The sequence below is a fragment of the Pinus tabuliformis genome, chromosome 6, assembly GCF_031772625.1.
Source record: "Pinus tabuliformis cultivar Carrire ecotype Pingquan chromosome 6, CPIR1, whole genome shotgun sequence".
Classification (NCBI taxonomy): Eukaryota; Viridiplantae; Streptophyta; class Pinopsida; order Pinales; family Pinaceae; genus Pinus; species Pinus tabuliformis.
This window is the reverse complement of record NC_142292.1, coordinates 860,832,754-861,986,186: the sequence shown is the minus strand read 5'-3', so window position 1 is coordinate 861,986,186 and position 1,153,433 is coordinate 860,832,754. Positions and strand designations below refer to the sequence as shown.

Here is a 1,153,433-nt window from a genome sequence, read left to right as displayed (position 1 = left end):
TGGGGTTAGTACAGGGAGCTATAACAATAGACTGTGACGGCCAAAGTGCAATTTTCTTGGCAAAGAACCTGCTTACCATTCAAAGACAAAGCACATTGATTTTCAGTATCAGTTTGTGAGGGATATGATAGAAGACAAAAAGGTATTGCTGATAAAGGTGGACACTTTGAAGAATACTGCAGATGCATTGACAAAATCTGTGAGCTTTGAGAAGTTCTCTTGGTGTAGAGAAACAATGGGCTTTTCAGGGCTGGATAAATGACTAAGCTCTCCTGTGGCCCCCTATGGAAAGAAAACAACAAGTGGGAAAATGTTGGGTTGTGTGATATTCTTTCCATGACTAGCCTACGTAGTTTATGGGGGGGGTGGGGTTAGAGGGGGGGGAGGACAACTTTGCGACGATCGTGATGACACTTGTGCGACATTGCTTGAAACTTTGGAAATGAGTGTGATACATGTTTACATGGTAAGTATAACTCATTAGCACAAAGATAATCCCTTGAAACACACCAAAACTATACTTATGCGATGTGCGACACCTGCCTTAGCTAAATGACGAAATTTTCAATTTCTCACAAATGGGACCAAAAAACATAGAGAATACACATGTGATGACTCTTAATACTTGTGATGATAGCATGAAAAATTAAATTAGGCTCTGAAATTCGGATGTAGGCAAAAATTTGGGAGGGTATTGTAGGAGTGACAACAACTCATTTAATTGGTTATGCTATCATATCTCGTCCCACTGTCTAAATAGTCGTTTTGTTGTTATCTCCTTTGCTTTATCCTTTCAGTCTCTCTATTATGATTTTTTCAGAGCACTCCCGCTCTGATACCACTTAATGCCTTTCCAAATTAGGACTAATTAAAATCCCACAGTACCCAAGGCTATTCCAAAAAGGTTCTTCCTTCAACCTTGTTCACAGTCACCTTATGGGATATAAATCCCTTTATAAAATATACAGTGGGAGGATTTAAATAATAGTGGGTGGTTCCAAAAGGGTTTATAACCCAAAACAACACAATACAGGTGCTTTCGCAAACTTGATCCTTTGTATTATCGCATCAATCCAAGGAATTTCCTTTATGTAATAGCCACCGGAACCAAGTTCTTTCAATAACACTATGCAAGGAAATCTCTTTCATAAAACCTTCCTATATAACCTTAATCCCAACCTTTTCACATTTGTGCACAACCCTTCGAGTGATGAGAAAATTTATTGTTTGCTACCTCCTATGAAAACCTTTGTTAACTGTTGGATTTAACATGTTTGTGAAAGCTTGATGTAATAAGAAAATGATTTAACAAACCTCTAGGTGGGTCCACTTCACCACGTCCTCTTCACATGTAAGTCTGGTGCCAAATGTCACATTAGCTGGAGCCTGACCCTTTTATATGGGCATAATTAAAATCTTCAGGGATTTCGGGTTTTTGACCCTGTGTAGTTAAATGACAGTTCGTTTTGGGCTTTCGACCCAATGCTGTTAAATAATTGCACTCATCTCATAGAATTCAAGTTGTGTTTACCAGTGCTGTCAAATAATGGGCTTCCTTTGGAGCTCATAAAACCCTAAGTATTGTGGCACTCCTCTACACTCGACTCCTTTCTGGCTTTTTGTTCTGCGACTTCTAACTCTTATGTATATTCTTCTAGGCTTCTACTGCTTACTACAATCCTTATTCTGCTATGCCACTCTGATAGTTAGTTACAGCAGGATCATTAATCACTCCATTGATCAATGATCTCTGCTTCCAACCAAATCTAAGAGATTTTAGCCTTCTTGCTTCTCCAAAGCACCATCACTCCTTGGGTATATTCTATGGGTTCAAGCATCGTATCCTTTGTCGCTCTCTTTGACTATGCACTTTATCTTAACTTCAATAATTCCTCTCAACCTTCTCTTTCCTATGATCTTGAAACAATATTGCGTTGATTTCCTTTATTTGTATAATTTCACAGAACTCTGTGGCTCTTAGTTCCCCATTGTTTCCTTAATTCTACACTTCCATTGTACCTTTGAGCTCTATCTGGAATATACTCATATCTTGGCCTTCTCACTATATTTTGGCTTGGTTTACTTTTATACTGAGTTCTCTCAGTCCTTAGTCCTTGCACCTTCCTCTCAGCTTCTCCGTTGTGCACTCTAATTCTCTACAACAATATAATTATATATATATATATATATAGGATACTGAAACAAATTTAGGTTCAGGTTCATTAATTACTCCAACAATCTACTTATCTAGGATTCTAAATCCACTTTATCTTATAAGAAATATAGTTGATCCTAAGTCTCTCTAACTCTCTCAATATTCTCGAGATCCCTCATTTAAGAGTAGATATAGTTATAATATTCCTCATTTACAACACTTATATACATTTCTCATAAAAACATAGGAAAATACAAATAATTAAATAATTAAAATCAATTAGGGAACCAACTCCCTTGGTAAATTAAAACCCTAGGTCTAGTCATAATAGGTTTTGACTTGGGAATGGGATGATCCTACATCACACATGAAGAATTCTTATCCTCTATCAGTCCCTTCTCCCTAATTTGGGTCAATATACTTGACACAGGGAGAATGTTAGTCCACAATGCTATGTTATTAGAAATCCCTCTCACTGAGAGGGGCATTCTCAATAAGTCCAAGCTTGTCCCTAAACTATATATAGACTTCATCTTGAGATAGAGGCTTTGTCAACAAACTACTTAACTGTAGAATAATATTGGATCCATACTGCTTCCTTTTGTACCATATCTTGGTACTAATTATCATTATGCTTCAACCTGTCATCATGGTCATCGCCTACACCTAATCAAGACAATATTGCAAATAACCTTGGAAGCCATACTGCTTCTCAAATTTTCAATCTAGTTTCAATATACTCGGCCTCTACAATACTGAATGTGACAAATGTTTGCTTCATGCTCATCCAAGAAATTATAACGAAGCCCAAACTAAAGAAATATCTTGATGAACTCTTTGTTTCTTCAACACTCTCTATCCAGTCTGAATTTGTAGTTGTGCTTCATTGTTTTAGAAAAACATCAAATCAAAACTTACTTTTCGAGGACCAACTGTACCATTATGGTACTCCAACCCATCTCGAGCAACATGCCTTGGCTCATAAAATTGATCAGCTTCTTTTTACTAAGTGCATCACCATAGTTGCTTTCTTGTCACCTTGACTAGGTGCTCCCTTAGCATGATATACCATCATCTCGAATTCAACAGTCAACTCCCTTTGAAGCTAAAACAAGGGTTCCTGACTGCTACCTTTGTAAGTAATTTTTTTTCCACAATTTCTCCCTCTAACATGAGTCTTTACGCTTTTGTTAGAGACAAATCATATAATAATAAGATCAACCTAGGCTCGATAGATATTCATCAATCAAAGAATATGAAGTCCAAAGTGTCATCTTATGATCATACAAATCCTTCTTCAAGCATGAGACTTCTTCTCATGTACCTAAAATCCTTGAGTTAGCTCTATGTACACTTCTTTCTCTTCAATTATTTCAGAAAATGATACTTACATCGAACTAGTGCAATTTCAAAGCAATGCTAGTAGTTTTAACATAAGTGTACCTCACAGCTGGAGTAAAGGTCTTGGCATGATCCTCTCCCCCTTTCTGGGAGATCCTTCTATTCTCAACTCTATCTTTGTACTTTTTTATATTGTCAATTGTTACATGTTAAACCATTTGAATTCTCTTTGGTACAATAAAGGTATACTTCAAACTTGTTGATCTACTTGCTCCCTCTAAGCTCAGATCTCATCTAGTGCAACATAAATCATTATTTTGGGAAATTTGTTCTTCCACTTCTTCCATCTACTTGCAAGAGCCTTGACAACTTTTACTATGTACCTCCAATCCTCACTAGGAGGCCATGGAAAAACAATTACAACCAAGCAAAGGATACAAAGACAAGAGAAAATCTAACAACAACAATAGTAATAATCAAAGAAGAGAGGTATAAAAAACTTATCTTTTTAGTATTATAGGTAATTCCAACTCCCTATTTATCTTAGCTTTCTTGCATCCATTTTGAAACTTTATCAACCTCATCCACTTCGTCAACATGATATCATTCCTTCCTTGCATGAGCTATGGATTTTACTTTTTTTATATTGTCAACTATTACATGTTAAGACATTTGACTTCTCTTCAGGACAATCAAGGTATACTTCAAACTTGTTGATCTACTTGCTTCCTCTAAGCTCGGATCTCATCTAGTGCAACATAAATCATGATTTTGGGAAAGCTTTTCTTCCACTTCTTCCATCTGCTTGCAAGAGTCTTGGAAGCTTTAACTATGTACTTGCAATCCTCACTAGGAGGCCATGGAATAACAATTACAACCAAGCAGAGGATACAAAGGCAAGAGAAAAGCTAACAACAACAATAGTAATAATCAAAGAAGAGAGATATAAAATACTTATCTTTTTAGTATTATAGGTAATTATGGACCCCTCTTTATCTTAGCTTTCTTGCATCCATTTTGAAACTTTATCAACCTCTTCCATTTCGTCATCATGATATCATTCCTTCCTTGCATGAGCTATGGTTTTTACTTTCAATGGAAGCATTAATCTAGATCCAATCATAGGGTTTTGTCCATAAACCCTAGAGCTTTATTATTCAAGCCCTTTTTTCCTATTAGGGCTTACAAACCATATATATCCAAATGTATAAAACCCTATATTTTTTCATATCTAAGACTTCTAGTCTTACAAACCCTAGTTTTAAAAGATCCATTTTGCATCTCTTGTGTAACAGTCCCTGATTTATATTCCATGTAAATAAAATAAGACCAAGGTCATGCAACACATATTACAAGTTGAATGTTGGGAAAAACATCACAATGGGCATCACTTATGGTTTATTAATGGCTATGGAAATTGGAAAGGCATGGGGGAAGGCAAAGAGGCAATAAATGGAATTTAATTATGAAAATAAAGGAAAAGAGGAGAAAAGGAAGGTGAAGAGACACATATTTGCATGCAAGGGAAATTATAGGAAAAATGAAGGAACATCAAACATCAATGATAAAAAGGCATCAGAGAAACAACTTCTAGCTTTTTAAAGTTTTTGGTCATTACATCTTTTGTCAATTCAGTTTTGGCTCTATCCTTTCATTCTCTCATTCTCTCATACTCTTGCACACTTAGAGAATTCATGGAGCATGCTTGGATCATTCTAGAATTCACTTGGATTTGGAGAAATAAAGCAAAGGAAATCAAGGAATCACAAGGAGATAGTTCGATCAACGACTACAACTAGATTTCTTTGTAGGTAACAGGTTGCACGTATGATCTCCTTGTTGATTTTTGGATGCATGGTATATGCATGCGGTTCCTTGGTTATGCGTTGTCATTGGAATGGAGATTTGCTTGGATTGATAGTGGTTTCAGCCTTACCTTTCCATTTCATGGATAGCCATGGTGTTGTGGGTTTCCCACTTATTTTTCTGATTGGTGCTCAGGTTCCCTATGGCTGTGGGTTAGAACAAATGCTTTGGAAGCCCTGGACCAATTGAGTTGAGTTACTAGTTCCTGGAGCGATAGGTAGGGAAAAATGCTCTGAAGCCTTGTGGGTTGAGTTATGAGTCCCTGGAGCTGCAGTTGGCACAAACACTCTGGAGCCTTGAGTTAGCTGTGGGTTGAGTTACTAGTTCCTAGAGCCCCTTGACAGCTTGGGTAGAGACTGATTTGGTTTATGTTTGTGATTTTTGAACCATATAGGTAAGATAATTGTGGTTGAGGGTTAAGGTGGTTTGGCCTCTAGAAGCCCTAGTTAGTTTTGGTTTCTCTTAATCCTTATGATCCCACATTCATGCTTGAAATATGGTGTGAGGGTGATTAGTTGAAAGAGAGATTTGGTTAAGACCAATCTATGGTCGGGTGATAGGTGGAAATCCCTTACTTGGTTGACATTTTCATATGTTAATATGAGATGTTTTCTCATTGTTATCTATGAGCATTTGTAGTGACTGTGTTGGTGATTTTATGGTAGATTTTCCATGGTTTCTATGTTGGTTATATGATGTATTTTATCTATGGCTCTTGACATGTTTTGATAATTATTTGAATGGTTGATGGATGCATGAGCTAACAAGTGTTATTGCAACTAGTTAGAGAGGGCTTGGAGCCTTCCTGGTGATTCTTAGATGAAATTCATAAGTTTATGATTAGCTATGCATTCATGACCTATAGCTTACATGTTTAACATATGCTTGACAAAATTTATATCATGGATTAGGCATATCTAGGTCAAGTTATTGCTTGAGTTTTGATTGATTAGCATTGTCTTTACCTTTGATTTCATTCTATAAAGTTACAAGTAGTTTTGGGCAGTGCTCTGGAGGCTAGCTTGAAAAAGTGGCTTGGATCTCCTAATTGTTGGCACTGAACTCGAAAATAAAGGTCATAACTGGATGGAGAAAAGCCTAAGCATGTGGTTGGGACCTCATAATCACATTGATGTTGTCTTTTGCGTGTGGTTGGGGAGTTTCCCTAGTGAAACAAAGTTCCAGCTTAGGGATTGACCACCTGGGGTGGTTTGCAACCTCCTAAGTGGTCTTTGGTCTCTGAAGGATGTCAATTTGTGGTCAGATTATGTGCCCCACTTCTATAACTGATACTTGGAGGTTGGGTCATATCATAGTGACACTCATCTAATGTTTACCATGGCGAGCTTGTAAAAGCGGGTGCATGTGGGAGGAGGCATTTACAGGGAGGTATTAGAGCTTCCAAGTTCAAACACTTGGACTGGATGGGCTAAAATTCATAGGGTTAATCATGCATGTCAGCTGTTAATGTGCTCATCATGCATGCATGTTAGTTGTCAATGTGTTTTTTGATTGTTATGGTTATCATGTATAGTAGGTCAGGCATGCACCGTGGTGGTCATTATTGTAGTTGTGTCATCGTGATGATTTTGGTGTGTTATGAGGTTGATATGTTGATGTTATTATATATATATATGTATATATATATATATATATATATATATATATATATATATCTATATCATTCTAATCTAGATTTATTGTGTAGACGAGATAGCCTCCCCTAAAAGACATTGATTTTGATTATGTCTATATTTGGTTTATCTAACATGGCATGTTTGCAGGAGATACAAGATCAGAGATGACGAGCAAAATAGTGAATTACAATTCATGTGACTCTCCTTATAGATTAGTTGAACAACAAGAAGATGAGTATTCTCCTCATATAGCAGATACACTAAGAAGTTTGAAGGCAGAAATCAGAAGTTGTAAGGAAGATAATAGCAAGTAGGTTGAGGCACAGGAAAGACTTACCAGAGCTCAAGAAAAGGAAGAAGAATTTAATGCATTGATCCTTCAGAGCCTATCAGATTTGCAGAAGAATGGATAGTTGAGGGTCAATCATGGATAGGAGGAAATGACTGATGGGGCATATGGTAGCAGGACTCGATCAGGATATAGGTTGGACAGGGATGATATAGTCAAAGGTGGTAGATAGTTGGATACACTTGAGAGGAGAGGTGGTGTTCATGTATTATATTCTGGTTCTGGTAATGAGAGAGATCATTATCATTATCGCCAACATCCTTTTAGGAGAAGTGAGAAGCAGTCTTTTCTAGAAGAATTCAAGAAAGAGAAGCCTCCTACTTTTGATGGGGGTATGAAGAAACCAAAAGATGTAGAAGCATAGCTACTTGGGATGAAGAAATTCTTCGAATTACATGATTATTCAGAGAATATGAAAGTAGATATCCGGTGGGCAGATGTGAAGCATGTCAGAGGCATCAAGGTAGGAAAGTTGAGTTGACATGAGTTTAAAAGAATATTGAGGAAGAAACTCTTGTCTCATAGATATTATGACGGAAAGGGAAAGGAGTTATATGAGTTGAAGTTGGGTTCTATGATAGATAAATAGTACATGACTAAGTTTCTGGAGATGTTGAGGTATGTTCCCTACCTTAAGGATGAGAAGACAAAGGTTCAAAGGTTCATCAGTGAATTTCCTTTAGCATTTAAAGATCGAATTGAGTATGATGAGCCTTGGTCATTGGAGGAAGTCAGTGAGAAGTTGAAGCATTGTTATGAGCAATATCAGCATAAGTCTGGTCCTGAGTGGGATTGGAAAGGTAATGATAAGTATAAATGAAAGTTCATGAAGAAGTAAGGAAGTCCTCAGGTACAGGTGATAAGGAGAATGTGGCACCATATAAGAAGTTCAATGCAATTAACAGAGGGCATGGATTTCAGTCTAACGAGTAGAATAAGGGTGATGGAAGGAAGCCTTTGCAGTGTTGAACTTGTGGTGGAGAGCATTGCAAGAGAGATTGTTCGTCGCACCAAGGTGGCAGACCTCAGATTTATAGTATTGAGGAGGAACAAACAATTGGATATATTGGGCAGAGTATTCCTCAGATTTATGCCATAGTGGATAATAAGCAGGTTGATCATCAGGCATGCATTATCGAAATGGAAGGTAAGCTTCATGATCAAGTTGTTTCCATTTTTATTGACCTTGGTTATAATGATAGTTTATATCAATCCTGACCTGGTGGATAAGAGTTGCTTGAATAAAGAAGTGCATGCAAAATCTTGGTTGGTGTAGTTGGCTACAAGGACCAAGAAAAGAGTTCATCATTGAATGATATCTTGTGCATTTGAGCTTAATGGTATGCCTACATTAGCACATATAAATGTGCTTCCTTTGGGATCATATAGTTTTTTTTTGGACACGGTTTGGATAGACATTCACATGACTAAAGTGGAATGCAATGATAAGGGTATTGAGTGCCAGGATGATGATGGGAAAGGATAATCTTGTAGGGATAGATGAACACTATATCAGTAAGAATAGTTACAGCTATGTAGACAAAGTGAAGTTGTAGGAAAGGATGTGTATTGTTTACAGTTCATATTTCCTATGACAAATGGAAAGCTGTTGAGGATGATGAAGTCCTGAAGAGGTATCATGTTTTATTGTAGTTTCAGGATGTATTACCTGCAGGGATCTCAGAGTTACTGCCTCATAGGGAAGTTGAATTTTCTATTGAGTTGATGTTGGGAGCAACACCTGCATCTAAGGAACCGTATAGGATGAGTACTCCAGAGCTGGTGAAATTGAAGTTGCAACTTAAAGAAAATCATGATAAGGGATACATTAGGCCAAGTGTATCACCTTGGGGTGCACCATTATTGTTTGTAAAGAAGAATGATGATACTCTTAGGTCGTGCATTGATTACAAGTATTTGAACAAGGTGACTATCAAAAATAGGTATCCATTGTCGTAGATTGATGACTTATTTGATCAGTTGAAGGGAGTAGTAGTGTTCTCAAAGATTGATCTAAGATCAGGATATCATCAGGTGTGCATTAAAGAAAAAGATATCTACAAGACTACATTTCATATGAGGTATGTACATTATGAGTCTGTGGTGGTTCCTTTTGGTCTAACTAATGCTCCATATACTTTCATGTGTTTGATGAATAGTGTGTTGTGTCCTTACCTGGACAAGTTTGTCATAGTGTTTATTGATGATATATTGATATGTTATAAGAATGAGCAAGAGCATGCATAGCACCTTGCAACAATGTTGAGATTGTTGAGAGAGCATCAGTTGTATGTCAAGCTTAGCAAGTGCATTTTCTTTCAAACTGAAGTTCACTACTTGGGACATGTTGTTTCCAAGGAAGGGATAACAATGGACCTAAAAAATGTAAATCCATCACGAAGTGGCCAGCTCCTAGGATTGTGGATGAGGTGAGATCATTCATGGGACTAGCTTGTTATTACATGTGGTTTGTCAGGAACTTCTCACAGATTGGTTATCCTAGTACATATTTACATAGAAAAGGGAAGAAGTTTGAATGGATTGAGCAATGTGCAACTAGTTTTGAGCAATTGAAGCATTTGCTTCCAAATGCTCCAGTCTTGAATATTACAGATCTTGATAAAGAATTTTTGGTATGTACAGATGCTTGCAAGGAAGGACTTGGTGGATTCCTGATGCAGGAAGGACAGGGGGTATGCTATGATTCAAGGAAACTGAATGATCACAAACGAAACTATGTGACTCATGATCTTGAGTTGACAGTTATCATTCATGCATTGAAGATGTGGAGACATTAACTTCTTTGCTGGAGGTTCATCTTGATGAGTGATCATAGTGGGTTGAGGTACTTGTTTGACCAACCTAATATGAATGCCAGGAAAGCTAGATGGTAGGATACTCTCAGTGAGTTTGGCTTTGAGATTAGGTACATCAAGGTCAAGGAGAACAAAGTTGCAGATGCTCTCAGTAGGAGAGTGCATGCGAATCACATTTAAGCTATGAGTTCATATGGAATAGATTTACAAGAGCAAATATTGCATGCAAAGTAGAATGTTGAGAGGTATCAATAGCTGCAGCAGATATTGTAGCAGTAGGGTGAAGGTGATAGGGATGAGGAGTATCACCTCACGGCAGATGGCTTGGTTAGATTTAGGAACAAGATTTATATGTTGGATAGCAGTGAGCTCAAGAAGCTTATCTTGAGGGAGTTTCGTGTTAAGCCATATATAGTTCGCTTGAGATATTAGAAGACTTTGTTAGTAGTTAAGAAGTTGTACCATTGGCCAAACTTGGAGAAAGAGGTAGCTGACTTTGTTGCGAGATATTTGGACTGTTAACAGGTGAAAGCAAAGTGTAAGCATCCAGTTGGTTTGTTGCAGCCTATTCCAATTCCAGAATGGAAATGGGAGATCATTTCCATGGACTTTATTACAAGTTTTTCGAAGACATCGAAGCGACATGATTCCATCATGGTTGTGGTTGAAAAACTTAACAAGGTAGCTCACTTCAATGCAGTGAAGTCTACTAATTGAGTGTTAGGTCCCTATAATACTAGTGATTACCCCATTACTGTTGCAGTTGTATCCCTTATTAACATTGTTGCGCCTCTATTGTCCCCATATTTTTATTACTGTGCCCCATAGAATGCCTCTATTATTATTTTTGTGGCTTTATATTATTATTGTTAGGTCGGTTGGGTTATATTGTGACTCCTTAGACTCCTATATATAGAAAGGAGGTTTTGTCATTTGAATCATCCAAGAATTTTTCATTTGTGTAATGTAAAGGAGGTTTCCCCCTCGAAGAGGCTGAATTCTAAGGCGTTCAACTCTCTTTTCTATCTTTTTGTGAGTTGGTTTCATAACATTTGGTATCAAAGCTTTGGATTCTAGGGTTTCGCTGCTCCAAATAGGTGATCGTGGCATTTTCGCTATAAGTTTTTGTGACATTTCAGAAGTGAAAAAAAAACCCATTTGAGAAGAAATCACACTAAACCTCGGGTACGAATTTCAGAGCTTTTCGCGCTATATTTGCGGAGATATGATCTGAGGAAGTTGGTCTTTTTGCAGACTCCAGAATTACATTCCAAACAGGTGACCTAGGGAAAATCATCATAACTTTCTCTCTGAGCATCGGATTGAAATTTCGTAAGAAGCTACAGAAAGAGGACAGACTTTAGTTTCTTGTATATATTTTTCAGAGCCAAAGGTCGAAACAGGGACATGTGGCATGTCGTACAAGTTCGCTCTACTGAAGTAGTCTATAATCAGGTCACTGTGAGAGATTTGGCATAACTCTTCCTTGGAGAATCCAATTTGGATCAAACTGGTGGCATTGGAAAGAGGACACAGAGGGCTACTGCAGGTCACAATTTTAGAACTGGATGATTCGAAATTACAGAGATACATCAGAGGCAATATCAAGCTCCTTCAAAGTGAAAAAAGGTGTGTAGATTTTTTTTAATTTTTTCTTAAGCTTGGTTTGAAAAATTATTTTGAAGAATTCAAAAGACATAGTAGAGCATTATTATTGGTAACTGATGCCCTGAGGAAAGAAAATGCAAACACCTAGTAAGAAACCTGAAAGCGCTAGCATGACTCATGAAGAAGAGGAAGAAATGCTACATGATATATCAAAATTACAAGACCAAGTGCAACAAATGTCACTCTCACAAAAGCTAACAGAAGCTAAGATGGATGATTTGAAGACAGATTTGAAGACAGACATGGAAGAATTGAAGATAAATATGAATAAGTTGCTACAAGAAATGGTCACTAATGGTGAAAGGGTAGTAAAGGAAACTCAAGAATGTGATGCTTCAAGAAATGGAATTGGTGCTGTTTTAATGCAAGATGAAAGACCCATTGCTTTTGAAAGTTGTCCAATCAAGGGAAAGTTTTTACACAAAGCTATTTATGAGAAGAAAATGTTGGCAATACTACATGCACTTAAGAAATGGCGACCCTACCTAATGGGAAGATACTTCAAGGTAAAAACGGATCATGATAGCCTTAAATACCTTTTATAACAAAGATTATCCTTTGAAGAACAACAAAATTGGGTCACAAAGATGTTGGGTTATGACTTTGAAATCATCTACAAAAAAGGGAAGCAAAATGTGGTGGTAGATGCACTCTCAAGAAAGGATGAGGATGTGGAAGCATTGTTGTGCGCCATTTATATTATCCAACCAGATTGGATAAACGAAGAAGGGAGGAATGGAAGAATGATGAAGAAGTGTGGGCACTCATTCGAAAGTTACAACAAGATTCCAGTACATCTGATACATTTAGCTGGCAAAATGATTCGTTATGGTACAAAGATCGCTTATACCTTTGTAAGAATTCGCAACTCAAACAAAAGATTCTTATGGAATTGCACACTTCTCCCTTAGGAGGGCACTCAGGATTTTTAAAAACTTACCACAGGGTTAAGAAGGAATTTTTCTGGGAAGGCCTTAAATCGGATATTCAAAAGTTTGTGGTGGAATGTTTGGTTTGCCAACAAAATAAAGTTGAAACAATTAAGACCTCGGGTCTATTACAACCTTTATCCATTCCAAGCCAACGTTGGGAGGAGGTTTCAATGGATTTTATCATAGGTTTACCCAAGTTTGAGGGAAAGAGTGTCGTCATGGTGGTAGTTGATAGACTTACCAAGTATGCACACTTTTGTGCATTATCACATCCATTTAAAGCCAGTACAATTTCTACTGCATTTATGGAAACAATTCAAAAGCTACATGGAAACCCAAAGACTATTGTAAGTGACAGAGATCCCATTTTCATTGGAAATTTTTGGACATAATTATTTTCTTGTCTTGGTGCTCAGTTAGCTCATAGCTCATCTTATCATCCTTAGTCTGATGGGCAAACTGAGATAGTAAACAAATGCTTGGAAGGATATCTTCGTTGCTTTGTATATGATAAATAGACACAATGGGTCAAATGGTTGCCTCTGGCTGAATGGTGGTATAACACTTCCTTCCATACAGCAACAAAAATGACCCCATTTATGTCACTTTATGGATATCAGCCACCATCCATCACATCATATTTAAGAGAAAATTCTAAGGTTCAAGCAGTGGAACATCACATCGAACATCAACAACAAGTCCTCCAACTCTTAAAGGATAACCTCGTGTTGGCACAGAATAGAATGAAACAACATGCAGATCAACATCGTAGCGAAAGAAGTTTTGATGTAGGTGATTGGGTATTCCTACGACTACAACCATATAAACAAATGTCCCTCAAGCAAGTTAAGAAGGATAATAAATTATCACCAAAGTATTATGGTCCGTACAAGGTGTTGCAAAAGATTGGTACTATTGCATACAAATTGGAGCTTCCTGCAGTGTCTCGAGAGCACCTAGTTTTCCATGTTTCATGTTTAAAGAAGGTTATAGGCGACAAGCTCCTAGTTCAAACAAATATTGCCAGAACTTAACGAGGAAGGAAAATTTATATTGGAACCGGAAGCAGTCACAGAAACAAGAACTCGACAGCTACGAAATCGATCAATTTCGGAGTATCTCATCAAGTGGAAGAACTTATCCGCTGAAGATTCCACATGGGAGGATGAGAATTTTATACAGAAGCATCCAGAACTACTCAAGCATTGAGGACACCGCTTTTTTGAATGAGAGGGGCATGTTAGGCCCCTATAATACTAGTGATTACCCCATTACTGTTGTAGTTGTATCCCTTATTAATATTGTTGCACCCCTATTGTCCCCATATTTTTATTATTGTGCCCCTATTGTCATTGAACATTGAGGACACGGTTCCCCCAAGGGGAAGGGGTTTGTAACAGCCCCCGTTTGATTTTGCACGTAAATAAAATAAGACTAAGGTCATGGGACATGTATTCCAAGATGATTATTGGTAAAAACATCATAATGGGCATGACTTGCAGTATATTAATGGCCATGTAAACTGGAAAAGTCAAAGAGGCAATAAATGGCATTTAATTATAAAAATAAAGGAAAATAGGAGAAAAGGAAGGTGAAGAGACACAGATTTGCATGCAAGGAAAATAAGAGGAAAAATGAAGAAAAAGGGGGTATCAATAATAAAAAGGCATCAGAGAAACAGTTGCTAGCTTTTGACAGCTTTTGGTCATTACAACTTTTTTCAGTTCAGTTTTGGCTCTCTCCTTTCATTCCCTCATTCTTTCATACTCTTGCACACTTAGAGCATTCATGGAGAAATCTAGCATTCAATTGGATTGGAGAAAGAAAGAAAGGAAGTGCAAGGAGATAGTTGGATCAACAACTATAGATGGATTGATTTGCAGGTAATAGGTTGCATTTATGATCTCCTTTTTTGTTTTTGGATGCATGGTATATGCATGTGGTTCGTTGGTTATGTGTTGTCATTGGCATGGAGATTTTCCTGGATTGACAGTGGTTTCAGCCTTGCCTTTCCATTTCCTAGATAGCCATGGTGTTGTGGGTTTTCCACTTATTTTTTTGATTGGTGCTCAAGTTCCCAATGGTTATGGATTGGAAAAAACGCTTTGGAAGCCCTGTAATAGCTGGGTTGAGTTACTAGTTCTTAGAGTCGTAGGTTGGGACAAATGCTCTGGAGCCTTGTTGGTCGAGCTACTAGTCCCTGGAGCAGCATTTGGAACAAATTCTATGGAGCCCTGAGTTAACTGTAGGTTGAGATACTAGTTTCCGAAGCCCTGGAGAGCTTTGGTAGAGACCAATTTGGTTGATTTTAGTGGTTTTTGGACCGTATAGGTGAGATCACTATGGTTGAGGGTTGAAGTGGTTTGGCCTTTAGAACCCTTGGTTGGTTTTATATTTGGTGTAATCCTTACGATCCCACATTCATGATTGTAATATGACATGGGGGTGACTGGATGAAAAAGAGATTTGGTTTAGCCCTGTAGTACCCTCCTCCCACATCTACCCAAGTAACCGGCCAACCCGGGTAAACATGTGACGAGAAATTACTATGATATGATTCGACCCCCTATGTGTTAGTTAAGGAAGTGGAACCATCGGAACACATCACACATACCTTACACATCAGCAACAAACTCCCAGGATCCATCCCAACCACTCACGCAACCAACCCCTGAGACCAACTGAATTTTTAGTGCATTAAACACTTGTGTTGGCATTATGATGCATGTATTGTCCTTGATGGAAACTCACTTGTATATGGTAACTAGATGAATCTATAGGAAATATCAGAGGTGACAAAATGATGGAACATAGAGATATCAGAGGTGACAGAATGATGGAACACAGAGATATCAGAGGTGACATAATGATGGAGAAGAATAATGGTTAAAGGTTTGATATAGGAATATTGTGTTAGTGTTGTCCTTGATAGACAACCTATTTGATGAATGGACTACTTGATAAAGATATAAACATGATGTAACAGAATGCATGGCAGTGGTGTTTACAATTGTGACAAAATGCAGGGCAGTTCAAAGGAATCAGTTCAAAATGATGTATGATGGAAACTCACATTGTAACAGGTCTATTTAGAGGTAACAACGTAATGACACAAAAGAACAAAATGATGGAACAAAGGATTTCAGATCAGAATCAAGCAACTGAAGAGAAAGAATGATTTAAGTTGTATTAAGTTGTATACATTGTTTCACCTAGTCCAAGTAGTGTATACAAGCGGGTTCATAGAACAAAAGGAGCGTATACGTATGCATGCACTTTCACAGAAGGAAAAGCGTGCATGGGATGGAAAATTAAGGTTAAATAATACCAAGGGTCCATACCATGGTATTAGCACACAATATTGAGCAGAATAACGGTTACTTGATCTCATCTAAGAATACCACAAGTTCTAAGTGTTGTTTTGGTACGAGGTATTGAAAAGGCTCTAAGTATATAAGGAGGTGAAGATCAAAGTGTGAAGGAGTGCAAGTAATGAATATCTTATGAAGAGTTAGATCAAAAGAAAATATGCATGTTATGGGTTTCTGATGCTTTGCTTGATCTAAACTAAGTATGCACCTGAGTGTTTGATGATGGATGAGATCTAATGATGGATTAGGATCATAAGACCTGAAATGACTTATCATTATGTGATCTGATAATGGATAGGCTAGATCTGAGTGCTAACAAATTTTTTGTCCTTTAAATTCTATGATATGGGTATATCTGAAGTTTGGAATAGCTGCGAAGTTATAAGTTATTATTTGCAGATCTATACGCTGGTTCACCTTGGTGAAGGCACGTATACACGCTAGTTCAGCACTTCCAAGTAGCGTATGCAAAAGAAAAGCTTGTTGTTCAGAGATGACTGATCTATTTGATCAATGCTGTTGTTTTACTGTTTTTTTTCAATGATGTCTTCATTAGATCTGAAAGTAAAAATGATTGTATAAGGAGATTGAGTCTGGTTGATTGTTTGATTGAGTAAGATGGGTTTCTGTTCATAAATGACCGATCTATCTGATTAGTGCTGCTACTTCTCTGTTGTCTGTCAATGATGTCCTCTTGATTGATATGAGTTAAATGATCATGTCTGAGTAGATATGATTGAATGTTGAAGTTGAATGAAGTTATGAATAATGATTGTGATTAAATATTTGAAACAATTATGTGATTGGTTCATAATGTTGCCGTAGATCAAAGTATAGCTCAGGGTTCTCTTCAGAAATGTAGTAGTTAAGTTTTCAGTATTTTAAGTTCTATACACAGGTTTCTCTACTGAAAAGAGCGTATGCACTCGGGTTGACTTAAGTGAAGTAGCATATGCATTTTTTTAGTTGAATGATCAGGATTGCAGTTGATTCTGGTTGTTGATGCATTGTTCTGAGTTCAGATTTGTTTTCTGGTTACAGTGATCTGACTGTTCCAGTTAATTGGTTGAATTTTGATTAAGTGTAGGTTGATTGATTTTTGAGTAAATGGTTGATTCAAAGATTGATGATTGAGTTTCATATTTGATGAGTTTCAGTGATTGATTGATTCAGTTTTGGTTGATTCAGAAAGTGATGATTGGGTTTAAGTTATATCAGAGATTGATGATTGGGTTTCAGTGATTGGTTGATGCAGTTGTATTTGATGGTTGTATTGCAGTGGTAATTGATTTCGAGCTTCAATGTTACTGATGGGTCCAGTAGAAGCTGAAGAACAAGAGAAGGTTGTAGTTGTCTGTAGGTGGGTGCCTGCATACTGGTATGAGTCTGTGCTAGTACAAGATTGTAAACAACTTATTCTTTATATTAAAAGGAAGACAAAGACAACAACAACAGGTGGTTTTCTCCCACATTGGGTTTCCACCTTAAATCTTGGTGTTCATTTGTGTTGCTTATGTGTGATGGTTTATTTATTACAATGCATGGTTAATGTTTATCTAATGGTTAATAAAGTACTAATGCACTAGCTGAAGACAAACATATGATGGATTAATTGAATTGTAAGTTCATTGGATATACGTTAATTGTCTTAAGAATAGTCGCGTGCACACGCAGGTTCGATTCAATAAAGTCATGTATAGAAATCTGAATATGAAAAGTAAAAATTTATTGAATTATAAATACTAATTCAGCTCCCCCCCCCCTCAGTATTTTTCCCAACACCTTGGACACTCCCTTGATATGGACAAGGGTGCGTCTGGGAGGCTCTAGAAGCTCCCACAACAAGAGAAAGGGAGCTTATGGGGAATTTTTTCCACAGTTTTGTGCCGCGACTCTAGGATTTGTGCCACTTTTTCAAGCCCAGAGTCCAGGTCACTGCCCAAAACTCAATGACACCTTTAGAAATGAAATTTCACAGTAGAACAAAGATACATTTTCAAAAACATCAACAAGGACTAGACTGGAACCCCACTAGCCATGACAGACATTTCTTCAAACATGTCACAAACATGAAAGCTACAGGTCTTAACAACATAACTGAGCATAGGAGTCTCATACTTATCCAAGAATCGTTAAGAAGTAGTGATGCCTCAAAAAATTAGCTGCAATTTCATCTATTAGGCCATAGATACATTGTTCATTCATTTACAAGTAAAAACATGATGAGAGCCATACATAGCCACTATCATAATACATGTTCATAACCAACATAATAACAACTACAATACCAAGGAAACAACAACCACATAATCCACATATAAACATTATAATACTCATGAATTAACAAGGAGAAATAACCTCATATTAATGATGCAAAGGCCAATCAGGTTTGGGACTTCCACGAACCACCCGACCATAGACATGGCTAATCCAAATCTCTCTTAAACTAGTCGCCCCCATGCCATATTCCAAGCATGAATGTGGGATCTCATGGAAAAATCCATCAAAATCGGACCAGGGCTTCCATAGGCCAAACCACCTCAACCCATCAAATAGTGATTCCACCTCACAGCCGGACATCACAAACCATCACCATATTGGTCTCTACCCAAGCCTTCCATGGCTCTAGAGCATTTGTTCCAACTAAGGCTTCCAGGACTAGCAACTCAACCGACAATTGTCTCTGGTCTTTCAAAGCATTTGTCCAACCATGGCTTCCATAACTAGTAACTAAACCCACTAAGGGCTTCCATAGCATTTTTTCAACTAAGGCTTCGAGGACTAGTAACTCAACCCAAGTTTTTATAGGGCTTCGAGAGCGTTTTTTCAACCAAGGCTTCCAGGAACTAGTAACTCAACCCAAGTTAAAGGAAACATGAGAACTAACCAGAAAAACAAAGGAATGAACCCACAACACCATAGCTATCAAGGAAATGATAAGGCTAGGAAAATCCATTGTCAATCCAGGCATTCCTCCATGCCAATGACATATCATAACGAAGAAACCACATGCATATGCCATGCATGCCAAAACTAGTGAGGAAAACACACATGCAACTCGGTCCCCGTAAGAAAAACCTGTTGTAGTTGTTGATCCCAATGTCCTCTTGTGCTTTCCTACTCTTCCTTTGACTTCTTACTCCCAACAACCAATTATGCCACACCCTCCAAGAGTGCTCCAAGAAAACTCTTAGTGTCCAAGAGTATGAGAGAGAGAATAGAATGAGAGCTCCGAAACAAAACTGACAAAAAGTTCACACTAACCAAGCGTAAACAAAAATCTTACCAATTAATCCTCAGAAGACTTTTTATTAATGAGGCTTCTATTTTCTTCATTTTCCATTATTTTCCTTCAATTTCCTCCTCACATTCAACCTGTGACCTTTCACCTTCCTTTTCTCCTAATTTCCTTTATTTTCATAAATAAAATGCCAATAAATTCTTCATGCCTTTCCAAAGCCTTTTCCAATTTCCTTAGCCATAATAAACTGAAGTGACACCCCACTAGGATGTTTTTGCCCACCATTCAGCTTGGAATACATGTCCCATGATTGTGGTCTTATATTTTTATATTTACATGGATTTTTTTAACCAGGGTTGTTATAGAACCCTCCCCCTTGGGGGAACACCGTCCTCGGTGTTCAATGACACCTATAACCAACAAGACCACTGAAAATAACAACTACTACACATGGATCTTTATAACTTAGCTCGTTGCAGTATTTACAATGACCATATGCTAAAACATGACAAGCATTCCATTTACTGGAGCTTTATAACACAACTCATTACGGTATTTACCATAATAACCACATATACAAACATACATAATTTCTTCACCCAATAAATAATCATACTGTCTATGGAGCTTTATAAATCTAGCTCGAGACAATATTTAAAATAATACACACATATACACATATGCACATTTTCTCAACCAACAAATAAAAGGATATGATGCCTGCATCCACAACAAGGGAATCCAGAGGCTCACACCCCACTCTCTAAGTAATACCAGGATTCACCTCATTCCCAGGAAGTCTAGAATCCACTGCAAGGTCAAATCTGCATCCAATGTCCCGTGATATAATCTTGTGCCACTTGTCCTCTCAATGAACAATTATCATCTCATTGTTCCAGGGCACACTCCCAATGTGCATTTGATTCCATCTAGCAATGCTAATGACCAAAACCAATATATCCTCGACCTTCCCTTCTCTGCTACATAGTCCCTCGAGCAATCTGGTCACCCCGTTCTATGCAGTCACACACCTTCCCATTTCTGCTAGCACCCCCATCTTGGGCAGTCCATCCCTTGGCAAGGTTTCCTCACATCAGAAGGTCCAAAAACCAAGGCATATCCCTTCCTTAAAACCATCATACTGGTCATAGCATGCTCATGGAAATCAATGGACACTATTGGGTACCAGTGTCCCACAATGGCCTTGCTCCTAAATGCTTTACTAGCGTACTACTGCATGTTCTAATTTCTTTCACTGTTGTTGCTAATTCTTGCTGTTAGTTTCGATCACACAACCAGGAATTTCACGCTTTCCTGTACCAAGCACATAATTTCCATTAGATTCAAAATAAACTTCAAATCATACCTCATTGGTGGCCCGTCAATAAGGTATACTTGCAATTATGTCCGCTTCCTGTCACAACAAGTCAAACTAGTATCTTTGGCCAAATCATCATGTAAATCATATAACATCAGGTTAGCTCAAAAAACAACCACCATAGATCAAAATCATAAATCACATGTAACCATCATAAACCAGAATCATAGATCACATGTAATCATCATAGACTGGAATCATAAATCACATGCATAATAAAACTGAAATAAAATATTGATACTTATCCTTTAATCAATCCTTAGCTTCTACCTTTGTCCTTATTCCATACGCACACTGGATCAGTTGCCACACCTGATAAACACCCAGTGCCTTCTCCTCAACCATGTGCACATACACATAGTGTGCATCACACACATACAATCACACACAACATACAACACCATGCAATACATGCACCTACACATAGTGTGCATCACACACATACAATCACACACAACATACAACACCATGCAATACATGCACCTACACCCAATGTACAATACAAATACATACACAGAGTACAACACAATGAATACATATGTCACGATACCACGACTAAACAATGCACATAAATAGTACCGCATGCCCGCAACACAACACGTACAACATGTGCATAATACCACATGTACACCAGTACCATATGTGAAACATGTATATGGTACCACCTATACACAACACCACCTACATAACATCACATGTACACAACACCACTTGCATAATGCGTACACAACACCACATGTACACCGCACCACCTGTACAATGTGTACAAAATACCACATGTACACAACACCACATGCACAACATGTACACGACACCACATGTACACACCGCCACATGCACAACATGTACACAACACCACCTGCACACGACACCACATGTACAACATGTACATAACACCACATGCACACAACACCACATGTACAATCGTGCACACACACCATATGTACAACATGCACACGACACCATATGTACATAGCATTGCATATACAACATGTACATAGCATTGCATATACAACATGTACATAGCACCATATGTACACAACACCACATATCCAACATGTGCATTGTGCCATAGGCACACAACACTTAACATGTGCATGGTACGATATGTGCACCACACTGCATATCCAACATGTACATAATACCATCTATATCCAACATTGTATATGCAATATACACACAACGTCATATATACAACATGCACACAACATCATAGGTACAATCACCGAATATAAAATATGCACAACATATACACAACAATAGCACTGCACATTGAAGACCACACTACCTCTACCAAGCAACCTTGCTTCCAATGTCTCTCTTCCATCCATGCTTATCCTAGCATGTTGTGGATCACGTTGTTTTCATTTCGCTGATTTATCTCTCAGCATTAATTTTTCCATAGCATAAACATAATCATAGTATAATCACATAAAATAAATTAATATCGACATGATACTGACCTCAAATATCTGTCAGGCTACTCTTCCCACTTGATTCCTCATGAAACAGGAATCTATTCATGCCATTCACTTGTACAAGCAATCATTCCTCCACAAGAACGATTCCTGATGACCTTGTCAGATAGTGACATATACATACATACATGTATACATATATAGACATCAACACAATCATGATCACAACATAATTACCAGATACCATAAGGTCAAGGTTAAGAGAACTCCCTTTATTTATGCACAATATGCACAACATTGAGAACAATTGTTCCCAACATAGCCAAGGAATTAGATGCCTCACATCCATTCACTTTATCTTTCCTGTTAGCTTTCTCGTGATTGTCCTACCACCATCCATTTACACTAATGTACCCAACCAAATTAGCCAGTTGTCATACTCTTACCTTCAACTACCCTTACACATGCACCAGCTTCATCTGAGTCTTTCATTACCTGTTGGGTTCCACACATCTCTCCCAGAGTTCCATCAACTTTCTTCTTTCCCACCAATTCACAAGACCCTAAAATCATAAAAGACAAGAACAAGAAACAAACAAGAAAAAAATCATGAAAGCCAATAACAATACGACACCACAAACAAAATGGCATGATCATGCACTAGACATAAAAAAACTGTAAATCAATCACAAGAAAATGACAAGGTACCGAAAGCACAAGACTCTCAACAGACACCATGACTCAATCCCCATGGGTTCCCATTGCTTCTAAGGGAAAGATCAACCTGAGCCTTATTCAAGATTCCATGGAAATATCTTTTTACATGCAATCCCCTACATCATACTGCCATAAACACATAATTGTCAGTGCATAAATGAACATAACATTACACCAATTACCTTACCTTGTTGCGCCTAGCATGTTTCCCCGCAACTACTCACACATGTCGACCACATGTTCCAAGGATCAAGGAAACATGTCAATTAATTTGAAATCAACCTTTACCAAGACTAACAATCATGTCATAATCCATAGTCAACTCATAGTCATTAGACATAATGCTACAACTATCACCTACTTACACTCAAGTACATATCAACTATCTCAACACATATGTGTGAGTAAACCCATCTTAAAACAAGATCATTCCTTTGAGAAATCTTACATACACATAGTCATATTATGCAATTCATCAAACATTCAACCAACTTGCAAAGATACCATGTTAAATAAATCAACTAGATGACATAATCAAACACTCAAATATCAAATATATGACATAGTCAAACTCATACCTTAATGGCATAACCCTAACCATTTGCATAGGCCAATCCAATTTAGCATGATACATATAACATCAAAAACTTAATTCAATAACACTAACCATTAACTAACATATAACAACAAAAAGTTAACATATAACATGCTCGTCAATAACACATAACATAATCATCAAGTTAACTATCATAAAACAACAATAGAAATGCATGCAACAAAGGTTATTATCATTCATGACTATCCGACACATGTGCACATGACTACACTAATAAACTAGCATTTATCATACATGTAACCATAATAATAATAGAACGGCAAGCATATCAGTAACCATAATGCTTGTTACAAACATTAACCAACATACATGCATGCCCACCATACAAACATGTATGATGATATGCTCTTACCCCAAAGTCCATTGTTGCAAATTCACTTTAATGATTTGCATCTCATGCTCTATCTCAGCCAACACATTAGCATCACAATATACCAATATCATCATGATGACCTAATTGCACACAATGACCTCACAATGCATGTCTGACCTACCATACATGCATAACCATAACCATGTGAATGCCTGCATAACAACATATAGGCACTGACATGCATAACAAATGCATATACAACCGACATGCATTCATGACTAAAACATCCTAACAACAACATAATCAACTTCCACGTGGCGACACAACGGAAACAATGACCACCACCATGCATACACAACAAGCACATATACAACCTACATGCATGCATGACAAACACATTCCGCCCATCCATTCCAAGGGCCGAACCATGCTCTGATACCACTTTGTAGTATCATATAACACCCAAAGAGAACAAAAACCAAACATTCCCCAAAGAGAACGAAACTCGCTCTTATACCACTATGTGGTATCATATATGACCCAAAGAGAGAGAATCCCGCTATGATACCACTCTGTGGTATTAGATATGACCCAAAGAGAGCGCAACCCACTCTGATACCACTTTGTAACACCCTCCCCCCACATCTACCCAAGTAACCGACCAACTGGGGTAAACATGTGACGAGAAGTTACTATGATATGATTCGACTCCCTATGTTCCAGTTAAGGAAGTGGAACCGACATAACACATCACACATACCTTCCACATTAGCAGCATAACTCCCAGGAGCCATCCCAACCACTCAGGTAACCAACCACTGAGACCAACTGAAGTTTTAGTTCATCAAACCCCTATATGCTCCATTGATATGGACAAGGGTGCGTCTGGGAGGCTCCAAAATCTCCCATAGCAAGGGAAAGGGAGATTCCGGGGACTTTTTTTCCCAGTGCTATGCCTACGACTCTAGGATTTGTCACTTTTTTAGGCCCAAAGCCTAGGTCATCGCCCATAACTCAATGACACCTTCAGAAATGAAATTTCACAAGCATAACAAATATACATTTGCAAAAACATAAACACGAACTAGAATAGACCCCTACTAGCCATGACAAGCATTTTGTCAAACATGTCACAAACATGAAAGATACAGATCTTAACAACATAACTGAGCATAGGGGTCTCATACTTTTCTGAGAATCGCTAAGAAACATTGATGCCTCAACACATTAGTTACAATTTTATCTATTAGGCCATAGATACATTGTTCATTCATTTACAAGTAAAAACATTATGATATCCATACATAGCCACTGTCATAACACATGTTCATAACCAACATAACAACAACAACAATACTAAGGAAAAAACAACCATATAATCCACATATAAACTAGTATAATGCTCATGAATTAACAAGGAGAAATAACCTCATATTAGTGATGCAAAGTCCAACCAGGTTTGGGACTTCCACGAACCACCCAACCACAGACATGGTTGATCCAATCTGTCTTCATCCAGTCACTCCCATGCCATATTCCAAGTATGAATGTGGGATCTCATGGAACAATCCATCAAAATTGAAGCAGGGCTTCCAACGGCCAAACCACCTCAACCCATCAAACAGTGATTCCACCTCACAGTCAAACATCAAAAACCATCACTAGATTGGTCTCTACACAAGCCTTCTAGGGTTCCAAAGTGTTTGTTCCAACCAAGGCTTCTAGGACTAGTAACTCAACCTATAGTTTTCGTCGAGCTTCCAAAGCGTTTGTCCAACCAGGGCTTCCAGGACTAGTAACTAAACCCACCAAGGGTTTCCAAAGTGTTTGTTCCAACCAAGGCTTCCAAGACTAGTAACTCAACCCAAGCAGTTACAGGGCTTCCAGAGAATTTATCCAACCAAGGCTTCTGGGAACTAGTAAATCAACCCAAGCTAAAGGAAACATGAGAACCAACCAAAATAAAAATAAAAAGAAATGAACCCACAACACCATGGCTATCTAGGAAATGGAAAGGCTAGGCAAATCCACTGTCAATCTAGACAATCCTCCATGCCAATGACATATCATAACCAAGAAACCACATGCATATGCCATGCATGCTAAAACTAGTGAGTAAAACATACATGCAACTCGCACCTACAAGTAAAACCCATTGTAGTTGTTGATCTTGATGTCCTCTTGCGCTTTCCTGCTCTTTCTTTGCCTTGTTGCTCTCAACATCCAAGTATGCCACACTCTCCAATAGTGCTCCTAGAAAACCTTAAGTGTCCAAGAGTATGTCAAGAGAGAATAGAATGAGAGATCCAAAATTGAACTAACAAAAATCTCACACTCACCAAGCATGAGTAAAAATATTACTAAATGATCCTCAAAAGCCTTTTGATTAATGAGGTCTCTATTTTCTTCATTTTCCATTATTTTCCTTCAATTTCCTCCTCACATGCAACCTGTGACCTTTCACCTTCCTTTTCTCCTAATTTTCTTTATTTTCATAAATAAAATGACAATAAATGCCTCATGCCTTTCCAAAGTCTTTGCCATTGCCTTTGCTAATTTCCTTAGCCATAATAAACCGAAGTGACACCCCACTAGGATGTTTTTTCCCACCATTTAGCTTGGAATATGTGTCCCATGACTGTGGTCTTATATTTTTATATTTACATGGATTTTTTAACCAAGGCTGTTATAAGCCCAATCTATCATCGGTTGGTAGGTGGAAATCCCTAACTTGGTTGGCATTTTCATATGTTAATATGAGATATTTTCCTATAGTGATCTATGAGCATTTATAGTGATTATGTTGGTGATTTTATGGCTGATTTGCCATGGTTTCTATGTTGGTTATATGTTGTATTCTATTTATGGCTCTTGACATGTATTTGAATGGTTAATGAATACATGAGCTAACCGATGTTATTGCAGCTAGTTAGAGAAGGCTTGCAGCCTTCTTGGTGTTTCTTAGATGAAATTCGTAAGTTTATGATCATATATGCATTCATGACATGTAGCTTACATGTTTACCATATGTTATGACGAAATGTCTATCATGTATTAGGCATGTCTAGGTCAAGTTATTGCTTGAGTTTTGATTGATTAACATTGTCTTTACCTTTGATTGCATTCTGGAAGTTACATGAAATTCTGGGTAGTGGTCTAGAGGCTAGCCTAAAAAAGTGGCTCAAATATCGGAATCGTTGGCAATGAACTCAGGAATTTAGGTCATAAACGCATGGAGGCAAGCCTAAGCGTGTGGTTGGGACCTCATAACCACATTGATGTTGTGGTGTGCCTGCAGTTGAGGAGTTTCCCTAGTGAAACAAAGTTCCAACTCAAGGATTGACCACCTGGGGTGGTTTGCAGCCTCCTGAGTGGTCTGTGGTCTTTGAGGGATGTCAGTTTGTGGTCAAATCGCAGATCCCACTTCCATAACTAGAACTTGGAGGTCGAGTCATATCATAGTGACACTCATCTCATGTTTACCCTTGCGAGCTTGTAAAAACGGGTAAATGTGGGAGGACATGTTTACATCTTGCAAGTTCAACAAATTTTTTCATATTCCAAAATCCATACAATCCCCATGCTTTATAAGTAATCAAGAATATTCTAGACAAGATCAGGGATAATAAAATGCAATGAATTATTACAGATCCACAACATTTCTAGCTAAACATCAGTTTTGACTTTTCCAAATTGGGAGCTTATCAACATGAGGACACACCAATTTTTGTAGATCACTCATTTTTCCTCAAAATTTAACTTCGTCATGTAAAAAACAGACTTAATTCAACAAGGTGTGTTATACGACAAAGATCATTTTTCAAGTTTTGACTGCTTTGGAGTGTAAGGAATAGACTCTAGCACTGAGCATATGTGTTTTTTATTTCTGCAAGAATTCATGTATACTTACGAAATCAATACTGAAATTTTCCAAAGCCTCCTCACAAGAGTTCGATACCAGCAACATGTACTTCCTATATTCTTACATTGTTCATGGCCTCTTTTTCTAATATATGACATTAGCTTGTTTGTAATATAGCTGGAATTGAATCTTGAGTAAAGACCTTGAGTATTGTGCACATGATCATCCATATACTTTTGCATAAAATTATCTACCTCCAATCAAAAAAATATGGTATGTCATTATTCTTGAAAGATGATTCAAGATCTTTTAGAGCCTTGACTGATATCAATCTTGTAACTTCAAGACAACATCCTACTTCTGAACATATAATACATCAAATTCAATCACATGTTTGTTATGCCATACTTCAAACATGTATATAATTCACATATTTTCTTAACTATCACTATCTTGAATGGGGCCATAATTCAAACTGAGATGTTGCCATTACAAGATGAATTTCGTGCTACATATGTGAAAGGAACTCCTTCACTACCATAGCCATTATAACTATTTTTTTTTTAAGGATAACAATTGTAAGGCAATGGATCAAACCGTTGCCATAAACTTATGATCTTATTTATATTTCAGTCATCAAATAATATTCTTATAGTTTTGTTGGTCCCTTTTACAGAGGCTAATGTGATGATGTCATTTCTAGAAAAGTACTTGAACCTTGCCATATATACTAAAGCATCAACCCTTTTCTTATGAATAGTGTCCTCCACAAAATTATTTACTTGTGGCATAATCTCCTTGCTTGTATTTGAGGTTGATGGAGATACACTTTTAATTCCAACCTCAAAACAAATTTGATCACAAAAATTTGAGAGCAATAATACGTACCTTGCAATGTAATCAAACTTCAGTAGATTTCTTGAAGAACACCTTTGCTCCCTTCTGAGATTCTTTGGTCTTTATATCTTCTCTCTAAGGTCTTTTTGGCCTAGACAAAATAACCTCAGCTTATATAGACTGAGAGAGTATTAGTGGGTCTAAATATAAGAAGAAATATCTCTTTTGCAATGGTCATTCACAACTTATATTTGGACTTCTGAAGCATCTTGGAATTCTTTGAAAAAAAAAACATAGATCGAGCTTTCTATCTCTTGAGATGCTCTTCAAAACAATTGAGGTTTTGATCTTTTGATCTCAAACCATAACACAATGGATAATTTTCATCTTAGAAATTACTCTAATGGACAATGATACATCATTAACAACAAAATTTATCCAATGCCCATTACAGGTGACTTCCTTCAAAGTCAACTTCTATAAACAAGTCTTGTGTAGAATTTTCTCTACAAATCAGCTAGCTCACTAATATCATGTAGAAATTTCACCTGCAGATCAAACTGATATATGTAATGTACTAAAGCATAATACTATATCTACATCTACCATAAACTTTGCAGAAGCTAATCAACCATGAGCAACATCAAGCATGAACACATATAATTGATAAGAAGGAATCAATCACACATAACATAGAAGAATTTATCTGGGAAAAGCACCAGCCTAAAACCCCATCTCTGTATTATCAATCAAGTGGAAATCATCAACAACATACAAAAAGAATCAGCTCAAAAGCTATCTTTCTTTCTCTGTACTCTGATGATGTAGCTCATGGACTATCTAGGCCTGAATATATAGGCTCCACAAGTCCTCCAAGCCCCTATTTCCTTGCGCAATTTTGATTGGGGTCCAATTACATAACATGTATGAATTGGCCCAAATCACACCTGCTATCACCTCAGGTCCAACTACGCAGTACTAGAAGGAATAATATTCCTTCTTCGTGCAAGGAATATTCACTAGGAATATCCTAGCAACTGATAGTACACTGTCCCTCATCTGATCTCCACTGGGTCTCTGTTTGAACTGACATGCATTAGTTATCCATGAGTGAATACTCAGTTATCTGAAAATACCAGTTGTCACACGCATGCAAGCATCAACAAACTGAATCTCATTAATTTAACAACTTGTTAAATTAATCTAACTGGACTTGACTAAGTTTAACTAAGTCAACTGATCCTCTCAATATAGAACTCATCCTTAATTCCTCAATCAGTGGAGCAAATCAAGGACACATTTCCCAATCAGTGGAGAAATCATTGCATGTTCTCACAAAGACTTCAAGTTTGATTTTCCTTAACTAATTAACTCAAACTGAATTAATTAATTAATATTCAAACTGCTGGTAAGACCAAATTCGAATTTTACATCCTATTTCTAGTCCAGGGACTGACTAAAAATAGGAATCCACACTGCACTGCTAAAAATAGAACTTCTATTTTTATCACTTTCATTTTTCATTCCCTGTTGCCCAATCCAGCACTGATGCCCAAACCGCTATTTTAGTAGTGTTATTTTTAGCACTTCTATTTTTAGCAATTTCTTGTTGCCAATTTTCAACATCCTGGGGTTCGGTCACTCTTTTAGCATAATCTAGATCCTTGGCCCAAGATTACTCTTGAGGCCTTTCAACCTTCTGAGGCTTTCATTCCTCCTGAGTTTTTTTATGTGGCCTTTCAGCCTCCTACAATTTGAACTAAATCTTTTTAGTCTCCATAGATAGAACTTCGATTTTTTTTTTTGATCTAACCCACAGGGATTTAAACTTTGAATCTCATGCTTTACATATTACTTCATAACAATGCAATTTCCAATTGGGCTACACCCTGTGGGTGACAAAACTTTGAATTTGGATGCAGAGTTATCTAGGGTTTAAATAAAAGGGGTAGATCTTGGCCTTTTCTAAAATAGTGAGTCATTTTACAACCAAAATTGGACTAGGGATTCTTTAGCTCAAATCATGGACACAAGGCAGATCTAAGCTTCTTTTTTAGGTTGATCTTTCACCCGTGCTTTGATACCATGTTGATTTTTCATTGATATTTTAAACTAATAATTACTTAATATTATTTCTTAGTTTAATCTATATTTCATTCAAATTCATCATAAAGTAATTACAGAGATGATCTTCAACAACAAGACATTAAGATCATGACCATACAGCCAAAAATAAGGACACAAGCATTTACCTTGGGAAAACTCAACAACCTTTTCCATAGAGAAATTCATTAGTTCAATAAGAGACACACTTAGATCACCTAGTAATTAATAATGCTTGGTCAAACCTGGTCCAGTTCCCCCTAGTCAATTCATAATCTTTCCCCCTAAACCTGATTTGGTTAGGCCCGCTAGGGCAGAAATTCGGCCTACTCCTGTATCCAAGAAATTCGGTCCTGCACCTCTGACATGCCTTAGATAATTTGGTTTATCATATAGATAAAATTTTTGGTCTACCTTAGTTCAATGTACCTCAACATCACTTTAGTATGTTCCAAATATAGTTCGGCATACCTTTGGATAACTCAGTCTTCCTTAGATCGGTTTAGTATGTCCTAGAATAATTCATTCAACACTTTGACTTAGATTTGACTACCTCATATTCATTTTTTCTCTTTCCTTAGACTCGATTTTGTCTCTGCCTCAAAATGTCTTGAACAGAAGATCTAAATTGTGCACTTGGAGGGAGGTCAAATGCCTCATATATATAGTAGACTAGTTATCTGAATGGGTGCCTCTGCATTGGGGTTGACTTGGCTAGGAGGACAACCGACTTGGCTTCTTTGGAGCCAAAAAATCAATTTCAAAAATTCAAATTTTCTCTTTTCAAAAGGACATGAAGAACATGCCTTAATTTTTTTTTTTGACATTAAGATGAAGAACATGCTTTACATTTAACATTATAAATATATCAATGGTTAAAATATTAGTTATGAATACTGACCATAGCTACAAAATTCAACACATTCCTCTATTGGTTGTAATGGCCAAATGATACTCCAATCATGTACGCATGTGTACTTTCATGAGGGTTATATGTTGATGAACTAATTTACAATTACTCTATAGCACTTTATTATTCATTTACGTTTCAGATGGTTTTAGCTCACTGAATCCTCTCGAGACATACTTCTTCTTATTGTGATGTTGTTACATTCTTGTATTATGCTTTTCCACTTTGTCAATTGTGTACTAATTTTGTCCTCATTCTATGGGTATTTCATACTTGCCCTTATATTAACAACTCTTCACTTGAAATCCAAAAGGAAAAACAACATGGTGGCAGCCAGGCCTACATACGGGATGGGGATCCTATCCAAAAAGATGTGAGGTATAACTGGACTTCACACCAAAGATACCCCCTTACTGTTGGCGGTACATTTTTCTTGGTCAATAGATTTGGTGCTAGAAGGAGGGTCGATGACAAGTTGGCCCTGTGGAGCTTATGTCTTGAATTTTTACTTGAAATGGATCCTTCCCGAATCCTTATTCCATGTTTCTTTTTTGAAAGAGAAAATATTGAAATCCCCATCAAAATAATCAATCTCATGTCAAAGAATAAGTTTGATGGCGAGGGTGAAATCTATGCATCTGAACATGTCTTCCAATTTCTTTAAAGTTGTATCTCTAATTGTGTAGTTATGAAAGTGCCATATGCAGACTTTTCACTCTTAATTTTGAAGCTCGCATCGAATCATGGTGTAAAAACTTGCCAACTGCATCTATCCATTCACTTGAACAATTCATTGATGAGTTTCTATCTGCTTTTGAAGAGTATAGTCCTAAAAATTTATTTAAAGAGATTAGTAAGTTTAGAATGAAGCCTAATGAATCATTAAAAGATTTTTTCAATATCTTTTGCAATATTTGTTATATATTTCCAGAGAGATATATAGGTTGGAATCATTTGATCAGAAAGTTTCCATGATTTGTTTCCCTTTCCGAGGAACAATTTAAATATGAGCTGAATAGTGACAATCAATCATCAAACTATTCTAATGATACACATTTACAAATCAACCAAACTTTATTCCTCCTTTCATTATGCCGAGTTTTGTTTCTTTTTTAGATGTGTCAAGGAAATTCTCAATCCTCGGAGGAATAATTTTTCAGGTAATGAGGAAATTTCAAGTGAAGAGGAGCAAATTTGTTTTATCTCACAAGTTGTTATAAACTCCTCAAAAGTGGGGCAAGCTGGAATTGAAATCGGTAAGCCATCTCTCAATTATCATGTTGATGAATTTTAAGTCGATTCGTGTAATCTTCCATCTCCTCATGATATGATTTTGTCTTTACCTCCTTGTTATGACCAATACCATATCTTGGATCACATTAAATATTCAAATAGTTTCATATAGCATTGCATGGATGTTGATTTGTTCATTACTTAAGAAGATATGATTTTTGAATCATATTTAATTGATGTTCCTCCAATAGAGCCTTTTCATCTTATTTTAGCCTTTGCCCACTACTCATTGTATCATGACCTATTTGATGAGTCTGCAACACCATCGATTGCTTTAAATCCTTTAGATATTCATTTTGTTAAGTTAGATTGTAATCAAGTACAAGATGGTGATTTCTCACATTTGGAAGAAGAAAAGAATATAAATATTGCCCATCTCTCTTTTGATTTCCAATCCTCAGCATGTGGAGAGGAAGAGTCTACAACTCAAACCATTCATGAAATCCCTTTGGTTGATTCATCCCCATTCTTGATCGAGGAAGAATATTTCCAATTGAATGATCAATTTGATGATATCCAAGCATCTAATCAAACCCATGGCTTTGACAATTGTCATCTTGTTAACAGTGACCTTGTCGATACGTATAGTGATGGTTGTACATATGCATCTTTTTTTCTCACCAAGCCACTAAGATTTGATTCTCTAGCGTTTGAAGGTTTAGAGACTTGTCCGGAGAGTGAGGCACTTCATCCTTTGCTAATGGTTATGTAAGGCCCTCACAATCTTGATAAGATCCTTGAACCAGATGATAATAGGGTTTTCTCACAATATTCTTTGCACATCTCAATTGCATTGAATGAATGTTCATCTCTAAAAGTTTTTTAGGGTTTTCAAGCTTATCATTTTGTTTATCATGATAGAATTGTTGATTGGCTTGAAGAGCCTTTTATGTTAAACTCTTCTACAATTGAGTGGCTGCTTGTTTCTCCTTTTCTCAATATGAAGGAAAATGCGAATGAATGCACTTCTTTGAGAGGTTTCCAAAGTCCTAAAGTTTATCATTCTATATATCAAGATAGAATTGTGGCTTGGTTAGAGAAATCCTTTCTAACAAATTATTTTTCCACTAGGAATGACCTTCTCTCTTTTGTGCAAGTTACACAACTAAATATCTTTACATTTGCACATTATTTTGTATTGGTGTTAATCACCGATATCTATGTCTTTGCAGGTCGAGAGCAACTCTAGTGGCTACAATGGAAGTTTGACTTCACATGAATTTGATCTCCTTTTCAATTAGATTAGGGTTTAGGTTTAGGTTTAGTTTTAGTTTATTTGCTTATTAGAATAGTTATGAATGGTAGCTGATTTATTTCTTGTGTTTGTTTTCATTCGCATATTTTTTTTTTTGTCAAGTTGTTTGTGATCCTCCAGGCTTGACCTATGGCTTAAGGAGCCGCGACCTAGGGGCATATAAGCCATCAAAGTCACCTGGGGATTGCACCCGACCTGAGCCACACTAGCCCTTAGTTAACTGTATTTTTTAGCATGTCTCCTCCCCCTAGCATAGGGCACAACCACCCCCTGTGAGCTTTGATCCTGGATCGCCTTGCTGACAAGGCCTATCCTCAAATGGTTATGCTAGTGGGACTTGACTTTTCATCCGCATTTTGTTAGTTATGTTGTATTTCTCTTTTATTCTTCAATTAGTTGCATTGAATTGATATTTTATATTGCATTTAGTTTAGTTTTCTTGCATTGTTCTTTCTATTTCTTTGCATTGACATTTACCTTTCCATTCAAGCCTTGTTCTCTCCATTGTATTTTTCAAACTTGTGCATAAATAAAACCCTAGAAAATATTTCCTTACCCATCGTTCCTTAATGTTGAAATCTGATAAGTGGTTGTGTGTGGCTATGATGGTTGTTCCATGAGATAATCATTTGTAGGCCTTGGCATTGGACTATGTCCTCAATATGTTTTCCATGAGTCTAATATTTTAATGAGGAAAATACAAGTAGATACTCATGGGGAACTTTAATAATCAGTTCATAAGACCTACATCTATAACCTGAGTTTTGTTTTGAGTTTGGTCCTAAATATTTGATTTTCTTCTTTTATTGTCCACTTTCTAGTTGGATATGTGATGTGGAGACATAGCATGCGGGAAAAATCAAGTCAGGAAATCTTCTAGTCTCTATAAAACAAGAAACAACCTCTCTTTCCCTTAAAATAAGTTGGGATCCATCATCCACCCTTGATCCGGATCTTGGGGGCCTGAAAAATTACAACGCCAGAAAGAAAATGAGAGAACACAATAACAAAACCACAAAAAAACTTTTTATTAAAACGGATAATAACTATAAGAGCTACATTGTGGCGGACAAACTGTCATTTTACAAAATTCGACTTGTTACTTATAGCCTTTTTCAATTACAATACCACAGGTAAATTCCATGGGTGAATGTCACAATACCATGAGAAAATATCATGGGTTAATGAATATTATAGGTGGATGCCACTTACAATACCATCGGTGGATAAATACCATGGGTGGATGCCACTTTCAATAGCATGGGTAAATTCCATGGGTGGATGAATAACATGGGTGAATGAATACCATGGGTTGATGCCACTTTCTATTCGGATCATTCCTCCCTCTTTAAGAAGCAATGGTCTCCATTGTATGAAGTTCCCTCCTGCGAAGCCTTTGTTGAATATGAAGAGCCACTAAAGAAAAGGGTTTTAGGTGGTTAACCCGTAACCATGATGAATGAAGATCTGAGGATAGAGATACCTTATAATGCTTGTGACCAACTCTGATACTAACAGTGTGTAGCCTAGAAAATGGACTTCGATGAAATGTGGGTTTGTTGATGACCCATAACCATGATGAATGAAGATCCGAGGATAGAGATACCCTGTAATGTTTGTGACCAACTGTAATACTAACAGTGTACGGCCTAGAAAATGGACTTTGATGAAGTGTGGGTTTGTGGATGACCCATAACCATGAAAAATGAAGATCCAATGATAGATATACCCTGTAATGTTTGTGACCAACTATGATACTAACAGTGTGCGGCCTAGTAAATGGACTTCGATAACAACGATTTTGTGCGGTTGACCCATAATCGTGATGTTGATTGTTGATGAAGTAGCAGGTACCTACATAGCCTAGGGTGGGAGGGCACGTCTCCAAAGAACCCAAGTTGGATGCTGCTATGTTGAAACTGATGAATGTGAAGCAGGTGCCTACTAAAGTGGAGTGGGAGGGCATGTCTCCAAAGGGAACCCGCTTCGAATGTTGCTCCAGATTTAAAATGGACATAATTTGGTCAATATAACTCAGAATCTTTATTATAACCTGTTTTTGGAAACAAAATGACCATTATGCATCTTCCCATGTGTTGGAAATCCTTATCTGAACACTCTGGAATCTCAGATTCACGCTGCAACTGTTCTGTCATCACAAAAGTTCTGAAAAATAACTGATTTTAAATCAACGATATCTTCCACATATGAACTCCGATTCGACCCATTTTTTTTAAAATTGGATGAATTTTCAAGAGGAGCTCCGATCTGCAATCATTTTTCTGAAATTCTACACAAAAACTGCAACAAATGATAAGAGAGTCGTCATCTACCAGTTGCCGTAAAATAACTTCTGCAACATAGCTGATTTTAAATCAGCGATATCTCCCTCATTTGGACTTCGATTCGGCCGATTTTTTTTTTTGATTTGGATATTTTTTTGCAAGGAATCTAAATCTGTTATTTTTTTTTTTGTAAATTTTGCACCAAAAATTCAGATCTGATCTGTAGACTCACTGCCCAAAAACATTTCTGCAAAAAAATGAAAAATTCTTCCCGCTTGGCCCAAGAAAACGTTCTGTGGAGGACGTAGCACATGCCTGAAGTTTGTTGAATATTGCTGCAAAATTTGAAACTGAAATATGCATTAAACCCTCATTCCCATGGAATCATTACCTGCTCTGATACCACTGATCTGGATCTTGGGGGGGACCCCCAAGATTTAAAAAAAATGAAATGGATCTTGGGGGGGAGGTCCCCAATATATGAAAAATTGCAATGCGAGAAAGAAAATGAGAGAACATACAATAAAAAAACCACAAAGAAACTTTTTATTAAAACAGATAATCACTGTAAGAGCTACACTGTGGCGGACAAACTGTCATTTTACAAAATGAGACTTGTTACTTATAACATTTTTCGGTTACAATGCCACAAGTAAATTCCATGGGTTAATGAATACCATGGGTGGATGTCACAATACCATGGATGAATGAATAACATGGGTGGATGAATACCATGGGTTAATGCCACTTTCTATTCGGATCAACCCTAGTGCAAAGAACAACCTAATAAATAATGCCAAGTGCATGATAAAAGAAAAAAATCAATTAAAAATGGTAAAGGAATGAAAAAGACTTGTTTTGCAAAGAGGTGATGCAAGCAACTTCGATGGGGCTATGGACGTTTGTTGGTAGCAAAGCAATGCTTGTGATTTCTTGAGTGACTCCGGTGAGGCTATGGATACTCGCTAATAGCGAAGCAACAATCTTAAATTCTTAACACAATAAACCCTCTTTCATGTTATCCATGTCATCATCAAAAATCAATGTTCCACCGAGTTTCCGGGACGGGGAAACGCGGGAGCGAGGATACGCACAAGGGGGATGTATATAAGCAACCCCAAAATTTAGGTAATTTTCGGGGAAACAGGGGAACGTCAAAGTCATAAAAATTATAAAATTATAAATTATTAAAAATTTAATATATAAAAATAAAATCCCAAAAATATGTCAATAACTAAATAGAAAACCTTAATAATTATGAAATGTACATCTAAAGACTAAATATGATCATCATTACATATTACACTATTATCATTTATGAATTATCAATGATTATTTGACATTTTTTGCATTGAAAATCTAAAAGTAAATTATTAAATTGAATCTACCATTTGACATTATGCAATGTTCCATCTAAATTCATCATTTGGCATGATGCAAGATACATCTAAATTAAATTAATAAATTCATCATTTGACAATTGAAATTATGCAATGCACATCAAATTTTCAAAAGCGATGAAAAGTAAATTCATCATATGACAATGACAATGACATTATGTTGAAGTCTAAAATAATCATAGAATACTAAACTAAAAGTAAACATAGAAAGCACTGAGGAATGAAATACTAGTAAATTTCTCAAAAAGTACTAAATAATATTAATAAATATTAAGTTTTAAGTTTTAATATACTTTTTTTTTTTGTTTTTTTTTTTTAATTTTTTAAGTTTAAATTTTAATATAATATATATATATTTTAAATTAAGTTTGACAAATTCCCTTCGACGTTCCCCTTGCGTCCCCTCAGCATCCCCCCAGAGTTTCCCCGAGTTTCCCCAAAAAAGAGACATGGGGAAACGTTTCCCTAGGAGTTTCCCCATCCTCGAAGCATGGGGGAGCGCTGGGGCACGTCCCCCACCCTGGGAGACGCGTCCCCGTGGAATACTGTCAAAAACTTAACCTATAAACTTTTCATGTAATGTGTAAAGATTAACATGACCTAATTTTGCAATAGACCATCTTAAATTCTGAACACAATAAACTCTCTTTCATGGGGTATTGGCTTGAATGCGTGTCCCATAAACAACAAAGAGATAAAAACTTTTGTTATGGAAAAGTTCCACAAGCATACTTGGGATAAGGAGCTAGGAAGAAAGAAAAATTATTATATTGAAGTGTTTAATCCCACTCATAGTCATCAACCAAAAATATACATAGAGGCCAATATCTCTTGGAGAGCCAAAATTCTTATTGCTCAGTTAAGGACTAATTCTTATCAACTCCGTTGTGAAATAGGGTGCTGGAAAAGGCCAAAGGAAGTGTGGGAGGAAAGAGTATGCATCTTTTTGTTCTTCCGGAAAAGTGGAAACAAAAAACATTTCATTTTAGAATGTGAGGCCTTCAAAGACAATAGGAAAAGTTATGCAGATATGCGAGCTCTTGGGATAATCTATTTAGCAAGGGGTTTGTCGAGAAGCTGAGAGCATTTATTTTGAAGCTTCACAGAAAAATGACCGAATACACCAAGCAGATGAAGAAACAATCTGGTCCATAAACTATCTTTAGCCCAATGGACAGTAAAAATAATTTCTTTCTTTCTTTGTTATCCATGTCATCATAAAAACTTAACATATGAACTTTTCATATAGTGTGTAAAGATTAACATGACCTAACTTCGCAATAGACGAATCGCCGCTACACATCTTTGGCAGCTTGTTGTTGTACATGCATACTTGAATGGCCATTTAAAAGCACTTAAAAATTACTTTCTTTTGGCTAAAGAAGATTTCTTTCAGTGCTTCATGGAGGAGAGCCATTCTTTAATGCGTTTGCCACCATGACCATCAAACGTTGAGGCAGACCTTAAAGTCCCCTTCCAACAGGTTGGAATCAAGACTATCGGAGATGATGATAAATACTTTACCAGTTGAAAGGGAGACTCATTCTCTAACGTTCGATACTATGCCTAAGGATAAAACAACCACTGTGAGCCAGGAACAAACTGGAAGCCATGAACATGTACCTTCTTTTGTTTTTCCAGTAAGGTGTCTCTAGTTCAATTTTAGGTCTTACTGCCATTCAACGTGATGATTTTAGTTCATTCCTGAAAGTGCAAAAGAACTCCTTTGGGCCCCGAGCTTATAAGGGAAAGGAAACTAATTGATGCTCGACTTTAACAGATTGATCCTACTTTTATTTTTCATTAGAGGATACCTATCAGGTTCTGAGAAAGAAGATTTTAGAGTTAATTTTTCACCTTGTCATTATCCTCTCTCCTCTATCTTTGGATTTCAACGCACCTTCACTGGTGGTCGTCATCACGCTGCTTATTTCTGTCATTCGAGTAAGGAAATGTGGTCACAATATGCATTTTGTGGATTTTGATTATGCATGCTTTATATAATAGAAGATCCCTCGGCTCCTTATAAGTAGTGTGACTTTATTGTGCCAAGTAGTGGAAATAGATGCGGATTTGCAGTATTCCTTAGCATTCACATCCTGCCTCATTGCATCTGCAGAATTTAGGGTAACGCCATAACTCCTCATTTACCTAATTTTACCATCGTCGATGGATCATGGCCTCTACCATATCACATTCTAAATCTGTAAGTTGTGATTTCGGCAACTACCCCTTATCGCAGAGCACATTAGAACCCATCCTCTCTTGTCTTTTCCATTGGCGGCTGTGAACTGCGACTAAGCCAATCGCAAACTACCTCTTTGAGTGCGACTTGCCTCCCTGAATCACATGATGCCTCACCAATCACATCACCAGATTACGACCCTCCATTAATCGCATTCTCATTCTCCTAAATGTGATTGGTATTAATCACATTCTCCTTCCCTTAGTCGCATTTTCATTTGCGGCGCGTCTTAATCGCGTTTGCGATTCTTTTTATTGTATCGCAAACTTTTCACAAACTTTTCATCAGATTGTGATTGGAGTCGTCTACCGAGGCTGAGGGAGGAATTGTTTGTTTGGTGAAAAGTGATTGGAATTTGGACAAAAAAAAATCAATTTTTTTTGTAAATGTAATGTTTGAATGATGTTTTTGATGGCGGAAATGGATTCAGCACCATCAAAAACGTCTAAAATCACCTGAAATTAAAAAATTTTGACAACTTTTACTTGAATTTACAAAAATCACTGCCAAATTTTTTCAAAATATAACTAGAATTTCCATAGCTTTCAAGACAAAAACACATAATTTTTAAACTACCGCATTGTGATTTGCCTCATCATTCATGATTCACCTTCTTTGTCATGATTAAAGGGAGCATAAACATTTCTTTCTACATTGTGCAAAGAACATCCATTTCTGGAATGGTGATTTAGGGCTACTTTGCATTACTTTGTTTTGGCGATCAAGAAGAGCTACTGTGGAATAGGCGTCAGTAAAATCCAGGAATGACTTAATTCCAGCTGTATCTTTTGGTATTCTTGGCTATGTCTGGCACTGGAAAAATGGGCTTGAGCTAGGCTGATTTGGAAAAATGTGAGGATTTTTAGATCCTCCTGCCACAGTGGAGAATGCAAGCATAAGGACACTGACTAGTCATCCATCAAGGCCATTATTTCTTGTGGTTCGAGTAACACACATGTTTATATTTGGGAGTTGAAAAAAGGACAGCAATTGTAACTTATAGTGTTCTATCAATTGCAAATATTCCTTATGCACTTGCATCGACGTCGGAAATGCAATTTGAGCGTTTTGGATGTAATAGGAAGGAGAAGCAATATTCAGCCACGTAAGCTTCTCTTGGTTTTCATCAACATACATTGGATGTTTCCTTTTTTGGTGCAAGTGGATTCATACTTACTGCTACAAATTTCAATTCAAGTGGTGTTGATTTGGTTGTATGGGATACTCTTGCTTCGCCAATCACTCTTCGTGCTCCTATTATATGTTATAAAGGAGGTGTTTACTTTCTTACTGTATTTGATTATGACATATAGAGAAGATCTATATCTCCCTTAATTGTCACAAGGAGAAAAAAGGAGTGATATTGGAGTGAATAATGCTCGTTTCATTGCTACTGGTAAAAATGAGCATCAAAGGCAATTGAAAGAAAGAAATGAGGTTCCATCTTCACCTCTAAAGACACCTATAGAAAAAAGGCATATGGCTTGTCTAGACAACTTGGTGAACAAAGTACTAATGAAATGGTTTAGTACATAACGAAAGCATACCAAGGAAATATTCCAAGAACATTAGTCGTTCCTAGAACGAGTTTTACTTTGACAGGCAGAAAATTTGGAGATGTCATAATGACTAATACTCAGGGATATGAAGTTGAACGTGGTATCACCATCAAGTCAACTAGAATTTCATTATACTAGGGAGAAAAGATGAACATGAATATTGCACAAACCAGGTTGATTCTTCAGGGCAAGTTGACATCTCTTAAGAAGTTACAGCAGCCCTGTAAATCATAGATGGTGCATTGGTTGTGATAGGGTATATTGAAAAAGTTTGTATCCGGACTGATATTGTTTTCATCAAAGTCTTGAAGTTACAGCAGCCCTGTGAATCATAGATGGTGCATTGGTTATGATAAGGTATAGTGAAAAAGTTTGTATGCGGACTGATATTGTTTTCATCAAACTCTTGTAGAGAAGATGAGGCCTATTCTCATTATGAACGAGATGGACAAATGTTGTATTGAGTTGCAGGTCAATGGATAGGAATCCTACCAAACTTTCCCACATGTCATTGCAAACGTAGATGTAATTATAGCTCCTTATGAAGATCCTTTACAAATCTGCAGGGGTGGAAAAATACCTTCACAAATTTTTAGAATGGATGAAGGAAAGATGTTGGAGAGGCTTTGAGGTAAAAAAAAAGAGAAAAAGGAGTTGATGGTATAGCATACAAAGCAATAGTGCCTTCTGGGGATATTATTGTTGTTAAAAGGTGCCTTTTCATCATGTAGGATCCACTATGATTTGTGGCTTCAATACAAAGATATTGGCTCTTAAAGATATCAAAGTGGCATGGTTTTTGTTGTCATCATGAATCAAATTTTCTTCTATATGAATATATGTCAAATGAAAGCTTAGGTGAACTGCTTCATGGAAACTCATATATGTTGAATTGGAAGACACGCTATAAAATTTCTCTAGGGGCAGCTAAAGGTCTATCCTTATTATATACACAGTATCATCCACCGTGACGTAAAATCCAATAACATTCTTGTTGATGAGATGTTCGAAGCTCACGTAGGAGATTTTGGACTAGCCAAGATTATTCATAGACCACAATCAGAATCTAAGGTTGCTATTGCAGGCTCTTGTGGCTACATTGCTCCAGGGTTGAAGTTGTCAAGGACAGTTGTACGAGTTATATAATATTACAGAGTTATATAATATTACAAGTTGTGATATCAAAATCCATTATTTTACTTTTTCATATTGTAAATATTATGTTTTCATGAGAAGACAAAATGCTGAAAGTCAATAAAAATATCAAAAGGTCTTAGTATTCGAATAGGTCATGGGGATTTGAAGCATAATTACCAAATTCGAATTTGAATTCGAGTTTGGATTCGATTCGATAAGAAAAAAATTTCGTCTATCTAATATTCAATACTGAAAAAATTGGAGAATGTATATTTATGATTAATATATTGTTTATTTTTTTCTTAAAAAAATGAACTAAATGATTATTATATTTATATTCAAAAAAAAAAATTTCATTAATTCTCCCTTATATTCAAAAAAACATAAAAAAAAAAAAAATCATTATATCTTTCTCTTATAAAGATAAGCTTTGTTATTTTCTCTTATAAAGATCCAAAAATAATGAAAAACAAAATTATCAAATTTATTAAAATTGCAAAGTGAAAAACATAAGTAAAATCTTATAACATAAATAACAAAATTGCAAATCTGAATTTCAAGGTAAAGAATAAGACATAGGATATTAAAAGTAAATTTGAAGTGATCTCCACATACCACTGAATTTATGTTAGTAAATTTGAAGTGGTCTCCACACACTACTGAATTTATTGTTTAATCACTATTCCTATCATATCAAATTTATTTGACAATAAGTGTGCATAAAGATTATCCTTTATATAGACAGAAAAAAAACCCTTCTAATGGACTGATCCTCTTTTTTGCCGTGGACCTAATGCTATGATAATTGCTATCATCTAAAAAGTTAAAAAAACTGAAAATATAAGTTTTAAGTCTTTATATTTTTTTAAAATATAAATTTCATTCTTCTCTAGGATATTTAAAAAAACACTTATATTTTTTAATAAGAAACTTACCATAATTGAACTATAATTTTTTTAAGGAATTTAGACTTCTGTGATCCATAACATTGTTTAGAAAATCTTCGGCAAAATCACATAATCAATCTTTTGTCGACGCGTTTCGAACCAACTAGTGTGGTTCATCGTCAGGACAAGTTGAAAAACAGATCCAGCTTAGCCTGTTTAAATAGCTAGAGCAGAGACACCAACGGTTACCTGACTAAGGGAGCAAGGTCAAATTCAGTTAATTTAGGTATAAAATAGATAAATAAATAAATTATAATATAATAATAAATAAATAAATTTATATATAAATATATAAAATTAGTTATATTAAAAAAAAAAAATTACCTACTAATGATACCATTTATTTTTATTTTTTCAATAAATAATTTATACTATTATATTTAGTAATTTATATTTTTCATCTATTTATTTAATAGATAAATAAATAATTTATTATTATTTTATATTTCTTCATTTATATATTTATTTAATAAATAATTAATTTATTATTATTTTATAATTCTTCATATATTTATTTTTTATCTTACACCTAATATAACTAATTTTATATATTTATATATAAATTTATATATATAAATTTATTTATTATTATATTATAATTTATTTATTTATCTATTTTATACCTAAATTAACTGAATTTGACCTTGCTCCCTTAGTCAGGTAACCATTGGTGTCTCTGCTCTAGCTATTTAAACAGGCTAAGCTGGATCTATTTTTCAACTTGTCCTGACGATGAACCACACTAGTTGGTTCGAAACGCGTCGACAAAAGATTGATTATGTGATTTTGCCGAAGATTTTCTAAACAATATAATTTTTTTAATATAAAATTTTTATAATCTTTTTAAAATAAAAACAATAAATTTTTCTTTTTCTTTTTTAATTAAAAACTTAACATTTTTTAACGATAATTTTTAAATATAAAATTCTACCATGCTCTACCAAGGTTACAACCAAGTGTTGTTTTACGAACCGTGCTAGACATGGCTAGATGTGTGGATAGACACGAGAAATCCCGAGGCTGGCGCAACCATCACAATCACAGGTACCAATAAAGAAGAGTGAGTCTTAAATCCACAACTTGTTTGGAATAGCAACTATTCATTTTCATTCCTATTTTTTAATAAAACTTACCATTCTGTAGCTACAATATTTTAACATAAAATTTCAATAATCTTTTTAATACAGAAACATTGCCTTTCTGTTTTTTTTTAATATAAAACTTACCATGAACCAAACATGTCCGTATCATATTAAGTTTACCGTATTTTTCCACGAATTGAACCGTACCGGCGAATTTTCGAATTTTTTTGGCCTAAGACGGCCGAACTTGGTAACTATGATTTGAAGAGTCAGGGGAAGGCGAAAAGTCACCTCCCATTTGTATAAATATATCCCCATGCCTCCAAAGCAAGGGTGGGATGGGAGCTTTTAACACTTGATTCTAATTAGTATAGACATAGTTGTTAGTACTCAGAGTTCAAGGGTAGGATGGGGGCTTTTAACACTTGATCCTACTTAGTATAGACATAGTTGTTAGTACTCAGAGCTTTGAGTGTTAGGATTTTAGGTACTCAGAGTTCTTGCTCTTTGAAATTGTAGGTTGAGTTGTGTTGAGGTTAGGATTCTATCTTGGAGATGATATGAGTAGTCTTCATTTTATTATTGGATTTTGATGGTTTGTGGCGCATGTACTTGAATTTGTCACATTATTAATGAGAAGCTCTTTATTTTTGACACAGATTCCTATGCATTCCTCTTTTGGTTGTAATGGTTAATTGATACTCCAATCAAGTATGCACGTGTACTTTCATGTGGATTATACATTGACGAACTAATTTGTAGCTTATCACTCATGTGTTTGATTGAATCTTTGCTTTTCATTCCACGCTAATGCTAGTAATCTATTGTGAACTAATTTGCAATTAATCTCTAGCACTTTCTTATTCTTGTATGTTTTGGATGGTTTTAGTTCATTGACTCCTCTCAAGCATACTTCTTCTTATTGTGTTGTTGTTACATTCTTGTATTTTGTATTGCAAGTTTGTCAATTGTGGGTTGATTTTGTTAAAAATAAGAGAAAGATGAGAAAGTTACTGTGCACACAACAAATCACTGACTTCCACATATTTAGATCCTAAGAAAGTGGATCTACGATTGTGACATGGCACAACAACAACTCATACACATCGGAAACAATCGCATCTAGAATAATACCTCGAAATACTCACTACAACCTGTAATACACATGACGCACGAGACATGGAAGCATTAGTTCCAATACCCTCCCTTAATGCTTACATGTAGAAAATATAAAAACAACACATTACAACAATAAATAAATCTTTGTCAGATTTGTCTGATATCATCATCACTAACACTCATATCCACTCTGAAATCTCATAGTTTCTGCTGTTTTCTTCACCACACTTTCGAGCTTCCCACTTGATCGAGTTAAGACATAACTGCTTCAGACCATCGTTGACATGCTTTGCAAAATTGACGCTTCTCAACCTCCCGGAGCGCAATGGGTCAGTGTCAGTACTGAAGCATCCTATGGAATTGCCACCATCTATTGAATCCATAGCTCGCTGTAGCCTTCATCAGTTACCTAGAATAACATTTTGTATACAGAATGTCTTCAGCGAACAATTCTACAACTTGACCTTATAAAATAACATGTACTAACACTCACGGAAACGAATCACACCAACTTAACCTTATTAAAAACTCCTTGTGACTAATGCTCATGGAACACCAGATAAGTCACATTGATCTTTTGAATAATTGACCTATTTTTATGATTCTTCATCCTTTTATTTTGGCATACCAAATAATTTTATAAATAAAATAATAATAACTATGCAGAATACTAAATATCAAACTCACACAAATATATTAGTACCGAATAAAATATAGAAGCAAATCAACATCTAAACACCATGATCATCACCGCCACATATCTCCCTAGAAAAACAGGCCCATTGTCATTGGCCTAGTGTAGCAACTGACGCACTGGAATTGATATATAAATGGCCACTCGGATAATTCCGAGTCAAATAAATCTCAGGTAGCCATTATTTTGTTTCCATGAGCCCGTTCAATGACAGATCTGCGACATAGCACCGAAATCATCAATTCTTCCAACTTGATCAGTTCTTCAAACAATTCTTTTTCCAGTTTGTCATCGCTTATTCCAAACTCGGCCCTCAAGAAGTGTTTCCTGTGCAGCAGAAGGGTCATAGATAAATGCTTTATGGATCGACTCTGTTACTTCCTTTTTCCGTCGGCCCTCTTGTGCTTTGGGGAAATTAATCGGCATGACATAGCTGACTGCTGGAACCACACGCCCGTAAAATGGAGTATTATAGACAAAAGCATCGAAAGTTAGAGACATGGCTACCGTCGAATAGTTGGAGTGCAGCAACCTTGATCCTATCATATCCGAATGTGTAGTCAACCACGACTGTCACCGTCCATCACAACATGTTGAAATTGCGCACTGAGATTCCAGCGAATCACTGCGAGCGAAATCTCCTGCTTCGACGAATGGCGCAGAAATATCCCGAGCAGTGGTCACTTCCACGACTGTCACACCGTCCTTCAGCTCGACAGGACTGCTCAATACTCTACATGCAAGGTCCTTATCTTGCAAAATATCTGCGAATTCACAGATCTTCTATAGAGACACGTCCTGGCCAAATCTATAACAAGCAACCGAGAGTTCTGATTTTCATATATAGGGGAGGGTCGCCATTACATGTGTGGCCTCCCTGCCACGTCACAAAACCACGCGTAAAAGCACATGGAGTCGGTAGACACCTGTCCACTGTGGAGCTCCATGTGTTGGCTACCGTATCAACCCATAAAACTTTGTGTTCGTGCCATTTTACAGGTTTGTTTGGGGTCATTGTTGCGATGTTCCATTTTTCCTTTGTCTTTCTGCTCGGGCCCGGTTGTTGGGCGAAACCCCCCACCGAAGATGGCGCGGGACGGCTCCAGAACCTGCGCGCTTCGTCGTTTATTCCTGTGTTGTTTGAGGCGTTTGTTTGGTTGACAGGGTTTGTGGACCTGCGCGCTTCGCCTGGTATGCAGGTGCTGGTGCAAATGTTCGCTGGAGTTTCAGGATTTGTGGTTGGCACATCGCTTCTGCTTTTCTTGTGCTTTTCCGCCTGGATTTCTTGGTCGTTCTGGAATCCTGGTTGTTTAGCATTTCTCTGTTGCTGGTCTTATTCGGCGATTTTGTTGTTTGGGGAGGAGTCGGTCGTTGTTTTACTGAGCTCGAGGTAAAATGGTGTTTTGCTGTTAATTTGCTATTTTGTGGTGGTGTTTTTGTGGTTTTTTGTTCCCTAATATATATTTTTCTTCTCATTGCAGGTGTGGAAAAGGTCGTTGCAGGTGTGGAGAAGGTCTGGCGAGCTTCGGGGAAGGTGGGAAAGGTCGACGACCATGTATCCGGCAGGATTTTAATCCTACCAGCATTCTCTGTGTTTTTCAACACAAGCATTTCTATTTTTGGATATTTTGTAAACTTTCTATGACATTTTTTTGAGGATTTTTTTTGAGGGTTTAGGGTTTATGGGATATTTTGATGCTGTATGTTGTTGAAGGTTTAGGGTTTATCTGAAATTTTGTTGTTTTCGCTGTTATTTTTGCTATTTTCGTTGTTATCCTAGGTCGTCCCGTGCTATCCTCGGCTGTCCCGTGCCCTCGCTATTATTTTTGCTATTTTCGTTGTTATCCTAGGCTGTCCCGTGCTATCCTCGGCCGTCCCGTGCCATCCTCAGCGGAGGGCTTCGCCCCACAACCGGCCCCGAGCAGAAAGACAAAGGGAAAATGGAACATCGCAACAATGACCCCAAACAAACCCTCGAAACCCTCTGTCGCTGCTCTCAATTGACTTGCATAACTTGTCTTCACCTCGTCCGTGAAAGCTTCTGTCAGGAACTTCACTCTTTGTATTTGAAATGAAGCCTCGAAACCCTCTGTCGCTGCTCTCAATTGACTAATTTGAGTATATTTACAGTTTAAGCAAATTTGGGGTTTTTTTGGTTGCGCTGAAAATAACAAATTCTTTAATGGCCATATGTATGGGGCAGTATAAGTCTACCATTGCAGTTATTTAACTATGGAGGAAGAGAAGTCCTGTTCGTTTCTGGAATTTGTTACTCCTGGTTATTAATTTTGGTGCTTTTTGCTATTTTCCTGAACCTGATGTATATGTTTTGCAATATGGATATCCTGTATACACAGTCCTTTTTGTTTCCATGCTGACGCTGCTCTCAATTGACTAATTTGAGTATATTTACAATTTAAGCAAATTTGGGGTTTTTTTGGTTGCGCTGAAAATAACAAATTCTTTAATGGCCATATGTATGGGTCAGTATAAGTCTACCATTGCAGTTATTTAACTATGAAGGAAGAGAAGTCTTGTTCGTTTCTGTTACTCATGGTTATTAATTTTGGTGCTTTTTGCTATTTTCCTGAACTTGATGTATATGTTTTGCAATATGGATATCCTGTATACACAGTCCTTTTTGTTTCCATGCTGACGCTGCTCTCAATTGACTAATTTGAGTATATTTACAGTTTAAGCAAATTTGGGGTTTTTTTGGTTGCGCTGAAAATAACAAATTCTTTAATGGCCATATGTATGGGGCAGTATAAGTCTACCATTGCAGTTATTTAACTATGGAGGAAGAGAAGTCATGTTCGTTTCTGGAATTTGTTACTCCTAGTTATTAATTTTGGTGCTTTTTGCTATTTTCCTGAACCTGATGTATATGTTTTGCAATATGGATATCCTGTATACACAATCCTTTTTGTTTCCATGCTAATGTATTTGTCTCTCTGTACATGGTGCCTTTTCGGACCTCTGACATTTTCCTTTCCTCGAGATGTCTCGGACAGTGGCTGTCATATGCCACCCTTTTGTATCTTATGATGTTTTTTATATTGTAAATATAATCTGTGATGCTTTTTTCTCTGAAAAAAAAAAAAAGGAGTTCACACATTTTACAGTCGATTCCAAAACCGGTTACTGATGGTTACAGAGATAAGAGAATAAATATTTTTAGTAATGAATTACGTTCTCATACATAAAATGCATTTCAATAACTAACCCTTCTCGGGGTCCAACGATAAAACCTTACTGTATCAGTGACTTTTCATTTTATTTTAATTAAGGATGTGGATCATGTAAATGAGCAAATATGACTTATTCCTAGGTCTCGCTGATTCAGTTGTTCACTTCAAAGTTCTAATGTATATTAGTATATGATATAATAGTTTACTCATTGTGTGAATATCTGAAGTAGTCTCTGTTTCCAGCCAGTCTTGGGGTTCACTGACTAGCTATTACATAATACAATGGGTAGAAATTGCTTTGTAAGCATTATGGTTGAAGCATGAGCTATCAAGTTGAATGATGTTCCTTTAGATAACGGTCCACTTATTGGAGCCATAAGTGAGTTTAGAGCTTTGTACAGTGCTGCAAATTTGATGCCTTCAATGTTGAGATCGAAGGCATAAAAAATACAATGTATAAAATGCTCTTGGAGAAAAGATCATCCAAAGATTAATGGGTTGAGTGTCAAACCCATCTCTCCTAACATCTGATGTCAAAATTTATTGACCACATGAAAAGCCATTGAGCCATTGAGGTGCGAACTGTCCACTAAGTAGAAGAACCGAGACATATTAATATGGAACCACATATAGAAATCGAAAGAATGTTCAATACGGGATGATCAAGAGTATCTGTCTCAGGGTTTCCATCTGATTGTGAGGGAGTTGAGTGGACAAAGTTATACTTCTCCCTCCTTCACTTCTAGTGAACAATGTCATCCCTCCAATTGCTCCCAAGAATGGGGCTTGCACATTCAGTGGCCTTACTTCTCATTTTAATTTAATTAAGGATATGGATCATGTAAATGAGCAAATATGACTTATTCCTAGGTCCCGCTGATTCAGTTGTTCACTTCAAAGTTCTAATGTATATTAGTATATGATATAAAAGTTTACTCATTGTGTGAATATCTGAAGTAGTCTCTGTTTCTAGCCCGTCTTGGGGTTCACTGACTAGCTATTACAGAATACAATGGGTAGAAATTGCTTTGTAAGCATTATGGTTGAAGCATGAGCTATCAAGTTGAATGATGTTCCTTTAGATAACGGTCCACTTATTGGAGCCATAAGTGAGTTTAGAGCTTTGTACAGTGCTGCAAATTTGATGCCTTCAATGCTGAGATCGAAGGCATAAAAAATACAATGTATAAAATGCTCTTAGAGAAAAGATCATCCAAAGATTAATGGGTTGAGTGTCAAACCCATCTCTCCTAACATCTGATGTCAAAATTTATTGACCACATGAAAAGCCATTGAGCCATTGAGATGCGAACTGTCTAGCCATTGAGCCATTGAGGTGCGAACTGTCCACTAAGTAGAAAAACCGAGACATATTAATATGGAACCACATATAGAAATCGAAAGAATGTTCAATACGAGATGATCAAGAGTATCTGGCTCAGGGTTCCCATCTGATTGTGAGGGAGTTGAGTGGACAAAGCTATACTGCTCCCTCCTTCACTTCCAGCGCACAACGTCATCCCTCCAATTGCTCCCAAGAATGGGGCTTGCACATTCAGTGGCCTTACTTTTCATTTTAATTTAATTAAGGATGTGGATCATGTAAATGAGAAAATATGACTTATTCCTAGGTTCCGCTAATTCAGTTGTTCACTTCAAAGTTCTAATGTATATTAGTATATGATATAATAGTTTACTCATTGTGTGAATATCTGAAGTAGTCTCCGTTTCCAACCCGTCTTGGGGTTCACTGACTAGCTATTACAGAATACAATGGGTAGAAATTGCTTTGTAAGCATTATGGTTGAAGCATGAGCTATCAAGTTGAATGATGTTCCTTTAGATAACGGTCCACTTATTTAGCCTTTTTCATACTCAACTTGATAATGAGAGCAACTTGATAATGAGTGCTCTCAATTTCTCAAGTGTCCCCTCAATGAATAAAATTATTAGTGGCTTTTTCACATTTAATAAAACTTATTATGAGGTAGATTGCCTTCTCATTGATTTCTGTATTTAGCCTTTTTCATACTCAACTTGATAATGAGTGCTCTCAATCATAATAAGATTGTCTGGTCATTTGATTTCTGTATTTAGCCTTTTTCATATGCAATTTGATAATGAGTGCTCTCAATTTCTCAAGTGTCCCCTCAATGAATAAAATTATTAGTGGCTTTTTCACATTTAATAAAACTTATTATGAGGTAGATTGCCTCCTCATTGATTTCTGTATTTAGCCTTTTTCATACTCAACTTGATAATGAGTGCTCTCAATCATAATAAGACTCTCTGGTCATTTGATTTTTGTATTTATCCTTTTTCATATGCAACTTGAAATGTTATTATTGAATTCCCAAACATCGCAGCAATGACCCCAAACAAACCTGTGAAATGGCGCGAACACAAAGTTTTATGCGATGATATGATGACCAACATATGAGCTCCACAGTGGACAGGTGTCGTACCGGCTCCATGTGCTTTTACGCGTGGTTTTCTGACGTGGCGGGGAGGGCGCATAGAATAACTTATAGAAATAGTTTTATCATAATTAATATTTTACAGAAAGACATATTCCATTGAAAATTTCTTATCAACACACAGTTAGGTTGCCACAAGAAATCACTACTAGGTTGTTAGCCAAAATGTTTCTTGGGACAAGAAAAAGATACAATCTAGTGTTGTAAGCCAAAATATTTATGTGACAAGAAAAAGATACAATCTAGTGTTGTAAGCCAAAATGTTTCTGTGCCAAGAAAAATATACAATCCATCCAAAATCCACATCATAATGTGGTTAGAACCAAAAACATATGACACCCCTATTCTTTATGGCCCTGAGAATCTTGAGTGCCAAAACTCCACGAGTTACCTTCTTGAGCCAGGTAGGTTGGCCTACCAGTCAAGGGCTGATTAGGAAATGGTTGATTGATGCCATATGATTGATTCCAATTTGCAGCTTCCAACCATGGAGGTACTGAGTACCCATACCTCACATTTGCACTACTGACCCCTGCATTAAGTGGAGGTGTGTAATGAGCATACAGAGAATTGACACCAGCTCTGGTAGGAACAAGGCAAGTGGGTAAACCCTCAGTTTGATAGTGGGGCACTTGAATGTTTATGAGATCTTGGAATAATGGTGTATTATCTGCAATGGAGTCCAATGAGTTTGAAATAATCCTGGTTTCATCAGCTATTCTTGTATCGTTGATCATCCCTTGTTCCTTTTCAAGCATTTGTTGTGCCTTTCGTTTTTCCTTTTCCTGTCTTGCCATTTGCTTTTGTTGGTCCTTAACTTGCCTTGCTTTATCTCTTTCAATCCTTTCTTCTGCTCAACGTTGTGCTGCAACAATCCTTGCTGCCTTCTTCTCCTTGACTATATCCTTCTTTTTCTATTTTAATTCTTGCATTTCAAATTTCTTTTTTTTCTGACTCAACTAACAGGTTTATATAGTCCTCTGAGGTGAGTAACTGTGAGCTTTGGCCCAGACGAAGACTACCCGGTGCACCTTGCTTTTTTTTCATTGATACTCTCTCTACTGGTAGCTTTAGGAATCGTCCAAGTGTCTTCTCCAGCCCTCCCACCTGCATGTCATTGCTTGGTACTTCCATTTCAGTATCTGTTGGAACTGATTGAACCATATCATTATCTTCATTTGATGCCTCATTATGTACTTCATCTTCTTCCATTGATCTATTGTCCACAAAAAAATGAACAATTTCACTGTTCAATTCTGCTGGTCGTGAGGGCATGTTCATGCTTTCTTCATTGGTTGCTGAGACAGTATGTGCATTCATATTGATCATTGCTTCTGCTAGCCATGAAGGTGGGGTTACTTGGATTGGCAATGTCAATTGGTCATTGTCAACTGCATGTTCAACAATATCATTAGCAATATCAGCAACAGGAATTTCATGTTCTTGAGTTGGTGGAACAATCTCCATGTTACTAGGAATTTGTTCATTGTTATATTGTGTTTCACATACAGTTTCATCATCTTTAGCATATAAGTGTCCTTGAGACAGGGAAATCATATTACCAGCTGCAACAATATCATCTTGGTCATCTACTTCTTGCACTTCAACACCTGTTTGGACATTCCCTTCTTCCTGACCATCCACATGAAACGCTTGGCTACAACCAGTATCATGCATAAGAGCATCATAGTTCAGTGGCCAGATTCATGTCCTCCTAAAGCCAGCCTTGATATTTGATGGTGTCAAAGCCCTTTTAAAATCTTTACTTGCAAGCTCTGCTAGCTCAAACCTTTTCACCTCAACCCCTGGATTCTCTGCCATCCATGCAGCACGCTTCGACCTGAAATAGTTCTTGAAAGGGCCAAACACACTAACATCAAGGGTTTGCAGCCTATGAGTGGTATGAGTGGGCAATGTCAACAGGTCGATGCCTAAATTGTTTGCTTCCTCAATTGTTTGTATAGCCATGTGGCTCCCATGGCCATCTAATATCAAAAGGTGTCTGTTATTAGGCGAGATGCCACCTGGTACCGATGCAGCAAAGTGAAAAAGCCAACTTAGAAAAAGTTCTTTAGTCATCCATGCATGGGGATGTGCAGCCATGCATGCACCTGGTTCACAGTTCTGTATATAGTTTTTCAGTTGATTTTTACCTTTGAATAGATAAAATCCTGGGATTGAAGTACCAATTGCATTAACACAACATAAAATAGTTATCCACTCCCTGCTCTTGGGCAAAATCTTTGGCACATTTCAGCTCCCTCTCTTGGCAATTACCCGCATGCCACAATTCCTCCCTGCCTGTAAACCTGTTTCATCACAGTTCCATATATGGTCTGCTCCATAAGAATGTTTATCGTAAGCACTAGAAAGTGTGTCATAGAACTTTTGCACAACTGCAGGGCGCAAATTTAATGCTCTATCTCTATCAAGGCCCTCAGCAGTACGCAATACAAGTTCTGGATGCCTTTTTTAAAACCCAAACCACCATGATTTACCAAGAAACCCATCTTTGAATGGGTTTGGCCTCCCTTGACAGATTTGAGCAACTATTGATTTGAGTTGTATCAACTCTAGCCCATGTCCCAGTTGGGCCATCTCTTTACACCACTCAACCACCTCAGCCTCCTCCTCCACAGTCATAACTGTAAGAGGCCCTCCACATTTTGTATGAGTCAGTCCATTTATCCAATAATGTATTGATGAGGGAGGAATACCATGTTTTTTTGCAGATGCCCGAACTAAGTATTCATTAAACTCTATGTCATCAATTGCAACTAACATTTGTTCTTTTGTCCATCCTCTTATAGCACTGATATTTTTAGTTGAGCTTGCCCCTTGGACTGTTGTTGATGGTGGTTCTGTGGCTGATGGTGTGTTAACATCAACGGTTGTCACATGGTCATCTTCAACAATGTTCCCTGGTGCATTGCCAGCATTGACATTAGTTGGCCTGTCATCATCAGACGATGTGCATCGCAGCTACGCACCCCTTGTCACTCTCCTGCCACTTCTCCTTGTACGAGCAGAGTAACTTCCTTTTGCCATATATGCAACAACCTGTAAAATTATTACATGCATTTAGACATTAGAATATATGTCAAACTATGCTTTATTACTTCTACAAAAATACTTTTTCTCTATTACAGGAAATTATCAACATGTATGTTACTGTTTTCATAATGAGAGTAGATGTTTCACTTTCATAGGGCAGTGTCAAAATTTTGCAAATGTCATTCCAAGTAAATCCATAGTTCATCAATTTAGCAACTTTTATATGCATTCAAGTAGATTCTATGATAGTTATTTCAAATATCATTTTCCATTTACTTTCAAAAGCTTTTTTCCATTTACTTTCAACAACGTTATACAGCTAAACCAATGAGGTATGTAAACATGTATGGATTACGTCATTCTCCTTATATCTGTTAAAGATTAGGGAATACAGGTAATAAGCAGGTACTAACCATGCTTGTTTACCTAATCACTTGCTTGTCTCATTCTCATTACGCTCGACATAAGTAATAGCACAGATATTTTATAAGTAACATCATCTAAAGGTTGACCTATCAGTACTAACCTAAGAAATACATGTATAGATATGATAAAGTATGTGTATCATAGGTTGGTTATCTCCCTAATAGACTGGATTCAGCTTTAATATAGATATAACATATGTAATTATACAGAGCTTTGTTCTAGCTCACTCATAGATAAGGGTGAACTGAAACCATGCTCAGATACTAATACGAGCTTTTTAGTGTATAGAGCTTACTAGTGATAAGATGAATGAGATCCATTGAATATGATACATACCTTTGTTCAATGTATTATGTTATATAGCTTATACAACTTAGCTTCATACTAGATCACGTATTGAGTAAGATACACGAGTTTCATCAGTTCCAGTACTCTGACCGTAATCATACTAGTATACCTGTTCTAACTTATAAGTAATCTGTATAGGTATATCCCTAATTAACACTATCATAACATGTAAGAAACACAAACCCTTAGTAATACATGTTCCTTATCACTAGTCACAAGCTTCATTAGTATCACTAAACTGTTACTCAACTTGGGCTATGATCAGAGCTTGTATCGTTTCATCATAGTTCATAAGGTAAGCATATCCATATTCAACATACAAAAAACAACACATTTTAAGCATAAGATGTAATCAGAGCTATGACCAAGTTGGTTGATTAGATGGATATGACTGTATTCAATAGGTTCAATTCCTGTAAGCTAAACAAGCTGTGACATTGATTAGATGGATACGATTGTATTCAATAGGTTCAATTCCTGTAAGCTAAGGTTCAATTCCTGTAAGCTAAACAAGTTGTGACTACAGTACTAACACGACATACGTAACCTCTGTGATATGTAAGCTGTAATCACTATGAAGCTGATGATCGAATAATTCCTGTAAGCTAAGGTTCAATTCCCGTAAGCTAAACAAGCTGTGACGCTGATTAGATGGATACGACTGTATTCAATAGGTTCAATTCCTGTAAGCTAAACAAGCTATGAATACAGTACTAACACGATATACGTAACCTCTGTGATATGTAAGCTGTAATCACTATGAAGCTAATGATCGAATAAGTGTAGCCATAATAAGCTAGAACACATACATAAACTCTATATAAAAAAGGTTAATTGTAATTGTATAAAAAAGGGTAACTGTAACTATATAAAAAAGGTTAACTGTAACCCTATGGACAAAACTGTAAGAACAACGACTTTCAATGGCTGTTTGTGAAACCATCCAGGTATCCTTCTAGGAGTTATGGCCAGACAGACCATGTAAGAAATCTAATAAATGAAAACAATGAAAACAGAACTGTAAGAAGAATGAGTTGTAATTCATATAACTAACTTGGATATATTGGCCACTGTTTTGTGATGTTGTCTTCAAGTTTGCTGAATAGTTTGAAAGCATAAGATGCAACTTCAACAGTGGGTGGACTTCTTTTATAGTTTTGGGGACTTGAATTTAATTGGTGAACATGGATGCACATGGATTGCAATGGCTTCATTTTGAATGTGTGGTATGGATTTAATTTGATGTGATCTAATGGTTGGGAATTGGTTATTTATTGATCCAGGTGCTTTGATCTGTTTTAATGAGAAATAGAGTGAGTTGGGTGTCATTTATTGCAGTTATTGGGTCTGGGTGTCATTTATTGAACAAAGTGGGTTTAAATGTTATTGGGTTGGGTGTCATTTATTGAACATAGGGTGTTTAGTTGTTGAACAACACAGCAGTTATGGCTGACATACATTCCCTTTTGTTATGTGCAGGTAGGCATATTTATTTGGGATGCAAAGTTGCAGTCCTGATGAGTGGGTTCTGAAGTGACTGTTGTTTTGTACTTCTGGAATAGACCAGTTTGGAAGCCTTTATGGCTTTAGCTGTTTTCTACTTGGGTCAATATGTTTTGCAGTATTAAGTAGTAAAATACTATTTATGGACAGTTGTGGGCCCAGTCAATGTATGGGTGATTTTTGGACATAAATTAATACTTATTTATACATAATGTTATTTATTTCTGTTTAAATTTTGGTTTCAAAAGTCTCAATTACTGGTGGTTTGGTGGGACCAGTACTATATCAATTACTGGTCCTTGCACGAAACTAGGAATCTCTCCCCTAGCGGACGATTAATTGCAACGCCATTTACAAAAATAAATAAAATAAAACAAAACTATACATCTACGAAGGGAACACAAAACACAACTATTTTTTTCTACCGCATCATAAATTGGCACTCTATGTACAGAAGTCATAAATTGGCACACTCTATGTACATAAGTAAGGATGGTCAAGTTTCCTCATTTTTCTGGTTTTCCAGATGGAATTAATCCAGAATTAAGCCCGTGTTGGATCTGATACCATGTTAAAAATATGAGAGATGAGAAAGTTACTGATCACACAACAAATCACATTATATTTTTATTGATCATCACAGTTATATATAAAATGTAAATCACTAATTTTCACATATCTAGATCCTAAGAAAGTGGATTTACCATTAGGACATGACACAACAACAGCTCATACACATAGAAAACAATGACATCTAAAATAATATCTTGAAACACTCACTACAACCTATAATACACTGACTCACGTGACATAGAAGCATTACTTCCAACAATTTATCCCTATTAGTTAGAAACATTTAAAATCGAGTTCCCTCTAGCTAAAACTTGTTGCATATTCTTAATGTTACACTTGAGTTTTATAAGAGTTCAAATCTCAAGTGACCCGAGATAATTCTCTTGCTTATTCTCAATACTACAATATAGATCTTAGGAAACTTGAAATCCTGCATTACTTTATAGACCTTCAAAAACTTGAATTTCTATTGTGAATTTTGATTGTGAACAATGTTCTTAATAAGAGAGGTGAGGAAGGATCAATCTGAATCCCTAAGGATTTGGCTGCATCAAAATACTCACTCTCAGTCGAGAATGGTACCCAACATATGAGGACATTATATTTGTGAAAAACCTACATATTAAGATATTATAAAGTATAAAAAAATAATAATAAGATTCGAAGGTATAAAAAAATTATAATAGTAAGTTCTTGTATATCACCTGGATATGGTGCAGATAAAGTTGGATAAGCTTTTAATCATATCTTGCATCAAAACCATAGTTGGTTGCAGTTGGATGCTGCAACACAACAGGATGCCACTGGAGACTACAACAAAATAATGATCGTACTTGGACGCTGCAACACAATGGGATGCTACTGGAGACTACAACAAAATAATGATCGCAGTTGGACGCTGCAATAATGTGCCCATTTTTATTTCCCTCTATAGTATAGCTAGGATGGATTTTCATGGTACGTGATGGCCACGTCACGAGCAGGATTATGTCATCGGGAGTCTCAGAGGGGTTTTGAAGAGTTTTTATGGGATCCAACGACATTTTCTTGGCATATTCATCATCATGAGTAGTTCCGCACAACTTCTTTATGGTTTTGTAGTTTTTTTATAATTCCCTAAAATGGGGTTATTATTGGGCATAACTTAAATAATTATGCTTAAGACGACATTCCGAGAGGAATATTTGATGGAACACCTTATTGTAATAGCTTGTTGGAACTAGAACAAGAAGATCTATAAGATGGGATGTTAAGAAGTGACTTCCAGTGGCCAGAGAGAGTATGGTGGGTGATTTACCATTTTCCCAGCTTAAAAATGACTTTAATTAGTCATTTAGTTAAAAAGGTAAAATATTAATTAAGGGGGAAAGGCCAAATGTGACTTAAATAAATTAAAAATTCACTCAAGACAAAGTCAAGGAGGAGCTTCTAGAATAATAATAAAATAAAATACTTCTAGAATATTGTAGATCTATATATTGGGCCTTTAAAAGGAGGGGGAAGAGATCATTTAGAACATCTTGGAGTTGAGCTCCTTTCTTGTGAAGGGGTTTAGAGAACCGATAGTTCTCAGCTTGAGCAGTGGCCCCAAGATGGAAACCCTTAGGGGATTCACTGACAATGGGCGAGTACTTGTCTCTCCTCTTGGTGAATTCATCCAGAATTCACATGAGAGATTAGCAGTTGCATTTCAGATGAGTTTTGGAGGGTCAGTGTAACATTGGAGCAGAATATTGAGGCCAAATTTTCCATCTCATCCATGTTAGTTGTATCAACATGTAAACTACAATTTATCTATTATAATAAAAGTTGAGATTATTTATGAACTAGAATACTTTATTTGTTATATTTTACATGGCAATGCTTTGTTAAATGAATGGAAATTTTATGAGGAGAATTAACCCATTTTGAGATTTAACCAAATATTTTGTTTCAGCTGATGATGATGATGGTGGTGGTGGTTAACATCCGCTGAGACCACACTTTGGTCTATAGGAACTAAAGAAACGAATTATTTAGTTTGATTTAAGATTTTATTCCTATGCTCAAAAAGCTTGGAGAGAAGCCTCCCGAGCTCACTGTAATTTTGACAGTGTAAAAGGCTAGGACGGTCAGTATTGCAACAAAGATTTTGAAACTGAGATCTAATGTGGTTGTATGCAAGGCACTCTAAGAGGACGTGATTTTCATCCTCAATATTTGTATTCTCACATAGATGGCAGAACCTTTCCATCCATGGTGTTTTAGGAACTGCCCAACGACCTGTTTCACTATGGAGCTCATGAGAGTTTGATCTAATCTTGGCTATATTAATTTTCTTCTTTGAGCTAGTTAAAACAGAGAGATACTTTTGATCTTCTAGGGTGGGGTTGATGACCTCCTTATAATATCTTAATTTTCTTTCAGCTACTAAATCTTTCTCACACCACATTTTTTCTTTGAACTTAGAAGTAACAATATTTTTAATGTTATTAATGTTTTTCAATGCAACATTCTCGTCGATCTCCCAATGGTTTAACTAGGCCCCAATATCTTTATACCAACCTCGTTTGAGCCTTAGGTGGTTTTGGCTAGAATTTAAAGCTCGCTTAGGAATTCTATGGTCTCCTATGTTATTGAGTTTGTGATTATACAACAGAAGCCTAGTCATATCTAGGCTCTCAATAAGGGAAAGACCCACTTCTATAAGGAGAATAGGATATGTTGTTTTGCTTTTAATTTTGAGGTTATACGTTATAAAACGCTTCTGGATTTGCTCAATCTTTATCCAGGATTCTCTAGAGATGCTACAACCCCAAACCTCACATCCATATAAGATAACCGGAGTGACTAAAGTTTCAAAGAGGAACTTCTTTCTATCCCACATTACAAGGTTTGTCGTTTTACAATTATTTTCAAGACCAAAATAAGCTTTTCATCCCCCATTAATCCTTTTCTCAATGTTATAGTTCCAGTTGAGCTTGTGATGACAATCAATTCCTAGGTACTTGTAGGAAGACACTTCCTCCAGGTTACTATTGTCTACATAAACTTAGCGTAAGCGTCATTCTTGGATTTGATAATCATAACTTTTGTTTTGTCAGTGTTAACAATCATACCCATGGTAGAGCAGAAATCCTTAAGAAGTATAAGTTGCTTATCAAGATTAGATGGGCACCTTGCGAGAAGAACAATATCGTCACCGTAGAGAAGAAGGATGATGACTATCCCCGCTAAGATCGTGCTAGCACATCCTGCTTCCTCTAAATAACCTTCTAGCTTGTCGATGTAAATGCCAAATAGAGTAGGGGAGAGGGGGCACCCTTGTTTAACTCTGATATTACACTTAATATCTTTCGACCACCCCTCATTGCTCTTTAACTTGGTAATTACATTCTCGTATAACCTTACAACGGCAGCTCTCAACTCAAAAAGAACCTTTAGCTCTTCTAATCTGTTCTAAAGGTTGTTTCCAGGAACCGTATCGAAAGCCTTTCTAAAGTCCACAAAGCAACAAAATAGATTGGATATATCATTGCGGCATTCCTCCACAATGATCCTAGGCGTAACGAGGTGGTCTGTTGTTGAGTGTTGCTTTCTAAAACCCGCTTGGCCTTTAGCCCACTTACCTTCACTTTCAAGCCATATGCTCAACTTCCTTTTCAAAATAATACCATATAACTTAGCTAGGAGAGGTCTAATCATAATTGTCTAATAATTAAAGGGGTTATTTGTATTCCCACTTTTAAAAATAGGGATAATGAGGCTTTGAGTCCATGGTTTAGGGAACCCTTGCTTGACCGCTTGATTGAAAAGCTTGTGAATGTGGGGGATGAGGACAGGACCTCCAATTTTTAAGATTTCCACCTGGTAACCTTCAATGTCCTTAGCTTTCCCATTAGCCAATCGATTAACCCCAAAATCATTGTCTTCTAATGAGAAAACTTCTTTCGTTGTGAACAGGATTTCAAAGTTATCCATGACATTTGGAGATTCATAAAACTTTTTAAGATAGGAATTCCAATCATGTAAAGTGATTTTATTATTATCTGTAGTTTTCCTAGTTAGAATCTACCTCCAGAATTTCTTAGGAGCTACCTTAAAGAGGTGGAAGAGATTCTCTTGTCTTTTACGAATATACTGCGTTTTTTCCCTTTTAGTTAGGGCTTTGTATATTTTTATCCTGCCAATTTTAAGAGATTCATCAACAACTTCCTTAATTGCTCTCCTCGCACTTTTACAATCTTTGTCATACCATGGGTTGGTTTTGCTATTTCTTTTATTACTTGAAACTTCAATTGAGAACTTGTTAATAGAATATGAGAGGGTTGTAGTAAAATTATGATAGAGATCTTCTATGTTGTCTATACTAAATAAAGGAAGCAAATTAGTTTTAATTCATTTAGAAAGAGATCTTTTTTATTTCTATCAAATATTAACTTCTTTTGGCTATAAGGATAATCTTCTAAGGGATCTCTATGCATGACAAAATTAAGAGTTATAAGTAAAGGCCTATGATCAGAGTCAGGCTCATGGTCGTTTAAGATGTCAAAATTTGTTATTTCGTTGTATAGAGGGAGATCGGAGATAACATAGTCTACCACGCTGCTACCAAGCCCATGGATGCAGGTCATCTGGCTAGAATTGGGCCACTTCTTTAGACTATTGCAAATTATGAGATCCTGAACACTACAAAGCTTGACTAGCTCCGAGCCAAACAAATTCTCCCCGAGGTCTTCAAAGCTCCTTTTGTACCAGCTAGCCAGAGGAAGGTCTTCGTCTAACTAAAGAGGATTAGGGTTGGAATGATTACTTAGAAGAATAGCTTGGTTGCTTGAAGTTCGAGCATTAAAGTCACCCATTAAAAGGATATTGCCTTCATTCCTTAGGCTAGAAATATCATTCTCTAAACCATTGTAAGGACTATTTTTATCTAAATTCTTTTTCTTGTAGAAGTTAGAATTGATGGGGAGGAATAACAGATTGCTATGTAGGTCTTTTAATCATAAATGTCAGTGATTTCTATCCAACTATATTAGTTGTAAGGGTCATTTTTATAAATCCTAGCATGGGAGAGATGTTCTTCTTAATGTAACAAGCTATACCCCCAATGCCTCTACAGGAGGATCACTTATTCCAGGTAGACCATAATGTAAAGCCATCTATGTTAGGGACCTTAGATTCTTCGTGCTCCCAAGTTTCAACAAGCAAAATAATATCAACATCATTCGAGATCCAACTTAGCTTGGGGCCTTTGTTCCATGGAAATCCCCGATAGTTCTAAGAAAGAATCCGGAGCATGTTGAATTTCTATTTATTATTATCTTTTTACTTTCTATATCGAATAACGACTTTTCTGTTTTTGGTTATTGCCCATTTTCCTTCCTTCCTAGCTTCCTTTACCTTTTGAACCTCCTTTCTCAATTCTGCTTGATCTTCTGGAATGAGATCTTCATTTATAAATATTCCCGTTCCTTTTAGACTTGAGGTTTTACTAAATATGTCATACTTATGGTCAGTAGAGCTCACCTTTATTCGGATCAACCTTCCTTTATTCTCAGTTAGTTTCCCCAACCTTGTTGCTTCTATGAGACACGTTGTTTCAATTTGTAATATGTTATATAATTATGTTTGGGCTATGGCTAAAGTATCCTCATCTACCTCCTCTTTCAACCTGAATATTATAAGGTTCAAGGCCCTTTTGTTACACTCGTGGTCTAATTCTATCAATTTTTTTCATTTCATCTTTAATTGGTTTGATATCTAATTTACCTGCCACACTATTTAGGGTGAGGCAGCTATTAACTTTTTCTTCTAGCTCTTTAATCATGTCCTTCATTTTAAGACTCTCTAAAGTATCAACATCTACTTGCTGGGATGTTTGGTTCATATCTTGGTTTTGTTTTTCTATAACCTGCAACCTAGTCTCCATTGCCTCCATCTTATTCTCCAATAGTTCTATTTTATTTTCTATTTGTTTTTGGATCTTGTCTTCAAGAGATGTGAATTTATTTTCCAGCATGGCTGCTAACTCTGTTTGTAGCTTGACTTCTTTTTCTTCTCTACATTTCTCTAAAGACTCTATATACTCATAGAGGCTCTATAGAGTAACTGTGCTAGGTCTACCTTTGGTAATCTTTGGTAATTATGGAGAATTATTCATATTTGAAAATATATGAGCAGATATGTATTAGAAAAATATAAATAATTTGTGCACCTGATATCAGCAAGCCGAACGTGCCCCAGATTGTTTTTCTATTACCACAAAGAGATCATGAATTGTTACCGCAAAGAGATCGTAAATTATGACTGCAAAGATTGTAAATTATTACCACAGAGAGATTGTAGATTATTACGGAAAAGAGATCATAAATACATCACCCTAAATTATTACAACAGAGAGATCGTAAATACATCACCCTAAATTATTACTGCAGAGAGATCGTAAATACATCACCCTAAATTATTACCGCAGAGAGATCGTAAATAAATTTGGATTCCTTAAGGGTATAGCAATATAAAAAATTTCCACAATTCTCTAGCTACAAGAAAAATTTGAACACAATTTGGGAAATAAAGAATGTGGATGGGGTCTTTATCTCATCCTTTGAGGAGAAGATGAAATCAAGCAGGGCATATTATGGAAATTTATTTAAGGAACCTATGGGATGGAGCATTGAAGAAAATTTAAAGGTGAATAATCTCTTCCCCAAAGTTTGCATGGATGAGATGAATTGCTTTTTAATTAAAGAAGTGTCCAAGGAAGAGATCTAGTCCACCCTTTATTTAATGGAAAAAGGAAAAAATCATAGGCACGATGGACTTACTATTGAATTCTATTTAGGGTTATTTGATCTCCTTAACGATGATCTTCTAGAAGTTATTAAAGAATATAAACAATCCATTAAAATACTTGGCTCTCTCAATGCATCCCATTTGGCCCTTATCCCTAAGAAGTTAGTGGATTGCTCTTTTGATTACTTCAAGCCAATATCATGTTGTAATGTGATATATAAGCTCATATCCAAATTAAGTGTGAATAAACTTAAGCCTTTGCTTAGTAATTTAATATAATAAGAACAATTAGGGTTTATTTTCAATGTGTAAGTCCATGATATATTTGTGCTAGCTCATAAAGGCCTACATGCAATCAAGCTTAACAAATCCCCTCCATCGTCCTCAAACTAGACCATCCAAAGCCCTATCATAAGGGCACATGGGTTTACACTCATTTGGTTCTAATTCAACTAGGAATGCACAACTCTATGGTTAATTGGATTATGCATTACATTTGTATTGCGTCCTTTGTAGTTCTTATAAGTGTTTCTCCCTAAAAAAAATTATCCTTCCAAAGGTATGAGACAAGGTTTCCCCCTATCCCCCTTCTTGTTTCCCTTGGTGAAAGAGGGGCTAGGTAAGAATATGACTAGTACTATATCTAGGGGAGAATTGCAAGGCATAAAGGTTTCCCCATATACAATCATCTCTCATTTTTTATTTATTTTTATCGATGTTCTTCTATTCGGTGCACACTATATTCAATAATGTGTTGCTCTAAATAAAATTTTGGATTTTATTCCATAACTACAAGGATGGAAATAAATATGGTAAAATCAAGCTTACTCTACAACTTTTTGAGGTAAGATTTGCTTGATTAATTGGATTCATTGTTGTCTTTTCCTTGTAAGCTTCTAGATGAAGGAATGGAGTATCTTGGATTTATTTTGAATCCTAATTTGTACTCTTTTGAGGATTGTATTTAACTATATAAAAAATCCGAAGGCAAGATATATCTAAGGGTAAATACAAGGCTATCAAGGAGAGGGAATTTGGTTCCTCCAAAAGAGATGTTGGAAATCATTCTAAATTGTTGGAATTCCATTATGAAAGAACCAAAAGGAATCCTCAAAAAAATATATATATATAGCCTTCTCTTCCTTTGGATAGGATGTATGAAATCATATGGAATTCCTCTAGTAAGGTGGTCCTAGATAGTCCAGCTGTCTCAGTGACAGGGGCATCAAAAATATTTCTCTCTTCATCCAGGAACTAGCTAAAAAAATCTATGGAGGATCAACTATATTATATCACTTTGGGGCCATGCTAGACATCAAAATACTTGAGTGGTCTCCCTATTGAAGATCGGTTTCGTATTCCTCGGAAGTCAACCAAGAATTTCTCTAGAGTCTGGAAATCCTTTGTCAATGCTTTCCCATTCATTATATCATGGATTGTTTGTAATATTGTAAATATATTGTAAATAGATGAAGGGTTTGGCTACGTGATGATTCATGGTTAAGTATTGATGAATATTTCAAATTATCAAAGGATCTCATTAAACTACTTACACTATTAGGGTCTTTGCATGCTATGGGGTGCCAAATCCCATAGTGATGATCAAATAGATAGGAGGCCGTTGGATTTTTGCATCAGACTTGGGTTTAGGGTCAATATGCAAATGAATAGCATGTATATGTTGGTAATATTGCCTTGGTTTTTATCAATCAAGTGAAATATAGGGAGGAAATTCTCCGTTGGTTGAAAAATTACTCTACTAAAAATTTATTTGCAAATCTTAGATGCAAAGTGCAGGCAGAGGTGGTTTTTTACCCGCGGGGGGGGGGGGGGGGGGAATTTGGTGGTGGGATCATTTATGGAAAATAAATGCTCATGTAAAGGCTAAAAATATTCTATGGTTAGCTTTGAACAATAAATTTCTTATATGGGACAATGGGTTGAAGAGAGGTTGGATAGGCCCAAACATGTGTGCATTGAGGAGGTGTTGGTAAATTTAATTATGTCTTAAATTTTGTTACATTAGATTATCAATCCAAGTAATAAACTTGTGAAGTACATGACACATTATATGTTAGGAGTTTAGCTTACAATTCTAATGGAAATAAATTGCAATGAAAGAAAGTTCTACTCAATGAAAGTGAATAAAATAACATGAAATGAAATACTAATCTAGAAAAGCATACACATCTAATCTATGAAAGCATAAAAAAATTACTCTAAGAAAGCATATAATTTTAGATTATGAAAGCAAGAAACTTATTCTAAGAAAGCGTGGAAATATAATCTAATGAAAGCATGAAAGAAAAGAAAGAAAATGAAATCTAGCTATGAAAGCATTCAAAACTATTTTGTGAAAGAAAACATTCTTAGTCAATGAATGCAAGCAACTCTAATCTATTGAAAACATGAATTATAATCTAAGAAATACTATAAAATTAATCTATGGAAGCACGATAAAAGATTGATCTATGAAAGTATTGAAATCTAAAAGCATTGAGAAACTTTTCCAAACTATAAAAATACATTGAAACATGTCCAATTGAAAAGGCAATGAGCTCGAACTAGAAATGTTGTGCAAATCCTATTTTATAAGTATGAATGTGAAGAAAAAACAAATATGAATGCACAAATGAGAAACCTATTATTTTGGATGCACGAATGAGAATGCTTTAGAATGTAATTTTTTTTTGTATTTTTTTTTGTTTTTCAAGCACTTGATTGCACCATGGAAAAGAACGAAGTGACAATTAGAAACCTAAAAACATAGTATTTATAACAAGTAAATAAATCAAATCCTATACTAAGTGATCATTGTAATGTGATTTATTTCTTAATTAAAAAGATTAGAATCGTTAGAGAATTGTAATGTCTTCAGAAAATAGATTGATTTAGGTTTAGAATGAGTTGTCATTTTTTTAATTTGATGGGGAATCAAATTATTTCTTCTATTGTTACATTTGTTTGCTGCAACACAAAAACTGAACATTTCCATTTGAAATATCGACGCATATCTCCAAAACTATGCACTTTTTTGAAGAAATTATCATGAGTCACCTAAGATCATTATGCACAAAACCCCTATTTTAGTTTCTTAATATTTGTCTTAGTTTGCCTAGAAAATGAATCAGAAGTTGACTACTGAAACCTGCTACTAATCTAGATCACCATCTTTGATCTAGTTCTTAGGGTTCACACTTGCAACACTAAGCAAAGTGCTACTACTGATCTTCAAAAAAAACTAATTTAAAATATAAGAAAACTAATCTAAAATACATATATTATAAAACTACATGAATTATAAAACTAAATCTTATAACAATACAATAATATAAAACTATAAACTAAATAACCCAAGAACTTTTCAAATGTGTCTTACTCCATCATAGTTTGAAATTACACTCCAAGAGTTCCTCCCTTTGAATGGAGAAGACATTCCTATTTATACAAAAACTAAGATAACTAATTGATCCAAAAATGGATCCTGGATAAACCTCTAAGTCTAAAAGAATTCATGCAAGAGGTAAAAGGTGCCAAATGGCACAAATCCTTTGTAAATCAGAGGAAAATGAAAGTCACATGTTTCTCTCATAAATAATCTCATTGCAGAGATCTTCTCATTCTGAATCCAACGCAACTTGAATGGGCGAAAACTGACTTCAGATGAAGAAGTTATCATGAAAAGAAGCTCCCCTTGTTCCTCGAGAAAAGAGGCTAAAAACATGAGGAAACAACAAAAAACGGGCATATCAGAGGTCGAATAGGAGCTGTCGGATCTGGCTGATCAATTGTCTAGATCCAATAGGCAATCGCAATCGGCGATGGCAGTCGGAGGTATTAGAGTCAGTCTAGAAGCCCTCCATCAGCGATCAAAGCTCTTTGCATTTGCATAAGTAGGTGTCTCATCAGTGTCATCTCATTTGCATTCCATTAGGCATGCCATAACCCTGATGGAGGAGCTGGTGTCTTTATTCCCCTCTTGGCACTGTTGGATCAAGTTGTTTCAGTCAATAAACTCTTTTAAGGTTGATTGTCTTGTCTTGAGGTCAAAAGTCCTAGGTCTAGGGTTTGGGTCCAATTGGTCTTTAAGGTCAGGTCTTTAAAAGTCAATAAATGCCCAGCAGGTCAGAGGGATGACTATCGAAGTGTTTCTTCAAAAGATTTCATCTTGTACAGCTAATTTTTACCTTGGATTTAAAAACCCTGTTTTTAAATCCCAAGGTCATTTTCTCAAAGTTTTGTAAAAAGTTGTAAAAATTCAAAATTCTTTGAAAGTCAGCATGCAGCCCTGGTCCCCTTTGCCAAGATTCCTCAGAAGCTGTCCCTGCAAAATTTTTCAAGAAAAACATCAATTCAACCAATTTCAGGACAAAAGGAAACCATAAAGTCAGCAGCATTCAAAATTTGAAAAAGTGTCATGATAAACATTAGAAAGAGGGTTTGAAATGAAATTAATTTAAAACAAGACTATAAAGCCCCTTTCTCCCTCCATTTAGTCTTCATTGTGCCTCAAAGCAATAGAGAGAATCGTTTTGAAGAAAATTTGGGCGAGTTTGTCTAGTCTGCCTGCGCGCGACCCATTGAGACTGGCGCGCGACCCGTTGGGCGAGTGCGACCCGTCAGGCTGCCCATTCCAGTTCAGAAATTACACAGGCGCGACCCGTTGAGGGCGCGCGACCCGTTGGGCAGTGCGCGCGACCTGTTGGGAATTCCTCTGCCAAATTTCGCCAGTAAGCTGCTAAATAACCTCGGATTGCTTCAAGGTTGCAGGTAGGCCTCTCATCATTAAAATACATTGTTTGCCAAAGCTTGAAAAGCATGAGAATGTATTTTAAAGTCATCATTTTGAAATAATGAATCCAATGCATATTTGCTCAAGAAGGTCAAAGTGTTGGTTGAGCTAGGGTTTGTCTTGTTGTTTTCAAGGTTATCCTTTTCACCCCCACTTTTTCCCTACATCCTATTTCCACCTCCCTCATCATTTTTACTCAATCTCTCTACCAAAAATACCAAAAGCCCTAAAACCCTACCCCTATTCCTAAAAAATCAAGAATCTAATCCTAAACCCTGCTTCTCATAAAAACTTTGCAAATGATAATTGTGTGATGGGATATATCATCATTCCTTCCCTTAAACTCCCTATTTCATATATTTTTCCCAATTTCCCTTAAAAGTTTCCCTTCCCTAACATTTCCCTTGTGCTATTTGTCCCCTTGAAACAACATTTCAATAATTAAATAGCAGATTTTTGAGCAGAAGCAGCAGTACATTCCAGCCTCTTTGCTCTCAAAACCATGTCAGAAACCGAGACCGAATATGAGCAAAGTGATGACCGTGAGTCAACTCCGGAGGTTGAGGTACAAAGGAGGCCCCACAGGGGTGGTAAGAGTGGTCACCATAAGAGAGAGGAGACCACCTCTTTGACCGATTTGCAGGCTTGTCCAATTGCAGTCACATGTTTCCGCTATCTGTCATGTTATGAATTTTGTGAGAGGATCTCTCAAATCCAGCATCACAGGGAATTGGCCCGCTTGTTTGTTTTGCATTTGCATGATGGGCATGTGAACTTGGCAGGGGTGGATTTTACATTGACACCTGAGATGATTGCCCAAGCAACAGGGATACCTAATGCTGGAGAAGTGTAGAATAAGCGCAAACTGTTGGATAGATTTCAGTATGAGCCCTACATTAAACCTGCCTTTATGAGACACATGACTGGTGTAGTTCCTTTCAGATTTTTGAGGGATGAGTATGTTCCCTTGATGAGGCTTATCATGCGTTATTTCACCTATGAGGGCAGATTTTCATCTTTGTATTCGTACCATATTCGCTTGTTGATGCAATTCACACGGGTATGGATGATGAACATACCAGTTTTCATATGCCGGAATATTGAGAGGATGGTGCCCTTGGTGCAGAAAAGGAGTCCAGCACAGCAGCACAAGAGCATCTATCATTATGGTTTGATCCAGCTTGTGGTCATACATCAGTTGGCTCAGCAGGGTATCCCATGGGAGGATTTTATCTCTCGGGATTTTTTCAGAGCATCAGCATCATCACCCCCTGAAGTTGTTCATGAGGAGGGAGGGCCTTCACAGCAGCATGATATTCCTGAGACCAGACATGTCAACTCTCCTCCATTGGTCACATATCAGAGAGGCCACAGGGCCTTATTTGCAGCAGCTCGGCGAGTATTTTCTCCACATCAGGTGGAAGGGGTCTCGCCGTCTTCATCAGCTCAGCGAGTGTTATCTCCACATCAGGTGGAAGGGGCCTCACCTTCTTCAGCAGCAGAGATACCAGAGAGAGGCAAACAGCCCAAGATTGATGAGGGGTCATCAGGTGTTCCAGGCATAGAGGTGGTTGATATTGACATCATTTCTCCTAGCCTAGAGTCAAAGGAGATCATTCAGCACCTAAGAGCTGAAAATGATTCATTGCAGCAAAGATTGGAAAGGGAAAATTGGACAATCACCTACTTAGAGCAGCGCAACAAGCAACTTGAGGAGGAGCACACTCTTGATGAGTTGCGAAGGATCCATGAGGACCGCAACTTGGCTCGAAAAAGACCCGGCGATTTGGTACCCATTGAGCGAGAGGCTATGCTTCTCCGGGTCAATGCTCATTTGGAGAGGTTGCTGGCCAAGGCCAACCAAGATAAGGACTTGCTCAGGAACATGAAAAATCACTATTGGGCACGAATGCACGTATGCAAGGCAAAAATGAAGGTGCTCCAAAGACGGCTGGCCAAGGCACAAAAACGAAGGAAAACACTCGATCCCCTCCACATCTTGGTTGAGGCTTCCTTGAAGGAGCATGATACTAAATAACTCACTTCCAGCACAAAATTCTAAAAATTTTGAGCATTTTTGGTCATTTGTAATTTTTTTGGCAAAAAACAGGTTTTCTCCACCAACGGGTCGCGCACCGCGCGCGACCCTTTCATTGGGCAACTCCTTTTTGGGAAAACTCAGCATTTTTGGATTTGTCATGCAAAGATACACTTGCTCACCCATTGCCAAGAAATTTCACCAAGTTTTGGGCCTCCAGAAAGTCAAAAAACAAGCAAAAAATGACTTTCTGCCACCTTTTTGACACACAGGAAGCAGTCTTGGGAGATTGCAATTTTGGAGGGAAAAATGACCATCAAATTCAGAAATTCCACTTGGTTGGAAAGTAGACATCCAGACCTTTCCAACAAGCCCACTTTTGCCTCATTTGGACACCTGGGAGTACCTCAAAATCAGCTCCAAAGTAGTGCGACCCGTTCAGGAAGAGGGCGTGACCCGTTGGGCAGTTTGCACAGGAATTCATCTACAGCTTAGGAATTCGCCCAGCTTTGACCAATTTTGACTTGTGATGGGATTTTTCACCCTCTTTGATGTAATTTATGTATTTTCATGTTGACATGACACTTATTTACCTACTCTAGAAGATTCATTCGTGAAATAGCAAACATTTAATGAATGAATTGGTTTCCTAGCTTATAGAGGCAAGTTGTTTTGACTGCCTAGATTTTAGTGCTCAGTTTAGAATTGGTTGAAACAGCTCCTAGAAGAATGAGCTCGACCCCTAGAGGCAAGGAAAGGTGTTAGCTTGCCTATATTATGTATTTTCTTAGTCATTTTCAGAGGTTGGATAGGTTGGACTCTTGAGGGAGAAAGTTCTATTGTATTACTCATTGTATCTCTGCAATTTTGGCAAAGGAAGAAAGACCAGGGTTTTGCAGTCCTTTTTTGGATTCCTATGGTTACATGTATTTATGGTGTGTTTCTCTTTGTACTTGTAAGTTTTTTATGTGATTCATCTTCTCACTTTTCTTTCTGCAAATTAGGCAAATGAAGTGTTAAAGTAGAATTCATGATTGCCATGCTCTGCTTTTAAGTTTGCTTAATATTTATGTTTTCATCTGTCTAGAGAGAACTCTTGAAGGTTTCTTGCTCTCTTTAGCCCCTCACCGGTCATTCCTATCCATTCACTTAATTCAAAGGCATCAATACAGTCTCCTACCTTTCCCCAAAGAACCCCCTGCAAAAACTGTGTCCAATCCCCGCACCCAAAATTGCCTTTCCCCGATTCTCCACCAAAATCTTAAAACTTCCCAATTCAAACCTTTTATCAGTTTACTAGCCTAAAATTAGTATTTCCTTATTGGTTATCTCGCCCTTTGAAGATCTTTATCGAGATAGACCGGAGAGAGCCCTCTCCTGCCCCGTAGGGCTAGCTACGAGGCTAAGTGGTTTGATGTTGCCTTGGAGTTTACCTTTTTCAGCCTGAGGTGAAATTTCAAGCGCTAACAAGAGGCATAAAGTGCAATGGCCCGATGCGATACTGCGATCGTCGATATCGACGGATCGCAATCAAATCATTACAAAGGCGGGGCCGATATGTTATAAGTTATATGCCCAATGCGACTGGCCGGACCCGACGGCAATATAAACCGGATTTAATACATTTTGAAATCCGTCAACAATGATTTTCTTTGTATTTTTGTGTATTTCATTTATTATGTGAAATACAAAGGGGAGCACCGATGCGATGTAAACCAAACCCGAAAGGGTTCCGGAATGGAAATATATATAATTTCAAATCTGCCAAACACCATTTTTCAATGTATTTTTGCAGTTTCTCTTATAAAACGAAATGCGAAGGGTGAAGGCCAACTGCAATATGTGATAGTGATTCCCAAGCGGACATGATAGGGATATAAATCACGGTTGTGAATATTTCAAGTCCGAATGGATAGTGCTTTGCGGACTTTCCTGTGTATAGCAGTGTTTTTCTGTTTAAACACAGAGTGACCGTTTCAAGTGGATTCAAAGCGTCAGTGGCTTCCTTGCATTGTGGAATAGGCGGCATTCATCCCCGAGAGCGTTTAGCAATGATTTCTAACGCTCAAAGAAGGGATTTGAGCAGACTGTGGCGGGAAGACAGAAAGCCCGAGAGGGACAATGAACAGACAGCGCAATTTGGCTTTAAAAGCCATGAATGTCAAAGAAAGTGGGTCGCTGGGTTATTGATGGGTGTTGTTAATCCTTGAGGGTTTTGTTGCGGAAGCAGAAGAAAAAGTGGCAGCGCAGAAGCCAAAGAGGCAGCACAGAAGCCAAAGTGGCAGCGCAGAAGCCAAAGAGGCAGCACAGAAGCCAAAGTGGCAGCGCAGAAGCCAAAGAGGCAGTGCATAAGCAAAAGTGAATGCGCAGAATTTGAGACAGAGCAGAAGCAAAAGAGCAGCGTACGGGGTCACTTTGAAACCAAGTGAAAATCCAAGGGGGTTGTTTTTTTGATAAATAGCCAAAGGAGCTAGAGTTGAAGAGCCGAGAGCCAAAGTGTCAGAGCCAAGAGCCAGAACCAAGAGCCAGAGAGCCAAGAGCCAGAGCTTCAAGAGCTAAGGGATAAAAAGGTGTCTAAACCCACTATTTATGCATAGAACAGTAGGAGTTGAGCCAAAGAGCTTGTAAAAAGAATTACACCATAATCCTGGAGAACCAAGTCAAATTGACAAGAGCTCACGGAGACATAGCCCAAGAGTTGTGGGTGAACTCCAAATTAATATTGTTGTTTCTGTGTGTGTTTTATTGCTGCATTATCTCTGCTGCTTTATTTACTATTATATGCATTTATATATCAGTTTAAGCACATTCACATATCAGCACAAACAACATATTTTAAAGCAAATAATCAGCTTAAAACAAATACGAGCATACACCCATATCTTCAAGCATTTCTTAATTCCACATTGGTTAATCAAATAGACTTGGGAAAATTTAAGCTTTGGAAGTGGGAGAGGTTCTTGTAAGCTAGACAAGGAGCCTAAGAGCCCCATTTTTAGATCACTAATTAATAAATGTAGATCCAAAAATCTCTCCTATATCCACAAATATCTCATGTAGTTACAACCATGCATTAACATCTAGCAAGTAACATCTCTACATATACTCTCACAAATATCTAAAATATTTTATAAGAAATCTTATCAAAAATTCCATGATTCTTCTCCATCAAATATGCTTGAATGGTTATCTCAAATCTTCCTCGAATCTTCAAGAGCTGAAGATGAAATTTGAAATTGAGACTAAATGGTCAAATATCACATTGTTGGAGTCTTCAAAAATGTTAGGTCCCTATAATACTAGTGTATTCCCTTATTATTATTGTCATTGTAGCCCCTTATTGTTATTATTGTGCCCATGTTGTCCCCATATTGTTATTAGTGTGCCCCATAGAAGCCCACTATTATTATTGTTGTGCCCTTACATTATTGTTGTTATGTGGGCTCTAATTATATTGTGACCCCTTAGACTCCTATATATAGAAATAAGGTCTTGTCATATGTATCATCAAAGAATTTTTCATTTGTGTAATGTAAAATAGGTTGCCCCCTCTAATAGGCTGATTTTGAAATCGTTGATCTATATTTTATTCTATTTTGTGATCTGATTGCTTAAGATTTGGTGTGAAAGCTTTGGATTCTAGGGTTTCGCTACTTCAAACAAGTCATTGTGGAATTTTCACTATAACTTTTTTTCTACGATGTTTTAGACACTACAATTAAAATTCATTTTAGAGGAAATCTTGATGAACCTTGAGTACGAATTTTAGATCTTGTCTCACTATATTTTCAGAGATATGATCCAAGGAAGTTATGGTTTTTGGAGGCTCCCGAATTATATCTCATACAGGTGACCTGGGGAAAATCATCATAACTTTCTCTTTGAGCATCAGATTGGAATTTCATAAAGAGTTATAGAAAGAAAACAAACTGTAGTTTTCTTTGTATCGTTTCCAGATCCGAAGGTAGAAACAGTGACACGTGGCACTTCGTACAAGTTTGCTCTACTAAACTAGTATATAATCATATCATTGTGGAAGATTTGGAATAAATCTTTCTTGGAGAATCTAATCTTGATCAGACTTGCAAGGTTGGAAAGAGGACTCAAAGGTATACCGCAGGAGGAAATTTAAGGCCTTCGAGATCCAAAATTACAGAGATACAACAGATTTAATATCAAGCTCCTAAAAAGCAAAAAAAGGTGTGTAGTCTTTTTAAAATTTTGCATAAGTTTGGTTTGAAAAATTAGTTTGAAGGAATTCAAAGGGCATAGTGAAGCATAATTATCATTAATTGATGCCCCGAAGAGAGAAAATGGAAACACCTAGTAAGCAACCTAAAATCTATAGTAGGACTCATAAAGAAAAGGAAGAAATGCAACATGATATATCAAAATTACGAGACCAAGTGCAACAAATTTCACTCTCACAAAAAGTAACAGAAGCTAAGATGGATGGTTTAAAGAAAGGTGTGGAAGATAATATGAATGGCGTGGAAGCTAATATGGATGGCATGGAATATAAGATTGATGGTTTAGAAGTAAAAATTGAATATTTGAAGAAAGACATGGAAGGTTTGTCAAAATGAGGTTTGGCAAAGTTGCAACAAGAAATTCTTCCTAATGGTGAAAAGGTAGTAGAGGAAACTCATAACGAGAACAAAAGGAATATTAATCGTGATTTCATAGACTCCAACATTGGATTGAAGACCCACCATGTTCCAAAGATCGATATGAGGAAGTTTGATGGCAAGGATCCCGTAACATGGATACTACAGATGGAGCAATATTCCGATCTCCATAATGTGCAAAACACACAAAAGGTACGCATTGCGACTTTATATTTGGAACCCAATCAGTTTGTATGGTATCAATGGCTTTTCTTTCATAAACAAATTGTCACTTGGGCAATTTTTATGGAAGAAATGATAGCACATTATGAGGATACAAAAAGCAACACATTTTTTAGCCAATTGATAAATATCGAACAAAAGGGTTCAATGGTGGAGCACATTGAGGACTTCCAAAAATTGAATATAAGGGTAAAAGATATTCTAGAGAAGCATAGGATTTATGTGTTCATAGAGAATTTAAAGGATAATATCCAACATGAAGTTCCCCTTTGGGAACCTGATTCATTAGAGAAGGCATTCAAGTTGGAAAGGAAAATTGAAAGCAAAATTATGGCAATAAGGAAGCCTACCAATCACAACTATAAAGATGGAAGTGTTGTTGCCCCTCGCCTTCCACAAACTACAAGGTTGACACCACAACAATTCAAAGAAAAAAGAGCAAAAGGGCTTGGTTACATTTGTGATAAAAAATACACTAAAGGTCATAAGTGTGCTAAGAAGAAATTATTTTACATAGATTGTGAAGAGGAAGAAGAAAAGGAACAAGAAACATCAAAAGAAGAGGATACACACTAGGAACAAACCCTAGAGAAAGAAGAAATGAATCCGACCATATTCTATAATGCATTGGCTGAAATTACCACTCCTCAAACTATCAAGATAGAAGGACATATCAAGAAGAAAAAGGTAATAGTGTTTATTGATTCGGGCAGCACCCATAAGTTTACTCATTCTAAGATAGCAAAGGAATTGAATTTCTTCTTATATCCAGCATCAGAGTGTCAAGTGATGGTTGCAAATGGAGGAACCATAAATTTCTCTGGAAAGTGCCATAATATAAAGTTGTCCATGGGAGAATATGTGTTGAATAGTCCAATGCTTTCCATTCTGATGGGTGGTGTTGATGTAGTACTAGGAGTCCAATGGCTACAATATTTGGGTATGATAGCTTTTAATTTTCAAGAAATTTTCTTGAAAAAAAATCGGAAGGAAAGGAAGTTGAATTAAGGGGTATTGCAAGGAAATTAGGAAAGATAGTTAGCTCTAACGACATGATAAAGCTTCTAAAGAAAGAAAAATGCGGCGTAATTGCACAATTATGTTCGCTAGAGGTTCCCACATAGAAATCATCTATTTCTCCAGATCTCCAAAAAGTCTTGGACAATCATTCCAAGGTATTTGAGAGTCCCAAAGGCCTCCCACCTATTCTTGATCATGATCATGCTATTCATTTGATTCTAGGAAGTGTTCCTCCAAACATCAGGCCTTACAAATATCCCTATGCCCAAAAGAGTGAAATTGAACGTATGGTTGCAGAAATGTTAGAGGTTGGTATAATTCAACCTAGTCAAAGTTCTTTCTCTTCTCCAATAGTATTGGTGCACAAGAAGGATGGATCATGGCGCATGTGTCTGGATTATAGGGAGCTCAACAAGCTCACTATTAAAGATAAATTTCCCATTCCAGTCATTGATGAATTATTGGATGAATTGCATGGAGAAATTTACTTCACCAAGTTTGACCTTCGTTGAGGATATCATTAGATCAAAATGAAGACTAAGACATTTTGAAAACAACATTAGAACTCATGAGGGTCATTATGAATTTTTGGTCATGCCTTTTGGCCTTATCAATGCACCTTCTACATTTCAAGGTTTGATGAATTCCATTTTCAAATCCTTCCTTAGAAAATTTGTGTTAGTATTTTTTTATGATATACTAATCTACAACAAGTCTTGGAAGGATCATGTTCAACATTTTGATAGAGTGCTCAAACTGTTGGAGGAGAAACAATTATATGCAAAAACCTCTAAATGTTTCTTGGGAGTACAAGAGGTGGAATATTTTGGTCATATTGTATCTCATGAAGGTGTTAAGGTAGACCCTAGCAAAATTAAAGCCATTAAGAAATGGCAAATCCCCACATCCATAAAGCATCTGCGAGGATTTCTCGGGTTGAGAGGTATTATCGCAAGTTTGTTAATAATTATGGGAGAATAACAGCACCTTTAACAACATTTTTGAAGAAAGATGCATTTTCTTGGACTCTAGAAACAATGAAAGCGTTTGAACATCTTAAAGAGGCAATGTGCCAAGCACCGGCCTTAGCAATGCCAGACCTCACAAAAACCTTTATTGTGGAATGTGATGCCTCAAGAAATGGAATTGGTGTTGTTTTAATGCAAGAAGAAAGACCCATTTCTTTTGAAAATCGTCTAATCAAAAGAAAGTATTTACACAAAGCTATTTATGAGAAGGAAATGTTGGTAATACTACATGCACTTAAGAAATGACGACCTTACCTAGTGGGAAGATACTTCAAGGTAAAAATGGATCATGATAGTGTTAAATACTTTTTAGAACAAATATTATCTTTAGAAGGGTTATGACTTTGAAATCATCTACAAAAAATGGAAGCAAAATGTTGTTGTAGATGCACTCTCAAGAAAGGATGAGGATGTGGAAGAATTGCTTTGTGCCATTTCTATTATCCAACCAAATTGGATAAACAGAGCAAGGGATGAATGGGAGAATGATGAAGAAGTGTGGGAACTCATTTAAAAGTTGCAATAAGATCTCAGTACATCTGATACATTTAGATGGAAAAATGTTTCGTTATGGTGCAAAGATCGCTTATACCTATGCAAGAATTCCAAACTCAAACAAAAGATTCTTCTGGAATTGCACACCTATCCCTTAGGAGGGCATTCAAGATTTTTAAAAACTTACCACAAGGTTTAGAAGGAATTTTTTTGGGATGGCCTTAAATGTGATATTCAAAAGTTTGTGGCGGAATGTTTGGTTTGCCAATAAAATAAAGTTGAGACAATTAAGACCCCGGGTCTATTACAACCTTTATCCATTCCAAGTCAACGTTGGGAGGAGGTTTCAATGGATTTTATCACATGTTTACCCATGTCTGAAGGAAAGAGTGTCATCGTGGTGGTAGTTGATAGACTTACCAAGTATTCACACTTTTGTGCATTATCTCATCCATTCAAAGCCAATACGGTTTCTACGACATTTATGGAAACAATTCAAAACCTACATGGAAACCCAATGATTATTGTAAGCGACAGAGATCCTATTTTCACTAGAAACTTTTTTACATAATTACTTTCTTGTCTTGGTACTCAATTAGCTCATATCTCATCTTATCATCCTCAATCTGATGGGCAAACTAAGATAGTGAACAAATGTTTGGAAGGATATCTTCGTTGCTTTGTATATGATAAACAGACACAATGGGTCAAATGGTTGCCTCTGGCTGAATAGTGGTATATCACTTCCTTCCATACTACAGCAAAAAATGACCCCATTTGTGGCACTTTATGGATATCATCCACCGTCCATCACATCATATTTAAGGGAAAATTCTAAGGTTCAAGCAGTGGCAGATCACATCTAGCATCAACAAAAATTTCTCCAACTCTTGAAGGATAACCTAACTTTGGTGCAAAATAGAATGAAACAACAAGCAGATCAACATCGCAGCGAAAGAAGTTTTGATGTAGGTGATTAGGTATTTCTACGACTACAACCATACAAAAAAATATCCCTCAAGCAAGCTAAGAAGGATAATAAATTATCACCAAAGTGTTATGGTCCATACAAGGTGTTGCAAAAGATTGATGCTATGGCATACAAATTGGAACTTCCTGCATTTTCCCAAGTGCACCCAGTTTCCCATGTTTCATGCTTAAAGAAGGTTATAGGTGACAACTCCCAGTTCAAACAATATTGCCAAAACTTGACGAGGAAGGAAAAATCATATTGGAGCCTGAAGCAGTCACTGAAACAAGAACTCGACAACTATGAAACCGATCAATTTCAGAGTATCTCGTCAAGTGGAAGAACTTACCTGCTGAAGATTCCACATGGGAGGATGAGAATTTTATACAAAAGCATCCAGAACTACTCAAGCATTGAGGACAACACGTTTTTTAAGGAGAGGAGCATGTTAGGTCCCTATAATACTAATGTATTCCCTTATTATTATTGTCATTGTAGTCCCTTATTGTTATTGTTGTGCCCATGTTGCCCCCATATTGTTATTATTATGAATTTATGCCCCATAGAAGACCATTATTTTTAGTGTTGATCCCTTACATTATTATTGTTATGTGGGCTCTGATTATATTATGACCACTTAGACTCCTATATATATAAAGAAGGTCTTGTCATTTGTATCATCCAAGAATTGTTCATTTGTGTAATGTAAAGGAGGTTTCCCCCTCGAAGACGTTGATTTTGAGGTCATTGATCTATCTTTTCTTCTATTTTGTGAGCTGGTTGCATAACAAAAAATGCCTACAAACATCACAAAACTCATCCAACTTTTAGATATAAGGGAAAACATGTTATTTTTCTAATATTTAATCATAAATTCAATCAAAATACTAAAATAAATGCATTGGAAATAATAAGTCCAAACCCATATAACATTTCAGAGACTCAATATTTATCCCTAACTAAAAATGTTGCATGTCCTCCTTGCATTGATTCTTATGGACTGAAATCATCTCATTTTTTGTATCCTTTTTGAGTGAAATATTATTTTTTATCAACAAGCCGTTTTGTGACTTGAGACACTTTTCCATGATTTGCATCTTTTGCAAAAGTTTCTTCATTTGTTTCTTTTTCGTAAGAGCTTGCTATTATGGAGCCTTCTTTGAAATATATCTAAGTGGCAGCTCTTGTGGATGGTTCTTGTGTGGCAACCACAAGTATTGTGAGTGTTTGTTTTTTTGTGGCAACACTTTTCTTTTACTTTTATTCTTGCTGCAACAAGGAATACTTGGAAATGAATTCAAATGATGGCCCATATATATATATATATATATATATATCATTAGCATGGAGGATTGCCTAGATTGACAGTGGATTTTCCAAGCCTTACCTTTTCCTCGATAGCCATGGTGTTGTGGGTTTATTTATTTGTTTTTCTGATTGGTTATCATGTTTCTTTTAGCTTGGGTTGAGTTATTAGTTCTTGGAGCCTTGGTTAGACAAACACTCTATAGCCCAACAATAGCCATGGGTTGAGTTACTAGTCCTAGAAGTTAGGTTAGAAAAAACGCTCTGGAGCCCTGGATAGCTTGGGTAGACACCAATATGGTGATGGTTTTGCGATGTCTGACTATGAGGTGGAACCATTGTTTGATGGGTTGAGGTTGTTTGGCCTTTGGAAGCTTTGGATGGTTTTGATTGATGTTTTTTATGAGATCCCGCATTCATGCTTGGAATATGGCACGGGGGTGACTGGCTGAAGAGAGAGTTGGCTCAGCCATGTCCACGATCAGGTGGAACATGATAGTCCCATTTCGGGTTGGATTTTGCATCATTAATATGAGACTATTTATCCTTGTTATCTCATGAGTATTATATTGGTTTATATGTGGATTATATCGTTGTTGTTTCCTTGGTATTTCTATTGTTATTATGTTGGTTATGAATATGTATTATGATAGTGGCTATGTATGGATCTCATCATGTTTTCACTTGCAAATGAATGAACAATCTATGACCTAATGGATGAAATTGCAGCTAATGTGTTGAGGCATCAATGCTTCTTAGTGATTCTCAAATGAGTATGAGACCCCTATGCTTAGATCTATTGTTTACTCCTGTATATTACATATTTGTGATATGTTTGACAAAATGCTTGTCATGGATAGTAGGGTTGTTGTCAAGGGCTTGTTTAAGTAGTTTCGTTTGTATCATCATTCCCTTGTTATATTTCTATTCTAAATGTTCCATTTAATTCTGGGTAGTGACCTGGGCTCTAGGCCTAAAAAAGTGGCTCAAATCCCTAGGATACTGGCACAACACTGAGAAAAATAGTCCCTGGATGTTGGCATGCCATGCTGTGGGAGCATCCAAACCTCTTTGGATGCTAACATGCCCATATCATGGGAGAGTCCAAGGATTAATTGGTCTAAAAACTCAATGGGACTGAGGGGATGGTTGCCTAAGAGGTTGGGATGGTTCCTAAGAGTCTTATTGTTGTTGTGGAAGGTCTGTATGGTGTGTTTCCATTGTTTCCACTTCCTTAACATGACTTAGGAGGTTGAATAATATCATAGTAAATTCTTGTCACATGTTTACCCCAGTTGACTGGTTACTTGGGTAGATGTGTGAGGAGGGTATTATAGAGTGGTATCAGAGCATGGTTCACCCTTCGGACTGGATGGGTTGTGTTGGTCATGTATTCATGTCGGTTGCATAGGTGTTCCTTATGCTTGTAATCTATGTGCTTGTTGCATTTGCATGGTGTTGATCATGGTTGTAGTGATGTCGCAATGTGAAGGTTGATGGTGTTGTTGTGGATGTGTTGTCATGATTGTATGGTTATATATGCATTTGTTATGCATGTAGGGTTCTATATATTATTATGCATGAATTTTCATGGTGAAGGTTATTGTGCATTAGGTCATTGTATGAAATTAGGTCATCATGATGATATTGTTATGCTATGATGTTAATGTGTTGGCTGAGATAGAGCAAGAGATGTTGATCATTAAAGTGAAGTTGCAACATTGGACCTCAAGGCAAGATCACGTCATCATACAGGTTTGTATGTTGGGCATGCAAGTATGTTAGTTAATGGATTTTTATATACACTAGGTTTATGTACATGTCTATTGATGTTATGGTTACATACATGATAGATGTTAGTTGATTAGTATAGTCATATGCACATGTGTAGGATAGTCATGAATGATAGTAACTTGTGGTTGTATGCATTTATATTGTTGTTGCTATATGTTAGTTAACTTGCTGATTAGGGTCATAGCATTAATATCTTGATGTTATATGTATCATACTAAGTTGCATTGGTCTATGAAAAAGGTTAAGGTTATGACATTCAGGTATGAGTTAATATGTTGCGATATTGGGTCGTACTAATCTAGACTGACTGTGCATATGTGATTTCTATGCATGAATGACAATTATTTATGGGCTTATGATGTGAACATGTTAGCTAGTTATTGTTATGGATATCATGACCCTATTTATGTTTGAGTTGATATGTTGTGAAGTTATATCATGCTAATCTATCTTGATTGTGTAGACAAGATAGCCTCCCCTGATATACATTAATGTATGAATTTTCTTATGTCATCTATTTGGTGTTTGAATGTTTGACTATGTCATTTATTTGGTGTTTGAGTGTTTGGTGTCTATCATGTCGTCTATCTGTTGTCTGAATGCTTGATTACTTGAATGATAAGAGTATGTGTCTATAAGATTTCTCTCTGAAATGATCTTGTTTTAAGATGGTTGTACTAATACATATGTGTTGAGAGAGTTGATATGTACTTGAGTGTAAGTAGGTGATAATTGTAGCATTATGTCTAATGACTATGAGTTGACTATGGATTGTGACATGATTGCAGTCTTGTTAAAGGTTGATTTCAAATTAATAGATATGTTGCCTTATTATTTGAAACATGTGATCGACATGTGTGAGCAGTTGTAGGAAACATGCTTGGTATTAGTATGACAAGGTAATAATTGATGTGTATATATAACTAACAGTGGGGTGATGTGATTGTATATAGTAAGACCTAGTGCAACAAGGTAAAAAGGTAAAAGAAAGGAATTTGGAAAGAATTCCTTTGGCTATGTTTGGAAACCCTAATTCCAAACGAATGAGAGTTTTACATACATGAAGTATTCTTAACCATGATTTGTCTGAAATTATGTGGATATGTGCTATATTCATGGACATGTAATTGACATGTATAACATCCGGTGTCTAGTTATAGCTAGATCCTTCAAGGGAATTGGGGTCCCTTGAGACATGGCACATATGTGTTCAGCTACAAGGAAACGTGCTTGGCATAACAAGGTAAGCTAATTGGTATATTGTTTTATTTATTTATACACTGACAATTATGTGTTTATGGAAGTATGATGCAGGGGATTGCATGGTAAAAGAGATTGCCATGAAATCTTGAAGAAGGATCGGGTTGAGCTTTCCCACAGAACCATGGGGATTGAGTCATGGCATCTGTTGTAGTCTTGTTCTTATGGTTGATTGTGATTTTGTTTGCATCTTTTGCATGGCCATGCCACTTTTTTTGTGGTGTCGTATTGTTGTTGGTTTCCATGGTTTTTTTCGTGTTTGCTTCTTAGTCTTGCCTTTATTGTTTTGAGAGTCTTGGGAATCAGCTGGGAAAGAGGAAAGTCAATGGAGCTCAAGAGGAGCTGAATGAAACCTAGAAGGTAATGTAAGACCCAAATGAATCTCAATGCATGAGTAAGGGAAGTTGAAGGTAAGAATATGACAATCGGTTGGATTGGTTTGGTCCATTGGTGTAAATGGACAATGGTAGTACAGTCATGAGAAAGGTAATAGGAAAGGTAAAGTAAATAGAATTGAGGTTTCAGATGCCTTGGCTATGTTGGGAATCATTGTTCTCAATGTTGTGCAAGTTATGCACGGATAAAGGGAGTTATCTTAACCTTGACCTTATGACATTTGGTAATTGTGTGCATGTATGTATGTCGTTGTCTGACTAGATCATTAATGTTTTATGTCGATGTTTATATGTATATATTTGTATGCATGCATATCGCTTTCTGATGGGATCATGTTTTTTTATGCTAATGATTATATACATGTCTGTATTTATGTATCTATGTCACTATCTGACAGGGTCATCAGGGATCATTCTAGTGGAAGAATGATTGCTTACGTAGGTGAATGGCATGAAGAGGTTCCTGGTCCTATGAGGAATCAATCGGGAAGAGTAGCTATGAAAAATCTATGAGGTCAGTATCATGAGGATATGAATTAATGTTTATATTATGGATAGGCTAGACCGAGGGATACATGAACGAAATGAAAGCACTGTGGTTTGTGGCATGATGGGACAAACATGGATAAGACATTGGAAGCAAGGTTTCTTGGTAGAGATAGTGTGGTTTTGGATGTGTGGTACTAATATTGCATATATGTTGTATATGTTACATCTGCGATGTTGTGCGCATGTGGTGTTGTGTATATATAGTGCATGTACAGGTTGTTTATGAAATTTTATGTACAGGGTGGTACAAATAGTGTTGTGTGAATATTGCATATGTAGTGCTAGGTATAGATGGTGCTATGTACATGTTGGATATGCAACGTTGTGTACCTATTGTATTATGTGCATGATGGATATGCGTTGTTGTCAGCATATGGTGTTGTGCACATGTTGGATATGCGGTGATGTGTACACATGATGTTATGTAGATGTTGTACAGTGCTATGTACATATTGTGTTGCGTACAAGTTGTACATATGGTACTATGTACATATGGTGTCATGTGCATGACTGTACATGTCGTGTTGTGTGCACATGGTGTTTTGTACATGTGGTGTTGTGGTGCGGATGGTGTTGTTTGCATGTGGCATTGTGTACATGTGGTTTTGTGTACATGTCATGCATTTGGTGTTGTTTACATATGGTGTTGTATACACATTGTACAGGTGGTGTAGTGTATATATGGTGTTGTGTACACATTGTGCAGGTGGTGTCGTGTACATGTGATGAGGTGCCCATGTTGTGCAGGTGGTATTATGTACATATTGTACATATGGTACGGGTGTACATGTGGTATGTGTGCATGTCATACATGTTGTGTTGTCGGCATGCGGTACTATGTATGTGCATTGTGTAGTCATGGTATCTTGACATGTGTATTCATTGTGTTGTACTATGTGTACATATTTGTGTTGTGTTGTACACCGAGTGTAGGTGTATGTATTGTGTTTTAGTGTACACCAGATGTAGGAGTATGTATTGTGTTGTATTGTACACTGGGTGTAGGTGTATGTTTGGTATGTCACGTGTATGTGCATGTATTTCATGGTGTTGTATGTCATGTGGGGTTGTATGTGTGTGATGCACAACATGTGTATGTGCACATGGTTGAGGAGAAGGCACTGGGTGTTTGTCAAGCGTGGCAACTGATCCTGAGTGAGAACGGAATAAGGACAAAGGTAGAAGCTAAGGATTGATTAAAGGATAAGTATCAGTATTTTATTTCAGCTTTATTGTGAATTTGATTTATGATTCTAGTCTATGATGATTGCATGTGATCTATGATTCTGGTTTATGATGGTTACATGTGATTTATGATTTTGATCTATGATGGTTGTGTTTTGAGATACCCTGGTGTGATATGCTTATACATGATAATTTGGTCAAAGATGCTAGTTTGACTTGTTGTGACAGGAAGCGAACAGACTTGCAAGTGTGCCTTGTTGACGAGCTACCAATGAGGTATGATGTGAATTTATTTCAATTTATTTTGAATCTAATGGAAGTTATGTCCTTGGTATAGAAAGCACAAAAATGCCTGTTTGGGTGGTCGAAATTGATGGCAAGCATTAGCAACAACAACAAAAGGAATTGGAACAAGCAGAAGTATGTTGGTAAAGCATTCAGGAGCAGGGCCATTGTGGGACACTGATACCCAATAGTGTCCATTGACTTCCATGAGCATGCTATGACCGGTATGATGGTTTTGAGGCAGGTATGTGCCTTGGTTTTTTTTTTTACCTTCCGAGGCGAGGAATTCGTACCAAGGGATGGACTACCCAAGATGGGGATGCCAACAAAACTTGGAAGGTGTGTGACTACACGAAAGGGGGTAACCAGATTTCCCGAGGGACTATGTAGCAGAGAAGGGAAGGTTGGGGATGGATTGTTTTGGTCATTAGCATTGCTATATGGAACCAGATGCGCATTGGGAGTGTTCCCTGGAACAATGAGTCGGTAACTGTTCACTAAGAGTTCAAGTGGCGCAGGATTGTAGCGCTGAACATTGGGTGCAGATTTTAATTTGGCAGTGGATTCTGGACTTCCAGGGAAGGAGGTAAATCCTGGTACTACTTTTGAGGGTGGAGGTGTGAGCCTCTGGATTCCTTGTTGCAGATGCAGGCATTTTATTCTTTTTATTTGCTAGTTGAGAAAATGTGCATATGTGTATATGTGTATATTATTATAAATATTGTATCGAGCTGGTTTATAAAGCTCCACAAACAATATGGTTATTTATTAGTTGAAGAAAATGTGTGTGTATATGAAGTTATTATTATAAATATCGTAATGGGTTGTGTTATAAAGCTCCAATAAATGGTATGTTTGTCATGTTTTATCAGATGGTCATTATAAATACTACAACGAGTTATGTTATAGAGCTCCATGGGTAGTATGTTTTGTTTTTAGCGATCTTGCTAGTTATAGGTGTCATTGAACACCGAGGATGGTGTTCCCCCAAGAGGGAGGGTTCTGTAACAACCTTGGTTAAAAATCTATGTAAAACTAAATAAGACCACGATCATGGGATACGTATTCCAAGCTGAATGGTGGGAAAGACATCCTAGTGTGGGTGTCACTTCACTTTATTATGGCTAAGGAAATTGACAAAGACTTTGGAAAGGCATGAAGCAATTATTGGCATTTTATTTATGAAAACAATGGAAATTAGGAGAAAAGGAAGGTGAATGGTCATAGGTTGCATGCGAGGAGGAGATTAAAGGAAAATAATGGAAAATGAAGAAAATAGAGGCCTCATTGATAAAAAAGGCTTTTGAGGATCAGTTGGAAAGCTTTTGATAGGCTTTGGTGGAGCACTCTTCTTTTTTCTCTCTCTCTCTCTCGCATACTATTGGACACTTAGAGTTATCTTGGAGCACTCTTGGAGAGTGTGGCTTACTTGGATCTTTGGAGAAATAAGGCAAAGGAAGAGCCAAAAAGCGGAAGAGGACATCGAGATCAACATCTACAACTGGATTTCTTTGCAATTATCAAGATGCATGTCTGGTTTCCTTGCTAGTTTTGAGGTCAAAATATAGACAAAGCAACATTATCAGCTTTTTGTTTGTTTTACATTCTTAGCATATCAATCTATTCACTTAAATTACCAAGAATATTTGATTTAAAATTATCAAGAAAATTGTCAAGTTCAACTCGACATACTGATCCTGATGTTGACATACATACTCTAGCCATAACTACATCTTAAGGATATTTTCCATACTTTGCTTTTCCTCTTGATATGTGCTTACATAATTCACAAATCTCTTCAAATGATAATTGAGAAACATCTCCTTTACCCATGAGATTAAGGAGATCAATCCACTCATCTCTAATTTCTCTAAGTAAGAGGGTTTTTAATGTATCAAATCCTGAATTATGCAATTTTTCCCTCTTAACATTATACATAAATATCTCTACCAGATCCTCAAGGCTCTCATCTTCTTTTTGAGTCATTTTAAATATTTCCTCTTTAAGATCATGATGTATACAATAATATTTATATTTTTCTAGAAATATCATTTTCATATCATCCCATGATCTTATTGAATTAGTCCCTAAACTCATGAACCATTTAAGAACTCTATCCTTCAATGTTGTTGGAAATAATTTCAATTTTTGAGCATCTAATATAAGATCTCATACCATCAAAGTTGGGAAGTACAGATGGAGAGTTGTTATTCATTTTAGCATTTATATTAGTGTCCTGAATGGGAAATCCAAAAGGATCTCCTTTGTTGTCATCATTTCCATCCATTTCTTCTACCTCCTCTGCCACCTCTTCCACCTTGAGGATGCAGTCTTCTTCTACCTGCAAAAGTAGGAATTTATGATGCAAATGGCGATTTGGTTCTTACAACACCACGTAATTGTGGAATTGAAATTCTTAAGTTTATTCCACTAATGAATGTGTCTCTAGAATGCACTCTAAAATGAAAGAATTTAGATTTATGTAACTAACTATGGATGCAGTTAAAAACTGATATGAAATTCAATAACTAAGGTTAGGAGAAACCTCATAATGTGATGTGCAGGTTCTTACCTCTCATCTTACCATTTCTCCTTTCCAAAGTTGTGTAAATTAAAGAGCAATCTAAATGAAAGCTAAATCCTATGTATACTTCCCCAGCAACGGTGCCAAAAATGTCGATCAATTTAATTATGTATGAAATTTTGTTACATTAAATTATCAACCTAGGTAAGTACACTTGTGAAGTACATGGCATAGTATATGCTAGGAGTTTAACTTTCAGTTCTAATGGAAATAAATTGCAATGAAATAAATTTATACTCTATGAAATTGAATAAAACAATGCGAAATGAAATACTAATCTAGAAAAGAATACATGTCTAATATATGAAAACATAAAAATTTTACTCTAAGAAAGCACATAATTCTAGATTATGAAAGAAAGAAAATCATTCTAGGAAAGTGTGGAAATCTTATCTAAGAAAGGCATGAAAGAAAAGAAAGGAAAGGAAATCTAGTTATGAAAGAATTCAAAACTATTCTATGAAAGCAAACATCCTTAAGGCTATAAAAGAAAGCGACCATAATCTATTGAAAACATGAATTCTGATCTAAGAAAGATTGTAAATTTAATCTATGGAAGCATGATAAAAGACTGATATATGAAATTATTGCATTGGGAAACTACTGTAATTTATAAAAAAAACATTGAAATATGTCCATTTGAATTAAAGGTAATGAGTTCGAACTATAAATGTTGTGCAAATCCTATTCTGTAAGTATGAATGTGAAGCAAAAACAAATGAATGCACAAATGAGAATGATTTAGAATGTAAATCCTTTTGTATTTTTTGTATTTTTCAAGCGCTTAGTTGCAATCTAGAAAAGAACAAAGTGACAATTAGAAACCTAAAAATTGAGTATCTATGACTAGTAAATAAATCAAATCGTAAAGTAAGAGATCACTATAATGTAATTTATTTCTTAATTAAAAAGATTATAAATGTTAGAGAATTGTGATGACTTCATAAAATAGATTGATTTAGGTTTAGAGTGAGTGATCTCTTTCTTAATGTGATGGACAATTCAAATTATTTCTTCTATTATTACATTTGTTGGCCGCAACACAAAACCTAAAAAATTCCATTTGAAAGATCTATGAATATCTCCAAAATTGTGCACTTTTTTGAATAAATCCTTGCGAGCCACCTATGGATCATTCTGCACAAAACCCATGTTTTAGTTTCTTGAGATTTCTCTTAGTTTGCCTATAAAATGCGTCAAAAGTTGACTACTCAAAAACTGCTACTAATCTAGACCACCATATTTGATTAAGTGCTAAAGTCTTACACTTGCAACACTAAGTAAAGTGATATTGTTGATCTACAAAATAAATTAACTTAAAATGTAAGAAAACTAATCTAATCTACATAGATTATAAAACTACATGAATTATATTACTAAATCTTATAGCAAAAGAATATAAAACTATAAACTAAATAACACAAGAACTTATCAAATGCGTATTACTTCATCATAGTTTGGAGTTATGCTCCAAGATTTCCTCCCTTTAGATGGAGAATTCACTCCTATTTATACAAAAACTAAGATAACTAATTAATATCTGAAGATCCACAAATCTCTCCTAATTCCACAAATATTTGATGTGGTTACAACCATGTGTTAACATCTAGCAAGTAACATCTCTACATATCCTCTCACAAATCTCTAAAATATTTGATAAGAAATCTTATCAAAACTTCCATGATTCTTCTCCATCAGATGTTCTTGGATGATTATGTCAAATATTCTTCAAATCTTCAAGGGTTGAAGATCAAATTCGAAGTTGAGACTAAATTGTCAAATATGACATTGTTGGACTCTTCAAAAATGCCTACAGACATCACAAACCTCATATGACTTTCAGATATAAGTGAAAAATGTTATTTTTCTAATATTTCATTATTAATTCACTCAAATACTAAAATAAATGCTTTGGAGTCTAAACCCATATATAATCAAAAAAGGTCTTAACGTAAGGTTATAATATAGTGGAATATGGTTAAAAGTGAATGAAAAGAGGATGAAAAATATGACATTTTGGAGACTCAATAGTAGGAATGAGGAGGAATTTATATTCAATCTATTTGTTTCTTGTCTATTCATTGTTCAAGTTTGGAATTCTATAGTATTTGAATTTGGGCCTAAAGCAAACTAGAACATGCCTAGTCTTAAGGAATGCCCCAAAAATGTAGGTTTTAACTCTATACAATTAATTAATATAAACATATTCTTAATCAAATGGAAAATATGTAATCACATACACACATGTTAACGTAGATATTTTATCTCACAAACCCACACCAAGAAAACCAACGATATTTTTCAATATGTGTGTGTGTGTGTGTATTCTTCAGTTCAATGTTACAATACAACACATATATCCCATGGATTCCTTGAATTGTTAATCCATTTAACTTGGACTAGAATACAACCGTAGTTCCTTAACCGAAACTACAAAATCATGGGAAAAACCACTATGTACTACAAAACCACTTTTATCAAAATTGTGTGCTAAAAACCACTAAAAAATAAATGCAAAAAATAGATCAAAATAAATTTCCAATGGAATTGCCCCCGAACCCCTCAAACAAGGGAGGGTTTTGTCATCCCTATTGCACATTGCACGAGGATAGTTGTGAAAATAATGTATTGCATACCCAAAATTATCCCACTTGTTGTTTCTTTGCGCACAGGAGATCGTAGGAGTACATGATAAGAAATCTAGGGAAATAATGCCCACTATTTCTCTATGGCAATAAAACTTCTTAATACTCAAATATTTTGTTAATGAACCTATAACATTCTTTAAAGTGTCCAATTTTTCTAGCAGCACCTTCTTGTATTCAATCATATCTCTCATGATGTGATATTGAACATCAATATGACTTGTCTTTGAATGATAAGTTGGGTACTTTTCTAGGAATATTGCACTCTAACTGTCACAATCTCTCCTTATATCTTACTACATTTATCCAATACTTGAACATAATCTATGTAACCATACTCCTTTCTTTCATGAGTGGTTGCCATGTATTCAACTTATGTAGTCAAGAGTGCCACTATAGATTGTATTTTACTCATCCAATTGATTGTGTCTCCAAATAATTTAAACACATACCCACTTGTGGATATTCCACGATCAAAATCTCTAGCACAATCTGCATCAACATATCCATGCATGTCCAACACTTTATCCAATCTTGGTCTTCCTTGGTATAACAATCCATAGCTAGCAGTGCCACACAAATACTTAAAAACCCTCTTTATTATTGTCCAATGCTTCATCCTTCATTTTCCATATACCTACTCAATACCAGCCACAATAAAAAGTTTCAATTTTTTTGGAAGGAAATGCTACATTAAGGTAAATCAAGAAAATCTAGGGAGATTTGATTCTGGAGCTTATGAAGGAATTTTATAGGATATACCTATAGAAGCAAAGGATACAAATTTTATAACAAAGGGACTTGAAAAATTGTTGAATACATTGATGTAAAAGTAGATGAAGCACTACCCCTAGCCAAGCCACAACTAATTATGTACCAATAACCACAATCAGATGGAATAAAAATGAATATCAAAGAGAAGAAGATGAGCCATTGCACTGAAAAATTCCATCCAGATATGTTAAAAAGAATCATCCTAATAATCAAATTCTAGGAGACAATGAATCAATAGTTAAAATAAGAATAAAGATTGTTAGCACATCAAACCAAGAAAACCTATCTTTGTTATCCTTAATGGAGCCTCCAACTTTTCATAGGCCAATCAATATGAACATTGGGTGAAAATCATGCATGAATAACTAGATTAGACTGAGACAAATGAAAAATAGAAATATGTTCCAAGACCAAAAGGCAAAATGTGATTAGAACCAAATGGGTCTATAAAAATAAACTCAATGAGGATGGAAAAGTAGTGACAAGCAAGGAAATATTGGTATGCAAAGGATATACCCAATTTGAAGTTGTGAACTTTGAAGAAACATTTGCTTCGGTTCCCATACTGTAAGAAATAGGGATGTTTTTGGCTTTTGTGTGTTTGAAAGGGTTCAAGGTTTATCAAATGGATGTAAAATCAACATTTCTGAATGGGGAACTCCAAGAATAATTTTATGTTGAGCAAATGAAAGGATCTCAACTATTAGAAGAACCTAGGGCCTAACTCAAGAAATCCTTGTATGGTTTGAAACAAGAATCTAGGGCCTAGTATTCAAAATTGGATGAATATCTTCAGTAGCAAGGTTTCAAAATAGTTACAACGGTCAACAATCATTACATGCGACTGAAAAAGATAGTATTTTGATTATTATTATCTATGTGGATGATATAATATTAAAAAGTGATGGTGATTCTATGAGAAAAATTTGTGCAGCCAATATGCAGAAGGAATTCGAGATGTAAAGTTAATCAATCAGAAAAAGGTATTTTTGTCTCTCGGACCAAGTACCTTAAGGAAATTTTAAATAAGTGTGGTATGGAAAACTATGCATGTGTGAACACTCCAATGGGGACAAGTTGTAAACTTAGCAAGGATGGTGAGTCTATTGAAGAGAAACATACCACATAGAAGTATAAGATTGATAACTTGCTTTACTTAACATTGCTAAGACCAAATATCAGGCAAGCAGTAGGTTTAGTGGGCAAATTTCAATCAAGCCCAAAGGAATCTCATGTGAATGAAATTAAAAGAATATTTAGATATTTATAGGGAACTATGGATTATGGTTTGTGGTGTCCAAGGGGAACATATATTACACTTAAAGCTTATATAGATGCAAATTGGGCTAGAAGTATTGATGACAAAGAGAAAACTAGTGGAGGAGCTATCTTTCTAGGAAAATATATAGTTGTTCCCTGGCTCAGCAAGAAAAAAAATTCAGATTCTTTATCCACCACTAAAGCAGAATACATGTGGCAGTAGCCTCTTGTTGTAATTAGGTTCTATTGATGAAGTGGATCTCAAGGATCTTGAAGAGAATTATGATCACCCTGTTCCCATTATGTGTGACAATACCATTGCTATCAACATATAAATTTTTTATGTTATACACTCTAAAAAGAAGCACATTCCTATCAAGTACCATTTTCTTCGAGAGCAAGTTTCTAATCAAGATATCAAGTTGGAATATGTTCCAAGAAAAGAAAAAATTGCAAATATATTTACAAATTCTTTACCAAGAGAAAGCTTTAAACATCTTAGACAAAAAATGGGAGTGATTTTTTAATGCAGGGTTACCCCTGCTTACCCATAGTATGCATGTCAAACATGCATAAACTAATTTGCCCCAGGAATTTGACCCACTAACAAGTCAAGTCTTCAACCAACAATGGTTAGGGCCCCCCTTCCTTAATCTCTTCGCGAAATAATTTATAGTAACATAGTATACCTCTTCATTTTTCCATTCTATCAGGACTCATTCTCCTCATAAACCTTAGTTTATAACCTTAAGCCCGCATATATAACCAAAACCCCACTCTTTATAACTATAGTTATACCGGACTTTAAACCAGATCAATCCTTCATATTGGGGTTATTTCATTATAACCCATTCATAATATAAATGTCCATAAAGCATGCATAATCATACATTTTTCACTTTTAATAAGTCTCTGCATAGTTATCGAGGCTCCCTTTATCGCTAATCACAATTGGGTCTCCACGGGTCTCATTAACATGCGTTCCTCCATCTCCTCCGATATGCGATTAAACTATCCTTCTGGACTTCAAGTATAACAAACGCGCCCATATAACCCTATCGGGTCTACTCTTATCGCCTGTCACATTACTCCTACGTCGATAAAGCTCTAGTGAGTGTTTGTTATGCGATCACTTCATTGATCGCATCGACATCATTGTAATCACATATCGCATTAGTTCATGGATGATGCTTACTCTTTGACTTATTCCGATGCAAATTAATCTCCACCATTGATCCTATTCTGATCCAACAGCCGATGTCTTTTCCCGCTCAATCAAACTTTCACGACACTTTGTGACCATTGATCTGGATCCACTTGATTTAACTATCCAAAATGATTTCGGGTGGACAACAAGCACGAGGATTAACCGCCCGAAAAGTGGTTTCCTTTCTCCTCCTCGCTGCTATGTGTCCTCCACTAAGTGGAATCGGGTGCCAACCCATATTACCACTTACCACTTGTGACCTCACCTGAAATACCACCTTCTGTTGCGAAACCACTTCTCTCGTGAATTAACTTCTGCACTCTTCCACCAGCAATGACCGTCGATCTTGTCTTCTACGTCGTTGATCTTCCAAATCCAACGGATCCAATGCACTGACACCATACTTCTTTGTTTGTCCCTTTTTCTTGACTTCTCTATTTCTTCAATGTTTTCCTGTGGTTTTGGTTTTCTTTAATGGTTTCATTCTTCCACTCTTCCACTGCTCAACTCTCTCTGAGCTTAACTCCGCATTCTCCTTTGATCATTGTCCTCTTGGACTTTACTTGATCCTTCGAATGGATTCAAAGATCCATTACGAACCTCTGTCTCGTTCTTTACCTCTACGTATTCTGCATAACTCTACCTGCACACATATATCATACAGAATTCTGATTCACTCATAAAACATCATTCCATACTCGAAACACACATCATACAGTTTCAGAATAAACCTCTGTATTATATAAATATAAACAACGATCACAAAATGAGATTCTTTGTCTCTCTCTGGATTGATTCTTCTGATTTGTGGCCTCTTTTCACACTCTGCCCATAGGCTTACAACCACACTTTAGCTATCTATCTAGCCTATCTAAAACATCCAACTTTCTAACCCTTATCTTTGCCTTTTGGGCTTACATTTATACAAAGGGATTCTAAAACCAATTCCTGGTTTAGATTCATAGATTCATCAACAAAATCCTAAAATCTCTTCCTCATCCCTAAGGATCCTCTCTTATCCATAAAATAATGAAATAACTCCTAATCTGAGTTTTACAATTAATTCTCAAATCCTCTCATCTCTCAATTAATTCCTATTCTCATTAAAATCACTCAAAACATTAATAATTACATTTAATTCAAAACATAGGAAACCAACTTCCTTGAAACACAAGACCCCCTATGTCTACTAAAATACAATGATACTATTTGGTTGAATGCTCCTGCATCAGACTCCCAAAGTAGAAAATTTTCATGATCTCCTAATCATGTGGGTTCATAAGTTGATAGAAAAATCTCCAGGGTCCCACACTTAAGTTTGTAGCCGCCCAAATGCCTTGCACCTTTGTTGTTGTTGTACTTCTATTGTCTTCTGTTTCATCTTCCTCTCCTTGTCAATTAGGTTCATACTCTGATTGATCATGTTTCATGTTGCTATCATTCTTCTCCATATGGATTGTTTCATCATCAACTGCCATAATTCTTCAATCTTTGTTTCCAATTCATCCTTGGACTGGTCCATATTCTGCCACTTATTGCTATTTCTTTCTCTTTGTTTTAGGTTGTTGTTGTTGTCCACTATCTCTTCAAACTTTTGTTGGTTACTTTCACTTTGGAGTTGTTGGTTTACTTTTTCTTCACTTATTATGATTGCCTCCCTTTCATCCTTACCCTCTGTCAAGATTATCTCTTTCTGCACTGAATCCTAAATTTCCAGCATTCTCTCCAACAATTGAACATCTCTGTTCCATGGATTAAATTATTCCATAGAATCTTCTTCTTTCATTTTTATTTGGCTACTCATCTATGCCAAATTTCCTCCAGCATCTGCAAATAAACCTGCACTCATAATACAATATTAAAATAAAAAACATAAGACTTATGCACCTTTTCCTCCTTTGGCAAAAATTCAGCTTGCTACTCTGTTTTCTCCTCCTCTATCAGCACATCAGTATGCTGATTTGAATTCTCAAAAGAATTCATGAGACTGTCAACTAGTCTCTCCTCCACACCATCTATTCTAATGATGTCTTTCTGTCTTTGTCCACTGTAGTGAACTTCTTCATTCTCGTTCAATTCTGATTTTACAACCTGGACACTTACTTTTTGGTCTTCTAGCCTTTTCTCCAAAAGACTTAACTCCTGCCACAAATTTTCCATCTCACTTGGAATTTCTCCCAAACGTTCTGTACAATCCTCACTATCTTCTTCTTTTTCACAAGCATAACTTATTGACACTATTTCTTCATTCTCGATTAGAATAAAATTATGATCCTCCATCTCTTTGATAGTTTTAGATGTTTTTCCATCACTCTCCCTTTGATCATTTAAGAAAATCAATTCCTCGTTATTCTCTTCAATAGCAAATTTCTTATCATAGGACATAATTGTCTCATCCCCACTAAAGATATTTCCTCCATTAAGCATGGAATTTATGAACTCTTTTTGCTGCAATAACTCAACTTGATCTTCATTTGAAAGGCAATCATAATCATACTTTACCTAGCAATTTTCAGCTTCATTCAAGACATTTCCATAAAATGGTTTGTCTTCTGCAATACCTGCATTCATACACAACTTGTCAGTTGTAAAACCACGAGACCTCATCATCTCATTTGATGATTTAATCACCAATTCCTCCTGTTGTTCCAAGTCCTTTACATGACTTAGAAATATTTCGATGGTCTTCTCCTCAATCTCATCAAGTCCTTTACTTGATTGCTTGATATCCTTCTCTACTTCCTCTTTTAAAACATAATTTAGATTATGCCTGTCTTCTTCCCTCTTTATGACAATATCAGCAAATTGTCCTTCTTTACATGTTTCACCTGTAAACATACACAAATTATCAGATTTAAAATCATCAGACCTTTTGCCCTCACTTGAAGTTTCAGTCTTCAAGTCTTCATCTTCACCCAGAACTTCACCCTGCTCTGGTTCACAAATGGACACTTCCATTTCCAAATCAGCTTCTCTGAGTTTTTCCATCATCCACCTTACTTGCCTCTGTTCTAGCCTTCTCTGCAACTTATTCCACTTCACTGGCTTCTTCTTTAATACCCAACCTTGTATTTGACTTTCCTCTAGTAGTATTATCAATACATTGAGTTGTTCTTTCATCTCAGCAATCTCTCTATCAATTTCCTCTTGACTCATCCTCTTTCCATTTGCCTTGGCATTTTCTTTCTTCATATTTCTTTTGTTGTGGTCTTCCTCAGAACCTCTTCCATGACTATCAGTAGCCATCTTCTTCTCCATATTCGTGAGTTCCTCACTCATTGACTATGAGTTGCACTAAAGCCTCCACAACAACAACTCCTCCCTGCTGCCTCTTACCTCACCAAGCTTTCCTCTATACTTGGTCTTTTGGTAAGAAATTGGTTCTCTATCTTTGGAACCTCCTTTGAGCACTTTTCTCTGCTCCTTCTAGGCTTCAACTCATTTTCACCTTCTCAAGAACACAATTGTCCTCTTGTATTTCAATCACCATGAAATACTTGGTTCTTACCACTTCTTCTTTCACTTAGAAAGTCTTACCAGCTTCCTTCATTACCATGGCAATTCTACCCACATCCTTTGTGGAATTACCTTTGTGATATGCAACACTACCTCTGCAATAACAAGTCTCCTCCTTGCTACGTATGCCTCACTAAGCTTCTCTCCTTTGAGCTCAGTCTTTTAGCATCTCTATGGTTCTTTCCTTTGGAACCAATTGAGCAATCCTTGCTCTAGGCTTGCTGCAATATTCTCACCTCCTTATGTTGTCACCTGTGCAACCATATAAAAACCACATATTCTTAAGTATTCAAATCAAAACAAAACATGTCATCTCACCTTCAAGATCTCTGCATGATATTGTTCCACCATTCCACTTGTACTTTTAATGGATTGTCCTATGTTTCTTGCATCTACTACACATCACCTCTGTGTACCTTCTATTTTTCAGATTAGAATCTAATCCCCTCTTGCCTGCATATACATTTTAAAGCACATAACTCTGTTCTAAGTCCTTTTCTACAGAATTCCCTTATTATGTTCTATTATCAATTGTTTCAATAACAATTATGCTCTGATACCAAATGACGTAGGGTTACCCCTGCTTACCCACAGTATGCATGTCAAACATGCATAAACTAATTTGCCCCAGGAATTTGACCCACTAACGAGTCAAGTCTTCAACCAACAATGGTTAGGGCCCCCCTTCCTTAATCTCTCTGCGGAATAATTTATAGACTAACATAGTCTACCTCTTCATTTGTCCATTCTATCAGGACTCATTCTCCTCATAAACCTTAGTTTATAACCTTAAGCCCACATATATAACCAAAACCCCACTCTTTATAACTATAGTTATACCGGACTTTAAACCACATCAATCCTTCATATTGGTGCTATTTCATTATAACCCATTCATAATAGCAATACCCATAAAGCATACATAATCATACCTTTTCCGATTTTAACACGTCTTTGCATAGTTATCAAGGCTCCCTTTATCGCTAATCGGAATCGGGTCTCCGCGGGTCTCATTAACATGCATTCACATCTCCTCCGATATGCGATTAAACTATCCTTCCTGACTTCAAATATAACAAACGTGCCCATATAACCCTATTGGGTCCACTCTTATTGTCTGTCGCATTACTCCTCCACCGATAAAGCTCTATTGAGTGTTTGCGATGCGATCACTTCATTGATCGCATCGACATCATCGCAATCACATATCGCTTGGCTCACCGCTGATGCTTACTCTTTGACTTATTCTGATGCGAATTAATCTCCACCGTTGATCCTATTCCGATCCAACGGCCGATGTATTTTCCCGCTCAATCTTGATCTAACGATCCAAAATGATTTCAGGTGGACAACAAGCACGAGGATTAACCGCCTGAAAAGTGGTTTCCTCTCTCCTCCTCACTGCTACGTGTCCTTTGCTAAGTGGAATCGGGTGCCAACCCGAATTACCACTTACCACTTGTGACCTCGCCTGAAATTCCACCTTCTGTTGTGAAACCACTTCTCTCGCGAATTAACTTCTGCACTCTTCCGCCAGCGATGACCGTCGATCTTTTCTTCTACGTCATTGATCTTCCATATCCAACGGATCCTATCCACTGACACCACACTTCCTCGTTCATCCCTTTTTCTTGACTTTGCTATTTATTGAATGTTTTCCTATTGTTTTGGTTTTCTTTAATGGTTTCATTCTTCCACTCTTCCGCTACTCAACTCTCTCTGAGCTTAACTCCGCATGCTCCTTTGATCACTGTCCTCTTGGACTTTACTTGATCCTTCAAATGGATTCAAAGATCCATTGCGAACCTTTGTCTCGTTCTTTACCTCTATGTATTCTACAGAACTCTGCCTGCACACATATATTATACAAAATTCTAATTCACTCATAAAACGTCATTCCATACTCGAAACACACATCATACAGTTTCAGAATAAACCTTTGTATTATATAAATATAAACAACGATCACATAATGAGATTCTTTGTCTCTCTATGGCCTGATTCTTCTGATTTGTGGCCTCTTTTCACACTCTACCCATAGGCTAACAACCACACTTTAGCTATCTATCTAGCCTATCTAAAACATCTAACTTTCTAACCCCTGTCTTTGCCTTTTAGGCTTACATTTATACAAAGGGATCCTAAAACCAATTCTTGGTTTAGATCCATAGATTCCTCAACAAAATCCTAAAATCTCTTCCTCATCCCTGAGGATCCTCTCTCATCCATAAAATCATGAACTAACTCCTAATCTGAGTTTTACAATTAATTCTCAAATCCTCTCATCTCTCAATTATCCTAAATCCCTCATGTTATCCTACATTCAAGAACATTTACACATATACTCACAATACTCAATTAATTCCTATTCTCATTAAAATCACTCAAAACATTAATAATTACATTTAATTCAAAACATAGGAAACCAACTTCCTTGAAACACAAAACCCCCTATGTTTACTAAAATACAATGATACTATTGGGCTGAATGCTCCTGCATCATTTTTCCCCACAGGAAGGAATGGCTCATTAATTTTATCAAAGTATACTACTGAGTTACAAGGGGAGTATGACTATAACCACATGACATGAAGCATTTACAAGAGGAAAGATTGTCCACAAAGGGAGAGCTCATATACAGGGGGAGAAAGTCCAGAGGCAGATACATGAGCATTTGTGCAACATTAGCTTGATAGTAAGAAGTCACTAGATGATCAGCCATTTTCAGTGGGTCCCTTTTCCCTTGATGTCAAAGAGTGAGAGAAATTAGACAATAACTAATGAGAGAGAAAGCATATTCTAGACCAACAGCTTGATAGTGGGAGTTCATTTCATTTCTATTAATGACCATCAATTTATGGTGGTGTTGACATCAATGACAAAGGGGGAGATTGTTTCTCATAGTGTTGTCCTTCATGAGAGACTTTTGGGCATAGTGTTGTCATTGATGACAACCAATGGCATGTCATTGATGTAAAAGGAGGTATGAAGTCTTGGATGTAATAGGAGGTATGATGCCTTGGAATACCATTGAGCATTTGTTGACACATCAATGATGTTAAGAAGGTATGATGGACTGAATATTATTGAACATTTGTTGTAGTTATGGCAATCAAATGGGTATGTAGATGGTCTGGTTGGATAGTCCTCTCTAAGAGCTTTCCAATGGCATATAACACTTAGTCAAACTCCTTCGGAATCAGAAGATAAGTCAATTTAAAAGTGACATTAGTGAAAAGGGATCATAACACCAAATTTGTTAAAGCTTGTGCTTCTTATGGGCGGAATTTTTCACTCATGAGAAATAAACAATTATTGGTGTGTCAACATGTACATTTTTACTGACATTAATGTCGCACCATTCCACATGGATCGAGTGGTTATGGAAAGTTTGTTGTTGTGACATAATGGATTAAACACAAACTTGCACAATAGTTAACAAAGGTCAAGCGCCCCTCACCCCCCCCCCCCAATGCCTTTCAACCTCCTCCATGTGGAACCTCTCCACCAATGAAAACAATACATGTCATTGTCAGGTGGATGATGTAGACCCTTCAGTGGCAGGTTAACATGTCATGTGGACCAATGACAAACTGACACATCAACATGATAACATGCGTGATGTGAATGATGCAGCAATCTCACCCAATGGCAGGCTGACAGATGGTCTCATGAGATGACGTGAATGATGAAATAGAAATACAACAGTAATAACATGGTAGTACAATGAATAATGTGACAACACAGCAAGGTGCCATGTGGCATGTTCAGTCATCATTTTTGGGTGACCAATCTAGCCAAACTAAGTGAAACCTGGCATTAGAGAAATTTTGATGTGAAAAAAGGGCCTCAAAACAAAAGTGTACAACAAAAATAAACTTTATATGAACTAATAGGATTCAATATGATTATGTCGACCATCAGGGATGATTCACAATTTTTGGAGTAAAAAGTTAAAAAGATAATAAATAAATAAAATACTACTTTTTCAAATCGTATTTTCAACTTATCTCCCTATGATTTTACTCAAATTTCAAGTGGGAGCACTCATTGTATGCAAAATTTAATTTTTCATCCAAGGAGTACCCTCTTGCATACTTTCGATGGACCCTACGACATGAAAAATGTGAAATACATGAAAAAAACATGATTGCAATCACATTTTTCCATGTATTTCATATGTTTCATGTAGTAGGTCCATCAAAAGAATTCAACATGGGTACTCCTTGGATGAAAAATCAAATTATCCATCCAACAAGTGCTCCCACTTAAAATTTGAGTAAAATTGTAGGGAGATAAGTTGAAAGTATGAGTTTAAAAATTAGTCTTTTCCTTTTTTCCCTCCAAAACTTGATGAGGTAATATAATATTATTTTATTATTTCCATTATTATTTTATAATATTTCTTAGGAGGCCCGTTTTAGACCTCAAAATTTATCTAATGTACCAATCAGAGAGTGCCACATGGCATGATGATGTCATGCTAATATGAGTATATGAGTGACTATGGGCGCCTAAGGACTAATTCACATGGCACAATCATACATAGAAAAAGGGTGAGCCCAAAGGGATACATTGGTCATAGCCTAAGCGCTAAAATAGGTCATGTGTAAGTTTAAATATCGACCCTATTTGAATCAATGTTATCTCTATTAGCACCTACACATGTATATATAGGTACATTGTGATGGCATGGAGACATGTTTTTGGTATCATTATGAAACAAACAAAGGTGAGGACTCATTGTTAGAGTGATGTGTTATAGTTATGGCCAACAAGAGGTTGCGAGGTAAATTTTTGGCTTATCATTAGCATGGTTTTTGGTCTGAGACAACACGTGTAGTGAGGCACTTTTCTACAAGGTTGAGTCTTGGCTTTGGAACTTAGTTTCAATTTATTCACGTTAAAATGATTTTGCATGTATGGCATAAAGAAGGAACATGGAAGTAGAATTAGTATGAAGTCAAATTTCATCACAAGTGATCATGGGTTCGATTCCTGTCGAGCTTGACTAATTTTTTTCTTAATTTAGAAGTGTGTTCTCTCAAACCTTTTGCTAGAGCAGTAGGGTGCATTCTGTTGAGTAGCACTAAAAGTTGCCTTTCATAGACTGTAGATTGAAAATGTGAATTTTGTTGCATTCTAAATCTTTATAATGTTCTATGGGTCATTTTGAGGCCCAAATTGATTTTTGAAAAGGGGCAAATGGAAAGAATTTTTTTGTAATATGAAAGGGAGAAATGAAAAGTGAGGAAGACAAATTTTTTAGGGCAAGAGGCTATATTCTTTTTTTATTGTCAAAATGTTCTAGGGCTTATAAACAGTTTTAGTCTTAGCACAAGAAATGGAAAATATGATATTATTGATGATTGAAGAACATGTTGAGATTGCCTTGATATGATTAGATTTTTAAGGACCATTTATTATGTTTGAGCATGTGGAGCCAGTTTGAAAGTTTTTAAAAAGTGTTCCACTATGTTTTGGTGAAGGGGGTGGGTCTATCAATCAATTTGGAACCTACAACAATTTTGTGCTTGCATATTCATAGGTTGGTGCCTCAATCAGGTTGGATCATACAACAAGTTATTGCTTGCAAATTTCAAATATTGGTGCCCCAATTGGGTTGAAGCCTACAAGAAGTTGGTGCTTTCATATCTTGCGGGTTAGTGCCTCTAGCGACTTGGTGCCTGAAAATTGATTTTGGGGGTTGGTGTTTGTAGATTGATGTAATTAAGGATTGAAGAAGATAAGAATCTTTTTTATTTCTCTCGTAAGGGTTTCCATGTATATTTGGTTTTCATGTGTAATGATGTGATGATTGATTGCACTGTTATGTTTTTTGTTATGATGAGTTGTGAAATTGTTTAAATTATTTAAATTGGACATTACACTGATTCACCCCCCCCCCCAGTGTAATCTTAATTTGAACATCGGTATTAGATCAAGTTCCATTTAGGAATAGAATTGGAAGTTCGATCACAAGGAACATGGCCAATCTCAAGGGATCATCAGGAAAGGCTCCTCATTTTGTTGGAATGGGACAATTCAAAGGTAAGTTTCCATTTAAATGTTTTGCATGTGGAAGAGTATGCTTCTAAATGTCCTTATGAAAAAGTAAATGATACTAATGATGCAAGAGGAGAGATCTTATTCATATCCATGAGTGATACTGAAGAAAAAATTAAATAATAAATAGAGGTTGAATGAGAACTCACAAGTGCTCTAGAATAACTAAGACCTCGAAGAGAAAAGGTAGATCAACTAGAACAACAACTGCAAGAATATAAGGATAAAAATAGTGATGCAAATTATGTCATTCTTCTAAAAATTAAACTAAGGTCGACCTTCATAATTTGTCTTATCCCTCCAAATAAAAGGAAATGGAAAATATGAACTATATTTCAAAAGAAAGAAATTTTTGAATTGTTGAATTTTGAATTTTGCCTCCAAATGTAAAGTTGACCCTAATTTGTTCAGGTCGGCTCATCCCAACTGTCACAACACTTGGGAACATTCAACCATTATAAATGGGTCATTCATCCTCCTCATTTGGGAAATAATTTGGATCACATCTAAGACTAAATTCGGAATTTGAATCTAAACAAGGACAAATTCTAAGGCTAATCAAGACAAAATCTAAGGCAAAAAGGATGAAATCCAAGGCAAAGTTAATTCTCTTAAGGATGATTAAATTATTTGAGGCAGATTGAAAATTTATGAGGCTATTCATGGGTTGTTTGACTATGTTTGACATGGGTTTGGTTACTGGTTAGTTTTACTTGATTTCATTAGACAATTCAGATTATATTCCTTGTTGAAATGGATGAATTTCTCTAAGAAAAGGTTGTTGGGTTTTTCATCTAGTTTCGGGTTTTCCTAGGATAAATTTTGTGTCTCTTTTGTTTCATTGTATCTTCATTATTCCATTGGAATTATTATTTTACTATTGAGATTTTTTGTATAATTACTTAATGATGAATGTACTAGAAGATTAATTGTTTTAAACAACATTTGAGAGTAATTATCATTTAAGGAAATCATGAAAAATAAACATGGTATTAGAGCTTTAGTTAAAGAACAGCCAAAGAGGCTTGAAGTATGTTGTTTGGTTTGTCTTTTTTGGTTTGACTAGAAACCATAGAAGAATATAAGACTTGTTCTATAGAGAGTTGAAGCACATAAGTCATTTTTTGAAGTTCATAGATGAAACTTTGTTAATAGTTGCGGGAGGGTTACATCTTAAGTTCTAGACCTCAATATGAAATTCTAAAGGGCCGAAAGGCCTCAATATGGTAGTACAGAGGCTGAAGTTACCTCAGGGCTTTGTTACAGGGGGTTGAAAGACATCAGGATGACCAAGAGGTCTCATAATATGGTCACAAAGCTGAGACATTCAAACAACTAGATCATAGGCCGTTTTTTTTATGATTGAAGGCCGAAAATACTTGTCTTTTCAAACTTGTGCTCAAGACAAAATTGTTGAGGAAGGTCAAGAATATTTATTTAGAGATTATGTTCTGGAAGTTAATCCTCTTGGAAATAACAATTCCTATTGCTACTGATAATTTATATGCCTCAAAGGATTAAACGGAAGTTATTGATGATTTTTTTGCAAAGGGAAAAGTGAGCTTCCGAGATATAGATTCACTGATTGGTAAACAAATGTTAAGCCCATTCATCGTAGATTTATATAAGTAATACTTCAAAGGTGAATATTATTACATTTACTACTTATGTGATGATTCTAAAGGAATTTGTAGCAGATCATGTTATCACATCAAGAAAGTCAAAATGAAATGAAGAATTGGGACTTTATGGCTCATTTTTATGATACATGTAGGAAGATGTTATAAGGCCTTTGTAGCATGTAAGCCACCTTGGTATTGACGCCTTGAGTTTGGATTGTGCTAAGATAAGGATGACTAAAGGATATGAAATAAGTGTGCCGAGAATATTTGGCTTCCTGAAGTATGATGTGGGTTGAAATTAGTAATAGTGTAAGACATTTCCTTCGATATGTGATTGTTGCCTTGAACTTGCAGATATCTAAACCTCTAATGCCATATACCTTACACTACAGTGAAAATATCTTGTACGACTGAATAAGGGTTCTTGTCTTGCATTGCACCATTGTGATTATAATTGTATTGGTTATGATATGGTTCCATTACTTATATTGTAGAGCCTTAAAAATATGGTGATTTTGATTTAATCAAAGGATATATTTCTGAATGATCCACCAAGGAAGTTCATATCTAACCAAACGGAGTTATGAAGGACATTGGAAGGAATGGGTGCAAGTAGTCTTGTCATTTTGAAAATTATATGGTTTCCTAATCCAAGAGGAAAATTTGTTCTTTAAAGTAGTTACTCAACATTTATTTGAAAAAGAAAAAGCTTGGCCATAAACATTGCTAATTCTGAAGCAAACCTTTCGAGGTCTCTTGTTAAGGTAGAATGCACCTTTGATACACTTGTTTCAAGTGCCATGAATTGTTTGGTCATTTTGATGATTTGAAGGAAAAAATGTTTTAATGTGCCATGATGATTATATACAAGGGTTGAGTTCAGTTTTCATGACATGGAAATTGAAAGGAAGTTTAGAACTTTTCCTCATCAGTTTTTGAAGATCGAGATTTTTCTTGCAAAGACTGGGTCACCTTCAGGACTGGAGTTATGATACCAAGGAAAATTTTAAGAACCCCACTAAATTTATATGTATAATAAATTGGTGAATCCCCATGATACATAGGAAAAATGGAAGGCGATTTTATCAATAATATAATATGTATATATAGTTTTTTTGGTGAATCTCTCACCATATTACATTATCTTGTAAAATCATGGTGAATCGCTAGTACAAAATGGTTGATTAATTACTAAAAAATCGACTAAAATTTGCATATAAACAACCATTTTTTAGTTGGTGACTAATAGTGGCTAATTCACAGTATCTTATAACGCGGCCAAATTTTAGTTGTATTTAGCTTAATCATTAATTGGTTATCTATTTTATCGTCTAGTAGTATATTTAGTCATTAATTTAGTCATTGATTTAGTCATTAATTGCCACAATTAATGACCAAATACACAACAAAATATACTACTACATGATCACCTGAGACAAAATATACTACTACATGATAATTCGAACTCTGAGGCTGAGACAAAGGACGAGTTTTGGCCCTCTTGAAGACCTATGACAGAGCTTGTTACAGACCTTTTTGTGAACAAAATTGAAGGATACTTTGTCTTGGATTTTTGAGGGTTGACTTGGCTATTGGTGGATGTTCATGTTACTAGTTAGTTGACTTTGATGTATCTCTTGTTGCAATGATTCTCTAAGGAAAAGGTTGGTTGGGTTTTTCCTCATTTTTGGTTTTTCCCAGGGTAAAATATTCTTGCCTCTTTATGCATTGTGATATTTGTTACTCTAGTGTTTCTATGGCTGAATTTCTAAATGTATAATTACTTAATGATCATATTGTGTTGCTAAACAACATAAATATAATTGGAAGTAATTATCAAGTATCATAAATAAGTAATTATATATATTGTATTGGATAGCTGATCATAGCTTTGTAGGTAAAGGTCATCATGTTGTAAATCTTGGAGGGCACACCACCATGTGGTTGGAAAAAAACTAGGGTGAAACTTCTCATTCTTGTATAGTAGAGAGGTGACAGTTCCATATAGGGTTGCCTTATTGACTTAGTTTAGGATTACTTGTGTGGACCTAGTCCATGCTTTATGGTGGAAAGTCTCGCATATTCTATATAAAAGGACAAGAAAGTTTTTGACATTATTTACTACTGCTATATTCATTCTTCAATCTGTGTAGATGTTTCAAGAAGACATGTAAGGATCAAGACCTAAGGTTTGTGATGTAAAACCTAGAGGAGGCATGAAGATGTTCTTAGATTCCTTACTTGTGTGATGTAAGAAGAACCATATATCTCTTTGCAAAGAATATTAAAATTAATTAACCAGAACGATCTTGTCATCCATTAAAATATTTTATAGCTTTAAAAAAAGGAATTTCCATTCCCTTCAAGCGCCTCTAAATTTGCACAACTTAAACAAATATAAAATTACACATGAACATGCATTTCTTTGTCAAAAAATGAAAAATAAAGGAATGAAACCAAAAGAACACAAGGATTAAAAAAACTTCAAATATCCTAATCCAAGGGTGTCTATATTATCTCCAATTCACAAAAAAAAAGACAAAATGAAAAAGGATAACTTACAAATTTTTAAATCAAGCATTATAGAAAGATAATAATCTAAAGTGCTCTAGCTTATTATACTATAGAAAACATTAGATGATGATACAAATTTAACAATCCAATTTGTTGCAACCAAATTATAACAATACATATTTAGAAAATTCAAAGAATGAGAAGTGAAAGCTAAATATATTGTTAGAGATGCTCCAACAGTGTTGTTTGTCAAATCTCATTGATTTCCTCTACATTTGGAAGTTTTGGTGCTTCATTACTTTCTGTGAACATGCATTTCTTCCACATTGTTCACACATAATCTTTGGGATTAGGTAAATCCATGTAAATATTGTAAATATAAAAATAAAGAGAATTGGAAGCGAAGAGGCATTGGGAGATGAAACCCAATATTCCCCCTCTCCATGTATATATCCATGTTCTATCTTAATGCAAAACATCAATTTATTCAAAGTTACTCCAGGTCTAACACACATATACAAAATTGCACATGAACATGCACTTCTTATGAACAACAAACTTATTATTTTGCTTGAAGAGGGCTAAGGCATCCTAAGAATCGAGTTCTTCTCCATATATTGGTACCCTTACACATGTTGATGAATATTGAAAGATGGAAACATAGATTCTACTCATGTGATTCCATATCTACAAAGATTAGTCTTCTTACCCATGAAATCTGAAAGGCATATGATAGTAGTCATAGAAAATTATGCAAGAAACAAAAAAAAACCGCCTTCAAAGGAAACAAACATATTTTCCTTTAGCCTTGGGATCAAAAGTGTAATTGCATAAAAGGAATGTCAGTCTCATGCCAACAGGTATCCTACGATGAATGCACAAGAACCTAGTACATAGACCATTTTTCTCTTCGCTTAGCTACCCAGGGATTATTTCCCTTTCCAAATATCAATAATTCTTTTCCAAGAAAATGTAAAATAATAATAATAGTTTACTATATTCTAAAAGGTCAAGATGTTGAAATCATGCCACAAAGTGAAAGAAAATAAAACATCTTTCCTCAAACCACCAAATATATAAAGAAAACAATAATAATTATAATAATAAAACTATATCTATGGATCTATGCATGAAATGAGAATTATAAGCACTCAAGGGACTAACAAAATATTCAACCAAAACAAACTGAAAATTTCAAACTCGACAAAATTCTCTAAACACAAGAAGCAAAAAAAACCACAATTTTTTTTTTTATATTAGAGCTAGACATCAACACAATTTCATGTACTTGAATAATCCCATTGGATCTTAGTGTTAGTCTTCTTAAATTAGTTATTTATCATTTAATACTAGGACACTATCTATGTGAAAAGAAATACGTCCCAACTTCCTCAAATCCGACTTCATTTCTAGTCAAGGATCAAATCCAACTTCAATTCCAGTACCATTATAAAATCACACCCTTTATAAATGATTTATAACTTTTCAAAAATATAACATGATCATGTAAGACACTAAATACTAAATATGAACACTATTAGATAGGCAGAAATTCAATTCCAGTTTAATCAACCTTCATGCAACGAAGAAAAATCAATAACCCTTTTTCCATATTGAATGCCACATTCTTGTAATCAATAATTATGTTGGCACTTGAGTTGCTAGTGTTGTGTCAAAGTAACCATTGCTCACTACCTACAAATGTTGAAATACAGGATGGTGCTAAAGTTAAAGACACAATATAACAAAAGATAAAGATATGACAAAAAAATAGACCTACAAGACTATATTGGTTGAGTGTGACATAGACACCAATAACTGACACTAGAGATATTTATAGAATGTGGAAGCTACTAGTGTGTGTCTATTGTGCGATTAGTGGTATGGTGGAGAGACATAGCAAGAAGGGACGTTTATCCTGGGAAAGTATATTACCGAGATCCATAGAGAATATATGTAAAAGGAAGATGAGAAGTGTTGTCTTCAAGTTGGGATATGTTATGATAGAAATTTTTTGGTGATAAAAAGTGGTAACAAAAGACTTACATCAATAGGTAAAAAGTAGATTCAGGGCATGATTTGGACTGACTCATGTTATCTCATCCCTTAATGATCCTAAAGATGTGTGGGGACCTGAACAACTTAGTACCTAAAATACCTGAAGCATGGCCGACAGATGACCGACAAGACTCTATACAAAAGAATGGCGGTCTCATGCCAATAGGTCTCCTACGATGAATGTACAGGAACCTAGTACATAAACCATTTTTCTCTTCGCTTAGCTAACCATGGCCCAGTTCCCTTTCCAAATATCAATAATTATTTTCCAAGAAAGTATAAAATAAGCATAATAGTCTACTAGATTCTGAAAGTTAAGATGTTAAATTCATGCCACAAAGTGAAAGGAAATAAAAAATACTTTCTTAAAACCACCAAATATATAAATAAAACAATAAGAATATAAAACTATATCTATGAATCTAAGCATGAAATAAAAACTAAAAGCATCAAAGGGACTAACATAATCATTGACCAAAACAAATCCAATACTCAATACTCAACAAAATGCCCCAAACACAAGAAACATGTAAACCATTAAAATTTTCCAAGATACGGAGCTATAGTTTCATGTACTTGAATGAGCCCATTTTTGCTTTGCATTAGTCTTGTTAAATTAGTTATTTATCATTTAATACTAGTCAGAAACTATCTATATGAAAAGAAATATGTCCCAGCTTCATTTCCTGACACAAATAAGAAACAAACAATGTAATGATTAAATATGAAACATTAATCTTAAAATAACACGCATAAATAAATGTAGTTGCAATGTTACAATGAAAAATACAAAATATAGAACCTATTTTTACCTGAAATTGACATATAGTAATATTGCATGATCAATGGAACATGTATACCAAAATAAGAGTCCCCTCACATATATCAAATTAGATTATGTCTTAGGGTATATCAATTTCCCAGTTCTCATCTTGGTCCTCATTTTCTACATTGTGAACATGATCTTCTCCAAATGAACTGTCATTATGAGCCTTCAAAACATTATGTTTTGTATCAAGTTCATTAGAGAAATTTGTTATATTGTTTTCTCCCCTTCTATCATAATCTGATCGCCAAAGAGCTAGTGCTCTTTCATATGGAAAATTGTTAATGTCATACTTTGTTACATATAATCTTAAACATGTATTCATATGTTTATCAAGCTTGTCCTGAACTTTGAATTCAAGAATGAAAGTGCACTAAACATTCTCTCATCCTTGACGATTCCCAAAAGCATGGTTTGACACAAATCTGCTAATTTGAAATATTCTTATATGTTTTCTATTGGCTAGCACTTAAAGTAGTCCATAATCTTGTTATAGCACCATTTTCATTAGGATTCTCAAAAAAATGATATTGCTTCCACATTGTTTCAGTAAAGCGTCCACCTTGTTGATACAATTTTGATGAATCTAAAATACCTTCAATCTGTTCTCCATGTAGCGAGACATTCTTACAAAAGTGGTTTACTAAAAAATTTAATCTCTTTTGAAAATCAGCTTTTAAAGTTCTTGGACATTGACAGTTGTTCCAATATTGAGGGTATACCACACATATGGCCTCCAACAATTCATCTCGAGGAAATTTTTCTCTTATCTCTAATGATAATGATCTTGCAATTTCTATCAAATTTGGTCCCACTGAAATTACAATATTATCAAATTGGTCTCTTAACACAGGGCACTCTTTGGTGATTTGTCTTGCCTTATTAATATAATGAAAGGGAACCATATACCCATGCACTGCAATACATAGTATCCCTTTTTCATCAAAAAATAAATAAATAATAAATTAATTAATTTAAAAATTTAAAAATTTAAAAAAAATAAAATAATAAAATTAAAAAATTCAATATTTTCTATATTGAAGATTTTAGTCCAATTTTTAACCTTTGGACCAATAAAAGACTCTGGCATCATAACATGCTGACTTTCTTGGATTTGTGTATTCTGCAATATACATTGTGTGATTCTGAGACACTTTCACAAGGACATTCATTTCATATAGCATAGAAAGAATTCCAACCAATGTTAATAATGTCTCTATATCAGTTAGTCAAAAAAGAAAATCTTGAGCTTTGTCTACATTGTAGTGATTTTCATACATCAACCCTACCAAAGATTTGAACTCACAAAATAGTGTTTAAACTAGTCCATTCAATGAGATCCATCTTGTATCAACATATTTCAGTAGTTTTTTTCCATCTGTAACACCATCTATAAATTGTTGAAACTCTAAAAATAATTTGGGACTATGAGAAAAGTATGCATGAGTCTCATGTACAAGATCTTCAACTTTTGAAACTGATGGAAACTTGCTTACTATTTTAAATGCAAGATTCATCATATGAGACATATAATGAATATTAAGCATATATGGTGAAGTTGATAGTTGTATTCTAATACAAAGGCCACTCCTTTGTCCTTGCATTATTGATGCTCCATCTGCTCCAACACATGTCAACTTTTTTGCAATCTTTAAATTATCCAACCACTTTCCTTCAAACTATTAAGAACATGTTCATAAATATTTTCAGTTGTAGTAGTCTCTCTCATCTTTTTAATCCCATGTAGATATGAATGCTTAACATGGTCTTTAACCATATAGATGCTCATGCAAATCCATGAAGTATTATATATAGATGTAACCTATCCAAAGACAATTCCAAAAACTTAGCATTTGCACTCTTCTCTTTCAAACCATCCTTTTCTACTTGAGCTAAATATCTTGCCCATTACCGACCACTAGTTACAGGCCAATGACAAGATGGAAAGTTTGACACTTCCAGAAAAGATAGATATTTCATGTGATCTGGATAATCTATCATAGGACGACCTCTAGATAAGATGTGAAATACAGTGCTTAATTGTATCGTCTTGGATAACAAACTTCTTTCCATTGTCTTTTCAAATAGAGATATGATGGTTCCTCCACTTTCCTCAAGTTTTCTCTTACTTATTAGATATTTCTTGTATTCTTTTGCATATTGGATATGTCTAAATTCCTAAGAATGTTTCCATCTAAGAATAGATTTCTCCTCACCACTTACAATTTTCTTTTCATACACCTTTCATGCATGTTTCTGTATTATATCTAGCTTCATCTGAAATTTCACTACCTTGCGAGTTTTCCAACTACATGAATTACATATAACTTCTTGGGAAACCTCCTTCTCAGGTATTGCCTCAATAATTGGAAAACTTGAGACCCAATCTTCTTGGAATTGTCTCCCTATTGTCCACTGGCCTTTTTTCCTTTTCCGTGAATCGATTGTGTCACCTTCCAAGGAAAAAATTTCTACATTTTCATCACCAATTTCTGTTGAAATTGCATTTATCTCTCATCCCTAATCATGTGAGGAACTTATTCTTTCATCCATGATATGGATATCATATTCATTTTCACAAGAGTTAACATCTCTCTCAGTAACAAGTTGTTCAAAGGAGATTGAAGTATGAAGAGAATGTGTATTCTTAGATGGAGGCTTTTGAAAGTATAATAATACATCCATTTTCCTTGATGGTTTCTTTCCTTGATGGTTTCTTCCCATGATTAGCTTTTGACATCTCACTAAATATTCCACAAGTAAAATTTCAAATCAATCTAGAAACATGCATCAATAGTTTCCAAGAGTTGAGAATTAGTAGATTTGTGGGTAGTATTCAACGTAAAATACATGCAATGTTCACAAAAACCAAAGATCAACTCAATCATGCACGATCCGGTTTACAGCGACAAGTAATAGGCTTTTCTTTAAATAACATAGATTGTCGAGTGATCAGTTCTCTATCTTTTGGATAATAAAAATTCTCACAGACAGGAACATAAAACCATATATGATGAAAGCATAGTTATGATTATGTTTTAAGAATGACGAAAGCATGCCCTTTAGAGAATATTATGGGCAGAATTCCACTCACGTATTGTTTTTACCAACTTGGATTTTAAGGCTTAAATAACTTTCTCTCACAGACACAAACATATAACCTTTAATGATGAAAGCATAATTCTAATTCTCATCAAGATCAGAAAGAATTATCACAATGCCACACATTACATTGTTTTCCCCACTTGGATACTTAAGCTTCAAAGAATCTCTCTCACAAACACAACTATAGAACCATCTATGATGAAAGCATAGTTTTAGTTATGTTTAATAATGATGAAATAATTCTCTTTAGAAAACACTATGGGTACAAAACCATTCGCTATATTACTTTTTCCCTCTTGGATCGTTAATTTTTTAGGCTTCAAGAATTCTCTCTCACAGACACAGCATATAACCATCTATGATGAAAGCATAATTATCATTCTCTTTAAGTATGATGAAGTATGTTCTTTAAAAAACATTATGGCTAAAATTCCACTCGCTATATCTTCTTTTTTACCACTTGAATTCTTAGGCTTCAAGGATTCTTCCTCATAGCCATGAACATAGAACCATCTATGATGAAAGCATGGTTCCAAAACTATACAGAGAGTATTCTCTCTAAGATGTTCACAAACTACAGAGAATTTTTATCAAGTGCAACATGAACGATTTCCCATGAGATTTATACAAAGCTATGTTGTGTAATGCCTTGCCTTATTGTATTCATTGTATCGAATTTTGCAGTGTTGTCATTTAAAATTGTAGAAGAGATCACAAATGGCATGCATGGCTTCCATTGTTAGCTCCCCTGTTTTTGGTTCATGCAGATTCCCTTCACTAAAGGCATACAGTGAAGTGCAATTATAAAAAGAGATGCATCCAGGATCACCATTGATGATATCTCCATTGAATAATGTTATAATTTCTCTGAGCCTGTCTCTCAAGAAGAAAGTTTAGGAGAATCTGGACTTGAGCAGTGTCAACCATGGTATTTTACCTTCAAGGAGCTCTGTATATACATCTCAGCTTCGTTCTAATCATGAAGAGAATCAACCACCAATTCTTCAGTGGAATGATAATAGTCCAGTGAAGCATGGGGGAGATCATCATCATGTGGGTGTTTGGGTGCAGAGTTTAATGTTTTGTTAGCAAAGTAAATAGAGGTTTCAAGGTAGAATCAAGGTGAAGGAAGAGCAAGTTGAGAGAAGTATGACAAAGATCAATGGAATTTTCGGTGCAATTTCTCCTTCACTCGAGAGAACCCCCCCCCCCCCCCCCAAAGCTCAATATCCCAACATCCCCTAGAGAATCCTTAATTGAAGGAAATTCTTTCGCCATTGCCTTCTAAACAATTAAAATTCCTTAGAATATATCTACATCTATATTAATCCAATATTCTATTGACCTTGGGGCTATTGGTGAGCGTTATTTTTCCCCATATATCTTCATTGTGTAGCATTGTCCATATGCTCTATGCTGCTATGCCCATTCTGAACAAGTGAAGGCTCTTTTTCTCTTTTTCCTATTTAAAGGAAATTTCCTTATCTTCTCCAAGATTCCTTTGTTGAAAATGCAACAAGAAAATATCAGTTTGACTTTTCCTTGGTCAAACTAGAGAAAATTCGAATTTCCATTTCAGCAGAAACTTTGGAGGTAGTTAATTGAGGTGACATCGCACTTGTCACTCAGTTAAATTAGTTAATTTGAGGTGGGGAAGCTTGATTTTATTTCAGCATGATTGATTGCTAATTTGTAGCAATCTATTTTGGTTAAATTGAGTTATGGTGAGTTAAACTGGTTCTAATTGTTGGAGGAACTAGTGGAAGACCAAGTTGTGGAAGTGTAACTTCAATCACACTCAGTGATCAACTAATTAACTAATAAATTAGCCTAAAATAACTAACGCATGCAGAGAATTTGAGTTACCCAGTTGAGATGGAGATTCCAAGGTAGTGTACTATGAGTTGTAGATTATTCTGAAGTGTACAGGTGGTGCATGTAGTCAGAGGATGAGCCTAAAGGAATTACACAATCCAATTGAAGGAAATTCCTAATTACTAGTGGCCTAATTCCGCAAGTAATAGAGGAAGGAAATAGGAGCTTGGAAGGCTTGAAAATTGGCTAATTGTTGGCCAGAGTCGATCAGTCGGGCAGAGGGATATACTATACACTTGCAGGTTGTGCTCAGCCTTGAGCAGCATATGTATTTCATCTCTATTCTTCAATTAATGCAATACAAATAAGAATTGGTTTTGAGCAGTTTCTTTCCCCAAGATAAATATTTGTGTATGTGTGATAAATCTTTTTGCATGTTTATGATTTGTGTTCTCGATCGTGAATAAAATTCCGTATAGCAATAGAGTATATTTGAGTCTTGTGTTTTAGTAAATTTCATGAGTAGTTTCAGATCTACACAATAATTTCTACATGATATCAGAGTAGGATTCATGGTAGAGCAAAAATTTTGAAGTTGTTATTACAGGAGGATCGAATTTGCAATATCTATTCTTTAGAGTTAGAAAGATGGATTTCTATGGACTAAGACTCAAGTATGCCCTTGAGGGAAGCTTGAATTGTGTTTCTTGGAAGGATCATATGGAGGAAGTGTTGGAAGATAATGGATTGAAGGAATTTGTCGATAATGACATCCTTAAACCAACAATAGTTGATACTCAAAATCTAGCAGAATGGAAGAAGTGTGTAGCTAGGGAAAGGAGAATCATATTGGAGGGAGTACAAGATCATATTTTTTCAAATATCCATGGTAAAGAGACTTTGTATGGAATGTGGAAAGTGTTGACATATTTTTTCTAGAAAAATAGTGACCACAGGAAGTTGAGGCTCAAGGATAAACTTTGAAATATCAAGATGCAAAAGAACGACACCATTCCGCAATACCTGAGAAGGTTCACACAATGTCGTGATGAACTTGGTATATTTGGTGTTAATATTGTATAAAATGATCTGATGATCCTATCCCTTCTAGGCCTTCCCAAGAGTTGGCATAGCTACCAAGATTAGGTGAATGGGAGGGACAAAATACCAAATTGGGAATGCTTATGGTCTGATTTTGTACATAAGGAAATAAGGCAGACTACTAGAGATGGGACTTCATCCAAGTGTGAGGATGAAGAAAAATTTTCCTTGGCTAGAAAGGAAAAGAAGGGAAAAGGGAAGAAATCCCAATCTAAAGCAGAATCTAGTCAAGGGGGCAAGAAGAAAGACTTGTCCAAAATCAAGTGCTTTCACTATCACGAACTCAGCCACTATGCCACGAAGTGTCCACACAAGTAGGAAAGCAATAAGACCTTAGGAGGAGTGGCAAGTGAAACTTTGGCTTCATAGTTTGAGCTTGAATTCACTCTCATCGCATGCATGGCGAGTACAGTGATGGGGAGTGTGTGGTACTTGGATTCAGGTTCCTCGTTCCACAGGAAAAACTGTGCATAGAAATAGGAGGCTTGGAGGACAGAGGAGAAGGTTTGTGAGAAGCCTTTGATTGTCTATGAGTAACAGAGAGATTGTATTGAGAGTTGGATAGCTTCCGAGCTAAGGCTTTGTGTAATCCGAACTATATTTCCACTTGTATGATAATACAAAGATGGGGTTTTATGCAGGTGCTTTCCCCGGGTAAATTCTCCTATGTTATGTGTGATTGGTTCCTTCTTATCAATTATATGTGTTCTTATTGATGATGCTCATGGTTGATTAAGCTTCCGCTAAATTGTTTGTAGAAGTAGATCAAGTGTTTTACTTTAGTACATTGCATTACCATGTGATCTATAAGTGAGAAATTTCTACATGGTATCAGAGCTAGCTGATTTGTAGAAAAAGTTCTACATGGTATCAAAGCTAGCTGATTTGTAGAAAAAACCTACAAAATTCTACATGGTATTAGAGCACAGGTGATCAAGGAGAGAACAGTATACTGAGAGGAGATTTCAAAGTTTTGAGTTTTGGGCCGAGAGTTTGCAGAGAAGATATGAAAAATTTTGTACAAAATTTTCAGAAATAAATAGCAGATTTGGATTCCTTGTGGAAAAATACCCAAAATCAAAAAAAAAAATCCCCTGAATCAGAGTTTGGATGAGGGAGAAATCACTGATTTAAAATCAACTCTTTTTCTAGAAAATTTCATGACGGCGGGAAAGTGGAAATAGATTGGTGTGCTAGCCAAGAACCTGTATGCACTTGAGGTACAAGATGCATGCAAAGCCTTTAGGAGCAAGGCAAAGGTTAGAGACTTGGTGGTTGAGAGGGAGGGTATATTATCTCTCAACATGCAGAGCCAGAAGAAGTCTCAGACAATTGTGGAGGAGCCACGATTGGTGCACCAGCTTCAGGAGGTTGTGGAGGAGCCACGATTAGTGCAGCAGCTTCAGGAGGTTGTGGAGCAGTGACAATAGGGGAAGCTGAGAGGAGATCAAGTAGAGACATTTAGTCATGCAGAGACCTCCAGTAGGGGGAAACTTTGAGCCAAGTGGAAAGAGGGATCACATGCAGCCATACCTCCAAGTAGGAGGTGGGGCGATATAGAGTGATCGTCCCAAGGAGGAGGGGCAGGATCATTGAGGTACCCAACCTCTTGGATGATACCTTGCTACGGGAGACCCGATGTGGAGTAGAAGGAACTGACTGATTGGGTAGAGACAGATGCAGATGGAGCGCCAGAGAGAGCGACAGTGCAAGGAATCCCAGGACAACGTATAGCTAGCAGGCTGCAGCAATGCGAGAAGCACAAGTGTTTTGCATAGTGCTAGGTGGCACAGAGAGGTGTGCAATGGTGCGAGATGCATGTAGATGTTGCAGTAGCACAGATGTCAGAGAGGGAGCACTTGTCAGCAACAGGTAGAGCTTCAGCATCAGAGTATGTTCCTAGCCCAATAGAGTGGTCAATTGGGAGTGTTTTTGTTCCAAGTGTTGTTAGAGCAAGTGGACGGGGTAGATGTGTTGCATGCTGAATATTCCAGAGTTACAGGATTGGGTTCGAGAGGAAGCCTTTCTTGTTGAGAGAGAGTTTTGAAAAATGTGCAACATGAAATGTTAAATTTAGAATGTGCTAAAAATAAGACTCCTAAAAATAACATGTCTAAAAATAGTAGTTTGGCCAGTGAGATCATTGGCCACATTGGGTGAGAGGTGAAACTACTAAAAATAGAAAGCTCTAAAAATAGCATTTCTGGGTCCCTTCCTATTTATAGCAGTCCCTGGTCTATCTATAGGAAGTAAATTTGAATTTTATCTTACCAGCAGTTTGGAATATTAATTAATTAATCTCCATGAGTTAATTAGTTATGGAAAATTAAACTTGAAGTCTTTGTGAGAACATGCAATAATTTCTCCACTAATTGGGGAATGTGTCCTTGATTTGCTCCATTGATTGAGGAATTAAGGATGAGTTCTATAATGAGAGAATCAGTTGACTTAGTTCTAACTAGTCAAGTCCAGTTAGATTATTTTAACAGTTGTTAAAATAACAAAATACAGTTTGTTGATGCTTTTATGCATGTGACAACTATTATTTTCAGATAACTGTGTATTCACTCATGGATAACTGATGCATGTCAGTTCTATCAGAGACCCAGTTGAGATCAGATGTGGGACAGTGTACTATCAATTGGATGAATATTTTTCCTATAAAGTAAGCTCATCCATGATGAGGATTTATCTCCTTCAGGTTTGTGCAGTTATTCTAGAGGTCAGTGTTGTGTGTGAGGTGAGAATCACACAGGTTGCAGCTAGAGGACCCAGGAAAAACTGTGCATAGAAATAGGAGGCTTGGAAGGCAGAGGAGAAGGTTTGTGAGAAGCCCTTGACTGTCTACGAGTAGCAGAGGGATCGTACTGAGAGCTAGATAGCTTCCGAGCTAAGGCTTTGTGTAATCTGGACTATATTTCCACTTGTATGATAATACAGAGATGGGGTTTTAGGCAAGTGCTTTCCCCAGGTAAATTATTTTGTGTTATGTGTGATTGATTCCTTCTTATCAGTTATACGTGTTCTTATTGATGATGCTCATGGTTGATTAAGCTTCCGCTAAATTGTTTGTAGAAGTAGATCAAGTGTTTTGCTTTAGTACATTGCATTACCAGGTGATCTACAAGTGGGAAATTTCTACATGGTATCAGAGCTAGCTGATTTGTAGAAAAATTTCTACTTGGTATCAGAGCTAGTTGATTTGTAGAAAAATTCTACAAAATTCTACAAAGTTTGATGAGGAGAATGCAATGAGATGTTCTCTTGAGAGGGAGCTTCAGTTGCAACTAGATCGGGATCTTTTAGCTCCAAAGGAAGAGCCTTGGTAAGTTGTGGAGCAGCCACAAGTTGAGGAGCAGAGAGTGGAGACAACCACTCAAGTAGAAACATTTAGAGAAGGAAGGAAAAGAACTAGAGAAGCTAAGATATTATTGCATGATGGTAGAGAGAATGTGATGACACTCACTTCACAGTGCAAGCAGAGAACGTCACTTGATTGGTACACTGGCTACATGGCTCTAATGACCCAGCCCGTAGAGATTGAGCCATCCTCTTCCGAGGAAGCAGTATAGAAACATGTATGGGATGATGCAAAGGTAAGGGAATATGATTCTGTTTTCAAGAAAAATGTTTAGGAAGTGGTCCCAATACCAGAAGATAAATCAATGGTGGGTTTGAGATGGATCTTCGAGGTAAAGCATGTACCAGACATAAGCATAGAGAAGTACTACAAGGCCAGATTTGTGGCCAAGGGATTCTCTCAAGTTTAGGGGATTGAATATGAGGATAACTTTGCTCCATTAGCAAGGTAATCATCCATTAGATCAATTCTAGCACTAGTTGCACAGATGGGGTGGAAGATCCACCAGATGGATGTAAAGAAAACATTCCTCAATGGATTTATTGAGGAGGAGGTGTACATCGAGCAACCAGAAGGTTTTGAGACCTTTGACTGAGAGTCACATGTGTGTAGACTCAAGTGAGCGTTGTATGGACTCAAGCAAGCACATTGTGCTTGGTACACCATGATCGACAACTATCTCATCGGGTTTGGATTCACCAAAAGTGAAGCAAATGAAAACATTTACCATAATGTGGTATAAGGTAGATTATTGATTATTTTCTTATATGTTGATGATTTGATTTTAACTGGTGATGAGAAGTTGATCAGATCTTGCAAGGAGGACCTTGTAAGAGAATTTGAAATGAAGGACATGGGACTCATGCACTACTTCCTCGGTTTGGAAGTATGGAAAGGATATGGGGAATTGTTTGTCTCTCAAGGAAAGTATGCAAATGAGATACTACAGAAGTTCTGCATGGAGAGTAGAAAACCCATGGAGACTCCTCTAGCAACCAGCTGGAGGAAAGAGGATGCCACTTCAGGTGAGGAAGTGGAAGCTACCATTTATCAGTAGCTTGTGCATTCTCTAATGTGTCTTGTGAACACATGACCATATATGTGCTATGCATACAACTAGCTAAGTCAATCTATGGTTAAGCCAACCAAATTATATTGGAAAGAAATTAAGCATGTTCTTCGGTACCTTAGAGGTACTATCCAGTTTGGAGTATGGTACAAACAAACACAGGGAGTGAAGTTATGTGGCTTCACAGATGTAGATTGGGTAGGGAATCCATCATACCATAAGAGTACATCAAGCGAATTTTTCAGTGTTGGGTTCGTAGTTGTTTCTTGGTAAAATAGGAAGTAAATATTTGTGGCACTTAGCTCAGCAGAAGCAGAGTAGATGGCTTCCAGTCAAGCAACATGTGAGGCAATCTGGATTAGAATGATTCTTGTGGGACTTTTTGATAAAGTGATGGATCCAAGTGTGATCTATTGTAATAATCATATTTATATCAGTCTCTCTAAAAATCATGTATTTCATTATTGATCCAAGCATATAGATATCCAGTATCACCCTCTACGTGATTATATGCAGAGGCGGATTATGTTACTGGAATACATTCCAACAGAGGAACAAGATGAAAACATTTTGACAAAGGCTTTGTCAAGAGGAAAATTCGAGTTACATAGAGGCAGGATCATCGTAACTAATAATCCCTTTCTTACTAAAAGGGAATGTTGAAAATGCAACAAGAAAATCTTAGTTTGACTTTGCCTTGGTCAAACTAGAGAAGATTCGAATTTCCATTTCAGCAAAAATTTTGGAGGTAGTTAACTGACGTGACATGGCACTTGTCACTCAGTTAATTCAAGTTGGGTAAGATTGAGTTAAGTTTGGTATGATTGATTTCTAATTTGTAGCAATATATTTCAGCTAAATTGAGTTATGGTCGGTTAAACTAGTTCTAACTGTTGGAGGAACTAGTGGAAGGTCAAGTTGTGGAAGGGTAATTTCAACCACACTCAGTGATCAACTAGTTAACTAATCAATCAGCCCAAATTAACTGATGCATGTAGATAATTTGAGTTGCCCAGTTGAGATGGATATTCCAAAGAAATGTACTATCAGTTGTAGACGATTACAAAGTGTACAAGTGCTGAATGCAGTCAGATGGTGAACCGAAAGGAATTATGCAATCCAATTGCGGGAATTTCCTAATTAATAGAGACCTAATTCCTCAAGGGACAGTGTAAGGAAATAGGAGGTTGGAGGGCTTTAAAATTGGCTAAGTGTTGTCCAAAGTTAGATAGCCAGGCAGAGGGATAGGCTATACACTTATAGGTTGTGCTCAGGCTTGAGAAGCATATGTATTTCATCTCTATTCTTTGGTTAATGCAATACAGATAGGAAGGGGTTTTGAGTAGTTTCTTTCCCCTAGATAAATTTATGTGTATATGTGATAATTCTTCTTGCATGTTTATGATTTGTGTTCTTGATCGTGAATTAAATTCCGTAGAGCAGTAGAGTAGATTTCAATCTTGTGTTTTAATCAATTTCATGAGCATTTTCATATCTGCAAAATAATTTCTACATGCTTTAATGAGATATGGATAACCAATATACGAATATTCCCTTTAATTGGTTTTACTTATCGATGAGCCTCCCTTCACTAGACAACTGCCTATAGCACCAGATGTAATCTATTTTTTCATAGAGCCAAAACCAATGTCTATGATTAAAATCATTAGGTTTTTAATGAAAACCTAAATATTTAATTCCATTGTCAAAAGGAACAAGGGTAGAGGGAAGTAATTACATTGCAATCCTTCTTCCACTCCAGAATAACTAAAATATTCACTAAATTCCTGTAATTTTGTTTCACACATCTAGCATTTCCTTGTACATTTCGTCTTCTCTCTTAGTCCCTAATCTGAACGGCATAATGTCATCTACAAATAACATGTGAGGAAAAGATATGGAACTTCTCTTTTTTATCCCTTTGATGGAACCTTCTCTCTTGTTGGTTGTTATCATTTTACTTAGTCCTGCATCCAAACGAAATAATATAGAAGCTAATTGATTAGTTAGAATAGAAAAGGAAGCCAAGGATAAAAACCCCTTGATCGATTTCACCACTGGAATTCCCATTCCTATACTGGTATAAGTGAGGATACAATCCACAATTTAGGTAGAAGAGACTAGTAAAATACCTGTAAAGGGATCCCGTAAAACCTCTCTGTCCTATGAGTTTGGGGATTATACCTCTAAAGATGATGGAAGATCTGGACCTAGATAAAACCTAAGACCTAAAAGAGGTGGTTCCCAAAGGGCGAAAGAAGGGGTAGAAGCAAGTCTGGAAAAGGAAAATGATTAGGGATCATCAATGGGTTGGAAATCTTATCTTATCCTAGCAAAGAAGAAAGTCATTAAAGAATAAAGACGAATGATAATAAATGGGTCCCCATAGTAGAGGAGATATCATAGAAGGTCGAAGCATGATAATTCTATCATTAAATTAGCCCTGAAAAAGTGTTTTGCGAAATACAATCCAAATGTCATTTTTTCTTTTAGGAAATGTTTGGGAAGGAAAGAACGCGGAGGCTTTACTATCAACAGTTCTAAATGATGATACCTTACCCTAGCAAAGAAGAAATCCATTAATGAGGTTAAGGAAGGAAAGCATATGATGATGAAAGGACCCTTAGAGCAGGGAAATCCTTATAGAAGTTGAAACCATGATAAGTTTGTCATTTAGTCTGAGAAGGGTGGGGGTACCCAAAACAATTAGCCCTCAAAATATGTTTTTCCAAATACAATCCAGATGTCATTTTGCTTCATGAAACTATGTGTGAAGGGGAAGAACATGGAGGGTTTACTATCAACAATTATAAAATATTGGTCTTTTAATTCAGTAGATTGTGAGGAAAGATCAAACTACAATATTACTTATTGGAAAGATAGAGTTAATCTCATTAATGCATATTTGTTGCTTGCGGGTGTTAGAACAGATCTAAAATCTAAAGAAGGTGAGGAGGATTTCTTTATCTTTCCTTTGTATGGGCCATATGATGATAGAAAAACATTTTTAAAAATTGACACGATCATAGAGCACAATATAATATTTGGAGTTGAATTTAAATTGAAAAATGAAAGGTGGGGGAACTTGGGTAGAAGGAGCTAGGAAAGAATCAAGATCCCCTCACTGGTTATGCTGTGAATTTGTTGTAAGACCTCATTCTGTGTGATACTGAAACTAATGAGATAGTTCCAACTTTGAGAAATTTCAGAAGTGGAATAGATGGAGTGTCAAAATGACTAGCCAGATTCATGGCTTCAAAAATATTTCTAGAAGATTTGGATAGGTTGAATCATGGGTTGGGGATGGAGGTGGCTTTGACCATATTATCTATACTGCAAATAAATCTAGGTCGATACAAATTTAATCATGGTTGGTTAGAAGAAGATGGGTACAGAAGCTTAGTAACCCTGAATTGGAACAAAATTGACACAATTGGAAGAAAATTTGAAGGGATTTAAGAGTAGTCACAAAATGGGAAAAAAGTAAAGCTCAGGCAACTCAAAATTATTTAGGTAGGACTAATGAAAAATTTTAACTAATGCATGACGTAGCTAAAGAAGGCATCTTCTCAGAAGTTGAGAAAACTGATCTAAAAAAGGTGAAAGAAATAAAAATGGAGTTGTTGGAGAATGAATAAGCAACACGGAGTTTAAAGACTTGGAGGAGGGTTACATGGAAAGTTGAGGGAGATGAGAATAAAACTTTTTCATGCATAAAAATAAATCAACACCATATGGGAGATTAGAAGGAATGATGGTTCTAAGGTAGCTACACTATGGGAAATTGTATGAGGAGGAATAAATCACTTCATATCCTTATTTCAGGAGACTACAAATTGTAACGTAGTGGTCTAGCTAAGATTTTCAACTTTTCCTCTTACTTCCATAATATGATAGATGAACAATAAAATGGGAATTTGGAGTCTTAGATGACAAAGGAAGAGTTAAAATATGTTATTTGATCATTCAATAAAGAGAAAAGAGTTCAAGCCTTAACATGTCGACGGTAGAAAACTACTTGGGATTTTATGATCTACTAGAGGATGATTTGTTAAAGGCAATCGAATGATCAAGATTTTCTAGGAAAGCTATAGGAGCTTCAAATACTAAATTCATAGCTCTGATCTTGAAGAAAAATGATGCAAAAACACTTGGTGATTACAATTTTGTGTCACTTTATAGCTCTGCATATAAAATTATTACAAAAATATTGGCAAACAGGCCCCAAGGAATTCTATCTAAAGCCATCTTGGAAGAAAGGTTTGGGTTCTTACATACAGAATGTTATAAAATTTAAGAATATTTTAGCAATTAGATTATATGTTCATAATATACTTTGCATTCTCTTTCTTACGATGCTCCACAGGTTCGTGTTTTCCTTCCTTTTTATGTGGGGCCTAATTTTAACATATTTTTTAGTTTCTTTGCATTCACTGTCAAATCATTGATTTGTTAACCCCTAAACTTGCCCCTTGAAAATTTGGAGGGTTAAAGACCAACACATTTAATCGGGATGGAGGTTCAAAGATGAAATTATGGTCAAGCTGGGGCTTTCTTCTAAGGGAGATTGGTTACAAGATGGATTCTATGATGATTCAGGCAGTTTTTTTTTATGGATTGGAAAGAATATTTTTGGTAAGTGCCCTACTTTGTAGGAGACAAAGTTTCATGTTGAAAATGTAGCGAACAAGGTCTTCTGGCTTGTGCCATAGCCAATGAAGACCTTGATTTCTCTTTCTCTCAGTGTGAGTGCAAGCTCATAAGTTAGACTTTAGTTAGGATGAGTTATTTCCAGTTTACTAGAATAGTCATCAAGTTAGCATGTGTAGATTTGAAGCTTTAGTTAAGTGGATTCTTCATCAGTTTGAATACAAAATGAGGTGGTAGTTATATGTTCAGCTAGAAGTGAATTAGACCTCAGTCTTGATTGAAGGGAGAACAATATCCCAAAGTCTCCAAGTGATTTTCTATCATTGAAGCCTTGATTAGTCTTGAAGGTGACCATTATGGTTTTTATTGCAAAAAGGGTTCGAATGAAGTAATGGAAGACACCTACAATGTGACTACAAATATACTTGGTGATGATAAGCAGGTAAGAAAGGGCCTGCTCCATAGGCCAATGGTGAAAGATTTTGAATGCTCCACAGTTTCTCTTCTATGCTAACATTTGAATAAGTTTGCCATGTGCCATGGTTGGGATTTAAACTTTGCATCCACATTCTCACCTTATTTCAAAGATCAAACATTAACTTTTCTTATTGGGAAACCATCTTCTCACCTTATCTTGAAATCTCCATCCCGAATCTTATTACAAATTTTAATTTGTTAGGTCCTTCTGACTTGAAGCACCCTGCAAATAACTGCAAATGCTACCATGATCCATGACATAAAATGGATTATATTAGCATAGACCTATCTAGATCGGTGAATAATAAGCACCGAGAAGTACAACATTAGATATTCTTGGATGTGGAATACCTCTTATTTGTCGGTGTATATACAGGACATATGTCAATTAAAGTTGACTTGCTTGGTAGTTATTGTTTTCCATATAGACTTAGGTCTAATTGAGGTTGCATGCCTTAAATTCCATTATTTGTCTAATATTTATCATTGGCCTTTGTAACCTCCAAATGCATATCAGACACACAACTTTACATGGGTATGTTATGGTGTCTAAATTTTGTGCCCAATACATTTTCTAGATTCAGTGCACTGTTACATACACATGTTACAAATAGAAAGTGTTGATGGCTTCCCCATCCCACCTACACTCTTATGCACCTCTTTGTTTTCAATGTGATAAAATACAATAGGTAAGTCTGTCAAGTTTGTTTCAATTTTATGTAATGTGAATCTCTATATGAGCATATTTCCTCTGTAACTCTTTTTAAAAAAATTCCATTTGCATGCTTTCTAGACAGGTTTCTCTTCAAACTTTGTTCACAAGGAAAGAATCCTTGCATGATTATATATACGGATTTGTGCCCTAGCTTGGTGTTTTTGAAAAATGTTATTTCATTTTTTATTGTGAGTTGGTCAGACTTAGGGTTCACATGTGCATCCCGGACGACTTAGTTTCTCACACTCTGTATTTGTTTTATTTTGATTGAGTTGGTGATATGCGGAGACTAGATACAATAGCTGCTACCCCCAGGGATTTTTTCGTGGGTCGTGTTGTGTAACAAGGATATCGTCCTACTGACCACATTACATAATGGATTGGAGGATTCATGCAAGTTGTTAAAAGTTAATTTATCCCCATTGATCCTAACAAACTATTTTCTTTTAACCTTTCAATATGTATCTGGAGGATGTGTGCCTGGTAAAAGTTATGATCCCAATGCACACCCTGAACTAATTAGGCCCCCAAATTTTGGATTGGATTCAATGTGATTTTGAGTTGGTGAGACTTAGGGCTCGAATGTAATAAGTAGCCCCTTGGGAGGTATGTATAGGTGTTTCTGTATAACAAGGTCACCATCCTGGTGACAACATTCTAGAAATGGAGGATGCATAGCAGCTGTTGAAAGGTCTTCTATTTAACTCCACTGTGTAATCAACAGAAAATTATATAAATTGAAAATATACCTTTTAACATGTATTTGATGGATGCATGCCGAGTGTTAGGTTTCAAATATACATCCTGACTTTATTATCTCTATTTGATTTTTATTTTGAGTGGGTGAGATTTAAGGCACAAGAGCACCTTCCTGGTAGATTCTATGCCACCTACTAAAAGTCCTATATTTAGCCCTTGTTGATCCTAATGACCCAAAAAATCTTCAAATCACACATAAAAACCTTGTCTTATGTTTTAAATCAGGTACAAAATTTTCCTTTTCTGTATTAACCCACATCAACTATATCAATCATGTTCATATGATTTCCTTAATGACAGGGGAACGCTCAAAAACATGATATCATTTATTATATTTTGATTAAATTATGCCTTTGTTTCTAGGAGAATAGGTTCTATAGACTAATTTAGGTAACAATTTCCCTTAAAAGATAAGAACTAGACAGAAGCATACCAAGGGAGATCCAAACCTCTGATTATATTTTGATTAAATTTAGCTTTTTATTCTAGGAGAATAGATTCTATGACCAAGTTATGCCACAAAGGGCCTTAAAGGATGAGCATAAACATAAAAATACCAGAGTTTATAATGGTACAGATTTATAGTGCCACCATACCTAGAATTTTCTTCAGAGGTAAGAGGTCATTTCTACATCTAGTAGAACATAAACTTTGTCAAGATTGAAGGCACCCTTAATTCCATGGAAAAATGAGATCACTATAATAGGATATTTTAGTTCAAGACAACTATTACTGCCTATATAGGGTTTCTCCATCCATTGGTTTAAAAATAGATTTATCTAAGTGGTAAGTCATGTTAGAAGGTTGAGAGAATCAAGCAAGCCCATTTCTTATCCCAACCTGCCTGTAACTAAAAGCAAGTAAAATTCAACAAGCATCAATCATAGCAATTCTTGCTTTTCCATCGCTCCTAGCACTATGGATGTGAACGTTATGAAATGGAATTCTTCTTAAATAAGAAAATGTGCTTTCAAATGTAAGTTAGGCGTTGCATGTTGGTTTCCAAGGAAGGGCTATCTCTCACCCCTGGGGCTTCCTTTCCTCCATCAATCCCTGAATCCAGGCATGTGTGGAAGTTCATAGATTCTGTAAGCACTCACTTCTCTTCTCAAAGTTGGAATTGTGTAAGCAAGTGTTGTTTGTCTTAATTAATGAATTATATATGATCGGGGTTTTCTTTTCCCCTCGCCAAAATCAATAGTGCTGCTATGACTAAGCATCGTTCTTGGTTGAAGCAAGAGGTTTGGGCCTCCTTAGTAAGGTGGATATGTGAGTAACTAGAGGTTAATTAAGAACGTGGGTTGGTGATAACACTTAAGTAATGTAAATAAGGTAAAGGTGAAATTGTAACTTAAATACCAATTCTAATGGTCACCTAGGATATGGGTTTCACGCTCATTAATGCATCCAAGAATCCATTTTTCTGCAGTTTCAATTCTGAGACAAAATGGATCTTCATTTCACAAAACCCAATCACACAGACCCATATAAATCAAAGCAAAAAATTTGCAATGCATACCATTAGCATAGAACCAGAGTGAAGTGGTCGCAAAATCAAAGACGTGTATGCCTTGATATCCACCCAACAAATGACTATCATTATTATTCTGTCAATGACCATTATGAGTATAGTTAAATTGAAAGGTACAATGAAATTCACAGATGACCAGTAAAGTTTTTTATTATTTTTGTGGCTCGCCAATCCTATGCCTACTTCACATTGTTTACTTGGGTTCGCATCATAGATAACAAACTCAGATTGATCTCCTGGAAACAAAAGCATCCACCTTCTTTTACACTGAGCACTATCCTTTGAAGTATGATGGGTTAGAGTTCTTGAGGACACCACTGTGATAAACTGTTCTTCCTCGATCAAAGATTGGGGCATTGCACTGCGAATGAAAAAACCCTACATAATAAGGGGATCACAACTCCAAGTGAGATTAGACCATATCATTAATATAAACCAAAGTATACCCCTGTAAATGTCAGAGTTGAGGTGCCAAATCCTCAAAGTCACAAGACATAGAACTTACAGTTGTAAAAGTGAAGCTAACAAGCAACAACCATGATGTGTGTAGCCCCCTTATAGATACAAAGCAACAACTGCCAAACCCACGAAGCCTAAATGAAACACAAACATGTCGAAGCCATCAAGGAGTAATAGGGAAAAAGAGAATTTCAGGAAAATGTTGCCACCATCCGACTACGTCACTCCGCCTGATGTGAAGACTCAATCGATCACGAAGTTGCTTCTTATACAGGTGAATCAAACTGTAAATGCAAGCAAACCCTCAAAATTTGGGGTGAATTCAACCCTACCCTCAATTTCCAAGAATGGTAGAGGGTAAAATAGCCCCTACATATGCCATTACTAGGGCGATTGAAAGCAAACCCTGCCTACAAACAAGGTGAATTGAGGCTTGGAATGTTTAACAGGCTTATTTTTTATGGCTAAATACAATAATTATTTATTTTTCAAATAATTTTTGGGTGAACTATAGAAAACAGGTAAAAAAATAAATAAAAATAAAAATAAATAATTAAAAAATAAAATAATAAAATAATAATTTAAAAAAAAATAATAATAAAAAATCCCCTCCAAAATATAAAACCCCTTAAATTTCGCCCATTGGTTAAGATTCTACCCTAAAATTTTATATGTCATTTTGGCATTTGAGCGACCGATTTTCAGGCCATAGCCATATTGGGAGGTATATTGATGATTTTGGCCACTTTGATTATTTTTAGTTTGGTGAAAGGATGGATGTATGTTGCAGGTGTGGGTGATCTTTGTATGCTACAGTTGGACAGTGAGATCTGAAACTTTGCAGGAATTTCATCATTTTATCCGTTGCACAAAAGTCGAGATGGTGCAAAGCTGAAAGAGGGCCATGTTGACACTTTGACATAAAGTGATTGTGTTTACAACCATTAGTCTTAGAATTTCAAGGTGATCGAGATGATGATAAGTATGACTTGAATCGGGTCAACGGATTCAAAAGGACCATTCTAAGCCACTCATGTGTGTGATTCCATTTATGCCACTTTTGTGAGAGATCATTCATTTGTCATGTTGAAGGAGAATGTTTTATGGGTGAGATTTCTTTGTAGGAGAATGACTCTTGGGAGATACATGACACTCTAGATAAGGGTTTCATCCTTGTATCGACAGAGCTTGCATTATGTACTCATCTTCTCACATAGACTAATGAAGTGGCCTCCCCACTCTTTACCCAGGGCCCAGAGACGTAGTCCACACTGGACGAACTCCATTATAATGTGTTTTTTTATGTGTGTTACATGGTTATTTGCTTCTTTTTTGTGATTGTTGAAGTATTGTTTAGATAATTTTCTTGCTTATGTTTCACATGCAAATATAAGTCTCAATAAAAGGTCTTGTAAAATGGAGATTTTTGTTTGAAGGTATTCACAAAAAAAAAATCCAAATCAAGTGGTATCAAAGTGGTCTAACCATTTTTCCAGGGATTGTGAATGTCATCATGAGAAAAGGATTGAATCGAGCAAGACTTCAAGAGTTGGAAGAAATTAATCATTGCATTCATGCAAAGAATGCATGTTGAGGCAAATTAATTACCTATCATTTAATTGTCAACCCGGGGGTTTTGTAAAACTTGTGAAGTGTGTGTGCACCGTATATGCTAGAAATTAACTTTCAATTTAGATCAATCTAACTACGAAACCAAATAATGACAAACCAAATTCACCTATTCTAATTCAACAATCAACTCAAAAGAAATTATAGTACAACGCGCAGAATTGAAATCTTAATCTTTAAATCTTGCAGGAATTGAAAAGCACACCACTCTTTCAGAAATGAAATCAAAAACAATCATTCTTAACCTCTCACATAGGAAAAGATATGAAAGCAAATAAAAACAAATGCTCTTAACTTCTATATAGAAATCAAATTAAAACAATCACTCTTAACCCCTCACACAAGAAAAGATATGAAAGCAAATAAAAACAAATGCTCTTAACTTCTCGGTAGAAAGCAAATAAATACAATCACTCTTAACCTCTCACACAGGAAAAATATGAAAGAAAAAATCTTAATCTATGAAAGTAATAAATCTTAATCTATGAAAAAAAAAAAATCTCACACATTGTAGGTGGCCAATCCAAAAGCATGAGAGATGGCAAGTTGAGAGGCTCCAAATGCAAGCATAACCAAATCAAGGTGAACATCACTCATGAGCATGGTGCCAAATCCAAATTCTATATTCAAAACACCAGCATTTCCCCAACTTTACACATGCCTTTGAAAGGAGAAGGCTCTCCTATTTATACAAAAACATAAGAAGCTACCTCATTAATGGAGGTCCATTATTCTCTCCCTAGATCCCTAGAAAATCTCATAGAGTTACAATCAAAATAGGTAATGATGAGACACATATCCTCTTTGACCTTTATCCAAATCTCCTTCCATATCTTGAAGGGAATTCGAATTTGAGCATTGGAGGCCACATAAGGGTGCCTTGGAAGCTTCCAAATGCCCTACACATGTCATGAAACTCAAGCCACTTTTAGTATTAGCAAGTATATGTCATTTTTCTAATTTTTAGCCATTTAATTCACTTATAATACTAGAAATCATTATCTTTTGGAAAACACAAAGGTAACCCATATAATTATGAAAATGGAGGCTAATGAAAGATTATATGGCTATGGAGTTGCGACATGTGAGTGAAATGGTGGCGATAAAGGTGAAAGTGGATGATATTTTGAATACATTTTGGATACCCTACAATGCAGTTCTTAGAAGGCTTCCACAAGATGCAGAGGAAGAAAAGTCAAAATTGAGGCTCATGTAGAGCAAGCTATGGAGGAACAAATTGGAGAATGTTGCACTACAAAAGGAGAGTTGGCCAAGGAAGATGATCACGTATCACCGACGGAATCAGAGGTAAAGGAACTTCTTCTTCTCATGATTTTATTTATGTTGGAATCATTGAGATACCTATTTCAAGAACTAACATGAGACTCCTCACCAAGATGGGGTATAAAGGAGGAGGACTTGGTATTAATGGCCAAGGAATTACGCAACCATTGGAGGTTGTACGAAGGCCTCAATTTGCACGATTGGGGTACATTGGAGGATTATCAAACCAAAAGAAAGCCAAACCCACGTGCAGATTATGGCAAATGTGGAATTAGTAAACCTTAACATCGGGAGTTAAAGAATTAATATAAGCTGGTGGCTAAAAACTTAATACATCAAATTTATGTAACAATTTTTTTGTATTATATGTAAAATGGGGTGATGACATTGGAACCCATAACCTAGCCAACCCAAAACTTATATTTTAATGCACCAACCAAGTTGTTGGCCAGTAAACAAAATTTAAAAGTTATGCCACCCAAATTATATAAAAAATCATTTTTCATTCCAACACCCAACGGATTGGAGAAGGCCAAGATCCTTGGAACTCCGTGGAATTGGAACTTCGAGTCGAACCATGTTGGAGGTGGAACCATGATCTGGAGGAATTTTAGAGGAATCTTTTAGATTCCCCGAGGGCCAAATTTTGAGAGTGTCAAAAATATTTCAACTTTATACTGAGATTGTTTAGAATTTCGCCAGGAATCTGATGGTGCAAATGGTTTTCTGATCTGAGAAGCTGATTTTGTAGAGGTAGGATGTTGAGCAGTGGAACCTTGATGTAGGAATCTGAAATGAATCTTTTAGATTCCTTGGAGGCCCAGATTTGATAGTTTTATAATGGGATCAACTTTATAATCAGATTTTGCGATTTTTTACAAGGATCATGATGGTGTATACCATTTTGGCATTTGAGTAGCCAATTTTTAGGCCATCACCAGATTGGGAGGTATATTGATTATTTTGGCCACTTTGCTTATTTTTATTCTGGCGAAAGGATGGATGTATGTTTCAAGTGTCGGTGATATTTATATGTTGTAGTTGGAAACAAGATATGAAACTTTGCAGGAATGTCATCATTTTATCCATTGCACAAAAGTCGACCTGATGTAGAGATGAAAGAGGGCCATGTTGACACTTTGACAGAAAGTGGTCGTGTTTATAGCCATTGGTCTCAAAATTTCAAGATGGTCGTGATGATGATGAGTATGACTTGAATCTGATCAAAAAAATCAAAAGGATCATTATATGCCACTCATGTGTGTGAGTCCATTTATGCCACTTTTGTGAGAGATCATTCCTTTGTCATGTTGAAGGAGAACATATTGTGAGTGAGATTCCTTTGTAGGAGAATGTATCTTGGGAGAGACATGTCACTCTAGAGAACATTTTCATCATTGTATTGGCAAAGATTGCCTTATGTACTTATATTCTTGTAGAGACTAATGAAGCAACCTCCCCACTCTTGACCCGGGGCCTAGAGACGTAGTCCACAATGGATGAACTTCATTATCACGTGTTTTGTTATGTTGCTTCATGGTTATTTTCTTCGTGTTTACGATTGTTGAAGTATTGTTTAGAGAATGTGCTTGCTCATGTTTAACATGCAAATATAAGTGTCAATAAAAGGTCTTGTATAATGGATATGTTTGTTTGAAAGTATTCACAAAACTTTTTCTGAATCACCAAATACCTAAACTAACACAAAGGGGAAGCCCCTTTATGTGATCCAAAAGTTAATGAGAGAGCCAAATATGAAAGCATAGCGAGATGTTATCAGCTTTCCAAGGGCGAACTTGACGAAAATAAAGCTTTATATTTGTACAAACCTTGCTAGTAAAAGGGCATTTGATGAAAGATGGAATATGGATTCTGCATCTTTTCTATAGAGAGGAAAAAAACTAGGGCATGGAAAGTTTAATTTTTGTATATTTCCCCAGGTGGGGACCTTACCTTTTAACATGAGCCACATTAATAATTCCATTTTTGTAGGACAACTAATTTTCCATAGAGAATTCCCCCACCAAGGAGGATTTCCTAACTCTTCAAGCAAGGAGTTGTAACCATATTTTGGGGCATAAGACTGAAAGGGGCTAAGGATCTAGATGAGGATATCTTTAAAATCAGAAATGGAAATCTTTGTAAATTTTAGGATCGTGATATAATCATCCCATGCATTGACATTCTATCATCCGAGTTGAAGATCATATAAAGATAACTAGGTCTAAGGTCCATGAGGAAGATGGACTAAAGAGATATGAGCCAAAGTAAACCTCTCAATGTTTGCAAGGTGACCAATCAGTGAATTCCAAATATGATGCCCATGTAGGCTTCCAATCCAAGTATCTCTCCCCAGTAGTATTTTTGAGCCATTATCAATCTTCTAGCATAGGTTATCACTTATGATGGGGAAATATTTTACGATTCCCTTCCAGTATATGGGTGCTTTCAATAAGGATTTTTTAGGAGAGTGGATCCAATCTAGGATAGAGAGGGACTTTACATATTTTTTATGAGTAACATGTGACCAAATACCATCCCCCTATAGGAGCTACAAGACTCCCTTGGCTACAAGGGATTTTTCAAAATGGGGTAGATGTTTTAGGACCCACCATCCATGAGATTTTATCTTGGTGATGGAGCTCCAAGCACTTATGAAAAGTTTTTTCCAAGTACTTATGAAATTTTTTTTCTTTCTTCTTTCCTATGCCAAATAAACCAGATAGATAATTGTTTTATCTTATATAGTATACCTAGAGGGATCCATGCAAGGGATACCTAGTATACAATAATGGCTTCAATGACTAATTTCAAAAGAACAAGATGGACCACTCTAGAGAGCCACCTGTTACTTCATAGCCTAATCCTTTTCTCCACTTTTTCCAAAATCTAGGACCAGCCTTGTTTATGATAGTTGCGCAGCTTAAGGATGAAGCATGGGTATTTTAGGCCTTGACCAATACTTAAGATATATGATGATAGAAGATGTTAAATAATAAAACTATTAGCATTTGGAATGTGCCATCAAACAATGGAGGAGTTATCATTGTCAATGAGCATACCAGATGAGTGACTAAACATATCAAGGATATCCTTTGGTGCACGAAGATGGGGCATGCCTCAATCCAAGAAAATAAGGACATCATCCACAAAAAGAAGGTGAGAGAGAGAGAGAGAGAAAATAGGAGAGGTGTATACACCTTTGAAACTTCCCATGTGAATTGTATCTAAAATCAACATACTCAGTTCCTCAACCACCAATAGAAAAATAAGCGGGGAGAGAGGACATACTTGCGTTAGACCCCTTTCAGCATGGGAGAAAGGTGAAGCAACTTTGTTAATGACAAGGAAAAATAAGGAGTATTGATACAGTTCATAGCCCAACAAACAAAACAGTGTGAAAAACCTAGATGAATCATAAAAATGTGAAGATACAACCAATTGACTCTGTCATAGGTTTTGGAGGGATCAACTTCGAAGACCAAATATTTTTGGAGAAAGGGGTGAATTGAATGAAGAGATTCTTGGGCCAAGTTGATTTCCTCATGAATATATATATTAGATAAGAAACCAAATTGTTCAAGGGAGATGTGGTTTGACAGAGTGTCTCTTAATCTGAGGGAAATAGTCTTCAAGAGAATATTGTAGATGGTGTTACAAAGAGATTTAGGCCTTAATTGATCAAACGATTCAATATTGTCAAATTTCATAATAAGGTTAATGAAGGTGGAGTTAAAAGGGTCTAGGATGAGACCATAGGACCTTGAGTATTCTACTATAGAAAGGGGATCCTTGCCTAGGAAGTCCATGTAGTGGATGAAGAATTTAACAGGGAAACCATTTGGCCTAGGGCTATTATCCTTTTGGAAAATATGGAGAAATATGTCTAGTTCAAGGCTTGTGATCTCAACCATGCAAGCTTCATTTTCCTCTCCATTTATAAATCTTGGAAAATTTTAGCCTCTACCAAGAATTGTTCAACAAAAACTCCCTCCTCCTGATGAAAAATATTTTGAAATAGGAACGTCCTTCTTCAACAATATCAGAGAAAAAGTTGTTCATGTTATCATTTCCCCGTTTATTTCCCCAAATGTTATTTATGGTTTTCCTATGGTTGACCACCTGATGGAATAATTTTGAGTTATCATCTCCATCTTGGAGCCACATAGCTCATCTTTTGAGCTTCCATTCCTTTTCTTTGTCAAGTATGAAATTCCTTTCATATTTTTTCAGCTCTAGTATATAGGAATTTATATCCTCTAGTGGATCACTAATTATGCTATGATTCCAAAGGGAGAGGAATTGGGATCCAATGTCGATTAGGGCTCTGGATATCTCTTCTTTTTCCTTTTTTACCTAGTCCCTTATGATGGAATTGGATTTTTTTGAGATTCTCTTGAAATTGGATAAGGGGAGATTCAAGGGAGTTTGGTGAGAAACGAATCCAATTGGTTTTAAGAAGAGAAATCAGGGAAGAGTCATCAAGCCACAAGTGATTGAGCTTGAAAGGATTGGGTGGCTTTGGGGGAAAAGGCATCATTTCCATAAGAATGGGGACATGAACATAATCTCCCCCAATATAATTCCATTGTCTAATCTTAAGATTTGTGTTAAGAAGAGCATACAAAACTAGGAATCAATCCAGGCACTTTGTATAGACCCAACTTGATTATTTTTCCACGTAGGAAGAATCTTGGGATCAAGAATATCATAACGATTGACATCATCCAGCAGGGTTAGTAGAAAAATTGAGAGAGGATCAAGTTTAGCTAATGGACCTTAGAATTATAAATTGCTAAGAATAAAATTAATAAAGACTCTGCATGAACCAAAAAATAGTGAGCTTTGCGAGATTTTCCCAAAAGGATCTTCGGTCTACGTAGGGGCCATAGAGATTAAGAAGAAAGACATATCCAAACTAGAGGAGTTTAGATACAGGACCAACCTAGATCAAACGAAATAAGTGTTTTGTAGTCACAAGGAGCGTGAGAGCCATCCGTTGATCAAGTCCTATGATCTGCCTATAGTGTCTAAAACTATGAAATCCTAATCTAGGAGAGCTTTCCTTAAGTAATTGATAGATATATCACCTTCGAGCATCAACTCTTCTAGGAAAGGAATTTGGGGGGAGTTCAGAGCAATGAATCTCTTGAGAGCCATTTTTTCCTGGGACTAGCTAGACCTCAAAAATTTAGAGAAAGTACTTTCATTGGGTAGCTGGGAGAGGGCCTGATTCTCTTAGTGCCCTTAAAATTGAAGAGTTTTTCCTAGATTGTATTTTAAAACTATCTTGTTGTTGTGTTTTTGAGAGGAGGTTTTTTCTACTCCTAGTGGAGGCGGGGTAAAGCAGGTCCTCAAAAGTACTCAGACCCTCGTATATACCCGGAGCAAAGGGCGGAGGGCGGGATGAGGGACCAAAGGAATGAAGGTTATCACGGGAGGAAGGGAGTGGGGTAGGGGAGGAGAAAAGGGAGATATTGGTGATAGGGGAGGAAGGGGGAAATGTAGGATATGTATAAAGGAGGGATGGTAAGGGGGGGAATAAACCTACTAGCAATTTTAACTACAAATGAGGGGGTATCACCCAAAGAGGAACACAGGATGGAGTTGTTAAGAGAGAAGAGTGATTTCCACCACCAAAGAGAACATGAGAGGAAATGGGAGATGGGCCCATACCTAGGGGAGAGGGATCATCCTGTGATTTTGTTATTCCTTCTAAGATTTCCTTTGTGCCCACCTCAAAAGGAGTCAAATCCATGTCCTTTAGAAGATTAAGAGGTGGAGAATCCAAGCCATGTTTTGCAGGTGGAACCTTTGCATATGTCTGAGGATCAGAAAGAGGGACAGAGGTTTAACCCATAACCCTCATCTGAGAGTCTGTTAGAGAGCATATTGGAGTGACAAAGTAAAGAACACTTTTCCTATCCCATTTTTTTCTATTTTGATTTCTGGATTGCACAATCTCAACTTAGATGAACATATGCATGATGTCGAGAGAATTTTAATGGGATTCCTTCATAGTCGATGCTCTGGCGATGGGTGATATCACTAAAATTGATGGAAATTGATTAAAGGTAACCCTACTGATATATGTATCCCTACTAGTCTTCAAGCAATACCATATTAAAAACTGAGGGTGTTATCCACCTCCTTAAACATGATTTCGGACCAAAGGATAGACAAAATATTAGGAAGTTGAAACCATATAGGAGTCAGGTCTAATTTCTCGCACTGAGTATCTAAATTGAGAAAACGTTTTTTCATAAAGATAGCTTGTGAACCCCAGGACCACCTTCCAAAAATGATCTTTGAAGTGTCTTTCTTCGATGTGAATTGACACCCCATCCAACCTTTGGAAAAATTCATGCAGTGTGGGAGATAACTAGGAAGAGGCTTGAAATGTTGTTCTAGCCGCCTTATCAAAACAACCATATGAAACACTTATTGGTGAAGATTCCTACAACCACTAAGGTTTCCATATTTTTTATGTCGCTGAGTTGGACGTCCTTCCTAAGGATAGTTCTTGTGACTGCCTTTTGATGCATTTATGGTTGTTAATTTGTGGGATGTTGATAAGAGGTCCCTATGGATTTAGCTATTGTTTCTCTATACCAACATCATTGTGCATGTCTAGAGTGAGAAAATCACTAAGGAAACTCGTTGAGTGAAAGGAGTTGCGAGGAGTATGTAAAGTCCCACGGTGGATACCCAACAAATTTAGGAGAACCTAAGACAAGAATGTCCAACAACGATTTTGACAAGGATGGGGTGTCGGAGGAAGGGGACTGCCTGTTGAAATGTGACAGTGAGGATGAAGAGGGTGGGGATGAACATGTGAAAGATTAGTAAAAAAACAAAAGAGATGGGACATAGGGTCCCTGCACTAGCACTTACATGGAGTTGTCGGTCATAGGAGAGCATAGAAGCTTGTCGTACTTCTATTGAGGTGGCCTAAGGAGGATCAGACACAGAGGATGAGGAGAGGATCGAGGCAACTTACAGATCTGACCAAATGTTCATACCTTGCCATGGGTATGGGGATAAATCCAACAAATCGTCATATAGATAATGACAACCAAGAATCATATCTAGTGAGGAGGTTCATGCTGCGCACTAGCTATGGGAGCTCAAAATTTTGCATTGCAAAAAATCTAAGAGAGACGTAGCCTTAAACGAGCCATCATCCCCCAAAAAATATAAATATAAATTTACTTTTAAGTATATTTATATTTTTCCCTTTTCTTAAATTTAAAATTTGCTTTAAATTTTAAAATAAATATACATTTTTAAATTATTTTTAAATTTTAACATTATCTAACGTTATGTGACTACCTCTCCCCCATAATGGGTTGTAGATCTTGGAGCAATTAACAAAAAAAAAAAAAACTTTTTCTAATTTCATTAGTAATTTATAAGCATAAATAAGTCTTCAATACTTTTCTTTTTGTGACTAACTAAGCAGACATTTTTCTTTTCGATTTCCATGATCAACTCATAATCATAGCTAAATCTATCTTGTTATATTATTATCATGTCACAAAATCAAAAATAATTTATTTCTTTTTGTAAATTGAACTTTTCTATTTATGCAAAACTATTACAACGTTGTCCATAGATTTCCAAAATCCTATCATCCTCACTCTTCCCAGATTTTTTGGCGAGTAGGTATTTGTCCAAAAAGATTATACATTGGCAAAAGGATTTATTCAACCATAAATGAAAAGGGACAAAGGACCAAAAAACTACCAAAATCATAATAAATCCAAGAGTCATTATGAATCCGATGAAGTTACATGGACTAGGTGGATTATTCAATCATGAACCAGGTGATGACGGAGGCATGAACTCACAGTGAACATGTTTCTCAATATGGGTCATATGACCCTCCATATGGTCCAACTTTTCCTATAGACGCCATTTTCCTCTTTATAGGCTTGTCGATTTGTCTTGCATGTACCATTGATTTCTTTAAAAGGTCATTTAAAAAGGAGATAATCACATTCCTATAATCATGTCTATCCCTGGTGAGTTTAACCACAACCAATCGGATTGTCTGATTGGGTATTGAATTTCATCCTAGCTAGGACCATTCTTGGGAGAATTATGTGGGTTTGATGGATTGGGAGCCACTTCCTCACCCTGAACAAAACCCTCCCTTTAAAACCAGCTAGATTGCCCTCTTTCTCTTACCCCCCTCCTCACTCAACCTCTCCAGTGAGGCATCCTCAACTTAACAACACCATAGTGATTAATGAACACCGAGTAGTTGAAATCACAACAAAAAGAAACAACCTTCCATGTAGAGCATGACAAGCAGACCCGACTCCCAAAGAAAGCTACACCCTTCCGAACACCCAATTTCCACAAGTCTAGGTCCCTAAAGAAGGTAGATAATTTAAGATTCCCAACCCACCAAACAATGAGCTCTTTAACCAATAGAATTTCAACCCAAAAAAAGATAGTTTGTGCATGAAAATGAGAGGGAGCTAGCTAGACAACCTAAATGTTGACCCTTCCCTTTCAATGTAATGTATTCAGATAAAAAATAACACAGAAACGTAAGAAAATATAGATCAACGACTAGATAATAAGCCACTTCGAGGGGGTAACCTCCCTTTGCATCACATAAATGAACAATTATTGGATTATTCAAATGAAAAAACCTCCTTGGTATATATAGGATTCTAAAGGGTCAAAATATAATTAGGGCCTACATAACAATAATAATGTAAGGGCACAAAATCACAATAGTTGGCTTCTATGGGGCACAACAATAACAATATAGGGGATCAAATAATATTATAGGGACCTAACATGCCTCTCTCCTTCAAAAAGGTGTTGTCCTCAATGCTTGAGTAGTTTTGGATGCTTCTATATAAAATACTCATCCTTCCATGTGGAATATTCAACAAGTTCTTCCATTTGATGAGATATTCTTAAATTGATTAAGTTTGTAGTCATCATATTCTTGTTTCTATGATTGCTTCTGGCTCCAATATGATTTTTCCTTCCTCATCAAGTTTTGGAAATATAGTTTGAACTGGTATCTTATCACCGATAACCTTGTTTAAGTGTGAAACATGGAAAATTGGGTGTACATGCGAAGATGCAGGCAAATCCAAATTGTATGCCATAGTACCAATCTTTTTCAACACCTTGTAAGGGCCATATTACTTGGGTGATAATTTATTATCCTTCTTAGGTTGCTTGAGGGACATTTGTTTGTATGGTTATAGCTGTAAAAATACTCAATCGCCCACATCAAAACTTATTTCACTATGATGTTGATTTGCTTGATGCTTCATTTGATTATGTGTCAGAGTCAGATTATTCTTTAAGAGTCAAAGAACTTTTTATTGATGCTTGATGTGATATTCCACTGCTCTAACCTTATAATCATTTCTACAAGACAATGTGATGGATGGTGGATGATATCCATAAAGCACCATAAATGGGGTCATTTTTGTTGTGGTATGGAAGGAAGTTTTGTACCATAATTCTGCCAAAGGTAACCATTTGACCCATTGTTTTTGTTTATTATATACAAAGAAACGAAGATATCCTTCCAAAAAAAAAAATCACTGTCTCAGTTTATTCATTATATTGAGGATGATAAGATGCGCTATGAACTAATTGAATACCAAGACCAGAAAATAATTCTATCCAAAAATTTCCAGTGAAAATGGGATCTCTATCACTTACAATAATATTTGGATTTCCATGTAGCTTTCGAATTATTTCCACAAATGTAGTAGCAACTATACTAGATTTGAAAGGATGAGATAGTGCACAAAAGTGTGCATACTTGATAAGCCTATCAACTATCACCATAATGACACTCTTTCCTTCGGACTTAGGTAAACCTGTGATAAAATCTATCGATACCTCCTTTCAATGTTGACTTGGAATGGCTAATGGTTATAAAAAACCTGGGGTCTTAATTGTCTCGACTTTATTTTGTTGGAAAACCAAACATTCTGCCACAAACTTTTGAATATCTTATTTAAGTCCATCCAAAAAAAAATCCTTCTTGACCTTGTTGTAATTTTTTAAGAAGCACGAGTGTCATCCTATAGGAGAGGTGTGTAATTTCAAAATAACCTTTTGTTTGAATTGGGAGTTCTTACATAGATATAAGCGACCTTTGCACCATAGTGAATCATTCTTCCAGATAAATGTATCAGATGCACTTGGATTTTTCTGCAAATTTTGAATGAGTATCCAAACTTATTTGTCATTATTACTTTCCTCCCTTGCTTCAGTTATCTAATCAGGTTGGATAATATAAATGTCACACAACAATGCCTCCACATGCTTATCCCTTGTTGAGAGTGCATCTACAACAACATTTTTCTTCCCTTTTTTGTAGATGATTTCAAAGTCATAACCCAACATTTTTGTGACCCATTTTTCGTGCTCTTTTGAAGATAATCCTTTCTCCATTAAGTATTTAAGACTATCATGATTTGTTTTTACTTTTAAATGTCTTCCCATTAGGTAAGGGCACCATTACTTTAGGGCGTGTAGTCTTGCCAACATTTCCTTATCATAAATAGGTTTTTTTAAATACTTTCCCTTGATTGGATGAATTTCAAAAGCAATGGGTCTTCCTTCTTGCATTAAAAAAACACTAATTCCATTTCCTAAGGCATCACATTCCACAATAAAGGTTTTTGTGAAGTTTGGTGTAGCTAAGACTGAAGCTCGACACATTGCCTCTTTAAGATGTTCAAATGCCTTAGTTGTTTCTAGAGTCCGAAAAAATGCATCTTTCTTCAGTAATATTGTTATAGGTGCTACTATTTCCCATAATTCATAACAAACTTGCGATAATAGCCTATCAACCCAAGAAATCCTCGAATATTCCTTAAGGTTATTAGGATTTTCCATTCCTTTATGGCTTTAATTTTATTATGATCTACCTTAACACCTTCATTGGATGTATTATGACCCAAATATTCCACTTCATGTACCCCAAATAAACATTTGGAGGTTTTGCATACAATTATTTCTCCTCCAATAGTTTGAGCACCCTGTCAACATGTTGAACATGATATTTCCAAGACTTGTTGTAGATTAGTATATCATCAAAAAATACTATAATAAATTTTCTAAGGAAGAGTTTGAAAGTAGAATTCATCAAACCTTAAAATGTGGACGGTTCATTAGTAATTCCAAAATGCATGACCAAAAATTCATAATCGCCTTTATGAGTTCTTAATGTTGTTTTCAGAATGTCTTTTGTCTTCATTCAAATTTGATGATATCCTAAATGAAGATCCAACTTGGTGAAGTAAAATTTTCCATGTAGTTTGTCAATAATTCATCATCAACAACAAAGCGGAATTTATCTTTAACAATGATCTTATTGAGCTCTCTATAATCTAGACACATATGCCATGACCCATCCTTCTTGTGCACCAATAATACTAAAGAAGAGAAATAACATTGGCTAGGTTGAATTATACCTTCCTTTAGCATTTATGCAACCATACGTTCAATTTCACTATTTTGGGCATAAGGATATCTACAAGGTTAGATGTTTAGAGGAACACTTCCTAGAATCAAGTGAATAGCATGATCATGTTCGTGAAAAGGTGGGAGACCTTTGGGAGTCTCAAATACCTTGGAATGATTGTCAAGGACTCTTTGGAGATCTTGAGAAATGGAGGGCTTAGATGTTTGAACATCTAGTGAGCATAATTGTGCAATTACTGCTCATTGTTATTTCTTTGAAAGCTTTGTCATGCCATTATATTTGATTACCTTGCGAGGTTTCCCTATGATACACATTAATTCAACTTCCTTTCCTTCCTAGAAAATTTTCAAGGAAAGTTCTTGAAAATTAAGAACTATCATCCCTAAATATTATAACCATTGGACTCCTAATACAATATCAACACCACCCGTTGGAATGGCACGCATTGGACTGTTCAATACACATCTTCCCATGGTTAGATTGATATTATGGAACTTCCCTAAGAAATTTATAGTTCCTCCATTTGCAATCGTCACTTGACACTCTAGTGCTACAAATAGAAAGTGATTTAAATCCTTGGCTATCTTACAATGCATAAAATTATTGGTACTAGCTAAATCAATCGACACTATATGTAGTGCCCACTCTAGTTGACTAATCCTAATATGACATTAGCCTTGATACATCCTTAGGGTTCATACATTATTTTTAGGGACCTAAAATCGAGGATCTTGATATTTGAATTGTATTATTTGTGGATGTGATAATAATTATTTTCAAGGTTGATGTTATGATCATATAGTTGTAATGGATGTTTTTATGACTGTTAAGCATGTGACGCGTTCATGTTGTTGTTTCTTTACATTAGTTCTTTTTCATTGTTAACAAGATAGTGATGATCATGACGTGGTCATGATTTAGCATATGCGAGTATATTGGTGACTATTATTATGATAAAATACTATTGATGATTATTGAGTGTTGCAGGAAACTACCTAGATGCACTCGCATGTGATGAGTCAACAACCTTTGGTTTGGTTTGAATTGCATAGTATTGTCTCAAAAAAAATTGAAATTCAATTTAAAATTCCGTTGTGAATTCTAATGACATGTTAGTAGCTACAGGCACAACCTAGTTGCTTGGCCAAACAACTCACACATGGGTGAGGGGGTAATAAATATAGATGGAATTACATGGGAGGGGTGGGACAGTGTTCCTCATTCCACCCACTAGCACTCCCGCCATGACTCAAGTTCGAAGGATTGGGATACCTTCACCTTTAAGATCATTATGTTGTAGGGGCATATCCTTCATTAGGTCACTCATAAGGAATTTACTGGGAGGCACACATCGAAGCGAATTCCTTGATCCCCAACACCATTAGTCTCACTATAGAGGGAAACATAGGAGAGGATAACAATCTCCATCGTTAGACCTATTTTTTCCCCTCGTAGCCATTGGATGTTTGGAGGGAAAGCGATGTGGCACCCTTGAAAATTCAAGGGAAATTCTTGAAGAGCATGACTGACTTGGCACCCTTGGCATCTAGAATAAACTAATTGGCATGGCACCCTTAGAACTTCGAATGGAATTTCTTGAAGGGCACGACCGAATTGGCACACTTGGCATCATGAAAATACTACTAAAATATAATTAATATATGATAATCATACTAATTCACATAATGTGGTAACTGAAGTTTTAAAACCAAGTTATCTAATCAAGAATAAAACTTGGCGTAAAAGAAGAATAGGAATAAATATAAATATTGGACCACTTGATAACTCTACCCTTCTCACATTTGGAAAATATTAGGTAGACAATGTGAATAAGTGTTTTAATAGGCAAATGGTGGGGAGAGGGACATAGAGTTAACTAGAAATATTAATACTAAAATAGTTTAACCTCATTAAGAAAAGAGGGTGGTAAACGAAAATAAATATTTATAAATTAAATTAGTGAAAATTTAGATAACCTTCATTTGGCAAGAGCTAACACAAGAATATCCATGTAAGAGACAATTTGAGTTAAACTAGGAGGTAGTTGGGTGACAAATCTGAGACTTGTCAGGTTAATTCAGTAATGAACACAAATTAAGGAGAAGAAAAGGGGGACTAAGAGACAACTAGAAGAAGAAATAGGAAGTCATGTTGGGGTGAGGAAAAATATTATCTTTGAATTAATATTTAAGTAAATAATTTTGGAGAACCTTCGTGAAAGGGTGACACATTGGTCGGTGAATAATCAAACTTTTGGATTCATAGAAATAATTAATTATGCATGAAGTTCCAAGTGTCACCTATGAAGACTCCTATAAAATAAGGAGCAAGTTATGGGATAATACACGTTTTTTTTCCCTATTGTTGGATGAATGAAATAATGCTAATTTAACAGTGAATATGACTATATTGAGTTTGGTATAGTGGAGGTTTTATTTTGAGAGGGTGACTCTTGAGCAAAGAGTGCTCTCCTCCATTGGATAGCACTTCCCATTATCTTATGGCCCCATTGTAGCTTGGGGGTCCGTGGGGAAGAAGAGTACCCAAGGAGTAGGCTGGGAGGTCAACCAGTGATTTGGCGACATTAGGCCAAGGATGCTACATCCTTCACACCTTTTCATGGGTAGCTACAAGGGAGCACACGAATCAACAAAGTCGAGTCGAGTCTCCATCTCTTCGGCGAATGGTACTTCAAGTTACATAAATTTCCACTACATGTTTATTGTATTGCATTAAATTGTATAATTAAATTATGGATTAATTGACCTTAAAGTGTTATGTGTATTGCATATTGATGTGTGGTTTGTTATGTGATTCACTTAGAATTATTGTTCATAGATAAATGAAAGTCAAACGGAAATTATTAATTTGTCTCATTTCTGGTAATATTGTATCTTAGGATTGTTTATCTATTTCGTTAAAAGAATATATATAGTGCCTTGCATTCCTTAAATTGTGATTTACCCTTGTTGCATGCAGTTAATAAAATAAAATAAAATAAAAATTATGAGTAATTATCATTATATGTACAATCCCTACACTAATTAGCTTGTTCTTCTTGATATATTCTTTTATATTGAGAGTTTGAGGAGTGGTAATTCATGTTAATGGTTTACAAGATATGTCGGGCTCATTTCTTTTTAGGGATTGGTTCTTGGTGTATATCTTCATCTTTTGATGTTTCTTGTTCCTTTTATTTCTCCTCTTCGCAATCAATGTAAAATAATTTCTCCCCGGAACATTTTTTACCTTTAGTGTATTTGTTGTCACAGCTGTAACAAAGCCCTTTTTCTCTTTTTTCCTCCAGTTGTTGCGGTGTCAACCTTGTAGGTTGTGGGAGGCTAGGAGCGACAACACTTCCATCTTTATAGTTGTGAGTGGTAGACCTCCTTGTTGCCATAATTTTGGTTTCAACATTTATTGTCACCCTGAATGCATTCTTTAATGACTTAGGTTCCCAAAGGTGAACCTCATGTTGGATGTTATATTTTAAAGTCCCCATGAAGACATCAACTATATGCTCCTTTGGAATATCAGTTACATTTATATTAAACCTTTGGAAGTCCTTAATGTGCTCTCCAACTGAACCCTTTTGTTTGAAATTTATCAATTAGCTAAAGAAGGTATTGCTCTTTGTATCCTCATAATGTGTTCTCAATTCCTCTGTAAAAATTGTCCAAGTGACAAGTGATTTACTAGAACAAATTCATAAATACCACATAAGTTGGTGGGGTTATAAATATGCATTGTGTATCTTTTGTGTGTGTTGCACATCGTGTACATCAAAGAATTGCTCCATCTGTAGTATCCATGTTACCATATCCTTGCCATCCAACTTCATTATATCAATCTTTGGAATATGGTGGGTCTTCCACCCAAAGTTAGAGTCTCGAAAACATTATTCAAATTCCTTTTTTCTCATCATAGTTTTAGGAATACCTTGTCGCCATTAGGGAACATTTCTTGTAGTAACTTTTTCAAACCTTCGATTTATGCTTTTAAACCATCCTTCAAACCTTCTTGTTGGAAATAATACTGAGAGGGGAGGTGAATCAGTATTATCAAATCAATAACTTTTTCATTTCATACTCAGATTTATATACGCCACTTCAATAAAGATATCTGGCATGTACATGCAACTGTCTTTAAAGCAACCAACATATATCCAACAAACTTATGATTCATTTAATTCATCATATGTTGATCTTTAATCAGTGCATCAGTTCTTCATTAACCATATAAACAATAACCATGTGCAGTAAGAACAGAATAAACCATCACACATAAGCAACACACATGAACACCAAGATTTAAGGTGGAAACCCAATGCGGGACAAAAACCACTTGCTGTTGTCTTCTTTTAATATAATAAAAAATTGTTTACAATCCTGTACTACTACAGACTCATACCAGTACGCAGGCACCCACCTGTAGAAGGCTACAACCTTCTCTCGTTCTCCAGCTTCTACTGGAAGGGAGCTACAACCCCTAGCTCTTGTACTAGATGATCCATTTACTAGTACATAGGCGCCAGCCTACAGAAGGCTCCAACCTTCACTAATTTTCCAACTACTACTGAAAGGGAGCTCCAACCCCTTGGATCTTGTACTAGCCGATATGTTTAGCAGTATGTAGGTGCTGGCCTATAGAAGGCTACAACCTTCTCTCTTCTTCCAGGGACCATGTTTCATAAATTTTCAGACTGGATACTCCTAGAATACAACACTACACTCTAAAGGCCATGTTTCATCAAATTTTCATATTGGACCCATCAACAACATTGAAGCTCATAATCAATCACCACTGTAATACAACCAATCACTGAAAACCCATCATCATTGAAGCAAATCACAATCAATCAATTTGAACATTTAGAACACAGACCAGAACCCATAACTCTGCAACAAAAACTAGAACCAATTGCAACTTCAAATATCATATTTCTTAATGTATATGCTACTTTGATGTGCTGAACCAGTGTGTATACGTGCTTTTAACAAAGCGAACCAGCTTATAGATCTGCAAATACTAACTTAAAACTTCACAACTATTTTAGACTTCAGTCATACCTAGATCATAACATTTACATAATAAAACATGTGTTAGTATTCAAATCTAGCCCAATCAACATCAGATGATGCAATGATAAGTCATTTCAGTTCTTATGATCCTGACCTAACATTGTATCCAAGGTGCACAAAATATTTCAAATCATCTCGTAATCATAGCCCTGCAACATAACATATACTTCAGATAGAAGTATTCCTCAGAAAACCATTCACTTGCACATAATGGCCTAATGATCTTCTTCTCCTTATATAGTTTTAGGCCTTTCTCAATACCTCGGGCTAAAACCACTTAGGACCAATACCTCACACCAAATACCTTGAACCAATACCTCATACCAATACCTTGGACTAAATACCTCGGACCAAATACCTTGATTTTCCATCCCATATGTGCTTTTCCTTCTATGAAAGTGCATGCATACATATATGCTCCTTTTGTTCTGTTAACCCGCGTGTGTACGTTACTTGGACAAAATGAACCAGCGTATACTTTTTAAACCATTTCCGAAGTCTGATCTGTAATCCATTATTGTTAGCCCGTTGTACTGTGAACTGTCATCTATGTGAGTTGCCATCAAAGACAACACTTGTATCATAATGCCAACACTTCCATGTCTATTTTTATTTTTTCTTCTAAACCATCCATTTTAACATTCATCGCTTCCAATTCATTTTTGGTTTCTCTTTATGAGAGCGAAAATTGTTGCACTTGGTCCCGTAATTTTGATATATCATGTTGCATTTCTTCTTCTTCATGCGTCATAGTAGATCTTTTTGAGGGCTTAATGGGTGTAGAATTTTTTTTGTTTGGGAGGAATTTTGGAATCAATTAATGATATCTATGCTTCACTATGCCCTTTGAATCACTTCAAACTGATTTTTCGAATAAAATTTATACAGATATTAAAATACACACCTTTTAAGAGCTTGATTTTGAGCTTGTTGATCAGGTTGATCTTAAAACTACAGTATCTTTGTTATTTCAACCTCCCAATTTCTGAAATTGTGCGTTCTGGTAGCCCTCTGTGTCTTCTTTCCAACTCCACCAATTAGAATGAGATTGGATTCTTCAAGGTGAAGTTGTGCCAAATCTTCCATGATGGCTTGATTATTGACTAGTTCAGTAGAAAAAACTTGTACGGTACGTCATGTGTCATTGTTTTAACCTTAAACCCTGAAACTCTTACACGAAAAATACATTACATTCACTTTTAGTCACTTTTTAGTAAATTCAAATCATATGTTCAAAGAGAAAGTTATGACAGTCTTCCCTAGGACACTTGCTTGAGACAAAATTATGGAGCATGCAGAAACCCTAACTTGGACGATATCTCTGAAAATATAGTGAACCAAGGTTTGAAACCGTAACCATATTTTCATCAAGATTTCTCCTTCACGTGATATTAATTTCGCAGTATGAAACTTCACAACAACAACAAAAAAGTTATAGTGAAAATGGCAAGATGACCCGTTTGAAGTAGAAAAACCCTAATATCAAGAGCTTTGATACCAAATATTATGTATTCAAGTCAAAAATAGCACAGAAACATAAGAAAATATAGATCAATGACATGATAATAAGCCACTTCGAGGGGGGAACCTCCCATTACATCACATAAATGAACAATTCTTGGATGATTCAAATGAAAAAACCTCCTTGGTATATATAAGAGTCTAAAGGGTTAAAATATAACTAGGGCCTACATAACAATAATAATGTCAGGGAACAAAAATAACAATATGGGCATTAAACTAGTATTATAGAGACCTAACACTCAATCTAAATCCATACAGCAAGAACAAGAACCTCTAAAAGAAGATCCATACCACCACTAATTCAGACAACATCACATGTAATAACACTAGGGAAAAGCTAAATATAAAAATACAACCAACAAAATACAACAACCATGAAATAAAACCAGACCAAGGTGAGAGTTTGTTCTACGTTGTGCTCAGGCCCTGTGTTGTCTAGTCAAGAGCTGCTACTAAGGACCCAATAATTGCCCACAACAAAGAGGCATATAATTTGTAAATCCCTTGTCACTACTCCACTAATGTGAGTTCATTTTTCTCCCCTAACATAATGACAAACTAACAATAACCACATAAACTCTTCCTCCAAATCTCAACATCCGGAGTGCTTTTCAACCCCAGACTTCAGCACTAAACCCTTTGACACTCTCTAGGCCTTAAAGGAGGAGCCTCCATTACATGACTACCCAAAAAGCATTATATAATGCCTCAAAATGGTTCTAGAAGGTTTTAGACCCCAATTATCTAAACTTTGGCCCATCATTGAAATGATCCTATGAGATGATTCCTCTAATTTTTTCCACTTTGAAAGCATCGCAATAGATGATAAGTAATATTATGATCGAATCTGGATCAAAGAATGTGTCAATATGACAAATATAGAGTAACACTCCTAAATGAGTGATCCACCGTGTGTCAATATGACAAATATAGAGGAACAATCCTAAATGAGTTGCCCACCATCAATTGAAACCAACTATCTATATGCCAAACATAAAAAAGGAAGGTATGAAACTCACTCTGATGATTAATTGCCTCCATCAAACATGGATCTCATGAGTAGGTGTGCCAACAAGGTTAAGGGGTTGTTACAACAACTTCCCTAAGGGTAAATGACTAAAACCATTTGTAATGTAAAGAGGATAGATCCACATGACAAGCAATAAAATGAGCTCCAAAAATGCCCTCAAAATAAAGTGCTCTAGGAAAATGTGCCATAAAGATGGCGTAGTATCCTCAAAGAGTATGAAATCCCCCATGTACATGGTTAAATCAATGCATCAACACAATAAATAAAGTGTTTCTTTCCAAAATAATCATATAAGAATCAAAACCACGAGCCGTAAAGTGAAATCATGTGCCAAAACCATCTAGCATATCAAAAACATGGGTCAAGAAAGAGGCCACTTTACAACTATGCACAATGATAATTGTGAATGTAACTAAAGGTTAAATCATCCCTCGATGAGGCCTTAAATGATGGAAATATCCCACCAAGAAGTGAGCTAGAGCACTTGTGAACATAATCATGGTGCTAAGTAACCTTACAACTATCAAGCACCACTCATGTGAATGCATGAATGATGGTTAAAGAGAGTCAACTTCTTAGGTGCTCCATCAATCTACTATCACAAGGCAAGTGAGATGCCTCTAAATATGTGAGTGAAACACCCAAAAGTGCATATATACTATGATGCTTCAACAATAATAGCTCATGCCAAAATAGAAATCATAGGAAGACGACGAAATGCGATGGTCAATGAACAAATATGCATTCAAAAAAACAACATAATGACCCAATAGCCAACATCCTTTGGATGTAGCTTGCTTGGGTAGGATATTCAAACTTGACAATCCTCGTGCAACATGAGAAGGTAATAAACATGAATACAACACTTTATATATAGATACAAATAAATTCATCCCTTCTTAGTTAGAGGTGATTTGAAGAATACCCTAGGTCATTAACAGTAGTGAAACAAATTGCAAGTTGTTGAAATACGATGGTTGAATAGTCACATGGAACAATTATGCTATTCTCAAGCCTAGTGAGAACATGGGTGCTTGATAAGCACAGAGTTGGGCTCAACCCTTGACCTTCACCCACTCCAAAACAAAATTAAAATACATTAATGTTCAGTAACATTCAAACCTATGAATACCATTCGTAGTCACCTGAAATCCATTAAAGATCCCCTTGACCCTAAATGTCAGAAAGGTGTTTATCTGATCCTGTGCTCCTGTGGCAAGCCACATATTGGTGAAATTGGCCGTTCCATCAAAACTAGGATCCACGAACATTCTACTTACATTAAACACAATCATTCCAAATCATCAGATCTAGTTGAACATTCCAATAACACTAAACATCAGATCCGCATCGAGAATTCCTCCATCATTGCTAAATTGACCACTATTCTCATAGAAAATTTAGGGAGGCTATAGAAATTAACAAACATCCTAATAACCTCAACAGGGACAAAGGATGGAGCATTAGTGAAAATTGGGTTCCTACATTATCCTCCAAAATAAACCCACCCCCCTGAAATTTCTATTTTAAAACATCAAAATTAAATTAATTTTTCCCTAATAATTATTCCCTCAATTAAAAGATTAACTCTAACTCTCCATATACAATATAATATAAATAAATTTATTTATTAACCATTAATTGTAATATAACATATATAATATATGATAATAGCATTATTCATTAATATAACATATCAAAATAATACAATTAAAATGAGAATAATTGTATCATTTTGAAAAAGGTTATGATTATAACAATATTGTCAATTTAAAATTTAAAATTGTTTCATCACTTACTAATAATGTTAATTTATTTTATTATTATTAAATCATATTATAATAATATTATTAACACTAACCTAAATATCATCATAATCAAAACATTACCTTAAGCAAAATATGTATATATCTTTTTTTCACTTGGAAAAAAATCGTAATTCCCATTAATTTTGAAAATTACATTTTGTAGATGCCAAAGCATTGCAGAGACAAGGCTATGTAGCCTGACAAAAAGAATGGTTGACATGTATGTCAATTTAACAGAAGAAGAGATAAACTGATATAAAATAAAACCATGCCTGGTGCACTAAGATGCCTATTGGGGGGATATTCAAGTTTTCCGCCCCTTTTTCTTCTCTACCTTGCGCCACTCGCCTTGGGCCTGATGCACAGGTATGAGTTGTAATGGGTTTTCCTCCTCGGGTCGAGGGGTTTCTTTGTCAGAGTCTGAGGTGTCCGATTTATGCTGCCTTTTGGTTCCAACGGGTTCCATTCTATCTGATGCCTGTTCCGGTTGCGTTTCCATGGACTCTTGTGGGGGCTGTTCTTGCGTTTCTGTTGGGCTGTTCTCATTTGGGATGGGCATTTCCTCCTCACCTTCTTCCTCTTCCTCAGGGTCCGGTGGAGGAAATGTCCATCCTTTTTTCTTCCCAGATTTCCTCTTTTTTTGGCCCTCCTTTTTGAATTCTGGACAGGCATTTTGTAGGTGTCCTGTCTGCTGGCATATTCTGCATCGGAAGGCTGTATTTTCATAATCTATTGTTTGCATCCAGCTGTGTTCTTTATGCTTCAGTACTATACCGTCCGGTAAACCTTTGCTGAGGTCAACTTCCACACAGATTCGTGCGAAAGTGAAAATTCCTTCATCCACTCGCTGAGTATCCATTTTAATATATCTGCCCAAAGAGTTTCCGATGCATGCAATTGTCTTTTGGTCCCAAAAGTGTATCGGGAGGTTATGTAATCGCACCCACACTGGTACCCTGGAGACAATGTAGGTGTTTGCATCAAAATCTGGGGTCCAAGGTGTAATGAATAGTCTAGAAGATCCCCAAAACCACGGTCCCCCCTGTATTACGAGGGCCCTGACCTCTTCTGATGGAAGTTTGACTATGAAAAAACCTTTGGAGCAGAGCTTGATCTCACTATTGAGAGACCATCTTGTAAAGATCCAGTGAAAGAGATCCATGGCTTTTGGCCAAAAACCGTTGAATCGACATATGAGGGCTTGTCTTTCGTAAATGTTACGTACCTCCTCTGCTTCAGCTGTATCTATTGTTAGTTCGGGTGTGTAGTTCAGTTGATCCACGATATATGCACTAGGTTCTATGCCTGCCTGTGGTGGGGTTGTAGGTGTAGATTTTCCCCCTTGTAGAATATTCTTGTAAGATGTTCCTTCGCTTTTGTTCTGCTGTAGTGGATCTGAGCTGTGAGTGGCTTTTGTTCCGCTGCCCCCTTCTGTTTGTTTTCGTGAGCCGCTGGCTACTGCACCTCCTCGAAGCCTCATGTTAACAGTAATATTTGATCCTGGCTTGATGCTGTAGTAGCCTATTGCTCTGTGATCCTGTAACGATCTGCCTTCAGAGAGCAGATGTTGATATCCTTCCGGGAGGCCAATGTGATTTGCGATGTTTTCCTTCAGATTTGAGACACTCTCTGAGGCGTGAACCCAGATTAGGGTTGATTTCCCAGAGGGGGGCTTTATGATGATTTGAAATCGTGGATCCGGTGTGGTTGCCGCCTTTGGTGCGTAGTGCCGCGGGTGGCTGTAGTTTCCCCCGTCCCAGAACGGATGGGTTTTCGCTGTGCTATGTTCCTGGGCATTTAGATCTGAGCGTTTTCTTTGTTTATTGAGTAGATCTGGACCAGATCCGGTGTATATGTGTCGATTCCCTTCAGGGGGGTTCAGATCCGCTGCATGCAACCAGTCACTGTTGTTTTCTGTGTTGGATCCGGTGGGAAAACCAGCCCCTTTTTCCCGGTTTGTATTGTTTACAGGCTTTGTAACAGAAAACCTTGTGCTATTACCTTCCCGTTTGTCCCCAGCTTGGAACTTCCTCGTGCCCATCGTAGTGTCGGCTCCACGGCAGCCCATGTCCACGGCTTGAGCGTTCCTCTGGATTTGGCCGAAAAAACAGGGTCTGTTGCCCTTTGTGGGCTCGGGATCCTGGCGCTGCGATCCATCCGACTCTGTGCGAATCGACAATGATGCCTTTGAGCCTAGTACTGTCCTCCTGGACACGATGTAGCCTGTCACAGCGCTGTTGTGGATTTCCATGGCCGCCATCGAAGCTCTCAAAAATATGTATATATCTATATTAATAACATAATTATTAATTTAACCTCTCTAAATTTTAGTTTTTACCTGTCGACCATTTCCTATTCTACTATATCCATTACCTATTTATTAGACATTCCCTTAAGATCAGTCTTTCACATCCGTGTACTTCCTGATGATGAACCACAGTAGCTGGTTCGAAACGTCAGGTAATAAAAAAATGCAATGGATCTGGAAACCATGCTACAACAAGTATATTTTCATTTCGTCATCAAAGGTTGCCTTGAATTTGCTTTTGGAATTTTATAAGGCAATATTGGAACATGTTTATCTTACATCTTTACATGTATATATTTTAGTCTTTCATTCAAAACTTTACCACAATATTCATTATTTGACATCAATATTGTTTACACATATTACTTTAGGGTTAGTTGTGCACAACTTTTTCATATTTGATGTTTTGAACTACATTCAAGTTCATTAATATTATTTCCACAATTAGTACCTTCCAATATTTCCTTTCACACTATTTTGGGGCATGCCAGCAATTTGCTTTTTTGCGTGAAATATTTCCTCTACGAAATCATCCAGTGCATCCTCACATTCCATAATGTTAGCACATGACGTGCATGGTGTAATGGTAGGGGCGGAGGTTGTCACTCCCCCCACCCAGGTTCGAGTCCTGCAGAGGCAGGTGATTGATGTAATAAAGTTCAGAAAAATGTAAAGGTCCCGCACTCGCTTACCAAAAAAAAAAAAATACACATGATAAATGTCAATGACAAACAATATGTATAGTTTTATTGTATTGGTTGAGGGTTAGTTGTGCATAAATTTTCATATTAAATGTTTTTTAACACACTCAAGTGTTAGAAAATGTAACTAGGTTTAGTCTTCATAATGATATTAGTACTTATATCATTGTATGTTTTATGTAAAAGAAAAAGAAGAAGAAAAATTCATTATTATTATTTTATTGGATAAGCTTGTCCTTTATGCTTCTAGGTTTTCTTGAGTCAAAGAGTCAAAGTCCTATTTGGACCTATTGTAAAGAAAAAAAGGAAAAATAATTTTTAAATATGTAATTTGGGTCAAAAACCCCTCTAGATTCCAATTCATCCTACGTGTCAAGTCAGCCCAACCATAAAGGACATGCCTATTTGAATCCCCTATAGAAAGTATAGATAGAGGATGATTTGAGCTCATTTGGACACACACAATTCGCTCAATTAGTTCTGAAATTTCGTAGAAGAAAGAGGGTCAAAGTTTGAATTTGAAGAAGAGTTTGTGGAAGTTTTGCCTCATCTAATCTCTTGATGAAGATTCGTTGTTGGCCTCTTGTTGTTGATGGATTTACTATGCAGAAGGAAGGTTTGACTTGGCATCTAGAACATTGGTATTTTTATGTAGCCATGGGTCTTAAAATCCTCACTTTGATCTAATTCTATAAGAAGACAATTTTCTAGGTTTTACCCTTAGAGGGGTTTTGCCTTGGCTTGGAGCCTATATCTTATGTTTCTTGTGTATTGTGATCATCATGTTTCTACGTTTGGTATTTGCTTGATGAAAGGAGAAAAAAATAATAAGAAAATTATAACAACTTCAAAAGTAATTATAAAAGAAAAGAGAAATCTAACTTGTGTTATATTTCTCAACATGGTACTTGTTATCCATGATAACTCCTAGAAATAATTTTTAGTTTGATTAGTCATGTTAGATAAGGTTTTTCATCACTGCTCTTTGCATCTATCTATTGTTTTTCCAAAAGAGGTTGTTGTGCTTTGCATTTGGAAATTAAAGGAGGAAGAACAAGTCCAGTTTAAATTGTTTTTGAGAAATTCCCATATTCTATAAAACCCATCCCATTTCATCCTTTGCTTTTAAAACTCTAGCCATTTCCATTCATTATTAGTATTCCAACTTTAGCCGCATTAAACCATTTCCCACTCTATCCGCATTAACCCATTTCACAACTCTAGCCGCATTAACCGATTTAACACTAAGATATCATGTTGCAGTCCTTTTAAAGGGATGGGACCCGTAAAACCATATCGTTATCAACCCCTTCCCTTTTGCAATACAATATCCGCCTATCTCCCTTTTCCTTTTTTGATTGCGATATCGAAAATCACAAAGTCTCTGCTCCACTGATATCGCAAGCCCTCCATGTCGACTATGATATCGCATAAGTCCCATCACCACTCCTCCACTGATTGCGATATCGTAAGTCCCTCCTCCGCTTCTTGATTGCTTTAAATCCTTCCTCCACCTATTGTGATATCGCGTTCAGCGATCGCACAAGTCATAACCCCTCCTCTGCCAAATTCCCTTCCGACTTGCGATTGCGATGGACCCAAAAAGTTATGTAATGTGGTTTTTAAAAGTTTCAGGTCTGGCCTATCGAGTGATATGTGAAGTTCCCTTCCGGATGTGATAGTTTATGTGACATTTCGTATTAAAGTTTCACATCTAGACAGTAGAAAAACATCATGAAAAATGGTAAAAAGGCCTCCTCCTGTATTGTGATTGTGATAACAACAAGCCCGGATCAACAATCCAAATTGAATCATCCCAGAACAATGACCCAAATCAACAAACATTAAAATATCCATTTCGCTTCCACTCAGTGGCACAATGAGGGTGTTTTTCGGCATATATCCAGCAGCATGGTCATCAAACAAAATGCAGAGAAAAGAGGGCAGCAAGACACAGAGGACAGTGAGACACTTTCAACATGTTTTAATCAGGAAACAGTACAGCAGGATTCGAAGGGATAGATGTTCTGAATTTCCATAAATACAGTGCCAACACTTCAAGCAGTTTTCCTAAATTATTGTAACAATTAGATAAATTTTGTTTAGATGTGACTCCTATTTGTATTCAAACTCTGTTAAAACAGAAAAACCCTATGAAAACTCTGTTAGTTAGAAGAAAAGCAGGAACATGTCTCTATAACAGTGAATCAAATTCGGCCCAGGGTGCAAGATATGTAAAGAGATCGTTTCTCTAAAAATAAGTAGATTTTCGACTCTAAGAAGGGATATGGATGGTGTGAGAACACCACTTTTGTATACTTTTCAGTTAATAAAAATACAGTGTGCAGCAATACTCTATTTTAACCTGAGATCCATTTTTGGTTTCAGTTCCATCCTATCATGCTTCTATGTTGTTATCAGTTTCCATAACCTATTTGATTACTTGGAATTCAATGTTATATTGATCCAACTTCCTTCAATTTGTTGTGATTACTGTAAATGTCCATATTCACATTAGTAAACCAAATAATGCCTCAGCTTCCACAAAACAATGTTGTTTATAATTGATTTTCTTTAATTGACTCCATGCCCAATGGTGGTTGTCCTCACACTCTTTCATCTGCAAAATCACATAGAAAAACAAAGTTAGCCATCTGATTTTTTTGAGCTTATCATAGCCAATTTTTTAAGTATATTGAGAGAGCCCTCTTAGATTGGCAGGGCTAACTTCCTCTCAAAATTTGGTTTGAAATAGTTACATTGGGTTGAGGGTTGACACAGCCCAGCCTGTTCCAGCCCAGTGATAACATTTTGGTGTGTCTGTCGGGAGTCAAAAAGCTCCATTTCCCGGATTTTATTTGAGTCTCTTCATTTGGATTCCTAGGGGTAACAGGAAATCAGAGTTTTCTGAAGGTTGTGATATTACCTTGGCGACTCCAATCTCCAAAAAGATACCGAAGATCAAAGCTTCACGGTGACTCCAATGCTTGAAGATTAGTAGCTTGAAGAAGTTCCAAGATGAGTTCTACTATAAGAAGAAATGCCAGGTATGCTCCTATGGATCGGTCTCACATCTATGGTTTTCCAAATCATATGCCTTGTGTTGATTGGTCAACCCATCTTCCCATGTTCAAAGATGAAAAGAAAGATGATGTTGGTATGCATTTGGTTAAATTGCATATACATGTATGTAGATTGAGCGTTGAGTTTCCTGAGGATTGTCTCATGAATATGTTTATGGATAACCTTGAAGATAAAGCTAGAGTATAGTATGAAGGGTTGTCGTCAGGAATCTTGTGTTCTCTTAAAGATTTTCATAGAATAATTTTTCGACATTATGGGAATTCTCGCCCTTCATCACCATTGTTTCAAGACTATTGTAATTTTTGGAAATGTTTTATTCAATATCTTGAAAGTATTAATGATGATGTAAAATGTATGGATGATGATGAGATATTAGAGGCACTTTAAGAATTTTGTTCACAAGTTAGTTGTCATGATGATCAAGAAGTTTTCCAACAAGCATATAGCTCTTCTTTAGTTGAAGACGAAATGGATCAACAATTTGGCAGTCAAGTTATATTGAATGAAATCCATGAAGATTTATAGCCTTTTCAATCTATATGCAATCAAAGGTATGAGCCAAATCATTCAAATTGTTTTTCAGCCTATTCCATTTCTGAGATTTTATGTCAAGAAGAAACTCCTCAATATTAGGTTGTTGAAAATAGATGCATGAAAATTCTGACCAGTGAGGTAACATGTGATGAAAGTTGTCTACCTAGACAAGAATTTTTTTCCGTTAATGATGTTGTCTCGGTTGAAGTGCATGAAAGTTCACTTTTAGGTAAGCCTGAGTTACATGAAGAGCTAAGTATACAAGTTTTACCTATTCTATTTCAGGATCATCAAAATGACATGGATGATATGCATAAAGTTATTTGTATAAGAGTTGTTAGTGTTCAGACTCAAGATGAAATTCCTCAAGCAAAATTACCAAAGGTCGTATCTGATTTTTTTGCTAAGAAAAAGAGTAGTTTTGATGCACACAATATAGATTTCATGTTTGAATATGTTCAAGAATGTATGGATGTTTTTTTTTATTTATATGGCAGGGAAGACAAATTTGTTGTTGCCTTTTTTATTTGATAATATTCTTGGAATTGAAGACATTGGACAATAGAGACCATCAGTTATGAATGAATTCAACCCTCATGGTTTTACTCATCAAGAAAAGGTGATTTTTCATGATTATCAAGATCGTTTGGCAAGTCTATTCCAGTCATCAATGAAGGTGAATTTTCTTTCATTTATAACCTCAATTGATGGATTCAAATTTGTTGTGAGTTGCCAATATATGATATATTACTGATTTTGTTCAAACATAGTCAAGGAGCCCAGGTGTTGGATCGACTCTTTGATTGGTTATACCTAAGATTTAAAATCTCTTGAATTAAGCAGGTGGATTTTTAGATGTTAGAGTAGGGTTATTAGTACATAAATAAGCCTGTTGGATAAGCATTTCCTTCAGATTTAGGTTACATTTTTCAGTTGTTAGTTTCAGTTTGTAAAACAGTTTGACATCATGTTGCAACAGCAGTAGTTGGTTTCCAGTTGGGTTGCAGTGTACTTTTCAGTTTTCAAATTGGGATACCTAATGGTTAGGCAACTGGTCTGTTGGTTCTTTCCTACACCATAGGGGCGCAACATCCCCATTGGAGCCATTGTTATCCATGATAACCCTTAGAAATAATTTTTAGTATGATTATTCATTCTAGATAAGGTTTTTCATCACTGCTCTTTGCATCTATCTATTGTTTTTCTGAAAGAGGCTGTTATGCTTTGCGTTTGGAGATTAAAGGAGGAAGAGCAGGTCCAGTCTAAATATTTTTGGAGAAATTCCCATATTCTCTAAAACCCATCCCATTTCACCCTTTATTTTTAAACCTCTTGCCATTTCCATTCATTATTAATATTCCCACTCTAGCTGCATTAACCCATTTCCAATTCTAGCCACATTAACCCATTTCACAACTCTAGCTGCATTAACCCATTTAACACTAAGAAATCATGTCAGAGTCCTTTTAAAGGTTTGGGACCTGCAAAACCATATCGCTATCGGCCCCTTCCCTTTTTTGATACAATATCCGTATGTCTCACTTTTCCTTTTTTTGTTGCGATATCACAAATCGCAAAGTCTCCCCTCCGCCAATATCGCAAGTCCTCCCCGCCAATTGCAATATAGCATAATTCCCTTCACCACTCCTCTGTCGATATCGCAAGTCCTTCCCGCCGATTGTGATATCGTAAATCCCTCCTCCGCTTCCTGATTGCAATAACTCCTTCCTCCGCCTATTGCGATATCGCAATTGGTGATTGCACAAGTCATAACACCTCCTCCGCCAAATTCCCTTCCAATTTGCGATTATGATGGACCGGAAAGGTTATGTGATGTGGTTTTCAAAAGTTTTAGGTCCAGAATATTGTGAAATCACCATAAATCAGTGTTAAAGGCCCCTCCTCTGCTTTGCGATGGTGATATGTGAAGTTCCCTTCCGGATGCGATAATTTACGTGACATGTTGTATTAAAATTTCGCATCTGGACAAGCAGCAAACACCATGAAACATGGTAAAAAGGTCGCCTCATGTATTTCGGTTGCAATAACAACAGGACCATATCAACAACCCAGATTGAATCAGCCCAGAAAAATGGCCCAAATCAACGAACATTAAAACGTCCATTTCACTTCCGCTCAATGGGACAACGAGGGTGTTTTTCGGCGTATATCCAACAACATGGTCATTAAAAAGAATGCAGAGAAAAGAGGGCAATAAGACACGGATGAAATCGAGACACTTTCATCACGTTTTAATCAGCAAACAACACAACAGGATTCGAAGGGCCAGATGTTCTGAATTTCCATAAATATAGTGCCAACACTTCAAGTAGTTTTCCTAATACTGGAACAGTTAGATAAATTATGTTTAGATGTGACTCCTATTTGTATTCAAACTCTATTAAAACAGAAAATCCCTATGAAAAATCTATTAGTTAGAATAAAAGCAGGAACATGTCTCTATAACAGTGAATCTAATTTGGCCCAAGTGGCAAGATATGTAAAGAGATATTTTCTCTATAAATAAGTAGATTTTCGACTCTAAGAAGGGAGATGGATGATGTGGGAACACCACTTTTGTATATTTTTTAGTTAATAAAAATACAGTTTGCAGCAATACTCTGTTTTAATGTGAGATCATTTTTTGTTTCAGTTCCATCCTATCATGCTTCTATGTTGTTTTCAGTTTTCATAGCCTATTTGATTACTTGGAATTCAATGTTATATTGCTCCAACTTCCTTCAATTTGTTGCGATTACTATAAATGTCCATATTCACATTAGTAAACCAAATAATGCCTCAGCTTCCACAAAACAATGTTGTTTATAATTGATTTTCTTTAATTGACTCCATGCCCAATGGTGGTTGTCCTCACACTCTTTCATCTGCAAAATCACATAGAACATCAAAGTTAGCCATTTTAATTTTTGAGCTTATCATAGACAAATTTTTAAGTATATTGAGAGAGCCTTCTCTGGATTGCTTTATGCACTTGTAGACATATCACAATAATCACAATTTGGTCTGACCTGTATCATTAACATCAAATAACCTATGACTCACTTGTCTACATGTGACAATGATTCGTTCCCAATAAATCGCATCATACATTGGTTTGGCAATCACATCATTGGCACACAATGGCTCATACAATTTATGCTCAAGGGCTCGCTGAGTAATTTATGGCTCAAAATCCCATAATAATTTGCATATGACAATAAAAAGACTCGTTTACATGATGATATCACTTTGAATAATCTCTCACTAGCTTTTGTCGCTCATGTAGCCTCACCCTATACACCTCCAAAGTGGTTTTGTTATTTGTTATATCATAGATCTCGCAATACTCTATGTTAGAGTCGGTCTAGTAGCCCTCCATCAGCGATCAAAGCTCTTTGCATTTGCATAAGTAGGTGTCTCATCAGTGTCATCTTATTGCATTCCATTAGGCATGCCATAACCTTGATGGAGGGGTTTGTGTCATTTATTCCCCTCTTGGCATTGCTGGATCAAGTTTGTTTCAGTCAACAAATTCCTTACAGGGTCATTGGTCTTGTCTTGAAATCAAGGTCCTAGGTCTAGGGTTTAGTCCAATTTTGTCTTTTGAGGTCATGTCTTTAAGGTCAATAAATGCCCAGCAGTCCAGAGGGATGTCCATCAAAGCATCACTTCAAATGATTTCATATTGTACAGCTAATTTTTACCTTGAGTTCAAAAACCCTGTTTTTGAAGGCAAGGTCATTTTCTCATTTTTTGTAAAAATGTGTAAAAAATTCAAACTCTCCAGAAGTTGGCATGCAGCCTTGGTCTCCTTTGCCAAGACTCCTCAGAAGCTATCCCTGTAAAAATTTTCAAGAAAAAGCATCATTTCAACCAATTTCATGTCAAAAAGGAAACCACAAGTCAGCAGCAATTAGTTTTAAAAAATGTCATTGCATAAACATTATAAAGTGGGTTTGAGGGGAAAAAAATTAAATCAAGCTTATAAAAGACCCTCTCTCTTCATTTTGTCATTCAATTGCCTCCAAGACTCCAAGAGCAAGTGTGAAAGGTGATTTAGTGTGAAACTGGGCGAATTGAGCGACAGCACCTGTGCGCTACGCATCAGGGCCCGCGCGCTACGCATTGGGCGCGTGCTACGTGTCAGGGCACACTCTGAAGTGGAAGAATTGGTCAAGCGCTACGCGTTGGGCGTGCGCTACGCGTCGGGTTATCACCTACAGAAACCGCCAGTGAAGCTTCAAAACGACCTCAAATCTCCTAAGTTTTACAGGTAGGCCTCCAATCATCAATATTTTTTGCTTGCTAAAGAAAAATGAGCATGGAAAATGTGTCAAATACCAGCAAGTATGAAGCATGAAGAAAATCATATTTATCATGTTAAAAATTTCAAATTGCAAGTGAAGCTAGGGTTTTGAGTTTGCTGCCCAAGGTCATTCTTTTTCAATCCCTCATTTCCCCACATTCCCATTATCACCTCCCTTGTCATCTTCACCTAATCTCCCTAACAAAAAATCGAAAGCCCTCAAACCCTACCTATCCCTAAAATTCAATAAAATCTCCCTAAACCCTACCTCCTATCAAACCCCTGCAAACTATGATTATGTGATGGTGTATGTGTCATAATTCCTTCCCTAAATTCCCTTTTATATATATTTTCCCTAAATCCCCTCAAAAGTCCCCCTCCCTAACATCTCCCTTGTGTTTTTTTGTCCCCTTGGAGCAGCATTCAAACAGTCAAAACAGCAGGTCATTTGTGCAAAAGCAGCAGTACATTTCAGCCATTTTGCTCTTGAAACCATGTCAGAAACCGAAACAGACTATGAGCAAAGTGATGACCGTGAGTCAACACCGGAGTTTGAGGTGCCAAGGAGGCCTCACAGGGGTGGTAAGGGTGGTCAACATGTGAGAGAGGAGCCCACCTCTTTGGCCTATTTGCAAGCTTGTCCACTTGCAGTCACATGTTTCCGTCATCAATCATGCTATGAATATTGTGAGAGAATTTCCCAAATTCAGCACCACAGGGAATTGGTTCGCTTGTTTGTTTTGCATTTGCACAACGGGCATGTGAATCTTGCAGGGGTGGACTTTACATTGTCACCTGAGGTTGTTGCTCAAGCAACAGGGATACCCAATGTTGGAGAAGAGTGGAACAAGCGCCAGCTGTTGGACAGATTCCAGTTTGAGCCCTACATTAAACCTGTATATATGAGGCACATGACTGGTGTATTTCCTTTCAGATTCTTGAGGGATGAGTATGCGCCCTTGATGAGGCTCATCATTCGCTATTTCACCTGTGAAGGCAGATTTTCACGTTTGTATTCGTACCATATTCGCTTGTTGATGCATTTCACACGGGTACGGATGATGAACATTCCTTTCTTCATGTGCCGGAATATTGAGAGGATGGTGCCCTTGGTGCAGAGAAAGAGCCCAGCACAGCAACAAAGGAGCATCTACCATTATTTTTTGATCAAGATTGTGGTCATGTATCAGTTGGCTCAGCAAGATATTCCATGGGAGGATTTCATCTCTCAAGATTTCTTCATCAGCACCGCGAGTGTTATCTCCACACCAGGTGGAAGGGGCCTCGTTTCCGACAGCAGCACAGGTACAAGAGAGAGGCAAGCAGCCCAAGATTGATGAGGGGCCATCAGGTGATCCAGGCATAGATGTTGTTGACCTCGATATCAGTTCTCCTAGCCTAGAGCCAAAGGAGATCATCCAGCAACTGAGGGCTGAAAATGACTCGTTGCAGCAAAGGTTGGAAATGGAAAATTGGAGAATCACCTATTTAGAGCAGCGCAACAGGCAACTAGAAGATGAACACACTCTTGATGAGTTGCGGAGGATCCATGAAGACCGCAACTTGGCTCGTAAGAGACCCGGTGATTTGGTACCCATTGAGCGAGAGGCTATGCTTCTCCAGGTCAATGCTCATTTGGAGAGGTTGCTGGCCAAGGCTAACAAAGATAAGGACATGCTCCGGAACATGAAAAACCATTATTGGGCTCGAATGCACGTATGTAAAGCAAGAATGAAGGTGCTCAAAGGACGGTTGGCCAAGGCACTAAAACAAAGAAAAAGGCCTGATCCCCTCCACATCTTGGCTGAGGCTTCCTTGAAGGAGCATGGTGCTAAATGACTTACCTTCTGCACAAATTTCAAAAAAAATTGAGCATTTTTGGTCATTCATGAATTTTTTGGGCAAAAAACAGGTTTTCTTCCCCAACGCGTAGCGCGCCGCGCGCTACCCTGAAGATGGGCAACTCCTTTTCATGAAAACTCAGCATTTTTGGATTTGTCATGCAAAAATACACTTGCTCAGCAATTGCCAAGAAATTTCACCAAGTTTTGAGCCTCCAGAAGGTCAAAAAACAAGCAAAAAATGACTTTCTGCCACCTTTTTGACACACAGGAAGCAGTCTTGGGAGATTGCAATTTTGGAGGGGCAAATGGTCACCAAATTCAGAAATTCGACTTGGGTTGGAAAGTAGACATCTATATCTTTCCAACAAGCCCATTTTTGCCTCATTTTGACACCGGGAAGTGCCTCAAAAGCAGGCCCAAAGGCGCGCTACGCGTTGAGATTCAGGGCGCTACGCATCAGGCTATTTTCACAGAAATGCACCTACAGCTCAGCAAAACGTAGTTTTGACTAGGTTTGACTTTTTGGAGTGGATTTTGATCCTCCTTGATGTAAATGATGTAATTTTATGATACTTTGACACTTATTTATCTCTTCTAGAAGATTCATTCATGAAATAGGCAAAAATTTAATGAATGAATTGGTTTCCTAGCTTATAGAGGCAAGTTGTTTTGACTGCCTAGATTTTAGTGCTCAGTTTGGAATTGGTTGAAACAGATCCTCAGATAGTGAGCTCGACCCCTAGAGGCAAGGAAAGATTTTAGATTGCCTATATTATGTACTTTCTTGGTCATTTTAATGGTTGGACTCTTGAGGGAGAAAGATTCTAATGTATTACTCATTGTATCTCTGCAATTTTGGCAAAGGAAGAAAGACCAGGGTTTTGCAGTCCCTTTTGGGATTCCTGTGGTTACATGTATTGATGGTGTGTTTCTCTTTGTACTTGTAAGTTTGTTATGTGAATCATCTTCTTACTTTTTCTTCTGCAAATTAGGCAAATGAAGTGTTAAGGTAGAATTCATGGTTGCTATGCTCTGCCTTTAAGTTTGCTTAATATCAATGTTTTCAGCTGTTTAAGGAGAATTCAAGGTGATTGCTTGCTCTCCTTAGCTCCTCACCAGTCATTCTCATCCATCCAAATCTTTCAAAGGCATCAATACAGTCTCCTACCTTGCCCCAAAGAACCCCCTGCGAAAACTGTGTCCAATCCCCGCACCCAAAATTGCCTTTCCCCAACTTTCCACCGAAACCCTAAAAATCGCAAATCAAACCTTTTTATCAGTTTACTAGCCTAAAATCATTGTTCTTTATTGGTTATCCCTGCCCGTTGAAGATCTTTGCTAAGATAGACCGGAGAGAGCCCTCTCCTGCCCCATAGGGCTAGCTACGAGGCTAAGTGGTTTGATGTTGCCTTGGAGTTTGCCTTTCTCAGCCTGAGGTGAAATTTCAAGCGCTAACATATTGGCGACCATACTGGGGAGAACATTCGACTTGTTGATTGTCTTGTCCCAGTACATGAAATCAAATTACAGATCTGATGCTGATGGTGGACAGCAGTTAGACACATATGCACGCTGAACCATTCACCTGGCGACTCCAATTCGATCCAGACATTCCAGTGCTTATTGATCCATTCATGCAATGGTGGGGTATGTGGCAAACCCTGCACTTTGTGAAGCTCTAAACGAAGTTAGAGAGTGGTTGGTGGATATTGAAATTAATGAAGAATTTTTCAGTACCTTCTTTCAATGTTTGAAATCTCCGAAGTTTCATCTTGAAACTAAAACTGGTGCCTGTGAGTTAATTGTTGAAAAACTTGAGAAGGAGATTCAGTATTTAGATGAGCAGATCCAGTCATATGATTTCCAAGACCCTAAAAAGTTCTTGGAAATCCTTCCTCCATTGAAACAAGAAATCATAGAATTGCCTATAGATGTTTACATTGACAGTATGCAGCTGGAAGTATGTATTGCAGAGTTGGGGCAGCCAATAGAGTCTGGCTTCCGCGATCCAATGGCAACTTACATGGAAATGTTTTTCAGTTTGATTGATAGATCAGGCTGTCTTGTACGTGACCAGGCTCATTACGTGCATGAAGGACTGCCAGCAATCACATCTGTGTCCTGGTGGAAGCATTCTCGAGCGGCATCATTTTCAGGTTTACTTGAATGGTTAATTTGGCATTTTAGTATTACCTGATCTATTGTTTGTACAACAAAGTAGGGTAGATTTTGTAAATAAATAAGCAGCCAAAGGGCAGCATCTTGTTCCAGTTTCATTACAGTTTAGTTTGAAGTTTGTCGAATTAGTCTTTCAATCAATTCAGTCAAGTTTCCAGTTAATAAGTTGAGTCAAGAGTTGTGTCGATTTGTTGGAATGATGACTCCATTGCCCAATGATTAAAAGGCACTGGTCTGCTCTCCCAGAGGTCTAAGGTTCTTGGCACCTCCAAGGAGCTACCATCCCCATTGGAGCCAGTGTTAGAGTCGGTCTAGTAGCCCTCCATCAGCGATCAAAGCTCTTTGCATTTGCATAAGTAGGTGTCTCATCAGTGTCATCTTATTGCATTCCATTAGGCATGCCATAACCCTGATGGAGGGGCTTATGTCATTTATTCCCCTCTTGGCATTGCTGGATCAAGTTTGTTTCAGTCAACAAATTCCTTACATGGTCATTGGTCTTGTCTTGAAATCAAGGTCCTAGGTCTAGGGTTTAGTCCAATTTTGTCTTTTGAGGTCATGTCTTTAAGGTCAATAATGCCCAGCAGGCCAGAGGGATGTCCATCAAAGCATCACTTCAAATGATTTCATATTGTACAGCTAATTTTTACCATGAGTTCAAAAACCATGTTTTTGAAGGCAAGGTCATTTTCTCATTTTTTGTAAAAATGTGTAAAAAATTCAAACTCTCCAGAAGTTGGCATGCAGCCTTGGTCTCCTTTGCCAAGACTCCTCAGAAGCTATCCCTGCAAAAATTTTCAAGAAAAAGCATCATTTCAACCAATTTCATGTCAAAAAGGAAACCACAAGTCAGCAGCAATTAGTTTTAAAAAATGTCATTGCATAAACATTATAAAGTGGGTTTGAGGGGAAAAAAATTTAAATCAAGCTTATAAAAGCCCCTCTCTCTTCATTTTGTCATTCATTTGCCTCCAAGACTCCAAGAGCAAGTGTGAAAGGTGATTTAGTGTGAAACTGGGCGAATTGAGCGACAGCACCTGCGCGTTATGCATCAGGGCCCACGCGCTACGCGTTGCGCACGCGCTACGTGTCAGGGCACACTCTGCAGTGGAAGAATTGGTCGGGCGCTACGCGTTGGGCGCGCGCTACGCGTCAGGACCCGCGCGCTACGCGTTGGGTTATCACCTACAGAAACCGCCAGTGAAGCTTCAAAACGACCTCAAATCTCCTAAGTTTTATAGGTAGGCCTCCAATCATCAATATTTTTTGCTTGCTAAAGAAAAATGAGCATGGAAAATGTGTCAAATACCAGCAAGTATGAAGCATGAAGAAAATCATATGTATCATGTTAAAAATTTCAAATTGCAAGTGAAGCTAGGGTTTTGAGTTTGCTGCCCAAGGTCATTCTTTTTCAATCCCTCATTTCCCCACATTCCCATTATCACCTCCCTTGTCATCTTCACCTAATCTCCCTAACAAAAAATCAAAAGCCCTAAAACCCTACCTATCCCTAAAATTCAATAAAATCTCCCTAAACCCTACCTCCTATCAAACCCCTGCAAACTATGATTATGTGATGGTGTATGTGTCATAATTCCTTCCCTAAATTCCCTTTTATATATATTTTCCCTAAATCCCCTCAAAAGTCCCCCTCCCTAACATCTCCCTTGTGTTTTTTTGTCCCCTTGGAGCAGCATTCAAACAGTCAAAACAGCAGGTCATTTGTGCAGAAGCAGCAGTACATTTCAGCCATTTTTCTCTTGAAACCATGTCAGAAACTGAAACAGACTATGAGCAAAGTGATGACCTTGAGTCAACACCAGAGGTTGAGGTGCCAAGGAGGCCTCACAGGGGTGGTAAGGGTGGTCAGCATGTGAGATAGGAGCCCACCTCTTTGGCCTATTTGCAAGCTTGTCCACTTGCAGTCACATGTTTTCGTCATCAATCATGCTATGAATATTGTGAGAGAATTTCCCAAATTCAGCACCACAGGGAATTGGTCTGCTTGTTTGTTTTGCATTTTCACAACGGGCATGTGAATCTTGCAGGGGTGGATTTTACATTGTCACCTGAGGTTGTTGCTCAAGCAACAGGGATACCCAATGTTGGAGAAGAGTGGAACAAGCGCCAGTTGTTGGACAGATTCCAGTTTGAGCCCTACATTAAACCTGTATATATGAGGCACATGACTGGTGTATTTCCTTTCAGATTCTTGAGGGATGAGTATGCGCCCTTGATGAGGCTCATCATTCGCTATTTCACCTATGAAGGCAGATTTTCACGTTTGTATTCGTACCATATCCGCTTGTTGATGCATTTCACACGGGTACGGATGATGAACATTCCTTTCTTCATGTGCCAGAATATTGAGAGGATGGTGCCCTTGGTGCAGAGAAAGAGTCCAGCACAGCAACACAGGAGCATCTACCATTATGCTTTGATCAAGATTGTGGTCATGTATCAGTTGGCTCAGCAAGGTATTCCATGGGAGGATTTCATCTCTCGAGATTTCTTCATCAGCACCGCTAGTGTTATCTCCACACCAGGTGGAAGGGGCCTCGTTTCCGACAACAGCACAGGTACAAGAGAGAGGCAAGCAGCCCAAGATTGATGAGGGGCCATCAGGTGATCCAGGCATAGATGTTGTTGACCTCGATATCAGTTCTCCTAGCCTAGAGCCAAAGGAGATCATCCAGCAACTGAGGGCTGAAAATGACTCGTTGCAACAAAGGTTGGAAATGGAAAATTGGACAATCACCTATTTAGAGCAGCGCAACAAGCAACTAGAAGATGAACACACTCTTGATGAGTTGCGGAGGATCCATGAAGACCGCAACTTGGCTCGTAAGAGACCCGGTGATTTGGTACCCATTGAGCGAGAGGCTATACTTCTCCGGGTCAATGCTCATTTGGAGAGGTTGCTGGCCAAGGCTAACAAAGATAAGGACATGCTCTGGAACATGAAAAACCATTATTGGGCTCGAATGCACGTATGTAAGGCAAGAATGAAGGTGCTCAAAGGACGGTTGGCCAAGGCACTAAAACGAAGAAAAAGGCCTGATCCCCTCCACATCTTGGTTGAGGCTTCCTTGAAGGAGAATGGTGCTAAATGACTTACCTTCTGCACAAATTTCAAAAAAAATTGAGCATTTTTGTTCATTTATGAATTTTTTGGGCAAAAAACAGGTTTTCTTCCCCAACGTGTAGCGCGCCGCGCGCTACCCTGAAGATGGGCAACTCCTTTTCATGAAAACTCAGCATTTTTGTATTTTTCATGCAAAAATACACTTGCTCAGCAATTTCCAAGAAATTTCACCAAGTTTTGAGCCTCCAGAAGGTCAAAAAACAAGCAAAAAATGACTTTCTGCCACCTTTTTGACACACAGGAAGCAGTCTTGGGAGATTGCAATTTTGGAGGGGAAAATGGTCACCAAATTCAGAAATTCCACTTGAGTTGGAAAGTAGACATATAGACCTTTCCAACAAGCCCACTTTTGCCTCATTTGGACACCGGGAAGGGCCTCAAAAGTAGGCCCAAAGGCGCGCTACGCTTTGAGATTCAGGGCGCTACGCATCAGGCTATTTTCACAGAAATGCACCTACAGCTCAGCAAAACGCAATTTTGACTAGGTTTGACTCTTTGGAGTGGATTTTGATCCTCCTTGATGTAAATGATGTAATTTTATGATACTTTGACACTTATTTATATCTTCTAGAAGATTCATTCATGAAATAGGCAAAAATTTAATGAATGAATTGGTTTCCTAGCTTATAGAGGCAAGTTGTTTTGACTGCCTAGATTTTAGTGCTCAGTTTGGAATTGGTTGAAACAGCTCCTAGGATAGTGAGCTCGACCCCTAGAGGCAAGGAAAGATGTTAGATTGCCTATATTATGTACTTTCTTGGTCATTTTCATGGTTGGACTCTTGAGGGAGAAAGCTTCTATTGTATTACTCATTGTATCTCTGAAATTTTGGCAAAGGAAGAAAGACCAGGGTTTTGCAGTCCTTTTTGGGATTCATGTGGTTACATGTATTGATGGTGTGTTTCTCTTTGTACTTGTAAGTTTGTTATGTGAATCATCTTCTTACTTTTTCTTCTGCAAATTAGGCAAATGAAGTGTTAAGGTAGAATTCATGGTTGCTATGCTTTGCCTTTAAGTTTGCTTAATATCAATGTTTTCAGCTGTTTAAGGAGAATTCAAGGTGATTGCTTGCTCTCCTTAGCTCCTCACCAGTCATTCTCATCCATCCAAATCTTTCAAAGGCATCAATACAGTCTCCTACCTTGCCCCAAAGAACCCCCTGCGAAAACTGTGTCCAATCCCCGCACCCAAAATTGCCTTTCCCCAACTTTCCACCGAAACCCTAAAAATCGCAAATGAAACCTTTTTATCAGTTTACTAGCCTAAAATCAGTGTTCTTTATTGGTTATCTCTGCCCGTTGAAGATCTTTGCTGAGATAGACCGGAGAGAGCCCTCTCCTGCCCCGTAGGGCTAGCTACGAGGCTAAGTGGTTTGATGTTCCCTTGGAGTTTGCCTTTCTCTGCCTGAGGTGAAATTTCAAGCGCTAACACTCTACACAATGAATGTTCCCTTATGACAGTGACAAAGATAAGTCTAACTATATCCATTGGACAATGATCTTGAAGAAAATACTAGCAGTAATAAATTTACTCTTGAAAGTGATTTGTGGACAGACATTGGCTCGAAGACATGGCAGTGGCACATTCTTGGCTCACATACACTCTATATCTTAAGATTAGCAAACATTAATAGCTCACATTTATAGAATTTCTCTTACACAATTGATATTGAAGGAGTGGAATGTATGACATAAGCATTGATTGAGCAGTTGAAGGCACAACTTGTGTCGTGATAATGATCTAGTTGTCGTTCAAGTTTCATAAGCCTAATAGTTGATCGTATGCATGCAAAGTTTGAGAGTGGAAGTGGTATCTACATCATGGAAGTAACAATAATGTAGAAGTACAACTACAATATTGTGGAATCAAGACTTTGAGAAGCATATCCCTCAAAAGCATGCATATTGTAGGATAAATCCTTGACAAGGAACGAAGGACAGAATGTTTGGAGAATGAAATGAAGCTCGAATGTCTCTTTGAAGCAACTTCCTGTAACCATGGAAGTCAGGTAAAGTCAAGAAGAGGAACACATAAATCTTGGTTATTTACAATCTATGATGCTATGATAAACAATCCTTGCATATAATATATGTCAATAGTATAATTAGGGTTTTGCAGTATTCTTGTAGGGTTTTGAAGGTCTTGATGACTATGAAATTGCTAGGCTTTCAAGCTGACCTTTTGCATACCTTAAGAAATTAGGGTTTCTATGATTTGAAAAAATTATGAAGTTTTGAAGACTCTCTATATTTAGGGTTTATAAACCCTAAATTGAATTAACGCTAAGAGCAAAAAACCCTAACACTAACTAATTTTTCCCTCTAAAGGAAACCTTAACTTGTGGGAAATGGTATCTAAAGTTTGCAAGATGATCTTTAATATTAAAACCCTAAGAGAATCTAGGCCATGTATTAAAACTCTGGCAAGGATTGAATTGGATAAAACCCTTAATCCAGGTTATTATTGGTGGACACCCACCTATTCCACTTGGACCCCCACCATTGTACCATTATTTCTTTCATTTTTCGTAATTGTAGCATACTTTACTATTTTTGGCAGTTTTTCCAGTTTTTCCAATCCGACACGTTATATGAAATGTTGCCCGATGTTCCAAGACCATCTTCGGATTCGGCATCTTCAAAGTCTCCCGATGTACCACTTGTTGATGGTATAATTCGATCAGTGTCTCAAACTTCCACCAAAGCTTTTTAGAAGAAAAAAACTGTTTCAAATACATGTTCTAGTCATCCCTTGAAAAATCCATAAAATCCTAGTAAAACCTCTAAGGTCAATGTCGTTCAGTCTACCATGGCAGATAAAGCCTCGAAAGGTAAGAATAAGGATAACAGTAAAGCGAAATCTGATACCCTGAAAAAGGATCCTCCCAAGTCATTTGATGATGATGCCTCCAAACGAAAGTTGAAATATCCTTGCCTCGTTTGTGAGGAAGACCATTATACCAAGGATTGTGTTGACAAGGTTAATCCTCTCTACGGACAGAGACGATCCCTCTAGCCCAATGAGTGGGTCTAGCAACTGAAGTGACAATCAAATAAACATCTTTAATTGAAAAGTAGAACAATAGAGATGGCCTACCTTGCTTTGATGCTATTCCAATTTCCTTTGTTGAGATCCTTGAATCGCTTATGTCACAGACTTGTTCCAGCTTCTTTCAATGCTTATGTACCTGCACAAGTGATCAAGAGACAACAAATCATGCCAAAACCAATAGCAAATCCAATAATAACCTACTTAGCTGATCCACCAATACATACATGAACATATATATTTTGGGAAGATGAACCAACAGTTGCATTATTATTTAAAGAATAAAGGGAAGCTTACAACCATAGCCTTGATGTTGAAAGGCTCTCCTTGAGTGGTAATCCAAGTCCAAGCCAAGAAACTCTCCAAACACTCCTTTTCCAAGTCTAATGAATAACATCTAAGCACAAGCTCAGCATAGGGGTGAATGGACATAGATCAACCATTTGGGAATGGGAGAGGAGGAATTTATAGGCTGGGAGAGGGAGTTAGGACTCCTCCAAAGATAGGATTAGGCCCACATATCAAGGAGGTAGCTCATAGGGATAAGACAAAGAGGTCAAGTTAGGAGGATTCGACCTCATCTATGTGAAACCACCTCCAGTTCGTCGTGTTGGAAGCTTCTAGATCACGAAGCTTCTCATCCTCTTTGAGAAATTCACATTTTTGGGATCATCACGGGTATGATAGGGAACACGAAGATGATCTCACAGGTCAAACACGATGCAATAGGCGACCATCGCGGTTTTGAGCTTCATAAGAGCGATGACCCTCATTTTAGGGTTTTAAGAGCTATTTCTTCAGGGAAAGCTCAAGACATTTTCCAAGAAAAGTTAAAGGAGGGATATGAGTTGTATACATGGATGAGTATAATGTATAATGATCATGTTTTGGGCAATTCAGGGTATGTCACAGGTAAATGCAGGAGGTGTGACAAAATATTGTGTAACAGATGCCCCTAAAGCATGAAGGCAGAACGAGAAGTGATGGTTGAGATGCTTTACGAGATATTGCAAGGACGAGGACACGCATTGTCAGGAGACCTGACAATAAAGGATGCATATACATATACATGTCTAGTGTCAAAACATGAATCCACAGTATGGACACATCCATCTGGATAATAAGGACTTATGAAAAGGTCCATGGCATGGGCACAACCATCTAATACATAAGGATCATCTGTAATATAAGATCCAAGGCATGGACGTAGCCATCTGATATATAAGGATCATCATCATAAATATAAAGTCCCACGGTATGGTCACAGCCATATAACTCCATGCAGCCTGAGTCATATCAGACAAGACCCAGGGTCTTGCTCTCCATCCCGACCCGATCAAAGTACGAATTCTAACATGTGAATGAACATGTTGTAGTCGAACATGCTAGAAAACCACCTGATTACCGGCCATTTATGTGGACCGTTAACATGCACGAGAGGAACCACCCATAATGACAATGGTTCTCAAGGTACGACAATAGAATCCGTGAATGTGATAATGAAGCTGAGGTCGAACACTCGTGGAATCACCCAAATGAAGCCAATAATGAAGACCTGTCGTCGAATGCGAAGAACTGGCCATTAGGTCATGCCGGCTCTATGTTACTAAAAAGGAGTTCCTAAGTCATCTTCCTGGATAATGAGCCGAATTCGACAGGAAGTGACTTATCAAAGGAGGGCAATGATGAATCCCCCATCATCGACACGAAACAAGGAATAAAGTGGAATAATATTTAGGATTGTAGAAATGACTCAAAAAATGTATAGGTACTAATTTAGAACTGTAGCAATGACTAAAACAATGTATAGGGAAGTTGATGTACTAATTTACCCCAACAGGGCCCACAATTTTGGTGCCTCATCTCCAAGGTTAGGTTTTTGGATGTTTAGGGTTTTCCATTATCTCTCAATTGTCAATAGGCCTTAGAGCCTCATTGTAACACAGTTCAAAGGCATGTATCCGCCACATATCTTCTCAGAGATAAGCTACCATTGCCTAAACCAGTCTATTTCCATTCTATATGTAAGCATCTTTCAGTTCTTTGAAATTAATGAAATGAAGATTTATTTTTGTTGCATCTTTGTTTTTGTGTTTATATCTATATTCTGTTTCATTCCTTCATAAGTATGGATCAACCCTCAGGTTGAATATTTCCGCTAAAAGTAAAAACCCTAATAAGGGTAAGGTCAAGGAGTATCTAGGATTTGTAACTAGAACCTTAGAAAAACCTTTTGAAATCATAGAAACCCTAGATTAACAAAATTGACAGCATGCTCTTGTCTTTGTATATTTTGCTTGGTTTAACTGTTGATGATTGTAGACACATAATGAAGGCTATCAAAATAGTAGAAGAAAAGGATGAAAGAATAAAGTGAAGCAAAATTCGTGTTGATGATGTCTCCTTAATAATGTGAGCATGGTGGAAAGAGGGATCTGTAAGGACCCTAATGGATATGATATTGTAGCTTCCATCTAATGAGTTCATTCAAGAAACACATTAATATTTGAAAGCATGAAGTAGAACCTTGTGGAAATATGAAAATAGAGCATGCAGAGGAATAATTGAAATTAGAGGGAGCAAGTAACAGAATTTGATTTAAGTCCATTAATATTTTACAAGACTGATATTGATGATTTGTTTGAGATATGATCGACTCCCTGGAAAAGCACATTACAATAGTATATGCAAAGGCTGGAAAGATAAAAGTTAAGATATTAATGTACCTACAACTACGTGATTTGATCATGGAACACTTGGTGTAAACACCCCTCCCACATTTACCCTATTTCATATGTCTGTCAGGGTAAAAATGAAAGGAAGAGTTACTATGAAATGACCTGACCTCCAAGCTTCAGTTATGGAAGTGGGACCGACAATTGGAACTTATTGATCACAAACAGACATCCTACAGGGCCTATAGGACACTCATGGGCCAAAGGACCACCCCAGATGACCTAAACCTGAGGTTGATAATTTTTTTCAGTGACTTAACACCCCAACCACATGCACACGCCTTCAAGGGTGCAGTTGGATGGTGTTCAATTCCTGGGGTCTCGATATCTGAGCCACGATTCCAGCTAGCCTCCAAACCACTGCCAAAAAGTTCTTGAAACTTTCCAGAAATATAAAACAGTTGAAGACAATGCCAATCATACCAAACTTGATTGAAGACTTGACCTAACCAGGCCTAACCATGAAAATTATTTCGTCAAACATATGATGAACATGTAATCTATCGGTCATGAATGCATATATGAACATAGGAGTCTGAAACTTATTTGGGAATCATCAAGAAGGTCTAATGCCCTGTCATTATAGCTACAATAACATTTGTTAGCACATGCATTCATTAACCATCGGATACTTATCAAATCCTAAACAAGACACAACTAGAGTACCTTGCAACTCCATGCTTATAACTAGCACATAACCATATTATTAACCATGACATAACAATGATCAAATCACCATGATAACATGTACAAGTTCTCATACATTATAATAGGAAAACAACTCTTATTAATTAATGCAAAAACTAACCAAGTCAACGACTTCCACATACAACCCGACCATAGATTGAGTTGAACCAAATATTTCTTTCAACCAATCATCCCCGTCCCATATTCCAAGCATGAATGTGGAAACTTAAGACGTAAACAACCAGTGCTTCTTGGAGATTAAACCACCTCAACCCTCAGGCTACTACAATCCTGCCAAAATTGATCAAGGGGTCACAATTCCCAAAACAAGCTTGGATGTCTTAGGATTTCTTCACCATTACCTTTGAGGAATTTGTTTATCTCCACCCACTTGTTGAGGGCTTCCTAGAGATTAAACCACCTCCACCCCTAACCCTTAGGAATTTTCTTGAGACCACCTCACTCGGTTCCAAAACCTTCCAGCAATCCAAACCTCAACCAAACAAAAGAATCCCATCACACCATGGCTATCCGGAAATGGCAAGGAAAATCTGACACCACTGTCACACACAGAAAAACCAATGCCAATGACAACAAGAGAACCAAATACACAAATTCATGTACCATGCATTCACAAACCAACTAGGGAATCATACATGCAACTTGTTACCTGCAAGTCTTCCTGCTAAAGTTGCTTGATCCAACCTTCCTTTCTTATCCTATGCTTTCCTTGCCCTTCCTTTGCCTTCCTTTCTCCAATGCTAGAGTGGTCCGAGAATGCTCTAAGTGCAAAATAACACGAGAGAATAGTGTGAGCTCCAAAATTGAACTGACAAAGGTAAACCAACAAAATCTGTGAATTGATCCTCATAAGCCTTTTTATCATTGAGGCCTCTATTTTCTTCATTTTCCTTCAATTTTCCTCTCATGTAAATTTGTGACCTTTCATCTCCCTTTTCTCCTATTTTCCTTTATTTTCAGAAATAAAATTCCATTTAATGCCTATTTGCCTTTGCTAATTTCCTTAGCCATAATGAACCGAAAATGACACTCCTTAGGATGTTTTTACCCAACATTCAGCTTGGAATACATGACCCATGACCTTGGTCTTATTTTGCCTTTATTAACTTTTATTACATGAACTTTGACCCACGGTTGTTACAAATCCATCCTCCTTAGGGAAACGTCGTCCTCGATGTTCTATGACACATATGACCAACAAAACCACTGAAACCAAAAAATATTGCTCATGGAGCTTTATAACTTAGCTCAATGTAGTATTTACAATGAATAACATGTTGAAAAGCAAAACCAACATGACAATCATACTTCTTCCTGAAGCTTTATAACACAAATCACCGCGGTATTTACAATAACAACCATACATAGACATGTACATATACCAAAAATTCATTTTCCTTCACCGACAAACAATGAAGGATACAAAGGCCGCATTTGATTAGTCATCTCACATGTAGAGTCATTGGGCCTAAAGTGCTTCCATTGCACTTTAACTTGCTCGATTTCTCTATTTCGGAGCATGGGTTGTTTCCGCTACAACAAGCACTAAGGTTTCGGCTGAAATTCTCCTTTTGGCTCCACCTGTAATACAAACTAGTCAATCACATCACCAACATCCTTCACATATTTTTAAGTAATTAAACATGGAAAGCATCATGGAATTTCACTATTGGCGACAATGCAATTATGTAGGCCATTGATCCAATCCTCTCAAGGATCTCAAAAGGCTTGCAATACTGAGGTATCCATTGAGCACAAGACCCAATCCTCAAGGAGCTCTTCTTGGACTTGAGCAAGTACACATGCTCCCCAACCTGAAACTCCTTAAACACCATGTGTTGATCTGCATAACTCTTCTGCCTATCCTGTGTTGCCTTTAAATTCTTCTTGATAACCTGCATTTCTTGTTCCATCTATGCCAACATGTCCAGTCCAATCAATACCCTGCTCACTAGATCACTCCATTTGATGGGAATATTACAACTCTACCCATAAAGTGCCTCAAACAGACTCATCCTTAGTGACTTCTGATATCCATTACTGTAGGCAAACTCTACCATTGGAAAATACTCCTCCCACATCCTTTGTTGGTGCATAACATACATCCTCAACATGTCCTCCAAGATCTTGTTAACCATTTTTTTCTATCTATTTTTCTGTGGATGATAAGTTGTACTGAAGGCCAAATCTGTACCTAAACCTGTAAAAACTCCTTCCAAAACCTGGAAGTGAACTTGGCATCTTTGTCGGATACAATCTTCTTAGGAATATCATGCAATCTCACTATCTCCCCAATGAAGACTTGTGCTACCTCACTAACTGAATTAGTATACTTCACTGGAATGAAGTGAGCTACCTTGGTCAACCTATCAACCACAACCATGATGGAATCATTCTGCTAAGATATCCTCAACAAACCTGTAATGAAATCCATAGAAATTACCTCCCATTTCCATTCTGGAATCGGAATTAGATGCAATAAACCACGTAGATGCTTACACTTTGCTTTTACTTATTGACAATCCAAACATCTATCCACAAACTTAGCCACTTTATTCTTCAGATTCGGCCAATAGTAAAACTTCTACATCGTTGTCAATGTCTTATGATATCTCGGATGACCTGAATACGACTTAACATGAAATTCCCTCAAGATAAGCTTCTTCAGCTCACTGTCGTCTGGTACATAAATCTTGTTCCTGAATCTCACCAAACCATCTGTCATGAGATGATAATCCACATCATGATCACTTGTACCCTGCTATTGTAACATGTGCTTAAGTTGTTGGTACCTATCATCCTATTGTCCTACCTACAAGATCCTATCCTACAAATCTATCCCATATGAACTCATAGTTTCTATGTGTTTCACTTGCACTCTTATGCTAAGAGCATCTACAACCTCTTTCTCCTCACCCTAGACGTACCTAATCTCAAAGTCAAACTCACTGAGTGTGGCCAACCATCTAGCTTACATGGCATTCAGATTAGGTTGGTCAAATAAGTATCTCATCCGATTGTAATCACTCATCAAAACAAACCTCTTGCCAAGAAGATAATGCCTCCACATCTTCAATGCATGAATGATCATCACCAACTCAATATCATGAGTCACATAGTTATGCCCGTGCTCGTTCAGTTTCCTTGACTCATAGCATACCACCTGTCCCTCCTGCATTAGGACCCCAGCAAGTCCTCTCTTGCAATCATTTGTGCACACCATGAACTCTTTATCTGGATCTACAATCTTTAGAACTGGAGCATTTGTAATTAACTGCTCAAAACTAGCTACATGTTCTTCTGTCCATTCAAACTTCTTCCCTTTTCGTTGCAAATATGTAATAGGATAGGAAATCTGTGAAAATTTCTTGACGAACCTCCTATAATAAACTGCTAACCCCATGAATGATCTGACCTCATCCACGTGCTTATGAGCTTCCCATTCCATGATAGCTCTGATCTTTTCTAGATCCACTGCTATGCCTTCCTTGGAAATAACATGCCCCAAGTAATGAACTAATGTCTAAAAGAAACTACATTTATTAAGCTTGGCCTACAACTAACACTCTCTTAGCAATCTCATTAATGCAGCTAAGTGTTATGCATGCTCTTCCTCGTTCTTAGAATATATCGATATATCATCAATGAATACTATCACAAACTTGTCCAGATAAGGATGTAACACACTATCCAACAAACACATGAAAGTAGCTAGAGCATTAGTCAAACCAAAAGGAACCACCACAAACTCATAATGGCCATACCTGGTCCAGGAAGCAGTCTTGCAAATATCCTCTTCTTTAATGCACACTTCATGATATTGTGATCTCAAATCGATCTCCGAGAACACTATTTCTCTCTTCAGGTAATCAAACAAGTCATCGACCCTCAACAACGAATACATGTTCTTGATGGTTACCGTGTTCAATTGTCTGTAATCAATGCACAACCTAAGAGTACCATTCTTCTTCTTCACAAACAACATTGGTGCACACCAAGGCGATACACTTGGACTAGTTTATCCCTTGTCAAGAATTTCCTTCAACTGCAGCTTCAGTTCCACCAACTATGGAGTATTCATCCTGTAAGGTGCATTTGATGTTGGTGTTGCCCCTGGTACCAACTCAATAGAAAAGTCCACTTCCATGGAGGAGGGAACTCTAAAATCTTTCTTAGAAACATACCCTGAAACTGCTGCAAAACCAAATACCTCTTTAAGACTTCTGCATCCTCAAAACCCTTACCTTTATCAGTAGAAACATGCACTTCAAACAATACACACCCTTTCCTACAACTGTGCTTTGCATGCATAGTTGTAACCATTGTCACCGATGTAGGTTGCTTCTTACCCTGCAAGATTCTCTTATCTCCATCATCATCCAAGCACTCAATATCATTCTCATAACAATCCAACTTAGTCCTGTGAAGGTATAACAAATCCATACCAAGAATCATATTGTATGATCCCAATGGAAGCACATTTAGATGCGTTGATGTATGCACACCATTCATCTCAAATGCACAAGCTCTTACCCAATGGTGAACTCTTTTCTTAGTACCTGTAGAGAACAACACCAACCAATACGCTACATACACTTATTTTTTCAAACCACACTTATCCACCAGGTCAGGATTAACATAACTATAACTAGATTGAGGATCAATCAAAATAGAAACAACTCGATCAGAAAGCTCACCTTCCATCTCAATGATGGATGCCTGGTGATCTACCTACTTGTTACCAAATGCTGCATAGATTCAAAGAATACTCTTTCCAACATCCCCAAGTGTTTGTGCCTCCTGAGCATTGTAGATCTGAGGTATGCCACCCTGATACAACATATAATCATTCTTGCGATGATCCTTGCCACATATCCAACACTGCAACGATTCTCTGCCACTACCCTTATTATGTTGCTCTCTAGGCTGAGCTCCATGTCCCTTCTCAACTACATTAAACTTCTTGTAAGGAACAACATTTTCCTTATCACATGCATCCTGAGGTCTTCCCTACTTTGGTGGCCACTTCCCTTTAGTCTTGTCATTTAATTTCCAACCTTGCTTGGACTCGGTCTTACACTTTGATTTCTCATAACAATGCTTCAACTTTCCAATGACTTCCTCTAGTGACCATGGTTCATCACAATCAATATGATCCTTGAATGTTAATGGAAATCCACTGATGAATCTATGAATCTTTGTCTTCTCATCCTTAAGATAAGTCACATACCTCAACAACTCTAGAAACTTAGTCGTGTATTCCTCGTTTGTCATGGATCCCATCTTCAACTCATGGAACTCCTTGGCCTTTCCATCATAGTACTTCTCTGAAAAGTAATTCTTCTTGAAAAGTCTCTTGAATTCATGCCAAATTAACTCCTCTATCCTTATGCCTTTGACACGCTTCACATCTTCCCACCAGATGTCTACTTTCCTTTTGAGACTGAAAATAACTATCTTGACCTTCATGTTCTCTATATAATCATGCAGCTCAAAGAACTTATTCATCCCAAGCAACCATGCCTCTGCATCTTCTGGCTTCTTCAACTCTCCATGAAATGTAGGTGGACTGGCTTTCTTGAATTCATCCGACAAGTATCCCCTCTCACTCCTCCTGTAAGGATGATAGCGATGATGACCATGATACTTGTATGAACCAGAACCAGAGTAGAACCCATATCCCTTGCCTCTCCTATAAGGTATATCCAAGAACCTGTGATCTCCAACTGTATCATCCATGTTCGACCTGTGCCCACCATGAGAACTACTACCATATGCCCCATTAGTCTTGTCCTCTTGTCCATAATTGATCTATGGCTGCCCTTGGCACTGTAAATATGACAAACTCTGAAGGATAACTGCATTGAACTATGATTGCTTTTCCTGTGCCCTGGAAATCCTTTCATGTGACTGATAGATCCTGTCATTATTTGCCTTGTAGCTTGTGATTTCTGCCTTTAGACTTCTCAAGGTGTCTACTATGTCTAGAGAGTACTCACCTGTGTTTCTCATTTGATCTATAAGGAGAGTCTCGTGAACTCTAATTCACCATTTTTCTAGCCATATTTGATCCTCTTCTTCCTGTAAACATACCATGTCAGATAAACCAAATACAAACATAATCAAACATACCTCAATGAATTTTAGGGGAGGTTATCTCATCTGCAAGATCAATCCAAATTAACATGATACATGTATATACATAATCATATCAATATATCGACATCATGCATGATAACATTAACTGCATATAATGACCTCATGCACGACAACCATAACCATGACAATGCATGCATAACTACCACATAGACACTGACATGCATGTATGACAAACACATTTCACCCATCCAGTCTAAGTGTTGAACCTGGGAACTTTGATACTAATATGTAACCACCCCTCCCACATTTACCCTATTTCACCGGTCTACAAGGTAAACATGAGAGTAAGAGTTACTATGACATGACCCAGCCTCCAAGCTTTAGTTATGGAAGTGGGGCCAAAAACTGGAACTTACTGACCATAAAATGACATCCTACAGGGCTCACATGACACTAAGGGGGCAAAGGACCACCCCATGTGACCCAACCCTTAGTTGAATAACTTTTTTAGTGACTTAACACCCCAACCACATGCATAAACTTGCAAGGGTGCAGTTGTTACCCTCCAACCACATGCACAAGTTTGGATGGGTGTGGTTGTGACCTAAACTGCTATGTTCAGTGCTTGTGGTCCCAAGATCTGAGCCAGAATTCTAGGCCAGCCTCAACCACTGCCCATAACTTCCTGAAACTTTGCAGAATGATAAAATACTTGAATACAATGCTAATGATACCAAACTTGATCAAAGACTTGACCTATCCAAGCCTAACCTTAACACACCCATGACAGTCATTTTTTCAAACATATGATGAACATGTAATGTACAGGTCATGAATATATATTTGAACATAGGATTCTAAAAATTATCTGGGGATCATTAAGAAGGTCTAATTCGCTCTCATAATATCTATAATAACATTTGTTAGCCCATGCATTCATTAACGATAAGATACTTATCAAATCCTTAATAAGATACAACTAGAGTACCTTGCAAATCCATGCTTATAACTAGCACATAACCAAATTATTAACCATGACATAAAAAACATCAATTCACCATGATAACATGTACAAGGTCTCATAGAATACAATAGGAAAATAACTCTTATTAACTTATGAAAAATCCAACCAAGTCAGGGACTTCCACGTACCACCCAACCATAGATTGAGTTGAACCAAATCTTTCTTTTAGCGAATCACAATTGTGCCAATTTCCAAGCATGAATGTGGGAACTCAATAAATAAACAACCAAGGCTTCCTGAAGATTGAACCACCTCCATCCTTAGGCTACTGCGATCCCGCCAAAACCAATCAAGGAATCACAATGCCCAAAACAAGATTGGATGTCTTAGGATTTCTTCACCTTTACCTTGAGGATTTTTCTTGTCTCAACCCACCTATTGAGGGCTTCCTAGAGATTAAACCACCTCCACCCCCAACCCTTGGGAATTTTCCTGAGACTACCTCACCCAATTCCAAAACCTTGCAACAATCCAAAGCTCAAGCAAACAAAATAATCCCTTCACACCATGGATATCCGAAAATGACAAGGCAAAGTTGAAACCACTATCACACCCGACAAAACCCATGCCAATGACAATAAGACAACCAAATACATAAATGCATGTACCATGCATTCACAAACCAACTAAGAAATCATACATGCAACCTGTTATGTGCAAGTCTTCCTGTTGAAGCTGCGTGATCCAACCTTCATTGCTTATCCTTTGCTTTCCTTATCCTTCCTTTGCCTTCCTTTCTCCAATGCTAGAGTGCTCTAAGAATGCTTTAAGTGTGCAATAGTATGCGAGAATAGAGAAAGATCCAAAGCCGATTTGAGAAAATATAAACTAGAAAATGCTCTGAACTGATCCTCAGAACCCTTTGTATCATTAAGGCTTCTATTTTCTTCATTTTCCTCTTTTTTTCCTTCAATTTTCCTCTCATGCAAATTTTGACCTTTTATCTCCCTTTTCTCTTGTTTTCCTTTATTTTCATAAATAAAATATCAATTAATGCCTCTTTTCCTTTGCCAATTTCCTTAGCCATAATAAACAGAAAGTGACACCCACTAGGATGTTTTTTCCCAACGTTCAGCTTGGAATACGTGTCTCGTGACCTTGGTCTTATTTTGCCTTTATTAACTTTTATTGCATAAAATTTCACCCGAGGTTTTTACACTTGGATTATGTGGATAACATTATTTATGGCTTAGATAAGCATTGATATTGGAAAGTTGATATGACTTATGAGGCAGAACTTTGTTAGGGAGGAAGAAGACATGTGCCAGTAGCTGTGAGGAAGCCCGACTCCTCGAAGAAGATAGATGAACCAGTTGATGATAAAGTTGCATGATGATTGACGAAATCCAGAAAGATTGAAATTTGATATGATGTGATGATATTAGGAGGATCAAAGCTCATACATGATGTATTGCAAGATAAGAGTCCTTGCAGCTATCACTAAGATCTCCATGGAAGAACAAGTAGCTGATGTATTGATGATGTATAAGACCAACTAAGGATTTTGATGATGTCTCCCTGATTGAGAGGGAGTAATAAATATCCTCCATGTTTGAGGAGTAGGAACCTCCTCCCTGGATGAGAGGGAGTGATGGTGGACACCATATTCTCCATGCGTCATGCACTAAGCTTGGATTAACTGTCGTATGTCTAGTGCATCACACTGGGAGGGAGAATGGGGGATTGATAAGCATCGAGGACCGATACTCTCTAATGATTAGGAATCGAAGATAGGAAGTAGTCTTGTCAACCGACACTCGTTTAGGATCTGAATTGGTATCCAAGGTAAGAGTGGTTGAAGAGGAATGATATTATTTAAGGATTGGGAATCCAAGATAAGAATACTCTTGGAAGGACATACATTGTGAACATCTGGATGGGGTATGTGCTTTTAGAGGCTGAGGTGTCCATATGTATGCCTCCCAACATTGTGCTCTGGCCTTGTGTATAGATAAAGCTTGTTAAGTTAAGGTCTTGCTATGTTGTAATTTGACAAGGTTGGTTACGATGTTGATGCTTAAATATGGCTTATCGATATGATTCTTCTTATGAGAATATTTCAATTTCAGAAGTATCCTTGTACCGATTGTGGAATTATGAATACCTCCTTCGTTAAGAGGGAGTGCTAGAAAATGTAACCAGGTTCAACCTCGATAATGATATTTGTGCTTATATAATTATATATTTTATGTAAAAGAAAAAGAAGAAAAAATAAATAAATTATTATTATTATTATTATTTTATTAGATAAGCATGTTCTTCATGCTTCTAGCTTTTCATGAGTCAAAGAGTCAAAGTCTTATTTGGATGTATTCTAAAGAAAAAAGGAAAAAAAAAAATTTAAATATGTATTTTGGGTCAAAAACTCCTCTACATGCCAAGTTAGCTAACGTGTCAAGTCGACCTAACTTCAAAGGACGTGTCAAGTCGACCCAACTTCAAAGGACGCGTCTATTCACACTCCTCTAGACAATATAAATAGAGGATGTTTTGAGCTCATTTGGACACACACAATTCGCTCAATTAGTTCTAAATTTTCGCACAAGGAGGGTTGAAGTCTGAAGTTGAAGAAGAGTTTGTGGAAGTTATGCCTCATCTTATTTCTTGATAAAGATTTGTTGCTAGTCTCTTGCTATTGATGGATTTATTGTGCAGAAGGAAAGTTTTTCTTGGAATTTAGAAGGTTGATATTTTTTTGTAGTCGTTGATCTTGGATATCTCATGTTGATCTAATTCTATAAGAAGAGAATTTTCTAGGTTTTCCCCTTAGAGGGGTTTCGCCTAGCTTGGAGCCTATATCTTATGTTTCTTGTGTATTGTGATCTTCATGTTTTTACCTTTAGTAATTGCTTGATGAAAGAAGAAAAACATAATAAGAAAAATCCAACAAATTCATAAGTAGTTATCAAAGAAAAGAGAAATCTAACTTAAGTTTGTTAGATTTCTCAACATCAAGTTCATTAATATTGTTTTCACAATTAGTACCTTCCAATGTTTCCTTTCACGTCATTTTGAGGGATGCTAATTTTTTTCTCTTTTTTGCTTGGAAGGTTTCCTCAAGGAAATGTTCTAAGTGTATCCTCACATCTCATGAATGATATCGATGGTAAATTCCATTAGTAGACAACATGTATGCCTAACTAAGGAACCCATGTGCATTCAACATGTATGCCTAACTAAGGAACCCATGTGCATTCAACATGTATGCTTAACTAAGGAACCCATGTGCATTCAACCTCTTAACCCCTCTAGTCATTATGTTTATGGCACGACAAGTCAAACTACTTGAGCTAACCCTTTACGCTATTAGGTATGCAAGTAGACACACACTTTCAATGAATTTGGAGTTAAATTTTACAGTTCACAAAAATTGGATTTTGAGAACAAAGGGTACAAAGGCCATCGAAAGGAGAGTGGAAAGAAGTCAAATAGATAGATAGTGGACCCTAAGTCGATCACACGGCTTCTTAAATACAAAAATACTTACAATGAAAGAGGGTCATGGTAATAGTTTTTCATGTTTTTTATTGGTTTTTTACGTTTTTTATTTCTGACACGAGAGGCGCTCTCCAAACTGTATGGTAGAGATGTTGTAATATAATGTAATGTAATGTTCATAAATATTTTGACTCAGTGAAAAAAAAAAAAAAATAACCCTATGTTAAAATAAAAATAACTTCGAACTTAAATAATAAAAATAAAAATTATATGTTATTATTAATATTATTTGTATTAATTTTTGTTTGATAGCTAAGGTAAACTTGACTTGGTCCCTGTATGGTAGAGATGTTGTAATATAATCTAATGCAATGTTCATAAATATTTTGACTCGGTGAAAATAAAACAAAATAAAAAATAACCCTATATTAAAATAAAAATAACTTCAAACTTAAATAATAAAAATAAAAATTATATGTTATTATTATTATTATTTGTATTAATTTTTGTTGGGTAGTTAAGGTAAAGTCAATAAAAATAAAAATTATATGTTATTATTATTATTATTTGTATTAATTTTTGTTGTGTAGTTAAGGTAAACTTGACTTGGTCAAGTTATGGATAGTTTTTGAGCTCTAGGTTTATGAGAAACCATGGTATTGACTCATGGTATTCATGTTGAATATTACCTATTTAAAGAGGGAGATTAAACCAACCTAGATTCATCTTAACTTTGGATCTATAAAACACCATAAATAATCAAATCTCTTGAGATGCAAACTTCTTTTAGATTGAAAAGAAAGTTAATCCCTTTAAAACGATTAATAGATATGAAATTAATATGAATCTAGATTAGTATTAATGCATTATTAAAATTGCTCTCAAATAAACAAAGTAACATATAAGATATAATATAACTTAAAAGAATGATTTTCAATATTTACCTCTGTAAGAAAGAAAGAAAGAAATTTTTTTAACGTCCACGAGGCTAAAGATAGCCTATGGGACAGATTGCTTCTTCATCTGCTTGATGTATTCGGCCCTTTTTCTGTGAAGCTTCACAATAAATGCTTCCAGCTTCTCGATAAACCCCTCGCTAAATAGATTATCCCAAGAGCTAGCAGCGAGCATTTCTGCATAACTTTCCCTGTTGTCTTTGAAGGCCTCACATTCTAAAATGAAATGTTTTTCTATTTCTACTTTTACTGAAGAACAAAAAATTCATACCCTTTCCTCCCACACTTCCTTTTCCCTTTTCCAGCGCCCTGTTTCACAACGAAGTTGATGAGAATTAGTCCTTAACTGAGAAATAAGAATTTTGGCTCTCCAAGAGATATTGGCCTCTATGTATGCTTTTGGTTGATGATTATGAGTGCGATTAAACACTTCAATATAGTAATTTTTCTTTCTTCCTAGCTCCTTATTCCAAGTACGTTTGTGGAGATTTTCCATAACAAAAGCTTTTATCTCTTTGTTGTTTATGGGACACGCGTTCAAGCAAATACCCCATTTACTAAACCATTTGTTATGTTGCTGATCCGGATTTAAACAGGAACGCAACAAATTACAGAGATAACCATAAACACTGAAATATGCTTACAAACAATAATGGAAATAATCCAGCTAGGGTGATGGTAGCTTATCTCTGAGAAGAGATGTGGTGGCTACATGCCTCTGAACTGTCTTACAATGAGGCTCAAAGGCCTATTTATTATTGAGAAACAATGGAAAACCCTTCACATCCCAAAACCTAACCCTAGAAGATGAAACGCCAAATTGTGGGCCCCATTTTGGGGTGAGTTGGACAGCCAACCTCTCGGGGTCGCGAATTGGTCGTATTATCTCCGTTTGACGTGCATGATAGCCCGTTGGAAAGAGCTCTCCGAGGACTATGACGGAAAAGACGATTTTTTGACAAAAAAATCATTGGGGTAGATTTCCCAAAAAAAACGTTGTTTAGGGCCTCAAAACGGCTTCGGAAGTTTAGGACCCGAAAAAACTGCTAAAAATAGTAAACTGCGCTATAATTAAGGAAACTGAAAATGCTGAGAGGGACAATGGTGGGGGTCCAGGTGGACTTGGCAGGTGGCCACCAATATCCACCTGGATCATTCCTCCCCCCTTAGGAAGCAACGGTCCCCATTGCGTTGAGTTCCTCCATGAGATGAGGAAACTTTTGCTGAACTTGGTCCCTGGTGAGCCACTTGCCATTGTGAAGGAGTTGGCCTGCTTTGACAACTCGATACAGTTGAATATTCTGTTGGCGAGTATTCTTGATTTGTGTGTCCATGATTTGATCAGTTGCAGCTTTTTCCATGCAATCTGGATTTAATTCTGTGGGTGTGAGCTGTTCTGCAATGTCGGATGTGTCTAGCAATGGTGGAAAGTATGGCCGAAGGTGGTCCACATTCAACACTGGGTGCAGGCCAAGGAATGGGGGAATGCTGAGTTCAAATACATTGTCTCCCACAGCCTTAGTAATGGTGTAGGGACCATATCGGAGTGGTCTCAGTTTCCGATAGGTTCCAGTAAGGCGTTCCTTTTGCGAATGCAACCAGACTTTGTCACCCACCTGAAACTTGTGTGGCACTCGATGTTGATCATGTCGCTGCTTGAACTTGGCATTTGATTTCTCCAGAATGTCATGGACCTGTTGGCGAATATGTTGGATGTGCTCAATGAAGTTGGTTGCCTTGTTTGTTTCGGACTGGACCTGAGCCGAATCTGTGTGAGTAGCTGCAAATGGCATGGCCACATCAATGGGGCATAGTGGCTGGAATCCCAAGCCCACCTGAAAATGGATGTGGCCAGTGGAGCTTTGAAGAGCTCAGTTGTAGCTGTGCTAAACATAGGTGAGGCTCTTGTCCCATGTGCGTGGATGCTTTGAGTTGTACATGCACAGAATGTGTACAATCATCCTATTGACAACCTCTGTCTGGCCATCAGTTTGAGGATGGAAGGCTGTGGACTTAGTGAGTTTGGTGTCCAGCATTGACCAGAGACTGGACCAAAATGTACTGAGGAACTGACTGTCCCGATCTGAGATGATAGACTGTGGGATCCCAAAGTGCACCCACACTCGTTCAAAGAAGAGTTTAGCAGTGGCTTCTGTTGTGATGTTCTTCTTGCAGGCCGCCATAATGGCCATCTTCGAGAACCTGTCGACGACCACAAAAACACAGTCATTTCCATGCTTAGTGGAAGGAAGGCCTGACATGTAATCCATGGAGATGGATTCCCAAGGTTGACTAGGGGTAGGCAGCGGGGTATAGAGGCCTTGCTTCTTGATGGTCGGTTTGGCAATGGCACAGGCAGTACATGATCTGATGTACTTCCCAACATCCTGTCGAAGATTCGGCCAATAGAAATACTTTTGTAGTACTGCCATCGTTTTCTCGACCCCGAAATGCCCAGCAGCTTGACTGTAGTGTGCTTCCCAAATCATCTTGGCACGCTCGCTTGAAGGAACACAAAGGTGACCCAGATGGCATAACAGGGCATCCTGGAGGTGAAAATCTGGAACATGCCGACCCTCCAAGAGTGTCTGGTATGTGTGGCCGAATTCTGGGTCGCTTTTGTAGAGATGTGACCAATTAGAAGTCTCGTGCCCACAAGAGTTGAGCACAGTGGTTAATGCCATGATCGGTGGCCGACTGAGGCAATCTGCAACATTATTGGTGCTGCCCTTCTTATACTTGATATTCAAATGGAACTGTTGCAGGTATGTAGACCACTTCTGATGGCGATCATTCTGCAATTTCCCTTAGGTCTGTATGAACTGCAGGGGTCGGTGGTCTATGTGGATGACCGTTTCCTTCCCCAAAATGTAATGCTTCCATTGTCGACAGGCCTGCACAATGGAATACATCTCTTTATCATAAGTGGGATACTTCCAGACTGTGTCTGAAAGTGTTTCACTGTGATATGCCATTGGATGCCCATGTTGAGTAAGGACTGCCCCAATAGCATAGTCAGAGGCGTCTGTCTCGACCTCAAATGGTTGTTGTAAATCTGGTAATGCAAGCACTGGTGCCGTACAGAGGTGATCTTTCAGCTCTATGAATGCCTTCTGTTGAGATTCAGACCAAAAAAAAATTCTTTCGCTCCTCCCTTGGTGACTTGACTCAAGGGCCAAGTGATATGAGAAAACCCCAACACGAACCTACGGTAGAAGTTGGCAAGACCTAGAAAGCTGCGGAGCTCTGTCAGAGTGGTTGGAGATGGCCAATCCCGAATGACTTGGATCTTGGCTGGATCCACATGCACCCCCTGTTCATCAATAATGTATCCCAGATATTGAACCTGGGTCATGCCAAAAGTGCATTTCTCCAAATTGGCACATAGCTTGTGTTGCCGCAGTGTTTGGAGTACCTGTCGTATGTGGTGGAGGTGCTCTTCCCAACTCTGGCTGAAGATTAGAATGTCATCCAAGTATACCACTACAAATGAGTTGGTGAATGGCCGCAAGATGTCATCCATTAGCCTCATGAAGGTTGCAGGAGCATTCGTCAATCCAAAAGGCATCACCAACCATTCGAAAAGGCCCTCCTTGGCTTTGAAGGCAGTCTTCCACACATCAGAGGGTTCGATTGGTACTTGGTGATATCCTGACTTCAGATCGATCTTGCTGAAATATTTTGCCCCCTTTAGTTGGTCCAGGAGGTCATTAATCCGCGGGATCGGGTACCTATTACGGACAGCGATCTTGTTCAGCGCCCGATAGTTAATACAGAGTCTCCAAGTCCCATCCTTCTTCTGTACCAACACGATCGGGCTCCCACAAGGAGATGAACTCGGACGGATCTGACCTTTCTGCAGAAGCTTCTAAATCTGCCTCTTGATTTCATCATTCTCCATAACAGAGCGCCGATAAATTGGTCCATTGGGTAGCGGCGCACCTGGGGTCAGATCGATGGAGTGCTTGACCTGACAGTGCAGAGGAACCCCTGCAGGGGAGGTGAAGATGTCCTCGTACTCCTCCACGACTTTGTCCATCTGTAGCTGTCGTGCAGAGGGGCCCTGTCTGGAGGTCGTGGCCACCGTCTTCTTATTTCCTTGAGGGCGTATCATCAGGAAGACAAATTTCCCAGTTTTGGAAATGAGCTTACTGCATTGTTTTGCAGTAATCAAAGAGATGGCGGTAGGCGGTGCTACCTATGGTATCATGTACAACTTATTTCCCAATATAGCGATAACGGCACGGGGCCTTGATTCATACATAGCATGTCGCTTCCACAAGTATGGTTGTCCTAATAATACATCACAAACTTCAAGGGGAGCAATGTCACACAATACCTCATCCGTGAAGGGCTTGATGTTGTATGGAAGGTGACACTGTTGGCTCACGCGAAGATCCCGTCCTTGGTGAAGCCACCCAATGATGTAGGGTTGTGGATGTGCTGTGGTCGATAAGCCCAACCGCTTCACGACCTCTGCTGAAATGAGGTTCTTTTGGCTCCTGCTATCGACAATGAACTGTAGCGGGGAGCCTTTTATCCACATCTGGGAGTGGAAGAGACGCTCCTCCTCCTTTGGATCTTCAGGTTCATTTTTATGAATCTTGGCGATAGCAACAATGGCGTTGGGATCCACATCAATGATCTGCTTCCCTTTGTCGGGTTCTGACTCAGAGTTAGAACATGCATCTGATTATGAAACCTTTAGCTCAGCCACCAGTGACTGCTTGGCCCGACACTCACTTGTGTTGTGAGTGGAGCTCTTATGGAACTCACACCATTTTCCCGTGTCCTTTTTCGGCTTTGCAGTGTTGTTCTTTGCTTGCAGCTTTGGCAGGTTGTCTTGGGCTGTTCCGCCTTGGCTTTGTCCTTTGTTTTGTGGTTTAGGGGCACCTTTCCCTTGCTTCGGATTCGCAGATCCAAAGTCTCGCCTCTTTTGTTTAAACTTCTGCTCGACCTTGACAGCATATCGGTATGCTGTGCCGAGCGAGGAGATGTTCAGGAATTCTATTTCTTCCTGGATGTACTTGTGCAGGTAGCCGCGGTATTTGAGTATCAAATGTTGCTCCGTATCCTTAATACCCAACTTTGTGCGAAGGGTATGGAAAAGATTGGTGAACTCCGACACATCTTGGTCCCTTCCCTGTCGCAGCGTGGTCCACTTTATGTATTCATCCTCATAGCTTCCGACAGGGTAGTACTGCTCCTTGATGGCATCCCGGAATGAATTCCAGGTGGGTGCAGCCGAGAATAGTGAGCCGGTATTTTCATCCTTCTGCTCGTAGTAGGTTTTCCACAAGTCCTTGACGTGGGGGGCTGCTTTGAGAAGAGCGAAAACAATCTTTTCCCGACTCGAAAATTCATGAATAGAAAAATAACCCTCTTGCAGATTTAACCATTTATCTACGGCACCTGCGTCTATCTGACCCTCGAATATGGGGATTTCAAAATTAACTTGTACCTTAAAGGGCGTGGCGTTTCCAGAGTAGCTACTAGAAGCCGATGCGTCGCTTCTGGGTAGCCGCTGAAGGATCTGGGCAAAGTTGTCTATCATCGCGTTCCGTTGTCGCTCGAGGGCTTCTTCGAACAAGATTTTGATAGGATCTCCTGCCCCCTCGTCTTTCTTCTCATCCGCCATGGGAGGCCGTCGGGATTTGCGACGCTGGTCTTGCAAAGGTTTGACCAGTTGAAGCCCTAACTCCTTATATCCCGACCTCGTTGGGGACATGCAAAGAAAAACAAAGAAAAAGCAGACCGCTCTGATACCACTGATCTGGATTTAAACAGGAACTCAACAAATTACGGAGATAACCATAAACACTGAAATATGCTTACAAACAGTAATGGAAATAATCCAGCTAGGGCGATGGTAGCTTATCTCTGAGAAGAGATGTGGTGGCTACATGCCTCTGAACTGTTCTAAACTGTCTTACAATGAGGCTCGAAGGCCTATTTATTATTGAGAAACAATGGAAAACCCTTCACATCCCAAAACCTAACCCTAGAAGATGAAACGCCAAATTGTGGGCCCCGTTTTGGGGTGAGTTGGACAGCCAACTTCCCAGGGTCACGAATTGGTCGTATTATCTCCGTTTGATGTGCATGATAGCCCGTTGAAAAGATCTCTCCAAGGACTACGACGGAAAAGATGAATTTTTGGTAGAAAAATCGCTGGCGGTATATTTCCCAAAAAACGTCGTTTAGGGCCTCAAAATGGCTCCGGAAGTTTAGGACCCAAAAAAACTGCTAAAAATAGTAAACTGCGCTATAATTAAGGAAACTGAAAATGCTGAGAGGGACAATGGTGGGGGTCCAGGTGGACTTGGCAGGTAGCCACCAATATCCACCTGGATCAGTTGCTGCATCCAAGTTTTTTTTGCTCTTGCACAATCTATCATTAAAGACAACCTTAGGCCATCTACCCTCTTCCATTTGCTCAATTTTTTTTAAATACCGTATGACTCGCACCATAGCAATTGCTTCAATAGGAGCAGTTCCTATTTCACTTAACAAGATATCATAAGGAACTGCATTTTTAATCTTAAATTTGTTTGTAATCAAATGCTTTTGAATTTTCTCAATTTGTCTCCACTGCATGTCGGAGGTACTGCTAGCCCACAGTTCACAACCATAGAGAATCACCGAAATCACTAGAAGCAAAAAGGGTTTGATTGGTCTTCCGATCCCAAAACTCTACCTCTCTACACCTATTTTGAAAAGCATAAAATGCTTTCCAACCCCCCAAAGTTCTTTTCTTTCTACAACCATTCCAGCTTAGATTTTTGTTGAAGTCAATCCCGAGGTATTTGTAATCCGCAACTTCTTCCAGAATGTTGCCTTCAAAGTAGAACTTATGCTGGTTATGTTTTATTTTCTTAGAGAAGACCACTACTTTCATTTTGCTGATATTGACTTGCATCCCCACACTTCTACAAAAATGCTCAAGGGATAGTAAGTTTGCAAGAGCCGATTTAGCAATCAGAATAAGGTCATCTACATACAAAAGAATCCTTATAACAAACTTGCACAAATAGATACCATCACTGATCCAAAATTGATTTTGGATATAATCCTAACTCTAGTATTCCTTATCGAGAAAAAATGAAAGTCCAAGGAAGTTCTTGGAACTATCCCCATTGCAGCGATCGTCTCATTCTGAATTTGCTACAACTTGAATGGCCAAAAATGGACTTAGGATGCAAAAGTTATCGCAGAAAGAAGATTCCTTGTTCTTTGGGAAAAGAGGCAAAAATCCTTTGAAAATGGGCAAAAAACCCTTACAAAGGGAAATCGCATCGGAGGAGGGCCAAAGGCAGACTTAATCAAAGAGCGAGGGCACCCCCGATTGCCGATCCCCGACATATCAGGTCGGAGGCAAGCCTGCGCACATAACATGAGGTAAGGACCCTGGGCCGATGCAATATGCTGATTGCCAAAATCGGTTGATCGACATTGGCGGTGGCCATGACATGAGGCAAAGGCGGGACCCCCACACCAAGCGATATTGCAATCGCCGATATCAATGGATCATGATCAACGATTCCATATGGGAAAGACCCCAAGTCCACGCGATACGCGATTGCGACCAATCGCATTGCAATATCACGTCGAAGTCATGCGACGGAGCTGGCCACATATATATATATGCGCCGAAGCGATGAAAACAGACTTGAAAGGGTTTTGTAAATGGCAATACATAATATTTCAAGTCTGTCTAAAATCCATTTTACAGGATTTTTAATGTTTTAATCTATTTTTATAAATACAAAAGAAAACCATGAAACGTGGGCATGGCGACTTGCGATAGCGATTTTAGGCGGACACGATAGAAATATAAGGCGAAATTCAAGATATTTGAAGTCTGATAAACGGCAAAGTGATGAGTTTTCCTGTGTTTTAGCGTATTTCTATGTGTAAACAGAGAACACTATTCTTTGGGATTTCAAGGGCACCGATGGTCCATTCCATTACGGAATAGGTGGCCACCTCCCCTGAAGACGTTATGCCATGATTGCTAACGCTCAGAAGGGGGGTTCGAACGGACAGAGGCCGGAAGCCAGAGAGCCCGTGGAGGGGAAACAAACAGACAATGCTGATTGGCTAAAAGCCACAGAATGACAGAAAAAGAAAATAATAAGCAGCGCTGAGATAGGAGCGAGAAAAAGCTAAGCCAAAGCAGGAAGCTAGGGCAATTGAGAGCAGAGAGAGCCAAAGGGGATGAAAAAAAGCAGTGCAGAAAGCAAAAACTGAAGCGCATAGCAGCCAAGGGAGTCACTTGGAGTTCAAGTGAAAAGCCAGAGAGCTGTAAATTGCAAAGAGCCAAAGAAGCCAGAGCCAGAGAGCCAGAGTCAGAGCTAAGAGCCAGAGCCAGAGCCGAGAGCTTCAAGAGCCAGGGAAACATGGTGTTTTGAGCCCATTGTTCCTATGTAAAATAATGGAGTTGAGCCAAGATCTTGTATAAGGACATACCATAATCCCAGAGAGCCTAGTCAAGTTGACTAGAGTTTAAGGAGACGTAGCCCAAGAGTTTTGGGTGAACTCCAAATTAAATTGATGTCTTATGTGCTTATTTTACTGCTGCATTATTTATTGGTATATGTATTTATATATCAGTTTCAGCACATCAATTTACAACACCTGAACAGTAAAAAAACAAATACCAGCATACACCTATATTTTCAAGCATTTTTAATTCCGCACTGGTTAATCAATAAGACTTGGGAATATTTAAAGCTTTGGAAGTGGGAGAGGTTCTTGTAACTTAGACAAAAAGACTAATAGCCGCATTTTCAGATAAAGTGGTATCAAAGCTTAAGTTTGGTTAACCCCACCTTAAAAGAAGGTTATATCATAATGCTTGATTGACAAAGCAAAGACTGCTTATCTGAAAGGTGTTTGAACAACAAGAGGCTGATTGTATGCTTTCTTTACAAACTGACTATTGTTTGAGTTTGCAGAGGTAAAGGGAAAGCTACTAATAGCTCAGTCCAGGAAGGACAAATAGGAAGAAGGGCTGAAGGCATTCCTCTATCCCAAAGGACCTTAAGGCAATCCTTGGAGCACAAGAGGTTTGTTGCAAAAGGCCGCTTAAATAAGCTCTTTATTAATATTGTTGAAGTTCTTTGTTCATTGGCATAACGACAACTTCCTCAAGTGTATCCTCAAATTCATTCTCCATCACAAGACTCTTTGATGGAGACTTGAAGCAAGACTTGTTCATCATGATGGAAAAGGTGAGAGAAATGTATGAGGATGGAAGAAAGAGCAACATACCTAGAGAACAGTTGAATTCCGTGGAGGAAGAGAAGCAGATGCTTTCTGACAAATTGCAGGAAACGGAGAGGCAAATTCATATTGCAAATATGAACTTGAAGAGGGTGCATGAGTTGGAGTCACAACTCTTTGCTTCCCAAGAAGCCTTGGTCAAGTATCAGCTTGAAGAAGAGGTAAACCATTCCAGTTTGTCTTCAAATTCTTCTACGAATGCTTATATTGGTTCTTTTGACAAACATACTAGAGGCATAGGTTCCAAGCTAATGTACAAGATGGTCTATGAAGGAAAGGGCTTGGCAAAGCATGCAAAAGTTATTGTTGAACCAATAATAATTGAGGAGAGGCCTAAGTATTTGGGTCTTGGCTATGGACAATCTTATGGAGAGAGTTCCAAAGCTACCATGAAGGCCATTGAAACAGCTCCAAGAAGGGGTTGCATTGCAGAGTGTGAAGGTTGTATTCAAGAGGAATGCAATAGCTTGAAACATCACTTGTAGGATGCAGGTGTTCAGAAGCACACACTTGAACCAGAGAGTTGTGGAAACTCTAACAGCCTTGAAGATATTGATGGTGTTCCAAAGGGAGCCACTTCTTCACCTCCTCATGAAGGCAATAAAGGTGAAATATGCACGTATAAATTTGGTTCTAATTATATTCCTTTTGATTTTGCAAAGCATGGTAAATTTCCACATAAGCATGGGAAAAGAATTGCATGTTCCTTTTGTGGTTTGGATAACCATCATGTTTCTAGATGTTGGAAGAGAATGGCCACATACAAGAAACTTTTGAAGGAAAAGAAGCAAAAAACCAAAGGTCCATTGAACAAAGCAAATCATGTTGTCAAGAGGATGAACATGTGTTGCACTTACTGCCATAAGAAAGGGAATCTTGTTGAAAGGTGTTGGACCCTGAATCTAGCAATGCTTCCACCAAAGCTGAAGAAAGTGGAAAAAGAAGATGGCAGAAATGGAAATGAAGTTTCCATGGATGATGTGCTTCAGAATGATTCACATGTTGATGCCGATGTGCAAACAAAGGAAATACCTTTGAACTGGATTGGTAAGAAATGGTTAGAGTTCTTTTCCAATTAAGGTTGCATTTCTATTGATGCATCCATTTTCATTTCTTGTTGATGAGATGCAAGTTACAGGTTTCTACCAAGATGGTGAATGGAAAAGATTGAGTGGGAGACTCACTTTGTTGTTGCAACATTATATTTCATTTCAGCTTCGAAAGTACAGTGTGCTTAATCGAAAGTCGAAGGATGGAATGCATGCATAAGCATGAGATGCATGAACACATGGATGTTGATGTTTTCCTTGTATTTGAACATCTTGTCAAACAGGTACAAAGGAAAGTTTTTGTGAAGCAGGTGTACTTCACATTTGTTTGAGCCACCTTGGATCAATGATCAAGGCAGAGAGTTCAAACTACCTTCTGTGACCATCTAAGCAGGAGTTCTGCAGAAAGGCAAAGAAGAAGGCAGCTCTTCCTAGGAAGACCAGCCCATCCAGAAGGGAAGTGGTCAGAAACTTTGGTTCAGAGGCACTATGCAAGGCAAGTGTAGGGAGGCTGAAAGAAGAGGGTGAGTCACTCTCATTTACTATTCAGATTATTATATCAGTCTTTTGGAGACCAAAAGTTCTTTTAGTGGGAAAGCATGATCCAAAATTGATTTTGGATAGACTCCTAAGTCTGGTATTCCTCACTGAGGAAAAATGAAAGTCCAAGGAAGTTCCTAGAACTAATCCCATTGTAGTGATCGTCTCATTCTGAATCTGCTGCAACTTGAATGGGCAAAAATGGACTTAGGATGCAAAAGTTATCACAGAAAGAAGATGCCTTGTTCTTTGGGAAAAGAGGCAAAAATTCTTTGAAAATGGGAAAAAAACCCTTATAAAGGGAAATCGCATCAGAGGAGGGCCAAAGGCAGACTTAATCAGAGAGTGAGGGCACCCTCGATTGCCGATCCCCGACATATCGGGTCGGAGGTAGGCCTGCGCACATAACATGAGGTAAGGACCCTGGGTCAATGCAATATGTCAGTCGCCGAAATTAGCCAATCGGCATCAGCGGTGGCCATGACATGAGGCAAAGGTGGGACCCCTACGCCGAGCGATATCGCGATCAACGATGCCATATGGTAAAGACCCCGACTCCACGCGATATGCGATTGCGACCAATCGCATCGCAATATCGTGCCAGAGTTGTGTGACGGAGCGGGCCACATATATATGCGCTGATGCGATGAAAACGGACCCTAAAGGGTTTTGTAAATGCCAATACATAATATTTCAAATCCGTCTAAAAGCCATTTTACAGGATTTTTAATGTTTTAATCTATTTTTATAAATACAAAAGAAAACCATGAAACATGGACATGGCGACTTGCGATAGCGATTTCAGGCGGACCCGATAGAAATATAAGGCGGAATTTAGGATATTTGAAGTTTGATAAACGACAAAGTGACAAGTTTTCCTGTGTTTTAGCATATTTCTCTATGTAAATATAGAATGTTATTCTTTGGGATTTCAAGGGCACCGATGGTCCATTCTATTACGGAACAAGTGGCCACCTCCCCTAAAGATGTTATGCCATGATTACTAACGCTCAGAAGGGGGATTCGAGCGGACAGAGGCAGGAAGCTAGAGAGCCCGAGGAGGGGAAACGAACGGACAACGTTGATTGGCTAAAAGCCATAGAATGACAGAAAAAGAAAATAATAAGCAGCGCTGAGACAGGAGCGCAAAAAAGCTAAGCCAAAGCAGGAAGCTAGGACAATTGAGAGCAGAGAGAGCTCAATTGAGTAGAGGGAATGAAAACAAGCAGCGCAGAAGGAAAAAGCTAAAGCGTAGAGCAGCCAAGGGAGTAACTTGGAGTTCAAGTGAAAAGCCAGAGAGCTATAAATTGCAGAGAGACAAAGAAGCCAGAGCTAGAGAGCGAGAGCTAAGAGCTAGAGCCAAGAGCCAAAGTGAGAGCCGAGAGCCAGAAAGCTGAAAGCTTCAAGAGCCAGGGAGAGATGGTGTTCTGAGCCCATTGTTCCTATGTAAAACAGTGGAGTTGAGCCAAGAGCTTATAAAAAGACTTGCCATAATACCAGAGAGCCTAATCAAGTTGACTAGAGCTCAAGGAGACGTAGCCGAAGAGTTTTGGGTGAACTCCAAATTAAATTGTTGTCTTATGTGCTTGATTTACTACGACATTATTTACTGTTATATGTATTTATATATCAGTTTCAACACATCAATTTACAACACTTGAATATTAAAAAACAAATACCAGCATACACCTATATTTTCAAGCATTTTTAATTCTGCATTGGTTAATCAATAAGACTTGGGAATATTTAAAGCTTTGGAAGTGGGAGAGGTTCTTGTAACTTAGACAGGAAGCCTAAGAGGCCCATTTTCAGATCAATCACCCCTTTGCGAATTTAACCACTCCTCAAGCTTGTCGATATATAAACCAAAAAGGGTAGGAGACAGTGGGCAACCTTGCTTGACCCTGATATCGCTTCTAAAACTTTCAGAAATGCCTGCTAAAGTTCTAATTTTGACTTTCACATATTCATACAGCCTATGCACAGCTGCTCTCAAATGTTTAGGAACCCCAAGTTCCTCCATTCTCTACCAAAGTTTATCCCTAGGAATCGAGTCAAACGCTTTTCTGAAATCAACAAAGCAACAAAATACTTCTTCCTTTTTCTCCCAAACTTTTTCAATGATGTGCCTTAAAGTTATGTAATGATCAACTACGAAATGTTTAGGTCTAAAACTTGCTTGCCCTTGAGCACGCTTATCTCTTTCTTCTACCCACTTGCTAATTTTGTTTTCTAGCATGCTTCCAAATAGCTTTGCAAACAAAGGGTTTATCATGATGGTCCTATAATTGGAAGGATTATTGACGTCATCGTTCTTGAAAAGAGGTATTGCCAAACTAGTTGACCAATTTGTGGGGAGCCCTTGTTGTATGATGTTGTTGAAGATTTTTGTAATGTGAGGTGAAAGAATCTTTGAGCCCCACTTTAGATATTCTACTTGGAGTTCAACTAAGTCTTTTGCTTTTCCAACACCCAACTTCTTGATACCCATCTCTACCTCTTGTACCGTGAAGAGTTCAGTATCAATGTTGACCAAGGGGGGAGGGTCAACCTTGGGAACCTGCTCATAGAGTTGTCTTGCATAGTCAAGCCATTTAGAAGCTGTAATATTATTTCCAATTTGTATCTTTTTCAGTTGGAGCTCCTTCATATTTTTACGATTGAAATTAATATATAGATGCTAAAGCTAAGAATCTAGATAAACTCATCACATAAATTGAAATTGAGTGGATGAGCCAACTACATTTGCATCACACTTTTTTTATGCTACTCTCCAAATTATAACTTATCTCAATTAAATGAATAAAAGAAATTGAAACTATCCATAACAATAATGTCACTTATACATAACTCAAAGTTCGGAGCGCATTGCTTACTAACTCAACTTGAAATTAATATATAGATGCTAAAGCTAAGAATCTAGATAAACTCATCACATAAATTGAAATTGAGCAGATGAGCCAACTGCATTTGCATCACACTTTTTTTATGCTACTCTCCAAAATTATAACTTATCTCAATTAAATGAATAAAAAAAATTTGAAACTATCCATAACAATAATGTCACCTATACATAACTCAAAGTTTCGAGTGCATTGCTTATTAACTCAACTTGTTCTAAGGACATACCATATTAATGAGAATTTTTCCAATATAAACGTTAAGATTCTTATAAAGATATCAAATAAAATAGAAACCCTATCACAATTCACACATAATTTGAAATATGGCAACAAGAATATTCCAATTTAATTTTTCTTTGAATTAAATTGTGAATTAAAATCAAATTTAGTCTTAACAACTACTTGGAATTAATTAATTAGTTAATTAATTTTAAATTAATTAGTTGGAGAAATTCAAGTTAGAAGTCTTTTTGAAGTCATGCAAGAGTTATCCCTTAAATTAAGGAGATAAGATTGAATTATATTTGAGTTGTAATTAGTTAACTCAGTTTACTGAGTTAAGTCCAGTTAAATTAGTTCCAAACTGTTTGAGGAACTACTAGTGAGTTAACAGTCAGTTGATGCATTAATGCACTCAACTAGTGCTACTCCAGTTAACTGAAGATTCCCTCATCAGAAACTTATGCATGTCTATTCTGAGAAAGACCCAGTTGAGATAAATGTTCAAGGATAGTGTACTATCAGTTGCATGTGTTTTCTCATGGAGAAAACTCATGCATGCATTCAAGGATTCATCCTTGAGGATTGCGCAGTTTTTAAGGATTGGTTTTCCATTTGGTAAAAGGAAAATCATCCACAAGGAACAACGCAAGGAAATAGGAGCTTGGAGGGCAGAGAGGAAGGCTGGAGAGAAGCCAAGATTGCTTGTGAGCATCTATGAGGATTGTACTGAGAGTTGGCTAGCTGTGAGAGCTAAGGCTTTGTATAATTCCTATGTATTTACACCATGTATGATAATACAATAGTGTGGGGTTTTATTTGAGTATTTCCCCAAAGTATTTTCATGTGTATTGTGCCATTGATTCCTCTTCTTCTAGTTATATTGTTCAGCTCGATCTTTAAGCTTCCACAAATTGATAGTAGAAGTAGGTTATAGTATTCTGCTTTGATTTATATCGCATTATCGGGTTAACCTACACAGATTTTCTACATGGTATTGGAGTTGTGAAAAATCTATTGAGAAGAGAATTCGAAGTTTGAAGTTCGGGGTTGCAGGTGCAAATCGAATTCATATCATACTTCAAGGTTTGCCAATGGCGTTCTATGGCTTGAGACTCGAGTATGCCTTAGAAGGTAGCTCAAATTACATAGCATGGAAAGATAGAATGGAGGTTGTATTAGAAGACAATGGCTTGAAGGAATTCATTGATCAAGAAATCGCAAAGCCAGCTTCAACTAATGCACAAGAGTTGGCTGAGTGGAAAAAGTGTGTGGCGAAGGTGAGATGGATCATCCTTGAGGAAGTTCGAGGCCATATTGTCTCGAGTCTCCATGGGAAGGATACTCCATTTTCAATGTGGAAGACATTGAAGGACCTCTACCAAAATAGTAGCAACCAGAGGAAATTGGCGCTCAAGGATAAACTTCGAAGAATCAAGATGGAGAAGGGCGATACTATTTCCACATATCTGAACAAGCTCACCACCTGCAGAGATGAGCTTGGCAGTGTGGGAATAACTACTGCCGATGATGATATGGTGAGCCTCGCTTTCCTTGGCCTTCCAAAGAGTTGGAATAGCTACCAGGACTCTGTGAATGGAAGGGAGAAATTGTCGGATTGGGAATGACTGTGGTTGGATCTTATGCAGGAGGAGATCAGGAGGAGCACATGAGATGGTTCTTCATCCAAGAATGATGATGAAGAAAATCTGGCCTTAGCAAGTAAGGCAAGGAAAGGGAAGGGGAAGGCTTCCCATTTCAAATCAAATTCTTCTCATGGAGGGAAGAAGGGTGACATGTCTAAAGTAAGATGCTTTAATTGTCACAAGATGGGACATTATGCGACAAGTTACCCATCGAAGAAGTCCAAGAAGGGATCGTCGGAAGGATCGGAAGATGAGGCATTAGCCTCTCAGTTCAAAATAGACTTTACCCTCATCGCATGCATGGTGTCATCGATGATGGGTTGTGTCTGGTATCTTGACAATGGAGCCTCATTCCACATGATCGGTGATAAAAATTTATTCAGTGCCTTGGAGGAGAAAGACCTTAAGATGCGCATAGAGATGGGTGACAACGGAAGGTATAGTGTTTTAGGAATGGGCACAATTTCTTTTCATAGGGAACATGGAGCTCCTCTCACCTTGACAGATGTGATGTATGTGCCTAGACTAAAGAAGAACTTGGTATTGGTCATGATGTTGGAGGACAAAGGCTATGATGTTGTCTTCAGTAAAGGAAAGGCGTTCCTAAGACACATAGCCACGGGTCAGACCAAGAGGATAGGGATTCGGGTGAAGAATCTCTATAAACTAGAGGTAGATGATTGTGCATCATTGAGTACGAAAGCAGAATTGGTGCAAAGCCAAGACATTGGCGAGTTGTGGCATAAACGGTTGGGCCATTTGCATCATGGGGCTTTGAAGATAATGCAACAGATATCTACAGGACTTCCCAAAGGTAAACTTGAGCAAGTTGACACATGCAAAGGTTGTACATTGGGAAAGTACACCAAGTCTTCCTTTCATGATCGAGACAGTCGAGCAAAGGCTATCTTAGAGCGATTTCATGCTGATTTGTGTGGACCATTCTTGACGACATCCACAGCGAAGCAAAGTTATTATGTGATTTTCATTGATGACTATTCTCGTAAATGCTGGATTTATTTCATGTAGAAGAAGGACCAAAATTTCACAAAGTTTTGTGAGTTCAAAGCTTTGGTCGAGAAAGAGTCAGGGAAGAAGATCAAGGCCTTGAGAAGCGACAACGGTGGAGAATATGTCTCTCAAGAGTTTAAGGAATTATGTGCAGCGGAATGAATTAAACGAGAGTTGGCGGCACCTCATAACCCACAACAAAATGGGGTGGCTGAGAGGAAGAACATAACTATTGTAGGCGCAGCACGGGCAATGCTGTGTGACTAAGGCCTACCACTTCACTTGTGGGCTGAGACATGCAACACAACAGTCTATTTGCAGAATAGAAGCTTGCATCGCATACTTGGGATGAAGACACTAGAGGAAGCTTTCTCCGGTAAGAGACCATATGTGGGTCACTTTAGGATCTTTAACTCATCGGTATGTTGTCATGTGACAAAGGATGCATGGAAGAAGCTTGAGCTGACAACAGAGTTGGGGATATTTGTGGGGTACACTCATACACCTCACAACTATCAGGTGTACTTGCCTACTAGTCGGAGGACAGTGGTTCGTAGAGATCTCAAGTTTGATGAGCAGAAGGCCATGCGAGTTTCCCCTGAGAGGGAGCTCCAACTACAGGATGTGGAGGAACTGTTGGTTCCTAAGGAGGAGGAGCCTTAGACTGATGCAGAGCGGCCGCATGCAGAGGTTCCAGGAGTGGAGACATTCACTCAAGCAGAGTCTTCCAGAGATGGATGGAAGCGCACAAGAGAAGCTGACATATTGTTGGAGGATGAGAGAGAGAACGTGGGAGCACCATCTTCTCAGCGCAGACAGAGGAGGTCACTTGAGAGGTACACTGGATACATGGCCCTTGTTGGGGAATGTGTTGAGACCGAGCCATCTTCCTTTGAGGAAGCAGTGCAACAACCGATTTGCATTGATGGTATGGTGGAGGAGTATGACTCCATAGTTCGTAACACTGTTTGGGACGTGGTTCCAAGGCTGGAGAACAAGTCAGTTGTGGGTTCTCGTTGGCTTTACCAAGTAAAGCAAGCTGCTGATGGTAGTGTGGATAAGAATAAGGCAAGATTTGTTGCCTGTGGCTTTTCACAGGTTGAGGGGATTGACTATGATGAGACTTTTTCTCCTGTCACAAGGTACTCATCTATGAGATCTATGTTGGCACTATCAGCACAGATGGGTTGGAAGATCCATCAGATGGATGTGAAGACTGCATTCCTCAATGGCCAGATTGAGGAAGAGGTGTACATAAAGCAGCCAGAAGGTTTTGAGACCTTCGATCGTGAGTCGCATGTGTGCCGACTCAAGAGAGCGTTGTACGGGCTGAAGCAAGCACCTTGTGCTTGGTACACTAGGATATACAACTACTTCACCGGGTTGGGCTTCACAAAGAGTGAAGCGGATGCGAACTTGTACTACATCGTGGTGAAAGGTAAGTTGTTGATCATCATACTTTATGTTGATGATCTCATATTGACTGGTGATGATTAGTTGATCGTGTCTTGCAAGGAGGACCTTACAAGAGAATTCGAGATGAAAGACATGGGTCTCATGCATTACTTCCTTGGCATGGAAGTGTGGCAGAAGGATGGGGAGTTGTTGTGTCTCAGGGCAAGTATGCCAACGAGATACTCAGGAGATTCCACATGGAGAAGTAAAAGCCCATGCAGACTCCTCTAGCAGGTAACTGGAGGAAGGAGGTTGCTACTTCAAGAGAAGTGGTAGAGGCTACTATGTACAGGCAACTTGTAAGTTCACTGATGTACTTAGTGAACACACGACCAGATTTGTGCTATGTAGTGAACCAACTGAGTCAAGCGATGGTTCAGCCTACCAAGATGTTTTGGAAGGTGACAAAGCATGTATTGAGATACCTTAGAGGCACATATCAGTATGGATTATGGTACAGACGGACAGAGGGAGTGAAGCTACAAGGCTTCACTGATGCAAATTGGGCAGGGAGTTCATCAGATCAGAAGAGCACATCAGGAGGGATTTTCAACCTTGGGTCAACAACAGTTTCTTGGTACAACAAGAAATAGAGGTTGGTTTCACTCAGCTCGGCAGAGGTAGAATACATGGTTGCAAGTCAGGCAGCATGTGAGGCCATCTGGATGCAGAAAATCCTAGTTGGTTTGTTTGATCAGAGGATGGATCCAACTGTGATCTATTGTGATAATCAGAGTTGCATCAAACTCTCTGAGAATCCAGTATTTCATGATAGTCTAAGCACATCGACATCCGATATCATCATCTCAGAGACTCTGTAGCGAGGAGGATCATGTTGCTGCAGTATATTTCGACAAAGGAGCAAGATGCTGACATTTTGACAAAGGCATTGTCAAAGTGTAAATTCGAGTTCCATAGAGACAGGATCAGGGTGGCAGATAATCCCTTTCTTGTTGAGAGGGAGTGTTGAAATATGGCAACAAGAATATTTCAATTTAATTTGTCCATAAATTAAATTGTGAATTAAAATCGAATTTAATCTTAACAGCTACTTCGAAATAATTAATTAATTAATTTTAAATTAATTAGTTGGAGAAATTCAAGTTAGAAGTTTTTCTGAAGTCATGCAAGAGTTATCCCTTAAATTAAGGAGATAAGATTGAGTTATATTTGAGTTGTAATTAATTAACTCAGTTTACTGAGTTAAGTCCAGTTAAATTAGTTCCAAATTGTTTAAGGAACTAATAGTGAGTTAACAGTCAGTTGATGCATTAATGCACTCAACTAGTGCTACTCTAGTTAACTGAAGATTCCCTCATTAGAAACGCATGCATGTCTATTATGAGAAAGACCCAGTTGAGATAAATGTTCAAGGACAATGTACTATTAATTGCATGTGTTTTTTCATGGAGAAAACTCATGCATGCAATCAAGGATTCATCCTTGAGGATTGCGCAGTTTTGAAGGATTGGTTTTCCACTTGGTAAAAGGAAAATCATCCACAAGGAACAGTGCAAGGAAATAGGAGCTTGGAGGGCAAATAGGAAGGCTGGAGAGAAGCCAAGATTGCTTGTGAGGATTGTAGCTAGCTGTGAAAGCTAAGGCTTTGTATAATTCCTATGTATTTCCACCATGTATGATAATACAATAGTGCGGGGTTTTATCTGAGGATTTCCCCAAAGTATTTTCATGTGTATTGTGTAGTTGATTCTTCTTTTTGTGGTTATATAGTTCAGCTCGATCTTTAAGCTTCCACAAATTGATAGTAAAAGTAGGTTATAGTATTATGCTTTGATTTATATTGCATTATCGAGTTAACCTACACAGATTTTCTACATTCTCATTTATCATAAATTGAAAATATATTTAATAATTAAGTTATCTTTAGTTGAGAGGTGTTCTACAACCTAGTATAGAGTAGATGTGTAGATGTGATGTAAGTATATAAACAATTTTAAATATCAGCTTAATAAAAAAATAGAAAATAATTAAAAGTGATATCGGTAATGAGTGCAAACATTTAAATGTTGGTTCAATTAATAATAAAAAGTTAAAGTAATAAAAATAATAAAAATCAATTTGTTATATTTTTATTTTGTGAATAGGCTTTGTTACAATACCATGGCTTATCAATACAGCATGCCCAAAAACCATAACTTATTTCAAAACCAAAATATTTTATAACAATATGACAAGATTCTAAGTTGTGGATATTTACCCTATTTTACCGTCAATATTATTAACTTGTAATTTAATTAGGCTTTATTATAATACGATGACTTACCAATACCACATGCCCAAAAAAGCATAACTTATTTCACAATCAAAATATTTTAGAACAATATGAAAATATTCTTAGCCATGGATATTTACCCCCACTTTACCATAGTTATTATTAATTTGTAAATATTTATTACAATACTAGGCCAATACCACGGCTTATCAATACCACATGCCCAAAAACCATAACTTTCCTATTTATTAAAATACCACGTGCCAATACCATGGCTTATCAATACCAAATGCCCAAAAACCATAGCTTATCTAATTTTATAACATTTTTTAGTTGAAGTTAAAAGGAAAACTGTTATAATTAATTTTGAGATATATCTAAATACTCTATCCTCATGACTACTAAAAATATTCCTATAGTCATTAAATCAAGGTTTTAATAAAATTGAAAATGAGAATACTTGCATACTTAAAGATGTGAATTTATATAATATAAATAATATTAGTAAGAACCAACATAGATGCATGTTGACTAAGGATCCAAGTGATGACAACAAGAAAAGTGAAGTAGAGAGAGGGGCAGGTGAGAGGGACACGTGACATGCATATAGTGACAACGATGGAGGGTAGAGAGAGAGAGAGGAGAGGAGGGAATAGAGAGAGAGAGAGAGAGAGAGAGAGAGAGAGAGACACACACACACATAGAGATTCAGAAGAGAGGGAGGGATATAGTGATAGAGTTGGAGAGAGAGAGAGAGACGAGGAGAGAGACAAAGGGAGGTGGGAGAGAAAGGGAGAGATAGGACACAAGAGAGAGAAGGAGATAGAGATGGAGTTGCAAGGGGGATAGAGGGAAGGAAGAAGAAAGACACAAAGGGAGAAAGGTGGGGGAGAGAGGGTGTGACAAGAGATAAATGGAGAGAGAGTGAGGGAGAGAGGAGAGTGGGAGGGAATAGAGAGAGAGAGAAGGAGAGAAAGGGAAGAGAGAGAGGCAAAGAGGAAAAGGGGGGGGGGAGAGAGATAGATATGGAAAGAGAGTGTGTGTGTTTGGGGGTGAGATAGAGAGAGTGAATAAGAAAGAGACATAGATACAAAAATAGATATTATATAGTTCTATATAACCAACCTAGATCTATCAAAAGCTGAGAGGGATCTAATCTCTCTAGGTGCAAACCTTTCGTCATGTTTTACACTCAAAAAAGAGGTTTGCACCTCGAGAGATTGGATCCCTCTTAGCTCTTGATAGATCTAGGGTTAAGATGGATCTAGGCTGGTTATGTAATTTGACCAAATTAAAACCTTTAATAGGACATTACAACATCTCTTCTATATTAGGCTGGAGAGCGCCTCTCCACCCAACCAACCTAGATCCATCTTAACTCCGGATATACCAAGTGCCTAGAGGGATGAAAGACATTCGGTGAAGAAGCAATCTATCACATAAGATATCTTTAGCCTCGTGGCCGTTAAAATAATTTCTTTCTTTCTTTCTTTGCATTTATGTTTTTGATCCCTCTTAAGATTAATCTAGGATGGTTTAATTCCCCCCTTTAAATAGACTCTATTCCACATGAATACCATGAGTAAATACCATGAATTTATTTTTATATTAATATTATTTTTTATTATTTTCACTAAGCAAAAATGTTTTCATTAAATTATTTTATTTTTATTTTCATGTAACTTGACATAACAAGACATTACAACATCTCTTTTATAAGCCCTATAATAAAATGATAAAAATGAAATGAAATATATCAAAAGTGAAAAAATATGATTTCCCTAATATTTTAGTTAAACACATAAATATATTTAATATATTATTTCTACCTTGTTATTGATTATTTTTTCTTAAAAATTATTACCTTTTATTTATTTTAATAATTTGTTTAATTCAACTAAAATTGTTTTAATAATGCTATTTATAAAATAATTTTCCTACTTCCAATTTAATTAAATTACAGTACCTTTTCCAATTCAATTTTATTTTTAATTGGGTGTTAATATTTTGATAAATTCGCGCGGGGATTTTTGTAAATCTAAATTTTGGCTCTCCCAAATTTTTTTTTGATGATACTGAGTTCATTTACCCCTTCAAAAATATTATTTAAACATTGCTTTAGCAAAATTTATTAATTTTTTTACAAGATTCCCACCCTTTTTCCCATACACTTGCACATCAATTTAATTACTTTTACTATTCAATTCAAGATGCATTTATTAATTTTTTTACAAGATTCCCACCCTTTTTCCCATACACTTGCACATCAATTTAATTACTTTTACTATTCAATTCAAGATGCGACGACAGAGATAAAAACATATATATAATATCAAAAAGCATAGATATCATATCTTGATGCGACGTATGATTCGTTCAAATTATCAGCGTAGTTGCTCAGGCATTTCCGGAGCACGAAAAGTAACGGGAAAAATAAAAGGAATTGGAGCATGGATCCAGGCCATTATACCAGTGATACCAGTGAAGCGATGTCACTAATTTATTCACTGATGGTACTAATTTTATGGGTATCGATGGAGCCATTTAATTGAGGTTGAACGCTCTCTGGTAGCATACATTGCATAAATTGCATTTCGGTATGAGGAATTCAGAGTTTGAAATGCAGTTACCAGATTCTGTAGAACGCCTTTTAGCAGAATTATCACAGAAGAACAATATAAAGCCAGCTCAAAATGCAGCTAGACAGAGATTAGCAGGGCTCGGAGAACAAGAGGCATTGAGTCTTCTGAGAAATATTTGGTATTGCTCTATTGGAGATCTCACTGCCCTCATTATTTCCAAAGCGAAATTCGTAACACCAAGCTTTCCTTTGCCGACGTGTCCGGCCAATACTTGCAACTTGGGATCTCAGCATACAGTGCAAGACTACGACAAAGGGTCGCCTATTAGCTTTAGCCTCAGTGGAGGTTCGGTCACTTGTTCAACTCCCTGCTCTAGCAGGGCTGCTACAGAGCGTGATTGGGAGAGTGTTGATTCTCACCTTTCTGTTACGGAGTCTGAATGGGAGACTGTTCCTTCTGACTCCAACTTTGATGAACCGTTGTGTGATGGATGTTCGACGGATGAATTTTCTGATGCCAAGGCAACATTAAGCCATTCAGGTATTTTTCTTAGCCCCTCTTGTACTTCTTTCACGTTAAGAATGTACCAATTGACATTATCCTGCGGATGCTGTTTTGCTATTTAAAAATGATTTTACTGTTTTAGAAACCCAGGTTGTTGAAACACGATCACACATTCACATTCTTCGTTGAGAACAATGGTTATAGCCGATAGGGTGGCCGAGATTCGAATGACCTTGATAAGCCGATTTGATACACACAGAATTAACAGAGAACAATAAATTCAACCATACGCACAATAATACATAAGAAATAGGGACGGATTTCTCGCATCAAATACACCTTTACTAAATGCATCCACTCTTTCTCCACGAAGGAATTCATATCAATGCTTTAGACGGGGATCTTTGCTAGCTTTCTCCTACTGACCCTTGAAATAGCTCCCCCAAAAGCTAAAAGCTAAAAAATATATCTCACATGTGTCATGGTCATCCAATTGTTTCCTAAGTTAACGGCCTCAAACTCTAAATCAATGTGATTCTCAAAGATACAGGTTACACATCAATTCCGAGTGACGTTCCTTACTGTCACTTCTCTCCATAGGTGAAAGAAAAACATTAATTTTTTTGAGTACTCCTGGGTCCAACCTGGTTTGGTCATGTTGCTGAACCGAGTTAACTCATTGCCTCCCTTTATTCTCTGCCAATTCGTCGAACTCACCAGCAGCGGGTCATATACTACGCAGCCAGTGAAACTCGTGGGGTGTATCGAGTCATGGACAATCTCGGGGCACCATCAAATATAAACCCCAGAAATGAAACTGAAAATCGTGATATCAAATAATTCTGCCGCTGAATTTCTGCCAAGGCCATGTCGAACTCTTACAATCCGGTCACGCTATTGAGATTCACAAGAAATAGTGTGAGACTTGATTGGAACCAACACAAACCCAAATTCTTCCCCATGGCCGGTGTCAAATCAGGGGATCCAAGCCCCTATCTCGGGATGTGGGCAATTGAATTTATGAAGGGGCTCGGCCCTCCCCACAAGTGGCGCTTGACATGCGTTCAAAGCATAGTGTGGGGTGTTTGTGTTATGATGCAGCTCGGGAACTGGTTTGTCCTTGCAGGAAAGCTCGAGGTACTGCTCCATGCCCAGTTAGTATGGAAGGTGGTGAGAAGGAAGGTGATTATAATGTCGCAGGGTGGTGGAAATTGATGTTCGCTCACACTGCAAGTTTAAAGCGTGGTTCTGCTGGCTGGTTTCCCTATTATGCTTTAGTGGATGGAGTTTTCTTGCCACTTTTGCTCCTAATTGAAGTATTTTTGATCTGGTTTGGTTTTGTTGTTCAGTGTTTTTTTATGAGTTAGGCAACGGTGGGGGCTATAAGGCCATGTCTATGGGTATAGGTGGTTCAATGTCTATGAGTGGGAGGGAATTGAACCGATGACTTTAGAACATCTAAAGAGTGACTTAATAATGCACCCAATCACAATCTATCTAAAACCAAACCCATAATATTTCTATTTCAAAAAGCTTTTTCTGCAATTTGGCAATCTAGTATGGCCTTCTCTTTATCAATTATATTGCAAATTAGCTCTTGTATTTGGTTTAGTCTCTGGTTCTGGGCTGAGGGAAGAGTTTGATTGGTTTTTTGTGCTCCTGGGTATTGGTTTGTTTGCTTGTCAGTCTGGTTCAGAGCTTACGGGGTTCTTTTCACCACCTCTGGGTATCAGTCCTTAAACGGGTTTATTTTGCTTTTGTGTACTGGCAATTGGCTGGGTGTCTCCTTGCTGAGCTACTGGGTGCTTGGCTAGGTACTCCTGCTGAATTCCGATCCTCAGTTCCTATACGGGGGCAATACTCTTTCACAACAAAGTCTCAGGGTTGTCCAGTGGATAACTTTTTATGTAGTGTCTGGATCTCCTTGTTGTGGTTTTCTCCATGACGAGCTCTCTTGTTTCTCTTCCAGGGTTGGATAAGTATTGGGTTTTCTCGGTTCAGTTGGGATTTGGTGACATTTCTTTATTTTCTTTGTGCGTTCTTTGTGGGGTGTGGCTTGTGTTTTTCCTGCAGGTGGGATAGGCCGTTCTTTGTGTGTTTTCTCTCTCAAGATGGCTCGGTGAAGAGTCTCATTTCGAAGCAGGGACCAAGGAGGTTGGCCCACCTCGCAGCCTCGAGCCCAGGTGGAGGCTCGATGATCCACAGCGAGATTTAATAAGACCACCTTGGTGGAAATTCTTAGTATTATTTCAGACTTGGAAGAGGAAGCGTGTTTTAGTCAACATTTTATCTCGGATCAGCAGGTGGAGATGGAAACTTGTAGCTGGATTCCTGAAACTGACAATACCAGGTCTCGCTAGACCCACCGTACGCAAACAGTTGACCTATATTGGCATATCAAAACTCTCTTGGGACAGGTTCTAGTGGAACACTCAGAGACTACTGCTGTGCATTGATGAAGTTCTCCAAAAGATGCAGAAATTAGAAGACAGACTCAACTCTGGTTAAAAGGCCAGCTGATCTTCCTGTCGCTTCACTAGAAATAGACGTTGATCCGTCTCCTTTTATATAGGAGGATTCACTTTCTAGTTGATATGGTCTATAGATACATCTTTTGTTATGTTGCTTTTAGCCATGAGGCTGTTTTTTTCAGATATGGCAGGATTTTGAAAATCATAAGTTTACTAATTTATTATAGCAATGTTGCATTAATCGTTATCGGGATAATATCGGCGCAAGGAAAAAATCGTAATTATCGGGAAAAAATCGGAAATAATCAGGAAAAAATCGTTTGGTACAAAAATTATCATTTTTTTTAATATTTAAACCATCTACAACATAAAATAAATACATTGACACATAAATATGATAAAAGAACTAATATATAAGATGTTTAATATCATTTCTAGTGCTAAAATCACACATAACAGTGAATCATGTCCTGAATAGTAAGTCCTGACTCCTGAGTCCCAACTCAGCCTCAAAATATCAACAAAAAATATAATAATGTATCTCATGAGTCATAATGTCATATACAATAAAATGAACAAAATAACTAAAGTCTAATACTATTGATTTCCTCTGCCCCTCTTGCGAGAAAATGCCACAGCTTTCCCTTTCCCTCTAGATGTAGATGCTGGTGCTGGTGGAGTTGGCAGTGGAGTTTGCTGTGCTCTAGAAGTTGAAGAACTAGAAGTAGGAGCTATAGGAGGTAGACCACGTCCTCTATTGGTGGCAGGGGTAGCCCGGGCAGGTGGTGTCACCTCCTCCTCCTCCTGCTCCTGCTCCTGCTTCTCCTCCCCCTCCACTACATCCTGCACTAACCAATCATCAGCAGACTCCATGAGAGGTCACTCGGCCTCAACCCTCCATGCAGCAGTGGTGTCAATCCCATCCAATGAGATGGCCTCCATATCAGGTGTCCTCTCAAGTTCCCTCACCCACAATCGAAGATTGTAGTAGACGTAGACCATGTTATTAAGTTGCTGGGACTCCAACTTGTGCAAAGATCATGAAATAATAATTAATAATTATAAAAAAAATATTGTTTAATGAATTCAAAAATTTGTTTGGAAATTTGCAATATTTTAAATGTTTAAGTGTTAACCTGTTGCGCTTCTTGTTGTGTATTTTTTCAAATACACTCCAGTTGCGCTCACATCCTGAGGAGCTACATGTTTGGCTGAGGATGCGAATGGCAAGCTTTTGCAAAAGGGGTACCCTGCCACCTACATTCTCCACCATGCATCTACAACAAAATTACAAATAAAATTTTGAATAAACACAAGAAAAAAATGGAATTTGAAGAGGCAATGAAATTTGAAACAAAGTTACAAACTAAAACATACTTAGCATTTTAATCGTCCTATCAGTGACAGCCATGTCAAAGCCAAATGTGCCACTTGCCATCCTATATGTCTCAATTTCTTTAGAGATCTCTATACGTTCTGCTGGAGATCACACCATCTTTTGGGCACAAGATAAGAATCCATCTATGATCTCAACATCAAATACAAACCCACATGCGTAAGAAAATGTGGGGTTCAAGAAAAACCCAACAGCATGAATGGGACAATGGAGTATGTTGTTCCATCGCTCATCAATCACTCCCCATAGGAGGAGTTGTCTCTGAAATCCATCATCTCCCTTATCATCATAGTAGGCCCGAATGGCTTCTTTGGCCCTGTCCATGGCCTCATACAAATAGCCCATTGCGGGCTTCTCACCATCAACTAACTGAAGAACCTTTTACCAAAGGTTCAGTAACAACGCTCACCTCCTACGCTCCCGCCCAGAAGTCTTCTTGGTATGAAACTAGTCTGCATATGGCCTCTCCCTCTGGTTTGTGGCTCATTGGCAAAGCACGCCACTCCTCTGGAAGAAACATTCTCTTCACATCCCACATAGACTTCAAGAGGGATTGAAGAGATATGACACTGGTGGCAAACCGTGTAATGGCGGGGCGCACTAACTCTTTGTTGTTGGTGAATCTTCTCATCAAGCTAAGCACAGATGTATGGTTATATATAAATTTTGTAATGCTTTTGGATGACTCAACAATATCTTTGACAAAGGGAATTTTCCCTATGTCCTCCAATAGCAAATCAATATAGTGTGCAGCACAAGGTGTCCAAAATAAAGTAGGATGCCTGTCCATAAGCATCCTGCTAGCAGCAACATAATTTGCAGCATTGTCCATTATGACTTTGACAACATTTTCTGCACCCACTTCCGAAATAAACACATCTAGCAAATCACATAAAGTTCTTGCATCTTTGATTTGTGCAGATGCATCAACAGATTTGATAAACATAGTCCCCTTGGGACAACTAACCAAGAAGTTTATAAGGGTTCTCCCCTTTTGGTTAGTCCAACCATATGACATAACAGTGCATCCTGTTTGTGCCCTTGATGCCCTAAAATCATCCAATCTTTGGGTGTAGTTAAGCTTTTCATTTTGAAGAATCCGGCCTCTGAAATCATGATAAGAAGGGATTTTGTACCCTGGGCCAACAGTTGCAATAGCATCAATAGCAGGTTGGAAAAATGGGTTATTCCTTACAATGCTGAAATGAATATCACTCCAAAGGAGAAATTTTGTCAGCAACTTGTCAGCTTGTTCTTTCTCAGTTCTTTTTAGCATTGAACTGATAGATGGTTGTGAACCAGGTGTGGTTCGAGGAACAAAAAATGATGTGGCAGCTACCGGATTGGTTGATGCTACAGTAGAACTAGTGACACTTGCTTCAACTGACATTTTTAGTTGCCTCTTCACTTCTTCTTTGGCCTCTCTATTCTGGTCTAAAACTTCCAATGCTTTCATGGCTCTTCAGATGAGTTCAGGATTTGTTTTTGTGCAAGGCCCTACATCAAATCCAGGTATTTTTGCAAGGTGATACTTCAATCTGTACACCCCCCGGACATATGGAACCCACACAACTTGCAAGTCAAGTTTAGTCTATCATTCGGAGCATCAGGTTCACCAAATTCCCAGAAAGGGTCCAATTTCCTTGGCATGTTTGTTTTTGAACTTTGAAGTTGAAAACTTGAATGGTGTTTCGGTGAAGTTGTGAACCTATGGGAAAATAAGGATTACAATTTAGTATTTACAAGTTACAAACTTACAATTTAGTATTTTAATTTTTACATTGTACAAAAACTAAAAAAAATTACATACATTTTAAGAAACCCCATTCCAAACCCAACCAAAAAAACTAAAAAAACAATACATCAAAAACCCCATTCCAAACCCAACCAAAAAAACTAAAAAAAATTACATTGGACAAATGTTAGAAACCCCATTCCAAACCCAGCCAAAAACAATGAAAAAAACAAAAACAAAGTTTCAAAACAATGAAAACAAAAAAAAATTGGTGCCCATACCGTTTTTATGGAGATAATCGGTCTCCTCCTCAACACACTCTTTGATTTTCTCCTCCACGCAGTTGATTTAGCTCCAAGCCTCTCCAAGAAAAATCTCCAAGCCCTCTCCAACACTCCACTGCCCTCTGCGCGCTCAGCTGTGCAAATGAAATGAAAAAAATCGTTTTTTGGCTTATAAAAATGCGCTGCCCCGACCTCCGGTGACAATTTGGGAAAAAATCGCGTATAAAAAAAAATTGCGAGTACTACTCGCGATATTATTGTTTTAATGAAATAATTGCGAGTATATGATAAAATCGCGATATTATTGCGATTTTAACAACACTGTATTATAGCTTAAATTGTGTCAAGAGAAGTTGATTAACACTCTTTTTGATATACAATCTCAAGACATTAAATCTCTACTATTGGTCTGGTTTCATTGTGGCAGACCAATTGTAGCTGATGGGATGCTATGTGCTTCTTTTTGCTGATAATATAAACTGTCTGGTCTCACCAAAAAAAGTACAAATCCAAATTCTCAACAATAAAAAAGAAGAACAAACCAGCATCAGGGCATCACAACACTTGAACAAAAAACAGCCAAGAGGAGTGCAACGGAAGAGAGAGAGATTGAACTCAAGAACATGTTGAGATTTATAAGAGTCAACAAGAGAATTGATGGAACCGAATCTCACTGAAATTATGAAATAACCTCTTCACAAGTGCGCTAGAGAGGGGTAGGTCTAGTGTGCTCATGGACATTGTCTAAAACATCATAGAGCATGTAATCAACATGAGAACACTTGCACAAATAAGATAGAACGCAAGAGAGAAATGCCAGAAATGTAGACATGTTGTACACTTTATATATCATTATATTCTAAGGGTACATAGAGTACATAAATGTAATGTAATCAATCAATGGAGTGATTAGTGGGATGGTAGAGTTGGATTTTTAGTACCTCACAGCAGCGAGCAGAGAAGACTTGGGTGCACACATAGAAGGCATGTGTGATAGGTGTAGGGGTCTGGACTCTGTACTACAGCATGGCAACCCTCCCCCAGCAGAGTTCTGTACAGGAGTACTGCAGTTCTGTACTGCACCCCCTTCAGCAATTCCATACAACAGTAATGAGGGCGCAGGAGCATTTGTGAATGAGAGAGAGATAAATGTCTCATGCATACCAAAAGCATGCATGCACCGTCCTCAGTGTAGTTCCAGTTTAGATGCCTCTCATATTTAACAATTCGGTTCTGTTTCAAGTTTTGCTTTAGTTAGAATTTGCATGTGTTAAGTTTCTAATTTTGAATTTATGATTTTGCATACATCAGTTAGATAAGGCATATGTAGCCTAGCTCAGTTTAGTGATGTGCATGTGTTAAAATTGGCAACTAGGGCCAAACTCCATGTGGGTCATCTTATTTATGGCCGCTGATATTTTTTCTTGGATCCCTCTCATTGAGAGGTATAGGATTGATTTAAAGATCATCCGATTCCGATAAGTATTCATGGAGTTATGAATTTACTTGTGTTATAAGACAATTTGTCAAGGTCGGCCAGCAACCAAATAAACCCCAATGTGCTCAACGTTTTAGTATAAAAGGAGATGAATTGAGAGTCATTTCGCACACACTTCTCTCTTTATTTCTCTCCACTTGTCTTGGGTTTTAGTGTGAGAGAAATCTAGGAGGAAGTAGCCCTAAGACGTTGGAGGAAAGGAGGCTGCCCTAGCTGTAGCAAAGAAGACAGGCCAGCGAAGCCATGGAAGGAACCTCTACGCTGCCCTAATGCTGACCTAATGAAGCCCTAACCACAGTCCCAAGGAAGCCCTAGCCGCAGTCCTAAGGATGCCCTAGACACAATCCAATCAAGTGCAACACATACCTTGGAGAGCAGCTCGTTGGAAAGGAGAAGAAGTTTGTTTTGGGCCATAGCAAGAGAGGCAAGATCAACGAAGAATTCAAGGACTGTCTGGCCGCAGCAAAAGGAGGAAGGCTGAAGTTGTTGGTGAGGGCTAGACTGCCCAGAAATTGCAGTTTAGGGTCTCCTCCCCTCCTACAAAGGAGGGCACTTCTGGGCAGATTGAAGGGTTGTTAGGGACTACGTTTGAGTACCCTAATCGGTCCCGAATTGCAGCAGTCAAAGGAGCCTAGAACAGTGAGCTGTAGCATGCATTTTGGGTGCTTGGTGTGTTTGCAGCAAAGGTCTATGGTAGGCCATAACAGGCCAGCATGGAAGTGTTAGGGGCTGCCATATGCCCAGAATAGTAGCATGAGGAGGCAGCTATGTTCAAGGTATGTTTTGGGCATGATTGTTGGGTTGCTGTAGGTTAATGGGACAACAAGAAATCATAGGTACAACAGTGCTGAACATTGGGACAGCATGTGCTGAACATTGGGACAACATGTGTGACAGCAAGGTACAACAGTGATAAACATTGGGACAGCATGTGTAAACATTGGGACATCGTGTGTTGAACATTGGGACAGCATGTGTGACAACAATAGATAGCATGTGTAAACATTGGGACAACATGTGCTAAACATTGGGACAACATGTGTGACAACAAGGTACAACAATGCTAAACATTGGGACATCATGTGTGAACATTGGGACAACATGTGTGACAATAAAGTACAACAGTGCTAAACATTCAGACAACATGTGTGACAGGAAGGTACAATAGTCCTAAACATTGGGACAAGCAGTGTGACAAGAAGGTACAACAGTGCTAAACATTCGAACAACATGTGTGACAGCAAGGTACAACAGTGCTAAACATTGGGACAAGTAGTGTGACAGCATGGTGCAGCAATGGCACATGGGACAACAAGTACATGATGCAGTAGAGTGATGGGTACAATCATGATTAGTGAAGCATGATGAGATGTAGCATAGTGATGGGTGCAACATGGTGCAGCACAATGAGGTGCAACATGATGATGAGGAGCAGCACAATGATTGGTGCAGCATGGTGATGGAGTCACCTGGGAGAATCAGTGGAAGCAGCATGTTTTCAACTGAGCTCAGCTACCTCATGTATCATCTACTTAGAGAAGATCTATGCTCTTATTTAGATAAGTCAAAGTGTTGGCTTCTGTTGTATATGTACTATCTCTCTCTCTCTCTCTGTGTTGAACTATTGAAGAACATATAAGAAGAATTGATCAAGGGTTTCCCCACATTGGGGTTTGTTCCTGGTTAGTGCTACATCTTGTGTCCTCTTGCCTTAGCGTGTCTTCTGCGATTTATGTTTATGTTCTAGCTGCAATTTACTATTATGCTAATGTGATTGCTAATCTGGAAAAGATATTGAGCTAACCGTGAAAATTGAAATAAATTGCTCTAAGCATAGAACATACCTAAAATTAACATGGTATCAGAGCTGAGGCAAAGACAAAACCCAAGCAGTGAAAGAGCAATCACCAAAGACAGTTGGGAAAGGACAAAAGGATAAATGGATCCTTCATCCCTCTTCAAATTCACCAAGGGCGAAGTCGAAGCAGAGAATATTATCAGAATGGCGCAGCGGAAGCTTCTGATGGCCTACCTAAAGATCACTTCTATGGGAAGTCCTGATCTAAGGTGGAAGGAAAGGTAGATGCCTTGTTTGTAATAAGTTCAACCATTATGCGAAGGAGTGTCCGAGGTAGGGACACATCACTTGATGATGATAACAATCATTCCAGGGACATCTTCAATGGTTGGAGGAATGACAAGTAGTGTAGATCATTAAGGAAATGACCGACTCTTCAAAGAAAGCAAGGAACCCCAGGTATGAAAAATCAAATGTTGTTTCTGATAAGATAAAGAAGTGTTATTTTGTATTGGCCCTCTCCTTTAGACTCTTAGGGAATCTGGCTTATTGATTGTAGTGTTTCAAGGCACTTCATCGGATAGAAGGGTACTCTCTCTAATTTGGTAGAGATGGAAACAATCGTGGGATTATACTTGGAGTCAATGCCACCTGTCCCAGAAAGGGTGTAGGGAATGTTACCCCTCAAGTGAATGGGGGTAACTCGATTCATTTACAGGAATCTCTTTTATGTACCTGATCGCAAGAAGAACTTGGTGTCCATTTCGGCAACAGAAGTCAAAGGTTATAGGGTGGCATTCATCGATGGAAAGGTACGTGTTTGAAAATAGAATTTTCAAAGATGCTTTTACTCATGGATTTAGGGTTGGCAATTTGTATCAAGTTGTAGGATGGTCCATTGGGGATCATGTCAATTGACATATCTCATCTATAGCACCGAAGGTCTACTTATTATAAGAGCCTACCCGATGTGAGTCAGATGGCGAGTGGGATGCTTGAATTCAAAAAGAGCATGAAGGTACATGTCTGAGATGTACCAAAGGAAAATCTTACAAGGGGACCATTCCCCTCATGTAGCAGGTCCACAGGTTTGGAACAACCCGAGGGGTTTGAGATTCATGATCAGGGATCTCATGTATGCAAGTGGAAGAAAGCCCTCTATGGCTTGAAGAAAAACACCTCAGGCTTAATATGAGAGGATTGATAGCAGTTTGATGAAGCTGAGATTCACTAGGAGTGAAGCCGATCCAAACCATTGCTTGAAGGTTGCGGATGATAGACCTCTCATACTAGCACCTCATGAGGACGACCTCTTTCTGACATGTGTAGACCCTCTCATTTCAAAAGTAAGAGGGAGTTGGATTCCGGATTTGGAATGGTGAACTGCAAGCCCGTGACTACCTCGATGGAGCTTAACTTTCAGAAGTTATGTGGCAGTAATGCCGGACCAGATTTGGGAAATGCCTCTGAGTTTCATAAAACTCATTCGCGTTGATGTTCTTGGTGAACTTCCGTCCGGACATATGTTTTGCAATTAGCATGATGAGCTCCTAAGTCACTTGACACGGGGATTCGGGACACGTAGGATTCGAGATTCGTGGTGTCGGATTCGGACACGCTGACCCCCCGGAACAGGACACGTTATATATTATTTTATTAATATATATATATATATATATTAAAAATTAGATATTATCATATTTCTTACACAAATTTTAATTAATGATACAAATTTATTGATTTCAAACATAGATCTTCATCTATAGCTATTAGCATGCATAGTACATACAAAATTTAAATAAATGTCAGTGGTACTGGTCACATAAATGATAAATCTATTAAAAATTTAAATCATGATTCATAATTCATAACTGAAAGACAACTTACAACTACAAGATAGTAAGATAAACACACTGACAATTGTAGTTTTCTCATTAAGTCATCAAATCAAAATGTGTTACATAGGTAGTGTTGGTGCAATGCCAATGGCAAATAGAAATAGAAAATATAAAACAACTACAGGTATACAAGCCTCAAGGCATCAATCAGCATCAGAATCAACATCACTGTCCCCATCATCATGGTCCCCACTGCTCTCCTCTGCATCCTCCTCCTCCCCTGTATCCATAGTCGCCTCTGCATCTGCTGGTATGGAGGTTGACCCCTCTAAGTCATCAAATCTAACAGGCTCTAGCACTGGATCATTGAGATCCATGTTGGCCAATGCCAACTCAATAGTGGTGTCCAGACCCATATCATCAGGAACAGTGTTACTTGGGAGTGGGAGCGAAAGCGGGGAGCGGGAGCTACATATTCAGAAGCTCTTGGTTTGGTGCTCTTGATTAAATACGAGTTCCATACCCTAATACATGACAAAATTCAATGGAAACATTGCAATCCCCCAATCCTAAAATCCTGAAAAACTGATAAGTCTGCTGGATTTTGAATGAAATCTAAAATTCTACTTTCTCCATATGAAATCCAATGAGGCCGGAACCACTCTCAAACATCCTGAGTCATTTCATGGTAATGTTAAAAATTTAAGTAAAAGGATGAAAATGAAGATTAAGGAGAATGTCACTTTTACTTTAAGAATTTAACATTACCATGAATAGCATATCAATACTAGGGCCTAGACTTGATCATGAAGCTGCCAAAATGCTCTACTCCTTGCTGCAACAGCACAAATCACTTGCCAAATGAAAATATTAATGAGCAAACACGCCCTTTTCTTTCCCGCACTGAGCTTAGCGAGTCTTGGAAACAGGACACGTGTCCCAAAATCACGACACGCTTTTGAAAATTGTGACACGACCTCGGATTCGACGTGTCGGAAACGGACACGACGTGTCATATGATTTGGACACGAATCCAGACCGAATCGTGTCGGATTCGCTGGATTCGAGATTCATAGGGGGTTTAGGATGAATCCGGTGACTTAGATGAGCTCATATATGATTGAGCCTCTTTGGATTAGTGCCAAGAATATTCTCAGATATCTTCGGGGCACAATCTCTCATGGATTAAGATACACTGCCGGAAATATGAAGCTGCATGATTATTCGAATGCTGAATGGGCAGGCAGTGTGGAGTATCTCAAGAGCACTTCTGAGTGTTGATTCTCTTTGGGTTTTGCTCGATATCCTGGATGAGCAGGATGCAGAAGACGGTTGCTTTGAGAACCACTGAGACCGAATACATAGATACGAGTATGATCTTGTGTGAAGCTTGCTGGTTGTGGAAGCTCTTCAGTGAGCTGTTTATACACATGATGGATACCACCGTGATCTTTTGTGTCAACCAGGGGGGGATTCGATTGTTGAGGAATCCTGTATTCTATGATTGCTCCAGCATATAGACATCAGATACTACCTTATCTGGGATATGGTACGTCGATGAGTGAGGAGGCTCCATCGCATTGAGATTGATGTACAGGTCGCAGACATTTTGTCAAAGCCCTGGGGAAAGGTCAAATTTGTGACTTTCTCAAACGACTTGGAGTCGTTGAGAGACCCTCTTATGAGGGTCTTGCATGATGCATGCATTGAGCTCTAGGAGCTTCGGGGGGCTTGGGGTACTTCTTGGAGCAACAAGCGACCATAGGGCGACTCACCCTCCCCTAATGGTGCGCTGTGTACAGGGTGAATGGCTCAGCCTTCCCTTGTGATACCCCGTGGCGACTTAGGGACAGGATGAGTGGTTCTCCTATCGAGGCATCCTACCCATGCAGCCTGGGACTCATGGGAAGTACCTCTCATCTCACCAACGAGCAGGGAAATGGGGTTAGGTACCATAGTAATACTATCGATGGACGCATCGTTGTATCTACTGTACTCCCTATGCTAGGATGACCTCCATTTATCTGGGATCAATGAAACTGATCTGGGATCAATATGAGTGGTTTGAGACACTCTCTTTTGATATTGATCTGGGATTAATTGGAACTGACTTCGGGTCAGTAAGAGTGATTACACACTCTCTTGGAATTGATCTGGGATCAGTAAGAGGGGTATGACACACTCTCTTCATATAGAACTGACTTTGGGTTAGTAGAGAATGGTATGAGACATTCTCGATCAATTCTTCTTCTTCATGGTTCAACAGAGCAGAGCAGAGCTCAACAGAGCAAAGCAGTGCACTGATGGCAGAGATAGTACAGTCAGACAGATGGATCAGCGGATGGAGTTCTCCCTAGTTGAGAGGGAGTGTTAAAATTGGCAATTGGGGCCAAACTCCATGTGGGTCATCTTATTTATGGCCATTGATATTTTTCTTGGATCCCTCTCATCGAGAGATGTAGGATTGATCTAAAGATCATCCGATTTCGATAAGTATTCATGGAGTTATGAATTTATTTGTGTTATAAGACAATTTGTCAAGGTCGGCCAACAACCAAATAAACCCCACATGTGCTCAACGTTTTAGTATAAAAGGAGATGAATTGAGAGTCATTTCACACACGCTTCTCTCTTGATTTCTCTCCACTTGTCTTGGGTTTTAGTATGAGAGAAATATAGGAGGAAGTAGCCCTAAGACGTTGGAGGAAAGGAGGCTACCTAGCCGCAGCAAAGAAGACAGGTCAGCGAAGCCATGGAAGGAACCTCTACGCTGCCCTAACGCTGACCTAAGGAAGCCCTAGACGCAGCCCTAAGGAAGCCCTAGCCGCAATCCTAAGGAAGGCCTAGCCGTAGTCACAAGGAAGCCCTAGCCGCAGTCCTAAGGATGCCCTAGACGCAATCCAATCATGTGCAACACATACCTTGGAGAGCAGCTCGTTGTAAAGGAGAAGAAGTTTGTTTTGGGCCATAGCAAGAGAGGCAAGACCAACGAAGAATTCAGGGACTGTTTGGCCGCAGCAAAAGGAGGAAGGCCGAAGTTGTTGGTGAGGGCTAGACTGCCCAGAAATTGCAGCGTAGGGTCTCCTCCCCTCCTATAAAGGAGGGCACTTCTGGGCAGATTGAAGGGTTGTTAGGGACTATGTTTGAGTACCCTAATCAGTCCCGAATTGCAACAGTCAAAGGACCCTAGAACAGTGAGTTGTAGCATGCATTTTAGGTGCTTGGTGTGTGTGCAACAAAGGTCTGTGGTAGGCCACAGGCCTAGCCACTCCTAAACAGGCCAGCATGGAAGTGTTAGGGGCTGCCATATGCCCAGAACAACAGCATGAGGAGGCAGCCATGTTCAAGGTATGTTTTGGGCATGATTGTTGGGTTGCTGTAGGTTAATGGGACAACAAGAAATCATAGGTACAACAGTGCTAAACATTGGGACAGCATGTGTTGAACATTGGGACAACATGTGTGACAACAAGGTACAACAGTGATAAACATTGGGACAGCAAGGGATAGCATGTGTACACAATGGGACAGCATGTGCTGAACATTGGGACAACATGTGTGACAACAAGGTACAGCAGTGCTAAACATCGAGACAGCATGTGTGACAGCGAGGTACAGCAGTGCTAAACATTGGGACAACATGTGTGACAGCAAGGTACAACAGTGCTAAGCATTGGGACAAACAGTGATAGCTTGGTGCAGCAATGGCACATGTGACAACAAGTACAGCGAGGTACAGCAGTGCTAAACATTGGGACAACATGTGTGACAGCAAGGTACAACAGTGCTAAGCATTGGGACAAACAGTGATAGCTTGGTGCAGCAATGGCACATGTGACAACAAGTACCTGATGCAGTACAGTGATGGGTACAATCATGATTACTGAAAGCATGATGAGATGCAGCATAGTGATGGGTGCAACATGGTGCAGCATGATGATGAGGAGCAACACAATGATTGGTGCAGCATGGTGATGGAGTCACCTGAGAGAATCAGTTAAACCAGCGTGTCTTCAACTGAGTTCAGTTACCTCATGTATCATCTACATAGAGATGATCGATGCTCTTGTTTAGATAAGTCAAAGTGTTGACTTCTGTGGTATATGTACTCTCTCTCTCTCTCTGCTGAACTATTGAAGAACATATAAGAAAAATTGATCAAGGGTTTCCCCACATTGGGATTTGTCCCTGGCTAGCGCCACATCTTGTGTCCTCTTGCCTTGGCTTGTCTTCTGCGATTGATGTTTATGTTCTATCTGCAATTTACTATTATGCTAATGTGATTGCTAATCTGGAAAAGATATTGAGCTAACTGTGAAAATTGAAATAAATTGCTCTAAGCATAGAACATACCTAAAATTAACGGCATGCAACTTAGTAGTCAAGGCACAGATCTGGAGGAGGATGCATGCTTGCATGCCTCAGATTATCTCCAATTGAGGCACCATTGTGCACATGTCGAGATTCATTGTAGCTACTCTTCTTCTCCATCTACTAAAGAGAAGTCAGAGGTATAAGTTTATTCATTCAGTTTTCAGTTCAGTAGTTAGCAGTTCACTGTTTTCCTGTAACAGATTTTCATTTTCAGAAGTAATGAGAAGCAGTAGCAAGTTTTGACAGTCAATTCACTGTGTTTCTGTTATATATTATTATATTTTCTATAGCGTGTGTTTATAGATTCTAGCATTAATCACAGTGCAGTTTTTATTAGCTTTAAGTTTTCTGCGGGGATCCTTTGAGAGTGGGGAATCTGTTGACCATGGTTTAGAAAATCTAGCAGGTAGGTGTAGTGCTGGAGTGGTTTGTGTAAGAATGATGTATACAATTTGTTTACTTAAGTCAAGGACTTAGAAACAGTAATGTACATTTAGATATAATGCTATTTGTCATCTACTAAATCTCACCAGATGCTATATTAGTGCGATAGTAATTGTAAATTTGCCTCAAACTTTTATTGGGTTTCTAATGTATGTCTTAAACTAAATGGTACTAATCTATTGGATCTAGCTGTGAGTTGACAATTTTCAACAATGTCAAGTTCCTTTTCCAGTTTGACTCCTCTATCTCAGTTCGTTATTTACTTTTCATTTTCTTGTAGGTTATTGCTTTCTCTTTCTTGTTACTAATATGTTAGCTGCTTCAATTTACTTATATAATTCATGAGAACTTATATACTTTTGTCACAGTTTGCAAAGATATATATATTGACGGTATTGACTTGTTTGCTTCATTTTCTAGTTAATGAGCTCTATTCCATCAGAGGTGAAAGCCGGCAGACTTGCATGCATGACAATTGGAATAGCTCAAAGAGAACAAAAGACTCTATCACTACAAAACCTTCCGAACTACCAGTTTTCACAGAACACCAGAAAGCATTGGGGAAGCTTGACTTTCCCAAAGCATTTTTTGTGTTAAGCTCTGTTACACCGTATGTTTGATATTGATTATGGAATACTTTTTTTTGGGCTCATGCTGCATAATAAAGCTGGGTTTGCTTAATAGGATTTGCACTATCTAAATTTGATTAATTTGGTGGCTTTGAAGGTATGCACTGGAAAAGGTTTTATCAGTTGATTTTATAAATGGCCTGCAAGACTTGCCAATGGTTGCTGTAGAGTCAAATCTTAGGCAAGAATTGGCCATGAAGCTTGACTCAGTTTCTCATTTTGAAAGAAAGGTGCATCTTTATATCATACCATGAACTGCTTATTTGTCCCTGTTATATGCCTCTGTTTTTTGTGACCATTTAACTAGCAACTTTTTGTTGATCATCTAAATTGTCTGCACAAGAAGCTTATTTCTTTAGTTATTGTGAAGGCAAAACTTATTGATGTTCTTTCAATCATGTTTTGTTCTCATAGTTTAGCACTTTTCATTTTAAGGTGATTGTAATATTTGCTACTTAGTGTTGCTCTTAGAGTTGGAGTCTTTCTCATGTCTTGCAGAAGTATGATTGGGACCCGAATAAAATGTACAAGTATCATTGCCATGTTGATCGTGAAGGAAATTGTGTATTCAAGGTAGATGTCTATCGAAGTTTTATATGTATTTATGGATGACATTACAGTCAAATGTTAGTATGAAGATTTGCCTGGCTTCCATTGTTTGTTTCAGGACTCTTGTCTACCAAAAAGTTGCATGGGGCTGTAAAACACATCAAATGGTGTAGTACAAGCATTCAAAGAAAGGCCAAATTCTAAGATTCATTTGATTTTGTTTGTAGACATAATAAAAAGCTGTTACCAACGAATAAAAAAAATTGAGTAAAGTAGCAAATCCTGAATATGTGGTAAGAGTTTAAGCAGTACTGTTGGATGTGATCAAAATTCTAGAATTTCTTAGGAATAAATAGTTAAAAACCACCATAATATGGCAGAAACCAGCAGAAAAGCGCTAAAACTACCATAAAAACATACAAAATCACACTTGAAACTGAATAAATCAGATTGGGATTACATCATAACTGCAGCAGACAGGGCTGGTTGATCTCCACAGAAAGTGCTAATCAAGATCCATAACTTTGCAGATTAATTCTTACACGAACTTTGATGTATTAAAAAAAAGGTGGTTCCAAATTCAATTATAATGGACTTTTCTAGAATTGTTGATGTCATTGTGACATCATCCTCCAAGAGAATGTGCTGTTTTGTCAGGGAGGCTCAATTTGATAATAGTCCAACCAAAACAAGTAGATTTTATAAAAGGAGGATTTATTCTTTGCAATATCATCATGTCTTGGGAGAGCATTGATTGGGCTTAAGAGTCCTGGTTGAAAATCCCCGTTTTATAGATAGATTTTGTTAAGGCATACAACGAGATTGAATAGGATTTCGTTTAAGATGTGATAGATTGGCTAGACTTTGGGTCTTTCTTCACTAGGGTTATGGCTACTCTTCAGGCAAGCTTCAACTAGAGTTTGTGTAAATGGAACCCTCTCTGAGGGATCCATCTTTGGAGAGCTATCCATTAGGATTGTCTCTTAGCTTGTTACTTCTACTTGATTGTTGCAAAGGATCTTGGGTATTTATTAGAAGCACCATCAGAGAAACATGTTGGTTCCAGATTCTTTTACGATAGACTTTTCTAGACTTGTTGATGTCATTATGACATTTTCCTCAAAGGAATGATCTGTTTTGGCAGGGAGGTTCATTTTGATGATAGTCCAGCCAAAACAAATAGGTTTTATTAAAAGAGGATTTATTTGTAGCAATCTCATCACAGCCTTGGATAGTATTGACTAGGCTCAAGAATTTGGGTCAAAAATACCCTTGTTAGAGAGAGATATTGACAAGGTATACGGCGAGATTGAATGGGATTTCATTCAAGATGTGATGGATTGGCTAGGCTTCGAGCCTTTCTTCACTAGGGTCATGGCTAATTTTTTCATGAAAACTTCAACTAGAGTTTGTCTAAATGGAACCCTCTTTGAGGGACCCATCTCTGGAGAGCTATCCATTAGGATTGTCGCTTATCCTATTACTTCTGCTTTATTGTTGTAGAGGCTCTTGGATATTTGTTAGAAGCATTAAACAATTAGAATGCAAGGGAAAATTAAAGGAATTTGCCTTGTAGGAAGTGGGAAATTAGTAAGCGTGCATTTTGAATGCTATCACTAGAAACCAAAAGGAATTGAATGAACACTTTGAGAAAGTGCCAATACTGACTCACCGAATCCCTCTTACTTTGAGTTAGTGCTTTTAAACTTTTAATTCTTGATTTGGAATTAGAAGTTTAACTTGGTTACAAAGCAATATACTCTAAAGAGGAAATCAAAATTCTCTTAAGTTTTACAAAAGATCTAAAATTCCAGTAGTAGTTTTTTCTTTAGTAAAACTTCTGATTTGGAGATGGTAGCAATTGGTTTGAGGTTTGAGAGCAAGTTGGAGGGTGCACCTAACTTCATCCCTTGAAAGGTGAGGGTTACATTAGTTCTGATGGAAAATGGGTTTTGGGATTTTCCAAATACCACAATAACCATGCCCACAGATGCAACAAAGTTGGTCATCCATAATCAAATGGATGTGAAGGCTAAGAGGATCATCTTAGATGTGGTGAATGATCACTTGAATCCTCACCTATTCGAGAAAAAGTCAACAAGGCAAATGTTTGACGCTTTGACGAATCTTTTCCAAAGCAATAATGCAAACAAGACGATGACGTTGAGGGAAAAATTCAGAATCCCAAGATGACTAGATTAGATATAGTGACTAGTTATCTCACCAAGATACTTAAGTTTGTGATCAATTGGTGGCAGTTGGGGAGGTTGTGATAGATGAAGAGATGGTGAGGACGAATGGTTTCACCAAGCCTTGGGCCCCATTCAATAAGGACATCATTGCACGATAGGCAGTTCCCAAGCTTCACAGGCTATGGGATGACTTCATCAAGGATGAGCTTTGAGAGGAATCTTTAGTATCCCAACAGAAAGGTGATAATGAGAATCTGGATCTTGCCAATCATGCAAGGAAAGGAAGAGGAAAGGGTTCAATCAAGAACAATACAAGTGGAGAAATGACTTCACAAGCTAGAAAGAAGGATTTGAGCAAGGTAAAATGTTTCGTGCGCCACAAGAGTTGACACTATGCTTCACAGTGTCTGGAATGGAAGAAGGGGAAGGGAAAGTCATAGCAAATGACATTTGTAGATACTTAGGTTAAGGAGTTTGTTGCAAAGTCAAAGAAGGAATTCTCATTAGTCTCTTGTTTCTCTGGCACAATTTCCAATGGTGCATAGTCTGTGGATAGTGGAGCTTCTTGTCCCATGATAGGAACACAAGAGTTGTTCACTAGTCTATTAGAGAGAGACTTAGATTTGCATGTGGAGCTTGGCAACAATGCCAAGTATGGTGTAGAGGGAGTTGGGATTGTCTTGTTCTAGCTAGAGTGAAGAGGTTCTCTAGAAGTGAAGGATCTGTTATTTGTTCTAGGCCTAAAGAAGTTATTCTTAGTCTCCGACTCTCAACCATGGAGGACAGGGGATATGCCATTACTTTCTAGGTTGGATAGGTTCTCATTCGGTCGAGTGATTCTAGTCTTGGCTCAGGACGAGTTATTGGAGGCAAAGAGGGTATTCTATACATGCTGAATGCTTAGCCAACACAAGCCCTATTTCATGATAGTGAGAATCTATGTGAGATTTGGCACGAGAGGATGGGTCACTTTTGGCATGAGAGGATGGGTCACTTGCATCACAAAGCATTGCCCATAATGATGGGGATTGTCGCTGGTCTTTTGGAGTTCAACGTGGAGCAACAAGATATTTGCAAGGGGTGTGATCTTGGCAAGTATGCCAAGGTTGCTTTTCCAAGCAGCAAGAGCAGATCTAAGGGCATCTTAGATCTAGTGCATATAGACGTGTGTGGTCCAATGTTAGTAGCATCAATGGGGGGTTCCAGGTTTCCAACTATTATGTTACCTTCATTGAAGATTTCTCTAGGAGGACGTAGATCTTCTTCATGAGAACTAAGGATGAGGTCTTTAGTTGTTTCTGGGAGTAAGGCTCCAAAATTAAATAGGAAGAAAGATTAGAGTCTCGAGGTTGGATAATGGGGGTGAGTACACCCAAATGACTTTAAATATTTTTGCAAGGAGGCAGGGATCAAGAGAGAGTTGACAGTGCCTTACAACTCACAATAGAATGGGGTTCCTAAAAGGGAGAACCAGTCCAAGGTGATGAGGAGCTATCATGGTGATGATTCATGACCAAGAGCTACCTATATTCCTTTGGGCAGAGGCATGTAATACAACAATCGATGTGTAAAACAATAGTCCTCATAAAGTCTCGGGGGACAATACTTTGGAGGATGCTTTCTTTGGAGTGACGCTGGATATTGGCCACTTTCGCATCTCCAATTGTCTAGTGTATATCCATTCACTAATAGAGAAGAGGACGAAGGTGGAGCCACTAGGAGAAGGGCATATTTGTGGGCTATAGTGAAACCCTTAAAGGCATATAGGGTCTTCCAATGTCACATGGTTTAGGTTCGAGTTCGGGTTCGGCAATGATTAGGTTGGATTTGGGTTCGAATTTTTTGATGAGGTTCAGATGAGGTTTGCCATTAGGTTAGTTTTTATATATATATATATATATATAAATCTCTCTCTCTCTATATATAATAATAATAATAATAATAATAATTATAGGATAAAATAATAAGAAATCAACATCTGTAAACATAAAAAATGTTATCATGGACATGGAAACTACAAGGATAAATTACAAGCTTGAGTTGTGACATGAGGTTATGAGTTTTGATCTATGAACTTGGTCAATGGCTATGAGGTTTGACGAACCCCAAATTTTTTTTAAGGTTCGCCAAAATTCGAACCTCAAGGTTAAAGTTCGACGAACCTTGTGACATAGGGGTCTTCATTCCAGTGTAGAGGAAGACCATCGTGAGTTGAGATATCAAGTTTGAGGAGGGCTTGGCATTCATGAAGTCTCATGAGTCCATCCCAATGTCAAAAGACAAGGAGTAATAGGGTTCAAGGATTGAGGAGAGTTCATCGCCGCCCACAACAAGGATTTAGTCTACAGGTTAGGAGGAGTTAGGTTAGGAGGAGGAGTTGGAGGCTCCCTCCAATTTTGTTAGGAGGAGGTTTTTATGGCTAAAACAAACTTTGAAGGATTCTTAGGAGCATGTGGAGGATCCTAAGAGCACATTGAGGGAGAGTAGATTGCTGAGGAACTTTCCTAGTTATATGGTTGTCATTAGTAACATCATTGATTTTGAGCCTACTAGTTTTGAGGAGGCAACAAACTAGCAGGTTTGGAGGGATGCCATGATGGAGTATTTGAAGAAATTTCAACCCCCACTCCGGTTATCAGTTTTCCTTATCACTCCATGCATTTAGTTTTAAATCCAAGCATGATAAAAATTCTAAAATTTGGAAATGATAATATTTCCCTGAAAACACAAATTTAGAGATTTCACAACCGCTGAAATTGTAGAGATAAAACACAGCAAAATTATGACAGCCACACAGAAAATAACACAGTGATTTTTGATCAATGTGACCCTGGGAAAACCCCCTACAACTCTTGGGGAAAACCAGTTTGAGAGCTCTTCTTTATTTCTAAAAATGCTTTTACAGAAAAACTAAAATATATAGTAAAAATTCCAGCAACCACAAATTACAACTTATCTCGATTTCCGTGCTTGAACTCCACCTCGAAAATCGTGCCAATTAGCAAACATCCAAAATATAATTTTTTACAGCAATAAGACAACATTAAATGCTGTACGACCAACCTCGAAAAATGTGCCCAGAACTTGCTGTCCCTCTTTGTTAAATTATGGTATGTTCTATGCTTAGAGCAATTTACTTATTTTTCTTCTTATTAGCCACAGATTAGCAATCACATATACATTAAGTAAAGTACAGATAGAACATTAAATGATCAACATAAAACAAGCCAAGACAAGAGACACAAGATGTGGCGGCTAGCCAGGGACAAACCCCAATGCGGGGAAACCCTTTGATCAAATCTTCTTTTATCTTCAATAGTTCAGTAGAGAGAAATAGTACAAAATCTGAATTCTGTAATTTTATATCAGCAACAACAAACCCTAGATCAGCAAAGTCAAACTTGGTCAAACTAGCTGAAATTGACCTTTAAAATACTTGGTCAATTTCCGGTCAACTTGTCCTCGAACAACTTGAATAAACAACCCTTGAACAGCCCCAAAAGTTCAGTCAATTTGCAGATTTCTGAAGTCAACTGCAGCCCTAAACTAGGGCAGTCAATCTCGGTCAAACCCGAGGTCAGATCACCTTGATTTTCGTGCCAAAAATTGCGGCCTGCCTAGGAGAGGCAACCACACCCAATCCACACTTTTGGAAGGTCAACGCTGGTCAAAGAGATGACTTGCTGCCCTAGCGTCCTTCTTTCTGCGTCTTCTTTGCCCTAGGACGTCTTCCTTTCAGCGACACGTGTGAGAGGTAGAGAGGCTCCTTTTATGCATAGGAGAGAGAGAGAGAAGATGAGTGAATTGAATTATCCAAATGAGGAGAATGCTCCTTGTATTTATATGCAAACGTTGAGGTTGAATAGACATGACTGTTGGGCTTCTGAGCCTACATAAGTTTGCTGGCCGACCTTGACAATTTGTCCATAATCAAAATAAATTCATATCTCCATAAATACTTATCGGAATCGGGTGTTCTTTAGATCAATCCTACACCTCTCGATGAGAGGAATCTACGAAAAATATCAGAAGCCATAAATAAGGTGATCCACATGGAGTTTGGCCTTAGTTGCCAATTTTAACACTCTTCCTCGATTTTTGTGCCTTTCTCCTGCTATATGGTTTTTCCTTGGGATGCGTGCCAATAAATGTTGCTGCCCAGATTTGCTGAAATGTCTTCTTGCTTCTCTCTTTCACTTCCTCACTACTCAGAAATTTTCTCCTTGCTCTCTCTTCTCTTTCTCTCAAATGCTCATGAAAGAATGAATTGATCTTTTCCTTTTCTCTTCTCCTTTTATTCTCTAAATGACCTTTTGGGTTAGAGATGAGAATAAATGTGCATTTAATTCTCACTTTCTATTTTTTAACTCACCCACTTAAATAAAGACCCACTTAGCCTTTTATTTCCATAGTCACTTTTTCACTTTCTAATTCTTCATTCACTTTAATAAAGTCACCTTTAAATTAGAATGTAACTTTACCACTTATAAAGTCACTTTTAAATTAGAATGTAACTTTACCACTTATAAAGTCACTTTTAAATTAAATTGACTTTACCACTTATAAAGTCACTTTAGGAGAAAAGTAAAAAATAAATTTGGACACTTTTCCCTAGGCCAAAGATCAAAGCCTTAGGGAACCACTTGTCCTCTGGTACCCAAATTTTAACACTCCCTCTTACCGAGGAAAGTGTTCCTCACCACTCCCATCTTGTCTCTGAAGTAGACATGCTTGCCCCATGGTAAGGCTTTGGTGAAAATGTCTGCTACCTGCTCATTTGTGGAAATGTACTCAAGCTTGACAGCTCCCTTTTGGACATAGTCTCTAATGAAGTGATACTTGATCTCAATATGCTTTGACTTGTCATGAAAAACTGGATTCTCCGTGAGTTTTATGCAACTCTGATTATCACAGTAAATTACTGAAGGTCTCAATGCCTGACCAAATAGACCAAACAACATCTTGCGAACCCATATGGCCTCACAACTAGCCAAACTAGTAGCCATATACTCTGGCTCAACTGAACTCAATGCAACTGATTATTGTTTCCGGCTGATCCACGACACAACTGCCAAACCCAACCCAAAACAACACCCAGAAGTACTCTTCCTATCTGAAGCACGACCTGCCCAATTTGAATCCTTGTACCCTGCCAATCTCACTCCATCACCCTATTTATAATCCAGACCAATATCCATAGCCCCCTGCAAGTAACGAAGAATGTGTTTTGCAGCTACCCAGTGCACTCTCCTGGGCTCACACATGAACTGACTCATAGTGTTAACTGCAAAACATATATCTGGTCGAGTGTTGACCAAATACATCAAACAACCAATCAACTGTCTGTATAGAGTAGGATCCACCAACTCGGAATCAGAAGCGTGAAGCTTCTTCCAGTTAGTGATCATAGGTGTAGACATGGGTTTGTATCCTCCATGTGAAATTTGCTAAGAATATCCATAATGTACTTCCCTTGTCCCAGGAAGAAATGCCCCTCCCCCTGCCACACCTCCAATCCCAGAAAATAATGCATCAAGCCGATATCCTTCATCTCAAACACTGAAGCAAGATCTCTCTTGCAGCCCTCAATGAGTCTCTCTGCACTAGTGATGATCAGGTCATCAACATACAACACCAGAATGAGAGGCTCCTCACCCACCACAATGAAGTATAGGTCTGATCAGCCTCACTTTTTGTGAAACCCAATTGCTGCAAGTATGTATCAATCCTAGAGTACTAAGCTCTAGGAGCTTGCTGCAGGTCATAGAGTGCCTTTTTCAATATGCATACATGGGACTCCTTCCCATGCACCTCAAAGCCCTACGGTTGCTCAATATAAACCTCCTCCTGAATGAAGCCATTGAGAAATGTGGTCTTCACATCCATCTGGTGGATCTTCCAACCCATCTTTGCTGCAATCGATATAATGGAGCGAATAGATGTATACCGAACTACGGGAGCGAAGGTCTGCTCATAGTCAACCCCCTCTGCCTGTGAGAACCCTCTCGCCACAAATCGAGCCTTGAACTTCTCGATGCTGCCATCTGCAACATGCTTTATCTTGTAGAGCCATCTGAAAGTAACAACTGGGTTACCTTCAGGCCTCGACACTACCTCCCAAACATCGTTCTTCATAATAGAAGAATACTCCTCCATCATGGCCTCTCTCCAAACCTGCTGGCTGGTTGCCTCCTCATAACTAGAAGGCTCGGAGTCAACAATGCTTGTTACCAATGCCATGTAACTACAGAACCGCTCAGGTGGTTTACTCTCTCTAACCTGTCTCTTTGGCCCAGCAACTGATGTGGCCTCGCGCAAGGTATCTTGAAGCCACTTGGGCTTCCTCTTCCCTGAGCATACTTCTCCCACTGGAGTGAAAGAATCCTCATCATCATCAAAAGCCTGAACTCCTGAAGGCTTGTCAACTGACCTCATGCCTGAACCTATGCCTATAGATGCTGAAGTACCGTGCGAACTGTCCATTAGTGGACTACCCTGTGAACTGCTCTACGGATTGCCCTACATGCTGCCCGAAGAACCACCCACCTGACTTTGAGAGCCACTGTTCACTGATGGACCTGTAATTGATGTACCTCCTGATCCCTGACCACTGGATCCCTGTGACTGACTCAGCTGCTCTTGAGGGTCTAGTGACTCTGGATACTCTAACTCCCGTGACTTCCTGAAATCCCTCTCCTCCTCGAACTTCACATCCCGGCTGACAACCACTTTCCTTTACACAGGAATATAAATTCGATAAGCTTTCTAGGTCTCGCTATAACCCACAAAGATGCCCTTGTCTGCAGTGGGCTCTAGCTTGGTCCTGTTCTCCTTGGGGACATAGGAATATGTAAGGCACCCAAAGATACGAAAGTGCCCAACATCAGGCTTCTTCCCAGAAAAAGCCTACTCTGGAGTCACATTCCCGAAGGCACGATGTGGACTCCTGTTTTGCAAGTACACAACAGTGTTGCAGGCTTCTGCCCACAAAAATAAAGGTAACCCCTGAGCAATGGATCTGTTCTTCCTCTCTGCAACTCCATTTTGCTGGGGGTAGTAAGGAACTGTGAACTCCCTCCCAATGCCTGCCTCAGCACAAAAATCAACAAACTCACCAAGGGTATACTCCCCTCCATTGTTTGACGTGAGGACCTTGACCTTCCTACCTGTTTTGGTCTCCACAAGAGCTTTGAACTCTTGAAACTGCTTGAAGACTTTACTTTTGGTCTTCAAGAAATCAATCCAGGTCTTCCTGGAGTGGTCATCAATGAATAAAACATAATATTCATAGCCACTCAAGGATGCATGAGACATCCGACCACTCACATTGGTATGAATCAAGTCAAGGATCCCGGTCGCTCTGCTGTCACTGCTAGGAAAAGGGGATCTGGCAAACTTCCCCATGGCACATCCTCTGCATACATCAAGGTGATCAGAACTGAAATCTGGCACACCAGTGGTGATCTCTCGCAATGTACTCAAGGCCCCATTATACATGTGCCCCATCCTGCGGTGTCAAATCTCACACAACTTTGAACTGCTAGATCTCTTGTCGGTCCTATCTCGGGTGCTGCTACTCAATGCCATCAGAGGCTGGAATGAGAACTTGTACACCTTGGCATGGCGCACACCTATCTCTCTTGCTGAAGAAGATGGAGTTTCCCTAGGATATATAAGCACCCGCCCTCTCCTGAACAACACATCATACCCTCTATCCTCAAGTGCTGAGATGGATATAAGGTTCTTCTTCATTCCAGGCACATATAGAACATCTGACACTTTCAAGGGAGGTTTGGGTCCCCTATCAAATGTCAATGTCCCCACACCGACTACTCTAACAATGCTGTCATCACCAAGTACTACCTCCATATTAGTATCACCCTCTGAAATCTCTGAGAAGTACTCTCTGACTCCTGTCATGTGGCGGGAAGCACCACTGTCAACATACCAAATGCTAGAAGATGCTCTGCTAGTAGCAGGGAATGCACACTCCCTCTGAACCTGTATGGTAGGTGATCTTGCATTAGTGGCCTCACAAGCTATGAACCCAAACTCCCGATCAAATCTCTCTGAGAAGCTCTCTATCTCTGCAGAAGTTGCCATGGGTTTGTCTTTCCCTTTCTTGTTCTTCTTCTTCGGACACACAACAGCATAGTGTCCCAACTTTTGACAATTCCAACATTTGACTTTGGAATAGTCCTTCTCCTTTTTCTGCTGCTTGCCTTTACCTTTGCCTTTGCCTCCACTGTTGGAAGCTTGCTTCTTTGCTTTGCCCTTCTTGCCTCTTGCTAACAATGCCACATTGTCATCCTCCTCCACCTGTTTGGCTGTCCCAAGATGGTTATTTCTGATCTCATTCTGAATGCAATCATCCCACAACCTCTCCCAATCGGCAAGGTTTTCTCGTGCAACAATGCCATCCACAAAATTCTCCCAAGTCTTGGGAAGACCATTCAAAGCAATCCTCACCAACCCAGTGGGTGCAATGGTCTTACCTACGGCTGGCAACTCATCTCTCACTGAAGTGATCTTTGTGAGGTATGCTGTAACACTATCAGTCTTAGCCATTTTAATGGCCTTCAGTTTCTCCTTTAGGACCATTTTTTCTGTTTTCATTTGAGCTCTGGTAAAGAAAGGTCAGGGTTGTCCACATATCATGTGCATAAGTATTTCCTCTCACATGAGGAATGACATGGTCTTTGATTCCTTCCAGAATCAATCTTTTTGCCTTAGCATTCTTTTTGTTAAACTCTGCCAACTGTACAGGGTCAGCAAGTACTACTACTGGGTTCTGTGTGGTATTTACCATAATGCCCCAGATTTCTGCTTCCTCAAAGATGCTCTGGATTCTCTCCTTCCATGCACTGTAGTTGTTCTGCCCATCCAACTTGTCTTCAACTCTCAAACCCAAAGACATGTTTCATTGTCCTACCAAACTGAAATTTTCAAATCTGTGGTAAAGGTTTCTGTTTTCTGTGTAAAAATCAGTGTGCTGTAATTTTCACTTTGCTGTCCCAAACTGCACTTTTCAGCGAACCAAGCTCTGATATCATGAAGAAATTTCAACCCGACTTCGGTTATCAATTTTCCTTATCACTCCATGCATTTAATTTTAAATCCAAGCATGATAAAAATTCTAAAATCTGGAAATGATAATATTTTTCTGAAAACACAAATTTAGAGATTTCACAACTGCTGAAATCGCAGAAATAAAACACAACAAAATTATGACAGCTACACAGAAAATAACACAGTGATTTTTGATCAATGTGACCCTGGAAAAACCCCTTACAACTCTTGGATAAACCAGTTTGAGAGCTCTTCTTTATTTCTGAAAATGCTTTTACAAGGAAATTGAAATATACAGTAAAAATTCCAGCAACCACAAATTACAACTTATCTCGATTTCTGTGTTTGAACTCCACCTCGAAAATCGTGCCAATTAGCAAACAACCAAAACAAATTTTTTTACAGCAATAAAACAACATTAAATGTTGTACGGCTAGCCTCGAAAAATGTGCCCAGAACTTGCTGTCCCTCTTCCTCGATTCCTATGCCTTTCTCTTGTTGCATGGTTTTTCCTTGGGATGCATGCCAATAAATGCTGCTGCCCCGGATTTGCTGAAATGTCTTCTTGCTGCTCTCCTTCACTTTCTCACTGCTCAGAAATTTTCTCCTTGCTCTCTCTTCTCTTTCTCTCAAATGTTCATGAAAGAATGAATTGATCTTTTCCTCTTCTCTTGTCCTTTTATTCTCTAAATGACCTTTCGGGTTACCTTAAGATCTAATGGCTGAGATTCATTTAGATCTAGGGATGAGAATAAATGTGCATTTAATTCTCACTTCTCATTTTTTAACTCACCCACTTAAATAAAGATCCACTTAGCCTTTTATTTCCATAGTCACTTTTTCACTTTCTAATTCTTCATTCACTTTAATAAAGTCACCTTTAAATTAGAATGAAACTTTACCACTTATAAAGTCACTTTTAAATTAGAATGAAACTTTACCACTTATAAAGTCACTTTTAAATTAGAATGTAACTTTACCACTTATAAAGTCACTTTTAAATTAAATTGACTTTACCACTTATAAAGTCACTTTTAAATTAAATTGACTTTACCACTTACTTTAGGAAAAAAGTAAAAATTAAATTTGGACACTTTTCCCTAGGCCAAAGATCAAAGCCTTAGGGAACCACTTGTCCTTTGGTACCCAAATTTTAACAGTATTATGAAGAATGATGTGTGGGACATAGTTTTGAGATCAGAGGGAAAATTGATTGTGAGCTCCAGGGGGATCTTCAAGATCAAGCATGCTGTGGATGACATAATACAAAAATACAAAGTGAGGTTGTGGTGAGAGGATTCCCACAGGAGGGAGTGGGTTTTGATGAGACTCTTGGTCTAGTTTCCAGGTATACTTCCATTTGCACTGTCATATTTGTTGCCTCAGTAATAGGGTGGCAGATACATCAGATGGATGTGAAGGTGACATTCCTCAATGGAGTTATTAGGGAGCTGTACATTGAGCAGTCTCGGGGCTTTGGGATTCATGGGAGGGATTCTCATGTATGCAGGTTTAGGAAGGCCTTGTATAGGCTCAAGCAAGCACTAAGGTTGTGGTACTCTAGAATTGATGGATACTTGTTGAGCATGTCCTTCATCTAGTGTGAGGCAGATCCCAACTTGTTCTTTATAATTATTAGAGATGATCCACTATCTTGGTGTTGTATGTTGATGACTACTTTCTCACAAGTGCAGAGAATCTCAATGTGATGATCAAATAGGATTTCGCTTTGGAGTTCAAGATGAACATCTACTTGATGCATTACTTCTTGGGGTTGGAGATGTGATAGCAACAGGTGAGATCTTTCTTGGATAAGGAATGTACTTAGTTGATATTCTTAAGAGATTCGAGATGGTGGATTGTACACCTATGACTACATATATGATCACCAATCTGAAAAAGCTTAGTGCTTCGGATTCAGAGTTGGTGGATCCTATGTTGCATAGGTAGGTGATTTGTTTCTTGATGTATTTGGACAACACTAGGTTGATTATCTGCTTTGCTGTAAACATCTTGAGCCAATTCATGGTGGAACCAAAGCAAGTGCATTGGATTGAAGCAAACCATGTGCTCAAGTACTTGCGTGATACAATGGAGTATGGACTGAGATATGTCAAAAGTGATGAAGAGAAGCTATAGGGGTATATGAAGTTAGATTGGGTTGGGAGTGTAGTGGATAGGAAAAACACCTCACGGTGCTTTTTCAGCTTAGGATAAACACCTCAGGGTGCTTTTTCAGCTTAGGATAAACAATGATTTCATGGTTAAGCAGGAAGGTAGGTTTTCATGGTACTTACTTTAGTAGAGGCAGAGTATATGGCAACAAGTTTGGCAAGTTGTGAGGCTATTCGGCTTCACAAGTTTCTTATAGGATTATTTGGTTAGGAGTTGGAGCTTGTTACCTACCAACATGGGTAACCCATAAGAGAACTTTTCTCCTTCGTTTGACAACTAGCTCGATATTCAGCTAGCTAGCAGCCTCTGACAACCACTATTTGATGATGATATGCAATGTGCCTTCGCCATCTGCATCAACCACATACCTCTCACCATCTGACATTTCCACTTGGATGAAGATGGGTTACTATTCAGAAGGTACTTTGATAATTTTGCTATTGGGTTCTTATACTTGTTTGTTTTGGCCATTTAGTATGGATAAAGGGGTGATTTGGAGGATTGATGGATCTTCAGTGTAAGTTTGTTCTCTCACCTTATCAGGGGGTTAATCTTTAGCCCTAGTCCAGTGGGACCTCCCTTGAGGCCTTAAGGTTATAGGAGGGGTGCTAATTGGGAAACCTGGATTGAGATAGTGTGTTCATTATCCCTTACACCATACTTGCCACTTTCCATCACACATTATAAGCCTCATTTACCGCATCCATTCTTCGGGCCTAACTTGTCATTGGCTCTTTGGGATTTGGCACCCTCATGTCCACACTCCTTTTGGCCAGAAAAAATTGTTGTGGAGGTTGATGTTGTTGAGAAATCTAGGGCATCAAACAAATTAGATTCTTCAAGTGGATTTCTCTTATTCCTTGACATTTTCTTGTGATTATTCTTTCCCTTTTCTTAGTTATTCTTTTCAATTATGTTCATCAAGACAAATGCCAAACAAACAAGATCAACAAGGACACAAGATGTAGGGGCCAAGGCAAAACCCCTATGAAGGGGAAAACCCAGTCAACTCTTTCTCTAGTAGATTAGATCATGATGAGATACACTTGACCTCTTGACCAATAGACTATATCCAACCACCAAATCAACTCCTTTCCATTGTTCAATTTCATCTTTATGATCCCTGCAATTGGTCTTTGCAACAATGTATTGGCTTGTGCAACAAGGGTTCTTGTCCTTCTGTAATAGTCTCTGTCTCAAGGATTCTTGGCCCCTTGTAATTACCTCTGTAATGATAGCAGAACTTTGGCCTCCTGTAATGATTGCAGAATTTCGACCTCCTATAATGATAACAAAACTTCGGTCTCCTGTAATGATAGAATAACTTCAGCCTCTTGTAATGAATCATGATAACAAAACTCCGAATTCCTGTAATGATAGAGGAACTTTGGCCTCCTGTAATTATATCAAAATTTCAGATTAATTCTCTTTTCTTCTTACCCGAGCCTCAGAAATTGCAGATCACAATATTGTCTTCAAATGGTCAAATGATAGGCTATAAATAGTTGTTTGCCACTGTACATTTTGGTCGACATGAATAATCCTTGAAGCCAACTTTTTCACTTGAGACCAATTTGTAGGCTTGTTTATAGGCCAACTTGTAGATCTTCTAGTTTGGCATTTGACTTGAGGAATATATAACAACCTTTTGTAGATAAAGGAGCTAACTTGGTGGAGGATAGACAAGACACAAATATTTTTCTTTCTTGACTTTAAGGAGCCTAAGAAGGGTCTTGACCTATTGACCATTGACCTAAGCATGAAACCCATGCTTTAATAAGTCAATAAAAATTTATTTTACAAATAATTTTCTTTCTTTTGACAAATACATAATTCAAATACAATTATGAAGACCGACGCTAGTTACATTCTTCAACAACCCCCCTTAACTAGGAAGGCATTCATAATTTTTACATATGGGAACAAGGATGATCTCAAAATGAAATTATCTATAAAGACAAAGAGTCATACAACACCACAGTGCTCTGAAGTTAGATACTTGACCAAGGTATTTAATTGGGTGGGACTAAGGTGTATGCCAAGCGTTAGCCACTATAGGTACCATTAGGCTTCCACTCTAACACAAACCTAGTGATTTAGGTGCGTATCCAAGGTCAGAGATCTATGACCAACGCCACCCTCCCTAATTTGGGATTTGGACATCAACACATGGGCTGGCTAAATGTCCTCCCAAGCATCAGACACTCAACCCCAGATGCTTACATCTCTCCTTTAAAAACTAGATATATATCCATCAATCAACCATGCTTCCAAAATTTGTACTTTTTTTTGGAGAGATCTTGCACAAGGACAACGCCAATTAGCAATAACCTTTCAATACATATACATGTTAATACGAACCTTAGGGGTCTTCAACTACTCTGATGTTGGTCATATATCTTTCAAAAACATCCAAAACTTCTTCAACTTTGTTATCAACATATTATGAACTCATGGAGTGTATCCAAGCTCCCCCTCAACTCAATAATAGACTTTATTAGGTGCTTCTCCTCATCATGCTCATCATTAAGTCATTTTCAAGATAGGTGAATATCTTCAACATTTTGAAGATTATGTACCTACAAATCTTGTAACAAGTATAACCAAATACAAGTATACAAAAGCATGAGACAACTAGCACATCATCATATTAAACTTCCATAGCTCAAACTTGAATATTCAATTTCATCAACCATATCTTAAACTTTCACATCGATTAGAACTAACGTTTTTGACATAAAACCCTAGTTAAACCTTAGATATCAACAACTCAAAAGCAATTTGTCTAGGGTTTTATTGAAACCAACACTTACTAGGGTTTTGCTACAAGTCTTAGGTTTAATCACTAAGACACAAAATGAAGTTAGTAATCCAGACATATCATACATCTAGGGTTATTTCCCCACGGAAAAAAGTGTAATTTTATTAATATAACAAAATCACATTCTGTAGATGTATGTGTATACATTTGGTGTATAGATCGTATTGATCTAGCCAAGATTGGCAATATAGCCTTAGATCATCATATGCATATTCAGTGTTGATTTGATATTCTGTCATAAGCATATAAAATATATTCTAAGATAATCTGTGCATAGCATAGTCAAAATTTGCTGCTATTTATCAAAAAATAAATATAACAGTCTATGATGGCACAATATATGTATCAAAAATAAAGTATGCATAAAAAAAGTAAATAGAGTAGAGGTTGGCCTCTCTCTATACTATCATCTGTGCCTCCATAAAAGGCTGATGATAAAAGCCAAAAAGGTCCCGTGTTGATACTCTTGAATTAGTAATCCGCCCCTATCTAGTCAGAGCCCCTCCTTGGAGAGTAAGTTCTCCATAAGATTGTGTTCCCTGTGACCATATGTAAAAGATATATGAGCAATAGTAGATGTCAACCTGTGTATCTCATTGATAAGGGGTTGTAACCGGGGGCTGTGGCATCGCTGTGTTGCATTCATCCAATGTATGGTAAGGAGTGAATCCCCAAAAATGTTGATGGAGGCCAGTCCAAGGTCGATAATGAGAATGTAAGTATTTTAAGGGCCAACAGTTCTGAAAAATTATTTGATCCTTGACCCAGATTCATCGTAATCTTGTAGTAGAGGAGATCATTTAGATATAGAGCCACCCCTCCACCACAGTTCCGTGCTTCCCCTTGTGATGCACCGTTGAAGAAAGCCCAGAGTACACTTTTATCTATATTTAGCTCTCTTATAATCCTGTGCCTAGGGATGATAAATTGTTTGGGAAGAGATGCCAAGAGAGCGAGTGATCTTGTAGCAGTGATCTCTAGTGGAAGATATTTGTCCTTAAAAGTAGCTTGATTGGCCAACTATATACCCCAACATTCAAGTACATGGAGACATAATTTATCTCGAGTGTTCGAGTTCTGTGACCAAAGTAGCTAGGTCTCCTTGATGGTATCACCAGATGACCAGTCGTATTGGGACCCAAGAGAACTGGTAAAAATCGACCACACAACTTTGCTATAGTTGCAATGTTTAAAAAGATGAAGGATATTCTCACCCTGTTCTTTGCATAATATACACAAACTAGGCCCGATCCTAGATATGTGCTGTAGGATGTCCTAAGTAGGAGCTTTGTTCATAAGAACACACCACATAAAGAGTTTTGTCTTTGATGGACAACAAATTTTCCAGATAATGCTCCACCATGATTCACGCTGTTTAGGGACCTTGTTTGCGATTAGTTGAAGATAGCCCTGAAGAGGCGTGTGTTTACCATCCGAGGAGTATTGCCAGATCAATTTGTCGTGGCTTCATCTAGTCGAATGTGAGCATTTGTTAAAGAGATGATGTAGTTCTCCCAAATCTGTAAATGATCCCCAACTAACTGTAACTGAGCTCCAGAAAGCCAAGTCTGTGGTAGAAGTGGGTCCTGATTGGGGGCCTCGATCTGGCCGAGGAAATACAACCCTTGGTGCCTGAGGTAAACAGTGAGGGCCTTTGGTAGTCTGTGGTGGTCTTCATTGCCCACCCATGGGTCCAGTGTGAGACGAAGGCAATTACCCCTATCAACCTCCCAGGCCAGTCCATCAGATAAAAGGGTAAAAGAGTTGATAACCGCCTTCCAAACAATAGAAAATTGATGGTGGGCTTGTCAGGTGATCAAATCTAGTCTTCAAGGGACAAAGGGTAAATGTATTTCTTGTAGACAACCATTGACCAAAGTTGGCTGCTTGTGATGGTTCTCCAACCCACTTTAGTTGACAGAGCTTAAGTAAAAAGAGTAAAGTTTTTTATGCCCCAGCCTCCCCAGGTCTTTGGTAGGGCAATATGGTCCCATGCAACCCAAGGAAAAGCGTGTGCTCCAGAGCAACCAACCCATAGGAAGTTGTAGCAGAGTTGTTTAAGATAGCCAAAAGTGCCCTAAGGAACCCACGAGAGAGAAAGCCAGTAAACCAGAATAGCTTCCAGGACAAATTTTACAAGGAAAAGTCGACCAACATGAGAGAGCCACCTAAAACTCCAACGTTTTCTTTTTTCTTTGTCCACTCTCGAAAGTAGCCATTCCCAATTAGAAATGAGGTAGTCATTTGGTTTCAGTAGGAAGCCCAGATACTTGAGACTCTAGTCCATGGGAGAAAATGTGAGAGGAAAACTATTATGATAGAAATTGAGATCATTAGGACTTAAAAAGTATGTGATCAATGTGGATTTAAGATGTTTGATAATCATACCTGTGGCATCGCCAAAGAGTTTCAGGGTCTCCAGAACAGAAGATCCCTCCCTTTGTGACCCATTGCAGAATATAAGGATATCGTCCACGAAAAAGAGGTGAGTAATGGTGCAACCTCTAGCCACCTCAATGCCAACAAGAAGCCCTCTACGTTTCAAATCAGCAAGTGATCTACTCAAACCTTTGGCCACGAGAAGGAAAAGTAAAGGAGAAAGTGGGCAACCCTATCAAAGACCTCTTTTCGCTTTGAAGAAAGGGGAGGCAGATCTGTTGATTAGTACATCAAAGGAAACTGTAGATATACAACTCATAATCCATCGAGTGATGTCCAAAGAGAAACCCAACTGTGTAAGAAGAAGTTTGATGTATGTCCAGCTGACATGGTCAAATGCCTTGGATAGATCAATCTTTAATAAAGCCCCTTTTAGTTTCTTCAGTTTGATGCTATGGAGTCCTTCTTGAGCAACCCTAATAACTTCGTGGATTTGTCTACCTTCCAAAAAGGCAAATTGTTTTGGAGAGATGTTCCTGGAGAGAATAGGCTTTAATCTGTCGGTGATAATCATAGAAATGACCTCGTAAATGCAGTTACAGAGTGAAATAGGTCGGAACTCCTCGAAAGTGGAAGGGTCATCATTCTTAGGTGTTAGAGCTATAAATTTGGAGTTGAAAGCCTGATGTATGTTGCCCTGTGTTCGAGAGTCCTCCACAACTCTAAAGAGGTCATCACCAAGTATTTCGAAAAGCCCAAGAAAAAACTCCACTGACCAACCATCCGGTCTCGGGCTTGTCTTTCTGAGTCTTCTTGAGGACCGATAGAAGTTCATCCTTCGTGATTGGTGCCATCATCTTCTCATTGTCATCATCGAGGGTAAAACGGGGGAAAAGTAGAGCAGTGCAAACCACCTCAGCAATAGGGATTCCTGGAGGCTCCTTGAAGAGGTGTTTGAAATGATCCCTACCCATGCTCGCAAGAGTTGCAAAAGAGGTTTGTAGTTGTCCATCTTGATGTTGCTGTTCTTACGTCCTCTGTAGTAGATGTAGAAAAACTTTGTGTTATCGTCACCTGCTTCCAGCGAAATGGCTCTGCTCTTCAGTCTCCAAGTAGCCTCCTGTTCAGCTAGAATGGATGTTTTTCCTGTCTCAAGGTGAAGAAAGTTTTCCTTAGAGGCCGAAGATTCATAGCCTTCAGAGTAGGTGCTCGAAATAGTATGTAGTTCTTCTTCAATTAGTAGGAGTTCCCTCTGTTCCTCCATCCTTTTTTAATCGACCAAATGATGGATTCTTGTTTGATTTGTTTCAGATTATGTGCAAATTGGCCCGCAATAGTGAAACCCTGATTAGGATCATAATTACACCAGGTGTTCCGAACCAGATTAATATAGTCTGGATCCTTAAGCCATCCAACATTCATTTTGAAAGGACCAGGTGGTTTGGGACTCAGGAATTTAATTTCCAGGTAGATAGGGGGTTGGTCAGAACCACCACCCTCTCCAATCCAATGATGCGATAGTGGGAGTTCTTGCAACAATTGCTCCGCCAATAGGAATCTGTCCAATCTTTTCCCAATCCTTTCAGATCTAGGTCTTTTGTTTCTCCAAGTAGGTTTGATCTTGAGGGGAGCCAGGTTCTGAAGATGATGATGATCCTTAATAAACTGTGAAAAATACTGTGAATTCGGGTCAGCTTGTGCGGTTTCACCCTAGCTTTTTGAGCAACCTATAAAAAAATTGGGATCACCACCAATTATGAGATTGTGTGCAGACAGAGATAAATGACCTTGAAGAGAGTCCAAAATGGTAATTTGTCGTGAACAGGACCATAAATATTCAAAATTAAGAAATGCTTATCCAAATATTGAGTAAAACAAGAGAGGCCGATGATTGACTAAGAATCCCACACTGAGAAAGGTTTAATGGATTGAGTAAGCCAGCCAGTCACCAACCGACCTGAACGACCGATAGCGTCGAGAGACAAAAAATCCTATTAAGTCTGTTGGATTTTGAGTGATTTAAAATTATACTTTGTCCATATGAAATCCAATGAGGTTGGAACCAATCTCAAACATCCAGAGTCATTTCATCGTAATGTTGAAAATTTAAGAAAAATGATGAAAATGAAAGATAAAGGAGAATGCCACTTTTACTTTAAGAATTTAACATTACCATGAATTGCATAGCAATAATAGAGCCATAGGCTTGAATATTAGGCTTCCTCACACAAAATTTCTTGAAACTCACAAGGAATGCTTTTGGAAGCCCCCCTTAAAAGGGGTGCTTCTGAGTGTCCCCCTTTTGAGGGGTGTGCCCAGAAGCACCCCTTTTGGGGAGATGCGTGCCCTACACTGGAGAATCGTTTCCCCCTGCGTCTCCCCAAAAGGGGGACGTCGGGAAACGTTTCCCTAGACGTCCCCCTGTCCTGGGTTGACGGAAGCATGGGGTGCATGCACCCCACCGTGGGGGACGTGTCTCCTTGGAACATTGCTTAGAATATCCTCTAGGTGAGAAACTGGGAAGTCTCCCATGTGGGGAAATTCCACTAAAGAGTAGGAGGTGGACTGCTAAGTTGATAGTGGCAACCCCTTGATTGTTGCATCTTGATTTGGATCTTGCCTTGTGAGGACTTTCCCAAGGCCTGCTAGATTTTGCGGTAGCAAGCCTTATGGCTTGTTGGTAATTACAGGAGTTGAAGGAGCCATAGGAGTGGGTTATAAAAGGCCCTGCAGGGTATTGGGTATCTGTGGGGAATGGGTGAGGAGTTAAGGGAGTGGAGGGGATGATGTTGGAGGGAGAAGGGAGGGGGAAGAATAGACACCGAAGGTGTAAGTGATAGTGGGGAGGAGAGAGGGAATAAGGGCAAGGGAGAAAACAAAGGGGTCAATAGGGAGAGGGAAAGAGGGTAGGTCCTTGAGGGAAGTGGAATGGGAGTTTGAGGGGGTTTGTGGTCATGTTGCATGTTGGGTGACGATGTCATAGACGGTCACAGGGCCACATGATTACAAGAGAGAAGGTGTGGGGGGATTGTGCAGGTTTTGTGGGGTGCATGTAGGGCCATAGGCCCATGGGAGGGGGGTTGTAGGTGTTGCGAGAGGGCTATGAGATAACATGGGGAGATCATAGGTGCCTTAGGGAGGTCATAGGTGTCACGGGGACATGTTGAGTGAACATTATCTTGGGAAATTGTTAAAGAGAATAGAACCCTTGTGAGAGGTAGGATTTTTATCTTATCCTTTGGAACAGCACTCCAAGCCATGCTTCTCCATGAGAGTATCTTGGAGATTTGAGGTTTTCTCGAATGGGAATATCCAGTAAATGATCTATTTTCAGCTTTACAACTGTTTCCAAAATCCATTCACAGGGCAAAGAGATGTTATTTCACTTTCACAAACCTGAATACACCTTTTATCTTTATTTTGCCAAAATCTTCCTCGTTGGCAAGATCCTTGCTATGAAGAGATTTGCTTTCTCCTTGTGCGGCTGCAACACCCCTCCCGCAAAAGTTGATATCGTCCTCATGGTGAAACATTCACACACACATGCGGATCCTTGTGTTTGTGGGGTGTGTGCATTATATTGCAGATTTGTAAAACATGGCGTATGAAATTGGTTATTCTGATAGGCATTAATGTTGCTATTTTTTGTAACATTTTCATGCTTGTAAAAAACAATAATACTCATGGTTGATTATCTAATCAGGTAGACATGTTGCAGTTGAAATTGATTTCATAATCCCAGTTTAGTTGGGATCTATCTCCAAACACTATTTTCCAATTCATATTGAAGTAATAAATGTTTTAAAGTTCTGCTTCTAATAAAGTCTGGTCGATCTGTTAATTAGTTTTACTCTATAATGAACTGCCCCATTTATAATATAGAAACCAATAAGATTGGTAATTTATGAATCCTGTTTTATATCAACTGTACTTATATGCAGGGTTGTTCCATCAAGTCGTTGATTGGACTAAATGCACACATTCTGTAGACTTATTGGATAATAGGTTTACTAATTTTAAATGCTTCTGTAGAAAGTAGTTTTCATACAAAGTAATGTTGTTTTACAACATTTGGATATTACAACGAGAGTTCTTAGAACAATATATTTTACGTATGTTAAAAAAGAATTGAATTGAAATTAGCTTGCTATCTAATATTTGTTTTTGCATTTGTCACTCAGGGCCCATCTTTGGCAAATACGGGAAATCATTTGCAAAGAGTTTTAGGCGATTCAAATATCCTGCAAGTCCACTTTGCTGAGGAGTTGCTTCGAGAGGGAGTAGATCAAAATAAAAAGAATGGAAGTGCATATTACAAATATAAACCAAGCATAGATGAAAGAAACACATATCATAGGCTGGCAAAAGAAGGGATTTTTGTAGGTTTACGTCTATACCAATTTTTCGGTAGGCAGCTTACTATATATATATATATATTTTTAAACTTTTTAATAGACCCCTGTCACATTACTTTTGATCGGTGTCTTGTATTAATATCATATACAATCTTCTGAGTTGTTTCTTTCGCCTATTTACTAGGATTAATGTTCATTTAGGAAGAGTTCATGTCGCTGTATTTGCAAACTAACTATAAATAGTTAGTTCTGGTAACATTGCGTGAACACAAACAAAATATAATTTTTTGAGACCATAATCATTTTTCAGTAGTTTTGAAAAGGGTTTGCATGTTATATGGTTATTTTTGTTCTTATACATGGTGTGGAAAATCCACGAAATTCTGCAACTGCTGATATGAACAATCTGAAAACTAGTTTCTTTTCATATAGACAGAATTTCTCTACTTATTTTGCGGCGGAATACGAACGGAAATAAATATACAATCACACAATTTTTCTAGGGAACCCAACTGGGAAAACCCCTTGCTTGCTTGAGAATATTATTGAAGAGGAACGAGCAATAGATATTTTACAATACAACTTTGTTTCAATAGAGAATACAATGATCCTCCTGCTTGAACTAATCTTGAAACAATCTGCAAGACCCCTGATACTTATGCCTTCTTGCCTTGCCTAGATGAGCTCTGAAATCCTTGTGCAAATCTTGGGAAATAAGCCCCTATTTCCTAGCGCATGAGCTGCTCCTATTTCTTAGGAATTAGCCCCTATTTCCTAGCGCATTGCGAAAGCAATTTTTCCTCAATCAAATCTCGCTCACAAGCTCCTTCTTGTTTTTGTCACTCTTACAAGCTCACACTCAATACTTGTGCTCAAGAAGAATGATAACAATTGTGCCTTTGCTCTTCCTTATAAGCAATTCTAATGGCTAAATCTGGCAAGTCAATATTTTAGGAATCAAACTAGTGATTGAGTTGTTCACTGAGTTGGCTCATGCAACTTGTCCTAAGTCTTGATCTAGAATTAGAGACTTGTCACTCATCCTTTTCCAAGTTAACTTGCACTAGAAGACAATGAAAACGGCCTTCCACTTTTGCACATTAGTTAATTGCTTCATAACTCGTCCTAATTTTTAGGGACTCATCCCAAATCATAGGAACTCATCCTAACTTACAGAAATGAACTCCTAACTTATAGGAACTTGAGCATGCTAAGGAAGAACTCGTTGAGGTCCCTTTGATTAAGGCACAAATCAAGGAACCCTTTCTTGCTATCATTTTCAACACTCCCTCTTAGCGAGGAAGGTGCCTTTGGAAGAACCTTGTCCACCTGGATCTGTCTCCAATACTACCATGTTCTCCGTTGCTGTAGTTGCTCTCTTTGAACTAGAAGACTTCCCTGCTTTCTTCTGCGAAATCTGATCTGAAGACCTGTTCTTTCCCACCATGCTCTACAAGTCTATCACTCTAGTCATAAGTGCCATGTACCTCGTGTACCTTTGCGACTACTTCCTTTGGTTGGAAGTGATACTAGAAGATTCAACTCTCTTTTTATCTCCCTTAACCAGGTCCTTTGCCCACTTGGCTCGAACTCTTCGTAGTCTGACTGAGTGGCTGCCTCCACTTGCCCTGGGCTATACTTCTCATCATCCTGTTGGTCAACCCAACTGCCAACTAGCTTAGACTCAAATTGAGATATTGGCTGAGGCTCCATCTTGAGAGATCTATCCCGCACTTGCTCCACCACTACTTCTCTACTTTGAGCCCTTCTTGCCTTGCCGCTCAAGGCAGCACCTGTCTCTACTTGCAACTTGTAGATATTCTTCACGCTCACACCTATTTGCCTCTCACACCTAGAAGCTAATTGCCGGAGGTAAGCCTTACTTATGCTGAAGATGATATCTTATCATTTGTCCTCAAGGGTAGCTACCGAAACGAGATTCTTCCTCAATCCTGGAACATAGAGAAGATGGAAGCGCTTGATCTTGCTTAAATCCTTCTTCTTGTTGAAATATGTAATTAGCTTCAGCCTTCATAAATGTATTTGAGTCAATGAAATGTACTTATCAAAATAATGAAGAAAATATTTTATTATTATGACTTATTAAAGCATGGATTTCATGCTTGGGTCATCATATTTTAGGTCAAAGTCCTCGTTGAGGACTTCTAGGATTTATTTTGAGTCATTAGAGTCATTGTACATTAAAAGAGACCCTTCTTGGGCTTTCGAATCATGTAAAAAGAACTATTTTTAAGTCAAAAATGAATTTAGTCTCCTCCACACCAAGTCGGCCTCAAGAAGATCAAGTCGACCTCAAGAAGGGTAATTCGACCTCATTGGAAGGCTATATATACAAGGCAGTTCGAATTCATTTGGAGCAATCCACTCTCTCACACATAGTTCGATATTTGAAGCTGGAAGCTGGGAAGTGTGAAGTTGGAGTGCGAGTTTCTGGAGGAAGGTAGAAGACACTAAGATCGAAATTTTGGGCCAACTCTCTCTCACTTCTGAGGTGTATCAAGGAGGATTGAAGTTTTCCTAGTCTAGTCGAAGTTGTTGCTGTTGCTGCTACTAGGTCGAAGCTGCTACTGCATGTTGATGCTGCTAGGTCGAAGTTTCTTTTGAAGGGTTATCATCTACAAGAAGGATTGAGGGCTGACTTGGTGTGGAGGAAGTCTTTGTTTAGGTCAAAGAGTCTTGGATTATCTCGAGAAACTATTGAAGGAAGAATTGTTGACTGGGTTTTCCCCTAGATAGAGTTTTTTCTCTGGCTATCTGCCTACATCTGTTGTCCTTGTGTTATGTGAAAATTCTTGAATTTGACACATCAAAAACCCCTACTGCAATTACTGGTTTACAATCTCCTACTTTTTTTTACATTAACAAGTTATTTAATTGCATAAACATCGAAGTAAACACTATTGCAACCTTCACAAATATACAGATCATGCACTGAAATAAACGAAGACAATAACACAAGGGACACCGTTATTTTTCGCCAATTGTCCCTGGAAAAACCCAATTCGGGAAAACCGATGCAACATATAGAGGGTTTGTATTATTAAGCAGATTTCGTGAATACAACTAGGGTGCCAGAAATGGTTCACCCAACAGAGAATGTCCTCGGCAGTAGTACCTCTATCCGGAGACAGATATTTCGACAAATCAACAACCGGATGATCAAACCCCACAGTGACTCCCACTGTTCCCTATGTTGGACAACGAAAGCTGCTCCAAGCACTGCGCTGGAACTACGTCATTCCTCTTGAGGTTGTGTCACCATCTCTCGGCTCAGAGTCTGCTGATCTCCTCCCAGTCTGCCTAACATAATCTCCCCAGCGCTGCCTCTGAGGCCCAACATCAGCTTCTATGGCTTCTGTATTAGCGCTTCGGCCTCTACGTCAGCCCTTCTAGGGTCTGCACTATCTCTCTTGGCACTGTGCCGCCTCTCTGTTATGTATTCTTTAGCCTCGGATGAAAATCCCTTACTGAATTGCCCCTCACTACAACTCTGATCACTAACTTGATTTCCTCAGCAAACCTCGCCTCAAAAAATCGAATTCTATGATCTCTTGGTGTGTCTCCAACTGACCCTCAAGCCTCCTCTTATACTTTTCCTGTTGAGTCTTCAATGACCGAGATTAAGTTCCTAATCAACGACTAAGATTAGCACTGGCTTGATCCTCGTCACTTAGAACTTTCTCACCCATTATTTATTAGTACACATTAATATTTTTATTTTCCTAAGTTTAGACTTAGGAACTCATTAAAAATATTAATTATTTTAATAACTCTTCATCCGGGTGGAATTTATCCAAACGATTTCTAGGTCTTGGAGATCTCATTTGCCTTAGCCTCTCCACTAATTTTCAAGGCTAGAGCACAACTGATGCTACCCAAAATCAACATGTTATTGTTTTGGTAATTGCTCAATGAACTAAAAGATAAAATAAGAATATAAAGATAAAAGAATCACAAGTAATTATCTATATAAGAAAATCTTTTTGCCTTTTTGATTTTCTAACACTTCTTGCCCTTTTGACTGGACTCGACCTCTCCTTGGCCCTTCTTGCCCTTGGCTTTACATGCAAGAGCAAAATTCTCCTCTTCAGTCTCAATCTTCGACCCTTTGCCACTGCTACTGGTAGAAGCCTTGACAAAATTGAGCCTGAGCTCCTCCTGAGTGAAATCACTCCACATGCGTTCCCAATCTGGTAGCTTGTCTCGTCTAGTTATTGCTTAAACGAAAGTTCGCCATTCCTTCGTAAACCCATTTAGTGCTGTCAACACCAGCTCACTATCATCTGGTTTCTATCCTACAGCTGTTAGCTTGTCACGAACATTTTGAACTTTGGTGAGATAAGAAGTTATGTTCCCGCCCTTCTACATCTTGGTTGGCCTCAACTTTTCCTTGAGAATCATTTTACGATTCTTAGATGGATCTTGGTATAGCTTCACAACGACATTCCACATTTCCTTTGTGGTATCCTTAATAGAAACATGCAGAACTATATGATCCCAGACTCCATCTAGGATCATCCTTTTGGATTTGGCCATCTCCCTTTGGAATTGCAGTAAGTGGTTTGGATTTGAGGGTTCTACAACACCTTTCTCTGAATAATCCTTCAGCGCAAACTCGTCCAACAAGAATGACATCCGAACTTTACAAATACCAAAGTTCGAGGCTCCATCAAGTCTATCCTGATCTCTCACCCCTACTGTGGCCATCTCTCAAATCTGAAATTTGTGCTGGTCGATTCTGTTCACAATTTTGATACCATGTAGAAAAACCATGAAATTCTGCAACTGCTCATATGAACAATCTGAAAACTAGTTTCTTTTCATATAGAAACAAAATTTCTCTACTTATTTTGAATCGGAATAAGAACATAAATAAATATGCAAATACACAATTTCAACAACACAATTTTTCTAGGGAACCCAACTGGGAAAACCCTGAGCTTGCTTGAGAATATTATTGTAGAGGAATGATCAATAAATCTCTTAAAATACAACTTTGTTTCAATAGAGAATACAATGATCTTCCTTCTTGAACTAAGAGTGAAACAATTTGCAAGACCCCTGATCCTTGTGCCTTCTTGCCTTGCCTAGATGAGCTCTGAAATCCTTGTGCAAATCCTGGGAAATAAGCCCCTATTTCCTAGCGCATGAGCTATTCCTATTCCTTAGGAATTAGCCCCTATTTCTTAGCGCATTCCCAAGGCAATTCTTCCTCTATCAAACCTCACACACAAACTTTTTCTTTTTCTTGTCACTCTTACAAGCTCACACACAATACTTGTGCTCAAGAAGAATGATTACAATTGTGCCTTCGCTCTTCCTTATAAGCAATTCGAATGGCTAAATCTGGCAAGTCAATATTTTAGGAATCGAACTGGTGATTGAGTTGTTAACTGAGTTGAAGTGGCTCATGCAACTCGTCCTAAGTCTTGATCTAGAATTAGAGACTTGTCACTCGTCCTTTTCCAAGTTAACTTACACTAGAAGACAATGAACTCGACCTTCCACTTTTGCACATTAGTTAAATGCTTCATAACTCGTCCTAATTTGTAGGGACTCATCCTAAATCATAGGAATTTGTCCTAACTTATAGGAATTAGCTCCTAATTATAGGAATTGATTCCTAACTTATAGGAACTCGAGCATGCTAAGGAAGAACTCATTGAGGTCCCTTTGATTAAGGCACAAATCAAGGAACCCTTTCTCGCTATCATTTTCAACACATGGAGCTTAGTGGTCAAGGGGTCCAAGGAAGTTTTGTGTATTCTATGATCTTAGAGTAAAGTTTAGTATCCAGATAATATGGCTACTCTAATCACAAATGGAGGGTATGAGATGAATGAGAACCTTTTTCATATATCCAATAAAGATATTTATCTTTGATGTATTTTGACATATGGCTACTCTAATCACAAATGGAGAATGCAGGATGAATGAGAACCTTTTTCATATATCTAGTAAAGATATTTACTTTGATGTATTGTAATTTGTGACATACAGTGGGCATGATTTAACCACTTTTGAGTATTGTACTTGCTCTTCATTCTTTAACTATAAGGAAATGAAATGGAATTTGTTTTCAATAGGATTTGATATGGATGCAACATTTTAAGCTGCACTATATTTTCATTTTTTATGCATCAGTAGAACACAAATTGTAGTGTTTGTCTTTGACCATTGAGCTAGTTTCCTACTACAAGTGTCAAATCTAAAATTTTCAACTTTCTTAAAAAATCATCCTTTTGTTTTGGTTGGGATTGCAAATATGTTTGAACATAATTTTGAAGGATTATGTAGATACAAATTCAAAAGGCGTGTTGTTCCTTGGGCCTTATACTTATTAAAATGGTATGTGGGATGGTGTTGTCATTGATGTCAACCCTGGGATTTCACTTTGATTAAACACTGGTCACCAATGTCAAATTGTAAATGAACGCTCTTTATATTTGTCTGAATTACACTAAGTTGGAAGCTCCATTGTTGGATGGTTGAAATCCCTAGTTTTAGGGTTTGGGTTCCCTGGACTAAGGACGTACCCCGAACTTGTCGAAGGTTTTTGAAAGAGAAAATCATTGAGTGTGCCTTGGAAATTCTTATCAATGGATTATCCTTGTCAATATGTTTCTGGTGCTATGTGGCACACCCCAAGAGGTCTCCTGGATTGAGAGATATTCAAGTTTGAAGTTAAGACCCCAGTTAGTGGGCTAAAACCCCAAGCGATGATGACATGACACTTTTTCATTGGTTTTTGATCATTAGACATCAAGCGTGAGAGTTCTTTATTATGTTTTGTGGAGCAATCTTCTTGAGGAAGGCATCGCAAGTATTATGCACCAATGAGAAGCATCCTACATTCATTCAAGAATAAGATTCCTCAACAATATGGCAAAAAACCTCCTTTACTTAAGGCTTAAGGTAGCAAATTAAGTGGTATTCTCGCTACAAAAGAGGAACCGTCACATCTATTTGAAGCCCCTCTCAACTCAAATCATGGCTAATTAAAGAGACCTACATATCTCTCCAATGAATGCACTTCTCATGAAATATATTTAGAGAACTAGCTCTGAAATTTGTACGACCCCTGTGTAGGAAGAGATGGATCTGGAGTGAGGGTTCAATGTCTAAGTTCTGAGCATCTTTAGCTACATAAAGGAATAGGGAAGGTTTGAAAGAGAGGATTATCTCTTTCGGTCTTGTGTAAGTGGTTCAGATCAAAGGCCACTAGGTTTCGACCCTCATTAGGCCACTAATTGGAGATTGGATCAAGATGTCATTTATTGCTTTTCTTTTGGTTTTCTTGGGATTCACTTTAGTATACTTTCAATGCAAGAAGACCTTCATTTTATAGACCTAAGCAAAAATATCTCTCTTCGGCCCTCATTAAGGATCTAATCTATGGCACTATTTTGAGGTGTTCCTTACAACACTTTGGCCTCATTCCACGGTAAATAAATAACTTATTTCAGGACCTGAACATCCATTAAAATAGAAGTACAAGACTTTGGCCTTAATTAACTGTGGATAGTCATTTTCACTGAAGACTTAAGGACTGAGTTTTAGGGCTCAGACATGTGTATAGGGCTTGAAGACTGCGGGCTTGAGGCTTTATAATCTAGCAACAAAGAATATATATATATCAGTGTCTTGTCTTGGAGCTCGGTAAAAATAACACCTCAAATTTGTTGAAATATGTAACTAGCTTCGGTCTTCATAATGACATAGGTAATCATGATTTTATATATTTGAGGTGAAGAAAACTAAATTTATTATTGTTATTCTTGAGGCATGGGTTTCATGCTCAAGGTTATTTGATTTATAGGTCAAGCACGCATTGAGTGCTTCTAGGGCTTGTCTTTGAGTCCATAAGTCATAAGAGTCATTGCCATGTATGAAAGACCCTTTTGGGCATGTTACATATTATAAAGAAAAAATTATTTGAGTCAAATTAGAGTCAAAGACCCTCCAAGACCTCATCATAGTGCTACAACAAGTCGACCTTCAAAAGATGACAAGTTGGCCTACAAGTTGTGACAGGAAGCCTATATATAAAGAGCTCAATCTCGTTTGTAAAGGGCATCAATCAAGTTTGGTGGAAGCACAAGAAGCACGAATATATCCGGCAAAGAAGAGAGAATCAAAAGAGGAAGAAAAATCGAATCTTTGAGGATTGTTTTAGGGCTAATTCCTTTCACAAGTGCGAAGAAACTAGGGTAGAATTTGTTGTAGCAGAGATGAAGTAGAGTCACCATATAGAAGCCAAATTCAAGATCCAAGGAAGACTAATTTAAGAACCTGAATTATCAAAGAAGGAAGTACTTCCAAAGCAAAGGAAAGGAGAGATCATAATTGCTTCAAATCTGTCACACGTGTGAAGTGCAATAATTGAAGGAGGTTGAGAGTTCCAGGTAAGAGAGGCCGAAATTGCAGTCAAAGTTGCAGATTGAAATTCTTGGTCAACAAAGAATTGGAGGCTGCTATAAGGCAAGTTTGAATTGGTTTGACTTGGTAAGAAGGAAGTGCTTCAAGGAAAAGGATTGACTTGGTCTTGGAGGGGACTTTGACAAGGATCATAGGTCTTGGAATTCGTCATTTGAAATTCTATAAGAAGAGAAGAATTTTTGTGGGTTTTTCTCTCAAGAGGAGAGGTTTTGGCCCTGTCTGATGGCCTATATCTTGTGTCCTATTGTCTCATTGATTTTCATTATTTGGTAATTGTTTGATGCTAGAGAACATTGATAATAATCATGTGAAAGAAGAAGCTAATCAAGTTAAATAAAAATACATCACAAGTAGTTAACAAAGTAAGAGAAATCACCTAATCTAGCTGCCCCTAAATTTATGAACATGGAATCAGAGTTAAGGTGACAAGACAAGGAAAGGCAGCTTGAAGAAGATCATCCAATTGAAAAAGGATACATAAGGGCCAAGCAAACTAAGGAGCATCAAGGAGGATCATTCATCACATCACAAGGATCACATCATCACAAGTCAAGGAGAAGAAGACCTCAAGGACCCTACCTCCACTCAAAGAAAGAAGGACTCTACATTTGAAGTACCTTGGGAAGCCTCCACATTCTACAATATCATCCAAGGAAGTAAGGAGAAGCGTTGCAATCATCATCTAAGACATCAAGGTGATCTCCCTCGTATTGAAGCAAGGATCACATCTCTAACATATTTGAAGAAAGATATCGCTAGAGGAATAAGTATTGTCATCTTCAAGGAAGCAAAACATCATCATCAAAATCAAGAAGGCATCAAGTTGAAGATATCATTATCTAGGAGCATCTTCACTTGACAAGTAATTATCTTTATATCTATGGCTGAATCTACTATCAAAATGACTTCATTTTGCAAGGAGAGCAACAAATTTGTTGGGTCGTCAAACTTCCTTGCATGGAAAAAGAGGTCAGACTTGATCCTCATACAGAATGAAGTTATTGAATATGTCAAGGGTAAAGTCTCTAAACCATCTCAAGAGCAAGCTTGAGAATTATCAAAGTCTATGAAAGGGGAAATAAGGTCTCAAAGAATCCTTACAGAATCAATCAAGGATCCTCTCATCCCTTATGTAGCAAAGTTGGAGACATCAGAAGAAATCTATGAAAAGTTGGCAGGATTGTTTTCCGTAAGCACTACAGGAGATGTGATATCTTTGAGAACCGAACTATGCAAGATGAAGGTATCAAAGGAAGAAGGGATAGCTTCATACCCTATTAGGGTATCACAAATAAGAGACCAACTGCAAGAGTTATGGGAAATAATGTCCGACAAAGAAATGACCGCCATTGTGCTCAATGCACTACATAATGAATGGGGCAACTTTGTATCAAGCATCTATGGAAAGAAGGAAGCCACCCCATTTGGTGAACTTTGGTCATTATGTAAGATTGAAGAAGCTAGGTTGAAGGCAAAAAGCGATGTGGGAACAAATGAACAAGTTCAAGCATTTGCTGCCATGGCTAGGAGAAAAGGAAAGTTTGGTCCTTAGAAAAAGCAAAAGATCGATATGTCAAAGATCCAATGCAATGGATGTCAGGATTATGGGCATTTCAAGAGAGATTCTCCTAAACTCAAGAAGGACAACAAGAAAAGGAAAGAAAAGAATGAAGCCCATGTCACTGAAGAAGTAGAAGGACCTGATAAGAAGAAACCCAGAAAGGAAGGAGGAATAGATCTTCACTATTAAGGTCTCTCACAGGAACATAGAAAGAAGTAGTAGGTGAAAAGACCTCTACTATGGTTAAAGATTATTGTCAGGATGAGAAACATTGTAAGTATAACAGGATGCATCCTATTAAAAGATGGCATCATATTAGAAGCATACGCTTGAAGCATAAAAGAGCTCATGACATCATTGTAGAAAGCTTGAAAGGATAGCTGAAGTAGAAGTCTATATGGTTGTAGTAGTCATTATGATGGAAAGGAAGTAGCTCATGATATTCTCATTGAAAGCATGAAAAGACAACCAAAATAGTAGTATATATGGTTGGACGAAAGTCATCTAGCATGACAAAAGATAGAGAAAGATCATCATACATCATGATAATTAGAAAGGAGCATTTGCAGGATGAGGATAATCAAGATCCTCCATTGGAATCTTCATTAGAAGGTTCACCTCTACTTGGAAAAAAGCAAGTGTCTCACTGATGGTCTACATTCCACCTTGTGTGGGATCCATTGTTTAGGAGGATAATGGTATGGTGAAAAAGGAGTGCAACATGTCAAGATGGTTGAAGTACCTTCAAGCAAACAAAGGAAGCTGCCGAAGGAAGTCTAGATGACCATGTGAAGGAAGAGGTATGTATATATTTGAAAATAGATAGATAAAGTCATGTCATCATATGGTTGCAGACTTGCAGTTAGAATGATTGAATGCTCTATCTCATGAGCATGATCAAAGAAGGATCTCTTTAAAGATACATGAAGGCATATGCCTTGAACCAGTTCACATATTGATAAGATGAAATCAACATAATATGACCTCATATGGAATATGAGGTGGTTGACAATGATGAAGGAACTATAGAAATTCCTGGGGAAGCAATATGTGAAGAAAAGAAGAAGAGTTCGTGGAAGATGCAACTATAGTCCTGTAAGATAAGATATGTGATCAACATCCGATAATTAGAAGAATTAGCTATGACATCTCCATGGAAGAAGAAGGTATGAAGACCTTGATAAGTATGTTGGATAAAGGAAAAACCTTGGTAATATATGTCTTGGAGATGGAGTCATACATGTGTAGGATGTTGATGTTGTGAAAATCAGATGTCATGACGAAAGGCCATCATAAAAAGGTAACTTTGATTTGATGTTCATTTTGATTTCTGAAAACATCTGGTTGGGTTGAAATAGGGCTACCGAGAGAGAGTTGTAGATGTCACCTACAACTAGCACTCATGAGATTGGATAAGAAGATCTTGAAAGAGGCATGACTTGGAAAAGGTAGTTGTACAAAGGAAAAGCTAGATGTGGACTAGAAGATCACTTTTTGATGAGAATGGATGACATGACTATTGGTTCAAACCTATTGTTTGTTGAAGGAAAGTGATGGATGGCCGATGCGCTACAAATAAGATCTAGGATGATGAAGGCTTCATGATGAATAAGTTGAAGTTCATGACACTGAAAGGAGGAGCCCTAATAGCCACTAATAGTACCATGATATCCACCAAAGAGTAGATAACTGCTGTTGGAATGAAGTCCCTAGTTGAGAGGGAGCTTGGGCATGTCCCTGGTTAAGAGGGAGCTTGAGTATTTTCCTTTTATAGGAATGAGTATATCCTCCCTCATTGAGAGTGTTGAAATATGTAACTAGGTTCAGTCTTTATAATGACATATGTAATCATGATTTTATGTATTTGATGTAATGAGAAAAATAAATTTCTTATTGTTGATCTTGAGGCATGGGTTTCATGCTCAAGGAAATTTATTTTTATGTCAAGTTCCCATTATGATGTAATGAGAAAAATAATTTTATTATTGTTGATCTTGAGGCATGGGTTTCATGCTCAAGGAAATTATTTTTAGGTCAAGCTCCCATTGTGAGCTCCTAGGGCTTGTCATTGAGTCTACAAGTCATTAAAGTCATTGTCATGTATGAAAGACCCATTTGGGGCATATTACATATTGTAAAGAAATTTATTCGAGTCAATGTTAGAGTCAAAAGACCCTCCAAGACCTCGTCACAAGTGCTACAACAAGTCGGCCTTCAAAAGGAGCAATCAGCCTATCTAGAAGAACAAGTTGGCCTAGGTGCTATGTCAAGTTGGCCTACAAGCATGGGTAAGGAAGCCTATATATAGAAGCATTCAACCTCATTCCAAAGGGCATCAATCAAGCATCGATATCAAGAAAAGAAGTGTGAAGGAAGGGATAAAGGAAGCCTCTTGAGCAACGAGTAAAAGAAGGAGAAGATCAAAGTCTTCTAGCATTGTTTTTGGGTCCCTCATCTCACATGTGTGACTGCAATTAGGGTTTTTGTAGTAAGGTTGAAAGAAGCCGAAATATAATTCAAGTATAGATCATTTTGCTAGCCGAATTCACAAGGAGAAGAATCTAAGTCAAGCAAAGGAGAGAAGCCATTGATTTTTCCCTCATCATCTCTCACGTGTGGCCTAGGGTTTTTGAAGCAAGGGCCGAAAAGTGCAGAAGTTGCAGTCAAGCCGAAATTGCAGAAAGATAGGTTTAAGTTGCAGTCAAGGTGTTGGAAGGTCAAAGTCAAAGACAAGCAAAGAGCAACTAAATTGATTTGACAAAAGAGGCAAGGTTGACTTGGTCTTGGAGGAGTCTTGGTCAAGGGTCTAAGTCTTGGAATTCGTCAATTGAAGATTCTATAAGAAGAAGAATTCTTGTGGGTTTTTCTCTCAGAGTTGGAGAGGTTTTGGCCCTGGCTGATTGCCTATATCTTGTGTCCTTTGTCTTATTATTCTTTGTGATTTGGTAGTTGTTTGATGAAGAAAACACTAATAATAAACTAAAGCAAAAGAAGCTAATTAAGTGAAGTAAAAATACATCACAAACAATTATCAAGCAAGAGAAATCATCCTATGTTTTTGCCCCTAGATTTCTCAATAGAGAGGGAGAGATAGACACATCATTCTTGTCTTCATGTTATGAAGAAAGAATGGAGGATTGGGTAAGCATATTACATTGATTCCAATACTCTTTGAGGATGTGGTAGGACATCCAATAGGCAAGAGTAGTCAAAGAGGAAATTCCCTGAGGTAGTGTTATTCCAAGATAGGAATTGTCCTAAAAGGACATACCCTGTGAACACCCAGGTGGGGTATGTGCCTTAAGAGACAATGATGATGGTGTGTCTCAGTCATTAGTCTCGCCAACATTGTGCTTTGATCTTATGGAGAGATAGAGCTTTTAGTCAAGGCCTTGCTATGTGGTAATGCTGGTTTGTATGATGAGATGCATTGGCACAAGCTGAGAAAATAGCTTATGAGATGGCTTACCAATCCGGCTCTTCTTATGAGAATTCTTTAGTTTGAGAATGTCCAAGTACCTTGTATGGATTATGAATACATCCCTAGTTAATAGGGAGTGTTGAAATATGTAACTAGGTTCGGTCTTCATAATGATGTATGGAATCACGATTTTATGTATTTGATGTGAAGAAAAATAAATTTATTATTGTTATTCTTGAGGCATGGGTTTCATGCTCAAGGTTATTTGATTTACAGGTCAAGCACCCATTTAGTGCTTGTAGGGCTTGTCTTTGAGTCAACAAGTCATAAGAGTCATTGTCATGTATGAAAGACCCTTTAGGGCATGTTACATATTGTAAAGAAAAAATTATTTGAGTCAAATTAGAGTCAAAGATGCTCTAAGACCTTGTCATAGTGCTACAACAAATTAGCCTATAAGTTGTGACAGGAAACCTATATATAAAGAGCTCGACCTCGTTTGTAAAGGGCATCAATCAAGTAAGGTGGCAGCACAAGAAGCACGAGTATATACGACAAAGAAGAGAGAATCAAAAGATGAAGAAAAACCGAATCTTTGAGCACTGTTTTAGGGTTAATTCCTTTCACACGTGCGAAGAAACTAGGGCAGAATTTGTTGCAGCTGAGCTGAAGTACAACCATTGTATAGAAGCCGAATTTAGGATCCAAGGAAGACTAATTTAAGAACCCGAATTATCAAGGAAGGAAGTACTTCCCAGGAAAAGGAAAGGAGAGATCATAATTACTTCAAATCTATCACATGTGCAAAGTGCAGTAATTGCAGGAGGCTGAGAACTATAGGTAAGATAGGTCGAAATTGCAGTCAAAGTTATAGGTTGAAATTCTTGGTCAAAGGAGTATTGGAGGCTGCTATTAGGCAAGTTTGACTTGGTAAGAAGGAAGTGCTTCAAGGAAAAGGATTGACTTTGTCTTGGAGGGGACTTTGACAAGGTTCATAGGTCTTGGAATTTGTCATTTGAAGTTCTATAAGAAGAGAAGAATTCTTGTGGGATTTCCTCTCAAGAGGAGAGGTTTTGGCCCTTGCTGATAGCCTATATCTTGTGTCCTATTGTCTCACTGATCTTCATTGTTTGGTAGCTGTTTGATGATAGAGAGCACTGATAATAATCAACTAAAAGAAGAAGCTAATCAAGTTAAATAAAAATACATCACAAACAATTATCAGAGTAAGAGAAATCACCTATTCTCGCTGCCCTTAAATTTCTCAACAAAATCGATCATCAATTTACCATTCAATCTGTCTCTGTGGCAGCGAAGGATGAGACCTATGCAAATTAAAGGTGGAAATCCATGTTTGTGTTGATTTGGGGTAGCATCGGATGTGCTCAGAGCCTCAAATTTTGAAGGAGGCTTGGGCATATGTATTCCAAAGAACCCAGAAAGTGTTTTGGGAAATTCCACCCAGAAGTGATTTTATTAAAATAATTAATATTTTTAATGGGGTTCTTAAGTCTAAACTTAGGAAAATTAAAATATTAATGGGTATTAATCTAATCAGGGGTGAAACTTCTAGAAAAAGACACGGATCAAGCCAAAATGATCTGAGCCTTTGATTATGATTTAATCTAGGCCGTTGGTCGTCCGTCAGGAAGATATAAGAAGGGGCTTGAGGGTCATTTGGAAAAAACACTGAGAGATCTAGAAAATCAATTTTCTGAAGTGAGAAGTTTTCAGGAGGAAAAATTGATTAAGGAGATTTCTTACATCATAGGGGCAGTGAGAATCTAGAAGAAGGAAACTCAGAGAGTACGAGGCAGAGGGAGGACATAAAGACGTCCAGAGGAAGGCTGACGCCGACCCACACAATGTTGACGCAGAGGTAGCGCAGTCTTTGAGGGGAAGTCGAGTTTCCTGTTAAGGGGTGTGAGTCCGGGAGGTAGAAGATCGATTGTCTCAGCTAGCAGAGGATCCAGAAGAGGGGCAGTGTAATACCCAGCAGGGGTGATGCAAAAATTGCCGGGAGTGACACAGTTCTGCGTAGAGGCCACGTAGAGGGTGATGTAGAGCCTCTAGTTCAACAGGATTAGTTACCGATTCTCCCAGTAACAGGGTGAGATCATTTCACCATTCTTTTGTCCAGTATTCTCTCTATATCAGATTGCTAGTTGCGCATCCTAGAATTTTACTCAGATTTTCTCCAACATAATAATAAAACCCTTAGAGTTGTTGCACCAATTTTCTTGCATTGAGTTTTTCCAGGGACTTTTGTCCAAAAATAACGGTGTCCTATGTGTTTGTATTTCCTTTCTCAATTTTTATGTTCCAGAATAATATTTAGTTTGGTGTAGACTGCTTCAGTAATTTACTTCAATATTTCAAGAAGAAATATGAAATAACTTTGTAATGTAATTTATGATCTAGGTGAAGTAGATTCAGCTGGTTGCAATAGGATTCCAGAGATTGTTAGATCGAGGAATTTTCACAGTTTGTAGTGGTGCAGACTTGTTCATATATGTTCGAACTCTCCTAAACTTGTTGAAACACCATAGCAATTTTATGGTCGTGAGTGTCACAACTGTGAGACAAAATTGGAAATTAAAGTTTGTTCTTCATTATAAAACAAAGTCTCATCGAGATAAGGAATGTTTAAAACAAGTTTCTAATCCTAAAGCGGTTAGGGCTTCATTATTAGAACAAAAGCAGTCATTCTACTTGCAATAGAATACATTTCCTAGAATAGTTATCATCATCAACATTGTCTTCATGACCCAGTGTGACTAAGTGCAACAGTTTGGATACAAGGAGTTTATTCTTGAGACAAGAACAAGTTAGGGTATCCTCTATAAGAGCAGTAAGGGCAGAACATCTTTATTATCTTCATATAGCTTTCATTCAAGGATCAAATGCACTAATCCAATGATTGATTTCTAATTTTGTTGAAATACTCAGTGTGAGCTTGCATACATATATTAATAAGCCTATCAAGAAGAGTAAAAGCAACCTATAGTAGATTCTTTGAGGTACTTTATATATCTTCATATACCTACAATTTAGTGCTTTTAAGACAGAATTATAAAGATCAATAAGAAAAAGGACTCAACTCAGTGAGTAGCAACATTAAAGTACCGCATACACTTGCAGGACATATCATTATCATCACCTTGGAACATATAGTTTGCACATTGATTGTTAGCTTGCAGTTAAGAACAATTTGTTCTTCAGAAGTTATCATTGTATGCTTTCCTCTCCTATTGATGAAAGTATGAATATGTGATGACAAGAATAAGTGAAGTTTTATGGATGTATGTTGAGCATTGAGAGCAACCTTGGTTTGACTATGAAATAACTTGGCAGTACCACTGTATGATTGATATAGCAATGAATATATATAGACAGGTTGTGATGGTGATAGTATGACGAAGACAGATTGTTATGACCTTTGATGGTGCATAACTATAGTGACTTTGTATGACATTGATCTATATGGAAGTATACTTGGCATTTGGTAGTATATTTTGGTACTTGACTGTGGTTCTTGTACGTGATGGTTACCTAAGGACATTGTGTGAATGTTGGGTTGATGACATGACAATACTTGAATGACACAACACAGTGATAGTTGGCAGAGTTGGGTTTGGTATATCAGCGGTTGTGACAGTGTGAATGCGGCAGTGTTGTGCAGTAGTCAGTTGATGCAGCAAATCGACTTTGATGTGTAGATTGTGTAGTGGTTTGATTTGGCTTTATGATTGAGCAGAGGCGGGATTGTGTTTGAGGTATGATTGTATTGTGGATAGTTTGAGTAGTGAGGCTGCCAGGACTTGACAATGATATACATATCGAGTAGAGCAACAAATTCTTCATTACAATTTCTTTATATTGATTTTGAGCACAGGGGGATCTAGTTTGAAAATTGTAAAACGTGGTCCACTTGTAGATCATGGTGGCAAGGTGGTGCAAGGTAGGTGATTGGTGTCACTTTCAGGTTGGAGCCTTAGAACACTTCAGGGTGCCAGGGTGGTGCTAGGGCAAGTTGTAGCGTGCGCAATGCCTTGGAGCGTCTGTCCAGTTGCAACTGGTACACAGGGTGTTGGAGCCTCCTTCAATTGGTGCTAAAAACTTGATGTAATTATTTTTGAAAGACAAATATGAAGATGCGTTCAACGGTTTTTGACCCGGAGGGGGTTTTCCACCTAAAAAATATGTGTCTATTGTCTTGATTATTGTGCATTGTTGAATGGTGTTGTATACTGTGTTTTCTATATGATAATGATTAATGTCAAATGTTTACTGTGTTTGCTATCTGAAGATTAACTAATGCTTTGAAACGAATAATAAGTTTCTAATTGCTAAGAAGTACCGATTCACTCCCCTCATAGTATTTCAAACATTGTATATTTTGCTTGCTATGGGGCAAAAACTCTTCCATTTTGTTCAAACATTTTATGGGCAATGTGAGGACATATATCTCATATCCATAAGGGAGGTTGATTTCTAACAAGTAAAGAGGGAATTCAATTTATAACGAGGTTACGACATTTAAGTAAATTTCGCAATAAGAAGTTGCGATTAGATGAAAAATTGTTTTTCAATTTTGTATGATTGTAGGCTGTGACACTAGCTAATGCTTGCTTGACAATAGAAGGAATAACTTTCATACGGCTCCAAATAGGTTTCATGTGTGGCATTGATTTGCGATTTTCCTTGCTCACTTGGGAGGATTAGTATCTATTGTTGATTTCCTTGAATAGAAATTTGGTGCTTTTACCTCTTATTCAAGTGCAAGAACATTCCTCTTGATTGGAATTCATATGTAACATCTTCCGTGATGAAAGTTGCATAACTCACTTCAATACATTTTAGTTACTCATTATTGATTTGTACTTGGTCTTGGAAAATAAGTTTAATGATAAGATCTTGATGTATCAACTTTAGACATCAAGATATTGTTGATATCATGATTGAATATATCTGCATGGTATTTGATTTGTTAGCTTCTAACCCCAAACTACCCAACTGATCAAACCCTCAAAACTTGTCCTTTGATCTTGCTAGATGATATGGATCTTTCTCCCTTTGTTGCCCATTTTATTCTTCCTTTGAGCTTACACACTTGGATGAATGTCCTTCTCCACCAAATCATTGAGATCTCACTATCTCACTTTCTTGTGTTCACTATATGTGTCTTGTCCCTTAGCCTTGCCTTTCTTTTATAAGTTTGAGTTATTGACCAAACTTGCAACCTTAGTCTCTAAAGTGATTGACACTTGAGATTAGATCCAATTCACTTGAGATTCATTCAAATTTCCAATGCAAATAACCTTTGCTTTTCATTAGATTAACTGATTAGATTAAGTGTTATCATTCCAGATGTAACACTTCCCTCATGTCTACTGTCTCTTAAGAACAATACCATCCATTGGTCGTGTAGATTGTTTAGCCTATGGAGGTACATTTAGTCTATGAGGTGGTCATGGAATCTAGGTGTACATGAGTTGAAGACTACAGATTCATGCCTAACGATCAAAACTGTTTAAGGTTGCAATTTCAGACGTAGTGGCTTAGCATACAACATTATCCACATCATGTAATTTAGGCAGTACTTGCCATTTTGTATCCCTGATTTGTAGGGAATTGTCTTGAACGATTTCTGGGCATCATAGTTATTAAGACATGTTAGAATGGGCATAGGGACAGGTTTCATTATTTTCCTCCCAACCATTGACAATTTCCAATTGTACAGGTGTCACCCCCTAGCTTGTGAAACCTGTCCCATTGTTTAGGCCAGGGATTCCAGAGGTTTGTTCCACCTCCACCCTACTTATCGCTGTTTGGTTGCAGACTGATACAGGGGTTATAGAGGTAGTTTTTCCTCCACCCATCAGTCTAAGAGGGACTCTAGAGATACACATCTCTACCCACTGGTCAACAAGTGAATCCAAAGATAAACATATCCACCCATTTGCCAACAAGGGACTCCAAAGATAAAATCTCCGCTCATTAGCCAACAAGGGTCTCCATAGATAAAATCTCCACCCTCACTTTAATTAGGGTTTTCAAAGACTTTTCTCCACCCTGAAGTTGCTTCAAGAACTTCACCCAATGCTAGGCATACAAAGCATTCTAACACTGAGCTTTCGGCAAGGAACTAAGTTAAGACAACCAGAAGCTTCAACCTGCTTTTTTTCCAATGCGAGCCTCCAAAAATGGAGGACCTCCACCCTTGAATTTGGCCAATATTGTTATTTACAGTTGCAAAGTATTTACCTTCCTGTGAGAAGTGAGTATTAACATTACATAGTTGAATCTACGCTAGTATGACACAGTCTACATGGTCTATCAAGGAGGGGTTCCAAATATGAAGGATCTCCACCCTCAAATTTGGCAAATATTCTCATTTACAGTAGTAGTGAATTCACATTCTTGTAGGGATATCTCTTTTCTGGGTATTGGTGAGTAATAGCATCGGTGCATCTACATTGGTATGCTACAAACTATAGGGTCTTTTCCCTTTGAAAGACGAGGTTAATCAGATAGTCGTTTTAGCCAAATGTGGGTTTAGGTTTAAGTAGCCCATCAGGCAACAAGACAACAATGAGGTTGGTCTCAGTCTACTAAGTACCTCTTAGTTCATTCAGTGTCAATCGAACAATCTGTTAGTATGACCCCATCATCTAGGCACAAAACCATTCACAATATGCTTGCAATCTGATACATAACTCTAGCATCTAGGCATTGAGTAGATATGAAGATTGTAAGAGCCTAATCTATAAGCCTCCATAGGTTACCATTACTAACCTTTGGTGCCACATGTCCTTCTGCAATTCTAGACTCTTGATTCTCCTACCCTTGCAACCAACTCTCAAAATTTCGCTCCTTAGGTATTGATTTACATGCTAACCTCCTCTCTATATCTGAGATTTCCTTCCTGACTGCACTCTCGCTATTGCATCTTCTCCTTCACTGTGCCCTCCTCCTGGTCCTAACCTCTTCTATTTCTACTATTCGCCAACCACTCCCGGTCTGTTACGGCCTGGCCTTGCTGGATCAATCCTCAATGTCTCTCTGTCCTCCTAACCTCGTCACTGCTAATTTGTTTCCTTTGGCTAAATGGATCCCTTCCATTTGGCCCTATTTTGCTATTGGTCTGCGATTTTCCATCTTCTCAGGTTCCCTTGTAGAATTGGCAGGGCGTGCAGAAAATGTCTCCTCTTCCATGTGCTCAAATACCTGCAAAAAAAAATTGTTTGTGACCTTCCTTCCTTCTGTCGAAGTGTCTGAGCGCAATCCTTCCATAAAAATAGTCCCCTCTTCATACCCTGTATATGGTTGATGTTTTTATTTTAAAGTCACTATGATCTAGGGTTCAATTAATTTGGGAAGTATTAATTTGGTCCATGGCATATGCTCATACGAGTCCATCAATATTAGAGTCGTACCATATTTCATAGGTTTACCCATTAAGCCTTACAAACCTTATAAACACAACAATTATAATTAAAACAACTTTAAAACACATCACTTGTTACCCTCATATCTTTAACTACATAACTAAACCGAGCTACCAACGCTGTCGAATATAGGAATTTGGTTTATCTCGGTACAATATCTAACATGTATTGATTTATAACAAATCATAATGACTGATAAAAAGAATTGGATTGGGACACTTAAGTACATATATCAAATGTACATAAAGATTATTAAGGGAAACATTAACCATACAAGTGTAAGGTGATCAATAACATCATTTGCATTATATACATGACCGCACCCTAAATGAGACAATATCTACATACTTTGCAAAATCACTGAGGTCATTACACAATATCTACATATTTTGTAAGGTAATTGGGATTATTACAAGCCTTGAGAGAGAAATTGATCCTCCTCCAACACATTTAAATTGACCATCGTTGACTTCACTTGGAGGCATCACATCACATCACTTCTTCATCATTTGGTTCATACGCTTCTGAAATTGCGGGGCTAAGTTCAAACATGCGAGGAAGAGAGAAGAAATTTTGTTTGACTGCGTTGACTTTTTATTTTTTAGGCATACTTTGACTGGTGTTGACATGGTTTGACCAAATTTTGGATATGTTCTGGAAAGCCGAAGTTGGGGAGACTTTGACCAAATTGTTTTGGGCACTTTGACTGGTTTGACCGTAGGTCTTGTTGAAGAATCTAGGGCAATTAGAATTAATGTGATTCTTCTTAGCTTGATAACTATTTGTGAGGTGTTTTAACTTTTCTTCTTAGCATAGTCTTCACTTATTATTAGTAGAATGTGTCTTCTTAGTTCATCAAATATATACCAAAACAAAGAGACAAGAACACACGATGTTGTCTTTCTGCCAGGGCCAAAACCTCTCCCCTTTGGAGAGGAAAACCCACACAAAATTCTTCTTATAGAGATTCCAATTGACGAATACCAAGATCATGACCCTTGACCTAATTAAGCCACTCCAAGACCAAGACACCAATCCTTTGCACTTCTGAGATCATCACCTTCACTGATGCTTCATCGAGGTCATCTTTGAGATCATCATAGCTACGCCATCATCGAGATCATGATTGTGCATTCACTGAGTTTATCACTGTACATTTACTGAGATCATCACTGCATATTTACTGAGATTATTATTGTGCAATTACGAAGATCATCATTGCACCTACGAAGTCTATATACTGAAGCTGCATCGAGATCTTCTATTATGATTATGCCTTTGTAAGTATATCTTCATCACGGTCATGAAATCACTGTGCCATGATTATGACTGCATCCAAAATATGAGACAAAGTGTGTTTTTGTGAGATCACCAAGATCCTTATCATCATACTTACGCCTTGACTGTGACTGTTCCTAAAGAGTATTCTGAGTGTGTATCCCTTCATCGTTAAATATACTGAGACCATGACTTCATCTTAGAAGTATCCTGAGACAGAGATACTGTGATTATAGTTATGCCGAGAGTGTAATATAACAAATGTGCCGAGATTGTAGTGGAATCATTGTGATCCTCTCCATCATAAATGATTGTGCTGAGACTACAACTGTGCCACTGTAAATATCCACGAAATTTCAGAGACCTCGAAATAGTGTCCTCCTGTAATGCGAACTACAGACTCTTGTACCCATCAAATTAATCTAGAAAGTCTGAGTTTTCCTTCTGTACTGTACCCACAAAAATCACAAAGGAATCTGATTTCCATGTCTTTGTTTTGCGCAGGCCCTCACTGGGTATATATAATGGTTTTGTGTCTATAATAAGCTGACCTGTACAAATGAACTGTTGTGTCTTCATTCTGAGCCGACATCACTGTATTTTATCTTGTTTGGAGGCCGATTTCATCAAGAGTGAATGTGCTTGTCTTTGGAGGGCTGTTCTAGACATTCGCTTGACCCATATACATTACACATAGGCTCAAGAAGAGCTCCTTATACATGACTTTGACTCTTTGACTTTCCTAGACTTGTGAAATGAGCAAGAAACTCATTCTTATAATTTACAAAAACAATATTTCTTTTTCTTGACAAGTACAAAGATCAAAAATTACATTTGTAAATACCGAACCTAGTTACACTTTCTTCAACACTCCCTCTTAACTAGGGAGGTATTTATAATGCTACTTGGTCATTCTCAATCTGAAGAATTTCTCATAAGAAGAATCGAAGTGGTAACCCATCTATATAGTTGTTGGAAATACTAGGAGGGGGTGAATCACTATTTCTTTTCAATTGTTATTATTACCTGTTTAGATTCTTTACAATTTTAATCAAAGAAATGATTTTATTAAATACAAAAAAAGATTGAATACAATATTTGATGAATTTTGCCAAACACCAACTTGGACTTTGATGAGGCTCCAACCTCTAGGGTTCCGACCTTATCTTACCAAGGCACCAACCTTGAATTTGGGAGCACCAACTCCAAGGACATCAATCCTTCCAATTCTGAGGCACCAACCCCAAGGGCTCCAACCCTATAGATTTACTTTGTCAAGAAATGTTTGTTTGTATTATACTACTTTCAAGGATTTCTTTACCAAATCATGTCCTTGTAGTCTTTGCAACAAGTCGCTGTCTGCGCTATGGCTTCACTTCGGGTCTGAACGTTTCAAGATGAATCAGGTCAAAAGATTGTTCCCCCGCTTTGTCTTCTGCTTCCTTCTTTGCTCGGCCTTCGGCTTCTACTGCACCTTCGTCTTCTGCTAGACCTTCGGCTTCCTCTGTCTCTTCAAGTTCATGAGTTGTGAACTTTTTAATTCTTCTCTGTGCTCGATGCTTAAGGTGAGGTATTATAACTTGTATTTATACAGGTTCCCCAATACCCAAAAGACACGTTCATTTGGAAGGAGAGGCCAACTTATGGATATTCATCCAATGACTCATAAACTTGTTTCATTTACAGAAAATTTCATAGGAGAGATCGTACCCACATGAGGTCCCACATCCACGTCATCAATCAAAATCGCAACTTTTGGAGGTCCCGCAATCGCAACCTTTAACATTACCGATGTAACATAGCCGATACTCATATTTCCGATGAAGCGAACGTGATATAACATTAAACAGTTGTCAATAGATCCATCGGATCCACAACTTCTATCGCAATCGGCGGTTCGGGGGTTTATCGCAATCGGCGGTTCGGGGTGACAACCCTTTATGATTTGTAACTTCCGATACCCGAACGCGATACTACATAAAGGTGTATTCTAATGGAGTTGTCGGGTTCGCATATTATATCACAATCAACGTTTTGAATGGAACATGATTATGTGAACATAAAGGTTTGCGATTATGCGATGGATGCGATATTATATTGAGTTGTATTGCAATGGTGCAGCGGGTCCACATTATTATCACAATCGCAGTTTTAGTGTGACATTCCTTTAAGACTTGCGATGCGAAGGTTCCGATACAACAGATGCGATATTACAACAGAGCGTGCTATAATGGGACCATCGGGTCCGTAACTCATATCGTAATCAGGGATTTCACTGTAACAAGGCTTCAATACTTGCGACACAGCGGATGCAATGTTGTATTGAGGTGTGTTGTATTTGAGCGATCGGGTCTGCAATGCATATCGCAATCGGGGTTTTGAGCAGTGTTACATAACTCAATATAATAGAATCGCCGATAAAGTTCCTCCGATGACAGTGTGAACTCCTCTTGGCTCTTCCTCTTGGGTATATGCATTTTAAAGGGTTTCCAATGACTTCTTCCTCTTACTCTTGGGTTCTCGCTTTTGTGACTTCTCTGTGATTTCTTTTTACTCTTCCGATAGCTCTTCTTCGAATGATGTGTTCTTCTTTGCTCCTTCGATATTGCTGTTGCTCCTGTGGCTTATCTTATTGTGACCTCCGATAACTCTTCTTTGACTGCTCCTGTTCTTGACTTCAATGGCTTCCTTGATGGCTTTCCTCCTTGGCTTCTTGCTCCTGTTGCTTCACGGATCTGCTTCTCCTTGGCTTCACATCATCATTTGGTATCCCAAAATATTTCCATATTGAAATCAATGACAATCTAGATCAACAATAGCATCATAGTAACCAACATTGTTTCCACAACAAGGCCTTGACTGACAACTCTCTCTCCCATTAGATCGGAGCACAATGTTGGTGAGACCAATGACTATATACACCTTTATCATTGTCTTTCAAGGTACATACCCACCCGGGTGTTCACTGAGTATGACCTTCTAGGACTATTCTTATCTTGGGTTCCTAGCCCTAAAAGAATATTGGTCCTCTTGCCTACTCTTATCTTGGATGCCCTACACATCCTCAAAGAGCATCGAATGCCAGATGATTACCCAATCCTCCATTCTTTCTTCCCAGGTGAAGACAAGAATGTTGTGTCTATCATGTGTCTACATTTCGATTCATGTTCTTCACTAAGACTTACGGCTGTTAGTCCTGGTCTAGTGCATGACACATGAAATGGAAAAACACATCTATCACTCCCTTTTAATCAGGGGTGACTTAATCGAGGCTTCGTCTTAATTAGGGATTCTCCTTTCATCAACAAATTCTTCTTCGTGGGTCCTTCAACGACTTCATCAACTTCTTTTCTTGATGTCATGAAATTCAGTCGAGCTTCTTCCTTGTAGGGCTTTGGCCATCGATCACTTTCATTCTTGGTTTGTCATGTCATTTCTTTCTTCATGAAAAGTGACCTTCTTGGTACACATCTGGAACATTCTTTATTTGGCTACTTCATTCTCATCATGCTTCTTTTCAGAGTATCCACCGCATGAATGCTAGTTGTACTTGCACTTATAATTCTTGTTTTAGTAGCCCTGCATGAACTCATCAAGATATTATTCAAGAAATCAAAACATATCATTAAATCAAATTGTGCCTTATGGGATGGCTCTTCATCATGGCACCTTTTCAGTAGGTATCAACATCCAGCATACTTGTTGACACATTTCCCAAAGATATCTATTGTCAAGGGTCTCCAATTTTTAGACTTTCATCAAAGTCTTCATATCTTTTAGGGAGATTTCCTAGTCAACTCTTCTTGGACTTTGGATGTTGATTGCCTTCATCACATTTGCATAGCTCACGATCTCTTTCTCAGGGGTTTCTAATCAGAGTTCTGTAATCGTAGTCAACCACCTCATAGTTTATACGAGGACATATTATGTTGATTTCATGTAGTGTGACTTATGCCTTTATGCATCTTTTCAGAGGAGGTTTCTCTTGATCATGCTTCTTAAGATAGAAGTGATGATCTATATTACCTGCAACCATACAACATGACATTATACAATTAAATACACACATACATACCTCATTTCACTTTTAGGTCTAGGCTTCTTCCAACAACTTTCTTGATTAAGTGTCTCCAACCCCTTGAATTGCTTCTATTATTATGTCACCATAACATTATCCATGAATTCCATGAGTTGGAGTTTTTGATGAAGCACTTGCTTCCTCTCTAGATTAGTGAACCCTATGATGAGGATTTTATTAGAGAATTTAGAGGATCTTGTATATCCCCAATTGGCAGATGTTTCCTTTTTGACTTGATGTATGATGAGCCTTGTCCTAGATGACTCCTTCCTTTCCTTCAATGTCCACTGAGGTTCCCAAGAGCTATATCCTACATGTTTGTATGCCATGGATTTTGTCCTTCATGATTCCCATGGTGATGTCACGAGCTCTTGTTTCTAATGCTTTCATGATGCCATGTTGCATCTTAATATCATGGTCATCTCTTTAACGAAATATTGAGGATCTTATGATAATTTCCTTTTGTGAGGGAGGCCATCTTAATCGTAGTGGAGATCTTGTTGCTCTCTCTTTCCTTGGCCCTTTTCTTCAGCTTCCTTCATCTTTTCGGCGATATGAGCCTCTTTCTTGAATCTTATACTATTATGTCTTTTCCTCTCTGCACATAATTGTGTCTTTCAACATTTTGCCTTCTGTCATAGATACCACATGTTGTTGAATGAGGTAACCTTCTTTGTTCATGGATATTTGTTACCTTGGTGATTATCTTCTTATCATCATTCCTAGATCTCTCAATTGAGATCTCATGAAGATATTCTTTCTTTCTTTGATACATTCATTTTGTGCCGATCAGGTCGAAGTGATGTGACCTTCTATATTGCATTTTCAGAGAATGTATCCTCCAATATTTCATATATCTCTTTGATGTCTTCTTTCTTGGTACATGGGGATGAGAGAACCTTAAGAGTTCCTTCCCATGAATTCAAAGAAGACCTTTTTCCTTGATATGTTCACTGACTTCTTTTATCTATGAGGATTATGACAATCCTCCTCATTTCATGCAAGGACCTTTGATGACCCATTCAATCCATAGATCTCCTTGCAGTCATGAAGTCATTTAACCAAACTTGATTATAAAAATGAAAGATACTTACTTGACAAGTGAAGATGAACTCTTCTACTTGATCACTTTGATGCTGGTTGGAGAAGATGTATTGGAGTTTCCTCTTGGATGATCTTCTCTTCGATGGAAAGCCTTTCTTCAATGGAAAAGGTTGCTCCCTTTTGATGAGGATGATCTGCTGCTTCCCTTGGATGATCTTCTTCTAGGGCAAGGAAATGATCCTTGCTTTTATAACCTTGAAGGTGATGACAATGCTTTTTCTTCTTCAATATGCTTTGCCTTCTTTAGTAGTGTAGATTAGGATTGCTGCTAGGGTTTCAACTTGTTTCAATATGAGGTGATCTTTGATTTTGAGATCCTTTGAGTTACCTTGCTTTGTAAACATCTTGATGAGGGTCTTGGTGGCCTTTTGATGATGGCTGTGGAGACACAAGTTCTTGCTGTTGTAGACTTGATCCTTCAATCTTGACAAAACCCTTCAACTTGCTTTGATTCCTTGAAGACTGATCCTTGTATGTCTCTTTGTTGCCTTTCCTTTGACTTTTGAACCTTAGCTCTGATACCATGTTGAAGAATCTAGTGCAATTAGAATTAATGTGATTCTTCTTAGCTTGATAACTATTTGTGAAGTGTTTTCACTTTTCTTCTTAGCATTGTCTTCACTTGTTATTATTAGAGCATGTCTCCTTAGTTCATCAAATAGCTACCAAAACAAGGAGACAAGGACACACGATGTTGGCTTTCTGCCAGGGCCAAAACCTCCCTCATGGAGAGGAAAACCCTCACAAAATTCTTCTTATAGAGATTCCAATTGACGAATACCAAGATCATGATCCTTGACCTAATTAAGCCACTCTAAGACCAACACACCAATCCTCTTCATTGCTGAGATCATCACCTTTAGTGTTGCTTCACCGAGTTCATCTTTGAGATCATCATAGCTACACCATCATTGAGATCATTATTGTGTATTCTTAGAGTTTATCACTGTACATTTACTGAGATCATCACTGCATATTTACTGAGATTATTATTGTGCAATTACGAAGATCATCACTGCACCTATGAATTCTATAGATTGAAGCTACATCGAGATCTCCTATTATGATTATGCCTTTGTAATTATATCTTCATCATGGTCATGACATCACTGTGCCATGATTATCACTGTGTCCAGAATATGAGACAAAGTGAGTTTCTATGAGATCACCAAGATCCTTATCATCATACTTACGCCTTGACTGTGACTGTTCCTAAAGAGTATTCTGAGTGTGTATCCCTTCATTGTTAAATATACCGAGACCATGACTTCATCTTAGAAGTATGCTGAGACAGAGATACTGTGATTATAGTTATGCCGAGAGTGTAATATAACAAATGTGCCGAGACTGTAGTAGGATCGTCGTGATCCTCTCCATCATAAGTGATTGTGCTGAGACTGCCACTGTGCCACTATAAATATCCATGAAATTTTAGAGACCTCGAAATAGTGTCCTCCTATAATGCGAATTGCAGTCTCTTGTACCCATCGAATTAATTGAGAAAGTCCGAGTTTTCCTTCTATACTGTACCCCCGAAAATCATGGAGGAATCCGATTTTCATGTCTTTGTTTTGCGTAGACCCTCACTGGGTATATATAGTGGTTTCGTCTCTATAATAAGCCGACCTATAGAAATGAATTGTTGTGTCTTCATTCTGAGCCGACATGACTGTATTTTATCTTGTTTGGAGGCCGACTTCATCAAGATTGGTCATGCTTGTCTTTGGAGGGCTGTTCTAGACATTCAGTTGACCCATATACATTACGCATAGGCTCAAGAAGAGCTCCTTATACATGGCTTTGACTCTTTGACTTTCCTATACTTATGAAATGAGCAAGAAACTCATTCTTATAATTTAAAAAAATAATATTTCTTTTTCTTGACAAGTACAAAGATCAAAATTACATTTGTAAATACCGAACCTAGTTACACTTTCTTCAACAGGTCTGAAGCTTGGGTTTGATTGCATGTTGACTTTGTGAGTTGACCGAATTTTATGGTAGATTTGTGCACTGCCTTGACTGGGTTTGATTGAACAAGAGAGGCCGTATTTATTGTTGCCTTGGCCGAACTTTTTTGAGCACTGTTGACCATTGATCTTGACTGGTTAGGGCTGCTGTTGATTGTTGTAGACTATACCTGACAGGGCCGAAAATTGCAGGATTGGTACTTTGACCAAATTTGACTTTTATGCTCATCATTGTTGGCTATTGGATTGTTGACTTCGATAGTCTAGGCTTTGAACTTTGACTTGTTGATGGATGTACTTGGATTATGTATCTATGATGAACATTGTGAAAAATTAACAGTTCAATGTACATCTCTTCCTCTAGTTCACCATTAAGGAGCCGTCTTGACATTCATCTGATGGATCTACCATCCCATCTATGTTGCTATTGAGATCACGACTCATATTGTTATATACCTAGGGGGGATAATATGGGGTACTAAGGAAGGTACCCAAGGTAATAATGTAATAATGGGATGGGCCATAGTAATAAATAAGGTGGTTAACCCATGTCATGTAAGGGACCACAAGTAGTTAATAATAATGTAATGGGCCCATGGTATTAGTTGATGGTATGAGGAAACCATGGTAATGATGCATGGTATTGTATGTATGAAGCCTATATAAGGGCTAGAGACTCCACATGAAGATGAAGAGAAGGATTCTTGTATGAACAGGCATATGGCTTGTGGAGTGTTCTCCTTCCTTAAGGAGTGAATGTATGGTGTTGCCCTACCTTAAGGGTTTGATAATAAAGTATCATTTCATATTATTCTTGGGTTTAATTGCATTATCTTATATTTTCGTATCTGATTTATAATATTATTGGATCAGATCCACAACAAGTGGTATCAGAGCTACAACAATTGGTATCAGAGCACTTTCTTGGGCACAAAAGTGGAGATTTTTTTTTTGAAATCAGGTGTTTTGTCACAAGGATTCCAGATCTATAGTTAGATCTTACAGATCTGGCACCAGCGAGATCGAGGGTTCACCTTTCTCTTGGATGGCTAGATGCACGTGCATGGTACCAGTGGACTACTCTTTTGAGTAGATCTTATTATTTGTGTTCTTCCCATGTTTCGGGGACGAAACATGCTTAGGGGGGTGGAATGTTATATACCTAGAGGGATAATATGGGGTACTAAGGGAGGTACCCAAGGTAATAATGTAATAATGGGATGGGCCATAGTAATAAATAAGGTGGTTAACCCATGTCATGTAAGGGACCACAAGTAGTTAATAATAATGTAATGGGCCCATGGTATTAGTTGATGGTATGAGGAAACCATGGTAATGATGCATGGTATTGTATGTATGAAGCCTATATAAGGGCTAGAGACTCCACATGAAGATGAAGAGAAGGATTCTTGTATGAACAGGCATATGGTTTGTGGAGTGTTCTCCTTCCTTAAGGAGTGAATGTATGGTGTTGCCCTACCTAAAGGGTTTGATAATAAAGTATCATTTCATATTATTCTTGGGTTTAATTGCATTATCTTATATTTTCGTATCTGATCTATAATATTCTTGGATCAGATCCACAACAAGTGGTAGGTGGATCGTCGCTCCTCGCTATCCGTCATACGAGGGTTGTTGTCCTTGTGGCTAATTGGTTGCCATCTTGTTGGTTGTTGTCTGGCGGGGTGGAATGTTATATACCTAGGGGGGATAATATGGGGTACTAAGGGAGGTACCCAAGGTAATAATGTAATAATGGGATGGGCCATAGTAATAAATAAGGTGGTTAACCCATGTCATGTAAGGGACCACAAGTAGTTAATAATAATGTAATGGGCCCATGGTATTAGTTGATGGTATGAGGAAACCATGGTAATGATGCATGGTATTGTATGTATGAAGCCTATATAAGGGCTAGAGACTCCACATGAAGATGAAGAGAAGGATTCTTGTATGAACAGGCATATGGCTTGTGGAGTGTTCTCCTTCCTTAAGGAGTGAATGTATGGTGTTGCCCTACCTTAAGGGTTTTGATCAATAAAGTATCATTTCATATTATTTCTGAGTTTATTTGCATTATCTTATACTTTTATATCAGATCTATAATATTTTGGGTTAGATCTACAACAAGTGGTATCAGAGCACTTTTTGGGCACAAAAGTGGAGATTTTTTTTTTTATTTTTTGCAGGGTTTCGGGGGCGGCGACTTTGCAGGTCAGATATGTACATTTTGGTGAAAGATCTGTAAAATATAATTACAGATCTGGATTCTTTGTGCAAAAATAGTCGAATTCAAAAAAAAAATCAGTTGAATCGGAGTCCGGATGAAGGAGATATCATTGATCTAAAAATCAGTGGGGTTGCAGACAATTTTCAGGGCAGCGATTTTGCGGCGCAGATCTAGACGTCCTGGTACAAGATCTGCAAAATCTAATTGCAGATCTGGATTCTTTGGGAAAAAATACCCAACTTCAAAAAAAAAATCAGTCGAATCGGAGTCCGGATGAGGGAGATATCGCTGATTTAAAATCAGCTCTTTTTGCAGAAATTTTGGGTGACGCCGGGAGAGTAGCAACGCAGATCTGAAATTCCAGTGTCTAAATCAGGATTTCTATCACATGGGCAGATGCAGAATGGTTGTTCCATTTCTAAAAACAGGTTATAATAGAGATTCTGAGCAATATTGACGGATCTGTGACCATTTCAATTTTTCGCCAATATTTTTGTGATGGCGGGCCTAGATCGCTTTGAACATGAAGACTCTTTTTTGGGTCGTCTCACTAAGCTCCGACAGACTGGTATAGTGGAGGAATATATTACCGCTTTTGAAGCCTTAGCCTTCCGCACTAAGGGTCTCCCAGATTCATTCTTCAAGGAATGTATTATCAACGGTCTTAAAGAAACCATCAAAGCTCAAGTTCTACTTCACCACCCTCCCACGTGGAAGGCGGCTTGCCAGTTAGCTCGTCAGGTCACATTGCCTAGCAAAGATTTTATTTTTACAGAAAAGAAGGAAACTAGGGAACCTAAAGGGTTACTTCCTACGGGTATATCCTTATTGCAGATTCATGGATTGATTCAGAAAGAGAAGATCATTGTTTCTATCAATCCTAGTTGTAAACATAATTTTATTAGTGTTAATTTGGCAAAAAAATTGCAAGTCCCAGCAAAACAAATTGAACATACACAGGTTGATGATAAGGATGTTCAAATCTATAAGGATTTGAAGCTTTCTATGGACAAGTATGTGTTTCATGGTGATTTTTATGCTTCAGATACGCATAATATGGATGTTGTTTTGGGATACCCTTGGATGGAATTAGTGGGTACTACCAATATTAATGTGTAGAAGAAATTCCTCAAGCTCTGGTATAAAAAGAAGAGAATTACATTACAGGATATTTCCATTAATAAGCTGGTAGAGTCCAAGGAGGCTGAAGCAGAAGATGTTCAAGGGACTGACATATCAGATGATGAGCCTTTGATGATCGACAATCAAACACAAACAGAGGCTGTAGAAGAAAAGGTTACAGGTGATGATACATCAGAGGAGGGCTTAGTGGTTGAAGTCATAATGAAAAAGAAGACACCACAACAGGCACCACAGCAGGGTGAAGTCAAGCAAAAGCCATCGTGGGTTAAAACTTCAACATATCATCACCCACATCACCCCGCAAGACAATCAAGATGGAAACCAAGTAGTCACATGACGGATAGCGAGGAGAGAAGATCCACCCACTACACATCAACACAGAAGAGCTGCCACGGTCAACTTCCATCTCAAGCGAGCGAGGCACCAACGAGATCGAGGGTTCACCTTTCTCTTGGATGGCTAGATGCACGTGCATGGTATCAGTGGACTACTCTTTTGAGTAGATCTTATCATTTGTGTTCTTCTCATGTTTCGGGGACGAAACATGCTTAGGGGGGTGGAATGTTATATACCTAGGGGGGATAATATGGAGTACCAAGGGAGGTACCCAAGGTAATAATGTAATAATGGGATGGGCCATAGTAATAAATAAGGTGGTTAACCCATGTCATGTAAGGGACCACAAGTAGTTAATAATAATGTAATGGGCCCATGGTATTAGTTGATGGTATGAGGAAACCATGGTAATGATGCATGGTATTATATGTATGAGGCCTATATAGAGGCTAGAGACTCCATATGAAGATGAAGAGAAGTATTCTTGTATGAACAGGCATATGGCTTGTGGAGTGTTCTCCTTCCTTAAGGAGTGAATGTATGGTGTTGCCCTACCTTAAGGGTTTTGATCAATAAAGTATCATTTCATATTATTTCTGAGTTTATTTGCATTATCTTATACTTTTATATCAGATCTATAATATTCTGCGTTAGATCTACAACACATATAGTAGTGTAACTTGCCACAAGAGCAAATGTCTTGTCATAATCTATACACTCTTTTTCAGAGAACCCCGTGGCCACAAATCTAGCTTTGTATTTCTCGATGTTTCCATCTGCATGGTGCTTGATCTTATAGATCTAGCATGATCCAACCCAAGGTTACTTGGGAGCGGGAGCGGGGAGCGACATTTTCAAAAGCTCTCAGCTTGGGAGTGAATTTTTATATAATATATATTTGATGCATATATGTCAACAAAAGCATGTAGAATGATGAATTAGATATAAAAAACATAAAAACATGGATTGAACCATATAACATCAATCATCTAGAAGTTATAATCTTCATCAACCACATCCACAAGTTAGAAGTTATAATCTTCGTCAACCACATCCACAAGTTAGTAACATACAACATATTGAGTCTCATGATTCATCAATCTTAGAGTTTCAAGCTTTCAAAATTCAATATATAACATTTATCATCTTTGATCACTAAAGTTGTTACTTGTACTTGTAACCATCATCATTACCAAGTAACCAAACAATAACAAAGAATATCTAACATGAAATGAAATGTTTCGACTTTCAACTTTCACGAAGCATCATATTCATAATTCATTACCAATGAGTTATAAATGCCAACGTCAATCTTAAAACTTAAATTGTCATATATTGTTTACAAAAAATACCATAATAAATATGAAAGAGTCAATAGTTATAAAAAGTACTAGAAACTAGAAAAGAAAAGTAAGTCTATTAACTATTGCTTGACCCTCTTTCCATGAGAAATTTTGTAATTTCTTGTCTCGTGATTTATTGGGAGTCTCCTCTTGTATAGTCAAATGACCTTGGTGCTCTTGATTAAATACAAGTTCCATACCCTAGTACCCTAGGTGCTCTTGATTATTGGGAGTCTCCCTCACAAAGAGGGCTTGGTGCTGTTGATTAAATACAAGTTCCATACCCTAGTACATGACAAAATCCAATGGAAACATTGTAATCCCCCACAATCCCAAAATCCTGAAAAAATGATAAGTTTGCTGGATTTTGGGTGAGATCTAAAATTATATTTTCTCCATATGAAATCTAATGAGGTCTAAACCGCTCTCAAACATCCTGAGTCATTTTATGGTAATGTTAAAAATTTAAGTAAAAGGATAAAAATTAAAGATAAAGGAGAATGTCACTTTTACCATGAACTGCATATCAACACTAGGGCCATAGGCTTGAACATTAGGCTTCCCCACTCAAAAAAATTTGTTTCCAATCTTCAATTGCTCCCTTGATCGGGGTACAACCTCCCATACATTGTTTTGTATGATCGAGGAATACTCCTCAACCACAACATCTCACCACACCTGCTCCTGTGCAACCTCCTGATAGCTGGAAGGCTCGCTATCTACCAAATGACTAACCAATGCTGTGTAACCAGTGTACTTCTATGGTTGTCTCTACTCTCTCTTGCAGGTCCTAGGAGTCCCCACAAACTCCTGAACATCCTTGAGTGTCTCTTGAACCTCCCGGTTCCTCCTGCCAATAATGGAGTTAGAAATATCAACCTCCATATCCTCTTGATGCATCTCTTGAATCTGCTGCATCTATTGCTCCATGCTCTGCGAAGCCTTAGGAGCACTCACACTTGAACTTGTGCTCATTGTAGTCACTGTACTCGTGCTCTACTGCTGCCCCTAATTTTGTTGCTCCACTCTACAAGCTTTTGCTGGTTGCTCACTCTAATCTTCAGATGCTGGCAACTTTCTGGACCTTCTATACGCCTTGTACTCCATGAATTTGACATCCCACCTCACTATAATCCTCCTATCCCCTTTGATGAAGATCCTGTATGCCTTCAAGGTTTCGCTGTAGCCAATGAAGTAACCTCGCTTTGTAGTTTGATCTATCTTTGAATGTGTTTCTCCTCGAATATGATAGTATGCTAGGCAACCAAATATCCTAAAGTGATTGACATCTTGCTTTTTCCTTGCGAATGGCTCCTCTGTTGTTATCTTGCCAAGTGCTCTATGTGGGACACTGTATTGAATATAAATGGTTGTACTGCATGCGTCAGCCCGTAAACAACATGGGAGATCTTGGTCATACAACATTGCTCTCGCTGCCTCCGAAATAGACTGGTTCTTTCTCTTAGTAACCCCATTCTACTATGGATTGTAAGGAACTGTCCACTCTCTCCTGATTCCTACCCTAGTGCAGAACTCTTGGAACTCCTTGTTGGTGTATTCACCTCCATTGTCTGACGAAGAGTGTGGATCTTTTTGCCTACTGGTTCTTTCTCTCAGTAACCCCATTCTACTATGGATTGTAAGGAATTGTCCACTCTCCCCTGATTCCTACCCTAGTGTAGAACTCTTGGAACTCCTTGTTGGTGTATTCACCTCCATTGTCTGACCGAAGAGTGTGGATCTTTCTGCTTGTTGCATTCTCCACTAGAGGCTTAAACTCTTGAAAGCGATTGAACACCTCATCCTTGGTCTTCAAGAAATAGATTCATGTCTTCTTGGAGAAATCATCAATAAAAGTAGTGAAGTACACATACCCCTTGAAAGATTTCTCCGACATTGGCCGACATATGTTTGAATGCACAAGGTCTAGTATCCCCTGTTATCTATTGTCACTCCTTGGAAAAGCGTCTTTCGTAAACTTCCCCAACACACATCCTCTGCAGTCATCATTGTGCTTTTTGCTCACTTCTGGAACACCTGTCACTATGTCACGAAGCAGTCTAGGTGCTCCAAGAAGAATATGGCCCATACTCCTATGCAGTCTCTTGGATTGTTGTTGCTAACTAGTGCCTTCCAAAGTGTCCATTTACAATTTGTATAACCTGCCACTCCTCACTCAAACTGCTATAGGTGACTTCCAATCGTTGTGCTTCAACAACGCCTTCGCCCCTCTAAAGATAGCATCGTATCCTTTGTCCTGAATGATTCATACAAAGATCAAGTTCATTCCCAAGCCTGACACATGCAACACGTCATGGATAGGTATATGCTTGCCATTCTCCCTCTGAAATAGAACAGTCCCTCTAGAAACTGGGTTGCACTTGGACTTGCTCCTGATCTGAATTTGGAAACTGATGCCCTCCTTGTAGCTAGAGAAGTACTCTCTAACTCTTGTCATATGAAATCAGGATCCAATGTCTATTTACCAGACACCCTGTGAAGTCGAGCTAGTCATGTTGAGAAATTTTGGGTAGTATATAGTTTGATTTTCTCAACTTGACTACTCTTATACTTTGACAAATTCTTGTGATTATATCAGTTTTTCATCATTATTATTATGTTCTTTTTATCATCAATACAAATGCCAAACAAGAAGATCACAAAGACACCATAGATAAGCTCCACGCTAGGGCAAAACCCCTATGAAGGGGAAATCCCACTCAAACTCTTCCACTAGTAGATTCAAATCAAATCGAGACAATCCAAGACCTTAGAGCAAAAGCATAGACTTTTCCATCCACCAAGTCAGCTCCTCAATGAAATTCAAAATTATCTCTTGTTGGTCTACTCTGATTTTTGGTCGCCAATTACAGGTCTGCAACTTTTTTCGGTCCTTCAACAGATTAGAATTTTTGTCCTTCTTCACATGTGAGAGATGGAATAAGGTTTCCTTTTGCTTTGCTGTAGTTTCTCTTCCTCTTCTAGGGATTTTGTACTCTTTTATGCCTTCTACAACTTTAGAGCGAAAGATTCTTGATCATGCTACAATAGGTCAAGTTACACAATAATTTATAGTGGTTGTTACATTCTTTATGAGGCTGACTTGATGAAAGGTAGGCCGACTTGAAGGAGATGTTGCCGACTTGGTGGAGGAGCCTATTCTGACAAAAAACAAATTTTCTTCTTGGACATAAGGATCCCATGAAGGGTCTTTTACACGATGACAATGACTATGATGATTGACACAATCCTAGAAGCCTTCAATGGAGGCTTTGACTTAGAAATGAAATAAACAAAGCATGAAATGCATGCCTATAAATAAATTTTATTTTTTCTTTCTTTTTGACAAATACATTACATCATGACTCAAATACAATTATGTAGACTGACACTATTTACATTCTTTAACACTCCCTCTCAACTAGGAAGGTATATATATATATAAACAAGAATGAACTAAAAATGATATGTTCTATGAAGAGTCATAGCATACACAATGCTAAAGATTAGATACTTGACCAAGGTATCTAACTGGTTGGGACTAAGGTGTATTCCAAGCTTTTGCCACTATAGGTACAATCAGGGTTTAGCTCTAACACCAACCCATAAGGATCTAGGTATCATATCCAAGGTCGAAGCTCCACAAGACCAATGATACCCTCCCTACTTCGGGATCTAGACATCATCACAAGTGGCCAGATGTCCTCCCAAGCATCTTGTTTCCCCAAGATGCTTCATCTCTCCCTATCAACTAAATCAGATATATCTACCAGTCCAAGCATGCTTCAAAATGTTCAACCTTCTTATGGAGAGATCTGGCTGTACAATTACAACCTCAATTAGTAACAAGCCTTCAAATATATACAAGTTAGCACAAACCTTTGGGGTCTTCAAATATTCTGATGCTGCTTATGTCATCATCATATCTCGTTGGAAGCTTCCTACTTCAAATTTTCCAGCAGCAAAAAACTCAGCCTCAACACTTCTTCTAGAAAATTTAAATTTTGTTCATAACTTCATCAATCATGAACAATCATCTATAGTTCTTTAGTTATTCTCCAATATTATTCTTTCTTCAAAGTCTTTTACTATAGTTGTCACAATATGCCATCCCTCTCAACTAGGGAGATATATCCTTTCTTTCTCCAAGCTTCTTCTTTATAACAAAAACCTCTTTCTTGCAACCATACATGCTCTTTTATTTTTATCATCATATCATCAGAGAAACTTCAATCTTTCAGGAATATCATTCTTTTTATGGCAACAGGTCATCTATCCATTTTAATGTCATCCGTTCTTACAACTTTCTCTTTCCATTATGCTCTTCGTTATTATCAAGCCATCTTCAATTATGAGGTAGATGAACATTTTCAACATCTTGAAGATTATATACCTGCAAATCTTTAACGAATACAACCAAGTACAAATATACAAAAGCATGAAGTTAACAAAATAGGGTTAGCATGTTATTACAATGGGAGCATTAAGGTAATCAAACATTAGATATCCAAAACCTGAACCTAGTTAGGTCGACAATCAACAACGATTACATCATTCATACCCTAGACTTCCACATCCATCTATGCTAGTGTTTTTGTCACAAACCCTAGAGTCCACCAACAAAACTAAACTTTAAACATTACCATCTAAATTCAATTACAGTGGAAGCATTTTATATCTGGGGTTTCATTAATCATGTCCTAGAACCTTATATCAATCTCTACTACGGTTTTTATCGTAAACCCTAGATACAAACATCATATACTCAATGTTAGATATTCAACAATTTTACCAAGCTAGGGTTTCAATTATATAGAAGCACATACACCTAGGGTTTCATTTCTAGGATCTTTCATTAAGGGTTTTATCATAAACCCTAATTCAACAAACCCTAAAAATCAAGGGTTTCATTATAAAGCCTAGACATCAACAACAAACCCTAAAAATCAGGGGTTTCATTATAAAAACTAGACATAAACAACAAACCCTAAAAAGGCTACGATTTTACCATAACGTTAACAAAACCTTAAACATTAAAAGAGTAGGATTTTATGATGTGATCTAAACTTTATCAACAAACCTTAAGTAGACTAGGGTTTCATCGTTAACATACCTTAAGCATCAAAAGGCCAGAGTTTTAAAACTTAAAGATTAGGGTTTTATCAAAGTAAACAATAATAGTAAAGAGAGGGTTGATTTAATCTAGAGATTAACCACCCTAACAATATTAGTAGAGGGCTGATTAGCAAATCCTAGACATGAAAGAATTAGAATACAAAGCAAATTTCAAAATGAATCTACTTTTTAATGAAGAAGACTTACTACAAAACTTTTACATACCTTGGGTTGCTTCTTTTACAAACCTTGTAGGGTTTCCTTGTTGAAGGGACCCTCTGAATTATGACAACATCTTCCTGGTCATATGAGTCAACTTTTATTCAAGGATCCAACTTGATTTACCAAGTCATCATTCTTGATATATACCTGCGATATTCATTTGACAAGCACAAGCAAAATATACAAGAACAATACGCTAGTGATTATCTAGGGTTTCCATTACTCTTTTAGAGAATGAATTCCAAATGATTTTGAGTACAAACCTTAGCTAGTTCTAGGGGCATTATGTCAAAGTCTAGACATCATTCAATTTCATTCTTGCCAAGGATTGCCATCCTACTTACTAACCCTAGGCATTATGAGATTGGGTTTCTAAGAGGGAATAAGCGAATGGGGTTTACATATGTACTATCTAGGGTTTACAACTCCTAGATATAAAGAGATCTTGCAGATCCTAGGATCATACAATCAATAAAATCCTAAGACATTAGATTTAAATGAACATGTTATACATACCTCAAAAATTACATACCTTCGTCTTCTATTGAATTTATTGCTCTCCTTGGAATCTGAAGACATATTGTTAGATTTGAGACATAAAGAACAAAACAATACTTACTTGATAACTTCAAGATGGTTCTTTTTCTCTTGACTACCACTGTAGCTTTTCTTTTGTAACTAGGCTCATTCCAACAAGCTTCAATGATTGGTATATGAATCTAAAGTTGATCCTCCAAATTGGGCTATTGATCATATACTTCTTGAATAGTCCTTTATTTTATTAATGTGCTCAAAATGACTTAATGTGTGATGCAAAGAGCTGCTACAAGTTCAAACTTCATATATGTGTATACCCTTTCTTTAGACTGGTAAACTTTGTAGAAGAAAATACTTCCAAAAACAATGTATATGTGTGTGCTCTTGTCAATCACGTGGAGGCTTCATAGGTCGACTTCTTATCTTATTGTTCAAGCTCGAATTATGTATATATAAAAGTCTCAGGGCTGTGTATAGGACTGTTAATTTACTCTTAATATGGTGACTCTATAGAGGTGATAGACCAATCAAAGTGACTCGGCCTTGAAACTAACAAGTCTTTGACTCCTTTTGTGGGTGATGGAGGCTGCAATTCAGGCCTTCAAAATACACTTTTGCTCAGAACTTTGAGGGAGTCTAGGCTCCTTCTTGTAGCATCAGGAGAGGCCTACCTATTAGGCCTAAAACACACTTTGTCTAAGTTTATCAGCAAATAACCCTCTCCAAGGCTTCTACTAGACTCCAAAATATATGGTGTGACTAAACACAACTAAGCACAAATTTATGGAAATTCAGATCACTGAGGTATCAAAAATTTCAGACTTTTTGAAGATGATTTCAGACCTTGTCTTATAGCCACTAGACCTTGTCTCATTGATGTCAATATGCACTAGCCGAGATGGAAAATATTGTTGAGATGCCTGGTTCCAAATGATGATGTCATAACTCGTTACGTAAGAATATCATCAATTAATATGTCAAGTCACTAATGAAGAAGTCTTAAGAAGTGCCAAGTGCCAAGTATTTAGAAGCCCTTGATGACATATGGAGGACTACATTTGATGATGTCATATTCTTGATGAATGACCACAATTGATGATGGCACTTGATGAGGTCTTGATAACATGGTTGGAGATCATTTGATGGTTGGAAGATTATTTTGGAGTTATCCTAATGATGCTGCACTATGATTGCACTAGTATATCATGACATTGTTCATGCGTCATGCTACATGGATGTTGCACTCCTACACAATGACTCTATGATCATATGATGACATTGATAACAATGGAGAAGCCAAAGAATGAAGAAGCCATGCTGTCCCAAACTTTTTATGCATACAATTTAAGGACAGTCACAAAGAAAAATTATTTTGGACACCTTGGAGGCATCCTTTTTAAATGGATCCTAGATCATCTTAAAGAGGATTTTTTTCTCTTTCTAACGAGCCTTTATTTGCCCTGAAACTCCCAATAGTTTGTGAGATATTGAATTTTTAAGTTAAGGAAATTATTCCTAGTAGTGAGCCGACCTACATTTAGTCATACAAGTCGGCCTCACTTCAAATAGATGTGTCCCTTTAGTTATAAACGAAATCTCTATAAATAGACGTCTACACACTTCATCTTGATCAACAATTCAGGCAAGAATTTAGAGATACGAATTACAAGAGATGACAGAAGGGCGAGGAGAACAAGGAGACTATTGTTTAAGACAAAAAAGAGGATAATTTTGTTTGGGCATAAAATCGTGGTCGAAACTGCCGTAGTTGCTGTGGTCGAAGTTGCCATAGTTGCCGTGGTCGAAGTGTTGATTTATTGGGATTGGACAAATGGAGCTTGTTGAAGTCTTCTCTTGAGAACAAAATAGGGCAGGGTTGGAGAACTTTGTGAAGCAACATATTGAAGATTTGTGGAGATCATTGAAGAACATGATGCATTGAAGCCATTAAGAGGTGACCTTGAAGAAGTTTTGTTTGGGTAACATGAAGAGTAGTGGTGACACCTCCATGTGAAGAACAAGGTTGTCATTGATGATGTGATGTGGAGACTAAGTGAAGGCGTAGATGAAGATTGATAGGGTTTGTTGAAGAAAACTTTGGGAGCCGTGGAGTATAACCAAACATACCTTGACAAAGTGAAGCTATAGGGTTGGAGCCCTTGGGATTGATGCCTCAAAATTGACAAGGTTAGTGCCTTGGAAAGTCCAAGTTGGTGCTTGGAAAATATAGGATTGGTGTCCAGGGAGTTGGTGCTCCTAAACTCAAGGTTGGTGCCTTGGATAAGATAGGGTTGGAGCCCTAGAGGATCGAAGTCCTTAAGAAACTAGGTCGGAGCCTGAACCAGATATAGGGTTGGAACCCTTGAGGTTGGTGCCTCAAAATTGACAAGGTTGGAGCTTTGGAAGTTCAAGTCGATGCTTGGCAAATACATATTGGAGCCTGGGAGATTGAAGATTGGTGTTTTTACCTAGGGTTGGAGCCCTACATATATTGTACTTGATTTATTGAAGAAATTAATAAAAACATTTCTTCTTATTGTTCATTTTGTGTTCTAAATATAAGTGATCCAACTGGTAAAAGTAACAATTGAAAAGAAATACCAATTCACCCCCCTTTTAGTATTTCCAATAATCAAGACAAATGCCAAAAAAGAAAATCACAAAGACACCAGAGATAGCCTCCAAGCTAGGGCAAAACCCCTATAAAGGGGAAGACCCAATCAAACTCTTCCACTAGTAGATTCAAATCAAATTGAGACGATCCAAGACCTTAGACTTTTTCCATCCACCAAGTCAGTTCCTCAATGAAAGTCAAACTTATATCTTGTTGGTCTACTCTGATTTTCGACCCTCAAATACAGGTTTGCAACTTTTTTGGCCCTTCAACAGAGTAGAATTTTCGTCCTTCTTCACACGTGAGAGATGGAATAAGGTCTCCTTTTTCTTCACTATAGTTTCTCTTCTTCTTCTAGGGATTTCATACTCCTTTCCGCCTTCTACAACTTTAGATCAAAAACTTCTTGATCATGCTACAATAGGTCGAGTTACACTCTGATTTATAATGGTTGTGACATTCTTTATGAGGCCGACTTGATGAAAGGGAGGCCGACATGAAGATGGAGCTAACTTGGTGGACGAGACTATTTTGACACAAAACAAATTTTCTTCTTTGACATAAGGATCCTGTTGACCACTAGAGTGGCACCTGATGATTATATGAAGACTCCATGCCCAAGGGTGATCCAGAGGACATTTGTACCATCAAATATAATCAGTCAACAATTTTTTATTATTATTTAACTCTATTCTATTTTCTCATAATCTTTCTTGTACCTAGATTTAACACCTTGTGGGTAATTGTAATAAGTGATACTAGTAATGATGAGTTTTGAGTCTGTAAGAGGCCTAGGATGTTGGGATTTGAATCTCGATCAACAAAAGAGTACACCTTGGAATTTTTTTTTATTTGGTTAATTATCTTTTCTTTTTCAGAGACCAATAATTTTCTGGGGTTTTTCACTCATTTTTTACCCCAAAGCCGGCGTGATGGTTTGAAGGTTGAGCCCCTAACACATATTAGTGTCTAGAATCGATGTATATTACCAAACTAGATCACACAAAAAAATTCGTGGAATTTGGTTAGGTTTAGGTAGTTATTTTTTAATTTTTTAGATTTTCCGCACTACGGAAATTGCAATAAAAATTGTATTTGTAATGTAATAAGTGATGTATATAGAAGATGTATGGGGCATGAGTAATAAAATTTGCACATCTCACCCTCAAATTTCTACTATGACGCACTTTGAGGGGTTAAAAATGTGTTTTGAACCTTTAAAACCCACTTTTCCTAAGTTTAGTGGGAAATCTGACAATTAATTAAGCCAAAAATTAAATAAATGGAGAAAAATAAATATCCACACATGCTAAATGTTGTGGAAACTAGGTGGAAGATTATGGAGGAGTTAAAGTGAAGTCCCAAGGTTATGTGGACTCCTAAAATCAAGGAAATGACGTGCTCGAATACAATCGAATTTCTGGCATTAAATGAGAAAGTTGCTTACTTGGAAATTTGAATTTGTGAAGTTAATGCATATTTGGGAAATTTTGCGAGAATATTTGGTGGATATTTTTGTGGGAAATTGTCCCCACATGGGTTACTACCCATCTACATTTGTTATTCCATCATAAAATTCGAATTTGACACATAAGGGAAGAAGAAAATGATGTCCACTTGCCAGAATTTGATTTTTACACTTGGCATTAGAGCTCCATTCAACAAATTCGAATTTCTCTTTGGGATTGTGACCTCATGCCACTTGTTTACTCACTCTACATTGAGATTTGCTCCCAATTCTTTATATAATGGAGCCATGGGCTCCCATATTGTATCATATTGTTATTAGCTATTGTGCTTGCGGAAGCGCTGCTGCCTTGTACATTTTCAGAAATATCAATAAAGACTTTGGGGTTTCATTCATGAGGTGTTCCTCCTTTTCGAGTATAATGAATTGTTGATCATTGGTATAATTCTTTTTACTAATGCTTTGATCTAATTTGATTTCATATGCTCTTGTAGATTTGTTAATGTAGAGCTATCTTGCATTGACATTTGATTTAGAAGTATGCCCTAGGTATAGAATGCTCTAGTTGGTTTCAAATAAATCTATAGAGTTTCTTATCATTGTTTATTGCTAAATATATATGGAACTAATTATTGATTAAAGTTTTGTAGAGGGAACATTTTGTTTGGATAAAAAAAGCAAGCATTGGGGGAAGTCTTTGGAGAGACCAACCCACTCTTGATACATTCTCAAAGGAGCTCTCATTTGTTCTTTGAGCCTTCATAGTCTTATCTTACAAAGTGGTTTTACAGTGGTTTTTGAACATAGATTGTACACAAGCCAATTACTTCTAAATTTAAATCTCTTTTAAAAAACATTGTACTTCATTGCTTTCATTTGCTATCTAAGAGCTTGAAGATGACTAAGCAAAGACGAGTGTTTACTCAAACTCTTTAGTTTAGCCCTTTGTAAATTATAATTATACATATACATTTTATCTTGTTGATTTTTTCACTAATACTTAACTTATTTTGCAGCCATTGTTTGGATTGTTTGCTAACTCTTGTGTGGCATATTTTGAAGAGTAAGCTCTTGCAACATCTAACAAGTGTTTGTAGGACCTTTGGCAAGTGTTGGGGGTTTGATTTCCAAGGATGCTGTGAGCCCTTTTGAGGCTTATTTTGGCCAAGTCGAGTTCACTAAAGGGCTGCCCATTTTCCTCTCTAAGCCGTGGGCCTTAGGAGAGACTTCTTTTTGCTTTTTCACGCTAATTTAGTAATTCCTCCCCTTCTAAGTTGCTGAAATTTACATGTAAAATTCAGATTTTAAATCTGAGTTTTTTGGGTTTTTAAAAAACGGTTTTCTTAGGCCTGATTACTTGTGAGTTTTGATCAAGGTTCATAGTTGAAGCATCATATTGTAAAGATTTCCTAGAGGCTTTTTGAGCCCTAGAGAGAGGTTCCCATCTCCTATTTGTAACACCTAATAAAATTCCAATTTCTTGCAGGAGCTTCGGGTTCTACCCATGGCATCCCTCCTCCTCATTTAGAGGGAGGACCTTTGTTGGGTGGATTGATTCTTTTTTGCTAGTTTTCTTTTAACTTACATGCATGTTTTAATTGAGAATTAACACAACCTCACTATCACATGTCATTTTTTAAGTTAAAGTTTGTTTCAATTTCATTTGAGCTTTGCATTTTCTATTTCATTGTTGCTTGGAGCTACAAGATTACACTTTACTTTGGACAATTCATCCTCTACACGCAATCATTTTATATTCTTAAGAAACTTTGATTCGTTTGCATTTACCTTGGTAAATTTTTTCACGAGCACTTGAATACATGCTTCATTTTTATGCTACATTGTTATCTTTAATATTGGAGCAATTTATTGTCATTGTCTATTTGAAACAAATTTTACTTTCAAGCAAATTACTTGTATCATTTTAATTCATTTCCAATCAATTGATGAGACACATGCAACACTTGTAAGCTAATTTTATTCCTCCAATTGAAGTTATAATTGCAACTTATGTTGAACACTATTTCATTTTCATTACTTTGAAGCATTGCAAATCAATCTCTCTTTTGGGGAAAAAACTTACATGCATTTCATCTAGGCATTTTAGTATAGGAAGACCCTAAGCTTCATTAAAATTTTACCTCCAACATAAGTTGGTTGAAATAGACATTTTAGGGACCCTCTACTCCTCTATTGACTCCTCACTGTGAGATCCATATCTTTGGGCGAGGGTGAGGTCTGAGGATTGAAGAGTTAAATTGTAATCTTGTTGTAGAGATAATTAATAAAAATAACCAAGAGCATTTTCCATTACATTTACTTTACTTGTCTTTTAATGGTTTGATTTTTCATATGCAAAGTATATTCCAAAAGCAAGTATTGTAATCCTTTCAAATAAGTGCTTTGTTTTCATGCTTCAAGTCTAATTGCATATTGTTGTCTTGGTTTAGCACTTCCTTTCTTTTACGTTTCCAAGTTAGTTACTAATTTTTGGGTTTTGTAAAGATATGTTTCACATGTTTTGATTTATAAAGTTGATTATCTCAAAAGCATTTTGTATCTTACATATCTTGTGCTAACAATTTTTTTTTACATTTCAAGGTTACTTTGCTTTCTCTTTTGAGAGCATTTTATTTTATTTTGAGCAAATATATTTTTTGAGCAAATTCATTATAAGACACTGGTTTTATAGTTTTTCTCATGTTAATGATTGACATTATTATTTCAAGTTGCTAACATCATATTTGCTCATAAATCTTTAAAAATAATCTATTTTCACTAAAACACTGTCCTAGAAACTCACATCTTTTAACTTAACTTTTCATTAGGGACCACCCCCCTTAGTTAACCTAGGAGATAGCTCAAATAGAGAGAGTCAGGATTAGTGTGACAAACCCTTTTCTGAGTTCCCTGCCACCAACCACACCTTGTGGGGTTGAAGGCTTTTCTCGCTAACTTGTAGGTAGATGTAGGCGGCAGGTGATAACATCTTTGGCACCATTGTCGGGGACAAGCTTTTTTATACCTAGGAAATTGACTAACCTTTTGGTTTTAGCATATTTTAAACTTTAGATTTAGATTCTTGCTCAAATGGCGACTACACTCAATCCAAATTTTGCAAGAGTCTCTACTAGGAGAAATTCAAGTTGTCTAGTTAGTGCCTCTTTTGATCGTGAAAGGGTTTTTAGAGAGAGGTTGAATAGACTTTCTCATAGCAGATATCTTGTTAGTCTTGGGCAACAGGCTATTTCTAATATTCATTTACTTTTTTATGAACAAGTAGAGCCTAGCATCATGAATGATCTTTTTGTTCCTTGTGACTTCACTAACATAAATGGCTATCCGCACAATATCCATGACAAGGCTATTGAAAAGTTGTCTTTCTTTCAAGGTAACAATGCCATTAGTGCTACATCACATGTGAAAAACTTTAATGTTTGTATCTTTAAATGGTGTAACACTAGTAACTATGAGGATGTGAAGATGGAACTTTTTGTTTTATCTTTAGAAGATGATGCTCTTGATTGGCTCACTGAGCAACCTGCTAACTCATATAACTCTTTACAAGCCATTCTAACTGCATTTTTAGATAAGTTTGGAGAGAAGAAGGAAAATATGCATTTGATCAATGGCAATAGCAACATGAAGAAAAATGAAAATGAAACCATGGAGGAGTTTAACAAGAGATTCAATGAACTAGTAAAAAGCATGCCCACTACTGTTAAACCTCATGATGAATTTCTTTTATGCTCATATCTAGATGCTTTTGGGGTTGACATCGCCTATGAGTTGAGGAGGAAGGAGCCTACGAATCTAAGCGTAGCTGAATCTGAAGCCTAGAAGATAGAAAGGGCTAGAAAGCAATCAGGAAAATCTGAAATTCTTGGTTTCAATAGAGGGCCATCAAAAACTAATGATTCCAAAGGCAAGGCCAAAGAAGAGACTACACATGATCCTATTAAAGAATTAACTCAACTCATCAAGAGCATGGAACCAAATCACACTAAAGAAATGAAAACCATGCAAAATATGTTGGTGGCCATGGAAAGATCACAAGTGCAAAGATTCCAACCTAGGGCAAATGATAGATGGCAAAAGAATAAAGGCCCTCCACAATATTATAGGCCTCCTAATCCATTGGAATCCACCAACATGGTAGATCAAATTCCCCCTTTTTGTAGGCCATGTAATGAGTTCCATGAAGAGGCCACATGCCCATATGTGAAGAGAATCATGGAAAGTGGCATGTTAGGAGATGAACATGTAGGGACAAGTGGTCAAATCAATATGTTCTCCATGGAAGATCAGATATACACCATTGAGAGAAATCAAGAGATTGACCATAGGCCTAATAATCTTGGGGTTGACAATATGATTGCAAATTTTGACAAAGTCACTGAGATTTTTGGGGAAAAGCCTACATCTGGATACATTCTTGCTATGGCAAAACACAAAGGGATGACTTATCAGAGAAGGGATATCCAAGGCTAGAATAATCACAAATTTTTTTCTCCTCCTACTTTAGAATTAAATATTGACTTGGGCAGTTGGGTGAATAACGCAAAGGTTTCTATTCCAGTGACAAAACTTTTAAAGATACCATCTCAAAGGGCCAAATTACTAAGTGCCATTCAAGTTACTCAAAGGAAAAAAAGGCTTAATGATGAACCAGAAGATGAGCAAATTGTATTGAAAAGTATGAACTGTTATGTGGGGAATGAAGATCACCTACCATTTTATGTTTCTTTGATAGTGAATGATCGTCTTTTACACAACTGCCTGTTTGATTCAGGGGCTTCATCAAATTTCATGATCGAGAAAGTCATGAAGCAACTGAATTTAAGGGTATGTAGGCCCTATCACAACATATGTTCAATGGATTCTAAAAGAATTGAAGTGTGTGGGATAATTAAAGATTTACAGGTTTTCTTAGCTGCATACCCAGACATAATAATGACTATGGATATTGTTGTGATAGATATTCCTGATTCATGGGGAATGCTCCTATCAAGAAAATGGGCATCAGATCTAGGTGGTAGCTTTCAAATGGACTTATCATATGCCAACATCCCCATGCCTGATAATAACTTTGTTAGACTTGATCAAGAGTTAAAGAAAATATATCATGTTGAGGATCCAAAGAAACCCAACAATGAGATTATCTATAGATCATGCCAGACAGGAAGTGATACAGTGTTAACAAATCCCCCCCCCAAAAGAACAGATTCAAAACAAAGAGATTAGACATAGCTCAAAAGGATGGGGTGCTTCAAATCATCCATCAAATCATTTTCAAGACAAGGCAGTAGGATTGACAGTAATTGCATCATCATCATCATCACAACTAACCAAAAAGAAAAGAAAAAACGAAAAAAGAAAAAAAGATATAAAAAAATGAATCACTAGTTTTGAGCAGGATCAAGCCTCAACTCATCAATAGTCGAAAAAGGAAAAGGAAGAGGGTTGGTATATCTGATGGCCAGAAACAGGTTAACATTGGGGCAAGTCATAGTCCCAAGATAGTTAGAATTGGACAAGGCACATCAAAGAAAGAACCTATTGACTTGCCTGTGAGTAGGCAGGTTCTCAAGATGGATTTCACCGAAGACATCTGATGCCATGGGGCATATTTTTGTATCATATTTCCAACCTTATCTCTTGTCATTTTTGTTTAATTAGTTTTATTTCATGAATAAATTATCATTTATGCTCTTAGAATAAATTTCCATTTCCTCATTTCTGTACTTTATTTCATTTGATGATATTTTGAATGGATACCGCTGATATATGTCTTTTCTTGATGGATGCAGATTCCAAGTTCTTGTAGACTATCACTTCATATCTAACATGCATTCCCATATAAAGTTTTTTAACTCTACTTTTATTTTCTTATCATCTTTCTTGTACCCAGATTCCACACCCTACGGGGAATTGTAATAAGTGAAACTAGTAATACAACTTGGAGGTATTTTTTTTTTTTTGGTGTTTTCACTCATTTTTTACCCCAAAGCCGGAGTGATGGTTTGAAAGTTGAGTCCCTAACACATTTTAGTGTCTAGAGTCAATGTATATTACCATACTAGATCACACAAAGAAATTCGTGGAATTTGGTTAGGTCTAGGTATTCATTTTTTAATTTTTTAGATTTTCCGTACTACGGAAATTGCAATAAAAATTATATTTGTAATGTGATAAGTGATGTCTAGAAAAGCTATATGGGGTATGAGTAATAAAATTTTCACCACTCACACAACTTTTTGAAGGGTTAAAAATGTGTTTTGAACCCTCAAAACCCACTTTTCCTAAGTTTAATGAGAAATTTGACAATTAATTAAGCCAGAAATTAAATAAATAGAGAAAAATAAATATCCACACATTAAATATTGTGGAAATGAGGTGCAAAATTATGGAGGAGCAAAAGTGAAGTCCCAAGGCGATGTGGATTCCTAAAATCAAGGAAATGACGTGCTCAAATAAAATTGAATTTCTGGCATTAAATGAGAAAGCTGCTTACTTGGAAATTCGAATTTGTGAAGTTAATGCACATTTGGGAGAATATGTGGTGGAGATTTTTGTGGGAAATTGTCCCCACGTGGGTTACCACCCATCTACACTTGTCATTCCATCATAAAATTTGAATTTGACACATAAGGGAAGAAGAAAATGATGTCCACTTGCCAGAATTCGATTTTTACACTTGGCATTGGAGCTCCATTCAACAAATTCAAATTTCTCTTTGGGATTGTCACCTCATGCCACTTGTTTAATCACTCTACATTGGGATTTGCTCCCAACTCTCTATATAATGGAGCCATGGGCTTTCATATTGTATCATATTTTTACTAGCTATTGTGCTTGCGGAAGTGCTGCTGCCTTGTACACTTTCAGAAATATCAATAAAGACTTTGGGGTTTCATTCATGAGGTGTTCCTCCTTTTCGAGTATGATGAAGTGTTGATGATTGGTATAATTCTTTTTACTAATGCTTTGATCTAATTTGTTTTCATATGCTCTTGTAGATTTTTTAGTGTAGAGCTATCTTGCATTGACATTTGATTTAGAAGTATGCCCTAGGTATAGAATGCTCTAGCTGGTTTCAAATAAATCTCTAAAGTTTTTTATCATTGTTTATTGCTAAATCTATATGGAACTAATTATTGATTGAAGTTTTCCCCCGATCGAGGTGATAAAGAGGGAAAGTACGAGAAGGTGGACAACGCTTGGGAGAGGATGGCCAGGATGACCACCTATTGCCCTCACCGTAGATCAAAAGGCCATGGTGGCATCCTGCATTCCTGCGGGAATTTCGAGGTAGCGTAGTGGAAGGAGTGTGGGGGGAGAGGAGGTAAGAAACGATGGCGGTAGTGGGATGGGACATGGGCCAGATGGGCTGCGGTACATGAGGGTGGTAAGGTTGGGAGAAAAACTTAGTATGCAGCGAAGGGAGGAGGAGAACTGTGTAGCACAGGCGTTGGGATCTTCGGTGGGTGAGCGTGAATACGGGTATGTCTCCTTTGGCTCTCCTCCTGCATTTCACTCTGACTTGCTTAGTATGGTGGAAGAGGGGGGTTCGACGGGAATTGCTGGGGAGGGGTGGCGTATGAGCGGGTTTGCTTTTTACTCTGCCATGCATAATAAGGCGGAAGAGGGGGGTAAGCAGGGATCTGCAGAAGAAGGGTTGTGGCTGAGCGGGTCAAAGGTTTGCTTGGTGAGGAAGAGTGAGGATCAGAGCACAGATATGTCGGGGAATTGTAGTAGTGGGGCAGAGGGTCAGCCCGAGAAAACCGAGAACCCTTCCCAGGCGGAGGGCAGCATGACAGAGGGCTTGCCCACCTTCCTTTGTCCAAGGGGGGAGAGACCATTGACTCTTCAGAACAACGGGGGTGGTCGGAGTGGGGCAGGAAGGCTTAGTGTCAAGGAAATGTTGACTGATGGGAAGATTGTAGCTCCTCGAAAGCTAACTTTTGCTGTTGATAATTGCAAACAGGAGACAATAAAGGAGAAAATGGCTTGCCTGGGTAGAGGCAGGGGTCGTGGAGGCAGAGGGTGATAGAGCCAGCCGGGCAGAAGTGATCCGTCAACCTTGGCGCCAGCAAGCCAGAGGCGAGGAAGGAAATCCATGAGGATAGCAGTCCAGGAAGCTGCTTGAGCCTATAGAGAAGGGACAGATGCGGACATTCGGCAACTAATTCAAGAGATGGAAGACAATGTAATGGAAGAGGAATTGGAACCAGAGATGGAGGAATGGGGAGATATCATCCCCGACCCAGGGCACACCAGAGGCCGAATGATGCTTTATCGGCAAGCTCTGCATGTGTACTGGGTTTTAAAGCGGTTACTAGCTAAGGCTCTGGAGCAGGTGGCAGGAGAAGTGGCAGCAATAGCCCAAGGCATGCCGAATATTAAAAAGGAAATGAAAAACTTGCAGATCATCATGATAATGCAAGACAACAAGCTGGATGAGATCCAGCAACGACTGATGAAGCTGTCTCCAGCACCAAATGACTCGATGGCAGCACCTGCTAATGCAGATTTTGACACAGATGACCGGAAGGATTAGTCCTTTACAATTTCTTGTCTGATTATTTTGCGGCTAGCTTTTCTTTTCAGAAGTTTGTATGTTAGTGTGTAGCATGTTTAGTGTTTTTAGATGTGCAGTTCACGTAGCATGGATGGAAAGACTGATTAAATTTTGTTATTGGATGGCATATAACAAACTCAGGTGGCCAACAGACTTGGCTTCCCATATGGGCAAGTTAAGGCCACCAAAACGCTGTATCTGGATTAACTTGTTTTTAGAAATAGAAAAGAAAGGTACTATCCTAGCTTACAAAAAAATTTATTGATTGAAGTTTTGCAGAGGGAACATCTTGTTGGGATCAAAGAAGAAAGTGTTGGGATAAGTCTTTGGAGAGACCAACCCACTCTTGATACATTCGCAAAGGAGCTCTCATTTGTTCTTTGAGCCTTCATAGTCTTAATTTACAAAGTGGTTTTACAGTGGTTTTGGAACATAGCTTGTACACAAGCCAAGTACTTCTAAATTTAAATCTCTTTTAAAAAACATTGTACTTCATTGCTTTCATTTGCTATCTAAGAGCTTGAAGATGGCTAAGCAAAGATGAGAGTTTACTCAAACTCTTTAGCATAGCCCTTTGTAAATTATAATTGTACATATACATTTTATCTTGTTGATTTTTTCACTAATACTTAACTTATTTTGCAGCCATTGTTTGGATTGTTTGCTAACTTTTGTGCGGTAGATTTTGAAGAGCAACCTCCAGCAACATCTAACAAGTGTTTGCAGGACCTTTGGCAAGTGTTGGGGGTTCGATTTCCAAGGATGGCGTGAGCAATTTTGAGGCTTATTTTGGCCAAGTCGAGTTCACTAGAGGGCTGCCCATTTTCCTCTCTAAGTCGTGGGCCTTAAGAGAGACTTCTTTTCTCTTTCTCATGCTAATTCCTCTCCTTCTAAGTTGCTGAAACTTACATGTAAAATTCAGATTTTAAATCTGAGATTTGTTGGTTTTCAAAAAAAGGTTTTCTTAGGCCTCATTACTTGTGAGTTTTGATCAAGGTTCATAGTTGAAGCATCATATTGTAAAGTTTTCCTTGAGGCTTTTTGAGGCCTAGAGAGAGGTTCCCATCTCTTATTTGTAACACCTACTAAAATTCCAATTTTCTTGTGGGAGCTTGGGGTTCTACCCATGGCATCCCTCCTCCTCATTTAGAGGGAGGACCTTTGTTGGGTGGATATATCTTTTGAGCAAATTCCTTATAAGACATTGGTTTTATGGTTTTTCTCATGCTAATGATTGACATTATTATTTCCAGTTGCTCACATCATATTTGCTCATAAATCCTTAAAAGTAATCCATTTTCACTATAACACTCTCCTAGAAACTCACATCTTTTAACTTAACTTTTCATTAGGGACCACTCCCCTTAGCTAACCAAGGAGATAACTCAAACAGAGAGAGTTGGGATTAGTGTGACAACCCCTTCTCTGAGTTCCCTGCCACCAACCATACCTTGTGGGGTTGAATGCTTTTCTCACTAACTTGTAGGTAGGTGTAGGCAGTAGGTGATAACAGATCCCATGAAGGGTCTTTTAAATAATGACTATGACTATGATAATTGACACAATCATAGGAGCCTTCAATGGAGGCTTTGAGCTAGAAATGAAATAAACAAAACATGAAACCCATGCTTATACGTCATTTTTCCTTTTTCTTTCTTTTTGACAAATACATGACATCATGACTCAAATACAATTATGAAGATCGACACTAGTTACATTTTTCAACAAGTTAGACAAGCAATAATGCGAACTCTTGCTCCATTTCGCTGGAGAACTCATTTGTGTCTGTTGAGGCTCTTAATTGCTTCTTGATCCAGATCTTTTAAATTCAAGGATGCATTCATAATTGCATATAAAAGAGCAACATATTAACAAAGTAACCTAACACATGAAAATGAAATGAAAATCATAAAGCAACCATGAGATCATAGGCTGTTAAGTTATGGTATGTTCTATGCTTATAACAATTTACTTCTTTTTTTTATTATATTCCACAGATTAGCAATCACATATACATAAAGTAAAGTGCATATAGAACTTTAAACGATCGATAGAAAACAAGCCAAGACAAGAGACACAAGATGTGGCGGCTAGCGAGGGACAAACGCCACAATGTGTGGGGAAACCCTTTGATCAAATCTTCTTTTATCTTCAATAATTCAGCAGAGAGAAATAGTACAATAAATCTGATTCATATCAGTGGTAGCAAACCCTAGATCAACAGCATCAGCGTTAGCGGCTTCATTATCAAACTAGGGCAGACGATATCTCACAAACTGACCGTCGGATTGACTTCATTCCACCACCAAAAGTTTCGGCTTGCAGAGGAGGTTCATATGAACATACAACGCAGTTCAGATGAGGAGATCTTCTAGGCCACGCAGTTCATTCTTTACTTCTGCAGTTGCAGCTTCAGTTTCAGCAGTTTCCGGCTTCAAATTAGGGCAGTCGATATCTTGCAAACTGTTCGTCGGATTGACTTCATTCCACCACCAAAAGTTGCGGCTTTCAAAGGAGGTTCAGATGAACCTACAACGCAGTTCCAAAGAGGAGATATTCTAGGCCACGCAAGTCAATCTTTACTTCTGCAGTTGCAACTACAAATTCAACAGCTTCTGGCTTCAAATGTGTGAGAGAGAGACCCATTTCAGCGTAGTAGAGAAGAGACTCATTTCTGCGCAGTATAGAGAGAGAGATATGTGATGAGATGAGTGAGTGCAAATGAGGAAAAGTCCTCTTATATTTATACACAACGTTGGTGGGTGAATAGATGTGACTGTTGGGCTTCTGAGCCTACATGAGTTGTAGGTCGGCTTGATAATAATTCCATAATCAAAATAAATTCATATCTCCATGAATACTTATCGGAATCGGATGATCTTTATATCAATCCTACACCTCTCGACGAGAGGAATCTAATAAAAATATTATCAGCCATGAATAAGATGACCCACATGAAGTTTTGCCCTGGTTTGCCAATTTTAACACTCCCTCTCAACCATGGAGAACTTCATCTGCAATCTGTCTATCGGTCGTTACTATTCATCCATCAAATGCACTGCCCTGTACAGCCTGACCCTTGCCCTGCTCTGCTCTATTCTACCTGTTCTACTTTCTCTTGTTCTGCCCTGTACTGATCGATACTGTTTTGCTCTATTTTGCTCTGCTCTTGCATTGTTCTGTTCTGCTCTGCTTTTGTCCGAATTATGAAGAAGAAGAAATGATCGAGGATGTATCATACTGACTCAAATTCAGTCTCAGAGTATGTACCACTGGTCCCAGACCAGTCTCAACCAACCCGAAGTCAGCGTCATAGTGAGTACAACTCCACTGGTCCTAAACCAGTATCATCCTCCACTGACTCAAAGTCAGTCTCAGAGTGCGTACCACTGGTCCCAGACCAGTCTCAGCCGACCCGAAGTCAGCTTCATAGTAAGTACCACTCCTACCACTGGTCCCAGACCAGTATCGCAGTCTCAGAGAGTGTACCACTGGTCCCAGACCAGTCTCAACCGACCCGAAGTCAGCGTCATACTATGTACCACTCTCACTGGTCCCAGACCAGTACTGCACTGACACGAAATCAGTCTCGGAGTATGTACCACTGGTCCCAGACTAGTCTCAACCGACCCGAAGTCAGCGTCATAGTATGGTACAACTCCTACCACTGGTCCCAGATCAGTATCGCAGTCTTAGAGAGTGTACCACTAGTCCCACACCAGTCTCAACCGACCCAAAGTCAGCGTCATAGTATGTACCACTCTCACTGGTCCCAGACCAGTACTGCACTGACACGAAGTCAGTCTCGGAGTATGTACCATTGGTCCCAGACCAGTCTCAACCGACCCGAAGTTAGCGTCATAGTATGGTACAACTCCTACCACTGGTCCCAGACCAGTGTCATTGATCCCAGATCAATGGAGGTCATCCTAGCGTAGGGAGTACAATAGATACAACGATGCGTCCATCGGTACTACTATGGTCCCTCACTTCATTTCCCTGCTCATTGATAAGATGAGAGGTACTTCCCATGAGTCCCGGACTGCATGGGTAGGATGCCTCGACAGGAGAACTAATCAATCCTGTCCTCACAGGAGAACACATCAATCCTGCTACAATCGCCGTGGAAAACACATCAATCCAGGCTGCCGTGGAGAACACATCAATCTAGGCCTCACAGGAGAACACATCAATCCTGCTACAATCGCCATGGAGAACACATCAATCCAGGCCTCACAGGAGAACTAATCATCCCGCTACACAGGAGAGCGAATCATCCTGTTCCACAAGAGAGCGAATCATCTTGTTCCAGTGCGCACCACCAGGGATGGGTGAGTCACCCTGTGGTCGTATGTTGCTCCAGTAATAACCGCAAGCCCTTAGAGCTCCCAGAGCTCAATGTATGCAACATGCAACCCCTTGTACAAGGGTTTCTTGCTGACTCTAAGTCATTTGGGAAAATCACAAATTAGATCTTTTCTCGGGGCTTTGACAAGGTGTATCAACCTGTACATCATCTTAATGCGATGGAGCCTCCTTGCTCATCAACTTACCATATCCCAAATGATGTCTATCTGTTGGAGCAATCGATGAATACGGGATTCCTCAATAATCGAATCCCACCTCTGGTTGTATAGAGAATCACAGTGGTATCCAATGTGAATCCAAACAGCTCACTGAAGAGCTTTCACAACCAGACTACCTCACACGAGGTCATGCTAGCAACAATATATCCTGCTTCGGTGATGCTCAAAGCCACCGACTTCTGCTTCCTGCTTATCCAAGATATCGAAGCAGATCCCAAGGTGAAACAACCCCCGGATGTGCTCTTACGGTCCACCACACTGCCTGCCCAATCAACATCAGTATATCCAAGTAGTCTCACATCTCCGGTAGTGTATCTTAATCCATGAGAGATTGTGTCCTGAAGACATCTCAGAAGATTCTTGGCATCAATGCAGTGAGGCTCAACCAAATATGAGCTCACAGTGCTAACTGCAAAACATATGTTCGGATGGAGGTTCACCAAGAACATCAATGCGAATGAGTTTTTGAAACTCAGAGGCATTTCCCAAGTCTGGTCCGACATCACTACCATATAACTTCTAAAAGTTAAGATCCTCGAGGTAGTCACAGGCTTGCAGTCCATCATACCAAATCTTTCCAATATCTTTACCACATATTTTCCTTGAGATAGGAAAATTTCCCTTGGCTTCTGCCATACTTCAAGTCCTTGGTCCTTCATTTCAAATTTAGAAGCTAGCTCCCTCTTACATTTGTGAATGAGAGGGTCTGCACCTGTTAGAAAGAGGTCATCCACATACAACACTAGTATGAGAGGCTTGTCATCTTCAACCTTAAAGTAAAGGTTAGGATCGGCTTCACTCCTAGTGAATCCCAGCTTCATCAAGTAGCTATCGATCCTCTCATACCATGCTCGGGGTGCTTGCTTCAGCCCATAGAGAGCCTTCTTCAACCTGCATACATGAGATTTTCAATCATAAATCTCAAATCCTTCAGGTTGCTCCACATAGACCTCTTCTTTGATAGAACCATGCAAGAACGCGGTCTTGACATCCATCTGATGTAGGTTCCATCCTTGTGAAGCCACAAGGGCTATGATCAAGTGGATGGTCGTATATCTGGCAACATGTGCAAATATCATAGTCTATACCTTCCTTCTGGGATAAACCACGAGCAACAAAATGAACCTTATACTTTTCCATACTTCCATTTGCTGCATGCTTTATCTTGTAAAGCCATTTTGAAGTAACAATTGTCTTGTCCAGGGTCTGGGAACTACTTCCCAGATATCATTCTCCATAAGAGACTCATATTCTATGGTCATAGCATCCTTCCATAGTTAATGCTTGACGACATCTGAGAATCATGAAGGCTCATTTTGTATGACCGTGCTCATGATGGTCAGGTATCCCTGATACCTGTTAAGTTTCTTACTTAGATGGAAGGTTCTTCAAGGTACAGCATGTCCTTCAGCATCATCAAGTATCCCCCTAAGCCATGAAGGCCTCTTCTTAGAAGAGGAAGGCTCATGTGGATGAGGATCAATCGGATCCATGGGTTCTTCTACATCAGGCATTGATTCATCATCCTTTTCTTTCAGTTCCCTCGTGTTGGCTTCTTAAGAGCTACTCAAAGTCAGCAGATTGTCCACCTTGCTGAGAGCCATATCTTTGTCAAAGGTGACATCATGACTAATCACGACTTCCCTTTGACCGTGGTGAACATTTCTTCAGGAGTTTAGGAACCCAATGCTTGATGAGGGCATCGATTTTGTACATATACGGCGGTGATTGTAGTTTCAGCCCATAGAAACTTCAGAAGTCTTTGATCATGTAGCATGGCCCGGACAACTTCCATAATCGTATGGTTCTTCCTTCCTGCCACACCATTCTGCTCAGGAGTATGTGGTGTGGTAGTCTCCCTCTTAATGCCAGCCTCAGATATTCCTGAGTGAACCAACTGTAATACATCGGAGGTCTTGCTTTGGCTTGAGGGGAATGGTACCCTTTTGAGCTTTCCTTCGGCACATCCTGGACATACACCTTCCTTCTCTACTAAGAATTCAGGCATTCCTGTCACCATTTGTCTTCACTGAGTATAGCTTTATAATGAAGGGGGGCAAACCTCTAATGCCAAAGTTCGGACTGAAAAGATGTGTCATAAGACATGACACCTAGCAGACTTCCATCGACCTGATATAATGAATCAACACTAAACCCAAGAGTAAAGGCATCTTTAACATTATTTTTCCATATACATACCTTGCCATTGCTGAAGGTTACCTTGTAGCCTTTGTCTTCCATTGCCGAGATGGACACTAGGTTCTTTTTGAGGTCAGGTGCATTTAATACATCTTGGAATTTCTAGCCCTCTTGAATGCTTGTCCTCTTCCTTGCTTCCCAACTCTCCTCTTACCTTTGCTGTTGAATTTGTCATTCCTTTGATTGCCATTAGAGGGATTTTGATCATCGTTCCAGTGTGAGTCCTTTCTATCAGGGCACTCCCTTGCATAGTGACTTGCTTTATCGCAAATGTAACATTGTCATTTTCTTCTAGCTTTAGGTCTAGCCTTTCCTTTTGATTTAGTCCCGGAATTATTTCTTTTCTTTGCATGAGAAGAAAAGGCAGCAGGAGGACCTTTAGGCATGGGCATTTCTTCCACTTCTTCCCTTGTTTCTTCTTGAATGCATCTAGCCATTAATTCCTCGAAACTAGGAATTACATTATAGTTCAGAAGAGTAGTCCTGAACACATACCATTCAGATGGTAATCATCGAAGAGTTGTGAGTGCCATTTCTCTGTTAGTAATAGTTTCCCCAATAGATAGGAGATCGTTCTTGATCTCGGTGATTCTTAAGAAGTATGCTTGCATACTTTCATCTTTACCCTTCTTGATTTCCCTCAGCTTATTTCTAAGAAACAAAACTTGATTTGCATCATTAACTTTTAAATAAACTCACCAGTCTATCGTAGATTTCCTTGGAGGTGTCCAGTTCAGAGATGTAGGCCACCAATTGCTTGTTGATAGAGTCCCGGATGATCTTCTATTGTTTTGACTTCTCCATTTTTCCATTTGTTCCAGGCAACAGCGGATGCATTTGATGGAGGCTCAACAATATTGCCTCTCACATGATCCAACACTCCTTGATTCTCAAGGGTTAAATCAATAGACATCTTCCATCCGTGATAGTCAGCTTTCTCACGGAGCTTGTCTTCGGCAGGAAAGAGTGTTGAGGACCCCATAGTTCTTTTAGGATAGCCTTGCCAATCTTCTCTTCGATGATTGCTCTTGCTCTTGCTTGGGCTTTGTCTTCACCTCAGCTCTGATACCATGTTAAGCTAAGTCACCGGATTCATTCTAAACCCCCTGCGAATCCCGAATCCGGCGAATCCAACACGATTCGGTCCGGATTCGTGTCCAAATCACAGGACACGTCGTGTCCGTTTCGGACACGTCGTGTCTGAGGGCGTGTCTCGATTTTCAGGGGCATGTCGCGATTTTAGGACACGTGTCCGGTTTCTAGGACTCGCTAAGCTCAGCGCAGGTATGAAAAGGGCGTGTTTGCTCATTAATATTTTCATTTGGTAATTGATTTGTGCTGTTGGTAAGTGATTTGTGCTGTTGCAGCAAGGAGTAGAGCATTTTGGCAGCTTCATGATCAAGTCTAGGCCCTAGTATTGATATGCTATTCATGGTAATGTTAAATTCTTAAAGTAAAAGTGACATTCTCTTTAATCTTCATTTTCATCCTTTTACTTAAATTTTTAACATTACCATGAAATGACTCAGGATGTTTGAGAGTGGTTCCGGCCTCATTGGATTTCATATGGAGAAAGTAGAATTTTAGATTTCATTCAAAATCTAGCAAACTTATCAGTTTTTCAGGATTTTAGGATTGGGGGATTGCAATGTTTCCATTGAATTTTGTCATGTATTAGGTTATGGAACTCGTATTTAATCAAGAGCACCAAACCAAGAGCTTCTGAATATGTTGCTCCCGCTCCCGTTTTCGCTCCTGCTCCCCGCTTTCGCTCCCGCTCCCAAGTAACACTGTTCCTGATGATATGGGTCTGGACACCACTGTTGAGTTGGCATTGGCCAACATGGATCTCAATGATCCAGTGCTAGAGCCTATTAGATTTGATGACTTAGAGGGGTCAGCTTCCATACCAGCAGATGCAGAGGCGACTATGGATACAGGGGAGGAGGATGCAGAGGAGAGCAGTGGGGACCATGATGATGGGGACAGTGATGCTGATTCTGATGTTGATTGATGCCTTGAGGCTTGTATACCTGTAGTTGTTTTATATTTTCTATTTCTATTTGCCATTGGCATTGCACCAACACTACCTATGTAACACATTTTGATTTGATGACTTAATGAGAAAACTACAGTTGTTAGTGTGTTTATCTTACTATCTTGTAGTTGTAAGTTGTCTTTCAGTTATGAATTATGAATCATGATTTAAATTTTTAATAGATTTATCATTTATGTGACCAGTACCACTGACATCTATTTGAATTTTGTATGTACTATGCATGCTAATAGCTATAGATGAAGATCTATGTTTGAAATCAATAAATTTGTATCATTAATTAAAATTTGTGTAAGAAATATGATAATATCTAATTTTTAATATATATATTTTCCCGAAGAAAAAAAACAAAACTTTTCATTAGCATAATAAAAAGTTTTTACATTCTGTATGGATCACTGTTCAGAGTAGATGGCTCGGCTGGAGCTGTTCCGGACTGACTAAAAGCCTTTAAAACATCAAACAAAAATGAAAACCAGTCTTGTGATGACTGACTGTCACTACTTCCCCTCTTCCGGAGGTTTATATACATTCCATTCAGGTGAACGACTTGGGGTCTCCTTCTGTGAAGGAAAACAACCCCGTACATCAAGCTGTCCATAGTAATTTTAAACATCTGAGAAAAAAATATATAAAGAGTTTTTTATATACTGTTTTTTGTTGCCCGAAACAAAAATTTACAAAAAAAAGTGTGAAAGACTGTAAAAGATATAAAAACTTTTGACCATGAGAAAGAAGATCTGTATGCAAAAAAGAAAGGAGAGGGATCCTCGCTCATTGAGGAGGAGCAAAAGGGGGCTGATGTGATATGTTTTGCTGCCCCTGGAAGTGTTCCTCTATTGACCAGCCGCCCAAATCCTGTTGTAAACCAGCTTTAGAAAGCTGATCTGCTTCTTCATTTTTTTCCCTGTAGATGTGACAGATATGAAAACTGTTAAAAGAGGACTTTAATAACAAAATTTCTTCTAACAGTGGCTTTAAAATCTGATTTTGACAAGATGCATTTCCATTGACCCATTTAATGACATTTAGTGAATCGCCGAAGATTTGAATAGTGAATATGTTCCTCTGAAGTAGCCAGCAAAGCAAAAGATGTAAAGCAGACAACTCGGCAAAATTGTTTGACCCAGAACCTAATCCGACAGAAGCTTTTAGGCAATGATCAGAGGTTAAATGAATGCTTATTCCAGCGCCGGCCCTGTTATTCTGGGAAGCTCCATCGAAAAAGGCCCAAGGAATGCCTTCCTTGATAATAAGAGGCTTGTCACGGATTGGGGGATTTTTCGCTTCAGGGGCCGGAATAGCAGAGTATATGGCTGCGCAATTAGAAGCAATGACAGATGAGGGGATGATATTATCTTGAAATAAACACTTGTTTCTCGCAAGCCATACACCCCAGAAGAAAATGAGAGGTAGGTTTCTCATATTTCCATCCGGGTAGTTCTGCCACCATTTTCTCCATGCAACTTCCAAAGGTTCTGACCCCCACTGAGCTTTAACATTAAGCAGAACTGTAAGCTCTTCCCAAATCTTTAAAGATACTGTGCAAGATGTAAAAAGATGTCTAATAGTTTCCTCATCAGATTTACATAAAGGGCATCTTCCTGGACCAACAAGGTATCTAGCTTGTAAAATGTCCCAAGTTGGGATTTTTCCTTTTAGCAGACACCAAAGGAATATCCTGGCCTTTGCTGGGCTATTAAGCTTCCAAATGCTTTTAGACCACCACTCGGGATTATCCCACCCTTTCTGTTTCATTAAGAAGGAGTATCCATCTTTGGGATAGTATTCTCCAGTTTTCCCCTGGGCCCACATCAGCTTATCAGGTTCGTTTTTGAGTCTGACATGTGAACGATGGAGTTCTTGGATGAAGGAGGCCCATTCGTTCTTCCATCTGATATTTAAACCTAAATCTTCATCATTTTTCCATGCCTGACCCCATAAAGTGGAGTGGCCTACTTTCTCCACCTGGTTTAGAGTGACTATTCCTTTACTGTCAAGGTGTCTGAGGAGACCTGGTGACAGAGCAAAAGCTTCATTGCAACCCACCCAAGGGTCCCTGCCAATTCTGATGTGACTACCATCTCCCACTTTCCAGGCCAGGCCTTGTTCTATCACAGAGAAGGCCTCCAGCGTAGCCTTCCAAATGACTGATATATTCTTCTTTTTCTTTTCCTGACTCCGGATCCAATCTTCTAGAGGGACTGGGTCTATATACTTCCTTTTAACCACCTTTGTCCAGAGATTCTCCATCGATATTATCCTCCACCCGGACTTTGCTGCCAGAGATAAACTGAACTCGGGGAGTCTTTTGATTCCCCATCCACCCCATTCTTTTGGTCTGGCAATCTTATCCCATGCCACCCAAGGAAGAACCGAAGATTCCTTTGCTGAGCCGGCCCATAAAAATCTGCTGCATATCTTCCTGATTTTCTCCATCACTCCTTTGGGGACCCAAGTTAGAGCAGCCCAGTAAACTGGGATGGCTAACAAGACTGATTTGAGGAGTGTCAATCTGCCTGCTCTGGAAAGCCACCTGAAACTCCAATGATTTATTCTGGCTTCTATTTTTGCTATGAGCCAATTCCAATCCTCTTTCTTGTATGCTACTGGCTTTAACCAGAACCCCAAGTATTTAAAAGGAGTGTCCAGAGGCTGAAGAGGAAAAGTAAAAAGATTGGTCATTCTAGCTCTTTCTCTTCTGTCAAGATCTGCTACACAAATTTGTGACTTTCTAGTGTTTATCTGCATTCCAGTGGCTTTCAGAAAGAGATCAAAAATGCTTTTAAACTCCTTAATTTCGTTAGATGAACCATTTGTAAAAATCAAAATGTCATCAACAAAAAGCAAATGTGAGATAAAGAGGTTAATTGCTACCTCGATACCTTTTACCTTCCCCTCTCTTCTGGCTTTGTGGATCAATCTGCTCAGACCTTCTGCCACTAACAAGAACAGGAGCGGTGATAAAGGGCAGCCCTGCCTGAGACCTCTTTGGCTGTTGAAAAAAGGGGAAGCTGAGCCATTGATCAGAACTGCAAAACTGACATTTGTAATGCATCCCATAATCCAGCTGGTGAAAGAATAGTTGAAACCCAGATGAGTCAGCAGCATCCGAAGATAAAGCCAGTTGATGCGATCATAGGCTTTGGATAAATCTATTTTTAAGACCGCACCCTTCATTTTCTTTTGTCTGACACTGTGGATAACCTCCTGTGCTACCCCAATGGCTTCATGAATTTGTCTTCCATCTAGAAACCCAAATTGTTCCATTGAGATGTTCCTAGACAATATAGGAAAGATTCGGATAGCAATCACCTTTGCTATGATTTTATATATACAGTTGCACAGGGAGATCGGCCTAAAATCTTCAAAATTCTCCGGATCATCTTTCTTTGGAATGAGGGCTATGAAGGTAGAATTAAAAGGCCTGAAGACTTCTCCCTTCTGTATATATATATATATATTTTTTTTTTTAATAAAATAATATATAACGTGTCCTGTTCCGGGGGGTCAGCGTGTCCGAATCCGACACCACGAATCCCGAATCCTACGTGTCCCGAGTCCCCGTGTCAGGTGACTTAGATGTTAAGTTATGGTATGTTCTATGCTTATAACAGTTTACTTCTTTTTCTTATTATATTCCACAGATTAGCAATCACATATACATAAAGTAAAGTGCAGATAGAACATTAAACGATCGATAGAAAACAAGCCAAGACAAGAGACACAAGATGTGACGGCTAGCCAGGGACAAACCCCACAATGTGTGGGGAAACCCTTTGATCAAATCTTCTTTTATCTTCAATAATTCATCAGAGAGAAATAGTACAATAAATTTGATTCATATAAGTAGTAGCAAACCCTAGATCAGCAGCATCAGCATTAGCGGCTTCATTATCAAACTAGGGCAAACGATATCTCACAAACCGACCGTCGGATTGACTTCATTCCACTACCAAAAGTTTCGGCTTGCAGAGGAGGTTCATATGAACCTACATCGCAGTTCAGATGAGGAGATCTTCTAGGCCACGCAGGTTATTCTTTACTTCTGCAGTTGCAGCTTCAGTTTCAGCAGTTTCCGGCTTCAAACTAGGGCAGTCGATATCTTGCAAACCGTTCGTCGGATTGACTTAATTCCACCAACAAAAGTTGCAGCTTTCAGAGGAGGTTCAAATGAACCTACAACGCAGTTCCAAAGAGGAGATCTTCTAGGCCACGCAAGTCAATCTTTACTTCTGCAGTTGCAGCTACAAATTCAACAGCTTCCGGCTTCAAATGTGTGAGAGAGAGACCCATTTCAGCGCAGTAGAGAAGAGACTCATTTCTACGCAGTAAAGAGAGAGAGAGATATGTGATGAGATGAGTGAGTGCAAATGAGGAAAAGTCCTCTTATATTTATACACAACGTTGGTGGGTGAATAGATGTGACTGTTGGGCTTCTAAGCCTACATGAGTTGTAGGTCGGCTTGATAATAATTCCATAATCAAAATAAATTCATATCTCCATGAATACTTATTGGAATCGGATGATCTTTATATCAATCCTACACCTCTCGACGAGAGGAATCTAATAAAAATATTATCAGCCATGAATAAGATGACCCACATGAAGTTTTGCCCTGGTTGCCAATTTTAACATAGGCACACAAACAATTTGATTACGGAGTTCACCCAATGTGGGTTATGTCTTCGGGCTCTGCTCAAAGTGAGGAGGCCTTCTTTTATTAAGTGGCATCAATGGAATCAGTTACAAGAAACTTTACAAAAATGACCATTACATCTCCAATTCGGATGATGGCTTGAAAATGGAGAATTCGACTGGGGAAACGGACTGCACAAATGGATTTTTGGCACGAAAACATGGAAAATCGACTATAAACTCGTCCAATTCTGACACTGGAACCTTTGGCCCTCTAAGGGAGTCCTTTCAGCATCTCTAAGATATCCTCGCTGAGGGTTCCATGCCTCTGGGCCACAACGAGGGTTTAAACAGTAGAGAGGGGCAAAGCCACCATGGCCCGCCACCACCCCTGTCACCCCATATTTTTTATTAATTTTTTTTGATATTTTAAACTATATGGTTCAAATTTTCCTGGCGGAAAATAAGGGTGACTGGAAAAATTAAGTAGGAGACAAATTTGCTCATTCTGGTGGGCGGATTCTGTGCGCTGGGATGTTGCCAAATTGTTGTCTTGTTTACACTGCCACTTGGACAAGTTTGACCAGAACTTTGACTAGCTATAACTTGAGTATACGAACTTGGATTTGAGTGCTATTTGCACCGTTGGAATCAGGATTACGAACACTACGATCTGGTCTTGGTTTCACCTCCATATGATGACTTTGATTTTAAAGCTATTTTCAAGGCCACTTCTATTTATGGATCCTCCCGAATCATTCCTGCCCACTAAGGAGCATTTGGTTCTCCAAGAGCATGAACACATCCTGCACACTACTTGTGTCTTCGTCAAGCCACACTTTCAACATCTGCATTGCATGCAAATCTGGTACATTCTTTGCAATCACATACAAAACCACACATGACTCAAACAACCCCATACTTGCTAAGATTTTATAACACACACTTTTTGGTCAAGTTTACATTATAATAGAAACACATACCCCAACTATCAACAAAAGGCCAAAAACATCATTGTTGCTTTAATAAGCGATGGAAAACATATCATCACTTTTATTATTATTTGCAACACATGATTTACAAACTGTGGGCATGAGAAGCTACTATATCTAGTAAAACCATCTCTTAATAAAGTGGACCACCATGAATGTGGCGGGTTCATTGGTTGAACATCTTCGTCAGCCGGCTTCTTTAACAATGCCTTTTGGCCATGGAGTACATGACACGTGGCTCTCTGGTGTCCAACCTCATTGTAGTGACTACAATAATTCTTTCTCCTCCAAACTTTCCGGATTGTCTTGGAACACTTATTCTTGGTGCGCCTCTGATGAGTGTCTGTAGTACCCTCACTATCACTGGAATGTGATAAAGTGCTCTCATCATCTGTCGTTGGTTGGTCACTGGCTGTCTTGGAGCATTCCCCAACCTCTTTTCTGACATATCCAAGTCCTGCATAACGAGGCAATTCCTCCACTTTGATGGGATTCACAATGTCTTGGCCATTAATGCCGAGGCCCTTTCCTTGATACCCCATTTTCTTCAACAATTTTGATCCAATTCCTGTAGTATGTTTCTCAAAAGAAGTGAAATCATCATCATAAAAAGTACATGAAATTGAAGAATCACTTTTTACCTCAAGCTTGTTATGCTACAACTTTTCCAAGGCCTCCTCCTTTGCTTGTAATTGATGTTGCAACCTTTGTTTCTCCTTCTCTGCTTCTTGTAGGAGGCTCCTTAGTTCAACATTCTTCGCCTAAATGCTTTGGTTGATTTCTTTGAGTTCTTGGAGCCATGCCGCATTTGGTGCCCTTTTTGTTTTTGGCACAACATTTGCTGAAATCTTTGTCTCATCGCCTGAATCGGAACCCAAGTTGATGGGTCCATCTGCTGCAATCCCAAGAGCTACAATCTTCATTTCGTCACCTGAGTCTGATCCCAGGTCAATTGGTCCACTGCCTGCAAATCCTGCAACTGTGATCTTTTCATCATCCTCTGATTCAGATTCTTGGTCTTGTTGCACAGTTGCAACTGTCTTTTGCTTCTCTTTTCTGTCATTCCTCTTAGGTCTTAATTCTCAATGCATTTCCAACAGTTCTCCTCATCATGCCCTTCTTTCTCACAATGAGTACAAGAGGGCCTTGCTTTTCTTCTCTTAGCTATTGCTGCCTTCTTTGGGCAATCATCTTGCTCATGCTTCTCCCTGCTTTCAAGATGTACAACCTTCACACTAGCTTCATCAAGAGACTTAGGTTCAAATAATAACAATTAATGACGCAAATAACTATGCAAAGAGCCAATATATTTCATCAATGTCTCAAAAGTGTCTAGTAGAACATTCAGTGCTAATGCTTGTTTTCTAAACTCCTCTGTAATATTCTGAATAGTTTGACCTTTGCTTTGTTTCAAATGTTGCCATTCTATCGTGGCCTTTTGTCTATAACCCAATGGGTAAAATTGTCTTCTTAAAGCACAAATGAACTCAGACCAAGATGAAAGAAGTTTACGACTACTCTTACCACCTTGTTGTAGCTTGCCTTCCCACCAGATGAGAGCGGTGCCACTGAATTGAAGGGATGCTAGCTGGATCTTGGGTTCATCCTCTTTGATTTGTTGTATGCGGCAATACACTTCAACTTGTCTTATCTTATTATTTAGATTTTTTGCATTAGATTGTCCATTAAATACAGGTAATTCAAATTTGACATCCAACTCGAAAAAGGGCTTTTTAGATGCATTCCTATGATACCTGTTAGAATGACGAGAAGAGGAAGAAGAAGAACTCTCTTGATGATGAACCAAACTGGTTGGTTCGAAATGCATCGACAAATGAAATTTCTTGTGATTTATGCCGAAAAATCTCTTATAAACTTGATATGGATCACAGAAGCCTCAATTCAACAAGAAGAACTCTCACTGGAGGACGAAGAGGGAGGAGGCTCTTCTCCTCCAAATTCATGATTTACCGAGGCATGATCATCTGGCCCAGATCATCTGGGTCTTTCTTCTCAGGCTTGATTGTCTTCTCATACTCTGCAAACAACTTGTCAACTTTCTTTGCCATGGTGAAGAAGATCTTGCGATAATTTTGCTCTTTCTCCATTCGAGCTTCCTCATCTGCCATGTTTCGCCTTCATGGTGCATGTCCTACTTCGAGATCAAAGGATTTAAGTTTTCCTTCACCTCTTTGGAGCTTGTTCCTGGTTAGCATTCACTCATGCAACTTGCATCATGAAGACCTGCTTTGATACCAAAATTGATCCAGATATTTTAACTTCAAGGATGCATATAGAATTGCATATAAAAGAGCATATTAACCAAGTAACTTAACACATGAAAAAGAAGTGGAAATCATAAAGCAACCATGAGATCAAAGGCACACAAACGATTTGATTATGGAGTTCACCCAATGTGGGCTACGTCTCTGGGCCCTGCTCAAAGTGGGGAAGCCTTCTTTTATTAAGTGGCACAAAGATATTAGTTATAAGCACCTCTGGCCCTCTAAGGGAATCTTTTCAGCATCTCCAAGATACCCTTGCTCAGGGTTCCACTTGTTTGGTTTTCTCAAGGTTCTGCGCCCGTACCTTCGTCGCTCTGACTCTCGTCGAATGGTGCAATAAGGGTTTTAGGAGTAGAGAGGGGCAGAGCCACCAAAGGCTGAGCTCGTGGCTCGTTGGTGGCAGATTCATTTAGGTCGGCGAAGGTTTTGGTTTCGAATCCCTCGCCTCCCATGTAAATTCCGATGGTTTGTTTCAAAGCGGCAACGATTTTGTTTTATATGTGATCGGTCGGGGTTGGCAGTAACCGTAACCCCAACAGGCTGTCAGTTAGTACATATGCGAAATGTTATGGTTTCGGGGTTGGGCAGGTCCATCGAGGGTGGCTTGCCCATCCACTATATATAATATCACCATTGAGGGGTGGCATTTGTTTATTATTTTTATTTTATTTTTAAAACTATATGGTTCAAATTTTCTTGCTGAATAATAAGGGTCACTGGACAAATTAAGTAGGTGACAAATTTGCCCGTTCCTGTGGCTGGATTTTGTGCGTCAAGATGCTGCCAAATTGTTTCCTCTTTAAGTCTGCCACCAAGTTTGACTAGAACTTTGACCAGCTATAACTTGAGCATACGAACTCAGATTTGAGTGTCATTTGCACCGTTGGAATCAGGATGATGAGAACTACGATCTAGTCTTGGTTTCACTTCCATTTGATGACTTTGATTTTTGAGCTATTTTCAAGGTTGCTTCTATTTCTAGATCCTCCTGGATCACTTCTTGCCCTTCTTCTTCCTCTGTGGGCAATCAATGACATAGTGGAAAAATCGGTGACATCCATAACACTTAACCTTTAATAGTTCCTTCTTCTTCTCTCCTTCTGAGCTTAGTCCCTTGCTGGAACCCTTCTTCCCCTTATCTTTTCCTACTAAGGCGACGTTCTCATGCTCCCTCTCAACCTTTGGTGCCTTGCCGCTGCTACTGGTACCATTGACCAAGTTGAGCCTCAACTCCTCCTGAGTGAAGTCACTCCATAGGCGATCCCAATCTGGAAGTTTGTCTCGCCCATAAATCACTTGCACGAACATACTCCATTCCTTGGAAAACCCATTGAGTGCTATACGCACTAGCTCATCATCAATAGGTTTGTCTTCCACTGCATCTAACTCATTTTTGATAAGTCAAACTCTAGTGAGGTAGGAAGTCACGTCTTCTCCCTTATTCTGCTTGATGGTCCTCAACTTCTCCTTGAGAATCATCTTCCTATTTTCTAAAGGATCTTGGTACAATTTTACTATGGTGTCCCACATCTCCTTCGTTGTGCCTTTCTCTGCGATATGTGGAACAATATGGTCCTTGACTCCATTAAGGATCATCCTCTTTGTTTTGGCATTCTCCTTTTTATAGGTAGCCAACTGTTGTGGATCTGTTGGTATGACAATTACATTTTCTGCATACTCCTTCAGTCCATACTCATCCAAAAGGAATGACATTCTGGCCTTCCACACACCAAAATTTGAGGCTCCATCCAACCTGTCCTGATCTCTCAAACTTGTTGCGACCATCTCTGGAAAATCTGGATATTCAACGAACTGAAATAAACAAGAGAAATAACTAAAGCATTTCAAATTGGGTTAAAGACCCTTGGTTTTCTCTTCTTGTGCTCTGCGCAAATCTTCCTTTTACCCTAATATTTGCTTTGATACCATGTGAAAATTTTAAATTATTGTTGTAGTTACTAGTCATTACTTCCTATTTGTTTAGATTACTTGTCTTCTGCAAAATACTTGCGACAAATACTGAATAAAACACAACTGCAACTTCATAGAAAAATAATAAACCACGGGAATTGAGAAAAGTATGCATACACACACACAAATAATGGACACCAATATTTTCGGACAAATTTCCCTGAAAAACCCCGATGGAAATACCAGTTTTGTAGAGATGAGGGTTTTAATTATTAAATTTTTAGCAAAAATATTACCACTGGTTGCTATAAAATGGCAAACCTTTGAGAAATTATTTTGATCACTTCTACAAATCTCCTTGACCTCTTGGAAGCAATTTGTCCCACTAGAACAAATTTGGCCTCCCTCTGAAGCTCGATCTGGCTCACACGTGCGGCTTGACAGATAAAATTTCCCCTCCTTGCAACTCGCACTAGCTAAGGAAATCAATTTGGCCTCCACTAGAAAATCTCGACTTCTACTGGCAAATCGATCCTCTTGTGCAAATCGATCTCTCTTGCAAATTCTCCTTGCTCCGGAATTTCTCCCTCTCTAAGCAATTCACCTTGTCTGCTAGGCTAATTCGCACCCCTGCTTTGAGCAACTTGCACTGCTGGAAAATCAACTTTCCTCATTAAAAAAATTGTCTCCATTTCTCCCTGCAAATCACTGTGAAGAGTCTCTCTGATAATCTCTACTGAAAACCCCTGCTGTTGATGCCCTTGTGTTGCCTATGCACCCTTGCTATCATTGCAACTTTGTGTCTTGATGCATTCTCCAAATGCCCATCAACTTTGTAAGGACCATACAGAATTTAACAGCCATCGTAAAGACAGTAAATGATTTCTTAAAATCATCATGAACCTGTGATAAAATTTCATAGAAATTTTACAAATCTAATTGACAGAATTGATGAGAGTAACTACCTGTTTTCTTGCGGATGAAGAGGCTTCAGAATTTCTTAGCTCGCTCATGTTACCTAAAGACCATAACCTCCTAGCCAAACCAAGTACTACTTGGGTACTTTGTCCAGATTGCTTTTCAATTTCTGCAATTTGTTCCTCCGTGCCCAAAAACTTCAGAACAGGCAAGGCTCCTTCCCACTGTGCTTCTTCCCATCGTTCTCAGATTCTTCGTTCTTCCTCCTTTCTCCACTGTTTTGTTTTTCCCCCGGTTCAGATCCCCTCAAAAGCTCCTTCTACCTCTATATGTATCCTTCCTTGGCGGTGACCGCTCTCTCCACCAGCGAACCCACCGCTTCCATTCGTAGTAACGCCTTTTCCCTCTGTGTAACGTTAGACATATTCCTTTAAAGGTGTGGTTATGTTATATTTAGGATTTTGTTTGTTTAATATATATCCCCTAGGTTCATACTAGGTACTTTATTTTGATTTACTTTATCATTTTAATAATTTATTAATATTCTGGGATATATAATTATATAACCATATTTAAAAATTAACTTAATTTTTACATCTATTTTGTAGTTATCATAAACTTGAAAGCAGGAACCATAAAAATAATTTGATTTGCACTTACCTGAACTGCTACCTGATCCCGTGAAGTTGATGATGCAACTGCTGTTTTTCTCCAATTACCCAGGGAAACCAATTCCACCCAGCCTGATTGAGCAGAGACTGGCTGCTCAATCCAGCAAGCTTCTCACTGAAGCCCACTGTCCCCCGTGCCCAGAACCTCAGACGGATTAAAGCTTTTCCAATGGCAGACCTCTCTCACTGCTACATTTCCTCCTCCTGGTTTCTAACTCCCTTGTTACAGCCCCCTCTCTCGGTTCAGACCTCCGGTTTTTATCTGTGGGCCTGGCGGTGGCCGCCCTCCTACCTGCAGCCACTGCCTTCCCTCGTCCCGACACGCCTTCCGCGCATTTACGGCTCTCAGATATTTTCCCTGCTGTCATATGCGCTCTGTTATAAATATCCAGCTGGTTTTAAGCGTCCCCTTTGTATAAGGGGCCTTCTTTTGATTTTCTTTATTTTTATTATATAGTTTAGTTTTATAAAGTTTAATTTATATTTTATAAGGTTTACTTTATATATTTTATAAAGTTTAATTTATATATTTTATAAAGTTTAAATTTATATTTATAAAACTTAAACATATTTATTATTTAAAATTCATCATATTTGTTTTATTATAAAGTTTAAAACTTTATATAGTGGATTAGTTTAGATGGGCCGTTACATACACTCCCCCTTCTGAAAACTTCGTCCCGAAGTTAGAGTTTTAGGTTTAAGGTTTTAATGGACATGACTTTTTTTTTCTATCCAGGACCCCAAGCTATCCTAAAATCATCCTATCTTTCCTAATCTCTTCTGCTCCCATCCTATCCGTCCTTTACCGGAGTATGCCATGGCGTCAGTTTTACTGACCTGACCATTCATAAACTCTAAGGTGACAGCGTCGGCTATACCGACCTGATTCCCAGTAGGCATTCGACAGTCATCATCACACATCTAGGGGAGCGTGATCCGCACAGTCCTCCCATGACTCCAGGGTTCGAAGGATAAACGGTGGGCAACACCTCCACCCCTCCTAGTAGAATTTAGGGTTAATACCCTATCATAGAATCACTTGGAGCTTTAATTGTTCTGAGGTTCTGTCATCACGTGGTCATCCCGGTAACTGTCTATTACCTGCAATCAGACGCTTATCCATGCATTCGTAAAATGTGCATCAGCATATTCAAAATAACTCACATATTATTCCCTTATGAATTCATCTATGATACTATAGTACAACATATTTTGCCATATTCCACGCATGTCTTTTGACGTTCATCTAGAATGTATTCACTTCCTGATTTCTATCCCATTGATCATATTGACATAAATAAATAAATCAGATCTATAATATCTTAATTTCTATCAGAAGAAAATTTATTCAACTGTCTTAACTTTACTTCAACAACTATAATTTAGTAAAATGAACCACATATATTGTTTTGGTATCCATGTACCAGCAGGAATTAAACATATATTATGCCACAAAATTTCATGTTTATCCATAATCATTCAAAATGTTTCTGAGTCTCTGATTGTAGTGAAGTAAATATATACTAAACATAGTGTAAAGTTCTTCAAAATGGACATAAATTAGGGTATCTCTGACATATGTCCTCTGTATTTTCCCAAGTTGCTGATCCAGGGCTATACTTGTCCCATTGGACCTTAACTTGGTCCACCAGGCGGTTCCTCAGCTGTCGAACTCTACGCTCCAGTATACGTAACGGTTCGACCGTTATGACTCCCTCGTCCGATACCTGCAATTCCTTCCATTGAAGGTTATGAGATAGATCAGCTATATAATGCCTTAATACAGAAACATGAAATACATTATGAATTCTATGCAGGTGAGGTGGCAGGGCAAGACGATAGGCAACAGGTCCAACTCTTTCCACGACTTTAAACGGTCCAATAAATCGGGGTGACAACTTTGTCCCTTTTCCGAATCGAATAGTACTTTTATTTGGTTTGATGCGGATGAAGACCTGATCCCCTACTTCATACCTCCTATCAATTCGGTGAGCATCAGCATAACTCTTTTGTCTATCCTGTGCTTCCTTTAATCGTTGTCTAATTTGTCTGACCTGCACTTCCATTTCATGGATTAATTCTGGTCCTATTATCACTCGATCTTCTAACCTGTCCCAACTTAACGGTGTTCTGCAAGGTCTGCCATATAAAGCTTCAAATGGAGGCATCCCAATCGAACTGTGGTAACTGTTGTTGTATGCGAATTCGACTAAGAGTAAATGCTTTTCCCAGTGTGATTGCTGATCCATCACATACATTCGCAACATGTCTTCAAGTACTTGATTTACTCTTTCAGTTTGCCCATCAGTCTCAGGATGGTAAGCAGTGCTTAAATTTAGCTGAGTACCTAAGGCTGTTTGCATGCAAGTCTAGAATCTGGAAGTGAATTGCGAATCTCTATCAGATATAATCTTCTTAAGTACTCCATGAAATCTGATAATTTCATTTATGAATACTCGAGCTACGTCAGCAACATCGTAAGTATCTCTTACCGGAATAAAATGGGCGCTTTTAGTTAATTTATCCACCACTACCAGAATGGCGTTGTGTCTTTGAGAAGTAAGAGGTAGTCCAGTGATAAAATCCATAGAAATGGTCTCCCATTTAGACATAGGAATGTCGTGGGGTTGTAAGAGTCCCGCTGGGTGACAATGATCTGCCTTTACTTGCTGACATTCCAAATATTTTGCAACAAATTGAGTGATATCACGCTTCATGCCTGCCCAAAAGAAGAGTTTCTTGGTATCCGCATACATTTTCCCTACTCCAGGATGAGCACAATATACTGCTTTGTGGGCTTCCCCAAGGATGGTATCTCGAAGATCTTTATCATCAGGAATGTACATCCTTCCATGGAATCGTAAGATCCCATCGTTTTCTAATTCATAACCCTCAAATTTAGATTCTTTTGCCCTAATACCCTCAAGACTTGCTCTCACCTTTAAATACTAGCTGTCTCTTATAAGATGATCCAGTACTCGCTGTCTTAAGTCTACTTTAATGGGTATGAGAGAGAATATCCGAGGTCTCTTGCTTAAAGCATCTGCTACTACGTTTTCTTTTCTCTTGATGTATGATATTCCGAAGTCATACTCACTTAGGAATTCGCTCCATTGTCTTTGCTTGGCATTTAAGTCTCTTTGGGTGAACAAATATTGTAGACTTTGATGGTTGCTTTTAAGTGTAAAACTTCGTCCCACTAGATAGTGTCTCCAAATCTTTAAAGCTAGCACTGCAGCGACTAATTCTAAATCGTGAGTAGCATAGAGCTCTTCATGAGGTTTTAACTTTCTGGAAGCATATGCTATCACTCCCCTATCCTGCATCAACACTGCACCCAGCCCTTGCTTGGATGCATTAGTACATACCGTAAAGTCTTTGCCCATATCAGGGACTCTTAGGATTGGTGCACTGGTGAGTAGTCTTTTGAGTTCAGAGAATGCTTTATTACATTCCTCGGTCCATTCATACTTAACACCTTTACGCTGAAGGGGTGTAATTGGCTTTGCGATTTTGGAGAATCCCTCCACAAATCTTCGGTAATAACCGGTTAAACCCATAAAGCTTCGTATCTCATGTGCATTTTTCGGTATTGGCCAATCCATGATCGCTTTTACCTTCTCAGGATCTACGGAAATCCCTTCACCTGATATGATGTGACCCAGATAATGAATCCTTTCCTGAAAGAATGAACATTTGGATAGTTTTCCATACAACTGACGTTCTCTAAGGCAGGACAATACTATCCGCAAATGATCTTCATGCTCTTTCTCATTCTTGGAATAGATGAGAATATCATCTAAAAAGACTTGCACGAATTGATCAAGGTATTCACGGAAGACACTGTTCATAAGATTCATGAATACGGCTGGCGCATTTGTTAACCCAAATGGCACCACCGTAAATTCATAATGTCCAAAACATGTTCAGAATGCAGTCTTAGAAATATCATTTTCGGAAATCCTTAGCTGGTGATATCCTGATCGAAGATCAATTTTTGAAAAGACAACAGCTCTTTTCATTTGATCGAAAAGATCATCGATTCGCGGCATAGGGTATTGATTCTTTACTGTAGCTCGATTCAAGTCTCGATAATCTATGCATAATCTTAAGGATCCATCTTTCTTCTTCACAAAAATTATAGGAGCGCCCCAAGGTGATGTACTGGGCCGAATATGCCCTATATCGAGTAGTTCCTTCAATTGGATTTGCAATTCCTGAAGTTCTGGAGCTGTCATTCTATAAGGCGTTTTAGAGATCGGTTGGGTACCTGGTTTTAATTCAATAGTGAGATCCAATTCTCTTACCGGGGGTAATCCAGGTAGTTCCTTTGGAAATACATCCGGGAATTCGGCTAACACCGGATATTGTTCTAAGGATGGCCCTTTTTCTTGGCTTACTTCATGAATTGCATAAGCCTGACAACCTTTTCTTAAACAACGCTTCACCTGCATTGCTGAAATGTAGCGTAAAGAAACTTCCCTCCTGATTCCTTGAATTTGGATTACTTCTCCCTCATCATTTATGCCCAGAATCCTTTTCCCATAACAGTCCACCCAAGCTTGGTGAGCTTCTAGCCAATCCATACCTATGATAAGATCATACGTTCCTAAGGCTGTGACATAAACTTTCAGTTTAGTCGAACAGACCCCTAGGTCAATTTTGCATTGATCCACACTTAAGCCCATGGTTTGGAGTTCTCCTGAGGCCATTTCCACTTGGTGGAAATCATTTTGTCTACGAACTGCCAACCCACATTTGTTTAATGAATATGACGAAATGAAACTATCTGTGGCACCTGTATCAAATAAAATTTTGAGTTTTATACTGTTGATAATACCTGAAGATTCCACTACAGTGGATTGATGGGCTGCCTGGTCATGGTTGACCACTGCATGAATTCTATGATTACCTCGATTGGTTGATATCGGCTCCTTTCCAGTCCTATGCAATATATTTGATGAAGCTTCTGGGCAATCACGCTGAAAATGCGGTCCCCCACATCCCCAACAATTGAGCTGCGTTGATCCTCTTGAATCAAGGTGTGAATTTCTAGAGAACGAGCTTCGTCCTCTCATGTTGATTCCTCTCGCACTTCTTCCTCTACCGGCAGTCCCTCGCGATGCCCATGGTCTGGTGTTTGATGATTCCGCGGCTATAGTGTTTAATGCCATGGGAGCTCTTGTCCCCACATTCGGGGTAAACCTGTTACCATAAGGTGGCCTCGAGCTACCTCCTCTGAAGAAGTTCCGGGGAGCCTTCCGGGAAGTAATCATAAACTTGAAAGCAGGAACCATAAAAAAATTTGATTTGCACTTACCTGAACTGCTATCTGATCCCGTGAAGTTGATGATGCTGCTGCTGTTTTGCTCCAATTACCCAGGGAGACCAATTCCACCCAGCCTGATTGAGCAGAGACTGGCTGCTCAATCCAGCAAGCTTCTCACAGAAGCCCACTGTCCCCCGTGCCCAGAACCTCAGACGGATTAAAGCTCTTCCAATGGCAGACCTCTCTCACTGCTGAATTTCCTCCTCCTGGTTTCTAACTCCGTTGTTACAGCCCCCTCTCTCGGTTCAGACCTCCGGTTTTTATCTGCGGGCCTGGCGGTGGCCGCCCTCCTACCTGCAGCCACCGCCTTCCCTCGTCCCGACACGCCTTCCACGCATTTACGGCTCTCAGATATTTTCCCTGCTATCATATGCGCTCTGTTATAAATATCCAGCTGGTTTTAAGCGTCCCCTTTGTATAAGGGTCCTTCTTTTGATTTTCTTTATTTTTATTATATAGTTTAGTTTTATAAAGTTTAATTTATATTTTATAAGGTTTAATTTATATATTTTATAAAGTTTAATTTATATATTTTATAAAGTTTAAATTTATATTTATAAAACTTAAACAAATTTATTATTTAAAATTCATCATATTTGTTTTATTATAAAGTTTAAAACTTTATATAGTGGATTAGTTTAGATGGGCCGTTACATATTTCTTTATAACCCTTTTTACTTTATACTTTTAAAATTTATATCATTGGTATTTGCTCATTAATTATGATGCATTAAGCAATATGCGTGTTGATGGGTGAAGGTAACTTCTATTTGAAGGAGTGTCATGATATTCAACATTTATAGTTAATTTTAGAATATAAATACTAGTGCAGTGCATGCGATACATGCATATGTAGCTATCATATGCATTCATCGTATCCATGCTAATATTCTTGCGCTCTCTATATTAATGATGGGTCATTACATACACCCCTCCTTCAGAAAACTTCGTCCGAAGTTAGGGTTTTATTGTATACCAATACTTATTTTAATGATTAGTACATTCTCGTCAGGGTTGGTTATCGAGGTTAAATTCTTATTTAATGTGAGGACACTATAAAATTGGTGTTTTGAATACTTCTAGGTTTATAACTTTAATGGTCATGCCTTACTCCAACCAGGTTCCAAAGCTATTACAAAATCATCTTATCTGTTGGGTCCCTATAATACTAGTGATTACCCCATTATTATTGTAGTTATACCCCTTATTAATATTGTTGTGCCCCATTGCCCCCATATTGTTATTACTGTGCCCCATAGAATCCCTCTATTGTTATTTTTGTAGCTTTATATTATTATTGTTAAGTCGGCTGGATTATATTGTGACTTCTTAGACTCCTATATATAGAAAGGAGGTTTTGTCATTTGAATCATCCAAGAATTGTTCATTTATGTAATGTAAAGGAGGTTGCCCCCTCGAAGAGGCTGAATTCTAAGGCGTTGATCTATCTTTTCTTGAGCTGGTTTCATAACATTTGGTATCAGAGCTTTGGATTGTAGGGTTTCGCTGCTTCAAACATGTCATCGTGGCATTTTCGCTGTAACTTTTTTTTCTGTGACGTTTCAGAAGTCGCAAAAAAAACCCATTTGAGAAGAAATCGCGCTGAACCTTGGGTCCAAATTTCAGAGCTTTTTGCGCTATATTTGCGGAGATATGATCTGAGGAAGTTGGTCTTTTTGCAGACTCCTGAATTACATTCCAAACAGGTGACCTGGGGAAAATCGTCATAACTTTCTCTCTGGGGATCGAATTGAAATTTTGTAAGAAGGTACAGAAAGAGGACGGACTGTAGTTTTTGTATGCATTTTTCAGATCCAAAGGTCGAAACAGTGACTCGTGGCACGTCGTACAAGTTCGCTCTACTGAACTAGTCTATAATCAAGTCACTATGGGAGATTTCGCATAACTCTTCCTTGGAGAATCCAATTTGGGTCAGACTTGTGGCATTGGAAAGAGGACACAGAGGGCTACTACAGGTCACAAATTCAGAACTAGATGATCAGAAAGTACAGATATACATCAGAGGCAATATTGAGCTCCTACAAAGTGAAAAAAGGTGTGTAGATTTTCTTAAATTTTTGCTTAAGCTTGGTTTGAAAATTTATTTTGAAGGAATTCAAATGGCATAATTGAGCATTATTATCGGTAACTGATGCCCCGAGGGAAAAAAATGCAAACACCTAGTAAGGAACCTGAAAGGTCTAGCATGACTCATGAAGAAGAGGAAGAAATGCAACATGATATATCAAAATTACAGGACCAAGTGCAACAACTGCCCCTTACACAAAAAGGAACAAAATCTAAGATGTATGGTTTAAAGAAAGATGTAGAAGCTATGATGGATGGTTTAAAGAAAGGTGTAGAAGCTAAGATGGACTGTTTAAAGAAAGGCGTAGAAGCTAAGATGATTGACGTGGAAGCTAAGATGGATGATTTGAAGATAGATTTGAAGACATACATGGACGAATTGAAGATAAATATGAACAAGTTGCTACAAGAAATGGGCACTAATGGTGAAAGGGTACTAAAGGAAACTCATAATGAGAATAAAAGAAATGTTAATCATGATTCCATATACGCTAATGTTGGATCGAAGACTCACCATATTCCAAAAATCGATATGAGGAAGTTTGATGGGAAGGATCCTGCCACATGGATATTACAGATGGAGCAATTCTTCGATCTCAATAATGTGCAAAACACACAAAAGGTACGTATGACAACTTTATATTTGGAACCAAATCAGTTTGTATGGTATCAATGGCTTTGCTCTCGTAAACAATTTATCACTTGGACAATTTTTACGGAAGAATTGATAGCACATTATGAGGATACAAAAAGCAACACTTTTTTTAGCCAATTGATAAGTCTCAAACAAAAGGGTTCAATAATGGAGCACATTGGGAGTTCCAAAAATTGAACATAAGGGTAAAAAATATTCCAGAGGAGCATAGGATTGATGTGTTCATAGGGTCTTTAAAGGATAATATCCAACATGATGTTTGCCTTTGGGAACCTGATTCATTAGAGAAGGCATTCAGGTTAGCAAGAAAAATGGAAAGCAAAATTATGGCAACCAGGAAGCATACCACTCACAACTATAAAGACGGAAGTGTTGTTGCCCCTAGTCTTCCACAACCTATAAGGTTGACACCACAACAATTGGAAGAAAAAAGAGCAAAAGGGCTTTGTTACAGTTGTGATAGCAAATACACTAAAGGTCATAAGTGTGCTGAGAAGAAATTATTCTACATAGATTGTGAAGAGGAAGAAGAAAAGGAGCAAGAAAGGTCAAAAGAAGAAGATATACTCTAGGAACAAAGCCTAGATGAAGAACAAATAAATCCGACCATATCTTGTAATGCATTGGCGGGAATTACCACTCCTCAAACCATCAAGATAGAAGGACAAATCAAGAAGAAAAAGGTAATAGTGTTGATTGATTCAGGAAGCACCCACAATTTTATTCATTGTAAGGTAGCAAAAGAATTGAATTGCTTCCTATATCCAGCACCAGAGTGTCAAGTGATGATTGCAAATGGAGGAACAATAAATTGCTCTGGAAAGTGCCATAATATCAAGCTATCCATGGGAGAATATGTATTGACTAGCCCAATGCTTTCCATTCCAATGGGAGGTGCTGATGTTGTACTAGGAGTCCAATGGCTACAATCCTGGGTACAATAGCTTTTAATTTTCAAGAACTTTTCATGAAATTTTCTACGGAAGGAAAGGAAGTTGAATTAAGGGGTATTGCAGGGAAACCAGGAAAGATAATCAGCTCTAATGGTATGACAAAGCTTCTAAAAAAGGAGCAAAGAGGTGTAATTGCACAATTATGTTCGCTAGATGTTTCCACATCGGAATCATCTATTTCTCCAGATCTCCAAAAAGTCCTGGACAATCATTCCAAGGTATTTGAGACTCCCAAAGGTCTCCCACCTATGCGTGATCATGATCATGCTATTCATCTGATTCCAGGAAGTGTTCCTCCAAACATCAGGCCGTACAGATATCCCTATGTCCAAAAGAGTGAAATTGAACGTATGGTTGCAGAAATGCTAGAGGCTGGTATAATTCAACCGAGTCAAAGTTCTTTCTCTGCTCCAGTAGTATTGGTGCACAAGAAGGATGGATCATGGCGCATGTGTCCGGATTATAGGGAGCTCAACAAGCTCACTATTAAAGATAAGTTCCCCATTCCTGTCATTGATGAATTACTGGATGAATTGCATGGATCAATTTACTTCACCAAGTTGGATCTTCGTTCAGGATATCATCAAATCAGAATGAAGATTGAAGACATTCCGAAAACCATTTAGAACTCATGAGGGTCATTATGAATTTTTGGTCATGCCTTTTGGCCTTACCAATGCACCTTCAACATTTCAAGGTTTGATGAATTCAATTTTCAAACCATTCCTTAGAAAATTTGTGTTAGTATTTTTTGATGATATACTAATCTACAACAAGTCTTGGAAGGATCATGTTGAACATGTTGACAGGGTGCTACAACTATTGAAGGAGAAACAATTATATGCAAAAAGATCCAAATGTTTCTTTGGAGTCCAGGAGGTGGAATATTTGGGTCATATTGTATCTCATGAAGGAGTTAAGGTAGACCCTAGCAAAATTAAAGCCATTAAGGAATGGAAAATCCCCACATCCATAAAGCATCTGCGAGGATTTCTTGGGTTGACAGGGTATTATCGCAAGTTTGTTAAGAATTATGGGAGAATAGCAGCACCTCTAACAACATTATTGAAGAAAGATGCATTTTCATGGACTCCGGAAGCAACAAAGGCCTTTGAACATCTTAAAGAGGCAATGTGCCAAGCACCGGTCTTAGCTACACCGGACTTCACAAAAACCTTTATTGTGGAATGTGATGCTTCAGGAAATGGAATTGGTGCTGTTCTAATGCAAGATGAAAGACCCATTGCTTTTGAAAGTCGTCCAATCAAGGGAAAGTTTTAAGCAAAGCTATTTATGAGAAGGAAATGTTGGCAATACTCCATGCACTTAAGAAATGGCGACCCTACCTAATGGGAAGACACTTCAAGGTAAAAACGGATCATGATAGCCTTAAATACTTTTTAGAACAAAGATTATCCTCTGAAGAGCAACAAAAGTGGGTCACAAAGATGTTGGGTTATGACTTTGAAATCATCTACAAAAAAGGGAAGCAAAATGTGGTGGCAGATGCACTCTCAAGAAAGGATGAGGATGTGGAAGCATTGTTGTGCGCCATTTCTATTATCCAACCAGATTGGATAAACGAAGCAAGGGAGGAATGGAAGAATGACGAAGAAGTGTGGGCACTTATTCGAAACTACAACAAGATTCCAGTACGTCTGATACATTTAGCTGGCAAAATGATTCGTTATGGTACAAAGATCGCTTATACCTCTGTAAGAATTCCCAGCTAAAACAAAATTTTTTTATGGAATTGCACACTTCTCCCTTAGGAGGGCACTCAGGATTTTTAAAAACTTACCACAGGGTTAAGAAGGAATTTTTTTGGGATGGCCTTAAATCAGATATTCAAAAGTTTGTGGCGGAATGTTTGGTTTGCCAACAAAATAAAGTTGAAACAATTAAGACACCGGGTCTATTACAACCTTTATCCATTCCAAGCCAACGTTGGGAGGAGGTTTCAATGGATTTTATCACAGGTTTACCCAAGTCTGAGAGAAAGAGTGTCATCATGGTGGTAGTTGACAGACTTACCAAGTATGCACACTTTTGTGCATTATCACATCCATTTAAAGCCAGTACAGTTTCTACTGCATTTATGGAAACAATTCAAAAGCTACATGGAAACCCAAAGATTATTGTAAGTGACAGAGATCCCATTTTCACTGGAAATTTTTGGACAGAATTATTTTCTTGTCTTGGTACTCAGTTAGCTCATAGCTCATCTTATCATCCTCAATCTGATGGGCAAACTGAGATAGTAAACAAATGTTTGGAAGGATATCTTCGTTGCTTTGTATCTGATAAACAGACACAATGGGTCAAATGGTTGCCTCTGGCTGAATGGTGGTATAACACTTCCTTCCATACAACAACAAAAATGACCCCATTTATGGCACTTTATGGGTATCAACCACCATCCATCACATCATATTTAAGAGAAAATTCTAAGGTTCAGGCAGTGGAACATCACATCGAACATCAACAACAAGTCCTCCAACTCTTAAAGGATAACCTCGTGTTGGCACAGAATAGAATGAAACAACAGGCAAATCAACATCGCAGTGAAAGAAGTTTTGATGTAGGTGATTGGGTATTCCTACGGCTACAACCATATAAGCAAATGTCCCTCAAGCAAGCTAAGAAGGATAATAAATTATCACCAAAGTATTATGGTCCGTACAAGGTGTTGCAAAAGATTGGTACTATGGCATACAAATTGGAGCTTCCTGCAGCTTCTCGATTGCACCCAGTTTTCCATGTTTCATGTTTAAAGAAGGTTATAGGCGACAAGCTCCCAGTTCAAACAATATTGCCAGAACTTGACGAGGAAGGAAAAATTATATTGGAACCGGAAGCAGTCACAAAAACAAGAACTCGACAGCTACGAAATCGATCAATTTCAGAGTATCTTATCAAGTGGAAGAACTTATCCGCTGAAGATTCCACATGGGAGGATGAGAATTTTATGCAGAAGTATCCAGAACTACTCAAGCGTTGAGGACAACACTTTTTTGAAGGAGAGGGGCATGTTGGGTCCCTATAATACTAGTGATTACCCCATTACTATTGTAGTTATACCCCTTATTAATATTGTTGTGCCCCTATTGCCCCCATATTGTTATTACTGTGCCCCATAGAATCCCTCTATTGTTATTTTTGTGGCTTTATATTATTATTGTTAGGTCGACTGGATTATATTGTGACTCCTTAGACTCCTATATATAGAAAGGAGGTTTTGTCATTTGAATCATCCAAGAATTGTTCATTTATGTAATGTAAAGGAGGTTGCCCCCTCGAAGAGGCTGAATTCTAAGGCGTTGATCTATTTTTTCTATCTTTTCTTGAGCTGGTTTCATAACATTATCTTTCCTAATCTCTTCCGCTCCCATTTTATCCGTCCTCTACTGGAGTATGCCATGGCGTCAGTTATAATGACCTAACCATTCATAGACTCTAAGGATGGCAGCGTCGATTATGTCGACGTGATTCTTAGTAGGCATCCGGCAGTCATCATCACACGTCTAGGGGAGCGTGACTCACACAGTGCTCCTATGACTCCAGGTTTCGAAGGATAAATGGTGGGTAACACCTCCACCCCTCCCAGTAGAATCAGGGTTAATACCTTATCATGGAATCTCATTGAGTCTTAATTGTTCTGAAGTTTTTGTCATCACGTGGTCATCTTGGTAACGATATTATCTGCAATCATAAACACTTGTCCATGCATTTATAAAATGTGCATCAACATATTCAAAACAAATAGTTTATGTATAATTCATACATGTTAATTACAGTATAACATACTTGGCCATGTCCTACTCATATCATTAGCTTTCATATTAAAATGCAATCATTCTTTGATTTCTATCTCATCAATCATATTGATATGCATAAATGAAACAAAATTATAATATCTTAATTCTCATCAGAAGCAAAATTACTCAAATATTTAAGCTTTACTCTGATAACTATAATTCAGTAAGATCAATAACATATTCTGTCTTAGTATCCATGTACTAGTGGAATAAAACAGATAATAAAAATTCACGTTTATATATGATCATTCTAAAATGGTACTGAGTTTATGATTTATAGTAAAGTAAATATATACAAAACATGGTTTAAGGTTCTTCAAAATTGACACAAGTTGGGGTAATTTTGACATATGATTTCCGTGTCTTCCCAAGTAGTCAATCCAGGACTATACTTGTCTCGCTGGACCTTAACTTGGTTTACTAGACGATTCCTGAGCTGTCGTATCCTACGTTCTAGTATACGTAATGGTTCAACCGATATGATTCCTTCGTCCGATACCTGCAGTTCCTTCCATTGAAGGTTATGAGATTGTTCAACTATGTAATGCCTTAATACAGATACATGAAATACATTATGAACTTTATTCAAGTGAGGTGGCAGTGCAAGACGATAGGCGACAGGTCCAACTCTTTCCATGACTTTAAATGGTCCAATAAATCGGGGTGACAACTTTGTCCATTTTCCTAATTGAATAGTACTTTTATTCGGTTTGATGTGGATGAAAACTTGATCCCCTACTTCATACTTCTTATCAGTTCTGTGAGCATCAACATAACTCTTTTGTTTATCCTGTGCTTCTTTTAACTGTTGTCTAATTTGTTTTACCTGCTCTTCCATTTCTTGGATTAATTCTTGCCCTACTATCACTCGATCTTCTAACTTGTCCCAACTTAACGATGTTCTGCAAGGTCTGCCGTATAATGCTTCAAATGGAGGCATTCCGATTGAACTGTGGTAACTGTTATTACAGGCAAATTCGACTAAGGCTAAGTATTTTTCCCAGTGCGATTGCTGATCCATAACATACATCCTCAACATATCTTCAAATACTTGATTTACCCTTTCTGTTTGCCCATCAGTTTCAGGATGATAAGCTGTACTCAAATTTAGTTGAGTTCCTAAAGCTGATTGCATGCAAATCCAAAATCTTGAAGTGAATCGTGAATCTCTATCTGATATGATCTTTTTAGGTACTCCATGAAATCTGATAATCTCATTTATGAATACTTGAGCTATGTTAGCATCTTCGTAAGTATCTCTTACGGGAATGAAATGGGCGTTTTTCGTTAATTTATCCACTACCACCAGAATAGCATTGTGTCTTTGAGAAGTAAGAGGTAGCCTAGTGATAAAATCCATAGAAATGATCTCCCATTTGGTCATACGAATATCGTGAGGTTGTAAGAGACCTGCTGGATGACAATGATCAACTTTTACTTGTTGACATTCCAAACATCTTGCAACGAATTGAACGATATCACGTTTCATACCTGACCAGAAGAAGAGTTTCTTGGTATCAATATACATTTTCTTTACTCCAGGATGTGCACAATATACTGCTCTATGGGCTTCCTCAAGGATGTTGTCTTGAAGATCCCTATTATTAGGAATATACATCCTTCCATGAAATCGTAAGATTCCATCATCTTCTAGTTCATATCCTTCAAACTTAGATTCTTTTGGCTTTTTACTATCAAGACTAAATCTTACCTTTAAATACCAATTATTTTTTATGAGATGTTCTAATACTCGTTGCCTTAAGTCTACTTTGATAGGTATGAGGGAGAATATCCGTGGTCTTCTTCTTAAAACATCTGCTACTACATTTTCTTTTCGTTTAATATATGATATTCCAAAGTCATATTTACTTAGGAATTCACTCCATCGTCTTTGTCTAGCATTCAAGTATTTTTGGGTGAACAAATATTGTAGACTTTGATGGTCGCTTTTAAGCGTAAAACTTCGCCCCACTAGATAGTGTCTCCAAATTTTTAAAGCTAGTACTACAACGGCTAACTCTAAATCGTGAGTAGCATAGAGTTCTTCATGAAGCTTTAACTTTCTTGAGACACACGCTATTACTCCTTTATCCTGTATTAATACTGCACCTAACCCATGTTTGGATGCATTAGTACATACCGTAAAATCTTTGTCTATATCAGGGACTCTTAAGATTGGTGCACTGGTCAGTAGTCTTTTGAGTTCAGAGAATGCTTTATTACATTCCTTAGTCCATTCATACTTAACACCTTTACGTTGAAGAGTTGTAATCGGCTTTGCAATTTTGGAGAATCCTTCCACAAATCTTCGGTAGTAATCAGCTAAACCCATCAAGCTTCGTATTTCATGTGCATTTTTGGGTATTGGCCATTCCATGATTTTTTTTACTTTCTCAGGGTCTACTGAGATCCCTTCACCTGATATGATATGACCTAGGTAATGAATCTTTTCCTGAAAGAACGAACACTTGGATAACTTTCCATATAACTGGTGTTCTCTGAGGCAGGATAATACTATCCGTAAATGGTCTTCATGCTCTTTCTCATTCTTGGAGTAGATGAGAATATCATATAAAAAGACTTTTACAAATTGATCAAGATATTTGAGGAAAACACTATTCATAAGGTTCATGAATACTGCTGGTGCATTAGTTAATCCAAATGGTACCACAATAAATACATAATGCTCAAAGCGTGTTCGGAATGCAGTCTTAGAAATATTGCCTTCTGAAATCCTTAGTTGATGATAGCCTGATCGAAGATCAATTTTTGAAAAGACAACAGCTCTTTTCATTTGATTGAAAAGGTCATCAATTTGAGGCATAGGATATTGATTCTTTATTGTAGCTCGATTCAAGTCTCGATAATCTATGCATAATCTTAAGGAATCATTTTTCTTCTTGACAAAAATTACGGGAGCACCCCAAGGTGATATACTGGGTCGAATGTGTCCTATATCCAATAGTTCCTTCAATTGAATTTGTAATTCTTGAAGTTCTGGAGCTGTCATGGACACCTTGATTCGCCCCACAGTGCTTTACGAATCAGACATTTGGGGTCCCTCTCTCCTAGAGTCAGATTGGGCTTCTGTTATGAAACCAACTCACAAAAGATAGAAAAGATAGATCAACGCCTTAGAATTCAGTCTCTTCGAGGGGGCAACCTCCTTTACATTACATAAATGAACAATTATTGGATGATTCAAATGACAAGACCTCCTTTCTATATATAGGAGTCTAAGGGGTCATAATATAATAAGAGCCAACATAACAATAATAATGTAAGGGCACAATAATAACAATAGTGGGCTTCTATGGGGCACAATAGTAACAATATGGGGACTACATGGGTACAACAATATAATAAGGGGGTTGTACTAATAACAATAAGGGGTTACACTAGTAGTATAGGGACCTAACATGCCTCTCTCCTTCAAAAAGTGTTGTCCTCAACGCTTGAGTAGTTCTTGATGCTTCTGTATAAAATTCTTGTCCTCCCATGTGGAATCTTCAGTGGGTAAGTTCTTCCATTTGATGAGATACTCTGAAATTGATCGATTTCGTAGCTGTCAGGTTCTCTCTGTAAATGCTTCAGGTTCCAATATGCTTTTTCCTTCCTTGTCAAGTTCTAGCAATATTGTTGGAACTGGGATATTCAACAACTTTTGAATGAGTTCCCACCCTGCTTTGCCATTCTTCCATTCATACCTTCCTTTGTTTATCAAATTTGGTTGGATAATTGTACCAACCTCTACCATTTTTGCAACCATATGTTCAATTTCACTCCTTTGGGCATATGGATATCTATAAGGCATGACGTTTGGAGGAACACATCCTGGAATAAAATGAATAGCATGATACGAATACGTGTGAGACCTTTGGGAGTCTCAAATACCTTGGAATGATTGTCCAATACTTTTTGGAGATTTGGAGAAATACATGATTTCGATGTGCGAACAGTTAACGAACATAATTGTGCAATTACGCCTAGTTGTTCTTTCTTTACAAGCTTTGTCATTCCGTCAGAGTTGCTTATCTTTCCTGGTTTCCCTATGATACCCCTTAATTCAACTTTTCTTTCAAAAAAAATTTCATAAAAAGTTCTTGAAAATTAAAAGCTATTGTACTCAAGGATTGTAGCCATTGGACTCCTAGTACAACATCAGCACCACCCATTGGAACGGAAACATTGGGATATTCAATATATATTCTCCCATGGATAGCTTGATATTATGGCACTTTCCAGAGAAATTTATGGTTCCTCCACTTACAACCGTCACTTGACACTTTGGTGCTAGATCTAGGAAGCAATTCAAGTCGTTGGCTATCTTACAATTAATAAAATTATGGGTACTACCCGAATCAATTAACACTATTACCTTTTTGTTCTTGATATGTCCTTCTATCTTTACAGTTTGAGGAGTGGTGATTCCGACGATTGCATTACAAGATATGGTTGGATTCATTTCTTCTTTCTCTGGGGTTGGTTCCTGGTCAGTATCCTTTTGTTTTAATGTTTCTTGATACTTTTCTTCCTGATATTTCACTGTTTGAACCTTCTTCTTCTTGATATGTCCTTCTATCTTGAGAGTTTGAGGAGTGGTAATTCTTGCCAATGCTTTACAAGATATGGTTGGATTCATTTCTTCTTTTTTTGGGGTTGGGTCTTGGCGCATATCCTCTTATTTTGATGTTTCTTGATTCTTTTCTTCCTCCTCTTCATACTCTATGTAAAACAATTTCTTCTCAGCACACTTGTGACCTTTAGTGCATTTGCTATCACAATTGTAACAAAGCCCTTTTTTTCTTTTTTCTTCCAATTGTTGTGATGTAACCCTTGTAGGTTGTGGAAGGCTAGGAGAAACAACACTTCCATTATTATAGTTGTGAGGGATAGACTTCCTTGTTGCCATAATTTTACTTTCCAGTTTGTAACAAAGGCCTTTTTTTCTTTCCAATTGTTGTGGTGTTGCTTTAAATAAGGTGTTTCTCTTTGTATCCTCATAATGTGCTATCATTTCCTCCGTGAAAATTGACCAGGTAACAAGTTGTTTACGAGAACAAAGCTCTTTATACCTTAAAAATTGATCCGGTTCTAAATATGAAGATGCAATACATACCTTTTGTAACAGTGGTACATCATATAGATCAAAATATTGCTCCATCTGAAGTATCCAATTTACCGGATCATTGCCATCAAACTTCCTCATATCACCTTTTCTTGATTTTAGGAGCTCGATCTTGAAGCAACTATAACTTTGTAATTTCAGTTCTTCCAGTTCTAAAATTGCAACCTGCAGTGGTTCTCTGTGTCCTCTTTCCAATGCCACCAGTCTGATCGAATTTAGATTCTCTAAGAAAGAGTTATGCACAATTTCCCAAGATGACCTGATTATATACCTTTTCAGAAGGGCGAACTTGTATGAAGTGCCATGTGTCACTATGTTAACCTTTGTATGTAAAAAATATACACAGGAAACTACAGTTCGTGCTCTTTCTGTAACTTCTTACAAAATTGCAATCTGATGCTCAAAACAAAAGTTATGACGATTTTCCCCAGGTCACCTGTTTGGAATGTAATTCGGGAGTTTGCAAAAAGGCCAAATTCCTCAGATCATATCTCCGCAAATATAGCACGAAAAGCTTTGAAATTTAGACTCGAGCTTCAGAACGATTTCAACCCAAATGGGTTTTTGTTTTAGCATCTGAAACATTGCAGAAAAAAAGTTATAGCGCAAATGCCACGATGGCCTGTTTGGAGCAGCGAAACCCTAGAATCCAAAGCTCTGATACCAAATGTTATGAAACCAGCTCACAAAAGATAGAAAAGATAGATCAACGCCTTAGAATTCAGCCTCTTCGAGGGGGCAACCTCCTTTACATTACATAAATGAACAATTATTGGATGATTCAAATGACAAGACCTCCTTTCTATATATAGGAGTCCAAGGGGTCATAATATAATCAAAGCCGACATAACAATAATAATAATGTAAGGGCACAATAATAACAATAGTGGGCTTCTATGGGGCACAATAGTAACAATATGGGGACTACATGGATAACACAATATAATAAGGGGGTTGTACTAATAACAATAAAGGGCTACACTAGTAGTTTAGGGACCTAACAACTTCAGTGGAGCGAGTCCAGACACTCCTTTTGCCCCGTTTCATTACGTGCAAGCAGACAGTTCCCCAGCACATCATTCTAGCTGAGTTCGGGGCTCAACCTTTCCGCCTAGAGGTGATATTCAGGTTAGTGTCACCCCTGCAAAGACTCCGTGGCTTGGCAGATGCAAGGAAGGGTCATGACAGATACCCATATTTAGCATATTGCACCTCGGAGAACATAGCCCGTATACAGACAGGCTGATCCAAATGTTGGTACACCAGTGTGACAAATATTCTGTAGGCTTCAGGAATCCAGATTGACCATCTCCCTCCTTTTCAGTACTCTCTGAATGCTCCAGGCCACCTCCATCCCAATCAACAAGAGCTGAATAAAATCATTAAGGAAGATATTTACAGACGATACATTTAGACTACATGGACCAATCCTCCCAATGGGCTGCGCCCTAAAATGGCCTTCTACGCGGAGCATTGCCTGGAGATCAGGGATGGGCTCATCATCAGACCCCAGTACACGTTCCAGCATTGGATGCATGCCCTTAGAATCCCCCTCGGGCAGCTCAGAGTTGGGTCTCACAGACTCCGGGTGGAGACAGATCACCACATCGATAGGGTAGATAGGATTTGCCAGCTCTGTCACTTACAAGAGATAGAGACAGAGACACATTTCATCTTCGGATGCCCTGCGTACTACGAGATCTAAGGCCGTTTCCATTGTCTCTTCAGGTCCTCTCAGACCCTGTCCAGCTTCCTCAGATATGTTGACCAGAGATGCCTAGCACTTTATCTCCAGGAGGCCTTCAGATTTCGGGCCCGTTTTCTTCAGCCCCCCGCCAGATCGGACACCACGCAGAAGATCACGGACTTCTTTAGAGCGCTACCCTCAGTGCGGGGCACCAAAAGAACCATAGATCGACCCACAGACACTGAGACCAGATCAGTGCGGTCCCGGGGGGGGCGACCCACCAGACTGCACCAGTGCTCCAGGATTGGTTCCACCCCTGGGAGGCGCCATAGAACTTCCAGGCGACATCAACGACAACCCAGTATGCCCACAAGACAGCAGACTTTGACGAGCTTCCCTCAGTTTTCTTCTCTCGACCTCGGATGTTAGGAGTAGGGGCTAGACAGGAGATCCTTCCCCCCTTCTTCTTCTTCTTCTCCTCCTTTGCTTCATTGTAGCGCTTTGTTCCGAAGCTGCGAGTTTCTTGCTTCTTCATTTACAACTTAGATGTATTTCCTGCTTTTTAAAAGAAATGTTAAAGGGGACTGTTTGGTCCACTGACTTGCATGATGTAATCATTGTAACCGACAGTCCCATTGACCTACTATGGTCATTTGTTAGACATTAATAAAATTATCTTATCTATCTATCTATAAGGTGTTTTAGAGATTGGTTGAGTATCAGGTTTCAATTCTATTGTGAGATCTAGCTCTCTTTCAGGGGGTAATCTTGGTAGTTCCTTTGGAAATACATCCGGAAATTCGGCTAACACTGGATATTGTTTTAAGGATGGTCCTTTTTCTTTACTTACTTCTTGAATTACATATGCCTGACAAACTTTTCTTAAGCAACATTTCATTTTCATTACTGATATGTAGTGTAAAGATACTTTTCTCTTGATACCTTGAATTTGGATTGCCTCTCCTTCATCATTTATATCAAAAATTCTTTTCCCATACTAGTCTACCCAAGCTTGATGAGCTTCTAACCAATCCATACCTATGACAAGATCATAAGTTCTTAGGGTTGTGACATAAACTTTCAATTTAGTCGAACAGACCCTTAGATCAATTTTGCATTGATCCACACTTAAGTCTACGGATTGGAGTTCTCCTGAGGCCATTTCTATCTGTCTGAAATCATTTTGTTTGCACGCTGCCAACCCGCATTTATTTAATGCATATGACAAAATAAAACTATCTGTTGCACCAATATCAAATAAGATTTTGAATTTTATACCATTAATAATACTTGAAGATTCCACTACAGTGGATTGATGTGCTGCTTGATTGTTGTTGACTAATGCATGAATTCTATGATTGCCTTGGGTATTTGGTATTGGTTCATTTCCAGTCCTATGCAATATACTTGATGAAGTTTCTGGACAATCACGTTGAAAATGCGGTCCTACACATCCCCAACAATTAACTTGGCTCTGATACTAGATGTAAGGACTATACAGAATTTAACAGTCATCATAAATGCAGTAAAGGACTTCTTAAAATCATCATGAACCTGTGATAAAATTTCATAGAATTTTTACAAATCTAATTGACAGAATTGATGAGTACCTACCTGTTTTCCTGTGGATGAAGAGGCTTCAGAATTTCCCATCTCGCTATATCATTGGTATTTGCTCATTAATTATGATGCATTAAGCAATATGCATGTTGATGGGTGAAGGTAACTTCTATTTGAAGGATTGTCATGATATTCAACATTTATAGTTAATTTTAGAATATAAATACTAGTGCATTGCATGCGATACATGCATATGTAGCTATCATATGCATGCTAATATTCTTGTGCTCTCTATATTAAAGATGGGTCATTACAAATTTCCTCTTATAATCTCTCCTTGACGAATCAATGGCCATGATCTAATCTCAATCAATGGCTAAGATCATTTTGACCCCATCAAGTGAATTTTCTAGAAGTTTCTAGAGGAAAATCGATTTACCCTAATTAATACTGAAAAATAAGCTATTTCCCTAAGTTAGACTTAAGGAAAATAATTAACTGCTTAATTAAATCTAATCAAGGTCTTTTCTCGTGAAACCTTTATCGGGTATTGGAGAAAAGTGTTCTATAGCCTCATAGATGCAATCTGAGTCTAGAACACATGTTGGAGCTACACTTTTGGATGAATTTAGAAGACCAAACTTGTCGCTGATGGCAATGTTAGTTCTCCCAACAGCAGTGAGTGGATTACAAAGAGGCATTCACACCAGTCGCCAGATTTTCATCCATTAGGCTAGTTATATCCATTGCTTTAGAGATGATGTGGAGGATACATCAGAGGGATGTGAAGACTGCATTCATCAATGGGGTGATTGAGGAGGTATATATTAAGCAACCTCAATGCTTTGGGACACATGGGAGAGACTGTAGGTTGAAGAAGGATCTTTATGGGTTGAGTACGCTCTGCGTGCATGGTATGCCAGGATTGATGGATATCTTCTTGGTTTGGGCTTCACCAAGAGTGAGGTGGACTCTAACTTGTACTATGTACTTGTTGAGGTTGAGCCGCTCATCTTGGTACTTATGTGTACGATCTCTTCTTGACAGGATCGAAGAAGCTCATAGGGATGTGCAAGGAGGATCTTAATTTAGAGTTCGAAATGAAGGAGATTGGCTTGATGCACTACTTTTTGGGATTGGAGGTGTGGTAGTAGCCAGGATTGATTTTCCTTGGGCAAGGCAAGTATCCAGTTGTGACCTCGAGGAGGTTCAAGATGGAGGATTGCAGGTGCATGTCTACCTCGATGATCACTAACCTAAAGAAGTTGAGTGCTTCTGAAGGCGAGTTGGAGGATCCCACACTGTTTAGGTTACTGATATGTTCCTTGATGTATTTTGTCAACACGAGGTCAGATATCTATTTTGCTATGAACACACTTAGCCAGCTTATGGTGGAGCTGAGACAAGTTCATTTGGTGGCAGTGATGCATGTGTCGAGGTACCTATGAGGTACGATGGATTATGCACTGAGATATGTCATAGTTGGTGGAGTGGAGTTGTAGGGGTACACATATTTTGATTGGGATGGGAGTACTGTGGACATAAAATTGACATCTAGATGTTGTTTCAACTTGGGATCAACCATGATCTCATGGTATAATGGGAAGCAACAGTCAGTGGCACTTAGTTCAGTAGAGACAAAGTACATGGCAACGAGTATGGTTCATTATGTGGCAATGTGGCTTCGCAAGTACCTTGTAAGATTATTTTTTCTGAAGATGGGGCCAACAATGATTCAATGTGATAATCAGAGTTGCATTGAGCTCTTTGAAAATCTCGTGTTTCATGATAGGTCCAAACATATTGAGATCAAATACCACTTCATAAAAGACAAGGTCCAGAGAGGTGTTGTGAGATTGCAATACATTTCCATAGAGGAGTAGGTGGCAGATATTCTCACTAAGCCTCTAGTGAAGGGGAAGTTTGCAAAGTACAAAGACAAGCTAGGGGTAGTGGAGAATACATTGCTTGCTAGGAGGGAGCGTTGAAGCTTATAGTAGGCTTGGAAAGTCTTCTTCATAGGCTTGGTATCTTAACATGTGGAAGATGATTTATCGCCTCTTTAGTTACTTGCTTCGTGGATTGAGTGGTTGATGTCTTCTGTCCTAAGTCCAACTTAGGAAAAGTACAACAGTTAAAGTAAACTAATTATTGTGGACCATTAAGACATTTGATAAGGATAAATAATTTAATTATTTAAGTGACTTAGAAATGATCTCAATTGATGATATCCTAGATCTTCCAGAAGAGAGATTAGGGTTTGGGATTCAGGGCTAATAAAAATTATAAAAAGAAGCCTAAGGGTAAGGTGAAGACACAAGAGACCCAAAGAAGAGAAAGTGATTTTCTCTAGTGCGAGTCACTCAATAGACTGAAGCACAATGGAGGAAGAGTGTGGGAGGATTCAAGGACATATCTAGGAGGTTGAATTGTTGGCGATTGTACGACCAAGTTGCTGAAGAGATGTAGGAATTTACAGGGTAAGTTCCTCAGAAAGAACACCAAAAGGACACCGCTCACAACCAGATCACAGATCAATACACCAGTATTTTTGACGTGGTTAAAACCCTCAAAGAGGGAAACAGTCCACGGCCTGAGCCAACGCGGCCACTTCAGGCAATTTATTAATCAAAGAATGAAAATTTACATAAGTTTCTCTCATGCACGGATTACCCGAACAATGACCCTCCATGCGCTTTAAATATAACTCATGGACCAATCGGGTGTCAAGCCACGGATCAAGTGTCGGTAATACCGAGGAGAGAGTGAACCGTCGGATCACTACATATCGTGACCGTCGGATTGTAAGTTACAAAATGTACAACGGTAAAGAAACACACTTTACCTAACTCTATACCTAACTCTATACTAGACCAAGTTGAACTTAACTATTTCCTATGTGTCGGAATATCCTAACATCCCCCCTTAAGAACAACTTGGGATAGGATTGAAGGATTTACAAATATGACACAATAGGAGAAGGAAGGAGGCACTAGAGCCTATCCCCCCTTAGTGACAACTTCCTGAACTCCAAGCATATATCGAAGTTTAGTGAACTTCGCCTCTGTGAGAGCCTTTGTGAAGATGTCTGCAACCTGATCATCTGTTGAACAATATTGCACTTCAAGAACATGGTCATGAATGAGCTTTCCGATGAAGTGCATGTGTAGTTCAATGTGTTTGCTGCGCTGATGCTGGACTGGATATTTGCATAGCTGAATGGCACTTTGATTATCACACCAAAGTGTGGTTGGATGTTGCTGCTCAAAGCCAAACTCTGATAGGATCTGACGAAGCCACAAGGCTTCCTTACTAGCTTCCACGGCACCACGATACTCTGCTTCTGCTGACGAAAGAGAAATGGCAGCCTGTCTCTTACAAGCCCATGTAATAGGTCCTGAACCAAGAGTGAAGACATAACCGATAGTAGACTTCCGATCATCAGGGTCACCAGCCCAATCAGAATCAGTGAAACCAACTAATAGAGGAGCTGCTTTGGCACAGTAATGAATCCCAAACTGTACTGTACCTCGAACATAACGAAGTATTCTTTTAGCTGCTTTCCAATGACTTTCACGGGGGTTTTGCATAAAACGAGCAACAAGGCCAACAACAAAGGAAAGGTCAGGACGAGTATGGGTTAAATACAAGAGTTTTCCTACAAGTTGACGGTATAAGGTAGCATCAACTTCAGGAGAAGTACAAGAGACTGAAAGTTTGACTCCAGACTGAAAGGGAGAAGGGGCTGGCTTACAGTCTTCCATGTGAAAATGACGAAGAATATGACAAGCATACTTGGACTGGGAAAGGGAAATACCCTCCTTGGATTGCAAGACTTGAAGACCGAGAAAATAGTGTAAGTGTCCTAAGTCTGTCATTTCAAATTTCTTTTTAAGGCTGGACTTCACATGGTTTATAAGGTTGGGATCACTACCAGTAAGAATAAGATTATCAACATAAAGAACAAGGATGATAAGAGAGTTGCCCACTTTCTTGGTGTAGACAGTATTGTCAGAATAACACCTAGAAAAGCCAGATTCTAAAAGAAAGCTATCCATTTTGGCATACCAAGACCGTGGAGCTTGCTTGAGACCATAAAGGGATTTCTTAAGTCGACATACAAGGCTGGAGTCTGTTTGGATGAAGCCAATGGGTTGTTCCATATAGATTTCTTCATGCAAGTCCCCATGCAAGAAGGCAGATTTAACATCCATCTGTTGGACGTCCCATTTTAAAGAGGCAGCAAGGGAAAGAACAAGGCGGATAGAGTTCATTTTGGCAACATGGGAGAAGGTTTCAGTGTAGTCAATGCCTTCAACCTGTGAAAAGCCCTTAGCAACAAGACGTGCTTTATGTTTATCTACTTTCCCATCTGGTCCATACTTGGTTCTGTAAACCCATTTACATCTAACAAGTTTGCGTCCCTTTGGTAGAGGAACAAGATCCCATGTATCATTTGCCAACAATGAATGATATTCTTCATTCATAGCTGCTTCCCAATGTGGATGGCCTGAAGCTTCTGCAAAAGTGTCAGGATCATGATTTACTGGAGCTTGAGCCAGTAAAGAAGAGGCTCTTTCAAACTGATAATGTGTACGTCGCTGATCTGTAGGATCACCGGCAAGATCACCTGCTGCATCCCGAGTAGCACGGACCCATCTTGGAAGTTGAGGATCCTGAGAAGGTGGGGGAGGATTGTCATCCTCACTTTCATCATCTGAAGAAGAAATGTTTTCAAAAGTAGAAGAGATAGGAAGAGGTGGCACATCTGCCGGACTAGGCTCGCAGGCTGATTTATTTTCATCAAATTTTACATCTCTTCTAATGATAACATTTTTGGACTTAAATGGAATAAGTCTATAACCTTTTACATCTTCAGAATATCCAACAAAAGTACATTTCTCACTCTTAGGTTCTAAAGCTTTATGCTTTTCATCTGGAATATGGGCCCATGCTTCACTTCCAAAAACACGAAAGTGACTTACATCTGGTTTAATGGAACTCCAAGCTTCTTCTGGAGTGATATTCTTTAGAACCTTAGTAGGAGTGCGATTGATTATATAATTTGCACAATTAATTGCTTCGGCCCAAAAACTAAGACTGAGTCCTTTAGGAATACCATGTAGGAATTTACAGGGTAAGTTCCTCAGAAAGAACACCAAAAGGACACCGCTCACAACCAGATCACAGATCAATACACCAGTATTTTTGACGTGGTTAAAACCCTCAAAGAGGGAAACAGTCCACGGCCTGAGCCAACGCGGCCACTTCAGGCAATTTATTAATCAAAGAATGAAAATTTACATAAGCTTGTCTCATGCACGGATTACCCAAACAATGACCCTCCATGCGCTTTAAATAGAACTCATGGACCAATCGGGTGTCAAGCCACGGATCAAGTGTCGGTAATACCGAGGAGAGAGTGAACCGTCGGATCACTACATATCGTGACCGTCGGATTGTAAGTTACAAAATGTACAACGGTAAAGAAACACACTTTACCTAACTCTATACTAGACCAAGTTGAACTTAACTATTTCCTATGTGTCGGAATATCCTAACAAGAGAGAGGGAGGTCGTTTTGATTGGAGTGGCTGATTTTCTAGGGCTGAATTATCCGAGGCACAGAGGCAACTTGAAGGCAAAGCACAGGGTCAATTTGCTGGGCCGAAATTCTCTAGGCCAAGTTTTTACAGAGGCTGATTTCCAGTAGGCCGAATTCTTTGGGTGAATTCATCCAGTGGGGTGCTGAGTTACATGTTCCAGTAATTGTATTTTTCCTTGTAATTGTGGGTTGAAAACCCTGATTTTTCAGATTAATGAATGATGGAGAATTGTTGTGTGTATTTATCTGTTGCAATATGTGATTCATCTCTCCGAATTTTTGCTTCTATTGCATATAATTTCTAGAGCCTAAAATACCAGTGATTTTATTTTTTGGCAATTCAGAATTTGTTTTGGTCAATTAAATAAAATGCTGGGAATAAATAACTGCTGTGAGAAAATAAATCTTCGGTTGTATTAAGAGATTTCTCATGTATGTTGCATCTTACAATCTATTGTCAAGAAATTTGGGCCAGACTGTGGTGCCAAAAAAAATATTCTTCACTCTTCTCCTTTTGGGAAACAATGAGAATTTAATCTAACTTATTACCTGTTGGATCTGCACATGGGATAAATTGAGCTGTCCAAATTCAAACCCTGGAAGAAATATTGAAGGTTCTACCCACTGTCACCTCTGTAAAACCTTCCTTCACTTCAGTCTGGCTCACATCTGGCAGAAGGGAGATTCACTAGATAAGATTGTTACATCAGTTTTTATTAACCTTTGAGACGTAAATCAGAGTTACGAATCAAAGATCTTCTGGTATCCAATAGATTTTTGTGCTGATTCCAGTAGATCAGTACCTGGTACTTGGTCAACTAAGTCAAATTACTTTAAGACTTGGACAATTGATCAATAGATAATATTCAGCAAGTGAAGATGAATGAACAACAGCCCTTAGAAGTTATGACGGTGCTGCAAATTCAATTTGCAGCAAATGTAGTAAGCTCGTGAAGATGCAATAGTACCCCTGTTAGATTCTTGTTTCATCACAAATGTTAAATTCCAAAATTTGAAGTAAATTACAGGCTTTTATTAACAAGAACAGCCCAGGTATATAACACAATCGGATCTGAAATTAAGGGACTTTAAGAGGACAATAATATCACTTTTCAGATCTCTTATGCTGGAAATTAAGCCCTATAACAGCAGCAGAATTTCCAGCAAAGAACAGAGGAAAGGAAGATACAATATTGGCCTTACGAGAGATAATCGCTGCCCTTCCTTAATGATGCTGCAGACCTGCACAAGATATCTTATTTTGGGCTCAATGGGCTAGGCTTCTCTCCACAATGAAAACACAAGGTACAAATGGAGAGAACACATTCTTTTACAGTCTTTGATTGCACTTTTACATGAAATAAAAGATTATTAGAGTCTAGACATCCCTAGAAGGAGGGCACTCCACTAATCAAGCAGTAAACACGATTTTAAAATGATTTAACATAGCATGTGTGGGCCTCAAAGGATAGGCACTCCAAAACATTATTTGATCTTGCTTTGCTGGCCACATGTGAGCTTCTTTGGCTCAGCATTCCACTAAATTGTGACTTGTTCTTGATAAAGGTGCTAGTTGTGGGCCGAAATATCTGAGCACTTGCTTAGAAATTATGCTTCAAGAGAAGTCTTAACACTGTTCTAGAGGATTCTATGCTGAGTGCTTCATCAAATACTAACCTTAAGCATGTTTTGTGCCTTTGTGGGCCAAGATGTCAGCTTGCTTCAGAACGTACTCTCTTGCCTTCGTGAAGTCTTCCTTGGATGAAGATCGTTCAGGGAAAATAGGGTAGTTTGACCATGTAGATGGGTGTTGTATGGCATGTGTCCTTATCATGAAGAGAGAAATCCAATGTAAAGCCTTTTAACAAGTGCCAATATTCCACCTCCAAATATGTAGAACACGCTTTGTGTGATTTGAACCACAAAGATGAATATGCCTCCCAATGTGCAAAGTTGCAAACTTGCCTTGGGGAATGTGATAAATCATAATACCTCGAAGGAGTCCTTAATGAAAAATTATCCATAAAATATGTAGAGGATGTCCCCAGGGTGAATCAATACCAAGTGGAAAAACTGTTTCTAAATGTCTGACGTCAACACTCAAAACAGCTCAAAAGATGAGTATTTGTCAATCACGAGAAAGAAAAAAACAAATCCAAGCTGCCAACATACATGACCTGCACAATGCTCACTGGAAAACTGTATATGAAAATGCAGATTGGATTTTGCATTTTCTGGTGGTAACATTATGCCTATGAAATTGCAAATTGGATTTCGTGTTTTCTGGTTGTAACATTACCTTCCCATTGATTGAGGTCTGTCCTTGACTGCCAGGATTTAATAGAGAGCCAGCCAGACCAAGACACAGTATTTAAATTCCACTTTAGTGTGCTTGAAGCCCTATCTCCTATTTAATTTTCCTATAGTTGATAGGTTTGTTCAGGGGGACTGATATTATTCTTTTCTATTGTATTGCTTGATTGATTCATGATATTTCCCTTCTGATTTTGTTTAAGTTAAAGCATAGAACCTAATTTTTAGCATATCAATATTGCAATGAAGAAATGCTTGGATGCTTGGAAAGTGCTTCTTGTTATTTTGAGTGGAATAAAAGGCATAAAGGGAATCAAGTCTAACAGTTAGGAAAGCAATTGCAAGTTGCATTCTATATGTGAATTTACTCTTATATTATAGAGATTTTCCAGTAAAGTTATTTAAATTACTTTTTGTGGATGGCAGTATTTAAGGATGGTGGCAAGGAAAGAAGGAAAAACCCCATGTCATCATCAGTCAAATGTTACTTTGTTTGCACCAAATCATTTGCAGAAGTAGATGAAAAAAGTCCATACATTTTGTTTAACAAATCTATCCATGAGGCGCGATGCCTGTTTATGCATGTGCATACTGTTGCCAGTTTGGAGAAGTACATATCTCGGTGAGTTTGAACATCTGGATAGTTTATCATCCATATGAGCCATTTTATGAATGGAGTGCTTGATATCTAATCCTGTAGTCTGGTAGAATTGGTTTTTTAATGTAATTTTGAAGTTGATGTAGTTTGCAGGTTGTAATTTTGAAGTTCATTGAATTCGCAGGTTTACATTGATTCTTTCAAAAACCATTCCCTTTGGAGGTTGTATCTCAGATGTAAATTTTATCCGTGTGGAAGATATACCATGTTTGGTATGCACTAGCTTGATGTAACTAATTTCTTTTACCTGCAGATTGTAGTTGTTAGGCTGGTTGATTTGATGTAAACTTCTACTGGAACCAATGCTTCTCTGTGTGTCTGTCTCTCGGTTTTCGTGTATGTCTCTTCCTAAAATTAGTCAACAGTATCAATGTAAATATTTTCTGCAATCGAACAGGATGAGAATAAAATGGAGGTTTATGACTTGAATGGAGAGCTTCTAATACATACTAATGGCACTGGATTTATATCTGAAGATTTGGCTTCACAATGCCCAAAAAATTTATATGAAGGAAAACATTTAAGCAATCAGATTTCAGAGGTACTTATAGAATCATTTCTATATTATGAATTCTTTGTCACGAAGTTCTTAATATATGTTGGAAATATGTACTTTCAAATTGAAATAGTTGTTTAAATGAAATTAGAGGGTTAACCTGTTAATTTTAGATAACAATGGTATGTTCTATGCTGAACGCAATTTACTTCAATGTTCCTTTATCAACCCAATGACAATTACAATTATATCCAGTAGAAATCACATAAATTTAATCGCATTGACAGTGAATGCAGATAGAACATAAAAACATATGCAGAAAACAAGCCAAAACAAGACAAGAGGACACTAGATTTGGTGGATGCCAGGGAAAAACCCCAATGTGGGGTAAACCCTTTGATCAAATCCTCTTATTATTATTCAATAGTTCAGCAAAGACAGAGAGAGTACAAAAATCAAATTCACTAGCCCAATACACAGTCAAATCAGCCCTGTCAGCTCTAACCAAAAAGTCAACGCTGGTGAAAACAATAACAACACTTCACCAATGCAGCTCGGTCCTCCTTGGTCAAACTCGGCTTGAATAGGAGGTCAAATGCAACCCAAAACAGCTTGGTCAAACCTGGTCAAAGGAGAGAGAAAATCTTCTGTGATTTTATGCGGTCAAAACAGAAGTCAACCTGAAGTCAACGCTGGTCAAACTGTCCCAAACACCTCGATTTATGTGCCAATAAATGCGGCCTCAAGAGATCGAAATTCTGCCCCTGAAAACACAGTCAAACTTGGTCAATAAAGCCTTGGTCAACACTGTCCTGAAACTCTGAAATTCGGCCTGCAATCTGACCCAGAAATTCGTCCTTCCATCCACATGTGTGAGAGAGAGAGAGTTGATCTTCAAGCTGTATGAACCAATCAGATTTGGAGAGAGAAGAAATGATGAGTGAGTGATGTCCAAATGAGGAGAGAGGTCACTCCTATTTATACAATTCGATGAGGGTGAAAGTACACATATTGGGCTTATTGAGCCTACATTACGTTGAGGCTGACCTTAACAATTTGTGCATGAGAAAGAACAAATTCCAAATTCCACTTCTGCTTGACCAAATGAGACGATCTTTATATCAAATTTGGACTTCTCGAAAAGAGGAATCCAATGCAATAATCATCTCCATCATATGAGCTATCCCAAGGTGGAATTTGGCCCTAGTTGCAAATTATCTCTATTATGCTAGTTAAGATTTTTTTTTTTTAGTGTAATTAAATTTCGTATATTATATAGAAAACATAGAGATACACAAATTAATGAGTACAATACTTTATTGTAGTCAAGGCTCAAGATCATCAAAATAAGCTGAAGTAGACATATTTTTTACTTGTTTAGTGGATGGAAACCCTCCCAAGATGTGGTTCATGTTGAAAGTGTATCAATTGCCATTTTTTGAAAGGACTAATAGAACCTATTGGCCTTATTGCAACAAGGTCTAGTGCAAAGCCTCGCTAGGTGGGACCAAACCTTATTGCAACAAGAGAGAGGGTTGCCACTGTCATTTAAGCAACCCTTGTTTGCTCTTTAGTGGTTGTTTGACCACAAGGAGGCTTCCCTAGCTCAACTAGATGGCTCAAGGTGATGGATAAAACGTCTATTATGTGAAAATTTCAAGTTTGAAATTCTATTCTAGCAATTGAATTAATTCTTCTATTTGTTAATTATTTAACAATTTATTTGCTACGACAAATATCGATTAAATCACACAACAACCTTCACAAATAAAACTGTAGAAAATAATAGCGCTGGAAATTGAGAAATATTCTAGCACACACAAAAAATTAACACAATTATTTTTGGACAAATGTCCCTTGAAAAATCCAACTTGGGAACACTGGTGAAAACCTTGCGTATTAATGAAAATATGGGTGAGAAGCTTCTAAGAGACGAGGATCAAGTCTAATTTTATCTTAGCCGTTGATTAGAGACTTAATCTCGGTTGTTGATGTCTCAACAGGAAAAGTATAAAGGAAGGCTTGGGGTCAGTTGGAGAGGACAAAGAGAAAGATTGAGGAAATCGATTTTTTGAGGTGAGAAGTTCTTAGGAGGGAAATCGATTGGGGAGATCTTGCAGCTGAGGGGCAGTGATAGTTCGGGAATAAAAACATAGAGGCAAAGAGAAGTTTGTGGAGGCAGTGCAGTAGTCAGGAGAGCTGACGCTGGGCCAGTCTGGGCCCACACAGTCTTGATGCAGAGCCAGGAGGGCCAGCGCAGAGGAACCACTACCTTCCACGCAGAAAGTTGGGGAGCTGCACGAACAACCGGGAAAGTTGATGCAGTGGGCAGAAGTGTTGATGCAGAGCCTCAAAGAGCTCCACACGGGTCCATGCAGTTACTGCGAAGGGGCAGCGAAGTTGTAGCTGGGGCCAGCGAGTTTTGCTACCAAATTCTACTGGGTGAAGTGAGGTAAAACTCACTCAGGTTCTCTGCCATTGTATTTCTCTATCACTGGTTTGTCGGGAGGGTAACGAGCATTTGTATTAAGAACTTCTGCTTAATAATAGAAAACCCTCGGAGCTGCTGCACCGGTTTTTCCGCATTGGGTTTTTCTGGGGATGTTTAGTCCTAAAATAAGTGTGTCCTTTGCATGGGTGTCTCATTTATTTTTCAGTACTTGATCTGTATATGTTGATTTTGGGTAGCATCGGATGCGCTCTAGCTCTGAAATTTTGTGGAGGGGCTAGAATACATGAAATCTCCAAGACCCAAAAATCGTTTGGAGAAATTCCACATGGATTGTGAGTTATTAAAATAATTAATATTTTTAATTGGGTTCCTAAGTCTAAACTTAGGAAAATAAAAATATTAATGTGTATTAATAAAAATATTGGTGAGAAGCTTCTAAGAGACGAGGATCAAGTTTGTTTTAATCTTGTAAAAATTTCTGTTTTCCCACCCCGGTTTTCAGTTTCTTCTTATTTCTCCCATGTAGTTAAATGCCCATTCCCATAACCATACATTTAACAGACTGAAAAAAATAAATATTGCTGAAAACACAAATTCTGGAAATTTTCAGAATGCTGGAAATTGCAAAATTAAAAATCAGCAATCAAAAACAGCGATTAAAACACATTAAAACACTGATATTTTTGGTCAACTTGACCCTGGAAAAACCCCCTACAACTCTTGGGGAAAACCAGTTTGAGAGCTCTTCTTTATTTCTGAAAATTGCCTTTTTACAGTGAGAATTATTCAGCAAAAAATCAGCAAGCAAATTTACAACTTATCTCCTTTCCCGTGCCTCACAGCAATCTGGAAATTACAGCAAACAGGACAGCAATAAATGCTGTACGGCCTCCGTTTTGTGTGCAGAAAAATCAGCAAACTGCTCCTCGATTTTTGTGCAAAAATCTGCCTTTCACTATGTGCTGAATCAGCTATACAAATCTGCTCAACTGCTGCCTTGGAATGTGTGCCAAGCTGCTGTCTCCTTCTCCTCCCTGCTCAGAAATCTCTCTTGCTCTCCTTCTCCCAATCTGCTCATGAAAGAATGAATGACCTTTTCCTCTAATATAACTCCAAGTGACTTTTGGGTGATCCAAGTGACTTTTGGGTGATCTCTAAATCCAATGGCTGAAATAGATTTAGATCAATGGCTGAGATTAAATGCTCATTTAAATCTCACTTTCTATTTTTTAATTCACCCCACTTTAATAAAGACCCACTTAGTCATTTATTTCCAAAGTCACTTTTCCTTTCTATTTTTTCATTTACTTTATAAAAGTTACTTTAAAATTAGACTTAGTAATTTTATCACTTAAAGTCACTTTTAAATTAGATTTAACTTTATAAAATTATAAAGTCACTTTAGGAGAAAAATTAAATTCTTTTGGACACTTTTCCCTAGGCCAAAGATCAAAGCCCAAGGGAACCACCTGTCCTCCCTAGGATAACGAATTCTTTTGTCTCCCTGTCTAATCAATCACGCTCCAATACCATGTGAAAATTTCAAGTCTGAAATCCAATTGCAACAACTGGTATTAATTCTTCTAATTCTTGATTAATTAACAATTTATTTGCTATGACAAATATCGAATAAATCACACTGCGACTTTCACAAATAAAACTATGGAAAATAATAACGCTGGAAACTGAGAAATATTCTAGCACACACAAACACAAAAAATTGACAATTATTTTTGGACAAATGTCCCCGGAAAAACCCAACTTGGGAAAACAGGTGCAACAACTGAGGGTTTTTATTATTAAGTAGTAGTAAAATTCTGAGTACAATCTGTGGATGCCCAACTGACAACCCAAACAACAAAATAATCTGGCCAAAATATCTGTGAGGAAAATACCTTAGCGCTATGCATGATCTTGCTCTGACAACTGACAAATCTAGCTAGTCGTATGACCTCTGCGTGAGCCTCTCTGGAGTGCTTGCGCAAACCCTAACTTGCTAAGTCTGAAACTGCAAGAAAAAATGACGACCTGGCTGACTCTGCCTTTGGGAGAAATTCGCTTGGCCTCCAGGGCAATTTCCGAACCAACAACCACTGAATTTCTCTCTCCTTCAACAAAATTGATCTCCCTCTGAAGCCTTCTATGCTGCCTTTGCGCAACTCCACTCGGAAATACGACCCTTCTGCTGCTGACTCTTCGGATCTGGAAAAACATTCCTCCAAACTCACTGTCCCTGCCCTTCTTTGTCTCTGCTTCTTTCTCTGGCTCAAACTCTTCCTGCTGCTTCCTCTAGAAAATCGAACTCTCCAAGGAAATCGATCTTAGGTGTGTGTTCTCCATCTACCCATCGACTTCTTTTTATAATCTTTGGTTGGGACTCCAACGACTAAGATTAACCCTGAATCGATGGCTAAGATTATTTCCCTGTCGATCTGTGTGAGTTTCTAGATAATTCACAACTTATCTCAATTAATTCTTATTAATTAACCAGTTTTCCTAAGTTTAGACTTAGGAAACATTTAAAAATAGGCTAATAATCTAATTGAGACACTTCTAGGTGGAATTTCCAGAAACGGTTTCTGGCTTATGGAGAACTCCTTTGTTTTAGCCTCTCCACAAAGTTTCGAGACTAGAACACCTCCAATGCTACAAAAACTAACATATTAAACGGGATAAAGTATCATTAAAGCCATGAAAGGCTTAGATGTTCTATGCTAGGGTTCAAGTACTCTACACCTAGACTAAAGATACATCTGTTATAAGTTAGGGTTTGATTGATTTGTAGCGATAGGGTGCAAAATGTCATATAACAACTAAACGAAAAGCCTTTCAAGGATAATCAACAAAAAGAAACAACTGCCTTCCAATCGACACTGGGATTAGGGTTGGGAAATAGATTTTTATGGCTGAAAAGTATCCATAGACAACAAATTGGGATGACGCGAGTCCTAATAAGGAAGGATTTAACCATGCACAATGCTAAATTTTATTTTAATGTAAGTTATTGATGCAATTTGTAATTTATGAGCCACAAACATACAACACATATTCTCTTTCTATGCATAAATCTGCCTTAAAACCCTATTGGCTAACCCTAGATGCCTAGGAAAAAGCAAACGAAGAGGAAATTTAATAAATTTTGTGGATGATCAACACCATAAGGATTAGTACCTTATCCTAAATGGCCTTAATGGAGTCTTTTAAGGTTGAAATTCCTTGGAAAGGTCTTGATGGAGTAGGGGCGATGACTAGGGCATCCAATTTTAAAACCCTACCTATTTTCCTTTTGAGGGGAGAAATTAAATATAAAGAATGCACAAATTAGAGTTTCCTTATAAGCTTTAAGGGGAACAATTTCGTATGCAATAATGGAGCAATATTTCAATATAGATTTAGCATTTAGTCATGGCATAAATAGAAACCCTACTTCACACATACAATATGCAAAATATGGAAGACGAAGCATGAAACTTACAAATTCTCTAAAGAAACACTTCTTTCAATCCCAACAAAACTTCTCCATGCAAAATACCATCTACACAAGAAATTCGCACAATTGAAAAGTATCTTCATGTCCAAGTAGTGAAAAAGGACTAATTCACACTTTTTTGTAGAGAAGAGTGATAAAATGCGGGATGACGAAATGAAATAAAGGGAGCCTCTATTGACATGAGGCATTGAACCCTTATTTTTTTTATAAAAATACAAGTAAAGGCCCTAATTAGAAGTTTAGTTTGAGTGTTCAACAAATGTGAGGTTACAAGCAAACCTCTTGGCTCAAAAATATAAAAATAATGCCCAAAGAGCCCACACGTGTGGGAGAAAAGCCTCCTCCACTATGACATCATCCTCCAAAGGAGCTCAAAATGGCAAAAGTGTTAAATAGGCTAATTAGTGCTCCATATTTGAAAAAGTAGCTCTATGTTCTTGGGAATGCCTCTAAAGCACCTCCAAACCAAGACATCATCACCATGGTGCCCTATGTTGTTGAAGAATCTAGGGCAATCAAGGTTAATAAGATTCTTCTAGTCATGATAACTATTTGTGAGGCATCTTTAACTTTTCCTTATTAGCACAATCTTCTCTTGATGTTATTAGAGTGTGTCTTCTTAGTTCATCAAATAGCTACCAAAACAAAAGAGACAAGAACACAAGATGTTGGCTTTCTGCCAGGGCCAAAACCTCTCACTCTTTGAGAGGAAAACCCACACAAAATTCTTCTTATAGAGATTCCAATTGACGAATACCAAGACCATGACCCTTGACCTATTATGCCACTCCAAGACCAAGACACCAATTCTCTTCTTTGTCACTGTTGAGTTCATCATCATCACTACCACATTAAAGCCATCACTACTGCACCTTCATTAAGATCATTGCTGCTCCTTCACTGAGACCATTGCTGCTCTTTCTTTGTAACAACGAGATCTCTATACTGAGATATGTATGCATACATATGAGAGCTGCACTGAGATCTTCATCAAGATCATGACCTTGAAACTACATCTTCATCAAGATCATGACTGAGATTACTATGCCGAGATCATGAATGTGTCTAGGAAGCATGCTAAGACAAAATGTGTCACTGTTGGATCATCGAGATCATCATCATCACAATAAAGACTATGACTGCATTTTGTCCCTACACCGAGATCTTTATCATCACACCTATGCCGAGACTGTAACCATCGAGGAGGTTGAGACTGTAATCTGTGAAGAGGCCGAAGAACTTCATCTCTGTGTTACCTATTCAAAGAGAAAAGATCTCCGAGATTGCGAGGTCATGAGACTGTTCTTACTCACTGTGATTACCCACGAAGGTGTCGAGGTATCCGAAATTCTGTCCTCATCCAAAGTTGCAGAGATGCTTGTCCGAAATTCTGTGATGAGCATAGCCGCATATAAATAGTGGTTGGTCCTCCATAAATTAGCCGACTAGATCCAATGAAGGGTTGTGTCTTTTAATTGTAAGCCGACATGAAGATCTTATCTTTACTTGAAGCTGACATGACGAAGAGGATTGTGCTTGTCATCTAGAGGACTTTTACATGTTTTTATAGACTTGAAGACATTAAACATAGGCTCAAGAAGAGCTTCTTCATACATGACATTGACTCTTTGACTTATTAATAAATCCTAAAGCTCTCAATGGGAGCCACTAACAAATAAACCTCTTGCTCTTGAAACCCATGTAGCAAGGCATACAAAAATAATTTTATTTCTTCTATTTCATCATTTACAAAGATCATGTCATTATGAAGACCGAACCTAGTTACACTTTCTTCAACACTCCCTCTTAACTAGGGAGGTATTCATAATGGTACTTGGTCATTCTCAATCTAAATAATTTCTCATAAGAAGAATCAGAGTGGTAACCCATCTATATAACATCATAGTAACCAACATTGTTTCCACATCAAGGCCTTGGCTGTCAGCTCTATTTCTTATCAGATAAGAGCACAATGTTGGCGAGACCAATGACTAGACAGCTTCATGATTGTATCTCAAGGTACATACCCACCCGAGTGTTCACTGAGTATGACTTTCTAGGACTATTCTTATCCGGGTTCCCAACCCTCAAAGAATATCAGTCCTCTTGCCTACTCTTATCTTGGATGCCCTACACAACTTCAAAGAGCATCGAATGCCAGATGATTACCCAATCCTCCATTCTTTCTTCCCAAGTGAAGACAAGAATATTGTGTCTATCTCTCCCTCTTAACTAGGGAAGATATGCCCATTCTTGTAAAGGAATGTACCCAAGTTTCCTCTAACTAGGAACTTGCCCAAGCTTCCTCTCAATTAGGGACTTGTCATAGCTCCCTCTTAACTAGGGAGCCTCCTTTTCATCAACAGCTTCTTCTTCGTGGGTCCTTCAGCTGCTTGATCAATTTCTTTCCTTGATGTCATGAAATTCAGTTGAGCTTCTTCCTCGTAGGGCATTAGCCATCCATCACATTCCTTCTTGGTTCGTCATGTCATTCCTTTCTTCATGGAAAGTGGCCTTCTTGATACATATATGCAACCTTCGTCATATGGATGCTTCTTCCTCATCATGTTGCTTTCAGAAATTTCCATCCACCACATGAATGCTAGTTGTACTTGTACTTACAACTCTTGTTCCAGTAGCCTTGCATGAACTCATCCAGATATTATTCAAGAAATCAAAACATAACATTAAGTCAAATAGTACCTTATGAGATGGCTCTTCATCATGACATCTTCCTGTAGGTATCAACATCTTGCATACATGTTGACACATCTCCCAAAGATATCCATTGTCAAGGGTCTTCATCTTTTTCAGACTTTCATCAGAGCCTTCATATCTTTCTGGGAGATTTCCTCGTCAAATATTCTTGGTCTTTTGGATGTTGATTGCATTTATCATGGTTGCATATCTGTTAATTTTAGGTATGTTCTATGCTTACAGCAATTTATTTCAATTTTCACAGTTAGCTCCATATCTTTTCCAGATTAGCAATCACATCAGCATTAAAGTAAACTACAAATAGAACATAAACATAAATCGCAGAAGACAAGCCAAGACAAGAGGACACAAGTTGTGGTGCTAGCTAGGGACAAAACCCAATGTGGGGAAACCCTTGATCAATTCTTCTTATATGTTCTTCAATAGTTCAGCAGAGAGAGATAGTACGTTTACAACAGAAGTCAACACTTTGACTTATCTAGATAAGAGCATAGATCATCTCTAAGAAGATGATACATGAGATCAATTGAAGACACGCTGCTTCAACTAATTCTCCAAGGTGACACCTTCACCTATCGTTGTGCTACATTTCGTCATCACACTGCACCTCACCGCGCTGCACCATGGTGCACCCATCATCACTATGCTGCATCTCATCACACTTCATTAATCATGACTGTACCCATCACTGTACTGCATTATGTGCCATTGTTGCACCATGTTGCCATCCTGACCTATGTGTTGGCTGCACCTTGCTTGCTTGTTGTTGCATGCTAGCTGTAACGTTGCATGCTTGGTGTATTTACTGCTAAGTACCATACAACTGTCCCAATGTTATTTAGTTGTCCCTTGCATGCTGCTCTCCTTCGGAGGCAGATGCTCTGGCTGTTTCGGAAGTTCCTGGCAGTTCTAGCAGTTCCAGCTGTTCTCGACAGTTCCGACAGTTCTGGTTGTTCCCGGTAGTTCCGACAGTCCCGACAGTTCCAGCTTTTCCAACAGTTCCGGCTTTTCCGGCAGTTCCGACTTTCTACCCTCTGGATCAGGGCAACGTTATTCGTAGGATCTCTCCTCCTACTAAAACCCAAAGACAAGTAGAGAGAGGAAGAGATCCCAAGTCTGTTGAAACGACTTGAAGGCCACCTCTATTTATACTAAAACGTTGAGCACATGTGAGGTTTATTTGGTTGCTGGCCGACCTTGACGAATTGTCTTATAACGCAAATAAATTCATAACTCCATGAATACTTATCGAAATCAGATGACCTTTAGATCAATCCTACACCTCTCGATGAGAGAGATCCAAGAAAAATATCAGTTGCCATAGAGAAGATGACCCACATGGAGTTTGGCCCTAGTTGCCAATTTTAACAATATCTCACAATCTCTTCCTTCCTCACACATTCCATTCCCAGGAGCTTCCAATCAGAGCTTCTTAATTATAGTCAACCACCTCATACTCCATATTAGGACATATTATGTTGATTTCATCTAGTGTGACATATGCCTTTCTACATTCTTTCAGAGGAGGAGATCCTTTTTTTCTTGATCATGCTTCTCAAGATAGAAGTAGTGATCCATGTTACCTGCAACCATACGACACGACTTTATAATATTAAATACAAACATACATACCTCATTTTACCTATAGGTCATCTAGGCTTCTTCCAACAACTTCTTTGATTGAAAAGATCTTCAATCCCTTGATCTGCTTTATCTCTCATGTCATCAGACCATCATCTATGAATTCCACAAGTTGGAGTTTCGGATGAAACACTTGCTTCCTTTCTAGATTAGTGAACCCTCCGATGAGGATTCCATCAGAGAATCTTGAGGATCTTGTATATCCCCATCTGGCAGATGTTTCCTTTTTGTATGATGAGCCTTGTCCTGGATGACTTCTTCCTTTCCTTCAATGTCCAATGAGGTTCCCAAGAGCTATATCGCACATGTTTTACTACCATGGATTTTGATCGTTATGTCCTTCATGATTCCCCATGGCGATATCACGAGCTCTTGCTTCCAATTCTTCCGTTATGCATCTTATTATCATGGTCATATCTATAACAAAAGATTTAGGAGTTTATGATAAGACCCTTTTGTGAGGGATACCATCTCAATCATAGTAGAGATCTATTACTCCCTCTTTCCTTGGCCCTCTTCTTCAACTTTCTCCATCTTTCCGGTGATATTGGCTTTTTTTCCATAACATTGAATCTTAGCTATACTATTCTGTCTTGTTTGAGGACGAAACTTTCCTTTCCTTTTTGCAAATTTTTGAGTTCTTTAACCTTCAACACTTTTTCCCTCAACTTGTATTTTTCTATCTATCATAGAGACCACAAGTTGTCGAATGAGGTAACCTTCTTGTCTATGGACATTTGTTACGTTGCTTATCAGTGAATGCATTTAAGAACAATGATCATTATCCTCTTATCATCTTTCCCAGATCTCCCAATTGAGATCTAATGAGATATTCCTTCACCCTTTGATACCTTCAATCAGGTCTAAGTGATATTACCTTCTTCACTGCATTATCATTTCATATATCTCTTCTATGTCTCCTCTCCAGCTACATAGGGATGAGACGACCTTTCGCTGATTTCATAAGAATCCTATGAGTCCCTTGATCCTTTTCTATGCATTCAAACAATGCTTGACCTTCAGAGACTTTTCCATAGATATCAATGACTTCTCTTCTGAGGACTCTATCTATCCTCCTTTCTTATGCAAGGAATTTTAATGACCTATCCGACTTATAGGTCTCCTTGCAACCATGAAGTCATTTTACCAAATAAATTAATGAATGAAAAATACTTACTTGACGAGTGGTGATGAACTCTTCTACTTGATCACTGGTTGAAGAAGATGTATGAGAGCTTCTTTTTGGATGTTCTTTCAAATTAAAAAACCTTTCTCCAATGGAAAATATTACTTCTTTCGATGAGGATGATTTGTCGCTTTCTTGGAAGATCTTCTTTTAGGGCAAGGAGTTGACCCTTGCTTGATTTATAACCTTGAAGATGATGAAAATGCCTTCTCGCCATCAATATGCTTCACCTTCTTTTGTAGTGTAGATTAGAACTGCTTCTAGGGTTTCGACTTTCTCCAAGATGACGCGGTCTTCTTTTTTGAGATCCTTTGAGCTACCTAGCTTTGTAGACAACTTGATGAGGAGCTTGGTGGTCTTTTGATGATGACTTCGGAAACAAAAGCTCTTGCTGTTGTAGACTACTTCTTGAAACTTGATCCTTGAGTGTCTCTTCTTGAAACTTGATCCTTGAATGTCTCTTTTCTGTTCTTCCTTTGACTTCAGCTCCTTAGCTCTGATACCATGTTGAAGAATCTAGGACAATCAAGGTTAATAAGATTCTTCTAGTCATGATAACTATTTGTGAGGCATTTTAAACTTTTCCTTATTAAACAATCTTCTCTTGATGTTATTAGAGTGTGTTTTCTTAGTTCATCAAATAGCTACTGAAACAAAAGACACAAGAACACAAGATGTTGGCTTTCTGCCAAGGCCAAAACCTCTCACTCTTTGAGAGGAAAACTTGCACAAAATTCTTCTTATAGAGATTCCAATTGATGAATACCAAAATCATGACCCTTGACCTAATTAAGCCACTCCAAGACCAAGACACCAATCCTCTTCTTTGTCACTGCGGAGTTCATCATCATCGTTGCCACATTGAAGCCATCACTACTGCACCTTCATTAAGATCATTGTTGCTCCTTTACTGAGACCATTCCTGCTTCCTCTTTGTAACAAGATCTCTATACAGAGATATGTATACATACATATGAGAGCTACACTAAGATCTTCATCAAGATCATGACCTTGAAACTACATCTTCATCAAGATCATGACTGAGATTACTATGTTGAGATCATGATTGTGTCTAGAAAGCATGCCGAGACAAAATGTGTCAGTGTTGGATCATCAAGATCATCATCATCACAACTGAGACTGTGATTGCGTTTTCTCCCTGCACAGAGATCTTTGTCATCATATCTATGTCGAGATTGTAACCACTGAGGAGGTTGAGACTATAATCTGTGAAGAGGTTGAAGAACTTCATCTTTGTGTTACCTATTCGAAGAACAAAGATCTCCAAGATTGCGAGGTCATGGGACTATTCTTACTCACTGTGATTACCCACGAAGGTGTAGAGGTATCCGAAATTCTATCCTCATCTGAAGTTGTAGAGATGCTTGTCCGAAATTCTGTGATGACCCTAGTAGCATATAAATAGTTGTTGGTCCTCCATAAATTAGCTGACTTGATCCAATGAACAAATGTGTCTTTTAATTGTAAGCCAACATGAAGATCTTACCTTTACTTGAAGCCGACATGACAAAGAGGATTGTGCTTGTCATTTGGAGGACTTCTACATGTTTTTATAGACTTGAATACATTAAACATAGGCTCAAGAAGAGCTTCTTCATACATGACATTGACTATTTGAATAATTAATAAATCCCAAAGCTCTCAATGGAAGCCACTAAGAAACCCATTTAGCAAGACACACAAATAATTTTATTTCTTTTATTTCATCATTTACAAAGATCATGTCATTATGAAGATTGAACCTAGTTACACTTTCTTCAACATATGTCATCCTCTAAAGGGAAATAATGGTGACATGGCACCAATCTACTCAAGCATTGGTGTCAAATGGTGATGTGCAAGTGTGGCCTTATCATCTCAAGGATAACCGTCATGATTTGGGATTTAGAACAAGAAACACCCATGAAATAGTGTGAAAGCTAGTTTGGGGGTGTCCTGGGTCCATTTGGGGGCATCATTAATATATTCAACGCCAAAATTCACGGGCTCAACATTTTAGCATCTGGGAGCATTTCAGAGTGTCATGTATGATTTGGAACCGTTAGATAGCCCAACGCTTTTCTCCGGGTGCAACGCTGCATCAACAAGGTGATATTTGGTCTTTGGAATGTGTAAAATGACCTCTGGAATGTGATTGAGAAGAAGTATAATCATCTCTTAAAAGGCCTCTACTGCTGTAACAATACGACTTAATGAAGCCTTACTCAAAATTGATTGAAATCATCAATCATTTGGAAACAATAACCATAAATGGGTCATAGTGGACCATACCTAATGCTCTAGGGCATGGTAATACCTCACACAAAGCTCACCTTCAAATTTCTATCTAGATCAGGGCTAATAAATAGGTTACCTCCTTATATTAAGGATGGCTAGCTCAATAACCCTTTTAGGTGTTTCTAGCCCACGAGAGGAAGTGACATGTCCCAAGTTAGCCCATCAATTGGTAGGTGCATTTGAGAATTGTGGCTGTGGAGTGGGAGAAATTTTAATGCAAGGTGCCACAAAAATTTGACCAGCTAATGCAAGCCCAACATCTAGAGTGTATAGATGTAAGAAGGGAGAAATTGTGTAGGCATGAATTACCCCTTTCTTTGGCTTTCTTTTTCCACCTCTCTAGTGCACCTTTTACTTTATGATTTGCTTTGATTTGGGTTCACAACTCAGGAGCCCAAGCTTTTCTGTGAAATTTTCTATTTGTTAAGAAATCTATAGGGCAATAGTCAGGATGATTTCCCTTGATAAACTTGATAACTTCTTGTGATGTCCTTTTACTTTGTCAAAGGCTTCCAAAGTGGATGAAATGCTCTTATTGAGGCAGACTTCTTAGCTGCCAGGCCGACTTGGACTTGGAGGGTATTTTGACACTTTTAAATGCAAAAATAATTCTTTTTACAAGTTACAATATGTCCGATGGGGTCTTCTTCATATGACAATGACTCTTTTGACTTCTTGACCCTAGGACAAACCCTAGAAGCACTCAATGGGTGCTTGACCTTAAAATAAAAGACCTTGTACATGAAACCCATGCTACAAAAATAACAATAATAATTTTTTATTCATTTTACAATATAGAAGAATCAAAAGTACATTTCATATTTTATGAAAACTGAACCTAGTTACACATTTTTCAACACTCCCTCTTAACTAGGGAGGTATTCATAAATGGTACATGGACCATTCTCAAAATGAAGAGATCTCATAAGAAGAGTCAGATTGGCTCATAAGTTATTTTATCAGCTTACACCAGATCATCCTATCATACCAACCAACATTGTCACATAGCAAGGCCTTGACTAACAACTCTATCTCTCCACAAGATCAGAGCACAATGCTAGTGAGACCAATGACTGACAAACACCATCATCATTGTCTCTTAAGGCACATACCCCACCCGGGTGTTCATATGGTATGTCCTTTTAGGACAATTCCTATGTTGGAATAACACATCCTCAAGGAATTTCCTCTTCGACTACTCTTACATCTTGGACTCCCTACCTCATCCTCAAAGAGTGTCGGAAGCCAGAGGCTTACCCAATCCTCCATTCTTTTATCACAAAGTGAAGACAAGAATGATGTGTCTATCTCTCCCTCTTAACTAGGGAGGATATATCAACTAGTCCAAGCTTGTCTCTTAAATACAAAAGATTCGTATTAGGAAGAGATTTTGTCAAGATGTCAACTACTTGCTCATTAGTGGAGATACACTGTAGCTGCAACACTTCATCTTACACCAGCTTTCGAATGTAGTGATATTTTTTATTTATATGCTTTGTCTTTCCATGAAACGTTGGGCCTTCAGACAACCTTATACAACTGGTGTTGTCACAATGTATCACTGTAGGGTCCATCGGTCATTCAAACAAGTCAAACATCAACTTCTTCAACCAAACAACTTCTCTACTTACTTCCTAGGCTGCAATATATTCAGCCTCAACACCCCTCAAAACAACTGATTCTTTCTTTCTACTCATCCAGGATATCATGGAGGATCCCAAACTAAAACATCCTCCAGTAGTGCTTCTCCCATCCATCTTATTTCCTCCCCAGTTAGAATTTGTATATCCAATCAAGTGGACATCATTCCTCTTATCATATTGCAGACAATAGTGGATTGTTCCTTGCAAATATCTCAGTAAATGCTTTCCCGCTATCTAATGATCATGCTTGAGCTCTACCTAGAACTGACTGAGAACATTCACTGCAAAACAAATGTCTGGTCAAGTATTTACCAAATACATCAGTAAGCCAATCAATTGTCTATATCTTGCCGGATCCACCGAGCTTGATTCAAAAGTTCTTAGCCTTTTCAAGTTTGTGATCCATAGGGGTTGTCATAGGTTTGCAATCAATCATGTCAAACCTTTTCAATATCTCGATCACATACTTCGCTTGACCTAGATAAATCTTATTAGGTCCTTACCAAACTTCCAACCCCAAGTAATAGTGCATCAACCCTAGATCCTTCATATCGAATTCTGCTGCCAGTTGCTTCTTGCACTCTTGAATATGACCTTTTAAACCTGTCATGAGAAGATCATCCACATATAGAAGAATGATTACGGGATCATCCTTCACAACCTTGATATAGAGATTCAGATCAACAGAAATCTTCGAGAAGCCTAATCTTTGTAGGTATTCATCCATCCTTTCATACCATGTCCTTGGTGCTTGCTTAAGGCCATACAATGCATTCTTAAACTTGCAAACATAAGTCTCTCTATTTTTTACTTCAAATCCGAAGGGTTGTTCTATATACACTTCTTCATTGATATTGCCATTCAGGAATGCTGCCTTGACATCCATTTGATGGATGTTCCATCCCATCGATGCTGCCAAAGAGACCAACAAACGTATAGTTGTATACGTTGCTATAGGTGCAAATGTCTCTTCATAATCGATGCCTTCCTATTGATAGAAGCCCCTAGCCACAAATCTTGGCTTATATTTGTCAATACTTCCATCTGCTGCATGTTTAATCTTGTAGAGCCGCTTGGAAGTTACAACAAATTTGTCTTTAGGCCTAGGTATGATCTCCCAAACTCCATTTTTCATTATTGATTGATACTCTTCATTGATGGCATCTTTGCATTCTTGATGTTTGACAACCTCTTCAAAGGTAGATGATTATGCTCCAAGTAATTTCTTCATATAGGTTACATATCCTGAATATCTTTTGTGCTTCTTACTTTTGTTGAATGTGCCTTTGGCTTGCTCCATGCCCTTCTGCATCTAGAAGAATAGACTTCAACCAATTAGGTCTCTTTATGATTTGAGGGATGATCATAGGTTACACAGGTTCACTGCGACCTTCATCTTCATGATTTGAGTTTTCTTCCTCCTTGGTGCATTCTTCTTCAAATATTGGAAATTTTCCATCATTAGAGTCCATCGGGGGGTCCTTTGATTTCTTGAATGCAATACTTTCATCAAAAATCATATCTCAACTTACTTCTATTCAATGTCCTTCCTTTATGTAGATCCTATATGCCTTTGAAGTATTACTATAGCCAACAAATATTCCCTTCATGCTTGTAGGATCCAACTTCTTTCTCTTATCCTTCAGAATATGTATATAGACAGGACAACCAAATTTTCGGAGATGGTCCATGCTTGGTTTCTTCCCAGTGAATGCTTCTTTAGGAATCATGTTGTTTACTGATCTGTGAGGACTTCGATTTTGAACATATGCAGCTGTCTTTGTTGCTTCACCCCACATAAATTTTTGCAAGTCTTGATCATGCAACATGGCTCTTACACTTTCTTCAATAGATCGATTATTTTGTTGAGTAACTCCATTTTGTTCGGGATTATATGGGACTATCAATTCCCTCTTAGTCCCATCCTCCTTACGGAAAGCTATGAGTTCCTTTGAAGTGTATTCTCCTCCATTTTCGGACCTTAGTATCTTTATTCTCCTTTCTGTAAGGTTCTCTAATTTAGCTTTGAATTCTTGAAATTTGTCAAATACTTCATCCTTGGACTTCAACAAATAGATCCAAATTTTCCTTGAGTGGTTATCAATGAATGTTACATAATATAGATGACCTCCAAGAGACTTTGTAGACATAGGACCACAAACATCAAAATGAATGAGATCCAGGATTTCTTTTGACCTTGAAGCACTGCTTCCAAATGGTCTCTTAACATTTTTACCTAATGCACATCCCTTGCATACTCTTTCATGATGCTCCTTGAGTTCAGGGATGCCTTTCACCATTGAATTTAGAGTTGGTAAGATTTTATAGTGAAGGTGACCAAAGCTTCTATGCCAAAGTTCACATGGACTTACTTCAATGTGAACCAAAGCTTGAGAGAGAGGAGTTAGCAACATGTAGAGTCTTCCTTCACGAATCCCAATGATCTTGGCATTTTCGACCCTAGAGTTTTTATCCCATACTACAACCTTTCCATTTATAAAGGCGACTCCATCTCCCTTATCTTCTAAACATGAAATAGAAAGCAAATTCTTTTGAAAACCTGGAACAAATAGGATGTTGTTGAGATGAATATTTCTTCCTTTCTCTAGCTCCAATGAGGTTTATCCAATTCCTCTTACAGGATAGCTCATTTTGTCACCAAGCTCAACATAGTAGGAAGATTTTCCTCTTGATAAGGTCTTTAGTTGCTTGTGGTCACTAGTCATATGTCTTGATGCTCGACTATTGATTACCCAAATATTCCCATTTTCAAATGTGCTAGTAAGTGCTGAGAATAATTCTTCGTCCTTTGTAGAAGTCTTGGTCATACTATTCTTGATGGATAATAGGAGGTTCATAATTCCGTGATTCCTCGCTTGAGATGACTTGTCACCATGGAACATTGCTTCAAAGACTTCTTCAAGGATGTAGTGATCTTCATCATGCCCTTAGCCAACCTTAACTCTGATACCATGTTGAGAAATCTATAAGGCTATAGTTAGGATGATTTCTCTTGAACTTGATAACTGCTTGTGATGTCTTTTTACTTTTTCTTACACATTAGCTTCTTCTCTTATTATTATGTTATTCTAATAGATTCTCTTCTCTTCTTATAAATTCTTCAAATGACGAATTCCAAAACTTCTAGACCACAACCAATACCCTTCCAAGACTAAGTCCGACTTTCTTCTAATGTGCTTCCTTTGTCCAAGTCAAACCCAGTCAAATCTCTTCGAGCTACACAACTTTGACCCCCAACTACAGAATTCAGCCTCTACTGAAGGTCTGAAATTCTCGGTCCCTGCAACAGCTGCTGCCTGCACGTGTGAGCAAATCTAGGGCTTCCAAGTCTTACTTTGACCTTCGCTTAAATTTCATTTTCTTCTAGGGCTGGAGGATGACCTAATAGACCTTCCTTAGATCTTTATGCAATTTCTCCAAATTCGACCTTACAACAGCAACACTCTAGCCTCCTTTTATCGCATGTGTGAGAAGAGAGAGAGAAATAACACAAACACTTGTCCTTCGTCCGTATTCCTTCTTCGCTAGCCTTCTTCTTCTCCTTCGCTTGAATGATGAGAGAATGAATGATGTCCATAGCAGGTCGAGTTCCCTCCTACATATAGGCTTCTAAGGTGGACGAAATGCTCTAATGGAGGCCGACTTCTTAATAGCCAGGCCGACTTGGTCTTGGAGGGTATTTTGCCACTTTTAAATACAAAAATAATTCTTTTTACAAGCTACAATTGGCCTGATGGGGTCTTCTTCATATCAGAATGACTCTTTTGACTTTTTGACCCTCGGACCAGTGTTGCACGAAGCGCCCCCCCCGGTTCCAAGCCCCGAAGTGCCTCCCGTACGGAAGCGCCTAGGAAGCTTCGTCGGAAGCGCCGCTTCGGCTTTTTTAGCCGCTTCCTGGAATTTCTGAAGCGCTGGACGGAAGCGCCGCTTCCATGCCTCCGAAGCGCGCTTCGTACAACGCTTTGGGCCTCAGAAGCGCGGTGCTTCGGAGGAGGAAGCGCACGCTTCCGTATGCTTCGGGCAAGCAGGCCGTCCGCAAGGGAAAAAGACACTTTTTAATTTTTTTTTTTTTTAAGTTATGTTAATTTAGCATTAAGGGGGTGGGTTAGGGTGAGGTTAGAGTGAGGTTAAGGTGAGGAATGAAAAGAATAAAGCCCCCATTCATTCCTCATTTTCTCACTTTGAGTTTATGAGAGTTGGAGAAGAGAAGAGAGGAGAGGAAGAGAAGAGAGGAAAGGAGAGGAGAGCTTGGAGGAGTGAAGAAGGAGGAGCTAGGAGAAGGAGGAGGAGCTTGGAGCAAGAGCTTGGAGGACTTCATCTACAAGAGCTAAAGAGGTAAGTTCAAACCCCAAACTCCCTTATTTTTTTGACAATTTTTTTGTATTTTTCTCCTCCCTCTCCTACTCTTTCCCATTGTTTCTACTTGCTCCTTTATTTACAGGTTGTCCACCACCTATATCCATATTCCAAGATGGTGTTCTTTTGGCTTCTATGTATCATTCCACTCTTGGTTTTAATGATGGCAAAAGTGAATAGGAATAGAAGGGAAAAAACAGAAGAGGACAGTGGTGATGGTCCCAATATGAGTGACCCAATGTATGATGAGGAGGAAGGGTTTGAAGAGGGAGGGGATGAACCTGAAGGGGACACTGAAACACAAGATGGGAAAGCTACATCAACACCCTTGTGGAACTATGTGACAAAACTTGATGGGGGAAAGGGTGGTGGATCCTACAAATTTGTGTGCCCTCATGGTTGTCATGGAGGAAAACCATATTGTGGTTCATATACCCGTCTGAGGAGGCATCTTTGTGGGGTGTTGGACAGTGATGAAAAAAAGGGTCCTGTGGGGGTGCAAATTTGCCCAAACATTTCAACTGAAGAAAGAAGAAAATACATCCAAATAGAGATCGCTGCACAACAAAAAAACAAGAAACAAAAAACTCATTCTGAATCAAGTGCAACCTCTAAATTTGGTAGTTGCTCATCTCCTCATGGTACTTCTGCAAGCTCTTGAGGTAGAAGAACAATAGGGGATTCCTTAATGTTGCTGGGAGGGATGATGTGGATGGAAAGATAGTCCGTTTTCTTTGTGCTTGCGATGTACCATTCAATGTGCTTCGCTCTCCCTATTGGCATGAAATGGTAAAGGCCATCGATGAAGCCCCAAAAGGATACAAGGCCCCCAACTATGAGAAAGCTAGAACAGTGTTATTAGAAAGAGAAAAAGCTAAGGTTCAAAGAGCTTTGACACGTTTTACAAATGAGTGGGTAGATTCTGGGGTATCCATTTTATCAGATGGGTGGACAAATATTAGAAACCAACATTTGATAAATGTTCTTGGTGTTTCTTCTAGTGGTGCAGTATTTATTGCAAGTCATGACTCCTCCTCCATCACTGCATCTGCACAAAACATTGCAGATGTCCTATTGAAATCAATCAAAGATGTTGGTCCGAATAATGTGGTTCAAGTGATCACAGATAATGCAGCAAATTGTAAGGCAGCAGGAAAAATTATTGAGCATACTCATCCACACATCTTTTGGTCTGGGTGCCTGGTTCACACATTGAACCTTTTGATGCATGATATTGTGAAACACAAAGAATGTGGGTGGATTGCTAAGGTTTACAGGAGAGGGAAGTAGCTCATTAAATTCATCACAGGGCATACAAGGGTAAACTACTTCTATGGCACTTACTCCAAGTTGCAGTTGCTTAAAATTGCAAAGATAAGATTTGCTAGTTATTACCTCACCTTTAGGCGGCTAGTGAAGGTGAGACAAGCTTTAACTAATCTGGTGTGTGCTGATTCATGGGATGAAATTAACACTGACATAGATGGTGCTAATGTAGTCAAGGACACTGTTCTTGACAGTTGCTTTTGGGGACAGGTTAAATATGTTTTGCAATTCACCAAACCAATTTATTACATGATCAAGTTTGCAGATTCAGATCGACCAGTAATCTGGGAGGTGTATGAGCAAATGGATAGCATGTTGGGGCAGATTAAAGACATTGTTGAGCCTAGAGATACCACCTTGTACAATTATATTCGTGTAGAGGTGGAAAACCGATGGGAAATGCTAAATGTTCCATTGCATGCATTAGCATATGTTTTGACACCTAAATACTATCATCCATCATGGCTTTCAACACCAACACCTGGGGGGGGAAGCAGGAGAAAACCACACCAAGATCAAGAGGTTCACAAAAAATATATGGCTGCATTGAGTAAATTAATCCCTGATGAGGAGGAGGCTGCATTGGTACAGAGACAGGTGAGCAACTATACACTCAACACTGGTCCATTTGGGAGCATGCATGCAATTAAAGATCGAGAGACTTTTTCTGCTCTTGAGTGGTGGAACATGCATGGAGGGGGTACTCCACTTCTACAGAGTTTGGCATTGCGGGTGCTATCACATGTGGTAAACACTTCTTCTGCAGAGAGGTGTTGGAGCTCTTATTCTTTCATCCACAATGTTAAAAGGAACAGGTTGAATTTAGACCGGGCAGAGAGCTTGGTTTATGTTCATTACAACTTGCGATTGTTGTCCCATTACTGTGAAGATGCAAAGTCTAATAAAGACTTGTTGATTTGGGACAAGAATCCAAAGGAGCCCAATTTGGAGGATGGAGTGTTGCGATTAGAGCAATTGGAGGATGCTCTTGTCCAGGTATGTCCATTGTGGTATGAATTTTCCAATTTTCCCTTATAAAGCATTTCTCTAATTCATGTTTTTAATTTTTTTGTTAACTAGTGTTTTTTTTTTTTTTGCATAAATTTTTTGAGCGATTCCAGGATGATGATGACCGTGTTGATATGCCACCCCCACCCCGATCTGGTCCCATGGTTCCTAAGTTCCATGGTTCAACACCAACAGCAGGGGGTTCTTCATCAGTTTCAGTGCCACGACTTCCACAGGCACCATCTTCTTCATTACCACCACGTGGAGGCCCGCCACCACGTTCTATTCGTGGTGGAAGGAGGAGAGATTAGTAGATATATTCACAATCTACTACTTTTTGTCATAGATTACTCATTAGACTTGTCGACTTGTGAATTTGAATTTTGAACCTTTTTGGCTTGGCAGTGACCAAGTGACATATTTTGTAAACATTATTATTTGAATTTTGGACATGACAAATGTTGACAGTTGCTCACTTGCTAGATAAATCATAATATGCTCTATGTTTTATGTTTTATAATATGCTTAAAAATTTGATGTATGTTTGTAATAGCTAGAATATAGATGATTGTTGTACATACTAGTAACTACAATGGAATCATGGATGCCATATCTATCTTGATTTATGCAAAAATATGCATGTTTTCATGTCTTCTACAATTAATTTGGTATTTGGGATGTTTGTTTTGAGTATAAATGCAAATATATATATATATATATATATATATATATATATATATATATATATATATATATATATATATATATATATATAGCAGACCCTTCCGCGGACGCTTCGCTTCCTAGATTTTTGGAAAATAACGCTTCGGCGTCCCCGCTTCCAAAAAATGCTTCTGCTTCGCTCCCGCTTCGTGCAACATTGCCTCGGACAAACCCTAGAAACACTCAATGGGTGCTCGACCTCTAGATAAAAGGCCTTGAGCATGAAACCCATGCTACAAAAATAACAATAATAATTTTTCTTTCATTTTACAATATACAAGAATCAAAAGTACATTTATTTCGTATGGGTAACCCACTTTTTGTTATATACGAAGCCAAAGTTTTCATATATTTTGCCACAATCATAAACTTCCTTTGTGACATCTTTTTACAAACAGTTGTCATGCAATTTCTAGAAAAGCATCTTCAACAAATAACTAAGACTTTTGTCAAACATTTCATGAACAAAATTAAACAAACAACATCAGTCGGTGTCTGAGGCAAATCTGAACTTCATTTGAGATTAATCTTCAATAAATACAATTCAAACTTGGTGCAGAAACTGAGTCTCGCTCTAGTTGGTAAGGAGGCAAATGATTTTACACATTCACTGATAATATAAACCTAGGAGGTCACCTTCAATTTTTCAATACACCCTAGAATGATTTGGCCTCTTGTGAAATGAATTCGGCCTCAACAATGAGTCTGGTACAGCAATTTGCTGGACCAATATATCTAGAGAATGCCGGACAGCCTTCAGAAAATTAACCTTTGCAAAATCTGCTCTAGAATTTGGTGAATTCAACCCTCCAGAATGGACTGAATTTGATGGAGAATAGGAATAATTTGCAGCCCAAAGATAGAGGTCAATCTCAGGGGAATCTACCTACTTATAAAGATGAAATTTTCCCACTGGTGGAGATGCTTTTGGCCTTCCAAGAGAACCTTAGTTGTAAGAAGAACTCAACCAGTGAAATAAATACCCAAACTCCTGAAATTATAAAATTCACACTTCCCTTTTGCTGATGATGTATGCTTCAAAACTTTAATGATTTGCCTCCAGGCAAATAGCTTGAATGGCTGGAAAATTTCTGTGACTAGGACCACAAAATTCGTCCCTCATATATATGTCTCAATAACCTCAGCTTCAATAAGACAATGAGTGTGGCACCGACCTCTGTAACTGAATGTGCTTGACCCTCTCTTCTGGATATGGTATCTGGAATGGTTCTGTGCGTGTGGCTGAATGATATATTCCTGGAACAACCAATTTGACCCCTGCACAATTCGTTCTTTTGGCACTAGGACAACTCGGTGTTGCCAACCCTTCTGGCAGTTGGAATTTGGCCCCTTGGAGAAGATTAAATCGACCCTATGAAGAATAATGTATCCCTGGAAGAATTTGACCTTTTTAGCAATGAGAACTTCGCCCTTCTGCAATGAAAATTTAATCCACAATACCGAAGTTTCTCTGCAAATAAACTCAGTTAGATCTTCAGAAATAAACACTAGAAATAATACATCTAAGGTGGCAATAATGTCAACCGAAGAAGGAGAGATACTATTTAGGGTGGGAAGAGATCCACTGAAACTAGTGTGAGGATTTCGCTTGAAACCCTCAAGAATGAAACTCGCTTGAGCTTCTATTCAATGGCAATGAGAAATGATAGGATAGAATGATTAGCAAATGAGCTCCACCCTCCTATAATTTTTCATTGAGTCTTCTCCAAGCTTCTAGATCTTCTTTTAATATTATTTTAATGAAGAAATCATTTTTTCCTCCTAAGTGATTTTTTTCCCCCTTCTAATAAGTAATATTTTTTTCCCTTTCTTTATTAACTATAATTTACCCCTTTTATTTAATAGTATTAAAATTGGGTAAATTTATTTGGGTCTTCTAGATAATTATCCTTCTTGGTAGCCTAAAGGAGACAGTTAGGCAACCGGAAACCATGGCTCCAACTCAAGAGATAGGGGACATTACAGTGCTCCCACCCAAAATTTCTTGTCCTCAAGCAATTTGAGTTCTGGATGTTACAATATATGTTCTCCCTCCCATGTAGCATCTTCTGAAGGCAAATTCCACTGTATAAGATATTTTGTGATTATTATGCTCCTTAGCCTTCTCTCTCTCATCCCCAGAATCCCCTCAGGAATTAATACCAAATGTCCCTCCTCATCCAAGAGAGGTAGCTCGGATGAAGTAATAATTTGCTGTCCAACTGCCTTCTTCAAGCAAGACACATGGAATACATTATGTATCTTGCTTCCTTCTGGAAGCTCCAACTCATAGGCCACTTCTCCTTTTCTCCTGCTAATTCGGTAAGGCCCATAAAATCGTGGCTTAAGCTTCTCTGCGCCCTTTTGCTTGAGGGAAGACTGCCTATATGGCTGCAAATGCAAGTAAATTGTGTCTCCTACCTCGAAGCTCCTCTCTATCCGGTGTTGATCTGCCTATAAATTCTACCAGTTCTGAGCTGTGCGAAGGTTATCCTTGAGTGCCTTAGGATGTCTTGGCACTCTTGGACCCAATCTTTGGCCATTGGGCCTCTACTATCACCAAACACCATGTCAGTAAAGGATAATGCATCATAGCCATACAATGCTCTAAATGGTGACGTCTCGATCAACGCACGGTATGAAGTGTTATAGCAATACTTGCCCAAATGTAGCCACTTCACTTTTTGTTAGAAAATCAAAAGGCAGAAAAATATTTTCTTACTTTGATAGTAGCTTGTGATAATTTTAAATTATGTTGTCTTCCTTTATCTTCTCTTCATCAAGCAACTATCAAATCAAAAGGAACTTGAAGATCACAAGAACAATAGAACACCGTATATAGGTTCTCAACCAGGGCAAAACCCCTCTTCTAGGGGAAAACCCAATCAAACTCTTCTTCTATTATAGAACCAAATAAAAAATGAGATAACCATTACTTGACCAAGACTTCCACCACACACCAAGTCAGCCCTCAAAAATATCTTCTTTCGAAGTTCTTTCTTCTAGGTGTCTTTTTCAAGGAATCAAAGTCTTCTTTCAAAGATATTTCTTTCAAGAGTCAAAGTCTTGCTTCAAAGAGTCAAAGTCTTCCTTTTTGAAGTGTCAAAGTCTTCCCTTTTGGTGGTTCCTTCAACGAGTCAAAGTCTTCCTTCAGAGAATCAAATTTAGCGTGAGTCAAAGAGTCTTTCCGCAACTTGAAAAAGATTTCGGCTTCCTACTTTAGCTCTGCGACTCGGCCTGCAGTTTTAGGCCTTGCAATTTGCATGGATCCCAAGAAAATTTCTCATGTGAGCACTGATATAGTTCATATTTGGGTTTCTTCTCTTTCGCTTGGATTCTTCTCTCGTATTCTAGGCTTGACTCTTGATTTTCTTTTTTTCTTAGGTGCAGATCGAACTTGGATGGATAGGTCTCCCGATAGGTCAAATACTTCTTCAATAGATAGTCATCTTTTGTGGTCGAATGGGCTTCTCTTGGGGCAACTTCACTGACAGGGCTGACTTGGTGTTGGGTGTCCATAAATGACATTTTAAAATCAAAATTAATGTTTGTTTCTTGATACAATGTGCCCATAAGGGTCTTATACACAATTCTTGGTGCCCAAGGTTCTTGGCATGTGAAGCACATTCTCCTCCTGAGATCTCTTCTAGTCTCCTCATCAAGTTGGTTTCTCTTGGTCCACTCCTTTGATGTTTTGAGGAGGTCTAGTATCTTTCCCCTTAGGTGGGAAGGTAGGTTTAGTGGGCACTCTAGTCTTTGGAATTGCATCCTGCAAAGCCCTTGTCTTGCTGATTGTGTCCTGCAAAGAAGTAGGTTTGTAAGACCTCACTAACCCCAGTAGAGGTTCAACCAATCACTCAACAAACAACATAATTCTCTTGGCCTTCGACAGATATGGTACCATTACGGAAAACCTCAAAAATTCTGATATGTAATGTTCTACGCTACCAGTCTGCTTGAGTTGTGTGAGCTCCCTTAAATACAACTCTGGTTCCTTCTGATCAAATCTATCTATTACCCTTTGAGCAAAGTCTTCATAGGTGGTTATGTTTGCATGCCCCAAGGTGGTCAAGCCATAGTACCACCAATCATGCGCTGCTCCCTCTAAATATAAGGTGGCCAACTTAATGGGATCTGCTTCAGTTACTTGGTTCAGCTGAAAATAAGTATCAACTTTTTGGAACCATGTCCTTGTTGTAAATCTGGTAGAACCGTAAAAATTTGGAAGGGTCAACTCCCCCACAGTTCGCTGCAATTTTGAGTTTTGAGTGGTTGATCCTTAACGCCTTTGTTATTGTTATCACTTTTCAAGGGACAAAAATCGTTGAAAGTGATTGCATCTTGGATGCCATCTCCCATGGGCTAAAATTCTTGAAAATAATCTCCCAATAGCATGTCCTCTTGATCCGCTGGTTCTGCTGGATTGGTAGGTAAAAATTCAGGGTTAGTGGGTCGAGATGCTCCACTATAAATTTGAGGGTGGCTTTTGCAGTTGGTTAATGCAATATTATGATATGTCCCTACTTCTCCAACATGAGTCCCCATTGTTTCCTTTGTTCTGTTTTATTGCCTCATTTCTTTAACCATTTCCTTCTGCCCTTTTGCCAAGTCATTTAGAGCTTTCAAAAGGCTCTGGAATGTTGCTTCCTCATTTAATAATGGGGCACTTGAATCTCCCATCTTGTTAATTTTAGGCAACAATGGTATGTTCTATGCTTATAGCAATTTTACTTCAATATCCAGTTTAACAAATCACATTAACATGTAAGTAAAACGCTGATAGAACATAAACCCAAACAGTAGAAGATAAGCCAAGACAAGAGGACACAAGATGTGGCACCAGCTAGGGACAAACCCTAATGTGGGGAAACCCTTGATCAAATCTTCTTTTAGTCTTCAATAGTTCAATAGAGAGAGAGATAGTACAATTTACAAATTTCTTAATCTATGACAGCAACAAAAGAGCCCTAACTAGAAAAGTCAACGTTGGTCAACAGGGCAGATTTGACCCTCAAAGATTCGGTCAACTTCAGTCAACTTTGGCCTCCAAACAACAAGATGAAACAACCCTCAAAACAGCTGAATTTTGCCCAGTCAAAGTCTTCAAACAGTCAACCTGCACTGAACCCTAACCATAGTCAATGCTGGTCCAACAATATGAAATGCCTCGATTTCTGTGCCTAGAAATGCGGCCTGCCCAAACAGAAATAACCCTCACAAAAACCCAATCAAACAGGTCAACGCTGGTTGCTCAAACCTTCCTGAAATTCGGTCAACGCTCAAAACATGGGAGCGCCCTTCCAGTTGCAACTGGTAAACTAGTGTGTTGGAGCGTCCTCCAGGTTGTAGCCTGTAAACTAGGGGGTCGAAGCCTTGCTAGTTGGAGCTGAAAATATTAATGTATATTTTATTGAAGGCAAATATAAAAAAGCATTCAGTGGTTTTTGTCCCAAAAGGGGTTCCACCTAAAAATCTGTTTTCTACTATCTTAATGTTTGTGCATTGTTGAATGGTGTTGTTTGTTGTTGATGCGATGTTGAATTATGTTGATCTAATGTTAATTATAATTATGCTCTGTGAAGTTAAAAATACTAGTTGAAGAGAAATTTTGATTCACCCCCCCCAGTATTTTCAACAGATTCAACATGTGGAGGTGAGGTATTTTCCTCAAAATCAAGTTAATCCTGTGGCTAATTTCTCTATCTTAGGGGAAGTGTACCTTGCCCTAGGTAATTTTTACCTTAGAAAAGCCCTAATTTTCCCTAGGCTTAAACTTGGAGCTTTTTGGAGGCTTCTTGTTTCATAAATTGAAGGTATATATCAATTGGAAGCCTTTCCCTGGTCTTATGATCCTAGGTAGTTCCATTTACCTTGCTGATTCTCAAGCCTTAGGTCATATTGTGCCCTAATTAGGCCTTTTTTGTTGCATGTGAATTGCCTTTTTGTCCTAGCTAAGCCTTGTTCTTAAGTAGAGATGCCCTCCTTAAGCCTATCTTGTCGCATTATCCCTTGTATTTGATAGATCATTTAGGTGACCTAATATAGGGTAGCTTCCCTAGTGGTGAAAGTTGACAAAAGAGTAGGACATAGTGGCTGTGGTAATGGTGGGCCACACCTCATATTATTGTCGTTGGTCTAGCTCTTGTCTTGTGAGCTACCCTCACACGAACTGCTAGATTTTGAGGCAATAAGTTCAATTTTTGTTTCCAATTGTCCCCCACCAATGTTTGATATGTATTTTAGAGGAGTAGAAACAAGACTTCCTTTTAGTATTTCCAATGGAGGCTAGTGATATAGGTCTACAAAAATACGAAGGAAAATTAGGAAGCTAGACCCACATTGGAGATGAAGCTAACATGTTTGAGGAGGGTTTGAAGAAAGGAGACCAAGGTTCATTTAGACACATGCATGTCCCATAAACCAAAGTTTGCAATAAAGGATGCTTTCCTTCTCCTTAGTAGAGTCAATCTCCACTATAAAGGACCTACAAGCACAAGGATATATATAGTTTTGTTGATGAATAAGTTGTTTCCAAACTTGAGATATCGTTTTATGTGATTATGTGAGTCGAGGCTAGAGTCTGTGAAAATTTAATATTAGAAAACTTGGCTTGGAAAAACTCTTGCTTAGGCCAGAGAGTAAGTGTTTGATTCAAACTTGTCAAATTTTTTGAAAACTCGGTTAATACACAAAGATAAATGGGGGAGTTTTTTTTGTTTGGTTTATATAAATGTTTCCGTTGAGTTTTTCATCATGCTCATGTGTCAAGTTGTCGACCAGTAAGAACCATGCAGCTACTTGTGCATTAGAGTTTTCCCTATGAGTAACCGCAAAGTAGACTCATTGTTGGTGAGAGAAACTTGCCAATAGGGAGTTTGAACTGCTAGAGAGGTAGTTTGGTTCATTTCTATGTTGAGTGGAGTTTGCCTTGTGAGTTTGAGACGAACAAGGGGAGTTTTGTAGACTAGTTAAAATGATAGATCAAGCTATGGTCTAAGTAGCTTCTTTGGTTGGTGATTTCATATTTCGGGGGGTGTCTATAGACTTGCATGCAATGCATTTCTTGTGATTTCCAAAAAAATACAAATAATGCGTAAAAAGCTTCTTTGGCACGTGGCCAATCTGCCAAAGGGGTTTTAAAATAATGTCTTATAAAAAATGGTGGATTTTCCATCAACACTAGCTTTATTTGGTCAAAGAAAATTAAGAAGAAAGTGCTTTAGGCATCATATTGGTTACCAAGATAAAATCCTAACAACTTCTAAAACATTGCACAAAAAAGCAACAAAACACCAACAAGTTTTGAAACCCCGATAAAAGCATGACAAAGCTTTATTCCGCATATACCAATAGGTTGATTCTTCTAGAGAGACAAATATATAACTAGTATAATGATGTTTCATGCACAAGAATCTAGAAGCTAGAAGAGAGAAGGAGAGAAAAGGAAAGAGAGTATGTTGTTGCTAAAGAAGATTCAACCCTTTGACCATAGCAAACCCCTCCTTGTGATGATTTCCTCCTTCTATGCACATTAGAGGGTGAGAGAGGTCGAACTAGGCATGCAAATGCTCATGTGCATCTTTAATGAGCTCATCATCGAGCTCCTATCAAGTGAGTGTATGTTCTAGTCGAAGTGAATGTTAACCTTGTTATTCCAGAGAAAGAGTATAGTGAAGTAGCTAAGTGCTTGAGTTTCAATATATAATTTCTATGCTGTCATGAGACAAGTGTTAGAAAATCAGAAAGGCATAAAGATTCTCTTATTCTTGATAATTACTTGTGATATTTCTTGTTATTATGATTCTTTATATCTTCTTTCTTTTAGTTCATTAAGCAATTACCAAAGCAACAACACATAAAAACAATAGACACCAGATGTAGGCACAGTGCCAGGACCAAACCCCCCTGGAGGGAAAAACCCGGTCAAGAAATTCTTCCTTTCAATAGTATTCTTTGAGATTCTTCACCCTAGACCAAGACAAGATCTTTCCTCCAAACCAAGTCAGCCTCCGAGAATTTCAACCCCTTTTCAACAACTTCGACTAGGCAACAACTTTCGGCAATTGACAGCTTCCGACAACTTACAATCTTAGAAGACTTTGATCTCCCAATCAAGAGCACGGAATAGAGAAAGAGAACCACCAAAATTTCAATTTTCCTTTTCTCCTTAGACCTCCCCTGTCACGCCCCTACACCTGCGGTAATCTTCCAACCGCTTATAGCGAGGTGCGGCACCACCGAACGCTTTCTTTTCACCAATACTAACCTTCGTGGACTACGCCTAATTCACTTGTCCTTACTTAGTTTGTGTTTCGCAACCAAGTAAAATTAATTATCCTTTATACTAATGAAGCCCATACTCATTCATTATCCACAGCAATTATAAAGCACATCAACAATTGCAACAGTATAAAGGGGAGGGGCAACTCCCGAACAAGTCTGCCCAACAATATATTATAATCAGTCTTTTCTTCAATAATACAATGCAAGTAATGCTTGGCAAACTCCAAGCCAATACTTAGAATATTTTACAAAGCAGGCAACCAGCCTTTACAAAGTGTATGTGCACGTCTTGCATGAGAGTGGGTACTCACACGAGTCACCGAGACACTCTACCAAAACCCGGCACAATCTGCACTTTAGAATGGCCCCTTGGGCGCACCTCGTCCACCCTACAACCGGCCTTTACCACAACCCAACCTGCGCACTAGAACTGCGCATGAGTTATGCGCATCCACAAGAGGAATGCACACTTTACCCCTGCTCCTCCTTAGAAGTGTGAGCTCTTGAGTGCGAGTTGATTGGTGTCCAAATGAACCTGCGCTATGGCAAATATATACGCATGCTACTATGGGTGGTGGCCCTCCAGCCGACCCCCAAACATGTTGTAATACACCCCCAAGTGCGCGCATATGTGGTCGGCCTTGCCATCGTGCAAGGCTCTTCAAGCCAAGGTATAAACTCCCTTGCCTTCCATGCATTTTTCACTAAGTGTTACAACGCTCCTCATGTATCGTCGCACTTAGTTCGTTTGTTCGTCGCTTTCCTCCGCACGTTTGTTGTGTCGTGCCCGCCCGTCGCACATCGCACGCCCGTCGCACATCGCACGCCCGTCGCACACCCATCGCACACCCACCGGGCGCGTGTGCGCGGTCACCTGGCGCCCAACCACACCGCGGATACGAAGGCCCGTACATCCTCCTCCACCTGAAATCGTTGTCGTCCTCGACAACATATCATCCTAGTAGCCATACACCAAGATCATCATCACCCATGATGTAAACTCCTCCACATAAGGCAAACATCCCTGCAACATATGTAGAGCCTCATCTCCATCATGCCTCGACTTAGTGACCAACTGCCACCAAGTTCACCATACCAAGTATGTACTTCTATCCGATGTCATCTCGATCCATGATCATCGACCCATGTCACAATCTTCACATGCTACTTCACCATGGAAGGTTGGTCCCTCCATCCAAGCTTCATGCCCACTGCAACATCCGTGTCGACCTCATCATGTGTCATCATGTGAACCTCTGTCATGATACTCCAGCACAATAACAACATTCTTCTGCACACTTCGCGACCCCATGTCTGAACTAGTTGGGTAGCTAATCCAACCATCACGCTCAATCCATGAGAGTGAACATCCTCATGTCATCATCAGCTGTTCCTCAAACATCTGCCACATCCTTGACTCCTCAAGAATCTATCTCTATAATCCATGCTCAGGTCCATGGAAACTCCATCCATCTGCCACATGTCATGATGCTTGATGCCAAGCCATCCCTGCACCATTATACCTGCTCCATATGTTTTGAGGGCTCACTGCCATGAGCAGCTAACAATGAGCCCATCTTCTTATCCATCTAAGAAGATGTAGAGGGAGTAGAGCCCGGAGGCTCCCCCTCACTAATCAACTCAATCCATCTATTAGGATCCTCAATCTCCATCCTTTGTAGATAAGCAACCCGGGCTTCCTTCTGGACATCCGGCCTCACATATACCTCATCATCATCATCATCATCATCCTCCACCAACTCTAGCCTTCTTGTCAAATCCAAGATGCTATCTGAAAGTGATCTAATGACCAATGACTGCTCCACAAGCTTTGTCTCAACATTAGACACCCACTTGTTCACCTTCTCCTTATCCTCCATTTGCGTCACTCCCAATTTACAATCAGGTCTTGTCACACCAATGGGTACATCTTCCCTTCCATCATAAATGTAGAGCTTCTTCAAATGTGGAACAACCATAGCATCAAATTGTTTCATGAACTCCATCCCCAATACAGCTTCATAGTCATCAATCCGCACTATAGTGAAGTCCACCTTCCCGGTCCATTCACCAAGTGTAGTGTCCACCCTTTCAGCTATACCAAGAATCTCAATAGGAGGAGAATTCACTGTCTTCATTTGTGCCTTTATCGGTACAAACTTCAGCCCAATCCTTCTCGCAGTATCTTCTCCCATGAAGTTGTGAGAAGCCCCACTATCCACCATAGTGAGCACATCAGCACCTCCAACCTTCATTCGAACATACTCCAACTTGTTCCTTTCCGGGTCCCTTTTAGAGACCTCTTCCGTAGTAGCAGAAGCACCAAGTATCTGCATCATCCCTACAGAAGCATCATCGTTCTTTCCATCAGATTGTGCAATAGCAACCACCTTTGGTTTAGAAGGGCAATTCTTCATCGTGTGTGGTCCAGCACAAATCCAACACTTCAAGGCTTTCTTCATCTTCGAACTATCATCCGATTTTGAAGCATCATCCTTCTTCTTCTCCTTCGGTTTATCGGACTTCTTCTTCTTGTCATTAGAAGTCTCATCATAGTGATCCACCAACCTATCAACCGCAGCAAAAGCCTCCTCAAGTGTCCTAATCTTCTGCCTCTTCACCTCATTGCGTGCCCAAGGCTTCAACCCAATAATGAAGTTGAACACCTTGTCCCTCTCCGCCATGTCGGGAAGTTCCAGAGCTGCACTCGAGAACTCTCGCTGGTATGCTTGTAGGCTTCCAGTTTGCTTTATGTACTTGATCTTCGTCCTTGCTTCCCACGTCTCATCCTGAGGACTAAAATGGGTCTGCAAAGCTTTCTTCATTTCATTCCACGAAGTGATGTCATTAGCACTGCCATTGGCAATCTGGTCCACTCTCCTTCGCCACCACATCTTAGCATCCTTTGTTAGGAATTGAGCAACCACCTTGACTTGTGTCTCACCATCGGATAGACCCAACTATTCCAAGTATTGCTCCATGTCCCACAAAAAGTTGCCAAGAATTTTCGCATTCCTTGTACCATCATAAGACTCCGGCTCCTTGACTTTCACATGAGGCACTCCTCCACCTGGGTTATGCCTCACGGCCTTCTTCAATACCGCAAGCTCATCTTTGGTTTCCTCAAGAGATTTCTTCAAGTTCACGATCTCTGCAAGACCCTGATCCCTTGATTCTTCAACCTCTTTGACCCTTATCTCAAGTTGTGTACACATAAGATCAGTGTACTCATGCTGTGTTCGGAGCTCATCAAATTCTTCCCTTAGCTTCGAGTTGGCCTCTTGCTCCTTAGTGAGCAACTCCACCTTTGTATCCCAGGAAGACTCCATGGCTTCCATTCTTAACAGCATCTTCTCCATGAGTGATAGAGTCTCGGTTTCATGGCTAGACCCAACATGAGACCCAACTGCCATCTCTAACAGCTTCTTCTTCCTTTGCGATCTAGTCTCGACCATCCAACAGCTTCACCGAGTCTCCTGCAACCTGAACCAACCCTTGTTCCACTTGTGTGAAACGGTTTCCTTCACCTGCAAGTACCCTTGTCACTGTCACGAGCAACCCTGCTCACCGAATTCTTCAGCTTCCTGCAAGACTCCTTCAAGTCTTCAGACCTGCTCTGATACCACCTGTCACGCCCCTACACCTGCGGTAATCTTCCAACCGCTTATAGCGAGGTGCGACACCACCGAACGCTTTCTTTTCACCAATACTAACATTCGTGGACTACGCCTAATTCACTTGTCCTTAGTTTGTGTTTCGCAAAATAAGTAAAATTAATTATCCTTTATACTAATGAAGCCCATACTCATTCATTATCCATGCAATTATAAAGCACATCAACAATTGCAACAGTATAAAGGGGAGGGGCAATTCCCAAACAAGTCTACCCAACAATATATTATAATCAGTCTTTTCTTCAATAATACAATACAAGTAATGCTTGGCAAGCTCCAAGCCAATACTTAGAATATTTTACAACATAGGCAACCAGCCTTTACAAAGTGTATGTGCACGTCTTGCACGAGAGTGGGTGCTCACACGAGTCACCGAGACACTCTACCAAAACCCGGCACAATCTGCACTTTAGAACGGCCCTTGGGCGCACCTCGTCCACCCTACAACCGGCCTTACCACAACCCAACCTGCACACTAGAAACTGCGCATGAGTTATGCGCATCCACAAGAGGAATGCGCACTTTACCCCTGCTCCTCCTTAGAAGTGCGAGCTCTTGAGTGTGAGTTGATTGATGTCCAAATGAACCTGCGCTATGGCAAATATATACGCATGATACTATGGGTGGTGGCCCTCTAGCCGACCCCCAAACATGTTGTAATACACCCCCAAGTGTGCACATATGTGGTCGGCCTTGCCATCGTGCAAGGCTCTTCAAGCCAAGGTATGAACTCCCTTGCCTTCCACGCATTTTTCACTAAGTGTTGCAACGCTCCTCATGTATCGTCGCACTTAGTTCGTTTGTTCGTCGCTTTTCCTCCGCACGTTTGTTGTGTCGCGCCCACTCGTCGCACATCGCACGCCCGTCGCACACCCATCGCACGCCCACCGGGCGCGTGCGCGCGGTCACCCGACGCCCAACCGCACCGCGGATATGAAGGCCTTACATCCCCAAACTCGCATTCTCTTTGGCTTCTTGGCAACAGACTTCGCACCTTTTCCCAGCTACAAGAGAACTTCGCACTTCTTCCTAGCTACAAGAGAATTTCACACTTTTTCCCAGCTACAATAGTAATTGAACTTGTGTGTGAGAATGATACTCCAAATGAATTCGATGAGCTTGTGTTGATAGGCTCCATGGGAGCTCGAATAGGTCCTTAGGTTGATTTGATCTTCTTCTAGGTCAACATGGTGTGGAGGTTGCATAACTCATATTTGACACAATACTTAACCTTTTTACATGATTCAAAAGCCCAAGAAGGGTCTCTTTAAAAGTACAATGACTCTATTGACTCAGAATAAATCCTAGAAGTCCTCAATGGGGACCTTGACCTAAAACATGGTGACCCAAGCATGAAACCCATGCTTTAATAAGTGAAAATAATAATAATAAAAATTCTTTTGGCAAGTACATTACATGATGACTCACATACATTACTGAAGACCGAACATAGTTACATTTTCCAACAACAAGGTGTCCATAGTGTAGATCAAGAGGAGCAAAGCTAGAGGAGAAGTGTTAATGCACACTAGTCAAATAAGGAGTCTCTCTTGGTTAAGTAGCAATGAAATACACAAGAAGCCGCACACTTTAGGATGTGGAGGTTTGCTTGAGTGTGACTAACAATAGAAGTGGAGTTAAGGAGGGAGTGGAGAGAGACAGGTTTATATGATAGAGTTAAACTGGTGATGAACTAGGATAAGGCGGGGAGAGAGATTAGCCATGCACACTTATGGAGTGAGAGAACATTCACGTTAAATGACCATGAACTAGTAAGAGACTTGGCAGATGACATGCATACTTACTCTTGCTTATTTCTCTTGGTATTCAACATTCTTTGCACCTGCCTGATGACTCCAAACCTAGCATTGTGTACATTGAGGTTCTCTATATAGATGATATTTTCCAAAATTTCAACTGGATCGAGTATCTAATGAATGGTTGAATATTTGTGCAGGCTTGCCCTTTGCTCATTCAGTGTCGTCTTTTCTATAATGGCTATGCAGTCAAAGGAACATTTCTTGTTAACAGAAGAGTGAGTCTCTTTCATGCAATAATCTTTCTCATGTCTTTAGGGTCATTGTTTTATCCCTTCCAGAGAAGAAATTGTGTTGTATACTCTTTTTGGTAGATAAATTGTTTGTTAAGTGCTTTTTTTTGAAATAAAGTTATGTTTATTTTTTTGTCTGAAGCCAAAGTAATTGTTTGAAGTGAATATGCACACAAGTGAAGGTCCCATAGAAGAAGATTGCATATATAAGAAGCTGTTTTCCAACTGATTCAAATGGTTCTTTCAGCTGGAAGTGACTATGAGTATGGGCATAATTTTTGTTACTATGTAGTATGTACTACTCAATAGTCACTATTCCAACCTCCATATTTCTCAAGTTACACTCTTTTTAAATAAAGTTCCTGACATTGGTGCTTGAATGTTTCGCTTGCTGCTATGCTGACGTTGCTTCTTCATTCTGATTTGAGATTAACACATCACAACTGACTTAATTAGATAAACACATTGTTTTTATTCTGGCAACATGAAAGGCATATCCCAAAATCTGAATGTCTTTATCGAATGGTTGTGGTTGTGAATGCCACTGGACTGTAAAAGTTGTGTGTATTTAGCAGAGTTTAGAGGAGCACATTCAGGGACTGGTTCAGTTGTATCATCTGTGGAGGTTATGTTCACTGGGTGTTCATGACACTAAATTGTCTGAAGAAAAATACAAGTAGAATCTCAATTAAGAAGATTTAAGGAAAAAAGTTGTGAAAGTCACACATTGTGTGAGATGAATTAACAATAAATAAAGACCTTAGTTGTTATCATTTTACTCTTTGCATTGTACATTTCTTATGATTGTTTATAAGATTTGTGATGTGCATAGTGCTACTGTAGGCTAGGTACGGAATGCACTTCAGTCACCTGCCTGACGTTTTGGTATGGTGGTTTTTATGTGTAAGAGTCCTTCGTAGACTATATTGAAAACTCCAGGAATATGTATTCAAGTTGTCCTTGTTTGGATCTGTATTACTTGTGAAGCTTGGTGCAGATATTGAATTTGGATAATTGAAGATTCAAGAAACACAACATTGCCAAGCCAAGTATAATATATATCTCTATTTTGCATGCTGAAGATGTATTTATAAATGACAGTCCATTTGTGTCTTCAAATTTGGATATCTCGTGTTTTGATAAATAGCAGTTTGTTTGGGACTGGGAGACAGCTGTTTTTACTTCTCAGTAATACTATAGTTGATGTTAGTTTGGGTCTGTTAAACTCATGTAACTGGAACACAGGGTAAGATAAGATGTGAGATACATATTATTAACATGATATAAATATAAATACAACATTTTTCTGATATGTTTCCATATAAATACAACATATTTGGAATATGTTGTAATTCAATATGTCATATTTAATGTAATTTGCAGCCACTTTCTAGGGCTGATGTCTAGGGTTGCTGTTATATGCCCTTTTACCTCACAAAATTTGTTGTAATCAAGTCTCTGTTTCAGTCTGGTCTATTGCTGCAATTTATCTTTTTACAGGTGTGTAATTTATTGATTGTTTGTGTTTACTAAGGTGATAGTGGTGGCTGTTCCATGTTACTCATTGTCTTATTAACTTAGATAGGCTTTGCACTAAGGTGCAAGATATTGCTGTAACAGGAACAAAAAATGAAGTTGACCTCAATGGAAGGGAATGAATTTGAGGATGCAAGGAAATAAAAATAGGTTGCAAGGAGTCTCATCTACGTTATTGGTACCCTACCAGATATTTGATTTGTAGCTGGGATTCTTTCCAAGTTCATGCAAAAACCTTGTGAAGGACATGGGTGTGTTGCAAACAGAGTTATAAAGTACTTGAGAGGAGCATAAGGTTTTGGGCTCAATTAATTTGAGGTGGATGACTCAAAACTAGTTGGGCATTCATATTTAGACTTTGATGGGGATAAGGAGAATAGAGTGTCCACTCTAGGCTATCTCATGACTCTTAGATTAACAACTATCTCTTGGAGATATCAAAAACTATTTATTCTAGCAAATTACACTACAGAGGCAATGTATGTGATTGCTATAGAGGTAACAAAGGAGATTGTGTGGCTCAGGAAGGTACTAGAAAATTTGCAAGAGAAACATGTGAATGGTATTGAGAGTACTTCTACAATCACGGTGGCCATGAATCCTAGATTCCATGATCGAAGAAAGCACATCAACATGAAGTACCATTTGATTCAACATTATGTAGAGGCCAAGACCATTTAGCTGATACATTGTTACACAATTGAGCAAATTGCAGACATATTAACAAAAGTGCTTGGAAGAGAAAGTTCGAAAAGTTCAAGAAGATGCTTGGATATGTTACCCACCATTTTGTGGGTGATATCCCTAGGAGAATTTTTTTCTTCTCCAAGATGGTCCTCAGCTGGTAGCCAATAGCCCCTTGCAGCCACCAGCGAGCTCACTGTGCCATTTCTCTGCTACCTGAGCAAACCATGTGGTCCCTCGCCCATCTGCCATGATCGTATGTTTGAAGGTGGGCCTCCCGAACCTAAAGGTATGCCTTATCATTCGGTAATTGATTATTGTAGTTTTCTTATCATGGACACTTCTGGGCATGGATTAATGGGGGGATTCGGCGGAAAGAATGGGCTAGGTTTGTGCTCTTGTCCCCTAGACCCCTTTTGGATATTAACCTTGAATTCCAGTCCCGTGGGATCTCTTTTACTAACCATTTGGCTTTAGTGATGGTATTTCACGGGAAACCCTGATTTTGGTTGCGTGGTCCCGCTCCCTTATCCACATACATTACCCCTTTCCCCTCATTATTACCCTATTCATCATTTCTCCCACCTGGGTCCACATTCCTCCACTGGGTCCATGTAGGGCTAGTTGACTCGTCCCCGTTGCCCACACCTTGGGTTAGGCCTGGAATGATGCCTGGAGGTTGATGCAGCTAAAAAGAAAGATAAGGAAAATGTACCATAAAATGCAAAAGATGGCCGGGACAAACTCATTTAGGACGTGGGCAAAAGCCAATACATGAGCTCCACCCCATCATCGTGGCCATCACCTTGGTTCCTACAAGTCCTATGAGCCTCCTTCATCAAATAGGAACCCATGATTGTCCCAACCCTTGGTGGGAAATGAACTGCCCCACCTTAAAAGGTGGTATCCACTACTACATCTCAAACATCATGCTCTTACTCCTTGAGCCTCGAGCAGTTAATCAAAGAAAAATCATAAAAGGGCAAAATACATATAAAGAAGGGTGGAAAAATCAAGGTTGGGGCACCTCATGTACCACGTTGCTCCCTCCTATGCATTATAAACCCAAATGTGGGCTTCCCTTTTATTAGCTACCCTTGCACCCCGGCATGTGGCTTAGGGTTGCCCCTTCTCATCCCCTACTCCATTCACCTCTCTATCACATACCACCCCCTTTTAAAGGATGTACCTTGAACATGTTATCTACTTTAGAAGTAGAAACCACCTAAGAGGATACTTGGTTAACTTCATTTGGAGTTTGGGAGACAATGGCACATCCTGAAGCCCATTATGGAAGGGCACGCCATTATGAAGTCCCCACTTGTGCTCAATGGTTAGTAAGCTCATTTACTTGATTTCTCTAATGACTTGTTGTACTGGAAGGCTAGGGGATGCATTGGATATTATGCAGTGTTGTAGATGGTCTCCATCTTGGGGTTGGTCTCCCTATACATTGTCCTAACCCTCCAAACGGCTACATTGGCACATGTAGGGTGTGCGTTGAGAGCCATGAGCCTCCATAGTAGTAGACAATACTCCATGGATCCCCTAGGATGTTCAAAGATTGCTCGAGATTCGCCTATTGGATGAGGAAGATGCACCTAGTTCACCTTTGCCCAATTAGCCCCACAGATGTACCATGCACTTGGCAGCTGACCTAGGACTTGTAGGATGATGTGGCATCACCTACACCATCATCAGAGCCCTTACAGATGGTCTACAGGCATCTTCGACTCATTTGGAGACCCATGAGGTTATTATTGTGCCCCCACACCCACTGGGAGCACCACAGGTTTATTGTTTGGAGAACAAGGGGCCACCCCCTTGTCCATCACTTTTGAGGGTCCTATTCTTCATTATGGCACCTATGGACCTCATCAGGCCTCTTGGAGGGCCCTACAACATGTATTATTTATCATTTGACCTCTTAAGAGGCTAATTATTTCATTTGTGAGCTAGTTTGGTGGGCTTGTCACCAAAAGTTAGGTCATGAGCACATTAGTTTATTTTTGGGGCTTATATAGGCCTAGGAGACTAATTTGAACTCCTCATTAGTGTATAAATACAAGTGAGATGATTTCATTTGATCATCATTACCTTGGATTGGTTCTCTTCTCTCTCTTGAGAGTTTCACACTTTTTCTTGGAGGATGAATTGGAGCTTTATGGGTGAATTTTGATGTTTGGATTTGATTTATCTTGTCTTGGAGCTTCTCTATTGTCAAATTGTGGATGGTTGGATATGTTCTATTACATGTAAGTACATGCTTTTAATGCTATTCTTGTTTTACTTTGTCATATACATTAGATTGGGATTTTCGCTATTTGTAGTGGTAATTGCTGCATGCATTTATTGCGTAAATTGTGTTATTTTGTCTCTATATAACATCTCTCAATGTATGGGCCATGTAATTTGAATGAAATTTCCTAGGGATAATTCTATCAATGAATTCATCTTGATAAGCCATCACCTTTTGCAAGTCGAAGTATAAAAGATGTAAGGTTGCTTCCCTTTGCCCTAGAAGGCTAGCGAGGTAATCTAAAGGCCTCCTTGACTAAGAAACAAAGTCCTCAGTCATATTTATCATAGACTCCATTCTCCCAAGGCTAAGGCACTGATCTATCAAGAGGTGGTCACCCAAAATCAATTCTTTTTCACCTTTTCCAAGGTCTAGCCAAGTTGGGTCACCTGGGGCATCATTTTCTCGACAAAATAGCCCTCCAAAAAGTTAGATCTCTTGGCCTCTCTTGCGCTGGTGTCTCCTTAAGTCCTCCTCCACTTTTGAAGCCATTCAAATGGTGGAGTTGTGAGAAAAGCCAAGCCCTATCTCTGAGATCGAACTTTGCCCTAGTATCCCCAAGGCTAGTGCCTCATATGATCAATTCAACACCTTTAAGTGCAAATCCTTTCTTTGATCCTTCCCCCTCCTTGTCTGGGTTAAGAATATCATTGGCTACTAAATTCTTGCCCCTTGAATTAGGTTGGGTCCACTTGGTCTCGTGTGGTCATGCACCTTTGAGAAGTAAAATCTCCTAGAACCATTCGGGAAGTCGAGTTCAATAAGGATTTTGGGATTGGGAAACTCCTTCATAAGGCATATTCCTCTAAACCTAACCCTCGAGTCCTCATTTCCTTCTCCCAGAAATTTTGTACCTTGATTGATAAGCAAGAAAGCCCTATTCTTAAAACCCCTTCTGGGAAAAGGATTATAAGTGTCACTTCATATCCATTGATTGATTCATCCTTCACAAGTGACCTTTGACATACTGGGTCTCCTCCTATCGGTGAAAGTCCGTAAAGAGTAGGGAGTCTTAGCTGAGGTGACAGTGGGCTAAGCCTCCATGCGTTGCCCTTTGACCTAGAAGTTGCCCTCTAGGAATCCCTCTTATGCCCCCTTCTAGTTTGAGCGGTAATAGGACATACAAACACTCATTCAAATTCATGGGGGGGGGTGTCGGATACCTAATCCTTGGCATTATGTTATTGTAAATATTATTGCAAATAGTTAATTATAAGAAATGAGGAGACATCTAGCTGAAGAGGAGTAATTCTTAGACATGTGGGAAGATGAAACAAAAGGTCATTTATGTATGTATGTATGTGACTGCCTTTGATAAAGTGCATGGAGTTATTCAATCCAAAGCTTGTTACCTTGGTCATTTTTGGGACTTAGTAAGCTTGTCTTAACTAATCTTTTCTATGATTGCTTTAAACACTTATAAATCCATTTTCTCATCTTGCTCATATAAGATACTCAACCTCCTATTTTTACAAAGTTTTCATTTAGGTGTTTCAGCATAAATTTGGTTTTCTTCTACATTGGATAATACTTGATCTAAATGATTAAGGTTCTCATTTCGTGGCTCTTTGTGGATGGGTATTGTTACCCACCAAAAGTGGGTAACGCATAGGAGAAAATTGTTCTCCATAATTGACAGCCAACCGGCCAACAACCCTACGATGGTTAGCACATAACATTATAGTAGAGTTCTCCAACCATTTCTCTAGTTATCTCTCTCTCCCATCTAGGATTGTTCTTGAAGGAAGTTAGTTCATCTCTCGACAAGTACTTTAACCAGTCCAACTATCATGTGCTTTCATTTAATGTTTTGGGCATACTGATATGAATCATGGGGCAAATGACATAATCGACTAATCTCGATTGTGTCGTTGTTGCCACACTTCACTTGGGAGGTTATTCTTTGACTCTAATCTAGTGGGGCCTGTTGTCGCCTAAGTTGTACACCTCAGCACGGGAAAAGTTTCCAACCCCACAAGGTGTAGTCTTTATGGCCCTACACTCAGAGTAGGGGTTGTCACCTATTCCCTACTGACTCCATTTATGCTCTCTCGTAGGCAAGCTAGTGGGGGTAATCCCTAAAAATGGAAATGCTAGGGATAAACTTGTTGAAACAACAAGTCTAGGAGATCAAAAGGCAAGGTGATCATTGGCATTAACAGTGTTATTACCTTGAAAGGAAGGCAACTTCTCAATAGCTTTCTCTAGAATGTCATGGGGATAACCCTACATGTTAGTAAAATTACAGAGGGCAAACAAGTTGTTCATGATGTCTTCTTGTGTTGGATCCTGAAAAAGCAGATGGATTTCGAAGAGAGCTTCCTGTCCAAGATAAACGAGAAGTTTACTAAAAGTGATCTTGTTTAATCGAACTCTGAAAGCCTTTTCAGGGTCCTGATTAGGCTTAACCAAGCTACCTAGATGCCTTCTAGTATACACTCTTGTAAGAGGAGAAATAAATGGAGTCACAACTCAAACAAAAATCTAACTTCAAAGATCCACTATGCTCAAAACCAAAAGGTAAAGAAAACCCAAGAACTAAAGATAGTTTAGGAGGAAAATGTCAAACGCCGAGAACAAGAAACTTATCCCCGACCACGGCGCCATAAAATATTGTCGCCTAAGGTGTACACCTCAACATGGGAAAAGTTTCCATCGCCATAAGGCGTAGTCTTTATGGCGCAACGCTCAGAGTAGGGGTTGTCACCAATTCCCTACCCACTCAGTTTAAGCTCTCTCCTAGGCAAGCTAAGGCCGGTAGTCCCTAAAGATGAAAATGCTAGGGGGGGACTTGTTGTTTCAACAAGTCTAGGAGATCAGGAGGCAAGGCAGTCACTTCTCTTAGTAACTTGAAATTAGGTTAGATGGCAAGTTAAATTATTAAATTGAGCAATGTATGGTAAGATAAACTTAATTAGATCAATATGACACTTAAAATGAGACAGAAGAAATCAGTGCCTTGATAACAATGCCCAAGTAAACCAAAGAACTTGAATAATGATATATAATGCCTCTAGCTACACAATAAGCAATGTTGCAAGGAGATGTTAGTACAAGAAAGCAATAGATCAAAGTAATCAAATATGTGAGCAGTAATTCTTAAAGGACAAATGGAAGGAAAAGAAACTTGTGCTTCCAAGTAAAGATTATACCCAAAATACAATAAGCTTTAAGAGACAAGTATAACAATGTAAAGCTTGTAATTATAGATTGAGCTCAGAATTCAAATTATCAATGATCAAGTGATGAATGAATGCAAGATCTATCTAATGTGAGATGCAAGAACTTGGTTAATTTTAATTCTAGATGAAATACTTCTCCTCAAATGTTTTGAAGTAAGTCTCACACAATGTTGTAGAAAGAAGTCTTGGGGAAGGAGGCTAAGGCCTCATAAACGATACCTACCGAGGAGTTCTATCAACCCAAGTGCCTTCGTTCCTACAAGGGATTGTCCACAAGAGAACTGCAAGGTCATATGTTTTAACCCATTTAGCAAGGGTCAAGCTTTGCGAATTAGATGAAGAAGGTGGTCATAACTTTCTATCAACCAAGCTTATGCTTGGAGGTAAATTTTAGGAATGCAAAACTAGATCTAAGTGATAATGCAAGTAACAATGATGATGAGATTAGATAGTTTCAAAGAGCTACAATGGTGGCAAGATGCTTCAATGTAAGAGATGTTAATTCACTTATAACCAAGCTTATTCAAATATCACTTTAAAACATAAGATCACAAGATTTCAGCAATGAGCCAATGAAGCACTTCTAGGATTACTCAATGAAACAATGACAATTTCAAATGCCTTTAGTTATAATTCTTATTAGGATGTTCTTCACTTATATGATATAACAATGAGAACATGTGAGAATTAAAATGGCGCTAGCACCAATAACCAATGACAGATGAGATTGCTAACAATGATTAAACTAAAAGAAACAACTCAAAGACTAGGTCTAAATGATAGCAATGAAGACCTATCTAATCAATGAGAGCAAGAGAAAAGGGTTAGTATCGAAAACCAAAACAAGAGAAACTAACTAAGAAGATAGAGGCTCCTCCCTTTTAAATAAGGAGGGGGATACCATGGGATTGAATCCCAAGCTCCCTTCAAGCAAGAAGATCAATTTTATTATCAAGATTACAATGAAGAAGAAACCCTTAGGACATTGAGAAGTCTCTTCCAATACCTTGAGGAGATCACAAGAAGATGAGCACTTTAAAAACAACAATCAGTCCTCAAGCTATCAGACATCAAAGAAGAAGGCACAAGGCAATGTATAGTGTACTTCAATGATGAATGACTTGCACCAGACCTTAGAAAACCGTCACGACCTTGATGAATTAGTCCTCAAAACCCGTCGCCAAGCAAGGCAACAAGGCTACAAAAAATTGTTGAAATTTATGTGACAATTATATGGTTATTTCTAGCCTTAAATATTCAAATTTTAATGTGAAAACCCTTGAAATATACACACTTTAGATCAAAGGTGTGTGACCCTCTTGGAGGCTTGCTGCTAGGATGAATGAGGCCTTTAGGCCTTGTTGCTAGCCCTCAGAATAATTTTCCAAGTGATCAAATTCAAAAATGGTTAGTCCCAAGCCAAAACAAGCGATGAAACCCCTTCAAATGATGGATATAAGCTTGCAAAACCACAAGAGTTCATGTAATAAATCAAAGGCAACAATTATGGATTTGAAGAGGCCCGCGGCTAGGGTAATCAAGCCCCAATAGGCCTGTAGCTAGGCCTAAAATGGTCAATAAGGCTAGCAGCTAGCCAAAGCAAGGAGAATAATCGAAACTTGAGCTAGAAATGAGTCTACAAGCCTGGGAAATCAAACCTAAGTTAGATCTATGATGAGAAGGTAATCAATCCCCTATAGGCTTGCAGCTAGGCCTAAAATGGTCAATAAGGCTAGCGGCTTGCCAAAGCAAGGAGAATAATCGAAACTTGAGCTAGAAATGAGTCTGTAAGCTTGGAAAATCAAACCTAAGTTAGATCTATGATGAGAAAATAGAGAAAATAATTTACAAAATTTTCAAGATCAAAACCTTGCAAAAAACTTAATTTTGAAGTGAGAACAAGGGCTTAAACCCTAGCAGCTTCCTTGAGTAAATTTTATTTCATGAAATGAAGCCACAAAATGGTAGATCGAACCCTCTAGAGGCCTAAATAGGCCTTGTTGACCACTGGAGTGGCACCTAATGATTATATGAAGACTCCATGGCAAAGGATGATCTAGAGGACACCTGTACCATCAGATATCGTCAGTCAACAGAGTTTTTTAACTCTACTTCTATCTTCTCATCATCTTTCTTGTACCCAGATTCCACACCCTACGGGGAATTGTAATAAGTGATACTAGTAATGATGAGTTTTGAGTCTGTAACAGGCCTAGGATGTTGGGATTCAATCAACAAACGAGTACACCTTGGAGTGTTTTTTTTATCTGGTTAATTATCCCTTCTTTTTCAGAGGCGGATAATTTTCTAGGTTTTTTCACTCACGTTTTACCCCAAAGCCGGAGTGACGGTTTGAAGATTGAGCCCCTAACACATATTAGTGTCTAGAGTCGATGTTTATTACCATACTATATTACACAAAATTTTTTGTGGAATTTGGTTAGGTTTAGGTAGTCATTTTTTAATTTTTTAGATTTCTCGCAGGTCAAAAATTGCGAATAAAATTGTATTTAAATTGTAATAAGTGTATTCTAGAGAAGTTGTATGGGGTATGAGTAATCAAAATTACACCTCTCACCCACAAATTTCTACTATGACACACTTTGAAGGGTTAATAATGTGTTTTGGATCCTCAAAACCCACTGTTTCTAAGTTTAGTGGGAAATCTGGCAATTAATTAAGCCAGAAATTAAATAAATGGAGAAAAATAAATATCCACACATGCTAAAGGTTGTGGAAATGAGGTGGAAAATTATGGGGAAGTTAATGTGAAGTCCCAAGGTGATGTGGACTCCTAAAATCAAGGAAATGACATGTTCAAATAAAATTGAATTTCTGGCATTAAATGAAAAAGTTGTTTGGAAATTTGAATTTGTGAAGTTAATGCACATTTGAGAGGATTTGGGAGAATATTTGGTGGAGATTTTTGTGGGAAATTGTCCCCACATCGGTTACCACCCATATACACTTGTCATTCCACCATAAAATTCGAATTTGGTACATAAGGGAAGAAGAAAATGATGTCCACTTGCTAGAAATCAATTTTTACACTTGGCATTGAAGCTCTATTCAAAAATTTCGAATTTCTCTTTGGGATTGTCACCCAATGCCATTTGTCATTGTCATTCTTCATTGGGATTTGCTCCCAACTCTCTATATAATAGAGCCATGGGCTCTCACATAGTAGAATATTGTTACTAGCCATTGTGCTTGCGGAAGCGTTGCTGCCTTGTACACTTTCAAAAATATCAATAAAGACTTTGGGGTTTCATTCATGAGGTGTTCCTCCTTTACGAGTGTGATGAATTGTTGAGTGTTGGTATAATTCCTTTTACTCATGCTTTGATCTAATTTGCTTCCATATGCTCTTGTAGATTTGTTAATGTAGAGCTATCTTTCATTGACATTTGATTTAGAAGTATGCTCTAGTTGGATTTAAATAAATCTCTAGAGTTTCTTATAATTGTTTATTGCTAAATCTATATGGAACTAATTCTTGATTGAAGTTTTGTAGAGGGAACATCTTGTTGGGATTATAGAATCAAGCGTGAAGGGAAGTCTTTAGAGAGACCAGCCCACTCTTGATACATTCTTAAAGGAGCTCTCATTTGTTCTTTGAACCTTCATAGTCTTATCTTACAAAGTGGTTTTGCAGGGATTTCGACACATAACTTGTACACAAGCCGAGAATTTCTAAATTTAAATCTCTTTAAAAAAAAGAAACATTGTACTTCATTTCTTTCATTTGCTATCTAAAAGCTTGAAGATGGCTAAGTAAAGACGAGAGTTTACTCTCACTCTTTAGCTTAGCCTTTTGTAAATTATAATTGTACATATACATTTTATCTTGCTGATTTTTCCATTAATACTTAACTTATTTTGCAACCATTGTTTGGATTGTTTGCTAACTCTTGTGTGGCAGATTTTGAAGAGCAACCTCTCGCAACATCTAACAAGTGTTTGCAGGACCTTTGGCAAGTGTTGGGGGTTCAATTTCCAAGAATGTCGTGAGCCCTTTTGAGACTTATTTTGGCCAAGTCGAGTTCACTAGAGGGCTGCCCATTTTCCTCTTTAAGCCTGGGCATTTGGAGGAAACTCACACCTTGTTTCCCTTGCATAAGTTTTGTGAGATCTTGTCACTACTTTCTCAAGAAAGGAGGTCTAGTGTCCAAGTTTCAAGCAATTATTGTGAGGACTCTCCTTGAAGTATAGTTGAGAACTTTGAAGGGCCCTCTTCTCATTGTAATATTAATAAAATATCTAACTTGCTTGTGGGAGCTTGGGATTTCTCCCATGGTATCCTATCTCCCCATTTATAGGGAGGCTTCTCTTGGGTGGATTGACATTTGCATGGTTTAAGCCTTCATACTTCATTCACTTGCATGCTTTAATTGGGAATTAACACAACCTCACTATCACATTTCATTAAGTTAAAATTTGTTACAATTTCATTTGAGCTTTGCATTTTCTTTCTCATTGTTGCTTCGAGCTACAAGCTTACACTTTACTTTGGGCAATTCATCCTTTACATGTAAGCATTTTATATTCTTAACAAACATTGATTCGTTTCCATTTACCTTGGTAAATTGTTTCATGAGCACTTGAATACATGCTTCAATTTTATGCTACATTGTTATCTTGAATATTGGAGCAATTTATTGTCATTGTCTATTTGAAACAAATTTTACTTTCAAGCAAATTACTTGTATCATTTTAATTCATTGATGAAACACATGCAACACTTGTAAGCTAATTTTATTCCTCCAATTGAAGTTCTAATTGCAACTTATGTTGAACACAATTTCATTTTCAAGCATCGCAAATCAATTTCTTTGAAGCATTTGCATGTATCATTATTTTAATTTGGGGAATTAACACAATTTGCATCTCATCTAGGCATTTTCGTGTAGGAAGGCCCCAAGCCTCATTAAAATTTTATCTCCAACATAAGTTGGTTGAAGTAGACATCTTAGGGATCCTCTACTCCTCTATTGACTCCTCACTGTGAGATCCATATCATTGGGCGAGGGTGAGGTCCGAGGATTGAAGAGTTAAATTGTAATCTTGTTGTAAAGCTAATTAATAAAATTAACCAAGAATACTTTCCATTACATTTACTTTACTTGTCTCTTGATGGTTTGAGTTTTCATATGCAAAGTCTATTCCAAAAGCAAGTATTGTAATCATTTCAAAGAAGTGTTTTCTTTTCAAGTTTCAAGTCCAATTGCATATTGATGTCTTGGTTTAGCACTTCCTTTCTTTTACATTTCCAAGTTAATTACTAATTTCTGGGTTTTGACAAGATATGTTTCACATGTTTTGATTTATAAAGTTGATTATCTCAAAAGCATTTTGTATCTTACATATCTTGTGCTAATAATTCTTATTTACATTTCAGGGTTACTTTATTTTCTCTTTTGAGAGCATTGCATTTTACTTTGAGCAAATATATCTTTAAATTGTTGAGCAAATTCCTTATAAGCAACTGGTTTTATGGTTTTTAATCATATTAATGATTGGCATTGTTATTTCAAGTTGCTCACTTCATATTTGCTCATAAATCCTTAAAAGTAATCCATTTTCACTATAACACTTTCCTAGAAATTCACATCTTTTAACTTAACTTTTCATTAGGAATCACCCCCCTTAGCTAACCTAGGAGATAGCTCAAACGGAGAGAGTTGGGATTAGTGTGATGACCCCTTCTCTGAGTTACCTGCCACCAACCACACCTTGTGGGGTTGAAGGCTTTTCTAACTGACTTGTAGGTAGGTGTAGGCAGCAGGGTCAACAGGCCTAAAACCCTTGCGGCCCTGAGGAGAAGCTAGATGACCTTGAAAAATATAAGACATTGAGTCTAGACTCTAAACCCTAGCCATCTAGGCTAGGTGAGGCTAAAACCCTCACAAGATCGATCTCTCTTTGATCTTGAAGTATATCCACGTGCAAAACAAGTCCACGGAGAAACCCTTGACGTCCTCTTCAGATCTGCAAGAAAACCAACTAGAAATTGCAATGACTATATACAAAAATGGAGAAATATGTACAAGGGTTATGAAAATTATTTACAAAATTTACAATGATTTATGGCTCTTATAAGCAGATCTATTCAGTTGATGCACAAATAAATTAAAATGTACAAGAGAAGTAATTTTATAAGTGAGCAATGACCAAGATCTACATAAAACAAATTGTTAGATAAGCTTTGAAATTTAACATAGTGGGCTATTGAGCTTTCTTGTCCGCAGAGTTGGCTAGTCCAACTAAAGACTTCTCGTGATGCCTAAGATCTGAATACCATAAAGTCTTTACACACTTAAGATCAAGTTATTAGATCAATAGAGGCTAGATACACATAATAACCCTCAAAACCTAAAGATACCTGCTAGATCAATCAAGTTAGAATGCTTCTCTAAACCTAGTAACTAATGCAAGATACATGTGCAAATAGTTAATCCGACCATTGGATAATTAAATAATAATTTATAAAAGTATTATTCACTAGAACATCAAGAACATGATCTAGGAAAAACATTACCACAAGAAGCAGAGGAGGAATACCACCATGAATAAACCCTAAAGACTTATTTATTATTCTAGAAAAATACTATAGCCAATAGAGCTTGAGTCAGAGCTCAATACCAATGTTTCATTCCTTATATGAGGAGCACATGACTTCCTTATATAGAAAAAATCAGAGCATGAGACCCCTCCAAGTGCAAAAACGACTAGCTCCCTTGATCCATGGCTTGTTCTTTGTCAAAATATTTCAATTCCTTGATAACTGCTGCACAAATCTCCAAATAAAATCAAATTCCTTGATTACTGAGCTAGCTGGACCAAACATTGACTTTTGGTTGGTTTTGGACCACTGGAGAATCTTCAAAAAATAAAATTCTTGAAATTCCCTCATTCAACATAATCACTTGGACCAAAAATTTGATTTTCTAGAGAAAATAATTCTTTCTGGCCCAACGAATTTTTTGAGTGGGATTTTCTGCCTTGAAAATGTGACCTTTTTCATATTTTCGACTTGTTTCATTTTTGGAAAGGTCCTCGATACTTTTTTTTGATAATTTTTCCACTTCGAGAGAATTTAATTTTCTCTCATTTTACTTTTTGAGAAATTTCCAACTTAATTATTTTGACATTTTTCACTGGAAAATAAAATAAATGACTCAAGAGGTGATTTACGCAAATGTTCATCTTCAAAGTGGGTCTAAATAATATATATATATATATATATATATATATATATTTTGTAAGCTTGGTAGGACTCTCCAATTTTCATGTCTATTACACACCCCGCTACGGGGGAAGGGTAGCCCAAGATTTGAACCCAAGACTTCCGGTTCGGTGAGACTTCATTTCCACGGCCACTGCCACTTGAGCTACCCAATGCAGACGGGTCTAAATAATATTTAGGTGATGATGTCTAATTGTGATTAATCATCCACCTAAAATATTCCTAGACATCACCTTTTATATCAAATATTACATAGAAATCCCACACACAGGGGAAATTTAAAATCAAAACATGACATCTAGACTCAACCAAATTCTGTGACTCTTGACAAATGATCCAGTATGATGATATACATAGAATCGACATCACTAGGACTCACCTAAGACCTTACCATTGAGCCCCACTGTACCTTTGGGGCATGTGTGGGAGAAAAACTCTGCCAATTATAAGGATTTGGAAACGTGACTAATTGGCGGAGGTTAGAAAACTTCCTAGGGTGAAACTCTATGCTAAAAATCAAAGGTTTACCTAGATGTTTTTTACATCGTTTAATAGACATACTAGAATCATTTTTACAATAAAGGTGCACATGGCAGCAAAATTTGGGATTACAATGACATTTGGAAGTTGCATGATGACGATGAATTTGAAAAAATTCGGAATGTTCTGCCCTGTACTTTGCATCTTGGGAAGTTGACAATGTGTGGTGAACATGACGTATTGACCACTCGTGTCAACTACCCCTTGAGAAGAGAACAATGCAGAGCAGTGAAATATTCTTTTCAGATTTCATCATCATCTTACAGTTTCTGGTCATTAAGATGGAATCCAAATTTTGACGCTCTTTGGGGCTTGATGTAAAAATGATTCTAGTATGTTTAATAAAGCCATGTAAAACATCTAGGTAAGCCTATGATTTTCACCAAAGAGTTTTACTCTAAGGAGTTTTTCCCCCAAGCTATGCCTCAAAGCTAGAGCAGGCCTCGATGGTCAGGTCTTAGGTGAGTCCTAGTGTTTCCAATCTATGTAATTTGTCATACTGGATCATTTCTAAAATGTCACAAAATTTGATTGAGTCTAGAGTTCATATTTTATTGTCAAAATTCCCCTTCCGTATGGGATTTTCATGTAAAAATTGATGTAAAGATGCAAAAAATGTCGTCTATATGAGGTTCTAGGGGGTATGCGTACTTAATTTTACACCTCAACTCCTGAACTTTCTATTTAGACACACTTTGAGGGTTGAAAAATATATTTAATCCCCTCTAGAGTCATTTTATTTGTTTTTTGGCGAAAAATGGCAAAATAATTAGCTGGAAATTAGTCAGAAAATAAAAATGAAAGAAAATAATATTTTCTCGAAGTGGAAAAATAATTAAAAGAGGAATGTGCACTTTCCAAAAATGGGTTTAATTCAAAATGGAGAAGAGTCTCGTTTCCAACGCAGAAAAGACCCACAAAAATTCATTTGACTAGGAGGAAAACATTTTCTCAAGGAAATTGAATTTTTTTGGTGTAGGTGGTTATTTTGAATAAGGGATTTCCAAGAAAATTATTTTTGAATATTTTCCAGTGGTCCAAAATCATCCAAAAGTCGACTGGTCCATCCAACACATCAATCAAGGAAGTTAAATTTTTCTGGAGATCTATGCACTAGTAATTAAGGGTTCAAACTTTTTTAACGAGGATCAAGCCGTGGATCAGTTCAACTAGTCGTTTTTCTACTTGGAGGGAAGAACGAGCCAGGAACTCTAATAGATTCTGCGGGATGCAGAAGATTTCATCGGTGCAACCAGGAGCAATAAAAGGGAGCGAAGACAGCTAGATAGATATCAAGCCTTAGTAGCTCAGGATGGGGAACCTTTCAGTTTTCAGGAAGCAACTCAACATCAAGTTTGGATGGATGCGATGGTAGAGGAATACAACTCTATAATGGTGAATGATGTCTGGGAAGTAGTGCTTAGGCCTCAGGACAGATTAGTGGTAGGTTTGAGATGGATCTACAAGATTAAATACGTTGCAGACGATAGTGTGGAAAAATACAAAGCCAGGTTTGTGGCTAAGGGGTATGCTCAAAAGGAAGGAATAGACTATGAAGAGACCTTCGCCCCAGTAGCCAGGTATACATCTATTAGAACTATGATATCTCTTGCAGCACAGATGGGATGGGAGATTCATTAGATGGATGTCAAAACGACATTCTTGAATGGGGTGATAGAAGAGGAAGTATACATTGAATAATCAGAAGGCTTTGAGACACATGAGAAGAAGTCTCATGTATGCAGATTGAAGAAAGCCTTGTATGGGCTCAAACAGGCACCTAGAGCATGGTATGGTCGAATTGATGGCTACTTGCAGAAGATGGGGTTCGTCAAGAGTGATGCAGATCCCAATCTCTACTATCTGGTTGTAGAGAATGAGCCTCTAGTCCTAGTATTATATGTGGATGATCTCTTTCTGACAGGATCATCTAGGCTCATCGAAGTTTGCAAGAAGAATCTAGCCACAGAGTTTGACATGAAGGATTTGGGACAGATGCATTATTTCCTGGGGTTGGAAGTTTGGCAACAGAAGGGTAAAATCTTCCTTGGACAAGGGAGATATGCTATAGAGATCCTGAAGAGATTCAGGATGCAGGACTGTAGGCCGATGGCTACTCCAATGATCACCAACTGGAAGAAAATTGATGCATTGAAGACAAGGATGTTGATCCCACCTTATACAGGCAGCTCATAGGGTCCCTGATGTATCTGGTCAATACCAGACCAGACATTTGTTATGATGTCAACACCATCAGTGAGTTCATGGTGAAACTAAAGAGGGCTCATTGGGCAGCAGCCAAACATGTTCTCAAATATATACAAGGAATAGTCGAGTATGGACTATTGTACACCAGAAGTAATGCTATTAGATTGAGTGGGTTTACTGATGTAGATTGGGCTGGAAGTTCTGTGGATCAGAAAAGTACCTCTGGGAACTGTTTCAACATTGGATCATGGATGGCCTCCTTGTGCAGTAGGAAACATAAATCTGTAGCTCTAAGCTCAGCCGAAGTAGAATACATGGCCGCTAGCACAGCTTCGTGTGAGGCCATATGGCTTAGAAAATTGCTTGTAAACCTATTCAGAAGAAGGATGGAGGCGACCCGAATCATGTGTGATAATCAGAGTTGCATTAAGCTCTTTGAGAATCCAGTATTTCATGATTGGTCAAAGCACATTGGTATTTGGTGTCACTTTGTCAGAGATTGTGTCCAACGAGGAGTTGTACAATTGAGCTACACTCCTACACGAGAACAGGTGGTGGACATCTTTACCAAGGTCCTTGGAAGAACAAAGTTTAGCTATTTTAGGGAAAAAATGGGGATGGTAAAGAATCCATTTCAGTAGCAAAGATGGATCAAGTGTTGCAATGCAGCAGTTAGCAGTGCTGTGGGCAGCATGATGCAATATTTGAGAGAAAGTTGCAGTGCAGATGCAGTGTTGGGAGGAAGGACCAGCAGCAACACGGATGCAAAGGGAGCTGTAATACAGATGTGGCAGTGGTAGTGGCAGAGCCATGGGCAACAGTACAAGAGGCAGCAATGCAGAGGATGTTGGATAACAGGCTAAGCATCAACACAGGTACCAGTGCTGGATGATCAAGGTGATGTTCAGTGATGGAGCATTACTAGAGCACATTCCTTGCTAAGAGGGAGTGTTGATTTGGGGTAGCATTGAATGTGCTCTAGCCATGAATATTGGTGGAGAGGCTAAAGCACATGAGATCTCCAAGACCCAAAAATCGTTCCGGAAAATTCCATCCAGATAAGGAGTTATTAAAACAATTAATATTTTTAATGAGTTCCTAAGTTTAAACTTAGGAAAATAAAAATATTAATGGGTACTAATAAAGATAAGGATGAGAAGCTTTTAAAAGATAAAGATCAAGTCTATTTTAATCTTAGTCATTGATTAGGGACTTAATCTCAGCCGTTGATTCATCAACATGAAAAGTATAAAAGGGGGCTTGAGGGTCAGTTGGAGAGACACAAAGGGGAGACCAGTCAGTTCGATTTCTGGAGTGGGGTTTATTGAGAAATTCGAACTAGTGGTCTGGATTGCAGTGAGAGGCAGCGAGTACATAACAGAGAGGCAGAGATAGTGCTAGAGGATCAGCGTAGAGATCAAAGATGCAGTCGCAGAGGCCGCTGGATTGTGCAGTGACTGGAGGGCCTGTGTGTGTGACGCAGAGAGGCCAAGTGCTGACGCAGTGAGGTAGAGTGCTAACGCAAAGGGTTTGGGAGCTGCGCAGAGGCAAGCTAGACTGACGCTGATCCTAAGGGAATTGCCCGAGGATTTTTGTGGTATTACTGCCGTGTGGTTATCTCTATTGGGTAAGCCAGATTAGCACCCTAGTTGTACTCAAGAAAGCTGATTAATAAAATCCTCCTTTGTTGCACCGGTTTTCCGTCATTGGGTTTTTTCGGGGACAATTGTCCAAAAATAATTGTGTTGATATGTTTGATTCTTGTACATGTATTTGTTTCAGTGTAATGGTGTGAAATCTATAGTAGAATTTATTTTAATAATTACTGAAGGGATTTCGTAAATGACTTATTAGAAAATAAGTAGGTAAAATAAATCAGTAGTTGCAGTAATAGAATTCACAGACCTCCCAAACGATCAAGAAACTCCAGGTATGATGAATCTAATGTTGTAGGTAACAAGCAAAAATATTTTTATCGTATATCTGCCCTCTCTATTGCCTCCCCTCCGGATACCTTGGAAATTGGGTGATTAGTAGTGGTGCCTCAAGGCACTTCATTGGGTGTAAGGAAGCTCTATCAAATCTGATAGAAAATGATACAAATTTGGAAATCATTCTAGGAGACAATGCCACCTATCCCGTGAAAGGAGTTGGGAATGTTACTCTTCAATTGAATCAAGGCAACACCATTCATCTACAAGAAGTACTATATGTACCTGCTCTAAAGAATAACCTGATATCTGTCTTGGGGATGGAGTACAAAGGATTCAAGGTAGCATTCATTGATGGAAACGTACATGTGTGGAAAAGAAATTTGAAAGAAGCATTTACTCTTGGATTTAGGGTTGACAACCTATATCAAGTTGGAGGAAGTCCATTGGGAGTTATGTTTTGCGACACATCTCTTCAATCTGAATTATGGCACAGAAGGTTTGCTCATCTTCATTTTTATGCCCTACCTGATGCAAGGAAGATGGTGACAGGTATGCCCGAATTTAAAGTAGAACATGAAGTTATGCGGAAGTGCTGTTGGGCCCGATTTGGGAAATCCTTCTGAGTATTGCCAACTGGTGGGGGCCCTAATGTTCTTGGTGAACTCTTGTTCAGACATATGCTTTGTAGTGAATACATTGAGTCAATTTATGGTCGAGCCTCATCACATACATTGGATTGCTACCAAGAATCTCTTGAGATATCTCCGGGGCACAATCACCCATGGACTGAGATATACTGCTACGAATATGAGGCTCCATGGTTATTTTGATGCTGACTGGGCTGGCTGTGTGGTGGATCATAAGAGCACATCAGGTTGTTGTTTCTCACTAGCTTCTGCTTCGATATCCTGGATGAGCAGGAAGCAGAAATCAGTTTCTTTGAGTACCACTGAGGTCGAATTTATTGCTGCTAGTGTGGTCTCCTGTGAAGCTGTTTGGTTGAGGAAGCTCTTTAGTGAGTTGTTTGGGCATGTGCTGGATACCACCGTGATCTACTGCGACAACCAAAGTGTGATTCGTCTTTATGAGAATCCCGTGTTTCATGACCGCTCCAAGCATATTGATATCAGGTACCACTTTATCCAGGATATGGTACAAGGGGAGAAATTAGGCTCCATTACATTAGCACTGATGAATATTCTTACGAAGCCCCTCGGGAAGGTCAAATTCTTAACCTTCCATGAAAGACTTGGAGTCGTGGATAGACCCTCTTATGAGGGTCCCGTTTGAGTTGGATATTGAGCTCGGGGAGCTCCGGGGGGCTTGGGGTACTTCTTAGAGCTATGAGCGACCATAGGTTGAGTGGTTCACCTTCCCCTAGTGGTGTGCTATGTACACGGTGAGTGGCTTGCCTTCCCTTGTGATACCCCATGATGGTTGATATATTCATAGGATGACTGGCTCACCTTCTCCTATGGCATATGAGCAGGATGAGTGGTTCACCTTCTCTTGCCGAAACATCCTACCCATGCAGTGTAGGACTCATGGGAAGTACCTCTCATCTAGCCAATGAGTTGGGAATTGAGGATAGGGACCATAGTACTACTGATGGATGCATTGTGTACTATCGTACTCCCTATGCTAGTATGTTTGATATTGATTTGCTATCAATGGAGACATACTTCGAGTCAGTGGAGAGTGGTATGATACACTCTCGATCATTTTTTCTTCATTATTTCTTCATGGTTCAGCATAGCAAAGCAGAGTAGAGTTGAGTAGGGATGACTGGGATGGTACAGATTGACAGATGGTTTGACAGGTGATTTTCTCCCTAGTTGAGAGGGAGTGTTAAATTTGGAAACTTGGGCCAAACTCCACCTTGGACAACTCATATGATGGAGATGATATTTTTATTGGATTGCTATTTCCTAGAGGTGCAAGATTGATTTAAAGATCATCTCATTCTGACAAGTAGAAATGGGATTATGAATTTATTTCTTCTATGGACAAATTATTAAGGTTGGCTACAACCAAATGCTGGCTCATAAAGCCTAACCATTGTGTCTCTTCACCCTCAATGTTGTGTATAAATAGAAGAGGCCTTTTCCTCATTTGGACACACTTAACACGCAACTCTCTCTCTCCTTCTCATTGGTTTGTACAAGAAATAAGAGTATCTCTTCTTCATGCGTTGACTTGGGTAGACCAAAATTTTCAGGCTGGTATTTTAGGACTGTTTTTGGGCCCTTTGCAGCAGCGTTGACTAGCGTTGACTGAGGGTCAATTTCATTCCTTTGACTGCATTTTTAGGCAGAAAATATGAGTTCCGTAGGTCACATCTCTTGGCACAAAAATCGAGAAATTTGTTGTTGTTTGACCTGTGTTGACTGTAGACTTCATTGTGCGTTGACCGAGTTTCACTGAATTTTTTAGGATATTTTGGGCTGATTCAGACTGTCTTTGGGGGTCAAGTTGACTGGGTTTGACCGAGCTAATTTGGAGGAGACTTTCTGCTAGTTTGACCAATGTTGACTTTCTGGTTAGGGCATCTTGTTGACTGCAGTTTGACTGCACTGTTTTACAGTGATTGGGCAAGTAAATTTTGTATGATGTACTCTCTCTGCTGAACTTTTGAAGAATAATAAGAAGATTTGATCAAAATGGTTTTCCCCACATTGGGGTTTTTCCCTGGCATCTGCCAAATATTGTGTCTTCTCTTTTGCTTATTTTTATGTTCTATTTGAATTTACTATCAATGTTAATGTGATTCCTAATTTGGAATTTGATATTTGGCTTATAAGAAAAATTGAAGTAAATTGCTCTAAAGCATAGAACATACCATTGTTATCTAAAATTAACATGGTATCAGAGCTGAGGTGAAGACAAAGCCCAAGCAAGAGTGAGAAAAGAAATCATTGAGATTTGTTGGTCAAGGACAAGATTCAATGGCCTCCTCATCTTACTTCAAATCCGATGACAAGCTCAATGATAAGTTTGATTATCATGCATGGAAGATGTCTCTTGATTTTACTTTTGAAGAGCATGATGCTATGGACTATGTGCAGGGAAAGATTGTTGAACCTCCTTCAAATGCATCAGTTGCCATTAAGACAAAGTACAAGAAAGGTGAAGTCAAATTTAAGAAGATCATCAAGGATTCTATTCATAAGCATTTAGTTGCTTACATTTTCGATTTCGGCACATCTAAGGAGATGTATGACAAGTTGGTAAACATGTTTAAAGCTAGCAACGCAAACCAAATCCTCTTTATCTAGAACACGTTGAAGGACATAAAGAAGGGAAGAGGAGAAGATATCCAATCCTACTTCATGAGGATCACCGAAATAAAAAAATGATCTTTTATCAATTGGAGAAGTTATTGCTTACAGGGAGCTCACTCTCATTGCCCTTAGAGGTCTCCCTTATGAATGGGATGTGTTCAACACTACTATCCTCAACAATGACCGTATGCCAGGTTTTGATGAATTGTTGACTAGATGTACTCAAGGAGAAACAAGTATGATAGAGAGAGACATGCCTTCAAATAGGAATGATCCTACTGCATTCTCCGCTCATTCTAAAAAGAAGAACAATGCAGGTTCAAAGAAGCAATGTCAAGGAAGGTTGGGATTCAATGATGGAAGAAAGGGTAGATGCTTCATTTGTAACAGGTTTGGCCACTATGCTTGTGAGTGTCCTAATAAAAGGGATACACCTTGGGATGGTGACAAGAACAACCGCAACAATTTCAGGGGCAACAACTATCAAAGGAATGGCAGGTTCAACAACAAAGGAAAAAGGAATGCTCCTGCTACTCAACATGGAAATGGTTGACCTCCCAAAAGAGCAAGAAACTCCAGGTATGATGAATCTAATGTTGTATATAACAAGAAAAAAGAATTTTTTCTTATATTTTCCCTCTACAGCCTCCCCTCCAGATACCTTGGGAAATTGGTTGATTGATAGTGGTGCCTCAAGGCACTTCACTGGGTAATAGGAAGCTCTTTCAAATCTAAAAAAAGGATACAAATTTGGAAATCATTCTTGGAGACGTTGCCACCTATCCTATGAAGGGAGTTGGGAATGTTACTCTTCAATTGAATCAAGGCAACACCATTTATCTACAAGAAGTACTATATGTACCTGATCTAAAGAAGAACTTGGTATCTATCTCGGTAATGGAGGACAAAGGATTCAAGGTAGCATTCATTGATGGAAAGGAACCTATTTGGAAAAGAAATTTCAAAGAAGCATTTAATCTTGGATTCAGGGTTGACAACCTATATCAAGTTGGAGGAAGTCCATTGGGAGCTATGTCTTGCGACAGATGTCTTCAATCCAAATTATGCCACCAAAGGTTTGCTCATCTTCATTATAAAGCCCTACTTGATGCAAGGAAGATGGTGATAGGAATGGCCGAATTTAAAGTAGAACATGAAAGTGTTTGTCAGGGATGTGTTGAAGGAAAACATACAAAGGGACCATTCCCCTCAAGTGATAGCAAGACTACCGATATTTTGCAATCGGTTCATTCTTATCTATCTGGGATGTTGCCCGTAACATCTTTGGGAGGATATTTATATGACGCTATCTTTGTGGATGACTTTTCTCGCAAAATTTGGATTTATTTCTTGAAGAAGAAGGACGAAGTGATCACATGGTTCCGTTCTTTCAAAGCCTTGGTCGAAAATCAAACAGGGAAGAAGATCAAAATATTGAGGACCGATAATGGAAGCGAATATTGATCAAATGAGTTCAATGATTATTGTAGAGACGCTGACATTAAGAGGGAGACTACTACAACATATACTCTTGAGCAAAATGGAGTCGCTGAAAGAAAGAATCATTCCATTATAGAAGCCAACCGTGCCATGCTTCATGATCAAAGCCTTCCGAAGTTCCTATGGGGAGAAGCTGCCAACACTGTTTTGTATGTTCAAAATAGATGCCCTCATCAAGCATTGGAATCTAAAACTCCTGAAGAAGTTTTCACTGGTAAGAAACCTGATGTTTCTCATTTTAGAATTTTTGGTAGCCTCGTGTATTTTCATGTGCCTGGTCAAAGAGAAGTGGAAATAAGTCATGATTTCACCTTTGATGAAGATGCTGCCCTTGGGAAGATTCAAAACCTTCCTATTCCAAGGAAGGACAAAGAAGAAGATACAGGAAAGCAGGGAGAACCGCAAGATGAGCTGATGCCCGATGTTGAAGGACCAATGGATCCCATTGATCCACCTCCCCATGAGCCCTCCTCCTCAAAAAGGAGACCCTCATGGCTTAGGGACACTCTCGAAGATGCTGAGAGACATATTGCACCAAGGGGGACATTTCGTGAAAGTAAGAAGCCGAATAGGTACCAAGGGTACTTAGCTGCCATGAGCACCATTGTTCAAACTGAGCCTTGCACATTCGAAGAAGCTGTGAAGCACCAAGTTTGGAAGGATGCTATGAACGAAGAGTATGAGTCGATTATGAAGAATGATGTTTGGGATGTGGTCCCTAAACCCAAGGATAAATCTTTGTCCCCTCGAAATGGCTCTACAAGATCAAGCATGGAGCTGATGGAAGTGCTAAAAAGTTCAAGGCCAGGTTTGTTGCTCGAGGCTTCTCTCAAAAGGAAGGTGTGGACTATGATGAGATATTTGCACTAGTTGCCCGATATACCACCATTCATTCAATCATTGTCCTTGTTGCCTGTCAAGGATGGAATTTACATCAAATGGATGTCAAGACCATCTTTTTGCATGGTTCACTTAAAGAGGAAGCCTATGGAGAACAACCCTAGGGGTTCGACGTTCTAGATTGAAAGACACATATATGCAGGTTGAAGAAAGCCCTTTATGGGTTGAAGAAAGCTCACCGGGCTTGGTATGAGAGGATCGACAACTATTTGATGAAGTTGGGTTTTACAAGAAGTGAAGCTAATCCGAACCTTTACTTCAAGGTTGAAAATGATAGATCTCTCATCCTGGTACTTTATGTGGACTATCTCTTTCTGACAGGTGCAAACCTTGTTATTTATCAATGCAAAAGGGAGTTGGCTTCCGAATTTGAGATGAAGGACCTACGATTGATGCACTACTTCCTAGGCTTGGAGGTCTGGCAAAAGCCAGGTGAGATTTTCCTTTCCCAATGAAAATACATTGTGAAGCTACTTGAAAGATTTGGGATGGTAGATTGTAAGTCCGTGACTACTCCGATGGAACTTAACTTCAAGAAGTTATGTGGAAGTATGTTGGGCCCGATTTGGGAAATCCTTCTAAGTATCGTCAACTCGTGGGGGCCCTGATGTTCTTGGTGAACTTCCATTCGGCCATATGCTTTGCAATGAATACATTGAGTCAATTTATGGTCCAACCAAGAAGACAAGGGGACCATTCCCCTCTAGCAAGAACAAGACCAATGATATTCTTCAACTCATTCATTCTGACCTATGTGGACCCATGCTAATGCACTCTCTTGGTGGCCATCTATACTACATAATATTTATTGGTGATTTCTCTAGGAAGACGTGGATATACTACTTGAAGCATAAGGATGAGACTTTTGACATGTTCAAAGACTTCAAGGCCCTGATAAAAAATCAAACAGGAAATAAAATCAAAGTCTTCGAGTACGACAATGATACAGAATATACATCAAATGTGTTCATTGACTTTTGCAAGCAGGCTAGAATCAAGAAGGAAACTATTGTATCTTATAATCTCGGGCATAATAGAGTGGTTAAAAGAAAGAACAGGTCCATCGTAGAAGCTGCCCGAGCTATGTTGCTTGATCAAAAGCTGTCGAAGCTCCTCTGGGGAGAAGCTACAAACACAACAGTCTATGTTCAAAACAATGTTCCTCATCAAGTGGTGGATAACAAGATACTCGAAGAAGTGTTCTCAGGTGTGAAGCCCATTATTGGTCATCTTAGGATATTTGGTTGTCCCGTATATTTTCATGTTCCGAAGGATAAGAGGAACAAGCTGGAAGCCACTGGAAAAAAAGTTATGTTTGTTGGATATTGTGAAAATTGTAAAGCATTTAGAATATATATATCTGGTCAAAGGAAGATCGAGTTTAATAGGGATGTGACCTTTGATGAAGATGTTTCCCTTGGAAAAGCAAGGGACCTTCCTCCGCCTCCTCCTGAGAAGAAACATGACGATATGGACCTACTAGAAGGTCCTTCTGTGCCCGAGTCAGAGGAAGATGCTGATGATGATTCCATGGAGCCTATGGACCCCTTGGATCCTCCTCCAAGTGATCCACCGCCCAGAAAGAGACTATTATGGCTTTGAGATACATTACAGGATGCTGAGAGACATGTTCCTACCAAAGGAACCTTTAGAGAAAGCAACAAGCCATGCCAATACTAGGGATACGTTGTAGCCATGAGCTCCATCATACAGGATGAACCTCCCACTTTTGAAGAAGTAGTAAAAGAATAGGTTTGGAAAGATGCCATGGCCAAAGAGTATGAATCCATTATGAAAAATGATGTATGGGATGTCGTTCCGAGACCAAAAGGAATGTCTTTTGTAACTTCAAAGTTGCTATACAAGATCAATCATGGAGCTGATGGAAGCATTGAGAAGTATAAAGCAAGGCTTGTGGCTCGAGGTTTGTCCCAAAAAGAGGGAGAAGATTATGATACATCTTTTCACCTCATGCCCACTACACCACCATTAAATTGATTGTTGCCCTTGCTACTAGTCAAGGATGGACTCTCCAACAAATGGATGTAAAGATGACATTTCTTCATGGCATACTACATGAATAATTATATGGTTAGCAAGAGTCATGTTTGCAGGTTGAAGAAAGAACTATATGGTTTGAAGGGAGCCCCTAAAGCTTGGTATGCTCGCATTGATAGTTACTTGGTGAAGCCTGGATTCACAAGAAGCAGTGCTGACCCAAACCTCTACTTGAAGTTGGTCCAATGTATGCCTTCGTTTTTTATTTTATACGTTGACAATCTATTCTTGACAAATAGTGAGCCTTTGATGCTTGAGTGTAAGAGGGAGTCAGCCTTCGAGTTGAAGATGAAAGATCTTGTTTTGATGCATTACTTCCTGGGATTAGAAGTGTGGCAAAGACCCAATGAGATTTTCCTTTCTCAAGGAAAGTATGGCGTGAAGTTGTTGGAAAAATTTGGAATGATAGAATGCAAATCCTTGGCCCCCGCAATGGAGATGAACTTCAAGAAGTTATGTAGAGACGTTGCTGTACCTAACTTGGCGAACCCCATTAAGTATCGATAGATGATTGGGGCATTGATGTTCCTTATGAATACTTGTCCAAACATATGCTTTGCAGTCAACACTTCGATTCAATTCATGACTGAGCCCCTTATTGCAGATTGGGTTGCTGCCAAACACATATTGAGATACTTGCATGGGATGATCAATCTTGGTTTGAGATATACTGCCGTAGATGTGAGATTACATGGATATACTGAGGATGAGTGGGCTGGAAACACTATTGGCAGGAAAAGTACATTAGGCTGTTGCTTTAACTTGGGGTCTGCTATGATATCGTGGATGAGTAGGAAACAAAAGTCCATAGCTTTAAGCACTGTCGAGGCAGAGTACATTGTTGTTAGCATGGCTAGATGTGAGGCAATTTGGTTGAGAAAGCTCTTTGGAGAGCTATTTGAGCAAGTCTTGGATGCGACAGTAATATATTGTGACAACAAGAGTGGGATATGATTGGCAAAGAATCTCGTATTTCCTGACCAATCCAAGCATATGGAGATCAGGTACCACTATATTTGAGACATATTTGCAGAGAGGAGCTGTAAGACTCCATCATATTTCGACAAATGAGCTGATAGGATACATATTGACCAAGGCTTTTTCGAAAGGGATGTTCTTGGTCTTCAGAGAGTAACTTGGATTGATGGATGTGACCCTCTCGAGTAAGGGTCTTGGCTGATTGAGGACACTGAGCTATGCTCTTCCCCTCTATTTCAGCTCATAAGGAGAGGAATTGAGCCTGAGAGCTCCTGGGGTTAAGGGATGTATGGACAATCGGATGGTTGTGATCCTTATCCTTTGTGGTAAGTAGTATCTTTCTTATTGTTTCCATAGGGTGTGTGTGATCCTTGTCATTTGAGACAAGTTGGGTATCTCCCCCTGTCATGATTGACAAAGTATACCCTTGTATGCATCCTACCCACAAGCTGGGCTTGTTGGGATTGCTCCTCCCCATGTGGCCAATGGGTTGAGATGACTTGAGATGGTTGTGATCCTTGCATAGCAAGTGGTGTCTCACTCAATTGATTAGGATGCAGGTGTTCTAACACTTCACTCTTGAGGGTCAACGTGAGAAGACCAACATATAATGGGATGGTTGTGATCACTACATTCTATGGCAAGCTGTATCTCGCCTGTTGATTGGGCCTGTTGATTAGACAACAGGATGGATGTGATCCTTGCTTGGTAGATGGATCTCGCTTGGACGATAAGATGGATCTGATCGTTACCTTCTATGGCAAGTTGTATCTCGCTTTTTGATAGACAACAAGATGGAAGTGATCCTTGCTTGGTAAGTTGTATCTCACCTATTGCCACTAGAGAAAGGGTAGTAGCTTGAGCTCCCCTATGATGTCAGATTCTTCTTCTTTTAGATCCAAGAGTGTTCAACAGATGAGTAGAGAAGACATTTGACTTGATGATGGCGAGATATTTGAGATGGGACATATGTTGTAGCCAGGAATTTCTCCCTAGTTGAGAGGGAGTTTTAATTTGGCAGCTTGGGGATAAATTCCCTCCATTGCATAACTTTCTCATTCAGAGAATCCCCAAATTTACCTTGGAAGAATTTAATTTGGTTAAGGAAAAATGTATTTTTAAAGTGAAAACCTACAATGACACAAAAGTCCAAGTTGGCCTAGAAGTCAAATTAGCCCTCCTCCATCACATATAAATACAAGTCAAGGCACATCACTTTCGATCATCACTTCAAGCATCTCTCTCTTATCTCTATTGGTTCGTCCATCTGAAATATTGTAGGTTCTCTTCACACATGTGAAGGAGGAAGCCTCTCTTTTTTGTTGAACGAGTTTTACTTTTGTTTGGGAGACTTTGACTAGCATTGACCAACATTGTCTTGGCACCTTTTGACTTTGGTTGACTAGATTTGGATTTGTTTGAGGAGGTCACATATACTGGCACAAAAACTGAGGATTTCTGGGCACTATGACTTGCATTGACCGCGAGACTTCGACCTATGTTGACCGCAGACTAGCTAAAGGTCTGATTGTAGATTTTCTCTCTTTTGTCCCAGTGTTTTGGGGTTGTTTTGGGCTAACTTTGACTTATATTGGAGGTCGAATACTTTGTCTGTTGACTGAGCTCTTGGAGGGCAGTTTGACCATTGATTGGTGGACTGGTTAGGGCATAGTTTGTTGCTGTTGATTGTTGTTGACTTTGACCAACAAAATTTGACTTGGGACAAAATTGACTATTGACTCTTGGTTGATGAATTTGGAACATTGTATAGTCTGCTGAACATTTTATGGCAATCTAATAAGAACAAGAATTTGAAAGGGTTTTCCCCCTTGTGGGATTTTTCCTTGGTCTTTGACCAATTCTGGTGTCTCGTGTTATTGCTCTTGATTGTCTCTTACTGTTCTTTGCATTTATTGTTCTATCTACAATTGCTATTGATCATTGAAAGACTAAATTGTTTTGGAAATATTGCTAATTGAAGAAAAATTTGGGCTAAAGTAATTGTAACAACATAGAAAAGTGGAAAATTAACAATTACATTCCTTCCAAGACTCCTCCCATTGGTTAAAGTCCATAAAAAGTAGGGGACCTTGGTGTTGTGGTGACAATGGGCTGTTGTACTATTGTTGCCGCTTAGTCTAGCTCCTTTCCTATAGGCTTTCCATCCTTGGGGCTTGTTATATTGTCATGCTAGGATGAGCCCTCCTAGGGCTTTCTTTGAGGGCAAATGGTGTCAAGACATGTGTAGAGGCCCTCTAAATCACCATCTACGGGTTGGCCCCTAGATCTTTTGCAAAATCCTCTGTGGGCCCCAGTTTTGGTTTTAGGGCACATAAATGGGTCTTATGGGTCTCCAAGTCGTCAATATGCTTGTCTCTGCTCCAACATTTAGGGTACTGAAGATGGTGCTAACGCTCCCATGTCTCAAGGCATGAGACTATTGAAAAATCAATGCATGTAAGTAATTAGGGTTTTGATTCCTCTTGCTTGATAACTACTTGTGATTTATGTTGACTTCTTTTACTTCTTTATTATGTTATCTTTCATCAAGCAATTACCAAATAAAAAGTACATGAAGATCATAAGAACAAAGGACACAAGATGTAGGCACTCGGCTAGGAAAAACCTTATATAGGGGAAAACCCAGCGTAACTCTTACGCTAGTAGTTTCAAATCAAGATGAGATAATCTAAGACCCTTTTGACCTAGATAAAGACCTCCTCTAATCACCAAGTCAACCCTTCCTTCAAGTAGATGATCCCCGCGAAAGTTTCCAAGTTTCAACTTACTCAGATGCAGCGTCAAACCGGAATTTCGGCCCCCCAGCTTTAGAATTTTGGACTTGCAGTGATTTCAGAATTTTAGCCCCATCTTCTTGTTCGGAAACCCTAGAAAACTTCGCACTTGTGAGAGAGAGATGCCCAAGAACTTCGATTTTGTGTTCCCCAACTTCTTTCTTCCTTCTCCTTGTCCTTCGCTCTTCTTTTCTTGCTCTAGAGTTGCAGATCGAACTTGTGATTAATGTGATACCAAATAGGTCGAGTTTCACTTCTATTTATACTGCTTTTGTTGCGTCGAATAGCCCTAAATCAGGACGACTTCATCAGGAAAAGGCCGACCTAGTGTGGAGTTGATAAATTACATTTCTGACTCAAAAATAATTATTTTTACATGATACAAAAGCCTAAGAAGGGTCTAATAATTGTGACAATGATTCTTTTGACTCTTGACAAAACCTAGAAGCCTTGAATGGAGGCTTTGACCTAGAAAATAAATGAAAGAGCATGAAACCCATGCTTCAAAAATAATTTTCTTTTACAATAAAATTTCTTTTTCGTTCTTTTGACAAATACATTACATCTTGACTCAAATATAATTATGAAGACTGACACTAGTTACATTCTTCAACAAAGACAAACCTCATCTAGGCCTTGGCTCAATTACTTGACCCTCTATTACGACTAAGCCGACTAGAGTCATGCTGGTCTAGGTGCATCATCCCATAAATGGTATAGGGCAAAGTGTAGGAATTTTTTGGGCATTGAAGGTGCCCATGGATACAAATGATGCTCTACAACTGTCCGGAGTCCCATGGATCTCAGCGCGTCAATGTGGGCATCAATATGCAACTATGGGGGACTTGGACTCCAGTTAAGTTGCCGTTACCTATAGATGGAACCACTTGCCAATCACACACAATATCTAGTGCTACAACTTTAATCATTAGGTTCATTTAATCATTATTGCATCTAAGTGTACCAAGTTTGAAAGAAATGGGCAAATTAACATGTCATATAAGGCTTCTCTTTCAAAATTGGGGCTTTATTCACGTAATGATGTTACCTCCCAAGGTAGGAGCGGTTAATAGACTATCCTATTAGGTGTTTTCAACCCCTAAGTAGAAGTGACATGTCCTTGGTACACTCTTCAATCGATAGGTGCCATGTGTATAATGATTGAAAGGAGAGAAAAAGACTTCATGGCCAGATGCCATGATCAAAGGGACTGACTATGATGGAGTACCTCATCTTGGGTGTATAGGTGCGAGGAGGGAGCAATCATGGATGCATGAGTTACCTCGACCTTTGGTTTTTCACGCCTTTAAATGCCTTTTTTTACTTTTTATTGGCTCTTCATTGTATTACTACTTGTAGCTCAAGGAATGAGAGCTTGCTTTGTATGATGTATCGTAGTTATTACCTACTTTAGGATGGGGTAGTTCATCGCCTATCAAGGGTTGGGACCTGGAGGACGTGTGGATTTGTGAGTTACAGTGTGTGGCTTGTTTTCCTTAGCAATAAATCCCTTCCATTACAAGTTATTGTGGTTGCACTTAAGGCAATCACTTTATACTCCTTAATCGTGTCAAAGTATTCTTGGTGAATTTGTTGGAAATACTAAGAAGTGGGGGGGGGGGGGTGAATCAATATTTCGTGAGTTTCAACAATTTATCAAAACAGTTAAGCAATAACATCACATCAAATGAACACAAGATATATATGTACAAAATTTTTATATTACAAGGGAAGCTACAACTTCCGGTTTACTAACCACATTTGGAAGGGCTACAACTCTAAGATTTACTAGCTTCGAATAGGAGGTGCGAACCTCCTAAAGGAAGCTACAACTTCCATGCCTAGCACCGCCCTGCCACCCTTATAGTTTAAAAGATAAACATACTTCTTCGGCTCCCAAACCAGGGACAATGACCCAATTACAACATCATCCAATTCTACAAGGACAAATTCGTACATAGAACATCAAAATCCTTACTTTTCCTCAACAACTTGCTCCAAGACTTCAAGGGTCTATTATCATGAGGTATGCTTCAGCTTCAAGTTTAAGATCTGCTCCAAAAGATACAAATCAAAATGTCCAAGATCTGTGAAATAAAAGTAAAACTTCTCCTTCAATATTTCTACAAGTTTTAAAGTCTGCTACCAAAACTTCATCAAATTAAAGTCTTCTCTCAATGATTAAGGTCTGCTTTCAAGATTAAGATCTGCTCCCATAGATTAAAGTTTACGTTGAAAATTGGCAGCTCAGGGATGAATTTCTAAAAATAGATAGTCTAAAAATAGAATTTCTAAAAATAGAAAGTCTAAAAATAGAAAGACTAAATGTAACAACCCATCTCAAATCACGAACAACATTGCAATATTAGCATGCATGTGAGGCATGCATATGATAGCTACATATGCATGCATCATATACATTGCACTAGTATATATATATTAGTGCAATGTATATGATGCATGCATATGTAGCTATCATATGCATGCCTCACATGCATTCTAATATTGCAATGTTGTTCGTGATTTGAGATGGGTTGTTACACTAAAATTAGAAAGTCTAAAAATGTAAGGTCTAAAATTAGAAATTTTCAAGATAGTAAATCACCTTACATCAATTGGTAATCAAGTATTGTTGATGAATTGCTTATCATTAATCAATCCTAATAGTTCAATCTCGACTTGATATTTTATCATTAATATTATTTTTATTTTTATTTTATTATTATTATTTATTTTTATTTTTATTTTTATTTTATATTTTTTTGAGGAAAAATCTTAGCTTTCTATTAATAAAAATAAAAAGTTACATAAGCAGATGCACAAGTGCATTCATATATTTTCCATAAAGACCATATGTATTTGGTACAAGTGTTCATTGTAACCAAGCTACCTAAATTTACAATTACCCAGATAAATTGGTTCTCTTTTTTACCTTTTTTCTTATGAACTTTTTGCCAAACACCCGAAGATGGAGTAGTCATAACAATTGTCAACTCACCACTTTCTGATAAAGTTGGCACTTCCTTGTCTGAGTCCGAACTCTCAGAAATGTGGGATCACTTTATTCCACCTGGTCCTTGGCTATTTCTCTTTTTCTCGTGTTGATTTCCAGGGGTCTGGATTACCGCTAACTCATTTGGTTTCTCTGTATGTTTATCCAAATCCTTTGGCTTCTCTTTATCATTAATATTAATATTAATATTATTATTTTTATTATTCTTATGATACTATTATACTATTATTAAAAAGAAATTCAAAGTCACTCAATCATGGCTCTCAATAATGTTCCCTTACAATCTCATGATTGGCATGGCATATTCCTCTTACACTCTCATTAATGCTCTTACACCCTCTTACACCCAATAAAAGCTTGTCATAAAATATTTCTCTTCACTCTCTTACGCTCTAATTAAAGCATGTGATAAAAGATTCCTCTTACACACTCTTTAATGCATCTGTTACACTCTCTCTTAAAAGCATAAATTACAAAGAAATGCGTACCTCCTTAATGGCATGAGTTACATTTCCTGAATGGGCATATGTTACTCTCCCTCTTGGCATGCAAGTTACTCCTTTATGGCATGTATTCATTGCTCCTCCTATATATATGTGCCTCAATTTTTCTCCCCTCACTACTTCTGTATTGTTAAAGAAGAATTCAAACTTGAGAGAGAGTTGGAGAGAGTTGAAGAAGATTGTGAGAGAGAGACTTGGAGAGTAAGAGCAGAACTTGGCGAGCCAAGGTTGATTCAGTGCTTCAATGTTGATTCAATTGAAGGGGAGGTTGATTCAATGTGTGCATCTGGTACTGCTACCAGTGATCTTCATGCTACATCTTGTTCAAATTTGGGTGACCTTACTCATTCTCTTGATCTCTCATTGTACTTTGTATCTCTGCCGAACATTTGATTTCTAATAGAAGAAGAATCTGGTTGGGTTTTCACCTTGTGGGTTTTGCCTTGGTCATTTGTTGAAGAATCTTGGGCAATTAGGTGTAGTGTGATTCTTCTTGATTTGATAACAATTTGTGGAGTCTTTTTACTTTTCCTTATTAGCTTAATCTTCTTCTTCTTATTATTAATGCATGTGTGTGTACTTCATCAAATTGCTATCAAAAACATAAAAACAAGAACACAAGATGTTGGCTCTCTGCCAGGGCCATAACCTCTCTTCTTTTGAGAGGAAAACCCTTTGGTAAGTTTTCTCTTATTGAAGCGTCTTTCTTGATCAATGCCAAACCCTAGACCCTGGAATAAAAGATCCTCCAAGCACAAGTCAAGTCCTTCCTTTTCTTTGCACTATGTTTTCTCGGTACTTTGGTCACTTCCTTCCGACACTTCTTTCCTTCGCAATTCGTCCTTCATCCGACAATTCGTTCTTTCTTAGTGTGATAACACTGCAACCCTAATTCTCGCACATGTGAGAGGTACCCTAGAGAATTAGGGACCTTTTCCTTCGCTAGAGAGATAGGCTTCTTTGCTTGACTTGGGAGGCCTTGTAGGCCTAGTTTCAAACCCAGTCAACACTAGTTTATGGATTGTTTGTCCCTGCTATCATACCCGCAAACTTGACCACCCTTTCTTTGCACGTGTGACTATTTCTAGCCCTAGAAAAAGTCCTTTTCACTTTAGCTTTTCTCCTCCTTCCTTTATTGCCCTAGGAGACATCTTCTTCATCCTCCGTTACCCGTTCTCTAGCCTCTTCTCTTCGCAGATTTCAGATCTGCTTGGTTGATGTTGTAATGGAGTGGACAACCTCTATTTATAGAGGACTGTCCCTCCTTTTAGGCTGACTTGTAGACTGTTTGCAGGCCGACTTGTTATGCTTACTTCAGATGGTTTCTTTGGTGGTGTCACATGCTTGAAGGAGACTCTTTGATGGTGCCTTTGCATAGGAGGGGACTTGACTTTGCTTGGAGGTGACTTCTTTGACTCTTATACACAATGTAACATACCCTTAAGGTATTTAACATAATTCTTTTGACCTTTTGATTTACCTATAACACTTTAACATGTGCTAGACCTACTTCAATGAGCAAGAAACTCATTGACATATATTATAAAAATAATATTTCTTTTCTTGAATAAATACAAATATCAAAAGTACATTTATGAAGACTGAACCTAGTTACATTTCCTTCAACACTCCCTCTTAACTAGGGAGGTATTCATACAACATTACAAGGTGTTTGGCTATGTTTCAATCTTGAAGAATTTACATAAGAGAAACCGAATTTGCAATCCATCTATTATAGCATCATAATAACCAACATTGTTTCCACAACAAGGCCTTGACTAGCAGCTCTATCTCTCAATAGATCAGAGCACATTGTTGGCGAGGCCAATGACTTATAGACACCTTAGTCACTGTCTTTCAAGGTACATACCCACCTGGGTGTTCAGTGAGTATGACCTTCTAGGACTATTCTTGTCTTGGGTTCCCAACCCTAAAAAAATATCGGTCCTCTTGCCTACTCTTGTCTTGGATGCCCTACCCATCCTTAAAGAGTATCGGATGCCAGATGATAACCCAATCCTCCCATTCTTTCTTCTTTTCTTCCCAAGTGAACACAAGAATGTTGTGTCTATCTTGTGTCTATATTTCCGTTCATGGCCTTCATCTAGACTTACGGCTGTTAGTCCTGGTCTAGTGCATGATACATGAAATGGAAAAGCACAATTGTCACTCCTTTGTAATCAGGGGTGATCCAAAACTCCCTCTTAATCAGGAACCTGTTAGAGCTCCCTCTTAACTAGGGACTCTTTCATTCATTAGCAACTTCTAATTCGCGAGCCCTTCAACTGCTTGATCTCCTTCCTTTCTTTGATTTCCTGAAGTCTTTGTTCGAACTTCTTCTAGGTAGGGCACCATCCATTGATGACTTTCCTCCCTGGTTTGTCATGTCATTACTTCCTTCGTGGAAAGTGGATTTCTTGTGATACATCAAGTTTTCTTGTCATCTGGCTACTCCTTTGTCATCTGTCCATGCTTCGGAATACTCTTCTCATGGATGCTTTGTCGTACTTGCTTGTTTACATGCTTTGACCTAGTAGCCCATCATGACTTCATCCTAATATTGCTTCAACATTGCTTTGCTTTCACTTGATGGCTTCTTCATCACGACATCTTTTGTAGAGTAGAATCAATTATCTGTACCTTTCATATCTCCAAGGCCTTCATAGGTGTCAAGGGTCCTTCCTTCCTTTGTCAGAGTTGTCTTGCCTTCTTTTGGGAGATATGTTCAATGGTTCTTTGTCAGATAGTGATTCTTTGTGATCATGGTGTTCTTCACATGCTTGATCTTTTTCTTCATTTGCTTCTCTTTGGATAAATTGGTCAACCACCTTATGCTCCTTGTAGAGCACTTCTTCATTGCTTGCTTCTTGGACTAGCCAACATTTCTTCTTGCTTCTTAGTCAACAATTTTATACTCCTTATGTGAGCATATCCTTTTGTTGACCTTTATTGCATTGTAGTACATGCCTTCGAGCATGTCATAGGTGAAAGAGATTCTTACCTACTTGATCATGTTATAGAACTATTCCCATGACTCAATAATATACAAATGATAACATGACTAAACTTTGATGCATACATACCTCATCTTGATTCTCCCTTGATCATCTTAGCTTCATTTGGTTGTCCTTGGTGTGGCCCTTCTTGCTTCATCGTAGCTTGCCTGCATATCATCTTTTTCTTGAATCCCATGAATAGGATTCCCAATGAGACATCTCCTTTGGTTCATGAACCTTCTTTTGAAGATTCCATCATAGGATCTTAAAGACCCTTGCCTTGCAAATGTTTCTTTTCTTTTGATGATGGAGGTCTTCTAAGATTCTTAATCATGATAAATATTCTTTCATCGTGGATGAGGTCCTATACTAGGTATGCTCCTTCTACATGAATATCTTGAGCTATATCTACCATGCTCCTATATTCTAGAAGATATTTCTAACCATGCATTTTGTTCTCATTATAAATGCTACTTCTTCATGAGTATCTAGAACTCTATGTAATTCATGCTTCTAGATTCTAGAAGATGTTTTTAGCCATGCAATTTTTTATTTTATTCCTACATGCTCCTATCCTACTCAAGACCTTGAAAGAAGACTTAAAGTAAAGAGTTTGAGTTAGTCATAGTAGAGATCAGGAGGATCTTCCTTCTTTTGCTTTTTTTCTTCTTCTTTCACCTCTTGAGTCATGTGAGCTTCTTCCCTCTTTCTTTTGTTGTTGTTTTCCTTCTTAAGCTTAAGACAATTCCTTTTGTAGTGTCCATATTCTTGGCATGCATAGCATTGGATTTTGGACATGTCTTTGTTGTTTGTTGTTCGTGGACCAAATTTGCCAAATTTGCCCTTTCTCTTGGCCATGGTAGCAAATGCTTGCTCCTTTGATCCCACATCTTCCTTTGCTTTAAGTCTGGTTTCCTCTGTCTTGCATAGAGACCACATTTCACTGAGTCTGGTTGCTTTCTTCTTGGCATATATGCTTGATGTCAAGTTGCCCCAATCCTCAGGTAGAGCATTGAGTACTACAGTTGTCATTTCTTTGTCAGACATGCCTTCCGCAAGCTCTTGAAGTTGATCCCTCATCTTAGAGATCTTCATGAAGCAGCGAGCTATTCCTTCCTTCGATATCTCCATCTTGTACAATTCATTTCTTAGAGATATCACTTCTCCGACTGTGGATACCGAGAATAACTCTACTAGCTTATCATAAATTTCTTTTGATGTTTCAGATTTGGAGACATAAGGAATGAGAGAGCCCTTGATGGATTCTGTTAGAATCCTTTGAGCTCTTGTCTCATCCTTATTGTACTTGGCTAAGGCTTGGGTTTGTTCCTTAGCAGGGATAGTGATATTCCCTTTGACATGTTCTAGAAGTTCATTATGCTTGAGAAGTAGATCAATCCTCTTTTTCCATGCAAGAAATTTATTGGTACCTACCAATTTGTTGCTTTCCTTGCAAAAAGACATTGATGTATATTCAGAAGGGGACATATACTTACTTGATATATTTTGAAATGTAGTTGACTTCTTTTCTCCTTGAAGTCTTGATGGCTTGCTTTCCTTGAATCTTGATGTTCCTCAAGATGTCTTCTCCAAGTGGGCTTGCTTGATGATGAGACTTGCTTGATGATTTGTGGCTTGATGTAGGTCCCTCTTTGATCTGCTCTTCTTTGTAGGTGCCTTTATGTAAGGCTCTTCTTCTAGCTTTGTAGTCTCCCTTGATGAATGATAGATGATAGACCTTCTTGTCCTTGATGTGATAAACTTCTTGGATTAATGCTTCAACTTTTGTAGATGGCCTTCCTTGATGAGTGTTCTTGAGATGCCCTTTCCTTGATGTGTCACCTTAGGTTTGATACCATGTTGAAGAATCTTGGGCAATTAGGTGTGGTGTGATTTTTCTTGACTTGATAACTATTTGTGGAGTCTTTTTACTTTTCCTTGTTAGCTTAATCTTCTTTCTTCTTATTAATGCATGTGTGTGTACTTCATCAAATTGCAATCAAAAACATAAAAACAAGAACACAAGATGTTGGCTCTTTGCCAGGGCCAAAACTTCTCTTCTCTTGAGAGGCAAACCCTTTGGTAAGTTTTCTCTTATTGAAACTTCTTTCTTGATCAATGCCAAACCCTAAACACTTGACTAGAAGATCCTCCAAGCACAAGTCAAGTCCTTCGATTTCTCTGCACTATGTTTTCCTGGTACTTTGTTCACCTCCTTCTGGTGCTTTGATACCATGTTGAGGAATCTTGGGCAATTAGGTGTGGTGTGATTTTTCTTGACTTGATAACTATTTGTGGAGTCTTTTTACTTTTCCTTGTTAGCTTAATCTTCTTTCTTCTTATTAATGCATGTGTGTGTACTTCATCAAATTGCAATCAAAAACATAAAAACAAGAACACAAGATGTTGGCTCTTTGCCAGGGCCAAAACTTCTCTTCTCTTGAGAGGCAAACCCTAAACACTTGACTAGAAGATCCTCCAAGCACAAGTCAAGTCCTTAGATTTCTCTTCACTATGTTTTCTTGGTACTTTGTTCACCTCCTTCTGGTGCTTTGATACCATGTTGAGGAATCTTGGGCAATTAGGTGTGGTGTGATTTTTCTTGACTTGATAACTATTTGTGGAGTCTTTTTACTTTTCCTTGTTAGCTTAATCTTCTTTCTTCTTATTAATGCATGTGTGTGTACTTCATCAAATTGCAATCAAAAACATAAAAACAAGAACACAAGATGTTGGCTCTTTGCCAGGGCCAAAACTTCTCTTCTCTTGAGAGGCAAACCCTTTGTTAAGTTTTCTCTTATTGAAACTTCTTTCTTGATCAATGCCAAACCCTAAACACTTGACTAGAAGATCCTCCAAGCACAAGTCAAGTCCTTCGATTTCTCTGCACTATGTTTTCCTGGTACTTTGTTCACCTCCTTCTGGCACTTCGTTCCCCAGCGCTTCGTCCTTCGTCCGGCACTTCGTTCTTCTTTCGACACTTCATTCTTTCTTAGTGTGACAACATTGCAACCCTAATTCTCGCACGTGTGAGACGTACCCTAGAGAATTAGGGTCCTTTTCCTTCGCTAGAGAGATAGGCTTCTTCGCTTGACTTGGGAGGCCTTGTAGGCCTAGTTTCAAACCCAATCAACACTAGTTTATGGACTATTTGTCCTTGCTGACGTACCTACAAACTTGACCACCCTTTCTTCGCATGTGTGACTGTTTCTAGCCCTAGAAACATTCCTTTTCACTTTGGCTTTTCTCCTCCTTCCTTCGCTTCCATAGGAGACCTCTTCTTCATCCTTCGTTACACTTTCTCTAGCCTCTTCTCTTCGCACATTTCAGAGCTGCTTGGTTGATGTTGTAATGGAGTGGATAACCTCTATTTATAGAGGATTTCCCCTCCTTTTAGGCCGACTAGAAGGCCAACTTTTAGACTGTTTGCAGGCCGACTTGTTGTGCTTACTTCGGATGGTTTCTTTGGTGGTGTCACATGCTTGAAGGAGACTCTTTGATGACGCCTTTGCATAGGAGGAGACTTGACTTTGCTTGGAGGTGACTTCTTTGACTCTTATACACAATGTAGCATACCCTTAAGGTCTTTAACATAATTCTTTTGACCTTTTGATTTACCTATAGCACTTTAACATGTGCTAGACCTACTTCAATGAGAAAGAAACTCATTGACATGTATTATAAAAATAATATTTCTTTTCTTGAATAAATACAAATATCAAAATTATATTTATGAAGACCGAACCTAGTTACATTTCCTTCAACATCATTGAACTTAAATTCTCTATGTCTACTTGTGTTATTGGCTGACTTCTATTTTGAATATGGTTTATATGGTGTATGTTTTATCTACAATTGCTTAATTAACATTGCAGAAGAAAGAAGTTTTGGAATAAGTAACTGTTGCAGCATAAAACATCAGAATTTCAACTGTTTGCTCCCTGATGATCCTCAACCACAATCTTTAACTCAGCCTTAGGAACTCTTAGAAATCGTCCTCAAATCTTGGCACAAATGAAATTTCATATCAGGTTACAAAGAGGTCTCAAACAGTCTGCCTCAAGGGCCAAATTGGAAACTCAGTGTGGGCTGAAAATCTCCTCAAACACGGGGTTGAATGTCCACAGGAGGGCCCGAAATTTCAGGCTCGGTTCTGTTCACAGAGGGGCCAAAGTTGCAAGCTCGGGTCTGTTCAAAAAGGGGCCGACTTTGTCCTTACTTCAGGCTTGCCTTAGGCTTAGAAAAGTCGAGTTCAGCTACTTTTTAAGGGCCAAGGTTTGCACAAATGAACTGATCAAAATTTGCTAATAACCAAAACCCCAAAACTAAGAAATAAAAACCCAAAGTGCATCTTTAATTTGCCTTCCTTCTAATATTCGCTTAAGCACAAGGCATCAGAAATCTGAGTCAAACTTCTCCTTTGGTTTGTTGCGTTAGATCACAAAATTGCTTGCTTCAAATTGCCCACAACTGAGATAATTTATATTGGATGGGAGAGCCTCGTTTGGGGCCGATCTGCCCAATGAGCCATTGTGTCTTTTGCTGGAGTCGACATGATATTTTATGAATAGACATGACTATATTGAAGCCGACCTGTGTCATGTCCCTTCTCAAACACATCAGTAACAGGGTGCTGCTACACACTTTTGCACATTTTTTACTAAGGAAGGGGGCCCCACACTTTTGACTTAGGGACTTAGGGGCCAAATCGACTTTATTTAGATGCTAGTGGAATGTGGGGGCCACCCACATAGGAGTTCGAATTATCCATTCGATATGCTTGGAGGGAAAATCGAATGGGTGGATGGAGGGGCCCACATGAGGCTAAGGGGGCCCAAGGAGTTATAAAGAGAGATCAACTCTCATTTTGTTTTCATCTTTGACATTTGCAAACAAACACACATTTGTTCACTTTGCTGTTTAGTGAGTCTACCGGCTATTTAGCCATGAGTCTCTCACGCAGGAGATTCAACCTCTACTTCAGGGGACCATCTGTGCTTGCCCTAGGGAGGCTGTTCTACAGGAGTTTTCAGGAGTTCCGGGGCAGTGACACACATCAACAACAACGCAGAGGAAGGGAGTGCGTATTTCTGGGTAGCCAGGAATCACACAGAGGGAGTTTGAGACCAGCAGGGATCACACAGCTTGCCGAGAGGTGAGGGAGCTAAGGTAGCAGCGTTGGATAGGAATTTTCGCTAGAGCTTTCAGCCAGCTGAGCCAACATTCCAACAATTCGCATTTTTGGGCTGAGAGACAGCGCAGAGGCCACACAGCAGAATTTCGTGGTGCTTGGAGAGCAGCTAGGTCGGGCCAAGAGTTCATTCGGGGAGTTAGGAGTTGGATAGCAAGGGTAAACCCAACATTTTGGAGGAGTTTGCAGGTGGATTTGCAGCCAGTTTCCAGCAGGTCGAATTTGGCAGCGATAGTTGGGGTGAGGCTCCAAGGGGTTGAAAAACCAATGTCAAAACCAGCTAAAATCCATTCTGGGTTTTGACCAAGGAGTCCGGGATTAAAAGGATATAATATTCTGGGAAGTTTTAGTACCCATTCCAGCCATTTGAATTTCTGCAGAGCAATAGTTTTCTGGGCAGTGCAGCGCAGAGTGATGCAGCATCTGGGCAGGCTTCAGCTCAGCCCTTTCCCTACCTGCGTTTGGTCCTGCTTGTCCATTGAGACAAGCCCAGGTGCACCATTCCATCATCTATTTTATTTGGCTTGCAGAAAATTAATAAAATGGCTCAGAAGTTCTCCATTTACAGTTTTTATATGGGTGTCTGCTGAACATTTCGTTTTTGTATTTTGCTGCGTAGAATATTTGCTGTTATCACTTGTATTTCCTATTTAGGATCATTACAAACTGATAGAGCTGAACCAACCTGATTTAGAGGAGGCTTCAGACACCTAGAAAAAACAATTTTGCCTTCCACATCATCTTCTTTCAAGCTGATTAGAACACAACGATGTTGGTCAATGGTTTTAACTTTCTTTAAGGGGTTGCAATGAGAGTTAAGGCCAAAAATCCTTGGAGGAAATATGCTGGTATGAAACCCATTGATTGGGGCATCAATCTTTAAAAATTAATATTTCTCCAACCGTGAGGATCCACGAAATGTGCCACCTATCAAATGAAATGGTATGAGAAGTACTATCACTCTAAGAGGTCCTTATAACCAAATTCAATGAAATGTGCACACAAATCATCAAACAAGTACTGCCCATTACTTTTGACATCAATGTGAGAATTCTTTCAACAGAATTGGTGTTTCTGATTTATTTGTGTTGGGTTCGATAATTTGTGAGTGGGGGTTGTGAATAACGGTATTATACATTATATCATGATTATTTGTACTATGATACTGAATAGGTTTCATGTTTGACTAGGTGTTGCTTTTATGAAATACTATAGAATGATTTTTTGTTGTAAGAAGTTTTCCAAATTTCAATTTATAATGAGTTAATTTAGGTGGGAAAAAACAGCTCTGTTTTCACAATTGTTTATAAGGTGATTTGAAAAGTACAGGATCTCTCAATTTTGTATGTATAGTGGATTATTCTATGGAAAGTGGTTTACAGTAAATTGCAGAAAGTAAATTAGTTATATTTGGCCTATTAAATATGCTTTCTTGGTCATTTAGTATAATGCTTCTATTTATGTTCTTTTTGTTTGTAGTTGCCATATAAAACGATCCATTTTCGAGAGTCGATGATCAAAGTTGAAAGAGATGAAAATTATGTTCGTCACCCAAGTATCAATGCCTTGGAAATCTGTCGAACCAGGTTAGATATCGTTATATAATTTTTTTGCTGTTGTTTGGTAAAGTATAAAGTTGTCAACTATTTGGAAATCAGTGGAAGGAGGTTGGATATCATTATATAATATGTTTGATGTGTTTTGTCTGTTTGCGTATGGTTGTAAATAAAAGGGTAATTGAATGGGTACGAATGAATCTATTGTATCATAATGCAGAATAAAAATTACAGAATAAAGTTGGAGCATAAGTATGTAGACAAGATAGGTAAGAATACCATATAAGAAAAAATATAACCAATAAGAAAGCTTCAGTAGTAAGATAAGCATGATAGATAACAATTTAATTGCTCTGTATGCATTTGGGAACGTTTGCAACATGTTTGATCCAATGATCAGAGATCAATATGTGAAAACATAGAAGGGAATTTAATTTAGCAATTTATATTTTCTATGACAAGCTTTTGGTTTGCAAAATATTGCCAAAAATTGTGGAATATGGAATTGATGTAAAATGTTTAAAATCACTTGGAATTGTTTCTCTTGCAAATATTAAGTATATTTGTTTATTTTGAAGTGATTTGATGTGCTTGCAAGTCATATATATTGTAATGAAAGATGATACTAAAGCATGATAACCCTCGTTTCAAATAATGTATACTCAATAATGGCTTGTGGTATAACTCCAAAAAATAGAATAATGATGAGTTAGGCAATAACCTCTTAGATATTAGGAGAACAACTCCAAATAACACAATTGCGTAGTAACTATCAAATCATAAGTCAATCTATGTAATAATCACTGTATTGGCCTCTTATACATACAAATTCTCACTCATTGCCCATGTAGGCTGACTACTAGGCTGACATACTATTATAGATATATTTGACCCCTACACATTCCATTAGTGTCATTACATGGATTACATAGTATACTATTTTGAAGATTTTTTCCTCAAACCTATGTAGTTAATTGTCCTACACTAGATTAAACCAGGGATTAGAATTTTTGCAAAATTTTGCTCTTTTGTTGCCATCAATGTTTTAGAACTCCCACTCCAGTTCAGAAATGGCTAGGGTCAGCGCCGACTCCGACTCCGACTTGGTATCGACTCGACCGGTTTGATTTCAATGACTTGGTCGTTGTAAAAAATACATTAAATATTTTTTTTATAAAAAACATAATTTTAAAGATTTTCATTTATGTTTCCAAACACAAAGCTTTAGAATATAGAGAGAAGACAACATATGATCAAAGTAGGCTCATGAATATATCCATTATATCAAAATGGCACCCAATGCACTGTCCAATACAAAGTTCATACTTAGCCACCAATGCCAGGATTCTTTTTTGCCTCAGCCTAAGGACAATCATTAGACTATAACAACAATAATACCAATTCTCTGCCCCTAATGATGTCTCAAAACTCTTGATTTAATTCTGGTCAAGCTACAGAACAATCAAAGGTAAATATGTATTTATTAGTCCATTGCCAAAACGTTTGCCTTTTTAAAAACATTGTATGGCTCAATGCATTGTTTCAATTTTCTAATTCATGCCACTAGGCCTTGTAATTTTCAAATCTTTCTCACAGTGATAGATTACTTTAGGGCAATAAATATGCAATAAACAACAACCCAACTATTGATATGTAGGAGGCGGAACAACTTTTGACAAATGTGCTTCAGGATTTTTGTCAAAGAGCCGAGTTGACCGAGTCAATGAATGGCTTGGTAACTACCTGGCCATTCATTCCGTTTCGACCACCGAGCCGACCTGGCTAGGCATTGGCTCGGTCTGACTTGGCTGAGTCGCAATTAACTCATCCATTTTTTAAAACAATGGTTGCCATTGTTGATTATCCATCAATCAAAAATATATTATTTTTGGCCTTGATAATTTGATTTTTCATAGTTTCTCTTCATTTGATCCCGTGCATTGTTGTTCTTGGAAAAATTTAGATGCGTAATGTTTCTTTGATGCCAGTTTCTGCGAGTGTCATTGATTATTGCATTTATTTTCTTGGTAATGTTGATGTGTATTTTTTTCTTTCTTTCCAACTTTCATGGTAAAGAGGGTGTCGATATGGTTCCACATCTAATGGTTTGCCTTTATCTTGTACACCCTTATTATTAACCTTTTAGAGAATAATGACATGGCCTATTTTTTGTGGTTGATCATTGTTATTGCCCAAATTGTATAGGCAAGATGTGACAACGCTCAGGGCAGCGGCTGTCACTCTGACCCATGCCCTCTCCTTTGTAGCTCTCCTTACAATTGTTTATGGGGGGTAGTCCCTATGAAATGTGTGGATAAGAGATCTTTTGGGAACCGACTAGTCTGGAAGACACAACTGAACGACCTAGCAACCTGTTTAATGATGATTCACAAGTTTAATTATTAGCTTGATTTAATTAGATTATTTGAAAGACTAGTGCCTTATGGAGTCAAATTACTTGCAAAATATAAATTATTTACCAAGTCACCATGTTTGTCGCCTTCCACACACACCTAAGTTAGTCAGAAAAGCCCTTATCCCCACAAGGCGTGGTTGTTGGAAAATTTCAAAGATGGGGCTATCACCTACTCCCAACTCTCTCTTCGTTTAAGCTCTCTCGTAGGTAGGGTAAGGTGGGTGGTTTCTAATGAAAATCTAAGTTAAAAGATGATGTGAGGTGTCTAGGAGGTGTCAAATTTGAATTACTTGAGATTGTGAGCAAATATAATGAGCACTATGAAATAAAATATACTTCAATAACCATCAACACATGAATAAAAAATTAACATATATAAAACTAGTGCCTTCAATATTATTGAAAAATAGATAATACTTGCTCTAAAAATGAAGTGTTTCAAATTGAAACACAAGTAACCTTGTCAATCAAACAAAAAGATGTTAGCAAGATATGATATCACTTGCAAGATATAAAATTTGCTTTCAAAATATAATCTTTCACAATGCTAGAGCATGTAAGGAAGCAATATAGAATGACTTGCAAATGAAACAAGCTAAAACTTTACTTGCAAAAATGAACAAGATGATACTTGCCTAAATAAGATAATCAAATTCAAACATTTTCATCATGGCAAATACATAAATAATTTGCAAACAGAATAGTCTGAAAGTAAAATGTGTTAATATTATATGCACTTAAACTAAAATTTATTGCATTTATCTTGGTTAATTTTAAGTTAAATGCCTAGTCTAGGTGATAGAACTTCGTCATGAACTCTTACCAAAGGGTAAAAAATGGGGTGACTCTAAGAAAGAGGGGCTGAGGACACGGTGGTGTCGTTAACGATACCCTTCCCCTGAGCCTTACTAGGCAGTGTGTGCCTTCGTTCCTACGAGGGGACAAGTGTTGAAGGAAATGTAACTAGGTTCAGCCTTCATAAATGTACTTTTGATATTTGTACTTACTCAAGAAAATAGATATTATTTTTATAATATATGTCAATGAGTTGTTTTCTCATTGAAATAGGTCTAGCACATGTTAAGTGCTATAGGTGAGTCAAATAGTCAAAAAGAAATATTGAAGGCCTTAAGGGCATGTTACACCATGTATTAAGGGTCAAGGGAATACCTCCAAGCAAAGTCAAGTCCCCTCCTATGCAAAGGCACCATCAAAGAGGCTCCTTCAAGCATGTGACACCACCAAAGAAGCCATCCAAAGTAAGACAGCAAGTCGACCTCCAAACAGTGCTCAAGTCGGCCTTCTAGTCGGCCTAAAGGGAGGGACAATCCTCTATATATAGAGGCTGTCCACTCCACTATAACGCACTCACTTCTCTCTGAAACCAGCGAAGTAAATGAGCAAGTAAAGGGTGAAAAAGAGACGAGAAAGGGAGCCTCTAGTGCAACAAGGAAGGAAGAACACTGAAACTTAAAGGATTGTTTCTAGGGAAACCTACAGTCCCAAGTGCGAGGAAAAGAAAGGTTGCCTCTGGTCATAACAGCAGAAACCCACAGTTGGCATATCTCTCTAATTGGGCTAGTAACCTAGGCCTATAAGGCCTCCCAATCAAGCGAAAGAGAAGGACACTCAGGTGAAGGAGGAAAAGAGTTTACCATATCAAGTAAATCAACACGTGCAAGAATTTAGGGCTGCAAGACAGTGATATCAAGTCTGCACCTAGACCTTGAAGAAGGGGCTCATTTGGTTAAGAAGAAGGAAGGTATCATCGCAAGAAAAGGGACTCATCGAAAGGTGTCTCTTCTAGAGCAAGTGCAACAAGGTCTATCAATAGTTGAAAGAAGAATGAAGTGCCGGAAGGAGAAGGAGGAAGAGTCGAGGAAACAAAGTGCCAGAAGGACTTGAATTGTGCTTGGAGGATATTCAAATCATGGGTCTAGGGTTTGGCATTGATCAATAAGAAGCTTCAATAAGAGAAAATTACTAAAGGGTTTTCCTCTCAAGAGAAGACATGTTTTCGACCTGGTAGAGAGCCAACATCTTGTGTTCTTGTTATTATGTTTTGGTAGCAGTTTGATGAAGTACGCACACATGCATTAATAATAAGGATAGGAAGATTAAGATAACAAGAAAAAGTAAAACAACTCCACAAATTGTTATCAAGTCAAAGAAGAATTCTACTATACCTAATTGCCCTAGATTCTTCAACAACAAGCCACCTCCATAACTGCAGGATCACACGCTTTTACTTTACTTTGTCCCAATTGGAAGAATTTTCCCATAAAGACTTTTCCCTATGATTTCTATCAACCAAGTTTATGCTTGGAGGTAAATTGAATTAAATTGCAACTATGCCAAAATACCTAATATGCTATGCAAGTAAGATTACTAATGCTTCTGAAAAAAAGGAAATGCTTCAAGTAAATGGAAATATGCTCAATGAGATAACTTGAATAATTGCTCTCAAAATTGTACAAGATACAAGAACATAAGCTTCAAAGTATGATATGCTTGCAAAGTGAGCATATAACTTTAAAACAAATGAACAAATAACCAATGAGCCTATGGTAAGGCAAACATGAAGCAAATTGCCTATTTAACTTAATAAAATTTTGTCACATGAATTGAGATGCTTGCAAATAATATAATAAGTTGCTCTAAAGTGAAATCCCAAGTTATACTTAGAAGCAAAACTTAAAATGCAAGGCATAAAATGGAAACTAGCAGCAAAATCTAATCTAGAAAGTTAGATTGTGATGATGAGATTGTGTCAATTCTTAAGGCATGCCAAATGAAAACTAAGAAAATAATGCAAGATCAATCCGCCCACATGTTTCTGCTTCTAAATAAGGAGAACAAGATGCCTTGGGTGAAACCCAAGCTCCCACAAGAAAAACTATCTTTTTAATAAATTGTTACAAAGATGAGTAACTTTCTAAAGGATCTCTACTAAAACTTCAAGATGAATCTTTTACAACATATGAGGCTTTTCAAACACTAGATTTCCTTCTTGAAAGTCAAAATTAGAAACTAAGGCAAGGACAACAAGAATGATCTCGATTTTGAAGATGGTAGGTGTCTTTTGGTATCCCAAAGATTAGCCTCCAATGAAAGATGAACTCTTGCAAGAGAAAATGAGCTAGTTTATCTTGTCCACGACATAGCTAGATGGAAACCTTCCTGTAATGTCCACGACCTCCTTGAAGATGAACCTTGAATGCTTGAGAGGTCTTGCAAGAACAATTTTCCTCAAGCCTCTTGTTATCCACACTCCAATTATGGGTTGCAAAACAAAGACACAATTAGTGTAGAGAGAATATCTAAAACAAATAAATAATGTACATGAAGCCAAATCAAGTGATGGGAGTAAACCCCATTACTTTCTTTAGTTTAGAAAATATTCTCTAGTATATAATATAAAATCAATGAAACACTATTTTAAGAAATTTAAAATATGAAATGTTTGCTTGTATACAAGCTATGTCCAAATTGTTGGAAATACTGAGAGGGGGGTGAATCAATATTTATTTTCAATTGTTACTTTTACTAGTTAGATCACTTATATTTAGAACACAAAAATGAATAATAGAAGTAAACAATTTTATTACTTTAATCTTTATAATGAATCAAGTACAATATGGGTAGGGCCCCGACCTTTGATGAAGACACCCAGGTTCCAACCTGGGATGCGCTAAGCACCTACTTGGACTTTAGTGAGGCTCCGACCTTTAGGGCTTCGACCCTATCTTATCCAAGGCACCAACCTTGAGTTTAGGGGCACTAACTCCAAGGACACCATTCCTTTAGCTTTGCTTTGTCAAGATATGTTAGGTTGTTCTTCATGACTCCCAAAGTCTTCTTCAATGAACCCTGTCAATCTTCAGCGTCACTGTAATTTCCACGCTACATCATCAATGACAACCTTGTTAATTAGAAGGTATCACCACCACACTTCATTGTACCCAAACAAAGTCTCCAAATCACCTCATGATGTCTTCAATGCATCATGGTCTTCAATAAGGTCTCCAATCAAATCTTCGAAAGGTTGCTTCAACAAAGAGGCTTATACAAGCTCAACAAGAACTTCAATAATGCTCCAAGATGTTTTCAATGAACAACCTCAAAGGGTATTCAACATCCTCTCCAAGTCTGCATCAAAGGGTTGCTTAGCAAGGTCTTCAAGATACTCTTTAGACAAGTCTTCAAACTCTTCAAATTAACTTTAGAGAGCGCCTCAACTTGGCCCTATTCTGTTTACAAGAGGAGACTCCAACAAGTTCTGTCTATCCAAGCCTAACAAGGCTACCCAACTTGTGCAATAAATCTGCCCAATCAAGTTCAACAAATCTGCCCAATCAAGAATGTCTTTAGACAATTCAACACTGCCTATAATGGTTCTTCAATAGCTTTCTTAAAGATTCATTTACAAAACCAACAGTTAATGAGATGCAATATTGTATAGGCCTTGACGGATTCCAGATCTGGCTTCAACTTAGTTTTCAGTGTCGAATTTCAGACATAGGCATATCCAGGTTTGGTCTCTATTTTCTTTTGCGAGTTCGCTCTTAGAACCTTCAAGGCTGGTCAAATTTAACCAATCCACATTCGAACGTAGTTCTATACCAACCGAACTTCAATGCCATCGATCAACATATATTATGATATGTTATAAACAATTCACAGTCTTGTATCTATGCATAACTACCGAGTCCTATAGCCACACAGAAATGCGAGTTATAGAGTCATAATGCCATCCAACTAGAGAATAATTGTGCCATCGAGACATAGAATGATTTGGATTCGTGATATGTTGGAATCAATTTCCCTATGCGAAAATGAGATCATTCATCCAAAACAAAGATCAAGAAATGTTACTATAAGAAATGTGATGCCATTATCGGGTATAGTGAAGCCACTGTAGGGTAAAACAATTTCGCTCAGAATACTGTCATCGAAATTCAAAAAAAAGTTTTCTTCAAATGCTCAGAAGAAACCATCCCCGCTAAATATTTCTTGATGTAGTAGGCAAATGCATGCACTCAGGTTCCTCTAAAAAATTCTCCCCGGTCTCCTTGCTCTCCCTTTGCTCCTCTGTTTATCTTCACCGAAGTTTCATAGTTATGACTGTTCTCACAGTTTATTTGTGGTTCGAGCTTCAAAATTCTGCGATGTAGTCCGAGCTTAACACCAAAATTCTTCCGAACATAATTCTTGTTCTCCTCAGCCTCCTTCAGCTAGTTCACGAGATGTGAACTTCTACGCTATATTTTTATCTCTGATTTTATTTTCCGTGAAGAATAATCTAATGAATGATATTCACGTGTATATATATATCTACTTGAAATGGTTTGAATGGTGATGTATGGAGCCGACTTATGAATGGTGGAGCCGACTTGGGATTGTGGGGACCATCGAAGAAGTATGACTGCTGAGATGCATGGTTAAGTTCTGGAGGCTTGAATAATACGATCATTTAAAATACACAATGTTCAACGTGTATTACAATGTTATAAAGTTTTCATCCAACATAAAAGGCTTTTGGATATATATGATCGGTTGGTCATTTAATTAGATTGTGTAGAGGAAAAACTTCCCCTTTTTTTTAATTCTTTTTGCTAATTGGTAAAGTGTCATGGGTTATGATTTTATTATAAGATTTAAGTCAAGTGAATTTAGGATTTTATACTAGGGATTTCTTTCGTAAGGAAACTAGGATAGGATTTTGTTATTTTATAAAGGTATGTATTTAGGATTAATGGTTTCATGAAGAATTAGGGTTTGAGGTTGGACTTAGGGTTAGGGTTTAGCCTTGTGGTTCTTTAACAAGCAAAGAAGGAATTCAACATTAGATTAAAATAGACCTAGGGTTTTTTACTTAGGGTTATAATTTCACACATTAGGGTTTTCACGAGGTTCATCAATCACAAGAATATTTGCCATCTCCAAAATGCCATATTGACATCAATGACAACCTTGATTAACAATCTCCTCCTTTGTCATTGATGGCAATATTCTTACCCTTCAACATTCTCTCCCCCTTTGACATGAATGGCAAACAGGGTGCCGCAATACTCCCCCTGTCAAGTTGCTTCTTTTCTTCATCATTAGTAGGTCTTCATAGGTATGGTACTCCCCTTGTCATGGTGCTCTTTCTTTTGGCAATGTGGTCCATGATATATGTGTTTGAATTTCTTCATATGATGAACCAACTCCCCCTGTCTTTATAAAATTCTTTAGCTCTAGAAAGATTGCTTGCTTTGTGATCAAAATGGAAGAGATCGTCAACAATAGTCCATTGGATAAATAAAAGATCATGTTTTTCAATGGAGTGTTCTTGAGAAATGATCTATCAAAGAAGGATTGTCAATCATGAATTTCATAAGGTCCATTCACGGATGGCTTTTGCAAGAATGCTTAATCATCATAAGCTCCCCCTAACTGTACGCATCATCTTCCTTTTGGCAGAGTCTCCCCATCAAATACTTAGATTTTCGAAGATCAGGTCAACAACATGTGTTGTTGGCTGGAGAGTTCAAGGGACTTTCAGATTGTATTTGCTTCCTTCTCCATACTTGTGTAACTTTCTTATCTGGCATAGTTCTAGCTTGAGTAGGTGCCCAAATCAAGTTACAATTACGTGCCATATGACCAACGTTATGACACTTGAAGCATTCTATGTTGTTCATGAATAAGAATTCATGACTTCTTCTTGTGAAATTGTTTCTCGAAGATTGACGGGGATCATTATAAGCCCTACACTCTTTTGCCATGTGCCCAAAGTTTGTATAAGAATAGCAATAACCAAGAAATATACTTTGGTACCTAGGAGAAGAAGGTTTCCTTGATGTACTTCTGAATTCATTTTGCCTTGGGATCCTTTGATGATAACCATTGCTTTTTGCATCCTTGACACCATTTGCATTTCTTCTTGGAGTAGGATTTCTTCCAATGTCAACTTGACTCTTGCCTTTGCTGGAACTGGGAGCATCAACATTTCTTTCAGGCTTCCTCACATCCTTGTTGTTTGAAGCATTAGGGTTTGCATCATTCTTTCTTGAGGATTCACCTGCATAGCCAAGACCTGATTTATCGAGGGGAGACCTTTGATGACTTAGGATGTCATCTAGGGTTTGAGAACTTTTCAAGTTCTTATTCAGCAAGTCAACTTCCTTTTTAAGAAAGACAATTTCTTCCTTCATTTTCTTGCATTCTTCATCCTTCTTTGATAGAATGATCTCCATTTTTTCCTTCGTCTTGGTTTCTTCACATGATTGGGCCTTAAGAGAAGTGACTTTTGATTTTAACTTGGTGATGTCATTATCCTTTTCTTCTAGTTGGCATATCATGGTGTTTCTCTCCTTTTCTGCTTCATCAACTTGTCCTTCTATGAATGTCAAAGCTTCCATCACCTTCTCAGCTCCTTGTGCTTGTTTCCTTGCTTCTTCTAGTTGAGATCTAAGGGAGGATACCTCTTCCTTGTATTGACCAATCTCTGCATCACGTTTGTTCAAGCTCTTGTGCCTTTGTTCAAGGTGGCTTGACAATATATCTTCTTGTTTTTTGCCTTATCCAATTGATTTGTCATGGATATGACTTTGTCATGATGCTTTCTTTTGTTTTGATGAAATTCTTCCTTAATCTTGGCGAGCTCCTCATCTCTTTCTTGCACTTGAAGCTTGGCAAGGTCAACTTCCTTCCTTGTCTTGTCCTGGTCACCAACTTACACTTTCTTCTTAAGTTCCTCATTTTCCCTTTTCAAATTGTTACTCTCTTCCATGGCAGCCATAAGTTTAGTGAGAAGATCTTCTTCAAAGTCTTTTTCATTCTCTTCATCTTCTAGGTCTTCTTTAGCCTTGGTGTCATCACCCTTATCTTCAACTTCCTTGATGGGCTTTGGATATCCTTCTTGTTTTCCGTCATTTTCTTGTCTAGAGATCATTGTCAATGCTCCTTTTGAGTGAAGATCGTGAAGTCTATCCCATATGCTTTTGCTAACGAACAGTTTTCAAAATTAGCCATCATAGAATCAGGTAACCCATTCAAGATTGCTTTCATTGCTCTTGCATTATGTTCCTTGGATTCTCCATCCATCATGCTATCAACAATCATCGGTTTCCAGACTTCAATGCCTTGAGTCTTTTAGAAATTACTCATTCTTGCTTCCCATATATCAAAGTTTGCATTGAACAATTGAGCCTTCTCAAATTGATTGACTTCAATTTCAGTGGTTGAGGGAGACACATCTTTAGGAGGATTGGAGACTTTCTTCCTTGGCTTCGCCAGTTGTGTTCTAATGATCAACCTTCAAGATGTTAGGTTTTGTGTGAAGGTACTGGCTCTGATACCAATTGTTGGAAATAATGAGAGGGGGTTGAATTAGTATTTCTTTTCAATTGTTACTTTTACCAGTTAGATCACTTATATTTAGAACACAAAAATGAATAATAGAAGTAAACGCTTTTATTACTATAATCTTTATAATGAATCAAGTACAATATGGGTAGGGCTCCAACCCTTGATGAAGACACCCAGGCTCCAACCTGGGATGTGCCAAGCACCTACTTGGACTTTAGTGAAGTTCCGACCTCTAGGTCTTCGACCCTATCTTATCCAAGGCACCAACCTTCAGTTTAGGAGCAACAACTCCAAGGACACCAATCCTTTAGCTTTGCTTTGTCAAGATATGTTAGGTTGGTATTCACGACTCCCAAAGTCTTCTTCAATGAGCCCCATCAATCTTCAGCTTCACTGAAATCTCCACGCTACATCATCAATGACAACCTTGTCAATTAGAAGGTATCGCCACTGCACTTCATTGTACTGAAGCAAAGTCTCCAAATCACCTCATGATGTCTTTAATGCATCATGGTCTTCAATCAAATCTTTGAAAGGTTGCTTCAACAAAGAGGCTTATACAAGCTCAACAAGAACTTCAATAATGCTCCAAGATGTTTTCAATGAACAACCTCAAAGGGTATTCAACATCGTCTATAAGTCTGCATCAAAGGGTTGCTTAGCAAGGTCTTCAAGATACTCTTCAGACAAGTCTTCAAACTCTTCAAAGTAACTTTAGAGAGCGCCTCAACTTGGCCCTATTCTGTTTACAAGAGGAGACTCCAGCAAGTTCTGTCTATCCAAGCCTAACAAGGCTACCCAACTTGTGCAATAAATCTGCCCAATCAAGTTCAACAAATCTGCCCAATCAAGAATGTCTTTAGACAATTCAAAACTGCCTACAATGGTTCTTCAATAGCTTTCTTCAAGATTCATTTACAAAACCAACAGTTAATGAGATGCAACATTGTATAGGCCTTGACGGATTTCAGATCTGGCTTCAGATTTGTTTTCAGTGTCGAATTTCAGTCACATGCATATCCAAGTTTGGTCTCTATTTCTTCTGCGAGTTCGCTCTCAGAACCTTCAAGGCTGGTTAAATTTAACCAATCCACACTTGAATGTAGTTCTATACCAACCGAACTTCAGTGCCATCGATCAACATATATTACGATATGTTATACACAATTCACAGTCTTGTATCTATGCATAACTACCGAGTCCTATAGCCACACAGAAATGCGAGTTATAGAGTCATAATACCATCCAAATAGAGAATAATTGTGCCATCGAGACATAGAATGATCTGGATTCGTGATATGTTGAAATCAATTTCCCTATGCGAAAATGAGATCATTCATCCAAAACAAAGATCAAGAAATGTTACTATAAGAAATGTGATGCCATTTTCGGGTATAGTGAAGCCACTGTAGGGTAAAACAATTTCACTTAGAATACTGTCATCGAAATTCAAAAAAAAGTTTCCTTCAAATGCTCAGAAGAAACCATCCCCGCTAAATATTTCTTGAGGTAATAGGCGAATGCATGCCCTCGGGTTCCTCTAAAAAATCCTCCTTGGTCTCCTTGCTCTCCCTATGCTCCCCTCTTTATCTTCATCGAAGTTTCATAGCTGTGACTGTTCTCACGGTTTATCTGTGGTCCGAGCTTCAAAATTCTGTGATGTAGTCCAAGCTTAACACCGAAATTCTTCCGAATAAAATTCTTGTTCTCCTCGGCCTCCTTCAGCTAGTTCACGAGATGTGAACTTCTACATTATATTTTTATCTCTGATTTTATTTTCCGTGAAGAATAATCTAATGAATGATATTCATGTCTATACATATATTTGCTTGAAATGGTTTGAATGGTGATGTATGGAGCCGACTTATGAATGGTGGAGCCGACTTGGGATTGTGGGGACCATCGAAGAAGTATGACTGCTGAGATGCATGGTTAAGTTCTGGAGGCTTGAATAATACGATCATTTAAAATACACAATGTTCAACGTGTATTACAATGTTGTAAAGTTTTCATCCAACATAAAAGGCTTTTGGATATATGATCGGTTGGTCATTTAATTAGATTGTGTATAGGAAGGACTTCCCCCTTTTTTTAATTCTTTTTGCTAATTGGTAAAGTTTCATGGGTTATGATTTTATTATAAGATTTAAGTAAAGTGAATTTAGAATTTAGGATTTTATACTAGGGATTTCTTTTGTAAGGAAACTATGATAGGATTTTGTTATTTTATAAAGGTATGCATTTAGGATTAATGGTTTCATGAAGAATTAGGGTTTGAGGTTGGACGGTTAGGGTTTCAGCTTATGGTTCTTTTACAAGCAAAGGAGGAATTCAACATTAGATTAACATAGACCTGGGGTTTTTTACTTAGGGTTATAATTTCACACCTTAGGGTTTTCATGAGGTTCATCAATCACAAGAATATTTTCCATCTCCAATAATGCCATATTGACATCAATGACAACGTTGATTAACACAAACGAATCCCTACAAGAACACTTCTTCATAAGATAATCTATGAAAGATCCAAATAACAAATGAGAGTTCCTTTGAAGATGCTTCAAGAGTGGGTTGGTTTCTCCAAAGACTTCCCCTCATGCTTGATCCAACAAAAAATGCTTCTTTTACAAGACTCCAATCACACATTAGTCCATATAGATTTAGAGAATCAAACAATAAATTGGAACTTCTTGAAATTTATTTGAAAATAAACTAGAGCTTTCAATATCTAGAGCCTACTTCCAAATCAATGTTAATGCAAGATAACTTTGCGCTAACAAGTCTAGAAGAGTATATGTAAAATGAAATAAATCAAAGCATAAATAGAAGAGATTATACCAATAGTTCAGAATGCACCATGCTCCAACAGATGAACACCCATGAATGGACCCCCAAAGTCTTTTTATTGAAATTTCTAAAAAGTGTACAATGTAGCAACGCTTCCCTAAGCACAATAGCTAGTAGCAATTGATACAAAGTGAAAGAACAAAGCTCTATTATATAGAGAAAAATGGGAGCAAATCCCAATGTAGCAACCATGTGACAAATGGCCATGGAGAAGATCCCAAGAAAGGAAATCGAATTCCAAGTGTGGAGATGATGTGACATGCGTGTAGCCTCCAACCAAATCAAATTCCATGTGGCACCAAGATATCCTCAAGCAAAGTCGAATTCTCCAAGTGTGAAGATAATTAAATCCAAGTGTGAACCAATCAAGGAGCTAACTCCAGTCAAACTGCATGAATAAATCATGTGATGACACCTCATGTAAATGCTTCCAATTAGCTCAGCATAAATCTCCATGGGAATTGCGTAGGCCCTCAAGCCAACTCGTAGTAGATGATGATGCGAAGTGTGAAGAGGAGGGAACACAAGTGGAGACAAACTCCCAAGAAAATCTTCATCAATATCCTCCAAATATCTCAAATGTGAATTAACTCCTCAAAAAATTTGATTTTCCAAGTCACCAGCTGCTTCATTAATGCCAAAAAATTCGATTTCCTTGAGTGGGCCATGTATTTATGATGCAAGGTGCCAAATCATCCTCCTGTTGCCCTTTGACTCATTCCTTTCACTTGTGATAATTTCCAAGTCATTTTCCATGTCATTTTGTCACATGGAGCTATTTATTTCTCTCCATTTAATTTATTTCTGATTAATTTATTGCCAGATTTCCCACTAAACTTAGGAAAAATGGGTTTTGAGGGTTTAGAACGCATTTGTAACCCCTCAAAATGTGTCATAGTAGAAAGTTGAGGGTGAGAGGTGTAACTTTGATTATTCATACCCCATACAACTTCTCTAGACATCATCACTTGTTACATTTCATATACAAAATTTATTCCAATTTCCACTCTGCGGGAAATTTTAAAAATTAAAAAATGATCCCCTAGACCTAATCAAATTCCACAAAATGTTTTGTGTGATCTAGTATGGTGATATTCAATAACCCTAGACACTAGGATGTTGAAGAATCTAGGGCAAATGTGTGTAGTGTGATTCTTCGTTACTTGATAACAATTTGTGGAGTATTTTTACTTTTCTTTATTAGCTTATTCTTCTTCTTCTTCTTATTAGTGCATATGTGTGTACTTCATCAAATTGCTACCAAAACATAAAAACAAGAACACAAGATGTTGGCTCTCTGCCAGGGCCAAAACCTCTCTTCTCTTGAGAGGAAAACCCTTTAGTGAATTTCTCTTATTGAAGCTTCTATTGATCAATGCCAAACCCTAGACCATTGGCAAGAAGATCCTCCAAGCACAAGTCAAGTTGTTTCAAGATCACTTCCTCTTGTAGCACTGTGTCTTCCTCCCTGCGGCACGTTTTCCAACAACTGTTGTAGACTTAGGGCAGCAACAATGCAACCCTAATTCTTTGCATGTGTGAGTGATTCTCCTCACAAAACTATGTTAGACTTGTCTTCCCTTCTTCGCTTGCATACCCTTCTTCCACGCTTGAGAGAGAGGTCTTGTAGGCCTAGTTTGAACCCTAAACAATGAGATATATGTCATTGTGATAGTGCTGTTGTGACGGCTGCAGTCAACCCTCATTCACTCGCACGTGTGACTGTAATAAGCCCTAGAACAGACTTCCAAGGCTCGGTATTTATTCCTTCTTCCTTCACTAGGGTGAGAGGTCCTTTCGCTTGTCTTGGGAGACCTTGTGACCCTAATGTCAAGTCTAAACAACACAAAATAATGGACTGCTTGTTCCTGCTATCATATCCGCAGATTTCTCCTCCTGTTCCTCACACGTGTGATTGTTTCTAGCCTAAGAAACAATCCTCTACCTTCACTGTTCTTCCTTCTTACTTCGCTGCACCTTGGAGACCCTTTTAGACTTACTTCCCGTCACTTTATCTCGGCTACTTCCTGCACAAATTTCAGAGATGATTGAGTGCATTATAGAGGAGTGGACAATCTCTATATATAGAGGGTTGTCCCTCCATTTAGGCCAACTAGAAGGCCAACTTGGAGAGTAGACTTTGGATGGTTCCTTTAGTGGTATTGCATGCTTGAAGGAGCTTCTTGATGGTGCCTTAGCATAGGAGGAGACTTGACTTTGCTTGGAGGTTTTCCCTTTGACTTTAATATATATTTATACATGGTGTAACATGCCCTTAAGGTGTTCAACATAATTCTTTTGACTCACCTATAACACTTTAAATAGTGCTAGACGTATTTCAATGAGAAAGAAAATTATTGACATATATTATAAAATTAATATTTCTTTTCTTGAATAAATACAAATATCAAAAGTACATTTATGAACACTGAACCTAGTTACCTTTCCTTCAACACTCCCTCTTAACTAGGAGGTATTCATATAATATTCCAAGGTGTTTGGCCATTATCAATCTTGAAGAATTCACATAAGAGAAACCGGATTTGCAATCCATTTGTTATAGCATCATATCCATCAACATTGTCATAGTGCAAGGCCTTGACTAACAACTCCATCTCATTACGAGACCATGAGCTACGATGCTGGCGAGACCAATGATTTATAGACACCTTCATCATTGTCTCTCAAGGTACATATCCACCCAAGTGTTCACTGAGTATGACCTTCTAGGACTATTCTTATCTTGGGTTCCCAACCCTCAAAGAATATCGGTCCTCTTGCCTACTCTTGTCTTGGATGCCCTACACATCCTCAAAGAGTGTCGGATGCCAGATGATTACCCAATCCTCCCATTCTTTCTTCCCAAGTGAAGACAAGAATGTAGTGTCTATCTTGTATCTACGTTTCCATTCATGGTCTTCATCTAGACTTACGGCTATTAGTCCTGGTCTAGTGCATGACCCATGAGATGGAAAAACACAAGTGTCACTCCTTTGTAATCAGGGGTGATTCAAAAACTCCCTCTTGATCAGGGACTTGTCAGAGCTCCCTCTTAACTAGGGACTCCTTCATTCATCAACAACTTCTTCTGCGCGGGTCCTTTAGTTGCTTGATCTCCTTCCTTTCTTGATGTCATGAAGTCTTTGTTCGAACTTCTTCTAGGTAGGGAACCATCCATCGATCTCTTTCCTTCCTAGTTTGTCTTGTCATTGTTTCCTTCGTGAAAAGTGGCTTTCTTGTCATTCATCAGGTTTTCTTGTAATCTTGGCTACTCCTTTGTCAGCTTGTCCATGCTTTGGAATACTCTTCTCGTGGATGCTTCATTGTACTTGCTTGTTTACATGCTTTGACCTACTATCCCATGATGACTTCATCCTAATATTGCTTCAACATTGCTTTTTCTTTTTTTGGATGGCTTCTTCATCATAACATCTTCGTAGAGTAGAATCAATTATTTGCATCTTTCATATCTCCAAGGCATTCATAGGTGTCAAGGGTCCTTCCTTCCTTTGTCAGAGTTGTGCTGCCTTCTTTCGAGAGATATTTTCAAAGGATTTTATTAGATAGTGATTCTCGGTGATCATGGTGTTCCTCACATGCTTGATCTCTTTCTTCATTTTCTCCTTCTTAGGTAGATAGGTCAACCATCTTATGTCTCTTGTGAGAGCATTTCTTCATTACTTGTTTCCCGGACTAGTCAACATTTCTTCTTGCTTCGTAGTCAACAATCTTATACTCCTTATGTGAGCATATTCTTTTGTTGACCTTCATTGCATTGTAGTACATGCCTTCGAGAATGTTCTTGGTGAAAGAGATTCTTTCATACTTGATCATGTTATATAACTATTACCATGACTCAATAATATACAAATGATAACATGACTAAACTTTGATGCATACATACCTCATCTTGATTCTCCTTTGATCATCTTAGCTTCATTTGGTTGTCCTTGGTGTGGCCCTTCTTGCTTCATCTTAGCTTGCCTGCATATCATCCTTTTCTTGAATCCCATGAATTGGATTCCCAATGAGACATCTGCTTTGTTTCATGAATCTTCTTTTGCAGATTCCATCATAGGATCTTAGAGACCCTTGCCTTGCAAATGTTCCTTTCCTTTTGATGATGGAGGTCTTCTAAGATTCTTAATCATGATCAATTTTCTTTCATCGTGGATGAGGTCCTATACTAGGTATGCTTCTTCTACATGAATATCTTGAGCTATATCTTCCATGCTCCTATATTCTAGAAGATATTTCTACTCATGAATTTTTGTTCTTATTATAAATGCTACATCTTCATGAGTATTTAGAACTCTATGTACATCATGCTTCTAGATTCTAGAGGATGGTTCTAGCCATGCAATATTCCTATATGCTCCTATACTACTCAAAAACTTGAAAGAAGACTAGAAGTAAATAGTTTGACTTAGTCATAGTAGAGATCCAGAGGATCTTCCTTCTTTTGCTTCTTTTCTTCTTCTTTCAACTCTTGAGTCATGTGAGCTTCTTCCCTCTTTCTTTTGTTGTTGTTGTCCTTCTTAATATTAGGACAATTCCTTTTGTAGTATCCATATTCTTGACATCCAAAACATTGGATTTCAGACATGTCTTTGTTGTTTGTTCTTCGTGGACCAAACTTGCCAAATTTACCCTTTCTCTTGGCCATGGTAGCAAATGCTTGCTCCTTTGATCCTGTATCTTCTTTCAACTTGAGTCTGGTTTCCTCTGTCCTACATAGAGACCACATTTCACTGAGTGTGGTTGCTTCATTCTTGCAATATGCTTGATGTGAAGTTGCCCCAATCCTCAGGTAGAGCATTCAGTACCACAATTTTCATTTCTCTGTCAGACATGACTTCCCAAGCTCTTGAAGTTGATCTCTCATTTCAAAGATTTTCATGAAGTAGGGAGCTATTTCTTTCTTTGTTATCTTCATCTTGTACAATTCATTTCTAAGAGATATTACTTCTCTGGTTGTGGATACCGAGAATAACTTTACTAGCTTATCATAATTTTCTTTTGATGTCTCAAATTTGGAGACATAAGAAATGAGAGAGTCTTTGATTGATTCTATCAGAATTCTTTGAGCTTCTGTCTCGTCCTTATAGTACTTGGCTAAGTCTTGAGTTTTTTCCTTAGCAGGGATGGTGATATTGCCTTTCACATGTTCTAGGAGTTCATTCTCCTTGAGAAGTAGATCAGTCTTCTTCTTCCATGCAAGAAAGTTATTGGTACCTACCAATTTATTGCTTTCCTTGCAAAAAGACATTTATGTATATTCATAAGAGGAGATGTACTTGATAGATTTTGAGTTGTAGTGGATTTGCTTCCACTTTGGAGACTTGATGGCTTGCCTTCCTTGGATCTTGATGTTCTTCAAGTTGCCTTCTCCAAGTGGACTTTCTTGATGATGAGATTTGCTTGAGGACTTGTAGTTTGATGTAGGTCCCACTTCAATTTTCTCTTCTTTGTAGGTCCCTTTATGTAAGGCTCTTTCTTCTAGCTTTGTAGACCTCCTTGATGAATGATAGATTGTAGACCCTTCTTGTCCTTGAAGTGATTCAGACTTCTAGGCTTGATGCTTCAACTTTGTAAATGCTTCTCCTTGATGAGTGTTCTTCAGTTGCCCTTTCCTTGACGTGTCACCTTAGCTTTGATACGATGTTGAAGAATCTAGGGCAAATGTGTGTAGTGATTCTTTGTTACTTGATAACAATTTGTGGAGCATTTTTACTTTTCCTTATTAGCTTATTATTATTATTCTTCTTATTAGTGCATATGTGTGTACTTCATCAAACTGTTACCAAAACATAAAAACAAGAACACAAGATGTTGGCTCTATGCTAGGGCCAAAACCTCTATTCTCTTGAGAGGAAAACCCTTTAGTGAATTTCTCTTATTGATGCTTCTATTAATCAATGCTAAACCTTGGACCCTTGACTAGAATATCCTCCAAGCACAAGTCAAGTCCTTTCAAGATCACTTCTTCTTGCAACACTTTGTCTTCCTCCCTTCAGCACTTCTTCTGACAACTGTTGCAGACTTAGGGCAGCAACAATGCAGCCCTAATTCTCTGCACGTGTGAGTGATTCTCCTCACAAAACTATGTTAGATTTGTCTTCCTTTCTTCGCTTGCATACCTTTCTTCCACACTTGAGAGAGAGGCCTTGTAGGCCTAGTTTGAACCCTAAACAATGAGATATATGTGGTTGTGATAGTGTTGCTGTGATGACCACAGTCAGCCCTCCTTCACTCGCACGTGTGACTGTAATACGCCCTAGAACAAATTTCTAAGGCTTGGTATTTCTTCCTTCTTCCTTCGCTAGGGTGAGAGGTCCTTTCGCTTGTCTTGGGAGACCTTGTGAGCCTAGTGTCAATCCGAAACAACACAAAATAATGGACTACTTGTTCTTGCTATCATATCCGCATATTTCTCCTCCTCTTCCTTGGTGTATCTCTGAGATAATAATGGTCAGCGATTATGCCAGAGCATCTAAGATAATTGTTTTGGGGGTTTTGTTTTAATTTGGGAGACCAATGGATGAAACAGATATAGAACTGATATGCTTAACCTCTTGAATAATATCAATATCTCAGCAAAGGGATGCTATAAATATTTACACAGTGAAATAACTTTTATGATGATAAGCAGGAACAAAAAAGTAATATGATTGCCTCAGTTTTCAAATTAAAAGCTAAACAATAATAAGTATGAAAACCTTTAAACTATGTTTAAAGGTTTGAGAAAATACACGAGCTTACAAAAGATGCTGATGATTTATTGATTTTGAGGGAATTAATTAAACAGACAATCCATTAATTCATTCTCTTTATAGATTATCACTTCAGAAAGCTTATAGGAAATTGAAATACAATTATTCCTACCTAGTTATCTTTGAAGACACAAGTATATGAAGAAAAAACATAATGAATGACACTGGAAAAACTTACATGAATCACAAACTGTGTAAAACAGAATTCAGAATCCTTTGCTTTGTATTAGTGATCCAGAAAGATTAATTACATAAGATGTCTAGAAATGCTTCTTCAAGGGTGCAACCCTTAACAACTCGTGAAGAGAGTTATTTATACAATAGAAAAAATATCCTGAACTGCTTTTACAAAAATAGATTATTTACACAATCAAAAATAAAACTGTCTAATGATCTGGCACTATTTTGGTGCTGCGTTGTTTGATGACTATTACTGAAAAAGTTGAAAAGTGGTTGAAGTTGGCTGATTGTTTCCTTAAAAACTGATTACTGTTCAATAATTCTTAATCAAGTAAATTTGTTAATTCTTCCCAACGTTTCTTATCTGGGATAGAAATCTTTGTTACCTTCTTGTAGATTTCATCCATCTCGGTGTATTTAGTAAAAGTGGGTTTTACAAAAAATATATGCTTGATTTCATCCAGGATGAAGAAAGAATCCCTGAGTGTTTTTACTATGAGAGCTGGTGTAACTGATCCTTTGCTATTGGCGACTGAAGCTGCATGGGTGCCCACCTCTGTTAACTTCTTGACATAATCCTCAGTTGGCATTAATTTATCATTAATAACCATGATAGAAGGTAAACCCTTGCTAACCAAAGGTTCAATTTTGTTGAAAAATCTTTGAACTATGTTGTTAACATTGCTGCACTTTTCCTGTAGCTGAAGGGTGAGATTTTTCTTAGTGATAATCTTCTTTACCTCTAATATCGTTGAAGTTCTGTCGCTTATTCTTAACTCCTCAAGCTCATAATCATCCTTGGAATTCAGAAATTCGATTATATGAGAGGCAGTCTCTGGCATATCCTCCAGCTGCTTAGTTATGGATTCCACTGCTTCCTGAGCTTTTTCCAAGAGATCTTTCTGATTGAATATTATTTTAATGGAGGGCCAAATCTCCTTGATTGCTTCTGTGATTTCTTCCCACATAATTTCTTTTGCTAAACCCAACTTGTTTCCTATGAAGGAGTCTGTGAGTTCTCTCTTCAACATTTCCACTTGGCCTTTGAGTCTATTTGTTTAGTTGTTTGTGAACTGTCTGATATAGACTTCATAAGTTGTAATTCTTTGAGTTCATCTTTTAGTTTATTGATTTTTCCTGTCTGGATAGACAGGGTCTGAACAGCTTCAGTAAGCCGTTCAACTCCTTCTACTATACTTGCTGCTGATGTAGTGGCTGAAGTAGAAACTCTGGTGATGGGAACTGTTGCAAGAGAGACTACATCCGTTGAAGTTTGAATGTTCTTGATAGCTTCCTCCTTCTCCTTAACCAATTTCTCCATTTGCTCCTCCATTTGTTTTATTTGCAAATTTTGTTCTATGATGAGCTTCATCATATCTGACTTTTGAGTCTCTATCTCCTCGATTTCTTTGACCATTGGATCCTTAGATGCTGGTAGTTTCAGTTGTTTCTTTAATGCTGCAACCTCAGTGTTCTTTTTCTTAATGAGCTCCTCTACAACATTTATGTTTGAGGGATCATATCCCATCCTTAGCACTAGGTTTTCCAAGTATTGAATCTTGGTATCCTTTGCTAATGAGGAGACCTTTCCCAACTTTAATTGTGAATGAATGTTGGCCAATGTAACCTGCATTTTTGACAAACTCAAAGCAATGTTTGTCAAGATTGAGGCAATCATCTGTTCAGTTTGTTTGTGCATCTCAATTTGATCAATTGGATGCACATCCTGGACATTAAACTCAAAAGAAGTGTGTTTCTAATATTGTGCTGCAGTCCTGGGCTGAGGAACTTGGGCCTGCAAGAAATCCATTTGCATCTTCCCCTTCTCAGAGTTGAAGACTGAAAGAAGCCTGGCTTGAGAACTGGAAGAATGCTTCCAGAACTGGGTGTAAGTATTTAACTTCAATTCTTCATTCTTTCTTTTGATTTCACTAAAGACATGGAAGGTGTCTTCCTCTTTATTCTCTGGAATGCCTCAAACAATTTGGACTATCTGCTGTTCATGAGAAGTGGTAGATTGAGTTGGAGATTGTATAAACTGTTCACCAGACTGTGAATCAATATTCATAGGGACCCTTTGTTTCTTTTTCCTGTGAAAGACCTTGAGGCCTTGGCTTGTTGCCTTTGTTGTGGGTGAAGATTGTTCTTCCCTCCCTCTCTTGGTTGTCTTTTCCTGTGCAATTGGGGTTGCATATTTGATGTAGAGACTTCCTGCTCCTTAGCCTCCTGGAGGGTATTCTCTATCCATTCCAACCGATTCTTGAACTGTCCTATCTTAGGCCTAGCTGTATGATGATATGGTGTGAACTTATTTTCCACCCTGAGTTTGAAGATGACTCCCAATGGGTCATATGACCAAGAGAAACTGAGAGCAAATTTCATTTCTTTTAACAACGTATCATCTTCGTCCCCTGCTGCCCTGGTATTACAAGTGAAGGGACCAACTTGAGCTTTAAGCTTAAATTGTGATTTCCTTTTGGCAGCTACAAAATGTACTTCATCTGCATTCAATCTTTGCCTCAAGTACTCCAGTGCAAAGATTCTAACAGGGAGGTACTTTGGCAGTTTGTAGGGTGGAAGCTCACAGCCAAAAAGCCTGATTTATGTGTAGTTTTGGTAGCAATACCAATCTCTTGTTGCAGCTTGATCTATGAACTGAAGTTCTTTGACAATCTCCTCACTAATCCTTGGTAATGGAGTGCTACTCATAAGGATGAGGGCTGGATGAATAAATAGTTCTATGAACTTCTTGTATGCGAATTCTTCTTTCTCCTTCATGCCCATTGAAGTCTAGAAAATCACTGACTGTTGTTGTCCTTGTTCATCAAGTTTCTGCAAAGGAAATGGGAATTTGTCTCCCTGAAAATATATAAAAGGATACACAAGTACTAAAGCATACTTGAATACTTCTTCAATGTTAAATTTGACAAACTGCTCATGTATGGTTTTAGCTATGAAATGACTGAAATCATAAATAACAGTAGGCTTAGAATCAAAAGAAAACATGGATAAGAAACATAGGATGGCTTCATTGATAGACTGATCAGAGTGATAACCAAGCAAATAGAACAAGATAGTAGTAATATGCTTGGTTCTATTAGGAAACATAGATGAATCATAAGGGGGATTTCTCTTTGGTAGAGGACTACCAATTGCTAAAAACAGTTCCAGGGTTTGGGATCTCTTGGTAAAGTCCAGTTTGTTATAAGCTTTTATCAGGTTTTCATGAGAAAAATGATGAGTTGGTGTAGTCGCAGGGGCTTGCAACATTTTCTCAATTGAATCAACGTTAATGGGACAGAGGATTTCTCCAGTAGGTGAGATAATTGCTCTCTAGCTGGGATCATAGGATTCATGGCATTTTCTCACAAACTCTAGAGCTCTGTGTATTTGTGGAAAAATATAGTGGGGTAATTGGGATTCCCAGAGCCCAATTTCATCACTCTGGTCAATTAGCTACTCTTCCCACCAGCAATAAATTTCAAATAAATCAAATTGAGAAGAAGTCTCAATGATTTTTCAATCCTTGTCAACTAATGGAGTATGGTGGAAATCAACTTGTGGGTGAATTAGAGGATTTGAAACTTCTGCAATTGTTTTTCCCTTAGGAGGCATTTTGTCAAATGAAACTGTGGACTGTAAATGAAAAAATGGTAAAAGGAGTTACCAGAGTGGAGATAGGCAACTGACAAGTGGACCTAGAAGATGTGCTTGCGAACAGGACAAGTGGCTGAACTGTATGAGCAGGAGGGCTTGAAAAATAATCTTGGACGCAGAAGTTAATTGTGTAACCTTTGAAATGCATGACACAGTGTTTATAAAGAGAAAAATGGAGTGGGAGGGTGGCGCCGAACGTTTGAAAGTTCATTAATTATCCAACGGGTTAATTAACAGACATTTGGTTATAAATGCGTGGGAGCGGAAATGAATGGGCAACAGATAGGCGGTAGATGATTGGATGGGAGATATGAAGTGAAACGTGACGTGGGGCGGTGGTAAACGGCTATGAAGGATATCGCATTCGAGGGTAAGATAGAGAGGTTTGTGGTTTTGGGATTTCTAGTCTCGAAAGACTAAAAGGTACTTTTTGTGGTTTATGTAGGCGGTATTAAACACTGCCCATTCCCACCCCCCCCTACCGGTAAACTTCAGACGGCGAATGAGGGCTGAAAGGGAGTGTTGGCCGTATGATTTCGGAGGAATGTGCAGGATGAGAGGTGAGGTGGAGGAAGTTTAACGTGTGAGCAGGGAATGAATGGTGGGGTCACGATATGATAGGCGGACGCGGTGACTGTGGGTCCTGGTGTTTTAATGAATGGAGTGATAGCATATGAATAAAATAACATAAAGTCAAAACTTTGGTTATTCGAACTCCCGTCATCAATATGTTTCCTAATGTTTCGATTTTTAGGAAATAACCATTTCAACATCTCAAACTTTCACATTTCTACCTACCCTTCTATTCCCAACATTTTTACTTATCCTTTTAGAGTGCATTTGAACTAGCAACCCAATATTTTCTTTTTATGGACAATCTATCTCTATATCTTATTCCCTCCATTGGCTCAGATTAAACAGTTGAGCCAATTTATTTTCTACCTATGAGAATTAATTTAAAACAAATCCAATTATGATGCAACTGTATAATTGGATAAAATAACCTAGTGTGGCAGCTAAACAAATTGCACACAACTTATTATTTTTCAAATTGAATTTAGAACAAAGTAGTGGCATTTAGATTTGCAACACTTTCAAAGTTGATTTCTTTTTCTTTTCTGTCTAACCTAAAATTTTATTTTGCCTTCATTTTTTAGGGCATCTACCCTAACATTTTCTTTGATATGGACATATTTATCAAAATATTTTCCTAACTTTTTTTATTCAATATTCTTTTTGTCTACATCCTATCTTAACATTTTGTAAATATATTTTCGTTTTTTGTCTAATTTATTCTAACTTGTCAAAACCAAAAAATGCTACAACACACGTGTGACTGTTTCTAGCCCTAGAAATAGTCCTCTACCTTCGTTGTTCTTCCTTCTTACTTCGTTGCACCTTGGAGACCCTTTTAGACTTATTTCCCTTCACTTTATCTCGGCTACTTCCTTCGCAAATTTCAGAGATGATTGAGAGCGTTATAAAGGAGTGGACAACATCTATATATAGAGGAATGTCCCTCGATTTAGACCAACTAGAAGGCTAACTTGTCAATTGTTCGCAGGCCGACTTGTAGAGTAGACTTCGGATGGTTCCTTTGGTGGTATTGCATGCTTGAAGGAGCTTCTTGGTGGTGCCTTAGCATAGGAGCTTCTCACCTATAGCACTTTAAATAGTGCTAGACCTATTTCAATGAGAAAGAAACTCATTGACATATATTATATAAATTTATTTCTTTTTTGGAATAAATACAAATATGAAAAGTACGTTTATGAAGACCAAACCTAGTTACATTTCCTTCAACATAGGACTCACCCAAGGCCTCACCATCAAGCTGTACTTTGGCTTTGGGGTTATGCTTGGAGGAAGAAAATCAATTAATTATTAAATTCTTGGAGGAAAATGATAATTAACCAAGTGAAAAAAACCTCCCAGAGTGAACTGACTCGATGACAAGGTCCCAGGCCACCCAACCCTGTTACATGACTCGACTCCTCATACTAGTAACAATTTTACTTTGTCCCTGCAGGGCTTGTGGAATTTGAGTACAACAAAAAAAGATGAGAGGAAGAAGTAGAGTTGAAAAAATATGGTGATATGATGATCTCTGATGGTACAAACAAGTGCCACTCCAGTGGTAAACACACTGGATGAACAATCGTTGCTTAGGATGCACACTATCCTATATGAAATGCGGCACCTAGGTCTAAGTGAAATGCAAACTCTTGGTTAATTTTAAATTAGATGCCTATCTGAATGAATCCTTTCTCTCAGTTGTTTAGAAGCTAGTCTCAAGTGTAGGTTGTGGAGAGAAGCCCAGGAGAAGACAACAAAGACTATATTAATGATACCTTCCCTAGAGTTCTATCAACCTGATGCCTCTGGTGCTGCAGAGATTGTGGCTTTGACGACTGCAAGGTCATCGTGTTAACCACAAGTGAGTGTCTAGGCTTTGCAAGCGGGGTGAGAGAGGTGGTCCAATTGTTTTTCAACCAAGCTTATGCTTGGAGGTAAGTTAATTAATGCATCACTATTCCTAGAATGCGAGTGCAAGATGAGTGATTAATCTCAGGTGAAATTATTAAATGTTTTAAGTACTTAGAGACAAATTATAATGATATTCAATTTAGAACAATGAATGAAAGTACTTAACAATTTGCAAAGAGAATCCTCACCAAAGTAGTGCTCAATGAACAAATTCAATTATCCGATGACAAGAAGGGAGCACAACAATTCAAGATTAACAATATCACAATGGACAATTGCTCATGAAATGACGATAAACTGCACAAGTCCAATTCCTCTCTTAACAATGCTGATGTGACAATTTAGACAATAGCATTATTTCAACAAGATATCACAATTAGCAATTTTTTAGATCACTTAGATTTTTCAAGATCACCCTTATCACAATGTGGTGAAAGTGCTTTAAGAGTGAGTTGGTTTGCAAGGTTATGAACTTAGATGTGATGCTCATTTGCAAAACACAATGTTAGTACACTTGTTATGAAAGTAAACTCACAAGAAACGTTTATTCCACTTATGACGATGAAAAGCAATGTAATTACTTATCGGAATACCAATCTCTTTAGGAAATGAGAACAGTGACAAACACAATATATTCCAATGCTTTTTATGTAAAGAATGCTTGCAATTAGAACCATTTGGCAACTTAGAGAATGATGATATGCTTCTAGCTTGATGTTAAGAGAACAATAGCGATTAATGAGGGAAACAAGCTCGTTTTATGCAACAATTGCCAATTCAATCAAAATACCAATTATCCTTTAGAGCACTTTTCTTTTTAAGAGAATTGACTTACACTTACATTGCCAATTAGATGAGATTGCAAACAGTGAGACACTTATGCATGCAAGAGTGCAACGAGTGAGATGCAACAGTGATATGAGGCAGGAAAGAAGAACCAGAGAGGGCAGCCTAATCAAACAACTTTTCCAACAACAAGATCATAAACAAAGATGCAAGGGATGTCAAGAATGAATGCCCAATGAGCTTAGGATCTTTTTCAAGTGTCTTTTTACCACTGCTATATTAATGATCAGCCTTTAGAACATTCAGATCAGACCTCAATATTGAAATATCAGACTGAACATAACAGTCCTCCATAATTTGCAAGAGATTCCTAGTATTAACCAAACACAACAATGCAAGTGCTCTACCAACGAGATAAGATGACTGTTGATTAGTCTTCTAGGCCACTGTCATGTACTTTATACGACTGCAAACAAGTGTTTCAGTGCTGCAAATGAAACAGTAATGAGAAGAGGAGGTTAGGAGGCAAACCACTAGGCCTAATGGCCTTGATTGATGTCAAAATTGACCTCCAAGTTGAGCTAGACTTTTCCAATGATTGATTTATCCTTCAAGACAAAGGTTAGATCAAAAATGTTATGCAGGACTTACCAACCTTGTGTCATGTCCCCATTTTTATTCTTCTTCATAGTACAGTTAGGGTGGATTTCCAGCTTAGGAGATGGCTAGGTCAGTGGAGTAGGTTTATGTCATAGGGGTCCTGATGGAGTTTTTATGGGATTTGCTGGCATTCGCTTGGCATATTCCATAATCCGCACATTTTGCTTTTTGTTCTATCGCATTCCGACAACTTTTAGAAATCAGCATTATTATTGGGCGTAACTTAATTAATTATGCTTGAGGTGGCATTCTGGGGAGATTAATTGATGGAACACCTTAGTGTAATAGCTCATTGGAACCGGAACGAGAATATCTACAGGATGGGATGCTGAGAAGAGACTTCCAGTGGCCAAAGAGAGTATGGTGGCGATTTGCCATTTTCCTTAGTTAAAAATGACTTTAATTAGTCATTTAATTAAGGAAAAATAATTAATTGGAGAAAAAGGGCCAAAAGTGACTTAAGTGAAATAAAATAAAATTAAAGGTCACTTAAGATAAAGTCAATGGAGGAGCTTCTAGAATAATAATAAAATAAGATGCTTCTAGAGGCTTGGAGATCTATCCATTGAATCTATTAAAGGGGAGGAGGAGATCATTTGGAGACATCTTGGAGTTGATATTGTTTCTTGTATGAGAAGTTGAGAACGTGGTTCTCTACACCATTGGTAGCCCCAGGACGGAAACCCTTAGGTGATTTAGAGAGATTGGGCGAGCACCCATCTCCCCTTGATGGATTCATTCAGAATCCAGAGGTGTAGTGATTGTTTTTCTGTTTCCGTTTGGAGACCAGAGAGTCATTCTCGGCTATTGTATTGACATCTATCTATATATAATAAAGCTGGATTCTGGTTGCTGCATTTCTCATTGTTCCTCATGTTGTGATTTTTAATGAGATTTTATGCAATTTGTGAGTTTATGGTTTCAGTCAAATTTCTGGTGTTTGGGTTTCCATGGCAATTTCTTGTTAAGTGCTAGGTAATTTGATTTGAAGGGTTTGTTCCAAATTTCCTTGGTTTGGGACATTAAACCTTGACCAATCCCCTTGAGCAAGCCTACAACCACAAAAAGCTAGCACAAAAATTCACCTTATGCCTGCAAAACCATCAAGTTAGTGCAAACATTGAAACAAATCTTGCAACAAGAACAAAACAAGGAGTAAGAGGGTAGCAAAAGGCAATAAGAAGGGCTAGGATGCTAGGGCTAGGGTCAACCAGGCCTATAAGGCCGACGGTAAGGTAAAGAGGGGCTGCTAGGGCCTGTGATACACTAAGAGGAGCCTCCTAGAGGTTGCCACAAGGGGCATAGGCCCAATTGGGCTCACGGTAGGGGAAAACAAGGTCCAAAAGGCCTGTGATAGGTTGGAATGAGGAATGAAGAGACCTGCGGATGGGAAGGCAGAGCCACTAAGGCATGACAAGTCAACATAGTCATTGTCATGTATGAAAGACCCTCCTTGGGCAGGTTACATATTGTAAAAGGAATTTATTTGAGTCAAAGTCAAATCAAAAGATCCTCCAAGACCTTATCATGACGCAAAGATCAAGTCGGCCTACTCACGTGGACAAGTTGGCCTAAAGAGTCCAATTCGACCTAGCAAAAGGCCTATATATAAGAGAGACTTCGACCTCACTTTGGACACACAACTTACTCAAGTTCGATCCCAAGAGAGAGAAAGGTGTGAAGAAAAGGAGGAGGAAGAAAGAAGAAAAGGATGAAATTTCTAGATTGGTTTTGGGCTAACCCTTAAGAGCGTTATTTAATATTTGAAATCAATGATTGACTTAGTGCATATAGTCCAACTCGAGTGTAAAGCCAATGATTGGTTTACTACCTTTGGATATTGAAGTTATTCAACTTATATGTGGTGAGATTACGGTGAGAATCCATGTCATATATTGACAACTGTTGGTGAATAAGGTGTCATGTCTCTACCCCCTGGGGTTTTAGCCCACAAAACTGGGTCTTCAAATTCTTCCTCAATTTTCTCTCAAACCATGATGAACCACGAGGCGTACCATATGTCAATGAAAACATCTCGTCAAGGAAAATCTATCTAGAAGGATCTTGACACAAGATTCCATGAATTTCCATGTCAAATTTGCCATGGAAGATCGGGGTAGCTCTTGCTGCTGCTTGGGTTGACATCAATGACAACCACCTATCAACAATAGTGAGAAAGGCCTTCCTTGACCTGTAGTGATCACTTGGATGGTCTTCGACCTGTCATTTGAAAGAGGATGCAATCCTGTCTCTGTCATCACCATGATCCTCCCAAAACAAGGTAGTTCTCTAACCCAATGGATCCTTGGATCCCACAGCCGGATTGGAGGCCCATCGCTCCCAATTTCTGCTGCCTGCCACTGATTAGTGCTAATGACCACCAAGAACCACATGTGCCAATCATCCTGCTATACTAGCACAGTGCTCGAAGTAATCAACAAATCTCTAGGGGGCGAACTATGCTCCCTGCAACTGAAACCCAATGGAAGATCAGTATGATCTTACCCTGCAGAAACTAGTGCATCCTTGAATATGGCTGAACTGCTAAGCCTTGAGATGTTGAGATCCTGTGCTAATTGCAAATAGAAACTGCCATGCTGATACTGCGGCTCTCTAGTCATAATCGACTGTCTAACATGCTCATACTGGGTCCTTCTCTCGTGGAATTCTTGATCACCATACAGGTAATGATCTAAGCTATGCCAAACCTGTGAGGACATCTCGACAATGCCTGAATCTCCCATCCCATGGCTAGCCCTGATCCTAGGCAACAACAGTGAATACCTGCCCACCACATGGTGAAAGTCTTAGCGATCTGTTAGGGTCCCACCCTAACCCCCTTATTTATGTCATGGGATCACGTCATAGTCAAGAGTCAATAAAGCCCATATTAATATGTGTAAGTGGTTAACCCGCAATTAATGACGGGACCACAGTTAGTTGCAAATGGGCGGTAGTATTAGATAGATGGTAAATGGGCGGTAGTATTAGATAGATGGTATTAATAAAACCCACGATATTGGCCCGTGGTATTGCATGTATGAGTCATATATAAAGGATAGAGACTCCCTGCGAGGAGCATCGTGTCTTGTTTTGTAATCGAGCTCTGCTCTATTGGAGGTTGCCCCCTCAAAGAGGCCTGTGAACATTTCTCTCTGAATAATAAATTCATTGCTATTCTGTGTTCTGGGTATATTTACTTCGCATATCCTGTGTTCTCGGTATCTTTTCTTCGCAAATTCTATGTTTGGGTATTGCTTTGCAGGTTAAGAGCATAACAAGTGGTATCAGAGCACTTTCCAGGGCTCGGTGGGATCTCCAAATTTTAGCAAATTTTTTTTTTGGCTAGAGACGTGTTCCGGCGTCTTTAAACCACGTGATCTGTCGTTAAGCGCATAAACCTGCGGATTTGGGGAGGCATGCACGCAGGAAATACAAGAGGTGGTCACGTCTGTTGGACTCCCTTGTAACCCCTGTGGGTACCCCTTCGAGTAGTAGCGCATTAGACAGAACCGCGCATGGACTGTCTTCCACGTACCCTCTGGGTATATAGGAAGCCCCCTAGCTCCCTTGAAACCTCGCCATAGATAAACCTTCGGCCGTCTTGTGGCTACAGTACACCGAGAACAACACTCGGAGAGATTACTCGCCCGTACGATAGGGTAGTCGGGTTGTACGGCTAAGGGTACGGTCGATCCTCCTTAGTTAGAGCCCTGAAACATTAGGCCGAGTACTACTGTCAGACCCTTATGTATATTGCGATCTGTAGCACCTGACACTCCCCAAGACCATAGTTCCCTTTCTATCGGGGGATCACACATCATCTATTCCAGATCAGCAGCAGCAGTTGTTCCACCATTCAGATCTCTCAGATCCACTAGATCGGATATTCCAGATCAACAGCAGCAGTTGTTCCACCATTCAGATCTCTCAGATCCACCAGATTGGAGTAGTTGTGAAGGGTTCCTGTACCTGGATATAATTTTCGCAGGACTTTTGGGGGCATTGACATCTTGAGGATTTGGCGACTGCAGTATTGATCAGGAAGGAGTCCAAAAAAAAAAAAAAAAAAAAACTGAGATCTTTCGGGGCGCTTATTGGTGACCTAGCCCATCAGTATCAGGACGACGAGCTGAGCAAGGTGGTACCATTCAATTTCTTAGTAAAAATTTTTAGGCGGTCCCAATTTTTCATCAGGTTGGTGTATGCTAGAAACTTGCGCTCAAGCGATGGCCAATGAAAGGATCGACAAAATTGAAAACCATGTGCACTCCCTCCAAACTGCGGTGAACAATATCGAACTTGAGCTTAAAGGAATGAGTAACCAGATACAACTTGAGCTTAAAGGAATAAGTAACCAGATACAGGATGCACTCCCAAAGGGCAAGGAGCCAGCCCACAAGGAGGCGTATATTGGCCATGAATACCATGAGGGTGAGTCTAGCCACTCTCATCACGTCTGGCACTCCCATCCACCACCCAGTCAGCGACCTCCCAAGTTGGATATGCATAAATTTGACGGTTCTCACACGTCCGCATGGCTAGCACAAATGGAGTAGTATTTCCAATTGAATCATATCACAGATGAGGGGACTAAGCTTAAGGTGGGCACCATGTACTTGGACAATGAACGATGGCAATGGAAGGAATGGCATCAGCGTTGCAATGGACATTTTAAGAATTGGGCCGAATTTGCCAAAACTCTTCGCAGTCGCTTTGAACAGGAAGACTCTTTTTTGGGGCGTCTCACTAAGCTCTGACAGACGGGTACAGTGGAGGAATATATTACTGCTTTTGAAGCCTTAGCCTTCCGCACTAAGGGTCTCACCGATGAGTTCTACATGGAATGCTTTATCAGCGGTCTTAAAGAAGCCATCAAAGCTCAGGTTCTACTCCACCACCCTCCCACATGGACAGAGGCTTGCCAGGTAGCCCGTAAGGTGGAACGTGCATTAACAGCCCAATCTAGCCGCCCCAACTTCCCCGCTAAAGGTCGTCCCTCACAGGCTCCCAATATGACTTAGACACTTAAGATTCAAAAGGTGTCACCTGCGGAAATGGCCGAAAGAAGGAAGCAAGGACTATGTTACTACTGTGATGAAAAATATTCCCCGGGTCATAAATGCAAAGAGCACAAGTTTTTTCAAATAGATGCCACTGACTACAGCTCCACCGAGGAAGATCCACCACTTGAGGAACCAGAGGCGATCGAAGAAGATAACCAAAAGGAGATTGTATCTGATGAACCAATTATTTCGCTAAATGCATTGGCAGGAATTTCTTCCCCTCAAACTCTCAAAATCAGGGGTTTTCTTAAACATCGCCCAGTAGTAGTCTTGATTGATAGTGGAAGTACCCATAATTTCATCCACCAAAAGATCGCTGAAGCAGCACATTGTTTCGTCCGGGCAGTTTCTAACTTCCAAGTCCAGATTGCAGATGGGGGCACAATGAAATGTGAAGGTCGCTGTGAAAATGTCAAAATTCAAATGGGGGATTATCAATTGAAAACCCACATGTTTGCAATACACATGGGGGGTTGCGACATTGTCCTAGGCGCGGAATGGCTCCGCACTCTTGGGCCAATCACAATGGATTTCCAGGAGTTATATATGAGTTTTAAGCAGAACAACTCCACACATACCCTCCGTGGACTACAGGCGGGAGCCCCCTCTATCATCAGCTCGCATAGGATGGAAAAATTGTTAAAAAAGGGCCATCATGGAGTGGTAGCTCAATTTAATGCCATCCAGGTAGTAGACACCATGTCTCCGCCAATTCATCCTGAGATGCAACAGATTTTAAATAAACATCGGACGGTCTTTGACAAGCCTCATGAGCTTCCACCCTCGCGAGGGGAACATGATCATAGCATCACATTGGTTCCAGGGGCCCAACCCCCAAATGTGAGGCCATACAGATATCCGTTCACCCAAAAGAATGAAATAGAAAAAATCATCAAGGAATTGTTGGAAGCAGGTGTCATTCGTCCCAGCATTAGTCCTTATTCATCTCCAATGGTCATGGTCCTCAAGAAAGATGGGGAGTGGCAGATGTGTCCCGACTTCAGGGCCCTCAATAAGTTAACAGTCAAAGATAAATTTCCCATCCCCGTGGTTGACGATTTGCTGGACGAACTCAATGGGGCTCAATTCTTCACTAAGTTGGATCTTCGCTCAGGCTACCACCAAATTCGCATGAAGGAAGTCGACATTCCCAAGACAGCTTTCAGAACTCATGAAGGCCATTATGAGTTCCTGGTCATGCCATTTGGTCTCTGTAATGCCCCCTCTACTTTTCAGAGCCTTATGAATCACCTCCTCAAACCATATCTCAGAAAATTTGTCCTTGTCTTCTTCGATGACATCCTCATCTATAGTGGCACTTGGGCGGCACATCTTCAGCATGTAGATCTACTCTTGCAACTGCTCCGCACGCATAAATTATTTGTCAAGATGTCTAAGTGTTCGTTTGGCATGGAAGAAGTTGAGTATTTGGGCCACATTGTGGGGCGTGAAGGTGTCAAGGTGGACCCAAAAAAGATCCAGGCAATGCAAGAATGGCCTCAACCTAAGACCTTGAAAATCTTGAGAGGATTTTTGGGTCTCACAGGCTATTATCGTAAATTTGTCCGCAACTATGGCCGCATAGCGAAGCCGCTAACGCAACTCCTAAAGAAAAATTCCTTCTTCTGGAACGAAGAAGCACAACAGGCATTTACCGCTCTCAAAACCGCCATGTGTTCCACTCCTGTCTTAGCACTACCGGACTTCACCAAATCATTTGTCATTGAATGTGATGCTTCGGGAACAGGTATTGGAGCGGTCTACATGCAGGAAGGGCGACCATTGGCCTTCACCAGCCAACAACTAAGTGGGAGGAATCTGGGCCAATCTACCTACGAGAAGGAAATGATGGCCATCTTACATGCAGTCGAGACCTGGTGACCTTACTTGTTGGGGCGACGTTTCCAAATTCGCACAGATCATCACAGTCTTAAATATTTTTTGGAGCAACGCCTATCTTCCCCACAACAAAATAAATGTTTAGCCAAAATGCTGGGATATGATTATGAGATCATTTACAAGAAAGGGAAAGACAACAGGGTAGCAGATGCATTGTCGCGCCAATTTGAGGAGGAAAGTACTCTGCTCGCAATTTCCCTCCCCATTCTAGACTGGATTGAAGAGGCTCGCAGGGAATGGTTTTCACATCCCGGGCTCTCCCAACTCATTTCTCAATTGCAGGTAGATCCTAATTCCAGCAAGGGCTACTCGTGGCAGAATGATATTCTTCGCTACAAGGACAGAGTCGTAATATCACCAACATCCACCCTCAAAAGTCGCATTTTGGCAGAATTGCACTCATCTCCCATTGCAGGACATTCGGGCTTTCAGAAGACATATGCTCGCACCAGAAGATCATTTTTTTGGGCCGGCATGAAACAAGACATCCTTACTTTCATAGCAGAATGTGACGTCTGTCAACGCCACAAAGGGGAAACCGTCAACACACCAGGCACATTACAACCATTGCCCATTCCGGCGTCAATTTGGACGGAGGTCTCCATGGATTTCATTACAGGTCTTCCAAAGTCTGGGAACAAGTCAGTCATCATGGTGGTTGTGGACCAACTGTCGAAGTATGCTCATTTCTGCGCCCTACGCCAACCATTCACACCCACTTTGGTTGCTCAAACTTTCATGGATCAGATCTTCAAATTGCATGGCATGCCCACTTCTATTGTGTCCGACCGCGACCCAATCTTCACCAGTAATTTTTGGCAGGAGCTCTTCAGAATACAAGGCACTCAACTCAAACTCAGTACTTCATATCATCCGCAAACAGATGGTCAAACCGAAGCCGTCAACAAATGTCTAGAAACCTACCTTAGGTGTTTCACTTCAGAAAAACAACACCTTTGGGTACAGTGGTTACCTCTGGCGGAATGGTGGTATAACACCAACTATCATGCCACCACCAAAATGACTCCCTATGAAGCAGTCTATGGACAACTTCCGCCTTCCCCTACTTCTTATCTCACGGGGTGCTCCAAAGTACAAGCCGTGGATCAACTCCTACAACACCGTGCAACCATGCTTGCCCATCTGCGCGAGAATCTTCATCAAGCTCAGAACCGTATGAAGCAACAGGCTGACCAACGTCGCTCAGAGTGCCAATTTCAAGAAGGGGATCAAGTCTTTTTGAGGCTGCAACCATATAAGCAAACATCACTCAAAGACAAGGGTTGTCAAAAGCTCTCTCCAAAATTCTACGGACCATACCAAGTACTTCAGCGCATTGGAGAAGTGGCTTACAAGTTGGCTTTGCCACCTACAGCAAAAATCCACCCAGTTTTCCATGTATCGTGCCTCAAGAAAGTGATTGGGAACAATTGCCGAGTTCAAACCAGTCTACCTGAATTGGACGAAGAAGGGTCAATCTGGCTTCAACCTGAACAGGTTCTAGACACACGAGACAAGCACCTGCGCGGCCGCATGCTTAAGGAGGTCATCGTCAAATGGAAAGAGACCTCTCCGGAAGATGCAACTTGGGAACCAGCCACTATTCTTCAGCAGTTTCCGCAGCTTCAGCCTTGAGGACAAGGCTAGTCTTAAGGGGGAGGGCATGTTAGGGTCCCACCCTAACCCCCTTATTTATGTCATGGGATCACGTCATAGTCAAGAGTCAATAAAGCCCATATTAATATGTGTAAGTGGTTAACCCGCAATTAATGACGGGACCACAGTTAGTTGCAAATGGGCAGTAGTATTAGATAGATGGTAAATGGGCGGTAGTATTAGATAGATGGTATTAATAAAACCCACGATATTGGCCCATGGTATTGCATGTATGAGTCATATATAAAGGATAGAGACTCCCTGCGAGGAGCATCGTATCTTGTTTTGTAATCGAGATCTGCTCTATTGGAGGTTGCCCCCTCGAAGAGGCCTGTGAACATTTCTCTCTGAATAATAAATTCATTGCTATTCTGTGTTCTGGGTATATTTACTTCGCATATCCTGTGTTCTCGGTATCTTTTCTTCGCAAATTCTATGTTTGGGTATTGCTTTGCAGGTTAAGAGCATAACACGATCCCCCATGTGTTAAACCAGGAATGAGCTAGATCACTCTCTGTCAGGAGCCTGCTCATCTCAAAGTAGAGTGATCCACTCATCAACCGAACCCCTGCTCCCATGTCTGTGGTGACATAATTCTGACAATTGTTGGGATCCATCCACCCCTCACCTCTAATCACGACGGGTATAGGCTCCATATATCAAGGGACAATCTGGTGTATATCCCACAACCCTGCTCCTGCCTGGTCACACAACGAACTCTTCCATCCTATCTTCGGATGGTGTACCCAAAAATTGGCAGAAGCCTAGGTGCCCTCCTGTAGAAAGGGTCTATCATCCATTGTGCTGTATGCCTCTACAATGCTTCATAATGCCCTACCGAAGGTGTGTCATACAAATCCCCCATAAGCATATCCTCAATTGGTGACTCGAGGGCAAAGCATATGCTACCTCTGCAACATACCATGTCATCCCTGTGCCTCCATGTGCCAACATGCGCATAGTCTGTCTGCCCCCACGGGAAAGCTCCTCTCCTATTCATGATGCTCGGGGTCACATCCAACTGCCTAAGGCGAGTCTCTTGTGCCCTACTGCACATGATGAGGAAATAGAGGGACAACAATCCGTGCCTCTGTGACTGTGTGCAAGTCCCTATGGATATACTCAAGAGGCGCTCATCGCGACATATCTCTATCATGTTCTTCCATTGTTGTAGGTCGACTTGAAGAGGATAAGTGACAAGGTCTTGGAGGATACTTTACATAGACAATATAGACTTCATTACATGACAATGACTCTAACATTTTATAACTAGATGATGAATAAATCCTAAAGACTCTCAATGGGAGTCTTGACTCAAAAATAAAATCTCTTGCTCATGAAACCCATGAAGCAAGTCAATATAATAATTTTTTTTCTTCTTTACATCTCATTACATAAAATCATAATTACATGTCATTATGAAGACTGAATCTAGTTACACTTTTCAACAAGAATAGCCCTAATCTAGATCGACTTCATGAGGACATGGTTGACTTGGTGTGGAGGTCACAAATGACCTTTTTTGACTAAAAAATAATTCTTTTTACATGATAGAAAAGCCCAACAAGGGTCTAATAAAAATCACAATGACTCTATTGACTCGTGACAAAACCTAGAAGCCTTCAATAGAATTTTTGACCTATAAATCATTGACCCAAGCATGAAACCCATGCTTTAATAAGTCAATTTCTTTAACAATAAAATTTCTTTTGACAAATACAATTATGAAGATTGATATAAAGATTTTCACAAGACAAGGCCAAGAATCCCCCACAACAAAAAATAATCTGGAATGATAAGCCTTTAGAAACTATAATGTGGTTTCTTCCACTACTATGCTCAAGAGTTGGTTAGTTTAATCGAAAATATACCCTCACGATTGAGATCTCTACACACTTTGGATACAATTGTTAGATCACAAGGAGTTGGATAACACAATGAATCAAAAGATCTAGAGATACTTGATACATCGATTAAATTTCAAAATGTTTCTTTAAACACAAGAACTAATGCAAGATACTTGTGCAAATAGTAAATCCACAACTGGCTAGTGAAATAACAATAGTTTAAATTTAAATCCAGTAAACCATTTGATTCAAAATAATTTCTACACAACATCAAGATATATTGTTAGATCCATAGGCATTAGATAGTATAATGAAGAGGAAGTCTGGGGGATTTAATCGAAAATCCACTAAACCCGTTTAGATCTAGGATACTTCTCTAACCCAAATACTAGTGTAAGATAACTATACGCCAATAAATCTATGAAAGAAAATGGAAATAACAATTAGATTATTACCAGTAGAATATTAAGCACATAATCAAAAAATCATACCATATCCGTGGAAGAAGAAGGCCACAAAATTAACCCCAAAGACTTCATTATATTACTAAAAAAATGTGGAGCTTCCTTAGCCAAGAGTTCGTTTATAGTGATTAGAGATTGACCAATGATGACTTACAGTGTGGAGCATGAGCTCAATTTATAGAAAAAATGAGAGATTTGGATCCCTCTCCAAGTGAAAACGACTAGGTCCCATGACTTGCACAAATTTGACTTGATCCCAGAATAAAATGGCTAGTTCCAAGCTTGATCCACGTCCAAAGAAAAGAATTTGATCTCCTTAATTGATGAGCTGGATGGACCTCAAAAATATTTTTCTAATTTTCTTTCTCGAAAAATTCCCATTCAACTTTAACTAACTTGGCCCAAAATTTCGTTTTTCCTTGAAAATAATTCGTTTTGTGGACCAACAAAATTTTGTGGGATTTTTCCTTGCTTGAATCATGGAGATTTCTCAACCTTTTCCTTGATTCCTTCCTCGAGAAAGTCCATAACCTTTTTTAATTATTTTCACTTGGAGAGAATTTTTTTCTCTCATTTTAATTTTCTGACCTATTGCACCTATTTTTTCACAAGTACAAGGAAGTAGTTGTACACAAATTTTCAAAGTTTAGAATCATCAGCTAACCAGTTATCATGTCATTGTAAATCCAATTTGTGCAAGTTGTAATGTAAATGATGCTAGTATGACCATTTTATTATGTAACAACCTAGGTAAGCCTATGATTTTGACAACTAATTTCATCCTAAGAGGTTTTCTAACCTTACCGATTACCTGTGTTTCTAAACATGGCTAATCGGAAGAGTTTTTTTCCTCCAACTTAAACCCCAAAGCTAGCGTGGAATTTATTGACAAAGTCTTAGGTGAGCCCTAGTGTTCTTAGTTGAGTCTATTGTAAAAGTGATTTGCGAACAATTTAAGCTATTTGGCTAAATTATTTTATTACAAGTCACTTTGTCTACTAGATCATATTTTGTCGTAGAATTGGGTAAATATTACGAAGGTGTATAACGAATGGGTATTCCCCCTTTGAGTGTTGAATTTGTAATTATCTGATGTAAAAATATTTTAGTGCATGGTCGCTCGCTATCAGACACCATGGCTAAAGTATATAAGGGTGGAAATATAATTAATCCCCTTGTGTGTCAAATATTTTTTTTTTTGGCAAAATAAATTAAATCCTAAGCCAAAAAATTAATAAATTTAGAGTAAAAATAATAAATTCTCGAGAAATTAATTTCTCGAAATGGAAAATGACGAAAAAATTCGTGGGTAAAAAAAAATTTAATTTTTGGAGGTACCCCACTAAGGCAAAAATAGATATTTTAAGAAAATTAAGCCCTTGGAGCTTTGTGGGTAAGTCGAAGTCAAAATTTTGAGGAAATTAGTTCAAAATAATTATTTTTGGACTAATAAAATTGAGATTTATGAGAAATTCGAAAATTCCTCAAAAATAAATATTTATGATGGTAGAGATTAAAAGTTGATAAAATATTTATCAACGGTCGAGATATTTTGACGGGGATCAAGCCAACTAGCCGTTATTTTCCACTTGGAGGGATCTCTCTATAAATAGAAGGTATTTTTCTTCTATTCCTCATCTTTGGTTAGATGTAAATTTTAAATGTTGGTGTGATGTCACTGTTCTGCTGGGAACACTTGAAATTCAGGGTGTACAATTCAAGGTGTCTTTCTCTCATTGATTTGTGATATGTGTTGTGTATGTGCTTTTCTATATTATGCTTAAACTTTTGTCAACTTGTTTATTCATTGGATGGTGATAAGAACATTCTATTGGTAGATTGCGAGTCTATTTTAGGTGATTTGATTCGCCATATGTCTAACAAGTTTTCTTGAAGAAAATATATAGAGTTTGCAAGTTCCCTAGCCCTTGGGTTCCAAGTTCATAGACTGTGGGCACATTTAGACCTTGTTTGGACTTCAAGAAATTTATGTGATCTCTCACTTCATTAAGACTATGGTTAATATTTATCTTTCGAAATACATCAAGCTATTGTCATTGTTATAAGAAATTATTCTTCAAAAAATGTTTCAAGCATTGTATATTTGTATATATTTTGTAAATTAATTTTATAGAATAATTTATAACCCTTGTTTTGGAACTACTTGGGGTTTGAGCTAGATCTAGGCCCTTCAAGGTAAGATCTAGTCTCCAACGTTTTTTGCAGGGCCAACATTAAGGTTTTGCAATGAAATTGAGCAATATTGCAGATCTAAAGCAAATTCACACTTTTGGCAAGAGTTTGTATTTTTTAGGGCTTCCCTAGCACCAACGTGGCCATCAAGTTTAGCTGTTCACCCTTCAGCCCTAGCCATAGGCCAATTTTGGCCTCTCTCAAGCCATAAGGGATTTTCTCCTTGGCCGCAAGCCTTCTAAGCCTTGTGGCAACCCTTCCTTGGCCCTTTTGGCCTAGTCGTAGGCCCTAAAGGTCCTCGGCCTCCCCTTGAAACCTTGTCGCAGACTATTTGGGCCTTCCTCTCCCCTCTGCTCAACCCTTTTCCTCTTCTCCGCTCCCCTTTTCCTCTTCTCAATGTGCCTTCTCCCTCTCTGTCTGCCCTCGGCCTTCATTTTTCTCCTCCTCGTTGCGTTCTTCTCTCTCTATCTCCAAGCCACAAGCGGGCTTGTGGTAGGCCTTTAAGGCCTCCTCATCCAAGGCCACAATCCCGGTGGGGCCTACAACAACCCTTTTTCAGCTCATTCCTTAGGCCGCAACCCTCTAGGGCTTGCGGCAGGCCTATCTAGGCCTTGTTTCTTTGCATTTTGCCCTCTCCTCCCATCATTTGTCTCTGTGGGTGCTTTTTTTTTGAGCTAACAATAGGTGTTGTTCTTGAGATTTTGGGTTGAAAGATTGTGTTTTCAGGTGGCATAGATATTGGAAAAAATTGGGAGAAGTTGGGAAAGTTCATAGTTGCTGGAACTGTCCCCCCCACAAGGATCTGGAGGCAGAACCGCGTCCCGTACGGATCTGCCACCGATCCTTTAGCGGAACTACAGATTTGAAAATTGGATTTGTGGGGGCCCGATCCACGGTTCATGCTGCTTGATCTACGGGACTGGAAAGGATAGGGTGCAGATCTGTGGAGGTTCGGTTGTGTATCCACCCCAGATCGCGAGTGGATCTGAGAGAAGGTGGACGGTTCACACAGTTCCATGGGGCTTTTTTTATTTTTTTTTTTGAAATTTCAAACTGTTATGTGAGGAACTTCACTTTCTGAATACTCCTAAAGTGCCCCGTGATGCTCCCTAGACGCTTCCTAGATGCACCCTAATGGCAATGTTAAATTATTAAAGTAAAAGTGACATTCTCCTTTATCATTCATTTCCATCCTTTTACTTAAATTTTTAACATTACCGTGAAATGACTCAGGATGTTTGAGAGTGGTTCCAAACTCATCAGAGTTCATATGGACAAAATAGAATTTCATATCCCATTCAAAATTTAGCAGACCTAACCGTTTTCCTGATCAATGGGATTGTGGCGTTTCATTGGATTATATCATGTATGAGGGCATGTGATTGGCATTTAATCAAGAGCACCAAGCCCTATATGTACCTCAGTGTTGGTGTTGTTGATTGTTGAACTACTTTATCATGGCCTTAGCAATTGTGTACCTTTCACTCAAGTCAAAATCATTGATCAGACATGTTAAGCTTTTTATATCATATTATAAGGCTTGGATTACGCTGTTTGATCAAAATTAGGCAATGTTGACTAATATCCCTATAGAATTGAAGTAGAGGCAAAGGCTATACAAGAGAAGAAGAATCTAGATTCTAGATGGTTGATGCTGGAATAATTAATCATTGATGTACAATGGATGCCATATCTATCTTGATTTATGTAAAAATATGCATGTTTTCATGTCTTCTACATCTGATTTGGTATTTGGATGTTTTTTTTAGTGTATATATATATATATATATATATATATATATATATATGTATATATATATATATATATAGTAGATGCTTCCGAGATGCTTCGCTTCCTAGACTTTTGGGAAATGATGCACATGCCCGTTTCCACAAACGTCCCCGCTTCGTCTCCACTTCGTGCAACATTGGGAAAGTTCCTCCGAGGCCTCAAGGCCTAAGGGTTTGATCTCTAAACCCCTTTACTGTTTTGCTACAACACTCTAATATTTTCCTAACAGTGACAACACCCTCATCAAAGAATCATAAAATTAATTGGCAACTTTCCTAGTACATTGCTAAGTCATTGGTTTCAATTGGGCATTCATCATTTGACATAAATCTATAAGTTTTGAGGACTGTTATCTCTACTATAAATGCATGATAAGTTCTGATATAACAGTGGTATTTGCATCATAAAAAGGCTAACTCTTTTCAAGATCTTATGTTGGCAAAGTTGGTTTGACATTTGGGTTTCTATTGCTCGCATTTGGCATGCATAGGCTTCTCATACTTCGCATCTAAAGAGATCTCAATTAAATTCACTCATTGCTGTCATAAGGCGTCAATTGTGGCTCATTAAAATTCCTTAAATTAATGGTATATTGAGCATAACTAGCACTGAATCTTGAGGTAAAATTGCCATTGGTTTCTAATTGTTTCAAGTGCACTAAAACATTTGTTGTTTTGAGTTGAGTAAAGTTTTCAAGTTTACACTAATAAGATCACCCTCTCCAAAGAACTTGATAAGTAAGTCTCTTAATCCAAGTATTTTGTTCAATGATTGCTTAAAGTGAATAAGTCTAAGAATTCATTGATATTGGTGTCTATTGTTTCCATCATTCTAATTGACATAAGAGCCTTATTGTCATTCTTGTTTCATTGCTAATATCTATTTGTGAATGATAACTTTACATTGGCATTTAAGATCTAAGAGTTCTTAATTTGAAGACTCCCTAGTTTAATTGAACATCGCTTGAATAATTGGCATTGAGGAATATTGACATATCTTGGAAGGATTCCAATTGTATAAGAGCATTGATAATCTTGTTGTCTCTCTTGAGTAATGATCATTGGCATTTTGAGTCATTGGTGAATTGTTCTAAGTGGATGAGTTCTCTAGTTTCTTTACTTGTTATCATTGTCATCATTCCTTGATTATATCTTTGTGGACAATAACTTTATCCTGAGCAATTGTATCGTGGGTATCTCTTGTATCTTGTTGGCACTTGTCTTGTGGATGAGATTACCTTTTCTAAGCATTGTTAAGTACTTGATATCTTAACTTGAAGTAAATCATAACTAAAGTACCCAAATGAACATTTAAATAATCTCACCTCAAGAATCACTCAACGCATATTGCATCTCATCCCAGAGTTAGCATTGGCTTTAATTAACGTACCTCCAAGCATAAACTTGGTCGCTAGAAAATAGGATCACCTTTCTCATCTAACTTGAGAAGCCTAGCACCTCTTTAGTGGTTAACACAGTGACCTTGCAGTCGTCAGAGCCACAATGTGGCTAGTACCCAAGGAGAGGTGTCGTTAATCAAGCCTCTGCTTGCTTCCCCTTGGCCTCTTTCTCACAACCTACTCTAGAGAGTAGCTTCAAAATAGTTAAGGGGAATGATATATCTAGAATAGACATATAATTAAAAGCAACCAAGATTCTTGCATCACACCTAAGTCATAGGATTTGCATAGCATTTAGGATAGTTAAGAATTTAGGCAATGGTTGTTCATTCGGTTATTTGGTCCCCAATTGATATACAACAAGTAAATTGACTCCATAAGGCACTGGTTTCATCATTAATTTAATCTAATCCCTAAAATATTGCTAAATCAACCAAGTGGATATGCCATTCAATCGTGTCTCCCAGACTCGTTGTTTGCCAACTTGTTTTTCATCTCCATCATCCATATGAACTACCCCCATAGTCTGCTGTTGTTGATTTGGGGTAGCATCGGATGTGCTCTAGCCATGAAAATTGGTGGAGAGGCTAAAGCACATGAGATCTCCAAGACCTAGAAATGGTTTGGACAGATTGTACCTAGTTTGGGAGATATTAAAATAATTAATATTTTTAATGGAGTTCCTAAGTTTAAACTTAGGAAAAATAAAATATTAATGGGTATTAATATAAAACTAGGTTAGAAGGTTCCAAAAGTCATGGATCAAGCCAAATCTAATCTTAGCCGTTGATTAGAGATTTAATCTCGACCATTGAAGGACCAACAGGAAAAGTATAAGAGGAGGCTTGAGGGTCAGTTGGAGAACACACTAGAGTGATCAGTCATTCATTTTGCTAGAGCGGGGTTGCTAAGCGAAGTTTAATCAGTGATCAACAGCTAGGGGCAGTGAGTACTGGGAAGAGTGGCAGAGATAGTATTGAGGGACCAACGTAGAAGCCGGGAGAGTGAGAGCAACAGCCAGTTCGGGCCACGTAGAGTCGAGCAGAGACAACGTAGAGGCCAGAGGGACTGTGTCATCCACGCAGAGACTGCTGGAGTGATGCAGAGGGTCCCAGAGGCTGCGCAATGCCTCAAAGGGTTGACGCAGAGGCTCTTGGGGCTGATGCAGAAGCCAAAAGGGCGAGCACTGAGCTTTAGTTGTGCCGAAGAGGGTTTCGTGGGACAGGTTTTCTGAATACCTATTTCTGAATATAGAGGTATTGTTGTCGTGTATTTTTCTCTATCGGGTGAGCTAGTTAGGCACCCAATTGTACTTAAGGAAATACTGCATAATAATAAACCTTCAGAATAGCTGCAATGGTTTTCTCGCATTGGGTTTTTCCGGGGACATTTGTCCAAAAATAACGATGTCACTTGTGTGCTTGTTTTCTTTCAGTTAATGATCTGTAGATGTTGTGACTGTATTGTGTTTATTTCGGTATTTAAATGTTTTAAATGACTTGTTTAGAATTTACAAGTAGAAGAAATAAACTAGCAGAATACAGATTAATTTTCTAATGGATAGACTTAGAAAATTCAACATAATATCAGAGCGTGGTCGCAGATCACAGGAGAGCTGAAGGCATCAGTTGAGCAAAGCATTTGCAATAGAATCAGCTGTCCTGAGTGACAGTAGCTGATCCTTGCAGAAGTGACAGAGGAAGGGTTGACGCAGAGGGATTGTGTCATTAGTCTGGGCCAGAGAGAGGCCAGCACAGAGGCTGAGGAGGGCAGAGAGAGGCTCACGCAGAGGCCAGGAGGGCTGACGTAGTTGGCTGAGGGCGCTGTTTTGCCGGTGCCGGGATTGCGCAGAGCCAAGAGGCTCAATCCTTCAGTTGCTGGGGTGAAGAAAGATATGAGCAGTTTGCGGGAGCGAAGCTGGTGGGGTACTATGGTTAGAAGAATACCTAACAGGGCAAGACCAAGGTAGAGGAAGTTGTTGCCGAGGTGGATTTATAGCCAAGGAATCCGGATCAGTGTTGCAGTTGCACAGACGATTGGAGAGGAGCAACTTGATGGTTGGAAGAAGGATTTCCAGAAGGAAAATCGAGACTTAGAGGGAGTCCAGAAGAGAACTTCCAGACGGGAAGTAGAGAGACTCAGCAGGAGTCGAACCGAGAACTTCTAGGCGGGAAGGAGAGAGACTCGAAGGAGTCAACGAAAGAGCAGCGAGATGGTCGTGAATGGGCTGAGAGATCAGGACAGGCTGGACGGAGCAGGATCTTGTCCATTCTAAACAAAAATCGTATCAAGGGCTTCGCCTTGAGAGTGATGGCTATCCCAATTGACTTGGTAGCTAATGAAAGGTACGAGGAGGCAATGGCTAAGGCAAAGTGTATCATCCTTGATGGGGTCAAGGATCATGTGGTCCCACATATTGCTGAGAAGGAAATGACAAAGGAGATGTGGGACACTTTGAAGACATTTTACCAGCATACTTTCATGGAGAGGAAGATGCCCCTGGAAAATCAGCGAAGGTCATACTAGATGCAAAAGGGAGAGTAGATAGATGTCTTCCTCGGTCTGTTGAAGGAGATCCGTGACCAACTAACTTCCATAGGAGCCACACCAGATCAGGAGTTGATGGTAAGGACCACACTTAACACAGTCTCCAAGGATTGGGAGACATTTGTCCAGAGCATACTGGGCAGGGCGAATCTTCTGAATTGGGAAGACCTGTGGATGTCTCTTCGTCAAGAAGAGATCAGATGGCTGACCAAGACGGGGAGTAGGCAGTAGCAGTAAAGGAGTCAGGATCAAGAAGGAAGAGGAAGAGTATGCGGCTCTGGCATCTGCGGGAAAGCAAGAGAAGAGGAAGAAGAAGGACCTCTTCAAGGTCAAGTGCTTCCATTGTGGGGGACTACATCACTATGCGAACCAGTGTTCGAGGAAGAAGAGTAAGGGAGAGGCTTCTGACTCGAAGGTAGCGCCAACAAGGGCGGAGAAAGAAGTCAAGGTTGATGACGATTGTTCCATGAGTGCTCATGTACCTCTAGAGAAGAGGTGGGGTGACATCAAGCTGTAGACAGGAAGACTACAGGCGATGAGGGGCAGGATCCTTGAGGTATCCAACGTCTTGGATTATACCTTGCTACGAGAGCCCTGAAGAGAGAGTAGTAGGACTGGCGGATGTAGGTAGAGACGGATGCATATGAAATGACGAAGAGTGCTAGAGTGCAGGGGTCCCCGGGCAGCACAAGGCTAGCAAGTTGCAACAATGCGAGAGGCACAAAGAGTGTTGCAACAGTGCAAGATGGCTCATAGAGGATTGCAATAGTGCGAGATGCAGGGAGTTGTTGCAACAACACAAAGGTCAGTAGAGGGAGCACTTGTTAGCGATAGAGAGAGCTTCAACATCGAGAGTGCTTCTAGCCTGACAGGGATGTCAGTAGTTGGGTGGATCAGTTACTTACTTCAGTAACTGAGTTGCAATGTAGTAGCGGTTAGCAGTAGCACAATGCAACATGATGAGAGGGGGTTGCAGTGCAGATGCAGTAGGACCAACAACAACATGGATGCAGAGGGAGCTATCATACAGATGTAGCAATGGCAGTGGCAGAGCCATGGGCAACAATACAAGATGCATTAGTGCAGAGGATGTTAGGCGGGGGGTCCTAGCATCAGCACAGGTACCGGTGCTGTATAATCAAAGTAATGCTCAGTGAGGAGCATTACTAGAGCATAGTCCTCACTATGAGGGAGTGTTGATTTGGGGTAGCATCAAATGTGCTCTAGCCATGAAAATTGGTGGAGAGGCTAAAGCACATGAGATCTCCAAGATCCAGAAATGGTTTGGACAGATTGTACCCGGTTTGGGAGATATTAAAATAATTAATATTTTTAATGGAGTTCCTATGTCTAACTTCAGAAAAATAAAATATTAATGGGTATTAATATAAAATTGGGTTAGAAGGTTCCAAAAGTCATGGATCAAGCCAAATCTAATCTTAGCCATTGATTAGAGATTTAATCTCGGCCGTTGATAGGAAAAGTATAAGAGGAGGCTTGAGGGTCAGATGGAGAACACACTAGAGTGATCAGTCATTCATTTTGCTAGAGCGGGGTTGTTAAGCAAAGTTGAATTAGTGATTAGTAGCTAGGGGCAGTGAGTACTAGGCAAAGAGGCAGAGATATTATTGAGAGACCAACGTAGAAGTAGGGAGAGTGAGAGCAACAGCTAGTTCAGGCCACGTAGAGCCGAGCAGAGACAACGCAAAGGCTAGAGGGACTGCGCCATCCACGCAGAGGCTGTTGGAGTGACGCAGAGGGTCCTAGAGGCTGCGTAGTGCCTCAGAGGGCTGACACAGAGGGTCCTGGGGCTGATGTAGAGGCCAGAAGGGCCAGCGCTGAGCTTTAGTTGTGTTGGAGAGGGTTTCGTGGGACAAGTTTTCTGAATACCTTTTTCTGAATATAGAGGTATTGCTACTGTGTATATTTCTTTGTCAAGTGAGCCGGTTAGGTACCCAATTGTACTCAAGGAAATACTGCAAAATAATAAACCCTTAGAATAGCTGCACCGGTTTTCTCGCATTGGATTTTTCTGGGGACATTTGTCCAAAAATAACGGTGTCACTTGTGTGCTTGCTTTCTTTCAGTTGATAATCTGTAGATGTTGTCACTGTATTGTGTTTATTTCGGTATTTAAATGTTTTAAATAACTTGTTTAGAATTTACAAGTAGAAGAAATAAACTAGCATAATACAAATTAATTTTCTAACAGATAGACTTAGAAAACTCAACAGCTGTTGGGAGACAACTAGAACGATGTGGGCGGGGATCAAAGTGACAAACCCCGCCCTTAGTCGTTGCCGCATCGTGCCTGTAGAATCTGCGCGACAACATGACGAATTTCCAACTAATTATTTGTCATTTTTGCTGGAAAATGAAAATAATAAAAAATTGAGGGGATAGCCATATTTTTCAACCCTCAAAATGTGTCTAAATAGAAAGTTGAGGTATTGAGGTTTAATTTTGATTACTCATACCCCCATGAACTTCTATAGACATTACATTTTACATTTACATCAAAATAATTATTAAAATCTCGGCCAATGGGAAATTTTAATAATTAAAATTAGACACTTAGACACAACCAATTTCTGCAAGACTTTAGACATGATCTAGTATGGTAATTTACATCGATTCTATATACCAAGAATCACCTAAGACCTTACCATCAAGCCTCACTCTAGCTTTGGGGTATGTTTGGGAGAAAAACTTAACCGATTATAAGTTTTGGATAACACAAATAATGATCTAAGGGAAAAAAACTCCCTAGAGTGAAACTCTCTAGCGAAAACCTTAATCTACCTAGATGTGTTACATGGCTTTATAAACATACTAGAATCATTTTTATATTATGACCTAGAGGGCTGCAGAATTTGGATTACATAACTCTGACAATTTGCTGAAAGATGATGATGATCTTCTGGATTTCTGACTGCACTGACCATGAAAAAATTTGTACTTTGCATATAGGGTCTTAGACAATCTTCTAGTTGACAGTTAAGTGGTCAACACCTTGGATCCTAGATTGTGGGGCTGTCTCATGTATTGTTGGTAAACTTTGCTCTTATATTGGTCATCTTCTCATTTTGGTTGGTTCCTAGAAGGTGGTTCTGCATATAAATTGTTGTAATTCTGGGCTTAATGTTGCTAGTGTGCAGATGAGATCTTCTCTGTAGTAGATATTGCTGCAATAAATGTGGTATCCATGTAGAACATAGAGGTATTTTGTTACCCCAACATGGTCGGTGAGATCACATGGATGATCTGGAAATTTCCTGCATGAAATGTTGGAATGTGGATAGATTTCCTTTTCCTAGGAAAATTATTTATCTTAGATTGTGATGTCTTGTATTAAGTGGTTGGTTTTGTTTTCTGTTGTTATTGTAGATGTTACTTCTAATAATCAGGAAAGGTTTTTCTCAGCCTTTTGTCCATATATGCTTATGAGGGTTGTCGCATCATGCTTTCTGAGATTTTAACTATTCTTCTTTGTGTTTTCTTTGTGCTGTAGAAATCGTTGAATGGTGCACAATAAGAGTCAATTGAGTGAAAAGCATGAATTTTTATGAACTAAAAATTCAACTTGAAAAGGTGATATCATAGCAATAAATTATCTGTCAGAGTGAAACACAAGCATTTAAACAATTTATCAAATTACTTGGGACTAGTTATTGTGAAGGTGATGACATATATATTACAAGTAAATCATTTAGTCAAAGAACAAGGTTTCGTGATTAGTGGTCCACAATTCATGTATATGAGAAAACTATCTTTTTGAGTTTTCTCTGTTTATCAGTTCTAATGCCTGGTCTTGTGACAAATAGAACTTAACCTCAAATGTCAGACATTACAATTTGATATTTTGGTGCTTCAGACCTAAGCTTTAAACAAGATTCTGTTCTTGTATTGGTTGCTGGTTGTCAAATGGACCCTTAGGGTTTGAATCTTGGACTTTATGAAAAGTATCAGTTCTACATATATTTTGATATATATATATATGTAAATGTGAAATGTACTTGCATCTACTAGTTATTGTAGTAATTACGTGCAAACACAGTGATACTAATTGGTACCATATTGTTTCTTTGTTATTGTTTTTAAACAGCTATAAACCAAGCACAGCATGCCTTTCAAGACGTTTGATTGCATTGCTTGCTTATGGAGGGGTTCCAAGAGATTTCTTCATTGAGCTTGTAATCAATGCTATAGAAAAAATTCAGAATGAACTTAAAGATCAAACAAAAGCTTGGAAAGGTATTTTGAATTGTAAGATATGTTTATGTAGATTTCAATGGTAAATTTTGAGAAATTATTGAAATGTTACGAGTACTTGTCGCCTCTACTTCATGATATTTTATGATGGTGTTTTTTCCTTTATATGCAAAACCTATTTTTATTCTTCCCTTGGTAGATCTATTGAGAAGAAATCACGCTTTACTTGAGTGTTGTGTTTGAAAACAATTTGGATGGGTAATAACTATTGATTATATGTTTTGTAATCTTTGCAAGAGAGCTCAACTTTGAGAAGCTTCTTTTTGGTAGGTTTTGCTTTAACATTTTTGTCTTATTGACTTAGTGGGTAGGTTAGAATTTAGGAACGGATGCATATTACATGGTTGTAGGTTTTGTTATTAAATATCTAATTTTCTTTAAGCTCCTGTTTTTGCAGTTGTAAAGCAATATAGAAATTTGGATGGTGACCACGTATGTCTTAGAATGTTATCATGTGGAATTCCTTTGCATGAACCATTGTTAAAACATCGGTTGAAATATTTTATGCAAATGGAAATAAAGAAGTTCAAGGAAGGGAAGGTTGCTCTAGAGGACTCTTATTATTTAATGGGAACTGCCGATCCTACTGGAAAACTAGGGCCAAACCAAGTTTGTATCATTTTGTAAGTTGTTTATATACAATTTAGATCATGAATGGTATGAGAATATGATTATACTTGCATCTTCCATTTTTGTTAGATTTCATTTCATTGTTAAAACAATTGTGGTTTCCTTTGTTTTATGTCCCTAACCTTCCAATCATTCCTTTTGATTGCAGGGATCACGGGCAAGTATCTGGTAAGGTATTGGTGTATAAAAATCCTGGATTACACTTTGGAGACTTACATCTCTGTAAAGCAACATATGTTGAGGAAATTGAGAAAGTGGTTGGTGATTCAAAGTTTGGAATTTTTTTCTCAACTCAAGGGCCACGCTCGATGGCAGATGAGATTGCTAAAAGTGATTTTGATGGTGACATGTATTGGGTATGCATGAATGCCAAGGTTAGTTTGTTATAGTGTTCATTTCTTTAAAATGTCTTTATGTGGCCAACTTATCACTATGAATGCAATGTATACATTTCTAGCATGTTTATTTCTGAAATTTGAGTTTGGGAATGGCTTCTGATAACTTATATGAATTATTTGGAATATGTTTTCCAACTATTTTATATTTAACTATAACTATAATTTATTTTTAACTATTTTATATTTAATTACTATTTAACTATTTTATATCTAACAATAACTGTCTATATTTATATTTTATATTTAACTAATTTTTTGGTGTTTTTTTGGGGCATGATTATTAATGTCAAATGGACCCCCATTTTTAATTTATATTTTTTCACTGATATCAAGATTTACATTGCATTAAAAACCTTTTCGATATTCTAATTCATATGGGTAAGGTAGGTAAATGACATTAATAAATTTTTTCACGAATACCCAAATTAATAATAAAATATTTCACTGATACCCAAATTAATAAAAAAATATTTAATAGATACCTAGATTAACCAATTAAAAATTATTTAGGACATGTACCTCTTTTTAAATTTAAAGGATTTTGATTGGTTAACATATTATGACATGGAAATTACGTGAAAATTTCATGGGCACTTTTAGGCTGAAATTTCCTCTAATGATATATTTTGTAAACAATAGATGACAATTTAAGTTTAAAGTTTGAAGTTGGCAATTATAACTCATTGGTAATGAATTATGAATATGATGCTCCGTGAAAGTTGAAAGTTGCTTCATTTCATTTCATGTTAGAATCTTTATATAATTTTGGTGATCAATGATGATAAATGTTATGTATTGAATTTTGAAAGCTTGAAACTTTAAGATTGATGAATCATGAGAGTTGATATGTTGTATGTTACTAACTTGTGGACGTGGTTGATGATTATTACAACTTCTAGATGATTGATGTTATATGGTTCAATCTATGTTATTATGCCTTTTATATCTAATTCATCATTCTACATGCTTTTGTTGACATATATGCATGAAAATATATAAAAATTCACTCCAAATTTGCTCCCGAAATAGGAGATTTTGAAAATGTCGCTCCCCGCTTTCGTTCCCGCTCCCAAGTAACCTTGATGTAGATTTAGAGCCAATGACATATAACAGCTTGAGAAATAGCTTATAAATGCTAAGATCATTAAAATGACAAAGGATATCAAAGAGAGAAGCAAGGGTTAGGTAAACAATGAGGTTTTATGGCTGAAAATGCATATGACAGCAAGAATTATCGAGACATCAGCCCTAATTTTGGGGTGGAAATATGCAATTAATGCTGTAATTTTCCCTTTTATATTTATTAGTTGCAATCCCTATCAACAGGGAAACTACAAATAAACATAAAATTGCTATGAAATGCAAATCAAAGCTAACCCTAACCCTAGTACCATGAATTAGGAAAAGAGATAGGAAATTAAGGGGATCACCACCAACTAGCGTAGTGCCTTCTCTCAATGGGACAATGGAGTCAATAATGATGAGTTCAAGGATAGAGGGACTAGTATGAAGAGGGTGGAGGACATAGAATCCTCTCTTAGAAACTATGACAACTTCTTTAAAGTGGATATTTAAGATCAAAGAATGCATATACTAGGGTCCATTAATGGATTCTTGAAAGTCAAATTTTTGCATAGCATATAAAAACAAGATTTTATGAAAGATTTTGTACTTTTTACTATGGCACAATAGAAAGCCTGATTTCAAAAAATTGAATGCAAAATGGAAGAAAATTAACAGTAAACTTACACCATTCAATCAAGAACCACTTCATCAATCCAAGATAGTTTTCTCGTTCAAAAGTATCCCTCTCAAGACAATTCACTCCAGCATTCATCCATAGCAACCAAGAGAAAAAGAAAGATTTTTCACTTTTTAAAATGGTACAATAGAAACCCTGATTTCAGAAAATTGCATGCAAAATTGAAGAAATTTGATAGTAAACTTACACCATTTAATCAAGTACCACTTCATTAATCCAATATAGTCTTTTCATGCAAAAATATCCGTCCCAAGACAATTTACTCCATCATTTATCCATAATGACTAAGAGAAAAATAGGAGTTCTTGTGCACACTTCTTAAGTGAGAGAGAAGTGTGAAAATTTTGTGATGATACAAATGAAAGTGACTTCCCTCTATTTATATGAGGTCAACAAAGTCACTTTTCATAATTTTACTAGTAAAAGACCTAAAAATTTGCTTGACTGTTCAACTAGTCCTAATGGTTACAAGGCGAACTTAAGATAGTTTTAATACATAATAAATACATCAAAATCTACCGCACGTGTTGGAATAAATGCTTTGCATGAGGACATCATCCCCTCAAAATGGAAAATAGCCATCAAGCAAGTGATAAAATAATATCGAGTGCTCCTCACTCCAAGAAAATAATCAAAATGCATGGGTACATCTCCAAATAAATCCTTTGCCATGACGTGATTTGTAAGAAGCCTCATGTTATCCTTTGCATGTGGCGATGACATGGCATGCTTTGAGGCAAGGTTGCATGTAGGTATAATGTGCTAGTCTTGCTAAGTGATGTTAGTGATCAACATCCTCATCTAGGTTATGGAATAAGGCAACATCCATCAAACGGGATCAAGGCTAACTTGGGGTGTCCTTGGTCCACTTGGGCATATTATTAAATAACCGAATGCCTTGGCATTCTAGTACAATATTTTAGCGTCTAAAGGTGTAGCAAGGGGCATACAACCATGTGGTGTCTCTTTAAAGCCCAACGCCCGTCTCATGAGGGCAATGCTGGGGCCACAAGGTCATATCTGCTCTCAAGAATGGGAAAAATGATGTTTTCATGATGTTGGATAAGTTTCAATTCTTTTTTCATAGGATCTATGCTACATGAGTAATGGATCATTATTGCGTGAGTAATGAATCACCTAAAACATATTCTCAAGGTCAAGTGAGATTAACATCATTAGGGGCAAACATCATTAAAGTATCATGGTGGACCATATTCAATGTGAGGGGCACAAAAATAATTTACACAAACCTTGCCTTCCAATGTCTTTCTAGCTCAGTACTTGTAAGTGAGTTAATGCACTTGTGTTAAGGATGATTTATCTTCAACCCTATTAGGTGAACATCTCATCGGTAGACCCATCAATCCATACCTGCATGTGATAATGATGGTGATGGAGTGGGAAAGACTTCAAGGAAGATGGCCATAACTGTTGTAACTTTTTCTTGTCCAAGAAATGTTACAAAAAATTTCAAATATGTCAACTAGTTTCCTGGTCGGACTATCAGATATATGTGAATTTTGGTGACAAAATGACCCTTATACTAGCTGCTGGGTAATTTTTAATAATAATTTTATATAGATGTTGGGTAATTTTTAGTAATAATTTTATATTATTTAAATAGTTTTAATTTTATAGAAATATAACAATATGTTTTTATAAAATTATTTATTTATAATATAAAATTATTATTAAAAATTAAAAATTAATATTGGGCCAAACCCAATCTCCAAGTCCGAGTTATGTCGTATATGCTATCGAAGTCAAGCTCACCAACTCAAGTCATAGCCAAAGACTAAACTCAACATACATGATGCCAAGCCACGGGAGGAGTCCATAAGTATACTTTGCAGTACGCGTCAGAATTCATTGTATGTAAGGATACATATAAACGCTTAGAATTCTTTTCATTTGGCAAATGTGGGATATATATATCCCATGCAAATAAAAACACCGAAGTTTATACAATCCATGTGTTTAAAAAATGCTTGATGCAGTTGCTCATTGCAAATGTGTTAAAAACTTAAAGCATTCAAGGATGCCTGCAACTATTCATGCGCGCTAATGAGAAGGTTGAAAAATAATATGGTGTCCTCTGCATGTTGTAACAACCCATAACATGGATAAATAAAAGGGGCGCGCAAATGTCAAATGAAAAATTCTGAAGTACATAGATGGTGACAGGGTTAATCATGAACACCGCGTATATTGTTTACTGCTAGGTATAAAAGTGTTGAAACTTTGTTGAACGTGAGCTTATGTTTGAAATCACTTGTCAATCTAACCTTTGAGGGTTAATACAAAATTTGCACAATGATCCTTCCTTAGCACTTATCAAGTTTCTTTTCAAGTTGAGTTGAGGTAAGTCATATTCATTTTTAGGTGAAATAGTCGCTGATGGCGCTATTCCGTTCCCTATCCATAGTACGCAGAGATAAAATACTTGCAACTTTCAATGGTGGGTATTGGCACACACAAAGCAATTGCTCTAGTTGAATTATGGACCCCCTAGCCCATATAGTGTTTAATAAGGGGGGGGGGGGGGGGCGCACAATTAATGGTTTTGGAAAAACTGTCTTTGGCAATGTGGCAACTTCTGGTGGATTGCACAACCCCTTGCATCAAAGCCACTTACCAGTCAAGACCCCCCCTCGGAAACCACTTTTGGTTTCAACTCTCCCTTTGCCATATTTAGCCTTCGCCACATTTAACTTGTTCGACACCAATCTCCCACAACCTACAACTTTCAATACAATTGCAATGGAAGCAGAACTAAAAAATGAGATTAAGATGGGGAAATTCTGAACTGGTTATGTGATGGGTTGGATTCCAAGCCTGACTGTTTAATTAGTTTTCTCGAGTTGCTAATAGTTTTTCCACAAGAGGATTCAAGCTATAAAGAAACAACCCATCCAGAGAAACGTTGTCAATCTTGAAAGGAGCTTATGGAACCTTTCGACAGAGATGCCCATAAACACAATGGACTAGCACCCATTATTATAATGTTTTGTCCATAGAATCATCCAATGATTTGGCATGTTCCAGCTTCGCGAGCTATTCGGGTAAGGAAATAAAAGATCTCAGAGGGATTTTCCAGTGATAACTAGTGATGTGGACGAAATGTTGGATGCATAATAACACCTTGTACATTTTAGCTATTCTACAGGGCCGTTTAATTTGGGAGAATTTCCTCAAGCCTTCTCATGACCCAATGTTGTTAATGCCGAAATCTACATGCCCCATAGTTATTTAGCATTGAGAATTTGCCATAATCTTACTATTACTTTTATCCTCTCTCACCCATTACTGGTCAAACTTCAAATCTTTAACCTGTCAGATTCGTTTTGTTTGTATTCCCCTGAATTTTCTATGAGGTCTTTATCTTTTTTGGAAGCCAAGGCTGTTGTCATGGTCTTTTGGTATGACAAAATACAATGCAAAGGGACATATATCGTTAGCAAAGGCAATGGCTTTTCCCTTGGATTGGAAAGCTTGAAGCTCATAAGAGCGATGATTTTGGATGGAAGATAGTCAGTCATCAAGAGAAAGCATGACATGGTATTTCTGTAAAGGAAATTGGCAGTGCATTTTAAAATTTATTTACACCAAGCTTTTATATTGATGGATACTCTAAAATGCCCAGGTTTTCCCTGGAATATGAGATAGAGGTGAACAACATTAAAAAGCCTCATAACACTTGAGGGAGCCCCCTCTGGTTCGAGGTCCAGCTTGAACCTAAAGATTGGTTGAGTTGGTTTTTCGGTGCAATTTCACGGCCAAGAACTTCCTTCGAGAAACATTACAACATTTGGTGCCATTGTCGGGGAGCGAAGTAACAAAGATATCTAGCCTTGGAGAACAATAGTTGATTAGATCTATTCTTTGTTGTTGAACAAAGACTAGGGATTTGTTATTGGTTGTGTTGCTTTCACCTGGCGGCTCCACATTGTTTATTTGGCGATTCCACTGGTTAATAATCAGACATGCATACATTGCTATGATAATGGCATGCAATGTATTTTTTCCTCTTGGAAATGATCATAAATCTCAGATGTCTACAAAGGATGCAACTTTCCAAGTTCACATGTAAGTATCAGTTTCCTATGGAGTTTGTATTTCATATTGTAAATATTTTTCAAGTTATCTGCTGCATGCAAGGTGATCTGTCAATAAATCCAGTTTTCACTTGGTTGCACTGGAAGTATGACTACACCTAACAGTGCAGAATTTCAGCTCAGTTTAGTAGGAGTGTGTAGATCAGTTAGTTATGCTGTGCAGTTTATGAATGGATTTTATTTTCAGCAATATTTCAGTTTGTAACAATCATATTTTTCAGAATTCAGTTTGTAGATGTGGTTTTCAGAATAAATCAGTTTTGATTTGTAGATTCTTTTAATTTGAAGTGTCAGTTTAAAATGATCGTGTTATTAAGGAAGTGATAAATTCTGAAATTCTGGGAAAATAAATTGGTATCCCTGTCAATTTGAATGAAGAACTAAACATACGAAATATGGCTGTTCCATTTGAAGTTTTTAAGAGCATTCAAAGTTTTTATGGATGAGAATAATGATAAGTGGATCGTTGTTGTCTCATTTGTACACAATTATGAATTTTATAATGAACATCTAGATCAGCCAAATCTAGATAGTATGGAAAACCAAATCATTCATTCGTTTCATAATCCTTTCATGATTTCCTGGTAACATCACGTGGAGTAAGTTTCAATCAAATTGGTGATGAACAAGAATGATTACAGGTATCAGGTTGATTATGGCAGGTCACATGTTGCTCTATTATTGTGCATTAATCACTTCATAGCCCAATATAAAAACATTGGAGCAAATTTGTAAACAATTTGAGTTTGCAGTTTGCAGTGGTTACAATTTTCAGGGTATGTGTCAGATGGCAGATTACAAGTTGAAGTTACAGTGATTGATTGTTTTGTGGCATGGCTCCATTATCCCAACATATTCAAGGCACGTGTCTACTAGTTTTCTGCATCCTGCAGGGGGAAGCAACCTCCAGTTGGAGCCGATGTAACTTTTTTTTGTTCAAGAAATGTAACAAAAATAACCATGGTACCAACTATAGGGATTCCAACATCTTTGAGTATTATAATGAGAAGAGGGAGCAATCATGGAGGCATGAGTTAACCCTTTCCTCGACCTGCCTTTTCCATCCCTATGGTGCGCCTTTTACTTTAATGATTTATCTTTCTTTCATGCATAGCTTTGGAGATTGTTATCGCTCAAGGTGGCAGGGTTTGGTGAGTTCTCCAAACGGGCTATACAGTAAGCACTTGAGGAACACACCCAATGTCACCACGGAGTATTCCTCTCACTTTAGGCCAACTCCTACGAAACACCAAGGGTGGTATCTCTACCAGTGTTTTTAAAACCGGAACCGGTGACCGGACCGGTCCACCTAATGAACCGGTTTACCGACCGGAACCGGTCTAACCGGGACTGGTTTGGTCTAAACGAACCGGTTTTAGAAAAATACATTAAATAATTATTTTTTAATGAAAAAAACTATTTTTAAGATTTAAAACCATGATTCCAAGCCAATAGAGACAAAATATGGAAAGATTGCTCATTGATATACCATGTAAAGCCTTAAAGGTGAATATATCAAAATGGCACCGAGTGCAATACATATCATCGACAAAATACATAAGCAATGAGGCTCTAAATGGCCACTAGAGTGCAAAAATAAAGCCTACAAACTATGGGGCCAGTGGCCTACTTCAAGACTTCAGTCTAGACTCTAGACTCTACATATATGATAATAGCAATACTATAATAGTGATCAACATTATCACTTGAAGTTGAAACTTCTCATGAGTCTCAGTCATCATGATCAAACTCAGTTGGTTGAGTCTCGACTCCCAAACTGTGTAGCCACAAACTTCTCTATTGGTTCAGTGACTTGAGTCTCAAACTTCTGAAGGTATTCTGCCCTAATATGCCCTATTATTTCATTTGGTGCTCCACATGGCTTTACATGGCCTCCTATCCCAGCCAAGTGTTGCTTGAACCTGTTAATACCCCCTCCTTGAATGGATTTTTGGCAATATTTGCAGATCATTTTGCCATCAATCATATCACAATGAGCCCATGCAGTATCTTCGGCTTTTGGAGGCATGATGACTCCCTGGATGGTAGATCATAGAAGTGAGAAGTTTATAACACAAAAAAAAATTCATGGACAGCAGACTCAAATGAGGAATTATCAAGTGCAAATCCTTACCTGGAAATGCAAACTAGCTCCCTTAGCCTCCTCTTGAAGATGGCAACTCCACTGACAGCTACACACTATCTCCAAAATAGCTCCAACTCCAACTCCAAGATGACTACTTCAGCAAAAACTCCACACTCTCCAAGCTCACAAACAAACTCACAAACACTCACAAACACTCCAAATCAGTTGTGTGAGACAAATGAGAGTGAGAGGGGTGTCTTATAGCAAGTGTGAGGGTGTTTTTGGAGGGAAAACACCTTTCCCTGCCCCCCAAAACCCCTAAACCACCACTAACAGCCAAAACCGCAGCGCTTTTTCCTTTTACCGGCGGCCTGTCCATAAACCGGCCGGTTAGCTATAAACCGGCCGGTTCCGCCCTAAACCGGCCGGTTTTTACCGGTTAGGGCTGTATTTTGGGCGAGTGAGGGAGGAAACCGGGTTAGAAGGGCCGGTTCGGACCGACCAGGCCTCCAACCGGCCGGTTAGGCCGGTTACCGGTTTTTTCCGCCAGTTTTTAAAACTATGATCTCTACAGACAAACGATTAACCATTATATAAATAGATTAGTGCCCAAATATATTGAATTGCAAGAGGTAAGAGTTAATTTGATAATAACTTATGATTTGGGAAGATGTTATGACAATAGACAATTAGCACAGTTGAGCAATGAAAGTACTCAATGGATCATTGAAATAAGCTTTGAAATGCCAAGAATTGAGTATGAAGTCTTCTTACAACAATAGGAAATTATTTGAAAGTGTTTTACCCTAGATAACCGGATTTGTCCTATAGGCCCCACGAATCCCGAATCGATCGTGTCCGACACGATTCTCTTGAGATTCGTGTCCAAAAACCATGACACGTCGTGTCCTATTTTGACACGTCGAATCCCACTACATGTCACGATTTTGGCAGCGTGTCCTGTTTTCCAGGACTCGTTAGGCAGCAAAAGTGACCTGCACGGGTATGAAAAGGCTGCATTTGGTCACTACAGCCACGCATATTTTCATTTGGCAAGCGTTTTGGCAGCGTAATGATCAAGTCTAGGCCCTAGTAAAAGTGACATTCTCCTTAATCTTCATTTTCATCATTTTACTTAAATTTTTAACATTACCATGAAATGACTCAGGATGTTTGAGAGTGGTTCTGGCCTCACTGGATTTCATATGGAGAAAGTAGAATTTTAGATTTCATTCAAAATCCAGCAGACTTATCAGATTTTCAGGATTTTAGGATTGGGGGATTGCAATGTTTCCATTGAATTTTGTCATGTATTAGGGTATGGAACTCGTATTTAATCAAGAGCACCAATTCCTCTATGTACCTTGATGTTAGTGACATTGGTTGTCGAACTCCTGTATCATGACCCTCCTAAAAATGTACGCATCACTCAAACAAAATCTTGACTTGACATGTTATGCTTGTTCTATCTTATGTTAATGCTTAAAGGGTGATATTAATGACAAAGAACCCTATACAGATACAGAGGTAATGACAAAGATACCTCTGGATATTAATGCTTAGAGGGTGATATTACTGACAAAGATCCTGATTTTCCAACAAGACTAAAAATTAGACATTTCTCGTGGTGGCAAGAGGGCCAAGCATAAGAAATAGATAATAGATTGACATGTATTTGAATTTTGTATGTACTATGCATGCTAATAGCTATAGATGAAGATCTATATTTGAAATCAATAAATTTGTATCATTAATTAAAATTTGTGTAAGAAATATCTAATTTTTAATATATATATATATTTTAATAAAATAATATATAACGAATCCTACGTGTCCTGTTCCGGGGGGTCAACGTGTCCGAATCCAACACCACGAATCCCGAATCCTACGAACCCCGAATCCCCGTGTCAGGTGACTTAGGTTTTACCTGATTTATGTGGCTGTGTTCAAGAGATGAGCTTTTTGTTCAAACCTGTAATTTCTGCAATTTCTGAACATTGTGCCAGGACAGCAGGAACGATGCCACTTCAAGGGTCCAAAACAATCCTCTAGTTTACCTAAAACTCACGAAACACGTTTTTATAGGTTAGTACGATGAAATTCCTTTCCAATGAGCATAAGATCACTGAAATTGGATAAGTATTCTAAGTGATTTTAAATCTGCAAAATGACTACTTAGAAAATGGCCCTGAACTGAGACTTAAAATTTGGCCAAGTCTAATTGAATTATCAGACCTGCAAAAAAGATTTGGACAACCTATTATCGACCAGGTTGCACCAAGTAGAACCTGAAGACTCCATGGCCCAATGCACAGGGCACTCACAAACTTTTTCAGAAGTCCAAAAGTCAATAGGCATATGTTGACTTTTACTCTCTCCCCTCTCTACTTTTCTTCTCTCTCAAATTTCACAATCCTGGGGGGCATTGTATTAAATGTCGCTAGTATGATGACCTTTTGTAAAAGGTTCATGTGACTTGAGACTCAATCGTCAGGTGAGGACACTCTAGAGTGTTTTTTTCACTTGGCTAATTATTATTGCTTTTCAGCGATGAATAATTAGCAGAGTTCTTTTTATTCACCTACCTCCAACGCTGGAGTAGCAACGTGATGACTGAGCCCTATTGAGAATTCAATAGGGCAATGTATATGTTAATTCTTTTAACTTGATAATCTTTTGTGTTACCTTTTTACTTATTAGCTTTCATCTTTATTGTTCCAATGTGCAATACATCAAACAACTACCAAAACAGTAAGAACAATGACACACAATATAGGTTGCAAGCCAGGACCAAAACCCCTCTTGTTGAGGGGAAAACCCAAAAATCTCTTCTTATCTTTCAGATATTTCAATTGACGAATACCGTGACCTAGACTCAAACAAATACCCTCCAAGATCAAGTCTTCCTCGGCCTCCAGTGGAATATCTTTGACCTCCTAGTAAATTTGAAATTCTGCTGCCCAACAACTTTGCTTCCTCTTTATGAGTCTTCAATCTCCCTCTAACGGTTCTTCCCTTTACTTTGCTTGCCTTGATATGGATTCTAGGGCTAGTAGGATTCCCTAAGAGACCTTCGCTTGCCTTCTTGATCTTCCTTCTTCCAAAATCGAACTTCAGATTTCCCTAGTGCAGAAACCCTAACTTCACATTCCTAGAAGAATGTAGAGAGACCCAAACACTTCGACTTTCTTCGTCCTTCTCTTCTTCGCACTTCCTTCTTCGTCCTTCTGTTGCTTCCTTCTTCACATGAGAGATGAGTGAGTGAATGATCCAAATGGAGGACGAGTTCCTCTTATATATAGGCTTCTTCAAGGGTGGACGTTGCTCTTCATGTAGGCTGACTTGACAACTCTTAGGCTGACTTGATCTTGGAGGTATTTTTGACATTTTCAAGACAAAATAAATTTTCTTTTACAATTTACAATGTGCCCATAGGGTCTTTCATATATGACAATGACTCCTATACCTAGGACAAACCCTAGAAGCACTTTAATGAGTGCTTGATCTATAAAATAAATTCCTTGGGCAAGAAACCCAAGCTTGATAATAATAAAAATAATTTCTTTTTCATTTTATATATACAAGAGTACATTTCATAATAATGAAGACCGAACCTAGTTACACTTTCTTCAACAAGCCCTGGGTCCGTCTTGGTGCTTAGAGTTGATGTATATGTCATGTCCCTTCTCAAAAACATTAGTAACAGGGTGTTGTTACACAATTTTGCACATTTTTGACTTAGGAAGATGGTCCCACACTTGACTTAGGGACTTAGGGGCCAAATCGACTTTATTTGGCAACTAGTGGAATGTGGGGGCCACCCACATGGGGAATTCGATCTAGCCATTCGAAATGCTTGGAGGGAAATCGAATGGATGGATGGAGGGGCCCACATGAGGCTAAGGAGGCCCAAGGAGATATAAGGAGAGATCAAATCTCATTTGTTCACTTTGTTGTTTAGCGAGTCTATTGACTATTTAGCCATGAGTCTCTCACGCAGGAGATTCAACCTCTAATTCAGGGGACCATCCGTGCCCGCCCTAGGGAGGTTGTTCTACAGGAGTTTTCAGGAGTTCCGGGGTAGTAACACACATCAGCAACCAGCGCAGAGAAGGGAGTGCGTATTTCTGGGCAGCTAAGAATCACGTAGAGGGAGTTTTGGACCAGCAGGGATCACATAGCTTGTCGGGAGGTCAGGGAGCTGAGGTAGCAGCATTGGACAGGCATTTTCGTTGAAGCTTTCAGCCAGCTGAACCAGCATTCCAGCAAGTCGAACTGCTGGGCTGAGGGATAGCGCAGAGGCCACACAACAGATTTTCGTGGTACTTGGGAGTAGCTGAATTGGGCCAAGAGATCATCAGGGGAGTCAGGGATTGGATAGCACGAGTGAACTCAGCATTTTGGAGGAGTTTTCAGGTGGATTTACAGGTAGTTTCCAGCAAGTCGAAATTGTCAGCTAGAGCTGAGGTGAGGCTTCAAGGGGGTTGAAAATCAGAAGTCATTTGAACTTCAGTAGAGAAGCAATTTTCTGAGTAGCAGCTGGGCAACCTTCAGCTTAGCGATTTTCCTACTTGGGTTTGGTCTTGCTTGTCCTTTAAGACAAGCCCAGGTGAACCATTCCATCATCTATTGTATTTGACTTGCAGAAATATAATAAAATGGCTCAGAAGTTCTCGATTTATAGCTTTTATATGGGTATTTTCTGAATATTTCAATTTTGTAATTTGTTGCATGTATTATTTGCTTGTTATCACTTGTATTCCTATTTAGGATCATTACAGTGGTATTAGAGCCTAGTTCTTGGCTCAGCTATGGGGATTGTTTCCTATGAGAGAAGGGGACCAGCAAAACATCACCTACCGAAGATAAAGGTACAGGAGCAGAGAAAGGGAGTTAGAGGTTACTCCAAAAATGGAGGACAGGGGGAAAGCAGTAGCAGAAGAGGAGGAAATGGCAGAACCCAAGAGAAGGGAAGAGATGGCTTTTGACAACCTTTTGAGGGCCCTGAGTGACTTGGCCAAGAGATAGAAAGACATGTTGGAAGAGATCAAGTCACAAAATAGAGAGAGGACCACGCATAGAGGGTTTCTATGTGGGGAAACTTCTGGAGCCGCTCAGCCATTCGATCACCTCTCACCAGTAGCGTAACGCCCTTTAGTTAGTATGCCAACTTGTGCCACACTGCCTTCCTTTGTGCTAGTGGCACAAATCGAGCCTACAAGGGAGGAAGAACCCCCTTAGATGGGAGATTACTTCAAAGAGTGGCAGTCTATGGATGAAGACTTTAAAAAGCCCTCTCCTTCAGCGATTACTGCAAGCTCAAGTAGAGTGAGAAGAACAAGGGGTATGGAGGAAAAGGGACCCAGAACTACGAGTTGTAGAGAACCATAGGGAGGATGTATTTCCCTACTTTCGATGGCACTGCCAAGTGCACGGCCAAGGCTTGGGTTGAGAAGATGGACAACTACTTCCAACTCAACCGAATGACAGAAAAGGAAGCCATTAAGATGGCCATGCTGCACATGGAGAGGGAAGCCCATGATTGGTGGTTTCATGGCTTGACCACCCTAGGGCATGCCCACATAGTTTCTTATGAGGACTTCACCTGGAGGGTGGTGGAGCGATTTGATCAGAGGGATCCGGAGGCTTATTTTAGAGAGCTGACCCAACTGCGCCAAACAAGCAACCCAGAGTAGTACTTTTCAGATTTTCTGTGGGTGTCAGTGATGGTTCCGGATCTATCCGAGGCAAGGAGGGTGTATACCTTCATTGAGGGATTACTTGAGCCCCTGCGTGGATTAGTGAAGTCACGCAGACCCTCCACGCTGCAAGAAGCAATCTTGTGTGCCAAAAATCTACAGGGGGGCATCCCCAAGACTAGAGCACCATTTCCTTCACGGACCCCTTTCCCACAGAAGGGGCATGAGACTAGACCCCCACTGTAGAGGACCACATAGGGGAGGGGGCAGTTAGATGAGGAGACATGGAAGGACCTCCGTAGGAGGAAGCTATGCTTCAGATGCAGAGAGCCCTGGGCACCTCGCCATCGGTGCACTGCAAGTAGAGCACACTACATTGATGTCTTTCCTGACAGTTACCAAGAGGATGAGGTGGAGCAGGATTGCGGTGGGACCTATGGAGAGAGTCCGGCAAACAAAGGGCCACCACCACCACCTCCATAGGGAGGGGCATCTCTTGCCCCAGCAGGAGGAGTTCTTGCTTCTTTATGCGGGATTCCTAAATTTTTAACACTGAGGATTAGAGGCACCGTACAGGGGCATAGGGTGTCAGTTCTAGTTGACAGTGGGGCCACCCACAATTTCATAGATGCCCAATTGGTCCAGAGGAGGGGCCTCACCACAACAAAGTTGGAGGGTTTGTCTGTCCTAGTGCCGGGTGACCGTACGATCCAGTGCACTAGATATGTGCCCTCCTTGACAATAGTTATGGGGAACTACTCGACGAAGAACCATTTCTTTGTGTTTGATGTGCCAGACACCAACGTGGTGATGGGTGTCCAATGGCTATATTCCCTTGTGCGAGTCACGACAGATTGGAGGAAACCAGAGATGGACTTCATTGGGCCAGATGCCAAACTTGTAGTCTTGAGAGGTATGCAGTCTTATCCACCTCAGACAGTTTTGGCCCACAGGATGGAGGCAAACTTACAACATGGGGACATTGCATGGGCAATTGAGCTGAGGATCTCAGGGGCTGGGGGACAAGCACAACCACCACCACTAGACATACAGGGGCTTTGTTAGACAGGTATGCAGTAGTGTTTGGGGACCAGGATAGCCACCAAACAGGGGATTTGTGTACACCATTGAGCTGGAGCCAGGTGTGCAGGTAATGATCACTACTCCTTAAAGGCATCCCAAAGCCTATAAGGACAAGATAGAGAAGGCCATCCAGGAGCTGCTTGCATTGGGTCATATTAGGCCAAGTTTTTGTCCTTTCGTTTCATCAGTGGTGCTGGTGAAGAAGTAGGATGGAACCCTTTGGATGTGCATTGATTACCGTGCTCTCAACTGGAAGACAATGAAGAACCGATACCCTATTCCCCGCATAAATGAGCTGATGGATGAGCTTAGAGGAGAGAAGTACTTCTCTAAGATTGATCTGCGTTCACGGTACCACTAGATCAGGGTGAGGGATCAAGATATCCCTAAGACTCCTTTTTGGTGCCACGATGGGCACTTTGAGTTTCTGGTCATGCCATTTGGACTGACCAACGCTTCAGCCACCTTCTAGTCATGCATGAACCATGTCTTCCGGGGACAGTTGAGGAGGTTTGTGCTAGTGTTCTTCGACAACATTCTGATTTACAGCTGGACATGGAAGGAGCACCTCCAACACTTGGGGGAGGTATTGCGGATTTTGGAGGAGCAACAATTTTATGCCAAGCTCTCCAAGTGCGAGTTTGGGTTGACATAGATGCTCTACCTAGGGCATATCATTGGAGCTGATGGGGTGAAGGTCCACGAGGAGAAGATTCAGGCCATCTGGGATTGGCTAGTACCCCGAGATGTGACTATGCTGAGGGGATTCTTAGGTATTTGCACCTACTACAGGAAGTTTGTTAAGGGGTTCTCACAGCTGGCAGCACCCTTGACCGACTTGACCAAGGAGGAATTCGCAAAGACTGATGGAGCACAAATTGTCTTCGATTGCCTCAAGGAGGTGATGAGTAGGTGCCTTGTTTTGGCACTTCTGGATTTTTCCTAGCCATTGACGATGGAGTGTGATGCATCCGAGGTAGGCATTGGAGTGGTATTGTCACAGGAGGGGCATCCCATTGCTTTCGAGAGTCGAAAGCTGCTACCGCATGAGCTGTCATATTCCATATATGACAAGGAGATGCTGGCCATTATGCATGCATTGGCCAAGTTCCGCAAGTACTTGGTGGGCAACTGGTTCAGAGTGAAGACTGATCACAACAGTCTTCGACATTTCATGGGTTGGCAGGGCCTCATTGACAGGCAACAGAGATGGGCCAGCAAGGTGCAAGCCTATGACTTCGACATAGAGTATGTGCAGGGGAGGCACAATGTGGTGGCTGATGTTCTATCTCAAAGACCAACTGGGTTATCTCTCATGAGCATCTGCCATGATTGGAAGGCTCAGTTGTTGGTGGAGTACTCCAAGGATAGGAGGGAATGCGAGGTATTGGAGGGTACCCATGAACATGAGCATTATTGTGTGATGGATGAGGTCATCTATTAGAAGGGGCGCATTTACATAGTGCCGAAATCGCAGTTGAGGGAGAGGGTACTCTAGGCAGCACATGATTCACCACTGTCCGGGCACCAAGGGTTCCGTAAGACTTATATGGCTGTCTGAGAGAGATTTACGTGGAAGGGCCTCAAGGAGGATGTGCTGCAACACGTACGTGAGTGTGAGGCTTCTCAGCAAAATAAGGGGGAGTTGACCCACCTTGTAGGATTGCTACAACCACTTCGCATCTCAAAGGGGAAATGGGAAAGTATTTCGATGGATTTCATCACAGGGCTCCTCACAACGTAGGGGAACGATTGCATATACATAGTGGTCGACAGATTGACCAAATTTGCCCACTTCTTCGCCATTCTCACTAGGTACACGGTTGCATAGGTAGCTGAGTTGTTCTTCCGGAAGATTTCAGATTGCATGGGCTCCCCAAGAACATAGTGAGCGACAAGGATAGCAGATTCATGGGAGGCTTTTGGCAGGAACTCTTCAGCTTGGTTGGTACAAGGCTCACTCCTAGCACCAACTATCACCCTCAGACAGATGGCCAGACAGAGAGAGTTAATCAATGGTTGGAGGGTTACCTGAGTAACTACGTGACCGGTTAGTAGAGGACGTGGATTCAGTGGTTGTATCTGGGTGAGTACCGCTACAACACCACTCACCACATGTCCATCGGTATGACTCCTTTCCGTGCCCTTTATGGATATGATGCATTATCATTTGTTGATATTGTTTTTGGAGACAATCAAGCCCCAAAGGCCAAAGAATGGGTCCAAGAGAGCCAAGATATCCTCAACCCTCTCAAGGATAATTTGGTGACAACCCAAAATCAACAGAAACTCTACGCAAATCAACACAGGATAGAGAGACACTTTGAGGAGGGGGACTTGGTATACCTCCGGCTGCAGCCTTACAGGTAGTCCACGCTGAAACAAAAGGGGGCCGAGAAGCTACAACCACACTTCTATGGGCCCTATCGGGTGACTAGACGAATTGGGGAGGTGGCTTATGCGCTGGAGTTGCCTCAAGGGAGTAGGATCCATGACGTTTTTCATGTCTCATGCCTTAAGAAGGTGCTGGGACAACAAGTGACTGCAACATTTGATCTACCTCCACTAGATGATGAGGGCCACTTTGTGTTGGAACCAGAGGCCATTTTGTAGAGCAGGGAGAGGAGATTGAGGAGCAGGACTATCAGGGATTTCTTGGTGCGCTGGAAGAACTTGCCAGACGAGGATGCCACGTGTGAAGGTGACCACATATTGGAGCACCCAGCTTTGAGGTTGCTTGAGGGAAAGCAACATTTGGGAGGGCAGAATTGGGTGTCCCTTCTCAAAAACATTAGTAACAGGGTGCTGTTACACAATTTTGGACATTTTTGACCTAGGAAGATGGTCCCACACTTCGACTTAGGGACTTATGGGCCAAATCGACTTTATTTGGTAGCTAGTGGAATGTGGGGGCCACGCACATGGGGAATTCGAACTAGCAATTCGATATGCTTGGAGGGAAATCAAATGGAAGGATGGAGGGGCCCACATGACGCTAAGGAGGCCCAAGGAGATACAAGGATAGATCAACTCTCATTTTTGGGTCATATTTGATATTTGCAAATGAATACACATTTGTTCACTTTGCTGTTTAGCGGAGAGTCTCTCACGTGGGAGATTCAACCTCTACTTCGGGGGATTATCTGTGCTCGCCCTAGGGAGGTTGTTCTAAAGGAGTTTTCAGGAGTTCCGGGGCAGTAACACACATCAACAACCAGCGTAGAGAAGGGAGTGCGTATTTCTGGGTAGCCATAAATCACGCAGAGGGAGTTTTGGACCAACGGGGATCACATAGCTTGTCAGGAGGTTAGGGAGCTTAGGTAGCAACATTGCACAGGCATTTTCACTGAAGCTTTTAGTTAGCTGAACCAACATTCTAGCAAGTCGAACTGCTGGGCTGAGGGACAACGCAGAGGCCACCTAGCAGATTTTTATGGTACTTGGGAGCAGCTGAGTTGGGCCAAGGGATCATCACGGGAGTTAGGGATTGGATAGCATGGGTGAACTCAACATTTTGGAGGAGTTTTCAGGTGGATTTATAGGTAATTTCCGGCAAGTTGAAATTGGCAGTGAGAGCTGAGGTGAGGTTCCAAGGGGGTCGAAAATCAGAAGTCAAAACCAGCTAAAATCCCTTTTGGGTTTTTCTGGGTTTTGGCCAAGGAGTCCGGGGTTAAAATCATATAAATTTCTGGGCAGTTTTAGTGCACCTTCTAGTAATTCGAACTTCAGTCGAGCAATAGTTTTTTGGGCAGCGCAGTGCACATTGGTGCAGCAGCTGGACAACCTTCAGCTCAACCATTTTCCTACCTGGGTTTGGTCCTGCTTGTCCTTTGAGACAAGCTTAGGTGCACCATTCCATCATCTATTATATTTAACTTGCAGAAATATAATAAAATGGCTCAAAAATTCTCCATTTATAGCTTTTATATGGGTATTTGTTGAATATTTCGTTTTTGTAATTTGTTGCATGTATTATTTTCTTTTTATCACTTGTATTCCTATTTAGGATCATTACAGTATATTATCATAATGGATATATCAAAGTGTTGCGGAATTTGATTAAGTCTAGGTATGGTTTTTTAATAATTAAAAAATTCCTGTAAGATGAGATTTTTTAATAAGCTTGAATGTAAAATGTAAATAAGTGATGCCAGAAGATGTAAGGGGTTGTATGAGTACTCAAAATTCATCCTCTCCACCTCAGGATACACTTTGGGGGTCAAAAAATCAATATTTCCTCCGCAAAACTCACTTTTCCTAAGTTTAGTGGATAAAGTGGAAATAAATTGCTCATAAATTAAATAATGAGAGAAAATAATAAATTCTCTCCAAGTCAAAGAAGAGAAAAAATGAAATGGAAAATCATCATGAATTAAGTGATGTCAAAGACCAAGTTAGTGATGACTTGGAAAGCCACATAAGGGGCCAAATATCAGTGCGATATGGAAACATGAATTGGTGATTGCTACAACTAGTTTGAGGGACCAAATTCCACGAATGTGGTCTCTATTCAGTTAGAAAGGTGGTTGATTCCATCACTTGAGAGGTGGCAGCTTTGTTTGAGTCAAAAGTGTAGTCAAATGGGAGTTAACTTCCTTATCTTCTTCACTTATTACATCTGTCCATATAATACTCTCCTACAACAGTCCACACATGCTAGCAAGGATAATATGCAGCAATCTTCACAAGTGTCATTTGATGGGAGAAGGATCACAACAGTCGAGCACAAACTTCGCTGGATTTGTCTCCCCTACACTCCTACTCATCCACACTTGGAAATACACAGGGAACATGCATTGGTTATCATAGTGATATGCTAGCCAGCAAGGGAGTATGCACTGCCTATTTTGTGCCACCTACAACAATTTGATACACTTGGAGATTGCAGTCATCCACATGGAGAATTCCACCTCATTGGTATTCTCAATTTTTGTGACACTCGTTTGATGATTTATTCATTGGGATTTGCTCACAAATGCTTATATATGTAACCCTTTGGGCTCCCATTTCTCATGGTTGGAAGCTTGTTGTAACGTTGTTAAACTTTTGATTCAAGTAATAAAGAAGTTAAAGTCTTTGGAGGTCACCAAGCTAGGTTTTATGTTGCTTCTCCTTGTAGCATCAGGTAAAATTTGTATTTTTTTCATTGGGTTCTTCTTTGTATTGCAACAATTGTTGTGTTATAGCCTGAGGGCATTCTTGTCTAGGGAGGGAAAGCTACAATTACTAGTTGTTTTCCTTGAGTTGATTCTTGAAGGAAGGAATGTGATTCAAATTGTTGACCTCATACATCCCAACCAGCATGTCATTAATGTACTTGGACTTCTTCAACTTAGCAATGTAAGTAAGCAATTGATCTTTCAATGAATCAATACATATTTTCTTAGCTTTGAGCTCACCTTTCTTATTCTTGGCCTTGACAACAACAATAACCTTCTCTGGAGGCTCAAGTACCTTTCTTTCCACATATTCCAAAACATCATTTTCATCCAATGTCACTTCCAACCTGATCTTCCAAGCAACAAAATTTGATTAGTCACCCAACTTCTCTATATCCTTGAGGTAACAGGTGGACATCTTGACCAAGTCAAATAAGCTCCTTCAACTTCTTTCAAAGGTGATTGCTTCTGTAGCTTGTCTCTTTGGGCATGTCTTCACCTCAGCTCTGATACCATGTTAATTTTCCACTGTTCTATGCTAGCACAATCAATTAGCCCGATTATTTCATCAATTAGCAATCAATTTTAAATAAATTTAATCTTCTAATGGCAATGAGCAATTGTAGATAGAACAATAAATCCAATACACAATAGAAGACTACCAAGAGGAATAACAAGAGACACAAGATTTGGTCAGAGACTAGGGAAAAAATCCACAAAGGGGGAAAACCCTTTCATTCTTCTTCTTCGCTTTTCCCTTCCTTCCAAGGGCAACGTTTTCCTCCTCCTTCACCTTCGGTGTCTTCCCATTGTTGCTAGTAGTGCCCTCGACTAAGCTGAGCCTCAACTCCTCTTGAGTGAAATCACTCCATAGGTGTTCCCAATCTAGAAACTTGTCATGCCCAGAAACTACCTAGACGAACGTGTACCATTCCTTGGTAAACCCATTGAGTGCTATACGCACTAGCTCATCATCCGTTGGTCTCTCTCCTACTGCAATGAGCTCATCTATGACACCTTGAATTCTGGTGAGATAGGTGGTCACATCTTTGCCCTTATTCATCTTAACTGTCCTTAGCTTCTCCTTGAGGATCATCTTTCAGTTCTCTGACGGATCTTGGTATTTCTTGATAATGGAATCCCACATCTCCCTCGTTGTAGTCTTTTATGTGATATGCGGAACGATATGATCTCATACACCATCGAGGATCATCCTCTTCGCCGTAGCGTTATCCCTCCTATATTCATGATACTGGATGGAATCTGTTGATACAACTATTACTGCTGAAGCAAAGTCCTTTAGACCGTACTCCTCCAATGGAAATGACATCCTGGTCTTCCAAATACCAAAGGTGGAGGCTCCATCCAATCTGTCCTGATCTCTCATTTCTGCTACAACCATCTCTGGAAAACTTTGCGAAAGTCAAATACATAGGAGAAATAATATGGGTTGAAACCTTCGTGTACTTTCTCTTCCAGGCCTTGTGCTGAATGTTACTTCAAAACCCTTATGTTGCAAACCATTCTGTGCTAAATCTTCTCTGTGAAATCTGATCTACACCCGAAAACCCTTTCTGACAACCTCACGAGTCACAATCCATTGCTACTCACTGAGACAAGTCACACTTCCTCTGGGTCTTGTCCTTGGACTGGAAATCAAACTGTGGCCTCTAAAATTCACACTGCTTGGATGCCCTGTGCAAATCTGGCTTTTATTGCTTCAAATTTCCATCTAAACTACACCAACCTCGTTCTAGAGCTTCTTTGATCTGATCTTCTTTGATAGCATGCAAAATTTCCATGAACTGCAACAATTGGAAATTTATCTCCCAACTTATGCAGTTTATGTCTTTTGTTAATTTTATTAATGACAAATATCAAAAAATTAGCATTGCAATTTTTTGCAAACAAAATACTTTGTTGAATATAAAATACTGGAATTGAAAAAATGATGCACACACAAACAATAATTGACACCGTTATTTTTGGACAAATGTCCCTAGAAAAACTTCAAAGGGAAAACCAATGTTGTAGATGAAGGTTTATATTATTTTCTTCAACAATTTGAGAAATATTACAATTGCTTGCCTTTCACTGGAAAAGCTCTAACAAATACTGATTTTTATTGACAAAATATATTGGAGACTCACTATTTGCCTCTGCAAGTGGATCCTACCTCTCCTAGCAAAATCACACTCCCTGGATATTTGGATTGCTTGACTGGAAATGGAATGAACAGAGTTCGTATACACAAAAAAATACTCAGAAGATCTGGTATATGTAAATATCCATTATAGGACAAATATATTATATAAGAAATGTATAGAAGATATGAGAATGTTACAAATGAGGCCCGCTTATATATCTAGGCAGGTGCCTCTTCATGGATGGCCATGTCCGTTTAGACATGCTTCTTCAATACTAATTACTAATTAGTCATTACTATATTTACATTATTTTTTATATAAATTATATTCATAACATTTCCTTCCTCTTTAGAAAGCTTTGTCCTCAAATTTTATTGCTGACAAGGTGTGTCCTCTTGCTTCTTCGTCTTGTAATATATTCACAACTTTTAGAAATCTTCAATTTTTCATCTTTGTTAATACAAGTTGATAAGATCCTTTGAGTGATAAACAAAATTGTCACACTGAGAAGAGATCTGACCATCATAAATCAATCTTTTGTGGAATCTTTTGATTACTGAAAACTTGTAATGAATTATTATCGTTCGACTGAATCATTCAAACTTCAATTTTCTTCGGAACATAAGTTTTTTGTTTATGTTCTGATTGATACAAATACATGGATTGATTAAGATGTCTGCTCTTATGATTCAAATGTTGATAAAGAGTTCTTGTGATTTGATCTTCCCTTAACCTGTTTGAGTCAATTTCTTGGTTTATTGGAGGTATATGATTCCTTTTAGGTACAAAAGTTGTTTGTTTAATTATTGGATCTTCACTTGAAATCTTCATCGTTTGAACTGCAACTTTTGACTACATCTTGAATTCAACTGGTTTATCTGCTTCTTGAGTTATAATATTGACTAGATTGGTATTCATTCCTTTTTCTTCAAACTCGACTGATATCTCAGAAGATTTCGATGCTTCTTTTTGAATAAGATGTTCTAACTTGTCTTCTAGCGACTTTTTATCATTCTTAAGCTTCTTTATTTGTGTAAGAAGGTTTTGATTAGGATTCTTTAGACATGAAATTTCTTCATTTTTTAAATTGTTGGCTTTACTTTTAGTGTCCTTATATTTTACACTTTTGATTTGTTCTAATAACTTTTGATTCAAGTCTTTTAAGTGCAAATTTTCTTCTTCTCTCTCTCTGATAGATTCTCATTGAATTTTTTTCAAGACACTCCTTTTCTTGTTCTAATTTTTTCTTTGTAGCCTTGACCTTCTTGATCTTTGTAAGTAACTTTTGATTATGGTCCCCATTATCAACCAATTGTGGGTATTATCCATAGGAGAAAATATTTCTCCTAGATGGTTCTCAGCCAATAGCTAGCAACTCCTTGCAGCCCCTAGATAGCTTGATGTGCCACTACCTATGCCACCTGAGCTAGCCATATGCTCCCTTGCCCATCTTTTATGATCGTATGTTTGAAGGAGGGCCTTCCAACCTCGAAGGTATGGCTTCTCATTGTGTAATTGGGTACTTTTGTTTACTTATCATGAACATTTGTGGGCATGGATTAGTGGGGGGATTCAACGAAAAGGGTGGGCTTGGTTTGTACTCTTGTCTCCTTTATCGAATATGATAGTTAACTTTGTATCCTTGTCCCATGGGATCTCCTTTATTGACTATACACTTTAGGGGTGGCACTGCATGGGAAACCTCGATTTTGGTTGCGTGGTCCCGCTTCCTGACACCATATACATCACTCCCCTCCGTTCATTATAACCCCATTCACCATATTTCCCATCTGGGTCCATATTTGTCCATAGGGTCCATAAGGAGTTAGCCTCCCCCTCCCCTTGTCCACACCTTGGGTCGGGCTTGGAACGATGCCCTGGATGTTGATGCAGCTACAAAAAGAAGGAAAAAGCATAATTTGGCCACTCTCAACAGGAAATTAACCATAAAATGCAAAAGATGGCGGGGAAAACAAATTTAGCACGTGGGAAAAATCCAAACATGAGCTCTACCCCTATTATTATGGCCATCACCCTGGTTCTTAGGGACCCTCATCTTGGCCCCTTACAACATTAAGGAACCCATGATTGTCCCAACCCCTGGTGAGTGATGAACTGCCCCACCGTAAAGGGGTACACTACTATATCTTACATATCATGCTCTCATCCCCTGGAGCCCTGAGTAGTTACAAAAGAAAAATCAATAAAAGGCAAAAGACATATGAAGAAGCGTGGAAAAACAAACGCCGGGTTAGCTCATGTACCACAATTGCTCCCTCCTACATTCATATACCTAAGTGCGGGCTTCCCTTATTATAACTACCCTTGTACTATGGCATGTGTCTTGAAGCTTTCCCATGATGCCCCTCCATTCCATCATTGTATCACTTGCTACTTGCCATTTGATGGATGTACCATGGACATGTCACCCCCTTAAAGGCTGAAACCACCTAATAAGGTCCTTGGTTAACGTTCTTCTTGAACTTGGAGACACCTGTATGTTATGAAGCCCACTATGGAGGGGCATGCCACTCTGAAGTGTCCTCTTGGATCCATGATTTGTAAGCTTATTTACTCTATTGCACTAATGTTTGGTTGTATTGGAAGGTGAGGGGATGCATTGGATCTTATACAGGATTGCAGGTGGGTCTTCATTTGGGGTTTGGACTCCCTATACGGGGTCCAAGCCCTCCATAGGGTCATATTGGCACTTATAGGGTGAGCATTTAGAGCCATGGGCCTCCACCATAAAAGAGAGCAGATTTCCATTTGATGGGATCCTTCAGCACATTCCATTTCTTGCTCATGTTCCATTTATTCGATGATGATAATGCACCTGGACCACCTTGCCTAGCCGGCTACACTCTTGCAACACACACTTGGCAAATGATCTAGGGCCCAGATGAGGATGTGTCTCATCGTGGGAGACAATGGGAGGGATTGCATCATTCTTACAACCCTTACAGATGGGATACAAACTTGATCGATTCATTTGGAGACCCACGAGGATGTTCTTGTGCCCCCCACAACCACTTGGGGGAAAGATAGGTCATTTGGTTGGATATTTAAGAGGCCACCCCCTTGATCATTATGCTTGGAGCCTATTCTTTCACTTTGGCATACATTGGACTCCACTAGGCCTCTTCAATGGCACTTCGACCTATTGCACTTATCATTTTTCTTTCTTGAGAGGCTTATCTTTGTATTATGGAGCTATTTTTGTGCGCTTGTCACCAAGTTATGTTATTTATGCACATTATTTATTAGTTGGGGTATTATTAGGCCTAATTAGGCCAATCGAACCCCCTAGGGAGGATATATATTGATGTGATGATCAGTTCATTTGATCATCACTTGGATTTGGACTTGTATCTCTTCTTGAGAACTTGCACTTGTGTAATGTATGGAAAATTTTCGCTCATGAAGCTGGTGTATCTGCTTTAAATGAAATGCGAATTTGTTTACCTTTTCTTTCTAAGGGCTTTCTTTTTCATATGTTCATAAGAAGAATAGCGGATGATTGTCTTAGGGATATATGATTGCTCATAATTGCCTTGATAAGTCACTAATTGCAGTATCATAGAAAATTTTACTTTCCTAGTGACCTAGTTATTGCCTCTAGGGCCATGCGAAGTTGCTAGGAGACTCTTTGATTGGGTATAAGACATCTCTAAACATTGGATTGCATTGATTCCATTCTCCCAATAGGTTAGGCACTGGTTTAGTCCTAGGTGATCACCAAGCGAAGATTTAGTTCATCTTCTTGTCCTCTTTTCTAAGCCTTAACATAGAAGACCATCCAGGGCATCACACAAATTCTATTGTAGCCATCAAAATTTGATGAAAATTAATTTCGAGTTGCGCTGGTGAGTCCTTTAGAGGTCCTCCAAATTTGAGGCTATTCCGACGGTGGAATTTCGAGATATCCCAAGCTCTAGCTCAGAAACCATTTCCCTAGTTTTCCTTGTTGAAGAATGTAATTAGGTTCGGTCTTCATATTTATATTTGAGTCAAAGAATGAAAAAGAAATTATTATTATTATTATGACTTATTAAAGCATAGGTTTCATGCTTGGCTCATCATGTTTTAGGTCAAAGTCCCCATTGAGGACTTCTAGGATTTATTCTGAGTCATTAGAGTCATTGTCCATTTAAAGAGACCATTCTTGAGCTTCTGAATCATGTAAATTTTTTTATTTTTGAGTCAAATAAGGTATTTGTCACCTCCACACCAAGTCGGCCTCAAGCAGATCAAGTCAGCCTCAAACTGGGTAATTCGACTTCACCTAAAGCCTATATACAAGTAGTTCAAATTCATTTGGAGAAATCAACTCAAGAAGTTCGATCTAGACCAAGGAAGTGCAGAAAAGTGCGAAGTTCAAGGTGAAGAAGGAAGAAATACAAGTCGAAGGTTTTGGGCTATCTCTTTCTCTCTCTTATGAGAAGTTATTGGGCTAGGTGTTGGATTGAAATTCTACTGTTGGGAGGGTCGTGTTGAAGTTTCTAACTTTACTTAGTTTAGAAACCCTTGATGCACTTTTTCTGATTTATTCCTACCTACTTGTTATTATTCTTTAACAAGCTATTTACAAAGTAAATACTGAAAATAAACACCAGTGCATGCTCAACATATTACAGATCAACAACTAAAAGAAACAAGAACAAACACACCACATGACACCATTATTTTTGGACCAATGTCCCCAGAAAAACCTAATGCGGGAAAACCGGTGCAGCTATCTGAGGGTTTTCTTATTAAGCAATATCAGAGTACAATCTTGGTGCCGAAACTAGCCTACCCAATAGAGAATTTCCTTAGTAGCTATACCTCACAGTTTGAGAGAAATCTCCTGGCTGAAACCCTAGAAAATCCTTCCGGCAGCTCTTCAGCACAAAACTACTCTTGCAACCCCAGTGTCTACCCAATCCGGACTGCGTCAACACCTCTCTGTCTCATGCTAGCCCTACGTCAGCCTTTCTTGGCTTGCGTCAGCCCCAAGAGGCCCTGCGTCAACTCTAGGAGCCTCTGCGTCAGTTGTGCTGGTCTCTCTGGTGCTCTGTGCAACACTTGGCTGCCTCTGCATGGCCCTGAGTGAGCCCTTGCTGGCTCTGCGTCACTCTCCCTGGCTGCTGCGCTGCTTTCCCGACACAATCTCTGCCTTCTCTGTACTCAATTTCCCTCAGTTGCTCTCCCGATCATTGATTCTATGTCACTTAGCAAACCCCGCTCTAGAGAATAGAATGACTGATCATCTGGTGTATTCTCCAAGTGACCCTCAAGCCTCCTCTTATACCTTTCCCGTGACATCTCAACGGTCGAGATTAAGTCCCTAATCAACAACTAAGATTAGATCTGGTTTGATCCATGTCTTTTGGACCATTCTAACACAGGTTCATATTAATACACATTAATATTTTATTTTCACTAAGTTTAGACTTAGGGACTCCATTAAAAATATTAATTATTTTAATATCTTCTGATTTGTTTAGAATCTACCCAAACCCTTTTTGGGTATTGGAGATCTCATGTGCTCCAACTTCTCCACCAAATTTCGTGGCTAGAGCACATCCGATGCTACCCCAAATCAACACTCTCTCTTAGCGAGGACTGTGCTCTAGCAATACTCCTCACTGAGTATTACTCTAATCATTCGGCATCGGTACTTGTGCTGATGATAGGCCTTCTTGCCCAACATCCTCTGCATTTTTGCCCATGGTTTTGCCATTGCCACTGCTGCATCCATACGACAACTCCCTCTGCGTCCGTGCTGCTGCTGGTCCTTTCTCCCAACACTGCATCTGCACTGCACCTCCTCTCATCATGCTGCATCGTGCTGTCCACTGCTACACTGCAACTCAGTTACTGAGAAGTAAGTAATTGATCTCCCAACTGACCTCCCTGTTGGGCTAAAAACAACCACTGATGCTGAAGCTCCTTCTGCCACTGACAAGTGCTCCCTCTCTGACCTCTGTGCTGTTGCAACAACTCCTTGCATCTCGCACTGTTGCACACCTCTCTGTGCCATCCTACACTGGTGCAACACTCCCGTGCCTCTCGCACTGCTGTAACCTGCTAGCCTCGCGCTATCTCGGGACTCTTGCATTGTAGCTCTCTCTGCCACTCCATCCGCATCTGCCTCTACCCACCCAACCAGTCCTGCTACTCCTCATTGGGGCTCCCGTAGCAAGGTCTAATCTAAGAGGCTAGGTACGTTGAGGATCTTGCCCCTCATCGCCTGTAGTCCCCCTGAGTATAGCTCGATGTCTCCCCACTTCCGCTGAAGTGGTGCATGTGCACTCATGGCACAGTCATCATCTGTCAAAACTTCCTTTTCTGCCTGTGCTGGCGCTGCCTTAGTCTCGGAAGACTCTCCCTTCCTCTTCTTCCTTGGGCTATGGGTTGCATAATGACCCATCTCCCCATAGTGGAAGCACTTAATCTTGGAGAGATCTTTTTTCTTTCGCTTCTCTTGCTTTCCCTTAGATGCTAGGGCCACATCCTCCTACTTGACCTTGATCCCTTTGCTGCTGCTACTTGTCTTCGACTGCCGTTTGATCTCTTCTTGGCGAAGAGCTGCTCACATCTCGTCCCAAGGTGGGAGAGTCCCTCTACCCAGGATACTCTGGACAAACACTTCCCAATCTTTTGAGACAACATTCAGGACTGTCCTCGCCATAAGCTCCTGATCCGGTGGCGCTCCTATAGCAGTCAACTAGTCTCGGATCTCATTCAGTCCTCCGAGGAAGGTGTCAATCGATTGACCCTTCTTCATCTGATATGACCTCATCTGGTTCTCGAGCAGCGTTCTTCTCTACACAGAAGTATGCTGGTACAAGTTCTTGAGAGCCTCCCACATCTCAACTGCCATTTCCTTTTCGGTTATATGTGGTAAGACATGATCCTTGACCCCGTCAAGGATTATGCACTTGGACCTCGCCATCGACTTTTCGTACTTGTCGTTATCATTGGGGTCGATTGGGATAGCTATAACCTTCAAGGCGATGTTCTTGACATGATTCCTGTCAAGCACTGATAAGATTTTGGATTTCCAGACTGCGAAGTTCGATGCTCCGTCCAGTCTATCCTGGTCTCTTATCCCGTGTAGTGCCATGACACTCCTCTAATTCCTTCCTAGAAGTTGTCTGTTCGACTCCTCTAAGTCTCTACTTCCCGTCTGGAAGTTCTCTTTTGGATTTCCTCTAAGTCCTGATTTCCCTCCTGGAAATCTTACTTCCGCTTGTCGATATGCCCCCTAGTCTGATTGTCTTGTGCAGCTGCTTTGCTGATCTAGGTTCCTTGGCTAGAAACCCTCAGTAATAATTCCTTCGGCCCTGCTCTATCAGGTACTGTTCTGACTACAATACCTCACCAGCTCCACTTTGCAATATTTCTGCAGCCTTCTAGACTCCAGCAACTGCCTCTCTATGAACTGCATCAACCCCTCTCTGCCTCACGTTGGCTCTGCGTCACCCCAGATGGGTCTGTGTCAGCCCTGGGATGCCTTGCGTCAGCCCTCTAGCCCTCTACGTCAACAATGTTGCCCTCTCTGAGGCTCTGTGCAGCTCCCGGCTTCTTTTGTGTGGCTCTGGTTGACTCTGTGTCACACTTCTTGGCCTATGCACTGCTAGAAACACCTTCTATCACCTCGGGACAGTTGTTTTTTGTTGTTATTGCTCTGCTCGACTAATGTCTCTTAGTCCTCCTATGATCTGTAATCACCCTCTGATACCATGTTGAAGTTTCTAACTTTACTTAGTTTAGAAACCCTTCATGGACTTTTTTTGATTTATTCCTACCTAGTTGTTATTATTCTTTAACAATTTATTTACAAAGTAAATACTGAAAATAAACACCAGTGCATGCTCAACATATTACAAATCAACAACTAAAAGAAACAAGAACAAACACACCACATGACACCATTATTTTTGGACCAATGTCCCCGGAAAAAACCCAATGCAGGGAAACCGGTGCAACTATTTGAGGGTTTTCTTATTAAGCAATATCATAGTACAATTTGGGTGCCGAAACTGGCCTATCCAATAGAGAATTTCCTTAGCAGCTATACCTCACAGTTTGAGAGAAATCTCTTGGCTGAAACCCTAGAAAATCCTTTCGGTAGCTCTTCAGCACAAAACTACTCCTGCAACCCCAACGTCTACCCAATTTGGACTGCGTAAGCCCTTCTCTGTCTCACGCTAGCCCTGCGTCAGCCTTTCTTGGCCTGCGTTAGCCCTCAGGAGGCCCTGCGTCAGCTCTGGGAGCCTCTGCGTCAGCTGTGCTGGCCCCTCTGGTGCTCTGTGTAGCACTTGGCTGCCTTTGCGTGGCCTTGCGTCACTCTCCCTGGCTGCTGCGTTGCTCTCTTGGCACAATCTCTACCTTCTCTGTTTCTCTGTACTTAATGCCCCTCAGCTGCTCTCCCAATCACTGATTATATCTCTCTTAGCAAACCCCGCTCTAGAGAATAGAATGACTGATCATTTTGTGTATTCTCCAAGTGACCCTCAAGCCTCCTCTTATACTTTTCTTGTTGACATTTCAACGGCCGAGATTAAGTCCCAAATCAACAACTAAGATTAGATCTGGCTTAGTCCATGTCTTTTGGACGATTCTAACACAGATTCATATTAATACACATTAATATTTTATTTTCCCTAAGTTTAGACTTAGGGACTCCATTAAAAATATTAATTATTTTAATATCTTTTCATCTGTTTAGAATCTGCCCAAACCCTTTTTGGGTATTAAAGATCTCATGTGCCCCAACTTCTCCACCAAATTTCGTGGCTAGAGCACATTTGATGCTACCCCAAATCAACAAGTCGAAGTTCTGAAAGTAATGGGTCGAAGATTCTGCCACTAGAAGGTCGAAATTCTGGATTTGTTGGGTCGAAGTTGTTGAAAAATGTAACTAAGTTTGGTCTTCATAATTGTATTCTAGTCATAACAAAATGTACTTATGAAAAAGAATAAAAATAAATTTTCTTATTATTATTATGACTTATTAAAGCATGGGTTTCATGCTCGGGTCATCATGTTTTAGGTCAAAGTCCCCATTGAGGACTTCTAGGATTTATTCGAAGTCAATAGTGTCATTTTACATTTAAAGAGACCCTTCTTGGGCTTTTGAATCATGTAAAAAGAATTATTTTTGAGTCAAAAATGAATTGTCACCTCCACACCAAGTCGGCCTCAAGAAAGGTAATTTGACCTCACTGGAAGCCTATATATTGAAGCAATTTGATTCATTTGGAGGACAATCACACAACAAGTTCGATCTCCTAGAAGAAGCCGTGAAAAAGTGCGAAGTTGCAGTGGAAAAAGGAGAATTTAAGGATCAAAGGTTTTGGGTTATCTCTTTCTCTCAAACATGTGATTTTCTGGCCTACGACATCAAGGTCGAAGTTCTGTTATGGCATCAAGGTCAAAGTTCTGTTAGGACATCAAGGTCGAAGTACGACATCAAGGTTGAAGTACAACATCAAGGTCAAAATACCAGTGTTGTGAAAAGCGCGATTAAATCGCGATTTTTTCAGCTTGCCGATCAAATCGCGATTTTTATACGAAAAAATCGCCTACTTTTTTTTGCCGATTTTTACTGAAAAAATCGCGCTTTTTTCAAAAAATCGCGATTTTTTCGAAAAAAGCGCGATTTTTAACGAAAAAATCGTGGGGGCTCAGGACAACATAGTTTTATAACTTTTTTTGGGTTTTTTCATGCAATGTTTTTTGAAAGAAACAAATAATTTTTGAGTGGGGTAGCTTAATGATCAAGTCTAGGCCCTAGTATGGATATGCTATTCATGGTAATGTTAAATTCTTAAAGTAAAAGTGACATTCTCCTTAATCTTCATTTTCATCCTTTTACTTAAATTTTTAACATTACCATGAAATGACTCAGGATGTTTGAGAGTGGTTCCAGCCTCATTGGATTTCATATGGAGAAAGTAGAATTTTAGATTTCATTTAAAATCCAACAGACTTATCAGTTTTTCAGGATTTCAGGATTGGGAGATTGTAATGTTTCCAGGTGACACCACCTGCCCGGGCTACCCCTGCCACCAATAGAGGACGTGGTCTACCTCCTATAGCTCCTACTTCTAGTTCTTCAACGTCTAGAGCACATCAGACTCCACTGCTATTTCCACCTGCACGGGCACCAGCATCTACATCTAGAGGGAAAGGGAAAGTTGTGGCATTTTCTCGCAAGAGGGGCAGAGGAAATCAATAGGATTAGACTTTCATTTTATTGTATATGACATTATGACATGATGAGATACATTATCATATTTTTTGTTGATATTTTGAGGCTGAGTTGGGTCTCAAGAGTCAAGACTTACTATTCAGGACATGATTCAATGTTATGTGTGATTTTAGCACTAGAAATGATATTAAACATCTTATATATTAGTTTTTTTATCATATTTATGTGTCAATGTATTTATTTTATGTTGTAGATGGTTTAGATATTAAAAAAATTGAAAAAAAATGAAAAAAAATGAATATTTTTGTGCCAAACGCTTTTTTCCCGCCTTTTTCCGCTTTTTTCCCGCTTTTGCCGATTTTTTCCGCTTTATTCCTGGCGCCGATTTAATCCCGCTCACGCTTTTAACAACATTGCGAAATACGACATCAAGCTCAATGTGTTGCTCCAAGGTAGAAGTGCTACTGCAAGGTCGAAGAGCTATGTGCTTCAAGGTCGAATATGTTGCATTAAGAACGAAGTTGCTAGGTCGAAGATAATACTGCATCGAAATGTTGCTGATGGTACTGCTGCATCTAGGTCAAAGATAGTACTGGAAAATGATCATCTGTTGAAAAAGGAAAGCGCTAACTTGGTTTGGAGGAAGTCTGTGTCTATGTCAAGAGTCTTGGATTATCTTAGGAAAATTATTGAAGGAAGAGTTGTTGACTGGGTTTTCCCCAAGATTGGGGTTTTGCCCTGGTTGTTCACCTACATCTAGTGTCCTTGATCTTCATGCTATTGTTTTGGTAATTGCTTGATGAACTAAGATAAAATAAGAACATAAGAAAGTTAATAAAAACACAAGAATCTCACAACTAATTATCAAGTATAAAAAAATCTTTTTGCTTTTCCGATTTTCTAACATGGTATCAGAGCTAAGGTGAAGAAGAAAGAAAAAGGTAGGTTGAAGATCTATTGAAAGAAGACTAAGGAATCTCAAGAAGTTAAGCAAGGGATCATATAAGGAGACCTTACAAGGAAAGGAGTTTACTACCTTCAAGGACAATGTCTAACTCCATAAAGGGAGATAACAAATTAGAAGGAGCATCAAATTACAGGTCATGGAAAAAGAGGATAGATCTAATCCTCGAAAAGAATAAGGATCTAGTCTACAGATGAATCAAGTGAAGCAAAAAAAACAAAGTTTAGAGAAACAAAGATTTTGGCCATGAGCCTAATAGTGGATGGAATGCATGCAGTCAAGGAGTCAAAATATCTTTAGTAATCAACAAGGAGAGTGAAGAAGAGAAAATCTTGAATGACTGTTCTGCTCATCATGAGAAGAAAGGAACCTTCAAGAAGTCCAAAAGGCCAATGCTACAGTTGTCACAAGATGGGTCACTATAAAAGGGATTGTCCTGAGAATCCAGGGAATAAAAGAAGGAACAGGGATCAAGCAAACTTTGCCGAAGAAGTTTCACCAAAGAAGAACAAGATGGAAGGATATGAAGTCAAAGACCTATTTGTTAGGGACTCTATCCCTTATGTTTGGACTAAGAAGGAGTCCTCACCACTTTACCAAGATAAGTATCTTACTCCTTGTATTATATTTTATATTTGGTTTCCCTTACTTATATAAGTTTGTTTATATTAAATACTAATCACATTTCTATTCTTATTTTCCTTGTTTAGGAAAGGCTTACAGAATACTCAAGAATTATGAAAGAAGGCCTCATAAGAAAAAGCATTGGGATTACAAGGTTTGTTAAGAAACAAAGGTATGCCTTAGACCATAAGCTTTGTTCTCTTCATCATAAGGGTATATTTATTCTTTTTGGTAATCTATTCTACATTACTAACATTGTTGTGTCTAGCACTCTTGAATCGTAAAGATTCTTGATTGGGTGATTCATCATTAGATAAATCTACCCTCCTCACATATTTGATTATTCTTGTGGAACCCTAAAGAGGTTCTCTGTAAAACCCTAACTTAAGGTTATGTCGATGATAATGTGTGAAACCCGAGCCTACTTAGGGTTATTGATGAAGTCTAAAGAAAATGTTTGATGCTCTGATGATGTCATGTTTTGGGTTTTGGTATGGTTATGAAAACCCTAACTTGTTAAGGTTGAAAGGTGATATATGAAATCCCAAACCTTTGAAGTTTTGGTAATTTAGGGTTTTCTGTGTTATGTATTGAAACCCTAGATCTTTAGGGTTTATGAACAAGACCCTTATGACCTAGGAATGAATCCTCAAGTATATGTTTGTTCGTCTTATCAAGTTTGGTATATGTCTGACTTTAATGTGTTTGTCTCACTGGGTTTGCCTGACATATGTTGTTATGATATGCTTATACATGATGATGAAATCCTGGATATGCATTATTGATAGTCATAAGTCCTAGGGTTTGGAACTAAGCCTTAGTCAAAGTTTGATATTCTAGGATGATATTGTTTGTGAATTCTAAGGTTTTTTAGCTAAACCTTAGTAGAAGTTAAATTCTCTAGTATATCATTTGACAAATCTACGAAAGGTTGATAAAATCCTGAAATTGTATTGTCATCAGTTTGATTGTTGAGAATTAGTAAATGAAATCTAAGGTTTACATCAAACCCTAGTAGATGCTAGTCATGTTGTTGATTGAGCTGTGATTGGTTTTGATTGTTGAATCTCATGTATGAAATCTAGGGTTTGTATGAAATCCTAGTAGGAAGTCTTACATTTGGGTTGTGATTCCTTATCTATTTTGTTGTTCCTTGTACATTGTTTTGGTATTACTGTTAATTTTTCCATTAGGAATATTACAGTTGACCACAGGTCAACTGGGGATTTTTGACTGAATTGACAGAGGAAGTTGCAGGGCCGAAATTCAGCCTATTGAGCAGACTTGTCTAGCTGAACAAATGTATGATATTCTCTCCCTCCTTTGACTAGGTTTGTTTGGTATTTAAGCTTGAAAATTGGCAAAGGTTTCTAGACATTTATATTGTAAACTTTGCTGGAGATTGAATTCTCCTTAGAGGAAAAGTTGGTTGGGTTTTCCCAAGGTAATCTTGGATTTGATTGTCTCTTTATGATCCTATGGTTAGTATTATAGTTGATATTTTCTATGTATAATTGCTTAATGATATAAGTGACATAAGACAACTTGAGTACATAAATCATTGGAAGTAATTATTAAGATTAGAAAATTTGTTTCTATTATAAGAAAACTCAACAAAACTCAATAAATGGTAAAGACTACAATGGCTTGAATATACATGTGACAGGAAGAATTAACATTACTAAAAATAAAGTACAAGAATATTAGGAGGGCATTAAGAGCGCCACATTAAAACTATGCCACATCACAACTAAGACTTCAACTAGGTCACAATGTGGTCAAACTTGGCATTGGAAATGCTAGAGTTCTTTCCACGTGTGTGCAAGGTGAGTACTCTAAGATAATTGATATCCATGATACCAAGATGCTATATAAGTGCTTAGTATCTCCATACAGGGAAGGGTGTTCTTACTAAAAGTCTTGAACAATGCTAGGCCATGTCAAATCATCCTAAAATATGTGAAAATAAGTGAAAGAAAGAGGGAAGCATCAATGCCTCTATGGAATCATGACTTTATTCAGATGAAGATGTGAGCACCATGTGAACTTACCCCAAAAGTTCTATAGCATTCCATCAAGGGTATATTATACCATCATATCCAATCATCTGTAAAAATTGAAGGCTAGAACATCACATTACCAGGTGTAATGCTTTCATTTTGATAAACAAGTATACCAAGCAATGTACGATCAAGACACACATGACTACATCATCCCATGAACTATCAATGAAGGTATGAATATCATCAAGTGGACTCACAACCCCTAGGTCATCCAAAGCTCCATCAACTCGTAAAGCTACCTTTGTGTGAAAAATGACAAGCAGGGTGAAAAAATTCACTAGCATAAGGATTATGAAAAATGATGGTTTATCAACTGGCTCCAACTCAAGGAATATTCTTGTCCAAGCTGTCAGAAGACCTCAAAATCTGTAGTGAAGAATACCAAGCAAGCTCTAAATTGAGGTCAAATCCATCATGAAACACTGGGTAAGCTATCTCTAATGTGCAAATCCATCATGAAATACCTAGGGGATGAATGGATACTTTTTACCAAAATCTCATGAAGCATCCCAAAGCATGGTGTAAACAATTTTGGAGTAGTCATGAAAACTAAGAATAGTGTGCATGCATTTAGCTAAAAATAGTAATTGAAAAGAATTTTCTATGAAGGTACACTAGATTTCAATGTCCCATTGTTGAATGCATTATTGAACCTTAAATAAAAATTTGGTCACTGCCAAATGATAAGGATTAAATCTCAAAGTTGGTACCATGGTTACACAAGGTGTAATCGCAGTTCCTAAGACCATCCTAGTATCTTCACTTTGTTTTGGAGGCTATCTGATTTATTGGGACCAGTTGATGATATCAGTTCGTATATCAGAAAAAATGTTCTTAGAGCGTTAGAGAGTTCAACTCGAAATAGATTCAGGGTAGAGCACCCTCTGCCTGTCAGACCAACTCATAGAGCCAGAGAGCAAACAAAGATCCATTTGAAGTTTTCCTTTTTTAACTCTGAATGCTAGGAGTATCCCTTGGTTTTACATACCCCCAAGGCCTACACAACTGAACCCCCAGATGGTTCCAGGGGACTCTGACAGCGAGTGTTGTTTTCTCCGCCCTCACCGTCAACTATCAGACTCAGGAAACCTTCACACCTTCAGCCTGATCATCCAATCTCACTCCCTTTCACCATCTCTCTCTTGACAAGTTCTTGAGTTTTCCAAACTCACTTAGTGTTTTCTATTACCATACCTTTGTCATGGTTTTATACATATATTATGATCTTATACTTATCTAGGTATCTGTCTTTATATTATTTTCGACATTTGTAGGCGTTATGCTTTGCGCTCCTATAGTGTATTCATACTTGTTCTACTCTTCAGTTCCATTGACTTACTCTTGTGGTAGTTGATCAAATATTAATAAAATTATCTTATCTTATCAGGCATCGTAAGTCCAGTATAATAGAAAAGCAAGGTTAAGATTAATTGAAAGTTATTTTGTTATTTAAGGGTGGAGCTAGTAAATTTGATCTTTCTTGATGAAACTATTTAAACATTGGTTTCTAACTTTTGATTTCATTTCACTGCTAATGGATATATTTCCATCACAAAGAAATGCTCTGACTTTGTATTTGTCAAGATAAAAGTATTTTCAGTGACAATTCAACTATATTGGTCATGGTTGTATGTAGGTTTTGAAGCACTTTAAGCCTGAGAGTCCATGGATGAGGCCTGTACAAGATCGGGGAGCTCCCCAGCCAAAGCCAACAGATTTTTCACCTGAGAAATTAGAAAAGGAGCTTTTTGAGGAGTTTCTAAATACTCGGTTTGCACCATGGTATTTGTTTGTGTAAATTTATTGAAATACTATTTTCTTTTGTATTTGAATTTTCTTTGTGGATTCCAATGCATCTTGCAGTAGTTTTGACAGTAGTCTATGAATATTATGGTCTTCATGTTTCTTGCTGAACTGTACTAGCATATTACTCATTTTAAATAAGGATCTTATTGCCCTAAAACAGGGAAATGTTGAAGAGAAATGAGGTTGATGGTGAAACATCTGTACGACACACCAATTTTTTGTGTTGTATGAATTTCCTTATTAGGAAAAAATCTTAGGCATGATTAGAGATGAGACAGATTTTAAATATACACCAACAATTTAGAAAGACTGTGTATGTCCTAAAATCATGACATATGACAGCCAACCGTTTGGAAACATACGCCATGAATCTGTTCAATATTTATAAAAAATAATTATTTCAAAAGATAGAAAGACATATGCCAAATATGAAGAGGGTAAAAGCTGATTTTATTGATCAAATAAAAGTGTACAGTCAACTATCTTTACAAATTTCTGTGAAATTTTGGACTAAAAATAACTTTGGAAGCCAAAGATGTTAAATGTTCATACAAAGGTCATTGGGTGCCATGAAAGAAGCAAAAGAATGAAAGTTTCTGATTTGGAGCCTTCTGATAAGATTGTCACAGTCGAAGCTCTGCAAAAAATACATTAATTAACACTGAAAATAAATCAGACCTTCTAAAAAGAACATGAAGTTGTAGAAAAACTAAAAAAAGTTAAAACCTTATAGGAACTGTTACCCACCAAAGTGGGTGACCCTAGAGGAGAAAATATTTCTCCCATTGCTCACATCCGACCAGCCGACGATGCAGCCCCTGACAATCACCACTCGTTGATGATGTGCCATTTTATCTCTGCAACCTGCATTAGTAATATACATTTTCATCCATCTGGCAAGAGCAAATGAACAAAGTTGGTCTTCTGATCAAAAGGTAGTTTATTCGGGTGCTTATGTTTGTTTTTATTTAGGCTTTTGATATGGATTATGTGTTGACTTGGGGGGAAGAGGGATTTTGACCATGATGTTGTTCCCTCAGCTTAAATGGGGGGTTAATTCTCAATTCTAGTCTAGCGGGATATCCCCTCATAGCCCAATGGCTAGAGGAGAGGCACTACTCGGGAAGCCTTGATTGAGATAGTGTGTTCCATCTATTCCTACTCCATACTTACCACTTTCCAGCCCCTCCTATGCCTAAAATGTGTAGAAACCCACGCATGGTTACAAACCAACCATGGTAGCTCAATAAACAAGTCGAAGGGCCATGCTAGGCTGACATTGAGGCTTAGAAGGGCAGCTTTGAGGCCTCGTGCTAAAAATGAGAGTGAGGGCCTTAAACATAGTGAACAAGAGGGAGCTGCCTTCTAACTGCTGCAAAACATCTCCAAACCTCAATTTCGGCTCTATGGGCTCTAAATGTGTCTCCAAAGGGCTGAAGATCAGGTCAATGCTCCATCAATGAGGACTAGAAGCTAAGTTGCATTGAAACGGATATGGGAACTGATACAAATATGGGGTTTGAAATGGATACGACAAATTTTCAAAGAACCTGTATACGATATGACAAGGAAATATCACACACACACACACACACACACACACACACACACATATATTGTTGGGAATCACAATTTCCGTTAGACCAAAACCCGCAGGTATTAGTCAATGATTGCATCGCTAGAGATAAGGATCCACGACAGGTGGTTAGTCCATGTCGTGAAACACACCGGGAGTGTTGGTTTATCCAATGTCCAACAATCTCCCCCCCCAACGCGACCCGGCTGTGTATCGAACTCGTGACCTACGCTTTGATACCACATGTTGGGAATCACGATTGTCGTTACACCAAAACCTGCAGGTATTAGTCAACAATTACATCGCTAGAGATAAGGATCCACGAGAGGCGGTTAGTCCATGTTGCGAAACACACGGGGAGCGTTGGTTTATCCAATGTCCAACATATATATATATATATATATATATATATATAAATGAGAAAATAAAAATTTCATGTTATCGTTCATTTTTTAGTCTTTAGAATCTAGATTCTATATTTAAAAATACATAATCATCATCATGAATTCAACATAAACAAAGCATGACCATCAATTTAGTATAAACATTGTCATCATCATCAATCATTATTATAACATTCAATTTGGCACCTTTGTTTAAAATGTCAATACCCACTTATAGTTTAAAGGAATATGAGATTATTTTCAAACTCGCATCATACATTATGAAACTATATATTTTTCTAATGAATTTGGCAACGCTAACACAGAAGCGGCATAGTGAATTTGACTTTGTAAATAGTATGTTGCACATTATCTTGGTCTAGAGTGTAAGGAGTCATGACATAGAAATATAGTTTAGTATCACCGAATATGATGTAAATTTAATCATTGTAAATAGCAACATCTACGCATTATAAATTGGACTATGTTATGGTAGCTACAACAAGAGATGCTCTGAAATTCACAGAAAGAAGTAAGCTCGATTTATTTATTCACAACATAAGATCATATGACCAAGAATCAAGTTGCCACAATTTAAGCAATTAAGTACTGTGAAGTATGATACTAGTAAAGAAATGTTGAAAAATTTAACCTAATGCAAAATGAGAAAATATATTTTAGAAAAAGATGACTTAGATAGTTATTCAACTTGCATACATGCACACTTCAATAATAGCCAAAATTGTTTCACCCAGCCAACTTTGCAGGTAACAATTTTCCTTCTTGATTTCATAAATACCTTATCAGTTTCCATTCCAAATTCCAAGTTTCCATCCTTTAGATGTGGCATTGTTGAAAATTTATTGGCAAATACCTCTATCATGTCATTTTTCAAGATAAATGTTCACTTTCAGATGAGTTGTAATCATTGGATATAAGGTATGCAAATAATTCAGTTGGATTTACATGCTCTGGAAAAACAAACGTGGAATATATTCTTGCAATAAAGTGCCTGGAACATTGGAAACTTGGAAAACTTGAAAACTAGAAACCTAGAAATGTATCCATATTTTTTTGGAAACGTATGCATATTTTCTGGAAACAGATCCAATTTTCTTGAAACTCCTTTGAACGTTTCTGATCTCAAGCTGACCATTTCTGAAAAAGTGAAACGTGGCGGAAACATTTCCATGTCATTTTGAAGCTGTTTCGTGCGTGTTTCAGTATCCTAAATGCTGAATGACGTTTCTGGGAGGTGGGCACAATGTTTCCGGTATCCTAGGCTAGAAGATGACACATGCCCTCCCATGTCTCTATGGGTGTGATAAAACCTCCTCTGGGTCCAGCCTCTAGGATCAACTGCCAAGTGTCGGGTGCAATGTGTGGCTAGCTAAGCAACGTGGTCCAAGTGTGTCATCATCTCTATATAATTGGGGCACGAACAAGCAAACAAACAAACAATGTGGTGGTTCTGAAGAAGCCCATGGTATGGCAATCCATGCCTTGCAATGTGGAGAGCTCTGATGCAGAGGGAGAGCTCTGACGCAGTGTGGCAGTGACATAGTGACAAAGCTCCTAGAGGAGGTGATGCAGTTCCAACACAGAGCTTGGGGCAGCTATCGCTGCCCAGCACTGGGAACAACATTGTCACCTGTGGGGTTTGTTCATCTGTCTCTGGATAGAGGTAATTCTGTCGGGTTTATTCTCTGTTAGGTGCGCCGGATTTGGCACCCTAGTTGTATTCAGAAATCTGCTTAATAATACAAACCCTCTATATGTTGCACTGATTTTCTCGAATTGGGTTTTTCCGAGGACGATTGTCTAAAAATAACCGTGTCCCTTGTGTATTTGTATCATTTCATTTTAGTTCATGATCTGTATGTATGTGTAGTCTGCAATAGTGTTTTTCATCGCTATTTAAATAATTAAATAACTTGTTGAATGTAATAACAAGTAGGAGATGGTAAACCTGTGATTACAATAGGATTTCTGATGTGTAGATTCAGAATTTTTCACATGGTATTAGAGGATTGCAGATCATAGGAGACTGGAGACATCAGCCGGGAGATCCAGGGAGTTTGCTGTAGAGAAGCAGTTGTCCCGAGTGACAACATCGTTTTAGAGGCAGAGCAGCTGAAGGAGTGACATAGAGCTAGAGAAGTGACGCAGAGGCTCACACAATGTTTGCGTCAGCATTTCAAGCCTGTAGAGGGTGACACAGAACCTGAGAGGAGCCTACGCAATGACTGCATCAGCTCTTTGGCCCAGCGCAGAGCCTGAGAGGTTTAAATCAGTGAATTTTTGGGGGTGGAGGAGCAAATTCGATCTCAAGAGCTGGTGCGACACTGTTGTTGCTGGTGCAGAATAGTGTCTGTGGAGATAGGACAAGGTAGGGGAAGTCATTGCCTTGACAGATTTCTAGCCAAAGAAATCTAGATCCGGGTTGCAACAGCAAAGGAATATTGAAGAGGAGTGATTCGATGTTTGGCCAAAGGATTTCCGTAAAGGAAATCGGGACTCAGAGGGAGTGAAGAGGAGCTTGTTCCTTAGAGGGTTTCTTGCGCCAAAGAAATCCAGATCCAAGTCTTGCTGGATTAGCAGCAGGAGAGGGAGAAGAGAACCTATCCTATATTTGTTGAGCAGAGATGGCAGTTAATGGACTGAGGGATCAGGACAGATTGGATGGAGCTTCCAATTTTGTCATCTGGAAGGCCAGGATCCTAGCAGTCCTGGACAAAAATCGCATCAAGGACTATGCCTTGAAAGTAGTTGTTGTTCCAGTTGATGCTGATTTGTTAAAGAAGTACGAGGAGGCCCAAGCGAAGGCCATGTGCATGATCCTAGATGAGGTCAAAGATCATGTAGTACCACACATTGCTAAGAAAGAAACAATAAGGGAGATATGGGAGATGCTGACCACCTTGTACCAGGGCACTTCCATCCAGTGGAAGATGCTAGTAGAAAATCAACTGAGATAATGCTAGATGTAGAAGGGAGAAGAGATCGATCCCTTCCTCCTTAGGTTGCAAGGGATTAGAGACCAGTTGACTTCTGTGGGGTCTATAACAGATCTTGAGTTCATGGTTAGGACTGCCTTGAATGTAGTCATCGAGGACTGGGAGACATTTGTCCAAAGTATCTTGGGCAGAGCAACTCTCCACAGTTGGGAGGAGATGTGGGCAGCTCTTCGACAAGAAGAGATTAGGAGGTTGACCAAGGTGGAGGGTAGTGGCAAAGGAGCCCGGGTCAAGAAGGAGGAGGAGGAGGATGCAACTCTCCCATCATCGGGACAATAAGGGCAAAAATACAGAAGAAGAAGGATATTTCCAAGGTCAGATGCTTCAAGTGTGGGGACCTTGGACATTATGCCACTGATTGCCCTCAGAAGAAGGGCAAGGAGGAAGCTTCTGAATCAAAGGCTGCTCCAGCGAAAGGTGACAAGGAAGGCGAAAATGACGATTGTGCCATGAGTGCTCATGCGCCTCTGGAGAAGAGGTGGGGCGACATGGAGTTGTAGTCGAGAGGGCTGCATGAGGGCAGGAGCCTTGAGATGCCCAAACTCTTAGATCACATATGGCTACGGGAGCCCTTAACGACAATAGCAAAATGATGGGTGTTGGTTGGAGCAAGGTGTGATGGAGTGACAATGGCAAAGCTAGAGTGCCAAATTCTGAGGCAGTGCAACGGATGTTGTAGCAGTGCGAGAGGCATAGAGCGGTTTGCAGCAACTCAGTAGCAGCAGAGGTAGCTTCAGCATCACGAGGCATCCAGATTGACCAACATGTCAGTTTTTGGGTGAAGTTTAGTGGCTTACTTCTCAACAACTGAGTTCCAGTGAAGCAATTAATAGTGGTAGTGCTATGGGCAGCATGATGCAACATTTTGGGAGGGAGTTGTAGTACAGATGTAGCAGTGGCAGTGGTAGAGTCATGGGTAGTAGTACAAGAAGCAACAATGCAGTGGATGAAGGGCATCAGGCCAAGCATCAGTAGCACAGAGGACCGATGTAGTGAATCAGTGTAGTACTTCTGTTGAGAAGTGTTACTAGAGCACATTCCTCGCTAATAGGGAGTGCTGATTTTTGGTAGCATCAGATGTGCTCTGGCTCCTAATTTTTGTGGAGGGGATAGAATACATGAGATCTCCAAAACCCAGAAATCGTTTGGAGAAATTCCACCCGGATGATGAGTTATTAAAATAATTAATATTTTTAATGGGTTCCTAGGTCTAAACTTAGGAAAATAAAAATATTAATGGGTTTTAATAAGAATATGGGTGAGAAACTTTTAAGTGACGAGGATCAAGTCTGTTTTAATCTTAGCCATTGATTAGGGACTTAATGTCGGCCGTTGATTCATCAACACGAAAAGTATAAGAGGAGGCTTGAAGGTCAGTTGGAGATACACTTGAGGGATTGGTCAGTTTGATTTTTCTGGGGCGAGGTTTGCTGAGAAAATCGAACAAGTGATCTGTTGCAGTGAGAGGGGCAGTTCGACATAGGAACTTTAGTCGAAGGCCGAGAATACATAGTAGAGAGGCAGATAAGCACCAAGAGAGCTCTGACGTAGTGATGCAGGGAGAGAGCTCTGCTACAGTGACGCAGTGTTGCAGCGACGCAGAGGGAGAGCTCTGACACAGTGATGCAATGTCGCTCTGACACAGTGACGCAGAAGGAGAGCTCTGACACATTGATGCAGAGGGAGAGATCTGATGCAGTGTCACAATGACGTAACTCCTGGAGGAGGTTACGAAGTTCGAGCGTAGAGCTTGGAGCAGCCATTGTTGCCTAGCACTAGGAACAACATAGTCATATGTGGGGTTTGTTCATCTGTCTCTGGATAGAGGTACTTTTGCCGGGTTTATTCTTTGTTGGGTGAGCCAGATTTGGCACCCTAGTTGTATTCAAAAATTTGCTTAATAATACAAACCCTCTATATGCTACACTGGTTTTCCCGAATTGGGTTTCGTTGGGGACGATTGTCCAAAAATAACGTGTCCCTTGTGTATTTGTCTCGTTTCATTTCAGTTCATGATCTGTATGTATGTGTAGTCTGCAATATTGTTTTTCAATTCTATTTAAATAATTAAATAACTTGTTGAATGTAATAACAAGTAGGAGATGGTAAACCAGTGATTGCAGTAGGATTTATGATGTGTAGATTCAGAAATTTTCACATTCTAAAGTTGTTGGGCAAGTCGACACTGCAGAAGAAATTGCTGGGGAAGTCAAAATTGCAAAGTTGTTGGGCAAGTTGAAATTGGAAAAAGGAGTTGCTAGGAAAGTTGAAATTGCAGAAGTTGTTGGAGGTCGAAGTTGCTGGAAAAGTTGTTGGGTCGAAGTTGCTGCTGGAAGGTCAAATGTTGTTGTTGTATGTTGTGTAACGAAATCTCATCAAGAGGGAAGCTTGACTTTGTCTTGGAGGGGTCTTTTTCAAGGGTCTTAGGCCTTGTAATTCGTCATTTGAAGATTCTTTAAGAAGAGAAGAATTCTTGCGGATTTTCCTCTCAAGAGGAGAGGTTTTGGCCCTGGCTAGCAACCTACATTTTGTGTCATTTTGTCTCTTTGATCTTCATTGTTTGGTAGCTGTTTGATGATAGAGAGTACAATAACAAGCAAGTGAAAGAAGTTAATAACATGTGCCTCAAGCTAAGTAAAAGAACATCACAAACAGTGATCAAAGTAAGAAAAATCACCTAATCTAGATGCCCCTAGATTTCTCAACATGGTATCAAAGCTAAGTTGACTAGAGAAAGAAGAAGAGGTAGCTAGAAGATCACATCATTGAAGAAGGATACATAAGGGTCGAGCACATGGAAATTATTAAGGAGGACTAAGAAGCACCAAGGAGGAGTACTCATCTCAAGGATTACATCATCACTTGAAGAAGAAGACCTCAAGGATCCTACCTCTGTTGAAAAAGTGTAACTAGGTTCGGTTTTCATAATGACATGTAATTGTGATTTTATGTAAAGAGATGCAAAGAAGAAAATAAAATATTGTAATGCTTGCATCATGGGTTTCATGAGCAAGAAATTTTATTTTTGTGTCAAAGCTCCCATTGAGATTCTTTAGGAATTTTGTCATCTAGTCATAAAAGAATTAAAGAGTCATTGCTATGTAATGAAGTCATGTTACGCTTCGTAAAAGGTCACACTTGTAAAGTATTCCTCCAAGACCTTGTCACTAGCCCTCTCCAAGTCAGCCTACAAGGAATGAGTAACCTAGAAGATGATGTCGACTCTCCTCCTTATGATCATGTTGACCTAAAGGACACGAGACAACATGTATATATAGCCACACTCGACCTCACTTAGAGGAAATCAATTCAGTGAAGAGTGCAAGCAGCAGTGCGAAGCAGAGCTAGAGAAAAGAGCGAAGATCAAGATAACGAAGGAAGGGATACTTCTGGAAGATTTGATTTGGGCATATATACTCTCCCACGTGTGAAGAAAGGAGGTTCGAAGGCATAGAGAGAAGGTTGAAATTACTAATGCATTAAGGTGACTTTGTTTGGGTATAGGATCTCGTAGAAGGAAGCTGAGGAGAAGTACTAGAGGTCTCGCCCTTGAAGAGACTAATCAAGGAGCATAAACTATTCTAGGGTTTTTGAATTAAGGCTAACCTAAGAGACCGATATTCTTTGGGGAAGCCAAGAAGAGCAGTGTAGAAGAATAGAGACAAAGATTCTCTAGAAGAAGGCAAGGAAAGAGTAGAGACTGAGATTCTCTAGAAGACGTTGAGGAGAGCAGTGCGAGATCTAGAAACAGCGAAGAAAGGGAAGAGGCAGAGCGTCAAGGCTAATGACAAGGGTCTTGGGAGGACATTAGAATCAAGTGTCTTTGTCATGGTCTTGGTATTCGTCAATTGAAGATCTATAAGAAGATTTTTCTGATTGGGTTTTCCTCCCAAGGAGTGAGAGGTTTTGGCCTTGGATGACAAGCCTACATATTGTGTCTCTTGTCTTCTATTGTTTATTTGGTAATTGTCTTGATGGAAAGAACACACTGATAATATATCGAAGAGAAGATCATAATACAAGAAGTAAATGCATATCACAAGCAATTATCTAGAAGGGAAATCTCCTAATCATCGTTGCCCTAGATTTCTCAACATGGAATCAGAGCTTAGGTGCTAAAGTCAAGAAGGGGCATTCAAGCAAGAAGACACATGAGAATCGAACTTCAAAAGGATCAAAGCAAGTCAAGGAACACCAAGCAAGAGATCAAGATCTTCATCATACCAAAACCCTAGAAGCATTTCCAAAATCATCAACGAAAGAAGGCTAGAACATTCAAGAAGGATTGTGAAGCAAGCCCTCTCGCATCAATTCTTCAAGGAGAATATTCAATCAACATCAAAAGAAAGCAAGCATCAATCACTCAAGTAGTTTATGACTTCATCTGATACTATCAAAATGTCTTTTTGCAAGGAAAGCAACAAATTGGTTGGGGCTTCAAACTTCCTTGCATGGAAGAAAAGAACTAACCTAAATCTCATTGAGAATGAGGTCATGGATCACATCAAGGGGTCAATAACCCAACCTACCAAAGAAGATACTCAAGTATATGCGAGATTCATGTAGAGGGAAGTAAGGGCCCAGAGGATTCGCATAGAATCCATCAAAGACTCTCTTAACCTATATGTATCTAAACTTGAAAGTTGAAACTTCAAAAGAAATATATGACAAATCGGTAGAGTTTCTTTCTGTAAGTACTATAGGAGAAGTAATCTCACTAAGTTAGGAACTCTACGAGCTAAAGATGATGAAGGAAGATGGAATAGCCTCATACTTTATGAGGATTTCAGAAATAAGAGATCAACTGCAAGATTTGGGAGAAGTCATGTCTGATAGAGAAATGACAACAGTGGTATTAAATGCACTACCAGAAGAATGGGGTAACTTTACTTTAAGTATTTATGGGAAGAAAGAAGCTACTCCATTTCAAGATCTATGGTCACTATGTAAGATGGAAGAAACTAGACTGAAAGCAATGACTGATGTAGTATCAAATGAGCATAATCAAGCCTATGCTGCTATGACAAGAAGAAAAGGAAAGTTTGGAAAATTTGGTCCTCAGAAGAAGAAGAAGAACATGGATAAGGTACAATGCTATTGATGTCTAGAATATGGGCACTATTGAAGAAATTTTCCTAAGCTTAAAATAGACAATAACAAGAGAAATAAGCAAGAAGCCCATATCACCGCAGAAGTAGAAGAGCCTGAGACAAAGAAGCCTAAGAAGGAGGAAGTGAAAGATCTCTACTATGACTAAGAGAATCTCCTTCACTAAAAAGGTACTCTTCTGTTGTAGATAGGAAGCATTGTAAATAAGATAGGATGCATTATAGTAGAAAATGACATCATGGTAGAAGCATTAGAAGTAAGAGCTCGTGACATATGTAATATGATGAATGTCTAGAACAAAACCTATGGAAGTCAACTATGTAGGGTATAGCTCTTGGAAACCTCATTGAAAGCTCAAGTGATAATTATATAAGTCATCTGGAAAAAGGGTTATCATACAAAAGATAGCATCGGGAGGATAAGGATATGCAAGATCCTCAAAGATTCTCTGATGAGCTCTTCAATGTAAAGATTCACCAATCCTGAGGAAAAGTAAGTGTTTCTTCAAGAATTCATAAAATGATGGTATGATAACATGACAATGAAGTAGATTAAGGGAATGAAATTCCTTCATTGAAAGGAAGCTGTTGCATGAAGTATGGATGGCCCAAAGAAATATGAGGTATGTATGCTCAAATTTAATTGTAGAAGTCATGTCATATGGTTACAGATAACATGGATCATTACTCTTAAGAGCCATGATCAAATAAGGAATCTTCTCCCTCAAAAGGAATGCTTGAATGCATGAGTCACACATCTATTAGATGAAATCAACATAATATGTCCTCATATGGAAGTATGAGATGTTTTGATTACAACTGAGGAACTCTGAAGCTCCTGGGAATGAAATATGTAAAGAAAGGAAGGAAGAGATCATGAAGCTATGCAACTATGGTAAAGGAAATCAACATCCGAAGGACCAAGAAGATTTGACTATGAAATCTCCCAGAAAGATATGAAGACTAATGAAAGTCTGGAAAAAGATGGAGACCCTTGACAATACATATATTTAAGGAGGCGTGTCAACATATATGCAGGATGTTGATTCCTACAAGAAGATGTCATGATGAAAGACCATCACAAGGTAATTATGATTTAAGTATTCATTATTTATAAACTAGTATCTGGATGGGCTTGTGCATGACTACCAAAGGGAAGAACTATGAATGTCTTCCATAACGAACCTTGTAGAAGGATGTAAGAACCTTTCGGAAAAGAAATTCTAATGAAGGTAGTAGAACATGAAGCAATGCCAGATGAAGACTGATGGATCACTTTCCGATGAAATGAATGATGACATGACTGATGGATGAAAGTGATGGATGGTTTGTGCCCTATGAAGAAGTCCCAAAAGATGAAGAATCCACAACAAATAAGAAACTCATGACATCTAAGTAAAGGAGTTCTTCAAGCAACTGGTTGCCCCACCATATGCACCTGAGAAATTGCTTAAAGTCCCTATTTTGAGAGGGAGCCTGGAACGTTTCTTACTTGGAAGAAACTTGAAAATTCTCAAGCCAAGAGGGAGCTTAGGTACATTCCTTGTGTAGTGATGAGTAAATTCCTTTAATGGAATAGATATGTCCTCCATAATTGAGAGGGAAAGATAGACACATCATTTTGGTCTTCCCCTGGGAAGACAAAATGAGAGGATTGGGCATTCATTTGGCATTTGATACTCTTTGAGGATGAAATAGGGCATCCAATGAAAAAGTAGTCATGGAGGACCGATATTCTTTGAGGGCTAGGGAGTCCAAGGTAAGAATAGTCCTCATGGGACATAGCCTTAGTACACAGGTAGGGTATGTTCCAAGAGAGACAATGATGAGAGTGTCTATAAATCATTGGTATCACCAGCATTGAGCTCAGATCTTGTGGAGAGATAGAGTTGTTAGTCAAGGCCTTGCAATGTAACAATGTTGGTTGATATGATGCTAAACAAATGGGTTACCAATCTGATTCTTCTTATGAGAAATTCTTTAGATTGAGAATGATCAAGTACCATCATGAATACATCCATAGTTAAGAGGGAGTGTTGAAAAAGTGTAAGTAGGTTCGGTTTTCATAATGACATGTAATTGTGATTTTATGTAAAGAGATGTAAAGAAGAAAAATAAAATATTGTAATGCTTGCATCATGGGTTTCATGAGCAAGAGATTTTATTTTTGAGTCAAGGCTCCCGTTGAGAACCTTTAGGAATTCTGTCATCTAGTCATAAAAGAATAAAAGAGTGATTGTCATGTAATGAAGTCATGTTACACTTTGTAAAGAGTCACACTTGTAAAGTATTCCTCCAAGACCTTGTCACTAGTCCTCTCTAAGTCGACCTACAACAAATGAGTAACCTAGAAGATGATGTCGACTCTCCTCCTTATGATCATGTCGGCCTAAAGGACATGAGGCAGCATGTATATAGCCACACTCGACTTCACATAGAGGCAAGCAATTCAGTGAAGAGAATAATCAGAAGTGTGAAGAAGAGCTAGAGAAAAGAGTGAAGATCAAGCGAAGGATAGCGAAGGAAGGGATACTTTTGGAAGATCTGATTTGGGCATATATACTCTCCCACGTGCAAAGAAAGGAGGTCCAAAGGCATAGAGAGAAGGTCGAAATTACTGCTGCATTAAGGTGACTTTGTTTGGGTATAGGATCTCGTAGAAGGAAGCCCAGGAGAAGTACTAGAGGTCTCTCCCTTGAAGAGACTAATCAAGGAGCAGAAACTATTCTAGGGTCTCTGAATTGGGAATAACTTAAGAGACCGAGATTCTCTGGGGAAGCCAAGAAGAGAAGTGTAGAAGAATAGAGACCGAGATTCTCTAGAAGAAGTCGAGGAAAGAGTAGAGACCAAGATTCTCTAGAAGAAGCCGAGGAGAGCAGTGCGAGATCTAGAAGAAGCCAAGAAAGGGAAGAGGCAGAGCATTAAGGCTAGTGACAAGGGTCTTGGGAGGACACTAGAGTCAAGGGTCTTTGTCATGGTCTTGGTATTCGTCAATTGAAGATCTATGAGAAGAATTTTTTTGATTGGGTTGTCCTCTCAAAGAGTGAGGGGTTTTGGCCTTGGCTAACAAGACTACATACTATGTCTCTTGTCTTCTATTGTTTATTTGGTAATTGTCTTGATGAAAATAACACATTGATAATATAGTGAAGAGAAGATCATAATACGAGAAATAAAAGCATATCACAAGCAATTATCTAGAAGAAAAAAGGACTACATATTTGAAGCATCTTGAAGTTTCCATATTCTACATCCAAAGGAAGCAAGAAGAAGCATTGCTATCATCATCAAAGAAATCAAAGTGATCTCCTCACATTGAAGCAAATATCACATCTCAACCATGCTTGAAGAAGATCATCATCAAGAAAGCATCAAGTTGAAAATATCAACATCTATGAGCATCTTCACTTGATAAGTAATATTTCATAGTTATGTTTGAATCTACTATCAAAATGACTTCATTCTGCAAGGAAAGCAACAAACCAGATGGGTCATCAAACTTCCTTGCATGGAAGAAGAGGATAGATTTGATCCTCATAGAGAATGAAGTTATTAGACATGTTAAGGGTTCAATCTCCAAACCATCACAAGAGGAAGCTCAAGCACTATCGAAGTATATGAAAGGGGAAATATGGGCTCAAAGAAACTTCATAGAATCAATCAAGGATACCCTCATCCCTTATGCAGCAAAGTTGGAAAAGTTGAGAGGCCAAATTATGCTTTTTATCCTTTTTTAGCTACATCAACCTTTCGGGCATCATTCTAGGCTCGATCCAAAGTGTGGACAAGGGGAGGCGGAGGCTAACTCCTTGTGGACCCAATGTAAAAATGTGGGCCCGGATGGGAAATATGTGGAAAGGGGCTATAATGAGTGGAGGGGAGTGATGTATGTGGTGTTGGGAAGTGCGACCATGCAACCAGAATCGAGGTTTTCTATGTAGTGCCACTCCTAAAACTAATAGCTCGTAAAGGAGATCCCATTGGAGTAGGATACAAGACTAACTATCAAATTGGACAAGAGAACATGAGTACATACCAAGCACATTCTTTCCGTCGAATCCCCCCACCAATCCATGTCCAAATGTGTCCATAATAAGTAAGCAAAATACCCAATTATATAATGAAAAGCCATACCTTCAGATTTGGAAGGCCCACCTTCAAACATACGATCATGACAAAATGGGGGAGGGCACATATTGGTTGGCTCAGGTGGCAGAGATGGTGGCACAACGAGCTATCTGGGTGTAGCAAGGGGTTGCTAGTTGTCAACTGAAGACAATCTAGGAGATTTTTTTCTCCTTTGGGTGTCACCCACTAGTGGTGGGTAACATTGGCTCCAACTGGGACATGATCTCTCAGGAGAGTGCATGCATGTACTCAAAAAGGGAGGTCATGAGAACACCAAAAATCTCATGGGACAGTAGACCTTTTACTTGTTAATTTGGTGTAGCATCGGATGTGCTCTAGCCACGAAAATTGGTGGAGAGGCTAAAGCACAGGAGATCTTCGAGACCTAGAAATGGTTTGGGCAGAATCTAACTGGTTTGGGAGATATTAAAATAATTAATATTTTTAATGGAGTTCCCAAGTCTAAACTTAGGAAAAATAAAATATTAATGTGAATTAATATAAAACTGGGTTAGAATGGTCCAAAAGTCATGCATCGAGCCAAATCTAATCTAGCCGTTGATTACAGATTTAATCTCGGCCGTTGATGGACCAACGAGAAAAGTATAAGAGGAGGCTTGAGGGTCAGTTGGAGAATACACCGAGAGAGATCAAGAACTCGATTTTCTTGGCAAGGTTTGCTAAAGAAATTGAGTGAAGTGATCTGAGTTGCAGCTGAGGGGCAGTGAATACATAGCAGAGAGGCAGAGTTAGTATGAGGAGCATCAGCACAAAAGCCGGGAGTGGTTGACACAGAGCCAATCAGAGGCCACGCAGAGGCTGCCAGAGGCCACGTAGAGGCAACCAGGAGTTGCGCAGAGCCAATGAGGGCCAGCATGTGAGACGCAGAGGCTCCAGAAGCTGACGCAGAGCTCCGAGAGGCTGACGCTGGGCCAGATAGGCTGACGCTGGGCCAAAGAGGCTGACCGAGACCTTAAAGGCAGCGCTGGGAGATTTTCGTGGGATAGATTGGAGCTGGAGAGCTGGATAGGGTGACACAATCCTTATCAGGGCGACGCAGAGCAGCAGAAGTTGTGTTATCTCTGTGGGATCATTCATCCGGTGATTTAGCTGGAATATCTGTCTCTGGCTGAGAGGTACTACTGCGAAGGGCATTCTTTGTTGGGTGAGCCATTTTTGGCACCTTGGTTGTATTCTGAAACTGCATAATAATAAAACCCTCTGAATAGCTGCACTGGTTTTCCTGCATTGGGTTTTTCCGGGGACATTAGTCCAAAAACAATGGTGTCACTTGTGTGCTTGTTTCTTTTAGTTGATGATCTGTATGTGTTGATATTGTACTTGTATTTATTTTCAGTATTTACATGGTAAATAACTTGTTAAGTAACTGAACAAGTAGGAAGAAATAAATCAGATAGTACAGGAAGAATTTTTAACGGTTAGACTTAGAAATTCCAACATGGTATCAGAGCGTGGTTGTAGATCACAGGATAATTGAAGACATCAACTGAACAGAGTAGTTGCAATAGAAACAACTATCCCAAGTGACAGAGGTTGTTCCTAGCAGAAAGCAACAAGGAAGGGGTAACGCAAAGAGCCTGCGTCATCAGTGCAAGCCAAGAGGAGGATTAGCGTTGAGGCAGAGAGGAGCAGACTTGACCTACGTAGCGCTCGATCATATTTCTCAGTCAGGAAGGATTGACGTTGTTTCCAGGAGGTGCAGATTGTGTCGGTGCTAGGATTGCGCAGAGCCTAGAGGCTCTAACCTTCAGATTGCTGGGGCATAGTAGGCTGTGGGTAAGTTGCGGAGTGAAGTTGGTGGGGTACTGTGGTCAAAACAATACCTAATAGGGCAAGACCAAGGAGGAGGGAGTTGCTGCCGAGGATTTCTAGCCAAGAAATTTAGATTAGTGGTGCAGTTGCACAAACAATCGGAGTGGGGCATCTCGACATTGGTAGAGGGGTTTTCAGAAGGGAAATCGAGACTCAGAGGGAGTCAAATCGAGAACTTCCAGACGAGAAGTTGAGAGACTCAGCAGGAGTCGATCAGAGGACTTCTAGGAGGGAAGTAGAGAGACTTGAAAGAGTTGAAAGAGGAGTAGTGAAATGGCAGTGAATGGGCTAATAGATCAGGATAGACTAGATGGAGCTTCAAACTTCGTAGTCTAGAAGGCCAAGATCTTGTCAATTCTAGACAAGTATCACATCAAACACTTCGCCTTGAAAACGGTAGCAATCCCAGTTGACTGGGCTGAAAATGAGAAGTACGAAGAGGTAATGGCTAGGGCTAAGTGCATCATTCTTGACGAGGTTAAGGATCATGTGGTACCACAAATTGCCGAGAAGGGCACGAAAAATGAAATGTGGGATGCCCTGAAGAAGTTGTATCAGCATACTTCCGTGCAGAGGAAGATGCTTCTAGAAAATCAATTGCGGTCATACCAGATGTAGAGGGGCTAGCAGATAGATATCTTCCTCAGGAGATTGACGGAGATCCGGGATCAGCTGACTTTTGTAGGGGCCATGCCGGATGAGGAGATGTTGGTGAGGATTGCACTGAATGCAGTCTCAGAGGATTGGGAGGTATTTGTCCAGAGCTTACTGGGTAGGGCGAGCCTTCCAGATTGGGAGGAACTATGGGCGACTCTTCAGCAAGAAGAGATCAGAAGGCTGACCAAGGCGGGAAGTAGCGGCAAGGGGTCAAAATCAAAAAGGAGGAAGAGGAGGATGCTGCCCTAGCATCTGCAGGAAAGTAGGAGAAACATAAGAAGAAGGACCTCTTTAAGGTCAAGTGCTTCCACTATGGGGAACTAGGTCACTATGCGAGCCAATGTCCAAGGAAGAAGAGCAAGGGAGAGGCTTCTGAGACCAAGGCAACGCTAGCGAGGGCGGAGAAAGAAGTGGAGACAAATGATGACTGTGCCATGAGTGCTCATGCGCCACTTGAGAGGAAGTGGGGAGACATTGAGCTGTAGTTAGACCGACTACAGACAATGAAGTGCAGGATCCTTGAGGTACCCAACCTCTTGGATTATACCTTGCTATGGGAGCTCCGAAGAGAAGTAGCAGGACTGGTGGATGTCGGTAGAGACAGATGCAAATGGAGTGAAAGAAGGTGCTACAATACAGGAGTCCTGGGACAACATTAGGCAATAGTGCGAGATGCATGGAGTTGTTGCAGGCTTGCAGCAATGTAGAGGTCAGTAGAGGGAGCACTTCGCAACGACAAAGGGAGCTTCAACATTGGGGGTGCTTCTAGCCTGAGAGAGATGTCAGAGTTGGGAGGATCAATTACTTAGTTCTCAGTAACTGAGTTGCAGTGTAGCGGTTAGCAGTGGCAGTGCTATGAGCAGCACGATGCAACATGATGAGAGGGGATGCAGTGAAGATGCAACAGTGGCAGTGGCAGGGTCATGGGCAGCAACACAGATTTAGAGGGAACTGCCGTACAGATGCAACAATGGCAGTGGTGGGGCCATGGGTAGCAGTACAGGCTGCATCAGTGCATAGGATGTTGGGTGGGGAGGCCTAGCATCAGCACAGGGACCGATGCTGGATGATTAGGGTGATACTCAATGAGGAGTATTACTAGAGCACAGTCCTCGCTAAGAGGGAGTGTTAATTTGGGGTAGCATCGGATGTGCTCTAGCCACGAAAATTGGTGGAGAGGCTAAAGCACATGAGATCTACAAGACCCAGAAATGGTTTGGGCAGAATCTAACTGGTTTGGGAGATACAAAAATAATTAATATTTTTAATGGAGTTCCTAAGTCTAAACTAAAGAAAAATAAAATATTAATGTGAATTAATATAAAACTGGGTTAGAATGGTAAAGTCATGGATCAAGCCAAATCTAATCTTAGCCGTTGATTAGTGATTTAATCTCGGCTGTTGATGGACCAACGAGAAAAGTATAAGAGGATGCTTGAGGGTCAATTGGAGAATACACCGAGAGAGATCAAGAACTTGATTTTCTGGGGCAGGGTTTGTTGCGGAAATTGAGTGAAGTGATCTGAGTTGCAGCTGAAGGGCAGTGAATACATAATAGAGAGGTAGAGTTAGTACTAAGAGCATCAACACAAAAGCTGGGAGAGGTTGATGCAGAGCTAGCTAGAGGCCACACAGAGGTAGCCAGAGGCTATGCAGAGGTAGCCAGAGGCCATGCAGAGGCAGCCAGGAGCTGTGCAGAGCCAGTGAGGGCCAGCGTGTGAGACGTAGAGTCTCCAGAGGCTGACGTTGGGCCAGAGAGGCTAACACAGACCTTAGAGGCAGCGCTGGGAGATTTCCGCGTGACATATTGGAGCTGGAGAGCTAGATAGGGTGGCGCAGTCCCTATCAGGGTGACGCAAAGTAGCAGAAGCTGTATTGTCGTTGTGGGATCGTTCATCTGATGATTTAGTCGGAATATCTGTCTCCCACTGATAAGTACTACTACTGAGGGCATTCTCTGTTGGGTGAGCTATTTCTGGCACCCTGGTTGTATTTTGAAATTGCATAATAATAAAACCCTCTGAATAGCTGCAACGGTTTTCCTGCATTGGGTTTTTCCGAGGACACTAGCCCAAAAACAATGGTGTCACTTGTGTGCTTGTTTCTTTTAGTTGATGATTTGTATGTGTTGAGATTGTACTTGTATTTATTTTCAGTATTTACATGGTAAATAACTTGTTAAGTAACTGAACAAGTAGGAAGAAATAAATTAGGTAGTATAGGAAGAATTTCTAATGGTTAGACTTAGAAATTCCAACATTACTTGCACATCAAAGACCAAGCATAAGGGGCAACATGTTTTATGGCGTCTTATGATCGCTGTGTTGTCGCACAAATTGTCTAAACAGCACGACAACGCTCAGAGCGAGGGCTGTCACCCTGATCCTCGATCTCTCCATTTAAGCCGTCTTCCGAGGCTAAGGGGGGTAGACCCTATGGGATAAAGGAAGACCAACTGTGGACCAGTTGGGTTGGGAGACACAGCTAGGCAATACCAATACTTGATTGCTTTTAGGAATTAATGTATCGGTGCCTTACGGAGTTGATGATTAAATGATTATTTATTAAATGTTGTAGAAATATGAACCTTGTAAAACAGTCATTTATCATCGAATATCCCAAGTGATACAAGCTATTCAATAAATTCAACGCTTTAATAATGATCCAACAATTAAATTTCTAAAGATTGAATGCTTTAAACAACCATACAATTTAAATGCTAACCAATTACCACTTTCATATAGCTAACTTTAGATAAACATTTAAGCACATTTAACTTTAGAGAAGTGGAACATAAATACAACAAAAGACACCAAAAATGAATTTTTAATTTTTAGTTAAGCTTTTCAAAATTTGTAATTTTTATACTTTTATAAAATTTTAAGTCTAAAAATAAAACAAAACTAAAATCTAATCTAAACTTAAATCTAAATTAAGAATAACCTAAAGACTAACCCTTTTTAACTTTTTTATTTTTAAAATTTTAAAAATTAAAAAAATCAGAACAGAAGAACTGAAATCTAAATAAAGCTAAAATCTATTCTAAACTAAAAAAATGAGAAGGAACCTTTTTATTTTTTTAAACCATTTATGAATTTTTATATTTTTTATGACTTTTGATTTATTAAAAAATAAAACAAAGCTAAACTTGAACTAACAGTTAAACTAAAAAAATGAAAATCGATTTTTTATTTTCAAATTTTTTGATATTAAAATTTAAACAAAAGTAAATCTAAATTAAAACTAAAACTTAAGACTAAAAAGTTAAGCTAAAATAAAAAATAAAAGAACTAATCCCTGATCTATAAAAAAAAATGAAAACCGAATTTCTTTTTATTTTCAAATATTTTTATTTTTATATGATTTTTGATTTACTTTAAAATTAAAATAAAACTAAACTTAAAAAAAAAAAAAAAACTGATTATCAAAACTAAAGCCTAACCAAAAAAAAAAAAACAAATAGATACATTCAACGCATATAATAGATACAACCCTAAGCTAAACTAAAAAAAGAAAATCGAACTAGTGTAAATGAAAGTCAAAATATCATATTTGTCTTTGTAGGACAACGGCTGCGTGAAGAGCATGAATAGCAGCAGATTGAAGGTTAGGGCATCACGCAGGAGGACGAGACGACATGGATGGAAGAGGAAGGTAGCTCGATGGCTTTTTGGCAGAACGCTGGGTATAGATGCTGACAAGAAGATTTCGATGGGAGCTGTGGGGAAAGGCTGCGGGTGAAGGAGAGTTTGATGTGCAAGCTGGACAGCGAAATGGAGTAGCGATGAAAGGAAATGGAGTAGCGTGGAGATGGCTAAGGGTAGAGGGTGGAAATTCGACGACAGCAGAAGGGAAAATCGAGCAAAGGCAGAGGGAAGAAATGCGATGAGGGTTTAGGCAGTGATTTTGCAGGTTTGCTGAAGCCGCAGAGGGGTGGTGGTTTTCACGCAGGTGAGGAGAAAGGAATGCGTGCAGTGGATAAGAGACTGTGTGGATCTGAGCAGGAAAATATGTGGTTTGGATTTGATGACTGCGTAAGGGCTGGCAGTACGCAGATGAGAGCCACGGTTTAGTGTTGAAAAAGGTAGCATCGTGAGGAGTTTTACCCAGCCTGCTTAAAAAATTTTTGAAATTTTTCTTGCAATAAAAATGAAGCCCCAAGCAGCAGAGAAACTTAAACCGGAGGTAACAGACCCGTAATCCAGAAACTTAGTCAAAATTTTAAACTTTTCCTGCTCCAGATTTCCTGATGGAAACCCTGAAAAATTTTCAAAATCTGTACCTGCAACCTGCAATGGGAAAAACAGAACACCCAAAAATAATATATGGAAGGATTAAACCTAAAAAGAAACCCAATAACCAACTAAAGAATTACAATATTTACAGATTAACAACTCTGAGCAGCCAGATTTATCAATAATCCACAGAAATATTTTCAAAATTTTAAATTTAATGTGAGGTGCTTTAGAAAATCCTTCATGCATTCATAAAAAAAATTCAAATGATATGCTCGAGATCAAAAATTGGCTGGGCTCTTTCAGAAAACGCAATCCGAGAGTTGGCTGGTTTAGCCGAAAACTTCCCCTAACGCTCTGTAAACTCAAAATTAAGGATATCCTGCACAACTTAGATCTACCATTAACATAAAGGGAGAAAACAAAAGTGAAATTCAGATCAAATGGAGATACCTGCCATTATATTTTAGAAATTAAACTATCATTCAAACCCCAGAAATCAGACAAGATACCTGTGCCTAAATCAATCTTCATCAAGCTATCATCAATGGCTGAAAATAAAATTATGCAGAAAAATAAAACATCTTACAACATTTTCAGAAGAGTAACACCAGCAAGATTTTCAACTCCAAAGTCTTTCTTTATTGCACCAAAAATGACTACAAGAGAGCTTTCTTAGCACATGACTCTAAGATCCAATCTGATCTCAAATGACCCCTGACACTCTATTTAAAGGAAAATTTCCCAACGGCTAGTTCGAGTGATCCATGTCAAAATGATCTCGACCGTCGACGAGGATCAAAATCCCTTTTAATATCATTCGTCGAAATTTTAAATGCATTTTAATATATTAAAAAATTAAAACTTTGCATTTATTTTATCAAAACTTTGACTTATTATTATTTTATTTTATTTTTCAATTTTTTATTTATTTTTTAATTTATTTTTTAAGATTTTATTTTATTTTATATTTTTTGTTATTTATATATATATATTTATATTTTTTATTTTTGGATCCTCGAACATAGCCTTTTGAAAAATCACCTAGGACATAGGAATTAGGATTTATGAGCAGATAAAACATTTTCTAACCCTCAAGTCATTTTATATCATGACTTTTACAACTTTACATCTCAAGGGGGAAAACCCATTTGACATAGACCCTCATGGACCACCCAGTTCTGCGACACAAATATAATCTAGCAGATCAAGCAATTTGTGGTAACCTAACCAAATAGTTAGAATTATTTCCAAATTACTTTTACATTGACTCAAAGCACACTAGGATTCCCTTAAGATTCTAATGACAAAATCCATTCCGACTTTGGGGTTTGGCTGAAGGAAAACTATGCCGATCATGGATCGGTGAGACAAAAAACCTTCCAGAACGTAGATTATCACTAGAAAATTAGGTTTGCCTAGGCAATTTACATACATGACTCAGATCTGCTAAGATCATTTACAATTTACACATGCAGATTGGGTTTACAACATAACATGATCGAGCTAATGATGACAATTGAATGGCATGAACACGTCGATCAAGCGCTATCCCTTTTGCGAAAAAGGGGGTGTACTGCTATGGGTAGTTGACACGTAGTGGTCAACACGTTGATGCTTATGTTAGGCCATAAAAATCAATAAGAAATAAAATTTCAAAATTCTGATGCAATTCTAATTTAAATGCAACTACTCTAGTATGATAAAAGAATATGATATTAGTTCTAATGCGAAAATCAACATGCATTGCGTCCTACTCTAACAGGCATATAATACAATGCCAAGTATCAAGGAAAGGGGTGATACGACTTAATTGGGCCGGTTGTGGCTAAAGTTCGTCGTTAAGTGTAGAAATGTAATGGTAATCTTCACCGACCTTCCCATGAATCTTGATGGGAATAGGGTTTTTGTCAACCAACACAATATCGCAAATTTTGAATTCCTTTTTAGGCCTCCATTTCTTGCATTGTTTTTGATTTGGCCTTATTAGGATGTGGACCTCCCGAGAGGGAAGGATTGGGGATGGTTTCTCAGCCTCAAGGATCTTATAATACGAAATCGAGTCCAGTTTTACGACATGAGTCAGATGTAAAGGTTCTCTATAGAGAATGAAGGGGGTTCCATCGGATTGCGGAATGGTAACATAAGATAGTCCATTTGAAGTTGATCACCCACGGTAGCCCCCCATTTTTGAGACAACAACGTGCCCATACATCAACTGTGTCTATGACCACAATATCCATGAGCAATGATATGTTCAGATTCATAGCTAATGACAGCTTGAGATCTTTTATAAGGCTTTCTAATTGAACAAGCTTGGAGTTGAAACCATATACACTCTTATACCTCCGGGTGATGCTAAGATTTAGTTTCTTCATGACTTTTAATGGCATGATATTTGCGGAAACCCCTGAATCCAACATATAATTATGTAAGAGGAGGTCATTAATAGCTAAGGTGAGTAGAAATGGCTCATGGCGCGGGTTAGTATTAAAGAGGTGTATGTTTTGCAATGTGATTGCAATGTCCTCTTCTTCAAACCTAAAGCTTTCTTGGCTTGCCATTGTTGGCGTGGGAGTTTTGCTAGTTCTTTTAAGGGAACTTGCATGGTCGTCTTTCCTATAGTAGTGCCTACATTGACTTCAAGCTCAACCTCCTTACCTTTAGCTTTAAGCTTGGGTTCTTCTTTTGGAGGATCCTTTCGGGATTTGTTCTTCTTGGGAGGATCCTTCTTTAAAGGTTCCTTAGGAGGTGGTTCTTTTAGAGGAGACTACTTAGGAGGAGATTCTTTCTTGTTATGTTCCTCAGAGTTTGTCAGGGTGTCTTTATTGTTCTTTCGTGAATATTGGACCCCTTTAAACCTCCCACTATCGTCAGCATTGAGGATTGGCTCATCGTTTTCTTCTTTGAGGGTTACTTAACTAATCTAAGGATGATTGTATGTGCCACCCATCATGATGTTGAAGGCCCAAGATTCCACAATGTTTGCTTGCTCATCACCTTCCTCATCTTCACTTTCTTCTTCATCACTTTGTTCATTCTCAAAAGATGATTTTGGTTCCACAACATTAGTTGGGGCTAAAGTGTTAGGAACTTGGGATGAGCTTTGGTTTCCTTCATCATTATTTTTTCTAGGAAAAGGTTTGTTCATGGGAATAATGTTTGACTTTTGATCCTTTTCAAGGGCAGTGAAGTTATTCATGTAACGCCTACCCCTCGGGTTCATTTCCTTTGATAGCTTGTCAATCTTCTTAAGGACCACAACAAGGGTTTCCTCAGTTTGGTCCTTAGAATTACTCTTCTTAGCTTCCACCTTAGCTTTAGGATGCTCAAACATCTCCATTTTGGAAATGTTCAAGTTTTGTTCAACTTCTATAACAATTTCTTTGGCCTCAACAAGACTCTTAGGTTTCTTATCTTTTAATGCATATGCTAGATGACCACACACATCCTTAGTGAATTTGTCAATGATGATTGCATCAGGAGATCTAAGGTTATCAGGGATGTCTCTAACTACTTTGTTAAAATTTTGGATGAATTATTTGATGTCTTCTCATCCCTTACTTATGTGGTAAAACTTTTCTATGTTGAAGGACCCTTGGGCATTAGATGCCCATCTCCTCATAAAGGCATCCTCAAATTGGTCAAGGTCACCTATACTACCCGGAGGGAGGCTAAGATACCATTCCTTAACTTGTCCCTCAAAAGATAAGGCAAATAACATCATGATTATGTCATCATCTTCAATTCCCCGAGGGGAAATCATCCAATAGAAATCATCGACATGAGCACTTTTGGTGGCGTCCCCTTTGAAGTTGGGCAACCATTCATGATACTTCTTAGGCAAAGGTTTAGGGTTGTCACTCAATTGCAAAGGTCCAAAGACACTAGCAAGGTGCCTCTTGCTTCCTGGGAGCTTGGGTTGGTTTTGATTTTGGCTGGTGTTGGAAGTAGTTGCCATCTCGAGAGTTGAATTACCAACATCTTTAAATTCAGGGAGAGGGTTTATTCTAATAGGTGATGGAGTTCTTTCTCCACTTCTTGCAACAACCCTAGTTATAGGAGGAATTTTGTCTTCTTCAAGTAAACTAGGGGATTGGACAATGAATGGAGTCGTTAGAGGAATGTTTGTAATGCGAGAGGAATGTTTGTAATGTCATCAATGAATCAATTCCTCAATGATTCACAAGGGAGGTAGACCTACTTCCTCCCTGACAACAATGCCACAAAAGTTACTGCTCAATTTAGCAGGAGTCCTAGGAGGGGATCCAAAGGGACTACTACTAGATCAAGTGGCAACAATGGAACAAGGACCCACTATCACCTCAGTCGATGCCCCCTGCTCTTACGAATATTCAACGATGGGAGGAGTGTCGGTATAAGGAGATCACAAGAAAGGATAAGTTAATGATAGGGTGTATAGTGATCTCTAAAGCCCATTCACAAGGGAGACTCAAATGATAGGGCTTGCATGCTTTAGAAGCAAGATGAGGGGCTCTCTAGGAAAGGCTTAAAGGAGTCTTAGACCTAGGGATTAGAGATATTTCCTAAATGAAAGATGCCCTAGACTTGAGATTATTTTAGAAACAGGGTTTCAAAGTGGCCATGTAAGATAAGGAATGATAGAGATATGGGACCACAAAGAAGACCAAGGGTACCCAAACAAGACCTAGGGTTTAGTGCGTAATCTTCAATCAAGAATCTAGGTCAAGAAAGGGTAAAGAAGGGATCAATAATAGATGAAATTCCTTCGAATTTTTAAGCACAATAGATCCCTTAGAAGGACCTAAATGCAAACAATTTTGGAGCTAGGGTTGGTGTTATTCACAAACCGACTGTGGGATTTGCTTCAAACTTGGAGGACCAATGGAGGACACCCCAATGCAGTTCCTTGCCAACTCGCTCTACAAACTAATGGCTCAAATGGAATTCGGTTGACGCCCTGGCTAGGCCGTCTAGGGTTAGGGCACAAATTTTAGGAAAGGAGGAAAATTTTAAGGTGATCACGAAGGACTTGAGACCAGTGCCTAGCCAATTGTGGAGAATGGAGTCAAAGTGAATTTGATTTTGATATTTTTGCTCTAGCAAGGAGTCCTTTTGTAACTTCTCTAGCCCTAGAGAGTCAACAACTAGGTCACAAAGGAGTTTATATTTTGATATGCAAATTTAATGGTGTTTCAAGGTCAAAGTTTCAGAACCCACCCCTAGGAACATTCACTTCTTATTGCCATGTTGAGAAACATATGCAACGAGCAAAGATCACAAGTGTTTCATAAATTCACATCAATATTAGGTCACAAGTAAAATCAAGACATAGTGTTCGATACATTAATGATTAGACATCAAGCATCAAAAATTTCGCATGAAATAGCACTTACATGACAAAAGAAGTATATCCATCCATTAGACTTGCAAAAACGAATCTCTATGACAAGATAACAATTTTCTAAACATCAAAATGCATCAAATAATCTCCAATTCGTCCAACAATAGCAGTTCTGAGTTCTAGTCTCCAAAGAGATACAAATCCAAGTGATGATGAGAGATCAAATGATCCTCTCTTACATTTATATGATCCTCAAAGAGATTCAAATGGCTAAATTAGGCTCAATGATTCCCTTAACAATAAAATAATGTGTAAATAACAATACTTTGGTGACAAGCACACCAAATAACTCCACAATAAGAATAATTAGCCTCTCAAGAGGGCTGAAGTGATAGATAAGCAGCTAGAAGGGCCGTTGGAAGGCCAATTGAAGTCTCTTATGTGCCAAATCAAAGAGGAGGGCTCCAACAATAGTGACAAAGAGGGCTTCTTCTGAGGCAGCAAAAATAGGTCTGTTCACTTCTAGTTGCCAGAAGTTTTACAGGTTAGGAGGGTCGATAAAAAAACTGTTTATCCATGCTTCAATTAGCTATCTCTCCATATTGGATATTGTTCTGCACAGGGAATCCCACTGCATCCTGTTCCTGCTGCCTACTAGAGTCATGACCAAAACTGTCTTCATAACACAGCTCATAAACATCCAAATGTGTGTCAAAAATGCTGCCATGATTGGGCTTTTAAATCTCCCTGTAGGGTACCTGTGAAAAGATCAGGCTTAAACTCCCACTCCCCATGATGATCATCATCAAAATCTCGTGCTCCAGCGTGACATAGTATGTATGCTCTGCCTCTATTCTGTTCGAAACATAAATCCAGATCCATGTGTATATCAGGGCTGCCATTGCATGGTTTTTTTGGCTTCTGTTGGGCAGTAAATAACTTACTGCAGAGGTTGAATATTATACACAGTAGCTCTTATTAAGGTCTGGTTTTTACAAGCAAGCTGTTAAAAGGTCAGGTTTATGTTTTGTAATGCCTGTCAGGCTGTTATGAAGGTCAGACTTCCATTGTAATGCTAACATTTATGCTGTAGACCAACAAACTTATATTTGGTGCCATGTTTTTTTGGCATATGCCTCTTGAATCAATTGAGTAGGGCCATATGGGTTTACAGTGGTATAGTTGGGTGTTCAGTATCATATTCAGTTGTAGAGTTCAATTCGCAAAAGCAGAGTTTATAGTTTTAAAGGTCAGTACAAAGGTAGTCTTCATTACCCAAGCAATGTGTTGAAGTGGAATTTATGGTTGGGCTTTCATGACCTTTTGTCTGGTTGGTCCCGCAGAGCCTCTTGCCTGTTTGGTGCTAGGGAGTGATTGCAAGTCTGCTTGATCCTGTTTTGGGTCCAGACATCTGTGTGGTGCTGGTGTGGGTGTAATTATTTTCTTCTGTTTGGTTCTTGGAAGCAGACAGACAATTTGTTGTTGCCAGCAGGTGCTAAAGTGTCTAATCCAGAAATTGAGCCAAATCATTGCTTTGGTTCTTTTCACAAGGGAATCATTGGTCTGGCTGATACCATAAGCAATATGTATCGATTTTGAATAGCTGTTTGAGCAGCACTGTGGTTCTCTGTGGCCACTGCAAGCTACGTCAGTTATGTGCTCCACTTGTTACTTGTTATTTAGTTTGGGTAGACAGATCAAACAGGGGTGTCATTGGTTGGATGGAAAGTGTCCCCAGGTGGAGTTGTGTCTGACTCAATGCCCTATTGTCACTTCTATTTCTAGACTATGTATTTATACCCATTTTAATACTATGTCAGTTTTTACATGCTGATATAAATACATGTTTAATATTTGGTCTTGAGACATTTATTTCTTTCACATATTTTAAATTTTAAATATTTAGTGTGTTTGGGGTAGACTTTAATATGGGGTAACAAGACTGCTTCAAGGTTCCAATTAAACTGGTCATCATCACTCTGGTAAAACTATCTACCTGGACAACTCCCGAAGATTATCCCTTTTGTATTCTTATGCAAATTGGCAAGGTCATGATTATGATATTATTTTTGTCTATTTTTTACGGTTTCAGTAAAAAACTGTGTGATATACTGCAGTGTGTGTAATCAAATGGAAAAACTATGCATTAAAGCTATTAACTTGTATGTTTACTTACACATTCATCGGAAACTTCATGTTATTTATAGCTAGATGTTTTTATGGCATATATATAAATTTCAAAATTACTTTTTCAATCATAACTAGTGTTAGAAAATCAGAAAGGCAGAAAGTAATTGTTTATCTTGATAATTACTTGTGATATTCTCATGTTCTTGTTAACTTTATTGTATTCTTCTTTTATCTTAGTTCATCAAGCAATTACCAAAACCATAACACGAAGATCAAAGACACTAGATATAGGCGGACAGCGAGGGAAAAACCCCTTTCTAGGGGAAAACCCATTCAACAACTCTTCCTTCAATAGTTTCACAAAATAATCAAAGACTCTTTGACCTAGACATAGACTTCCTCCAATCACCAAGTCAGACCTTCCAGCAACAACTTCGACCTTGTAACAACAACGTCGACCTGACAACAACAACAGCAGCGGCAACTGAACTTCGACCTAGATGGAGCACTTCGATCTTGAAGCAACACTTCCACCTTGGAGCACTTCGACCTAGAAGAAACACTTCGATCTAGAAGCAACACTTCGACCTTGGAGCAACACTTTGGCTTAGAAGCGACAATAAAACATCGACCTCTCCAGCAGCAGAACTTCGACCTACTTGCAACAACACTTCAACCTTAGTAGTAGCCCAGTAACTTCGTATGAGTGAGAGAGAGATAGCCCAAAACTTTGATCTTGTCCTTCACTTGCAATTCTTCTTCTTTCTTGGAATTTTGCACTTTTCTGCTGCCTCTTCTTGGATATCGAACTTGTGTGAGAGATGTTCCAAATGAATCGAACTGCACTTCTATATATACACTTTTTTGGAGTTCGAATTACCCCTTTGTAGGTCGACTTGATCAGGTTAGGGCCGACTTGGTGTGGAGGTGACAAATGACTTCTTTGACTCAATAATAAATCTTTTTACATGATTCAAAAGCCCAAGAAGGGCCTCTTTAAATGGACAATGACTCTAATGACTTAGTATAAATCCTAGAAGTCCTTCAATGGGGACTTTGACCTAAAACATAAGGACCTAAGCATGAAACCCATGCTTTAATAAGTAATAATAATAAAAATAAAAAAATGTTTTTCTTTTTTTTGATAAATACATTTCATGAAGACTGAACCTAGTTACATTTTTCAACACTCCCTCTAACTAAGGAGGTATTCATACATACATATACAAGTACATGGAAGATCTCGAAACACATGAACCATGAAGAGTTTAGGCACTCTCGGTGCCACAAACTAGATTCCTGGCCAGGTTAATCTATCTGGGTGGGACTAAGAGGGACTAAAGCTTTCAGCTAGTTTAGGTACCATCAGGCTTACTTGCCAACCATCAACCCAGGGATTTAGGTTCATAACCAAGGTCAGATCTTCAAGACCAACACCACCCTCCCTCTTCAGGATCAGGACATCAAACATACATAGGCCGACCAGATGTCCTCCTAGGCAATGTGTATTACACACAAAGCCTCAACATTTCCGATTATTCAAATTGGTAACAAATCTCTCCTAATCAAACAGATCGGTAACCTCAAGCATGCTTCCAAAACTTTGAGAGATTTACCTGAACTATCACACCCCAATCAGTAACAAACTTTCAAATACACATAAGTAAACACAAACCTTCGCGGTCTTCAAACATCTTGATGCTGCTTCACAATTTATTACGGTAGGACTTAGAGGTTTCAACCATACAACTTCCTTTCCTACTACACATGCATCAACATATTCTACAATCGGATCTTGCTTTCCTTCTCTCAGCAACACCTCAAAATGCATTCTCCAATTTCTTCTTTAAGGTATTTATCATAACTATAATATGCCCCACTTCTCGACTTGGGAGATTTCTTTTATCCAGGCTCCCTCTTAACTTAGGGAGATCTCCTTCTTTTCCATGGCATCAGAGAATCTTTCATGGCTTCATCCCTTCTTATCAAAGTCATCTTTCTTCATCATGCTTACCAATCAAATCAATGTTACTTACGAATAGCTTCAACAGATTGAATATTATGTGCTTGCACAACTCAAATAGCAAGTACAACCAAATACATATATAGGAGCATGAAGTTAACTATATTAAAATCATACAATAATGGAAGCATTAGACTTTAGACATCAAATGCCTAAACTTATTTAGGTTCATAATCAACAAGAGACTATACTTCTATACTTCAACTTCTTGCTCGGATTTTTGGTTACAAGCCCTAGATCACATCAGTAACTCAATCAAGATACCAGTTTTATTATATCTAGGGCCTCAATATTTCCTTGAGACTCTTATGACATATTGCAAACCCTTGAAGCAATAAGTGCAATCTATCTAACAACTTCAGAATTCTATTAGGATTTAATGCAAACCCTACATTCCATCAATGAGACACTAAGCCTTAGATATCAAGAACCAATCACAACACAATCTAAGGTTTCAATAATATGACCAACCTTTTGTAAACTCTAGATTTTATAATCACATTTTAATACCATCATATCTGAGAATATCAAACTTCAACTAGGGCTTAGTTATAGACGGACAAACGCACACCTAGGGCTTCACTCCTAGGACATCATCTTAGCTAAAATAAGGGTCTTGCTTATAAACCCTACCAAACCCTAAATACATGACACAACAAACCCTAAATTTTCAAAAGCTCTAAAGGTCTAGGATTTCAACACATGGTCATGATCATCAACCCTAATGGACTAGGGTTTCTATAGCAATACTAAAACTCCAGATATGACATTACCATAAAAAACCCAAAACATCAAAAGAATATTATATTCTAGATTTCATTAGTAACCCTAAGTAGACTAAGGTTTTCACATTAGCATCGACATACCCTTAGTTTAGGGTTCATAGAGAACCTTTTAGGGTTCCACAAAATGATAAATGATTTTAATGAGGGTAGATTTAATCTAATGATTAATCACCCAAATAAGAATCTTTATGTTTCAAAGGTCCTAGACACAACGATGTTAGTAATGTAAAACAAATTTATTAAAAGGAATGAATATACCTTTATCATGAAGAGAATAAAGCTTATGGTCTAAGACACAACTTTGAGTTGTTTTATTGACAAACTTTGTAGGACATCGATTCCAATAGAACTTATATCATGCTTTGTCTTGTGAGGTCTTCTCCATAACCCTTGAGCATTCAACAAGCCTTTCCTAAGGAAATATGAAAAGAAATGTCATTAGCATCTAATACAAAGGCACCTAGATAAGAGAGGGAAACCAAATATAAAAGGATAATGCAAGGAGTAAGATACTTACCTTTGGTAAAACGTTGAGGGCTCCCTCTTAATCCAATCTTGAGAGATACCTATAACTTTGTCGAAACAATTCAAAAAATGTTCTACCAAAGGAAGTTAGACCTATGAGTACTAGAAATTAAAGCATAAAAGAAAACAATTCAAAACTTAGAGTAGAAGGATATGTAAGGGATAAAGTACTTAAGAGTCCCTAGTAAATAGGTTTGTGACTTCGGATCCTTCCATCTTGTTCTTCTTTAGTGAGCCTTCTTTGGCAACATTTGATTGATCCCTGCTTCTCCTTTTATTTGTAGGATTGTCAGGACAATTATTTTTGTAGTGACCCATCTTGTGGCAATGGTAACATTATATCTTGGATAGGTCTATTTTCCTTCTTTGCCCTTTAGACTTCTTAAAGGGTCCTTTGTTCTTGTGATGAGCGGAATAGGCATTTGAAATCTTTTCTTCTTCTTTGTTGCTTACTTATAAAATTCTGACTTCTTCTTGGCTACATGCATTCCATAATTGTTCGAATGTTGGAGTTACTAGCCAACTGTTTATCCCTGCTGCAAAGGAACTCCAAGAAGATGGTAACCCTAGAAGAGCAGTAATTACAAGCTCCTTTTCAGGTACAATCTCATCTATAGCTTGGAGATCATCTCTAATTCTAGCTATCCTTGCAAAGAAGGAAGCCACAGTGTCATCCTTTGTCATTTTCATAGTCTTTAGTTCATTCTTAAGACTTGCAATTTTACGAAGGTTCTTGATTGTGAACAATTTTGATAAGGACTCATACATCTCTTGCGCTGAATCTATGTTGGATATATATGAGATGAAATTATCCTTTATTCCGTCCACCATTAGGGTCATGGCCAATATTTCTATTTCTCTAAACTTAGCCTTTTCTGCATCACTTGCTTCATATGTAGGCTTCTTCACTTTTCCTTTGACTAGATCCAAGACTTTGTTCTTCTCGAGGATGAGATCTATCCTTTTCTTCCTTGCCCCATAATTTGATGCCTCTTCTAATTTATTTTCACCCTTCAATGAATTAGACATGGTTCTTGAAGATAGTAGGCTTGACTCCTTATATGTTCCTTTCTCTTGATGACCCTTATTCAAACTTCTTAAAACTCCTTATTCTCCTTTCAATAAATCTTCAGGTGCCTTTTTCCTTCTTCTTCACCTTAGCTCTGATACCATGTTAGAAAATCAGAAAGGTAGAAAGATTTACTTTATCTTGATAATTACTTGTGATATTCTTATGTTCTTGTTAACTTTCTTGTTTTCTTCTTTTATCTTAGTCCATCAAGCAATTACCAAAACCATAACACGAAGATCAAAGACACTAGATGTAGGCAGATAGCCAAGGAAAAACCCCTATCTATGGGTAAACCCACTCAACAACTCTTCCTTCAATAGTTTCACAAGATAATCCAAGACTCTTTGACCTAGACACAAACTTCCTCCAGTCACCAAGTTAGCCCTTCCCTTCTTCTGCAGACGATAACCTTCCAACAACAACTTCAACCTAGAACTTTGACCTTGCAGCAACAACTTCGACCTGGCAGTAGCAACTGAACTTTGACCTAGATGCAACACTTCGATCTTGAAGCAACACTTTGACCTTGGAGCACTTCGACCTAGAAGCAACACTTCGACCTTGGAGCATCGCTTCGACCTTGGAGCAGCGCTTCGACCTAGAAGCAACAACAAAAATTCGACCTCCCTAGTAGCAAAACTTCAACCTAGTTGCAGCAACAATGGCCCAGTAATTTCATGTGAGTGAGAGAGAGATAGCCCAAAAATTCGATCTTGTCCTTCTCTTGCAATTCTTCTTCTTTCTTAGAATTTCACACTTTTCTGCTGCCTCTTCTTCGATATCGAACTTGTGTGAGAGATGTTCCAAATGAATCAAACTGCACTTCTATATATACCCTTTTCTGGAGTTTGAATTACCCATTTGCAAACTGACTTGATCAGGTTAGGGCCGACTTGGTGTGGAGGTGACAAATGACTTAAGTGACTCAATAATAAATCTTTTTACATGATTCAAAAGCCCAAGAAGGGTCTCTTTAAATGGACAATGACTCTAATTTGAACGACCCATCTTTAATTTCACATATTATGTGCCTTGTATATAAACAAAAAAAAAAAAAAAATAATAATAATACTAAAATATAATAATAAAGGAATAAAAATGATAATTATAAAATAGAATAAAGATTTAGTATGGTATCAATAATTAATTAATTAATCTAAAGTTTTAAAGTTATATTAAAGCAAACATAAATAAACTTTATATATTAGAAAAGAATATATATATAAATAAAACAAAGTATATATATATAAAGTACATATCAATATAATCAAGTAGTATAAAGTATGTCATATAACCTAATAGTGTTAATATGTATACGATGATCAAATGTTATAATACCTTCAACCTTATAAATATAAACCATCGCATAAAAGAACAAAACATTAAGCAAGGCAGAAACGACTGTACGGGAGGATGACTCACAGCTGGAGGGAGCTGTCACCGCGAGAGTAAGCGGTGGAGTCGGTGTACAGGGCAGCCACCGCTTAGCCCTGACTATAAAATCACCGAGAAATGGCTGAGAAGGGGGGGAAAAATTGAGCAGTGAAACCAGAGGAGGAGGAATTGAGCAGTGAGAGAGATTTGCTACTGGAAGAGCTTTAGTCCGTCTGAGGTCCTGGGCACGGGGGACAGTGGGCTTCTGTGAGAAGCTTGCTGGATTGAGTAGCCAGCTTCTACTCAATCAGGCGGGGCGGAATTGGTCCCCCTGCGTAATTGGAGCTCAACATCAACAACATCGTCAACTGCACCGGATCAGCTAGCAGTTCAGGTAAGTGCAAAAATTGAGTTTTTAAGCTTCCTGTTTTCCAGTTATGAGCATTTACATGTTTCCTGTTTTCCAATTTATGGGCATTACACTAATGACTTAGTATAAATCGTAGAAGTCCTCAATGGGGACTTTGACCTGAAACATGATGACCCAAGCATGAAACCCATGCTTTAATAAGTCATAATAATAAAAATAAAAAATAGTTTTCTTTCTTTTGATAAATACATTTCATGAAGACCAAACCTAGTTACATTTTTCAACAACTAGCAGGCAACTCACTATGCATTATGGCTATTAAACATATATGTTAACTCACGCAGGCATCAGATACTTCATCTTATTTATAGCCAGATGTTTTTATGGCCCATATATAAAGTTCAAAATTGCTTTTTTCTATCATAACTATTTGCAACTCCTCCTCCTTACCACATACACCATAAAATGCATTAGATAGAACTTGTAAATCATACTGGGAGACCCCCATTTTTTATAAATGTGCTTCTTTGGCATTTTGTAGCAATTGATTCGTAGAATGTCATTGCTAATGTGAATATAGCCATTCTGAAAATTAAAAATGATACATCACACTCTAGATTGAATATATCATTTGATGATTCTAATATTATTTATACTGTATTTTTACATGTATAATGCTTATATTGCTACAAATACTAAGATTTTTGTTTCTAGAGCTAGCATACTGATATATTTAAACTTCAATTTTAGATAAACGGAAATCCTTGTGTCACTAAAAATACCAACTTTTTGACTTCTAGAGCTAGCGTAATTCAGCCAGTACATTTTTTAAGTGGGAATAATAGTGAATGCTAGATGTATCAATCTTGGTGACTACCGTGTTATTTTTCCTTCTTACAGTAACGCAATAAGTGTAGCAGCTGAGAGTTGGTTGGTATTTATGGACCGGCTTTTAACACCCAAAGTTACAAATGTGGAAGAATGTGAAGGGTTGAAGCAAAAGATGCAGAAGCTGACAAATATCCACTATGAAGCTTTGGATGCCCCAAAGACAGGAAGAAAGGTTAGTCGATACAATACTTTGAACCTTTTTTCATAAAGAGAGCACCATAGTTATGAGAACCAGTTGGTTTGTTTTGCACCAGTCTGTTTGGAGTGTTTTGATCTAAAATCCTTCTTAACTGGTTTTGGATGGATTAGATCTCAAACTGGCACCTTAACCTGTGTGTCAATAACCCATAAAGACACAAAAAAATCCACCTTTGTTTTGGGAATTGGTTTAACTTTTAATCATTGTAATGTTGATATTTACGTTTAGTTATATGTTACTTTCATTAACTTTTAACATTTTAAGTTAAAGTGAGATCCTAATTTTAGGATGTTTTCTGATAGAACCATACCCATCAGACCCCACATGGATAAGATAGTGGTTGGGGTGCTTTTCATCTTTCAGAACGCTTAACAAAATTTTCAGTATTTTAGAATGTATTCAAAATTGACCATATACCCCTTCCTCTTGCACTCCTTGAGCTGGTAATTATGGGATTCTAAGATTACAATCTAGAAGGAGAATAGGCTGTTCAATGGTGCTGAGAAATGTTATTTGGTAAAAAGCTGGTCACAAAACTGACTGATAAAAAAATGCATAAAATACTCAAATTTTGATTAAGATATCTATGTTTTCATGTACATCCATAGACATCAAAACCGTTAGACACCAAATTTGGACATTTTTCTCATGTATATAACATTGGAAGTCTGAATATAACAAAATGGCACTGAGTTCAATACTTATCTGAACAAAAATATATTATTGAGGCTATAAATGGCCTGCAGAGTCCAGCAATAATCATACTATAATCTAGATCCTCGACATTATCATTGTGGGTGTGCTCAACATCCTGATTTGATATTGTTGTTGTGAAAATTTCATCTATCACAACAACTGAAAATTATTTTTCTAATTGTTAATTTATTTGTTGTTTGCTGTGACAAATATCAAATAACTCACATTGTGATTTTCACAATTAAAAATACGGAAGAAAAATAGTGCTGGAAACTGAGAAAATAGTAGAACACACATACACAATAAGATTGACATTGTTATTTTTGGACAATTGTCCCCTGAAAAAGCCAATGTGGAAAAACCGGTGCAATCATTGACGGTTTTATTATTATGAAGTAGTGAAATTTGAGTACAATAATTTGGATGCAGAATTTGGCAATCCTACAGAGAAAAATACTGCCAAAAATCTAGTGAGGAATTTTCCTAACCCCACAAACAAATCCGACACTGAAGATTGGCCTTTGAAACCCCTCCATGAATTGCCCTGTGTCGCCCTTCGCGTGGGCTTTGCATAGGCTCTAATTCGTATGACCTGGATCTCAATCTGATCTGCTTCTTCTGCTTGCCACTGACTCATAAAGTGCTTCTCCCGACCTCTGCAACATTCTTCCACCACCGGAACATTGAAATGACTTCCTGAATCTACAAATCAAACTACCTCTAGAGGCTATTGCACAGTCCCTGTGTTACCCTCATTGCGGCCCTGCCTCTCTGCAAACACACTCACTGGATCTGGAAATCTTTCTCTAGCCTCATTGTTTCTGCCCCTCACTGTCTTTGCTTCGATTTCTGGCTCTTCGGAAACTATTGCTGCTCTCTGGAAATCGATTGACTTTCTCCTATAATCCATTGTTGGAGCACCAATGACCAAGATTAAACCTTAATCAATGTCTAGGATCATCTTGGAGTCGATCCATGTGAGTTTCTGGATGATTCGCACTCTGACTTAATTAATTTTGATTAATTAACCGTATACCCTAAGTTCAAACTTAGGAAATATTTAAAAATCGGCTAATAATCTAATTAAGCCATCTCTAGGTGGAATTTCCAGAAACAATTTCTGGGTTTTGGAGATCTCATGCACTCTAGCCTCTCCACCAAATTTCATGGCTAGAAAACATCAGATGCTACAAAAAATAATACTCCCTCTTAGCGAGGACTATGGTCTATCTAGTGCTGCACATCCTCTCACAACACTTTGTCTTTGTATCTCCTCTTGTCACACTGCTGATGTCTAACTATACTGCCTACTAACCACTACGCAACTCTGATGTTGCATTTGTGTTGCTGCTGACACTATTGTACTGTTGCCAACTTTGCATTTGCACTGCAATTCCCTCTCATTTGTTGCTGCTGCAACTGTAACAACTGCAACTGAGAAGCATCCGAAACACTGAATCAATTGTGTTCAGTATGATGCCTCTGTCTCCTGAGTCTTTGACTGCTACTAGTATCTACACTGTCACTGAAGAATCTACGTTGCTGCCAACTCTGCACTGAGCCACTTGCTCTGCTGTCAACACTACTCTGCCGTCCTCAACATTTGACTGCTACTAGTCTGGAACTATCACTTTGGTACTGACTACATCAACTTCCATTGATCCATCCTGCTACTAAATTCTATGGGACGCTGTAGCCAGGTAATGATCCATGAGGTGGACTCCTCAATGGACCCTACCCGAATCTGCAACTCTGACATCTGATCTACTCATATTGCAGTTTCTATTGCATTGTTGCTACAACTACTACAATAATGAGTCTGGTTTCCCGATCTTGAAGCGTTAGCTTCCATAGGGTTTCTCCCTCCGAAGCTACATTTGGAAGGTACAATACCAATACCTGTATCCTATGTCAATGGAACAAGTCATGAACTATCCAGGCACAATAGAAGGAGTGTCATCATTAAACATATCAGAATTAGGTATAAGGGTAGTTGTAGGGTTCTAGTTTTTAATTTTATTTTTGGTCTTGTTATGGTGAAATCTTGTGTCTTCTCAAGATAAATCCCAAAAGCTCAACTGCAAAACCCACTATACTGAGGAGGGGGCCACTGTCAACTCACCAACCCTCCTATTGCTTTTAGCTAGCTCTCCTCTAGCTAAAGTGGGTTCTCTCTATTACATCTTAGGGATCTAATGGCCTGGTCAAACCAATTCAAGAGCCCCATAAGGCTTCTACTTCAAATACCCCCACTCAATGGATTGTACCATATATGGCTTAAGTTGGATAAAACTGCTAGAGTTCTTTGGATAATTTGAAGGTTTAAGTTCAAAGGTAAAGGCCCCCAAAAACACACAACCAAGGAATCATTAAGAGAGTAAAACCCTAACAAAACAATTTCAATGATTTAGAAGGAAAAGGGGTAATTGAGGATAGAAGATTAGTTCCTTAGCTTGTCAATTTCCATTTTTTGGTTCGTGGGGTTTGGGGAGCAGTTGTTGTGGGGCATAGAGAGTCAAGGAGCAACTTTTTTGGGGAATTTGGAGTAGATACAAGGCTCAAAGGGACTAGGGTGAGTCCACTCAGTTATCCTAGGGTTTCGAATCAAGTCTCTCAATTTCCAAAGATGAGTTAAGGGAAGGTTATGATTTTATTTTTGGTCTTATCACAATTAAATCTTATGTCTTCTCGAGATAAATTCCAAAAGGTCAACTACAAAACCCACTATATTGAGGGGACCACTGTTTGGTTGAAATATAGTAGCCATGGTTAGTATTTTCATCATGTGAAGAAATAGAAAATTTGAATTTTAAATTTTGCCTCCTAAATTGATCAAGTTGAACTCATATTATTAAAGTCGGTTGGGCCCCTTGGAGGCACCCATTTGACCCCTTTTGAAAGGATATAAATAAAAGTTCACTTCTCATTTGGACATCGATTTGTGTTTTGGTTATCTTTAATCTAGCAAAGGAAGAAGGAGAAAAGGAGGGTTGAATTTTAGGAGGGCTTGAGATTTCATCTTGTCCTTGGTTACTGGTTTGGCTATTATCTTGATATTGGTGTTTCTGATGTATTGATGAATCTTGAACTCTCTCTCATAAGGAAAGATTTCTGGGTTTTCCCCTTGTGGAATGATGAGGTCTATAGTGATTTCCAAGGCCCATTCAAAGGAGAGGCTCACTTGCTTCGATAAAGCTTAAATGGCTCTCCAAGAAAGACCAAAAGGAGTGAGGATCAAGATCTAGGTATTTAAGATGTTGCACGAAGATTAAGTGTACTTAGAATCAAGATCCCCAAAGTGGAATAGGAAGTCTCAATAAGCTCTTTTAAATGAGCAAATGCCTCCAAGAAATGTGTTGCTAAATTGAGAGACATAGGTTGGGTCCACATGACACCTAGGGTTTTAGTATTTATCATGAAAGGGAAACCTCCAATGAGAACCCTAGGTCAAGCTAGGACAAAGAAAGGGTTGAAAATGATCAAGCTTTATTAAGAGACAACCCTCAAGAAACCTTTCACTATGACATCCAAGATTGGCTTCCAATGTCTGAGCTAGGGTTTGGTTTTTCTCACAAAAGAACTGTTGAAATTTCATGAAACCTTGAAGATCTCTAGGAGGGACACCAACACAAAAGGTTATCCAATTAGAAGGTTATAGCTAGGCTGTGTAAGTGAAAGGCTAAAATTTTTGGGAGGAGGAAAAGATAAAGGAAGAAGGGTGATCACTAAAATTTTCTTAGACTAGTGCCTTCCCCTTGGGCAATGGAGTCTTTATGATTCGAAATATGGACTAATTTGTTCCTCAAGGAGATTGAAAAATGATGCCCTAGCACCTATCTCTCAACAATTACCCACCCAAGACCAATGGATTTTCATGGAAGAAAAATAAATTTCAATCCATTAGGAACATTCTTCTACTTGTTATCAATAAGTAAGATGCACAAATTTGCAATCAAACAATCTTCAACAATGATTTTCAACAATTACAACAAAGAAAGAAAGAGCTAGTTGCATAATTTCCACACTTTAGACATTATTCATGAAAAATTATTCCATAAAATTCACTTACAACATAACAAGAGATATATTCAATCCAAGATCAAGACAATGGCTCCAAAATTGAAAATTGAACTAGCCTCCAAAGATATTGAAATGCATGAAAGAGTCTCCAATAGTCATCCAAGAAGAAATGTGAATTACTCAAGAAGAGCTAATCCAAGAATGTGATGATGATCCAATACAAATGACGCTCTCCTTTATTTATATGAGCCTTTTACAAGTTCAATTTAGCCTAATTGGTCTAATTAAGCCCCTAATAATATTTTAATGTGCAAATAACATCTCCTTTGGTGACAAGCTCATCAAATAGCTACTAAAGTGAATAATAAGCTATCCCAAGAGGGTCAAAATAGTGCAAAATGGAGTAAGGAGTGTTGTTAGAAGGCAAAAATGAGTCCTCTAAGTGCCATGGTGAAGAGGAGGGCTCCATAAATGATGATCAAGGGGGTGGACCCTTGTTTTACAAGCAAAGCATCATGTGGTGCACCCAACTGGTTGTGGGGCACGATAAATGGTCTCATGGGTGTGCAACGACTCAATAACAAGTCGATGCTCCATTAATGAGTGCTCAAAGATGATACATTCCCTCCCATGTCTCTCTAGTGAGACAAAACCTCATCCGGGCCATGCATCTTCTTCTTCCTCCTCCTTGATTTTGACCCCTTTTATGCTACTCCCCGCCTTAGACACCTGTCTGATCTCTTCTTGACGAAGAGCTGCCCACAGTTCCTCCCAATCTGGAAGGCTCGTCCTGCCCCGTATGCTCTAGACAAATACCTCACCATCCTCTGAGACTGCGTTGAATGCGGTCCTCACCATCAGTTCCTGATCCGGTGTGGCCCCTATGGAAGTTAGTTGATCACTGATCTCCTTCAATCCACTGAGGAAGACATCTATCTGCTCTCCCTTCTGCATCTGATATGACGCAGCTGGTCTTCAAGTAACATCCTCTTCTGCGCAGAAGTATGCTGGTACAATTTTTTCAGGGCCTCCCACATCTCATTTTCCGTCTCCTTCTCAGCAATGTGTGGCACCACATGATCCTTGACACCATCAAGGATGATGCACTTTAGCCTGGCCATTGCCTCCTCATACTTGTCATTTTCAGCTGGGTCAACCAGGACCGCTATCGTTTTCAAGGCGAAGTGTTTGATGCGATACCTGTCTAGAATGGACAAGATCCTAGCCTTCCAGACTACGAAGTTTGAAGTTCCATCCAGTCTATCCTGATCTCTTAGCCCATTCATTGCCATTTCGCTGCTCCTCTTTCGACTCTTTCAAGTCTCTCTATTTCCCGTCTAGAAGTTCTTGGTTTGACTCCCTCTGAGCCTCAATTTCCCTTTTGGAAATCCCTCTGCCAATCCTCGGCAGCAGCTCCCTCCTCCTTGGTCTTGCCCTGTTAAGTACTGTTTTGACCATAGTACCCCACTAGCTTCGCTCTGCAACTTACCCACAGCCTCCTATGCCCTAGTAGTCTAAAGGTTAGAGCCTTTAGGCTCTGCGCAATTCCGACATCAACACAATTTGCACCTCTTGGCCACAACGTTGATCCTTCCTGGATGAGAAAGATGACTGGGCACTGCGTAGGTCAGGTCCAATGTTGCAGGAAGCGTCCCCCCCGTTCTAAGGCTCAAAGCGTGTCCCGTGCAGATGTGTCCAGGAAGCGTCCTCGGAAGCGCGCTTCCAAAATTTGGAAGCGTGCTTCCGCCTATTTTGGACGCTTCCTGGAAATTTCCGAAGCTTTCCTCCGAAGTGCGCTTCCGAATCTCCAAAGCGCACTTTGTATGACGCTTCGGCCATACGAAGCATGGCGCTTCAGAGGGCGAAGCGTACGCTTCCGTATGATTCTAGAAAGCCGCTGCGCTATTTAGAAAATCGCTATTTAGAAAGTCATTTTTTTTTTTTTTTTCTAATTTTAGGTGAGTTTGCTTGTTGGGGGTGGGTCCACCTTGGGTTAGGGTGAGGAACGAAGGCAAAAAGTATATAAAAAAATATAAATATAGCAGATGCTCCCTCATGGTAATGTTAAATTCTTACCGTAAAAGTGACATTCTCCTTTATTTTTCATTTTCATCCTTTTACTTAAATTTTTAACATTACCATGAAATGACTCAGGATGTTTGAGAATGGTTCCAGCCTAATTGGACTTCATATGGAGAAAATAGAATTTCATATCCTATTCAAAATTCAGCAGACTTAATAGTTTTTAGGAATTCAGGATCAATGGGATTGTGGCATTTCATTAGATTATATCAAGTATGAAGGTATGCGATTAGCATTTAATCAAGAGCACCAAGCCCTATATGTGCCCTAGTGTTGGTGGTGTTAATTGTTGAACTCCTTTGTCACGCGGCACGCCCTTAGCGAAAAATTACCTTTCAATCAAGTCAAAATCATCGATCAAGCATGTTAAGCTTTTTCTACCATATTTTAAGTCTTGAATTAGGTAGTTTGATCAAAATTGGGCAATGTTGACTAATATCCCTAGACAATCAAGGTAGAGGCAAAGGCTAGACAAAAGGAGAAGAATCTAGATTCTAGATGGTTGATGCTCGAATAATTAATCATTAATGTACAATGGATGCTATATCTATCTTGATTTATGCAAAAATATGCATGTTTTCATGTCTTCTACAACTAATTTGATATTTGGGATGTTTGTTTTGAGTATAAATGCAATATATATATATATATATATATATATATATATAGCAGACGCTTCGCTTCCTAGATTTTTGGAAAATGACACTTCCGCTTCCCCGCTTCCAAAAAACGTCCCCGCTTCATGCAACATTGGTCAGGTTTGCTCCTCTCTGCGTTAGCGCTGATCTTCCTCCTGGCTCGAATTTATGACGCAGGCTCTCTGCGATACCCCTTTCTTGTTGCTTTTTGCTAGGAACAACTTCTATCACTTGGGATAGTTGTTTTCGCTGCTGCTGCTCTGCTTGTCTGATGCCTTCAGTTATCCTGTGATCTGCGACCACACTCTGATACCATGTTGGAATTTCTAAGTCTATCCGTCAGAAATTCTTCCTGTACTATCTGATTTATTTCTTCTTACTTGTTCAATTACTTAGAAGTTATTTACCATGTAAATACTGAAAATAAATACAAATACAGTATCAACACATACAAATCATCAACTGAAAGAAACAAGCACACAAGTGACACCGTTATTTTTGGACTAATGTCCCCTGAAAAACCCAATGCGGGAAAACCAATGCAGTTATCAGAGGGTTTAGTTATTATGCAATTTCAGAATATAATTTGGGTGCCAGAAATGGCTCACCCAACAAAGAATGCCCTCGGCAGTAGTACCTCTCAGTTGGAGATAGATATTCCGGCTAAATCACCAGAGGAACGATCCCACAACAACAATACAACACTTCTACTGCTCTCAGTCACCCTGATAGGGACTGCGTCACCCTATCCAACTCTCCAGCTCGAATATTCCCCACGAAATCTCCCAACGTTAGCCTCTATGGTCTGCGTCAGCCTATCTAGCCCAACGTCAGCCCAACGTCAGCCTATTTGGCCTAGTGTCAGCCTCTTGGTGCTCTGTGTCAACCTCTAGGGCCTTTACATCTCTAATGCTGGCCCTCCTTAGGTTCTGCGCATCTCTTGGCTGCCTCTGTGTGGCCTCTGGATGGCTTTGTGTCAACCCTCTCCCGACTTCTATGCTAATGTTGCCAGTACTATCTCTGCCTCTCTGCTACTATGTTCATTTCCCCTCAACTGCAACTCTGATCACTCCTTCGATTTCCTCGGCAAGCCCTACCCTAGAAAATCTAATTCTTGATCAACTTGGTGTGTTCTCCAACTGACCCTCAAGCTTCTTCTTATACTTTTCTCTTTGACAATTCAATGGCTGAGATTAAGTCCCTAATCAACAGCTAAGATTAGATTTGGCTTGATCCATGACTTTTGGACCATTCTAACTTAGCTTTATATTAATTCAGATTAATATTTTATTTTCCCTAAGTTTAGACTTAGGGACTCCATTAAAAATATTAATTATTTTAATATCTCCCAAACTGGTTAGATTCTGCCCAAACCATTTATGGGTCTTAGAGATCTCATGTGCTTTAGCCTCTCCACCAATTTTGAAGGCTAGAGTGCATCCGATGCTACCCCAAATCAACATCACATCCCCTGCACTACTGCTTCCTGTACTATTGCCCATGACACTGCCACTGCCACTGCCACATTTGTATTGCGGCTCCCTCTCAACATGCTACCCATGCCGCCCCTAGCACTGCCACTACTAACTGATGCACTGCAACTCAGTTACCGAGAAGTAGGTAACTGACTTCCCCCAAATACTGACATCCTAGTCAGTCTAGAAGCCTCATGATGCTGACGCCGCCTCTGCTGCTAACCCGTGCTTCCTCTGCTGCCACTGCGTCACTTGCAAACACCTTTGTGCCTCTCGCACTGTTGCAACCTCTGTTGCATTACTACAAACTTCTGCACTCTAGCCTTGCCTTGCTGCTCCACCACACTTTGCTCCACCCGACACTTGTCATCATGCTACTGTAGTTAAGGGCTCTTGTAGCGGGATGTGATCCAAGAGTTTGCGCACCTCAAGGATCATGCCCGTAGTATGTAGTCCTCCTGACTACAACTCGATGTCTCCTCACCTCTTCTCTAGAGGCGCATGAACACTCATGGCACAATCGTCATCAGTCTCGACCTCTTTCTCTGCCTTAGTTGGAGCTACCTTTGAATTGGAAGCCTCTCCCTTGTTTTTCTTCTTGGGACACTGGGATGCATAATGTCCTAGCTCCCTACAATCGAAGCACTTAACCTTGGAGATGTCCTTCTTCCTCTTCCCTTGCTGTCCCACAGATGCTAGAGCCGCATCCTCCTCCTTCTCTTTCTTGATTCGACCTACCTTGCCACTACTCCTCGCCTTGGTCATCCTCTTGATCTCTTCTTGGCGAGGAGCTGCCCACATCTCCTCCCAACTAGGAAGAGTAGCCCTGCCGAAAATACTTTGGACAAATGTCTCCCACTCCTCGGAGACTGCATTCAAGGTAGTCTTGACCATAAACTCTCGATCCGGTGCAGACCCCACGGAAGTGAGTTGGTCGCGAATCTCCTACAACTTGAGAAGGAATGGATCTATCTACTCTGCCTTCTGCATCTGATATGACCGCATCTGATTCTCCAATAACATCTTCCTTTGCACGGAAGAGCCCTGGTATAAGGTGGTCAGCGCCTCCCACATCTCCCTTGCTGTGTTCTTCTCAACAATATGTGGTATGCCATGATCTTTGACCCTGTCTAGGATCAAGCATTTTGCCTCTACGTCGGCCTACTCATAGTTCTCATTAGCAGCTAGGTCAACTGGGATAGCTACGATTTTCAAGGCAAAGTCCTTGATGCGATGTCTGTCTAGGATTGCCAAGATCCTGGCCTTCCAGATGACAAAATTGGAAGCTCCATCCAATCTGTCTTGATCCCTCAATCCATTGACTGCCATTTCAGCTCCTCTTTTGGACTCCCTCTGAGTCTCAACTTCCCTCCTGGAAATCTCCCTTTAAGTCTTGATTTCCCTCCTAGAAATCCTCTGGCCAGCTGTCAAACTACTCCTCTCCAATCCTCCTTGCAACTGCAACTTGGATCTGGATTTCTTGTCTAGAAATCCGTTGAGGTAGTGACTCCCTCTACCTTGGTTCCGTCTCCTTAGACATTGTTTTGTATCGACAGAAACAACGTTGCACCAGCTTCTCAAATCACAATCTACCCACAACTCCTCAGGCCCTGACAACTGAAGAAACTGAGCCTTTCAGGCTCTGAGCAATCCCGGCAAGGGCTGAATCCACTCCTCCTAGCCACAGCGTCAATCCGTCTTGGTTGAGAAAGATGACCAGGCACTGCGTAGGTCTGATCTGCCCCTCTGCCTCTGCGCTGACCCTCCTCTTGGCTCGAATGCTGATGTAGGCTTTGCATCACTTCTTCTCTTGCTACTTTTGCTCTAGAACAATGTTGTCTCTCGGGACAACTACTACTGCTGCAAATTTCAGATTTCTGTTGGTGCCTTTAGTCCTCCTGTGATCTGCAATGCTCTGATACCATGTGGAAATTTCTAATTTTGACACATTAGAAATCCCTACTGCATTATCTAGTTTATTATCTCCTACTTGTTCATTCCATTAACAAGTTATTTATTAATATAAATACTGAAATAAACACCAATGTAGCCTTCAAACAGATACAGATTAACAACTGAAATAATTGAGACAATCACACAAGGGACACCGTTATTTTTGGACAATTGTCCCCGGAAAAACTCAATGCAGGAAAACTGGTGCAACAAATATGAGGGTTTTATTATTAGGCAGTTTCTGATTACAACTTGGGTGCCAGAAATGGCTCACCCTTCAGAGATTATCCTTGGCAGAAGTACTTCTCCTCGGAGACTGATATTTCGACTGGTCAGCAATCGGAAGATGAAACCCACAGTGTCCTCAATTGTTCCTCAGCTGGACAATGAAAGCTGCTCCAAGCTTTCTTCCGGAATTGCGTCACCCTCTACGACTCTGCGTCTGCCTCTCAGCTCCTAGTCTGCCGCAAGAAAATTCCTCAACGCTGCCTCTTCTGCCCAGCGTCGGCTTTGCAACTCTTTGCGTTGCCTGCGTTAGCCTCTACCGCCTCTGCATCAACCTCTTGGCCCTCTGTGTCTTCTACATTGGCCTTCTCAGCCTCTGCGTCAACCTCTTGGCCCTCTGTGTCTTCTACATTGGCCTCCTTAGCCTCTGCGTTAGCCTTTCGAGGCTCGGTGCTATCTCTCTGACACTTTCTTTGCCTCTCTCCTATGTATTCTCGGCCTTCTGCTAAACTGCCTCTCATTGCAACAGATCACTAATTCAATTTCTTAGCAAACCCTGCTCCAAAAAATCGAATTCTTGATCAACTCGGTGTATCTCGACTAACCCTCAAGCCTCCTCTTATACTTTTCCTGTTGACGATTCAACGACTGAGATTAAGTCCCTAATCAACGAATAAGATTAGATTTGGCTTGATCCTTGTTATTTAAAACTTTATCACCCATATTATATTAATACACATTAATATTTTAATTTTCCTAAGTTTATATTTAGGAACCTCATTAAAAATATTAATTATTTTAATATCTCTCCATCTGGGTGGAATTTACCCAAACGATTTCTGGGTCTTGGAGATGTCATGCGCTTTAGCATCACCAATTTTCATGGCTAGAGCACATCCGATTCTACCAAAAATCAACAGTATCCCATACAGGGAAGCCAAGTCCAAGATGGTGACCCACCTGCAATCCTATATAAGATCCAATGTGTCTCCTCACCTTCCAGTACAACAATCCATTAATGCAATTTTGTAAATAAGCCTGCTAACCGAGGGCCGAAGTGGACACTTCATAGTGGCATACCCTTCCAAGTGGGCTTTATAATTCACGAGCATTACTTTGCCCGAAAAGAGAGCTTAATAAAAGACCCTACGAGGTGGTTTCAACCTCGAAGGGAGTGACAAGTCCATGGCACATCCATCAAATGGAAGGGGTCATGTGAAGTAATGATGGTGTTGGAAATACTAAGAGGGGGGTTGAATCAATATTTATTTTACAATTGTTACTTTTATGCCAATTAAGACCACTTAATAAATCAAAACACAAAAATGTACAACAAAACGATAATTTTATTAACAAGCATGGCGAGGAATCCAATCCTCTTTTTACAATATTTCAAGTACAATAACACTTCAGGGCTCCACCCCTAGATGAAGACTCTAATCTTCAATCAAACTAGGCTCCAACCTGTACTATACTAGCAAGCTCCAACTTGGTCCACTTGAGAACTCCAATCCTCTAGGGCTCCAACCCTCTTATCAGGCTTAAGCTCGAACCTAGTCTTCATGAGGACTCTTGTTCTCTAGGGCTCCAACCCTCTGCTTTTGTTCTTCAAGGTGATTTCTATAGTTCTTCAAGGCTTCCAATGTAATCTTCAACAAGCCCTGATAATATTTTCAAGGTCGCCTTCAACAATGTCCTCAATTAACCTTCAAAAGACTTTGTTCATCAATGACAGCTTAAGTAACCATTGTAGGTGTCTCCAAGACTCTTCATGATACCCAAACAGTCTTCTCCAATGCTACTCCATGAGGGATTTAATCATGCATCACCAATGTATCCAAGAATGCCTCCAAAAATGCCCAACAAGATGTCTTCAATAGGTTTCTCCAGGATACTCTCAATACAATCTTCAGGATGACTTTTCATGATATGCTTCAATATTTCCTCAATCCTGCTTCAATAGTATCTGAAGGTAACCTCAAATAATCCCAAAACATGCCAAGGATTTGTTCAATTTGTTCCAGACAACATCCAAAGCCTTGTTCCCAAATGAAGTCAACATTTCAAACAAGTGTCACAAGCATAACCCTGATCTTCAACGGATCTCCAAGATATCTTCACTGTAAACAAACTCAATGGTATTCCTCCAAGAAAGATTTCTTTGTAAACTTATTCTAAAACCTGTGCCTCCAATCAAGAGTCTAGAACCATCTCAACTTCTGCTTTCAATAGAAGACTTCACTATAAAATGATCCCAATATCATGCCTTCAATAGGGATCTTGCAATAAATCAATACTGTGATTTCAACAAAGTCTCACCACAAATTAAAAATGTCATAGGTTCAAAGAACTTATGCACAAGTGTATTGCATAGAAATGTGTCTTCTTCAAAGATCCCCAAGGTCTTTAAGTTCAAAAGATGCTTTAATACTGCTTCAAGAATGCACAATACACGGTGTTCAAGATCTCCTCAACCTCTAAGATATTCTTCAATTGATGCACAAATGATACTTCAACACTTCTTGACTTTAGGACTTCAAATCTGCTCCAAATGGTGCCAAATATTCTTAATCCAAACTTCCAGAAGTCAAGCACATGTCTGATCATTGGTCCTTAACAGATCTGAGATCCTTCTAGATACTACAGGTCCGAACTCAAGAGATATTACAGGTCTGCATCGTTACTTTTGATGTCGCAGGTCTGAAATGGATGGCATAGGACCGAATTATAGTTACAGGTCTGAGTTGCAGTGCTGCATGGCTGAGTTGCAAACCTATAGGTCCAAATTTTACTTCTCATGGCTGAGATACAGGATCTGTCTGGAGGGTGTAAATGTTACAATTTAGAGGTATTAAATTGACCACAAAATTTTCTTCAAAGTAAAGGTTACAGGAAAAAATGAAACCAGGGCCGAAATCCCCAAAATATAGACCACAAATATTCTTTTCCTTCAACTCCTAAAGTTCACATGAGGTGCACCTACTTATGCACCTTAGATCCAGATTTTCATTTTCTCTTGTCTGATTATTCTGCGATGAGATGATGACCAAATGGAGTTGTTGACCACTAGAGTGGCACCTGATGATTGTATGAAGACTCCACGCCCAAGGATGATCCATATGACAGTTGTACCACCATATATCATCAGTCAACAGAGTTTTTTTAACTCTATTTTTATCTTCTCATCATTTTTCTTGTACCCAAATTCCACACCCTACGGGGAATTGTAATAAGTGATACTAGTAATGATGAGTTTTTGAGTTTGTAATAGGCCTAGGATGTTGGGACTCAGTTAACAAACGAGTAAACCTTGGAGTGTTTTTTCTATCTAGTTAATTATTCCTTCTTTTTTAGAGGCAGATAATTTTCTGGGTTTTTTCACTCACATTTTTCCCAAAGCCGGGGTGACGGTTTGAAGGTTGAGCCCTAACACAACTTAGTGTCTAGAGTTGATGTATATTACCTTACTAGATCACATAAAAAAAGTTGTGGAATTTGGTTAGTTCTAGGTAGTCATTTTTTAATTTTTTAGATTTTTTGCACTGGGGAAATTGCTAATAAAATTGTATTTGTAATGTAATAAGTGATGTCTAAAGAAGTTGTATGGGGTATGAGTAATGAAATTTACACATCTCACCCTCAACTTTCTACAATTACACATTTTGAGATGTTAAAAATGTGTTTTTAACCTTCAAAAACCACTTTTCCTAAGTTTAATGGGAAATTTGGCAATTAATTAAGCCAGAAATTAAATAAATGGAGAAAAATAAATATCCGCACATGCTAAATGTTGTGTAAATGAGGTGGAAAATTATGGGGGAGTTAAAGTGAAGTCCCAAGGTGATGTGGACTCCTAAAATCAAGGAAAAGACATGTGCTCAAATAAAATCAAATTTCTGCCATTAAAGGAGAAGGTCGCTTACTTGGAAATTTGAATTTGTGAAGTTAATGCACATTTGGGAGAATATTTGGTGGAGATTTTTGTGGGAAATTGTCCCTACATGGGTTACCGCCCATATACACTTGTCATTTCATCATAAAATTCGAATTTGACACATAAGGGAAGAAGAAAATGATGTCCACTTGCCAGAATTCGATTTTTACACTTGGCATTAGAGCTTAATTCAACAAATTCAAATTTCTCTTTTGGATTGTCACCTCATGCCACTTGTTTAATCACTTCTACATTGGGATTGGCTCCCATAATTCTATATAATAGAGCCTTGAGTTCTCATTTGTATCATATTGTTACTAGCTATTGTGCTTACGGAAGTGCTAGTGCCTTGTATACTTTCAAAAATATCAATAAAGACTTGGGGTTTCATTCATGAGGTGTTCCTCCTTTGAGAGTGTGATGAATTGTTGATCATTGGTATAATTCTTTTTACTCATGCTTTGATCTAATTTGTTTCCATATGCTCTTGTAGATTTGTTAATGTAGAGCTCTCTTGCATTGACATTTGATTTAGAAGTATGCTCTAGGTATAGAATGCCCTAGTTGGTTTTAAATAAATTTCTAGAGTTTCTTATCATTGTTTATTGCTAAATCTATATGGAACTAATTCTTGATTGAAGTTTTGTAGAGAGAACATCTTGTTGGGATCACAGAATCAAACGTGAGGGGAAGTCTTTGGAGAGACCAACCTACTCTTGATATATTCTTAAAGAAGCTCTCATTTGTTCTTTGAGCCTTCATAATCTTATCTTACAAAGTGGTTTTGTAGGGATTTTTGGAACATAGCTTGCACACAAGCCAAGTACTTCTAAATTTAAATCTCTTCTAAAAAACATTGTACTTCATTTATTTCATTTGATATTTAAGAGCTTGAAGATGGCTAAGCAAAGACAAGAGTTTACTCTCACTCTTTAGCTTAGCCTTTTGTAAATTATAATTGTACATATAAATTTTATCTTGTTGATTTTTTCACTAGTACTTAACTTATTTTGTAGTCATTATTTGGATTGTTTGCTAACTCTTGTGTGGCAGATTTTGAAGAGCAACCTCTCATAACATCTAACAAGTATTTGCAGGGCCTTTGGCAAATGTTATTTCCAAGGATGTCATGTGCTCTTTTGAGGCTTATTTTGGCCAAGTCGAGTTCACTAGAGGGCTACCCATTTCCCTCTCTAAGCCATGGGCATTTGGAGGAAACTCACACCTTGTTTCCCTTGCATAAGTTTTGTGAGATCTTGTCAATACTTCTCAAGAAATGAGGTCTAGTGTCCATGTTTCAAGCAATTATTGTGAGGACTCTCCTCGAAGTTTAGTTGAGGACTTTGAAAGACCCTCTTCTCATTGTAATATTAATAAAAGATCTAATTTGTTTGTGGGAGCTTGGGATTTCTCCCATGATATCCTATCTCCTCATTTAGAGGGAGGCTTTTCTTGGGTGGATTGACATTTGCATGGTTTAAGCTTTACTTCATTCACTTAATGCATGCTCTAGTTGGGAATTAACACAACCTCATTATCACATTTCATTAAGTTAAAGTTTGTTACAGTTTCATTTGAACATTGCATTCTCTATCTCATTGTTGCTTGAACCTACAAGCTTACACTTTACTTTGGGCAATTCATCCTTTACATGCAAGCATTTTATATTTTTAACAAACTTTGATTCGTTTCCATTTACCTTGGTAAATTGTTTCATGAGCACTTGAATACATGCTTCAATTTTATGCTACATTGTTATCTTGAATATTGGAGCAATTTATTGTCATTGTCTATTTGAAACAAATTTTACTTTCAAGCAAATTACTCGTATCATTTTAATTCATCGATGAAACACATGCAACACTTGTAAGCTAATTTTATTCTTCCAATTGAAGTTTTAATTGCAACTTATGTTGAACACTATTTCATTATAAAGCATTGCAAATCAATCTCTTTGAAGCATTTGCATGTATCATTATTTTAATTTGGGGAATTAACACAATTTGCATTGCATCTAGGCATTTTAGTGTAGGAAGGCCCAAAGCCTCATTAAAATTTTACCTCCAACATAAGTTGGTTGAAGTAGACATCTTAGAGATCCTTTACTCCTCTATTGACTCCTCACTGTGAGATCCATATCTTTGGGAGAGGGTGAGGTCTGAGGATTAAAGAGTTAAATTGTATTCTTGTTGTAGACATAATTGATAAAATTAACCAAGAGTAGTTTCCATTACATTTACTTTACTTGTCTCTTGATGGTTTGAGTTTTCATATGCAAAGTCTATTCCAAAAGCAAGTATTGTAATCCTTTCAAACATGTTTTTTCTTTTCATGCTTCAAGTCTAATTGCATATTGATGTCTTGGTTTAACACTTCCTCTCTTTTACATTTCCAAGTTAATTACTAATTTTTGGGTTTTGGCAAGATATGTTTCACATGTTTTGATTTATAAAGTTGATTATCTCAAAAGCATTTTTGTATATTTCATATCTTGTGCTAACAATTCTTATTTACATTCCAGGGTTACTTTGCTTTCTCTTTTGAGAGCATTGCATTTTACTTTAAGCAAATATATCTTTAAATTGTTGAAAAAATTCCTTATAAGGCACTGGCTTTATGGTTTTTATCACGTTAATGATTAACATTGTTATTTCAAGTTGCTCACTTCATATTTGCTCATAAATCGTTAAAAGTAATCCATTTTCTGTTAATTTTAGATATGTTCTATGCTAGAGCAATTTATTTCAATTTTCACAATCAACTCAAAATCTTTTCCAGATTAGCAATCACATCAGCATTAAAGTAAACTGTAGATGAAACATAAATATAAATCGCAGAAGACAAGCTAAGACAAGAGGACACAAGATGTGGCGCTAGCCAAGGACAAACCCCAATGTGGGGAAACCCTTGATCAATTCTTCTTATATGTTCTTCAATAGTTCAATAGAGAGAGAGAGATAGTACGTTTAGAACTAAAGTCAACACTTTGACTTGTCTACATGAGAGCATAGATCATCTCTAAGAAGATGATACATGAGATCAGTTGAAGACATGTTGCTTCAACTGATTCTCCAAGGTGACTCCTTCACCTATCATCGTGTTGAATCTCGTCATCATGCTGCACCTCAACATGTTGCACCATGCTGCACCCATCATCACAATGCTGGACCTCATGACTGCTGCACCTAAGCTGTACTGCTTTCCCATGTGTCATGGTTGAACCATGTTGTCCATGTTTAATGTCCCATTGCTTGCTTTTTGTCCCTTGCATGCTTGTTGTACCATTGCATGCTTGGTGTACTTGCTGCTAAGTACCATACAACTATCCCAATGTTAGTTTGTTGTCCCTTGCATGCTGTTGTACCATACAACTGTCCCAATGTTAGTTTGTTGTCCCTTGCATGCTGTTGTACCATACAACTGTCCCAATGTTAGTTTGTTGTCCCTTCTATTGATGACGAAGTTCCACCAATGTCACTGAACATAGGCCTATATTAATCTGCCCTCTAACAGTCCTCTTTGCTGCTCCAAAGGTTTCCAACCAAGGTCTTCAACATAGTGATTTCTCTCATAGAATTTACTGTTCATAACCTTCATCAAGTTCACACCCTTTTCTCCATCCAAGTGATTGTACTATTATCAACACAGTCCTAACATATGCTGCCTTGCTGGACAGACTTCAACGTATACCCTTCAGCACTCTTCTCCATGTCATACAAGCCGCTTTCAGACCTTCCTCATCTGCCTGAAGCTTGACGTTGTTGCTGTCCAAATTTGAGGTCAGATTAGGCATCTTTTAGCTGTGGTAAGATTCCTCCATGGTTGTGACTGGGGCATGCTTGAGGATCCTCTTTCCACCGAATAGGAATCCTCCTCTTGCTGCATAGAACCCTCATTGACTGTGGATTATATCACCTTGAGGACTGCGGTTAGGGCAACATAGAGGCCTCTTGAGATTGTGTATTAGAGGACTGCGTCTAGGGAGATGAGGCCTCCTATTTCCACCATATGGGAGTCTTCTCAAATTGTGGATGAAGGGCAACATCTAGTGCGGAATAAGGCCAACAGTTAGGGCGTATATGGACTGTGACAAGGGCACGAACAAAACTGTGGCTAGGGCTCTTTTGAACAGTGTATAGGTGTTTCTCCTTAGGGTTGCGTATAGGTGCCTTTTAGGACAATGGATAGGGTCTCTTCTTAGACCCTCCATGGCTGTGTATTACTGCTTCTTCATGGGGCAACGTTAGGGCTTCATTCACCGTGCTAGATCTCCCTTTCCTCCTTCGTCTAGGGCTTTCTCATTAGGGCAGCGTAGAGCCTAGGGCACTCCCTCTAGATTAGGGCAACGTTATCCCTTAGGATCTCTCCTCCTACTGAAACCCAAGGACAAGTAGAGAGGAAAACATCCTAAGTGTATTGAAATGACTTGAAGGTCACATCTATTTATACTAAAACGTTGAGCACAAGTGGGGTTTATTTGGTTGTTGGCCGACCTTGACGAATTGTCCCATAACACTAATAAATTCATATCTCTATGAATACTTATTGGAATCGGATGATCTTTAGATCAATCCTACACCTCTTGATGAGAGGGATCTAAGAAAAATATCAGTTGCCATTAATAAGATGACCCACATGGAGTTTGGACCTAGTTGCCAATTTTAACACTCCCTCTCAACTAGGGAGAACTCCATCCGCTGATCCATATGTCCAACTGTACTATCTCTTCCATCAATGCCTTGCATTGCTTTGCTCTGCTCTGTTGAACCATGAAGAAGAAGAATTGATCGAGAATGTGTCATACCATTCTCCGAAGTCAGTGTCATCTGAAGAGAGTGTGTCATATCATTCTTACTGACCCGAAGTTAGTTTTATTGATCGCAGATCAATATCACAAGAGAGTGTCTCAAACCACTCATACTGATCCCAGATCAGTTGGAGGTCATCCTAGCATAGGGAGTACAGTAGATACAACGATGCGTCCATCGATAGTACTACTATGGTCCCTAACCCCATTTCCCTGCTCATTGATCAGATGAGAGGTACTTCCCATGAGTCCCAGACTGCATGGGTAGGATGCCTCAATAGGAGAACTAATCATCTTGTCCCACAGGAGAACTAATCATCCTGGCTCATAGGAGAACGAATCATCCTGTCCCAAAGTCGCCTCGGGGTATCACAGGGGAAGGCTGAGCTATTCACCCTATACACAACGCACCATTAGGGGAGGGTGAGTCACCTTATGGTTGTGTGTTGCTCGAGTAAGTACCCCAACCCCCCAGAGCTCCCAGAGCTCAATGCATGCAGCATGCAGGACCCTTATACAAAGGTCTCTCAACAACTCCAAGTCGTTCGGGAAAGTCACAAATTTGACCTTTCCCCGGGGCTTTGAAAAAATGTTTGCGACCTATACATCATTCTCAATGCGATGGAGCCTCCTCGGTCATTGACTTACCATATCCCAGATAAGGTTGTATCTAATGTCTATCTGCTGGAGAAATCATCGAATACGACATTCCTCAACAATCGAATCCCCCCTGGTTTTCACAAAGGATCACAGTGGTATTCATTATGTGTACAAACAACTCACTGAAGAGCTTCCACAGCCAGACAGCTGCACACGAGATCATACTCGTAGCTATGTATTTGGGCTCGGCGGTGCTTATAGCAACCAACTTCTGCTTTCTGCTCATCCATGATATCGAAGCAGAATCCAAAGAGAACCAGCACTGAGAAGTGCTCTAGTGATCCTCCACACTGCCTGCCCAGTTAGCATTCGAATAATCATGTAGTTTCATAATTCTAGCAGTGTATCTCAATTCATGAGAGATTTTGCCCCGAAGATATCTCAGAAGATCCTTGGCATCGATCGAGTGAGGCTCAACTGAATATGAGCTCACCATGCTAACTGCAAAACATATATATGGACGGAAGTTCACCAAGAACATCAATGCAAGTGAGTTTATGAAACTTAGAGGCATTTCCCAAATCTGGTCTGGCATCATCAACATATAACTTCTGAAAGTTAAGATCCTCAAGGTAGTCACTAGCTTGCAGTTTACCATTCCACATCCGGAATCAACTCCCTCTTACTTCTATAACTGAGAGGGTCAGCACCTATCAGAAATAGGTCGTTCTTAGAAGGTGCCGGTATGAGAGGTCTATCATCCACAACCTTCAAACAATGGTTTGGATCGGCTTCACTCTTAGTGAATCTCAGCTTCATTTGACAGCTATCAATCCTCTCATATCAAACCCGGGGTGATTTGCTTCAAGCCATAGAGGGCTTTCTTCCACCTGCATACATGAGATTCCCGATGAATCTCAAACCCCTCGGGTTGTTCCAAGCCTGTGAACTTGCTACATGAGGGGAATGGTCCCTTTGTAAGATTTTCCTTCGGTACATCTCAGACATGTACCTTCATGCTCCTTTTGAATTCAAGCATCCCAGTCACCATTTGACTCACATCGGATAGGGCCCCATAATAGACCTTTAGCGCTATAAATGAAATGTGTCAATTGACATGATTCCCAATGGACCATCCTTTCCATCGATGAATGCCACCCTGAAACCTTTGACTTCTATTGCCGATCTGGACACCAGGTTCTTCTTGCGATCAGATACATAAAAGAGATTTTGTAAATGAATCGAGTTACCCTCATTCAATTGAGGGGTAACACCCTTTCCGAGATAGGTAGCATCGACTCCAAGTATAATCCCACGAATGTTTCCATCTCTTCCAAATTAGAGAGAGAGCACCCTTCTATTGGAGTGCCTTGAAGCACTGGGGTTCCTTGCTGTAATACTCCTAATTAGCCATGGCTAATTGGAATATTCGATTTTGCTCAATTTTGCCTTCTATAGTTATTTATATATAAAAAGGTGAGGAAAAGCGGGACATAACTCACCTTTAGAATAAAGTCACTCCCTAGTAGCACAACGTTGTGACTTAAAGGGGAGCCAAGGGGGCCAAAGGACCACGCAGAGATGGTACCCACACAGAGACTTGGAGGGACTGCGCAAATGGAAAGGAACACGCGGCAAGAGAGGGACTACGTTGGAGGAGGTGGGCCTTGGGATTGAGAGAGGCCAATGCTATAAAGGAGAGAGGAGCCTCCTCATTTTGTCATTCGATTATGTGCATTTGAGCTAGTCACTTCGACTTGGAGCACGCTGGTTGTTTAGCCTGTCTGCAGCACTGTTCAGTGCATTGAGTGTCTCCGTTCGAAGATTTCACCCTTAGCCCCTGGGGACTTTGAGTGCCTACTCGAGCAAGGTAGTTTCCAACAGTCTTTGGCAGTAGGATTGATCTTTGGCATTGTGGAGAAGCTGAGCATTTGAGGACGGCGTAGTCTTGAGAGAGAGGGACGCAGTTCTTTTGGTGGAAGTTTCGGATTGGGGGTTTGTGAAGGATTAGAGCTAGGAGATTGAGCAAGGGATCAACCCTTGCATATTGGAGGATTTTGGCAGAGTTTCGGGCTGAGTCTTGGTGGGTTCTATTTAGTGGCAGCGTAGAGCCTTGAGGGACAACGTAGATCCCTAAGGGGGTGATTTTCGGGGGTCGGCGATTTCAGAAAATCTTTCTGGGTTTTTCTGGGTTTCTTGAGTAGAGTCTGATTTCAGAGTTTTAGGATTTTCTGAGGAGAGGAACAGCCCCAAATCGTCATTTGATTTCCAGCAGCAGCACGACAGTCCTCCAAAAGCTTGGACGCAGTTCAAAGAGAGGCCATTCCTTTGCTATTCTGAGTATATTTCTTCACTTGCCTTGTGCAAGTCAAGGTGCCATCTTTCTGATCACCTCCTATACTCATTCCATTACTCAATATAATAAAATGGCTTAGCATTTCTCTCTGCACTTCTTGAGTATCTGCTTATATTTCATGTTCACATTATTATATGTTGTACCACTGTTATTTTTATCACTTTGAGTTTTCGCGGTCACTATATCATTTGGACGTGTTTGGTTGAAGTTTGCTTGAGTTTGAGGGATATCCCGGAAACGGGATATTACAGTGGTATCAGAGCATAGATCTGGCTCAACCTGTGGAGCTAGCAATCTATGACACCGGGGGAAAAGCCCTACATCTATTACAGAGGTAGGAGATACAGAGGCACTGGACGTAGGTTGGAGAACACCTACAGAGAGGGAGACTGTGTTCCAGTAGTGGACTCAAAACAGGAGGAGCCTGTGGTGGACGCAGGACAGTAGGAGCCTGTGGTGGACAAAGAGCAGGAGGATCCGATGGCAGATGAGGACGGGAAGAGATTTGCGGACATGCTCCTCAAATCAGTGCAGGATCTGTCGAGGCAGATCGAGGTGATGGGGCAGAGATTCACAGCAGTGGAGGCTAGACAGCGTGAGAACCCGCGGGTTTTTCAGGTTGGTGAGGATCGAGTACATCCCACCATTTTCTAGAGTAGAGTGCCACTCAGCGTGATATTACTCAGCAAAGGGCCTCACATGCCCCTACACGCTCTACCATGCCCACTTTTCTAGGAGCAGACATGGGGGTTGGAGCCTAGCAAGAGGCAGAGCCCGGTCACATGGGCGATTATTTTGTAGAGTACTAGGCCTATGGGCAGGAGTTCAGGACACTCTCTCATTTAGAGACTTTGTTCAGCTCCAGCGGGATAGTAGACCCCGCGACCATCACAGAGGACATTGACATTATCACGATGGAGACACCCACCGCACAGCTAGTAGATTTCACTTGCCTGCGTTTGATGGTTCATCAAACAGTTTGGCAAGGTCTTGGGTGGAGAAGTTGGACATCTATTTCTAGCTTAACCAAATGTCGGAGGTAGAGGCCATCAAGGTGGCGACATTACATTTGGATGGTGAGGCCCAAGATTGATGGTTCCATGGGATGGTTACACTCGGACATTCCACAGTGACGACATAGGCCAAGTTTACCAGGAGATTCATGGAGAGGTTTGACCGGAGGAATTTGGAACAACACTTCGTTGAGTTGACGAGGCTCAAGCAGACAGAGAGCCCAGAGACCTACATTGCAGACTTCTTGAGGATTTCAGTGATGGTGCCAGATCTATCCACAGCATGGAGGATCTACATGTTTGTTGAGGGGTTAGCAGAGCCACTTCGAGGTCTAGTCAGGTCCACTAAACCAATCACACTCCAAGATGCTATCAGCAAGACTCGGGACTTACAGGATGCCTTACCCAAGACCCGGACACGATACCTCCAGAGACAGGCTTTCCAGCCTAAGGGGAAAGACGCGAGGATTCTGCCCCTGAAAGGGAATCCAGGACGAGCACAGATTGATGATGACGCCAGGAGGGAGTTGAAGAAGAAGCGGTTGTGCTTTACCTGTCAGGAGCCGTGGGCACCAGGACATAGATGTGTTGCTGACAAAGCACACTTTATGGAGGTCTTCTCCGAGAGCAGTAGGGAAGAGGATGAGGAGGATGATGTGGAGGCAGGAGATAGTCATGCCGTGCAGGGTCCCTTGCCGCCTCCACCACCAGTAGTAGGTGGTGCAGCTTTTGCACCTACTGAAGGAACCATTGCAGCATTGTGAGGAGTTCCCAAGTATTTGACATTGCTCATACGGGGGATAGTACGTGGCTAGCGAGTATCAGTTTTGGTTGACAGTGGGGCAACCCACAACTTCATCGATGCACAAATGGTTGAGCGAAGAGGTATATAGACAGAGAGTTTCAATGGATTTTCAGTTTTGGTCCCAAGAGATCAGACTATGGTGTGTGCTCGTTATGTCCCAAAGTTATCAGTGACGATGGGCACCTACACACTGACTAACCACTTTTCCGTGGTCAATATTCCGGACACCAACATAGTACTGGGTGTTCAGTGGCTTATCACTCTAGGGAAGGTCACGACAGATTAGAAGGCCCTAGAGATGGGGTGGGATGATGAGAAGACAGGGAGGCATGAGAAGATACGGGGATAGCACACATATCTGCCTCAGACTGTTTCGGCTCATCGGATGGAGGCAATCTTCTGAAAGGGAGACATAGAGTGGGCAGTAGAGCTACGTGCATCAGAGACAGGGACTACAACGAAGACAGTGCACCTGGAGATACAGTGCATCCTTGACCGGTATGCCATATTATTTGGGGAGATTCCGTCGAGACAGCCACCGGACTAGGGGTTTGAGCACACCATTGAGCTTGAGCAGGGCATACAGGCAGTGATTACTACCCCCTATAGGCATCCCAAGGCCTATCGGGATGAGATTGAGTGGGCCATTCAGGAGTTGCTGGCTCTTGGGCACATTCGGCCGAGCATGAGTCCTTTTGCTTCTTCTGTGGTGTTGGTGAAGAAGAAGGACGATACATTGAGGATGTGCGTTGACTACAGGGCCCTGAACAAGAAGACACTGAAGAACAGGTACCCCATACTCAAGATCGATGAGTTGATGGATGAGTTGAGAGGAGCATGGTTCTTCTCAAAGATTGATTTGAGATGTGGGTACCATCAGATTCGCGTGAGGGAGTAGGACATTCCCAAGACCGCCTTCAGGTGTCACTATGGGCACTTTGATTTCTTGGTGATGCCCTTCGGGCTAACCAATGACCCAACTACATTCCAGTCTTGCATGAATCACATGTTCCGCAGTCACTTAAGGAAGTTTGTGTTGGTGTTCTTTGATGATATCCTCATTTACAACAAGACTTGGGAGGAGCATCTCCAGCACATTGAGACAATATTGCGCATCTTGGAGGAGCAGTAGTTCTATGCCAAACTCTCCAAATGTGAGTTTGGATTGACGGAGATGTTATACTTGGGACACATCATAGGGGTGGACAAAGTGAGGGTCCACGAGGAGAAGATCAGGGCCATCAGAAATTGGCCAGAGCCGAGAAACGTGGCAAAACTTCGAGGATTCATTGGCATTTGTACTTACTACTGGAAGTTTGTCAAGAGTTTCTCACAGCTTGCTGCACCCCTGACAGATCTGACGAGGAAGGGGGCATTCAGTTGGTTGGATACAGTGCAGCGAGCCTTTGACAGGCTCAAGGAGGTTATGAGCAGCTGCCCAGTGCTTGCATTGCTGGATTTTACGCAGCCATTTGTTTTGGAGTGTGATGCGTTGGGAGAGGGGATCAACGCAGTGTTGATGCAGGGAGGTCACCCTATAGCATTTGAGAGCCGGAAGATCCTTCCGCACGAGAGGTTGTATTCTATATACGACAAGGAAATGTTGGCCATCATGCATGCATTGGCCAAGTACCGGCAGTATTTAGTGGGTAACAGGTTCAGGGTGAGGACTGATCACAACAGCCTCAGGTTCTTTTTGGAGCAGAAGCAACTACAGGAGAGGCAGCAGAAGTGGATCAGTAAGATCCAAGCGTATGACTTTGACATTGAGTATGTCAAGGGTAAGAACAACGTGGTAGCAGATGCCCTTTCACGTAGACCAGCCACGTTGTCTCTTATGAGCTTGGACGCAGACTGGAGGGCTCGACTCTTAGTAGAGTACTCCAAGGACAGATTTGCATGTGAGGTTCTGGATGGGCAGGTGGCGGATGACAGGTACAGGGTGGTTGATGAGATCATATACTACGGGGACTGGATCTTCTTGACTGAGAGATCTCAGCTCAAGAAGAAGATACTTTAGGCGTCACATGATTCACCATTGGTAGGCCATCAGGGGTTTACCAAAACCTACAGGTCCATTAGAGAGATGTTCTCATGGAAGGGCCTCAAGGAGGACGTACTCCAGCATGTTCGGGAGTGCGACGTTTTCCAGAGGAACAAGGGGGAGATGAGCCATCCCGCAAGATTATTGCAGCATCTTCCCATTTCGGAGGGGAAATGGGAGTGTATTTCGATGGACTTCATCACAGGGTTGCCCATGGTACAGGGCAAGGATTGCATCTTTGTCGTCGTTGATCGACTCACAAAGTACTCACACTTTTTTGCCATATCTGCACACTACACAGCAGCACAGGTGGTCGAGCTGTTCTTCAGAGAGATATTTAGGTTACATGGTCTTCCCAAGACCATCACGAGTGATAGGGACAACCGTTTCATGGGCGAATTTTGGCAGGAGCTTTTCCGGTTGGTGGGGACGGAGTTGACACCGAGTACCAATTATCACCCACAGACGGATGGGCAGACAGAGATAGTTAACAAGTGGCTGGAGGGCTACTTGCATAACTATGTCAGTGGGTAGCAGCGAGCATGGCTGAAGTGGCTTCATCTGGGGGAGTACTGCTACAACACTACACATCACATGTCCATTGGTATGTCACCATTCTATGCTTTGTATGGATATCATCCTTTATCTTTTGCTGACGTGATGTTTGGTGCTAGCAAGGCTCCGGGAGCCAAGATTTGGATCCAAGAGAGTCAGGATATTCTTCGAGCTCTCAAGGATAATATGGTTACAACACAGAACCAGTAGAAGCTGTATGCCAATAGGGGTCGGGTGGAGAGATAGTTTGAGGTAGGGGACTTGGTCTACCTACGGTTACAACCATACTGACAGTCATCACTGAAGTAGAAGGGGGCTGAGAAGCTCAAGCCCCACTTTTATGGGCTATACAGGGTGATACGCAGGATTGGACAAGCTGCGTATGAGTTAGAGCTGCCCCAAGGCAACAAGATTCATAACGTCTTTCATGTATCATGCCTGAAAAAGGCATTGGGGCAGCATGTGACAGTGACAGATGAGCTACCACCCACGGATGATGAGGGGCATTTGGTGTTGCAGCCAGAGGCTATTATTGATACCAGGGAGAGGCAGCTACGGAGCAGGATGGTCCGAGAATTCTTGGTGAGGTGGAAGAATTTACCAGACAAGGATGCCACTTGGGAGAGTGAGAAAATTTTGCAACATCCATCACTTTAGTTGTTTGAGGACAAGCAACATTTTGCCAAGGGACACTGTAATATTCCTAATTAGCCATGGCTAATTGGAATATTCAATTTTACTCAATTTTGCCTTCTATAGTTATTTATAAATAAAAAGGTGAGGAAAAGGGGGACATAACTCACCTTTAGAATAAAGTCACTCCCTAGTAGCATAACGTTGTGACTTAAAGGGGAGCCACGGGGGCCAAAGGACCACACAAAGATGGGATCCACGCAGACACTTGGAGGGACTGCGCAGATGGAAAGGAACACGTGGCAAGAGAGGGACTACGTTGGAGGAGGTGGGCCTTGGGATTGAGAGAGGCCAACACTATAAAGGAGAGAGGAGCCTCCTCATTTTGTCATTCGATTATGTGCATTTGAGCTAGTCACTTCAACTTGGAGCACGCTGGCTGTTTAGCTTGTCTGCGGCACTGTTCAGTGCATTGAGTGTCTCCATTTGGAGATCTCACCCTTAGCCTCGGGAGACTTCGAGTGCCTAGTCGAGCAAGGTAGTTTCCAGCAGTCTTTGGTAGTAGTATTGATCTTTGGCATTGTGAAGGAGCTGAGCATTTGAGGACTACACAGTCTTGAGAGAGAGGGACGCAGTTCTTTTGGTGGAAGTTCTGGATTGGGGGTTTGTGAAGGATTAGAGCTGGGAGATTGAGCAAGGGATCAGCCCTTGCATATTGGAGGATTTTGGCAGAGTTTCAGGCTGAGTTTTGGTGGGTTCTATTCAGTGGCAGCGCAGAGCCTTGAGGGATAGCGTAGATCCCCAAGGGGGTTGGCTATTTTAGAAAAGCTTTCTGAGTTTTTCTGGGTTTCTTGTGTAGAGTCTGATTCCAGAGTTTCAACATTTTCTGAGGAGGGGAACAACCCCAAATCCTCATTTGATTTCCAGCAGTAGTAGCAGCATGGTAGTCCTCCAGCAGCTTGGACACAGTTCAGAGAGAGGCCATTCCTTTGATATTCTGAGTATATTTCTTCACTTGCCTTGTGCAAGTCGAGGTGCCATCTTTCTGATCACCTCCTGTACTCATTCCATTACTCAGTATAATAAAATGGGTTAGCATTTCTCTCTGCATTTCTTGAGTATCTGCATATATTTCATGTTCACATTATTATATGTTGTACCACTGTTATTTTTATCACTTTGAGTTTTCGCGGTCACTATATCATTTGGACGTGTTTGGTTGAAGTTTGCTTGGGTTTGAGGGATATCCCGGAAACGAGATATTACACTTGCTTTCTTGAAGAGTCAACCATTTCCTTGATGATCTGCACTGTCATTCCTCTGATCATTGAAGATTTCCCTAGAATAATTGTTATCATCATCAAGTGATGTGTCCATGCCATTCGGACACTCCTATGCTTAATGGCCGAACTTATTTCAACCAAGGCATCTGCCTTTCCTTCTTCCCTTAGATCCGGACTTCCCATAGAAGTGATCTTTAGGTAGGCCATTAGAAACTTCCGCTGTGTCATTTTGATAATATTCTCTGCTTCAACTTCACCCTTGATGAATTAGAAGAGGGATGAGGAATCCATTGATCCTTTTGTCCTTTCCCAACTGTTTTCAGTGATTGCTCTTTCAATCTTGCTTGGGCTTTGTCTTCACCTCACCTTTGATACCATGTTAATTTTAGGTATGTTCTATGCTAGAGCAATTTATTTTCAATTTTCACAGTTAGCTCAATACCTTTTCCAGATTAGCAATCACATTAGCATTAAAGTAAACTGTAGATAGAACATAAATATAAATCGCAGAAGACAAGCGAAGACAAGAGGACACAAGATGTGGCTCTAGCTAGGGACAAACCCCAATGTGGGGAAACCCTTGATCAATTCTTCTTATATGTTCTTCAATAGTTCAGCAGAGAGAGAGAGAGAGAGTACATTTCCAACTAAAGTCAACACTTTGACTTATCTAGATGAGAGCATAGATCATCTCTAAGAAGATGGTACATGAGATCAGTTGAAGACATGTTGCTTCAACTGATTCTCCAAGGTGACTCCTTCACCTATCATCGTGCTGCATCTCGTCATCATGCTGCACCTCAACGTGCTGCACCATGCTGCACCCATCATCACAATGCTGGACCTCATGACTGCTACACCTAATGTTGTACTGCTGTCCCATGTGTCATGGTTGAACCATGTTGTCCATGTTTACTGTCCCATTGCTTGCTTGCTGTCCCTTGCATGCTTGTTGTACCATTGCATGCTTGGTGTACTTGATGCTAAGTACCATACAACTGTCCCAATGTTAGTTTGTTGTCCCTTGCATGCTACTGTACCATACAGTTGTGTTAGTTTGTGGTCCCTTGTACGCTGTTGTACCATACAACTGTCCCAATGTTAGTTTGTTGTCCCTTGCATGCTATTGTACCATACAACTGTCCCAATGTTAGTTTTCTGTCCCTTCTATTGATGACGAAGTTCCACCAATGTCACTAAAAATAGGCCTATATTAATCTGCCCTCTAACTATCCTCTTTGTTGCTCCAAAGGTTTCCAACCAAAGTCTTCAACACAATGATTTCTCTCATAGAATTTACTGTTCATAACCTTCATCAAGTTCACACCCTTTTCTCCATCCAAGTCACTGTACTATTATCAACACAGTCCTAACATATGCTGCGTTTGCTGGATAGACTTCAACGTATACCCTTTAGCACTCTTCTCCATGTCATACAAGCTGCTTTCAAACCTTCCTCATCTGCCTTAAGCTTGACGTTGTTGCTGTCCAAATCTGAGGTCATATTAGGCGTCTTTTAGCTGTGGTAAGATTCCTCCATGACTGCGACTAGGGCATGCTTGAAGCTCCTCTTTCCAGCGAATAGGAATCCTCCTCTTGCTACATAGAACCCTCATTGACTGCGGATTATATCACCTTGAGGACTGCGGTTAGGGCAGCATAGAGGCCTCTTGAGATTGCGTATTAGAGGACTGTGTCTAGGGAGATGAGGCCTCCTATTTCCAGCATATAGGAGTCTTCTTAAATTGCGGATGAAGGGCAACATCTAGTGCGGAATAAGGCCAGCAGTTAGGGCGTATATGGACTGTGACTAGGGCATGAACAAAACTGTGGCTAGGGCTCTTTTGAACAACATATAGGTCTTTCTCCTTAGGGCTGCGTATAGGTTCCTTTTAGGACAGCGGGTAGGGTCTCTTCTTAGTCCCTCCATGGTTGCGTATTACTACTTCTTCATCGGGCAACATTAGGGCTTCCTTCATCGTGCTAGATCTCTATTTCCTCCTGCATCTAGGGCTTCTTCATTAGGGTAGCGTAGAGCCTAGGGCACTCCCTCTAGATTAGGGTAGCGTTATCCCTTAGGATCTCTCCTCCTACTAAAACCCAAAGACAAGTATAGAGGAAGAGATCCCAAGTGTGTTGAAATGACTTAAAGGTCACCTCTATTTATACTAAAACGTTGGGCACAAGTGGGGTTTATTTAGTTGCTGGCTGACCTTGACGATTTGTCCCATAACACTAATAAATTCATATCTCCATGAATACTTATCGGAATCGGATGATCTTTAGATCAATCTTACACCTCTCGATGAGAGGGATCTAAGAAAAATATCAGCTGCCATTAATAACATGACCCACATGGAGTTTGGACCTAGTTGCCAATTTTAACACAATTTGCATTTCATCTATGCATTTTAGTGTAGGAAGGCCCCAAGTCTCATTAAAATTTTACTTTCAATATAAGTTAGTTGATGTAGACATCTTACAGATCCTCTACTCCTCTATTGACTCCTCACTGTGAGATCCATATCTTTGGGCAAGGGTGAGGTCTGAGGATTAAAGAGTTAAATTGTAATCTTGTTGTAGAGATAATTAATAAAATTAACCAAGAACACTTTCCATTACATTTACTTTACTTGTTTCTTGATGGTTTGAGTTTTCATATGCAAAGTCTATTCCAAAAGCAAGTATTGTAATTCTTTCAAACAAGTGTTTTCTTTTCATGCTTCAAGTCTAATTGCATATTGATGTCTTGGTCTAGCACTTCCTTTGTTTTACATTTCCAAGTTAATTACTAATTTTTGGGTTTTGGCAAGATATGTTTCACATGTTTTGATTTATAAAGTTGATTATCTCAAAAGCATTTTTGTATCTTACATATCTTGTGCTAACAATTCTTATTTACATTCTAGGGTTACTTTGCTTTCTCTTTCGAGAGCATTGCATTTTACTTTAAGCAAATATATCTTTAAATTGTTGAGAAAATTCCTTTTAATGAACTGGTTTTATGGTTTTTATCATGTTAATTATTGGCATTGTGATTTCAAGTTGCTCACTTCATATTTGCTCATAGATCTTTAAAAGTAATCCATTTTCACTATAACACTCTCCTAGAAACTCACATCTTTTAACTTAACTTTTCATTAGGGACCACTCCCCTTAGCTAACTTAGGAGATAGCTCAAACACATAGAGTCGGGATTAGTGTGATAACCCCTTCTCTGAGTTCCTTGCCACCAACCACACCTTGTGGGCTTGAAGGATTTTCTCACTAACTTGTAGGTAGGTGTAGGCGATAGGGTCAATAGGAGTAAAACACACTTATATTTATACATAATTTCCAACCTTGCTAAGGGATATGTCTGTTGGAGATCCGACTTGTTGACTTAGGTTGGCTGGCATGAAATATGCAAAATAACACCCTAATTGGTGACAAGCTTGCCAGATAGCTCCAAATGATGAAGAATAAGTGTCTGCAGAGGGCTGAAATGATAGAAAAGTAGCTAAAAGGGTCATTGGAAGGCCAAATGAAGTCCCTCATGTTCCATAATGAATAGGGTGGCTCCAATAACAGTGATAAAGGTGGTGGCCCCTTGATCTCTAAGCAAATGACCTTTGGTGCTCCCAAGTGGTTATGGGGGGCACAATTAATATCCTCATGGGTCTCCAGCTAAATTGAAAAAGTATGTGTTACATCTGTAAGGGTTGGGACAATGATGCAAGCCTTTTCGTTGACTTCTTAGGTGAGACAAACGCCATCTGGGCCCTGGATCAACTGTCTAGTGTGTGGTGCAGGTGTGTAACCAGGTGGAAAATGTGGTCCAGGTGCATCATCATCATCGAATAAATGGGACATGAGCAAGCAATGAATGGTGCTGAAGGATCCCATGTCGCGATTATTAGCTCTTTGCTATAGTGGAGGCGCATGGTTGTCAATGCTCACCCTACAAGTGCCATTAAGACCCTCTGGAGGGCTTAGACTCGATATAGGGAGACCAAACTCCAAGATGAAGAATCACCTGCAATCTCGTATAAGATCCAATGCATCTCCTCACCTTCCAGCACAACGGTTCATTAATGCAAGTGAGTAAATGAGCTTACAAAGTATGGAACCAAGTGGACACTTCATAGGGGCATGCCCTTCCATAATGGGCTCTAGAATGTACAAGTTTCCCCAAGTGCAAGGAAGAGGTTAAGCAAGGACCCTTGTAGATGGTTTTAGCCTCCAAGGGATTGATAGGTCCATGGTACATCCCTCAAATGGGAGGTGTCATGTCCCATAATGATGGAATGGATTGGGGGCATTAAGGGGGGCTCCAAGCCACTTGCCATGTTACAAGGGTAGCAAAAATGTGATGAAAACTTGACTAAATTGAGAGGTGGGCTGAATCAATTTAGCATACTCATGGACATTAATATTATACTCATTAATCTCCTTGAATGAACCATTACATGAGAAACTTAACAAATAATGACCAACAAATTGAATATGTGAACAAGAAGTAATAAGCAAACCAAACCATCACATGAACACATAATAACAACATATATTGACACCAGATATATGTGGAAACCCATAAAGGCAGGAAACCACAATTTTATTATTGTTGTGATGCAAAGGCAAGCTCCTACTCCTTATTACATCTGATTTTTTGTAGGCTCCAACATATAGGAGACTGCTACCTCAATTTTCTGCAAGTTGCAACGTGCAAGGAAGCTCCAACTCCCATATGTTTTTTTGTAGGCTACAACCCACATGAGGCTCCTACCTCAACTATCTCCAATTGGATATTTATCAAGCCACAACTTGAAAGGAAACTACCATCCCCTGATGCAAACAAGAAACAACAATGTGTTGGCTTACCTAGTCATAAATTCTGTATGTCTCCCTCTTCATTTCTGCTTGTTCTTCCCTTCAAATTTGCATCACATTAGCTCCATATGCGCTAGGTAACTAATGCATAATAGTTCTATCAACTCCCTCACATTCTCCCATTCTCTATCTTCTATTTCTTCCAAAATCACATCTTTTATAGAAATAGTTTGTTGGTTGTTTGTATCCCACATAGGAATATGAAGTGAATAGGCTTGACTCTTTTCCTTCCACTCATTTGTTTCCAAACTCTTCAGATCTTGAATATTGGAACACAAAAATGGATAATCCATCCAATATTAATTGCAGCCATATGTAATGATTAAATGCATCAATCTAATGTCAACAACAAATAACAATATTTATCTTTAATGCAACAGAGTAATCTTTGCAACATATTTGGCTTTGCCTTGGAGTCTTGCCTTTGCATCACAACGATTAAGTTTAATTAACAATTTCACATCACAAATTCTTCATTAAACAATTCCTGCAACATTATTCAAGCATATCACAATTCCTTTGTCTTGCTCCCCTAGTTGCTTCTCTTGTGTTGCTCCTTTGCTTGTTGCTCCCTTTGCTTTCTTTTTCTTGTTTCTGCTCCTGCCTTTGCCTTGCTGCTCTTTTCCTCTTTTGCCTTGTTGTTGCTCCTTGACTTGTTGGTCTTGTGCTGCTCCTTGTTGAAGAAAGTGTAACTAGGTTCAGTCTTCATAATGACATGATCTTTGTAAATGATGTAATAAAAGGAAATAAATTGCTTTTGTATGCCTTGCTACATGGGTTTCATGAGCAAGAAGTGTCACTAGGTGAAAGACTTCTTCTTCGTGTCTTTAGGATTTATTTATATGTCAGAGAGTCATGTCATGTGTATAGAAACTCTTCATGAGTTTATGTAAATGTAAACAAGTCCACAAGGTCGTGAATAAGCCCTCCAAAGACCAAGCATAATCTTCCTAGAAGTTTGCAAGCGAAAAAGAGAAAGAATTCTTCATGTTGGCTTCAATATGAATTAAAATGCATAATTAAAAGTCATGTCAGCTTGGGCAATAGTCACATCCGTTCACCGACTCAAGTCGGCTGAAATGTAGTAGGCTCGCTACTATAAATACCCATGAAGGGTCAGCGTAAATGACAGAAGATATCTTGCAATTTGTCTCTGAATTTTCGGTTGATTAAGGGGCAGAAGATCCACATTTCGGTAAGATAGATCTAGGGTTGAACTGCGTCCTCAGATGGGTATAAGGAGCAACAGAACCCGAGCTAGTCTACTCTTGGCATAGCTATGATCTGAAGGTGATGTCCTCGGATGGACAGAGCAGAAAAAGGTTGCGTGTGATCTGAGCATTTAAATGATGAAGTGATGTCTTTGTCTCATTCTCGGCATACCTATCTCGGATGGATGAAGCAACAGAAACTTCAGATGAGGACGTGGTCACTATGGATGGACTATCCTCGGCATACACATAAATTACTGTCTTGGCTTCATGAGATCATGCTTGATCCTAAAGATGTTGTCTCAATCTCAGCACACATATTACAGTCTCGGCATCATAAAAGTTAGTGACAAGGGTTACATTGAAATTCTACAGGGATCAATGAAGAGGATCACGATGATGCCACAGTTACATATATCCCTCTCATTGTGAATGATATCAGATCACTGTCCTTGTTGACATTTCAGTCAAACATAGGATATATCACAGTAGTCTACTCGGTGATCACTACATTGTTGAATCATAACCTTAACATATTAATAAGGAAGGATCTTTGTAATATGTACAGTTCTGTTCCAAGCATGGATAATCATGGAATCATGATATTGATATCTCTGTGACCTCATTGTTTTGATGGTACTACATCAATAATGATCCCATACGAAAGGAACAGAAAATGAAGATGCAGTAGTAGTGGGATGACAATGTTATGACAACAGTAAAGATGATGATCACAATGAAGTCAAGAGACCTTAGTGACTGAAGATCTCAGTGATGCAGCAATGATGGGTTCAATGGTGCACCAATCATGATGATCTCAACAATGTTAGAGGAAGAGGATTGATGTCTTGGTCTTGGAGGGGCAGATTGTGTCAAGGGTCATGGTCTTGGTATTCGTCAATGGAATCTCTATAAGAAGAATTTTGCGTGGGTTTTCCTCTCCAAGAGGGAGAGGTTTTGGCACTGGCAGAAAGCCAAATATTTGTGTTCTTGTCTCTTTAGTTTTGATGGAAGTTTGATGAAGTAAACACACACACTCATAATGCAAAGAAGATCAAGCTAAGATAAAATGTAAAAACACTTCACAAATTGTTATCATGCTTAAGAAAAATCACTATAATTATGCATGCCCTAGATTCTTCAACATGGTATGAGAGGGTTGGTTCAGAAGTCAAAGAGAGGGCAGAAAAGAGACATGCAAACTTTAAGTTTCAAGCATAGAAAGCTAAAGGATATCTTGATCAAACCCTAGATCAAAGGATCAGTCTACAACAACAGTATATAATCTCAAGGATGGATGTTTGTATGACCATGGAGACAATCTACAACAACAAGATCTTGTATATCAAAGACTACACCAGAAGGATCGAAGTTCAGGAAGCAGCCCACACCAACAAGTCTACAACAACAAGGGATTTGTAAGACAACGATCAAGAGGATGAAGTAGTCAGATCTTAGAGGCATAGCAATGGCTCGGGTGACTCCTAAAGTTTTGATCCATAGTAATCCCAATCATCTCACAATGGCATAACAATGATTGGACAACGTAATGTTCAAAATGGGCCTCACTACACTTCAGTCATAATTGGCACAGGAGGCAATCTGCATATCAAAGATTTCAGACGAAGGAAGTACCTATATGACTGCCAACTTAATCAAGGTTAAGATGTCACAATCAAGTAAGTACTTTTTCATTTTATAATCAAGATTGGTTTTATGACTTCATGATTGCAAGAAGAACTATATATTGGATGGGTCATCAAGGGTCTTGCATGGAATGAAAAGGATTGTCATTATCCTTAGAGAATTCAGTACATTAAGGCCTCCTTTGAAGTCATGAGAACTCCTAAGGTTCTGTTGACCTCTATTGGTCAACTTCCCATGCAGTACACCCCCTTTTTCTTTACAAAAAGGGGTAGCACCTGATCAGCGTTTCCGTGCCCTCCTGCAGTCATTAGCAGCTTGATCATTTCAATTGTAAACCCAGTCTGCATGTATGAATTGTAAATAATCTTAGCAGACATGAGTCGTGTATGTGTATTGCCTAGGTGGACCTAACTTTCTAGTGGTAATCTACGTCCCGGAAGGTTTTTTGTCTCACCGATCCATGGATCGGCAGAGTTTTCCTTCAAACCTGACCCCAAAGCCGGGATGGAATTTGTCATTAGAACTTTAGGAGAATCCTAGTGTGTTGATCTGCTAGATTATAGTTGTGTCGCAGAACTGGGTGTTTTGTGAGGGTCTGTATTAAGTGGGTTTGTCCCCTTGAGATGTAAATTGTAAAAAGTCATCATGAAATATGTCTTGAGGGTTGAAAATGTTTTAAATCCCCTCGTGAGTCCTAAGTCCTAGGTCCTGGGTGATGTTTCCAAAGGTTTAGTTCGATGATCCATTTAAAAAATGAAATAAAATAATAAAATAAATAAAAAATTTAAAAATTTAAAAAAAATGAAATAAATAAAAAATAATAAAAAAAAAATTTAAAAATTTAAAAATTTAAAAATTTAAAAATTTAAAAAATAATAATAAAATAATAAATAATAAGAAATTTAAAAAATTTAAAAAATAATAATAAAAAATTAATTGAATAAATCGACGGATGAGATCAAGAGATGTCTTGATCTTCATCAACGGTCGAGATCATTTCTACATGGATCATTCGAACTAGCCGTTGGGATCATTTCCTTTATATAGGGTCTTAGCTGGTCATTTCAGATTCATTCGATCTGTGAGTCTAAGACTGAAGAAGCTCTCTTGTAAATCTGTTTCTGGTTAATAAAGGAAGACTTTGGGGTCCATATCTTGCTGGTGTTACTCTCTTGGAATGCTGTGAGATCATTTCATTTTCTGCATATGTTATTTTCAGCCATTAATAATAGCTTTTCGTAGAGTATTGTGAGCACAGGTATCTTGTTCACTTGCTGGGGTTTGGGTGCTGTTAGGGTTTCTGAAGTAATGGCAGGTATCTCCATTACTGTTTGAGATCTAGCAGCATTTTTGCCCTCTTTGTTGACGGTTGTTTTGAGCTGTGCAGAAAACATTTTCTGAAGGAATTTTGTGGGCGTTCGGGGAAGTTCTCGGCTGAACCAGCCAACTCCCGCAAGCATTTTTTGTTGAGCCCAGTTGGATTTGATCCTGGGTCTATCATTCGGTTTATTTATTTGATTTGCATGAGAAATTTTCTGAAGTTCTTCACAGTGACAAATCTGAAATTTTCGTTTCGTTAAAATATTTCCGTTCTTATTGCTGAATCTGGCTGTTAAGGGGCCAAATCTGTAAATTAATCAGTTGTCTTAGGGTTTCAATTTTCTGTGATCTAGGGTTTCAAATTTTTTTCTTTATGCAGTTTTTATCAGGGTTTAGGGTTTTTAGGTTTCATTTTATCACATAAAAAATTTGGAAAATCATTTTTGCCAGTTTCAGTTGTTTTTCATGTTATATCTTAAGATCTGAATTTTTCAAGTCGAGATGCGAATATTGATATCTGGTTAATGATTTGGATTCTCGTGGTGGTTTAAAGCATTTATCTTTTTTCAAAATTCTCAGTCGCTGGATATCGTTTGGTTATGTGATTTCGCTGATACCTTTTGATGACAAATGATTGCTGTTCACGGTTTATTTTTCTATATCTAACAAGTAATCATTTTAACAATAATCTCTTAAGGCACTGGTCTGCTCAATTAATCAAATCATTTTAGTGCTTTTTATATCGTATCTCGTGTCTCCCAACCAATTGGTCGACAGTTGGTCTCATCATCTCACAGGGACTACCCCCCTTAGCCGCGGGAGACAGGCTTAAACGGAGGGATCGGGGATCAGAGTGACAGCCCCCGGTCTGAGCGTTGTCGTGTCAATCCGCGCGACAACATTTTTTGGCGCCGTTGCCGGGGACTGCTTTTTCTCGGTGTTTCAAACCAGTGTTGCACACATCGCGATCGGGATTTAATCGGCGCCGGGAAAAAAGCGGAAAAAATCGTTAAAATCGGGAAAAAATCGGAAAAAAGCGGGAAAAAATCGTTTGGCACAAATTGAAAAAAAATTGAAAAAAAATGAATATTTTTGTGCCAAACGATTTTTTCCCGCTTTTTTCCGATTTTTTCCCGATTTTTCCGATTTTTTCCCGATTTTTCCGATTTTTTCCCGATTTTTTCGATAAAAATCGCTATAAAAAAAAGGGGCGATTTTTTCGATAAAAATCGCGCTTTGAATCGGCAAAATTAAAAAATCGCGATTTTACGATTTTATTGCGATTTTATCGCGATGTGTGCAACACTGTTTCAAACGACAAATCATTTTTCTCATTTCTTATCTCTTCATCTGGCCCGGCAACGCCAACATTTTTTGGCGCCGTTGCCGGGGATAGAGTTTTTCTGTCCTTGGTGTTTCAACATCTTTTCATCATTCATCGTTCATCTTTTTATCATTCATTTGAGCCGGCAACGCCAACATTTTTTGGCGCCGTTGGCGGGGACAGAGTTTTTCTGTTCCTGGAGTTTCATCGACATTCACCTTATCATCTTTCTCATCTCTCATTTTGAGCTGGCAAATTCAACCTTTTGGGTTATCATTTGGATCTTTTATTGCTTTATTTTTCGCCATATCAGTAGCATCTCTTCGGTCTGTTTTTTGTTTGGGTGGCGACTCAACTTTCTCATTTTTCCCAGACAAGAAGCTTTCCTCATATCTGCTTGTGGTTACTTTTTGGATCCTAGAATCAGATTCATTGTTCAAGTGGCGACTCCACTTCTCTCATCTCTTAATTTTCTTGAGCAGAAATCTCTTTCTATCATCCATTTGATCCTTCATTGTTTATCATGGATTATTCATTTAAACCATGTCATTTTACTGATAATCTCCATGATCTTCCGAAAGAGGCCATTGGTAAATTATTTAAGTTCTCGGGTGGTGATTCGGTCACTGTTGAACAGCATTTAAACAGGTTTACTTGTGTAATGATCTTATATTGTAGATTTCCTCAATATAATCATGAAGATTTCAAGATGCGTCTATTTGTCCATTCTTTAGAGGGTGATGCCTTAAATTGGTTTAATAATTTTCCTAATGATTTTTTCACTTCTTTACAAGACATTCTCAATGCTTTTAAAGATAGATATGATAGTCCAAACAGCTTGCCTTCTGCCTCTAAAATTGTGCAACAGAATGAAAGTAATTTGATAAGCGGTCCAGCTGAAAGATCCCAAGACGATTCATCATGTCAGAATGTGTCATCCATCGGAAATATTGCAGATCAAGTTCATGATAGTGAAAAATCAGGGACAAATGACAATGAAAGGGAAGAGCAAAAGCAAATTTTACGAAATCTAATGATGCTGGTAAGGAATATGGAAATCAACCAAACTAATTATGTCAATGATGTGAAAACTTTATGCGCCCACCTGGAAAAACGTAATAGGGAGATTGAGGTCACACAAAGTCAGCATGCTAAAGAAATTGAGGCCATGAAAACTAAATATGAAACAGAAATTGGAAACATGCATAGCAAGATGTCAGTCTTAGAAGAGAATATGGTGACCATTAAAGCTGATCATGATAGGGAAATTGACTCTATGCAAAACAATTTATTAACTATGGATGAGGAAATGACTATCATAACGTTCAATCATAACAATCAGTTGGCTGACATGCAAGCGAATCATGAAGAAGAAATAAATTTCATGCAACATTGCTTGATGGACATAAAAGAAAAGAATGATAAAGTAATAAAACACATGCAAGAGCACCATGCCATACAAATCAGTGCTATAAGGGATGAATGCTCTAGACAGATGAATGCCATTAGAATACAGGTTCAAAGGTTTCAACAATTGGAAGATAAGAGAAACCGGCAAACATCAACAGATCAGGAGTCTTCTCATTTGCTACAACAAGATTCATCTTATTATTGGGAGGTTGTTGATTCGATTGAAAGATGGTTGATTGAGGGTGATCTAGACAGACTTAAGAATGATAAAGATCAGATGCAAGATGAAGAAAGACATAGCACGCATATCTTACATACTTCATCTGATAGCTTTGAAACAGAAAGTACCAGGTCATCAGTAATTCAACCAGCCAGAAAGAAAAAGCGCAAGAGAAAGAAAATGAGAAGAAGATTTGACGCATCAGACGGCCGCAAGCAGCTTGATTTTCGGATAGGAAAGAGTCCTACCATATGCAAAATGGGACATGGCACATCCGACAAGCAGCCGACAGATTTGCCTGAAAGCAGGCAAATGCTCAGTATGCACTATATTGAACACATCTGATGTCGTAGGGCATCCTTTGTATCGTATTTCTAACCCTACTCCTTGTTTTTTCCGCATTTTCGTTTCTGCTTTAGATAGTTAATAAATGAAGAGCTTGTATCTTTATTGTGCTTAATGTATATGATGATTTTGGATGGACGCTACTTATTTTTGTGTTGTATGGATGCAGATTCTGGATTCTCACATTCCTGCAAGCAGCAACGTGTCCCCAAGTAGAGCCAGATGTTGACCTCTACTGGTCAACTTCCCATGCAGTACACCCCCTTTTTATTTACAAAAAGGGGCAGCACCTGATCAGCGTTTCCGTGCCCTCCTGCAGTCATCAGCAGCTTGATCATTTCAATTGTAAACCCAGTCTGCATGTATGAATTGTAAATAATCTTAGCAGACATGAGTCGTGTATGTGTATTGCCTAGGTGGACCTAACTTTCTAGTGGTAATCTACGTCCCGGAAGGTTTTTTGTCTCACCGATCCATGGATCGGCAGAGTTTTCCTTCAAACCTGACCCCAAAGCCGGGATGGATTTTGTCATTAGAACTTTAGGAGAATCCTAGTGTGTTGATCTGCTAGATTATAGTTGTGTCGCAGAACTGGGTGTTTTGTGAGGGTCTGTATTAAGTGGGTTTGTCCCCTTGAAATGTAAATTGTAAAAAGTCATCATGAAATGTGTCTTGAGGGTTGAAAATGTTTTAAATCCCCTCGTGAGTCCTAAGTCCTAGGTCCTGGGTGATGTTTCCAAAGGTTTAGTTCGATGATCCATTTAAAAAATGAAATAAAATAATAAAATAAATAAAAAATTTAAAAATTTAAAAATTTAAAAATTTAAAAATTTTAAAAAATGAAATAAATAAAAAAAAATTTAAAAATTTAAAAAATAATAATAAAATAATAAATAATAAAAAAAAAATTAAAAAATTAAAAAATAAATAAAAATGAAATTAATAAAAAAAATTTAAAAATTTAAAAATTTTAAAAATTTAAAAAATAATAATAAAATAATAAATAATAAAAAAATTTAAAAATTTAAAAAAATGAAATAAATAAAAAATAATAAAAAAAATTTAAAAATTTAAAAAATAATAATAAAATAATAAATAATAAGAAATTTAAAAAATTTAAAAAATAATAATAAAAAATTAATTGAATAAATCGACGGATGAGATCAAGAGATGTCTTGATCTTCATCAACGGTCGAGATCATTTCTACATGGATCATTCGAACTAGCCGTTGGGATCATTTCCTTTATATAGGGTCTTAGCTGGTCATTTCAGATTCATTCGATCTGTGAGTCTAAGACTGAAGAAGCTCTCTTGTAAATCTGTTTCTGGTTAATAAAGGAAGACTTTGGGGTCCATATCTTGCTGGTGTTACTCTCTTGGAATGCTGTGAGATCATTTCATTTTCTGCATATGTTATTTTCAGCCATTAATAATAGCTTTTCGTAGAGTATTGTGAGCACAGGTATCTTGTTCACTTGCTGGGGTTTGGGTGCTGTTAGGGTTTCTGAAGTAATGGCAGGTATCTCCATTACTGTTTGAGATCTAGCAGCATTTTTGCCCTCTTTGTTGACGGTTGTTTTGAGCTGTGCAGAAAACATTTTCTGAAGGAATTTTGTGGGCGTTCGGGGAAGTTCTCGGCTGAACCAGCCAACTCCCGCAAGCATTTTTTGCTGAGCCCAGTTGGATTTGATCCTGGGTCTATCATTCGGTTTATTTATTTGATTTGCATGAGAAATTTTCTGAAGTTCTTCACAGTGACAAATCTGAAATTTTCGTTTCGTTAAAATATTTCCGTTCTTATTGCTGAATCTGGCTATTAAGGGGCCAAATCTGTAAATTAATCAGTTGTCTTAGGGTTTCAATTTTCTGTGATCTAGGGTTTCAAATTTTTTTCTTTATGCAGTTTTTATCAGGGTTTAGGGTTTTTAGGTTTCATTTTATCACATAAAAAATTTGGAAAATCATTTTTGCCAGTTTCAGTTGTTTTTCATGTTATATCTTAAGATCTGAATTTTTCAAGTCGAGATGCGAATATTGATATCTGGTTAATGATTTGGATTCTCGTGGTGGTTTAAAGCATTTATCTTTTTTCAAAATTCTCAGTCGCTGGATATCGTTTGGTTATGTGATTTCGCTGGTACCTTTTGATGACAAATGATTGCTGTTCATGGTTTATTTTTCTATATCTAACAAGTAATCATTTTAACAATAATCTCTTAAGGCACTGGTCTGCTCAATTAATCGAATCATTTTAGTGCTTTTTATATCGTATCTCGTGTCTCCCAACCAATTGGTCGACAGTTGGTCTCATCATCTCACAGGGACTACCCCCCTTAGCCGCGGGAGACAGGCTTAAACGGAGGGATCGGGGATCAGAGTGACAGCCCCCGGTATGAGCGTTGTCGTGCCAATCCGCGCGACAACAGGTTCTATAAAGTGAGGAAGGAGACATAAGAAGGATACATGAAATGCTAAAGGATATACTCTCTGAAATGCAATGCAGAAGGTGCCAAAGAATGAAGAAATATCTTCATGAGATCTCAATTGAGAGATCTGGGAAAATGATGAATAGATAATCATCATTGATAAGCAAGGTGACAATTGTCTATGAACAAGAAGGCCACCTCAATCAACAGTTTGTGGTCTCTATGCCAGATAGAGAAAGGTAAGTTGAAAGGACTCAACTATGTGCAAAGGAAAGGTTAACAAGACAGAACAAAACTATGAAAAGATTATGGAAAAAGGTTCATATCATTTGAAGGATAGAGGAAGCTAAAGGGAAGAGGGAGTAATAGATCTCTAGTATGAGTAAGATGGCATCCCTCTCAAAAAGGGTCCTATCAGAAGTCCTTGCAGATATGATCATAGTAAAAAGATGCATCGTGGCATCATGAAAAACAAGAGCTCGTATGAATCATAAAGGATATAGCTCTTGGGAATCTCATTGTACATTGAAGAAGTCATCTAGGACAAAGGAAACATTTTCCAGATGGGGACATACTAGATCATGAAGGATCTCTGATAGAAATCTCAGCGGAGGATCTTCTAGTCCAGGAAGGTAGTAAATGTTTCATTAGGATTTCCAACATATGGAAATCATGAGATGAAGGACTGATGACATGATGAAGCAAATCAAGGGATTGAAGATCCATTCAATCAAGAAAGCTGCTGAAAGTAGCTTGAAGGGAAAATGAGGTATGAATGCTTGTATTTGTATTTGATGTTGTAATGTCATGATATATGGTTGCAGGTAAAATGAATCAAGCATGATCAAAAGGGAAAGGATCTCCTCCTCTGAAAGGATGCAGAAAGACATAAGTCTAACTAGATGAAATCAACATAATATGTCCTCATATGCAGTATGAGGTAGTTGACTACAATTGAAGAACTCTGAGAGCTCCTGGGAATGAAAGATGTGAGGATGGAAGAGATCGTGAAGTATGCAACCTTGATGAAGGCAATCAACATCCAGAAGATCAGGAAGACTTGACCAGAAAATCTCCCGGAAAGATGTGAAGACTCTGATTGGAGTCTGAAAAGATGAAGACCCTTGACAACAAATATCGTTGGGAGATGAGTCAACATGTATGCAAGATGTTGATACCTATAAGAATATGTCACTTGAAAAAAAAGGCCATCACCAAAAGGTAATATGTGATTTGTTTTTGGTGTCTGCCCTCTTGGGAAAGACTGGGTATGTGTGTAGGGCCAAGGTAAGGAGAATTGTGAAGCATGTCACAACTATGTACCTTGTGAATCACCGTTGAAGAAAAGGTGAGGATAGATGGCCTTATGAAGGAAGCCCCAGAGGTAAAGCTAAGGAGGATACTTTCTGGGAATGAATGAAAGACATGATGGAGGAAAGTAATGGATGGTTGAACCCTACACGTGAAGAAAATGATGACATCGAAGTCTTGGATCGTCAGTCAACTAGAAGACCCTATAAAGCACTGATGATAGAGTCCCTGGGTAAGAGGGAGCTCTAGGAGGTTCCTATGAGTAAAGGAACTCGAGCAAGTTTTTGAGTGAAGAGAAACTTGGAGCTCGTCCCTAGTTAAGAGGGAGAGTTAGACACAACATTCTTGTCTTCAGTATGGAAGAAAGAATGGAGGATTGTGGAATCATCTGGCATCTGACACTCTTTGAGGATGTGGTAGGGCATCCAAGACAAGAGTGGGAAAGACGATCGATATTCTTGAGGGTTGGGAACCCAAGATGAGAATAGTCCTAGTAGGGCATACTCGGAGAACACCCGGGTGGGTATGACCCTAAGAGAGACAATGATGATATGTGTCTATCAGTCATTGGTCTCGCCAACATTGTGCTCTGATCTAAGTAAGAGATAGAGTTGTTAGTCAAGGCCTTGCTAAATGGAAACAATGTTGGTTGAAATGATGCTATAACAGATGGATTGCAAATCTGATTCTTCTTATGAGAAATTCTTCAGATTGAGAATGACCAAGTACCATTATGAATACCTCCCTAGTTAAGAGGGAGTGTTGAAGAAAGTGTAACTAGGTTCAGTCTTCATAATGACATGATCTTTGTAAACGATGTAATAAAAGGAAATAAATTATTTTTGTATGCCTTGCTACATGGGTTTCATGAGCAAGAAGTGTCACTAGGTGAAAGACTTCTTCTTGATGTCTTTAGGATTTATTTATATGTCAAAGAGTCATGTCATGTGTATAGAAACTCTTTATGAGATTATGTAAATGTAAACAAGTCCACAAAGTCGTGAAGAAGCCCTCCAAAGACCAAGCATAATCCTCCTAGAAGTCTGCAAGCGAAAAAGAGAAAGAATTCTTCATGTCGGCTTCAATATGAATTAAAATGCATAATTAAAAGTCATGTCGGCTTGGGCAATAGTCACATCCGTTCACCCACTCAAGTCGGCTCAAATATAGTAGGCTCACTACTATAAATACCCACGAAGGGTCAGCGCAAATGATAGAAGATATCTCGCAATTTGTCTTTGAATTTTCGGTTGATTAAGGGGTAGAAGATCCACATTTCAGTGAGATAGATCTAGGGTTCAGCTGCCTCCTCGGATGGGTATAAGGAGCAGCAGAACCCGGGCTAGTCTACTCTCAACATAGCTATGATCTTAAGGTGATGTCCTCAGATGGACAGAGGAGAAAAAGGCTCCATGTGATCTGAGCATTTAAATGATGAAGTGATGTCTCTGTCTCATTCTCGGCATACCTATCTCGGATGGATGAAGCAACAAAAACTTCGGATGAGGACGCAGTCACTATGGATGGACTATCCTCGGCATACACTTATATTATTGTCTTGGCTTCATGGAGATCATGCTTGATCCTAAAGATGCTGTCTCAATCTCGGCATACATATTACAGTCTTGGCATCATAAAAGGTAGTGACAAGGGTTACATTGAAATTCTACAGGGATCAATGAAGAGGATCACGATGATCCCACAGTTGCGTATATCCCTCTCATTGTGAATGATATCAGATCACTCTCCTTGTTGTCATTCCAGTCAAACGTAGGATATATCACAGTAGTCTACTCAGTGATCACTACATTGTTGAATCACAACCTTAACATATTAATAAGGAAGGATCTTTATAATATGTACAGTTCTGTTCCAAGCATGGATAATCATGGAATCATGATATTGATATCTCTGTGACCTCATTATTTCGATGGTACTACATCAATGATGATCCCATATGAAAGGAACAGAAAATGAAGATGCAGCAGTAGTGGGATGACAGTAGTATGACAATAGTAAGAATGATGATCGCAATGAAGTCAAGAGATCTCAGTGATGCAGCAGTGACGGGTTCAATGGTGCACCAATCATGATGATCTCAATAGTGTTAGAGGAAGAGGATTGGCGTCTTGGTCTTTGAGGGGCAGATTGTGTCAAGGGTCATGGCCTCGATATTCATCAATGGAATCTCTATAAGAAGAATTTTGGTGGGTTTTCCTCTCCAAGAGGGAGAGGTTTTGGCCCTGGCAGAAAGCCAAATATTTGTGGTCTTGTCTCTTTAGTTTTGATAGCAGTTTGATGAAGTAAACACACACACTAATAATGCAAAGAAGATCAAGCTAAGATAAAATGTAAAACCACTTCACAAATTGTTATCATGCTTAAGAAAAATCACTATAATTATGCATGCCCTAGATTCTTCAACACTCCTATGCCTTTGTTGGTATTGTGCTTCTCTTTTGCTTGCTTCTCCTTGTGCTGCTTCTTTGCTTTGCTCCTGCATACCTTGCTACTCCTGCCTTGTTGCTGCATACCTTGCCTTTGCTCTTTGCTTGTTGCTCCTTTTCTTGCTGCTCTTGTGTTGTTCCTTTGCCATTAATGGCAACAATTCCAACAATCTCACCCTTTGGCATTGATGGCAACACACTCCTTACCTTATCTTACCTCCTCCTTTGACATCAATGGCAATGGTACAAGAAGAGATGAAAAAGACCATATGCTTTACCAAGTTTACCACTAATCATCCTCAATAATTATAAAATCTACTGTGATACCTACTGCCTCATACTATGATACCGGCTGTTACAATTTTTTTCATATTTCTGCTAGGTTGTAAGGTCAATCTGAACGTCTGCAAAATGAAGGTTTGGATGTCTTGAAAGCTTGAGTGCTAAGTAGAAAGATAACTTCTCAAAGTTGTAGTTCACATCACATCTTATGTATAAAAAAAATATTCCTATATGTGTGTTCCCCAGAAAAAATTTCAATATGATGCACTCGAACAAGAGTGCATGGCCACACTCAAATTGCACATTTTCAGCTTCACTAGCAAATACAATCAGCTATAATTAATGAATGGGAGTGTAAAGCTTTCATAGGCATACACTTGAAATGAAAAACAAATATTGATCACGGATCTGTGAGAATGAACCCATTTTCTGATATGAATTGATTGAAATGGAAAATATGCGATGAATTGGCAGATGCGCAGCTTGAAAAGTCATGATTCACTATGCTTCTTGGGATTCATACCACTTTTCTAGGTTTGACTAGTTTGCAATGGAGGAATCCTTAGGATCCAGTAAAAAACCAATCTCCATCTTCATGGACATGCTTATCGTATTTCAATATCCATCTTGTATTATTAAATTTTGGAGAATCTTTCACCTTCACAGAACCAAACCAAGGTTTGATTCACTCATGTTCTCATCGCAATGGTTTGACTTTACGATGATGGCTTGGAATTTAAGATTTTCTACGTTCTCTTGCCTCCACGCCGTGTTCTACAATTGTGTGAAAAGAATCTGGAGCAGCAATCATACCTAAAGCAAGCGACAAATTCTGTAGAGAAGTCCGCCTTGAGAAGACTAAAAAAGGGATAAAAGACGTCCCCATCCTACATTGACTGTGACCACGCTGACAATTAAGATATGGGATGAGACATAAAATGTCCGTCATTGTTCACTGTATGTGCAAAAATCCTCTACAATCTTGTCTGCTTATAATAAAATGACTGCATGTATTGTAATAAGCCCGTTGCATTGTATTTTTTTGGAAAGCCAAGGCATAGGCACTTAAAACACTTTCTATTAGATTTCTGAGATGCTTAACATTATTCTTATATGGTATTGTTCATCAACCATAAAATATGATTCGTTCTAGTTGCCATGTTCACAACTTCAGCGAGAATACGTTCTTAAAATCCGAGAGGCTCATTCTGTTGGGCTGTGTGACAACGTATAATCGAGATCCAACTAACAAGTATCTTCATATCAGAAAAGTTCTACTACCTTCCATCGTCTTTCTCACGTACAAAATCAGGACCATAGATCAAGAATGCCTCATATATTATTACATTCCCTCCATAAATCCTTCCATCATCCATTACACAATTAAGGGAAGCGAACCGTCAATTCGCTGCTTTATGACCGCCATAATAATCAGCTTCGCAACCATTGCACTTCATACTTATTAGTATATATCAAGATGGACCAAAATTCTATTTCACCCTATCCTGGAAATACTAGTAAAGTACTTGGCAGAGTGTTGTCGTTGGGAACCGTGATTCTAATAATCGTCATGTTTGCATTTTCATATTTCCTTTTACGCTATCGCTCCAGCCTTTCATTACTCAATCCACTATGCTGGGTTAACCATTGTGCCATCGCCCTTCATACCACCCACTTGAACCATGACGACGTTGTAATTGGGATCGATGAGGAGAACTTGGATTCACTCCCCAAGATGTTATATTCTAAGAAAGTTTGCCAATCGTTCAAATCTGCAGAAGGAAATGAATTAGACGAAGCAGATGATAAAAGGTGTTGCTCGAATTGTCTGAGTGAGTACAGGGAGTTGGAGGTTATGAGGGTTATCCCTGATTGCAGTCAAATGTTCCACATGGATTGCATCAACCAATGGATTCACATGCATGCAATTTGCCCCATCTGCCAAACTTCTCTCTTTCCTTCACTATACTCCACTCCTCTTGCACAGGAAGCCTCTCCAACTACTATTCTCACTGTATTTGATCATGATTCCATTTCAGATTTAAGCAAAATATATTATCGCTGGACTTCTTGAACAGATGATCTTATGATTGTTAGGGAGGTTCCAAATGAATTTTTTTAGAATTCACGGAAATGCATATATAGTGCAGTGCCAATGAATGTAACTCAGAACCAATAAACATATCGTTGTCCAATATATGCAAAGAAGGACAATATTAGCATCTGCCATAATATTTTAAGACTGATCCATAGAATGTATATATCAACGAACCAACCGTTTCAAGACTCTGATTGCTATAATCCTGTTCTGGCATACACTGGTGTAATTATAACTATGGTTGCTATAATCTTGTTCTGGCATACAGTGGTGTGATTATAACATACTCAGTGCACATATCTAGCAACTGTCATGTAACGTCCTTTTGCAATACATCTCCTGTCAATTAAACGTAATGCACATCTCATCTAGTCTTCTTTATCCATTCTATCCATAACGTATCCTGCTACTGTAATAATGGCTTCGTAATGTCCCACGGGCCTTTGAATTCAATAATTCAATTCGCTGTGCCAACGCATATTATCCGCACATTCTATTTCTGCCTCAAATCCACATATTCTATCGTTTCTTTACCCATCTTGCGTTTTAGATTCAGGAAATGATGTTCACAGTGCCATTGAGGTCTCTTCCAATTCATCTGTTGAAATTCTTGTTAATATCATTGTTCCTCCTCGGTATGCCACACATTGTTCTTGTCATCTTTTAAAATGTCATGAACACTGCCCTGTGCGACATCCCTACTTGCCAATCTTTGTTCAAAACATATGTTTTGATTTGGGGTAGCATTGGATGTGCTCTAGCCACGAAAATTGGTGGAGGCTAAAGCACATGAGATCACCAATACCCAGAAAGGGTTTGAGCAGATTCTAAACAGTTTGGGAGATATTAAAATAATTAATATTTTTAATGGAGTCCCCAAGTCTAAACTTAGGGAAAATTAAAATATTAATGTGAATTACTATAAAATAGTGTTAGAATGGTCCAAAAGTCATGGATCAAGCCAGATCTAATCTTAGCTGTTGATTAGGGACTTAATATCGGTCGTTAATTTGTCAACGAGAAAAGTATAAGAGGAGGCTTGAGGATCACTTAGACAACACACTGAGGGAGACCAGTCAGTTCAATTTCTCGAGCAGGGTTCGCTGAGAAATTGAACCAGTGGTCTGGTGAGCAGTCAGGAGGCTGCAAGTATGGAACAGAGAGACGAGATCAACCACTAGAGATCGGCGTTGAGGCAGGAGAGGCAGACGCAGGGCATTTTAGGCAGATGCAGAGACAGGAGGAGACTGTGCAGTCATTAATTGGGTCTGCGTGGGTGACGCAGAGAGGCCCAGGGCTCATGCAGTCAAGCATGGGCTGATGCAGAGGGTCTGAGAGCCATGTAGAGGTTAGTTGGGCTGACACTGGGATTGGGAGAAGTGCTGGAGGATTTTTCTCTCTGTGGGTAAGCCAATTTGGCACCTTGTTGTACTGAAGAATCGCTGAACAATAAAAACCTCCCTTGCTGCACCAGTTTTTCCAGATTGGGTTTTTCCGGGGACTGTTGGCCAAAATAACTATGTCAATGTGTTGATTCTTGTGCATATGTTTGTTTCTGTATTACGGTGTGATATCTGTAGCAGTATTTATTTTAATGTTTATTGAAGTAATTTCATAAATAACTTATTGGGGAATAAGTAGAAAAAGTAAATCAGTTGCTGTAGTGATATAATTTTCACATGGTATCAGAGCGAGTAATCAGAGACAGAAAGGGAAAATCAGTTATGGGTCAAGACCATGATGCAAAGGCATCCACGTCAGGGGACTCACACAGATTTTCAGAAGATTGCACAAAAGAAAGAGATTTCGATTTATCTATGTTAGCTTCTAGGCTGGAAGAAGAAGTGGCATGTATGACTAGTGCTGCATCATTAGACGTATGGTATATAAACAGTGGAGCCTCGTGGCATATGAAGGGAATTAGGGAGTGTTTCTCAGAATATCGAGAAGAGAAGATGAATTTTCAGATCACCATGGGGAACAAGGCAAAGTGTACTCCAGTAGGGAAGGGTACCATAGTCTTTCAGACAAAATCGAGAGAATAGTTTCGTGCTATAAATGTGCTACATGTGCTAGGACTGGGGATGAACTTACTTTCTGTGTCACAACTACAAGGCAAGGGCTATGACGTCTACTTCATCAAGGAGAAGGTATACGTCAAACACTCAAGCTAGAAAAAGAAAGTGCAGATCAGGATCAAAAGTAATCGGTTGTATAGATTACAACTAGAATCACCAATGGCACTAATAGGTAGTCATGGAAACAAGGACTTGAACGAACTATGGGACAGAAGAATGGGTCACTTGCACCATGGAGCTCTGAGAATTCTCAGGAACACTGTAACAGGAGTTCCAGATCTGAGTACGTAACGAGATGATGTATGCAGGGGATGTGCCCTAGGAAAGTATGCCAAGGCAGCATTTCCTAGGAGCAAACACAGGGCCAAGAGTGCACTAGGATCGATACACTTAGATATCTATGGAACTGTGTTCGTCAAAGCTCTCAATGGTGCCGAGTATTTCCTTACCTTTATTGATGACCGCTCAAGGAAAACTTGGATTTATTTTCTGAAAACCAAGGATGAGGTTTTTTGTCGATTCAAGTAGTTCAAGGCTCTGGTGGAGAATCTGATTGGGAAGAAAATAAAAGTTTTGTGATCAGATAATGGTGGAGAATATGTCGATAAGGACTTCAATGATTTTTGCGCTAAGGAGGGCATCAAAAGAGAGTGGACAACTCCCTACAATCTGCAGCAGAATGGGGTAGCAAAAAGAAAGAACAGGACTATTGTAGAAGCCGCTAGGGCCATGATGTATGATCAGGATATGCCAAAATTCCTGTGGGCGAAAGCATGCAACACAACAATCTATGTTCAGAACAGGACTCCTCATCGGGCATTGGGCAGGATTACTCCAAAGAAAGTCTTCACATGGAAGACACCTGAAGTCAGACATTTCAGGATATTTGGGAGTTTAGCATATTGCTGCATACTTGAAAAAAAGAGGAAGAAGCTGGATCAGACTGCGGAAAAGGGATATTTGGTGGGATATAGCAAGAATGCTAAGGCATACAGAATATATCTTCTAGGGAGCAGGAAGGTAGTAGTATGACGAGATGTACAGATCATGGAGGACAGGGTTTTTAGAAGATCTCGTGAGATGCTTCCCAAGGAGCAGTCAAAAGAGGAGCCATTGGTTAAGCCTATTCAACCACCAGAAGTAAAGAATTCTTCCTCAGAATAGGAAGATTCTTAGGATGGGGAGGAGGAGCAGACATAAGCACCTGCTGGTAGAGGTAGAACTAGCAGGGAACTTTGTTAGATTTTGTGAGATGCAGAGGACAAGTGCGCCAAGAAACAATAAGAGGGAGCGAAAATAGCCAGATAGATATCAGGCATTAGTAGCTCAGGATGGAGAGCCTGCTAGTTTCAAGGAGGCAGCTCAACATCAGGTTTGGATAGATGCGATGGTAGAAGAATACAACTCCATAATGGTAAACGATGTCTAGGAGGTGATGCCAAGGCCTCGAGACAGATCGGTGGTAGGTTCAAGATGGATCTACAAGATCAAATATGCTGCAGACAACAGTGTTGAGAAATACAAGGCTAGGTTTGTGGCTAAGGGGTATGCTCAAAAAGAAGGGATTGACTATGAGGAGACTTTCACCTTGGTAGCCAGGTATACAAGTATTAGGATTGTGATATCTCTTGCAACCCAGATGGGATGGGAGATCCATCAGATGGATGTCAAAATGACATTTCTGAACGGGGTAATAGAAGAGGAGGTATACATTGAACAACCAGAGGGCTTTGGAACTCATGAGAAGAAGTCTCATGTATGCAGATTGAAGAAAGCCTTGTATGGGCTGAAATAGGCATCAAAAGCATGGTATGGTCGAATAGATGGCTACTTGTAGAAGATGGGATTTGTCAAGAGTGACGCAGATCCAAATCTCTACTATCTGGTTGTAGAGAACGAGCTGCTAACCTTAGTATTGTATGTGGATGATCTCTTTTTGACAGGATCATCCAGACTCATTAGGGACTACAAGAAAAATCTAGCCATAGAATTCGATATGAAGGATTTGGGACGAATGCACTACTTCCTAGGGCTGGAAGTTTGGCAGCAGAAGGGAGAAATATTCCTTAGGCAAGGGAGGTATGCTACAGAAATCCTGAAAATATTCGAGATGGAGGACTGTAAACCTATGGCTACGACAATGATCACCAATTGGAAGAAGATTGTTGCATCAGAAGACAAGGATGTCGATCCCACCCTATACAGGCAGCTCATAGGGTCTCTGATGTATTTGGTCAATACCAGGTCAGATATTCGATAAGTTGTCAACACCCTTAGTCAGTTCATGGTGGAATCGAAGATGTCACACTGGGCAGCAGCCAAACACGTACTTAGGTATTTACAGGGAACAGTCGACTATGGACTTTTGTACACCAATGGTAAGGATATCAGTTTGAGTGGATTTACTGATGCAGATTAGTCAGGAAGTTCAGTGGATCAGAAAAGTACTTCTGGGTACTGTTTCAACATTGGATCAGGAATGATCTCCTGGTGCAGTAGGAAACAGAAGTCCGTGGCTCTGAGCTCACAGAGGCAGAATATATGGCGGCAAGCATAGCTTCATGTGAGGCCATATGGCTTAGAAAACTGGTTGTGAACCTATTCAGAAGGAGTATGGAGGCGACCAGGATCATGTGCGATAATCAGAGTTGCATCAAGCTCTCTGAGAATCCAGTGTTTCATGATAGGTCGAAGCATATTGATATCCGATGTCACTTTATTAGGGACTGTGTTCAACGAGGAGCTGTACAGTTGAGCTACACTCCCACAGGAGAACAGGGGGCAAACATCCTCACCAAGGCCCTTGGAAGGACAAAGTTTGACTACTTCAGGGAAAAGATGGGGATGGTAAAGAACCCGTTTCAGTAGTAGGAATGGGAGTGATAACAACACAGATGTAGAGGTAGTTGCAGTGCAGATGCAGTGTTGGGAGAAAGGACCGGCAACAACACGGATGTAGAGGAAGTTGCCATACAGATGTAGCAGTGGCAGTGGTAGACCAATGGGAAGCAGTACAAGATGCAGCAGTGCAAAGGATGTTGAGCAAGGAGGCTTAGCATCAACACAGGGATTGATGCTGGATGATCAGGGTGATACTCAATGAGGAGTATTGCTAGAGCATAGTCCTCACTAAGAGGGAGTGTTGATTTGGGGTAGCATCGGATGTGCTCTAGCCATGAAAATTGGTGGAGAGGCTAAGGCACATGAGATCTCCAATACCCAGAAAGGGTTTGGGCATATTCTAAACAGTTTGGGAGATATTAAAATAATTAATATTGTTAATGGAGTCCCTAAGTCTAAAATTTGCGAAAATTAAAATATTAATGTGAATTAATATAAAACAGTGTGTTGTTGCACAGATTGTCACGACAACGCTCAGACCGGGGGCTGGCACCCTAATCCCCGATCTCTCTGTTTAAGCCTGTCTTCCGCGGCTAAGGGGGGTAGACCCTATGGGATAATGAATGACCAACTGGGAACCAGTTGGGCTGGGAGACACGAAGGGAAACAAGCACTAAATTGATTTTATTAAGCTAATAGACCAGTGCCTTATGAAATGAATGATTAAACGATCATTTATCAAATGCTGTAGGAATATAGGCTCATTAACAATCATTAACCATCAAACAACTCAAACAAAGCCTAACTTTTACCAAATGCGAGCTAATCAATAAATGCTCAATGACTTAATGATACTCCAGCAATTAAAATTTCGAAAGATAAAGTGCTTCAACCACGTAAAATGCTAACCAGAGATCACATTTATGTAGTTAATCTTCAAATGAACATTTAAGCATGTTTAACCATATCAAAATTTTAGCCTTACCAGAAAAGATGAAATATACCAAATTCCTGAGCCAACACTGAAACTGGCAAAAATTTTCCAAATTTTTTTTATATTTTCAAATAAAACAAGACTAAAGACTAAGTAAATGAAACTTTAAATCAAAATTTAAACTTAAAATAAAAGGAAACCTTTTAATTTTTATTTTTTATTTTTATTTCTTAAAGTAAAATGAAACTTAACTAAACTATAACAAAAATAAAAATTAAATCTAAATCCAAAAACTCTAATCTGACACCTAATCTATATAATTTAAATGAAACTAAAACTTTAACAAAAAAAATGTTAAGTGCTAAACCGTAAAACTAAACTAAAACAGCATACATAGGAACTTAGAAGGAAAATCGATTTATATATATATTATTTTTTTATTTTTATTTTTATTTTTTTTAGAATTAAAATCTAAACAAAAGCTAAATCTAAAATGAAAACAGAAATTTAGAATGTAGATATCTAAAATCAAACCAAATCCTAAACTTTAAAATTTATATATGAAACATTTATCTAACCCTAGAATTAAATTATAATCTAAATGTAACAAAATCAAAATCTAAAGTAAAACCTGCAGTTGTATTTACGTTGAACCAAAAAAAACGATTTCTCCCTACGCATATGGATAAAAGACCTGCGCATAAAAAAAAGAAATTAACCTATCCACGCCCATACCAAAACGCAGAAGCTCGTGTATAGAAACTTGATTTTTGGTTTTTGACTAATTTGTATGCAACACAAGTGCAATCGATGGCAATGAAGCTGGAGGGAAGGGCGAGGGGAAGAAACGCAATTTTTTGAGCGGATTCGATGGCAGACAGTGCAGGAAGAGACGAACTTGCCGCAGGCTGGAGGTTAGACGGACGGGCAGCGAGGTAATGGGCAGCGAAATGACTGCGTGCGGAGGCAGTGAGCCTGGCTGCGATGGGAAGAATGGCGTGAGTGTATTGTTTTGTATGTGTTAGTGAGCCCGGCGGTAGCAGAAAGGAGGCTGAAGCGGAGTGTGACTGCGTGAGGGCACTGCCGCTTGGACGTTGCAGACTTTGACGTGGTGAATGCAGCGTGGCTCTGAAAGGCGAGTTGTAGTTTTGATTTTATTTTTATGTCTTTTGCAGGCTAGTAGATATATATATATATATATATATATATATATATATATATATATTGATGCTGCCAACATGTTTAAAAATTGTAGGAAGAGAAAGAGATGAATTTGTTTTGCAGGTTTTGGAGCAGCAGAGAAACTTGTGTGTGGGAGAAATGCTTGCTCTGCTGTAAGAATGATGGTGAGGATGGCTGTATGTAAGTGCGGAGAAACCCACTTCACAATAAAATTCTTTTCCTGCAACGCAAATGAAACTCCAAACAACAGAACTATGTCCCTGCAGAAAACTGATTCTGAGGCCAGATCTTACCCTCCAGGGCCTAGATCTGGCTTCAAGATTTAAGCTCACCTTCAGATCTGCAACCTGCAATGGCAAAACAAACACCCAGAGATAATATGCAAAAAATAATACCCTAAAAACCAGCTACAAAATTTACAGATTATTGGCTCTACAACAACCAGATTTGTCAGTAACCCTCAATAACATTTTCAGAATTTCAGATTTACTATGAGATACTTTGGAAAAACTCTCATGCATTCATAAAATAAACTTAAATGATAAAACCAGGATTGAAACTGGCTGGGCTCTGCAAGAAAATGCTTTGTGGGAGTTGGCTGGTTCAGCCGAGAACTTCCCCAAACGCCCACTGATTTCTTCAATAAGGGTTTCCTGCACAGCTCATTTCAACCATCAATAAAGAGGGAAAAAACAGTACTAGATTCCAGATGCAATGGAGATACCTGCCATGATTTCAGAAATACTACTACCATTCAAACCCTAGTAAGTGAACAAGATACATGTGTTCAACAATACTCTAAATCAAGCTATTACTAATGGCTGAAAAATAAAAATATGCAGAAAATAAAACAACTCACAGCACTTCAGGAGAGTAACACCAGCAAGATTTCAACCCCAAAGTCTTTCTTTATTAGCACCAGAAAAAGTTTACAAGAGAGCTTTCTTCAGCACAAGACTCACAGATTGAATGATCTCAAATGACCCCTAGCACCCTATTTAAAGGAAAAATTCCCAACGGCTAGTTCGAGTGATCCATGTCAAAATGATCTCGACCGTCGATGAGGATCAAGATATCTCTTAATCTCATCCGTCGAATTTTTAATGCATTAAAAAATTGAAATTCTGCATTTATTTACTCAAAAATATTATTATTTTATTATTTTATTATTTTATTTTATTATTATTTATTTGTTTATTTATTTTTATTATTATTTTTTATTTTTATTTTTTTATATCTTTTATATATATATTCTTTTTTTATTGTTTTTTATCTTTTCAATTTTTTAATTTTTAATTTATTTTTAAATGGATCCTCGAACTTAGCCTTTGGAAAAAATTCCCTAGGACCTAGGACTTATGAGGGGATTAAAACATTTCCTAACCCTCAAGACACTTTACATCATGACTTTTACAATTTTACATCTGAAAGGGGAAAACCCATTTGACATAGACCCTCATAAACCACCCAGTTCTGTGACACAACTATAATCTAGCAGATTAACACACTAGGATTCCTCTAAGATTCTAATGACAATTCATTCCGGCTTTGGGGTTAGGCTGAAGGAAAACTCTGCCGATCATGGATCGGTGAGACAAAAAACCTTACGGAACGTAGATTATCACTAGAAAATTAGGTCCATCTAGGCAATTTACATACATGACTCAACTCTGCTAAGATTATTTACAATTCACATAGGCAGATTGGGTTTACAACATCATATGATCAAGTCGACGATGACTGTCGAATGGCATGGATATGTCAATCAAGCGCTATCCCTTTTGCGAAGAAAAGGGGGTGTACTTGCTATGGGAAGTTGACATGTAGTGGTCAACATCTGGCTCTACTTAGGGACACGTTGCTGCATTGTAGGAATGTGAGAATCCAGAATCTGCATCCACGCAACACACAACAGAAATAAGTAGCGTCCATTCAAAAATCATCATATAACATTTAAGCACATGAAAGATAGAAGCTCTTCATTTATTAACAAGGAAAGTAAATCTAATCCTAAAATAGAAATAAAATGCTGAAATAACAAGGAGTAGGGTTAGAAATACAATACAAAGGATGCCCTATGGCATTAGATATCATCTTTGAAGAACAATTTGAGCATTTGGCCATTCGCAGGTAGATCAAGTGGTTCGCCATCCAATCTGCTCAAGTGGAATGAGTTTGGTCCAGCTATATCTCGAATGATGTACGGTCCCAGCCACAAACTATCAAACTTCTTATGTTTTCCTGGTTTTTCATTCTTGCGATCCCAAAGAAGTACCATATCTCCCACCTGCAAAGATCTAGATCGAGAGAATTTATCAAAGCTTTTCTTAATGTTAGATTGATTTTTACATATAGCATCAAAAGTTGTCCTACGAGCTTCATCTAACTCCACAATTTGATCTATTCTATTCTGAACAACACCTTTATTAGTAGAAAAATCCTGAAGGAGCTAATAAGCTGGCAATTTCAAGTGCACAGGTAAGGTTACATCCAAGCCATAAACTAATTCAAAGGGAGATTTACCAGTAGCTTTCTTCTTAGCGATTCTATTTGCCCATAAAGCATACTTGATTTTTCTATCCCATGATCTCTTATTATCTCCTACTATCTTCTTGATAATGGTTATGAGATTCTTGTTACTTGATTAAGCCAGACCATTACCCTAAGAGTAGTAATTTGACGAATGAGATAAGACAATGCCATACTTGAAACAAAAAGATGAAAACTCTGAGGAACTAAAAGCTTTGGCATTGTCAATAGTGATCTTAGCAGGGACACCAAATCTAGTAATAATATTATTTTCAAGGAAATGCATAATAACCTTTTCAGTGGCATTCTTAGCAGGAATGGCTTCAACCCATTTAGTGAAATAATCCGTAGCAGTCAAAATCCATGAGTAGCCATTGCTAGAATTTTCATGGAACTTCCCTATGAAGTCCAGACCCCAATGCTGAAAAGGTGCCTCTACAATGACAGGTTGTAGGGGCAGGGCAACAAGCTTCTGTTTCCCAGTGAATAGTTGATAGGCTTGACAAGCTCTAACAAACTTGTGCACATCAGAAAAAATTGAAGGCCAATAATAACCAGCTCTCAGAATCTTGTGGGCGGTAGTTCTAGCAGCATAATGACCACCACAAAATCCTGAATGAAACTCAGAGATTAATTTCTTGGACTCAACGTCATCAACACACCTAAGCACTATGCCCTCAGGATTTCTCCACCCAAGGCCATCCTTCATAAGGCAATACTTAGTGGCTTTTAGTCTAAGAGCCCTTCTCTTATGAGCAACTAAATGGTTAGGACATGCAAGATTCATCAAGTAATAAACTATGTCCTTGTACCACTCATGCTCTCCTAATCTTTGCAACTCCGATGAAGATAGATCGCTAAGACAAAACAAACCAAGAGTCTTTTCGTTACCTTCAGTCAACATCTGAGCCAACCCTTGGCCTTTGACTAGCTTGGTGGATCTGATCTCTAAATCATATTCTTGTATTTTAGTAACCCACCTAGTGCGAGTCCCTAAGCAATCGGTCTGAGTTAATATATCTTTAACAGCGGAATGTGGAACGAAAGCAATGATTTTAGAATAACCCACATAAGTTTTGAAGTGCTTAAGAGACTTGACCAAGGCATAAGCCTGCTTTTCCATGGTATTGTACTTCAATTCGGAATTTTGAAGTGCTCTACTCATGAAAGCAATAGGCTGCTCATGACCATCTTTATTCTTTTGCATCAGGACACTAGGAATGGTATCTTCGGAAGCGAAAGAAAAAATCATGAAATCCTTGGAGTAATCGGGACTAACTAAGACAGGAGCTCTTGCAATAGCACATTTGATTTCTTGAAAAGCCTTTTTGCCGTCTTCTTGCCAAACAAATTTTGCATCTTTCTTTAGAAGACTTTGAATAGGCTTAGCTATTTTTGCGTAATTTGGAATAAACCTTCTAATAAAATTTGTCTTTCCAAGGAAAGATTGAAGGGATTTAAGATTATGAGGAAGATGAATCTTTTGGATTGCTTCAATTCTTTCAGGATCAATCTTGATTCCATCCTTAGAAATGATATGGCCAAGTAATTTCCCTTCTGTTACTCCAAAAATAGACTTAGCTGGATTCAAAGAAATCCCGTATTCTCTACATCTATCGAAAACCTGCCTAAGATGATTTACATGACTAACACCATCTTTAGAAAAAACAGTAAGATTGTCTTGGTAAATCTCAATAAATTCTCCGATTAACCCCTTGAAGGCATAATCCATAGCCCTTTGGAATGTAGCCCCAATGTTTGTTAATCCAAACGGCATTCTGATGTATTCAAAGGTATCCCATGGTGTGGTGAATGTGGTTTTATGACGATCTTCCTTTTTAACCCATACTTGATTGTATCCAGAAAAACCATCTAGCAGCGACATCATTCCAGAACCGGTTACTCTTTGCAACAAAGTCTCCATGTTTGGCAAAGGGTAATTATCTTTCTTGCATGCTAGATTAAGGTTTCGAAAATCGACACAAAGCCTTATCATACCATTCTTTTTCCTAACAATCACCAGATTTGAACACCATGTCGAATGCCTGGTTTGAGCGATAATTCCTGCTGCAAGCATTTTTGCAAGCTCTTTCTGAACCAAAGGGGCTAATTTAGGATTAATTTGCCTAAGTTTCTGGCGAAAGGGTTTAGCATTTTCATCTTTTAAGGGGATAGTATGTTCCATGACATCTTCCCTATAACCCTTTAATTCATCATAAGAAAAAGCTAAAACATCTCGATATTCGCGAAGTAAATTAGTTAACTTTTTTCTTTCCTCCACACTAGTACCTCTACCAATTTTAACAATCTTTGGGTTTTCAGAAGTACCAATGTTTATCTCGAGATATTCGCCTGGGTCCATCTTATTTTCTTCTCTCAACTTCGTGGCATCATGCCGATCAAAATGTTTCTCTAAGGCAACCACATTCCTAGGAGTAGGATTTATGATATGCTCATAATTTAAAGATCCATCTCCTGAGAATCTATCTGGAAATCTTCAAACTCATCCAGACTATTAAGAAAATAAATGACCTATTTTTCATCATTAAAGACCTGCCAATGCACTGAGTTATCTGGAACAGATGGTCTAAATATTACTTCCATTTTGATCTTATCATTAATTAGCTCATCAAATAACTGGAAAGTAGTAGCAGTTATGGCAAGTTCATCTGCCAAACTGTTTTGCTCTCTTGGGACAGCTTTGAGGTCAAGGGCATCAAAGTGCTCCATAGTATCCCGCACAACATTTCGATAATTTCTTAATCTTTGATTTTTGCATGTGAATTTATTTTTAAGATGCATGATAATTAAATCAGAATCCCCCTTAATGCTAAGCAACTTAATCTTCAAAGATTTTGCCAATTCAAGACCCAACAATATAGCCTCATATTCAGTGACATTGTTGGTTGCTTCAAATTCTAATCGATAGGCAAACTTGAAAATGTGATCAAGGGGAGATTTAAGCACTATTCCAGCACCTTTACCATGCCTAGACGATGCACCATCGAAGTACATGTACCAAACTCTATCATTGAGATCCTTAATCTTATCATCGGGAGGAATTATGAAATTAGACATGATGGCATAGTTCCCAATGTCAGATTGCTCTTTGATTATCTCGTTGTGAGGTCTCTTAGGATCTTCGACATGAAATTTTCTTTCGGGCTCTCTATTTAGTCTTACAAAACCATCACCCCTAGGAGAAGGAATCATAGCATATGACCAATTCATTTGAATCCTTCCTCCTAAATCAGAGGCCCACTTTCTGGATAAAAGCATACCCCAAGCATCAGGCACATCCACAACAACAATATCCATGACAATCATGATGTCTGGGTAGACTGATAGATGAACTTGCAAATCTTTGATCAAACCATGCACTTCAATTTTCTTAGAATCCATGGCATATATGTTATAGTAGGGTCTAGCAACTCTTAAGTTAAGCTGTTCCATGACCCTTTTAGTCATTACACAAGCTGACGCCCTAGAATCCAACATGCAATTATTCAATTTATATCCATTAACTAACAAGGTGATAAAGAAAGGCTTGTGATCTTTGTTATCTGCATCTAAGCTCTGCAAATATATGGGAGCATCGTGATAGTCAACTTCCCGAATCTTCTGTTGAGAAGTATTTATTTGAGGACCTTGGATAGCTTTTAGTAACTTATCTCTTTGGGAAGGGATTTTAGCAATCTCGGAGACAGGAACCCAGATTTTTGCATTGTTAAACCAACTTCCCAAATCGACATCTAATCCAGAGTTTAAACCAGGGTTAAAAGTTCGAGGGGGAATTTGATTCCCACTTTGATCTTTATCCCTTCTCTGGTAGGTCAAACCTTTATCTCTAGCAATTTCCAAGATTTGCTTGGGAGAGGGTTTTTCACCATATAACCTAGCCAAAATGTCATCTTCATTTTCAAGGTTATTTATACTAAAAGCTGATGAGGGATTCATAACATCATGACTATTTTCCTTGACCTCTATCCAATTATCCATAGACAAAGGAAACTTGCTACCTACCACATTTATTTGATCACCTGTCCCAAACATTCCATTATCCAAGATTCTTCTAACGATAGGGCAAGTGGCCTCTTCATGAAGAGCATCACAAACCCAACAATAAGGAGGAGCGTTATCAACCAAATTAGTTATCGGATTAGGAGGTCTCTGCTCACTAGACTGACCCTTCTTTTGCCAATTGTTATTTCTGTTATTATTATTTCGAGGTTGGAAGTTTTGCGTTCATGTTCTTTCCATTTGAATCAACCTATTCTGCAAAGTGGCTATCTCCTTGTTATGATTAATTTCCATGGTTTCAATCTTTTGGAGCAATTTGAGAACAAGTTCGCTTTCAGGCTCTTCAACTGCTTTTCCTTTAGGTTCTTTTAGTTTTGTAGCAGCCCTATCAAAACCTGGGATCTCAAACTTCCCAGATGCTGCCTTGTCCTTTTCAAGCTCTATAGCTAAATTCTGGCAATCTCTATAATCATTAAGTCTAGCACGCCTTAATTCATAAGATGGCTCAGGACTAAAGGCATCAATGTAAAAATCTCGAAGAGATTTTTCGGTAGGTTTATAGTCTTGAGGTAATTCTCTAACAATACCATTAAACCTTTTATTAAATTCTTCAACAGTTTCATTCTCTCTCTTTTTTATTATGCTGATAGCTTTTACAAGGTGTCTTCCCTCTTTCTTATCTCCATACTTTTCTTTAAAGGAATCAATGATTGACTCTAAGGAATCAAATGAATTCTGAGGCTTTTCAGTAAACCATTCATGAGCATCGCCCCCCAAGGTTAAAATAAAAAGAGTCATTCTAACATCCTCATGATCGAAATCAGGAGACCTTGCATACTTGGCCATCCATATACTAAAATCTCTCAGATGCGAATTTGCACTAATCGCATTATCTCCTTGAAAGCTAGGCAACTTATCTATCCCAAGTGATGGAAGAGCATTGGGGTACCCTGGAATATTAGAAAAATTGCAAGGGGCATACATATCCATGATGTCGTGCCCAACTGGACTAGTAAAAAGCAAATGGATATCAAAGAGAGCTTCTTGTCCGAGGTTAACAAGAAGTGTACGAGAAGAGAGTTTGTGTAATCGTACCCTGAGAGCCCTTTCGGGATTAGGAGCAGGATTGCACAGACTGCTTGGATGTCTTCTAGTATACACTCTTGTAGATAATTTGTGAAGTGGAGTTGCCACTCGGACAGGAAGTGAAACACGGAAAAGCTTGAAAGGAAAGGACCAAGGACAGAAAAACTCTGTCCCCGGCAATGGCGCCAAAAAATGTTGTCGCACAGATTGTCACGAAAATGCTCAGACCGGGGGCTGTCACTCTGATCCCCGATCTCTCTGTTTAAGCCTGTCTCCCGCGGCTAAGGGGGGTAGACCCTATGGGATAATGAATGACCAACTGGGAACTAGTTGAGCTGGGAGACACGAAGGGAAACAAGCACTAAATTGATTTTATTAAGCTAATAGACCAGTGCCTTATGAAATGAATGATTAAACAATTATTTATCAAATGCTGCAGGAATATAGGCTCATTAACAATCGTTAACCATCAAACAACTCAAACAAAGCTTAACTTTTACCAAATGCGAGCTAATCAATAAATGCTCAATGACTTAATGATACTCCAGCAATTAAAATTTCGAAAGGTATAGTGCTTCAACCACGTAAAATGCTAACCAGAGATCACATTTATGTAGTTAATCTTCAAATGAACATTTAAGCATGTTTAACCATATCAAAATTTTAGCCTTAGCAGAAAAGATGAAATATACCAAATTCCTGAGCCAAGACTGAAACTGGCAAAAATTTTCCAAAATATTTTTATATTTTCAAATAAAACAAGACTAAAGACTAAGTAAATGAAACTTTAAATCCAAAATTTAAACTTAAAATAAAAGGAAACCTTTTAATTTTTAATTTTTATTTTTTAAAGTAAATTGAAACTTAACTAAACTATAACAAAAATAAAAATTAAATCTAAATCCTAAAACTCTAATCTGACACCTAATCTATATAAGAAAATGAAAATTATTTTCTATATATATATATATATATTTTTATTTTTTATTTATTTTTTAATTTAAATGAAACTAAAACTTTAACAAAAAAAATGTTAAGTGCTAAATCATAAAACTAAACTAAAACAGCATACATAGGAACTTAGAAGGAAAATCGATATATATCTATATATATATATATATATATATATATATATATATATATATATATATATATATTTGAATTAAAATCTAAACAAAAGCTAAATCTAAAATGAAAACAGAAATTTAGAATGTAAATATCTAAAATCAAAGAAAAACAAAATCCTAAACTTTAAAATTTATATATGAAACATTTATCTAACCCTAGAACTAAATTATAATCTAAATGTAACAAAATCAAAATCTAAAGTAAAACCTGCAGTTGTATTTACGTTGCACCAAAAAAAACGATTTCTCCCTACGCATATGGAGAAAAGACCTGCGCATAAAAAAAAGAAATTAACCTGTCCACGCCCGTACCAAAACGCAGAGACCTAGCCCGTGTATAGAAACTCGATTTTTGGTTTTTGACTGATTTGTATGCAGCGGAGGTGCAATCGACGGCAATGAAGCTGGAGCGAAGGGCGAGGGGAAGAAACACAATTTTCTGAGCAGATTCGATGGCAGATAATGCAAGAAGAGACGAACTTGCTACAAGCTGGAGGTTAAACAGACGGGCAGCGAGGTAATGGGCAGCGAAATGACTGGCAGTGAGCCTGGCTGCGATGGGAAGAATGGCGTGAGTGTATTGCTTTGTATGTGTTAGTGAGCCTGGCAGTAGCAAAAAGGAGGCTGAAGCGGAGTGTCACTGCGTGAGGGCACTGCCGCTTGGACGCTGTAGACTTTGACGTGGTGAATGCAGCGTGGAGCTGAAAGGCGAGTTGCAGTTTTGATTTTATTTTTGTCTTTTGCAGGCTGGTATATATATATATTGATGCTGCCAGTAGGTTTGAAAGCCGCAGGAAGAGAAGGAGATGAATTTGTTTTGCAGGTTCTGGAGCAGCAGAGAAACTTGCGTGTGGGAGAAATGCTTGCTCTGCTGTAAGAATGATGGTGAGGATGGCTGTACGTAAGTGCGGAGAAACCCACTTCACAATAAAATTCTTTTCCTGCAACGCAAATGAAACTCCAAACAATAGAGCTATGTCCCTGCAGAAAACTGATTCTGAGGTCAGATCTTACCCTCCAAGGCCTAGATCTGGCTTCAAGATTTAAGCTCACCTTCAGATCTGCAACCTGCAATGGCAAAACAAACACCCAGAGATAATATGCAAAAAATAAAACCCTAAAAACCAGCAACAAAATTTACAGATTATTGGCTCTACAACAGCGAGATTTGTCAGTAACCTTCAATAACATTTTCAGAATTTCAGATTTACTATGAGATACTTTGGAAAAACTCTCATGCATTCATAAAATAAACTTAAATGATAAAACCAGGATTGAAACTGGCTAGGCTTTGCAAGAAAATGCTTTGTGGGAGTTGGCTGATTCACCTGAGAACTTCCCCAAACGCCCACTAATTTCTTCAATAAGGGTTTCCTGCACAGCTCATTTCAACCATCAATAAAGAGGGAAAAAACAATACTAATTCCAGATGCAATGGAGATACCTGCCATGATTTCAGAAATACTACTACCATTCAAACCCTAGTAAGTGAACAAGATACCTGTGTTCAACAATACTCTAAATCAAGCTATTACTAATGGCTGAAAAATAAAAATATGCAGAAAATAAAACAACTCACAGCACTTCAAGAGAGTAACACCAGCAAGATTTCAACCCCAAAGTCTTTCTTTATTAGCACCAGAAAAAGTTTACAAGAGAGCTTTCTTCAGCACAAGACTCACATATCGAATGATCTCAAATGACCCCTAGCACCCTGTTTAAAGGAAAATTTCCCAACGGCTAGTTCGAGTGATCCATGTCAAAATGATCTCGACTGTCGATGAGGATCAAGATATCTCTTAATCTCATCCGTCGAATTTTTAATGCATTAAAAAATTGAAATTCTGCATTTATTTACTCAAAAATATTATTATTTTTGAGTTTTTATTTTATTTAATTAATTAATTAATTTATTTTATTTATTTTTATTATTATTTTTTATTTTTATTTTTTTATATCTTTTATATATATATTCTTTTTTTATTGTTTTTTATCTTTTCAATTTTTTAATTTTTAATTTTTAATTTATTTTTAAATGGATCCTCGAACTTAGCCTTTGGAAAAAATTCCCTAGGACCTAGGACTTATGAGGGGATTAAAACATTTCCTAACCCTCAAGACACTTTACATCATGACTTTTACAATTTTACATCTCAAGGGGGAAAACCCATTTGACATAGACCCTCATAAACCACCCAGTTCTGCGACACAATTATAATCTAGTAGATTAACACAATAGGATTCCTCTAAGATTCTAATGACAAAATTCATTCCGGCTTTGGGGTTAGGCTGAAGGAAAACTCTACCGATCATGGATCGGTGAGACAAAAAACCTTCCGGAACGTAGATTATCACTAGAAAATTAGGTCCACCTAGGCAATTTACATACATGACTCAACTCTGCTAAGATTATTTACAATTCACATAGGCAGACTGGGTTTACAACATCATATGATCAAGTCGACGATGATTGTCGAATGGCACGGATATGTCAATCAAGCGCTATCCCTTTTGCGAAGAAAAGGGGGTGTACTTGCTATGGGAAGTTGACACGTAGTGGTCAACACAGTGTTAGAATGGTCCAAAAGTCATGGATCAAGCCAGATCTAATCTTAGCTGTTGATTAGGGACTTAATATTGGCTGTTGATTTGTTAATGAGAAAAGTATAAGTGGAGGCTTGAGGGTCACTTGGAGAATAGACTGAGGGAGACCAGTCAGTTCAATTTCTGGAGCGAGGTTAGCTGAGAAATTGAACCAGTAGTTTGGTGAGCAATCATGAGGCAACAAGTGCGGAACAGAGACGAGATCAGCCACTAGAGATCGGCACTGAGGCAGGAGAGGCAAACGCAGTCAAGCAGGCGCTGATGCAGAGGGTTTGAGAGCCATGCAGAAGTTAGCTGGGCTGATGCTAGGATTGGGAGAAGTGCTGGAGGATTTTTATTTCTGTGGGTAAGCCAGTTTGGCACCTTGTTGTACTGAAGAATTGCTGAATAATAAAAACCTCCCTTGCTACACCAGTTTTCCCACATTGGGTTTTCCAGGGACTGTTGTCCAAAATAACTATGTCAATGTGTTGATTCTTGTGCATATGTTTGTTTCTATATTACGGTGTGATATCTGCAACAATATTTATTTTAATGTTTATTGAAGTAATTTCATAAATAACTTATTGGAGAATAAGTAGGAAAAGTAAATCAATTGCTGCAGTGATAGAATTTTCACAATATGCTCGTGTATATATTTGATGTTTGTTCATCCCAAGAGCATGCACCTATGGTCTAGGTGATTCTACGATAAGAGAGATGCTCTCACCATTTCGAGATTCATACTGGATATGTGTTTCAAGATATTTTCATATTGGGAGAAGCGATCGATTACCAGACCTTTTCTGCCCTAACACTCTTGATTGATCACTAATGTTGATGATTGTTGTTGTGAATTTGTAATGAAAGATATAGTAGTGGCCACAAGAAGAGCAACACTAGATTAAAGTTTATAGATAGGCAACTTAATGAATTCTCGGGTGGATGATTAATAGGCTTTGCATCTCGTTGCAACTCAATTTTCCTCTCCGTCAAGTATCTTGTGGTGGATACGCAGATAGTGGTTATAGATAAGTTGGTCTTGTTCCTGGGTTTGGAACTACTCCTGTAGGACAATATACTCTACTGTAGGCTATGAGCATTTATATAAATCCCACACGATCTTATATATAGCACTTATATATGGCGTTAAACCTAGCCCTTAGTTCGGTAGGCTATCCAAGTATCCCATCCGGCTCAAGCCACCCATCTTTATCAATTAGAGTCCCCATCATTCCCCAGATTCCCAAGATCACCCATTTAAGTGCTAGGTTTTCAGGACTCCACTACAGGACCTTTCAGTTTCATTCATGACTTGTCTCTCGCTTTAAATGAGCTCATGTTTCTCCAACAACAACGCACTCCTTCTCCCAAGACATATCAGCTTTATAGACAAACCCTTATAAAAAGGAATGATTTAGTTGGAGAAGGCGACAAGGAGGCGCACAAAGTATCAGGGTATAGATAAGTCGCATCTCATACCTCCCTACCCATCTGATCTTCCGTCCGCTTATGGCTATGGCACCTTCACGAGCAAGCAAGCATCTCCTCCGCCGTGGAACCTCGCAACACGGTCAGTGAAATTTGCTCCAACGACAGCTCCTCTTGACCGATATTGAATATCAATATCATCAACGAAAGCCACTAGAAGCTACTATCAGACCATTTATCATCTCTGTTCAATGTAATTAATATATATATATATATATATATATCTTTTGGATAGTCTAAGTGAGACTTTGGCAAAAATGTTGACTATTTCAATTCTTTTCTTTGGAAGTCTTACTCTTGATCCATAAGGATTGCTTCATAAATTTAATGCATAAATCTCAACCTGCTCTATGAATGTCTTTTTCTTCTTCAGTATCATTCTAACTTTCTTGTTGAATATATTGTGCAAATAGTGATCATTGTTCTTTGATTCTAGATTTATGAAACCAGATATTTCAAGACATTCTAGGGGTTGCTCTCCCCCTGAGATGCTCCATCCTTAACACCGATTGAATTCATCTGTCCCCCTTTTTTTCAAGATTTTATTGCAGAGACACTTCTTATATTGATTATCTCCTTCACGATATTTTTGGTGCTGTTGTCTTATGTCCTTTGAGGTTACAAGAGAATCTGCAAATAACACTTGCTCTCTATTTTCAGCTTCTCAATCAAGGCTATTATTAAATGGATAATGCCACATGTCTATCCTCATGATATTGCTACTCCCCCTGTGATGATGCTACTCTTCTAACATTGACCAGATGATTTCCATGCTGCTTAGAGAAGCTCTCCCTGAAATTATGATGACTTCATTATGTAATTGAAGTGGCACAGTCCTCCTTTTTCTTCCTCTTCCATATTTTGGTAGATTGATTTCTATTGTCTACTCTACATTTCCTTTTAATTCAGAGTTTGGTCTGCTTTGATTTGCTTCCATCCTCTGTTTAGGATTCTCTAGGGTATATGGCAGCTTGCATTCATTGGCTTTGTGTCCAAGGTTGTGACATAGATAACATCTTATTTGACTAAGGTACGATTGAGCTAGTGTGCGGCTTTTTGTGCCTCTTTTTACATATAGTTTACATTCAACAAGTTTATGTCCAAATTCTTTGCACATGTAACAGTAACCGTGGAAATGTTTTGTGTACTAAATGATTGTCTTCTTTGCTTGCTTGCTTGAGAGAGTCATCCCATTTGCTACATCTTTACTTGATTAAACTCTTTGTCTTACATTCTGTTGCAATGTGTCCAGGTTCATGACAAGAAAAACACTTCATATATTTAAAAGGAGCAAAGAATCTCCTTTGAGATCTTCCAAAATTGCTCAACTTATCTCTAGGGGGAAATGACCATTTCTTCATCTTATTCTTTGGCTCTTGATTTTGCTTCTTGTTTTTGTTTGCTTCTTTACAAATCATGTTGCTGGCTTTTTCTTCCGTAGGCCTTTTTAACGCCGCTTCATTATTATTTGTGGTTGCCTTTGTTGAGTTCTTCATGGAGGAAAAGTCCTCTTCTAGCTGCTTACACAACCTATTCTTTTCTTCTAACTTAATTCTAGCTAAATCAACCTCAACTTGTAATCTTTTACATTGTAGGTCTCTCTCCTTGAATTCACTGCTCATCACCTCTTCTAGTTTCCTTTCTTCTTCAAGTTGTGCGATAACACTGACAATTTCCTCCTTGTACTCATGCTCTCTCTCATCACTTATCTGCACGAGTTTCTTCAGATCTTTGTTTTCATTCTTCAATCTTTCTATACTAGCCAATGATAAGTCAAGCCTAGCTTGATTTTCATTTGCCTTTTCTTCAAGAGAGTCAGGTACATTCACACAGGTAGAGGTTTCATTTAACTGAACACTTTCCCTTTGACAAGTTTTTTTCTCCTTCCTCTTTCTCTTTACTTTCTCTACATTGGTGTTGCTAGCCGCTTCATACACGAGCTGCAATCTATCCCAGATTTCTTTTGCAGAAGTTAAATCTGTTATTGTATCTAGATCCTTATTATGAAGATTGTTATATATAACACATTTTTCCTTAGCATTCCATTGTTTTGCTTGCACAAAGGGAGAGTTTTTATAGTAACTTTCGCATACAAGCTTCCATACACCAGGTCCATAAGCTATCATTTCGAGTTTAACCTTATCTCTCCACACATGAAAGTTTGTTGCACTCAGTATAGGTACACTTTGATAGTCCATGACTCAACCAAATCTACCTTCAAGCTGTTAGGCTTATACAAAAAGAACCTGTCCTGATACCAATTGATGAAAACTTGACTAAACTGAGAGGGGGGGTAAATTATTTTCGCATACTCATGGACATTAATATTATATTCATTAATATCCTTAACTGAACCATTACATGAGCAACTTAACAAATAATGACCAGCACATTGGATATGTGAACAACAAGTAATAATCAAATCAAACCATCGCATGAACACATAATAACAAGACCTATTGATACCAGATATTTGTGGACGCCCGTAAAGGGAGAAAACCATGATTTTATTATTGTTGTGATGCAAAGGCAAGCTCCTACTCCATATTACATCTGATTTTCTGTAGGCTCCAACCTACAGGAGGTTACTACCTCAATTTTTTGCAAGCTGCAACGTGAAAGGAAGCTCCAACTCCCTTAGTACATCTAATTTTCTGTAGGCTCCAACCTATAGGAGGCTACTACCTCAATTTTCTGCAAGCTGCAACATGCAAGGAAGCTCCAACTCCCATATGTTTTCTGTAGGCTACAACCCACAGGAGGCTACAATCCAGAGGAGGCTCCTACCTCAACCATCTCCAATGGAATATTTATCAAGCCACAACTTGAAAGGAAACTACCATCCCCTGATGCAAACAAGAAACAACAATGTGCTGGTTTACCTAGTCATAAATTCTGTATGTCTCCCTCTTCATTTCTCCCTGTTCTTCCCTTCAAATCTGCATCACATCAACTCCATATGTGCCAGGTAACTAATGAATAATAGTTCTATCATCTCCCTCCCATTCTCCCATTCTCTAACTTCTATTTCTTCCAAAATCACATCTTTTATAGAAATAATTTGTTGGTTGTTTGTATTCCACATAGGAATATGAAGTGAATAGGCTTGACTCTTTGCCTTCCACTCATTTGTTTCCAAACTCTTTAGATCTTGAATATTGGAACACAAAAATGGATAACCCATCCAATATTAATTGCAGCCATATGTAATGATTAAATGCATCAATCTAATGTCAACAACAAATAACAATATTTATCCTTAATGCATCACAACAATCTTTGCAACATATTTGCCTTTGCCTTGGAGTCTTGTCTTTGCATCACGACAATTAAGTTTAATTAACAATTTCACATCACAAATTCTTCATTAAACAATCCCTGCAACATTATCCAAGCATATCACAATTCCAGGAGGAGCAAGACAATATGAGCAAAACACATGGGTGTATAGATGAAGGAGGGAGAAATCATGGTACATGAGTTACCCCGTCCATCTTTTGCATTTTATGGTACATTTCCTATTGAGAGTGGCCAAATTATGCTTTTAATTTTCTTTTTCGCTGCATCAACGTCCGGGGCATCGTTCTAGGGCCGACCCAAAGTGTGGACAAGGGGAGGGGGAGGCTAACTCCTTATGGACCCAATGGACAAATGTGGATCCGAATGGGAAATATATTGAAAGGGGCTATAATGAGCGGAGGGGAGTGATGTATGTGGTGTTGGGAAGCAGAATCATGCAGTGAAAATCAAGGTTTCCCATGTAGTGCCACTCCTAAAGCTAGTAGCAAATAGAGGAGATCCCACGGGACTAGGATACAAAACTAATCAGAAAATTGGACAAGGGGACAAGAGTATAGACCAATCCCATTCTTTTTGTTGAATCCCCCCACTAATCCATGTGAAAATGTGTCCATAATACATGATCATGACAGAATGAGCAAGGGCACATAATGGTTGGCTCAAGTGGCAGAGATGGTGTCACATCGAGCTATTTGAGGACTGCAATGGGCTATTGGCTACCGGCTAAAGACAATATAGGATAAGAATTTCTCCTATGGGTGTCACCCACTAGTGGTGGGTAACAAAACCAATGTATCAACGAAGATAAGTGGGCCCTATTGTTAATAAAGGATGCGACCATAATAGGCAAACCGTCTTATGAGTATGTTACTTATAGGACATGACATGTATGTTACTTATAGGACATGACATATACAATATATTTTTCACTTAATTACTAAGTTACAAGAAACATTGGGCAGGAGGTTGTTTCACCCAAAAAATGAAATGGAAACGCCAAAACGCGTGTGGTACAACCTTGAAACACTTTTCAAGCTATAATGGTGCATTTCACGAGGAGGAAACACGGCTCAGTACGACCTGAAATGCATTTCAAGGCCTTTTGACCGCTTTTCTAGCAAATTAACTTGTTTTTCTTTTTTCATTTTAATTTTTTTTATTTGGCAAAATAATGTGTGGATATTTCAGTATGTCCCTCGCAAGTTATAAAAAGACTCTTGCCTCATTCCCTTACCACACTAATTGAGCAAGTCATTTCACTCGGAAACCGGCGATTTTAGAAAGGAGAAAAGAGGAAGAGAGCAGTGGTTTCAGCTAGGGCGTTTCAACGGTGAGCAAAGGAGATTTCAACAGCAAAAAAAAGAGATATCTCAAGCAAGTTCAAAATGTGGAGTTTCCAGTTACGAAATTCTTGGTTTTTGTCATAGCTACAACCATCTTTCTCTTGTGTTTTGTGGCATTTTGGGGTAGCTTAAGCTAGAAAAAAATAATTTCACTAAGAAGCTTTCATTTTCTTAGTTTTTTCCCACTATTTCTTGTATTTTTTGAGGTTTTATGCTTCCAAAAGTGTGGAAAACATTTTTTGTTTATAGATTTGTTGTTTTAACTTCTTTTGCAGCAATGGCTTCCAACCAAGGTGCAAGTTCAATCCCTAAGTCCAACTAGAGGGCTGACTATTATCCTCTTTGGAGGCATGTTCAAAAGCTTGAAAGGTGTGCAGGGGGTGGCTCATGGGAATGACGATGTAATCTTTGCATTAATTCGTATGAGGGCTCCTACCCAAGAGTGAAGATGCATCTTTTGCATGGAGGAGGACAGGGGATTGCGGGTTTCCCAAAAACAATAGAACCAATGATGAGAAGGGATATCAAAGAGAGAAAGATGAGGCTGATGGACTTAAAAGAAGGCATGAAGAGCTTGCTAATGATACTCCTCAAGCTCCACCAAACACTGAGCCAAGGATTGTTATTGGAGCAAGGAAGAGTAAAGAAGCTCAACAATAATAACTACCACCATCCAAAAATACTAGAGTGGCATCTGCTTCAGTTCAAGAGAGAAAAATCGCTAAATGTGTGGATGTGCAAGCAAGAGAAGAAGTCGATTCCAGAGTGGCTAGGTGCATCTATTCCTGTGGGATCCCATTCAATGTTTTTCGGTCTCCTTACTGGAAAGATATGATAAGGGTAGTTAACAAAGTTCCCACTAGGTACAAGGGGCCCAACTATGAAAAAGTCAGAACTCAGCTTCTCAAAAATGAGAAAAAGCTTGTGGAGGGTATCTTATCAACGATTCATTCTTCCTAGAGTAGCTTTGGGTTTAGCATAGTCTCAGATGGATGGATAGATACAAGGCATAGGCCATTGATAAATATCATTGCTGCTTCACCAAAAGGAATAATGTTTTTAAAGGCAGAAGACTACTCAAGAGAGGTAAAAGATGCATAGTTCATTGTTGATGTTTTAATAAAATCTATTGAACAAATAGGACCTAACATGGTGGTGCAAGTTATCATGGATAATGCACCAGTTTGCAAAGCTACAGGTTTAATTATTGAGGGGAGGTATGACCACATCTTCTAGACACCTTGCATTGCCCATAATCTAAATCTAATCTTAGTGGAGATTGACACTGTCGATAAAGGAAATCACAGGGGAAGCAAGGGAGATCGTTAAATTCATCACCAACCACCACCAATCTCAACCAATATTTTGAGAGTACTCCAAATTGAAGTTGTCAAAGGTTGTTGAGACAAGACATGTGTCAAACTTCCTAATGTTGTGCTACCTTGTTGAAGTTAAGCAACCATTGCTTTCTATGGTGGTGAGTCAACTTTGGGTTGAGTGGAGAGGCAAATTTGGAGTGGGAATATATGGTGCGTAGATTGTGCCTTGACGAGGAGTGGTGGAGCAAGATAAATTTCTTGGTAAAGTTCACTACCCCTGCATTTGAGCTTCTTCGGAACGTTGATCTACAAACTAACCTTTCCTAGGAGAGGTATATGATGACATAGATACCATGGTTGAGAATGTGAAAATTTTAACTCTATTGCAGCAGTTGGAAATTATTCTCCTAACTGATCATTTATAATGCAATTTATATGCTACGACAAACAATGAATAAAAACACAACTGCAATTTTCACCATAAAAATATTGTGGAAAATAAAATGCTGGAAACTGAGAAATATAGAGCACATGACACCATTATTTTTGGACAATTGTCCCCGGAAAAACTCAATGTGGGAAAATCAGTGTATCATATGAGGGTTTTATTATTAATATGCAACAACAAAATTTTTGAGTACAAATTTGGATGCCAACCTGGCTATTTTCCAGAAAATACACTGCCAAAATTATTTGGAGGAATTTCCTCCCTCTACAAAATAAATTAGTCTCCTTCGGACCTGCTCGCACTGCCTGACTGGCTACTCGCATTGCTGGCTCTAGTCAAGTCATACAACCTATGGAACTCCTCCAACTAGGTCATCTAGCCTCCCTCTATCACTGAAAATAAGTTGCTTTGCCTTCCAGGTAATCTCCCCACCTCTGACTACTAAAGCAACCCCCTTTTGACACTTTCATTGGGGTTTCTGGCTCACTCACTCTACCTAGATGACTTTCTTGCAAAATAATTCAGCGTCCCAATTACAACTGCTCTGCTGTTGAGATTCTCTGCTGGAAATGACTTTGTTGCTTCCTCAGTCACCACCACTCGATCATTGGCTCAAATTCTTCTCTAATTGAACTCTGCTCTCTAGGAAATTTGATCTGCCTTGATCACTCGTGTACTCCCCATCTATCCCATCGACCTCCTCTTATAATCTCAAGTTTCATCACCAATGACCACGATTAAGTCCTTATCGATAGCTGAGATCATTTCTGAGTTCATCTGTGTCAACTTCTAAGGAAATCTCAACCTTCTCAATTATTGTTGTTAATTAATCATTTTCCTTAAGTTAGACTTGGGAAAAATTTAATTATTGATGAATTAACTTAATTGAGCTATTTCTATGTGGATTTTCCAGAAATGATTACTGGGTTTTGGAGACCTAGTGTTTCTTAGCCTCTCTGACCAAAGTCGAGATTAGAACACCCATCCAATGCTGCAAAAACTGACACTCCGTCTTAGCGAGGAAGGTGTTCTCCAACAGTGTCATAACATCCTCCATACACGTTGTTGATGACCGACTGCCACTGCCCACTAACCATTGCACAACTCTGATAATATTGCATCTGTGATGCTACTGAAAGGGCACTGTACAACTATATTGCTGCCAACTTTGCTACTGCACTGCAATTGATCTCATGTTGTTGTTGCTGCTACAACTACTGCAACTGAAATCCAAAAAGACTGTGTCCCCTCTACTGAAGCGAGTTCTCCAATATACCCATAAGTTATCTGAAATAGACAAACTTAGCTCTCCTTAGAGGTTTTGTGAGTATATCTGCAACTCACTGTTCTGTGGGAACACTCTGTAGTTTGACTTCTCTGTGCTGTACACAATCTCTGATGAAATAACATTGAATATCCGTGTTTCGACCTGTCATGGAACAATGGATTCTCAGAGAGCTTGATGCAACTCGGATTATCACAGTAAACATCGGTCGCCTCCAACTTCTGCTTGAGCAAGCTTACCAACAACTTCCGAAGCCATATAGCTTCGCACGTGACTGTGCTTGCTACCATATACTCTACTTTTGCAGAGCTCAATGTTACTGACTTTTGTTTCCTGCTGCACCAAGAAACCATCCCAATGTTGAAGTAGTACTCGAATGTATTTTTCCTGTCCACTGAACCACCTGCCCATTCTGCGTCTGTGAATCGACATAGCCTGAAATCATCGCCTCGAGTATACCTCAACCCATACTCGACTGTTTCGTGCGAATACCTCAGAACATGCGTCACTACTGTCCAATGCACTCTCTTTGGCTCCACCATATACTGACTGAGAGTGTTGACTGCGAAGCAAATATTTGGCCTAGTGTTGACCAGATACATGAGCGAACCAATAAGTTGTCTATACAATGTGGGGTCTACATCCTTGTCCTTTGATGCGTCTATATTTCTCCAGTTTGTGATCATGGGCGTAGAGATGTGTCTACAATCCTGCATTCTGAACCTCTTCAAAATATCTGTAGTATATTTCGCTTGACCAAGGAAGATCTCCCCATTCTTTTGCTACACTTCCAAGCCTAAGAAGTAATGCATCAACCCCAAGTCCTTCATGTAAAACTCTGCTACCAGGTTTATCTTGTAGTCTTCTATGAGCCTTAGTGATCCTGTTAGGAAGAGATCATCTACATACAAAACTAGGAGGAGTGGCCCATCCTTTACCATCAAATAGTAAAGGTTGGGATCAACGTCACTCTTGACGATTCCCATCTACTATAAGTAGTTGTCAATCAAACCATACCATGCCCTGGGAGCTTGCTTGTGCCCATAGAGAGATTTCTTTAGTCTACACACGTGTGCCAATCTCATGTGTGACGAAGTCCTTTGGCTGTTCTATATATACTTCCTCCTTTATCAGCCCGTTCAAGAAAGTTGTCTTGACATCCATCTGGTGAATCTTTTGTCCCATCTGCGCTGATAGGGGTATAACTAACTGGATAGAAGTATATCTAGAAACTAGGGCAAAGGTCTCCTCATAGTCTATCCCTTCTTTCTATGCATACCTCTTTGCCACAAATCTATCCTTGTACTTCTCCACGCTGCCATCTCCAACATACTTGATCTTGTAGATCCATTGAGAGCCCACAACTGACTTGTCCTCAGACCTCGACACCACCTCCCAAACATTGTTCATCATGATAGAACTATACTCCTCTACCATGGCATCTACCCACACCTGATGTTGTGCAACCTCCTGATAGCTGGAAGGCTCTTCAACCTGTGCCAACAATGCTTGGTACTAGTCTGGCTATCTGTGTTCTCTCTTGTTCGTCCTTGGAGCTCCAATGAACTCCTCTGCATCTCTCAATGTTTGATGAACTTCCTTGCTAGTTTGACCACTAATGGTGGGAGGCTCGACCAACTCCTCATCCTGCCCCTGTTGCTCCATTTGTTGGGGACTCACTAGATCTCTCGCACCTTGAGGATATGCTAGTACTGGTAACTGTACTGGATACTTGTTCTACTAGCAGTCCCACCGGCTATCCCTGCTGTTGGACCAATGGAGCTTCTGCTGGCTCATCCTGATCACTTGTTGGCCTCTCGCGAGACTTCTTGAAGGCTTTATCCTCCATAAAATTCACGTCTCGCCTCACATTGATCTTCCTACTACTAGGAACATAGATCTTGTATGCCTTAGAGGTTTCACTATACCAAACGAAGTAACCTTTCTCTGTAGTTTGATCTGGCTTGGTGTGCTTCTCATCTGGTACATAGAAATATGCTATGCTGCTAAGGATCCTGAAGTGACTGACTCCTGGCTTCTTCCCTGAGAAAACTTCTTTTGTTGTTATCTTCCCCAACTCCCTATGAGGAATCTTGTTCTAAAGATACACTGTCGTATTACATGACTCTGCCCATAGGAACCTAGGTAGATCCTGGTCATATAACGTCGCTTTTGCAACCCCAACTATAGACTCGTTCTTCCGCTTCGCTACCCCATTCTGTTGTGGATTGTATGAAGCTGCCCACTCCCTCCTGATGCCTTCCTTTGCACAAAACCCTGTGAAGTCACTTTTTTTGTACTCACCTCCGTTATCTGAGCAAAGCACCTTGACATTTTTCCTTGTTGCATTCTCTACAAGACCTTTAAATTCCTTGAAGCGATCGAAGACCTTATCCTTGGCCTTCAGAAAATAGATCCATGTTTTCATTGAATGATCATCAATGAAGGTAACCAAATACTTGTACTCTCCTAGAAATCTGGTGGACATAGGACCACATATGTCTGAGTGTATAAGTTGTAACACACCATCTGATTTTTGTCACTTCTTGGGAACATTGCCTTAGCATACTTCCCAAGCACGCAACCCTTGCACACACCATCGTGTTCCGTTCCTAATTTTGGAACACCTGTCATAGTCTCCCTAAGCATCCTAAGTGCTCCATGGTGTAAATGCCTCATCCTCCAATGCCATAACTCATTTGGGTCTCCACTATTACCTCTACCGTTGACTACTTCCATTGGAGAGTCGAGCTGCAACTTATAGAGTTTGTTGCTTCGCACCTCGATATGTTTCACCTTCTTCCTGTTTTGGTGTTTGATGAACACCTTTTTCCCTACAAAGTGGACATCACATTCCTTATCTTGTTATTGGGATACTGAAATTAGGTTCATATCGGATCCCGTCACATGCAATACATCTGTAACACTGGTGCTTGCTCTTAACTCGATCTTTATATCAATGGTACCTCTCCCAACTAGAGTGCATTTTGTCCTGTTTCCCATTGTTACCTGGAAGTCCCTTTTCTCCTCATTATAGCTGGAGAAATATTCTCTAGCTCCTGTCATATGAGATGACGCTCTGCTATCTATATACCAGACTCCCTGTGAAGTTGAACTAGTTAAGCAAGAAAATTTGTCTGCCAATCTGGAGGACAATTCTGAAATCCCCTGAATATCAAATTTGTCCATGGTCATGTTGGAAATACTTGGGGGGGGGGATGAATTATATTCCTTAACAATTAGCACATTTAAATCTTTTCAGAGCATTAGTTAATCTTCAATTATTATTAATGTTTATGCAGTAATAACAGTAAATAAAAGAACACAGTAGGCACAAGAATTTTAGGTGGAAAACCCTTTCTGGGTCAAAAACCACCGAACGCATTCCTAATAAATTCTTTAATCTTCAGCCCCAACTGAAATGAAAGCAACAACTTCCTAAAATTCTAGAAAAGCATTCTTCTCTAGCTCCCACTGGAAGAATTCCCCAATGCCCTGGTTTGTTCGGTAATCAACTGAATGGATGCCCCAACACCCTAGCGATCCACAACTTGCCCTAGCACCACCCTACCACCCTAAAGTGTTCACAGGCCCCAACCTGTAGGCGACTTCATACACCTACCTAGCACCTCCTTGCCACCCTATAATAACTGAAATAAGACGAGTGTGGATTCCCGTACCAGGGACAACGATCCACGATACAATATGATTTACATTGATTTTGACCGAGCATCCAATCACACTATGACTTGCAACCCAACCATGACATCATCCCAACAGAGACTCCTATACCTCCCAATAATTCCTTTTCGACTCTAGGCAGATTGACTCTTTTACAATGATGACTCTTCCAATGATGACACTTTTACAAATGACTCTTTTACAACCTTACAATGATGACTCTTGGCCTTGACACTTCTTCACAATATACGGATGGCTGTCATGTCTTCAAAGGATGTCCCGTTGCAATGCTTCCTTTGATTGGATACTTCTGCTCTTGAATTATTGCTTGAAGTTGTACCTGCATGCAAGATTTGCCCCGCAAAACCAATACCAAAACAAAATACCCTTCAACTTACCTTTGCCTACAAAACACATGTAAGTGCATAATAATGAATAAATATAGATTAAAATTACAATGTGTACCTAAAGTGTGCTAGTCACTTTTGTTGTTGACTTGTTGCAACAGTAGACAAAGACTCCCACTCTTGGTATAGGCCTGGAATCTATGCAAGACTATATCCAAAACTGACCTAAAGATATATACAATAAAAGATGATGACAGACCCTAGACTTGTGATGGACCAAGTTCTAAGTACAACAACAGAGACCATTCTATCAACTATGAAAAGAAAAGTAACATGAACTTACAACATCATATAGATTTAGCAAACTTGGTGTAGCATCAAGAATATGTAGCATAAAATGTGTAGTACCAAGAATAGGACATCCAAAGAACTAATTGTGACATATAGAGACATAGAGATATAACTAAGACATTGTATATACTTACATTGTCCTGCAAAAACTATGTCAGAGATGATACTCAAAATTCAAATGTAAACACTAATCATACATACCTTGTTGTAGGAGACTTACCCTTGACTGTTGATGTGTGGGTTTTACTGCAATGATCCTTGAATACATGCTCTTTCTTGTCTTCTAGGAGCTCGATATTGAATTTGTTGTAACTATGTAATTTTAGATCCCCAGGATCTGAAATTTCGTCCTATGGTAGCCCTCTGGGTCATCTTTCCAACCCCACAGGTCTAATCAAGATTGGATTCTTCAAGAAAGAGTTATTCCCAATCTTCCACGATGACCTAATTATAGACTGGTTCAGTAGAGTGACCTTGTACGAAGTGCCACATGTCATTGTTGCAACCTACGGCCATGAAAACGCTACTCAACAAACTACAATCTGTCCTCTTTCTATGACTATTTACAAAATTTGAATCCAATGCTCAGAGAGAGAGTTATGATGATTTTCCCAACGTCACTTGTTTGACATGGGAGCTTGCAAAAACCCTAACTTCCTCAAATCATATCTCCGAAAATATAGTCAACCAAGATCTAAAATTCGGTCACGAGGTTCATCAAGATTTCGGCTCAAATGGGTTTTAATTTCAGCTTCTGAAGCTTTGCAGAAAAAAGTTATAGCGAAAATTCCACGATGACTTGTTTGAAGCCACAAAATCCCTACTAGGGGAGGATATAAGGGTCACTATTTATATGAATGTCTTGAATTGAGAGGGTCCTCAACGAGTGAATGTTGGAGGGATTTTAGGAAAAAAGCATTATTAATTATTTACTATTCAATGACCACAACCAATTATGAGTGCCCAGCCACAACCCCATATGGTTTTAGCCCACTAACTGGGGTTACTAACTTCAAACACGAATATCTCTCAAACCATGAAGAATTATGTGGTGTGTCATATATCAACGGAAACATAACGACGAGTAGAATCTATCTAGAAGATCCTTGACTTAGAATAGAGTAAGATGTCCAGTCAAAATGCCCATGCAAGATTAGGGTAGCCCCTGGTGCTGCTTGGGTTGACATCAATGACAATCACTGATCAACAATCTCCCCCTTTGGCATTGATGGAAACACAAGTACTCCCCTTGCAATCATGACACCTCTTCCTACTGCCTTCTCTCCCCCTTTGTCATCAATGGCAAAGGGTAACTCCCCTTGAAAAACAACCATCCTGTGGACTTGTACACACCTCCACTCCCCCTTTCTACTCGAGTATATAAGTGAAAGAGTAATGAAAACTTGGGAGAATCCCAAGCTTTTGGCGAAGATACTCAAATGCTTCACGAGGTAATGGTTTGGTATAGATGTCAGTAATTTGTTCCTTTGTGCCAACATATTGAAGCTTGATATTCTTTTTAGCACCCTGCTCTCTAATGAAATGATATTTAATCAGAATGTGCTTCATTTTGGAATGCATCATAGGATTCTTGGAGATAATGATGGTGCTGGTGTTATCACAAAAGATGGGAATAGGCTTATTGAACTTGACTTGAAGATCTTGCAAAGTTTGCTTCATCCAAAGAACTTAAGTACAACAAGCTGTTGCTGCGACATATTATGCTTCTGCTATGGATAATGAGATTGATGACTGCTTTTTACTTAACCATGAAATAAGAGAACCACCTAGATAGAATGCAGCTCCACTGGTATTCTTACGATCATCAACACTTCCTGCCCAAAATGCATCTGTATAAGCTTGGATAGCCATATCATTTCCTTTGGGATACCATAGACCATATTCCGCTGTGCCCTTAAGATATTGAAGAATTCTTTTGACGACAATAATATGAGATTCTTTCGGTGTTGCTTGGAATCTTGCTACTTGTCCAACAACCTGCATCACATCCGGCCGAGAGGCTGTCACATATAGGAGACTACCAATCATGGATCTATACAACCTTTGGTCCACATCCTTTGACGAATCTTCTAAGCTTAACTTGCAACCTGTTATCATGGGGGTAAGGACTTTTTTCGATCTTCCATCTGGAATTTTTTGAGCATTTCTTGATGTACTTGGTTTGATATATGAATATTCCTTTATCCTAGTGAGAAATCTAGAGCCCTAAAAAGTATTTTAATTCGCCAATCATAGACATTTCAAACTCACTTTGCATTTTTGTGGTGAAGTCTTTATTTAATCTGTCATCACTGCTTCCAAAGATTATATCATCCACATATACTTGGATAATTCATAAAGATTATTGTCAACGCTTCCTTTCTTGAATCCCTGTTGGTGTATATATTCGTCAAGATGAGCATACCAAGCTCTAGGAGCTTGCTTGAGATCATATAGAGCCTTCATTAATCTGCAGATGTAGTCTTCTTTGTTAGAGAGCAGAAAACCTTCGGGTTGTTCAATATAAACTTCTTCCTCCAATTCACCATTTAGAAAAGCTAACTTAACATCCATTTGGTAGACCTTGATTTTTCTCAAGCAATCATAAGCGAGAAACATCCTGATAGCTTCCATTCTGGCAACGGGAGAAAATGTTTCTTCAAAATCGATTCCTTCAACTTCTGCATATCCTTTGCAGACAAATTTTACCTTGTTCCTGGTAACCTGTAATCCTTCCATTGTTTTTCTCCTCTTGAACCAGTAATGAAACTACCATCTTGTTCAAACTACCTTCCTGTCAATCATAGACTTGTGCCATATACTGCTGCATAGACTCCTCCTCTACAAACATTAAGGAGTCAACAAGCCAGATTGTTCAAAATAGTGAGTCACCTAACGGGCCATCTTGACTTGAGTCATTATCTAAAGCAACTGCTAATTCCTCATGACCTTTTGCTTTTACAAATCCTGAAAGCATAATTGCTGAAACCTTGTTATCTGCTTTGTCTTCCTATACCTGTTTCCTTTTCCAGACCTTCTTATTCCTACAATCTCGAGCCATGTGCCCATAGTTATGACACTTGAAGCATTCAATGTTGTCCATAGGTGATTCCATCTGATATCTACAATCACGAGCGCTATGGCCATAGTTATGGCATTTGAAACATTTAATGTTTGGCCCATGTAGCACGTATTCTCTTCTGACAAAATCATCGTGGAACCTGTCTCGTGATCCTGCAAACTTGCTTCTAGGGTTTTGTAGATAATTATTGTACCTGTCAAAAACTTCACAATCCCTAGCCATATGTCCATAGTTAGCACATAGAAAACAATAACCATTAAATAAATGTGCATACCTGAATGGTTCATTCGGATGCGATGGTCTTTGATAGTTGTATCTGTCAATAACTTTACAATCCTTGGCCATCTAAGTCACCGGATTCGTCCTAAACCCCCTACGAATCCCGAATCCAGCGAATCCGACACGATTCGGTCCGGATTCGTGTCCAAATCATATGACACGTCGTGTCCGTTTCCGACACGTCGTGTCCGAGGTCGTGTCACGATTTCCGAAAGCGTGTCGTGATTTTGGGACACGTGTCCTGTTTCCAAAACTCGCTAAGCTTAGTGCGGGAAAGAAAAGGGCGTGTTTGCTCATTAATATTTTCATTTGGCAAGTGATTTGTGCTATTGGCAAGTGATTTGTGCTGTTGCAGCAAGGAGTAGAGCATTTTGGCAGCTTCATGATCAAGTCTAGGCCCTAGTATTGATATTCTATTCATGGTAATGTTAAATTCTTAAAGTAAAAGTGACATTCTCCTTAATCTTCATTTTCATCCTTTTACTTAAATTTTTAACATTACCATGAAATGACTCAGGATGTTTGAGAGTGGTTCCGGCCTCATTGGATTTCATATGGAGAAAGTAGAATTTTAGATTTCATTCAAAATCCAGCAGACTTATCAGTTTTTCAGGATTTTAGGATTGGGGGATTGCAATGTTTCCATTGAATTTTGTCATGTATTAGGGTATAGAACTCGTATTTAATCAAGAGAACCAAACCAAGAGCTTTTGAATATGTCGCTCCCGCTCCCGCTCCCAAGTAACACTATTCCTGATGATATTGGCCAACATGGATCTCAATGATCCAGTCCTAGAGCCTGTTAGATTTGATGACTTGGAGGGGTCAACCTCCATACCAGCAAGATGCAGAGGCGACTATGGATACAGGGGAGGAGGAGGATGCAAAGGAGAGCAGTGGGGACCATGATGATGGGGACAATGATGCTGATTGATGCCTTGAGGCTTGTATACCTGTAGTTGTTTTATATTTTCTATTTCTATTTTCCATTGGCATTGCACCAACACTACCTATGTAACACATTTTGATTTGATGACTTAATGAGAAAACTACAATTGTCAGTGTGTTTATCTTACTATCTTGTAGTTGTAAGTTGTCTTTCAGTTATGAATTATGAATCATGATTTAAATTTTTAATAGATTTATCATTTATGTGACCAGTACCACTGACATTTATTTGAATTTTGTATGTACTATGCATGCTAATAGCTATAGATGAAGATCTATGTTTGAAATCAATAAATTTGTATCATTAATTAAGATTTGTGTAAGAAATATGATAATATCTAATTTTTAATATATATATATATATATATATATATTATTTTTTTAATAAAATAATATATAACGTGTCCTGTTCCGGGGGGTCAGCGTGTCCGAATCCGACACCACGAATCTCGAATCCTACGTGTCCCGAATCCCCGTGTCAGGTGACTTAGTTGGCCATATGTCCATAGTTAGCGCATGAAAAACAATAACCATTAAATAAATGAACATACCTGGAAGATTTTTCATTCTTCTTTGGAGGCGGTGTTGTAGTTTATTGTGGTCCTTTGTTCTTGATTGCTTTGGTCTTGTTCTTTGGAGTTGCAACATTCTTCTTTGGCTTTTCACTTTGATCAACTTCCTTCTTAGAATCATCCTGCAAAGATGTGGAGCTTGTACCTTCATCAACTAGAGCTTTACCATCTTTAATTGCCTTCCTTTTTGCTTCTTCATATGTCTTATCTTGTAAGTGTTCTTTTTGCGATCCCTTGAGTTTGTTGATCTCATCACAGGTTGCATCAAGTTCTTCTTGCTTTTGAGCAAGATCTTCTTGAAACCATCTTTTCAAGATCTTCCTTCTTTTTTTTTGCCTCCTCAACTTGTAGCTTGAGAAGAGTGGTCTTCTCTACTTCTTTGTTGAGAACCTGTATCTGTTCCTTCTGCTTCTGTAATGCCCATAATTCGAATACAGGAAACATGTAAATACTCATAAACTGGAAAACAAGAATGCATAAAAATGTAATTTGCACATACCTGAACTGCTAGCTGATTGCTGATTCTGCTATTGAACTGGCGATTCCGCTGCTGGTGATGCCGTGGCTGTTTTGACCCAATTTTCGAGAGGCCAATACCACCCAACCAGACTGAGCAAACCTAGCTGCTCAATCCAGAAAGCTCTCCACAGAGGCTCTCTGTCCCTCCGTGCCCAGTACCTCAGACCACTTAAAGCTCATCAATGGATAAATCCCTTCTCCCGGTTTCCTCCTGGTGAATTTCTGCTTCTCATCCTCTGCTGCCTCTCTCTCGTTCTCCTTTTTTTTCCCCCCTCGGGTATCGGTTCAGAGTAGCGATTTATAATGGTAGGTATGGCGGTGGCCACCCTCCTGCTTCCGGCCACCGCTCTTTCTCCTCATGACACGCCTCCGCATGCAATTTAACTCTCAGCCCTTGTCCTGGCAAAGCCGCTCTGCCATAAATCCTCAACTGGTTGGACGCGCTTCCGTAAATGGTTTCAGTCAAGGGTGATAGGTAGGTTATCGTATGGTATTTTTATGAGCCCAATTACTTATATTATAGCATAAATTCCAACACATAATCCGTAAAGTTCCTTTTTATACACTTTATAACATTTATTTTTATAAAGTTCTATTTATATATACTTTATAACATTTATATTATAAAATTTAATTATATATTTTGTAATTTTAATATATATATATATTATAAAGTGTAATTATATATTTTATAAAATTTGAACTTATATATGTTTTTAAATTTAAATTGTATTTATAAACTTAACATACTTATAGCTTAAATTTCCTCACAATTGGTTTTATTATAAAGTTTTAAAACTTTTATAAAATGGATTAATTTAGCTGGGTTGTTACAGCTTCTCATTTTCAATCCTGAGCCTGCTTATTTCTACTGAAGATGTTTCTAATTCCTTTTTATTTTGGTCAAAAGCGGATATGTATCTTTGATCATATTCCTTCCTTTCAATTTCTGCTTCCTACATCTGTTGTGTGATCTTGCTAATCTCTGCAAACGTTGTGTCGAGTTCTTGTTGCTTCTATTGGACTTCTCTCTTGTGGTATGTAATATTCTTAATTAGCTATCGCTGATTGGAATATTCAATTTTATTCAATTTTGCCTTCTATACTTATTTGTAAATAAAAAGTGAGGAAGGGGGAACATAACTCACTTTAGAATAAAAAGTCACTTCCTAGGTAGCACAACGTTGTGACTTAAAGGGGAGCCAAGGGGGACACAAAAATGGAGCCCACGCAGACACATGGAGGAACTGCACAGGAGGAAAAGAACATGTGGCAAGAAGGGAATCACGCAGGAGGAGGTGAGCCTAGGGATTGTGAGAGGCAGAGGCTATAAAATAGATAGGAGCCCCCTCATTTTGGATCATTCAATTATGTGCATTTTGAGCTAGTCGTTTTGACTTCTGAGCACGCTCGCTGTTTAGCTAGTTTGTAGAATTGTTTAGTGCATTGAGTGTCTCCGTTCGGAGATCTCACCGTTAGCCCCGGGGGACTTCGAGTGCCTGCTCGGGCAAGGTATTTCTATCGGCACTTCAGCAGTGGATTTATCAGCATTTTAGTAGCAGTTTCATCAGCATTTTGGAGGTCTGCACAACACTTGGAGAGGCACGCAGTTCTTTTTGGTTGTAGTGTTGGATTGGGGTTTTGCAGGTGGAGTTATATTGGGAGATTGAGCAAGGGTCCAGCTCTTGTCTCATTGGAGGATTTTTGGCAAAGTTTCAGGCAGAGTTTAGAGGGGTTTTCTTTAGTTGTAGCGCAGGGCATTGAGGCACTGTGCAGAACCCCAAGAGGGTGTTTTTTCGGGGGTCGGCCATTCCAGTAAAGCTTTATGGGTCTTTCTGGGTTTCTTGAGTAGAGCCCGAATCCAGAGTTTCAGCTTTTTCTGAGGAGGGGAGCAGCCCCAAATCATCATTTGTTTTCTAGCACCAGCAACAACATCTACGCAGGGAGGCCATTCTTGTAATTTTGAGAGTATTTCTTCACTTGCCTTGTGCAAGTTGAGGTGCCATCTGTCTAATCACCTCTTGTACTCATTTTATTGCTCAGTATAATAAAATGGCTTAGCATTTCTCACTGCATTTCTTGTGTATTTGCTTATATTTCCGGTTTACAATATTATATGTTGTTCCACTGTTATTTTATCACTTCTGGGTTATTATATCATTTGCACATATTTGGTTGGAGTTTTTGCTGGGGTTTGAGGAATATTCTGGGTTAGGAATATTACAGTGGTATCAGAGCATAGATTTGGCTTAGCGTGTGGAGCTAGCAATCTATGACACCAGGGGAAAAACCCTACATTTGTTACAGAGGTAGGAGGTACAGAGACACTGGACGTAGGTTGGAGAATACTTATGAGGAGGGAGACTGTGTTCCTGTGGTGGACGCAGAACAGGTAGAGCCTGTGGTAGATGCAGAACAAAGAGAGCCAGTAGTGGACGCAGAACAGATGGCCGACGAGGACGGGAAGAGATTTGTGGACATGCTCCTCAAATCAGTGCAGGATCTGTCGAGGCAGATTGAGGTGATGGGGTAGAGATTCACGGCAGTAGAGGCCAGACAGTGTGAGAGCCTACGAGTTTTTCAGATTGGTGAGGGATCAGCTGCATCCCATCACTTGCTAGAGCAGCGTGATACTGCGCAACAGGTGGCCTCACATGCCCCTACACGCTTTACCATGCCCACTTTCTTAGGAGTAGACACGGGGGCCGTAACCCAGTAAGAGGCAGAGCCCGGACATATGGGCGATTATTTTGCAGAGTACCAGGCCTATGGGCAAGAGTTCAGGGAAGCCCTCTCATTTAGAGATTTTGTTCAGCTCCAGCGTGATAGCAGACCCCGCGACCATCACAGAGGATATCGACATTACCATGATGGCAACACCCACCGTGCAACGAGTAGATTCCACTTGCCTACGTTTGATGGCTCATCAAACAGTTCGGCAAAGCCTTGGGTGGAGAAGCTGGACATTTATTTCTAGCTTAACCAGATGTCGGAGGCAGAAGCCATCAAGGTGGCAACATTGCATTTGGATGGCGAGGCCTAGGATTGGTGGTTTCATGGGATGGTTACACTGGGGCACTCCACAGTGACGACATATGCCAAGTTTACTAGGAGATTGATGGATCGATTTGATCGGAGGGATCCAGAACAGCTTTTCGTTGAGCTGACGAGGATCAAACAGACAGGGAGCCCAGAGACCTACATTGTAGATTTCTTGAGGGTCTCCGTGATGGTGCCAGACCTATCCACGGCGCGGAGGGTCTATATGTATGTTGAGGGGCTAGCAGAGCCACTTTGGGGTCTAGTCCGATCCACTAGACCAGCCACACTCCGGGACGCTATCAGCAGGACCCGGGACTTACAGGATGTCTTACCCGGGACCCGGACACCTTACCCCCAGAGACAGACTTTCCAGTCTAAGGGGAAGGACGTGAGGATTCCACCTCCAAAGGGGAATCCAGGACGAGTACAGCTTGATGATGATGCCAGGAGGGAGCTGAAGAAGAAGCGGTTGTGCTTCACATGTTAGGAGACATGAGCTCCAGGACATAGATGTGCTGTTGGCAAAGCACATTTTATTGAGGTCTTCTCCGAGAGCAGTGGAGAAGAGGATGACGAGGAGGATGTGGAGGCAGGAGATAGCCATGCCATATAGGGACCTTTGCCACCTCCACCACCAGCAGCAGGCGGTGCATCTTTTGCACCCACCGGAGGGGCCCTTGCAGCGTTGCGGGGAGTTCCCAAGTATCTGATGTTGCGCATATGAGGGACAGTACATGGCCAGCGCATATCAGTTTTAGTTGACAGTGGGGCAACCCACAACTTCATCAATGCACAGATGGTTAAGCGGAGAGGTATTCAGACAGAGAGCTTCGATGGGTTTTCAGTATTGGTCCCAGGAGATCAGACCATGATGTGTGCTCGTTATGTTCCAGAGCTTTCAGTGACGATGGGCACCTACACATTGACTGACCACTTTTTTGTGGTCGATATTCCGAACACCAACATGATACTAGGTGTTCAGTGGCTTATTACTCTAGGGAAGGTCACGACAGATTGGAAGACCCTAGAGATGGAGTGGGATGATGAGAAGACAGGGAGGCATGAGAAGATACAGGGACAGCACACATATCCGCCTCAGACTATGTCAGCTCATTGGATGGAGGCAGTCTTCCAGAAGGGAGACATAGAGTGGGCAGTGGAGCTGCGTGCATCAGAGGCAGGGACTACAGGGCAGACGGTACATCTAGAGATACAGTCTATCCTTGATCGATATGCCATAGTGTTTGGGGATATTCCACCAGGACAGCCACCAGATCGAGGGTTTGAGCACACCATCGAGCTTGAGCAGGGCATACAGGTCGTGATTACCACCCCCTATGGGCACCCCAAGGCCTATCGGGATGAGATTGAGCGGGCTATCCAGGAGTTACTAGCTCTTGGGCATATCCGACCGAGCACGAGTCCTTTTGCTTCTTCTGTGGTGTTGGTGAAGAAGAAGGACGGTACATTGAGGATGTGCATTGACTACAGGGCCTTGAACAAGAAGACCCTGAAGAACAAGTACCCCATACCCAGGATCGATGAGTTGATGGACGAGTTGAGAGGGACATGTTTCTTCTCAAAGATTGATTTGAGATTTGGGTACCATCAGATTCTCGTGAGGAAGCAGGACATTCCCAAGACTGCCTTCAGGTGTCACTATGGGCACTTTGAGTTCTTGGTGATGCCCTTTGGGCTAACCAACGCCCCCACCACATTTCAGTCTTGCATGAATCACATCTTCTGTAGTCACTTAAGGAAGTTTGTGTTGGTATTCTTTGATGACATTCTCATTTACAGCAGGACTTGGGAGGAGCATCTCCAGCACGTTGAGACAGTGTTGCGTATCTTGCAGGAGCAGCAGTTCCATGCCAAACTCTCCAAATGTGAGTTTGGGTTGACAGAGATGTATTTGGGGCACATCATAGGGGTGGACGGATTGAGAGTCCATGAGGAGAAGATCAAGGCCATTAGAGAATGGTCAGAGCCGAGGAATGTGACAGAACTCCGGGAATTCATTGGCATTTGTACTTACTACCGGAAGTTCGTCAAGAGTTTCTCACAGCTTGCTGCATCCCTGACAGATTTGACGAGGAAGGGGGCTTTCAGTTGGTCGGATACAGTGCAGTGAGCCTTTGATAGGCTCAAGGAGGTTATAAGCAGCTGCCCAGTGCTTGCATTGCTAGATTTCACGTAGCCGTTTGTTTTGGAGTGTGACGCGTCGGGAGATGGGATCGGCGTAGTATTGATGTAGGGAGGTCACCCTATAGTCTATGAGAGCCGGAAGCTCTTTCCGCACGAGAGGTTGTATTCCATATACGACAAGGAGATGTTGGCCATCATGCATGCCTTGGCCAAATTCCGGTAGTATCTAGTGGGTAATAGGTTCAGGGTGAGGACTGATCACAATAGCCTCAGATTCTTTTTGGAGCAAAAGCAGCTACAGGAGAGGCAGCGGAAGTGGATCAGCAAGATCCAAACATATGATTTTGACATTGAGTATGTCAAGGGTAAGAACAACGTGGTAGCAGATGCTCTTTCACATAGACCAGCCACGTTGTCTCTTATGAGCTTGGACACAGACTGGAGGGCTCGACTCTTGGTAGAGTACTCCAAGGACAGGTTTGCATGTGATTTTGGATGGGCAAGTGGCAGATGACAGGTACAGGGTGATCGATGAGATCATCTACTACAGGGATCAGATCTTCTTGACTGAGGGGTCTCAGCTCAAGAAGAAGATACTCCAGGCATCACATGATTCACCATTGTTCGGCCATCAGGGGTTTACCAAAACTTACAGGGCCATTAGGGAGAGGTTCTCATGGAAGGGCCTCAAGGAGGACATACTCCAACATATCTGGGAGTGTGACGTTTGCCAGAGGAACAAGGGGGAGATGAGCCATCCCGCAGGTTTATTGCAGCCTCTTCCCATTCCGGAGGGGAAATGGGAGAGCATTTCGATGGACTTCATCATAGGGTTGCCCATGGTACAGGGAAAGGATTGTATCTTTGTCGTCGTTGATCGACTGACGAAGTACACACATTTCTTTGCCATATCTGCACACTATACAGCAGCATAGGTGGCCGAGCTATTCTTCAGGGAGATCTTCAGGCTACATGGTCTTCCTAAGACCATCGTCAGTGACAGGGATAGCCGTTTCATGGGCGGTTTTTCGCAGGAGCTTTTCCGATTGGTGGGGACGGAGTTGACACTGAGTACCAGCTATCACCCCCAGATGGATGGGCAGACGGAGATAATTAACAAGTGGCTGGAGGGATACTTGCGTAACTATGTCAGTGGGCAGCAGCGAGCATCGCTGAAGTGGTTGCATCTGGGGGAGTACTGCTACAATACTTCACATCACATGACCATTGGTATGTCACCATTCTATGCCTTATATGGGTATCATCCTTTATCTTTTTTCAACGTGATGTTTGGTGATAGCAGGGCTCCTAGAGCCAAGATTTGGATCCAAGAGAGTCAGAATATTCTCCGACCTCTCAAGGATGACATGGCTACAACGCAAAACCAGTAGAAGCTGTATGCCGACAGGGGTCAGGTGAAGAGGCAGTTCGAGGTAGGGAACATGGTCTACCTACGATTACAGCCATACTGATAGTCATCACTAAAGCAAAAGGGGGTTGAGAAGCTCAAGCCCCGCTTTTATGGGCCATACAGGGTGATACGCAGGATTGGACAGGTTGCATATGAATTGGAGCTGCCCCAAGGCAGCAAGATTCATAACATTTTTCATGTATCATGCCTGAAGAAGGCATTGGGGCAGTAAGTGACCGTGATAGATGAGCTATCATCCATGGATGATGAGGGGCATTTGGTATTGCAGCTGGAGGCTATCATTGACACTAGGGAGAGGCAGTTGCGGAGCAGGACGGTCCGGGAATTCTTGGTGAGGTGGAAGAATTTGCTGGATGAGGATGCCACTTGGGAGAGTGAGAAGATCTTACAGCATCCATCACTTCAGTTGCTTGAGGAAAAGCAACATTTTGCCGGGGGAGACTGTAATATTCCTAATTAGCTATGGCTAATTGGAATATTTGATTTTATTCAATTTTTCCTTATATAGTTATTTGTAAATAAAAAGTGAGGAAGGGTGAACATAACTCACTTTAGAATAAAAATTCACTTCCTAGGTAGCACAACGTTGTGACTTAAAGGGGAGCCAAGGGGGACGCAGAAATGGAGCCCACGCAGACACATGGAGGAACTGTGCAGGAGGAAAAGAACACGTGGCAAGAAGGGAATCACGCAGGAGGAGCTGAGCCTAGGGATTGTGAGAGGCAGAGGCTATAAAATAGATAGGAGCCCCCTCATTTTGGATCATTCAGTTATGTGCATTTTGAGCTAGTCATTTTGACTTCTGAGCGCACTGGCTATTTAGCTAGTCTGCAGCACTGTTTAGTGCATTGAGTGTCTTCGTTCGGAGATCTCACCCTTAGCCCCGGGGGACTTCGAGTGCCTGCTCAGGCAAGGTATTTCTATCGGCATTTCAGCAATAGATTTATCAACATTTCAATAGCAGTTTCATTAGCATTTTCGAGGTTTTTGCAGCACTTAGAGAGGGATGCAATTCTTTTTGGTTGTAGTGTTGGATTGGGGTTCTGCAGGTGGAGTTATGCTGGGAGATTGAGCAGGGGTCTAGCTCTTGTCTCATTGGAGGATTTTTGGCAGGGTTTCAGGCAGTGTTTTAGGCAGAGTTTAGAGGGGTTTTCTTTGGTAGCAGCGCAGGGCATTGAGGAACTGCGCAGAACCCCAAGAGGGTGTTTTTCAGGGGTCGGCCATTCCAGGAAAGCTTTCTGGGTCTTTTTGGGTTTCTTGAGTAGAGCTCGAATCCAGAGTTTCAGCTTTTTCTGAGGAGGAGAGCAGCCCCAAATCATCATTTGTTTTCTAGCAGCAGCAACAGCATCCACGCAGAGAGGACATTCTTGTCATTCTGAGAGTATTTCTTCACTTTCCTTGTGCAAGTCGAGGTTCCATCTGTCTAATCACCTATTGTACTCATTTTGTTGCTCAGTATAATAAAATGGCTTAGCATTTCTCGCTGCATTTCTTGTGTATTTGCTTATATTTCTGGTTTACAATATTATATGATGTTCCACTGTTATTTTATCAATTCTGGGTTATTATATCATTTGCACATATTTGGTTGGAGTTTTTGCTGGGGTTTGAGGAATATTCTCGTTTAGGAATATTACATGGTCTCGTGTCGCTGTATTCTTGATTTCTTCCAATTGAGTTCTAAGACTGCTAATCATCTTCTCAGACTCTTCATTTTCTTTGATGAGTTCTTTTGTTGTCTTCAATTCTGCTTCCAAAAGTCTTGTCTTTTCCATTTGACTTTTGAGTTCCTTTATCACCTTGATCACTTGCTTTTGAAACTTTGTTTTACTCATTTCTCCCATTTCTTCATCATAATCAGAAGGATGTGAATTTTCAATAACATCTTGACCTGATTGCTTTGTTGAATAGAGATTATGAAGCTTTTCCCAAAGAGATTTAGCTGTCGAACATTAACCAACTTTTGTTTTCACAAAATTTGGCAAAACATTCAAAATTACATTCATGGCCTTTGAATTGTATCTTTTAGCTTCGTCGATAGATGTGCCTCTAGAAACAATTGATTCCCATACTCCATGTGCCTGCAAATGTACTTCCATCCTAGATTCCCATATCCAGTAATTATTCGCATAAAAATCGGGGCATGGTACACAATACTCACTTTCTTCAGATTTTGTTGTACCTGTACCTTCCTTTGAAATCCTTGGAACCTGCTTCTTTGACTTTCCCCTCTCTATGCTCTGAAAACTGACTACCAGCGGTTAAGTTGTTATTGAAGGAACCAATCTCTGATACCAATTGTTGGAAATACTGAGAGGGGGGGTAAATCAATGTTCCTTAGCAATTAGAACTTTTAAATCTTTTCAGAGCATTAGTTAATCTTCAATTATTATTAATGTTTATGCAATAATAATAGTAAATAAAAGAACACAGTAGGCACAAGAATTTTAGGTGGAAAACCCCCTTCGGGTCAAAAACCACCGAACACTTTTCTAATAAATTCTTTAATTTTCAACCCCAATTGAAATGAAAGCAACAACTTCCTAGAATTCTAGAAAAGCATTCTTCTCCATCTCCCACTGGAAGGATGCCCCAACACCCTGGTTTGTTCAGTAATCAATTGAATGGATGCTGCAACACCCTAGTGAGCCACAACTCGCCCTGGCACCACCCTACCACCCTGAAGTGTTCACAAGCCCCAAACTGTAGGCGACTTCATACACCTACCTAGCACCTCCTTGCCACCCTATAATGACTGAAATAAGACAAGAGTGTGGATTCCCGTACCAAGGACAACGATCCATGATACAATATGATTTACAGTGATTTTGACCGAACACCCAATCACACTATGACCTGCAACCCAACCATGACATCATCCCAATAGAGACTCCTATACCTCCCAATAATTCCTTTTCGACTCTAGGCAGATTGACTCTTTTACAATAATGATTTCCAATGATGACACTTTTACAAAGGACTCTTTTACAACTTTACAATGATAACTCTTGGCTTTGACACTTCTTCACAATATACGGATGCTTGTCATGTCTTCAAAGGATGCCCCGATGCAATGCTTCCTTTGATTTGATACTTTTACTCTTGAATTCTTGCTTGAAGTTGTACTTGAATCTTCTTCTACCTACATGCAAAATTTGCCCCGCGAAACCAATTCCAAAACAAAACAAAGTACCCTTCAACTTACCTCTGCCTGCAAAACACATGTAAGTGCATAATAATGAATAAATATAGATTAAAATTACAATGCGTACTTGAAGTGTGCTTGTCACTTTTGTTGTTGACTTGTTGTAGTAGTAGACAAAGACTCCCACTCTTGATATAGGCCTGGACTCTATGCAAGACTATATCCAAAACTGACCTAAAGATATATATAATAAAAACTGATGACAGGCCCTAGACTTGTGGACCAAGTTCTAAGTACAACAATAGAGACCATTCTATCAACTATGACAAGAAAAGTAACATGAACTTACAACATCATATAGATTTAGCAAACTTGGTGTAGCATCAAGAATATGTAGCATAAAATGTGTAGTATCAAGAATAGGACATCCAAAAAACTAATTGTGACATATAGAGACATAGAGATATAACTGAGACATTGTATATACTTACGTTGTCCTACAAAAACATATGTCAAATATGATACTCAAAATTCAAATGTAAACACTAATCATACATACCTTGTTGTAGGAGACTTACCCTTGACTGTTGATGTGTGATCCTCACAGCAGTGATCCTTGAATGCATGCTTTTTCTTGCCTTGTAGCAGCTCAATATTGAATCTGTTGTATCTATGTAATTTCGGAGGGTCTGAAATTTCGTCCTCTAGTAGCCCTCTGAGTCCTCTTTCCAACCTCACAGGTCTGATCAAGATTGGATTCTTCAAGAAAGAGTTATGCCCGTTCTCCCACAATGACCTGATTATAGACTGGTTCATTAGAACGAATGTGTACGAAGTGCCACATGTCACTGTTGCCACCTTTGGCCCTGAAAACGCTACTCAACAAACTACAGTTTGTCCTCTTTCTGTGACTATTTACGAAATTTGAATCCAATGCTTAGAGAGAGTTATGATGATTTTCTCAACGTCACCTGTTTGACATGGAATTCGGGAGCTTGCAAAAACCCTAACTTCCTTAGATCATATCTCTGAAAATATAGCGAACCAAGATCTGAAATTCAGTCTCGAGGTTCATCAAGATTTCGGCTCAAATGGGTTTTAATTTTGGCTTCTGAAGCTTCGCAAAAAAAAGGTTATAGCGAAAATGCCATGATGACTTGTTTGAGGCCACAAAATCCCTACTAGAGGAGGATATGAGGGTCACTATTTATATGAATGTCTTGAGCTGAGATGGTCCTCAACAAGTGAACGTTGGAGGGATTTTAGGGAAAAAAACATTATTAATTATTTACTATTTAATGACCACAACCAATTATGAGTGCTAGGCCACTACCCCATAGGGTTTTATCCCAGTAATTGGGGTTACTAACTTCAAACACGAATATCTCTCAAACCGTGAAGAATTACGTGGCGTGCCATATATCAACGAAAACATATCGACGAGTAGAATCCATATAGAAGATCCTTGACTCAGAATAGAGCAAGTTGTCAATTCAAAATGCCCATGCAAGATCGAGGTAGCCCCTGGTGCTGCTTGGGTTGATATCAATGACAACCACTGATAAACAGGTCATACTCGAGAGTTCTAGAGAATCTATTGAACACATCCTGTGTATAATTTCATGTTATTCCTCTTTTACCCGATGCCAATTTTGCTACTGCAAAACTACTGCAAAAACATTTGCATCTAGATGAAGAATTTTCTCTACAAAAGGAAATATTGAACTACTCACCTCAACTTAATGGAATCACCTCCCGAAAAATTCAACCTGTTGACCACTACCGGTCAATTACCCATGCAGTACACCCCCTTTATCTTGGCAGAAAGGGGTAGCACCTGATCGACATGTCCGTGCCATCCTGCAGTCATCAGCAGCTTGATCATTTTAATTGTAAACCCAGTCTGCATGTATGAATTGTGAATAACCTTAGCAGATATGAGTCGTGTATGTAAATTGCCCAGGTGGACCTGACTTTCTAGTGGTAATCTACGTCCCGGAAGGTTTTTCGTCTCACCGATCCATGATCGGCAGAGTTTTCCTTCAAACCTGACCCCAAAGCCGGGATGGATTTTGTCATTAGAATTTTAGGAGAATCCTAGTGTGTTGATCTGCTAGATTATAAGCGTGTCGCAAAAACTGGGTGATTTGTGAGGGTCTATATTAAGTGGGTTTGTCCCCTTGAGATGTAAATTGTAAAAAGTCATCACGTAATGTGTCTTGAGGGTTGAAAATGTTTTAAATCCCCTCATGTGTCCTAAGTCCTAGGTCCTAGGTGATGTTTCCGAAGGCTTAGTTCGATGATCCATTTTAAAATGAATTAAAAAATTAAAAAATAAATAATAAAATAATAATAATAAAATAATAAAACAAATAAAAATTAAAAAATTAAAAAAAATAATAAAAAAATTAAAAATAGAGCAAAAACACTAACTAATAAAATAATAATATTTTAAGTGAATGAATGCAAAATATTATTTTTAATAAATCGACGGATGAGATCAAGAGATGTCTTGATCCTCATCAACGGTCGAGATCATTTCGACATGGATCACTCGAACTAGCCGTTGGGATCATTTCCTTTAAGTAGGGTGCTAGGGGTCATTTTCAGATCAATTGGAAGAAGATCTGTGAGTCTGGTACTGAAGAAGCTCTCTTGTAAATCTGTTTCTGGTTAATAAAAGAAGACTTTGGGGTCCATATCTTGCTGGTGTTACTCTCTTGAAATGCTGTGAGATTGTTTAATTTTTTGCATATCTTATTTTCAGCCGTTAATAATAGCTTATTGTAGAGTATTGTGAGCACAGGTATCTTGTTCACTTGCTAGGGTTTGAGTGTTGTTAGGGTTTCTGAAGTAATGGCAGGTATCTCCATTACTTTTCGAGATCTAGCAGCATTTTTGCCCTCTTTACTGATGGTTGTTCTGAGCTGTGCAGAAAACCCTTTCTGAAGGAAATTTGTGGGCGTTCGGGGAAGTTCTCGGCTGAACCAGCCAACTCCCACAAGCATTTTTTGCTGAGCCCAGTTGGATTTGATCCTAGGTCTACCATTCGGTTTATTTTTCTAATTTGCAAGAGAGATCTTCTGAAGTTCTTCACAGTGAAAAAACTTGAAATCTTTATTTATTTAAAATATTCCTGTGCTCATCGCTGAATCTCGCTGTTAAGGGGCCAAAATTTGTAAATTAAATTAGCTGTTCTAGGGTTTCAAATTCTTGTTTTGTACAGTTTTTATTAGGGCTTAGGGTTTTTAGATTAGCTTCTGGCATACTCCATCTTAAGTTCTCTTTCTCTTGCAGGTTACAGGCTTGATCCAAAGCCTCAAAATACATGTTGGAGTTTTTTCTGGCAGTTTTGTTCGTGTATCTGAGCGTTGCAGATAGCCATCAGAATTCACAAAAAAACACTGAAAGGACACAAATCGTGGCTAAATTTTCTTGTCCATGTGTTGGTGTACTCGTGCAAACGGTGAAAACATCAGTTTTCCTTTATGCAAGATAACCACGACAGCTCACGCAGGGGAAATTTTAACCACCCACGTTAAAAATCTCAGTGCATCGTATCCATCATTGGCAAACAAAGCTCAACGCTTGCAGTCTCAGTATCCTCGCGCGTCCATTGTCTTCTTCCTAACTGCAATCCATTTAAAACGAAAACAAAGAAAACAGTGGCCCTTTGCTGCTGTCAGAACCCTGCAAACAGCAAGAAAAGCGTGAATTTTTGCCCGTGTGCTGTTCTATCCGCGTCCCAGACTTCCGCTGACCTGCACGCACCCAGAAACATCACAAAAGAGAAGTGAAACGCAGAAACGATGTGACACAGTTCGATTTTTATTGACGGGCCAGGTAATATTACTATATGCGTTGAAGAGTTAAGCCCCAGTTGCGTATATCTTCCATCGACATTTCATCTGCAAAAAACCGTCAAAATTCTTTCAGCACGCGTACCAGGTAATGCGTATTGGTTTTGTGCATGGACGAAATCGTATAGTGGTAACACGTTTTGTTTCTTTTGACGGCTAGGGTTTCTCTATTCTCATTTCCGATTTGATGCGCTTTGGTTTCTTTCATGTTAACAGCGTAGGTTAGTATAGTTTTTGGTTCACGTTTCGATTAATTGTGAAGGCGTATTTGGTTTGAGTATTTTGGATAGGCTAGAGTGATGTTTTAGATGTTAATTTGTTTTATATAGTTACGATTTTAGATTTTGATTTAGTTCTTTAGATTATAGTTTAGGTTTATATATTTGCATAATTTATTTTTTTAGATTTTAATTAGATTTTAATAGATTCTTTATTTTTAGTTTGAGTTTTAATTTTTTAGGATTTTAAAATTTGCTTTTAAATATGAAATATAAAAAAATTATTTATTTATAAAATTTTAGCCTAGGTTTTATTTTCATAGTTAGATTTTAGATTTATGTTTTAGGATTTATTTTATTTAGAGTTTAATTTTATAAAAAATATAAAAAAAAATAGTAAAAAAGATTTATTTATTTATTTATTTTTTTTATTTTTTTTTTTCTTCTTAAATTTAGAGCTTTAGATTTAGATTTTAGTTTATTTTAAATAGTTTCATTTTATTTTGCTTTAAAAAAAAAAAAAAAAAAATCGAAAAAGTATAAAAATTTGTGGAAAATTTTCTTCGTCAGATCCAGTTGCTTTCACGTTATATCTTTTATGCTGAGATCTAAAATTTTCAAGTCGAGATACGAATACGATGGCTGGTTAATAATTCATGATTCTCGTGGTGGTTTAAGGCATTTATCTCTTCAAAATTTTCAGTTACCGGATATCGTTTTGGTCATGTGCTTTAGCTGATGACAAATGATTGATGTTCACGGTTTATGTTTCTATATCATTTAACAAGTAATCATTGTAATAACAATCTTTTAAGGCACTGGTCTGCTAAATTAATCAAATCATTTTTCGTGTCTCGTGTCTCGTGTCTCCCAACCAACTGGTCGACAGTTGGTCTCATCATCTCACAGGGTCTACCCCCCTTAGCCGCGGGAGACAGGCTTAAACGGAGGGATCGTAGATCAGAGTGACAGCCCCCGGTCTGAGCGTTGTCGTGTCAATCTGCGCGACAACATTTTTTGGCGCCGTTGCCGGGGACACTTTTCTCGGTATTTCAACGACTTTTCATCATTCATCTTCTCATCTTTCTCATCTCTCATTTGAGCTGGCAGATTCGACCTTTTGGGTTATCTTTTGGGTCTATCATTGCCTTATTTTTCGTCATATCAGCAGTATCTCTTTGGTTTGTTTCTTGTTTGGGTGGCGACTCCATTTTCTTATTTTTTCCCAGACAAGAAGCCTCCCGCATATCTGTTTGTTGATTACTTCTTGGATCTTGGAATCAGATTTATTGTTCAAGTGGCAACTCCACTTCTTTCATCTTTTGATTTTCTTGAGCAGAGATCTAGTTCTATTATCCATTTCATCCCTTATTGTTCATCATGGATTATTCATGTAAACCATGTCGTTTTACTCACCGTCTCCATGATTTTCCGGAGGAGGCCATTCCTGAATTACCTATTTTTTCAGATGGTGATCCAATCGTTGCTAAAAGGCATCTAGACTTGTTTATTCGCATCATGATCATATATTGCAGACCCCCTCAGTTTAATCATGAAGATATCAAAATGCGTCTATTTGTCCTTTCTTTAGAAGATGATGCTTTGAATTGGTTTAACAATTTTCCTAAAGATTTTTTCACTTCTTTGGAAGACATTATCAATGCTTTTGAAGATAGATATGGTTATCCAAACAGCTTGCCTTCTTCCTCTAAAATTGTGCAACAGAATGTAAGTAATTTGATAAAAGGTCCAGCTGATGGTGAAAGATCCCAAGACGATTCATCAGATCAGAATGTGTCATCCACCGGAAATATTGAAGATCAAGTTCATGATAGTGAAAAATCAGGGATAAATGACAATGAAAAGGAAGAACAAAAACAAACTATACAAATCTAATGATGCTGGTGAAAAATATGGAAAGCAATCAAACTAATTATGTCAATGATGTCAAAACTTTATGCACCCATCTGGAAAAACGTAATAGGGAGATGGAGGTCACGCAAAATCAGCATGCTAGAGAAATTGAGGATATGAAAACTAAATATGAAGCAGAAATTAGAATCATGCATAACAAGATGTCAGGATTAGAGGAAAATATGGTGACCATGAAAGCTGATCATGATAGGGAAATTGACTCTATGCAAAACAAGTTATTAACTATGGATGAGGAAATGACTATCATGACGTTCAATCATAATAATCAGTTGGCTGACATGCAAGCAAATCATAAAGAAGAAATAAATTTCATGCAGCATTTCTTGATGGACGTAAAGGAAAAGAACGATAAAGTAATAAAAGATATGCAAGAACACCATGCCAGACAAATCAATGCTATAAAGGTTGAACACTCTAGTCAGATGGATGCCATTAGAATACAGGTTCAAAGGTTTCAGCAATTGGAAGATGAAAGAAACCAGGTGACATCAATAGATCAGGAGCCTTCTCATTTGCCACAACAAGTTCCATCTTATTATGAGGAGGTTATTGATTCGATTGAAAGATGGTTAATTGAAGGTGATCCGGATAGATTTAAGAATGATAAAGATCAGATGCGGGCTAAAGAAAGACATATCACGCATACTTCATCTGATAGTTTTGAAACAGAAAGTTCCAGGTCATCAGTAATTCAACCTGCCAGAAAGAAAAAACGTAAGAGAAAGAAAATGAGACGAAGATTTGATATATCAGATGGCCGTGAGCAGCTTGATTTTCGGATAGGAAAAAGTCCTACCATATGCAAAATTGGACATGGCACATCCGACAAGCAGCCGACAGATTTGCCTGAAAGCAGGCAAATGCTCAGTATACACTTTATTGAACACATCTGATGCCGTGGGGCATCCTTTGTATCGTATTTCTAACCCTACTCCTTGTTTTTTCCGCATTTTTATTTCTGTTTTAGGATTAGATTTGCTTTTCTAGAATAGTTAATAAATGAAGAGCTTTTATTTATCCTATGCTTAATGTATATGATGATTTTTGGACGGAAGCTACTTATTTTTGTGTTGTATGGATGCAGATTCTGGATTCTCACATTCCTGCAAGCAACAACGTGTCCCCAAGTAGAGCCAGATGTTGACCACTACCGGTCAATTACCCATGCAGTACACCCCCTTTATCTTGGCAGAAAGGGGTAGCACCTGATCGACATGTCTGTGCCATCCTGCAGTCATCAGCAGCTTGATCATTTTAATTGTAAACCCAGTCTGCATGTATGAATTGTAAATAACCTTAGCAGATATGAGTCGTGTATGTAAATTGCCTAGGTGGACCTGACTTTCTAGTGGTAATCTACGTCCCGGAAGGTTTTTCGTCTCAGCGATCCATGATCGGCAGAGTTTTCCTTCAAACCTGACCCCAAAGCCGGGATGGATTTTGTCATTAGAATTTTAGGAGAATCCTAGTGTGTTGATCTGCTAGATTATAAGCGTGTCGCAAAAACTGGGTGATTTGTGAGGGTCTGTATTAAGTGGGTTTGTCCCCTTGAGATGTAAATTGTAAAAAGTCATCATGTAATGTGTCTTGAGGGTTGAAAATGTTTTAAATCCCCTCATGTGTCCTAAGTCCTAGGTCCTAGGTGATGTTTCCGAAGGCTTAGTTCGATGATCCATTTTAAAATGAATTAAAAAATTAAAAAATAAATAAAAAAATAATAATAATAAAATAATAAAACAAATAAAAATTAAAAAAAATAATAAAAAAATTAAAAAATAGAGCAAAAAAACTAACTAATAAAATAATAATATTTTAAGTGAATGAATGCAAAATATTATTTTTAATAAATCGACGGATGAGATCAAGAGATGTCTTGATCCTCATCAACGGTCGAGATCATTTCGACATGGATCACTCGAACTAGCCGTTGGGATCATTTCCTTTAAGTAGGGTGCTAGGGGTCATTTTCAGATCAATTGGAAGAAGATCTGTGAGTCTGGTACTGAAGAAGCTCTCTTGTAAATCTGTTTCTGGTTAATAAAAGAAGACTTTGGGGTCCATATCTTGCTGGTGTTACTCTCTTGAAATGCTGTGAGATTGTTTAATTTTTTGCATATCTTATTTTCAGCCGTTAATAATAGCTTATTGTAGAGTATTGTGAGCACAGGTATCTTGTTCACTTGCTAGGGTTTGAGTGTTGTTAGGGTTTCTGAAGTAATGGCAGGTATCTCCATTACTTTTTGAAATCTAGCAGCATTTTTGCCCTCTTTACTAATGGTTGTTCTGAGCTGTGCAGAAAACCCTTTCTGAAGGAAATTTGTGGGCGTTCGGGTAAGTTCTCGGCTGAACCAGCCAACTCCCACAAGCATTTTTTGCTGAGCCCAGTTGGATTTGATCCTAGGTCTACCATTCGGTTTATTTTTCTAATTTGCAAGAGAGATCTTCTGAAGTTCTTCACAGTGAAAAAACTTGAAATCTTTATTTATTTAAAATATTCATGTGCTCATTGCTGAATCTAGCTGTTAAGGGGCCAAAATTTGTAAATTAAATTAACTGTTCTAGGGTTTCAAATTCTTGTTTTGTACAGTTTTTATTAGGGCTTAGGGTTTTTAGGTTAGCTTCTGGCATACTTCATCTTAAGTTCTCTTTCTCTTGCAGGTTACAGGCTTGATCCAAAGCCTCAAAATACATGTTGGAGTTTTTTCTGGCAGTTTTGTTCATGTATCTGAGCGTTGTAGATAGCCATCAGAATTCACAAAAGAATACTGAAAGGACACAAATCGTGGCTAAATTTTCTTGTCCATGTGTTGGTGTACTCGTGCAAACGGTGAAAACATCAGTTTTCCTTTATGCAAGATAACCATGGCAGCTCACGCGGGTGAAATTTTAACCACTCACGTTAAAAATCTCAGTGCATCGTATCCATCACTGGCAAACAAAGCTCAACGCTTGCAGTCTCAGTATCCTCGCGCGTCCATTGTCTTCTTCCTAACCTGCAATCCATTAAAACGAAAACAAAGAAAACAGTGGCCCTTTGCTGCTGTCAGAACCCTGCAAACAGCAAGAAAAGCGTGAATTTTTGCCCGTGTGCTGTTCTATCCGCGTCCCAGACTTCCGCTGACCTGCACGCACCCAGAAACATCACAAAAGAGAAGTGAAACGCAGAAACGATGTGACACAGTTCGATTTTTATTGACGGGCCAGGTAATATTACTATATGCGTTGAAGAGTTAAGCCCCAGTTGCGTATATCTTCCATCGACATTTCATCTGCAAAAAACCGTCAAAATTCTTTCAGCACGCGTACCAGGTAATGCATGGACGAAATCGTATAGTGGTAATGCATTTTTGTTTCTTTCGACGGCTAGGGTTTCTCTGTTCTCATTTCCGATTTTATGCGCTTTGGTTTCTTTCAGGTTAACAGCGTAGGTTAATGTAGTTTTTGGTTCAGGTTTCGATTAAATGTGAAAGCGTATTTGGTTTGAATATTTTGGATAGGCTAGAGTAGATGTTTTAGATGTTAATTTGTTTTATATAGTTACGATTTTAGATTTTTAGATTTTGATTTAGTTCTTTAGATTATAGTTTAGGTTTATATATTTGCATAATTTATTTTTTTAGATTTTAATTAGATTTTAATAGATTCTTTATTTTTAGTTTGAGTTTTAATTTTTTAGGATTTTAAAATTTGCTTTTAAATATGAAAAATAAAAAAAATATTTATTTATAAAATTTTAGCCTAGGTTTTATTTTTATAGTTAGATTTTAGATTTATGTTTTAGGATTTATTTTATTTAGAGTTTAATTTTATAAAAAAATATAAAAATAGTAAAAAAGATTTTTTTTTTTTTTTTTTTTTTTTTTTTTTTAGAGCTTTAGATTTAGATTTTAGTTTATTTTAAATAGTTTCATTTTATTTTGCTTTAAAAAAAAAAAAAAAATCGAAAAAAGTATAAAAATTTGTGGAAAATTTTCTTCGTCAGATCCAGTTGCTTTCACGTTATATCTTTTATGCTGGGATCTAAAATTTTCAAGTCGAGATACGAATACGATGGTTGATTAATAATTCATGATTCTCGTGGTGGTTTAAGGCATTTATCTCTTCAAAATTTTCAGTTACCGAATATCGTTTTGGTCATGTGCTTTAGCTGATGACAAATGATTGTTGTTCACGGTTTATGTTTCTATATCATTTAACAAGTAATCATTGTAATAACAATCTTTTAAGGCACTGGTCTGCTAAATTAATCAAATCATTTTTCGTGTCTCGTGTCTCCCAACCAACTGGTCGACAGTTGGTCTCATCATCTCACAGGGTCTACCCCCCTTAGCCGCGGGAGACAGGCTTAAACGGAGGGATCGGGGATCAGAGTGACAGCCCCCGGTCTGAGCGTTGTCGTGTCAATCTGCACGACAACACAACCCTTTTTGCACTCTGCAACTGTAAATTTGATCCTCCAACAATTCACACTGCCTTGCTAGGCACTGTGCAGTCCCTGAAGAAATTGTGTTGCTACTCCCTCTTGTTGAATTTTTGAGCAACTAGGGAGAAATTTCCCTAGAAATCACTTTATGTGGTTAACCCCTTTCACCCTTGAAGCAAATTATTTCTCAAGAGCAAATTATTTTTCATAAGAGCAAAAGTTATTTCAAAAATATTTTATAAAGCAATTAGACATGTGCAAAATAAAATCACTTAAGTTATCTAATTCGAATGGATCACTCTAGGAGCTTCCAAAACACTTAATTCGAGGAAGGGATTTTTCCTCAAAGATTTCTATATATTGAAGAGAAGCCTTCATTTTCAACACATTGAGTTCCCTCTCTCTTTCTTTGGTGATCTGGCTCTCGCATTAGTGATCAAGCCTTCACATCAATAATTTATCTCTCTTATTGTTAGCAGATCTATTGTAGATTTGCAGATCTGATTATTAGTGGCAGATCTCTTATCATTAGTGACAGATCCGATCATCAGGGGCAGATCTCTTATCATCATTGGTAGATCTGATTATCAGTGGCAGATCTCTTATCATCATTAGTAGATCTCTGATTATCAATGGAAGATCTAATTATCAGTGGAAGATCTCTTATCATCACTGGCGATCTCTTTCGCATTAGTGATAAAGCCCTTGCATTAGTATTTTATCTCTCTCACTGTTAGTAGGTTTATTGGAAGCCTATTTTTTCGTTTCATCATTGGTAAATCTAGTGGAGATTTCTCTCTCACATTTCTTTAGATTTCTTTCTTGCATTATTGTTTGACAAATTTCGTATTATTGGCTAGATCTTTATCTTGTATTATCATTGGTGGCAGATCTCCATTGTATCAGTTTTTGCAGATCTCATATTACAAGTGTCACCCTCTTGTATCAGAGGATATTTACTTATTATTTGTGGCTAGATCTTCTTATTGTGAAGGCTTATTGTCTTGGATTTCTAGCACACATGTGGAGACTTGTCTATCTCATTCGTGAAAGCTAATCTCCTCCTCGCACTTGTAATATTTGTTGAAGGATTGAAGGATTTGTTATTCTACATTTGTGATCAAATCTCACACTTCAGAAGATTTGTCCTAAAGGGGTAATGTTGATGTCATTGAGAAAAGGGTTTTGTACTATGCTTATGTATCTCCGCTGAACATTTGATGAAGATCTAATAGAAGAATATTCTTAAAGGGGTTTACCCCACAGTGGGGTCTTTCCCTAGTCTTGGACCAAATTTGTTTCTTAATGTTCATTGGTTGTCTTCTATATGGTTATTGGTTACTATTTTCACTTAAAGGTTGAAGATCTAAGTTAATTAATTGCAAAATTTAAGATGGTATCAAAGTTGTGGTGAAGATAAGCTCAAGAGTAGTAAGCTAAAGGCAATTATCCGCTGAAAGACCTTATTTGCTGCTCAAAATACAACAGTAGATTAGTTCAAATGGCTACATCCCTCTTCAAGGACAACGAGAAATTGATAGGGGCTTCGAATTATGTTGTTTGGAAACATAGGTTGGACACCAATTTGGATGGAGAAGATGTTCTCGAGTATGTCCAAGGAGGTTTACCCCAGACTCCTGAAAATGCCCCTAGTGCTACCAAAGCAAGATACAAGAAAGACGAGATCAAAGCGTGCAAAATTATTATTGATTCTTTGAAAGATCATCTTCTTACCTATATCTCCAAAATGAAGGCATCTAAGGAAATGTAGGACAAGATTGTTGGCATGTTTGAAATCCAAAATATGAATCTCGTCCTTGACCTGAAGAAACAACGCAAAGATATCAAATTGAATAAGGGAGAATCTATTCAGTCTTATTTTATAAGGATCACTGAACTCAAAAACCAAATTTTGTCTGCTGACAAGCCCCTGTCTGATAGGGAATTGGTACACACAACTCGTGATGGACTTCCTTTAACTTGGGAAGTATTCATTACTACTATCAGAAATAATAATGTTTTGCCAACTTTTGATGAATTGATTGGAAGATGCAAGCAAACAGAATCAAGGATTATTTCAAGGGGCAGAATTTAGAGACATGAAGAAGGAGAGCCATTTGCCTTTGTTGCACAAGCAAAGAAGAAGAAAGGAAAGAGAAAATATTCTAAGCCAAAGTCCAAACCCAAGTTTTTCAAGAAGAGCGTGAGGAATGTTGAATGCTTTAACTATCACAAGCATGGGCACTATGCTCGATATTGTCCAAAAAGAAGATCCTCTTATAATCAAAGGAGTAACAACAACTATAATAATCAGTCTCCTGATCAGAAAAGGAGGAATTATGGAGGAAGAAGATATGAAGGAAGAAGCAATGCTTGCAGTGATCGTGATCAAGAGCCTCGTCCTCAAAAGAGACACAAAAATACAAGGTATGAAAATAATGCTGCCACTTCTCAATCTGAGTACTTTCTGATTTCAACTTTGTCTAGTGCTTCTCCTCTAGATTCTTTAGACAACTGGTTAGTGGATAGTGGTGCCTCTAGGCACTTCTCTGGTTATAAAGAACCTTCTCTAATTTGGTTGAGAGAGAGACTGGTTTAAACATTATCCTTGGAGATAACACTACATACCCTGTAAAAGGGTTTGGTTTAGTTTCTTTTCATTTGGATCTTGGGGAAACTATTCGCCTTCAAGATGTTTTATATGTACGTGGTCTAAAGAAAAATATTATATCTATATTTGCTCTAGAAGATAAAGGAATGAAGGTGGATTTTATAAAATGAAAGGTGTTAACCTTGCCAGAGAAATAAACATGAAAAATGCTTTTACTCTTGGATCGAGAGTCGAAGGGCTTTACAAGGTTAATGGGAGAGCTATTAAAGTTATGGCTCAAGAATGCAACTTCAATTAGATCAAGTTATGGCACTGTGGATTTGCTCATCTTCATTATAAGGCACCACCCAAAGTAAAGAAGATGGTTTCTGGAATGCCAGAAATCCAATCACAACATGATGGTTTTTGCCCTAGTTGTGAAAGTGGAAAGAAAACGAGAGGGCATTTCCCCTCTAGCAGTACCAAAACTCATGACATCCTGCAGCCAATTCATTCATATTTGTGTGGACCTATCCCAATGATATTTATAGGTGGATATTTGTATTATATCACCTTGGTGGATGATTTCTCTAGAAAAACATGGATATACTTTCTAAAGCACAAAGATAAAGCCTTTGATATGTTTGAAAATTTCAAAGCATTGATTGAAAGCCAAACTAGGAAGAAAATCAAAGTCTTCGGATCAGATAATGGAGGAGAATTCATTTCAAATGAGTTCATTTATTTTTGCGGAGAAGTCGGTATCAAGAAAGAGATCATTGTACCATATAATCCTGAACAAAATGGTGTAGCAAAAGAAGAATAGAACTATCATGGAGGCTGCTTGTGCGATGCTACATGATCAGAATGTGCCAAAGTTCCTACGGGGAGAATCTGCCAACATTGTCATATATGTACAAAACAAGACTCCTCATCATGCATTATATGACAAGACTCTTGAAGAAGTATTCACAGGCAAGAAATTTGATGTCAGTCATTTAAGGATCTTTGGTTGTCCTGTTTATTTTCATGTACCAAAAGAAAAGAGGAACAAGCTTGAGGCTTCAGGTAAGAAAGGTATGTTTGTGGGCTATTGTGAAGATTCAAAAGCATTTAGAATTTATATACCTGGTCAAAGAACAATAGAATTCAACAGAGATGTAACATTTGATGAAGATGCAACTCCTGAAAAAGTAAGAATTAGTCCTCCTTCCATCTCTTCTAAAGAAACAAATGATGATGTGGATCCCTCTACTCATGAACCTGATTATGAGGACCTAGATGAGCCCGTTGAGCCTATGGATCCATTAGATGCTCCTCCATATAAGGAAAGGCCTCTATGGCTTCGTGATACTCTACAGGATGCTGAAAAACATACTGCTCCCAGGGGCATTTTTAGAGAAAGCAAGAAACCCAGTCGATAACAAAACTATGTTGTTGCTATGAGTTCTATTGTACAAAGTGAACCTCAATCATTTGAAGAAGCAATTTAGCACCAAGTATGGAAAAATGCCATGACAAAAGAATATGAATCCATTATGTAAAATGATGTATGGTAAGTTGTTCTTAGACCTCAGAGCAAAGCAATTGTGACTTCAAAGTGGTTGTTCAAAATAAAACATGGCATGGATGACAGTATTGAAAAATATAAAGCAAGATTTGTGGCTTGAGGATTCTCTCGGAAAGAGGGAATTGATTATGAAGACATCTTTTCTCTTGTTACTCGCTATACCACCATTCGCTCTATTATTGCTTTCGCTGCTAGTCAAGGGTGGACTCTCCATCAGATCGATGTCAAGACAACTTTTCTTCATGTTGCTCTTCAGGAGGAACTATATGTTGAACAACCTCAATGCTTTGAGGTACATGACAAAAGAACCCATGTACACAGATTGAAGAAAGCACTTTATGGCTTAAAGCAAGCCCGCAAGGCTTGGTATTCTCGCATTGACAACTACTCAGTAAAATTGGGATTCACGAGGAGCAACGTTGATTCAAATCTCTACAAAGTTGTACAAGGTATGCCTTTGATTTTGGTATTATATATTGACAATCTATTTTTGATAGGTAATGAACCTCTGATGATTCAATGTAAGAGGGAGCTTTCCTCTGAATTTAAAATGAAAGACCTTGGGATGATGCACTTCTTTTTGGGCTTGGAGGTCTGGTAGAGACCTGGCGAAATTATCCTTTCCCAAGGGAAGTATGTTGTAAAGCTATTGGAAAGGTTTGGAATGGTGGAGTGCAAATCCATGACCACTCCCATAGAGATGAACTTCAAGAAACTCTGTGGTGATGAAGCTGGACCTAATTTATTTGATCCCTATGAGTATCATCAGTTGATTGGAACATTGATGTTCCTAGTGAAAACTCGTTCTGATATTTGCTATGTTGTAAACACCTTGAGTCAATTCATGACCAAGCCTTACATAATCACTAGGTTGCTACTAAGCATGTGCTTAGATATTTGCACGGGGCAATTAATTTCTGTCTTTGATATACTGTTGGCAACATAAAGTTGCATTTGAGCAAGTCCTGGATACTACAGTGATATTTTGTGATAATATGAGTGGGATCCGATTGTCTGAGAATCTTGTATTTCATGACAGATCTAAGCACATTGAAATCATATATCATTTCATTCGAGACATGATACAAAGAGGAGCAATGAAACTCCACCATATTTAGACTGATGAGCAGTTTGCTGATACACTTAACAAAGCACTGCCGAAGAAGAAATTTCTAGTCTTCAGAGATATGCTTGGATTAAGGGATGTACCCCCTTTCGAGTCCGGGACCCGGTTGATCAAGAACACTGAGATGTGTACCCTTCCCCCTTAGTTGAGCTCCCAGGGATGAGGAATTAAGGTAGTGAACTTCTGGGGATGAGGGACCTCCAATCAGGAGTATGCCCCATTCATGCATCTTGTTTCCCACCCATCTAGCCAATGGGTGCTGGCTACTTGAGATCGGATGGTGATCCTTACCAGTCATGCTGAGTTGTATCCCGCTCAAGTTCAAAGATGTTGGTGTTCGTGAACAACATGGATTCTTAGCCTTTGAGCTGAGCTATTGTGGATTCTTAGCCTTTGAGTTGAGCAATTGCGGATTTTTAGCCTTTGAGCTGAGCTATTGTGGATTCTTAGCCTATGCACTTAGCTATTATGGTTTCTTAGTCTTATTGACTAAGCGATATTCATTCCGGGGGGTAGCATGAGTCTCCCCAATAGTATTTGTTCCAGGTTGTAGCATGTGACTCCTTGATGTCGGGTGGAAGCATTTGGTTCCCCAATGATTATTTGGCCCAGGTTGAAGCTTGAGACTCCCTGGTGAAGGTTTCTTAGCCTTTATTTGGCTGAGCTTGGATTCAGGGTGGTAGTTGTAGCTCCCTTGCCATGAGTATTCTTTAGATTCAAGAATGTTCAACATGAGTCATGATGATTTGACAGGTCCAACAGTTTTGGCTTTAATGATGGAAATTCCTCCCTAGTTGAGAGGGAGTATTGAATTTTTGAGCAACTAGGGAGAAAGTTCCTTAGAAATCACTTTATGTCATTAACCCCTTTCACCCTTGAAGCAAATTATTTCTCAAGAGAAAATTATTTTTCATATGAGAAAAATTTATTTCAAAAGTATTTTATAACACAATTAGACATGTGCAAAATAAAATCACTTAAGTTATCTAATTCAAATGGATCACTCTAGGAGCTTCCAAAACACTTAATTTGAGGAGGGGATTTTGCCTCAAAGATTTCTATATATTGAAGAGAAGTCTTCATTTGCAACACGTCAAGTTCTCTCTCTCTTGCTTTGGTGATCTAGCTCTCGTGTTGGTGATCAAGCCTTCACATCAATAATTTATCTCTCTTATTGTTAGTAGATCTATTGTGGGTTTGGATATTTGATTATCAATGGAAGATCTCTTATCATCAGCGACATATCTGATTATCAGTGACATATCTGATTATCAGTGGAAAATCTCTTATCATCATTCTCAGATCTTTGATTATCATTGGCAGATCTCTTATCATCACTGGTGATCTCTTACGCATCGGTGATATAGTCCTTGCATCAGTATTTTATCTCTCTCACTATTAGTAGATTTATTGGAAGCTTGTTATTTCATTTCATCATTGGAAGATCTAGTGGACATTTCTCTCTCACATTTCTAGAGATTTCTTTCTTGCATTATTGTTTGACAAATTTCGTATTATTGGCTAGATCTCTATCTTATATTATCATTGGTGGCAGATATTCCTTGTATCAGTTTTTGCAGATCTCATATTACAAGTGTCATCTTCTCGCACCTAGAGGATATTTACTTATTATTTGTGGCCAGATCATCTTATTGTGAAGGTGTATTGTCGTGGATTTCTAGCACGCATCTAGAGACTTGTCTATCTCATTCGTGAAAGCTAATCTCCTTGTTGTAGTTGTAATCTTTGCTGATGGATTGAAGGATCTGGTATTTTACATTTGTGATAAGATCTCACACTTCAGAAGATCTGTCCGAAAGGGGTAATGTTATTGTCATTGAGAAAAGGATTTTGTACTTTGCCTATGTATCTCCATTGAACATTTGATGAAGATCTAATAGAAGAATATTCTTAAAGGGCTTTCCCCCATAGTGTGGTTTTTCCTTGGTCTTGGACCAAATTTGTTGTCTTACTGTTCATTGATTGTCTTCTATATGGTTATTGGTTATTGTTTGCACTTAAAGGTTGAAGTTCAAAGTTAATTAATTGCAAAATTTAACACCTTTGAGCTGCGAATTTCTCCATCTTTTCCTTTGAGCCTTTGATCTATCAAACTTGCTCTAATACCATGTGAAAATTATAACTCTATTGTAGCGACTAGAAATTATTCTCCTAACTGATCATTTATTAAGTAGTTTATTTTCTACAACAAACAATGAATAAAATCACAACTACAATTTTCACCATAAAAATGCTACGAAAAATAAAATGCTGGAAACTGAGAAATATAGAGCACACACACAAAATATGACATTGTTATTTTTGGACAATTGTCCCTAGAAAAACCTAATGTGGGAAAATTGGTGCAACCGATGAGGATTTTATTATTAATATGCAGCAACAAAAATTTTGAATACAAATTTGGATGCCAATTTGGCTATCCTCCAATTAATACACTTCCAAAATTATTTGGAGGAATTTCCTCCCTCTACAAAACAAATCAGCCTCCTTCTGACTTGCTCGCACTGCTTGACTGGCTAGTCGCATTGTTGGCTCTGGGCAAGTCGTATAACCTTTGGAACTCCTCCAACTGGGCCGTCTAGCCTCCCTTTGTCACTGAAAATAAGTCACTCTGCCTTTCGAGTAATCTTTCGACCTACGAGTACTGAAATGACAGTGTTCTGACACTTATGCTAGGGTTTTTGGTTCATTCGCTTTGCCTGGATGACTTTCCTGGAAAATAATTCAACTTCCCAGCTACAGTTGCTCTGCTGCTGAGAATGTCTGTTGGAAATGACTATGCTACTTCCTCAATCACTGTGTTGCTTCCTCAGTCATTGCCACTTGATCACTGATTCGAATTCTTCTCTAGCTGAACTCTACTTTTTGAGAAATTCAATCTGCCTTGATCACTCATGTATTCTCCATCTACCCCATCGACCCCTCTTATAATATCTAGTTGGATCACCAACGACCACAATTAAGTCCTTATCAATCGCTGAGATCAATTTTGAGTTGATCCGTGTGAGTTTCTAGAGAAATCTCACCTTTCTCAATTAAATGTTGTTAATTAATCATTTTTCATAAGTTAGACTTAGGAAAATTTTAATTACTGATTAATTAACTTAATTGAGTTTTTTCTAGGTGGATTTTCCAGAAACTATTTTTGGGTTTTGGAGATCTAATGTTTCTTAGCCTCTCTAACCAAAGTCGAGACTAGAACAACTGTTTGATGCTACAAAAATCAACATAGAAAACTATGAAAATTAATTCACAAGGGTCTCCACAGCGTTTATTTGTTGATGCTCATTTTGCTAATTTAGTTAAGAAAATCATTGTTGATAGGTGGAACAATTTCAACACTCCATTACACACTGTAGCAGGTTCCCTGAACCCGAGATTCTATGATGAAGAGCTTATTGCTCAAAGAAATGGTAAGAGGAAGGCACGCCATAAGGATAGAGAGGTGGCTAATGGGGTGAAAGAATCCCTTATGCAAATGTTTTCAACTCATCTACACAGGGAGGTGATAGAAGAATATGTTGGGTTTGCTACAAGATTAGATGATTATTCAAATGTATTTTCTTTGGAGGAGAGAAGCACCATGAATCTAGTTAGGTGGTGGATTTTTCATAGAGAAAATGGTGTACATTTGCAAAACCTTGACATTTGTGTTCTATCACAAGTGGCGAGCTCTTCATCAGCAGAAAGGAATTGGAGCAGCTATGGTTTTTTTCATTCTGTGAAGCACAATAGGTTGGGCTCACAAAAGGCAGAGGATCTTGTTTATGTGTTGTCCAACCTTCGCCTTACATCTCGTAGGGATCCAAAATATAGATGTGGGCCTTCTAAAGAATGGGATGTGGATCCAAAAACCCCTGATTTGGAGCTCTCTCTTGCTGCCTTGAATGTTGACTATGGGAGCCCAAAACTAGAATTGGCCAATCATCTTCTTCAGCTCCACCATCCACTGTTGAGCATGCTTCTTCTTCTATTTTTGACGAAGATTATGATGATGAGGATGAAGATTGAAGACTAATAGTCTTTAGTCTTTATAGTCTATATGTGTTCATTGTCCACAATTTCATATTTGTTGATGTAGCATTGTACTTGCAGCCTCATATATATAATAAAGACTGATTTTGGATAATATTTATAATAATTATCAAAGTTGTTTTTGGATATTACTTCTTTCATTATGTGATCATTCATGAGTAAATGTGATTTCAGTATGTTTCATCATCATGGATAATTGATAGACTTATAGTTTATGCATTGACATTGGACAATTTTATCATAATGTAATAATGTATCATGTATGCTTTATGGTTGCACATAACATTTCTTAAATGTCCTAACATACACACACACATATATATACACCATTTACAAAATTTGGGGGGACCACATTTCGTACCCATACCCATTTCGGAAATTCACACCTGTTTCCCCGTATCATGCAGCTTATCTTGATTATGGGATAAGAATAAAAAGTAAAAGATGTTAAACTTACAAATATTGAACAATAAAAACAAAACAAAAAATTATGTATGAAATATACAAGGACAAAATTACCAGTTCTACTAGCAACGTGTACAAAAATACCATTATTTTTATGGTAACATGTTAGTATTTTTATTACAAAAAAATTAGTGAGATTAGAGGATTACAAAGAGGAACAAGTTGGAAGCTACTAGAAAGAAAGGTACCTTTGTTGGTTACTGTGAAAATTTTAAAGCATATAGAATATACGTGCCTAGTCAGAGGAATATAATGTTTAGTAGTGATGTGACATTTGACAAAGATGTTGCCCTTGGGAAACTCCTCCCCCTACCAATGTTGAGAAGAAGGATGATGACATGGATCTACTAGAAGGTCCTTCTATGCCTAGGCCATAGATTGATGTTGGTGATGGTTCGTTGGAACCCATGGACCCCTTAGACCCTCCTCCTTGTGATCCTCTTGCTAGGAAGAGACCTCTTTGGTTTCGTGACACTTTACAAGACACTAAGAGACATCCTGCTGCCAAAGGAACCTTTAGGGAAAGCAAGAAGCCATGACGGTATCAAGGATATGTTGTGGCTGTGAGCAACATCATACAGACTGAACCACACACCTTTGAAGAGGTTGTTAAAGAGCAAGTATGGAAGAATGTTATGGCTGAAGAGTATGAATCTGTCATGAAAAATGATGTATGGGCATTGGGAAGTGGTTTCGAGACCTGAAGGAAAGTCTACGTGACTTCAAAATGGTTGTACAAGATTAGGCATGGTGAGGATGGAAGTATTTAGAAATATAAGGTGAGGTTCATGGCTAGAGGTTTCTCCCAGAAAGAGGGAGAAGACTATGATGGCATATTTGCACCAGTTGCCTGCTATACTACTATTCGATCTATTGTTGCTCTTGTTGCTAGCCAAGGTGGACTCTTCATCAGATTGATGTGAAGATCGCGTTTCTACATGGCATTCTCCATGATGAAGTATATGTTGAACAACCTTAGGGTTTTGAGGAGCGGGACAAAAAAAAGTCATGTGTGCATGTTGAAGAAGGAACTTTATGGATTGAAGCAAAATCTCCCAGTGCTTGGTATGCCCAAATCTCTATTTCAAAGTTGTTCAAGGTATGCCCCTAATTTTGGTTTTATATGTTGAGAGAATCTGATTCTTGAGTGTAAGAGGGAGCTAATCTCTGAATTTGAGATGAAATATCTTGGATTGATGCACTAGTTCCTAGGCTTAGAGGTGTGGCGGAGGCCTGGCGATATTTTCCTTTCACAAGGGAAATATGTTGTGAAATTGCTGGAAAGTTTTGGTATGGTGGAATGTAAGCCCATGGCCACATTGATGGAAACGAACTTATAGAAGTTATGTGGAGAAGTTGCGGACCCGATTTAACGAATCCCTTTGAGTTTCGACAATTGATTGGGGCTTTGATGTTCCTTGTGAACACTCTACTAGTCATATGTTATGCTTTGATGTTCCTTGTGAACATGAATCTATCTTTTGCATTTTGTGGTATATTTCCTTTTGTATGTGGCCATGATATGCTTTTATCTCTTTTCTTTTACATGCATCAACCTCTAGAGCATCATTCTAGGCCTGACCTAGTCATGTTGACAAGGGGAGGGGGGAATACCAGAGCCTTGTGGACCTAGTGGTCACTGGACCCAGAGAGGGAAGATGATGAAACAGGGCATGTAATGTGCAGGAGGGGGGGTTGGGGGGAGGGGAGTGAAAAATGTGGAATGGGAAAATAGGACCATGCTACCAAAATCGAGGTTTCCCAAGTAGTGTTGATCTGTTAATTTTAGTTAACAACGGTATGTTCTATGCTTAGCACAATTAATTCAATGTTCCTTTAGTAGCCCAAAGACAATTTCCAATTTATTTTTCCAATAACAATCACATTGACCATAAATCACATTGACAATAATTGTATATAAAACATAAAATAAAATGAAGAAGACAAGCCAAGATAAGAGGACACCAGATTTGTCGGATGTTAGGGAAAAACCCCAATGTGGGGAAACCCTTTGATCAATTCTTCTTATTATTATATCAAAAAATGTTCAGCAAAGAGTGTACAAAAGTCAAAGTTGACTTGCCAAATTCAAAGTCAAAACAACCCTATCAAATCTGCAGTCAACTATAGCCGAACTCAGCCCTAACCAAAAAGTCAAATATGCTCAACACAACAACAAATCTTCATCTTTGGAGCTTGGTCATACCTAGTCAAATTTGGCTTGATAAGGTGGTCAAAGTCAACCCAAAACAATCTTGAAAATTGTGGTCAAACTTGGTCAATTATGTGGCCAGGAATGTGGTCAACCCTGTAGTTAGCCCTGCGATCAAAGTGCCCAAAGATTCTCGGTTACTGTGCCAAATAGTATAGCTTAACAAAACCAAAATTTTCCCACAAAAATCATAGTCAAAGGATGAGTCAAAGTGTTTCATCAACGCTGGTCAAACCCTGCAACAGTTCTGAAATTTTGGCCCTGTAATTTGTCTGAAATTCATCCTCCTTTGCCACACGTGTGAGAGAAAGAGAATGCCCAATAGTTGTACGAACCAATGAGAGAAGGAGAGAGAAGAATGTGTGAGTGATGATGATGCCAAATGAGGTGAGAGGTCACTTGTATTTATACAAGTCATTGAGGGTGAAGAAACACGTCCATTGGGCTTCATGAGCCTACATGATGATGTGGCCAACCTAAACAATTTGCACATGTGTGGGCATAAATTCAAAAACACACTTTTGCTTGTCTAAATTGGATGATCTTTATATCAATTTTGGTCCTCTCAAAAGGAGAAATTTAATGCAATCATCATCTCCATCAAATGAGCTGTCCTAAGGTGGAATTTGGCGCTAGTTGCCAATTTTAACATGATCCTAAATCTATAAGCCAGTAAGGGAGATCCCACGGGACTAGGGTTGACGAGTAACCCCCCTATTAAGGTACGAGAACAAGAGTACATTCAAAGCCCTTCCTCCTTCCAAGTCACCAGTAATCCATACCCAAGTGTGCCTATGAAAAACAAGCATAAACACCTAGTTACATAATGAAAAATCATGCCTTTGGGATTGCATGGCCTACCTTCAAACATGCAATCATGACAGATGAGTGAGGGTACATAATGGTTGCCTCGTGTGGTGGAGATAAAGTAGCACATCAAAGGTATCTCGACATATCTCGATAGATGGGAGAGGGTACACAATGGTTAGCTCAGGTGGCAGAGATAAAGCAGCACATCAAGGCTATCAGGTGGCTGTCAGGGGCTGCTGCTAACAATTGAAGGAGGATACATCTGAAAGAAAAGCTCTCCAAAGGGGTTCCCCACTTTTGGTGGGCTACAGGTCACATCTCTCCAAAGGTACAAAAGGGTCGAAATTCTACAAGAGAGGCCGAATTGTCACAATGATGATGATAAAATGAAAAGTCCTCTACTTTATTTATACGAGGATAAGGTCTACTTTTAGCCTAAAGCCCCTAATAACAAGTGAAATCACAATGAAACCCTTGGGTTACGAGCCAACCCACTATTTCTCAACATAAATGCCAAGAAAATCCCACACACGTGAGCCATTAGGTCTCTAGTCTTGACGTCATCCATGAAGGAAGCTCCAAATGTTAAGCAGCATTGGTGCCACAAGGTGCCAAGTGTGATGTTGTAGCATCTAAAAATCATCATTTGAGGGTTGTCCCTCAAATTTCCTTCAATGTCTCTCTATGATCCAGAAAATCTAGTTGGAGCACCACAAAGGGGTCTCCTGGGTCTCAAACTGTGAAAATTGTCCTTCTTTGCTTGAACATTGAGGGCCTTTTAGGTGGTACTAGCCCTCCCAAGTATTTTGAGGTGAGACCATCCTTATCTGGGTCCTAAGTCATCCCTCATATGGTGCTAAGGTTGGCTTGGGTGTGTTGAAAAATGTAACTAGTGTCAGTCTTCATAATTTCTATGTGCAAATTGTCGAGGTCGACTTCAATGACATGTAGGCTCAAGAAGCCCAAAGGATGTGTCTTTTCACCCACATGGATTCGTATAAATACAAGAGTCGTATCACCTCATTTGGCATCACATCATCACACAACATATCTTCTCTCCTTCTCCTATTCGTTCGTACAACTCAAAAGAAGAAGACTTCTCTCTCTCTCATGCGAAGTACAGGTGGCCGAATTATAGGGCTGACTACAGGGCCGAATTACAGAGTTGAATTATAGGGTTGACTAGTGTTGACTTGGGTATAAGTGACATGATTTAATTGCATTTTTGGGTGATTCTTTTCTATTTTAGCAAGCTGCAGATTTTGGGATCAAATTCAAGGCAATATGTGCTCCTTGACCGAAGCCCTAATTTCAGAAGTTGACCGCATGCTACTCTTCCACATTGACTAGAGTTGACTGCTCCAGATTGGATTGTTTTCGGCTCCCTTTGTTCTGCTAAAAAGGCCGCATTAATTGTTCCAGCACCGAGCTCGTTGAAGATTATTTTGACCATTGTCTCATTTTTGGTTAGGGCACACTTTTGACTTCAGTTGGCTGTTGTTGACTTGAGCAGACTTTATGTAGATCGGTTTTGGCTACAATTGACTCTATCTCTCTCTTGAATTGTTGCTTGCCATTTTGACATTATTTGAATATTGAATTGACATTGGATGATGTACTCTCTCTGCTGAGCATTTGAAGACAATATAATAAGAAGAAGATTTTCAATGGTTTTCCCCCTAGTGGGGGTTTTCCTTGGTCATTGAACAAATTTGTGTCTCTTCTCTCTTGGCTGTCTTTCATTGTCATTTGTCTAATTGTTCTATCTACTATTTTTTTTTCTCTGTAAATACTATTCTATTAAAAAGTGAAAAAATATGTACAATGAGGTCAGAGCCTCAGAGGAGGCCGAGGCCGTTCCTCAACCATAAACTCAAGGACAATACAGTTTAATATGACAACCGGATTTACAATGCAGACCTCAAGAATTCGATTTCGGTCCCTGACATACTGACAAAAAATACCCGGACTACAGTTATCATACCCTTCAGTGATCTCAAAAACACAGTAGCGCCTATCATAACTGACTTTAAAACAAAAATTGAAGTCTGAATTGACTGAAATTACTATCTGAGGCATGAGACTAAAACAGACAAGAGAGTTTAGCTGTAGAACCGAAGACACAGAATCAAAAAGCATAACATGTGCACCCAGTGGAAATTCAGTCCGCCTGACTTGGAGAAGCTTGCATATCCTCCTTCGCCTGGCTTGGAGAGGCGACCCAAGTAACGAACCCATCGTCGTCCAGAAGCGGTGCTCCACCAGAATCAGTGACCAAATGCAAACAGCCAGTTGGGCGTTGAGATGGCTCGCAGACATTTTCATCATCCTTGGCTGGAGCTGGTTGCTGAGGCACTTCCTGGGCAGGGGCGCCCTCATTCATGCGGTCGACATGAAACACCAGCCCGGTCATATCCCCAAGTAAAATGCTGTCCTCCTGAGAATTTGAGGAAGCCGGAGGAGTCGAGCTGAGCTGGTTGCTCTCCACTTCAGAAACAAAAACTGTGAAATTCACAGTCACCGTCGGCCTGTTGAGCCGACTATGGAAAACAAATTTGGATGTCTGGTAAGAGTTGTTTGGGATGAATCTCTCTTGGTCTGACAGCGGAGATGAGGGAGGGACCAAGGCAATTGGAGCAATTTGTTGGGGCTCAGATTGAGAGGGGCTAGCTCTGATACCAGACCGACCCCCCCGACGCGGAATACCTCGACTGCGAGGCATTGCAACAGAGCCAGAGAACCTGAGAAATCGACTGAGACAGAGGAAACCTAAAATGGCTGGAATGCTACTAATGTCCAGACAATTCCGGAGCCGAACCACTAAAACGACAGGAAAAACCAGATAAGGGAACTGAGGCGGCATAGTTTCATATAGAGCAAAGGCATTTACTGCAGCAGAGGAATTTAGGCGTTCCATGTTGATGAGCCGAATCAAGGACAGAGGAGCCATGCGCGCATTGAAGTTCAGCTTACTTCGAGACTGAACAGGCTTTAATTCGCCTGCCTTAAACCTTAAACAAGCTTCGATGACGCGTACCCGGTTAATCTCCCGCCTGCCATCCGTCAGGCCAGGTGTCTGCGTGGTAGGCACGATCATTGATTGCGAATGTAAACACCCGCATCTGGGTGCATATCCTTTATCTGAGATTTGTCCTGAGTGACAATTTCCTGTATTTTGGCAATTTGGTCCCTGGAGGCTAAGCTGGCTATAGTGCCTTCATAGTAACCATCCTTAGCGTCCACTCCAATGTTGGCAAGAAGATCAGCGAGCTTATTTCCTTCCCTTCTGGTATGTTTGAATGTGATTGCTTGGTGCTGAGAAAGCCAGTGATTTATTAGCTCAAGCCGCTGGGCCATTCTCCAACTATTGCTTACCTTGTGAATGGATGAACCGTGTTGAAGCTTTGTGATCATTCTGATTATGATCTGCGAATCTCCTTCTATAATGAGAGGAAAAAAATCCCTTTCATGTGCTAATTTGAGACCCCGCCATAATCCCTCCAATTCTGCTGAGTTGTTGGTGTCCCATCCTATCGTGCCCATGAAGATGCATTGAGGATTACCCTTATGATCTCTGAAAGCCCCTCCGTATCCTGCTTTCCCTGGATTTCCTTTAGAGGCTCCATCAAAGTTAAGCTTGAGCATATCTAAGGGCGGCGGAATCCAAGTGCTTGCTTCCTGACTGTGCATATTGGGATTCTTTTTATTGATTGAATTTTGGTTTATCTGAAGCCCCCAATTGTCCCATATTGTTTTTTCCAAAGGTGTTGTGGGAAGATCTTCTGAGTGCCATTCTCTGATTGAAAGAGTCTCCATAATGTTCTGATGGAATTTGTTCCAGATTTTTTCTAGAGGCATAGTTTGATCTTTGAATATTCTTCTGTTACGCTCTTTCCATATATTCCACATCAGAAGGCCAGGTATAAGTTGCCACAAGGTGTTGAGGAGATTGCTTTGAAATGGCTTTTGACTCCAGTTGCGTAAGGTGGCTTTGAGGTCTCCTTGCACTCTTCCCTCTTTTTGACAGCGGAAGGCAACCTTCTCCCATAGTTTCCTCCCTATTTGACAAGTTTGCATAAGATGAAGGGTTGTTTCCTCCTCTTGCCTGCACATGTGACATATAGAAGGGCCCGAGAAGCTTCTCTTCCTGAGATTATCCCACGTTAGAATTCTGTTGTGACAAAGAAGCCATAGAAATGTAGAAACTTTCGGCCAGTTGGAAGTGTGCCAAATTTTTTCCCATAAGTTGTCTTTGTTTATCTGCTCTTGTATGATGATGTTGTATGCTTCCTTTGTAGTGAAAATTCCTTTCTCTTCATAACCCCATCTTAAAATGTCCATTTCTTCTGAAACCATGATTTGCCTCTTTTGTAATTCTGTATTGAGAAGATGCTGAGTTTGTGCCGAGCTATTTGGTAAAAATTGATTTGCATTTTTCCATTGCCTATATCCTTGAGCTGTAGCTGTGTTCCAAAATTGTTTGACTTTGGTTAATTCATTTATCTCCCGCTCAGCGATTGGAAGGTCCTGGAGAATGTCACTTATTTTTGGAAGTTGCTGCCAGGAGTCCTCCCAAAAATGAGCGGTAGAGCCATTTTTGATTTCCCAAAAGCTATGATCTTGAATGAGATTTCTGTGTTGTATTGCTGAATTCCAGATAGCCGATCCCGTGCTTATCTCTGTCATGCGTATTCTTTCTTCCATGGGGCAGTTGCTTGCATACTTGGCTGTCCAAAGGGAGGCCCATGGAGTATTAGGATGGGCAAGCCATCTCCACCAGATTTTTGCACCCATTGCCTTGTTGCTGTTCTCAGGATCTCTTAGACCAATACCTCCTGCTTTTTTAGGAAGACAAGCTTTATCCCATTTGATTAAAGCCCATTTACGATTTTGGCCAGAGCCTCCCCACAGAAAGTTGCGCTGGAGATTCTTGATTTCTTTGAGAACCCATTTGGGGGCAGCCAGGATGGAGAAAAGATAGAGGGGCATGGAGTGAAGGACTGCCTTGATAAGAACGATTCTGCTTGCCATATTCAGAGCCCGATTAGTCCAGAGGAATAATCTAGACTCTAGCTTTTCCAGCAATTGCTTCCAGGAAGAATGTTTAAGGGCTGAGGCCATTAGAGGGGCACCAAGATACTTGGAGGGAAGGGAAGCACTGGTGAACCCCAGAATTCGACCTATAGCTCTCTGGGTGGGAACAGGAGTATTGAAGAAAAAGATTTGGGATTTGACTCGATTGATGAGGGCTCCAGAAGCATCAGAGAAAGTGGACAGAATGGATTTGAGGAGACTAGCTTCCTGCACCGAAGGATGGCCAAAAAGCATATTGTCGTCTACAAATTGCTGGTGGGAGTAGGCAGGAGAGTTGTTGAAAGAAAGACCTCTTAATCGTTTTTCGAGCCTAGCTGCAGTTATGCTTCTACCCAAACCCTCAGCCATAATTACAAAGAGAAAAGGAGACAAAGGGTCTCCTTGCCTGATCCCTCTGGAGGGACGGAAAGTAGCTGAAGGAATGCCATTAATTAAAACAGAGAAGAAAGCTGAAGATAAAAGGTTATAAATCCATCTGACCCAAGAGTGTGCAAAGCCAAAGGCAAGAAGAATTTTTTGAATATATACCCAACTGAGACTATCAAAAGCTTTAGATAGATCTAGCTTAAGCAACATACCTGGCTTCTTGGTTTGCTTTAAGGAGTGGATTATCTCATGAGTTAAGATTATCCCGTCCGTTATTTGTCGACCTTCTACATAGCCTGATTGCTCAGGCGAGATAATGAGAGGGAGAAGCGGCTTTAATCTCGTTGCTATTACTTTTGAAGTAATTTTGTAGATGATATTACACAGAGCAATAGGTCGGTATTTGTCGGGGGTATTGGAGTCTTCCCCCTTTGGAATTAAGGCTATGAAGGTGGCATTTAAGCCTGGATACATCCATCTGAGTGCTCTGGATTCCTCCACGACTTGCCAGACCTCATTTTTTATCAAATCCCAGAATTTATGAAAAAAATTCGATGTAAAGCCGTCCGGACCTGGCGCTTTCCCTTCCTTCATTTGTTGAACTGCCTCTTCAACTTCCTGTAAGCTAATAGGCTTTATGAGAAGACTATTATGTTCCTCTGTTATTATTTTGGGTATATTCTTTAGAAGTTTGTTGATAGCCGGCATTCTGTTGATGTTGGGTTCCTGATGAGCTTTCTTGAAATAGTTGAGAAATTCCCCTTCAATGCCATCATGGGTTTCAATTTTCTCCCCCTGTTCATTTTTAATGTGAGTGATGCAATTTATCATTCGGCGCTGCACAGTAGTTTTATGAAAAAAATTTGTGTTCTTTTCACCACTTTTTAGCCATCTGATTCTTGATTTCTGCCTCCATAATGTTTCCTCCTGTTTGTCCCTTTCTAGAATTTTTGATTCTACGGCTTGCTCCTGTTTGGTAAGTTCCTCCGTACGCCCATCAGTGATAATGGTTTGCTGAATTTTCTTCATCTCTGCGTTGAGCATGGCTTGGGCTTTGAAGATGTTTCCAAACGTATTGTGATTCCATTTTTTGATAGCCCCTTTTAGATACTTGAGTTTTTGTTGGAATCTAGACATACTAGTCCCTTCAGACGGAATGAAATTAATCCAGGTTGATCTGACTAGCTCTTCAAATTCCGGGTGAGAAAACCAAAATTCTTCAAACCGAAAGGGGCGTTTGAGATTGTTGCCCGGCCTATTCCATTGAAGCTCGATAGGCCAGTGATCTGATCCAGAGAAAGGGAGAATAGAGGCTGTGAATTCCCCTCCTAAGTGAGTTGCATTATCTGAGATGAGGAATCTGTCAAGACGTGAGGCGATCTGCTGTAGACCTTCCCTTCTGTTAGTCCAAGTGAAGAGGCCGTTGCTTGTGGGAATATCTATCAACCAGTTGTTATTAATGAAGTTTTTTAGAAGATTGCCATCACTATTTGCTTTACTTCTACCTCCTTGTTTTTCTTCCATGCTGGCTGTCATGTTGTAGTCGCCTCCAGAGATCCATAGTGGGAATGGCCTATCTTTATTGAGTTCTGACAATGAATTCAGGATTTGAGCTTTTTGGGCTGTATCCTGAGGAAAATATACATTAGTTAACAGTCCATGAGTATTAGTACCTGAGAGGTGGAAAGTTGCCTGGATGAAACTTTTATTAGCTTGCATATTGTTGAGTTGGATGGCCCGGGCATCCCAAAGGATTGCCAGACCTCCCGAAGCTCCCTGAGCATCAACAGCTGCCACTTGCCCACCTGGCCAAGCTTTCGCTGCTATTTTTTCCAAAATTGTTGAGCTGCATTTCGTCTCCTGCAAAAAGAGAATACTTGGTTTTTCTTGCATCAGCATATTTTTTAATAATCTACCTTTCCGCGGGCCATTGAGCCCTCTGATATTCCATGATATCAACTTCATTGAGAGGGGTGGGGGTTTGCATTAAAATACTTGGTCAGTTTGGCATACCTCCCTGACTCCACTAGTATCTCTCCGATCTTGATAGTTCTTTCCAGTGTAGTTTTTCTTCCTCTCTTCTTATTGTCCTTGGTGATAAATTTACCATCCCATGGACTTCCTATTTGGACTCCTAGAGAGTATTTCTTCTGTGCTCTGTTCAGAACTTCTACTAGGTTATCCACTTGCCGTTCTGGTATTTTTTCGAAGTTCCCTGTCTTGCATGCTAGTTCCAAACCCAGTATGTCCAGCTCCCCTATGTCTAATGGTTCCGTATCTTCTTCCATGTTTTGTGGTGCTTGAGAGGTATCCTCTCGTTCCTGAGAGGATTTTTTATTTGGCTGTGAGTATTCAACGTCCATTCCTTGAGATTGCCCTGGCAGGGGTTTGGCTGGAGAAATCAAGTTTACTTGCTCTTGGGTTTTCTTTCCTGCTTGCCTTGATGTCTCGGCTGGTTGTTCTTGATAGGCCTCTTTGTCTTTCGCCCTTTCCTTCTCCGGATCTTGCTCATCATCCTTGTCCAGGGCTTCGAACCTATTGCTCGTTGTGGGCATTGCCTTATTAACTGGATTTGTCTTGGGATTACCTGTTGCTTTCTTGTTTCCCCTCCTTCGATTTGTTACTTTGGTGAATCCATCTGTTGTTTGATTGTCAGGACTATCTTGGGAAGAGGGTTTCTTATTTTGAGGACAGTCTCTATAGAGATGCCCTATTTCATGGCATTTTCTGCATCTAAAAGGCACATGTTCATAGTCTATAACTTGAATCCATTCAGAGTCTTCATGGAAGAAACTTACCGTGTCTGGCAACGCTTGCTTGAGATCCATGTAAACACAGATCCGAGCATAGGATGTATATCTGCATAGTTTTGTTTCTTCTGCAATCTTTACGAACTCGCCAATAGCATTCCCAATTTCTTGTAGAGACTTTTCTTCCCAGTATTCCCACGGCAGTGAATAAAGCCTTATCCACACTGGCGCATAGCTCAGATCCTCCTTGTCTGGGTTGAATCTTTCGACCCAGCCTTTGAGATATAATCCTGCGGAGTTGAAAAAATAAGGACCCCCATCCAGTATCCTATTGCGGTCTTCCAGGCAGTTAAATACTGCGGTGAAGAAGCCCTTGGCTCCTAAATGCAGAGAGATGTGCCCCTTTGGGTGCCATTTGGTGTTGATCCAGCTTCTCAGCGCTCTCTCCGTCGGCCATATTCCGATGAATTTACCGATCAGCGCGTGATCTCTCATGTATTGTATTCTAGCGTTGATGCGTTCACTCGGGAAGTCCACTCTTGGTCTATGAGCCGCTACAGGCTTGCAAGTTGAAGAACTTGCCTTATTCCTTTCCTCTGCCTCAATGTCCTTTCCTTTCTGCTGTCTGTTGTCCAAGTCTTCGCCGCTCATTTCATCTTCATTCTCTTTGTCAACCGTATGCCGAGATCGGTTTTCCGTATTGGGGGGAGGCCCCTGGCCCTCCCCCTGAGGGGGTTGCATGTTGCCCTGTTCCTTATGGGCGATTCTTTCTGATCACTGGTTCACCAGAACCTGCCTGTTGTACCGCTATTGACAATCCTGCCGATTGCAGGGTTCGCAGAAGCCCTATTGCTCTACTGTCATTAGATAATTGAAGAAGTGAAATTGTTAGATTGGATGCTATTGGATATTATTGAAGTAATAGTTGCAACATAGAACAAATTGATGAAAAAATAACAAAAGCAACTAGTCATCAAGGACAATAATTATTATTACATCTAAATGAACATATATTGAATGTGATGGGCTATTTAATACTTCAAATAGTGATTCCCTTCCAAAATCAGGATCTTGAGCTCGCAATGTTGTTTCCTCCCTAGGTATGAGTGGTTAAAGGAAAACCCTATTAGGCGTTTCCAGCCCCTAAGGGGGAGTAACATTTCCTTACTCCACCCTTCAATTGATAGTTGTTAGTGAATAATAATGATGGTATAGAGGGGAGAAGACTTCATTACCAAATGCCATCATCAAAGGGACCAACATGATGGGGATCCACATCCTTAGCTGTCCCATCCATCTTTTGCATTTTGGTATTCTTTTTATTCTATTTTGTGGCCATGATATGCTCTTTTCTTTTCATTTAGTTGCATCAACCTCCGAGGAAAAGGTTTTGAGTGCTACCCAAGTATGAGGATATATGGGTTCCAAATCCCAAAGACGCAATGGTTAATTGAGCTTGAAGAATGGATGTGAGATAAGGGCTTGTAATGTATGATGGAAAGTGGTAAGTATGGAATATGGATAGACGGAACTAGACTATCTCAAGCAAGGCTTCTAGAAGAGCTTTGTGGTGGTTTTCAAGGAGGGATTGAGGATCAAACAACGATTATCATCACCAACCAATTTTTTTTGTGGATCAAAGATTCAAGAACAATGAGACAAACTTGATTTCTTCCATTACTCTGTCATGGAATTGTGATAAAATGCATATCCTTTGTTTCATAAACTGAGTATTTTTTTGAGCATCTGTTGACTTTGATATCGAATTACAAAGTTGTTTTTGTTCTCTTTGAGCTAAATTGTATCAAGAAGATTCGAAATAAGCTAGTGTTTTAACTATAGTATCTTCAAGAGTTTATTTTCTAAGTCTTCATCTAAAAAAAGGCAAGCATTTCATTTGGGTAATTGAGGACTTTTGCGGCATAAGTGTTTTCCCATTCTCGAGTCTAACTTCATCTCATCTTCTGGTGCATTTGCATATAAGTTAACTTTGCATAGATAAAATTTAGTCCCAAGCATAAGCTTGGTCGATAGACAGATAGATCTCCATTCGTCTTTTCTTGAGAAGCTTGTTTTAATAGTACTTAAAATGGTGACCTTGTAGTCGTCAAAGCCACAGTTCTCTGCAGCGCCAAAGGCACCGGATATGTTAGAATTTTAGGAGAGGTATCGTTAATCACACCTTAGTGTGATTTTCCTGATCTTCTCTCTACCAATTACTACGAAATCAGGCTCAACATAGAAAGGATTGAAGGTTGACATTTAAATACGCATTTAACTAAAATTAACCAAGATTCTTGCATCTCACATTAGTTTTAGGGTCTACATTTCATATAAAATAGTCATTCATCTAAGCAGCAGTTGCTAATTGATTACTTGATCTTAATTTCCCTAGCAAGATTGTTGACTCCATAAGGCACTGGTATCAATCGTTTAAAATCTAATCGAATCCTATAAGTTTTTCTAAATCTTAATCAAGTACTTGATTGCTTCACTATGTCTCCCGAACTAGCTGGTTCCCAACTAGTTTTTCTTCATTCCACTTTTCCATAGGGTCTACCCCCCTTAGCCTACTATAGGGAGACAACTTAAATGGAGAGATTGGGGGGCAGGGTGACAGCCCCTGATCTGAGTGTTGTCGCAGTGCCTAGACATTTTGTGCGACAATAGGGAGTATGGGGAACTTGATGATGGGACAAATTGGGCATATATAACATGCAAATTATGTGGGGACAAGATGACAGGAGGGATTACATGATTAAAATGCCATCTAGCGAGACTCCTTGGGCATGATATTGGGCTTTGTACAGTTTCTAGTGTGGAGATTATACAAAAATCTCCTAAAGCAATTGATGAAAAAGACAGAAAGAAAGAAGAGGCAAAAAGAAACAAGGTTGAACGTGCAGGTAGATCTTTCGGGATATCTTTTTTCGAGTTTGAGGTTGAGGTTAGTGGGAGGGGCTCCACAACGTCACCTATTGATGTTACTAGGAGTGGGAGGTCATCCTTTTTTGTTCCACGAACTGGACATGGAGCACAACCTTCCATAAAATCAGTTGCTAAAAAAAAAGAGAAGCAAGAAGCAAATAGAGTCATAGGGAGGTGTCTTTTCTGTAGTGACTCACCTCTCAACATCACTAAAACTAGTCCATTTTGGCAGCCAATGTGTGATGCTATTGCTATTGTGGGTCTAGGGTACAAAAGTGCTACATATGAGGAGTTGCGAGAGCCAATCCATCAAGCAGAAAAGTAGGACATCAACTCTAGATTGGTGGAGTTGAAGCAGACATGGGAGGTGTCTAGGTGCACATTGATGTCTGATGGTTGGACAGATGGGAAGGGTAGGACCCTTCTAAATTTATCGCTACATTGTCCTAAAGGTGCCATGTTTATTAAATCAGTGGATGCATCGACACATGTAAAGATGCAGCATTGATATGTGAGTTGTTAGATGTGTTTGTCCAGGAGATTGGTGTGCAAAATGTGGTGCAAGTCATAACAGATAATGCAGCTAATTATGTGTCTACTGGCAAGATGCTAATGGAGAGGCACCGCACATTGTTCTGGACTCCATGTGCAACACATTGTATCGATTTGCTGCTTGAAGATATGGGGAAACTCTCCTTCATCAAGGAGGTGATTGATATGGCTAGGAACATCCCCAAGTTATATATAACCATGCTTTTGTTCTTAGCCTTATGAGGAGATACAGTAGAAACAAGGAGTTGTGGTGTCTTGCAGGCTGCAATCACATATTTTACCACCAACTTTATTACTCTTTAGTCTTTTCTTCGATGCCAATTTGAGTTGAAGCAAATGTTTGTTTCTGATGAGTGGTGTGATTGTAGATACAACAGGAGATAGGATGAGAGAGCCATTGCAAAAATGTACATTGACACGTTTTGGCAAGGAGTAGAAGTGTGCTCAATTAGTGAACCTATAGTAAAGGTTCTGAGATTGGTAGATGGGGAGAAGCATGCAATGGCTTATTTGTAAGAGGCCATGGATAGGGCCAAGGAGACCATTCATGTTTATTATGTAGAGAAGGCTTCTGTTGGGCTTAAAAGGCAGATGGTGTTATGGGTTGCGATTGATGGTCGGTGGACAGGGATTCTTCATCAACCCATTCATGCCACAACACTCTTCCTCAACCTTGCATTTTCATACAAATGCAGCTTCAATTTTGATGGTGAGCTGATGGAAGGGATACATTCTTGTATTCATAGGATTGTACTTGATCCCGAGCTTCATAGCAAAATCAATTGCAAGATATAGTTTTATCGGAATTGTGTTGGCCTATTTGCCTTTGATGATGCTATTTAGGAAATGACCCTCTTCATGCCACATAAGTGACAAGTCATGACTCATTAGAATTTTCAATTTAGAATTTAGTGATTTATAATTCTAGATTTTTTAAATTCAAGAATCAATTATGTTTTATTTGAAAGTTTAATTATGTTTTAAGTTTTTAACTTTTTTTCTTTATTTTTGTTGTAGATATTTGGTGGCAAAGTTAGGTGCAAGGGAACCAAATTTGTAGAAATTGACCATAAGAATCCTGAGTCAAACCTGTAGCTCTTTAGGGTGCGAGCGCAATTGGAGTGCCTTTGGGAAAATACGCTCAAAGAAGCGCAACCAGTATAACTTTGAGCTTCAGCCTTCAATTGAGCAATTACATTATTGTAATCTAAATTAATGACCGTGAAGTGTCAAGACCCATTTTTTTTTTGACACTCCTACAAGTTGGAGTTCTCATGCCTCAATGATTTAGTGTTTGTGGATTACAATCTCGGACTTCGAGTGAAGCAAATAGAGAAACCAATGGATTTAGGTGCCATTTCCTTAAACGATATTGATGTGTTGTCTCAGTGGAGGGTGGAGTCTATGTGAAAATCCTATCACTGCAGCAACTGATTTACTTTTCCTACTTATTCCATCATAAGTTATTCATGAAATCACTTCAGTAAACATTAAAATAAATACTGTTGTAGATATCACACCGTAATACAGAAACAAACATATGCTCAAGAATCAACACATTGACACAGATATTTTGGACTAATGTCCCCGGAAAAACTGGTGCAGCAAGGGAGGATTTTATTATTCAACAATTTTCTAGTACAATAGGGTGCCAAACTAGCTTACCCACAGATAGACAAATTCTCCAGCACTTCTTCTGATCCCAACGTCAGCCCTGCCGACCTCTGCGTGGCCTAAAACCCTTTGCGTTAGCCTGTTGAGACTCTGCGCAGCCTCTCTAGCCTTTTGCATCACTCCTGCAGCCTCTGCGTGGATGATGCATGCCCTACTGGCTTTGCGCAGTCTTTGTTGCCTCTACGTGGCTCCCTCTGGCCCTGTGTCTATCTCTTCTGCCTCTGCGCTGATCTCCCGTCTCTCTGTTCCGTACTTGCTGCCTCCTGACTGCTCACCAAACCACTAGTTCAATTTCTCAGCTAACCCCACTCCAAAAATTGAACTGACTAGTCTCCCTCAGTGTGTTCTCCAAGTGACCCTCAATCCTCCTCTTATACTTTTCTCGTTGATAGATCAATGGCCGAGATTAAGTCCCTAATCAATGGCTAAGATTAGATCTGGCTTGATCCATGACTTTTGGACCATTCTAACACAGTTTCATATTAATTCACATTAATATATTTTCCCTAAGTTTAGACTTAGGGATTACATTAAAAATATTAATTATTTTAATTTCTCCCAAACTGTTTAGAATCTGCCCAAACCCTTTCTAGGTATTGGAGATCTCATGTGCCTTAGCCTCTCTCCACCAAGTTTCATGGCTAGAGCACATCCGATGCTACTCCAAATCAACAGTCTGAGGTCGTCATCATGGAGTTGTCACCTACATGGTTAGAGGATGAACCATTAGTACAGGAGCAGCAAGAGGAGTAGGACTCAAAGGAGCAGCAACAACAATAGCAGGAGGAGATTGTGGGAGTGTCAGCACCATCTGCTATAAATATAGGAGAGCACAACTCCATACCCAGCAGTCATTATTTGACATTAGGTGCAAGGTCCGGGCCTTCTACTGCTAGGGGTAGGTCTGGCAAACAACCCATCATGTTTTCCTGTAAAAGGGGGAGAAAGCACTGATCTTAGATAGCTAGCTGCTAGTTTTATTTGTTTTGCTACTTATAACTCATGATGATGAGATACTTTTATATATGTGATGTTATTTTGTGTTGGTTCTCTACATTTGAGTCCTTGATTGGACAATTATCACGGATCAGCAGGATTTGGTGTTGCCTTTGATGTATCATTTTTATTGTACATCCACTACATCATATATATCAGTGCTTTCTTGATATTTATGTGTCAGTGTGTTTATTTCATGCTGTTATTGCTTTATATGTTTAAAATTTTGAAAAACATGAATATATTATGCATTTTTTATGTTTGCTGTCATTTTCTGATATTTTGCCGATGTTTTCGCCGATATTGCCGAAAAGTTGTTTTCAGGACCCTTGCCGATATTTTTCCGATACCGATATTTTCAACATTGATAAATTGTAATATGAAAGATTTTCTCCGTATGTAGATCTAGCATCAATTCAAACAATCACAGTTTTTTTCATCTCTGACAATTTCTTGTGAAAAGTAATTCAATGCTTTTTACAATATTTGAACAGGCATTTGGTACCAATCACCATGATGTGAAATAGCTGACAACTGGTTGACTTTCTCCCCTTCATCTCTGCATTTTGTTTGCATTATTTTTACTTTAGTGTACAGTTTCCTTCTCGGGCATTGAGATGAGGATAATGATTGCACACTTTCTTCTATTCTATTGCACCCTTCTGTGTCTGCTTCTGCTTCAGTTCTGAGGCTCAAGCCTAGGATCATAAATTGATTGTGGAGCTGGACGTGTTTGCAGAGTGGTCATCCATTGTAGCTCCATATTCATTTGCACCTTTTTATTTTATATGTTACTTCTTGAGAAAATAAGAAATATTATGTTTACATTTATCACTAATACAAAGTATAAGATTTTATTTATGTTGCTGCTATATGTGAAAGATAAAAACATACATATTTGGCTATACTGTCACTTTCGAAAATAAGGTTTGGATGTCCTATGTCTACATAGAATGTGGTAGCTACATTAAATATGGATGCTAAGTGTTCTGATATCAATTATTATATTGGTTGCGACAACCTCCATATAGTTTAGTGGTCCTGACAGCTGATAGGTACAGCGCAACTGGTCACAAATGTAGCTTGACATTTGGCTAGTTCCATGCTGGCAATTTTCCTGGTTGGAATCCCCTTTGGTTAGGCACACTAGTGTAAGCTGATGGGTTAGGGATGTCATCCACAAATGTGGAGCAACATCCCTTGGGTTTCCCTACAATGTTTTCCTTAGGAAAAAATTTAGTAGTCGTAGTTTATCCTTTCCTTCACAAGAATGTGTACACATTAGTGTTTCTGTCAACATTTTATCCCCCTCTGTAATTATGTATACATTTTTTAGCCTGAAGTTTTACCAGCTTGTGTCAAAGACTCAAAACAAAAGGGAAAACCATCGAATTTACCGAGCAGGAATTTGAGGTTGTGTTTGATCCCTTGCTCTCATTAGTGCTGTTCTTGTATCAATTGGATGAATTGTTTGTATTATCTAGATATTCATTTCTGTCAAGTACATTGATAAGTCCTTGTATCAAAGCCCCTGACAGACTAATGTTTTGATTCTTTTATTTGTTTGATTAGGTTGAAGTTCCCAAAGATTTGCAACCCGAAAAGAAGCCACATTTCTTGTGTAAAAATCCTGAAGATATATGTCTAGACAAGTTTTACATGTCAGCTTCTGTTTTAGGAGAAATATATGACAAAGCAAGTTCATATGATGCGGTTGAGTCATACGGTACTGTTGTCCCTACATTTTGAACGTTGACCCATTTGTGACAAGTTTAAACTTTTTCTCTTTATTATTTTTTCCAAATGACAGGAAATCTTACTCTTATTATATTTGTAGAAATATGGACCATTCCATGCTTCCAAGATGAAAATGTTGGAGAGCTTAGGACTGTGTGGCATGAACATTATGTTCAATATAAATTGGACATGGCCAAAGCATTGAGTGGAGCTGATTCTTTAAATTCAGCTTTAGATGCTCAGAGTGTAATTCTAAAATATAGGCAGGTAGACAAACTCAAACTTTCTCATTGACAAATTTTTATCTTCCTTTACTTTTTTGTAGATGTTTGGGACGACGCTTACTACTACTGTTATTGCATATTTCATTTATATGATTGGGATTCCTGTTTCTGAGTAAACTTTGCTTGTTTACCAGCTTCTATATGGAGCAGCCAGCTTAGATGAGAGCAAAAAGGAAAGACAACAAATCCATAAAGAAGCTTGTGCAATTTATCAAGTTGTCTATGAATATGCAACATCGATCAAAGATACATCCAAATGTTTATTTGCCTGGCGTGTTGCAGGAGAGGCTCTTTGCGAGATATATTTCCTTAATCATCAAAAGCAACCTATTCTTATTTCAACTGCATCATTGTATGATATTCTTCCTTGATTTTGCTTGGAGATAGAGAAAAATACTTTTAAGTGGATGGAAACCACGTCATAGATGGAAATTCCCAAATATTGTCACAATCAGTGTTGGCTTACATGTAAGACAGGGAGATAACCATACTCCGATGAACATTTGATACAAAGACTCTCCCTTGTAAGCTGTTACTTGTAATGGTAAAGCAGGTATGATCCCCAGTAAATATTATCTTGAGCATGCCTCAAGAATGTATTTTTAAAATTAATGTAAATTATTTTCGTTCAATCCCCATATCTCTGTGTCTGATTCCATTTCATTCTTTAAGATAAATAGTGTCATGAGACTTAAATGTGGGTGATGTAAGTGGCCAAGGCTCAATTGTGAATATTTTGTTCTAAGTAATAAAGATGTTAAAACTGAGCAAGCATCTATATAAATAATGTGTAACACTCAAAGATAACGTTTTGGGCTTATATATGATCTGTACATTGTTAGATAACAATCTCTTGTAAAGCTTGTTACAGAGAACATGGTACATTAAATAAGCAAAGCATTTGCCAAGATTAGTTAGCAATATTTGTGGAAAATCACTAGATGTTATTCATTATAATTGGAATTGCTTCAATATTATTGATATAGATTAACCTTTTTTGCTTGAAGGATTATTTATGCCAGTGGAGTGCTATTGTTAGAGACAATAATTTTAGGTGGAGTTGGTTTGCCTGCATCATCAAAGGGACTTGCCACACAACAGTTGACAGATAAATAGCAATGAGTCCTTCACCTACTAATATGATAGGAGAAAAAGAGAAAAGCAAAGGAGACCAATCTGGTAAGAGCACTAGAGCACTTTTAGTCCAAAGTTCACGGAGAATTGTTAATGGAAAGAGCACTAGCTCCATGCTCAAGATTACCATAAAATGCAGAGCGTCATCTTACATTGTAAGCAGAAGGGCTTCTTGCATTTTGCATGGTGTGGGTCTGAAGTATTTCATGGGCTGATATTCTATGTAGCAATTTGATTATGCAGCCTTTTGACTGCAACAATTTGATTTTGCAGTGTTTCATGTGCAGGTCTGATCTATGTTTCTTATACCCAAAAAATTTTGTTGTGTTAAATTCTTAATTGTGATTGTGTGATCAATTTTGAATTCCAACCAAGATAATTCATTTCAAACAATCTCATTTGCAGGCCTGATGTGCATTTAACTTTTAAATTTTCACATGCCCAGAAATCTGATTTGCAGGTCCTTTTCCATGATTTTTGTCTTATTTATGTTGATATAGAAATCTGTTTTACAATTTTTCATGTAAGCAATTGGTTTTATAGGACCAATTTTTGGCCAGCAATCCAATTTACAGGTCTAAGGTCTGATTTTATGCCTAGCAGGTGTTTCTGGGGTTTGTGTTTATGCTTAGAAGATGTTTTAATGGAATTATTTCTGTCCAGCAATTGTAACAGGGGTTTGATCGTGCCCAGTAATCATTACAAACATCTGATTTTGTGAACCAGCAGTTTGTGCAGATGTTTGGTTTTTTTGAAATAATATTTTATATAGAAAAGCATACAACTATAACAAACTTGTTAATCTTATTGCTGATAAAATTGCAATGAGATGAAAAAAAGACCTAGCAGAGATATTCTTAGCACTGGTCAGGCTGTCTGTTAGTGGTTGGGAGGAGGTGCTGCCTTTAAAATGGCCCAGGATCAGACCCTGGTGGGTGTAGAACCTTTATGCATGTGATTGAAGGTGTTTGACCTCTTAGAGTTACTTAGAGTTAGTTTCCCTCCATCATCAAAGGGGCTTAACACTAGTCCAACAAGCCAAAATGGTTTAAGTGGATAGCATGAGGGTAACCCTTGTGATTTCCATCACAGAATATAAATTGTAACATGGTACTCATGGAATTTTTTAGGATTGGGAGTACATAACTTACTTTGATTGCAAATGGTGCTTTTCTTGGTATTTTCAGCTGCAAGTGATTAACTTCTCCTAGTTAGATGATCATGCTACTTGGCTACGGTTTTGTAGTTTCTCTCATATTTGCATGCTTTTTAGTGATGGGTCATCCTCTTGGTATAGTTTTGATGACCCTGGAGCATGCTACCTCTTCATGGTGATTGGACATGGTTTATATGTTGTGATTATCCTAGCACTTTGAAGGTCTATTCTACATGGGGATTGCACACTTGCTTGGAGAGTGCCTACACATTGACCCTCCTTTCACATTGTTCTAGCATGTTTATTGGTCTAACTGATATTGGTATTAAAATAGTAGGAGGTTTCTTATATGAGTGCTCAAGGGGTTTTAACACTTTACACTTTATTATGACACGTGCTATGTGGAGTGCTCACCCTAGGCATGCATTTGGAGGATGATTGCAGCAATTTAGCAGTGGTTTTGGCTATTGCTTGACTAAAGGAATGCCTATCTTTCAAGTTCCGGAATGCCTATCTTTCAAGTTCCCTAGTTTATCTTGGCATTATTCACTCTAGAAGTGTTTTGTTGTGATGTAATATATAGTTCTATGTAGAGCATTTTCCTTCTTGTAACATGTTGGAAACGTAATTTTTAGGGTTTATGTAAAATTGTATTATTCACTTGAGAGGATGACGAAAAGCCACAAGTGAAGATGAACAGTCATAAGGAGTCCAAAAGGCCTCTAGAAAGATGGAACCAAGGATCATAAAATGTTATATTTGTGTATCATTTCAATGAATGATGCATTGCACACTTATCTATCTAGTTCCCCACTTTCACGCGTTCTAACAGTGGTATGAAAGTGAGGTTAACTCCCAGATTCTCTGTTTCATCTAGTCTTGTTATCCCTATCACTTCATTCTGCAACGAAGTTTACCATCCCTGACTTGCCTTTGCTCTATAGAAATGCGCCTAATCTGCTTGTCATAACACTCTACTTGTTTTGTCAGCTTCAAGAGTAGGGATGAACACTTGGCCTATAATGCCCCTAATTTGCTTGTCATAATGCTCAACCTCTTCTACGTGCACTGAAAAATCTGCCATTGTGAGGAAATGTGCAACACAGGGAGCTAGGGAGCAAGGCGAATGGTAGCAACCCATATTCCCAGGGTGGAGAGAAGATTTTGCAATTGTTTCTATGTCATGGTCTTGTTTGGCCTACACAGAATTGCTCCTGTTACTCCTGACGCCTACACCTACCTGCAGGTTAGTGAGAAAAGACCTCAGCCCCAAAAGGTGTGGTTGGTGGTAGGGAACTCAGAGAAGGGGGTTGTCACACTATTCTGGACTCTCTTCGTATAAGCTATCTCCTAGGTTAGCTAAAGGGGGTGGTCCCTATGAAAATTATACTGCAGTGATTCATTTATTTCTCCTACTTATTTACAATAATAATTTATTTACCAATGCTTCCATAAATATCAAAATAAATTCAGCTGCAGACATCACAAATTGTGAACTAAGAAAAGCAAGAGAAGCACTAGCACATGAACAATCACATTGACACACTTTTGGACAATAGTCCTTGGAAAAACCCAACGCGGGAAAACTAGTGCAGCAGACCCTAGGGTTTCTATTATTGGCAGTAAATTTCTGAATACAATCTGGATGCCCCAGAGAAATGGTAATCCACTTAGAGAAGATCATTGGTAGAAGAAACAGTGAGAATTTACTCACACTGCATCTGGAGATTTTCCATTGACCCCAACTCCTGGATGACCCACTACGTAGTCTCTGCATGAGCCTATGTAGTCACTGCATGGTCTCTGTGTGGAAATTCCCTCTGACTACGTCACCCTTACTGTTGCTGCGTCTGTTGTTGAGAAATCGAGATTTCATCTATCAATCACTCACATTTATTCCTGAAACTGATCTCTGCTATCCCTCAGTGGTTATGCGTCAACCTCCTCCAGTTGCTGTGTTGTCCCTCCTTGTCACTTCATTGCCTCTTTTGCCTCTTCATTGTCTTCTCTGAAGTATATTCACTGGAATAGGAAATCGCTTCCTTTTGTTCCTTCCTCTGATTCTCACTTCTTGATCACTTGTTTGAATTCCTTAGCCAACTGATGAGCCTCATCATTGGGTAATTATATGGGTCTATTCACCTCCTAACTTAGTCAAACCAACTCTTCTCACAACTTATTACATATTTTGATTATATTTTGTTTAATGAGATGAGTTAAAGTGAGATATTATGCCTAGTGGACTAATATGCATTGAATGTAGGTTTGGAAGAGAAAATCAAGGAATTTCGGCAAAAATAAGGTTTGAAACTCGAATGGGACAAGTGAAAAAGATTGTAGGAGGTAAATCCTCATCATTTACTCCTCCCCCATTTGAATATTCCTCCATTAATCACGCCAGCTCAGAGTGCAAGTAGCCAAGTCATGAAGATCAAAAGGCAGCTGAGCAAGTGATAGATAAAGAGTTAGTTCATCTCGAGTTTGGGAGTCGAGCCTCTCTAGCTTTTTGGAAGTCGTTGGAGAGTTCAGATGTATAAGTAGAGAGGCCTAGAGCCTCATTAAGATTCGAATTTTTGTTGTAAAAACTCTAGTTATTTTTGAGCTCCAGACTTGTGGAAGACTTTGATATAATTTTTTGTTTTGGTAATAAGAATGAGCTTTTTCTTGATCCAGTACTGAGTTAACTCAGATGGTTGAAGCTCTTGGGTTAGGGCCCAACCTTAGCAGCAGAGGCTCCTCTTCTTGTATCTGTATGCTTAGCTTAGTTTCATAGATTCATGGTTAAATTCTCTTTAGAAGTATTTCATTGCAAGTAGTGTAGATTTGATTAATTGTTTAGTGTAGATTTGATTAATTGTTTATTAGTTTGCTTCCATTTGTGCCTTACTTCAGTAGCAAGTTAGAAGGGATAAAAAAAGCACCACAATGCTGTCAGTGGGTGTACTGGCCTCACTTCTTCCTTCTGCGATCATGATTTGAGGAAAAGACACTTTTGCAGCCCCAAAAAGATAGATTTCCATTTCTTACATAATATTTAGAGTTCACTGTACTTGAACTAGTATTTGATCAGTTTTGCAAAGTAGGATTTTATTGTCATCTCTTCTATCTTTACTCTTGCAGTAGATATCACCCATGATTCCATTTTATTCAGCAATTTCCTCATGCATAAGGTAGACAGTTAGTTCATTAAATTCTATTTTTTTAGCTCATGAAAATTCTTCTTGTTTAGATGACTTTTTGGAAATTACACATGTTTGATGTAGAGCAGGTGCTTCAAAAGTAGAAAGAGATCTCATAGCAAGCAACCACCTTCCAACTTCATCCACCCATAGGCATTGTTTGTTTTCATCAAGACTTTCACCAATTTCATCATTTTACATAGAAATTCTCCCAAGCATGTTGAGCGAATCCACCCATCTCCTAAACTTGGTTTTGGGTTTTGAGTGATCCTAGGCCTTTTCTCACTCCATTCCACCTATCAACCACTTTCCCTAAGCCTTCCATCACCTCCAACACCCTTCATTTTGCTCTCGGCTATATCCTGTAGAGATACAAAAAATCCTTTAGATTTTTCTATAGTGGCCTGTTTTGAGGCCAAATTGAGGGAAAACCTCTAAGAAGCTGCCCAAGGGTCTCCCAAACCTTCCAACCATCTCCTTAACCTTCCAACCATCCACCAGCATCCCTAGGCCATCTGCCACATCACCACAAGAGATTAGTTTGCACACTTGATTTTTCATGAAAAGCATAAAAAGACAAAACAGATTTATTACATTCCTTTACATGCATAACAATGATGTTTGATGTTTTTTTACTTCCATGCTTAGGACAATAGCGTTTTGTTCATGTTAATTTAACATTATTGCAAAGAATAGCTCTTAGTAGTTAATTAGGAAATTGTGTGCCTTAACATTGAATTTCAGTCTTTTTCATTATTATAGTAGACCAGTTCTCTCTTAGAGTAGATTTCAATTTTTTTCATTAAGAAACCAAGCTTCTTCTGAATCCATGGAAGTCTGGCTTGAAAAACCTAGTGGTCTCTCGCCAGCTGAACAGTGACAAAAGGCAGAACCGTCACTTTTACTTGTGTATATGACACTATCACCTCCAAGTTTGTACAAACCTCGGGTTGATAAAGTAAAGCTAGTAGCCCAATAGATGCAACATTCTTACTGCAATATTGGTGCTTATCTCTTTTTGGCGTCGTTGTCGGGGAGGTGTCTGAGTAATATGTGATTATTGTTTTCTTTCTTCTATTTCTTGCTTCTAATATTCTGCCATTAGTTTCATTTATGCAAAAGTAATTTATTTGCTTCCTTTTTCATTCTACATTCTCTGCTTTCCTTTCCACTTTGCAAGCAAGATTTCAATTCAGCAATTAGTTTTTCATTCAGTCAGTAGTTTTCATTCAATCTGCAATTTCAGTTATGCAAAGTACTTCCTAAAGTTTGAAAAAAAAACACAAAACTAAACCAAAAGCATTTCCTTTCATGCCTCGTAGGAATAGGGATAACTTAAGGAAATGTTTTCCAAATACCCCTACTACATCAAACAACCAACCTTCCCTCTTCTTCAATGGCTGTGAACGGGGGGAACCCTTAGGTGAGCAATCAGACATATTTGAAGAACCTGCAGGGGAAGAAGGAAAAGAAGAAGAACCCATTCCTACCGAGCCAATCGCTGAAAATAGAAATGACAAAGGGAATAGAGAGAGAGTTGAGGGTGCCTTCCCCATCAAGGAAACCAATGGGGATACTAAGATAAAAAATATAAGCCCCTCTACCCTTCCTCATTTCCATGGCCTGACCATAGAAGATCCCGACACTTTCCTATTTGAGTTTGTTGTTATATGTTGAACCTATGACTACACAAATGATGAGTAGAAGTTGAAACTATTTCCATCTACCCTCAAGGATGCAACTTTGCGCTAGTTCATGGGTTTACCTGGGGATAGCATCACAACTTGGGCTCAGATGCAACAAGCCTTCAACAACAAGTATTGAGACTACTATAGGTCTAAAGATACTAAAGAGGAAATTTTTAGGATGACCTTAGGTAATGATGAATCCCTAGAGGATTATGAAGAAAGATTCCAGCTTAGTTACAAAAGGGCCAAGTGCACACTTGACCCTGAGTCACTGAAGCTAGTCTTGTTTATAGGAGTAAGGGAAGACCTTTTAGATACCATACACTTGTTAGCAGGAGGAGATATATACCAGTTACCCTATGAGGATATCAAGACTGTCTTTAGAAACCATTCTAGGGAAGCTAGGAAAAAGGGTAGGGGAAGTCAACCTATGGTCAGTACATCCTCTTTCAATTTATCCATCAAGGGTGAAATTGGAAACATGCTGGAAGATTTCAAGAGAGATGCCGCAAACCCTTGCTTTACAAATGGACAATATGCACATTAGGAGAAAGTAGGAGGAAATAAAGAGAACCTTGGCCATTTTGTGTCCTAGATGCATGAGGAGTCACCCTAGGAATGCATGTCCATTGAATTGTATTGAAATTTGCTCAGTCTGTGAAGAGAACCACTCCACAAACAAGTGCCCTTCTTTGCCTAGACTCAAAGTTGTATATCAAGGAGCTAAAAGGGTCACTAAGAAGCTCTACTACATAAACCAAAGTAGACCTCATGGGCCTAGGCCATACCAGTAGGGCATGCAAGGGTCACCCCATGCATATTACAACCCCAACCAGACCACATCCATACCTTCTTGGGGACCCCCTGCTCATCCTTCCTGGTCTACACCTTCTCCTTGGTCCTTTGCATCTCAGTATCATTCCCAACCAGCCAGCCAGTCATTTCAACCATATGCTCCACCACAACCTCAATGGAATACACTGCCCCACGGGTGGAGGCCCCAATACAACAATGTCCCATCTTTATTGCCTTCACCACCTACCTAACCACAATTGTTACACTCTGCTCCGCCTAAACAACCCCAAATGCCTACCCAACCAAATCTGAACTTGAACAATAGATAGACACAACAAGTATACAATGGAGAGACATCATATCCAGCTTATGCTGTGGAGATCCAAGAAATTAACTTGAGATTTGGGAGAGTTGTCCCGAAAAACCAACCTCCACCTCCACCTAGGGATGTTGAAGAAGAAAGAGAGGAAAGCATTCTTAAAGTAAATCCACTCTTTCTTGATAGATTAACTCAATCACTCTAGCCTACCCGAAAAGAGACTGAACTTCTGGGAGAATTGAAAAACCTATGTGTCAAGATTCCACTTCTCCAAACCATTAAGGATGTACCTCTTTACAACAAATTGATTAAGGAGAAGTGTTTCAAGCATCCAGGGAGACAAAAAAGAGATGCCCCTACCATTAATATCATTGGACAACTGTTCGACTTAATGTTGGGGCAAGTAATTTGTCCAAAGTATTTGGACTCTAGAAGACTTGTAGTAGATGTGCACATCAATGGCACCATTATCCCACACACTTTGATCGATCTTGGGGTTGCCATTGATGTAGTGACCAAGGACACCATGCTCAAGATCAACCTCCAAGGTTCATTGAGAAAGACTACAACAGTCCTGTAACTTGTAGACTGCTCCACTGTGACCCTTGAGGGGATTGTGGAGGATGTGATGGTCTCCATTTACTCTTGGGAGTACCCTGTAGATTTTCTAGTTCTCCAGCCTAAGGCTAAGCTTACTAATTACACTCTCATCATTGGGAGGCCCTAGTTGGCCACTGCTGATGCTTACATCAGCTGCAGAGCTGGGAATATGACCATCAAGAATGGGCATATGTCCAAGCAGTTAGTCCTATATCCTCCTGCTCAGACATCTCTTGGACATGATTTACCTTTATGGTTGAAAGAGGAGGAAGAAGATGAAGTTTATTCTACCCAACTGTATACCTTAGAAACAACCATGGGAAGAGGACAACAGGATGAAGATGATTTGATTGAACACCTACTCCAAATCCCACTTCCCAGTACATTGTCCCTAGAAGTAGTGACGGAAACCCAGAACAACCATCCAATTGATCTATACTTAGCCAATTCCAACCCTCTCCGAGTCAAAACCATAGAATTCGGTCTTGAGAGAACTTTGAAATTCAATCCATCTCTTTCTGTTCTCCAAGAGGAGAAGTTGTGCAACACGGTAAAGGAACATCTAGATGACTTCGCTTGGAGTTACAAAGAAATGAAGGGAGTACACCCCTCAGTGTGTTCTCACCACATTTACATCAAAGAAGGTTGCAAGCTAGTCTGACAACCCCAAAGGAGGATGACTCCAGCTCTTAAAGATATAGTCAAAGAAAAACTACAAAAATTGCTAGATGCAGGATTCATTTATCCTATCTCCGACAATGAGTGGGTCTCTCCTTTGGTGTTAGTTCCCAAGAAAAATGGTAAGTGGATGATTTGTGTCAACTATAGGGAATTGAACAAAGCCACAAAGAAGGACCATTTCCCTCTACCTTTCATCGACCAAGTGCTAGATAGCCTGGCAAGGAAAAAGTTTGTCTTTCCTAGATGGATTCAACGAGTACAATCAAATATAGATTAGCCCGGAAGACCAGGATAAAACCACCTTCACTTGTCCTTGGGGTACTTTCGCCTATAGGGTCCTTCCTTTTGGCCTATGCAATGCTCCTACCACTTTTTAGAGCGCAGTCCTAAGTATCTTTGCTAAATTAGTCCATGATGCGGTAGAAATCTATATGGATGATTTCACACCTTATGGGGGTGATTTCAAGGAGGCTTTATCCAACTTAGGTAAGGTATTGCACAAATACATTGAAATGAATTTGTCTCTCAGTCCCGAAAAATGTGAATTCTTGATGACTATAGGGACCGTGCTGGGTCATTCAATATCTCAAAAAGGATTGTAGGTGGACCCAAACAAAATAGCTATCATCCAAAGGGTCCCACCTCCTCAAAATCAGAGAGATATTAGAAGTTTCCTAGGGTTAGCTGGATACCACCGAAGGTTTATAAAGGACTTCAGTGAGTTGGCCTCTCCTTTATTTGGGTTGTTGGCCAAGGAATCTAAGTTTATATGGTCAAAAGCTATCAAGAGGCCTCGGACATCCTGAAGAACAAGTTAACCACTACACCGATTCTTTGAGGCCCAAATTGGGCCCTTCCTTTTCACATTCATGTTGATGCCTCACATAAAGCCATAGGAGCAGCTCTAGGTAAGATAGATGAGAAATTTCCTTATGCCATTTACTTTATCAGCAAGAATCTGTTAAAGGCCGAACTGAACTACACAGTGACCGTAAAGGAGCCCCTAGATGTTGTGCATTTATTGAACAAATTTAGGAATTATATTACAAGTTATCAAACATTTGTCCATACTGACCATGCTGCAATCAAATATTTAGTGAATAAACCTGATGTGAATGCTTGTATTATAAGATGGTTACTTTTATTACAACAATTTGATCTAACTATTGTTGATAAGCATGGCAAGAAAAATGTTGTTGCAGATTTTTTGTCCAGATTAACTCTGCTTGCAGGTGAGGAGGGAATGGTTGATGACTAGTGACCAGATGAGCACTTGTTCGCCATTTTAGTTCTCTCCATGGTTTGCTAACATAACAAACTATTTGGTATCTGCACAGTTCCCACCGAACTTGTCCTCCAAAGAGAAAAGCAAGATTATAAGGAAGAACACCCCCTTCACTTGGATTGGGGGCAATCTCTTCAAACTTGGCTCAGATCAAATCTTGAAAAGGTGTGTCAGGGAGGAGGAATTCTTTGACATCCTTCTTACCTGTCATGATGGGCCTTGTGGAGGTCACTTTGCAGCAAAGAGGACATCATTCAAAGTGTTACAAATAGGCTATTATTGGCCCACTCTTCATGAGGATGTGAAAATATATACTAGTCAGTGTGATCAATGCCAAAGGATGGGAAAGCCTACTCCAAGGGATGAAATGCCTCTGCAGCCTCAAGTGACTTTCGAGCCATTTGACAAGTGGGGCATGGACTTAATTGGACCTATTGACCCTCCTTCCAAGTAAAAACAGTGCATCATTGTGTGTGCTGACTATCTGACTAAGTGTGCTGAAACCAAGGAAATTAAGGTAGCAACAGAGGAGAAGGTAGTTGAGTTCTTAAGGGAGAATGTATTTTACAAATTTGGGTACCCTAGAGAGCTGGTCACTGATCAAGGCAACCAATTTACCTCCAACATGATTGAAGACTTGCTCAGCCAGCACAAGATCAAGCATAGAACCTCCACTCCCTATCACCCACAAGCTAATGGGCAAGTGGAGGTGACCAACAAAGCATTGGAGGGCATCTTGACCAAAGTGGTTAACAACAACAGGAAATATTGGGTAGATAGACTAGTTGAGGCCACTTAGGCCTATAATACCACCTGGAAGACCACCACTGGATTCACACCCTATGAGCTGGTCTATGGGAAAAAGGCCTTGCTGTCCATTGAGTTTGAGTATAACACATTAAGGATGGCAACCCAACTAGATCTAGATCTCAACAGTGCACAAAAAGAGAGATTGCTGTAGTTGAATGGTTTAGATGAGTTCAGAATGCATACCCTCCTACACATAGAGGTAACTCAACTTTAGAGGAAGATCTGGCACGGTAAGAACATCAAGGATAAGAAATTTCAAGAAGGTGATTGAGCTTTGTTATATGATTCCAGATATAAAAACTTTAAGAGAAAGTTAACGACAAGATCGCTAGGACCTTATGTTATAGAAAGATGTCATGATAATGGTTCAGTGCAGATCAGAACCATAGATGCAAAGGCCATTACTTTACTTGTTAATGGACAGATTGAAAGTTTACATAAGACCATTGTCAAAGAAAGAGTTCATTGATGGTATCAATAAAACAGTGATGGTAATGGAGCAAGTTTCAGCTCTTGCCCCATCAAATCACTGAGAGAAAAAAATAAATAAATAAGGACTCAGGTGAAAACCTCCATGAGGCGTCTGAGTCCCACTAGTGGGCTGAAAACCTCTTGGGGAAGCCCAATGGTGTCAAAAGAAAAAAGAAATAAAAAGATCCCTTCGTGAAAACCTCTCTTGAGGCACCCAAGGCAAACAACTAGGATGAAAACCTCTTAGAGGCAAACTAGTTGTTTTCAAAAAAATAAATAAAGAGAAAAAATCATGAAAATCTCTATTTGCAGATCAACAAGGAGGACGATCAAAGAACAAAGGAGGATAAAAAAGGGACCTATTTCACTCACATTTTTATTTTTCCACCCATCATCATTCATCACTCCACCATTTCTTTCATTTTTTCACTCCTTTGCTTCAGTTTACAAGGGGACTGTGTTTTCTACAGGATCCCCTGAAAACCTATAGGATGATCCTGTAGGAATTACAGTGGCTCGAGAATCCTACAGAAAGTGACCCTAGGACGAGCAATTGACCTGCCATGTCAAAATAATAACATCCCTACATCACAACTTCATTACCATACATGTCTCCACTTTCATCACCCCTGCATTCACCATAATATATATATATATATATATATATATATATATATATATTTCACAGTCTTCAAGAGAAAACACAGAGAGAAAAAAATGAAACAAAGAGCAGAAGGGAGCAACACCTGAGTATTTCTCATTCTCCACACTCCTAGTCTTCCTCTCAATCCATGTCATCATCCTCAAAATCCCAGCAGAAGAAATGATTAGAAATTTTGAGGGAGAAGCAGCTACAGGACATCTTGTAGGAAATCCTGTAGCAGCCTATCCCACAGAATACAAATCATGATTGCAGCAAGCTTCCAGCATGAAGATCCAAGAGCAGAAAAAGCTCCAGAGCAGCAGCAACACCATCATCTTCAACACCAGGTACCTACACATCAAAGGAATCATCAGAGAGCAATAAAAAAAAGGAAGGAAAAATAGCATGCAGCCAATACACAGCAAGCACCTTAGGTCTTCAACAACTGCATCAAGGTATTAGCACCACATGTAAGTATTTCGCTTCACTCTCTCATTTACATTATGTAGTCAAAAAAATGTAAAGGTTGTGAGCGAGTGGGTTTATAAGCGAAAGGTGGCTAGTTAACTTGGTCACCTTTGTTCATTCGACGAAGACAAAACAATTGGTCCTCCCACACGTGGCAGCGATCAAGTCAAAAAAGAGAGGAGAAAGACAAAAGAAGTTAAGTCTATGGAGGCATGAACTAGGAGTTGATTACGAGGAGAGGGGAATGATAATGTGGTAGTGGGGACCAACGGTCCAAAAATAAAAAAACGTACCTCCACTGCCAGCACACCACCTCACATAACTCACCCATAAGAGGAAATAATCGTTGATCCCCATGCACTCATGCATTCATCTCCTCGAGGCTCACTCTAGCAAAGTCTCTCTCGTACCAAGGCAACCTACAGAAGAGAGAATTCCACCTTTCTCCTGCACGGGACTTCCTACAGGATTACACTAGAAATCCTACAGGATCGCACAGGAATCCTATAGGATAAAAACAGAGAGTCTACAAGATTGGTCGAGAGGAGTTTCAGAGGGGGAAACATGAGGGTTGGCTACAACAAACACTATGAGGAGGTAGGCTCTATAATTACTTCCATTTTTCAAAGTGAATTGAACAAAAAATCACCTAGTATTGAGTGAATTTGGCAGCTGTGTAAGGGAATTGTCTCCACAGTTCTTTCAGTTATTTACTTCTGCATTCAAAATTTGCATCAACCATCTCAATTCCTCAAAATTCACCAACCAAAATGATTGGGGGGTTTAATAGAAGGGAGCCCATTAACACCATGAGAATCCACTAACACCTTCAGGTGTTATAAATCTTCACAAGGCATAATTGGATGGGGTATTTTGAAGAAAATAAGAGGGTATGATAATGAAGTAGCCTGATATTTTTCTCTTTCCCTCATTCCATTGACCAAAGTCCATGCCACTATTGTGGTGAGAGGCCTCTCCATAGAGCTCACCCCTAAACTCATAAGCAGAATTACCACACTTCCCCTAGGAGTGCCTTGGAGAAAGGAAGACAAGGGAGATAGCTAGATTGCCAAGAAGAAGTTCTTTTTAGAGGGAGAAGAGCCCATTGAGGACAAAAATGGAGTAAGGAGAACAAGCCTACCATACCCCTGGAATGAGGTGAGCTACCACCTTATCAAATACATATCATGTGAGGGTAGGTATAGTGTGCTTTATGGATATCACTTTAAGCTTCTTGAAGAATTGAGGTTTGGAGCAGAAACACCTCCTCACCACAGGCTCAACATACCATACTTCCTTTTGCAATCACTGATAGATACAAGCATAAAGGTGCAGGAGGGAAACCACCAACAGTTAGCCCACCATGGGTTAATTAGAATCATCATAGAAGATGCCCTCCACAACCTCATAATTCCTATCTAATGGGCAATTTTCAAAGACATGCAGACAGAGGAGGATATCAAAGCCCTCACATATGACATTAGTTCTACTGTCAGTGAAAAAGATGAGGAAGAAACTAAAACCGATGGAGAAGAAGCAAAGAGGGATGAAGATGAGATAGATGAGGAGGAGGAAGAGAAGGAAGAGAAGGAAGGTGATGAGGAAATAGAGGAAGATGTCAAGGAGGAGACTAATAAACAAGATGAGGATCTAGAAGGAGGAGAAGACGGGAAAAGCATAGAGGAAAAGGGAAATGGAAAAGAGGATGCAGAAAACAAGGAGGAGTCACCTAGGGTGTCTCCAGAACCCACTGAGAGAGAAGCAGCAGCTGCCTTCATTTCTCTTAGCACCATTATCAAACAAAAAGACAAAAGACAGAGGCAAACCCCCTTATATTTCAGAACAAGGATAAGATAGGGGAAACCCCAAACTCCAACCAAAATTCCCATTGTAATTGAAGACTCACCTAAACAGCAAGAGAAAATTCCTCCCCCTAAGTCTCCTATCACCTATGTGAGAAGGCCTATAACTAGATCCACCTCATCCAAAGGAAAATAAATCCTACAGGATACACAACAGGACCTATAGGAGACTCTGCTGAACCTATAGGAGACTCAAAAATTGGATAGGGAGGGAAGTCTACAACAAGAAACTAAAGAAGAGGATCCAGAGCTAAGGGAACCTAGCCCCCAACCTAACCTTGAATCCTACTCCAAATTTATTGAAGGGGGCAGAGTCATTCCACAAAAATTTTCTATTCCATTATTCTTTGAGCTTGAGAAGGAGAGAGCCATAACTCATAGATGGATGCATGTTGCCAAGTCCAAGGGGGTGGAGGACATTGGTCACATGGAGGAGACGTTGAAGGAGATGGGCAAAGAACTAAGTAGCTTGATAGACAGAAAGGCCATAATGAGAAATCAGTTCGAGATAGAAAATGCATGGTTGAAAGGACAACTGCAAGAAAGAGGGAATCAATTGGAATCCATGGCCAGTCTCTCTTTAGAAGCAATCTAGTGCAGGATGCCAACTAAATCCTATGCCCTATAACTTAAGGAACATTGGTTGCAATTCCAAATCAAGACCCTAGCACAAAGAGGCACTATGCCATTTCAGGATTATAAACAGTTCATTGATCTTTGTGATCAAAGTACATTAGAAGATAGGGCCAAGATGTCTGAGTTTTATTTGCATAACATGGCCTTAACAGACATGAATGTATGGGACCCTAATGCCAAGCTAGGAGATTTACAGTTGATGGCTTTGGCATCATGGATGAACCATGAGGAAGCAAGGGCTGTAGAAATGAAGAAGATATTAGTAAGAGAACAAATAGAGCCTCTTATGATCAAAGTTGAGTAGTCCAACCCAATGGCCCTCATCAGTACACATAATTTAATTGCAAATGATCCTCAGGTTGCACCCAAGTATCTTGCTGCCCAAGAGCAAGCAATTACACATTTTGAGGACATGTTCAAGTTGTTAGGGGATGACAGCATACAAGCTTGCCTGAGGAGATGGAACACATTGCCATACAGTTTGAAGGTAAGAGAATACCACTCTCCTCAAAGAATGAGAGAAGCATTGAACATGACACCCATGTACAAGAAATATATTCAAAGGCTCAAAGTCAATTGGATTGGCTTGAGACTCAGTCCACCACTAAGAAGAAGAAAGGAGGCAGTGGGAGGAGGTAGAAAAGAAGGCAGGTTTCTATGCACAAGAAGAGGAAACCACAACAGAGGCATGGGATGTCAGGGAGGCCACTAGAGCTATGAAATACATGGATATTGATTGAGTTGCTCAGAGGATGAACAACACTTTCAGTAGGGGGTGATGATGAACCTCATCATTGGGTAATGATATGGGCCTTAATTCACCTCCTAGCTTAGTCAAACCAACTCTTCTCACAACTTATTACATGTTTTGATTATATTTTGTTTAATGAGATGAGTTAAGTGAGATATTGTCTAGTGGACTAATATGCACTCAATGTAGGTTTGGAAGAGAAAATCAAGGAATTTGGCAAGACTAAGGTTTGAAACTTGAATGGGACAAGGGAGAGGGATTGTAGGAGGTAAATCCTCCTCATTTACTCCTCCCCCATTCAAATATTCCTCCATTAATCACACCAGCTTGGAGTGCAAGCAGCCAAATCATGAAGATCAAAAGGCAGTCGAGCAAATGATAGATAAAGAGTTATTTCATCTCGAGTTTGGGAGCCAAGCCTCCCTAGATTTAAGGAAGTCGTTGGAGACTTCAGTTTTATAAGTAGAGAGGCCTAGAGCCTCATTAGGATTCAAATTTTTGTTGTAAAAACTCTAGTTATTTTCGAGCTCCAGACTTGTGGAAGACTTTGATGTAATTTTCTGTTTTGGTAATAAGAATGAGCTTTTTCTTGATCCAGTACTGAGTTAACTCAGAGGGCTGAAGCTCTTGGGTTAGGGCCCAACCCTAGCAGCAAAGGCTCCTCTTCTTGTATCTGTATGCTTAGCTTAGTTTCATAGATTCATGGTTAAATTGTCTTTAGAAGTATTTCATTGAAAGTAGTGTAGATTTGATTAATTGTTTATTAGTTTGCTTCCATTTGTGCCTTACTTCAATAGCAGGTTAGAAGGGATAAAATAAGCATCACAAAGCTGTCAGTAGGTTTCTTGGCCTCACTTCTTCCTTCTAGGATCATGATTTGAGGAAAAGACCCTTATGTAGCCCCAAAAAGACAGATTTCAATTTCTTTCATAATATTTAGAGTTTACTGTACTCGAACCAACATTTGATTAGTTTTGAAAAGTAGGATTTTATTTCCATCTCTTCTATCTTCACTCTTGCAGTAGATCTCATCAATGATTCCATTTTATTCAACAATTTCCTCATGCATAAGGTAGACAGTTAGTTCATTAAATTTTGTTTTTCTAGCTCATGAGAATTCTTCTTGTTTGCATGACTTTTTAGAAATTACACATGTTTGATGCAAAGAAGGTGTTTCAAAAGTAGAAAGAGATCTCATAGCAAGCAACCACCTTTTAACTTCATCCACCCATAGGTATTCTTTGTTTTCATCAAGACCTTCACCAATTTTATCATTTTACATAGAAATTCCCCCAAGCATGTTAAGCGAATCAAACCATCTCCTAAACTTGGTTTTGGGTTCTGAGTGATCCTAGGCCTTTTCTCACTCCATTTCACCCATCAGCCACCTTCTCTAAGCCTTCCATCATCTCCAACACCCTTCGTTTTTCTCTCGGCTGTATCTTGTAGAAATACAGGGAATCATGTAGGTTTCTAGTATATCCTGTAGTGACCTGTTTTGAGGCAAAATTGAAGGAAAACCTCTAGTAAGCCACCTAAGGTCACCCAAGGGTCTCCCAAACCTTCCAATCATCTCCTAAACCTTCCAGCAATCCACCAACATCCCCAAGCCACCTACCACATCACCACAAGAGCTTAGTTTTCCCACTTGATTTTCCATGAAAAGCATAAAAAGACAAAACCGATTTATTACAGTCCTTTACATGCATAACAACGATGTTTGATATTTTTTGACTTCCATGCTTAGGACAATAGCATTTTGTTCATGTTAATTTAACGTTATTGCAAAACATAGCTCTTAGCAGTTAATTAGGAAATGGTGTGCCTTAACATTGAATTTCAATCTTTTCATTATTACAGTAGATCAGCTCTCTCTTAGAGTAGATTTCAATTTCTTTCATCAAGGAACCAATCTTCTTCTGAATCCATAGAAGTTTGGCTTGAAAGCCCTAGTGGTCTCTCGCCAGCTGAACAATGACAAAAGGCAGAACCATCACTTTTACTTCTGTATACAACACTGTCACCTCCAAGTTTGTACAAACCTCGGGTTGATAGAGTAAAGTTGGTAGCCCAAGAGTTGCAACATTCTTGCTACCATATTGGTGCTCATCAGCAACCCTGCCTTAGGAATATCGAACTAACTGATCAACCCTATGTGTATTTTGGAATGAACCCCAAAGCTTCTTCTTATGCTTTTCTCGTTGAGACTTCAATGGCCGAGATTAAGTCTCTAATAAACGACTAAAATTAAAACTTGACTTGATCCGCTTTCTAGAACGTTCTCACCCATATTTTGATTAATACCCATTAATACTTTAATTTTACTATGTTTAGACTTAGGAACCCCATTAAAAATATTAATTATTTTAACAAAATACAATCTGAGTGGAATTTCACCAAACGGTTTCTAAATTCTTTAGAACTCATGTGCCTTAGCCTCTCCACCAATTTTCATGGCTAGAGCACATCCGATGCTACCAAAAACTAACACTCCTACTTAGCGAGAAAAGTGCTCTAGCAACAATGTCCAACTGCATGTTGCTCTATCTTTGAAGCATCTCCTTTCCGCAGTGTTGTTGCCACCAACACTGTGTTGTTGTTGCTATTGTATTGCTGCCCATGAAATTTCCACTGCCATTGCTGCATCTGTACCACAAACTCCCTCTCAAATGTTGCATCACACTATTGAAAGGGATTTTCCAACATATCCATGTGTTCTCAGAATTGAACAAACTTTGTTCTTCCTAAAGCCTTGGTGAGTACATCTGCTACCTGGTTTCCTGTGGGAGTATACTCCAATTGTACTGCCCCATGCTGAACACAATCCTTGATAAAGTGACATCGAATATCGATGTGTTTAGAGCGATCATGAAACACTAGATTTTCAGAGAACTTGATACAACTCTGATTATCACATAATATTTTTTTCACTTCCATCCTCTTCCTGAATAGATTTACAAGTAGTTTATTGAGCCATATAGCTTTCACATGTAGTTGTGCTAGTTGCCATATTCTTAGCTTTAGCCGAGCTTAGTGCTACAGTCTTCTGCTTCTTACTGCACCCTGAGGTCGTCCCAGATCCAATACCGAAGCAATACACAGTGGTAGTTTTCCTATCTACTAAACTTCTTGCCCAATCTGCATCAATGAATCCACTCAATTTGATATCATCGCCCTTGGTGTATCTTAATCCAAAATTAATTGTTCCCCACACATACTTGAGAATGTGTTTTGTTGCTACCCAATGCACCCTTTTGGTTCCACCATGAATTGAATAAGGGTGTCGACTGCATAACCTATGTCTGGCCTAGTGTTGACCAGATACATAAGCGACCCAATGAGTTGTCTGTGTAAGGTGGTGTCCACTTCCTTGTCTCCGGATGCATCTATTTTCTTTCAATTGGTAATCATATGCGTAGCCATAGGTCGACAATCTTGCACTCTGAATCTTTTCAGAATTTCTGACGCATATCTACTTGGCCAAGGAAGATCTTACCATTCTACTGCCAAATTTCCAATCCCATAAAATAGTGCATTAGCCCCAAATCATTCATGTCGAATTCTGTTTCTAGGTTCTTCTTTCAATCCTCTACGAGTCTAGATGATCCCATCAAAAATAGATCATCGACATATAATACCAGAATTAACCACTCATCTTCTACTAACAGGTAATAAAGATTGGGATCAACATCGCTCTTGATGAATCCCAACTGCTGTACGTAGCTGTCAATTCGACCATACCAAACTTTGGGTTCTTGTTTCAGCCCATACAAGGCTTTCTTCAATCTACACACATGAGTTCTCTTTTCATGTGTTTCAAAACCTTTCGGCAATTCGATATATACCTTTTCTTTTATCAACCCATTCAAGAACGATGTCTTGACATCCATTTGGTGAATCTCCCATCCCATCTGTGCCACAAGGGATATAAGGGATCTGATAGAGGTGTACTGAGCTACTGGGGAAAAGGTCTCTTCATAGTCTATTCCTTCCTTTTCCGCATATCTTTTCGCGATGAACCTAGCCTTATACTTGTCTACGTTGCCATCGGCACCATACTTGATCGTGTAGATCCATATTGAACCCACAACTGATCTGTTCTATGGTCTTGGTACAATTTCCCAGACATCATTTGTCATAATGGAACTATACTCTTCTACCATGGCATCCACCCACACCTGGTGTTGTACAGCTTCACGAAAATTAGGGTTCTTCAACTTGAGCTACCAATGCTTAATACTTGTCAGGTTGTCTACACTGCCTTTTCTCGGCTCTAGGAGCTCCAAAAAATTCTTCTATGTCCCTCACAGTCTGTCATACTTCTCGGCTAGTCCTTACACTGGTGGTGGGAGGTTCCATCTATTCTTCTTCCAATTCTCATACCTGTTGTGACACTCCTAGCTCCTCTTCTCTTGAGGAGATGCTAGTGTTGGTTATAGTGCTCGAACTAGATCCTTGTCTTCTGGCTAGATCTGTTCCTTGTTGCTAGACAAGAGGAACATCCTCAACCTGTTCTTCAAGAGGCATCTCTTGAGATTTCTTGAAAGCTTTATCTTCCATGAACTTTACATCCCACATTACTACAATCTTCCTACTGCTTGGAATGTAGATTAGGAATGCCTTTGAAGTCTCACTACAACCGACGAGATATCCAACTTAGTTGTCTTGTCTAACTTGCTTCGCTTTTCATCTAGAATATGGCAATAAGCCACACTTCAAAATATCCTAAGGTGACTCACTTTTGGCTTCTTTTCCGTGAAAACACCCTCTAGTGTCTTCTTTCCTAAAGCCCTGTGAGGGGTCATGTTCTGAATGTATACAACCGTGTTGCATGCTTCTGCCATAAAAAATTGGGTAGATTCTGATCATATAACATCGCCTTTGTTGTTCCAATAATAGTTATGTTCTTCCTTTTTGCGACTCCATTCTACTCTGGATTATAAGGTGTTGTCCATTCTCTTCTGATCCCTTCTCTTGTGAAAAAATCTGTGAAGTTTTTATCCGTGTATTCCCCACCATTATCTGAGCGCAATATTTTGATCTTCCTTCCTGTCGGGTTTTCCAATAGAGCCTTAAACTCCTTAAACCGGTCAAAGACCTCATCCTTGGTTTTTAGGAAATAAATCCAATTTTTCTTGGAATGGTCATCTATGAAGGTGACAAAGTACTCAACACCACTGATAACCCTTGTAGACATTGGAATGCAAATATCTGAGCGTATTAACCCCAATACACTTTGAGCTCTATTGTTTTTTCTGGAATAAGTCGCTTTGGCATACTTGCTTAGTACACAACCTCTGCATGTGTCATCATGCTTGGTAGTAAGTATCAGAACCCATGTAACAGTTTCCTTGAGCATCCTCAATGCCCCACCCATCCTTCTATGTCACAGTTCATTCAAGTCTTTCTCTCCACTGACATTATTGCTTGTTAGTGCCATAGGAGACTCAAGCTGCAACTTATATAATCTATTGCTTCGAGTTCCAAATTGGGCCCTCTTTTTCCAGTTAGGATGCTTGACATATACTCTGTTACCAATGAAGTATACATCATATCCTTTATCTTGTAATTGGGATACTAAAATCAAATTCATTCCCATACCCAGCACATGCAATATGTTAGTGGCCTGAAGACTATCTCCTGCCACTGTCTAGAATGTAATGGTTCCCTTTACTACTGGGGTGTATTTCATCCTATTACCCATTGTGATTTGGAAGTTCATTTGTTCCTCCTGATAGCTTGAGACATAGTTTTGTTCTCCAGTCATATGAGCCGAAGCCCCTCTATCAATGTATCAATCCTCGGCTAATGCAGAACTTGATAAGCAAGCAAATTCCTCTTCCAGCCTAGAAGCTAATTCAGAAATTTTATGATCCCTACTGTTCTCCATGTTATTTTTCTATGCTGGTAATTTTTGCAAGGGACTGCGTGAATCTTTTGAAGATCGATTTGCTACCAATGTGGCACCACCACCCTATATTGCAAAAATTACTTCCATCTTGCCTGATCTTTGCTCTGATACCATGTGAAAATTATACTGCAGTGATTGAATTATTTCTCCTACTTATTTACAATAATAAGTTATTTACCAATGCTTCAGTAAATATCAAAATAAATTCAGCTACAGACATCATAAATTATGAACTGAAAAAAGCAAGAGAAACACCAGCACATGAACAATCACATTGACACACTTTATTTTTGGACAATAGTCCCCGGAAAAACCCAATGAAGGAAAACCAGTGCAGCAGAACTGAGGTTTATATTATTGGCAGTAAATTTCTGAATATAATCTAGAGGCCCTAGAGAAATGACAATCCACTCAGAGAAGATCATTGATAGAAGAAATAGTGAGAATTTTCTCATACTTAATCTAGATATTTTCTACTGACCCCAGCTCTTGGATGACCCACTACGCAGTCTCTGCATGAGCCTACGTAGTCACTGCATGGCCTCTGCGTGGTAATTCCCTCTAACTGTGTCACCCTTACTGCTGCTGCATCTATTGTTCAGAAATCGAGATTTCATCTGTCAATCACTCACAGTGATTCCTGACACCAATCTTTGCTATCCCTCAGTGGTTTTGCGTCAACCTCCTCCAGTCGTTGCACTGTCCCTCCTTGTCACTGCGCTGCCTCTTCACTGTATTCTCTGAAGTATATTCACTGGAACAAGAAATCACTTCCTTCTAATAATACCTTTGATCCTAACTGCTTGATCACTTGTTCGAATTCCTTAGCCAACCCTTCCCTAGGAATATCGAACTTACTCATCAACCCTCAGTGTATTTTGGAATGAACCCCAAGCCGCCTTCTTATACTTTTCTCATTGAAACTTCAATGGTTGAGATTAAGTCTCTAATCGACGACTAAGATTAAAACTTGACTTGATTGACTTTCTAGAACATTCTCACCCACACTTTGATTAATATCCATTAATACTTTAATTTTCCTAAGTTTAGACTTAGGAATCTCATTAAACCTATTAATTATTTTAATAAAATACAATCCGCATGGAATTTCACCGAATGGTCTCTGGGTTATTTAGAACTCATGTGCCTTAGCCTCTCCACCAATTTTCATGGCTATAGCACATCTGATGCTACCAAAAACTAACAGTCCCTAATGAAAAATTAAGTTAAAAGTGATATGAGGTTCTAAGAGAGTGTTGTAGTGAGAATGGATTACTTGTAATGATATATGAACAAAATATGATATGAGAAATAACAATGAAAATCATTAACATGAGAAAACCATAAAATAGTCTTATAAAGAATTTTCTCAACAAAATAAAAGATACATTTGCTCAAAGTAAAGATGAAATGCTTCCAATAATGAAAACAAAGTAATCCTAAAATGAAAACAAAAGATGTTAGCGTAAGATATTTGTAAGATATAAAATCAATTCATGAATCAAAACATATCTTGTCAAAAATCGACAATTAGAAAATTTACTTTGAAAAAAATGAAATAGGAGATACTAAATGCTAAATCAGGATGTCAATATGGAATTAGACTTGAGCATGAAATGAAAACACTTATTATCAATTTGAAGAATCACAATACTTGCTTTGAAATGTTTCTTGAAAATAAACTTTGCAATATAACAACTCAAAACGTCAAGAGACAAGTAGAGTAAATGTGATAGAAAATGTTCTTGGTTAATTTTTATTAACTACCTCTACAACAAGATTGCAATTGAACTCTTAAATCCTCAAACCTCACCCTCACCCAAAGATTTGAGTTTCACAGTGAGGAGTCCATAGAGAAGTAGAGGGTTCCTAAAATATCTACTTCAATCAATTTATGTTGGAGGTAAAATTTTAGTGAGGCTTGGGATATTTTTATACTAAAATACCTAGTTGAAGTGCAAATTGTGTTAATTCCCCAATTAAAATAATGTTACATGCAAATGCTTCAAAAAGAAATAAGATAATTGCAAAACTTGATAGACTGTAATATAAATGAGCTCAGATGTGTTTGCACCATTAAATGGAAAATAAGCAAGTAAAACGAAATAGATTGTTTTAAGCTCCAAAATAAATGATAATGCTTCAATAGTTTCTATGACATATAACATAAATTGATTAAGTAGTGAAGCATATACTTGAAGAAATTATGAAACAGTTAAACTTGCCAAAGTATGAAGTGTTTACACATGAGATACGATTTGCTCAAGTTTACAAGTTTGATGCTTATGCATGTGAGAATTTAAATACAAGATTATGAAAAATTGCATGTGGATTGAAATGTGTTAATTTTAAGCATGCAAAATAAAATTAAGTGCTAGAAAGCTAATAACAACTAGAAGCAAAATTAGTCCACCCACAACAATCCCTCCTCTAAGTGAGAAAGGGGGATGCCACGGGAAAAATCTCAAACTCCCTCAAATATTTTTTTTAATATTTTATTAACGCTTGAAATTGGTAAAAATGCCCCTAAGAGGGCTTCCCACAATATGAGAGAGATCCTTACAAAGATATGAATTTAACAAAGATAGACTCTCTCCCAAAAAATATAGAACAAGCCTGAGGATGGAAAAACTCTCCAAAAGAAATTTACAAAGCTCAAAGAGCCCATGACCTTGAGGAGTTTGCAGTTGTCTCTCAAATGCTTACGGTCTCCCTAGAAATCAGTCCTTCAATAGCATGAAGGGGTTCTGCATACAAGCGAGTGAGCAGTTTCTCAATGCTTCTCCTCAAGCTCCTTGTTGCCCAATGCTCAAGCCTATGGACTGCAAAACAAAAACAATTGTCAGTGTGAAATTAGGAAATTAAACCAAGACTAAATCGTAATTTAATATACAAAATACTAGCTTAAGTAATGAGAGTGAACCCCCATACTTGCCTATGTTTGGAAATGACTCTTGAATAGTAAATATAACTAGAATCAAAGAAGTATTTTAATATTAAATGGATGATCAAGTAGCTATAGAGTAAGAAAATTCCCTCTTTCTCTTCGTTGGATGGAAGACTTAGAGTGAAAAAATGGTTTAAGTCTTGGATTGCTTTGACTTTAGGAGTGAGTTGTTCAAATTGAGATTTCTCTCACTTTCAAATGAATTCCTACGCACAATAAAAAAAATCTTTCCTACACACTTGAACAAATATTAGTTTGCAAAAGGATTATAACAATATAATAAATAAGATAAACCAAACATTCTTCCTAAAAAAAATTTGCTCAAACTTATTCGTAGAATATTACTTTAAATCAATGATATGTGCAAGATAGCTTGCACACATCAATCCAACTAGGATGACAAGTATACACTAATATCAATTCAATATGCAAAAGAAATTAAACATAATAGCAATAGCATGAAAGGACATCACCTTATAATGCTAAGAAAACACTAGCCAAATAGCCCCAAAGTCTTGACTATATTAAGAAATATATGCAAGTACAAAATGACAGAGTTTCCTCAAGCCCAATAGCTCATAACATGATATAATATGGCAGCCCATAACTCTATTATATCGAAAGTTCGCAGCTAATCGCAAGGAAGAATGCATGCGAGAACTAAACTTGGAGAAAATCCTAAGGAAAGATAAGTCAAGTTCGATGTAAAGAAGATAGAGACACCAAAGAAAAATCGAATTCCATATGTGCACGTCAAGGGGAATCGAATTCCATATATGGCATAGTAAAATCATCCATGAGTGAATCCAAGTACTATGATAACTCCAGTGGTCCAATGCAAACTCGAACTAAGTGATGTCACATTTGTAGATGATCCCAAGGTAGCTCTGTGTAGGTCCCCAAGAACTGCGTGATTCCTCCATTTGAAACTCGTACTCTGGCCAAGAGAAACTCATAATCATCAAGAGTGGAGTGTTAAGAGTAGAAGCACTCGAGATAACTGTGAGATGAGGCCCCACATAATCTTCAGCCCAAATATTCCATATAACATTCCCTCAATGCACGAGCTCCTCTAATTAATTCAATTTTCCACATGTGCAACTGTTTCTTTATCTCTGGGAAATTCGATTTTATAAAATAATGGTGTATTTATGATGAAGTGTGCTCAGTCATCCTCCACGTGTCCCTTGACTCAAATCTTTGACTTAGGATAATTTCCATGTCCTTCTATCACACGGAATAATTTATTTATCTTTATTTTATTTAATTCTAGCCTAATTAAATGCCACAATTTCCACTAAACTTAGAAAATGTGGGTTTTTAGGGTCCATAACACATTACTAACCCATTAAAGTGTATCATAGTAGAAATTTGAGGGTGAGAGGTGTAATTTATATTACTCATACCCCATACAACTTCTCTAGACAACACTTATTACATTACATATATAATTTTTATTGCGATTTTTGGCTTGCGGGAAATCTAAAAAAGTAAAAAATGACTACTTAAGCCTAACCAAATTCCGCAAATTTTTTTCTGTGATCTGGTATGGTAATATACATCGACTCTATACATTAGGACTCACCCAGGGCCTAACCATCAAGCCGTACTCCAGCTTTGGGGTAAATTTGGAGGAAAAAACTCAATTAATTATTAACTCCTAGTAGGGAGATGATAATTAACCGAGTGAAAAAAATCTCTCAGAATAATACTCACTTGTTGGCAAGGTCCCAAGCTACCTAAGCCTGTTACAAACTCAAAAATCATCATTATTAGCATCACTTATTACAATTCCCCGTAGGGCATGGAATCTGGGTATAAGATAAAATGATGAGAAGTAGAAGTAAAGTTTAAAAACTATGGTGATTTGATGATATCTAATGGTACAAGTGTCATTTGGTATATCCTTGGGAATGGAGTCTTCATATAATCATCAAGTTTCACTTCAATGGACAACAACACCCAAGAACATGGCTAGGTATGTTGTTAGGTTTGAAGACTTCCATCACAACCGAGTTATCTCACCACTGCGACCACCTTTCTATCTCACCGGAATATTTTCTTTGATCTCTACTACTACTTTTAAAGCTTAACACACCAACACATTCCTAAATGCACTAAATTATCACCATCCTGGCCATTATACTGATAATTTTGGGAAGAGGTTTGCAAGGTCACAAGAATCAATTTGTGACCATTAACAAGTAGTTACTCTCCTTGTCGCACAATACATAGTGAGGCCACAGGTGGAAGAATAAAGGATGTTGGATCGTGTAGAAGTCCAGGATTGATGCATTTGATCTAAACTAGATTTGAGATATGAGATGTTTGTGTTCCTATGCTTTTTTTGAATTTTCTTCTATTTATGTTGTCTATCTTAATCTTGGGCTCTAACGTGTGGCTGGTGACGAGGCACAGGACAGAGAGCAAGGAGTTTCTAACTGGGTTGGTTTTAATTCTCAAGATATTCGTAATGATGGTTTCTCTTGTCAGATTCATAGGCGCGTGCTTCAAGATTTCATGCCTATTTTGGATCTATTTGTTTGTGACATTCTTTCTCATAACCTTGTTTTTATTTGGGATCATTTTCCTGTGGTATTTTCCATTTATGTTTCCACCACCCATCTTCTGTGGAAAAGAAACATATGCAACTTGAAAATTAGTGTTCAAAAAGTATGTGTTGGAGCAATTTATTGGGTGTTGAGTACGGGTCTGCGAGGTACAAGGCCTAAACTGCTTCCATTTTCCCTTGGATCATTTTATTTAGCCTCATCGGAATACACAACTATTGATGCCATCATATCACTATGATACATATTTTGCTCAAGGCTAACCTTTTCTGGAGTATCTCCATCTGGAGAATCAACTATAGAACTTGTCAAATTCCCAGAGTTTCTAATATATATTTTTTTGGTAAAACTACATTTGCATTAGGTGGACACATTTGAACTCCGGGGATATTCTTCACCATTGATGAGGCTTGGGAATCATTTATCCTCAACGAGAAGTCATCCAAAATTGAAGCACAATGGGTGTGATCACCTAAATGATTGGGCATATGTCACACTTGTAGCATTACTGGTAGATAATTTTATACATTTACTTATACTTTTTGAAGCTTAACATGTGCTGATACTACCACTTGGATCTGGAACTTACATGCTGATGCTCACGATTTTGATAGCCATACTAATAATTTGGAAGATATTTCTCGCAAAGTCTTTAGCGCTCATTTTGGTCAACTAGCCATCATCTTTATTTGGCTAAGTGGGATGTACTATCACGGCGCTCGTTTCTCCAATTATGAAGCATGGCTGGCTGATCCCACTCACATCAAACCCAGTGCCCAAATAGTTTGGCCAATAGTAGGCCAAGAAATATTGAATATTTTCATTAGAAACTAATAGTTTGTACTTGTTGAACTTAAGTTTTTGAGAAAATGGGTAGAATTAATCAAGTATTAAAATTATTGATTACTTTAATGTTCTTTATTTTTTATGGTATAGTTGAAACTAGCAAAGCCACTCTCATTGATGTTTGAATATGTTTACAAGATCCACATGACAAAATCGAGTTTCTCCAATTGAAATCATAGCTCTTACGTGAATAACTACAAAGGAATCAATATTTTGAAGTAGTCTTTTTTCAATGCAAATTTCTATTTGAATTTGAGAAACATTCTTCACAACAACTAACACATTAGAAAATCAATGATGCCACTTCAAAAGTAGATTGAAATGAAGGTAAAGAAATTGATTTTTCATTTTCCAAGCCCATCACTAGACCTTGGGAAGAAATCATCAACATCGAGCACAAAATTAGTCTTGGATGTGAAAAGGAAGTGACATTTCACATTCTAGAATGCTCCAAACCAATCTAGTTTCAAAGCACGAGGTTTATTCAAAATAGCTCATCTCCACTTGCTCTAATTTTACATCATATTTTCACATTCCAACACTATCATCAAGTTGGCCACAGGAAAGATCAATGTTTTGATATGAACCCTTGTGAACATTGTGTAAAACGTAATCATTATTCAAATAATGTTCCAATCACAATAATCCTGCAAGAGTAAACATTCATATTGGATGGATCATTCTTGGAAATGGTATTCAAAAGCTAAGAAGATATATTGGTAATTGATACCCACCACCTGTGGGTGATATCCATAGGAGAAAATTTCTCTCCTAGATGTTCCTCAACTGAAATCCAGCAACCCCTTGTAGCCACTAGATATCCACCACATGAACTAGCCATATGCTCCCTCGCCCATCTGTTATGATTGTATGTTTGAAGATGGGTCTTCCAATTCTGAAGGTATGGATTTTCATTATGTATTTGGGTATTTTTGTTTACTTATCATGGACACTATTGGGCATGGATTAGTGGGGCGATTCGGCGGAAAGAGTGGGCTTGGTTTGTACTCTTGTCTCCTCTATCCAATTTGATGGTTAACCTTGTAACCTAATCCTGTGGGATCTCCTTTATTGGCTACTAGCTTTATGGGTGGCACTACATGGGAAACCCTGACTTTGGGTGTGGGGTCTCTCTTCCAAACACCATACACATCACTCCCATCTACTCATTATAACCCCATTCACCATACTTCTCATCTGTTTTGGTCCACATTTGTACATTGGGTCCACAAGGAGTTATCCTACCCCTCCCCATGACCACACTTTGGGTCGAGCTAGGAATGATGCCTCGAAGGTTGATGCAGCTAGAAAGAAAGGAAAAAACATAATTTGGCCAATCTCAATAGGAAATGTACCATGAAATGAAAAATATGGCCGGGACATACAAATGTAGCAAGTGGGAAAAAGCCAAACATGAGCTATACCCCTATCATTATGGCCATCACCCTAGTTCTTAGGGCCCCTTATATTGACCTCCTTCATCATTAAGGAACCCATGATTGTCCTGACCCCTTGTGGGTGATGCACCACCCCACCTCAAGGGGGTATTCACTGTTATATATTACACATCATGCTCTCATCCCCTGAAGCCTCGAGAAATTATGAAAAGAAAATTAAATAAAAATAAAATACATATGAAGAAGGGTGGAAAAACAAAGGTCGAGGTAACTCATGTACCACAATTTCTTCCTCCTTCATTCATACACCCAAGTGTGGGATTCCCCTATCATAGCTACCCTTGTGCTATGCATGTGGCTTGTAGCCTTCCCCTGATGCCCCACTCCATTCCATCATTATATCACATGCCATCTTCCATTTGATGGATGTACCATGTACATGTCACTCCTCTTAAAGGTTGAAACCACCTAATAGGGTCCTTCGTTAACCTCCTTCTTAAACTTGGAGACACTTGTGCGTTCTAAATCCCACTATGGAAGAGCATGCCACTATGAAGTATCCACTTAGATCCATGATTTGTAAGCTCATTTATTCAATTGCAATAATGTTCGATTGTACTAGAAGGTGAGGGGATGCATTGGATCTCATACAAGATTGCAGGTGTGTCTTCATCTTGGGTTTGGTCTCCCCCTACGGGGTACAAGCCCTCCACAGGGCCATATTGGCATTTGTAGGATGATCGTTGAGAGCCATGGGCCTCCACCATTGTAGAGAGAAGGTTTTCACTTCATGGTATCATTCAATTTCACTCATTTCTTGCTTGTGTTCCATTTATTTGATGATGATGATGCACCTAGACCACTTACCCATCCAACTACACTCTTGCACCACTCACTTGGCAGCTAATCCAGGGCCCATATGAGGGTGTGTCTCACTATGGGATACAATGGGAGGGCTTGCATCATTCTTCCAGCCCTTACAAATTGGATACAAGCTTGTTCGATCCATTTAAATGCCCATGAGGATGTTTTGTGCCCCCATTGACACTTGGGAGCACCATAGGTCATTTACTTGGATGTCAAGCGAACACCCCCTTCATCACTATGTTTGGAGCTCATTCATTCATCTTGGCACACATTGGACTCCACCAGGGCTCTTCAATAGGCCTTTTACCTATTGTATCTATCATTTTTCCCTCTTGAGAGGCTTATTTTTGTATTATGGAGTTATCTTGGTGGGCCCTTCGACCTATTGTATTTATCATTTTTCCCTCTTGAGAGGCTTATTTTTGTATTATGGAGCTATCTTGGTGGGCTTGTCACCAAGTAATGTTATTTTTGCACATTATTTTATTAGTTGGGGAATTATTAGGCCTAATTAGGCAAATCAAACCCCTTAGCGAGGATATATATTGATGTGATGATCATTTCATTTCATCATCACTTGGACTTGGGATATATCTTTCTAAATATTTCGGACTTGCAATTTGTGGAATGATTTGGATGATTAAATGCATTTCGATGTGTGGAATATTTTCGCTATCTCTCTTGGAGCTTCTAATTTGCAACTATGATGGATGGATATACTCTCTTGTCATGTAAGTGCTCTTTTCATGCAAATTTCTTGATAATTTGTATCTAATATATGGAATGTTATTCTTTGATTTAGCTTGTGCCCTAAAATCTAATGCAAATTTATAAAACATTTGTAATCTTGGCTCGTTGCATATGTTATTCATCTTGGCAAGAAGAACGAATTTTCTTAGGGGTAGGTTGTGCACCTTTTACCTTGAAACTCCATCAAATCTTGCATATCAAAGCATAAAAATCTGAAATTGTCATGTAGCTTCCTCCATTAATAGTGAAGCTACTTCTTTAGGCCTCCTTGAAGAGAAAAGTTCCCAAGTCTTGATCATTTTGACTCCAATCTTCCCAATATTCAAGCACTAGTCCTAGATCCTTGATGATCCACCCTAAAACTATTTTTCTTTCCTTTTTTCTTATTTTTCTACCCTGACCCTAGAATACCAACTAGGGCCTCGCATGAATTGCATTTGTGACATCTCCTTGGGGTGAAAATTGGTACACTATTGAATTGTCTCTTTCTCTAAGTTCCCTCAAAGTTTCAAAAATTTTCCCGTGGCTATTTGAGAGAAATCTCAATCCCTGGCTCCAAAACCGTTTCTATTCTTCACCTTCCTTATTTAGAGGCATTTCTATGGTCATTTTCTCTAAAAAACTCATCAAAATTTCACCTTTCTTTGACCCTTTTCTTCTAATCCTTGCTTGACCTAGGCATATTGTTGATGATCGCCCCAAACCCTAGTCCTTGCTTGGATCCCCTAGGTATCTCTTGTGGTCCCAGCCTTTGTATGTCTATATTTCACAAAACCTTAAGAGAGGTCCTCCTCCCTTTCTAGGAAACCTTGATCTAGGCATAACTCTTTTGTTGAAAATACTTTCACTTATTTTTAGGCATCCTTCGCTCAAGTCTTTCTTGGAGAGCCTTCTTTTGCTTCTAAAACACGCAACCTATTATATGAGCCTTTCCTTTGAATGGTCTTTGGAAATCATGTTTTAAAATGTTATTTACCTCGTCATTCCTAGTGATTTAGTTATATCAGGAATCCTCCCATCAGTGAAAGTCCGTAATGAGTAGGGGACATTGACTGAGGTGACAGTGGGTTCTTGTCCCATTGTTTCCACTTGACATAGTAGTAGTCCCTTTGGAACCCCTCCTAGGACCCCTACTAAATTGAGTGGTAAAATTTTTGGCGTCATTGTCGAGGACACAACATGTGTGTCTTGTTCCTTTACAACATTATCGACATATTATTCTAGGCGACTCCATTGGAAGAACGAAGCCCTAGTTCTTCATTGAGATTTAAAAGTTAATGCTTGTAGGGTGAAGCAAGCATCTATCAAGGCATTTAGATTCACCTTGGCGACTTTGTTTTGGTTTTATATGCAAAGTCATGAAAAATGGCTTATTGTTAGAAGGAAAGTATCCTTGACATTAGCCCTGAATATTTCCAAAACTTATGGGAAAGATTGGATTTGTGGGCTGAGCTTTGTGACCATTTGGTAGAGCATGAAATCGAAGACTTCATATTCAATTTCTATAACAAGAGAAAGTTTAAACCTCCACAACGTACAACAAGATTATGAAGAAAGCCCCACCAATGATCTCTTCTCTGAGCTTTCCTATTATATTGGTGCATTCAATTCCTTGTGTCACAAAATTAAAGAAAAATATGGCTTGTTACCACTGAAACTAGCAGGAGTCCGAGGAGGGGATCCTAAAGGGAAGATGTCAGGTTAACGGCAATAATGGAATGATAGCCTACTTTCACCTCAAATAAGGCTCCCTGCTCTTTACAGGCTTTCCTTGATGGGAGGAGACTCAGTATAAAGGGAATCACTAGATGAATGAGTGAATGAAAGGATGAGGAGTGATTCCTAAGGCATATTTGCAAGAGAGACTCAATTGTATGGTTTGCTTGCATGGGAAGCAATGTGTAAGGCTCCTTAGCAAGAGCCAAGGGGATTTCAAGGGCTAGGGTTTGAGGATAAAACTTTTAAGGGATATAGCTAGTCCTAGAAATCCTTGGGAAAACTTAGTTTCCAAATGGTCTTTGTGAAATTAGCTTCAATAGGTTATGGGACCACACAGGACAAAGTGGATCCAAAATTAGGTCAAGGGGATGGAATTGATTATTCAGGGGTGTGCTTGACCTAATTGAGGGGGAGAAGGGGGTCAAAGGGGAAATTTTTCGGTAATTTTGATGCAATGATCCCAATGAGATCACTAGTTAAGGGAAACTAAGGGAAAGAATCAACCTCGAAGTTAGGGCTTGAAATATATCAAGATCCCAACATTAGAATTTCTTTATATTTGGAGGGCGTCTATAAGACACAATAACATAGTAGTGAGCTAGAGATTGAACTTTTTGGATGGGTGAATTGTGAGAAAATCAATGCCCTAGTGGCCTATGGAGGCTAGGCCTAGAAAGAAAGAGAGTGAGGTGATAAAAATATGCTTTTGAGTGATCACCTATGGAGGATTAGTGCCTTGTCCTTTGGGAGAGATGGAGTCAAGGAGATTTTAACATTTGGAATTGATTCACCTAGTCAAGGAGGCCTTAAAAACAACTTCGCATGGCATTAGGGCATGGTAACAACTGCTTCAAGGTCTTTATACCTCTATTTGCAATATTTTTTGACTTATTAGGATAAAATTTTGACACGAAATATCTTTAGGAATATTCACTCATTCATACATGGCCCATGACAAGATGCAACATTATAAAAGATCAAATTTCTAGAATTTCGCATTAGAAAAGTAGTAAATTTCAGCCTAGTATAGCAAAAATCCCACCAACATGCATGTGACAAAAGAAAATAAAAATTATAACATTTAAAGAGTACTTACATGTAAGAAAGAGTATATCCAACCATCAACATATGCCAATAGTGAATATCCAAAACAAAATGAAAGAGATCCAAAAATCAATATTCATCCATTCATCCAAACTTGTCCTCCAAGAAGGATAGCGAAAATATCACAAGAGAAGATAACCCGACCAAAGTGATGATGATCAAAATGAATCATCTCACTTCTATTTATACACTCTATAATGAATTTGATTTAGCTAAATTAGCCTAATTGAGCCCTTGAAGTAAAATAATGTGCATAATAATAATACTTTTGGTGACAAACCCATCAAATAGTTCAATAATGTAAAAAAAAGCCTCTCAAGAGGGTTGAATGATAAAAAAAGTGAGTTGTTGGGCCTTTGAGGAGGCCTAATGAAGTCCAAGTGGTGCCATGATGTAGAAATGGACTCCAAACATAGTGGAAAAGGGGTTAACCCCTTGTTTTCCAAGCAAGAACACATGGTGCTCCCAAGTGGTATGGGGGCATAAGGACTGTCCAAGTGGGTCGAAAATTCCTATAAACCATCCATAAGGTCTAGGATGGTGATGTAAGCCCTCCCTCTGTAGCGGGAGACATCCTCTAGACTCTGAAACATCTACCAAGTGTATGGTGCAACTGTGGAGACGATTGAGCATGGTGAACCTGCTGCATCATCTTCATCCAAAAAGGTGGAACACGAGAAATCAATGATCAGTGATGGGGATCCATAAAGTAATATCTTCTATGGTGGAGGCCCGTGGCTCTCAACACTCACCCTACAAGTGCCAATGTGGCCCTCTAGAGGGTTAAGACCCCGTATAGGGAGACCAAGCCCCAAATGAAGACCCACTTGCAATCCTACATAAGATCCAATGTGTCCCCTTGCCCTCTAATACAACAAGTCATTAGAATAATCAAGTAATAAATCTTACAAGTCATGGGATCAATGGGACACTTCATGGCGGCATGCCCTTCCATAGTGGGCTTTGGCATGAATGAGTGTCTCCAAGCTCAATAGGGAGTTAAGCATGGACCATATTAGGTGGTTTCAACCTGTACAGGGGGAGACATGTCCGTGGTACATCCCTTAAGTGGTAGGTGGAAAATTATATAATAATGGAATGGTGTGGGTATTAGGGGAATCATCCAGACCACATGTCAAGGTACAAGGGTAGCTACAATAAGGGAATCCCACACTTGGGATATGATAGTAGGAGGGAGTAAATCGTGGTACATGAGATACCCCGACTTTTATTTTTCCAACATTTTTCATATGTCGTTTGCCTTTGATTGATTTTTCTTCATAACTGCTCGACGCTCCACGGGATGGAGAGAATGATGTGTAATATGTAGTAGTGGATACCCCCTTGAGGTGGGGTGGTTCATCGCCCACCAAAGATTGGGACAATCATAGGTTCCTTAATGATGGAGAGAACTCATGAGGGCTCATAGGAACTAGGGTGATGGCCATGGATAAGGGGTAGAGCTCATGTTTGGCTTTTGCCCACTTGTTAAATTTGTGTGTCCTAGCCATGTTTTTCATTTTGTGTTACATTTACTATTGAGAGTGGCCAAATTATTATTTTTATTTTCTTTTTAGCTACGTCAACCTCTAGGGCATTGTTCCAGGTTCGACCCAAGCTGTGGACAAGGGGAGGGGGAGGCTAACCCTATGTGGACCCAATATACACATGTGGACCCAAATGGTAAAAGAGATGAATGGGGCTAAAATGAGTGGAAGGGGAGTAATGTAGGTGACATCGAGAAGCAAGACCATGCAACCAAAATCAGGATATCCCATGTAGTGCAAGCCCTAAATCTAATGGCCAGTAAAGGAGATCCCACAAGACTAGGGTGCAAGGGTAACCATGAAATCAGACAATGGAGACAAGAATACAGAACTAACCCACTCTTTTCACTGAATCCCCCCACAAATTCATGCCCAAGAGTGCCCATTCATAACAGATGGGTGAGGGAACACATGGATGGATCAGGTGGCGGAGAAAATGGCACATCGAGCTATCTCGGGGCTGTAAGTGGCAGCTGGCTACTGTCTGAGGACCATCTACGAGAAAACAATTCTCCTATGCATACTACCCACAGGTGGTAGGTAACATCTGGCTCCAACTAGTACATGAGCTCTCGGAAAATTATGCGAAGCCACTTGAACGAGAGGTCATGAGGACAACTACAATCTCGTTGTACCATAGACCTATTACTTGTAGATATCAAAGAACAAACACACGGGGAAACATATTTTTTCGGTGTCTTATGATCGCCCATGATTAGTATTACTCTGTAAAATCAACAGGAAAGTAAAAATATGCAAATTTAATCTAAATGCAACTAATCTAGCATGAGAAATATCATATGGTATTAGTTCTAATGAGAAAATCAACATGCATTGCATCCAACTCTAACATGCATATAATACAATGTCAAGTATCAAGGAAAGTGTTGATATGACTTGACTAGTTATGACCAAAGTTCGTCATTGAGTTTAGGCATGTAGTAATAATCCTCTCCAACTTTCCCATGAATCTTGAACAATATTGGATTTTTATCTACCAACACCACATCCCAAACCTTGTATTCCCTTTTAAGCTTCCACTTTTTGTTTGCTTTGTGATTTGTTCACTTGATAATACAAACTTCTTATGAAGGGAGAATGGGAGAAGGCTTCTCATTCTCATGTGTCTTGTAGTATGGGATCGGTCCTAGATTGACTAGATAAGAAGGGTAAGTAGGCTCTGTATAAAGGATGAAGGGGTTTCCATCAGATTATGGGATAGTGGCATATGACAAGTCCAATTGGAGATGACCCCCAATAGTGGCTCCCCACTTCCTTGATAGCAACATCCCCTATACCTTAAGGTCCTTTATGAGGCCTTCTACTTCTACAAATTTGGAGTTAAAACCACACACATTTTTATATGGCAGAGTGATATTAAGACCCAATTGATTCATGAATTTTAGTGGCATGATGTTTGTGGAAGCCCCTGAGTCCAACATAAATTATGTAATAGAAGGTCATTGATGGCCAAGGTAAGGATAAATGACTCATGTCCCGGATTTAAATTGGGAAGGTGAATTTTTTGCAAGTCTTTGGGTAATTCTTCCTCTTTAAAACCTAGGGATTTCTTGATTATCCATTATTGTTAGGGAAGTTTTGTAATCCCCTTTAATGGAACTGGCATAGTCATTTTCCCTATAGTTGTCTCTAGATCAATTTGAAGCCCAACCTCTTTTCCCTTTTCCTTTTTCTTGATGGTCTCTTTCTTTTGAGGATCTTTTTGGCATCAACCTTCTTCGAAGGACTCTTTTTAGGAGGATATTTAGGGAGAGATTCCTTAGAAGGGACCTGCTTGGGAATTGATTCGCCTTTTTTGGGTTCCTTGGAGGTTGTTGGGTCTTTATTGTTGTCCTTTCGTGAATATTGGACCCCTTTGAATCTTCCACTATCATCGGCGTTAAGGATTGGCTCTTCCTTTTCTTCTTTGAAGGTGACCTCACTAATGGGAGGATGATAATATGAAACTCCTATTAGAATGTTGAAGACGTCAGATTCTACAAGGTTACCCTGCTCATCTACTTTTCCATCATCGCTCTCATCCTCATCACTTTTCTCATCTTTGAAAGATGAATCTTGTTCAATTTCATTGGTTGGGGCAAAAGTGTTTGGAACTTGAGATGAGCTTGGCTTGTCTTCTTCATTTTTCTTTTTAGAAAAGGGATTCCCTTGTGGGATATAGCTAGACTTTTGGGCCCTTTCCAAGGAAGTGAGTTTGTTCATGTAGAGCCTATCTCATGAGTTCATTTCTTTGTTGATCTTTTCTATTTTCTTGAGGAGAACCAAAAGGGTTTCTTTGTGTTGATCTTCGTATTTTTCCTTCTCAACCTCTGCTTTAGCCGTGGGGTGGTCATTAATGTCCACTCTGGAGATTTTTAAGTTTTCCTCAACTTCCATTGCTATCTCTTTAGCCTCAGCCAAGGTTGAATCTTTCTTGTCCCTTAATGCATAAGTTAGGTGGCCACTCACAAATTTGATGAATTTTTTGAGAATGTTAGCATCAAGGGGCTTCAAATGGTCAGGGATATCCCTAAATACCTTATCAAATTTTTGGATGAATTCTTGGATGTATTCCCTTCCCCTAGTTATTTGATAAAACATTTCAATGTTGAAGGTTCATTGTGCACTGCATTACCATATTCTCATGAACATGTCCTCAAATTGGTCAAAGTCTTCTATGCATGATGGGGGAAGACTAATGTACCATTCTCTTGCTTGTCCTTCAAGGGACAAAGCGAAAACCATCATAAAGCTATCCTCATCAAAAATAAACCAAGGAGACATGTTCCAATAGAACTCTTCAACAAAGTCACGGGCACTTATGGTAGCATCGCCTTTGAAATTGGGCAACCAGTTATTGTATTTCCCAAGTAACGGTTTGGGGTCATCACTAAACTTAAAAGGGGCAAAGACACTAACTAAATTCATTTCACTTTTGGTAATCTTGGGTTGGTCTTGTTTTGGGTCAATGATGGAACCAATTGCCATATTTGGGGTAGGATCACTAACTTTTTCAAATTCGGGGAGAAGGACGTTTCTAAACGGTGATGGAGTTCATTCTCCCCTTCTTACAGCGGCCCTAGTTAAATGAGGAATGTTGTCACCTTAAATTAAACTAGGGGTGCATACAATTAATGGAGTCACTAGAGGAATATTAGAAGTGACATTAATGAATCAATTCCCCAATTATTCACTAGGGAGGTAGATATGCTTCCTCCCAAACAACGGTGCCAAAAATGTTAACGCTTAAACTAGCAACGGTCCTAGGAGGGGATCCTAAAGGGAAGCTGCTAGGTCAAGGGAAAAAATGGAGTGATATCCCATTGTCACCTTAGCTAAGTCTCCCTTCTCTTTAAAGACTTTCGCCGATGGGAGGAGACCCGATATAAAGGGAATCACTAGATGAATGAGTCATTGAAAGGATGACGAGTGATTCCTAATGCCTATTCAAAAGAGACTCAATTGTATGGTTTTCTTGCTTGAGAATCAAGACCTAAGGCTCCCTAAGAAGGGTCAAGGGGATTTTAAGGGCTAAGGTTTGAGGATAAGACTTGTAAGAGATATACCTAGCCCTAGAAATCCATGGGAAAACTTGGTTTCAAAATGGTCATGTGAAATTATCTTCAATGGGTTGTGAGACTGCACAGGACCAATTGGACCTAGAATTAGGTCAAGTGGATGGAATTGATTAGATAGGGGTGTGCTTGACCTAAATGAGGTCACTAATTAAGGGAAACCAAGGGAAAGAATCGATCTTAGAGATAGGGCTTGAAATATTTCAAGATCCCACCATCGGAATTGCTTCAGATTTGGAGGGTCTCTAGAAGACACAAAAACACATTAGTGGGCAAGATATCAAACTTTTTGGATGGGTGAATCATGAGAAAATCGATGCCCTAGGTCACTTATGGAGGTGTTAACGGCATTGGACCCGCCAACATGTCAAGGGGATCTCCTCGGTAAGAATTCCCAATTAGACCTCAGATCATTTGGTGTAGGAGTCCCAATAGTGGGTCGTAAGGTAATGCCTTGACCGCAACGTCACACAGAGGCAAGTAAGATAACTCTGTCAGTAGCAAGGGTGTGACTGATGTAGTAATCCAAGGAAGGTGTATGAGAGGTTCCAACACTTCGAAGGGAGAGGAAGATGAAGGTGAGTTCCAAGTTGAAAGGGATCAGTCCCAACTCAGCTAAGAATGCACCACACAAAGGACATGCATAGCTTCCAGCGGAGCAGTCCACTCGGATACGATAATCACATCATACAAGGTAAGATAACACGAACAACAATCACGGATCAGTCCGAGACGAGTGTGACGATTGTTATTGCAAGGTTCAATTGAAAGGTCTGTCTAATGTCGGGCAGAGCAGTCGACATCGATAGTGACAACATTAACAACATATGCAACACATTAACAACAAGATTCGTATAATTGCATGTGAATCAGTTCATACACAAGTACGTAAGTTAAACAACACATATCATTAAAGCAACCAGAGCCATCCAACTATAATAACAACATATGCATGAAAATGTGCTAGCTCTTATTATATAAAGAAGTGTAAGTCACAATCATACAATACATTCATGTAAACCTGCTAGCCCAACAGTGGAACGTTACAGCCACATCCGCTCGCTCCTCCAAAGAGATGTACTAGCTCCGTGTAGTGGAGAATCCAAGGCGCGTTACAATACTGTCCAAGTCTTCTTCACAATAGTCTTAATAGAAGCTTGGATAACAAAAATCCTATACAATGAGTTATGAGGGACTATCTATAGCAAAGGGTGGGGTGACCCTTGACATTCCCCTTTGTGACCATTCAACTACCCTCATGACTCTTCACCTACTCTATGATTGTTACATCCACTCTTAACACTTGACTTACACTTGACATGACTCAACATTACAATGCACATGTACCCATGTGAACAATGGCTTCGACCAACCAAACTAGACATCATCTAGACTTAGACAACCATCTAAGTCCAACTGCTCAACATCCTCATGCTGATCAACAGTGACATAATTATGCCAAGATTGGTAGTCATTGAGAGTGTCTGTTTGTTCTGCTGTGACATACGTCTGAAACCTAAACCTTGCCTCCATAGCATCTGGGTACACTGCTCGGGCTCCTCTGTCCAACTTGTCTATGAGCATGCTCATCATTATCTTCAGTATGGTCTGACCAACAATGTACTTGCGCATGATTTCTGCTCTGATAGGCAAGTCTAGGCTAGTGGCAGTGCGCATCACCTCGTCGAAGTATGAGTCAAGCTCTTGTTGGACCTGCTTCTTGGTCTTCGCTTGAGTGAGGGTCCCAAGTGATGGGATTGCATGAGTGTGCACTATAACCTCCATGCTTTTGAATATTCGTGCATGGGAAGCCTATATGCTAGTGATGAGTTGCGGCAGGTCTTCATAGTTCCAAACCTAAATCCAGATACGTGCTTGTAGCTCAACCACATTAGCCTTCATCATATTTAGCAACTGAAACCGGGCTCCCTTGTACTTCATTTTCCATGCTCGCATGTTATCAACAATAGTATGTATGTTCTTCAAGATGCATAGTCTTCCCTGCTTGGCCACCTGTAGTTCCTTCCCCATTCGCTCATTCTCAGCTATGAGAAAACGAACACTAGAGCTAGTGGCTTTGGCATACACTCTAGTTGCATTGGCCAACACAGCTAGATTCTTGTGCACATCAGTCACAATCTCTTGCTCTTCAAATTGCGCAGGGATGTTTGGTCTTCCGGAGTTGGTACTCTCTGAGACTGCACAACTCTCTGATGAGATTCGTCAAAGGATATATTGTGAATCTTTTCTTTTGGTTGACTTCCAAGGATCTCAGTGCCTCCTTAGTCATCCATGACTTTCTCATAATCTGGATGCATTGAAGTGAGTGATTCGACCTCTCTTTGGTGAGGCATGAGTTCAGTGTCATGTTCCAGCTCCTGCTTCTCCATGTCTTCATCCAACTATTCAAGAGCTCGTTCTATCTCCTGAGCAAAGTCTTGCCCCTACGAGGGTTCACCCTATTCGCCTGATGCCAACTATTTAGAAGAATCAAGTACCAGTATAGGTGTTGCTTCATCTGTCTTCACGTGATGCAACCCCTACTGAATATGTTGTTGTTGCACTTCCTTCTCCAATTGGCGCAGCTCTTGTTCCTTCTAGAGTTGCTCCCTCAACTCATGAAACTCCTTCTCTGCTTCTTCCATTCTTTTCTTATCCCTCTGCCTTCACGTGATTCACTTGTCACGCTGTTGCCTCTTTTGTTGAATAGCCATAGCTGCTTGTTCTACAAGTGGATTTGCTTGAAACTTGCAGCTTTGTTCCTCCTCCATGTGGTCGACAATATTTATCTTCCCTTTATCGTGCATAGGTATGCTTGACTCTGATGTTTCTGTTGTTGCTACTACTACTAGTGTTTTTCATGATGCTGCTTCATGTTGTCGTGTGAACCATTCTACAGTGAAACCGACCTGTTCATTGGATCTAGAGGAATTGAAGTAATACTTCCACGAGTCCTCCTCAGCCCAATGACATGCCCCATGATTCCAATTGAACTGAAATCTCATTCATTGATCCTTCACAATGCAATGTGGGTCATACTTCAAACAGGTACTTCTTCATCTGTTCAGCTTCAACATTCGCTTGCTTGATGCTTTTGATCGCATATAACCCAATCTGCAATGGAAGAGTGGGCCAAGGTTCCTTCTTCTTCCATTGTAGCCTAGCTATTAATCCTACTCAAATATGATACACTACTTCCTGCATGACAAGCACGTCCAACGCAAACTTTGGCAGAACATGCAGAGGCTTCTCCGGACTGAACACTAAGATGAACGTGCCATCTAGTGAGGCATACCAATCTGCAATGCCTAACAATGCCTTCATTGCTTCTTCTAACATGCAGGGTGGATCTTGCTCGAATATCAACCTGTACACTGGGGTGAAAACATGGTCAAGCAACGGTATGATCACTCCTCTGAAGCTGCACTCGGACAATAACTTGAAATATGTGCTCATAATAGTCTCCGCCGATGACCATGCTTGCTCTAAGCTCAGGAACTCATGTCAGGAACAAACTGCATTTAGAATGTAGGGTAGACATATAAACATCTACATGCATGCCTTCGGGTGACTATTAAGCCTTCGTGACTTACTCCTTCAGCTGATGAGCCAGTATGCCAGACCAGTTGCACGGTCTTCCTTCTCTAGCCAGTTGGTCTAGTGTGACCACCCAACTATGAGGGAAGGTTTCAGTGCTCGCTTGGCCACTCAGTCGAAATGCGAATATGACCAAGTATTGGTATGCGTTCCTCAATACCTTCATCTTATAGATCTCATTGGGGGTCATCCTAAAACGAGCTGGCTCCTTTACCCAATCCTTCAAAATGTCTCTAGAGTGGCCTCTACTATTGGGCAAGATGAATGGGGGAGTCATGATAGTCATGGGCTCGGTCATTTGATACATATCATCATAATCTCGTGCCCAGAAGGTTGCAAGCTTCATCCCACTGACACTGCTCAAGGTCATCGTCTTAGGGTCAGTGTGAGAGACGATCTAGTGAATCATGTCTGTGCATGGGAACGCGGGGTATCTACATGCAATCCATACAAGCCGTACTTATGAATTTTCACGTACACTTAATGGTCTTCAAGGTCTTCCCCAAAAGTACCTGCGAATGTTTCATTCACCTCTTGCCACTTCATTTTGATGTCCTTGTCTAGATACAACTTCATATCTTCGTAGATCTATAGACCAGAAGACACCTACTCAGCTGCTACCCTAGCTACCATACCATCAGTGTCCTAAGACCTTGTTCTCTTGGAAGCCATTGAGACAAGATGAACACCTGAAAGATCTAGAAACAAGCAGCATGCATGGCAAGAACTATGTCAGTGAAATCAAAGCAAATTCAGGGAAGGACACAACACATACCTGGGAAACTGATGAGAAATATTACATAAATTTCACTGGGAGGTTGAGTAATTGGCTACCAGAACTGTGCAAAAGGAAGTTTTAGTTGTCTGGGAGGCTAGACTAGCTGATGGATCTGCGAATTGTGCACTCTAGTTGGGCAGTTGGCTGTTGGGATTGTGCAATGCGCAATTGTAGTTGGGAAGGACTATTGGCCCAGGGACAGATTTTCGCAATTTCCTGGGCCAAGTAGCCACTGTCCTCTAGAAATGCGCAAAACAATCCAGGATACTAGTGGTGGGCTAGAATGTGCAAATTTGGAGAGAAAGGTGAGCCTTCCTTCCCCAGATTGCATAATGCAGCCTTGGTGAAGATAGAGATCGGGCCAAGGTTGGCCCGACTCTTCGACGAGAAATTGAAAGCAAGTAAGTTGATGAAATGCATGGAGACACTAAGTGATAGCAGAAGTGATAAATAGTGCATGAAAAACATGAATGGAAGATTCAACAAACAAATCAACATGCATGTGGGTGAGGTTGTTTGCGAGTTGGGCGAACGTCCATGCAAAACAGTTTCATGCATGCGACAGCAGTGAGATAGCAACCAAAACTGAAACAAAGCTAAGAAAACCTAGAATACATGTAAACGACAGTAGGCGTTCAAAGAAATCAAGCAAACAACACTCACACAAGCGAATACACAAAAAGCGACAGAAATGTTGAAACAGACAAGTTGAGGCCACTTACCCATGAATAGTTTAGACGGATGTGTTGTGTGATGTCAGATCTCCAAGATTGATGTGAATGAATGAGCTCTGATGCGTCAAATAAATAAGTTTGGCCTTATGATGCGCATGCCACAAATCTAGGAAAAAGCGACACTTGGAGGGAAACTTCTAAAACAACTTTGCATGTAACCCTTGGTTGTAAAAATAGTTCCATAAATCATGGGATGCCTTTTGCATGTTGTCTCTTGCTATTCTGGGAAGATCAAGTCATACATGCATGTAAGTTAAGTTTCCTCGGTCCCGGGTGGAATTGGTTAACTAGGCTGTTCATGCATGCAGTTGCTCAACTTCTTGGGAAAAATGTTCATTCTTGACTGTGAGCTGGGTTGATTGCCCAAGGGGATTGTGCAATTTCTGGGCCCAGCAAATGATTGTTGCCTAGATTTTTGCAAATCTTGGGCTGAACAATCTACTACCAGGAAAATTTGCGCAAATCCTGCAGGGAGGGTTGGTTGGTAGGATTGCGCAATCCTGGAGCCCAGTAGGCTGTCAAAGAGGATTGCATAATTCCTGGAGGGAAGGTTGGTTGCCCTCTAGGAATGTGAAAATTTCACTAGGAAGTTGCTCAGCCTGCAACTGGACCAAGTCTGGGTGAGAAACCTGTGAGGGGAATGGATCAACTGTGATCAACAGACTGCCTGTGTGCGAGGAAAGCACTGAAGCTTGAGTACTTGATGAAGCAAGACAAAGTGTTGTGTAAGTTTGGTAGGGAGGCTCCAAAATAGGCTAAGGAAAAATTTTGGAGGGTGGTTGTAGCCTTTATAACACTTGGCGACACACTAGTAGAACTCTAGCTCTTTGAATGGACCTTGTTCGTGAAAAAAAAGTCTAACACCTTCGGAAGCATTGTTCAACTGCCAGCTCATCTTGATTTCACACTAACTTGATTGTAAGATGTAGCATTTGCTAGACTCTTGGTTGATTGACACACATTCCAAGTCAAGGAAACATGGTTGTTTTGATTGGGGTTGAGGGGTATACAGGTGCACAAACAGTATAGTCATCAAAGTCTATGTTTCATCTCTGGTGTTGCTCCACTGCCAGTAGGCCTGGATAGTACCCCGATGTAGTCACATAGGAACACAAGCATGGATCCACTACCAGTGATCCTGGTTAGTACCCTGATGGAGTTACTTGCATCACCTCCCTGCGTAGGAAGCCTTTCTCTTCTTTCACCTTATTCATTTTTTTATTTTGAATTTTTTGACTTTTCATTTTTCATTTTCACTATGCATAGAACATATTCATTTTAGAGGCGGAAGAGGGATCTCGACTTATTGAGAGCAGAGGAGGTTGCTCTAGTAGAGAAGTAGTTTATTATATCTCTGACGTGCTTGTTAAATTTTCTTGACTCACCTTACTCTACTTGACTGAGCTGCCAAGGGTTAACCTAAAAACAACCAACTAGAGCAGGTGACACTAGTTAGCGCGTAAGCGTTGTGTTTTCACCAAGGTTCACTTCGAATAGTATGTATTTTCCTTCAAAGTATCATAGACCAAGAGTAACAAGCTCATCATATAGAGGCAGGATGACAGATAACCAAGTAATCATAGTTGTACAAGCCCTCTTGTACTTTACCCAGCTTGTTTCATGAGTCATACATGGTTTCATGTGAACTAACCTATGAACAAAACAAGTGAACGAACTAACAACAAAGCAAAGCAAGAGAAGAAGAAAAAGTGAAGGCAAAGCAAGTAAACAAACAAGCAAGAAAACATGTAAGCAAATAAGCATGCAAACAAACAACTAAAAGCAAACCCTACTCCTACTCCTACACTAACAGTGCATGGGCCTGACCACATGAAGTGATACTTCCAATGCAACCACTAACGCATTGATAGACCCAGGTGGGTGAAGGCTTGGTCCACAAGTAACCCAATTGTGCAGACTGACATACAAGAAATATATAACAATGAATACAGCCACACTTCGTGTTTCAATGTGCCCACAGGACATAAGTGAGTGCATGTGCATGACGGACAGTTCGTGGACTTATCATGGTGCTATGTGACACTATGTGAAACTTTGAATCAAAAGCACACTCTTGATTGAGACATGCAAGAAAATGAAAGAAATGAAGATAAATTGTGTCGCGCATGAGTGCTTGCAATGTAAGACTCCTCAAATGCATGAGCAATGGGATCGTGCAGTCCGAGTGGAGGAAGTGTGATCTATGTGTGAGATGGACCTTCAATGCATACAGATGAGTGATGAGGAGCCTTGGGTGATTGAACAGTTTCATGATCGAAAGTGAGACTAACCCTAAGAGAACAAGGACCTGACATAACCATCAGCTCAGGTTGAAGTGCCTCGACGGTTTTGGGTGTCTCAACTTCATCATCAGGTAGATCATCATAAATTGGTGGCTTCAAAAGATCAGTTGTGATAGATTCATGATCATGATAAAAAATGGAAGCAAATGGATCGCGACTACGACGATCAGAAAAATCAATGAATTCTTCGACATCCTCATGATCAGATGAATCAAATAGAGGGGTGGATGAAAAGCAAACGAACTCATCCTTTGTGTTTTTGGAACAGATAGATGAAGGATGAAGTGGATTTTGAATGAGTAACTTATCCTCTCCATTCTCGAATGATGGACTAACATCCAATGAGTCTTGTGAGTGACAAAAAATGGGTGCATCCGTGGATGAAGACACACATGAAAAATCATGGATGGTAGGTTCACCAAAGAGGCTAGGAAAGAATAGAGGAGGCTCGGACGGAAGGGAGTCATCCTTCAGTGAGTGTTGATGTTCAAGTTCCCACTCATACTCTTCATGAATGACAACGCATGTTGGTTGTGCAACACCAACTTCGTCAATGGGTTGTTCCTCATTCACAACAAGTGAGGAGACTGAAATGGATGAACATAAGATAAAAGCATCCGAAGGAACACCTTAGTGCGAAGATGGAGGTCGAAGAAAAGAATGCATATGAGAACTCGAAGGACTTGTCTAGTCAATTTAATGTCTTAAATTGCTCTACATAAATTATCAATCCGGGTATCGTAAACTGATGAAGTGTGGTGCACTATATGTGCTTAGTTAACCTTTCTCTTACTTCGTTGTTTTATAGTTTATTTTGTTTTTGGGGTTTTGTTCTTGTTGGTTTTCTAAGGTCTTAAGAATACTTTTAAAGGACAAGTATGGATAAAGATTTCAAGACAAGGCCTATGTCCTTAATGGTAACTTCCAAAACTTAGCACTTTAAAAGAACTTAAAACATGTTATTGATGGAGTTAGTATTTAAACAAAAGTGTAAATATACAACTAGTTCAAGCAAAATAAAATGCAATAATCAAATAATGAGAGAATGACTATGAGACCCAGTATCCTTGTTGCTTCAGCAAAAGGACAAGATGATTCTATCACGTCATTAGTTCATTAAAAGGCTATGTGCATCACTAATCTACAATCAATTTAAAAGCAATTTATGTACAATAATATACATGTTAAAAAGAAAATAAAATGCAGTAATTCAAACTGTACATTAATATACATGAAAATCAGAAAAAGAAATACAAGAAATTAAAGTGACAACTATACAAGGCAGGGGCCCCCTACTACCTATGAAATCAAATGCTTAAAGGAAAATAAAGACATCAAATAAAGAACTAATGACATTGGCCCAGTATCTATGCTGCTGATGAAATGTGAAATCTAAGTGACACTACATAAAGGAGACAAATCACACTACTTTAACCTTTTCTTAACCTTTTTGCCTTTCAGCTAGATTTATCATGTGATAACAGTTATGAACAAGTCAGCAATTTGAGTCTTAAAGCAAACTAAACCAAACTGTACTAAGTGATATTTTGGCTCCAATAAAGTTATTTGATTATGGAAAAAGAACCATCAATAGATGAACAACTTGATATCTAAGAGCAGAAAGTAAAGTGCAAGTTAAAGAAATGATACTAATGAAAATCAAACTAGAAAAATAAAGGTCAGCAACATAGACAAGATGATCACATATGCCATTAGTCATGAAATCAAAGCAAAATTAAACACACTTGCATGAATTAAAATTGCATGAATGAAAAATCTAATCTACCTTACATTCTACAAAGCAATATTTACAAAATGAAATCTTCTCTACTTACATCCTAATATGCTCCATGACATCTACTTCACATCTTCTTCCATGTTGAGAACATCAAAGCTTTATTCAATTTCTTCAAAAGTACAAAGTACAAAATCTTTCAAAAGCCATGGGACTAACAAGCTAAAAGGACTAAGAAAAGACTAAAAGGGAATACTAACAAATGAAGGAGAGAGATCTCCTATTTATACAAAAAGATGAGAGCCATCTCATTAATGAGAATCCATGAATCTCTCCTTCTACCTCTAGAGTCTTAATCAAAATAGGAACTGATAAGACACATGTCTTTTTAGAGTTACAATACAATTAGGAGATGTGACACATATCCTCATGATCCCATGATTCTTTCCAACCAAATTCGAATTTGGCCTTAGAGTGCCACATAAGGGTCTTCTAGAAGTCTCTTTTCAACCTACACATGTCAACAATCTCAACCCATTTGTTAGGTATAAGCATATGCACATTATTTTCTAATGTTTAACCACAAATTCACTTAAAAGGCTTAGAAATAATAAATATTGGAAAAACATAAAGGTGGCCCAATGATAATGAAAGTGGGATGAATGTGGTGACATAGTAGTGAAATGGAGGTGAAATGGAGGTGATATAATGGACATAATAGTGAAAGTATAATGCAAATGAATGACATTTTCAAGACTCAACATACCCCCCAACTGAAGCTATTGCATGTCCTCATGCAATATATATTACATTAACTCTTTTGATCCTTGAGCTTTGGCTTAACTTTGCATGATATCATTTGATAACTTCATATTTCTGCAAAGTGTTTCACTTGAATTGCAACATGGTTGGTTCTTGTGTTACAACCATTTTTTTTTTGTTGCCTTCTATTTTGATCTTTGAACTTTGCATAATGATATTTTGATTATTGTTGCAAAGTATATATTTATTGGATTGCATGATGGTTGGTTCTTATGTGACAACCATGATTTTGTTTGTATCCAATTTATCCTTTAAGCACTTTTTCAAAAGCCATTGTATGCTCATAATAGCAATGTAATAATTAATATATGTTGGAAGTATGTGAGCTCCTGAATATGATATGGACATGGAAAGATATGAATATGAATGTATTCCCCCCCCCCCCAACTGATGGTATTGGCAATTTTATGAAATGAGGAAGAGAAATGTTTTTCCAACAATTATCATTCTAGCTTTTTATGGAATTCTATGGTTAAAAGTTAGAAAATTCTGTACCTTCACTTACCCTTTGGAATGGATGAGTTGTATGTGTGGTGGCTGAAAACTTCTGATCATTTTCTTCTTTAAGTGGCTGATCAAGAGGAGTCATGGATAGAGAGATAAGATGACTTTTTATTGCTTCTACTAAAACTTGCTGAATCTGCTCCAAAATGCTGAAAATAATAGTCTTCATGTCTTCAAAACTCATTGGCACAATTCCTACTATGTGAAAAGATGTTCTGATGTCGAACATAGTAGGAAATTGTTGGCTTAGTGGCCATTAATGGATGTCACTAGTCAACACGAAAACTCTCACCATTGATGACAATGAGAGTCAAGATGCCCAAACACATCTTGCTAGGTACGAATGAATTTGCTGAAGTCGAGTCACCTAGAAGATCCGACGAACAAGGGACATTAATGTATTTCCATTGTTTGTCAGCATGAGGACTTGCCATTAAGGCATGCAAGCCTCAAGGTGTTTTTACAAAGAACTTAGACTCAAAGTACTATGGACTCAATAATTTGCATTGAAGCAGGGATTATTTGCGGAATGAAAATGACAAGGAATGGAAAATGGCAATGGAGAACAGAAATGGCAATGGCAATAAGCATGTGAATGAGCCTCTTGCTTTTATTTGTGGGTTATGAATGGACAAAAAGAGATGGAAAGTGTATGTGAATGTAAATGGAAAATATGGAGTGGAATGAGGTGAATGGTTTATTATGAAGTATGGATGTGATGGATGGATGTGATGGAGACAATAGTATCTGAAAATTTTTCAAGTGTTTGGATCTGATTTTGCATCAGCATATTTCCTCTTTGTTGCTGATCATCCTCTTATGAAACAAATTGGTCTCTTAGAGAGACACCATTCTCTTTAGTCATTTGTCCTTCCTCCTGGAACTTGCAAAAAAACTAATACTTCTTTTGCAATGGAATGTAAGATTATCAAAGGAGAGAGGTGATCAATCTCTCTAGTTATGATATTTACACACAAAACTAAGAATTTGTATTAATGAAACAAGTTCTCAAAGGAAAAATCAAAAGAATTTATACCTGCTTTGGAATTAGTGCCTCAAGTTGATGTTGCTTCTTTTCAGCAATTTATTTCATTATTTGCCATTTCAAACTCTAATGATATATTTCTCATTGTATATATCTTGTTTAGATCTTTCCAATGGTACTTAAATCATCAAAATCTGATTTTGTATGAGAAAGATAGGCTGATTTGAACAATGAGGTTTTCCTGGCTGCGGAATTGGGGAACAGCTCTGTAGCTAAAAATCTTGAATAAAAAGTTAGCCATTCATCTTTCATTATCAGTCCAAAATTAATCAATACCTTCAGAAAAGTGAGAAAATAACTTGTTCATTTCATTGATTCAAAATTATTATTTTTTTTTGACATGCAGCGACTCAGTGTGGCGACTTAGTGTGGCGACTTTGTGATAACACACAATTTGACTTCCCTTTGACCGGGGTCTTTTTCATCAAATTTGGTCGAATGAATAGGACACCATCCATGTACCAACATTCCCCCAGCTACCCATGTGACTTGTTTTGCCTGATGACACCTGCAACCTAGAGTTTAACAAAACAGCTGCGGAATTCTGGGATTGGCTGCGGAAACGCTGTGTGAGCTGCGGAAACGCTGTATTGGCTGCGGAAAGTGCAGAGTGTAGAAAGTACTGTGAAATGGAGTGGCTGTGTGCGTGGAAGAGGAAAAAAATGTGGAGGAGTGAAGAAATCCCTTTATTTCTAAATGGTTATGAATAAATGCGAGCCCCTGATCCAAAAGACTCTCTCTCATCCACGAAAGATTAACCGCAACAAAATCCATACCATAATGTCATATCCATAAAAAAATAAATGATAAAAGAATGGCCGCCTCTCTCTGATCATTAAAAAAAAAGGACCAAACAACATACGCCCTAAATCTCAGTAAAATCAAGAGGTAATTGGCTCACCGACAACAACCCATGACTACCACATTCAGCAGGGAAGACACACTATTTTATTCTTCTCTCTTTCGTAACTGGAAACGTCTATGGCATGTGTCTGGACTGGCCCTCAAGTAAATAAATCCATCGGGAACAAGCCCAGGTAAAACAGAAACAACTGGATCAAACCATGAATCATAGATGCTAAGCTCCATCCCATTTATCCACTTTGCCTCATGAACAGCTCGCACAAACACCATCCGATCACTGAAAACACTTCTTTCCATGAGTCGTAATGGCTTTAAGCTACCTGCAGACTCTCGCTCTTGCATTAACATAATTTTACATAATCTACAACTCCCGTGCATTTAAATTCTTGAAATCATTTACAGTGCCGTGTTCAATTCAAATTGTTTGTTAAACAGGTGTTAGATGAATGTTTTAAAACAAGAGATGTGTAATTTGATTGATGTCCAACACATATTTGAATCCTAATTTGATTTATCTTCTTCAGGCACGCTGCATTAAATTACTGTTGTTCATTTAATTAAAACTGTTTTTTTCTCACACTGCACTCAAAAATACACTCCGAAGAACTGCAGATTTCTCCCAGACCGCTACAAATTTCCTCAAACGGTTTCTGGGTTATCTAATTGACCCACCTGGCAAAAAAAAACATGTTTTATTTTCTTCAAATTCGCTACCATTTGGGCAAATCGAGCGTGTAAAGTTTGACGTTTTTCTGTTGTTTACGTTTTTTCTCTGAGTTAATTTTTTTTCTGTTCTGCACTTTATGAATTTGTTGCATTTGGCTGTAAAAAATTTTGAATCAGAGGTAGGATGATTTGCCAGCGGTAGTATGCACCATGTTAAAACACATAATTTGGTTTTAGCCTCAGGTATTCAAATGAAATCCGTGAAGTGAAATACTCTGTAAAATAGATTTCAAAGAAAGATTGTTTTCAAGTACAGTCAACAACAAATATGGGGAATGAGCGAATCAAGAATCCAAAGAAGTTTGTGAAGCTTACAATGGATATCATGAGCTCAGCATTTTCTCTAAGTGTTGGTGACTGCAGCATGCCTTAAGCTTCTATTTTCAATCTATTTGCACAGTTTATGTAGGCCTCCATAGGTTTCAGATTTTGCTATGATTGAGAAATTTCCTATGTTGACTTTCCAAAAACGTTCCAAAACCAAAGGCTTCCTATATAAATAAGATGCACAGTTCAAATGAATGCAAATCAATTTCTTACAAAGGGATGAGAATGCACTGAAACGAAATCATGAAGAGGCCAAAACATCAAATCAATATGCAGATTTTTCTTGTTGAAGCCACAATGAAAAGCTAGGAATGGAGATAGCCATAGATTGTTTTTTCCTCTGAAATTGTGAATTTTTGTATTGCTTAGTCATTCCTGCATTTTCATTTTATTGCACTAACATCTTGACTGTAAGTTTGAAAAACAGAGTGGTATCAGCTGCGGAAACTGGTATCACAGCAACCACTTAGCTAAATAGAGATAGTTAGGCAATCTTAATGGAAATGATCATGGGGAAATAACTTTTATTGATGAAATGGATGGCATGGAGTGAAAATGGAAATGGAATGAAGTTTTTTTCCTCTTCTCTTTTTTTTTTCTTGAATCAATTGAAGTGATGAAGTTTATTTTGTCTCATATTTTTTTTTTAACAATTCTTTTTCTGATCCTCCAGATCACACAAAGTGCAGGAGGAGAGCATACTCAAGAATTATTATTTTTTTCTTTTTTACTTAACAATCCTTTTTCTGATCCTCTAGATCACACAAAGTGCAGGAGGAGAGCATACTCAAGAATTATTAAAAAAAAAATTCAGATGTAAGAAATAAGGTCTCCTAATTACACTTCCCCGGCAACGACGCCAAAATGTCTAGTCAATTTAATGTCTTAAATTGCTCTACATAAATTATCAATCCGGGTATCGTAAACTGATGAAGTGTGGTGCACTATATGTGCTTAGTTAACCTTTCTCTTACTTCGTTGTTTTATAGTTTATTTTGTTTTTGGGGTTTTGTTCTTGTTGGTTTTCTAAGGTCTTAAGAATACTTTTAAAGGACAAGTATGGATAAAGATTTCAAGACAAGGCCTATGTCCTTAATGGTAACTTCCAAAACTTAGCACTTTAAAAGAACTTAAAACATGTTATTGATGGAGTTAGTATTTAAACAAAAGTGTAAATATACAACTAGTTCAAGCAAAATAAAATGCAATAATCAAATAATGAGAGAATGACTATGAGACCCAGTATCCTTGTTGCTTCAGCAAAAGAACAAGATGATTCTATCACGTCATTAGTTCATTAAAAGGCTATGTGCATCACTAATCTACAATCAATTTAAAAGCAATTTATGTACAATAATATACATGTTAAAAAAAAAAAATGCAGTAATTCAAACTGTACATTAATATACATGAAAATCAGAAAAAGAAATACAAGAAATTAAAGTGACAACTATACAAGGCAGGGGCCCCCTACTACCTATGAAATCAAATGCTTAAAGGAAAATAAAGACATCAAATAAAGAACTAATGACATTGGCCCAGTATCTATGCTGCTGATGAAATGTGAAATCTAAGTGACACTACATAAAGGAGACAAATCACACTACTTTAACCTTTTCTTAACCTTTTTGCCTTTCAGCTAGATTTATCATGTGATAATAGTTATGAACAAGTCAACAATGTGAGTCTTAAAGCAAACTAAACCAAGCTGTACTAAGTGATATTTTGGCTCCAATAAAGTTATTTGATTATGGAAAAAGAACCATCAATAGATGAACAACTTGATATCTAAGAGCAGAAAGTAAAGTGCAAGTTAAAGAAATGATACTAATGAAAATCAAACTAGAAAAATAAAGGTCAGCAACATAGACAAGATGATCACATATGCCATTAGTCATGAAATGAAAGCAAAATTAAACACACTTGCATGAATTAAAATTGCATGAATGAAAAATCTAATCTACCTTACATTCTACAAAACAATATTTACAAAATGAAATCTACTCTACTTACATCCTAATATGCTCCATGACATCTACTTCACATCTCCTTCCATGTTGAGAACATCAAAGCTTTATTCAATTTCTTCAAAAGTACAAAGTACAAAAGCTTTCAAAAGCCATGGGACTAACAAGCTAAAAGGACTAAGAAAAGACTAAAAGGGAAGACTAACAAATGAAGGAGAGAGATCTCCTATTTATACAAAAAGATGAGAGCCATCTCATTAATGAGAATCCATGAATCTCTCCCTCTACCTCTAGAGTCCTAATCAAAATAGGAACTGATAAGACACATGTCTTTTTAGAGTTACAATACAATTAGGAGATGTGAAACATATCCTCATGATCCCATGATTCTTTCCAACCAAATTCGAATTTGGCCTTAGAGTGCCACATAAGGGTCTTCTAGAAGTCTCCTTTCAACCTACACATGTCAACAATCTCAACCCATTTGTTAGGTATAAGCATATGCACATTATTTTCTAATGTTTAACCACAAATTCACTTAAAAGGCTTAGAAATAATAAATATTGGAAAAAACATAAAGGTGGCCCAATGATAATGAAAGTGGGATGAATGTGGTGACATAGTAGTGAAATGGAGGTGAAATGGAGGTGATATAATGGACATAATAGTGAAAGTATAATGCAAATGAATGACATTTTCAAGACTCAACAGGACTCACAACCAAATCTGCATGAAAATTGAGTGGAGTGATGTTGGCAGGACGTGAAGGTTGAACAAGTGTACAAAGATGATCCTCAGCATCACTAGGCAATGGTGGAACTGTTGAATGAGAGGGAGGTGGACAGTCCGTTGGGACAATGTGTACTCCCACATGGGATTCCATAGTTCCATCAATGAAGAAGGTTGAGCAAGGCTTGACATCAAGATTTCTCTTGGGTGGGCAGATTTCTTAAGACAATACTCGAGTCAGTCCCAGAGATAAACAAACTTCATCTAGCTCCTAGGAGCTTGAAATTGTAAGTCACAGAAGCGCTGCCAAAAATCAATAATAGATTCATGCAGAGCCCTATGTTGTTGTAACAGTTTCTAGTTAATATGGTCTGGATCAAAATGATAGAATGTGTATTCGATAAGATCACAGAAGTGCTCAAATGAGTGCACAATGTCAGTCGATAGGCTGAGCACCCAATGGAATGGAGATTCACGAAGTGTGAATGCAAGCATAAAACTGGCTTGCTCGTAAGTAAACTCATCTTCCTCATGAATCATGGAAAGAAAGTTATGTCAGTGCTCAGGCCAGGCCACTTCGCCTTCACCATCATATGTGTGAGTGGACAAGAGATCAAAAAGCTTCCCCGTGATGGAGACATCTTCACGATTTGAAAAACACCTCGAGGGAAGAAGAATGCAAGACTCCATGGAAGATATGCAAAGGTTCAAAACTGGATGAGAGGATACTACTTGTCATCAGGCCCTCCTTCTAGTGCCAAAAATGTTGACGGTGCTGGACCTGCCAACATCTCAAGGGGATCTCTCCGGTACGAATTCCCAATTAATCCTCAGACTGTTTGGTGTAGGAGTCCTAGCAGTGGGTCATAAGCTAATGCCTTGACCGCAAGTCACACAGAGGCAAGTAAGATAACTATGTCAATAGCAAGGGTGTGACTGATGCAATGAGTCAAGGAAGGTGTATGAGAGGTTCTGTTATCACTTAGAACTAAAAATTTGATGCATATAATTGTCTGTCCTAGTCCGATGACAAAGGTCTGTGTTAAGTTGATTTCATTTTATTTTTCCTCACTTAGGATTTGGAGTTTTAAAAGTTTTTAACTCAAACCATACTCGACTCCCATTGGTTCTCCTCCACCTATCATTGTTCCATAGTCATATTTTGTCTTATCCGAGTCACCGTGTCTTTTAGTGATTTCGCAGCGTAATCCCGTTTGCTAGTTTCGCAGCGCATTATGGTTAAGCAATTTCGCAGCGCGTCATGATTAGGCCGTTTCGCAGCGCATCATTAGAATTTAAAACTAACAGCGCTGCGAAATCATGGATTCGTGCATTCCGCAACGAATCTTTCCCGAAATGTCAAGTCCGTTAGGTGAGTCACCAGTTGTGTCCACTCATGTCAGTTTATGTACCTCTCGTATCACGTTTGAACGCTCATTTGCCACTACCCCACCACTAGATCTGTTGATATGCACAGAAATATCATCCCCAAGGGATTTTACCGTGCATAGACCTTAATGATAGTCATAAGTACTGCATGAGTGACAAATCTGCCTGATTATGTATTGAAGAGTTTTAAATGAAAGAATTTGAATTTCAAGCGAGGCTGATTTCAAGCGAGGATGAATTAAAAAGGAGCTAAATCACCATTTCAACCAGAGCTGTTAGACTTTGTGTGTGAAGATCTCGAAGAAAAAATGGATAAAAAATAGCACAGATCCGGTAAATTCCAGAGGACTGAACCTGAGGGCTTGGACATAACACTGAGGGATGAAGGTGTGAAGAAAGCGTTCAAAGATGCCGGGTGCTGGAACTTTTGTAAAAAGCTACAAGGAGGACATGCGCAGGTAACTAAAGAATTTGCGCTAAACTTCACTGGTTTAAATTCAAAGGTAGCCATGTTAGAAGTACAGGTTTCTCCAGAAGCAATATCTGCTGTGACGGAGATCCCAAGAGGACGAGAATAATGGTTTAAAAATTTTAAGTTTGACATGAATCCTTGTAAGGAGTTTTTAAAGGAGGCATATGTAAACGAAGATTTAACAAAAGCAGTGCCCAGGAATTATGTCAAGGAACATTATGCTCTTCTTCTCACCTGCATACATAAATATTTGACCTGTGAAGGAAGGTACAATAAGATTTATTCTTACCATTTCAAACTGCTTTTGCATTTCACGGGGAAAGTCTCCATAGACATTCCTTTTTATTTGTTTCGCAGTTTGAGTAAGATGTGTGATAAGGTGCAGCTGAGGAAAGAGGACTGTGAAACCTCTTTGTTTCATCATGGTTTGATCAAGTTGCTAGTTTTAGATGGCCTCCAAAAGATAGGCAGAGACTGGAATTCGTTTATTTTCATGGCTGGATTCCAAAGCAAGACTGGCCTTACTCCACAACCAGCCAGAGAATTCACAATAGCTAAGCTCCAAAAAGAAGCAAGAGCTAAAAAGCAAACCAAGTCACAGCTAAGAAAACCAGTGAAGCCACTAATCATTCAAGATCAACCTCAGCAATCAACAAAGGAAAAAACTCATGATAAGAAGACTATACCTGAAACAAGCAGATCTGAAGCAGTCTCAAGGGTAAGGACAAGAAGCCAGATAAATAAGGAAAAAGGTAAAGCCATAGCAGTTGAAGAGAGCCCAGTGTCTAAGGCAAGTTTGAATGATTTATTACAGGCCATTGAATTCGAGCAGTCTGAACCAATCCATATTGATTTGACACAGTCACCGCAAGAAGGTACCAAGAAGTCTAAGGCCTCAAAAAGGCTTAAATTCGATGAGCCAGGTGAAGAATTTATATTTAAACCCAGAAGACCTATTACAAGGAAGCAAGCAAAGGAAGCGTTGCCAAGAACAGAGGAAACCGGGAAAGTTAGGCAAAAAGATACAAGCAGAACAGTGATCACATCTCAAGGAGATAATATAGCAGCCATAAAGAGCCAATTAGAAGCAGCTAAATATGAGATTGTCAAATTGAAGAAAGCCGCTAGAGAACATGCAGTCGTGTATGCAAATTATCGTAAAGCTCTGTGGAAAGGGAGTGAAACCCTAGAAAACCAGTTGAATTCAGTAGTTGATGGCCATGCACAATTTCACACATGGACAGTACCAGCAATCAGAGAAGCCAGGTACATTAGAAGGATAAATATGCAACTAAGAGCTGGGAATAAAGCTATGAAGAAGAAAATTGAAGACCTGAAGGCACAGCTAGGCCAGTTACCTGCTAAATAAATTTTCTTTTCAAGAAAGGTTTTGCTCCAAATTTTGTCAAATTTGCTTAGTCTTATTGTTCTGAAGAAATGTACATCCCTGTTATACATATGAAAAGTTGAAGGGAGTTTTTGGCAATCAAATGTTTGGGTGATAAAGATCTCGGGTCAAAGGCAAGCTATTTCAAATAATTCAGCAATTTCGTAGTGCGCTACGAAACTGCTGTAGGTGATGATTTTAACACAGACAGGAAGTTTTGTATTATGAGCAGGAATTTTGAAAGGGAAACGCCAAAAGGGTATGCAAGACATCAGCTGGAACAACAATAGTCAATCAGATCAAGACAGGTGGATGCTTTAAAAAGGTGGAATATTTCGACCCAATTTTAAATTTCTGTTGTAAAGTCCCTTTATCACCGTTCAAGAGGTATCAAACGATTTGCATACAAGGAACTTTTGCCTGCACACATGTCCATCGATGCAGCTTACAACACATCAAGAACGTGGCAGTGTTCCATATTTTGGGTTATTAAAGGCTAGAAAACATGCTTCTGTACATTCGAGCATTTTGAGGAAAACTGGAGCCGAGAAGCAAGGGAAATCTCCTAATACTTCTGAGCAGTTAAAAGATTCAGTGTTCAAGGTCAATATAGAGTATTAAACATCCAGCTCAGCCAAATCGAAAGAGGACCAGGTGTCAAAGAACAAGGAGAAGCCATTATGCATGGAAAATGGAGTTAGAGTCATAGTTAATTTAGAACTCTTTAAAAACTCCAGTCAGCACTTTATTGTATTTATTAGTTAGTTAAATAGCTGATAGGTGTCATTAGAGGTAGTTGTCGAATTCCCCTCATGCTGGAGGAGGAAGCTCGAATTAGTTAGAATAAGGATTCTATATATAGCTGAAACAACAATGTAATGAGGGTTGGAAATTTTATAACAGAGTACTGTTTTGGCTTATGTAAAGACAGAGTTTCAGTAATATAATTTGGCTGCTTTTCTTCTCAGGATTCATGAAGGATTTCCATGTTCAGAATGTGTGATTTTATTATTTCCTTAATGTCTTTTACAGTTGCATAGATATGTAATCACTCAGAATTCACTGATTGTGCTCTGATTTCCTGTATGCATTTATGAACTGTGGTTTTGTATGAGTTGTGTTCTGAACATCCAAATGCTAAATGCCCTGACTTCTATGTAAAGGCAGTATCATTGTTTACTGAGATGTTATTGACTCCATAGGCCCAATGGAAACTTGTTTAATGTATTTCCAGCATTCATTTTTATCACTGTTATTTCACAAGAGTTAGCCATCTTATTCTTAATCAAAATCAATAACCCTATGAGAGAGCCCTCTTAGGCTAAGGAGGCTAAGCCTTAGTCAAAAGATTGGTTTGAAACAGTTACTTGAAGTCTTCCTGGTCTGCATCCTTCCAGGGTCTGATTTTGAGATAACAGGTTCCAACACTTCAAAGGGAGAGGAAGCTGAAGGTGAGTTCCAGGTTGAAAGGGATCAGCCCCAACTCGTCTAGGAACACACCACATAAAGGACATGCACAGCTTTCGGTGGAGCAGTCCACTTGGATGTGGTAGTCACATCATGCAAGGTAAGATAACACGAACAACACTCACAAATCAGTCTGAGACAAATGTGACAGTTTTTATAGCAAGGTTCAAGTGAAAGGTTTGTCTGATGTCCGACAAAGCAGTCGACACAAATGGTGACAACATTAACAACATATGCAACACATTAACAACAATATTCATATAATTTCATGTGAATCAGTTCATACACAAGTACGTAAGTTAAACAACACATATCATTAAAGCAACCGGAGCAGTCCAACTACAATAACAACATATGCATGAAAATGTGCTGGCTCTTATTATATAAATAAGTATAAGTCACAGTGGAACATTACAGCCACATCCGCCTGCTCTTCCAAAGAGATGTACTAGCTCCACGTAGTGGAGAAGCCAAGGTGTGTTACAATACTGTCCAAGCCTTCTTCAAAATAGTCTTAGTAGAAGCTTAGCTAACCAAAAGCCTATACATTGAGATATGAGGGACTATTTTATAGCAAAGGGTGGGGTGACCCTTGAAATTCCCTTTTGTGACTATTCAACTACCCTCATGACTCTTCACCTACTCTATGATTGTTACATCCACTCTTGACACTTGACTTACACTTGACATGACTCAACATTACAAAGCACGTGTACCCATGTGAACAATGGATTGGACCAACCAAACTAGACATCATTTGGACTTAGACAACCATATAAGTCCAACTGCTCGACATCCTCATGGTGATCAACAGTGACATATTGATGCCAAGATTGGTAGTCATTGAGAGTGTCCATGTGTTCTGCTATGACATATGTCTGAAACTTGAACCTTGCCTCCATAGCATCTAGGTACACTACTCGGGCTCCTCTATCCAACTTGTCTGTAAGCATGCTCATCATTATCTTCATTGTGGCTAGACTAGCAACGTACTTATGCATGATGTCTGCACTGATAGGCAAGTCTGAGCTAGTGGCGGTGCGCATCAACTCATCGAAGTACGAGTCAAGCTCCTGTTGGACTTGCTTCTTGGTCTTCGCTTGAGTGAGGGTCCCAAGTGATGGGATCACATGAGTGTTCACTATAACCTCGATGCTTTTGAATACTCATGCATGGGAAGCGTGTATGCTAGTGATGAATTGCGGCAGGTCTTCATAGTTCTGGACCTAACTCCAGATACGTGCTTGCAACTCGACTGCATTAGCCTTCATCATATTTGGCAAGTGAAGCAGGGCTCCCTTATACTCATCGTCCACACTCGCATGTTATCAACAATGTTATGTATGTTCTTCAAGATGCGTACTCTTCTTACACGACACTACTGCCATCCATGGAGATGAATGACTGCTTGATGCACGTACCAAACTTGGAGTACAATGCTCGCATAACTGTGTCCAAGGACAATACTTCATCCAGTATTGCCTTCTTCAGCTCAGCTCGGGTGGACATTGTCACCAAGTCTTCTCCTTGCTTGGCCACCTATAGTTCCTTCGCCATTTGCTCATTCTTAGCTATGAGAAAACGAACACTGGAGTTAGTGGCTTGGGTATACACTCTAGTTGCATCAGCCAATGCAACTGGATGCTTGTTCACATCAGTCACAATCGCTTACTCTTCAAATTGCGCAGAGTATGTTTAGTCTTTTGGAGTCAGTACTCTCTGAGACTTCACAACTCTATGATGATATTCGTTAAAGGATATATTGTGCATCTCTGCTTCCAGTTGACCACCAAGGATCTAAGTACCTCCTTGGTCATCCGAGACTTGCTCATCATCTAGATGCATTGAAGTAGGTGAGTCGACCTCTCTTTGGTGAGGCATGAGGTCCGTTTCCTATTAAAAATCCTGTTGCTCCATGTCTGCATCCAACTATTCGAGAGCTCATTCTATCTCCTAAGAAAAATCTTGCCCCTGCAAGGGTTCACCCTGTTCGGCTGATGCCAGCTATTCAAAAGAATCAACTACTTGTACAGGTGCTGATTCATCTATCTTCATGTGATGCACCCCCTATTGAATATGTTGTTACTGCACTTCCTTCTCCAGTTGGTGCAACTCTTGTTCCTTTCGGAGTTTCTCCCTCAACTCATGCAACTCCTTCTCTGCTTCTTCCATTCTCTTCTTATCCCTCTGTCGTCGCATGATTCTCTTGTCGTGTTCCTACCTTTTTCGTTGAACAACCATAGATTCTTGTTCTACAAGTTGATCTTCTTGAAACTTGTGGCTTTGTTCCTCCTCCATGTGGTCAACAATATTTCTCTTCCCTTTATCACGCATAGGTTTGTTTGTCTCTGTTGTTTCTGCTATTGCTGCTACTACTGGTGTTCTTCATGATGCTGCTTCATGCTGCTATGCTAACCATTCTATGGTGAAACCAACCTATTCATTGGGTCTGGAGGAATTGAAGCAATACCTCCATGAGTCCTCCTAGGTCCAATGACATGCCCCATTGATCCAATTGAACTAAAATCTCATGCAGTGATCCTTAACAATGCAATGTGGGTCATACGGGTTGAAGCTTCCGAGGTTGAACAGGTACTTCTTCATCTGTTTAGATTCGACATCTGCTTGCTTGATGCTTCAGATCTCGTATAACCCAATCCACAACAGAAGAGTGGGCCAAGGTGCCTTCTTCTTCTACTGCAGCCTAATTGTTAATGGTGCTGAGATACGATACGCTACTTCCTACATGACAAGCACATCCAAAGCAAACTTTATCAGAACATGCGGAGGCTTCTCCACACTGAACACTCAGATGAATGTGTTTTCTGGTGAGGCATACCAATATGCAATGCCTAACAATGCCTTCATCACTTCTTCTAACATGCAGGGTGGATCCTGTTAGAATATCAACCTATACACTAGGGTGACAAGATGGTCGGACAGTCGTATGATCACTCCTCTGAAGCTGCACTTGGACAATAACTTGAAATATGTGCTCACAATAGTCTCTGCTAGTGACCATGCCCACTTTAAGCTTGAGAACTCATGTTAGACACAGACTACATCTAGAATGCAGGCAGACATATAAATCCCTGCATGCATGCCTTCGGGTGACTGTCGATCCTTCATGACTTACTCCTTCAGCTGATGAGCCAGTATGCTAGACCAGTTTCAATGTCTTCCTTCTCTAGCCAGTTGGTCCAGCACGACCACCCAACTCTGAGAGAAGGTTTCAATGCTCGCTTGGCCACTCAGTTGACATGTGAATATGACCAAGTATTGGTATGCCTTCCTCAATATCTTCGTCTTATAGATCTGATTGGGGGTAATCCTGAAACGACTTGGCTCCTTTACCAATCCTTCAGAATGTCTCTGGAGTGGCCTCTGTTGTTGGGCAAGCTGAATGGGGGAGTTATGACAGTCATGGGCTTGGTCATCTAATACATCTCATCGTAATCTCATGCCCAGAAGGTTGTAATCTTTGTCCCATTGACACTGCTTAAGGTCATTGTCTCGGGGTTAGTGTGAGAGACGATCCAGTGAATCATGTCCACGCATGGGAATGTGGGGTATCTGCATGCAATCCGGTACAAGCCAGACTTATGAATGTTCACGTACACCTGATGGTCTTCAAGGTCTTCCCCAAAATTACTTGTGAATGTTTCATTCACCTCTTGCCACTTCAGTTTGATGTCCTTGTCTAGATAGAGCTTCGTATCTTCATAGATCAATAGACCAGAGGACACCTGCTCAGCTACTGCTCCAACTGTCATACCATCAGTGTCCTGAGACTTTGTTCTCTTGGAAGCCATTAAGACAGATGAACACCTTAAAGATCTAGAAACAAATAGCATGCATGGAAAGAAATATGTCAATGAAAACAAAGCAAATCCGAGGAAGGACACAACACATACCTGGGAAATTGATGACCAAGATTGCACAAATTTCATTGGGAGGTTGAGTGACTGGCATATAGAACCATGCAAAAGGAAATCTAGGCTGTCTGGGAGGCTGGACTGGCTACTAGATCTGTGAAATCGGAATCCAGTTGGGTAGCTGGCTGCTAAGATTGCGCAATGCACAATTTCCATTGGGAAGGACTGCTGGCCCAGGGACAGATTTGCGCAATTTCCTGGGCCAAGTAGCCACTGTCCTCTAGGAATGCGCAAAATAGTCCAGGAGGCCAATGGTGGGCTATAATGCACAAAGCCGAAGAGGAAGGTGAGCCTTCCTTCCCTAGATTGCGCAATGCAGCCTTGGTGAAGGCGAAGAACGGGCCAAGGTTGGCCCGACTTGCTAATGGGCAATTGAAAGCAAGTTGATGAAATGCATGGTGACACTAAGTTATAGAATAAGTGATAAAAAATGCATGCAAACCATGAATGGAAGATTCAACAAACAGATCAACAATCATGTGGGTGAAGCCATTCGCTAGTTGGGGGAACATCTGTGCAAAAATGTTTCATGCATGCGACAGCAATGAGATAGCAACCAAATAGAGCTAGGACAATTTATAATACATGTAAATGACAAGAGATGTTCAAATAAATCAAGCTAGCAACACTCACACAAGCGAATACACAAAAAGTGACAAAAATGTTGAAACAGACAAGTTGAGGCCACCTACTCGTGAATAGCTAAGCCGAATGTGTCAAAGAATCATGGATGTGTTGTGAGATATTAGAGCTCCAAGATCAATGTGAAGGAATGAGATCTGATGCGTCGAATAAATAAGTTTTGCCTTATGATGCACATGCCACAAATCTAGGAAAAAGTGGCACTTGGAGGGAAAATTCTAAAACAACTTTGCATATAACCCCCAACTGCTAAAAATAGTTCCCTAAATCATTGGATTCCTTTTGCATGTTGTCTCTTACTATTCTGGGAAGATCAAGTCATACGTGCATGCAAGTCAAGTTTCCTCGGCCCCGGGTGGAACTGGTCAACTGGACTGTTCATGCATGCAGTTGCTCAACTGCTTGGGAAAAGTGTGCATTACTGACTATGAGTTGGGCTAACTGCCCAAGGGGATTGTGCAATTTCTGGGCCTAGTAGCTAACTGCTACCCAGATTTGCGCAAATCCTGTGTTGAATAGCCTGCTGCTGGGAAAATTTGTGCAAATCTTGCTAGGAGGGTTGGTTGGTAGGATTGTGAAATCCTGGAGCCCAATAGGTTGTCAGAGAGGATTGCGCAATTCCTGGAGGGAAGGCTAGTTTCCCTCTAGTTATGTGCAAATTTCACTGAGAAGCTGCTCAGCCTTCCGCTGGACCAAGTCCGGGTGAGCAACCTGTGAGGGGAATGGATCAACTATGATCGACAGGCTGCCTTTGTGAAAGGAAAGCATTGAAGCTTGAGTACTTGACGAAGCAAGACAAAGTGCTATGTAAGGTTGGTAGGGAGGCTCCAAAACAGGCTAAAGCAAAATTTTGGAGGGTGGTTGTAGCCGCCACAACAAGAGGCTAGGCCTCAAAAGAAAGAAAGAGAGGTGAGGAAAATATACTTTTGAGTGATCACCTATGGAGGATTAGTGCCTTGCCCTTTGGGAGAGATGGAATTAAGGAGATTTTAGTATTTGGAATGGATTCACCTAGTCAAGGAGGCCTTAAAAACAACATCACATGGAATTAGGCCATGAGAGCAACTGCTTCAAGGTATTTATACTTTTATTTGCAATATTTGATGATTTATCAAATATTATGGCATGACTTATCTCTAGTAATATTCACTAATTCATACATGGCCCATGACATGGTGCAATGTTATAAAAGATCAAATTTCCACAATTTTGCATTAGAAAAGCAGTAAATTTAAGCCTAGTATAGTGAAAATCCCAACAACATGGATGTGACAAAAGAAAATAAAAAGTATAGCATTAAAAGAGTACTTATATGTAAGAAAGAGTATATATAATCATTAACATATGTCAATAGTGAAGCTCCAAGACAAAATGAAAGAGCTCCAAACATCAAAATTCATCCAAACTCGTCCTCCAAGAAGGATAGCGAAAATCTCACAAGAGAAGGCAACCCAATCTAGGTGATGATGATCAAAATTAATCATCTCTCTTCTATTTATACACTCTCTAATGAATTCAATTTAGCTAAATTGGCCTAAATGATCCCCTAAAATAAAATAATGTGCATAATAACAATACTTTTGGTGATAAGCTCACCAAATAACTCAATAATGTAAAGATAAGCCTCTCAAGAGGGTCAAATAATCAACAAAGTGATTCGTTGGGCCTTTGAGGAGGCCTAATGAATTCCAAGGGGTGCCATGATGTAGAAATGGACTCCAAACATAGTGGAGAAGGGGTTGGCCCCTTGTTTTCCAAGCAAGAACACATGGTGCTCCCAAGTGGGTCTGGGGGCACAAGGACATCCTTATGGGTTTCCAGGTGGATTGAAAATGTCTGTAGACCATTCGTAAGAGTTAGGATGGTGATGTAAGCCCCCCCTTGCAACGAGAGACATCCTCTAGACACCCTGGAACATTTTCCAAGTGTATGGTGCAAGTGTTGATACGATTGGGCATGGTGAACTAGGTGCATCATCCTCGTCCAAAAAGGTGGAACATGAGCAATCAATGATCAATGTTGGGGATCCATGAAGTAATATATGATATGGTGGATGCCCGTGGCTCTCAACGCTCACCATATAAGTGCCAATGTGGCCCTCTTGAGGGCTAGGGCCCCGTATAGGGAGACCAATTCCCAAATGAAGACCCACTTGTAATCCTGCATAAGATCCAATGCGTCCCCTTGCCCTCCAATACAACAAGTCATTATAATAATCAAGTAATAAATATTACAAGTCATGGGATCAATGGGGCACTTCATGGTGGTGTTAGCGCTTGAAATTTCACCTCAGGCTGAGAAAGGCAAACCTCAAGGCAACATCAAACCACTTCGCCTCGTAGCTAGCCCTACGGGGCGGGAGAGGGCTCTCTCCGGTCTATCTCGGTAAAGATTTTCAATGGGTGAGATGACCAATAGGGTAACACTGATTTTAGGCTAGTAAACTGATCAAAAGGTTGATTTAGGGTTTTTAGGGTTTTTGGTGGCAAATTGAGGGGATGGCAATTTTGGGTGCGGGGATTGGACACAGTTTCTGCAGGGGGTTCTTTGGGGCGAGGTAGGAGACAGTATTGATGCTTTTGATTGAGGTGGATGGTCTGGAATGACAGGTGAGGAGCTAAGGAGAGCAAACAATAACTTTGAATTCTCCTTAAACAGTAGAAAACATTGAAATTAAACAAACTTAAAAGCAGAGCATGACAGTCATGAATTCTTACTTTAACACTTCGTTTGTTTAATGTGCAGAAGGAAAAGAAAGGAAATGATTCACATAACACACTTACAGGTACATAGAGAAACACACCATCAATACATGTAACCACAAGAATCCCAAAAAGGACTGCAAAACCCTGGTCTTCCTTAGCCAAACATTGCAGAGATACAGTGAATAATACAATGATAGCTTCTCCCTCAAGAGTCCAACCATGAAAATGAGCAAGAAAGTACATAATATAGATCATCTAACCTCTTTCCCTGCCCCCATGGGTCGATCTCACTATCCTAGGAGTTGTTTCAACCACTTCTAAACTAAGTACTGAAAACTAGGCAGTCAAAACAACTTGCCTCTATAAGCTAGGAAACCAATTCATTCATTTAATTTTCACCCTTTTCATGAATGAGTCTTCTAGAAGAGGTACATAAGTGTAAAAGTGTCATAAAAGTACATTAATTACATCAAAGAGCATAATAATCCACCCCAAAAAGTCAAACTGCGTTTTTCTGAGCTGTACAGTGAAATTTGGAGAAATTTGCTTGACAGGTCGCGCGCCTTTGAGACCACATTTGGGGCACTTCCAGGTGTCCACATTGAGCAATAGTAGGCTTGTTGGAAAGGTCTATGAGTCTACTTTCCAACCCAACTGGAATTTCTGAATTTGGTGGTCATTTTCCCCTCCAAAATTGCAATCTCCCAAGACTACTTTCTGCAACTCAAAAATGTGGCAGAAAGTCAATTTTTGCTTGTTTTTTGACTTTCTGGAGGCCCAAAACTTCATAAAATCTCAAGTCCATTGATGAGAATATGTAACTTTCATTTTCCCCTCCAAAATTGCAATCTCCCAAGACTGCTTTCTGCAACTCAAAAATGTGGCAGAAAGTCAATTTTTGCTTGTTTTTTGACTTTCTGGAGGCCCAAAACTTCATAAAATCTCAAGTCCATTGATGAGCATATGTAACTTCTCATGAAAAATCTGGAAATGCTGAGTTTTTGAAAAATGGAGTTGCCATGATGTAGGGTCGCGCGGGGGGTGAGACCCGTTAATGGGGAAAAAACTGTAAATTGCCTGAAAAAACCAAAATTTACCCAAAATGCTCAAAATTTCTTGGGATTTGTGCTGTGGCTAGGCTATTTAGTGCCTTGGTCCTTCAGTGAAGCCTCGGCCAAGATATGGAGGGGATCGGGCCTCTTTCTCCTTTTTTGTGCCTTGGCCAACCGCCTTTGGAACATCTTCATCTTTGCCTTGCACACGTGCATTCTCGCCCAATAATGGTTCTTCATGTTTCTCAACAATTTTTTATCTTGGTTGGCCTTAGCCAACAACCTCTCCAAGTGAGCATTGAGCTGGATAAGCATGGACTCTCGCTCAGCGGGCAATGGATCACCGGGTCTTCTTCGATTCAAGTTGCGGTCACTACGGATCCTCCACAACTCATCAAGAGCTTGCTCATCCTCCAACTGTTTGTTGCGCTTCTCTAGATATGAGATTGTCCATTGTGCCCCCTCTAATAGTAATCTCCTCTGCAATGCATCATTTTCAGCTCTAAGGTGATGAATGATCTCCTTATACTCTAGGCTAGGAGAATTGACATCAAGATCAATAAGCTCTATATCTGGAACACCTGATGGCCCCTCATCAATCTTGGGCTGCTTGCCCCTCTGTGCTGCTTGTGCTGCTGAAGAAAGCGAGGCCCCTTCCACCTGCTGTGGAGATAACACTCGCTGAGCTGATGAAGAAGGCGAGACCCCTTCCACCTGATGTGGAGTAAATACTCGCCGAGCTGCTGCAAATAAGGCCCTTTGGCCTCTCTGATAAGTGACAAGCAGAGGAGAGCTGACATGGCTAGTCCCGGGGATATCATGCTGCTGTGATGGTCCTCCCTCCTCATGAACAATCTCAGGATGTGAAAGGGATAACCTTGAGAGCAGCAAAACAAAACCCTATCTCTACTTGCATTTTGACCTTCTTAAGCAAATATACATTGGACTCATTATTTCAAAATGATGACTTTAAAATACATTCTCATGCTTTTCAAGCTTTGGCAAACAATGTATTTGAATGATGGGAGGCCTACCTGCAACCTTGAAGCAATCCGGAGTGATTTAGCAGCTTATTGGCAAATTTCTGTGGAGAAATCCCCAACGGGTCGCGTGCACTGCCCAACGGGTCGCGCGCCCTCAACGGGTCGCGCCCGTGTAATTTTTGCACTGGAATGGGCAGCCTGACGGGTCGCGCGCCCTCAACGGGTCGCGCGCCAGGCTCAACGGGTCGCGCTTTTGCAGGAGGCTTTTGGAGGCCTTCCCGGTGTCAAAATCAGGTGCAGGATAGCTCGTTGGAAAGCTCTTTGTGTCTAGTTATCATTTTACCCATCAAGAAAATCATTTGGCCAACCAAGCTGGGAGAAAACTTGATTTTCCCAAGGTCACTTTCAGAGGTGTCTTTGATTCTCCTGAGGCAACGGTATTCTTGACATTTCTCTCAAACCATGACACCTGTGCAAAAAGTGAAGGACGTTTTTCTTCTTTGGCATGTTGTGGACAAAAACCTCTCTCAGTTTCCCAAAATTCATCTTTGATTTCTCTAAAACATCTTTTGAGTGAAACTTGTCCTGATGTGTGAAACAAGGAATTTTGTCGAAATGAAGCGAAATGAAGGGGATAAGGGGCTTCTAAATTCTTGGGGAAATTTTTGGAAGTAGGGAGGGATGTTAGGAAGTAGGGGAAAGTGGAATCTCAGAGATTGAGCGAGGGGAAGGGGTCCAAAAGAGCAAAACACAGGCCAAACCTAGAAAATTTCCAAGTTGTAGCTAGAAACTAGGGTTTGTGCAAAAATGAGGAATTTGGGGGATCTAAGGGATGGGAAGCATTTGATAAAGTACATGAAGGATAGGGGAAGGTGTATGAACATCTGGATACAAGTTTTTCCGATGACTTGACCGTGCAAGAGAAATTGGCTTTCAAAACCTAGGAGAGGGAAATGACCTTGCCAAGGCACAACTGAAGCATGAACAAGATTTAAAATGACTCATTAGACACTGACATGATAATGACAACCCTATGAATGATGATAAACTCAGCTGAATGGTGACATGGACCAACATTTGGACAACTTTAGAAGGAGTGAAAGCAAACCCTAGACCTAATGCCTAGTGACCAAATTTTGCTTGAAAACTCTTTGAAATGACAAAATTTGACCTTGACACTCTGAGATCACTTTGTAAGAGCATATTTGATCACTGGAGGAAGGCTGGAAAGACTGACACTAACAGGTGGCATGCCCTTCCATAGTGGGATTTGGCATGTACAAGTGTCTCCAAGCTCAATAGGGGATTAACCAAGGACCCTATTAGGTGGTGTCAACCTCTACAAGGGGTGACATGTCCATGTTACATCCCTTAAGTGGTAGGTGGAAAATGATATAATAATGGAATGAAGTTGGGATCAGGGGAACATCCAGACCACATTTCAAGGTGCAAGGTAGCTACAATAAAGGAATCCCACACTTGGGTATATGAGTGTATGAGGGAAGAAATTGTGTTACATGAGCTACCCCACCTTTTTTTTCCACCCTTCTTCATATGCCTTTTTCCTTTTATTGTTTTTTCTTCATAACTGCTACGGGCTCCAGTGGATAGAGAATGTGATGTGTAATATGTAGTAGTGGATACCCCTTAAGGTGGGGTAGTTCATTGCCCACCAGGGGTTGGAACAATCATGGGTTCCTTAATGATGGAGAGATGATCCGGATTTAAACAGGAACACAACAAATTACAGAGATAACCATATACACAAAGATGCAGCGGAAATAATACTTCATTTCATTAATGGAAAATACTGAAATATGCTTACAACCAGAAATGGAAATAAACCAGCTAGGGCGTGGTAGCTTATCTCTGAGAAGAGATGTGATGGCTACATGCCTCTGAACTCTGTTACAATGAGGCTCGAAGGCCTATTTATTGTTGAGAAACAATGGAAAACCCCTAACATTCCAAAACCTAACCCTAGGAGATGAAACGCAAAACTGTGGGCCCCGTTTGGGGTAAATTGGTACATCAACTTCCCGGGGTCGTAACTTTGGCATATGATCTCCGTTTGACGCGTACAATAGCTCATTAGAAAGATCTATCCGAGCACTATCATTGTTGGAATGGGCAACATCGGTCCATTCCATGGACCCATGTTGCCCCCGAATTCCCCAAAAAACGTTGTTTAGGGCCTCAAAACGGCTCCGGAAGTTCAGGACCCGAAAAACTGCTAAAAATAGTAAGTTTTGCTACAATTAAGGAAACTAAAAATGCTCAGAAAGACAATGGTGGGGGTCCAGGTGGACCTGGCAGGTGGCCACCAATATCCACCTGGATCATTCCTCCCCCCTTAGGAAGCAATGGTCCCCATTGCGTTGAGCTCCTCCATGAGATGAGGAAACTTCTGCTGAACTTGTTCCCTGGTGAGCCACTTGCCCTGCTGAAGGAGTTGGCCTGCTTTGACAACTCGATACAGTTGTATATTCTGTTGGCGAGTGTTCTTGATCTGTGTGTCCATGATCCGATCAGTTGCAGCTTGTTCCATGCAATCTGGATTTAATTCTGTGGGTTTGAGTTGTTCTGCAATGTCGGATGTGTCTAGCAATGGTGGAAAGTATGGCTGAAGGCGGTCCACATTGAACACTGGGTGCAGGCCAAGGAATGGGGGAATGCTGAGCTCAAATGCATTGTCTCCCATGGCCTTAGTAATGGTGTAAGGACCATATCGGAGTGGTCTCAATTTCCGATAGGCTCCAGTAAGGCGTTCCTTCTGCAAATGCAACCAGACTTTGTCGCCCACCTGAAACTTGTGTGGCACCCGATGTTGATCATGTCGCTGCTTGTACTTGGCATTTGATTTCTCAAGAATGTCATGGACCTGCTGGGGAATATGTTGGATGCGCTCAATGAAGTTGGTGGCCTTATCTGTTTCGGATTGGACATGAGCTGAATTCATGTGAGTAGCTGCAAGTGGCATGGCCACATCAATGGGGCATAGTGGCTGGAATCCCAAACCCACCTGAAAAGGGCTATGGCCAGTGGAGCTGTGAAGAGCTCGGTTGTAGCTGTGCTGAACATAGGGGAGGCTCTCGTCCCATGTGCGTGGATGCTTTGAGTTATACATGCGCAGAATGTGCACAATCATCCTATTGACAACCTCTGTCTGGCCATCAGTTTGAGGATGGAAGGCTGTGGACTTCGTGAGTTTGGTGTCCAACATTGACCAGAGACTGGACCAAAATGTGCTGAGAAACCGACTGTCCCGATCTGAGATGATAGACTGTGGGATCCCAAAGTGCACCCACACTCATTCAAAGAAGAGTTTAGCAGTGGCTTCTGCTGTGATATTCTTCTTGCAGGCCATCATAATGGCCATCTTCGAGAACCTGTCGACGACCACAAAAACACAGTCATTTCCATGCTTAGTGGAAGGAAGGCCTGACATGTAATCCATGGAGATGGATTCCCAAGGTCGACTAGGGGTAGGCAACGGGGTATAGAGGTCGTGCTTCTTAATGGTCGGTTTGGCAATGGCACAGGCAGTACATGATCAGATGTACTTCCCAACATCCTGTCGAAGATTCGACCAATAGAAATAATTTTGCAGTACTGCCACTGTTTTCTCGACCCCGAAATGCCCAGCAGCCCAACTGTAGTGTGCTTCCCAAATCATCTTGGCACGCTCGCTTGAAGGAACACAAAGGTGACCGAGGTGGCATAATAGGGCATCCTGGAGGTGAAAATCTGCAACATGCCGACCCTCCAAGAGTGTCTGGTATGTGTGGCCGAAATCTGGGTCGCTTTTGTAGAGAAGTGGCCAATCAGAAGTCTCGTGCCCACAAGAGTTGAGCACGGTGGTTAGCGCCATGATCGGTGGTCGACTGAGGCAATCTGCAACATTATTGGTGCTGCCCTTTTTATACTTGATATTCAAGTGAAACTGTTGCAGGTATGTAGACCACTTCTGATGGCGATCATTCTGCAATTTCCCTTGGGTCTGTATGAACTGCAGAGGTCGGTGGTCTGTGTGGATGACCGTTTCCTTCCCCAAAATGTAATGCTTCCATTGTCGGCAGGCCTGTACAATGGAATACATCTCTTTATCATAAGTGGGGTACTTCCGGACTGTGTCTGAAAGTGTTTCACTGTGATATGCCACTGGATGTCCATGTTGAGTAAGGACTGCCCCAATAGCATAGTCAGAGGCATCTGTCTCGACCTCAAATGGTTGTTGTAAATCTGGTAACGCGAGCACTGGTGCCGTGCAGAGGCGATCCTTCAACTCCCTGAATGCCTTCTGTTGAGATTCAGACCAAAAGAATTTTGCTTTCGCCCCGCCCTTGGTGACTTGACTCAAGGGCCAAGAAATATGAGAAAACCCCAACACAAACCTGCGGTAGAAGTTGGCAAGACCTAGAAAGCTGCGGAGCTCTGTTAGAGTGGTTGGAGAGGGCCAATCCCGAATGACTTGGATCTTGGCTGGATCGACATGCACCCCATGTTCATCAATGATGTATCCCAGATACTGAACCTGGGTCATGCCAAAAGTGCATTTCTCCAAATTGGCACATAGCTTGTGTTGCCGCAGTGTTTGGAGAACCTGTCGGATGTGGTGGAGGTGCTCTTCCCAACTCTGGCTGAAGATCAGAATGTCATCCAAGTATACTACTACAAAGGAGTTGGTGAATGGCCGCAAGATGTCATCCATTAGCCTCATAAAGGTTGCAGGAGCATTCGTCAATCCGAAAGGCATGACCAACCATTCGAAGAGGCCCTCCTTGGATTTGAAGGCAGTCTTCCACACATCGGAGGGTTCGATTGGTACCTGGTGATATCCTGACTTCAGATCGATCTTGCTGAAATATTTCGCCCCCTTTAGTTGGTCTAGGAGGTCATCAATCCGCGGGATCGGGTACCTATTACGGACAGTGATCTTGTTCAGCGCCCGATAGTCAATACAGAGTCTCCACGTCCCATCCTTCTTCTGTACCAACACGATCGGGCTCCCACAGGGCGATGAACTCGGACGGATGTGACCTTTCTGCAGGAGCTCCTGAATCTGCCTCTTGATTTCATCGTTCTCCAGAACGGAGCGCCGATAAATTGGTCCATTGGGTAGCGGCGCACCTGGGGTCAGATCAATGGAGTGCTTGACTTGACAGTGCAGAGGAACCCCTGCCGGGGAGGTGAAGATGTCCTCGTACTCCTCCACAATCTTGTCCATCTGTAGTTGTCGTGCAGAGGGACCCCGTTTGGAGGCCGCCGCCACTGTCTTCTTCTTTCCTTGAGGGCGTATCATCAGGAAAACAAATTTCCTGGTTTTGGAAATGATCTTACTGCATTGTTTTGCAGTAATCAAAGAGATGGCGGCAGGTGGTGCTACCTCTGGTATCCTGAACAACTTATTTCCCAATGTAATAATAACAGCACGGGGCCTTGATTCATACACAGCATGTCGCTTCCACAAGTATGGTTGTCCTAGTAATACATCACAAACTTCAAGGGGAGCAATGTCACACAATACCTCATCCGTGAAGGGCTTGATGTTGTATGGAAGGCGACACTGCTGGCTCACGCGAAGATCTCGTCCTTGGTGAAGCCACCCAATGGTGTATGGTTGTGGATGTGTTGTGGTCGGTAAGCCCAACCGCTTCATGACCTCTGCCAAAATGAGGTTCTTTTGACTCCCGCTATCAACAATGAACTGTATCGGGGAGCCCTTTACCCACATCTGGGAGTGGAAGAGACGCTCCTCCTCCTCTGGATCTTCGGGTTCATTTTTCTGGATCTTTGCGGTAGCAACAGTGGCGCTGGGATCCGCATCAATGATCTGCTTTTCTTTTTCATACCCCTTATTGGGTTCTGACTCGGAGTCGGAACATGCATCTGATTCTGAAACCTTTAGCTCAGCCACCAGTGACTGCTTGGCCCGACACTCACTTGTGTTGTGAGTGGAGCTATTATGGAACTCGCACCATTTTCCAGTGTCCTTTCTCGGCTTCGCGGCGCTGTTCTTTGCTTGCAGCTTTGGCTGGTTGTCTTGGGCTGTCCCGCCTTGGATTTGTCCTTTGTTCTGTGGTTTAGGGGCACCTTTCCCCTTTGGATTCGCAGATCCAAAGTCTTGCTTCTTTTGTTTAAACTTCTGCTCGACCTTGACGGCATATCGGTATGCTGCGCCGAGCGAGGGGATGTTTAGGAATTGTATTTCTTCCTGGATGTACTTGTGCAGGCAGCCACGGTATTTGAGTATCAAATGTTGCTCCAAATCCTTGATACCCAACTTTGTGCGAAGGGTATGGAAAAGATTGGTGAACTCCGGCACGTCTTGGTCCCTTCCCTGCCGCAGCGTGGTCCACTTTATGTATTCATCCTCATAGCTTCCGACAGGGTAGTACTGCTCCTTGATGGCATCCCGGAATGAATCCCAGGTGGGTGCAGCTGAAAATAGTGAGCCAGTACTTTCATCCTTCTGCTTGCAGTAGGTTTCCCACTAGTCCTTGACGTGGGGGGCTGCTTTGAGAAGAGAAAAAACAATCTTTTCCCGACTCGAAAATTCATGAACAGAAAAATAACCCTCTAGTAGATTTAACCATTTATCTACGGCATCTGCGTCTATCTGACCCTCGAATATGGGGATCTCAAAATTAACTTGTACCTTAAAGTGTGTGGCGTTTCCAGAGTAGCTGCTGGAAGCCGATGCGTTGCTTCTGGGTAGCCACTGAAGGATCTGGGCAAAGCTGTCCATCATCGCGTTCCGTTGTCGCTCGAGGGCTTCTTCGAGCAAGATATTGATGGGATCTCCTGCCCCCTCGTCTTTCTTCTCGTCCGCCATGGGAGGCCGTCGGGATTTGCGAGGCTGGTCTTGCAAAGTTTCAACCAGTTCAAGCCCTAACTCCTTATATCCCGACCTTGTTGGGGACATGCAAAGAAAAACAGAGAAAAAGCAGACCGCTCTGATACCACTGATCCGGATTTAAACAGGAACGCAACAAATTACAGAGATAACCATATACACAAAGATGCAGCGGAAATAATACTTCATTTCATTAATGGAAAATACTGAAATATGCTTACAACCAGAAATGGAAATAAACCAGCTAGGGCGATGGTAGCTTATCTCTGAGAAGAGATGTGATGGCTACATGCCTCTGAACTCTGTTACAATGAGGCTCGAAGGCCTATTTATTGTTGAGAAACAATGGAAAACCCTTAACATTCCAAAACCTAACCCTAGGAGATGAAACGCCAAACTGTGGGCCCCGTTTGGGGTAAATTGGTACATCAACTTCCCGGGGTCGTAACTTTGGCATATGATCTTCGTTTGATGCGTACAATAGCTCATTAGAAAGATCTATCCGAGCACTATCATTGTTGGAACAGGCAATATCGGTCCATTCCATGGACCCATGTTGCCCCCGGATTCCCCAAAAAACGTCGTTTAGGGCCTCAAAACGGCTCCGGAAGTTCAGGACCCGAAAAACTACTAAAAATAGTAAGTTGTGCTACAATTAAGGAAACTGAAAATGCTGAGAAAGACAATGATGGGGGTCCAGGTGGACCTGGCAGGTGGCCACCAATATCCACCTGGATCAAGAGAGCTCATGAGGGCTCACAGGAACTAGGGTGATGGCGATGGGTAAGGGGTAGAGATCATGTTTGGCTTTTTTCCACGTGCTAAATTTGTGTGTCCCGACCATATTTTGCATTTTGTGGTACATTTCTTGTTTAGAGTGGCCAAATTATGATTTTTATTTTCTTTTTAGCTGCATCAACCTCTGGGGCATCGTTTCAAGCCTGACCAAGGTGTGGACAAAGGGAGGGGGAGGTTAACGCTATGTGGACCCAATAGAAACATGTGGACATGGATGGGAAAAGAGATGAATGGGGCTAAAATGAGTGGAAGAGGAGTAATGTAAGTGGTATCGGGAAGTGGTACCACGCAACAAAAATGAGGATTTCCCATGTAGTTCCATCCCTAAAGTCAATGGCTAGTAAAGGAGATCCCATAGGACTAGGGTACAAGGGTAACCAAAAAATGAGGCAATGAAGACAAGAATACAAACCTAACCCACTATTTCTGTCGAATCCCCCCATCCATTCATGCCAAAGGGTTCCCATGACAAGTAACAAGAATTACTCAACTATACCAATGAAAATCCATACCTTTGGGGTCGGGAGGCCCACCTTCAAACATACATTCATAACAAATGGGCGAGGGACCACATGGATGGCTCAAGTGGTGGAAAAAATGGCACATCAAGTTATCTGGGGGCTTCAAGGGGTTGTTGGTTACCGACTAAGGACTATCTAGGAGAAAAAAATCTCCTATGCATACTACCCACAAAGAAGAGAATGAATTTTAGCTTAGCAAACATCAAATACGTAGTGAAGGATGGGATGATTTCGAAGGAGATCATGATCATCAAATGGATGAAGAATATATGAGTGATTTTTCAGTTGCTTATTGGGGAATTGGATATGATTATAAAGATGAAGGCCCCATAGTACCTCAAATCCATAAAAATGAGCCCAAGGAATAAGAAAATGCTACACCACTTTTGATTAACAATATTGGTCCTTGTGAAACCTTTCATAGTGTTTGGAAAGGTCTCTTCTTTATGTTCCAAGATGATGATAATTCGGCCAAAGAAGATATTTTCATATTTGAGGATAATTCTAGTAGCCCTTGCGAAAAATGTATTGAGGAAGATGCTTCATTTAGCCATGCCACCGGTAAAGGATTTTTCTTCGTTCTTGAGTAGCCCTCCCCTTGTTGTGTCCCTATCCTAGAAATAGATGTTTGTGATGAGGATCATTCCCCTAGTTTTGATGAAGAGATAGCTTCCCCCATGAAAAATGGAGAATCATGGTTTTACCCAGGTAAAATGATGGTTCCACCTCAAGAATTAAGATAATATCATCCTAAATGTGTCTAAGTTATTTGCTCCTTCTTACCTTAAGGATGATAAGCCTTAGATAGTTCTTCATTAAAGGTTCTTAGGGCTCTATTGTTCTTTGCTTTGATAGAATTTCTTCATTAGCACATTACATTCACCCCATAACATCATAACATTATTCATATTTACATCATTATTTAGTAGCATATGCAACTATATAGAAAGAAAAATATCACCATCATCAATGCAGTGAAACATAACAAAACAATATAAGAAAAACATTCACACATAGAGACATCGGGATTGGTTGGAGACCAAGGAAAAACCAACCATGGGGAAAACCCTTTCAAATTATTATTCTTATTATATTGTCATCGAATGATTCAACAAAAGAGAGTACAATGATCCATATCTTCATCCACACAACTATCCAATAAAACAACTACAACACCCATGAAATGAACCCAACAATGCTTATACTCAAAACCCTGATTTTGAAGTCTGTAACGAACTATCACTGTTCACGGTCAAATTTCGAACATTGTAGTCACTGAGAGAAATCCGAACAATTGAAATTTCATCATTTAGGCCCTAGTCGCACAGAGGAGGAGTCATGTGTGTGATTGGTAATGTTTCAATTGCTCCCTGTAGCCTATAAGCCAACGATTATAGTCTGCAACTATGATTCTGAAACCCTAGATGTCCGTTGCACAAAGGATGAATTTTATGCACGACTAGGATGCTTCAATCACACGGATGAGCCTGGTAGCGAGTGACTGCAGTTGTGATCTTTCTATCCTGTGCTTGCGACTAAGGCCCAAAACCCTAAAATAGAAATGTGAGCTTTAGACCTTGAAATTTCATCTTTGAGTGAACCTATTCCTCTGTGGAGGTGCCTCAGATATGTGTGAGCCAAAACTAAGAAGGAGAATAGAAGGATGTCTCATGATGATATCCAAATGAGGTAGAGGTCACTTGTATTTATAGCCTTCCAAGGGTTTCCACTTTGCTTTAGGGCCAACCTTACCAAATATGCACATGTGGGTTTTTCTTCATAAGTACACTTTCCATTATCTGTTTTGAGTGATATTTAGGTCAATTTTGGTCCTCTCGAAAAGAGGAATTAAATGCAATCATAATATCCATAAAATTAGTTGTCCAAAGTGGAATTTTATTGCAGTTTCATATTTTAACACTCCCTCTCAACTAGGGATAATTCCACCTGCATCATGTCATGAGTATCCTGTCAACAAATCATATCCAGTATCAAGTATCTCATCATCATGTATCATCATTAATAATCTCAATTCATCTCTTGCTTATTTTGGCTTATCTCTTGATTTTCCTTGCTCATAAATTGAACATTCTCGAATCTAAAAGAAGAATAATTTGTCATCGGAGGGGAGCCTAAGCCACCACGCTCTATCCATCGGGGAGCCACTACTACCAACCGGAATCATTGTCAGTGGTGATTCCAATGCTACCACCCTGGAACATCGACGGAGAGTTAGAACTATGACCCACATCAACATCGGAGATGTTATCTCAATCCGGAACAACATCAGAGATCATATCATCGGGGAGCACATCTCAATTTGGAACCATATCAGGGAGCATATCTCAACCTGTAATCTCATGGGGGAGGTAAACATCTATGACTCTATATCGAGCAATAGGTGATATAGGGGAGCTACTACTCAACCCATCCTCTTTCCTATTGATCTTCCCAATAATGACTCTCAAGAATCATATGGTAGAACACCTGCATCATAATTTGAGCTTGGGTGAGATGCCAAACTTGCCAAAGGTAAGGATCACACACCCCCAAGCCTTCTCAACCTGTTGGCTAGATAAGGAGGGACAATCCAAACAAGCCTAGCTTGTGGGTGTGATGTCAACTGGGTTATACTCTATAAAGACCAGGATAGGGGAGTTACTACTTTATGCTATGGGTAACAAATAGGAGTGATACCTTATTTTCTATAGATCCCTCAACCCCATGAGCCCTCTATCTCGATTCCACACGCTGGGAGCTCGAACGAGGTGGGGGGGGGGGGGGGGGAAGAGTTAGCTCATTGTCCTTGATCAACAACATATCATCATGTGCATATCTAGTAATAATCATGTCTTAATATTTTTTGTATCATTTTCATTAAATCAAATATCATATTGGAACAAAATATATATATCAAAAAAATGATATCATAGTCATCCTCCCTCTCAAGGAGGTGCCAATCACAATCCTAAGCTTGTCTCATACAAAAGAACTATCTCAATGAAGGTGTCTCAGTCCCAGATATATACGGTATTCTTTGTCAATTAGATCCACTTAATATTTCCACAATGTATCCCTGTCATAGTCATAACTTTCTCAAACAACGTTCCAAAGAGCTTCTTCATCCTTCCTCACAGCTAGTTATCCTAGAAACTTCGTACTCAACCTTGATCATACTTGAAGCTATGGATTTCTCATCAAAATATCATGACAAGTCTCATACTGGGGTAGCATCCAAATGTGCTCACCATAACAATCCCGATCATCATCAGTTTATCCATGCAATCACATATAACAGGAAGAATGCGAATATCTCGAAGGGTGCTTGGCGAAAACTTAATGTGTATGAAGCAGCTCAAAACACATAGACACACACACATATATGGATGGGAACATCAATGCTTCAATCAGCTGTTGGTTTCCAGGTCAGGTTCAACAATGTCTCTTCATAACTTCTTGAAATTCAATCATAGTGTCCAAGGATTTTCATTTCCACTTTCCAAAAATTATTTAATAGCTTCACAATATAGATTTTCTTTTCCCAACTTCAGAAATTTATTTATCATGCCATGATTCATTATTTTGAGCTTCATAAGCCAATTCCCTCTTACTTTGATCATCAAAGGCTCATTACTTGTCAAGAGTAGTCCATTAGTATGTAAAACCAAAATCAAATTTGTACCTATGGCCACTTTTGAAGTAGAGGTTTGGATTGACACATCATCTTGGCTTCACCAAATAAATGTCAATATGAACATACCAGGATTGGGAAGCTTGCTTCATACAGTTATTTTTGCAATCATAACACTTGACCAAAGCAACATGTTCAGCCTTACACAAATCAATACTTGTGTAATCAAATCAAATAAGTTATCTTATCAAAGTTTAGATGTCAGATCAGAAGTATTATCAAAATCATTAATATCATAGTATCAATTATTTAAACTAGGTGATGGGTAGAGGTCTCATCCAATTATCAAGTTATGACTTTATTATCATGCCAACATGTTGTTATTTGCTAAGCAATATCAACAAAAAATTCATAAAGTCATCCTTATGATCATAATATAAGTTACTAGATGTGGATGTACGCACCAAGAATAGGTTCCATTCATTTATTGTGAGATTACTTCATATTGAGTCACATTTGTCAATACTTCAACCATTTTTTCAAAGCTAATGATGTCAATAAGTCACTATGCCTGATTTTTATAAAGGAAAATCATCATTTTTTAGATCCAATCATTAGTCATCAAGTTAAATCCCAAATTTTCTATCACAGTGAGATTTATAGCCCAAAACATATCTCAATTAGTTCTAAATCATTATCAAGCATCATGTCAAAAATTCAAATACTGACCATCTATATCAATTAGCCAAATCATGTCAAACTCTTGCAATTGTTATCAAATATTGTCATACACTAGCCTCAATGGATAAATCACAATATGCATATCCCAGTCACCTGCAAACACAAGTTTAGTCAACATATTCACATTACAGTAACTCATTCAAACTTTCCTGCACATAAAACTTTATGTTGTCTACTTCATGTCTATAGGACTAACATCCTTTAGGTAAACTTCTGATTTCATGCACAAAAATTCATTGTTGTGTCATGCAGGCATAACTGCATCCATAAGCCTTCTTTTGTGCAGTGGGAGATTACAATCGCACCCTTGAGATTACTTCAGTGCGAGTGAGTCATATAGTAAGTGAAATTTCTCTTTTCTCATATCAGAACTTTGCTGCAGACCAACAATATCATATATTTTACTATTCATGTCCATAAATCTTACTTCAACAACAAATAATATACATATAATGCAAATGATAATAGGAGTAGGGATATTATGGAGAGATTCTCCCTTTGAATGGGAGACCGCTTCAGTCATCTTCATTTAAGTCATCAACATGTCTATAATACTATCATGCATCAACATATTTGTTAGATCATAAAGTCAGACTATATCACATAGTCATCATGGTTATATCGTGTTATCATCAACTACTTCATCATAACATAAATTTGTCATCAAGGGTTAGTGTCAAATAGCTAATAGGGGTAGAATTCAAGAATCATGATCACAACATTAAGTCAGGGCATTCAATTTTACCATATGCCATAATTACTAAGCACATCAAAATATAACCATGGACGAAAAAAGATCCTGAATATAAATATCATTGTTACACTTTTATCATCATGCTTTTCACAAACATTATTAATAGTATCAAGTTACCATCTATTAGAATCACGGTGCTAGCCTTCTTTATTGGATCAAGATATCCAAAAGATAGATGTTAGCCAAACATCAAGTATACCAATATATCATAGATCAATATTAAGTATCTTCATAGAATCAATAAGTTCAAGATACTTGCACAATTTCATCATAAGAACCATGAATCCAAATCACTCTCATATGCATGAGCCATTTCTGAAAGAGACATTCTCATCATACTTCCTAAGGGCTTACCTGAAACATAACAGCATACATACCTTGTAGTGTTTAGATACAAGTACACCTTCTTATTTTACATAGGTAGCAAGTAACACTTTGTCACCTTTGCAATAGGTGCCTTTTTACTTTTTCCAACGCTAGTTCTTCTCTTGCTGCACTAGCCATGATCCTTAAGAGGGATCCACTTATCACAATTCATCAGGAGGTTAGAAGCATCAAATTACTCAAGTATACATGTAGGAATCATAAGTAATAATCAAAACAATAATTAGATCCATAAGTCTAAACAAAACTAAAGACATAAATGAGCATAAAAAATAAAAAAGGTACTTATCTTCAATGATAGTTGATCATCTCCCTCTTGAACTAACCTTCAAGAGCCATCATTTTATTGTCCATATGATAATATTTATTTCATTATTTAAACTTTATCAAAAATAAAAAAATAATAGAGACTACCCCATCTAGGGCTTCATCAATTCTAACACAAGTGCTTGAGCATCTTCACATTGAACTTGCTAGGGTTTCTAGATTTCATATCTCAAATGTTTTCCATAAACCAGGGATTCTCTCAAACCCTTCTAATATCCATCAAAACCTATTACAAAGATTTCATAGGGTTTCCTTCAAACCCTAGAATTAATTTAGGTCTTCTTCATCCTCTCTTGCTTCCATCAATGGTGTCATCGTAGTGTTGATCTCCATGACTTTTCTTCAACCCAACTCTGATACCATGTTAATTTTTCTTAGGGCCCTATTGTTATTTTCTTTGATAATTGCATTTCTTCATTAGTGCATTACATTCATCCCATAAAATCATAAAATTATTCAAATTTACATCATTATTTAATAGCATATGCACCTATATAGAAAGAACAATATCATCATCATCACTGCAGTGGAACATAATGAAACAATATAAGAAAATCATTCACATATAGAGACACCAGGATTGGTTGGAGACCAAGGAAAAACCCACTTGGGGAAAACCCTTTCAAATTTTTCTTCTTATTATATTGTCATCGAATGGTTCAGAAAAAGAGAATACGATGATTCATATCTTCATCCACACAACTATCTAGTAAAACAACTACAACATCCATGAAATGAACCCAACAATGCTTATACTAAAAACCCTGATTCTTGAGTCTTTAATGAACTGTCAATGTATGCAGTCAATTGATGAACATTGTAGTCACTAAGATAAATCTTCGAATAACTGAAATTTCATCATTTAGGTCCTGGTCACATGAAGGAGGAGTCATGTGTGCGACTGGGAATCTTTCAGTCACTCCCTAAATCTTATAAGCCAACGACTGCAGTTTGTGACTGTGATTTTGAAACCCTAGATGTAGGTCACACAATGGAAGATTTGTGTGTGAGATTGGGATGCTTTAGTCACATGGATGAGCCTGGTAGTGAGAGATTGGAGTCATGATATCTCTGTTCTGTGCCTGCGACTGAGGACCGAAACCATAAAATAGAAATGCGAGCTTCAGACCCTACAATTTCATCTTTGAGTGAACATGTTCCTCTGCAGAGGTGCCTTAGACTTGTGCGAGCCAAAACTAGGAAGGAGAATAGAAGAATGTCTCATGATAATGTCCAAATAAAGTAGTTTTCACTTGTGTTTATAGCCTTCCATTGTGGTATTCAACAACTCCCCATTTGTTAATAATAGTAGTTAATGTTACATTAACTAAATGGGGACCCTTCAAAATTTTTCATTCAAAAAACAAAACTTAGTGTTTAGTCATTTCTTTTATTTTTTTAATAAAGAAAATATAACAATCAAAAACCTTTTTGGGAACTACTAAAGACTTATCTTTTTTATATATAGCATGTCTAAAACCCACTAAAGGACCTTTCTAAAAAAACCTCCAAAATCAAGCAAAGTGTTTAAAATAAGGGCTCCATGGTATAAATAATCATAAAATCCGACGAAAACAGAAGTCCTTAAGCTTTTTAAGATTAAGTCTCACATCGCATAACATGACCCACAAAGAGTTCTCTCTTAAATATGATATAGCAAGATTTTCGAGTTGCGAAACCGTAATGGCGCTTTGACTTTTATCGCATCGCATTTTGGGAATTCAATCAAACACTTTGCACTTACCACAAGACGATATTGCAAAATGTGATTCACGCCCAGACCCACACCTTAGAGTAATAAAAGAAAATATTTCAAGTCCGTCAAGTCTATTGCATAGGACAAACCTAGCGATTAACCATACGTGAAACAACAAATGGACGGCTCACATCTCGCAGACACACATCAGGAGGTAAGAATGATGAAAGGTACATCTTGCGATATTATGGTCTACGATATTGCTTCGAAAATTGTACAATTGTTATCATTGCAGTATAATGGCTCGCCACCCTAGAAGCTTTCATCCCATTTTTTGGCGCAAACATTTATGAGCAATAAAGTTAAGGGATAACAAATCATTAATGAGCATTGTGGGAAATAACTGCATTTATGTGTGAAAGGCCATTTATCTTGATATGATATCTTGTTACGTGCGTTCAAATAATGCTTCTTTTACCACCTTTACAAGCTATCTGCATTATTTCATTTTTACGTTCATCTTTGAGTGTCCAATAGTTGTTGTTCTTCATTTCAGGAAAAACGAGCAGAGCAGAACGCTGAGAAAAATGGGGAAGAAAGGAAAGGTTGTAGCCTCTAAGAAGACAGAGATGACTCCCCTGTTCACAGATACCACATGCAGCAGAGAGGGAGGAACCTCTACATGGGAGACTATGTACAACATACTAGAGGAGGAACAACCGAGGATTATGGAAACAAATGTTACAGTTGACGGACAAGATTCCTCAGACGCTTCCATGTTAGAGACAACTTGCTCGTTTTTGCACTGCATAGCCGCTTGGCCGAAGATAATCCCTTATATCGACATGGTAAAATGGGTTATCAATGAAGCAGATATTTCAGATAGAGAATTTAAGACGAGAAGCCAAGGGGTCATCAGATATTTTACCCCAGACAATTTACGGCTTATGTACCACCTACCAGAGCCACAGGTCATCTACAACAGGCAATTCATAGAAATGATTGCTAAAGAGAACAACGACCCAACAGATTGCACCCACGCCTGGTCGAATAATGAAGAGAAAATAAAGAAAGACAAAAATGATATGTACACTACTGCATCTATTTGTCCCCCTTATAGTTTTGTTGCGACTATGTTATGTCCTCGGAGTGATTGTCATTAATAGAAGCAGTCATTAATGGAACTATCATGAATTGGGCCCAGATCTTGTTAAATAATTTAGCAAAGAAAATTATCGAGTATAAAAGGAGAAGAAGTATTGCTTCAAGGGTTTACCCTCCATTTCTATGAGAGCCTATGTTATGGATGCTATTTGTTTTAGTTCAAAGTTCCCCATTATGGGATGGAAATGGAGTATTCGAAATCCACTTCCCATTCACGTGTACCAAAAGGTCATGTGGGAATCCAATTTTCAACCACATTTTTTCAAGATTTGCCATGGAGTTATGCTCCCTATTTACAAGCGGCTTTATAATCAAGATGCCCCCAGGTTTTCCCAAGAAGCTGAAGTTGACATCTTCCTAGTGGCCAGATGGTTCAAGGAGGAAATACTTACATATATCAGAGTTTTTTCCAGCATCAACTCCCCCCACATCCTCCCATACTATGTTCCAGATAAATTTATGGCTAGGGAGATAGCCTACCAAACATCTAGTGAAGGCGGAATGAGCCATACTTTGAAAGAGTCAAAGAAGGCCATTTGGCTCACATTCCCTGTATAGTGCGAAGCATTTTTACTACCGTCCTAGGACACGCATTCAAAGAATCAAAGAACATGATATCTCTGCAATTACCCAAATTCCCTGGATGACAGTATGACCTGTTTGGCACAGTCAAGAATTTCACCACTATGGTGAAAATAAAACTATTCACTAATGAGGAGGATGCTTTTGATGATATATTTTTGTAGAAAACACCTTTGCAAAGGTGAAACATATGGCACAACTACTTTTTGACCAAGAATATCTAGAAAAGTTTTACAGTTATAGAGAAAGAAGGCTGGCAATGGTCCCATTAGACCAATTATTAATTGAACCAATAAGGGAGCCTACTCCCAGCGTGACTATAGAAGGCGACTCCAAAGAAAACTCCAAATCCGATTCTAGAGTATAGTCTCAAGAAAAATCTGTCGAGGAATCACGACATTCATCACAAAATGGAAAAAGTAGGAGCATCAAGGATACGGCCCAATCTACACAAAAGATAGCTGAAGAAGCTTCAGCTAGCAAGCAGGTCGAAATCCCTACTACCTTTGCACAACCAATAAAACCCATGGTAATTAACTTAGAGGAAGAGTGGGATAATTTTAATAAAATTCTCAATATAGTGGAACAGGTGCCAGAGTTACAAATGCTACAACAGAAGACAACTTTGGAAATTACAGTGGAAGAAACTGCAAATGAACCAGAAGTAGAGCATATCCATGTTACCCCACCTTCGAGATAATTCTAAATATTGAAGAAATACCCCCTCTGGAAGTATTCTATAGCCCACAGCATAAGGCCATGGTGAAAAGGAAAAGAAAGAAATGAAAATTGGACTCTATAGCTACTACTACCCCTGAAAATGAATTAATGGATGTTCTATGGAAGGAATCGCTTGTCGATCCATCTGCCAACTTAACTAGACTCTCGCAGTTTGCAAGAACCTATGCTACAATGGCCATAGACAAATAAAAAAAAGTTCAAATGTTGCTTAGAGGAAAGGAAAATAAAATAATGTTGCTCGAGCAACAATTACAGCAAGTCAAATCCGACCAGAAGGCAGAGATACAGTTGGCCAAGCTTCAACAGGAATTTGAACAGATGCAAATAGAACATCGAATCAGCTTAGCCAAGAAGGAAGAATAGGTGCAGGAAATAATTGATCTTCATAAAGACGATCCAAAGATTGATCAATTTATTACTGAAGCACTTAGACTTAATTCCCAGTTGACACATCAGAAAGAATTATTGTGCCAGAAGATTTCACATTGGAAATCTTATTGCGAAACAAGTGATAAACTAACAAGTCAAGTAGTAGAAATGCGACTTGAATATGATGAGATCTTTAAAAAGGTCTCTGATCACATCGCCTGGTAAAATACAAGGGAGGGGAGAAAAGATGACTTGCCTAAGCTAGAAGAATCACATAAGGAAATTATGTTTTCAAGTTGGGATTCTCGGCTTAAAGAAGCAAAAAAGGAAACAATGGACGTGGAGACAGTAGCAAACATTATCATAGAAAATATCAATGAAAATTTTCATGGTGCTAATCTAGTTGAAGAGTCCATTCCAGGGTTCCTTCTAGATGTGAAACAGCTCGAACAACAATGGAAACATGCAACAGAGGAAAAAGCAGAAGTGATAAGACAAATGACTAGGCTAGGTTGGGGGGCATATTGGCAACATTTGGTCAACGCCTCACAGCCAATGGATGACCCTGCGATGCCTAACCACTTCTGCTAAGAAAATGGCGCGAACACTGACTGATGTCGTATTCGATGGACAGTTGAAAGTTGAAGTCGGTCGGCCTACACATCTGAAGCCTATGGTGGATATCTGTGATCTAAAGGATTGAATGTAACATAGTTAGTCACCCTGTTTACTTTAATTTTGATTTTATTTTTGCATAAATTGAGGCAGGTCGTTTAAACCTCCTCAACTATTTTTGTAATAATCTATTTTTAGTTACAGTTTTAGTATTTAAACCCCTCTCATGCATTTAGAGAGGAGTCCAAAATTTTATTAGAAACTCTCTTCAAAACATGCACTTATGTCCCTTTGAGGAAGTTCTGGTGGAATATATGGAACATAATTTATTTTTATCTAACGTAGCATCTTCTACTGAAATTGCACTTTTGTACTCTTAAATGATGTTGAATGGATTGAAGATAAATCAATATTGCTGAAACACATGAGTAAGACGTATTATAAATGGTACTTTTATCTCGTAATCCTTTTTACTTGTGTATTAAGCAATGATTTATTTTTCGAATTATTTATGTATGAAAGTCAGAATTTCGATTATCGTTATTGCACTTATGTATGATGATGATATTTATTTTATGTTGAATATATGATTAATTCTTTATGCGATATATTTCTCACAATCGTTTTGGCTAACTTTTTATATGAAACGGTTATTGTTAAAAGGGATTCACTTCTAATCGTAATTGAATGATCTTTATTACCCATTGCTTTTAGAAATTATTGTAGATCGCATACATCAAGTTTATCCCGGGTACATTATGATTAGATAGCTTTTAGAAATTAAAAGTTAAATGCATTTGTGATTGATTAATTTAGACTAGATTATCGTTAGCTTAAACATTACTCTAAAATATCACACATCATCCCATTTAGCACAAGTATTAAACAGATTGGGAAACTAGTCTCATTATCCCTAGTCGTAGCCACTACTCCAAACGGAAAAGGAGCTACCAATCAAGGTCCGGACCGGGTGGTTTTCCCCCATGTTGAGGCAACGATTTTCGAGGCTTCGACATTTTTGCGCTAGAAGGAGGGCCAGAACTATGAATGGCAAGTAAGTCCAAATTAACAGGCCATTCCAAAAGTAAAAGTCCCACACCCTCTCCTCCAACTTCTCAAAAGTATTCTAAATCCCCTGACCCTAAGCAAGAAGTTGTACAGGATATTATACAACCCGTTGCTGAAAACCCAATCGATCCAAAGCTTTCTTCTCTTACCGAAGCCCCTGAAGTTCAATGTTTGATTCACAAATTACATTGGATTTCGATATCACAAGAAGGATTTGAGATATCTCAGGATAGTGTTACTTCTTAGTTCACTCCATCTCGGCCGTTAACTAGAGCACAGAGAGAAAAGTTCGGAATACCTTTGTTTAAATTTCCTCCTCCAAGATGGAAGAAATCTAAGAAGACACCATCTGAATCTCACAACGAGGTTTTATCATAATCTTCATCCATCCCATCTATACCCTCACAAGATCAATCATCCATCTCACCACTCCAGATTGTAATTCACATAGGTACAGGAGCTATATCCTCCTCTACCCAATCACCTTCAAACCCTATTGCAACACTTTCCCCTACCCACATACCAGAAATGGCACAAAATCCCCCACAAAATCCTCCAAGGCCATGGAGACACCCAAGGGATCTTAGGATAGCTTCTACTTTACATCAATTACCAGCACATCCGAAAAAATGGCTGCCCAAATTCAATCTTGATAATGGCCTATTGGTTGAGGAACATATAAATAATTTTATGTTGTCCATTAACTTGAATCAAGTAAGGGAGGAAGATGCAGTTTTAAGAATATTCCCATATAATTTGCAAGGAGTAGCAGGATTATGGTACTTTTCATTACCATCGGGTTCTATTAATAGTTGGAATGCTTTTCAAGGGTAATTTTTAACAAAGTTTGGAGATGATAGATCTACAACTACCTTAATTAATGATCTCTCCAATTTGAAAGCTGAGCCAAGAGAACCTATCAAAGACTTCAACTCTCGCTTCAATAAATTATTGAATAAAATATTAGTGGCATCTAAGCCTAGCGATGAAGTCCAAAATGAGTGGTACATCTCTGCTCTACCGTCAAACACAGCTATCTTTGTTGATAGAGCTACCAAACCAACCTTGGCAGAAAATATGAAAGAGGCAATAGCTGTAGAAAAACACATCCTAGCTGTCGAAAAAAGAAATGCATTAGAAGAATAGAAATATAAGAAAGTAACCTTTAGAGATGACTCTAAGAAGAAACCACCGAAAGATCCTTTTGATCTTGAAGGATTACATAAAGTCTTCAAAACCATGTCTAATGAAATGGTTGATATTAAGAAACAGGTAGCAGAGACTTCCTCTAAAAAACCTTTCAGACCATTCAAAAATAATTCTCCTACTGATCCTAAGCCTCCAAATGCCATATCAAATGTCAAGTCAGATGAGGATGAAGTTTCACCTAGCGAAGAACAAACGGATGAGGAGGAAGTAGTAGAGTTACAAGGGATGTGGGATTTTATACTTCCCGATGAAGAAAATCAAGAAGCCTTACCTGTCGCTACCCGAAATAAAAATCCTGTCAAGTTGTCACATTGAAAAAATCCTAAACAGAAGGGTTCAATGACACCCCATAGGGATAAAGCAATAGTTAAGAAATATGTACCAAAATCCACTTAGCCAACACCTACTAAATTGGATCCTTCTCCTTCATCTACAACCTTAATAGTTTCTGATGAAATGGAATATAATATTATCGCTGGTATGAAGAAAACTAGGGCAAACATTACATTTCATGAGCTTAGCAAATTGAAACATCAGCAGAAGTTACTTCTGAAAGAACTTAAAGTAGTACCTACTACACCACTTCCTGCTGCCATAATCTTGCAAGCTACCCAAGAAATGGGAAGACCCCCTAGTGCTTCTTTGAATAAAATAAATCCAACTGATATAGCTTTAATTGGAGGAAAATCAAAATCACACACTCCGCCTTTTCTTATTACTTTTGAAGTCTTTAAAAAAATCTTACACAACTGTCTGGTTGATTCCAGAGCTTCATCTAAAATATTTCCTAGAACATTTTGTGAGAATTTGAATGTTCAGCCTCAGAAATTTGTTGTACGAATAGTTCAGTTAGATCGCTCTCAAGTCGAATTCGTTAGGGAACTTAATCAAGTAACCATCAAACTTTCATCAAACCCCAAAGTTTTCCAAGTCATCAACATACTTGTAGTTGACATTCCTGAGTTCTATGGTTTAATCCTTAGTAGAGACTGGTCAGAAAAACTTCATGGTTATTTTGCAACTGACTAGTCTCACCTGTGGTTTCTCTATAACGATAAACCAAATCAAATAAGGGTTGAAAGCGACAAACATCAGAAGTTCATAGTGACAGAATTAGAAGGAGAAGATGAACCAGTTACATATAGCAACAATATCATTGGAAATTATTCTATAGAGTCATTTCTAGGGAATTTTAATGCTCATACTTCACCTTTCTTAGAAAACTCTATTGTCTCTCAAATTGAAATTTTTTCCGAAATAGACACTTCTAAATGTGTAAATTTTGTAGGTAAACCTGTAGTTAAATCTTTATTTTGGAAATTATTTTTTCATGGATCTAAATCCAGTGATGGAGCAGGAGCAAGTTGCATCTTATTTAGCCTAGAGGGGGAGAAAACTATGCTAGCATGCAGACTTGAATTTGATAGCACCAACAATACTGCTGAATATGAGGCACTAGTTTAAGCTCTGTATAAGGCAATTGGCCTTAATGTAAAATACCTCCAAGTGTTCGGGGATTCAGAAATTGTCATAAAATAGGTAAGAAACACTATACATTGTTTATCAAGACACTTGAAACATTATCAGTCGTTAGTTCAAGATCTGACTCTCCACTTTATTGCGTTTAATATCTCCCCTATCCCAAGAATCCAGAATACTAGTGCCGATCTTCTAGCTAATGTCGCTTCCAAGCTTATCCCTCCATAATATTATAGCCCAGATCGATTCTCCATCAAATTAATTTTTAGGCCTTCCATCCCTGATAATATCACCAACTGGAGAGTCTTTAATAACGATCTAGATATCATAATCTTCCTAACTTTAGAAGGATAATACGACAACCAGATAGTTGATGAAGACCAGCATGATAACCAACTTAAACAAAAAATGGTCATTAATGTTATACCAAAGTCCGTAGTTAAGTTAGAAGATTTATATGATCTCAAAGACAGATTTAACCGAATAATTCAAAACTTCAAAGTTCAACTCTGAGGTTTGAATTGATCAATCTTGGGACTGATTTAAAACCTCAAAAATTTAACTTAGGTCTAGGTCTTACATCAGACGAAAAAGCAGCTTTTATAAGTTTGTTGAAAAGATATAAGAGTATCTTTGCATGGAACTATCAAGATATCAAGACATACAACACCTCTATTATCCAACACACTATTCCTATGATATTTGACGAAAGACCTATTCAACAGAAATTGAGGAAAATCCATCCTAATTTAGAAAGTCAAATCAAATCTAAGCTAAATAAACTGCTAAAAGACAAAATTATTTTTCCTATCAGACACTCCCAATGGGTTTCCAATCTTGTATGAGTCAAGAAAAAGAATGGTGATATTCGGATATGTATAGATTTCCGCAACCTCAATAAAGCTTGCCAAAAATACAATTTCCCATTACCTCCTATGGAACATATTTTGCAATCAGTAGCGGGCTCTGAACTACTGTCTTTCCTCGATGGATTCTCAGGTTATAACCAAATTTTAGTATATCTAGATGACTAGATGAAAACTACATTCAGGACAAAATGGGGCACTTATGCTTATCAGAAGATTCCATTTGGACTGATCAAAGCTAGTGCTACTTTTCAGAGAGCCATGGATATAGCCTTCAAAGGTTTGGTAAATAAATCAATAGTGATCTACTTAGATGATATAACAGTATACTCCAAAAAATACAGTAATCATCTAAGAGTCTTTTTTCATGTTAAGTGAAGCATAGCTCCTTGGATTCATTGTTTCCAAGGCAGGAATTCATATTGACCCTGACATAATTAGAGAAATTTATGAAATACATTTACCACATAACAAGAAATCAATGCAATCTTTCCTAGGTCAAATAATTTTTGTTAAATGATTTGTCCTTGACTTCTCAAGAATTGTTTTACCTCTTCAATCCATGATAAAGAAAAATTCTTTGTTTAAATGGGGACATTCAGAACATGAAGCTTTTGGCTTGATAAAACAAGCAATTATTAATGCCCCATCTCTAGCAACCCCAAATTTTTCCAATCATTTCATTTTATATACTTTCGCTTCTGAGAAATCATATGTAGCCATATTGACACAAGAAAATCAAGATAAGGTTGAAGCTCCAATCTCTTTCTTTAGCTCCAATTTAAAAGGAGCTGAATTAAATTACTCAAATGTTGATAAACAGGCTCTTGTTGATTTCAAATCTATAAAACACTTTAGACCTTTTCTCCTCAAGACCCACACTAAGGTCATAGTACCCTTCTCAGCAGTAAGAAATATTTTAATGCAAAGGGACGTAGGAGAAAAGAGAGAAAACTAGGTCACTACCCTGCAATAATATGACATAGAAATTAAACCAGTTAAAATTGCAAAAGGTCAATGTTTTTGCAGGATGCTGGTGGGTGCTTCAAATCTATCATAGTTGCAGCATTCAGGTGACGATGTACAAATCTATGAGGTAAGCCTCAATGACATAGAATCAAGGTATGCTGATATCATATTTTACTTGAAAAATGGATATGCACCAGCCCAATTGAATTACACAAAGAAAAGAGCCTTGAGATTAAAAGCAAGGCAATATCAGATTGTCAACAATGTACTTTTTAGAAGAAATTATGATTCTATTTTACTTAGGTGTCTTGAAAAACTTGAGGCAGAAAAGGTGTTGTAGGAACTTCATGATGGATCAGCTGGCAATCACTTTGGAAGTGACACTACGGCACATAAAATCCTGCATGCCGGCTATTACTGGCCAACTCTGTTCAAAGATGTACACAGGTTTGTAAGAAGATGTAAGAATTGTCAAACAACTACTAGAAGACAGAGAAAACCCACGCTACCATTACAACCCGTCAAAATCGAGCAACCATTTGAACACTGGGTATTGGATGAAATAGGTGAGACCATTCCTCATTCTTCTAAACAACATAGATACATTCTTACAGCCACTGATTATTTCACCAAATGGGTGGAGGCAATCCCAATGAAGGTAGCTAATTCAGAAAATATTATTGAATTTATAGATCAATTTATCATCACCAGATTTGGCTTACCATCTGCTTTAATTTTTGATAATGCATCTTATTTTTCAGGCAATTCTATGAGAGAATTTTCTCTTAAAAGAGGTTTTAAGCTTAAGTATCCGATAAATTATTATCCACAAGGAAATGGACTAGCCGAATCCACAAACAAAAATATCATCAGGATCATTAAACGTATTGTTGACCAAGGCCAAAAGAACTGGCATAAGTCTTTAGTGTTTTCTCTATGGGCGGATCGAATAACTCAGAAAGCCTCCATCGACACTTCTCCTTTTAATTTGGTCTATGGGAAAGAAGCAGTCTTATCAACAAACGTAGCCATTCCCTCCTTAGCCTTAGTTTAATTCATTGGAGAAACCCCTTCCTCATCTATGCAGGTTAGACAATTACAAATTCTTAAGCTTGAAGAGGAAAGGGAAAAAGTCAGGATGACGCATGCACATCATCAGTAGTTAGTCAAAGCCTCCTTTGATTCAAATTTTGTAGCATCAAAATCTTTCCAAATTGGAGACCTAGTATTAAAATGGGATAAAGCCCATGAAGAGAAAGGTAAGCATACTAAGTTCCAACAAATGTGGCTCGGCCCATTTTGGATTGTGGAACAGTTAGGCCCATCAACTTTTCTATTACAAGATTTATCAAGTAAGAGAAAATCTCTACCTGTTAATGGACAGGCCCTAAAGAAATACTTTCCATAGAAGATAATCTCTTCTATTCACTATATATTATTGCCCATCGTTAAAATTTTCTTTAGAAATAATAATACCAATTCAAAATCATTCACTTTTGGTTTTATAAAGGATAGTCTCTTTTCAATTTTGACTTTTCGCTTGTATAAGTAAAGATTTTTATGAAAGTAATATTCACATATGAAATGTATAGTTAAGTTTGATTGCTTTTAAATTGACTGTCTTCCTCCTTAATTATCTGATTTTGATGAAGCTTAACTTTAAAAGAGAAACTACTCCTTTATATCAGTCTAGAAAAGTATCTATACAAAGCAAAGTCTCTCTCCAGAAAGGCATCTCTAAAAACTCTACAACTGTCATCTAGAAGCTCTTAAGGGGCCAATGATCCTCCCCACTTAGTTAGTTTTCATTTTTAGAGTGTAATTCTAAAATATACCTAAACTTAAAGGATAAGAGGTCTCATTAAGAGTCGGCTTACCATGATCATAAGATTATAACTGAACTGACATTACCAAAACTGCATATCAAAATAGGGTAATGGCTTATGATTATAATAATCAAAAGACAAGGGGTCTCATCACGAGCCGGCTTGTTCATTTAAGTTATGAATCAAGTGAATAGAGTTTTCAATGTTGGCCACTAAACCAAGACATTGTCCTTTAGGAAATACAGATGAAAAACTAAAGCCACAAATGAATTACTTCATAAAATAAAGGAAGAAATAAGTATACTTACAAGATTATCTTTAAAATTGCATTATGATTTGAGTGGAATAATGGGTCATTGCTGGTTAAAAGGTAACCCTGTCGAGGCTATGAATGCCTACTGGAAGCAGAGGCTCTACCTACGACAATGGGGTAAACCAAAAAACCAATATGGGGGAAGACTCATGGCTTTATCTTTAAAAAACCAAGTAAAGACTGATGTAGACAATGTTACTTTTTATAAAAAAAGAATAGTCAAAAGAATGGTAGTTAGGTAGATGATTGTTTTATTACGAAAGCAATAATTCTTACCTTATATTCCATAGAATTTGTTTTATTTTCAAAACTATCTTTATTTTGGAAGTCTTAGAAATTTCAAAAAACTCTCAGAGATAACTGGTTCTTCCAAGTGAATCGCCAATTGTTGTGGTATTCAACAACCCCCCATTTGTTAATAATAGTAGTTAACGTTACATTAACTAAATGGGGACCCTTTAAAATTTTTCATTCAAAAAACAAAACTTAGCATTTAGTCATTTCTTTTATTTTTTGAATAAAGCAAAGATAACAATCAAAAACCTTTTTGGGAACTACTAAAGACTTACCTTTTTATATATAGCATGTCTAAAACCCACTAAAGGACCTTTCTAAAAAAGCCTCCAAAATCAAGCAAAGCGTTTAAAATAAGGGCTCCATGGTCTAAATTATCATAAAATCCGACGAAAATGGAAGTCCTTAAGCTTTTTAGGCTTAAGTCTCGCATCGCATAACACGACCCATAAAGAGTTCTCTCTTAAATACGATATAGCAAGATTTGCGAGTTGTGAAACCACAATGGCGCTTTGACTTTTATCGCATCGCATTTTGGGTATTCAAGAAAACACTTTGCACTTACCACAAGACGATATTGCGAAATGCAGTTCGTGCCCAGATCCACACCTTAGAGTATTAAAAGAAAATATTTCGAGTCCGTCAAGTCTATTGCATAGGATGAACCTAGCGATTAACCATACATGAAACAACAAATGGACATCTCACATCTTGCATCTCGCAGACACATAGTAGGAGGTAAGAATGCTAAAAGGTACATCTTGTGCTTCGCAAATTGCACAATCGCTATCATCGTAGTATAATGGCTTGCCAACCTAGAAGCTTTCGTCCTATTTTTCAGCACAAACATTTATGAGCAATAAAGCTAAGGGATAATGACTCATTAGTGGGCATTAGTGGGAAATAACTGCATTTATGTGTGAACAGCCATTTAGCTTGATACAATATCTTGTTATGTGCATTCAAATAATGCATCTTTTACCACCTTTACAAGCTATCTGCTTTATTTCATTTTTACATTCATCTTTGAGTGTCCAATAGTTGTTGTTATTCATTTTAGGAAAAACGCGCAGAGTAGAACACTAAGAAAAATAGGGAAGAAAGGCAAGGCTATAGCCTTTGAGAAGACAAATATGACTCCCCTGTTCACAGATACCACATGCAGCAGAGAGGGGGGAACCTCTACATGGGGGGCTATGTACAACATACTGGAGGAGGAATAGCCAAGGATTATGGAAACAAATGTTACAGTTGACAGACAAGATTCCTCAGACACTTCCATGTTAGAGACGTCTTGCTATTTTTTGCACCACATAGTTGCTCGGCTGAAGATAATCCCTTATACCGACATGGTAAAATGGGTTATCGATGAAGCAAATATTTCAAACAAAGAATTCAAGACAAGAAGCCAAGGGGTCATAAGATATTTTACCCCGGATAATTTACGGCTTATGTACCACCTACCAGAGCCACAGGTCATCTACAATAGGAAATTCGTAGAAAATTTTGCTAAAGAGAACAACGACCCAGCAGATTGCACCCGCGCCTGGTCGAATAATGAAGAGAAAATCAAGAAAGACAAAAATGGTATGTACACTACTGCATCTATTTGTCCCCCTTATAGTTTTGTTGTGGCTATGTTATGTCGATTATTTGGTAGACCTGATACTACCAAGTTCTGCCTGGAGTGGTTGCTGTTAATAGAAGCAGTTGTTAACGCAACTATCATGAATTGGGCCTAAATATTGTTAGATAATTTAGCAAAAATAATTATCGAGTATAGAAGGAGAAGAAGTATTGCTTCGAGGGTATACCCTCCATTTTTATGAGCGCCTATGTTATGGATGCTATTTGTTTTAGTTCAAAGTTCCCCATTATGAGATGGAAATGGACTGTTCACAATCCAATTCTCCTTCACATGTACCACAAGGTCATGTGGGAATCCAATTTTCAACCACATTTTTTCAAGTTTTGCCATGGAGTTATGATCCCTATTTACAAGCGACTTTATAATCGAGACACCCCCAGGTTTTCCCAAGAAGCTGAAGTTGACATCCTCCCAGTGGCTAGATGGTTCGGGGAGGAAACATTTACATATATCAAATTTTTTGGCAGCATCACCTCCCCCCACATCCTCCCATACGATGTTCCAGATAAATTGATGGCTAGGGAGATAGCCTACCAGACAGCTAGTGAAGGCGGAATGAACCATACACTGAAAGAGTCAAAGAAGGCCATTTTCCCTGCATTCCCTATATAGTGTGGAGCATTTGCACTACACGATCGGGGACACGCGTTCAAAGAAGAAGAGAACATGCTATCTCTGCAATTACCCAAATTACCTAGACGATAGTATGACCTATTTGGCACAGTAAAAAATTTCATCACTATGGTGAAAATAAAAGTATTCACTAATGAGGAAGATGCTTTTGATGATATCTTTTTGCAGAAAAACACATTTGTAGAGGTGAAACACATGGCACAACTACTTTTTGACCAAGAAGATCTAGAAAAGTTTTATAGTTACAGAGAAAGAACGCTAGCAATGGTCCCATTGGACCAATTGTTAATTGAACCAATAAGGGAGCCTACTCCCAGCGTGACTATACAATGTGACTCTAAAGAAAACTCCAAATTTGATTCTGGAGCAGTCTCAAGAAAAATCTATCGAGGAATCGTGACATTCATCACAAAATGGAAAAAGTAGGAGCATCGAGGATATTGCACAATCTACACAAAATATAGCTGAAGAAGTTTAAGGTAGCAATCAGGTTGAAATCCCTACTAGCTCTGCACAACCAATAAAACCCACGGTAATTGATTTAGAGGAAGAGTGGGATAATTTTAATAAAAGTCTCAATATAGAGGAACAGGTGCCAGAGTTACAAATGCTACAATGGAAGACAACTTTGGAAATTATAGTGGAAGAAACTGCAAATGAACCAGAAGTAGAGCATATCCCTGTTACCCCCACCTCCGAGATAATTATGAAGATTGAAGAAATACTCCCTCTGGATGTATTCTATAGCCCACAACATAAGGCCATGGTGAAAAGGCAAAGAAATAAAAGAAAATTGGACTCTATAGCTGCTACTACCCCTGAAAATGAATTAATGGATGTTCTATGGAAGGACTCGCCTGTCGATCCATCCGCCAACTTAACTAGACTCTCATAGTTTGCAAGTGCCTATGCTACAATGACCATAGACAAAGAAATAGAAGTTCAAATGTTGCTTAGAGAAAATGAAAATAAAATAATTTCGCTCGAGCAACAATTACAGCAAGTCAAATTTGACCAGCAGGCAGAGATACAGTTGGCCAAGCTTCAACAAGAATTTGAATAGATGCAAATAGAACATCGAATCAACTTAGCCAAGAAGGAAGCACAGGTGCATGCAATAACTAATCTTCATAAAGACAATCCAAATATTGATCAATTTATTGTTGAAGCACTCGGACTTAATTCCCAGTTGACACATCAGAAAGAATTACTATGCCAAAAGATTTCACACTGGAAATCTTATTGCGAAACAAGTGATAAACTGATAAGTCATGTCGTAGAAATGCGACTTGAATATGATGAGATCTTTAAAAAGGTCTTTGATCACATCGCCTAGCAAAATACAGAGGAGGGACGAAAAGTCGACCTACCCAAGCTAGAAGAATCACATAAGGAAATTCTGTTTGCAAGCTAGGATTCTCGGCTTAAATAAGCAAAAAAGGAAACATTGGACGTGGCAGAAACAACAAACATTATCATAGAAAATATCAATGAGAATTTGCATGGTGCCAATCTAGTTGCAGAGTCCATCCAGGGTTCCTTCTAGATGTGAAACATCTCAAACAACAGTGGAAATATGCAGCGAAGGAAAAAGCAGAAGTGATAAGGCAAATGACCAGGCTAGACTGGGAGCCATATTGGCAACATTTCGTCAAGCCTCACAGCCAATGGATTACCCTGCGATGCCTAACCACTTTTGCCGAGAAAATGGCACGAACACTGACCAATGCCGTATTCGATGGACAGTTGAAAGCTGAAGTCGACCGACCTACACAAATGAAGGCTATGGTGGATATCTGTGATCTGAAGGTTCGAATGCAACATAGTTAGTCACCTTGTTTACTTTAATTTTGATTTTATTTTTGCATAAATTGAGGCAGGTCATTTAAACCTCAACTATTTTTGTAATAATCTATTTTTAGTTTTATAGTTTTAGTATTTAAACCCTTCTCATGCATTTAGAGAGGGGTCCAGAATTTTATCAAAAAATCTCTTCAAAACATGCACTTTTGTCCCTTCGAAGATGTTCTGGTGAAATATATAGAACATAATTTATTTTTATCTGACTTAGAATCTTCTACTGAAATTTCACTTTTGTACTCTTAGATGATGTTGAATGGATTGAAGATAGATCAATATTGTTGAAACACATGAGTAGGACGTATTATAAATGGTACTTTTATCTTGTAATTCTTTTTACTTGTGTATTAAACAATCATTTCTTTTTCGAATTATTTATGTATGAAAGTTTGAATTTAGATTATCGTTATTGCACTTCTATATGATGATGATCTTTATTTTACGCTGAATATATGAATAATTATTTATGCGATATATTTCTCACAATCGTTTCGGCTAACTTTTTATACGAAACGATTATTGTTAAAATGGATTCACTGTTAATCATAATTAAATGATATTTATTACCAATTGCTTTTAGAAATTATTGTATATCGCATACATCAAGTTCATCTCGGGTATATTATGATTAGATAGCTTTTAGAAATTAGAAGTTAAATACATTTGTGATTTATTAATTTAGACTAGATTACTGTTAGCTTAAAGGTTACTCTAAAACATCACACATCATCCCATTTAGCACGAGCATTAAACATATTGGGAAACTGGTCTCATTATCCCCAGTCATAGTCACTACTCCAAACGGAAAAGAAGCTGCTAATCAAGGTCTGGGCCGGGTGGTTTTCCCCCATGTTGAGGCAACTATTTTCTAGGCTTCAACACCTTCCAAGGGTGTCCACTTGGTTTTATTTCTAAACTCATCTTGTTCTTCCCTTTCCCTATATCTTAGACATAGACAAATCTCCAGTTCAAAGAAAACCCATTGAGGCTAAGAGCGCATAAGCACACTTTGAAGCCTTGATCGGGGAATCCTTCGTTGTTTAGAAGTGCACCATGTGCCCTCCAAGAGTGAAAAGTGCACTCCTTAAGAATCTTTCCCCTTCCTTGCTATGAACCACACCCTTCAATAGAATAAGTCTTCCTTGAGTGCACTTGTTCGACTCAAAGAAGTGCACCCTCCTTGAGCACATGAGTGCACCCTGAAGGCCCTAATATTTACCCTTCAACCTTGCCTAATGTGCCATGCACCCTCCAGACCCCTGAAGAACATGAGTGAACTCTAAAGGCATGAAGCTCTTCCCTTCAACCTTTAGACTTGCACCATGCGCCCTCTTGGGCCTCTTGAGCACATGATTGCACCCTGAAGGCCTAAAGCCTCCATCCTTCAGCCTTTCAATAAGAGTAAGTCTATAAATGAAACTAGTTACAATAACTTTCATTAGTAACTCCATTAGGGTAGTACTATTACTTCTCTATTAGGCTCCATCCTTTAGTATTATTCCCCTGTGTAGTAAGAGTAAGTCTAGAAATGCAACTAATTCCAATAACACTTCTTCCAACAATAAGAGTAATTCCAACACTTTAGAAGTTTCAAATAAAGTCACTCCTCTAGACAATTCAAAATTGTATGCTAGAGGTGAAATGATTGATTATAATATAGTTGAATATTCGAGAAGAACGCACGCCAATATCTCTATCTATGAGATCGCAAAGATCGCAACCCAATGTGAACTAATTGTTCAAGCCTTTTCGAAACCTTCATCAAGTGGTAAAGCTTATTCCTCTCAAAAGGTTTCTGGTAAGTCTTTTCGTTCCCTTGAATTTGTTGTCAATGTTGTAACACTAGAAGCTAACACTCTTTGCCCTCCATTTTTATTAACTTTTGAAATTTTTAATTATAATGTCCATAATTGTTTAGTCGATTTTGGTGCATCTATAAATGTAATTCCATTATCTGTTGCAAAGAAAATAAATGCTAAATGGGACAAAACCAATGCAAAAATTATTCAACTGGAAAAATCTCTTGTCCAAGCTATTGGTGAACTCAAGATTATGATCATTATATTATCAAAATATGATAGATTTCATCAATGTATAAATATTGTAATTGTGGACATCCTAGAAGAATGTGGTGTACTCCTTAGCAGAGATTGTTCTAGAAAATTGCAAGGGTATTTTGTGACAGACTAGTCACATTTATGGCTTCCATATAAGGGTAGGAATAACCATAATCGAGTGGGAGGTGATATGTATATGGAACACACTGTGACACCACTTGAGGGCTAGAACGAGTTTGTTGCCTTTTTTGATCTAATATTTGGGAATTGTTTCCTTGAAACTGACCTCAGGTGTTACTAGGCACAACCATCACCCATTCCACCAAATACACAACTAGAACTCCTTCCTTGTTCTCCAATTGGTGCAAATGAATCATGTAATATATATGTACATAATAATAGTAATAATAGTAAAATAGTATAGGAACTACTTTAGTAGCTCAAGATATTTGGACTCTTTATTTTGATGGTTCAAAGACACAAGACAACTCTGGAGTTGGTTGTGTACTCACAGACCCATGCAACAGGAAGCATATCTATTCATTTCATCTAGAGTTCGATTGTACTAATAAAACTGCTAAATATGAAACAATCGTACTTGGATTAAAGAAATTTATTGACTTGAAGGTAGACATTATTAAGGTAATCTGTGACTCAGAGGTGGTCACTCGTAAGGCACATTATATTATACATTGTGTTTCACTGAAACTAAAAGAAAACCAGCATGAGGTATGGCTTTTAATTAATCCTTTCAAAGCTTTTAGTATTATTTTTTTTCCTAGAGTTAGAAATATTGCAGCAAATGCATTAGCAAATGCAACTGCTAGGATGTGGCCATTTAAAGATGGTTTTTTGTATTGAAATTATATATAAACCGTATGTGCGAGATAATGTCACTAATTTACGTGTTTTCAATGACGACCAATAGATACTCCACTTTATGGCTAATGCATATGTATTCAAAGATGCTGCCACAGATGAGGATGAACACAATTAGGCTCTGCAGGAGAAATCCCATGCAACAAAAGGAAACATTATTCCTAAGGGTGTGGTATCCTTGGAGAATTTATATGACCTGAAAAATCTATTTAGAGGACCAACCAACACAAAGACTCAAAGCTCCAAGTTATCATCAAAACAAGTCAATCTGGGAACACAAGAAGATCTGAAGTATGTAAACCTTGGTAAGTGTTTCTCTCCACAGGAATGACAAACATTTATCTATTTATTCAAACAATACCATGATGTATTTGCATGGACATACAATGATTTAAAGACATATGAAACTCATATTATCTAGCACGTCATTCCTATAAAAGAAAGGGTAAAGCCTTTCTAGCAGAAATTACGAAAAGTTCATCCAACACTGGAACCCCTTATCCAAAAGGAATTGAGAAAGTTGTTGGATGCTCGGATCATATTTAAAGTTAGACATTCCACTTGGGTTTCCAACTTGGTCCCAATTAGAAAGAATTCTAGTGAAATAAGGCTATGTGTTGATTTTTGAAATCTCAACTGGGCTTCTAATAAAGACAATTACCCAGTGCCATCCATGGAACAGATCCTTCAGACAATATCTGGGTCTGAGATGTTTTCACTATTAGATGGCTTCTTTGGTTATGATTAAGTGCTAGTAGTGGAACCAGACATATTGAATAATACCTTGCAGACTAAATAGGGAACATTCACTACAAGAGGATGTCGTTTAGGCTTATCAATGAAAGTGAAACTTTCCAAAGAGCGACGGGTATCGCCTTCCATGGCCTTATGGGTAAGAGTATCATTTTTAATTTTGATGATGTTACTCTATTTTCCAAGAAAATATCATATCACATATTTCATCTAAAACAAATATTCGAGCGGTGTCGAAAGCATCTTTGGTGTGTCTGGAGGAATCTTATTAGGGCATATCATTGTTAAGAGCGAAATTTATATTGATCCTGAGGGGCTCAGAGCCATTACACAAATTCTGTTTCTAGTCAATAAGAAGGCCATGTAGTCTTTCTTAGGGAAAATTGATTTCCTGATAAAATTCATCTCTGATTATGCTCAGATAGTCAAGCCCATACAAGAGATGATTAAGAAAGACGTAGTATACAAATGGGACAAATAGGAGAAGGATGGTTTCACTTAGATCAAGCAGGCTATTGTTGATCCACCTGCATTATTCAGTCTAGAATATGGTAAATATTTCCTACTCTATACGTTTGCTTTAGATTCGTCGATTGCAATCATGTTTACTGAGAAGGATATTGAAGGAAATGAGTGACCTATCTCTTTTATAAGCGTTATCCGAGAAGGGTGAGAATTAAATTATCTTGCCATTGACAAACAAGCATATGTTATATATAAGGAAATTAATTATTTCAGGCCTTATCTATTAAAATATCATACGATCATTTTCGTACCTCATCCAATAGTAAGAACATTGTTCATGTAGCAAGAGTTGGGTGAGAAGAGGGATAATTGCATGACTTGTCTACAAGAATATGATCTCGAGTTCAAACCAATTCATACCATAAAGGGTCATGGCCTATGTAAGCTAGGAGTTGAATTAAGAGATTCTCTTGAGAAATATATTTTAGGATGGAAGCAAGAGATATAAATTTACAACATTGAACATGTTCCTTAGTCCATGTCTACAGTGCCATGGTATGCAGATTTATGACAATTTCTGAAGCATGGAACTTTGGCCACGCAATTATCGAATAAACAAAAGATGGAAATCTATTTGAAAGCTCTATATTATCAATTAGTGCACATAATAATTTTTTGGAAGCACCACAATGGTGTCCTGCTATGGTGCCTTGAGCCATAGGATATAGAGAAGGTCCTTAAAGATTTACATGATGGATCAAAAGGTGGCCATTATGCAGGCGAAACTATGACAAAAAGTTATGAGGGGTGGTTATTATTGGCCCACTCTATTCAAGGATGCTTAGGCCTATGTACACAAGTGTGAAGCTTGTCACAGATGTGTCAATTGCAATTAGAGGTTAGCTACCCCACTTCTACCAATAGCAGTTGAGGAACCATTCCAATAGTGGGGCCTAGATGTTATTAAAGAAAATTTTCCCCATTTGTCAAAGCAACACCGATATATTATGATGGTGACAAACTACTTAACTCATTGGTTAGAAGAAGTTCCTCTCACACAAGTAAATGATTAGAAATTCACCCACTTCTTGTAAACAAGTATTATAACCAGGTTTGGAATTCCTATGTCACTTGTGTTTGATAATGTGACTTACTTTTCATCATTAAAACTTTATAAATTTGCATTAGAAAATGGGATTGTATTGAAACATGAATTTAATTATTATCCGTAGGGAAATGGTTTGGCTGAATCAACAGATAAGAATCTTAGTCGCATAATCAAGAAAACCATATTCTCTAAACAAAGGAACTGGAATAAAGCTTTGATCAATGCACTTTGGGTCAACCGTGTAACTCCAACGCCTTCCCTAAGAACCCCACAATACTTTCTAGTTTACGGTAAAGAATTTATCCTTCCTCTGAACCTGTATCTTCCATCATTGCAACTCTCTTAAGAGTCACAAGGTAGACCTTTCCTTCTAGTTCAAAGCAGGATAGACATTTTACTCAAACTTGAGGAAGAAAGGCTCAAAGCCAAGGAAAGATTTGGTGTGCATCAAAACCGTGTAAAGTGATGGTTTGATAAGAAGTCTATAGGGGAAAAGAGATTAGATCTAGGTGACCTAGTACTAAAGTGGGATAAACCCCATGAAGAAAAGGGAAAACACAAAAGGTTCCAACCTTTGTGGATTATGTTAGCGCTTGAAATTTCACCTCAGGCTGAGAAAGGTAAACCTCAAGGCTACATCAAACCATTCAGCCTCGTAGCTAGCCCTACGGGGCAGGAGAAGGCTCTCTCCGGTCAATCTCGGTAGATCTTCAATGGGATGAGATGACCAACAAGGTAACACTGATATTAGGCTAGTAAACTGATTATAAAGGTTGATTTGGGGGTTTTTGGTGGCAAATTGAGGAGCTGCAATTTAGGGTGCAGGGATTGGACACAGTTTCTGCAGGGAAGTCTTTGGGGAAAGGTAGGAGATTGTGTAGATGTCTTTAGCTGAAATGGATGATCAGGAAGAAAGATAAGAAGGCTAAAGAGAGCAAACAATGGATTTGAATTCTCTTTAGACAGTAGAAAACATAGAAATTAAACAAATTTGAAAGCAGAGCATGCAAGCATGAATTCTAACTTTATCACTTCATTTGTTTAATATGCAGCAGTATAGAAAGGAAATGAATCACATAACAAAGCTTACAATAACATGTAGAAACACACCATCAACACATGAATCCACAAGAATCCCAAAGATGACTGCAAAACCCTGGTCTTCCTTAGCCAAAAATTGCAGAGATACAAGTGAAATATACAATGATAGCTCCTCCCTCAAGAGTCCAACCATGAAAATGAGCAAGAAAGTACATAATATAGATGATCTAACCTCTTTCCCTACCTCCATGGGTCGAGCTCACTATCCTAGGAGTTGTTTGAACCACTTCTAAACTAAGCACTAGAAAATAGGCAGTCAAAACAACTTGCCTCTATAAACTTGGAAACCAGTTCATACATTCAATTTTTACCCTTTACATGCAAGAATCTTCTAGAAGAGTTAAACAAGAGTAAAAATATCCAAAAAGTGTCACAATTACATCCAAGAGGACCACCATCCACCTCAAAAAGTCAAACTGGAGCCAAACTGCGTTTTCTGCGCTGAACTAGTCAAATCTGGCACAGTTTCCTCAACGGGTCGCGCACATTTCCTCAACGGGTCGCGCACTTTGGAGCTCTGTTTGGAGGCCTTCCCGATGTCAGAATGAGGTGCAGGATAGCTCGTTGGAAAGGTCTCTGAGTCTACTTTCCAACCCAACTAGAATTTTTGGATTTGGAGGTCATTTTCCTAGTCAAAAGTCAATTCTCCCAAGACTGCTTCTGCAACTCAAAAAAGGGGCAGAAAGTCAAATTTTGCATGTATTTTGACCTTTTGGAGGCCCAAAACTCCATAAAAACTCAAGTCCATCCATAGGCATGTGTAACTTTGCATGAAAAATCTAGAAATGTTGAGTTTTTTCAAAACGGAGCTATGATGACAAAGGGTCTCACCGGGGGTGAGACCCGTTGAGAAGCCAAAACCTGTAAATTTCCCAAAAATACCAAAATTACCCAAAATTCTCAAAAAAATTTGGGATTTGTGCTGTGGCTGATGCTAGTGAGTGCCATGATCCTTGAGGGATGCCTCAGCCAAGATACGGAGTGGGTTGGTCTTCTTCTTCCGCCTAAGAGCCTCGGACAACCTCCTTTGGAACATTTTCATTTTGGCCTTGCAAACATGCATTCTTGCCCAATAGTGATTTTTCATATTCCTCAGCAGCTTTTTCTCTTGGTTGGCCTTAGCCAACAGCCTCTCTAAGTGTGCATTCACCTGGATGAGCATGGACTCTCGTTCGGCAAGCAATAGGTCACCGGGCCTCCTTCTTTTCAAGATTCGGTCTCCTCGAATCCTCCATAGCTCATCAAGGACTTTCTCATATCTCCCCAACATTTGGAATCCCTGTAGCCTGTGCAATCACCTCGGGTGTCAAAGTGAAATCCACCCCGTCAAGGTTGACATGTCCTTCATGCAAGTGCAAGACAAAGAGGCGGGCCAACTCTCGGTGGTGTTGAATCCGAGAGATCCTCTCACAAAACTCATAACAGGACATCTACTGAAAGCAAGAAACTGCCAAAGGACAAGCTTGTAGACCTGCCAAAGAAGTAGGCTCCTCTCTCCTGTGATGGCCACCTTTTCTACCTCTATGTGGCCTCCTCTGTACCTGAACCTCTGAAGATGATGAATGGTCATCACTCTGCTCATATGTTTCAGTGTCTGACATGTTTGAGGAGCAGAATGGACAAAATGTACTGCTATTTCTGCTTGTAAAAGTGCTGAATTCTATGTTGTTTCAAGGGGACAATGACATGAGGGAAATGTTAGGGGAGGGACTTCTTACACAAGGAATTGGGAACACATGAATAACAGGGAATTTAGGGAATACATTACAAAATCACTGCATATAGGAATATATGTGTAAACAGTGAACATAAGGGAATACATGAATGTAACAAAGGGACATTTGGAGACTTATTTACAAAACCTTTCATACATTCACCATGAAATTGCTGTGTTTACTTATACATATGGTGCAGCAAGAGTAAGGTTTAAGTTTTTGATGCTTTGGGAGGGGGTGAGTTTGCAATTATTCACAACATAGCATTGGGGAAAATGGATATAAATGCAAATATGAGTAAAAAGGGAAGGATGGAGACCATTTACAAAGGGAAATACCTTGAAACATCACAAACCCTAGCACATTTAAACATTAACAATGCAGCCATTTAAAATTTCATCCACTTGCACAATTCAACTTTTGCACACAAGCATGAGAGCCATCAATCATGACAAACCACCGACTGAAGTGTAGAAGGCCTACCTCAAACAAATTTGATGATTTGGAGGAAGATTGAGAAAGTTTGTAGTCACTTGGCAGCTCACTGGCAAGTTTTTGTGGAAAAATCCCCAACGGGTCGCGCCCCTCCCAACGGGTCGCGCACGTTGATTTTTTGAACTGCAGAAGAGCTCTCAACGGGTCGCGCACCACCCAACGGGTCGCGCTTTTGCAGGAGGCTTTTGGAGGTCTTCCCAGTGTCAGAATTGGGCGCATGATAGCTCGTTGGAAAGGCATTTGAGTCTACTTTCCAAACCAACTAGAATTTTTTAATTTGGAGTTGATTTGACCTGTCAAAAATCAAATCTCCCAAGACTGGTCAAAAAGTGCCAAATGAGGCTGCCTCAAGGAAGAGTGTTGTTGCAGTCAACTTTTAAATGCCTTCCTCAACCCCAAATTGAGCTCATGATAGCTCATTGGAAATATATTTGTGTCTAGTTATCATTTTAACCATCAAGCAAATCATTTGGCCAACCAATCTAGGAGAAAACTTGATTTTACCAAGGTCACTTCAGAGGTGCCTTTGATTCTCCTGAGGCAACGGTATTCTTTGACATTTCTCTCAAACCATGAAACCTGTGCAAAACGTGAAGGAGGTTTTTCTTCCTTGGCATGTTGTGAACAAAAACCTCTCTCTTCTTCCCAAAATTCATCTTTGATTGCTCTGAAACATCATTTGAGTGAAACTTGTCCCGATGTGTGAAACAAGGAAGTTTGTCGAAATGAAGCGAAATGAAGGGGATAGGGGGCTTCTAAATTCTTGGGGAAATTTTTGGGAGTAGGGAGGGATGTTAGGAAGTAGGGGAAAGTAGAATCTCATAGTTTTAGTGAGGGGAAGGGGTCGAAAAGGGCAAAACACAGGCCCAACCTAGAAAATTGCCAAGTTGTAGCTAAAAACTAGGGTTTGTGGAAAAATGAGGAATTTGGCGGATCTAAGGGATGGGAAGCATTTGATAAGGTACATGAAGGATAGGGGAAGGTGTATGAACATCTGGAAACAATTTTTGCCGATGATTTGACCGTCCAAGAGAAATTGCCTTCAAAACCCTAGGAGAGGGAAATGACCTTGCCAAGGCACAACTGAAGCATGAATAAGGTGTAAAATGACTCATTCGACACTGAAATGATAATGACAACCCTATGAATGATGATAGGCTCAGCTGAATGATGACATGGACTGACATTTGGGCAACTTTAGAAGGAGTTAAAGCAAACCCTAGACCTAATGCCTAGTGACCAAATTTTGCTTGAAGACTCACTGAAATGACAAAATTTGACCTTGACACTCTGATACCACTTTGTAAGAGCATATTTGATCACTGTAGGAAGGCTGGAAAGACTGACACTAACATTGGCTCCAATGGGGATGGTAGCTCCTTGGAGGTACCAAGAACCTTAGACCTCTGGGAGAGCAGACCAGTGCTTTTCAATCATTGGGCAATGGAGTCATTATTTTGAACGGAGAACACAAAACCTTTGACACATTTATTGAATGAAAACTTGACTGAAAACTGACTAAAACGTAACTGAAACTTGACTCAACTGACTCGATGGCAAACTGAAATAACTTGAAAAACTCACTCAACAGACCAAACACAAATGACTCATGACCGACTTAAAACAAAACTTTACAAAGCTATTGAAAAAAACGGCAGCAATCCATCAAGATTTGGAATCATGATGACAACCACCTGCGTTTCTTACAAGACAATATACATCAAACTATATCAAAATGCCAATGCAACCAATCAAGAAGATGGCTTCTTGACTGATTCTTCCTATCAGAACTTCTGGTCAACAGTACAAACCTATCACTGGGCATCCAAAAACATATTTGACCATATTCTCCTTCATCACTGAATACTGCAATAATCACCTTCACTGCTGGCTGCAACAAACTTGCTAGAGGATCGTGAAAAACACGAATTTTTGCCACTGCCACCTCCTGCTGAAAGATCAAGGTGTCCTTTGTTTCAAATTCTGATCTGCCTTCATCATGTGCTTCAGTAAAAGTATGCTCATGGTCTTCAAAAAACTCTGAACAAATGGATGGGCAGATCTCTTCTTGGAAAAGCATTTCAGCGCATGAAACATATGAAGAGGAATCTGAATGGAAATCCTGAATGTTTTGTTCTTCTATGGTGTGAATTTGCTGTAGGTCATCTTCATATGATATCACAACCAAATTATCAAGTTCCTTATTACATTCTTCAATCATAAGGAAAGAAACTTCAGCTGATTCTTGAAGTACAAAAATGACATTTCTATCATCTACCATAAATTCATCCAAAGGAACTGTTTCACTTACTTGAATGAAGATGTCATCTTGCTTTTCATGAACTGACTGAATTACCTCCTCATGCAGGCTCTGTTCTGATGGCATGAGAACATTTGGATCAAAAAATCTGTCTATGGTCTCAACAACAAAACCCTCCTTTTCAGGATTCAGCACAAGGTATGCTTGGTCATCACAATCTGAATCTAGAACTGAATTAGCTGTCGTGTCTTCTTCAATCTGCATGTTGTCTTCTTCTGTGGGCAGATATGAAATAAGAGTTTCTCTTTCATCAAGTTCAGCCATATGGCCATCTTCAACCTGCTGATCTGCGTTAACTTGAGCCGGAACAAGACCTCTCAAAAGTAGATCTATCTCATCTTCAGATAGAGGAGATAATACCTTTTGTTTTCTTTTGTTCAAACAGTGATTGTCTTCATTGATTTCAAGTGAAGGAGTATACAAATTTTCCTCATACTGCTGATCCATTTCATGCAATTCCTGTTGACTGTCAAGATGCGAAATTGTTTCATTTCCCACCGTACTAAGATCTTGGTCCTGCTGCAAATTTTCATGATCATCTCTATGGGAATCTTCTAGGTTCTCTTCATGTTGCTGAAATGGATTCTCATACAGAGCCTCCATGATCTCAACATCCATAAAATTATCATCTTCATAATATTTCTCAAGGCTTTCAATAAACCTATAAGCATGCTTGCAACAGTCTTGGACTAAATTTAATGATGGATAAGATGCTTGATATCTTTCAATGAACATAGCATGAAAATCCTTTAAACAGTAAATACAAGCAGGTGGCAAACTTTCATACCATGATTGAGCTGTACCTTCCAGAGTGGCCAAGAATATCTTCATCAAGCAATCTTCAGGAAAATCGACCTTGAATTTGCGAATATGCATATGAAATCTAACTAGATGTAGAGCAGCATCCTTCTTACCATCATCTTTAAATATAGGCAGATTCCTTGACCAATCTACCTTGGGAATCTTATTTGGAAAACCGGGGATGTGATCTCGGCTCAAGGGAGCATATCTTCTTGCGATCCGATCCATCTTGAAAATCTCAAAGCTACTGATCTCTCTGCAGTGAAGTCACCATGAAGCATTGATCTCTGGATTTTTCAGTGAAGGAGTCGCCAGTGAATGATTTCAGCCTTTCAAGTGTCTGATCGTTGTTCACCATCAACAATCAGATCTGAACTTGATACATGTACTGGGGTAAAGAGTCAATGAAGTGCTACGTTCACAAGCTCACGGAGATTGACTGAAGCAGCGTTTATCTACTAACGCTGATGTAAAACAAGAGCGTTTTCGAAGGCTACCTGGCATAACTTCAGGCTCCGTCTAAGACTTATGAAATAACACGTCAATGAGCAAAGGATTAGATGTTCTCCCCAGTATGGTTGCCAGTATGTTAGCGCTTGAAATTCCACCTCAGGCTGAGAAAGGTAAACCTCAAGGCTACATCAAACCATTCAGCCTCGTAGCTAGCCCTACGGGGCAGGAGAAGGCTCTCTCCGGTCAATCTCGGTAGATCTTCAATGGGATGAGATGACCAACAAGGTAACACTGATATTAGGCTAGTAAACTAATTATAAAGGTTGATTTGGGGGTTTTTGGTGGCAAATTGAGGAGCTGTAATTTAGGGTGCAGGGATTGGACACAGTTTCTGCAAGGAAGTCTTTGGGGCAAGGTAGGAGATTGTGTAGATGTCTTTAGCTGAAATGGATGATCAGGAAGAAAGATAAGAAGGCTAAAGAGAGCAAACAATGGATTTGAATTCTCTTTAGACAGTAGAAAACATAGAAATTAAACAAATTTGAAAGCAGAGCATGCAAGCATGAATTCTAACTTTATCACTTCATTTGTTTAATATGCAGCAGTATAGAAAGGAAATGAATCACATAACAAAGCTTACAATAACATGTAGAAACACACCATCAACACATGAATCCACAAGAATCCCAAAGATGACTGCAAAACCCTGGTCTTCCTTAGCCAAAAATTGCAGAGATACAAGTGAAATATACAATGATAGCTCCTCCCTCAAGAGTCCAACCATGAAAATGAGCAAGAAAGTACATAATATAGATTATCTAACCTCTTTCCCTGCCTCCATGGGTCGAGCTCACTATCCTAGGAGCTGTTTGAACCACTTCTAAACTAAGCACTAGAAAATAGGCAGTCAAAACAACTTGCCTCTATAAACTTGGAAACCAGTTCATACATTCAATTTTTACCCTTTACATGCAAGAATCTTCTAGAAGAGTTAAACAAGAATAAAAATATCCAAAAAGTGTCACAATTACATCCAAGAGGACCACCATCCACCACAAAAAGTCAAACTGGAGCCAAACTGCGTTTTCTGGGCTGAACTGGTCAAATCTGGCACAGTTTCCTCAACGGGTCGCGCACATTTCCTCAACGGGTTGTGCAATTTGGATCTCTGTTTGGAGGCCTTCCCGGTGTCAGAATGAGGTGCAGGATAGCTCGTTGGAAAGGTCTCTGAGTCTAATTTCCAACTCAACTAGAATTTTTGGATTTGGAGGTCATTTGCCTAGTTAAAAGTCAATTCTCCCAAGACTACTTCTGCAACTCAAAAAAGGGGCAGAAAGTCAAATTTTGCATGCATTTTGACCTTTTGGAGGCCCAAAACTCCATAAAAACTCAAGTCCATCCATAGGCATGTGTAACTTTGCATGAAAAATCTAGAAATGTTGAGTTTTTTCAAAACGGAGCTATGATGACAAAGGGTCTCACCAGGGGTGAGACCAGTTGAGAAGCCAAAACCTGTAAATTTCCCAAAAATACCAAAATTACCCAAAATTCTCAAAAAAATTTGGGATTTGTGCTGTGGCTGATGCTAGTGAGTGCCATGATCCTTGAGGGATGCCTCAGCCAAGATACGGAGTGGGTTGGTCTTCTTCTTCCGCCTAAGAGCCTCGGACAACCTCCTTTGGAACATTTTCATTTTGGCCTTGCAAACATGCATTCTTGCCCAATAGTGATTTTTCATATTCCTCAGCAGCTTTTTCTCTTGGTTGGCCTTAGCCAACAGCCTCTCTAAGTTTTCATTCACCTGGATGAGCATGGACTCTCGTTCCGCAAGCAATAGGTCACCGGGCCTCCTTCTTTTCAAGATTCGGTCTCCTCGAATCCTCCATAGCTCATCAAGGACTTTCTCATATCTCCCCAACATTTGGAATCCCTGTAGCCTGTGCAATCACCTCGGGTGTCAAAGTGAAATCCACCCCGGCAAGGTTGACATGTCCTTCATGCAAGTGCAAGACAAAGAGGCGGACCAACTCTCGGTGGTGTTGAATCCGAGAGATCCTCTCACAAAACTCATAACAGGACATGTACTGAAAGCAAGAAACTGCCAAAGGACAAGCTTGTAGACCTGCCAAAGAAGTAGGCTCCTCTCTCCTGTGATGGCCACCTTTTCCACCTCTATGTGGCCTCCTCTGTACCTGAACCTCTGAAGATGATGAATGGTCATCACTCTGCTCATATGTTTCAGTGTCTGACATGTTTGAGGAGCAGAATGGACAAAATGTACTGCTGTTTCTGCTTGTAAAAGTGCTGAATTCTATGCTGTTTCAAGGGGACAATGACATGAGGGAAATGTTAGGGGAGGGACTTCTTACACAAGGAATTGGGAACACATGAATAACAGGGAATTTAGGGAATACATTACAAAATCATTGCATATAGGAATATATGTGTAAACAGTGAACATAAGGGAATACATGAAAGTAACAAAGGGACATTTGGAGACTTATTTACAAAACCTTTCATACATTCACCATGAAATTGTTGTGTTTACTTATACATATGGTGCAGCAAGAGTAAGGTTTAAGTTTTTGATGCTTTGGGAGGGGGTGAGTTTGCAATTATTCATAACATAGCATTGGGGAAAATGGATATAAATGAAAATATGAATAAAAAGGGAAGGATGGAGACCATTTACAAAGGGAAATACCTTGAAACATCACAAACCCTAGCACATTTAAACATTAACAATGCAGCCATTTAAAATTTCATCCACTTGCACAATTCAACTTTTGCACACAAGCATGAGAGCCATCAATCATGACAAACCACCGACTGAAGTGTAGAAGGCCTACCTCAAACAAATTTGATGATTTGGAGGAAGATTGAGCAAGTTTGTAGTCACTTGGCAGCTTACTGGCAAGTTTTTGTGGAAAAATCCCCAACAGGTCGCGCCCCTCCCAACGGGTCGCGCACGTTGATTTTTTGAACTGCAGAAGAGCTCTTAACGGGTCGCGCACCACCCAACAGGTCGCGCTTTTGCAGGAGGCTTTTGGAGGCCTTACCGGTGTCGGAATTAGGCGCATGATAGCTCGTTGGAAAGGTCTTTGAGTCTACTTTCCAACCCAACTAGAATTTTTCGATTTTGAGTTGATTTTACCTGTCAAAAATCAAATCTCCCAATACTGGTCAAAACGTGCCAAATGAGGCTGCCTCAAGGAAGAGTGTTGTTGCAGTCAACTTTTGAATGCCTTCCTCAACCCCAAATTGAGCTCATGATAGCTCATTGGAAAGATATTTGTGTCTAGTTATCATTTTACCCGTCAAGCAAATCATTTGGCCAACAAAGCTAGGAGAAAACTTGATTTTCCCAATGTCACTTCAGAGGTGCCTTTGATTCTCCTGAGGCAACGGTATTCTTTGACATTTCTCTCAAACCATGAAACCTGTGCAAAAAGTGAAGGAGGTTTTTCTTCCTTGGCATGTTTTGAACAAAAACCTCTCTCATTTTCCCAAAATTCATCTTTTATTGCTTTGAAACATCATTTGAGTGAAACTTGTCCCGATGTGTGAAACAAGGAAGTTTGTCGAAATGAAGCGAAATGAAGGGGATAGGGGGCTTCTAAATTCTTGGGGAAATTTTTGGGAGTAGGTAGGGATGTTAGGAAGCAGGGGAAAGTAGAATCTCAGAGTTTTAGTGAGGGGAAGGGGTCGAAAAGGGCAAAACACAGGCCCAACCTAGAAAATTGCCAAGTTGTAGCTAAAAACTAGGGTTTGTGGAAAAATGAGGAATTTGGCGGATCTAAGGGATGGGAAGCATTTTATAAGGTACATGAAGGATAAGGGAAGGTGTATGAACATCTGGAAACAAGTTTTGCCGATGATTTGACCGTCCAAGAGAAATTGCCTTCAAAACCCTAGGAGAGGGAAATGACCTTGCCAAGGCACAACTGAAGCATGAATAAGGTGTAAAATGACTCATTCGACACTGACATGATAATGACAACCCTATGAATGATGATAGGCTCAGCTGAATGATGACATGGACTGACATTTGGGCAACTTTAGAAGGAGTTAAAGCAAACCCTAGACCTAATGCCTAGTGACCAAATTTTGCTTGAAGACTCACTGAAATGACAAAATTTGACCTTGACACTCTGATACCACTTTGTAAGAGCATATTTTATCACTGTAGGAAGGCTGGAAAGACTGACACTAACAGATTAGACCATTCACTATTTATGAAAAGCTTGTTCACAATAATTTCAAGCTCAAATCCTTAGATGGGAGGATTGACCTCCTTATCGTAAATGGTTGAGATTTGAAACATTATTTTTAGTAGCAACTACAAGTTGCGCTTCCTGTACAAATTTTTTTCTTTCTCTTTCTTTTTGTTTATGTCAGTCATTCATGTGTTATGTTAGTCATGTCTTGTCGTGTCTTGTTTGTTGGTCATTAAATTATAAGACCCTTGTGTAAAATTTCATGCCTCAAAAGACTTTGTGGTGTAATGAAAGAGAAGTGTGACAACCACAACGCTTGCCATTCTGTTGTTCTCGTTCTTTGTTTGGGAAAATGCCATAGGTTGAGCTAAGTCCATATGGAAAATATGATTTGTCTAATAGGAGAACATTTAGGGAACCTATTAGATCCGTGCCTATGCTAGTATCTAAACTACTCAACTTAGTGTAAATCTACTTGTATGTTAACACTTGTCCAATCTAGTAGAAAAGGGATAAGGGGAAAATATAAAGCGAGAAAACCAACATCAGAGTTCTTAAAATACTTCTTTGAAGGGGAATCCTACTATTCTCTCAAATAATTCAGGATCCCTCTTCCATTCGTTGAAAACAACAAGTGTCGATGCACAACTCTTTTAAAATAAATAAATAAAGGGTGAAAAAAGAGAAAGGATTCCTGGGCCGGGAGGTGAAGCAAGAAACTTCATCGGAGTACTATCCAGGCTCTTTAGCAGTGAAGCAATTTTTGTGCTCCCAAAGTGACTCCACCGAGGTACTGTCCAAGCCTACTGGAAGTGGAGCAACACCAGAGATGACAACTCATACTTTGAATATCATAAAATCATTGGGCACTTCACCATTTCCTGGATTGAAACAATTATGATTGGTGTATTTGTTATTTGTGTTCAACCAATTAGAGGAAAACGAGATGGTACACATATAAACAGGTCGAAAGGGGAAATCAAGGAAATCAATACTTCCTAAAGGTCTGATCCTTAACTGAAAGATATTCTCAAACAAGGAAGCTAAAATTCACCTAGTTTGCCTCCAAGTGTTGTCTTTGCTACAACACCCTCTAAAATTTCCCTACATTCAAATTTTGGAGCCTACCATCACTGTCGTATCTAGTGTCACTTTGATCACCAAGCTTCATATCATGTTATTCTATGTGCTTCAAGTGTCTTTGATTGGTATCAAGTGTCATCACATTGATTAGAACATCTTTAGATGCATTTCATAGTTGTGACATCGTTGTTGTTGTAAAATGACACTTTTTAGTCGCAGTTGCACACATCTCACCCATTGTACTTGGGGAATGTGAACAAAGTGGCGTTTTAATGTATATTTATCAATTGTTCAAGATTTCCTAATTTCTCTCGATGAGTTGGTATGTGTCCCGATGGTTTTATGTCTAAACGCATCCTGTTCACCCCTCACCCTATATCTCAGACTTAGACAAATATTTAGTTCGAAGAAAACCCATTGAGAAAAGAGCACATGATTGCACTTTGAAGCCTTGATCAAGGATACTTCATTGTTAAGAAGTGCACCATGCACCCTCTAAAAGCACAAAGTGCACTCCTTAATCCTCTTTCCCCTTCCTTGCTCCAAACTATTCCCTTCAAGAGACTAAGTCTTCATTGAGCGCACTCCCTCGACTCAAAGAAGTGTGCCCTCCTTGATCACATGAGTGTACCCTGAAGGCCTTAATCTATGCCCTTCAACCTTCCCTAATGCGTGATGTGATCTATAGACCCTTGAAGCACATGAGTGCATTCAGAGTGCATGATGCTCTTCTCTTCATCCTTTATACTTGTGCCATGCACCCTCCTAGGCCTCATAAGCGAATGAGTGCACCCCAGAGGCCTGAAGCCTCCATCCTTTAGCCTTCAGGAGTGTGCCCTGCGCCCTATATCTCTCCCTTGAGTGAACAACACACTTGGAAGCCTGAATCCTTCCCCTTTATCCTTCGAACTTGTGCCATGCACCCTGCCTTAACTGATTCTCTCTCTTGAGTGCATTCCGAAGCTCTTAAGCCTTCCCCCTTTAGCATTTCAAAGTGCGTCCATGCACCCAAAAGCTCCTTTTGTCCATCTTGAGTGCATTGAAAAGACATGAACAAAAAATATGAATAAAACATGGTAGAATAAAATATTTTCAAGCTAATGGTTGCTCGTCATGAGTGATTGCAGATATAGGTATTCAAAGAACAACATGGCAAGAACACATGAGGAAGATCACGAAAAGCGAAAAAACAAAGGAAGCATGGAAATAATGAAGAATACACTTGAATCTTGATGATCAAAGCACCTCAAATACTACATTAGATCAAAGACCCTTTGGAGGGTGAGGACATCAATAATTGAAGCTACATGGAGAACGAAGATACAAGTGGCATCCATGTCACCATTAGAGAAATTCCATGTCATCAGTCACTATTAGTCCCAGTCATCAAAGATAGTGACATGTCACGTTCTCATCACATGATGATGTGGAAGTCATGATGTATTATTGTAATCATTGTAAAGACAAATAAGTGGAAGTCCAAGAGTCATGTATAAACTAAAGATTCATGGAAGTCCAAAGGCATGTAATACCAAAAGTCATATGTAATTCCAAAAATCATTTGGAATTCCAAATGTTATAGAAGTCCAAACGTCACTAGAAGTTGGAAAGTCAAGAGTCATGAGGATGTGAAAGGTGATGCCTCAAGTTATAAAAGGATCCTTGTTTCTCATGTAAAGGAATCTTAACCTTGACTTCTCCCACAAGGCATTAGAGATAAAAATTTAGTACTTTTGGAGAGCAAGTAGTGGTTCTAACGCTCCGCTATTGGAGCTAGTGATGATCATTGTATTTATGTATCTTGGGACTTTTTCTTAATATTAAAGCCTTCCAGGCTAGCACATTTTCACACATGTATTGTGAATGCATATAAGACTATTCTTTGAATGTTTATGGTTCATGTTTTATTTCATTTGTACTGGAGTAATTGAACTATTTTGGTGACTTCAGTGCTCACTTATTGGAAATGTGTTGTTATGTTTATAATGATCATCACAACCTTGTGAAATATTTCTCTTGATGTTAGATGAGCCTTTCACTTTCACATGTATCTCCATTATGGTAGTACTATTAATTCTCTCTTAAAGGCTCACTTTATTTTCCTCTCTGCAGTAAAAAAACCTTGATACATTTGCAATCAAACATTCACAAGGTGCACTCACTTGCTAATTCAAAAGGACATTTTCACTTCTATCTTGTATTGATAGCTAAAGCTAATGCATATATATAAGTAAACGAAAACTAGTCCATATTTCAGATGGGACTCCTTCACAAAATGGTGTGAGGTCTAGTTGGGACCTTATATCGGGGATATCCCTCTATGTTTTCAATATCCATCACCATCAACAGGTCCCAAGATATTTTTGGTGTTCTCCTGACCTCCCCGTTCTAATACGTTCGTGCACTCTTCTTTGAGATCATGTCCCAATGAGAGCCAAATGTTACCCACCACTTATCAGTGATATCTATAGGAGATAATTTATCTCCTAGAAAGTCCTCAATCAATAGCTAGCAGCCCCTTGCAACCACTAGATAACTCTATGTGCCACTATCTCCACCGCCTGAGCCATCCATATGGTCCCTCGCCCATATGTTATGATTGTATGTTTGAAGGTGGGCCTTCCAACCCTAAAGGTATGGATTTTCATTATGTAGTTGGGTATTTTTGTTTACTTATCATGGACACTTTTGGGCATGGATTAGTGGGGTATTCAGCGGAAAGAGTGGGCTTGGTTTGTACTTTTTTCTCCTCTATCCAATTTGATGGTTAACCTTGTATCCTAATTTATGGGATCTCCTTTATTTCTTAATAGATTTAGGGGTGGAACTACATGGGAAACCATGATTTCAATTGCGTGTCCCACTTCCTGACACCATACACATCACTCCACTCCTCTCATTATAATCCCATTCACCATATTTCTCATCTGGGTCCACATTTTTCCATTGGGTCCACAAAATGTTAGCCTACCCCTCCCCTTTCCCACACTTTGGGTTAGGCTTGGAATGATGCCTCAAAGGTTGATGCAGCTAAAAAGAAAGGGAATTGCATAATTTGGCCACTCTCAACAGGAAATGTACCATAAAATGCTAAAGATGGTCGACACATACAAATTCAGCACGTGGGAAAAATCCAAACATGAGCTATAGCCCCATCATTATGGCCATCACCCTAGTTCCTAGGGCCCCTTATATTCCCCTCTTCATCATTAAGTAACCCATGTTTGTCTTGAACCCTATTTGGCAATGAAATACCCCACCTCAAGGGTTATTCAATGTTATATATTACACTTCATGCTCTCATCCCCTGGAGCCCCTAGCAATTATGAAAAGAAAATTCAGTAATAGGCAAAAGGCATAGGAAGAAGGAAGGAAAAAAAGACCGAGGTAACTCATGTACCATGATTTCTCCCTCCTTCATTCATATACACATGTGTGGGCTTCCCCTATCATAACTACCCTTGTACTATGGCATGGGACTTAGATCCTTCCCCCGATGCACGACTCCATTCCATCATTATATCACATGCCATCTTCCATTTGATGGAAGTACCATGGACATTTCACTCCCCTTAAAGGATGAAACCACCTAATAGGGTCCTTGGTTAGCCTCTTTCTTGAACTTGGAGACACTTGTACACTCTAAATCCCACTATGGAAGGGCATGCCACTATGAAGTGTCCAATTGGATTCATGATTTATAAGCTCATTTACTCAATTTCACTAATGTTTGTTTGTACTGGAAGGTGAGGGGATGCATTATATCTTATACAGGATTGTAGATGGGTCTTCATCTTGGGTTTGGTCTCCCTATATGGGGTCCAAGCCCTCCAGAGGGTCATATTGGTATTTGTAGAGTGAGTGTTGAGAGCCATGGGCCTCCACCATAACAGAGATAAACTTTCCACTTCATGGGATCCTTCAGTTCCACTCACTGCTTGTTCGCATTCCATTTATTTGACGATAATGATGCACCTGGAATACCTGCCCAGCCAACTACACTCTTGCACCACACACTTGGTAGCTAATCCAGGGCCAAGATGAGGATGCGTCTCACCATGGGAGATAATGGAAGGGATTCCATCATTCTTCTAGCCCTTATAGATGGGATACAAGCTTGTTCGATCCATTTGGAGACCCATGAGGATGTTTTGTTCCCCCATAGACATTGGGGGGAACCACATGTCATTTTATTGGATATCAAGGGGCTACCTCCTTCATCATTCTTCTAGCCCTTATAGATTGGATACAAGCTTCCTCGATCCATTTGGAGACCCAAGAGGATGTTTTTTCCCCCATAGCCACTTGGGGGCACCACATGTCATTTGCTTGGATCTCATTCATTCATCTTCGCACACAATTGACTCCACTAGGCCTCTTCAATGGCCCTTCTACCTATTATCATTTTTCCCTCTTGAGAGGCTTATTTTTGTATTATGGAGCTATCTTGGTGGGCTTGTCACCAAGTAATGTTATTTTTACACATTATTTTATTAGGTGGGTCATTATTAGGTCTATTAATTAGGCAAATCTAACTTCTTAGGGAGGATACACATTGATGTGATGATCATTTTATTCGATCATCACTTGAACTTGGGATATATATTTCTAAATATTTTGGACTTACAACTTGTGGAATGAATTGGATGATTAAATGAATTTTTAAATGTGGAATATTTTCACTATCTCTCTTGGAGCTTTTATTTTGAAATTGTGATGGATGGATAGAAACTCTTGTCATGTAAGTGCTCTTTTCATGAGAATTTCTTGATAATTTTTTTCTAATGTATGGAACACTATGATTTGATTTAACTTGTGCCCTAAAATCTAATGTGAATTTATAAAACACATGTAATCTTGGTTTTTTTCATACGTTATTCATCTTGGAAAGAATAACAAATTTTCCTAGGGGTAGGTTGTGCAACTTTTACTTTAAAAGTACATCAAATCTCACATATCGAACTATAAAAGTCTAAAGTTGTCATGTAGCTGCATCCATTAGTAGTGAAGTTGCTTCTTTTGGCCTCCTTGAATAGTGAAGTTCCATAGTCTTAATCATTTTGAATCCAATATTCCCAATAGCCAAGCATTGGTCCTAGATCCTTGATTATCAACCTGTTAGCACTTGAAATTTCACCTCAGGCTGAAAAGGCAAACCTCAAAGCTACATCAAACCATTCAGCCTCGTAGCTAGCCCTACGGGGCAGGAGAAGGCTCTCTCCGGTCAATCTCGGCAGATTTTCAATAGGATGAGATGACCAACAATGTAACACTGATATTAGGCTAGTAAACTGGTTATAAAGGTTGATTTTGGGGGTTTTTGGGGCTTTTCTGGGCTGCATGGGCAAAATCACAGCTTGAAACAGAGAAATATAGTGAACAACACATGTTATCGACTGAGGCAAGGTAGGCAAGACATTTAGCATCAAATCTAGATTTAAATGGGATGGCAAGACTGGTGAGGAGCTAAGGAGAGCAAACAATAACTTTGAATCCTCCTTAAACAGTAGAAAACATTTAAACATGGACAAACTTATAGGCAGAGCATGGCAGGCATGAATTCTTACCTAAACACTTCATTTGTTCAGTTAGAAATGATCATGTAGTGAAATGAAACATAACAGATTACATATGAAACAAGAGAAAAACTTATGCTAAATCATCATGCCACAGGAATCTCAGAAATCAGAGCTGTGAAATTTCATTAAAAATCCCTCTGTCAAAGACTGTACAATGGAGCTCAGTTCTCCTCCAGCACTCAGAATTTTTTTTTTTTTTCCCCCTTACAAATGATTTTTTTTTAATACAATAAATACAATACTGCTAAGGAGAAAACAAATCGACCCCAAAAACCTCTGCGTTGTTTCAACTACAATTACAAAAATTAGAAAAGGGCGTTTCATCTATGCTAAACATAGAACAGCGTTTCCCTAAAATCTTCTGATGATTGGTTTATTAAGAGACAAAATCTGGAGCAAGGATCTCATAAAATCATGACTGAGGATCAAAATAGGCAAATTCGTTCCTATATCTTTGCTTATGGTTGGTATTCTGCGTTTATTGCTATTATTATTATACCGCCCTCCCAAAATGTCACGACAGGTGTCTTTGCTGAGGGCACATTTTCATGCTGCCACATATGTTCTTTAGATTAATCGAATGCCCAAATTGTGCAATGACTGCCACCATGTCGCTAATGTGCCAGTTTGTCAACCGCAGCAGAGCATTTGTGCAACTAGAAGAATCCTTAGCTGTTTGTTGTGGTTTATGGAAGCTTGACTGTCTTGCTGATATTCCTACCAGTCCAACTTGCAATGTTTTGGCACCTTCACTATACCCTTTGGATACATCGATGTCAGATCCATTTATAGAGATTCTAGCAGACATGCTTTTGTTTCATACCTGTATTCCATTTGCCATTGATCACTTCAGGCCACGGGCAACCTTTAAGAATGTTCTTTTTTACTCTTGCTGTCTATGAACTCACGACCTTTCAGAAATGATTTTTGTTGCAAAACATATCTTGAAAACCTCCATTTTGTCATCCGCATCATTATCTTTTACTATTCCATGAAGCAAATGTCGCAAAGCTTGTGTATTCAGATGCCACATTTTTATTAAAGAATCTGATCCAGCTGTGATAAGAATGGAAACTCCTGGGACATATCCACAGTGCCAAACACCTCTCCCAATGTGCCCTTTGATGGTTGCAACATGTTTCCCATTTGAATTCCATATGTAATCCTCACTGGCTGTGATAATTACCTTATCGGAGATGTAGCAATCCCAAATCCGAGAATTATGTACAAACAGAATTGGTCCAGCAATAATATCAACACTGGGAACAGTTCATGGATCATGTTGACGTTGCAAGTCCATATACGGGCGCTGCGATCATCAGAGGAAGAAATCATTTTCAATCCATCATAGGACCATGCAATGCGAAAAATTGTTTCTTCATGCCCAGTGAGCCTATTCAATAGGGCGGAATCATATTGAAGATTTTCTGCAACAGCGTCAATAAATTCCTCTGTATTTAAGTAAAAAGTTCCTTGAGACCTTTGTCCCGTAAACTAGAATGACAAGGTCCTTTGTCATTTTCCCAGATTCAATTATATCAACGCAGGAATCCTCCAGTTTGTGCACAAAATCCAACAGCTTCTCATTATTTTTACATGTCCAGGCAAATATTGAAGCAATACTGTTGGTACTAGTTTCACCCCCTTTCTGATTAATTTGGAAATGTCTTGCGACAGTTCCATGTGCAGCCTCAGACCAAATATTGGCTTAATCAAACTTGTCCTTCCAGTTCTGTTCATATACTTCTTGAAAGATGTCCTTAAACCATTGAGGACTGAGCAAAGGATCGAACAGACTCGGCAACATAGTCATCGCCATTCCACCTCAAAACAAGATTTATTAGAAAAAAGTTGTGGATGAGAGAACGAAAACTCAAATAGGAACAAATTTGCTGACCGAATACAACAACCTGTGGCTCCTGTATATCTGTGACATTATTCGTACCGTCTCCGGCACTGCTATCATCACCAGCACGAAACTGAGGACCACACTGAGCAATTGAGCCACTCATATACTCCCTTGACTTTGCATCTCATCTGACACTAGTGTAGGTCCCTTTCGCATTTCTCTATTTCCAGTATAGTTTAGGATAGGAATATCGAATTGTTTCATGTTTTTCACAACCAAGTCTCAATCAGATGAATCCTGAGTGATAAATGACCTCCAGATATAATTTGGGACATGGCCTTCCAAGTAAGCCGCATGACCTTTGTTAGAAACATTGACCTCTACAAGAACTGGACCATAAACTTTACTCTTGAAATTGCTGCTATTCTTTTTAACCCATTCAACAACTTCAAATATATGTCGAGCCCCAGAATCCTTCAATGCCTGCAAAAGTCGAATATTCGTATTTTCTATATCTTTCATCCTGTTCATACATCAATTCAGTGCTGATCTCTCCTGCTCCAGCACATAACCCTTTTCTTTCTTGAGCGACCGCTTTTCACCAGCAAAAGGTTTTTCCTTTAGCAATTGAGGAGATGAATTTGACTTTGATGGAAGACAAAGCTATACAAACAACTAAGTTGTGGTGGGTGATTGACATTAGTCTGTATTCTTGTCGGGATGCCACTTTAGTGCTAGCTTTTTACATGCTCGCTTGATATCTGCAATAGATGAAGTCTTTGAAACACCAAGAACCTTGTACCAACCTTTATGCTTGCTCAATTTCAGAGAGCGTTCAGCTCTCATTAATGTTTCTCTAATATCCATAGCTTGGGGAAATTTTTGGAATGCTATTTTCGGGTCACTGACAGCACCTTCCCAGTCTTCTGTTAGCAGTTTGGTTTCATCCTTCGGAACTAAAACCTCCACTAGCTCCTCATTAATCTCCAAAGCACGTGTGCAACTCTCCAACGCATCCTTGCCCCTCCCAAACTTGACTAAAGCTTTACATAAACCAAGAAATAGGTGCACATTGTGGGCTGTGTGACTAGAATCCACTTGTAGAGTTACTTTGAAATCCTCAGCTGCCATATGTAACTTCCCTTTTCTCCAGATTTTCTTCAGCACTCTTAGACTAGACTTCTTCATAATGCTTCAGCATCCGTTCCCAAAGACACATCCTCAGAGATGAGAGCAAAGGAATGTTAGAAGCTAACTCCAATGCCTTGCTGACATACTCATCTTCAGTTTGAGTAATTAAATTTGTCAAACCAACTTGGTGTGGAAGGCTTACATCCACATTGTGAGCATGAACAGACCCTTTTGAAGCTGAAACAGGGCTTTCATTTGCAGAATTGGAAACTTCGAAACATTTTGACACATCTGATGATTTCTTTGGCTGTTTCTGCAGGGATTGGAGCTTTTAAAGCTGCTGCCTTTTGAAGAGCTGGAGCATAAATTACATAATTTAAAACAAAACATTAAATGATTTCTTCTTCAAAACAGGGTTTTGAAGAAGAATCAATCTCTGACATGAGACGGAGTCTAACATCGGCTCCACTTGGGATGGCAGCTGCCGCTTCGTGGAGGTGCCAAGAACCGCAGAACTTTGGGAGAGCAGACAGTGCCTCCACCCATTGGGCATGGAGTCATCATCGACACAACTCTTGACTTATTTTCAAACTGAAACTGAACTGAAACAATCTTCAAGCAAACTAAAACAAGATCCTGCCCTTATGGCTGCTTATTTATTTACACAACCTACTCTAATCTGCTGTACAAACAATAGATCAGGTAATGCTAAAATGCCAAATTAACCATTCAAGTAAACCTGAAAATGATGCCGGTTGAGAAAGCTGCCACGAAGTCACAGATGCAGTTGCTAGTAGCCCTTCACACACGTAATGAGATTGGTCACGGAAAAGACAGCCTGATCTATCAATCAAACTGAAAAATGTGTGCATGTATGCCGCAATAGGATCACGGAAGCCAGATTCTGTTGGCTGCCCCAACTCTGCAATACATACTTCCAGCTGCACATTGTCAATGTATACATCTATAGGCAAATCTGTTATTTCTTGTTTCAATGGAGGAACGATTTCCAAGAACTTTTTAGGGTCTTGGAAATCATATGACTGAATCTGCTCATCGAGATACTGAATCTCATTTTCAACTCTTTCAACAATTAACTCACAAAATCTAGTTTTGCTTTCAAGATGAAGCTTCGGAGATTTCAAACATTGAAGGAAAATACTGAAATTTTTTTCATTAATTTCAATATCTATTAACCACTCTCTAACTCCGTTTAGAGCTTCACGAAGTGCAGGGTCTGCCACATACCCTACCATTGCATGAATAGATCAGCATGCGTTGGAATATCTGGATCGAGTTGGAGTCGCCAGGTGAATGGTTCAGCCTGCATATGTATCTGACTGTTGTCCACCATCATAATCAGATCTGCACCTTGATTGCATGTACTGGAACGAAACAATCAACAAATTGAATGTTGTCCCCAGTATGGTCGCCAGTATGTTAGCACTTGAAATTTCACCTCAGGCTGAAAAGGCAAACCTCAAAGCTACATCAAACCATTCAGCCTCGTAGCTAGCCCTACGGGGCAGGAGAAGGCTCTCTCCGGTCAATCTCGGTAGATTTTCAATAGGATGAGATGACCAACAATGTAACACTGATATTAGGCTAGTAAACTGGTTATAAAGGTTGATTTTGGGGGTTTTTGGGGTTTTTCTGGGCTGCATGGGCAAAATCACAGCTTGAAACAGAGAAATATAATGAACAACACAGGTTATCGACTGAGGCAAGGTAGGCAAGACATTTAGCATCAAATCTAGATTTAAATGGGATGGCAAGACTGGTGAGGAGCTAAGGAGGGCAAACAATAACTTTGAATCCTCCTTAAACAGTAGAAAACATTTAAACATGAACAAACTTATAGGCAGAGCATGGCAGGCATGAATTCTTACCTAAACACTTCATTTGTTCAGTTAGAAATGATCATGTAGTGAAATGAAACATAACAGATTACATATGAAACAAGAGAAAAACTTATGCTAAATCATCATGCCACAGGAATCTCAGAAATCAGAGCTGTGAAATTTCATTAAAAATCCCTCTGTCAAAGACTGTACAATGGAGCTCAGTTCTCCTCCAGCACTCAGAATTTTTTTATTTTTTTTTCCCCTTACAAATGATTTTTTTTTAATACAATAAATACAATACTGCTAAGGAGAAAACAAATCGACCCCAAAAACCTCTGCGTTGTTTCAACTACAATTACAAAAATTAGAAAAGGGCGTTTCATCTATGCTAAACATAGAACAGCGTTTCCCTAAAATCTTCTGATGATTGGTTTATTAAGAGACAAAATCTGGAGCAAGGATCTCATAAAATCATGACTGAGGATCAAAATAGGCAAATTCGTTCCTATATCTTTGCTTATGGTTGGTATTCTGTGTTTATTGCTATTATTATTATACCGCCCTCCCAAAATGTCACGACAGGTGTCTTTGCTGAGGGCACATTTTCATGCTGCCACATATGTTCTTTAGATTAATCGAATGCCCAAATTGTGGAATGACTACCACCATGTCGCTAATGTGCCAGTTTGTCAACCGCAACAGAGCATTTGTGCAACTAGAAGAATCCTTAGCTGTTTGTTGTGGTTTATGGAAGCTTGACTGTCTTGCTGATATTCCTACCAGTCCAACTTGCAATGTTTTGGCACCTTCACTATACCCTTTGGATACATCGATGTCAGATCCATTTACAGAGATTCCAGCAGACATGCTTTTGTTTCATACCTGTATTCCATTTTCCATTGATCACTTCAGGCCACGGGCAACCTTTAAGAATGTTCTTTTTTACTCTTGCTGTTTATGAACTCACGACCTTTCAGAAATGATTTCTGTTGCAAAACATATCTTGAAAACCTCCATTTTGTCATCCGCATCATTATCTTTTACTATTCCATGAAGCAAATGTCGCAAAGCTTGTGTATTCAGATGTCGCATTTTTATTAAAGAATCTGATCCAGCTGTGATAAGAATGGAAACTCCTGGGACATATCCACAGTGCCAAACACCTCTCCCAATGTGCCCTTCGATGGTTGCAACATGTTTCCCATTTGAATTCCATATGTAATCCTCACTGGCTGTGATAATTACCTTATCAGAGATGTAGCAATCCCAAATCCGAGAATTATGACCAAACAGAATTGGTCCAGCAATAATATCAACACTGGGAACAGTTCATGGATCATGTTGACGTTGCAAGTCCATATACGGGCACTGTGATCATCAGAGGAAGAAATCATTTTCAATCCATCATAGGACCATGCAATGCGAAAAATTGTTTCTTCATGCCCAGTGAGCCTATTCAATAGGGCGGAATCATATTGAAGATTTTCTGCAACAGCGTCAATAAATTCCTCTGTATTTAAGTAAAAGTTCCTTGAGACCTTTGTCCCGTAAACTAGAATGACAAGGTCCTTTGTCATTTTCCCAGATTCAATTATCTCAACGCAGGAATCCTCCAGTTTGTGCACAAAATCCAACAGCTTCTCATTATTTTTACGTGTCCAGGCAAATATTGAAGCAATACTGTTGGTACTAGTTTCACCCCCTTTCTGATTAATTTGGAAATGTCTTGCGACAGTTCCATGTGCAGCCTCAGACCAAATATTGGCTTAATCAAACTTGTCCTTCCAGTTTTGTTCATATACTTCTTGAAAGATGTCCTTAAACCATTGACGACTGAGCAAATGATTGAACAGACTCGGCAACATAGTCATCGCCATTCCACCTCAAAACAAGATTTATTAGAAAAAAGTTGTGGATGAGAGAACGAAAACTCAAATAGGAACAAATTTGCTAACCGAATACAACAACCTGTGGCTCCTGTATATCTGTGACATTATTCGTACTGTCTCCGGCACTGCTATCATCACCAACACGAAACTGAGGACCACACTGAGCAATTGAGCCACTCATATACTCCCTTGACTTTGCATCTCATCTGACACTAGTGTAGGTCCCTTTCGCATTTCTCTATTTCCAGTATAGTTTAGGATAGGAATATCGAATTGTTTCATGTTTTTCACAACCAAGTCTCGATCAGATGAATCCTGAGTGATAAATGACCTCCAGATATAATTTGGGACATGGCCTTCCAAGTAAGCCGCATGACCTTTGTTAGAAACATTGACCTCTACAAGAACTGGACCATAAACTTTACTCTTGAAATTGCTGCTATTCTTTTTAACCCATTCAACAGCTTCAAATATATGTCGAGCCCCAGAATCCTTCAATGCCTGCAAAAGTCGAATATTCGTATTTTCTATATCTTTCATCCTGTTCATACATCAATTCAGTGCTGATCTCTCCTGCTCCAGCACATAACCCTTTTCTTTCTTGAGCGACCGCTTTTCACCAGCAAAAGGTTTTTCCTTTAGCAATTGAGGAGATGAATTTGACTTTGATGGAAGACAAAGCTATACAAACAACTAAGCTGTGGTGGGTGATTGACATTAGTCTGTATTCTTATCGGGATGCCACTGTAGTGCTAGCTTTTTACATGCTCGCTTGATCTCTGCAATAGATGAAGTCTTTGAAACACTAAGAACCTTGTACCAACCTTTATGCTTGCTCAATTTCAGAGAGCGTTCAACTCTCATTAATGTTTCTCTAATATCCATATCTTGGGGAAATTTTTGGAATGCTATTTTCGGGTCACTGACAGCACCTTCCCAGTCTTCTGTTAGCAGTTTGGTTTCATCCTTCGGAACTAAAGCCTCCACTAGCTCCTCATTAATCTCCAAAGCACGTGTGCAACTCTCCAACGCATCCTTCCCCCTCCCAAACTTGACTAAAGCTTTACATAAACCAAGAAATAGGTGCACATTGTGGGCTGTGTGACTAGAATCCACTTGTAGAGTTGCTTTGAAATCCTCAGCTGCCATATGTAACTTCCCTTTTCTCCAGATTTTCTTCAGCACTCTTAGACTAAACTTCTTCAGAATGCTTCAGCATCCTTTCCCAAAGACACATCCTCAGAGATGAGAGCAAAGGAATGTTAGAAGCTAACTCCAATGCCTTGCTGACATACTCATCTTCAGTTTGAGTAATTAAATTTGTCAAACCAACTTGGTGTGGAAGGCTTACATCCACATTGTGAGCATGAACAAACCCTTTTGAAGCTGAAACAGGGCTGTCATTTGCAGAATTGGAAACTTCGAAACATTTTAACACATCTGATGATTTCTTTGGCTATTTCTGCAGGGATTGGAGCTTTTAAAGATGTTACCTTTTGAAGAGCTGGAGCATAAATTACATAATTTAAAACAACACATTAAATGATTTCTTCTTCAAAACAGGGTTCTGAAGAAGAATCAATCTCTGACATGAGACGGAGTCTAACACAACCCTAAATCTATTTTTCTTTCCCCTTCTCCTATTTCTTTCCTTGACCTTATAAGACCAACTAGGGCCTAGCACAAATTCCATTTGAGACATCTCCTTGGGGTGCATGTTGGTACACTACTACGTTATCTCTTTCTCTAAGTTCCCTCAAAGTTTCAAACATTTCTCATTTCTAGTTTGAGATGAATCTTAATCCGTAGCTCCAAAATATTTTCTATTCTTTACCTTCCTTGTTTAGAGGAATTTCTAGGGTCATTTTCTCTAAAAAATCATGAGAATTTCACCTTTCTTTGACACTTTTCTTCTAATCCTTGCTTGAACTATTCATATCGTTTATGATCACCCTAAACCCTAGGACTCACTTGGATTCCCTAGGTCTTTCTTATGGTCCCAGCCTTTGTATGATCTATATTTCGCAAAACCTTAAGAGAGGTCCCCCTCCCTTTCTAGGAAACCTTGATCTAGGCATAACTCTTTTGTTGAAAATCCTTTCACCTAATTTTGGGCATCATTCCCTCAAGCCATTCTTAGAGATACCTTCTTTTGCTTCTAAAACAAGCTACCTATTAGTTGAGCCTCTCCTTTGAATGGGACTTGGAAATCATGTTGTACATTGTTATTGACCTTAACATTCCTAGTGATTTCCTTATACTAGGACTCCTCCCATCAGTGAAAGTTCGTAAAGAGAAGGAGACAAGGACCGAGGTGACAGTGGGTCCTTGTCCCATTCTTTCCACTTGATATAGTAGTAGTCCCTTTGGAACTCCTCCTAGAACCCTTGCTAAATTGAGCGATAACACTTTTGGTGTTGTTATTGGGGACACAAGACATGTGTCTTGTTCCTTTATGATATTATCGAAATATTATTCTAGGCGACTCTATTGGAAGAAAAGCCCTAGTTCTTCATTGAGCTTTAATAGTTAATGATTGTAGGTTGAAGCAAGCATCTATCAAGGGACTTAGATTCATCTTGGCGACTCCATTTTGGTTTTATATGCAAAATCATGAAAAATGGTTGATTGTAAGATGGAAAGTATTGATGACATTAGCCTCAAAGATGTCCAAGACTTGTGGGAAAGATTGGATTAGTGGGATGCACTTTGTGACCATCTGGTAGAGCATGAAAACGAAGACTTCATACTCAATTTCTATAACATGAGAAGGTTAAACCTCCACAACATACAACAAGAGTATGAATAAATCCCCACAGATGATCTCTTCTCAGAGCTTTCCAATTATACTGGTGCATTCAATTTCACGTGTCACAAAATTAAAGAAAAATATGGCTCATTGCCTGACGAGGATTTAGATGACCAAGATGACCATGAAAGTGAGGAAGACATGGAGTTGTCAAAAATAAATTTGGAAGGTGATAATAATAAATGTTGGGTAGCGGATCCCCCAATAGTGGATTTTTGGGGCTTGTAGCCTGAATTTTGGTCAAAGGTAATGTAAGACCCTGTGAAATGCGGGCACAGAGCGCGGAAGTCTAGGGTTGTCCACCCTAAAATATTGTAATCTAATATAGAATGTTTCGGCCTACCCATGGTCTGCGGACCATGGGAATGTATAAATAGAGTGAGGCTCTAAGTGTAGAAGGTAGCTTTTAGTCCTTATCTTAAGTGATATGGGTTTTTGAATGATAAATTCGCTCTAAGTCTCTAAGTCCGAGTCTTGGGTCATAGTAGTAGGAAGAGGATCTGCAACTGAGTGCACAGAGGCCTGGTAGAGTCCGCAGCTGTGTGCGTGGACCCCTACAGCTGAGTGCACAGGGTGGAGTTGGGATTGTAACTGAATAGAAGTTTAATAAAAGATAAGTGGATTCTAAGATATTGTGCATCTGCTTGTAGATCTGTATGTTTATGCTTCTATTATATTCTTATGCATCTCTTTACAGTCTATGATTACGCGCACTTGTTATGAATGTTGAATGATTGATGAGAATATTAGGCCCACAAAATTAAGTTAAGATATATAATAATAACACAGTAAGGATAAAGGATCTATACAATGCCTCTTCGTTCTCTTTACAGAGCTATGCGAAGGTCAGATAGCTATGCGGAGCAGTGCAAGCGTGCAAGATCTGTTCACAAAATTCCAAGACTTCATTAAGACATCCCTAGGGTGTGGAAACTTGGTTCCAACACCCTCCCATACTACCTCTGGTGAGACCTCAGTCTGCACACTACGGACTGTTGTCGAAAGGGCTAGTAGTTTCGGGATTTGTTTGGCTAAATCACTTTTGAACCTGGGTCAGGCCCCAACAAGCCAACAAATGGTTCCATTGCTAGGACGTGGATTTGCCTAAGGGATGTCTAATGTCAGAATGCTAGAATCCTTTGAAAAACGAAATTGAAGAGTGGTTGGATCAGAAGCTTCACGAGTTCGTGACACAGGAAAACAAAACTCTGCAGATATCCAAGAAGAGATGGTTGGATCGCTACGTATATATGAAAATCCACGAGATCTTCTTCGCATCCTTCTCTTCTAAACTATACGAGTGGATCACGAGGCTAGCTGATAGCTAGGGAAGGTACAAGCTCGATCAACCGATAGTGTGGAATCCAGAGTTAGTGCATAGACTAGAGGCATCAGAAGATAAGATCGCATGAGTTGTGGACCATTGGCTCGACTAAATAATAGGGGGATTTATCACTAAGTTCATGGTAGACATGACCGTGAGCTATAGTGAAGCAGAATGACGTTTTCTCAAGGGACCGCAAGGTAGGTACATTAAATCCCTGAATACCTGGATTAAGATGTTGTTATGTGAAAAACGGGTGATGTGAATACATTAATGTTTGGAATGACGTAGAGTGGAAGGATCTACAAAGGTACCGAGGGATTAGGAAACAGTCCCTTAATTTCACCTTCGTGAGAGAGCGAGGAAGAGTGCGCTAGAGTTTCTTTGAGAAGTGCAGTCAGTTTGATAAGGCAGTGCATTCCATAGTTATCACCTCCACTTACGCCATCACCCGCTTCACCTACTTCACCTCCATCTTCACCCACCCCACCTCCTTCGCCCCCTCAGTTCAACATGGCGAGTGCGATCAAGTTACCCGTATTTAGAGGAGTAGGGAATGAGGATCTGGACTAGTTCTAGTTCGTGGTAAGAGCAGTGTGGGAAGCACAAGGGGTCATGGATGACAACATTAAGAGGGCCACATTGGCGAGTGCGCTACAGGATCACGGATTGACATGGTATATCAAGCACTCTAATGATCACCCAAATGCAGGAATAGCAGAGATCCAGAATGCGCTAAACAAGCAATTTAGGTGGCCAAAATTAGAGACACAGTCAATCATTGGGTTTAAAGAGATCATGGTGCTTCTAAGTGAGACCCCATGGGCTCTAGATCAAAGGCTGAAGAGTATGATCTACGAGGCTAATATAACGCTAATGGATGAGTAGCACCGCACGTGGTATGTGGCGTATTTGACACCACACCTGAGGATGACGTTGTCACAGCAGAAGCTTTCAACCCAGGCCGAAGCGTTGGAAATGGCGATGAGGTTGCATGAAACACCAATATAGGATTTGGGAATGGGAGTCCAACAAATCCACATGCAACTGCAGAATCTATGCTTGGAGATGTAGAGTTTGAAGTAGGATAGGATGCCACAGCTAGAGGCAGGCGAAGAAGTGTGGTGTATAAAATGCAAATGCTAGGGCCATGACAAAGACCACTATCCAGTATTCGTGAACTACTTGGCAGGAGGGGGGCCAATTCCATTGGGACCAGAGGCATAGGCAGGGCCAAGTGCGGCGCCCACGCTATGGTGCGTGATCTGTCAGATAGGAGGAAAGCACATGATGGATAATTTTCATTTGTTGCAGAAGTATACATAGACTCCCCAGCAGCTATTTTGAAATTTTTGTAGATCGGTGGGCCATGACGAGCACACTTGTCATAGATACGAGTTAATGATGGAGCGGACCCCAACATATAGAATGCAGACAGAAATGCGAGGCCTTGACCCAACCGCGGGGATGGTGCGTGCTAGATTTCAGGGCCGAGGTCGAGGACGAGGAGGAATGGGGCCAGGAAGGGGCCAAGGATAGGTAATCTGTTACAATTGTAGAGGACTGGGGCACTACGCTCGTGATTGTACCAACCCAATGAGAATATCTTGTTCGTAATGTTCTCAGTTTGATCACGAAATGGTATATTATCCGATGTTGATCGCACAAATGTGCGAGAAAGGGGTACTACAGCCTACTCCAACTCAGAATATCCAAATGATGAGGTCTGAACTGTGCGAAGAAGACCCCAATGTGAACATGATGCCCAGAAGTGGCACGACCACAGGGAAAGATAAGGGGAAGTAGCTCGAGGAAAATACATGGGTTCACAAGGCTCCTACAAAGGAACTTGAGTTTGACTTGGAATGCGCAAAGGAGATGTTTATGGAAGCTAAGAAGAGCTTCGCGGAGGCCTCTACTTCAGGTAGTAAGGATTAGCTAGAGCTAGGAATAGATCCTTCTATGCTAACTACCTTTTTAGAGACATGCATGAAATTGTTGCGCGACAATAAGGTGGTTAAAGGACTACAGGAGTTGATAACTAGGTGCGTAGGGTCAGGGGAATCGCGCATAGTATGGAAACTGGGAAAGCATGCATTGCGCACCAGGAGGGAAATGCGATTGATGGCGCAGATTGGCGAATATGACATGGATCAGGTAATCCTAGACCTGGGTTCAGACGTGAATGTGTTACCAAAGCAGATGTGGGAACACATGGGCGGGCTCGCATTGCAGTGGTCCCCTATTCAATTGTGAATGGAGAACCAACAGAAAATTTTGCCCATGGGGAGATTGCAAGGGGTAACGGTGGATATCGAAGGCGCGAGCACGCAGATGGACTTTGAGGTGATAGAGATTGTTGATGACAGTAAACCTTATCCCGCTTTGCTAGGAATAGACTGGGCCACTGATATGAATGGAGTCATCAACCTGAAGAAGCGGAAGATGCTATTCGAGAAAAAGTCTCTACGCGTAGCAGTTCCGCCAGATCCAGATGAAGTAGCACGCTACACTGAACTTGTGCGTGACAATGATAGCTATGATGAGCTAGATTTCATTTACCAGATAATGACACAAGACCAGGATCGGGTGAAACCGACTGCAGATGGGAGGATCTCATGGGATCGTGACAATTCCTGTACTTCAGATTCAGATGAAGAAATAGGACATTGACAAAACCGGTTACACGAAGTGACAACACTGAATTGCAACATGATGATTAGATCACTGCGGTGCATGACGACAGAAGCAAGGGAACTGCCAACATATGATGGGGTAACAATGGTGGATGAATTCTTAGACAAATTTAAAAGTACATTATTGGAACAACAGTGGTACGGTGCACTAGAATGGGCATTGCGTGTGACACCCACACGATGGTGGAATACACATTAGAAGACTATGGGGAACTGGCGTGAATGTAGAAGACATATGTGCTTATGGTTTGGAAGTCCCTAGCATTGAATGCGAGTCGGGAAACCAGGACGAAGCAGTTTGCATGTCCACCTGTGTCGATGGGTGCAGACGTGTGCTGTGCAAGCACATCCCAGACTAAGGATTGAAAATCAGAACCCGACACGGCAGTAGAAAAAGTGACAAAAGTTCCATGTCGGAGCCATCACAAAGCTATGTGGAATCATGAACATAGTTTACCAGGGATGAATTGATTGGGACCTACACGTGCCAGTTGTCCGATGGGCCTATAGGGCCATGTGTAGGAACTTGGGCATGGAAATGGTTCCAAAGACGACGAGCAGAGTCAAGGCCATAGCTTTGGGAAAGAATCCTCACGCAATCACTCCCATAATTGCGATAGCATGCGAGGACCAGAGCAAAGAGATTATGCAGCTGCGCGAGGATGAACATATGTTGATTCAAGAAGCCATTCAGCGAGGGAACCTTTAGCTTCACAAACTCAAAGAAGATCGAGTACACTGAAGCAAAAAAGCATATTAATGGACGAGGATATCAAAAAATTAGAAACCAAAATCTCACAAGCATTACACATCGACAAAAGGACAGGGCCACTTATGGGCAACCCTACCACCACACTAGAAGATTGTCGTCAAGGGGATTTTACTATACTACCATGGCTACGACCATACCTTATCAAGAAAAGCAACCAAGGAAGCGCACCACATAAGGAAGAATGCGAGGCACTGATTGGCGCAAGGGTAACTAAGGAAGGCTGATGGACCGAGCCGGAAGGTGACTTGAAGCCTCGCACCAGTAGTGTGACCACTTGACTATTCGTAGGAAGCACAGTCTTAGCACTCCAAGCAGTTGAAAGAGAGCGCGGGACTATAAAAGAGTCTGTATGGGAGCTGCGTGACGTGAAAGTTGCGTGCAGGATCAGTATGATGCACAGATCACGTTTGCGCACAAGGGACTACGCTGCCGCATGGATATGTTGGAAAGTGACCATTGGTGTCACTATTCATGACAAGATGTCTAATGTAAGGTAACGAGGAGCAGATGACGGGCAATTAAGACATGGAGTCAAAACTAGATTTGAAACAATCTACCTCCAATATAGCACCAATGAGCCAAAAAAGGGGGGAATGGTCGAATTTGAATCCCGACAGGCTTATAAATCCTAGATGGTCATCCACTGAACAACCCTTGGTATCTTGAGAATTCAGTTATTGTTTATGGACTTTATGGCTTTAGAGACTTTGAAAGCAAGTTCAGTATTTGAAGCTTTATCGAAAGATATGCAAAACCTTCTAAGCAGAGCAATGTCGACCACCAAGGAAGTCACACCATGCCCTAGGTCACTAGTGGGGGGATGTGCCAGAAATTCCAAAATCACCATAGATGTTGAGGCCCAAAAAGGATCCACAGGTAGTAGGACTAGTCCGTATGTCTCCGCGAAATCCACGGTTCAACAAACTTTCGATGGAAGAAAAGGGAAAAACAGTTAATATTGAGAGTGATGATGGGGAGGAGGATCCTCAGACCTTTGTAGAATAGATGGAACCAGATGAAGAGATGGAAGAAGACATCTAGCCAATACACGCCATAGAAAAGCTACCCAAGTATGTCCCTCTACGGAAACAGAGGGTAAAGGTACCTAAATATTTGGATGTCGTTAAAAGCACAATCAACACCTCGTTCCTCCTCGCAGGAGTACTGTTTGAAGGTTTGGCTGTGGGTCACGTACCCACTATGAAGTTTGAAGACTGGGACCTTGCAGATAGCGAGAATTTCGCTCATTTGAAAACTAGCCAGCTAATGGAACAAAGCATGGAGGGGGCAGTTACAACACTGTAGCCACAAAAATGGTTGCGTGGGCTGGAGGAGGCCAGGTTACTCCACCTACTATCGGTTCCACACTTTCATAGGGCAACAGTCTTGATATTGGTCATCAGGCAACTGCTTTTCCTGGTGCACGATGGGTACTTGTGGCTGGAGGAGCCCATTCCCATCATAGCGGAGCTTTTTCATAGGATTTCTCAGCTTCCCTGTACAGGAAGGGACCCCGCGGAAATAGCTGGTACAAGTGGAGACTTGGCGATTGCGGAGGCCATGAAAAAGAAATATAAGTTGGAGAAAAAGCGGAGGGGGTATGTTATTACTAGAATTCCGGACAAAAGGGTCTGCATCGCTACCGAGCTGTTGGCAGGAAAGGTGATGAGAAAATGTCGTGGTAATGAGGTACCAACAACAATCATCGCGTTGGCTGAGTAATGCACAAAAGGGGTACGGTTCAATTGGGTGCAGTTCCTCTGCAAGGAGTTCCTTATGAATTGCAGGGAGGCCCAGGAGCAGGGTAAGACCTTACACTACGTGTGGTTGCTCTTATCCATCCTGTTGGTTACAGGAGAATTGCCCGAGGATAGTCAGTTTCCTCCCCTTGACCAAGACTGGGTAGAGTTAGCAAAATACGCATCGCTATGGGCGACAAAGGATGCCACGTGAATCATAGAAACCAAGATCTTCTGGGTACTGATGGAGGCAAGCGTATGACTTTGGATCAACAAATGGCCATGCCTGTCCCCCTCGGTATACGATAGTCTGAGGAGCTTTGCAGACTTTAAAGTAGATATGCACAATGTGTATATCAGGCCGCAAAAAGATCCAGAGTAGAAGTGGACCACACTCCCCTTCATTGCAATAGATGACGTTGTTTTCGCGGTGCTCAACACATGGCCACCGGAATGGCATGCACCAGATTTGGTGGTGCGCGATGAGATGGAGATTCAAAGATAGAAGGCTACCACCAAGCCGTTAGCACAACAGAAGAAAAATGAGCAGCTACTAAAGAAGTACGAGCTTCTCGGGAGGCATCGAAGGCCGTCTTCGAAAAGGCAGTAGTAGTAGGGGCCACTATGACATAGCAAAAAAGAGGCTCGGACTTAACCATAGGACAAGGGATAGATGATACAACGGAAGGCGTAGACCCAAGCACCACCTCATCACAATTGGAACAGTCGCGCGGGACAGAACAAACAGGGCCACGGAAGAAGACCAAGGCTTCCAAGTTGGATGGGGAGCCTATTACACTAACTAAGGGTGACTCATATGACATTGCACAGTTTGCGAAGTCACCAGGGAGGTGCTCCAGGAGGTAATAACGGAGCAGCAGAATGTGTTGGGGGCGCTCAGGGCGCAACTCCAGGAACTTCAGGTGTGGGCCCACAACAGGGAATAGTAGCCGTCTACTGGGCTATGGGTACATCAGCAACCGAGAAATTGTTGCAGGCCAAAATGGAAAATACTGTTGCGCTGCTGGAAGGAGCACTAACAGCGGACAATATGGAGGACAAAGTCATGGTAAGCTAGCTCAAGGGACTTGGCCTAAATTTGGCTGCCCTTCTGCGAGAGATATTATACCAGCTACAGGATGGAGTGATGACAGAGCTCCCCCGAAAAGGAAGATGAGGACCTAGACCCTGAAAGCTTCTAGGTGTTTTAAGAAAGGATGGTGGAATATGAAGACTGTTGCTAGTAGCTTGTGGCTACATATAACTACAAATATATTTTCTCCCACTTATATGAGCGATCATGGAGACTCTATAATATCAAATCTGAATATAACAAGAACCCTACTGATGTCATTCTCCTTGAATTATTCTATCAAAATCATGTAGTGGAGACATTATATAGTATTTCTCGAGAAAAATTGAAAGAGGAAGAGTCATCCCGCCTAACAAAGAAGAGAATGAATTTTAGCTTAGCCAACATCAAATACATAGTGAAGGATGGGATGATTCTGAGAGAGATCATGATCATCAAATGCATGGAGAATATATGAGTGATTTTTGGGTTGTTGATTCGAGAATTGGGTATGATTATAAAAATGAAGGCCCCATAGTATCTCAAATCCATAAAATGTAGCCCAAGGAAGAATACAATTCTCCACAACTTATTATTAAAAATATTGGTTCTTTTGAAGCCCTTCTTAATGATTAGGAAGAAGGTCTCTTATTTATGTTCCAAGATGCGACAATTAGGCCAAAGAATATCTTTTCATAATTAAGTATAATTCCAATAGCCCTTGTGCGAAACATATTGAGGAAGGTACTTCCTTTAGCCATTCCACAAATAAACGATTTTTATTCATGTTTGAGCACTCCTCCCCTTGTTGTGTTCCTAGCCTAGAAATAGACGTTTGTGATGAGATTCATTCACCTAGTTTTGATGAAGAGCTAGTTTCCCCATGAAAAATGGAGAATCATGGTTTTCCCCCAAGTACAATGATGGTTCGACCTCTTATTTTCCCAAAATCCAAGTTAATATCATCCTAAATGTGTTTGAGTTACTCAATCCTTCTTACCCTGGGGATGATAGGCCTGAGATAGTTCTTCATCAAAGTTTCATGTACTTGACTGTTGACGTTTCCATCTTCTGGTCAGAGAAACAAATTTAGTCCTATCGATTGGTTTCTTTCGCTTCTTCAAGGGTTCCTTTCTATGGCATATGGGTCTCTTATTTTCCCATTGCTTTCCCTCACAATCCCTCATACTATTCTTCCCATTTGTATTTTTGATCCATTTCTTAAATAATCATAGAAATGTGTGTTCTTATATTGATCAATTGACATGTTGTTTTCATTGGATATATGATTATACTTAGCATGTGCATAATGTATTATACATGTTAGAGTAGGATGCATTGCATGCTAATTTTTATAACATCATATTCTTTTGTCATGCTAGATTAGGTGCATTTATATTATTTTTTTTTATCTTGTGTTGATATTTATGGCCTAATATAAGCATAAGAAATCATAAGACACAATAAGAACATGTTTCCCCATGTGCTTGGTATTTGACATGTGAAGTAAACAAGTCAGCGGTCCCGAGAGATTGTTGGTGTTCTCATGACCTCCCTATTCTACACTCGTCTGAGATATCATGTCCCTATTAGAGCTAGATGTTAACCACCACCTATGGGTGATATCCATAGGAGAAAATTTATCTCCTAGATGGTCCTCAGTCGGCAACCAACAACCCCTTGTAGCCACCAGATAGCTCCATGTGCCACTATCTCTGCCACCTGAGCCAACCATATGCTCACTTGCCCATCTATTATGATTGTATGTTTGAAGGTGAGCCTTCCAACCCCGTAGAAATGGATTTTCATTGTGTAGTTGGGTTTTGTTTTTCACTTATCATGGAAAATTTTGGGCATGGATTAGTGGGGGGATTCGGTGGAAAGAGTCGACATGGTTTGTACTCTTGTCTCCTCTATCCAATTTGATGGTTAAACTTGTGTCCTAATCTTGTGGGATCTCCTTTATTAGCTACTATATTTAGGGGTGGCACTACATGGAAAACCTTTATTTTGGTTGTTTGGTCGTGCTTCCCGACACCATACACATCATGTTGATCTAAAGATGATCTGAGGTTGTCATTGATGTAAACCCAAGAACCAACAGGGGCTACCCTCATATTTCAAGGGAATTTTGACTTGACAACTTACTCTATTTTGAGTCAAGGATCTTCTAGATGGATTCTAGCCGTCGAGATGTTTCTGTTGATATATGGCACACCAAGTAATTCTTCACAGTTTGAGAGATATTCATGTTTGAAGTTAGTAACCCCAGCTAATGGGCTAAAACCCTATGGGATTATGGCATGGCACTCATAATTGGTTTTGTTCATTGAATAGTTAATAATTAATAAGTTTTTAAGCTCCTAAAATCCCTCCAATATTCTCTATAGAAGCCCCTCTCAACTCTATAAAAAGAAATCTCATATATCCTCCAAATGTAGTGATCATGGAATTGTCACTATAACTTCATTTCTACGAAGTCTTAGAATAGGAAATGAAAACCCATTTTATTTGAAATCATGATGAAGTCATGACCGAATTTCAGTTCTTGGGTTGCTATATTTTTGGAGATATGATCTGTGGAAGTTAGTGTTTTTACAGGCTGCCGAATTTCATCTCAGACAAGTGACATTGGGAAAATTGTCATAACTCTCTCTCTCTCTCTGAGAAGAGGATTGGAATTCTGTAAAAAATGGCAGATAGTGCACGGACTGTAGTTTTCTGTGTATCAATTTCATATCCAAAGGAGGAAACAGTGACACATGGCACATCGTACAAGTTTGCTCTACGGAAATAGTCCATAATTACGTCATTGTGAGAAATTGGGTATAAATTTGTCTTGAAGAGTCCAAATCAGGTCAGACCTATGGCATTGGAAAGAAGACTTGGAGGGATTCTACACGACCAAATATCACATGTTGGGGATCTGAAATCATAGAGATACATTAGATTAAATATCGTGCTCCTAGAAGGCAAGAAAAACTAGATCAAGTGTTGTCAAGGGGTGCAAAGGACCAGACTTTCTAGGGCAGCAAAGAGCAAGGTCCAACAAAATGATGCAGTAGAGGTAAGCTACAAGTAAGCATATTTTGTATATGCATGTTCATCTCCTAATTGCATTAGGTTCTTTGTATTCTAATTTGTTGTTTTTGTTTACCACTGACATATGCTCTGCGGGAAGAGGTAAGTTTTTCTATTATCATGTCATGGGTATTTCCTTGAAGACTTTTTGCAAGTATTATATATTTATCAAGAGAAGACTCAATGCATAATCTAATGTTTTGAAGAATGAGAAAGGGTAGCATGAACAGAGCAACAATCAAGGTGAAAAACAGAAGCAAGAAGTTCACCACATGACGTCTTCAAGTGGGCAGCACTGCATACAGACATTGTAAAAGTATCATTGTACAGAGTCATTGTAAAAGTTGTACAAGTGTCTATCTTCCAAGAGTTGAAGAGGCAGTGTCAGGAGGTCTAGGATCATCATTAGATGGTTGTGTCATAGTTAGGGTTATGGTCTAGTGTGTCATCTTCTTCCACATCATTCTATATCATTGTAAAGTGGACCATTTTCCCTGGTACGGGAGTCCATTCTTCTTTTATTCTTCTATGGGGTGGTAGGGTGGTGCTAGGCTGGTGCATGAAGTCACAAATAGGTTCAAGCCTGTGAAAAATTCAAGGTGGTAGGGTGCTTCTTGGGTGAGTTGTAGCTCATTGGGTTTTGGGGCATCTGTTCAGTTGACTACTGAAGAATCTCGGGCGTTGGAGTGTCCATCTAGTGGGAGCTGGAGAAGAATGATTTTCTAGATTCTAGGAAGTTGGAGCTTTCTTGTCAATTGGAGTTGAAGATTAAATAATTATTAGAAAAGTGTTCGGTGGTTTTTGACCTGGAGGGGGTTTTCCACATAAAATTTTTGTGCCTCTTGTGTTCTTTTATTTACTGTTGTTACTTCCTAAACATTAATGATAATTGAAGATTAACTAATTCTTTGAAAAGATTTAAAAGTGCTAATTGCTAAGGATATTGATTCCCCCCCGCCCCCCAAGTATTTTCCAACAATTGGTATTAGAGCTTGGTTCCTTCAATAACATATTAACCGCTGGAAGTCAGTTTTCAGAGCATAGACACAGGAAAGTCTAAGAAGCGGGTTACAAGGATTTCAAAGGAAGGTACATATACAACAAAATCCCAAGAAAGTGAGTATTGTGTACCAACCCCTGATTTTGATGCAGATAATTACTGGATATGGGAATCCAAGATGGAAGTATCTTTGCAGGCACATGGAGTATGGGAATCAATTGTTTCTGGAGACACATCTATTGATGAAGCTAAAAGGTACAATTCAATGGCCATGAATGTAATTTTGGATGTTTTGCCAAATTCTGTGAAAACAAAATTTGGTCAATGTTCAACAACTATAGCTCTTTGGGAAGAGCTTCATAATCTCTATTCAATAAAGAAATCACGTCAATATGTTATTGAAAAATTGGATCCTTTTGAGTATGATGAAGAAGGGTTGACCATAGAAGAATTTTATGAGGCAATCCAACTTATAAAAGAGCTCAAGGCTGAGAAGATATGTTCCAATACTCTTGAAGAACAAGTTCAAGGTATCAAAATTGAAGTTGAAGAACACAAATGTATTAAAGAGTCACTTCAAAAGAAGTTTGAAGAAATCAATAATTTAGTGACATGAGACCTCAAGAGAGAAGTCAAATAGAAGCAACAAGAACTCGACACAATATTTGTAGAGATTAGCATAATCACACAACAGATGCAGGAAGTGGAAATTGAAAGGAAGGAATCTGATCAAAGATACATATCCACCTTGACCAAAAGAAAAAGGAGTTAGAAACATCTTCAATAGAAATAAGTAGGCTCAAGATTGAAAATGAGAAGCAGAAGGAATAGATACAGGTTCTCAACAAAGAAGTAGAGAAGACCACTCTTCTCAAGCTACAAGTTGAGGAGGCAGAAAAAAAGAAGGAAGATCTTGAAAAGACGGTTTTAAGAAGATCTTTCTCAAAATCAAGAAGAACTTGATGCAACATGTGATGTGATCAAAAAACTTAAGGGATCATAAAAAGAATACTTACAAGATAAGACATATGAGGGAGCAAAAATGAAGGCAATTAAAGATGGTAAAGCTCCAATTGATGAAGGTACAAGCTCCACAGCTTCATAGGATGATTTTAAGAAGGAGGTTGATCAAAGTGAAAAGCCAAAGACGTATGTTGCAACTCAAAAGAACAAGACCAAAGCAATCAAGAACAAAGGACCATAAGAAACTAAAACATCGCCTCCAAAGAAGAATGAAAAATCTTCTAGGTATGTTCATTTATTTATTGGTTATTTCTTTCTATGTGCTAACTATGGACATATGGCTAGGGATTGTGAAGTTTTTGACAGGTACAATCATTATCTGCAAAACCCTAGAAGAAAGTTTGCAGGATCACGAGATAGGTTCCACGATGATTTTGTCAGAAGAGAATACATGCTAGATGGGCCAAATATTGAATGTTTCAAATGCCATAACTATGGCCATAGCACTCGTGGCTGAAGATATCAGATGGAATCGCCTATCGACAACATTGAATGCTTCAAGTGTCATAACTATGGGCATATGGCTCGAGATTGTAGGAATGAGAAGGTCTGGAAAAGGACATAGGTACAGGAAGACAAAGAATATAACAAGGTTTTAGCAGTTATGATTTCAGAATTTGTAAAATAAAAAGTTCATGAGGAATTAGAAATTGCTTCAGATAATGACTCAAGTCAAGATGGCTCGTTAGATGACTCACTATTTTGAACAATCTAGCTTGTTGACTCCTTAATGTTTGTACAAGAGGAGTCTATGCAACAGTATATGGCACAAGTCTATAATTGACAGGAAGGTAGTTTGAATAAGATGGTAGTTTCATTAAAGGTTCAGGGGGAGAAAAATAGTTTAAGGATTATAGGTTACCAGGAACAAGACAAGATTAGTTTGCAAAGGATATGCACAAGTGGAAGGAATTGATTTCGACAAAACATTTTCTCCAGTTGCCAGAATGGAAGCCATTTGGATATTTCTTGCCTATGCATGTTCAATAAAAATAAAAGTCTACCAAATGGATGTTAAGTCAGCATTTCTAAATGGAGAATTAGAAGAAGAAGTTTACATTGAACAACCTGAAGGTTTTCTACTATCAGAAAAAGAAGACTATGTTTGCAAGTTAAAGAAGGCTTTGTATGGTCTCAAGCAGGCTCCCAGAGCATGGTATACTCGTCTTGATGGATATCAACATCAACAAGGGTTCAAGAAAGGTACTGCTGAGCGATCTTTACGTACAAATAGATAAATATAATTTAACAATCGTTGAGGTATATGTGGATGATATAATCTTTGGTAGAAATGATGATCGACTAAGTAAGAACTTTGCTACAAAGATGCAAAGTGAGTTCAAGATGTCTTTACTTGGAAAGTTGACATACTTCTTAGGACTTCAAATATCTCAACAAGAGAAAGTAATATTTATATGTCAAGCCAAGTACATCAAGGAAATGCTCAAGATATTAAAAATGGAAGATTGAAAACCCGTCCTTACTCCGATGGTAATAGGTTACAAATTGAGTATAGACGATGCATCTAAGGATGTGGATCAGAGGTTGTAAAAATCTATGATTGGTAGTCTTATATATGTAACAACCTCCTAGCCAGATGTTATGCAAGCAGTTGGAGGAGTAGCAAGGTTCCAAGAAGCACCAAAAGAATCACATATTATTGTCATCAAAATAATTCTTCGATATCTAAAGGGCATAACAGAATATGGCTTGTGGTATCCCAAGGGAAACAATCTCATTATTCAAGCCTTTACAGATGTAGATTGGGTAGGAAGCGTTGATGATTGTAAGAGTACTAGTGGAGCAACATTCTATCTAGGTGGTTGTCTTGTATCATGGTTGAGAAAAAAGAAAACCTCAATCTCGTTATCCACAGTAGAAGTAGAATATATCACAATAGCAGCTTGTTTTACTCAAGTTCTCTAGATGAAGAAAACTTTTCAAGATCTTCAGGTCAATTTTGATGAGCCTATTCCCATATTTTGCGATAACACCAGCGCCATCAGTATCTCCAAGAATCCTGTGATGCATTCCAAAATGAAGCACATTCCAATTAAATATCATTTCGTTAGAGAGTAGGTCACCAAAAACAATATCAAACTTGAATATGTTAGTACAAAAGAAAAAATCGTTGATATATTCACTAAACCTTTACCTCGTGAAGCATTTGAATATCTTCGCCAGAAGCTTGGGATTCTCTAAAGTTATCATTAGATTTTCCTTAGAAAATAAAGGGGGAGTGGAAGCGTGTACAGGTCCGCAAGATGGTTGTGTGTCAGGGGGAGTTACCCTTTTCCATTGATTTCAAAGGGGGAGTGAAGGTAGTAAGAAGAGGTGCCCTGATCACAGGGGAAATACTTGTGTTGCCATCAATGCCAAGGGGGATATTGTTGATCTAAAGATGATTTGAGGTTGTCATTGATGTCAGGGGCTACCTTGATCTTGCAAGGGAATTTTGACTTGAAAAATTACTCTATTTTGAGTCAAGGATCTTCTAGATGGATTCTACTCGTCGAGATGTTTCCGTTGATATATGGCATGCCAAGTAATTCTTCACGGTTTGAGAGATATTCATGTTTGAAGTTAGTAACCCCAGTTAGTGGGTTAAAACCCTATGGGATTGTGGCATGGCACTAATAATTGGTTTTGGTCATTGAATAGTCAATAATTAATAATTTTTTAAGCTCCTAAAATCCCTCCAACATTCTCTATAGAAGTCCCTCTCAACTCTATAAAAATAAATCTCATATATCCTCCAAATGTAGTGATCGTGGAATTTTCACTTTAACTTCATTTTTGCGAAGTCTTAGATTCTGAAATGAAAACCCATTTGATTTTAAATCATGATTAACGTCGTGACCGAATTTTAGATCTTGGTTTGCTATATGTTCGGAGATATGATATGTGGAAGTTAGGGTTTTTACAGGGTTCTGAATTTCATCTCAAAGAAGTGACCTTGGGAAAATCGTCATAACTCTCTCTGAGAAGAGGATTGGAATTCTGTAACAAGTGGTGGATAGTGCATGGAATTTAGTTTTCTTTATATCAATTTTAAAGACGAAGGAGGAAACAGTGACACATGACACATCGTACAAGTTCGCTCTAGTGAATTAGTCCATAATTAGGTCATTATGAGCGATTGGGCATAAATTTGCCTTGAAGAGTCCAAATTGACTCAGACCTGTGGCATTGGAAAGGACTCAGAGGGCTTCTACAGGACCAAATATCACATGTTGGGGATCTAAAATTGCAGAGATACATCAGATTAAGTATCGTGCTCCTAGAAGGCAAGAAAAACTAGATCTTCTACAAGCATCTTTTGTATATGCATTTTCATCTCTTAATTGCATTAGGTTCTTTGTATTCTAATTTGTTGTTTTTGTTTACCACTGACATATGCTCTGAGGGATGAGGTAGGTTTTTCTATTATCATGTCATGGGTATTTCCTTGAAGACTTTTTTCGGGTATTATATATTCATCAAGAGAAGACTCAATGCATAATCTAATGTTCTAAAGAATGAGAATGGGTAGCATGACAAGAGCAGAAATCAAGGTGTAGAACAGCAACAAGGAGTTCACCACATGAAGTCTTCAAGTGAGCAGCATTGCATACAAACATTGTAAAAGTATCACTGTACAGAGTCATTGCAAAAGCATATTTGTAAAAGTTGTACAAGTGTCTATCTGCCATGACTTGAAGAGGCAATGTCGGGAGGTCTAAGATCATCATTAGGTGGTTGTGTCATAGTTGGGGTTATGGTCTAGTGTGTCGTCTTCTTCTACATCATTCTATATCATTGTAAAGTGGACCATTTTCCTTGGTACAAGAGTCCATTCTTCTTTTATTCTTCTATAGGGTGGTAGGGTGGTGCTAGGCATAGAAAATTTTAGGGGTGAATGTTTGCCCTTTGGCGAAATTAAGGGGTTTTAAATTTTGAGTGGGCGAATATTTTGTATCATAGTACATTTTTACAAATCACCTCAAATAGCCCACCTTATTTTAAGGGAGAGGGTAAAAAAGGTAAATTTAGCCCTTGAAATGAGGAGTTACAACCTTCCATTCGCCCATTTTCAAGAATAGGTTTTATTTAAGTAAATCCATTTGCCCATTTTCAAGAATAGGTTTTATTTAAGTGAATCCTGTGGGCCAAAGGCCCAAATACCATATTTATAAAAGAGGTATGGTAAATTAATAAAAATATAAATAAATGAGAGGTATGGTAAATAAATAAAACATTTTTTATATTTACTCCATAAGTCACCTTATATACATGCAAGGGTGTAAACAAATAAAAATGTAAGTAAAGTGGAGGTATGGTAAATAAATAAAACATCTTTTTATACTTACTCAAAAGGTATGGTAAATAAATAAAAATATAAATAAACTAGACGCATGGTAAATAAATAAAACCTCTTTTTATATTTAGTCCATAACCCTCGTTATGTTTATGAAGGCTCAAGAAAGAGGTTTTAATTAAGTGAATCCTATGGGCAAAATACCATATTTGTAAAAGAAGTATGGTAAATTAATAAAAATATAAATAAACGAGAGGTATGGTAAACAAATAAAACATTTTTTTATATTTACTCCATAACTCACCTTATATTTATGAACACTCAAAAAATGCGTTATATTTAGGTGAAACCTATGGGAAAAATACTATGGGACAAATACCATGGACTAGATTGTTATTAATATCATGCAAAAAAACATTATTAACCTTAATATTAGTATTAATAAAAAAAAATGGCACATGGTATTGACCCATGGTATTCACCAAAATGGCACATGGTATTGACCCATGGTATTCACATGGAATGTAGCGTATTTAAATGGGGGAATTAAACAAGCATAGATCCATCTTTACTCGGGTTCTACTAACCCCCGAGAGGTATCAAATATCGTGATATGAAAACTAGCATAGAGTGAAAAAATATTTGATCCGATCAAGAGTAAAAATGGATGTTGTAATTTAATGTATGTTAAACATTTTAGCTTGGTTAAAATAAAAATCAACTATTAATTTTATTAATTTTTATAAATTACTAATAGTAATTAACCCATGGTATTGACCCATGGTAATACCATGGTATTCATGTGAGCATACACTATTTAAAGGGGAAATTCTCATCTTAGATCCATCTTAATTCTGGGTCTACCAAGTGCTCATAGGGATAAATAGATTGCATCCCCCTAAGAGTGGTAGATGTGGAGTTAAGATGGATATAGGTTGGTTTTTATGATAATGAAGATATTAAATAGACTTAGGAAATTATATTGTAAAAACATCTTAAGTTGAATGGTTAAAGCATAGACATTGGACAAGTATATTTGTATACTTCTGTTTTAAACTGAAACAAATCTAGGGCTAAAAGGAATGGATTGATTTCACTAGTCATCCTTCTATAACTTTCCAACATATGCTGGAGTAAACAGATTGTAATTTGGGTGATTTTTCTAATTGCAAACAGGAACATACTTGTGTATTGGCAGGGTGGTTACGAGGTCCCTAGAAGTGATGAATTAATTTGATTTTTTCTTGGTTTTATATATAGTATTAGGTTTTTTCTCATGCTTTCTATGAATGGCACGGGTGAATTTTATCCTACACCCACTAGGTTATCGATATGTAAATTCAGTAATTTTGATTTCAAAAGATATTTTAAAGAAATGCAATGATTTCATTTGTGTATTCAATAAACACAAGATTTTATAATTGAGGATTTGCCAAAAAATTATATGTACATATCATATTATTGATAAAATCGCCTTCCATTTTTCCTATATACCATGGAGATTCGCCCATTTATTATACATGTAAATTTAGGGGGGGTTCTTAAAATTTTCCCTAGTGCTAGGCTAGTGCATGAAGTCATCAACAGGTTCAAGCTTGTGAAAACTTCAGGTTGGTAGAGTGGTGCTAGGGTGAGTTGTATCTCATTGGGTGTTGGGGAATCCATTCATTTGACTATTGAAGAATCTCGGGTGTTGGAGCATCCATCCAGTGGGAGCTGGAGAAGAATGATTTTCTAGATTCTAGGAAGTTGGAGCTTTCTTTTCAATTGGAGTTGAAGATTAAAAATTATTAGAAAATAATTTGGTGTTTTTTGACCCAGAGAGGATTTTTCACCTAAAATTTTTGTGCCTCCTTTGTTCTTTTATTCACTGTTGTTACTGCATAAACACTATTGATAATTGAAGATTAACTAATGCTCTAAAAAGATTTAAAAGTGATAATTGTTAAGGAATACTGATTCACCCCCCCCCTCAGTATTTTCCAACACATCACTCCCCTCTGCTCATTATAACCCCATTCACCATATTTCCCACTTGGGCCCACGTTTGTCCATTGGGTCCACAAGGAGTAAGACTACCCCTCCCCTTGCCCACATTTTGGGTCAGACTTAGAACAATGCTCTGAAGGTTGATGAAGCTAAGAAAAAAGGGAAAATATAATTTGGCCACTCTCAACAGGAAATCTACCATAAAATGCAAAAGATGGCTAGGACATACAAATTTAGCACATGGGAAAAAGCCAAACATGAGCTATACCCCTATCATTATGGCCATCACCTTGGTTCCTAGGGCCCTTTATATTTTTCCCCTTTATCATTAAGGAACCCATGATTGTCCCAACCCTTGGTGGGAGATGAACTACCCCACCTTATGGGGGTATTCGCTACTATATCTTACACTTCATGCTCTCATCCCCTAGAGCCCCCAACAGTTATGAAAGGAAAAATCAATAAAACAAAAAAGGAATATGGAGAAGGGTGGAAAAATAAAGGTCGGAGTAACTCATGTACCATGATTTCTCCCTCCTTCATTCATACACCCAAGCGTGGGCTTCCCCTATCATAGTTACCATTGTACTATGGCATGTGTCTTGGAGCCTTCACCTAATGCCCCACTCTGTTCCATCATTATATCACATGCCACTTTCAATTTGATGGATGTAACATGGACATGTCACTCCCTTTAAAGGTTGAAACCGCCTAATAGGGTCCTTGGTCAACCTCATTCTTGAACTTGGAAACACATGTATGTTCTAAATCCCAGTATGGAAGGGCATGCAACTATAAAGTGTCCAATTGGGTGCATTATTTGTAAGCTCATTTACTCAATTACATTAATGTTTGGTTGTACTGGAAGGTGAGGGGATGCATTATATCTTGTACAAGATTGTAAATGGGTCTTCATCTTGGGTTTGGTCTCACTATATGGATTCTAAGCCCTCCAGAGGGTCATATTGGAATTTGAAGGGTGAACGTTGAGAGCCCTAAGCCTCCACCCTAGCAGAGAGCAGATTTCCACTTCATGGGATCCTTCAGTTCCACTCATTGCTTGCTTGTGTTCCATTTATTTGATGATGATGATGCACCTAGACCACTAGCCTGGTCAGCTACACTCTTGCACCACAGACTTTCCAACTGATCGATGGCCCAGATGAGGATGTGTCTCACCATTGGAGACAATGGGAGGGCTTGCATCATTCTTCCAACCCTTACAGATGGGATACATTCTTTTTCAATACATTTGGAGACCCATGAGGATGTTTTATGCCCCCATAGCCACTTGGGGGCACCATAGGTCATTTTCATGGATATCATGGGGCCAACTCCTTCATCACTATGTTTGGAGTTCATTAATTCATCTTGGCACACATTGGACTCCACTAGGCCTCTTCAATGACCCTTCATCCTATTGTATCTATCATTTTCCCCTCTTGAGAGGCTTGTTTTTATATTATGGATCTATCTTGGTGGGCTTGTCACTAAGTAATGTTAATTTTTCACATTATTTTATCAGGTAGGGCATTATTAGGCCTAATTAATTAAATCTAACCCCTTAGGGATGATATATATTGATGTGTTGATCATTTCATTTGATCATCACTTGTTCTTGGGATATATACTTCTAAATATTTCGGACCTGTAATTTGTGGAATGATTTAGATCATTAAATGCATTTCGATGTGTGGAATATTTTTGCTCTTTCTCTTAGAGCTTCTATTTTTCAAATGTGATGAATGGATATACTCTCTTGTCATGTAAGTCTTATTTTCATGCGAATTTCTCGATAATTTGTGTCTAATGTATGGACCGATATGCTTTGATTTAGCTTCTGCACTAAAATAGAATGCAAATTTATAAAACACTTGTAATACTAGTCTATTGCATATGTTTTTCATCTTTGCAAGAAGAGTGAATTTTCCTAGGGGTAGGTTGTGCACCTTTTACCTTGAAATTCCATTAAATATTTCATATCAAAGTATAAAAGTCTAAAGTTGTTTTGTAGCTGCATCCATTAGTAGTGAAGCTACTTATTTAGGCCTCCTTGATGAGTGAAGTTCCTGAGTCTTGATCATTTTGACTCCAATATTCCCAATAGCCAGGAACTAGTCCTAGATCCTTGATGATGAACCCTATTTTTTTTCCCTTTTCCTATTTTTATACCCTAACCCTAGAAGACCAACTAGGGCCTAACACAAATGACATTTGAGACAACTTCTTGAGGTGTAAATTGGTACACTATTGCGTTGTTTCTTTCTCTAAGCGCCCTAAAAGTTTCAAACATTTCCCATTGCTAGTTTGGGAGAAATCTCAAGCCCTAGCTCAAAAATCATTTATGTTCTTCACCTTCATTGGTTAGAGGCATTTCTAGGGTCATTTTCTCTCAAAAACCCATTGAAAGTTCACCTTTCTTCGACCCTTTTCTTCTAATCCTTGCCTTACTAGTCATATCGTTGACAATCACCCCAAACCCTAGGCCCTGCTTAAATCCCCTAGGTGTCTCTTATGGTCCCAACCTTTGTATGATCTATATTTCATAAATCCTTAAGAGAGGTCCTCCTCCCTTTCTAGGAAACCTTGATCTAGGCATAACTCTTTTGTTGAAAATCCTTTCACCAAGGTTTAGACATCCTTCCCTCAAGCCTTTCTTGGAGATACCTTCTATTGCTTATAAAACAAGAAACCTATTATTTGAGCATCTCCTTTGAATGGGCCTCGGAAATCATGTTTTACAATGTTATTGACCTCATCATTCCTAGTGATTTCCTTTTATTGAGACTCCGCCCATTGGTGAAAGTCCATAAAGAGTAGGGGACATTGAATGGGTTTTGAGTAGTTTCTTTCCATAGATAATTCTCCGTGTTTGTGTATTGATTCATGTCGCATGTTTATGATTTCCTTTCTCGATCATGAATTTCTTTCCGCAGATGAGGAGAGTAGATTCAAGTTTTATGTTTTATGTTTTAATAAATTACATGAGAAATTTTGAATCTACATAGGAATTCCACATGGTATTAGAGTAGGATTCACAGTAGAGAAGAGAATTTGAAGTTGTCTTTGTATGAGGATCATATTTGCACAATCAATTACTAAGAGCTAGTAGAATTTCTTTCTATGGACTGAGTCTCGAGTATGCCCTTGAGGGCAGCTCAAATTTTGTTGCTTAGAAGGACAAGATGGAGGCAATGGTGGAGGATAATGGGTTGAAGGAATTTATAGATGTTGGGATCTCAAAGCCACAAGAAACTGGTGTTAAAGATCTAACAGAATAGAAGAAGAGTGTAGCCAAGGCAAGGAGGATCATATTGGAAGGTGTGAAGGATCACACAGTCTCCAATTTCCATAGGAAATAAACCTCGTATGTGATGTGGTAAGCACTAACAAAATTTTTCCAGAAAAATAACGACCATAAGTAGCTAGCGCTCAAGGATAAGCTTAAAAATATCAAGATGCAGAAGATTGAATCAATTCAATAGTACCTAAACTAGTTCACACAATGTTGTGATGAACTTGTAGGAGTTGGGGTAACTGTTGTAGAAGATGATCTTGTTAGCCTAGCCCTTCTAGGCCTTCCCAAGAGCTGGCACAACTACTAGGATTCAATGGGAGGGAGAGGATACCAAATTGGGAATGACTTCAGTCAGATTTGGTACAAGAGGAGATAAGGTGGAATACTAGATATGGGGCCTCATCCAAAGTTGTGGATGAGGAGATCTGTGCCTTGGATGGAAAAACAAACAAAGGGAAAGGGAAGAAATCCCAATCCAAAGGAGAATCTAGTCGAGGGGGAAAGAAGAAAGACTTGCCCAAAATCAAGTGCTTTTACTGTCATGAACTGGGACACTATTCCATGAAGTGTCCACATAATATGGGAGGAAAGAATCCCTCAGGAGGAGCGGAAGGTGAAGCTTTGGCTTCACAGTTCGAGCTTGATTTCACCCTCATAGCTTGTCTAGTGAGTATGATGATGGGTAGTATGTGGTATTTGGATAGTGGAGCCTCATGCCATATGACAAGAAACTAAGAATTATTCACTGACTTGGAGGAAAAGGACCTCCATATGCACATAAAGATGGGATATGATGAAAGGTTCAATGCAACTGGTATTGGTACAGTAACTTTTCAGAGGGAGTCTGGCTCCCCTCTCAAACTCAAGGATGTCATGTATTTTCTGGGTCTAAAGAAGAATCTCGTTGTAGTTTCTATGTTGTAAAACCATGGCTATGATGTTACATTTAGGAAAGGAAATGATTTCCTTAGACACATCACCATGGGACAAGTGAAGTAGATCAGGGTTCATGTGAAGAACCTCTACAAATTAGATGTGGAATATTGTGCAACATTGAGAAAAAAAGAAGAAAAGGTGTAAAGTCGAGACATCGCTGAATTATGGCATAGAAGACTTGGCCATTTGCATCATGGCACTTTGAATATCATGCAACGTATTTCTACAGGACTTACCAAAGGAGCATTAGAGCAGCGAGATACATGAAAATAGTGTACTTTAGGGAAGTACATGAAATCCACCTTCAATGATCAGGACAATAAAGTGCAAACAATGATTGAAATAGTTCACTATGATGTGTGTGGACCTTTCTTGACAGCCTCCACTGCCAAGCATAGGTATTATGTAATATTTGTAGATGATTTCTCATGGAAGTGTTGGATCTTCTTCATACACTAGAAAGACCAGAAATTCTCCAAGTTTGTTGAATTTAAAGCACTTGTTAAGAAATAGACAAGAAAGAATGTGAAGGCTCTTAGGAGCAATATTAGAGGTGAGTATGTGTCAATTAAAAATTTATGTGCAAAGGAAGGAATTCAACAGGAGTTGAAAACACCCCACAACCCACAGCAGAATGGGGTGGATGAAAGAAAGAACAAAAGTATTGTAGGAGTAGCAAGGGCGATGTTGCATGACCAGGGCCTACCACTACACTTCTGGGTTGAAGCACACAACACAATGGTCTATTTGCAAAACATGAGTCCTCATCAGATTCTTGGCATGAGTACACTAGAGGAATCTTTTTTCAGGGAAGAAATCAAATGTGTCACACTTCAGGATCTTTGGATCATCAATTTGCTATCATGTTTCCAAGGAATCAAGGAAAAAGCTAGAGCCAAAAACCGAGTTGGGAATATTTGTGGGGTACATAGAAACACCTCATAACTACCGTGTGTACTTTCCATCTCTCAAGATGACAATTGTTCGCATATACGTGAATTTTGATGCGGAGAAGGAAATGAGGTGTTCTCTTTAGAGGGAGCTTCAATTGCATTCAGTTGAGGATCTTATAGCTCCAAACGAAGAACCTCAAGAAGTTGTAGAGAAACCACAAACAAAGGAGTAAGGAGTGGATACATCCACTCGAGCAAAGACACCCATAGATGGAAGAAAATGAATCAGGGAATTTGACATATTATTGCATGATGATAGAGAGAATGTGGGAGCACCCACATCACAATGTAGGTATAGGAGATCATCGGATCGATACACTGGCTACATGGATCTGATGAGTGAGCTTGTGGAGACTAACCCATCCTCCTTTGAGGAAGTTGTAAAGAAACTAGTATGGGTTGATGCTATGGTAGAGGAATATGATTCCATTATTAGAAACAATGTTTGGGAAGTATTCCCAAGACCAGAGGAAAAACCAGTGGTGGGTTCAAGTTAAATCTACAAGGTGTAGCGAGTAGCAAATGGAAGCATCGAGAAACATAAGGACATATTTGTGGCCAAGGGGTTCTCACAGGTGGAGTGAATTGACTATGAGGAGACCTTTTCTCTAGTAGCAAGGTACTCTTCAATCAGATTAATTCTATCACGTGTAGCACAGATGGGATGGAAGATACATCAGATGGATGTAAAGACAACATTCCTCAATGGATTTATTGAGGAGGAGGTGTACATTGAACAACTAAAAGGTTTTGAGACCTTTGACTGATAGTTGCATGTGTGTAGACTTAAGCGAGTGTTGTATGGATTGAAGCAAGCACCCCGTGCTTGGTACAAAAGGATCAACAACTATCTTACTGGGTTGGGATTCACCAAAAGTGAAGTAGATGAAAACCTTTACCATATCGTTGTTGAAGTTAAATTATTGATTATAGTATTATATGTCGATGACTGAATTTTAACTTGTGATGAGACATTTATCAAATATTCCAAAGAGGATCTTGCACGAGAATTAGAGATGAAGGACATGGGGCTCATGCATTATTTCCTCAGTTTGGAAGTATGTAAAGCAGATGGGGAATTGTTTGCCTCTTAGGGAAAGTATGCAATGAGATATTGAAGAAGTTTTGCATGGAGAGAAACAAGCCCATGGACACTCCACTAGCAGGTAGTTCAAGGAGAGAGGATGCCACTTCAGGTGAGGAAGTGGAGGCTACCATTTACAGACAGCTTTTGGGTTCACTTATGTATTTGGTGAACACATGACCAAACATGTGTCATGAAGTTAACCAACTTAGTCAAGCAATGGTTAATCCAACCAAATTGTGTTGGAAGGAAGAAAAGCATGTGTTAAGATGCCTCAGAGGCACTACTTGATGAGTCCCATCAATAGGTACATTTTGAATATCATTATGCCATCCTCCAACCTTAAAACTATCCTTCTTTTATATTAATTAACATTTTTTGTTATATTGTGCTTAGTAAGAGGAGTAAAAATGTTTGTCATAATATATGGCCTAATGTGATTTAATTGTAGTAAAATGAAGCATTTTTGTGGCTATTATTATGTAGGGGCTTGATGGAGACAACTAGGAGAGAATCTAGGGGGTTTTTCCACCTCCTTAACTCCCTAAAATCAGCTTGGGATCACAATATCCTCTCTCACCAGTTCAAATTCATTGGCAACCAAGTGACTCCTAGTCCAAGTGAATATCAAGAAGGACAAGATCCACCATTTTCGAGATCAAGGAGGGAACCACTCCTACTTTCAAGGGAGTTGCTTCAACTGCCCTTTTGTATAAATAAACTAGAAGAAGAGCTCATTAGGATTCAAATTTTTTGTTCAGCTAGGTGTAGTTATTGAGCTTCAAGCTTGACATTGTTACTTTAAACTTTTATGTGATGTATTAGACATACACTTTTTGATAATGAGAAGTTGGATTTTAAGCTACATCTGAGTTAGTTTCAGAGGGTTGAGACCCTTTGGTTTGGGCCCAACCCAGAGGCTTTGGTCCCTCTTCTTGTACTTATGTTTCTTCTTGATTCCAAGTAGTTCATAGTTTCTTGCATTTCAGTAGAGATTAATCTATAAAATCCTGTGGTTGCAACCTCTACATCACCTCTCTTGTGGGAGAATGAGTGGAAGGATTCACAACCACAATCCAAAAATATTGTGTTTATGATTTCTTGGAAATAGATTAGTGTTAGTTGTCCTATTTTACATTTTCTTTCTATAGCTTAGAATTCATTTTAGTGATTAGGTCAATGTTATGGCATAAATTAGATGTTATTTAAATTCAACTCATCTTTTCCATCATAAGTTATTTCATTTTGTTAATGATAAATGGATGCATGTATGTGATTTATTGCAGGGATGGTTGATATGCAGGGAACAACACCTTCACCACTTTCTTATTGAGCTCCTTCATATTCTCTTTCCACTTCCAAATTTTGTCCCAAAACCTTGTTTTATAAGTCATTTTTCCTAGAATACTGAGAGCACTCATCCTAGTGCAAGACAAGCCTCTGAGAGGTCTTGAGCTTGTATAAGGGCTCAGACCAACCTTCCTCCATTTGATTCAACTTCCATCCACCTCTCCATACCATCAAGACAACATTCTCACCTTCAAAAACCACTCGGATTCCCTCCTATAGCATTACAAGCCTTCTTGTAGCATTAGAGGCCCCATGTAGCAATCACCTATAGAAAACCTGTAGCATCACTTTCCTTCATTATTTTTGATCCCACTACAACTTTGAATTAGTCTATATGAATGATTACCCCCAACTATGATTTTACGATCAAGGGAAGCTCATAGGCCACTACAACCATTCCTTTTATTCACTGCAAAAATAGAGTAGTGTTAAATTTTTTATCGCAAGTATGATGCAAGTAGGTTAATGATTTACAAGAAAGTGTAAACTAGGTAGATGGTACATGCAATTATGATTGATATTTCGATGAATTATGCATGACACAATAGTTTTCTTTTTGTAAGTATATTTAGTAGTTTGATGTATTTTTCAAGATAAAATAACTTTCTTTCTGCAAGTAGATTAGCCTTTGTCCTTCCATGAGTTGGTTAGTTGGATTTTACAAGTTGAGTCAATGGAATTTACACTTTCATAGCTAGAAGTAATTTCCAATTTTACCTTTACTATCAATATTTCATTCTAATTCAGTAGGAGGAATGGTCTCTGAGTACTTTTGATCTAATATCATAAATGAGGGTGGCATGAGTCGAATGCTATGTGTTGTGCATATAGCATTGCAACCTTAAAGCTTTTAGGAACCTTGAGTTGATACTTTAAGTTGAGGAGCCCTTGGGAGTTGCAACATTTTTGGTGCAATACTAGGGCTCACCACTTTTTGGTGCCGTTGTTGGGGAGTTGTCTAAGTAGATGTTATTTATGCTTAAGTGTTATTTTCTGTTTTGCATACAATTTTTGAAAAAGTAAAAAATCAAAAAATTTCTTTCATGCCTTGTAGGTGTAGGGATAATCAAGGAAAGTTATTACCAAAGACCCCCACACCCTCAAACAATCAACTTTCACTCTTATTCGGTGATTGTGAGCTTCCCTCTCTAACTACAAGAGAGTTAGAAGATCTCTAGGTGAGAAACCTAAATTTTTTGAAGAAACTATTAGGGAAGAAGAAGAACCCACTTCACCTACCAAACTATGGATAAAACCAGGGACAATGAGATTTTCCTTATTAGATAGACCAATGGAGAGGCTAGAATGAAGAATATAAGCCCTACTGCCCTTCCACACTTCCATGGCTTAATCTATGAGGATCTTGACATTTTCATGTTTGAATTTTTTTATTGTTTGTAGGACCTATGACTATGCCTATGATGTGAAGAAGATCAAGTTATTCCACTCTACCCTTAAGATGCAACCTTGCAATGGTTTATGGATCTGCCTGGGGGTATCATCACTACCTAGGACCAAGTGAAACATGCCTTAAATAGCAAGTATAGGGACTACTGTAGTTCCAAAGAAACCAAGGAAGAAATCTTTAGGACAACTCTTAGACCTGATGAATCCCTAGAAGAATATAAGGAGAGATTTCAACTCAGTTATAGGAGAGTCAATTGTACCCTTGATCCTGAATAACTCAAGATAATTCTTCTCTGAGGGATAAGGGAGGATATGTTGGAAACCATCAACTTGATGTTTGGAGGAGATATCTATCAGTTATCCTTTCATGACATCAAAATTGTGTTCAAGAATCACTTTAGGGCTGCTAGGAAGAAGGGTAGGGCTAGTCAAGGCTTGGTCAGTTCCTTTCCCTCCACAACATCCATTAAGAATGAGATAGGTAACATGTTCAAGGATTTCAAGAGTGAAATGTTGCATAACTTTGCATTGCAAATGGATACCATGAAAATCAAAAGAAAATAGGAGGAAGTAGAAAGAGGACTATCCATTTTATTCCCTAGATGCACCAAAAGATATCCTAGGAATGAGTTCCCATTGAATGTCATAGAGGTCTGCCTAGTTTGTGAAGAAAATCATGCAACAGACAAATGCCCTTATTTTCTAGGACTAAAATTTGTATATGAAGGGGCAGAAGGGGGGTCAGAGCAACTTTGTTTCATCAATCAAAGAAGACCTCAAGTACCTCGGCCATATCAATAAGGCATGCAAGGTGCACACTACTCTTATTATAATCTAAATCAAAATGCACCCTTGTAACCTTGGTACTCTTCTACTCATGCATCCTGGTCCACGCCCCCTTCTTAGCCTTATGTTACTCCATATCCTCCTTAACCTGTCAACCATAATTTTCAGCCATATCCACCCCAATCTTCTCAATGGGGAAACCCATCATAAGGGTGGAGGGATCAAGTCAACCAACCTCTTGCTTTATTGCCTCCACCCTAACCTCAACCATACCTAACTTCTCCTACTACACCTAAGCAACCTCAAATGCTTTCTCAATAGAATCCAAACCCGAACAACAAGTAAGCACAACAAGTCTACAATGGAGAGACATCTTATCCTGCTTATGTTGTGGAAAACCAAGAGATTAGCCTTCGGTCTAGGAGAGTGCTTCTAGATAACCACACACCTTCTCCACCTCAAGGTCTTGGAAAAGAGAAGGAAGAGAGTGTTCCTAAAGTCAATCCACTTCCTTTTCCTTAGAGGTTGATCCACCCTAGCTAGCACACCCCAGAAGAGGTTGAAATTTTGGGAGAATTGAAGAATTTGTGAGTTAAGATACCCTTTCTCTAGGCTATTAAAGATGTTCCCATCTATAATAAGCTCATCAAGGAAAAACGTTTCAAAAATCCTGGGAGAATAAAAAGAGAAACCCCCACAGTAAATGTTGTTTGGAAATTATATGATTTGATGTTTGGGAGGGTGATCCTCGCGAAATATCTAGACCCTGGGAGCCCAGTGGTAGATGTGAACATTGATGGCCTTATAGTCCCTAATACCCTGATTGATCTTGGGTCTGCAATCAATGTGATGACTAATAAAACAATGCTAAAGTTGAATCTCCAAGGGGCTTTGAGAAAGACCACCACAGTGTTGCAACTTGCTGACAGATCCATAGTTGCTCCTAAGGGAGTTGTTGGAGATGTTATGGTCTCCATTGACTCTTGGGAGTATCCTACTGATTTCTTGGTTCTCCAGCCTAAAACTAAGTTTAATGGCTATCCTCTCATCTTGGGAAGGCCATGGTTAGCCATTGTTGATTCTTACATTAGTTGTAGGGTTGGGAACATGACCATTAAGATTGGACATTTGTGTAAATAGTTGGTCTTGTATCCTCCTATTGAGCCTTCTATTGAGAATGACTTACCCTTGTGGTTAGAAGAGGAGGAATAAGATGAATTGTATCACACCACCCCCCCACCCAATATACACTCTAGATAACATTAGTAGATGGGGGAAACTTGATTAAGATGACCTCATTAACCATATCCTTTAGAATAAACCTCCCACTATCATACCAATTGATGAGTTAATGAAAGAATCTGGGAGTAATCCTTGGATTGAATTATTCCCTATTGACTCAAGTCTAGAACATGTCAAGATTATAGAGTTTGGCCCATCCAAAACCTTGAATATCAACCCTTATCTCTTGGCCAAATAGGAAGAACAATTGTGCAATGTGTTGAGGCAAAACCTGGATGCTTTTTCTTGGGATTATAAGGGAATGAAAGGTGTGCATCCCTTAGTTTGTACCCACCATATTTACATCAAGGAGGGATGCAATACTGTGTTTCAACCCTAGAGAAGGATGAAGCCATCTCTTAAGGAAATTTTGAAAGAAGAATTGCAAAAACTATTGGATGCAGGGTTCATATACCCCATTTTAGATAGTGAGTGGGTGTCACCTCTTGTGTTAGTTCCTAAGAAGAATGGGAAGTGGAGGATTTTTGTTGATTACCAAGAACTCAAAAAGGCTAGAAAGGAGGACCATTTTTCTTTTCCCCTCATTGATCAAGTCCTAGATGGCCTTGCGAGGAAGAAATTCTTCTCCTTCCTAGATTAGTGGATACAACCGTATCTAGATCAGACCTGAAGAACAAGATAAGACCACATTCAAATGTCCTTGGGGTACCTTTGCTTATATAGTTCTTCCATTTGGTTTGTGAAAATCCCATGATACTTTCTAGAGGGATATTTCGAGTATTTTTGTTGAATTGGTTCATGACTATGTTGAAATATACATGGTTGATTTCACTCCTTATGGATGTGACTTCCATGAATATCTCTACAATATGTGAAAGGTTTTGAAGAAATGCATTGAAATCAATCTCTCTCTAATCCCTGAGAAATGTGAGTTCTTAATGAATGAGGAGACTATCCTTTTCCATTCCTTCTAAGGAAGGGATACATGTAGACCAAAAGAAAATTCCATCATCAAAAGGGTCCCTACCCCTCAGAAGTAAAGAGATGTCAAGATCTTCTTGGGACTATTTGAGTATTATAGGAGATTAATTAAAGACTTTAGTAAAGTGGCTTCACCTTTGTTTGGTTTATTGGCCAAAGATTCAATTTCTTTTGGACCAATAGTTGTCAAGAGGCCCTTGAAGTGTTGAAAGAAAATTCGACCACAACACCCATCCTAAGGGGTCCCAACCGGGCATTGTCTTTCCATATCCATATTGATGTATCTGATAATGCTATGGGGGGAGGACCTTGGGACAAGTAGAGGATAAGTTGTCTTATGTCATTTATTTCATTAGTAAAAAAATTTCTAAAGCAGAGATGAATTACACGGTCACTGAAAAAGAGATCTTAGTTGTAGTACATTCTTTAAACAAATTTAGGCACTATATCACTAGGTACCAAAATTTTGTTCATACTAATCATGCAACCATGAAATATTTGATGAACAAGCCTGATGTTAATGCTAGGATAATTAGATGGTTTTTATTGTTACAACAATTTGATTTAACTGTTATTGACAAATCAGGCAAAGAAAATGTGGTTGCCGATTTTTTGTCTAGGTTAACCTTGCCTACAAGTGAGAAAGAGATGGTGGATGATCAACTTCCAGATGAGAACCTCTTTTCCATATCAGTTATTTCTCCTTGGTTTGTTGACATAGAAAACTACTTGGTTGTTTGGAGGTTCCCACCTAATTTATCATCTAGGGATAAAAGAAAGATTGTAAGGAAAAGCTCTCCTTTCACTTGGATTGGGGGAAATATTTTTAAATTGGGACAAGATAAAATCTTGAGGAGATGTGTAAGAGAAATAGATGTCTTTGAAATCCTCTCAACATGTCATGATGGTCCTTGTGGAGGTCATTTTGCTGCAAAAAGGAAAACCTTTAAAGTTTTACAGGCTGGTTACTATTGGCCCACTTTACATCAAGATGCAAGGATATATACCACTAGATGTGATCAATGCCAAAGGATGGGAAAACCCACACCCAGGGATGAAATTCCCCTACAACCTCAAGTGGCCTTAGATCCATTTGACAAGTGGGGCATGGATTTCATTGGGCCAATTGATCCACCATCAAGACAGAAAAAGTACATCATTGTGTGCACTGATTACTTGACAAAGTGGGCTGAGACAAAGGAAGTCAAAGAAACAACTGAGTAGAAAGTGGAGATTTTTTAAGAGAAAACATCTTCTGCAAGTTTGGTATCCAAGCGAGGTATTCACTGATTAAGGAGCACAATTCACATCTAATTTGATTGAAGATCTCATGAGGCAACACCATATCAAGAACAAGACATCCACTACCTATCACCCTCAAGAAAATGGGAAAGTATAGGTCACAAACATAGAATTGGAGAGCATCCTCACCAAGGTTGTTAGCAACAACAAAAAATATTGGGTAGAGAGACTAGTAGAGGCCACTTGGGCCTACAATACTACTTGGAAAACCACCACTGGATTCACTCCATATGATTTGATTTATGGGAAGAAAGCTCTTCTTTCTATTGAGTTTGAATATAACACTTTGATAATGGCATCTCAGTTGGACTTAAATGTCACCACAACACAACAAGAAAGGTTGCTCCAACTAAATGGCTTAGATGAGTTTAGAATGCAAGCTCTCTTACACACTGAATTCATACAACTGCAAAGGAAGGTATGGCATGACAAGCATATCAAGGAAAATACTTTTCAAGAAGGGGATTGGGCCTTGTTATATGATTCTAGGTTCAAATATTTTAAAGGGAATCTAATGACAAGATGGTTGGGTCCATACCTAGTAGAAAAGTGTCATGAAAATGGATTTGTCCAGATCAGAACCATTGATGAGGAAGGCATTCCCTTACTTGTAAATGGTTATAGGTTGAAGCTATATAGAATACCTCTATCCAAGGAAGAATTTATCAATTTAGTCAAAAAAGAATTAAATGTGATTGGGATTTTCATAGCTTCTAGTCCACAACATTCCTAGAAATTTGAAAAAAAATATAAAAAAATAAAATAGCCTAGAGGAAAACCTCTATGAGGCATCCGAGGCCAACACCAAGGTTGAAAACCTCTCTGAGGCAACCCAGGAGCAAAAAAAGAAAAAGAAAAAGAAAAAAATAATAAATTTCCTTAGGTGAAAACCTCCCTTGAGGAACCTAGGGCAGACATGCAGGTTGAAATCCTCCTCCGAGGCAGCCTATGTGTCTCAAGGAAAAAGAAAAAAAAAGAGAAGAAAAGGAGAACAAACAAGAATCTTATATCATGTCTGCTAACCTTTCTCTTGTTTTGCAGAATTGCGTACAATGGAAGATTTCATGGATACATGCCAAGAAATACAAGCTATCATCCATTCCTCCATCGATACACCTCATATCCATCCTCTCCATTAATATTACTAACTCTCTCCACCATCCCATCATCAAAACTCAAAATTTCACCTCCTCTCTGTGATGCTATAGGAAGGACCTATATTGCAACAGAAAGGTCTTGTAATGCTATAGGAGGATCCTATGGAGCTATAGGAGGGATATCTGAGGAGGAGAATAGCCAAGAAGACCATTTTGACTCTAAAAAGTGATAAATAGGGTCCTCCTATGATTTTTCCATCATCCATCCATCACCCATCCACTCCATTTCACCAAAAATGTGCTCAAATTATCCAATCTATCTTACCTTAAAAAAAAAACATAGAAGCCACTGTTCTCTACTTCTACAGTGTCTACACTACTCCTTCATGACTCAGACCCTATCCACATATCTTATCATCATATCCCTCATCTCCCTTATGCAAACTATAGACTTCAAGGGAACATTAAGAGATTTCTACAAGAAGAAAATTCTCTTGTAGCAGCCTGTGCAACCACAACAGGAATCACTGATATCATTTTTTTCCACCACTAAAAGGGATGATGAAGATTTTTTCGCATCTATGAAGAGACACCTCATTCTCAGGGAGGATTTTCACCACCAACAACAACTTGGACATCAGAAGAGGCACATGCACATACACAACAAAAGAAACAGTCAAGGTGTCATCAAGAATGAAGACATGCACATGAAATAAGTCAAAGAGGTCAAATCCCTTGATCATATTTATATATGGTCCAACTCCAACATGAAAACCTCTGCAAAAATTTTCTCCTTAGGTAGGCTCAAATATGGAAACCCTAACCTCCTCCCTCTGCATAAAAATGACTAAAATGCGTTTTGAGCGAGAAAAGGTGTTTTAGTGGGTTGGAGGTGGCCAGTGAACTTGGCCACCCTCGACTTCTAAACACAAGTGTGAGTTAAGTCACCCATGCAACGTGGAAATATCAACTCAAAATGAAGTGGTGTCATTGAATAGTGGGGTGAAAATCACAAGGAGAGAGAAATGATTACATATAGTGGGGACAACAGTCCAAAAGAGGAAACTTGTGTTAATTCCAAGTCACTAGAGCACTCCAATATTTTAACAAAAATATGATATTATGTGTTGGCTCGAATCATTTTCACCATGAATCATTCCAAAAATAGGTAGAGTAAGGACGAGCTGGTGCATCGAGAAACCTAGAGTGCCACCAAGGAGCTTCGAACCTTGTCTATAAGTGCTACATGAGAAATCTACAAGCAGGTTTGCAATTGCTATAGGAGGGACAAGAGGAGCTCCAGGAGGAGTTGGTAGGAGAAAAAGGAATCACAGTGGCTCGATACCGTCTCAAAAACTTCATGCACACCCATAATTTCTCTGAAAAGAAGTAATTGACACCCTCCTCCTTTGTTTCTACACCCAATTGCATGAGAATTATGCTTGAAATTAAGAGCCTATAGTAGTCCATCAATCAATAGGAGGTCTTTTCAAAGTTTGTTTTGGTTAAGAGAAGAGAAAATAGTTTGGTTGATATCAATTGGAACACCCTTCTTCCTCACTACTACCAATAACTTTACCATTATTTCACCACTGGAACTGTTTGATTTTTTTCTAAATTCCACACCTACATAGCATCAAGGAGTAATAAAGAAGAAATGGGGGAAGGATTTAATAGAAGAGAACCCTCAAACACCAGGAGAATTAACCAACACCCTCCTATAGTTGACATATTCGGAAGACACTAGTGGTTGGGTTTCTTTGAGTTGCTAAAGGGGTATGATGATGAATGTTGCCATGAATTTTCCATGACATTGCACTCTCAAGAGGAAGAAAATGCTACAACTGTTTTCAAAGGGTTGGCCATCTCTCAGCCTTGAAACCATCAACATAGTAACCACCTTTCCTCTAAGAATTAGATGGAGCAAAGAAGATAAACTAGGAAAAAATTCTTCCTTTCAAAAGAGAAGCCCATAGAATAAAATAATGGAGTGAGAAGAGAAATTTTGCCTTGCCATTGGGATGAGGTAGCTTACCATGTCCTTAAATATATATCTTGTGAAGGGATATTAAGTGTGGTTTATGCCTACCACTTCAAGCTTCTCTAGGAGCTGATATTTAAGGAAAAATTACCTCTCTCTCTGATCTAATATTCACCCTGTGGGTGACATCAGTTAAAGATTTTAATGAACAAAGTATTACAGACTCATGTGCTGGTGTGTGTTCTGTGTTATTGAAACAACTGATCGATCAGATTTTCCAATACACAGATAATAAAATGGAGAGACAGTAGAGAAATACAGTAAGCAACACAAAGACACAAGCAATTTTAATAAGGAGTTCACCCTATTCTCTAGGGCTACGTCTCCGGTCTAGCTTTCAGTGGTGGCCTTGTTTTATTGTGCCTTTGGGCAGAGAATTTACATTACAGGGACTCAATGTGAGTTCACCTGAAGCAAGTTTTTCTTGGCAGGGTGGTTTCTTGGATTCCCCAAGCCACTGGAGTACATAGACTCTTCTTCTTCCTACCAGCTCTGTGACCTTTTGCTCTATAGTGGAAAGAGCCAAATGTGATGCTTTGTTCTGACAGATTCCTCTATGGGAAGGCTTGAATCTTCAAGCTCACGGGTGCTCGATGTTTCCTGTGGTCACCTCAACCCTCTGTCTCTTCTGCTTTGCTTTACTGTTCTATGTGTTCAGTCCTCCTCTCTGGGTTCACTGTTCCACTTCTTCATCTCTCGACTTCTCAACTCACTCTCTTACCTTACTCATTCGACTGTCTCTGTTCATAGATTTATCCATTCGAACCCTATGCTTGTTCGGTTCCTCTTCCACCTCTGTCGATTCCCCTTATGCAGCTGCGCTTGGAGTTCCTTGTTCGGCGTCATCATGAATGCTCAGGGAGTGGCCACTTGTCCTCCTCTAAACGGCGCCAGTAATGCTTCGTTAGTTCATTTCTTCAGTTACATTGTGGATGCGTTCTTCCTCCACCATGGTGGTCAAACAGATTCCAAATCCCTTTAAAACATGACTTAATTCCCTGTCGATTCCGTTTCCTCCATCGGACGTGATCTCAGTCGTCCGATCTAGGCCCTCTTGATCCGACGCCATACGCATGTTTTGCGCGGTTGACTTGCTCAACTGATAGCAAGTGATCAACAACGGTTTTCTCTCACCTCCGCTTGCCAAACGTCAATCGTTGTATGGAATCGCTCCGTTCTCGTCCAAAACCTCTTACTGTTTAAGGGCGCCCCGATCAAAACTGCCAGTTTCTAGAGCGCGGGTCCTGCCTTTGTACACTTAGCGCTTTTTCCTTTTTCCGCCCATGGTTTTTTGGCTCCTGATGTGACTGAGTGCTTAGGCTTCCCCATTTTGCCCTTGTTCACCCAACGATGCACAATTAGCACTAAGCATCAAAAACCTCCTCCTTTTCCCATTCCGGGGCTCCCAGGGGCTACTTTGGCCTCATGCGCGGTCTCCATGGGCCTCGGTAAGCGCGCTTTGACCGAGGTCCTTGTCGTTCCACGTTGGCTGCCATTGCCACTGGTTCGGGGGTTTTTTTTATCGTTGTTTTGAATTTCTTAGTGATTTTTCCCGACCTGATACAGTCATGGTTCTTTGACAGTCTTTTATGGATCCGAATTGGATCACGTCCTCTCCACTGAAAAAGATTTTGGACCACCAAAAGTTGGTTTTCAAGCATCGACTAAGTGAGGATACTGTTTCTTCACTTGTCCAATCTCAATCCACTTTGCACTACTCGGCTTTTAACCTTTGAGCCCAATCCTAAGGTACTCAACATCTCCCCTGCGCGTCGTCCTCACCTTCCTATCAAGCAATGTGTCTTCCTGCAACTCATTGAGGTATTCAGGTAGCAGGTCATCAATAGAAGGAAATTGACTTTGCTCTTCAGGGTCCTCAATCATTGAAGGTTCAAATAATCCCAAGCAATCTGCATTTACGACTGAGTAGATGTCCATGCAAGCTAGTAGATCAAGGCAAAAATCATTTTCACCAATCTTCTCAAGTATCCTAAAAGGTCCATACCTGATAGGCTTTAGCTTTTTACCTTCACCTTGCATCCTGTCCTTGCTGATATACAGCCAGACTTGGTCTCCAACTTGAAAACTATGCTCCATTCAATGCTTATCATACCTATCCTTGTACTTGGCCTGGCTCTTTTCTAGCTGTTCCTGTACTTCCTAGTGGATCTCCTGGATCTGTTCAATGAACCTAGTTTCCTTGTCCACGTCACTATGTCCATCAACCATGGTATCTTTACCAAAGACAAAATCCAAAGGAAACCTTGGTGTGAAACCAAAACAGGTCTCAAAAGGAGATCTCTGTGTAGAAGAGTGTTTGGATCTGTTGTAAACATGCTGCACATAACACAAGTGTTCATCCCAAAGTTTAGGATGTTTGCCACAATAGCCTCTCAGCAACTGGATCACTATCCTGTTTACTACTTCTGTTTGGCCATTTGTTTGTGGATGAAAAGCTATGATTTTCTTCAACTTGGTGTCCATCAGTTCCCACAGACTCGATCAAAACTTCCCCACAAATCGGGTGTCTCGATCAGATACAATGGAAGTGGGTAATCCAAAATGAACCCATACATGTTCAAAGAACAATTTTGCAGTCTGTTTAGCTGTGATATGTTCACTACAAGGTATCAAAATACACATTTTGCTAAACCTATCCACAACAACATATAGATAATCATGACCTTTCCTAGATTTAGGTAGTCCTCCAACAAAATCCATGGAAACACTTTCCTAAGGGTGAGAAGGAACTGGCAATGGAGTGTACAAGCCTACTTTTCTATTGCTAGGCTTTCTTTTAGCACACATGGCACACCCTCTTACATATCTAGAAACTATCTCATTCATTTTCAGCCAATAGCAGAATATTTGCAGATGTGCAACTGTTTTACTGACCCCAAAGTGACCTGATATCAGATAAGTGTGTGCTTCCCTAATTATCTTTATCGTCTCAGTTTGTGGAATGTAGATTTTCCCACAATGATATAAGAGTTGGTCCTTTATATGATAGTCTAATTCTTCTACTCTTTTGCCTTGACTCAAAGTTGCATATACATCTTTAAAATCCATATCCTGAGCATATTGTTCTATGTAGCTTTCATGTAGCACAAAATTATGCTTAAGTATGGTAGATGCATTTATAATGGGTCTAGATAACATGTCCACAACCTTGTTATGGATGCCCTTTTTATATCTGATGACTAAGTGAAACTCTTGTAGAAACCCCATCCATCTATAATGTCTTGATATTTGCAACTTAGTTTGGGAATGTAGATATTGAATTGACTGATGATTAGTATGTATTATTGTCTCTTTTCCCATTAAGTAATGTTTCCACTTTTTCACACTCTGAACTAATGCATACAATTCTCTATCATATGTAGGATAGTTAACTACTGCAGGATTAAAAGTCTCAGAATGATAATATATGGGTTTACCGTGCTGTGTCAACACTGCTCCCATGGCATAGTCATTGGCATCAGTTTGGATCTCAAATGGTCTTTGTAAATCTGGCAGTGCTAGTACGGGTGCTGTACTAATTTTCTCTTTCAAGGTTTCGAAGGCTTTCTGATGTTTGCCTCCCCACTGAAACACCTTATTCAATCATATTAAAGCATGTAAGGGAGCTGCAATCGAGGAGAAGTTAGAAATGAACTTCCTCCAATATTGTCTTGCTCCTAGGAAGCTTCTCACTTCTGTAGTAGACTTGGGTTTAGGCCAGTTCACAATGACTGCCACTTTAGAGGGATCTATTTTCAATTCACCTCCCCCTACTATATGACCCAAGTAGTTTAGAGATGTTTTTCCAAATTCACATTTTGAGAGTTTAACATAAAGTTTTTCTCTTTTCAAAACATCTAATGTCTGCCTAACATGCTTTAAATGTTCTTCCCACATTTTACTAAAAATCAGAATGTCATCCAGATACAAAATAACAAAATCATCAAGAAAAGGTCTGAGTACATCATTCATTAATCTCATGAAAGTAGCAGGAGCATTAGTTAAGCCAAAAGGCATAACCAGCCATTCATACAATCCCTGCTTTGTTTTGAAAGCAGTCTTCCATGCATCTTGCTCTACAACTCTGACCTGATGGTATCCACTGTGCAAATCCAGCTTGGTGAAATAAACAGCTTCCTTTAATTGATCTAAAATATCATCTATGCAAGGAAGGGGATAACGATTTTTGATTGTTATCTTATTCAGTGCTCGGTAGTCAATGCACATTCTCCACGAGCCATCTTTCTTTCTCACCAAAATGATTGGTGACCCACATGGTGATGTGCTAGGCCTGATGAAGTCCTTCTCGAGCAACTCCTGCACCTTCTTCTTGATTTCAACATTCTCTAAAGCAGATAACCTGTACATCCCAATGTTAGGAAAAGGAACATCTTGCTGCAAAATAATATCATGTACTATTCCCTTTTTGGGTGGCAGACCTTTAGGTTCTTGAAACAAGACATCATACTCTGAAACAACCTTTTCTATATCAGCTTGTTGTTCAGCATTACAGCCCTCAAATACATTGGTTTTATCAGGTTTCCTTTCCTTTACAACCATCAGTAAGAATTGTTTGCATGAATTAATCATTCTTTTCATCTATCCTGAGTTTATGAGAGTATAATTATTCTTGAGCTTATGAGCTCTTACAAAGTATTCGATTCCATCTTTAACAAGTAGATACTTGTTCTTAGCTCTATAGAAAATAGCCTTTCTATCATACAAGTAAGGACTTCCTAAAACAATTCCACATATATCCAAAGGAATTATGTCTAACTCAACCTCATCTACAAATGTTGACCCAAATGAAAACTTGAGTTTTCACTGTCTAGTCACTTGTAGTTGTGCTTTATCATTCAACCATCCTAATGGGTATGGTTTCTTATGAGGTCTAGTTGCTAATCCCAACTTCTTTACAATTGCTTCAGAAATCAAATTTACATGTGAGCCACTATCAAACAAAGTATCAATCTTTTGATTTTTGGAAATAACTCGAATATGGAAAAGCTCATGTCTTTTTCTCTCATTTTCTTCATCAATAACAGATTGAGCAGAATTACTAGTAGATGCTTCAAAATTCTTACCTTTTATACCTGTTGCTACTATAGTTGTTTCATCTCCCGAGTTTGACCCCAAATCTTTCTGAATAGTTGTAGTTGTCTTCTTCTTCTTGCCCTCGGACTTCTTAGCTCTCAGCTTTGGATGTAGAATCCAACAATGCTCATCATCATGCCCCTCATTTTTATAGTGAGTGCATGAAGCTTTGGCTTTCTGTGTATTGTTAGCCTTCCTTGCTTTCCACTTCTACTTTCTTTTCTCCTTTCTCTTGCTTATAGTGGGTTGGGATGGTCCCACAACTTCTGGATTGCCATTATTTCCTCTAGCCTCTAGATGAGTAGCTTGTATAGATACCTCATCTATACTCGTGGGATTAAACATGAGGATGGTATGCCTCATGTAGCTGTGTAGACCACCAATGTACTTCAAAAGAGTCTCCTGTGAGTCTAACGAGATACCCAACATCAATGCTCTCTTTCTGAACTCTTGAGTGTACCCTTGCACACTTTGCCCCTTTAACTGTCAAAGAGTTTGCCAACTCATCATGGCTTGTTGCATGTAGGCCAATGGATAGAACTACTTTTTGATTGCAACAACAAATTCACTCCAGACAGAGATGGTCTTGCCATGTATTTTCATATCAGCTTGGGTTCTGCCTTCCCACCAAACCAAGGCACTGCCTCCTAGGCGTAGGCTTGCTAGCTGAATCTTAATCTTGTTTGAGTTTATGTTCTGTACCCTGCAATACACATCAATTTGTCTAATCCAATTGTCCAAATTTTCAGCATTTAGCTTTCCATCATATATAGGCAAATCAAATTTAACATCTAGCTTAATCAAAGATGCTTTCTTATTATGCACAGGGCTATTAGGAGGTGTGAGAAAGTTTTCCTCTTTCCCCTTTCCTTTGGAGTTGTCATGGAAGTGAGACTCATCTTCTTCTTTATCTTGCTTAGAGCCTGATGCATCTTCCACCTTTTGCTTTCTAAAGTCTCTGTACATTTCTTCTACCATAGAATTTATAGCTAGGAAACACTTTATGAATTGAGGGTCTGGCCCTACAGAACCTTCTTCTAACATTGTTTTTCGAGAATAGACTCTTCCAATTTCAGGATTAGTTTCCACCAACTCTCCTTCTCCTAATTTGAGCTTTGATCTTGTGAGAATTCATAGCTAAACCAACACAAGCTTGTCTAACCTTACAACCTTGACCTCTGATGCCACTTGATCTGATATTCACCCTGTGGGTGACATCAGTTAAAGATTTTAATGAACAAAGGTATTACAGACTCATGTGCTGGTGTGTGTTCTATGTTATTGAAACAATGGATCGATCATATTTCCAATACATAGATAATAAAATGGAGAGACAACAGAGAAATATAGTAAGCAACACAAAGACACAAGCAATTTTAATAAGGAGTTCACCCTAATCTCCAGGGCTACGTCTCTAGTCCAGCTTTCAGTGGTGGCCTTATTTTATTATGCCTTTGGGCAGAGAATTTACATTACAGGGACTCAATGTGAGTTCACCTGAAGCAGGTTTTTCTTGGCAAGGTGGTTTCTTGGATTCCCCAAGCCACTGGAGTACATAGACTCTTCTTCTTCCTATCAGCTCTGTGACCTTCTGGTCTACAATGGAAAGAGCCAAATGTGATGCTTAGTCCAGACAGATTCCTCTATGGGAAGGCTTAAATCTTCAAGCTCACGGGTGCTTGATGCCTCCTGTGGTCAGCTTAGCCCTCTGTCTCTTCTGATTTGCTTTACTGTTCTCTGTGTTCAGTCCTCCTCTTTGGGTTCACTGTTCCACTTCTTCGTCTCTCGACTTCTCAACTCACTATCTTACCTTACTCATTCGACTGTCTGTTCATGGATTTAACCATTCGAACCCTATGCTTGTTTGGTTCCTCTCCCGCCTTTGTCGATTCCCCTTCTGCAGCTGCTCTTGGAGTTCTCTGTTCGACGTCATCATGAACACTCAGGGAGTGGCCACTTTTCCTCCTCTAAACGGTGCCAGCAATGCTTCGTCGGTTCATTTCTTCAGTTACGTTGTGGATGCATTCTTCCTCCACCATGGTAGTCAAACAGATTCCAAATCCCTTTAAAACATGGCTTAATTCCCTGTCGATTCCATTTCCTCCATCGGGCGTGATCTCAGTCGTCCGATCTGGGCCCTCCAGATCCGACGCCATATGCACGTTGCGCATGGTTGACTTGCTCGGACGATAGCACACGATCAACGGCGGTTTTCTCTCACCTCTGTTTGCCACGTGTCAATCATTGTATGGAATCACTCTGCTCTCGTCCAAAACCTCTTACCATTTAAGGGCGCCTCGATCAAAACCGTCGGTTTCCAGAGCGCAGGTCCTACCTTTGTACGCTTAGCGCTTTTTCCTTTTTCTGCCAGCGGTTTTCTAGCTCCCAATGCGACTGAGTGCTCAGGCTTCCCCATTTTGGCCCTGTTCGCCCAGTGATGTGCGATTAGCGCATCAAAAACCTCCTCCTTTTCCCATTCCGGGGCTCCCAGGGCCTACTTTGGCCTCCTGTGCAGTCTCCATGGGCCTCGATCAACGTGCTTTGACCAAGGTCCTCATTGTTCCACGATGGCTGCCATTGCCACTGGTTCGGGGGTGTTTTTGATCGCTGTTTTGGATTTCTTAGTGATTTGTCCCAACCTGACACAGTCATGGTTCTTTGACAGTCTTTTATGGATCCGATTCAGATCACTCTCAAAGACTTAATGTCCCTCACTTCCTCCTACACTCAATCATGGAGATGAGTCACAAGGTGAGGTAAGGAAAACACCAACATTTAGCTCACCATGGCCTCATCAAGTTGATAGTAGTGGATGCTTTGAACCACTTGAGAATACCTATCATATGGAACAAATTTGTAGACATGGATAGGGATACTTTCATATAAATACAAACCCTCACACTAGGAGAGACTCCAGCCTCTAGTATTGGAGGAAGAGAAAGAAAAGAAGAGGAAGAAGAAGGAGCAAAGATAGAGGAGGAAGAGGTGGCAAGAAAATAATAAGAAGAAAGAAAAATAAAGGAAAAAGAAGCAGTAATCCCTAAGGAGTAATCCCTAAGGAGACTTATCCACCACAAGGGGAAAAAGACACTGAATAGGAAGTAGTTGCAACATTAGCTACATTCAGCACTCTTGTCAAGCCCTAGAGGAAGCAATCAAGACCAAGTCAAATGTATTTTAGAACTAGGAAGAGAACTGGAATTAGACAAGATAAGCGACAAACTCCTACAAAGGTTCCTATAATTAATGATGGTTCACCAAGCAAAAATGAAGAAATAGAACTAGTGAAGGAAATATTAAGTAGGCCACTCCTCCTAAAAGCAAAACCAAACCACCTATAACACCTGTGAGTAGGTCTACCACTCGTTTTGTCACCTTCAAAAATCCCAGGACACCTTCAAAAAACCCATGACACAATCTTTGTTTGAGGAAGAAGAAAAAGAGAAGCTATAGGAGGATCAGGGTTTGCTACAAGAGATATAAAGTTTTCTACAATAGGGGCAGAGTCTGTTATAGGCAGGATAGGGGAAGCTACAAGAGCACAAGAAGGAGTTACAAAAGGAAACCACCACTTCAAAGATTGTTCGAAAATACCTACAAGAGCTCCAAGAACCTAGCCCACAACTTAGCTTAGGGTCCTACTATAAATTTATTGAAGGATGAAGGATTATCCTTGAAAGATTTGCAATTCCACTCCTTTATGAGCTAGAGATAGAGAGGGGTAGAACCCATAGGAGCATGTAAATTTCTAAATATAAGAATGTGGAGGATATGGGCCTCATGGAATAAAAGGTCATTGAAATTGACAAAGAGTTAAGTGATTTCAAAATGAGAGAGTCTACGATGAAGGAGAAACTACATGAAGAAAACATGAGGTTGAGAGAGAGGCTGTAGGAGAAAGAAACACAACTTGACACCATGGAAAGTCTCTATATGGAAGCCTTGCAGTGCAAACAACTATCAAAGTCTTATTCCCTCTTTCTCAATGAAAAGTGGCTATAGTTCCAAATAAAAAATTTGGCACAATATGGGCAAAGAGTTAAGTGATTTGAGAATGAGAGAGTCTATGATGTAGGAGCAACTACAAGCAGAAAACATGAGGTTGAGAAAGAGCTTGCAGGAGAAAGAAACACAACTTGTCACCATGGAAAGTCTCTCTGTGGAAGCCCTGCAGTGCAGACAACCATCAAATACTTATGCCCTCTTTCACAAAGAACAGTGGCTGCAGTTCCAAATAAAAAATTTGGCACAATATGGATCTATGCCATTTTAGGACTATGGGAAATTTGTTTAGTTTTTCAACCAAACCAACATGGAAGACAACAAAAAATTGGATAAATTTTATATGAACAACCTCACTTTGACAAATATGAATTTTTGGGATCCCAATTCAAGATTGGGAGTTATGTAGTTGAAGGCTTAAGCATCCTGGATGACTCATGAAGAGACAAGAGATGAAGAGGTGAAGAAGGTAATGGAAAAAGAGGAGAAGGAACCATTGTATATCATATTAGATCTAGTGAGCCCTAAGGTTGTCATTTGCAATCATAGCCTAATCTCCAATGATGCTACTTTAGAACCCAAATACATTGCTACCCAGAAGCAAGCCATTCTACACTTTGAAGACACATTTAGGAAGTTTGGAATATAAAGTCTGCAAACTTTCCAAAGGAGATGGCATGCCTTACCCCACACCCTACAGATCAAAGAACATCACTCTCTTGAAATGCTAAGGAATGCCTTGGAGAGAACACCATTGTACAAAAGGATCATGCAAAGGATGAAAATCATGTTGATAGGACTCAAGCTCAGTCCACCCTTTCTGTTAGACTTATAAGAAGGAAGATATGAAGCACAAGAGAAGAAGGAGTGGACAAAATAGAGAGGAATGCAAGTTTTTACCCACAAGAGGGAACATTAACTGAGGAGCCTTGGGATATCAGGGAGGCCACCATGGCCATGAAAGAGCTTCACATGGATGACTGGGTTTCTCAGAGGATGAAAAACACCTTCAACGGGGGGGTGATGATGAGTGCCATCCTCTAGCCTTAAAACTATCCTTCTCTTACATTAATTCACATTTTTTGTTATATTATGCTTAGTAAGAGGAGTAAAAGGTGTTTTTCATAGTATGTGGCCTAATGTGGTTTAATTGTAGAAAAATGAAGCATTTTTTAGGCTATTACTATGCGAGGGATTGATGGAGATAACTAGGGGAGAAAACAGGGGGTTTTGCCACCTCCTTAACCCCCTAAACTTAGATTGGGATCGCAATATCCTCTCTCACCTATTTGAATTCATTGGCAACCGAGTGAATCCTAGTCCAAGTGAAGATCAAGAGGGACAATATCCACCATTTTAGAGATCAAGAATGGAACCACTCCTACTTTCAAGGGAGTTGCTTTAGCTGAAATTTTGTATAAATAAACAAGAAGAAGAGATAATTAGGATTCAAAGTTTTTGTTTAGCTAGGTGTAGTTATTGATATTCAAAGCTTGAAAGTGTTACTTTAAACTTTTATGTGATGTATTAGACCCACACTTTTTTATAATGATAAGTTGGATTTTAAGTTTCATTTGAGTTATTTTTAGAGGGCTGAGACACTTGGGTTTGGGCCCAACCTAGAGGCTTTGGTCCCTCTTCTTGTACGTATGTTTCTTCTTGATTCCAAGAAGTTCATAGTTTTTTTCATTTCAATAGATATTAGTCTATAAAATCTTGTGGTTGCAGCCTCTACATCACCTCTCTTATGGGAGAATGAGTGGAAGGATTCACAAACATAGTCCAAAAATATTTTGTTTATGATTTCTCGGAAATAGATTAGTGTTAGTTGTCCTGTTTTACATTTTCTTTTTGTAGATTAGAAGGCAGCTTAGAGATTAGGTCAATGTCATGGCATAAATTAGATGTTATTTAAATTCAACTCATCTTTTCCATCATAAGTTATTTCATTTTGTTAATGATAAATGGATGCATGCATGTGATTGATTGCAGGCTTGGTTGATCTACAGGGAAGGGAACCTTTACCACTTCCATCTTGAGCTCCTTCATCTTCTCTTTCCACTTTCAAATTCTATCCCAAAACAATGTTTTATAAGTCATTTTGCCCAGAATATCGAGAAGACTCATCCTATTGTAAGACAAGGCTCTGAAAGGTCCTGAGCTTTGCTAGGGGCTTAAACCAACCTCCCTCCATTTTCTTCAACTTCCATCCACCTCTCCATACCCTCAAGACAACATTTTCACCTTCAAAAACCACTCAGATGCCCTCCTGTAGCATTATAGGCCTCCTGTAGCAATCACCTGTAGAAAACCTGTAGCATCATTTTCCTTCATCAGTTTTGATCCCCACTGCAACTTTGACTTAGTATAGATGAATTATCTCCCCCCCCCCCCCCCAACAATGAATTTATGATCAAGGGAAGCTCCTAGGCCACTCCAACCATTCCTTCTTTTCACTACAAAAACATAGTAGAAATAGTTTTTTAATCACAAGTATGATGCAAGTAGGTTAATGATTTACAAGCAAGTGTAAACTAGGTAGATGGTACATGCTATTATGATTGATAGTTTGATGAATTATGCAAGACAAAACAGTTTCCTTTTTGTAAGTATATTTGTTAGTTGATGGATTTTTCAAGATAAAATAGCTTTCTTTTTGCAAGTAGATTAGCCTTTGTCCTTTCATGAGTTGATTAGTTAACATTTACGAGTTGAGTCAATGGAATTTCCACTTTCATAGATAAAAGTAATTTCCAATTGTACCTTTACCAGCAAACATTCATTCTAATTCAGTAGGAGGAATGATCTATTAACACTTTTGATCTAATGTCATAACTGAGGGTGGCATGAGTGGAATCCTATCTATTGTGCATATAACACTGTCACCTAGAAGTTTGTACAAACCCTAGGTTGATATTTTGAGTTGATGAGCCCTTGGGAGTTGCAACATTCTTGGTGCAATACTAGGGCTCACCACTACTTAGTTTGGTCTTTGGTAAAAAAAAAAGAGAGGGAATGAAGCTTCAATGCTTCACAAATGCAAATTGGGCAGGGATTTCATCAGACAGGAAGAGTACATCAAGAAGAATTTTCATTGTTGGGTTAGCATCGGTTTCTTGGTACAACATAAAGTAGAGATTTGTTGCACTCAGTTCAACATAAGCATAGTACATGGATGAAAGTCAAGCAACAAGTGAGGTGATCTGGATGAGAAAGATTATTGTTGGGTTATTTGGTTAGATGATGGATCCTGTTGTGATTTACAGTGATAATTAGAGTTGTATCAAACTCTCTAAGAATCTTGTATTTCCATTAGGGGAATTTTGAGATCTAAAATGGGCCTCCTAAGAAAAATGTACAACCAAAATTTTTTTTAGAAGAACCAATACTATTCAAGATGATGATGTCAACCATTGGGGGATGATTCACCATTTTTGGAGTAAAGAAGTAAAAATATAAAAAAATAAAAAATAATAAGACTACTTCTTCAACTCGTATTTTCAACTTATCTCCATAAGGTTTTATACAAATTTCAAGAAAGAGTAGTCGTTGGATGAAAAAATTAATTCCTCATCTAAGGAGTACCCATGCTGCATACTTTTGATGGATCCTGCTACACATAAGATGAGAAATACCTGAAAAACGTGATTGCAATGACGTGTTTTCATGTATTTCTTATTTTTCATGTAGCAGGGTCCATCAAAAGTATGAAACATGGGTACTCCTTGGATGAGGAATCAAATTTTGCATCCAACGAGTGTTGTTGCTCAAAATTTGAGTAAACCCATAGGTAGATAAGTTGAAAAAATAGTTTTCTCTTTTTCCCTCTAAAATTTAATGATGTAATCTAATGTTATTTTATTATTTCCACTATTATTTTATAATTTCCTTAGTAGGCCTATTTTAGACCTTAAAATTCCCCTAATGATGATTTATCTAAGCATATTGGCATCTGGTACCACCATCTACGAGATTATGTTCATAGGCAGATCATGTTGTTAGAGTACATTCCTACAGAGGAACAGATGGAAATTTTTTGACAAAAGCTTTATCAAAGGGAAAATTTGAGTTCCATAGAGGTAGGATATGGGTATCACATAATCCATTTCTTGTTGAAAGGGAGTGTTGAAAATGCAACAAGAAAATCTAGTTTTTACTTTGCCTTGGTCAAACTAGATTAAAACTTGAATTTGAATTTCAGTAAAATACTTGGAGGTAGTTAATTGAGGTGATATGGAACTTATCACTCAGTTAATTTAGTTAATTTGAGTAGGAGACACTTGATTTCAGTTTAATATGACACCAGAAGTAGGCACTCAGCCAGGGCTAAAACCCCTAAAAAGGGGAAAACCAAGTCAAAATCTTCCGCTAGAATATTCAAATCAAATTGAGACAAACCAAGAACTTATACCTAACCAAAATACCTTACTCCTCCACCAAGTCAACCTTCCAAGATGATCAACCAAACACCAAAAGTAAATTTTTGTCAAACTACTTTAATCCAATTTTAAGTCAGAATTTTGGTCCCTAGCTTCATAATTTCAGCCATATTGTAGCCCTACAACTTCAACCCTCTAGTAGCTTCAAAATTTTGCACACGTGAGTCAAGGGAGAGAAAAAATGGTATCCAAACTTCTTCGCTAGTGTTTTTCTCCTTCTTCCAAGAATTTTTCACTCTCTTTTATTCTCCAACAACTACAGATCGAACTTGTTGTGAATGTGCTCTAAATGAGGTTGATTCATTACCTTTATATAGTGGATTCTACCTCCCAATGAGGCTGACTTTCTTAGGTTGAGGCCGACTTGGTGGAGGAGGCCTAAATGACTCATTTTACATAAAAATAAATTTATTTCTTGATAAACAAAGCCCAAGAAAGGTCTATTACATGATGACATGGACAAGGACTCTTGACATAAACCCTAGAAGCCTACAATGGAGGCTTTGACCTATTAATCATTGACCCAATCATGAAACCCATGCTTTAATAAGTCAATTTATTTTACAATAAAAATTATTTTTCTTTCTTTTGACAAATGCATTACATTATGACTCAAATATGATTATGAATACCGACACTAGTTACATTAATCAACACTCCTTCTTAACTAGGGAGGTATTCATAATTACATATATATAGAGGTACATGGAAGATCTCAAAATGATATGCTCTATGAAGAGTCACAACACACACAATGTTACAGATTAGATACCTGAATAGGGTATCTAACTGGGTGGGACTAAGGTGCATTCTAGGATTTAGCCACTCTAGGTACCATCAGGCTTTAGCTCTAACAACACCCTAGGTATCTAGGTGTGTATCCAAGGTCGGAGCTCTAAGACCAACACCACCCTCCCTACTTCAAGATCTAGACATCATCATAGTGTGGCCAAATATCCTCCCAAGCATCTTGTCGCCCCAAAATGCTTCACCTCTCCTTATCAACTAAACCAAATATGTCCATCAGTCCAAGCATGCTTCAAATATTCAACCTTCTTATGGGGAGATATGCACAAACACAACCCCAATTATTAATAATGTTTCACTATACATATTTAACACAAATCTTCAGGGTCTCTAGGTGTGTATCCAAAGTTGGAGCAAGACCAATGCCACTCTCCCTACTTCGGGATTTAGACATCATCACAGGGTGGCCAGATATCCTCCCAAGTATCTTGTCACCCCAAAATGATTCACCTCTCCTTATCAACTAAACCAGATATGTCCACCAATCGAAGCATGCTTCAAATATTCAACCTTCTTATGGGGAGATGTGCACAAACACAACCCCAATTATTAATAAACTTTCACTATACATATTTAACACAAACCTTCAGCATCCTTGATCATTCTTATGTTGCTTAGATCATCATATTATCCAAACATATCTTCGTCAAAATCTATCTTCTTTAACTTCTTTAGTAGTACCCGACTCAACTTTAGTACTTCTTTAAAAAACATCCAATTTTTTTCACAACTTTATCGATCATGAATAACCATTAATAATGCTTCGGTTATTATTCAAAAACATCCTCATGGCCTTTTCATCAGGTCATTCATTTTTCTTCAAGATCCCTCTCAATTAGGGATATATACACTTTACTTTATCCAATGACAAGTCCAACAACTATCTTACTCTTCTAGTTACCATGCAGGCTCTTCCTTTTGCATCAACAATTCATCAGAAAATTTAGATCTTCCAAAACTTCATCATGGTAACAAGGTCATCTATCAAACTTTAATGTCATCGAGATTCTCACAACTCCCTCTTTCCATCATGCTCCACATCATCATCAAATTATTATCAAATATGAGGTAAGCATCTTCGTCATCTTGAAAAATATGTACCTATAAACCTTTAACAATAAGTACAACCAAACACAAATATGTATGTACAAGAACATGAAGCCAAGCATGTCATAATAAATTGGATTTTAGACATTCAAGACCTAAAACTAGTTAGGTTTTATAATTAATCAAGAGTTTTATCCATTAGACTTATTGCAACAACATTTACTAGGGTTTCTTCATAAACCCTAGATTTCATCATCAAAACTAAATCATATCAATCATCAAAAACATTATACTTCTAGGATCTCATTATCATGCCTTAGAATATAAATATTTACTAGGTTTTTGTTACAAACCTTGGATTTCAAAAACTAAATCATGAATATCAACAATCAAGTTAGAATACCAACATTTCATTTTTAGGGTTCCATTATTATTTCTTAGAAACTTATATCAGTCTCATACTAGGGTTTTATCTTAAACTCTAGATACAAACATCAAAATCCAAAAATTAGATATACAACAAATTTTAACCAGGATAGGGTTTCTATTATACAGAGGCATACAAACCTAGAGATCCATTTCTAGGGTTTTATATTGACTATTACAACTGTTTTTTCATAAATTCTAATTTACCAAACCCTAAGAGAACTAGGGATCCTAGACATCAACAACAAACCCTAAAAGTCCATAGTTTATCATAACATTACCAAAACCCTAAACATTAAGAGAGTAGTATTTTGACAAGAGATAAAAACTTTATCAATAAATCCTATGAAGAATAGGGTTTCATCATTAGGATACCCTAAGCATCGAAAGGGTTTTATAGTGAACCCTAAGGTTAGGATTTTATTAAAAAAAATGACATGAGACATAATGATTCAATCTAGAACCCTAAGGTTAGGATTTTATTAAAAAAAATGACATGAGACATAATGATTCAATCTAGTGATTAATCACCCTAATAAGAATATTTAAAAACCCTAGACATGAGAGAGTTAGTAATACAAAGAAAATTTCAAAATGAAGAATATTCATACCTTCTTTTGCAACAAGTTAAATCAAATCAAGCATACCTTCAGTTGTTCTTTAACAAACCTTGTTGAGTTTCTTTAGCAACCTACTTTCATGGCATAAGTCTTTTCTTGAATTTTCCTCCATAACCTTTGTGTATGCTTGCAATTTTTCCTACCAAGGAAAACAAAAATAAAGGATTATGAATATGTAATACAAATAAATATAGGTGTATGGAGGAAATAAAACATGAAAGAGGAAACAATATACTTATCTTGAAGTAAAATGTTGAAGGCTCCCTCTCAATCCAATTTTTCTAAGGGATACCTACAACTTAATAAAACAATTCAAGAACTTCTAAAAAGACATATTATATCTATGAATTCTAGAAATAAAAACATAAAAGAAAACATTACGAAACCTAAGGTAGAAGGATATGCAAGGGATAACATCCCTAAGTGACTTAAGAAAATAAGTCTTTGACTTCAGGTTCTTCAGTCTTGTTCTTCTTTGGTGGAGCTTCATCAAAAACAGTTGCATGTTCTCTTTCTCTCTTTTTATTCCTTGGATTTTCAAGACATTGACTCTTGCAATGTCCCATGTTATGACAATTGTAGCACTCAATCTTTAATAGATCAACCTTCTTCTTTGGTCCTTTGAATTTCTTGTATCCCCCCTTCTTCTTGTGATTAGCAAAGTATGTATTGAAGGTGTTGTCCTCATCTTCTTCCTTACTATTATTTGTTAATGAGATGCAAGCTTCTTCTTGACCACAATCATTCCACATATGTTTAAAGGATGGATTTTCCTTCCAACTACTAATACCTGATGGAAAATAGCTCCATGATTTTGGTAAACCTAATAGTGCAACAATCACAAGTTCTTTCTTTGGCACAATTTCATCAATGGCTTGGAGTTCATCTCTTATTCAAGAGATCCTTACAAAATAGGAAGATATAGTATCATCCTTTGTCATTTTTATTTACTTTAGTTCATTCTTGAGAATAACCACTTGTTGAATTCTCTTGATGGTGAATAACTTGGAGAGAGCTTCATACATTTATTTTCCAGAGTCAATATTGGATGTGTAGGGGATTAGATTATCCCTCACTCCATCTATAATTAGATTCATGGCCAAGATGTTAGTTTCCCTGTACTTTTCCTTTCCTGCATCATCTGTTGGTTTCTGAACTTTCCCTTGAGCAAATTCTAATACTTTGTGTTTTGCAAGGATGGGATCCATCCTTTTCTTGCATGCTCTATAGCTGATGGATCCTTCTAACTTATTTTTTCACTTCATTGATGTTTCCATAGATTTTCTAGATGTAGATTCTTCCCTTCTTCTTATGATCTTGTCTTGAATCATTTCTTTGGATCCTTCTTTCAATAGATATTCAAGATTCCTTTGTCCTTCTCCTCTATTACCTTATCTATGATACCATGTTAGAAAACCAGAAAGGAGGAAATTTTTTCTTATATTGAAAATTACTTGTGATATTCTTATTAGCTTTCTTTATTTTATTCTTTTATCTTCTTATCAGGAGGAAATCATTAAATGAATATCAATGACACTAGAAATAGGCACTCAACTAGGGTTAAAACCCCTAAAAAGAGGAAAACCCAGTCAAACATTTCCGCTAGAATATTCAAATCAAATTGAGACAAACCAAGACCTTAAACCTAACCAAAAGACCTTCCTCCTCCACCAAGTCAATCTTCCAAGATGATGAACCAAACACCAAAATTCAAATTTTTTCAAATGCTTCAATCAAGCTTCAAGTCAGAATTTCAGCCCTACTGCATCCTTGCAACCTCGTCCCTCTAGTAGCTTCGAAATTTCGCTCATGTGAGTCAAAGGAGAGAAATAATGGTCTCCAAACTTCTTCGCTATGGTTTCTTCTCCTTCGCTAGATTTTTTCTCCTTCTTCTAAGAATTTCACACTCTTTTTTCTTCTCCAACAAATATAGATCGAACTTGTTGTGAATTTTCTGCAAATGAGGTCGAGTTGTTGCCTTTGTATAGTGGATTTTGCCTCCCAATGAGGCCAACTTGTCTATGTTGAGGCAGACTTGGTGGAGGAGGCATAAATGACTCATTTTACATAAAAATAAATTTCTTTCATGATAAACAAAGTCCAAGAAGGTTCTATTACATGGTGACATGGAAAAAGGACCCTTGACATAAACCCTAGAAGCCTACAATGGAGGCTTTGACTTATTAATCATTGACCCAACCATGAAACCCATGGTTAATAAGTCAATTTCTTTTATGATAAAATTTAATTTTCTTCCTTTTGGCAAATACATTAAATTATGACTCAAATATGATTATGAATATTGAAACTAGTTACATTCTTCAATAAAATGTTGAATGTAATCATCAAGAATATTTTCTGCACTGTGGGTCACCAAAGAAAAATATCCTATAGCTACTCCTAGAAGTGAGGGGTAAAAAAACCATGTCCTAGAGACATTTGAGCATGCATCCACCTCATGGATATTCTATTGCACATCATTTCATGAACCTTCCTTAGATTCCATGCATGCCTCCTAGAGTTAGTTGCATCGCACAAGATTTAATGCCATTGAAGGGTGCCTCCCTTAGTTTATTATTTTTCATTTGTGGAGGTCTTGCTTAAGGTTTTTGTTGAGTACATTGTCATTGATGTCAAAGAAGGTGTAGGATGTCAAAGTGGGAGCAAGTGCGGGATATCTTCATGGATGTCCTCAACATGCTGAGATGATGCAATAATGAAACCCTATCTTTAGGGTTCATATTCCTTGGATAATGGACATACTCCACACTTCTTGAGGATTTTGAAGAAGCAGATCAATGAATTTTTCTTGGAGACCCTTTCCATTAGATTCTACTTGTCATGTCGATTTCGTTGATATGAGGAGCATCTCATAGGCCTTCCCAGGTTGAGAGATATGTTTGTTCCAAGTTGTAGCCCCAACTAATGGTCCAAAAACCCCATGGTGATGATGTGGCATTATATTGTTAGTTGGAGGATATGGAAATTTATCTTAAAGTAAATAAGACCTTGCATAAATATTTGAATGGCTAAATTAATTTTATTCAATTAAAAAGGTATCGAGTGTTTTTGGAACTAAAAGAATTTGAATTGGAAATTCAAGTTGTCTCCAAATGCCTATTCGGATTTTTGGCTCCAAATTAATTTCAATTTCAAATTAAAAAAAAAAAAATCCCTCCTATTGAGGGCCGGTTGGTCATCCTAGAACTCTCATCAATCAATATAAACCTGAGGCGTATTCCTCTTCTAATTGAAACCAACTTGAATGCTCAACATATTTGCGGCTAGTCAAAGAAGGGTTTTAGTAGGCTATTTCTGGCTATTTTGAAACGGGGTTTTTGTTGGGCATCTTTATTCTATTGCAGGTCTCAACATTCATTAGGGCATTGATTCTGATATCTATTTTGGCATCATATGATATGGTTCTTGTCACTAAAAATTAATTCGCTCTCCTAAATCTATATTAAGATGACTCTCTTCCTAAAATTATGATGTGTATGTGATTTGAATTATTCTTGCGGCCGTCAAAATTATCAGAAGAAGTCGAAGTTATAGGTTCGAATTTTTTTCTTTTAGATATGGGGTTACGCTGAGGAATTCGTTGGTTTCAAGGGTCGTGGGCTATTATATTAGTTTTGGATTGTGTTTGGTTGTTCATTTGTAGGTGTATTCACACTATCTGAAAAAACAATGTTTGCAAACCTCTTATAATGCACACCTGATACATACGATCATGTATATTTGGTCTTTATCTATCACTAAGCTTGTGGTACTATGAATGTTTTGATCTAGTTATTGTCTGCAGCCAAGAATATCTGAGCACACACTTCTCAATGCCCATATTTTGAAACTAGATCTCTGCGACATTGTTATCAAATATTTGGTTGATGATTTGAGGTATACATAAAGGTGAAGAAACATGAAATTTTGTAGCCTTTTTTTACTGCGTCCATGAACTTCTGGAATCATGGTTCATGAAAATTGATATTGCTCCAGTTGTGATCGTAGCAATATGAAAACCTCTAGTGTGTAAGCATTTTGGTGATACATTTTTCTTGTGTTAGTTTAGACTCTTGTACAGTGCAATTGTCGTAGTTTGTATGGTCAACTGTAAGGAAAGTTTTAAATAATAAATGTTTGTGTAAAGAAAAGGAGTATGCATGGGGATTTCATGAAATATGGGAGATGAAATATGGGAGATTGATGTGCATAGAAACCTGATTTAAACACATACATGTAGTTGCAATAAAATGTGGTGATATGGCTTGCAACATTGAGTTTTGAAGTGGAGTTGTTGTGTATGGATAAAGTTTGATAGATTCAATATTCATAACAAAAGTTTGAGGATAGTCTGGAGCTGATCCCACCTTGGTCAAACCTTGTTTGATAGTGAACTATTATGGATATATGAGACAATGATGTATGAGTGGACTTGACAGTGAAACCAATGGTGTATAACAATACCAATGACTTTGATAATATAGTAGTACATTTGATATGGAAATAATGAATGTGACCTTGTTAAAACAATCACCTTGATATATGATAGTCATATTATGTATTGACAATAATGCTACAGTATGTATCAAGTTATGCAACAATGTTGTATGTGTGACAAGACGGGTGACAATGGTGTTTGACTTAATAAATAGTGTAACAGTAATGTATGAATTGATCGCAACATAAAAATGATATATGGATATGATGTATGGATAATGGTCTATGGCAGAGACTCTTAATAGTGACGTGTGTACTCTTGATAATCATTTATGACAATGACAATGAAGTTCTGACAATATCTTTGTGACAATTTTGTGTGAATGACTTGAAGATATGACAATGCCAATGATATGTTGGTCACAATCCATGTGCTTACGATAGTGATTGAAATCCTAGATAGCTACCCTTGATGTGGAAATAAACTATATGACAGTACATTTGATATACAATGACCTTTGGCTTGACAATATTTATGTGAAAATGTTCTATATGATAGTGACAATGATGATGTTGTTACTTGAAAGTGATGTTGTGACATTGATTATTGTGATAGTGATGATGTTGTGATGAGTCTGATGACAATGGTGATTGTGACTTGAAATCTATGATGAAAGTGACGATGAAAGATAGTTATGATAGTGTCTCTTTGACAATTATGTTTGAATAGTGAGAGTGTTGAGGATGTTTATAGTTGCATCATGAGAGCAACTATAGATTGCAGCAGCTGCAACTGTGGACAATTGGAGTAGTGGCAATAGTAGTAGTAGTGGTAGCAGTGGATAGTTGGAGTAGAGGCAACAATGTTGAACAATGGTAATATAGAAGCAGTGGTAGTGGAGTGTAGCAACAAAGGTTGTAGTTTGTTGTAGGTGGGTCACTGTCCCTGGTACAAGAACTCAAACTTATTTAAGGAGCATTTGCTTCCTTCCAACCTTGTTGGTGAAACCGTTGGGGAGTCTTGTACTTCATTCCAGTTCAACTAGTGAATTTGTATGTACATCATACATAACAAAGCACTTGGTTGAAACAAAAATTTTGTATACTGGTCATTTGATATGATGTTGTTTCATGTGTTTGATTTAATGCTCCGAATATTTAAGAATAATCTAACTAATAGCGTAAAAGTTAAGGGAAATATTGATTCACCCCCCTCTCTATATTTCCAACAATTTTCATTATTATATATATGTCATACAATATCACAGTGATTAAAATCTTAGACACTAACCCTTGATGTGGCAATAAAATATATGACAACACATTTGATATACAGTGACCTATGGCTTGACAATATTTATGCGACAATGTTCTATATGACTGTGCCAGTGAAAATGTTGTGACTTGACAGGGATGTTGTGATAGTGATGATTTTGATCTGACAATTATGATGACAATGATGATTGTGACTTGAAAGCTATGATGACAGTGGTAATTGTGACAGTCATGATAACAGATGTTTATGATAGTGTCTCTTTGAAAATGATGTTTGAATAGTGAGATTATTGAGGATGTTTTTAGTTGTAGCATGAGAGCAGCTATAGATTGCAACATTTGAAGAAATGGAAAATTGGAGTAGTGGTAGCAGTAGTAGTAGTGGTAGTAATGAATAGTTGGAGCAAAGGAAGTAGTAGCAATAGAGGCAACAGCATTAAACAATGGTAGTGCAACAATAGTGGTAGTGGAGTGTAGCAACAGAGGCTGCAGTGTGTTGTAGTTGGGGCATTGTCCCTAGTACGAGAGCCCAAACTTATTTAGGCAACATTTTTTTCCTTCCAAAATCGCTAGTAAAACCCTTGGGGAGTCTTGTACTTCCTTCCATTTCAACTAGTAAATTTGCATGTACAACATACATATGAAAGAACTTGGTTGAGATGAAAGTTTTATGTACTGATAATTTAATGTGATGTTGTTTCATGTGTTTTATTTAATGCTCTAAACATTTAAGAATAATCTAACTAGTTGTGTAAAAATTAAAGGAAATACTTATTCAACCCCCCCCAGTATTTCCAATAATTGTCATTGTTATATACATGTCATACAATCTCATAGTAATTGAAATGATAGGCAGTAATTGTTGATGTGGTAAGAAACTATATGACAGTACATTTGATATGCATGACCTTTTGCTTGACAATATTTATGTAACAATGTATATATAATTTTTAAAGAGATGATGTTGTGACTTGAAAGTGATGTTGTTACATTAATGATTGTGGCAGTGATGATTGTGACTTGACAACTATGATCATAAATGTTTATGGTAGCATCTATTTGACAATGATGTTTGAACAGTGAGAGTTTTGAGGATGTTTTTAGTTACAACATGAGAGAAACTATAGATTGCAATAGTTGCAGCAGTGGATAATTGGAGCAACAGTAGTAGTGGACATTTAGAGCAGAAGCAGTAATAACAACAGAGGTAGTAATGTTGGATATTGGTAGTGTAGCAGCAGTGGCAGTGGAGTGCAGCAACAATGGTTGCAACTTGTTGTATCTAGGTCAATGTCCCCAATACACGAGACGAAACTTACTTATGGAGAATTTTCTTCCTTCCAACCTTATTGGTAAAACCCTTGGGGAGTCTTGTACTTCCATCCAATTCAAGTGGTAAATTTGTATGCACATTATACATAAAAAAGCACTTGGTTGAGATGAAATTTTTGTGTATTGATCATTTGATGTGATGTTGTTTCATGTGTTTGATTTAATGCTCTGAATATTTAAGAATAATCTAAACAATTGTGTAAAAATTAAGGGAAATATTTATTCACCCCCTCTCAATATTTCCAACAATTATCACTGTTATATATATGTCATACAACATCACGGTGATTGAAATCCTATAAAGTAACCATTGACGTGGCAATAAAATATATGAAAGTACATTTTATATACAATGACCTTTGGCTTGACAATATTTATGTGGCATTGGTCTATATGATTGTGACAGTGATGATGTTGTGACTTGACAGTGATGTTGTGACATTGGTGATTGTGATAATGATGATGTTGTGATGATTGTGACTTGACAACTATGATGGAAATGATGATTGTGACAATGATGATTGCAAATGTTTATGAAAGTGTCTCTTTGGCAATGTTGTTTGAATAGTGAGAGTGTTGAGGACGTTTTCAGTTGCAGCATGAGAGCAACTGTAGATTACAACAATTGCAATAGTGGATAATTGGAATAGTGACAACAATAGTAGTAGTGGTAATAGTGGATAGTTGGAGCAAAGGCAACATCGTTGGACAGTGGTAATGTAGCAATAGTGGTAGTGGAGTGTAGCATCAGAGGTTGTAGCTTGTTGTAGTTGGGTCATTGTACCTGGTACATGAGCCCAAAATTATTTCATATCAAGGTGCTCAACTACTTTCTCTCGGACTATGCCTCTAGCCTTTGTACCTTAGTCAATTTGTTTCCTAGACTTTGTGGAATTAAGTTTACAAAATGAATCAACACAATAGCCATACACTTCAACACTTATCCAATTATTCAAGTTTAATTTTCTTCATTAACAATTCATACAATCTACGATATCATAACTTCAACATACATTCACTTCAATAATGTGCAATGAACATAGACAAGGAAACGTATATACAGTGAGAGGAAGAAACCCAAACAACTTCTCCCCTTTATATTACTTCAACTACTTCAAAAAATATGTTACAACAATTTACAACATAGGAAGTTGTCGGCCCAACCCAACTCACTTGCCAAATTTCAATAATGTTCATGTCCCACAACCCAAGGCATGCCAAACCTTAAAGGTTAACACCTTTCCCAAACCAAAAACCCCGAGTCTGCAAACTAGTCTTAAACATAAAACCAACCCTTAGACACAATCCAAAATACCTAGTTTCATAGCTCACTTTGGCGAACCTCATTGTTCTTCTACAATATTCCTTTGATTTGTTCTTCCCTTTGTGACCTATGCGCCACTTCTATGTGGTTTTTTTCTTGTTTTACAAAATCCTTACTTGCTTCCAACCTTGTGAGGCCTCCCTTTACTTATGTGTGACCCTGCCCAAGTATTAACTTTAGGTCACTGCCCCTTTAAGTCTCAGGCCGACCTATGTTTTGTCGTGCAGGAACCCCTGTCGATCAGGTATGCCAATATGCCAAACATGCAACACCATGATGGGTTCCCCACTATCATGCAGGTACACTTAGGGCACGAGTGTTCACTTGTAATGTGCCACACGCTAAATATTTTCCTATCGTTTCCTTTTGTCACTTGTCACCAACTCACCTGCCCGTCTCGAGCATCTCACCCGTGCCCATCATGTCGACCCCTCTCTTGTACCATTTGGTCCATACTTGTTGCACATTGCACTTGGTCCTGCCCATCATATGCATTGGTTGTGTCACTGACATCCTTTGCTGACTTGATCCCCTATGTCTGCTTGTGATGCATGTCAAGTTTTCTTATGGGTGCCTGGGCTCCCTGCAGTCATGCGGGCACTCACCTCCATGCCATGCTCCATGGGTCCACTTTGGTTCTTCATCTTCAATTCGCCCAACACTTGGTCCATTCCTGCAACGTGTTGTGTATGTGCTTCATGCCCATAACATTGTATGACTTAGGTGCGCACAACTTATAAACTTCCAAGGGTCGTCATGGGTGCTTATATTGCCTTAGTGCCAACTTGGGGCCATGACATCCTCCCCCACTTCAAAATGGTTGTCGTCCTCGATAACAACTTCATCCATCAAACTTCTTTGCCAAGCCAAAAAAATGTCACGAAGCCATTGACTACCAACTGCACTTCTTGCTATTCAAGTCATTTCTTCGCAAACTCTTCACTTCCTTCATATGAACCTTCATTAAGGCTCAAGTCTTCATGCGAGAAAGACTCCTCAATCCCATGGTCATTAGCCACAACTCATCACAATCTTCCGCACTACCCAACTCATGGAAGGTTTCCCCCTCCAACTTGGATGTAATGCATTAACTGCAACTTGCATCGTTCCAACCCATCACATCATCATGTGAAGTTATACTGCCATAATCCAACTCAAATCCAACATGCCTCCAAGCACTTGTGCACCTCATGACTTGAACTAGTTGGGTAGATAAACTAAATATCACATCAAACCCATGAGAGTGAACCTCCTCATGCCTTTGTCAATCATTTCTCTAGAATTTCATCACATCTTCAATATTAATCAATAAAACCTCCCATATTCATGCATAATTCCTTAAGCCAATGCTCAATTGTCGTCATATCTAGGTCCATGAGGAAACTCCATCTCATCTCTAATATGATTCTCATCATCTCTATCAAAATGGAAAGTCTTCACTTGCCTCATTTTCTCATCCATGTGCTGCCCTTGGTCATGGACCAACAACCACATCCATCAAAATGGCTAAGTCTCTTCAGGCTCAACCCATGCTTAAGTTTTTCCACCGAGGCACCTTCATAATTGCAACCACCATCCAACTCCAAGGTGTCTCAGACCTACCTCATTCATCAAGTCACTCCTCATGAACACATCCCATACTATGCCCAAGGTATGTGTCCCATATCGCATCAAAGTCAAGTTTCCTTAAACTCAACTCCTCAATGAACTAGACACTCTAGGACCAACATCGTACCAAGTCTTCATTGGATGCAACTCTCTTCAAGTTCTTCAAGTCATCTCAAGCTCCTTCAAACCATATTCATTTCATCAGTTCAAGCAAACGCACTTGTCCTGGTCGTAAGTCCCATCACAAGTCACCTCTATCTTCTTCGTTGAATGAACACTCTCATAGGCCACCCATGTCTTCCTTCAAAATGACCATGGTCTAGCCGTATGAATGTGCACAACATCCCCTTCAATCCTTCTACAAAACATCTTCATATGGCACTCGAAAGTCCATCCTGCATGATATCCTTGCTTGTCACTTCTATTTGATGCCCCTATGTGACATTTTTTTGCTATCACCCTTGCTTAACGTCCCTGCATAATGTCTTCCATGCTTTTTTCTCTTCAACTTGATGTGCACAACTTTAGTCACTTAGCTCGTCCACTTTAGAAAGACCGACACAATTTTGGTCATCACATCCTTGCCTTCATTTGGGTTAGCACCATTGATTTCCCTATCCTCATGTCATCAATCTAGGTCCCTTCCTTTGTTGTTGTCTCGCCCATTAAAGGTTTACCAGTGGATTCTCTTTGGTCTCCAACAAGACTTCAATGAAGAAGTCCACCCAATTTCTATGTTATGTCTTCTTCTTTGGTGTGCCCTTTCTTCCTTCTTTCCATGATTCATGTCAAGCACTTGGCCAAATATTTATTTTACCAAACATGACTCACTCATCGCATAAGATTCATCATGTCTCACCCTTCTCTCGGGCCTTCACACCATCTACCATGAGGTCGAATACCACCCAAACAACTCTTGCATCAACCAACGTCTCTTTCTCCAAAATTGAACAAGAACTCATCCTAACCTTCCAAATGAAAATCACCCATTGCATTTGAAAACACATTGAGCTTCATTTTCCCATATCTTCATAAGAACAAAATTCAAGAGATTTTAACAAAATAGAAGTTATTACAATACTTACTTCATTCATGCAAGGTCTCTCCAAGGGAGTGCCTCAATCTTACTTCAATGGTTGTGATATGCCCAAATATGGTTTAGCTACGCCAATCTTCATCTCACCAATTTCATCCTCTTTTAGTTGCATGTTCACAACACTTTCTTCACACTTAACCATCAGGCCAAATTCCTTTTCATATGTCACAACTTCTTCTTCATCACGATCAACAAAATCAACCCGTCCAACCGAATAACCAAGCCTAAGAAGTTCTTTTCTAACCTTGTCTTCCAAAACATCAAGTTCTTCTCACAACCTTGGTCTCTCTTCCTTCATGTGGCCCAACTTGTCCATTAGCTACATAATTCTATCATGGCCATGTTGCATACTTGCCATTGTGCTACCCAACCTTCAACAAATTCACAACCCTAATCGCAATTTTTTGTGATAGTGGTTTTCATGCCACTGCCTTGAACGTTCATTAGGGAATTTTTTACGTTTAAAATGGGCCTCCTAAGCAATAGCATAAAATAATAATGGAAATGATAAAATAAGATTAGATTACATCATCAAATTTTAGAGGGAAAAAAAGGAAAAAAATACTTTTTCAACTCGTATTTCAACTTATCTTCCTACAATTTTACTCCAATTTTGAGTGGGAGCATTCATTGGATGTAGAATTTAATTCCTCATCCAAGGAGTACCCATGTTGCATCCTTTTGATGGACCCTGCTACACGAAAAATGAGAAATACATGAAAAAATGTGATTGCAATCATGTTTTTCATGTATTTCTAATTTTTCGTGTAGTAGGGTCCATCACAAGTATGCAACATGTGTACTCCTTGGATGAGGAATTAAATTCTACATCCAACAAGTTCTCCTTCTTGAAATTTGAGTAAAATCATAGGGAGATAAGTTGAAAATACAAGTTGAAAAAAGTAGTTTTTTTTCTTTAATCTTTTTACTTTTTAACTCCAAAAATGGTGAATCATCCTCCATGGTTGACATCGTCATCTTGAATCCTATTGGTTCTTATAAAGTTGATTTTGGTTGTACATTTTTGTTTTGAGGCTCATTTTAGACCTCAAAATTTCTTTAATGTGCCAAACAACCGTCTTCGCAAAGATGGCTCTAGTCTAGGTATCAAAATCCTAGATGTTACACATATTCTAATTTCTTTCCTTGTGGAGAAAACCTCTCTTTGAGTGATAAATGATTTTATTGGAGGACACATTTGTGGACATTTCTCTATCATCCCTTGGAGGTTATGACATTATCACCCAACCACTCTTCTAGGGGATTCCTCTTAGTCTCATTGCCATTTTTAGAGTTTGTTGCATAACCAATCCATTATTAATTTATTTTTGACTTGCGTCTTGGAGTTGGTTACATGAGAACATTATTGTATTGTTTTCCTTTTATATTATATTATTTCTCATTGGAGAAGAAAGTGGATATCAATAATTCATTGCTACAATTAGTAAGGAAGTTGTTGAGAAGGATATTTTATTGTCCAATGGAATATCCTTGGAAATCTATGGATCATATTGGCCTATGCGAATGTTTTTTTGGGTATACTGTAGGGATCTATAGGGGATCCATATAAGTTAAGCCAAAAGTCACAAAACCACAGTCATGGCCGACAAATATGTGAATAACCCTCATGAACTCTAGGGGGAGAGGTTTGCATGGTTGGAAGCACAAGTCACATATGTAAACCATAATGTGAGCCTTTTCATGGCATCCTTGACTAATAAGCTTGAATTATTCAAAGAAGATGGGAATTCTAATGTGCAGATTGGATCAAAGGGGAAATCCAAAGTTTGAAAAGAATCAAAGAGGGAATGTAAGAAAGAACTTGAAAAATCTCAATATAGTTCAAGTGTTGTGAACCATTCATAGTCCCTATTCAAAATGGAAGTGATGGTTGACATCAAGCCATATTAAGGTGAGGTTGAAAATATGAAGCTAAATCACTTGTTGCAACATTTAGGAGTTTATTTTAGTATTCATCATATAGAAGAAGAAAATATGGATTTCTTTGTTTTGTTGATGTAAGAGGGTTTTTCCTTAAACTGGTGGGAAAGCCACATGGATACCTTGGGGTTGCAAGAAGATCCTCTGGTAACTAAGTGGGAGGATTTCAAAACTCTCATAAAGTCACAATTTTACCCTATCAGGTATGTAGAGTACCAATGGATTGAATGACATTACATTAGGCAGAAGTAGGGGAAAAGTGTACAAGAGTACAACGTAGAATTTATAAAGATGGCCATAATGCTAGGTGTTTCCCCAAAAAACCCAGAAGGATTCTTCAAGTATTTGTAGGGTCTACACAACCATATGCGGAAGAAAGTGATGTTGTTCAAACCTAAATCGGTGAATGTGGATTGTGTACATGTTACATGTCAATTTGTCACCATGACACTTGATCGATTTATGGATATTTTTACCATCTATGAACATGTTTGAACCAACTCTCTCAAAAGTCAAACAACCCAAAATATGTTGAAGTACATGAGAAATTTGAGTCAAATAGCTTTCACACCTTGTTAAGTTCCACCTGAGCTGATTTCTCTAGAGTTTCCCATGCATGCACTGAAATTGACTCTGATATCAGCGCATAGATGTAATATGTTTGTAACTATAAACCAGTGCAGGTGAATTCTAGAAAGTAAAAATAAAAAGTACATTCTAGAAACGCAATTGGTCAAATATTTCCCAACTAAAAGCTTCAAGGTGATGAATATTAGAACTATAACCCTCAGAAGGTGCATCTCCATCCCTTTTCTCATAGCAACCTAATCCCTCAATAAAAGAGTCCCATCCTCCTCTCATGGATCTGAAACTTCCTCCTCTTAGCCCATAAAATGACTAGAGGGTAGAGGGATCGAGTAGGTCAAAAAGGAGAGAAAATAAGCTTATGTTGTTGGTTTGAGATTGGAAAGCTTGTCATCTAAGGAGGAGATTGAAGGCATTTGGGAGGGACCTCATGGCATCAAGGCAAAGCTTGTAAGGCTCCTCTTATTTTCTAATTAAGGCAAATTCAATCCCTAATTTCCTTGATCATTAGGCTAAGTTGTTTGGATTATTATATCACATGTGATTTTGATCCTTTTCTGGTCTACATTTTCAGGTCTTATCAAGCATTGAAGAACTTCATCAAGTCACAACAAGGGATCTTCATCAGGCATTTTGTGAAATAGATAAGAGGCTCATCCATTAGTTAAAATAATTATAATTCGAACAAGTTCATCTTATGGAAAGAGCCAGTTCAATTGTCATGATTGTTTCTAGTTTCCATTTAGGATCTAGGGATATTTCTCTTGTTCGCAAGAGGGATTGTCCAGTGTAACAAACTGGTGACCATACTGAGGACATCCCCGTTCTTGTCTTTTTTCTTAGCCTGGCTTTCTAATTTCTCCAATTTATCCAGACCTGAGTCTTCATAAATTAATGGCTTTTTCGATTTGAGTGTTTGATTCTTTGAATTTTTTATTTTTTCTTAGGTTTTTCTCCTTGCATTGTTTCTGTTTATTAACATAGTAGAGTTCTGCACCCTTTGTGCCTTAGAAATGGAGCGCATGCACTCTGTTTTCTACTACATACCTGTGTAGACCTTGGAAATTTTTGAAAAAAATGTTTTTGCTTCAACCTAGACCTAAATTTGTTTCTTTGAAAGTGTCATTATCTATTTTTGGATTGTGTTGTGTCTCTTTTGAACTCAGTTGATTGCTTTGTTTATGATTTATGATAATTAGGTCTTTTTGAAAAAAATCCTTAGGGTTTTGCCCGATTGATTTGTTGATTGATCAAAACAAGATAGGGTGTCCTTTTGATAATGATATTGTTATTAAGTTATGTCAAATACATTGGTTAAGCCTTAATTGTTGCTTATTTGTGGTCAAAATAATTTTGAATTGAAAATTAGGGTTCTTAAGACCATGTGCTTTTGTGAAATAATTGTACTTGTTTTTGCTTGATAAAAGGAATTGCTACTTTCATCTTAGAAAAAATTTCGCGATTGCATTGATTGTTATCATTAGATCAAAGCATTCATAGGAGAATATGTCTTTTCTCTAACTCTCTTGATTGATTTCTGCATGCTTGAAAGTTTAGAGTGATTAGAAAATTAATATTTTGGCTTATTTGACGATTAAGGAAATCTGGAAATTAGTTTGTTGATTACATTTTCATTACAAAATAGTGAAATTGGTTGCTTTAGAAAACTGGAAAAGTTGTGAGTTTTTGCATTTCATTTCTCAAAAAAATCAAAGAAACTCTTTCTTTTCTCTAAATAGAATTTCATCTAATTTGAAGGTTTCTATTTCATTTTAGAGTGCATTAATATTTCGAGTCATGGTATAACATCATAAGTTTCACCTTCATCACCTATTGAGTAAAGAACAACTTAATAATACAACATTAATTTAAATTCACCTAGAATTTCATATTTTTAGGGCTCTTATCACTTACAATAGCTTAAGTCTAGGGCTTTGGAATAGGGAAGAAAGTAAACTTTCCAAAGCTACAAACAAACAATAGAATCTTGAGTTAGGGAGAGAAAATCCAATTATTTTTGTTTTTCTCTGGGAATCTCTTCTTATACATGAGTTAAGCACGAGGTCATGTTGAATCTAGTGAAGTGATCGTACCCACTTCGTTGGCCTAGATACAATGATTTGCACGTATTAAAATAGTGTTGAAAGGTACTTGGGGTCACTTAACATTAAACCTCCAATTGATCATGTGGAGGAGCATTCAAGGGGATTGAGCTTGCTACTCTGCCCTTGCGTTGTTCGATCTGAGACTGTCCCCCAAGGTAAAATTGTTGTATTTGGTAAACTTAGTGACTATAATCCTAGGGCTCTACCTAAGGTGACGATAGAGGGAAGGTCCTGCTATACCTAGAACAGATGTTGGCTAGACTCACTTGGACTTTTTGGAGGGTAATATTTGCTTGAGATGGTTTATAGTAGAGTTACTTGCACCAGACTGTTTCATTAAGCAGGTTGTCAGGGTAATTGGTTCCAAATACTCATTTTCTATAAAAAAAATTCACCTTGATCTCTGCAATGTTGGATTTCATCACCAACTAGTAATTATTGATCTCTGTGAAGAGTAAGTTTGTATGGTTTGAACTCCTAGATTTTTAGCATGTGTTACTTTCTGTGTTGTTTTTACTTTTTAGAGACTTTAGGTGTAATTTAGATATTGTATAATTAATCAATTGAAAATTTTCATTGTGGCAGAACTACCAAGACAATCATGTAGGATACTCGGGGATCCCCCTGAGTATACACCGAGTCAGTTAGAAAAGATTAAAGAAGAAAAATCTAAATCATCTGAAACTGGAACTGTAGCAGAAACTGAAACTTCTACTATTATAGATTCTGATGTAAGAGGAACTAAAGTTAATCAACCAATAACATCTACTATTTTAGGCCTTGAAGTAACAGAAACTGAATTTGATCAAACTCAGAATTTAACATCACACTCAACAACAACTGATTTACAAATTACTGAACTCATTCAAACTGAATTAGATACTGGAGAACTTTTGGATAGAAACCCTGTTTCTGAACCAGATATTGACGAACTTGAGTCTGATATTTCCAAGCCTGAAATTCATACATCTGTTACAACACATATTCCAGATTCTCCACTTTCACCACATGTGAAACTCATTATTATTGATAGTCTCCCTCCTAGTCTCATTATCATTGAAGAAATTGTTTCGAATGAAGAGGAAAAACCTATAGTTTTTACCAGTGAACCTATAGATATCTCAAAACTTTTGTTTCAATCTCTTCACCCTGACCCTTGGTATTTTACACCCTTAAACTTTTTAGGACAAGGGATTCCACTATACACGACTCCTTATTCTACCGCACTAGGTTTTGAATGGTCTACCATTAGGGGAAGTTTGAGGTCTAAAATGGGTCTCCTAAGGAAATTATAAAATAATAGTGGAAATCATAAAATAAGATTCGATTACATCATCAAATTTTAGAGGGAAAAAAGAAAAAATATTTTTTCAACTCGTATTTTCAACTTATTTCCCTATGGGTTTACTCAAATTTCAAGCTAAAACACATGCTAGATGAAAACTTTTATTCCTCATCTAAGGAGTACCCATGTTGCATACTTTCGATGGACCCTACTACACAAAAATGAGAAATACATGAAAAGCGTGATTGCAATCACAATTTTTCATGTGTTTCTCATTTTTCGTGTAGCAGGGTCCATTGAAAGTAGTTAACATGGGTACTCCTTGGATGAGGAATTAAATTTTGCATCCAACGAGTAATTCCACTTGATATTTGAGTAAAATGTTAGGGAGATAATTTGAAAATACAAGTTGAAAAAGTAGTCTTATTATTTTATTATTTTTTAATCTTTTTACTTTTTTACTCCACAAAATGGTGAATCCTCCCCCATGGTTGACATCATCATCTTGAATCCTATTAGTTCTTATAAATTTTATTTTGGTCGCACATTTTTCTTAGGATGCCCATTTTAGACCTCAAAAATCCCCTAATGAATGACTGCTAGAAGTTCCACATCAGATACATCCATGTTTTCTACTTCTCTGGAGTCAACATTGTATGGTGGTTTTCTACCACCTAGATATCACTCTCTCGCAGGAGCTTATTCAAGAGCTTCTTCCTCGAAATCATCTTCGAACATGTCAACTGGTGTAATTAACCCTACCAATGTAGGTTTGACATTTGAAGAACATATTAATATGATTTCCAGTAATGTTGGTAACCCGCAAGCTAACCCAACAGGTGGTTATTATGCGCTTAAGGGACAACCTTCATATCCTTCGTTTAGAGGAGAACCTTTTGGTGGGACTTACCCTATAGTTGGGGGAAACCCCCTACTAGAAATTACTTTAATAATGCTCAAATGCCACAAATAGGTTTTGCTCAGCCTGTTATGCCTCAACCCATTGTTGGAATACCTTACCCTAGATTGAATACAATTTGGAACCCTTCTCAACAGTCAATTCTAGTTGCTTCTCAAGTGCCATTGTATCAACTTGGCCAACCTATGCAGCAAATACATTTTCAAGGTATTCCCTTTCAAGTCCAATCAACAGTCTAGGCTAACCCATCGACACCTGCCCAGCAACCGCTTCAGCGGCCTGTCTCAAGTACTCATCAAACCTTGGTGTAGTCTGCCATGCCAATGACTATTCAAAACCCAGGTTCGAGTTCGCCTCAAACTCCCATTCTAGGAGTATCGCAAGTAACTGTCCTGCTTACATCATAGGTTACTATGCAACCCCTTGTTCAGTCTTTACCTCAGGTATCTGGCGTTTGATTTGTTGCCTGTTGGAAAGCCTTGGGTTCTCCAACAATCAATCAATCTCCCATGACTTTGAAGGCCTTCGATGGAAGAGGTTTTTGTCCATACAGAATTTTAAATGATTTACCAATCAAATTAGAGGGAAAAATAGTTGCAATAGATGTTGAGGTTGTTGATGCTGAACTTGAATGCAACCTTTTTCTTGGTTGGAGCTGGACTTATGCCATGGCAGAAGTAGTCTCATCATATTTTAGGATGATTATGTTTCTTCACAAAGGAAGAATTGTGAAAGTAGATCAATTATCCTACTATACCTCAGACCCTAATTCCTCCAATAGTATCCCATTTGTTGGAAAATCAACCACTCCGTATGAGGAAGTTGGTGTTGGCCTACTCAAAGACTCATCTTTGATGGGAACTTTCATGTTTCCTCCACCCAATTTCCCTCATAATGATGCCCATATTAACATGATTACATCAAGTACTTTCAAATTGGGTGATCTGTGGAAAGTACCTTCAAAATCGGAAATGATCTTATATGGCGATGAAATGCCTTGTAGCCCTTTTGAGTTGTCCTACGAGGCAATTCAGTATTTTTCCAATTCATCAAAATCTGATAATGATAGAATGAATAGAATTATTGATGAATATTCTCATTTGTCACGCTTGGAAACAATCTCTATGCCTAATCCTTTTAACACAGGTTTTTTAACTGATGAAGGGATTATGGAAATTATGACCTTTGATGAAATTCCATGGGACGATACTCATCACCGTTCAACTTTCTTGCCATCCTTTGACAACATTGAGAATAATTTTTCATATATGCTTTTGTCTGAGACCCTTAGTGATCCTCAATGTCCAATATCTACCCTTTCTTCCAGTACTCAACAGAACTTAGGGAACATATTAGTAACAATACCTATAGATATCTTAGTGAAACCTGGAATAATTGAAAATATTCATATAGGAGCTTCTTATTCGTTAGAGGAGATTTCAACTTAAACTCCCTATTTCAGGAATTCCATGACATTTTTCCTGGTCCTGAGAAGAGATGTCAGGAATTGACCCTAGCAATGTTGTACATGAAATAAAAACTTATTTGGATGCTAAGCTAGTTAGACAATGATTATGTCCTATACATCCGCGAAAAGCTGCCACTATCAAAACTAAGGTTGAAAATTTGTTGAAAGAAGGTTTCATTTACCTCGTTCCTTTAACCGATTGGGTGTCAAATATTGTCCTCGTTAATAAAAAGCAAGAAGCTATTCGAGTGTGTGTTGATTATTGAGATATCAATAAAGCTTGTCCCAAAGAAAATTATCCAACTCTGTATATCGATCAAATTATCGATGATTGTGCCAGAAATGAAATTTTTTCCTTTATGGATGGATTTTCTAGCTACAATTAGATAAACATACTCCCTATCGATTAATATAAAATCGCATTTATATGCTGAAGGCTTTTTCTTATCTCAAACTCCCATTTGGCCTCAAAAATGTTGGTGTGAATTTTCAACGAGCAATGTCTTATGCATTCCACGATATCAAGTATATTTTTCAACCTTATTTATATGACCTACCATCTCATTATATGAAATGGCAGGATGACTAATTGCACTTAAAAGAAATTTTCATTAGGCGTAGGCATTACAATATTCACTTGAATCCTCACAAATGTGTCTTTTGTGTATAATCAGGCCGGCTTCTAGGTTTCATCATTTCAAAGGAAGACTTTCGTATTGATACCCTCAAGGTAGAGGCAATCTTGAATTTGCATGCTCCTTCTAGGCTTACTCAACTCCAAGGTTTGCCAGGGAAGGCAAACTTTTTGTGTATATTCATCCACAATTATGTTGAACTAACCAAGGGTTTTACTCGACTGTTGAAAGAGGGTATCCCATTTTTCTGGGGTGAACTTGTTGATAAATCTTTTGATTCATTAAAACATGCACTAACTAATGCACCGTTACTGCATCCACCTGATTATCATCGAGACTACTTTATGTACTTAATTGTATCGGATGCCACCATTGGCATGGTGTTAGTCCAAGAGGATGATTTTAGAAACAAACATGTGATTTACTATTTGAGTAGGAGTCTCACTAAAATTAATATTAAATATGCACATGTGGAGAAGCTAGCCTTGGAAGTTGTGTAAGTTGTTCAATGATCCTGTCATTATATAGTTCTCTGAAAAACTACTATCATTTCAGATTGCAATCCCATGATGTAAATTCTCACGAATCAATTGCTAGGGAGAAAATACTCAAAGTGGATAGTTATTTTATAAGGGTTTGATTTGGAATTTGAAAAATTCAAATCAAAGAAATCCTTGGTTTTCACTGAACTATTGTGTGACTTTCCCCATACTGATATAGAAATTGTAGCAAAATATTCTTTTGTTGACGAATCTCTCTTTTTATTAGTACTTTAGATCTGTGGTATGGAGACATCATTGTATATCTCCAAACACAAAATTTTAGGCCTGATTGATCCAAAACTGATCGTCAGTCAATTCGATACCAATCCCAACAATACAATATTGTTGGTGACACTCTTTACCGTCATGGTGCTGATTTTGTATTCCGACGTTGTTTAACTTTTCAAGAAGCTGAAAAAAATTTAAATGACTGCCACCCTGGAGTGTGTGGTGGTCACATGTCTGGGTATGCTACTGCCCAAAGGATATTACATGTTGGTTATTTTTAACCATCAATGTTTAAAGAATGCATCACTACAGTCCACAAATTCCATAATTTCCAAATCCATGATCGCAAAATGTGAGCACCCCTAGCTCCTCTTCACCCTACCATTGTTGTCAGTCCTTTTGCCAAATGGGGCATTGACTTCGTCACATGTAACCCTCATTTGGACGGGGGGCATGGATACATTATCCTTGCAGTCGATTACTTTACAAAATGGGCCTAGGCAATGCCTACATATAGAGACAACGACGAAACTACAAATATTTTCATTTTCAATCATGTAATTGACTGGTTTGGTGTCCTACAAACTAATGTTAGAGTTCATGGTAGCCATTTTCATAACTTTATGATGGTCGAACTATCTGCACAACTCGGCCTTCACCATGTTATATCTACTCTGTATTATCCACAAGCTAATGGACAGGTCAAAGCTATCAATAAAGTTTTAACCAATATGATTAAACAGATAGTTGGTAAGCATAAAGGAAACTGGCATTCTATGCTCTTTTCACCACTATGGCCTTACCATACTACTGTAAAAACATCGACTGGTTTTACTCTTTTCCAACTTGTTTATGGTGTGGAAGTTGTATTACCTATTGAATGTGAAATCCCATCCCTCAAGCTAGCTATCGAATTATTACCTATTACATCGACAAATGAAGAACACTTTGTGCATTTAGCTCATTTAGATGAAAATCATTGTAATGCCATATTGGCTAGTTGTTACACAGTATTTTGTCACACCTCCTGCACTTCCCTGTGACATACCCCAAAGTGCCCAAAACATGACCATTATATGGTATACTCATCCATGTATATAGCTTAGATCCCTCCTAAGAATTTGATTGGAAAATTCCTTGAGCTTTCCTTGAAGAAATAGCTCTTAAAACCCTAAAATGAGAATCATCGCTCTTATAAGGATTAAAACAATGATGGTCGCTTGTTGCACTATATTTTACTAGTGATGGCATTGCTCTGTTCCCTTGCAAACTCACGATGATCCTAAAGAGGTAATTTTCCCAAAACATATGAGAAGCTTGGTGATCTAGAAGCTTCGAGAGCGATGAGATGGAGGTTGTTTAGCATAGATGAGGCCGAATCCTCCCAACTTGGCCTCTTGGTCTTATCCCTATGAGCTACCTCCTTGAGATGAGGGCTTAATTCTATCTTTGGAGAGTTCCTAAATCCCTTTCCCAGCCTATAAATTCATTCTCTTCCATTCCCAAATGGTTGATCTATGTCTATTTGCACCCTTATGCTAAGATTATGCCTAAAGGCTATTCATTTGACTTGGAGAAGGAGTGCTTGGAGAGTTCTTGACTTGGACTTGGATTACCACTCAAGGAGAGCCTATCAACATCAAGGCTTTGGTTGTAAGCTTCCCTTTATTTTCTAATAATAAACAACTATTGGTTCCTCTTCCCAAAATGTATATGTTCATGTATCATTTAGCTTGACATTCCTTGATCAGTTAAGTAGGTTACTATTGGATTTGCTATTTATTTTAGTATGACTTCTTGTGTCTTGATCACTTGTGCAGGTACATAAACACTGAGAAAAGCAAGAACAATCTCGTGACACAAGTGGTTCAGGGTCCTCAACAAAGGAAAACAGAATAGTATCAAAACAAGGTAGGCCATCTCCTTCATTCTTCTTTTCAATTGTAATCTAGGAAGATGTCTAGTTGATTGTCACTTTAGTTGCTAGACCCACTCATTAGGCTAGAGGGATTGTCTCTGTCCATAGAGAGGATTATCCTTGTCAACAAGATGGTGACTCTATTGGGGAGCCTATGATCCTTTCCTTCCAATTCTTCACCTTGTCTTTTGACGATTTTGATCAACCATTCATTCCCAAACTTCATTGTTTGTCTTTAGTCAGTCTCACTTTCTGGTAGATGCTTGAAGGTTGTTGATTTGAGCTGTTCTTGAAGATTTTGTGTTTTTTCATTGTTTTTCTCGTCCATCGCGGTTTTGGCCCTGAAAATCACGATGATATCACGAATGTGATGATTACAGTAGTGATGATCACTGCTCTTCTCTCAATAGGTGCGATGATAGCAAAAGTTAAAGAAATTTAGGGGTTGTATTCTTGTTTTCAGTTCTGTTACACTAAAATTTGTCACCATGACTATTTGCAGTTAGTATGGCTTCATCGACTGTCATATTATCCTCCTTGGCAAGTCTTATACCTCTGCTCTCCATGTCAAACTCCAAGAAAGAGAGAAAGTCTTTAAAAATCTATATATCTCTGGGTACGCAGTTTCTCTTAGCCTTACCTGCGTGTATGCACCCCAAGTTCACAATACCTGCGTACTTGTACGCTATGTCTGTAAAGGGGAGGGTGCGTACTCCTGTAAAGGTCAAAAGGCGCAAGTTTCACTCCAAAAAAGTTACTTGTGGTCATTTCTAGAGCATTCTAGAAGCTTGTTTGACGTGTATGGAGCGCCTCCAGATGGTTCATGTATCCCTATGAAAGAGGAACTTATCCCATCAAGAGGGGAGCTATCCCATCCAAAGAGGGGCTTATCCCATTGATGGTGGACCTGAATAACTTCCTCTAGAGCACTATAAATACAGGCATTGGGCCAAAGGGAGGGGAGGTTGAAAGCTGAACATTCCTAAGGGTAGATGCTGCTGGAATTAGGACTCCCTTGTAAAGCTTGAGAGGAGAGCTTCCCATCCTTTCCTAGCCTTATTTGAGAGTGGGTGAGCTGATCAAAGTAAAGGAAAACTCTTGCTGGACCCTAGGAGGGACCTGCACAACACCAAGGCTCAGGTTGTAATGGTTTATTTTATTTCCACTTAATACAAATGAACTCATTTTTCTCAACAGATTGTTATTCATGATTTGTTTCATATACTCCTTGGTCTGTATGATGGATATGTGTTGTTTTATGAGTTTATCAGGTGCTATTTAATATTTTGGCTTGTTAGTGAATGCAGGTTTCGAAGAGAAGGAGGAGCTCATCCGGATTGGCGAGGCTGGACTACTACAAAGCGTTGGACTAAAGGTATGTTAAAATCACCTGATTACTTGTATTCTAAATGCATGTTTAGAGAAAGGTAGTGTTTATTTGTCTTGTTTGTCACTAGAAAGCCTTTGCTTCTAGGGAGGTCGGTTTTGTCCGCATTATCGACTCTTTCCGCATGACAAAATGGTGACTCCGCTGGGGAATCCATTGATGTGAATGTTTTTTCCTTTGTATGAAATTTTGATCTGAGAAAAGTCGTTTGTTTTCTGGTTTTTGGCTGTCTGACTGTTTTTTTGGGTGGGCTAGCTTAGGGTTAAATTAGATTTTTGTTTTTCTTAGTTTTGTTAGAAGTACGCAGCCTCTGCATTGAGCACATTTTGTACCTGTACGCACTGTAGCTTTGTGCACAGAGCGTACACGCACCTGTGCAAACAGGTTGCCTGCGTACCCTGTCAAAATTGAGAAAATTCCAATTTTCTCCTTTTTTGCCTTTTAGATTTTGTTTTTCATTTGTTTTTTCTGCCCAGATCCACTGGTTATCTGCCATCAATCTTCACCTAAGCTTGTTTCATTAGTGTCGAGAGTTTTAGTGAAATTCATAGAGATTTTGCCCTAGGGTTTGATTTTTGCACTGGTCCTGTAGTGACTTTGGCTTTAGAGGTTGTCAAACTTTGGATCTCCCTGGTTTTGTTCAGTCCTCTTAGGAGTCGGGCCTTTCATAGAATCCACCCTTGTGAGAAACCTACCTTTGTGTTCTCTCTTTGCAAAATCTCGAAAAAGTTTGTTGATTGAACTTTGAATTTTATTCTTGAGAAAAAGAACAAAAGATTTTCATTTTTGTTTTTGACTGGTTTTTGGTTCTGCATTAACTGGTCCTTAGTTAAATTTTGACTGAGTAAAACATCCGGGAATCATCTTTAGTAGGCTTTTGCCTCGTTAGGTTTAGTTTTTAGGTGCATTTCTCTTGGATTTGCTTTTGAGTGAAATTGAGTTGATTTGATTGCCATACCTTTTTTAACTTTGATTTCTGTTAAAGTAAGTTTTACATGCTTTATTAATTAGGAAAAAATACAAAAATATCTTTTGAAGGAAAGTTTGCTTTGGTAGCATTTGAGTCTTTGAAAGGAAAAGGAATTTTCGTGAAGTAATTAGTGGTCATGTGTTGTATGCTTTGGAAAAGATAAAGAGTTTGTTTCTTTGATTTTCATTGCCAAGAAAGTTGTCTTTATATCAATTTTGCATTCTCCAACTCTCTTAGCTACGGAATTCATTGAAAAACAAAATTAGCATAAATCATCCTAAGTGCATCTTTTAGTGGATTTCAGTCGAGTCTACACACCATCAGTTTCATCTCCACTACCTTTTGTCTTAAAGAAAAGCCATAAAAATTAACGCTTAAAGTAAAATCAACTTAGTAACTTTTTATTTACTAGGGCTCTGAAACACAAATATAGATCAGGCTAGTGTCTTGGAGTAGGAGAGTAATTAACTCTCCAAGACAGTAAAAACAAACAAGTAGCTCATCTTGTGGTAGGATAAATCCAACTGTTTCATTTGTACTCTGGGAAAGCTCCTCTTAAAGGAGAAGCACGAGACCGTGTCCGAACCAGTGAGGGGATCAATCCTCCTTCATTGGGAAAGACGCCAGATACACACGTATTACAAACAGTAAACCTCGGATTATTGTCGAGGAGCCTGGGGTCACTTGTCGGTAAACCTTGGATTATTGTCAAGGAGCCAGCAAGGGGATTGAGCTTGTTACTCTGCCCTTGCATGCTATCGGGTCGTAGACTGTTCCCCCAGGTATATTTGTTGTTGTTGGTAACCTTAGTGACCATTATCTTTAGGATTCTACCAAGGTGACAGTGGAGGGAAGATCCCATTGTACCTGGAGCAGACGTCGGCTAGACTCACTTGGATTTTCCGGGGGGTTCACTTCACTCGAGACGGTTAAAGTGGAGGAACTTGTGTCGGTCTATTCATTAAGCAGGTTGCCGGGGTAACTGTTCCACCCACCACTTCTGTACTGAATTCGACGATGTTGGGTTTCATCTCCAACTAGTATTTTCGGTCCGAAAGGCTACTGTTTGTGTATGGTTTGACGCCCTAGATTCTTTAGGCGTGTGATTCGAATTTGTTTGGTTCTTTAGAGACTTTAGGTGGTTTGCTTTGAGATTTTACTTTGTTTGCGTGTGCAGTAGTTAAAAGTTTTTAACTGTGGCTGAATTACCGAGACAGTCCCGTAGACTTCAGGGCAAGTCTCCTGAGATTGTTACTGTGGCCGATTTGTTGAGGAAGTCCTGTAGACTTCGGGGCAAACCTCCTGAAGAGGTTCCAGGTCATTACGAAGGTTTGAAAGTCCTTGTAACTCCTAGTGGCAATAAAGTAGGTTCATCTGAAGAAGGAGAATCGTCATTGGTAGTCCATCCAGATTACCAAGGTCTAGAAACAGGTTATAATCTCGAAGCTGTTGCAGTTTCCGAGCTTGCTGGTAGTTTTTCATCTACTAGTGATATAGGCGAAGAACCTGAAATATCTGAACCTGTTTCTCCAACTTCTAGTGCACCTGATTCACCTAGGGTAGAAAGAGTTATCACTGAAAATCTTCCTGCTGGTTTGATAGCTATTGAAGAACTTGCTCCAGAGGAAGAATTTGGCGTTTCTATCCTTGAAGATCAACCTACCATTGATCTAAGAGAGCGTGAATCCATCTTTTACAGTCCTCCTAGAAGTACTACTTGGTACCTTTCGTTAACCAATTATTTAGACAACTCAGGGATAAGTTTTTCTCCACCTAGTACTCCTTTTCCACCTGGAGGTATTTATACTCCTGTAAATATGTCTGGTCAGTCGTCCGTGTTCACTCAATCTCCTGAATCTTTCTTGTACGGCGGTCATTTTGTTCCCTCCGGGTATCAGTCACTTTCTGGTACTTTTGGGGGAGCATCTCCTCAACCCATTGAACATGGGTTATTAGCTGGAAACAATGGTAATAAACCGTTGGGTGTAGGGGACATTTACATGATGTCAGGTTCAGTTCCCGGTTCTCAACCTCAAGGTGGCCAATTACCGCCTGGGGGGCAGCCTCAATTAACGCTTGGGGGGCAACCTCAAGGTACACAAATTGCGTCTGGGGGGCAACCTCAAGGATAGTATGTACCCATAGTACAGTACATTCCTCAAGGTCAACCCCAACCTCAATATGTACCCCAAGGTCAACCTCAGTATTAATTCATAGCTCAAGGTCAACCCCAGTATCAGTATTTACCTCAAGGCTATCTACCTCAAGGTCAATACTCGAGTCAAGGTTATCAACCACCTCAAGGTCAATCTTATGTTCAAGGTACGGGAAATGTACCTTTCAATTATCAATCCTACCCTCAATCCGGTTATGGATCTCAATATCCTCAACCTGTCATGAGTCAATACCCCAGAATGAACATAGTGTGGGATCCATCGCAAGTTCAACAGGTATTGCAGCCAAGCGTACAGTTGTCATCTCAAGCTGGACAACCCTTAGTTGCTGGTTCATCCCAGCAACCAGTCCAGTCTAATGTTCAAACTTATGTACCTTCGGTAGTTACTCAGTCGCCAATTGCACCTAGTACTCCATCTCAAATGACTGTTGCAACTACCGCAACATCTATTCCTTCCACCACACTTGCTTCTGGAGTATCGACAGCTCCGGTTTCTATTGTCTCTGCAACTACTCCTCAGACATCTTTACCATTGCCTGGATCTACGATTCAAACTACGGTTCAGATGCCTGTAGGACAACCTGGTTTAAGTACGGTTGTCACTAGTCAACCACAATTCACTTATCAACCGTACCAGGGACAGTACCAATACGGGCCTGCTGTCCAACAATCGGTTTACCAGTATCAACCGTATCTTGGGTACACTTACCAACAACCTCAACAACCCCAATACAGTCCGGTTAATCCTGGTTTTCCAGGAGGATATAATATCCCAAATGCGATTCCTATTCCAAGTTATCCTGGATATCCTCCTCCTGGGACTGGTCTTGTGACCCAGAGTTTTAGGGATCCTAATCGGCAGTTACCGTTTATCGCAACTTTGGATTTACCAGACTTGTCGCGCCTAACGAACGATCCAATAAATTATCTTCCGTTCTGGCCGCCAATGCCAAATAAGTTGCCCAGTGACATACCCAAGTTCGAAGGTAAGTCTGGAGAGGATCCGTCAAATCATGTGATGACCTACCACCTCTGGTGTGCTTCAAATTCCATCTCGGATGATTCGATCCGCTTACACCTTTTCCAGCGTACGCTCATTGGTCTCACGGCCAAGTGGTACATTGAGTTACCACGGGCCTCTTTTTACAATTTTAGTCAGTTAGCTACCTCGTTCCTAACTCATTTTCAGTTGCCAGTCAGATATGATAATGGCACGGAGTTATTAACTTCACTAAAACAGTCGGCGTCCACTTATATTTCCGATCATATACATGAATGGAGACGTCGAAGGCGATTAGTGAAAGTTTTTATCCCAAACCAAATCTTAGCTGAATGGTTTGTTAAATCATTATTACCAAAGATTACTGAAGATGTAGCTAAGGCCGGAGTAGTTACTGAGGAGCAAGTAATTTCTCAAGCGCAGTACCTTGACTTAGTTTACACCGAGTCAGGTACGTTACACGAAAAGATCCCAGATCTTCCAAAGTCAAATCAAATCGCTGCTGCTCCTTCGGGATCTCATGCTGCTGATGGCATGATTGGTACGGTAAATACTAAAAGCAAGAAGAAGTGTTCAAAGAATTCTTCGCCCATTATAACCTTACCAGATTCCCCGACGGGAGAATCTTCTCCTAAAATTTCCGTTGATATTCACGCTGTAGAGTCATCTACGGCTAAATCAAAAAACGGTGGAAAGAAGAAAGGTAAGAAGAAGAGTAAAGCAGACAAGACTCCAAAGGAGAAAACAGAAAAGTCGGAAACCAATGACGAAAAGCGCAAACCTCGATATCCTTGTCTTATTTGTGAAGAGGATCATTTTACAAGAGATTGCCCCCATCGGGCCGAGGTTGTGAAAATCGTCAAAGGTTCCTCAACTCCTGCTGTTTTGAAAGATCCATTTCCAAAGCAGGAGAGTAAGATGATAGGTTCTTCCTCGGGTGCCACTGAAGAACCCATATTGATGATGTCTCATGTAAGGATTGTGACTCGATCGCAAGATTATGGTAGTAAAAGTCCTGTTGATGGATCGAAAGAAGCAGAATCTTCTCATTCAAATCCATCAACCTCAGCTCCCGGTTCCGATCCACTACAGATCAAGAAACCTAACCCTGACTTAGTAATCAAACCGCCCGCCAAGGGTGTACTTCGAAGGTCTGCTTTCAATCCACATGCGAGAGCGGTCCAGAATTACAACATTGTTGAGGATTTAGCTGTTTCACCCTCAGCAATGTTGGCTTTAGAAGTGCTGCAATCATGCCCAGCACAGCGAAAATTACTTTTGTCGGCTATAGGAGTTGTTGATGTTCAGGACCCGAACCTAATAATCTTTGATCTAGAAAATAGTACACCACGTTTACCTTATCAGATGGCTTTCCATATCCCAGTGATAGTAAAAAACAGGCCTATTCATTGGACTGTAATTGATGAGGGAGCTTCCACGTGTATTATGTCGATACTGTGTTGGAGATCGCTTGGTTCTCCTTCACTAAATCAATCCCCGACAATTCTTAAGGCCTTTGATGGCCATGGGTTCCATCCGTTTGGCATTCTACAGGATTTGTCTATAGGGATTGAAGGAAAAACTGTTAGTCTAGATGTGGAGGTGGTTGATGCCCCTCTAGACTACAACCTTCTTTTGGGTCGAAGTTGGTCTTACGCTATGACAGTGGTCGTTTCATCGGTCTTCAGAGTAATAAAGTTTCCACACAATGGCAAGACCGTAACCATAGACCAGCTGGCTTACTTTTCATCCGACCCAGCCTCTTCAGAGAGTATCCAGCATGTCGGTAAAACAACTATCCCTTATAAGGATGTTGGCGTAGGATTAGTTAAAGATGCCGGTTTACTGGGAACTTTTCCTTTTCCTCCAATCAACGCCGTGATTTCATTTGCATCTATTCATATGATTACTTCAGACACTATTATTTATGACGATCCTTGGATCATTCCTTCTGAATCTGAGATAGACTCATTTGGTGATGCAATGCCTTTGAGTCCATATGAAATAGCCTATGAAGCCGTGCAGTCTTTTACCGACCCAAGTTGAATGTGGTCCGTGAGGAATCCCTTTTCGCGTCAACCTCAGAGTTAATAACATTTCCCGAAGTTGTGTCATCTGACGAACAACTTTGTGAAGTCCTGTGCATAGACGATTTACCATGGGAAGATCTCCATCATAGATCTTCGTTTTTACCTGAGGATGATCGTTTTGAAAACGATTTCTCATCAATCTTTACAGCTGAATATGTCAAAGACGCTCAGAGTCCAATGAAACATCCTAATTCAGATCTGAATTTGGGAAACATTTCTCGCACTATTCCCATTGACATTTCAGTCAAGTCCGGAATTGTTGAACACATTCATATAGGTGCCTCGTGTTCAGATGACAAAATTCAAACATACAAGGCCCTATTTCAAGAATTCCGTGACGTGTTTGCCTGGTCTTACGAGGAAATGCCAAGAATTGATCCCGCCATTGTTGTCCATGAGATCAAGACTTACCCAGACGCTAAACCCGTCCGGCAACGTCTGCGTCAGATTCACCCACGAAAAGCGGATGCGATTAAAGCAGAAGTTGAGAAGCTGTTGAAAGCAGGTTTCATTTATCCGATCCCGTTAACGGATTGGGTATCGAATATTGTTCCAGTTAACAAAAAACAGGGAACAATAAGAATATGTATCGACTATAGGGATATCAATCGTGCTTGTCCCAAGGAAAAATATCCAACACCCTATATCGATCAAATAATTGATGATTGTGCCGGCAGTGAAATATTTTCCTTTATGGACGGTTTTTCCGATTACAACCAAATCAATATTCTACCTGCCGATCAACCAAAAACGGCTTTCATTTGTCCATGGGGGACATTTTCTTATTGCAAATTAACTTTTGGGCTTAAGAATGCCGGAGCCACTTTTCAAAGGGCGATGTCTTATGCATTTCATGACATCAAGCACATTGTGCAACCGTATCTCGATGATTTGCCCGCTCACTCCTTACATCGAGCTGATCACCTTGTCCATTTACGAGCAATTTTTATGAGGTGTAGGCATTATCGTATACGGTTGAACCCACACAAATGTGTCTTCTGCATAGAAGTGGGACGATTGTTGGGATTTGTAGTTTCAAAAGCCGGCATTCGAGTCGTTCCCTCGAAGGTAGAAGCTATCATCAAATTTCCTCCTCCTTCGAGTCTGCACCAACTCCAAAGTTTGCAGGGGAAAGAAAACTTTTTACGCCGATTCATTCCTAACTACGCCGAGATTACCAAAGGTTTTACCCGGTTGTTGAAACAAAATGCTCAATTCTCTTGGGATGAGATAGCTCAGAAATATTTTGATGCGCTAAAGCACGCGTTGACCCATGCACCGTTGCTGCATCCTCCCAACTACAACCAGGATTACTTTTTGTACCTCGCCGCCGCTCATTCCACCAATGGAATGGTCTTAGTCCAGGAATATGAATTCGGAATGGAACATGTGATCTATTATCTTAGTCGGACGTTAAATCCCACTGAGCTCAAATATTCACATGTGGATAAATTGGCCTTGGCAGCTGTTCAAGCTGTCCAACGTTTTCGTCACTACATTCTTCTCCGTAAAACTACAGTCATTTCGGATTGCAACCCTATGATCTACATTTTGACTAAGCAATTGCTAGGGGGCAAGTACTCTAAATGGATCGTTATCCTGCAGGAGTTCGACTTGGAATTTGAAAAGTCTAAGTCTAAGAAATCTTTAGTTTTTGCGGAGTTGATGTGTGATTTCCCGCGTGCTGACACGGAAACTGTGGCAGAGGAACCATTTGCGGACGAATCTTTGTTTCTCATAGCACTTTAGATCCGTGGTATGGGGATATAATTGTCTATCTCCAAACCCAATCCTTTCGGCCCGAACTTTCAAAGTCGGCACGTCGGAAAATTCGATTCCAGTCCCAACAGTACAAAATCATTGGAGATACTCTTTATCGTCGTGGGGCGGACTTGGTTTTTCGTCGTTGCTTAACTCATGAGGAAGCTGAAAGGGTTTTGAATGACTGTCACTCTGGAGCGCGCGGCGGTCATATGTCTGGGTATGCCACAGCCCAAAAGATATTGCGCGCTGGCTACTTCTGGCCGTCTTTGTTGAAAGACTGTATTATTACGGTCCGGAAATGCCACAACTGTCAAGTGTTTGATCGCAAGATGCGCGCACCACCTGCTCCTCTCCACCCTATAATTGTCATTGGTCCTTTTGCTAAATGGGGTATCGATTTTATTACATGTAACCCTCACTCGGCTGGGGGGCATGCGTATATCATCCTTGCGGTTGATTATTTTACTAAGTGGGCCAAGGCGATGCCTACATTCGAGGCAGATGGCAAGACAACTGCGATTTTCGTATTCAATCACATTATTGCTAGGTTTGGTGTCCCACAAGCGATAATCACTGACCATGGGCGCCATTTTCGAAACGTTATGATGACAGAACTTACAGGCCAGCTTGGTTTGCGTCACGATAGCTCGACTCCTTATTATCCACAAGCCAATGGCCTGGTTGAGTCTATCAACAAAGTTTTAGTTATCATGATCTGACGAATCATTGGTATTCATCGGTCGAATTGGCACAACATGTTATTTTCCGCGCTTTGGGCGTACCGAACCTCAGTGAAAACATCAACAGGGTTCACTCCTTTCCAACTAGTTTATGGTTTGGAAGCAGAGTTGCCCATTGAATGCGAAATCCCGTCACTTCAAATGGTTGTCGAATTACTTCCAGCTACTTCTGAAGAGGAGAAGTGTCTATTATACTTAGCTCAATTAGATGAGACTCGACGTGATGTTGCATTGGCAATCGAGACTCACGCAAAACGGATGAAAGCTCAGTATGATCGCAACGTGACCCCTCGAAATTTTTCGGAAGGAGACCTAGTGCTATTATATGATCAAGCTAACGATAAATTACGTGCTGGAAAATTCGTTCCTATGTGGCATGGGCCCTACATTGTCAAGCGAAAGCTAGCAAAAGGGGCCTATGAGCTGGTAGAATTTGATGGGGACTCTTTGGGTAAACCCAGAAATGGACTTTACCTAAAGAGGTATTATGCTTAAATAATGGGTATGGAGATTTAGTTAGGTTAGTTTTTCTTTCTAGCTGGTGTGTTTGTTAGTATAGATAGTGTGCTTAGCTTAGAGAGTGTGTTTTTCATCGTTATTCTGGCTTATCTTGGTTTTACTCTTGATATTGCAGATGTCGACGCCTCTCCAAACGTACATTGGATTCGCTGATGGTGCTTGTCGTAGTACACGAAATATCTCTTCCGCAGCTTGGGTTATCTATTCGCCCTCTGACGAGTTAGTTTCTATGCATGGGGTGAGCCTCGGTCAAACAACAAACAACATTGCAGAATACAGTGCAGTGATTGAGTTATTGTCTGAATCTATTTCGTTTGGGATTCGGAGTTTGATAGTGAGTTTAGATTCTGAACTCGTTGTATTACATCTTAATAGAGTATATGCCATTAGAAATCCAGTGTTATTAAGGTTATTTTTGAGAGTGCGCCTCTTGGAACGTGAATTTGATTACATTGAATATCAGCATATTCCAAGGTCATTAAATACATTAGCAGATGCAATTGCTTCTCGAATGTTAGACAGACATTTGCGATAATCATACATGTAAATTTAAAAAACATTTCATCACACATGTTTAACAAGATAAGCCGGTAATAATGATATATATAGATAGGAGTGTATCAAAATATACATCGTCTTCGATCATAGGTTGAAAAACACCTTATGATCGGCAAAAATGATAAGTACAAAAAAACAAAATGTCACATGTGTCTACAAAAAGTGACTAGCCAATCACTGGTGGTGCTCTCTATACGACACCACTGCACGCGCTACCCTACACAAGAACCTCCTAAAAGGTCCTGGGACTGCGACCACATAGCGCTGAAGTCTGATAGGAATATCGTTTATAGTCGTCTCTGGTATATCTGCCGTAAGACGCTCCAGGTCCTGTTCCAACTCAGCTAGGGTCTCTGCGGCCGCATCCTGTGGGGCTGGTGCAACTGGTACTCTCCTCTCGAAAGGCCGGAGATTGGCCGGACGCTGTGGGCCTACATCTGCATTTTGAAAATTGTCACTGTCAGTTTTGAGAAGATAAAAAAAAAAAAGTAAATAATTTAAAAAACTTATGGAAAATGAAGTACCTATGTCGTTCCACTGTTCTCCCACTGGAAGAACCATGTCCGGATCTCCGCAAAAATCAACTCCGGCATACGGAAAATCCTGAATCGAGAAGACCTGGTTCTCTAATCAGTGAAAATACTCCGGTCTAAATCAGACAACCTCCGTGCCCTCGTCAGGATGACGGGCCATCACCGCAACCCATCGCATCAACTTAGGCTCTCGGGGAGGCCCAACCTCAACAGTGAGATGCTGTGGGATCAGCATCGGAACCCTCTCTAGGGAAAAACTCACAACTAAAGGCCCATAACCAAAAGTCTTCAGCTGTCCGTTTTTAGTCCTAGTCAGTTGGCCCTTTAAGTTGGCCAACACAGCATCGCACCAGTTGAAAATGGTGCCCCGATAGCAGTCAATCGCCATCCGCATTTGGGACCCGGTGGCAATGTGCAAAGCGGCAGCGCCGCAAAGTCTGGTAACTGTAAAGGCAATTACCATAAGTTCAGGTAGGGATATCTTTTTTATTTCTATTCCCTTATCCTGGTTTTGGTTGTTACACCACTCTAGCCGGAGGCTAGCAATGGACTGGCCACCCGGCCTAGTCCCGGACAGAGTCAATTGTTCACCCCTCTTGGGCAAACCAGTGAGGAAGTAAATATCAGAGGGCTCTATCTCGAGCTGGTGCCCTCCAATGTAAAAGCACTGATCCTGAACGTTCCACCTTTCGACCAGCCACTCTAGAAAGCGCACCTGGGCCCTCATGCCAGGTATGGCCCAGTATTTGTAAAGACCGCATGCCTTCAAAGCATCAATGGAAGGTTGATGATTAATCGCGGCCAAATCAACATCTTCGTGCTCCCTCTCGCGCCAATCAAGCATGGTGGGCAATCTACACACCATAAAACATCTGTTAGAGTCCATAAAAATGAAAGTTTTTGGTTCATTTTGGAGAATTTGGAGTTTAAAAATCCACTCCGCGGTGTACGCAGCCAGCCCTTTAGAGACAGGGTGTATGTACGCACCTTCTCTTAAGGCAAGCTGTGTACGCCCGGAATTTTCCCAATGGAGAAAATGTCGGGGTACGCAGGTCACCCATGGGGCACCTGCGTACCCCGAAAAGCGGACCTTGAAACCCCCAAGGTCTCCAAAAAATAAAACTAAAGCCTAAAAATGAATTCTAAACGGATGGAAATGCAAGGGAGGATGTTGTAGAATACCTGATGAGACGGCGTTCGGTTTCGACGGTCGGATTCTCCGCAACGACCACGGGAAGTTTCTTGCCAAAAGCCCTTTTTCTCTCCTCAACAGTGAAATGGTAAAAGCCCTTTTTATAGGTTTTTTGAGTAAATGAATGTTAAATTTGTTTATTTTCCACCATGAAAAGGTATTTTTCAAAGTATTTTTATCTATATTAAACAGGTATGAGTAATGTGTTGGTTTTTGTGCAGGATAAAAGGATTTTCAGGGAAAATTGTCATTTTTCACATACAAAAACATCAGAGTCATCTTTTAAGCCCTTTTCTGACTCCTAAAACATGAAAAGATTGTTGAGCGTCTCTTTTACACTCGTTAAAACAGAATTAAAAGACGGTCCCCTTATAGCCCTTTTTCTGACCGTAAAAATAGGAAAAGATTGCCGGATTTTTGTCGTTTCAAATTCGATACTGGAAATAAAACGACGTGTCCTTGATCGCTTTTTACTTTTCAGGTCAAAGACACTAATCATGAAAGTACTCCTTGGTTGTAAGATCAAGCGGTTCTCTCAAGTATTATTTTATACTTTTTCGGGCTTGGGAGAAACAACTTTACGAAAACGTTTGACCTGGAGTCTTCTTAAGTTTTTTCCGACTCTCTAAAAATGAAAAACGCCGAGTTTCTCCTATACTGGACTCGTTAAAATTTCACAGTAAAGGACCTGTTCGATTACAAACAGGAACGGACCACTCCTTCTTAGGGTTCGAATCAAAACTAAGTTGGACTCATCCGAAGGATGAGCTTATAATCAAGCATATGTTATCCTCCTCAAGCTTGTAAAAAATAAAGAGGTACTTGCCAGAAATGGTGGGGGAAAAGAGAGAAAAATGAGCCTATTTGTTATCCTTTGTCTCAGAAGAAGCCTTATTACCACTCTTGAACACGACACTTTGCATTCACCTGGGTTGGGAAATCCTTTGCCTCACAGTCGATCAAACCACATTGAAAGTCTTCAGCCGGGTATTAACTTTGGGTCAAATGTCACCAAGCCATCTGTTGTGTCGTTATGTGTTCAAGAGGTCTCTTCATATAAACCATTCATCTGCAAAATACCTGTCATCCATCTTGACCATCCCTGAGTCAGTCCTTACAGTTACATTTCTTCAACTTGATCTATGATTTCGTGTTGTGGGCTTACCTGCAACGGGTCGCTTTCTATCGACATCAGCACATTATCTAGAAAGATGACCTAGAAATCGTCAGTACCTTGAAATCTGCATGCATCAATGGCAGGTTCCTCGCCTTTGACGACGGTTTACATCATTGACTTTCGATCGAAGGATTCCGTGAAATGTTCGACATCAACTCATTCATTCACATTTCATGGATTGTACTAGGTACTTTGAGAACCATTGACATCACTGGTGGTCTCTCTCACGCTTGTTAACAGTTTACATCATTGACTGGTAATCAAGTGGTTTCTACCATGTTCGACATCAACTCATTTATTCGCATGGATAGAATCGTACCTTTTCGGGAAGTAGAAATGAAGACCCTGGATCTAGTTTCCACCATCCAGGCTGCGAGGAGTTTTGTATTCATTATACAAGTAGACTAATCATAAACAGATGGCTGCGCCCATACTGTGTCTACAAAGTCTATGATTATGATGTACTGCAAAATCATTCCTGTATCAGAGCAGTAGAATAGTTTGTTAGTTAAAGTTTTCAATCTGAGTATGGGAATGCCTACCTCAGCGATGATATGATCTTATATATGTATTTTATGTTGAATACTTGCAGGTTCCGACTGGGCTCTCCACAAGATAATCCTTGAAATGATAAAGTACTTCACCCTTCCTAGATGATATGAAACCCTTATCTACTACAGGCTTCGCACTTTAGGGGGCAATCTGTTACACTAAAATTTGTCACCATGACTATTTGCAGTTAGAATGGCTTCATCGACTGTCATACTATCCTCCTTGGCAAGTATTATACCTCTGCTCTCCATGTCAAACTCCAAGAAAGAGAAAAAGTCTTTAAAAATCTATATATCTCTGGGTACGTAGTTTCTCTTAGCCTTACCTGCGTGTACGCACCCCAAGTTCACAATACCTACGTACTTGTACGCTCTGTCTGTAAAGGGGAGGGTGCGTACTCCTGTAAAGGTCAAAAGGCGCAATTTTCACTCCAAAAAAGTTACTTGTGGTCATTTCTAGAGCATTCTAGAAGCTTGTTTGACGTGTATGGAGCGCCTCCAGATGGTTCATGTATCCCTATGAAAGAGGAACTTATCCCATCAAGAGGGGAGCTATCCCATCCAAAGAGGGGCTTATCCCATTGATGGTGGACCTGAATAACTTCCTCTAGAGCACTATAAATACAGGCATTGGGCCAAAGGGAGGGGAGGTTGAAAGCTAAACATTCCTAAGGGTAGATGCTGCTGGAATTAGGACTCCCTTGCAAATCTTGAGAGGAGAGATTCCCATCCTTTCCTAGCCTTATTTGAGAGTGGGTGAGCTGATCGAAGTAAAGGAAAACTCTTGCTGGACCCTAGGAGGGACCTGCACAACACCAAGGCTCAGGTTGTAATGGTTTCTTTTGTTTCCACTTAACACAAATGAACTCATTTTTCTCAACAGATTGTTATTCATGATTTGTTTCATATACTCCTTGGTCTGTATGATGGATATGTGTTGTTTTATGAGTTTATCAGGTGCTATTTAATCTTTTGGCTTGTTAGTGAATGCAGGTTTCGAAGAGAAGGAGGAGCTCATCCGGATCGGCGAGGCTGGACTACTACAAAGCGTTGGACTAAAGGTATGTTAAAATCACCTGATTACTTGTATTCTAAATGCATGTTTAGAGAAAGGTAGTGTTTATTTGTCTTGTTTGTCACTAGAAACCCTTTACTTCTAGGGAGGTCGGTTTTGTCCGCATTATCGACTCTTTCCGCATGACAAGTTCTTTTGCCTTCTCCCAGTGATTTACTAGTGTGTTTTTAGTTGAATCTTTCCTTGTCTGGTTACAATTGCCTCTTAACTTGGTTTAAGTGTGTTTGAATATTGATTAGCCTTTTAGGGTTTCTAGGTCTTCTAGGTCATCCTTCATCCGCCCATTGGTCTTCTCATCAAAGACCAATTACATGCGTTAAAGAGTCTTTTGTGTGTTTGGACATCCTTTGTAGATTACTTTTGGTTCTTGTGCCTTGAGTTGGTCTCATTAGGGTCGAATTGAGTAGATACTATGAAAGTCACTTGAGTTCCATATGATAAACAATAGATTACAAATTTATTGTCTCATTTGAATCGAAAGGAAGAATTTTCTTTGAGTTAATGTTTTGAAAAGTGAAAGTGAGATTGTTTATCTTTTCATAGTTTTCGAAGAATTTTTTGTTGCATTCAAATCATTAATGTGAAAGAGATTTTCATGTTTGTTGGCTTGCTTACATTCTCTTTTACTCTTTTTCACTAGATTGCATTGATTTCACTTAAGTGAAAAAAGAAAAAATCATCATTATATCTTAAGGTAGTTCACTTTAAGGTTTTTGTTTTGGCATTGCATTTGCTTATGATATGAAAGATTAGATTTCATGTTTTGCATTTAGCATTTGAAAATTGTCATTGATGCATGGTTGCTTGTTTAATGCATGATTTGGGTGATCTTCTTCCCTACATAGATAGCTTTCATTGAATTAAAGGATTTCATTTCATCATTTAGTTGAATTTTAGGAACAGGTAACATCGTTAAGGCCTTGAAATCGAAACATAATTCCAAGATCAACTTTAAATCTATCAATTAATCTAAGGAGAATTTGAAACATTAACGTTCATACTTAGTGGTCTAGGCTAGTGATGTGTTCCGGCGTCTATAAAACTTAGTAGTTGTCATTCACTTTTTCATTAGACAACACTAGAATGGACTTGTCCTTTCCGTACCATCATGTATATAAAGGGAGACCCTCATAGGTTGCAAAGCTTTATCCGTAGGAAGTCGAGTCTGCTGCCCTATAAACGTGATACACCAAACACAACCTTCGAGGATATTTCCTACATGTACATCAAGTCCTTGGTATTTTTATTTGCTGAGGTATATATTGCAGTTCACAGTTACTTGGTAGTCCTTTTACCTAGAGTCACCTGAGTAGTCATTTTTATCTTTTTTGAATCTTTAAATTTGAAAATATCATTGAGCACTTGTCCTTTCAAGCTTACTAAACCATCAAAAGCAAATAGAGTCACCTTTTCATCCTTTTATTTACTCTTAAAATATGAAAAGGCAAATTTTTTGTTTCTAAAAATAACTGCCCACGATAAACATGTCAAACCCAAGTAGTTGCTTCTTGGACCAATATTGAGTAATTCCTTGTTAATTTCAAGATTGTTAATAAATCCCTCAACGAATCTCCTTTCCTTTTCTGCTCTTGAGAAGAAGTCATTGTGGCTAAACCATTGAGTTCATCTCATAGTTCCCCTTCATTGTCTGATATTGAAGGGTCCTCCCAAGGAGTTCATCCGGAGCTTCCTCAGTCACTTGAAGATCAAGGATTTTAACTTGGGATCATTCCAAGTATCCAACCCCTATCTTCTCATCCACCTCCATCAGATTCCTCGTCACCTCAAGAATTTGATCTTGAAACCCCCAATAATCATATTTAGACCCCTGAGATTCCTCAGACTCATGAGAGTTCACGGAGGCTTGTTATTTATTCATCGAATCTGTTATTCGATTATGTTGTGATATCTCCTCAACTTCCTTACTGCCCTTACGATCGGCCCGGTATTCTTTTGGAGATATCCCCTCGCATCTCGAGTTCCTCGTCACCAGTTGTTTCCATTTATGGAGTCAGAAGGTGAAATCCCAACCTCTTCTCTGGGTCATTCAGAAGTTTCCACTACCCATACTCCTCATGTCGATGATGAAAAAGGGTATGAATTTCCTCTAGAAGGCTTTCCTTTTGTAGGAAGAATCCCATCTCTCACCCTTCCTGAAACTAGTGGACCCATGTTTCCACATGGTTATACAACCTTAGCTCAGTTAGTTTCAAGTACTCCTAGTGCTTCGTCATGGTATCAAAATCCCATTTGGTCTTCAAATGATATGCCTACATCTGGTCCGTTCATTCCACACGTGACCTCTCGAAGAATGTGATGCCTCAAGAAATGGAATTGGTGTTGTTTTAATGCAAGAAGAAAGACCCATTGCTTTTCAAAGTCATCTAATCAAAAGAAAGTATTTACACAAAGCTATTTATGAGAAGGAAATGTTGGTAATAATACATGCACTTAAGAAATGGCGACCTTACCTAATGGGAAGATACTTCAAGGTAAAAATGGATCATGATAGTGTTAAATACTTTTTAGAACAAATATTATCTTTAGAACAACAACAAAAATGGGTCACAAAGATGTTGGGTTATGACTTTGAAATCATCTACAAAAAAGGGAAGCAAAATGTTGTTGCAGATGCACTCTCAAGAAAGGATGAGGATGTGGAAGAATTGCTTTGTGTCATTTCTATTATCCAACCAAATTGGATAAACGGAGCAAGGGATGAATGGGAGAATGATGAAGAAGTGTGGGAACTCATTTAAAAGTTGCAGTAAGATCTCAGTACATCTGATACATTTAGATGGAAAATGTTTCGTTATGGTGCAAAGATCGCTTATACCTATGCAAGAATTCCAAACTCAAACAAAATATTCTTCTGGAATTGCACACCTATCCCTTAGGAGGGCATTCAAGATTTTTAAAAACTTACCACAAGGTTTAGAAGGAATTTTTTTGAGATGGCCTTAAATCTGATATTCAAAAGTTTGTGGCGGAATGTTTGGTTTGCCAATAAAATAAAGTTGAGACAATTAAGACCCCAGGTCTATTACAACCTTTATTCATTCCAAGTCAATGTTGGGAGGAGGTTTCAATGGATTTTATCACATGTTTACCCATGTCTGAAGGAAAGAGTGTCATCGTGGTGGTAGTTGATAGACTTACCAAGTATGCACACTTTTGTGCATTATCTCATCCATTCAAAGCCAATACAGTTTCTACGACATTTATGGAAACAATTCAAAAGCTACATGGAAACCCAAAGATTATTGTAAGCAATAGAGATCATATTTTCACTGGAAATTTTTGTACATAATTACTTTCTTGTCTTGGTACTCAATTAGCTCATATCCCATCTTATCATCCTCAATCTGATGGGCAAACTGAGATAGTGAACAAATGTTTGGAAGGATATCTTCGTTGCTTTGTATATGATAAACAGACACAATGGGTCAAATGGTTGCCTCTGGCTGAATAGTGGTATATCACTTCCTTCCATACTACAGCAAAAATGACCCCATTTATGGCACTTTCTGGATATCATCCACCGTCCATCACATCATATTTAAGAGAAAATTCTAAGGTTCAAGCAGTGGAAGATCACATCTAGCATCAACAAAAAGTTCTCCAACTCTTAAAGGGTAACCTAACTTTGGCGCAAAATAGAATGAAACAACAGGCATATCAACATCGCAGCGAAATAAGTTTTGATGTAGGTGATTAGGTATTTCTAAAACTACAACCATACAAAAAAATGTCCCTCAAGCAAGCTAAGAAGGATAATAAATTATCACCAAAGTGTTATGGTCCATACAAGGTGTTGCAAAAGATTGATACTATGGCATACAAATTGGAACTTCCTGCATTTTCCCGAGTGCACCCAGTTTCCCATGTTTCATGCTTAAAGAAGGTTATAGGTGACAACTCCCAGTTCAAACAATATTTCCAAAGCTTGAAGAGGAAGGAAAAATCATATTGGAGCTTGAAGCATTCACTGAAACAAGAACTCGACAGCTACGAAACCGATCAATTTCAGAGTATCTCGTCAAGTGGAAGACTTACCTGCTGAAGATTCCACATGGGAGGATGAGAATTTTATACAGAAGCATCCAGAACTACTCAAGCATTGGGGACAACACGTTTTTTAAGGACAGGGGCATGTTAGGTCCCTATAATACTAATGTATTCCCTTATTATTATTGTCATTGTAGCCCCTTATTGTTATTGTTTTGCCCATGTTGCCCCCATATTGTTATTATTGTGCCCCATAGAGGACCATTATTTTTAGTGTTGTTCCCTTACATTATTATTGTTATGTGGGCTCTGATTATATTATGACCCCTTGGACTCCTATATATATAAAGAAGGTCTTGTCATTTGTATCATCCAAGAATTGTTCATTTGTGTAATGTAAAGGAGGTTTCCCCCTCGAAGACGTTGATTTTGAGGTCGTTGATCTATCTTTTCTTCTATTTTGTGAGTTGGTTGCATAACAAAAAATGCCTACAAACATCACAAAACTCATCCAACTTTTAGATATAAGGGAAAACATGTTATTTTTCTAATATTTAATCATAAATTCAATAAAAATACTAAAATTAATGCATTGGAAATAATAAGTCCAAACCCGTATAACATTTCAGAGACTCAATATTTATCCCCAACTAAAAATGTTGCATGTCCTCATTGCATTGATTCTTATGGACTGAAATCATCTCATTTTCTGTATCCTTTTTGAGTGAAATATTATTTTTTTATCAACAAGTCGTTTTGTGACTTGAGACACTTTTCCATGATTTGCATCTTTTGCAAAAGTTTCTTCATTTTTTTCTTTTTCTTAAGAGCTGGCTATTATGGAACCTTCTTTGAAATATATCTAAGTGGTAGCTCTTGTGGATGGTTCTTGTGTGGAAACCACAAGTATTGTGAGTGTTGGTTTTTTTGTGGCAACACTTTTCTTTTACTTTTATTCTTGCTGCAACAAGGAATGCTTGGAAATGAATTCAAATGGTTGCCTGGATTGACAATGGGTTTTCCAAGCCTTACCATTTCCTCGATAGCCATGGTGTTGTGGGTTTATTTATTTGTTTTTCTAGTTGGTTATCATGTTTCCTTTAGCTTGGGTTGAGTTATTAGTTTTTGGAGCCTTGGTTAGACAAACACTCTATAGCCCGACAATAGCCATGGGTTGAGTTACTAGTCCTAGAAGTTAGGTTAGAACAAATGCTCTGGAGCCCTGGATAGCTTGGGTAGAGACCAATATGGTGATGGTTTTGCAATGTCTGACTGTGAGGTGGAATCATTGTTTGATGGGTTGAGGTGGTTTGGCCTCTGGAAGCTTTGGATGGTTTTGACTAATGTTTTTTATGAGATCCCGCATTCATGCTTGGAATATGGCACGGGGGTGACTGGCTGAAAAGAGAGTTGGCTCAGCCATGTCTACGATCAGGTGGAACATGATAGTCCCATATCGGGTTGGATTTTGCATTATTAATATGAGACTATTTCTCCTTGTTATCTCATGAGTATTATATTGGTTTATATGTGGATTATATGGCTGTTGTTTCCTTGGTATTTCTGTTGTTATTATGTTGGTTATGAATATGTATTATGATAGTGGCTATGTATGGATCTCATCATGTTTTCACTTGTAAATGAAAGAACAATCTATGACCTAATGGATGAAATTGCAGCTAATGTGTTGAGGCATCAATGCTTCTTAGCGATTCTCAGATGAGTATGAGACCCTTATGCTTAGATCTATTGTTTACTCCTGTAGATTTCATATTTGTGATATGTTTGACAAAATGCTTGTCATGGATAGTAGGGTTCCTGTCAAAGGCTTGTTTAAGTAATTTCATTTGTATCATCATTCCCTTTTTATATTTCTCTTCTGAATGTGTCATTCAAGTCTGGGTAGTGACCTGGGCTCTAGCCCTGAAAAAGTGGCTCAAATCCCTAGGATACTGGCACAACACTGAGAAAAATAGTCCCTAGATGTTGGCATGCCATGCTATGGGAGCGTCCAAACCTCTTTGGATGCTAGCATGCCCATATCATGGGAGAGTCCAGGGGTTAGTTGGTCTAAAAACTCAGTGGGACTCAGGGGATGGTTGCCTAAGAGGTTGGGATGGTTCCTAAGAGTCTTATTGTTGTTGTGGAAGGTCTGTATGGTGTGTTTCCATTGTTTCCACTTCCTTAACATGACTTAGGAGGTTGAATAATATCATAGTAAATTATTGTCACATGTTTACCCCAGTTGACTGGTTACTTGGGTAGATGTGGGAGGAGGGTGTTACAGAGTGGTATCAGAGCATGGTTCACCCCTCGGACTGGATGGGTTGTGTTGGTCATGCATTCATGTCGGTTGCTTAGGTTTTCCTTATGCTTGTAATCCATGTGCTTGTTGCATTTGCATGGTGTTGATCATGGTTGTAGTGATGTCGCAATGTGAAGGTCGATGATTGTTGTGGATGTGTCATCATGATTGTATGGTTATATATGCATTTGTTATGCATGTATGGTTATATATATTATTATGCATGCATTTTCATGGTGAAGGTTATTGTGCATTAGGTCATTGTATGAAATTAGGTCATCATGATGATATTGTTATGCTATGATGTTAATGTGTTGGCTGAGATAGAGTAGGAGATGTTGATCATTAAAGTGAAGTTGCAGCATTGGACCTCAAGGCAAGATCGCGTCGTCATATAGGTTTGTATGTTGGGCATGCAAGTATGTTAGTTAATGGATTTTTATATACACTAGGTTTATGTACATGTCTATTGATGTTATGGTTACATACATGATAGATATTAGTTGATTAGTATAGTCATATGCACATGTGTATGATAGTCATGGATGATAGTAACTTGTGGTTGTATGCATTTATATTTTTGTTGCTATATGTTAGTTAACTTGATGATTAGGGTTATAGCATTAATATCTTGATGTTATATGTATCATACTAAGTTGCATTGGTCTATGAAAAAGGTTATGGTTATGACATCCAGGTATGAGTTAATATGTTGTGATATTGTGTTGTACTAATCTAGACTGACTGTGCATATGTGATTTCTATGCATGAATGACAATTATTTATGGGCTTATGATGTGAACATGTTAGCTAGTTATTGTTATGGATATCATGACCCTATTTATGTTTGAGTTGATAAGTTGTGAAGTTATATCATGCTAATCTATCTTGATTGTGTAGACAAGATAGCCTCCCCTGAGATACATTGATGTATGAATTTTCTTATGTCATCTATTTGGTGTTTGAATGTTTGACTATGTCGTTTATTTGGTGTTTAATTGTTTGGTGTCTATTATGTCGTCTATCTGTTGTTTGAATGCTTGATTACTTGAACGATAAGAGTATGTGTCTATAATATTTCTTGCTGAAATGATCTTGTTTTAATATGGTTGTACTAATACATATGTGTTGAGACAGTTGATATGTACTTGAGTGTAAGTAGGTGATAATTGTAGCATTATGTCTAATGACTATGAGTTGACTATGGATTGTGACATGTTTGCAGTCTTGGTAAAGGTTGATTTCAAATTAATAAATATGTTGCCTTATTATTTGAAACATGTGATCGACATGTGTGAGCAGTTGCAGGAAACATGCTTGGTATTAGTATGACAAGGTAATAATTGATGTGTATGTATAACTAACAGTGGAGTGATGTGATTGCATATAGTAAGACCTAGTTGCAACAAGGTAAAAAGGTAAAAGAAAGGAATTTGGAAAGAATTCCTTTGGCTATGTTTGGAAACCCTAATTCCAAATGAATGAGAGTTTTACATGCACGAAGTATTCTTAACCATGATTTGTTTGAAATTATGTGGATATGTGCTATATTCATGGACATGTAGTTAACATGTATAACATCCGGTGTCTAGTTATAGCTAGATCCTTCAAGGGAATTGGGGTCCCTTGAGACATGGCACATATGTGTTCAGCTACAAGGAAACATGCTTGGCATAACAAGGTAAGCTAATTGGTATATTGTTGTATTTATTTATACACTGACAGTTATGTGTTTATGGAAGTATGATGCAGGGGAATGCATGGCAAAAAAGATTGCCATGAAATCTTGAAGAAGGATTGGGTTGAACTTTCCCACGGAACCATGGGGATTGAGTCATGGCATCTGTTGTAGTCTTGTTCTTATGGTTGATTGTGATTTTGTTTGCATCTTGTGCATGGCCGTGCCACTTTTTTTGTGGTGTCGTATTGTTGTTGGTTGCCATGGTTTTTTTCGTGTTTGCTTCTCAGTCTTGCCTTTATTGTTTTGAGAGTCTTGGGAATCAGTTGGGAAAGAGGAAAGTCAATGGAGCTTGAGAGGAGCTGAATGAAACCTAGAAGGTAATGTAAGACCCAAATGAATCTCGGTGCATGAGTAAGGGAAGTTGAAGGTAAGAATATGACAATCGGTTGGATTGGTTCGGTCCATTGGTGTAAATGGACAATGGTAGTACAGTCATGAGAAAGGTAATAGGAAAGGTAAAGTAAATGGACATGAGGTTTCAGATGCCTTGGCTATGTTGGGAATCATTGTTCTCAATGTTGTGCAGGTTGTGCATGGATAAAGGGAGTTATCTTAACCTTGACCTTATGACATTTGGTAATTGTGTGCATGTATGTATGTCGTTGTCTGACTAGATCATTAATGTTTTATGTCGATGTTTATATGTATATATTTGTATGCATGCATATCATTTTTTGACGGGATCATGTTTGTTTATGCTAATGATTATATACATGTATGTATTTATGTATCTATATCACTATCTGACAGGGTCATCAGGGATCATTCTAGTGGAAGAATGATTGCTTACGTAGGTGAATGGCATGAAGAGGTTCCTGGTCCTATGAGGAATCAATCGAGAAGAGTAGCTCTAAAAAATCTATGAGATATGTATATGAGGATATGAATTAATGTTTATGTTATGGATAGGCTAGACCGAGGGATACATCAGCAAAATGAAAGTAGTGTGGTTTGTGGCATGATGGGACAAACATGGATAAGACATTGGAAGCAAGGTTTCTTGGTAGAGATAGTGTGGTTTTGGATGTGTGGTACTACTATTGCATATATGTTGTGTATGTTGTACATGTTACATCTGAGATGTTGTGCGCATGTGGTGTTGTGTATATCTAGTGCATGTACAGGTTGTTTATGCAATGTTATGTATAGGGTGGTACAAATAGTGTTGTGTGAATATTGCATATGCAGTGCTAGTTATAGATGGTGTTATGTACATGTTGGATATGCGGCGTTGTGTACCTATTGTACTATGCGCATGATGGATATGCGATGTTGTCAGCATATGGTGTTGTGCACATGTTGGATATGCGGTGATGTGTACACATGATGTTATGTACATGTTGTACATGCAATGCTATGTACATATGGTGTTGCTTGCAAGTTGTACATATGGTACTATGTACATATGGTGTCATGTGCATGACTGTACATGTGGTGTTGTGTGCACATGGTGTTGTGTACATGTGGTGTTGTGGTGCGGGTGGTGTTGTGTGCATGTGGCGTTGTGTACATGTGGTTTTGTGTATATGTCATGCATTTGGTGTTGTGTAAATATGGTATTGTATACACATTGTACAGGTGGTGTGGTGTACATATGGTGTTGTGTACACATTGTGCAGGTGGTGTCATGTACATGTGATGATGTGCCCATTTTGTGCATGTGGTACTATGTACATATTGTACATATGGTACAGGTGTACATGTGGTATGTGTGCATGTCATACATGTTGTTTGTTGGCATGCGGTACTATGTACGTGCATTGTGTAGTCCTGGTATCTTGACATGTGTATTCATTGTGTTGTACTATGTGTACATATTTGTGTTGTGTTGTACACCGAGTGTAGGTGTATGTATTGTGTTTTGGTGCACACCGGATGTAGGAGTATGTATTGTGTTGTATTGTACACTGGGTGTAGGTGTATGTGTGGTATGTCACGTGTATGTGCATGTATTTCATGGTGTTGTATGTCATGTGTGGTTGTATGTGTGTGATCCACAACATGTGTATGTGCACATGGTTGAGGAGAAGGCACTGGGTGTTCCTTAGGCGTGGCAACCGATCCTGAGTGAGAACAGAATAAGGACAAAGGTAGAAGCTAAGGATTGATTAAAGGATAAGTATCAGTATTTTATTTCAGCTTTATTGTGCATTTGATTTATGATTCTAGTCTATGATGATTGCATGTGATCTATGATTCTAGTTTATGATGGTTACATGTGATTTATGATTTTGATCTATGATGGTTGTGTTTTGAGATAACCTGATGTGATATGCTTATACATGATAATTTGGTCAAAGATGCTAGTTTGGCTTATTGTGACGGGAAGCGAACAGACTTGCAAGTGTGCCTTTTTGACGAGCTACCAATGAGGTATGATGTGAATTTATTTCAATTTATTTTGAATCTAATGGAAGTTATGTCCTTGGTATAGAAAGCACGGAAATGCCTGGTTGGGTGGTCGAAATTGATGGCAAGCATTAGCAACAACAACAAAAGGAATTGGAACAAGCAAAAGTATGTTGGTAAAGCATTCAGGAGCATGGCCATTGTGGGACACTGATACCCAATAGTGTCCATTGATTTCCATGAGCATGCTATGACCGATATGATGGTTTTGAGGCAAGTATATGCCTTGGTTTTTTTTACCTTCCGAAGCGAGGAATTCGTACCAAGGGATGGACTACCTAGGATGGGGGTGCCAACAAAACTTGGAAGGTGTGTGACTACACGGAAGGGGGTAACCGGATTACTCGAGGGACCGTGGAGCAGAGAAGGGAAGGTTGGGGATGGATTGTTTTGGTCATTAGCATTGCTAGATGGAACCAGATGCACATTGGGAGTGTTCCCTGGAACAATGAGTCAGTAACTATTCACTAAGAGTTCAAATGGCGCAAGATTGTAGCGCTAGACATTGGGTGCAAATTTTAATTTGGCAGTGGATTTTGTACTTCCAAGGAAGGAGGTAAATCTTGGTACTACTTTTGAGGGTGGAGGTGTGAGCCTCTAGATTCCTTGTTGCAGATGCAGGCATTTTATTCTTTTTATTTGTTGGTTGAGAAAATGTGCATATGTGTATATGTGTATATTATTGTAAATATTGTATCGAGCTGTTTTATAAAGCTCCAAAAACAATATGGTTATTTGTTAGTTGAAGAAAATGTGTATGTGTGTATATGTAGTTATTATTATAAATATCGTAATGGGTTGTGTTATAAAGCTCCAGTAAATGGTATGTTTGTCATGTTTTATCAAATGGTCATTATAAATACTACAACGAGTTATGTTATAGAGCTCCATGGGTAGTATGTTTTATTTTTAGCAGTCTTGCTAGTTATAGGTGTCATTGAACACCGAGGATGGTGTTCCCCCAAGAGGGAGGGTTCTGTAACAACCCTGGTTTAAAATATATGTAAAACTATATAAGACCACGATCATGGGATACGTATTCCAAGCTGAATGGTGGGAAAGACATCCTAGTGTGGGTGTCACTTCACTTTATTATGGCTAAGGAAATTAGAAAAGGCTTTGGAAAGGCATGAAGCAATTATTGCCATTTTATTTATGAAAACAATGGAAATTAGGAGAAAAGGAAGGTGAATGGTCATAAGTTGCATGTGAGGAGGAGATTAAAGGAAAATAATGGAAAATGAAGAAAATAGAGGCCTCATTGATAAAAAGGCTTTTGAGGATCAGTTGGAAAGCTTTTGATAGGTTTTGGTGGAGCACTCTTCTTTTTTCTCTCTCTCTCTCACATACTCTTGGACACTTAGAGTTATCTTGGAGCACTCTTGGAGAGTGTGGCTTACTTGGATCTTTGGAGAAATAAGGCAAAGGAAGAGCCAGAAAGCGGAAGAGGACATCGAGATCAGCATCTACAACTAGATTTATTTGCAGTTATCAAGATGCATGTCTAGTTTCCTTGCTAGTTTTGGCATGCATGGAACATGCATGTGTTTTCCTGGTTTTGGTCTTTCATCAGCATGGAGGATTGCCTGGATTGATAGTGGATTTTCCAAGCCTTTCCATTTCCTAGATAGCCATGGTGTTGTGGGTTTCTTTCTTTGTTTTTCTGGTTGGTTTTCATGTTTCCTTTAGCTTGGGTTGAGTTTTTAGTTCTTGGATCCTTGGTTAGACAAACACTCTAGAGCCCGTCATCAGCCATGGGTTGAGTTACTAGTCCTGGAATCCAGGTTGGACAAAACGCTCTAGAGCCCTGGATAGCTTGGGTAGAGACCAATCTGGTGATGGTTTTGTGATGTCTAACCGTGAGGTGGAATCATTGTTTGATGGGTTGAGGTGGTTTGGCCTCTGGAAGCTCTGGATGGTTTTGTTTGATGTGTTTTATGAAATCCTACATTCATACTTGGAATATGGCACGGGGGCAACTGGCTGAAGAGAGGTTTGGCTCAGCCATGTCTATGGTTAGGTGGCATAAAATTGAAACTTCTGACTAGGATATTGCATCATACTGAGTTGGTGAGGTTGCCAAGATCTTCTTGGTGCTACATAATATAGTTTCTCTAGTGCTTTATTTGCTCCACTATTTTCTTGGTAAACTGCTTTCAACCTTGGTAATGATGGGCAATCTTTCGTAGCATGTGGTTATGCACAAATGACAAATTTCAATGTTATCAAGTGGACATTCACCCAAAACATGTTTCTTCTAAATTTAGGTCAAAATATAGACAAAGCAACATTCTCAGTTTTTTGTTTGTTTTGCATTCTTAGCATATCAATCTATTCACTTAAATTACCAACAATATCTTATTTAAAATTATCAAGAAAATTATCAATTTCAACTCGACATACTAATCCTGATGTTGACATACATACTCAAGCCATAACTACATCTTAAGGATGTTTTCCATACTTTGCTTTTCCTCTTGATATATGCTTACATAATTCACGTATCTCTTCAAATGATAATTTATAAACATCTCCTTTACCCATGAGATTAAGGAGATAAATCAACTCATCTCTAATTTCTCTAAGTAAGAGGATTTTTAATATATCAAATCCTGAATTATGCAATTTTTCCCTCTTAACATTATACATAAATATCTCTACCATATCCTCAAGGCTCTCATCTTCTTTTTGAGTCAGTTTAAATATTTCCTCTTTAAGATCATGATGTATATAATAATATTTATATTTTTCTAGAAATATCATTTTCATATCATCCAATGATCTTATTGAATTAGTCCCTACGCTCATGAACCATTTAAGAACTCTATCCTTCAATGTTGTTGGAAATAATTTCAATTTTTGAGCATCTAATAAGTAAGTATAAGATCTCATACCATCAAAGTTGGGAAGTACAGATGGAAAGTTGTTATTCATTTTAACATTTATATTAGTGTCCTGAATGGGAAATCCAAAAGGATCTACTTTGTTATCATCATTTCCATCCATTTCTTCTACCTCCTCTGCCACCTCTTCCACCTCGAGGATGTAGTCATCTTCTACCTGCAAAAGTAGGAATTTATGATGCAAATGGCGATTTGGTTCTTACAACACCACGTAATTGTGAAATTTAAATTCTTAAGTTTTTTCCTCTAATGAATGTGTCTCTAGAATGCACTCTAAAATGAAAGAATTTAGATTTATGCAACTAACTATGGATGCAGTTAAAAATTGATATGAAATTCATTAACTAAGGTTAGGAGAAACCTCATAATGTGATGTGCAGGTTCTTACCTCTCATCTCACCATTTCTCCTTTCCAAAGTTGTGTAAATTAAAGAGCAATCTAAATGAAAGCTAAATCCTATGTATACTTCCCCAGCAAAGGTGCCAAAAATGTCGGTCAATTTAATTATGTATTAAATTTTGTTACATTAAATTATCAACCCAGGTAAGTAAACTTGCGAAGTACATGGCATAGTATATGCTAGGAGTTTAACTTTCAGTTCTAATGGAAATAAATTACAATGAAATAAATTTATACTCTATGAAAGTGAATAAAATAACACGAAATGAAATACTAATCTAGAAAAGATTGCACGTCTAATATATGAAAACATAAAACTTTTACTCTAAGAAAACACAAAATTCTATATTATGAAAGAAAGAAACTCATTCTAGGAAAGTGTGGAAATCTTATCTAAGAAAGGCATGAAAGAAAAGAAAGGAAAAGAAATCTAGTTATGAAAGAATTCAAAACTATTCTATGAAAGCAAACATTCTTAAGGCTATGAAAGAAAGCGACCATAATCTATTGAAAACATGAATTCTAATCTAAGAAAGATTGTAAATTTAATCTATGGAAGCATGATAAAAGATTGATATATGAAATTATTGCATTGGGAAACTATTGTAATTTCTAAAAAAAACATTGAAATATGTCCATTTGAATTAAAGGTAATGAGTTTGAACTATAAATGTTGTGCAAATCCTATTCTGTAAGTATGAATGTGAAGCAAAAACAAATGAATGCACAAATGAGAATGATTTAGAATGTAAATCCTTTTGTATATTTTGTATTTTTCAAGCGCTTAATTGCAATCTAGAAAAGAACAAAGTGACAATTAGAAACCTAAAAATTGAGTATCTATGACTAGTAAATAAATCAAATCGTAAAGTAAGAGATCACTATAATGTAATTTATTTCTTAATTAAAAAGATTATAAATGTTAGAGAATTGTGATGACTTCATAAAATAGATTGATTTAGGTTTAGAATGAGTGATTTCTTTCTTAATGTGATGGACAATTCAAATTATTTCTTCTATTATTACATTTGTTGGTCGCAACACAAAACCTGAAAAATTCCATTTGAAAGATCTATGAATATCTCCAAAATTGTGCACTTTTTTGAAGAAATCCTTGCGATCCACCTATGGATCATTCTGCACAAAACCCATGTTTTAGTTTCTTCAGATTTCTCTTAGTTTGCCTACAAAATGCATCAAAAGTTGACTACTCAAAAACTGCTACTAATCTAGACCACCATATTTGATTAAGTGCTAAAGTCTTACACTTGCAACACTAAGCAAAGTGATATTGTTGATCTACAAAATAAATTAATTTAAAACGTAAGAAAACTAATCTAATCTACATAGATTATAAAACTACATTAATTATATTACTAAATCTTATAACAAAAGAATATAAAACTATAAACTAAATAACACAAGAACTTATCAAATGTGTATTACTTCATCATAGTTTGGAGTTATGCTCCAAGAGTTCCTCCCTTTAGATGGAGAATGCACTCCTATTAAAACTAAGATAACTAATTAATATTTGTAGATCCATAAGTATCTTCTAATTCCACAAATATTTGATGTGGTTACAACCATGTGTTAACATCTAGCAAGTAACATCTCTACATATCCTCTCACAAATCTCTAAAATATTTGATAAGAAATCTTATCAAAACTTCCATGATTCTTCTCCATCAGATGTTCCTGGATTATTATCTCAAATATTCTTCAAATCTTCAAGGGTTGAAGATCAAATTCGAAGTTGAGACTAAATTGTCAAATATGACATTGGTGGACTCTTCAAAAATGCCTACAAACATCACAAACCTCATCTGACTTTCAGATATAAGTGAAAAAATGTTATTTTTATAATATTTCATTATTAATTCACTCAAAATACTAAAATAAATGCTTTGGAGTCTAAACCCATATATAATCAAAAAATGGACTTAACGTAAGGTTATAAGATAGTGCCCAAGATGCGGGTGTCTAAGGCTGCCTTCAATGCAATGGGACTGGAATGGGAGGAGCAGAGATGCCACCTGCCAGCCTTGTACAGCGGACCGGAAGCCATGTGGAGGGAGGATAACATGCAGGTGGGTTTAACAGGGTGTAAGGGAATGTTTGCTGGTAACATTAATATGTCGTCCATCTCCGCATGCGTTGTGTTAGGCCCCTATACTACTAGTGTAACCCCTTATTGTTATTAGTACAACCCACTTATTATATTTAGGTACCCACGTAGTGCCCATATTGTTACTATTGTGCCCCATAGAAGCACACTATTGTTATTATTATGCCCTTACATTATTATTGTTATGTCGGCTCTGATTATGTTATGACCCCTTAGACTCCTATATATAGAAAGGAGGTCTTTTCATTTGTATCATCCAAGAATTGTTCATTTATGTAATGTAAAGGAGGTTGCCCCCTCAAAGAGGTTGAATTCTAAGGCGTTGATCTATCTTTTCTATCTTTTTCTTGAGCTGGTTTCATAACATTTGGTATCAGAGCTTTGGATTCTAAGGTTTCGCTACTCCAAACAAGTCATCATGGCATTTTTGCTATAAAAAAATTTCTACGATGTTTCAGAAGTTGCAAAAAAAAACCCATTTGAGAAGAAATCGCACTAAACCTTGGGTTTGAATTTCAGAGCTTTTCGTCTATATTTGCGGAGATATGATCTGAGGAAGTTGGTCTTTTTGCAGACTCCTGAATTACATTCCAAACAGGTGACCTGGGGAAAATAGTCATAACTTTCTCTCTAAGCATTGGATTGAAATTTTGTAAGAAGGTACAAAAAGAGGCGGACTGTAGTTTCTTGTATATATTTTTCAGAGCCAGAGGTCGAAAACTTGACATGTGGCACTTCATACAAGTTTGCTCTTCTAAAAAGGTCTATAATCAGGTCATCTTGGGAGATTGTGCATAACTTTTTTTTGGATAATCCAATTTGGATCAAACTGGTGGCATTGGAAAGTGGACACAGAGGGCTACTACAAGTAGTAATTTTAGAACTTAAATATCTGCAAGTACAGAGTTACAGTCGTTTCAAGATCGAGGTCCTAAAATCAAGAAAAATCAAGATGAGGAAGTTTGATGGCAAGGATCCGGTAAATTGGATACTTCAGATGGAGCAATATTTTGATCTACATGGTGTACCACTATTATAAAAGGTATGTATTGCATATTCATATTTAGAACCAGATCAATTTTTATGGTATAAAGGGTTTTGTTCTCATAAACAACTTGTTACGTGGTCAATTCTCACGGAGGAAATGATAGCACATTATGAGGATACAAAGAGCAACACCTTCTTTAGAGCAACACCACAACAATTGGAAAGAGTAAAAGGGCTTTGTGACATATTTGAAAGTAAAATTATGGCAACAAGGAAGTCTACCCCTCACAACTTTAAAGATGGACGTGTTGTTTCTCCTAGCCTTCCACAACCTACAAGGGTTACACCACAACGATTGGAAGAAAAAAGAGAAAAAGGGCTTTGTTACAATTGTGACAGCAAATGCACTAAAGGTCATAAGTGTGCTGAGAAGAAATTATTTTACATAGAGTATGAAGAGGAGGAATAAAATGATCAAGAAACATCAAAATAAGAGGATATATGCCAGGACCCGACCCCGGAGAAAGAAGAAATGAATCAGAACATATCTTGTAAACTATTGGCAAGAATGACCATTCCTCAAACTCTCAAGATAGAAGGACATATCAAGAAGAAAAAGGTGCAAGAAGTGAAAGATCACATCAAGAAAGAAGAAATGAATCCAGCCATATCTTGTAATTCACTAGTTGGAATTACCACTCCTCAAACTATCAAGATAGATGGACATATCAAGAAGAAAAATGTTCAAGAAGTGAAAGATCACATAGAGCGTCAAGAAATGAATCTGACCATATATTGTAAAGGATTGGAAGAAATTACCACTCCTCAAACTCTAAAGATAGAAGGACATATCAAGAAGAAAAAGGTTCAAGCAGTGAAAGATCACATCGAGCATCAACAACAAGTTCTCCAACTTTTAAAGGATAACGCCACTTCGGTGCAAAATCAAATGAAACAACAGGTAGATCAACATCATAGTGAAAAATGTTTTGATGTAGGTGACTGGGTATTTTTACTGCTACATCTAAAGCAAGCTATTTATGAGAAGGAAATGTTGGCAATACTACATGCACTTAAAAAATGGTGACCTTACCGAATGGGAAGACTCTTCAAGGATGAGGGTGTGGAAGCATTTTTTTGTGCTATTTCTATTATCCAACTAGATTGGATAAACGAAGCAAGGGATGAATGGAAGAAGGACAAATAAGTATGGCCACTTATTCAAAAGTTGCAAAATATCCCAATTCAAACAATATTGCCAGATATTGAAAAGGAAGGAAAATCATATTGGAACCTGGAGCAGTCACAAAACAAGAACCCGACAGCTACGAAATCAATAAATTTCAGAGTATATCATCAAGTGGAAGAACTTACCTGCTGAATATTCCACATGGGAGGAAAATAATTTTATACAGAAGCATCAAGAACTACTCAAGCGTTGAGGACAACACTTTTTGAAGGAGAGGGGCATGTTAGGCCCCTATACTACTAGTGTAACCCCTTATTGTTATTAGTACAACCCACTTATTATATTGAGGTACCCATGTAGTGCCCATATTGTTACTATTGTGCCCCATAGAAGCACACTATTGTTATTATTATGCCCCTACATTATTATTGTTATGTCGACTCTGATTATGTTATGACCCCTTAGACTCCTATATATAGAAAGGAGGTCTTTTCATTTGTATCATCCAAGAATTGTTCATTTATGTAATGTAAATGAGGTTGCCCCCTCGAAGAGGCTGAATTCTAAGGCGTTGATCTATCTTTTCTATCTTTTTCTTGAGCTGGTTTCATAACACACTGGCTGGTATCGGCTCTCGGCTCCCATGAATGTCATAGTTATGGCGGGAGGGTATCGAGGCAGGGGAAAATGCTTATTAACCAGACTCCGCCATGGTTATACTCTACTGTTCCTTGTGTTGTATTGGATAGGCTCGGGCTCAGTTAGCTCGAAGCCTCTGTGTTGGTTGGGCTCTTGCTCTACTTCTCCATCTCCCGTTGCTGCTTTGGGCTCCTGTCCGCTAGCCTGTGCATTTTGACTAAGAGATACCTCTCCGGTGGTCTGCTCTGTAATCCATTACGGTGATGTCTCTACTATCATGCCTCGGCGCTGCCAAAGAATGCTCAGCCACAGAGGCACAGCTCGGGGCGCTCCTTCACGCCCTTCTTCTGGTGATGCTACCTCGAGTCAGCACCCACGCTCTTGCAGCGGAAGAGGGAGCATTCTGAGGCCCAGCCAATTTCTCGAACCCAGCTCCCCAGGTTCCTCGTCTTCGCCCTCCTTCGGCTCAGCAATCTTCACTTTCAACTGTTCCCTTAACCGTCCTCGGATCATTGCCCATGTTTCAGTGCTCTTTCTAGAGGAAGCCCAAGAAGAGGGCGAATCCAGTGTTCTTCGGGAGGACCAAGGAACAGTTCCGATGCCAATTGCAGGCTCCTCGCGAGACATGGAACCGCCGGCCAGCATCGTCAATGACACAATGATGGCGCCTGCGCCTCCGGTTTCGAACGAGAATGAGGAGGCCCAAGCCCAGGACCTGGCTGACGATGGATGGTGCAGGATCGTGGAGGAGATTTCGGAAGTTTAATCAAGCTTTGCATCTTCTTAACAGGTTATGCGGCCCAGTAGCGAGGGCTCTTTTGTCAAAACTGTCAATTTTTGTATATGCTATTGTGTCAAGGTCAATCTTTTGTTTCTGTTGTTTGTTTCTGCTATTTGTGTTCCTCTGGATCCCCTGCGCGGGAATGAAAAACATGGTCATGTCCAACATCTGTGCTCTGGACACTTGTTGTTTCATGCGGCCTTCCTTTTTGGCCAGCTGGTTCATTTTGCTCATTATGTTGTAATTTTACACTTTTAATGTGAATAGTAGAATAGTCTTATTTAGAAAAAAAAAAAGGTTATAAGATAGTGGAATATGGTTAAAAGTGAATGAAAAGAGGATGAAAAATATGACATTTCGGAGACTCAATAGTAGGAATGAGGAGGAATTTATATTCAATCTATTTGTTTCTTGTCTATTCATTGTTCAAGTTTGGAATTCTATAGTATTTGAATTTGGGCCTAAAGCAAACTAGAACATGCCTAGTCTTAAGGAATGCCCCAAAAATGTAGGTTTTAACTCTATACAATTAATTAATATAAACATATTCTTAATCAAATGGAAAATATGTAATCATATACACACATGTTAACGCAGATATTTTATCTCACAAACCCACACCAAGAAAACCAACAATATTTTTCAATATATATGCACGTGTGTGTGTGTGTATTCTTCAGTTCAATGTTACAATACAACACATATATCCCATGGAATCCTTGAGTTGTTAATCCATTTACCTTGGACTAGAATACAACCATAGTTCCTTAACCAAAACTACAAAATCATGGGCAAAACCACCATGTACTACAAAACCACTTTTATCAAAATTGTGTGCTAAAAACCACTAAAAAATAAATGCAAAAAATAGCTCAAAATAAATTTCCAATGGAATTGCCCCCAAACCCCTCAAACAAGGGAGGGTTTTGTCATCCCTATTGCACATTGCACGAGGATAGTTGTGAAAATAATGTATTGCATATCCAAAATTATCCCACTTGTTGTTTCTTTGTGCACAGGAGATGGTAGGAGCACATGATAAGAAATCTAAGGAAATAATGCCCACTATTTCTCTATGGCAATAAAACTTCTTAATGCTCATATATTTTGTTAATGAACCTATAACATTCTTTAAAGTGTCCAATTTTTCTAGCAACACCTTCTTGTATTCAATCATATCTCTCATGATGTGATATTGAACATCAATATGACTTGTCTTTGAATGATAAGTTGGGTACTTTTCTAGGAATATTGCACTCTGATTGTCACAATCTCTCCTTATATCTTAATACACTTATCCAATACTTGAACATAATCTATATAACCATACTCCTTTCTTTCATGAGTGGTTGCGATGTATTCAACTTCTGTAGTCAAGAGTGCCACTATAGATTGTATTTTACTCATCCAATTGATTGCATCTCCAAATAATTTAAACACATACCCACTTGTAGATATTCCACGATCAAAATCTCTAGCACAATCTGCATCAACATATCCATGCATGTCCAACACTTTATCCAATCTTGGTCTTCCTTGGTATAACAATCCATAGCTAGTAGTGCCACACAAATACTTAAAAACCCTCTTTATTATTGTCCAATGCTTCATCCTTCATTTTACATATACCTACTCAATACCAGCCACAATAAAAAGTTTTAGATTCTTTGGAAGGAAATGCTAAATTAAGGTAAATCAAGAAAATCTAGGGAGATTTGATTCTGGAGCTTATGAAGGAATTTTATAGGATATACCTATAGAAGCAAAGGATACAAATTTTATAACAAAGGGACTCGAAAATTTGTTCAATACATTGATGTAAAAGTAGATGAAGCACTACCCCTAGCCAAGCCACAACTAATTATCTACCAAGAACCACAATCAGATGGAAATAAAAATGAATATCAAAGAGAAGAAGATGAGCAATTGCACTGAAAAATTCCATCCATATATGTTCAAAAGAATCATCCTAATAATAAAATTCTATGAGACAAGGAATCAAGAGTTAAAATAATAATAAAGCTTGTTAGCACATCAAACCAAGAAAACCTATCTTTGTTATCCTTAATGGAGCCTCCAACTTTTCATAGGCCAATCAATATGAACATTGGGTGAAAGTCATGCATGAATAACTAGATCAAATTGAGATAAATGAAACATAGAAATGTATTCCAAGACCAAAAGGCAAAATGTGATTAGAACCAAATGGGTCTATAAAAAATAAACTCAATGAGAATGGAAAAGTAGTGACGAGCAAGAAAATACTGGTATGCAAAGGATATACCCAAGTTGAAGTCATGAACTTTGAAGAAACATTTGCTTCGGTTCCCATACTGTAAGCAATAGGGATGTTTTTGGCTTTTGTGTGTTTTAAATGGTTCAAGGTTTATCAAAAATCAACATTTCTGAATGGGGAACTCCAAGAATAATTTTATGTTGAGCAACTGAAAAGATCTCAACTATTAGAAGAACCGAGGGCCTAACTCAAGAAATCCTTGTATGGTTTGAAACAAGAATCTAGGGCCTAGTATTCAAAATTGGATGAATATCTTCAGTAGCAAGGTTTCAAAATAGGTACAACGGACAACAATCATTACATGTGACTGAAAAAGATAGTATGTTGATTATTATTGTCTATGTGGATGATATAATATTCAAAAGTGATGATGATTCTATGAGAAAAATTTGTGCAGCCAATATGCATAAGGAATTCGAGATGTCAAGTTAATCAATCAGAAAAAGGTATTTTTGTCTCTCGGACCAAGTATCTTAAGGAAATTTTAAAGAAGTGTGGTATGGAAAACTATGCATATGTGAGCAATCCAATGGGGACAAGTTGTAAACTTAGCAAGGATGGTGAGTTTATTGAAGAGAAACATACCACATATAACTATAAGATTGATAACTTGCTTTACTTAACATTGCTAAGACCAAATATCAAGCAAGCAATAGGTTTGGTGGGAAAATTTCAATCAAGCCCAAAGGAATATCATGTGAATGAAATTAAAAGAATATTTAGATATTTATAGGGAACTGTTGTGGCCAGCAACAACCCCCCTTCTTATTTAGTATTATTCTTAATGCTAAATAAGTGAGGACCCTTAGTTAAAAAATTCAAAAAATCAATTAGTGCTTAAATTTCCTTTTCAAATAAAACTTACCATCATAAGCTTAGGAAGCCGCCCCCCCTAGAAAATTTAAAAATCTAAGTTTTATGATAAGACAAAATCTTTCCTTAGGAAATATTGCATCACAAAAAGATGACAGAAGACCACCTTACAAGCCGAATTCCAAAACGTTGCAAGATCGCGATACGCGATAATGAAATATCGCATCGCATACATCAAGCACAATTTACATTGGAACACTTTAATTTTCCGATATGTGATGATGCCGATCGCAAATCGCATTTCGCAGAAAACAGGTTAACAAAGATTTTCATATATAATTTTCTTGTGATCTGCGATATTGCGATATTGCGATTTCACGATACAACGACAATGCGATAATGCGATGTCACGAGCAATCAACTCTGCGATGTTACGATTCTGCAACGTTATGATTTCGCGATATTGCGATCTGTGATATTGCGAAGCAAATCGCAAAATCGCTTCATCGCAGATCTTTCGAGCTCATTATACAAGAAAAGTATTTTCCATAAGCTGACACCTGGTTATGCGCTTTAAAGCTAATAAATGAGTTAGTTACCAGTTATTAATGGAATATGGTTCCGTGCTTATCGAAAAATCATCTCACATAAGGTGGTATATTTGATGTGTCTTCGGCATTTAAAAATTTCCCATCACCCTTCCTTGTCATTATTTTCACTTCACTTGTGAATTGCAGGAACAGAGAACAGAGAGCGATACAAAGCAATACGCAGGTTAAAATGGGAAAGAAAAGCAAAGCTCCGAGCTCTTAAGAAAAAGAAATGGCGCCCTTGTATACAGACACAGCCTGTAATAGAGACGCAGGAATTGCTACATGGGAAGGCATGTATAATCTGCTCGAAGAGGAGAATCCCAGAGTAATGGAAGTTGCTGCTACTGCGAACTCAAATAGTTCATCTGAGGCATCCATCACAGAGCTAGCTTGCTCATTCTTACACCGGATAGCAGCAAGACCCAAAATTCTCCCATACACAGACATGGTCAAATGGATATTGGACAGCGTAGATATCAGAAATAGACAGTTTAAGACTCAAGGTCAAGAGCTTACGGAAATATTATTTTCACAAAATTTGAACTTTATATCACCTAAAAGGAAAAAGCGCAAAAGGCGAAAAATGCATCAAGGAAACCCGGATCAAGAAACGGAGGCAGTTTCCGATGCGCGATTAGCGCCATCGCTGAGAAAAATTTCTCGAAAAGGAAAGCTGCTAATTGCCCAGTCACCTGCAAGCCCCAAAAATTGCAAGAAAGTAACGATACAAACAGATTGGAAGCAGAAGGCCCAAGAAAAGGCAGAAGCAATCCAAGGGTTAACCAAGTTGAACTGGGATTATTACTGGGCATACTTGGTAAAGCCACATAGCCAGTGGATGACTCTTAAGTGTATCATATTTTCGGTCGAAAAGATGGCACCAGCTCTTGTCGATTCTGTTTTCTCAGCTCAGCTAAAATCGAAAGTTGCATGCGTGCCGACTCTTCTCAAACAGATGTTGCATGCGTGCAATTTCAAGGACCAAATACAGAAGTAGTTTTAATTTTAGATTCAATTTTAGTTTTAATTTTGTTTTATTTTCCTGAAATGAGGACGGTCATTTAAACCGCATCCTACATTTTTGTAATAATTTATTTTTAGATTTAGTTAGTAGTATTTAAACCCTTCTCATGCATTTAGAGAGGGGTCCTGAAATTTATCAAAAACTTATCCCCGAAACATGCACTTTTGTACCCTCTGAGGAGGTTTTGATGAATGAATGGAACAGGATTTATTGATGTTTGCATTTGATATCTGCTACTGATGTTGCACTTTTGTACTCTTAGTGGATGTTAGATCAAGAAGAGATAAATCATTATCGCTTGAAGCTCATGAGTAGGACTAGTTATAAATGGTATTTCTATCTCTTAACTATTTCTGCCTTGTGTTAAAGTGATTTTCATGTTCAGTTATTTATATATTGATGTATGAATGCATGAGTTATCATTTGGCACTTTTGTACGGTGATAGCTATTTATTTATGCTTAATGTATGAGTAGCTTACTATGCGATATGTTTCTCACAACTGTTTCATCTAACTTTTTATACAAAGTGGTTCATCTTTATTGAATTCTTTTCTCATAGCAGTTGAATGATCTTTATTACCAATTGTTATTTGAAATCATTTTAGATCGCATAAAGGAAAGGTTACACCCCGGGTTAAGTGTAGATTTAGATATTTCTGCTTATTAGAATACAATTTCCTTATTATTAGATTAGAATTAGGGTAGAAGTATTCCACTTAGAAACTGTTAGAAAGAGAAATATCAGTCCAACACACACACACACATAAATTGGGAAACTGGTCCCATATCCCCAGTCGGACCCACTATACCAAATGGAAAAGGCGCTGCTAACCAAGGTCCGGACCGGGTGGGTATCCCCCTTGTTGTAGACCCGATTTTCGGGGCTTCAACAGGAATTATGGATTATGGTTTGTGGTGTCCAAGGGGAACATATATTACACGTAAAGCTTATATAGATGCAAATTGGGCTAGAAGTATTGATGAAAAAGAGAAAAATAGTGGAGGAGATTTCTTTCTAGGAAAATATATAGTTGTTCCCTGGCTCAACAAGAAAAAAAATTTCAGATTCTTTATCCACTGCTAAAGCAGAATACATGTGGCAATAGCCTCTTGTTGTAATTAGGTTCTATTGATGAAGTGGATCTCAAGGATATTGAAGAGAATTATGATCAGCCTGTTCCCATTATGTGTGACAATACCATTGCTATCAACATATAAATTTTTTATGTTATACACTCTAAAAAGAAGCACATTCCTATCAAGTACCATTTTCTTCGAGAACAAGTTTCTAATCAAACTATCAGGTTGGAATATGTTCCAAGAAAAGAAAAAATTGCAAATATATTTACAAATCCTTTACCAAGAGAAAGCTTTAAACATCTTAGACAGAAAATGGGAGTGATTTTTTAATGCAGGGTTACCCCTACTTACCCACAGTATGCATGTCAAACATGCATAAACTAATTTTCCCTAGGAATTTGACCCACTAACAAGTCAAGTTTTCAACCAACAATTGTTAGGGCCCCCCTTCCTTAATCTCTCCGCAGAATAATTTATAGACTAACATATTCTACCTCTTCATTTGTCCATTCTATCAGGACTCATTCTCCGCATAAACCTTAGTTTATAACCTTAAGCCCGCATATATAACCAAAACCCCACTCTTTATAACTATAGTTTTACCGGACTTTAAACCACATCAATCCTTCATATTGGTGTTATTTCATTATAACCCATTCATAATATAAATATCCATAATGCATGCATAATCATACCTTTTCTGTTTTTAACACGTCTCTGCATAGTTATCAAGGCTCCCTTTATCGCTAATCGCAATCGGGTCTCATTAACATGCGTTCCTCCATCTCCTCCGATATGCGATTAAACTATCCTTCCAGACTTCAAATATAACAAACGCGCCCATATAACCCTATCAGGTCCGCTCTTATCACCTGTCACATTACTCCTACGCCGATAAATCTCTATTGAGTGTTTGCGATGCGATCACTTCGCTGATCGCATCGACATCATTGCAATTGCATATCGCATTGGTTCACGGCTGATGCTTACTCTTTGACTTATTCCGATGTGAATTAATCTCCACCGTTGATCCTATTCCGATCCAACGGCCGTTGTCTTTTCCCGCTCAATCAAACTTGCACGACACTTTGTGACCATTGATCTGGATCCACTTGATTTGAATATCGAAAATGATTTCGGGTGGACAACAAGCATGAGGATTAACCACCCGAAAAGCGGTTTCCTCTCTCCTCCTCGCTGCTATGTGTCCTCCGCTAAGTGGAATCGGGTGCCCACCCAAATTACCACTTACCACTTGTGACCTCACCCGAAATACCACCTTCTGTTGTGAAACCACTTCTCTCACGAATTAACTTCCGTGCTCTTCCACCAGCGATGACTGTCGATCTTGTCTTCTACGTCGTTGATCTTCCAGATCCAACAGATCCTATGCACTGACACCGCACTTCTTTGTTTGTCCCTTTTTCTTGACTTCTCTATTTCTTCAATGTTTTCCTGTGGTTTTGGTTTTCTTTAATGGTTTCATTCTTCCGCTCTTCCATTGCTCAACTCTCTCTGAGCTTAACTCCGTATTCTCCTTTGATCACTGTCCTCTTGGACTTTACTTGATCCTTCGAATGGATTCAAAGATCCATTACGAACCTCTGTCTCGTTATTTACCTCTACGTATTCTACAGAACTCTACCTACACACATATATCATACAGAATTCTGATTCACACTTAAAACATCATTCCATACTCGAAACACACATCATACAGTTTCAGAATAAACCTTTGTATTATATAAATATAAACAACGATCACAGAATGAGATTCTTTGTCTCTCTCTGGCCTGATTCTTCTTATTTGTGGCCTCTTTTCACACTCTGCCCGTAGGCTTACAACCACACTTTAGCTATCTATCTAGCCTATCTAAAACATCTAACTTTCTAACCCTTATCTTTGCCTTTTGGGCTTACATTTATACAAAGGGATTCTAAAACCAATTCCTGGTCTAGATCCATAGATTCATCAACAAAATCCTAAATTCTATTCCTCATCCCTAAGGATCCTCTCTTATCCATAAAATAATGAACTAACTCCTAATATAAGTTTTACAATTAATTCTCAAATCCTCTCATCTCTCAATTAATTCCTATTCTCATTAAAATCACTCAAAACATTAATAATTACATTTAATTCAAAACATAGGAAACCAACTTCCTTGAAACACAAGACCCCCTATGTCTACTAAAATACAATGATACTATTGGGTTGAACGCTCCTGCATCAGACTCCCAAAGTAGAAAATTTTCATGATCTCCTGATCATGTGGGTTCATAAGTTGATAGAAAAACCTCCAGGGTCCCACACTTTAGTTTGTAACCGCCCAAATGCCTTGCACCTTTGCTGATGTTGTACTTCTGTTGTCTTTTGTTTCATCTTCCTCTCCTTGTCAATTAGGTTCATACTCTGATTGATCATGCTTCCTGCTACTATCATTCTCCTCCATATGGACTGTTTCATCATCAAATGCCATAATTCTTCAATCTTTGTTTCCAGTTCATCCTTGGACTGGTCCATATTCTGCCACTTATTGCTATTTCTTTCTCTTTGTTTCAAGTTGTTATTGTTGTCCACTATCTCTTCAAACTGTTGTTGTTTACTTTCACTTTGGAGTTGTTGGTTTACTTTTTCTTCACTTATTATGGTTGCCTCCCTTTCATCCTTACCCTCTATCAAGATTATCTCTTTCTGCACTGAATCCTAAGTTTCCAGCATTCTCTCCAACAATTGAACATCTCTGTTCCATGGATTAAATTATTCCATAGAATCTTCTTCTTCCATTTTTATTTGGTTGCTCATCTGTGCCAAATTTACTCCAGCATCTGCAACTAAACCTGCACTCATAGAACAATTACTAAAATATAAAACATAAGACTTCTGTGCCTTTTCCTCCTTTGGCAACAATTCAGCTTGTTGCTCTGTTTTCTCCTCCTCTATCAGCACATCAGTATGCTGATTTGAATTCTCAAAAGAATTCATGAGACTGTCAACTAGTCTCTCCTCCACACCATCTGTTCTAATGATGTCTTTCTATCCCTGTCCACTGTAGTGAACTTCTTCATTCTCGTTCAATTCTGATTTTACAACCTGAAGACTTACTTTTTGGTCTTCTAGCCTTTTCTCCAAAAGACTTAACTCCTGCCACAAATTTGCCATCTCACTTGGAATTTCTCCCAAAAGTTCTGTACAATCCTCACTATCTTCTTCTTTGTCACAAGCACAACTTATTGACACTATTTCTTCATTCTCGAACAGAATAAAATTATGATCCTCCATCTCTTTGATAGTTTTAGATGTTTGTCCATCACTCTCCCTTTGATCATTTAAGAAAATCAATTCCTTGTTATTCTCTTCAATAGAAAATTTCTTATCATAGGACATAACTGTCTCATCCCCACTGAAGATATTTCCTCCATTAAGCATGGAATTTATGAACTCCTTTTGTTGTAATAACTCAACTTGATCTTCATTTGAAAGGAAATCATCATCATACTTTACCTGGCAATTTTCAGCTTCATTCAAGACATTTCCATAAAATGGTTTGTCTTCTGCAATACCTGCATTCATACACAACCTGTTAGTTGTAAAACCACGAGACCTCATCATCTCATTTGATGATTCAATCACCAATTCCTCCTATTGTTCCAAGTCCTTTACATGACTTAGAAATATTTCGATGGTCTTCTCCTCAATCTCATCAAGTCCTTTACTTGATTGCTTGATATCCTTCTCTACTTCCTCTTTTAAAGCATAATTTAGATTATGCCTATCTTCTTCCCTCTTTATGACAATATCAGCAAATTGTCGTTCTTTACATGTTGCACATGTAAACATACACAAATTATTAGATTTAAAATCATCAGACCTTTTGCCCTGACTTGAAGTTTCAGTCTTCAAGTCTTCATCTTCACCTAGAACTTCACCCTGCTCTGGTTCACAAATGGACACTTCCATTTCCAACTCAGCTTCTTTGAGTTTTTCCATCAGCCACCTTACTTGCCTCTGCTGTAGCCTTCTCTACAACTTATGCCACTTCACTGGCTTCTTCTTTAATACCCAACCTTGTCTTTGACTTTCATCTAGCAGCATTATCAATACATCGAGTTTTTCTTTCATCTTAGCAATCTCTCTATCAATTTCCTCTTTACTCATCCTCTTGCCATTTGCCTTGGAATTTTCTTTCTTCATCTTTCTTTTGTTGTGGTCTTCCTCAGAACCTCTGCCATGACTATCAGTAGCCATCTTCTTCTCCATATTCATGAGTTCCTCACTCATTCACTATGAGTTGCACTAAAGCCTCCACAACAACAAGTCCTCCCTGTTGCCTCTTACCTCACCAAGCTTTCCTCTGTACTTGGTCTTTTGGTAAGAAATTGGTTCTCTATCTTTGGAACCTCCTTTGAGCACTTTTATTTGCTCCTTCTAGGCTTCAACTCATTTGCACCTTCTTAAGAACACAATTGTCCTCTTGTATTTCAATCACCATGAAATACTTGGTTCTGACCACTTCTTCTTTCACTTAGAAAGTCTTACCAGCTTCCTTCATTACCTTGGCAATTCTACCCACATCCTTTGTGGAATTACCTTTGTGATCTGCAATAATACCTCTACAATAACAAGTCTCCTCCTTGCTACATATGCCTCACTAAGCTTCTCTCCTTTGAGCTTAGTCTTTTAGCATCTCTCTGGTTCTTTCCTTTGGAACCAATTGAGCACTCCTTGCTCTAGGCTTGCTACAATCTTCTCACCTCCTTATGTTGTCACCTGTGCAACCATATAAAAACCACATATTCTCCAGTATTCAAATCAAAACAAAACATGTCATCTCACCTTCAAGATCTCTGCATGATCTTGTTCCACCATTCCACCTGTACCTTGAATGGATTGTCCTATGTTTCTTGCATCTGCTACACATCACCTCTGTGTACCTTCTATTTTTTCAGATTAGAATTTGATCCCCTCTCGCCTGCATATACATTTTAAAACACATAACTTTGTTCTAAGTCCTCTTCTACAGAATTCCCTTATTCTGTTCTGCTATTAATTGTTCCAATAACAATTATGCTCTGATACCAAATGACGTAGGGTTACCCCTGCTTACCCACAGTATGCATGTCAAACATGCATGAACTAATTTGCCCCACGAATTTGACCCACTAACGAGTCAAGTCTTCAACCAACAATGGTTAGGGCCCCCCTTCCTTAATCTCTCTTTAGAATAATTTATATACTAACATAGTCTACCTCTTCATTTGTCCATTCTATCAGGACTCATTCTCCTCATAAACCTTAGTTTATAACCTTAAGCCCGCATATATAACCAAAACCCCACTCTTTATAACTATAGTTATACCAGACTTTAAACCACATCAATCCTTCATATTGGCGCTATTTCATTATAACCCATTCATAATAAAAATACCCATAAAGCATGCACAATCATACCTTTTCCGATTTTAACACGTCTCTACATAGTTATCGAGGCTCCCTTTATCGCTAATCGCAATCGGGTCTCTGCGGGTCTCATTAACATGCATTCCTCCATCTCCTCCGATATGCGATTAAACTATCCTTCCGGACTTCAAATATAACAAACACGCCCATATAACCCTATCGGGTCCACTCTTATTGCATGTCGCATTACTCCTCTGCCGATAAAGCTCTATTGAGTGTTTGCGATGCGATCACTTCGTTGATCACATTGACATCATCGCAATCACATATCGCATTGGTTCACCGCTGATGCTTACTCTTTGACTTATTCCGATGTGAATTAATCTCCACCGTTGATCCTATTCCGATCCAATGGTCGATGTCTTTTCCCGCTCAATCAAACTTGCACGACACTTTGTGACCATTGATGAGCCCCAAATTTTGGTAACATTTTGGGCTCATTTGGCCTACTTACCTTGCTCAACCCTTCATTTTTTATCACTTATGCATCATTTCTTAGTATATTCATGTTATTTGTAGGAAGGAGGGCAGTCATTATGCCTATGTGGCTAATACACGTTTATTTCAGGTTTTTTGACATTAAATGGAGCAAAGACCACGCAGATGGAGGCAAGGAGACAGTGAAGGTGGCATTGCGGGTTTGTAGGAAGGTTGTCCACAGCCTTGAATGACCTTCCTCGTGATCTCCACCCCAGCTCCGAGCTCCAACAGCTATCACCACCGAGCTAGAAGGCAGCCAACGGATTCTACAGGAACAGCAGTTTACTTTTAGTTGGACAGCCAAGCCCCACTAATTTAGGAGGCCAGCTTGGCACTCATAATGTATAAATATTGAGGCTGTAGCCTTCGATGGGGACTTTTGAACCTTTGTTGCAGATTTTGAATCACAAGCTATAGCTCTATTTTGCTCTTTGTAAGCCATTTTTGGCATGTTGTTAGACTTATGGTTATGATCTTTAATAAAAGGCAGGCAGATTTGAGTTCAATTCTGAGTTCTTAGAGGAGCTATAGCTCTCAGGTTTGGGCCCAACCTGAGAGAAATAGGCCTCCTTTCTTTATATTGTTACTTGTCTTTCCTTTCACCATTTCATTTCTTTGCCTTGACATGCATTTGGAAAACACAGTCTGCTGATTTGAATTTCTTGATGTGAATTAAGTAGGTTAGTCTTATGGATAAAATGCTTTCAGCAGTTTTAGATTAGAATAGGAGGATTAGAATTCATCAGAGTTCCAAGAAAAGGTTGATCGTACACTCACTTCCACCTCTGATTAGAGATTGGTAGTGTAGACCGTGCCAACCACCAAAAAACGCAGTCTTACATGTTCATGCAAGCTTTAAAGTCATATTTCCATTGGTAGAAGTGTCCATGCATTTAGATCTTGAGCAATAACTCCTTGTTTCAGCACCATGCACGATTTCTCTCTTAACTCACATCGTTGTTCTTTGGTTTTTAATACAACAGTTAGAATAGGTTGATGAATTCTCGGTTTTGTGAAAGACAGAGGTGATTTGTTCCATTTACACTGCGCAGCACCACTCTATCACGTCCTTATCCTTCTCAGTCGTGCCTAAGCCATCTCCTTACCTCCCAGTTAGATAATTTGGGCCACCATCTCTTCTGTTATCCACGTTGTTTTATCTTTTCGGCCTTCCATTTGCCTCTACCTTTCTATCGACCAACTAGCTTGACACACCCCTTCTCCATATCATCTCTCTGTCCATAGGCCATCACAAGCTCCCCTCTCATCCTACCTATCCACCCATACAGCTCATTCACTCCTCCATCACCCAAAACTCCGACTGCAGAACATCCTGTAGAAGGTAGCAGACTTCCTGTAGAAATCCCGAGCTTCCTGTAGGATCCCCTGCAGACATCCTGTAGAAGCTTGCAAACACGGTTGCCAGGCACCTGAACATTGTGAACTTCTGTGGAATGATGTTAGGGATCCCCTGGAACCTCTCAGAGTCCTCCTGACCTTTCCCAAGCCTTCCTCTCCTTGAACTACACCTGCACAGTCAAGACCCAGTAAGAAGCACAGTCATCATAACTCCAACCACTTGAGAAAAAATACAAAAACATGTTCTCTTCAGATGAAAGTAGTTTAAACTCATGCATCTCATCTCACTACAAGTAATGGCATCATTTTTAGAAGTTGCATTCCCACCATTGCATCGTAAGGATTAAGCTGGTCAGATTAGGGTTTACTAGGGTTTCCATGCTTTGTTGGCTTTCAGTTCATTCTTGAAAAATAGGTTAATTTCCTTTGAGATAGCTTTCGTTCATCACTTAAAAAGCTTCTTCTGCGAACATATAGAAGTTGGCTTGAGCCCTAGCGGACTTGTGCCAGCTGACCAAGTGACAGCTGCGACAAGAGCTAGTACTTGTGCATACAGCACCGTCACTTCCAAGTTTGTTACGAACTACCGGGTTGATAAAATTAGAGAAGGAAGCTCCAGGAGTTGTAGCATTATTGCTACAATACTGGAGCCCACCATCTTTTTGGCGTCGTTGCCGGGGAAGCGTCAGAGTATTAGTAATTGTTGTTTTTCTTCTATTTTCCTACTCTCGCCTTCTGCCAAGTAGTTTATTTCATTTCCATTCTGCAAAAGTAGCATAGACATTTCCTGCTTTCATAGATTAGCATTTCAATTCCGCAATTTCAATTTTGCAAGCATAGATTAGCATTTCAATTCTGCAAGCGTAGACTAGCATTTCCATTCCTACAATTCCATTTGAGCAAAGTAGATTAGTTCTTTCCTACTTTCATTTCAATTCTACATTTTTATTTCAGCAAGATAGTTAGTTGTAGATAAATCTGTTTCAGTTTTGCAAGTACCAAAGAAAAAACAAAAGCAATCAAAAAAGTCTTTCCATTTCATTCCTCGTAGGAATCGAGATAAAACAGGCAAATTCTTACCCAACACCCCCACCACATCACTGAGTCACCCTTCTCTCTTCTTCGGTGACAGTGATCCAGAAGAACCTATAGGTGAACCTCTTGAGATATACGAAGATCCTATAGCAGAAGAAGAATTAGAGACCATCCCATCTGAAGCTATGGCTGACAAAAGAGGAGAAGATGAGAGAATAGAAGGTGCCTTCCCCATCCGAGAAACCAATGGAGACATGAAAATGAAAAACATTAGACCCTCCGCTCTACCTCACTTCCATGGACTGACTACTGAAGATCCTTATACCTTCCTGTTTGAGTTTGTTGTCCTTTGTCGAACCTATGACTATATTGAAGATGAGCAGAAGCTGAAACTCTTCCCTTCAACTCTTAAGGATGCAGCATTACGCTGGTTCATGGGCTTACCTGGGAATAGTATCACCACTTGGGCTCAATGCAACAAGCTTTCAATACCAAGTACCGGGACTACTGTAGGTCCAAGGAAACCAAGGGAGAAATCTTTCGGATGACCATGGGAAATGATGAGTCCTTAGAGGATTATGAGGAGAGGTTCCAACTTAGCTATAAATGGACCAGGTGCACACTTGACCCTGAATCCCTCAAGTTGGTCCTGCTCCGAGGAGTCCCTGAAGACCTCTTAGATACCCTTCACATGTTAGCTGGGGGAGATATTTACCAACTGTCTTATGAGGACATCAAGACTGTGTTCAGGAACCACTCTAGGGCAGCTCGGAAACGAGGTAGAGGAAACCTCCTCTCAGCTGGTATTCCTTTCTCCAAGCATGAGTTTGCAAATCAATTAGAATATATTAAGAGTGAGGTGAGACAGACCATTGCCATGCAACTTGACACATTCAGGATCCAGCAGAAGAAGGAAGAAGCTGAGAGGGCCTTGGCTATCTTCTGCCCTAGATGTACAAGGAGACACCCTAAGAACGAATGCCCATTGCATTCGGTTGAAGTGTGCTTCGTTTGTGAGGAGGACCATCCCACAAATCAATGTCCAACCTTACCTGGGCTTAAAGCCATGTACCAAGGGACAGAAACCCCCACTGAACCTCTCTATTTCCTCAACCAAAGGAGGCCACAAGGACCTAGACCTTACCAGCAGGGGATGCAAGGGGCACCCCAAGCTTATTACAACCCCAACCAATCTACTCCTATGCCTTCCTGGGGTCCCCCTGCTCATCCTTCCTGGTCTATGCCTCCTCCATGGTCTTATCCACCTCAGTACCCTACTCAACCCACTACTCATTCATATCACTCACATGCCCAGCCACAACCTCAGTGGAATGCACCTCAGTCGGGGTGGAGGCCCCAGTACAACACTCCTCCCGCCATTTTGCCTCCACCACTAGTTCAACCTCAACCATTACCTCCTGCTCCTCCAAGGCAACCTCAAATGCCTGCTCAACCGAACCCGAACCCCAACAATAGACAGGCCTAGCAGGTATACACTGGGGAAACATCATGCCCTACCTATGCTGTGTAGATCCAGGAGATCAATCTTCGATCTGGAAAGACTCTTCCGGATCGCCAACCTCCTCCCCCAGAGGACGAGGAAGACAAACAGGAAAGTGAACCAAAGGCTATTCCACCCTTTCCTGAGAGACTAACAGCCACCACACAACCCAACCCAGAGGAGGATGAGCTTCTGGGAGAGCTCAAGCAGTTGTGTGTGAAAATACCACTTCTCCAAGCCATCAAGGATGTGCCAATATACAACAAACTGGTTAAGGAAAAGTGTTTCAAACACCCAGGCAGGCGAAAGAGAGATGCTTCAACCATCAATTGCTTAGGACAACTGTCTGACCTTATGTTAGGACAAGTCATCTGCCCAAAGTACCTAGATCCGGGAAGTCCTGTAGTAGATGTCCACATCAATGGCACCATCATACCTCGCACCTTGATTGATCTGGGAGCTGCTATTAATGTGATGACCAGGGATACCATGCTCAAACTCAATCTTCAGGGTTCCTTGAGGAAGACCTCGACAGTCCTGCAACTAGCAGATCACTCCACCGTGACTCCCGAAGGGATTGTGGAGGATGTCTTGGTCTCTGTCGACTCTTGGGAATACCCTGCAGATTTCTTGGTTCTGCAACCCAAGGCAAAGCTTATTGGATATCCTCTTATTTTGGGAAGGCCTTGGTTAGCCACTGCAGATGCTTACATAAGTTGTCGTGCAGGAAACATGACCATCAAAAATGGTCCTATGTCCAAGCAGCTAGTCCTATACCCTCCTGCCCAACCCTCCTTAGAGCATGACTTACCACTGTGGTTGGAGGAAGGAGAAGAGGATGAGGTGTACTCAGCACCTTTGTGCACCCTAGACACCACTAGAAGAGACCCCCCAACCGAGGATGACTTGATTGAGACCTTGATCCAGAACCCACCTTCCAGTGCACTATCCTTAGAGAAATTGGTGGAGGATGCCCAAGCCAGCACCTTAGTGGACCTTTGTGCCACCAACCCTGTCACTCCCAGAGTCAAGAATGTGGAGTTTGGCCCTGAGAGAACGTTAAAGATCAGCTCCTCCCTATCTCCTTCCCAGGAGAAGGAGCTGTGTAGCCTGTTGGCCAGTCATCTAGATGCTTTTGCTTGGAGCTATAAGGAGATGAAAGGAGTCCATCCTTCGGTCTGTACCCATCACATATACATCAAAGAGGATTGTAAACCGGTTAGGCAACCTCAGAGGAGAATGAATCCAGCCCTTAAGGACATTGTCAAGGAAGAATTGCAAAAACTGTTGGATGCCGGGTTTATTTACCCCATCTCAGATAATGAATGGGTGTCCCCTCTGGTGTTGGTTCCCAAGAAAAATGGGAAGTGGAGAATCTGTGTGGACTACCGAGAACTGAACAAAGCTACCAAGAAAGACCATTTCCCTCTACCTTTCATAGATCAAGTGTTGGATGGACTGGCAGGAAAGAAGTTCTTCTCTTTCCTGGATGGGTTTCGCGGGTACAACCAAATCCAAATCAGCCCGGAAGACCAAGATAAGACCACCTTCACTTGTCCTTGGGGTACCTTTGCCTACCGAGTTCTTCCCTTTGGGCTATGTAATGCTCCTGCTACCTTCCAGAGAGCTGTCTTGAGCATCTTCTCGGAGCTGGTCCATGATGCGGTGGAAATCTATATGGATGACTTCACTCCTTATGGGTCCAACTTCCAGGAAGCATTGTCCAATCTGGGAAAGGTCCTAACCAAATGCATTGAGATGAACCTGTCCCTTAGTCCTGAAAAATGTGAATTCCTGATGACTGAAGGGACCATGCTAGGCCATACCATTTCTTGCCAAGGGTTACAAGTGGATCCTAACAAAATTGCTCTCATCAAGAAGGTTCCACCTCCCCAAAAGGTAAGGGATGTTAGGAGTTTCTTAGGATTAGCAGGGTATTACAGGAGATTCATTAAAGACTTCAACAAGCTAGCCTCGCCATTGTTTGGCCTGTTGGCAAAAGATGTGGAGTTTAAATGGACTGACGATTGTCAGAGGGCTTTGAATGAATTAAAGGACAAGTTGGTGTCAGCCCCAATCTTGAGAGGTCCAGACTGGGCCCTACCTTTCCACATCCACACTGATTCCTCGAACAAAGCCATAGGGGCAGCTTTAGGACAAGTTGAACAAAAACTTCCATATGCCATTTACTTTGTTAGCAAAAACTTGTCCAAAGCTGAACTGAATTACACTGTAACCGAGAAAGAATTCTTGGTTGTGGTCCATGCACGGAACAAGTTCCGACATTATATTACTGGCTATCAAACCTTTGTACATACGGATCATGCTGCAATTAGTTATTTAATGAATAAACCAGATGTGAATGCTCGTATTATTAGATGGTTACTTTTGTTGCAGCAGTTTGATTTGACCATTGTTGACAAACCAGGTAAAGAAAATGTTGTTGCTGACTTTTTATCTAGATTGGATTTGTCTGCAGATGAGGATGGAACAGTGGATGACCAGATGCCCGATGAACATATGTTTGCTATCTCAGTACTCTCTCCATGGTTTGCTGATATAGCAAACTACCTTGTTTCAGCACAGTTCCCTCCGCACCTATCTTCAAGAGAGAAGAGCAGAATCATCAGAAAAAGTGCCTCATTTACTTGGATCGGGGGCAATCTGTTCAAGCTTGGCCCTAATCAGATCTTAAGGCGTTGTGTAAGGGAGGAGGAAGTCTTTGATATCCTCCTCACCTGTCATGATGGGCCTTGTGGAGGACATTTTGCAGCAAAGAGGACTGCCTTCAAAATCCTGCAGGCAGGCTACTATTGGCCCACACTTCATCAAGATGTCAGAAGGTATATCAGCCAATGTGACCGATGCCAAAGAATGGGGAAACCGACTCAAAGGGATGAGATGCCTCTCCAACCTCAAGTGACTCTTGAGCCATTTGAGAAGTGGGGTATGGATTTTGTGGGTCCAATCAACCCTCCTTCGAGGCAAAGGCCTTACATCATTGTGTGCACTGACTACCTGACAAAGTGGGCAGAGACTAAAGCAATCAAGGCAGCAACAGAAGAAAAGGTGGCTGAGTTCTTAAGGGAGAACATCTTCTACAAATTTGGCTACCCAAGAGAGTTGGTCACCGATCGAGGGAGCCAGTTCACATCCAACTTAATTGAAGACCTATTAGCTCATCACAAAATCAAGCATAGGACTTCCACCCCCTATCATCCACAGGCAAATGGGCAAGTGGAAGTCACCAACAGAGCATTGGAATGGATTTTGACTAAGGTGGTGAGCAGTAGTAGGAAAGATTGGGCAGATCGCCTGGTTGAGGCCACATGGGCTTACAACACCACCTGGAAGACCACAACCGGCTTCACACCTTATGAGCTGGTCTATGGGAAGAAAGCTTTGTTGTCCATTGAATTTGAATACAACACTTTAAGGATGGCAGCTCAACTAGACCTAGATCTCAGCCATGCACAACAAGAAAGGTTATTGCAGCTGAATGGACTGGACGAGCACCGGATGTAGGCCCTCCTTCACTCAGAAGTGGTTCAACTTCAGACAAAGGTGTGGCATGACCAACACCTCCATGACAAGAAATTCCAGCCAGGAGATTGGGCATTGTTGTATGACTCCAGGTACAAAGATTTCAAGGGGAAGCTGAGAACCAGATGGCTAGGACCATATGCAGTGGAAAAATGCCATGACAATGGATCTGTTCTTATTCGGACCAATGATGAGGAAGCCATCCCCATGCTTGTCAATGGGCATCGATTGAAGATCTACAGGAAACCTATCTCAAGACAAGAGTTCATCAAAACTATGGAGAAATCAGTGTTGGTCATAGAGAAGGGTTCTGCCTCTGCTTTGGGCATACCCTGAAAGATCTAAAAAATAAAAAATAAATAAATAAAGATCCTTGGGTGAAAACCTTTCTGAGGCTCCCAAGGCAGGTGGTAGGGGTGAAAACCTCATTGAGGCGCCCCTATTGTCTTTCAAAAAAAAAAAAAGAGATTTGAAAAAGATCCTTGAGTGAAAACCTCTCTGAGGCGCTTAAGGCAGATGGCAAGGGTGAAAACCTCATTGAGGCGCCCCTGCTATCTTTCAAAAAAAAAAAAAAACAATATGCAAAAAGGACAGGGACAGCAAGTTTATAATGTGAAAATGCATGCAGGTTGCAGGTGTTCTATGAAGGAGAGGAGGTCTCTCAACTCAAAGCCAAGGATCCTTATCATGCTGCCAGGAGACCTCACCAGCACCTCCTCCAAGAATGATCATCTTCTCCAAGGTATGGGCACGATTTCATCACAGCTTAAGTCTTCTACATGAAGATGCAGACTCTCTACAGGAAGGTGCAGACTTTCTACAGGAAATGCAAACTTTCTACAGGAAATTCTGTATTTCTACAGGAAACTTCCTGTAGAAGTTCGGGACGGCCCAGAATTCATTGTATGAGGAGATATAATGACCAAGGATCGGTTTGGACGCATGCAAGCTATTGTTGTCACCCTTATACACTGTTGTCACCTCTTTCTACCACCCCCGTCGACATGCAATGAAGATACCTGCACCATCAAAGCAGATCATTGAGTTATCAAGAGAAAGCAATTTTTTTTTTTAAAGAAAAAAATGCTGAGATGTCATACCATATCCATCCCAGCCATCCATGAGCTCTGTGAACGTGATCGTGAGGCCACTGCCTTTATCGTGCAGCATGCACCCGAGGAGGAAAAACTGTTACAGGACATCCTGTAGGAGTCCCGTAACAGTTAAGCCCGCTAGAGTGTACACCATTCACAGCGCTTGCCACATGCAATGAAAACGCGGGCGCATGCAGCCGAAGCATCCAATTCATCGACAGCGGCCTGTGAATATGAACCGCCGGACCTGTGCAAATCCACCAGCAGCAAATGAATCCACTCATCGTCGTCCAAGGACCGAAAAATCGTGTTGCGGCCGCACAGGTAAGTGCCTCGACCCTTTCTTCCGTCGAATTGCATGAATTTTACTTTGAAAATGTTTGCAAGTGTGAAGTGAATGGGTTGAGCGGTTGTACGGCCATTCGACTGGCCACGTCGACCAGTTACTGGTTTAGTCGGATGTTTGGGGCGGTGGACGTGGCAAAAAGGAACGGGCAGTGCACACGTGAGAGCCATCCCGTCGAGAAAAATGAGTTTTAATAGCAGAGACGGCGGCGGATCTGCGGGGAATGATGCGGCAGTAAGGGAACTCGCAGACGAATGATGGAGTGACGTCGTCCAACGGTCCGGTAGGGACAGCTCACCCCCGCGCCACGGATTCCGCCGAATTCAAATATAATCGGCTAGATTGCCACCCCATGCATTTATCATTCACCGTTTGAGACTCGAGTGATCATTCGGATCCCTCTGCAGCTCGACACTCCAAGTCCTTGGCCATTCGAACGCCTGTGAAGCAACACCAAGAGCGCAGACCCACTGCAGTATCCTCCAGAATTCGCGCGCTGCTCCTACAGGGAAGCTATTTCTATAGGAAATCGGGTTCCTCACGTCAAAAGGTGGCGGATTAAAAAAGGTAAGCCTGAACTCTCCATGCAATTGGTTTTGAGGGTGGCAGAATCGACGTCTACAGTCTGGTCGTAGAAAATTTTTGCAAATATTGTCTGTCGTTGCATGAATTGTCGTCCTACAGGATGTTAGTGTAATTAAGCTGAGATAAGGTCCTCGGGAGATAAGCTTTGTGAATTATATGCATGACAGAGGCGTAATTCTACGCTCTGTCCCAGTAGGCCAAATTTCTTCCGCATTCGCCACCTCCAGCTAACGCAGCAGTTTTCACCATGCCGGGTGGGTTCATCAGAAGGGAACCAACTGATTCAACGAAGTTAAGAGAAAATCCTGAGGTGGTGGAGCTCTTCACGCGAGCGCAATGGATATCCTTCTATGACAAATTGCAGGGCTATGACGACGAGGTGGCAGAGGAGTTTTTGCAAGCTCTGAGGCCGAAATCCAAAACATTGGCCACCGTTAACTTCAAGGGTTTGAGTCTCAGACTCACCCCACAATTCATCAGCTGAGTTACTGAGCTCCCAATGGGATTACCATGGGATAAAGAAGAAAGGAAATTGGGCCAACAGGCTAAGAAAGAATTCTTTCCACCAGAGGAGGAATTCTCAGAAGATAAAAATGGGGTTCGTAGAACTAGTTTACTGCCACCGTGGAATGAAGTTAGCCTGCAGATAATGAAGTACATCACCTGCGAAGGCCGTTTTAGCATTGTATATGGGTATCACTTTCGGCTACTCACTGAATTAAGGCACCAGATGGATCTACCTTTAGAAAACAAGCTCAGTCTCCCCTACTTTCTACTACAGTCTCTGATTGAGTGTGCCACCAAGTTGAAAGAAGGCACACCAGACTAGGTAGCCCACCATGGTCTCATCAAACTCCTCGTGGAGGATGCGCTCCACACATACAAGGTTCCTCTCTCATGGGAAGCCTTCAGATTTTTGACCAAGGATGGTGATATAAAGATGCTGACCGAAGAGCTCGATTCATCTAGCAATGAGGAGAAAGAGTCAGTGCCCGCAGCGAAGAAAGAAAAAGGCCAGAAGACCCCGACCATAGAGCAGAAGGAAAAGCAAGAGAAGAAACAACATAAAAAGGGTGCCAAAGAGAAAGATGACACACCCGTTTTGACGACAAGAGAGAAAAGATTGCAAAGCAGAGTGGACAAGGCTGAGAAGGTCCACATCAGCAAAAGTGCCTCGACAGCAACCGCAACCAAGTCAAAAAGTAAAACTCATGCAGCAAAACAAACCAAAGCGGTGACACCTATTTCTACAGGAAAACCGAAACCGGCTTCTATAGGAAGCCCGAAATTAACTGAAAAAGGGTCTTCTACAGGAAGCCCGAAATTAACTAAAACAGGGTCTTCTACAGGAAGCCCTGAAAAAGTGAAACCCAAGGAGAAGAAAGCTGACATTCTTGCAAGGGAGGCAGCAGCTGTGCTGGCTGCCCTCAGCACACCTCCTAAGCCAAAGGAGAAGAGGAAGAGGGAGACGCCTCTATATTTTAAAGCTAGAAGAAATGTGAGAATAAAGACGGGCAAGCCACAGCCTCCGTCCAGCAGCCCAATCATTATTGAAGATGCCCCTACTTCGCCCAAGGAAAGGTCCCCCTCGAGGATATCAGTCACCTATGAGAGGGGAAGCCCGAAGAAAACTACGTGGCAAGAAAGGTTAGACCAATTGACTACAAAAGCTCGGCTACATGATGTTGAAGATGCTCTACAGGAAACCTTAGCCAGGATTAAAGAAACTGAGAGAATGGAAGGAGGAGCACCCTTATCACCACCGAGGGAGGGCGAAGTAGAGCCACCCAAAGAAGTGGAGAAAGAGCATATACCAGAGCCCAGCCCTCAGCCAAGTCTGAGTTCATATTACAACTTTTTAGAGGCTGGCAAAATTATACCTCAGAAATTTACTGTGCCACTGTTTTTTGCATTGGAGGAAGAAAGAGTCCGTACACACACGTGGATGAAAATAGCCAAGTCAAAGGGTGTGGCGGACATAGGTCCCTTGCAGGAGCAGCTCAAGGAGGCCAGAAGTGAATTGTCCATGGCTAAACACGTGGCAAATTGCCAACGAGTGTTCCTACAGGAAGAAAACCAAAAGCTGAGATTGCAGCTACAGGAGCTGAGGGCAGGGACAGGTACATCCTCCAAGGACACCATAGCAGAACAGCAAGGCAAAGAGGAACTGAACACCGGTCTTGGGGAGCCAACTACACATCTACAGGAAGCAGAACAGCAAGCACAAATTGAGGTGCAAGCTCTCAGAGAGCAGCTGCAGCAGAAAGAGGCACAATTGGCCTGCATGGCCAGCTGGGCCATGGATGCTATCCAATGCAGACAGCCGGCCAAATCCTATGGCCTGTACTTGAAAGACCAATGGCTGCAATTTCAAATCAATACCTTGGCGCAAAGAGGTATCTCTCAGCTCCAAGACCCGTAGCAATTCACTGAAGTATACAATACTAGTTCATCAGAGGATAGGGCCAAATTAGCGGAGTTCTACCTCCATAATCTGGCCCTGCCTAATGTAGTTTCATGGGATCCCAATACGGCCTTGGGAGATATGCAATTAATGGCATTTGCCTCATGCTGAACCATGAGGACAAAAGAGCAGCATAAGCCAAAGCAGTCATGAACCGGGAGCTAAACGAGCCATTGCTCATCAAACCAGAACCAGGGGATCCAGTTGCACTAATCTCGGCACACCAACATTTTTCCACTGACCCTCAAGCTTCATTAAGATATATGGATCAACAGGCCCAAGCCATAGCTCATTTTGAGGACATGGAGAGACTGTTAGGAGACAACGTTGTCCAAGCATGCACCCGCAAGTGGAATACATTGGCTCACAGTCTGAAAATCCGAGAGTACCATACCCCAACTCGGATGAGGGAAGCTCTGGTACAGGTGGCCCTCTATAAGAAATCCATGCAAAACCTCCAGGCCAGCTGGATTGGCCTTAAACTAAGACCCACCACTGTTGCTAGGATTGATGGAAGGCAGCACAGAGACAGATGATAATGAACAGTGGGAAGAGGTAAACAGAAGGGTTGGGTTTCATATCAGCAAGGAGGACACCACTACAGAGGCTTGGGATGTAAGGGTAGCAGTAAAGGCAATGAAGGATGAAGAATTGGACTAGTTGCTCAAGGATGAGCAAATATTTTAGCTGGGGGGTGATGATGAGCCCCAAATTTTGGTAACATTTTGGGCTCATTTGGCCTACTTACCTTGCTCAACCCTTCATTTTTTATCACTTATGCATCATTTCTTAGTATATTCATGTTATTTGTAGGAAGGAGGGCAGTCATTATGCCTATGTGGCTAATACACGTTTATTTCAGGTTTTTTGACATTAAATGGAGTAAAGACCACGCAGATGGAGGCAAGGAGACAGCCAAGGTGGCATTGCGGGTTTGTAGGAAGGTTTTCCACAGCCTTGAATGACCTTCCTCGTGATCTCCACCCCAGCTCCAAGCTCCAACAGCTATCACCACCGAGCTAGAAGGCAGCCAACGGATTCTACAGGAACAACAGTTTACTTTTAGTTGGACAGCCAAGCCCCACTAATTTAGGAGGCCAGCTTGGCCCTCATAATGTATAAATATTGAGGTTGTAGCCTTCGATGGGGACTTTTGAACCTTTGTTGCAGATTTTGAATCACGAGTTATAGCTCTGTTTTGCTCTTTGTAAACCATTTTTGGCATGTTGTTAGACTTATGGTTATGATCTTTTAATAAAAGGCAGGCAGATTTGAGTTCAATTCTGAGTTCTTAGAGGAGCTATAGCTCTCAGGTTTGGGCCCAACCTGAGAGCAATATGCCTCCTTTATTTGTATTGTTACTTGTCTTTCCTTTCAGCATTTCATTTCTTTGCCTTGACATGCATTTGGAAAACACAGTCTGCTGATTTGAATTTCTTGATGTGAATTAAGTAGGTTAGTCTTATGGATAAAATGCTTTCAGCAGTTTTAGATTAGAATAGGAGGATTAGAATTCATCAGAGTTCCAAGAAAAGGTTGATCGTACACTCACTTCCACCTCTGTTTAGAGATTGGTAGTGTAGACCGTGCTAACCACCAAAAAACGCAGTCTTACATGTTCATGCAAGCTTTAAAGTCATATTTCCATTGGTAGAAGTGTCCATGCATTTAGATCTTGAGCAATAACTCCTTGTTTCAGCACCATGCACGATTTCTCTCTTAACTCACATCGTTGTTCTTTGGTTTTTAATACAACAGTTAGAATAGGTTGATGAATTCTCGGTTTTGTGCAAGACAGAGGTGATTTGTTCCATTTACACTGCGCAGCACCACTCTATCACGTCCTTATCCTTCTCAGCCGTGCCTAAGCCATCTCCTTACCTCCCAGTTAGATCATTTGGACACCATCTCTTCTATCATCCACGTTGTTTTATCTTTTCGGCCTTCCATTTGCCTCTACCCTTCTATCGACCAACCAGCTTGACACACCCCTTCTCCATATCATCTCTCTGTCCATAGGCCATCACAAGCTCCCCTCTCATCCTACCTATCCACCCATACAACTCATTCACTCCTCCATCACCCAAAACTCCGACTGCAGAACATCCTGTAGAAGGTAGCAGACTTCGTGTAGAAATCCCGAGCTTCCTGTAGGATCCCCTGCAAACATCCTGTAGAAGCTTGCAAACACGGTTGCCAGGCACCTGAACGTTGTGAACTTCTGTGGAATGATGTTAGGGATCCCCTGGAACCTCTCAGAGTCCTCCTGACCTTTCCCAAGCCTTCCTCTCCTTGAACTACACCTGCACAGTCAAGACCCAGTAAGAAGCACAGTCATCATAACTCCAACCACTTGAGCAAAAATACAAAAACATGTTCTCTTCAGATGAAAGTAGTTTAAACTCATGCATCTCATCTCACTAGAAGTAATGGCATCATTTTTAGAAGTTGCATTCCCACCATTGCATCGTAAGGATTAAGCTGGTCAGATTAGGGTTTACTAGGGTTTCCATGCTTTGTTGGCTTTCAGTTCATTCTTGAAAAATAGGTTAATTTCCTTTGAGATAGCTTTCGTTCATCACTTAAAAAGCTTCTTCTGTGAACATATAGAAGTTGGCTTGAGCCCTAGCGGACTTGTGCCAGCTGACCAAGTGACAGCTGCGACAAGAGCTAGTACTTATGCATACAGCACCGTCGCTTCCAAGTTTGTTACGAACTACCGGGTTGATAAAATTAGAGAAGGAAGCTCCAGGAGTTGTAGCATTATTGCTACAATACTGGAGCCCACCAACCGTTGATCTGGATCCACTTGATCTGACGATCCAAAATGATTTCGGGTGGACAACAAGCACGAGGATTAACTTCCAGAATAGCGGTTTCCTCTCTCCTCCTCACTGCTACATGTCCTCTGCTAAGTGGAATCAGGTGCCAACCCAAATTACCACTTACCACCTTCTGTTGTGAAAACACTTCTCTCGCAAATTAACTTCTGCGCTCTTCCGCCAGTGATGACCATCGATCTTTTCTTCTACGTCGTTGATCTTCCAGATCCAACGGATCCTATGCACTGACACCACACTTCCTTGTTTGTCCCTTTTTCTTGACTTTGCTATTTCTTCAATGTTTTCATATTCTTTTAGTTTTCTTTCATGGTTTCATTCTTTCGCTACTCAACTCTCTCTGAGCTTAACTCCGCATGCTCCTTTGATCACTATCCTCTTGGACTTTACTTGATCCTTCGAATGGATTCTCTATGTATTCTACAGAACTCTGCCTGCACACATATATTATACAAAATTCTGATTCACTCATAAAACATCATTCCATACTCGAAACACACATCATACAGTTTCAGAATAAACCTCTGTATTATATAAATATAAACAACGATCACAGAATGAGATTCTATGTCTATGTATGGCCTGATTCTTCTGATTTGTGGCCTCTTTTCACACTCTGCCCATAGGCTTACAACCACACTTTAGCTATCTATCTAGCCTATCTAAAACATCTAACTTTCTAACCCCTGTCTTTGCCTTTTAGGCTTACATTTATACAAAGGGATTCTAAAACCAATTCCTAGTTTAGATCCATAGATTCCTCAACAAAATCATAAAATCTCTTCCTCATCCCTGAGGATCCTCTCTCATCCATAAAATCATGAACTAACTCCTAATCTGAGTTTTACAATTAATTCTCAAATCCTCTCATCTCTCAATTATCCTATATCCTTCATGTTATCATACATTCAAGAACATTTACAAATATACTCACAATACTCAATTAATTCCTATTCTCGTTAATATCACTCAAAACATTAATAATTACATTTAATTCAAAACATAGGAAACCAACTTCCTTGAAACACAAAACCCCCTATGTCTACTAAAATACAATGATACTATTGGGTTGAATGCTCCTACATCATTTTTCCCCGCAGGAAAGAATGGCTCACTAATTTTATCAAAGTATACTACTGAGTTACAAGGGGAGTATGACTATAACCACATGACATGAAGCATTTACAAGAGGAAAGATTGTCCACAAAGGGAGAGCTCATATACAGGGGGAGAAAGTCCAGAGGCAGATACATGAGCATTTGTGCAACATTAGCTTGATAGTAAGAAGTCACTAAATGATCAGCCATTTTCAGTGGGTGCCTTTTCCCTTGATGTCAAAGAGTGAGAGAAAGTAGAAAATAACTAATGAGAGAGAAAGCATATTCTAGACCAAGAGATTGATGGGGAGAGTTCATTTCATTTCTATTATTGACCATCAAGTTATGGTGGTGTTGACATCAATGACAAAGGGGGAGATTGTTTCTCATAGTGTTGCCCTTCATGAGAGACTTTTGGGCATAGTGTTGCCATTGATGAAAACCAATGGCATGTCATTGATGTAAAAGGAGGTATGAGGTCTTGGATGTAATAGGAGGTACGATGCCTTGGAATACCATTGAGCATTTGTTGACACATCAATGATGTCAAGAAGGTATGATGGACTGAATATTATTGAGCATTTATTGTAGTTATGGCAATAAAATGGGTATGTAGATGGTCTAGTTGGATAGTCCTCTCTAAGAGCTTTCCAATGGTATATAACACTTAGTCAAACTCCTTCGAAATCAGAAGATAAGTCAATTTGAAAGTGACATTAGTGAAAATGGATCATAACACCAAATTTGTTAAAGCTTGTGCTTCTTATGGGCGGATTTTTTCACTCATGAGAAATCAACAATTATTGGTGTGTGAACATGTACATTTTTACTAACATTAATGTCACACCATTCCACATGGATCGAGTGGTTATGGAAAGTTTGTTGTTGTGACATAATGGATGAAACACAAACTTGCACAATAGTTAATAGAGCTCAAGCGCCCCCCACCCCCCCCCCCCAATGCCTTTCAATTTCCTCCACATGGAACCTCTCCACCGATGAAAACAATACATGTCATTGTCAGGTGGATGATGTAGACCCTTTAGTGGCAGGTTAACATGTCATGTGGACCAATGACAAACTGACACATCAACATGATAACATGCATGATGTGAATGATGTAGCAATCTCACCCAATGGCAGGCTGACAGGTGGTCTCATGAGATGACGTGAAGGATGAAAAAGAAATACAACAGTAATAACATGGTAGTACAATGAATAATGTGACAACACAGCAAGGTGCCATGTGGCATGTTCAGTCATCATTTTTGGGTGACCAATCTAGCCAAACTAAGTGAAACATGGCATTAGAGAAATTTTGATGTAAAAAACAGACCTCAAAACAAAAATGTACAACAAAAATAAACTTTATATGAACTAATAGGATTCAATATGATTATGTCGACCATCAGGGATGATTCACCATTTTTGGAGTAAAAAGTTAAAAAGATAATAAATAAATAAAAGACTACTTTTTCAAATCATATTTTCGACTTATCTCCCTATGATTTTACTCAAATTTCAAGTGGGAGCACTCATTGTATGCAAAATTTAATTTTTCATCCAAGGAGTACCCATGTTGCATACTTTCAATGGACCCTACGACATGAAAAATGTGAAATAGATGAAAAAACATGACTGCAATCACATTTTCCATGTATTTCATATGTTTCATGTAGTAGGTCCATCAAAAGAATTCAACATGGGTACTCCTTGGATGAAAAATCACATTATCCATCCAACAAGTGCTCCCACTCAAAATTTGAGAAAAATCGTAGGGAGAAAAGTTGAAAGTATGAGTTTAAAAATTAGTCTTCTCCCTTTTTCCCTCCAAAACTTGATGAGGTAATATAATATTATTTTATTATTTCCATTATTATTTTATAATATTTTTTAGGAGGCCCGTTTTAGACCTCAAAATTTATCTAATGCACCAATCAGAGAGTGCCACATGGCATGATGATGTCATGCTAATATGAGTATATGAGTGACTATGGATGCCTAAGGACTAATTCACATGGCACAATCATACATAGAAAAAGGGTGAGCCCAAAGGGATACACTGGTCATAGCCTAAGCGCTAAAATAGGTCATGTGTAAGTTTAAATATCGACCCAATTTGAATCAATGTTATCTCTGTTAGCACCTACACATGTATATATAGGTACATTGTGATGGCATGGAGACATGTTTTTGGTATCATTATGAAACAAACAAAGGTGAGGACTCATTGTTAGAGTGATGTGTTATAGTTATGGGCAACAAGAGGTTGCGAGGTAAATTTTTGGCTTATCATTAGCATGGTTTTCGGTCTGAGACAACACATGTAGTGAGGCACTTTTCTACAAGGTTGAGTCTTGGCTTTGGAACTTAGTTTCAGTTTATTCACGTTAAAATGATTTTGCATGTATGGCATAAAGAAGGAACATGGAAGTATAATTAGTATGAAGTCAAATTTCATCACAAGTGATCATGGGTTCGAGTCCTGTCGAGCTTGACTATTTTTTTTTAATGTAGAAGTGTGTTCTCTCGAACCTTTTTCCAGAGCAACAAGGTGCATTCTATTGAGTAGCACTGAAAGTTGCCTTTCATAGAATGTAGATTGAAAATGTGAATTTTATTGCATTCTTAATCTTTATAATGTTCTATGGGTCATTTTGAGGCCCAAATTGATTTTTGAAAAGGGGCAAATGGAAATAATTTTTTTGCAATATGAAAGGGAGAAATGAAAAGTGAGGAAGACGAATTTTTTAGGGCAAGAGGCTATATTATTTTTTTATTGTCAAAATGTTCTAGGGCTTATAAACAATTTTAGTCTTAGCACAAGAAATGGAAAATATGATATTATTAATGATTGAAGAACATGTTGAGATTGCCTTGATATGATTAGATTTTTAAGGACCATTTATTATGTTTGAGCATGTGGAGCTAGTTTCAAAGTTTTTAAAAAGTGTTCCACTATGTTTTGCTGAAGGAGGTGGGTCTATCAATCAAGTTGGGACCTACAACAATTTTGTGCTTGCATATTCGTAGGTTGGTGCCTCAGTCAGGTTGGATCATACAACAAGTTAGTGCTTGCAAATTTCAAATACTGGTGCCCAAATTGGGTTGAAGCCTACAACAAGTTGGTGCTTTCATATCTTGTGGGTTAGTGCCTCTAGCAACTTGGTGTCTAAAAATTGATTTTGGGGGTCGGTGCTTGTAGATTGATGTAATTAAGGATTGAAGAAGATAAGAATATTTTTGATTTCTCTCATAAGGGTTTCCATGTATATTTGGTTTTCATGTGTAATGATGTGATTATTGATTGCACTGTTATGTTTTTTGTTATGATGAGTTGTGAAATTGTTTAAATTATTTAAATTGGACATTACACTGATTCACCCCCCCCCCTCTCAGTGTAATCTTAATTCAAACATTGGTATTAGATCAAGTTCCATTTAGGAATAGAATTGGAAGGTTGATCACAAGGAACATGGCCAATCTCAGGGGATCATCAGGATAGGCTCCTCATTTTGTTGGAATGGGACAATTCAAAGGTAAGTTTCCATTTAAATGTTTTGCATGTGGAAGAGTAGGACACCATGCTTCTAAATGTCCTTATGAAAAAGTAAATGATACTAATGATGCAAGAGGAGAGATCTTATTCATATCCATGAGTGATACTAAAGAAAAAATTAAATAATAAGTAGAGGTTGAATGAGAACTCACAAGTGCTCTAGAAGAACTAAGACCTCGAAGAGAAAAGGTAGATCAAATAGAACAACAACTACAAGAATATAAGGATAAAAACAGTGATGCAAATTATGTCATTCTTCTAAAAATTAAACTAAGGTCGATCTTCATAATTTGTCTTATCCCTCCAAATAAAAGGAAATGGAAAATATGAATTATATTTCAAAAGAAAGAAATTTTTGAATTTTTGAATTTTGAATTTTGCCTCCAAATGTAAAGTTGGCCCCAATCTGTTCAGGTCAGCTCATCCAACCTGTCACAACACTTGGGAACATTCAACCATTATAAATGGGTCATTCATCCTCCTCATTTGGGAAATAATTTGGATCACATCTAAGACTAAATTCAGAATTTGAATCTAAACAAGGACAAATTCTGGGGCTAATCAAGACAAAATCTAAGGCAGAAAGGATGAAATCCAAGGCAAAGTTAATTCTTTTAAGGATGATTAAATTATTTGAGGCAGATTGAAAATTTATGAGGCTATTCATGGGTTGTTTGACTATGTTTGACATGGGTTTGGTTACTGGTTAGTTTTACTTGATTTCAATAGACAATTCAGATTATATTCCTTGTTGAAATGGACAAATTTCTCTAAGAAAAGGTTGTTGGGTTTTTCACCTAGTTTCGAGTTTTCCTAGGATAAATTTTGTCTCTTTTGTTTCGTTGTATCTTCATTATTCTATTGGAATTATTATTTTACTGTTGAGATTTTTTTTTATAATTACTTAATGATGAATGTACTAGAAGATTAATCGTTTTAAAGAACATTGGAAAGTAATTATCATTTAAGGAAATCATGAAAAATAAACATGGTATTAGAGCTTTAGTTAAAGAACAGCCAAAGAGGCTTGAAGTATGTTGTTTGGTTTGTCTTTTTTGGTTTGACTAGAAACCCTAGAAGAATATAACACTTGTTCTATAGAGAGTTGAAGCACATAAGATCATTTTTTGAAGTTCATAGATGAAACTTTGTTAATAGTTGCGGGAGGGTTACATCTTAAGTACTAGACCTCAATATGAAATTCTAAAGGGCCGAAAGGCCTCAGTATGGTAGTACAGAGGCTGAAATTACCTCAGGGCTCTGTTACAGGGGGTCGAAAGACATCAGGAAGACCAAGAGGTCTCATAGTATGATCACAAAGCTGAGACATTCAAACAACTAGATCATAGGCCGATTTTTTTATGATTGAAGGCCAAAAATACTTGTCTTTTCAAACTTGTGCTCAAGACAAAATTGTTGAGGAAGGTCAAGAATATTTATTTAGAGATTATGTTCTGGAAGTTAATCCTCTTGGAGAGAACAATTCCTATTGCTACTGATAATTTATATGCCTCAAAGGATTAAACGGAAGTTATTGATGATTTTTTTGCAAAGGGAAAAGTCAGCTTCCGAGATATAGATTCACTGATTGGTAAACAAATGTTAAGCCCATTCATCGTAGATTTATTTAAGTAATACTTCAAAGGTGAATATTATTACATTTACTACTTATGTGATGATTCTAAAGGAATTTGTAGCAGATCATGTTATCACATCAAGAAAGTCAAAATGAAATGAAGAATTGGGACTTTATGGCTCATTTTTGTGATACATGTAGGAAGATGTTATAAGGTCTTTGTAGCATGTAAGCCACCTTGGTATTGATGCCTTGAGTTTGGATTGTGCTAAGAAAAGGATGACTAAAGGATATGAAATAAGTGTGTCGAGAATATTTGGCTTCCTGAAGTATGATGTGGGTTGAAATTAGTAACAGTGTAAGACATTTCCTTCGATATGTGATTGTTGCCTTGAACTTGCAGATATCTAAATCTCTAATGCCATATACCTTACACTACAATGAAAATATCTTGTACGACTGAATAAGGGTTCTTGTCTTGCATTGCACTGTTGTGATTATAATTGTATTGGCTAAGATATGGCTCCATTACTCATATTGTAGAGCTTTAAAAATATGGTGATTTTGATTTAATCAAAGGATATATTTCTGAATGATCCACCAAGGAAGTTCATATCTAACCAGACGGAGTTATGAAGGACATTGGAAGGAATGGGTGCAAGTAGTCTTATCATTTTGAAAATTATATGGTTTCCTAATCCAAGAGGAAAATTTGTTCTTTAAAGTAGTTACTCAACATTTGTTTGAAAAAGAAAAAGCTTGGCCATAAACATTGCTAATTCTGAAGCAAACCTTTCGAGGTCTCTTGTTCAGGTAGAATGCACCTTTGATACACTTGTTTCAAGTGTCATGAATTGTTTGGTCATTTTGATGATTTGAAGGAAAAAATGTTTTAATGTGCCATGATGATTATATACAAGGGTTGAGCTCAGTTTTCATGACATGGAAATTGAAAGGGAGTTTATAATTTTTCCTCGTCAATTATTGAAGATCGAGATTTTTCTTGCAGAGACTGGGTCACCTTCAGGACTGGAGTTATGATACCAAGGAAAATTTTAAGAACCCCCCTAAATTTATATGTATGATAAATTTGTGAATCCCCATGATACATAGGAAAAATGGAAGGAGATTTTATCAATAATATAATACGTATAAATAATTTTTTTGGTGAATCTCTCACCATATTACATTATCTTGTAAAATCATGGTGAATCGCTAGTACAAAATGGTTGATTACTTACTAAAAAATCGACTAAAATTTGCATATAAACAACCATTTTTTAGTTGGTGACTAATAGTGGCTAATTTACAGTATCTTATAACGCGACCAAATTTTAGTCATATTTAGCTTAATCATTAATTGGTTATCTATTTTATCGTCTAGTAGTATATTTAGTCATTAATTTAGTCATTGATTTAGTGATTAATTTCCACAATTAATGACCAAATACACAACAAAATATACTACCACATGATCACCCGAGACAAAATATACTACTACATGATAATTCGAACGCTGAGGCTGAGACAAAGGACGAGTTTTGGCCCTCTTGAAGACCTATGACAGAGCTTGTTACAGACCTTTTTGTGGACAAAATTGAAGGATACTTTGTCTTGGATTTTGGAGGGTTGACTTGGCTATTGGTGGATGGTCATGTTACTAGTTAGTTGACTTTGATCTATCTCTTGTTGCAGTGATTCTCTAAGGAAAAGGTTGGTTGGGTTTTTCCTCATTGTTGGTTTTTCCTAGGGTAAAATCTTCTTGCCTCTTTGTGCATTGTGATCTTTGTTACTCTAGTGTTTCTATGGTTGAATTTCTAAATGTATAATTACTTAATGATCATATTGTGTTGCTAAACAACATAAATATAATTGGAAGTAATTGTCAAGTATCATAAATAAGTATTTGTATATATTGTATTGGATAGCTTATCATAGCTTTGTAGGTAGAGGTCATCATGTTGTAAATCTTGGAGGGCACACCACCTTGTGGTTGGAAAAAAAACTAGGGTGAAACTTCTCATTCTTGTATAGTAGAGAGGTGACAGTTCCATATAGGGTTGCCTTATTGACTTAGTTTAGGATTACTTGTGTGGACCTAGTCCATGCTTTATGGTGGAAAATCTCACATATTCTATATAAAAGGACGAGAAAGTTTTTGACATTATTTACTACTGTTATATTCATTCTTCAATCTGTGTAGATGTTTTCAAGAAGACATGTAAGGATCAAGACCTAAGGTTTGTGATGTAAAACCTAGACGAGACATGAAGATGTTCTTAGATTCCTTACTTGTGTGATGTAAGAAGAACCATATATCTCTTTGCAAAGAATATTAAAATTAATTAACCAGAACGATCTTGTCATCCATTAAAATATTTTATAGCTTTAAAAAAAGGAATTTCCATTCCCTTCAAGCGCCTCTAAATTTTCACAACTTAAACAAATATAAAATTACACATGAACATGCATTTCTTTGTCAGAAAATGAAAAATAAAGGAATGAAACCAAAAGAACACAAGGATTAAAAAAACTTCAAATATCCTAATCCAAGGGTGTCTATATTATCTCCAATTCACAAAAAAAGAAAAAGACAAAATGAAAAAGGATAACTCACAAGTTTTTAAATCAAGCATTATATAAAGATAATAATCTAAAGTGCTCTAGCTTATTATACTATAGAAAACATTAGATGATGATACAAATTTAACAATCCAATTTGTTGCAACCAAATTATAACAATACATATTTAGCAAATTCAAAGAATGTGAAGTGAAAGCTAAATATATTGTTAGAGATGCTCCAACAGTGTTGTTTGTCAAATCTCATTGATTTCCTCTACATTTGAAAGTTTTGGTGCTTCATTACTTTCTGTGAACATGCATTTCTTCCACATTGTTGACACATAATCTTTGGGATTAGGTAAATCCATGTAAATATTGTAAATAGAAAAATAAAGAGAATTGGAAGATGAAGAGGCATTGGGAGATCAAACCCAATATTCCCCCTCTCCATGTATATATCCATGTTCTATCTTAATGCAAAACATCAATTTATTCAAAGTTACTCCAAGTCTAACACACATATACAAAATTGCACATGAACATGCACTTCTTATGAACAACAAATTTATTATTTTTCTTGAAGAGGGCTAAGGCATCCTAAGAATCGAGTTCTTCTCCATATATTGGTACCCTTACACATGTTGATGAATATTGAAAGATGGAAAAATAGATTCTACTCATGTGATTCCATATCTACACAGATTAGTCTTCTTACCCATGAACTCTGAAAGGCATATGATAGTAGTCATAGCAAATTATGCAATAAGCAAAAAAAAAAACCGCCTTCAAAGGAAACAAACTTATTTTCCTTTAGCCTTGGGATCAAAAGTGTAATTGCATAAAAGGAATGTCGGTCTCATACCAACAGGTATCCTACGATGAATGCACAAGAACCTAGTACATAGACCATTTTTCTCTTCGCTTAGCTACCCAGGGATTATTTCCCTTTCCAAATATCAATAATTCTTTTCAAAGAAAATGTAAAATAATAATAATAATTTACTATATTCTAAAAGGCCAAGATGTTGAAATCATGCCACAAAGTGAAAGGAAATAAAACATCTTTCCTCAAACCACCAAATATATAAAGAAAACAATAATAATTATAATAACAAAACTATATCTATGGATCTATGCATGAAATGATAATTATAAGCAGTCAAAGGACTAACAAAATATTTGACCAAAACAAACTGAAAATTTCAAACTCGACAAAATTCTCTAAACACAAGAAGCAAAAAAACCACAATTTTTTTTTTATATTAGAGCTAGACATCAACACAATTTCATGTACTTGATTAATCCCATTGGATCTTAGCGTTAGTCTTCTTAAATTAGTTATTTATCATTTAATACTAGGACACTATCTATGTGAAAAGAAATACGTCCCAACTTCCTCAAATCCGACTTCATTTCTAGTCAAGGATCAAATCCAACTTCAATTCCAATACCATTATAAAATCACACCCTTTATAAATGATTTATAACTTTTCAAAAATATAACATGATCATTTAAGACACTAAATACTAAACATGAACACTACTAATCAACCTTCATGCAACAAAGAAAAATCAATAACTCCTTTTTCCATATTGAATGCCACATTCTTGTAATCAATAATTATGTTGGCACTTGAGTTGCTAGTGTTGTGTCAAAGTAACCATTGCTCACTACCTACAAATGTTGAAATACAGGATGGTGCTAAAGTTAAAGACACGAAATAACAAAAGATAAACATATGACAAAAAAATAGACCTACAAGACTATATTGGTTGAGTGTGACATAGACACCAATAACTGACACTAGAGATATTTATAGAATGTGGAAGCTACTAGTGTGTGTCTATTGTGCGATTAGTGGTATGGTGGAGAGACATAGCAAGAAGGGACGTTTATCGTGGGAAAGTATGTTACCGAGATCCATAGAGAATATATGTAAAAGGAAGATGAGAAGTATTGTCTTCAAGTTTGGATATGTTATGATAGAAATTTGTTGGTGATAAAAAGTGGTAACAAAAGACTTACATCAATAGGTAAAAAGTAGATTTAGGGCATGATTTGGACTAACTCATGTTATCTCATCCCTTAATGATCCTAAAGACATGTGGGAACCTGAACAACTTAGTACCTAAAATACCTGAAAGCATGGCTGACAGATGACCGACATGACTCTATACAAAAGAATGGTGGTGTCATGCCAATAGATCTCCTACGATGAATGTACAGGAACCTAGTACATAAGCCATTTTTCTCTTTGCTTAGCTACCCATGGCCTAGTTCCCTTTCCAAATATAAATAATTATTTTCCAAGAAAATATAAAATAAGCATAATAGTCTACTGGATTTTGAAAGTTAAGATGTTAAAATCATGCCACAAAGTGAAAGGAAATAAAAAATACTTTCTTCAAACCACCAAATATATAAATAAAACAATAAGAATAATAAAACTATATCTATGAATCTAAGAATGAAATAAAAACTAAAAGCATCCAAGGGACTAACATAATCATTGACCAAAACAAATCCAATACTCAAAACTCAACAAAATGCCCCAAATACAAGAAACATGTAAACCATTAAAATTTTCCAAGACACGGAGCTATACATCAACGTAGTTTCATGTACTTGAATGAGCCCATTTTTGCTTTGCATTAGTCTTGTTAAATTAGTTATTTATCATTTAATACTAGTCAGAAACTATCTATATGAAAAGAAATATGTCCCAGCTTCATTTCCTAACACAAATAAGAAACAAACAATGTAATGATTAAATATGAAACATTAATCTTAAAATAACACACATAAATAAATGTAGTTGCAATGTTACAATGAAAAATACAAAATATAGAACCTATTTTTACCTGAAATTGGCATACAGTAATATTGCATGATCAATGGAACATGTATACCAAAATAAGAGTCCCCTCACATATATCAAATTAGATTACGTCTTAGGGTTTATCAATTTCTCAGTTCTCATCTTGGTCTTCATTTTCTACATTGTGAACACGATCTTCTCCAAATGAACTGTCATTATGAAACTTCAAAACATTATGTTTTGTATCAAGTTCATTAGACAAATTTGTTATATTGTTTTCTCCCCTTCTATCATAATCTAATTGCCAAAGAGCTAGTTCTCTTTCATATGGAAAATTGTTAATGTTATACTGTGTTACATATAATCTTAAACATGTATTCATATGTTTATCAAGCTTGTCCTGAACTTTGAATTCAAGAATGAAAGTGCACTAAACATTCTCTCATCCTTGACTATTCCAAAAGCATGGTTTGACACAAATCTGCTAATTTGAAATTTTCGTATATGTTTTCTTGCAAGTATTGGCTAGCACTTAAAGTAGTCCATAATCTTGTTATAGCACCATTTTCATTAGGATTCTTGAAAAAATGATATTGCTTCCACATTGTTTCAGTAGAACGTCCACCTTGTTGATACAATTTTGATGAATCTAAAATACCTTCAATCTGTTCTCCATGTAGCGAGACATTCTTACAAAAGTGGTTTACTAAAAATTTTAATCTCTTTCGAAAATCAGCTCTTAAAGTTCTTGGACATTGACAGTTGTTCCAATATTGAGGGTATACCACACATGTGGCCTCCAACAATTCATCTCGAGGAAATTTTTCTCTTATCCCTAATGATAATGATCTTGCAATTTCTATCAAATTTGATCCCACTGAAATCACAATATTATCAAATTGGTCTCTTAACACAAGGCACTCTTTGGTGATTTGTCTTGCCTTATTAATATAATGAAAGGGAACCATATACCCATGCACTGCAATACATAGTATCCCTTTTTCATCAAAAAATAAATTAATTAATTAATTAAAATAAATAAATAATAATAATAAATTCAAAAAAAAAAAAATTAAAAATAAAAATAAAAAATTCAATATTTTCTATATTGACGATTTTAGTCCAATTTGTAACCTTTGGACCAATAAAAGACTCTGGCATCATAACATGCTGACTTTCTTGGATTTGTGTATTCTGTAATATACATTGTGTGATTCTGAGACACTTTCACAAGGACATTCATTTCATATAGCATAGAAAGAATTCCAACCAATGTTAATAATGTCTCTATATCAATTAGTCAAAAAAGAAAATCTTGAGCTTTGTCTACATTGTAGTGATTTTCATACATCAACCCTACCAAAGATTTGAACTCACAAAATAATGTTTAAACTAGTCCATTCAATGAGATCCATCTTGTATCAACATATTTCAGTAGTTTTTTTCCATCTGTAACACCATCTATAAATTGTTGAAACTCTAAAAATAATTTGGGACTATGAGAAAAGTATGCATGAGTCTCATGTACAAGATCTTCAACTTTTGAAACTGATGGAAACTTGCTTACTATTTTAAATGCAAGATTCTTCATATGAGACATATAATGAATATTAAGCAGATATGGTGAAGTTGATAGTTGTATTCTAATACAAAGGCCACTCCTTTGTCCTTGCATAATTGATGCTCCATCTGCTCCAACACCTGCCAACTTTTTTTCAATATTTAAATTATCCAACCACTTTCCTTCAAACTATTAAGAACAGGTTCATAAATATTTTCAGTTGTAGTAGTCTCTCTCATCTTTTTAATCCCATGTAGATATGAATGCTTAACATGGTCTTTAACCATATAGATGCTCATGCAAATCCATGAAGTATTATATATAGACGTAACCTATCCAAAGACAATTCCAAAAACTTAGCATTTGCACTCTTCTCTTTCAAACCATCCTTTTCTACTTGAGCTATATATCTTGCCCATTACCAACCACTAGTTACAGGCCAATGACAAGATGGAAAGTTTGACACTTCCAGAAAAGATAGATATTTCATGTGATCTGGATAATCTATCATAGGACGACCTCTAGATAAGATGTGAAATAGAGTGCTTAATTGTATCGTCTTGGATAACAAACTTCTTTCCGTTGTCCTTTCAAATAGAGATATGATGGTTCCTCCACTTTCCTCAAGTTTTCTCTTACTTATTAGATATTTCTTGTATTCTTTTGCATATTGGATATGTTGAAATTCCTAAGAATATTTCCATCTAAGAATAGATTTCTCCTCACTACTTACAATTTTCTTTTCATACACCTTTCATGCATGTTTATGTATTATATCTAGCTTCATCTGAAATTTCACTACCTTGCGAGTTTTCCAACTACATGAATTACATATAACTTCTTAGGAAACCTCCTTCTTAGGTATTGCCTCAATAATTGGAAAACTTGAGACCCAATCTTCTTGGAATTGTTTCCCTATGGTCCACTGGCCTTTTTTCCTTTTCCGTGAATCGATTGTGTCACCTTCCAAGGAAAAAAAATTACATTTTCATCACCAATTTCTGTTGAAATTGCATTTATCTCTCATCCCTAATCACGTGAGGAACTTATTCTTTCATCCATCATATGGATATCATATGCATTTTCACAAGAGTTAACATCTCTCGCAGTAACAAGTTGTTCAAAGGAGATTGAAGCATGAAGAGAATGTGTATTCTTAGATGGAGGCTTTTGAAAGTATAATAATACATCCATTTTCCTTGATGGTTTCTTCCCATGATTAGCTTTTGACATCTCACTGAATATTCCACAAGTAAAATTTCAAATCAATCTAGAAACATGCATCAATAGTTTCCAAGAGTTGAGAATTACTAGATTTTTGGGTAGTATTCAATGTAAAATACGTGCAATGTTCACAAAAACCAAAGATCAACTCAATCATGCACGATCCAGTTTACAGCGACAAGTAATAGGCTTTTCTTTAAATAACATAAATTGTCGAGTGATCAATTCTCTATCTTTTGGATAATAAAAATTCTCACAGACAGGAACATAAAACAATATATGATGAAAGCATAGTTATGATTATGTTTTAAGAATGACAAAAGCATGCCCTTTAGAGAATATTATGGGCAGAATTCCACTCACGTATTGTTTTTACCAACTTGGATTTTAAGGCTTAAAGAACTTTCTCTCACAGACACAAACATATAATCTTTAATGATGAAAGCATAATTCTAATTCTCATCAAGATCAGAAAGCATTATCACAGTGCCACACATTACATTGTTTTTCCCCACTTGGATCCTTAGGCTTCAAAGAATCTCTCTCACAAATACGACTATAGAACCATCTATGATGAAAGCATAATTTTAGTTATGTTTAAGAATGATGAAAGAATTCTCTTTAGAAAACACTATGGGTACAAAGCCATTCACTATATTACTTTTTCCCTCTTGGATCGTTAATTTTTTAGGCTTCAAGAATTCTCTCTCACAGACACAGCATATAACCATCTTTGATGAAAGCATAATTATCATTCTCTTTAAGTATGATGAAGCATGTTCTTTAAAAAACATTATGGCTAAAATTCCACTCGTTATATCTTCTTTTTTACCACTTGAATTCTTAGGCTTCAAGGACTCTTCCTCATAGCCATGAACATAGAACCATCTATGATGAAAGCATGGTTCCAAAACTATACAAAGAGTATGCTCTCTGAGATGTTCACAAACTACAGAGAATTTTTATCAAGTGCAACATGAACGGTTTCCCGTGAGATTTATACAAAGCTATGTTGTGTAACGCCTTGCCTTATTGTATTCATTGTATCGAATTTTGCAGTGTTGTCATTTAAAATTGTAGGAGAGATCACAAATGGCATGCATGGCTTCCATTGTTAGCTCCCCTATTTTGGGTTCATGCAGATTCCCTTCACTGAAGGCATACAATGAAGTGCAATTATAAAAATAGATGCATCCAGGATCACCATTGACGATATCTCCATTGAATAATGTTATAATTTCTCTGAGCCTGTCTCTCAAGGAGCAAGTTTAGGAGAATCTGGACTTGAGCAGTGTCAACCATGAATCAACCATGGTATTTTACCTTCAAGGAGCTTTGTATATACATCTCAGCTTCATTCTAATCATGAAGAGGATCAACCACCAGTGCTTCAGTGGAATGATAATAGTCCGGTGAAGCATGGGGGAGATCATCATCATGTGGGTGTTTGGGGGCATAGTTTAATCTTTTGTCAGAAAAGTAAATAGAGGCTTCAAGGTAGAATCAAGGTGAAGGAAGAGAAAGTTGAGAGAAGTATGACAGAGATCAATGGAAGTTTCGGTACAATTTCTCCTTCACTCAAGATAACCCCCCCCCCCAAGCTCGATATCCCAACATCTCCTAGAGAATCCTTAATTGAAGGAAATTCTTTCACCATTGCCTTCCAAACAATTAAAATTCCTCAAAATATATCTACATCTATATTAATCCAATATTCTATTGACCTTGGGGCTATTGGTGAGCATTATTTTTCCCCATATATCTTCATTGTGTAGCATTGTCCATATGCTCTATGCTGCTATGCCCATTCTGAACAAGTGAAGGCTCTTTTTCTCTTTTTCCTATTTAAAGGAAATTTCCATGTCTTCTCCAAGATTCCTTTGTTGAAAATGCAACAAGAAAATATCAGTTTGACTTTGTCTTGGTCAAACTAGAGAAAATTCGAATATCCATTTCAGCAGAAACTTTGGAGGTAGTTAACTGAGGTGACATGGCACTTGTCACTCAGTTAAATCAGTTAACTTGAGGTGGGGAAGCTTGATTTTAGTTCAGCATGATTGATTGCTAATTTGTAGCAATCTATTTTGGTTAAATTGAGTTATGGTGAGTTAAACTAGTTCTACTTGTTGGAGGAACTAATGGAAGATCAAGTTGTGGAAGTGTAACTTCAACCACACCCAGTGATCAACTAGTTAACTAATTAATTAACCTAAAATAACTAACGCATGCAGAGAATTTGAGTTACCCAGTTGAGATGGAAATTCCAAGGCAGTGTACTATGAGTTGTAGATTATTCTGAAGTGTAAAGGTGGTGCATGTAGTCAGAGGATGAGCCTAAAGGAATTACACAATCCAATTGAGGGAATTTCCTAATTACTAGTGGCCTAATTCCTCAAGGAATAGAGCAAGGAAATAGGAGCTTGGAGGGCTTGAAAATTGGCTAATTATTGGCCAGATTTGATCAGTCGGGCAGAGGGATATACTATACACTTGCAGGTTGTGCTCAGCCTTGAGCAGCATATGTATTTCATCTCTATTCTTCGATTAATGCAATAAAAATAAGGAGTGGTTTTGAGAAGTTTCTTTCCCCAAGATAAATATTTGTGTATGTGTGATAAATCTTTTTGCATGTTTATGACTTGTGTTCTCGATCGTGAATTAAATTCCGTATAGCAGTAGAGTATATTTGAGTCTTGTGTTTTAGTAAATTTCATGAGTAGTTTCATATCTACACAATAATTTCTACATGATATCAGAGTAGGATTCACGGTAGAGCAGAAATTTCGAAGTTGTTATTACAGGAGGATCGAATTTGCAAGATCAATTCTTCAGAGTTAGAAAGATGGATTTCTATGGACTAAGACTCAAGAATGCCCTTGAGGGAATCTTGAATTGTGTTTCTTGGAAGGATCATATGGAGGCAGTGTTGGAAGATAATGGATTGAAGGAATTTGTTGATAATGACATCCTTAAACCAACAATAGTTGATACTCAGAATCTAGCAGAATGGAAGAAGACTTGTGTAGCTAGGGAAAGGAGAATCATATTGGAGCAAGTACAAGATCATATTTTTTGAAATATCCATGGTAAAGAGACTTTGTATGCAATGTGGCAGGTGTTGACATATTTTTTCTAGAAAAATAGTGACCACAGGAAGTTGAGGCTCAAGGATAAACTTTGAAATATCAAGATGCAGAAGAACGACACCATTCCGCAATACCTAAGAAGGTTCACACAATGTTGTGATGAACTTGGTATATTTGGTGTTAATATTGTATAAAATGATCTGATGATCCTATCCCTTCTAGGCCTTCCCAAGAGTTGGCATAGCTACCAAGATGCGGTGAATGGGAGGGACAAAATACCAAATTGGGAATGCTTATGGTCTGATTTTGTACATAAGGAAATAAGGCAGACTACTAGAGATGGGACTTCATCCAAGTGTGAGGATGAAGAAAAAATTTCCTTGGCTAGAAAGGAAAAGAAGGGAAAAGGGAAGAAATCCCAATCTAAAGCAGAATCTAGTCAAGGGGGCAAGAAGAAAGACTTGTCCAAAATCAAGTGCTTTCACTATCATGAACTTGGCCACTATGCCACAAAGTGTCCACACAAGTAGGAAAGCAATAAGAACTTAGGAGGAGTGGCAAGTGAAACTTTGGTTTCATAGTTTGAGCTTGAATTCACTCTCATCGCATGCATGGCGAGCACAGTGATGGGGAGTGTGGTACTTGGATTTAGGTTCCTCGTTCCACATGATGGGGAATAAAGAATTTTTCAATGACTTGGAGGATAAATATGTCCATATGCTCATCAAGATGGGAGATGGTGGAAGGTACAGTGCAACCAGGATTGGTACAATCACCTTTCAAAGGGATTCAAGCTCCCCTCTCAGGCTCAAGGATGTGATGTTTGTCCCGATTCTAAAGAAGAATCTAATATTCATTGCAGTGTTGGAAGAATGTGGTTATGATGTGATCTTGAACAAAGGGAAAGCATTCATGGGAAAGATAGCCACCAAACAAGTGAAGCAGATCGAGGTTCGTGTGAAGAACTTGTATAAGCTATATGTGGAATATTGTGTTGCATTGAGCACAAGGGTGGAGGAGGTGCAAAGTCGAGATGTTGGTGAACTATGGCATAGAAGACTTGGTCATTTTCATCATGGTGCTTTGAAGATTATGCAGAAGATAACCGCAGGCCTCCTTAAAGGAGCACTATAGTAGCAAGATACATGTAAAAGGTGTACCTTGGGGAAGTACACAAATTCCACTTTCCATGATCGAGATAGAAAAGCACATGCAATCCTCGAAAGGATCCACTCTGATGTATGTGGAATTTTCTCGACAACCTCCACTTCCAGTCACAAATATTATGTTATCTTTGTATATGATTTCTCACGAAAGTGCTAGATCTTCTTCATGCGGAAGAAAGATGAGACATTCTCCAAGTTCGTTGAATTCAAGGCATTGGTTGAGAAAGAAACTGGCAAGAAAGTGAAGGCTCTCATGAGCGATAATGGAGGTGAGTATGTGTCAAATGGGTTTAAATTTTTTTTGTGTAAAAGAAGGCATTCGATGGGAGTTGATAACACCCCACAACCCACAGCAGAATGGGGTGGTTGAGAGGAAGAACCGTAGTATTGTGGGAGAAGCAAGGGCGATGTTACATGACTAAGGCCTACCTCTGCACTTGTGGGATGAAGCATGCAATACAGTGGTCTATTTGTAGAACAGAATTCCTCATCGAATTCTTTGCATGAGTACACCAAAGTAAGCTTTCTCGGGGAGGAAGTCAGATCTGTCAACTTGAGGATTTTTGGAGCCTCAGTTTACTACCATGTATCCAAAGAATCAAGGAAGAAGCTAGAACCGATAACATAGTTGGGGGTATTTGAGGGGTACACAGAAACTCCTCACAACTACCATGTGTGCTTGTCATCCCTTAGAATGATAGTTGTGCCAAGGGATGTGAAGTTTGTTGAAAAATGTGCAACAAGAAATGTTAAATTCAGAATGTGCTAAAAATAAGACTCCTAAAAATAACATGTCTAAAAATAGCAGTTTGGCCAGTGAGATCATTGGCCACATTGGGTGAGAGGTGAAACTACTAAAAATAGAAAGTTCTAAAAATAGCATTTCTGGGTCCCTTCCTATTTATAGCAGTCCCTGGTCTATCTATAGGAAGTAAATTTGAATTGGTCTTACTAGCAGTTTGGAATATTAATTAATTAATCTCCATGAGTTAATTAGTTATGGAAAATTAAACTTGAAGTCTTTGTGAGAACATGCAATAATTTCTCCACTAATTGGGGAATATGTCCTTGATTTTCTCCACTGATTGAGGAATTAAGGATGAGTTATCTAATGAGAGAATCAGTTGACTTAGTTCTAACTAGTCAAGTCCATTTAGATTATTTTAACAATTGTTAAAATAATAAAATATAGTTTGTTGATGCTTGCATGCATGTGACAACTATTATTTTCAATAGTTGTGTATTCACTCATGGATAACTGATGCATGTTAGTTCTGTCAGAGACCCAGTTGAGATCAGATGTGGGACAGTGTACTATCAGTTGGATGAATATTTTTCCTATAAAGGAAGCTCATCCATGATTGGGATTTATCTCCTTCAGGTTTGTGCAATTATTCTAGAGGTCAGTGTTGTGTGTGAGGTGAGAATCACACAGGTTGCTGCTGGAGGACCCAGGAAAAACTGTGCATAGAAATAGGAGGCTTGGAGGGTAGAGGAGAAGGTTTGTGAGAAGGCTTTGACTATCTACGAGTAGCAGAGGGATTCTACTGAGAGCTGGATAGCTTCTGAGCTAAGGCTTTGTGTAATCCGGACTATATTTCCACTTGTATGATAATACAGAGATGGGGTTTTAGGCAGGTGCTTTCCCCGTGTAAATTCTTCTGTGTTATGTGTGATTGATTCCTTCTTATCAGTTACACGTGTTCTTATTGATGATGCTCCTGGTTGATTAAGCTTCCACTAAATTGTTTGTAGAAGTAGATCAAGTGTTTTGCTTTAGTACATTGCATTACCAGGTGATCTACAGGTGGGAAATTTCTACATGGTATCAGAACTAGCTGATTTGTAGAAAAATTCTACAAAGTTTGATGAGGAGAACGCAATGAGATGTTCTCTTGAGAAGGAGCTTCAATTGCAACCAGATCGGGATCTTTTAGCTCCAAAGGAAGAGCCTCGGTAAGTTGTGGAGCAGCCACAAGTTGAGGAGCAGAGAGTGGAGACAACCACTCAAGTAGAAACATTTAGAGAAGGAAGGAAAAGAGCTAGAGAAGCTAAGATATTATTGCATGATGCTAGAGAGAATGTGACGACACTCACTTCACAGTGCAGGCAGAGAATGTCACTTGATTGGTACACTGGCTACATGGCTCTAATGACTCAACTTGTAGAGATTGAGCCATCCTCTTTCGAGGAAGCAATATAGAAACGTGTATGGGATGATGCAAAGGTAAGGGAATATGATTCTATTTTCAAGAACAATGTTTAGGAAGTGGTCCCAATACAAGAAGATAAATCAGTGGTGGGTTTGATATGGATCTTCGAGGTAAAGCATGTACCAGACAGAAGCATAGAGAAGTACTACAAGGCCAGATTTGTGGCCAAGGGATTCTCTCAAGTTTAGGGGATTGACTACGAGGATACCTTTGCTCCATTAGCAAGGTAATCATCCATTAGATCAATTTTAGCACTAGTTGCACATATGGGGTGGAAGATCCACCAGATGGATGTAAAGAAAACATTCCTCAATGGATTTATTGAGGAGGACGTGTACATCGAGCAACTAGAAGGTTTTGAGACCTTTGATTGAGATTCACATGTGTGCAGACTCAAGTGAGCGTTGTATGGACTCAAGCAAGCACCCCGTGCTTGGTACACCAGGATCGACAACTATCTCATTGGGTTTGGATTCACCAAAAGTGAAGTAGATGAAAAAATTTACCATAATGTGGTATAAGGTAAATTATTGATTATTGTCTTATATGTTGATGATTTGATTTTAACCGGTGATGAGAAGTTGATCATATCTTGCAAGGAGGACCTTGTAAGAGAATTTGAAATGAAGGACATGGGACTCATGCACTACTTCCTCGGTTTGGAAGTATGGAAAGGAGATGGGGAATTGTTTGTCTCTCAAGGAAAGTATGCAAATGAGATACTGAAGAAGTTCTGCATGGATAGTAGAAAACCCATGGAGACTCCTCTAGCAACCAACTGGAGGAAAGAGGATGCCACTTTAGGTGAGGAAGTGGAAGCTACCATTTATTGGTAGCTTGTGCATTCTCTAATGTGTCTTGTGAACACATGACCATATATGTGCTATGCATACAACTAGTTGAGTCAATCTATGGTTAAGCCAACCAAATTATATTGGAAAGCAATTAAGCATGTTCTTCAATACCTTAGAGGTACTATCCAGTTTGGAGTATGGTACAAACAAACACAGGGAGTGAAGCTATGTGGCTTCACAGATGCAAATTGGGCAGGGAATCCATCATACCATAAGGGTACATCAAGCGAATTTTTCAGTGTAGGGTTCGTAGTTGTTTCTTGGTACAATAGGAAGTAAATATTTGTGGCACTCAACTCAATAGAAGCAGAGTAGATGGCTTCCAGTCAAGCAACATGTGAGGCAATCTAGATTAGAATGATCCTTGTGGGATTTTTTGATCAAGTGATGGATCCAAGTGTGATCTATTGTGATAATCATATTTATATCAGTCTCTCTAAAAATCTTGTATTTCATTATCGATCCAAGCATATAGATATCTAGTATCACCCTCTACGTGATTATGTGCAGAGGTGGATTATGTTACTAGAATACATTCCAACAGAGGAACAAGATGCAAACATTTTGACAAAGGCTTTGTCAAGAGGAAAATTCGAGTTACGTAGAGGCAGGATCATCGTAACTAATAATCCCTTTCTTACTAAGAGGGAGTGTTGAAAATGCAGCGAGAAAATCACAATTTGACTTTGCCTTGGTCAAACTAGAGAAAATTCGAATTTCCATTTCAGAAAAAATTTTGGAGGTAGTTAACTGACGTGACATGGCACTTGTCACACGGTTAATTCAAGTTGGGGAAGCTTGAGTTAAGTTTGGTATGATTGATTTCTAATTGGTAGCAATCTATTTCAGCTAAATTGAGTTATGGTCGATTAAACTAGTTCTAACTGTTGGAGGAACTAGTGGAAGGTCAAGTTGTGGAAGGGTAATTTCAACCACACTCAATGACCAACTAGTTAACTAATAAATCAGCCCAAAATAACTGATGCATGTAGATAGTTTGAGTTACCCAGTTGAGATGGATATTCCAAAGAAATGTACTATCAGTTGTAGACGATTCCGAAGTGTACAGGTGTTGCATGCAGTCAGATGGTGAACCGAAAGGAATTATGCAATCCAATTGAGGGAATTTCCTAATTAATAGAGACCTAATTCCTCAAGGGACAGTGTAAGGAAATAGGAGGTTGGAGGGCTTGAAAATTGGCTAAGTGTTGTCCAATGTCAGATAGTCAGGCAGAGGGATAGTCTATACACTTGTAGGTTGTGCTCAGGCTTGAGAAGCATATGTATTTCATCTCTATTCTTTGATTAATGCAATACAGATAGGAAGGGGTTTTGAGTAGTTTCTTTCCCCTAGATAAATCTATGTGTATATGTGATAATTCTTCTTGCATGTTTATGATTTGTGTTCTTGATCGTGAATTAAATTCCGTAGAGGAGTAGAGTAGATTTCAATCTTGTGTTTTAATAAATTTCATGAGCATTTTCATATCTACACAATAATTTCTACATGCTTTAATGGGATATGGATAACCAATATACGAATATTCCCTTTAATTGGTTTTACTTATCGATGAGCCTCCCTTCACTAGACAATTCCCTGTAGCACCCGATGTAATCTATTTTCTCATAGAGCCAAAACCAATGTCTATGATTAAAATCATTAGGCTTTTAATGAATACCTAAATATTTAATTCCATTGCCAAAAGGAACAAGGGTAGAGGGAAGTAATTACATTGCAATCCTTCTTCCACTCCAGAAGATTCCACTCCAGAACAATTAAAATATTCACTAAATTCCTGTAATTTTGTTTCACACATCTAGCATTTCCTTATACTTTTCGTCTTCTCTCTGAGTCCCTAATCTGAACGGCATAATGTCATCTACAAATAACATGTGAGGAAAAGATATGGAATTTCTCTTTTTTATCCCTTTGATGGAACCTTATCTCTTGTTGGTTGTTATCATTTTACTTAGTCCTGCAACCAAACGAAATAATACAGAAGCTAATTGATTAGTTAGAATAGAAAAGGAAGCCAAGGATAAAAACCCCTTGATCGAGTTCACCACTGGAATTCCCATTCCTATACTGGTATAAGTGAGGATACAATCCACAATTTAGGTAGAAGAGACTAGTAAAATACCTGTAAAGGGATCCCGTAAAACCTCTTTGTCCTATGAGTTTGGGGATTATACCTCTAAAGATGATGGAAGATCTAGACCAAGATAAAACCTAAGACCTAAAAGAGGTGGTTCCCAAAGGGCGAAAAAAGGGGTAGAAGCAAGTCTGACAAAGGAAAATGATTAGGGATCATCAATGGGTTGGAAATCTTATCTTATCCTAGCAAAGAAGAAAGTCATTAAAGAATAAAAACAAATGATAATAAAGGGGTCCCCATAGTAGAGGAAATATCATAGAAGGTCGAAGCATGATAATTCTATCATTAAATTAGCCCTGAAAAAGTGTTTTGTGAAATACAATCCAAATGTCATTTTTGCTTTTAGGAAATGTTTGGGAAGGAAAGAATGCGGAGGATTTACTATCAACAGTTCTAAATGATGATACCTTACCCTAGCAAAGAAGAAAGCCATTAATGAGGTTAAGGAAAGCATATGATGATGAAAGGACCCTTAGAGCAGGGAAATCCTCATAGAAGTTGAAACCATGATAATTTTTTCATTTAGTATGAGAAGGGTGGGGGTACCCAAAACAATTAGCCCTCAAAATATGTTTTTCCAAATACAATCCAGATATCATTTTGCTTCATGAAACTATGTGTGAAGGGGAAGAACATGGAGGGTTTACTATCAACAACTATAAAATATTGGTCTTTTAATTCAGTAGATTGTGAGGAAATATCAAAGTACAATATTACTTATTGGAAAGATACAGTTAATCTCATTAATGCATATGTGTTGCTTGCAGGTGTTAGAACAGATCTAAAATCTAAAGAAGGTGAGGAGGATTTCTTTATCTTTCCTTTGTATGGCCCATATGATGATAGAAAAACATTTTTTAAAATTGACAAGATCATAGAGCACAATATAATATTTGGAGTTGAATTTAAATTGAAAAATGAAAGGTGGGGGAACTTTTGGAGAAGGAGCTAGGAAAGAATCAAGATCCCCTCACCAGTTATGTTGTGAATTTGTTGTAAGACCTCATTCTGTGTGATACTGAAACTAATGAGATAGTTCCAACTTGGAGAAATTTTAGAAGTGGAATAGATGGAGTGTCAAAATGATTGGCCAGATTCATGGTTTCAAAAATATTTCTAGAAGATTCAGATAGGTTGAATCATGGGTTGGAGATGGAGGCGGGTCTGACCATATTATCTATACTGCAAATAAATCTAGGTCGGTACAAATTTAATCATGGTTGGTTAGAAGAAGATGGGTACAGAAGCTTAGTAACCCTGAATTGGAACAAAATTGACACAAATACATGAGAAACAATGACGATTCAATTGGAAGAAAATTTGAAGGGAGTTAAGAGTAGTCACAAAATGGGAAAAAAGTAAAGCTCAGGCAACTCAAAATGATTTAGGTAGGACTAACGAAAAATTTTAACTAATGCATGAGGTAGCTAAAGAAGGCATCTTCTCAGAAGTTGAGAAAACTGATCTGAAAAAGGTGAAAGAAATAAAAATGGAGTTGTTGGAGAATGAATAAGCAACACGGAGTTTAAATACGTGGAGGAGGGTTACATGGAAAGTTGAGGGAGATGAGAATAAAACTTTGTCATGCATAAAAAGAAATCAACACCATATGGGAGATTAGAAGGAATGATGGTTCTAAGGTAACTAAATTATGGGAAATTGTATGAGGAGGAATAAATCACTTCATATCCTTATTTCAGGAGACTACAAATTGTAACATAGTGGTCTAGCTGAGACTCTTGAAGAAAAATGATGCAAAAACACTTGGTGATTACAATTTTGTGTCACGTTGTAGCTCTGCATATAAAATTATTACAAAATCTTGGCAAACAGGCCCCAAGGAATTCTATCTAAAGCCATCTTGGAAGAAAGGTTTGGGTTCTTACATACATAATGTTATAAAATTTAAGAATATTTCAGTAATTAGATTATATGTTCATAATATACTTTGCATTCTCTTTCTTAGGATGCTCCACAGGTTTGTGTTTTCCTTCCTTTTTATGTGGGGCCTAATTTTAACATATTTTTTAGTTTCTTTACATTCACCATCAAATCATTGATTTGTTAACCCCTAAACTTGCCCCTTGAAAATTTGGAGGGTTAAAGACCAACACATTTAATCGGGATGGAGGTTCAAAGATGCAATTATGGTCAGGCTGGGGCTTTCTTCTAAGGGAGATTGGTTACAAGATGGATTCCATGATGATTCAGACAGCTTTTTTTTATGGATTGGAGAGAATATTTTTGATAAGTGCCCTACTTTGTAGGAAACAAAGTTTCATGTTGAAAAAGTAGCGAACAAGGTCTTCTGGCTTGTGCCATAGCCAATGAAGACCTTGATTTCTCTTTCTCTCAGTGTGAGTGCAAGCTCATAAGTTAGACTTTAGTTAGGATGAGTTATTTCCAGTTTATTAGAATAGTCATCAAGTTAGCATGTGTAGGTTTGAAGCTTTAGTTAAGTGGATTCTTCATCAGTTTGAATACAAAATGAGGTGGCAGTTATATGTTCAGCTAGAAGTGAATTAGACCTCAGTCTTGATTGAAGGGAGAACAATATCCCAAAGTCTCCAAGTGATTTTATATCATTGAAGCCTTGATTAGTCTTGAAGGTGACCATTATGGTTTTTACTACAAAAAGGGTTCGAATGAAGTAATGGAAGACTCCTACAATGTGACTACAAATCTACTTTGTGATGGTAAGCAGGTAAGAAAGGGCCTGCTCCATGGGCCAATGGTGAAAGATATTGAATGCTCCACAGTTTCTCTTCTATGCTAACATTTGAATAAGTTTTCCATGTGCCATGGTTGGGATTTAAACTTTACATCGACATTCTCACCTTATTTCAAAGATCAAACATTAACTTTTCTTATTGGGAAACCATCTTCTCACCTTATCTTCGAATCTCCATCCCGACTCTTATTACAAATTTTAATTTGTTAGGTCCTTCTGACTTGAAGCACCTTGCAAATAACTGCAAATGCTACCATGATCCATGACATAAAATGGATTATATTAGCATATACCTATCTAGATCGGTGAATAATAACCACTGAGAACTACAACATTAGACATTCTTGGATGTGGAATACCTCTTATCTGTCGGTGTATATACAGGACATATGTCAATTAAAGTTGACTTGCTTGGTAGTTATTGTTTTCTATATAGACTCAGGTCTGATTGAGGTTGCATGCCTTAAATTCCATTATTTGTCTAATATTTATCATTGGCCTTTGTAACCTCCAAATGCATATCAAACACCCAACTTTACATGGGTATGTTATGGTGTCTATTTTTTTGTTCCCAATACATTTTCTAGATTCAGTGCATTGTTACATACACATGTTACAAATAGAAAGTGTTGATGGCTTCCCCATCCCACCTACACTCTTATGCACCTATTTGTTTTCAATGTGATAAAATACAATAGGTAAGTGTTGGGTCCCTATAATACTAGTGGTTACCCCATTACTATTGTAGTTATACCCCTTATTTATATGGTTGTGCCCCTATTACCCCCATATTGTTATTTATGTGCCCCATAGAATCCCTCTATTGTTATTTTTGTGGCTTTATATTATTATTGTTAGGTCAGCTGGATTATATTGTGACTCCTTAGACTCCTATATATAGAAAGGAGGTTTTGTCATTTGTATCATCCAAGAATTGTTCATTTATGTAATGTAAAGGAGGTTGCCCCCTCGAAGAGGCTGAATTCTAAGGCGTTGATCTTTCTTTTCTATCTTTTCTTGAGCTGGTTTCATAACATTTGGTATCAGAGCTTTGGATTCTAGGGTTTCGCTGCTCCAAACAGGTCATCGTGGCATTTTCGCTATAACTATTTTTCTGTGACGTTTCAGAAGTCACAAAAAAAACCCATTTGAGAAGAAATCATTCTGAACCTTGGGTCTGAATTTCAGATCTTTTCGCACGATATTTGCGGAGATATGATCTGAGGAAGTTGGTCTTTTTGCAGACTCCTGAATTACATTCAAAACAGGTGACCTAGGGAAAATCGTCATAACTTTCTCTCTGGGGATCGGATTGAAATTTCGTAAGAAGGTACAGAAAGAGGACGGACTTTAGTTTCTTGTATATATTTTTCCAAAACAAAGGTCGAAAATTGTACACGTGGCACTTCATACAAGTTCACTCTTCTGGAAAGGTCTATAATCAGGTCATCTTGGGAGATTGTGCATAACTCTTTCTTGGAGAATCCAATTTGGATCAGACTGGTGGCATTGGAAAGAGGACACAGAGTGCTACTACAGGTCACAATTTCAGAACTAGATGATTGGAAAGTACAGAGATACATCAGAGGCAATATCAAGCTCCTACAAAGTGAAAAAAGGTGTGTAGATTTTTTTAAATTTTTGCTTAAGCTTGGTTTGAAAATTTATTTTGAAGGAATTCAAAGGGCATAGTAGAGCATTATTATCGGTAACTGATGCCCCGAGGAAAGAAAATGCAAACACCTAGTAAGGAACCTGAAAGCTCTAGCATGACTCATGAAGAAGAGGAAGAAATGCAACATGATATATCAAAATTACAAGACCAAGTGCAACAATTGTCCCTTGCACAAAAAGGAACAGAATCTAAGATGGATGGTTTAAAGAAAGGTGTAGAAGCTAAGATGGACTGTTTAAAGAAAGGCGTAGAAGCTAAGATGGATGGCATGGAAGCTAAGGTGAATTTCATGGACGCTAAAATTGATGGCATGGATGATAAGATGGAAGAATTGAAGATAAATATGAATAAGTTGCTACAAGAAATGGTCACTAATGGTGAAAGAGTACTAAAGGAAACTCATGATGAGAACAAAAGAAATGTTAATCATGATTCCATAGACTCTAATGTTGGATCGAAGACTCACCATGTTCCAAAAATCGATATGAGGAAGTTTGATGGCAAGGATCCCGCCACATGGATATTACAGATGGAGCAATTCTTCGATCTCAATAATGTGCAAAACACACAAAAGGTACGTATGGCAACTTTATATTTGGAACCAAATCAGTTTGTATGGTATCAATGGCTTTGTTCTCGTAAACAATTTATCACTTGGGCAATTTTTACGGAAGAATTGATAGCACATTATGAGGATACAAAAAGCAACACTTTTTTTAGCCAATTGATAAGTCTCAAACAAAAGGGTTCAATAATGGAGCACATTGAGGAGTTCCAAAAATTGAACATAAGGGTAAAAGATATTCCAGAGGAGCATAGGATTGATGTGTTCATAGGGTCTTTAAAGGATAATATCCAACATGATGTGTGCCTTTGGGAACCTGATTCATTAGAGAAGGCATTCAGGTTAGCAAGAAAAATGGAAAGCAAAATTATGGCAACTAGGAAGCATACCATTCACAACTATAAAGACGGAAGTGTTGTTGCCCATAGTCTTCCACAACCTACAAGGTTGACACCACAACAATTGGAAGAAAAAAGAGCAAAAGGGCTTTGTTACAATTGTGATAGCAAATACACAAAAGGTCATAAGTGTGCTGAGAAGAAATTATTCTACATAGATTGTGAAGAGGAAGAAGAAAAGGAGCAAGAAAGGTCAAAAGAAGAGGATATATTCCAGGAACAAAGCCTAGATGAAGAACAAATAAATCCGACCATATCTTGTAATGCATTGGCGGGAATTACCACTCCTCAAACCATCAAGATAGAAGGACAAATCAAGAAGAAAAAGGTAATAGTGTTGATTGATTCAGGAAGCACCCACAATTTTATTCATTGTAGGGTAGCAAAAGAATTGAATTGCTTCCTATATCCAGCACCAGAGTGTCAAGTGATGATTGCAAATGGAGGAACAATAAATTGTTCTGGAAAGTGCCATAATATCAAGCTATCCATGGGAGAATATGTATTGACTAGCCCAATGCTTTCCATTCCAATGGGAGGTGCTGATGTTGTACTAGGAGTCCAATGGCTACAATCCTTGGGTACAATAGCTTTTAATTTTCAAGAACTTTTCATGAAATTTTCTGTGGAAGGAAAGGAAGTTGAATTAAGGGGTATTGCAGGGAAACCAGGAAAGATAATCAGCTCTAATGGCATGACAAAGCTTCTAAAAAAGGAGCAAAGAGGTGTAATTGCACAATTATGTTCGCTAGATGTTTCCACATTGGAATCATCTATTTCTCCAGATCTCCAAAAAGTCCTGGACAATCATTCCAAGGTATTTGAGACTCCCAAAGGTCTCCCACCTATGCGTGATCATGATCATGCTATTCATCTGATTCCAGGAAGTGTTCCTCCAAACATCAGGCCGTACAGATATCCCTATGTCCAAAAAAGTGAAATTGAACGTATGGTTGCAGAAATGCTAGAGGCTGGTATAATTCAACCGAGTCAAAGTTCTTTCTCAGCTCCAGTAGTATTGGTGCACAAGAAGGATGGATCATGGCGCATGTGTCCAGATTATAGGGAGCTCAACAAGCTCACTATTAAAGATAAGTTCCCCATTCCTGTCATTGATGAATTACTGGATGAATTGCATGGATCAATTTACTTCACCAAGTTGGATCTTCGTTCGGATATCATCAAATCAGAATGAAGATTGAAGACATTCCGAAAACGGCATTTAGAACTCATGAGGGTCATTATGAATTTTTGGTCATGCCTTTTGGCCTTACCAATGCACCTTCAACATTTCAAGGTTTGATGAATTCAATTTTCAAACCATTCCTTAGAAAATTTGTGTTAGTATTTTTTGATGATATACTAATCTACAGCAAGTCTTGGAAGGATCATGTTGAACATGTTGACAAGGTGCTACAACTATTGGAGGAGAAACAATTATATGCAAAAAGATCCAAATGTTTCTTTGGAGTCCAGGAGGTGGAATATTTGGGTCATATTGTATCTCATGAAGGAGTTAAGGTAGACCCTAGCAAAATTAAAGCCATTAAGGAATGGAAAATCCCCACATCCATAAAGCATCTGCGAGGATTTCTTGGGTTGACAGGGTATTATCGCAAGTTTGTTAAGAATTATGGGAGAATAGCAGCACCTCTAACAACATTATTGAAGAAAGATTCATTTTCATGGACTCCGGAAGCAACAAAGGCCTTTGAACATCTTAAAGAGGCAATGTGCCAAGCACCGTCTTAGCTACACCGGACTTCACAAAAACCTTTATTGTGGAATGTGATGCTTCAGGAAATGGAATTGGTGCTGTTCTAATGCAAGATGAAAGACCCATTGCTTTTGAAAGTCGTCCAATCAAGGGAAAGTTTTTAAGCAAAGCTATTTATGAGAAGGAAATGTTGGCAATACTCCATGCACTTAAGAAATGGCGACCCTACCTAATGGGAAGACACTTCAAGGTAAAAACGGATCATGATAGCCTTAAATACTTTTTAGAACAAAGATTATCCTCTGAAGAGCAACAAAAGTGGGTCACAAAGATGTTGGGTTATGACTTTGAAATCATCTACAAAAAAGGGAAGCAAAATGTGGTGGCAGATGCACTCTCAAGAAAGGATGAGGATGTGGAAGCATTGTTGTGTGCCATTTCTATTATCCAACCAGATTGGATAAACGAAGCAAGGGAGGAATGGAAGAATGACGAAGAAGTGTGGGCACTTATTCGAAAGCTACAACAAGATTCCAGTACTTCTGATACATTTAGCTGGCAAAATGATTCGTTATGGTACAAAGATCGCTTATACCTCTGTAAGAATTCCCAGCTAAAACAAAAGATTCTTATGGAATTGCACACTTCTCCCTTAGGAGGGCACTCAGGATTTTTAAAAACTTACCACAGGGTTAAGAAGGAATTTTTTTGGGATGGCCTTAAATCAGATATTCAAAAGTTTGTGGCGGAATGTTTGGTTTGCCAACAAAATAAAGTTGAAACAATTAAGACACCGGGTCTATTACAACCTTTATCCATTCCAAGCCAACGTTGGGAGGAGGTTTCAATGGATTTTATCACAGGTTTACCCAAGTCTGAGGGAAAGAGTGTCATCATGGTGGTAGTTGACAGACTTACCAAGTATGCACACTTTTGTGCATTATCACATCCATTTAAAGCCAGTACAGTTTCTACTGCATTTATGGAAACAGTTCAAAAGCTACATGGAAACCCAAAGATTATTGTAAGTGACAGAGATCCCATTTTCACTGGAAATTTTTGGACAGAATTATTTTCTTGTCTTGGTACTCAGTTAGCTCATAGCTCATCTTATCATCCTCAATCTGATGGGCAAACTGAGATAGTAAACAAATGTTTGGAAGGATATCTTCGTTGCTTTGTATCTGATAAACAGACACAATGGGTCAAATGGTTGCCTCTGGCTGAATGGTGGTATAACACTTCCTTCCATACAGCAACAAAAATGACCCCATTTATGGCACTTTATGGGTATCAACCACCATCCATCACATCATATTTAAGAGAAAATTCTAAGGTTCAGGCAGTGGAACATCACATCGAACATCAACAACAAGTCCTCCAACTCTTAAAGGATAACCTCGTGTTGGCACAAAATAGAATGAAACAACAGGCAGATCAACATCGCAGTGAAAGAAGTTTTGATGTAGGTGATTGGGTATTCCTACGGCTACAACCATATAAGCAAATGTCCCTAAAGCAAGCTAAGAAGGATAATAAATTATCACCAAAGTATTATGGTCCGTACAAGGTGTTGCAAAAGATTGGTACTATGGCATACAAATTGGAGCTTCCTGCAGCTTCTCGATTGCACCCAGTTTTCCATGTTTCATGTTTAAAGAAGGTTATAGGCGACAAGCTCCCAGTTCAAACAATATTGCCAGAACTTGACGAGGAAGGAAAAATTATATTGGAACCGGAAGCAGTCACAGAAACAAGAACTCGACAGCTACGAAATCGATCAATTTCAGAGTATCTTATCAAGTGGAAGAACTTATCCGCTGAAGATTCCACATGGGAGGATGAGAATTTTATGCAGAAGTATCCAGAACTACTCAAGCGTTGAGGACAACACTTTTTTGAAGGAGAGGGGCATGTTGGGTCCCTATAATACTAGTGGTTACCCCATTACTATTGTAGTTATACCCCTTATTTATATGGTTGTGCCCCTATTACCCCCATATTGTTATTTCTGTGCCCCATAGAATCCCTCTATTGTTATTTTTGTGGCTTTATATTATTATTGTTAGGTCGGCTGGATTATATTGTGACTCCTTAGACTCCTATATATAGAAAGGAGGTTTTGTCATTTGTATCATCCAAGAATTGTTCATTTATGTAATGTAAAGGAGGTTGCCCCCTCGAAGAGGCTGAATTCTAAGGCGTTGATCTTTCTTTTCTATCTTTTCTTGAGCTGGTTTCATAACAGTAAGTCTGTCAAGTTTGTTTCAATTTTATGTACTGTGCATCTCTATATGAGCATATTTTCTCTGTAACCCTTTCTAAAAAATGCCATTTGCATGCTTTCTAGACAGGTTTCTCCTCAAACTTTGTTCACAAGGAAAGAATCCTTGCATGATTATATATACTGATTTGTGCCCTAGCTCGGTTGATCTGAAAATGGAATGTACTTGTTTAAGGGTGCAAGGTATCCATTTCCAATAATTTCAACTGTGAGCTAGACACTCCGAATGACCTCTAAAAATGTATAAACTTCTTATTTCTTATACAGAGATAGACTGTAGGGGCATTCACCGGACATGTCACCTCTAAAAAGAGGATGAGTTCCAGAGGCTACCTGGCCCTCTATAGGCTCTGCCTAAAGAAATAACAAAGTAAACACTTAGAAGTCTTTGACATACACATACTTGAAGTTTAAGGTCTTGCGGAATAAGACAAGTAACTTTTTGCAGTTGAACAGGTGATTATGTGTGTATTCAAGTTATATTTATTTGTTGTTTAATACTTTATATCAGTTTTGTTTGGCATATCATCTTCAGCAAATAAAGACATCAAAATGATAAAGCAGTTCACCCCCCCTCTGGGCTACATCTGCTGGACCAAACCTCTCCAACTAGGCTTGTCCTCTTGTATTAAAATTGTTATAAAGGCTAATACAAGAATATGGGTGTCTCAAAGGACAGATCTGACTGTAAATACAGAATCAGAAGATGGGAATTAGCCAAACATGCTCTTTCCCAAACACTAAACAGTGAATTTTGTACCTTATACAGTACTTTCCCCAATTGGCCCTAGTGTCCCTTTAAACTTGCATGGAGAATTTCGAGGTGAAGATGACCTCAATTGGTTCTGAAACCTCTTCCATTAGACTCAGAAGGTTGAAAATAGCAGACATAGGCTTTTGAATCACCAAAAACGGATGAACATAGCCCCCAAACAGCTCAAGCACTGAAATGGCCCTGGTGGCCCTGAAAGCTTCCCTGAAGCTAAACAGTGAGAAGAATGCCTCAGAAGGAAAAACAAGCTGTATAAATGGATTCAGAATGCTGAAAACCTTCAGAAATGACCTTCGTTCCACATTCACTGGCTGCACAATTCCCAATGCAGCTCCCAAACTGATTTGGCCCTCGTGGCTCCTGGAAATTCCATGAAGCTAAAACACCTACAAGTGACCTCAGATGGCTGTAAAACCTATGCCAATGGCTTCATAAGGTCCAAAATACCCAAAATCAAAAAAAAATTCGTCCAAAACGGACTTTCCTAGCCAAAGTTATGGCCATTTAAAGTTTCTCCAGTTTGTCCCTAGAAAAACTCCAGCTAACTTTAGTTAACTCCAGTTAGCTCCGCCAATTATGGCGGGTCCACCAAATTTGGCGCCCCTGACAAAATTCTGCCAACTTAACTGCAGTTGCATTTAATGTTTGGTGGTTGCCTCGGATTTCGTACCAAGCGAAATATTCCTTTTTTAATTTTTTTTGAAAAATTAAAATTTCTAATGTTATGGACAAATTCTTCTTTTTGCCATAACTTCCTCATACGGCGACCGTTTTTCGAACCGTTTGCGGCGCCGGAATCGGGAAGACGAGAAATTTCCAGTCATTCAACTTTGAACTAGTTCTAAGCACTTTAAATTTTGAGCATTTTACGACACTTAGGACATGAGCACCTGATCACACCTCCCAAATGAGAAGGCTTTTGGTCCCCAAAAGCTCACTGAATCTCTGAACTGAACTGTACAGCACTTGAGGAATAGAAATATCCTCTTTCATTCAGCCAAAAGAGCATACTGATGCCAAAATGTCTTGCCTTATCAACTGTCGTCATGGCGAATGTTGCTGCATAAACCAAGTACTCGTCGAATCCCGACCAAGCTTGTTCGCCAGACAAACTGAAAGTTTGCAGAAACCAGCAATGAAACTTGCTGATATATGAGCTGAAATATTCCCCTAAATATCTGGGCTTGCCAGCTGTCACGATGCCCATCCATGGCACCTTCGATCCAAAAGAAGAGTTGCCTCCCAAATGAGAAGGATTTTACAAAGATCAAACACCTCATCATTTCTCCTCTTTACAATCTTGGAGATCAAATTAAATTTTTCCAAGTCAATATTACATTACATGCATGGTTAAAAATAAAGTAATAAACCCTTCAATTTAATCACACATACATGTTTAAAATACAAGGAAATCATCATGATCCCTGTGCTCATGCATATCATTCTCATGCATGCAGTTTATCCTTCAATTTTTCCTTAAGTACAATCATAAGTACAAGATCCTCGATCACATGTACATGTACTTTCAAAGCTGAAATGAATATAACTTTCACTGCAATAGAGTGAATCTCATACTCAGCTTTTCCATCCTGCAACTTGCATTCCCTTAACAAAGAAATGCATTCAATCAAAAGACATGCAACTTCAATTGGATAAGAATTCTAACCATTTCTTACCAATCCATTTCAAAGGCGCTTCCTTTAATTGCACATCGATATCAACATGTGTATCATCCTGACACATATCAATGATGGAAACTTCCTTCCCATTCTTGCCATACTCTTTCTCCAATTTCTTCAACTTTCGTGGAAGCATTGTTGGATTCAGAGTCCAACACCTTTCAGCAGTATGTCCATGCTTATGGCAATAAGTGCAACACATGTTCATCTTCTTGACAACATGATTTGCATTGTTCAATGGAACTTTGGCTTCTTGCCTCCTTTCCTTCAAAAGTTTCTTGCATGTTGCCATTCTTTTCCAACATCTGGAAACATTATGGTTAAACAAACCACAAAAAGAACATGCAATTCTTTTGCAATGCTTGTGTGGAAATTTTCCATGCTTTACATGATCAAAGGAAATATGATTGAAATCAGATTTATACCTTTCTCTTTCACCTTCATTACCTTCATGAGGAGGTGAATCAAATGAAGAAGAAGCTCCTTTCGGAACACCATCAATCCCTTCAATGGTTTTAGAGCGTTCACCACTTCCTTGTTCAAGTGCATGCTTATGCACACCTTCTTCCTGCAATGCATGTTTCAAACTATTCCATTCCTCAAGGATACAACCTTTACAACCTTGAGATAGAGAACCTGAAATGAAACTCCTTCTAGGAACTGTTTCAATTGCCTTCATGGCTGCTTTAGAACATTCTCCATAAGATTGTCCATAGCCAAGACCCAAATTCTTAGACCTTACCTCAACCATTATTGGCTCAACTATACCCTGTGCATGTTTGCCCAATCCTTTTCCTTCATATCCCATTTTGGACATCAACTTGGACCCTATGCCTCTGGTATGTTTCTCAAAAGAACCAACATAAACATTCTTATCAGAATTTGAAGACAAACTAGAATTGTTTACCTCTTCTTCAAGCTGATACTTGGCTAAGGCTTCTTTTGCAACAAGGAGTTGTGTCTCCAACTCATGCATCATTTCCAGCTTCATGTTTGCAATATGAAGTTGGCCTTCCATTTCCTGCAATTGGTTAGAAAGCAACTGATTCTCTTCCCTCATGGAATTCAACTGCTCTTGAAGTCTAGAGCGCTTTCTTTCATCCTCATACATTTCTCTCACCATATTCATCATGATGAAAAATTCTTGCTTCAAGCCTTCATCAAAGAATCTTGTGAAGGAGGACGATTTTGAGAATTCACTTATGGAAATTGTCATTATACAAATGAACAAAAGAGCTTCAACAAACTCAAACAACAAGTAGTAAAGCAGTCAATCTTCAACACTGCTTAAGACACCTTTCAAGCTACACAATCAAGCTAGTGATGTCAGTCAAGCAAACCTAGTGCTCTGATACCATCTGAGCTGAAAATGGATTCTACTTGTTTAAGGGTGCAAGGTATCCATTTCCAATAATTTCAACTGTGAGCTAGACACTCCAAATGACCTCTAAAAATGTATAAACTTCTTATTTCTTATACAGAGATGGTGTTATGAAACCAGCTCACAAAAAGATAGAAAAGAGAGATCCACGCCTTAGAATTCAGCCTCTTCGAGGGGGCAACCTCCTTTACATTACATAAATGAAAAATTCTTAGATGATACAAATGAAAATACCTCCTTTCTATATATAGGAGTCTAAGTGGTCCCAATACAATCAAAGCCTACATAACAATAATATTGTAGGGCACAACAGTAACAATGGTGGGCTTCTATGTGGCATAATAGTAACAATATGGGCACTACATGGGTACATCAATATAATAAGTGGGTTATACTAATAACAATAAGGGGTTACACTAGTAGTATAGGGGCCTAACATGCCCCTCTCCTTCAAAAAGCGTTGTCCTCAATGCTTGAGTAGTTCTTGATGCTTCTATATAAAATTCTTGTCCTCCCATGTGGAATATTCAGCGGGTAAGTTCTTCCACTTGATGAGATACTCTGAAATTGATCGATTTCGTAGCTGTCGGGTTCTTGTTTCTGTGACTGCTCCAGGTTCCAATATGATTTTTCCTTCCTCTTCAATTTCTGGCAATATTGCTTGAATTGGGATCTTTTGCAACTTTTGAATAAGTGGCCATACTTCTTCGTTCTTCTTCCATTCATCCGTTGCTTCGTTTATCCAATTTGGTTGGATAATATAAATAGCACAAAACAATGCTTCCACATCCTCATCCTTGAAGCGTCTTCCCATTCGGTAAGGTCGCCATTTTTTAAGTGCATGTAGTATTGCCAACATTTCCTTCTCATAAATAGCTTGCTTGAGATGTAGCAGTAAAAATACCCAATCACTCACATCAAAACATTTTTCACTACGATGTTGATCTACCTGTTGTTTCATTTGATTTTGCACCAAAGATGCGCTATCCTTTAAAAGTTGGAGAACTTGTTGTTGATGTTCAATATGATCTTTCTCTACTTGAACCTTTTTCTTCTTGATATGTCCTTCTATCTTTTGAGGAGTGGTAATTTCTTCCAGTCCTTTACAAGATATGGTCGGATTCAATTCTTGATGCTCGATGTGATCTTTCACTTCTTGAACATTTTTCTTCTTGATGTGTCCTTCTATCTTGATAGTTTGAGGAGTGGTAATTTCATCCATTGAATTACAAGATATGGTTGGATTCATTTCTTCTTTCTCGATGTGATCTTTCACTTCTTGCACCTTTTTCTTCTCGATATGTCCTTCTATCTTGAGAGTTTGAGGAGTGGTAATTCTTGCCAATGCTTTACAAGATATGGTCTGATTTATTTCTTCTTTCTCTGGGGTGGTGTCTTGACGTATATCCTCTTCTTTTGATGTTTCTTGATCCTTTTCTTCCTCCTCTTCATATTCTATGTAAAACAATTTCTTCTCAGCACACCTATGACCTTTAGTGCATTTGCTATCACAATTGTAACAAAGCCCTTTTTCTCTTTTTTCTTCCAATTGTTGTGGTGTAACCCTTGTAGGTTGTGGAAGGCTGGGAGAAACAACACTTCCATCTTTATAGTTGTGAGGGGTATGCTTCCTGTTTTCCATAATTTTGCTTTCCATTATGTCACAAATCCCTTTTACTCTTTCCAATTGTTGTGGTGTTGCTCTAAAGAAGGTGTTGCTCTTTATATCATCATAATGTGCTATCATTTCCTCTGTGAAAATTGACCACGTAACAAGTTTTTTACGAGAACAAAGCCCTTTGTACCATAAAAATTGATCTGGTTCTAAATATGAAGATGCAATACATACCTTTTGTAACAGTTGTACACCATGTATATCAAAATATTTCTCCATCTGAAGTATCCAATTTACCGGATCCTTGCCATCAAACTTCCTCATCTTGCTTTTTCTTGATTTTAGGAGCTCTACCTTGAAACGGCTGTAACTCTATACTTTTGGATCTTCAAGTTCTGAACTTGTGATCTGTAGTAGCCCTCTGTGTCCTCTTTCCAATGCCACAAGTCTGATCCAAATTGGATTCTCCAAGAAAAAGTTACGCACAATCTCCCGCAGTGACCTGATTATAGCCTAGTTCAGTAGAGCGAACTTGTATAATGTGCCACGTGTCACTTTTTCCACCTTTGACTCTGAAAAATATATAAACAGAAACTACGGTTCGTCCTATTTCTGTAACTTCTTACGAAATTTCAATCCGATGCTCAGAATGAAAGTTATGACGATTTTCCCCAGGTCACCTGTTTTGAGTGTAATTCGGGAGTCTGCAAAAAGACCAAATTCCGCAGATCATATCTCCGAAAATATCGCGCGAAAAGATCTGCAATTTGGACCCAAGGTTCAGCGCCAATTCTTCTCAAATGGGTTTTTCTTGTGACTTCTGAAACGTAACAGAAAAAAATTTATAGCGAAAATTCCACGATGGCCTGTTTGGAGCAGCGAAACCCTAGAATCCAAAGCTCTGATACCAAATGTTATGAAACCAGCTCACAAAAAGATAGAAAAGAGAGATCCACGCCTTAGAATTTAGCCTCTTCGAGGGGGCAACCTCCTTTACATTACATAAATGAACAATTCTTAGATGATACAAATGAAAATACCTCCTTTCTATATATAGGAGTCTAAGTGGTCCCAATACAATCAAAGCCTACATAACAATAATATTGTAGGGCACAACAGTAACAATGGTGGGCTTCTATGTGGCATAATAGTAACAATATGGGCACTACATGGGTACATCAATATAATAAGTGGGTTATACTAATAACAATAAGGGGTTACACTAGTAGTATAGGGGCCTAACAGATGGACTGTAGGGGCATTCACTGGACATGTCACCTCTAAAGAGAGGATGAATTCCAGAGGCTACCTGGCCCTTTACAGGCTCTGCCTAAAGAAATAACAAAGTAAACACTTAGAAGTCTTTGACATACACATACTTGAAATTTGCTGGCTTGCGGAATAAGACAAATAACTTTCTGCAACTAAACAGGTGATTATGTGTGTATGCAAGTTATATTTATTTGCTATTTAAAACTTTATATTAGTTTTGTTTAGCATCTCATCTTCAGCAAATAAAGACATCAAAATGATAAAGCAGTTCACCCCTTCTGGGCTACATCTGCTGGACCAAGCCTCTCCAACTAGGCTTGTCCTCTTGTATTAAAATTGCTACAAAGGCTAATACAAGAATATGGTGTCTCAAAGGACAGATCTGACTGTAAATACAGAATCAGAAGATAGGAATTAGCCAAACATGCTCTTTCCCAAACACTAAACAGTGAATTTTGTACCTTACACAGTACTTTCCCTAATTGGCCCTTTAAACTTGCATGGAGAATTTCAAGGTGAATATGACCTCAATTGGTTCTAAAACCTCTTCCATTAGACTCAGAAAGGTCGAAAATAACAGACATAGGCTTTTGAATCACCAAAAACAGATGAACAGAGCCCCCAAACAGCTCAATCCCTGAAATGGCCCTAGTGGCCCTGAAAGCTTCCCTGAAGCTAAACAGTGAGAAGAATGTCTCAGAAGGAAAAATGAGCTGTAGAAATGGATTCAGAATGCTTAAAACCTTCAGAAATGACCTTCGTTCCACATTCACTGGTTGCACAATTCCCAATGCAGCTCCCAAACTGGTTTGGCCCTAGTGGCTCCTGGAAATTCCACGAAGCAAAAACACCTGCAAATGACCTCAGATGGATGTGAGACCTGCACCAGTGGCTTCAGAAGGTCTAAAATACCCAAAATCCAAAAAAAAATTCGTCCAAAACCGACTTTCCTAGCCAAAGTTATGGCCATTTAAAGTTTCTCCAGTTTGCCCCTAGAAAAACTCCAGCTAACTTTAGTTAACTCCAGTTAGCTCCGCCAATTATGGCGGGTCCGCAAAATTTGGCGCTCCTGTCAAAATTCCGCCAACTTAACTGCAGTTACATTTAATGTTTAGTGGTTGCCTCGGATTTCGTGCCAGGCGGAATATTCCTTTTTTATTTTTTTTTGAAAAATTAAAATTTCTAATGTTATGGACAAATTCTTCTTTTTGCCATAACTTCCTCATACGGAAACCGTTTTTTGAACCATTTTCGGCGCCGGAATCGGGAAGACGAGCACTTTCCAGTCATTCAACTTTGAACTAGTTCTAAGCACTTTAAATTTTGAGCATTTTCCGACACTTAGGACATGAGCACCTAATCAGACCTCCCAAATGAGAAGGCTTTTGGTCACCAAAAGCTCACTGTATCTCTGAATTGAACTGTACAGCACTTGAGGAATAGAAATATCCTCTTCCATTCATCCAAAAGAGCATACTGATGCCAAAATGTCCTGCCTTATCAACTGTCGTCATGGCGAATGTTGCTGCATAAACCAAGTACTCGTCGAATCCCGACCAAGCTTGTTCGCCAGACAAACTGAAAGTTTGCAGAAACCAGCAATGAAACTTTCTGATATATGAGCTGAAATATTCCCCTGAACATGTGCGCTTGCCAGCTGTCACGATGCCCATCCATGGCACCTTCGCTCCAGAAGAAGAGCTGCCTCCCAAATGAGAAGGCTTTTACAAAGATGAAACACCTCATCATTTCTCCTCTTTACAATCTTGGAGATCAAATTAACTTTTTCCAAGTCAATATTACATTACATGAATGGTTAAAAACAAAGTAATCAACCCTTCAAGTTAATCACACATACATGTTTAAAATACAAGCAAATCATCATGATCCCTGTGCTCATGCATATCATTCTCATGCATGCAGTTTATCCTTCAACTTTCTCTTAAGTACAATCATAAGTACAATATCCTCGATCACATGTACATGTACTTTCAAAGCTGAAATGAATATAACGTTCACTGCAATAGAGTGAGTCTCATACTCAGTTTTTCCATCCTGCAACTTGCATTCCCTTAGCCAAGAAATGCATTCAATCAAAAGACATGCAACTTTAATTGGATAAGAATTCTAACCATTTCTTACCAATCCATTTCAAAGGCGCTTCCTTTAACTGCACATCAATATCAACATGTGTATCATCCTGACACATATCAATGATGGAAACTTCAGAGGTTTGGTCCAGCAGATGTAGCCCGGAGGGGGGGTGAACTGCTTTATCATTTTGATGTCTTTATTTGCTGAAGATGATATGCCAAACAAAACTGATATAAAGTATTAAACAGCAAATAAATATAACTTGCCTACACACATAATCACCTGTTTAGCTGCAGAAAGTTATTTGTCTTATTCCGCAAGCCAGCAAATTTCAAGTATGTGTATGTCAAAGACTTCTAAGTGTTTACTTTGTTATTTCTTTAGGCAGAGCCTGTAGAGGGCCAGGTAGCCTCTGGAACTCATCCTCTCTTTAGAGGTGACATGTCCAGTGAATGCCCCTACAGTCTATCTCTGTATAAGAAATAAGAAGTTTATACATTTTTAGAGGTCATTTGGAGTGTCTAGCTCACAGTTGAAATTATTGGAAATGGATACCTTGCACCCTTAAACAAGTAGAATCCATTTTCAGCTCATCGGTGTTTTTGAAAAATGTTATTTCATTTTTTATTGTGAGTTGGTCAGACTTAGGGTTCACATGTGCATCCCAGATGACCTAGTTTCTCACACTCTATATTTGTTTTATTTTGATTGAGTTGGTGATATGCGGAGACTAGATACAATAGCTGCTACCCCAGGGGATTTTTTTGTGGGTCGTGTTGTGTAACAAGGATACCATCCTACTTACCACATTACATAATGGATGGGAGGATTCATGCAAGTTGTAAAAATTCAATTTATCCCCATTGATCCTAACAAACTATTTTTTTTAACCTTTCAATATGTATCTGGAGGATGTGTGCCTAGTAAAAGTTATGATCCCAATGCACACCCTAAACTAATTAGGCCCCCAAACTTTGGATTGGATTCAATGTGATTTTGAGTTGGTGAGACTTAGGGCTCGAATGTAATAGGTGGCCCCTTGGGAGGTATGTATAGGTCTTTTTGTATAACAAGTTCACCATCCTGGTGACAACATTCTAGAAATGCAGGATGAATAGCAACTGTTGAAAGGTCTTCTAGTTAGCTCCATTGTGTAATCAATAGAAAATTATATAAATTGAAAATATACCTTTTAACATCTTTTTGATGGATGCATGCCGAATGTTAGGTTTCAAATATACATCCTAACTTTATTATCTCTATTTGATTTTTATTTTGAGTTGGTGGGATTTAAGGCACAAGAGCACCTTCCTGGTAGATTCTATGCCACCTACTAAAAGTCCTATATTTAGCCCTTGTTCATCCTAATGACCCAAAAAATGTTGAAAATGAAACAAGATGATGGAGCTTAGTGAAAAGAAGTCGCCTTCACTAAGTGGGCCCGTAGGCTATTTTTGGCACAAAGTCTATTTTTAGACTATGTCTATTTTTAGACATATCGATCATGGTCTATGAGTTGCATGATGTTGTTTATGGATGATTGGTCATGTTGGTAAAAATAGATGGACTTCTATTTTAGACATATGGGCGGATTCTATTTGAGACTGCCAGGCTAAAAAATAAAACAGACGAATATTATTAGCTCATAACAATATTTGGACTATAAACATTATCTTATCCTCTTTGAGCACTTCAGTTTGAGCTACAGATGTGGCACATGCAGCTATCAGAAGGAAATACACTTTTCTTGTGGGTCAATTGAGCTATTGCATGTTGGACTTCACTTAGAACTCAAGTGGTTGAGTTTGGTGGAGTTGATTGAGGAGTTGATGGATTTGTGTTCAATTTGACTTGGTTAAACTAGTTGTATTTAGTCTAACTGTAGAATACACTAGTGATGAGTGATGTGAATTAATTGTTAATTAATTCACTAATTATTAACTCATAAAGCAACTAAAGAATACATCAGTTAACTCAGTGCATGGACAGTTCAGTGGAGACAGGTGTTAGAGGTTGAGATTGCTATCAGTTGTGACTATAGTTGTGCATGAGATCTTGCACAATCAATGGATTGAGTATTGCCAATGAGGATTGCGTGGTTCAGCCAAGGGAAATACGAGTTTGCTTTAGCCATTCATTATTATTCTCATGCAGGATTGCGCAGTGGAGGCAGGCAGACAGTGGAGGAGATTTGAACCTGTGATTGATTCAGATCTGAGCTAGTTTTGTGTGTAACAGGTGGAGATAGTACTGAGTACTTGTGAGGAGTATTGTACTATGTATTGTTACATGTTCTCAATCATTATAATATACAGATAGTTGGGGTTTTCAGTTGTATGCTTTCTCGGTACATATTGTGTTAATGTGCGCATGCGATTGATGTTTCATTGTTTTTAATTCTGCAAAATTGATGATCAACGTAGAGGAGGTTATGTATTATGCATGTATTCCGCAATAGTGTATAATCGGGATAATCTCTGTGAATAAGTGTCGTATTATTCAAAATTTCTACATGGTATCAGAGCGAGTTAATCATCAGATCTATTATTCAAAAAGTGTTTACATTTTATTTCTTCAGGCAGAGTCTGTAATCGGGCCAGGTAGCCTCTGGATTCATCCTTCTTTTGGAAGGTGAGATATCCGGTGAATGACCATACAGTCAATCTCTATATGAGAAATACTTTGTTCTCACGAATTTTAGATCAGAAGCGGTTGAGTTTTGAGCTGGTGGAATTCGAATTTGCAGCAGTGTTTTCTTGGTGTCAAAGTTGAAATTTCTTGCAACGGATTGCAATTGGAGTATGCCCTTGAAGGCAGCTCGAATTATATTGCATGGAAAGACAGGATGGAGGCGGTGTTAGATGACAGTGGGTTGAATGATTTCATAGACGTTGAGGTCCCAAAGCCTACTGATGCTGCTCATGTTGAGGTTTGGCAAAAGAAGACAGCAAAGTGTCGAAGGATTCTGTTGGAGGGCGTGAAGGATCACATTGTATCCAGCTTGCATGGAAAGGCTTCTCCATACTTGATGTGGAAAGCGTTGACAGATTTATTCCAAAGCAAGAGCGACCAGAGGAAGTTGGCGCTCAAGGATAAACTCAGAAACATTAAGTGTGAGAATAGAGACAGTATGCCCAAGTATCTCACGAGGTTCACCCAATGCCGAGATGAGCTGGGAAGTGTGGGGGTGATTGTCGATGATGAGGACTTGGTGAGCTTGGCTCTCCTTGGTCTTCTGAAGAGTTGGCATTCCTATTAAGACTTTGTTAATGGTCGAGAGAAATTGCCAGGATGGGAGAGACTTTGGTCAGATCTTGTGCAAGAGGAGATCAGGTGGAATACCAGGGACGGATCTTCATCAAAGGCATCTGATGAAGAAAATTGCGCTTTGGCTACCAAAGCAAAGAAGGGGAAGGAGAAGGTTTCTCTTTCTAAATCCAGCTCTTCCAATGATGGGAAGAAGGTTGACAAATTGAAAGTGAGATGCTTTCGTTGTCATGAGTTGGGCCATTGTGCTACTAATTGCCCAAAGAATAAATCCAAGAAGGGATCCGGGGAAGGATCTGAAGGTGAGGCACTTGCTTCACAGTTTGAGTTGGATTTCACACTCTTTGCATGCATGGTTTCATCCATGGTGGGAAGTGGTTGGTTTCTTGACAGTGGAGCTTCTTTCCACATGACCGGTGACAAGAGTTTGTTCAGTACTTTGGAGGAGAAAGATCTCCAGATACTCATAGTGATGGGTAATGATGAGAAGTATAGTGTCTCAGGTGTAGGCACGGTTATTTTTCAGAGGGAGAATGAAGCTCGCCTTACCTTGACCGATGTCAAGTATGTACCAGGACTGAAGAGAAACTTGGTGTCGATCGCGATTCTGGAAGACAGAGGCTATGATGTAGTCTTCAGTAAGGAAAATGTTTTCCTTAGACACATCATCACTAGACAGGTGAAGCAGATTAGTTCACGGGTCAAGAACCTATATGCTCTTGAGGTTCAAGATGCATGCAAAGCCTTCAGCAGTGAGGCAACTGATAGAGACTTGGTGGTTGAGAGGGAGTGTATATTACCTCTCAACATGCAGAGCCAGAAGAAGTCTCAGACGATTGTGGAGGAGCCACGATTGGTGCAGCAGCTTCAGGAGGTTGTGGAGCAGCCACAACAAGGGAAGTTGAGAGGAGATCGAGTAGAGACATCTACTCATGCTGAGACCTCCAGTAGGGGGAAACTTCGATCCAGGTGGGCTGGGGATCACATGCAGCCATACCTCCAGGTAGGAGGTGGGGTGATGTGGATTGATCGTCCCAAGGAGGAGGGGCAAGATCCTTGAGGTACCCAACTTCTTGGATGAGACCTTGCTACAGGAACCACGATGTGGAGTAGTAGGAACTGACTGATTGGGTAGAGACAGATGCGGATGGAGCGGCAGAGAGAGCGACAGTGTAGAGAATCCCAAGACAGCGCATAGCTAGCAGGCTGCAGCAATGCGAGAGGCACAAGTGTTTTGCACAGTGCTAGGTGGCACAGAGAAGTGTGCAATGGTGCAAGATGCATGGAGATGTTGCTGTAGCGCAGATGTCAGAGAGGGAGCACTTGTCAGCAGCAGGTAGAGCTTCAGCACCAGAGTATGTTCCTAGCCCAACAGAGTGGTCAGTTGGGAGTGTTTTTGTTCCAAGTATTGTTAGAGCAAGTGGACCGGGCAAATGTGTTGCATGCAGAACATTCCAGAGGCAGGATAGGGGTTGCAGATAATCCATATCTTGTTGAGAGGGAGTGTTGAAAATGCAACAATATGATGGATCTTAGTGAAAAGAAGTCGCCTTCACTAAGTGGGCCCGCATGCTATTTTTGGCGCAAAGTCTATTTTTAGACTATGTCTATTTTTAGACATATGGATCATGGTCTATGAGTTGCAGGATATTGTTTATGGATGATTGGTCATGTTGGTAAAAATAGATGGACTTCTATTTTTAGACATATGGGCGGATTCGATTTTTAGACTACCAAGCTAAAAAATAGAACAGTCGAATATTATTAGCTCATAATAATATTTAGACTATAAACATTATCTTATCCTCTTGGAGCACTTCAGTTTGAGCTACAGATGTGGCACATGCAGCTGTCAGAAGGAAATACACTTTTCTTGTGGGTCAGTTGAGCTATTGCATGTTGGACTTCAGTTAGAACTCAAGTGGTTGAGTTTTGGTGGAGTTGATTGAGGACTTGATGGAGTTGTGTTCAGTTTGACTTGGTTAAACTAGTTGTATTTAGTCTAACTGTAGAATACACTAGTGATGAGTGATGTGAATTAATTGTTAATTAATTCACAATTATTAACTCATAAAGCAACTAAAGAATACATCAGTTAACTCAGTGCAGGGACAGTTCAGTGGAGACAGGTGTTAGAGGTTAAGATTGCTATCAGTTGTGACTATAGTTGTGCATGAGATCTTACACAATCAATGGATTGAGTATTGCCAATGAGGATTGCGTGGTTCAGCCAAGGGAAATATGAGTTTGCTTCAGCCATTCATTATTATTCTCATGCAGGATTGCGCAGTAGAGGCAGGCAGACAATGGAGGAGATTTGAACCTGTGATTGATTCAAATCTGAGCTAGTTTTGTGTGTAACAGGTGGAGATAGTAATGAGTATTTGTGAGGAGTATTATACTATGTATTTTTACATGTTCTCAATCATTATAATATACAGATAGTTGGGGGTTTTCAGCTATATTCTTTCCCCGGTACATATTGTGTTAATGTGCGCATGCGATTGATGTTTCATTGTTTTTAATTCCGCAAAATTGATGATCAACGTAGAGGAGGTTATGTATTATGCATGTATTCCGCAATAGTGTATAATCGGGATAATCTTTGTGAATAAGTGTCATATTATTCAAATTTCTACAAAAAATCTTCAAATCACACATAAAAACCTTGTCCTATGTTTTAAATCAGGTACAACATTTTCCTTTTTTGTATTAACCCACATCAACTATATCAATCATGTTCATATGATTTCCTTAATGACAGGGGAACGCTCAAAAACATGATATCATTTATTATATTTTGATTAAATTATTCCTTTGTTTCTGGGAGAATAGGTTCTATAGACCAATTTAGGTAACAATTTCCCTTAAAAGATAAGAACTAGACAGAAGCATAACAAGGGAGATTCAAACCTCTGATTGTATTTTGATTAAATTTAGATTTTTATTCTAGAAGAATAGATTCTATGACCAAGTTATGTCACAAAGGGCCTTAAAGGACAAGCATAAACATAAAAATACCAGAGTTTATAATGGCACAGATTTATAATGCCACCATACCTAGAATTTTCTTCAGAGGTAAGAGGTCATTTCTACATCTAGTAGAACATAAACTTTGTCAAGATTGAAGGCACCCTTAATTCCATGGAAAAATGAGATCACTATAATAGGATATTCTAGTTCAAGACAACTATTACTACTCATATAGGGTTTCTCCATCCATTGGTTTAAAAATAGATTTATCTAAGTGGTAAGTCATGTTAGAAGGTTGAGAGAATCAAGCAAGCCCATTTCTTCTCCCAGCTTGCCTGTAACTAAAAGCAAGTAAAATTCAACAAGCATCAATCCTAGCAATTCTTGCTTTTCTATCGCTCCTAGCACTATGGATGTGAATGTTATGAAATGGCACTCTTCTTATATAAGAAAATGTGCTTTCAAATGTAAGTTGGGCGTTGCATGTTGGTTTCCAAGGAAGGGCTATCTCTCACCCTTAGGGCTTCCTTTCCTCCATCAATCCCTGAATCCAGGCGTGTGTGGAAGTTCATAGATTCTGTAAGCACTCACTTCTCTTCTCAAAGTTGGAATTGTGCAAGAAAGTGTTGTTTGTCTTAATTAATGAACTATATATGATCGGGGTTTTCTTTTCCCCTCGCCAAAATCAATAGTGCTGCTATGACTAAGCATCGTTCTTGGTTGAAGCAAGAGGTTTGGGCCTCCTTAGTAAGGTGGATACGTGAGTAACTAGAGGTTAATTAAGAACGTGGGTTGGTGATAACACTTAAGTAATGTAAATAAGGTAAAGGTGAAATTGTAACTTAAATACCAACTCTAATGGTCACCTAGGATATGGGTTTCATGCTCATTAATGCATCCAAGAATCCATTTTTCTGCAGTTTCAATTCCAAGACAAAATGGTTCTTCATTTCACAAAACCCAATCACACAGACCCATATAAATCAAAGCAAAAAATTTGCAATGCATACCATTAGCATAGAACCAGAGTGAAGTGGTCGCAAAATCAAAGATGTGTATGCCTTGATATCCACCAAACAAATTACTATCATTATTATTCTGTCAACGACCATTATGAATATAGTTAAATTGAAAGGTACAATAAAATTCACAGATGACTAGTAAAGTTTTTTATTATTTTTGTGGCTCACCAATCCTATGCCTACTTCACATTGTTGACTTGGGTTCGCATCGTAGATAACAAACTCAGATTGATCTCCTGGAAACAAAAGCATCCACCTTCTTTTACACTGAGTGCTATCCTTTGAAGTATGATGGGTTAGAGTTCTTGAGGACACCATTGTGATAAACTGGTCTTCCTCGATCAGAGATTGGGGCATTGCACTGCGAATGAAAAAACCCTACATAGTAAGGGGATCACAACTCCAAGTGAGATTAGACCATATCATGAATATAAACCAAAGTATACCCCTGTAAATGTCAGAGTTGAGGTGCCAAATCCTCAAAGTCACAAGACATAGAACTTACGGTTGTAAAATTGAAGCTAACAAGCAACAACCATAATGTGTGTAGCCCCCTTATAGATACAAAGCAACAACTGCCAAACCCATGAAGCCTAAATGAAACACAAACATGTCGAAGCCATCAAGGAGTAGTAGGGAAAAAGAGAATTTCAGGAAAAAGTTGCCACCATCCGACTCCGTCACTCCGCCCGATGTGAAGACTCAATCGATCACGAAGTTGCTTCTTATGCAGGTGAATCAAACTGTAAATGCAAGCAAACCCCCAAAATTTGGGGTGAATTCAACCCTACCCTCAATTTTCAAGAGTGGTAGAGGGTGAAATAGCCCCTAACCAATGCCATTACTAGGGCGATTGAAAGCAAACCCTGCCTACAAGCAAGGTGAATCAGGGCTTGGAATGTTTAACGGGCTTATTTTTTATGGATAAATATAATAATTATTTATTTTTCAAATAATTTTTGGGTGAACTATAGAAAACAGGTGTAAAAAAAAAAAATCCCCTCCAAAATATAAAACCCCTTAAATTTCGCTTATATGTCATTTTGGCATTTGAGTGGTCGATTTTCAGGCCATTGCCATATTGGGAGGTATATTGATCATTTTGGCCACTTTGATTATTTTTAGTTTGGTGAAAGGATGGATGTATGTTGCAAGTGTGGGTGATCTTTGTATGCTACAGTTGGACAGCGAGATCTAAAACTTTGCAAGAATTTCATCATTTTATTCGTTGCACAAAAGTCGAGATGGTGCAAAGCTAAAAGAGGGCCATGTTGACACTTTGACATAAAGTGATTGTGTTTACAACCATTAGTCTCAAAATTTCAAGGTGATCATGATGATGATAAGTATGACTTGAATCGGGTCAACGAATTCAAAAGGACCATTCTAAGCCACTCATGTGTGTGATTCCACTTATGACACTTTTGTGAGAGATCATTCATTTGTCAAGTTGAAGGAGAATGTTTTATGGGTGAGATTTCTTTGTAGGAGAACGTCTCTTGGGAGATACATGACACTCTAGATAAGGGTTTCATCCTTGTATCGACAGAGCTTGCATTATGTACTCATCTTCTCACATAGACTAATGAAGTGGCCTCCCCACTCTTTACCCAGGGCCCAGAGACGTAGTCCACATTGGACAAACTCCATTATAATGTGTTTTTTTATGTGTGTTTCATGGTTATTTGCTTCTTTTTTGTGATTGTTGAAGTATTGTTTAGATAATGTTCTTGCTTATGTTTCACATGCAAATATAAGTCTCAGTAAAATTTCTTGTATAATGGAGATTTTTGTTTGAAGGTATTCACAAAAAAAATCCAAATCAAGTGGTATCAAAGTTGTCTGACCATTTTTCTAGGGATTGTGAATGTCATCATGAGCAAAGGATTGAATCGAGCAAGACTTCAAGAGTTGGAAGAAATTAATCATTTCATTCATGTAGAGAATGCATATTGAGGCAAAGTAATTACCTATCATTTAATTGTCAACCCCGGGGGTTTTGTAAAACTTGTGAAGTGTGCGTGCACCGTATATGCTAGAAATTAACTTTCAATTTAGATCAATCTAACTACGAAACCAAATAATGACGAACCAAATTCACCTTTCTAATTCAACAATCAACTCAAAAGAAATTATAGTACATCGCGCAGAATTGAAATCTTAATCTTTAAATCTTGCAGGAATTGAAAAGCACACCACTCTTTCAGAAATGAAATCAAAAAATCATTCTTAACCTCTCACATAGGAAAAGATATGAAATCAAATAAAAACAAATGCTCTTAACTTCTAGATAGAAATCAAATAAAAACAATCACTCTTAACTCCTCACACAGGAAAAGATATGAAAGCAGATAAAAACAAATGCTCTTAACTTCTAGGTAGAAAGCAAATAATGGCAATCACTCTTAACCTCTCACACAGGAAAAATATGAAAGAAAAAAATCTTAATCTATGAAAGTAATAAATCTTAATCTATGAAAAACAATAAATCTCACACATTGTAGGTGGCCAATCCAAAAGCATGAGAGATGGCAAGTTGAGAGGCTCCAAATGCAAGCATAACCAAATCAAGGTGAACATCACTCATAAGCATGGTGCCAAATCCAAATTCTATATTCAAAACATCAACATTTCCCCAACTTTACACATGCCTTTGAAAGGAGAAGGCTCTCCTATTTATACAAAAACATAAGAAGCTACCTCATTAATGGAGGTCCATTATTCTCTCCCTATATCCCTAGACAATCTCATAGAGTTACAATCAAAATAGGTAATGATGAGACACATATCCTCTTTGACCTTTATCCAAATCTCCTTCCATATCTTGAAGGGAATTCGAATTTGAGCATTGGAGGCCACATAAGGGTGCCTTGGAAGCTTCCAAATGCCCTACACATGTCATGAAACTCAAGCCACTTTTAGTATTAGCAAGTATATGTCATTTTTCTAATTTTTAACCATTTAATTCACTTATAATACTAGAAATCATTATCTTTTGGAAAAAACAAAGGTAACCCATATAATTATGAAAATGGAGGCTAATGAAAGAATATATGGCTATGGAGTTGCAACATGTGAGTGAAATGGTGGCGATAAAGGTGAAAGTGGATGATATTTTGAATACATTTTGGAGACTCTACAATGCAGATCTTAGAAGGCTTCCACAATATGCAAAGGAAGAAAAGTGAAAATTGAGGCTCATGTAGAGCAGGCTATGGAGGAACAAATTGGAGAATGTTGCACTACAAAAGGAGAGTTGGCCAAGGAAGATGATCACGTATCACCGATGGAATCAGAGGTAAAAGAACTTCTTCTTCTCATGATTTTATTTATGTTGGAATTATTGAGATACCTATTTCAAGAACTGACATGAGACTCCTCACCAAGATGGGGTATAAAGGAGGAGGACTTGGTATTAATGGCCAAGGAATTACGCAACCATTGGAGGTTGTATGAAGGCTTCAATTTGCACGATTGGGGTACATTGGAGGATTATCAAACCAAAAGAAAGCCAAACCCACGTGCAGATTATGGAAAATGTGGAATTAGTAAACCTTAACATCGGGAGTTAAAGAATTAATATAAGTTGGTGGCTAAAAACTTAATACATTAAATTTATGTAACAATTCTTTTGTATTATATGTAAAATGGGGTGATGACATTGGAACCTATGACCTAGCCAACCCAAACCTTATATTTGAATGCACCAACCAAGTTGTTGGCCAGTAAACAAAATTTAAAAGTTATGCCACCTAAATTATATAAAAAAACATTTTTCATTCCAAAACCCAACGGATTGGAGAAGGCCAAGATCCTTGGAACTCCGTGGAAATGGAACTTTGAGTCGAACCATGTTGGAGGTGGAACCATGATCTGGAGGAATTTTAGAGGAATCTTTTAGATTCCCCGAGGGCCAAATTTGAGAGTGTCAAAAATATTTCAACTTTATATTGAGATTGTTTAGAATTTCACCAGGAATCTGATGGTGCAAATGGTTTTTTGATTTGAGAAACTGATTTTGCAGAGGTAGTATGTTGAGCAGTGGAACTTTGATGCAGGAATCTGCAATGAATCTTTTAGATTCCTTGGAGGCCCAGATTTGATAGTTTTATAATGTGATCAACTTTATAATCAGATTTCACGATTTTTTACAAGGATCATGATGGTGTCTACCATTTTGGCATTTGAGTAGCCAATTTTAAGGCCATCAACAGATTGGGAGGTATATTGATTATTTTGGCCACTTTGCTTATTTTTATTCTGGCAAAAGGATGGATGTATGTTGCAAGTGTCGGTGATCTTTATATGTTGTAGTTGGAAACAAGATATGAAACTTTGCAGGAATTTCATCATTTTATCCATTGCACAAAAGTAGACTTGGTGTAGAGACGAAAGAGGGCCATGTTGACACTTTGACAAAAAGTGGTCGTGTTTATGGCCATTGGGCTCAAAATTTCAAGATGATCATGATGATGATGAGTATGACTTGAATCTAATCAACAAAATCAAAAGGACCATTATATTCCACTCATGTGTGTGAGTCCATTTATGCCACTCTTGTGAGAGATCATTCCTTTCTCATGTTGAAGGAGAACATATTGTGAGTGAGATTCCTTTGTAGGAGAATGTATCTTGGGAGAGACATGTCACTCTAGAGAAGATTTTCATCAGTATTGGCAAAGATTGCCTTATGTACTTATATTCTTGTAGAGACTAATGAAGCAACCTCCCCACTCTTGACCCAGGACCTAGAGACGTAGTCCACAATGGATGAACTTCATTATCACGTGTTTTGTTATGTGTGCTTCATGGTTATTCGCTTCGTGTTTACGATTTCTGAAGTATTGTTTAGAGAATGTGCTTGCTCATGTTTAACATGCAAATATAAGTGTCAATAAAAAGGTCTTGTATAATGGATATGTTTGTTTGAAAGTATTCACAAAACTTTTTCTGAATCACCAAATACCTAAACTAACACAAAGGGGAAGCCCCTTTATGTGATCCAAAAGTTAATGAGAGAGCCAAATATGAAAGCATAGCGAGATGTTATCAGCTTTCCAAGGGGGAACTTGATGGCAATAAAGCTTTATATTTGTACAAACCTTGCTATTAAAAGGGCATTCGATGAAAGATGGAATATGGATTCTGCATCTTTTCTATAGAGAGGAAAAAAACTAGGGCATTGAAAGTTTAATTTTTGTATATTTCCCCAGGTGGGGACCTTACCTTTTAACATGAGCCACATTAATAATTCCATTTTTGTAGGACAACTAATTTTCCATAGAGAATTCCCCCACCAAGGAGGATTTCCTTACTCTTCAAGCAAGGAGTTATAACCATATTTTGGGGCATAAGACTGAAAGAGGCTAAGGATCTATATGAGGCTATCTTTAAAATCAAAAAGGGAAATCTTTGTAAATTTTAGGATCATGATATAGTCATACCATGCATTGACATTCTATCATCCGAGTTGAAGATCATATAAAGATAACTAGGTCTAAGGTCCATGAGGAAGATGGACTAAAGAGATATGAGCCAAATTAAACCTCTCAATGTTTGCAAGGTGACCAACCAGTGAATTCCAAATATGATGTCCATGTAGGCTTCCAATCCAAGTATCTCTCCCTAGTAGTATTTTTGAGCCATTATCAATCTTCTAGCATAGGTTATCACTTATGATGGGGAAATATTTTACGATTCCCTTCCAGTGTATGGATGCTTTCAATAAGGATTTTTTAGGGGAGTGGATCCAATCTAGGATAGAGAGGGAATTTACATATTTTTTACACGTAACATGTGACCAAATACCATCCCCCTATAGGAGCCGCAAGGCTCCCTTGGCTACAAGGGCTTTTTCAAAACTGGGTAGATGTTTTAGGACCCACCATCCATGAGATTTTAGCTTGGTGATGGAGCTCCAAGCACTTATGAAAAGTTTTTTCTTTCTTCTTTCCTATGCCAAATAAACCAGACAGATAATTGTTTTATCTTATATAGTATACCTAGAGGGATCCATGCAAGGGATACCTAGTATACAATAATGGCTTCAATGACTAATTTCAAAAGAACAAGATGGACCACTCTAGAGAGCCACCTGTTACTTCATAGCCTGATCCTTTTCTCCACTTTTTCCAAAATCTAGGACCAGCCTTGTTTATGATAGTTGCACAGCTTAAGGATGAAGCATGGGTATTTTAGGCCTTGACCAATACTTAAGACATATGATGATAGAAGATGTTTAATAATAAATCTATTAGCATTTGTAATGTGCCATCAAACAATGGAGTAGTTATGATTGTTGATGAGCATACCAAATGAGTGACTAAACATATCAAGGATATCCTTTGGTGCACGAAGATGGGGCATGCCTCAATCCAAGAAAATAAGGACATCATCCACAAAAAGAAGGTGAGAGAGAGAGAGAGAGAAAATAGGAGAGGTGTATACACCTTTGAAACTTCCCCTGTGAACTGTATCTAAAATCAACATACTCAGTTCCTCATCCACCAGTAGAAAAAAAAGCGGGGAGAGAGGACATACTTGCCTTAGACCCCTTTCAACATGGCAGAAAGGTGAAGCAACTTTGTTAATGACAAGGACAAATAAGGAGTATTGATCCAGTTCATAGCCCAGCAAACCAAAGAGTGTGAAAAATCCAGATGAATCATAAAAATGTGAAGATGCAACCAATTGACTCTGTCAGAGGTTTTGGAGGGATCAACTTCGAAGACCAAATATTTTTGGAGAAAGGGGTGGATTGAATGAAGAGATTCTTGGGCCAAGTTGATTGCCTCATGAATATATATATTAGATAAGAAACCAAATTGTTCAAGGGATATGTGGTTTGACAAAGTGTCTCTTAATCTGGGGAAAATAGTCTTCAAGGGAAAATTGTAGATGGTGTTACAAAGAGATTTAGGCCTTAATTGATCAAACGATTCAATATTGTCAAATTTCATAATAAGGTTAATGAAGGTGGAGTTAAAAGGGGCTAGGATGAGGCCATAGGACCTTGAGTATTCTACTATAGAAAGGGGATCCTTGCCTAGGAAGTCCATGTAGTGGATGAAGAATTTAACAAGTAAACCATTTGGCCTAGGGCTATTATCCTTTTGGAAAATATGGAGAAATATGTCTAGTTCAGGCCTTGTGATCTCAACCATGAGAGCTTGATTTTCCTCTCCATTTATAAATCTTGGAAAATTTTAGCCTCTACCAAGAATTGTTCAATAGAAACTCCCTCCTCCTGATGAAAAATATTTTGAAATAGGAACGTCCTTCTTCAACAATATCATAGAAAGAGTTGTTCATGTTATCATTTCCCCAATTATTTCCCCAAATGTTATTTATGGTTTTCCCGTGGTTGACCACTTGACGGAATAATTTTCAGTTATCATCTCCATCTTGGAGCCACATAGCTCATCTTTTGAGCTTCCATTCCTTTTCTTTATCAAGTATGAAATTCCTTTCATATTTTTTCAGCTCTAGTATACAGGAATTTATATCCTCTAGTGGATTACTAATTATACTATGATTCCAAAGGGAGAGGAATTGGGATCCAATGTCGATTAGGGCTCTGGATATCTCTTCTTTTTCCTTCTTTACCCAGTCCCTTATGATGGAATTGGATTTTTTTGAGATTCTCTTGAAATTGGATAGGGGGAGATTCAAGGGAGTTTGGTGAGAAACGAATCCAATTGGTTTTAAGAAGAGAAATCAGGGAAGAGTCATCAAGCCACGAGGGATTGAGCTTGAAAGGATTGGGTGGCTTTGGGGGAAAAGGCATCATTCCATAAGAATGGAGACATCAACATAATCTCCCCCAATATTATTCCATTGTCTAATCTTAAGATTTGTGTCAAGAAGAGCATCCAAAACTAGGAATCAATCCAGGCACTTTGTATAGATCCAACTTGATTATTTTTCCACGTATGAAGAATCTTGGGATCAAGAATATCATAATGATTGACATCATCCAGCAGGGTTAGTATAAAAATTGAGAGAGGATCAAGTTTAGCTAATGGACCTTGGAATTCTAAATCGCTAAGAGTAAAATTAATAAAGACTCTGCATGAACCAAAAAATAGTGAGCTTTGCGAGATTTTCCCAAAAGGATCTTCTATTTACGTAGGGGCCATAGAGATTAAGAAGAAAGACATATCCAAACTAGAGGAGTGTAGATACAAGACCAACCTAGATCAAACGAAATAAGTGTTTTGTAGTCACAAGGAGCATGAGAGCCATCCCTTGATCAAGTGCGCTGATATGCCTATAGTGTCTACAACTATAAAATCCTAATCTAGGAGAGTTTTCCTTAAGTAATTGATAGTTATATCGCCTTTGAGCATCAACTCTTCTAGGAAAGGAATTTGGGGGGAGTTCAGAGCAATGAATCTCTTGAGAGCCAATTTTTCCTGGGACTAGCTAGACCTCAAAAATTTAGAGAAAGTACTTTCATTGTGTTATGAAACCAGCTCAAGAAAAGATAGATCAACGCCTTAGAATTCAGCCTCTTCGAGGGGGAAACCTCCTTTACATTACATAAATGAACAATTACTGGATGATACAAATGAAAAGACCTCCTTCCTATATATAGGAGTCTAAGGGGTCATAACATAATCAGAGTCGACATAACAATAATAATGTAAGGGCACAATAATAACAATAGTGGGCTTCTATCGGGTACAATAGTAACAATATGGGCACTACATGGGTACAACAATATAATAAGCGGGTTATACTAATAACAATAAGGGGTTACACTAGTAGTATAGGGGCCTAACATGCCCCTCTCCTTCAAAAAGCGTTGTCCTCAACGCTTGAGTAGTTCTTGATGCTTCTGTATAAAATTCTTGTCCTCCCATGTGGAATCTTCAGCGGGTAAGTTCTTCCACTTGATGATATACTCTCAAATTGATCGATTTCGTAGCTGTCGGGTTCTTGTTTCTGTGATTACTCCAGGTTCTAATATGATTTTTCCTTCCTCTTCAATTTCTGGCAATAATGTTTGAATTGGGATCTTCTGCAACTTTTGAATAAGTGGCCATATTTCTTCGTCCTTCTTCCATTCATCCCTTGCTTCGTTTATCCAATCTGGTTGGATAATATAAATAGCACAAAACAATGCTTCCACATCCTCATCCTTGAAGAGTCTTCCCATTCGGTAAGGTTGCCATTTTTTAAGTGCATGTAGTATTGCCAACATTTCCTTCTCATAAATAGCTTGCTTGAGATGTAGCAGTAAAAATATCGAATCACCTACATCAAAACATTTTTCACTACAATGTTTATCTACCTGTTGTTTCGTTTGATTTTGCACCGAAGTGGTGTTATCCTTTAAAAGTTGGAGAACCTGTTGTTGATGCTCGATGTGATCTTTCACTGCTTTAACCTTTTTCTTCTTGATATGTCCTTCTATCTCTAGAGTTTGAGGAGTGGTAATTTCTTCCAATCCTTTACAAGATATGGTCGGATTCATTTCTTGATGCTCAATGTGATCTTTCACTTCTTGAACATTTTTCTTCTTGATATGTCCTTCTATCTTGATGGTTTGAGGAGTGGTAATTTCGAACAATGAATTACAAGATATGGTTGGATTCATTTCTTCTTTCTCAGTGTGATCTTTCACTTCTTGCACATGTTTCTTCTTGATATGTCCTTCTATCTTGAGAGTTTGAGGAGTGGTAATTCTTTCCAATGCTTTACAGGATATGGTCTGATTCATTTCTTCTTTCTCTGGGGTGGGGTCTTGGCATATATCTTCTTCTTTTGATGTTTTTTGATCCTTTTCTTCCTCCTCTTCATATTCTATGTAAAATAATTTCTTCTCAGCACACTTATGACCTTTAGTGCATTTGCTATCACAATTGTAACAAAGCCCTTTTTCTCTTTTTTCTTCCAATTGTTGTGGTGTAACCTTTGTAGGTTGTGGAAGGCTAGGAGAAACAACACTTCCATCTTTATAGTTGTGAGGGGTATGCTTCCTGGTTTCCATAATTTTTCTTTCCACTATGTCGCAAAGCCCTTTTACTCTTTCCAATTGTTGTGGTGTTGCTCTAAAGAAGGTGTTGCTCTTTGTATCCTCATAATGTGCTATCATTTCCTCCGTGAAAATTGACCATGTAACAAGTTTTTTACGAGAACAAAGCTCTTCATACCATAAAAATTGATCTGGATCTAAATATGAAGATGCAATACATACCTTTTGTAACAGTTGTACACCATGTAGATCAAAATATTGCTCCATCTGAAGTATCCAATTTACCGGATCCTTGCCATCAAACTTCCTCATCTTGCTTTTTCTTGATTTTAGGAGCTCGACCTTGAAACGACTATAACTCTGTACTTTCAGATCTTTAAGTTCTGAAATTGCAACCTGTAGTAGCCCTCTGTGTCCTCTTTCCAATGCCACCAGTCTGATCCAAATTGGATTCTCTAAGAAAGAGTTATGCACAATCTCCCAAGATGACCTGATTATAGACCTTTCTAGAAGAGCGAACTTGTATGAAGTGCCACGTGTCACTATTTTGACCTTTGGATCTGAAAAAGATATACAAAAAACTAAAGCCCGTCCTCTTTCTGCACCTTCTTACAAAATTTCAATCCGATCCCCAGAGAGAAAGTTATGACGATTTTTCCCAAGTCACCTGTTTGGAATGTAATTTAGGAGTCTGCAAAAAGACCAACTTCCTCAGATCATATCTCCACAACTATAGCGCGAAAAGCTCTGAAATTAGGACCCGAGGTTCAGTACGATTTCTTCTCAAATGGGTTTTTTTTGCGACTTCTGAAACGTCACAGAAAAAAAGTTATAGCGAAAATTCCACGATGACCTGTTTGGAGTAGCGAAACCCTAGAATCCAAAGCTCTGATACCAAATGTTATGAAGCCAGCTCAAGAAAAGATAGAAAAGATAGATCAACGCCTTAGAATTCAGCCTCTTCGAGGGGGCAACCTCCTTTACATTACATAAATGAACAATTATTGGATGATACAAATGAAAAGACCTCCTTTCTATATATAGGAGTCTAAGGGGTCATAACATAATCAGAGCCGACATAACAAGAATAATGTAAGGGCACAATAATAAAAATAGTGGGCTTCTATGGGGCACAATAGTAACAATATGGGCACTACATGGGTACAACAATATAATAAGTGGGTTATACTAATAACAATAAGGGGTTACACTAGTAGTATAGGGGCCTAACACATAGGGTAGCTGGGAGAGGGCCTGATGCTCTTAGTGCCCTTAAAATTGAAGAGTTTTTCCTAGATTGTATTTTGAAACTAGCTTGTTGTTGTGCTTTTGAGAGGAGGGTTTTTCTACTCCTAGTGGGGGGTGTGGGGGGGGGGGGTAAAGCAGGTCCTCAAAAGTACTCAAACCCTCGTATATACCCGGAGCAAAGGGGGGAGGGGGGGATGAGGGACCGAAGGAATGAAGGTTATCACAGGAGGAAGTGAGCGGGGTAGGGGAGGAGAAAAGGGAGATATTGGTGATAGGGCAGGAAGGGGGAAATGTAGGATATGTATAAAGGAGGGATGGTAAGGGGGGAAATAAACCTACTAGCAATTTTAACTACAAATGAGGGGGTATTACCCAAAGAGGAACACAGGATGGAGTTGTTAAGAAAGAAGAGTGATTTCCACCACCAAAGAGAACATGAGAGGAAATGGGGGATGGGCCCATACATGGGGGAGAGGGATCATCCTGTGCTTTTGTTATTCCTTCTAAGATTTCCTTTGTGCCCACCTCAAAAGGAGTCAAATCCATGTCCTTTAGAAGATTAAGAGGTGGAGAATCCAATCCATGTTTTGTAGGTGGAACCTTTGCATATGTCTGAGGATCAGAAAGAGGGACAGAGGTTTAACCCATAACCCTCATCTGAGAGTTTTTTAGAGAGCCTATTGGAGTGACAAAGTAAAGAACACTTTTCCTATCCCATTTTTTTCTATTTTGATTTCTGGATTGAACAATCTCAACTCAGATGAACATATGCATGATGTCGAGAGCATTTTAATGGGATTCCTTCATAGTCGATGCTTTGGCGATGGGTGATATCACTAAAATTGATGGAAATTGATTAAAGGTAACCCTACTGATATATTTATCCCTACTAGTCTTTCAGCAATACCATATTAAAAATTGAGGGTGTTATCCACCTCCTTAAACATGATTTTGGACCAAAGGATAGACAAAATATTAGGAAGTTGAAACCATACAGGAGTCAGGTCTAATTTCTCGCACTAAGTATCTAAATTGAGAAAACGTTTTTTCATAAAGAGAGCTTGTGAGCCCCAGGACCACTTTCCAAAAATGATCTTTGAAGTGTCTTTCTTCGATGTGAATTGACACTCCATCCAACCTTTCAAAAAAATCATGCAATGTGGGAGATAACTAGGAAGAGGCTTGAAATGTTGTTCTAGCCACCTTATCAAAACAACCATATGAAACACTTATTGGTGAAGATTCCTACAACCACTAAGGTTTCCATATTTTTTATGTCATTGAGTTGGACGTCCTTCCTAAGGATAGTTCTTGTGACTGCCTTTTGATGCATTTATGGTTGTTATTTTGTGGGATGTTGATAAGAGGTCCCTATGGATTTAGCTATTGTTTCTCTATACCAACATCGTTGTGCATGTCTAGAGTGAGAAAATCACTAAGGAAACTCGTTGAGTGAAAGGAGTATGTAAATTCCCACGGTGGATACCCAACAAATTTAGAGGAAAACCTGAGACAAGAATGTCCAACAACGATTTTGACAAGGATGGGGCGTCGGAGGAAGGGGACTGCCTGTTGAAATTGGAGAGTGAGGATGAAGAGGGTGGAGATGAACATGTGAAATATTAGTAAAAAAACAAAAGAGATGGGACATAGGGTCCCTGCACTAGCACTTACATGGAGTTGTCGGTCATAGGACAACATAGAAGCTTGTCGTACTTCTATTGAGGTGGCCTAAGGAGGAACGGACACAGAGGATGAGGAGAGGATCGAGGCGACTTACAAATCCGACCAAATGTTCATACCTTGCCATGGGTATGGGGATAAATCCAGCAAATCGTCATATAGATAATGACAACCAAGAATCATATCTAGTGAGGAGGTTCATGTTGCGCACTAGCTATGGGAGCTCAAAATCTTGCATTGCAAAAAATCTAAGAGAGACGCAGCCTTAAACGAGCCATCATCCCCCAAAAAATATAAATATAAATTTACTTCTAAGTATATTTATATTTTTTCCTTTTCTTAAATTTAAAATTTGCTTTAAATTTTAAAATAAATATACATTTTTAAATTATTTTTTAATTTTAACATTATCTAACAGTATGTGACTACCTCTCCCCCATAATGGGTTGTAGATCTTGGAGCAATTAACAAAAAAAAAAATCTAATTTCATTAGTAATTTATAAGCATAAATAAGTCTTCAATACTTTTCTTTTTGTGACTAACTAAGTAGACATTTTTCTTTTCGATTTCCATGATCAACTCATAATCATAGCTAAATCTATCTTGTTGTATTATTATCATGTCACAAAATCAAAAATAATTTCTTTCTTTTTGTAAATTGAACTTTTCTATTTATGCAAAACTATTACAACGTTGTCCATAGATTTCCAAAATCCTATCATCCTCACTCTTCCCAGATTTTTTGGCCAGTAGGTGTTTGTCAAAAAAGATTATAAATTGGAAAAAGGATTTATCCAACCATAAATGAAAAGGGACAAAGGACCAAAAAACTACCAAAATCATAATAAATCCAAGAGTCGTTATGAATCCAATGAAGTTACATGGACTAGGTGGATTATTCGATCATGAACCAGGTGATGACGGAGGCATGAACTCGCAGTGAACATGTTTCTCAATATGGGTCATATGACCCTCCATATGATCCAACTTTTCCTATAGACGCCATTGTCCTCTTTATAGGCTTGTCGATTTGTCTTGCATGTACCATTGATTTATTTAAAAGGTCATTTAAAAAGGAGATAATCACATTCCTATTATCACGTCTATGCCTCGTGAGTTTAACCACAACCAATCGGATTTGTCTGATCAGGTATTGAATTTCATTCTAGCTAGGACCATTCTTGGGAGAATTATGTGGGTTTGATGGATTGGGAGCCACTTCCTCACCCTGAAAAAAACCCTCCCTTTAAAACCAGCTAGATTGCCCTCTTTCTCTTACCCCCCTCCTCACTCAACCTCTCCAGTGAGGCATCCTCAACTTAACAACACCATAGTGATTAATGAACACCGAGTAGCTGAAATCACAACAAAAAGAAACAACCTTCCATGTAGAGCATGACAAGCAGACCCCACTCCCAAAGAATGCTACACCCTTCCAAACACCCAATTGCCACAATTCTAGGTCCCTAAAGAAGGTAGATAATTTAAGATTCCCAACCCACCAAACAATGAGCTCTTTAACCAGTAGACTTTCACCCCAAAAAAAGATAGTTTGTGCGCGAAAATGAGAAGGAGCTAGCTAGACAACCTAAATGTTGACCCTTCCCTTTCAATGTAATGTATTCAGATAAAAAATAACACAGAAACGTAAGAAAAGATAGATCAACGACTAGATAATAAGCCACTTCGAGGGGGTAACCTCCCTTTGCATCACATCAATGAACAATTATTGGATTATTCAAATGAAAAAACCTCCTTGGTATATATAGGAGTCTAAAGGGTCAAAATATAATTAGGGCCTACATAACAATAATAATGTAAGGGCACAAAATCACAATAGTGGGCTTCTATGGGGCACAACAATAACAATATGGGGGATCAAATAATATTATAGGGACCTAACATGCCCCTCTCCTTCAAAAAGGTGTTGTCCTCAATGCTTGAGTAGTTTTGGATGCTTCTATATAAAATACTCATCCTCCCATGTGGAATATTCAACAAGTAAGTTCTTCCATTTGATGAGATATTCTTAAATTGATTAAGTTTGTAGTCATCATATTCTTGTTTCTATGATTGCTTCTGGCTCCAATATGATTTTTCCTTCCTCATCAAGTTTTGGAAATATAGTTTGAACTGGTATCTTATCACCGATAACCTTATTTAAGTGTGAAACATGGAAAATTGGGTGTACATGCGAAGATGCAGGAAAATCCAATTTGTATACCATAGTACCAATCTTTTTCAACACCTTGTAAGAGCCATATTACTTGGGTGATAATTTATTATCATTCTTAGCTTGCTTGAGGGACATTTGTTTGTATGGTTATAGCTGTAAAAATACTCAATCGCCCACATCAAAACTTATTCCACTATGATGTTGATCTACTTGATGCTTCATTTGATTATGTGTCAGAGTCAGATTATCCTTTAAGAGTTAGAGAACTTTTTATTGATGCTCGATGTGATATTCCACTGCTCTAACGTTGTAATTATTTCTACAAGACAATGTGATGGATGGTGGATGATATCCATAAAGCACCATAAATGGGGTCATTTTTGTTGTGGTATGGAAGGAAGTTTTGTACCATAATTCTGCCAAAGGTAACCATTTGACCCATTTTTTTTGTATATTAGATACAAAGAAACGAAGATATCCTTCCAAAAAAAAAATCACTATCTCAGTTTATCCATTATATTGAGGATGATAAGATGCGCTATGAACTAATTGAATACCAAGACTAGAAAATAATTCTATCCAAAAATTTCCAGTGAAAATGGGATCTCTATCACTTACAATAATATTTGGATTTCCATGTAGCTTTTGAATTATTTTCACAAATGTAGTAGTGACTATACTAGATTTGAAAGGATGAGATAGTGCACAAAAGTGTGCATACTTGATAAGCCTATCAACTATCGCCATAATGACACTCTTTCCTTCGGACTTAGGTAAACTTGTGATAAAATCTATCGATACCTCCTCTCAATGTTGACTTGGAATGGCTAATGGTTATAAAAAACCTGGGGTCTTAATTGTCTCGACTTTATTTTGTTGGAAAACCAAACATTCTGCCACAAACTTTTGAATATCTTATTTCAGTCCATCCAAAAAAAATTCCTTCTTGACCTTGTTGTAATTTTTTAAAAAGCCCGAGTGTCATCCTATAGGAGAGGTGTGTAATTTCAAAATAACCTTTTGTTTGAATTGGGAGTTCTTACATAGATATAAGCGACCTTTTCACCATAGTGAATCATTCTTCCAGATAAATGTATCAGATGCACTTGGATTTTTCTGCAAATTTTGAATGAGTATCCAAACTTATTTGTCATTATTACTTTCCTCCCTTGCTTCAGTTATCTAATCAGGTTGGATAATAGAAATGTCACACAACAATGCCTCCACATGCTTATCCCTTCTTGAGAGTGCATATACAACAACATTTTTCTTACCTTTTTGGTAGATGATTTCAAAGTCATAACCCAACATTTTTGTGACCCATTTTTGGTGATCTTTTGAAGATAATCCTTTTTCCATTGAGTATTTAAGACTATCATGATTTGTTTTTACTTTTAAATGTCTTCCCATTAGGTAAGGACACCATTACTTTAGGGCGTGTAGTCTTGCCAACATTTCCTTATCATAAATAGGTTTGTTTAAATACTTTCCTTTGATTGGATGAATTTCAAAAGCAATGGGTCTTCCTTCTTGCATTAAAAAAACACTAATGCCATTTCCTGGGGCATCACATTCCACAATAAAGGTTTTTGTGAAGTTTGGTGTAGCTAAGACTAAAGCTCGACACATTGCCTCTTTAAGATGTTCAAATGCCTTAGTTGTTTCTAGAGTCCGAAAAAATGCATCTTTTTTCAGTAATATTGTTATAGGTGCTACTATTTCCCATAATTCATAACAAACTTGCAATAATAGCCTATCAACCCGAGAAATCCTCGAATATGCCTTAAGGTTATTAGGATTTTCCATTCCTTTATGGCTTTAATTTTATTACGGTCTACCTTAACACCTTCATTGGATCCATTATGACCCAAATATTCCACTTCATGTACCCCAAATAAACATTTGGAGGTTTTGCATACAATTATTTCTCCTCCAATAGTTTGAGCACCCTGTCAACATGTTGAACATAATATTTCCAAGACTTGTTGTAGATTAGTATATCATCAAAAAATACTATAATAAATTTTCTAAGGAAGAGTTTGAAAGTAGAATTCATCAAACCTTAAAATGTGGAAGGTTCATTAGTAATTTTGAAATGCATGACCAAAAATTCATAATGGCCTTTATGAGTTCTTAATGTTGTTTTCAGAATGTCTTTTGTCTTAATTCAAATTTGATGATATCCTGAATGAAGATCCAACTTGGTGAAGTAAAATTTTCCATGTAGTTTGTCCAATAATTCATCGTCAACAAGAAAGCGGAATTTATCTTTAACAATGAGCTTATTGAGCTCTCTATAATCTAGACACATATGCCATGACCCATCCTTCTTGTGCACCAATAATACTACAGAATAGCAATAACATTGGCTAGGTTGAACTATACCTTCCTTTAGCATTTCTACAACCTTACGTTCAATTTCACTATTTTGGGCATAAGGATATCTACAAGGTCAGATGTTTAGAGGAACACTTCCTGGAATCAAGTGAATAGCATGATCATGATCGTGAAAAGGTGGGAGACCTTTGGGAGTCTCAAATACCTTGGGATGATTGTCAAGGACTCTTTGGAGATCTTGAGAAATGGAGGGCTTAAATGCTTGAACATCTAGTGAGCATAATTGTGCAATTACTGCTCATTGTTATTTCTTTGAAAGCTTTGTCATGCCATTGTAGTTGATTACCTTGCGAGGTTTCCCTATGATACACATTAATTCAGCTTCCTTTCCTTCCTAGAAAATTTTCAAGGAAAGTTCTTGAAAATTAAGAACTATCATCCCCAAATATTATAACCATTGGACTCCTAATACAATATCAACACCACCCGTTGGAATGGTGTGCATTGGACTATTCAATACACATCCTCCCATGGTTAGATTGATATTATGGAACTTCCCTAAGAAATTTATAGTTCCTCCATTTGCTATCATCACTTGACACTCTGGTGCTACAAATAGAAAGTGATTTAAATCCTTGGCTATCTTACAATGCATAAAATTATTGGTACTACCTAAATCAATCGACACTATATGTAGTGCCCACTCTAGTTGACTAATCCTAATATGACATTAGCCTTGATACATCCTTAGGGTTCATACATTATTTTTAAGGACCTAAAATCGAGGATCTTAATATTTGAATTGTATTACTTGTGGATGTGATAATAATTATTTTTGAGGTTGATGTTACGATCATATAGTTGTAATGGATGTTTTTATGACTGTTAAGCATGTGATGCGTTCATTTTGTTGTTTGTTTACATTAGTTCTTTTCATTGTTAACAAGATAGTGATGATCACGACGTGGTGATGATTTAGCATATGCGAGTATATTGGTGACTATTATTATGATAAAATACTATTGATGATTATTGAGTGTCGCAGGAAACTACCTAGATGCACTTGCATGTGATGAGTCAACAACCTTTGGTTTGGTTTGAATTTCATAGTATTGTCTCAAAAAAATTTGAAATTTAATTTAAAATTCCGTTGTGAATTCTAATGACATGTTAGTAGCTACAGGCACAGCCTAGTTTCTTGGACAAACAACTCACGCATGGGTGATGGGGTAATAAATATAGATGGAATTACATGGGAGGGGTGGGACAGTGTTCCTCATTCCACCCACTAGCACTCCCGCCATGACTCAAGTTGGAAGGGTTGGGATACCTTCACCTTTAAGATCATTATGTTGTAGGGGAATACCCTTGATTAGGTCACTCATAAGGAATTTACTGGGAGGCACACATCGAAGCGAATTCCTTGATCCCCGACACCATTAGTCTCACTATAGAGGGAAACATAGGAGAGGATAACAATCTCCATCATTAGACCTATGTTTTCCCCTCGTAGTCATTGGATGTTTGAAGGGAAAGCGATGTGGCACCCTTGAAAATTCAAGGGAAATTCTTGAAGAGCATGACTGACTTGGTACCCTTGGCATCAAGAATAAACTGATTGGCATGGCATCCTTAGAACTTTGAATGAAATTTCTTGAAGGGCACGACCGAATTGGCACACTTGGCATCATGAAAATACTACTAAAATATAATTAATATATGATAAACATACTAGTTCACATAATGTGGTAACTGAAGTTTTAAAACCAAGTTATCCAATCAAGAATAAAACTTGGGGTAAAAGAAGAATAGTAATAAAGATAAGTATTGGACCACTTGATAACTCTACCCTTCTCACATTTGGAAAATATTAGGTGAACAATGTGAATAAGTGTTTTAATAGGCAAATGGTGGGGAGAGGGACATAGAGTTAACTAGAAATATTAATACTAAAATAGTTTAACCTCATTAAGAAAAGAGGGTGGTAAATGAAAATAAATATTTATAAATTAAATTAGTGAAAATTTAGAGAACCTTCATTTGGCAAGAGCTAACACAAGAACATCCATGTAAGAGACAATTTGAGTTAAACTAGGAGGTAGTTGGGTGACCAAATCTGAGACTTGTCAGGTTAATTCACTAATGAACACAAATTAAGGAGAAGAAAAGGGGGACTAAGAGACAACTAGAAGAAGAAATAGGAAGGCATGTTGGGGTGAGGAAAAATATTATCTTTGAATTAATATTTAAGTAAATAATTTTGGAGAACCTTGGTGAAAGGGTGACACATTGGTCGGTGAATAATCAAACTTTTGGATTCATAAAAATAATTAATTATGCATGAAGTTCCAAGTGTCACCTATGAAGACTCCTATAAAATAAGGAGCAATTTATGGGATAATACACCCTTTTTTTCCCTATTGTTGGATGAATGAAATAATGCTAATTTAACAGTGAATATGACTATATTAAGTTTGGTATAGTGGAGGTTTTATTTTGAGAGGGTGACTCTTGAGCAAAGAGTGCTCTCCTCCATTGGCTAGCACTTCCCATTATCTTATAGCCCCATTGTAGTTTGGGGGTCCGTGGGGAAGAAGAGTACCCAAGGAGTAGGCTGGGAGGTCAACCAGTGATTTGGCGACATTAGGCCAGGGATGCTACATCCTTCACACCTTTTCATGGGTAGCTACAAGGGAGCACACGAATCAACATAGTCGAGTCGAGTCTCCATCCCTTCGATGAATGGTACTTCAGGTTACATAAATTTCCACTACATGTTTATTGTATTACATTAAATTGAATAATTAAATTATGGATGAATTGACCTTAAAGTGTTATGTGCATTGCATATTGATGTGTGGTTTGTTATGTGATTCACTTATAATTATTGCTCATAGATAAATGAATGTCAAACGGAAATTATTAATTTGTCTCATTTCTGGTAATATTGTATCTTAGGATTGTTTATCTATTTCGTTAAAAGAATATATATAGTGCCTTGCATTCCTTAAATTGTGATTTACCCTTGTTGCATGGAGTTAATAAAATAAAAATTATGAGTAATTAACATTATATGTACAATCCCTACACTAATTAGCTTGTTCTTCTTGATATATTCTTTTATCTTGAGAGTTTGAGGAGTGGTAATTCATGTTAACAGTTTACAAGATATCTTCGGGCTCATTTCTTATTTTTCAACCTTAGGGATTGGTTCTTGGTGTATATATTCATATTTTGATGTTTCTTGTTCCTTTTATTTCTCCTCTTCGCATTCAATGTAAAATAATTTCTCCCCAAAACATTTTTGACCTTTAGTGTATTTGTTATCACAACTGTAACAAAGCCCTTTTTCTCTTTTTTCCTCCAGTTGTTGTGGTGTCAACCTTGTAGGTTGTGGGAGGCTAGGAGTGGCAACACTTCCATCTTTATAGTTGTGAGTGGTAGACCTCCTTGTTGCCATAATTTTGGTTTCAACATTTATTGTCACCCTGAATGCATTCTCTAATGACTTAGGTTCCCAAAGGCGAACCTCATGTTGGATGTTATATTTTAAAATCCCCGTGAAGACATCAATTATATGCTCCTTTGGAATATCAGTTACATTTATATTAAACCTTTGGAAGTCCTTAATGTGCTTTCCAACTGAACCCTTTTGTTTGAAATTTATCAATTAGCTAAAGAAGGTATTGCTCTTTGTATCCTCATAATGTGTTATCAATTCCTACGTAAAAATTGTCCAAGTGACAAGTGATTTACTAGAACAAATTCATAAATACCACATAAGTTGGTTGGGTTCTAAATATGCATTATGTACCTTTTGTGTGTGTTGCACATCGTGTACATCAAAGAATTGCTCCATCTGTAGTATCCATGTTACCAGATCCTTGCCATCCAACTTCATTATTATATCAATCTTTGGAATATGGTGGGTCTTCCACCCAAAGTTAGAGTCTCGAAAACATTATTCAAATTCCTTTTTTCTCATCACCATTAGGAAACATTTCTTGTAGTAAATTTGTCAAACCTTCGATTTATGCTTTTAAACCATCCTTCAAACCTTCTTGTTGGAAATAATACTGAGAGGGGGGGTGAATCAGTATTATCAAATCAATAACTTTTTCATTTCATACTCAGATTTATATACGCTACTTCAATAAAGGTAACTCCCGTGTACACGCAACTATCTTTAAAGCAACCAACATATATCTAGCAAACTTATGATTCATTTAATTCATCATATGTTGATCTTTAATCAGTGCATCAGTTCTTCATTAACCATATAAACAATAACCATGTGCAGTAAGAATAGAATAAACCATCACACATAAGCAACACACATGAACACCAAGCTTTAAGGTGGAAACCCAATGCGGGACAAAAATCACTTGCTGCTGTCTTCTTTTAATATAAGAAAAAATTGTTTACAATCCTATACTACTGCAGACTCGAACCAGTACGCGGGCACCCACCTGTAGAAGGCTACAACCTTCTCTCCTTCTCCAGCTTCTACTAGAAGGGAGCTACAACCCCTAGCTCTTGTACTAGCCGATCCATTTACTAGTACATAGGCGCCAGCCTACAGAAGGCTCCAACCTTCACTAATTTTCCAGCTACTACTGAAAGGAAGCTCCAACCCCCTGGATCTTGTACTAGCCGATATGTTTACCAGTATGTAGGTGACGGCCTACAGAAGGCTACAACCTTCTCTCTTCTTCTAGGGACCATGTTTCATAAATTTTCAGACTGGATACTCCTGGAATACAACACTACACTCTAAAGGCCATGTTTCATCAAATTTTCATATTGGACCCATCAGCAACATTGAAGCTCATAATCAATCACCACTGTAATACAACCAATCACTGAAAACCCATCATCATTGAAGCAAATCACAATCAATCAATCTGAAAATTCAGAACACAGTGCAGAACCCAGAACTCTGCAACAAAAACTAGAACCAATTGCAACTTCAAACATCATATTTCATAATGTATACGCTACTTTGATGTGTCGAACCAGCGTGTATACGTGCTTTTAACAAAGAGAACCAGCGTATAGATCTGCAAATACTAACTTAAAACTTCACAACTATTCCAGACTTCAGTCATACCTAGATCATAACATTTACAGAATAAAACATGTGTTAGTATTCAAATCTAGCCCAATCAACATCAGATCATGCAATGATAAGTCATTTCAGTTCTTATGATCCTGACCTAACATTGTATCCAAGGTGCACAAAATATTTAAAATCATCTCATAATCATAACCCATGCAACATAACATATACTTCAGATAGAAGTATTCCTCTGAAAATCATTCACTTGCACATAATGGCCTAATGATCTTCTCCTCCTTATATAATTTTAGGCCTTTCTCAATACCTCGGAACAAAACCACTTAGGACCAATACCTCACACCAAATACCTCGAACCAATACCTCGGACCAAATACCTTGGACCAATACCTTGGACTAAATACCTTGGACCAAATACCTTGATTTTCCATCCCATACGTGCTTTTCCTTCTGTGAAAGTGCATGCATACATATATGCTCCTTTTGTTCTGTTAACCCGCTTGTATATGTTACTTGGACAAAATGAACCAGCGTATACTTCTTAAACCATTTCTGAAGTCTTATCTGTAATCCATTATTGTTAACCCATTGTACTATGAACTGTCATCTATGTGGGTTGCCATCAAAGACAACACATGTCTCATAATGCCAACACTTCCATGTCTATTTTTATTTTTTCCTCTAAACCATCCATTTTAACATTCATTGCTACCAATTCATTTTTGGTTTCTCTTTATGAGAGCGAAAATTGTTTCACTTGGTCCCGTAATTTTGATATATTATGTTGCATCTCTTCTTCTTCATGCGTCATAGTAGAGCTTTTTTAGGGCTTAATGGGTGTAGAATTTTTTTGTTTGGGAGGAAATTTGGAATCAATTAATGATATCTATGCTTCACTATGCCCTTTAAATCACTTCAAACTGATTTTTCAAATAAAATTTATACAGATATTAAAATACACACCTTTTAAGAGCTTGATTTTGAGCTTGTTGATCAGGTTGATCTTAAAACTACAGTATCTTTGTTATTTCAACCTCCCAATGTCTGAAATTGTGCGTTCTGGTAGCCCTATGTGTCTTCTTTCCGACTCCACCAATTAGAATGAGATTGGATTCTTTAAGGTGAAGTTGTGCCAAATCTTCCATGATGGCTTGATTATTGACTAGTTCAGTAGAACAAACTTGTACGGTAGGTCATGTGTCATTGTTTTAACCTTAAACCCTGAAACTCTTACACGAAAAATACATTCCATTCACTTTTAGTCACTTTAGTAAATTCAAATCATATGTTCGAAGAGAAAGTTATGACAGTTTTCCTAGGACACTTGCTTGAGACAAAATTATGGAGCATGCAAAAACCCTAACTTGGACGATATCTCTGAAAATATAGTGAACCAAGGTTTGAAACTGTAACCATATTTTCATCAAGATTTCTCCTTCACGTGATATTAATTTCGCAGTATGAAACTTCACAACAAAAACAAAAAAGTTATAGTGAAAATGGCACGATGACCCGTTTGAAGTAGAAAAGCCCTAATATCAAGAGCTTTGATACCAAATATTATGTATTCAAGTCAAAAATAGCACGGAAACATAAGAAAATATAGATCAATGACATGATAATAAGCCACTTCGAGGGGGGAACCTCCCATTACATCACATAAATGAACAATTCTTGGATGATTCAAATGAAAAAACCTCCTTGGTATATATAAGAATCTAAAGGGTCAAAATATAACTAGGGCCTACATAACAATGATAATGTAAGGGAACAAAGATAACAATATGGGCATTAAACTAGTATTATAGGGACCTAACACTCAATCTAAATCCATACAGCAAGAACAAGAACCTCTAAAGGAAGATCCATACCACCACTAATTCAGACAACATCACATGTAATAACACTAGGGAAAAGCTAAAGGTACAAATACAACCAACAAAATACAACAACCATGAAATAAAGCCAGACCAAGGTGAGAGTTTGTTTTACATTGTGCTCAGGCCCTGCATTGTCTAGTCAAGAGCTGCTACTAAGGACCCAATAATTTCCCACAACAAAGAGGCATATAATTCGTAAATACCCTGTCACTACTCCACTAATGTGAGTTCATTTTTCTCCCCTAACATAACGACACACTAACAATAACCACATAAACTCTTCCTCCAAATCTCAACTTCCAGAGTGCTTTTCAACCCCAGACTTCAGCACTAAACCCTTTGACACCCTCCAGGCCTTAAAGGAGGAGCCTCCATTACATGACTACCCAAAAAGCATTGTATAATGCCTCAAAATGGTTCTAGAAGGTTTTAGACCCAAATTATCTAAACTCTGGCCCATCATTGAAATGATCCTATGAGATGATTCCTCTAATTTTTTCCACTTTGAAAGCATCGCGATAGATGATAAGTAATATTATGATCTAATTTGGATCAAAGAATGTGTCAATATGACAAATATAGAGTAACACTCCTAAATGAGTGATCCACCGTGTGTCAATATGAAAAATATAGAGGAACAATCCTAAATGAGTTGTCCACCATCAATTGAAACCAACTAACTATATGCCAAATATAAAAAAGGAAGGTATGAAACTCACTCTGATGATTAATTGCCTCCATCAAATATGGATCTCATGAGTAGGTGTGCCAACAAGGTTAAGGGGTTGTTACAGCAACTTCCCTAAGGGTAAATGACTAAAACCATTTGTAGTGTAAAGAGGATAGATCCACATGACAAGCAATAAAATAACCTCCAAAAATGCTCTCAAAACAAAGTGCTCTAGGACAATGTGCCATAAATATGGAGTGGTATCCTCAAAGAGTATAAAAGCCCCCATGTACATGGTTAAATCAATGCATCAACACAATAAATAAAATGTTTCTTTCCAAAATAATCATATAGGAATCAAAACCACGATCCATAAAGTGAAATCATGTGCCAAAACCATATAGCATATCAAAAACATGGGTCAAGAAAGAGGCCACTTTAGAACTATGCACAATGATAATTGTGAATGTAACTGAAGGTTAAATCATCCCTCGATGAGGCCTTAAATGATGGAAATATCCCACCAAGAAGTGACCTAGAGCACTTGTGAATATAATCATGGCTCTAAGTAACCTTACAACTATCAAGCACCACTCATGTGAATGCATGAATGATGGTTAAAGAGAGTCAACTTCTTATGTGCTCCATCAATCTACTGTCACAAGGCAAGTGAGATGCCTCTAAATATGTGAGTGAAACACCCAAAAGTGCATATATACTATGATGCCTCAACAATAATAGCTCATGCCAAAATAGAAATCATAGGAAGATGACAAAATGTGATGGTCAATGAACAAATATGCATTCAAAACAACAACATAATGACCCAATAGCCAACATCCTTTGGATGTAGCTTGCTTGGGTAGGGTATTCAAACTTGACAATCCTCGTGCAACATGAGAAGGTAATAAACATGAATACAACACTTTATATATAGATACAAATAAATTCATCCCTTCTTAGTTAGAGGTGATTTGAAGAATACACTAGGTCATTAACAGTAGTGAAACAAATTGCAAGTTGTTGAAATACGATGGTTGAATAGTCACATGGAACAATTATGCTATTCTCAAGCCTGGTGAGAACATGGGTGCTTGATAAGCACATAGTTGGGCTCAACCCTTGACCTTCACCCACTCCAAAACAAAATCAAAATACATTAACGTTCAGTAACATTCAAACCTATGAATACCATTCGTAGTCACCTGAAATCCATTAAAGATCCCCTTGACCCTAAATGTCAGAAAGGTGTTTATATGATCCCGTGCTCCTATGGCAAGCCACATATTGGTGAAATTGGTCGTTCCATCAAAACTAGGATCCACGAACATTCTACTGACATTAAACACAACCATTCCAAATCATCAGATCTAGTTGAACATTCCAATAACACTAAACATCAGATCCGCATTGAGAATTCCTCCATCATTGCTAAAATTGACCACTATTCTCATAGAAAATTTAAGGAGGCTATAGAAATTAACAAACATCCTGATAACCTCAACAAGGACGAAGGATGGAGCATTAGTAAAAATTGGGTATCCTCCAAAATAAACCCACCCCCCTGAAATTTCTATTTTAAAACATCAAAATTAAATTAATTTTTCCCTAATAATTATTCCCTCAATTAAAACATTAACTCTAACTCTCCATATACAATATAGTATAAATAAATTTATTTATTAACCATTAATTGTAATATAACATATATAATATAGGATAATAGCATTATTCATTAATATAACATATCAAAATAATACAACTAAAATGAGAATAATTGTATCATTTTGAAAAAGGTTATTATTATAACAATATTGTCAATTTAAAATTTAAAATTGTTTCATCACTTACTAATAATGTTAATTTATATTATTATTATTAAATCATATTATAATAATATTATTAACACTAACCTAAATATCATCATAATCAAAAGACTACCTTAAGCAAAATATATATACATCTATATTAATAACATAATTATTAATTTAACCTCTCTAAATTTTAGTTTTTACTTGTCCAACATTTCCTATTCTACTATATCCATTACCTATTTATTAGACATTCCCTTAAGATCAGTCTTTCACATCCGTATACTTCCTGATTATGAACCACAGTAGCTGGTTCGAAACGTCAGGTAATAAAAAAATGCAAAGGATCTCGAAACCATGCTACAACAAGTATATTTTCATTTCGTCATCAAAGGTTGCCTTGAATTTGCTTTTGGAAATTTATAAGGCAATATTGGAACATGTTTATCTTACATCTTTACATGTATATATTTTAGTCTTTCATTCAAAACTTTACCACAATATTCATTATTTGACATCAATATTGTTTACACATATTACTTTAGGGTCACTTGTGCACAACTTTTTCATATTTGATGTTTTGAACTACACTCAAGTTCATTAATATTATTTCCACAATTAGTACCTTCCAATATTTCCTTTCACACTATTTTGGGGCATGCCAGCAATTTGTTTTTTTGCGTGAAATATTTCCTCTACGAAATCATCGAGTGCATCCTGACATTCCATATTGTTACACATGATAAATGTCAATGACAAACAATATGTATTGTTTGATTGTATTGGTTGAGGGTTAGTTGTGCATAAATTTTCATATTAAATGTTTTTAACACACTCAAGCGTTAGAAAATGTAACTAGGTTTGGTCTTCATAATGATATTAGTACTTATATCATTGTATGTTTTATGTAAAAGAAAAAGAAGAAGAAGAAAATTCATTATTATTATTTTATTGGATAAGCTTGTTCTTTATGCTTCTAGGTTTTCTTGAGTCAAAGAGTCAAAGTCCTATTTGGACCTATTGTAAAGAAAAAAAGGAAAAATAATTTTTAAATATGTAATTTGGGTCAAAAACCCCTCTAGATTCCAATTCATCCTACGTGTCAAGTTAGCCCAACCATAAAGGACATGCCTATTTGAATCCCCTATAGAAAGTATAGATAGAGGATGATTTGATCTCATTTGGACACACACAATTCGCTCAATTAGTTCTGAAATTTCGCAGAAGAAAGAGGGTCAAAGTTTGAATTTGAAGAAGAGTTTGTGGAAGTTTTGCATCATCTAATCTCTTGATGAAGATTCGTTGCTGGCCTCTTGTTGTTGATGGATTTAATATGCAGAAGGAAGGTTTGACTTGGCATCTAGAACGTTGGTATTTTTATGTAGCCATGGGTCTTAAAAATCTCACTTTGATCTAATTCTATAAGAAGACTATTTTCTAGGTTTTACCCTTAGAGGGGTTTTGCCTTGGCTTGGAGCCTATATCTTATGTTTCTTGTGTATTGTGATCATCATGTTTCTACGTTTGGTAATTGCTTGATGAAAGGAGAGAAAAAAATAAGAAAATTATAACAACTTCAAAAGTAATTATAAAAGAAAAGAGAAATCTAACTTAAGTGTGTTATATTTCTCAACATGGTACTTGTTATCCATGATAACTCCTAGAAATAATTTTTAGTTTGATTAGTCATGTTAGATAAGGTTGTTCATCACTGCTCTTTGCATCTATCTATTGCTTTTCCAAAAGAGGTTGTTGTGCTTTGCATTTGGAGATTAAAGGAGGAAGAACAGGTCCAGTTTAAATTGTTTTTGAGAAATTCCCATGTTCTCTAAAACCCATCCCATTTCATCCTTTGCTTTTAAAACTCTAGCCATTCCATTCATTATTAATATTCCAACTCTAGCTGTATTAAACCATTTCCCACTCTATCCGCATTAACCCATTGTCACACGGAATGAGTCGATCTTGCGGACAAGATAGACCTTCCTAGAATCTAACGATATCTAGTGACAAGCAAGCCAATCGAAAACTATGTTTCTCTAAATATGCATTTATAAACAAAGGCAAACAAGTGTTTAGGCCTACCTTGGGTCCAATGAAAGTTTGTGGAAGCCTCGCTCCTTTGATCCAAATGAGCTCCCTTGTTGCGAATCTGCAACCACAAACAAGCAAACAAATTAAATAGCACCTGAAAATCCAATATCATAAAGCATACTTAACATGATGATCAAGGAATTCATGAAACAAATGACATAAGACAATTTGTTGAGAAAAATGAATCTGATTGTATTAATTCAAATCAAAGAAGAACTTTACAACCTGTGCCTTGATTTTGTACAAGCTCCTCTCAGGGTCCAACAAGAAGTCTCCTCTACTTTGACAAGTTTCACTCTCTTCCTAATGAAGCCAAAAAGGTATGTGATCTCTCCTCTCAAGCTTAATTAGGAAGTCTCAATTCCACCAGCATTTACCCTAAAAAATGTTCCACTTCTAACCTCCCTAGCAACCAGCCCAATGCCTTAATTTATAGTGCAATGGAGGGAAGTTACTAGGTCCTCCTTCAAAGGGATAAAGCCCTCTTTCAAAGGGATAGCTCCTCTCATCAAGGGATTAGCTCCTTCTCTTTTGGGATGCATGAACCACCTAAGAGCGACCAATCCACGTCAAAATTCCTTCTAGAATAATCTAGAATTAACCCAAAGTGAGTTTTTTAGAATAAACTTGCGCCTTTTTTACTTTCGCAGGGGTCCGCACCCACTCCTTTAGGGACAGAGCGGGCAGGTCCGTAGTTTTTGTGAACAGGGGGTGCGGGACCGCAGGCAACAGTGAGAGAAAGTGCGGAACCAGAGCTTTGTTGATTTTCAAAGTTTTTCTCTCATTTTCAAAGCTTGACTTGAAGAGCTAAGGTCTGAGACTTGCTTAGGAGGACAATACAAGTGATGATAGACCCATACTGACTGCAAATAGTCATGGTGATGATATTTTTGTGTAACAGATTGCCCCCTAAAGTGCGAAGTTTGTAGTAGATGAGGATTTCATTTATCATTTAGGAAGAGTGAAGTACTTTATCATTTCGAGGATCATCTTGTGGAGAGCCCGGTCGGAACCTGTAAAAAACATTCAATGCAAAATATATATATGAGATCATATCATCGCTGAGGTAGGCATTCCCATACTCAGATCAAAACTGACTAGAAAACTAACTACTGCTCTGATATAGGAATGATCTTGTAATACATCACAAGTATAGACACATGTAGACACAGTATGGATGCAGCCATCTGTTTATGAATAGTCCACAATATAATGAATACAAAATTCCTCGCAGCCTGGATTGTGGAAACTAGATCCAGGGTCTTCATTTCTACTTCCTGAAACAGTACGATTCTATCCATGTGAATGAATGTGTTGAAGTCGAACATTGTAGAAACCACTTGATTACCAGTCAATGATGTAAACTATTAACAAGTGTGAGAGAAACCACCAGTGATGTCAATGGCTCTCAAAGTACCCAGTACAATCCATGAGATGTGAATAGATTTGTTGATGTCGAACATGTCACGGAATCCTTTGATCGAAGGTCAATGATGCAACCTGTCGTCAAAGGTGAGAAACCTGCCATTGAGGCATGCAAATCCCAAGGTACTGACGATTTCTAGATCATCTTTCTAGATAATGAGCTGAAGTTGATAGAAAGCGATCCGTCGTAGGCAAGCCCACAACACGAAATCATAGATCAAGTTGAAGAAATTTAGTTGCAAGGACTCACTCAGGAATGGTCAAGATGGATGACATATATTTTGCAGATGAATAGCTTATTGGCACTGACCTCTTGAACACATAACGACACAGCAGATGGTTTGGTGACAATTGACCCAAAGTTAATACCCAAAAACCGGCTGAAGACTTTCAATGTTGTTTGACCAATTGTTAGGCAAAGGATTTCCCAACCCAAGTGAATAAAAGTGTCGTGTTCAAGAGTGGTTACAAAGTATGACAAATAGGCTCATTTTTCTCTCTTTTCCCCCACCATTTCTGGCAAGTGCCTCTTTATTTTTGACAAGCTTGAGGAGGATAACATTTGCTTGATTATAAGCTCATCCTTCGGATGAGTCCAACTTAGTTTAAATTCGAACCCTAAGAAGGAGTGGTCCGTTCCTGTTTGTAATTGAACAGGTCCTTTACTGTTAAATTTTAACGAGTCCAGTATAGGAGAAACTCGGCGTTTTTCAATTTTAGAGAGTCTGAAAAACTTAAGAAGACTCCAGGGTTGACCTTTTTCATAAATTTGTGTCTCCCAAGCCCGAAAAAGTATAAAATAATACTTGAGAAAACCGCTTGACCTTTACGACCAAGGAGTACTTTTCGTAATTAGTGCCCCTGATCCGAAAAAAGTAAAAAAGCGATCAATGACACGTCGTTTTATAACCAATATCGAATTTGAAACGACAAAAATCCGGCAATCTTTTCATGTTTTTACGGTCAGAAAAAGAGTTGTAAGTGGACCGTCTTTTTAGTTCCATTTTAACGAGTTTAAAAAGAAAAACTCGGCAATCTTTTCATGTTTTAGGAGTCAGAAAAGAGCTTAAAGGTGACTCTAAATGTTTTTTTCGTCGAAAATGACCGATTTCGCCTGAAAAATCCGTTATCCTGAACAAAAATTGCAAACATTACTCATACCTATTTGAGATGGATAAAAATGTTGCAAAAGTTACCTTTCTAAAGTGAAACATAAACAAATTTACAATTCATTTATTCAAAAAACTTATAAAAAGGGCTTTCGTCAATTCATTGTTACCGTTTGAGATTTGGGTGAGAAAATAGTGCTTTTGGTCAGAAACTATTGCGGAAAATCCATTCGTCGGAATCGAACGTCATCTCCTCCAGGTAATCCACATCATCCTACTCTTCAATTTCAACCGTTTCAATTTGTTTTTAAGGGTTTTATTTCATTTTTTAGAGGGTTTTTAGGCTAGAAACCCACGCGCGGGGGCCTGCAGGCATAACACTGGCAGCTTGCGGACCCCGACTTTTTCTCAATGGGGAAAAAGTCAGGGGTCCGCACCTTCCGTGAAGGCAAGGTGCGGACCCGCGCAATGTCTCTAATAGAGAGGGTGCGGTCCCCGCAGCAAGGGTTTTTAACCCTAAAATTCTCAAAATTGACCCAAACAAATCAATTTCTTGCATTCTAATTCGCCTTTTTGTTGGATGTAGAGTATACATCATGCTTGATTGGCGAGAATGGGAGCATGAGGACGTAGATCTTGCCGCGTTAAATCACCAACCTTCGATCGATGCATTGAAGGCATGCGGCTTGTACAAATTCTGGGCCATACCTGGCATGAGGGCCCAGGTGGACTTCTTGCAGTGGCTGGTAGACAGGTGGAGCATACAGGACCAGTGCTTCTTCATTGGTGGCCACCAGCTCGAAATTGAGCCGGCAGACATATACTTTTTGACTGGTTTGCCTAAGAGAGGTGAAGACTTGACTCTATTTGGGACTAGGCCAGGTGGCCAGTCTGTCGATAGCCTCCGGCTAGAGTTCTGCAACAACCAGGCTAGAGACAAAGGGATAGACATTAAAACCATATCCCGTCCTGAACTCATGGTGATCGCGTTTACTGTTAGAAGGCCTTGCGGGAGCACCGAACTACATATTGCCACTGGATCCCAGATGCGGATGGCAGTTGACTGCTTTCGAGGCACCATCTTCAACTGGTGCGATGTTGTGTTCGCTAATGTAAAAGGCCAACTGACTAGAGCCAAGAACGGACAACTGAAGGCCTTTGGTTCTGGCACTTTAGTTGTGAGCTTTAGTCTGGAGAGTGTCCCGATGTTGGTCCCGCAACACCTCATTGTTGGAGTTGGGCTTCCTCGAGAGCCCAAACTGATGTGATGGGTTGCAGTTATGGCCCATCATCCTGACGAGGGGACAGAGGTCGTTCGATTCAAACCTGAGTATTTCCATTGGTTGGAAAACCAGGTTTTTGCTATTCAGGACTTCCCTTACGCTGGGGTAGATTTTCGCGGTGACCCAGACATGGCTCTTCCACCAGGAGAGCAATGGGATGACTCAGGTAAAATCATTTTCAACATTTTCCTATTTTAATTTTTATTTTTATTTTTTTTATCTCGTCCCAAAACTGACAGTAAAAGTTTCAAATGCAGATGTGGGTCCACAGCGACCAGCCGCTCTCTGGCCTTACGAGAGGAAACAACCAGCTGCAGTGGCACCAGCCCCACAAGACGAATCAGCAGAGACCTTGGCCGAGTTGGAGAGTCATCTAGAGCGCTTGACAGGGGACATTCCAGAGACCGGCATAGATGACATTCCTCGTCGACTACAACGCTATGTGATTGGGGTCCCAGGACCTTTTAGGAGGTTCCTTTGTAAGGTGGTTCGTACAGTGGTTTCTTATCGAGATCATCACCAGTGATAGGATGATCACCTATTGTAGACACATATGACATTTTTGCTTTTTGTACTTATCATTTTTGCCGATCGTAAGGTGTTTTTCAACCTATGATCGAGGATGATGTATATTTTGACACACTCCTATAATATACTATATCACTATTACCGACTCATCTTGTAAAACATGTTATGGAATGTTTTTAAATTTACATGTATGATTATTGCAAATGTCTACTTAACATTCGAGAAGCAATTGCATCTGCTAATGTATTTAAAGATCTTGGAATATGCTGATATTCAATATAATCAAATTCACGTTCCAAGAGACGCACTCTCAAAAATAATATCAATAACACTGGATTTCTAATGGCATATACTCTATTAAGCTGTAATACAACGAGTTCAGAATCTAACCTCACTATCAAACTCCAAATCCCAAATGAAATAGATTCAGATAATAACTCAATCACTGCACTATACTCTGCAATGTTGTTCGTTATTTGACCGAGGCTTACCCCATGCATAGATACCAACTCGTCAGAGGGCGAATAGATAACCCAAGCTGCGGAAGAAGTGTTCCGTGTATTACGACAAGCACCATCACCAAAACCAATGTATGTTTAGAGAGGCATCAACATCTGCAATATCAAGAGTAAAACCAAGATAAGCAGGAATAATGACGAAAAACACTCTCTAAGCTAAGCACACTTTTTAAACTAAAACACACCAGGCTAGAAAGAAAACTATCCTAACTAAAAATCTCCACACCCATTCTTTAAGCATAATACCTCTTCAGGTAAACACCATTTCTGGGTTTACCTAAAGAGTCCTCGTCAAAGTCTACCAATTCATAGGCCCCTTTTGCTAGCTTTCGCTTGACAACATAGGGACCATGCCACATAGGAATGAATTTTCTAGCGCCTAATTTATCATTAGCTTGATTGTACAATAAGACTAGGTCTCCTTCCGAAAAATTTCAAGGGGTCACATTTTGATCATACTGAGCTTTAATACGTTTTCCATGAGTTTCGATCGCTAATGCAGCATCACGTCGATTCTCATCTAATTGAGCCAATTATAACAAACGTTTTTCCTCTTCGGAAGTGGCTGGAAGTAATTCGATGGCCATTTGCATTGACGAGATTTCACATTCAATGGGTAACACAGCTTCCAGACCATGAACTAGTTGGAAAGGAGTGAACCCTGGTGACGTTTTTACTGAGGTTCGATACGCCCAAAGCGCTGAAAATAGCATGTTATGCCAATTCGACCGATGAATCCCAATGATTCATCGAATCATGATAACGAAAACTTTGTTGATGGATTCAACCAGACCATTAGCTTGTGGATAATAAGGAGTTGAACTATCGTGACGCAAGCCAAGATGGCCTGTAAGTTTGGTCATCATAACGTTTCGAAAATGATGCCCATGATCAGTGATAATCTCTTGTGGGACACCAAACCTAGAAATTATATGATTGAACACGAAAATCGCAACTGTTTTGCCGTCTGCCTCACATGTAGGTATCGCCTCGGCCCACTTGGTAAAATAATCTACCGCAAGGATGATATATGCATGCCCCCCGGCCGAGTGAGGGTTACATGTAATAAAATCGATACCCCATTTGGCAAAAGGACCAACGGCAATGTTGACACATAATCCTCTGCGATTGGGTGAATTTGTGTAAATAGTTAAATTAGGAATGTGAAAAGTCATCAGGAGATGAACTGAGCAGTTACATCCTTTGTATATAACAATATCTACCTAATGAAATAAATTGAATCAGTTTTCTGCCAAACTAGAGTTACTCCTGGCCTGACATGGTATCAAAGCCAGTTCTCAGAATAGTTGTAACTCCCTTCATTTTTGCTACTGTGGGCTGTAAGCTGGTCTGAGCACTGCCCACTGAACGTTGTCCTCTGATGTTCTGACCTGAGCACTGTCCTCAACGCCTCTGTCCTCTGCGTTGTAATTCATTGCCACTGCGCTCTGTCCATAACGCTCTCTACAATGCATCTGTCTCTCATAAGCCGCAGCGTGTCTCTGACCGCTTCTGAAACTGAATAGTCAAGGTTTGAATCTCCTGTTGGCATTATGATTCAGGTGTTGTCCTTGATGGCAAACCCATTCAGGTGATAAATCAAGAAGGACGCAGGAAATATGTTCAGCCAGTGCGTCCCCGCAGGTATACCATACAGAACCCGCGTCCAGGGACGCAGGCCGGCCGTTCAGGAGGTGCGTCCGCCCAGTGCACACATTTCAAGGCAAGAGAAAAGCACGTGGGGGTTTCTTGTGTGGTATCTAGCCGACGGTTTTGTGTTTCTATGGTGTCGGCTCGTGGTATTGTTCCATGTTTTGGGGAGAAGCTTGCCTATATAAAGCAGAGGAATTCATTTGGATTAAGCATCATCTTGGTTGAAGATCTTTTGGTGAGATCTAGTCCAGATCTATGAAGGCGAATCTTCTAATGGACTGTGATCTCTATGGCGCATGATCAGATCTGTGGATCTGAGTGTTTGGGTTGGTTCTGAAGTCCTCTATCTTTTATATCTGAAGGGACGCAGGTTCAGTGAAGGGAAAGTGCGCCGGGACGCAGTACAGTAAAGGCTCGGGTGCGTCTCTGAGGCAAAGGACGCGGCGCGACTGTGATATTGGGTGCGTCTCTGAGGCAAAGGACGCGGCGCGACTGTGTTATTGGGTGCGTCTCTGAAGAAAAAGACGCGGCGCGATAGTGTTTCTGGGTGCGCCGGTCGCAGCAAAGCATAGAGGAACAGTGCGTCGGCACGCAGAACAGTGGAAGGTAGACTGCGTCCAGTCGCAGGTCACAGAAAGAAAATATGCGTCCCTGTCTTAAGATGATCTGTTGACTGTATATTTCTGTTCATAAGGTGTTCTGGGTTATTTCTGTAATTACTGATCTGATATCTGTAGTGGACTGTATCTGTTGTATACTTGTTGATCATTTGATTCTTCATGAAAAGAAGTAGGGGGTTGTAGCTCCCTTCCAGGAGAGACTGGAAAACGAGAGAGAGTTGTAGCTCTCTGCAGGTTGCAGCCTGCGTGCTGGTAAAGGACTGCACCAGTACAAAATCATTGTAAAAAGAATTTCTTGAAAGAAGATAGAGACATATTGCAGCAGGTGGTTTTCTCCCGCATTGGGTTTCCACCTTACATCTTGTGTTCTTTGGTGTGACTGTCTATTTTCTTTATTCATGCTCATTATTTATGGTACTGATATGCAAGAATAGTTCAAAAGATCAAATAAGGAAGATTTGGTAAATTGCTTGTTAATACTGATTCACCCCCCCTCTCAGTATTATTTCCAACAATTGGTATCAGAGCAGGTCCTTCAGAAAAGCTTGATCGCTTGAAGGTAGATCGTTCATCATGAGCAACTACGAGAGAGAAGCATCAATCAGGCCACCAGTTTTTGATGGGACAAACTTCAATTATTGGAAGGTAAGAGTTACTGCATATCTTCAATCCCTTGGTACTGAAGTTTGGAACATTGTAGAAACAGGCTATGCTTTTCCTTCAGCTACTCCTACAGATCCAGCTGAGAAAAAGACATATGAAACAAATGCAAAAGCAGTCAGTACTCTATTAGGAAGTATATCCCAAACAGAATTCATGAAGGTCATGCACTTCAAATCAGCAAAAGAGATATGGGACAAAATGATCACTAGCTATGAAGGAGATGAACAGGTAAAGGAAGCTAAACTGCAAACTCTCAGGATTCAATATGAGACTCTCAAGATGTATACTGATGAAAGTGTGGCTAATTATTTTCTTCGGGTAGATGAGATTGTTAATTGTATGAAAAATTTGGGTGAAGAAATAAAAGAGACTATAGTAGTTCAAAAGATTCTAAGATCATTATCCCCCAAGTTTGAATCTAAAGTATCTGCAATAGAAGAAAAGGAAAATCTCAAAGTTCTCACTATGTCTCAGCTACATGGAATTCTAACTGCTTATGAAATGAGAAAGGGAGGACCATCAGACAGAAGGGAGGCTGCTTTTAAAGCATCAGGCAAAGAAGATTACTATGAAGCAAGCCATGATCCAGAAGAAGAGGAAGAAGAATCAAATTTTGTCAGAAATCTTCAAAGGGGTTCTGGAAGGTTCAGAGGTAAACTACCCTTCAAATGCTTTGCTTGTGGAAGAGTAGGTCATTATGCTGCAAAATGCTCTTATAAGGATAAAGGAAAGGAACCAGTTAGATGGAACAAGAAACAAAGCACAAATAAGAAAAGCTACTACACCCATGAAGATAGTGATGGCTTATCAAACAGTGATGAAGATGAACAAGGTAATAAATATAGGTTGTTAATGGCATTTGAAGATGATGATTATGAGGATGCTGTAGATGTGGATAACCTTTATGATGAAATTACTAGACTCAAGAGATGCATAGAAGAAAAGAACATGATTATTGATACTCTACAATTCCAAATTGATGAAAAGGAAAAACATCTTGAAAAATTAGAAGGTGAAATTGTTGGTCTTAGAAAAGAAATTGAGAAAACAAAAACAATTAATCTCAAGTTTGTCAAAGGATCTGAAACTTTGGATGAGATTATCAGTGTGCAGCGGTCTCCACTAAATAAGACAGGTTTGGGCTATAATGGAGAAACTTCTCAAGCATCCACTTCAAAAAGTTATCTTGATGCAGCAAGAAGAAATGAGCAAGAACACAAGGAAGATCATCAGGTAAAGCAGGGACAAATGTCAAACAGAAACTATCAGGGGCAATCCAGCTTAAGGGTGAACAAAAGCCACAACCAGCCACAGGTAAAATCTTCTCAATTTGGTTCAAGAATAGATGAAAATCGAAATTACAATCAGTTGGCTGGTAGATCCAATAATCACAGAAGCTTCTTCAATGGACAATGCTTTTCTTGCCATAACTTTGGTCACAAAGCAGCTCAATGTGTTGCGTATAAAACAATCATGACTAGGGAAGCTCAAAAACAAAGAAGTATGACAGGGATTACAAAAAGGACCTATAACAACTTTTCAGCTCTTGAAAATGAAGTTGAATGTTCTATTTGCAATAATTTTGGACATAAAGACTTTGAATGCAGAAGCAGGTTTCCGGAAAGAAAGGTACAAGAGCAGAAAAAGGAACAAGCCTCAGGCGCCAAAACATGGAGAATAAAGGAACCTCAAACAGAAAGATGTGGGATAGCATTTTATGCAGAAGGACAAGAAAATCTATGGTACATTGACAGTGGATGTTCGAAGCATATGACAGGTGATAAAGAAAAACTTGAGTCTTATTCTAATTTAGAAAAGGGAAAGAAAGTCTCTTTTGGAAATGATACTCCTGCAACTATAAAAGGAAAAGGTATTGCTCCTTTAAAAGAAGATGTTAAGGCTGGAAATGTTTTGTTTGTTGATGGATTGAAGCATAATCTACTAAGTGTCAGCCAGATGTGTGATCAAAGAACCGAGGTTATATTCAGATCAAATGGATGCCTTGTTCGTGATCTTGATACAGGTAAAACAGTTCTCAAAGGAAAGAGAACTCCAAATAATCTATACATATTTGATGAAGGACAACAACAATGCTATCTAAGCAAGAATGAAGAGCACTGGTTATGGCATCGAAGGTTGGGACATCTAAGCTTCTCACAAATAAGGAAAGCTTGCAAATATCAGGCAGTTCGCGATCTTCCAGATATCAAAATTCCTGACAACACCATATGCAGATCATGTCAGTTTGGAAAACAAACCAGAACTAACTTTCCAGAGAAAGAAGGATCAGCCAGCATGCCTCTTGAGCTAGTACATACAGATGTATGTGGACCATTCAGAAAAAGAACACCTAGAGGAGAGGAATACTTGATATTATTTATTGACGATTTCTCCAGGTTTGTTTGGTTAGGACTTATGAAGCACAAAGATGAAGCATTCGAAAAATTCAAAACCTTCAAAGCCTTGGCTGAAAATGAATCAGGTCACAAAATTAAGTGCCTCAGATCTGACAGAGGTGGGGAATTTACTTCAAATGAATTTTTCGATTTCTGTGATGAACATGGGATAAGGAGAGAATTCTCTACAGCTAGAACGCCTCAGCAAAATGGAGTTGTTGAAAGAATGAACAGAACAATCCAACAAATGGCTCGTGCTATGCTTGATGAATCAGGAACCCCCGCAACCTTCTGGGGTGAGGCTGCACATACTGCGGTTATTATTCTCAACAAGACAAATGTCCGGGTGAACAGCACTCAAACCCCTCATGAGCTCTGGAGTGGTAAAACTCCTTCGGTAAAGCACTTCAAAATCTTTGGGAGCAAATGCTATATCAAGAATACTGAGGAGCAGCTTGGCAAACTTGATCCTAGAGCAGATGAAGGCATTCTTCTTGGCTATTCTCCACATAGCAAAGCATACAAATGCTACAATAAAAGACTTGGCAGAATTGTTGACAGCATTGATGTAGTGGTTGATGAAAAGGGATATATTCCTAGGCAAATACATCGTGAAGACATCGAAGAAGATGAGAGCTACCCTCAAAGACAGAATGATGAAGAAGAAGAACCTCAAGAAGAATCTCACGAAGAAGCAGAAGAACGGACAAGAATAGAAGAAAAGACTCCATCCAGATATGTTCAGAAGAACCATCCAGAATCTCAGATCATGGGACAAAAAGAAGCAGGTATACAAACTAGAAGAACAGTTGCAGAAGCTTCAAGCTATTTGGCATTACTTTCCTCCACCGAACCACAAAATGTGAAAGAGGCATGCAAAGATGAATGTTGGGTGAAAGCAATGGATGAAGAACTTGAGCAAATCGAAAAGAACAACACTTGGGAGCTGGTTCCTAGACCAAAAGATAAGAATGTTATTGGAACAAAATGGGTCTTCAAAAATAAATTGAATGAAAATGGAGAAGTAATTAGAAACAAAGCCAGACTCGTTTGTAAAGGGTATGCGCAGCAAGAAGGAATAGACTTTGAAGAAACTTTTGCTCCTGTTGCAAGACTTGAGGCCATCCGAATGTTCCTTGCTCTCTCAAGTTTTCAGAACTTCAAAGTATTTCAAATGGATGTGAAATCAGCCTTTTTGAATGGAGACTTGGAAGAAGAAGTGTACATTGAACAGCCAGATGGGTTCATTCTTGGAAATGATCCAAATCTTGTATGCCGATTGAAAAAGGCTCTCTATGGTCTCAAACAAGCTCCAAGGGCTTGGTACTACCGGTTGGACAAATATCTTCATCAACAAGGTTTCTTAAAAGGTTCAGCAGATAGCAATCTGTATATAAAAGTTGAAAATGACAAATTGCTAATACTTGTTGTGTATGTAGATGACATTATTTTTGGCAGCAATGAAGAAGCTATGAGTCAAAGCTTTGCCTCAGTCATGCAGAAAGAATTTGAAATGTCCTTGCTAGGAGAACTGACATATTTCCTTGGTTTGCAAATCCAACAGAAGGAAGGAGGAATCTTTTTATCTCAAACCAAGTATCTCAAGCAGATTTTGAAGAAATATGGCATGGAAGATGCAAAACCAGTATGTACACCCATGGTCACAGGATGTAGTCTCAGTGCAAATGATGAATCTGCAGCAGTACATCAACCAACCTACAGATCTATGATTGGAAGTTTACTATATTTGACAGGTACCCGACCAGACATCATGCATGCAGTTGGAATAGTTGGAAGATTTCAGGCAAATCCAAAGGAGACTCATCTTCAAGCAGTGAAGAGAATTTTCAAATATCTTCAAGGGACTCAAAATTATGGCTTATGGTATCCTAGAGATACAGATCTCACTCTTCATGCTTACACAGATGCAGATTGGGCCGGAAGCGTGGATGACAGGAAAAGCACAAGTGGCGGTGCATTCTTTATGGGCTCCAGACTGGTATCTTGGTTCAGCAAGAAACAGAGTTCAATTGCCTTGTCTACAGCTGAAGCGGAATATGTTGCTGCTGCATCTTGTTGCACCCAACTTCTTTGGATGATGCAGACTTTGCAGGATTATCACATCACTTGTACACCTCCTATTCCTATCTTATGTGACAACACAAGTGCAATCAGCATCTCAAAGAATCCGGTTATGCATTCAAAAACCAAGCACATACCAATCAAGTACCATTTTCTCCGGGAACAAGTACTTGAACAGAAGGTCAAGTTGGAGTATGTTCCTTCTAAGGAACAAGTTGCTGATATTTTCACCAAACCGTTACCCAGGGACACTTTTGAATACCTCAGGCAAAAGCTGGGGGTTGTTGATGCATCATCTTACTGTTGATCATCTTCCTATTGGTGGTATAGGCTCAGGGGGAGCACATAATGCATTATGGAGAAGGAGATCTTGGAAATAGCTGCAATATGTCTCTATCTCCTTCATGATGGATTTCTGGTTACAGATCTGGAGATGCATGAGCATAGGGGGAGCATACCCTTTGCCCTTGATGTCAAAGGGGGAGAATGAAGCTGAAGATTATGTGGTTGCCATCAAGTCCAAAGGGGGAGATTGTTGGCATTATGATTCAGGTGTTGTCCTTGATGGCAAACCCATTCAGGTGATAAATCAAGAAGGACGCAGGAAATATGTTCAGCCAGTGCGTCCCCGCAGGTATACCATACAGAACCCGCGTCCAGGGACGCAGGCCGGCCGTTCAGGAGGTGCGTCCGCCCAGTGCACACATTTCAAGGCAAGAGAAAAGCACGTGGGGGTTTCTTGTGTGGTATCTAGCCGACGGTTTTGTGTTTCTATGGTGTCGGCTCGTGGTATTGTTCCATGTTTTGGGGAGAAGCTTGCCTATATAAAGCAGAGGAATTCATTTGGATTAAGCATCATCTTGGTTGAAGATCTTTTGGTGAGATCTAGTCCAGATCTATGAAGGCGAATCTTCTAATGGACTGTGATCTCTATGGCGCATGATCAGATCTGTGGATCTGAGTGTTTGGGTTGGTTCTGAAGTCCTCTATCTTTTATATCTGAAGGGACGCAGGTTCAGTGAAGGGAAAGTGCGCCGGGACGCAGTACAGTAAAGGCTCGGGTGCGTCTCTGAGGCAAAGGACGCGGCGCGACTGTGATATTGGGTGCGTCTCTGAGGCAAAGGACGCGGCGCGACTGTGTTATTGGGTGCGTCTCTGAAGAAAAAGACGCGGCGCGATAGTGTTTCTGGGTGCGCCGGTCGCAGCAAAGCATAGAGGAACAGTGCGTCGGCACGCAGAACAGTGGAAGGTAGACTGCGTCCAGTCGCAGGTCACAGAAAGAAAATATGCGTCCCTGTCTTAAGATGATCTGTTGACTGTATATTTCTGTTCATAAGGTGTTCTGGGTTATTTCTGTAATTACTGATCTGATATCTGTAGTGGACTGTATCTGTTGTATACTTGTTGATCATTTGATTCTTCATGAAAAGAAGTAGGGGGTTGTAGCTCCCTTCCAGGAGAGACTGGAAAACGAGAGAGAGTTGTAGCTCTCTGCAGGTTGCAGCCTGCGTGCTGGTAAAGGACTGCACCAGTACAAAATCATTGTAAAAAGAATTTCTTGAAAGAAGCTAGAGACATATTGCAGCAGGTGGTTTTCTCCCGCATTGGGTTTCCACCTTACATCTTGTGTTCTTTGGTGTGACTGTCTATTTTCTTTATTCATGCTCATTATTTATGGTACTGATATGCAAGAATAGTTCAAAAGATCAAATAAGGAAGATTTGGTAAATTGCTTGTTAATACTGATTCACCCCCCCTCTCAGTATTATTTCCAACATCTCCATTATGGCGCTCATTCACACTATTCCATTGAAACACTGTGTTAACGTTGGTATTGAACGTTGTTCAAGTTTATGTTGAATTGACTGTGTATTGTGGTATTGAACGTTGTCCCTCTATGAATACTAGAGCGTGAATTATGTGTGTCGACGGTGCGTCAGAGTGTTGTTGATGGTCTCAGAAGTGGGATGGTTAATGTTGTCTCTATCTGGGGAATGCATACACCGTGAAGTTTTATTAAATGCCTTCGTATTAACATTATTGTTCATCGATGAAACTCTGGATTGAATTTTTTAAAAGCAATGTGATGAATGGAGCATGTGAATGGTATGGTTTGGTGTATGTGTTGAAGCCTATAGAATATTTGCTCATTTGTCTATGAACTGACAGCACTCTGCGGTTTTATTTTTGTGAACGACTATGAACTGACAGCGCTCTGCAGTTTTATTTTACTGGTAAACACTTCTTGAAAGTTGCTCTGTTAGTTCTACCCCTCAGGCCATGCCTCTTCAAGTACTCTGTATCGGCATTTCTCGTCAAGATTGAGGAGAGAACGTGAGTCTACACCTGGTCTGCATTTGTGGTGACATTCTCGATGAATTCCAGAACTGGCTTGTGTCGGTCAGTGGTACCATTACCCATCTGAGCTTCTGGCATCGTTGCCTGTTGTGAATAATGAGAGATATTGTTGGATTGTGATGGGTATGGGGGAGGAGTCTTCTTATTCCTCTCTGAGTCTTATTTTTGTGAACGACTATGAACCGAGACCTCATTCACAACAGCCGCATAGTCACAAGTTTTGTGGAGGTGAATAGTATCAATGCGCAGTGTTTAAAAAAAAAAAAATTAAATCATTTGAATGGTAATGTTACCCTACTGCGTCGTAAAGTTAAAGCATTAAAATGATATGTAATATATAAATATATTACATTTTAAATCATTGAAGTGATATGTACATAATATTTCAATGAAATGTTGATGCTTTTATCAAACATTAGAGGGATTTGAAGAAGCATAGTGCATAAAGTATTTGAAATCTTTTTGCCCTTTTGAGTACAATTTCACTGTATATCAGCGGAAGTATTTTTTCTATCAGCAGAAGTATTTTTTTTACAGAACGCATTCAATCATCTCTATGGTAGGAATAGTTCTCACTGGCGAGGAGAATTATCCTGAATGGTCCCGAATGATAAAACACACCCTCATCTTCAATGAGTTGTGGAAAGGAGTGTGTGTCGGAGAAGGAGACAATGACCCAGTATAGCCTACATCAGACAAAGAGCTCGACATTTGGGAAAACAAGAATAGCAAAGCCTATGCATTAATCGCAACATCTGTAAATGAAGAGGTGAGTCGCCATATTTCATCATATTCAACTGCCTTTGAAGCTTTACAAAAGCTGAAAGAACTCTATGACTCACACTCTGCACTTGAAGTTGTTCAACTCATAATTAAACTCTTCACTCTTGAACTGAAAAATAATGATCCTCTTGCTCTTGCATCTGAAGTAAAGTCTATAATGCATGATATCAAATCCACTAAGTTTGAGCTGGATATCCCTCTTATTGCTTTTCTCAAGGCACTCTATCCTACTTACTCCAAGTATTTTGAGTCTTTACAAGCAAATGGAAATCTTAAAGATATAACCTTTGACTCTCTTGTGAAAAAGTTTGCTGAAAGAGAGAAAGCCTTTGGAAAGAAGACAGTCCCTGAATCTTCTGAAGAGACTGTGTGCCTTGCTCATAAAGAAAAGCATCCTGCTCAAGATTCTACAAGAGGAAGAGGAAGATATTTCAGAGGCAGGGTGGGCAGACATTCTCAAGGAGAAAAGGCAGACTTACATTGCATTCGCTGCAAAAGAAATGGATCACACGATGCCTCTACATGCAAGCTTCCATGGGATAAAATTGAACAAAAAAGAAACCAACAGAAAGGTAAAACTGATGATACAGACAAAGATAAAGCACCTGAATCTTCTCACTATATTGAGGGACAATGTAACATTGGAGTAAATGAAGATTTATTTAATGCTTCACTTGCTTCTTCGAAAAATGATTGGTTGCTTGATTCAGGAGCAACCTGTCACATGACTCATAGAAAAGATTTTTTTGAAGATTTCACTGACAATGTTGATGGAGCAGTATACTTTGCAGATCAGTCAAAAATCAAGCCATCAGGGCTTGGCACAATCAGGCTTAAACTGCCTAGTCTTCCAGACTTTCTTCTGTATCATGTTCTATATCTCCCACAGCTCAAAAGAAACTTGTTGTCCTTGGTCCACATCCGCCAGCAAGGTCACTCCATTCATATGTTTGATGGCAAGCTTGAGGTAAGAAAAGCATCTGACCACTCACTTGTCATGAGGGGAATAGAAGAAGAAAGGCTTCTCAAACTATAAGGAACCCTTGCTCATGCACAGCATTTCTCATATGTTTCTCATCATGAAGAAGGTACACTTCCATCAAGTTTATTATGGCATGCTAGATTTGGACATTTAAACTATGACAGTCTCCGCTTATTGAAGAAAAATGGTGTTGTTGGTTTGCCTACAATTCCTAGGAAACATAAGCAATGTGATGCTTGCATTCTAGGAAATCATAGCAAATAGTCTTTTCATGATTCACATTCAAGAGCACATAGGAAGCTTGAACTCATTCATTCAGATTTATGTGGTCCAATGCCTATTCCTTCTGCAAATGGAAATAAATATATCATGACATTTATTGATGATTACACCAGAATGTGTTGGGTTTATTTATTGAAGAACAAATCTGATGCCTTTCAAACATTCAAGAATTTTCATAAATGGATTGAAAATGATGCACAATCTCATATTGGGTCTATTCGCACTGATAATGGAAAAGAATATACATCAAATGAATTTGAAAACTATCTTCGCCAACATGGGATCAAACATCAAACAACTGTGCCTTATAATCCCCAACAGAATGGTGTAGCTGAAAGAATGAATAGAACAATCTTGAATATGGTACGATCCATGCTTTTCTTCAAAAATGTAAAGATAATGTTTTGGGCTCATGCTGTTTTATGTGCTGCATATATAAAAAATAGATGTCCATCTAATGCTATAAGAAACAAGACTCCTTATGAATTGCGGTACGGACATGTTCCTTCGGTAAAACATCTCAGGATCTTTGGTTCCACCTGTTATGCTTTGATACCAAAGGTACATAGAAACAAACTTGGTGCTAGAAGTCGTAAGTGTATCTTCCTGGGATATTCAAACACCTCCAAAGCATACCACCTCTATGATGAAGTAAATAAAAAGTTTGTTGTATCTAGAGATGTAATTTTTCTTGAATCATCCAAATCTGACAATGTTGTTGAGCGGCAACTTGATCGCTTGGATAGATTCGCAAAAACGAAAACATTTCAAGAATTTGATAATCAGATTCCAGATCTTGAAGGGGGCATTCCTATACTAGATCAACATGTGGAATCTTCTTCTGAAGAACACTCTCCCCCGACTGAAACTCCAACAACTGATGATGCTTTAAGTGATGTAATTGATAGAATTGGGAGACTCAATCTTGATTCAGTCCCAACTCAATCAACAGAGCAGCCTGGACCATCTCAGAAAGGTCCCCCAAAGTGGCTAACAAAGACACTTGAAAGTGTTCATCCTGATGAAATTGGAAAAACAGGAACCAGAAATTCAAACCGACAAAATGGAGGTGATGTAGATGACTCTAATTCACCTGTTGATATGGATGTTTCTTATGATTGTGAATTGAACTTGTCTACAGATTTTGAACCAACTTCCTTCAAAGAAGTTGCTTCTCATGATAAATGGAAAGAAGCGATGCAAAAGGAGTATGATGCCCTCATAAAGAACGGCACTTGGAAGCTGGTTGATCCTCCATTTGGAACCAAACCAATTGGCTGCAAGTGGGTCTACAAGAACAAGTACAAAGCTGACGGCTCACTTGACAAGCACAAAGCTAGGCTTGTGGCAAAAGGTTTTGCACAGAAGGAAGGGGTCGATTATGAGGAAACTTTTGCCCCCACAACAAAATGGGCCACCATCCGGACACTCTTTGCACTAGCAGCTCAGAACGGTTGGAAAGTCCATCAAATGGATGTAAAAACTGCCTTCTTGAATGGAGATCTAAAAGAGAATGTTTTTATGTCCCAGCCTGAAGGATTTGTTGTGAAAGGACATGAACATAAAGTATGCAAACTTGTGAAGTCCTTGTATGGCCTCAAACAAGCAGTACGAGCCTGGTATGAAAAACTAACTGAGCATCTTCTGAAACTCAACTTCAATCATTTTGATCTTGATGATGCAACTTTATTTGTCAAGAAAGTTGGCAAAACAGTTGTATATCTTGTGGTATATGTAGATGATCTTTTAATGATAGGGAACAATGAAAGCTACATTGCATCCATAAAGAAGGAATTGGGGAAAAGTTTTGAAATGACTGATTTGGGCTATGTTCATTACTATCTTGGCATTGAAGTAACCCAACATCCAAAATCCATATTTCTTTCTCAAAAGAAATACATTGAAGATTTGTTAAACAGATTTGGCATGACAAAGTGCAATCCTGTTTCTACTCCAATGGAACAAAACTTAAAGCTCACATCTATTGAAGGAAAGTAATTTGATGATGCAACAAAGTATAGACAGCTTGTAGGAAGTCTCATCTACCTCACTACTGCCAGACCAGACATTTCATTTGTTGTTGGAATCCTCTCCAAGTTTATGCAAAAGCCTTGTGAGGGACATTGGTCTGCTGCAAAAAGGGTTCTAAGGTACTTCAAGGGAACTCAAGACCTTGGAATCAAGTATACACAGGTGGATGACTTCATCTTGATTGGATACTCTGATTCAGACTTCGATGGAGACAAAGAAACTGGGGTATCTACTTCAGGATATGCTATGAGTCTTGGATCAGGAGCTGTCTCCTAGAGATCACGCAAACAATCAGTTCTAGCAGATTCCACAACAGAAGCAGAATACGTGGCAGCAGCTGAAGCAACAAAAGAAATTGTGTGGCTCAGGAAAATTCTTTAAGATTTGCAGGTAAAACAAGTACAATCAACTCCACTCATAATTGACAACACCTTTGTAATAAAGCTGGCCAAGAACCCAAAGTTCCATGATCGTACAAAGCACATCAATACTAAATATCATCTGATCCAACATCATGTTGAGGCCAAAACAATCCATCTCCGTCATTGTTCCACAAATGAGCAAATTGCAGACATCTTCACCAAAGCGCTTGGAAGATAAAAGCTTGAAAGATTCAGAACGATGCTTGGACTCACCAACATCCCTTCAGATTAAGGGGGGGAATTTTGAAACCTAATCCTCTGCGATTGGGTGAATTTGTGTAAATAGTTAAATTATGAATGTGAACAGTCATCAGGAGATGAACTGAGCAGTCACATCCTTTGTATATAACAATAGCTACCTAATGAAATAAATTGAATCAGTTTTCTGCCAAACTAGAGTTACTCCTGGCCTGACATGCAATTATAGGGTGGAGAGGAGCAGGTGGAGCGCGCATCTTTCGATCAAAAATTTAGTAGTGTGGCATTTTCGGACCGTGTTAATACAATCTTTAAACAAAGACGGCCAGAAGTAGCCAGCGCGCAATATCTTTTGGGCTGTGGCATACCTAGACATATGACCGCCACACGCTCCAGAGTGGCAGTCATTTAGAACCCTTTCAGCTTCCTCATGAGTTAAACAACGTCGAAAAACAGAGTCCGCCCCACGGCGATAAAGAGTATCTCCAATAATTCTGAATTGTTGGGACTGGAATCGTATTTTTTGACGTTCTGACCTTGAAATTTCTGGCCGAAAGGATTGGGTCTGGAGATAAACGATGATATCCCCATACCATGGATCTAAAGTGCTGATTAGAAACAAGGATTCGTCCGCAATGGGCTCCTCCGCCACAGTTTCTGTGTCAGCATGCGGGAAGTCACACATTAACTCCGCAAAAACTAAAGATTTCTTAGACTTAGATTTTTCAAATTCCAAGTCAAACTCCTGTAGGATCACAATCCATTTGGAGTACTTGCCCCCTAGCAATTGCTTGGTCAAAATGTATATCATAGGGTTGCAATCAGAAATTACTATAGTTTTACGTAGTAAAATGTAGTGACGAAAATGTTGGACAGCTTGAACAGCTGCCAATACCAATTTCTCCACATGTGAGTATTTTAGCTCAGTTGGATTTAAAGTTCGATTAAGATAATATATCACATGTTCAGTACCGAATTCATCTTCCTAAACTAAGACCATTCCAATGGTGGAATGGGAGGTGGCGAGATACAAGAAGTAGTCCTGGTTGTAGTTGGGAGGATGCAATAACGGTGCATGGGTCAACGCGTGTTTTAGTGCATCAAAATATTTCTGAGCTATCTCCTCCCAATAGAATGGAGTATTTTGTTTCAACAACCGGGTAAAACCCTTTGTAACCTCGGCGTAGTTAGGAATGAATCGTCGTAAAAAGTTTGTTTTCCCTTGCAAACTTTGGAGTTGGCGAAGACTCGAAGGAGGAGGCAATTTGACAATAGCTTCAACCTTCGAGGGATCGACGCGAATGCCGGCTTTTGAAACAATAAACCCCAGCAACCGACTTGTTTCTATACAGAAAACACACTTGTGTGGATTCAACCTAATCCGATAATGCCTACACCTCATAAAGATTGCTCGTAAATGGATGAGATGATCAGCTCGATGTAATGAATGAGAAGGCAAATAATCGAGATAGGGTTGCACAATTTGCTTGATGTCATGAAACACATAAGACATGGCCCTTTGAAAAGTTTCCCCAGCATTCTTGAGCCCAAAAGGTAATTTGCAATAAGCAAATGTCCCCCATGGACAAATGAAAGTCGTTTTTGGTTGATCGGCAGGTAGAATATTGATTTGATTGTATCGGGAAAAACCATCCATGAAGGAGAATATTTCGCTGCCGGCACAATCATCAATGATTGGTCGATATAGGGAGTTGGGTAATTGTCCTTTGGATAGGCTCGATTAATTTCCCTATAATCAATACATATTCTTATTGTTCCTTGCTTTTTGTTAACAGGAAAAATATTCAATACCCAATCCGTTAACAAAATCGAATAAATGAAACCTGCTTTGAGTAATTTTTCAACTTCTGCTTTAATAGCAGCAGCTTTTCTCGGGTGAATCTGACGCAAATGTTGTCGGATGGGTTTAGCGTCCGGGTAAGTTTTGATTTCATGAACAACAATTGCGGGGTCAATTCCTCGCATTTCCTCATACGACCAGGCAAACACGTCGCAGAATTATTGAAATAGGGCCTTATATATTTGAATTTCATCTTCCGTACACGAGGCACCTATATGAATGTTTTCAACAATTCCAGGCTTAACCGAAATGTCAATAGGAAAAGTTCGAGAAGTGTTTCCCAAATTTAACTCTGAATCAGGATTTTTCATTGGATTCTGAGGTTCCTTGACATATTTAGTCGTAAAAATTGATGAGAAATCATTTTCAAAACGATCATTCTCGGGTAAAAACGAAGATCTATGATGGAGATCTTCCCATGGTAAATCATCGACACATAGGATTTCACGAATTTGCTCATCAGAGTGAACAAGTTCAGAAAATGTTGTTGAATCTAAGTCTGATGTGAAAAGTGATTCCTCATGGACCAACCGGCATCTTTAACTAGTCCAACTCCAACATCCTTATACGGGATAGTCGTTTTACCTACATGCTGAATGCTTTCAGAAGAGGCTGGGTTGGATGAAAAGTAAGCCAGCTGGTCTATTGTTACAATCTTTCCATTATGAGGAAACTTTGTAACCCGAAAGACCGATGAAACGACAGCTGTCATAGCGTAAGACCAACTACGACCCAAGACAAGGTTGTAATCTAAAGGGGCATCAACCACCTCGACATCTAGATTAATAGTTTTTCCTTCAACCCCTATAGGTAAATCCTGTAGAATGCCAAAAGGATGAAACCCATGGCCATCAAAGGCCTTTAGAATCGTCAGGTATTGATTTATTGAAGGAGAACTAAGCGATCTCCAACATTGTATCGATATAATACACGTTGAGGCTCCCTCATCAATCACAGTCCTATGAATAGGTCCATTTTTTACTATCACTGGGATCTGGAAAGCCATTTGATGAGGTAAGCGTGGTGTACTATTTTCTAGATCGAAAATTATAAGGTTCGAGTCCTGAACATCAACAGCTCCTATAGCCGACAAAAGTAATTTACGTTGTGCTGGACATGATTGCAGCACTTCCAAAGCCGACATTGTTGAAGGTGAAACAGCTAAATCCTCAACAATGTTATAGTTCTGAGCCGCTCTCGCATGTGGATTGAAAGCTGACTTTCGAAGTATAACCTTGGCGGGTGGTTTAATTACTAATTCTGGATTAGGTTTCTCAATCTGTAGTGGATCGGAACCGGGAACTGAGGTTGATGGGTTAGAATGAGAATATTTTGCTTCTTTACCATCAACAGGACTTTTACTACCATAATCATGCGATCGAGTCGCAATCCTAACATGGGACATCATCAATATGGGTTCTTCATTGGCATTTGAGGAAGAACCTATCATCTTACTGTCTTGACTTGGAAAAGGATCCTTCAAAACAGCAGGCGTTTGGGAACCTTTGACAATCTTCGCAACCTCTACACAATGAGGGCAGTCTCTTGTAAAATGCTCTTCGTCACAAATGAGACAAGGATAACGGGGTTTGCGTTTCTCATCAGTTGATTCCGCTTTTTCTGGTTTCTATTTCGAATTTTTATCTGTTTTATTTTTCTTCTTCCCTTTCTTCTTACCACCGGATTTTGATTTGGCTGTAGATGATTCTACAACATGAATATCGGCGGAAATCTCCACGGAAGAATCTCCTGCTGGGGAATCTGGAAAGGTTATTATAGGAGAAGAATTCTTGGAAGACTTCTTCTTACTTTTGGTATTAACCGTACCAATCATACCGTCAGCGGCATGAGACCCTGAAGGAGTTGTAGCGATTTGATTTTGCATAGGAAGATCGGGGATTTTCTCGTGTAACGTACCTGACTAAGTATAAACTAAGTCAAGGTACTACGCTTGAGCAATTACTTTCTCCTCAGTAACGACTCCGGCCTTAGCTACATCCTCAGTGATCTTTGGCAATAAAGATTTTACAAACCATTCAGCTAAGATCTGATCCAGAATAAAAACCTTCACTAAACGTCGTCGACGTCTCCATTCATGAATGTGATCCGAAATGTAAGTGGACGTTGACTGCTTTAATGAAGTTAGTAATTCTGTGCCATTGTCATATCTGACTGGCAACTGAAAATGAGTTAAAAATGAAGTAGCTAACTGACTAAAGCTATAAAAAGTGGCTCGCGGTAACTCAATGTACCACTTGGCCGGAAGACCAATTAGAGTTCGCTGGAAAAGCCTTAAATGGATTGAATCATCTGAAATGGAGTTAGACGCACACCAGAGGTGATAAGTCATCACATGGTTCGACGGGCCCTCTCCCGATTTGCCTTCAAACTTAGGAATATCACTAAGCAACTTATTCGGCATTGGCGGCCAAAACAGAAGATAGTTAATGGGATCGTTCGTTAGGCGCGACAAGTCAGGCAAGTCCAATTTTGCGATAAACAATAACTGACGATTAGGGTCCCTAAAACTCTGGGTCATGAGACCAACCCCAGGAGGAGGATATCCAGGATAACTAGGAATTGGAATTGCATTTGGGATATTGTATCCTCCCAGAAAACCAGGATTAATCGGACCGTACTGGGGTTGTTGAGGTTGTTGATATGTATACCTAGGGTACGGTTGATACTGATAGACTGGCTGCTGCACAGCAGGACCAAATTGGTACTGTCCCTGGCACGGTTGATAAGTAAATTGTGGTTGACTTGTGACAACCGTACTTGAACCAGGTTGTCCTACAGGCATCTGAACCGAAGTTTGAATTGTGGATCCAAAATGAGGTAAAGATTTCTAAGGAGTTGATACAGGAGCAGTAGAAACCGGAGTTGTCGATACTCCAGAAGTAGGTGGGGTAGATTGAACAGATGTTGCAGCAGCCATTTGAGGCAGAGTACGAGGCGTACTAGGCCCAAGCTGAGAAACTACCGAAGGTATAGAAGTTTGAATAGTAGACTGGACAGGTTGCTGGGGTGAACCAGAAACTAAGGGTTGTCCAGTTTGAGATGACAACTGTACATTCGGTTGCAAGACCTATTGAGTTTGCGATGGATCCCACACTAAGTTCATTCCGAGGTACGGACCCATAACAAGTTGAGAATATTGACGACCATCACCGGGTTGAGGGTAGGGTTGATAATTCAAAGGGACATTTCTCGTTCCTTGAACATATGATTGACCGGAGGTTGGTTGGAAACCTTGGTTCGAGTACTGACCTTAGGGTTGATACCCTTGAGGCACGTACTAATACTGGGGTTGACCCTGAGGTACATATTGATACTGGGGTTGACCTCAAGGTACATATTGAGTTTGGGGTTGACCTTGAGGAACGTACTATCCCGTAGGTATGTACTATCCTTGAGGTTGCCCCCCAGGTGCAAATTGGGTACCTTGAGGTTGCCCCCAGGCGATAATTGAGGATTTTGAGGCTGCCCCCCAGGCGGTAACTAGCCACCTTGAGGTTGAGGATTAGGAATAGTACCTGACATCATGAGAATATCTTCTACACTCAACGGCTTAGTACCATTGTTTCCAGTTAATAACCCTTGTTCAATAGGTTGAGGAGATGCTCCCACAAAAGTACCAGAAAGTGACTAATACCCAAAGGGAACAGAAGGACCGTCGTACAAAAAGGATTCTGGTTATTGAGAAAACATGGACGACTGTCTTGACATATTTAACTGAGGATAGTAACCTCTAGGTGTTGGGTGATAAGGAATACGAGGTGGTGAAAAAATTAGCCCCGGGTTTTCCAGAAAATTAGTCAATGAAAGATATCAAGCACTGCTCCTAGGTGGACTATAAAAAATTGATTCACGCTCCCTAAGTTCAATAACAGGTTGATTTTCAGGGATAGGGGTGCCTATTTCTTCTTCCGGAGTAGCAAGTTCTTCAATAGCTATAAGTCTAGAAGGAAGATTTTGGGTAATTATTCTTTCTACCCTGGGTGAACCAGGACCACTAGAAGTTGGAGAGGTAAACCCTGATGTTGGAGTAGCAGAAAATTCACTTTCAGGTTCGGATATTTCAGGTTCCTCACCTATATCACTAGTAGATGAAAAGCTACCAGTAATTTCGGAAACAGACACTGATTGTGGATTATAATCTGCTACTAAAGCTTGAAAATCAGGATGTACCACCAAAGAAGACTCTCCTTCTTCAGGTGACCCAACTCTACTATCTCTAGGAGTTACGAGGGCTCTTAACCCTTCAGGCTAGCTCGGTGAAAACTCAGGAGGTTGGCCCCGAAGTCTACGGGACTTCCTCGATAATTCGGCCACGATTAAAAAAATTTAACTACTTCACATGCAAACAAAGTAAAATCTCAATTAAAACCACCTAAATCCTCTAAAGAACCAAACAAATTTGAATCACACGCCTAAAGAATCTAGGAGATCAAACCATACACAAACAGTAACTTTCCGTACTGAAAACACTAGTTGGTGATGAAGCCCAACGTCGTAGAGTTCAATACAGAAATGGCGGTTGGAACAGTTACCCCGGAAACCTGCTTAATTAATAGACTGGCACAAGTTCCTCCACTAAACCGTCTCAAGTGAAGAGAACCCCCCAGAAAATCCAAGTGAGTCTAGCCGACGTCTGCTCTAGGTACAGTGGGATCTTCCCACCACTGTCACCTTAGGAAGAATCCTATAGACTATGGTCACTAAGGTTACCAACAGAAACAAATATACCTGGGGGAACAGTCTACGATCCGATATGCATGCAAGGGCAGAGTAACAAGCTCAATCCCCTTGAAGGCTCCTTGACATAATCCAAGGTTTACAAACAAGTGACCCCAGGCTCCTCGACAATGGTTAATCTGAGGTTTATCGTTTTTAATACGTGAATATCTGGCGTCGTTCCCAATGAGGAAGGATTGATTCCCACACTGGTTCGGACACGATCTCGTGCTTCTACTTTAAGAGGAGCTTTCCCAGAGCATAAATGCAACAATTGGATTTCTCTCCTACCGCAAGATACAGCTACTTGTTCGTTTTACTGTCTTGGAGAGTTAATTACTCCCTACTCCAAGACAATAGCCTAAGCTATGTTGATGTATCAAAGCCCTAGAAACAAAAAGATTACTAGATATATTTTACTTTAAGTATTATTTTTATTGGTTTTTGTTTGAGTCAAGAGGTGCGGAGGTGAAACTCGTGGTGTGAAGACTCGACTCGAAATAACTAAAAAATGCACTTAAGATGATTAAGCAATCTTTTCCCTTCAATGAACTTCTAGCTAGGAAAGAGTTTGAGAATGTAAATACTTGTAAACACAAATCTTTCTTAACAAACAAATTAAAAGAAGAGCTTTTTGTCTTTTCCAATGCACTCAAAACGAGACAACTAGTTATTTTCACAAAAATTTCCCTTTGCTTTCAAAACACTCAAATACTACAAAAACAAACTTTTTCCAAAAGAGACTTTTTTTTATTTTTTATAAAACACTCAAAACTATGGAACTAACTAATCTTGAGACCTATAAACTATAAAAAACTATTTGAAGTCAAAGCTTACAAGATGTCTTTTTCAAGGATGTTTTACTTAGCTATAAGCAAACTAAGGACTAATTTGTCCAGAATCACAAATCAGTCAAAAAACAACCAATTTTTGTTTTCTTTTCTAAAAATGAAATCCAAAATTTTAACACAAGCCTTTTCGAAGTTTCGTAAAGAGAAAACACAAGGTGGATTTCTCAACAAAGGTAGATTTTGCAAATGGTCAGACTCATAAGAAGGCTAGTAAAAACCAAGGTGATCTGAGGCTTCTACAACTTCTAATATCAGAGCTACTACAAGACCAAAATGAAAACCAAACCCAACAAACAAAACTTCTAGGAATTTCACCTAAAACCCTAACACCAATGGAATTAACCTAAGAAAAGCTTCTGACAGGTTATATGCAGATCTGGGAAGGGGATAATAGCATCTAAACAAAAACTAAGCTGACTAACAGAGAAAATCTTAGGTTTTCCAAAATTTTGACAGGGTCCGCAGGCCCACAGTTCACACAAGTGCGGTACCGCTCTGTAAGAAAAGCAAAAGTGCAGATAGGTCCGCAATGTGTTGCAAGTCGAGGGTGCGGTCCTCTCCCAAAGTTATGAAAAACAAAAAATAATCCAAGATCTACTAAATCTACCCAATTCCACACACAACAAGCCAAAAACAGAAACAAAAACACATTTTCTCAGGTCAAAGTAAAAACAAGGAAAAAATCAATTCCCCAGCGAAGTCGCCATTTTGTCACACGGAATGAGTCGATCTTGCGGACAAGATAGACCTTCCTAGAATCTAACGATATCTAGTGACAAGCAAGCCAATCAAAAACTATCTTTCTCTAAATATGCATTTATAAACAAAGGCAAACAAGTGTTTAGGCCTACCTTGGGTCCAATGCAAGTTTGTGGAAGCCTCGCTCCTTTGATCCAAATGAGCTCCCTTGTTGCGAATCTGCAAACACAAACAAGCAAACAAATTAAATATCACCTAAAAAGCTAATATCACAAAGCATACTTAACATGATGATCAAGGAATTCATGAAACAAATGAAATAAGACAATTTGTTGAGAAAAATGAATATGATTGTATTAATTCAAATCAAAGAAGAACTTTACAACCTGTGCCTTGATGCTGTACAAGCTCCTCCCAGGGTCCAACAAGAAGTCTCCTCTACTTTGACAAGTTTCACTCTCTTCCCAATGAAGCCAAAAAGGTATGTGATCTCTCCTCTCAAGCTTAACTAGGAAGTCTCAATTCCACCAGCATTTACCCTCAAAAATGTTCAGCTTCTAACCTCCCTAGCAACCAGCCCAATGCCTTAATTTATAGTGCAATGGAGGGAAGTTACTAGGTCCTCCTTCAAAGGGATAAAGCCCTCCTTCAAAGGGATAGCTCCTCTCATCAAGGGATTAGCTCCTTCTCTTTTGGGATGCATGAACCACCTAAGAGCGACCAATCCACATAAAAATTCCTTCTAGAATCATATAGAATTAACCCAAAGTGAGTTTCTTAGAATAAAATTGCGCCTTTTTTACTTTCACAGGGGTCCGCACCCACTCCTTTAGGGACAGAGCGGGCAGGTCCGCAGTTTTTGTGAACAGGGGGTGCGGGACCGCAGGCAACAGTGAGAGAAAGTACGGAACCAGAGCTTTGTTGATTTTCAATGTCTTTCTCTCATTTTCAAAGCTTGACTTGAAGAGCTGAGGTCTGAGACTTGCTTAGGAGGACAGTACAAGTGATGATAGACCCATACTGACTGCAAATAGTCATGGTGACGATATTTTTGTGTAACACCCATTTCACAACTCTAGCCGCTTTAACCCATTTAACACTAAGATATCATGTCGTAGTCCTTTTAAAGGGATGGGACCCGCAAAACCATATCATTATCAACCCCTTCCCTTTCGCAATACAATATCCGCCCATCTCCCTTTTCCTTTTGTGATTGCGATATCAAAAATAGCAAAGTCTCCCCTCCACCGATATCGCAATCCCTCCATGTCGATTGTGATATCGCATAAGTCCCGTCACCACTTCTCCACCAATTGTAATATCGTAAGTCCCTCCTCCGTTTCTTGATTGCTTTAAATCCTTCCTCCGCTGATTGTGATATCGCATTCAGTGATCACACAAGTCATAACCCCTCCTCTGCCAAATTCCCTTCCAACTTGCGATTGTGATGGACCCAAAAAGTTATGTAATGTGGTTTTTAAAAGTTTCAGGTCCGGCCTATCAGGTGATATGTGAAGTTCCCTTCCGGATGCAATAATTTATGTGACATCTCGTATTAAAGTTTCACGTATAGACAGTCGAAAAACATCACGAAACATGGTAAAAAGGCCTCCTCTTGTATTGTGATGGCGATAACAACAGGCCTGAATCAACAATCCAAATTGAATCATCCCAGAACAATGACCCAAATCAACAAACATTAAAATGTCCATTTCACTTCCGCTCAATGGCACAATGAGGGTGTTTTTCAGCATATATCCAGCAGCATGGTCATCAAACAGAATGCAGAGAAAAGAGGGCAGGAAGACACAGAGGACAGTGAGACACTTTCAACATGTTTTAATCAGGAAACAGTACAGCAGGATTCGAAGGGCCAGATGTTCTGAATTTCCATAAATACAGTGCCAACACTTCAAGCAGTTTTCCTAAATTATTGTAACAATTAGATAAATTTTGTTTAGATGGGACCCCTATTTGTATTCAAACTTTGTTAAAACAGAAAATCCCTATGAAAACTCTGTTAGTTAGAAGAAAAGCAGGAATAGGTCTCTATAACAGTGAATCAAATTTGGCCCAGGGTGCAAGATATGTAAAGAGATCGTTTCTCTAAAAATAAGTAGATTTAAGACTCTAAGAAGGGATATGGATGGTGTGAGAACACCACTTTTGTATACTTTTAAGTTAATAAAAATACAGTTTGTCGTAATACTCCATTTTAACCTGAGATTCATTTTTGGTTTCGGCTCCATCATATCATGCTTCTATGTTGTTATCAGTTTTCATGGCATGTTTGATTACTTGGAATTCAATGTTATATTGATCCAACTTCCTTCAATTTGTTGTGATTACTGTAAATGTCCATATTCACATTAGTAAACCAAATAATGCCTCGACTTCCACAAAACAATGTTGTTTATAATTGATTTTCTTTAATTGACTCCATGCCCAATGGTGGTTGTCCTCACACTCTTTCATCTGCAAAATCACATAGAAAAACAGAGTTAGCCATCTGAATTTTTGAGCTTATCATAGACAATTTTTTAAGTATATTGAGAGAGCCCTCTCAGATTGGGAGGGCTAACTTCCTGTCAAAATTTGGTTTGAAATAGTTACATTGGGTTGAGGGTTGACACAGCCCAGCTTGTTCCAGCCTAGTGATACATTTTGGTGTGTCTGTCGGGAGTCGAAAAGCTCCATTTCCTAGATTTTATTTGAGTCTCTTCATTTGGATTCTTGGGGGTAACAGGAAATCAGAGTTTTCTGAAGGTTGTGATATTACCTTGGTGACTCCAATCTCAAAAGATACTGAAGATCAAAGCTTCAAGGTGACTCCACTGCTTGAAGATCAGTAGCTTGAAGAAGTTCCAAGATGAGTTCTACTGTAAGAATAAATGCCAGGTATGCTCCTATGGATCGGTCTCACATCAATGGTTTTCCATATCATATGTCTTGTGTTGATTGGTCAACCCATCTTCCCATGTTCAAAGACGTAAAGAAAGATGATGTTGGTATGCATTTGGTTAAATTGCATATACATGTATGTAGACTGAGTGTTGAGTTTCTTGAGGATTGTCTCATTAATATGTTTATGGATACCCTTGAAGATAAAGCTAGAGTATAGTATGAAGGGTTGCCATCAGGAATCTTGTGTTCTCTTAAAGATTTTCATAGAATATTTTTTGGACATTATGGGAAGTCTCACCCTTCATCACCATTGTTTCAAGACTCTTGTACTTTTTGGAAATGTTTCATTCCATATCTTGAAAGTATTAATGATGATGTAAAATGTATGGATGATGATGAGATATTAGAGGCACTTTAAGAATTTTGTTCACAAGTTAGTTGTCATGATGATCAAGAAGTTTTCCAACAAGCATATATCTCTTCTTTAGTTGAAGATGAAATGGATCAACAATTTGGCAGTCAAGTTATATTGCATGAAATCCATGAAGATTTACAGCCTTGTCAATCTATATGCATTCAAAGGTATGAACCAAATCATTCAAATTGCTTTTTAGCCTATTCCATTTCTAAGATTTTATGTCAAGAAGAAACTCCTCAATATCAGGTTGTTGAAAATAAATGAATGAAAATTCTAACCAGTGAGGTAACATCTTATGAAAGTTGTCTACCTAGACAAGAATTTTTTTTTCCGTTAATGATGTTGTCTCGGTTGAAGTGCATAAAAGTTCACTTTTAGGTAAGGCTGAGTTACATGAAGAGCTAAATATACAAATTTTACCTATTCTATTTGAGGATCATCAAAATGACATGGATGATATGCATAAAGTTATTTGTATAAGAGTTGTTAGTGTTCAAACTCAAGATGAAATTCCTCAAGCAAAATTACTAAAGGTCGTATCTGATTTGTTTGCTAAGAAAAAGAGTAGTTTTGATGCACACAATATAGATTTCATGTTTGAAGATGTTCAAGAATGTATGGATGTTTTTGTTGATTTATATGGAAGGGAAGACAAATTTGTTGTTGCCTTTTTTATTTGATGATATTCTTGGAATTGAAGACATAGGACAATAGAGACCATCAGTTATGAATGAATTCAACCCTCATGGTTTTACTCATCAAGAAAATGTGATTTTTCATGATTATCAAGATAGTTTGGCAAGTCTATTCCAATCATCAGTGAAGGTGAATTTTCTTTCATTTATAACCTCAAGTGATGGATTCAAATTTTATTTTGAGTTGCCAATATATGATATATTATTGATTTTGTTCAAACATAGTCAAGGAGCCCAGGTGTTGGATCAACTCTTTGATTGGTTATACCTAAGATTTAAAATCGGTTGAATTAAGCAGGTGGATTTTTAGATGTTAGAGTAGGGTTATTAGTACATAAATAAGCTTGTTGGATAAGCATTTCCTTCATATTTAGGTTACATTTTGCAGTTGTTAGTTTTAGTTTGTACAACAGTTTGACATCATGTTGCAGTAGTAGTAGTTGGTTTCCAGTTGGGTTGCAGTGTAGTTTTCAATTTTCAAATTTGGATCCCTAATGGTCAGGCAACTGGTCTGTTGGTTCTTTGCTGCACCACAGGGGCACAACATCCCCATTGGAGCCATTGTTCTCCATGATAACCCTTAGAAATAATTTTTAGTTTGATTATTCATTTTAGATAAGGTTTTTCATCACTGCTCTTTGCATCTATCTATTGTTTTTGTGAAAGAGGTTGTTGTGCTTTGTGTTTGGAAATTAAAGGAGGAAGAGCAGGTCCAGTTTAATTTTTTTTGGAGAAATTCCCATATTCTCTAAAACCCATCCCATTTCATCCTCTATTTTTAAAGCTCTTTCCATTGCCATTCATTATTAATATTCCCACTCTAGCTGCATTAACCCAATTCCAATTCTAGCCACATTGACCCATTTCACAACTCTAGCTGCATTAACCCATTTAACACTAAGAAATCATCTCGGAGTCCTTTTAAAGGTTTGGGACCCGCAAAACCATATCACTATCGGCCCCTTCCCTTTTGTGATACAATATCCATCTGTCTCACTTTTCCTTTTTCGATTGCGATATCACAAATCGCAAAGTCTCCCCTTCGCATATATCGCAAGTCCTCCCTGCCAATTGCAATATCGCATAATTCCCTTCACCACTCCTCTATCGATATCTCAATTCCTTCCCGCCGATTGCGATATCGTAAATCCATCCTCCGCTTCCTAATTGCAATAACTCCTTCCTCCGCCTATTGCGATATCGCAATCGATGATCGCACAAGTCATAACACCTCCTCCGCCAAATTCCCTTCTGAATTGCAATTATGATGGACCCGAAAAGTTATCTAATGTGGTTTTCAAAAGTTTCAAGTCCGGAATATTGTGAAATCACCATAAATCAGTGTTAAAGGCCCCTCCTCTGCTTTGCGATGGCGATATGTGAAGTTCCCTTCCGGATGTGATAATTTATGTGACATGTTGTATTAAATTTTTGCGTCTGGACAGGGAGCAAACACCATGAAACATGGTAAAAAGGCCCCCTCATGTATTGCAGTTGCAATAACAATAGGACCAGATCAACGGCCTACATTGAATCAGCCCGGAAAAATGGCCCAAATCAACGAACATTAAAACATCCATTTCGCTTCCACTCAGTGGGACAACGAGGGAGTTTTTTGGCGTATATCCAACAGCATGGTCATTAAACAGAATGCATAGAAAAGAGGGCAATAAGACACGGATGAAATCGAGACACTTTCATCATGTTTTAATCAGCAAACAACACAACAGGATTCGAAGGGCCAGATGTTCTGAATTTCCATAAATATAGTGCCAACACTTCAAGCAGTTTTCCTAAATTATTGGAACAGTTAGATAAATTATGTTTAGATGTGACTCCTATTTGTATTCAAACTCTGTTAAAACATAAAATCCCTATGAAAAATCTGTTAGTTAGAATAAAAGCAGGAAAATGTCTCTATAACAGTGAATATAATTTGGCCCAGGTGGCAAGATATGTAAAGAGGTATTTTCTCTATAAATAAGTAGATTTTCGACTCTAAGAGGGGAGATGGATGATGTGGGAACACCACTTTTGTATATTTTTTAGTTAATAAAAATACAGTTTGCAGCAATACTCTGTTTTAACGTGAGATTCATTTTTTGTTTCAATTCCATCCTATCATGCTTCTATGTTGTTTTCAATTTTCATAGCCTATTTGATTACTTGGAATTCAATGTTATATTGCTCCAACTTCCTTCAATTTTTTGTGATTACTGTAAATGTCCATATTCACATTAGTAAACCAAATAATGCCTCAGCTTCCACAAAAAAATGTTGTTTATAATTGATTTTCTTTAATTGACTCCATGCCCAATGGTGGTTGTCCTCACACTCTTTCATCTGCAAAATCACATAGAACATCAAAGTTAGCCATTTGAATTTTTTAGCTTATCATAGACAAATTTTTAAATATATTGAGAGAGCCCTCTTATTTTGGAAGGGCTAAATTCTAGTGAAAAGTCGGTTTGAAATAGTTACACTGGGTTGAGGGTTGACACAGCCCAACCTATTCCAGCCTACTGATAGCAGTACCAAAGCTAATGTTTTGATTAGGAGGCTTGAAGATCAGTTTGTTGGCAATTTAGTTGAAGTATGATGCATCTTTTGTCTTGGCATGAATTTGTTCTATATTCCCACACTAACATTATAGTATTCTACAACAATATTCTATTATGGATCATGTCCCTTGTTTAATTAACAATATTTCTCTCTTTAACGTTGGGACTTGATTGTATATCATTGTGGCTCTTTGATTCGGTCTTAAGGCTCAATTCATATTTGGCCAAACACATTCTATATTATTGTAGTCACATTAGACTAACATAATGGCTCAATACATACTAGAATGGTTCGCTTGCTTTATTTTGTGGCTCTTATTGAATTTCAGAAGTTCACACTATAGTTTTGTGGTGACTGTGGTAGATCACCATATTTGTGTCTATGGATTTCACACATCTTTGACGTTCAAACTCACAGTGCTCACCTTTCTTGTGGTTCAATCATACCTTAGAGGGCCTAATACTTACTATAGTTTGTGTTTATAACTTCATTGTGTGGTTTGATATACTGTGATATCATTTCTAGTAACACATTTGATGTGGTTTGTTATCATCGCAATTCTTCGTGCCTCACTTGTATGTGGATTTCGATGGTTCATTTTTCATCCTTTGTGGATCATAATAAGCTTCGTTGCCTCGCATTATCTCTATATTTTGCATTACAATGATCACATAAGGCTTCATGGCTCACATATCTCCAACAGTCTTGGATATGATGATTCACATATTTTGTTGGAGGCTCGATTTCAAAGCGGCTTTGTAATATCTATGGGAATCTTGCACCATATGTAAACTACGATATTTGTGGACTCAATATATTTATAACATGCTCTCTGGATTGCTTTATGCACTTGTAGACATATCACAATGCTCACAATTTGGTCTGACCTGTATCATTGACATCAAATTACCTATGGCTCACTTGTCTACATGTGGCAATGATTTGTTCCTTTAGTAACAATAAATTGCATCATACATTGGTTTGGCAATCACATCATTGGCACACAATGGCTCATAGAATTTATTCTCAAGGGCTCGCTCAGTAATTTGTGGCTCGAAATCCCATAATAATTTGCATATGACAATAAAAAGACTCGTTTACATGATGATATCACTTTGAATAATCTCTCACTAGTTTTTGTGGCTCATGTAGCCTCACCCTATACACTACTAAAGTGGTTTTGTTATTTGTTATATCACAGATCTCGCAATACTCTACACAATGAATGGTCCCTTATGAAAGTGACAAAGATAAGTCTAACTCTATCCATTGGACAATGATCTTGAAGAAAATACTTACAGTAATAAATTTACTCTTGAAAGTGATTTGTGGACAGACAGTGGCTCGAAGACATGGCAGTGGCACATTGTTGGCTCGCATACACTCTATATCTTAAGATTGGCAAACATTAATAGCTCACATATATAGAATTTCTCTCACACAATTGATATTGAAGGACTAGAACATATGACATAAGCATTCATTGAGCAGTTGAAGGCACAACTTGTGTCGGGATAATGATTTAGTTGTGGTTCAAGTTTCATAAGCCTAATAGTTGATCGTATGCATGCAAAGTTTGAGAGTGGAAGTGGTATCTACATCATGGAAGTAACAATAATGTAAAAGTACAACTACAATATATTGTGGAATCAAGACTTTGAGAAGCATATCCCTCAAAAGCATGCATATTGTAGGATAAGTCCTTGACAAGGAACGAAGGACAGAATGTTTGGAGAATGGAATGAAGCTCGAATGTCTCTTTGAAGCAACTTCTTGTAACCATGGAAATCAGGTAAAGTCAAGAAGAAGAACACATAAATCTTGGTCATTTACAATTTATGATGCTATGATAAACAATCCTTGCATATAAGATATGTCAATAGTATAATTAGGGTTTTGCAGTATTCTTGTAGGGTTTTGAAGGTCTTGATGACTATGAAATTTCTAAGCTTTCAACCTGACCTTTTACATACCTTAAGAATTTAGTGTTTCTAGGATTTACACAAATTATGAAGTCTTGAAGACTCTCTATATTTAGGGTTTCTAAACCCTCAATTGAATTAACGCTAAGAGAAAAAAACCCTAACACTAACTAATTTTTCCCTCTAAAGGAAACCTTAACTAATGGGAAATGGTATCTAAGGTTTGCAAGATGATCTTTAATATTAAAACCCTAAGAGAATCTAGGCCATGTATTAAAACTCTAGCAAGGATTGAATTGGATAAAACCCTTAATCCAGGTTAATATTGGTGGACACCTGCCTGTTCCACTTGGACCCCCACCATTGTACCATTATTTCTTTCAGTTTTCGTAATTGTAGCATAGTTTACTCTTTTTGGAAGTTTTTCCAGTCCTAAACTTCCAGAGGAATTTTGAGGCCCTAAACGACATTTTTTTTTTCGAAAACGTGATTGTTTCCTTAAATATTATAGTTGAAAGTTGTATTCCTCGGATATATCTTTCTGACGAGGTATCATGCACGTCAAACAGAGATCGTATGCCAAATTTATGACCCCGGGAAGTTGATGTACTACTTTACCCAAATGGGGCCCACAGTTTTGGCGCTTCATCTCTTAGGGTTAGTTTTTTAGATGTTTAGGGTTTTCCAATGTTTCTCAATAATAAATAGGCCTTCTAGTCTCATTGTAACACCATTCAGAGGCATGCAGTTGCCACATCTCTTCTCAAAGATAAGCTACCATCGCCCAAGCTAGTTTATTTCCATTTTGTATGTATGCATCTTTTAGTTCTTTAATATTAATGAAATGAAGATTTATTTTTGCTACATCTTTGTGTTTATGTTTATATCTATATTATGTTTCATTATTGCATAAGTATGGATTAGTGGTATCAGAGCGGTCTCCTCTTTCTCTATTATTATTTTCATGTCGTTGGGGTATAAGGAGTCAAGGCTCGAACTTGTTGAACCTTTGCAAGACCAACCTCAAAAACCCCAACGACCTCCCATGGTGGAAGAAAAGAAGGACAAGGTAGCACGAGATTCCTTCAAAATATTTCTCGAAGAATCCCTCGAGCGACAAAGGAACGCGATGATGGATAACTTTGCCCAGATCCTTCGACATATGACATACAACACATCTTCATTTGGAAGCCACTCTGGAGGCACCACTCCATTCAAGGTACAAGTCAACTTTTACATTGCCATATTTGAAGGATAGATAGATGAAAAGGCCATAGATAGATGGTTAAATGTGTTAGAAGGGTAGTTTTTGGTTCATGATTTTTCCAATAGGGAAAAGATTACTTTTTCACTCCTCAAAGCTAACCCCCCGCATCAAGGACTAGTGGGAAACATACAGTGAGCAGAGGGACAAGAAGGAACCCTCATTGTTTTTAACCACACCAAATTGGAACTCTTTATGAGACACCATCAAGGAGTAGTATTAACCTATCAGGAGCTATGAAGATAAGTACATAAAGTGGGCCACACTGTGGCAGGGAAGGGACCAAGATGTGTCATAGTTCACAAATATTTTTCATACCCTTCCCACGAAGTTGGGTATCAAGGATTATGAGTGACATCTAGTACTCATGTACCGTGCTTGTCTACACAAATACATTCAAGAAGATATGGAGTTCCTGGACGTCTCCTCACTTAGCGTTGCCTACCAATACGCTGTCAAGATCAACCAAAAGTTTAAACAGAAGAAGCGAGACTTTGGATATGCAAATCTAAAGCAAGGGAAAGGCACCTCCAAATTGCAGAACAAAGGACAAAGATAAGGTAGGGTGACCCAAGTTAACCTATCAAAACTACAAGCAAAGAACAACACCACGAAGAAAAAAAAGGACACAGGAAAGTGGTGTGAGTTCCATAAGAGCCCCACTCACAACACAAGTGAGTGTTGAGCCAAGCAGTCACTGGTGGCCGAGCTAAAGGCTTCAGAGTTAGATGCATGTTCTGACTCTAACTCAAAACCCAACAAGGGGAATGACAAATGGAAGTATATTATTGATATGCAGCCCAGAGCCACTGTTGCCACCACCAAGATCCACAAGATTGAGCTCAAAGATCCAGAGGAGGGGGAGTGTCTCTTCCACCCACATATGTGGGTGAAGGGTTCACCGCTGCAATTCATTGTCGACAGTGGGAGACAACAGAACCTCATTTCAATAGAGGTTGTGAAGCTTTTGGGCCTACTGACTACACCACACCCATAGTCGTACACCATCGGGTGGCTTCACTAATGACGAGATCTCCAAATCAGCCAACAGTATCGCCTTCCCTACAATATCAAGCCCTTGACGAATGAGGTATTGTGTGATGTTGCTCTTCTTGAAGTTTGTAATGTATTATTAGGCCAACCGTACTTGTGAAGGTGTCATGTTGTGTATGAGTTGAGGCCTCACACTATTATTATTTATTTGGGGAATAAGTTATAGAGGCTTCTAGAGGTAGCCCCGCCTATCGCCGTCTCTTTGATCTCTGCTAAAAAATGCAGTAAGATTATCTCCGAGGTCGGGAAATTTGTTTTATTTCTTATTCACTATCAAAGTAAAGGTAAGATTGTGGCCATGTCCATGGCCCCCGGGAAGAGTTCCTTCATGCAATAGAAGCAAGTGGATAAGGTCGTGGAAGAATACAAAGATATCTTCTTCTCAACCAAAGTGGTACCCTTGTAGTGTCAGGTCAAGCATTCGATCGATCTGACTCCCATAGAACCTCTACCCAACGAGCTAATATATCTTCACTCCATTCTAGAAAATGAAGAGATCAAGTGGAAAAGCTAAGAGTTATTTCAAAAAGGGCACATCCAACCAATTTCCTCGCCTTGTGGGAGCCCGATTGTACTTGTACGAAAAAATGATGGCACATGGAGGCTCTACAATGATTATCGACACTAAACAAAATCACGGTCAGGAACAGGTATCCAATCCCACAAATTAATGACCTTCTGGACTAACTCAAGGGGGCTAAGTATTTCAGCAAGATTGATCTAAAGTCTAGCTATAACCAAGCTCCAATAGAGCCCACATATGTATGGAATACCAACTTCAAATCCAAGGAAGGCCTTTTTGAATTATTGGTTATGCCCTTCGAATAGACAAATTCCCTTGCTAGTTTTATGAGGCTAATAGATGACACCTTAAGGCCCTTCACAAATTATTTCGTGGTTTTTTTTATCTAAATGACATCCTCATCTTCAATAAGAGTTGGGAAGAGCACTTGCAACACATTCAGCAAGTCCTTCAAACCTTGTGGCAGCACAAACTGTGTGCCAACTTGGAGAAATGAACCTTTGGCATGAGCTAGGTCTAATATCTGGGTTATATCATAGATGAGAGAGGCATGCATGTGGATTTAGCTAAGATCCAAGTCATTCGTGATTTTCTAGCCCCGACCGCTCTAACAAAGCTTCACAACTTTTTGGGCCTTGCAATTTTTTATCAAAGGTTCATATTGGGATTCTCTCATATCACTTGGTCTTTGAGTCAGATTAACAAGGGTGGAGCGAAAAAAAAGTTTTCCTGGTCTGAGTAAAAAAGTTTTCCTGGTCTGGTAGGAGCATGCGACTTGGAGGATAAATCTTCAAACTTAATTCCAAAAAATCAAGAAAAATCTACATGAAAAGGAGTGGGGTCCTTTAGCCAACAATTTCCATGCTTTTCTAGTTTAAGATAGGGATAGAGTTAAGAATAAAAACATTCCGTAATAATCTCTCATGGATAAGCGATAATAAGTTTTATGCATGATTGCTTTAAATCGCACTATGTAAAAGGCATGCTTTTCTATGGATAAGGACCGAGAGGGCTTATCTACTATATATAAAATGAAATAACAAAATGCTCAGAGGTAGAGAGTGCCCAGAAGTATTATCATTTGAGAAAATCTCTCTATGTGTATCAACATTAGTGGTCCTCTGTTAATTGATAATTGTAGGCGTGTATTAGTTCAATTGCTTTCTTCTGAGTTTGAATATCGATGAATTAGCCTTATTTTCCCATTAATGTTTAGGTTGAAGCCTTTAAAATCATTTTTCCTTCATATCGGTGAGTGCAAGGTTCTTAATTCGTTGTATAGAGTTTCGTAGCCAAAAATCTGATTTCTACATAAAATAATGAAAATTACTTAGTCCAAACAGAGTTCTAGATTTGAAATTTTATTGATTCTGGTTCATACCCGTATTGGGTCCGAACCTTATCGCAACGGAGAATCGAAAGTGGAGTGGGAAGGTCCTTTGGAGCCGTCGAAATCCGAAACCCCGACAGTCTGGAACCGAAATAATATAGAGCAAGGCGGATAAGTTCTCGAATCCGCAAGTGTATCGCATCGCAAGTTCGGAGCGGAGGAGTTCAACCCTTGGAATAGTGGGATCGCCGATTGCAGTCTCTGATTATATATATATATATATATATATATATATATATATATATATATATATATATATATATATATATATATATATATATATATATATATATATATATATATATATATATATATATATATATATATATATATATATATATATATATATATATTATCGCATCGGAGGAAGGGAGATGGAAGGGCCATTTAAAGCGTCGGTAGTGTAATTCTTCGGAATTAACACAAAGACTGTTTGAAAGTCGCGACAATGGTTAAAAGCGTCGATAGTGTATTTTGTTCCTTTGGAACAAAATCCTTGTCGATTGTGTATTTTGCATTGAAAACGCAGTTTCCACATTTTTAAAGCGCAGATAGCGTTTTTGTGTATTTCCTTTGGAATTACAGTCCCTATAGAGTATAAGGGCTCTGTGTAATAAATTGCAGCACTAACAAGGATTGGGGTTCTAGAGGAAAACCCATGAGGCTGTCGGTTTAACAGTAAATGACTGATACGCCAAGAAGTGGCAAAGGAGGAATTTGGCCAGATATAGAAGAAATTGTAGCCAGATTTGCGTTGTCTATATCGCCTGCACCCAGGCCACCAAGTCCCAATAAAAGGGATTCGTTGAGTTGAAGCGTCGCCTCTACCCTAGACTGGTAATCACATTGCCAGACCTACAACAGCCATTTGAAATTGAGACAGATGCCTCCAACTATGTTATCAGTGTAGTCCTCACCCAACACGAGCATCCAATGACCTATCACAGTGAGACACTTTTTGATACAATTCGGAATTACTCCACCTATGATAAAGCGATGCATTCCATCGTGTAGGCTTTCTGGAAATGGAAACATTACTTTATAGGGAAGGAGATGGTCATCCACACCAATCGCTGACCTATTTAGTTTATACTGACACAATGGAAGTAACATAATGATCACCATCAGAATTGGTCTACATATATGCAACAATTACACTTGAACATTAGATACAAAAAGGGCAGCACTAATCATGTCGCATACTGCCTCAGTCGGCCCCCAATTGCAGCACTAACTATTTTTCTCAACTATTGTGGCCATGATACCTCTAGATGGTCGCGACTATACAAAAATGATCCATATTTTGCCTCCACATACCAAATGCTAGTGGATGGAAAGCAAGTTCATGATTTCCATCTCTAAGATGCAGTATTATGCTACCTGGTCCACCTTTGTATTCCTTCAAGCGAGCGTGCCAAGCTGATTTGGGAGGCACACAACAATGAGGTCGCAAGACACTTTGGTGTGGAGAAAACTGTGGTCGTACTAAAAAAGTACTTCTATTGGCCAAAACTCTGACAGGATATTGGGAAATATATTAGATCCTACACTACCTGCACCATTGTCAAGCCAACCATCAAGAAGTAAGGCTTGTACACTACTCTGCCTATTCACAACCAACCTTGGGAATCCATCTCCATGGACTATATGTCTGGCCTCCATTATACCAAGCATGTTAATGACTGTGTATTTGTGGTTATGGATATATTTTCTAAGATGGCTATATTGGCGATTTGCAAGAAGAGTATCATAGCAGAGGACGCTGCCAAACTCTTCTTTGAACAAGTGTAGGTACATTTTGGGATCCCGCAGACCATTATATAAGATTAGGATAGCAGGTCCCTGAGCACATTCTGGTCAAGCCTCTAGACATTATTGGACACCAAGTTCACTAAGTCGACAGCATTCCATCTCTAGACCAATGGCCAGACAAATATCGTCAACAAGATGATAATGCACATACTCTGCATGTGCAACTCCAAGAATCCACAAACATGGGATGAGAGCCTTCTCTATGTGCAACACAACTATAACAAATCTCTCCATATCTCAATTGCTCACAGTCCCTTTCAAGTGGGTCCAGAATTTCAACCATTGTGTCTGATTGATGTTGCCATGCCTCATGCAACTACATAGACATAATCCACACATGTACAAACCGAGGCTAATAAAGCAACCATATTTATTGAACACATCATCCAACAGGTTCACGGCATCTTAGAGAAGTCCAATGCCAAGTACAAGCAGTGTCATGATCAACATTCAGTGCCACACAAGTTTCAGGTGGGTGGCAAAATCTAGTTGCATCTGCAGAAATAATGCCTTACCGGAGCCCATCTAATACACAACGTTTTGTCCTGCCTCCTGCGCCTCCCTGTGTCATACCCTAAAGTGCCTGAAACTTGGAAATCATGCAGTGCACCCATCTTGATATGCAGCTCAGATCCTCCCTAAAACATTGATGGAAAAATTCCTTGAGCCTTCCCTGAAGAAAAGGACTCTAAAACCCTACTTTTAGCATCATCGCAACCCTAACACTGGGAACCCGTGTTGATTGCTAGTTGCACTATACTAGCCTCATGATTCCAGTGCGCTCTTGGTTTGGATACCCGTGATGATCCCTAAAAGGCATTTTTCCCAAAGAGGACAAGAAGCTTCATGATCTAGAGGCTTCCAGAACGACCAGTTGGAGGTTGTTCGACGTGGATGAGGTCGAGTTCTCTCAATTTGGCCCTTTGGTATTATCCATGTGGGCTACCTCCTTGAGATGAGGGCCTTATCCTATCTTTGGAGAGATCCTAACTCCATTTCCCTACCTATATATTCACCTTTTCCCATTCCCAAATGGTTTGCCTTTGAGTATTTGCACCCGTATGCTGAGATTGTGCCTACATGCTACTCATTTGGCTTGGAGAAGGAGTGCTTGGAGAGCTTGAGCTTGGACTTGGACATTCACTCAAGGAGAGCTTATTGACATCAAGGCTTGGTTGTAACTTCCTTTATTCTATTAATATAAAAAACTTCTAGTTCACTTTCCATAAATGTTTGTGTTAATGCATCATTTATCTTAATGCTCCTTGATCTCTTAAGTGGATTACTTTCATTTATGCTATTTGTATTTGTATGCTTTGTTGTGTCTTTGATCTCTTGTGCAAGAATTCAAACACTATGAGCAGTAGGACTAAGCCCAAGGCGCAAGTGATTCGAGGTCTTCAACAAAGGAGGACGTTATAGCATCGAAACAAGGCAGGCCATCTTCCTCTTCTCTCATTTTGATTGTAATTTAGGAAAGTGTCTTGTAGATTGTCACGTAGGTTGCTAGTACCACTCATTGGGTTAGAGGGATCGTCTCTATAGGCAGAGAGGATTTACCTAGACAACAAAATGGTGACTCCACTGGGGAAGCTATAACCCTTTCCATCCATTCCTTCAATCAGATTCTATGATGAATTTGATGAACTGTCGGTTTCTTGGCTTGTTTGCATCACTAAAGCTATTTGCAATCATTGGTTCTTAATTCAAGACATTTAGTTCGCTTTGATCTTGAAGATTTTTATTTTCCCTTACTTTTCCTGCCCAATGCGTTTTCTGTTCCAAAAATAGCACTGTCATCGTTTCTTTTTTAATTACAGTCATTTTGACCTACCTTTCATCACCATTTTGCCTATAACAGGCGCGTTGATCCTAGAGGGTAGAAGAAAAATTAGGGTTTATTTTTGTTTTCAATATTTTTGGCCTCTGTCAATGATTTTCCACTATGACTGCAGTGTATTTGTCTTAATTATCATGATTGTATGATTGCAATTGTCTCTTGACTTTGTTAATGTGTGTTTGAAGCTTGATTGCCTTCTAGGGTTACTAGGCTTTCTAAGTCACCCGCTACTCATTGCTTGGTTTGCTTCTTTAAGATTGTTTGCTTCCATTCAAGAGTCTTCCTGCAATGAGGACATCTTTTTCAAGTTGATTTCAGTTCATTGATGTGAAGTTGTTTTCATTAGTGTCAAGTTGTGTTGATGCTTTGAAGATCGCTTTTACTCCATTGTCAAGCATAGATTGTAGTTGTTTGCTTTGGTAGAACTGAAAGCGAATACGTGTTCTCATTCTTTGTTTTAGAAAGAAAAAAGTGAAATATTTCTTCATTTAAGTATTTTCGAAACATTTTTTGCATTTGAAACCATAAGTGAAAGAGATTTTCATTAGATTAGATTGCATTTTCCTTTGCTTATTGCATTAGTTTAAATTGTTGAATCAACGTGAAAGGAAATGATTTAGTGCATCTTAGTGAAAGGAAAGTGATTTTCTTTTTTCATAGGATTGCATTTTGGCATTGCATTTGTTAGTGAAATGAAAGATTAGATTTTATTTTTACATTTTGCAATGGAATATAAAGTGTGGTGTTTTGATGCATTTCTTGCTTGTTTGATGCATTATTTGGTTGTCTCTCTTCCTTCAGTAGTATAACCTTCATCGAACGAAAATATTTCATTTTTATCATTTAGTTGCATTATAGGAATTAAGGTGACATCATTGAGCCATCAAATCGGAACTTAATTCAAGATAAACTTAAAATTTATCTCATTTAACCTAAGGAGTATTTATCACCTAATGCAAATATCTAGATGTCTAGGCTAGAGACGTGTTCTAGAATCTTTAAACATAGCAGTTGTCGTTAACTGCATGCAGTGTATCCCGAGGGTGAAATCATGTCCTAGTATGGAAGTATATAGAAGGTTCTCCAATACTTTCGAGTATATAGGGGGCACTTCAATATGGTAAATATATAGGGATGCTCTCACTGAACAGTTTTGCATTAGACAGTGCTAACACGGACTTGTGCTCCCCGTACCGTTGAGTATATATCGGGAGACCCCATTAGGTTTCCATCCTTTAGCCATAGGTAACTGAGTCAGCCACCTTGTAAACATGATACAACGAACACATCATTAGGGGAGATCAGTCATCGTAGGTCAAGTCCTTGGTTTTGGCTAAGTTGTATATAACGATTCATGGTTACTTGGTAAACTCTCTTTCCTAGTATTACCCATTTTGATTTATTTGTTGTTTCATGTCATAAAATTAACTTCCAACGATAAAATGTCAAACCCATGCAGTTGCTTCTTGGCCCCATACTGAGTAATTCCTTGTAAATTTTAATTTTAATCAACCCTCAACAAGTCATCTCTTCTTCTTCTTCTTCTCTGGAGAGAAAGTCACAGTGGTTGAACCATTGAGTTCACCCCACAGTTCCCCTTCATTGTCTAATACTAAAGGATCGTCACAAGGAGTTCATCCATAACTTTCGCAATCACTTGAAGCTCAAGGATTTGAACTTGGAATTGTTCCAAGCATCCAACCCCTTGCTTCTCGTCCACCACCTTGAGATTCATTGTCATCTCAGGAGTCTTATCCAAAAACCCCTAAGAGTCCACAAAAGTTTGTCTTATACGCTCTGAATACCATATTTGATCCTTTTGTGATATCTCCTCAACATCCTTACAGTCCATACAATCTACCTGGTGTTCCTTTGGAGTTAACTCCTCGTACATCTCAGATTCCTCCTCGCCAGCTATTTCCACACATGGATTTAGAAGGTGAGCTTCCAACCTCTCCTTGATATCCTTGGGAAGTCTCTGCTACTCACACTCCTCATGTTGATGATGAGTCTGAATATGAGTTTCCTCCATAAGGCTTTCCTTTTACAGGAAGAGTTCCATCTCCAATACTTCCTGAAAACACTGAGCCTATGCTTCCACATGGTTATACAACCTTGGCTCAATTAGTTTCAGAAACTCCTAGTGCTTCCTCTTTGTTTCAAAATCCTATTTGGTCATCAAATGTTATGCCTACTTCTAGTTCGTTTCTTCCTAACGTGACCTCTCAGATACCTGTACAAACTTTCGTTACTTCAGTTCCAATTCATCCAACGATTATGTCACAACCATTACCATCATTTCAACCTTCCATTCTGGTACAACTGACTGTTTCGGTTCATGCGTTTGTAAGTTCCTCTGTCCCTCCATCAAGTGCACAAAATGTACCACCGCCTTATTCACAGCCTTGGGGGAAAAACCCAAACATTCGTTTTGTGTCATGTGGAACCCAATGTGAGTGGATCACAACCTCACATGGTTGGAGTAAATCAACATAATCCTAGTGGTATTCCTAATCCGTTCGTTCATCCAGGGTAGGTAATATCCAGTATCAACAACCTTATATAGCCTATATACTACAACAACACTCTTATGTTCCATATGGTTCACAAGCACTGCAAAACCCGCCCTATATTCCACAATCAGGTCCTCGTGTGCAACCTAGAAAAACTGTTATTCCTGATGCATATGGTCAAATCCCATTTGGAACTTACCAATACCATCAAGGGATCCCTCAAGGAACTATCCAACAACTGTTACAGTAGCAAGGAAAACCTTTGCAGTAGTTTCAACAGCCTTTGCAATAGCAAACACAGTTTGTTCAACAACCCAATCAAGCCTTGTATCTGTAAGGCCAACCCTTGCAGTAGCAAGCTCAGCCTATACATCAACAAGGTCAACCCCTGAGCAGTAGGGTTAATCACTTCATATCCAGGGCCAGCACGTGCAACAACCTTACAATCCATATGCCGCACATAACGTTTATCCTCCTTATGGTTATCAATGGCCTATGGAAGGTCAATATCAACCCTACCCTAGACAGAATCCACCTTATGGTCAAGGTACCCCTCAGTGGGGGCAGAATCAAACCCCCTATGGTCAAAATCCTCCACTTAGGGGGCAGAATCCTTACCAACAAGGTTAGAACAGACCGGTTGGGACTACTCAAAGGCCTTATATGCCTTTTAACCAGCAATTGCCATTTTTAGCTATGTTGGAATTGCCCGATGTCTCGAGGCTCACTAATGATCCAATTCTTCATTCGCCTTATTGGCCTCTGATTCCCACTAAAATTCCAAGTGATTGCCTCAAATTCAAAGGAAAACCTGAAGAGGACCCTCAAGCCCATGTGATGGCATATCACTTATGGTGTTCTTCCAATTCTTATGTTGACAATTCTATTCATCTCTGCCTCTTTCAACGAACCTTAATAGGTGCTTCCGCAAAGTGGTACGTCGAGTTGCCTCGAGGTGACTATGCAAACTTCAACTCTTTAGCTATGGCCTTCCCCACCCACTTCCAGTTGTTGGTTCATTATGAAACTGGTACTCATTTGCTCACATCTCTGAAGCAAGATACTGCAACCCATATTTCAAATCAAATCCATGAATGGATATGTCGACATCGCCTCATCAAATTTGAAATTCCCGATGATTTGCTGACTGAATGGTTCACCAAATCATTCGTGAACAAAATTTCTAAAGATATAGCAATGGGTTGTTGCGTTACTGAGGACCAAGCTATTGCCCATGCCCAGTATTTGGACTTAGTCTATTCCCAATCCGGCACGCTATATGAAATGTTGCCTGATGTTCCAAGACCATCTTCGGATTTGGAATCTTCGAAGTCTCCTGATGTACCACTTATTGATGGTATAATTCAATCAATGTTTCAAACTTCCACCAAAGCTTTTTAGAAGAAAAAAACTATTTCAGATACTGGTTCTAGTCATCCTTTGAAAAATCCATCAAATCCTGGTAAAACCTCTGAGGTCAATGTCGTTCAGTCTACCATGGCAGATAAAGCCTCGAAAGGTAAGAATAAGGATAATGGTAAAGCAAAATCTGATACCCCGAAAAAGGATCCTCCCAAGTCATCTGATGATGATGCCTCCAAACGAAAGCCAAAATATCCTTGCCTCATTTGTGAGGAAGACCATTACACCAAGGATTGTGTTGACAAGGTTATTCCTCTCTACGGACAGAGATGATCCCTCTAGCCCAATTAGTGGGTCTAGCAACTGAAGTGACAATAAAATAGACATCTTTAATTGAAAAGTAGAACAAGAGAGATGACCTACCTTGCTTTGATGCTATTCCAATTTCCTTTGTTCAGATCCCCGAACCGCTTATGTCACAGACTTGTTCTAGCTTCGTTCAACACTTATGTACCTGCACAAGTGATCAAGAGACAAAAAATCATGCTAAAACCAATAGCAAATCCAATAATAACCTACTTAGCTGATCAACCAATACATACATGAACATATATATTTTGGGAAGATGAACCAACAGTTGTATTATGATTTAAAGCATAAAGGGAAGCTTACAACCATAGCCTTGATGTTGAAAAGCTCTCCTTGAGTGGTAATCCAAGTCCAAGCCAAGAAACTCTCCCAACACTCCTTCTCCAAGTCTAATGAATAGCGTCTAAGCACAAGCTCAGCATAGGGGTGCAAATGGACATAGATCAACCATTTGGGAATGGGAGAGGAGGAATTTATAGGCTGGGAGAGGGAGTTAGGACTCCTACAAAGAGTGGATTAGGCCCACATATCAAGGAGGTAGCTCATAGGGATAAGACAAAGAGATCAAGTTAGGAGGATTCGACCTCATCTATGTGAAACCACCTCCAGCTCGTCGTGTTGGAAGCTGCTAGATCACGAAGCTTCTCATCCTCTTTGGGAAATTTACATTTTTTGGATCATCATGGGTATGACAAGGAACACGGTGATGATCTCACGAGTCAAACATGATGCAACAGGTGACCATCGCGGTTTTGAGCTTCATAAGAGCGATGACCCTCATTTTAGGGTTTTAAGAGCTATTTCTTCAGGGAAAGCTCAAGACATTTTCCAAGAAAATTTAAAGGAGTGATATGAGTTGTATACATGGATGAGTATAATGTATAATGATCACGTTGCAGGCACTTCAGGGTATGTCACAGGTAAATGCAGGAGGTGTGACAAAATATTGTGTAACAGATTCCCCCTAAAGCATGAAGGCAGAACGAGGAGTCATGGCTGAGATGCTTTACGAGATATTGCAAGGACAAGGACACGCATTTTCAGGAGACCTGACAATAAAGGATGCATATACATATACATATCTGATGTCAAAACATGAATCCACGGTATGGACACAGCCATATGGATAATAAGGACTTCTGAAAAGGTCCATGGCATGGGCACAACCATCTAATACATAAGGATCATCTGTAATATAAGATCCAAGGCATGGAGGTAGCCATCTGATATATAAGGATCATCATCATAAATATAAAGTCCCACGGTATGGTCACAGCCATATAACTCCATGCAGCCTGAGTCATATCAGACAAGACTCAGGGTCTTGCGCTCCATCCCGACCCGATCAAAGTACGAATTCTAACATGTGAATGAACGTGTTGTAGTCGAACATGCTAGAAAACCACCTGATTACCGGCCATTGATGTGGACCGTTAACAGGCACGAGAGGAACCACCCATAATGACAATGCCTCTCAAGGTACGACAATAGAATTCGTGAATGTGATAATGAAGCTGAGGTCGAACACTCATGGAATCACTCGAATGAAGCCAATAATGAAGACATGTCGTCGAATGCGAAGAACTGGCCATTAGGTCATGCCGACTCTATGTTACTAAAAAGGAGTTCCTAAGTCATCTTTCTGGGTAATGAGCTAAAGTCGACAGGAAGTGACTTGTCAAAGAAGGCAAATGATGAATCCCCCATCATTGACACGAAATAAGGAATAAAGTGGAATGATATTTAGGATTGTAGAAATGACTCAAACAATGTATAGGTACTAATTTAGGACTGTAGCAATGACTCAAACAATGTATAGGGAAGTTGATGTACTAATTTACCCCAACAGAGCCCATAATTTTGGCGCTTCATCTCCATGGTTAGGTTTTTGGATGTTTAGGGTTTTTCGTTATCTCTCAATCATCAATAGGCCTTAGAGCCTCATTGTAACACAGTTCAAAGGCATGTATCCACCACATATCTTCTCAGAGATAAGCTACCATTGCCTGAGCCAGTCTATTTCCATTCTGTATGTAAGCATCTTTCAGTTCTTTGATATTAATAAAAGGAAGATTTATTTTTGTTGCATCTTTGTTTTTGTGTTTATATCTATATTCCATTTCACTCCTTCATAAGTATGGATCAACCCTCGGGTTGAATATTTCCGCTAAAAATAAAAACCCTAATAAGGGTAAGGTCCAGGAGTATCTAGGATTTGTAACTAGAACCTTAGAAAAACCTTTTGAAATCATAGAAACCCTAGATTAACAGAATTGACATCGTGCTCTTGTCTTTGTATATTTTGCTTGGTTTTACTGCTAATGATTGTAGACACATAATGAAGGCTATCAAAATAGTAGAAGAAATATGAGAAGGATGAAAGAATAAAGTGAAGAAAAATTCATGTTGATGATGTCTCCTTAATAATGATGAGCATGGTGGAAAGAGGGATCTGTAAGGACCCTAATGGATATGATATTGTAGCTTCCATCTAATGAGTTCATTCAAGAAACACATTGATATTTGAAAGCATGAAGTAGAACATTGTGGAAATATGAAAATAGAGCATGTAGAGGAATAATTGACTTTAGAGGGAGCAAGTAGCAAACTTTGATTTAAGTCCATTAATATTTTACAAGACTGATATTGATAATTTGTTTGAGATATGATCAACTCCCTGGAAAAGCACATTACAATAGTATATGCAAAGGCTGGAAAGATAAAAGTTAAGATATTGATGTACCTACAACTACGTGATTTGATCATGGAACACTTGGTGTAACCACCCCTCTCACATTTACCCTATTTCATCTGTCTGTTAGGTTAAAAATGAGAGGAAGAGTTACTATGAAATGACCTGACCTCCAAGCTTCAGTTATGGAAGTGGGACCGACAATTGGAACTTACTGATCACAAACAAACATCCTACAGGGCCTATAGGACAATCATGGGCCAAAGGACCACCCCAGGTGACCTAAAACTGAGGTGGATAAATTTTTTTAGTGACTTAACACCCAAACCACATGCACAAGCCTGCAAGGGTGCAATTGGATGGTGTTTAATGCGTGGGGTCTCGAGATCTGAGCCATAATTCTAGCTAGCCTCCAAACCACTGCCCAAAACTTCCTGAAACTTTCCAGAAATATAAAACACTTGAAGACAATGCCAATCATACCAAACTTGATTAAAGACTTGACCTAACCAGGCCTAACCATGACAATTATCTCGTCAAACATATGATGAACATGTAATCTATCGGTCATGAATTCATATATGAACATAGGAGTCTGAAACTTATTTGGGAATCATCAAGAAGGTCTAATGCCCTCTCATTATAGCTACAATAACATGTTTTAGCACATGCATTCATTAACCATCGGATACTTATCAAATCCTAAACAAGACACAACTAGAGTACCTTGCAAATCCATGCTTATAACTAGCACATAACCATATTATTAACCATTACATAACAATGATCAAATCACCATGATAACATGTACAAGTTCTCATATAATACAATAGGAAAACAACTCTTATTAACTAATGCAAAAACTAACCAAGTCAACGACTTCCACGTGCAACCCGACCATAGATTGAGTTGAACCAAATATTTCTTTCAGCCAATCATCCTCGTCCCATATTCCAAGCATGAATGTGGAAACTTAAGACATAAACAACCAGGGCTTCTTGGAGATTAAACCACCTCAACCCGCAGGCTACTACAATCCTGCCAAAATTGATCAAGGGGTCACAATTCCCAAAACAAGCTTGGATGTCTTAGGATGTATTAGGATGTCTTGGATGTGTTTATCTCCACCCACTTGTTGAGGGCTTCTTGGAGATTAAACCACCTCCACCCCTAACCCTTAGGACTTTTCTTGAGACCACCTCACTCGGTTCCAAAACCTTTCAGCAATCCAAAGCTCAACCAAACAAAAGAATCCCATCACAGCATGGCTATCAGGAAATGGCAAGGAAAATCTGACACCACTGTCACACATGGAAAATCCAATGCCAATGACAACAAGAGAACCAAATACACAAATGCATGTACCATGCATTCACAAACCAGCTAGGAAATCATACATGCAACCTGTTACCTGCAAGTCTTCCTGCTAATGTTGCTTGATCCAACCTTCCTTTCTTGTCCTATGCTTTCCTTGCCCTTCCTTTGCCTTCCTTTCTCCAATGCTAGAGTGGTCCGAGAATGCTCTAAGTGTGAAATAACATGAGAGAATAATGTGAGCTCCAAAATTGAACTGACAAAGGTAAACCAACAAAAGCTGTGAATTGATTCTCATAAGCCTTTTTATCATTTAGGCCTCTATTTTCTTCATTTTCCTTCAATTTTCCTCTCATGTAAATTTGTGACCTTTCATCTCCCTTTTCTCCTATTTTGCTTTATTTTCAAAAATAAAATTCAAATTAATGCCTATTTGCCTTTGCCAATTTCCTTAGCCATAATGAACCGAAAATGACACTCCTTAGGATGTTTTTACCCAACATTCAGTTTGGAATACTTGTCCCATGACCTTGGTCTTATTTTGCCTTTATTAAATTTTATTACGTGAACTTTGACCCAGGGTCGTTACAAATCCATCCTCCTTAGGGCAACATCGTCCTCGATGTTCTATGACACATATGACCAACAAAACCACTGAAACCAAAACATATTGCCCATGGAGCTTTATAACTTAGCTCGATGTAGTATTTACAATGAATAGCAAGTTGAAAAGCAAAACCAACATGACAATCATACTTCTTACTGAAGCTTTATAACACAAATCACCGTGGTATTTACAATAACAACCATACATAGACATGTACATATACCAAAAATTCAATTTCCTTCACCGACAAACAATGAAGGATACAAAGGCCCCATCTGATTAGTCATCTCACATGTAGAGTCATTGGGCGTAAAGTGCTTCCATTGCACGTTAACTTGCTCGATTTCTCTGTTTCGAAGCATGGGTTGTTTTCGTTGCAATAAGCACTAAGGTTTTGGCTGAAATTTTCCTTTTGGCTCCACCTGCAATACAGACCAGTCAATCACATCACCAACATCCTTCACATCTTTTTAAGTAATTAAACATGGAAAGCATCATGGAATTTCACTATTGGCGACAATGCAATTATGTAGGCCATTGATCCAATCCTCTCAAGGATCTGAAAAGGCTTGCAATACCGAGGTATCCATTGAGCACAAGACCCAATCCTCAAGGACCTCTTCTTGGACTTGAGCAAGTACACATGCTCCCCAACCTGAAACTCCTTAAATACCATGTGTTGATCTGCATAACTCTTCTGCCTATCCTGTGTTTCCATTAAAGTCTTCTTGATAACATGCATTTCTTGTTCCATCTATGCCAACATGTCCAATCCAATCAATACCCTTCTCACTGGATCACTCCATTTGATGGGAATATTACAACTCTACCCATAAAGTGCCTCAAATAGACTCATCCTTAGTGACTCCTGATATTCATTACTATAGGCAAACTCTACCATTGGAAAATACTCCTCCCACATCCTTTGTTGGTGCATAACATACATCCTCAACATGTCCTCCAAGATCATGTTAACCCTTTTTGTCTATTTATTTTTCTGTGGATGATAAGTTGTACTAAAGGCCAAATATGTACCTAAACCTGTAAAAACTCCTTCCAAAACCTGGAAGTGAACTTGGCATCTATGTCGGATACAATCTTCTTAGGAATATCATGCAATCTCACTATCTCCCCAATGAAGACTTGTGCTACCTCACTAGCTGAATTAGTATACTTCACTGGAATGAAGTGAGCTACCTTGGTCAACCTATCAACCACAACCATGATGGAATCATTCTGCTAAGATATCCTCGACAAACCTGTAATTAAATCCATATAAATGATCTCCCATTTCCATTCTGGAATCGAAATTGGATGCAATAAACCACCTAGATGCTTACACTCTGCTTTTACTTGTTGACAATCCAAACATCTATCCACAAACTTAGCCACTTTCTTCTTCAGATTCGGCCAATATTAAAACTTCTACGTCGTTGTCAATGTCTTATAATATCCTGGATGACCTGAATACGACTTAACATGAAATTCCCTCAAGATAAGCTTCTTGAGCTCACTGTCGTCTAGTACATAAATCTTGTGCTTGAATCTCACCAAACCATCTGTCATGAGATGATAATCCACATCATGATCACTTGTACCTTGCTATTGTAACATGTGCTTAAGTTGTTGGTACCTATCATCCTGTTGTCCTGCCTACAAGATCCTATCCTACAAATCTATCCTATATGAACTCATAGCTATGTGTTTCACCTGCACTCTTATGCTAAGAGCATCTACAACCTCTTTCTCCTCACCCTAGACGTACCTAATCTCAAAGTCAAACTTGCTGAGTGTGGCCAACCATCTAGCTTACATGGCATTCATATTAGGTTGGTCAAATAAGTATCTCATCCCACTGTAATCACTCATCAAAACAAACCTCCTGCCAAGAAGATAATGCCTCCACATCTTTAATGCATGAATGATCATCACCAACTCAATAACATGAGTCACATAGTTATGCCCGTGCTCATTCAGTTTCCTTGACTCGTAGCATACCACCTGTCCCTCCTACATTAGGACCCCAACAAGTCCTCTCATGCAATCATTTGTGCACACCATGAACTCTTTATTTGGATCTACAATCTTTAGAAATGGAGCATTTGTAATCAACTGCTCAAAACTAGCTACATGTTCTTCTGTCCATTCAAACTTCTTCCCTTTTCGTTGCAAATATGTAATAGGATAGGAAATCCATGAAAATTTCCTGACGAACCTCCTATAATAAACTGCTAACCCCATGAATGATCTGACCTAATCCATGTGCTTATGAGCTTCCCATTCCATGATATCTCTGATCTTTTATAGATCCACTGCTATGCCTTCCTCGGAAATAACATGCCCCAAGTAATGAACTAATGTCTAAAAGAAACTACATTTATTAAGCTTGGTATACAACTGGCACTCTCTTAGAAATCTCACTAATGCGGCTAAGTGTTATGCATGCTCTTCCTCGTTCTTAGAATATATCGATATATCATCAATGAATATTATCACAAACTTGTCCAAATAAGGACGTAACACACTATCCATCAAGCACATGAAAGTAGCTGGAGCATTAGTCAAACCAAAAGGAACCACAACAAACTCATAATGCCCATACCTGGTCCGGGAAGCAGTCTTGTAAATATCCTCTTCTTTGATGCACACTTGATGATATCATGATCTCAAATCAATCTCCGAGAACACTATTGCTCTCTTCAGCTAATCAAACAAGTCATCGACCCTCAACAACGGATACATGTTCTTGATGGTTACCTTGTTCAATTGTCTATAATCAATGCACAACCTAAGAGTACCATTCTTCTTCTTCACAAACAACATTGGTGCACACCAAGGCGATACACTTGGACTAGTTTATCCCTTGTCAAGAATTTCCTTCAACTGCAGCTTCATTTCCACCAACTATGGAGTGCTCATCCTGTAAGGTGCCTTTGATGTTGGTGTTGCCCCTCATACCAACTCAATAGAAAAGTCCACTTCCATGGAGGAGGGAACTCTAAAATATTTCTTGGAAACACACCCTGAAACTGCTGCAAAACCAAATACCTCTTTAAGACTTTTGCATCCTCAACACCCTTACCTTTATCACTAGAAACATGCACTTCAAACAATACACACCCTTTCCTACAACTGTGCTTTGCATGCATATTTGTAACCATTGTCACCAATGTAGGTTGCTTCTTACCCTGCAAGATTCTCTTATCTCCATCATCATCCAAGCACTCAATATCATTCTCATAACAATCCAACTTAGTCCTGTGAAGGTATAACGAATCCATACCAAGAAGCATATTGTATGATCCCAATGGAAGCACATTTATATGCGTTGATGTACGCACACCATTCATCTCAAATGCACAAGCTCTTACCCAATGGTGAACTTTTTTCTTAGGACCTATAGAGAACAACACCAACCAATACGCTACATACACTTCTTTTCTCAAACCACACTTATCCACCAGGTCAGAATTAACATAACTATAACTAGATTGAGGATCAATCAAAATAGAAACAACTCGATCATAAAGCTCACGTTCCATCTCATTGATGGATGCCTGGTGATCTACCTACTTGTTACCAAATGCTGCATAGATTCAAGGAATACTCTTTCCAACATCCCCAAGTGTTTGTGCCTCCTGAGCATTGTAGATCTGAGGTCTACCACCCTGATACAACATATAATCATTCTTACGATGATCCTTGCCACATATCCAACACTGCAACGATTCTCTGCCACTACCCTTATTATGTTGCTCTCTAGGCTGAGCTCCATGTCCCTTCTCAACTACATAAAACTTCTTGTAAGGAACAACATTTTCCTTATCACATGCATCCTGAAGTATTCCCAACTTTGGTGACCACTTCCCTTTAGTCTTGTCATTTTGTTTCCAACCTTGCTTGGACTCGGTCTTACACTTTGATTTCTCATAACAATGCTTCAACTTTCCAATGACTTCCTCTAGTGACCATGGTTCATCACAGTCAATATGATCCTTGAATGTTAATGTAAATCCACTGATGAATCTACGAACCTTTGTCTTCTCATCCTTAAGATAAGTCACATACCTCAACAACTCTAGAAACTTAGTCGTGTATTCCTCATCTATTATGGATCCCATCTTCAACTCATAGAACTCCTTGGCCTTTCCATCATAGTACTTCTCTAAAAAGTAATTCTTCCTGAAAAATCTCTTGAATTCATGCCAAATTAACTCCTCTATCCTTATGTCTTTGACACTCTTCACATCTTCCCACCAGATGTCTACTTTCCTTTTGAGACTGAAAATAACTATCTCGACCTTCATGTTCTCTGTATAATCATGCGGCTCAAAGAACTTATTCATCCCAAGCAACCATGCCTCTACATCTTCTGGCTTCTTCAACTCTCCATGAAATGTAGGTGGACTGGCTTTCTTGAATTCATCCGACAAGTATCCCCTCTCACTCCTCCTGTAAGGATGATAGCGATGATGACCATGATACCTGTATGAACCAGAACTAGAGTAGAACCCATATCCATCGCCTCTCCTATCAGGTGTATCCAAGAACCTGTGATCTCCAACTGTATCATCCATGTTTGACCTGTGCCCACCATGAGAACTGCTACCATATGCCCCATTAGTCTTGTCCTCCTGTCCATCACTGATCTATAGCCACCCCTGGCACTGTAAATATGACAAACTCTGAAGGATAACTGCATTGAGCTTTGATTGCTTTTCCTGTGCCCTAGAAATCCTTTCATGTGACTGACTGATCCTGTCATTATCTGCCTTGTAGCTTGTGATTTCTTCCTTTAGACTTCTCAAGGTGTCTACTATGTCTAGAGAGTACTCATCTCTGTGTTGCTCATTTGATCTATAAGGAGAGTCTCGTGAACTCTAATCCACCATTTTTCTAGCCATATTTGATCCTCTTCTTCTTGTAAACATACCATGTCAGATAAACCAAATACAAACATAATCAAACATACCTTTTAGGGGAGGTTTTCTCATCTGCAAGATCAATCCAAATTAACATGATACATGTATACACATGATCATATCAATATATCGACATCATGCATGATAACTTAACTGCATATAATGACCTCATGCACGACAACCATAACCATGATAATGCATGCATAACTACCACATAGACACTGACATACATGTATGACAAACACATTTCACCCATCCAGTCCAAGTGTTGAACCTGGGAACTTTGATACCAATATGTAACCACCCCTCCCACATTTACCCTATTTCACTGGTCTACAGGGTAAACATGAGAGTAAGAGTTACTATGACATGACCCAGCCTCCAAGATTTAGTTATGGAAGTGGGGCCAACAACTGGAGCTTACTGACCATAAACTGACATCCTACAGGGCTCACATGACACTAATCTGGCAAAGGACCACCCCATGTGACCCAACCCTTAGTTGAATAACTTTTTTAGTGACTTAACACCCCAACCACATGCATAAACTTGCAAGGGTGTAGTTGTTACCCTCCAACCACATGCACAAGCCTGGATGGGTGCAGTTGTGACCTAAACTACTTTGTTTAGTACTTGCGGTCCCATGATCTGAGCCAGAATTCTAGGCCAGCCTCAACCACTGCCCATAACTTCCTGAAACTTTGCAGAATGATAAAATACTTGAATACAATGCTAATGGTACCAAACTTGACCTAACCAGGCCTAACCTTGACACACCCATGACAGTCATTTTGTCAAACATATGATGAACATGTAATGTACAGGTCATGAATACATATTTGAACATAGGATTCTGAAACTTATCTGGGGATCATTAAGAAGTTCTAATTCACTCTCATAATATCTATAATAACATTTGTTAGCCCATGCATTCATTAACCATAAGATACTTATCAAATCCTTAATAAGACACAACTAGAGTACCTTGCAAATCCATGCTTATAACTAGCACATAACCAAATTATTAAACATGACATAAAAAACATCAATTTGCCATGATAACATGTACAAGGGCTCATAGAATACAATAGGAAAATAACTCTTATTAACTTATCAAAAATCCAACCAAGTCAGGGACTTCCATGTACCACCCAACCATAGATTGAGTTGAACCAAATATTTCTTTTAGCGAATCACAATTGTGCCAATTTCCAAGCATGAATGTGGGAACTCAATAAATAAACAACCAAGGCTTCCTGAAGATTAAACCACCTCCATCCTTAGGCTGTCGTGATCCCGCTAAAACCAATCAAGGAATCACAATGCCCAAAACAAGATTGGATGTCTTAGGATTTCTTCACCTTTACCTTGAGGATTTTTCTTGTCTCAACCCACCTGTTGAGGGCTTCCTAGAGATTAAATCACCTCCACCCCCAACCCTTGGGAAGTTTCCTGAGACTACCTCACCCAATTCCAAAACCTTCCAACAATCCAAAGATCAAGCAAACAAAATAATCCCATCACACCATGGATATCCGGAAATGACAAGGCAAAGCTGAAACCACTATCACACCCGACAAAATCCATGCCAATGACAATAAGAGAACCAAATACATAAATGCATGTACCATGCATTCACAAACCAACTAAGAAATCATACATGCAACCTGTTATGTGCAAGTCTTCCTGCCGAAGCTGCTTGATCCAACCTTCATTGTTTATCCTTTGCTTTCCTTATCCTTCAGTTGCCTTCCTTCCTCCAATGCTAGAGTGCTCTAAGAATGCTTTAAGTGTGCAATAGTATGCGAGAATAGAGAGAGCTCCAAAGCCGATTGGAGAAAACATAAACTAGCAAATGCTCTGAACTGATCCTCATAACCCTTTGTATCATTGAGGCTTCTATTTTCTTCATTTTCCTCTTTTTTTCCTTCAATTTTCCTCTCATGCAAATTTGTGACCTTTCATCTCCCTTTTCTCTTGTTTTCCTTTATTTTCATAAATAAAATGTCAACTAATGCCTCTTTTCCTTTGCTAATTTCCTTATCCATAATAAACCGAAAGTGACACCCACTAGGATGTTTTTGCCCAACGTTCAGCTTGGAATACGTGTCTCGTGACCTTGGTCTTATTTTGCCTTTATTAACTTTTATTACATAAACTTTGACCCGAGGTTGTTACACTTGGATTATGTGGATAACATTATTGATGGCTTAGATAAGCATTGATATTGGAAAGTTGATTTGACTTATGAGGCAGAACTCTGTTAGGGAGGAAGAAAACATGTGCTAGTAGCTGTGAGGAAGCTCGACTCCTTGAAGAAGATAGATGAACCAGTTGATGATAAAGTTGCATGATGATTGACGAAATCCAGAAAGATTGAAATTTGATATGATGTGATGATATTAGGAGGATCAAAGCTCATACATGATGTATTGCAAGATAAGAGTCCTTGCAGCTATCACTAAGATCTCCATGGAAGAACAAGTAGCTGATGTATTGATGATATATAAGACCAACTAAGGATTTTGATGATGTCTCCCTGATTGAGAGGGAGTAATAAATATCCTCCATGTTTGAGGAGTAGGAACCTCCTCCCTGGATGAGAGGGAGTGATGGTGGACACCATATTCTCCATGCGTCATGCAGTAAGCTTGGATTAACTGTCGTATGTCTAGTGTATCACACTAGGAGGGAGAATGGGGGATTGATAAGCATCGAGGACTGATACTCTTTGATGATTAGGAATCGAAGATAGGAAGTAGTCTTGTCAACCGACACTCTTTTAGGATCTGAAATGGTATCCAAGGTAAGAATGATTGAAGAGAAATGATATTATTTAAGGATTGGGAATCCAAGATAGGGATACTCTTGGAAGGACATACATTGTGAACATCCGGATGGGGTATGTGCCTTTAGAGGCTGAGGTGTCCATATGTATGCCTCCCAACATTGTGCTCTGGCCTTGTGTATAGCTAAAGCTTGTCAAGTTAAGGTCTTGCTATGTTGTAATTTGACAAGGTTGGTTATGATGTTGATGCTTAAATATGGCTTATCAATATGAGTCTTCTTATGAGAATATTTCAATTTCATAAGTATCCTTGTACCAATTGTGGAATTATTAATACCTCCTTCGTTAAGAGGGAGTGCTATAAAATGTAACTAGGTTCAACCTCGATAATGATATTTGTGCTTATATAATTGTATATTTTATGTAAAAGAAAAAGAAGAAAAAATAAATAAATTATTATTATTATTATTTTATTAGATAAGCATGTTCTTCATGCTTCTAGGTTTTCATGAGTCAAAGAGTCAAAGTCTTATTTGGATGTATGGTAAATAAAAAAGGAAAAATAATTTTTAAATATGTATTTTGGGTCAAAAACTCCTCTACATGCCAAGTTAGCTAACGTGTCAAGTCGACTTAACTTCGAAGGGCGTGTCAAGTCGACCCAACTTCAAAGGACACGTCTGTTCACACTCCTCTGCACAATATAAATAGAGGATGTTTTGAGATCATTTGGACACACACAATTCGCTCAATTAGTTCTAAAATTTCGCAGAAGGAGGGTTGAAGTCTAAAGTTGAAGAAGAGTTTGGGGAAGTTATGCCTCATCTTATTTCTTGATAAAGATTTGTTGCTAGTCTCTTGCTATTGATGAATTTACTGTGCAGAAGCAACGTTTTTCTTGGCATTTAGAAGGTTGATATTTTTTTGTAGTCGTTGATCTTGGATATCTCATGTTGATATGATTCTATAAGAAGAGAATTTTCTAGGTTTTCCCCTTAGAGGGGTTTCGCCTGGCTTGGAGCCTATATCTTATGTTTCTTGTGTATTATGATCTTCATGTTTTTACCTTTAGTAATTGCTTGATGAAAGAAGAAAAACATAATAAGAAAAATCCAACAAATTCATAAGTAGTTATTAAAGAAAAGAGAAACCTAACTTAAGTTTGTTAGATTTCTCAACATCAAGTTCATTAATATTATTTTCACAATTAGTACCTTCCAATGTTTCCTTTCACATCGTTTTGAGGGATGCTAATTTTTTTCTCTTTTTTGCTTGGAAGGTTTCCTCAAGGAAATTTTCTAAGTGTATCCTCACATCTCATGAATGATATCGATGGTAAATTCCATTAGTAGACAACATGTATGCCTAACTAAGGAACCCATGTGCATTCAACATGTATGCCTAACTAAGGAACCCATGTGCATTCAACATGTATGCTTAACTAAGGAACCCATGTGCATTCAACCTCTTAACCCCTCTAGTCATTATGTTTATGGCACGACATGTCAAACTACTTGAGCTAACCCTTTACGCTACTAGGTATGCAAGTAGACACACACTTTCAATGAATTTGGATTTAAAATTTACAGTTTACAAAAATTGGATTTTGAGTACAAAGGGTACAAAGACCATCGAAAGGAGAGTGGAAAGAAGTCAAATAGATAGATAGTGGACCCTAAGTCGATCACACGGCTTCTTAAATACAAAAATATTTACAATGAAAGAGGGTCATGGTAATAGTTTTTCATGTTTTTTATTGGTTTTTTACGTTTTTTATTTCTGACACGAGAGGCGCTCTCCAACCTGTATGGTAGAGATGTTGTAATATAATGTAATGTAATGTTCGTAAATATTTTGACTCGGTGAAAATAAAACAAAATAAAAAATAACCCTATGTTAAAATAAAAATAACTTCGAACTTAAATAATAAAAATAAAAATTATATGTTATTATTAATATTATTTGTATTAATTTTTGTTGGATAGTCAAGGTAAACTTGACTTGGTCCCTGTATGGTAGAGATGTTGTAATATAATGTAATGTAATGTTCGTAAATATTTTGACTCAATAAAAATAAAACAAAATAAAAAATAACCCTATATTAAAATAAAAATAACTTCGAACTTAAATAATAAAAATAAAAATAATATGTTATTATTATTATTATTTGTATTATTTTTTGTTGGGTAGTTAAGGTAAAGTCAATAAAAATTATATGTTATTATTATTATTATTTGTATTAATTTTTGTTGTGTAGTTAAGGTAAACTTGACTTGGTCAAGTTTTCGATAGTTTTTGAGCTCTAGGTTTATGAGAAACGATGGTATTGACTCATGGTATTCATGTTGAATATTACCTATTTAAAGAGGGAGATTAAACCAACCTAGATTCATCTTAACTTTGGATCTATAAAATCTCTTGAGATGCAAACTTCTTTTAGATTGAAAAGAAAGTTAATCCCTTTAAAAAGCTTAATAGATATGAAATTAATATGAATCTAGATTAGTATTAATACATTATTAAAATTGCTCTCAAATAAACAAAGTAACATATAAGATATAATATAAATTAAAAGAATGATTTTCAATATTTACCTCTGTAAGAAAGAAAGAAAGAAATTATTTTTACGTCCACGAGGCTAAAGATAGCCTATGGGACATATTGCTTCTTCATCTGCTTGATGTATTCGACCCTTTTTCTGTGAAGCTTCACAATAAATGCTTCCAGCTTCTCGACAAACCCCTCGCTAAATAGATTATCCCAAGAGCTAGCAGCCAACATTTCTGCATAACTTTCCCTGTTATCTTTGAAGGCCTCACATTCTAAAATGAAATGTTTTTCTGCTTCTACTTTTCCGGAAGAACAAAAAATTCATACCCTTTCCTCCCACACTTCCTTTGGCCTTTTCCAACGCCCTGTTTCACAACGGAGTTGATGAGAATTAGTCCTTAACTGAGAAATAAGAATTTTGGCTCCCCAAGAGATATTGGCCTCTATGTATGCTTTTGATTGATGATTATGAGTGGTATTAAATACTTCAATATAGTAATTTTTCTTTCTTCCTAGCTCCTTATTCCAAGTACGTTTGTGGAGCTTTTCCATAACAAAAGCTTTTATCTCTTCATTGTTTATGGGACACGCGTTCAAGCAAATACCCCATTTACTAAACCATTTGTTATTTTGTTGCATCCAAGTTTTTTGCTCTTACACAATCTATCATTAAAGACAACCTTAGGCCATCTACCCTCTTCCATTTGCTCAATTTTTTTTAAATACCTTATGACTCGCACCATAGCAATTGCTTCAATAGGAGCAGTCCCTGTTTCACTTAACAAGATATCATAAGGAACTGCACTTTTAATCTTAAATTTGTTTGTAATCAAATGCTTTTGAATTTTCTCAATTTGTCTCCACTGCATGTCAGAGGTACTACTAGCCCACAGTTCACAACCATAGAGAATCACCAAAATCACTAGAAGCCCAAAAAGGGTTTGAGTGGTCTTCCAATCCCAAAACTCTGCCTCTCTACACCTATTTTGAAAAGCATAAAATGCTTTCCAACCCCCCAAAGTTCTTTTCTTTCTACAACCATTCTAGCTTAGATTTTTGTTGAAGTCAATCCCGAGGTATTTGTAATCCACAACTTGTTCCAGAATGTTGCCTTCAAAGTAGAACTTATGCTGGTTATGTTTTATTTTCTTAGCGAAGACCACTACTTTCATTTTGTTGATATTGACTTGCATCCCCACACTTCTACAAAAATGCTCAAGGGATAGTAAGTGCTCTTGCAAACCAAGAGTTGATTTAGCAATCAGAATAAGGTTATCTACATACAAAAGAATCCTTATAACAAACTTGCACAAATTGATACCATCACTGATCCAAAATTGATTTAGGATAGACTCCTAAGTCTAGTATTCCTCACTGAGGAAAAATGAAAGTCCAAGGAAGTTCTTGGAACTAGCCCCATTGCAGCGATCATCTCATTCTAAATCTGCTACAACTTGAATGGCCAAAAATGGACTTAGGATGAAAAAGTTATCGCAGAAATAAGATGCCTTGTTCTTTGGGAAAAGAGGCGAAAATCCTTTGAAAATGGGAAAAAAACCCTTACAAAGGGAAATCGCATCGGAGGAGGGCCAAAGGCAGACTTAATCATAGAGCGAGGGCACCCCCGATTGCCGATCCCCGACATATCAGGTCGGAGGGGGGCCTGCGCACATAACGTGAGGTAAGGACCCCGGGGCGATGCGATATGCCGATTGCCGAAATTGGTTGATCGGCATCGGCGGTGGCCATGAAATGAGGTAAAGGCGGGACCCCCACGTCAAGCAATATCGCAATCGCCGATATCATTGGATCGCAATCAGCGATTCCATATGGGAAAGACCCCAACTCCACGCGATACGCGGTTGCGACCAATCACATCGCAATATTGCGTCGGAGTCATGCGACGGAGCTGGCCACACACACATATATATATATATATATATATATATATATATATATGCACCGATGCGATGAAAACGGACCCGAAAGGGTTTTGTAAATGGCAATACATAATATTTCAAGTCTGTCTAAAAGCCATTTTACGAGATTTTTAAGGTTTTAATCTATTTTTATAAATACAAAAGAAAACCATGAAACATGGGCATGGCGACTTGCGATAGCGATTTCAGGCGGACCCGATAGAAATATAAGGTAGAATTAAGGATATTTGAAGTCTAATAAACGACAAAGTGATGAGTTTTCCTGTGTTTTAGCGTATTTCTCTGTGTAAACAAAGAACAATATTCTTTGGGATTTCAAGGGCATCGATGGTCCATTCCATTACGGAACAGGTGGCCACCTCCCCTGAAGACGTTATGCCATGATTGCTAATGCTCAGAAGGGGGATTCGAGCAGACAGAGGTCGGAAGCCAGAGAGCCCATGGAGGGGAAACAAATAGACAGTGTTGATTGGCTAAAAGCCACAGAATGACAGAAAAAAAGAAAATAATAAGCAGCGCTGAGACAGGAGTGCGAAAAAGCTAAGCCAAAGCAGGAAGCTAGGGCAATTGAGAGTAGAGAGAGCTCAATTGAGCAGAGGGAATGAAAACAAGCAGTGCAGAAAGCAAAAACTAAAGCGCAAAGCAGCCAAGGGAGTCACTTGGAGTTCAAGTGAAAAGCCAGAGAGCTGTAAATTGCAGAGAGCCAAAGAAGCCAGAACCAGAGAGCCAGATTCAGAGCTAGAGCCAAGAGCGAGAGCCGGAGCCGAGAGCCAAAAAGCCGAGAGCTTCAAGAGCCAGGGAGAGATGGTGTTCTGAGCCCATTGTTCCTGTGTAAAACAATGGAGTTTGTCATGCGGAAAGAGTCAATAGTGCGGACACAACCGACCTCCCTAGAAGCAAAGGCTTTCTAGTGACAAACAAGACAAATAAACACTACCTTTCTCTAAACATGCATTGAAAATACAAGTAATCAGGTGATTTTAACATACCTTTAGTCCAATGCTTTGTAGTAGTCCAGCCTCGCCGATCCGGATGAGCTCCTCCTTCTCTTCGAAACCTGCATTCACTAACAAGCCAAAAGATTAAATAGCACCTGATAAACTCATAAAACAATACATATCCATCATATAGACCAAGGAGTATATGAAACAAATCATGAATAACAATCTGTTGAGAAAAATGAGTTCATTTGTATTAAGTGGAAACAAAAGAAACCATTACAACCTGAGCCTTGGTGTTGTGCAGGTCCCTCCTAGGGTCCAGCAAGAGTTTTCCTTTACTTTGATCAGCTCACCCACTCTCAAATAAGGCTAGGAAATGATGGGAATCTCTCCTCTCAAGCTTTACAAGGGAGTCCTAATTCCAGCAGCATCTACCCTTAGGAATGTTCAGCTTTCAACCTCCCCTCCCTCTGGCCCAATGTCTGTATTTATAGTGCTCTAGAGGAAGTTATTCAGGTCCACCATCAATGGGATAAGTCCCTCTTTGGATGGGATAGCTCCCCTCTTGATGGGATAAGTTCCTCTTTGATAGGGATACATGAACCATCTGGAGGCGCTCCATACACGTCAAACAGGCTTCTAGAATGTTCTAGAAATGACCACAAGTAAGTTTTTTGGAGTGAAACTTGCGCCTTTTGACCTTTACAGGAGTACGCACCCTCCCCTTTACATACAGAGCGTACAAGTACGCAGGTATTGTGAACTTGGGGTGCGTACACGCAGGCAAGGCTAAGAGAAACTGTGTACCCAGAGATATATAGATTTTTAATGACCTTCTCTCTTTCTTGGAGTTTGACATGGAGAGCAGAGGTATGAGGCTTGCCAAGGAGGATAGTATGACAGTTGATGGAGCCATACTAACTGCAAATAGTCATGGTGACAAATTTTAGTGTAACAGATTTCCCCCTAAAGTGCGAAGCCTGTAGTAGATAAGGGTTTCATATCATCTAGGAAGGGTGAAGTACTTTATCATTTCAAGGATTATCTTGTGGAGAGCCCAGTCGGAACCTGCAAGTATTCAACACAAAATACATATATAAGATCATATCATCGCTGAGGTAGGCATTCCCATACTCAGATTGAAAACTTTAACTAATTGACTATCTACTGCTCTGATACAGGAATGATTTTGCAGTACATCATAATCATAGACTTTTTGTAGACATAGTATGGACGCAACCATATGTTTATAGTTGGTCTACTATATAATGAATACAAAACTCCTCGCAGCCTGGATGGTGGAAACTAGATCCAGGGTCTTCATTTCTACTTCCCGAACAGGTACGATTCTATCCATGCGAATAAATGAGTTGATGTCGAACATGGTAGAAACCACTTGATTACCAGTCAATGATGTAAACTGTTAACAAGCGTGAGAGAGACCACCAGTGATGTCAATGGTTCTCAAAGTACCCAGTACAATCCATGAGATGTGAATGAATGAGTTGATGTCGAACATTTCACGGAATCCTTCGATCGAAAGTCAATGATGTAAATCGTCGTCAAAGGCGAGAAACCTGCCATTGATGCATGCAGACTTAAGGGTACTGACGATTCCTAGGTCATCTTTCTAGATAATGTGCTGATATCGATAGAAAGCGACCCGTTGTAGGCAAGCCCACAACACGAAATCGTAGATCAAGTTGAAGAAATGTAGCTGTAAGGACTGACTCAGGGATGGTCAAGATGGACGATGGGTATTTTGCGGATGAATGGTCTATATGCAGAGACCTCTTGAACACATAACGACACGACAGATGGCTTGGTGACATTTGACCCAAAGTTAATACCCAGCTGAAGACTTTCACTGTGGTTTGATCAACTATGAGGCAAAGGATTTCCCAACCCATGTGAATGCAAAGTGTCATGTTCAAGAGTGGTAATAAGGCTTCTTCTCAGGCAAAGGATGACAAATAGGCTCATTTTTCTCTCTTTTCCCCCACCATTTCTGGCAAGTACCTCTTTATTTTTTACAAGCTTGAGGAGGATAACATATGCTTGATTATAAGCTCATCCTTCGGATGAGTCCAACTTAGTTTTGATTCGAACCCTAAGAAGGAGTGGTCCGTTCCTGTTTGTAATCGAACAGGTCCTTTACTGTGAAATTTTAACGAGTCCAGTATAGGAGAAACTCGGCGTTTTTCATTTTTAGAGAGTCTGAAAAAACTTAAGAAGACTCCAGGTTGAAATTTTTCGTAAAGTTGTGTCTCCCAAGCCCGAAAAAGTATAAAATAATACTTGAGAGAACCGCTCGATCTTGCGACCAAGGAGTACTTTCATGATTAGTGCCTCTGACCTGAAAAGTAAAAAGCGATCAAGGACACGTCGTTTTATTTCCAGTATCGAGTTTGAAACGACAAAAACCCGACAATCTTTTCCTGTTTTTATGGTCAGAAAAGGGCTATAAGGGGACCGTCTTTTAATTCCGTTTTAACGAGCGTAAAAGAAACGCTCGGCAATCTTTTCATGTTTTAGGAGTCAGAAAAGGGCTTAAAAGATGACTCTGATGTTTTGGTTCGTGAAAAATGATAATTTTCCCTGAAAGTCCTTTTGTCCTGCACAAAAACGACACATTACTCATACCTGTTTAAGATAGGCAAAAATACATTGAAAAATATCCTTTCATGGTGAAAAACAAACAAACTTAGCATATATTTATCCAAAAAACCTATAAAAGACCTTTTACCATGTCATTTTTACCATTTTACTGTTGAGGGAGAGGAAAGGGCTTTTGGCAAGAAACTCCCCGTGGACTTTGCGGAGAATCCGACCGTCGGAATCGAACGCCGCCTCTTTCAGGTATTTCACAACATCCTCCTCTTTGTTTTTGTCCGTTTAGAATTTCATTTCAGGCCCTAGTTTGATTTTTTGGGGGCTTTAGGGTTTAAAGATCCGCTTTTCGGGGTACGCAGGTCCCCCATGGGTGACCTGCGTACCCCGACATTTTCTCCATTAGGAAAATGGTAGGTGTACGCAGCCTACCTTCAGAGAAGTTGCGTACCCACGCTCTGTTTCCGAAGGCGGGGTGCGTACTCTGCGCAAAGCATTTTTAAACACCCAAATCTCAAATTTGAACCATTAATTTTTGATTTAGTGAATTCTAATGGATGTTTTCTGGTGTGTAGATTGCCCACCATGCTTGATTGGCGCGAAAGAGAACACGAAGATGTCGATTTGGCCGCAATAGATCATCAACCCTCCATTGATGCTTTGAAGGCATGCGGTCTCTACAAATACTGGGCCATACCTGGCATGAGGGCCCAGGTGCGATTCTTAGAGTGGCTGGTTGAAAGGTGGAACGTTCAGGATCAATGTTTTTACATCGGAGGGCACCAGCTCGAGATAGAGCCCTCAGACATATACTTTCTCACTGGTTTGCCTAATAGGGGCGAGCAACTGTCTCTGTTCGGGACTAGGCCGGGTGGCCAATCCCTTGCTAGTCTCCGGCTAGAGTGGTGCAATAATCAGCACCAGGAGAAGGGGATAGAAATCAAATACATATCCCGACCTGAACTTATGGTAATTGCCTTTACAGTTACCAGACTCTGCGGCGCAGCCGCTTTGCACATTGCCACCGGGTCCCAAATGCGGATGGCGATTGATTGCTTCCGAGGCACCATTTTCAACTGGTGTGACGCTGTGTTGGCCAATATGAAGGGCCAACTGACTAGGGCAAAGAATGGGCAATTAAAGACCTTTGGGTATGGGCCTCTAGTTGTGAGCTTTTCTCTAGAGAGGGTTCCGATGCTGATCCCACAGCATCTCACTGTTGCAGTTGGGCCTCCTTGGGAGCCAAAGCTGATGCGATGGGTTGCGGTCGGGTTACTTTCAATGGTTGGAGGACCAGGTCTTTGCGATCCAGGATTTTCCTTATGCCGTAGTGGATTTTCGCGGTGATCCGGACATGGTTCTTCCACAGGGAGAACAATGGGACGACAGAGGTACTTCATTTTTCACAAATTTTTAAATTATTTACTTTTTTTTTTTGTTTATATCATCTCAAAACTGACAGTGACAATTTTCAAAATGCAGATGTAGGTCCACAGCGTCCGGCCAATCTCCGGCCATTCGAGAGAAGAGTACCAGTTGCACCAGCACCGGCCCCACAGGATGCGGCCGCAGAGACCTTAGCCGAGTTGGAACAGGACCTAGAGCGTCTCACGGTGGGCATACCAGAGACGACTATAGACGATATTCCTATCCGACTTCAGCGCTATGTGGTCGCAGTCCCAGGACCTTTCAGGAGGTTCCTGTGTAGGGTAGCGCGGGCAGTGGTGTCGTATAGAGAGCACCACCAGTGATTGGCTAGTCACTTTTTGTAGACACATGTGACATTTTTGGTTTTTTGTACTTATCATTTTTGCCAATCATAAGGTGTTTTTCAACCTATGATCGAAGACGATGTATATTTTGACACACTCCTATCTATATATATCATTATTACCGGCTTATCTTGTTAAACATGTATGATGAAATGTTTTTAAATTTACATTTATGATTATCGCAAATGTCTGTCTAACATTCGAGAAGCAATTGCATCTGCTAATGTATTTAATGACCTTGGAATATGCTGATATTCAATGTAATCAAATTCACATTCCAAGAGGCGCACTCTCAAAAATAACCTTAATAACACTGGATTTCTAATGGCATATACTCTATTAAGCTGTAATACAACGAGTTCAGAATCTAACCTCACTATAAAACTCCGAATCCCAAACGAAATAGATTCAGACCATAACTCAATCACTGCATTGTATTCTGCAATGTTGTTTGTTGTTTGACCGAGGCTCACCCCATGCATAGAAACTAACTCGTCAGAGGGCGAATAGATAACCCAAGCTGCGGAAGAGATATTCCGTGTACTACGACAAGCACCATCAGCGAATCCAATGTACGTTTGGAGAGGCGTCAACATCTGCAATATCAAGAGTAAAACCAAGATAAGCCAGAATAACGACGAAAAACACACTCTCTAAGCTAAGCACACTGTCTATACTAACAAACACACCAGCTAGAAAGAAAAACTAACCTAAGTAAATCTCCATACCCATCATTTAAGCATAATACCTCTTTAGGTAAAGTCCATTTCTGGGCTTACCCAAAGAGTCCCCATCAAAATCTACTAGCTCATAGGCCCCTTTTGCTAGCTTTCGCTTGACAATGTAGGGCCCATGCCACATAGGAACAAATTTTCCAGCACCTAATTTATCGTTAGCTTGATCATATAATAGCACTAGGTCTCCTTCCGCAAAATTTCGAGGGGTCACGTTACGATCATACTGAGCTTTCATCCGTTTTGCGTGAGTCTCGATTGCTAAGGCAGCATCACGTCGAGTCTCATCTAATTGAGCTAAGTATAATAGACGCTTCTCCTCTTCGGAAGTAGCTGGAAGTAATTCGACAGCCATTTGAAGTGACGGGATTTCGCACTCAATGGGCAGCACTGCTTCCAAACCATAAACTAGTTGGAAAGGAGTGAACCCTGTTGATGTTTTCACTGAGGTTCGGTACGCCCAAAGCGCGGAAAATAACATGTTGTGCCAATTCGACCGATGAATACCAATGATTCATCGGATCATGATAACTAAAACTTTGTTGATAGACTCAACCAGGCCATTGGCTTGTGGATAATAAGGAGTTGAGCTATCGTGACGCAAACCAAGCTGGCCTGTAAGTTCTGTCATCATAATGTTTCGAAAATGGCGCCCATGGTCAGTGATTATCGCTTGTGGGACACCAAACCTAGCAATAATGTGATTGAATACGAAAATCGCAGCTGTCTTGCCGTCTGCCTCGAATGTAGGCATCGCCTCGGCCCACTTAGTAAAATAGTCAACCGCAAGGATGATATACGCATGCCCCCCGGCCGAGTGAGGGTTACATGTAATAAAATCGATACCCCATTTGGCAAAAGGACCAACGACAATTATAGGGTGGAGAGGAGCAGGTGGTGCGCGCATCTTGCGATCAAACACTTGACAGTTGTGGCATTTTCGGACCGCAATGATACAATCTTTAAACATGGACGGCCAGAAGTAGCCAGCACGCAACACCTTCTGGGCTGTGGCATACCCAGACATATGACCGCCACATGCTCCAGAATGACAGTCATTCATAACCCTTTCTGCCTCTTCATGAGTTAAGCAACGACGAAAAACCAAGTCCGCCCCACGACGATAAAGAGTATCTCCAATAATTTTGTACTGTTGGGACTGGAATCGAATTTTTTGACGTTCCGACTTTGAAAGTTCGGGCCGAAAGGATTGGGTTTGGAGATAGACAATTATATCCCCATACCACGGATCTAAAGTGCTGATGAGAAACATAGATTCGTCTGCAATTGGTTCCTCTGCCACAGTTTCTGTGTCAGCACGCGGGAAATCACACATCAATTCCGCAAAAACTAAAGATTTCTTAGACTTAGACTTTTCAAATTCCAAGTCGAACTCCTTCAAGATAACGATCCATTTAGAGTACTTGCCCCCTAGCAATTGTTTAGTCAAAATGTAAATCATAGGGTTGCAATCCGAAATAACTGTAGTTTTACGGAGAAGAATGTAGTGACGAAAACGTTGGACAGCCTGAACAGCTGCCAAGGCCAATTTCTCCACATGTGAATATTTGAGCTCAGTGGGATTTAACGTCCGACTAAGGTAATAGATCACATGTTCCGTTCCGAATTCATCTTCCTGCACTAAGACCATTCCAATGGTGGAATGAGCGGCGACGAGGTACAAAAAGTAATCCTGGTTGTAGTTGGGAGGATGCAACAACGGTGCATGGGTCAACGCGTGTTTAAGTGCATCAAAAGATTGCTGAGCTATCTCATCCCAAGAGAATTGAGCGTTCTGTTTCAACAACCGTGTAAAACCTTTTGTAACCTCGGCGTAGTTAGGAATGAATCGGCGTAAAAAGTTTGCTTTCCCCTGCAAACTTTGGAGTTGGCGCAGACTCGAAGGAGGAGGCAATTTGATGATAGCTTCTACCTTCGAGGGATCGACGCGAATGCCGGCTTTTGAAACTACAAATCCCAACAATCGTCCCACTTCTATACAGAAGACACATTTGTGTGGGTTCAACCGTATACGATAATGCCTACACCTCATAAAAATTGCTCGTAAATGGACAAGGTGATCAGCTCGATGTAAGGAGTGAGCGGGCAAATCATCGAGATACGGTTGCACAATGTGCTTGATGTCATGAAATGCATAAGACATCGCCCTTTGAAAAGTGGCTCCGACATTCTTAAGCCCAAAAGGTAATTTGCAATAAGCAAATGTCCCCCATGGACAAATGAAAGCCGTTTTTGGTTGATCGGCAGGTAGAATATTGATTTGGTTGTAACCGGAAAAACCGTCCATAAAGGAAAATATTTCACTGCCGGCACAATCATCAATTATTTGATCGATATAGGGCGTTGGATAGTTGTCCTTGGGACAAGCACGATTGATATCCCTATAGTCGATACATATTCTTATTGTTCCCTGTTTCTTGTTAACCGGAACAATATTCGATACCCAATCCGTTAACGGGATCGGATAAATGAAACCTGCTTTCAACAGCTTCTCAACTTCTGCTTTAATCGCAGCCGCTTTTCGTGGGTGAATCTGACGCAAACGTTGCCGGACGGGTTTAGCGTCCGGGTAAGTCTTGATCTCATGGACAACAATGGCGGGATCAATTCCTGGCATTTCCTCGTAAGACCAGGCAAACACGTCGCGGAATTCTTGAAATAGGGCCTTGTATGTTTGAATTTCGTCATCTGAACACGAGGCACCTATATGAATGTGTTCAACAATTCCGGGCTTTACTGAAATGTCAATGGGAATAGTGCGAGAAATGTTTCCCAAATTCAGCTCTGAATCAGGATGTTTCATTGGACTCTGAGCGTCTTTGACATATTCAGCTGTAAAGATTGATGAGAAATCATTTTCAAAACGATCATCCTCAGGTAAAAACGAAGATCTATGATGGAGATCTTCCCATGGTAAATCGTCTACACACAGGACTTCACAAAGTTGTTCGTCAGATGACACAACTTCGGGAAACGTTATTAACTCCGAGGTTGACGCGAAAAGGGATTCCTCACGGACCACATTCATTTGGTCGATTTGGTTGAACTTGGGTCGGAAAAAGACTGCACGGCTTCATAAGCAATTTCATATGGACTCAAAGGCATTGCATCACCAAATGAGTCTATCTCAGATTCAGAAGGAACAATCCAAGGATCGTCGTAAATAATAGTATCTGAAGTAATCATATGAATAGATGCGAATGAAGACACGGCGTTGATTGGAGGAAAAGGAAAAGTTCCCAGTAAACCGACATCTTTAACTAATCCTACGCCAACATCCTTATAAGGGATAGTCGTTTTACCGACATGCTGGATACTCTCTGAAGAGGCTGGGTCGGATGAAAAGTAAGCCAGCTGGTCTATGGTTACGATCTTGCCATTGTGTGGAAACTTTATTACTCTGAAGACCGATGAAACGACCGCTGTCATAGCGTAAGACCAACTTCGACCCAAGAGAAGGTTGTAGTCTAGAGGGGCATCAACCACCTCCACATCTAGACTAACGGTTTTTCCTTCAACCCCTATAGGCAAATCCTGTAGAATGCCAAACGGATGGAACCCACGGCCATCAAAGGCCTTAAGAATTGTCGGGGATTGATTTAGTGAAGGAGAACCAAGCGATCTCCAACACTGTATCGACATAATACACGTGGAAGCTCCCTCATCAATTACAGTCCGATGAATAGGCCTGTTTTTTACTATCACTGGGATCTGGAAAGCCATCTGATGAGGCAACGCGGTGTACTATTTTCTAGATCAAAGATTATTAGGTTCGGGTCCTGAACATCAACAGCTCCTATAGCCGACAAAAGTAATTTTCGTTGTGCTGGGCATGATTGCAGCACTTCTAAAGCCGACATTGCTGAGGGTGAAACAGCTAAATCCTCAACAATGTTGTAATTCTGGGCCGCTCTCGCATGTGGATTGAAAGCAGACCTTCGAAGTACACCCTTGGCGGGCGGTTTTATTACTAAGTCAGGGTTAGGTTTCTCGATCTGTAGTGGATCGGAACCGGGAGCTGAGGTTGATGGATTTGAATGAGAAGATTCTGCTTCTTTCGATCCATCAACAGGACTTTTACTACCATAATCTTGTGATCGAGTCGCAATCCTTACATGAGACATCATCAATATGGGTTCTTCAGTGGCACTCGAGGAAGAACCTATCATCTTACTCTCCTGCTTTGGAAATGGATCTTTCAAAACAGCAGGAGTTGAGGAACCTTTGACGATTTTCACAACCTCGGCCCGATGAGGGCAATCTCTTGTAAAATGATCCTCTTCACAAATAAGACAAGGATATCGAGGTTTGCGCTTTTCGTCATTGGTTTCCGACTTTTCTGTTTTCTCCTTTGGAGTCTTGTCTGCTTTACCCTTCTTCTTACCTTTCTTCTTCCCACCGTTTTTTGATTTAGCCGTAGATGACTCTACAGCGTGAATATCAGCGGAAATTTCAGGAGAAGACTCTCCTGTCGGGGAATCTGGTAAGGTTATAATGGGCGAAGAATTCTTTGAAGATTTCTTCTTGCTTTTAGTATTTACCGTACCAATCATGCCATCAGCAGCATGAGATCCCGAAGGAGCAGCAGCGATTTGATTTGACTTTGGAAGATCTGGGATCTTTTCATGTAACGTACCTGACTGAGTGTAAACTAAGTCAAGGTACTGCGCTTGAGCAATTACTTGCTCCTCAGTAACTACTCCGGCCTTAGCTACGTCTTCAGTAATCTTCGGTAATAATGATTTAACAAACCATTCAGCTAAGATTTGGTCCGGGATAAAAACTTTCACTAATCGCCGTCGACGTCTCCATTCATGAATATGATCGGAAATATAAGTGGACGTCGACTGTTTTAGTGAAGTTAGTAGCTCCGTGCCATTATCATATCTGACCGGCAACTGAAAATGAGTTAGGAACGAGGTAGCTAACTGACTAAAATTGTAAAAAGAGGCCCGTGGTAACTCAATGTACCACTTGGCCGCGAGACCAATGAGCGTACGCTGGAAAAGACGTAAGCGGATCGAATCATCCGAGATGGAATTTGAAGCACACCAGAGGTGGTAAGTCATCACATGATTGGACGGATCCTCTCCAGACTTACCTTCGAACTTGGGTATATCACTGGGCAACTTATTTGGCATTGGCGGCCAGAACGGAAGATAATTTATTGGATCGTTCGTTAGGCGCGACAAGTCTGGTAAATCCAAAGTTGCGATAAACGGTAATTGCCGATTAGGATCCCTAAAACTCTGGGTCACAAGACCAGTCCCAGGAGGAGGATATCCAGGATAACTTGGAATAGGAATCGCATTCGGGATATTATATCCTCCTGGAAAACCAGGATTAACCGGACCGTACTGGGGTTGCTGAGGTTGTTGATAAGTGTACCCAGGATACGGTTGATACTGGTAAACCGGCTGTTGGACAGCAGGCCCGTATTGGTACTGTCCCTGGTACGGTTGATAAGCGAATTGTGGTTGACTAGTGACAACCGTACTTAAACCAGGTTGTCCTACAGGCATCTGAACCGTAGTTTGAATCGTAGATCCAGACAATGGTAAAGATGTCTGAGGAGTAGTTGCAGAGACAGTAGAAACCGGAGCTGTCGATACTCCAGAAGCAAGTGTGGTGGAAGGAGCAGATGTTGCGGTAGTTGCAGCAGTCGTTTGAGATGGAGTACTAGGTGCAATTGGCGACTGAGTAACTACCGAAGGTACAGAAGTTTGAACATTAGACTGGACTGGTTGCTGGGATGGACCAGCAACTAAGGGTTGTCCAGCTTGAGATGACAACTGTACGCTTGGCTGCAATACCTGTTGAACTTGCGATGGATCCCACACTATGTTCATTCCGGGGTATTGACCCATGACAGGTTGAGGATATTGAGATCCATAACCGGATTGAGGGTAGGATTGATAACTGAAAGGCACAGTTCCCGTACCTTGAACATATGATTGACCTTGAGGTGGTTGATAACCTTGACTCGAGTATTGACCTTGAGGTTGATAACCTTGAGGTAAATACTGATACTGGGGTTGACCTTGAGCTATGAATTGATACTGAGGTTGACCCTGGGGTACATATTGAGGCTGGGGTTGACCTTGAGGAATGTATTGTACTATGGGTACATACTGTCCTTGAGGTTGCCCCCCAGACGCAATTTGTGTACCTTGAGGTTGCCCCCCAGGCGTTAATTGAGGCTGCCCCCCAGGCGGTAATTGGCCACCTTGAGGTTGAGAACCAGGAACTGAACCTGACATCATGTAAATGTCTCCTACACCCAACGGTTTATTACCATTGTTTCCAGCTAATAACCCATGTTCAATGGGTTGAGGAGATGCTCCCGCAAAAGTACCAGAAAGTGACTGATACCCGGAGGGAACAGAAGGACCGCCGTACAAGAAAGATTCAGGAGATTGAGTGAACACGGACGACTGACCAGACATATTTACAGGAGTATAAATACCTCCAGGTGGAAAAGGAGTACGAGGTGGAGAAAAACTTATCCCTGAGTTGTCTAAATAATTGGTTAACGAAAGGTACCAAGTAGTACTTCTAGGAGGACTGTAAAAGATGGATTCACGCTCCCTTAGATCAATAGTAGGTTGATCTTCAAGGATAGATACGCCAAATTCTTCCTCTGGAGCAAGTTCTTCAATAGCTATCAAACCAGCAGGAAGATTTTCGGTGATGACTCTTTCTACCCTAGGTGAATCAGGTGCACTAGAAGTTGGAGTAACAGGTTCAGATATTTCAGGTTCTTCGCCTATATCACTAGTAGATGAAAAACTACCAGCAAGCTCGGAAACTGCAACAGCTTCGGGATTATAACCTGTTTCTAGACCTTGGTAATCTGGATGGACTACCAACGACGATTCTCCTTCTTCAGGTGAACCTACTTTACTGCCACTAGGAGTTACAAGGACTTTCAAACCTTCGTAATGACCCGGAACCTCTTCAGGAGGTTCGCCCCGAAGTCTACGGGACTTCCTCAACAAATCGGCCACGGTAACAATCTCAGGAGACTTGCCCCGAAGTCTACGGGACTGTCTCGGTAATTCAGCCACAGTTAAAAACTTTTAACTACTGCACACGCAAACAAAGTAAAATCTCAAAGCAAACCACCTAAAGTCTCTAAAGAACCAAACAAATTTGAATCACACGCCTAAAGAATCTAGGGCGTCAAACCATGCACAAACAGTAGCCTTCCGGACCGAAAACACTAGTTGGAGATGAAACCCAACATCGCCGAATTCAGTACAGAAGTGGTGGGCGGAACAGTTACCCCGACAACCTGCTTAATGAATAGACCGGCACAAGTTCCTCCACTTTAACCGTCTCGAGTGAAGTGAACCCCCGGAAAATCCAAGTGAGTCTAGCCGACGTCTGCTCCAGGTACAGTGGGATCTTCCCTCCACCGTCACCTCGGTAGAATCCTAAAGATAATGGTCACTAAGGTTACCAACAGCAACAAATATACCTGGGGGAACAGTCTACGACCCGATAGCACGCAAGGGCAGAGTAACAAGCTCAATCCCCTTGTCGGCTCCTTGACAATAATCCAAGGTTTACCGACAAGTGACCCCAGGCTCCTCGACAATAATCCGAGGTTTACCGTTTGTAGTACGTGCGTATCTGGCGTCTTTCCCAATGAAGGAGGATTGATCCCCTCACTGGTTCGGACACGGTCTCGTGCTTCTCCTTTAAGAGGAGCTTTCCCAGAGTACAAATGAAACAGTTGGATTTATCCTACCACAAGATGAGCTACTTGTTTGGTTTTACTGTCTTGGAGAGTTAATTACTCTCCTACTCCAAGACACTAGCCTGATCTATATTGGTGTTTCAGAGCCCTAGTAAATAAAAAGTTACTAAGTTGATTTTACTTTAAGCGTTAATTTTATGGCTTTTCTTTAAGACAAAAGGTAGTGGAGATGAAACTGATGGTGTGTAGACTCGACCGAAATCCACTAAAAAGATGCACTTAGGATGATTTAAACTAATTTTTTCTTTTTCAATGAATTCCCTAGCTAAGAGAGTTGGAGAATGCAAAATTGATATAAAGACAACTTTCTTGGCAATGAAAATCAAAGAAACAAACTCTTTATCTTTTCAAAAACATACAACACATGACCACTAATCACTTCACGAAAATTCCTTTTTCTTTCAAAGATTCAAATGCTACCAAAGCAAACTTTCCTTCAAAAGATATTTTTGTATTTTTTCCTAATTAATAAAGCATGTAAAACTTACTTTAACAAAAATCAAAGTTAAAAAAGCTATGGCAATCAAATCAACTCAATTTCACTCAGAAGCAAATCTAAGATAAAAGCACCTAAAAACAAATCTAACGAGGCAAAAGCTTACTAAAGATGATTCCTGGATGTTTTACTCAGTCAAAATGTAACTAAGGACTAGTTAATGCAGAACCAAAAACGAGTCAAAAACAAAAATCAAAATCTTTTGTTCTTTTTCTCAAGAATAAAATTCAAAGTTCAATTAACAAACTTTTTCGAGATTCGCAAAGAGAAGATAGAAAGGTAGGTTTCTCACAAGGGTGAATTCTATGACAGGCCCGACTCCTAAGAGGATCGAACAAAACCAGGGAGATCCAAAGTTTGACAACCTCTAACGCCAAAGTCACTACAGGACCAGTTAAAAATCAAACCCTAAGGAAAAATCTCTATGAATTTCACTAAAACTCTCGACACTGACGAAACAAGCTTAGGTGAAGATTGATGGCAGAAAACCAGTGGATCTGGGCGGAAAAAACAAATTAAAAGCAAAATCTAAAAGGCAAAAAGAAGAAAATTGAAATTTTCTTAATTTTGACACGGTACGCAGGCGACCTGTTTGCATAGGTGCGGGTACGCTCTATGCACAAAGCGATAGTGCGTACATGTACGCACTGTGCTCAACGCAGAGGCTGCGTACTTCTAGCAAGACAAAGAAAAACTAAAATCTAATTTAACCCTAAGCTGGCCCACCCAAAAACACAGTCAGACAGCCAAAAACCAGAAAACAAACGACTTTTCTCAGATCAAAATTTCATACAAAGGAAAAAAAAATTCACATCAATGGATTCCCCAGTGGAGTCGCCATTTTGTCATGCGGAAAGAGTCGATAGTGCGGACACAACTGACCTCCCTAGAAGCAAAGGCTTTCTAGTGACAAACAAGACAAATAAACACTACCTTTCTCTAAACATGCATTGAAAATACAAGTAATCAGGTGATTTTAACATACCTTTAGTCCAACGCTTTGTAGTAGTCCAGCCTCGCCGATCCGGATGAGCTCCTCCTTCTCCTCGAAACCTCCATTCACTAACAAGCCAAAAGATTAAATAGCACCTGATAAACTCATAAAACAATACATATCCATCATACAGACCAAGGAGTATATGAAACAAATCATGAATAACAATCTGTTGAGAAAAATGAGTTCATTTGTATTAAGTGGAAACAAAAGAAACCATTACAACCTGAGCCTTGGTGTTGTGCAGGTCCCTCCTAGGGTCCAGCAAGAGTTTTCCTTTACTTTGATCAGCTCACCCACTCTCAAATAAGGCTAGGAAAGGATGGGAATCTCTCGTCTCAAGCTTTACAAGGGAGTCCTAATTCCAGCAGCATCTACCCTTAGGAATGTTCAGCTTTCAACCTCCCCTCCCTCTGGCCCAATGTCTGTATTTATAGTGCTCTAGAGGAAGTTATTCAGGTCCACCATCAATGGGATAAGTCCCTCTTTGGATGGGATAGCTCCCCTCTTGATGGGATAAGTTCCTCTTTGATAGGGATACATGAACCATCTGGAGGCGCTCCATACACGTCAAACAGGCTTCTAGAATGTTCTAGAAATGACCACAAGTAACTTTTTTGGAGTGAAACTTGCGCCTTTTGACCTTTACAGGAGTACGCACCCTCCCCTTTACATACAGAGCGTACAAGTACGCAGGTATTGTGAACTTGGGGTGCGTACACGCAGGTAAGGCTAAGAGAAACTGCGTACCCAGAGATATATAGATTTTTAATGACCTTCTCTCTTTCTTGGAGTTTGACATGGAGAGCATAGGTATGAGGCTTGCCAAGGAGGATAGTATGACAGTTGATGGAGCCATACTAACTGCAAATAGTCATGGTGACAAATTTTAGTGTAACAGAGTTGAGCCAAGAGCTTGTAAAAGGACCTACCATAATCCGAGAGAGCCTAGTCAAGTTGACTAGAGCTTAAGGAGACGTAGCCCAAGAGTTTTGGGTGAACTCCAAATTAAATTGATGTCTTATGTGTTATTCTACTGCTGCATTATTTATTGTTATATGTATTTATATATTAGTTTCAACACATCAATTTACAACACCTGAACAGTAAAAAACAAATACCAGCATACACCTATATTTTCAAGCATTTTTAATTCCGCACTGGTTAATCAATAAGACTTGGGAATATTTAAAGCTTTGGAAGTGGGAGAGGTTCTTGTAACTTAGACAAGAAGCCTAAGAGCCCCATTTTCAAATCAGGTGGTATCAGAGCTTAAGTTTGGTTAACCCCACCTTCAAATAAGGTTATATCAGAATGCTTGATTGACAAAGCAAAGACTGCTTGTCTGAAAGGTGTTTGAACAACAAGAGGCTGATTGTATGCTTTTTTTGCAGATTGACTATTGTTTGAGTTTGCAGAGGTAAAGGGAAAGCTATTGATAGCTCAGTCCAGGAAGGACAAATAGGAAGAAGGGCTGAAGGCATTCTTCTATCCCAAAGGACCTCAAGGAAATCCTTGGAGCACAAGAGGTTTGTTGCAAAAGGTTGCTTAAATAAGCTCTTTATTAATCTTGTTGAAGTTCTTTGTTCATTGGCATAATGACAACTTCCTCAAGTGTATCCTCAAATTCATTCTCCATCACAAGACTCTTTGATGGAGACTTGAAGCAAGACTTGTTCATCATGATGGACAAGGTGAGAGAAATGTATGAGGGTGGAAGAAAGAGCAACATACTTAGAGAGCAGTTGAATTCCGTGGAGGAAGAGAAGCAGATGCTTTCTGACAAATTGCAGGAAATGGAGAGGCAACTTCATATTGCAAATATGAACCTGAAGAGGGTGCATGAGTTGGAGTCATAACTCTTTGCTGCCCAAGAAGCCTTGGTTAAGTATCAGCTTGAAGAAGAGGTAAACCATTCCAGATTGTCTTCAAATTCTTCTAAGAATGCTTATATTGGTTCTTTTGAAAAACATACTAGAGGCATAGGTTCCAAGCTAATGTACAAGATGGTCTATGAAGGAAAGGGCTTAGTAAAGCATGCACAAGGTATTGTTGAAGCAATAGTAATTGAGGAGAGGCCTAAGTATTTGGGTCTTGGCTATGGACAGTCTTATGGAGAGAGTTCCAACGCTGCCATGAAGGCCATTGAAACAGCTCCAAGAAGGGGTTGCATTGCAGAGTGTGAAGGTTGTATTCAAGAGGAATGCAATAGCTTGAAACATCACTTGCAGGATGCAGGTGTTCAGAAGCACACACCTGAACCAGAGAGTTGTGGAAACTCTAACAGCCTTGAAGAGATTGATGGTGTTCGAAAGGGAGCCACTTCTTCACTTCCTCATGGAGGCAATAAAGGTGAAAGATGCAGGTATAAATTTGGTTCTAATTATATTCCTTTTGATTTTGCAAAGCATGGTAAATTTCCACATAAGCATGGGAAAAGAATTGCATGTTCCTTTTGTGGTTTGGATAACCATCATGTTTCTAGATGTTGGAAGAGAATGGCCACATACAAGAAATTTTTGAAGGAAAAGAAGCAAAAAACCAAAGGTCCATTGGACAAGGAAAATCATGTTGTCAACAGGATGCACGTGTTGCACTTACTGCCATAAGCAAGAGCATCTTGTTGAAAGGTGTTGGACCCTGAATCCAGCAATGCTTCTACCAAAGCTGAAGAAAGTGGAAAGAGAAGATGGCAGAAAGGGAAATGAAGTTTCCATGGATGATGTGCTTCAGAATGATTCACATGTTGATGTTGATGTGCAAACAAAGGAAATACCTTTGAACTGGATTGGTAAGAAATGGTTAGAGTTCTTTTCCAATTAAGGTTGCATTTCTATTGATGCATCTATTTGCATTTCTTATTGATGAGATGCAAGTTGCAGGTTTCTACCAAGATGGTGAATGGAAAAGATTTAGTGGGAGACTCACTTTGTTGTTGCAACATTATATTTCATTTCAGCTTCGAAAGTACAGTGTGCTTAAGTGAAAGTTGAAGGATGAAATTCATGCATAAGTATGAGATGCATGAACACAGGGATGTTGATGTTTTCCTTGTATTTGAACATCTTGTCAAACAGGTACAAAGGAAAGTTTTTGTGAAGCTGGTGTACTTCACATTTGTTTGAGACACCTTGGATCAATGATCAAGGCAGAGAGTTCAAACTACCTTCTGTGACCATCTAAGCATGAGTTTTGCAGAAAGGCAAAGAAGAAGGCAACCCTTCCTAGGAAGACTAGCCCATCTAGAAGGGAAGTGTTCAGAAACTTTGGTTCATAGGCACTATGCAAGGCAAGTGTAGGGAGACTGAAAGAAGAGGGTGAGTCACTCTCATTTATTATTTAGATCAGTGTATCAGTCTTTTGGAGACCAAAATTTCTTTTAGTGGGAAAGCGTGATCCAAAATTCATTTTGGATAGACTCCTAAGTCTGGTATTCCTCACTGAGGAAAAATGAAAGTCCAAGGAATTTTTTGGAACTAGTCCCATTGCAGCAATCGTCTCATTCTGAATCTGCTGCAACTTGAATGGGAAAAAATGGACTTAGGATGCAAAATTTATCACAGAAAGTAGATGCCTTGTTCTTTGGGAAAAGAGGCAAAAATCCTTTGAAAATGGGGAAAAAACCCTTATAAAGGGAAATCGCATCGGAGGAGGGCCAAAGGTGGACTTAATCAGAGAGTGAGGGCACCCCTGATTTCCGATCCCCGACATATCAGGTTGGAGGTAGGCCTACGCACATCACATGAGGTAAGGACCCCGGGCCGATGCGATATGTCAATCGCCGAAATCGGCCAATCGGCATCAGCGGTGGCCATGACACGAGGCAAAGACGGGACCCCTACGCCGAGCGATATCGCGATCGGTGATGCCATATGGGAAAGACCCTGACTCCACGCGATATGGCATTGCGACCAATTGCATCGCAATATCGCATCAAAGTCGTGCGATGGAGTGGGCCACATATATATATATGCGCCGATGCGATGAAAACGGACCCTAAAGGGTTTTGTAAATTCCAATACATAATATTTCAAGTCCGTCTAAAAGCCATTTTACAGGATTTTTAATGTTTTAATGTAATTTTATAAATACAAAAGAAAACCATGAAACATGGACATGGCGACTTGCGATAGCGATTTTAGGTGGACCCGATAGAAATATAAGGTGGAATTTAGGATATTTGAGGTCCGATAAACGACAAAGTGATGAGTTTTCATGTGTTTTAGCATATTTCTCTGTGTAAATATAGAATGCTATTCTTTGGTATTTCAAGGGCACCGATGGTCCATTCTATTACGGAACAAGTGGCCACCTCCCCTGAAGACGTTATGCCATGATTACTAATGCTCAGAAGGGGGATTCAAGCAGACAGAGACAGGAAGCCAGAGAGCCCGAGGAGGGGAAACGAACGGACAACACTAATTGGATAAAAGCCACAGAACGACATAAAAAGAAAATAATAAGCAACGCTTAGACATGAGCGCAAAAAAGCTAAGCCAAAGCAGGAAGCTAGGACAATTGAGAGCAGAGAGAGCTCAAATGAGTAGAGGGAACGAAAACAAGTAGTGCATAAGGAAAAAGCTGAAGTGCAGAGCAGCCAAGGGAGTCACTTGGAGTTCAAGTGAAAAGCCAGAGAGCTGTAAATTGCAGAGAGCCAAAGAAGCTAGAGCTAGAGAGCCGGAGCCAAGAGCCAGAGCCAAGAGCCAGAGTGAGAGCCAAGAGCCAGAAAGCTGAGAGCTTCAAGAGCCAGGGAGAGATGGTGTTCTGAGCCCATTGTTCCTATGTAAAACAGTGGAGTTGAGCCAAGAGCTTGTAAAAAGACCTGCCATAATCCCATAGAGACTGGTCAAGTTAACTAGAGCTCAAGAAGACGTAGCCCAAGAGTTTTGGGTGAACTCCAAATTAAATTGTTGTTTTATGTGCTTGATTTACTACTACATTATTTATTGTTATATGTATTTATATATCAATTTTAGCACATCAATTTACAACACTTGAACAGTAAAAAACAAATACCATCATACACCTATATTTTCAAGAATTTTTAATTCTGCATTGGTTAATCAATAAGACTTGGGAATATTTAAAGCTTTGGAAGTGGGAGAGGTTCTTGTAACTTAGACAAGAAGCCTAAGAGGCCCATTTTCAGATCAATCACCCCCTTGCGAATTTAACCACTCCTCAAGCTTGTCGATATATAAACCAAAAAGGGTAGGAGACAGTGGGCAACCTTGCTTGACCCTGATATCGCTTCTAAAACTTTCAGAAATGCCTGCTAAAGTTCTAATTTTGACTTTCACATATTCATACAGCCTATGCACAGCTACTCTCAAATGTTTAGGAACCCCAAGTTCCTCCATTCTTTGCCAAAGTTTATCCCTAGGAACCGAGTCAAACGCTTTTCTAAAATCAACAAAGCAACAAAAGACTTCTTCCTTTTTCTCCCAAACTTTTTCAATGATGTGCCTTAACGTTATGCAATGATCAACTGTGGAATGTTTAGGTCTAAAACTTGCTTGCCCTTTAACACGCTTATCTCTTTCTTCTACCCACTTGCTAATTTTGTTTTCTAGCATGCTTCCAAATAGCTTTGCAAACAAAGGGTTTATCATGATGGTCCTATAATTGGAGGGATTATTGACGTCACCGTTCTTGAAAAGAGGTATTTTCAGACTAGTTGACCAATCTGTGGGGAGCCCTTGTTGTATGATGTTGTTGAATATTTTTGTAATGTGAGGTGCAAGAATCTTTGAGCCCCACTTTAGATATTCTACTTGGAGTTCAGCTAAGTCTTTTGCTTTTCCAACACCCAACTTCTTGATATCCATCTCTACCTCTTGTACCGTGAAGAGTTCAATATCAATGTTGACAAAGGGGGGAGGGTCAACCTTGGGAACCTGCTCATAAAGTTATCTTGCATAGTCAAACCATTTAGAAGTTGTAATATTATTTCCAATTTGTATCTTTTTCAGTTGGAGCTCCTTCATATTTTTACGATTGAAATTAATATATAGATGCTAAAGCTAAGAATCTAGATAAACTCATCACATAAATTGAAATTGAGTGGATGAGCCAACTGCATTTGCATCACACTTTTTTTATGCTACTCTCCAAAATTATAACTTATCTCAATTAAATGAATAAAAGAAATTGAAACTATCCATAACAATAATGTCACTTATACATAACTCAAAGTTTGGAGCGCATTTCTTACTAACTCAACTTGAAATTAATATATAGATGCTAAAGCTAAGAATCTAGATAAACTCATCACATAAATTGAAATTGAGCAGATGAGCCAACTGCATTTGCATCACACTTTTTTTATGCTACTCTCCAAAATTATAACTTATCTCAATTAAATGAATAAAAAAAATTTGAAACTATCCATAACAATAATGTCACTTATACATAACTCAAAGTTTGGAGTGCATTGCTTACTAACTCAACTTGTTCTAAGGACATACCATATTAATGAGAATTTTTCCAATATAAACATTAAGATTCTTATAAAGATATCAAATAAAATAGAAACCCTATCACAATTCACACATAATTTGAAATATGGCAACAAGAATATTCCAATTTAATTTGTCTTAGAATTAAATTGTGAATTAAAATCAAATTTAGTCTTAACAGCTACTTGGAAATAATTAATTAATTAATTAATTTTAAATTAATTAGTTGGAGAAATTCAAGTTAGAAGTCTTTTTGAAGTCATGCAAGAGTTATCCCTTAAATTAAGGAGATAAGATTGAATTATATTTGAGTTGTAATTAGTTAACTCAGTTTACTGAGTTAAGTCCAGTTAAATTAGTTCCAAATTGTTTCAGGAACTATTAGTGAGTTAACAATCAGTTGATGCATTAATGCACTCAACTAGTGCTACTCTAGTTAACTAAAGATTCCCTCATCAGAAACTCATGCATGTCTATTATGAGAAAGACCCAATTGAGATAAATGTTCAAGGATAGTGTACTATCAGTTGCATGTGTTTTCTAATAGAGAAAACTCATGCATGCAGTCAAGGATTCATCCTTGAGGATTGTGCAATTTTGAAGGATTGGTTTTCCACTTGGTAAAAAGAAAATCATCCACAAGGAACAACGCAAGGAAATAGGAGCTTGGAGGGCAGAGAGGAAGGCTGGAGAGAAGCCAAGATTTCTTGTGAGCATCTGTGAGGATTGTACTGAGAGTTGGCTAGCTGTGAGAGCTAAGGCTTTGTATAATTCCTATGTATTTACACCATGTATGATAATACAATAGTGTGGGGTTTTATCTAAGGATTTCCCCAAAGTATTTTCATGTGTATTATGCCATTAATTCTTCTTCTTCTGGTTATATTCTTCAGCTTGATCTTTAAGCTTCCGCAAATTGATAGTAGAAGTAGGTTATAGTATTCTTCTTTGATTTATATCGCATTATCGGGTTAACCTACACAGATTTTCTACATGGTATTGGAGTTGTGAACAATATATTGAGAAGAGAATTCAAAGTTTGAAGTTTGGGGTTGCATGTGAAAATCGAATTCATATCATACTTCAGGGTTGGCCAATGGCATTCTATGGCTTGAGACTCGAGTATTCCTTGGAAGGTAGCTCGAATTACATAGCATGGAAAGATAGAATGGAGGTTGTATTAGAAGACAATGGCTTGAAGGAATTCATTGATCAAGAAATCCCAAAGCCAGCTTCAACTAATGCACAAGAGTTGGCTGAGTGGAAGAAGTGTGTGGCGAAGGTGAGACGGATCATCCTTGAGGGAGTTCGAGACCATATTGTCTCGAGTCTCCATGGGAAGGATACTCCATTTTCAATGTGGAAGACATTGAAGGACCTCTACCAGAATAGTAGCGACCAGAGGAAATTGGCGCTCAAGGATAAGCTTCGAAGAATCAAGATGGAGAAGGGCGATACTATTTCCACATATCTGAAAAAGCTCACCACTTGCAGAGATGAGCTTGGCAGTGTGGGAATAACTACTGCCGATGATGATATGGTGAGCCTCACTCTCCTTGGCCGTCCAAAGAGTTGGAACAGCTACCAGGACTCTGTGAATGGAAAGGAGAAATTGTCGGATTGGGAACGACTGTGGTTAGATCTTATGGAGGAGGAGATCAGGAGGAGCACACAAGATGGTTCTTCATCCAAGAATGATGATGAAGAAAATTTGGCCTTAGCAAGTAAGGCAAGGAAAGGGAAGGGGAAGGCTTCCCATTTCAAATCAAATTCTTCTCATGGAGGGAAGAAGGGTGACATGTCTAAAGTAAGATGCTTTAATTGTCACAAGATGGGACATTATGTGACAAGTTTCCCATCGAAGAAGTCCAAGAAGGGATCATCAGAAGGATCAGAAGATGAGGCATTAGCCTCTCAGTTCAAAATAGACTTTACCCTCATCGCATGCATGGTGTCATCGATTATGGGTTGTGTCATGGTATCTTGATAGTGGAGCCTCATTCCACATGACCAGTGATAAAAATTTATTCAGTGCCTTGGAGGAGAAAGACCTCAAGATGCGCATAGAGATGGGTGACGATGGAAGGTATAGCGTTTTAGAAATGAGCACAATTGCTTTTCATAGGGAGCATGGAGCTCCTCTCACCTTGATAGATGTGATGTATGTGCCTGGACTAAAGAAGAACTTGGTATCGGTTGTGATATTGGAGGACAAAGGCTATGATGTTGTCTCTAGTAAAGGAAAGGCATTCCTAAGACACATAGACACGGGTCAGACCAAGAGGATAGGGATTCGGGTGAAGAATCTCTATAAACTAGAGGTAGATGATTGTGCATCATTGAGTACGAAAGAAGAATTGGTGCAAAGCCAAGACATTGGCGAGTTGTGGCATAGACAGTTGGGCCATTTGCATCATGGGGCTTTGAAGATAATGCAGCAGATATCTACAGGACTTCCCAAAGGTAAACTTGAGCAAGTTGACACATGCAAAGGTTGTACATTGCGAAAGTACACCAAGTCTTCCTTTCATGATCGAGACAGTCGAGCAGAGGCTATCTTAGAGGGAGTTCATACTGATTTGTGTGGACCATTCTCAATGACATCCACAACGAAGCAAAGCTATTATGTGATTTTCATTGATGACTATTCTCGTAAATGCTGGATTTATTTCATGTAGAAGAAGGACCAAACTTTCACAAAGTTTTGTGAGTTCAGAGCTTTGGTCGAGAAAGAGTTAGGGAAGAAGATCAAGGCCTTGAGAAGTGACAACGATGGAGAATATGTCTCTCAAGAGTTTAAGGACTTCTGTGCAGCAGAAGGAATTAAACGAGAGTTGGCGGGACCTCATAACCCACAACAAAATGGGGTGGCTGAGAGGAAGAACATAACTATTGTAGGGGCAGCACGGGCAATGTTGCATGACTAAGGCCTACCACTTCACTTATGGGTTGAGACATGCAACACAACGGTCTATTTGCATAATAGAAGCCTGCATCGCATACTTGGGATGAAGACACCAGAGGAAGCTTTCTCCGGTAAGAGACCAGATGTGGGTCACTTCAGGATCTTTGGCTCATCGGTATATTGCCATGTGACAAAGGATGCATGGAAGAAGCTTGAGCTGACAACAGAGTTGGGGATATTTGTGGGGTACACTCATACACCTCACAACTATCAGGTGTACTTGCCTCCCAATCGGAGGACAGTGGTTCGCAGAGATCTCAAGTTTGATGAGCAGAAGGCCATGCGAGTTTCCCTTGACAGGGAGCTCCAACTACAGGATGTGGAGGAACTGTTGGTTCCTAAGGAGGAGGAGCCTTAAACTGATGCGGAGCGGCCGCATGCAGAGGTTCCAGGAGTGGAGACATCCACTCAAGCAGAGTCCTCCAGAGATGGATGGAAGCGCACAAGAGAAGCTGACATATTGTTGGAGGATGAGAGAGAGAATGTGTGAGCATCATCTTCTCAGCGCAGACAGAGGAGGTCACCTAAGAGGTACACTGGAAACAGGCAATTTATTAATAAAAGAATGAAAATTTACATATGCTTCTCTGATAGACAGATTACCCTACAAATGACCCTCCATGCTCTTTAAATAGAGATCATGGACCAATCGGGTGCTAAGCCACGGATCAAGTGTCGGTAATACCGAGGCGAGAATGAACCGTCGGATCACTACATATCGTGACCGTTGGATTGTAAGTTACAAAATGTACATAGTAAAGAAACACACTTTACCTAACTCTATACTACACCAAGTTGTACTTAACTATTTCCTATGTGTCGGAATATCCTAACATCCCTCCTTAAGAACAACTTGGGATAGGATTGAAGGATTTACAAATATGACACAATAGGAGAAGGAAGGAGGCACTAGAGCCTATCCCCCCTTAGTGACAACTTCCTGAACTCCAACCATAAATCGAAGTTTAGTGAACTTCGCCTCTGTGAGAGCCTTTGTAAAGATGTCTGCAACTTGATCATCTGTTGAACAATATTACACTTCAAGAACATGGTCGTGGATGAGCTTTCTGATGAAGTGCATGTGCAGTTCAATGTGTTTGCTGCGCTGATGTTGGACTGGATCTTTGCATAGTTGAATGGCACTTTGATTATCACACCAAAGTGTAGTCGGGTGCTACTGCTGAAAGCCAAACTCTGACAGGATCTTACGAAGGCACAAGGCTTCCTTACTAGCTTCTACGGCACCACGATATTCTGCTTCTGCTGAAGAAAGAGAAATGGCACCTTGTTTCTTGCAAGACCATGTGATAGGTCCTGAACCAAGAGTGAACACATAACCTGCAATAGACTTCCGATCATCAGGGTCACCAGCCCAATCGGAATCAGTGAAACCAACCAATAGAGGAGATGCTTCGGCACTGTAATGAATCCCAAACTGAACTATACCTCGAACATAACGAAGTATTCTTTTAGCTGATTTCCAATGACTTTCACGTGGGTTTTGCATAAACCGAGCAACAAGGCCAACGGCAAAGGAAAGGTTAGGACGAGTATGGGTTAGATACAAAAGTTTTCCTACAAGTTGATGGTATAAGGTAGCATCAACTTCAAGAGAAGTACAAGTGACTGAAAGTTTGACTCCAGACTGAAAGGGAGAAGGGGCTGGCTTACAATCTTCCATGTGAAAATGGCGTAGAATATCACAGGCATACTTGGACTGAGAAAGGGAAATACCTTCCTTGGATTGCAAGACTTGAAGACCGAGAAAATAATGTAAGTGTCCTAAGTTTGTCATTTCAAACTTCCTTTTAAGGCTAGACTTCACATGGTTTATAAGGTTGGGATCACTACCAGTCAGGATAAGATTATCAACATAAAGAACAAGAATGATAAGAGACTTGCCCACTTTCTTGGTGTAGACATTATTGTCAGAATGACACGTAGAGAAACCAAATTCTAAAAGAAAGTTATCCATTTTGGCATACCAAGCTCGAGGAGCTTGCTTGAGACCATAAAGGGATTTCTTAAGCCGACATACAAGGCTGGAGTCTGTTTGTATAAAGCCAATAGGTTGTTCCATATAGATTTCTTCATGCAAGTCCCCATGCAAGAAGGCGGATTTAACATCCATCTGATGGACTTCCCATTTGAAATAAGCAGCAAGGGAAAGAACAAGGCAGATAGAGTTCATTTTGGCAACATGGGAGAAGGTTTCAGTGTAGTCAATGCCTTCAACTTGTGAAGAACCCTTAGCAACAAGACGAGCTTTATGTTTATCAACTTTCCCATCTGGTCCATACTTGGTTCTATAAACCCATTTGCATCTAACAAGTTTTCGTCCCTTTGGTAGAGGAACAAGATCCCATGTATCATTTGCCAATAATGAATGATATTCTTCATTCGCAGCTGCTTCCCAATCTGGATGGCCTGAAGCTTCTGCAAAGGTGTCGGGATCATAATTCACTGAAGCTTGAGCCAATAAAGAAGAGGCTCTCTCGAACTGAGAACGTGTACGTCGTTGATCTGTAGGATCACCGGCAAGATCACCTGTTGCATCCCGAGTAGCATGGACCCATTTTGGAAGCTGAGGAGCTGAAGGAGGATCCTGAGAAGGTGGGGGAGGATTTTCATTCTCGCTTTCATCATCTGAAGAAGAAATGTTTTCAAAAGTAGAAGAGATAGGGAGAGGTGGCACATCCATCGAACTAGGCTCACAGGCCAATATATTTTCAACAAACTTTACATCCCTTCTAATGATAACATTTTTGGACTTAAGTGGAATAAGTTTATATCCTTTGACATCTTCAAAATATCAAACAAAAATACATTTTTCACTCTTAGGTTCTAAAGCTTTATGTTTCTCATCTGGAATATGGGCCCATGCTTCACTTCCAAAAACACGAAAGTGACTTACATCTGGTTTGATTGAGCTCCATGCTTCTTCTGGAGTGATATTCTTTAAAACCTTAGTAGGAGTGCGATTTATTATGTAATTTGCACAGTTAATTGCTTCTTCCCAATAATTAATACTAAGTCCTTTAGATTGAAGCATACAATTAGCCATTTCCTTTAAGGTGCGATTCTTCCTTTCAGCTACACCATTTTATTGTGGAGTATATGGAACAATATGTTGCATTTGAATTCCATTCTCAGTGCAAAAGTTGATGAATGTGTTTTTAACATATTCTCCGCCATTATCAGATCTTAGCTTAAGAATTTGATGTCCAGATTGTTTTTCAACAAAGGCCTTAAAGGCCAAGATCATGTTAAATACTTCACTCTTGAGTTTTAAGAAGTATACCCAAGTGCGTCTGGAGAAATCATCAATGAAAGTTAAGAAATACTTGTAGCCAGAGAATGAAGCAACTGGAAGTGGACCACATAAATCACTATGCACGAGCTGTAAAGGGGCTGAGGCGTGCCAAGAGGCACGTTTTTCAAAACTGTCCCGATGATGTTTTTCGAGTACACATCCGGAACAAACACCATCTCTGCAAGATACCATTGGAAGACCTGTCACCATATTTTCTTTACATAGATTCTGAAGAGAGCGATAGTTTAAGTGACCAAATCGCTCATGCCAAAGTTTACTCACTTCATCATTATGAGCAACAAATATTGAGGGAAGATTTGATGACCCAAAGTTGTGAAACTTATACAACCTTGTAGAATCATCAGCAATGCCAGTAGCTAAAATCTGTCTAGGATCTCTTAGGTCCTTAATTACAACATCGTGAGGTGAAAATTCAACGATTTTACCTTCACCTGAATGGGTTATCTGATATACAGATAGAAGGTTGCAGGGAACACATAATACATCATTAAACTGACCATTATCTAGATGAACAGTTACAGTCCCTACAACACTAAGAGATCTATCATCACCAACATATATATTTTTGGTGTTACAATCATTTAAAGAAGAAAACATGGCTTTGTTTTTGGCCATGTGATAAGAAGCTCCAGAATCAATGAGCCACTCATGAGAATGAGAAGAAGAAGATACATTTAGTGCATAGCCAGACCGAGATGCTTGACAACCACATGCACAAAGTGCCATTCCTGAAGATGAAGTTGAAGTTGAAGATTGCTCCAAATGGATGTTATGCTTCTTCATTGCTGCTTCCAAGGCTTCCATCTTCTTAAAGCATTTGGACTCTAAGTGGCCATCTCGATTACAAAAGTTGCAATGTCTGTCAGTCTTCTTCCCTTTGTTTTTATTTGTCTTATCATTTTGTTGAAATGATTTTTCGTTTTGAGGCTGAAATGGCTTAGGACCCTTGTTTGGTTTAGGACCATTCTTTTTAGGATACAACTTCTTAGGATTCTTTGGATTTGGTTGCTGCTGGGCGGCTAACGCTTTCTTAGAAGAGTTTCCAAGATGAAGAAGACTAAGGTGTAAGAGTTTTTCTTGTTCTCTTATTAAAGAATCACAAAAGGAATCAAAGGAAGGGGACTTGTAGGTTTGTCCTTGAGAAATGAAGGCTTCTCTTGTAGAATGGAAGGTGGAAACAAACACAGAATAGGCTGGTCCCAACTTAGTAAGAATGGAGTAGATAAGGCTACTATCTTCTTTCTTAACCTTAAAACCTTCCAAGAGAAGTCTAAGGGTCTTGAACTTGGACAAAAAATCTTCAATGCAAGAAAAAGTATTGGGGTCCAATGTAAGCAATTCATTTTCAAGTTGATGGGCTTTAAGTTCATTTTTAATTCCAAAGACTTTAGTAATCTGTTTCATTCCTTCATCATGAGTATCAAGTTCTGCAATATGGAATCTAAGATCTGGAGAAATAGACATCCCTATCAACCCACGTGCTTGGTCTTGCCTATTTTCCCATTTAGCTGCCTTGTCTTCATCTTTTGGTTTGGTTTCTTGGCCTGTGGCTATTATGTAAAGACCTTTACTTCTAAGTAAATCCACAATGTAGGACCACCATTGGAAGTAGTTGGTGTTGTCAAGAATAACTTGGCATGGACTTTCCATTTAAAAAAAACTGAAGCTATAGATGCTGAAACTAAGTGTTTCAATGGAAAGATCTCGAAAAATTAGGCTGTTTCAAAAAAAAGGTTCTGAAAACGAGTTCCGGATGAAGAAGTTATGAGTTTTTGAAGAAAATTTGATGAAGTCGCTGACGAAGTGCATGAATGTGCGGAAATGAAAAATCTGCCCCCATAAAATGGAGACTTGAACCCAAGACCTCTACTCTCATAAATTAGCTTTGCACCAAGTGAGTTATACAGAGAGAGAGGGGGGGGGGGGGGGGGGGGGGGGTTGATGATTTGGGTTGCGTGCTTGCTTTGAGAAAGCTCTTTTTCCCTACAAAACAAAAAACACAAAACCCAACACGGACATACAAAAAAAAATGAACCTTGCAGCTCGAAGTTAGCTTTAGCCGGAAACTAAATATTTTCCTCAATGTTTCTCATTTTCCGAGATCACACTAAGGCGCAGCGGAAAAGAGCATACGCATGAGAAAAATCCTTCCTTTCTGTTTCTGATTTGCCCAGATCGCACAGAGTCGCAGGGCAAAGAGCATACGCAGAAATGAAAGGTATAGATCCGGTAATAAAAAAGGCTAAATAAACCGAAAACCGAAATAAACAGAGAGAAAATAACTGCAAACTGCAAATAAACATTGTATACCTCCAGACCTTAAAAATGACGCAACTAGGGCTACCAGAAACCTTTTCGCGTGAAATGAAAGGGGTTCCTCACTGGAACAGATGCTCCCAACACAACGGAGCAGTCCTCTCGGCCCGAAAGTAGTCAGAAACAATAGATCTAGGAAACGGTAGTCGGATGCAGTTCTACCGGCTTTAGATTTGGATCACCAACGGATGCGGCCCTCAAATAGCTCTAATACCATGTAGGAATTTACAGGGTAAGTTCCTCAGACAGAACACCAAAGGACACCGCTCACAAACAGATCACAGATCAATACACCAGTATTTTGACGTGGTTAAAACCCTCAAAGAGGGAAACAGTCCATGGCCTGAGCCAACGCGGCCACTTCACGCAATTTATTAATAAAAGAATAAAAATTTACATATGCTTCTCTCATAGACGGATTACCCTACAAATGACCCTCCATGCTCTTTAAATAGAGATCATGGACCAATCGGGTGTTAAGCCACGGATCAAGTGTCGGTAATACCGAGGAGAGAATGAATCGTCGGATCACTACATATCGTGACCGTCGGATTGTAAGTTACAAAATGTACATATTAAAGAAACACACTTTACCTAACTCTATACTAGACCAAGTTGTACTTAACTATTTCCTATGTGTCGGAATATCCTAATATGGTGGAGGAGTATGACTCCATAGTTCGTAACAGTGTTTGGGACGTGGTTCCAAGGCTGGAGAACAAGTCAGTTGTGAGTTCTCATTGGCTTTACAAGGTAAAGCAAGCTGCTGATGGTAGTGTGGATAAGCATAAGGCAAGATTTTTTGCCTGTGGCTTTTCACAGGTTGAGGGGATTGACTATGATGAGACTTTTGCTCCTGTCGCAAGGTACTCATCTATCCGATCTATGTTTGCACTATTAGCACAGGTGGGTTGGAAGATCCATCAGATGGATGTGAAGATTGCATTCCTCAATGGCCAGATTGAGGAAGAGGTGTACATAAAGCAGCCAAAAGGTTTTGAGACCTTCGATCGTGAGTCGCATGTGTTCCGACTCAAGAGAGCGTTGTACGGGCTGAAGCAAGCACCTCGTGCTTGGTACACCAGGATAGACAACTACTTCACCAGGTTGGGCTTCACAAAGAGTGAAGCGGATGCGAACTTGTACCACATCGTGGTGAAAGGTAAGTTGTTGATCATCGTACTTTATGTTGATGATCTCATATTAACTGGTGATGATTAGTTGATCGCGTCTTGCAAGGAGGACCTTGCAAGAGAATTCGAGATGAAAGACATGGGTCTCATGCATTACTTCCTTGGCATGGAAGTGTGGCAGAAGGATGGGGAGTTGTTTGTGTCTCAGGGCAAGTATGCCAACGAGATACTCAGGAGATTCCACATGGAGAAGTGAAAGTGCATGCAGACTCCTCTAGCAGGTAACTGGAGGAAGGAGGTTTCTACTTCAAGAGAAGTGGTAGAGGCTACTATGTACAGGCAGCTTGTGGGTTCACTGATGTACTTAGTGAACACACGACCAAATTTGTGCTATGCAGTGAACCAGCTGAGTCAAGCGATGGTTCAGCCTACCAAGATGTTTTGGAAGGTGACAAAGCATGTATTGAGATACCTTAGAGGCACATCTCAGTATGGATTATGGTACAGACGGACAGAGGGAGTGAAGCTATAGGGCTTCACTAATGCAAATTGGGCAGGGAGTCCATTAGATCGGAAGAGCACATCAGGAGGGATTTTCAACCTTGGGTCAACGACAGTTTCTTGGTACAGCAAGAAACAAAGGTCGGTTTCACTCAGCTCGGCAGAGGTAGAATACATTGCTGCAAGTCAGGCAGTATCTGAGGCCATCTGGATGCGGAAAATCCTAGTTGGTTTGTTTGATCAGAGGATGGATCCAACTGTGATCTATTGTGATAATCAGGGTTGTATCAAACTCTCTGAGAATCCAATATTTCATGATAGTCCAAGCACATCGACATCCGGTATCATCATCTCGGAGACTGTGTAGCGAGGAGGATCATGTTGCTGCAGTATATTTCGACAGAGGATCAAGATGCTGACATTTTGACAAAGGCATTGTCAAAGTGTAAATTCGAGTTCCATAGAGACCGGATCAGGGTGGCAGATAATCCCTTTCTTGTTGAGAGGGAGTGTTGAAATATGGCAACAAGAATATTCCAATTTAATTTGTCCTTGAATTAAATTGTGAATTAAAATCGAATTTAGTCTTAACAGCTACTTCGAAATAATTAATTAATTTATTTTAAATTAATTAGTTGGAGAAATTCAAGTTAGAAGTATTTCTGAAGTCATGCAAGAGTTATCCATTAAATTAAGGAGATAAGATTGAGTTATATTTGAGTCGTAATTAATTAACTCAATTTACTGAGTTAAGTCTAGTTAAATTAGTTCCAAATTGTTTGAGGAACTAATAGTGAGTTAACAGTCGGTTGATGCATCAATGCACTCAACTAGTGCTACTCTAGTTAACTGAAGATTCCCTCATCAGAAACTCATGCATGTCTATTATGAGAAAGACCCAATTGAGATAAATGTTCAAGGACAATGTATTATCAATTGCATGTGTTTTGTCATGGAGAAAACTCATGCATGCAGTCAAGGATTCATCCTTGAGGATTGCGCAGTTTTGAAGGATTGGTTTTCCACTTGGTAAAAGGAAAATCATCCACAAGGAACAATGCAAGGAAATAGGATCTTGGAGGGCAGAGAGGAAGGCTGGAGAGAAGCCAAGATTGCTTGTGAGCATCTGTGAGGATTGTACTGAGAGCTGGCTAGCTGTGAAAGCTAAGGCTTTGTATAATTCCTATGTATTTCCACCATGTATGATAATACAATAGTGTGGGGTTTTATATGAGGATTTCCCCAAAGTATTTTCATGTGTACTGTGCAATTGATTCTTCTTCTTTTGGTTATATTGTTCAGCTCGATCTTTAAGCTTCCACAAATTGATAGTAAAAGTAGGTTATAGTATTATGCTTTGATTTATATTGCATTATCGGGTTAACCTACACAGATTTTCTACATTCTTATTTATCATAAATTGAAAATATATTTAATAATTAAGTTATCTCTAGTTGAGAGGTGTTCTACAACCTAGTATAGAGTAGATGTGTAGATGTGATGTAAGTATATAAACAATTTTAAATATCAGCTTAGTAAAAAAATAGAAAAAAATTAAAAGTGATATAAGTAATGAGTGCAAACATTTAAATGCTGGTTCAATTAATAATAAAAAGTTAAAGTAATAAAAATAATAAAAGTCAATTTGTTGTATTTTTATTTTGTGAATAGGCTTTGTTACAATACCATGGCTTATCAATACAGCATGCCCAAAAACCATAACTTATTTCAAAACCAAAATATTTTATAACAATACGACAAGATTCTCAGCTGTGGATATTTACCCCATTTTACCGTCAATATTATTAACTTGTAATTTAATTAGGCTTTATTATAATACCATGACTTACCAATACCACATGCCCAAAAAAGCATAACTTATTTCACAATCAAAATATTTTAGAACAATATGAAAACATTCTTAGCCATGGATATTTACCCCCACTTTACCATAGATATTATTAACTTGTAAATATTTATTACAATACTAGGCCAATACCACGCCTTATCAATACCACATGCCAAAAAACCGTAACTTCCCTATTTATTACAATACCACGGGCCAATATCATTGCTTATCAATACCAAATGCCCAAAAACCATAACTTATTTAATTTTATAGCATTTTTTTGTTGAAGTTAAAAGGAAAACTGTAATAATTAATTTTGAGATATATTTAAATACTCTATCCTCATGACTACTAAAAATATTCCTATAGTCATTAAATTAAGGTTTTAATAAAATTGAAAATGAGAATACTTTCATACTTAAAGATGTGAATTTATATAATATAAATAATATTAGTAAGAACCAACATAGATGCATGTTAACTAAGGATCCAAGTGATGACAACAAGAAAAGTGAAGAAGAGAGAGGGGGAGGCGAGAGGAGGCGAGAGGGACGCGTGACACGCATATAGTGACAAAGATGGAGGGCAGAGAGAGAGAGAGATGGAGGGAGAGAGAGAGGGAGGGAGGAAAGAACAAAGGAGAGATGGAGAGAGGAGAGGAGGGAATAGAGAGAGAGAGAGAGACACACACACAGATTCATAAGAGAGGGAGGGATATAGTGATAGAGTTGGAGAGAGAGAGAGAGACAAAGGGAGGTGGGAGAGATAGGACACAAGAGAGAGAAGGAGATAGATATGGAGTTGCAAGGGGGATAGAGGGAAGGAAGAAGAAAGACACAAAGGGAGAAAGGTGGGGAGAGAGAGTGTGTGACAAGGGATAAATGGAGAGAGAGTGAGGGAGAGAGGAGAGTGGGAGGGAAAAGAGAGAGAGAGGAGAGAAAGGGAAAAGAGAGAGGCAAAGAGGAAAAGCGGGGAGGGGGGGAGAGAGATAGATATGGAAAGAGAATGTGTATGTTTAGGGGTGAGATAGAGAGAGTGAATAAGAAAGAGACATAGATACAAAAATAGATATTATATAGCTCTATATAACGAACCTAGATCTATCAAAAGTTGAGAGGGATCTAATCTCTCTAGGTGCAAACCTTTCCTCACGTTTTACACTCAAAAAAGAGGTTTGCACCTCGAGAGATTGGATCCCTCTTAGCTCTTGATAGATCTAGGGTTAAGATGGATCTAGGCTGGTTATGTAATTTGACCAAATCAAAACCTTTAACAGGACATTACAACATCTCTTCTATATTGGGATGGGGAGTGCCTCTTCGCCCAACTAGCCTAGATCCATCTTAACTCCGGATCTACCAAGTGCCTACAGGGATGAAAGACATTTGATGAAGAAGCAATCTATCACATAAGGGCATAAGGTATCTTTAGTCTCTTGGCCATTAAAATAATTTCTTTATTTCTTTCTTTGCATCTATGTTTTTGATCTCTTTTAAGATTAATCTAGGATGGTTTAATTCCCCCCTTTAAATAGACTCTATTTCAAATGAATACCATGAGTAAATATCATGAATTTATTTTTATATTAATATTATTTTTTATTATTTTCACTAAGCAAAAATGTTTTCATTAAATTATTTTATTTTATTTTTATTTTTGTGTAACTTGACATAACAACATCTCTTTTATAAGCGCTATAATAAAATGATAAAAATGAAATCAAATATATCAAAGGTGAAAAAATATGATTTCACTAATATTTTAGTTAAACACATAAATAAATATTTAATATATTATTTTTACCTTGTTATTGATTATTTTTCTTAAAAATATTACCTTTTATTTATTTTAATAATTTTTTAATTCAACTAAAATTGTTTTAATAATGCTATTTATAAAATAATTTTCCTACTTCCAATTAAATTAAATTACATTACCTTTTCTAATTCAATTTTATTTTTAATTGGGTGTATTCTAACAAATTAGTTTTTTCCCCGAAAATCATGAAAATTTTGAATATTTTGATAAATTCGGAGATTTTTGTAAATCCAAATTACAGTTATTAAATTTCAAAATTTTAACTGTCCCAAAAATTTTTGATAGTGATGAATTCATTTACACCTTCAAAATTATGATTTAAACACTACTTTAACAAAATTTATTAATTTTTTTACCAAATTCCCACCACTTTTTCCAGACACTTGCACATCAATTTAATTACTTATACCATTCAATTCAAGATGCGACGACAGAGATAAAAACATATATATAATATCAAAAAGCTTAGATATCATATCTTGATGCGACGTATGATTCGTTCAAATTATCAGCGTAGTTGCCCAGGCATTTCCGGAGCACGAAAAGTAGCGGGAAAAATAAAAGGAATTGGAACATGAATCCAGGCCATTATACCAGTGATACCAGTGAAGCGATGTCACTAATTTATTCACTGATGGTACTAATTTTATGGGTATCGATGGAGCCATTTAATTGAGGTTCTGAACGCTCTCTGGTAGCATACATTGCATAAATTGCATTTCGGTATGAGGAATTCAGAGTTTGAAATGCAGTTACCAGATTCTGTAGAACGCCTTTTAGCAGAATTATCACGGAAGAACAATATAAAGCCAGCTCAAAATGCAGCTAGACAGAGATTAGCAGGGCTCGGAGAACAAGAGGCGTTGAGTCTTCTGAGAAATATTTGGTATTGCTCTATTAGAGATCTCACTGCCTCATTATTTACAAAGCGAAATTCGTAACACCAAGCTTTCCTTTGCCGACGTGTACGGCCAATACTTGCAACTTGGGATCTCAGCATACAGCGCAAGACTACGACAAAGGGTCGCCTATTAGCTTTAGCCTCAGTGGAGGTTCGGTCACTTGTTCAACTCTCTGCTCTAGCAGGGCTGCTACAGAGTGTGAATGGGAGAGTGTTGATTCTCACCTCCCTGTTACGGAGTCTGAACGGGAGATTGTTCCTTCTGACTCCAACTTTGATGAACCGTTGTGTGATGGATGTTCGACGGATGAATTTTCTGATGCTAAGGCAACATTATGCCATTCAGGTATTTTTCTTAGCCCCTCTTGTACTTCTTTCACGTTAAGAATGTACCAATTGACATTATCCTGCGGATGCTGTTTGACTATTTAAAAATGATTTTACTGTTTTAGAAACCCAGGTTGTTGAAACACGATCACACATTCACATTCTTCGTTGAGAACAATGGTTATAGCCCATAGGGTGGCCGAGTCTCGAATGACCTTGATAAGCCGATTTGATACACACAAAATTAACAGAGGACAATAAATTCAACCATACGCACAATAATACATAAGAAATAGGGACGGATTTCTCGCATCAAATACACCTTTATTAAATGCATCCACTCTTTCTACACGAAGGAATTCATATCAATGCTTTTGACGGGGATCTTTGCTAGCTTTCTCCTACTGACCCTTCAAATAGCTCCCCCAAAAGTTAAAAAAATATATCTCACATGTGTCATGGTCATCCAATTGTTTCCTAAGTTAACGGCCTCAAACTCTAAATCAATGTGATTCCCAAAGATACAGGTTACACATCAATCCCAAATGACGTTCCTTACTGTCACTTCTCGGTGAAAAAAACATTAATTTATTTGAGTACTCCTGGGTCCAACCTGCCTTGGTCACGTTGCTGGGTCCAACCGAGTTATCTCACTCCCTCCCTTTATTCTCTGCCAATTCGTCGAACTCACCAGCAGCGGGTCATATACTACGCAGCCAGTGAAACTCATGGGGTGTACAGTCATGGACAATCTCGGGGCAGCATCAAATATAAACCCCAGAAATGAAACGGAAAATCCTGATATCAAATAATTCCGCTGCTGAATTTCTGCCAAGGCCAGGTCGAACTATTACAATCCGGCCACGCTATTGAGATTCACAAGAAATACTGTGAGACTTGATTGGAACCAACACAAACCCAAATTCTTCCCCATGGCCGGTGTCAAATCAGGGGATCCAAACCCCCATCTCGGGATGTGGGCAATTGAATTTATGAGGGGGGCTCGGCCCTCCCCACAAGTGGCGCTTGACATGCTTTCAAAGCATAGTGTGGGGTGTTTGTGTTATGATGCAGCTCGGGAACTGGTTTGTCCTTGCAGGAAAGCTCGAGGTACTGCTCCATGCCCAGTTAGTATGGAAGGTGATTATAATGTCGCAGGGTGGTGGAAATTGATGTTCGCTCACACTGCAAGTTTAAAGCGTGGTTCTGCTGGCTGGTTTCCCTGTTATGCTTTAGTGGATGGAGTTTTCTTGCCACTTTTGCTCCTAATTGAAGTATTTTTGATCTGGTTTGGTTTTGTTGTTCAGTGTTTTTTTATGAGTTAGGCAACGGTGGGGGCTATAAGGCTATATCTAGTCATGTCTATAGGTGGTTCAATGTCTGTTAAACACACATGGATAGCAAGACAATAGGAAAGATAAATCATTCAATACATTTTTTATTAACAGAAGATGTACATTTATAATACAATGTTGTGACTCTTGGGTTTCAGATCCCAAGGTCTCTTGGACTGCTTAGTCTTTTCGGCTTCCACACTAACCCTTTAGGATTAGGTGTCCAACATTCCCCCCCTTAATCCGAAGGGTTATGTATGAGTCCAAGAAGAGAGTTGTAATACAAAATGTGCTGAACATTGGGACAACATGTGTGACAGCAAGGTACAAC

General features: G+C 38.8%; 2 protein-coding genes across 10 annotated transcripts in view; both read left to right on the top strand.

The window, feature by feature from the left end:
* The first annotated feature begins 213,627 nt into the window (after positions 1 to 213,627).
* Positions 213,628 to 703,084, top strand: LOC149261610 (putative RNA-dependent RNA polymerase 5). 9 transcript variants are annotated; one of them, XR_016258459.1, is made up of 19 exons: positions 213,628 to 214,378; positions 230,601 to 230,790; positions 230,907 to 231,039; positions 231,308 to 231,382; positions 254,176 to 254,401; positions 357,084 to 357,279; positions 357,440 to 357,527; positions 357,713 to 357,856; positions 394,588 to 394,665; positions 439,004 to 439,110; positions 490,210 to 490,358; positions 490,774 to 490,999; positions 491,155 to 491,380; positions 528,947 to 529,092; positions 564,559 to 564,721; positions 701,085 to 701,238; positions 701,350 to 701,516; positions 701,668 to 702,086; positions 702,541 to 703,084. XR_016258459.1 is itself a non-coding variant. In XM_089422451.1 (18 exons), exons 1-18 carry the CDS (start codon positions 213,856 to 213,858, stop codon positions 701,902 to 701,904), a joined length of 3,204 nt encoding a protein of 1,067 aa, XP_089278577.1. In that variant the 5' UTR covers positions 213,628 to 213,855; the 3' UTR covers positions 701,905 to 702,226. The 9 variants fall into 9 exon arrangements, 6 of the variants coding, with proteins under 6 accessions (XP_089278577.1, XP_089278573.1, XP_089278580.1 ...); XM_089422451.1 differs by lacking the exon at positions 702,541 to 703,084 and having other exon boundaries at positions 254,176 to 254,377; positions 701,668 to 702,226; XM_089422447.1 differs by lacking the exon at positions 702,541 to 703,084 and having other exon boundaries at positions 701,668 to 702,225.
* Positions 703,085 to 1,151,079: 447,995 nt separating this feature from the next.
* Positions 1,151,080 to 1,153,433, top strand: part of LOC149261609 (putative RNA-dependent RNA polymerase 3) — a 142,415-nt gene continuing 140,061 nt past the window's right edge. Inside the window, exon 1 of the mRNA XM_089369936.1 lies at positions 1,151,080 to 1,151,787. The gene's annotated coding sequence lies outside the window, so the exon portion shown is untranslated. The remainder of the gene's footprint in view (positions 1,151,788 to 1,153,433) is intronic.

What these genes read in the sequence shown, in the direction of transcription:
- LOC149261610 (XM_089422447.1), top strand. Translation starts at nt 213,856, where the DNA reads ATGAGGAATTCAGAGTTTGAAATGCAGTTACCAGATTCTGTAGAACGC. An exon ending in AAGGAAATTGTGTATTCAAG is followed by an intron (nt 231,383 to 254,175) that starts GTAGATGTCTAT and finishes TTTGTCACTCAG; the next exon opens with GGCCCATCTTTGGCAAATAC. An exon ending in TGGAAGATATACCATGTTTG is followed by an intron (nt 357,528 to 357,712) that starts GTATGCACTAGC and finishes GCAATCGAACAG; the next exon opens with GATGAGAATAAAATGGAGGT.